Source organism: Ischnura elegans, chromosome 11 (assembly GCF_921293095.1).
Source record: "Ischnura elegans chromosome 11, ioIscEleg1.1, whole genome shotgun sequence".
Lineage (NCBI taxonomy): Eukaryota > Metazoa > Arthropoda > Insecta > Odonata > Coenagrionidae > Ischnura > Ischnura elegans.
The window spans coordinates 98,503,760-99,657,192 of NC_060256.1; the positions used below are offsets into that span (position 1 = coordinate 98,503,760).

Below are 1,153,433 nucleotides of genomic sequence, written 5' to 3' on the forward strand. Positions count from 1 at the left end.
CCTGCAGTGCATGCAAGAGTTTGCAACATCCGTCCTGCAATTCTCTAACTGAGGAGGACTTCAGGACAATCCTAGATCTGCAAAAGCCGTGGACGTGCAGCAAATGTCTTGGGAAACATCGCCTAGACCGCAGAGAGGAAACCCCCGTGAGAGGCATCCGTGTTGCGTCTCCTACTCTTCCGGGCGAGGAGGAAACCACAAAGGAGCTGTTGCAGACCCTTCTGCTGCGCGTCAACTCCATCCACGACGAGCAGATTGCATTTAAGGATACCATCTCTACATGGCAGGTATCTGTGAGTGAGCACGCGAAGTCTATTGAGCTTATTAACGATAACCTCTCAAAATTAAGTAATAAGCTGGATGAGCTCTTGAGTGAAAATAAAGTTCTCACTAGCAAACTGTCCGATTGTGAAGTTCGCTTAAACCAAATTGAGCAGGAGCAATTGCGGAATGTGGTAGAGATAAGAGGTATTCCTACGTCTGACGTTGAAGTTGTTGATTCCCTCGTTATTGCAACGGGATTATCTTTGGGGTTAAAAGTTGACATCAATGATATTGACTATGCATTCCGCGTTGGTAGTCGCTCAGTGGATCACTCAAGCCGTGCAATTTTAGTACGATTCATGAGGTCCCGTGTTGCAGAGGAATTTGTCCAGCTACGTAAAAGGAAAAGAAATTTATACTTGAAGGACTTAGATGTGCCCCATTTGAAGCCCTATTCACTAAATCCCCTCATCTATGTAAATGAATCATTGACTCCACTTAACAGAAAACTACACAGCATAGCCCGCAGCCTAAGAAAGGAGGGTAAAATCAAGTTTGTCTGGATAAGAAATGGAAAAGTGTATGTAAGAAAAAGTGAAGGTGCCGATCGAGTCCAGGTGAACACCGAAGAAGACCTACAGAGGGTCAAATAGGATACATGTGCACGTTTAAATTCTGAAATCAACACATTACCTTTAAGCACCAAAGCTACTGTTGTACGCGAGCCACAAAAACTTAGTGTATGTCATGTTAATGCTCAATCTTTATTTGCGCACATTGATGAATTTAGACATTATTTTTATGCAAAAAGTTATCATTTAATTGGAATATCCGAAACCTGGCTGAAAGAACACATAAACAATAATATGGTGAACCTCCAAAATTATCAGTTAATTCGGAATGATCGACTCGATAGAGTTGGTGGTGGTGTGGCTGCGTATATCCATGATCGCTTTAATTGTAAAGTCCTTGAAAAGTCCGATGGTACTCCTCGAAAACCTGAATTTATGTTTATTGATGTCTCTAATGCTAATGGCAAGTTATTGTTTGTAGTCATGTATAGACCACCAAATAGTTGCTATGTATGTGATGATTTTGAAACCTTAATATGTAAGTACATACCTATGTATAAAAATGTCATTATTTGTGGGGATTTCAACATTGATGTGCTTAAAGATACACGTAAGAGTGCTTATCTTAAGAATTTATTGTTTAGTTATAATCTTCATCTGCCTTCTTTTCAAGCCACACATATTCTGGAATCAAGTCAGACTTTGCTTGACCTAATCATTGTTGACGATGCCAGAAAAGTGGATGACTTTGGTCAAGAATCTGTGAACTTTCTATCAGAGCATGACTTAGTGTATGTGAACTATATTTTCAACCCGACACCATATAAACCTCCTGAAATCTGTTTCCGGGATTTGGCTAAACTTGATTACGTTATGTTTGAAATGGACTGGAACGGTCTATCATGGGAGGATTTCTTTTTAACGCGTGATGTCAATGAAAAAGTGGCAATATTCAATTCCCACCTTACTTGTCTTTTAGATAGACACGCCCCCATTAAAAAAATAAAATTAAGACGTAACCCATGTCCCTGGCTCTCTCAAGAAATACAAAACGCCATGAGTCACAGAGATTCTTTACGTAGGCACTTTCGAAGAACTCGGTCTGCTCAAAAATACAATGAATATAAAGTCTCCCGAAATAAAGTGAAGCAAATGCAGCATAATGCAAAAGTTAACTACTTCTTTTCTTGCTTATCAGATAAAAATGATGCTCGTTCTCTGTGGCAAGAAATTAAAAGATTGGGTCTGGGAAATTCCAGAAATGAACCCACCAATATTAATTTCCCCCTCAATGAGCTTAATACCTATTTTCTAAATGGTTCCACATCGTCTGATTGTATAGACGAGGAAGAGCGTCTCGATGTCAATACTTGCATTGAGCGTGAATTTAGCGATGAAAATCTTTATTTCCCTCATTTTACCCCCGATCTACTATTAAAATACATTTCAATGGTAAATTCAAACTCTTCGGGGGTAGATGAAATCAGTATTAAGGTAATTAAAAAGATTCTTCATCTAGCTCTTCCAATTTTGCTTTCAATTTATAATTGCTCGTTAGATTACTCTAACTTCCCCTCCTTGTGGAAATCTGCTCTTATTCAACCAATTAAAAAGAAGCCAAATCCTGTAGAAATGTCTGACTACCGCCCTATTGCAATACTGTGTGCCTTATCAAAACCTCTTGAAAGATTCGTGTTTAATTGTGTTACTGAACATCTGTCTAAAAATAATTTTTTAAATAATTTTCAATCTGGGTTTCGCAAAGGTTATAGTACTCAAACAGCATTGATTAAAATAACAGATGACATTAGACTCTCAATGGATAAGCAGAAAATAACAATATTGGTATTCTTCGACTTTAGTAAAGCTTTTGATTGTGTTAACCATAGTATACTTTTAAAAAGATTATCTAATTTGAAAATATCTACTTCTGTTTTACAATGGTTCCGTTCTTACTTGAGTCAACGTTTCCAGGCGGTGAATGATCGGAAAAACAATGTACATTCTGAATTACTCCCTGTCGAACATGGGGTCCCCCAAGGGTCAATACTGGGGCCATTGCTCTTTGTCATTTACATTCAGGACCTCCCAAATAAGATACGTCATTGTAAGTACCATTTATACGCTGATGACTTGCAGATCTATATTGACTGCGATCGCAATGCGATCTCTAGCGCCATTGCTCAAGTTAACGAAGATATCTCAATTATATGTGAATGGGCGTCTAAAAATTGTCTGAAACTAAACTCACAGAAAACAAAGAGCATTATAATAGGCAGCGCCAAGGTCTTGTCTTCCATAAACATCGGCTCACTGCCTAAAATTCAAGTTAATGACGTAGAAATAGATTATTCTGAAAAGGTTAAAAATTTAGGCGTTATTCTAAATAAAACACTAACTTGGGACGAACACATAGCATGCATCTCTAATAAGGTAATTAAATCTTTGCACCAGTTAAAATGCTTCCGTAACCTAATGCCAATACCATTGAGACTCAAACTAGCGAATGCTTTGTTGATTCCTCATATTGATTACTGTTCTTTGGTGATGTCGAACATTAACAAATGTCAGATATCTAAATTACAGAAAATACAAAATTGTATCTTGCGTTATGTGTGTAACATTGGATATTATGAGCATGTCACTCCATATTATAAGGAATTAAAAATTTTAAAAATTGAAAAAAGAAGAAAATTTCAAATGGGTCTCTTTATGTATAAACTTTTAAAAACTGAAACTCCTTGTTACATTTTCCAGCCTTACATAGATAACTTAATGAAAAAAACAAGATTAACAAGAAATAAAAATAAATTAATTGTACCTATTCATAAAACAACGATGTATCAAAATTCATTTTATATTAATTCATGCCATGTATGGAATTCGATTCCCCAAGAATTAAAAAATATCTCAGGATTCAATAATTTCAAAAAGTCTTTGTTTTCTTTTTATTTTTATGATAACTGAATTTATATAAGCGTCTGCAACTTGCAATTTTTGGTTTGTATGTTTTTTGTATGGTTTTTGATTTTGTTTTATGTTATTGGAAATCTGTATAAAGGTGGTTGTTTGAGTTGGTTGGTTTAGTGTTTGATGATTTCTTCTTTTTTTTTATGTTAACCTTCTCAGTCTGAGTGTTTATTATTATGTATTTATTTAGGCTCCAAAGGAAAGGATTCCTAGAGCCAATAAAGTTTATTTATTTATTTATTACTTTTTACGAATTTTATCTTTAGGTAATCGACAAAATCCCAGATGCCAACTGTGCCGAGATGCTATATTTGTAGCTCACTGTGAGCCAGTCCGGTTGGTCAAAGAATCTTATGTTAAGAACATTTTAAGAAATTCTGGTAGGTTCAATGATAAAATGTAGTAAGAGTAAAGTAAAGCAGTACCTTACCAAGCGAAGTGCAATGAAAAACTGGAAAGAATTAAGCGAACTATCCTTTAGGAATTCATATATGCACGAGGATCGAAATGGTTTTATTTTCAAGCGTGATATGAGCACCAGCAGTTCATTAAAATAAAGTAAAAGTTAACTGCAATCCGTCAAATATTTTCTCAGTTTAGCGCATACTTTGAAGACTAGAACACGAAAATTTATGGCTTGAAGCTGAGTAAAGATCATTTATCCAAAAAAAACCATCTGATTAAACTCAATAAACTGGGCGGTAAATCACGATAGAAATCAAAACAGGACACCCAGAAACTCTTGAATTGGCTACATTAATTTTACAAATTTGGTCACAAATTAAGATGTCTGCGTGGTGACCGACATCCGCCTGTCACCGGGGAAGCGGTTCGCATCAATATGGCGATGACGACGCGCGAAAAAAATCCATAACTCAATCAACCGCGCAACAGTGGAAAATATTAGAAGAAAACAGCGCCACCACGGAAGCACTCGGGAACACTCTAAAGGCAGCAGGAAATAACACGTGGACCTTCCCCTTGTCATACTCCGATGAGTTCGTATTGTTCCCAACACGAAGCTCGCTTTTCGGCGAGCGATATTCAATTGTCGCTCCAAGCCAACAATTTCCGCAAACATATTATTCGGTGTGGACGGGGGTTGGGGGAGAGGGGAGGGAGGCAACGGGGGAACCATTGATTGTAGGCGAAGGGCATGATGGGATCGGAATGGAGTCGCGAGTGCTGGAGCGAGCATTCCGGTTTGATGCGATGCTCCGCTATTCACGGCTCCATTTCCTTGACCTGAAGCACTATCTAATCTAAATCTATGTAAATAAAAATGTCTGTTTGTCCTATTACTTTAACACTCATCCGATGACATTGAAAGGCCCCTGCCCAAAAAAGAGATGCTCAAGCTAAGCATTGGTTGTAGTACAGCAAATTGTTATTTTTTAATTTTTAAGAGTATTTCTATACTGTAGAGGGCAATTTTTTTTCGATGGAGGGCTGAATGGCGTAAATAATTCCTTGAACCAATTGTTTTAATGATTCCGATTTTCCTGAAAATCAATTTATAAGCATTTTTCTCTGGCGTAAATAACGTAAATCTTCATGACATTCAACTGTTACAATAATAAATAATGAACGCGACAGGTATTATTGTCTGGTGAGTTTAAAATATGAACCTTTATAGCAGCTTTTTACACACAGAAATATGCCAAGGCAAATATTTAAACAGGTGAAAATGGATCTGGTATCAATTTTTAGCAAATTAATGTTACATAATTTTGGAGTTATAAATAAAATAAGTGTTTAGTAAGATACGGTCCACCGAAAAACAAATTGCGTGTCATAATTTAGAAATATTTAAATGTGCTCTTCAAATTGAAGAATGATCGCGGGCTTTCCCGGTTTCCCTGGCTTTCCTCTTGAAATTGTCTTCCATGAATTGAACTTTTAAATTCCGGAAAAATTGGAAATCCGGATTTGGACTCAGGCTTCAATGGTGATACTTGCCAATGAAAATAATAAATGCTACTCAGTGCTCTAATATGCGTGTCTATATTTATATCACTTGGATAAAAACAATTATAATGTGTATCGCAAAATTAACATTATAGTTAGAGTAAAAATCAATTTTGGTGCGCTATCTTGTGCTATTACCAAACGATCACTTTATTCATTGCAAATTACTATACCAAAATGACTGAAATTACAATATTCAAGGGGAGCTACGACTAGCATAAAAGGCTTGAAAGTGAAATATAATAAATTAAAATTTAGGCCATCCACATTCGGAATGTCCCTGAATACATTTTTAATCTCAGTGAGGTTTTGCTATGGTGGATTTTATTTAACCGAATGGAAAAAATATTTGGCTGGAAGACCTGTCCATAAAAAGTAGCCGCCTACTACTACTGAAGAAAAACCATTATTCTCGATCATAAAATCGTGTTTCGCCTTTTTTTCTTACTATGTACGAACAGCCTGGTTAAAACTTATACCATTATCTTGAAATTTTCACGGCACATTGAGGGAGACAACATTGACTTGATAACCTCAAGTATGGAAATTTTACCTTTTTTTATTCAACGTAAAATATCTTATTTGAAATATCTAAAAACCTGACGAGAGTGAGGCCTATAAACCACAAAGATTTCCGGATGATGGAGAAATAAAAAAAATGTAATAAGTACGCCTGTTGCGGTAGAAACATTTTTCTGCCATGGCCGAGACGGTAGATATCACTAGGCCACTTACAGGACAGTCCCAAGTTTAAACCTGTGGCGAGGCCTAAGGGCAATATAAACGAAAATAATGGAAGCGCAGGGCGGCCAAGGAAAAGCCCCCTGCCCTAAATGTGTGAAATTCATTCGCCTAGAGCCTTAGTCTGTGGTGATATCTGCCCAAACCTAGCCAAAATAAAGTTAAGGTTCTCCGACGAGACGAGAACCTAAAGGACTTAGGCTCTCAAACCGAAGAGGAAAACACACTTTATCGCTCAAATGATCTTAGAGAGGAACTAGTTCAGGGAAAAAAGTTTTCCATGGGCGTTTTAAAACGTTAAATTAAAAAACTATAGAACGTTGTTTCCCGCAGTTTTTTCCCATTTTGCCTTCAATTTTTACCTGGAAAGACATGCTCTCTGAAAAACGTAAACCTTTCCTTTTAAACGTTTTAAAATCGTCATCTCTTATCGGAAGTCGTCATCGAGAGCATTAAAGCTGGTATGAGTTGACTTCGAGCAACTTCGCGTTCTTCGTGAAATAAAATAAAAATTTTATTTTACTTTATTACGATGTCAAGGAATTTTGAAATATAAAGACTACATAACTGTTTTAGGATTTGAGTACCTTCCATTACCTTTTCTCATCTGCGGCCAGAGCAGCGCTTGAGCATCGAAAAGCATAGAATGGCCTGAATATAATGCTCTCTGAGGAGGAGGACACGGATTTGGTGAAAGAAGCATGACGTTAGGGCACATTAAGAAATTCCCACCGAAAGGTCATGGTATTTGTCATGTTTCTGAAGATTATATCGTTGAATCGTATATATATGCGACGCAGAAGCCATATAATATGCTTAAATATTTTTTGCAATTGGGAATAGACGACTTAACGAGTGACAAAACGGGCATCATTTCAAATCCCACTCATTACTTACTTCCTGGCCCGAAAAATGTTGTCGAACGTAAACATAGAGCATTCCAAACATCTTGCGTAACCTCAACGCGTTTCTTTAACTCCAGACCAAACACTGTGCACCCCTTCAATGTCGCTCCTAATGAGACAGCTAGTGTCCCAATACACCCTCGGCGGATGCATTGAGTTGACTCGCGATGTAATTCGTAAGAGTAACGAGTGAGATTCTACATTCTCTAAGCGCATGTTAAAAGATGAGCTGTTGCAAGAAGTATTTGAAAATAATTCTCATGACGTAGACCAGGTGACAAGTACTGTGAGACTCCTGAAAGTCTCATCCGGATCTGAGCGATGGTCAATCATGGACAATGCCAGTACTTACTAGTAGGGCCCGCGGTTCGCTTATTTCACTACTGTAATATACTTATATTAGCTTGCTACCAAGGCTTACTACATTAATTGGAAATTTTTCTGACTGCATGACGGAAGCTTTGAGAAAAATTAGTGAGAGGAAATACCTAAATACTTTTCAAATTATTGAGCCTTACCGGGAACGGATGCATGCGAAATGTAGCATCTGCCGATTAATATTTACGATTGGCTCCAATTTGGCCATCAACACACGTGACCGGAAATTGGAAAGATTAAGGCTCCAATTCAGATATTGCAAATGGAACTCCGATTGCGAGGTAGTCTATGCTCGCGATGAGTTCCCATGAAGCACGCCGAGATTAATTGGCCTTTCAAGGTTCTTCCCGGAGAAATTCCTCAGGTTACGAGAGCAGTTACGAAATAATTGCCTCTAATGCCGTAAAGGGCAAACTACGACCACCTTACGACAACTCATATAAACCCGCATTTCGCATTTCATTTCTTTTAATATTCTCTTTTACCTCTCATCTTACTTCATAAGTCTATAAATGATAGGAATTCCCAAATATTTTCATTCTCTTGGCTGTGTACCGAAATCTTCAACTTCGAAGAATGAGTGGTCCATTATCAGCCCAATAGACCGTAAACCCAAATTCAACTATCGCTGGTGACTAAAAAGGTTATCCAAGAGAAGCATAACTATCCTGGATCAGTATAAAGACGGACCAGATATTTGGGAGGTACATCCAAAACTGTCTTCGGATCCTAAAAGCAATTGGGAATTTAAACATAAAAGACAAATCGGATATTGATAGCGTTTATGTACTTAAATTCGAAATGTGTGAAAAAGTCTAAGAAGGCGATGAAGACCAAACGTAAAAAAAGAAAGTCAAAGAACATCATACCGCAATGCCTGTAGTTCTCCAAGAGAATTTAGGAATCATGCCGTAGAATGACATGAGGTTCTCGTTAGTAAGCCCATCATCTAGATCAAAGACATGCATTTCTAAACATGTATTTTTGGTGATGATTGGTACAGTCGTAGAAGATGCATCTAATATGTGATATTTTTAGTGATTGTACTCCACAGGAGTAGTGTGTTGCATTGTATAATTCACCTTTCAAATGTTCATAAAAGAATTTTTGTGCTTAAATAAAATTATTATCAAACATTATGACATGGAGCCACCAACCCCTGCGCAAGGTCTCCCTGTAGAAGAAAATCTGGGGGAGGGGGTAGAGGGAGAGAGAAAATTGCGGTGGTACAAAGTGTTGTTGATGGCATAGAGGCCGCTGCTATGCCCGTAGTGCATTTGACTGGATAACAATAAACAGTACGTGAAACCAATGGTAGTAGTGGTACTCTATTGTTCAGAAACCTGGGCCGCGAGAACAATTTATCAGAAAAGAATAAATTCCTACGAGACGTGTTAGAGGAGGATAAAACCGGCAGATATAAGGGTGATAATCGAGGAATTATATAGAAGCATAGGAGAATAAAGGACACTATGGATGACTTTACGCCAAAAAATAATTCGTAGGATTGGCTACGTTGTAAGACACAACAGTTATATAAGAAACGTAAAGGAAGGAAAAATTGATGAAAAAGTCCCCAGACGAAGACCAAGGGGCACAAGCACCTAGGGTGGATCACGAGGGATTCGAGGGATATGTGTCTTAGGGAGGTAAAAGAACAAGCTAGGGATAGGGAGAAATGGTGGGCTTTAGTTTACAGTTAGACTTAAGATTTTAATTTTACGCGTGCACGTTCGTGGTCGATGGAGGAGTTAGAGAGTAGCGGGGTAAAATTTTCCTCTTCGAAAATTTGACTGGTGCCAGACATTTCGGAAGAGAAAATATTTCAAAAGAGGAGTGAAGGGCTCAATCCACACGCTATGGGCTCTTATTCCCACCCCGCTACCACTACGAACACTCATGTCAGTACAAGGGCAACCACTCCAGAAACTCACGAGAAGGAATTCACATGGCACATAACATGCAACATGCGACCAAAAAGTCAAGCGTGAAACAGATGGAACGCTTGAGAACAGTTTTAAAAAATAAGGGACGATATTTACGTAACACAATTAAGTAAGAAACTATAAACGCAACGATCTTCAATATACTGGCCGAGGAGCAGACAAGCAGGGATATATACCATCGGAGCGGTTTAAAAATGCATTATTCTCAACAGCGATCAGAGACCACAAAATAATTCACCGCAATGTAACAAAACGGGAAAACGGTAAATATGTTTATTTACTTCCACAACTTCAATTAAATCCACAAATAAATAATATTTACTTCTGCAAATTCCCAGAGGATAATGATGGTTGATCCATTTCTAGCTTTAAACCTTTGGCCTAGCCCTATCATCGTATATAACCTTATTTTGCGTTATAAATGTGTAAAATGTAATGAAAATAAATGGGTACATACCTGACTCCGATGGTATTATAATTCCGACGACCTCTTCGCCATACCGGGTTGGTTTTTCGTCTGGCTGGATGTCACCTCGAGGACCCAAATTCCCTTCCGGGGACTCGTGGTGGAGGCCAACACTTGTTACGCGCACCGAAGATAGTCAGCAACTAACAGAAGCCAGCTGTTCTCATTCGGAAGAATTATTGTGGAATCGTGCAATGGCCTCGCGGAGGGTCGAATTGGTTTCCTTAGCAAAGAAGACGGCCACGGGGGAACCAGTGCATCTGTTTTAGCTGACGCTCTGCATGCAGCGACCTTGAGGCCCTCAACACGTCAAATGGTTACTATGGGAGACGCTGCAATTACGCCAAGTGGCTCGAAGACTACCTTGCAAAGCACGCCGACAAGTTGAGAGATATACTGCTGCCTGAACTCATGGGCTTTCGTCCATCTCTCCACTGCCCTTGCCTTCGTCCTCAGTGCCGAGCACGTATTACTATGACAGCTGGGTCTCTATGCTAAAGACCAGCTCTCTGTCCATAGTTTTTACTTCTTTCTATATTCGCAATCGCAGCAATTGCATCAAAAAGCGGTCTATACCCAGGGGTTTTACCATAGAGGTTATATTACAATATTTATTGTTTCAATTTCCCCACCCTCCCCGTAACGACAAGTAAATAACGGCGCATAGACGGCGAATTGCTCAAGTTCGAATAATGGATTTTTTTATTGTTTGCTAACGTAGGGGTTACTTGAACTGAGGCATACTGTCTCTAGAATGCCTTTTTGGCCACGATTACTCGCCTTAAAGTTTCCTTGAATATTTCAAAATGTTCACGACTTTTAGAGTAGACCTTGCACAACATTTTGCTGCGTCTCTATTTTTGAAATTTTGTCCGAGTATTTCCTCATATATTTTTTTCGCGTTGGAGAGGCATCCCTCTTTACCTGTTCCGTACATTTTATTCAAGGTCTTCTCTTTCCGTTATTGCCATCCACTTGTCGCTCGACAACTGTATTCATCAGGCTGATGTCAATCATGTCTCAAGATAAAGCCGGTTAGGTTGTATCGTTTTCTTATCAAGATTTTCATGAGGTCAACTTTGCTACTCTTAAAAGGGGTAAAAGATTGTGAGTATTCAACTGTGTATTTTTTCAACAGGGTGTTCAATCGCTATAGAATTAAAGGCGGGATTTTCCATCTTGAGTTTCTTTTATCTTGCATTGATTGAAGCAAAATTGGAAAAGTAACTTTCAAGCTGAAAAGTGATACATAAGTACAATGCATCACTTTTTAGATGGATGCAGTGCACTGTAATAATAGATTCAAGGCAAAATACACTTGAACTTGCAAAAGTACCTACTGTGAGGGAATTAGAAAGGAATACTCTTTGTAATATAATTGTAATAGAAAAGGTAGTGTTTTGTCTACTGTCAATAGAAACACTTTGGAAATTTTAATGAAATTGCGGAGATGCATAGAATTTTGGTATAACTCAAGTTGCCAAAGATATATCAAAGCATATTGGATGGAATTTAGTAAATGAGAAATTTTCATTCCACCTGAACCAACAAAAGGGAAACTGAGTTATTGATACACGCAAAACAAATTACACATAAAATATCAAACTTAAGGTTTATTTCATTTAATTTTGTCAAACCTAAGAAGCATTGCTTGCTTAAGTACTTACAACAGCAGCTCCCGTGCACTTAGCTCGCAGTATAACACTCGTTCAATCACCTTATAACATACATTTCGTGCCCTTTCTCTCTCATTTACACAATCAGACTCATATTATATTTAAATACACTAACCATAAACTCCACACTCACTGTGGATAGAACAACGTTTTTTTTCTCGTGAGTACGTTTGACACACAGTAAACATTCACCCGTTAAGTAATCTTCATTTGCAATTCCTCTCAAAAGGAAATTATTAATATTTTTGGTCAATTTCACAAGTTTTGTCATCACTCGTTCCTCGGTTAGTGGAGTCAACGAGTACCCCCTATTTGGAGTCCATCGTTCACTTGGTCTACGGAAGAGTAAATTGCATAAGTTGAACAAACAAATAAAAAACGTCACAATGAAGTTCCCTCAGTTCTCCAGTCTTATATCACACGCTAAGGCCGATGTGACGTCTGGCAGATGCATTGCGAGGGAGCCGTCCGGAAATATTCCCACGTCCCGCGTGATTGCTGCAAATAAAGAGGTAAACACAACGTTAGTTTTATTTTGAGGGAATAATATCTTCCCTCCTGGAAAAGCATAGAAATGGAGAAAAGCAAGCGATATGAGATCATATTCCTGAGCACAGCGGCATCAGAAACGGGACCATTGAAAAAGGAGATGAATAGGAGAAAGGTGTTGAATATTCCTTTTAACTCTTCGCACTATTCCAATTCCTTTAGGAAGCTTCCTACTTCGATTAAATGCGCATCACTCAGTATGTAATAGCGGCTATTTCTCCTATATCTTCGAATGCAAAATGTATGAAATGCTGCATTTATAGAATTTTAGGTTGCTTTAAAACATACAAACAATGTTGATAGGAGATCTTTTGAAACACTTGCATTTATCTCAAATATAAAGTTTTACGTCGGAGTAAATTGTGGCAGTAAGATATTCTCATTCGATAAGCATGTACATATTGTTCAGGGTATAGAGCAAGTGCTTTGGAAAGTTTAAGATGGCAGTACATATAAAATTCGAGGAATCAAGCGAGATGGAGTGGAATTGATTCATAATGAAACACTGACTTGCAATTTTCCACAATTTTATTTTTGTGGAAAATTGCAAGTCAGTGTTTCATTATGGTAGTACATGTTTTCAATAAGCAATACCTGAAAATCAAATCAGACAGTGGGGTAATTAAAGTGTCCTTTTAGACATGTTTCGAGAGTTACCTTGATGGGCTTCCTTTTTACTGACAACCCCAATCTACAACTACGCATGCATCTAAAATATGAGAAAATCACAAATGAGAACTCACTGACCGTCATTGAAGGAAAAATTGGGAAATTTATCATACAAATTTAAAAGAAGAAATCCGAGATAGTTTTATTTGGGAGAGAGAGATCAGTGAACAAAACCATACCAAAGATAATACATTGGAACACGTGGAATCATTCGCCTACCACATGATTACTATTGCCTGAGATAGTTGAAGTACAACAGATATTGTCATATTTCGCAAGCAAAGACCGCTCCATTAGCAAAAGATTAGAAACTCGGAAACAGTTCGTAGAAAATATATAAATTAACACTTTCCCGGCAAACAATACGTATAAACTCTTCCGTAGCCCTACGACTCTTCTCGGGATTCCGCGCGGGTAATATTATGTAAGAGTGCCGACGTTTCGGGTGCCGACGTTTCGGGATATTTGATCAGCAGCTCTTGGAATAGAAGTCTTAAAAGAGTTGAGCTTGCCAGAGCTAAGTCTCCGCTGGTCCACGGTCCTCCGCGACAACAATCGGGACGCGACCAATCCGGCCCCTCCTAATGCTGAGCTTCAACGGTCGCTTCAAATATTCTTTCAGTAGCCGTGAGAATGGGTAACTAGTCAGTTTCCGAAACATCGGCACTCTTACAGTACGTTGAAACATTCATGTAGGCAGGGGCACACTGCGCATCCGGCACTTAGAAAATTGGGAAAGGTGAGCAGAAAAGACTCGAGGCCTTCTCGATTTGGCAGCGAATGCTTAAGATCAAATGGACGGTTAAGGTGAGACACAAAGAGATTTATGGAAGATTAGGAAAAGACGGGAAGGTGTGGAGCAACATTACGCCAGATTACGACACAGACGTTAGGCAATGAAGTAATTACACGAGGATAATATGTAGAGAAGTCCGTTTAAGAAGGTCTAGAGATTAGTACTTGAGACGGATAACTACGGACGAGGTTTTTTGAGACGTTAGTACTGGATAGTGGGGACATGCCAGATCCCCAAGTTATTCATTTAATTTCTTAATAACTTGTGATATTTTGTCAAAACCACCGCCGTGCACATTTAAAAGATTAAATTGTTTTCCACACTTTTAGATTATTAGATCTTGATATTTTCAATATTTAATATTTTTTCATAGTTTTAGAAAAAAAACTTGCATTTTTGGTGAAATTCATATTTGATTTTCTATTCATTCAGGTCCTGGGAACTCATAATTCAATTATTGTAACAATTAGCAAAATAAATTAATATACACCACTTCACTTCACAATGGTAATAACTTCAATGCAAAGAAGACGAGGTATCATCTATAGCGCAACTAGTGGCGGCGGGACAGACCGAGATCACTTTGCACAGCGTTTACACTTCGCGAGGGTGAGATGGAATGACCAAAAACCAGTTCGGTGGAAGGAGGGGAGTAGACTTGAAGCTGCACAGTATCTAAGCGATGTAGCCAAATCACCCTCGAAGTATGCAACAAATTTACCAGCCTTGGGATCTGCTATGACCCCGCGGCAGAAGTTAAGGGGTAAGGAAGGAAACAATGGAAGAAGGACATGAGTAAGCTGAGTGCGCTACCTTGGGATTAGGAGAAATGGAGGACTGCAGACTACCGATCCTATGACTGTTATATTTATGTACTCTATCATCTCCTCACCTAAAATATTGCCAATATGATCGCGAAAATTGCGATGAAAACGACTATATTTCAGAACTTAAGACGTTGGCAACACAGTTTTGCCGTAAAAATTGGTTGCATAATAGATAACCATTCCTTCATGACATCGGGTTGTCAAATTTTTCCAGGTGTTAATAATCGTGAAATGAAGAAACAGGAAATTCCGTAGGCGCCCACGGCTGGCCAGCGAACTCGTCAGTAAAACGCTTGTGCATTTCATATTTGAATATGAATTTATGAATAAAGCATTGCATTATAGATACAACACCAATTTGCTGCTAATGCGTTACCTCTTTATTTCTGGGGTCGACAACCACTAATTAGCAAAGATAGGAATACAAAATAAAACGTTGACTGGAAACCTATTTTCATGAAGAAGAGAGAGTTGTAAAGTACTCCTTTCACCCCCTCCCCTAATTGCTGTCCCCTCTTCAGCCCCACAATTGGTAATAATTTGCTCGTATCATGTTTGGTTCCACCTTGAATTTGACCTTAAGTTGTCTTAATCTTGGTCAGTTAATAATAAACTTCTGTGGACAATACGAACGTTTTTCACGCATTATTACCTATTGCATTACTCCATAAAATATCGCCTTCTGCTCTTAGTTTTCTTGAGGGTTCTTTTCATTCACAAATCCAGATTCGACCTATAAATGAATCGGGGGAAAAAACGTCCATTGAAATGAATCAATTTAGCTGATGGAAGCCAAAAATTATCGATTATATATTTTCTTGTTCGATATATTAATCGGTATCGATATTTTTCGCCCCTTTGGTCGCTATTACTAACACCAATTATAGATATTTAAAAAATATCGCCCCGCCCTATTCAAGTACACCTCACTCATTCGAAAAAACGAATGCTAGACTAGCATTTCACGCGAATACTAGCGGTAATGTTTATAAGGTTTCTGAGGAAGAGAATCACGTTTTTGAATCGTCACAAAGAAGCTCTGTAATCTCTTTACGTTTTTCTCTCGCACACAGCTTCCGCAATGTGTAACTAATCAATTGGGTGAGGATCACATGACCCACTCACGTCCGTATTTTTCAGCCGCGGAATTTCAAAAGAGCCTTCGCGCAAAGTAAATCTGTGTCATTCTCAATCATTTTATTTTCTCACCTGCACCCTTGCACGCCGGCGCCATCTGCATTCGAATTTCACGCAAATAAAAAGCTTCACACATCCACTTCGTAGTCATGGAACGATTTTGTAATTCGAAACATTCCACTGCGCGTAGCGGTATTCCTATCAAGTACGCCAACGACTTCTCTTTTTGCCTTGCACAGCTATCAGCCCTTGGCGGAGTTTCTGGGAAACTTGATTAATATATGGAAGGGGATACTACAGAAAATAATTATATTTTTCTGGCTTTTAAGACTAATTTTCGTCAACTTTGCATGAGTGCAGCGACGGCAGTGGTTTTAAATTCTCTGTTTGTCCTTTAGTAACGAAAATAGCGGAGCATAATTTTAAAACAACTTTTGGACCTTATATTATAATTTATTATTTTTGAGTTTTACAGCAGTATATGATTTAATAAGAGTCTGTATCTACAATATACTTATTTGCTTAGTTAATCATTTAAAAAAAAGCTAATTTTGCCCTTAAATATAAAACTGATAATATTCAGATTTAACATATATAAAAAGTATAATAAAAAGAATGAATAATTAAGATTACAGAGAGGACGGCTTTTCGAAACCTCCTCTTCAATAATGCAGAGGGCTTTGAGAGATCCAAAAAGAGGGTATGGTATTGAAAGAGGCAGGAAGTCTGCAAAAAAGTGGTCTGTGGGAGAGAGAGAGACGGATTTTGGATTGGTGTAGTAGCTGATTGTTATGAAAGACGCGAATGGGAATGTGGAATGAAAGGAATGGGAGTGACTGAGACGATCCGTCCCAACCACCCTCGTTGTCCATTCTGCCTGCATGCTAGGATGCATGAAGGAAAAGGTGGAACTTCGTATTCACATGATTTACATTGAGGAAATTCCACTGGACTGGGAATCGAACCGCGGGTTTCGACTTATCGGGCGACGGCGCTTTCCACATTCCTGATTTTTCAAGACCATTGTACGGAGGTTGGTGGAAGTACTAGATATGAAGGCCCTCAAGACGGGCCTTCATATCTAGTAAGGTGCAACGCGAGGCAGATTAGAATTCCAAGAATCGGTTGAGAGCCTCAAATCTGCGTGACCCGAAGATGCCAAGGTTTCGTGCTTCGACTTCTGTTCTGGAGGAGTTTTTTCTCTTAGCAATTTGCGTTTTTCACCTACGTTCACTCGACATGATTTCATGTTACTCATTTACGAGTATTCAGTTTACCAGAGTGGTGTGCTACCGCACAGCAACAGCTCACGACCCCTTTTTATCAAGAAATCAATACAATTATAAAAATATTGTGTGCGGTGAATCGCTCATGGGTGTTCCTCCAGGTTATATTTAGGCCGAAGCTTCAGACTTGTCAGGCATCGATGCCAGAGTGGGCCAGCTAAACATAGAATACGTCTAAGCATTACACCTGGAGGAGAACCTGAGAACAACTCACCAATATAAATTGCCTGGAAAACGATAAGTCTGCCGTCACTGCTGTACGTGGACGAAGGTCATGGCGTTAAATATTCACTTAATGCTATTATATTTTAAACGGTATTTTTGTGATAAGGCTCACGTAGTTAAAGATAAAAAAATTCATAGAGAGATAAATGATGGCATGTGCTTTCTTGAGCGTAGCTATCAAATTTTGATTAAGGACGGCTAGCCTATAATGGAATTTAGCAGAAATCACATAAATAAATATGGTAATTTAATAAATCACCCTCAAGAGCAACAAAATTCGAGTTTTAACAGGACGGACTGGTCCATTTATGTAGCAATGCTTTCTCCATTGGCAACAGTTAGCTCTGCCATCTAGCGGACGATCGCTAGAGAGACAACAATGAAGGAGAAGGGTTTCAACGCAGCTTGTATTGGAAGGCTGAGTGGCGTGAAACGAATATGTGTATCCACAGGTTCACACACATCTCGCCACAGATACGGCGAACCTTGGCCTTTGAGCGGAATTCACCGTTTGAGGGGAGAGTGCCCTATGGCGTAAAAATGAAATAAATTCGACGGAATCAATTTGCAGCGTACGAAGAAACGGAAAAAAACGTCATTGAATCCATCTTTATGCTTCAGTTACCTGCTCACTGAAATAACTGAATCTCACATTTATTCCGAGAAGTACGTACCTCATACACAAAGTGAAAGAACTCTGGCATATGGTCGATGCAGTTTCTCTGCCTTTGCCTGCTTACCTTTCGCAGCCGCCAAAAGAGTGCCTCGCACTAATTAAAGTGCAGCGCCACGCACGGACCGAGTGAGGAAAACATTTAGCCTAATGGCTTCCTTAATTAAAAAGATCATCTAGAAATATTTCCCGCCGCTCTTCATTTTCCTCGGATCTTCTCCTTACCTCGGCAGAAAGACACTCCGTGTGTCTTCGCAACTCCTTTCATTCGTTGACTATGATGCCAAGGGGGAGAGGATGGACGGAAAGTAAGACGGAATGGATTCAAAACAGCGCACAGTGGGCTAGAATCGAAAAAAGCTGGCCAAAACCTCAAAATCGATTTTTTTGAGCTAGGAAGTTGAAACTTCGCATACACATTCTCAAATAAATTGTGCATAACTACCCATATTATTTTGGTCCTGTGTTTTCACTTTAACAATATATGTGAGGTCAAAGTTGAGCAAATTTAGCGAAAAACGACCACCCTCGATTTTTTCTGAAAATTGCCGACTTTATCCTCGTGCAGTGGTTTTATAATTAGTATTATCGACAAAACTGTTATACTATCTTAATTTAAACTTCTTATTCTTTCATTTAAAGGGTTTTTAAAAATTTTGTTTCGTTAATAACCATAGATACATAACAAAATGGCGGAGCCTGTTTTCAACCCATTTTTTTTTACATAAACGTAGAAAAAAAGTAGACATTATCACCGGCTTACACTAAGTAACTTATATCATTTCGTTCTTTGAAGCTTCTACATTGTGAATCTAAAGTCAAACCTTGCACCAATTTGCAACCCCGAATTTTAAATAGTTTTTTCGAACGCTCGGACGACTCCGGTTCTGGCCGGCGGCGGCGGAGAGTACGGCGGCGCGGCAAGCGGGTGGATGCAATATGGCCTCATTCACTTTTATGTGTGGATAACAGATATATTAGTGACAGAATATAATCACCAGAAAGTAAAATTTATAAATATTGCTACGAATGCTATTGCTATTGCTCCGTTTCCCCACTTTAAGCACGCGATTTAAGTCCATTCTCCATGGAAAGCACTCACAGAAAGAAAACTTTCAGTGCACCTCTTGCAGTGCCCAGCGATTGCATAATGAGAGTCATTCAACTAATTGTTGAGCTAAGAAATCAGCTGGGGTTTCAGCGGCCACAGAATGGAAGCTAAATATGTTTACGACTACGGAAATTGGTATTTTTGAAACATACAGTAGTACCGAGCCGTCTTGTAGGCCTTAGTCCCTTCTATCATGGCAACTACATAGACAGGACCTCAGTGCTCCCCGCGGAATATTAATTGAGTCTGTCAATTTGGGCGATCTTTAATCATCTTTCAAAGTAAAATTCGCAACGCGGCGATGAGCACGCCGAGCAATCGATTTATTCTTCCTTTTTTTTTGCATCATATTTACTCTTGCGAGAGATACTTGTAGAAAGTTATGAACTCAATAGATTATGCTGGGTGTGCATTTTGAATAATGAGAATACACTCATTTTAAGAAAATTATCGGTGATATTGCTACAAAACTCAAGTAGACTCCGAAGTATGCTCTTTCAGCATCAACACGATTCTGCAGGCGAGAGTTTTCCGCACTTACGCTCCCTAGAGGTAAACAACTGGCCCAATCCTTCAGACCACGCGTGCAAGCCACTTTGACAGGATTCCGAGTGTCTTGATTGCGTCCTTTGAGAGTTGTATTCACTTTGAGGAAGAGAAAAAGGTCTCCCGGAGCTACATCACGGCTGTAAGGGAGGCTCGGGAATCGTCAGTGACCACGATTCCTGGTTTCGTTTGCTCTCTTCCAAGGAGCTTGCGGATCGTGAAACAATCGCCTGCAAAATTTAGTTGATGCTGAACTTTGAAAAATACTGGAGTTTTTAAGCCATATCACTGATAAAGGTATAAATGACTTTATTATCGCTACTTCAAAACACAGCCTATATCAAGGCGAATGAAAATCTAGTTAAGTGGTCCCAAGCAATGCAAATTTACCAGTGAAATTTAGATCTCTCAACCTACAGCGATGCTTGTGGCGATGAAAATTTCCATTTTAAAATACATCTAGTGCCCAAGCGGAGAATCCATTATCGTAATATCCGTGTGTTCAAAATTCAGAAGAATAGGCGCCCCACGATTATCTATTTTCTGTTCCAATTGCACGAGGCATTCCTTGAATTCCGGAGCTAAGGAAGAGAGTCGACCACAAAATAGCAGGCAGTGTCACAAAGCGGAAGGGGACGGCAAAAGGCCAGTGGCGAAAAGGATCATGGGAATTCATGAGCAGCAATCAGGGCGAGTACAGGCGTATTGGGGGGGGGGGCAGGGGCAGCAGGGTCTGGAGGAGACAGACAAGGGGATTTACTCGGAGAGGGAAAAATATGGGGAACGGAAGGGATATTGGACACCGACTCCCCCAAAACATGTGAAATTCCAGACAATAGCTACAATATTTGTTCAGGAATCTAAGTTATCGGCCGTGATTGTGTGTTAAGTATTTGTAAAAATATGCTCGGCTCGGATCACTACAGTAACGAATTACTGATGCTAAATTAGGATGACTCTGAAAATTGAAAACAAAACATTATGATTTCACTACCAACTTTTCCTTGACACGTAATTGAAAAGGGTCAAGTGTGAATTTGATTCAGTTTTTACTTTTTTCTTCCTCAACAGTGAAGAGACTTAGAATCAATAACGCGCTTTTCTTCACTGCTATATCATAAATTTAGCAAAAATATCTTATCGATAAATTCATTTCGCCAAATTGGTTAAGTAGCAATAAAAGCTCATGGAAACACCGAGAGCACCTGTCCAATCCTTATCATTTTATAATATAATTGGAGTAAAATTGCACGACTTATTTGCGCTTTTTTTTACTAATTACATTGATTAGAGGAAAAATAACTTTTAAATGAGGGCAATACAAAAAATCTTGTTCATGAGGAGGAAAAGAAATTGAATATCTATAAACGCTAAAATCTGCTTCATTAAAATAGATAAACAAAAAATAAGCTAATTTACCTTCTGAGACTACAATAACACCATGGTAAAGAAAGGCCCAAATAGGAAGCAGACACATTGGAATAATAGAGTAAATTATTTATAATATAATAAAATATTAATATATAAAATATTGAAAGCAAAAAATAATTAAGAGAATTCAATAGACAGTTATTGATTTCCCGGGGACCTATGCCGGTTTTTATAAAGGGGCTGGCTTTACTGCACAAAAGGAAAATAGTGAAGGGACGGGGGATAGAGCGAGAAAGTTCTAGCAAGTAAGAAACGAGAAGAATAACCGGAAGTCTGTGCTTCATTGTGGTTCGTAGATGACCGAATTCAATTAAAATATCCGAAAATCCTGCACATCATCCGGACGCATTTCTTACATAATTTTTCGAATCACTGTCTAGGCTATTGTCGAAATTTCTCCAGCGGAAAAACAATTTTTCTGCACGAGTTATCCGTGGGCGACCGTTGAGCATTATCACAGGAGAAGGAGAGCCGGAGGGGAGCGGGGGGAGCGGTAGGATTTTCTCAAATACAGCGGCTGAGGAAGGCGGACGGGTCACTACGGAAAAATTACGAGAAAGAAAATGGAGTTGGCTGTGCGGGCATAAGCCGGGAAGCTCAGGGCTTTGTTATGAAAGCCTGGCCTTATGGCGGCAATTCTAGACGACGGCAAGAGCTTTCCGCGAAGAAACAGGATGAAAATAGGCGAAATATAGAGAGAAAGGCAGGGAAAGAAGGAGGTTCTCCCAAGGGAGTCAAACGCAGCGCTGCCACGCTCGCTCTGCACACGGCCAGTTGAAGGCAAAGCCGTTGCTCGACGTCACACAATCCAGCCGGAGTAAGACACAAGCGGGCATGCGGCAGAGACCCCAGTAGAGATGCACGGACCTAAATGTGCACAACCTTATCCTCCCACTTTTATTTAGACTACCTAAGGCCTACGCGAAGCACGGGAAAAGTGCTTCCCACGGTATTCTTATGGCAGAGTTCAACTCAGTTTAACTTTAGTATCTCTTCGAACAACTCGATTTAAATGCCAATTAAATTTTATCCAAATATTTGAGCACTTGGGAAAAAATTAATACGATTGAAACGGAATTTTAGGCAGTTTTTACCGGTAAAAAATAAGAATATTCGTCACGTCACACAATAACCTGATTGTAGATTTCGTGAAACACAAGCAATTACATATAGTCTCAAACTTTATCGCTAATTTTATGGTCAACTTTTCTTTCATTTGAAACGCAGGGCATTATTGTGCCCTAGGATAAAATAACCAGGCTAATGGTAAATAAAAACATTCCGATTGACGTATTTCTTTGAACGAGGACCAAATATATTGGATAAAATAGTATGAAACGCTTCATGATCGTGAGTAGTGATACATTGATACATTGGTACTGACCATATATTAATGTCCAAAATTGTGTTATATAAGAAATTATTATTATAGCACACAAAAAACGGGCCTCCTAATTTTAGACATGACAATGGAAATTCTGATATTTCGGCCTATATAACTCGGAGGCTACGGCAGAAACAAATGAATGATCACTCTTATTACCTCTATGTTTATCGTTTAGGGTGACGTTCCCTTCTGTTTACGGAGAAAGCATGTGTTAAGCCAGCAAATTACATGTTCGCAACTTTAAAATTAATATCATTCAGACCCATGAGTGAAATAGCCAACCAATCAAAGCTCAAGCTGAGCATCCATATTGAGATTGATTTTAGTGAACTTTGAGAGACAATAATATTGCTGTCGATAGATAAGATAATTTGCCTTGATGCTGGCTACTTCCAAGAAATATCCTATGCTAATTTTCAGCCTATGCTCCAGTATGCCAAACATAGTCACCTGCAAAATGGAAACTACCCAAAGAATGGATCAGAATTGACAACCAACAAATGGTCCGTTTCAAGCGACATTTTTCTCCACCAATCGCAGAAAAGTGAAAAGGTATTTCCTCAATCGGGTGTTCCTATTTTTGGAAAATAGTCCCACTAGTAAGCTGCTGGCCAAATTACCGGAATCTACAATATGAATAACACTATTGATGGACGAGGGAGAACTAGGAATTTGCCTCTTGATGCGAAATTTCCTAGGCGTTGCAATTAGTGTTTATCATCGTAGAGAAAACTTACAAAAGTGGATGATTAATGTTAGCATCAGTAGGTACTATTGCTGTTATATGAAAACAAGTTTGTCCACCATAAATAGATCATGCGTTATTCTTATCAAAGGACCACACCACCACCTTTTTTGATGTCAAAGTATGTTTTTCGTGTGACATGGGTATTGAGAGAAGAGCAAATTCCAATCAAGCAAGCGCGAATGTTCCGATGCACCGTGAGTCTCGGTTTCAACAAAAAAATACTGGTTTTATGATTAAGTTTTCATCCGTTCCTAAACATTCCAAAATCAAAGCGTTGAGTGTGCACTAGCTTACGCTTCAAGTCCATTCAAAAGAAGTTATTTTTTTGGAACGACGAGAGCGTTCCCGTCGTGTTGATGCGAAATACACCATGGCCATTCGCAAAACAAATCCTATTTGCAGAAGAGTGGAAATAATATCTCCACACCACTCTACCAAACAGGCGGCTCTAAAATGATTTCAAAAGTTACCGGTACTCAAAAGTGTTCGCTAATCTGTTAACGGCAGCCACCGAAATATCACCGCTGTTACACATGAACCATTTTAAGGATAGTTCGCCTAGTAATAACGAGATCATTCAAGGCTATGAGGAACGGTAATGTTGGCGGTAGTTTTTATTCGTCGACATCAAAATGGCAACGTTTTATCCAGGCAGTGCCATAAAACGAATTTATGCGAGACATTTTTTCCCTTAGGAGCATTCACGAGCGCAAAAGAGAGAGATATCACATCCAAAGTGTCGTCATTAATAACGTCGCCTATGTTTCCTCTATCAAACCACGTGCTACCGTAAGGTGCTTTAATAATAGCTTTTATTCTGAAATACACGCGCAATGATAAAAATATTTCCGCATACGCATTATTAATACCATTTGGTGACAAATAATGTTTTGAGCAGATTTTATAATTTTTACTTTGACAACATGGCACCTAATATTTTTTATAGTTTGTCAGAAATAGACGAAGTATATAGAGAAATGGGAGATCCAATCGGGTAAATAAATTAAATGAACGGTAATATAAGATTGCAGCACTTGCGATTCAGAAAAAATATGTTTTGGGATATTCCAATCATTTTCTGCATCTGTTGGTTCTACCTTCCCTATCCTGCCATTCTCTTGTCCCTCAACGAATGTCTTCATCAGGCCATCATGTCTCAAGATGAGGCCGATTAGGTTGTTTCTTATCTTTTTCTTATCAAGGTTTTCACGAGGCTTCTTATATTTCCTCCTATTCTATAGATTTCCTCATTACTTATGATAACATTTGATTCTCGTCCTCAATTAGAAATGAAATTTTAAATGATATTAATCAACACGAAAACGAACACCATTTTTTGTAATCAGCCAATGAAACCCTTATGATTAATCTAGTGGTCTAGGATTTTGCCATTTCAATCTCGGTCCACTGCGCACAACGTATTTATCAGCGCCCGGCGAAACATTGTGGAAATGTAACTTTGTACGCAGTCACACACACGGGCGCAAAGTTAAATAGATCCGGGTTCGAATCTCGGCTAAGTCAATTAATTTTTTCTCGCCGAACTTCATCCTTTGGTTCATTGTAGAAATGCCTGACGTCCAAGGGATGAGAATTTCGACGCATATGTAAATATCAACACAAGCAGCTTTAGGCCCTTAGTGTCATACCCTAGGTGATGTGAATTACATGCAATAAATGGAGACGTTATTTGAAGGCATACCTACTTGGATAACAGGAATGAATCAAAACTTTGCTAATTCTACAAAGTTAACACACTAGTAAGATTAACATTCATCATACACTGCATAGAATAAATTCGCAAGTGGATAATTAATTGTGGAACTAGAACAGCTTGATTATTTGGTGATACTGATTTACATTACTTTGGTAATGGCACAACATGAATCAGGTAATATTACAATTGCTTGGAAACTTACAACTGTCTTTCATTTTCGTTTCAATGCGCAGAAGGCGACGGGCACTCTTGTAAACACGCACACCCTGCTGCCATCTATGGAGGTGTTTTCGAAGCACAAGGTGGGCGGGACGAACCCTTAATTTAATTAGGGCAAGTCGTGTTTGGGGATTTGAGCAATTGCGGAGGGCACTTAAAGGGGCCGAAGGTGGTTGAAGGGTCGCTTGGAATAGTCCTTGCGGCTGGAAGAGGGGGAGGGGAACAAGACTTCAAACAAGGAGGGAGAAGAACCTGCGATTGGTCGATACGAGTATACATCTGCGCAATATCACTCAACCCGCCTCAGCAGGCGTATGGCGGGAGGTGATAAAATAGGAACCCACTGGAGTTATTTGCCTACTGAGTTCCACCGTATTACTGTTCCACGAAGAAACGATTTCTTATACGCATCCGTAAAACGTTATTTCATTTTATAACTTTTGCCGAACGTTAAAACGTTTTGAAGCTCTCAGATGAAGTTCAACGTGTCTCCGATAGATATCAGTTCTTAATATCTCATGCGATTTGTGGGCAGCGAGTAGTCACGAGAGGCTGAAGGTCTACTTCCTGTAATAGCTGTTCAATATTCTCTGTTCGCTCGCAACACATTTAACATGGATCGTGCAGCAATCATTTGGATTTCATTTAGTTCACGGAGTGCATGGATTCACGTTAAGATTAGTAAATTAATGAAAGTTCAAGAGTCAAAGGGTCAGCCTTTCAATGACTTGAACCTTATGTAATTATAGCCTTGAGTCAAGCTTCCGCAGTTACGGTTGAGCCTGTGAATAATATTCCTTTGATTCACCTTATCCCCCTACGATATTAAGTATCGTAAGTTCCTCCAGGCTAGATATAAATCGATCCAAATCATTGAAAAACTCATTAAATTGACGGATATTGGCGATATTTCGTGGAATTATAGTTCTTTCAGCATGCTAAAAGATAGAATTCTGTACTTTCCACTGTTTTGTAGATATATTTTAACAATAATGTGTCATTGTCGTGGGGGAAGAGCAAACTAATCTTGTAAAGCAATTGATAAGGTGCGAATGAAGTACGAAGTAGTCATTTTAAAAATTTTACGTGAACAATTTGTGTTGCGTGTGTATATCGAAACCCTGATGACAATGGCGGAGGCAAGGTGAAATCGACCTCTTTATAACAGTGATGATCTCATTTCTTTGAGAATTTAATCATTTAAGTATAGTTATGAGTCTTGGTCATCATTTTTTGTGAACTTTTCGGGAGTAGAAAGTAGACCATTGTCAATAATCACCTGTATCTTTAACTTTAAATTCGATTTGATCATGAGATAATCACTTCCGAGATAAAATTAATGCTAACCGCAGTTAACGCTATATACTCAGGTAATATCCAGATTGTGTGTCACGTGATTGATACGAGTCATTGGCCCGGCCATGATGGAGCGCGAGTGATGCGACCCCTTAATTATACGCTGAGGGTAAAAGAGCCCAAAGTTGCTGTGCTCCTCTAACGGTTTTATATAAAACTATAATTTCGGAAATAGGGAAGCAGTATGAGTAGCAGTGGGAGGAGCAAGAGAGGAATTATCAGCAGAATTGTGCAGGCGTATAAAGCATTCCACCAAAAGAAATATCCACATACGGCGGGAAATTTAAGTGTTAAAATAAGGAAAAAAATGATTAATAAAGGTGATTAAGCCACGGTGATATCATTACGGAGTCACCCGCAATGCACAAATTATTTATCTTTGATATCTCTGGTATATTTTTCGCACAAGGAAACAATTAATTAGAATTTGCACTTACAATTAGAGCATGCTTCTCTACGGATGTGAGGCTTGGACAATGTGAGAAGCGAAGAAATTAATGGAGGCTCTCGAATTGTGGTTCTATAGAAGAATAATGAGAATCGAATGTATCGCCAGAGCTAGTGATGAGGAAGTCCTAAGATGAGTAGGAGAGTAGAGGGGCCTCGTTAAAAACTTAATGAAAAGACGAAAGAACATAACCGGCCATATCTCGAGACATGATGACTTGATGTAGACATTTGTCGAGGGACTTGTAGATGGCGTGAAAAGATGATGTGATAGGAGTATTGAGTGGAAGGCTAAATAAAACCAATCTTAGGATAGCTGAGCGGAGATGATTAGTATTCATAGGGCGTATCTATTTCTCCGAATCCACGCGCGAATACCTCAGCGTTTAGAAGTTATCGTTGGGGGAGTGGATTGAGGTGAGGAGGGTCTCCATGAGAGGGGGGGTGTCTCCAGGGAGACGATCGTTTGCGGGAACAGTCTCCATGCAACTGCGGAAGGGGGGGGGAGGGATTTTCGGTCGTTTCGGCGGAGGCGTGAATTACTCCAAGGGATGAGGGCTGTTCCTCTTCACCTTTGACCCGGGTCTCCCGTAAACCCACCGCAGTCTGGGGATGGAAGGGTAAACTGTTGGTCAGAGGAACCTGCGAGGATAATCAGCGGACGCAAGCCATTTGTAGTTTGGAAATTGCTCAATAGGGTGCGTGGAGGATGAGGTCACCTACCCATCATCCCCTCAACCTTTTCCTGAAAAAGTATCTCACTCGACAACGTCGACCATTGCGTCTACCTATTCCGGTGTCTATCAGTGGTCGCTATCTCAGGTTGGGGAAGGGCTTCGCAATTTTCCCTATGATTATTCAATCATCTTGTAATGGTACTACCCATTCTTGAGGGTTAGTAGCCCCGAGTGAAAAAATACCTAGGATTTCATTTCCGGCTAAGGTGCAGCTGCAGCCAGCTTTAACAGTTGAAAACTACAATGATCAATGGCTTAGCGTATAAAAAATAATAAGCTTTAATTGCCGTAATGCAAAATTTAAATGAATTAATCCTCCCTTTAAAAAGCAGTACCTTGATTGTCATTGAAAAACATCTGCGTAATGTTTTAAATTTTCATTGATTGTCATTATTTAATTTCTAATAAATTCTATTACTTCATTTCAATGCATGCATTGGTATTTACTTAGGGCTATTTCGGCCACAATGAAAAACATGTTCAACCAGAGAGAATTACCTCGTTTTCAAATGCTGTCTTTGCCTTAGAATCAGGGATTAATTTCTGCTCTCGTAGCTGTCAGGTGATCTAGTGCCTTTCTTATCAGCCAAATATTTTCCCCAATCGGGAATATTACCCATTACAAAGTAATATGTCGGATCTGCCGAGTGAGACGGGCTGAATCTTAGTTAAGCCTACACCCCCCGCCGCCCGCCTATTGAGGCGATTTGTTGGATAGCATGCAGATGTAGGTTCTGTAAATGTTGATGATACTCACTGATTCCATTAAAAACACGAAAAAATAAACTTAATGATTCCGGAGCCACTTGAGACAGTAATTAATGAAATTTGACATCGGAATGAATCAATGCACTTCCAATTTTGAGGTCTAACAGATGAAACCAGTCGTGTGAAAAAATCTGCGAAAGTAACTAAACTTGTTCGAACCTTATTATAAATGATTCCTTCCACCACGTTGTAGCTGCAAGGTTTGATGAAACCAATAGCATAAAAAAAATTTAAAACGTAATTTTCAACATTTACGGGTAAGAATACGCTTGTGATGAAGCAATGACTGTCTAAATGAATTCGAATCAAATTTTATTCTGCTTCGTTTAATAATAGTACATATGGAACTCCCAGTGGAAAAAGTAACACAGTTGTAATCGCTTTCTGACAGAGGGAGATATAATCTCCGCCAAAATTAAGCTTTTACTCGACCGAAATTAATATATTGCTCGGTTAGCAATATCAAAGGTCAATCTAATGATGAGACAAAAGACGCTCTAAAATCCGTTTGAAAGGAGAACAATAGCATCAAAGAAAATTGATTAACTCACGCCAGAAACGTTTTTTGCGACACATAATGACGCTTGGATTTAATTCATGTTCATTTTCATTTATTTCCAATCAAAGCTGGTAAGCCATGTTATACCCACGGTTGCTTGCTCAAGTCAATGATGCAACCATGCTAAGGGTGCTTTTCAAAGCACCGACAATCAAGTTATCACTATTTTGATTTGACATGAATATGAATAATAGTGATCTCATGAGACTGTTTTTAGAAATGCATGCAACTGAGGAAACATCTAAGCATTTATAATGATTACCCATCGAAATTTGAATAGTGCTTATAATAGCGAGGTAATTACCGCGACGAAGATCGCCAGATGTCTCATCCGTTGGAGGTAGTGCGAAAATTATAATGAGATGAGATCACTACCCGTACTTTTTAAGTCGACTCGAAGACTACTCGTACTCAGAATGCATTTAAGCTAAATCAGTACATTCTTAATGCATTTGTATACGCTCGCACTAAGCCAGAAGACTCTGGTATCAACCCTCTCCTTAGTCATATTTCCAATCTATGAATATTGCCTCCTATTCAATACAGACATCATATCGTCCCAGACCTTCAGTTTCTTTTGGAGTGTCCAGATTCGAAATCGGAGAAATGTTTGGCATCTCAAGTCAATGTCGACGATTTTCATCGACCTAATGTACCCTTTGTTTTACGTCGCTCAGCCTCGAGGAATATCAAATGAAAAGCCTGGAGGTCAGGAGGGCTCATTGGTTTTCGGGAAGAGATGAGTCAAGTCGAGCGCGTAATGTGACGCAAAAGGGAATCAGCGGAAGGAAGCGGAGAAAGAGGGAATTTGAAGAAGAGGAAATGCGGCGTGGGAGGGAAGAAACGAGAATGGGAGGACAAGGAAAAGCGGCATCGAAGAGACAAGGAAGGATTCCAACTGAATGCTTAAAGTATTCAGTAAACGTAAGGGATGAAACGCTCCACGCTTGAAACATTGCCATCCGTGGCCACTTTTTTTCCATTAACGGCAATTATTTATTTCAAAAGTACAACTGGTTCAGGCGTTTTGTGGTGGCAGTTCGACATGTTCGAATGGAAAAGTGCAACTTTTTTCATTTTAATATTTAAAAAGTGTTGGAATTTTTAGACGCTCGATTGGAAAATATAAAATTTCCACATATTCTCAACGGTTTAAAACCTGACTTATATCCGAATGCCAACTGCAGTGCTTATTGGAACCCAACTTCCCCCCCTCCTTTCTCCACCCCTTCTCCCCAACAACCCCGGCCTCCATCCTACCCTAAACACCCCCTCCATCTCGCCTTTAGCCCCTCCCCTACTCTTCATGAAATGAGTACACACTAAGCCTTGGGTGAAATCAGTTTGCCAGTTGCCTCACCCACGAAAATGGCACTATACCAGGAGTTTTAAGTGCTAAGACGTGTCAGGAGGACTCTTGTAAAATAATTGAAAGTATCAAGACGTGCATTTCACCCGTATGGTTATTTTAAGTGCTGCAACGTTAAAAAGGGATCGACCGAAAAAGGGATCGATAGGGAAAGATCGCCCAATAACATCATCGATCCCGTATACTCCGGTCGAGGAGATAAGGCACTACCCCTAGTGGAGAAAGGGCCTATCAACCTGTGATGCCAGACACTAATACGTAATCATGATTTCTGATTTATTTACATTGTTGTTTAAACCCGTGAATATCAACTTTCAAATCCTGGCCCTGAATCATAGGAAAAACTTTAACTCAACGCATGAAAAGCTTTTTTTTTCAAACAATTTGCGAAAATTTAATGAATTCCTGGGCTAGAAAGTGAACGATAAATATTTGTAAAGGATAAACAGACTATGAGGGACATTCTCTTTGTCAATTTAAATATGAGTTAAACATGATCTCGAGTAAGATTTATTAAATTTTTTCACAGAATCTCTTGCTGTATTGATTCAATTTAGATACGATTCTTTGTTGCTAATAGTAGAGGCAACGATAATTATTATTTTTTAAATACTCTGAGTTATTGGTAGCACCCATCAATGGCTACTTGAAAAATAAAAAAAAATAAAAGTACTTTATACTGTGTAACTGATGACCTAGACGACGGGAATATGAATTTATTGCACTGGCTAACATTTATCTGCATCACAAGTTTGAACACTATTAAGCCAGATTTAGTTTGTTTTTTTTTACATTTGAGATGCAACCAAATATTGACAAATGTCTAATCTATAAACCCATAAATATCAATATAATACTGTAACTTTTCAATGAGCCACTGTAAAAAGTAAAGCTGAAGAACCAATGGGAGGGTAAGCGTTCTCTTCAGAAAACAGTCCAAGTTGACACAACGCCGCGCGCATATCGCCTAAATACACAGTGCTTCTTAACGGTTGTGAACACAGTGTTACTATGTTGGGAACGCCAAAGGTAAAATATAACGAAGCTTCACTTGGCATGTGTGAATGTAAATCTAGATATAACTCGGTGTAACCGCCTCCACTAGCGACTGGCGGTGGGTGTTAGTGTACAAGCCGTTTACTTTAAAAGCAAGGTGCTCGTTGGAGTGAATTCTCTGCCTAGATCCACCTAGCATTTATTGAAGTCGTTTGTACGGGGCGAAAATGAATTCCTGGCCACTAGCGAGGAAACAGTAATAATATTTGTCTCCGACAATTAATCGGGATTAAAATGGAAATATTCCACTTGTAACACGTATGCGCGATGCAACCTTTGAAGGGAAGTGACGCGGAAGAGGCGGACTTCGCAGCGGCGGTTTCATTTGTCAACGTAACATTCGCGCGGCTCAAACATCGGACGCAGACATCAGTAGAATTTCAACAGTCGTTTATCTCGATTGAAAAATATCTCTCGTTCGGTACGGAAACAAACAGAAATTGGAGGAAAAAAACAAAACACTAGCGCGACGCGTCATCAACGGTAACACGAGCGATGAAATGGGGGATCTGATGGTGCGTCTGGATTATAAAGAGGGATAAATATCTTGTCGTGAAAGCTTATTAAACAATTGTGCGAGCCCCGTTTTGAAGTTTTAATTAGACACGGTAGTGAGTAAACGGACTTTGCGTGAGGCATGAGTTGTTGCAGTAAAAATATAAACGGTGGCCTTCCGTTTAATTCATCATCCGCACGAGAGCTGTGTTATGAGCGGGAAAGCGACCAGCGGCGTTGATTGCGACTTGGACGGCAATGGCAAAATATTAACGGCATCTTAACGAGCCAAAATAGCGTTTAATTAGGCTTGATTATCATTAATACTTGCTCAGTCCTCTCCGTTAATTGGCTATAAATTAGGCACGCGCGGAGAGATAACTAACTGGATGCTAGCTTGGATGCGCATTCTTCATGAATTATGTGCCGCAAGAGGAGTTTGATTTTAATTGAAGTGTCGTCCATTAATTCTATTAAATTCGAAGTTAATCACTTGAGAGTGGAAACCACACACGGCACGCCTAACTATCAGATGGCAATTAGCCGCGAAGGCATCACGGAAATTAAGTCAATTGTAAACGATAGTACCGGAAAAGTACGTGTGAATAGAGTGATAATTTTGGCTGTATTGATTTAATCATTTTTCGCATCCGCCCACTCTACGAATTAATTCCCATATTTATGCGGCGTAAATATATCCGAAGTGAAATATTTTATATATAATCACAAGCATGTGGCAGCACATCCATAGCTCAGTAGGAATTAAATATCAATCTCTACTTTTGTGCCACCAATACGTTCTCGCTCGAAACTTTCGCATATTCCAGACTGATGAAAATTAAACGGATATTTAATGATGAGGTGGCAACTCCTGTAGTACGGTCTATTAAAAACAATATACCAATCATAACAAACGATGAAAATTTTCATACAACAATACTGGGAATAATAGGCGCAAAATACTTGAGCAGGTGAAAAAAAATCCTTCAAACCGCGCTTCGTAAGATATTCGCCAATGACGCAGATCTCGGACTCTTCCCAGACATAGACTCTTCGACAGCATTGGCATCGAAGGCAGGTCATTTGGCTCGCGGTTGAAATCCACGAACGCGATCAGTATGCACCGCAGCGTTCCCTCAGAGAATAATGTGTTTCAGTTTCTTTTTGCTTTGGTGCACAACGAAATGGAACGAGAGACAGAGACGCATCGCCTCAACAAAGCATAGCTAACTGTTGACCATAACAACGATTTCCTTCCTGACTACATCCAGTTGGCATACGCTGCTGATGACCATCACCATAGCAATAGATCGCTGGCCGGCGGCGAGGGACTGTCCGGCTATGGGGTGAATATCACTCGTTACAACACGAAACCTCTCTGCTCTAGTAATTCTTAGCCTGGAAATAATCCTTTCGCTTATTTTAGCGATCTGCAAAACAATTTGGAATTATGTGACAGTTCGCAATGTATTAACGATAGAACTCGTCCATTGACATGTAATAAAATGAGCTGCAAGAAATATCAAATGGAAATAGTTGAAATCTTTTGTAGAAAATACTACGAGCATGCGCCATGTCAGTGCTGAAAAATCCTTCGGTGACTATGGTTCCTATTCAAAACTGAACAATTGGTTCTTCCGTGTTATTGTCTCATTAATATACCGCAGAAATAAGGCTTAAGGATAGAAAGAAAACTGTAGTGGAATAACTCTTTCGTTTGATATCGCATCTGGGTTTTATCGTGACGGATTTGCATGTGCAAAGAAAATTTAAAATAACCTACTATCTAATAAGGCAAAAAGATGAATTTTCCGAGCATTGAAGTTTGATCACACATTAGAAAATTTTTTCTCCGTTACAACAGGACTGTCGTACATTATCGTTTCCTCTTCAAGCAAATTATTATAAAATATTCGCTCCATTATATATCAAACATGTGCCTTCAATAGCCATTAATAATCATTTTACAATTAAACTGAAAGTGAGGCAGTACTTGAAACACTTTCTGCTGAATAGTTAATGCTCACTCATGAGAGTAAACATTAACCTCACTTAACCGGTATTTTGATTTTGACTCACATGACCGGTAATTTTTGTGGTTAAATAATCGCTATAACCTTCTTAATATTTTTATGGTACAAGAAATAGAATTTCGTGCTATATTTGATTTTTATAGATAATATGAAAATTTAATCTGCATCACAAAAAGATGATTTCTTTTAAATTTGAGATTCGGGCAAATATTACAAGGATTCCACTCTGTAGACATGGAAAATTTCAAGGTGCTTTGCTTAAGCTTTTAACGAATAGTGCATCTGAATATGACACATCCGGGAGAGCTGAGCAATGCGCTATTTTAAATCCAAGTCCCTGTTGTTGCATTCTGCCTTTGGCGTTTCTCTATTAGATTTGGTAATTTGCAAACAAGTTTCCCTGGAACGTTTCCTTCTGGAATTATCCATCTCAACAAATTTCCTTGAGCTTTTGCGGCTCAATTAATAATTGAGAATATTTTTTTTTGGACCATTTGGTTTTTACTCAGCCTAAAACTTACTTGTTACGCCAACATCGTACACAATTTTCAACGTTACCGGCAACACTGCAGGAGATGCTGCTGTTCCTGCGGAATGCAGTCACGTTCACCATTATAGTAAAGCAAGGAATAAACTTCGGGGAAGTAATTGCATTCACGGTGGCGAGGAAACGTTAACCTTGCATCCATTTCGTTTCGTGCATTATGGCCGGGTGTAATGGATGCCATCTTCGTCAGTCGCAGCTCCCACGTGGGCACGAGGACACGAAATTCCCTACGCCTTCGGTTATGGGAGCATGCTCGGGCGATTAAAATTAGAGTCTTCATTACCTTTTCACCATAAAACACAGATTTTATTTTCAGAAAGAAGACCTTCCCCTATACTTTACGCCACACCTAATGCGGTACGACTACATGTAGTGAAAAGTGCACATACAGGTGTAGATGAACAGCCGTCCCCTCTCCAAACAGCCAAAAGACGAGAATGTTGGGCCGAAATTAGCCATGGCGTTATCGACCAATTAGTGGTATATGGATTGTGCGTAATAAAATCACAAATTCATTTCCATCAAGAACGCAAGAGACATTCAAAGGTGGTGACGTCGCACGACTGACCATTCAATGCAGGCAGTAAAAAAGCTAGACAACCGAATTTGAGGAGCTTTATCGTCTAAACGAAGCAACAAAGCAGCTAAAAGCAAAGGAGAGACTGTTTATATATATTTCTCGGGTTCTCAGCCAGGTTAATGCATAAAAGAATTAATCTGGCTGAGAACCCGAGAAATATTCATCAATAAAATTCACCAGGAGAAATTAAAACCGTTTGAAAGACTGTTTGTTTACGTGTAGGATCATGTACATTTAAAAATTACTCGGCTCCACGGTACACCTTAGACTTAATTAATTATCAAAAAGTGCCCCTCTTCCACACGTAAAGCCACGCTTCCTAACTATGAGCGTACCCCTATTCTATGCTTCCACAACTTGTAGCTTTGAATTAGGGAAGATTGTCCTATTCCAAAGTAATTGCGCGAAACAGATTGTTTATATCAGAGGTAATTAACCATTTGCAGAGGTCGGTCAACTGAATGGGTGGTGGTCGTACTTGCGCACATTATTCATAAAAAAAGATTGGTGAGCAGGAAAAACTTGAAATGTTTTTATATGGCATAATTGTAGCAAATTAGAAGAAAACCAAGGCTTCGAAATGAATTTAGTCAGGTTTTTAAGATGCTGACATTAAAATTGCACCATTTCTGTCGCTCAAGTATTTCAAGGCCCAGCCATAACAAAATTTCACGGCTGATCCATAAAAAAAAACCAACTTGCTGCATCCCAGAAGTGCCTAGTTGTCTCCTTAAACCTTTCCAGGATTACTTCAGTATGAGAAAAACGTATCATTCGCGCTCGAACGAATCAATGCTATCTCGTGGGAGATCACTGTGTTAATTATGGCGTACAAATTAAGTTTTAAGCAAAGGCACGTGATTCCGTTTTTGGTCCAGGGGACTTTTTCTCGTCGCATTAATCTAAAATCCAAAACCCTATACAAAATTTCGCACATCCAGGCTTTAATGTCTATATTCAATCATAATCTTTCGTTTGTTTAGAAAGGATACTGTGCCATCTCGCCATCAAAAATTGAAGTAAATACCTTACCTCTATCGGTAATTTACATCCCTTTGTCAGCTCAATACACTCAGTCGCGTTTCACCCAGTGTTTCATTGGCCCCCATTTAAACATGTCGATGCAGAATAAAAAAACAGAAGAGACTCGCGCAGCGCACGCCGGAGTTGCATTCCTGCATCTCCTACATCTACATCTACATCTACAAATTACCCTGCGAGCCACCTCTAGGGTGTTTGGCAGGGGGTGATCAATCACCAGCATGTAGCATGCATTTGGACTCCCACATGCACACCACACCGTCCAAGAAACGTCCCGTATAATAACAAACTATACTACTATATGCTGTTAGAAATAGAATATAGAATAGAAATTCAGAAACATGCAGTAAGTTTTACATAGGTTAGTAGGCTACACTACAAGTCATGTAATCTATTTACGCGTTCTATTGCTGCCGTTATAATCTCTTATTGATCGTGGAAAAAATGACATTCGGAATCTGTCTGTTCTGCAATCTATCTCTCTTATTTTATTTATATGATCTGATCTTCCGTAGTACGTTGGCGTCCGCAAGATATGGTTAACTTCGTCAGAAAAGACACTGCTCTTGAATTTATCTAAAAGGTTTAGTCTATTTTTCAATCTACGGTCCGACAGAGATTCCCATCCGAGTTTATCTAAGAGGTCAGTTACACTAACAAGACTATCGTAACGACCTTTCACATACCTGGCAGCTCTTCTTTGCACGCGTTCTAACTCTGTTATTAAGCCTTTTTCATGAGGGTCCCAAACACTGGCAGCGTATTCCAAATGTGGTCTAACGAGGGAAAAGTAGCTAATTTCTCTCACTTTGTCGTCGCACTTTCCTAATATTCTTTTGACAAAACCCATTTTACGATTAGCTTGACCGGTTATTTCTCGAATATGTTTATTCCACGATAGATCATTATTGAGTCTAACCCCTAGATATTTCACAGATTCAACTGCCTTTAACTGCGCGCCCCGAATGACATAGTTACGCTGTAGGGAGTTATTCTTCTTCCAGAAATTCATTACGACGCATTTTTCCAAATTTAATTCTAACTGCCAAGCATCGCACCAAGCTTGGATAGCAGCAAGGTCATTCGTTAGTTCATCTATATCTTTGCTGGAACGAATTTCTCTGTAAACTACAGCGTCGTCTGCAAATAATCGTAACTTACTCTGCACTACTTCGCCAATGTCGTTTATATAAAGAAGGAATAGGAGTGGGCCAATGACACTACCCTGAGGAACGCCAGAAGTCACTCTAACCTCATTGGAGACTGCACCGTCTAATACTACTCTTTGGACGCGGTCGCTCAAAAATTCTCTAATCCAGGAAATGACATCTTCGTCTAGACCATAAGATTTCAGTTTTAATATTAACTTTCCGTGGGGTACTTTATCAAATGCCTTTTTGAAATCAAGAAAAATCGCGTCTACTGGAATCTTGTCTTCCCCGGAGACTAAAATATCGTGGGCGAAAAGCGCTAACTGAGTTTCGCACGATCTGCTTTTCCTGAATCCATGTTGATTTCCCATTAATAAATTTTGCGCGTCTAGGTGTTTCATTACCGAGCTGACTACGATGTGTTCAATGACTTTGCAAGAGATGGACGTTAAAGATATCGGCCTGTAATTAGATGGCTGTTCCTTGTCTCCACTTTTAAATATAGGCGTTACATTAGCGATTTTCCAGTCATTAGGTACTTCGTGTTGCTTGATGGATTTACTGAATATTAACTGCAAGTAGGGGGCAAGTTCTGAGGCTAGTTCTTTATATACACGAGAAGGGATTTCGTCTGGACCAGGTGATTTATTTGGACTAAGCGATTTCAATATATTTTCTATTCCGAGCGTACTAATGTCAATAGCTGGCATCTTATGAATACAGGGATTGTCATCGGTCCCGGGTGAGTTTTCGGAAGGCTCCGTGAACACGCTCTTAAAGTAGGAATTTAATAAATTGGCTTTATCGTAACTGCTTGTCAACACATCTCCATTGTCGTTTCTCAGCGAACATACGGTAGATCGTTTACCTTGAACTTCCCTAACATATGACCAAAATGCTTTTGGGTTATCCTGTAACTGCTCTACTAGTGTTTTTCTTTTAAAATTCGTGAACGCATTCCTGAACGCTTCCTTCGTGGCGGCTTTAGTCATCCTATATTTTTTAATTATTAGCTCGCGTTCATTAGCGGATAAATCCGTGCTGACTTTTTTCATTTTAGCATGACACGCTCTCTGTCGCCTCAATGATTTTCTCACTTCCGCGTCGTACCATCTCGGTTCGCTGCCTTCTTTTACTATTTTACTAGGGATGTAGCTATTTATTCCCGAAGTTACGAGCGAAAGAAAAGCTTTCCAAGTATTCTCTACATTTAACTTTAATACTGATTCTTGAAACTCGGGGAAAGCAATTTTCATATGACTCCTCCGTCTCTTGCTAGCCCCTCTTTGGCTCCCATCATCGCATACCGGTGCTGCCCTCTCGCGTCTGAAGCCGACGCGTATACATGAAAATAACTCCCTCTATAGAGAGCTCTTCCCACTAATCCACTCACTCACGCGCGCGGCGCCGTCTTCGGAGATTATCGCTCCGTCCTCCCCCACTCCTACCGCTTCGTACACTGGAATGCACGCAATTTAGTGCATCCCGACCCACGTGCAAAATTTTCAACGCTTCTCGAACTCGAAGCTCCTTTTTTTTTAACAACAATCTTCTCCTTTTTTTATTCGTAATTTTCCCTTCCTCCCGTATACTCGCGGAGGAGACTCCCTTAATGAAAGTTCAAGCCGAGATGCAGGCAACCATCTGTATATGATTTTCCTAAATTAATTTTTTCTATCTTATCTCGTTATTTATGCCAACGCGCCGCCGAAAGGAGCCTACAAGGTTGAAAAAAATAGGTGGCGAAACGCCGTATAGCAATCGCCTGAGCTCTCGGCACGGGATGCATAAAACTCCTTCCTTGGGGAAAGGAGTAGGGCACGTCTGGCTACGGTGGCGCCGCGCGCGGGGGAAGCCCGAGCGAGAACAAAAACGAAGGATTGGCGATAATGAAAGGGCTCGCGATGCCCAAACTAACTTTTTCGTTTTTCACCCGAGTAGAAAGTTACGGGGGCATAAAGCGGCGGTGGCGCCGGCTTTCGTGACGGGTAAATTGGGAATCACGACGGCGAAAGGTTAATGACGGATTAATCCGTCGCTTGCTCCCGTTGAGGACGGAAAACATCGCAGCGATCCACCGAATGATCAAATGAGGGAGTTGGCTTGGTAATCACAAATTCGGGCCGGCCTCCGTCGGGCGATTCCGACTCCGAGGAGCTCTAATTTGGCGATTGACTTTTCCCAATGCTCTTGGCGATCGCGGGTATCTGGGATTTTAATTAGCACGCTCTCATGACTCAATGGCTGACTATTCTTTTACACATCATCTTCACTGATTCGATGGCAATCAAGAAGGGATCCAAATAATTATGAAGAAAAGTATCCGCATCATCAGAAACAAATGAATTCATAATTATTTCCCATTAAGTAAAATTGAATTTTGCAATACAGGTGGCTAACGTAACACCCGGCTAATCCTTTTAGTTTTAAACGGTTCTCAGATGTACTATGAGTGGGTAGTTTAAAGTTGACTTAAGTTAAAGTTTGAAGGATATTTCAGAGGTTGATGCTGGACAATTAATCTGGTTGCATTCCATATTGACTTGTGCAACAATGTTTCAACTGCGCTTATGTAAGAGAAGGCCAGTAAAAATAAAATAGATAATGCATGAATATATGTTTCTATCCGTGCGTAGATATTTTTTTAGAACTTTCAAAATATTTCCCTCACTTAGAAAGGTACTTAATTCGCAGTGACACTTCATAGAGCCCTCACTGGCTAATAAATTGCATCGGAAGATATTTCACTTCATAATTTTCACCGACAAATGCCGGGGCTCAACCATAGTTACGTCATGATTCCACATTTTAAAATTTTGTATCAATCACCTTTTTACCCTTCTATTTAGTGGCACTATAATATATTTATAAAATTCAATGTATCGCTACACCAGCATTTTATTAATCAAAGCCAATCTTACTACCATTAAAAATTTTCCTATTGACTGATATCGGTGACGTTTGAATAATTATAATAATGAATATAATTATCTGTGCTACCCCTGGGACGTTATGTTACCCGCAGTGGCATGGAATATTCCCAAGGAAGACAACTACCTTCGATGGCCTAATGGTCATTATCTCGATGGACAAAGCGGCATAGGTACCGGAATCCTGGGTTGACCCGCGAGGATACTCAATGGGAAAAGTTCATAATACCATAGAGTAAGACTACTTACTCTATGATAACACCTATTCCCGAGCACCGAGGGTGAGGGAGGAAAAATTAAAGGATAGAATAACTGGCGTCCTTACTAAATTTTTATATGGTTTGGTTTTAACCGTTTTATCTCCATTATTTCATAGTTTTATCGAGTTTTTAATCGATATTGGTCGTTTTTGCATTGCTGCTATTCAAGTTATTACATTAAAAATAAATAAACATTCATTTAGGTTTCAACCACAATTTAGTGTACATCACATGGAGTTTGGCGTTTTTATTAAGGTTTTTTATTTTAATTAAGTGTCAGGAACCCTCGTAAGAGCTCTTAGTGGTATCGCGATATCGCAAACGCCTCTGGGGATAAGGATAAGAACGGATTAGGAATCTGGAAGCCATTTGGGTGATGCGGCAATTCCAAATTTTCTTTTCCTAAAGAAATTGTTCTTCATAATAACAAGGTACTATCTGGATGTTTATCTGGAAATGTGACACTCACCCCTGGCGCTTCCGAAAGTGTCCACGAGGATCGTGTCGTCCCCGGCGCCTCTGCTCCACCGCACGGACGATGACGCCACCGACGTCCGCTCCTCTGGCGCCACCGTCGCTCCGTCGATTCGGAAACGGACGCGTGGCGTCGCGGTGGCCGTCGTCTCGAGAGCGACGCCGAAGCCGGCGGAGGCGCTGTCGTTGCTGTCGGCGTCGCGCGTCGCCTGGTCGCTGCGCGCAGAGGACATGTTGGAGCGCCTCCTCCTGCAGATCAAGATGGCGGCGAGCGCAAAGATGCCGCAGAGGACGAGCGATGCGGCGGAAATGAGCACGCCCAGGACGATCGCCATTGGTTCCTGCTGGATGACGTCACCGGCTACTGCCGCGTCAGAGTCTTGGTGAAAAAGAAGAATTCGTTAAGGCTGATTTTTTGGAAATAAAAAAAGCAATGATCTCACCGCATGAAGCGTGAGATTCTGGTGTCGACGGGTGAATAGTGGCGTTTACAGAAACAGTTTCAACTGTTCCCGATAATTTAACGCGAATTATCAATGTGGCATTTGAGCGACTTTAAATTACAATGATTTTTTTCCCTTCTTCGCTCTTTCTTTTCTAATAAGTTCTCTTTATTCAACCCGGCAGAAATTACTAAAGTATGTATAACAAGATTAATACAATAATGAATTGGAGACGTAAGCTTCGAAAAAGCTTCTGAGGAACTACTTCTTTTAAATACAATGAGCGTGGTGGCTTGCTGTTAGTTACTCTAAGGAACGATATATGGCGTCCAGGATGCATTAATTTTTTTGTAAACACCCCAAAGCCACAAAGGCCATTTTTCTTTAATTTTGACTGAAAACTCGCCTCGCTTTGAACATTAGAATCAACACCCATTGCATACGCTAAAAGGAAATTTGTATACCAAATATAGGTGTTCGAGGCATAGATTGAATGAGGGAAGCAATTTACTTTGAAATGCATGGATGTATGGGACAGAATCTACAGCAAGCGCGGAGCAACAAATTTGCGGAGAAGTAACGTCAGAAAAAAGGTGAATAGCTCGAGGTTCTTGCTTGAAACCATATAATAAGGCCAACTGCGAGTGATTAAGAGGCCAAAACAAGTTCGCATGCCATATAACTGGAAGAGGAGAATGATCGATATAAGATGTGAATGGAAACTTGATTACGGCAATGAAACAACGATGAAAAATAATTAAAATAAGAATATTGACTCATAATTTCCCTTATATGATAGCAATCGGAAGGAAATGATGTATTCAAGCATTCGGAAAGAGAACGTCTTTGTATTACGACCAAATTTCTTTCGCCAAGTTATCAAACTAAAAGTATCTGGATGCAACAAACACATATTTCAAATTATGAAAGATTTATTTCCAACACTTTGGACTCTCTCTATCAGTTGGAAACAAAGAGTAAGACTGGAAGTAAGATGAAAATTTCCACACAGAAAGAGTTTTATCTACAATAAAGTTCCTTTATACCTACATCTAAGTCTATTTGAAGTAGAAGCAAACAAAAAGATGCTACGGAGATTCATGCAGTAATATTTTCATTTATCCTCAATAACACCCACGAGTAGGAATATAAATTATGCACTAACTTCCGTTTTATCAGGCCTTTAATAAACTTCCTTGAGCCTTCAATCGTAGCACTTACGTATTGAAAGAAGGGCTATACACTCTCATACATTTAAACAAATAGAAGAAAACTCTCTTTGGTTGGTGATTTTCATAAGGAGCTGGGTCAATGTCAAGATCTAATGGACAAGACGAAATGAAATTGATAGTATCTTTCTAAGAAAATTAGGTAAATAGACCTAGAAATATCTCATAGTACCACCATGCAAATCAGCTATGTGTCGCACTGACTGTAAACGAAATTGTGGCGCAAAAAACTGGTGAAAGTATCAGTGGCTCATATGCACATCACCGCCGGACGCAGGGTAAGTAGCATAAGGAAACAAGGACAACCATAGAGTTGCCTTTCCTTTCGTTTCTTTTTTTTTACAATTTGAAAGCTTGCATGAATCACAAATCTCTTCCTAATGAACATTTTACAGAGATTGATGTTTCAGTAATCTAGGTCCCTATTCGCGATTCGAAAAATTTACTTCCCTTGGTCAAACCCGATTAAAGAACGACAAAAAGAGGAGATTGAATGAATCACTAGTGTTGAGATACCAATTAAATACTGATAAATCTTCACGTATCTTCAGTCTGAAAAAATCTTCAATTAGATGAAGATTTTTCCAGACTGACTCATAAAATGGACGATGGAAACGGAGGTCAGGAAGACAAAAATTATCGAACAATTGCGGTGTTTAGTATGAGCACCCATATGATTGACTGTATCGTATTTACTGTTCTTGTGAGGATGGCATTTGAATATTAGTCGTATGCATATAACATCCATGTGAATGGAAAAAGGAAGAAGCAGTCTCGCTGAAGTCGGAATTCGCACCTCGCTATCCTCTTTGCCAAGCAGGGTGTAAATTTTTTGCCCATGTACAAATATAAACGGCAGTGACACCCCAAATGATCAAAAAATTAGCAGAGCACAAATACAGCATTGGTGACGGCGGTTTCGGCCTTGAATTTTACTCGAAGTGCTCAATTTTACACGAAAGAGCATAACGAAGATGTTTTACAAAAACGAAAACTTATTAGGAAGCCTTGTAGCGTAGTATTTAGAGTCTTATTTATTTATTTCCCACTTCCCCGTATACAGCTCAGAATAAGCCTTTACAACGGGTGTTTCAACATTAACAACAGAACATTACAACTTCCATGCCCTGGATAGAGACCTATCCTGGCGGGATTCAAACCCATGACCTACGGATTGGCAGGCGAGGACTTTACCCCTCCGCCACCGAGGCCGACTATAAAATCTAGAGCCACAGGTTAAGACCTTCGAAAGCACCCAAGCCAAATTCTCAAAGAGGTAGGTGACAGAAGGCAAGGGACACTAATTGGCAGTGCTTTTTTCGCACGTGGGAGCCTTAATTTCGGATGAGCTCTACCCTCACTTAACGAAACTTCTGGCTGAGCTACTGAGTGAGATTAAAAATTAAAAATTTCATATAAATCCGGTATTGCATAGTAAATATCTTTAGCAAGGTTGTTTCAATTCATAGGTATATTTTGTAGTCATATGCAAGAATATATTTACATTCACAAAATTTTTCTGCAATATAAAAAAGATACTAATTCATGCATAACAGCCAAATAATTAATTAAAAAAACAACGAATAAGAAAATTAGATGAAAATATTACTTTAAACTTCGAATTCTATATTTCGATTCCTCTACGATTGTCAAGGAAAAAACGAACACAGCCAAGGCGCTAAAAATTATATCGCTAAACCTATAAATATATTACTATTCACTAATAGCCAAGCTTTAAAAAATCTTTTCAACATTACTCACAGGTATTTAGATACGCATAAATATAAAATACTAGCCAGCAACGACACACGGGCAACCGAAATATTAGACCTCCATACTTACTATTCCTTTGTCCCACTGCAGAAGAAGTTGTGTTTGGAGGAAAAAGATAATTAGAAGGACAATTTTAAAAACAATTTTTAATGGAAAATAACGTGGAATATTTAAATAATCAAAAATAAAAACATAGTTACACAATAAATTTAGCATACTCAATAGATCATTTTGTAACGGAGAAAGATGCATTTGAAATATTTAACTACATCTCCAGGGGTACTAACTGGGAAGGGTATTTTCAATCACATAGTATACAGAATAGTACTCGGTAACATTGAGGATACTGAAGCAATACACCAATGCTATCTTAAAATACTCTTAATAAGTAATTTTTACTTTGTATAGTATTGCCGGAGACAGCTAAAAGGTATTGTGTGAGTATAAACTGCAAGTACTTTTACTGCTGACGTGATTCATAATTTACGACTTCATTAAGTGTTTTTTGACGTGACTTGGTGGAAGCAATTTCGTCTGCATGAAAAAGTCGGCCAATATTTAAAGGCGAAACTCAATGCTTGGGCCAGCTCTGAAAAAGGATTGGACTCGAGTAAATCTATTGTATTCAATTTAAATTAGGTCAATTGTGGGTAATTATAAAGCTCTATAGTGCACACAAGATCAAAGTTATACACAAAATATAGACCGTGGAATTAATATATATTATAAAATATTTATTCACCAACGCCTGAACTAGCATTAGGCTTATTTGACCACAAAAATTCTGAACGGATAAAAGCCTAACAACATTTTGGAGGAATATGCACCTATTCTCAGAGAAACGCAGGGTTTAAAATAAAATAAAAATGAAGTTTTATTCCCAGGCATGTAATTATCGCTGTTACTATACTTCAGCGCTTTCCAAATATTTATGATACGCAATGAATCCAATTTATTGAAAACAATTACTGATATGGATTAGATGTTTGGCTTCTCCTTGAAAATTCACGGATGACCCGGTTCTCTAGATTATTTTGCGCTAGTAAAACACAGGTCCAGAAGGTTGTTAAGTAATTCAATTTTGTGGCGGATAAAAAAATGGAAAAGAAATTCACTATATGCTTGAAACAAATTGGATTCAAGTTCTAATGGATGGCACGCTGATTGCGTGAGTTTCAAAGAATAAATTCGCTCCGACGATTTTCCCATTTTAAACTATAATAGGCAATATTCTCATAAAGGTCAAAAGTGAAGAGTTTAAAATTTTATTTTCAAATAACTATATTTCTCATTGATAAAAAAAATGGATGGATAAATTTTACAAATATGCACATCCAGTTATTTCGATTGAGGGTCGGAAAAATTTTTGCTTAGTTTTTAAGAAGGTGTAAATTCTAAAAGCCCAAATGTTCAAAATTTTAAAAGTGAACTCACGGCATTATATGACCTTCCGCTGTAATTTTTAGAAAATTGTGCGGAAATCTTAACGAAACGTTATTCATGGATTTCTTGACCCAAACGTAAGAAGCAACCGGAAACGTCATTTTCCAGACTGTTGCTGTGACAAAATGACTATGTGCACTTATTTGAAGGAACGGTCGTTTACAATGTATAGACAATGATCAATCAATCAATTAGCCGCTAAACATTTAGGCCAAATTTCAATCCACTTTGGGGTAAACTAGACGAACTTAAATCTCCAGTTTCCGGAATGGATGTGATCATATTTTTCAGATTTGGATGAACTATCGACCAAAAGAAGACGTAGAAAGGTGAAGGCTTATCATGGAAATTTATGATATTTTGGGTAAATTTCATACATTTGACTATTTTCAATCTAATCAGATAATTTAAAGTAGTGTTTAAAAATTAAAGAGGGGATAGTATCCTTTGGTGTATCTGTTGTTAATGCATTAATAATGCACACAACGTAACTTTCTAAATCAAAATTTGAGTTCTTCGTTAACGCATTTCATCCTCCATCATCCTATAGTCACAATCATTCTTTAGGCAATACTTTTATATGCTTTATCTTAATATCTTTAATATAATTTATCTATAAATCTCATGCATCCCTTCAGCTCTAATCAAAAAGTAATTACAGCACTAACGCACATCACATATCTAGTTAAAAACTTTTAAAGCACAAGTTTAAAGTATACGTTCTCTATGCAAGGATTTTAAACATAAGCACATTAGAAGTAAGGAGAGGTTTCACAAAGTAAAGCCTGAAGTTATTAGTTATAAGCACATTATCCTTAAAAACCACTTTTAACCAAATAGTGTAGCTTACGTTGATAAAATAATATTCAAAGACCAAATAATATGGCCATACGTTAATTCCGTGTCATTACGTCTCTATAGAAAGGTTGGTGCAGCTCCGTAGTAAGTTCCACCAGCCCTGCGTCGAAACGTCGAAAAACGTGACGTTACTTACGGAGACCGCTGACATTAAAGTGCGCCTTGTTTACCCCCAAATGTTTTGCTCCAGATGATGTACTTGAGTCAATGCATAGTACTAGTGTACTTTGGTGGTGCTCCCTCCTCGTTTTGCACACTCACCAGTCATGGTCATGGCATCCCCTCCCGGGTGCGGCTTCGAGTGGTGCGCGTTGGGGGGTGCGGAGGGCTGCACCCGCGGTATCACCACTGCCTCGCTGCGCCCCTTGGCGTTGGCCGCGTGCACCGACACGTCGTACGGGCGACCCGGCTTCAGGGCGTCCAGCGAGAAGACGGGCTCCGCGCCCAGGGCACGGTACACCACGGTGGAGGCGTCGGGGTCGGCGCCGAAAGGGCCCGACGGCCTCAGAGGGGCCACGCCGTCCTGCTGCTGGCGCTCCTCGCCACTGGCGCCGGCGCCCAGCTCGTTCCCGGCGCCCATGGCCTCCTCCTCGTCCGGAATGGATGCGCCGGACGGCGTCACCTCGAGGACAAAGTGCTGCGGGAGGCCACCGTCGAAGCCGGGGGAGCAGGAGACGCGAAGGCCCACCACGTCGCCGTCCGCCATGCTCTTGATGAGCGAACAGTCCTCGGGCGGCTTCGGAGCTCCTAGACATGTAGGTGGAAATTGTACTTTGAATTGATTTGGGAGTGTTGGGGACCTTCGGCCGAGCGGCCAAAAGAATAATGAATGGGGAAAATGGAACTTATACCAAAATTAACAACTAAATGCTTAATGTAAAACTAAACAGAATAACAAAGGAATAATATCAGAGTGTGTATTTCAAGTAATTAGAATGGACATGTTTCAATTTATTAAATATATTGCTAAAAAAACTCCTGTAGTCTCCAAGGTATGCTCATCCAGAATTCACAAACTTCTTATGGATATTTTTCTATGCTTGATACACTCTCTGAAAGTAAAAAAAACATTCTTCCGAGCATGCGTGCCGGTCACTTTAACAGCATCCAGGGTGTGTTACTCCAAGTACCTGATAAAAATGGCGTTGTAACGATTCTCCAAATTCCCTACAACTGATTTCTTTCCCCAGCAGACTATTGTATCTTCCAAAGTGAAAACCACTGTCGAAAGACGCGGACACAGGAGCTTGGATGCTGTCAAATCGGCCTCCACGAGTGTTCTGAAGGATTTTTGGATTTTTTGCTTCCAGTGAGCGTAAGAATTCTGAAAAAAAACTAGCTTGGAGAAGTGTGTTGTAACTGAAGGAGTATACTTTGGAGACCACTATAGTTGAATAATTATACCACCAAAATTTTCTTTAACTAAATTTATCCTAATAATTTTATATACACACCATGTATTCTGAATATCAAAAAAATGTAACATATAGTGAATGCCAGTAACGAAAAATGTAAATATAATGAATAAAAATTGGAAAAAATATATTTGGAGTAGCCATAAGAGTATGAGGTTGAATTTAAAAGTAATAATTGGCTAAATAAAAAACTGCCGGAAAAATAAATATAATTACAAGGAGGAGAAATGATATGAGCCTTCTCAAAGTTTTGCTCTGAAAAAAAATTGCATTTGGTTACGACATTTCAGACAAAATGGATAATGAAATGAGCTTGATTAAAGCTGGGTAAGTAAAGATGAAATTCTGGCTCTCCCTATGGTTTCAAGATCGCGGCTAAACTACCAGGGTGTCCGTCCTCCTCAATTCAATCGAAATCAGTGAAGAATAGTTGCCTGGAGTACAACCATACCTTGAACTGCGTACTATTAATACTTAAATTAAGGTGTCATATAAACGGCGGAGTGTAAATAACGCAAGAGAATGGATGAAAGGTAAGAGATGGATAGAGACCACAATAAAGTTGCGGGCATTCGTTTAATAGGCCAAAATAATGAAAGGAGAAGAAAGTAACAATGTAAGCAACAATTTCATGTTTAGTGCAATAGCAAAATGATAAAAAAATAAGAATAGATTCTGATTAAACATGATAATATATGATGCATAGCCAAAAGAAAGAAAAATATTTCGAATGAGTAATGATAGGGTAGGAATGAAATGAAAATAGCTCCACGGAGAGGAAAGGTCATCGGATTCATACAAAGAGCTAAGTAGAGTTGAATTGTAAACAATGATAGGGAATCAACGGAATATAGAGCAGGGGTAAAAAATCATTTAAGATGGCACTTTGCAGGAGTTAGTTAATAAATTGGGTGAAACGTTTGTGCCGCGACATGGTATGGGGGTCAATGTTACTGAGAATAAAACAAGAGGTTAGGGAAAAGATATCCAAAAATGTATACGAGAAGAAATCTATGTACAATTACTGTGGAGGAAATGTATAAAAACCATGAAACAAAAGAAGGATAAAAATGAGGCCTATGTTCTTAAAAAATATAACAAATTCATAATTATGATCGAAAATGGGAAATGTATAATCAGAAGCTCTCTAGTCTAGTCTCCTAACTTAAAAGTTAGTGGAAGAATGTGGAAGATTTTAATCCTCGTCTTCACTTATCTTCCCCATACATCCATCGAGTTTTTTTTGTAAACTGCGACTTCGGGTGTAGGCCAGAAGGCTTTTGCTGAGAATGATATGTCAAAAACCTTACAATTTTTCAGAATAATTCTGCTACAATTTTGGACGAACTACTGGTGGCGATGTTGACTATAATTTTCCGCTATAAGGCTCCCACTTTCTAAAACTTTGATGCATCACAGGGGCTGGCTTAGTTTGTGCCAGTAGCTTTACTTTTTTTCCTGACGAGCCATTTCCTTCGTCATTCCCCGTCGCTACCTCTCGCTTCTCACAAATGCGTCGATTATTTTCGACGGCAAAGTTTCTCCCCTTATTTCCCTCCACTGAATGCATTTCTTCCGAGTCTTTCGCCTGCAGCATTTTTGCACCTCGACTCCCAGAAGCGTGTCTTCCCATTGGTTGGTCCATCGCCACGACTTAACTTTTCCCCGTGAAATGGACCGAGCGCAATTTGCAGATAAGTTACCACCTCAGTCTCCAGAGGGTTTTCTTCCGTGCGGAATATTTTCATTTCTCGCCGATTCACATCTTGAACGCACCACTTTTCCCATTCATTTATACGTGTCGTCTATTTTTTAGCTTATATTTTCTACATGGCATTGTTTCACGGTGAATAGAATCCTAATTGTCTTATGAAACGACATCAAAACGTAGTATTTATAGAAGTCAAATCACTATCCACCATCACATTGAAATACGCTTGCGGTGTAGCTTAGCGTAAGATTCGCTATCAAAATAGAATAGAAGGTTATAAGAGAGTTAGCATAGTTTTTCAACTATTTATTTGGCCTAAAGAGGAAATGGATACAAGGAAATGTTGCACATCGGCTCCTGCGCGTGTGGCCAACCTTGAAATGGAAAAAAAACCAAAAGAGAGATGTTGGATCTCGATAGCTGAGAACGACCTGAGTGTCTTCTTTCACGATATTTGTTTTATTATTACTATATATTGATTGATATTTGTCTTATTTCGCGCGAAGCTAATATTTATTGAACAATCAAGAATAGATGTTTTTCAGGGAGGCGCGTAGAACATTTTTGAACTCCACCATATTTCTAGGTTCAACAGAGAAGAAAATAAAATATGAGAGATATTTTGCCGAACGGATAGGTAAAGAAATATGTATTTTCCCCGTAGAGTGAAGGACTTCAATAAATGTTCGGCGGAATTTCGTTATAGCATTTCCTTTTTATTTGTTTGATTATTCTTGGCTAACCCCCCCTCACTCGGCTATTAAGGCGGCTTATGGGGTAATATATAGATGTAGATTTCATCTTTCAAAATTTTATCTCAGAAAAAAATATTTCGTCAGTAATTTTAGGGTTGACTAACCGGTACATACTACACTGATACCCATGTATATTTACAGCCACTTCGCCCCACGCATACTCTAATATTATGTGCCAAGTTCAAGGCATAACTTCTTGAAGAGTACCTACTAGCATTGGCGGAGCAAACTCGGCGAGTCCTGAAAGTTAAACGAGAAAAGCGACTTGCGTCGGAGCAAAGGAACGTAAAGGAAGGTAATGGAGTAACTGGAATGTCCACAACTTTCTGAATAGATTATCGCCGCTAGTTTGCCTCATTCAGGAATCGGAGTTAATACTCTTCTTCGGGCCAAAGGCATAAGAGGTGTGGAAAGTTCCCGTGTGCCCATTCCGACGAAATTCAAAGGTTAAACAGAGGCGCTCGGGATCTGAACTCTTCTTGCTACTAGTGGGAAGTGTTTGTTTGCGCGGCCCTGGAGATAGAAGGCGGCCACCCCTGAGGACAAAGGCAAAGTGCCTCCAAACCTCTTAAAAAGGCTCGCAATCCAAGCGATTCAAAACAAGCTCTTCCTCCGAAATTTTCGAATATATTACGTATCCGAAAACGTACCGTTTTCACATGTGAAATCATTCAGCGTAAGAAATCATATTCGTCCACACAGCGAGCAGATTAAAAAACGCTTGGGAAACTATTTTACTAGTTTACTCACTTCACGAAGCCTTCCCTCAACTCAAGAATTTCGACCTCACTTATTTGATAAATTTTCTAATAACTCAGGACTGGAGGTGGTGAGAGGTAAGTTAGTAGTCATCTATTTAAAATTAATTATTGTCGAAACTCAAGCATACGTCAGCAAATTTCAAAATTTACCTTCATATGCATGAATTTATAATTTAACACTGTTTGATGCGCGGATAGAAGTCTATTAATAGCAAATATAACCTTCTTTTTTGGTCGGAAAGTGCGTTAAATGTGTAATAATAGTGCAATCATGTTGAGCAAAAACGATTATGTTGCTATATATTCCGTTAATCGTCCTTCTTCCACAAAAATGAAAAGTGATTGGCAAAGACTGCTAATTTATGATCTGATCTAAGAATATACCTACTGACTGCTAAATGTGCAACAGGACCAAAAATAAATTACGAAGAGAAGCCATAGCGTTGGTTTTGATGAGTTTTCTGCCAAAGAAGAGAGCACCATTGAGTGGAATTTCGCGAGACCCATCGTATTTTGCCAGTTTCCATAAGGTATCACTCGTTAACATACGCCGCCATATTATAATACTCAGGGCACCTTTCAACATAACTTGTACCTATCTCAAAGATGAAAAGTTTTCCTGCTAGAATATAATGAGACTAAGTTTTCATAATTAATTTGAGGGTTTCACTTATAATACATCATACACTTAAAGATTCAAGGGGAAAGTGTAAGTTCCAAACAAGCATTAACCTTCGTCACAAAATAGACCGGGCAATCGTACATGGCAACCATCAACAGCTCTTTCTCGATCCTATAGAAATTGGTAAAAATTACGAGTATAATCGCCAATAATAGGATAAATAAAAAAAGGCATACGAGTGCTACCGGACTAATGCCGCATAAAGAAATGATGTACATTTCATTCAGAACTTGACGACGCCAACTATAATCCGGGCTAAACATTTGTTTCTCAATAATGAATGAACGTGGAAAAAACTCCAAGAAAATGATGCAATTGAAAAACCGCGGTTGCCTCCGTGCCATTAAAAAATTTGGTTAAATCTATTCCTACGTAAAGTTTGCATAAAAATTGAAACATCTTAAGTGAGCAAGTGGGGAGAGGGCAAAGGAAAATGCAATGTTTTATCAAAATGAGGGCGATGGGAGCTTAACAGTGATCATAACTGTGCTCACGTAATAGTTTAACCCTCCATTTTATATTACAGAGTCAGAATAATGCAACAAATAACGAATTGACCTCCGGCAGCTTGTTCAAGGATCTAGCTTAACCGAAACCTAGATCATAATTACTAATAGTTTTAAGGGCTATAGTATGAGATGTCGTTTTAAGGCCACCTAGCACTATGGATATTCATTTCTCGGAAATGGAAATCCAGAATGCTATGCGGGATGCAAACATGTGTAAAGCAAAAGCCCTTGGATTAACCCGACGTTACCACTAGCAGCAATCTTCAACAAGGCTATCTCCACGAGACCAAAAGGCCAATACTGTTTCACAAAAAGTGTCATGAGAGAGGTTTGCAGATACGTGATCTCCTGATCGAATAAAGTGAACTTTCAGCAAGAGGTGAGATTGCTCTGAATTTACCAAAATCCCTCCACATTGCCTTTGATTCCTGAAATCCGAACGCGTGCGTCAGGCTGCTTCGGTGATTTTTGTTCCGATGAAGCCGGAGTCAAAAGAAAGTCGGGTGAAAGGTCGCAACGGACGTCAAAGAAAGCGGAATACGAGGGATAGGGAATTGAAAGGACACACTCATCCTTCCTCTGTTAGTCAGCTTCGGATTACAAAGCATTCCAAGCATGCAACTCCACTAAAAAAAAATTATGAGGTCGAAGCAACAATTTATTTCTTTGGTGCATCGCGTTTCGATACGGGCTTTGTTCAGAAAATAACAAGCATTTCATTTATTAGAAACAAATATGTATTTATTCGTCTACGTTAACGTTTTCACCTTCAAAATAGTCCCCATTCGATACTATAAAGTTGTGTCACCGCTTCCTCCAGTCCTTGAAACACTTCACAAACTCAACCTTTGGAATAGCCTTTAGGTATTTCAAAGATTTTCTTTTAATGGAATCTATGACATCCATGCTAGCAAAATAATGTCCCATTTAATGTGGCCTTAAGTTTTGGAAACAGGAAGAATTCTATGCCGGGTAAATATGGAGGGTGGGACACCATTACAGCATAGTTTTTGCCAAAAGTTCACGAACAAACATTGTAGCGTGAGTCGAAAATCGCCGAGCTCATAAGAATACGTCTAACCTCAGAGAGGCTTCCACAGATAAAGTAACAATGAATACAACTGCAAATTTTATCATTCTTCAGGGGCATAAATAAAATAACGAAATTAAAAAAAAATTGATAGCTTGACTCTTCAAACCCGCGAAATTTATAATATCCCGCTATTTTCCCAACAAACCTCGTATTTCCAAATTATGCGTTGAAAAGTCACTGGAATGGAGAAATGGAGCCTGTTAGCGTGGTGAAATCTTCAGTATTCTATTGATCGCGGAGTCCTAGGCTCATATCCCGGGTGAAGCCATCGAACACCCTACCAAATATCCTCTAATTGCGAGGCGGCTTAGTGTAAGGAACAGACCCCTCCACCTTGAATATGTGAACATCACACGCCTGTAGCATGGTCGAGGGGGAGCTCTACCCGTATCTATCCAAATCAACCTACGGGTTGGATCATTTAGCGTCACAGTTTAGAACAGCCTTCAACCCAAAATTCATTTTGATAAGAGTCTAGACTGTATCTCTCCATGACGTATTTTCCATTCAAGAAATTCATGTTCCGACTCATAGGCAATAACTCACAACAAATGTTCGAAAGTAAAACAATCTGACCATCTTGCATTAATTTCTATGCATGCACAATTAAAATTTTTCCATCAACCTATCTTTTTCAATAGTGTACTGCAAAATTATTTTAGCCGTATTATGAGGAGAAGTAAGGAGATTTTTCGCTTTCATCAGAATCATGAAACGAGTCGTGAGCTGTGCGACTCGGTGAAATTTCGTCATGATGCTCTAGAGTTTTATTAACTTAATTACTTTGACTTGCTTAACAGAAAATTTTCACATTTAAACTCTAATTGCGTAGACATTTTTGATCGTGGATTACGATATCAATATGCGATCATTTTAGTCGCTGCTCACGGGTAACGTGTTTAAGTCCGTGGAAACGAGACAGAGAGAGCAGTAAAGATTTTATTAATGTGAAAAAGTAATTCGTGCGGCTTTTGAAAGAGAAATTTACAATACTTATTAATCCATTTTATCTTCAGCATATCTGAATCGCAAATTAAGAAAGTTCAACTGGGTAGGCGATAAGTCTTCCACGTGATAAATCTTCTCTTCGAAGACACGACAGAAATCTTGATTCAATGTATTTGCAGCATTTAAACAGGTAAACTTCAAAGGCAGAAGGGACTGGTGGATATTTATGTGTTCATTTAACGCAGGCAGCAAACACTGATCTAACCACATAGGTAAAATACTTGATGGTATCATGTTTTTTATTCTATTAATTATTCATGAGGTAAGTCAAAATTGCATGTTCTTAATCAAAAATAGCATATATGAAAATATTTACCCCCGAGAGTCACGTTTCTTTTGTTTTCTTACCTCTATCATCAGAGATAGTATAGCCACTCATTAGACACTTCTGTGTCGATGATAGCTGCGAAATATCGTCTTAGAGCGACTGATACTAGTGGACCATTGTATTCAACTCCATGTTGGCCTGAAAAGTGTTTAGTCACCGTTGTGGATATTGCTATAAAAATATAGGCAGTAAATATATATTATTATTTACAGATTGGGCGCTGTCTACTTTCTATGTTTATTTTTTAATAATTTAAAGTACACAAAAATATGCGATTCAAGCGACCTAAGAGGAAACGCAATTTTCAAATGTCTGAGTTTGGACAACAATGAGGCTAAAATGTTGAAATATAATTTATTTTTGAGTAAGCTCTGGTCATTTTCAGTAATTAGTAATAAAATATTTTCATGTAGAATTAAATATGCAATAATAAATATATAACTGTTAAAAAAATGAAACTACTTGATATATTTGAAATTTTTTTTCAGTCAAGGTAAATGTTGTAAGAGCAATGATTCTTAGTTTACAGCAATTACATATGATAGTGGCTATGTATTTGTGGTGCCTTAGATATTGTTGTTTTTGTGGAATACGACTTTGAAGCATAAAAAAGTGAACTTTAGCAAAACTCCTTTCGGTGTTTCATTCAAATGCCTGAACATTCATGAAAATTAAATTCAGTTAATTAGCGATTCATTTTTACAGGTCTTTAAAGCATAGTTTTTGGAGATACATCCTCAGTGTTGACCCCACACTTCTCATTGGGGCCTCTATGAATTTGAACGGAATGCGATTAAAGCAGTGTACTTCGACCTGTAAAACCAGTCTTATCGCTTTTCCGAAGAGTTGTCAAAAGGGGGGGGGGTGAGGTTGAGGAGGAAGGGGGTGCAGGAGCGTAGAATTTCGCTCGCAGCGTGAAAGCGAGAGGGAGTGAACAATTTTTTGCTCCTTACAGCGGCGTCCTTCTCTTTGCTGGAAAGAACCGGATTCTTTTGGTCGAAAGGAGTAGCCTGCGAACACATTTCGTCCGGGAGTAAGGAGGCGCAATCGCGCGTGGCGATCAGAAGAGTGTCGGGCGGGTCGTCGTGCCATTAGACAGCCAACTCCCTCTTTCCGCACTGACAATGAGTGAGGATAGGCGGCAAATGCCGTTGGGTAATCTCACAAATATCCTTTGGAACGTCTTACGGCAGAATGAAGGGGAACCTGCGTGTTGTTTACATCGCAGCGTTTCGGAAGGAATCATATTGGGATGCAGCAAATTAAACTGCAGTCCTAGTGAAATCCCCAACAACAAACTGTGACCAAGAGAATAGATTATCATCAAGGACATATGCCAGGCGCTAGTCCATGCACCTCCTCGGCTGAGACGGATTGGATGAGGAATATTGAAGAGGTTTTTACTTTTGCGGTAATATATTGTATCCCATGCATTTTTATTAAATCTTTTGCTCCAGCGAAACATTGGCAAGTAAAAAAATCGATACGGGGAAGTTTTGAAAACAAGTGACTCATGATACACGATAATGGATGAAGTAGATGAAATAGTGCTGTTCCATTTACTAAAATGAATTTCATAGAAAAATTAGTTCCCCATGAAAATGTTAACATCTCGAGATATAGCTCTTTGATATAAAGTCATCTAGTGTTTGGTAATGTCATTTTTTACCACCATAGTCACTAGTATAGAAAGCTAAAATATGATTCTTTAAACAAAGCTTTAGTAATTTAATTGTTGTCATTTCTCAATGCTTCAAGAACGTACCGCTGAAATTATGATTCCGATTACCATTGGGATAAATGAAAATTTAGTAATTTTATGCACAATAATGTTTACAAAATCAATTGATGTAACAGAGGTCAGGACTTTTTCGTAAGGAGTTCCTTAGAGAGCAACTCAGCGCATTTCATTAAAACAGTGTAAATGACCGTCACTGATTGGATTTTTTTATCGGCCTACTCATTTCGTTATCACATCGGATTTCACCTCGCTAATGAAAAGGCACGCTTGGGAGAAGCAATGGGACGAGTGTTAGAGCGATCAAGGTGCCAATGGACAACGAACTATCGATGTCAATGAGCCAAGAGAGCCAACAAATAGCACAAACGCTCACTCAATTATTCAACCTAAGATTGTTTCGGATAGGACAGGATAGAGCTCGCCTGGGCCTAAGCCACAGAGTTATAAATATCATACATTTAGAGTAGTGGGGGCCAGTCTCATTCCCTGGACTAACTAACACTTCTAAGATTATTTTCGGCAGGTTACGTGAGTTTCATCTAGGATTTGAAGTCTAGACCCCTCGATCAACAGACAACTGCTCTATCCACTCGGCTATGGCGTTTTGTACTTCGATGGACATTAATACAAACGTCAAGAAACATATGCTGAAATCAATTGCATCTGGTCAAGTTGTAAATAAATTTGAGACAAACTTGAAGAGGATATAATACGCCCAGCCTATCGACATTATTTTCATGCCCTAGAGTATTATTTGTGTAAAACTTTTCCCATAATATCTAAATCTACAGCGCATACCCATAACTAAGATCCCGTCACGTATCCAGTGTGTCTGAAACATGAACTGAAGAGAATTGATGATTTTTGCCGACTGGCAGAGCAACAATGCATCCTGACAATTTGGAGATGCTAGGATAAATTTTATTTAATCTAAATATGGTCAGAACTTATGCGGAATTCAATTGTATCTTGTCATGTTGGAAATAAAGTTGAGGTGAACTTATGAAGACACATTTCTCCGCTCTCTTAAGTACTCCATGGAAACCTACCTTAATCGGTAGAATACTATAATAAATTGATATTATTTTCATCTCCTAGAGTATTCATAATTCAAAACTTTTCCAATCATGTTGAATTCTTTAGAACATACATTTAGGTAAGATCCCCTCAAGGATTTACTGTGACTGAATGCAGAGAACTAGTGATTTTTTCCGACAGACAGCACAATAACACATCCTAAGAATTTAAAAATGTTGGGATAAATTTAATTAAATTTAAAAAGCGTCAGAACTTACCACCAACGTTCGATAGACCGATCTACATCTCACTACGTATATCTCTTTCGAATTCTAAAGTATAATTTTGAAAATCTAAGGGCAGAAAAACTTTTTTCAAATTTTCCCTATATTTAAAGATGAAAGGCATACCTCTGCATTTTCAGAAATGTAATATCTACTACTTGAGAAGGCAATAAAAAATTTGAAACATATCTACTCTAAGAAGCTAAAAACTTCAACGAACATAATGGGATAGTTAAAAAGGCATTTGTCTCAAAATTGGATAGGACCTGTTGAGAGAACGATAGCTGTAACGGTCTTTAATAATTGGCCCTAACTCCAGATATATATCTTACTTAGAATCAGACGTTGTCTTCTTTCGGATAGTTGGCTGACATTGCCATAAAATACATTATATTCGGTTAACAAAGATGTGGGCTCTCATTTGAGGTCCCATTATCAGTGAATACTTTATATTAGCAAAAATTATATTTTAAAATAATTGCAACAGTGGATAGCAAATGTTCAAGATGGCTGGGGCAAATATTGAGAAGGGACAACATCAGCATGACAAGACAGGTATTTAATTGTGGATCAAATTGTAGATGACCTCGAGGAATACCAAGACTGCGTTTGAAAGACTAAAGAATGAAAGAAGACTTGAAGCAGGAGGAGAAATCATGGAGAAGAGTGTAGGGGGTCATTGGTGAGGAAAATTACCATCTTGGGTTTACATGGCCAAATGATTAAGAGTAAGTATTATCAGCTAACATATATTATTCCTACGCTTACGGCCGAAGGGAAAAACTGTCCCGCGAAATGAAAAGGCGTGTTTGGGAGGATTCACCGGGATTGGGGAACCCACTTGAGTTTGAGCACTTACCCTCAATTCCTCGTCCTAACGGACAGCAACTTCAAATAGCCGCCCGTTTAATGGACGTAATCAAGGGCCCACCCATTGGATGGGCCGCATTCCTTGGGATGACGCTGTGGTCGACCTTGCTCAGGCGAAGATGTTCCCCTCACACCACGCTCAGTCCAACGAAATCAGACGCCGTCTTATGGAGAAGGGAGCCACGACATCGACGTAGATTTAAACGAGGATAGCGTAGATATAAAGTAGACAAGAGAGTAGAGTCTATTGGACAGAAGGTGGCAGCAGAATCATAAACACGTGCTAAGTTGGCGAAGAGATGATTAATGATTGAAGCAAGGCAATTCCACTTCCAACACATGCTTCAACATCGCCATCATCACCACTGGACAACAGACCTAAAATATTTTTGACTACGTTTTTCTTCTCTTTCACGTCCTCCTTTGATTGCTCCATATTCTTTATTCGAGGTCTTCCTTTTCTGTTACTTGATCCTCCGCGATTTTCTTCATAAGGCCATTATTTCTCACGATAAGGCCGATTAGTTTGTTTCGTCTTTCACCAAGATTTGAACTACGCTTCTCTCCTCCCCTGCTCCTATCACGACTTCTTGATTATTTTTTCTGCCTTGGTCATCATCATTCTTCCGTAGCACCACATTTCGAAATCTTCAACTCTTGAAAATATTCATTTTTTGTATTTACTGCCAGATTAACATCTACTTGGAGGCTTTTAAAATTAATTTCCAAAACAATCTAGGTTTTCCTTTTGCCTATTTAACCGGAAAATAATAATAAAAGGACTAAAAAGTAAAATAAATCCTGGGCCTAAATTTCGAAGGATTCAAATTCAATTCTTTTTAACCTGGATTGTATATAATAATAATTTTATCGGCCTTGGGGACGATGGGATAGCTTCCTTACCTTCCAATCCAACATTCGCGGGTTCGAATATCGCATGGGTGGTTTTTTTCCACCCAATACATGGGTTTGTGGATTTCGCATTAACTGTGACAGAGGTCCCGATGGTCCTAATTTTACTTGCTATAAAAACGATACAATCTGCCAATGATTCTATAGCTCATCTCAGACTAAGTCAAGAAAAAAGTTTGCGGTCAAAACTTACGATATTGAAGCAGAGTGTTGAAACAATTTTCAAGATAATTAAGGGGTCATTCGTAAACATTATGTGTAGTCAGAATTTTTCCATTCAAATAATCTAATATTCATAAACAAATATTTTACACAGAAAGAACAGACTGAAGTCGCTGGTCTAATCAAGCAACCCCACTTCAAATCTGAAAGATTCTCTTACCCAGAGTCACATACAAAATTTAAAAAAAATCTCATTTACTTATGTATCTCACAGAATTCTAAGTACACACCTACAAATACTACTAAAACCGATAAAAATAGTGAGATTCAAACACATGTAACCAGTTTTTTTTTAATGCGGGAGGTATATAACGTTGCAAGAGTAGAACAAAAACCTTTCCATTAAAGGAGGTGTAGCCATTAAGGGTCTTTTACACTCCAGCCCACTTAGCGCGTATTTCATTTTCTTTCCGCCCTTCACGGAGACGTTGCCAGTGTCAGGGACGGTCAACTCCAGCAGTCTTTGGACTTTATCGCACATTTAAGGAAATTTTAAATGGGGACTACAGGCCTTATCCGTTGGAAGCCTGAGGATAACGTCACCGGCTCCCAGAATCCCATTTTCCCGTCAAGAGAGACCCGACGCGGTCTGGTACCTCACTCACGTGACACGTAATTACGTTTCAACGGATTCCACAGAAGTTCTCAGGACTGAGCATGCGAAACATTTTCCTGCTGAGAAGCCTTACGCTCGACTATATCTTGAGATGAATCAAATAACCCATTCGGAAACGACAAAAAAATGACTACTGCGAAAGCGAAGAGAAGGAAATTAAAAAGATAAGGATTAGAGTTTTTCCTTAAACGAATTGAAACAATCATTTCACTCCACGTTATGGTAAGATTCCGATAAGGGTGGTTAAATAAATAGCAGTGACTCTCCTTAGATTGGTACGAGAAAACAAGGTGACAAGTAGATACCACCGATAGTAATCAGATCAAAACAGCAGTATTAAAATGCTATTCCTCAAAATTACATCAAATGTCCACGATTAGACATTCTCCCAGGTAAAATAAAGTCTCAAAAAAAGAGTAAGGCATTAGTTTCTCTCCAGGTGGAGAAAGGCGGTCGCATGAGCCAATAGAAAAGGAATTTGGAGCAGATACTTTGCGGATGACTCCGCCAAATTTCTTCACGATATATCAGGAAAAATAACAACATATTATAAATGAAAGAGATTTAACTTAACTTTTATATAGGGGTAGTCAAAATAAAAAAACAGAGGCTATAACGCGAGATGAACTTAGGTTCTAACTCCATTCACATTAAACACTTAGAGAAAACTGAATTGAAAAGCCCACATGCTGAAGACTCGAACCATTCACATATTTAACGGAAGCGTTCGAATCAAATTTTCTGTGAGCAATGTACCGCTATATTGTGTAAGGAAACCCGTCGATAGACGACTTATGCTGTTTAAGTCTCCCTTTGAAATGTGAGATGACTGACTCATGACGGAGGCTATGCAAAGGGAGGCGACCGCTATTTATTCGAAATTCAAATTGGGACGCTTTCATTTTTGCAATGACGACTGCTAGTAGACTTTTGCCTCCGAGTTATGGCTCCAAGTGCGAAGGAAACAGAATATTCAATGGAGTGCAAGTGAACGCCTCATCGGATTTACACTTTAACCCACCGACACCTGCATACCTGCGTTTTCAGAGTGACTGGCATCTCTGGTATCTTTCTTTTCAAGGAAAAAAATTCGAGTGAATTTTTTTCCTTGAACTTTCAAATTTTTGACACAAAAAAAATTAAAATTCAACTTTTTCGGTCACATTGGTCACATTTTTTGGTTGACTAATAACAAAAATTTTCCCATTATCACATCATGAATTGACTCATTAGGGTGTCATTAGAAATTATCATTATACGGAGTATAGAACCCACGATTCTAATTCATATTTTTTCCTTACGACGAATATAGAAGTTAGGCAAAACTATTACCGTTATAAGTCAAAGAAATGGAAAAGCTACAGAATACAACATTCCCAGCTTGTCTTATTTATGTATTTATTTACAATGTTTAACCTACCTCTATGCATGCGCTTATATTGCCCCGGCAATTTCTCAGCCGAAGTTATAGATACATATGGGGCATAATACCACGGTAATCGTCCATTAGTAAACATAGCTTTCCTCTAATTTCCTTTTCACCGAAATTAGGGTGTCAGTTATGTGAATTTTGCTAATTTATTTTGGTATTTTGTATTTCAAAGTAAAAACATTGAGAATTTAAAAAAATTAAGGAATCTATATGCTAAACGGCATATCAAGAAGCTATATATAACAAAATAAGAGAGAAGGTCACCAAGAAAGCAGCGGCCGAGAGCTGGAAACATATTATTATTAGACTACTGGTAGCAGTTGAAGAAGTTCTTGGTGGAAGAATAGTCGTCAAGAAGAAACGATGAATCACGCAAGAAGTCATAGATCTCAGTGAAGGGATAGTAAGAAACGATTTTTGTCTGAAAGGGAGAAATGCTAGACAAACATGTATGGAGACAAACGTGTACTTGTGAACACTTACAGAACTATCAAGTACATGGATGAGCAGATTCCGGCTATTGAATAGTGAGAAACCTCTTCAAGAAAATGGTAAGGTGTTATACCCAAAGGCACAAAAATGGAGAACGGATGATTAAATTTAAATAGACGGAAAGATTATCTGGAAGAGTTGTAAAACGCAAACCGTTTTCGAACAAAATCCATTGAAGAAGAATAGGAAGTGGTTGACCATGAAATTGGAACCCCAACTTGCTGATAAGAGTTGAGAGCTGCGTAAATCCAATCTCAAGGTTGACGCAGCTCATGGTCATTGGTCAGTGATGATGATCGAACGATTAAAAAAAAACAATCGCGTTTAAAATAAAAGAAGCGCATCATTTCGGGCATAAAATAAGTTGCAAAACTGTGAATACGACAAATATTGCTTGTTATTCAGACAAACAAATTCCGCAAGGTAGCTAGGGCCCTCCAAGTTCGCGGAGAATTGGAGGCGATATTCCTGCGAGAGATAAGAAAGACGGAATGACCAGCAGCGTGTAAATGGAGAAATGGTAATCGGAACCTCATTGTACAATTCAACTCGTATAGACAATAGGTCACTTCAAAGGCTTAATTTAATGATTGTAGGCATGTATCGAATTTTCCCAGTAAGAAATGAAAACAGAAACGCCTACCTGGTGTTTCCTACCCAGCTGTGGATACTAACTTTAAACAACATAAGGCACTTCTAGCTCCAGAGTCATCTCCTACGCAATTATATTAGCTTTTACTAGCTTAAAATTGACCACATTTAAACTATTAGTAAAATATTTGCGTATTGATTTCGGTCCAAAAACATTAGTCAACAGACGAAGCTGGTTGTGTTTCCAAAAGACTCAATGGTCCAACACGGTTAAAGTCACTAACAATAGTTTACGCGCAAGGTTAATGAGAAAAGAGCATTTTACGGAGTGGAAAACCTTTCAGCACAAATCCACAGAATTTTAATGGCACAAATTTCAATTTAAATATGGATTAAAAACGTACAAAATTCTCCTTTTCACGTTGTTTCTGCGAGCCTTTTAATTGCAATGAATTTCTACGCTGTGATGCTGGTGAAATTTCCTGAAAATTGGCGACTAATTTTTTCAACTGGAGCAGAGGTAATGGTGCGGCGTTTGATAGGAATGGATTCACAAAAGAGGAAATAATTAATTCTCTTGAAATTTAGGACAGCATTTCCGAAGGAAAAAAATTGTCAAGCTTAATGCCGGAGGTGAAACAACGTAGTTTAATTACGAAACTTTTGAAGCTGTGTAGATTCCGGCGGCCTTTTTGCGACTTAAATTCACTGCACCGCATGCATTCCATGTGCTTAACCGTAGGGTCTCTTTGTGGGACAGAGTCCTAATGGGCCCCAATGCAATCATGCTAAGTGATCTATGATTAATGAATTGTCGTAGGAATATTTGCACTATGCGTTTTAATCAGTCACGCACTCAGATACTACGAGTTAAAATTTTTGCTTAGAAAATGATTTCTCTGAAATCGGAAAAGTTAGAAAATGAGGTACTTATAAATATATTCCATTTAAATAATGATACATGATGAGAGTTAAATTCCATGGGAATAAAATTTCAAATAAAAACAAACACCGTACGAATAAATTTTATTGCCATAATTAGCCATCAAGGTCCATCAGTAATTTCGAACAAACATTCTCTCTAACCAACGGATGCTCTAAGCAAGGACCTTCAATTATAAAATAGCTTCGCAAACGGATTTTTTCTGAATGGAAATGGAATCTCGGGTTTCAGTGAACGTCGCCCCTTTTCGTAAATGGAAAGAAAAAATTTCATTTGCTATGAAGGCTCTCTAATTTGTTTCCTCGGACATAAATGACTCTCCCTTACTTGACATCCAATTCCACACACATCAGAGTGCACTTTCATACTCGGGAAGCATAAGCAATATGACGCGGTAATATTTGAATTGATCAACCAAATAAATTATGAATAAAGCGGTGCAATTTATCAAAAATACTTAGAGCAGACAGCGAGCGTTATTATTTTTTTAAACAGATTAGGTTTAAATCAAATTTGAAAGCTAAATGCTAGCCTTAGGCAGTTTGAGCAATCAGAAATAGAAATAGAAAAAATCTTTGGCAGTGACCCGAATAACATCACCATAGAGCCTTAGTATACTTAAAATCCTTTAAGAAACGAGAAATAACTTGTAGAACTGAGGTCTAGGAATTTATTTTCCCCTGATAAGCAATGGATTTCAATAAATACAAGGCCGTTGCCAAATCACCATGCCAACAAATTCTGAAAATTTGTCCAATCATTGAAGGTTTTCTGCGAATAATTTGAAGGCCTTAGAATAATTTGAAAATAAACAAATTCACACGAGCATAGTTGGGAAATGTGTCGACAAACGTAAGACATAAGCGCCGATTGATGCTTTCACCTGGGGGTTGTTTACACCCCTTCTCCGGAATGGATTTTTTCATTCTAAGTAACCCACATTTTGATAGATACTTTAAGCAAAACTTTGGAATGAGCGTTTCTTCGTTGATTAATCAATGATTGAATACTTAGAATTTTTATGTCAAAACCACGTTTTCAAACGGGTGTTTATGAATAACACATAAAATACGCCTACTATCCATAAAATTCCGTTACAACGCCTACTATCAAAAAGAGTGCAAAAGACAAAAATGCATCATATAAAACCAAAAAAAATTGAGGAGTGATTCATGTCGAACGTAAAGCAAGATTTAGCTGGAGGAATGGAAATTATCAGTGAATACTCGAATCGACGTATTTTACGTCAAATAACGAAAATTGGAAATAAGGATTGATTTTACGGGTATAACCGACCTTCCATGTTTCTTAAAAATTCACCAGGCACAAAACTGAAGTAACTTTGTTTTTAAATAATTTGAAGGCAACAGATAATTTTCATCATGGATGACTGTACCAATAGATGTCCTGACCTCTCACGTGTACGCCTATTGGGGCAGATTGCAGGGTAACACGCAGATGGAGAATTCACCACCTAGTATAGTGGGAAAAGTACTCTTTATATCACCTCAATACTATGCGGAGTCATTCCACGATTAAAATAGTTTTGGAGATCGCTGTCTACTTTATGGAAACTGCGCCGTTGATGGGAACCAGGCATATAAAAACCATGGCCTTAAAAACCAACTATTTCATATGGATCTCTCAAGAAAAAGGTATTACCTATTTTGAAGGTAAATTTAAATCCCTCAGGTCAAAATAAACTGCAATCAATATCTCGGCCTGCGTTTTTGCAATCTTATTTATATTAGGAATCTGAAATACAATGTAGAAACGGGGAAGGCGACCATAGAATCTCTGAATATTTTTAAGTAATCTCACTTACAGTACTTCTTTCTCCTCACCTACATTACTTTCGGTGGTTCTTTTCAATTTGGACGACATGGATGTTTCGGGATGTTAAAGGAGATTTCCATAGTTCGCGAAGACGCCGCGTGCGTTCGCCGCGGCAGCACCATCCATGCCGTTGCCTAATCTATGCATTCCTTGAGCGCCACCTGGCCTTACAACCTCGGGAGAGCGACTAGGCACACACACCCAACTGGCTCTCCTTCCCCCGACACGTCTCACACCGTAAACTGCACCGATGGGACATCTCCACTTACTTAGCATGCGAGTCCTGGCGAGGCGTTTATCAATTTCTGCAGCGTGCGTCGTCCCATTTGAGGGCATATCGGCCGCTATCAGCCGCTCTGCTACGGCACGCCTCCAAGGATATCAACAGAAGGGATCGCGCCAGTATCTCGCTGTGCATGGCTCTGCATCCTATGATTGAATTCACAGGTACGCAAGTACATCCACGTACACCGTGGATATTCCCCTGGCGACGCGACAAGCCCAGAGGCGTTACACGGAAGTTTGCAGGCGTAGCGCTATCGGTTATTCACCAAATGGAGGCGATGATCACAATTGAAGCCATTGGCTCAAGGGGAAAGATCACTCCCTACCTGCAGGTCGTGTTTTTATCGGTGATGTATTCCTACAATCAAAGCTTACGCTACCATGGTGAATGAAGACAAGTACTTCGTAATTCCACATATCTTATACCGGATGGTTTTCACAGAGAACTTATCATCATGTAAAAAAACACATGGTCAAGCAACCATGCTTCATACCTTGCCTATGTGCCTGATGATGAATTTATCAATGAATAATGCCTTTTATAGAACCTGGTTGCCGGGACTTCTAGTTCAAAATACAATATAGAGTGAACTCATCCATAAAATGCATTTTAGCATCAGCAAGTGATTCATAAATGACGCACAAAAAAGTAAAGAAACCGTTTACTCATGTGTTATTGCTCAAGGAAAAAATAGCATAAAATCTTTGGCTTTCTTTATAAAATGCAAATATAAAAACCTAAATATTTTACGTATGCAAATGGGACTCATAAAATACTGAGAATTGCTCAGAAGTGTGAAGAGGGCTCAAGCATTATCAAAAAAAGTTCTTATGCAATTATTGGAAGCTCCCTCTGCAATACGTAGGAGGTGGCTTACGATCAACGGGCACTCATTCCTAGATTCCTCATCAAAGAACTAGATGGCTTCGCGGACAGCCCGAGTGGGGCCTTAATGTGGATCCAGGGGTGGAAGACGCATGGCAGTGGGTGACTCTAGGGTGCCGTGTGCTTCGCGTCGGGAGCAGAGGGGGCCTGCAGGAATTTATCGCCCAATGTAAGCAGTGCGGGTGGACGGTTTACAGGGGGAATTTTTCCACGAGATGCATTGCGGCCATTTGGATGAGACACCAGGGGGGGGGGGGGCTCGTTTTTATATCTGCTGCAAATATTCATTGTGGGTTCAAAAAGAGCAGGGAGATGCTTACAGCTGGATGACGGCATGGTATGGAACGTTCGCAGGAGTCGACCGATAGCTAAAAACATTTGCTTCGTAAGGGATGGAGAAAAACCCGGCGTCGGAATCAGCCAAATCCAAGCGAAAGGTGCCAGGGGCACTTCGGCTTAACGTCCCATCCGACGGGCGGAATGATGTACCCGAGATACCCTCCCTATAAAGCACTCACTCACGGATATTCAGATGACATGAAGTTCTATCAAAACTCTTAACTAGTCCCGAGTTTTGAATCATATCCCACGAGGTGGGAAGCCACCTTACCGAACCAATTACCAGTTGGAAGATTCGTGTCAACACGATTAAACTTGGCACAACTTGATCCAGTGTGAATCAGATTAACCAATGCTATAGTTCTTCAATAACAGCACAAACGCACAAGACATACTAAAGTATTCACATCTTCTGAAGGAACAAAATGTCTTCCTCACTCCTGGCATATTTACGGAGAAATGAGACTTTATCGACTATTGACTATCCCGAGTCGAAGTGAATCTGCTAAAGCCAACTTCTAAATTTTATTTCAGCCAATTAGAAGCTCCACCCGGTTTTGCTAAACGTAAGTACAGTTACGCAAGTCAGAATTGCGTGAGCCTATACACGCTATTTACTGAAGATGTAGCTCTTCCGGGTTTTTCTCCGCGTCAGTCCACATGTCTTCTATTTTACAGATTCGCTGGTATTTCAGTCACCTTCTCCAGGTAACTTTAAACTTCAGGTCACTGAAGAGACTATTTTCCGCATTATAATTACTACATCCTATCTTTCGGTCAGGTTGCTCGTGAATGGATTCTTCAGGACACATTTCCATGGCGGAGCGAGGGAATAACCATCTTCCCGAGATCGTCTGATGTTTGAATTTCTCACGTCACGTGTGATATATATGATGGGTACAGGTGTTCACTGAAGAGGGTGCTAGTTACCCTCCATCAAAAAATCCTGACTCTTTTGCTAAGACAATTGAATTTAATCATTGCACGTAGATATAGAGTTACTTTGTACGCTGTCATGCGCACGGGTGCTGATATACACCGAGAGTGGATTTCGTCATGGAAGAATTAACTAGGATTTGAAAAGTCAAATGATTTTTCACGGTCAATTTTACCGTTGGTGTACAAGAGTTTATTTATTTCCAACGGATAACACCCTATAGCAATATGGATCAACTAACGAAATCATCAAAACAACTAAAACAATAAAAAACTAAATCTAGAATACGTTTCCAATATTCAAGTGACTCCATGCAAGAAAAAAAGAGAGCATGATGGTTGTAATTAGATAAATAACATATGAAGCAAACAAAATTTCTATGAATGCATTACATTCTTTCGGGAATTTAAAGTTATTGTGAAGAAGGAAAAAGTCACAGAGACACGGAGAAGTTGTCTCTTTCCACGGATCTCATCTCCTAACTATAGATCAAGAGAACCCTAGCATCTCCCTATGCAATACTAATACCTTCCTTAGTGATTCAGCAAGCTGGCTGAATTAAATAGGCGAGGACTGAGCTAATCTTATATTTAAGGTGCAGGTTTGCCAATTCAATGCCCAGGGGCAGATAGCTGTGCAATGATATATGAATATTATATATGGAAATATTATGTATAAATACATTATGCAATCGATTTCAGATGCTAAACAGATGATTTTTGCTTCTCAAAATCGTAAATAAATTCTGAGCCCTGAGGCTGAGAGTATAATTGATGAAACGGCGTTGAGAAATTGATAAACTCACTTATTAACAAACCCTCAGCAGAAATTAATACACAACCATTAAACTTAGAGGTGGAGAAGGAAATCCACGAAATAAATTGCCAGGCACGTACAAGCCTAGAAATCACCAAAACATTTCTACAGAAGATCAATAGAAAAACTGGCGCCGAAAGCTCATGTTACAAACATGTGCGCATCGAAAATTGTGTTTGGATATTCTTGAAATATCGTCATCTGCACAGTGTACCCAGCTTGGAAAATTTTCTTAATTAATTCTTGTTGTTCCAGAAAAAGAAGGATGATAAGTATCAGAGTGCCAGCATACGCACGCTTAAAGTAAAAGATTGCCCTCAGTTTTCGCAGAATTCGCTACGGTATCAAGCATAAAAAATGAAAGCTTTAACCTTGGATAAGGACTTAAATTAGTTGACTTTGTAATAAAATATGCAGGTAAAACCGTACATCCCTTTTTCTAGTTTCCTAGTTTACATAAAAAGGGAAAAAATGCTGTTATTATATTTTATCTGAGTCTTATTTAGCCTTATTTTCTACCCCCAATAGAATTTACAGTGATTTTACAAATACCTTTTCCCCATCGTACTCATCGGATAGAAACTACATTTTTGGGATCTCTGGACCACTGAACACCCTTGGAAATAAAATATTTACAGCAACTTTAAGAGAGATTTCAGACAATGAAACGGTGACAAATGGCTCTCAGTAATTTTCAAAAAGAAAAACTGCCCAAATCATTCCGATTCCGTTCCCATTATTAATTACCTACATATTTCCGCGCAACATTGTTACGATAGTGAAACCGGGAAAGACCTCAGGCATAGGAGAAGAAACATTGTATGCTTGCCAAAATTGACGCAGGAAAACCCAAAAATAACTCCCTTTTACAAAACAAATGAAATCCATTATTAGAGGATCAAAAACGCATTTATTCATTTTCAATTGCTCATGTGCAAAGCAGTTACAAAGCACGATAAATTTTCGCCACGGCCGGGGCTTAGGAGAGCATAAATGTTAGGCACAGAGGGATATCTGGTATATCCCAACACTTATGAGGTTGATTTGGCCGAAAGCCGACTTGATATATTGAGCACAATACGATCACATCGGATTGTGATGACCCACCACCCCAAGCTAATCCTTTAATCTCTTAAGTCTTCGATGCTTTCATCCACCCGCCCGCTAAACACCCCTTCAACATAAATACACCCTGTCAGGGCCGGTGGACGCACATTATTTCGTTTCCATCCACATTTACATGATCAAGTGTGAGCTAATAGAGACTCCATTACTACATGTGGTGCGGCTTAGATTGGCTGATCTATGTAGAAAGGATATCTTCCGAAGCGAGACGGAGGAGGAGTCCGAGTGCATTGAGAGTGTGACCAGGCTGCAAAATAATTTACAAACATTATACCGACCTGGATAATTTCAGATTTTACTTTGACATTGAGAGCATCATCTCAGAGACTTACTTTGTTTCTAGGACCGACAGAAAAATAAATGAAGAGATGATTCGCCGTAGCGAGAAGCATGGAAATTTACTTTCCCCCGAAAAATAAAGGTTTTCAATAAATGATAGGTAGCATTCACACCGATAAATTGATGTGCAACATATGTGAGATAATTATCACGGGAAAAATCTTCCGCGAAAGAGAAGAAACATTGGAAATTTGTAAAAATTGGAGGTTGCATAATTTATAAATTTTTATGTCATTGAAAATAAATTAATTTTAATATAATTTTATGCAAATTATGTATTTGTGCGTTTTTCATCACAGTTTTTGCATCTGATGACGACGTTCTTTGTCAAAACCGTGGTAATATAAAAATTATTAAGTAATCTTTGAATGCGAGAGGAAGAACAAGTACTACTAAATGGAAAGCCTGGCTCTTTTGCAAACCCTGTGAAGCCTTCGATCACCCCCAAACAAAAAATCCTCAGAGATGCTTGAGTCCACCCAGGAAGAGGAACTGCTCCCACATAAACAGAATGGGTGAATTGACATGCTTGTAGCTTGGTGCGGGGTGAACTATACCCTTATTAATCCATACCATCCTACAGTTTGAAACACTGAATAAATTATCATAACACGGTAAAAACCACACAACTTGTGCAGGACACAAAAATAAAAACCACACAAATAATTTCCAATGTGAAGTATACTTTAGACTGGATTATAAGGGTTTCATCCTCTACGCTTTCACTTAAATCGGCCAACACTTTAATACATCTCCTCTTTCCCATGATGTTCCTATACACCGCTTCCTTCTTTTCTTTTGTTTTTTTTTTCCTTGGGAAGATTGTCGCCGTGGCAGAGGTGCCCTCCGCCGCTGCTGTCACCTACTGGCCATTTTTCTCACTCATTGGGAGTAAATTGGACGAAGTAAGTGCGCTCTTGGCACTGTAAATTGGTTCCATCTCAACGCCCCACTCACTACTCATGGCTCACGAGTAACGCCATCAGCCTCACGAGGGAATAAATCGCACTGCGGATCCACATACCAACCAGCGTATGTATACGCACAAACAGGTCAAGGCCGTTGGTGCACGCAGTTTATTTCACTAAGGAAACACTGAAATACTGACACTAGAATTCAGCAAGTAACGAAAAGTACACACTTCTGAATGATTTTCTCGTGAAAATGGTATTTCTATGTTCAAATCAGCTTTTATCACATATGATCATCAATATTTCAAATTCATTATATCACGTTGACTCCATTTAAGCTGAGAAAACGTAAAGAAACGAAGATCAATCTGAAACTGGGAGACTTGAGGAGGTGAAGGACTTCGGCTAAATGGGTAGCCGGCTACCAACAATGAGCAAAGGAAAATGGAAATAGCCAGTAGAATAATAGATATTTGATGACCTCTCTGCTACTGTCAACGCCCATGCCTCGATACTGCAAAGAGACATGCTCTATTATTGGCATCTGATGAATTGTTCTGAAGTGAGCTCTACCCTCACCTACACAAGCCAATCTTCGGGTTGAACCATTGCGAAAGTTTGTAATCGGTTTAGCTGGGCCACGAGAATCATTCGGCTAATCACTGCGCCAATCTCTCCAATATTTTACCTGCAGTATATAGTATCTGTACCTGATTACCATGGCACAAATTTGTTTTCGTTATTTATTCGATGCAAATTCTGGTATGAAAAACGTGGATTAATATATTGAAAAGATATAATATGTGATCATGTAAGCTCCGCTGTCGAAATTGTAAAATGGTATTGCCTATAGGTAAAAAATCAGTAGATACATTCAAAAACGAAAGACATTCACATGGGAAAATAAAGTGAAATAATGGAAAAGAGGAGAGCAATTATCACCATCCGAATTGAAGCGGGTTCACATCTGGGGAGGACTACGAACGCCTCTCAACAAAAAATATTCACAGCGGGAGACGACCCCAGGGAAGACAAGAGTCATAGCTTATTTTTATGAACTTCATACGATTACGGATTAGACTGGTGCAGCGGTAGGAATGGATACTATCCTTACCAATCCCAACCAATTTCCTGGCAGAAAAACTTAAAAGAGTAAGGATTATTCTCGAAGGAACGGGCTTCCTGCCTCTTTCACTGGTGTTGTGGAGCTGTCTTTAAGCTAATTGCCTGCAGCAGCAGCGGCAGTTAGCCACACATGGAGGGAACTAAGGAAATTAACTGAAATGAACTAAAGTATAGTGAAGTAGAAAGCGTAGGTGCGTCCTTCCTCGCTTTTTTTATTTCGCTCACTCGGAGAGCGCTTCGTTTCCAGGACTACCGAGTGCACTCCCCCAGCACCTCCTGGAGAGAGTTTTTCTTTTCTTCTTAACCACGAAAGAGGGGGTGAAAAGTTCTCCTCCTTCACTTGTACTGTACAATCTATAAAGGTTTCTGGCTAGGGCGTGAGCTATTACTCCCACCATACGGATTTCAGCCATGTTAGTAATACCTCGGGTGAAGCAGAAGTAAATAGGCTATTGAGATTAGCTTGCCAATGAAAACTTATAGGCTCTGGTAGTCCGTTGGGTGGGACGTTAAACTGTGGTCCTCTTATGGAATAATGCTAAGCAAACGTCCTTCTCTGTATTGAAGGTGTGGCGCAAACGACTGGAGCTTCTTCCGGCTGACTTCTTCAAGTATTAAAGCCAAAACTTCCCACCAATCCATCCCAACTTTGTCGACCTGGAACTCTCCAATCTCGTCGAAATATGTTTTCCTCATTTGCAGAGCATCAAAAATATGCTATCTGATCCAGTACGGGACTGAGTATGGGCTGGAAGTCTTTATTTTAGGATCGTCACGAGAGATCAAAGCCCGAATCAATCGGGATCCGCAGATGCTTCAATAAGGTGTTATCTTGATGCATCTGATCAGAGATGAAGATTCCTTTGAACATTTTCTCACGCTCCTGTTTATGGGGTCCGTAACCACATGGAATATTGTAAATAGCTTAATTGCAAAGGTATGGATTAACATAAAGGCATGACATGTAGAAGAATAATATCTTGTATGATGTTGGGCACGATATGGTTGAAGTTCTTAATATTAGAAAAATTAAAAATATTGAAAATATTGCAATGTCTAATTTTACTAATAGAAGAATAATACTGGTAGTAAGCATCAAATATGTAAACCTATGGCTGGAATGGAATTCCTGTATTTCCTAGTATCACCTGAATCTATCATAGTATCAATGATATCATAATACTATTGCTGCATAAGTTTTAGACTTAAAAAATGCTACTTTTGTGAACATTTATCAGATATTAATGAATATTCAATAGTCAATCATCGTTTCTTATGTGCTCTTGCGAGTGACTCCATAATGGCAAGAGATCGGATAGTCCGTGGATGCTTGGAACACGTAATTCTGCACGGGGTGCTGAATTACCCGTTTGCCCGCGCCTGTGATGAAGTTTAAAAACTGAAGCGTATTTTTCGCTTCTTATCCTTCGCTGTCCACGGCGAAGAAATGACGACCATTGCCATTCTGCACATCAGTTAATGACGTCACAAACGTATGCCAAGAGGGTCATCGATTCCCCCCTATTCCACGGTGATTTGTTGTTGCTTGGAATCTTGCGGAAAATTCTTTCCCTCTATGTGCAATAATCATTGAGCAATTCCATGACCTGTAACTGAAATGCTGTCACCAATTCATGCAAGGTGGTGCATTAGACTGTTTTTTTTTCTTTTTAATTTTAGACTTATGATTGAATGAAGATTAATTTTTTGTCTCACTGTTAGCTTATTTTTTCCTTTCATCAAGTATTTTCGTTCAGTCCCTGACAAAACTATAGCGTAAGTGAGGCTTGGGTGAGGGCCTTATCATAGATCGGACGACGAGTTCCTCAAGCGGAGAAGGATGACTATCGAAGTGACGAAGGAGCGTCAAATGGAACATAGAGGAGTGAAAGAAGCACCCAATTGGAGAGTCAATGGAACGACGAAGAGGCGGAATCCTTTTGCGAAGACAAAAGTTCCACGCAGGAAAATAAAATCTTCAGGAAAATCCATGAAAACAATTGTAAATTGCAGTTTTGAATCTCAAAAGAAAAAAAATATATGATGAGGAAAAATAGGCCTAACGAGAAGCTGAACGCCGATTCCCGAATCATAAGTTGACTGCTTAGCGAGAGGACACCAGTGTTTGTTAAGAATTGGGAATCCTGAAGAGAATTCAATGCACTTGCAACAGTCCGCTCGATGGACAACAAGTCTGAAAAGATACATCGAAAAAATAAAAACTGAGATCGAGATTTCGCGTATTTTAAAACGTGCACACCTGTTATTACTTAGGGAAATACGCTAATGCTGCTAAACATTTCTTATTAATTGTTTTCGAACATAGCAACTTGAGGTAATGATATCCATTTATGAGAGACGAATATGACAATGACTAAAATTATTTCATGTTATAACCATTGACGTCTATGCATACGCGATTTTTTTGTGTCCACAAGCAATTACTCAAAGCACACAGCACTAATAATAAATTAAAAGTAACAATTTATACGTTAAAGTTATAAGCTAACTTATAAGTTAACATACGATTCCACAATGGGAAAGGTGGTGTCCGCCATTGCCAGACAAAACTCCTCAAAGGGTTCTATTGGGAAATGTCTTTTCTTTAGTTTCATTGAGCGTATGAAAATCGTCGGGCATTCAAGGAGAGTTGAGATGTTTTTCAGGGCATTGAATAACCAAAACACAAAATTCGTAGCAAGACAACTATGGAAACTTTGGAATTAAGGTGGAAACCCTGAACGTCATTTATGAAGTTATTTGAAATGCATTCCGCTGACGAATTCCATTTCTCTTTATTATATGAATTTTATGAATCTCGACGTCTATGTTTCAATACAGTCTGTCCGTAATGAGATGCCAATCAATGGTGAGTAGCGACGACTTTACTTCATAATTATTATAAAGCAATCTAGAGTACTCAGCGGCTTGAGCGACTCAGAAAACCGACACTATTTTTGTATTTCTTTTTTTTTTCAGAAATCGCTCCCGTTGCCACGGCGACGAGAAAATTACGGCCCTCCAAGAGGGGGAGGGGGCGCAGCTGTGTCAACGGCTCCAGAGTTGGGGGAGGGATGAGAAATATGAGGGGCGGGTTTGACGGATGGGGGTGTGTGGCTTAAAAAACAATGCGGACGAGGAAATGGATCCCACCACATCCAGAGGCGCGCATTTTTTCACACGGCGACTCCAGCGCGCTCTTCCCGACTGCCGGATAATTAAGTCATTAATCTTTCGATATGCTTTGTCAAACCGTAGCATTGCCTTTTATATCTCAATGTCGCGCGGCACGCCTCTCCCCTGCTGCCTACAAAGCGAACACGCATCCCGGAATTTCGAAAAATGGCCCACACAAAACCACCCCCATACACCCAAGGCAAGGAGGGAGGGTTGGAAAAAGAGAATTAAAAAGGTTTCATTTTTATCATTTGAAAACACGCGAGTTCAGAGGGAAAAAAGGAAACTGGAGGGCGAGGGAATTATTCCGCTCCAAGGGATGTCTTCCCGTGATGCACCTCTCTGGCCCAATCACCCTGGAAACAACGCTTTTCATTCGAAAAGGTTGTCGGGGTAGAGTAGTCAAGCATTTATGGGGAGATACGAATTGGGGCAAAATTGAGTTTAACGGATGTACCTATCCCTAAGTGTCATATGTTTGCAAAATATTATTGTATTCCGACAGCAATAAGCGGTATTTCATCAAAGCGGACATTAAGAATACACGCTACCCCATCAGTCATCATTACCCTCCACAGAAATTAAATGAGCTCAATGTCCGAAAAGGTTATTTACGGGAAAATTGGTTGCCTGGATACGCGGATGACAGATAATCAATAAAGAGAGCAAAATGATGCATCGGAAGCTCGGAATTCCCCGGTGTTCGCAAGGGTATACAATAGCTAGCTTGTATTTTATGTTATAAGCTCTGTTTTCTTTCCATCGAACAAGTTGATAAGTTCTTGAAACCAATGTATAGAAATAATTCTTTACCGCATGCATTCATATTGTTTCTCATACCGTGGCTTTCAATAATTTAATTTATGGCGCCATAATTTTGTCAAATGACCCGAAAGGTGCAATAAAAATTATACCGTTAAATATATGCTATAGACTATATAAAGAAGGCAGCGCAAAACCAATGGGGCAAGATGAAAGGGTCTTAATTTTGCCCCAAGAGTTTTTACCTCAAGACTTAGAATTTTGTGACTAGATAAATGACTGAAAGATATAATTGAGGACTTCACTCAATTAATACGCCGGGAAAGAATCTCATCATATTTTTTTTTTTTTTTATAATTGAGTAGTTTTATAATTGCGTAGCATATTCTGTATTATGGTGGTATGAGGTAATTCATTAACTAACAAATTACTTGCTTATCTCCCTATAGCTAAAAGGCTTTGAAAATTACAAATAGGTTTGGAAAAAACCATTTGCTCAATTTAATATGCAATAAAATGTAAAGTTAATTGATTTCTCAATGATAACAGTGCAATTATTGGTCCCCTCTCTAGGTCCGTGAATGTATTCTTATCGAATGCTTTGGATAAAATTGGCAGTCGATTCATTTGTGTAAACTTTGTCGGTTCTAAAGCGTCCCAACTAAACGGAATATTCAGTATCACACGTATGAGCGAAAGTCCGCGGGGCAAAGCTGATCTAAATTGGGAGGACAAGGCTCAGTGGGTGACCCAATTTCCTTTCAAAACATCCTCCACTCTTAAAACCAACGAATAGGGTCTATTACTCCACTCACCGCATCGCTGCCAATCGAACGAAATATTCTTTCTCCCATTCAACCGATCAGATATCTCCAGCAATTGAGTGGATTGTGCCGTCCACTACTTGACGGAATTCGATTGGCAATGGGCGATCGGTTGAAACTGAACGGTGAACATCAGAGAGTAAAGAATACACCTCGAACAAAAGCAGAGAGGCGAATAAATGAAGTGTTCCTCAAAGGAGTATTACTGTACCTATCCATTTGTTATCTGCCTGTTTGTTTAACCTCCTTCTCTTCAATTAAATCTATACTTTAGGCAAGAGAGTCGAGTAAATGAATGTTGGTGTCGTTTTCTGATGAATAAATATTTTTTTAACAACCACCGTAAAGTAAACTGATAGAAATGGACCTTGGCTGCTGGTTTCAGTGTTACAATGAATACTGAATTCGTGCCATTCAGATCTATCAGCTCTGGCGTACAACGAAGAAAATATAAATTTTGATAAAAAACATTCTTCTCTGTATCCAAAACCAAAGAATATTGAGAATTTACCAATCTTTAAAATTGAAATGCATTCCCTTAACAACTGCTCGTTTGTTATAAAGGCCCTATACAGTACGCACCATGTTTTCGGGACTTGGATGTTGATCGTTCTCTCTTGAAAAGAAATTAATTTGCAGAGGATTAGAGAGTTTAATTCACTAAGAGTATTCTTCATTGCAAAAAAGGGTCCCATTAGAATGAAAAATGCTGTTTTGTATTAGAGCGTTTGAATCAGGCTACTTCCGAATGCTTACCATACGAAAAATTATAAATAAGTAAACATTTTACAGTAAATATACTGACAAGAGTTACATTCTTGGATTGTTCACCCTATAACTATGTATATGTTGGGCGAACATAAAACATGATAAATAAATAAATAAAATAGAAGTTTATCAAGTTGAATTTTTTTGTAGGATGTTGTGGTAGTATAAATAATATAATGACCATTTACCATCATTGATGAACCATCCAGGATGGATAATATCATAAAAATCATATCAATTATCATAAAAATAAATAAATATAAAGGGGGTAGAGTTTGCACAGTGGCCCAGGGAGCCAAAGGACAGCAATTAAATTGAATTTCAGCATCGATTACGGGGAAATATAACACAACCTGAATTATTTAGGTCAAAACAACAGGGGTATTAATATTGAAATAATTAATAGCATAAAAGTGGTCTACGCTAAAATTGAGTTGCTATGTACTTTTCTTAATATTTAATTAATACAAGCGGTTTCAATAAATGAACAGAAACCGAAGTTGACCATGAAAAAGCCATGCATACCGATTTGGGAGATGATATATTCCTCTTACATGAATAGGAAAAATTAATCCTTTGCATGCAAAGCATTCGTGATACTACGAAAAATAGTATTTGTGGCAATCTATTACAGTTTACCGCATAAATAAGAACCTATTGAAATATATTCATCCAAAAATATCGGCACCAATTTGAGAAAAGTATATTTCACGAAATACTAATGAGAGGAGGGGGATACTGGTGAGAAACGATTGATGCCTGGACGAATTGGCAATTAGAACTCAAAAGCTGAATCTGAGCGCTAAATCTGCGATAAAAGGCGAGTCTTCATATCCGGGAAAGCAGCGGAAAATCAAGGCGGAGGCATTTGGTCCAGTCAGTCGCGAATCTATATGCGCTCTAATTGAAGTCCAAATCGTTCGAATCCCCCTTTATCTATCTTTGCCTGCATTCCACTGCCTCTCTCCCTATCCCCTTTCTCTTTCTCTCTCTCTCACACAGACGATCACGAGTCAATTGGTGTAACAGCAGGCGTATCAAACAACAAAGAGAGAAGAAAGAAACACAAGATAGGAGGAATCAGATCCCGAAGCGATACAGGATAGCACCTGTCGACTTGGAACGCCCGATTTTGAATGACAGGCATTGGAGGAAGTCGATCAAAAAATCCGTCAAGGCTTAAACGAAGAGAAAAGAAAAAGTTTTGCGCGTAACGTGTATAAACGAACAAATGAAATGCATCCCTCTGGAGTTTTTGACGTGATTCTAAAAGCCCATAAAATATCAATTAAATACGAGTCAGTATCGTCTCAATAAAAGCCATGTGAAATGTTCAAGTTTCTTTGAGACGAATTCCGCTGTTTCATTGAGGCGAATTCAGCTACGTACTTTGAGACTTTCGAATTGATGTCAAAAACTTTTAGAGAGAAAGCGTTGCTATATTCAACACTATTTTTTGAGAAATGAAAATTGACATGCAGGACGAAAATACAATTATTGCGATTGAAAATCTCCCTAGCGGTAGAAAAATTTATTTCTTTCAAATGTATTGAATGGAATTGATATCTTACGTATTCATGTTAATGACCAACAGCAGAATGTAAACGCTTAGATAATTATCAAGTGACTTCGGGTAAGGACATCATATTTCATTAGTCATATATAGTCCAAATAAAATTCTTGCAACTTCTAATAAGTATTCACTAAGAGATGATCAAATTAGCGATTTCACAATCAGTATCATTTAAGTTGAAGTTTAAACCTTTCGGAAAAATGCCTATTACCCAGGAGACTAGAAAAAGGTTTAGAATTATATTAAAGCCATATTAGATGCATTGTGGAGGCATGTCACTATTTATTTTTTCCTAATTTTTCTAGCAATGCCCTGCTATCAAAAACGCTAAAGAAATTAAAGCGGAATTTACTTGACCTGTATTATAAATGAAGCTGCAGATTTTTGACTTTATTCACTCTTTAGTGTGCATAATGCATAGCTATCAATTTAGACCGTTTTGGGAAACGAAAACTCTAGATAGATGAAGCCAATTGCTCAAGTATGTCATAGTGAAAGCATAAACTTAAAGCGATGATTAGATCACCGAAACGATCGCTCAAGTGACGCGTTCTCTCAAAAACCGGAAAATAATGAAAGAGATTGCGAGTCTAATCCCTGTCACTCAACCTTCCTTCAATGATTTCTTCAAATTCATCTTTTTCCATATTTCATGGCAGTTGCATTGATGCTGTAACATTCAATTTACATACTCTTCAAAATAATCCACAATAAATGTGTATTGCAGTCAACTCACATTCTTCCGCCACTCTTCCCCTTGCCAACTGCAAGAACATATTTTTTCATTTATTTCGAACTAAATTTAGCTCTCTTATAATTTTTCAAGGAAAAAATCCAAACACATACTATCGCTTTCCACACAGAGAGCAAGTTGCATCATTTATTTTTTTTCAAATTTACCAGAATATTGTTACAAATAAAGCGATTCGTTTACGTTCAAGCTCATACCATGTCATAAGAGGTGATTTTTAAAATTTTATGAGGAGTTACCCATACTGTATTCTAGAATAAACCTCTTGAATAAAAACCTCGTTTGCCAACTTTTAGTTGATGCAAACCTGAGATATTACAAATTGTCCGGAACAAGCTCTTCCTTATTCGTGGCACCTCACGGTGTAAGATGGAGACCATTATTTTGGTCATCGGAACGCATTAACATGATCGAAGGTGAATACCATGGCACAATGTTCATCTTATATAGTAGGTTACCTCATATCCATTCCTCTATTCCCAAGGATAAAATTCTCTTTTCATTTGTTTAAGACGCTTAAAACGTTTCGTTTTTTCCGACGTGCCCATCAATATCACGCAATCTAGATCCAGAGGATGCCACCTGCTATGGAATTAGTGAGCACTTATTCATTTGTTGAAATTTCGCTCCTACCTTGCATAACCATTTGGGCAGTTGACTGTGAAGTGAATTTTGACTACCTTGTGCGCTTCGTACAGCTCAGCGTCAGTGCCCCTGAACATGAGCTGCATCACTCTATTTTAGATGAGACGTCGCCGAAGCATACATTGGAGAATATTAGGAAGAATTCATAGTTGGGTCTATTACGCATTGCCATATGCCCAATGCATCTATTACACATAGATTGAATTTCCCCGTGCAAGGAGCATTCATTTTGAAATTTTCCGATCTTCTAATAACATTACGAGGGCCACATTTTGGCAGGTGGACGTCTTTAAGTAACCAGGCTGCATTCAGATGCTTATGACAAGAAAGATTTAGAGCTTTCCCGGCGAATAGACCGTGTGAAGAGTTCTCGGAATCGCCACCGGGTAGGGAACTAGATTACTGCCGACGTTTCGATCTCCGACTCGGCTATCGTCCTCAGGGCTATGAACGTCGAGTGAGAATTTTCCTAGCTTGTAAACAGTCACAGTAAATATATGCAAGGAAAATTCTCATTCGACATTCATGGCCCCGAGGACGATGGCCGAGTCGGAGATCGAAACGTCGGCAGTAATGCAACTCTTGTCTCGGTGGCAATCCAGAGAAATCTTCGCACAGATGCCTATAACCTTCGCGCTATTTTTTCCGCCACTGCACCACTCAGGGTGCGTAGGGCAGCTCTGGTACTCACTGGCAGGAACAATGTGGAAGAGGCACGGCTCCCTCTGTCGGCCGATGGCATTCGAGGCCCAGCACGCCAGGGTGCCGAAGTCTGCCGCGGAGGCGGGCGTGTAGTTGAGCGAGGAGACGAGCGGCCCCTCGGAGATGACCCTGGAAGCGGGCACGTGCAGCACCTCCCGCGACTTGTTGTACGTCCAGCTGAATCGGACGCCATCCGAAGGGTCCGCGTCCACCTCGCAGCGGATCCGAAGCGTCTCGTGACGAAGGGCCCCCACCTGGCGGGACGTCCCGGAAACAGTGGTCGGCGGCTGGGGCCGCGTCGCGACGCCAGTCGACTCCTCTGGAGGGCGGCACCGCGGCGCATCTGAAAAGACGGGGCAAATAAATTGGTGAGACAAACATAACAAACAATGCACTGATTCATGCGATGGTGGTTGGCGTAACATGGTGAAACTCCTTCATGATGCACAAAGGTTAAGAAAAGACTTAGCTGTTTCACAAAATAAAATATATTTGCGACCGGTTTCGATACAGTATATCATCATCTGGCAATTACAAGTATCAGTACATAGAATTTATACCCTCTAATGCCTTCAAGGGTATAAATTCTATGTACTGATACTTGTAATTGCCAGATGATGATACGCTGTATCGAAACCGGTCGCAAATATATTTTATTTTGTGAAACAGCTAAGTCTTTTCTTAGCCTTTGTGCATAATGCACTGATTGGTTGAAGAAAAGGTTGCCTGCACAAATAATAACAAATTAACCACTGTCTGCTAGTCTCTTAAGTGTAATATTCATCAGATAACCATTTAAGGCGACTACAGTTAAACATACTCGCTCCATAATTTAATTATCATATATAAAAAATCATAATATTAGCACAATTTCTAATAATTTGTTTCCATTTCTCGCAACCTCCGTTTATTTTTCCTATTTAACGCTAATCATGGTGTCATGAAGACGTTGTCAAAAAGATAAAACTATTGTAACTAAGGAAATTGTATTGTCCATAATTATGGACGGTTACGCACATAAAAGTCATGTCCATTGTATTGGACACTTAGACTGGAAAAAGAATACAATTTTATTAAACTCATATGAGAGGTAGGGAGAGGATTAATCTCATATGAGGTTATTAGGGGCCTCACTATTTTAATGCACAAGCAACTTGCATTTTACAGCGTTCTTTACTGTGTTCTAAGGCATTAGATGAATTTTAAAGCGAAACTTTTCCAACTCATGCAATGAACGAAACATCCGATTTTTAAATATATTCACAATTTAATCTCCAGGATACATAGCCTTCCATTTGTAACATCCTGCGAACCAAAGCTTGAGTTAGATGTGGCAGATTTCTCACATAAAATTCTGGGAAATCAGTATCTTTATAGGCACACTCCTGCTCTCATGCGCACTTATCTAGGTAGTGGAATACTGAAGGTATGGGATGGTATTTGGAGGAGTCAGCCGACCGCTAAGGTCATTAGTGCCTTTAGGAAAAGGGGAGGAACTTAAAGGTAGAAGGATACCCTGCGTCGGCCTCAGCCTATTAGCGAAAGGTGACATGGGGACAACGGCTTAACGGCCCATTCGACGGACGAAGTGCTGAACTTGAAATGTCCTCCTCCAAACAGTTAAGTCTACCACTCTCTGAAAATTTTCTGCCACTGCCAAAATTTGAACCCGCGCCCTCAGTGTGCGAAGTAAGCAAACTGTCCACCATACCAACCGGGTTCTTAAAAATGTATGGTTAAAATCGGGTTCAAATTTCATCATGCACGGGTAATGAAGACGCTTATCAATAATAGAAGACCCTAAGAACCCAATAATAATTATTATAAGATACTGCTCTATCAGCATCGTTGAGTTCCAGCATCGGATGATCAAACCGTGGTCGAAGATTTCGGACGCTCACTGCAAAAATATTTGAAGTGATAACGATACTGCCCCCCCTATCCGAGACATACACATTGTCTGTAAGTCAGGGGTGGGCTCTATCCTTAATTATCAAAACCAATCTTTTCGGGTAACTCATTGATTGAGCTATGCCAGAAATAGCAGTTTACGTTGAATCTGCTCAGACAGCTTCCTTGCTTGGATAAGTTATTGACGAATTTTGAGTGTTCTGAGGCAACGCAGCTTTAGAGAAATAGATATAGGAGAGCAAAGAGCAATTCCCACCTTGGTCATCTTGTATTCTCGTCCTCACAGCGTTTCGCCGCGCAAGCAAGAATCCTCTCCCGAGTGGCGATGAAAATAAGAAATCTCGCGATCGCATCACGTTGAAACCGGACTTCCTCTCGCTGTTCGAGGGGAAAAAAACATCGGCCAATCGGACCGCGACCCTTGCTCCCCCTAATCGAACTGCGAGCAGCGCTCCTTCGATTAGATTTTGTTTTTCTCTTCTTCCCTTTTCTCTGACTTCCATCCTTACAGGATGCGACACGACGTTGCCAGATTGGTTTCCACAAGTAAATACGCCATTTAACAAGAATGGACCCCAATTCGACCACAAACGTGCCGAACGATAAGTAGATATCGTAGCATACAATCCTAATCCTTGTTCAATATATACATACTTCGGTGCGACTCAGTTACTCTCTGTTATTTTTGTTTTCAGAAATAGTGCATAGAAGAAATAAAATATCGAAGGAAGGAAATATAAAGTTTAAGTAAAATTAAGTGAATAAAATTGAATGTACTATAGATTTTTAAGATCTTATGTATTGAGCGAAAGAGCGCACCATTGCGTTAAAAAATTTACGCTCCATAATTTCCCCAAATAGTCCTTGCGTAAGAATTATTCCTTTACAATGAGATGTATATTTTTTCTCATAAAATATTCATCAAATTCCATATAAAACATGCTCGTTGCAAACTTTAAGCAAGTTCCACCGGAAAAAAGATAACAATACAGGTAGATAAAGATAACAAATTAACAATAAAGATAACAATTATAAATTACCAGAATATAGATCGTGGATGTCTACACTTCGTAATATGCGAAAGGAGGTTTGTCTAAAACGAACGAAATGCAGGTCTCTTACTACTTTAATTACTAGTTTTTCATCGGGGTAGAGCGAATTCAGCTCTAAAAAATTCCAATTTCAGGTTCTTGTTACTATGGTCCCTTGGAGCACAATTTCCTGTTGTCCTAAAACAACCACATTTTAGCACATGAATATCAATTTTATTTAGATAATTATGTGACAAGGAAAACATTACTTTTCCTAGTTCTGAAAAATAAGGGGTGGCCTTACGTACGGTCCATTTTGGAAGAGTAAGATACATTTTTATTGCTTCTTCAATATGAATGCCGTTGTGATAAAAAACAGACGTAAAGGCCCCTATGTGATCGACAGTCCAATAAAGGTGTAAGAATACAATTTGAGATAAAACTCTTGATAGAATTAAAATTTAAGCATACCCACACTACTTTTCGAGTAATTGTCAATTAAATGCCATAATTTATAGGTAAGCGTAAGTGCAATTAATATAGTGGTTTGCTAGCAATTGATAAAAACAATGACGTAAAAGAATCAGCATTAATATTTCAATATTCTGAGCACAATGAATTTGCTTCATAACACCAAGGTAATATAGTATGACGGCAATTATTTAACTCTAAATACTCTAATAGTATCTGCTTTTGAGCATTTTTTTTGTCGCGACGGTGCACGCCATTGAAATGTCTTTAAAACTGAAATGTTCCTGAGGTATACAGTCCTTGACCTCTGTAATTCCTCAATGTAAACTCGAATAGCGGAAATCTTCCGTTCCCTAGTTACTTTTGATCCAAATTATTGAGAATCAAAAATTGATTGTAGGCAACTTTAAAAACATATTTTAACCCAAAACATGTCGTCGCATCGGTTACACAAAGTCTCTCGTTACTGCAGTGCTTTGAAATTCGTCGTCGCAGACCAGCGACAAGGTTTTTCACCCCGACAGTGGCTTAGCATGCACGACCCTCGCTATATGTGCCACAGTGTGGACTTGTGACGTCAACATCTTGTTCGGAAAAACCCATCCCGAAGTTCGCTCTGAGAAAATGGCTTGGTGGTGTAAATGGTTTATACGCCTGACCGGCAATCGGGAGATCCGGGTTCGAATCAAGATAATAATTTAATTTAAGTCAAATATTTTTTCACGGCGAACTTCATCTTTTGGGTATTTAAAAAAAATAGTGGTAATTCTGCTCAATGGACACGAGGACATGCGAAAATTCACACAATTCAGTCTTCCAATTAGGAAATCACACTTACAAAGTGTGACTGGAATCAATGAGTAGCAAGCACTTTCTTCCTTATATGTTCGTTCTCCGTGCTCGCTCTCCGAAGTGGAAACAATGTGGTGAGTCATCCCTTCAGAGCGCATTTCCTCTGGAGGAGTTTAAACTCCATCTCACCACAGTGATTTCGATACGACTGCGTGACGGCCAATTCGATTTGCAGGGAAGGCCTCTGACCCCTTCAATCAAATGCCCCTCGCAATCATCCCCCACGCAAGAATACCTTCCACTGACGCCAAAGCTCCTTTCACAACGGTAGGACCACGACACGGAGTTAGATCTTAAACGGTCGGGAAATTCACCACACGATAGCAGAAGATATCCTTCATTTACCTTATTTCAATATCGGTTATGTTAAAGTTTGAAACATGAAGGAAATCCTTATTTTCTGCTTCTCCATCCGCCTACCACTTCTTGACCTATTCACAATGAAAATCTACAGTTGGTAACTCTCTTGCAGGAATGTTAATGACGCCACGAACTCCTAAAAAGTGATTTGCCGCTCCATGAGTATTCCTGGGACTAGTACATCGGGCTTGCTATCCTTATTATTGTTCACATTATTATGGTTTTTCCATAGTAAAAGGTAGGCGAGTAATTAACCAGATCTCTAATGATTCCAGCAACTCATGAAAAGTTTGCGGATACTTCGCGTTCCCTTACAATAAACTAACAAAAGAATGACTGAATGAGAAAGTTTACATCTCCATCTAAACTAGTATTTTCCTTTAATCCACCGATATTTTTATTTATTGTTTCTGATATCGCGTCGAAGTGCATGTCAAAAACCTTTTATCTACATTTCGAAAACAGAACTATAGCTTTCGGAAAAATATGAAAGATCAGGATATTTTTCCTCTAAACAGACAGGAAATGGGCGAAAAACTTACTTAATGAAATCATACCGGATAACAGAATTTTTTCCCCCGGAACAATAACGATGGGAAATAAATGATACCGCAAAATTGTCGTCGTTTTAGCCTCACTTCTATGAATGCATTCCGTGAGGAGTATTTTTGCTGTCCCCGACGAGATTGACAGAACTAATGAGAGGTGCAACCTAGGTAAAGACCCGTGGAAAGGATGACATTGCCTTCCCCTTTCCACCCTGTATGTGTGACATTCAAACATATGCGACTTAGTCTGGGGTGAGCTCGAACGTCACCGACTCAAACCGGCTCTTGAGTTGAGCACCGAATGAATCAATGAAATTAAAGATTGCAGTTGAGTGAAAATCTGAAATGTATTCTTCATGAGATTGCCACTTGGAAATAAATAAAATTCATTTATTCTTACCTGTGTGCGCGCGTACCCTTTCTAAGTGTAGCACCTATTTTCTATCAAAAGAAATTATTTTGGCTGACACAAAATTATGTGCTAAAATTATCAATTATTTGATACAGGTTATGCTTGCGTTCTGGGCGTATACATAAAAAATAAAAAATTCACTTTTTAAGCTATTATGGTGCAGGTGCAGGCAAAGAACCGAAGGAGCCGATAAAACGTCAAATGAAAACGAAAATAGCAGACGAAAAACTTATCAGCTTTATATCTTACTAGACACGCATTGAGACACAAAATGCTCCTGAAGTTAGCAATATCAGGGGAGTTAAGGTTTAGACATATGGAGTAAGGTCTCGTCTTCAGTTTCTGAGGAAGATAGTGAGGTATCTCGGAAGGATTATAAAGTGTGTGGAATAATGCGATAACTGTGAATAAAATTGACGGAATTAAAACCATACAGAGGAAGTAAAACAGAATCAGGAACAGCGAGTTGCTGTTTATAAACCGGTGGAGCGAAGTAGTCTATCAAAAGAACCACGCATAGAGGGGAATTTGTAATTTTGAGGCTGAGATTTGTTCGCTAATCAAAACCCTATTCATACTGATGCAGAGAATAAACAAACTATGCTTAGCACGCACTGCAGAGAAAATTTTATAACTTTATAGACGCAACTACCTTCATTAGTGCCCGGTATCTCATATAGAAATTCGAGAATAATGAATTGCATGAAAATGACTTGTATAGTGATGGTATATATGTGGAGCTGCGACTGTTCATTTAGCCACGAGATAAGGTTTTCAAAACTTATTGTGCTCAAAATAAACCGCAATAAAATCTCTGAAACCAGGACTTGCAGAAAATCAACACGTTCAGTCCCGAGCTAGTGACTACCTATGCAATAAAATAATTTCGTTAGTTTTTAATAAAAAAATATCAATTCGTTTTTTTTAGTTTCCTTTCCTTGGAAAATAGGACTTTGTGTTGTCTGTTATTCTTAACCTTATTGTTGTGCAGCTAAACGTCAGTTCACATATTTTCTGTCGCCGCGTCATAAGATTTCAAAACTTACTGCGCTCAAAATAAAATACACTAAAATCTCTGAAACACGAAAAAAAATTTGTTGGTTAAAAAAAAGATTTATCAATATAATAATTATTGTTATACAGTTTCCTTCTTTTGGTACTTAGTTGCGTGTTTGCTTTGTCATTGCAAAGTATTTACAACACTTTGGTTACATAACAAACTGCATTATGAGAAGAAAATAGAATTAGTAATGAAAATGGATTCAATAGATAGTTGTTCAGAAACTTTATGCTAAAAGTTGTTCAATTGCGAAGTTAAAATTATAAAAGGTATTTGCTTACGAGAAATATATTTCAATTTGAATTTACCACCAATTTGGCATGCTAGATAATACGCCCATATCACGGTCGTCTATGAATCGGTTCACTTACATCGAGATTTCAAAGAAATAACATATTCCATGCTCCAGGAATAGGCTTTTTAGCAGATATCATACTTTATACCTATTGGAATGCACTAAATATCGATCAGCAGAATTCACGTGGCTCTAAATACAAACAAACCTTAGCCGTTGACGTCCCTAAACCCTAAATTTACTGCCAGAACTCTAAAGAAGAGGTTTTTCTCGTCTTTGGAAAATGATCGACGGATATTGGCCCGACTCTGTACTCACATCCACCGCTGCTACATTCTAAGCACGCCTATCTGCCACTCTGGATTCCGGGGAATGGGAATTAGCCGATAGGGCGGGAGACCTTTCACCTCCTCATTCCGACGGAGCGTCCTTTGCGCCTCCCAACGCATTCCGCAAGAATCACACGGAACGACCTCTTACGCTCCCAACCGCCCTGCCAAAAAACAACTCACCCCTTCGCTCTCGGCGGCTGCCTCGGGATGGGTCCTTCCTTACACAAGTCCCCGGAATGCGAGTGCCGACCAAATTCAGAGCAGTCAAACAGGTGGATTTTTTGTGTACCTACTCAATGAAAATTTACTAAACCCTTTCAATGAATTGCAGCTTGAAAATAAGCGGCTGAGAGGATTACGGGGTATGCACAACGTGTGTCCATCTTTGCAAACAACGTTTTCACCAGCCACGCAGCTGGCTTTCTCACATCAATGAAGTGCAGGAGGGTGGTATCGACCCGTTTCATAGATATCCGTTGGAGTCGAAAAGGCGGTCGAAACTAACTCCTTGTACTTCAAGGACCTGAAGAAGTCAACTGAAATTCCGGTGAAACTGTTATCTAAAAAGATAGAAACACGTGCTGCATATCCCGTATACCTCTTCGCAGTACCTTCACCACACCGCTTCAACATTATTCTTGTATCATATTCTTTAATAAATATAGATGTATTCTATTCTTTGAAATGAATTAATGACAGATACTTTTCAGAGCTACACAGAATATCAATTCAAAACCTCACTGCAATTTCATGATGGTACCTGCTGATAACAGGTACTCGTTCGTTCTATCATATGCTCTCATTTTTGCTTTTGGTAAACGATTTTTGTTCTACCATCCCCAGCCGCACACAGGCGGCTAGCGGGGTGGTATTTAGATGTCAATTAATTGAGGATTCAACTCGTGCTACTGGAATATGGGAAACACACGCACAGTTCACAATCTGCTCCGCTTCGCTTCGGCAACAGCATTTATCAGCGCCATTTACTGCGATACACACGCCACAGTCTGCCGCAGGAAAAATCTCGACACTGCGTTCATCCGAAGCCATCGAAGAGTAAACACGACCACCACCATCGACAAATGCAAGCCACGCATCTACGCAAACAAAAGAGCATCGCCAGCGCATTTTACCGGTTTCGACACGCGCCAGCGAGGTCATCCTCCCTCCAAACCTATTCCCTCGCGATTCTTTATCGCTATTATTTTTTCCCCGCTCGCCATCACCATGGTGCCCTAACGTCGACACCTTTCTTGTCACTCGTCCCGCTGCGATCATTTTCACCGACGTGTTGTTTGATTCATCCTAAAGAAGATTACAAAGAGTCCCAAATCCGTCCCATGGAAGGTCGGTTTGCGTTGCCACATTTTGCGCACATTCATCGGTTTTCAGAAATGTCCCCAGCGTGGTTAGGTGCATTTAATCGCAGTATTAACAATAGAGCGTTTGTACAAAAGAGGAATATCATAGAAAAAAGTATGCATTAAATGCATCATCACAAGTATAAGCCAGCAATCGTGTGGTTTTTTTATGCAGCTCTTAATGCCACTCTTTTATCAGCTAACCTTTTCACAGAGATATATTCCTTCCCTTTCAAATCCTTTATAGCCTGTCCCAAGTAACTCATTCGAGGACTTCCTTTTCCTTTCTTCCCGTCCACGCGTTCCGCCTGATAGCCTTCATTATGCCTCATAATCTGGCCAACTACCCTGTCCTGTCTTCTCCAAAATGTTTTTAGAAGACTTCTCTTTTCTCACATTCTTCTTTGCATTCCCTCATTACTTAGTCGATCTATTTTGTCTTCATCAATCTTCGGTAGCATGACATTTTGAAACCTTCCACTTATGACTTATCTACTGCTGTCAACGTCCATGTCTCGCTTCCATAGATAAACAAACTCCACATGTAATATATGATGCGTGTGTAGTATCATATCATCGTGAATATATATATTTCACTTATAACACTTATTTATGAGTTATTTCCTCGTGAAATTTGGATCTGTCAGCCTTCAGCGCCGCGAGAGGCGACTTTTGTAAATCCATTTTGAAACAAGAATGGCCGCAGCATATCTATTGGCTCACTGGAGAATCCTGATTTATAACATTCTGTGGCGACTTAATATCGGCACCTTTCACGCAAGTTCCAATCCTTTTCACCCGCAGTGGGTGGGCAGATTCGCCACTGCAGCACACGCGTGGGAGGGCTTCGTTTTCGAAGCCTCTCGTGTGAAATCGACATTTTATCGTCAAGTAAACCCGTCGGGGAAACCATATAATCATTTGCGATGCCCACAATCCCTTTTTGTGCGATCTTTTTGTTAGCCGCGGTTCACGGGAAACCTCCCACTCAGCTCTCCCCCGGGGGTTGTCGAAAAATATCTGGGCTTTCCATCGGTTTTCCTCGCAAAGTGAGAAAACAAAAACCATCAGAGGCAATCCCTCTTTTCAGAGGCGCACTAGGGTGACTTTGACAGTTTTTCAGCAATATCTTCCGCGGATATCATCCCACGAGATTATCAAAACTCCGACTAGCATCGTTTGTGTGAGAGCTGAAAAGAAAACCATGCAATCGAATTCAGTAAAGCATTAGAAAACCCCTGAGATGACAAAAATCACATATCCAATCAGCTACTCCACATTAAATATTTTTTAGATGCAGATGTATATGCTTGACAGGCATATTTCATGTTTATTTCGTTTCATTTGTTTTCTAATAGGATCTAAATAGGCTCTGAAACGTCTGCGAAACGCCCGAAAACCCTCATTCGTAAGGAAACCAAATAGAACTTCGAATATGCAGGTTAATATTTTTTCTAGTGAATATTTTAATAAATGCGTTTGTTTGTGTTATTAAAAATTCACTATAAGTTCTGAAATGCCACTAAGGTAGACAGTATCTACGAAATATCATAAAAAGTTGGTAATAATGTAAACTCACTTTTAGAGCACTCAGTCGAATGCTGCCTGTTTAATGAGAGAGGCGATAGCAATATAATAAATATTTGCTCAGAGTACAATCCCACAAAGATCGCCAGTCACAAATATATATGTAGAGAGTTTATGAACAAAGTATGAAAGGAGCAGTGAATTGAACATTAGCTAAGTAATTTATAATACTATGAAGTAACTGCATATATGAAAATATTTACCCATCCAAATATCACAACCTACTATCAAGGACACCTCTTGTAAACAACCAAAAAGCATATTGATGAATAGAATTGAGTAACAGATTTTTTTGTGCAAGCTTAACAAAAAAGCCCTGCAGATTCATAATCTTCTGAAGATAAATTACAAAATTATTTTCACAGAGGTCACGATGGACAAGGCCACAGGTTCTTTGGTTTCACAAATTTAGAATGGGTTAATACTTTCCAAAGGAAACCTTCAATGAGGTAATTGAGGAAGTAACTAGAATGTAAAGAACTCGTACGTTATGTGAGTGGTGCTTGCCTAATCTAAATAGGAGTTCTTGCGAAACCGCGAGGAGTTTCCATTGGCCACTAATGAAGGGGTTGCATTGCGTCATGGATTTCCTAAATGTTTCTTACCAATCATTGAGTAGCTAGAAAGTCTCAGATTTATTTGCCTATACGCAAAAGATGGGAATTGAGGAATAGAATTATTAGCAAGGGGGAAAAGGTGAGTTCACGATTGATTTTAGTCAATTAATCGATTGGTCGTGTATACTAGACCCTGGCCATTTCCATTAGCAGGTTAACTGAGGGAATGAGAAGCAAAGGGGTACAAGTGATTTTTTTTCTAACCATAGTGAGGTACAGAGTTTATAAAATAAATGTACAAAAACTTGGTGGCTAAAGGATACAAGTGACTCTCTGTTCTGTGCTGACATCGAGTGGAAAATAAAATGCATCACTAAATATCTAGTTGATGTCTTCTACTTTTTTTCCCAATTTCTGTAACTAACTCTGTTTAAAAAAAAACACTTGTACTCCTTGGCTGAGACCACCTGAATTTTCAAAACAGTCGTATTCAACTTACGTTATTAAAAGTCGCAGCATAGATACTAGGATGCGAGAATGCGGCGTTGGAAAAAGATTTTGCAACACCTTCGGTCGGCTGAACGGGACCATTTTCCACTGGTTTGAAATCACCTCATTTCCTTGGCGATAAGATGGTTGGTGAATATGAGATAAATATTTGAGACCAGTAGCATTACGCTGCTCATAAGGAAACTTTTTAAGGCTTTCATCCCTTACTTTTTCCGCCCACCCTCTTTTTTTTCCTTGCGAGGGTTTTCAGAGTCAGCATACAAATAATTAGCTCTTGTTTGCGAGTTCCGCTATACTTCCCTTAAGCAGATCCCGTTTCATAGCCTTCAAGTCGGTCATTCTTGTTCAAAGCTGTATCAAAGCCACACAGGAGCACAAAAATTGCCCTCATCTCGTTGTAGATGAGAAAACTTCGTAATAGTTTACGGGGGGGGTTGGAAGGAAAACCAACAGCGAGAGAGTCGCCCATATCACCGCCGCGATACGCCCCTCTGCTTCCCAGAAGAGGGCGCGCTGTGAGCAAGGGAAAATAGGAAGAGCCGAGCATCCTTGCCGTCACTAGACAGTGGCTAGGCAGTGACTGGCCTACTGCTGCTGCTGCTTCCATGGCTGTGGAGTGCACCTCATCTCCGGTCGCCCCTTCAAAGGGCGGAAGAGGGACACTGGCCGACTAAACTTTTCCACTTGACGGTCGATCGCCTCGTCTTATAGGGGAGCGAAAGAAACCCCTTTCGGCCACTGCTGTCGGCACAATTCCCTCGTGGACGAATTCCCACAATTCCGCTCTCTCCTCCCTCCACACAGCACGGGAGAGGGTTTTGTGGGGTGGAAGGAAGGGAAAAAACACTCCCAGGGGTTGGCAGAGGGTGGGGAGGGTGGGGAGGCGTTGTTGAAGTGTCTTCTGGTTGGGTGAGGGGGAAGAGAAGACAGAGAGTGTGATGTCCTCCCATCCGATCAGCTACAATAGTCGCCGTCCCACGAAAACTCACTCCTTTAGTGAAGATGATACTATTCAGAAAAAAAATGGAATTGGATTTGAAGGATAAATTACTACTATTGGCGTGAAAGAACATGATAACAGTGTGATATTGTACCGGAAAACAAATATGTAATTTTTATCCCTTGAAAAATTTGTCACTTTTTGATTTATCATAAAGAATGTGCTCAATCTCAATCACGTAAGTACTGGTGCAAATGGCACAGTCACAAAATGAGAAATAAAGATTTTGGGAGAATTTTTCCCTGACTAAAATTGATGACAAATAGGCTGAATCATAATTGAATGCAATGACTTGCTATAGTGTATTTTGGTTTTTTGAAATCGCATTCTATACAGTTGGCAAGTTCATCCTTTTGCTCGTACTAGCTTTAACATGCAAGTTTGAATAATTATTACACCCTGCCACTAAATGCATCTGATCATCAGCACGACGCGTTTCACCCAATTGTAGCATCTATAAGTGCCTAATAATTGAAATCAGTATTCTTTGTTTCGGTCACTAAGCAAAGCATTGTGGTCCTTTAATGTGTTCCATATAGATCAGTGTTAATTAGTTAACTGGTGGTTGTCAATAATAATAGGTGCAAATGTTGATATCGGATAAAATTAGTGCCTGTTCATTTCATGAAAGCGGCGTTTGCCAGTTATCCATAATTCCATTATCCTTCCACGAAACCGGAAGGAAAAGGGATGGGAAAACTCCAAAGGGATGTGTATACTTAGACATTGTTGAAGAGTCTTTCGGCGGAATCGATGGAGAAGGAAACTGGCCCACACTTCAAGACTTCCTTCTTCATGATTAGCTACAAGTGATGTCCCGAAAGAATTCATATCTATAGAAAGGCATAATATGATACTTTCCTCAAAAATGATTTTAAGGATAGATCATCTATCTGCCTTAGCTGGATGTAATTGATAAATATTTTGATCTACAGGTACAAAAGTAAGCACAGTATTTGTTTAAAAAGGCGAACCCTCTCAGGGATGATTTTGGGAAATTTTTCCATGGTGAAAATAAAATAAATCTTGAATATCTCTATTTCATTTATTTAAATTATTATGCGTCACGGGTTTTATACTTTGTATAATATTTCGGTCGTGTCGCCGTAAAAATTATCAAATAGTATTGATGCCTAAACGTCAAGTATCCAAAGTACAGAAATTTCTGACCTGTGTTTAAAATTATGCGTGCGATATTTCATACTATGAGCAAATCACTCCAAAGAACAAGGAATTAAACACATTTTACACAGAAAAAAGAGGAAATATTGAAATGGAATACGTCATGTACAAACTTTCAAAATCTAAATCACTTTCTAACATTACCCACCAATATATAGATAATTCACTGAATAAAAATCAAATGACCTAAGAATGCCAGAAATTAGAATTAATTTATTGTACCCTGTCTCAGAACTTCTTTGCATCAAAGTTCCTTTTGCATCAAGCCTTGCTGTACATGGAATTAAATTCCCCAAAAGTTGAAGGATATCACATCGGTTTAAATAAAAATAAATGTTTTCATTTCATTTTCAAGAAAATTGATAATTATATTAGCATGAACATTTTTTTAAATTTACGTATTTTCGTATTGACCAAATTTATTTCGATTGCTTTACTGTATACTTTTGTATTGTATATTGTTTAAAATTATTATATTATTTTGATTTTTATTTTAAAATATTAGTAATGATATTGGCATGGTTTTGGAAAAAAATCAAAAATGTATGTTTTCAATTCATTTTGATGAAATTTGATAACTGTATTGGAATAAGAACTTGATATCTTTGATTTCCTTTTTCATATTTTTTGTGACTTTTTGTGATTTTGAAGCAGCAAATTTACAACCTGAGTGTCTATGTATTTATAAAAGCTCCAAAGGAGTTTTCTTTAGCCGATAAGATAAACTTATTAATTTATTATTAAAAAAATGAAGGTAAGGCAAGTATGCACATCCAGATAATGTGATAGTTAAAATTCATAAGTGAAATTTGATTATTTTTTTTATTCTCAACATTATCTGTTTCTGATATTTAATTAACCCTCGCCACCTGTTACTAAAAAAATTACGTCCTACCTACTTGGGGTCTTTTTTGACCCCATCGTGGATATTATTTTTTTTAATGAAAAATAATACTCCAATGACTTATATTAATGAGTATTTTATTTGAACACATAACAGGTCAATTAACAGAAAAATCCCACTCCAATATATACATTGGATAATTTACAAAAAATTAAAAATATTACAATTTTTAGAATTGAATGAGGACACAATAGAACTACATATTTAAGTACATAGTTTGATTATCTGAATGCATATTTTTAAAAGTTAACAGTTGCACTGTAATTTTAAAACTTTGTTATTACAATTTACAAAGAAATTGTAATAAAAATAAAGTATTTTAACAAATTCTGATGACTCAAAATATTTGTGGCAAATTTTAATCTGAATCTTCATCTCCACTACCATTACTGTCACATTGCATACAGATGCTTCTCTTTTGAACATGATTACTACACACATATCTATTGCAAATATTACAATGAGTATTGGTTTTTTTGTCACTCTTACGTGGGCATATGCAACATCTACCACGCTTATTTTTGGACATAATTTCGATTTCATTTTCTGGCAGAATGTTGCCAATCCCAGCATTTTTTATGGCAGTCTGAATTCTTTTTGTTTGGCAACCGGTTTTTCCTATTCGACGATGAATTTCAGGCGTTATCAATTCTTTTGCTAATTCTAAAAGGAACCGCCGCCTAGAATTTTTTCCGCGGAAAGAGGGGTATTTTCTCAAATACATTTGATATGCATTTATACCTGCAAGGTCCACGATATCAAAGAAGATAGTCAATGGCCATCGTCTAGTCCCTCTTTTTACAGAATACTGTCGAGCCATTTGATCCACAGTATCCACACCAAATTTTGTTGAGTTGTAATAGAGAATTACTTCTGGTTTTTTCTTTTCAGAGGAACATATTTCAAATGCCTTATGTTGAGTAGACAATAATACCACTGATTTTCCTTTGCTGGGGACATGAGAAGTCAAAAGTGTGCTATGGGAAAATGCAAAATTTGAGGAATTAATCTCCCTGTTTTTTGATGGGAGCATTATTGGTGGCAATTCCCTGCGATTTTTTCGCATTGTACCCACGAGTGTTAGGGATAATTTTAATAAATCTTGGCCAAGAACAAAACTTGTAAAAAAATTATCTGTGGTGATGTTTCGACCAGACCCACTCAAGTGACTCACCAGATCCATTACTACCCGCTTCCCTTGCTGTATTTCACGCATATCTCCATGTTTACCTGCGTAGATTTGCAAATTTACAATGTACATATTTTCGCAATCCACAGCCATCCAAATTTTAATACCGTATTTTCCTGGTTTCGAGGGAATATAGACTTTAAAAGCACACCTTCCTCTAAAAGTACATAAATGTTCATCAACAGTGATATTCGGACCCGGAATGAATGAACTTTTACATGCACTAGAAAATAAGTTCATCATTTCTGACACAGCTTCTGCCTTGTTTTTTGTTTCCCTTTTGCGTGCTTCCCGAGTTTCTTTATTATCAAATCTTAAACAGTTTAGAATATTTTCAAAGCGACTTCTTGACATAGTTGCTTTAAAAATTGGAAATCCAAATTCATCTGACCAAAATTCGTTCAAAGGTTTTCCTCGCCCTTTCTGAACACCGTATGTGATACACAGGCCAAGAAAAGCTAAAAACTCAATGAAATCGAGGTTCTTCCATTTGCGTAAGCTTTTCCTATCCTTGATTTGATTTGCCCGTTGATTAGTGTATTGACAAATATTTTTAACCATTAAATCAGTTATAAAGCATCGAAAAAATTCAGATTTTTCCACACACTGAATATGTCCTGGGAAACCTGCGTCCTGCCTGATAATATTCCTGGAGAGTATTTTTCCAGGCGTCTTTGGCTCCACAGTATCCCATTTTATTTTTTCATCTTTACTCACCATGAACCGTGAATCGTCTTTGACATATTCATCTTGTATTTCCTCATCCTCCTCTTGGTCTTCTATTTCCACCTCCATGTTGTCTTCCTCTGCTTCACTTCCATCACTCTCATTTGGAATGCCTTCTTCATCTGAGCCAAATAAATCGGTAAGAGCTTCGTTCTCGCTGTATCCAGGAGCAAATTTGACTCTATAGGCTGCCATAATTAGGAATTATTCCTGTATAACCTAATCCTACATTCGACAAGAGGAGATATGCATAAGAATACACCCTAATAAGTAGGAGTTGCAATTACATCGCACTTGGCAAATAAAACAACACTAACCATTCAACAAATGCATATGCCGTTGACAAAGTGATTTTTTTGCTTTGCTCTTAAATCCACTAGATGCAATATTTAAAACACATCGATTCCTTCAAAACCCTCACAAAAATATTGTGATTATTTCCTCACGGGAGCTGAAAAAAAAGGAAAGTGGAACTACGAGAGGCTTCAAAAACTTCATATAACCTTGTAAATATATGAATCAGAACAATTTCCCGTAAAGGAAATAAAATTAGTACTGAAGTAGTTGGTAGGTAGTACTATGGTTTACAAAGAAACACTTACCGGTCCGCTAATAATTCGAATGTGGGAGATACTCTTGAGCCGGATACAAAGGTTAGCTATGACTTCTGCAGTCGACGGAGGCGTGACCACAAGTGACGATTCTCACTGTATATGCCGAGCTCATATCAGAGGCCGAATACTACTACTAATTGTAAGTAAGTCAAGATACGAGTGGAGAGAACAATTGAGAGAGATTGCTGGTTACAAAGAAAGCACACTGTTGATGAAGAATCAGCTCTGCGAAGATAACAGTTAGATTCAAAGTTGCAGAGTAATGAGGGCTTCTACAATCATCAGAGGAGCGACCACAAGTTATCTCTCTGTATCAGCTGAGCTTATTTCAGTGGACGAATATTACGACGCCCGGAGAAAACATTGACTAGGCCTTGCTGATTACAAAGAAAACACCCTGATGGCGAAGAATTAGCTCTGCGCTGATAATATTTGGGTTGGAAGCTGCAGAGCAAGCTGAAAACGTAGTTTGCTAGCAATCACTTGGTATTATTCAGCTGTTTTTATGAGATGGGGTGAGGTGAACATGATTGACTGCTTATGAGTTAGTATCCAAGTTCAATCATTTGACACTGCTGGTATGGAATAGATTTTGCTTTTGGTTAGCTAATCCTCTATTCATTTCCCTAAGTGGTAATAAAGCTTTTTCAATACGACGGTGTATATTACCATTATATCAAATTCGGTATCACATGCGAAGGAAATACATCCAAAAAATCCATGGCGATCTTCTACGATGTTCTTCCCTTCTAATAATTTTAACATTCAATATGTTACTCATTTTATGATTAAAATGCTAATATTTATTCCTTACATGACAGAGTCATCAAAAAAGCAAACATTTGTTCGATTATTTATGAAAGACGATGATAATTCACCTCCAGGTGTTGAATCACGATCGGGGAGATTTTAGTTCCACATGCCCTACCTGGGGTCAGAATTGACCCCAAGCCAGAAATTATTTTTTTTTAGGATTCTTGATGCAAATGCTTTGAAAATGAAAAATGGAATTGATGTAAACTTGTTTTATAGGAGCATTCCTAAAATAATATGAATTAAACTGTAAAAGTTAAAAAGTTATTCACATTTTTCTATGAGCTGGGGTCAAAAAAAACCCCAGGTAGGTAGGGAGGGTTAAACTATTAAATTTCTTATATCTATTCGATTAATCCACCCGATCATAAAAATAACGATTACGAGAGAACCAATATGTGAATAGGGGACAGCAGTTTTTTTTTTTGAAAACCTTAAGAAAAAAAACGGGACAACTTCATTGGCTATATCATGAAATAAACACGATGGCATAATGAAAATCGTCATTGAAGTAGAGGCCTATTGCGAGATCCTCGCATGATATGCATAGAAAAGGTGTAAAATATAATTGTGAGTGCTGAAAATTAGCTGAAGAGAGTATTGATTGGAGAGCAAGTTCAAACTAATATGCTGATTGATAACCGATGAGGATGATGCGGTATCGAATTTCGCTAAATTTAGCCATAACCTATTCTTGAGGTTTTTGCTTTTTCTTTGCCTTTTTTTCTCGTCCGCCTTCCTCCTATTTCTTCCGGCAGGGGGATCAAATTCACTTTTCCTTTTATTTGTCCGTGTTGCGATGGAGACCGCGGCGATCATTGGCCATGAGAGGAGCACAAAAGAGAGGAGAAGGGAATTGGGATACGAGGGATCACGAGGATTTGAAGTGGAAGGGTTTTTAGGGAGGATTGGGTTACACCTGCTGCTGCTTCTGCCTCCTCTCTCTTCCTCTCCCTTTCAAACATCCTCCTTCTGCACAGGGCAGGCCCCGCCATACACCCTCCCCCGGCCGTCATTTCAACCCCGTCCAACGCCCTCTCCCTTTCCCTGCAGAAAATCCCCACTTCCCCACCCTCTCCCAAACAAATCCGTCGTCCGTGATCAGCGTTAGATACGAGGAATAGCTATTCGATTGCGATGAATGCGCCTCAACAGGTATTCGAACGAACGTGGCCATTCAATTATGGTGGACCTACCTCCGATTATCCCCGATTTATCCAGCTCTCCTAGCTGACGTAGGGACTCATTAAATAAGGGAATCAGTCAAAAATATCTCCTTAAGTTCTCATGGTTGATGGAACGGCAATTAAGAAGGGGCAGCGGATTATTTTGTATCGGCAACTTTACACTGATGACGGGTAAAACTGCAGTTGAGGTATTTTTTCTACGCATTCTCTTTTGGAGATACGATAATGTCTGATACATTGCATTTCATTCTTTAATCACACCATCTCGTAAAAAAATTGCACCACTTCCGAATGATCAGTTTTATTCTTTCTTAATATCTCGACGTGTCACTTGCTTAAAGGTTAAGCAATCATTCTGAAATTTTCAGAGGACCCATGAGGTGGGACCAGTAAAGTGAAATTTAAGTATTCCACATGCAAATGGCTAATGGCTAATATGGTGTTTTGCGTTTATTCTGCACTTTAATACACATTAACCGTAGCGGATCCAGGATAGTGACAAGGGGGGGGGGCACGGGGGGCTTTCAATTGAGGTTAAAATTCCAGCTGTAGTGGGGGTCGGAAAAAATTCATCATTCTATCTAGTATAAATTGGATACCCAAGAGGGGGGCTATAGCCCCCTTAGCCCCCCATAGATCCGCCACTTTGTATTATAATGATAGTTTTCGTTTTATTCACATTATGAGTCAAAAAATCAAAACAAGTCATTAACGGTGAGCGGGAATGATACATTCCATAAGATCTGCACATTATATTGCTGGAATGCTGCTGGTAAAGGAAGAAATGTGCGCGCAGTGCATTCGTTTCATTTGGCAAGAGTTATTTGGCAATAGAAGTACCACAAAAGAAATAATGTTTCAGTTAAATCCCTTATGATATTTACTTCGATTATTGTCAGCTTGACGGTGGAATAGGTATCGTACGTGACTGAATATGGGGGTCCGCGTATAAATCCTGCTCAAGTCATTCAAGTCAAATTACTTCTTTGAACTAATCGTTTTTTGTTGGAAATTATAGAGTTTTTGCAAGTAATGAGGTGTAACTTTTGGTATTTCCCATACTATTCCACATAAAAATTATAAATAAAAATATTTTTATTTTGCAGTGAGTCAATGTTACGAAATCCCAATTTCAACATATCACTGATTCTGGATGAGTTAATTAAAGAAATAATTTGGAGACTGTTGCGTTGACTGCCTATGAAAACAATTAACATTTGATCAAATTTAATAAGGTGCGAAACTGTGGTGCCATACGGTAGTAGGATTTCTTTGCAGTATTGTCAATGTTTTGTCTAAATACAACTGTGGCTTAGAGTTTATGAATTTCCACTATTTTGTACCTAAAACGCATGTATACGAATGAGTTAGTCAAGTAAAAACTATAAATTTCACGGAATGAAACGGACTCGGATCCGTAGCAGTGGCAGACGGTTTCGTATCTACGTCTATCGATAGCAATTTACAAATATTGCGAGCGGCGATCCTGAAGCGGCTCACTTGGGAGCAATCCAAGCGGGCAATAAATATTAATAGTAATCGGCAATTTATATTCCCCGCTTGATGGCGGAAATTCCCCACGACGCACGCCGCTATAAACTTGCTTCCAACTCAATTTTATTTCCATTTCCCCGAGCAGGGAGTTACAGCGCGACATATATCTCGAGACTTGAAGGCGTTAAGACGAAAAAGTTACTGCCACCGCCTTACTCGCTGAAAACCAATGAACCCACGTTCTCGGGAGCATTCGGTCACCAAACAATCTTTTCCCTTTCAACGAAGTCCTTCCGCAGCCACGAATACAAAGGAAAAAGGACAGGGTGCGTTATCAAAGGCCTTGAAGTAGATTGCTACATTCACTTTCTTTTGCTTTCTTTTAAGGCTTTTCGTTTCTGGAAAAAAAATTCCTGTATTAAGAGGCAGGGAGGTTTAACTTCAGGAGTGGATATGCAATCTATAATCCATTCCAGGCAAGCTAAAAAAAAACTCAACATTTGTAATGGAATAATTGATAAATGACAGTTAATTTACAAGTAAATAGTTAATTTTCTATTTTATGAAGAACGCACCTAAATATACGCAAATGAATCCAAATGATATATTTAATATTCAATAAATATACTTATACGAAAGGAAATATCTAATATCGACGAAAATTATGAACTGAATTTGTTGAAATTCTCAATATTGATTCTCACGAATGAGTGAATTTTGTCATGAGCTGCACCTTAGCTTTGACTTAAATCCTGCTTCCGTTACCATCCATAATACTTTTAACCAACATGCAGACAAGTACCTAGGTAACCTTTTTTAAGAAAGAAAAAATATTTTCTGATCTCCTTAAATTCACACTAAGGTGAATAAGTTTGTCAGGAAGATAAAACTTTCAGGCAATTTCGCTACACCTGTTAAAAAAAATGCGATATAATTCCTCAAAAAATATTATTTCATTCCATCACAGTCAAACCCGAAGGATATTCTACACAGCTTGGGCTAGAGATCACCGCGGACTAAGTTAAAGGCGTTTCAAATAAACACATTTGCGGCAGTGCCGTTTCCTTGATGTGGGTAATGGTGGTCGAAAACAATGATATTTGGAAGGCAGATTCCTATTAATTTTGATGCTCTATAGTTTTGTAAAGATCTTAAGGTGATTTATGCTTTAAGATGTGAGCTAATTCAAAGATATCTCTGATTGTACACAATATGACGATACACGGTTCAGCAATAAAAGTTATTATTTTTATCAATTATCCTTAAGTTGCAATTAGAGAAACAGTATTTTTAATAACCGTGGAGTAGGTATTTATGTAAAATTCTTAGGTCATTTTTGTACCCGAAAACTGGTATCATTGATGTAAAAGCTATTACGTTGTCCATCGCATTGCACCATTAGGTATGACTTCTTTCATTCCCCTGAAAATGGAATGAATTAAATTCTGAGACTTTGACACTGGATGGATTTTCTATGCACGACCATAATTGACGCACTCTTGCTATTTTGGTTATTGTTTTGATTGTAATAGGTCGAGAAGAATAATACTGTATCTAAGAAAAAAACTATGATCGTCAAAATAAATTTGTAGTCCCTACTTTTTTTAGTGTCAACGGTTACAATAGTTCAATTGTAATAGAAGGAATCGTCATGCCATGATATCTTACTAGCAAAAATCACGTTCTAACCTTTGCAGTCAAAACACGTCACACAAACGGGTTTTCATTCAACGAGTCGTAAATTCTCCAGAGATTGAATAAACCCTCGCCATCCACATCGGAAGTGGTTGAGACAAATTGAAAATCATTGTTTCACGTGGTTACCAGGGCACTTTCGACACTTTCGCATCCCAACAACCGATCGAAAACGTAATCTTCATGAAATCTTCAACGCCTTGTGTGTTGCGATAGGAGGTGGAAATGGATCTTCTTCCAGAGACAAATCCTGCTGAGGAGAATCTGATGATAAAGTCGGAAAGAGCCATTCAACGCGAGCGGCGAATTTCAGCCGAAATTTATACAGCCAGGGATCTCCTGAGATTGCGGTGAGTCAGCTCGGGAGACGTAAGTGGAAAGTTGTAACCATAAAGAGCACGCAGTCTTTCTTCTCTCTTGCACGACCGCTAAAACTTTTACTCTCCATATCTCTTCGTCGGATGCTCCGTTTATATCCGCGCCATGAATCAAAGAAAGGGATCTCCCGCCACGATCAGCCGCAGACCAGGCGGAACACGTTTTGATGACGCCCGAGATTCTCCCAAACTCCTCCGCATACCCACAAAAGCATTCAAATCGATGTTCATGCATCGGGAATCGCAAATACTTTGTATCGAGCTCAAAATCATCCACAATCCCGGAATTGGGTTGACGCAAATCTGCTTTCAATTCACCTAAGATCCTATCACTTTGAACTCGTATGATGCTTCTATGTTGAATTCTTCATAAGGTTGATTATAATCTTGTAAAGTAGGTCTTCAAGAATTAAATGCAAAATTTGGGGCCATCGTTTCGGCACATTTGTATACCATCTTCATGGCTTTTAAAAATTTGCGTTTAATTTTTTCATACTTACGCTAAAAAATTGAGGTGTAGAGAAAGAAAAAAATACTCAATTCTTCATGACATGTTCCAAATGTTTTATCCAAGGAATTTGAAATTCACACCCTTGCCTCCATTTCTTCAAATTTGTATTTAAATATGGGTACCTTATATCAAGATTTTTCGATATACTGACTGCGGCTGTGGAATCGTTACATCGACGAATACGTATTGCAGAATATCTCCCAAAATATCAGATATTGGTTTGATGCAGACTCACCAAATCAATTTGCCGATCGGCCAATCTTTTAATGATTGCGTAATGGAGTCGTTCATTCGAGCGCAATATCGCATTTCATTGATAGTATTCGGTTGATGGGAAGAAATGATAGAATGCGACGGAGAAAAATTGTCCAAATTCAGTCATATTTTCGTTCAATATGTTTACTAACCGAGCTGATATCGGAATGGTTGACCAAGCCCGGGGTGGTAAACGAAGCGTTGGTCTGACTAGATCGGCCCGAGTGAGCTCACTTTCGAGTCACCGGTCTGAAATCTTTCCTCGGGACAAACGAGTCCGGCCTGATCCAGCTCAGTTGCTCACTGCGATTCTTCTCAATCATCCGGCGTAAAATTGCACTGTATTTTGGGCGGAATTGTGCCCAAAACGAACTTTTGCTCTTAAACAAGGCAAAAATATTCTAAGGGGGACCATATGAAACTGACTAATCCAGTTTTTTGATGAAATGGTCTACCAAACTGCCAGGCACATTCATATTATTACCATGAGAATAATTCCATGAGAATGATGAATTACCATGAGAAAAATTCTCTTGACATTGGGACGAACCTCGGACGTTTGGCTTACTAATAGCCTAACATCTAGTAAATGCGCCTCGGTACAACTACCAAGAGAAATCAGGACTCTGGATAGCGATAACAGTCGCCGCCGAAGTCCGGTTAACCAAAGTTCGCTGCTTCATTCCCGATAAAAAAAAGTATTATTAAGTTCTGAAAATTATGCATATATTTTTTATAATAGTGAATAAAATATTACGTAATGACGGTGAAAAGCGTAAATGCTGTGGTCAGCAATCCTTTGAACCGCAAAAATGAAATGCAATTTTAATTTGTGACGCATCAGCTTTACGCATTGAAAGCATTATTTATTTCATTACACGTGGAGGAAGATGCTTATGAACTCAAACTACTTTATACATACTAAAATATTTATACTAAAAACATTTCAAATTTGAGATACCGGTGATTGCTTACAATGGTCTCCTCTGTATCTATACCTTTTACATTAAGAGGTTTTTAAGACGGTAGCGTAAGTATCAATTAGGTAATGCATTCATATTATCTATACATATATATTAGACAAAAGCTTACTCTGTGCACCGTTTACAAGCAATATTTTATTATTTATTATGCATAAAATACGTATAATTTATAATTCCTAATTTATAATTTAATATTTTTTGCAAATGTAAAATTACCAGTCGAAATTCTCATAAAATTACAACATGTCTTAGCTTACATTAAGTAATACGCTAGGAATGTAACATTTTATCCTGCCGCATGAACTTATGGTGAAATGCCTAAGCCGCGGAGAAATGCAGACGCATTGCCATAATTTCCCTCGACCGAGAATTGACCCATTAGTCTTTTGGATTTAGTGCTCTATTATCCCTAAGTGCGGCGACATTGAACAAACCTAAATGAGTGATATTAGCGTAATTAATACAGCTTTAAACAAATAATATAGAATTTACATCAGCGTATTTGACATTGGTTGCGACACGAGGAAGGTTTGACCTGGAGTCCCACACATACCTACCACATAGTAACCCGCTGACATGCGACTTTTTACGTATTTAACAGTATTCCTTTTGCTCCTTCCTGTTTTTGTTTGTGGCGTTACATTTTTTTCCTCGCCAGTCGATTTTCATAAAACTATATTCATTGACTACAGCTATAGGAGCAAACTCCGGTTATTCAGGTCATCGGATATTGGGGGCAACCGCTTACTTGGGACAATCTCCAAGAATGGGACTCAATCAAGGATTTTTCTCGAGGTATCTCCGATTTATTGGCACAGATAGCCGTTTAAATGAGACGCCCATAAATGATAAAATAAATGGCCCCATATACTCTCGTTGAGGAATGGAATTTTATGGCTCCAGAAACCGATAATGGAGAACGTTCTCTCCCTCCATTGAACAAATTATGAGCACGTGTCACCTCCATTCCTTCTATTAGGGCAGTTTCCTTCATCAAAGAAAACGAAAGGCGTTGATTGCGATTCGTTACCCACCATTAGTGTATTCATAATATACAAATTATTTTGCTTTAGAATTCCCAGTTTAGACGAATGGCAATGGTCAATTGTATCCTCATTTGAAAAAGGCCAGATTGGCGCCAATGCGATCCCACTCCACGTGACCTCACAGGGACCTAGTTTCTATACGAGTAGATAGGAGTTTTACATCGCCTGAGATTAATGCATGCATGAGGCACAGACTTCAGGGAAACATCTCTTAACAATCACCTATTAAAACTGCCTATGGTCGGAAAGTTTCCTTCGTTTGATAAGGTATTAATAATCCTTATTTAAGCCAAGCGCTATATGCTAGCAGGGTAATCTGCTACCTGCTGGCAGCCTGCATTGCAGCGGCGCACAATATCCTCGCCCCAAGGTCACCTCACACGGCGAAAGCGGGATCTAGAATGACGTCAGACGGGCTTTTCCCAGCATTCATATTTAGCCGTTGCGTTTTCGCGCGCTTGAAATTTTTCACTTTTCAATTAATCGCGAAAAATAGATATCGTCCTTTAAAAAAATCTGAAAGCGTGAAATGCATTCTCCAGCGGTAATAATATTTCGATTTAGGCAATAAAAAAATAATAGGAAATCACCCCATTGAGCTAAAAAGTACGTTCCTATGCGTAGACGCTCTAAGAAATGCCCATTAATTTCAGCTCAAAGCTGTTTCAATTATGATTTGATTAGTATTTCCCAGAGACACCCACTCACAAGCACAGTCACTCAACCCGAATGTTGGTCGAGGATAGGTGTGTGTAGAGCTCACCCCGAAGTAAGCCACAGGTATTCAGGGTGGGGGGTCTGTTCCTTTCTTAAGGGTACCTCGCACTTCGAAGATTTTGTTCGGGGGTGCCCTAGGGCTTCACCTAGGAATTGAACATAGGACCCCACGATTAGCAGCCAGACGCTCTACCCACAACACTCCCACGCTTCCCTATTTCTCATTATTATGTATTTCCCTATTTTGTATTTGAGATACTTTTTACACCATTTTTAAACAAATATTTTTAAATTTCATTTTGATATCATTTTTTCTCAATTTTCCTCTTCTTCCCTATTGTCCTTTTCATCGCTATAGCTCTCATAGAATACTTTATTATCAGAAAAAACAATTCATTAATTCTCGAGTAGTCATCTTTGTTACGGTCAGAGGATTAAGCATGTATATTTATTTGAATGAATGCGAGATGCGCTTGCTTACGGCGATGTACAGCGCCCCCGATGTGTTTGGGTAATCCGCAATGTACTACAATGCATCAATCTATCAATTTCATCCCCCGACACTCGCTTCTAACAGAGCGCTATGTAGAGATGGAGGACTGCTCATTTTCGTGTGTTAGAATATGCAGGGGTGCGAAGTTATTGTGGATACTGCATTTTTCCCACCCGCCTCCTTTTTCTCTAGGAAAATCCTCTTCTCCTCCGCCGCCCCAGAATTCCCTGCGTCTCCCACCCACAACCACAGCTCAAGCTCCATCTATTTCCCACGGCCTTCGTTGCATTTACGGCTGCCCACGCGGACGCATTTGTTCTAGGAGACCTCTGCGGCTATGGGCACTCAAGAACACCTGCACGTGGCCTTTGAAATCCCTACGGGGGGCCATTGCAGGGCGACCTTCTTCGGGGGCTCAAGTGCCGGGAAAAAGGGTCGGCCGCGTCTTTCTCCCCTCCCCCCACCACTTTCTCGGAGCGGAGGGAATATTTGGGGCAGGGGGGACACAAGAGGTGAGGTAGGACGACTTAGGTGTATCTAGACGACGGAGTTTGTTGAAAGGTTCTAATAATGCCAATAGGTTGAGGAGATATGAGTTGACATAATGTGTGTGATGACAACTTTAATGATAATTGCTAGACGAAGGAATCCGGGAATCAGAAAATATGGCATGTTATTAAGAGGAAGTGACCGGCAGGTGAGGACATTTGCGCCATAAAAGAAAGGTCACATGGAGGGAAATCGGTGTTGGCCTGCTCATAACGAAAGGTACCATGGGATCATGCATTAACGTCCCATCGGACAAACGCAGTGAGCTAATCGAAGTGCCCACCCCAAAGCACTAAATCAAGTATCGGGCAGCATCAGAATAATATCTGCCATTGCTGGGATTTAAACCTAATCTGCCTTTGTGGGAAGCAACACTTCTGCCACCACACCAATCCGATCCTCAATCAGGAAGACATGATCATTAAAAAAGGAAAAATCACTTTTACTATGCCAATCTAAATTCCTGATGTACTTTTTACAAATTTACGCTACCATCTTGCAGTTTTAAGGTTAATTTCTATAGAAGATCCTTGCTGACAGTACCTGCATTACGACAGCAATGTTTCATTCATTCTCCCTGGGATATATTTTTCATTCTGGTCACAAGGGTAATAAAGATCCTCTTGATGACCGCTGATAATTTCTGTAAATGCTGGTGGCCGCACCCTCGCGCTCTCTGCTTTCTCTTGAGTGATAGGGAGCAAGAGATGCGGTAAAGGGAAGAAAATGAAGGCGGTAAAGAGCGATTACTGTTTGGTGACGGCTCAGGCAATGATAAAAAGCGTTTCAGTGGTTTCCCCTAAACGTAACCCGAGAGGTCGAGATAATATAATTTTTTAAGGATAACCGAGACCAGATATTGATTTTTAAAATTAAATATATGCTAGATTTTCCATTTTTGCACTTTTTTCATATCACTTTGATTTTTAATTATTAGTGAATACGTCTTAAAGAGTATTTTTTTCATTGGAATACAATTTTCTCTAAAAGTTTTGATTAAAAAATCTGTATACAAAATATATAGCCGACGATAATGTCCATTATCCGGTATATTTCGGTATTATTCTGAGAAAAAATGAATTCCGCCTCTGAGAAAAGGTGACAAAGGCCACTCCTGGGGTGAAAGCGTAACTAAATTTTCAGACACGAATGTTTGTTGGCATATTCTCTTTCTATGGACAAAATTTCAGGTCAGTCGGTTTAGTCTTAAGGAATTCAGAGGTTACGCCTAATTTTCAGCTTCAACGACTGGACTAGTGAGAAAAACTGGAACTTGCATCTTATACTAATTGGCAATTTCATTTATTTTATTGAGAATGACTCCGGGGGCTCTTAAAGTAATTCTTTTTCATGCATAGGGAAATCAATGACAACAAATAAATTATTTTTGGTGTGGCAATAACATGGTTAGTATTCCGTTTGTCAATGGAAATATATCATGATTAACATGGCAAAAAATCAGTCGCGTCATCAACGAGAGTATATTTTATAATATTTTTCAACAAAACATGAGTTTAGCTTTTGAGCCGCGATTGAACACAGGAAAGAATGGAAGCAGCGTGTGGATTATATCTCGGACGCATCATTGCGGCGGCTGTTGAGAGATGCGGTGGTTTCGCCGATACATTACCCGCAGGGATCTGCAAGTGAGTTCTCCGAAATAGACGAAGAAAGAGAGAGAGCGGATGACACAACCATGTTCACGGCAAAATATGAGACCAACTAGAAGGAAATTTTAAAAAATAAGTATATTCATGGCGTATATCTGCGAAAGTTACGCTTAAAAATTGCATTTGAAAACTGCGAAGAATTATTTCATATAAGGAATGCCAAAACTTTCGATATGAAAAAAGTACGTGAAGAAATTAGGTACACTTCCGGATGAAATATGTAATAGGTATGAAGGATAACTAAAAGGAAGATCCCTGAAGGAAGGCCCCAAAACAGTCATTCTGGATAAAGTACCATGGATGACAAAGAAATAGCTAGCTGATCAGACCAAATTGAATGACGAGCGACGCCAAACCGATCATAGGATCGTACATCTTTCCCGATATCCAGATACTTAATGCAAATTCTTTAAAGGGAGGAAAGTTGATCAATTTAACATTTATACCCAATAGGGTAGTTTCCTTCATCAAAGAAAGCGAAAGTGATTGATTGCGATTCGTTACCCACCATTAGTGTATTCATAATATACAAATTATTTGGTTTTAGAGATACCGGTTTAGACGAATGGCAATGGTCAATTTTATCCTCATTTGAAAAAGACCAGATTGGCGCCCATGCGATGCCACTCCACGTGACCTCACAGGGACCTAGTTTCTATACGAGTAGATAGAAGTTTTACATCGCCTGAGGTTACCAATGCATGAATGAGGCACAGAGCTCAGGGAAACATGTCTTAATAATCACCTATTAAAACTGGCTAAGGTCGGAAAGTTTCCTTCGTTTGATAAGGTATTAACAATCCTTATTTAAGCCAAGCGCTACCTGCTAGCAGGGTACTCTGCTACCTGCTAGCGTCCTGCGTCGTATCTTCGCTCAAAGCCTCGCCCCAAGGTCACCTCACTTGCGGCAGCGGGAACCAGAATGACGTCACACGGAGTTTTCCCAGCATTCATACTTAGACGTTGCGTTTTCGCGCGCTTGAAATTTTTCACTTTTCAATTAATCGCGAAAAATAGATATTGTCATTTAAAAATCTAAAATCGTGAAATACGTACTCCAGGAGTAATAATCATTCGATTTAGGTAATAAAAAACTAATAGGAAACCACCCTATTGCTGCACTGAGAGAACACGTTTGGATGCTACACCCTAAACCCTTTTGGGCAGGGAGGTTTGGATGCGCTATCAAGAATCATGCGACGTCAGAACTAACTCTTTGGATGTGAGAACCAAAGGCAAAGAATGTCACAACAAACACGTCCAGTCAACGTCCTTTGGATGGGAGAACCAAAGTTATGGTTAGTGCACTCTACCGGTTTAGGTGGGAAATTAAATCTATTGTTACGCGCTCTGGTGGTAATCTCATGAAGCTCTCTAGCACCCGCAGTTCTGTATTCAGCCGTGGAAGCCGTAGACACGTGTGGACTTGTTGTGGGTAAAACGGGCGAACTCTGCTGCCCTTTGTGGTTCGTTGCTCTTGCTGCTCGAGATTATGGACGAGGGGACGGCGAATTTCTTATCGAAGGCTGGACTTGGAGCCTATATCCATGAGTTCGCTGGTAAGTTGCGAGTTGTTGTTTATTCTCACGGCCATTTTGTGTTTATTCTCACCGCCATGTTGCATTAATTCTCATGCCCGCACTACCACCCTTTGCTTATGAGTTCTTCAGATTCCTATTGTTATCTCTATGTGCTTATTAAAACAAAGTTCAAACTCTTAGATCATATTTGTCGGAAGTGCTGCTGTGCTTATTAACATTGACCTTTATTTATTGAGGTTAAATTGTCTCACGTTTCTTGTATTTCCCGATGATATTTATAATATGTTGTGTTTGTATTTTAATAATATTTTATGTTATTGGCATAGAATTTGATGATTATATTAATTCACTGTGTTTTGTGCACTTTTTATGTTATTTTAACCCTTTCGCGCCGAATGCCACACCAGTGCGGCGACGATTTTTTTCCATGAACAACGATTGCCACACCTGTGCGGCGTTAATTTTCCTAACCTAAGCAACGAATGCCACGCCTGTGCGGTACAGGTCGAAAAAAGTGACCGTGGCGGACACAATAGGCCCACGGACGCGGTCGCCCCTCGTGATCCGCCTTAGCGCGAGCCCAGTCCCATCTTCGGCCGCTCAGGTCGACCCTTTACTATCCTCTCCATGCGGTCAACTACTGTTATTTGCTGTGTGCTTTCCAAAACTATATTTGTTCCTTACTTTTTATATCTATTGCTATAAATGAATTCATCTTTTTTTGCTGAACACATGGAAGTTTCAAACAAAATTCTAACGTTAATATCAACGGAGTTATAGACCAACTAGTAAATATACTAAATTCGTCTATATCAACGTTAGAACTTCGTTTAAAATTTCTGCACGCTCAGAAAAGAAACACAAAATTCATTTTGAATGTAAAAAATCGATGCGAACAACAAATATTTACATACATTTTGCACTAATATTTTAGCCAGTTGACCGCGGACTCGTCCTAGGAAGGGGCTTTTAATCCCTCTAGGGTCTGGGACGGAGGCCGAGGAAGAGGATCGGCGCCCCACTGAGTTGGGTCCAAAAATAGTTAGGGAGGGAACCACTGCCTTCAGTCGACGCGAAAAAGCTTCGTACAGTGGAGTAAAGAAAACTTTCAAGAGACTCGTATTGAGGAAGAATTTCCCTCAACGAAAGTCCGGCGCGAAAGGGATAAGGGTGGATTCATTGAGAGCCTTGCGGAGTAATCATCGAGAGCGTTGGCACGGAGGTTATTGACGAGGAAAGGAGAATGAACAAGAAGAGATTGAGAAAAATGTGTGTTTGGAGTGAATTTTATGTAACTGTGTGTTTATATATTGGAAATAAATGTTCTTTCTAGTGTTCTACAAATGGGAATATTTATTTTTCCACCCACGCACGAATATGTTGAATTATGTGATAATAGATAGGTATTATGACAACTACAGAGCTAGGTTTTCTCATTTTTTAGTTGCACTGTCCTAGTGGCCTATTTAGAAATGGGTTGAAAAAGAACAATATTAAGGTGTAGTGGAATTGAAAAGAAGGGAGGAAGGGGTAGGGGCGCCATCTTTTGGGCAGGTGATCTAAAGTTTTCATTCGGCATCCAAACATTGTTCTGATGAGCCACCCAACGCTTTGGTTCTCACACCCAAAGTACTCGTCCATCTTCTTTGGATGTAGCAACCAAAGGAGTAGTTGGAACATCCAACTCCTCATCACCCATTCCCTTTGGGTGACAAATGTATGGACAAGTCCTTTCCTTCACCTCAGCTTTGGGTATGACACCCAAACCTACGATTCTCATATCCAAAGTGTTTTTTCAGTGTGCAGAAAAATAATTTTAAAAGACGATGAATTGAAATAATTCAGCACGGATAGCCATCTGGTTTCTCTCTAAGCAAATTTTCATCCGGTAATTTAAAATCTGATAACTAATTAGAAAACAAAAGGCAGAAAACATCTCCACAGAGATTCTTTTACATGAAGAAACTTTATTATTTAGAGGGTAAAAAAATCCTTCCAATGATTAATGCAAATTTATTCTCAAAGATTCCTGCTTTTAATGCAAAATAAATATTTTCAAAATTGTATTGGTTCCATCTTCATATGGAATTGTCAGAGTAAATGGTAAAGTGTTACATTTGCAATGCGTATTAAAAATTTCTATTTTATTTCAACCGAACGATGATCGGCACTCCTAAAAATATCAAAAATATTTTGTAATTGCTAAAATTCCATCATTAAAGTTCTCGATCTGATAATGTTTCAATTGATTATCAGGAAAATTAAAGAAAGTATAGGAAAAAATTTCCATTTCGATTACAACTTGTGGAGACCTGTCCCGTTATGATGAAAATATGCCAAACGTATCATCGATTTGTTTTGGTTGAACGCCATTTTAGTGATGTGGAAAGAGATTTATTACTTTCATTTTCAACTTAGAGCAGTCTTTATAGGTTCCTTAATCATAATGCTTCCGTGTCTTTCTGGAATTGATAGCCTCTTATGATGGCTAATGGCTGCGAACATTACTCAGATCCTCCGTCATCCTGCTGATGGGATGCAGTAATTTCCAGGCAATAGTCCCGCAATCTCTGCTCATTCTTCTGTTTCGCGGTGGCCTCCATCTTGCTAAGCGAAATACGTCAACCATCCCCTCAATCCTCTTCTTTGTTTCTTTTCAAACAGCTATATACAAACAATGTGCTCTAAGGCATTGATTTTTAAAAGTACATACAATTGAAGTTAATTAAAGTATTTCATCGCCAGTCATGTTTGATTATTATTGTCAAATGTGCTCGTGATAATACGCAAAAGGATTAGAAAACACAGATACCATAAGAAAAATTCGGCGGCGGTATTTACGAAATTGGAGATCAAAGAATGTGAAAGTCAGTTTTACATAAAAAGCCTGGTGGAATTTTTGACGTACTCTGACAACCATTCGATACCTCCACTGCAAAAACGCTCAAAAATCGCCCACCGAATAAAATTCGCTCATCCAGTGTAGCCCAACAATACGCATCCGCTCAACTGGCAGTGTCCGGAGAATAAGAGATGAGCGTTTATGCTCCGGACACTGCCAGATGAGTGGATTCGTATTGTTGGGCTACTAAATGAGCGGATTTGATTCGGTGGGCGATTGTTGAGCGTTTTTGAAGTGGAGCTATCGCATTGTGCGATATAAAACATTTTATGCATACTTATTAATTAAAGATGTCAAACAATTATGGCGTATAAACTAGTGGGTGGCATCCTTAGTTTTTAATCGAAAAGTTTCAGGTTCAAGTCTCGTACAATGGCTTTCCTAAAACCAAATGTATCGGTGGAAAAAATGGCCCCTTACTTTTTTTTTAAAAATCATATGTGCTTCTGAGTCTTGCTCTATAATTCTTTCCTTACCCACCCAAATTAACCCTTCAGTTCATTCACTCAGAGTTGAAAGAGTTTCACAAAAAAATAGCTCTCCAACTCCCATTTCAGCTAAATAAAACGACGTTTTTTCTGCCGCAAGCCAGACCACTACCAGCAAAAACGATATTTAATTGTTTTATGTCACTCATTTCCCCATTGACAACTTAAAAAGTAAGACACCGCATCCCAGTTCCTGACTAAAGCAATACTCTCTAATGTTAGCTGTGATAAAGTGTTATCGAGTCACTCCATTAAGCTCATATCTTATTTTTGATTTTCGGAGTTGCGTGGGAGGAAGAAAAATGGCCGCGAGCACCACGATTTAGAGGAATCACTTAAAAATATTATCTCCCATCCCACCGCGATGGCGTGAAGATAATAAGGTTGTGACGGGACGGAGGCATTAATATTCGATGCGCTCATGAATTATCACCACTCGAGGTAGAGCAAATAATTACATCAGCGAATGACTTATCTGAAAAATGGACGAAGCATCGGCGATGGGAAAAAATCAACAGCAGTGGCAGACGTGGAAGCAGGAGAAAAAGAGAGAGAGAGAGAGAGAGAGAGAGAGAGACGAGCAAGTTGTAATCACCCCGGGCAACGGCGATAAATAAACACCATCCCCTCGTCCAAATGACAAATGGCCAACGACACCCACGGTGTGAACCACGCTCACACCAAAATAAACTGCATCCAAACTGAACTATAACGAAAGAATGTACTGCGATTGTAGAAGATTAACTTAAGTAAAATATCTTTGTGCTGCCCAGCCATTAAAAAGGCTACGGTTTCTTACAACGGACTTGAGAGTAGATGGCGTTATTTTGTGGAACAGGATAACGTACCATATTTGACAAAAAAAACATTTGTATTATCCACATGATATTTATATTAACCGACTAAGAGTCAAAAATTGTGGCATCGTTTATAAACCAGTTTGGTGAATCCCAGTTCCGGTTCCGATAACTAAAATCAGTTTCAAGGAAACAATGGCATAAGTTGTCGAATATCTCGTCGGTCAATAAATACACTCTGCAGACCTTATAGCCTTTTCTTACTTAAGTTACCTCTTCCTTAAAATGCGTTTAGACGCGTAGCGTCACCAGGGATGCATAAAATATACACCATATGCCGATGAAAACAGTTACAATATGTTTTGGAAACAACAGTATTTTTGAGTGGTAATTTCGTTGGATCCCGGCATATAAAGCCGAAATCCTGGACAAAATTCCAAAAAAGAAAAGTGCCTTGAATGTTTTCCAGAAGGGTATTAGCAAAAGATGTTAATAATGATACACATGTAGGGTATAGCGCTAATGAGTGAAAAGCAGTAACTTGGTTCCAAAGGAGAAAACCGTATTTTGCTAGAGATTGGTCACCTCCCGCCAAACACCCTAGATGTGGCTCGAAGAGATTTATGAGGGCGGAGAGAATACTATTTACTCATAAGTCAATTTTTCCACTCATACAATTCCTCAAATCCTGATGATGCATATGATCATCCCAAACAAAATTCCCCTTGGAGCAAAGTAGTTAAGTGCAACTAACGGGCACACATTCCCTGAGAATGTGAAATGCGATACATTTTCTTGTGGCTGCACCCGCGGTACTTTCACCTGCCCAATTTAAAATGTCGCATTGAATCAGACGGTGAGTGAGTTTTCTTTTTCTGACGTGTCAGTATAAACTTAGCGAGAATTTGATATGCGCTATCATCACCACGCAATCTTCATTTCAATGATAGCTTAGAAAATATATAGATTGCTAATGAGGTGTTTTTACATACCAAACATGTTGTATTCAGTTTACAACAGCGACAGTGATATTAGTTTCACATTATACCAACAAATATAAAATTTGTGTAAAAATGAATATATCATTTGATTCAGCATTTACTAAAAACATGCTTAGATACGTTATATGCGATCGAATGTGAAGATAAAACTCGCAAATGTCTCCAAAAAGTATTTAATTATCGAAAAATATGCTTTAGTTACAGTAATAAAATCCTGTCTCTCCCTTGCTTAGTAGACTGAAATTAAATATATAATATATTATATATTAATGAAAATTAATATATAATATATTTTTTTCTGTTATAAAGCTCTTCATATATTATTTGTTTTACCGTTATTTTGAGGTCTATTTTGGCTGTTAGGCTTTTTATTGTAATTTTCGTAGCGCAGCACTCTCATTGTGATCTTGAAAACTCTCGTTCCGTTCTCCAGTAGTGATCATTTTAGCACATATCTCCCCTTGAAACACAGGTAGTTTCTTCCGTCCCTCTTGTTGTTAGTCATTGACTCACCCCTTCACTCCTAGCCCTCTCAAAACAACACCTGCGTCCTTGAAGAGCTAGGCACACCTCCCCCCCTGCTATCAATCCCTTTTGCTAATCCGTTTCTTCCACTTTCGGTTAACTCGAGTGACTATTTAGAGGGTAGGAGGTTGACCTTTTTCTTCTTCAGTTATTTTCCATTGCATTTTCGAGTGCGGTTTTGATATTTTTGCCTTGTTAGCGTTTTTCGTGTGTTAGGATATACTTTCACCAAACGCATTGCAACTGATCACACTTTTATCTCAACGACTCATATACTCTTTTTTACTTATTTATCCAAAGTCTATTTATACTTATTTATTTAAAGTCTATTTACGCGTATTTATATATTGTTGTTAGTACTTTTATTACTTATTTACCCTTATTTATACATTTTTGTTAGTCTATCACCCTTTTTATAGCTTTGCTCTTTCGTGGGGATCATATTGCGGGGAATTTATATTTTAGCTAGTTAGTTTCGTCTTTGCTCTCTTGTTGATTATTATCGTTAATCTATTTGTCCCACGTTAAGTTATATCTTAATTTCGTTAATTAGTCTTCTTTGGAACTATATAGTTTTCTAGTTTTAAACCCATTAATCGACTTAATCCATATCCAGGTAACTACATTCCCTTATTTACGTTTAAAAAGAGACAAGTTAGTAAGTTTATCGGTTTGTTTTACTCTCTCTCAAATATCTATTAAGCGTAAATATCTATTAAAAAGAGACAAGCTAGTAAGTTTATCGGTTTGTTTTACTCTCTCAAATATCTATTAAGCGTATCTCCCGTCAGGTAAGCTTTTCTGAAATCCAAAGTTGCGATAGTGATAGGATGCCTTCGAATAGGTCACCCGTTGCCGGAGTTGAAAACGCCGGTGAATGCGAGGCTCTCGGAGACCGCATTACCGCGTTGGAGACGATGGTGCGGGAACTTCGGGCCCAGTTTGAAAGGGTGGCTGATACCGCTGAGGGGAATGGTCCGAGGGGTGGTTCTTCGAAAGGTCGCCGTGCCACAGGGGCTGCACGGGTTCGCCCGATTGCAAATAGCGGCTGGTCGATCGAGAGCCTTCCTCGAGGTCCATCTCTCGATGACGGGGTCACGTCACCCCGTAAATCTGAGTTTTGGAGGGTCGTGTCTCGGAGGGACGGTGGTAGTGTCACTCTAAGACGGGGTTTGGGGGATGCTGAGGCAAATCCCGTCCCCGTCTCGAACAGGTACCAGTTGCTGTCGGATGGAAACTCCGAGGTGCCTGACGTGCCTACTCCTACCCCGAAACCGGCACCTAGGAAGGGGCGTCAGAGTGGGAAGGGGGGGATCATAGTGTTAGGGAGTAGCAATGTCCGTCGTGTGATGGTCCCGTTACGGGAGAGGGCAGACCGCGAGGGTGTAAGCGACCGTGTAACGTCATGGTGCATCCCTGGTGGCGGTGTTCCTCAGGTGACGCAGGCGGTTGGTGCGGCGGTACGGGGCACGAAGTGCTCCAGACTGCGGGTCGTGGCTCATGTCGGCGTCAATGATGCCACCTTCCGTGGATCTGAGGAAATTCTAGATTCCCTCCGGGATCTGAATTCCGAAGTGAAGCGGGTGGGTGGGACCATTGGAGTCGGCATTGAGCTTTCGATTTGTAGTCTTGTCCCGAGGATCGATCGTGGTTCTCTGGTTTGGAGCCGAGTGGAAGGCATAAACCAGAGGCTGCGTCGTTTCTGCACGGACATCGGAGCCTCCTTCGTGGACCTTAGGCCGGCAATCCGATCGTGTCGGATCCCTCTGAACCGTTCGGGAGTCCATTACACGGCCGAGTCGGCTAGTCGTGTAGCGAGTAGCATATTTGAGCACTGTAGGTCTTTTTTAGAGTAGAGAGTAGGGCAGAGTGTAGATATATTAGTGGGTTGAAAAATAAAGGGGTAAGTTCAAAACTTTTCACAGACAAAGATTCTTCCAGAAATGAGAATAGAGAAGTAGAGAGAAAAATCAGCGTTTCAGGTATTACATTTAAGCACGAGAAGCGTCAGTCGAGCAACACGTTCAAAGGCAGTCAAGGCTCAAGTCATTTTGATAGTGTGTCAATAAGACATACATTTCCATTTATCAGCGGTATAGAGCCTGTGAATAGTCTATTCGACAAAAGCAAATCAGAATTATTCCCGAATCGCAATATTACTACTTCCGAAGTTTTAATCGTGGCTGTGGTTAATTGCCGTAGTTTAAGAAATAAGATTCCCGAATTCCACCATTTAATTCATAGTACGAAGTGTAACGTCATTTTTGGAACAGAAAGTTGGCTAACAGATGATGATTCAGACAATGAGATCTTCCCAAAATCGTTCACTGTTTATCGGAAAGATAGAATTAATCGAGTTGGGGGCGGAGTTTTTATAGCTGTAAAGAATTCAATCGTCAGCCAAGCGATAACCGTAACTGAGACCAGCGTTGAATCTGTGTGGTGTTTAATTAAATGTCCAAAATTCAAAACTATTTTATTATGTTCGTATTACAGACCACCTTACTCAGATATAACGTCAATGTTGGATTTTCAAAATCAAATAAACAGCGTAGCATCCAAGTATCCTGAAAGAAACTTGATTGTGGGTGGAGATTTCAACGTACCTTCTATAGATTGGGAGACTTATAGCTTCATTCCTGGTGGGAGGGATAAAGTGATCTGCGAGGCTTTATTACACACTTTCACATCTAATTCATTGTTTCAAATAGCATCCGCACCGAACAGAGGAGAAAATATTCTTGATTTATTAGCGACAAATATACCACATCAGGTAATAAACGTTGGCACTGTCGAAGGAATAAGTGTCCATAGGGTAGTAACTGCAAAGTTTTCTCTAAATACCGCTGTAAACTTTAAAAAAGAGCGTAAAGTTTTCATTTTTAAAAGAGCTAATTTTGATGGGTTTAAGAGTCATATGAAAAATGCTTTCCCCGAGTTTCAAGAATCAGTATTAAAGTTAAATGTAGAGAATACTTGGAAAGCTTTTCTTTCGCTCGTAACTTCGGGAATAAATAGCTACATCCCTAGTAAAATAGTAAAAGAAGGCAGCGAACCGAGATGGTACGACGCGGAAGTGAGAAAATCATTGAGGCGACAGAGAGCGTGTCATGCTAAAATGAAAAAAGTCAGCACGGATTTATCCGCTAATGAACGCGAGCTAATAATTAAAAAATATAGGATGACTAAAGCCGCCACGAAGGAAGCGTTCAGGAATGCGTTCACGAATTTTAAAAGAAAAACACTAGTAGAGCAGTTACAGGATAACCCAAAAGCATTTTGGTCATATGTTAGGGAAGTTCAAGGTAAACGATCTACCGTATGTTCGCTGAGAAACGACAATGGAGATGTGTTGACAAGCAGTTACGATAAAGCCAATTTATTAAATTCCTACTTTAAGAGCGTGTTCACGGAGCCTTCCGAAAACTCTCCCGAGACCGATGACAATCCCTGTATTCATAAGATGCCAGCTATTGACATTAGTACGCTCGGAATAGAAAATATATTGAAATCGCTTAGTCCAAATAAATCACCTGGTCCAGACGAAATCCCTTCTCGCGTATATAAAGAACTAGCCTCAGAACTTGCCCCCTACTTGCAGTTAATATTCAGTAAATCCATCAAGCAACACGAAGTACCTAATGACTGGAAAATCGCTAATGTAACGCCTATATTTAAAAGTGGAGACAAGGAACAGCCATCTAATTACAGGCCGATATCTTTAACGTCCATCTCTTGCAAAGTCCTTGAACACATCGTAGTCAGCTCGGTAATGAAACACCTAGACGCGCAAAACTTATTAATGGGAAATCAACATGGATTCAGGAAAAGCAGATCGTGCGAAACTCAGTTAGCGCTTTTCGCCCACGATATTTTAGTCTCCGGGGAAGACAACATTCCAGTAGACGCGATTTTTCTTGATTTCAAAAAGGCATTTGATAAAGTACCCCACGGAAAGTTAATAATAAAACTGAAATCTTATGGTCTAGACGAAGATGTCATTTCCTGGATTAGAGAATTTTTGAGCGACCGCGTCCAAAGAGTAGTATTAGACGGTGCAGTCTCCAATGAGGTTAGAGTCACTTCTGGCGTTCCTCAGGGTAGTGTCATTGGCCCACTCCTATTCCTTCTTTATATAAACGACATTGGCGAAGTAGTGCAGAGTAAGTTACGATTATTTGCAGACGACGCTGTAGTTTACAGAGAAATTCGTTCCAGCAAAGATATAGATGAACTAACGAATGACCTTGCTGCTATCCAAGCTTGGTGCGATGCTTGGCAGTTAGAATTAAATTTGGAAAAATGCGTCGTAATGAATTTCTGGAAGAAGAATAACTCCCTACAGCGTAACTATGTCATTCGGGGCGCGCAGTTAAAGGCAGTTGAATCTGTGAAATATCTAGGGGTTAGACTCAATAATGATCTATCGTGGAATAAACATATTCGAGAAATAACCGGTCAAGCTAATCGTAAAATGGGTTTTGTCAAAAGAATATTAGGAAAGTGCGACGACAAAGTGAGAGAAATTAGCTACTTTTCCCTCGTTAGACCACATTTGGAATACGCTGCCAGTGTTTGGGACCCTCATGAAAAAGGCTTAATAACAGAGTTAGAACGCGTGCAAAGAAGAGCTGCCAGGTATGTGAAAGGTCGTTACGATAGTCTTGTTAGTGTAACTGACCTCTTACATAAACTCGGATGGGAATCTCTGTCGGACCGTAGATTGAAAAATAGACTAAACCTTTTGGATAAATTCAAGAGCAGTGTCTTTTCTGACGAAGTTAACCATATCTTGCGGACGCCAACGTACTACGGAAGATCAGAACATATAAATAAAATAAGAGAGATAGATTGCAGAACAGACAGATTCCGAATGTCATTTTTTCCACGATCAATAAGAGATTATAACGGCAGCAATAGAACGCGTAAATAGATTGCATGACTTGTAGTGTAGCCTACTAACCTATGTAAAACTTACTGCATGTTTCTGAATTTCTATTCTATATTCTATTTCTAACAGCATATAGTAGTATAGTTTGTTATTATACGGGACGTTTCTTGGACGGTGTGGTGTGCATGTGGGAGTCCAAATGCATGCTGCATGCTGGTGATTGATCACCCCCTGCCAAACACCCTAGAGGTGGCTCGCAGGGTAATTTGTAGATGTAGATGTAGATGTAAATCTTATAATTTAATTAACGAGGCGTGATGAGGTTTCATTACAACTATTTTTCATGTTTCATTTCTAATTTCTGCACAGTAATACTACCTAGTTATCTGTTCTCTTCCAGTTGAATACACCTACGCTTCAGTGGCTTTAGAACTTGATGAAATTCGCGGAAGCAAAATTTACAATATTTTTTCAAAATGTCGTTCGCTCGCGCGTGGTGCTGTTATCACTCTTGATGACGGACCCAAATCAGGCGGGTAATCTGGAAATGATAGAGCTGCACCCTGGCGAAAAACGGAGAAAGTAAGGTGCGGTGCGCACACAATTTCCCGAGGCGGCCTAATTGCCTCCGAGACTCAAGAGACGTAAAGGGATATTACTGATTGCTTTTGTTTCCGCGTTGACAGGAAAAAATGCGCGCGGCCAAATCGTAAATAAATCAGGGCTACCTGTTAGGGAAAGAATGTCCGCCATCGATCAAGCCGGGAAAGAGGAAGGAGAAAGGGAATTTTTCCCGTGCGAACACAAAATCCCCATCCGTAATATTTCCAAAATCGCCGAACGCTCGTGGAGAACACACACATGTGTAATAAGGGGCGCTAAATCATCAGCGTAGCCACCCCTTACGTGAAAGCATCGCTGTCGCTCCAACGCCATTCATATTTAGGCGTCTCTACCTCTCGTTACACTTGCGCTTTCACCTTGAAAATTTCAGGTTAAAAAGCAATAGAGCCATGCCAACAACACGCCTTAACTTGAAAAGATATGAGGGAAATATTCCTCTAATCACAGCTCAGTCATTAAAATTGATTCTAGAAAACTAAAGAAACTTCATTCGCATTACAATTGGCATTCACACCTTCCTCACCTTTAGCTAATACTCGTAGAAATTCCAGCGTTTCTTTTAACTGTTAAAGTTGAGTCACGGTGCATTAAATTGCTGCGAACTATTTGGCAATCTCCTCAAGTTTTCAACATCTTTGTGACGCCTAGTTGATTCAAGTTAATTTGTTGTGAATGACGTCCACGTCTGTATTCACAATTCCCAGTATATTAGCCACGAATATGACAATGGTGTAAGGATTATGCAGCCCGTCACTAAATGCGCATTCGTCTACGGTACATTTATCTTTACGTAATACCAGCCTCCACTAGCGACGGATGAGATCGATTGGTATTTCACGGGAAAATAAACGATGACTGAGGGTTAATGATTGAAATTTAATACCCAGATATATTGAAATAATAACATATCAAAGCAATTCTATTCGACGCAAAGGATTTTTAGCGTTGTAATTGAATTATGGGAATAAATGAGCAGTTTTACAAACACAAGTATTTATGAAAATTGATTCAAAATAGCCACGGGAAAGATTGAGAAAAAACTTCCTCCTAAATATTATTTTGAATCTGTAAGATAGATTATTAAATAAAAGCTTGGGCCAGTTCCGAGATGGAGTATTTGCGAAAAGTAATCTAACAATTATTTTTACATTTAAGTAAAGTAATTTAGGGAATGGTATTTTATCAGATTTCACAAATTTATTGTCTTGTGCAAAGTCATAATTAAGTCATACATCATGGCTCTACGAGAACGTATAAGTAAAAAGGAACGAATTTTATGGTTTCAGGCCCATTTCACGAACAATTAATAAAAAATTGAATGGGAATAATATGCTTACAACAATTTTGCTGAAACGAAACGGCCTCAGGGTTTTTTGTTTGAGGTGACCAATACAAAAAGTTGAATTAAAATATGTGACCCTTATAGACAAACTTATGTAGAATTTGAGTGAAAATGCCCATATGTATATTTTAAATGTGAGATAAGATGCAAATTTAGACTATTTTATTCTTTATTTTTAAGGCTTCTGGGTTTCCCACCTGGTCAGCTATCCCATCACTACGCAACGTCTTGGATCTCAAAACCAGATCCATCCTCACGACCTCCCCCAAAGGTATTTGACTAACCCCTGAAGTGTATCTCGACAGTCGCTCAGTCCAAATAAATCCCCTGGTCCAGACGAAATCCCTTCTCGCGTATATAGAGAACTAGCCTCAGAAATTTCCCCCTACTTGCAGTTAATATTCAGTAAATCCATCGAGCAACACCTAGTACCTAATGACTGGAAAATCGCTAATGTAACGCCAATATTCAGAAGTGGAGACAAGGAACAGCCATCTAATTACAGGCCGATATCTTTAACGTCCAACTCATGCAAATTCCTTGAACACATCGTAGTCAGCTCGGTAATGAAACACCTAGACGCGCACAACTTATTAATGAGAACTCAACATGGATTCAGGAAAAGCAGATCGTGCGAAACCCAGTTAGCGCTTTTCGCCCACGATATTTTAGTCTCCGGAGAAGACAGCATTCCAGGGGACGCGATTTTTCTTGATTTCAACAAGGCATTTGATAAATTACCCCACGGAAAGTTAATAATAAAACTGAAATCCTATGGTCTAGATGAAGATGTCATTTCCTGGATAAGAGAACTTCTGAGCGACCGCGTCCAAAGAGTAGTATTAGACGGTGCAGTCTCCAATGAGGTTAGAGTCACTTCTGGCGTTCCTCAGGGTAGTGTCATTGGCCCACTCCTATTCCTTCTTTATATAAACGACATTGGCGAAGCAGTGCACAACAAGTTACGATTATTTGCAGACGACGCTGTAGTTTACAGAGAAATCCGTTCCAGCAAAGATATAGATCAACTTACGACCAAGCATGGTGCGATGCATGGCAGTTGGAATTAAATTTGGAAAAATGTGTCGTAATGAATTTCTGGAAGAAAAACAACTCCCTCCTACAACGTAGCTATATAATTCGGGGTACCCAATTAGAGACTGTTGAATCCGTGAAATATCTCGGAGTAAGACTCAATAATGATCAATCGCGGAATAAACATATTCGAGAAATAACCGGTCAAGCTAATTGTAAAATGGGTTTTGTTAAAAGAATATTAGAAAAGTGCGACGACAAAGTGAGAGAAATTAGCTACTTTTCCCTCGTTAGACCACATTTAGAATATGCTGAAAGGTCGTTACGATAGTCTTGTTAGTGTAACTGACCTCTTAGATAAACTCGGATGGGAATCTCTGTAGATTGAAAAATAGACTAAACCTTTTAGATAAATTCAAGAGCAGTGTCTTTTCTGACGAAGTTAACCATATCTTACGGACGCCAACATACTACGGAAGATCAGATCATATAAATAAAATAAGAGAGATAGATTGCAGAACAGACAGATTCCGAATGTCATTTTTTCCACGATCAATAAGAGATTATAACGGCAGCAATAGAACTCGTAAATAGATTGCATGACTTGTAGTGTAGCCTACTAACCTATGTAAAAATTAATGCATATTTCTTAATTCAATTATTATTTCTAACAGCATATAGTAGTATACATAGTTCGTTAGTATACGGGACGTTTTTTGGACCATGTGGTGTGCATGTGGGAGTCAAATTGCATGCTGCATGCTGGTGATTGATCACCCCCTGCCAAACACCCTAGAGGTGGCTCGCAGGGTATTATGTAGATGTAGATGAGAGCCGAAACATCGTGCAGCTATGAAAAAAAAACTTATTTGACAGGATAACCGAATTGCCGCCAATGACTCAGTAAGCAGGGAAAAAATCAAAATACTTCAAGATGAAAACTTGGGTCTTAGACGAGCGGTAGGTTAAGAGAAAAAGAGGACAAAATATATCGTTCCGAAAGGGAATGAAACTTTTGACGGACCCTTGTGGAGCGCTTGAGAAGGTTGAGAGGATTCCCACAACCCCTACGCTTTCAACCCCCAGCCCATCGTGGGGTGGGGTGTGTGGCCTTGGGATGGGTAGGGAGGGGGTGATTCATGCCCAGGTGATGTCTGGTAACGAAGCAATTTGTCAGACCCCGAGGGTGGCTGCCTGAGGGGTGGTTAGGGAGTCTCCCTCGAGTGGCGGCAGCGTCGACTCAAGCGAAGGACGAAGAGAAAAGAAATCGAAGGGATGGTGTCGAATAGTGATCCAAGGAAACGCTCCAGTCGGTTTTTTGTCGACTAAGGGATATGGCGAGACCATTATAATGGTATGAGGGCACACTCTTTACTCTCTCTCGGCTGAATTGACGTCGCATGTCCCGTGCGAAAATAATATGCTTCTAACATCCACGGGGAAACAGATCACGTATTCGGTTAAACCTGTGATTATAGGACCTAACTTCACTTTGGTTGCTGCTGGGGTCCTCTGAGGCCGCCAATGTTTTTTCCATTAATTTTAATCTTTTGCTTATTGATTTTGATGAGAAAAATTCACAATGAGACATAGAGTAACATAATATTTTATGATTTGTACTTAATAATTTTTATAAATAACCAATCCGAAAAAATCAATTGTTAAAGGTTTAATATGGTGGAAATATTGGATATCCATGTAAAATCATGATGAAAAAGCCACCACCATCGGTTGGGAAACGTTGGGGCCACCCAAACATTGACGCGACGACGAGGATCATTAAGTTTTTAGTTTCATTGGAAAAAGAGACGAAAAATCTTACTCGGTGTGAAATGCGAGAGATCATAGCCAATATATTTCGCTGGGAAAGCATCAGGAATTGATAGAAGGAGATTGTTCATTGATAAAAAAAATAACAATTACGATTTAAGAAAGCTGTTTAGTTATTTTGGATCATTCTTTAACGAGGGTGCTGATTAAAAGAAGGGGGAAATACAATCCATCAGTACTTATAGTGTTAAACCACATATGAATCTAAGAAAGCTGATGCTCCCATAAATAAATTTCAGAACCACCAATTAAAGCTTCAGGTGAATTTATTTATTATTTAACTTAACTTAGTTGGTGTTCTTATTCAATTCTTACACCCCTTTACCCCCAAGACCGACTGTATATCTAACCCCTATGGGTTATGTAAATTGCGCTCGGAACAAGAGAGATGGTCCCTCCCGAAAAGAAGATTAAAATGTCCCCAATGCAAAGGACGCCGACTTCACTTTCCACGCCTTCTCATTCGTAATCTTTAGAAAATCTTGAATCACTCAAACCGCCGGCGTTTCATCATTCTCACCACGAATTCATGAGAAAATTACAATACCAAACTTATGCTCTATGAGAGAAGGTTCAACATTACCCATTAAAATGCTGTTGAAATGCATCATTGAATTCTTCTATGACGAAGAGGATGCAATAACATTGATCGATTCGTAAGCAAACTGAGTTTAAAATTCATGGGTCGTTCCTAATATTATGCGTTTCTAATACACCTGAGGTCATTTCAACAGAAAGCTAGCTCGAATAAATCAAGCCCAACACATTTATTTGAGTTATTGTAAAGAGATTGATATAAGGAAACGGCATCCGTTTGAATGAATACCCGGGCATTCAAAGTCATCTTTTTGAGCGCGCGTTGGGAAGTGAGTGCATCAAAGCGCCGACGCGACGTCCAAGGAGTGAAAAATCGGATAGCGGGAAATATTATGAAAATATAATCAATCAAGCATCCTGATGACTAGTGGAGCCGATAAAAGAAACATGGCCAAATAATTTCCAAGCTCTGTGAGGATTTGTCATATTAGAATAAAATGGCATGAATGACAATCGGAACGAAACTACTGAAAATATCCATCGGAAAGTGTAACAAATACTACAGATCTAAATCATGAGACGTAAATTTTTTTCAAAGGATTCATTTTATTGAAAGTTAGTCATATCCATATTAGGATCTCGTTAGCATGGTATTAAAAATTTTGGCTTGTGAATCTAAGAGAAGGGATTTAAAGTGACACCTTAAAGCAAACGAAATACCTAGGACGGGAAACATTTTTTACTTTTGTATTGATAAAAAAAATGGGTACATGACATTGATGGATACATATGGGTCCCCATAAAGCCCCCCCCCCCCCCCGGGTAAGCCGTCTAGAAGGCGTGTGGCAGGGGGTGTTTGGACACCAGCCATTTGTAAATAAAAAGGAAGTGCTTTAACGAAATTATGACTAGTATTTATTAAAATCCTTTATGGTTCGGGGGGGAAAACGAATCTATCCGTTCGGCAAAACATCTCTCTTAAGGACGACAGTCAATACCCTTAGGTTTTTCCCATGTGTGCTAACATGTTTTTACACTTGGTAAATGGTAACTTTTTTAACTTATAATTTTATTTGTTGATTAAAAATGGAACTTCTATGTTTATTTCTGTAATTTCTCTGCATGTAATTTCATGAGCAACTTGACAATGTATTTAACTGCATGTATTTCATGTTTGACGAGGGATTAGATGGAAGATGGGACTTTCTAGTCGCAATCTCGCCCAATAAAGACGTTTTATTATTATTATTATTATTATAAGTTGAAAAAAAGCCAGGGGGTAATTTTCCAATCGGGATGTGACGCGGGAAGTTGTGACAAGGGAAATATTTCGAATGGGAACTGAAGTCGTGTGTGGCTAGTAGGACCACGCCCACCGGGTTCAGCTATTTGTTCACGTATTACTCACTCATGCGCTACTCACATTGTATTCGCAAGCGATGTGGCTCGGATCTCGCGATGCCCTCGCTGTTCCTCGCCTCGCACACATACTCGCCGCTAGCCCATCGCGTGGCCTCGCGTAGCATGAGGCTGCCATCGCCAATCAGCGTCGCCGAAGCTCGCAGCGGATCAGAGCGAACCCGCTCACCCTGAGAAGAAAAAGATATAACTAATTAATTGATTCATATTAAGTAAATTCACTTAGGATAACTCACTGCACCACCATATGACTGACTTTTTTTGGCTCATGACTAAGTTGATCCGGGTTCATATCCCGGATAATGCCTTGGAACACCCTCACCTTAACTGAATTTTCGTCGTTCGAGGTGCCCTAAAGACCGCTATGTAGGAAAAATAGCAATACATCATTTATGTGGATGACTGGCGTGAAATTCTAATGCCCGTAGGTACGTCAACTTTGCAACTACATGATTCGCAACAGTGTTTTTGTAATTACATCCGTGAATCGTGAAATACGACACCTTGAAATGAAAAAACCTTGGAATGAATATGAAAAACTTCGGAAAAGAAATCTTATCAACTCAATACAATTTCAACACCTTATTTGCGGCATTTTTATCTTATGGTTCGCCAGAAGAATGATAGGGGAATCTGGCTTCTAATATCTATTATCACTAACACACCGAAGATATATAGATAATTTTCTCGTTGATACTAATTAATACTCATCGCCAATTTTTCTACAAACCACCCTTAAGGAAGCTTACTGGATCCACACCCTGAATATGTGCTGTTATATTCATGCTTACACTTGCACAATATGAAGTCATTGAAGTAAATTGCACCAAATTAAGACAGAGTTTCAATTAGTATCCACGTGTATGGAGTGCTCGTCTTCTGACTAAAGGGTTTCGTTCTTAAATCCAGGGTTTAGCCTTCATTCTCTTGAAAACAAGAATCTACGAATTGCAAGACGACCCAGAGAAAAAGATTGCCACCCGTACTCTGAATATTTATTTTTCATACACCGCAGTAGTTTCGATTATTCACTGAGATATACCATGACCTCTTCAAGCCAACGCAAGGATTAAATTAATAAGCAGACAATTTCTTGAGGTACGTGACTCTGATAATATGGAGGTCAAGAAGACGGTCATTTATTTTAGGGATTTAAATACCGGTAGTGTGTACAGGCACATTTCAGAATAAAAATCAAAATATCTTATGTACTCGACAACTCATAACTGAGCTTGCTGTCAACTACACGTCTACAGTACTACTTCAACGTCTATAATTTTAGATCACTGTACAATAAATGGCGAAAATTAAGAGCTAATTTGGCGTAAACTTGACAAAATACTTAACGATAACATTTAGTACATTTTTGCACAAGTTGCTATCTTGGCTGGTTAAGATATGTTATACACAAAGATTAAATATTCAGAAAATGGCTAAAACTCGTACAAATTTGGTGTCATATATATGTAACGATATAAAATTGTGATAAATCGTCCATTAAAATAATTCTGCATAACCGACGATTTTTTTTCTTATTTTGAACGTCAATGGAGTTTTAAATTTTATTCTGAACGAAATATTTATCAAAATAAAACGTTTCACCTGTTTTCAACTTTTCTATTTTGTGAACCTTGCATAATAATCAAATGTTAAGAGCTGCTACGTGGGCGAAAAAATATTTCTCAAATTTGAAAGTTGAGCACTGTTAAATATAATTATGATTGCCAGAAGAAAAAGATACCTAATTAGACACTAAGTTCTTGATTATTTCCTCGTTATAAGGAACATTATTCGTGATTATCACCAAAAATGTAATTCTCTCTCGCAACATTACGCAATAAAAATTGTTTTAATGGGAAATGAACCTGATTACAGCATTCAGAAGAAGAAACTAAGTAATGATGCACGGATAAAATCTAAAAACTTCGTCTTGGGCAAATAGCAGTTATTAGTTAGTTCACGGAAAGAGTTGAGAGTTGGCGTGGATTTGTTCCTCGAATGAATTCTGCGCCCTCATCAACACGGGTTAGAGAAAATGGTATCAGAATTCATGGGAATGTTAGCTCATAAGTCGAGAGCTTTACGTTTCGCTAGAACTTGGAATTAATTAAACCCCCTGCGATGAATAATTAATTGCGTCTGCGATGAACGAATGGACTACTATTGGTAGGGTGGACATACACACGAGGGTCCACCACGCACAGGAAACTAAGTCACTTCGCAATCTTGTAGCGTGAATCTCCGCTCCATGGAGCCGGCTCGCTCAAAGCCAAAGTTGTAGCAAACTGCAGGACGACAAATAGAAACTTGCATTCAGCAACCGCGCACGTTAGGCGAGGCCTAGGAGTAATTCACGCTAACACAGGTCAAGTCCCATCTCTACCGCCGGACCAGGATATCTGTAGGGGCCCAATTCTCCTTGGGTCTTTCCTTAACGCACCACCTGGTTCCCACATATACATGGCTCGCTATTCTGTTAGCGCCAAGATTTTCTTTGAGAGGATAGCTATCCATTCGCTCCCAAGAGGATTCGCAGTAAACATATCCTCAACTCTACTCCCGGCTGGGCGTTCCTCCTTTGGTTTACATTTAAGCAATTTATTTACCGGGTGAAGATTTTGCGATTAGGTGCGTAGCAATCCTGAAATAGGGTACCATTTATGCACTGAAGACCCACACGTTTGTATAGAATACTGTGCCGATCAACCACTATTTAAAATTAATAAAGATTGAGTTAATTAGACTTTTTTGGGAGTCGTGATTGAGAAAATTAATTCAGAGTAAAACAGACGTTTCTAGTTTTAATAATAATAAAAGTTGAAAAAGTGAATGGTTCATTTAATTTAAATGATAATTTTAGATGGGAGACGACGTTTTCTGCTTGAAAAAACATGTTACCGTTATAATGGCTGGCAAAATATTAAATTTATACGATAGTAACAATAAATACTCGAATACAGTTTTTTCGGTTCAAAAAATGGCATAACAATGCTGAGTGAGCAGAATCACTGGCTATTTTTGAGATATTCGTCCGAGATAGCCCCCTCTGTAACCAATATTGTGAACGACTTCTACATGGGTCTAATAAAATCTCAAATCGTTCGTTTTCTGATGCTAACTATAAAAATACTGGGACTACTTCGTTGAAAAATTAACGGATATGAAAACCGATATTTATTCGCCACCGTACAATCAACTTTTACTGCAAATTCTATGCATATAATAATGGATTTGGAGGTGAGGAAATAGGCTTTCGATGAAAGAATGGTGTGGCAGGAGATATAAGTGACGTCAATGCGAACAGAATACCTCCGCAATTAACTCCTGGAAACCAAAATCACGCCAAAACCATCGGATGCACGCCTCGCAGTGGAACAGGAAAGGCAATTCACAATAAAGGGTCGTCGCAGATCCCGATAAAACCGAACGAATCAGGAACAAACGTTTTGAGCCCCGATTAGATCGGTCGATTCCATTGCGAGCGAGGGAAAATTAGCTTTCCAAGACAATAATTGTGAACCACGGGGCGAAATCGAGCGAGCTTGCTATGAGACATTTCATTAGAAGCCGTCGACATGGTACAATCCTCATCCCACCGGGGGAGGTATCTAGCGGATTAAAATGAAAATCCCCATCGGATGCAGCGAGACACAGAGCGAGCGAGCGATTTGCGTTCTCTCAATCCAGCGCCACAATTCCCCTTCTCATCTCCATTCCGACAGACACAGTGGCGCCGCCACGGCAGGCAGTGCAAACACACAAATACGCCCGCAAACAAATGACTGCATTGGGGGCACGATGCACGGCAGTGGCGTCGGCTGTGTTGGTGTCCTAATGGGCAGGTGTTCTGCACTCGCAGACGATGCATAGAGGACGAACAATTTCGCGAGGGTAGGCAGCGTCATCCGGCCTCCTATGAAACCGAAATAGATCCGGCTAGATGAGCGTGATTGGCCTGGATGCATAAATGCATGGCGGAGACTCGAGCACTGTTTAATCCGCAAATTCGTTCACTTACGGCGCGAAAAAATCTCTTATTTACCGGCGCCATTCCGTGGGCACTGTTTTCGCGCCAAACATTCGAAGGAGGTGAACCGAAGGAGGTTATTGCTTCGCCTGCCTCCCTGTCCTGCGCAAATACCTAATCAAAGAACAAAGATCGATACGTAGGTATACATGGAGTATTCTGCGTTTGCGAAGTGAAAAAAGACATTTCGCTTATTAACTTAGTTCACCGACCAACGCATCGTTAATCCGCATATCAGCCCTTCAAACCCCTTGGATTGATCTGTCATTCATAATGTAAATACCTCGTCGCAGGAAACCGGTCATGAATCTCCACCTGGTAGCAGAACGCCGGAACTATCATGTCTTCTAATATATTAAAATAAAGAGTAATCTTAATTTTATTCATTTGATAGGGCATCCCAAAATGACGGATAAGTATCTACTTTTATAAAAATAATTTTGATAATTTCAAATAACCCTTAGTGAAATTCAAATAAATAATATTGATATCATTGAAAATAATAAAAAATCGCCGTCACTTTTAATTATTAAGACGAGGCGAATAACGTCTATCACCGTCAATGATGCAAGCACGTCGAAACCGGTAGAGATTTTACAAAAACTAAGCAGTGGAAAAATTTCAACGTTTTATTTCATTAGCTATAAAATTGGCATCGAAAATATAGTATAAATATATAAGTATAAGTAGTATCATAGAGTAAGTGTATACTTACTCTATGGTAGTATTGATATAAAATCATCGAAATAGAAGTGATTAATTTGTTTAATTTTAGGAAAAAAAGAGATAAATGATCTTTTGAGAGACATTGATGAGAAGTAGCTTGTTTACACTAAAATAATCACAAGTGGAAAATCAAAAAGAACAAAAAAAAGTCTGCCAATCGTCCATTGCATCTAAATTTCTCGTTATTTATGATGCATAGCACTCAAAGTAAAATTGAAATATAAAACCTATGAGCGACTGGCAACCGCAGCAGCAAACACCAACACAGCCAACCGCAAGCAGTCAATATTAGAGGCCTCCCATAAATTGTTATGGTTTTAACTCCCGCAGATATGTACAATAACCAAAAACGGATCATATAATAATAAAAATTATTTCTAATATATTTTTTTCTCAGCGAGCGTTTCTATGAATAGAAAATCTAACTTTAAGAGTAGTTGCCTGCATAATTCCATCATGGTTAAGGGATTTACATCAATTTTTATGGTATCAAGTATGCTTTTGCACAGTATAATGGATAAACGCGGGAGGAAACCCGGAAGAATCGCTGCCTAACAATTTATATGGCAGTTGTGTTGTTCTCAACTTCATTATTTACAGCGAAAATGGTCAGCTAGTTTATAGTGAAGGCATATTGTGGCCCTTGTGAAAGAGAGTATTGTGGCGCCATGTAGACCTTAACAAAGAAGTTATTCTAGATCATGCACAGGATGTAATCCTATGTCACAGATTGCGTTAATGTACATTTTGAACGATACAAAAATGAGGCCTTGTTAGACACAATCATTGAATTTAATCAGTACCGTAGTAGTTACATCATTTCACTCGTCATCCTTATGTTACAATGTTCATTCGGAAGCGTCATTATCAAAGACAGCTTAATATGGTGGTTTCCTATTATTTTTTTGCTGCCTAAATCGAAATATTATTACACCTGGAGTACGTATTTCACGCATTTAGATTTTTAAATGACGATATCTATTTTTCGCGATTAAATGAAAAGCGAAAAATTTCAAGCGCGCGAAAACGCGACGCGTAAGTATGAATGCCGGGAAATCTCTCCGTGAGACTTATTTCTGGTTCCCGCTGCCCCCCTGAGAGGTGACCTTGAGGCGAGGCTTAGCGCTGATACGACGCAGGCTGCTAGTGGGTTGCTGAGTACCCTGCTGGTTGGTAGCGCTTGTCTTAAATAAGGATTCTTAATACCTTATCAAATGAAGAAAACTTTCCGACCTTAGCCAATTTTAATAAGTGATTATTAAGACATGTTTCCCTGAGCTCTACGCCTCATGCATGCATTGGTAACCTCAGACGATGTATAACTCCTATCTTCTCGTATAGAAACTAGGTCCCTGTGGCGTCACGTGGAGTGGCATCACATGGTCGCCAATCTGGCCCTTTTCAAATGAGGATAAAAATGGACCATTGCCATTCCTCTACACCGCTATTTCTAAAACGAAATAATTTGTATATTTTGAATACACTAATGGTGGGTAACGAATCGCAATCAATGCTTTTCGTTTTCTTTGATGAAGGAAACTACCCAATTGACAAATGGTCAACTTCATCGTTAAACATTTTCTGCGCCCGCGTAATATTTTCCAATGCATTCTCAATGTCCTTAAACACCAGGTTATGTTTTAAGTGGATGTTGCAGCCGTAAGGTGACAATAATCTCCCGTTTTTCATCCTAATTATCAACAACAGATGTTAAAGGATGCCGATATTTACAGGTGTGGAATTATTGGTTCCAAATATAATCTTGCGGTAAAATAATAAAATTATCTGCCTGATTCCGAGAGACAAGAATCTCTAAACTGCGAATCTTTCGCTTAATACCCAGTTTTACGGTTGAAAGACATAAAATTAAGATTAGCAATAAAAATAGTCATTACGGGATTAACAGGCGCCAGTTTCGATACAGTGACTTCATGACAAAGAGAATTCAAATTGAATTTAAAGTTTTATTATACACCTAAACTATAATTCGCAATGTGATGGTTTATGTTAGAAATCGGTGGAGTTGTGGGCTGATGCGTGTCAATTTGTGTCCGTTTCGGAAGTGGTATGTGAAGCGCTGGAGCACGCGGGGACGGTCAACTGAAGGGTTCTGCGCATCCTCCCTCATTGGTCCATCGCGACTTTTGTCTTTCACTCGACTGAATTATTTTTATATCTGGTAGGCCTTCGACTGACTCATAAGATTGAAGAAAGTTATCTTTAAAATGGGGATTCAGTCATTTAAAAAAGAAAAAATATAAAGTAGAGTCAAGGTATTTCTCAAGATATATTTTAATAAAATAATGATTATTATTATTTTACGTTATTTCACTGTTAAGATTGCAAGTGTGTGGATCTTTCCGGAATAACTTGCTCAACCCACTCGCACGAAATTTTTCTCTTTACATCTTGCAGTTGCAGATCATAGTTCTTTAAAGAGCGATCTGATTTTTCAGATAAACCTCACGAGCCCATTTTTTGAGTGGTCGAAATCGGATATAGGGGGAAAAAAAGAGAAGAAAGGGAAGCGAGAGTTGGTCTCCGCGAATGAGCGGAGGCAAATCCAGCCGAGTGGATCAGATGAGAGGACGACAGGCTTAGCCATGTTTTCCCGTCGCACACGGCGACCCTTCTCTTCGTGTAAAAAAAAGACCTGCTGCTCAGGATCAGCGAATCGCGGCTCCATCGCCCGCTCCCACCCGGGAATACTACAGACACAGGCATGGAGGGCTTTTATTCAGAAAAGCCTCAGTTGAGCGCGACCACATGCTCAGATGTCCACCTCGCATGTGACCTGAAGCGGGGTAGCATGAAAAAGGGCGGGGGGGGGGGAAGAGGAGGAGAGGGTCGTAGCCTCCGATATGTAAGCATAGGCCGGAACACTATTACCCCCCCCCACTTCTATCTAGGCGGCCTACGCGAAATGCGATTTCTATTATATTCTCTCGGCAGTGTACAATATAAAGTTTAAATTTCATATCTTGACGCTCACCTTATTTTACATGAAAAACAAATACATTTAAAATATTTTAGCACTTGTGAAACGTTGGTATTACATAAAGTGTGATTTTAAGCAATTATTACCATAACAACATGCTGAATCAAAAAACCTTGCAGATTTCACATGAACGTTACGTGAATATTTATGTGAAATCTGCAAAGTTTTATAATCAACATGTAACAATGTTACCAAATCACGCCTGAAAATATCAATTTCAGAAGACAATGACAAGTTTCAACACTTCCTATGGCATTCTTATGGTCGATTTTCTGATGAATACATATGCTCTCACGGCTTATTTTAAAAGCCAATTTCTCTTGCGTTTGAAATATCATTGCAGAATTATTGAAAAATGGTGTTGAAAACATTCCGATCGACGAGTATCTTTGAATAAAACGTTAATGTATTGATTGAAATGGTATAAAATACCAAATCATTAGCGATTGATTGATAACTACGATACAAATGAAATAATAAGGTACTAATTTTCTTAGTAAACTTACGGTGCAATTAAAAAACTAGCAGTCTAAATAACGTTTTATGAGGAAATATTCATAATATTACCATTAAGATATGTATAGAAGCGGATCTATTAATTTGTAACCGATGACAATCGAAAATCGGAAATTCCGGACTGTGTATCTCTGAGGCTACGGTAGGGTTACATCCCATTTGACTAGACGACGGCGCGACGCGAGTCCCATTTGACCACTCGCGTCCCCATTTCGCACTCCTGCGGCCCCAGGAAGGCACTCTGAGGTACACGGCACGGCCGGCGCACGAAAGCCACCTCAACTGTTTTCATCTACGCACGCTCCGCGGGAAGGGCGGACTTGATATTCTGTCGACTGACAATAAGTAACTCCATGAGCTGGAGTTGGAGGGGGATGAGCAGAAACGATGGTGAATTTACCGATGGGGATGATACCGGGAAAACGTATGAATGTCAAGGTGAGGAGGAGAGGACAAAGCATAAACAAGGAAAAGACGCAGGGCGAAGTAGGATGGGTAGACGGAATTCCCAAAATCGGACCAATAGATACGAAACAGGAAACTGAGATAAAGCTACTGTCCTTGGCGGAATGGCATGTTTTACAACGCAATATGATAAAGAGGAAATGCCAACATGATTGGAAATCCGACTGCTCAAATCCTAACAATTATTTCCCTCAAATCCTACCATAAAAATGTAGGCATTCATAAGGTAACTAAAACATCGTTTATGTTATTAGTATTAGTGCATCTAATGTAACCTTTCCTTGTTCCTTTGCTTTCTTTTATTAGATGAATTGTAATTCTGGAGAATATACATCCAAAGCACTGAAGTTGGTATGATTTTAACTTTTTATGTCATACATCCAGAGACAGTGCCTGCCCATAATGCAGTACTTTCAGCAGCTGAAGGTTTTAATAAATTTGAATGCCATATATTTCTGCTCCATGGGGCTAAATAGTCACGGAGTTACTTTGTCTGTTATTCCATCGTATTGTACCTTTTTCGCTGCCATTCTCTGATCATATGTCAAAAGAATTTCTTGCATCCTTTTCTCCCTGTTTACTTGATGCTTTCTTGAATCTTTGACCATAACTTATGAATTGAATCAGCAGGTAACTGGCAAAGGATACGTCATCTAACTCTCCATTCCTAGGCTAATTGGCCAAATCAGTGTATGAAAAAATTCATGCCAGGTAGCTTTTTGTGAACAATTTCCCAGCAATTAGGAAGAAAATAATACCATGAGTCATTTAGATACAAATATTTACTACCTCAATATTTGAAATAAAATGCCTGTCATCGATATTGTTAATGAAACGTGTAACTGCTGCAGGACCTAAGTGACAATAGACTCTTTACTATCCCAGACAGGCTGTATAGGCTTTTCAGTGTGAAAATCTATGCTGGTGAATATAACTTAGATCTTGATCGCAGCATTGCTTCAATTTCTCTTATTTTACAAAACATTGTTATGAAGCTAGGCAAGTATTTATCTATCAGATAGAGTTCCCTCGGATTTTCTGGCGAGAGTTGAAGGAAAAGTATTTCCACACGGCTATTTGATTGAAACAATTAGAAAAATTATTTAACTACGCCGCACCAGGGAATTCCATTAAGTACTTCAAACCCCTCAGGTATTTTTCCAGCATATGACCAACAAACTGGGAGTTAAAATTTTCATGAAAACAATTTACTGAAAAAATAGGCTAAAATAGCTTTTATTGGTGACATAACTTTCTATTAACCTGTTACGCTACCAGGCGGAGAAAATTCTACAGCAGCAAGTAAGTGCTTAAGTAACAGGAAGTAGTAAAGCCATGTATTTATTTACGTTGATAAAAAATGAGGCTCTAGCAAGAGGCCACTTGTGTTTTCCACAGAACTTGTTTCAACGGCTCAACGCGTTTCACAGTGAAAATCGCGTTTAGCACGTTCGCGATTACGTCAAAGCGCAGTGGAACGTGTTGCGTGATCGAAATAAATTTCCTCAAAAAATTCTTAGTTTCGTCGTCCCATTATTGTTGCACAAAATTTCCACAAAGTCACACCTCAAATTTATAGGTAAATATTTGGTATACAATATAAACTATGCATTCGGAGTTCATGTAATTTAATGTTTTATACGGCATTCAGTATTTCCAGTTTTAGGAATAAAATTTGTACTGAATAAAATTATTTAAATTCACCGAAATTGCTAACGACGATCTCTTTATTTTCGCCTATGGCATTTACATGCTTTGACTTTAACAAACATATCCAATAAATAAGTCAGGCGTTTCCATTTAAAAACTGGGAACAATTACATCTGAATGACCCATTTTCATAATTTCTTCGGTGATTTGTTTTTGAAAAGCTGTCTGGCATAAAGTTTTCGTAGGAGCATAATCTGACAAATTTGCAATGAAATGAGCTATCCAATGAGGTTAGATGAGGTATACTAAGGGAATACCTGCTGCTAGCATGGATAAGATATGATTTTGAACTATTTTTGTACGCAAGGATCTTCACAAAGTGGAAAGGAGAAAATGCTGAGACTTTTCTGTGCAGAGGAGTGAGGAATTCGGTGAGGATTTGGAGAGTCAGGGAATAGGCGTGGGCGGCCGTGGCTGGATTTGCGGAAGGGCGCTGTGCTATTGTTGGCGAGGGTGGTGGGATTTGCAATGGGGATGAGGGTGGTTTTGGATGTCGAGAGACGGAGGGAGTCACGAGTCACGTCGAACTCTGTGACTCGACGTGTTTGTCGCTCTGCCAACGAGAGGCCATTTATGCAGTCGGGACAACAATCGCAATGGCTTTCCTTCGACCGCCGCGCCGTGCCGGCAATGGAAGTGACCACACAATGTCGAAAAGACACCTCGTTATATTGGCTGCCTTTCCAAAGAGTTGCCGAAGTCGGCCAAAGCGAATGGGGGCAAAATACCAAACAGGTGTAACTCAGGTGGGCTCAGTCAGGGTCGCCTTAAAAAATATGGAATCGGTTACGAGCACCAATTGTAGCTTTAAAAAGTAAGTTTTTAAAGTTCCAAGCATGGTTACAATTACTATGCGGAATTTTTTACAGCCTCACCGTATAGCATTGGACAGGCCATTACATGACTTTGTTAAAATAAAATGTAAAACCTTTTCTGTGGATAAACTAAAAATTAATTTTAATAACAATTCGTAGCATACCATTTTAGATGGGATAACGAGAGGAAAGTAAATTATATAGATTGAAAAACAGAGAGATATTCATTTCCATTCTTTCCTTGTATTGCCAGCGACAGCGACGGCGTCGTGATTAAAAAAATTAAGGGGGCACCCTAGTATTTGAAGCCCTCTAACGGCAGCACCGGGATATGAAGACCAAAAACCGAAGCGCCTCGAGGGAGAGAAAGGGGGGGGGGAAAGGCAACTCGCCTCCCAACTTAGCCTGCGACGACTCCAAGGAAGAATTTGATAATCGTGAAAAATATGATACGGGTCGCTGGATCAGGGGTCTCAGTCGGAGTTGATACGTGACACCTAAATGCCGGCGAGCCAATTAAAAATAAAGAAGCCTGTTTATGGGGGCCGTGTTCCTCTCTCAGGCGCTGAAAAAATAGGCCTGTGGATGCGAAGGTCCTTTTGAGTTTTCCGAAACACCTTTTCCGAAATTTCTGACGATATTATTCACATTTTGTAAGGAGGCATTCCGTCAAAATCATTTTATAGACTTTGGTGGCGGCTGGGTAAAGTCCTCGCCTGCCATAGAAGAAATCGAGTTCGAGTCCCGCCTGGTTAGGTTTCCCTTATCCGGAGGTTGGTTGTTCGTGTAATTAATTGGTAAATTTTTCGAATACCCAATATAAAATGGCTCAATATGATCTGTATTCGGTGTTTGGGAATAAAACAAAATTTGAAAAAATAAAATTTCAGTATTGAATTGTGGTTCAAGATGTTATTTTGACGGAAAGTAATCTTTTTACGTAATGAAGATATCATCGCGCGCATCTTTCGAAACGGAAGGGGAAAATGGGTGGCAAACGAAGAATGGAGAGGTTTCTCATTTGATATACACTTACGCGAAATATATTCAACTAACAAAATAAATTATTAATAAAATGTAACGATATAAGTCAGCTAGCTTGCTTGAAAGTCACACTTGGATGCGAGAAACAATGGTTACTAAAGTTACAGCTAGAAATATTTTTTTATTAACACCGATGAAAAGAAGCAATGGAACAGAGCACTATAAAAAAATTCTGTGGGAGAGCCGAAACCTGCGTTTCAAGACATAAGTAGTAGATAATTAATAACTGAACTTTGGGTCATCATGACGTCACTTGCCAGGAAATGTTTACTTTTTCCGTCTGTTCTAAAATGCATGGATTGTTGCATGGATTTAGTATAGTAATTAATAATCTTTGGTAATTTTTTCCTTTGCATGAATGTGCACTAAATTTTTGTTATTATGTGTAATACTTTTATAATCGTGTGAAGTTAATGTGGGTATTCTCTTGTCTGCTGAAGATCAGTCACCCCCTGCCAAACACCATTGATGTGGCTCTCAAAGTTTAATGCAGATGAAGAATATAAGAAACAACTAGAAGCTGGACGTAGTGTGTGAGAGGAGAAAATTTCTAACTCTGATAAAGAGGGGACAGAGATATCTGATTGTGAGCAGTAATGGGAAAGAAAAAGCCACGTTGTATGCTAACTAATCAGGGGAGAGGGAGGATAATAAATAATTTTTTTAGGATTGATCTATTTTAGGATTAATTGATTGACTATTTTAGGACTGATCGAAAGAAGGTATGATTTAGGAAATGGGAAGTCCAATGCGGGAGGAAAGACCGAACACGGTAGTCAGCCAAATGGTCTATGGAAATTTACTTTAAACCTGCTGGTTAAAACGCTTCGATAAAAATAATCTCAAAAGTGAAAATTTACCTCAATATTTCCTTTGCGATGTAATTTTTATATTTAACGTCACTCTCCTAGAGATTCAACCTGGAGGTTGCTTTTACTAGCAGAAGGTATAGCTCATCCCAGAATAGGCCTCACAGCCTGGCCACAGTCGTTGTGTATTCAGACATTTTAGGCATTCGTTCCTGTCTCTGAGCCACTTCACACTTCGAACATTTAATTCTGGGAGCATCCGAAGGCTACACCCGGGATATGAACCTAGGTCCCTTCGATCGACAGTCAAATGCTCAAACCAATAGTCCTCGTACTTCAGATACAGATGATTATAAGATAGGCTCTTCCATACATACCAGAAAAGTTTTAACATGATTGCGTGTGTTCTATTCAAGTTACACGCGAAGAAATTAGACATGTCAGAGGGAGCTATGAATTCCCTTACTTATTTTGGAAATTCTAAATGAAAACTGGACTTCTCAGTTGGGAGGAGTTTCTAAAGTGAGGGCTTGTGATGATGAGAGGAAAAAAGATTATAGAATGCCGGAAGGTAGGTAATATAGGTCAGTGTGGGTTTTGGTACGTCGCGACGTCTGCTTATGGTGCACCGAGGATAATGTGGGACCTCATCACATTCATTACTCCGATGGCCAGACAATTACGAGCACTTCCTTCCCACTTATGCGAGGGTTAATATCACCAGTGTCACATGCCATTGAAATTTGTGTTGGTATACTTGGGCGAGTCTTATTCTCAAGGAGACAGTTGATGCAATTTCGACCATTGAAATGCGTGATATCGACTGGCAAGAGCCTTTCAAAGGAGTTCGTTGGAACCGAAACAAGAATCTGCCCGTGGGACGGAGAGGAAAATGTTTCCCATATAGAGTCCCGCTGCCCCTGAATGTTGGGAAGGATGAGGGTGGGGGAACAACGCGAGGGAGGGAGGAATGTGAGTTAAGCAGAGAGGAGACAAGCAGAATACTAAGCCTTCGCTTAAGTGGTGAGGAAGTGCTCAGCTGCTCGCTGTCCACCACGGTGTTGAATGGGGGTGAGGCCCCACAATATGACAAACTTGCCGAAAGCAGACGTCGGGAAGTCATTGCTTACGGGATCGACTATAAACCAGAACCTTATAATACTTTGTAAGTTATACTCTGATCACCGCAGAAAAAATATGAATGAGTAATCATGAAGAGCCACATATGATGCTTCGAATTGTGCATAGAAAACTTAGTGCCATAAAGTGACCATCTGAGTCTACTTTTAAAAAAAGCCTCTTTGAGGTTAACTTAAAGTGGGAATGACTTGCGGGAGTATTATATTACAACGATAAGCCAATGAAAAAGTTCTCACCGCGAGAGATTGAATGAATATCTTGTGATGAATACATTAAACGACAAGATAAATATTTTGTGAAGCTGGCCCACATTAAAAAACTTCCGAACATTTTAAATATAACTGTTATTAAATCGTGGATGAAATATAATGTGGTGTTGAACTCGGTCTCCTTAAAACCGTAATAGACAATCGATGAATGCATGATCCTGAGGTTACTTTGGAAAGAAAAAAGATTACTTAGATAAGTGGATTAAGCCATTACCATTTTACTTATTTCTTATGGAGTGCAAGCATTGAAATTCTGTTTATATTTACTCTTTACATACAATGTCAGAGGGTCGTTTCCCTATCACGCTAAAGTCCCATTGAAATTAAATTTTTTATGATCGTTTGTAAAAAATAAATACTGTAAATCGGAGCCTAGAAAATTAATTTATAAGTAACCCTGTTTGGCTGCATTTTGATATGCTGTCTTAGTTCTTTCCTTTTATGCTTAAAAATATCTGATTTTGCTGCGGTGGACAAAATAGTAATTTTAAATAATGTCTTGAGACCGAAAAATATAAAACGTAGCATCATTTATCATGGTAAAACTATTTGTCTATATTATAGTGATATTTTATACAGAAATACAAACTATCAAGCACAAAAATTCTTTAATTTTCTCGCTTGAAAACGAATTATGAGAAAATTTAAAGGAAACGTAACAAGGTTATAACGATATTGTCCCGAAAATATGGCTGTATGTAGTAAATATAAAATTGAAATCATTAAACTTGCATTGTGCGACACAAGATATTCCCTATCTATGCATACACTTAACGAAGTATTGTTAAATATACCAGTAATACTAAATCAGGCGATGCGTATTGATCTTTTCGGCACACATTTAGACTCCGCAAATATGCTACTCAGTGGCAAGCGATTCAATGCTATTTGAAAAATCAATACTTATGAATTTTACCTGCAGCAAGAATCTATGGTGGAGGATCGATATGTGGTACGTAGCAATTTGAGCGCAATTGGACAGCGAATTCTTCCCTTAATTACGGCCTCAGTTGATTGTTCTCCAATTCTGCAGCCACTGTTCTCGTGAAATGGGCACGGTTATGCAGCCGACAAGCCAATCATCACTCCTGCACAGTGGATTAATTACCAATGTCGCGTCAGCGATCTTTTGTCCGAGAAATCAATGGCCTTAATTCGATCAGGCACCGATCGGGAGAGGAGTAAGTGCCACGTACAGCTGAAAGTGAACGCCAACACAACCATTAAAGTATCATTTTTTTTAAAGTATTATAAGCTCCAAAGGGAAAAATTGAGGATATCCCTTCGATCTTGACGTGATATTCACATAGCAAGACGTTCGGCTACGGCCATCATATTTTGGCTGTCCATACCACTGAAAAAGTAACAAAATTTTGTACTTTTCAAGAACAATTTTATTTAGCCAACGCAAGGGGCTCTTTTAGATGGCACAGAAGTGCCAAATTAGGCAACGTGAATGTAATTACTATGAGAAAGTACATACTTCATTATTTTATTGATTTCGGTGACATGTTATGTGCTAGATGGCTGATTTTAGGACACAGAAAAATGGAATAGAAATTAATTTGTGAGAAATTGAAAAAAATCAAAACAGATTTTTATTATTATGTATTTGATAGATGAGAGCAGACTCTCCCTGAAAAACATCTCATGCGTGTAAATTATTCTAGGGAATCGAACTCAGTAAAGATCTGCATGATGCATACAGCCTAAGCCCTGAGAATTGTTTGGAAACTTTACGAACGAAACGTTGAAATCCGTCATGCTGGCATTAACCAGGTTGAAAATCCAAGAAGAATTCTCTAGAAATATTCACCGGGAAATTCCTTCAAATATGGCATCACTTTTCCGTTTCTGCTATTACCCAATTAGAACAATCATCACATGCAACACCGAGACCACGAAACATATTCAGAAAAGAAAGCAGGCAAAAAGGCAAAAACATACAATTACTTCTTTTAATTTGAATACACAATAATAAGGAATCTAGAGCATTTTTCTCGGGATCCAAAATATACCTACTGGTGTCTAGTTCGCTTATTTGAGTGCAAACGTAAGAATAACAGTACCTTATTCACAGTGTAATAATCTTGCATGAAAAATTATGATCCTCTGAGTGTAACTGAGTTGTTAGCTCCAGAAGCGATTGCGTATAAACTATTTTATTATATTTTTTTCATTTCAGCTGAGCACGCTACGTAAAGCACATGAATTTGACTTTGTAGCGTACATTTACGAAAGAAATGACGCTTTCGTACGAAAACTAATTTAAATGAAAAATTTTTCGTGTTTTATGTCAATCTGAGACCCTTTTTAACAAATAAGGGACGCTTTCACAATGTATTTACTTGTGGGCAAATTACAAACAGGTTAAAAAGGATAATTTTCATATTTTTATACGCATTAATTATGATGATTTCATGAATTAAAGAACATTTTTAAATGGTACGGGAGACTCTTAGAGTAATAATTCAGAGTATCTTTCCTTTGAAGTTATCTACGTGGTTGATCGAGATGAGTTAACTGCTCTTAACAATACAGTCAAATAGTTACTGGTGCTCAACAGAATTCGCTAAACAAATTCTGTGCAATTCCAATGCCTCCGAAAACAATTCTTTGAGAGCCCTCCGTGCATTAACATGATCACCATATGTGCACATGAAACAATGCTTGTGAATTTCACGCCCGGTTAAACTCAGTTAATCTGGCGATGGTAACGAGTGAATTAGCCTTGGTTCTGGCTGCAATTCTTAAAAGTTCCTCGTCAATGAACAAGAGTGAGAGATTCCAATAGAGCAGAACTAATGAGTGTTATTTAGACAAAGTATTCAACAAGCAGAGTATCAAAGGCCTTTCCAGTTCACTCCAATAATGCCGAGAAACAATTACCAGGAATAACAGAGAATTTCAACCAAGAGCAAAGAAATTTGGAGAATAGCGTGCCATTCTTCGAAGCGAAGGAATGGAGTTATTCCGTTAATGAGGACAAATTCAGGCTAAGGGATACTTCAAAACGAAGTATGCGTATAGGTAGTAATGTTAGTGGTAACTGTGGGCCATTTGTTATGTTTACACGGAACAAATAAGAACAGGAAATGTGAAGAGTTATCTCAATTTTGCTTGACCTATAAAGTAACTTTGCGCGGCAGAATTATAAGATCAAAGTAAGTTACCGCATAATAAGGCATATATCTAAGTAATAGTAAGAAAATTTTGAATCACTTGGCATTACCTTAGCATCAAATTAAGACTATTCTTGTTTAATGACTTTTCCTGAAATATTTCTCTATCACAGTGATCGTCTACTCGATTGATAGATGCAAGTGCCTAATCTCCCCAAAGACCTAAGGCCAGTAAAAGCACCTCAGCAATTTCCCAAACTTCGAATTCACGAAGAAGCGTATTTTTAGGAGCTGAGAGATCTTCGAAAAAAAACTAAACTTTTGAGCCAGGTCTAGAAATACGAACGTAACATCGTATTTTGTATGAAATTGAACTTTTTTTTCGAAAAGGTTTCTCAGCTAATAAAATAGCCGTCTGCTATAATTTCAGTCCATATTTGACAAAAAACCAGTCGACATGAAACATGTGTGCTCTACAAGGATAAATTTAGTCCACCATTGAATATGAGCAAATGATCAAACATGCACTTGAGCAATCAAGTAAAACTGTTGTGATCTTGCGAAAAGCAATGAAACTGCGTCACTTCCCATCTCACCATATGTGCCACATTATAGTCATAATTAGGTGTAATTCTTGTCTTTTGGTCACTTCATGGCATGCATTAGGAATTAAAATCACTTTTCCTATACAGCAACGATTTGCTATAACGAGGGTCGTTATTTTCAAGCTTCGATGGACCGTGAACAGAAGACGAAATCATTGATTAAAAATCATTTCATAGCTAAATTATAAGCATACTTTTGGTGTCCTTTCGACATAATCTCCTCGATGATTGAAGAATTGGTCGTGCCTGTGGATAGGCTTTCCTATACCTTCTTCATAGGATGTGCCGCCAATGACTTCCAATGAATTTTGCCTTTGTCCTGAAGCGTTTAAAAAACTTCCCTCTCAGCCACATCCATATTTCAGCGTAAAGATGGAAATCACACGACACTATGGTGGCATTGTACGGCGGGTAATCGAAAATGTCCCATTGAAATTGTCCAAGGAGCAGTTCGGCTGCATCAGCGCTGAGATGACGGGCGTTGTCATGGACCAGAACGCATCCAGAAGTCAGCATGTCTCTTCTTTTGTTTTGAATTGGAATGGACGTAATGTTTCACGCTGAGCAGCTGCACTAACGTTAAAATTCTCTTTCATCGGCATTAAGATCAAGAAAAGTCAATGCTGAAGCCATTCGGGGAGTTTTCTGGTAGTAGTGCACACTTTGAATGATAATAAATTGAGGTAGTTAAGTTAATGAGATTGCCACTAATATTAAAGTATAAACTTACGGCCAGAAATTATTTGAGCGTGTGGTGCGGAAGTACGCGCAGTTGCCCTATCCGCGCAATACTCGACTGCCGCTTGTATGGTGTTTTTGCTGAGCTATCGGAGGTTGAAAAAAACGGCCCTTGTAATGATTGGCATAATCAGACCTTAGAAAACTGGGATGTTATTACTGTTTCACTATAAAAAAACATAATAACTAACATAATAACATAATAAGGATGGTTCTCCGGTGAAAATCAAGAAATATTGAGAAAACGTTTAATTGTACAAACATTGGTCAAGAAAATAAACATCAAGTTAAATAATAGGTAATGTAAAACATGACTCATTCATAGAGCATACACACTCGTGAACACAGATATTATTCTTCTTTAACATGCTAATGGCCTATGTACATTGCCATGTTCAGAATTTTTATATTTCCTCAAAGGAAATCATTTATTTAACATATAATTTAAGTGGAAATTATTCTGAAATGAATGGATTTATGCCGAATAACCATTTGAAATAATGCAGTAAGAAAAATACGCCAACAGTAATTCATAATCGGCTAATTCCTTATCTTTTTTTTCAAAAATCAATATGTTTAAAGATAAATTTGTAGGACACTTTTGAGCACTTACAAGTAGTATTGATGGTCAGAAATACCAATCAAAGTGTTATATTATTTAACTTTAAGGAATTAAAATACGGGCTCAACCTAATAAACACTCAATTTGTCAGAATTGGAAATGTAAAATTCAGCTTCATTGAGGTGTACATGTCGTAGAAACATGCTCCTTTGCAGATGAAAGGAAAGTAATTCTTGAACTGCAGATCTAGAGCCTTGGGCGTAGAGAGATGGATATAACGGCAAGCGTTTGCCTTAAAAGAGCAGAGCGGTTTTTACGAGCACGTGCGGCTTCAAGAGGAACAATAAAAAGGCATTAGGAAGCGGAAAAGGCAAAACGCATCCACACTAGACTCTTATTTCGATGCCCGAAGAGAACGGATGGAATAAAAAAAACAAAACATGCGCGAGGTGCGCAAAGATTGCTGGGATGGACTCGATCGCTCGACTTATATGACTCCATTCTGATAGGAAATGAAACGGTCGGCACATTTCCATTTTTCCTCGGCAGTTTTTGACGCCGTTGTATGAAGAGAGCTGTGCAGAGCAATTCCTCCGGGAGATGGGTGGGATGTGGCCAACTTACAAAACGTGATAAAAGAAAGGCAGGGAGTGAGAATGGCCTCCCGTGTTCAGAGTCCTGTTCCCGCAATGTTCCCATCTTCGCTATTTGGTTCCCATTTAGGCTCGTGTTCACACGCGAAGTATCCAAACAAGGATAAGCGCATATTTCCTTATCCATCGAGCCAAGAGCTGCTAATGTTGTTTGCGCCGACCTGAGATGCCATTCTTGTAAATATTCAGTAAAAGGAAGAATCCGGTTGATGAACGGGAAACATACGTTAGGCCGAAAAGGAAAAATCAAGCTCATTCCCTAACAGGTTCCAAATTCAAGTAAACGCCTATGTTGACCCCCACGTTTCATGAGTTGGTGAGGCTATATTCCATACTAGATGAGAAAACATGTAATCGGGCCAAATTGCAATTAACTGCCGTATTTTAACTAATTACAATTCTTTTTTATTTTAATCCGGTATATGATACAATAATTGTCAATATTGGTGATGGTTTTCCGGGTTTACACCGCGTTGAATAAGATAGGATAAGCACCCGTAAGATATTACACCCGTAAGATATTACGTTGCCAAATATCTTACGGGTATCCTAACACCATTCTTGGGTTTCAGTGAACACCATGTGAAAAACTCACTAGAATTTGTGAAGACTCTTAAGGATATTCGTTTAGATCCTACCGATTTGATGGTTAGTTTGGATGTGGTGTCTCTCTTCACGCGGGTCCCTCTTGTTGACACCTTGAGTCTGATAGAGAGTAAATTCGATACGAAGACGGTCAAACTTTTTCATCATGTGCTCACTTCTTCCTATTTTTCTTTTGAGGATATTTTTTATGAGCAAATGGATGGTGTCGCAATGGGTTCACCAATATCACCGGCTATCGCTAATTTCTTCATGGCAGATTTTGAGAGAAAAGCCCTCGATACCGCTCCCTGCCGTCCAAAATGTTTTTTCAGATATGTGGACGATTCCTTTTTAGCTTGGCCACATGGTACAGCTGCATTGCAGGAATTTTTAAAACATATGAACAACCAACACCCGAGCATCACATTTACCATGGAGGTAGAAGAGAATGGGTGACTTCCTTTCCTGGACAATCCAGTGGACATCCTAATACATAGGAAAGAAGATGGGAGCCTAGGTCATTCCGTTTATAGGAAGCCAACGCATACTGACCTGTATCTCAACGGACAGAGCCACCACCATCCATCGCAGAAGGCCGCTGTATTATCTACCTTGGTCAATAGAGCCAAGTTAATATCAGATAATACAAGCATCTCAGCCGAGTTAGACCACCTTAAGACAACATTTTTACGGAATGGCTATGGAAAACAAGAGATTTTTAAGGCCCCAAGCAGATTCAACATAAAACAAAAGAGTTGCCCGGATGAACCACCTGAAAAACCGCTATCAAAAGCCTTAATCCCATATGTGTCAACCATATCTGGTAAGATCCACCGCATTCTAAGGCGGTATAATACCAAAACTGTCCATCTGCCACCACCTAAATTAAGGCACCGCTTGGTGAGGGTGAAAGATCCGATTGGGTTGAAGACACCAGGGGTTTATGGAATACCTTGTGAATGTGGTAAAATGTATGTGGGGGAGACAGGCGGAACGATTGAGACGAGGCTGAAAGAACACCGGAGATTTTTCAGATTAGCGCAACCAGAAAAGTCGGCCGTGGCGGAACAAGGCATTAATGAAGACCATGCTATTAAATGGGACGACACCAAAATCCTTTGCCAAGCTCAACGTTACTGGGACCGCGTAGTTAAGGAAGCAATAGAGATCCGCCTCAATCCCAAAAATTTCAATCGGGACACCGGCTTTCATCTAAGCACTACATGGAGACCTGTAATCAGCTGTATGAAAAACATAAGGGTTGAACGTGAAGAATTTCAAAAGACCTACGGCCAATCGGACGACACCTGAGCCGTATTGTTGTCCTCGGTAAACGGTTGATCCAGTTCAGTGTGAAATTGAATTTCGATAGAGTAACACAGCCTTGAGGATGGAAGACAAGTCGTCTTCCGAAACGTCGGCTTGCATAAAAGCTTTAACCTGGATGCAAACCCGAGATATATTTGTCAGAACTCTCAACGCGGTGTAAACCCGGAAAACCATGACCAATCAACTCACCGCGGAAGCCTCCGTAATAATTGTCAATATTTTTTTAAACAGAAAGTGCTAACTCGTAAACCAGAATTTTAATTAGGAGTTAATGCCATTGCATTGTATACAATAATAGATTTGATATACACTTCAGGAATAAATAATTAAGTCGTTCAAATCGCAAAAAATTCAAATGTTCTGTTTTGATTAAAAATATGTACCAAAAACTCAAATGTAGCTATTACTGCCACAAAATACGGAGTAGATTACGAGTAAAAATTACTTTTTTAAGTGTATCAATTACAAGTCATAAAGGAAAGACAAAAACGTAAAGAGTAATTCGATTACCTTTGCTTCGGTATTTCACACCACTGGTCAGAGCGAGTCTTTCTCGGAGGGCAGGAATCGCCAGCGGCAGTGCAAGCATCACGAACCACGCGAGGGCCATTCGCAGGACAGGAGTAGCTGTCACGAAGTAAAATACTATGTCGGAGTTCGTGACGTCATCAACCATCTACCAATGGATGAGGAGCTAGATTGGAAACATCATATAAACAATACACGGTCCTGGCATCTGCTTGAGGACTAGCCATGAGTTTCAACCCGCTCGGTTTGAGTACGTAACGTCATCAACTTATCTGGGGAAGGGTGGAAAGCAAGATACCCCGGCATATTCCCGAGTACTAGTTGATGAGCGGCAACCCAGTTGGTATGAGCTCGAGACGTTATCAGCTTATCCATGAAAGTGTAAAAACCGAGATTGAAAACTACATAATGACCACACATATGTGATTCCGGCACATACCCAAGGAGTAATTTTTGAGCAACAAAAACATCATATAGTTACGTGACGTCACTATATCATCCGCGAAAGATTGGAAGAAGATAGAAAAACAAATTAATCACGCGTGTCCCCGGCAAATTCCCAAAATGCGGGAAACCCGTTGGCTATAAGTATGTGACGTCATCATTCTATTTGCAGAAGGTTGAAAGCAAGATTTACTATTTATTATTTATTATTAAGAGAAACTATTTATTCATTCATATCTATTTATTTTTCATGCCCTATCATATTTAAAAGCTGAAGAAAATTTTCGGGCGAGCACATTCATCCAATGCCTTTTTGAGTTCATAGTTCCGTTTACGCAGTGCTCCACTTTTGTCGCGTTAATCTCCATTTGCAATCGTGTTCACGCATGAAAAAATCCTCAAAGCCGTATTTGCGTCAAAAATCTTCCTCCTCTATCAAACTGAGAGCGATTTCACGGCTGCATTTTTTAAAAGAAAGGTATAGCAACGTTTTACCTTGGCGAAAATAAATGGCATTACCTTTTTGGAACTGTCATGCAATAGCAGCACCTGGGCAACATAAAAATGAAGCATGTCGTCACATTTTTTAAGTTACCAAGCACATAATTCAAGTCCAGAAAATTGATCGAATAAAATCGATTTTTATAACTTAGTTCATTGTAATATCAAATTTTTACATTAGAAATCTCTTATACCAAAACAACGACTTACAATTATTGAAAACCGAAGAATTCTTTGCGAAGTGAATACCTAACAAATGGAAATCGAGGAAGGTTGGATTTGGTATAATTTGGAACAGACGGACGTGCAAATAGCAAGTGAAGGACGCTCTGCGCTGAATGATGGAGAGGCGGCGAAAAAAAGAGGCTGCGGGAGTACCAAAAGCATAGAAAAAACCAAGTTCACAGACAAAGAACTATCATAATTTAGTGATGGTGAAATACCTCTTAAAATAATAGTTGAAATGGTTTATTAGGAACTTCTCATCATTTCAATGTTTAAATTAGGACCAACCATTTTTAAGAGAGCTAAAACAGTTCTTCTCACTCGTCTTTCACAACTTCACGCGAGTTCATTCATTCGTCTTCCTCTTCCTCTAGCACCATTTAGCATCCCTCATTTATTATTCACTTGTCCTATTCTAAACCTCTTAACATGGTACCGGTAACACATGAAGAAGGAGGAGATAAATTGAAACAGGTCGGTGCTTACTATTGCAATCTATTAGTTGCGGTGCTGCAGTTGGGAAAAAAAATTAAGCGGTACTCACCAAAAATTTCCGTCAGCTGAATATGTATTATTCATTTGGGCGCGATTGTAATGTGAAACTCCAACTCTTATATTATAGTTCCAAGTTGTGCCACGAGATAACTCTGAGCAAGTAAATAATAATTTCCGATTTTTCTTTATGAAATCCATTGTAACATTTACAGTAGGGCTATTTTTTACACATTTAAAAAGGTGATTTATCCGTTACGCTTATAGTGAGTTTGAATATTAGGGGGTGCGCCGTACCGGGCCAACTACAGCACTGATTAGCTGAAAAAATTAAAGCTACGGCGATCAAGGCATAAAAAGTTAGCACGAATATAGTATTGCCAAGACGTTTTCATGATTGATCTCAGACAACAACAATAAAACAAATATTATTAATAAAAAAAATGAAGGTAAACTTCGCCATGCATGTAATAATCACGTAGATCTGATGCGGGTTGCAATAATTTGCAATTACTCTTGACATATCATTGACGATATTTTCAATTTGCCTGAAATGGAAACGAAAAATTTCAAAAATTGTATTGAACTATTTGCAAAATTACCGTTATGAAGGAAAATCACATGTCCGTCACTAGAGATTACGGTGAAAATATCATCCACATTGACTGTGATAAACTGTGGGCGCATATTTAAAAAAATAATTTTATTAAATGAGCTTTCATGTGAGAAAGCATGATTCTGTTCTTATTCATGTGTTAAGGCATAAATTAGTAGATACCAGTAAACGACGTGCAGATGAACAATTCGTAACAAGTGCGCATGCGTAGGTAACAGGATAAAAATGACAAACAGATTTTTGAAAAAATTCTTTCATCAAGAACACATAGAAACAACCATTTTCACGGATCAGACAACCATTAATACCGACATTTCCTTCGGTGCGTTACTAAGTTTATTCCTTCATAAATCAGGAGAGGGACACGAAGGCCTAATAAACGGTAGACGGCTATTTTCGCCACTCTTATTGGAACGCTGCCTATCGTAAATACCCGATTGATTACGTAAAAAACGGAAGAAATGAACATCAAAGTCTTCTATAGCTACTAAAAGATAGGCAGGTACGCCATTACAGAGGATATTTTAGTACTTTATAGTTCCTCGTTTCTATTAAGTACCAATTACATTTTGTAGTTACACTAGGGTTACTTAAATCTATATCCTACACCTAGAGCCAACACAATAGGTGCATGGCAAAGCAGCAGTACATTAGCACAACAGCCGTTGAATAGAATATAACAAAAAGACTCACGATGGAGTGATTATCAACGATTGAATTGTGTCAATGGGTCAATTTAATAAAAATTCTTCATATTTGCAACGAAGCAATACCATTTGTTTCCTATAGCGAATCTATTTACTATAGTAAATCTGTCGCTCCTCACGAAATTTTATTTTATGAGCATTTGAGCGCCGAAATATTTCTCCATATCCTAATATACATGATTCCAGAAACTCACGTGCAGGCGAGTAATGAATGATCTTATGCTTATTATTTACAATGGGCCCATTGAGCTCAGTTTTCTCAAGTGATTTGAAGGCCATTTTTGTTGGGAATCACCTTACGACTAAGCACCCTGATTATTCCGCCGAGTAATAAATTTGCGTAAGCTGATTACGCCCTTCAATGCTTCGGTTGAGTCATCGTTAGACCTTCTTCTCTCCTTTTAGATCCGAAAAGAATGCCAAAAAAAAGAGGAAATACCGCCTGCGGCTTAACAGAGTCATCATTAGGTTTGTACCGTTCGCTCTTCGGCTGCTTTTCTTTCTACCCTCCTTTCTCCCATTACGACTCCATTTGCTCATCATCCTATATTGTCTCTCCCCTTTCCCAGAAATATCGAATTCCAACGCACCCACTTACAAAATCCACATTTCCTGCTTCCTTCTTGCCCTATTTGACTGACCCATTCGACCCGTAGTAATGGCGCCAAAGAGGACCTTTCGAATTCCCTCCTGCCATTGTTGGGGGAAATCGTGAGGAGGTTGCCAGGGGACTGCTGGGACGTAAAATATATAAGCGAGGAAAGCGTTGGGGTTGGAGGCGTTAGTATTGCGAGGCAGGGGTTTCGGAGGAAAACGAATTTTCAGATCACGCATCCAGGGGCGGCTTTCATCAGCCCCTCAAGGAAACGGTTCGCAGGGCCGGCCAGTTTCCAGAAAACCTTTTTCACGCCAGTCTGCGCTTTAATGCCTTAACCTAGCCGGGCTTTCATTTTTCCAAGTTCTCCCGAGCCAACTTTCCCAACCCCTGAAAATAAAAAATTCTCTACTCCGCCCCTCACTCCTTCAAATACTTGTATTAACTAAAGCGGGAACTACTTCAAGAAGGGGAATTTTCGGTTAAGATGGTGGCTGACTTTTTTTTACAAGGACTTCACCTTCTTCTCCTGGTCTCTCTTTTTTATTTGGTTGGTATCATTCAAGTGCCCTCAAAAGAGGGTGGCTTATTTTTTGCGGCAGAGGGTGAGCTTGAATACTATTTTGAATCACGTGGAAATTCGAGGAGGGCAGCTTTAGACGTTTTTTGGTTCGATTTAAGTGATAGCCAGATGTGAAAGTAAATTTTACTATCCTGATTAAGGAGATCTGTACATATCTTGAAGTCTTAAACAATATTTTTCCTTTATTAACAAAAATTGATCATTGCAATTAACCCGTCCATATTCATTCCATTTGCACCTTCCTAGGTTAATTTAGATTTATAATTTTTGGGGATCAAAATGTTTTTGGCCATAAATATTTTCACTTTTTTTAAACATGACTTGTAACGGCGCATGGGAAAAATAGCACAAAACAAACTTTTCGAGTTAGATTGAACGAAAAATCTGCATGATACCTTGCGAGCTGGGTGTACGGCAGGTGGTGAGAATTTATCCCCATATGCACTTATGTTAGCTACATGTAGAAATGACCACAATTTCACGTTCAGCTATGTAGTAGGGGCAAGCTGTCACCAAGCAACCACCATTCATATCGGTACCCTTGACAGTACTTAGGCCGGTATGGACAATTTTTCCTGAACGTAGTAATAGATACATGGTGATACCTACTGGCCTATTTCTACGTTCAGGAAAATGGAATAATTTTCCAAGAAAAATTATTTTCAATTAACCAGCCTAGGGCATAGGTATGCTCGGTATGGAACGATTTTTATTCTCATTAAATACTTTATAATCTTTTTTTCTCTGCCCAGTGGGGTCACAAGGCCGAAGCAAATGTAGACGAGTGTTTTCTAAAGTTAACACCTGATTATGAACGACCACGCCACGATAAAATGGTCATACCTCAGTTTTTATGAATTTTGAAAGGATTTTCAGGTTAACAGAGAGAAAACTGAAAACTGTTTGCTTTAAAAATCAGGAATAGTCATCAAGTAACAATCAAGCAACTCAATAATTTTCTAACGAGTACGGATTAGGATTATTCCTCCCAACGATTTGTCAATAGTTTAAAACTCTTACATTAAAATAAATAACGAGAGCATATGTAAGAGAAAACTATTCCAATGTTTTGAAGTCAACTTCGAGTTTTCTCTCCCTTATTATCACCTGCATCTTGAATACTCCGTCAAAAAAATAAATTTACAGCGGGAAACTGAATATTTCATATTTTCTTAAGCACATACGTTTCCAGAAAAGTTCGAAGTCACAAATAGAGATGATTAGGGCATAAAAGATGGAAATAATGAAAAACCTCCCATTGATATGCAAAAATATGAAAAATCACCTGGGCGCTCGTATCAAGTGCAGTTGGCATTTAAACTAATCATTACTATTTTATTCTTCACCACAAAGGAATTTTCTCGGCGAATTTCCCAACTTTTATATAAAATAAATTATTTTGAAATAAATCATTGAGTTGCTTTAAAAAAAATATTTTGCCTACAATGACGGACTGGTCTTTTTGACCTCCGATGTTACGATTTATTGCTTTAAAGTTTTGTTTTCATTCACCCATTACTGGATTTAAACTTTTAAATAAAAACTAAAGGTGATGTTTAATTAATACAATCAATTATTTCCTCTTTTCATGTGGCTCAAACTATGGATAGATACTCAGGTGTGAGGTGTGTGCATTCCTTCAATAGTTTTCCGAAGATAATATGACATGCTTTAAGTTCTTCATGTCGATTTTGATTAATTTACACTGTTAGCATATAAAAAATTTAAATTACTAGATTTTTTCATGCTAACAATGGCATTAAGATTTGTAGGCTCTTAAATCACTATTCATGCAATGTAACGCCATCAGTTACTGATCACTTAAAATTGCGAGGTAATGAAAACTTCCCCACATTCACGCAAAATGTCAGCTTTCATTGCTCAATAAAGTTTCATTTCGCATCACAGGCGTGAGATATACATCCTCGTAGCTTATTTTACTGTTTTGATCACCTAGTATAAAGTCTCTTGTTGGCAAATGCCGGGCATTACTACGGTTAAGCATTAGAGGCGCTTGAACCACGTACTCAACGTAATTCTAAGGGCACCGTTAAATTTCATAAGTAATTGTGCGTAAGAGGCTATCGGAATCCAAAAAGGATTCAGTATTGCAAATTTTATGAATTGAAAAATTTGCCTCTTAGGGTCAATAATAAGTGTACACGTACAACTCTTGATGATCACTACCAAATTGCTCAAAAATACCAAATTTTAGTGAAGTTTGCGTATTTTAGGACAATTAATTTTTTCATGAAGAATAATATGCTGCAGTTAATACTCCAAAAATACTAACTAACTTCTTCTCCAACGTATGAAGTAAAATTCTACTTCTCGTGAGCATTTGCACTAATGATATCACTTTCAGTCCCACCTACCGAGAATCGCCTGTCGCGTCTTTAATATAGTTACCCTTCTATGATGACAGGCTAAAAACACAGGTAAAGGATATGGGAAAAATCAAAATGTTTTTGTTACTCAAGAACTCCGATTTTGCATTTTATTATCATCCAGCATATACTAAAATGACAAAATGTCTCTGTTTTGCCATGAGGTCACTGGATTTTTGCCATAAATAAATAAAAAAATGACTACCTTACTTTCGTGATGAAACTGAGCTGTACACCCACTTTTTTCATTTTAATTCAAATATCTTGTAGATCATAGTGTTTTTAGAGAAAGCAAGGATAATATTTTTCCATGGGAAATAATAACACTGGATCCACGTTGGTTCAGGAGACCGTTGTCACCTTTCATTCTGCAGTCGTCAGGTCACCAATGTACGGTTAAAAGCATTAAAGATGAAGATATGGTGTATAAGTTGGGAGAGATATGACCGACAGATGGAGCGGTCGGAAGGGGGGGGTTAGTTTCTCTCGTCGACACCGGGGGAAAAAGGTTGAGGCAGCACTGTCGCCACATCATCCTCCCCTGCCTTCACATGTAATTGCATTAGGGCGATGAAACCACCTCCCTGGCGTCGTCGTCTTCGCAACATCATCCTCCTCCCTCCCTCCCCATCAACTCCTTCAGCACACACCACACTATCCAACTCGCTCGCAAAACTCAACGCCCGTATATCTGACGGTTCCTCCTCCAATCCCCCTTCCCGTTCCCTCTTATTATTTTCACCATCTCCTTCTTCTCCTTCTTCCTCCTCAGATCCCGAGATAATTCCTGAAGTGAGTTTTTATCCAGACCCACGGCTCCACTTAGTCCCCTTCCGTCAATGAAATATACTCCCTCGCCCTTCTCACATCCGAAAAAAAATTCACTCGCGTTCATTACACTCGCAGCAAGACCAAGCAGCGTATTAAAAAAAACATCTCACCGTTTTTCCACTCCTGAATATGTTCGCCATTTAAAGGAGCCGAGCCATTGTGTATTTCACCGCTCCACCACCAGGTGGCAGAAGAAAAGCGCACTCGGAATAAACGGTTTGGGAAACCACACTCTAAGATATTAGTACATCCTACACGAGAGGTCCATCATTTCCAAGAAGGTTGCGAGCGCCGTTTACGGAATTGGTAAGTGCTCGTGTACCTTTCATGCCTTCTAATTGTCACGTGGAATTGTCGCTCTCTCCCTATCCCGGGAAAGTGAAACGCGAAAGTGGTGCTTACGCCCAATGGCTAGGATATTCAACTTAGAGTGGGATGAGAGTAGCCGATGGTCGTTTTATCTGCCAATGCTCCTTAAAGCTCTAATCTTTCGAAGAAATTACGATGACTGCGAATGAACGAAGTACTTCCGGTATGTCTTAAGCAGTTAAAAAAAACAGAAGACTTTAAATTTGTGGGTCATAAAGTTCATTCATTGAGGAAACGATGTAATCTTTGGAGAAAATTATTTTTTTACAACTTCTAGGCTGTAATCATTGAACCAATCCAACAAAGAGTACGAGAAAGCTTTTAAAAACACAATGAGACTCGTTTGGAAATCAAATTGTGAGTAAAATCATTGCCTCTATTTGAATGCACGAACGATTAAAGCTAAAGCTAATGCATTAATAAACGTTTACATCGACAGGCCAATCCCTAAAAGTATATATTCAGTCGTTGGTGAGTTGAGTTTGCCGAAGCTCCTCTCTTATTCAAAGAATGAAAACCTGTAATTTCCACAATTTTGATTATGAATTGATCAAACTGATAACAAACCAAGACTGTAGGAAGCTACAAAAACGAACATCCAGAAGAAAGCCTTCTTCCATGGGATGAATAAATTTGTGCTCATCAAAATTTGTACAAATGAAATTCATGGTTTGCCTCGGCTAACCCAGCGATTGATTCAAGGGGAGAAATATCTGATCCTGATGATGGCATAAAAAATGACTTGCTAACTACTACTAGCTAACAAGCTAATATGATAAGTAACTACTGCTTGAAAAAATAGAGAGCAAAATATGGCAAGTTAGAAGATGTCACCATGAACAAAGTGGCTGAGAGACATAATTTCACATTCTTAAATGAAATGTGTGTATGTATGTCATATATATAAAATTATTGTTTCTCATTTTTTAGTAGCCAAACTTCGCCAAAACGGTGGGTCCGATTCCTATGAAATTTTGTGTATATATTCAGTAGGTCTGATATTACGAGATAAAGCTTTTTTCATTATTCCGCAGGGCCCATGACACCCTGGATTATTACGATAAGAAACACATGTAACGTTCGTTACTAATGTCTGCATCTTTTTTCTTTTGCATACTTAAATTAGTAATAATGGCCACATTTTGTTGAAACATATGCCATTGGAAAAAATGCGTATTCTTAGTTTTGCAATCAATTTTCGTTTTCCGCGTGATTTACGGTGAAATTTGAAGAACAATACATAAAAATATTGAAATTTTAGCGTTTTTTGATAAAAGGAAATAGGAATTATGGGAAAAAAAGGAAAAGCGAAAAACTACCGTTATTTAGGAACCATGGTGACGGACGACCGGAGAAGTGGTACTGAAGTAAAAGAGAGGATGGCAAATAGCATATGAGGCCTTCAGCCACAAGAACGAATTGCCATGCGAGGAAAGCCTGGATCTGGAGCCGAGGAAGATACTGAGTGCTACTCATGGAGTGTTTGCATGTATGCGAAGAGAGGGTATTAGGTAACAGGGAAAGGAATAGAAAAGAAGCTTATGAAATTTGGGTGTAGAAAAGTATGAAGGATACATAGGATGAAGAATGAAGAAGTTTTGAGCAAAGTAAAAGGAGAAAGATCGCGTCTAAAGAAAATTAGGAAAAGGAAGGAAAGCTGGCTGGGCTGGGTGTAGCGAAAATATATAATGAGTGTGGCACTAGAAGGCCCAGTTGGAGAAGATAATGAGTGAGGAAGGAGTATAAAAAATTGATGGAACAAAAAGAAGACCAAAAGCAATGAGGAAACAAAGAAGAAAGCACGGTACAGAAGCAGATAGACATAGAAGTGGACCAACCAGTGGGTAGAACACCTGATGATGGCAATGATTGATTCTAAAATAAGCTGAAATAACAAGAAGGTGAAAAAGAGAAATTATTGAGTGATCATCAACGCGTTGGTGAATATTCTACCTGTCCATCACGCATCGATGCGCACGCTATCTGAGAAAAATATCAGCAAAGGATCAAGACTTCCTGTGTAGGCAAATGTCTTCACACATTGTGGACACCACTTTTTCACCTTTGGTCTTCATTGCATCTGTATATGACTCCTTTAGCTCAACTCCTATGCTTTTGTCCTTGGGGATATACTCGGATATCTAAAATGCATAAATACAGGCCAGCATAGAAATGGTTATTGTTTTTTTTTAATATTTACTTGAAAGGATAATTTTTAACGATTATGCTTTCAATATTTCTATCTATTTTATCAAATTATATAAAAAACATCACGTAGTTTGCATTATATTTAAGTAAATATGTTTATTAAACATAGCAGCCCAAAAATAAATCAAAAAAGAGTATCCATCCACGCACAGATGGTGATCAGAGAAGAAGGCATTGCGTGTAGTCTTATATTATTGGTTCTTTAACTCCAGCGTTGACTTAATGAAACTCGATTGCCAATTTCTTTCCACACACATGATTGATGAATATGAATTATCAGTAGCAACTGAAATTCGGTAAAATTTGATCAAAAATTTATATTAATTTAGAAACATTCACGTTAAATAAAAAGATGGCATAAATTAATTATCTATGGAGCGTGGATGAGTATTTCAGCTATCCATCACGCGTGCATGCGCTCGCTATCTGAGCGAAGGATCACCGAACGGTGAACACTCGCAGCGCAGGACCTCGCCTATTCACACATTGTGACCTTTTCGCCCCTGGCCTTCATTGCATACGGATACGTCGCCTCACTCTGCCTTTGTCGTCGGCGGCGGCGGCGGGCCAATCAATTGCGATATCGCGGGGGATCGTCACTTCCGCCGGGCCGTCGATTGGCCGATCGCTGTAATGCGTATTTCAGTGAAAAGGAAGAGGAGGGTGATAATGACGCCAGGGGCGGATATAATCAGTTTAGGGGTGGTGGCGAGCAGGGACCCGTTTGCGGAGCGACGCGAAAATGGAAGGGACGGAGCCATTCAGCGAAAACAATGTACGATGCGACGCGATTCCCGAAAGCAAAAGCGACGGATTCATGGAAACGGCTATCGGCAAGCACCAGCCGCCAAAACTATCCAAAGGGGACTCGTTGGGCTGCGCTGACGGAAGAAATGAGACACAGCCACTATGTAAGCTCCTGGGACACCGGCCCATACTTACTAGACCCATGTTTCAAACATTATCAGTTAAGGGGACGCAACACCACCGCTCGAACAGTACTTTTTAGTTACTAGTTTCAAATTTAAGCTCTCTCACTACCTCAGCGACATCACCCGGGGGTTTACTTCGATAGGTAATGGTAGAGCTCAAGTCAGGCGAAGCTAGGGGCATGGGCTCGAGTAGCAATTGTTTCATTGCCGAATGCAGTAGAAATTGAGTGACTAAAAGTCTCATTTTTCCCCCATTATCAATCCGTGGCCAGCTGTACGAGCTATTTGAGGTGAATATCGACATTCTTAAACCCTTCTCAGGTAAGTTGATGACGAGCTCATGTCGAGCGTGTCGCCGCTACCTCAGTTACTTCTAAGCTGCGCGAGGTTCGCTGCATGCTATGATCACGTGAGAAATTCAAAAAGTAGATCCCCCTGCACATGTTAGGGAGCTGACGGTATGATGACGTCATCAACTCACGAAAAGTGGACGAAAACTTTCAAGATTTTTTTTATTATTTTTAAACCCATGAGAGGATGGTTGAATGATGTACTTTTATTTTCGTCAACACTTATGCTCCCTCAAATTATTTGAGAGGAATTCATTTGTGAACCTTTGGAGGAGTACATTTTGAGCACCACTCCATGGATGGTTTCCCTAGAATTATGGGAGGATTTAATCTATAGACCACACCCTCATTCGCCTCGCTACGGCCGTGAAGTAGAGCACTAGAATTCTGCTGTCTAAGTGAAGTTAATATGGAACTTAAAGTAGTTATCGAACGTAAAAACGTATGTATGATAGAGGAGTTACGGAATGCAGGTGGGAATCCATATTTTTTTGTGTCTTGTTTCGTGATCCAGTGAATGTGAGAAGAGCCTCCGTTTTCCTGACTTTGATTTTTATAGTAGCCTACGGATGGATTTTGAGAAAATTAATTGCACCTAATACTTTATCTCCACCGTCTATCATTTACACTCATGTAAGTCATTGTAATATTGGGTATGAGTGAAAGACCCCATTTATTCCGGAGTTCAGGGGTGCCTGCTCCATTATCTCAGCCACATTTCACATTGAGGTTTCTTTTACAATTTGGGGATATCGCAAAGTTCCACATGAGACACTTATCTAACGAAAAACCTACGCTACAACATTGAAAATTTCAGGGTTTACAAAGTATACCAACATCCCACAGTAGACCTTTATTAGCCCGTATCTCAAGTTTGAAATATTTATCTCCATACCTTTTAAGGAGGTAATTTCTAGATTTTAGTCACAGGTAGCAGACAAGATGCTGTATGCACTCTGGAAATTTCAAAGTTTTCGATTGGTATTCTGGCACGAAAAGAGACGAAATGCGTTCGTTCAAGAATGAGTGATGCGCTATCGTAATGAAAAAATCGTGTCCTCATAATCTCACACGCGTAGAGTAAATCTCGTGCAGCGTGGGATGTGTTCTAAAAGCTTTGCCTCCAAAGTACAGAATCACGCCCCTGGGCAAATAACAGCCCCTCGCTGATACTTCCCACGCTGCCAATTAAGGGGTGGCTCACTGCCTTCATACCGTCACTGAGCTGACGATGAGCACTTAATTAATACCTGCCCACGCCACCGCCCCATGACGGCACCACCGTCGCTACGCAATCTTCACGCTCTTCACCCTTGACGAATCCCAATTCGCCCTCCCCTCCGTCGTCATAGTCACCAAAATCACTCAATTGTCTTAGAATCCGCGGTTGTCAACTGGGATAATTGTCACGTCACGAGTCAAAAACGAGCACTAATGAATGAAAAATCGCCCCTGTTGCGAGGACTGAATGGTTGCTAGGGCACGCATTGTTTGAAAGCACTTCTATGTGACTGAATTGTAAAATACACTTCAAAAGCCCCCTCTTCATTTTCTGAATGCTGTCTATTTTTTGAAACATGGTAAAAACTCATGAAGCACCACAAAACCAAGTCTTCGAATTTTACCGTTTAAGTTCCTTTGCTAAACTGATGTAGTGCTAAATGTCATGACTTACTATATCTTTCAACCATTCTCAAGTTAAGGTTAAGATGTACTCCGTGACGGTTAAGATAATATATCCTGATATTAAATAAAAACCCTTAAGGCGAAAGGTTAAAAGGAAAGGAATCGATGTAACAGTCGAAAAAATATTGATATTGACATCTTACGTCAACAATAAAAATTACTTAGATATTTATTTTTGAAAAATTTCTTCACGTTTAACGATGGAGGGCACATTAATGTTATTCAATATGTGATAGTCGAGGTTTTTTTTACTGCTATGGAAATTCTGTTCCAAAATATCTCGTTTTTTTGGATGTAGGTGCATTATTTATAGCTAGCTAGAAGGAAAACAGATATACATTCACAAATACTTTGCTCTAGGAAAATTTCTTGCTAATTCCATTTTATCAACTTACAAATAAACTAAGATTTAGAAGACTTTTAGCTAGTCAAATTTCAATGTCAAATAGCATTAATTTCAATGCCCACGTAAATGCACTTACTAGTTACCTCCTTCATTCAGACGAGGAACTATTATTCGCGATTGAAAGTAATCAGCGACATGATCTATGAGGCATGAGACTAAAAGGGAAATATTCTAAATTTATACGAAGCAGTGGTCGACAGGCGGTCGGTGATGGTGTAACATTGAGGTCGAGCAACGACTACCTACATGGGTAGGTACTCAAGTTTATGTCTTGGAGTTAGAATGACTATTTACGAGTTGCTACGCCTGCACCCAAATACTACACAATCAAATGCTATGCGTGGATCTAAGACTAAAAACTAGAACTTAAACAGAGCAAATATACTGTCTTTCAAAATCTCTGTACACGTTGTGGGTAGTTTTAACATATAGGCGACGGACGAAGTGAAATATCTGCGAGCCACAATAATTTCGATACTATAGTGGGAAAATATATCAATAAAATATTTGTGGCAGAGCGCTGAAGAAGCTAGGATTCATCCAGCATGTTTCGATGAGGTTTTCGAACGAACAACTGAAATAGAGGTGCTATTTCGCATTCGTCCTCCCACACCTTGAATATGCGGCAAGAATATGGGATTTGGTGCAGAAAAACTCGATGCAATACAAAGGAAAGCTTCTCGATTCGTCAAAAACTGCACCGGGTGTACAAAGATTTGAAACGAATTAGGCAGGGAGCCAATATAGTCACGGAGGTTACGCGCAAGCTCTGAATAGTTTGAGAAATTAAGAATAGACTGCTTCGCAGCGATACAGAGAATATCTTATAATATCCTCAATATATTTTCAGGTCCGAAAGAAACGCTAAAACAAGAGATTTTTTTAAATATAAGCATTCCTTTTTACCCCTAACAATAAAAGTCTTTATTCACCGGCTGGCCTCGGAAGCGGCGGGGTAAAGGTCTCGCCGGCCAAACCGACGGTCACGGGTTCAAGTCCTGGCTGTGTAAATTTCACTTATCCAGGGATCAGCGGTATTGATTGTCCTTTGTTTATTGCTGCTTCCCCACTGTAAATGCCACACATGTACTGTTCACGGGTAAATAAATAATAAATAAATACCATGATGAACTTCGTGGGCTCATTTAGTTTTTGTTAACGGCTGCTGTCCTAACAACCCCCTTCTATTGAGGGGGCTTGCAAGGTATTTCATGGATGTATCTTAGAATTCAAATATGTTTATGTCCGAGCATACGATTGGTTGAGTCATACCAAAGGTCGTATTTGGCTGTTGCATAAATTAGCGTCGATAGGGACTACAGAAGGTTTGATTTCGAATGATTTTTTTTATAAAAAACGTTTCTTATTAGGGATAATGAGTTATGTGCCATTAAGTGTGAATACAAGAATTTTTCAAAAATTTTTGAGCGCCAGGAGAACTTGCGATTGGTGTAATGGGGAAGTTGCATGACATTTTTTTCATCGAAATAATATATGATTCTAATAGCAAGTTTCACCAGGAATCAATTTTCACCAATCAAACTTTTCGTAAACCATTGATTTTATCATGAAATTCATTTAAAACAGTGAAATGCGTCTGCAAACGCGAAGTTAGCTCTTATTGCTGGTGACGTCATTTCTCCCTACGGCGTTTTTTTATTCCGTGTTTTCTCTCAGACATTTTATGACGTTATTTAGTCACGTCAAGTATATTTTATCCATTTTCTGTATTCGTAGAACAAGAATATATCGAATATATGTGAAATGGAAGACGATTTCGTGAAAAGGCTGTTGCGATAATCTCCCAGAGGTGAATTCCATGATGATGGCATTATATTTTAAAAGTCACCCAGACTTTTTGGCTGCAGACTTTAGAGAAGTGAAGGCTTCGCGGTAAGTTTTTCTAGTTTATTATGGCATTACTGGACCAGCTTTTACGAATACAGTAGCAGCTACTCGGCCTCCGTTGAAAATTTCTGCATGAAATGTTGATGCATCTAATTAGTGCAAATATAGTTTATATGGTACAAGTTATGATTTTTTGCTTTCTGTATGATATCAGCTTTTTGATTCAGTATGTTGTGAAATGCTTTCTGTGCACAGATTTAAGGTAATTTTTCTGTACACATTATGCACATCATACTATGTACAGTTTTAAGGTGTGTTCTGTATGCATACTGTCTGAAGTGTGTACAGGTTTTGACAGGTTATGGACTTTTGTAGCCGCTTTTATAGTGGCTGCTTAACGATAGGCATAAGCATAAGATAATACAGCTTTTAATGTTAGCTATGAAACTTCTATTAGAAGCCTACAAAATAATTATAAGCTATTTAGCAAACGTATGACAAAATTCAATCATTTATGTTAAATAGTATTCGGTGCGCAACTAATCTCTCGCTGTTTTTTAAATGAAAAATACATCTTTATTTAAAAAAAGGTTATAAATGAATCATTCAAAGTATTTTCCGTCGCTTCCTAAAAAATTTCCCCATCATTGAGGCAGAGCCCGAATATCGTTATGGTAGAAGTGATTGTATTTTAAAGCTATCCTCTAATCCTGCTTTTTTGCACCAAACGGTTGTCAATGCAGGAATGAAGGACAAGCAACTTGTATTCCCTGACCTTTCTTATTACTCTCTCCACATGGATCCTAAAGCTTTCTGTTTGCTTAGTTAGCTTAACTTCATCTTGAGAGCTCTCTACATTCTTGGAAACTCTTGGTGGTCTAATTAACTCTCAAAATTTACCACTGAATGAGTGAACAGTTAGTTTGAACGCGCGATCTACTTTTACCCCACAGCCTTTTAGAATTTGCTCAAGAAATCCAGTTTATGCGAATGACACTATCTATTGCCCGTCCACCATTACCACTCGAAATGAAATTTTCTAAAGAAGAATCATATGATTTATTTTTTTTGATTGAGTTTAGATAGAAATATTTGAGCTATAAACAATTCATTTATTTTATTTTAATGTTAAAAATGATTCCTTTTGAAATAATTGCGTTTGAAAAACATTATTTTTATTTTTCTTCACAATCAGCATTATAATGCACTGATTAGTACTGTAAAAAAACGGATTTAGAGTTTCCTTCGCAATTCACTTTTTTACCTTATACCTATCGCAGCGTAATAAACTAAGCGCAATTTGTTATACTGATCGCAGTAAAAAGAACTGATCCATTCAATAGAAAATGTCACTCACTGCAGTGAGTACTGATCTATTTTTTGATGCTCCAATTCAGGTTAAACTTTGCCAAATTGGGTTACCTGGCTTTTCTATTTCTATTTCTAAACAATCAAAAGTTGACTCTACATGTGAAGGCGAGCAGGAAAGGGAATTGGCATATTAAGCAACATCTTATTTTTGTCAACCCAAAAAACTAGATTTTTCAAAAGACTAGCCACCGGAATAATGGAAGCAGAGAAATATCGTGCCGCTGTCGAGGGTGAGACATTGAGATCTTCTAGGCTAAAATATTGAAGGATTTGTTGAGTCTAATTTTCCTGAACATAGCAATAACAGGTAACTCAGTCTCTCCTGATAGCATATCGATAATAAAATAATTTTCACAATCTACTCTTAAATACAATACTGCCTTTTTTCCAAGAAAAACACAATATACTTGACCCTTTGGATACATATCTCCCTGTCTGATTCCATGTCAGTAACTTATCATATTCATAGGAGAAGTAGCAGCATTGGCGGAAACAGGTTTCTTTTCTGAACACCAACAATTTTTAATTCTGGTTTCAATTGGCATGACTTTTCCTGGCCTCGACTTTCCACCACTTCCTCAGGTTGTATTTCCTCCTATGGCTCTAAGTCAGTTGATTGGAGGAGGTAGTGATTATGCATCAGTGAGTTTCTTACAAATTATACACTGCTAGTCTACCTAATTTGGTTTCGAGGGAGTTCAGTTGGAATACTATGCATGTGAATCAATTGATTTCGGAGAGAGGGAGGGTAGCCTACTGTATGTACCCTTTAAGTATTCTTATCATGATTAATCATTGACGAATTCAAAACATACAATAATTATAAGACATCGGGTACTACGAGGGCCGTCAACCTACGACAACTCAGCAAAAGCAGCATGCAAGCGACAGGCGGGTACTGCGCGAACAGGGCAACTGCACGTCCTCCGCACCGCACGCTCAAGTCATTTCTCAGCATAATTCTGTCGTAATTACTTAAGGTAAAGTGATCTCCACGAACAAATCCCGTCGTTTTCGTCGACAGATCGTTCTTCCTCTTCATCGCCTTAACCCACTTCTTTCTTCTCGCTTTATTATGCGACATAAGGACGAATATTTTATTAGAATTTCGAGATGTATTAGAACGCATAGGCACCACGCAATATCTATTATTCGATATTATAAACAGCAATTCACGTAGGTAAACATACCGTCTTCCTGGCGTACGTATACCGCAACAATCTTGAAGCACCACGCCTCGGAAACTCTGTTAGGGGAGAAATGACGTCACTCATCTTGGACACACTACTTTCGTTCGCACCCCCCACTCCTCCACTTTGACCTTTAATATCTTGAAAACGAATGCTTGTATTGAAATTTCCCCCGGTAGATATTTTTTCCTAGAGGTTTACTACATTTTGACATAGTTTTCAAAAAATGTGAAAATTCCCCATTGTGGCATATAATATCAGGGGTGCATCAATAGTGTGCCAATGTTAGAAGACTTACCACAGTATGTTTATAGCTATTTTCGCATTCTTTACCCTCATAACTTCGCTGCCAAAAATATTGTTTTATTCAATTTTGAAGGTATCTAGGGCAATGAGCAACTGCAATGACTAATATATACTCTGCTAAAATTTAAGCGTTTTTTTATTTACAATTATTTAGATGACCCGAAGTGTCTGTTGTTTGAACCTCATTATGTATTTCATTCTTAGTCAGCATGAATAACATCGGCAAGGAATAATCTCAACCTATTCATGCTCAAGTATTGGCATGATGACACTAGATATTCCAGACACACTCCCACCGCGAAATAAATGTATGCGCACTGTTTTTAATAGCTAGAGAAGGAGTTCCTATCTCAGGTAGTTTAACCTATACAACTCGGCGGAAACCCGAAACATATTCCATGATGGTTTGTGGCAGAAATATTTATGGCCGTTTTGCCTAAACTTCCGTTTGAATTTTTTTCTTAAATCTGGATTTGTAGCTTAAAAAAACGTAAACGACGCCTCATAGCGTCTGTTTCCATTTTAAAGTTGATTCCGACAAATAGTAGCGGTCACTCACTCAATGTTGAGAAGAAATGAGCGTATTTCGCAAAGACTGGTGTACATTCACCTTTTGGCTAGCTAATTTTCACAACAGTTAGTCATTCAGCGAAAAAGATACGCAATTAATGCACAAAATGTTTCCATTTCAAAGGCAATGATCATTTAACCTAATTTACGGCCCGTATCATAGAAGTAATAATATTTCCTATAGAAGGTAATCACCGGAATGAACGATATGACGGAAGGCTCTCACTTCGCACAAAGGAGAGTGAGTGTTCGTACTGTTTGTGAGTGTGTGTGTGTGTGTTGCAGTGTGGCCAGAGTGCGTTAGCGGAGGTGTGACTGCAAGCCGACCGCTTTCGAGTGAAAAATTTGCATGCGACGTGATTGGAGCAATCAGGGACAGCAATTGACCAATCAGGTGCGGCCGGGGTTTGACTTATTCAGGCGACCGGCCATCAAATGGATGCATATTTAGAAGGGACGAGGAAAGGCTAACCCCCCCCCTCCCATCTCATCAACCGTGCACCCCCCCCCCCCCTAGAGACTTCCTTCTTTCCCTCTCACCCGTAGTGCGCGCAGGGGGCGTTTGAATTATGCATGCAGCTTTGATCATCGCCATCACCATCATCAGGGAAAAGGTTTTCCCTTTTTTGCGGCGGGTATAAAAATATCAAATCTAGTTATTATCCTCCTCTCCACCGGAAGGCTGAGAACGAGGTCAAATTTTTCGAAAAATATTCCAATCTGAGAGGTAGAAAAAGGGTTCCCAAAACTTTTACATCCGGCGGATTAAATTCTCGCGAAGATTCTTCCTCCCGCTGAGCAAATAGGAGAAATGAAATATCTGGTGATGATCATCGTGTTTGGAAGAGGGGTGATTGCTAATTACCGGATTTATTTATTCTGGAAGGTAATCTGATAGACCCAAGGTGTTTGCAAATGAAGGGAGAGAACAGGATCTATGGAGCGCATTAAAAATGAAATTATGAATCTCAGCCGCCGCAGTGAAAGCTCTCGGCCTACGCTGTGCGTCAGATATTTTTCAAATAAGCAAGGCCATTTGTTTTAATTTAAATAAACTCTAGAGATTCAGAAGCATGAAAATGTCATGTTGGCAATAGCGAGGTGATGTAAATTACAAGCAAAATTTGGAAAGTGACCAGAGTTTACTAGACAAGTTAAATAGCAAATGCGCACAAATTTAGGGTAAAATTTTTAAGCAATTTAAGGAATCTCCAAAAGCTTTTTTATGTGAAGCCCACGTGCAAAAGATAACATACAAATGAATGTGCGAAGACGTAATTCCAGTTTTTACTAGCGCAACTTCTGAACTTGTCTGACAAACTCAAAAATTCATTTTCCAAATTTACGGCTTTGGTCAAAACACAAATTAATAATGTGGAAATAATTATTAATGAAAGTTGTTTTCACTATGAATTTTATTCTCTAATTATGTTTCTTTAGCGATATAAATCCGTAAATAGGTATTAAAGCCATTGATACATTTGATTAGCATGGACTCTTCTAGAAATTTATTAAGTTCTAAATCATGTGATGGGTTACAAGGACATTGAGTTTTGAGTTGATAGTCCTACTTCAGTTATTAGCATATAAAATACCACGTTTTTTATTTTTATAAAAATGTAAATAATAATCCATTTATATATTTATAAAAATAGTAAAAAATCACACCGCAAACACCACGTCATCACTTTGCATCAAAATACCTTAACTGCCAATTTATGAAAAATTCAACTGTAAGCACTCCTTTAAAGTTGTGTCGAACATGATGAGCTAAGAAAAATTTAGATAATTGAAAAGATAAACAATCAGTAGAACAAATCAGCTTATGAAATCCTTGGGAGACGGAAGAAAAATATTCCGGAACTCCCGGAAAACAAACATTTTCGTCCAAAATTGTTTTAACTCCATTTCAAACTACAAAACAAATTATTTATCCATTCTGACCCTCTTTCCACCCGTTCCAAAACCCAAAATGACATCGCTATCGCTGCAAATGTTTCGATGATGGGCTGATGCAGTGGCTGGAATGTTTTCTCCCGACCCCGCGGGCCCGGATTCAAATTCCTACGCCAGCGGAGAATTTCATAGAAAGCTCGATCCCTACTTTAGTATGGAAGTTAAAAATAAACTCTCAAATGTCTCTTTCTCAAGTTTCGATATTTGGAGGCCCATGAGCTTTATTCGCGCAGTCTACTTGAGAGCTTTGAGAAGGGCACTCCAATTACAGCAGTGTGTCCGTTGGATGGGACGCTAAGCCGATGTCCCCATGGCGTCTTTCGTTGGGAGCACGCGAATGCTGACGGTGGGCTACTCTAAACCCTTCCTTCCCTACTCTACTCTATGACTCAAGGGACACATCCTCCAAATACCATACCTACTATATTATACCATACATCGATAATGCATCGATTGCTCACCAAAATAATGCAACCACAATGAAGAATATATGAAGATTAATATTTGTTGTGCCATTAGATAGAGCTCTTGTGACCTCTTCGTTGACGGAACAATCGATGTGAAAGCTAAAGTGATTCCATGCAATTTATCGCAACCGTAAAAGAAACGATAATAATCACGATTCGATTCCATCAAATTCTTTCGATTTTTCATTCACTCTTTCATGAGAGAAAACTCTATGGTTAAGCAGAGCGATGTATAGTCCAATGAGGGCAACAGTTTTCGAAGGGGATAGTGTTTCTGGGACAAAGGGGTCTGTTTTCGTGCGGATCCCTATATAATGGATGTGCTAATGCAACCACGTGAATTCGCTGGAGAACTCTTCAGAAGGCCTCTTCCGTAATCATCCCTCTCCGCGCCCAAGCGCACGCAAGCAATAATTCACGCCAATCGATCATAGCTCCTGCTTTAATATTCTTCTTCGCTCTATTTCCCAAACTGGCAACACCTTTCTCTCCCGCTTTGCGTACCGTGGACCAATAAACATTTGGTTGAGCCCACAAAGCAAGGAGGCAAAATTTTCAACGCAAATTGTGCGAGATTAATTTTGAAACTCGGGAAATACCGGGAGTAATAAAGCCTAGTGCAGGTATTAAGGCAAGAGTCGAAGCCGAATTTTTTATTATATCTGGAACATTTCTATCTTTTTTTTGTCAAATACGTCTTTCCTAAGCCAGAGAGCCATGCCATATAATCCTCTTATTAAATATCTAATTCAAGCAATATAAAATTTTGTGGAAACAAAATATGAAACGACATTTACTCGTAAAAAAAGATTTCCGCGAGCATTGAAAACCTTTAGATAAATAACCGAAAATGAAAAAAAAATAAAGATGGTGAGATGTTTCAATGAACCATCATTTTTTCCGATAGAACCCTGATATAATATGAGGCGCCATGTTCCACAAAACTAGCTCAGAACACTACAAGGCACTTTTTGCTTCAAAGAAGAAGTAGTAATCAGTATTTGACTAAAAACCGAAACCGGAAGAAAATCAAACTTCAGGAAGTACACGATTTTGAAATTAGCAAATTCAATGATCTCGTCACATCCTCATGCGAATTTAAAAAAAAAGTCAAAAAAATATATGAGGGGAGACATTTACGAAAACATATTCCCACAAGGTGAGAAAGTTAAGTTAGAAAACTTGATGTCGTTATAAGCATAATGTATGCAGAGAAAAACTTTTAGGCGGACATATTGTTTATGACACAATTTCTTATACTCAGAATATATACACTGGTAATTGAATGAAGCTTTATTCCCACCGCCATTACTCCCGTTATTATTTCTCAGCGAAGACTTGGATTATAATTTTCCCAATAAAATCGACGTTTTTTGCATGAGGTAATACTGCCATGACTGGACTTACTTCTCATGTGTTTACGAAGCTGAAAATACGATACAGTAAGTAAGCAATAAAACGTAGTCGGTCCTTCACGAAAAAGACATTATCTCGCGATTGTGACCAGTATCACAATGGAATATTTTTAACATAGCTAAATATTGCTATCATATTAACAACTGCACATTATGTATTGGCTAAAAAAGATTAAAGAAAAAAAAAGAAAAAAAAATAAATTGAAAGAATACAATCATAAGTTTTTGATAATAGATAGCATACTATTTAAAATATCTCATTAACCCGTGCAAAATATGAAGCAAACCTCCAGCAGCTAAGTCATGGATAATTATAACAATTTTATATCGTATGGATATCCATTACAGCAAATTTTTAATTAATACGGCACGCAAGTACGGCAAGTATTTGCACTGTTGATTTTTAACTTTTCTTATTCAATAATAGAGGCATTTTCGTTTAATAACCCAAGATTAAATTCCGATGCTTACTATGGTTGAGAGACCTCGAACACACGACCGTTCATTACGGAGACAGAGTATTTTTCTGTCGCTTGCAAACGAAATAAATCTCCAATTAAAATAAAATTAACTTTGAGACGAAAAGAATTACCTTATGAACCAGACTATTCCGGCGAACCGGCGAACACGGAAATTAATGTTTAAATTCAATAAGTCCGATTTCACGCCAGATTATATCCCCGATAACACCAAACTCCCTCATGGGCGAACTTGTCACCCGGTTCTGTTCCGCCGCCATTCCGGACAAACGGAAGTTTTCAAGAGGGAAAATTATTGCCTCTCACCCTCTGATTGTAGCAGCTCATAATTTACATTTATCATCTCATCACTCAACGCTTTCCGCTTCCACTGCGAAACAATCTGGGGCCTTCTCCGACAAGAACGCGATGACAAGAAAAATAAAAGACTCGCTTGAAGCGTCACTGTGGAAACCGAGGGGATGGACAGTGTCGCTGCCTGTCGGCACCTTTGCAAATGACACCAAGTGGACCGCAGAAGTAACGAATGGCAGTCCCTAATTGAAGGTGGATTTTGGTGGGAGATATGATAAAAAGAGACATATTAAGTGACTAAATTACATCATATCGACGAATCGATTTATGAATATTAGCTGTTATTAAAGTCAATTTCAGCCATTTTTTCGTGAAGAGCCAACTTATTGGATCAAAATTGCACCACTGGTTTTTTTGCCACGGATAAGATTAACCATTCCAGATTTTTCGTTACCGCGATTAAAATCTCTCCATTTTTCCTAATTCAATTTAAAATTTGCTTCCTACTCGTCTAATTCATTCATAGTTCAGTTTTATAACTCATTTCTCTCTAAGATATCCTCTGCATCTTTAGAATTAAAGGCAATTTTCCCTGAGTTAAGGGGCTTTTAGGAAGACACCCTGGCCTTATCAGCTGGTGTCAGATGACATAATTCATATGAGAGTTTGTTAATAACAGTTATCTTACTGCAACTGATTGATGTGCCAATTTTATGAGGCATATATTCTGTGTTGGGGGTGCGTGTTAGCCAAGGTGGTAGAGGAGTTGGCTGCTGATCAAGGCGTCCCGGGTTATAGCCCCGAGTGAAGCATATCCCCAAACAAATTCGCTGAAGTGCGAGATGGCCCTGGGGAGGAACTGAAACATACCTGATTGTATGAAATTCACATGCCTGTAGCTTAGTTTGAGGTGAGCTCCACCCTCACCTGACAGTACCAACCTTCACGTTGAAGCCATCTTATTGGCTGCCTTAAATTTTCCTATCCGTACGGAAACCCGAGAAAATTGGATAATTCAAATCACCGGGAAAGCATTAAATCATACATATCGCCGTAATACATTACATTTTGTGGAATAATTAACGTAAAATTAGTATGAGAGATACCTCCGAATAAAGCCTCCACTTCACAACACTAAATCATCACTGCTCTTACTCCTGTTTTAGTCTGTAAATTATAAATAAAGGAAATGAATATCAAATTTTTAAAATTGTAAGTAAAAATGCCTTATTTTCTTCTGTTAATGAACTTTTTATCATACGATGAGTAGGTACTAACGGAGCCGAAAGTGGTATGTAATCATTTGGGGAAAAATAATGTACGGCTTTAACGTCTCCCTTTGTAAAAGCATTAAGATCAGTCTCTATTCAAAACTTTAAGCTTAATGTTTATACTCAATACGGAGCAGAAGTTTAAAAAGTGAAAGTTATGCTTGAAAAATGAAATTAATCCTCCAACCCTGCTCCTGCTAATGCTGTATCAATTGTAAGTAACTTGAAACAAGATTTTTTGAGTTACATATTCACCAAACTTCATTTGTTGGCAAATCAAGAATTTATTGAAAAAATCTCTTAACTTGGCACGTTTTTAAGATACAAGATTTAAGGATTCCCCGAACATAATTTCAAATTTTTAGTGCTCTAAACAAATCTGTTTTTTTTAAAGTTCAGAGGTCAAACTCGTAATCAGCGACCTGAAAAAAACTATGATTACTCTGGTTCGGTTTCAATAGGTTACCGTGTTGGACTTTTCAGCATTCTTGACCACTGAGCGGCGCGGTCGCTCCGTGTGCTTCCGGCCCTGAATTGAGAGCCGCCCCTGAGGACACAACATGTCCTTCCACATTTCACCACCAGAGCGCGCTGATGGAATGACTGCGATACGTGAATTAACTGCTTTGCAGCCTCCGCTCCCATCAACCCCTTCGACTCCCTCCGATAAAGAATATAATTATACAACCCCGCCTAATTTATAGTTGACGGCGATTCAGACGAGAGATAGCTTCTATCCTCCCCACTGGGCTTACACCTCACATCCATTACACTTTGCGGACGACCTAGGGCGCGTGTCCCATGAGCGGGTGGGTTTTTGAGTCGGCCAGGGGCTGCCCGTGTCTTCCGCCGCGGCATGAAGCGACGGCCCTTAACGGCCCATATCTAGACTCGCACCAAACACATTATGGATTGCACGCCAGCTCCATCGCACTCCAGGTGTGCGTTTCGGGAACTGAACCCGCCCGGGGAAGAGGGAATGGGGCGATGTGATTGGCGGAGGGAAGAGGTGGTGAGGGAGGGGCAGGAAGTGACGCAAGAATCCCACGATGATGTCAATCTGCTCCAGTAAATCATAACAGGACCTCATGCGTCGCGTCGAAGCGACGATAGTTTGGTCGCAGATTTGTAGCGAGAGGGAGGTACATTCGAAATCATAAAAAGCCACAATGGAAAAAAATGTTGTTCAGAAATTAAAAATGCGGGTGTACTTAGTCTCAGAAAATGAGTAGTCGATGATGGGAAATAGTAATTGAAAGCAATGGCACGTGAGTAAGGCTCACGCGCCATTTTTCAACCCCTAATTACACGTCCTTTGAGTGTTAATCGATAATAATTGAATTCAAAAGTTAAGAAAGCGAGATGTGTTTTCAATTCATAAGTACTCGTCGGAAACTTAAGATTCCATGTCTACTTTTTTTATCACAGCACATAATTCATTACCCATTCAGTAAATAATTAGGGAAAGAGACACTTTGTTACTCCCACAATATATATTTTTTTAAATTCCGACCGGTTTCGGCTGTTATAGCATTATCAAATACATACCATATCAAGAAATATCGGGAAAGAGTTGCTTACACTTGCTACTTGCGGAATTGAATCAAGAGGCACTGTCAGCTAATCTTTTCACACCTACGTATTTCTTCTCCTTCACATCCTTCATTACCTGTTTAGGTATTTTATTCGCTGTCATCCATTTATGCCATTCAAATATTTTTCGTCGATTTATCACGTATCAATATTTAGGCTATAAGGTCGTCTATCTTCTTATCAAGGCTTTATGAGGGTTTACCGAACGAGGCGTAGCCGTCGTAAGTCCAGAGGGCAACACGGCAAACTCAGTCATAGAGACAATCGGTTTTCAATCAGCAGTGAGATGCCCTTCGAAGAATTTTCAACTGTCAACTTTCGGAAGTGATGGCAACATTTTTTGCCGGAATTCACGACGGGAACAAAAGAGGCATCATCGAAGCGAAGAAAACACTCCCCGACCAAATGTGCCCTTCTTCCTCTCTAAGTGGTGCCAAAGACACACACATTTCCATTTGGGAATTTTTTTCTCCTCCTCCTGTCTCTTGAACCATATTTTACGAAAATATTGTATCAAAATAATGTATCGTATAGGGTAACTTTTTAAACGTACATGAGACCCAATCGATTTAAAAAAGAAGGATATGTTCCTTTACAAACTCACGATAGACTGAAAAATGTATAAATATTTAAATATCGATGTTGGAGGAAGACAATATAGGTTAACCCGCAAGACAAAGAAGAAGAAGAATTTTTAATCATGCGATATCACATTACTCTACATCACCGAGCAATTTATTTTCCGTAACATTGATGTGTTCTGTATCGTTTTGGTCTGCAAGGAATGAATTACTTTAAAGGCGTATTTCTTTCATTTTGAATTTTTTCAATGTATTTTTGATGCTCAGTCATCAATAATTTCCTCAACGCCCATTAAAAGGTACACGAAAAACTATAAAAAGAAATTGAAAATTTAACATACACACAGTTGGATCGTTCGATTGTATTAGGCTCATCTATGTGGAAGTTAATACTCGAAAATGAAAAGGAGACTTCGTTGATTTCCACTAATTTATTTTGTCCGCACGACATGTTTCGAACCATAGAGGTCATTATCAAGTACAAAAATTGAATGGTAAGCAAACATATATACTCTTTGAAGTGTTATATGTTTGCTAACCATTCAATTTTTGTACTTGATAATGACCTCTATGGTTCGAAACATGTCGTACGGACAAAATAAATTAGTGGAAATCAACGAAATCTCCTTTACATTTTCGACACAGTTGATTCCAACATGAGCCAAGACCACCGACGTCACGCTGTTAGCATTGACCAATGAGGACCCTAATCATGATGTGGTGCTCAGTCAGTTGTTTTATAGTGCGCGTTCGCAGCGCGAATCATAAGGCATGTGATGGTAGTGATTCAAAGCTCATGACTCCTCATGAAAAGTTTTCATGCATGGGGCAATAGTTTGAGGCAGAACCTACTGTTTGCATGATTGAAGTCAGACATATTTCTTGCGCCGAGAGACCATCATTGTCATTAAGTGCCTCACACTTTCTTTGATCCCACAGAGCGGTAGCTAATTTTCAAGGAAAAGAAGGAAACGAGGATATGATGAGAAAAATATAAGGATTGAATGCTAAACGGATTTGAATAAGCATGATCAAAATTCAGAAATTATATTTCACGCGAAGAAAACCTATTCCGGGGTAATTTGAATTGAATCACGACAAAACTGTGCAAAATGAAAGGAAAAATAATTCACTTTGTCAAAGGCTAAGAACATAATAGTTCCTTGTCAGGATTCTGGAAGTGAGTGGGGAGAAACAAGAGTTAAAGGACGTGAGCGCATAGAAAAATGGGACGGGACCGAGGAGCAGGAAAACTCAGGAAGTCTATGAGATCCATTTCGAGGAAGATAATTGAAAAAGAAGCGTTCCTCTTCCTCCCAAGGATGCTTGCTGCCCCAACATACGTCTGCCCTGTACGTCTTTCTTTCTCTTGGAACCACGGGGTGGGGGTCGGACCCTCCCCCCCCCCCGATCTATTAACTTATTCTTTCAAAGTCCGAGGCAATCTTCTGCCTCCTGAAAAAGTTTCTGCTCGGAGGACAAGGATTCCGAAAAAATGGGGAAAAAAGCAGGTCATGTCGTTCTAAGAAGGACTTAAGCCAATTCGTTCATTATGAAAAACTTGGATAAAACGGAAGTGCATCTATCTGAGAGAAAATAATCCTATTACATGTTCTGTTAAGCAGTCAACGTTCCCCTGGAAAGTTTTCAAGAGGAGAGTTTTCAAAGAGCCTAAAAAATAATTGTTACAAAAAAATTGCCATCACATTTTCCATACAAAACACTTCCTATACTTGCACGTAAATATTTTCTACTGAAGATAGTTGGCTATAAAACTTTACCGCAAAATATATAATTTTCGCGGTCATATTTGGCAGATAAAGTCCTATACTTTGTAACCACATGCATGACCAGAAACTGATGTCTCCTTTCGTTAGCGAAGCGGGATTTAAAAATTTCGTGAGGGAAATTAATGGGACTCTTTCTTCAGATACCAGACAAGAACAGGGAAGGAATTCATTCATGACGAACTCAAAAAACCTATAGTTTTTGGAGTCAATTTTAAGCTTCTTTTAACTTTTTTAACGATTTAAATTAAATAACAGTTTTTTTCATACAATGGCCAGGAAAAGCCATGGAAAAGTGAACAAAGATATTAAATTACACAGCTTATGTTTATAAATTCAGTTTTTGATGCAAAAATTCACTCTATCTAATTTAATTAAATATTCAAATTATAAAAATTGAATCCTGCCAATGCCTTCATTCCCCGATACCTCCAATTTATCGTCACGAGCTAACTTCCCTATCTAACTAATCTATCTAAGCACACCCGCTCTTTGGAATAGCTGGCTAATATGACTGAAAGCAGGAAAACTTGAAGCCTTCGTAACATGAGGCTGGCGGTGCTGAATATGGAAAGATAGAGAGACATTGGGTGAAACAAGGAGTTGTACTTGTAGAAGCATTTCAGAGGACCAGAGAACTATGGATGCCAAATGACAGTGAAGTGGCTGGTGGACAGGTTATTTCAAGCAATTGCGTGAAGAATATGATTGAGGGAATATTGAAGTCCCCTAAGAAAGAGCATATATAGCATGTATATATAAGTACTTATTAAGGAGGACACAATAGAATAGTAGCATCAGGGAACTTAATGCACTGGATTAAGAAAGTGTTTAAGAAGGGCTACCAATCGATATAATATGTACCAATATTTATAATACCAACCTTAGGATTGAAGCATGATTTTTTACCCTAATCAGATAGTGACAAACGCGAATATCATCGGGCCAATTGGCTGGCGTGGATGGTTTTTTTGCGGACAATGTAGAAGGCAGATGGAGAGACAGGAGGGTTGAGAAGCGAAGCCATCGCGATTGGGTTGTAACCGAAATGTGTGCAGAGGGTTGGTTGCTGCCCGGATGGCATATAACCCACAGAGTCAGCGAAATCTTTCTTTAAAGGGAGTTGTGGGCCTCGGGGAGTCTCCTCTCGCACGGAACATGGAGAGCACGCGCAATTCTCGCTGACCGTTGAGAAAAAAGAACAAACGGAGGCGGTGGACGAAGTGGTCCGGAAGATAAGGGGGAGGGGGGGCAGTGCACCTTGGGGACTTCGCTCAACGCCATATCCACCAGAGACTGACTGTTTGCTGAATGGGAGGGGGATTAGGCAAAGGGGTTCCCAAAGGACGAGACGTAAAGAGGGAGTAAACATATGCACCAACATGGAAGCGACTGTATCTACGAGAAGTGTGAATGAGGTCAGAAAATGACGGGATTAAAAGTGCCAAAGAACAGAAGACGGAACAATTGCCGGCCTCGATGGGGCGGGGTAAAGTCCTCGCCTGCCAAACCAAACGGTCGCGGGTTCGAGTCCCGCCGGGAAAGTTACCCCTATCCATGGAATGGATATTTGTGCACGTTTGGTTGTTACACCTTATTAAAAACCCCTCCGTTAAGGTTAAATAGTGTTGTTTTCGGTGCTGTGGAAATAAATAAATCTAATCAGTCATGTCTTAAGACATGATGCCCTGATGAAGACAACATCTATGGATAAGTGGATGGCGTAAATGGAAAAGGAAGACCGTCAACAAAACATATGAAACAGGCAAAGAAAGATGTGGAAGAAATACTGAACAAACGAACTTCTTGGCAAAATCCTTTGTGATGTTGGAATGGACGGCGTGTTGCTACCTGAAGTAAGCGGCTAAATGTATTCTTCACAGATTTATCCAAAATTTAATTCAAGTGTCTAGTATATAAAGATGTCTTGCAAGTGATTAAGTCCCTCTAAATGAATTGAAATGCATAAATAAGTTGTAATTCCAGCAATCAATATTAATCTGCTCAAGAATTAACGCAAACAAAAATAATGCCTTCTTCAGTTGTTCTGTGTTTAGAAGGGGAAAAGGGCATCGCTGGCATGTCGGAGGCATTGACTACTTTTAGTACGAGCATTCACCATACGGTTTAAGGCTCCTTCTCCTTTATCATTACCAATTGTATAATCAAAGTTTGTTAATTTTATAAATTGTATTATCAATATATGTTTGGGGAATAGTTGTAGTAGCATATGATATTTTAAAAAAGTGATAACTCTTGCACATATTTGTGCTACAGAAACATTTCATGTCCACAATAAACTAAGCACGGATAAACGCGTTAAAAGTTAATAAAATGATCCTAAACTGAAATGAATAAATTGTAACTTTTGCGTAATTAATTTATTGAAAGCATTGGATTTCAACGCTAAGATTTGTTTTTAGCCTGGTATGTCATTTTGATGCTTGACCAGCGTGGAACTTGTAGGTTGAGAAAATGCCTTACATTATCCGAATACACATTGAGATTCCTTCTAGGGAAGCGATGGTATCCCTTGGCAATGCAAGCATCATAATTTCGGCTCACGTATTTTACATAAACAGAAGTAACGCCCTCTTCACCAGCCTTCAGGGGGTTTGGGAAGGGGAAGCTTTTATTTTGAAAATCAGTGGCTGCGTGCGCGATGCGATAGGAAGGCTACAAAGGGAGGCAAGGTGTATGGTTTGGGGATAAGGGAGCCATGCATTCCACTTTGCCCTCGGAACTTACTTTCGTTTTTATCCCACTTATCGCCTCAATATTCTCGCGGCTGAGCGCGCGCCCTACACTCGGGCGCGGGTAGTATTGCTTCGGGGGTGGAAAACGGTCTGGAGACGTGAGAAAGGGGAGGATTACTGGCTGAGAGGGCAAGGAGGGTGGGTATCGCCGATGAAACGGGTGGACATGAAAACACGAACGGATTTCTTCCGTTCCCGAACCAGCACCCGGCGAAAACCACTCGGCGTTATTCAGCTGTTTTATTTTTCCCAGTCCACCCAAGAAGGTTCAGCAACGACTACAACATTCAAAGAGAATAGTCTAGTTCCAATCAGTTGCATTACCTGCTTCACATCCATTATTGTAATTGATATTATTCGATTCTAAACTTGCGCTTGAGGAAGTAAACCTAATAGTTCGGTAAAAACAATCCATTATCACCATCCTAAGTTTTTCACTGTTTCCTGACGAAGGCTGTACAAAAACTACAGGACTAAAAAACAAGTAGATTCTAGTTCCAAACATCTGAATTCGTAGCTAAAATGGTAAATCTATATATTACGCTTTCATAAAGTGAGCCAAGAGTTTATTGAATAAGATGGGATTGTATTATAAATTTAAACTACTCATTATTAGTGTGAGGTAAAATAATTATAAATGAATGAGCTATTTCAAAACAGGTATGGTATGGTATTTGGATGAGGCGACCGACAACTGAGGTCATTTGCGCTGTTTCAATACATGAAGGTTAAGTTTTTGTGTCATTGGTACAGAGTTGTTGCAAACAGTTGATGAAGGTGGACTTATTTCGATAATTGATGACAGAAATTCATTTAATAATATATTTAAAATATCAACCCCAGGGTCAATTGGAACGATTTAATATTAAAGAATTCTCTTTGATTTGAAATTAAACACTATTTCGATTCTACCTGTGGCATTCATTTGGTCATTTACGTGGGTGGTTTGATGTTCTCCGAATCAACGCGGGAGGTGGGCGCTGGCGCAACGAGTTGTTCACGCGATAGCCATTGGACTGTTCGTTAACTTTAAACACATGCCGCATTAGTGCTCGTGAAAGAGCGCTGTGGCGGTGACGTGGCTCTGCTTCTGTTTCCTCATTGTTATTTGCTGAGATGGAAAAAATCGAGATACGTGCAGTGATTATTTACTTTGTAAAGAAATGTATGAAAGCAAAGGGCATTCATTCCGATTTCCAGAATTCACCGCATTCACTGTGATTCTGATCCTTCATATTAAACTCTTGCCAAGTGGACAAATGAATTTAAACTTCGTCGGGAGAGGTTAGATGACGATCTTCGCAGTGGTCGGCACGTATTATTGCATCGATAGCTGAATTAAAAAGAGCACTTTCTAACTGAGGATTAAATAGCGAATTGATAAACTAAAAGGATATATCTAACTCAAACAGGTGTGGCATTTAAAAATCTATTCCTGGTTTAATTAATATGCGGTCATTTTTGAGAGAATGAGTGCGTTTTTTATAAGCACCACATCCAAAGGGTCATAGATCATTCAGTAAATATATATTTCTCTGGCTTCCTCAGCCTTGCCTCAATTCCAATAGGTGAGCTAATAAGCAAATCATCTAATATATTCTAAATGGATCAAAAAATACATTTGAGTACCCAATAAAATATTTTTCAGCTAAGTGTCACCATTGGCACGGTAATCAATCAAAGAAAGCATTTTTACTTTCGTTGTAAAAGTTATTTGTTAAACACTGAAATGGCCAGATATTATAACCGGACCAACTCTGTACCGTCTACTGTTTAAATGAATAGGGTCCCTTTGAAAATCTGAAAACGTCTAATGATATTACATTGAGCTGGGTGACAACAGTCAACGGAAAATCTATATTGTGCCTTAAATGCGGTTACCGCTCGGTCCAGTTGACTAGTCAAAAAAACCTAGTGCAATAAATATTTAAAATATTCCTATTAAATCCTGAAGTACTCACATAAAGTTGCAGTTCTGTTAGAGTTAAATATAATAGACTTGCTGGATGAATATAAGCAACTAAATTTAAAAAAAACTCCTCCATCTGCTGCCAGGTGAACTTTCTGGGAAAAAAATTATTTCAAAATAAACTCATCGCCAGATACTCAATTCTATGATAGCTATCATATTTCCCTCACATTTGCCAGTGTTGCAAGTGTAATGTTTTGCTATATTTCAAGTAATAATGACCATACCTCTAAATAATACAGTCTTCCACAATTTCGTGGAAATTTTATAACCTCTTTAGAGCCAGCCAAACTTTTTTAACGCTTATTCTCATTCCTATCCTGTCAAAACTGTTTGTTATTCAGAATTATTGAGAAAACTGGGTCCTTTAAGACGCCATCTTTGACCCAGGCATCCAAAACAATTATCTTACCCTCCAATACGATCCTTTTTTTCAAAAAAATACAGAGCAGGTAATCTGTTCTTTAGAGGGAAAAGCGGGCTTTTTATCTCAGCCTAGCGATATCACCAATTCGCTTTTTTTCACCCTCTTCGACTTGCTGGGCTTAAAGGAAAACGGATAATTTATGGCCGTTAGGGCGAGAAAAACAACAAGAAGCAAAAACCTCTTATTCTCTCCGTTTTTCCGAAACTCCTTCCTCGCAACAAACTCAAGTTCTACCCCACGGCAAAGGAATATCGATTACATTCACATACTCTTGCTTTAGTACGTCAAGAAGTAATATGCAGGGCTTTTCATAATAGGGGTTAATTCAGAGGTTAGGCAAAGGGTATAAAAGATATTTCTGTAAGCGACACTAGAGAGATTCTACTTGAAGGCAATTTGAGAAATGATTGATGCACTGGAGCTGTACAATGGTTGACCGAGAAAAGGAAAAAATACGTGAATGTATCCATTTTAGCATGTGAAGGCGAGTTATAAAAGGTCTACAGAGAGTTTGATGCATCTAGCATAAAATCCACATAGCGAAACGAACATTATTCATAAAAAATAAAATAATAAAAATTTAAAAAAATTCAGGATTTAAACTTCATTTTTATTGAGTCTTTTGATCAATGTAAAACTAGCATAACAGTGCGTCCATCCACACCTTCCACCCTTTAGTATGTCATACCTTTACTTTTACAATTGTCCAATTCAGATGTAATAACCAAGGTATAATTACAGTACTTTTCCGTCACTTAATAATAAATACACCATCGGGGAAATAACGTCATATATCCAAGAGGGTTTCAAAATATTTTCTAAATTAGCGTTTAGAGAGAAATAAAACAAACGTAAAGCTTTTTAGTAGGTATTTGATATACTTCATTTTTAGCTAGTTTTTCACTTGAAAAGTTCAAAATCCTTGATGACTAGAAACGAAATTAATTGGCTCTCCAATCCAATATCCCAAGCAACAATGTCACGTTTAGAGGAAGTAGCACGTAAATTACATTCTCATCATCATGTCCCAGAGAACTGGGAAAGTTTTGAGAAACAATTTGTGAGCATTATATTGGAAATTAAGAACTCTTTCTACCGGGATTAAGAACAATTAGAGCAAAAAGATGAACAGCAAGTGAGACAAAACTAAATGATAAATTCCTCGCTTAAAAATTATCCGCCTTGCCTAGATGAACAGATCTCATTACGTTGCGTCAAGTTTACTTACTAATTTCCTGTTAAGCCCAAGCCCAGTCAGAGGAGAAGAGCTATAAAAAAATATCATTTTTTATCATTAAGGTATTGAAAACTCCTGTAAAAATTCAAAGATCGGAATATTGAAAATGTCATATCATGTCATGTCACCAATATACAAATACACACGTACTTATTATATAATTCTTGAAATATTCGGATTCGGATATCCATCTTAAAGACACTTCAAACATCGGTAACAAGTAAAATCACCAAATTTTCCTATGTCTTCGAGTGAAAAATGTGTGTAACGCTGCGTTTGTAACATTTTGATTTTAAAACATATAAATGACATTGATATTAGAAACATATACTTGCGACTTAACACTAGAATGCCGAAGAGTGTCATTTTGACACCCTACGCGTACATTTTTTACGGAGCTGGCCCTTAGAGAGTGTTGTAGAAAAAAAATATTACGTGACTTTTATTCATTTTTAGATCTTAACAAAACGACAGTAAAAGGGATACCCCCCCTAATTTTTTTCGTCTCAAAAATTCAAATTTACCTTGAATTCCGGAGGGTGTCATTTTGACACCCAGTATATTATATCATTTCTTTCTTCGGTTTAGGTGCCTCGTGGGATGCGGCTTGATAATTATTTGTCAAATTAGTATAGTGTAGTACATTATCTTCATGTGTAGTACCTTTATGTATAGTATAGTATATTTTAGTATAGTATACTACCTTCATGATTGTTTGTTTTACATAATTTCAATGAGCATCGGCTGTATACTACTTTTTTCAAAAGTTTAGTAGCTCGTAAGGTAAGTATATTCCGCTGCCTTTTGCAAATGATTCGCCTTGAAACCAGCTAATTTTTTTTACCGCGGTGACACTTATTTGCCCTGAAATATTGCAGTGAAGTGATGCGCGCGACAATATAGTTAGCTGCTGCCGAGCATCTGTGTTCGGTTGCCTGGCTCGCGCGCGTGTTTGGCGGACTGGGTCGCTAGTGTGTCGCGACCTGCTGCTTGACTTGCTTCGGCAGTTCTGTCTTGATAATTGCACTGAATAGACGTGTTACGATGGAGCAAAGTATTGCAATACTAAACGATATTTCTGGAGACGTGTCGGAGAAAGGGTCTGATGCAGATATTGACAACGATTGGGTTGCACAAGAAGTGCAATTTATATCATCCAAACATGATGAAAATAGTGAGCAGGGTCAGTTTCAGTGTTTTGTATATTTCAGTTTAGTAATTTAATCACGAAAGATACACATATTTATTTTACAATACGCATATACACATAATTGAATTACTGTATCTGCACTGGTTATCGGACAGAAAAGAAATTGTGCGTGGTCGTGACATGGTGTGCCGACGTGGAAGGGGCGCTGGGTAGACTTCAAGGCGACGTCAACTCCTTTTTCAAGATCCTAAGAAGGAGATGGCCATGCTGAGGAACCATAACCTGGGCCTAACATAACCATTGACGAACAGCTGTTTCTAAGCAAAGCTAGATGTCCATTCAAGCAATTTATGGCACCAAAGCCTGATAAGTATAGGCATAAATACTGGTTTGCAGTATATAAAGACAGTATGTATTTGGTAAACTGATTCCTTTAACTTTCAGATTGACCAGAGGCGTCAAGGACGGCTCTCGTCAAGCTGGCGATCGCGTTTCAGATCATGTTGTATTGAAATGTATGCAACCCTACATGAGCAAGGGCAGGAATGTAACCACTGGCAATTGTTTCACATCACTTTTGCTAGCTCTACTCGAAACAATAGGGTACTTGCCTTTCGGGAACCGTAAATAAGGGAAGAAAGGAAATACCTGGTGAAATAAAAGCTTCTAGGTAAGAGTTGTAATCACCTAAATTGTACAGAAATGGTGACGTAACATTTACTGTTTATCAGGGCAAACAGAAAAAATATGTGTTCTTGTCCTATGATCTCTTCGCTCTCACATTGACATTAGTAACAACTCTAACAAATCGCCCGAAACTGTAAGGTGTTGAAATGAGATAAACTTTGAAGTAGATATTATTGATCATATGGGGCGAAAATATTTGGTCAGAACTAGAACCAGGCGATTGCCTGTTTTTTCTTTCCAGAATACTTTCGACTTGGTCACTATAAATTCCTGGACAATATATATATAAGGAAATAACTTCACAAAAATGTCCCGAATTATTTTTACAAAATTTATCAGAATAGCTTGCTTTTCCTTACATTGAGTCAACGAATATCTGGCAACCAAATCAAGAACTGACTAGGGATTGTCAAGTATAGATAAAATGCAATGAAAATAGAATTGTTGCTTTTTGTAAGCTTAGCTACGGCCAAAACAGACCAAGAGTGCCAGAATGTAGAGAATCTAGTATTTAGATGAAGCTTTTTGTAAGTCTGCATGAAAAAGCATTCGATTTCTTTTCGGGTTCATACGAAGTTTTTGCATTTTATTTTTAAAAATTTCGTAGTTTTGTGGCCGCAATGGTTTTCTTTCAATTTTCGTCTTTTGAAGCACACTTCTACAATCTATGACGATAAATTGTTGAAAAAAGTTAAAAATAATAATAAAAAGAAAAACAATCCTGTCATATTCATTTTAATTGTTTAATGCACATAAAGTTTAACCAATTACAGTGATCAATAAATACTTATAAAAAAGTATTCAATGATTATATCTAGGTTTTAATACACATTCATGTGTCCTCCGACGTTTCAGCGCAATCTTTTCGATGGATGCCGCATTCCAGGAGAGTATTTTTTTGTAAAAAAATTTTTACTTCAATGGTACTCCATTAAAATATTAAGTTTTTAAAAATATAATGGCACAAAATCAGTATTAACAAAAGTTGACTCTATCGACTCCGAAATAAAACTAATCTGCAACGTAACATGCATATAAAAACATGGGTGTCAAATTGACACCCTCCCGGCATTCTAGGGGATGCAAATGTCTCGGCATTCTAGTGTTAAATCAAAAAATTGCGTCGGATTAAATTATGACAGTGAAATATTCGTATTTTCGACGCATGTAAAATGTTTGAGAGCGTACTGATGATGTTACGAAAATTTCAAAACGATAGTGATTTTTTAAACGAGTAATAACTGTATAAAGGAACAGGATGGTTGAGGAGCGTGAAATTGTCTTCTTTGGCACGTTAGGAGAGTTCCTTTGGTGGACTTGATTTCCACAAACATCCCCATCTCCAGCTAATGGATACGATCAATGCACGGGAAACTCACAGAACAGAAGTTAGTGTACTCCACCGAAGAATTGATCCGGGAATAAAGCATGAATATTAATAAAATGAAGGTCAAGAGAGAAAGAGGGAATGCAGTGACCTCAAACTACAGACCTCGGAGCAATTGTAATCGTTCTCCTAACTATGGAATCGGCAGCGTATGCTGAGAACAGAAGCACAACTGGAATGTAGTGCCGAATACCCCAAGTGAAGACCACGGCTAAAAGGCCGCCACATTGCACTTCGAGCATTAGAACGACGATAAGGAAACCAAAGTGAAAGTCGTCATTGGCATTGGCATTGGCACTCTATGGATCAGACTCTTCGACAATTTGTGGAAGATTGGACCGCAAAGGATTGAAAACCTTTGAGATTCGGTGGTGGTGACGTGTGATGAAGATCAAATGAACGAATGGGGTGAAAAACGAGGAGAAATGGGATGATACAGTACGCCAAGATTAGGATTTTATAACGATGAACAATGTTAGGCGCCAGAGAAGGCCCCAGACAGTATGCAATGTCGAAAGACATAGTAATTACGCTAGGAATATATGGAAGGAAAGCAAAAGAGAAGTCCGCCGAGGAAGAGTAAAAATTTGTGCCTGAGAAGAATGAAGAAGGACACAATGGATGAAAATCTTCAGGGAACCGAATGCACTAATTTACGATTAGGAAAGATGGAGGGCTGTAGAGTACCGATCTTAGGATTGTCATATGTACCCCATCTATGGCCAATATGACAGCGAAAAAATTGCAAAGAAAATGTTTTTGAGAAGCTAGAGGATTAGCTATGTAATAAGACATATATGGAACACAATGACGATAGATGACACCTTCGATGATAGATCGGGGAATGCTGGGCAGACATGCAGGGCAGGTGAGAAATAAATACCACCCGCGGACCAAAACGGAATCCGAAATTCAGGGGCGTCTTTTCCCATTTTGGGCGGAAATCTGGACAGCGATTTAAGAAGAGGCTGGAAGTATACCCGGCCGCAGTATAATATAGACAGCCACAACGTCCACAGCAGCAATCCAACAACTATGATAACTGCAACAGCTGAAGGTGCTCCTCAGAATCCTCTTTTAACTGAGAGCATTCAATCTGGCCGAGAGTCTTGTACGCATAAAATGTAACTTAGAAGTTAACTGCTTCATCATTCACGCCTACTACCAAATCACAAAGACTGAATATGATACGACAGCATATCGTGAAAGTGATGAAATATTGTCAGATTACTTACCAGACCATTTTAGCAACAAAGTCGAACATTACTTAGCTTCTGTCCGTCATGTACGATTATGCCACAATACGTTTATTCTTTGACAAACATAAAGCAAACATAATGATAACAAAGTGCCTAGTGTTCTGATGGATTTCAAGACGGGGAGGGTGACACTGTCGTTCTCTTTGAAGGATCCGATAAGGGAATTCCTATTCTTTTCTCAGCTCATTCAAGAGTGAGCGCGAGCATTTTAATTAAATGCCTATCTCCGCGGAAGTAACAAGACTGAAATCCTCTTTTCCCACGATAGGTATTTCGCCGTGACGGTGGTTTGTTCTGCCCTCTAGAGATTAATTAACGCCTTCAGCCAGGAGAGGTGAGGCGAGAAAGCCCACTTGTGTGAACCTCCTACGGATTCCAAGCCCATCAACTGGTGGAGCGCGAGAGATGTTTGGCGGTTCGCTGGAGGCTGACAAAGTTTATTACTTTTTTACTCTAGAGAAAACCGTTAATCGTGACTCAGGTAAGTTGAGACCCTCTAGTGCTCTTGGTTTTCCATGGTGCGACGAATGCTCGCCATTGCTCAGTATTCTAGTAGAATTTGTGGAATTAAAAGCAGGGCTGCATGCGTGTGAATGAAACGGAAGAAAATGCTTGGTCCTTGCGTACTTAACGAGACATTTGCGCCATTCTCTCTTTACAAATACATAGATATTTCCAGATGGATGAATGACTCCAGACGATCCACTGGCAGGGAAATATTTTAGATTGGGCCTTACAGTCAAAACAAAGTCAATTTTGAGAATTGGGAAAAATTAACTTCCCTTTCAGACAATTAGCTCAGCTATATGGTTGTTACTGTTGTCTTCCTAGTATCGGAACTCAATTTGTTTTTAAATGGTAATTTAAATATAATAACATAATAACATATTCGAAAGTATTCATCTCGAGAAATTTTTTTCTAAAACCTCTGGAGTGACAAGGTGATGGGGACATGAGGAAATAGAATGACTTGAGAGAGATTGCTGAGAATATAATTACGTGGATACAACACTTTGGTGAGGCCATTAAAATAAAATTATTTGCTCGATACTGTAAACCTTGAGTCCCAATAAATTTCAATCTCAACCTAGCCTACATAAGCCTAAGTAAAATATGTTGTCAATGAATATAAATTTATGATTTTGAAGATCAATAAGGGTTTCCACAGAAAAATAGTGGAGAAAATCCATTTCAATGAATAATGAAGTAGGTGACAAGCAGTTAAAATTTATGAATAAGACCTGGCTCTGCAAATGTCGCCATCGCCTAACACGAACACCATTTTCCGATCAAAGGAGAAAAGGGATCCAAGTGAATTCAATTATTAGTCCTAATTCCCCCTGAGTATTTCAATTGAAACCAATTGAAGGATTTAGTAATGGGATTTAACGTAGTCCATAAATTCACTCGCCAATGCGGTTTAATGTGTTAAGTCTAATTACTGCATTTTTCTAGAATAATCATTTCAATATTAAAAATTTCAAATTATTCTGCGAGTACAGATTAAACCCGATTCCTATAAATCATATTCATTTGAAGTTAAATTATTTACGCAAGCATTGCGAGTTAGTTTCAGATAAATTGGAAAATGATCCTAAGCGTAGTGCATAGAAGGCCAAGCAAATGTAAAATCTCTTCGTAAAAAACGAAAACAGGTATTTGACTGCCTTATTAATTAATGCTCTTGAAGCACTTAAAACCACATACGCTCTCTGAACTGGTACACATGGAAGATATCGATGCCGAGTGTTGCCTAAAGGACCGTTCGATTATACAGATACTGAAATGGTAATGGTGATTGCCATGCTCACAAATCGGGTCCTCTATTGGTTGTTAGGCACGATGAATTAATTACCAAGTCAAATTTTTTATCCCAATTTCAATTAGACCGTAAGTGAATTCATACCAGTAAATCCTCATTTTGCACAGTTATTCCAAGCGACCGATGATTCGGCTAAAGCAAAAATATTGGCCCAAAAGAAGAGGCGATTTATGAGAGCGGTACGAGCAGGAAAGATGAATAGGCTTGCCGATCCGAATAAAATCAATATTTGCAAAAGATAAGGTGGAAATAAAAGGCTACTTCATGCAAAATGTGTCCCAGATTTTAATGTGACCTAATTTTCAGAGCTGGGCAATCTGTTACAACACGTGCTAATACACACAATGCATAATTGAAAAGCACTCCCATTTTACTCGTTAAAATTTTACTGCATCGCCGCACGGAAGATAATAATTTAATTTATTCTATATCTGCCGATGAACACCGAACGGTTTGTGTTATAAAGGGATATATTTTTGTGTTGTGAGAGTTACGTGTAGCAAAATAGCAATGCAATCAAAGAGCATAAAGGGAAACATGGTTTTTTTAAATGCTTAATAATTAAAGTATCAAAACAAGAGGCAAATACAAGCAAATTCTGTAAAGGTTTACACCAAAGCACCAAACACAAAGCGCCCATCCCCGGGCTGAACTCTTAGCTCTGAATAGAGAGGCCCTGTTAGAGTAACAATTCACTCCATGGCAAACATTTTTGGGAAACATATTTAGTTGCAAGTAATATTTCAAAAGCTTGATATTTTCTCTATAGATACCATTCATATAAAAAATATCGGTAACTAGATATGGATATACGTGTAAAATGTCTTTAAACCAATCCTATTTAGCAAGAAAAAACATGTAAGAACTGATAATTTTTGCTACTTTTGCACTATATGATTGCATTGATATGACTGCATGAAAATGCAGGTACAAACGGGAGATTATAGGCCTTCTGATCGAGGGGCTTGAGTTTATTTCCTAGATGAAGATTTCGGACACTCCTACACAAAATTCTAATAAGTGCAAGGTGGCCTAAGGAAAGGAATCGGCCCCATATCCTAAATATGTGGCATCCATTAACACGCTCCAGCTTCTGTAACTTCACCTTTCCAAACCAACCTTCAACGTGCGTGCGTTGAAGACGGCAGTAAGGGGTTAACAAAATTAAATTCTCTGTAGAATTATAAAAGTTTCAATATACTTATCAAAATCCTGTATCTGTAATCGTTTGCATCCAGCTTTAATGCCGTTATTAGCTATAACATGATGTATCACTTATCATAATGACACATTGAATTTCTTGTCAAATGAAGAAGAAGATGACATTTTTAATTACTGCAATGCAGTGAGGCAATTGGTGTGGTTGGGTAATCTACACCTACATGCTACCCCAATGCAAACCACCTCGATGGGCGTGTGGTATAGTCTATTCACTTTGTCTGCAGGTGAGCTTTCGTGAGAGCCCGGACACTCTCGGATGGGTTCGCTAATAGGGGAGGGGGAGTACCAAGGGAGAGGAGAGGAGCGAACGTAACATTGCCAAATGTACATAGCCGCCCTAATTTGTCACTGATAACGTGTGAGTCACAGGTGGCCACTGGTATTTTGGCCCCGGCGCCGAGACAATATACCTACTCATTTGGAAGGCATTGGGGATAATCCTTTCACAGAAACCCATGACATTGACAGCTACCGTACTGAAAGAAGACACTGTTGGTGGAAGGCACATACAAGGAGGACGCGTGAGGTTTGGCAACACTGCTCCACGAGGAGATTCACGATGTTCACTCGGCGGAGGTCTGAGAGCAACTCACTGAGGCCACGCCAACTGCTTGCTGATTGGCCAAGGGAAAGTCACGTGTCGAGAAAATTTCCCTCCCCCTCATTTCCACTTGCTTTGGCCACACCAGCTCACCCGCAGGGATAAAATGAACAGAGTATAGGAAACCAGCCGCTAACATGTAAAAACCCATTGCTCTATCGTGGCTCCGCATAGTGAACATTTAAGTCCTTTAGTGTTCGGGGGAACAAAGAATACCCATACCTATGTGTTCGACAAAATATCTCTCTCAGTTTATCGCTTCTACCGGACCAGGAAATGCGTTGGGATTCTAATGCATTCGGTGTCGCTCTGAAAGAAATCTTATCTTTATTACTCAACCATTATAAGCTTAGCGCAATACCTCCGAGTAGGGTGTCCCCAAAAAACCGAAAGTTTGAAAGTTGAGGGGGCATTTCCATTTTCCTATGCGAATGCATGAAAAAACATCCCATAAAAATTTTCAACTCAATCGGACAATATTTGACCCTGCCGAAACGCATTCAAAGTTTGAATTTTTGAGTTTTTCAAATTTCATGTAATGTTGCCTGCCCTGCAGGAGGCTCGAGTGTTAAAAAACAACCAATTTTACGTTAAAACCATCTCCTCTAGCTCTTTAGTCGTTGACAGCAACACTTGAGTCAAAATGAGCTTCATAGCCACAACTCGGTGTGTTCACAAATCCCGCTCACCGTTGCGGCCGCCAGGCGCCAGTCGAGTGCATATTGCCCCGCAGTGTCGCGTGAGATTCGAGTTATGCGCTTTCGGAACATCGATCTGTTTATGTTAAAAGTATCCCGGCTTAGTCTATCAGTCACTCGTGGAGTTTAGTGTTGTGCACTAACTGAGAACGTGAGGTATTGTCGTGTGTTCCGAGGTCGAGGCTGTTCGGCGGTGGCCAGAATGAGCGTGAAGTTGAAGGGTACGCCGGTTATGCGAAGTGCGACAAGTGTTTGGTTGGTGGGTAATGAGTCCAAATATTTGCCCGGCAATGGTAAACTCCCAACGCTTCGTGAAGTTCTCAAAGTTTTCTTTTACAACTTACACTGTTCTCCAGGATCGATGTCAGCGGCAGACGCAGCAAGGATTACAATCAAAGAGTTACTTGTTGTGCGGGGAAAGTCTAATATTCCTACGCAGGAGGTCCGAGCAGCCATTAAGAAGCTCATGACAGCTTACGAGAACTACCGTGCCCTTGGGAAAGACAAAAATAAAACTAGTAAGAAGTCAGTGTCCGCGAGAAAGGAATTCAGCAAAGTGCTCGACCGTCTGTTTGACATCGGATGCAAAAATTACTGTGGAGGAGGATAAGTTGTTTTACATATCTATGAAAACTGATCGAAAAGGATATATGGCGGGTATTGATATAAAGTGGTGTAAGCGTATAGAAAACCGTATGAGACTTCAAGAAGAGGTTTTTTTTAAGGAAAAAACGGCATGAGAAAGAAAAGGAAATATTGGATGAGAAAGTGGACCTCGTTCGACAGATGTCTGCGGAGAGCACAAGCTCGTCGGATTCGGAAGAAGGTAATTTTCTCCGGGTGCGGGAAGGGTGACCAATATGGCAAAAGAAAGGGAGAAATAACATTTTGTTACTTTGACAGAATTTGAAATGCGGACAAGGTCCGGAAAGCGCCGTAAAGTAAGTAGACAGTCTAGAACTAGAAACTAGACAGTCAGGTCATTGCCATGGTGTTCGATGCAATTAATCAAAATGCCGGCCGATGGAAGGAGCTTGCACACTTCTTCAGCAGCAACTTGGCAAATAACTCTTACTCCTTGCATGCCGACACCACATTTTTGAACTAGTGATTGGTGCCGTGTTCGATTCCTTGATGGGAACAAGCAATGATCCTGTACTGTTGTTTACTGACACCTTGCGCAAAAAATGGCCAAAATTAGACAAAGGTACTTGTCACTTTAAAAAATTTGTTAAATTTTTACTCGCATGCTTTTCCTGATTTTCGCAGACGCTTACCGTGCAGCGGGAACGACAAGAGGCTGTTTGAAGGATATTTCAAATGTAGATGAAATTATCAAATTTTGTATTCTTCAGCTGCAGGTTCGTAAATGGCAAATGTCAGGATGCTCATGGTGATTTAAAGTCCATCCTCAGGATTAGTATTTAAAATTATGCTCCATATTATTTCAGAACCACCATCCTCGAGACGACTACAAAGAACTTTTGGAGTTGTGTATAGTGTGGTTGGGTGGTGTGGTTCCCAAGGAAGAGAAGTATGTGGTTCGCCCCCAGTCCCAACTGACAAATCACGGTGGATGAATAAGGAGCTCTACGCTTTTAAAACGTGGATGTTTGGCAAGCAATTGCGTTTGTCGACACATGACAGTGACAATTTATTCAAATTGTGTTCCTTCATTGCAAGTGCATTTATGAAACATTGGTGCACCTGTCCAGTGGCAGTGAGCGCTCCGAGAATGGATCTTGAGCTACCTAAAGTCCTTGCTCGGAAGAAAGACCCTCACCACGCAGCAGCTTTGGCCAAGTTTTGTGGTATCTATGGTATCTTTCCGAAAACTTGATTTGTATGGCCCTCTTCGATGAAATGGTTTCTGACGACGAGAAAAGAGACATTGCGGAAGCAATCAGAGACAATGAGGGGTCTGATGATGACGCACCTCGGGCTACTCTTCCGCCTAATCGACCTATTATGGAGCTGACTCTCGCTGACTTCACCTCGAAAAATTCTGTGAAGTTTTTCAAAATTATTTGTATTTCACCGACGTTTTTGTTGCGAGATCCGTGCACATGGAAAAGTGACGTAGACTATCAGAAGGGCCTATCTATAGTTCAACACCTTAAGGTTGTTAATGATACTGCAGAGAGAGGAGTTCAATTAATAAAATTTTTTCAAGTCAAGAAAAAATTGACAAATGATGAGGCTCAGAGGCAACATCTGTTACTAGTTGTTAAGCGACATTAGGAAATGTATGGAAAAAATGGCAAAAAACTCTAGTTTTTCATATTGCTTGTTGTTCCCAGTGCTTTTGTATCTGCATTGTAACAGTATAATAATAAGAGAGCATTTTCTTTCAGAGGTTTCTAATTTTAAATCCCCCAATACCCTTGGAGCTAGGCAACATTGCATGAAATTTGGAAAACTCAAAAATTCAAACTTTGAATGCGTTTCGGCAGGGTCAAATATTGTCCGATTGAGCTGAAAATTTTTATGGGATGTTTTTTCATGCATTCGCATAGGAAAATGGAAATGCCCCCTCAACTTTCAAACTTTCGGTTTTTTTGGGACACCCTAACCTCCGAGTCTCTCCCAGTGGCTCCCATCCTAATTCATTAAAAACCTTTGTAACGCTTTCTATGCTCCAGTAGGAGTTACTGATGAATCGCGCAGCTTATTTTGTATTCTATTAAGTTCACGGGTTGTCTCTCTGCTTCGAAAGGTGATCCGCTGTGTGATGGGGAAGGAGTTTGAATAAGGAAGGCATCATTACAAGGAGTCCATTTCGGCAGCTCAGAGGAGGTCCGCCCATCACTTTACTCGTGCATTCGAAGCCATTAATATCTCGCGAAGGGATGGGCGGGGGAGTGGAAGGGGGAAGACGCTGCCCTCCCCCACTCCCACAAACGGCTGTTGCATTCGGACGCTCTTTGCTCTGCGATCTGTCACTCAATCATGACGCCATGGTAACTTGTTGACAACGCAACGGAGCGTGACTCTCACCGTATTAAAGTGCTTTGAGAGAAACACTCCGCCCGTCGAATGAGGCTTTAAGCCGTGGTCCCCTCGGCATCTTTCGCTTAGATCATGCAAATAGCGACGCCGGGTTTCTCTCGACCCTTCCCTCCGTGTCCTTATGGCGCAAATGACGGTCACCTCCTCCAAATACCATACCACGCTTCCTGATTGCATATTCCCTTGGTTATCGCTCCTATGAATTTGCGGAAAACCTCCTCACGCCACCAGTAACGTGAATCTCATTTGCTTTGGTCACGTGAAACTAATTGGTTAAATTTCAAGTGAAGTTACCTTATAAAATTAAAAATTTCAAGATTACTTTTTCATTTTATAAGGTTTTTAACGGCAGTTTCATTTGAAAAGAGATCGATTCGGATATAAAATAATTAAACGCGGAGAGAATGTTAAAAAAATATTTATATATTTATTGTATAAAAAAATTCGTATTTATAAACTTAATTAAAGATCACCTACAAGTTGAGGTTTCACTCCGTAGATGGCACTCATTCCAGAGAGGACTCTTAATTTTAAGGTGTTTTTGCTCTTTATCCAACTCTTGTTAATTATTTAGAGAAAGGCTAACACGTTTGATAGGTAATAAAAATACTGTGGAAGAACAAAATACTCATTTAAAAATGAGAATTTCACGTTTAATGCGTATTCAAACGACTCTCCGTTAAATAATTAAAATTGACAAGATAAACCCACAGATGCAGATTAAACACGGTGGAATATTCCTCACATTTCCTTCTGGCTGCCACTAAAAAAAAGGCCTTCATCATCATTACTGGCCAACAATCCTAAGATTGGCCTGACTCTGGCCTCCCTTCAGTTTTTTCTGCTCTCAGCTAATCTTTTCACACCTTCGCATTTCTTTCTCTTTCACATCGGTCTTCGCCTGTTTCACGTATTTCATTCGTGATCCGTTCTTCCCTTCTACTTACACCTCAACGATAATCTTCTTCATCGCCACCATCTTCATCTCAAGCTATGGCCGATTAGGTTGTTTTGAGTTCTCGCTAAGGTTTTCAAGAGACTTCTCTTATCTCCTGCTCTTCTTGAGTCTATACTTTTATGTATATTCAAGGTATTTGTTTTTTTTATATTGCTCCAATTGATTTATTTTTTTACATGCATAATGTATATGCTGGATTTCCTGAGAAGAACACGGATGGAGCAAAGAAAAGACTTGAACAGCCCGACATCCAATGACCATTGAATGTCCACGAAGCTGAACCAAATGTACTAAAAGAAGAAAATAATACATACCGATATCATATTTTGTACTGTAAGAATTAACTTAAATGCCAATGTAAATGAGCCCTGGCCCGGGGGAAGAGGTGGCCGGATTGTGGCCTCACCCGAGCCAGGTAAAATAAAGCAAAAGTCAAGTCTCCCCCATTGCTTGCCTCTACGGCGCTGATACGCGGAGAAAATTTTAAAATCATCCAGATTAAACATTTACTGAATACACGTCGCGATGCGCGTGGATTCGTGTCATTTCTTTGAATATGGAGCAGTAGAAGATGGCAATGATTACCCAACAAACGGAAGGAATTTTTCGACCATTCAGTGATGTGGAGATGCAAAGAAGAAGGGATAGGAGAGAGAGAGGAAGAGCTGTGTGAAAAGGAGGAAGTGACGGATGCGCTCTCCGAATCTTAGGGACGAATTCCTGGCGCTCCTCAGATATGAGGCGAGGATAATTGGGAATTACGACGCCAGGACTGCCCCTGATGAGGCCACATTGAGGAATGTAGGAATGCATGGGAAGGAAGATACACTGAGGACTGGTTGATCCGAATAATATGTCACAGCATTGGTTTTTGCAATACTCTCTTTGCCATCTCGTTTGCTTTGAGAAGCCATGGTTTAGGTCTCTTGCTATTAATTCATTTAAAATAGGATACTGAAAAGACAGGACAGAAGTATCCTTCATTGCATTATGAATAGTACAGGCATATTTATATACTATTATTTAAGATTGAGCGATTTCCGCCTGCTTGTCTGTCGTTTTTATGTTCGGTATATCACTATAATTCCTCATAAGACGAACATTAGACCTCCGTGATATGTCCAGATTCTTCATAGCAATTTGATTTTATTTAAAGCAGCCAATGGTTCGAATAAGAAATATACATCCACTTAAAAAGTAGGTCGGAACAGAGACAACGTTGAGAGCAGCAATACTCTATCACAAGGCAAACCTTGAGCATAAAGGTTGGAACAAAAATAGTCGTACGAAAGACTACAACTACTTAATAGCACTCGTCAAACATTAAATAATAGCAGAAATAGTATGGGTAGTATGGCACGGTAAAATGATCATAAATGGCGAGGTTTAATTCATAAATTAGGCGCCGGTTGCATAAAAGAAGGCTAACTAGGGTGTCCATTCGGGGCTAAGAGGTAATTACGAAAATTAAACGCAGGGCACTCAACACAGAAGCCGTGGGCAAACGACGACGCTGGGATTGCCACGGCGGCGGGCGAAATCAAATAGGTACGGGCCTGGGATACGAGGCAAAGGGACATTCATGTGGAAATTATCTCTCTCCTCGGAAAACTGAGAATAACTTGATTACACGGTGAAATAATAATTATAACTGAATATACTGCGCTGGCTACCTATTTTTCATAACATTGTTGACACGGACTTGGGGTGTCTCAGCAATTAATTTCTATCTAGTTTGCAGAAAAGGCAATGCAAATTAAGCTTATCCGGAAATAATTAATGTTAAAATGAAAATATCATATGAACAATGTTCATCATAAAAATATGTTTTCCTGTTATGCGCCGAAATTATAATAAACAGTAATCACCATACCTAACGTGGATATATTTAATAATAATTATACATATTAGAAAATTCACTCACAGTATCTCTATTATACGCCTAAAATGTGATTCCCTGATTCCATACTTGTAAAAATAAATGTCGAAACAAGAACAATTGGCTGATCTTGTTAAAAAATAAAATATAAATACTTAAATATTTAAAATTTTCTCAAAATAGTAATACTTAAAAATTTCACCCCACTACACAAAAGTTCAGCATTATATTTTCCACTATAAGGATTGAACTGAGAAAAAAGGACGCATAGCGGATAGCAGTAAGCCATCTTTGGGAGTCCTATGTAGATAATAACAAGGGAATGAAAGATGAAATACAGTTGGGTATCATGTACCAAATTATGAAACTGATTTGTGGCGCACACGTGGTAAATTAGTCACATAAATCGTAATTAGTCAAATAAATACTATATCAGCTCATTATGTAGCAGAGGAAGTAACAAGTATAGTTTTGCAAAAAGACCGCATCAAACAGGACGAAAAAATACATATGATAATCGTGATTATATATTGAAAAAAGCGCTATGGGTGCCATAGTTAATGTTTAAGGTTATTTCAGTTAATAATGTTTGATTCGTAATAGTATAAATTGCTAACTCGCTTGAAAAATGCCGAAAATCAAATCAGGGTTTAATTTTTATGAAATTAAATACGGGGCTAGGGTATGATTTGAGAGGCCCATACTGGGCCAAACCATTTGGTGAAAATACCTGTGAAGCTAGCGTAAAAAGTGATTCTCATTTGTCTATAATGGTCGATTCACGTTCAATTATTTTCGCTGTAGTTATTGCTAATGGATAGCAATTCAACTAAAGGAATAAGCTCTAGTTGTCAACCAAGAATAACTGCTTTTTGAAACACCCCATTTTATAGTAAACGAGTCGATAGGCGCTTGATTTCATCAAGCGGGTTCGAGAGGGGGGTGGGAACATGTTTGTGTCACGCGTGTTTCGAGTATTGGGTCCATAAGTTGCTTAAAAAGGGAAAGAAAACACAAACAATATCCTTTTAATAAATGAAATAGACGGAGGATACGCTCTTTCGCTCTCAACAATACTTAACGTCGTCTTAGTAACCATGATGATATAAGCGTTAAGACCGTTTTGAATTGAATATTAACGTAATGGAGAGAAAAAAAATTACGACGGATGCACTTGTGAAATATCGCCGATTTTTCGTATTTTGACCCTTGTCCTAGAATTGTAGCTTTTTTCTTTCCGATTATGAAGATTTGAACCGAACATACTTTAAAAAAATATAACAGCTTTTTTTTACTATCGGACTGAGACCAATTCAATGCACCAATACCCAGCCGATCAAGTCAATTTCGAAGACAGAAATCCAAAAAGCGCGGATCTAATAAATGTTACCACCTTTCAACCGAGAGAAGCTCAAACGCTCTGTCCTCAAAAATCCAGTATTCGCATATTCCTTGAGGTTTATTTATAAAAATTCGACAATTCATAAACATCATAACTGTTCATCTATTCATAAATATATGAGTGCGGAATAATGTGAAAGATAGCTATCGCCTGGCCTGTACATTATTATCACAAACAGCCATAAAATTAGCTATTCTAAAACCTGCTCTTATTTGTGAGGTGGGAGATGGCAATATGAACGCGAAATATCGGGAAACAAAAGTATCACCACGCACGAAAGTTTTTTTATTAACAATACACATGAAAATAGATATTCTAAAATATATATTTATTATCACTGTATAGATGGCGCAACCAACGCAAATCAGCGTAACACGGCTTTCATAACAGGTCGCGCAAGATTTGTTCATAATCATTACATATTCACAACAAATTGTCTTCGCCGAATTAACTCAATTTTTGGTTATGGCATTCATTTGTCGTGACGCCTTATGCGAGCTTTATTAGATATCGATTCCCGACTACTTGAATCCCATATAATGTAAAACATTCTTAAATGATGAATTACGTGAGGGTGTAGTCTCCGTAACCCCAAATTTCAGCGTTGGTAAAGAAGTATGCAACAGGCATAACATATAGGCCCTACGTATGCTAGAAAACGTAAGTAAATATTTTAATAGCAAACTATCCGTAATTTCGTGTGGTTAAATAACCACGGGAAAAAGCAACCCTGGTATGTAATGGTCAGTATTACCGGTTACTATGATTGAAATTATTCCGCACATTAGGCAATCAATAATGCGGCTGAAATGATTTGATGAAAGAATGGGTAAGGATGCGCCTTGAATATTGAATTTTTCGTATTTCAATGATGCATAATATAGTATGTAATTTTGGAAAGGAGATATATTATCAAAGGGAAATTAAAACTGTTAAAAACAATCAAATATAAAAAATACATAAATACAGTTTAGAATTTTGAAATGGTGTAATGCATGCAAACGTCATTGAAAGTAAAAAAAAAAGAAGTCAATGTTTAAACCAAAATAATGAATTGGTTACGCTAACGTGTAGTAGAGTTGGTTTACCAGACATCAACAATCACTTCCAGCCTTAGCAACCACTTCGAAATCCAGAATGAAATCGTACGTAAAAACGATATGAGTGTATCGCCATTTACTTTATATTGAAATTAAATGTCGATATTAAATGATAATAACTATAGTTGCCATGGAGCCCTTATTATAACGAAACATCTATATTACCGATCAAGTACTACCCTGAAAATATCGGAGAGGTACGGTCAATAGCAAAGGAGAAAATGAGTCCTATCGATATAATTTCATATCGATATATTTTCATCAGGAATCGTTACCCATCAAAATTATTTGCATGTGTGCATAGAGCTTTTCTATCTTAACATTATATTAAAATTTATATCCCCGTAGCTATGTAAATAAGTCTAAAAAAGGGATCTATCGAATGCACACTAAGATCGATAATTATTTCTGTTCTAATCATTCGATCCGCTTGATTTAACTTTTGTCGGATAAAACACATTATCAGCTTTTATATATCTGACTTTCATATTCATACCTTTATTAGCAACAAAGTTATTAGCGAATAAAGCGTAACTAAGGAGATTAGTATCGATATATACTAAGGAGATTAATATCGAATTTTAAGGGAATTGAGTTGATGTGGTGGCTAGTGTGATTGCTTCCCACCCGATGGGTAGGGGTTCATATCCCGGCAGAGGCAGAGATTTTTCAGTGTGTCCGATCCTTCGAGTGTCTTGATGAGGGCATTTCAAGCACAGCGACCTCTGTTGGATTGGCATTTCGCTGTGTAAAGCGCTGAATTGCTAGAACACATGCGAAAAAGCATGGATGCGAGTTGGATAAGTAGCTTCTGCTATAATTCCGAGCTCGCATTCTTGCAATTTCAACAATGTTTATAGGCCGTTTTACACGGTACACGGAAAAGCGCAATCTGAAGTACGTGCGAAGGCGCAGTCAAAATTGCGTCGTGTAAAGCAGTGAATTGCAAGAACTCATGCGAGAATGCGTGGATGCGAGACGTCAAAATAGCCCCTGTTCTAATTTCGTTCATGCATCCGCGCAATTCCGCGCCATTTTAAAAATTAATGCAGCTCTAACCTGCGCAATTCCATGCCCCGTGTAAAACGACCTTATCAGTGCTAACCTGCGCAATGACAATCCCCGTGTAAAACGGCCTTAAGGTCATTGCCGACGCCGGGTCTCATTCCACCATTCCTTCCAAGTAATTCCGTCATGGCACAAGTGACCTTAGTTATCGACTGCCTCCTCCAAATACCACGCGTGGGAATTTTTAATAAGTCAGTCAGTGATGTAGCAGTTTATCAATGATTGTACGCCAATAAGAACCAAGTGCTTGGCAAGCAAATATCACGCACACAATCTTACTTTCAAAAAGATAGAATAGATAATTATAATGCCAAGTGCAGCATCCTTGGAGGAAAAAAATTGAGAAATAATAGGAAATTGCAGGAAAGTTTCTCGGGTTTTCCACCGGTTGATGCTTTCCATGTCTCCCGACGTTTCAGACAGCGACTTGTTGTTCGTCCTCAGGGGATCTTCCGAAATTCATTCAATCCGTTCCGTTTCGAAATTCGAGCCGTTATTCGTTCGGAAGATCCCCAGAGGATAAACAGCAAGTCGCTGCTCGAAACGCTGGGAGACATGGAAAGCATCAACCGGTGGAAAACCAGGGAAACTTTTATACAGCTGATACGCCGCGAACACCAAAATATAGGAAATTGTTTCACCAAAAATCTCAATAGATATCTTGAAAATTAAATACAGGAGGAGCTGTTGATACAAAACAAAAATATAAGTAGCGTTATGAAAGAAATATGACAAGATAAAACAGATATACGGATTGAAATTTTAAATCCGACGTAATTTTTAAGATGTGATATATTTAGCTCAGGAAGGGCAATTTTACTCTGCATTGACTAGACCCATCTGTAATTCATTTTAAAATGCATTAACGGAAGCTTTCTGTTGTGAAAAAGGAAAATTTGAAAGGAAATCGCGGACATCCACCGCCTGGGTAGATTCCATTACGGAGGTGGAATTCAGTGGTCGGATGGATCTCAAGTAATGGAAAATGGCATCCATCGGCAGCGGACATTATCACCTCATAAACTCTGATTAGCGTCACGGAAATCGGAGTCACGCGTGCATCACTGCCGTTGCAGGAAAGCGTGACTCTGTAATGTGCATTAGAGATGGCTAGATACGATAATGGAGCTATTTCAAGACAATCGTTTAGTAAAATGAATAGCACCAAGTTAAGTCATTCAAGACCAGATGTATGAATGTAAAAATTGCAGTACGTAATTGCCTGGTGTGGGGAAAATACTAGTTCAAGTATTTGGTAAAATAGAAAAAGCACAGAGTTTCTAAATGACGCGGTTAAGATAAAACTATACGCCTATAAAGCAACAGATGAGAATATTTACCGCATCATTCTCAATACCCTAGTACTACCTGTTTCATTGTTTGAACTGCTGCTTAATTCTAGAATAAAAATGCTATAGATTTCAATTAAGAACATTTTACACAAAAATGAAAAACGTATTCATCACTTTATTTATTCTTCTTACCCTCGAACTATAATTGAATAGTTTTTTTTTTTGCGATAATCAGATCAAAAGCAAAGAATTTTTATTACATGGTGTCGTTACTATTAACTTGCTGAGAGTCGTACTTTTAAAGCTGGGAAATTTCGGTATTCCTATTTTACATCAGCCTTCCTTGTAAACCCAGGATTTCCACGCCTTTAAAAAAAAAAAGGCACCAACACACAGAAATATAGCCTAACATGCAAGTAAAATTATTTTTTGGACACAGATATAAATAATGCCTGTATATATTCTGTGGAAAATTACCTTAAAGCTATTTCACATTAAATATTCTCATCCTGAAAAAAATAGGCCGCAAGAATTTTAGTTTTTTATGTTGGCAAAAAAAATAAGTAAAATATGGCAAATAAAATTCACCATAGTTGTTACTTGTAGGGCACATTGATAACTTTAGGTGCCCTAATTTATTTGCGATTGCTGTCCCATCAAAAGCTATATCAAAGCTTCAAGTAAATAAGGTCTTAATCTTGCTAACTAATTCCAAACTTATTAACCATACTATACGAAGCAATTGGCTGAGGATTGTTAGGATAACATTCTTAGTAATCACGTGAATTATTTCAATATGATAGCAGTATATTACCTGTTTATTATTGAATTATTTCCTTATCAATCATGTTTCCACACCGCGAACTTGTTGTGGAAGGATGCATCTGAAGTAGGTACTAGCCGTCTGTTCATTTTGGGCATTATAAGTAGGCACGAGCCATCTGCTTTGTGAGGCATCTTACGCTGCCAGCGGGAGGCCACATAGAGAGAGGCATCTTTCGCCCCACACCATTCGTTCGTCATCAATCCCCGCCTCGGCCGCAGCAAGAGCGCCATCTCTTTTCCGAGTCGCAGCCTCAAGAGAAGAAAATCCCCTTTTGGGCAAGTAGTTCTTGTTTCGAGTTTAATTAACTCGGAAGGAGAACTCATTTTCCGTGGCTTCTAATTACTCCTCCCGACTGTGAAAGGAGGGAAGGGTGGCGGTGGAGTGAAGGGGAGGAATTTCTGAGGGGGGGAGGGTTTCTGGGGTGTTCTGCCCCCCCATCTTATTCTCCTCTTAACACGGAGGCCACCGTTGACTTGGGTCGTCGCTCCTCTTCGGGACGAACGCCCTTCTCCTCATTCTGGAACGCCATTCTCTCGTGTTGAGGTGTCTCCGCGGTCGATTTAGCTTGTCTCCCGCGAGCAACATTCGATTCAAAAGGAACGAGTGTGTCAAACATGTTCCATATCTTTCGCAATCTATGACGCAGGCTGTTGTGGCCTGATATCGTTAGAAAGACTCAGCCGCATATGAAATGCAGCTCACATGACTTTAAAATAAAATACGTCAAGTTATAACTCGCCCTCACTTTCGTTTATTAATGTCTTAAATTTTTTTCAGAGTGTAAAATAATTTACTCAGACAGCGAGCAGAAACCATTTTTTGTTATTGGAGAATGCGTAGTATTTCAGGCTTTTGCAGCTACAAAAGATTGGAGGGAGTTTAGGGATCAATTGACCTAGGTGTCATCAATGTTAAGAATCGGTAAAACGTGCAAAAATAAGGAATAGCTTCATCCTATGGCTTCATCTTTCAACAGCCTGTTTAAACTTTTCGCGTCGGACGCCGGGTGGAGCCGACGGTCATTTTCATACGCAAAACACCTGACGTCGCGTCGGGCATAGTTGTCGCGGATTTTTCAACGTTGACGACCGGGCGTCGGCTCTGGCCGACGCGAGGGAAGGGAAGTAACCGCTGAGGTAGCAATTGTCCGATGCATTCAAGCCCGGCCTGAGACCCAGCTTAGCGAGTCCTTAGGGCCACTCCTTGGCAATTAAGCCCGACCCTCCCACTCATTTGCGACCATCCTCACCGCAGGAATCCGCTGAACAGTAGTGACGTTTTCAATAGTTTTTTCAATGATATGTTTTATTTCTTACTACTATGTTTTTATACCTTGAAGTGAATTCTTCGTTTTGTTCTGTGCCCAAGCAATTTTTAAACGGAACTTTAGCGTTGAAAATAACGATCTTCCGGACTATCGTCTTATTACCTATATTTATTAACTTTGTTGTTATTAACGCTAGAAACCCGTTTAAAATTCCACAATGCGTAAAAAAAACAGTAGTAATTCTTTTAGAAGAGCAAATAATTTTAAATCAACTACAATGTTTGGTGGAAAAAAAAAACACTGGTAACGCAATAACTTCCGTCCATGCTTTTTTTAATTGCTGTACATTTTGCCGGAGGCTGGCAAATTTCCAGTAAAATTCTTTAGTTAACTTTCCTGTAATTTTCTTTAACTGCAGGTGAAAAGTTTACTTTTGAAGCATATTTCCAGTGGTACCCGATTTCCCCACATGTATTCCATAAAATTCATTGAAATTGTTGGTAAAGGTTGACGGGCTTACTCTTTTACCGCGGAATGTAGCTGTTGTATTACGCATCTTGCCGCAGTAACCTTATTAATGAGCAAAACGCTTCGATAGACGGATATTTATTATTGTGGAAACTAAACCTAATTTATATCGTTTTATGAAGTACAAAGGTTTACTGATACAGTTTTCTCCACTGCCGAGTATAATTTTTAATATAGATGCTAGTTTATCTTTCATTTTACCCGAAATGGCGATTTCAGATAGCCAACTAATCTATTATTTTTATAAATTTTGCATGATGATATAAAGCAATGAAATCCTTCGAAAGACTGAAATAGCCTGCAAACCCCTAAAACTCTCAATTTTTATGCTAAAAGCCACTTTTCCCTCCAAAAATACATTTTTGTTAGTTACAGCATATTGATTTTCTCATAAAGTCATTGCTTCCCAGTGTTAAGGATTTAATAAAAATCTTTGTTCCTATATTCACCTTATCAATTTTCATAATGAATTTTATTTTCTGTTTTATGTTTTATATTTCGGAACAGTTTATTTAGAGCAAATTAGATTTTACTCCTAGTTAAATTGCTGAAATTGATCGAGAGAACCTAATTTCTATCCTGTAACAAAGGAAAGAATTTTTCGTGGAGGAGGAAGGTGTTAGTGACGTCATCATAAGTGTGAAGAGGGGGGCGAGAAGAACATCTTGAGGTAAAAATTAAGGTCCAGAAGAAGAGGTGGGGGTTTGCAAAGGAGACTGAGGCATCTTCAGTTGGGAGTGGATGGTGAAAGGGAAAGAGGGAGGGGGGGGATATGTTTTTAAAAAGGAAATTGAGCTTGTCCATGCTGAGCCTCTATTTGAAATCTCTAAGGCCACACCACTGCCTTCTTCTCTCGCTCGCCTTTCCCTAATCTGGTGGAAGGGATGACTCGGAGGAAAGTCCACGGGAGATGATCTCGCCTCGCGTTCTGACTGACGCAGCAGCAGATGGAACTCCCATTCATTCCCCAGATGTATTTCCCCCTCATAACAAGTCTCTTTGCTCTCCCGGCGCCTTATCGAAGAGTCCGTCCATTAGCTCAAACACCTCTTTCCTTTGGATTCCATCCGTGGAATCTCATTTCATTTTCCTCAGGAATTATGGCACGGCTTGATATGAGACACGTGGAAATATTTCTTTTTGCTTTATTTAAAATAGACGAAACGCAACCGTGCAACTTCATCTGGATTCCTGGAAGGAAGCAATCGTATGGCGAATAGATTTGCCTTCCCTAAACAGAAGAAAAAGTACGATGAATAGTTTCAGGCGTTACTTGGTGTGAATGCTTCATGTTAAAGAAAATAACTTTGTGAATTCCACATGCTAAATTTCACCCGACCGGTTTCCTCGCGATGCGATTTCGAGTGGTATAGATACAGTAAATACCAACTCATAAATTCCCAAGGTCTGACTGACACAGTTAGGTCTGGTTCTGTGAAATTAAATATGCGAAATTTACAAAGTCATATTATTTAATTTGACGAAATTTCGCCAAGTAACGCCTGAAAATATTGACTATGCTATTTGTGCTAGTACCGCAGTCAAGACAAGCTAATAGAGGACATTGTCCACCAAATATCGGATAGCAAGTTTATGTATACACTTTGAATTTCACTTCCCTTCACACAATCTTCATCACCCTTCTGTCACAATTCTTGTGAACCAACTGACGGCCTAGTGTATTGAAGAGTTGATGTTTCCTGTATCTCTAGCTGACGATTTCGCACCGCGGGGACAATATTGTGAGTGAAATCCTCTCCTTCGGCAGCAGTTTTTCCTTCTCTGCTGAGGACTGCAAACGCTAAATCGAAAATATGGGTGACTGAGCAGATGCAAGACTCTCTTCTCTCGGTCTAAAATTTGTGCGATAAACGGCAGCTACACATCAATTTTTCGTAAGTCCGCTTGCTTTTCTTTAATTATAAAGAAAAATGCTATCTCCACAGCCTTCCGCCATCACAATCACCTCCATTCTATCCGTTACTTCCTTCTCTGACTTAGGTGTCAATCATTGCCCGTATTTAAATTTTGCAGACCACATTAAAACAACAACTAATATGGATTGGCAGTTGTAGGAATAACATATTGGAGGAAGGAGAGGGCTGACCCAATTGCTTTTACTCTATCCGACGATTTGATAGATGGGTTTGTCTCATTTATAGGAAAATCCACCAAAATCGTTGGCACATTAATGGCTGATGCCTGGTTTCGCTAGTAAGTGGGCCCTTTCCGCTTCTATAGCGGTAAGGTGTTTACCCTGTCCCTCCCTTTCAACCCTTTCCCTATCCCAGAGGCGTCGACGGGCTCCTACCGCGGCGGCGCCTCTTTCCTTTTTCCTTCCCATCCAAACCCCTCCCAGGGAGCGCGGGCGTATCAGTTGTGGTGGTACTGGGTCCCGTCACGGTGGTTGTAGCCCTGGAAGAACCCCCCTTGGGCTCTCATTGGTGACCCACCTGCCCTAAAATCTGTTTCATTGGATGCGCTCAACACATGCTGGAGTATAGCTGTCACATCTTTAACCGCCTCCCCTATCACCTAATAACTTCTCAACGGTCAGCTCAACTCAAACTATTTTTGTTACAACAGCGCGAAACTCAGTATTGGCTTTCCTCTCTTGATGACATAATTATTTCACTCGGCCTACCTTCCCTCACCCGCCGCCAAATGTAATCTGACCTAAAGTTTCTTCACTCAATTACCAATGGAATTTTCATTCATTCTAATCTCCATTCCTTCTTCTCGCTTCAAATTCCAGCCCACACAGCTTGCATTATAGAAACTTTAAACCAGCCCGAAAACTGTCAGTCTGTTTACCATTCACCATCCCTATTTAACACTTTCTATGACATTCCTTCCTTACTCTTGGCATATATTGACTCACGCAGTAGTTTCAACTAAAGCACCTTCCCATATTATTTCTCCCCATTGCTTTCATAGTTATTTTTCTCTATTTTTTCTTTGATATTTTTGAATTTATTTATTGTTGTTGATAATTCAATTTAAAAGCCTCAGTACTGTTTTTACGTTAAATAAATAGAATAAAAAACCACCACCGACACCATACAGAAGATATTCCCACATCAAATGCCTCTCAGATTTCTCCTTGTTCCTAAAAACAGATAACAACTCCTTCTGATCAAAGTTTCACATTAAAAAAGTGGATTTCCAGTACGTAAATAAGTATTTCCATTCCTGAATTAAAACTTACCTTGAGCAATTGCACATCCGTTAAATCGACACAGCAGACGCTAAGCTCATCGTCTCTAAAGGACAGTGGAGGAAAATTTTCAAAATCCTTCCTCAGAAACGCTGTAGCGATGAGAGTGCAGTCTACTTGCTACACAAAAAAAATATCAGACAAAAAAGATCTTTTGATGGCCCTAAAATTTTTACTCATTCGCCATTCGCAGAGAAATGCACCAACTGATCGAATTAACCGTAATTAGGATTTGGCGAAGCGAGACGCGGCGATAAAGAAGAATCTCTAACCCAATTAAGAAAAGATGAGCTAATTTCTGCAGCACAAAGATAGCACGGGAAAGATAAAGTCCTCCGAGTGGAAGTATTGCCACCTCATAGGACACTCATTAGTATTTCAGGCGAAAATGCGCTTACCCCCTTCCGCTCTGCTGCCATAATACTAGATCCAACTTTTCGGCGACAAAGAAGAAACAAACGAGAAATGATGGGCACATCGTTGAGCGAGTATGACGAGAAATGTTTGATAGTTGATTAAAGGAAAGCTGCTGTCGTCTCATCGGCAAGAGTACTCGGGCGGGTTCGCGCCTTTGAAATCAAACGCTCTCTCCTTTGACTCACTCCTCGGCTCCAGAGTCGAAGAAAATGTGACGCGTATTAAAAGGCGAATATCAGAAAAGATTGTCCCACGAAACGATACCTTGATTCATTAATGGACGCAGTTGGAAAAGATACGCTCGATCCAGCAGAGGAAAAACTTGAGATCTTGTCTCTCGAAGAATTAGCAAATGAGAAAAAGATGATAAATTCGAAATAAAAGTGTACCGTTGAGCTTTGAAGAGCAATTTAAGGATATATTATTTAAAAAAACCTCTTTTTCAAGCTTTGAGGTGTATTTAGGTACATGTTTAAAAAAATGTTACTTACGATCACAAATATTAATCCAATCAAGGCAAAAAGTACGGAAAAACATTGATAAATATGGAAGAGATATAAAATAAACGTCAATAATAATTATACGGCCGATAACTGTAGATGATTCAATTATTAAATAAAAATAAATCACCTACTCCATTATAAAGAGTTATAAATAGTGACGGACGTTTTCACTATACTACACTAACTTGAAAAGTATCTAAATCGATCAGCTTCTTTTTATGAGCGCGTTATAACTGGCTGCCACGTATTTGCTTCTTACACTAAGTTCCCAAAAATGATTACAACGGTAGAAGCTGTCGTATCATTAGTTTCTCGCTGCGTTATCTTCAAGGAGAGAGAGGTTTATAGTCGGTTTCGCACTACCAAATTCTTGTCAAATCCAGTTCAAGACTCGTTGAACAATCTTTATCGAATGGATATGACGTATGTAGCGCCGACCCTCAAGAAGAGAAACACTAATAAGATCATGAAATAAACAGCTTTCTCTCAAAGGCTTCGTCAGTCCTGAAGCATAATTTACGTACCGATAGAATGGCCTTAAACCTATCAAAAAGACGAGTAACATTAATCGCTTCAGCTTGTGCTATCACCCAAATCATCGCTTTAATAAAAAAATCAACAGTGTAAAATTCAAATTTCTTAGAATTGCATAATAGTGGTGTGAGATTAGAAAATTAAAAATGTGCAAAAATGCTTTCTTCCAACTCCTTCACATATATTCTAAAAATGGATGTCAAGGGAGTGATTACATGCTAGCTCGAACAATTGCGGTGTGAGTAACATTTTTGGTACACCTCAAAAATGCATTTCAGCCACATACACGATGTCGCAGCACGGAAACAGTGGGCGGCAAACAGGTGGAATGGAATAGTTGCTTAGCCTCGTGGAGTGTGAAATCGGAAGGGTCAGTGGAGGCGACGGAGGCGGATATGGGTAGTGACATCACTGCAGCTGAACACAACCACTTTGCTCCATTATTCCGAGTACTTTGAGCCAATTCAATTCTTTTCACATTTTTTAATTTAAACTGGAAGTGATGGCCACAAGGGAAAGAAATACTTGAACTTCAGGTGCAACGTGGGGAAAAGTTTAGGCACTCCAATGAATCAATGATAGAAATCTCATCAAAACATTCATACGCAAAGGGCTATTGAAAAACGTAGGAAAAATGGTGACATATAAGTTTTAGATTCAAGTTATCACCCATTCCTTCAAACTTTAGTTGTCCAATATTTCCTCTTGCATTAAAAAAAATCTATCATTGATAAAGTCATTGCTGCGAAGCCTGTGTAGAGGCTTTTGAAGAAATGAGAGACTAAAGAAATATCATAAAAATTTCTATCAAACTAAAAAATTTAAAAAGCTCTAATTTAAAGCCTCTAAAAAATTTGCTTTGGTATGCATCCAGCTATCGCTCTAATTTTATGATGCACTATTATAGACTCAAATGGACGTAGTTATATGTTTCCCGGCCTCGTGCGATGGCGTTAAACTTTCGATGCTGTCAACCAGGTCCCTTGCTCACGTGAATGAACCTCGAAATATGAGTTTTGAAGTTAACAACCACTATGAGAAATTTTGCGACCGTATCTCAATACCTCCGCTATCCGCGAAAAATACGATAAAAAATACGCAAGACAGCATCTGATTCATGGAACAGCGGCAGCAAAAATTTATCGCCTGCATTTTGGCCAAAGAGAAACAAGCTATAGCCTTGTAAATCGGCTGCCTCCACGCTTTTCATCGGCAAAGATGTGCGCAAAGAAAGAGCCTCAGCGGTTCATGCACGGAACAGTTTACGAGTGTCATGGTGGTTGAGCCTACTTTACGTCACCTGAGCGTCATTTGCGCTTGCACGACATAAAAGTGCTATTCTTCCGAGAATATTCTGAAAAGCGGCTCCTCGTTCTGGGAAGAGCCGCGGCGGTTTATTCCTCTCGCTTCCATAACCCACCATTGTCATCCATCCATTGTGACATGACCATCTTCAACACAATGTTTTAAGCTTTCTTTGGCACTTTATCATTCAAAGTATCGCAGAGAATGATGCAACATTTAATTTGAATTCTTTTTCAGTAGTTCTCTTAAGGCCACCGTCACACTACTTCACGACACTCTTGCTATCTTTTTTAAACATTTGCCAATTGTGTGTTCCTTGATAGCTACGTTACATCATGTTCTTTCTTCTCTGGGTATATTTTACATATGTTTAATTGGAGTCTTAGCTACATTTAACGAGAATATATTTCTGGATACGCAAAATCATATTGATTCCAATCTCTATACTTACATCAATTTTTTGATGTCATCAATATTCTCTGTCACAAATAGCAACTGTACCTTATAGGAATCTTATTTTCTTTCACTCAAATTCAGCATACCTTCCTAATATTTTAATACTATCCAACATTTATCCTATGCTTATTATTTATTACAATTCCTTTTACTATCGTCGATAGCGTTCATTGCCTTCTAGAGTTATAAGCAATCCAGTTAACAAACCAATTTCATCTCATGGCATCCGATGAAAAGAAGTTTTCAATTCTACCGGATAATTTTGGGCCAAGAAAGTTGGTTATTTAAAGCGGCTATTTGACTTCATTGCCAGTGCAAATTATATCAAATTATTCCATTAGACTTTTATTTTCTTGAAATAAGAAACGGTTCCTTGAACCTGCGATATTAAATGTAGAACCTTTTTTAAATTTTATTTGAACTTGAACTAATCGTTGAAAAAAATCCTCCTTAAATTGAAGTAAGCGGACGAATACCTGTCTTATATTTCATCTTGAAAAGGATTAAAAGAAATTACTGCGTCTTCCACCGAATATACGAATGTATTTACCTCATTAATTCTTTTTCACTTTCATTTTTACAGAAATTGGACTTAAAGTTACTGTGCTCTCAACACTACAATGCTTAAATATCAAAGCCTGAAATAATTAGAATTTCAATATAAATTTGTCTTTTAAGAGCAATTTTGAAACAATATTAAGGAAGTCTACCGTAGGCCTCAAGATACATCTTTTAACTTACAATTAGGTCACAAGTTGACAAACACTTCAAAGAAATAATTTTATAAAAATGCACATTTGTTCATAAACTCTTAAAAAATGCGAGTTGTAATTATCAATCATCAATGTATAAATATAATATTAACAAATACTTTGAGAAGTAATTTGGAAATATAACAGTAAATATTGAGGCACCTAGGCCTTGACTTAGTTAATGCTGTAGACTACATCTTTACCCAAAAATAATTTTTTAAATATTTTATATTGACAATCAGCAAAATGACGCCAATTACTTCTCTCATTACGTCTCATACCGTACGTTTTGCTAGCTGATAGATTTTAAAATACACTTCGCAGTATTTTTGGAAGTCGGTATTTCGAAAATCAAGGGTGTATCATCAATAATAACAATACAATTACGGATTGAAAGAATTTTTCTCGGGCCATGGATTAAAAATAAACTTTGGGTGTTTTGCGCGAATTTTCGCACCACTTGTACCACTGCTTCCCCTCACTTGCATGTAGACTTCCTCGGAGTGGATCAGCTTCTGATTTACCTGCAATAAACTCTCAGAAAGCCTCCACCACGTGAGGGAAAACACCCAAAAATCAAAGCTTGCTTATAACGTAATTATTTTAATTAAGCAAAAGTTTCCCCTCCGCTAAAAATTGGAATCGAATCGCTGAACAGAAACCACCTTGCAGGAATGGCTACATTCAATTGAAAACATGACGACAATTTCTGAGGTATCTTCACTTGCTTTGCCTCCAATAGATCGCTAGAAGCACTAAATAAGTAGGTTGCTGCTTCAGACTCCTGGTTAATGTCCGAAGGGTGCTCTGAACGGTGGATCTTCAAGCGAGAGGAATAAACTTTTGGCCAAGTCCATAAAAGAGCTTCCCTACGCAGGCCGATGATTCATTGTTGAGCCCTTTTCTGAGGGGCCGTGAGGGGGGTGAAAGAAGGAGCCACGAATATTACACTTCTATCTGAGATCGGCGTTCGAGGAAAGCGCTCATCCCTTTAGAGCAGGCGTATAAACACGCCCTTCCCACTCCTTTTTAATGGCTTTCCCTTCGAGTGCCGAGGCAAAAAAGGAGAGAGAGAGGTTGTCTAGAGAGGGAGGAAAAGGAGGCAAGAGGGTGGGTGAGGCCTCTGTTGGCTGTTGGTTTGGGTCGCGTCTCCCAATCCAGGTGCCGACTTTATGGATGCTTTCCACTGCCTCTCCGATCCCGGGGAAAAATTTCTATCGCGAAAACTCTTTCGTCCCATCCGTATGTTGGCAAAGTATCAGTGTATTCTTATAAATACCCGACCACCTTTCTTATTTCCTCTAAGAAATACATCTACAAAGAAAAACCATCCCCTCAAATCCCCAATCTGCTTTGCAAAGTGTTATGGTGTGACAATGCGACTTTATTCTTTAAGAGTACAATTACCTCCGCTCCTTCATTGATTTTATTGACGATTTACTAGCTTGAGACCAAGGCTAACGCTTTGAAATTATCAAGGCGCATAGAGACAGAGGATTTGGATGGAGCGAGTAGGTACTTGGAGGGGAGGGGATGTTGAAAACTGTATTTGTGGTTAAACGAGGGAGGGGAAGGAAGAGAATAGGATTTTTAGGTAGAAAGAAAGGGAGTAGGCCTTGCAGTGAGTTGATGCCTACCTTAATCGGAAGAATACTATAATAATAATAATAGATTTAACCTTAGCCAACATTTGCTTGTATCTCAGAACTCAAAAATTCACCCCAGTATTTTCTCATATGAATTTTTTTATGCTTGATGACAGTACTGAAAACGTCCCCGGTTGTGGTTTGCAATATCATTCACGGTGAAAATAGTAAATGTATGCATTAAAGAACATCTCTTCAGAAAAAGGCGACCCATTCACTCCAACATTATCTTCACATCCTCGTCTCACAATACTCACAGTTGCAAAGTTCGCACGGATATTTGATGAACGCGTGAAAAGTTTAATTTCGAGGCAGCGAGAGAAAAATGGAGAAGAGAGGTGGATGAGCTTAATGAAGGTGGGCTCCTCACTCAGCCCTCCGAACTATTCTTCAATTCAGGAGGAAAAGGGATGGAGAGGCCCTCGGAATCGAGCGAGGTTATTGCAGACGAGAAGGCTCATCATACTCACTCGCCCGTCCTCAAATAAGAGAAAAAAGAAAACACTGGGTAGAAATAATATTGAAGGAAATAATAATCACGGCATGAATGCCCTTTGTCGCGGCTAACATAACGCCTGAGACCCCTCTCAACTGCTGCTGCTGCGATGATAAAAAGAGAGGTCTCCACCCTCCCACCGCCGATAGAAGAGACGAATTTACATATATATTAATTGCAAGTGAAAACGCAGACCCTTCCTTGATACGGAAGCGGTAATTTATTCACGCAAAAACTTATTTCCCCATTCAATGATATAAAAAGGAGGTCGCCAAGGGAACAAGATAAATACAGAATCTGGAGGAGAGAGGAATGTGGCGGGGATTTTAAATGAAAAAAAAAGATGTGGAGTCCGTCGCTCAGGCCCCAAATCGCTTTTCATACAAATAATTTCGGCAGATGGAAGGGAAGGATACGATGCGGAGGAAAAACTTCGCGAGCGAAGATTTGCGGAGCACGGGTAGCCGTACATCTTCGGTAACACACGCGTACTCATCACACATATATCACGTGACGTGGGAAACTTATGCATCAATTAGCACGGAGGAAGAATTAAGATAATACCAAAATGAAATACAACGTCCATCAGAATATTTTTAATCTTACTCATCTCTGGAAGACCAATGACCTTCCCTTAAATGATTTTCTCAGCACCAAAATGCACATCAATAGTTTACTGTTCGCTAGTCGTATAGATACCTCCACTGCATAAACGCTCAACAATCGCCCACCGAATCCAATCCGCTCATCTAGTACTGTAAGGGCTAACAAGATGAGCGGATTTGATTCGGTGAGCGATTGTTGAGCGTTTATGCGGTGGAGATATCGGTATCTAAGCCACGTAAAATAATACCACGTTGCCAGTGAGACGTTTGCGATGCGTTGGTATCGAATTGGTGACGTCATCCACCCTCTGCCCATGCTTAAATAAGTATGGCGCCTTACTCTAAGAGAAAAAATCCTGCACATTCAGCCTTCATTCAAGATAAAACATGGAAAATGTGAAAGTTGCAGTATACCTTTCACCGTCACCCAAAAGAGCGTGAAAAGCAACAAATCATCCGAGGCCGATGCGCAACAGGGAAGATTATTGGAGAAGCGGTTCACCACCCACCTGGATTTCGTGACGTATCAACTTATTTGCGAATATGTCGAGAATTAGGGAATGTATGGAAAAACGGGAAAAATATGGGTTATTTTACATTTTCCATAGACTAGCCTTTATCGGCAATGAAAGAGCGACCCATTCGTGCAATTTCTTTTTTCATGTTGGCCTCTCTTTGGTGAGGAAAAACGGAATGGTGTCGCTTACCTGGTGATACCAGGCGGTGAAGTTGGCGGGCGGGTTAGCCCAGACGCCGCAGCGGAGGTATATGGTGTCGCCTTCCTTCAGGTTGTCGGGATCCACCATCGGACCCATGGTTACCGTCGGGACGGGCGCATCTGGAAGCAAACAAGGAAAGGGATTGGCAAAAATATTGGGAGACGTCACGGATGCCCAGCGGCAACAGAAAACCAGTATTTCATTTTATGGTTAGTCGACAGGAAACATCATTTTGCACCTCAATCTTAAAATTTCTAAATAATTTTGTAAGGAATGAATTAATCATGATAAAATTTGATAAAAGATTTTTCAAATAATTCAAATAAATGTTTAAAAAATGAGTGCATCAATAACCTCAAGGTTTTCACTGAGTATCACATGCATATTATCAGTTGGTTTAACATTATTGCGTTCAATCCCTTATTTGTCACATTGAAACTGATGAGAAAATTGCTATTTCCTCAACGAGGGGGAATTTTTGTTCCCTAAAAAGATTGTCAAAGAGTGTTCATACTCTCTACTTAGCGATTGCAATCTCCTCCGCCCTGTCTATCTGACTGAAGAATCCGAGTTCAGGGTTGAGTTTAATCCACTAAAAAAGGTCACAGTAAAGCACTTTAGGATTTACCGTACATAAGATGGTTTGTTCTCTCATTTTTTCGTTCGTTCTTTCGTTCATTAAAAAATGCGTCTTGTCAAACACAAAAAACGATCCTCTCGTGTGCTTCGTAGTTACCGTCTTGTTCCAAGAGTTCAATTTACTCAAGACTGAGAAAATTATACTTTAAAGTTGGAATAAGCGAGTTATACGAGGGAAAATTTGCAGAGACTTAAGTACAACTCAACAATGAACTTTGTTTACACCACTTCAAAGAATAATTGTCGACAGAAATGGGAAAGAAATATGTGGAAAAATGGTGAGACCAATATTCTCATGTATTCAATTCCAATAAATACAGTTCGTCTTTGTATAGCCAGAGCTATTTTATATATTTTATTTCATATTTTAGAAGTTATAACATACCAGCATATTTATCATACAACGAAGAACTTGTACCTCATCAATGACCTCTCATCAGCTTTTATCTCTTGATATTTACAGTAGTAACAAATATCGTAAACAAATTCATTTATTTTTGTAAAACTTATTTATCGCACTTCACAGGAAACCGGCAGAGAAAGAAATTAATAAATATCGTAAAGAATAAGAGCTGTGGCAGACGTAAAATTACGTTAGTTTGAAGAAATTGTCGCTTTGGTCAACTCATAAATGTGGACGAATTCATTGTTTAATAATGCAATAATGTAACTTTAGCATAAATGGATGCCATCTAACTATTTAAAACTTCATAAACATGCCATGAAAAAAGTATTTGGTTGAAGTAACCTCTCCGCTAATATTTTTTTATTTTCATTGTGCATTCCTCTTTTATAACATAATAGGATTGTGAGAGCCTCTTTATCACGATATGTTGTAACTATGTCTAAAAAAGCAACGAGTACGTCGATTTCTCCCTCAATTAGAAACAGTTTAAAGACGTTACACTATCCTGATTTCCGCTTGCCACGCCTCAACTTCATCCCTATAAGAGCAGGGATTATAATATTGGCATTTATTGTAACATTTTACAACCATTACCTTATCTTAAGAAAATTTTAATGTCAAATTAACCTAAAGTTGTTCAGAATGTTGATTGTCGCAAATTAACGAAGCTTAGAAAATTCGTAAACACCGGTTCTCACACTCCGCATTATTTTTATCGGAGATCCGTTCGTCGGTGGCTGAAGCAAATGAAGGGATTGTCCAGTCTGTTGTTTCATGCATTACTTGGAGGTTTCGTTCGGTGGGGTCGGATAGCAACCGCAGACGTAGTAGCGAGGCACTCTGCAGATTCAATCTTGGCAAACACCCCAGTCCCACCTTTATAATTACCCACCCTCCTCCCCCCACCACAGCCGCTCGCATTACACAGGGAATTGAGCCGTGGCAAGTGAGTTAAGCCACGCGTCGCACCCCCGCGATGGATTGTGGGAACGTATTCCCTGACTGATTATTACGCGCTCGTTGGAGACAGCGACCGGGACGGACGACTAACAAATGCCGGGAGCGCGCCGCATCACAATTACGGCAATAAGTCGCACCCACACACACACACACACGTGTGACGCGACAAACAAAGCAAACGCGGGTCGCGCTGCGCGGACGAAGCATCGGTGATGGGCGAGTGTGCCGGAACTGGTCAGCGCAGCACCACCTTCACTTGTTTCAATCCGTCCCTGCCATGCGTAGAGGACGCTAGCAGCGGAATTCGGGTCGCAAGTTCATTTCTTCCGTGTTTTCAAGCGGGTGAGATAGACAATTCAAATGGCATGATAAAATCTCATGCGGTTGGAAACCCATGAGTGGCTGTTAGAGTTAATTCGCCGGGAAAGCACCAGATCAGTCTTCCATAGAATTATGGTTATTAATATCAGTGCCCACTCAGTGCATCCACCGTATTTTTTAGTTTGAGCACACAACTGTTTTCACAATTACTACGGCATCATAAGGCAGACTGTTACTGCTCACCGAACATTTGCAGAAGACTTATGAAGGCCGAGGACAGAAAAAGGATGGTTTGGGAAAAAGAGGATTAAGATGGAAAGGATCGCCGAAATGGCAAAAGAGGGTTCCTAAACCAGCCTTTAGATCCATTATCGTCTTTCAACGGTTTGACGAAAGTTGTCATCATGCAAGCCATTTCACACTTATAACATTCTTCCAATTTACATCCGTAATAGTTTGTGATGCATCTCACCTTTAGCCTTTCATTCATTCTGCCTCCAGCTCCTGACCGGAACGGACGCATCCCTTGCGCGCTCCCCAGGGCCACCTGACTACCTGCACTTGCTACCTGCGCTTGCTGCTGCTTGCTTGGGTCTTGCTGCTTGTGCAATATAGTGCAGTGACATATATTGTCGTAGCTTATTTGTTTATTAGCGTAGGATATTTAAATTAGTCTTAGTTTTAATATAGGGGTGCAATATTAATTGTTAGTTGGTGTGGGTTTTGTGTGTGGTGTGTGCGAGTGAGTGAATATCCTGATTTTGTTTGATCCCGGTTCCTGCGACGTGATTATCGAGTATCTGCTAGTAGTGATAAGTAGAAGACTTACGTATATCTCAAATTTTTCTCTTCCCTTTAGTATTATTTATTGCATAGTTATTTGCACGTTATCTTTATTTGTGTCGCTGCGCCTTTACTAATCTGGTGTTACGGTCGTTAAGTAGAATATATATTTGGCTGCTTTAGATTTAATTTTTCTATCGGAATAGTGTCTTAATATTATTTAAGTAATTTTGTGATAGTTGCCCTCTTTCTTTTACATCAGGTGTGTAATCCTAACTCTTAATTCTTATTATAGGCTAACGATATATATACATATTGTTTTAATATATTTTTTCTGTTATAAAGCTCTTCATATATTATTTGTTTTACCGTTGTTTTGAGGTCTATTTTGACTGTTAGGATTTTTATTGTAATTTTCGTAGCGCAGCACTCTCATTGTGATCTTGAAAACTCTCGTTCCGTTCTCCAGTAGTGGTCATTTTAGCACATATCTCCCCTTGAAACACAGGTAGTTTCTTCCGTCCCTCTTGTTGTTAGTCATTGACTCACCCCTTCACTCCTAGCCCTCTCAAAACAACACCTGCGTCCTTGAAGAGCTAGGCACACCTCCCCCCCTGCTATCAATCCCTTTTGCTAATCCGTTTCTTCCACTTTCGGTTAACTCGAGTGACTATTTAGAGGGTAGGAGGTTGACCTTTTTCTTCTTCAGTTATTTTCCATTGCATTTTCGAGTGCGGTTTTGATATTTTTGCCTTGTTAGCGTTTTTCATGTGTTAGGATATACTTTCACCAAACGCATTGCAACTGATCACACTTTTATCTCAAGGACTCATATACTCTTTTTACTTATTTATCCAAAGTCTATTAATACTTATTTATTTAAAGTCTATTTACGCGTATTTATATATTGTTGTTAGTACTTTTATTACTTATTTACCCTTATTTATACATTTTTGTTAGTCTATCACCCTTTTATAGCTTTGCTCTTTCGTGGGGATCATATTGAGGGGAATTTATATTTTAGCTAGTTAGTTTCGTCTTTGCTCTCTTGTTGATTATTATCGTTAATCTATTTGTCCCACGTTAAGTTATATCTTAATTTCGTTAATTAGTCTTCTTTGGAACTATATAGTTTTCTAGTTTTAAACCCATTAATCGATTTAATCCATATCCAGGTAACTACATTCCCTTATTTACGTTTAAAAAGAGACAAGTTAGTAAGTTTATCGGTTTGTTTTACTCTCTTTCAAATATCTATTAAGCGTAAATATCTATTAAAAAGAGACAAGCTAGTAAGTTTATCGGTTTGTTTTACTCTCTCAAATATCTATTAAGCGTATCTCCCGTCAGGTAAGCTTTTCTGAAATCCAAAGTTGCGATAGTGATAGGATGCCTTCGAATAGGTCACCCGTTGCCGGAGTTGAAAACGCCGGTGAATGCGAGGCTCTCGGAGACCGCATTACCGCGTTGGAGACGATGGTGCGGGAACTTCGGGCCCAGTTTGAAAGGGTGGCTGATACCGCTGAGGGGAATGGTCCGAGGGGTGGTTCTTCGAAAGGTCGCCGTGCCACAGGGGCTGCACGGGTTCGCCCGATTGCAAATAGCGGCTGGTCGATCGAGAGCCTTCCTCGAGGTCCATCTCTCGATGACGGGGTCACGTCACCCCGTAAATCTGAGTTTTGGAGGGTCGTGTCTCGGAGGGACGGTGGTAGTGTCACTCTAAGACGGGGTTTGGGGGATGCTGAGGCAAATCCCGTCCCCGTCTCGAACAGGTACCAGTTGCTGTCGGATGGAAACTCCGAGGTGCCTGACGTGCCTACTCCTACCCCGAAACCGGCACCTAGGAAGGGGCGTCAGAGTGGGAAGGGGGGGATCATAGTGTTAGGGAGTAGCAATGTCCGTCGTGTGATGGTCCCGTTACGGGAGAGGGCAGACCGCGAGGGTGTAAGCGACCGTGTAACGTCATGGTGCATCCCTGGTGGCGGTGTTCCTCAGGTGACGCAGGCGGTTGGTGCGGCGGTACGGGGCACGAAGTGCTCCAGACTGCGGGTCGTGGCTCATGTCGGCGTCAATGATGCCACCTTCCGTGGATCTGAGGAAATTCTAGATTCCCTCCGGGATCTGAATTCCGAAGTGAAGCGGGTGGGTGGGACCATTGGAGTCGGCATTGAGCTTTCGATTTGTAGTCTTGTCCCGAGGATCGATCGTGGTTCTCTGGTTTGGAGCCGAGTGGAAGGCATAAACCAGAGGCTGCGTCGTTTCTGCACGGACATCGGAGCCTCCTTCGTGGACCTTAGGCCGGCAATCCGATCGTGTCGGATCCCTCTGAACCGTTCGGGAGTCCATTACACGGCCGAGTCGGCTAGTCGTGTAGCGAGTAGCATATTTGAGCACTGTAGGTCTTTTTTAGAGTAGAGAGTAGGGCAGAGTGTAGATATATTAGTGGGTTGAAAAATAAAGGGGTAAGTTCAAAACTTTTCACAGACAAAGATTCTTCCAGAAATGAGAATAGAGAAGTAGAGAGAAAAATCAGCGTTTCAGGTATTACATTTAAGCACGAGAAGCGTCAGTCGAGCAACACGTTCAAAGGCAGTCAAGGCTCAAGTCATTTTGATAGTGTGTCAATAAGACATACATTTCCATTTATCAGCGGTATAGAGCCTGTGAATAGTCTATTCGACAAAAGCAAATCAGAATTATTCCCGAATCGCAATATTACTACTTCCGAAGTTTTAATCGTGGCTGTGGTTAATTGCCGTAGTTTAAGAAATAAGATTCCCGAATTCCACCATTTAATTCATAGTACGAAGTGTAACGTCATTTTTGGAACAGAAAGTTGGCTAACAGATGATGATTCAGACAATGAGATCTTCCCAAAATCGTTCACTGTTTATCGGAAAGATAGAATTAATCGAGTTGGGGGCGGAGTTTTTATAGCTGTAAAGAATTCAATCGTCAGCCAAGCGATAACCGTAACTGAGACCAGCGTTGAATCTGTGTGGTGTTTAATTAAATGTCCAAAATTCAAAACTATTTTATTATGTTCGTATTACAGACCACCTAACTCAGATATAACGTCAATGTTGGATTTTCAAAATCAAATAAACAGCGTAGCATCCAAGTATCCTGAAAGAAACTTGATTGTGGGTGGAGATTTCAACGTACCTTCTATAGATTGGGAGACTTATAGCTTCATTCCTGGTGGGAGGGATAAAGTGATCTGCGAGGCTTTATTACACACTTTCACATCTAATTCATTGTTTCAAATAGCATCCGCACCAAACAGAGGAGAAAATATTCTTGATTTATTAGCGACAAATATACCACATCAGGTAATAAACGTTGGCACTGTCGAAGGAATAAGTGACCATAGGGTAGTAACTGCAAAGTTTTCTCTAAATACCGCTGTAAACTTTAAAAAAGAGCGTAAAGTTTTCATTTTTAAAAGAGCTGATTTTGATGGGTTTAAGAGTCATCTGAAAAATGCTTTCCCCAAGTTTCAAGAATCAGTATTAAAGTTAAATGTAGAGAATACTTGGAAAGCTTTTCTTTCGCTCGTAACTTCGGGAATAAATAGCTACATCCCTAGTAAAATAGTAAAAGAAGGCAGCGAACCGAGATGGTACGACGCGGAAGTGAGAAAATCATTGAGGCGACAGAGAGCGTGTCATGCTAAAATGAAAAAAGTCAGCACGGATTTATCCGCTAATGAACGCGAGCTAATAATTAAAAAATATAGGATGACTAAAGCCGCCTCGAAGGAAGCGTTCAGGAATGCGTTCACGAATTTTAAAAGAAAAACACTAGTAGAGCAGTTACAGGATAACCCAAAAGCATTTTGGTCATATGTTAGGGAAGTTCAAGGTAAACAATCTACGGTATGTTCGCTGAGAAACGACAATGGAGATGTGTTGACAAGCAGTTACGATAAAGCCAATTTATTAAACTCCTACTTTAAGAGCGTGTTCACGGAGCCTTCCGAAAACTCACCCGAGACCGATGACAATCCCTGTCTACATAAGATGCCAGCTATTGACATTAGTACGCTCGGAATAGAAAATATATTGAAATCGCTTAGTCCAAATAAATCACCTGGTCCAGACGAAATCCCTTCTCGCGTATATAAAGAACTAGCCTCAGAACTTGCCCCCTACTTGCAGTTAATATTCAGTAAATCCATCAAGCAACACGAAGTACCTAATGACTGGAAAATCGCTAATGTAACGCCTATATTTAAAAGTGGAGACAAGGAACAGCCATCTAATTACAGGCCGATATCTTTAACGTCCATCTCTTGCAAAGTCCTTGAACACATCGTAGTCAGCTCGGTAATGAAACACCTAGACGCGCAAAACTTATTAATGGGAAATCAACATGGATTCAGGAAAAGCAGATCGTGCGAAACTCAGTTAGCGCTTTTCGCCCACGATATTTTAGTCTCCGGGGAAGACAACATTCCAGTAGACGCGATTTTTCTTGATTTCAAAAAGGCATTTGATAAAGTACCCCACGGAAAGTTAATAATAAAACTGAAATCTTATGGTCTAGACGAAGATGTCATTTCCTGGATTAGAGAATTTTTGAGCGACCGCGTCCAAAGAGTAGTATTAGACGGTGCAGTCTCCAATGAGGTTAGAGTCACTTCTGGCGTTCCTCAGGGTAGTGTCATTGGCCCACTCCTATTCCTACTTTATATAAACGACATTGGCGAAGTAGTGCAGAGTAAGTTACGATTATTTGCAGACGACGCTGTAGTTTACAGAGAAATTCGTTCCAGCAAAGATATAGATGAACTAACGAATGACCTTGCTGCTATCCAAGCTTGGTGCGATTCTTGGCAGTTAGAATTAAATTTGGAAAAATGCGTCGTAATGAATTTCTGGAAGAAGAATAACTCCCTACAGCGTAACTATGTCATTCGGGACACGCAGTTAAAGGCAGTTGAATCTGTGAAATATCTAGGGGTTAGACTCAATAATGATCTATCGTGGAATAAACATATTCGAGAAATAACCGGTCAAGCTAATCGTAAAATGGGTTTTGTTAAAAGAATATTAGGAAAGTGCGACGACAAAGTGAGAGAAATTAGCTACTTTTCCCTCGTTAGACCACATTTGGAATACGCTGCCAGTGTTTGGGACCCTCATGAAAAAGGCTTAATAACAGAGTTAGAACGCGTGCAAAGAAGAGCTGCCAGGTATGTGAAAGGTCGTTACGATAGTCTTGTTAGTGTAACTGACCTCTTACATAAACTCGGATGGGAATCTCTGTCGGACCGTAGATTGAAAAATAGACTAAACCTTTTAGATAAATTCAAGAGCAGTGTCTTTTCTGACGAAGTTAACCATATCTTGCGGACGCCAACGTACTACGGAAGATCAGATCATATAAATAAAATAAGAGAGATAGATTGCAGAACAGACAGATTCCGAATGTCATTTTTTCCACGATCAATAAGAGATTATAACGGCAGCAATAGAACGCGTAAATAGATTGCATGACTTGTAGTGTAGCCTACTAACCTATGTAAAACTTACTGCATGTTTCTGAATTTGTATTCTATATTCTATTTCTAACAGCATATAGTAGTATAGTTTGTTATTATACGGGACGTTTCTTGGACGGTGTGGTGTGCATGTGGGAGTCCAAATGCATGCTGCATGCTGGTGATTGATCACCCCCTGCCAAACACCCTAGAGGTGGCTCGCAGGGTAATTTGTAGATGTAGATGTAGATGTAGCCTAGTTACACTGTGCATCTCTTCCACATATTATTCCTCGACATCCATCATCAGACAATCATGCCTCATGATATAGCTAAGTAAGTCGTCTTCTTGCTTGGGCTATAGAAGACCTCTCCTTTCTACTACCATTCAATATTTTAAATTGCTTATTCATTTTTAAAGCATTATCATTCTTCTATAGCCACACATTTTGAAAGTTTCACCATCGTCTTCTCTGCCGCTGTAATCGCGCAAACTTTTCATCACAGAAAAAACATAAAAACAAGTGCAGCAGTAAATCCAATTAAACAGTATCCCGACTTCAACATTAATTTGAAGATAAAACCACACACCAATGTTTCGTCAAACATCAACTAGCAACCATACGAGGGAAGGAAAGAAAGAGATAGAGACGATTTGAAAAATCTTATTTCGTCTATCATTATATTAATTTCTCAAGCAATTATAAATTTTAGCATATATATTGAAAATAAATAAATTAATTCTAAGGATTATAACAAATCGTGGGTCATTAGTGTAAATTTACGTGATTAAGCTTCAACATGCAGCTAACTGAACACCTTTAACGTGAGTTTATGGTTTAATTGCAACATTTACCTCCATCATAAATATATTTTGGCTTTTCAAGGTGGATTTTTTTTTCATCTTCAACATTTAAATTTTTCCTTAATCTAAATTCATGAACTTTAGTTTTACGAGCATCTGAAAATCAAAGCTTACAAGATTTCATCCATGATAAATGCATTATTTATGTTCCATGTTATAATACTTTACCCTACATGGAGAAGAAATATTTAAACTTTTATTATCATATACATACTATTTTATTCGCATGAGGAAATTTTCAACAATATTTTGGAATGTGTAAAAATGCATGCATTCTGATATAGGTACTACTGATTCTAGAAATGCAAACCTATCATGCCACAAATTAATCCCATCCCATCCATGCATAGCAAAATCACGCAATTGCATAAGTACTACAGGCATAAGAAGTCTTTCGGCAAAGGCTGCAATCTGTCAGAGGATATTTCTCGGTAGTTAACACCCTCTCTCTAAACCCCTTACTTTTGACATACTTGTTTCTGCGCTTTTCGTCTCCGTGGGAACGATGCGAAGCAATGCATACACAATTTTAGTCGCGCGCAGGTGTTAAGGGATTTCACGTGCCCTCCAACCGCAGACGCATGGAATTCTGGGATGTAAGCAGACGCATGAAGGTATGGAAATAGGGTGAAAAATAAGGCAATGTCATCCCATTGTATAATGAAGTGCTCCAATCTCCAAGAATAGTAGAGAGGTTCCATAATTTTAGTTACCGATGATTCAGATGGAGCAATTTCAAACTATTAATACACGCTATTTTAACTGTCCACGTCATCTCATTTAGCCAAATTTGGAATCTATTTGAATTACGGCAGGTATAACCATGCGCCTAAAATGATATTTGATGTGAATATCCATCAATGACAGACGCCAGTATTGCATTCGTGGCGAAAACAGGAGGAATAAAGATAAACTACAGATTTAAAATAAATAGTATCCATTGAATTAAGTTTAAAAATTTCAAAGTATTCACTAAAAAGGAATCGAAACGTGTAATTATTTGGAAACTAATAATAATGCACGGAAATAACACGGAAAGATTGAAAAATAAGAAAGAAAAGAAAGAGGAAAGGCACGTTATTATAAAGGATACGAGGCAGAGGCCAAGAAAAGAGAATAAGAAAGTTACCACTTCTGCCATCATTTTCCATCTGCCATCAAAATACCGCTTCTGCCATCATTTTCAGCCATTTTGATGAATCCAATTATTCAGTTCTAAATTCAAGCATATTGCGAGCAATTGCCATTATTTTAATTTAGTATTTAATTACATGGTGATGTAATATTTTTTTTGTCTTTCTTTCATGATAGCTTTCCCTGGATCCGTTGGACCAGAATTCTTATCGAATTTATCATATAATTAAGATAAGAAAATTTAGCTACAACTGCCTTAAAATCTAAACAAGTGCTGGCTCTGACATTTCAAGGAATCATACACTTAGAGAAAATACCGTATGGCCAAATAAATAAAGCAATTACAGCAGGATATGTGTGTGAAAATTCCGTATACCTTATTATTTAAAATGAAAGCTTATGGTGAATAAATTTTTAAAGCCAAACCTGCATGACACTAATGCTCCAAATGAAATTATACATGAGAGCTCTGAAATCAAAATGCATTTCATATATAAATATTGGATCTCATGATTTTCAATTCATAAGGTTCAACCTCCACCTATTTATTTAGCCTTCAATAACTAGCAATTGATTTATTCTTTTTTTCCTTCCTTATTTTTTTCTTCCTCCTCGTAGATACCCGCAATGATTATAGATCACCCCTTCAAATGCTGAAATAAGTTCAACCCCGGTCCGATGAGAGTTTTTTTTTATTTAGAGGGATTGGCAGTTTGCAACTTATTATAATGGAGCTAATGTCACTTTTGTTCACGAAAAATTTAGAAAAATCTCTTCTGTATTTATAAGCCAAAAGCACCTTCACTCCTAAATTGAACAAATTCTTCTGAGGGCCAATTTTTTAGGTGGTATAGACTTGAAAAAACTAATATTCAGCCTATAGCGGGAGGGCTTTCGGATGAAAACATGAAAGACAGAATCTATTTTTAACTTCATTAACCAAGGAAGACTTAATCCGTGAACTTACTAAATTAAAAAAGAAAGCGGCGGTCAAAAATGGCTACGAGCAGAAAAAACAGCATTTTACAGCGTTCAAACGAATTAGACCGGGAGGCAGTAGGAGTTGGAGGCTACGTGCTAGGCTTAGCATTCCAGAGCAATTCTGAACAAATATCTTTCTAAGCAATTCGTAGAACTTCATCTTGGAAATTCATTATCTTTCTAAGCCCATATAGTCACAAGAATGTGTTTTCTTCCGTTAAATAAGGAAGGTTAATAAATACTAGGTAGTACTTATCAGTCAGATATCTCTGACGCGCACTCTAATTTTAAATTTTATTTTCCTTTGTTATGTTTGCGGATGGAGAGCTTATATCACCGCCCTACGCGTGGTAAGGCAGCTTGCGGGGTAGTACTTAAATTTCCCCCGGTCAACTTAGCACTCTAACCCTAAACCATATATTTGACCTTCATGACTCAACCAGTTAACTTATTTTGTTTCGCATTTCTTCTTTTCTTCAACTAACTCTTAGGTGCTTATAATAATTACAGGTTTAGACTATGTTTGGACGACAGAATTCGCTTGTTTTGCATTACAAGGGAGATTTAACGCTGGAATATGCGGTATGAATTCCAAGACTAAATTAATATTATTCGATATTTATTAAAGTAATACGCTATTTTAAGTTAAAAATGTACTGCTAATTACATTAAAAACACTTCTATAGACCAAAAACGTCTGACCCTCCATTCATAATTTATATTCATCTTATCATATTTCGCAATGAAGGAAGGGCATACCACATCTCTAATATAATGACTTAATTCTTGGCCTCATTCATTAATTTATTATATTCTTCTTTAAGTTTTATAAATATGAGATCCTGACGTTTACACCCTATTATTTAAAAAATATATGCGGCGACGTTTTGGATGTTATTTTTCAAGACTTTTATGCTGCTGTTTAGTTGTTGAGTTTAATTCTCCCTTAATATTTAAAAATGTCTCCCTTCATCTCTGCAACACGCGTGATTGGTTATGCATGGCAGGGTGGCATTCTTATCTTCTACAGGCGTAACCATTTAACTGTCGCACTTCATGCGAACGGAATTAGAAAGAGCATACTAACTTAATCGATATCCACCTAAAACTTAAATAACGTAAAATAATAAAGCATCTAGTTTTCGCGATGTATAAATCACGTTAGGGATTGTGTGGTTTTCAATGAGCCTGAGAAAAATCATCAAGATGTGCAATCCTTTAATATATTGTTCATTCTACGACCAACAGAGTTAGGAACAGTTGCCAACATAGATAAACTGATAAATGCTCACTGTAATCTCAGTAAAAAGTATCTGGTAAAAGTTAAAAGTCACTATTCCAAAAAAAAAGAACTGATTACTGTTCAAGTTAAAAAATTAAATTTTATTTTGAAAGTTATTTTTCAATTACCGAGATGAGTTACCATAAAGTTACCTTTGAAATCTCCACTTCTTCGACCGCCTTTTTGATGTTCAACACTCTGATACATGTATATAACATAATATCGCCAATGAGTCATCCAAGGAGTATAAGGGTAGACATTGCCTTTCTGTGGTATCGTAGGTGGTATCCTATATTCTCTTCTGAGGATGCGTTCCGAAAATCGCGCGACCAAACCACTCAATCCCACTCCTGTTTGCATGCATTCGTCTGTGCCTATCCATTGCACTCTTACGCAACTACTCTGCTATATTGAAGCGTGAGCGTTCGAGGTGCCGGCGAGGAGAGAATGCAGAAGATGAAGTGTAAGAAGAGGAAGAGGAACGACGAAGTGCTGGACATGGTGGGTGAGGAGAGGGATACGGAAGAGACAAGAGGGTTTGGTTGGAGCGATGAGGGGGAGGGAGTGTTGAAAACAGAGGAAGATGGAGGGATGTTTGATAATCGAGAGAAGGAAAAGAATGGGATTTATAGATAGAATGGAGCAGCTGTTATTGTGAATGGTTGTGGGAGGTCTAAGTTGGGAGGGAAGACAGATCGGGATAATCTGAAATAGGCTCCATATATAATTGCCTTAACCGATAAAAATACTTTCATAAAAAATGTAAAGAGGGTGTAGAATAAGGAAGTAGGGGAAAAGTAGGATGACAAATGTAAATGAGTTATGATTTAAATTTATCCAGAGTTAGTCTTTTTAATTTTGCGGGCATGCTGAGGAAGCCATTCTATACCTAACTCAGCCGTTTCGTAAGTAACCGACACTTTTTATTTCTCAAAGACGCTTTATTTAAAAAAATTGTTATTAAAAATAGCAAGAGCACTAATTCGTTGTTTGCATCACAAAATTGTTATAGAATAATGTTAAAACACAATTCAGAGACAGGAAAGGAGTTTAATGCCTGTTACCAGTTAAATGAAATATTCTACGCAAAAGCATCAAAATATTTTTACTAGATTTTGATACCCCTCAAATGCCCGAATTCAGGCTCGATTCGAATCAAAATGATAAATATTTTTTCCCTGAATTACTTCAGCGGAATGAGCAAATGTGGGACACAGACCCAGTGTTTTGTTAAACATATGCAATATGTAAAGCAAATTTAGCATTAATAACCTATTTGAAACACAGCGTCGTTGATAAAATACATTTTTGAGCACATTAAAAATATTTCAATACGATTTCTTAAATTTAACATATCGATTGCTACGAAGGAGTCTCCTATTAAGATGGTTATTATGATGTAAGCGAAGGGAAACACTAACAATGAAGTCCCAATGCATTTTCGAATAGTATACTATGATTGTCACTTTTTTTAGAAGGAAATTAAAAATAGTGGTGATTATTCCTTGTCGTTCATTTTAGTTAATATGCATCTTGCTGTTATTGTTAATTGAGCATAAATTATTAGTTGTAACGGAAGAGTTCGATCAGTTTCAGTTATGTTTGACTTTAGTGAAAAAAATACACTTCAACCATGAAAATAATAAAATATAGTTTTCGAAACGCCATCAAAAGCATTTTTAAGCATTTGAGATAATGGATAATCATCATTAGCAGCAAGATACACATTAAAGGAAAAAATAGCGAAGATAAGAAGCTGCCCAATCTTGAATGAGAGTTGCACATCAAATTCTCATCGAAAAGCGCAGTTCAGATAATAACCTTTTCTCGAGATCTTCTCAACGGCGACCAAAGTGGCCATCTTGGATTGATTGATTGGCCTTCGGAGGCAAAGGGAAGGGGGTCGATCGCCACTAAGTACCCTTCACTGCCGTGAGTTATTAGCGCCATTTCACGGCATCCTTACCCTCTCGTTCTCCGTAGTCATACACGCAATTAACTCTTGCCCCGACGGGAAGAAAAACCCCAAGAGATAGGTACCATTAAGTGAGATCGGAGATTATTAGTGACCAGCTTACCACATCAAAATGAAATGAGTATATTCTCCGCAGATGTGGATTCAATGTGATTTGCACGACCATTGCGGCCTTTGAAAGGAAATTTAGAATTACATCCAAGCAGCGTCATGATACATTTCGATTTCAAAAGGGTTTTCTTCGTAATATTGATATAGTCTTCTGCTTTATGGATCACAGTTGGTCCTGAGCGTCATCTTTCATTTCACTCTCGCTTCGTACAAAGTACAGAGGAGTCCTGCTAATCACAACACGTTAAATCCTAACAGCTCCGAAGCGATTTTGTTTCAGAAAAAAATGACCTTTTCTTGAAGAAAGATCTAGTGCTTTCCCGGCGAATAGACTCCGTAAAATGTTCTCGGGATCGCCTCCGGGTCAGAAACTGCATAACTGCCGACGTTTCGATGTCCAACTCGGACATCATCCTTAGGGCTGTGAGTGTCGAGTTAGAAATTTTACTTGCTTATATACAGTCACTCTGGTGGTCAGATGACTGCTGATTGGCTGACTACAGCGGCGCGCTCTGATATGCTGGCGTGTTGGTGATGATATTACTTAGCCATTTTGATGGTTTTGAGCACATGTTTCCAAGTGTTGCTCAATGTATATCCGCAATCTCTGTTGACGGTATTCTTGGCCAGTCTAATTTCAATAGACTCTTTGATAAGTAGATTCCAAAACCCATTGGATCCGCAGAGCATCTTGGTGTTGTCGAACTCAACTGCATTTCTGCAATCCATGGAGTCGGACATGAAAACGTCGGCAGCTATGAAATTCCTGATCCGGTGACGATCCTGTAAACATTTCACGAAACATTTTCTTTTTTTTTATCTACAGTTATTTTCTTCAATATTTTGACTTAAAACAAATTAAATAAAATGAGAGAGATAGATGGTAGAACAGACAGATGAACAAAACAGACGAGTGAACAAAACAGCAGTGATGGAACTCATAAATAGATTAGATGACTTGTAGTGTAGTAGCCTACTAAATAATGTAAAACTAGATGCATGTTTCTTAATTTCATTATAAATTTTAACAGCATATGGTAGTATAATTTGTTAGTATGCGTGAAGTTTTTTGGACCGTGTGGTGTGCATGTGGGAATCCAATTGCATGCTGCATGCTGGTGATTGATCACCCCCACCCAAAAAAAACTGGAGGTGGCTCGAAGGATATAATGTAGGTGAACATAGATGTAGATGTAAATCAACTCAACGAAGTCTTAACGTACAAATTTAAAAATAATGTACAAAATATTAACTATGAGCTATGCACCATATTTGATATTGTATTAAAAGTTACTTCCGTTACTGGTGACGACTGCCGAACGTGACTGCTGTGCCTAAGAGTCGTCAGCGTCAGTGTGCATTGTCGAAGAAGAAGAGGTAGGGCGAGGAGTGTCTTGTCCAGATCACGGAGCCCAGTGGACAGTGAACGCTTGTTATTCGTTCTTCTGCTTCAAATCGTTTTTGTATATTAAATCCGCTAGTTCGAACGAGTAGTGGGACTCCACAATATATCCGAATGGTGCACCATTAAACATTTAAATTTAATTTGGGTGCGTGACATTAAATATTGAGAATATAACCCCAAAATATAAATATATATTGAGATTTTGAATAACATAACCACGCTTTTCGACTCAATCACCCAGTGTCTAACCAGAAAGCTGGCTTGGATGGGTTTGAGTAGGGCTCACCCAAGACTGATTCGCAGGTGATGGAATATCGTACATTCAAGGTAGGGAGATCAGTTCTAAAACTTTGGCCACCTCGAACGTTCAGGTTACTATTTAGTGGTGTCCGAAGGCATAGCTTGGGATTTTGGCTATCAATAGGCTTGGCCTATCAATACGTAGCCCATTGGTTATCAAATAAGGCACAATAATCTCTTTTATCAGCAAAGTGACTAGAGAAGGTGCAATTTAACCGAAAGTTTTGGCAGTGTTACAGAATTGACTTCACTTTAAATGACCTTGGAACCAACTAATTCCAATACTATTAGTAGCATCAGCTGGAACCGTAAATGCTAGTAAATTATTCATCTTGACATTTCTCGCAAAACCATCGCTTTCTTGCAAAATACCAGAGACATCTGTGCTGGAAAAGTTTCAAAACCGTTCATTAATATAATGCAAATACTCGGAAGCCAAAATGATAAGTTGTATCCTATAACAGATTACAGTGAAACAATAATTGGGAGAGTTATTTTTATAGTACTTACAGAATACTTTCAGTCTCTTTCGGTCCTCAAGAAAGCCGCCGCTGAACTTGCTGTTCTCAGCCCGACAGGTCAAATACTTTCCATCGTCCTCTGCTTTCGGAGTGTACGTGAGCACACTCACGGAATGATTCGTAAGGTGGGAAATCTGAAAACAAAAGAAAGCACTCACAGTAAGATCACGTGGATGGAACTTGCACTTAGCAATGAGGAAGGAATATATATAGTCATTACGAACATCTTTGTTTTGAGAACCGGAATACAGAGCATACACATATCATTTATATCAATCATTGATCAGAATGAATACAATGAGACATATTTGGATCTAAACTTTGCTGACCGCATAAACAATTTGTGCTCCTATTTGCGCAAAAAATGTTGCCATCGCTCAATTTTTATGTGTAAAGTGACAAGAAATAGCAAAATAATTGAGAATACCTACCTACAGCGATAACTTGAAGAAGCGAATTACAATGCTATTCAGGCTCTGTATCAATAAAACGGAATTCTCAGCATTTAGAGATAAGCCAAGGGATAAATTCGAGACCTCAGTATCAATTAGTGATTCTTCCAACTACCAATAAATATCATTTGATCATGCTAATACAAATATGCTACTATTTTTATCTGTAAATTCTGCCTCTTCAAAAAAATTAAATTGTTAGGAAATTCAACTTAAAAAGTTTGAATCCACCAAAAGGGTAGTTGCACTTAATAAAATACTTGATGCGCATTCACAGAAGTGCGTAATATTTCTCGCATTATCAGCGTATAAAGTTGAAGTGTCTACTTTAGCAAAATTTGAAATAACTCGGAAGTCTTATCATAGAATTCCAAAAATATGTATTAATAATTAACTTAATAGTATTTTTCATTTTGGAATAACGGCTGAAAACAGAACATACATGCCTTTTTTACTACCAATTCAAGAAATTCGTTTTCCTCATGAAGGTCAAAACTTCGAAAAGACTGCAATCGAATTTCTTCTTAAATACCGATTTTCTAGCTAAGTACTTCGTGCCATGCGGAAAATTATTTTCATTTCGTGTCCACCATTTAATTCTCCATTAAATTCAGCCAATTATGCAAACGAGTGAATGCGGCACAGTTAAAATTCGAAGGATTGTGGGTAAAAGCGAAATAAGAAGTATCAGGTTAAAAGATGTGAGAAGATATTTGTAAGAATATAAGATTAATTGCATTTGATATTTTTTATCGTGTCAACCTCGCCTAAAAGTCCCTAACAGGGCAAGGAATATCTCTCCGCCATAGTGTCATCAAGGGAGGAATAAAGCATAAATTTCAGTGTACTTCCACGCAAGTATCCAGAGCCAACGTTGGACATTGAGAGGGCTAGTTTGATGGAGTTCGGGGCTGCTACAAATGATTTTCGCTGCATAGAATTTGAACCAATTTACACAGAAATCCCTTAAAGGTATGCCATCATGTCCCTAGAAGAAAAATATACATTATGGCTAAAATCTTGCGTTGGATAAATTCCTTTACGTTGTATGATGGTATAAAAAGCACGTATTTGGAGTTATTTAGACGTGGAGGAGCCTCCTCTGCAGAACAAAGAAAGACTCATCAAACACTGAGGTTAACTGAACGCTTCGTAAAATTTCAATCGACGTCGACATAGTATGTCCCATGTCGACAGCTCAATGCTATTTCCTGCTAGGAAAATGTTTCAATAATATTTTACTAATTCCATAGAACCACGCCGGAAGTAATTTCTTATTTTATATTTATTGACTGAAACTTAATCTCTATTTCCATTTTTCATTTATTTTATTTTCCCCTTATATGTTGCAGTCCTTTGTTTTCATAGGGAGGCCTAGTTCGTCATAGTACGAGGCCGCCATAAATGATTTTAGCTCACAAATTCGTAAAAATAACGCAAGATAGTTTACGTGTGTGTCTCTAGTTTGATTGGCGAAATAATAAATTATCTGTTCAACCTTGAGCTAGATTTATTATTTTACGTTGCTTATTGATCAAGGAAGGTAAAATGAGCTGCAGATATCAACAAAAAATATGTGTTTTAATTATTCAACTTCCATGCCTAAACCTCCGTGGAAAGGCAAAGACAGACTCATTCATCACATATTAATAGGCTCAAACATAATTTCCAGTCTATTTCCTCGTAGACATGTGAGGCCGACGCTGTTCAAAGAGGGGCGTAGTTCGATATAGTGCGGGGCTGCCACAAGTGATTTGCACAGTGGATAGCGCGAGATGGCAAATTGAACAATGGCCAGAGCGGCCCAGCATCCATATTTAGCCAAGTGGCGCAGCTAGGATCGTTAATGGCTTCCGCGGTTGTGCGTGGCTAGGGTGCGCACACCTAATAATGGCAGCCCTAGAGGAGAAGCCAATGCGTGCCCAGCTAGGCGTGTCGTGCAAATGCACTCGCATCCGAGGGCACAATGTGCCGTGCGCCGTGGGATAGGTTCACGGGGGCGAGGCCGCGCTGTCGCCTCAATTCCATCTCCGATTCATTAACCACACACGCCGCGAAACGAGACTGCGGCATCACACGGACGTGCGAGTGGAAAAAGCTATTCCTATACCGTGCAAACGTTAGTAATAACATTTCAAAATCTCCCACAACTCAAAAGCTACTTCTGAGGGATTGAAAATGTTTGAAAAAATTAAGTGAAATATTTAGTTGGTGAATGATGGCACAGAATTCAAATTTGCCACTTACTGCGGCTTAACACGGCCACATATGTAAGGCATTGAATGGGATTTCCTAAAATAAGTCCAAACGCATGGAGGACGGCCAAGAACTTGTGTAAAAGCACGATGACTGTTGATCTGAATGATAGCAGATGTGAGCGATAAAAACGGATGTTTCATATATAATGGTCAATGGAGCTAAATAGCTTAGAGCCGAGACATTGAAAAGTCGTAGATGCAGCCATAGCTTATCCTTTAGAAGGAAAAGAAGCAATTTCCAGAGAAATGTTCATATAGTAAGGTTTGGGGGAGTTATATGCGTGAGATAAAATCCGTTGGCACCCCGTCATGCTTTTGAAGAGAGTCAATCATTGTAGACTCCTAACCATTCGAAAAGCGTGTGCTATTGCAATATTGAAAAGAGTATTTGAAATCGTATCTCCCTGTCTCAATCTAGTGTTTGTAAATAAACTCTCTGATTAGTCGCCATCTGTCTTTACTTCTCCATTCATTTATTTTATTTATTTATTTACAAATTCCCCGTAAACAGCACATTGTGGCCTTTACAACGGGTTCTCAGCATTAACAAAGGACGACACAAACATCCATGCCCTGGTTAGGGATCACCTACTCAGGCGGGATTCGAACCCACGGCCTACGGATTGGCAGGCGATCACTTTACCCCACCGCCACCGAGGCCGGCAATTTCATTTATGAATGTATACTTTTGCCAATCTTACCAGTCTCTCCGGCATCTCGTTTATGTCCTAATTCTTAAAAAAGGTATTTATATCTATGCTATCGTAAGCCTTCTTGAAGTCAATAAACTCTCCACAAAAACTTATTTCATTCCCAATCTTTTAAAATTGTCTAGTCAACTAATAGGATTACAAATACGATAACAATTGGGTACTTTTGATTTTACTCCTGCACATGATGAAATCCCTATTTGTGTTTTCTGACAAAAACCAGAATTTAAATTACTTTTGATACAGATGCATAAATAGTAATTAGATACTTGATTCCGGAACTTTCGGCATAAAAAATATGTTCCACCAAACATTTGCATATGTGAATGAGGCTGATGGCGCTGGAACTGCCTTGCGAATGTCGCGAGTGAAATTCAAATTTGCTCTTCTGTTTACTTAAATGTGGCGATTTCTCGTTCGAACTTTGAAGAAGACAACAAGTAAGAATTAATTTTTTTAATGTATCGATTATAAGTAAAAATTACCAAATATGTCAGCATGAACTGCAATTCAATTACTGTTACCTAGTCACACCACGTCACTGGTATCCACTCTAAAATAAATTATTCTGCTCACCTATTAGTTACTCTTAAAACAAATGGATGACTCTCGAGTCATTAAAGTGATTTTTACAGTATAAGCACATATATTTATGCAAGAATTTATTAAAAAGGTTAGTGAAGAGTCCAATCTGGAGCGTTTTGCAGCACGGAAGCTGAAGTCATTCGAGATGTAGGTGTAAAGGAGAATGGAGAAGGTGAAGTGGACAGAGAGAGAGATGCTCGACAAAGTGGTGGACATGGTGGGTGAGGAAAGGCTGCTTCTAGATGAGGTACGGAGAAGACAGAAGACGTGAATGGAGGCAAAGCTGAGCTGGAAGGGTATGATGAAAACAATATTAGACAAAGAATGTAGAGTGAACGAGGGAGAGGTGGCTCCCTAGTAGAGTAGTATTTGAAAGGGTAGCGTCGAATGAAGGGAGGGGGACTACCAAATTGCTTCTCATAGAGGTAATACATAGAACACTAACTTACAGTAGAATACTTCAATAATAACGCATACATATGTGTATGGACCTTTGAGCAGGCAGTAGATGACACCGGGAGTATAATAACGTCCGCACTCACCGTCCACTTTTCATTGCGCATCACTTCTCCGTCCAGAAGCCACGTGATCTTGGCGGGAGGGACGGAGCCCCAAGCCTCGCAGCGGTGCGTGCTCTCGCGGCCCGCCGACAGCGGCCCCCGGCCACCTTCACGGCTCCCAGCACGATCCGTCATCAACACCGCCAGCGGCTTCACTGCAAACACAAAGAATATGACCCAATGCTTAGATACAGCACTCTATCACCATGGCATGCAACGTTCTGGTTATTTTTAAAATAGCCTTGTCGGGAAATATTATTGCCGAAATACTTTTTAAGACTGCGAAGTTACTTATCTTTCCATAACTGTACCTAAAAATAAAACGTATTGAATAATTCTGAGCCAGAAATAATGCATTTACTATCCTCCACGTAGTGTTAACAGATAGTTTCATGTGGTTGACGTCAATTAATAGGGCTGGAAAACACCTTCACCGCAGAAATCAACAGCAGAAACACAGAAAAAGGCGACTATATGTGTTATAAATTGCCTACTGCGAATAAGATTAAATGGAATGTATGTAGTAGAGCCTAGTGGTCTTCTAACTCCAAACACAACATTCATTTTTTTTCGTGAACTATCCCTCGACTTTCCAGCTCTCTCCAGCATCTTCTAACCCACACCTATTGAGGCTGCTTGGTGGTTTCTATGAAGGTATCGATGAGAAATTATTTCATGGCACACATGATTAAGTAAAATAATTGCCGAAAAAATACCATCGTCAATATGAGAATCTGAAGCCAAATCATATCATAATTATGCCTTTCTTCATCCAAAAAGCAGACCGGAAAAGTCGAGAAGTCTTCGGGACTTATTTCTGGTGGTGATTACTGAAGATGGTTAAATGGAGAGGCGTGTAGAGAAAGGATAGGGTCGACCAAAGAATAGGAGACGAGAGTGAACTGTGGAGCACCATAAGCCAGGTAACGAATGGGGGGATGGGACATGAAATTAGACACAGTAATTACGCGGGGAGTATTATGGAGGGACGAATTGCATTAAGAGCCCGCCGGGGAAGAAATTGAGAATAGCAAAAAGAAGTACAGAAAGTTGCTTGGGAGAGGTAGAGACGGAGGGTGCGAATACCAAACTTAGGATTTTAATATTAATTAATAATAATCTCCTTCCCCAAAATATGGTCCATTAGACCGTTGAAATATTATTATGTAGAAAATTAGGCTAAATTTGGCTTAATTTCATTGGTTAAGTCATTGGCAAAAATATGCCGTAGCGATTGTTCAAATTAGAGTAAACCATTCCAGCGCCAAATTGGGTTGTCATATTAAACCATTATTCACAACTCTCCGACGCAGATAGAATGAAACGAGGGAACTTGGAAAAGCATATTGGTAGCCATCGGACTCGTTATTAAAACATATTAGCACACATCGTAGCTTCATATGCATTCACAAACGCAGCATCGCATTTTTTACGATACATAATCAAATAAACACTACAACTTATTGTTAAGTTTTTTACTTCAGGGATCAGAAAAGACAGCATAGCAAGATGGGAAAAAATTATGTTTGATATTAAAGTATTAAAATATCTATTTTTCCCCTTGATCAAGTCTATAATGAACGATGTTACGTGAGGACTGCAGGGATCCATTCGTAGCTAAGAATATAACAAAAACGAGATGTGCCTCTATTAGCAGAACTTATATCTCCTACGTGGCCACTCTCTTTGGGGATTCATTATTTGTTAAAAGATTACACTATAATCTTGAAAATGATCGAAGTTCACGCATACTCTGTGACTTCATATATCTTTACTTACTTATAATTTTCCCAAAGTATTTTCTCATAAGTAAAACTTTCACAATTTAGATAGAGGTAAACATTGATTAAGCGCTATTAAACATGCCACGAAGTTCCTAGCGTTGGCAATGAACAAGGAAAATGGCCCGAAAGAAGACACAATACGAGCGGTATGGAGGAGTGGAAATGATACTTCCTCCTATGAGTTACCAAGAGGGAGAGAATGATTTTCCGCGGCGACGGTTAACGCCGAGGTATAGAGCTCTCTTAGCACACGTTGACCTTTTGACATGGGATCCCGGATGAATTCTGCCCCGTACACCTAGAATTGTCCACTCTACACCCCGCTAAACGCCGACATCCGCGTTGGAATCGTCGTCGCGTGATTTTTGATTCCGTTCGCTGTCACCAGGGGTGCCGCTGTCCGGAGGTACCTGGAACCAAGCGTGGAGCCGTTGCGTAACGGATGCACAAATACAAGGAGCGTTGGAAACGCATCTGGAGCAAGCGAGTTGCTGCCTCCGTGAATGAATTGATGGGTGTAGAAGGCCTCTATTATGTCGGTTGAAACCTCTAAATCGCTGTGAAACGTCTATGAACCCGGTCATCCAATTATTGCTGCACCGAATGGCTAGTAATCCACGGCCCACTGTTCATATTCTGCAAAGCGGAGGATCGTCAATTTCCAATGAATTGCTTATTAAAGCAGTCATTAATTAGTAAATATATTGAAAATGCATGAAATTGAAATATTGCCTTGAAAATACATTTCTCAACATTAAAGAAATGGTAGCTTTATAAAAAGTTTTGGAACTTAGATAAAAGAGGTAAGAAAAGAAAGACAGCAAACACAATTGCAAGTGACATTTCTTTTAGCAATTAGTAATTTTGTACAGTTTAACATGTCATTAAAGGATTTTAGGTCGAATATCGTTATCTTCGCGTAGGAAAGGCTAAATTAATGGACAATGAAAACGAAGAATAACCGGTATTGAAAGTTACAGATAAATAGCTTTCAAAGTATGGAAAGTGATAGATCCATATGAAATCGAATACCTTACGTATGCAGTTCAAAAATTTTAATGTCCGTTTCGCGTCTATAAGAAGTTTCTATCTATAAATTAATTTATTGCAAAACTTCAAACAAATGTCAATGATTTGTCTCCCGAGTTATGGCTATTTGTATCACCAATCTATTTATGTCAAAACGTATAGAAATTGTTGAAAATAATTTCACAAAAATTTTACCAAAGAAATCGCCTCCTTCGGGATCATATAAATTTAAAACTCATCGACAAACTATATAAAAAAAGCATCGAAAGTTCAAACAATGTATCATAGATTGCACACCAAATTTGCAACGCTGAAATTTGAAGTGTTATGTGAAAAAGGACGTTGGCAAATTCATCACTTTTTCCATTATAAACGGAAATAATTTCACTGCACAATACGAAAACAATGATTATGCATCTTGGTCCAAATTAAGCCACAAACAATCCACGCATTAGATCTGAGTGGTGCAGTAAATCTAGCCATTGTGCTGCCGACACCACAGAAGCTAAAAAAAATCTAGTGAAACATCTAAGAGCTGCAATATTTCAAATTTTTTAAAAGAAATTCTATATCTACATAATAAATCTAGAAGGATACCATGAGCTATCTAAACCTACTAATAGGTACCAATTTAATTGTAATCGGTTACTAACTTTAAGTTGCCAAATAGATTCAGCAGGAAAATTGATTTCTTTCCAATGTATTTGTGACTGATATTTCATTTTTTCCCTTTTATTATGTTGAAAAATGGCAGAAGCAAGATAAAGACACTCATTTTTATGTACAAAATTTTGTCTGTGTAACACTCACGAATTAATGTTCCCATGCAAACAGCTTTATAAAAGTTGACATGAAATAAACAGATAAGTTACAGAAAATAAGGATAGTCTTTTTACCTCAACAAAACGCAAACGATATGAGTATTAGTTCTGATTGAGGGAAAAGATCTATGGCTAAACTATCACTAACATCGCTTTCAGACACATTTAAGTGCAACAAATGAAAATGTGAAGAAGCGACAGTCCCTATTCCTTGCTACGTCCGTCCTAAAAGCTGGTCGAAACCACTTCACAAACGGGAAAAGCGCGTGAGGTGCTGTTGAAACCCAAAATGGGACTCTGAACGACTCACCCGGATCACGCTGGACACCACCACCCATTGGAGACGCGAACGAGCGAGGCAGAATAAAAAAAAACGAAGGGCGATGCGCGCACCGCGGTGCAGAACAATTGCCCCTCGACGAGCGCAGTCTGAGTGGCGAGTCGAGTCCGTCACTCCCGGACGAAGGACAAACGGACAAATTTTGCGCTCTTTGGCGGATCAGACTGAAAAAGGGGAGGATCCGACAATCGCGGATCCGTGTGCCACCACAAGTGTCGAAATAAGGGCTCGCGTCACTAGAGGGCGGAAATTGCAATGCTGGAAAAGTAATAGCAACCATACTCCCTCCATCTTTGCATATTCCTTCATAGTATAGTCGGTTTAACCCTTTCACTGCTGTGAACGTACCTAGTACGGGCCTCCCTCTCGAAAAGTGACCGCTCTGACTGCAATTTGAAAATCAATCAATCAATCAATCCGATCATCAAAAGATGATCGTTTTTATCGCACTCCTGCCAATCAAGCAATAAAATGCCTCTTTGAACCGTGTTTCCGCGATGAAAAATAACGATTTTGTTATCTTTGCTGAAATGGCCATTTTCCGGTGATCCGCGGCTAAGGTGCGTATAATAATATAATACTATTATGATCTTACCTTCTACTACCTTGATCCGCGGCCACGTTTTTAGCAAAGTTAACAAAATCGTTATTTGTCATCGCAGAAACACGGTTCAAAGACGTATTTGATTGCTTGATTGGCAGGAGTACGATGCAAACGATCATTTTTTGATGATCGGATTGATTGGTTGATTTTCAAATTGCAGTCAGATCGGTCACTTTTCGGGAGGGAGGCCCCCTGGTAGGGTCGATGAGACGGTCCTGCGTGGGTGAGCTCGTCGAGGATAGAGTCCCGGATTCGCGACCCTTTGGAGGGTGCACCACGCCCATTATGAAGTACATACCTGCTCCATGGGCCCACGAAACGCATTTCAACCTTTTCGACGCATGTGAGGAGAAGGTTTCCGGAGATTGAACAGCAGCGAAAGGGTTAAAATTTGCTAGCCCCGCCGTGGAACTCGGTTTTGGACACGGGCGAGTCTATTTTGGAGATGTAAGTTCAGACGGGGTCGAATATTTGTTTGGGGTTTGACTCTATTCGAGGTGTATGCTTGAATCATTCCGAAACACTTCCCCTCCCCACCCAAGTTCCCCACCATTCCCTCTCATTCCTACTCTCACAGGAGTTCTGCGCATCAAGGGGACTCCAAGTTAGGACTGGACCGTAATATAAAATCCTGGGATTAGTTCACTGCATCCACTTATTTCTCCCTCTCCCTTTACACGTCCTTTCGTTGCCTCTGGCTCTTTGAAAGATTGCCTTCCTTTTCTTTTTTACCGAAAAATTTATATTTTAAATTCATCGTAAAAACATGGACTCTAAGCAATGTTTTTTTCAGACAAAAATTGACGTTTCCTGAGTTAAAGATTTTGGCTCTTATCGTGCATAACTAAATAACTTACTCAGTCATGCAGCCCGGAGGTTGGTTTGGATAGGCGTGGGTAGAGCTCACATAGAACTAAAGCGCAGACGTATTAGTTCCTCAAATCCTAGGTAACTGAGATAATTCCTTTACTTGGGCACCTCAAACTGAAAGGATTTTCTTTGGGGCTGACCAAAAATTTCACCTGGGATTCGAACCCGGCATCCCTTGATTAACAACCAACTAGGCAACTAAGCTCCACGTTTGCGCATGTTTAAAAACTATTGTAGCCCTGCCCTTGTCCCATTCCCAAACCACCTTATTTAGTTCCCTAATTTTATCTTTCTTGTGTTCTCCTTTGTCTCACCACACATTTATCACTTGGCCTTCCTCCAAACTATTTCCCCTAAATTATCGATCCATCGTATTTCTCGCGGAATCAATAGATTTTATGGCATGGCCAATCCATTCTTAGATACAAGTTGCTCCGTAGTTCTCCTTAAGTTTGACATTGCTCCTAAAATACGTTTATCTTGCCTTAGGTTTGCATTGCAACACACGTCGTACCTACTATTGCACAGGCATAATGATCACCAAAACGATGTAAACCGATTCGGTATTATAAACTTCAGCAGCCATGACCATTAGGTCAATGACTTTTTGAAGAACTACCGCAACCTTCCAAGAGAGTCTAAAGCACTAAATTTTAGGTATAAAAACAGTAACGTGTATTTCTACAAATGTAAATTTTCAGTCAATTATTTCACTGAATCCTGATAGAGTGAGAGAAATACTCGCAACTCGTGCAGTTATATTCCGTAGATACTGTAGATTTGCATTCTTTCTTCAGCAATGCTTATAATTTTACATACATACTAATTTCACCATGAAATCGGCCTGCGATACTAATCTGACTCAATTTTTTTTCAATTTAATAGCTACGCGCAACTTAAATTGGAAGATGCGCCGGCGCGGCTATTTTGTTTTTCGTGTTTTTATTTTTTTCTAATAGAGGGCGAGAGAAGCCCTGCGTTAGACATGTCGTGTGGAGCGGCAGCGTCAGTTACTTGCAGTCATCCTGTCACGCAGAAACGCCGGTATCGACCAACGGGAAGAGGGAATTTTAGTGTCTTGTAATCTATTTTGAGTGATTTGTAAGCATTTCTCGAGTAAAACTATGTTGTGTTGGAAATACTGATGCTTCATTGTTGCTCCAGTAGCTCGCACTTTTAGCAGTAATGCCGTTCATCATATTTGTATATACATATCTATTCAACAGAATAAGCGCCAAAGAAACGTATATTATCAAATACAGTAGATACCAGTCACTTGAGACAGAGGATATTTAGAGTCAGCCGTCTACTCGGGAAAAATGTGCCCAGTCGAGAAATGACCCATTAAACTTCTCTCCGGTTAAATGGGACAAAATAGTTTAAACGCTGCAGGTATATGTGATGTTTGCGCAATACTTAAGTGAAGATGTGCAATTTTAAGAAGACTAGATATGAGTAGATTGGAAGCCAAGGGGTACAAGTGATTTTTTCTCAACAGAGTTACGTAAAGTTAATTGTTTGAATAAATACACAGAAACCTGGTTGCGAAGGGAAAAGAGTGAGTCTCTGTTCTGTGCTGACATCGAGTGAAAAATCAAATGAACTGCTAATTATCTAACTGATGTCGTCAGTTTTCTATACCTAATTTCTGTACCTAACTCTGTATAGAAAAAAGAAATCACTTGTACCCCTTGCCTTCCAACGTACTAATATATTGTCGGCTCATCCTCTCCACTGAGTTAACGTTTGTCACATAATCTCTGTCGTCTTAGTATCTCATATCGCTGATTAGATAGTTATAAGGCCACGTACCTATGCATAGAGGCTGAGAGAAATACGCATTACTTTTAGCATTTATTTACAAAATTATCATTCCATATTAACAGTTAAAAGAATGGAAACGCTTTCTAATCCTAAAATATTCTCGTTTGTTATATTTCAACTCCCATGTATACATATCTATGGAATTCTTCTGATAAAGAGGAAAGCCGCTTGATAGGTATAAAGTGTACTTTAATGTCCCAAATCAGCAGAATTTACCGTAAAAAAGTAATGTAAGGCATATTTTCAATAATTGCTCTTTATTTCAATTAAAATGCGCACAACCTGGCTGGATAGAGAGACAGGGGTGGCAATTAGCAAGTATGAATCAGGGCTACAGACATGATTGGCTCTTCTCCACCCTTCCCCCACTCCTCCCGTGGTTCTAGTATCCGTCGCTAGGAGTCGCCACCGTCGTCACCAAGACTTTTTGGCGGGCTGCGAAATTATTCCGAGCTTTCGTCGTTGTGCAGTGCTTAATGACGAGGGAAAGGTACTGATCATGTCTGACGAGGGAGTGAAAGCCTCGCTACTAAAGCATCTACACACCGCCATCAGTGATGTGATGGCGCGAAATAAAGGAACCGAATTAATTTTAACGATTACATCTTTGATTTTCTACTTTTGATCGACACATTCATAATAAAGTAATTTTCAGCCTGCAGTCTACTGCAAAGCTCGTGTGAGAAACATTACATCTGAGGAATCAAAAGGAAAATTTTGAATCCCACGCGCCCTGATCGAAAGACAGTTCCAGCGAAATTGACAAAATCAATTAGAGTACATTTTTTGTAGAAACATATTTATTTATGCCTACAGTGCCAAAATCAAACAATTTAATAGCAATTTTGTAAAATTTCGTTGAATAATAATTAAAATGCAGGCTTGCATTTCTTATGAAGGCTATCGCCGGATGACGTTAATAAAGATGTGGATCTTCCAGTCTTTACTCCGCATATCTTCAGTGAGAAATAGGGACCGAGGCGGAGTAAAACCCGGAAGATCTACATCTTTACACCACTTTGCACGTTAGTACTCCGTGTTTGACAAAGTTTTGACATTGATTGCAGCATGAAGACGCAAAATTTAAAGTAATTGTATTCCTTCTGATTACTTTCCAATAAATAATTCGTTATTGTAATAAATCAAAACTTTGACGACGTAGTAGTAATTAAATCGGAGTAAATATTTTCCATACTCTTCTCATCACCGATAACTGTTCTCCAAAATATTATCTCTTATGCCAACTACGAACCTTTAGTCCTGCCTTGTGGCTAACAAATAGGGCGGGGAAAATGAGAGGTCATTGGAGTTGAAAAACTTTAAATCTATCTCTAAATAAACATTTAGCCCAGCCCGCAGAGAGATAGGCTACGGGTTTCAATCTCAACCGTAGCCTAGTCATCACTCATTCTCCTCCCTGATAGTAATCGCTGAAGCTAATCGAAAAAGAGTGTTTCGGAAAGCTCAAATTTTACCCCTCTATAACTGTGTCCACTGGAGACCAAAAGTCGCAAGATTCGAGTGACAATTGTTAACGGGAGTGAGACCACTCTCGGAGACAACGAGATACAAGTCAAAGGAGACTTCAATTGCTGCCAGTGGCCTCGGAGGCGAAGTCTCAGACGTGGAAACCACTCTGTTTTTTAAAAGTCTGGTCTTTCGCCTCAGAATACTCATAGCAACGTAACTTTCAGTAATTTTCCGGCAGTGTGCACACCGTTGATATAAGTCTCGAGTCTCGGAGACCTCTCAAAGGCTGAGTCTCCAATGGATTCTATTATTGAACAAACATCTGGGATCAAGTTTCGAGAAGTGGTCACTGTTGAACACATTGCTTAATTTGTATTTAGGATTTTCTGGCCTTCATGCATTTTCGGATATAGTTTAGAATGCACCAATATACGCTTATCATTTTAAAACGCAACGGTCGAAGGTGATCTCAGTAGATTCGGGCATGCATTTGAGGGACGAAGTTCGACCGTTCTGTAGGAGGTGCATGGAAGAGCTTCCACCTGAGTCTGAGAGGTCGCGGCCACTTGAGTGCCGATTCAAGCGAAAAGGCTTCGCTCGCACTCACTTTGAGCTGCGTCACAGCGGCCTATCCATCTCCATAACATCCCCCCCCCCTCTTGGCTCCTGTCCCTCGCTGCTGCTGCTGGTCACTCTAATTGTCCGTTGCGCCACAACGGAGCGATTCACGCGACAGTGCGTCGATGCGGAAAACTATCCACGAGGAAGTGAGATCACGGGCCAACAATCAAACACCAGGCAGGGGGCGTGGAGAATGTTTGGGACTATGAAATAAGTAACAATGATACATAAAATTACTCTCTATCTTGAGTTGAGCTCAAACCAGTAATCGATACCTATTTTTTTCTCCGACAACCTTCAAATTTATTTCCATCGACAGAGTTTACAAGTTAAAGCAACGACAGCAAACAGGGAATGACAGACTTTCAGTCCCCGCGTCTTTTGAATTTATCCAACAGCTTCTCTGCAACAGTCACTACATATGAAAGAGAAATTTGAAAAAGAAGAAAGAAATAGTAACGGCCAGGTATTGGTTTAAAATATTAGAACACAATTTTGATTTTTAGACGATTTGACGACAAGGTTTTACTTTCAAACGCCTGCTAAGAGCGATGGAGGATTTGCATGAGCATTGGTAGGTACACCCCCTCGGGTCTTTAATTCAACTTGATTTCAAATTCAAAGCGGAACACTGGCTTCACACACTGGCATGTATTAATGACTGCTACAGAGATACAAGTGATTTGTTTACCTGGCCAATTGCTGCTTCATAGCAGTAGGCATAATGAGATGGATATGACGAAGAGTGTGGTAGATGTGGAAAGTACAAAAGCCAAGCTCAGTCGAAAGCATGCAAGTCGAAAATTTATAAGACGATGACTGCAATATTAGTGTGCTGCAGAAAAAAGGAAGGCAAGATCATCGCGGAGTTATAAAAGAAAAACTTGGAGAATGTGTGAGAACATTTTTTATGAATTATGAAGCTTGTTAATACCAGTGATGGTGAAAGAATTGTATGTTAAAACTTTTTAAATAGTACAAGTTAACTTATACTATAAGTAGTAAGTACTATATAAACTATATAGTACTATATAGTAAATACTATACAGTAGCAAGAAATAAATCTATTTATTATTTATTTTTCGGAGATTTATAAATTCTCGTCACACTTTCAATTATATGAACGGATAATCGTGCTGTTCATATCGATTCATGCGAAAAAGTTGTATAAGTGATGATGATTTGTGAAAAAGTGTTTAAAAAGATTGCTATGTGGCTTCTGCTGTTTTGGAATTCATAGTATCAACTGTTGACTGATGATATTGTAAATAATTATTCTAAAAATAGCAATTTGAGTTAATGGTCTGTTACCACATGTAATCTATGAGCAACCTCATGAAGCCAAGTAGTTCCTCCCACGTGTAACAACTAAAGAAGCAGTTCAGATGGCCATCATAGCTTCACCTGCAAATCCCCATCCCATCACATTAGCGTGGGCAGGCAGGGGAATGGGCGTGACGCAGGAGAGGGTTGCCTTGCGAAGGGTGCCTTCTCGTGGGCGTTGGCGAATTGAGCGGTGGCAGGGGGTGCTCGACCGTTTCATCCTTGCTAATGTGTCTACTGGATTGATGGGGACGCTGTGAGGATCAGCCGAGGATCACGGGACAGAGAAGAACAGAAGGAGGTTTGGAAACAGTTGACCAACGCTATATCATGCAAACGAAGACACACGAGTTTCGTTCCTACGAAGCTACTAATTTTAATACAACAAAACAATTATAATTGACTATTTATATCTGCGTTAAATACCATTTTTTTGTTTTTAGCACAGAAAATATCCATGGATACAGAGAAAATATATTCCACGTTAAGTTAAATACGGTTTAATATTCTCCGTATCGTAATTGGAAGTTATTGGAATAAAAATTACGGAAATACGAAAAGCTCGAAGTCAAAAAAAATATTTTAGGCTCTAAAAAGGTGATTTTGTAGAGAAAAATTGCTCAAGGAATGAGAAAAGGCTAAGGGTTTTTAACGTACATCCCCTTATATAAAAATAAACTATAACTCTTAGAACTTCTGCTGCGCTAAAATTAGGCTATTTTATTCGGCTCTCAAATTTCATCTTCCTTATAATTGCAGACAGTTAAAGGAATGGTATGGAGCAGGTAGGGACAGTCTAAATTAACAACACGTCTTACTTCAGTTTAAAATTTAAAAGATAAAAAAAAAGACGCCAAATATTCTACTTAGCAGACATTACTCTGGCCTTATAAGATATTACTGAAGTTGTAAGATTAGATGAAGATAATTTTTTTCGGAGACATATGGTGATTGGTGGTGGGCTAAAACGCTCGCTGAAAGCTTAATATTACAACAAAGGAGATAAAATAGATATTATTTCAAGTAAAACTATATTTTAACCAAAAAAGGTATTATATTACATATGAATAGTTAGTAACAAATGCAAAAATATCCTATCGTGTAGAAAGTATTATTAATGATACAAATTCTGACCTTATCAAAAGGTATTCAAATCAAAAAGTAGCACTAGCAATGTGTAGAAGCGAAATAAACCATTATTACCGCATTATGTCGCGCCAGCATGGATAAAATATGCACTGAACTATTATTAAACTCTGGAACGAAATGATTAAATCTGAGCCATAAATATAATATTCTACTTATCAGAATATTTTTCCGTCAAAGTGAGTAATTTATGAAAAGATTAATGTAAATTTAATCCGTTGGTAATAAAAATATTTTGACATCAAATGTATGGCTATCTATTTAAAGTACTGGCTCCCAAAGATTTAGAAAATTCGAGCGCATAGTGTTGATTTATGCATATATATTTGGAAAAATTCACATCATTAGGTAAAGGTTAACTTCTAGTTTTCAATACGCTCTTTAAAGGATAGGTCTGTAATGAAATTGGTTGTTGTTGTTCAAATTTTGACATAATTTCAAAATAGATACATTTTCTTGCGTGTGTGTGGAGGTATGGAATACCCACCAGGATAAGCGGTAGGTGCGAGATTAATAAATTGCGGAATATTTAGATAAACGGTTCAAAATGGTGTGTTTTACGGCTTTCTGAGGGATATTTTATTCATCCTTACACTATTATATTAGTAATATCAGCCCAATTAAGTAAAATGGGTTAAACTTAAATATTTTTCTGAGCTCTGGTTTAACCCCCAAAACCCCTCCTCGCTGCGCCACTGATCCCGACCTCCAATAGTTTTTGTTCCGGAGGATCTTAACATTTCACCATGATGCCGTATTATGCCACGCCAGCATGGATAAAATATGCGCTGAACTGTTATTAAACTCGGGAACGAAATGATTAAATTCGGGCCATAACTCTAATATTCTACTGATCAGAATATTTTCCGTAAAAGTGAGTCATTTGTGAAAAGATTAGCGTAACTTCAATCATTTCACCCGGGATTACAACCTAAGATCCTTCGATTAGTGGCCACCGCTCTAACCACCAGACTAACCAACTCTCCCTATTTTCACGGCGTCCACACAGGTCCCGAAAATCAGGCATATACCTAAAAATGAACTTTCATTCCAAAACAATTGACTCGTACGGGGTTTTGGGTTTTTTGATACTTTTGTCTGTGCTAGTAAAAGGTTCCTGAGAATAAATTATTTGGCACTGACCAAGTTTGAAAGTGAGCGAACTCGAGGTTGCCGGAGTATTCTCAGTGCGCAGCTAAATAAGCCTCCACTTGAGAGGGTTACATCATCACAGCCAATACTCCTATTTGAGATCCGTAAACTGTCGAAATACTTAATAAGATTAAAAAAAAATTTTATGATGCCGAAAGTGAAATGTAATTAGTAAGTAAAAGGTAGTGAATGGTTTTAAGGTTATCTTGCTTTGCAATACAACTACTTCAGGTTATCCTCCAAAATCTAAACTTTAAAATGCATGTTCGATAATGTGCATAAGTTTGCAGTTACAAAAGTTATGTTTTTCACATGAACGCAACTTCAAACCTCTCGTGATTTTGCAGAATCCTTAGTGCTATTAGAAGTGATTAGGAACAAGCAGTTGATGAGTATACGAGCTGGTATTGCTGGCATTACTTTTTCAGGAAATCATAGATATCATACAGTAAGAATCATTTGTTGGAAAAAGTAGAATTTATAGAATAAATCTTCCAAACTGACAAGTAAATATTCCACTAGACAGGATTTCGGGGAAACGTTTTTACGATGACAGAACGTAAGAAATCATTTCAGGATTCACGTTTCATCATCTTGAGAATGACTTTAAGGAGTAAAAACTATGGTCGGTAGTGGACTTGTGTATCAGTGTGGAAATTATAAGGCTACTATTGGTGCTTTACCTTTTGTCATGAACGGTTTCAGATGCTTAGCATTCATTAAAGTTCTCAAATATATTTATCAAGTCTCGAGGTCAAATTCCTAATCAAAAACCACAAAAACCTATGAGTATTCTACTTAGGTTTCTCTCGGTTATCGTGTCACATTTTTTAGCATTTCGGACCAATGTGTGGCATCATATTAAACGCTGAAAATATGCATTCACCTTCTCTTAATTTAACTATTCTAGGCATTAAAATTTAGCTCATCATATAGTATTCAGGTAAATGTGGTAGGCATAACGGTGCCTTTTTCTCATACTGCTACCCCATTTTTCAAAGGGCAACCCGCACTTTCAGTCAAGGCGGCGATCACCGTTAAATTTCAAGGAGTTGTTATTACAGCGTTGGCCACAAAATGGGTGGCGGGCGGCATTACTTGATCTAGGCCATGGCCTCCTCACCGCAGACTAATGCACCGCAATCACGCACTATTAGACACCCTAGTTCCTTGCAGGCACATCGCCCCTGGCAACACAGGGACGCTTGCACCCTACCCAACCACCCGTCAACGTCCCGTCAAATACGCCATCCAAGACTAACACCGGAACCATGAGCATGGGAGAATATCCAATATAATGGGGTCGCTGAAAATCAACTCACAGGGCAAGGGATATCTCCGTAGTGCCACCACCGCATCATGCTCAAACTTCGCAGTGTGATAGATAATGGAATTTTAAGTGATTAGTGTTTTTGCTCAATCTTACAAAGGATCATTTACGAGACAATTCATGGAAAGATCAAACATACTTCTATACTAATACTTCTATGCTAATGTGGACCCCCGTACAAAGATGCAGGAAAAATATCCAAATAGCCCCTTATATAATGATCCCTTCGCCAGTTGATTATATATATCACGAATTATTGTCATATCGCGAGATATTTTAAATGGATCGCTAGACTCTAGGTAGGGCTCGGAAACACTCGATGACCACAGATGATTCAATCTGAGTTCATTCCTGAGACCACGTGAATATCAACGACTATGGACCTTTTCGTCTTCAGTATTCAAGTAAGTACTCCAAGTACGAGGGAGGGTGGCTTGCGGTAGGCGTCATTGGGCCACCCGTCACCAAGACAGAGGAAAATAATCCAACGCCAGAAAGTTTGACTACTGCATCTAAATCCATCCAGACTACTTTAGCAAGCTTACACAACGTCGAGTGCGGATGAAAATACAACTCTAAAATAGGCCTGATTACAAGATCGTGTCGTTACTTGCATTAAAAAAATACATCTGCAATAAATTATTTCACATCTTCCATAAAAAATTCGAATTCAAGGACGAAATAAATATTAAAAACTAAATAATAACCTACTAAAAAAATAAACTAAACTTAATTCAAACTAAATAAAACTAAAAATAATTAAATGGAGACTAACAAAAAGGATACACCAAGAATTGGTTTTAAGAAAATACTAAACCCTTGATAGTTATTGTTTTCGAGAGCTTCATTTTCAGAAAATACATAATCGATGTTTTGCTGCTCACCATTTTTGCTTGAAAATTTTCAACGCCATTAGAGAATAAAGATTATCATTATCCGCTATAGGCATTAATAATTTTATTTACTTTTACGTGTGATTTCTTTCCTTATTTGTTTGCTCAAATGTTTTATTCCTTGTCGTAGAAGTGAAGGGAAATAGCAAGGGAATAATTGGAAGAGAGAATACCCAGGGGGAAAAAGAGGCTTATATTTGTAAAGAAGAGTCGAACGCATGATTAAACAGAAAAGTGATGAATGAATTGTAATCGCTTTTTTACACAATGCAAGCATGATGCTATGTTATGAAGCATGCGGTGTTAAGATAATGCCAAGTGCATGGTGAATGATTATAGGACTATGAATCCATTAAGTCTAAATGGAAGGTGGTTTTCCCTTCTTTTTTCAGTTGTCAACGTTGCTCAGCGGGTGGTGGGTGTAAGGGGAGGCTCAGAACGAGGAGATTCGTGGAAGACGGAACAGATTGGATTTGTATCGAGCAGGAGCGCGTCAATCTATCATCCGTCTCCCTTTCTCTCGTTTATTTTTCACGAGATGAGCGCCACCGCCCCTCCGCCTGACAGAGGTTTTAGTTACAGACTGGGCCACCTGGGAGCGCTAAGCGCGCGACCGAGGCGGCATTAATCAAAGCACGTGGAGGTATTAGTGTGCCATCTACTGGGAGAAGCCCCGGAGAGTCTTTTATAAGAGGCAAGCATCCACGTTCAGAACAGGGCGAGGTCAATGAATTGCGAGGAGCGCTTTGTTTGTTTTTGCTTTCCATCTGAAATCGGTTTCTCGCTAATGAGTCCCCTGCCGCTGACTGCGACGATCGCTTGCCAACCAAATAGGGCACACTCAGATCTTATTGAAAACTGAGGCTGTTTCATCGTGACCTCATAAACTGAAACAAATATATTGTGTGCTAAATTTCATTGGGCTTAGCAGCGGGTGAGACTTTGAAGGCAACTTGTCGATGAGTTACCGCCTTATCGTCATCAGGACCGAGTGTAATTGAATTCTCAAACCCAGCACTGGTGATGATGAGGGAGTCACTCATTGAAACGCTGACCTTCTCTTCGTACATTAGGAGATTATTTATTTGAGAGTAGGTCTCCTATTTGATTTTAGTTTTCATAGAAAACCATGCACTTTCCATTTCGAAAATTTAATGTTGGATCAATGGGTCTGTGGGTCATATTTGAACCAATGGTTGAATTAGGCTGAACTAATTGGCTATAAAAATTGATGCAAAAACTATTTTGCTTTTCCAACAACTCTTACTGATGGCTTTCGTCAGAGCTACTTCCATTTAGGCTCAGCAGTAACCAAACAGATGCACCAAGTAATCTATTGTTATAGTTTTTTATTTTCTTATTTTAAAAAAATTGCAAGTTATCTTTATATTATCCACCTACAAGCTAATCACTCATTCAATCCTTAGGTTGGTTTAGATAGGTGAGGGTAGAACTCACCTTGTAATAAGATTAAGGCGTGTGAATTTCACAGATTCAGTTTGGGGTAGGGAGCAGATTCTTTCCCAGAATCACCTCGCACTCCAAGGATTTTGATGCACTCTCACCCAATAGTCCAAAAATTCAGCGACCGAGTAAAACCATGACCTATTTTTACCTAAATCTTAATTTAGATTCAGTACGATGAAATAAAAGTTGCCTGTGATTATAATCCTAGAGTAAAGCGGCGCATTGAAAGAATATTAGTTGAGTATTGTTTGAAGTAACCAGGGTTTATTTATGCCATGGAGAAAGGAGATAAAAAGCCCTTGCCGAGTAATGCAGCTTGACTATTCCTGATATTTTTTGCACGATATCTATATCGCTGCCTTGTTTGGAAGCATTGAACAGCAGGAAAAAAAATTCCTCTCCTATAACTTAGGAAATAATTACATTGATTGACACTTGTGCGTTTGAGATAACCTAAACCACGTAAGTAAGTACATTTCGTGTACGTTCACAGTCGAAAAATGCTGATCAGTAGTTAACCGTTTTCAGGACCTCACCTTGTGTTCACTGTATACATTGTAACAGTATTTACATCTATAATTCAAAGAAAGTCTTCCTCTACTTGCTAACCAGAAATTTTAGTCTGAGGCCATTCAACTTAGGCTTAAAATATTTCCAATGAAATCTAATCAGGGCACTGAGTCAAAATAAGATATCTATAAAATAAATCGGGAATTAAAATTGGCACGAGTGGAGTAGAGCATCAAAATGGAAACGAATGGGCTGGTGGGATTCATCAAAGGGCAAAAAAAAACACGAGCAGCATCTTCATCTGAGCTCAAGACGAGGAGTGAAGGATATTTTGGAGAAACTTTGGCTCTCGCCTACTATGACTCTCGGAATCCGTTTACCATGAGGAGCGGGGAGGGAATTTACGACTAATATGCAAGGCTTTAAGCACCAATAATTCGCGCATTGGAAAAATAACGCAATTACTTGGGCTATAAAATCCAATATAATGTTCTAGAAACGGAAGATGATGTATGGGGGCCTCTCGCAAGTTTTCCACTCTCCTTGATGGATAATCCAAATATCCGGACGTAACGACTGGCCTCTAAATCATTTTAAGTACGGCAACTTCCCCTTAGTCTTAATCTTTGAGGAAACTTCCAAATGCACACACTTGGAAAGTTGAAGGGAGCCCTGCACCTTTGCACATAAATTCGAGAACAAATGAAGGAGTGAAATACGTCAAGAAGGGAAACTTTGGTTCAACACTGTACCGATAGAGTGAGCGAGAAGCATAAGAAGGTATTGCATGCACGTTTATGCACTTACACTTCCTGGTGTGACAGAATTACGGAAAAAAATTGCGCTAAGCATGAAAGATTACAGATAAATTGAGTGAGCAACTACAATTAATTCCAAATCCTTAAAATGTATTCACTACCTACGTCAATAGCAATTCTTGCATCAATTTCAAAAACAATTTTCCAAAAGATTAAATTGAAGAAAGAGTACTTTGGTACCATTAAGCTCAGACTAAAATAGTTCGAAAAAGATATCTAGAACACCGATCTATAAAATACATACATTGTTGACCGATAAAACTATGGTAATACTTCGCGAAGCAGACTGTAAAGGATATGGAGAAGGAGAAAAAAATTTACTCTGAAACGTAGAAAAGATGAAAATACGCGGAAGAAAACCCGAAAATCCATTTATACAACTCCGTGGAAGCCATTTATCGAACATAAAATATTATACCTTCGATACGGAAATGGGTTCCATATGGAATTTAATTAAGTAAACGACATTTACTAAAAAATTCTTAAATTACACCCTCCTATCCCACAAGTCAACCAAAAAAAGCGTATGGAGGGGGACGTTTTGACACCATTCCATGGCCTTTAAGAAAAGTATGTAATATATTATGATGCCAATACCTGTAGATGTAATCACAATAAAAAATGGAAGTTTTTATAATATTTTTTCCCCACTTTGCGTCGTAAACGAAATGAAGCGACACAATTTAACCTCGCTGCCATCATTTCGTCTAACAAACAAAAATAGCACGACCTCTTCTCACTTTATTCTTTTGGTTTTTTTTCTAAAATCATTGACATCTTTACGGTGCATCACGGTAGTGAGTTTCCTGTGAAAAACTATAAGTCCGTATTGGAATATTTTCTGAGATTCAGTGTCCTCATCTTCCCAAGTTTCAGTTCGTGTTATTGCTAAGAATTAAAAAAAAATAAATCCCAACATCTAGAGAGTTTTGAAAATACAAAACAGTAGGTATTCTCCATAGAAATTATATTAAATCACATAATGCATACATGATTAAGCCAAATTGTGATGATACGATTTGGCAATTTAAATAAACTCTTTGAAAAGACAAGATTTCTATACGATTAAAGATGGAGTCATCCATTATACATAGCAATATTATTATTATTATTTATCTATAACAATTTGACTTGCATATCCTATTTCCCTTTGTTTGGATTCATTGAAGCGTAAGCGCTTCATCAGCCGATACTTACAATAAAATCTTTGCATAAGTACTTCATTTCTTAATTAAATGAATCGGAAATGTTTTCATAAGGATGTAATCTAGCTGACTTGATATTGCCATTAGCCTCAACTTTAGTGTAAGAACAGAATTTATAGTAACAGCGATAGAAAATGTAAGCCAATAAAATCATTGCTCAGTTACCCGCACTTCAAAAGAGCTAACATTTTATTGGCCGCTACTTCCATTCACACTTCATTAACATCAATAGAAGATGCACGTTTTCAAAAAAGAAAAGATTAATGCCGCTATAGTGAAATTAACAAGGAATGTTAAAACTTCCTTAAAATGACCCAAAACTCGGAATTCAAGGATCATTTTAAACTCCCTATAATAGAAAAAGAATGAAAGTAAACTTCTCGTTAATAACGAAATGTATGCTCGCATAAACGCTCAGTACATTTGAAAATGCAATATTAATTCCAGAAAATATTCATATTCGGAACTGTGAATCATATCCTAAAGATTGATTGAAAATAAATCAAAAACCGTTTTTATACCGTTTTAACCCTCTGCCAATTTAAATACTCCAGGAAAACAAGAGCATATTTTATAAAATAGGAGTGACCAACTCGACGGTTTGAGTGGGCAACATTTGGTTGCACTTAGCTTGAGAGTTTTCCCGACCTGAATGATAAATCTTTCTTCGCCATAAGTCCATTACAATTATAGAATTGAGATTTTTTAATCAGCACAGAAAGGCTATTAAATATCTGCGTAAATTCCTTAATTCCATAATAAAAAGACATAACCATTAAATAAAATGGGACGATTTGCAGAAAAATTCGATCTTGGCCGCCTTAATTTGACCAACTAATCACATGAAAGAAAAATATAACCTAGTGTTTACGAGCTATTTTGAAGTGAACTCCATAAATACAAGTGACATTGGATCATTTTGCGCTACAAAACTGAATTGTTCGCAATGAAAATAGTAAAAACTGTGTTTTCCAGAGAAAATCATTTCAATTGCACCAAGTGTACACGAGTTGAACGATTTGAATACATTTCTATGGAGAAGTTTTGTTATGTTAACTTGTTAAATAATTTCCAGAAGTCCAAAAGTCGTCAATTGTATGTTGCTTGACAGTTTTTCCATTTGTGGCTTCGAAATATCGTTTTTCTCAATGCCAGGATGACAAACGTGGAATGTTAGTTTGATTTATTAACCGTGACTGGCTATTGCATCTATATATAAGTGCTTAACTTCGCAAATGAAGTGAAACGTGATCGTTTACAGAATTATTTAAACTCGGTGCCTTGATTTCGCCTCAGCGAATAAGGGGTAATATTGCCTCGTTTTCACGTGCTATTTTAAAGTGAATGCAAGTATGATAAGAGGATTTTTCGCGTGGGAGAGTAGTCTGGTAATTAGCCCGACTTGAGCATCTTAATGCAGTTTCCTCATTAAAGCAGCGAGCTAAAAGAGTAAAAACAAGGCGAGGGGAGCCTTGGCCCAATTCTGCATGTTCACCAACACGCGAAGAAAAATGAAATTCACCCGGTGATATTGTAGACTTTAAGACAATCCATTTTCCCAACAACTCCATCTTCCCAAGATCTGAGTGGAGTTCCCCGTGCATCCGAGGGAATTCATGCGACCGCCACATTCCTCGCTCTCGTTATTTACTCGCGATGTTGTGATTTAGTCTAATTTCCTCCTTATCACCAATGAATGTCGCTCATGAACGTATACATTAGTGAGTCTATCTGCATTGCGGGCGTTGTAGTCATGAAGCTGAACATGAACCTATGCAATGACGTTAATCATATGTAATCTAAAATGTCAAGGTCATTTTAAATGCCAAATTATTATGCCGTCATCCTCATAGCTTATTTACCGTTTCAGCAAACCCAGCTGCATACATCAAAAAATTTCATATTTTTTCCACTGAAAACCAACTTTTTGTGGCAATTTACATATATATTTCATTTAAATATCAGACATCCACTAGGTAATGCCTGTAAACACTTCCTATTTTACGTCTATGGAATTAACTTAAATAATAACTAAATATCAGCCAACAGATAGAAAAATAACTCTTTATTCGTCTCCAATGGGTCACCCTTATTCGTAATTAGCCTATTAGCACGTAGCTTCTTCACCATTTTTCATGTCTTTTACCTAATTGCTTCATCAAATTTCATCCCTAGGTTTTTAAGATAGGCAATAACATCCAGCCCGCAATACAATCCTCCCTACCTACCTATTAAATAGACGAAGGTCTTTCCTTTCGATCTCGCCAAAATAAAGATATTGTCATACTATAATCATTTTTCAACTTCTTTTAACTCAAAAAATGTTACTTCTGGAGTAGGAATAAATTGTATCTTCGGCACATCATTTTCAAAGGCAATTTTATTCTGAGATTGCTTTTTTTAGGTACAAATTCCTGATTCATTGGGTCATTTGCGCATATGTCATAAACGCCAATCGTCATCAAAAGGCAGAATTATCCTGAAGTTCAGTTGACAATTTTTAGGTTGGGCATGTAGTTAGGAAAATAGATTTGTCACTCTAGGCATTTGCATAATTGCTCTATATCCACACTTTTGCCATTGAGTGGCCACAGATCGGGACATACTTCATTTTGTTTTATTTTTACTATTAGGAACCTTTTCGTGTAATTTCTCCTAAAATAACAGTTTTTTGCTGTTTATTTCATCACTAGAGTATTGTGCTATCTAGCTCTCTTTAACGTTCAATCGCTTCAACGAATATTGTCCATTTAAAATTAAATGGATCAGAAATTCGTCCGATAAATCCGGAGCTCAGCAAAAAAGAGAATAAAAATTTTAAAATAAATATTTTTTCAATAGGCACACATTAGTTCCGATGTCACAACAGATAAAGGACATCACTTTTACGCGATTCGACTGAGATGCCAAACCGCCAATGTATATAGACATCGACCCGAGATGCGCCTCAGTATGACGGCGAACAACTAATCCGTCCCTTCGCGGGCTGAGTGCCTCCGCCTCTCAGGCGCACGGCATCACGGAGGAAAAAACCCGCATTAAGGAAATGCATCCATCTCCCAAGAACGTCGAGGTAACACATATTTTATCGTTCCCCGATCGGTTTATTTTGGCAAGCAAGGCCAAGCAAAAAAAATGTACACACCATCTTGCACAAAAATACAAATAACTGACAATGCACGTCTCTTGCATGGAAGCCTTGGGTCGCCCTTGATCGAAAATATGAGAGGAAAAAAAGTGAAAAAGACCGAGGGAGATGGAGAGCTTAACATCAGGGATGGAAGCGTTTCTTCCAGGCCTTCTCTCCGCCCCGCAATTTCTGCTTCCTCCATAGTTATATATATATATATTTCTATCTCTATGCCCGCCGCTTCCATTTCTGCCAGCCAGGAGCCTCTGGAAGAAAGTCGGAGCTCTCAATCGGAGGAGGAGAGGATATTTTTACGGCCGGCCTCCGAAAGTCAAGATCCCACGGCGAACCGATCCGCAGAAGACGTGGTCGAGGAAGTGCTCTGAAAGCTTGCGCCATCCCATCCATCTATACATGCATATATATATTCCATGTACCTATGTATGTTCGTCTGTCATTACTTCTTCTCCTTTTTCCTCTTCCCTCATATTTCTACCTCGCTCAAATCGTAGAGAGAGCCTCAAACGTCAACGACGCAGGCCTCAGCTTGTGAGGAATGAGCTGAGCCTGCAAGGGAAACACCGTCTACCTACTGATGCCAACTATTCTCAATTTTTTAAATATGTATTATTAAATAGAGCAATGTCTATCAAGCCTAAATTATTTCAAAGAAAGTTCTACTACCTATCAAAAGAGATTTAATAAAACGAATTGAAGTTTTTTTTTTGCTTTTTACTTAGTTTAGTTTGTACGTTATTACAACACCGTAATTTTCGTTTATCTTAGGGTCTGTAGCCATCCATATTTTCCTATATAGCCCTTCATATTTTAAAGAAAGTAATGAAAAACTGAAAAACACGTCACAAATAATGGCACACACACATTCAGATTTCAGTGGTCAGCATCAAATCTGGAATCGTAAGATATCAATCTCACAGTCGAATGCGAAGATGGCTCAAATTGCAGTTTTAAAAAATTGATTAATAACATTTGGATATCTTAATTCGTTGGAGATATAGATTACCTTGAGGCATTTTCACGGCTCGTAATGAGCTTAGATTAGGAATTAGTGGAGGGCGGGTGACGTCACCTCATTTGTCTCAGTAGTCCTTGATCATCTCGGAGGTAACATAGTTTTGTGTCACATGACTTGCATACGATAAGCGACTGGTAAATTATTGATATGAATTTGGGTGGTAGGAAAATTAACTCCAAAATAACTCATGTCCCTTTCATTGGTATTAAAAGTTTCAAATATTTCATTTTATTGAATTTCACTTTGATCTATGCCTCATTTATCCTCCCAGGTTCAATGATGTTTAAATTCGCGACATTATGGGTACTCATTATGGGTATTCTCCACGGTTATAAGATAGCGGGAACTGAACTCTCTGAACTGCACTAAATATCGATACAACGGAACACATGCATTTCCAAGGTGGTGCATTTACTATTAGCGCATTAAAATATCGATGGAAGGGCGAACGAGAAAAGAAGGTGGAATAAATTACCCATTACTCCTCCACTTTCTTCATTCACGCCACCCACTCGCATTGCGGAAGGACGAGTGGTCAAAGGAAAACGTCGTTAGCCTCCACGTTTGCGGAGAAAGGGCGCGACCGAGAAATAGTGCGAGCCCTTTGGAACACACATGGACAAACAAACACTCGTGGCCCGCATCCACAACCCCCGCACCCTCCTACTTCGCTACAACTCAGTGCAATGAGTGCTTCCCCTTCACCATCTGGACTTCTTCCTCTCTAACATCTTTCCCGCTCTCCGTGAGGTCTCCGCGAAGGTGGCACAGCTCCGTGAATGGCGAAGAAATCAGGTCGATTTTCAACCATTTCGTGGAAGCATCTCTCTCTCATCATCATTACATATTGCAGTTATATCTATTTTATGCTTATCTCAGAATAAATATATTCTGGCATAATTAAAAATGATGGAAAGAGCCAAGTCATTTTGTTACTGATGCAGTCTAAGAAATTTTCTGATACTCTTGCATGTCTTTAATAATATATGCTTTAAGTATTGGACCGACTTTTACATTAAGCTTTCTATGAAACTGCGTGATGTGATACCAGTAGCCTACATAATTATAGGTATGATATGTACATGTTTTTTCTTCCAAATTCTTCCCAACGGTCTTATAATACGTTTCAGTTTAGATGTTTGTGACGAATTTTTTGATCTGATATGTCAATTGAGTAGGTAACTTAATTTTTTCTCAAGAGTCTGGTCAACAACACACGATAGGTTTATCAGTGTAAATTCTCTGGTTCCGATGAAGTTTATACAACCTGTTTTTAGCACTTCCTGCGGAGTATATTCGTAGTGTGGTTTCATATCTTATATTAGGCTATACTTTTTGGCTACCTATTTCTTGGTGTATTGTTTTAGCAGTGTAATTTTGGCGTTCGATTTTATGTTTTCTAGCCATTGATTTGCATCCTCCAGTAATATAATCATTTGCTCCTTTTTGGAATTTGCATTTTCTGCATTTTTCATTGCCAATCATATTGTTGAGGAGGCATTTCTACTAGCTCCTGGCAGATATCACTTGATATGGCGACGAGAAAGCCCTCCGTTTCGGGGAGATATTGTCATTTTTTGGAGTCGTGTACATGTATCTCGCATGTTCTCCTTCCGAGCGCAGTTAAAATGCTTTTCATGAAGGTAACTCCTTGGTAATCAAGATTTCATTTTTCTTCTATAATTTGATTTGAGATCAATTATTGATGCTAAAGGAATATGCCAATGTAGTTTTTGCATATTCTTTAATTGCTTTGAATAGGTTCCCACGGTTGAGAGGAGATTCTTACTATTATTTTTCGATCCATTACACTTCCTCGGCTGGTTCGCACCAGCTGCGATCTTTTCACCTGTTCTATGGATGGATGAGGATTTGCCTCGGCAATTAAGGAACGGAATTAGCCCTATGTTAGATTCTCCGATCTTTATAGAACAGGAACTTCCTTACATTATGGAAAGTTTGGAGCAACACTGCTTTTTGCACGAGGCTGCCTATAATTGCTTTTATTCTCAGCTTCTCAATCTATTTTTTAAACGTGTTTAATAATACTCCCACGACAGATATTACTAACGGGTGATTGCCAACTGAATTTAATTTTTATATATAACTTTATTTGCTCCGCTTAGTAGTTGGCATTCAGCTATCTCCTCTCTCCCCGTGGAAATTTCCCTGTAGAATAATGGCACTGCATTACCAATTGCTATTATTTATATTATACCTAATCGGCCATGACCACGGATTACATGTATATGATTACAGTATTTATTGAAATTAATAAATATTTTTATAGATTTAGATGGATATTTTCTAAATGATCTACCGTTATCAGGTCACTCTAATAGGCTCTAATCTTATTTCAGTCGGAAAGGATTTAAATTAGAATTTTGCAGGGCTATTGTTCATAACATATACATCCCGTTATATTATTATGCATATGTTACATTGATATCGTTCAATATATTTAGGCTTCAATTGGTGGAAGTTCGACATATTGAAATAATAAATAAAAGATCTTAGCACTTTAAAAAAATATTTTGTGGAAAAGTGCCACGGTCTTTTATTTATTTAAATATCTTTATTATTATTTGAAGAGACCTCATCAGCCAATTATATGCCAATAAAAACGAAGGCATACCGTATTACATTGTCGTATTGGTACATGATAATAATATTTTAACTCTTATAATGTTACCACGTGAATTGATTATAAAATTATGATGCTCTACGGCTATCAGTTAATTTCATACTAAATTAATAACTAACTATTGGCAAGTATTGCCTCTCTCTATGTACGTGTGTTTTTGTTGTAGCCGCGGTTTGGAGCAAATCTCGCTCTGAGGGAGTTCACCACTTGCATGGAGGTAAAAGTATTTTATTAGCTTGTGTTTTTATGACTGTGTGGCGTGCACATGGGTATCGTATTGCATAAGGGGATTGGTCACCCCCTGCCAAGCATCCAAGTGATGACAATGTTCGACGCTTTCCGGCGAACAAAACCCGAGAAATATTCATTGTTACAGAAGGAAGTTCTTTCTAACATATGAAAAGAACAAACTTTGTGTTTATCCACCAATGTATTTTCGTAGATACCTGAGGATGACGCCGCTGCGGCGAAACTAGTAGTACCACGAAAATAAATTGGTGGATAAATAGAAAGTTTGTTCTTTTCCTTTGTTATCACTACAGAGATTGCTCGCAGGGTATTATGTAAAAAAAGAATTATGCGAGTTTTGGCATTCATGCTGATGATTACCAGGAAGTATAGGTTACAAAGTTGCCGCAAAAATAATCTTTCGTGGCACGATTTAACTGTCTTAATGTGTAGAAAATACTTTTTTTCAGTAACGCTTCTCAGTTGTGAAAAATACGCTTTGAATTTCAAATTTTCAGCGCAGTTCACGCGGCAGGCTCGATGTGAAAGAAAATAAAGAGAAATTTATAAAATTACAATCGAGAATCATTATGCAGCTAAGCCTACCTATGCCTGTTTCCTGTAGTGTCTAAAACTAACAAGCTTTGTGATATTTCAATTTAATGTAATGAGCATGTATTTCGTAGTTTTGATTGGTGACATAAGTCTATTGGTAATTCCCTAATAAAAGGATTTTGTTCTTCAAAGGTTTTTTTAGAATTAATTTAAGAATTAAACGAATTTCAACCACAGAAATTAGAGGAATAAATTTATTGAAGTAACGTAATATTTTCAAAATGACAAACCTTCTCATATCCAAATGAAAATAATAAAGTAAACCTTAGAGCATGCGTAGAATTTGAACTAGTTTTCTGCCCAGTTAAACGAAATTATTTTTTTTAGTAAAAACGATTTTTTTACAGTTAAGAACTTTTTAAGCTGAAAAATCATTTACAATTAAATTACAATATGAAATGTTTACTCTAACTGACGCCGCAAACCATTCAATAGTTCCCACTCTTCTCTATACGGGCCATTGGCCAAATGATACCACATAAAGTACCGCAGTGAGGCCAACATTAATGTTTATAAGCTCAAGTTCGCATAGATATTGGTGGTCAGAAAATTTTCCGCCTGAGGGCGTTGTTGAGACTTTAAATGAAACCTAGCGTATCGGACATGTAAGCAATGAAATATCTTGCGCCGTCGTCGTCGCACGCACTTAGTTTGCCTTCTGGGCACAACTTCTTTGATGGCGTGGCCGTAATGAAATTTACGCGTTTTCCTCCTCACCCGATGTTATTCACGCAGAGAGGACCGTTTTCCCAACTTCACCCCCTGCCATGCGCCCACACTCCCCCTGCATACCTCCCCATCCACCCTATGCGATCCTGAAAGTTGCCCTATCGCCATTCAGGTGTCCATTCCAAATTGAGAACGTGGGCGGAGAGTTAAAGCGGCGGCCCTGCGTGGACGCCCTTGGCCTTAAGGGGGGGCCGAGGCCGTAAATCCACCCTTTGAATGCCCCCCTCCAAAGGGCCCTGAGATATTGAGATGCATGGCTCCCGATACAAGATACACGCAGCGTTATGCATCATTCTTTATGAACACACAGTAATATGCGATGCAATTCCGAAATACATAATGCAATGCGATACCACACGTGCTTTATGGACACGGAATGCGCTATGAATACTAAGATGATAGCATAAAACTAGGACTTTGAAGGAAAAAAATAATACTTACCATCAGGAATGATTGAATGATAATACAAAAGTTATGCAATCTGACAAAAAATTCTGAACGTAACTCTATTTACACTCGCTCTTTTATTATTTCGCAGTCGTGTACTTAGCTATTTTGTTTCATACCAAGTTTTTTCGTCTCTATTTCTTCCACTGAAGACCTCGTTAACCTCACCTTCAATGGGTGAGCCTAAAGTATTTGACAAGATTTAGAATTTAACCACTTCGAGTTAGGTATTTGATACGACTTATTGCTTACCCATGAAGTATTCATCAGTTACGATTCATATAAATGTTTGCATAACGCACTTGTAGAACGTAAGAAGTCTTTAAAAAACGCCAGTTACTTGCGACAAATAATTAAAGCCGCACAATATGTGATCCATGTCTTTTCATACGAATGCGGTCATGTGCGATGCAATACCGAAATGAAATGCGATTCCACCCGTGTTTTATGGGGGACAGAATAATCTATGAATACTAAGGAAAGAGCATAACATAGGTCCTTTGCAGGCAGAATGCCATACAGCCTCATGAATAATTGAAGGAAAGTATTCATGTAATCCGAAAAAAATCTGAGTTCCAACGCTGTTGTGGCCTTGAAATTGCTGTGTTTCACATTAATTTTTTACGCCCGTTTTCCCATTAATATTCTCTTCTTCTGCTGTCGGTTTATCTTACGTATTTGATAAACCTTAAAGTTCAACCTCTCCACATTCATCAGAAAGGAAGCTCAAAATTATGCTGCATTTATTATCCATACCCTGAATCTTTTTCTATCCATTCATTCCAGGTAACGGATAATATTTGACGTCCTGAGTGTAACATGCATTGGTTCACCTGAACTAGCCATGTGAAGTAATTTATCAATTTTTTGTGGTCTCCATGGGTAGATAAACCGAGTTCGGACCCTGCAATACGTATGTTCATGTTGCATAAGTATCATGCAAACCTATTATTCGGAAAAGAATCGGAATGCTCAGGCAAAATAACAGCTACTAAAGGCAATTAGGCTAATGTATTCAGTCACAGTTGAATAGCAAATGGAAAGCATTTTATCGCAAAGAAGAAATCAAGGCTAGTACGTTTATGCAGGTGTTCGAATGTTTTTACTTCAGACGCAGGGGTAAGGAGATATTGCTCTGAGATGCCAATATATTTGTGATTTGGAGATTACTACAGCGCCAGATAAGACTCCACATCTCCATTACTCGCTATTGCACCGCTCAAACTTCTTCCCAAACAAATATCGCCCTGCTGTGAACCTGCTTCCGCCGTGGCCATTAAAATAGCACCAGCGCTTCGACCTTTCCCGCAGAAAAACCCGCGCTCCCTCCCAAACTAAGAGAGCCTTCGCCTCGCTCACCCAGCCGAATGCGCACATCCACGTGTGAGCGTGTTGTAGTGGAAGTTGAAAGGGCGCGAGGAAGAGCCTCTCCCTTCCTTCCGATGCGAGGGGGGTTCGGACTCGATTTTCTTTAAGAGGCTGCATGCATATTCCATTCCCTATTGCAATCAATTTATCGGTCTATTTGCGCGAGGTATCCCTCGAACGAGGAAGAGAGGATTTCAGCGATAAGGAATCAGGCTGGAGGAATTATTGGTGCGGTATTTTATTTGGAGGAGGGGACCGCGTTTGGCGTTCGTGAAGAGCGATTCCAATTATTTACGGCCAATTGAGTCCCCCATTCATTTTTAATTGCCGTAAGATTTCGCCTCATGATTGCGATGTAAGTGCTGTTTTTAACACTGCTAGCTTTACAGAAGGGAGTGTACTGCATTGCTAATTTAGCGTTATAGAATGTTTCCCGAAGAAAGAGGTGTAAGGTGGACCGCAGTGGAGAAGCAGACCTCGCTGGTGGAAACCGCACTCTCGTCCGTTTACCCAGGTCAGCGCACACCAAAATGACCTCTTTGTGTCCTTCATTTGAATCCAATTGCCCTTCACGCACACACACAAAACTAGAATTGGTCACCTACTGAACCATGAGCAACGTGTTTTGAAGCTAAGAATTACATTAGGTCAGTTTTGCAAGTGCCGTAGGCGATATGAGTCCAGTATTTACTTTAGAAGCCGGACGGAGAGGAACTCATCCAAGTCCATCGAAGGAACAGTTGCGGAGGAGTGCTGGTATTGTATGAAATTTGAATCGGCCGACTGACAGCTGAGAATATTGGCGCCATGAGGGAAGGAAAGGTGGGAAAAGAACCCCGGCGTCGGCACCAGCCTACTCCTGACGAAATGCGCCAAGGGGACCACGACTTAACGTCCCATCTGACGGACGGAGTGCTGCTCTTCAAGTATCAAGTACCACTCACTGCAAAGCATTCCAGTAGCGATTGGGCAGCTCTGAAATGTCTCTGCCAATGTCGGGATTTGAACACGGGGCCAGAGGATGGCAAGTTTTCTTGTCTCAATAATCAAAGTGATTGAAAATTTTCAAACTAAATTGTTCAGATACTTTTATTATGCTTGGTTCACTATTTACCCATTGAAATATGATAACGTAACGCATAAAACCCTGTTGAAATGTTTTACTTTCAATTTTTGGAGAAGGGAAAGATTGTTAAAGATTTCTTGCACCTATTTGACCTTTTATTTGATACTTTTATTATGCTTGGTTCACTATTTACCCATTGAAATATGATAACGTAACGCATAAACCCTGTTAAAATGTTTTACTTTCGATTTTTGGAGAAGAGAAAGATTTTTAAAGATTTCTTGCACCTATTTGACCTTTTATTTGATACTTTTACTATGCTTGGTTAACTATTTACCCATTGAAATATGATAACGTGACGCATAAAACCCTGTTAAAATGTTTTACTTTCGATTTTTGGAGAAGAGAGAGATTGTTAAAGATTTCTTGCACCTATTTGACCCAAAATAGATACCAGTGTTTTTTTTTAGAAAGAATGCTTCATTTCATTTCTAACACAAGCCTTATTCTACCAACAATATGTAAAATACGACCATGGAAAAATCATAATTAAATGCCATAGTTGAGAAATATAGTAGACATTGCAGTGAAAAGGAAATGTCTCGAGGAAGAAGCAGATTTTTAAGACCCTTTCTAATATTGTAGATGGACAGCAATGGCAGATTACAATTTAAGTGATTCTTTATAACGATTTTTATTATTTTTTTCCTTTTCTTGACCTTGTTTTATATATATATACAATCATAATAACATATGATAGAAGTTGAAACAAAGAGACAGAAACATTAATGCAGGACGATGACACACTGTGGCGTGGAGATTGAATGAAGGCCGAAAACACATGGAAAAAAGTTCACCTGAACCGGGAATCGAACCACGGACCTTCTGCTTTCCGAGCAGATGCTCAGACCACCGAGCTATCCAGGCTAATCTAATTTCCATTGTTTTCGGCGGGGGTTTATACATCCAAATCCCCCAAGCCCTATGATTTGGCCAAGAGATGGCTCTGGGCGTAGGTCCCGCCACGAACGAAGAACTCAACGCAGACAGAAGAAGAAATGGAATTAAAGATGCTCACAATCACACACACAGTAGGATAGACATAGCACATGCGTTTCGGGGAACGCTGATCCCAAGAAGAGGAAACGAACCATCGAGGTCATATACATTTCAATTTCACATTCACACAAGTCGCCACAGGCGAATATACAATCATAATAACATATAATAGAAGTTGAAACAAAGAAACAGAAACATTAATGCAAGACGATGACACACTGTGGCGTGGAGATGGAATGAAGGCCGAAAACAAAGCAGAAGCCCGGAAAGCAGAAGGTCCGTGGTTCGATTCCCGGTTCAGGTGAACTTTTTTCCATGTGTTTTCGGCCTTCATTCCATCTGCACGCCACAGTGTGTCATCGTCTTGCATTAATGTTTCTGTCTCTTTGTTTCAACTTCTATCATATGTTATTATGATTGTATATTCGCCTGTGGCGACTTGTGTGAATGTGAAATTGAAATATATATATACATATATTCAATGTTTTGTAGAAATGGGATGCAACGTAGCACATAATATGAAGGTTCAAATCACAGTCACTAAACATAGACACAAAAAAAGGAAACACTCACACGAAAAATATAACTGGAAGACTTTCGTAGTTGTAGCTACTTCATCAGCCAAGGAGAGAATGAGTGGGGAAGGAGTGTGTTGGAAAAAGGGAAAAGGTGGGGGAAGAGGGGAGGGGTGTATTGGGGCGGGGCTAACTCAACAAGATACATTCAAACCCGGGTGCTTATTTTCTATTCCATGTTCCTATCCCTTTCTTTCCTTACCTGTGAATTTATTTTTTTGACGTCGTTTCACTTTATACTTCCATTCCCCACCACGAAGGCCTCAATGCCCTCAACTACTTTCTTGCCCAACGCCCTCAGCCTCACTCTCCCTCCACCAACTTCATCACCCAATTAGCTGAACTGATTCTAAACAAAAACGCCTTCAACTTCAACGACACCATCTACCTACAGAAGCGAGGAGTCCCGATGGGAACCAGAATGGCCCCAGCCTACGCAAACCTCTACATGGGTCACCTGGAAAACTCTTATTTAAATTCCCAAACCCTTAAGCCTCTCCTGTGGGTCCGCTTCATCGATGATATTTTTTTACTATGGGCCCATGGGCGTGACTCGCTAGACACTTTCATTGCATCCCTCAACTCCACCTCATCCGTTTCTTTCACTTCATCAATTTCTGCTTCCTCCCTTACCTTCCTTGACATAAACATCCGCCTTGAAAACAATACCTTCAGCACCTCCATCCACAAAAAACCCACCAACCATGAACAATACTTGCACTACACCAGTTGCCATCCACCTCACACCAAACACGCAATCCCCTACTCCCTATCAGTCCGTGCCCATCGCATCTGCAACAATTCACCATCTCTTCAAAGAGCCACACAGAACCTCCATCATGCTCTCCTCAAACGAAAGTATCCAGAACCCCTGCTTAAAAAGAAAATACTCTCTCCCTCCGAACAGTACACCCCACGCACCAAAAAAGAACAAACCAGGAAACTGAATCTCACCACCACATTCTTCCCGGGCTCTCAAAAAATTAAAAAAATATTAAAAGATCTGTACCCTATCATCAGAAAAAACAAAATCACGGCTGCTCTTCTTCCATCCTGCCCCTCCATTGCCTACAGAAGAGCACCTAACTTAGGTAATATTTTAAAATCCACCCGCCCCCTCCTACGGCACGCTCTGCCCCCACCTTCCTCCCTGACTCCATGCAACCGCCCCCGTTGCAAATGCTGCCCCCTGCTATGCCCCACCACTTCACCTGTCATCAATAGATCCTCCTCCACACCGTCTTGCACTTCCTTCAACGTTGTATACAGGCTATTTTGTAATTTTTGCCCCGCGTACTACATAGGAGAATGTACCACACCCATATCCATCCGTATGAATAACCACAGGCACTCCTGCAAAACTCCCCCCTTTCATGAACCCATCCCCATTCACACTTCCTCACACAACAGTACCTTCGACCAATGTTTTTCCCTAACCTTCATTGAAGTTTTGCCAGAGAGGGCAACTATCATCGAGGTGAGGACGAGGGAGATGGCCCACATCTGGGTTGAAAAGGCGTTTGAAACGCCCGGGCTAAACATCGCCCACTAAAAGCCAAAACAAACCCTACCCTCCCTTTTCCCCCCCTCTCCCCTTCCCCTTCTTCCACCCCCACTACCTCACCAAGGAGGGCGACTGGAGGAACTTACCCTGCCTGCAGCAGTTCACCTTCAGCATTGAGGATAGCGGATCAATCCGCTGAAACGTCTGAACGTTTATTTGTGAGTGTCCCTTTTTTTACGTGTGTCTATGTTTTAGTAGTATGTACAATTTTTGTTCGTTCGCCTCGATCGGCCACATATTTATATTATCGCTTAGTGCGCTTTCATCAAGATTTTATATATATATATATCCCTTTCTTTCCTTACCTGTGAATTTATATGCATATTTGCGCTTAAGGCGTCGTGTGAATGAATGAAGTAGTATATATATATATATATTTCTTTAAATTATATTGTATAAAAAACCCGATTGTACCTTTTTTATGTATGAATATTGTGTATCGCTTTATTCTCTGTATTTTACATTGTTCACACTTTGTCTTACATAGCCCTGAAGATGATTTAAAAAATAAATCGTAACGTTGGCTGAAACTTATTTTATAAATGACCTAAACTCCAAGAAATACTATATTGTATATCGATTTTGACAGTGGGTATCCATATGTTTATTTTTTAGTGTAACTTTAATAATTTTTTCATTACATTATACTGTTGGGCGAGTATTAAAATCAAAGAGTAAATAAACTGACCGGACTTCATATTAGCGTCAATGAGAGGGAGTTGCTCTCCATGTGCTAGCCAAGGTAGTCGTGAGGCGATAAGAAGAGAATTGTACTTTCTCCTGTGTCCAGGAATTGAAAGAGAAAGGGGTTGGGTTGCGCAAGGAATGAAATGAATGCCCTCGCGGCGATGGGTGGACGGAGGCAATATTGCGCCGCTGGCGAGTGAGTCCGCTCCGAGGGGTGCTTTCACGTAATCCTGCCTTGGACGTGGGTGTCTTCTCGGGGCTCGCCTGCTACCTGGGTACCAAAGACACAGAGGCATTGGATACGGCAACAGAGAGAGAGAGAGAGATAGGGCCCCTACGCTTGTAACACTCCCTCGAGGAGAATTGCCAGGAAGAAATATTTGTAGGGAATTTCTCTTAAGGGTTCGTCAGCAAAAATGAATATTAATTGCTTGCTAACGTTAAGACATTCACAGGTCTGGGAATTTAAATAGGTAACTTGGAGGCTAATAGCCGACGACAACAACAGTCAACTTAGAGATTGCAAGGCACTTTAAGTAAAAAAACATTCGGTTCCTCCAGTCCACTTTAGATCCTTATTTCACAGCCATAAATTGGACGATTCACTGAATTCAAAACCTTGGAGTGCTTTCTGCCATGCAACGCAGCTGAAGGCAGGGTAAATCACATCCGGGACATTCTAATATGGCTAACTACCATGCATTATCAATGATATTTTCAATATCAATCAATTTATCATAAATGGGAAATGCGAAGAATTTAATTATTCAATTTTGGGGTGTAAAAACTCTTTATTAAATAGGTTAATCACTTCGTCCATTCCAAGCAATTTATTTGGCACGCCTCGGCCAATTTCAACACTCGTGTCATTTAAATAGGAATAGAAAACAAGCTCTCCTCTCGTTGCGTACCATTAGTATAACTCATAATGAGGAAAAAGGCACGGAAGTGTTGAAACTGGACAATATTTATCATATAAAGTATGTTTAATGGACAAAGTCTGATCAATTTGAATAATCATGAGTGAAGTCGACTTTAAACGGTTACACTTTATTGAATTCTGCCATTAGAATACCATTGGAAATGGATATCTCGTGCTTCGCATCGGACTAACTGTGGGTGAACTAGTGTTCCGGCCTGCGCTTACATTGCACGCCACCTTCAACGGACAATTGCGCTTCGATTGTAGAGGGAGGGATGCCGCAGCTCGAGGCACTGTCAGTGGCCGCACCCACGCACTGCATCATGGGAGTACCAGAGGCGCTGTAGGTGAGTGGGTGTGTGCTTTCGCAAGGGATGTCGGGAACGAACGTTCATATACTGCGCTGTCGGATGCACGCACAGGACACGGTGAGGAAAATTTCATGCAGACCTATTAAATGCGAGTTTAGAGACAAAATTGGAAATAATTATACATTAGGATCAATGAAAAAAACAGTTTCACAGCTTTGGAGCGTTTATAGAAGAAATAAACGAGGAGATCACGCCATATATGATTCATCTTCAAAATGATCAGAGCAGACTGTCGCATCTCAGGTATTGACATTCAGTTGTTTCTTGGCTGATTTTTTCTCCCAATTTCATATGACATCCACGTCATTTTTTATAAGGTTGTATCTTCTTCCACCATTCACAGCTAGAACTAAAAAAACACGCCTGCAAAGAGCATGAAAAAAATTCGACGCTGCGCCTTCCAAAGTTTTACACTAGTTTTCCTGTTAATTTTAAATCGATTAAACCCCTACGCTACGCTAAAATCTCTATGCTGCGCGCTAATTTCTTCGATGCCATCTTTAGCGCACGGACAGTGGAATATCACGTTAATAGGGTAGTTTCCTTTATCAAACAAAACGAAAGGAATTGATTGCGATTCGTTACCCACCATTAGTGTATTCATAATATACAATTTATTTGGTTTTAGAAATCCCAGTATAGACGAATGGCAATGGTCAATTTTATCCTCATTTGAAAAAGGCCAGATTGGAGCCCATGCGATTACACTCCACGTGACGTCACAGGGACCTAGATTCTATACGAGTAGATAAGAGTTTTATATCGTCTGAGATTAACAATGCATGCATGTATCACAGACCTCAGGTCTATGAAAATTGCCTATGGTCGGAAAGTTTCCTTCGTTTGATAGGGTATTAATAATCCATACTTAAGCCTAGCGCTACCTCCTAGCCGGGTACTCTATGCTACCGCCGTGCTCGGCAGCAAGCAGCCTGCATCGTAGCGGCGTTCATAGCCTCGCACCCAGGTAGCCTCACACAGCAGTAGCCAGACGTCACACGGGCTTTTCCCAGCATTCATACTTAGCCGTCGCGTTTTCGCGCCCTTGAAAAGTTTCACTTTTCATTTAATCACGAAAAATAGATATAGCCATTTAAAAATCTAAAAGCGTGAAATATGAACTTCAGGAGTAATAATATTTCGATTAAGGCAGTAAAAATATAATAGGAAACCACCCTATTGTTCCACCCTGTTGTTGTCCGGCGGGAGAGCAACGATCGCGACATTGCGACCACGTTTATTGCAACCGAATGGTGTCCGTGCTTCCCTCAGAACGGTGTTCAGTGCGATGGAGTCAAACATTTCAAAATTCATTCAAATCCAGAGTTATGTATTGTCGTCGTTCTTTTGGAGAAGGATTACGTCTTTATCACTAAAACGCACCTTGAATCAACTTGTAACATAGTCACACAGAAAAGTTTTGTATGATCCACAGAGTTTTATAAACCGACCGAGGTTTCGATAACTTCGTCCTCATGAAGGGTATTCAGCGCGATTCCATTGGCACAATACATTGAAACCTGGATGTGAACAAAAAAATCAGTGGACCGTACTAACTTTCAAGTGTGATTTTGTTACCTTCCCCAGAGTTTTATAGATCACCGCCTTAGTCTGGGGTGAGCTTTACCCTCACCTATCCAAATCGGCCTCCGGGTTGAATCGCAGAGACATTAGAGAAAAAATAAATAAAGCATATTTATAGCTCTATTATGTTAGCTAGAATATTTGACATAAAATCCCTTTAAACTGTTAATTTATTCCTTAACGGTAGGGTTTTTTATATTTTATCACTCATTTATCAATATCATTAGCGTTGTATAACTCCTAAGAAATTATAGATTCTAAAGTAAGTTTTAAAAATTTTATTAGTCACTTTAAATAATTTATGCGATGTAGGTGCTTATGCTAACTTATAACGGAAGAAAAAAAAATTTGCTACAAGTTGAAATTCTCCGCAATAAATGAGCAAATACTGTACATTGATTGATTAGATTGAGCACGTATTAAATTCGAATAGACCAAGCTGGAATCTGTAGAACGGAGAAATATTTTCCAGGAGTAATATGGGAGCTCAGAGAGATCACAAAGGTGGAAGGTTATTTAAATTTAAATCTAGAATGTTGGCATAAGGCCGAAAGCAGAGGCACATAGTCACTTGAGTGACCTGTGTGGCGCACATACGCAGCTGGAAATCCAAAGGTTGCGGCTGATTGCCCAAAATGGCTGAATATTGGCTGGCTGGCGTACAGACAGCGTTACCCACATGGCATGCTAATTATACTGGGAGCCGCTAGAGTCTAACGGCCGTATTCATAGATTTCCGCTAAAACACGCTAGTAGGGCGACAAACTTAGTCGGCTACTAAGACCTTTTAGTCGCCTACTAAGATATGGTATTCATGGATTGTATTACGTGAGCTACTAAGAGCTACTAATTTAGTATGCTACTAGCCAGCTCGGCAGCCGATACTCGGTAGCGATTTGGGTTCAACCCGCTAGGCTACGCTTGACAACACTGCATCTGACTCCTCCGCGGCGCGGAAAATTCGTAATCAAACAAAAGAAATTGATTCAGCAAAATGCATTGGAATTTTCACTTCATAATGGATAATTCGATGTTATATCGCATCTCAGACATATTTTTTGATTGCTGTACACAAAAATTATGCAATACCTTTGGGAAAGGGTAGATTTATGAGTAATACCGAAGCATTTGTATGTTTGAGATGCAGTTATTGCTTTATAAACGGCCGTATATTTATTGATCATATACATTGCGTATTGTTTGCACTTCCGATATTTGTCTCCATTAGTGTATGCGTGATTAGTATGGAAAAGCATAACTAGCAACGTCAGTATTATAAACATCTGTATTCGGAAAGCAGAAATACACATCAATGTCGGAGTAGAAACGAAAAATTTTGCAATGCAGAAATGAATCGTTAAGAAAATAACGTTGAGATAAATGTGTGAATGATACACATTTATTACGTTACGAACACCTACGTGCGAGCAATTAGTAACATATGTTTGCAACTCCTAAAATGTTAGTTAAGGAAACAACAATCTGCTTCGCTACATTTAAATATTTCAAATATTGACAGCGTGCGGAAATATACGGCATATAGTTTACTAGAGGTGGTTAATGTAAAAAACAAAGCATAACGTAACTTGTTTTGACTATTTATTGCTGATCATATCACAAATAGCACTACAACGCACACAACATTTCACTTCACATTTCACGAGCTGTCTCTATGACACTCATAATCCGTACATTCTGAATCAACTGGTTCAATGAAAAGCTTGACTCACACTTAATTTAAAACACTATAACGTAACTCTAGTAAACAATGGTAATCAGTTTTCCAATCACTCTGCACACACCAAAAGAATTTGCACTCGTTGACGTTCGAAAGAATTGTTCACATCTCACTACCCACTCGTCACTAATGATTTAGAATCATTTGATGTTATTTCACATTACCATTACGTAGACAATGAAATAAATAGGCTGAAACAAATTTTTAAACCAGAAATTGTAACATCAAAAAATTTCTAATCTCACTCTCCACTATCACTCGTACCGTAACCAAAACAAAAACAACAGCGCAACGAAATACGCGAAATGTAAACACTGCCGAAAGCTCACGATAAAGTGACTAGAATAAGTAATATAATCAAACACAAATTATAAGCGTACAAAAGAATGAAAATTTATAAGCGTTTGCTGTATCCCTTAAGAACAACTGCTTCAAATATGAAACATATATCCCCTTCGCAACAGCTAGTAGATACCTTTGATCGAAATGGTTAAACCAGTATGAAAGAAATAAATGATTTTGTCGAAGCTCATACACTCGCAAATTACTTCACTTCACTTGTCGCTTCACTCTTTACTTCATCGTCTACATGCAAACAATTCACTTAGGGGCGCATTGAACGTACAAATTGTGTTCGCTTACACTAGAGGCACAAGTTCACTGCAAGTCGTAGCTTCCTCGCAGCTACGAAAGACTTTCAATTCCTGTCAACAATTACACTACATACGTGGCCTGCCTTACTTGAAGAATGGATTCTCGTATTCCATTTTGGCACAAATGCATAAAAACTCTATAACAGTATACAAATAAAACCGGAGTTCGATCATCCACAACGGTCCGCCATATTTAGTAGCTCCCTTAGACAAGGCCGGAGGGCGACTAAGAACCGGCTACTAAGATAGTAGCATACTAAGCTTAGTAGCCCTTACTAACGATCTATGAATACCATTTTGCTAGTATACTACTACTTAGAACGCTACTTGGGCGTTAGTAGCTTACTAAGGAAACTATGAATACGGCCGTAAGAGACTGCGGGCTGGGCTTAGATTCCTTGAGCAATTGAGAATGGATATCCCTGCTTACGAGCGACGCGGAGAACATAATATTAGAACCCCACAATATTTTCAGGTTCGACAAAAGTGATAAATAATGAGAGAACTTTTACCGAACAGATAGATATGAGAATTCGTTTTTCCCCTGAACCATAAATGATTTCAATAAATGCTACCTAGTCGTAATCTTGTTTGAGCATTTGCTTTTTATTTGTAGACGGCTGGTTTTTTTAGCATCTCCTCCCACACACCTTTTTAGTCGGCTTGATGGGTAGTATGCTGATATATATTTTCTCCTCGTGGGTTATTTTGGGACTTTTTGGAGTTTGATATAGGCTACCCAAAGATACTTTCCACAAATTATAAGCCTGTTACACTACTTTTCCGAAGTTGGGAGAAGTATGTCCTAATACTCGTATCCTAATTCTTTTCTGAAAGAGAGAGGTAGGTACTCACGGTATAGCTCGATGGTTATGTCGACGGCGACGGGGCGCGTGAGGTTTGAGTTGGAGGCGCGGCAAGTGATGACGGCGCCGTGGAGGGAGCGGTCGGCGATCGGGATGAGCAGGTTGTTGACGGAGGTTTCGTCAGCGCTGCCGCTCTCCAGCGCGTCGTCCAGCAGTTTGGAGCCCAGCCACCACGAGATGTGAGACTTGGGGCGACCTTAAGAGGAAGAAGAAGAAAACACGATTAAACACACTTTCAGACCACTTAGAAGACACTTACTTTACGATATTAGTCCGTTCCGGAGGACCGATCGTAAAGATAACCTATTGATTCGCCATTATTTCATGGAAATGAATGAGTTTGTAACTGACCTCTTAGATAAACTCGTAGGGAACCGTACATTGAAAAATAGAATAAACCTTTTAGATAAATTCAAGAGCAGTGTCTTTTCAAACGAAGTTAACCATATCTTACGGACGCCAACATACTACGGAAGATCAGATCATATAAATAAAATAAGAGAGATAGATTGTAGAACAGACAGATTCAGAATGTCTTTTTTTCCACGATCAACAAGAGATTATAACGGCAGCTATAGAACTCATAAATTGATTGCATGACTTGTAGTGTAGCCTACTAACCTATGTTAAACTTACTGCATGTTTCTTAATTTTATTATGATTTCTAGCAGCACATGGTAGCAAAATTTGTTAGTATGCGTGACGTTTTTTGGACCGTGTGGTGTGCATGTGGGAGTCCAATTGCATGCTGCATGCTTGTGATTGATCACCCCCTGCCAAACACCCTAGAGGTGGCGAAATAATTTTTTATTCATGCGCTCTGAGTTTTGTCACTTTAAAATAGCGGGATATGAGGACCCCGAGCCATTAGAAACTAAATTGGCTTATCGGGCTGAAAAAACACTATTACGAAGACAAACGTGATAGTAAATCCCTTTTTGGATCGATAGAAAAGACACTGCTCTTGAATTTATCTAAAAGGTTTAGTCTATTTTTCAATCTACGGTCCGAAAGAGATTCCCATCCGAGTTTATCTAAGAGGTCAGTTACAGTAACAAGACTATCGTAACGACCTTTCACATACCTGGTAGATCTTCTTTGCACGCGTTCTAACTCTGTTATTAAGCCTTTTCTATGAGGGTCCCAAACACTGGTAGCGTATTCCAAATGTGGTCTAACGAGGGAAAAGTAGCTAATTTCTCTCACTTTGTCGTCGCACTTTTCTAATATTCTTTTAACAAAACCCATTTTACGATTAGCTTGATCGGTTATTTCTCAGATTTGTTTATTCCACGATAGATCATTATTGAGTCTAACTCCTAGATATTTCACGGATTCAACAGTCTCTAATTGGGTACCCCGAATTATATAGCTACGTTGTAGGGAGTTATTCTTCTTCCAGAAATTCATTACGACGTATTTTTTCAAATTTAATTCTAACTGCCATGCATCGCACCACGCTTGGATAGCAGCTAGGTCATTCGTAAGTTCATTTATATCTTTGCTGAAACGGATTTCTCTGTAAACTACAGCGTCGTCTGCAAATAATTGTAACTTACTGTGTACTACTTCGCCAATGTCGTTTATATAAAGAAGGAATAGGAGTGGGCCTATGACACTACCCTGAGGGACGGCAGAAGTGACTCTAACCTCATTGGAGACTGCACCGTCTAATACTACTCTTTGGACGCGGTCGCTCAAAAATTCTCTTATCCAGGAAATGACATCTTAGTCTAGACCATAAGATTTCAGTTTTATTATTAACTTTCCGTGGGGTACTTTATCAAATGCCTTGTTAAAATCAAGAAAAATCGCGTCTACTGGAATGCTGTCTTCACCGGAGACTAAAATATCGTGGGCGAAAAGCGCTAACTGGGTTTCGCACGATCTGCTTTTCCTAAATCCATGTTGAGTTCTCATTAATAAGTTTTGCGCGTCAAGGTGTTTCATTACCGAGCTGACTACGATGTGTTCAAGGACTTTGCATGAGATGGACGTTAAAGATATCAGCCTGTAATTAGATGGCTGTTCCTTGTCTCCACCTTTGAATATTGGCGTTACATTACCGATTTTCCAGTCATTAGGTACTATGTGTTGCTTGATGGATTTACTGAATATTAACTGCAAGTTGGGGGCAATTTCTGAGGCTAGTTCTCTATATACGCGAGAAGGGATTTCGTCTGGACCAGGTGATTTATTTGGACTGAGCGATTTCAATATATTTTCTATTCCGTGCGTAATAATGCCAATAGGCGGCATCTTTCGTATGCAGACATTGTCAACGGTCTCGGGTGAGTTCTCGGACGGCTCGGTGAACACGCTCTTGAAATAGGAATTTAATAAATTGGCTGTATCGCAACTGTTTGTCAAGACATCTCCATTGTCGTTTCTCCGAGAACATACGGTAGATCGTTTACCTTGAACTTCCCTAACATATGACCAAAATGCTTTTGGGTTATCCCGCAGCTGCTCTACTTGTGTTTTTCTTTTAAAATTCGTGAATGCATTCCTGAATGCCTCCTTCGTGGCGGCTTAAGATATCCTATATTTTTTAATTATTAACTCGCGTTCATTAGCGGATAAATCCGTGCTGACTCTTTTCATTTTAGCATGACACGCTCTCTGTCGCCTCAATGATTTTCTCACTTCCGCGTCGTATCATCTCGGTACGCTGCCTTCTTTTACTGTTTTACTAGGGATGTAGCTATTTATTCCCGAAGTTACGATCGAAAGAAAAGCTTTCCAAATAACCTCTACATTTAAATTTAATATTGATTCTTGAAACGCGGGGAAAGCATTTTTAAGATGACTCTTAAACCCATCAAAATCAGCTCTATTAAAAATGAAAACTTTACGCTCTTGTTTAAAGTTTGTAGCGGTATTTAGAGAAAACTTTGCAGTTACTACCCTATGGTCACTTATTCCTTCGACGGTGATAACGTTTATTACCTGATGAGGTATATTTGTCGCTTATAAATCAAGAATTCTTTCTCCTCTGTTTTGTGCGGATGCTATTTGACACAATGAGTTAGATGTAAAACAATTTTTGGTGAAATTTGTATAAAAAAAAGTGCCAAAAATAGTCTCCCGGAGCCAACATAAAGTCGAACCCGTCGTAAAGGGGGTGCCGACTGTACCCATTATTAATAATTATAATATATTAATAAAAATTCGTGTTATCATATTATTTTCATTATTATTAATATTGATCACAGTAGAAACCCCCTTTAATTAGGAGTCTATAAAAGATTTCATCCCACGGACCGCATTTTTCCACCTCATAGAAGTTACGTTAGAAGTTAAGTTAGGGAGCCGATAACATCTTCATTGTAAAGCAATGTATGTTAAGCCGTTAAGCAATCTGTTAGAAATCACAACACATCTCTGATAGCCTAAATTTTAGCTCGGAAGAAACAAACGTACTCGTAAGCGAGGGATTCCAAGATACGCGTCAATTTCCTCTCTGTTGTCCATAATTAAAACCATCCCCACGGAGCCAGACCAGCAGGGCGTGTTTTTGAGACCCTTTCGGAACAGATTTATCAAACGAACTTTGGAAATCAGGAAAAGAAATAATAGAGAAAATCGTATTATGTTTTACATTATGCGAAAAAAGGAGATACGTAAGTTGAACGGAAGCAAATTGAAACCAGTCTTTTTCACTCAAGTGACATTTTCTAAGGCCTATAAAGCTTTCTGGCCAACCTTCAGGTTCGAAAATGAGGATATTTATGAAATCACAATAAATTGCCGAGAGAATAAATTTTTATGTATACTCAACAGAAGCAGAAATACACCCGTTTCCCTTCATTTTCGAAAAATATCTTAAGCCGCTCACTCACGTTTCCAAACCGGCCATCAAGTTTAAGAATCATTTCTGTATGCATATTGCTTAGGTTTAGTAGTTATTGATACATAAATATACAATGAAAAATATCCAAGTTTCATTGAATAGTAAAGTTCAAATGTGAACTAAGGGAAATTCGATGCATCGAAATTAGGTTCAGTTCGCGTAAATATGTTCTCTCTAATCTCCCATAGAATTTTACTCACACCTTGGAGAAGTATTTTGAGTATCCACTCGTCAACATCTGGTTCATTCTGTCAATTAAATTTGTTCGTATTTCAACTTAAAAACGCAACATAAATCCTCCGAAAATGGTTTTCCTGTAGATTAAAAATAAACAGCAAAAAGTTAAGCAACTAGTTTTACTCGTTGTTTATTGGCATTGAGATACTCTCATCATAAAGTGATGGTAGTTAGCTCAAATGCAAAATTAAGATAAATTTCGCACGATTGAATTTTTTATCCGTAAAAATTATAAATTTTATTTTGATACACTCAAATTTAACCCAGACCATTAATTATACTGAGAGTACAGATATCCAAATATAATTCATGCCATGACTATATTGACTCTTAGGTTTAGTTGCTGCATTTATTATTGGTATAGTAAAAGTTACTTTTTTCCATAAATGCTTTAGTTTCATATTGCTGCCGGTTTCATGACTCTTTGATTTATTAAGATAAATACAGAAAACTTTAAGATGATAAAAAATTATTGAATACGGTCAGGAAGTCAAATATTTGTGGAAATAAAAATTTTCCGTAGCTTTTAATTCACTATTACGCTGCAATCCCACCAGATCTAGTCTGAATCAACTCTCAATGTCTTTATTCATCTCTTCACTGAATAATTAGCTGAGACTTCCGTTGTTTTCTTCATAAACCAACTCCTTATCTTTCATTAGTTTGGGAACAAGGGGAGGATTCGGCAGTTATAAAAATTAATATTGTGTTCTCAAACTCTGGTGGCATTAACTTCTTCCAAAAAGTGTAAAATCCTTAAATTGAAAATAGAAGAGAATACAAAACTACTAATTGACCAAATAGAAGAGAATACAAAACTACCAATAAATGTATGTTATCCTTCATTGTGGAGTAGAGCCATTAGATTAACAGTATAATATAATATTCTATTAAAATTATCATATTATTTGACTTTAATACAAACAAGTAGCAATAATGAGAACCTCTATTGCTATGAGAGTAATCAATAATAATTTCAGTTTATTTTTACAACAAACATTTAAAATCCGGCGGAGCACGATCACAAGGAGTTGAAATTATTTATTTAAAAAAAGGTTTTTCTCTTATACTTTCCTGGATTCTGTACAAACGGAGATAATGAAAGCAAAAACTTTCTTTATGCCAAAAAGGAAATAAAGAAGTAGGTACATAGAGCCGAAATGACCCGAAAAATATGCATAACGAGGAGAGAAATTGTGTAAGCCGGTCGTGAGTCTGAGGACTTAGCGGTGTCAGTAAAAAGCAGACTCAGAGGAAATGGCATTTAAGCCAAGCGAAGGAGGAGGAGGAGGTCATAGAATGCAAGAAGGAAGAAGAGCTCCGTTTCTTGAAGACGGTGGGGAAAAGCGGTGGCGGGGAAGGCAAAGATTCCAGGAGCGAACCCTGAGCACCACGTTAAGGAAACGGAAACCAACAAGGACGACTCCTGTCGGCGCATTAAAGAAATAAATAAAAAGAAGCCCTTGGGAAATGAAAAATGGAAAAAGGAGAAAAATTATGTCAACCTCTTTGCAGAGCGACGCATGTACTTATTTTTCCGTTTAGCTCGCGAAAAGGGTGACCCCTTTTTCCGTGTGGGGGGGGAGGGTGTTGGGGGTTGGTCCCTGGCCTCCTTACGAATAGGAAGGAGTATTCCCTGCGCGAATTAAAGGCGAGGGGTGAGGGACCTTTCACGGCTTAAATCTGAGCGAGTCACAGAGATTCATTACGGACGCTTCCAAAGGACTCAAGACGTTGGATTCATTCGAGTCCTTTTAAACGCGACTCACCTTAAGACTTTAGGCCATCCTTTCCTCTCCACTGATCCTGCTGCCAAGGTTGCCAGACCCTTAAGGGGACCGCCTAACCAAAGGCTTTAAGGATTTATCTCCGTGAAGCGAAGAGGATGTAATTTTCGAAAGAAGATCAAAATATACTCTTCTGATAATAACTAGTACATCAACCACTGCTACAATGTATTAGGATTTCTTGGATTTTTATGCATTATATCGAATTTTAGCGGTTTTATATTTATGGCTGATTATTGCTTATGTAGCTATATCCAGTATTTTAACCTCACTAGAGCTCATGTAAGCATTATGGCTTGGAATGATATTTCATACTCCATTGACAACAATAACTGTGAGCACTATATTTAACGTAAACTGTCAAATGCATCATTTCCTACATCAAGTCGTTCAAATCGTCACCAGCATTCAAATACATGCATTTAATGAATTGGGATCTTAATTATGCTGAATTCTAAAAATCTTCAACTTCATAACGAATATAGGTTCTCCAGGACATGCCCGAGCAAAAACATGTCCAACAATATTTAACTCTCAAAAAATACTATAAATTTGTTAAATAATACTAGTCACGCTAGACAGACAAAACAAAGTCTTCAGTACATTGATTTAAATTCTTTAAAAAATCATAAAAATAGCCATTAGGCAAGTCTGATAAAAAGTGCATACAGAAAAAGCTAAAATTTTGTTTCTGAAAAAATCTGATTTAGAACAAATTGAGTAAAAATTGTCATGAAAACTTATTTTTCTTATTGTACACAATTTTTGAGACTTTAAGGAATCCTTCCCTCTTATTGACTTCCCACTGATCCTTCTTCTGCAGTTGCAAAACCTTTGAGAGAACCGCCAAACCAAAAGCAAAGGAGCTTTAAGCACTTGCTACCGTGAAGCGAAGGAAATGTTATTTTTTAGTTGAAGTTAAGAATACAATCATAAGATAATAAATACTACCTAAAAACAGCTATATTAATTCAGGATATCTTGGCAATTTATTAATTACATTGAATCTTAGCATGCTAAAATGTATAGCTATCTATAGCTAATGTATCTATCAATTTCTAACTCCGTTCAGACGATAGCATCTAAGCTTAGAAAGAACTTTCATAATTCATTGACATCGTTTTTTTTCGAGGATGATATCATTCGAAAACTCTTTTATGGCCTATGTATTACTTATTGCCGGTCAAATTGGTGGCAAAATTCAAGAGCGTTGGTTAGTGTCTGTGATATATTCACAGCGGAAGATACATTTTCAACGCCAATGTTAATGATTTCGTAATTTAACACAATTTTGTACACACACGTTCGTACGGGTATAAAAAACAATATCATTCATTTTTTAAAGAAAAGGGGCATCAAGAAAGAAATATATCCTTGCATTAATCTAGGAAGGTCTTAAATAATAAAAAATCAAGACCAAGAGCATCTTAAGGATCAAATATTTTTTCTAGATAAAGGGATATAAGAGGGGCAACTCCAGAAGCGTAAAACTTAGCCATGAGCAACTTTAAAAGTAGAGCACGGAAAATCTCATCTTCTTGCTATATAAATTAGTGCTGGGAGATCAATAACCTCATCATGGAGAAAGTAGGCCACCCATTTTTACGAGAGCAGTGTGGCTATGATGTGCATAGTCTATGGCTCGCTTAGAGAAGCATTGATTAAATATGTTATTTTGCCGATATTTCTAGATTAATATCAAAGGCAATAAATGCCTTAGCTCTCCAATTATTTCCAGATTAAATGCATAGCTATACTTCACTAACTCATTGATTCAGTAAATATTCATAAAAATTAAAATAATGCAAAATTGAAACGGGAGAAAGCGACCACCTGGAAATTCACGTTGTTTACTCTTTATCGTGGTATCCACAAAAACACAGAATAGGCATTTACCGGTATTCTGTGATCCCAGAAAAATGTTAAAAATCACAAATCCCTAAAAATTAAATGCACATCAAAAACTTCAATGCTTCATATTAAGCCTATATTAATCTAAGTTGTTTTAATCTTGTTATTTTTCGTTCGATCGGGAAATAAAGACTAAGTAAACAAATAAAAACTTCTGCAACGAAAAATCGATTTTATAGCGGTCATTGGAGAGTCTCCGTTTTTCAAGCGACTGCACAAACGTTAAATTTAATTTTTTAAATGAAAAATTGCGATATCTTGAACTGTGATCAATGCTCATGATGTGAAAATCTTAAAAAAAAACGGTGCACACTTTTCACAAATAAATGTTCGCGAATATGCTACCAGCTGGAGCCATAAGTGACAGGTTAAAATGTCAATGGATATCCTAGACGGAGTCAGAACTTCCCTTTGGAAAAATAATGCAGGAATCAAGAAATAGGTTATAGATAAAACTGATCATTTTAGAGGCAGGGATTTTACGATGGAGTTGTATGGATTAGAAAAAGCTCCTACAAAATATTCCTGGTTACAACAAACGCTGCATTAAAATAGTATTTCTTGCGTCAGAAAACTAGTGTTTTCAACCCGTGCTGCAGAAAATGTTGATGATTTAGAGAAAATTTTTATCGTAATGTTTTGTCATTGAAATAGGGTAGTGATTTAGAGGCGCAGAAATACAGCAGCAATCTACAGTTAAAGCCATAATATTTCGAAATAATCGCGTTTAAACATGGCAATTTCATTTTTAACACACCTTGGATATCAGCAATGAGTCTTTTCATCGGCTCTTTTCGTATTCATGAGCTAATATACGTCACCAAAAAAAGAAATACGTCGCAAAACATATGACATGACCAGGATAAGATTCCTAATTTTCAGTCAAATGCTCCACCAATTAAAGCAAGTCTCCTCGGATATCAGGAGATCTGGGACATATTTTGAAATCATAGATTCTGTCTAAATGCAAGCAGTTTTCATAAAGAAAACTAGTCTAATAAAATTGATGTCAATGTCAATTTTCCGTGGGGCAAATATTTCAATGTTTAACATGTTATATAATCATGCCAGAGATATATCGTGTTTGGTCTCATTTTCGTTTGAATTGCGCGCGTGTTACTAATATTTCAAACTAATGAAGGTAAAATACAAATTGACGAAAGTCAGTGTTCGGCTCCTCTAGGCCAAATAAATGACTCATGTTTTAATTGGCCAATAGAAATGGGGAGAGAAGAAGCAGGCAGACTGGAAAAGGTTAGTTGGTGAAAAGGGGGAGGGGTGGAACAGGTTTCAATTGTTCTAGCGTAACTTGAAACTTTTCTTTCAAAACTAATGGTCTGAACGTTGCATGAAGCCTGCGTGATGCATGATCTGGGGCTTTTAGAGCATGTTGGGTGCTCTGGAAGAAAAAAAAGCGTAAGAGTGATGGGCCGAGGGGGTGATGAAAGGAGAGCAATAGATTATGGTAAATATGCGACATAGTTACTATGGCGCGGCCGAGAGAGACTCTCCGACAGTAGTTTCATCTCTTGGGGAAGAGTCATACTATGAGCCTGTCATTTTTAGCCTCCACCCTCAAGACCCTTCAGAAAAACCTCACCTCAACCACCACTATATCAAATATGGATTTCCGCTTTATGTATTTCTAAGGATCAATCCAAATATCTTAAAATATTTGACATAGTTGGTCCTGGAAATCCATGCACAGAAACATATGTCCACCAGAATGTCGTTCGCTCAAATGAGAACATAGTGCTTGAAACAGAGAAAATAAGAAAAGATGCTCTTCACCATGCTGATTTTTGGCTTTAGATATTCGCAAATGTTTTTGTTATAATAATGACCTTATTCACGGGGTGGTGTAAAAAAATGTAACAAAACACACATTCCATCGACAGAAGCGACAACAGCAATAAAAAAATCTACATAATCCAATTAACTTAAACTAAAAAAAGGATGTGATATTGAGCAGTTAACAGTCAAAACGAATCCAAAAATAAACTGTAAGTGAGATTCTGAGCAGCTCTCCGAAGGCTAAGTTTCTCTTTCCATGCGGAAAAAAGGTTGGTTGGCCAAGGACGAGCTATTTGTTTGCGCGGTATGATATTCATTTGCTCCAACGACGAATTGATTCACGTGGAGCTCGCATTTTAAAGCAGTTCGCTGTGAAATGTTGAGGCACGGTATTGGCCTTCCAATTTCGCAACATATTTCTCCTTCAACACCCAGGCAAAAATGGTGCCATCCGATTCTCTTTTATCACTCCGTCCTCAGCAGAAACGAAAGCGGCGTGGCCAGAATTAATTACGTAATGCGCCGAGTGGCGCTTTTTTTCACACTTTAAACAGATAATGAAGGTAATAAATTGGGACTTCCCGAAACGAAATCCCTCCCACAACAAGATACATTAACGTTTTTTGCACCCACAGGAGGACGTTCATATCGTTTTCAGCGATTTTTGAAATATTGGTGCGCCGTACTCGGAGCGAATAAAATTAGCCTGAGTTGTCATGGTAGAGATTTCACAGAGAAGTAAAAAGGGCGATTTCCTTTTCATGGAAGTTTCCGGGTGAGTTCTTCATACCGTTCTTATCCAAAATGTTTGATCGAAAAGCTTCTATTTTCAAGCAAATACACTTTTTTGCATGCCTCTTCAATACTTTGATTCCACTTTAGTACTTATACAGCGATTACAACAACAATTTGTTCCATTCAATTTGAAGCTAGGATTCGGGTAGCGAGTTGCGGGGATATTTTCTGGTGAAGAATTGAAGGAGAGGTGTTATTTCGCACTCGAATGGACACAATTTGAATATGCAGCTGGCATGTAGGATGCGGAGCGGGAAGACTCTATCCGTGAACTTAATAAAATGCAAGGAGAAACTGCGCGATTCGTTAAAATCTGCCGTAAAAGCAGATGTTAAACGAGTTATGCTGGAGGCCTTTGGAGACTATTTGGAGGCTATTCGATAGGCTTAGATTGCTTGAGCAATTGCGAATGGATATTTTTCAGAGCTACACGGAGAGCATCGTATTAGAACCCCACTATATGTTCACGTCCAATAGAAAAGATAAATTAAGAGAGATATTTTGCCCCTACCCCTCCCCCCCCCCCCCCCGCCACCCTCCATTTAAGGTAGCCTGAGGAGTAGAATGTAGATAGATGTAGATGAATGATTATGCGTCGCAGATATTTTTAAATAATAATAAGATGATGTCTTTATTCGTGCGAGGTTGAGACTAATAAGTCCCCTCTTCTAACTAACCCCTCGAATGCAAGCATTTAAAAACGGTAAATAAAGTTTACAATACAAAAAATATGCAATACACACTTTTACTGAAATTTCAAACAAAATAAACAGGTATATACGGAAATTTGTGCAGGAAAAAAGATCTCTGTTTGTGGGAAAAAACATGAGAATGAGGTAATAGCGAAAAAACTCATTGCAGGAAAACGCACACACAAGAAGGGGGCGTGAAAAACCTGCGAAACTCTTCTGAGTGAAAGCTTATGTCATATTATATGCAAAATACAACAAAGCTAATGAGGTACAAAGTATACACAAAATATTGCACATGCAAGAAGGACATAAAATATAACATGTATACATAAAATTTTTAAGGGTGATTGAATACAAATTCCTTAATAATTATTAGTTTGGTTTTGAAACATTCCATGTACAAGATAATTTATCCGTTATTTTTTGTACCTTAGGTTGTTAGCGCTTTCATAACAATTTCAGTGCACCGCAGCTGAAGAAAATTAACTAGGCCTGACGTACGATAAAGAAAGTTCATCAAACCTATAACATAAATGCCATTTTTCGTTATAATCCAAAATATTGTCATGCTACACTTAATAAGTATTCCTGCAGAAATGGAATCACCTCCCCATGGTTGAGAAGTTTTAAGATGAATTTGAAGTGTCCCATGCATTTTAATGTTGCCTGAACGTAGATCATCCACTTATAAATAACAAAATATATGTATGCTTTGTTTAAAAGCATACACAAAATGCTCACAGTACCATTAATTCCACGATACAAAGAAATGAGTTGCGTGGAAATTGATGCCTTGATTAAAATCAGACTGCTGGTATTATTACAAATAAAAGAAAAAGTGCTAAGCCACTCTCAGTATAAGGAATTAAATGGTTTTAAAATGTAATTCAATATATTTTTTCAAATAATATGCGGCCTAATTATGCCAAACGAGGGATGTCCTCCATACAAAAAGCGCGATTCGAAAATATGAAAATAGATATTTGTACCTATATATTTTCGCATTCACACTGAATGCCTCAGAGAGAGAGAGAGTATGCCTCAAAAGAGAAATATGAATAATGTTTTTCATTCGAGAAATTAATTATAAATAACTATGTGAGCTTACTTTGAAATAAATGCAGAACAAATTGAATTGGTCCGGGCGACTATAGGTAAGGGGCAAGTAAGTTGAGGTCAAAGCATAGAGAACGCGTGCAATCAGTAAATTTGGCGACTCAAATGCTATCGTGTATAGACGAGAAAACTGCAGCCCGGCATAGACCAGTCCCGGCTTTTTCCACCGGAAGAGAGGAAGTGAAGAAGATCCCGTAATTAATTTCACTGGTCCCCAATCCCATATACACATCATGAGCCTCCATTAACCCTCCATATTCCTTGATTTAAAAAAGACGTAAATAAATCCTTCACGAATCGTCTAGCTTCACCACTTTCCGATAGAATTTATCTAGTTTCAAAACACGCACCTGCAATTGGCAAGGAGACCTCCGTCTTGTTTCGCTCCGAATTCCTCCACTTTTTTTAATTCTTTCCCTTCCGCGAGAAAGGCAGGAGATATTTCTGCGAAGTTTATCCTTGTCACCGAGGTAGTTAAATTTTGTGCACAGAATGTAGTCCTTAGGTAAATGTTCAGCGGTCATATCAATCACGGGAATTATGCCAAGTGAAGGAAATCGACAACTGAAAAACCTCATCCAAAGGGTGCTCTTATTAAAATTACAAAATGACTGAGGACACTCGCCATATAATACAAATGAATTTGGATTTGCTCACTTGCTGTGGAATAATTTTGTTCAATACAAAAGATAAAATTAAAATAATGTCGTCTTGACTTCCAAACGAAAGTAGTCAACTTTTAGAGAGATTATAATTTTATTTATTTTTTAAGTCATGATCTATATGAGATACCAACGAAGTAATTATTTAATCCAGAGACATATATATAGTAGCGGGCAATAAAAACAAAATTATTTGCCCCATAAGAGAATCGAACCCACGGTCTTCTCGTTATTAGCAAGAAGTTCCAGCAAAGGGAGTTAATTGGCCTGGCACAAAACGGAGAAGTATTGAATTTCAAATTCATGTGAGAGAAGGAGGAGGGGAAGGAAATGCAGCAAAAATCCTCCGTCGACTTTTTGCGATAAAAATTGAGTTAGCACCCCTAAGTTGGGAAGAAAAATGACGATCGTAAATGAACGGCAAACCGTGGAAAACCTTGTGTTTTAATGTCATACAACAGCGGAAAATTACCCCAATGGTGCATTTGATACCTCACTCCAGTCTGGAAACAGGAACTGCGAGTGAGATAATTGCTGAAAAATAGAGAGGTAGCGTATTCAAATAATCGAAGTTTTAAGGAAATAGGTGGCGAAAATTTCCGTGAAACCTCGATAAATTTGTCGTCTATAACCTTTCGGTAAATGTCCCTTATCTTAACTTCCAACTTTACAACTCTTCCCTTAAAATTTGGCATAACCACTGAGGAAAAAACTGGGCATGCTCAAGTTGAGGAGTGTATTTCCCTACTATATAGAAATATGATGGTGGGAGGAGGATATGATTTTATCTGCAGGCATCCAAAATGTGTTCCATTGAATATAATGAACTTTAGCACAAATAATTGTAACATGTAATGTGTGAAATAGAGACCTAATTTAATGGACGAGGTGCGGAGATGGGGGGAAGAGAGGAACCGGCGGTGGAAATATACGGAATATGTGGGTAGATGCAAGGGCCATTCACTGCGGCTGCGATGGTTTGAAGATAACTTTCGCATTAAATTTGAATGCAAAATCAATAGAAAGAGTCGAAAATAGGAGTTCTGGAGGGTAAATGGTACTTCTTTTTGACGAATTAAAGTTTCTACAGAAGAAACAGAAATGAATAAGGTAAAGAGTATTCACGTTGCAGGCAACATTAAATCTCAATTACTACCTACTAATAATTAAGTCAAAGACAATCACCAAGCGAAGTTCACCCATAGTTCAGAAAGCATAGGTATATTATGAGAAACTTGAACAAACGTATCGCATGCATTGAAAGAGGTGTCGTTATGATTGTCATACACTAAAAAATCACAGTACAGAAAATGGTTAAAATTAGAAGTGAATCCAATCGTGAGAAAAAATAAAAAATAAGTTACAATATCTATGGGTTACGATAAAAATGGAAACAAACATAGGAAAACAAGCAGTCAAAAATCAATATTAAGGCAATAAAAACAACACAACATAATGTTTTGATGCATAAAATGAGCTGTTTTATATTAAATGCGTCTAAGAAAAAAAATTGAAGCACGAAGAGCAGATAACTTCTCCAAAAAAATCCGCCGCAAGCTGAAAAGAATTTTTATCACATACTAAATAATAACAATAAAATAATTTGACGATATTTCTAAGAAAAGAATAAATGAATAATTAATGAAAAAAAGCTAACTAAGACTGGTTTCATTTGAAAAGCATTTTTCAGAGCTATCACAAAGCCAACTCCACAATTGGTAGGATCAAATAATGAAAAATATTTATCATTAAGATGGGCGGTATTTAGGGATATAGAGTAATATAATTTTTCTCAGGTCAACTTATAATTAGTTTGGGGCTGGAAAAATAAGCAACCTCATCATTGAACTTCATACCTTGAAAATTATTTAATATTCGTGAATGAATCACATGATATTAAATCTAAAATAGTATGCACAATAAATATTCAAATTTATAGAACACAAAACATTTGTATCGCAAATGTATGTAATTATTATGAATTCAGCGATGTTTGAGTTAGATTTATACCACTCTTATTTAATTTTACCATAGAGATATTCAATGGGAAGTAATAGGATTTTGGAGTTTTGAATCCATCTTCTTGAAATTCCAAATCCAATCACTTCAAAGCTACGGAGGCTACGCATGAGTAGAGAAGGTCTTAGACTTGGGGCGACGATTTATAAAATAGGTCACCGCATGAGTTAGGCCGCTAAGACGCTGAGAAAAAAGTCAACTGTGGAGACGGATTTATCGCGGGCCAGATACTTGAAAAATACTCGTTCGCATTTCTTCCGCTCCGAATCATTTCAATTATATTATATTCATTCCTGCATTATTGATCATTTCAAACAGAAGAGACTCGTAAGATTTTTTAAATGTCAAAATATATTTATTTTACCTCGTTCGTCAATACTAGGTAAAAAAACATTTAATACAGTATTCTACTGCATTTTACTTTTTCTCTCATTTCAAGATGTAACTGCAGTCACCAAAATAATAAAAATTAATTTCTTATACCCAATCGTTCACCACTGTGCCAATATTTACTGCTCCTGCGTAAGTTAAAGGAAAAAATGAATAAATAATGCTCGTATTCAACAAAGACTATTGTAAACTGTTGACACAAATAATAATGAAAAACAAGGATGTGAGAATTAACTTTCGAAAGATTCGAATGATATAAATAGTTATCATCTGGAAGATTTGTACAATCTGGAAGATTTGTACAATGGAAGCAGCCTCAGAAGGAATGCTATCGAAAACGAGAGGGAAGTGGATGCCGATGACATGGCAGCCCCAATTTTAAGATCGGAATTTGATGCGGCTGTAAGAGACCTCAGGATAAATAAAGCGTCTGGCATTGATGCCATTCCTGCAGAACTAATTAAAAATTCAGGAGAGAAGACGTTGAACCAGCTATACAAAATCATTAGTGAAATGTATTCGACAGGTGAGATACCAGAGGACTTTGAGAGGAACATTATAATCCCTATCCCTAAGAAGAAAAGATCGGAGAACTGCGAAGATTTTAGGACCATTAGCTACACATGCGTCGAAGATACTGACAAGGATCATCTATAGAAGAATAGAACGAAAAGCAGAAGAGTACTTGGATGAGGACCAATTTGGATTCAGAAAAAACAAAGGCACAAGAGAAGCAATATTGGCCCTAAGACTGCTCATAGAGAAGAGAATGGAAAAGAACAAGCCAACGTTCATTGCGTTTGTGGACTTAGAGAAAGCATTTGACAACGTGGATTGGAGCACAATGCTCGGAATCCTAAAGGAAATCGGGGTTCTTTATAATGACAGAAGAATCATCCACAGTTTATACAAAAACCAAGTAGCGGTGATAAAATCAGGGCCCAGCTGTGAAGAAGCAAGAATTAGGAAAGGAGTGCGACAAGGCTGTACATTGTCACCCGTAATTTTCAACGTTTACATTGAGAAAGCCATTAATGAAATCAAAGAAAATGCATTGGGAGTGAATATTCATGGAGAAAAAATTAGCATGCTAAGATTTGCCGATGACATAGCCGTTATAGCAGAAACAGAGACGGATTTGAAAAATATTCTAGTTAATATGGGTAGGGTAATGGGTAGATATCAACTGAAAATAAGCACAAAGAAAACCAAGATCTTAGTATGCAGCAGAAGAGAAGAAGTCAAGACTAACATTAAAATAGGGAAGCAAAAACTGATAGAGGTGGATGAATTCTGTTATTTGGGAAGCAAGATAACTAGTGACGGGAGAAGTAAGAAAGAAATTATCAGCAGAATAGCCCAGGCGAAGAGAGCATTCCACCAAAAGAGAGACCTGCTTACAGCAGGAAACTTAAGTATGGAAGTAAAGAAACAATTTATAAGATCCTACATCTGGAGTATGCTCCTATACGGAAGTGAGGCATGGACAATGACCGCAGCGGAGAAAGCAAGGATAGAGGCCTTCGAAGTGTGGTGCTACAGAAGAATGATGAAAATCAAATGGATCGACAGAGTTAGTAACAAAGAAGTCCTAAGAAGAGTAGGAGAGAAGAGAAGCCTCATGAAAACCTTAATAAGAAGACGGAACAACCTTATAGGCCACATCCTGAGACATGATGGCCTGATGAAGACAATCGTCGAAGGACAAGTGGAAGGTAAGAATGGAAAAGGAAGACCTCGAACAAAATATATGGAACAAGTGAAGAGAGATGTGAAAGGGAAGAAATACGTAGGTGTGAAAAGATTAGCTGAAAGGAGAATAGAGTGGAGAGCTGCGTCAAACCAATCCTAGGATTGTTGACCAATGATGATGATGAAATAGTTATCGCATGAAATGAAATGGTTATGCTCAAAAAGATATCAAAGTACATTCTACATGCAACATATTATCACCATGCTATTAACCATTAGCCTACTGACCACATTAGATAGTAAAACGGTCGTGAAGGCTGAAAAACACGATATTTCACAACCTTAACGCAAGTGACCAAAATCCAAACGAACTTTTGCGGACTTGTGCACGTCAGATCTCTATCGATCCAGAGTTTAGCATGCTGGAATTCCTGCATCATCACTATCATTCCATCTGTAATGATTGTTTTCATAATTTTAGTGGTTAGAAAACCTATTTATGTGATGCATTAACACGTACGAGTTAAAGCCTAAGTGCATCGCGTGAATGCACGCAAAAGTGCACGTGTGCGCATGCATGAATAGAAAATAGAACAAGTTCTTATTGGGTTCACACAATCCTAGAGCATTCTATTTTGTTCACCAAAATTGATCAAGTATTTAGACATAAATTAATGCGGGTAAATGCACCGTGTAACCAGGATTTTAGTTACATTCCTCTTCCAGTATTGACAAGTAGCCATCACCTCATTAAGTCCTCTCCAACCATTTTATTTTCATGGATATTTTCGTAGCTTTTGATGTTTATGAGGCATTTCCTATGAATTGAAACGTGAAAAGAATTTTGGGGATTTCTTTGATGAAAATGGGTACATATTTCTCTTTATCATCATGAACGCTTTCTCGCGTCCGACAGTATCTTGTGATTGAATTCAGCAGATTAGTGACCGTGAGAAAGCCTTTGCACCTTGGACTAGAAGGAAGCATCTCTTGAGATGGGATGGCATTGGAAAAAATGTTAGAATTGGAAACAAATCATTGCGCCCATGAGAAAAGAATATAATTTATAATATTGAAGATTTTTCAATTCATAATAAGCATTCAATGTGAGGATTGTAAAAAATTACAGCATAGTAATTAGAAACCATCACAAATAAAAAGACTGTGATAGCTATTAGCTTGAAACAGGTGAACATACAGAGCATACAAAGATGCAGGTAATGATATACTACGCCAGTAAAACCGTACATTTCAGCAAAATTGCCGTATATATTCTTCATTTTCTTTGCTTCTATTCATTTCTGTGAGCATTCTGTATTTCCCGAAAAATTTTAAACCCACCGTTATTTTTCCATGGTCCTATATTCTCCCTTTCTATTTATCATTCACAATACCAAGATGGTCTTCAACCATGAAGATTGTTTAAACACCTTTTATGGGATAATTTACACACAATGAAAAATTACTGCGTTCTTATAATTGATATTAAAACGGAGGAAGAGGAGTAAAGTTGTATGAACTCCACAGTGACATAATCCATTATGCATTAATGATTGTTTTCCAACTTTAGATATTTCCACAATCCTTGCCGTCGTTTTTGAAGAATCAGCTATTCATTTCAACGAGTTAAGTACTTTGAAGTTTTTCTTTTTACGAAATATAGGTGCTGTTTCTTCTCAAGAGCCCGAGCGGTATCTCATGAGCCAAAGCGTCCGGGTGATTGAATCCAAGGGATTTGCGCTGTCTTGAGACCGTACAGAAGCAGTCTCCACGCCCTCGGCAAACGCGAAGCAAACTCCCCATTAGATCTGCACCTAGGAGTCGTTTGTTACTCCGACAGTGACGTCACGGAAGGCGCGTGTTTCTCCAGATTTCGACCTTCCGACACAAGCGCCGTAAACACAGAAGCAGCGCGATAAATTCGCGCCCGCATGGCGAGGACTGAACGGGTCGCTGCTAAACCAATATATATCGCCTCCGCACTCACGCAATGATTTACCACGGGTACAATATATCGTGCAACTCAATGGCAATGCATTCAAACTTGTATTTTTCTGGGTAGAAACTAAATTATTTTGAGAGGAATTTGAGAAAATAAAACCCAATGTTTAACTTTAATACCCTGAATTTTGGTTGCAAACTGACAATGATGAAAATTTTCATTAGTATTTCAAGTGTAAAAAACTACTCATACAAGACTAATGGTAAAATTACCTTATACCTTATATTCATTGATATAACAAACAATATAAATACTGAATCGACTAAAAAGCAATGCAACTCCTAAATTCTCAATTATGATTCTTGACGAAACTTTAGGTGGATTTTTATATAAATAAATTGCTTAGATATTAAGTCTCACAGCCCTCTGACTGTAGAATGTTTTTCAATCCCACTGTCATTTGCTAAACAGATCTGAGTAATTGTTGTCCAATTGATGTAAAACATGAACCAACTGTGAAAAGAAATTTATTTTAATTTTATGATGATGTAAACCTGTTTTCTTTAAAAAAAAGCGTAGTCTATTAAAGCGCTGTTCTAAACATCACTGTGCCTCTTTTATTATAACATTTTTTGGTGATTGATTAACCTTCTCAGTTTATTACAAAGAAATACCTCTGTACACTCAAAATCTACAGCGCTTCAAATCATTTATGAACGCTTTAAAGCATTATGCTTTTATCTTAAAAAGTTTTAAAGAATTTTTTAGTCTACTACATTAAAAGTTTTATCATTATTATTAATATTTTATACGTTTATCCCAGAATAAATTTATTCTGGCATATTGAAACACGTCGGGAAGCAACCAAGTATTCTAAGTTTTACAGTGAAAATCTAAGAGAAATATTGTGATAACACTTCATACCTATAACGTAAAATATTTATGGATGATCGGATGGGTTTTTATACTGAAATAAAGGCGGATAAGGTTCCTCTTGAAACTTCGAGGTATGACACCAGCAACCGACATTAAGGAAAGTATTATGTTCATATGTTTTGCCTCCAAATTCTCTATTGTGGGGAGAGCATATTTTTCATTTATTTGTAAGAATTCCTGAAGGCTATTGTGTTCGGAGGAAACTGATGTGACAATAAGGCAGGTAACTCTATCATTTTATTTATCATAATATATACTTTATATTCCTTGTTTTCTAATACTTCATGTGGGAAAACTTCGTAGTGTGGTTTGGTATATTCTGATATGCTGTGCGTTTAAGTTATTACTTGATGTATTATTTTAACTGCATAATTTTAGCGCTTGATGCGATCTTTTCCTGTCCGCGATGCACATCTTCTAAGTATATGATCAATGATTTATTTATGTTTCATACGAAATTTCTGCATTTTTTATTTAGTATGTTATTGTAGAGAATAGATAGTTGATATATAATATTGATAGTTACTTTTATTTATCGACATCTTTATTATTATAAATGCATAGTCGTTGAAGGTTAAAATATTTGATGAATTTCTGCCAATAATTTCATCGCAAGGAATATTGGAGCATCACGGAGGCACAAAGTATTTATTTCTTCTATTATATTACTAGTCCAAGCCCTGAGTCACAATTAGAAGTCCCATTTATAAATATTCATGACGGAGAGATGGAATGCCTTTGTTTATTGATTTGTAAATCAACTGAGTGATAAATAATGCAAGTTCGTTGGACATAAATATGGGACGCGATTAAAGAAAACAAAAATGCACATTGGAGTCCTTGCAGATCCATCAATTACGAGAACATCATCTTGAAATGGAGCCATTGCCGTCTAATTAACATTTAATCGAGACGCAAAGACACGCCAGAAAATAATTTCAGCGTAAAAAACGTCAAACTTTGAAGGAATCGTATGAGTTGGTGAAGCTTTCACATTTCGTCTCCTAATTGGCAAATTTACCCATCGCAACGACTTCAGAGCCATGCCATAAGATTTTTCAGGGCGTTCCTATGAGTATAACGGTCGCTGGAAGCGAAGGCTAGAATAAAATATGAACATTAATATGGTAATAAAAAGTCATAGAATAGTGCATGGGTGGTCATGAATTACGGAAGTCGGTTCATAAATTAGTGAAATTGCCGTCTAATTATCGCCAAAGGCAATTACCGTGAGCATATCAATGAGTTTCTATTTGTAGGAATACATAAATAATGCTTGAAAGAATCGAGAGCTTACAGAAACTTTTTTATTTCTTCTTTTTACTGGATATTGCAGTCCTACATAATATAGGACCTTTAAACTTTGTTGCTTCTTTGCACCACCGCCAGATGGCGTCGGATATTTCAAATGTGATGAAATGTAATTCCCTGCAATCTCAGATAGAATAACCGATATCAAAACCAGTAGTCACACGGTGCTAGGCTAAAGGGTATTAAAATCTGAAATAAAAAATTGAATTCGATAAGGTGACTAAAAGACGTAGGTCATACGGCAAAATAAATAATGAAAATATTTTTTATTATCCCCTAAAAATGCTGTTTAATTAACGTAAAGTGATATTAATTAACTTTCCCGATGTTTTTTTTTATTCAAGGAAAAATTTGATTTTTGGAGGGCCTGATCAGAGGCACTATCGGCATTTCGTATCCGCATTATCAGAATTTTTCATCGTAATTACAGTGATTAATTTAAGATAGGACACTCCTGATTACCTACTCTATAGAAGTTACAGGAATTATAAGCTCTTTCTGATGTAGGTGAAAAATAAAGGCACCAATCTGTTAATTAGCGGTGGTGGAACCTTGTTGGTATTTGAATCCATAAAATACCAAATTCACTTACTATATTGATGTAAATGGCTTGTAATTATCGTTAAGGCCATAACGTGGAAATATCGATGCTGATTTATTTGGACGCCAGTCGCTGATGCTTGGAGGAATTGAGAATCAGAGAAGCACTTTTATTTTGTTTCCTCCCTATCGCAAGCCAACACTCGTTCCTCAAACCGCCACCAGAAGTCGTCTTTCATGCCTACTCGCGACGGCGATGCTCCAACACCCTCCGAACCCCCCCCCCCCCTAACCCCACACCCCCTTTCAAAAACCACCCCTAAACCCGGCATCTCCTCGCCACTCGCGGACTTTTTCCCTTCGTTTTGTGCTCGCCCCATTCATCTTGGGCCCATTCAACGGAATGCGATAATGACGCCACGGCGGGTGGGGTGGAAGAAGAGAGAACCATTATAGAGGGGGCAGCGGGGGTGGTTTCCTAACAGCACCCTCTTCCTTCCTCGCACTCTTTTCCACTCCGTTGTGACGTAGGGGCGTCAACACTCCCGCTTCCACGCCGCGAGGATCCTCATCCCACGCGAACACTCCGAATGTGTACCGACCGGTACTTCCGAATTTCGATTGTCATCTGTTTGAACTCGTTTGGACTGTTTCTAAGCAGGCCGTTGTGGAGATGTTTTGGGTATTAACTTACGTAACGTTATTTGGGCTGCTTACATTTAGTTATTTTTATTTTAAAATAACCTTAGTTATCAAGGAGGAGCACTTGGCTCACTAAGCGTTGTATACCATTGTATTTATTACAATAGCATGTCATCTAATAAAATACGTCCGTCGGAATATCGGAATGATTTTTATTTACCAATATCTGGTTATTTTTCCCCAAGGATATAATAATGCATAGATACTTACAAAGAGTAAGAAGTGGCATGTAGAATAAGCCGCGACAATATTCATAACATGATTTATATTTCTCGTTCTCTACCATAAGAGTGGAGTAGGAAGCGGCAACACTTTTTATTGTTTACGTACTCGTAGTTATTGCTTTATATTCCGTCATAAATAATACTATGCTTTCCCTGTAGCATAAATATTTTAATGAAAGAAAATTGGTACATGACATGAGATGTGAGCCAAAAAATAAATATTAAGCTTTTTTTGAACTCTGACGTACGAATACCATTCGGAGCGCATTTCCCCAGTTAGCCGTCTGAATAAAAAGTAGTGGTGGGTAAGGTGTGTCTCAGAGGCTGCGTCCCACGGAACACTGTGAGCAACGCGATCCTCACGCAGAAAGCCATTATGAAAGCGTGAGTGGGGAAACATTTTGTAGTTACCAAGAAAAGTTAACATATTCATATGCATGTTCATGATGGGAAAATACGGATCGGTCATCGCTGTGACGTGAAAGAGGACTTTACCAAAAGGTAAACTGGAAGCATTGGCAGATTTTGGCATTGCAACGTCTTGGGCCATATTGTACCAGAACCACTTAGTGATAATTAATTGCAATATGAGCAAAGCTGTCGAGAGACGCATTTAGTATGCAAAAGCCACGGAAGTGAAATGCAATCAAATTTTATGGCCGCTGTATTCTTTGACCATAACGTTGGAGTCGTCAAAGGGAAGTCTTGATAAACATCAGAGCAATCGAGCAAAATAAAAACTATATTGAATGTTAAGTTTGATCTCTTGATTACCACGGAGAGGAGTGCGTTCCTGAATTTCGATGCAAACTGCATTTAATGTTTGCTTGTTTTTTTCCATTTTTCATCTCTTCACCTGCGGTTTTCAACACTTGCTTTACCTCAAACCACAGCAAAAAGCATTGCACTAATGCGTAGCGCGCTTTTCAAACAGAAAACCACAGTGAAGGCGTGAGTTGAAGGGTTTATTTCGCGGCTTCCAAGAAAAGCAATCATAAGAGAAGGAGGATGAAGGGAATGGAAATATAGATCAATCGTCGCTCTTATGCGTACATCTACACTTCAATGGAAAAATATCGCTGGATAGCATTTAGTGATAATTGATTACGCTGTTATCATAGACGTCTGAGAGAAGTATTTGTTACTCAAACCTCTCCCCGAGGGAATGAAATACAATTTTTTTAAATCGAGCCCGCCATATTATTTATGACGTTATCGCAAAAGAGTATTTGTAATCATCAGATCAATCTAGCACAAACAAAATCTGTACTCATGTAAAGTTTGATTTCTGCGTTCCTAGCTTCGAGCTGTGTCACTGTGTTTAGCTTCAAAACGATGCTTCTCTGTCACAAGCCTTTCAAAAAGCCTTCCTCAATTCTTAGTTGATGACATTGCGGTTAACTAGGGAGATTTGGAAATTAAGTAGTTTGGCTCAAATTTCATTTGCTGTAGTATGCTATTCCTATCAGTGTGTTATTGTCTTACACATTATTTTCTGTGCCTTTGCTCATGTCTCACGCTTTTCAGTCGTGTGTTTTAATGATAATATTGCCACCAGGAAATGAACTGCTGGTTTCAATAAGCATTAATTGATTAAATAATAAAGTGCTTACATAAATCCACAGCATATAAAGTTAGCACTGGCTAATACACCTACCCATAGCGACAAACAGACGATCATTTCCCATTCGTGAAAAAAGAAATAGAAATGGCCTGATTACGTTGACATGTGTTTACATTGATTTTCATTATTCCCTTTTTCTAACGATCCATCACCTTAAGTTATTTATAAGCAGCGTATGCTCACGAGATAAAGGAGAAAGAAGAACTGATCGCGTCAGACTGAATTCGACGAATGATTCTGGTGTGAAGACAGGTGTGATCGCCTCCCGTCACTGATGTTACGCTTTTCATTGAGGCCAGATCATTGCAAATATGTGAAAATGGTAGAAACCCCTAATGAGAGAAAATATGAGGGACTGGTTCACACACACACCGCAGAGATCTGCACATGCAACTGACTGAGGTTGAAAAAGTGTCGGATAAATTTCTAAAAAAATCTAAGAAAAAGATATCAAAGAAAGAAGTGAAACGAACGAAGAGGTGGTGAAAATACAATTATTGACGCGAATTAATTTAAAATAAAGAAAAAAAAATGTCGACAGAGACGGATGTAACGAGGTTTTTTTCTATTTTTTTAGGAAGGTACTCTTGAGTGTAAACACTGACTACATAACCCCATTCTCCGAAATTTTCCCGGCAATATTCTTCATTTTACCCTTAGTCGGTCTATAACGCAAATTTTTGAGATGGTAATATTCTTATGCATTTAAGCATAGTAAGTTTCAAATACAGAGCAGCATATAAGATCACCTGTAAAAAAATTGATTCATTGAAATAATGCAGTATGTGGTCGGAGATGCACAGCTCATTTTGGCTAAATAATTAACAAGCATGTGTGAAAAAGAAATTCGAAACAGACTCCATAGTAATCATAAGACGGAATGGTATGGGATTCCACCTCTGTATAAAGAATTAACAACGTTAACACATTTACCAATTTTAAACTTACCAATTATTCAGGAGGAAGTGATATTTTCGCTGCCATGTACAAATTCATGAATCATCAATTACCGAGATATATCGCCCGAAATGCAAAGAAATAAGAGGACATCTCTCCCACTATCTAGGTTAAATGGTTTATGGAACGAGATGCATTTGCCATTAAAGGTTAAAATATATATTTTAAACTTGAAAGTCAAAGATTGAACAATATCTTACTACCGTTTGTGAGTTACTTCAATCAATGCCTTCGCAGTCCAGCCTCATCATAATAATATGGATTTCCAAAACTTTTATTGAATAATTAAACTAGATATAAAGATAACGTAACGATAACGAAAATTGTCGCCGTGACAACGATTAATCAAACTCCATTGGCTAGGTATCGTGCAGCTGTAAGTGTGTGCCAAGTATCGGCAACTTGCAGGACGCGTACTCAAATTGGTATGACGCTAAATACAGTTTCTTTTAACTGTCATCCCAATTTCGAGAATTTTTGTGCGAAATGAACAACATGCGCTGCCAAGATTAGCCAGCTTCCGCGTTGTCCACACAATGATAAAAGACGCCGATAGCTGCATTGAGATTCGATATTATGGCACTCTATCTACGCGCCAAAATCAATGTACTACTCCGTAAGCCGCCTCAATAGGTGTAAGGCGGGGAGTGCAAGGTCACCAGCCGTTTACAATATATCTAAGTAAAAGAATTCAAACAAGAAAAATGAATCTTTTACCTTTGCATTAAGAGTAAATGGCAGCCTGGATTCATTTCAACCAATTATTATCGGCGTCGGCATTAGCCTGCCCTTAACAACAGGCGCCAAGGGAACATGGATTAATGTCCCATCCGACGGACGGAGTGTTGTACTTGAAGTACCTCACTCATATATTATAAAATTTCTACACATACTCTACTATAGTATATATCCTCCACAGAGCAGTAAAGCAGGGATCGGATAGTCTATGAAAATTGCCTGGGGTTTGAACCCAGTTCCATTTGGTTAGCAGCCAGCACTATTATCACCACACCACCCTGATCACCACTTTTGCAAAGGGTCTCAAATTCCCATCCAAGTAAAGCCTTTCAACACCACGAAATAAAACACAGCGATACGCAGCATTATTAAGCGAAAATAACTGCACCCCAAACGCACAGCAGGCGCGACGCTTATTCGTATCTGCCACATTAATGAACACTAACCCCACCAATCCAAACTAATCGTCGGGTCTTAGCAAAAGGTCGTCCCACAGTAATGCATAGGAAGCCACAAAGTCAGCCTTCACTTAATGGGTTTCAACATTAAACGTCAAGGAGCAGAGTGGCGCAATGGAAGCGAGCTGGACCCAAAACCGAGAGGTACTACGTGGATCAAAACCACGCTATGCTACAGATTTTTTCGTTTGAATACCGTTACCGATTGAAATAATTATAGTTTTTAAATTAATGAAATCGAATCCCAATACTCTAAATGCGAAAAACAACTTCCTCATTATATCTGATTGTATTTTTACGATTTACCTCAGGAGTTCAGCTGCACGCATTTTCAATTCAAGGCAAATGGTAGGTACTCACAAATTCAGCTCCCTTCGGCCAGTGATGCGGTTTGGTAAGGGCTGCCATCCAGCAGACAGTGGTTCAATTCTCGGCGGTGGTTGATTTTTCGATGGAAGGAACTTGGGTGGCGCGGCACTTGGGGGAGTATAGCACACTGTCCGTCGGATGGGACGTTTATCCGTGGTCCCCTATCGTTAATACTAGTCTCACTCTTACGCCGGGTTTCTCTCCAACCTTCTTTTCCATTTCTCAGACCGCCAGTGCGTTCGGCTGACCCAACCGAATGCGAATAACTGCGTGCGACCTTTCATCCGTTGCAGAACACCACCCAACACGATCGTATCCAATGCGTCTCTTCCGTCGGCCGCGATTCGAACCGTGTGTGTGTGTGTGTGTGCAGTCCGTTTAAAATGCGGTTTAAAATACTGTGCCTACGTCAATCGTGGGGATGGACGAATTAATTTTGAGGAAATACCGTCACACGGGGCTGTAGGTTTAAAATTTTTTCAAGGGGACTGCATAGAGGCTGCAATTCCATCCCATAGGAGAATGATTTCTGCTGTCTCATCGGTCGCATTTTAATCGGTTTCCGAAAACATCCGCAGCACGCAATCGAGTTCAATGCGATTCATTTTTTCCAATATTTTGCAATATAATATTTGTAATTACGAGGAATACCATTGGAAAGTTACGAACTTGATTGTTAACATCATCATGTATATAAATTTAGGTTAAAACCGCCAGTTATACCTTATTTTCCTTTGAAACTCGGATCAATTTGTCTGTCAATGACACGAGTGGCGAATTTTGTAAACCCAATTAAATGCGCGATTGTTGACAAGACATTTAGAGGCCGACTTGAGGATCCTCTTTAGTAATATTCGTGTATTTTTCCTTCGAACTTGACTCCATTTAAGGCATTCGCTTGACTCAGTTCGGAGCGCATTCCTTCTCCTCCAGAATATTCCCCCACCAAAACCACTTTCCCATCCTCTCGCTGCAGTTCTGCACATTCAGGGTACGCCAAGTTTTGACCGCATTGTACTATCGTTTTCAGTAATAAGTAGACTCCCACATGTCACATTTTACTGAAGGGGGCGGGTCAGCGAAAACTTGGAAGGCTGGCACATGAGTCCAGCAGCTCGATTCTGTAAATGTGATATCTACGTTTCGCGTGCTTCGAACCACAGTGGAGTTCTCACGCCTCTCAACGTGAAAGACGTTCGAGCGATTCTGAAAGCCGGAGTCGTGAGATGTTTGACAGATTGCGAACGATCACTTGAGTTTCTTATGTTGGTAGCAGTGCGGATCCGAAGAACGAATCAGAATCTCCGACACAAACTTTCTTCAGCGGCCACTTCAGTTACCATAGAGAAACATATACAATGCCGTGGTAGATTCATTCCCGAAGGAGATAAGATTGCTTTACTCAAATTTGAGTAAAGTCTTTTCTTTTAAAAGTACCTACTAATGATAAGTTACGGTTGCTTAATTAGTTTATAGCTGTTAACTGTATATTACCTGTTTTATATATGTTGTCAAGTGCTGCGTATCGAAGCCAGTTATCACGTAGCAGGCTCGTAATTGCACAATTAGCACTAATTTTCTCATAAAATGTAGCATATGCTTACGCGGAATGAGAACAAGTGTTATTTTATTATTTAATAATGGTTCATTCTCGTATGCGTTTGAACTGTTCTCATCATTTCAGTACATAATTTTAAATGCGCTGTGGTGCATATATATATGTCTGATTGTGCAAGCACATGCCACTATTCACGATTTATACTGGTGAAAATGTTTCTGGCGCGAATATGAGTTGATTATTAACAGTTTCTGCTAGAGGACGAGATGTTTACATGCCTTAGTATTTCTATTATGTCAACAGAAAAAAGAATCATGTTGGTCGAGTTACTGAACGGCAGCAATAATGCATGGAATGGATGATTAATGTTTACCTTAACGTACTAAAGCATGCCCCGGCAAGCCACCTAAACGTCTACGAATTTATCGTGGTGTGAGCTCAGTGGCAATATCCATCGCCAATCCTCAAGATACGCGGGACAAACCTCTTAAATTCTCTTCCCGCATCTCGAAGGGATTGTTGATATCGCGTATCTGCCGCCGAAGTATGTGCATCTATTGCCTCAGTCGACATTGATGCTCATGTAACAGTAGCGGAGCTATGAAAAGAGCCTCCATTCTCCTTAATAAAAACAAATCGAAGGCTTGAACTGACGAAACATATATTAAATAAATCTGTTAACATTCAATACCGCACAATACTTTTGCAATTGGTTCTACCCCAAATTATTAACATTAATTATGAACATTAAGTTGTGAGTATTTGACTTGTACATTCTAGCAGATGCACAAATATAAGATAATTGTCAAACCCTTACCCAAGGTTAAACTTCTCACCAACTTCAATCGCAATAAAGGCTAATCAATTAAAATAGTACGCGGATGTAAATTCAACTTTACGCATTTCTTTTATTTGTTTTTAATACATATTATAAATGGGAAGTGACAATATAAAATAGCCACCATCGTAATTAATGAATAATGTGCTATTAATTTTCAATCACAGCGTAAATTCATAACGAAAAATTTGAGCGCATTGCCGCGACGAAGCTACCACGGACCCTCTTGGGCGTGAATACTTTCACGGACGCGGCAGTGAGAGTGACGTCACTAAAAAGTTTCAGAATCGCTCCAGCGTAAAAGCCGTGAATACATTGACGAAATCCGCTTGTGACGGCCATGTCACATTTACAGAATCGAGCTGCAGCTGCATCCTTTCCCTTTACGTCACCAATAGTGGACGAGGACGAATGCAGAACGACCTAGCCAGGGAAACGGGAATCAAACTCAGGAGCAAAAGGAACTAGCGGGTGGAATCCGCGGAGAAAATTCGCGTCCACGCACACGCTTTGCCGTTGGAATGTTTTCTTTCAGGCTCCGAGGAGAGGTTTTTTCTCTGCTCAGATTCCCTTCAGGACTCACCGTTCATATTTTATGCAGACGTGGCTCCGAAGCCGAGTGGATTAATTCAATGTACGGTTGTTGTGGTCAGTTTTTGGAAGGTTTCGAAGCGTTGGAAGACTCGACTGGAGCATTAGAAGTGATTGTAATTCCATCGGTAATGATAGTATTCAAACTTCTGGTACTTAGTGAACAAAATATGGTAATATACTAAATAAAAACACTCCTGAGGTGAAAAGATATGTTCAAACATTTCGATTGTTGTATCCTTTAATGTTTCAAAAAGTGCTCTTAAAGTTGAAGAGAAGCTAGGCAATGGATGGCCCCGAATGAGATAAGGGCATAGCACAAGTCATTTAGGATATAAACGAGACAAAATAAGTTGCTATGTAAAAGGCTACCGGATATGAGAGAGGAAAGGAGAGCTGCGTCAAACCAATCTTAGGAGTGTTTACTTATAATAACAATATTAATATCGTTTATTTAGATGAAAATGAAAGTAGATATTTATGCACTCACCATTGCAGACAAACTTCATGACAATTATAAAAACATACTCCTGGTGAAATTGTTAACTGCCACCAGAAAGTTCATTTTTGACAGTTGGCAACCGTGCACAGGTATTTTTTACCCAGGGCTGACTATACTCCGCTTTTGATTCATGGTTTGTAAACCAATGTAGTTTGCGAAAGTTAAATAAAATAATGCTAGTGCTATAGTTATTTAAAATACATGCCGGGATACGCAGTAGAAAAAAACTATATTTTGTCATAAATGGTGGTTCCCATATAATCCTCAGGAAGGGGAAATTCGATTCAAGTGAACTTTAAATAAGTGTGACATGAATATCATTTATATCCACACTGTGAGCCTGGGGCTTTTTAAAGCCGAGCAACGAATAGAATGACACTCTGTAATCCTAACTTGCATCGATATTCCACCTATTCATTGGAACATAGGGGAATCTCTCAGGCAGCAAGGTCAAACGATTACTACAGGGTCAACTGGGATTAGAGTGGAGCCCCAACAAGGGTTCGATAGGTCTGCTTTTCCGCCAAAACGAGTCTTCGGGGTTCCCTCCTGATCCTCTAAGGTGAAATAGGGAAGTGAGGGGGAGGAGAGTGAAGATTGGAGTGGAATATAAGTGAGTACAAAGGAAATGGATTGCAATGGAGAGGCGATACGATGCTAAGTGATGAATTGGCATTTTTACATCTGCCGCTATAAATCATCCATGCCGACGAACGTCTTTCTTAACGGATCTGCTTAGCAGACCGCATCGATCTCGTGTCATTGATGCATTCAGAGACGTCTGTGGCTCTCATTATTCTACGGTTACGAAGTGCTAGAGGTAGTAACACAGGATTGTCTGGGTGCACCGAAAAATGATGCCATTGGCACCGCATACGCTTTGATTTATCTTTTAGTAAAAATTAAATAAATAAAAATATGATGACATGATCATGAAATAATTGAGATAGCATTAAATTTGATAGACTTATATTTCATTTCAAAGGCCATAAGATTTTACTAATTAGCATATGATTTTTTGAGATGTAGGTGTATGAATATAATTATTCAGTTCACCAGGGTTTTGAACGTGCAATGTTCTTTCTCAGCGTTTTTATGCATTATTACCAAATTAATAAAGATGTGGACGGCTGGTTTGAGATATATTACAAAAATATAATTGCCAATATATGACAAAGAGAATTCTAAAAGTTGGAGTATCGCAAAAATTCACACTCCACACTTGAAATATTGAGTTACCGTGTTTTAATGTTGCAGAAAATTTGATTTCAACTTTGTTACGCAGAGAAAAAAAACGAATAGCTCAACGATGTATCAACTAAGGCCTCGTGAATGTTTTGGTTTCATATAGTGGAATCAATTATTGTTAATAAGCGTATTAGCCAATTCCTCATTCCAGTGCTTCAGCATGACGTGGGGTAAAGTGGCCGCCAATCATGGTAGAGTACCGCACTCGTGGTGTAAACTGCCAAGAATTAAGTTCTTTAGCGGCGGTATCCACCTTTTCATTTCGCGTAATTCCTACGTACATGTAGATCTATCTTGTAATGGAAAGATATCATCACCTAGATTATTCTGTTGATAATTCACTTCTTACTTCTCCGTCGCTAGATATCTTTCTCCCAAAATAATAGAAATAATTCACCTCTACCAGTTTTTGTTCCCATTTTTTTTAAATTTTAGCCTTGACTTATTTCCTTCTACGAAATACTAATATCTTAACTTCTCTGTGCTTATTTCCAGCTGATATCTTGTTATATTGATAGCTGATATATTCATTATCCTACTCATATATACCAAAATCATTCTCTACTCCTTCTACGACTCAGCTAAGTAATGTGTGCCATGAAAAGAGAATGTTCAACAGTCATCTCTCATTAATTTCTTTAAAACAGTGGAGAGCAGTTTACGAAGATATCAGGCCCATCTGACATTACCACCATTTATTGAGTTCCCTTCTTGGTGGTATTGATGAATCCGAACGCATTACAGGAAAAGAAGGTGAGCATTTATTTTTTTTAATTGATTTTTTACGTTATTTTCGGGAAGACAGACTCCTCTTTTTGGGCGTCTTACCTCAGATATAAAGTTCAAAAATCTTTTCGGCCAATGAGAGCGCTAACAATAGAGTTAGGATTTCTGCTGCTCATTTAGAACCTAATGTCTTCATTCCCGCATGACGACGAAATTCACATCACACAGTATACTATTAAAAACTTAACTACTAACCTTGTTTCTATTCAACTGCAAATTTTATACAGCTTTCATTATATCTGGTATGCAATCGTAATTCAGGTCAGAGGTGAATTTTTAAAGTTTGAAATATACAGTGTATTTTTTCGCCATTATTATGAAAAAATACCATCTCAATCCACTCCAACAACCATTAATTTTAGACAATATATATGCAAAGAAAAAGACTGGGAAAGAAAAGTTAAGCAGAATTTAAACAAACCGACCCTAATGTGTTGCAACATGGAGCACATCTTTTTTTGCTTTCGTCAATCACATGAAATTTATAAAAATGTGGGGACTGTTTCCATCCTATCGGAGACTATATAAATCATAATTTTTATTTCTATATTTCTTCCTTATTCATGAGTAGAAACTGTCCTTAGAGGCGGTGATGAAAGAAGCGATAAATGAAGCGATATGAAGAGCGGAGAGAAAGAACTTGCCCATCAAGAGGAAAACAGAGGTGTAAGGGAATATCGAATGACACGTGTGGTAAGGAATTTAGTTAGCGAGGCAGGAAGAGTATACCTGGCTATAACCTTGCTTACGCTAGCGGAATACTGAGAGGAAATCCGCCGCCATCTACTAGACGACACGATTCATGATAATTATTAATAATCAGATTATAATTTACCGTGAAATTTTAAGTAACCTACGCCAAGCCTTAACTACATGACCTAGTTACGCCTTCAAGAATAAATTTTGACACTATTCATGCCACAGAAAGAGAAAAATGGTGTAACTTTCAGTATTAATTTCACCAACAAACCAAAGATGACGTACAAAATTATTCTTCCTTCCCGTCAGTCTCTTGCATGCAAACAGATAAAAATATGGCCCTTGTCGGACCTCATTTGAATTCTAATCAAATTAACTCATACTACTTCCTTTTTCGTGCGTCTTACGATCGGCTGAAGTAGAGCTGGTGTATGATGTAGGAAGCGACGGAGGGGACGATATAAAGCGTGGATATGAAGACCTGAGGCCATCAAGAGAGGAAAAGAGAAGGAGAGAGGTGTGTGAGGGAGGAGAGGCACGTGGGGCTGGGAATTAAGTTAGCGGGACGAAGGGTTTTTCCGGGGTGGTGTGTTGGCCCTGAGGGACCCTGGGTAGGGATCGGCATCATGTCGCCACGGGGGAACACTGGCTTGTCATGGGGGTGGACTGAACGCAGGAGAGGGAGGTGGATGTGCCGGGCCCTGGTCACTGGAGTCTGCTGGAACGTGACGTGAATCAGCGAATGGGAAGGGTGGAACATGAGTGTGGTAGGGGTAGGGAAAGGACTTTAAGACTTAGCGGGGGGAGGGGGTTTGAAATGGACAGGGGGCGGGGAAAAGGGTGAGGGTGGTGGTGATGGCTAAAAACATCACTTATATATCCATCCCTATTTATGGAATCACTCACTAAGGGTTCACCGGAGGTTGGTTCGGATAGGTGTGGGTAGAGCTCACCCAGAACTAAGCAGAAGGCGTGTGAATATCACCCACTCTGGGTAGTTGGCAGTTCCTTTCCCAAAGCCATCTCCGCACTTCGACGCTTTGTTTTTGTGGATGCCCGAAGGTGTCATCCGAGATATTTATGGATGCATTGGTTAACTATTGATTTCGTCATACCTCTCCGAATAAATTTTTTTAGAAACTATGTACATATTAATGGGAGTGGAGTGGTAGAATAACCGTGAAGTTGAAATAGATGCATAGAAAGAGAAATGATGAAGTGCTGTACATGGTGGGCGAGGAGAAAAAGATTTTACATGAGATTTGGAAAAGACAGAGGGTTTTGATTGTTGAGAGCCTTTGCTAGAGGGAAGAGGAAGGAATGGAGTGGAAATTATAGAGGGAATGAAAGGGAGTAGGTCGTATTGTGCTTTGAAGAAAATAGTCTATAATGGGAATGTAGACGGTCAGAGTAATTCTCAAATGTTCCATGCAACCCTACCTTGACTGGTAGAATGCTTTAATTAAAAATATAACACGTATGAATACAAGCAGGATGTGAAAAATAGATTGAAAACAAAACAACGTGTTGTACATAGATGTGGTAGAGATAGGAAATCGGAAATAAAAGATTTTACTTCGCACGGAAAACGAACCTGCTCCTTTCCCGGAAGATGCTCAGACCAACATGCTCTCGCCGAGGTAATTTGACATCTTATAGTTTCTAATTTCACCTGGACACCATAGCTTGGCCAACACATGCGCGGAATGTGTACATAAAATTTCGTGTCAGATAGGAAGGAGATTTAGGAAAATATGGGAATGAATAGGATTAAGCAGCTTTGAAGTAAGGCTTTGAAAGTGAGTGGAGACAAAGTGAAACGTGAAGATTATTGCAAGGGGCCTACGCATCCTCATCCTTCCCCAGTGTTTCCATGGTAGCAGACTCAAGTGAGACTTCGGGACGAACGGGAAAAATTGCTCCAGTCGGAAAGTAGACGAGTGAGGAAAAGTGAAGCCCAAGAAGTGGGGTGATGGGAGGAAATATGAAAGGGAGACTTAGAAAGGGAGAGCGTTGGAAGGGTTCACAGCGCTGCATTCGATGAAACAAATCGGGTGCGATGGAATGGGAAGAATGAAAGGAGATTGAGATAAACTAAAAGCGATATCGACGGTTTCCACGCCTGGTCCACCATCTTCTTTTTACATGTTTCTCTCTGATCTATTTAACTGAGTAAAGAAGAACAAGAGACCTCAGGTTGGTTTAGAAGTGACCAAAATCAAATACCGACATAAAAACCCATCTTCAGTACCATCATAGGATAGGTAAAAAGTTCTCCCATGATATTAATTTTTTTAATTATATGAAAACCCATGTATTTTTACTGTCACGTGGAGAGTGAAGTCACTAAGGCGGTAAGAAAATTAAATTTACAATCCAAGTAAACAAATTACATGGAGATTATGTTCGAGGAATCAGTCAATCAGATCCACTAGGGGTCACTCTATCTCGGATAATGCCATTGCAATTATGGTTATAGCATGCATTGAAGAAAGCTAGCAATCCCTCTTAACTCTGAGGTCACGGCTATAGACCTGCAGTCAAGACAGAATGGGCCGAATTCCTAAGAGAAACATAACGAAGAAAATGGTGGAACACCCCTCCCTTGAGTGAATAATTGAGAATCTCGTAGGCTTTGAAGGAACACATGAGCGAATGATTGGTCATAATCAACGTTTCCAGCTCATTAGGATGCGAAATTTAGTCGAAAATAATTAAAAATACCTACTATATCTGTAATGGGATGGCCTGGTGGTCTGAGAACATACAAAAATTTGCAAGAGGACAAGGCATATATCAAGTCGGAATAAAATTATAAAATCAGAGCTTGCCGGCCTCGGTAGCGGTGGGGTAAAGTCCTTGCCTGCCAAACAAGAGGTCGCGAGTTCGAGTCCCACCTGGGGAGGCTGCCCTTATCCATAGCACAGTTATTCAGGCACGTGTAATTGTTGTGTTTGCTGAAACCCCAATGTAAAAGGCCACTGGGTGCTGTTTTCGGTTGTCTGTGCATAAAAAAACTAATAAAATAAAAGTTTGAGGAAGGCACAAAAATGATCAAATATATTGCTAGTACACAATGAATGTGAACAAGATGCATGATTTTCTTGCCTAATTGCCAGTCGAGGACTTACTATTCTTCATATTAAAAGAAGAAAAATATTTTAGTGATAAATATATAAACGTCATTAACGAGGAGTACAGTATGAAGATAAAATGTAACTCAAAGAATAAGATACCGAAAAGTTACAATATCTGTGGACTACAAAGCTGTGGGAGATATTAACTTCAGAAAATTGTCAATATGTTGCCTTTTAATGAGAGGAACAAAGGCGAATGTTATTTTCTCAGTGGAATTTTCGCAATAAGTGGAACCAAAAGTACAGTGAAGCAATGGCTACTTTAAAAAATATATTGAAGGAAGTTCCTCATATATTATAGCATTTTGTGAAAGTATTTCTTGGCTTTGAACAGACCAATTGACCAACTGATTACAATGAAATGTTTGACCAACGGTAGCCATGGAAAAAGAGAAGAAGAGAGGTTATATTTCACGCAAGTAAGGCCACACATTGAGTATGAAGCGATCATATGAGATTAATCCCAGAAATATTTAACCCGTGCATTTAACAAAATGCAATGGACAGCTGCACGATTCGTGTAAGACTGCTACGGGCGGATGGAAATGGTTACACAGTTGTTAAACTAAGTGGGCTGGGAACCGCTGGCGACTCGGAGGCTTCCTTTTAGGCTTACAATTAGATTACCTGAGCGATTAAGATAAGTTTCAGAGTGAAACGCAAGGACATCATATAAGAACCCAACTATTTTTCCAGGTCCGATAGAAGCGAATAATTAAGAAATAAATGGTCTAAAGGGTAGGTCCGGGAAATCTTTTTCCCCTTATTGTAAAGGACTTGAATAAATGACTTATGCAACTTTGTATGCCTATTTTCTTTTAATGTGTTAACGGATAGTTTCCCGACACTCCCTGCCACACACCCGTTAGGATATAAACATTTTGTGTTAAGTATAGACAAAAAGAGTATCTATGAAAGGCCTTAGAGGACTTCAGAAGGCTCTCGTGGCGAAAGAGGGGCCATGTAATCGATGAAAAAAACACATTTTACATTATTCAGCCAAGTAATAAAACGTTCATTTTTACCGACGCACAGTGGGCTAGAATCGAAAAAAGCTGGCCAAAACCTCAAAATCGATTTTTTTGAGCTAGGAAATTGAAACTTCGCATAAACATTCTCAAATAAATTGTGCATAACTACTCAGATTATTTTGGTCCTGTGTTTTCACTTTAACAATATATGTGAGGTCAAAGTTGAGCAAATTTAGCGAAAAACGACCACCCTCGATTTTTTATGAAAATTGCCGACTTTATCCTCGTGCAGTGGTTTTATAAATAGTTTTATCGACAAAACTGTTATACCATCTTAATTGACACTTCTTATTCTTTCATTTGAAGGGTTTTTTAAAGATTTTGTTTCATCAATAACCATAGATACATAACAAAATGGCGGAGCCTGTTTTCAACCCATTTTTTCACATAAACGTAGAAAAAAAGTAGACATTGTCACCGGCTTACACTAAGTAACTTATATCATGTCGTTCTTTGAAGATTCTATATTGTGAATCTAAAGTCAAACCTTGCACCAATTTGCAACCCCGAATTTTAAATAGTTTTTTCGAACGCACGGACGACTCCGGTTCTGGCCGGTGGCGGCGGAGAGTACGGCGACGCGGCAAGCGGGGTGATGCAATATGGTCTCATTCACTTTTATGTGTGGATAACAGATATATTAGTGACAGAAAATAATCACCAGAAAATAAAATTTATAAATATTGCTACGAATGACTCTCATTATGCAATCGCTGGGCACTGCAAGAGGTGCACTGAAAGGTATCCTTCTTTGAGTGCATTCCATGGAGAATGGACTTAAATCGCGTGCTTAAAGTGGGGAAACGGACTCTTTTACTAACTAATAAACTTTTTAACAATAAGATATAATATATTCCTTAAACGTGGTGGAAAATGGCTCAATACAGTACTTGATTTTGCCGAATTTTTCCAAATCAAGTACTGTCTTGGTGCTTGAAGAGTTCATTATTCTTATCCAGTAAGGTTATTTAATTTATATTCTTGATTTAAAGCAATTAATTACTATTCCTTATGCAGCACAATTTACATGTTGCTCTAGTTTAGCCAGTGCAGATGGAGGTCAATTCATTTTTTCAGGGTTGTATCGAGAGAACGACTAGGAGGAAAACGAATGCAAAAGGAAGATACAGTGACCATCCTCGGAGGCAAGAAGAACTCTTGCTAAGTGGATAAAATGCAACCCCAAGTATTATGTTATGTCAGATTAAGAGGCCCTCTCACTAAGTAATTGTGTCCATGCAGCTCACAAAATTTCGGTGCAAGGGTCTTCGAAAATCTGAAATGCCAGGGATATAATATTAACCCCAGCGATGAGAGAGTGACGCGAGTATATGACTTCATTTGCCCGAGTGAAATTATTGTAGCAGAGGTTATATAAGAAGTTTCCAAAAATGGTTCTGCATCTTACTGCGACTCGAATCTTAACGTACATTTCCACAGATCCAAGTTTCGCGTCGCATATAAAGTGCACTTAAATTTGCAAACACGGCTTTGACAGCAGTTAGGACATGCGCAATATAATCACACGTGGGAACGAGGGCCTATGTCTCATGAATTATTGCTCGTGAGCACCTCTGTGCCTTCTTGTTTAGGTAAAAAATTCTGTTCCTTAGGCCAAGCATGAAACAGGCACGAGTATTCAAAAGTCATCACAATTATTCTAGATTTCCTCTCCAAATAATTTAATTTTCTCTCTCTCACACTGACGCTTTAAATACAATTATGGTATGCCACCAACCGTACATAAGGTCTTCATTCAAGGAGCTGACATTGCAAAAGAGTCCATTCTTAATTGCGACAACTGACAGGGGAAGCGATATAGGCACGGTATAAGGACGTGAGAAAGTTCCGTGAACGGTTGACTAGAAAAATGACACGAGTGGCCACAAATAGGGATTTATTCCGAAGACAACTCCTAATGTCATAACTGATAATGACAAAAATTACGCCAATTAAACTGGAAGAAACACACAGCTTGCCGAAAAATGTAATGGGTCTGTTTTTGAAAAAGGAAAACAATGCTTTAGCTCAGACAGTGAAAGTGATAAAAACTCGTCAGTTAGTGAACGAAAAACAGTAACCTTTTATTGCTGACAGTGATAATTGCAGTATGTTAGTTGGGAAAAGTGTAAATTGTGTTGCTTTTGTTTATGTTATGTTTGTATGGTAAAATATTTCTGAAAGATAACCATTTTGTCAGCAGCGCAGTTTAATAAGAATAATGACGTTGATATATAGGTAAGAGATTTAAATCAATACTTTAAATTGAGCATAAGGCATACATTAAAATGAACTGTATTTCTTAGAAAGAATACATTATTTGATGTGAGTAATATGCCTTCCGAAACTTTTAAAGCTAGCAGGAGTTCAGACCAAAAACAAGTTCGAAGGGCTCGGCACTACAATAATACTATAAAACGACCGTTGTCAGAAGGCCTTTAAATATGTATGGCAGGTTAGGAAGAGGAGGCTATGGGTCATCGAGGGCTCTTGCCTAGAAATAGAGCTTGTTTGTTAAAAAAAGAGTCAGTTTCCCCACTTTAAGCACGCGATTTAAGTCCATTCTCCATGGAATGCACTCAAAGAAGGATACCTTTCAGTGCACCTCTTGCAGTGCCCAGCGATTGCATAATGAGAGTCATTCGTAGCAATATTTATAAATTTTATTTTCTGGTGATTATTTTCTGTCACTAATATATCTGTTATCCACACATAAAAGTGAATGAGACCATATTGCATCACCCCGCTTGCCGCGTCGCCGTACTCTCCGCCGCCACCGGCCAGAACCGGAGTCGTCCGTGCGTTCGAAAAAACTATTTAAAATTCGGGGTTGCAAATTGGTGCAAGGTTTGACTTTAGATTCACAATATAGAATCTTCAAAGAACGACATGATATAAGTTACTTAGTGTAAGCCGGTGACAATGTCTACTTTTTTTCTACGTTTATGTGAAAAAATGGGTTGAAAACAGGCTCCGCCATTTTGTTATGTATCTATGGTTATTGATAAAACAAAATCTTTAAAAAACCCTTCAAATGAAAGAATAAGAAGTGTCAATTAAGATGGTATAAAAGTTTTGTCGATAAAACTATTTATAAAACCACTGCACGAGGATAAAGTCGGCAATTTTCATAAAAAATCGAGGGTGGTCGTTTTTCGCTAAATTTGCTCAACTTTGACCTCACATATATTGTTAAAGTGAAAACACAGGACCAAAATAATCTGAGTAGTTATGCACAATTTATTTGAGAATGTGTATGCGAAGTTTCAATTTCCTAGCTCAAAAAAATCGATTTTGAGGTTTTGGCCAGCTTTTTTCGATTCTAGCCCACTGTGCGACGTTTCAATGGCGGAGTGATTGACCATCGTGAATGTCAACGAAACTCAAAACGAACGTTTAAACGATGTCGACGAGTTGGTTCGCTTCCAAATGAAAAGGAAGTCTTAGACTAAGAGCGCTGTTCGCGAAAAGAGTAACGGATCATTGAGGATACAGTTCCACCATGATGTCGAAAATTAGTTGAGTAGACGGAAGTAAAATCTTTTCGAAAGACGAAAAATTACACGACTACTTCCCACTGAACAATCACGCTTCCATTTCAATTATTTAAGGATGAAAAAATATTCTTGTTTGCTCGTTCTGCTCCTGAATCATCATTATATGAAATGAAATAGCATCGCTCATTCAGAGCGTAGGGATGCCTGCAGGCAGCAGCTGCAGTCTATAGAGAATACGAGGAGAGAAGGACTCTAATTCTCCCAAAAACTCCACCTTCCATTTTTCCTCAAAGCGAATTGTTCGCGCAGAGCCCACGGGCATAAGAATCACCGGGAGTCGAGCGCCGTCGACGGCCATCTGCGGAAGCTCGCCAGGAGGGCGAACGACATAATAAAGGAGAGGAAAAAGTGCAAGTCTAGGGTATGAAGGGTGGAGATGAGCGTGAGGAGAGGAAGCTGAAAGAATGAGAGATGGAATGAAAGGGATACAGATAAGAACAAAAAGGAAGATAGAGGGAAAGCAATGAATTACTCTCACTCGAGCACACTTTCCTAAACTCGAATACTCTTTGAACAGAACGGGATCATCTAGGCATACATTTAGTAGAAAAAAACTTTCTCTGATACCTCTTATATTTTAAAGTAAATGGCACTAACTTCAGCGAGCAATTATTACCAGGCACATTTTAATGGCGATTCTGTCCTGGTCACCTAATTCAAAGTAAATGTGATAATGGGAAGCACAAGCATTGTAATATAATACCTGTGGGGAAAAGAACAAGTTGCGAATATTATTCATATGGATATTATCAGGGTATATTAAAGACATCTTTAATATTATTTTTTTGGGCCATAAATGTTTGACGTAAACCTATGACGAAACATACATCTATGTTTTAGATTGACAGAAATTTCAACTAGGTCTGTCATGAATGAGCTAATATTTCAAATGACCGCGCAATTTGTAAACGAGCAAGGCGTCACGAAAATATGCCCGGTTGAGCGCGAGTGATACCACTTCTTAATATGACCAATGACTACCGTTCCACCGGGCGCTTTAAGACTTTGATTTATTATTGATTGGATTGATTTATGATTATTGAGGCGACTTAACGCCTGCCACATACCTAAATATAAAAAACGTGGCAGTATCTACAGGTAGCCAGTGGCGCCGACTCCATGGGGCCTGAGGGGGCCCGAGCCCCCCAAAAATTCGTTGCAGATGTGAGGAAAAAAAGGTCAGATTTTCACCGGAGTGTCCAGATATCGAGATTCGAGTGATCAGAGTTCTTATGTTGATCATATGACTCTTCTAAAATGCTTAAAAAACTTAAAATTCACTACTTATAAAATTTACCGGAGCAAGGTACCCAGTTTGGGCCCCCCCAATATTTTTTGTAAGTCGGCACCCCTGCAGGTAGCCTAGTGGATGTTGAGAAGAAACACTCGTCCACTGCCAAATATTACAGATGTGGCTCGCAGCATATCATGTAATTTAACTCATGCGTACAAAATTCAGATACTAGCCATAGGTTAAGTTTCGACAAAAATTAACGGTTCTGCCACTAAGTGTGTATAACGTAAGTTTTCAAAAATTTCTGATAAACTTCACTTAATCCATCAATGAACCCTAAGGTTGGTTTTGGTAAGTGGGGATCAAGCTCACCTCGGACTAAGGCTTACGCGAACAAATTTGTCTCATTTCTGCTGAACATTTTTGGAACTTAGTTGAGAATAACTATTCCAGCTGGTAAAGTGAAGGAGGAGTTTCATGTATTTGTGGAAATCTCATTTTTGCCCAAATTGGTCTTTATCTAGTTCTTGCAATCAAGTCTTCAATTGCAGATATATTTGTCACAGCATGGCCAAAGCCCAAGTGGTTAAACGTCACGTGGAGTGGCATGAAAGAGTGGAGAAGAAACATGCGTTTATGTACTCCATACTGCTTAATATATTATTAGTAGGTACATTGTTTCACACCGTTAAAATAAATGCTTTAAATGTACGAACAAAAAGTATGGTTATTTGAATGATATTTCATCAAATGACACAAATAAAATGTTGATAAATAATGCATTGAGTTTAAGTATGAACTGAACTCCATTTAACTGTCTATTTATAATATAAATGTGCCGTTGAATAGAGTTTTCATGCTGAAGTAGAGGAATATTCGCTGTTAATAATTTTCGCGCTTGGTCACGCTTTCCTTCGGGGCAGAGCGCTCTCCCAAAGGGAGCTAGGAGGTCGGGTGGGAATGGATCGAGATGAGCGAACGAAGAGCGAAGAGATGAGGAGAGAGCAATAGATGAAGAGAGAGTAAGAAAGCGAGGCGGAAGATGAGATGGCAAGGGGAGGGGGGGGGGGAGGATAGAGAGAGACGAGGGCTAATTGGAAAAGGAGTTGGCTTGGGAGATTGTTGCGTCGTCGAGGAGGAAGAAAGAGCCTCCGTAGATGAGAAATATATCGAGGATGAAAAAGAGAGAAGAGGACAGAGGGGAGGGAGAGGGGGGCGGTTTCATTGTTGCCACGGTTGCTGAACCCTTGTTTCCTGGAGCAAGGGTTTTTGTCGAGGACCCTAGGAAATATCAACTCAATACTTGAGACTCTTCGCACCCGACTCTATTGCTTGTAATCGACTAAAATTCTAATTAAGGAATGAAAATTTTAATGCTACGTGGAAGCCGGAGTGGGGCCAAAGAACCTAGACAAAAGGCCTCTTCCAATAATAACATAAGGAAAAGATACAGCAAGAAGATACCTCAAGAAGTTTTCATGCTACTTTACTGGTGAGTATTTCACAAGGCTTCGGGGAGAAAAGTGATCGTTATATTTCATTTAGGGAGTACAACAGAATTGAAGGGGATGGACGTCATCATAAAACAACGAGAATTATCTAATATCGGCAAGAGTGAAAAAAAGGTTCCTTTTGCCGGGTATGTTTCGAATTTCGGAGCCAAAGAGTGCATTGAAATAATTATAGTTTAATACAGAATACATACTCCAGAGTTTTCATGCTACTCTACTGGTGAGTATTTCACAAGCCTTCGGGGAGAAAAGCGATCGTTATTATTCTTTTAGGGAGTACAACAGAAGTGAAGGGGGTGTACGTTATCATAAAACAACGAGACTTATCTAATATTAGCCAGAACGAAAAAAATTGTTCCTCTTGCCGGGTATGTTATGGATTTCTGAGCCAAAGGGTGCCTTGAAATGAATACAGTAACCTTCGGAATTTAAGTAATTGATTTTTATTTGGAACCAAAACCTGATATTATTTGAAAGATATTTCATCAATTGACACAAATAAAGTTTAATGAATATTACAAATATCAGCCATATTCCATTCATTATTGCTCCTGATGAAAAAGTTATGAGGTGATACGATACATTTATTTCATCCTAGTGAGTTTTTTATCATCTGAACACATTATTTAGAGACCCATCTTTTGAGAAAAACTGTCATTGTATTTAATATTCCTGGTGCGCTTAAAAATGCCCATTTTTTTAAGGTTAACAAACACAAGTATTTCATCGCTTTTTGATCTGTAGCCTTCTTCTCTAGAAATTCGCGGCGAATATTCGACAGCGGGCTGAACCCTTTCACTTATAAGTTGATGACGTCATTGGCTCATGTCAAGAGGGTCACCGCATCTCAGCTACTCCTTGAGCTGACTAATGGCTCATTGTCGTGCCAAAACTTTTGAGCGATTCCTACCCCCAATTCATACGATCTTCCTGATCTAGTAAATTATCCATATGTATAATGACATCACAAACTCATGACAAGTGGGTGGGAAAATAGGCGTTTATTTACTTTGAATTCTCAAGATAATCGCAGAATGGGTGTTTGTTTCTTTCGGTGTAACCTTTCCCGTTCGTTCCTAGCCTTCCATCCCAATCTATGTGCCGTAATGTTATGATGCATTGCGATTCAGAATACAAGAAAATGAATTTTTTATATTCATTATATTCATGCATTATATTTTGCTTTACGAAGGAAAGAAGTTTTTGCCAATCATAATTCCGGAGAAAAAGAAAAAGCGTGAAAACAGTTGAAAGCTGATAGCTTAATTGAATTGACTGCTGCATTAAACCAATCATTGAGTAGAAACAGTCGATAATGGTCAAATAGCATTCTCAGAAGAGTGAAAAATAATGTTATCACGACGTGTTGATGATAATTAGTATATCAAGTGAAAATATTTATAAGAGCCTAACTTATTATAAAGCTTGGACAAACAAGACAAATTCACTGGAAATATTTTAATATTTAATTTTAATAAGCGAGAGCTCCAATAACGTGGATGGGATCTCAACTTTTTTAGCAGAACGCATCACGTATACAATGGGGTAAAAAAACAAAAAAATAAATATTTGTAACGAGAGGAGACTATTTTTACATCAAGTAAAAGTTTAGAAACACCCTAAAACCAAATTATTATAAAATTTCAGATTATCATTACTCTTGCCGAAAGGTTTCGTAACTAGATGAGGGAAACATTCACAAAATTACTCTTTGAAGCACAGCAGCGCACAGCTTTCGTCTTTTGAAGAGGAACATCGCCAAGCGACATTAGGCTGCAATCAACGAGGTTTAGCAAACAAGCCATTAAAACGTTTGATACCTCTCGGGTAATTAAAACGCTCGATGCGTCACAGTTATAATGCAAATTCCTTCTCGCCTCCGAAGTTTGCCCTCATTTTGTTTCAAAACATGCGCTGCATTCCGCGCAGAAAGAAACGCAGGAAGACAAAGTAGAAGGGAAATATCAACGAGCAATAATATCCCTTAATTTGGGAATTAATTACGCCCATCGCGAGCGATTATCTCGTCGCTCCTTGTCCACCCGCCCAGCACACAACTCAGATCCACCGCCTGCGAAATGTGTCCTTTAAAAAATCAAACGTGACCAGAATAAACGCTTTAATGACTGAATTATATGTCCCTATTCTCACAGGAAGATGGAGATGCTTATGGGACGTAATTATAGCCGTATTTGATTGCTGCGCACGCACAAATTATTAATGCTGACGCGTAATTAACGAGCGTCCTTAAATGGGAGGAAAACACAGAGTCGCTCTCTATTGGTTAATGTCCCCGTGCCAGATTCGATTCTACAGGAGTCTAGATGGGCGAGCATTTCTTTTTTTTTTCTTTTTGGTTGGTAGGCCCCACTATCCTTCCCACCCCACACACGCACACAGGGCTACCAACTGTCCGCACAAACCCTACCGTCATAAAAACGCATAATTCCTCGACTTGCAACCCTTTCTCGGACTAGGGAGGGGAAAACAGCTTTGGTCCCGAAAAGGGCCTCCAGGGGCGCTGGATGGCGGCACGGCCCGCCCATTAAAGAGAATTACAATGCGTCTACGCACGTCATCTTTATGGGCCTCCCCTAATCGCGCTAATGCCGGCAGCATTTATTTTATTATCCTCTCATTTTTCCCGCCGCTTGCTTCATATTTTGCGCCGGTCGGGCGTCACTTGTTCTTCCCAGCGCCCCCTCATCTGCATCCCTTTCCACGTCCGCGGAATTCCCTCGCTTAAATCTGTCCTCGAAGCCACCCATCCGCGGACTGATTTCATAAAGCACGCCTCCTGCAAGTAATCGGGGCGGACTGAAGCAGAGGGTTGGCTTGCGGCGATGCCGAGAGAGAGTGCTCGGGTTCCGCTGAGCATTTTTAGACCCTAAAAACGAAAAAAAAAACCTTCGGGGCACTGATGCACACAAAGTGAATCTGAATAATGGACTCAATTCATACATACATATATAATATTGCAATCTTAAGGTCGGCATACCTGCCGCAACTCATCATTTTTCCCTATCTCTCCCAAGCTAGTTCTTTTATCGCTTTGTGACTGCTCTAACCCGTATCCTTCTTGATCAGTTATAGATATCCGTTTCTTGGTTTTCCCCCGGGGGTTTTTTCACCAACCAATTTTACTTAATTTATAACTGCCCTATTTCTCTTTTTTTTCTAACGAATTTCTCTATCATTGAATGAGAATAGATCATGACTCATGGATGCCGTTCTCTAGTTCTCTAGTGAAAGTACGAATTTTTTCATAATGCAATTCAACCTAATTTATAGTTATCCCAAAACATAAAAAATTTATCCGTCATTTCAGGAGATTATCTGCAGAACTAACTAAATATAACAGTGAATAACCTTCCCTATTCACGTTTTATTTGTTAACTATATAATTTTCCTCCTAGTTAGAATCGTCAACAGAGTTCGTTAACTTAACTGCGGAGACCCGCTCGTTGAAGACGCCATCACTTATAATGATCTGATTAACAAAGACATACACGAGAAAGATGTGAGGGCAGGTCCCGTTTACGCGATATTTTTTCAGAACCGCGGTATTAACCAATGTGCATTCATACGACCATGGTAACCCGTTGCTGCCCTCCTGTGTCGAAGTTCTGACACTCGTCTGAATAAAAATGACTAGCAGAAAAATATGCATTACACTGCAAATAACTTCACCTACCCTTCTTGAAAATCACATAGACTACGCTAACTCTTATTCCCCGATCCATTTTTACTCACAAATTCTCGAAATGTACCGCACTTCTCTACATATTTCCTCTTTTCGGTTCCAGCTCCAGCAAGCAGCGCTGACCAAGGCAAAGTGGCAGCATTACGAACTACTGATACCTTGATAACTTACTGCCTACTCTAGATCAGGTGATAATTAGAGGCTATCGCGGCACGGACCTATAGGACCGGAAGATAATCCTTATGCCATGCATGTACCCTCACCTCTCATCATGCATATTTACTCCTCTGGGCAAGCACAGAAACAAACCGGAGCGATTTGAAAGCTCTCAAAAAGGTTTGGTTTGTCTACTACCGCGCACTGGATTCAAAGAAGGTCACCGTATAATACACTCCATGCTACTTTGCTGCCCCACTGCGACGATGAAGAGCATATTCGGAAGCGAACTCGACAGCAAGCCACGTACTATGAGGGAAAAAAGTATCCCAACAAAGCTTGTGCCGCCACTAATCGCTCCGCGGGAAATTGGGTTGTTATTCTTTGGTAAGAGAGGGAAATTCAAACAAGACAAACCATTTCCTATCTTTGTCGTCCAAATACGCGACCAACTACTGAGTCTCCCGCAACCCAGAGCATGGCTCGCGATGAACTCGTAGAATTGAGGCGCATTCGACGGTATCATGTGCGCACATTGGGAACGCTCCTCTGAATTTTCCTTCGCCTATCTCAACGAAACGGCAAAAATCACTACTGGCCATAGCAAGCTTTCTCTTACGGTAAACAAGAAGGTCAACGAGAAGATTTGATGGGCCACGATTTTGAAGAAGTTTTAGCTTTTCCGGAAGGACTGACGAGCACATTGCCAGAACGCGTTTTTCTTTCGATCTAGAAGGATATGTTCCTATCTTGATTTAACGGAAAGAAGGTTAGAGGGAGATAGCGAGTAAAAGGAAGGCACAACTCCTAAAGATTTCGGATGCGCCTACAAAGCCTAGAGAGGAGTACGAAATACGTTCGAGCCTTGGTCCGAGGCAGGCAAATTCACCGTCATGACCTTGGTGGCTGAAAAAAGACCGTATTTGAATTTACCTCGTCTCATTCCAATGATTATATACCGATAGAAAGGGAATCCATTCTCCTGCGAAGCAATGGTAGCGGTACAAACTCTGTTGGGATACTTTTTTCCCCCATAGTACGTTTCATCGGCGGTACTAGCTCCGTTTCGCATTTCGCTATTTTACTGTGCAGTCTGGTTATTCCTTTCTACGAAGTATTAGGCATTATTTATCCCTGTTTCTACAAAAACCGAATCTACAACAACATATTGTCTCAGTAGATACGCCAGAAGTAATGAAAACAGTGTTTATAAGATTATGCCATAGGCGGTAATGAAATCTCCACAAACACGAACATCGGAGAAAATTGGCAAGATATTACGGTATGCTAAAAAAAACCTTCCGATCTCCTTTGCTTTTCTCTACCGCATTCTTTAAAAATATACTGCGAAAAATTTTCAGCCAATTATAAAGATGTGATGGCCTTTAAGAATGTCCCATTCCACATTATCCGGCGTGAAAATGTTTATTTTAGCACTCGCCTATCTTGAATGCAGTACCCAGACGGGGTACACCTTCCTTCGCCTTGTACTTACTTTAGGAAACTATAGACTCGAGTAGCTTGGTTCAAGAAACAAAAAAAATACTTTATGCGCAAGTTTTCGTCGCAAACTCCTTTGCCGTGGGCGGGGAAAATGTGCGGCTTTGAATAATTTTTCGCAGATGCTGGGTTGGCGAAATATATTAAGTCATTCCAACCGCCAAACTCTAGCGACCTAGGGCACATGCACATGGCCAGTGTCACTGATGGGATATTCCGCCCTCGCTGGGTCTATGATAAAGCGGAGATTTATGACAGAGCCTCGCTGGCAAAATAGCGTTACACGGCTCTTCCACAGAAAAAAATCATCTCTTGCCAAGAATTATTGTGACATCTTCGGAGAAAAAGAAAGAAATCTTTCATTTTGGTTCAGAGTGCTTCTGAGGAGTAGGACCGGCCGAAAAATCGGGCATATATTTTCTTTGAGTTGAATTACGGCGACCAATATATTTGGACACGGACTCACAAATGCACTGTAAGCCCAGAAATATTTGTCTGCATGCGGAAGTAGGGATACAATCCTTATAATATATGACATGACAGAGAGATGAGCTAACTGGGATATCTTTCAGCGACATGGATGAATTATCAAAGAAAACTCTACACTTATAGATAACGCCAACGATCACTTTCTTTCCGAATGAATAACATATTAGCTTTCATTTACAAAATATATGAAATACATGTTTTTTAAGAAATGCATAAACCTTGAGCGAAATGCAGGTGGAGTAGCAAAAACAATAGAAAACTTGCTTTGGGACAAGGCTAATGAATTTGCCTCTACACCATTGATAAAACGATCTACCGAAATGATTGAACAGATACTTCGTCATATAAGAATATAATATAACAAGAATCTAGAATTAAAAAAATAGTTTAGGATAGCTTAACTCGAATGATTGTTAAAAAAAATGTAGGTACTTACTCAAAATATATTCTATCAAAAGTCCAGTGGTGAACTGATTTTGGCGCCAATGATTTAAAAAAAATGGCAGTCTAAGATAGTGCATGCGCAGAGCACGGAAATATTCAGTCTTCAAGTAATGGGTGTGAATTTCACCTACGTTACGGCGGAGTGGGAGTTTGCATACCTTGACTCAATGCAGAGGAAAAGTCTGTTGGTTTTTTATATAAAAATGCGATGTTAATTTACATAAAATAAAGAAGCCTAGGCAGTTACTGTTCCGGAGATAAAAAGGTCCTTGGCTCGTTTTCCGGTCGAGGAAAAGTTTTCGTTTTGCAAATTAATTGAATACCATTCGTACCTTTGGGAAAAAAATATAATACATTTACGAGAGCTTCCAATGTCTCTCAAACTTCTATTTAACCTTATTTTGGCAGTTTTAAGCCGAATATCATAATTCCTACCCAAAAAAAGTGAACTACAGCTTTTTGGTTAAAACAGAAGACGAACAAAAGTTGCAGATTATTGTCATTTACCTCGTTCTTGAGCATTTGAATTACACCTTAACACCTAAGGATTTATTTATTTTGATTGAATTAGCTGAATAGGTTTTTCGCCAATAATTAAATAATCCAGTGAATGAAATACTACTTGATTTTAACATATGTGTACCAATGAAACATTTAAACTAGGAAAGTAGGATTTTAATTTAAAATTTAATGCTGAATTTAATGCTTGATATTGAAAAAAGTATTCCAAATATTACTGATGTTAAATTCTCAAGATTGAAGCCTACTCGCTAAATTGATGTAGATATTTCAAAAAACCTTGACCTTACGTATAAATGCAAACCAAACAATGAGTTTTTCTGCTGTTATCACTTAAATAACGATAATCGCTAGAAACAGTAATAGCAGACCTATCTATGGTTAACCCTCCGGAACTCGCGCTGAGCCTGACAGGCTCACATTGTTGATATTTTCTTAATAGTTCTTGACAAATTCTCAATAATGCGCTTAGATTTTCTCTACCTTTTCCTTACTCTTTTGGCTACGTTTTACATGCGCAGAATATCCTGATCAACCTATCATAAGGTTAGAAAATGATACTTTTGCTTCGTATGCACGCGATGTGAGCCCCTCAGGCTCAACGCGAGTGCTCGCGTTACATTTTTGCTTCTCACCCTTAGCCTATTCTTTTTCTCTGATTGCCTGTATAGACACAATGTAGGCTGTTATGGATAACCTCTAACACTATACTCCTAGTAAAGGATTTTTTTCTGCCAAATCGGCTTGATATTTTGAAAGTCAAAACTATTTACATGGGAGTATGTCTGAGAAGCCACAGTTGCTCATCCTACTGTAAATACAAGCGCGCTATTGTTGACACAAAGTAAGCGTGTATTGATTTCACACAATGTTATAAGGTACGGCTCGTTATATGTACACCTCTTTTCGAAAAGTGTATTCACTTCGCCACTCGGTGGCCATAAAATCCGGAGGACATGGTCATTCTGACAAGAGAGTGCATAGATATTGGAGGTGCTCTTCTCGCTGAAGTTTCAACTGCGCTAGTTCCGCCACAAAACCGTGAGTATTCTGTTTCAGCATGCTGGCAGTGATTTTTTGTTTGCGAAAATTATAGAAAATACAAATAATAACAGCAAAGAAGACAAAAAAATGATAGGATAGCTGTTTTCATGAGATATTTGAAAAATTTGACAATCGTAAAAGTTCTTACATTATCGGTGAATACACAACCATTTATGAGAAAATTGTGAATTTTCAAGGTCTTTCGCATTCCAGCAATAAATCCCAAGTATGCCTAACAAATACGGGATACTAAGTTTTGCTTTGCTAGTTAGTTGCTAGAATATTTTATACTTATAACTTTGAAGTGTGCGATGGTAAACCACCTGATGGATCGTTTTCGGTCAACAACAGCCCTTCTGATATCGTGAAGAGTATAACCTCTCCATCAGCAGTACTGGTAGAAATATTTCGATTGACAATTTATTCGCCAGTTTTTTATAGTAAATGAACTCTTGAATTTCCGACTTGCCGTGATTGGAACAATTCGGAAAAATAAGCGGGAATTGCCTACTTTTTTTCGTTGAAACAAAAAAATAAGAAATCCAGTTCATTTGATTTCTGCAAGAACTGTTTTTTTGCGTCATACACTCCAAGAAAGAATAAATCTGTGTTTATGATATCAACCATGAACTATAACAAAAAATGATGAATGTAGTGGAGATGAAAGAAAGCCAGAAATGATACCTTTTTATGACATGACAAAATCGGGAGTAGATACACTAGATCAGTTATGCATGGCATACTATGTATCAAGAAATGCACGGCGTTGTCCTATGCCAAGTATTTACGTTATGCTAAATATTGCTGTGGTAAATTCCTGCATTTCTTTTTCCTCGGAACAAAAACTTAGAAGTAAAATCTCGGAGAGCGTTATTTAGGCAATTGTCAGCTGGGCTCGTAGATGAACACGCGTAAATAAGGGAAACCATAAAATCGCTCCCCAAATAGTTAGGGCTAATTATAAGACGAGCCTATCAAGACTTACAGATTAACCAAAGGCAACTAAAAAAACAGAGAACCCAAAGTTCACTGAAATTTTGAAAAATGTGTGCAGACTGTGGATACACGAAAAATATATTTACCGGGTATGTCTGCGAAAATAGTGGAAAGTGTATTTGTCTCGAGCATACTCATTTATTGTATGGCGCATGCTTGCAGAGTAATGATCATAGCTAAGTTTGCCTTATAATATTCGTTCTGTCCTAATATTAACACTGTGTTGTGGTTTTACGAGTCAATAAATCAGTAACTAGTAAAGGTAATATATTTTATATCACACTCGATATGAAGAAATAATTACATATTTTATCGACGTAAATGGACTTGATTTTCAGGAAATGGACCATTTCAGCATTATTAGTTAGATTTAAACAAAAGAAGAGGAAAAATAATCGACTTTAATTGGTGAGGACTTGAAAAAGAAAATTGAGCCTGACAGGCTCAGCGCGAGCACTCGCGTTCCAAAAAGGGGCGCGAGTCCTGCAGGGTTAACTCATTCCGAAGCTGAATCAGAAACTAGCTCATGCCTTCTTAGGTTCTTAAATGCTTTCACGGCTGGATAAAATGATGCCAGGAATCTATTTAGTTGCTTAATTGTGAGAAGTAATCAAATTGAAGTTGCACTGTGGTAAGGAATAACTTAGTGAAAAATATTCCTAACATTGTGAAATGTAAGCCATATCTTTGGCTATGCGAATTTGAAATTGTATCTAATTTTAAATCCATTATAAGCTAACATTTTCACTTCGTTGGCCTCGGTGGCGGCGAGGATAGGTCCTCGCCTACCATACCGAAGGTCACGGGTTCGAGTCCCGCCTGGGTAAGTTTCCCCTTCCAGGACATGGGAGTGTTTGATGGTATGTTGTTGATTGTTTAAACTCCCGATGTAAAGGCCACATTGTGCTGTTTTCGGGGGTAATTGATATAAATAAATACTAATAAATAAATTATGCAAATGAAGAAAATAGAGATGTCCCTATCTTATTTACACTAAAAGAAAGCTAAAAACTTGCATGGTTGCAAAATATTCAAGAGAAATGTCGATCATAAATAAAAGTTCTTGTGTTTTTTATTAAAACCATAAAGTGACTCATTATTTTAAATAAATTACTTCGTGCTTGAATATGACCCAGGCGCTATTTTAAAACTATTTTTACGAGATTTCAATTAATGGAAATATCATACCAGCCATCACTTTGTTACACAAACTCTTTAAACCAAATCAAACGCAGTCATGGTGATAATTTAGGGTTTTCGACCAAGTTGAACAAAATCAACCGCAATTTCATTACTTTGGCTTGAAATGGCAAAAAAGGTCAACGACCAATCACTCATTCAGAAAAAAGTTAATGAAAATTTTGGACCGCGCGCTGGAAAAATTACCACGGATGCACGAATGAATCGCGATTTTTCTCACGAGTGACGCGAAAAACACTCCGAAAACTGTCCGTCATTTCAAAAATGGAGATCCAAGCCGGCGTTGAGGAGAACAAATTTTTGAGCGTATCAAATCTGTTCGTGTCACAAGAGTATAAAAACAAAACGTGCACATTCCACTTGGAAACATTGCATTCCATTGTGAGGGCACAAAAAACTAACTCAACTTTAAATTCACCTGCGAATCTTTAATTAAATCTTGTCTAAACAATTTTCCAGCTGTAATTGGAATGGACCTTACTTTTGCTGTGTTTTCCTCTTCAAAAATGATCGTTCATCAATCCGTGCCCTAGCAGTCTTAACATTAGCATGCTTTCTGTCTCCCTTTCTCAAGCCAAATCCTATAGCTCCCTGGTATTCTTCAACCCAGTTTCCTTATTCATCTGCCCCAACTACTTATATCTATGTATTTTTCGGGGTACTTCGCCTAAATTTTTTTCTCACCATTACATTCCTCACTTGATTGCAGCAGCTTATCACATGTCAATGCCCCACAGTCCACTTTTTCCTCCTCTTCCTCGGCACTTCTTTAATCAGCCTACCATGCAATTCAAATGGCCATAATGGACTGATATTCACCTGATTGAGATTTGAATTGCATCGTATGCAGATCTCATTATTACCTTAGATAATGCGTCACAAATACGGGAAACCTTATCAAGAGACACGATGATCTAATTAAAACACTCGAGGAAGCGAAGAACGGCAAAGAGAGGCTTAGATTGGCTTAGAAGAGCACGGCTTAGTATGACATGCATGGAGCAGTTTAAGAAGGATATTGTTATGTTCCGGACCTTGCCGGTTCCTAACCTTCTTCACTGCGACCACCTCTGAGGTATGAATGATTCCAGCATCTGAGTTAAGCTACGTTCCTGGCCCGTGGGTCCTTTCTGGCACACGACAATATTAATCATATGCGCATTTATTTATTTTAATTCAACGGCTGATGTTTATTTTATTTCAACATATCCAATGAGGCGGCTTGCAAGGAGGTATGTATGTATAGCTGTATCCTTGCTCCAGAAAGAGAGATAACGGCACAGTACGATGTGAATAATAACACGAAAGTGATGATTGGCACGATATTGCACTCATTGAAAAATGGATATTCACTCGGTAACCAGTGGCAAGAGGTCAGGCTGGTGACGGGGAAGTTTTGGCAGTCCGAGTGATTTGTGGCGGGTTTAACGTCGTTGGTGCACGGTGGCACCCGGAGGAGGCACTTGAAGTTCAAGGGACTCAGAAAGGCTGCGATTCAAGAAAACGAAAGACAAATTGGCTTTAAATAACTTTTCCTCGGAATTTTACGCTGAAATTTTGCTTCTTTGGGCCGCAAATGCCAGATATATGCATGTTTTGTGCTGAATTATTCGCTCGAAATGAATGATACTTTGAAGCGCTAATTTGAAAGCGACACGAATTTAATGTATAGATATGGCATGAGACACGCTTTATAATTTCCACCAATAGTGATCTTAGCAGCGAAAAAAATTATTTGGCTTAGTCGGGATTCACGCCCGTATCTCCCACGCATGCTGCAAATTACACCAGCAAGTCATCTTCCTCCATTGTTGATCCCGGGATTGTATCCCGGACGAGGAAAATATTTTTTTTCCATGACGAATTTCAATCCGTGATAGAAATTAATCGGAAGTCCTGAGAGTAAATGCACACCGATTCACTTTTTCAATGCATCAATTTGGCACTTCATTGGGTGATTTTCTCGAGCATATTGCAAAACACCGATATTCTCAAATTGGAAATTTCAAAATAGAAATGCGTTTTGCAACTCACCATCGATGACGTGGCACGTGAGGAATATTTCGTATCCCTCTCGGAAGTGCGCCGCCGAGCCGGTCACCTCGTCACCGTTGATGTCGTACACGATCGGACGAGTGGGAGGCACTGAAACGAAAGAAATAAAATCATCATGGGAGATACGCAAAAATCAAAAAAAAGTTACAGCCCTAACTATTCAATACACACACGCACACCACGCAGCCGAGTTTAAATATGTTTTACCAAAACGTTTAGTTAATAAGGGCATATCATCGCATTGGAGAGGCGAAAAGTGATGCTTTATACGCATTTTCCCTCAATTTTAGAAATAGATGGGAGAGTTTCAAAACTAGTCACGTTTTTCTCACTGTAATTGATGCCGTGAGAGATAGCTAGCAGGTGAAGGCTGAATAAACCGTACCAACCATGAAAAATCCTCATGCAGTAGCAAGACTAATGAGAATGCAGTGGTTAATGTAGAGAGAAAACAGTTTATGGATCCGTATGGATCCATCATCAACAACGGTCGTACTTCCACCTTATTTTAATCTATATTGACAATAATGCATAAAGATAGTTGCTTAATTTCCCTCCACCGAGTCGTAACATAATATCAGTTGCAAAAATATCGTGAAAACCGTCACTACACCAAAATTTGAATTTTCATACAAGTACTTCCTCAGATGACGACATTCTATAGTTGATACCAGGAAAATATTGACAGGTGTCTAATACATGTATTTTTTAAATTTCAAGATGAAAATGTACGTTTTGAACGAGAAATGCGAGAGCGTTTATGGCAATAAATGTAAAAAAATGATTAAAAACCAATGTTTATTTTCTAACTAAATAGAATAAAATAGATAAACCTATCTTGACCCAAGGTCCCATGTTTAAATTTTACAGATGAAATACCATAACTCAAAACCAAAATCGTGGTTCTCGACCGCCGAAATTTTCTAAATGGGGTAATATTTAACATCATCATATATTTGAAATTTTAGTTTCAGCATTGTAATGAATAATTACGTAGATAAAAATCAATTTAAAATTGATGCGCACCATAGTTTTGGTTTTGAACAAGTAGTCTATGTGTAACATTTTAACGTGAGAATTTGGACCATTGTATGGTGTTTTATTTTCTTTGCTTCCACTCGAATAAAAATGTGGCTTCTACAAATATTTTTTTAAATTCTTGTTACAATGTATTCTTTATAGTTAAAATGAAAACGTGTATTTCCATTGATTTTAAACTATTTTATATGGTAGTCAAAATTATATTTTATATAAGTGAGGCCAATAAAACAACAAATAGCTTATACTTAATAAAGATTGAAATAGTAAGGCCTAAAACCATTGAAGACGCACAAATGCAACAAGCAAAAAAATTTAAAATTGAAAAGAAATATTGACGACCTTTGTCTAGATTCGAACACAGTATTGTTTATTACGTTGGCAGTACGATATCCATTGCGGCAGAGAGCACATACCTACTTTAAAGATGAAGAAATAATTCATTTAAAATTACCCTGTAGCAGAGCGATTACTACAGAAGTGAATCATCTAAGTCGGCCACTCACACAGCTTCTGAAGGCCTTAAAATATCGTAAGGCATTTGTTCTCATCTTTTCTGTTCTGTACTAAAAATTTCAAGGCGATTGAATTCAAAGGCAAAGTCGGGCAGTGGGTAAAATTTTGATTTGCGAGATTTTGTACGCACGGACAAACCAATAATAATAATGAAACGTCTTTATTGGGCGAGGTTGGGACTAGAAAGTTCCATCTTCCATATAACCTCTCGTCAAACATGAAATATATGCAATTAAATACATTGTCAAGTTGCTCGTGAAATTACATGCAGAGAAATTACATAAAGACATAGAAGATCCATTTTCAATCAACAATTAAAATTATAAGTTAAAATAGCTTCCATTTACCGAGTGTAAAAAGATGTTAGCAAACATGGGAAAGACCTAAGTATACTGACTGTCGTCCTTATAGAAAAAAACCCACTACAGGAGAACGCCCACACAAGAAGGGGGCGTGAAAAACCTGCGAAAACCTACTGAGAGAGCTAATGTAAACCTATCTACAAATACAATAACCAAATGAACAGACTAGGGATGAACGGATCTAGGATTTTTTTCGGATCCGAATTCGAATCGGATCGTTAATTTTCGGAGCCGGATCTTTCGGATCGGATATTTTCGGATCCAAATGCATTTTCAAATTCCTGCTATTAAACGAAGTAATTATTCAAGTTTATTCTGGGTACGTACAATCGAAGGAATGCTTTTTAGAATTTCATGCACATTTTAATATTTTTATAAATTAAAAATCATTTATATAGGCTTTCATGTTGTTTTTTTTAACATCTTTACATGCTCAGGACCTAAACTGTTACGCTTGGGTTTGGAAATGAAAATGGGATAAATCTTCGGATAAACCACTGACCAGTGGCGTAGGACAAGAATCGCATGCGACGGCACATTTGAAGAGAGAATCGGAACTCTTTCCACCCTTACGGGGCGTTGCATTCACTGAAGCTATCATTTAAAATTTCGGATCCAGATCCGATGTCTTCCGCGACTTTGGATCCGATGAAGGGCAATATCCGCGGATATTTGGATGCGAGGTATCCGATCCGAGCATCCCTACAACAGACAAGAAAGTGTCTTCATACGAACGTCGTGAAAAGACGAAATGCAGGGGGTTGTGATCGGGTGTTAAATGTTGGATTGCAGGGACTCACCGACGATGCTCAGGTTGACTTTGAAGTTCCTCGAGGGGGAGTCGAAGAAGTCGATGCGGCATCGGTAGACGCCCTCGTCCGATGGGACCACCTGTGACACCCGCAGCGTCGCCGTGGTCGCGTCGTCCCCGGGGTTGAAGTGCGCCCTGTTGCCTAGGTCACTGGTCATCGCCCAGTGGTGAGCCGCACCCACACCCTTGCCCCTCGCGTCCAGACTGTGAGGAAAAAAGAAATAAAAAAACGAGGAATCATTCTCATGGGGAATTCGCAACAGAAATATTTGACCCAAATGTCATGAAAATGAGAAAAAACATTAAAAATGTATTTTATGCAATTCATCTGTGATATTCAGTTCATATTTCAAATTCAATTGCCCGAACCTTAAACCCGAAGGTTGGTTGGGATAGGTAAGGGTAAAGTTTGCTATTTAAGGCACAGTCATGTGAATGCTGCACATTTTATGTAGGGGTTTCTTTTCCTGGGCCACCTCACACTTCGAGGATTTTCTTTGATAGGAATCCGAAGAATTTACGCGGGAATTGAACCACGGACCCCTAGGTGAGTAGCCAAGTTTTTTATCTACTGGAATACTACGCTCCCCAATTTTTTTTATTGTGATCATAAAAACAAAATGCGTTTTGTTGGGGCTTTTCGCCAGGTTAATAGCTGGATAAATTCCTGTCATTATCGCAGAAAATGACCGGTGAACTTGTAACCTTCTCCGACAGAAAATGCCGGATTGCATACTATCTTCAGCTTTCGAAATATTTTGTTATTGAAGAATAATTGAGACCAACTGAATTGCTCACATGATGAGTATAAAGGTTCTAATTACAGTAGGAGATAAGAGAGATCATTGAACAACCCTCGGCAAAATACGAGAGAACTTAATGGGCCACATTATGTGGCACGATATTCTGATGAAAATAATCTTTGTAGAAAAAATGGAATCGTTGAAATAGCAAAGGGAGGCCTTGGATTGGATACAAGCCGAAGGTGATTGAGGATGAAAAATAGAGTAAATATATTCTGCAAAAATATGTGATTGGAGTATTAAGTGGAGAGATGAGTCAAACTAATGTTCGCATTGATGACTCGTGACCATGAGGAGAAATGATCCTTTGCGAACAACTTGTTCTTTAAAAACTTCATCTAATAACGAAGAAAATGTATCTCAAATATAATCATTGAGTATCGAACTACAAATAAATCAACATAAACAAAATCGTTAATTAACATCACGGAAAATGACCGAAGGTATCATTAAAAATATATTACTTTGTGCCCGATAAATTTATTAGGAAAAAGAAGCAAATCGAATTTCTTCGATAAAAAAATGTAGCAAATTTTGTAAATATGAATTATTTAGCTAAGTAAAACCAACTAGATTGAAGAATTTGAAATCCCACTGGTTGTCACCGTGAGATTTCTGAAAGAATATCCAACTTATTTTACTTCGGGTCTATTTTAACTTTATCTTCAGTGTTATACCATCTCATGCTTCAATACATATGTAAGTACCCAATTTATTTCACGCGACTTCTGAAAGTCTAAACATAGCTGACATCGACTCAATTGTGAGGTTTACATTTCAGGCTTCAGTATGCACCGAAATAATAGCATGTTTTAAAGTGCTTTGAATTTGGGTCCCACGTATCCTATCTCATTCGTTTTGCATCCCTATGGAAACATTTCTCTCCCCATTTCACACGATAATTGATCTATTGTGCACCGGAGAGGGTTTAAAATCAGATGTGTTGCGAATAGAGTGCGTCGCCAATAATTTGATTCCAGAGATCGGCCGCAGAGAGTTTGCAAAAACTATCGCGGGGTGGGATGGCGAAGGGACGAGTATTATGAACGAAAACTGAATTAATCCTGTATCGGCGGAGCAATCAGGGCGCAGCCAAGCGGAAAATTGCATCGGCACACACAGGTATAGTACCCACACCCCCCCACACTCACTGTCGCTCGCGACTTTTCCTACAATAGCAACCGAGCTGAAAAAAATTACTAATTTTCTGGTGAATTACACTAAATGCCGCAAACATGTGGCTCAGTGCATAATTGGATGTTTCAGGCTTAATCGACTTCGCCTTTTTATAGAGAAAAATTAATATTTGACCGGAAAAAATGATCTCAACACACGCAACATGCCTGTGTAAAATAAATTATTATGCTCTAACTCGTTCATAAAATTTAACTCAGCTTTATTTAGGAAAAATAAATTTTAAGAGCTCAATATGAGCTGTGAAAAGCCAATATTCGCGGCTTTTACTTTAAATTGACGACTATTAACAGCAAGGACAATAATAATGTGCATAAATCTGATAAAAATACCAAAATTGGAATGTTTATTTGCGCCTCCATATTTTCAGCCGTATTTAGTAGAACGTAAGACGTATTTGTCGGAGATGATGAAAAAGCCTATTACAGTGGAAATTTTCAAGTTACAATCGATTCAATAGTGGACTTTAATATCACAGACACGACACAATACCTTCACAGCGTTCATTAATCACCATGGATTATCAATCGTAAGATCTGTTAAAACAGCTCTCCACTCATTCACCCTGTCAGCAACTATTTATATTTAAATGCATTTCTTTCCCTCAACACCCTTAATCAACGATATATATTATTGCTTTACTGTATTAAGGTTATAAGATTACTTTTCTTTTATGGTAAGCAGATCGTTGGTTGTGCTGATGAGAATTCAGAACCAACTCACCCAGAAAGCCACAATATATTTTGTAAAACTTAGCTCATCATAAAACAAACATCACTCGTGACATACACGCCGAGCGAGCCGCAACACCAGTTTTCCCAGCTGGATCCATCTCCGTGACGAGGTACACTCAAATTGTCTAAATCAACTACCCCGGTAGCCAACTCAATAGGCAAGCGGCAGGGTGTGTCAGCGAGAAAGTAAGAGCGCGTTGTCCAGGAATTTGACAGCAAAATACCACCTGAAATTTATTGAAGTCCTCCATTGCTCGGTGGGAAACGAATTACAGCCTACCTTCGTAATTTAATAAGTTCAATAAAGAAATCTAATAACATTACTGACCTATACGTTTCATGCGAAACCTTCTTGTGGCGCTCTTTCCTTCTTATTTTCCTTATCGGATCAGATCTGCCTTAATCAGAAAAATATGACTCTAAACCGTCTTAAGATTATCAGATGACTTCACATTTACATTAAATGTATCAATCGGCACCATATCAAATATTCGTGTTTTATCCTACTCAATGTAATTGATGTAACTTGAGTTATTTCTCATCATAAAAAAAAACATAAGTCGTGACATACACGCTGGGTAGGCCACGGCACCATTTCTATCCGCTGGAACCATTTCCGTTCTCTCCGCGTGCAACATTGACAAAAGTGATGAGGAATTATAAATGAGGGCATAAGTTCTTATCCCTAATATCTCGAAACGGAGGATGAGAACAAAATGTCATGGGATGAGAAGTCACCCGTCGTCATGGCTCCCTCGCGATGAGGCAAAAAAGCATCGCTTCCTCGTCTTGAGTCTTGCTTCCGCGTCCGAATCGTTTTGCTCGCTTTGTTTCCTCTCGCCGCAGGATAAGGGAATAGGCAGGCAGCACCTATGGATGGCTCTTCTCCTTCTCTCTGCTTGAAAGTGTCGTCGCACCCTGGGAACCGTCCCTGTCTCCTCAGCAGTCCAAGACCCACGATCGCCGTGTAATTCTACTTAGCAGATTGGCTCCTCCTGCACAGCAAACCCTTAAACCCTAGGGACAAGCCGTGCACTGTAAGCCCTCACGCATACCTGCTCCTCCGTCTTCTATATCCTAAACCCTGTCGTTGAATTTTCTAATACGAGGCTTGTCGGGAAAGTACGTCCCGTTTCAGGAAAAAAATCACAAAACCTTATTTTTGAACCAATTTCATTTTACATGATATAGCAAGTCTTCCACTAACTCTCTACACAGTTACCATCATTATTTAAATATATGCAACAACGGGAAATCACCTTTTTATTCCGCCTTCATAAAAAGATGGCAACAGGGAAGACATACATGAGTGAAAACGATTCTTTGCGACGTCATCAATTTCAAGGCGCCTTCCTCAAAATTACGCTTCAAATTCAAGAATAAGTCACGGTCAGAAGGTGTGAGCGTAACGCAAAAACGATTTCACTCATGTTGATCGTCTTAGATCTCCAAATATCTCTGACATCTCATACAACTACATCTACGTTTACAGTTTACGGTAAAAAATTTATTGTATATTATGTCTCGGGAGGCAATATTGCTTTCCCGATTGGTATGTGTGACAGCAGTATTTGCGAATGGCTGCACCTGGCAGAGATTGCCAATAAATGGCCCAAGGGAAATAATCCATTTAGATATTTTTGGTTTACCTCTCTGGGAACAAGGCAAATGGATATCCTGTGGACCTCAGAATGGATTTTATTCATGGTAGGATCGGTAAGAGAGAATTAATTGACAGGATTTGGAAATGAATGAATTTTGGATAAATATTTATCTCCAATTCCGTACTATTTGATAATTTAACTGAAATGAATAGATGAAGCTTATGTTCGGAAGCAAATTGCCAGTGCCGAACGCATCAAGGGGATATTGTTTTATTTTTCATGGAATTAACTTCATTGGCATAACTATGGCAACTTAAATATGAATTGAGAAAACTTTTTTGCCTTTTTGAATATCGAATTAATCATTTTTGAAGTAACCAGGTTTACGGCAGGAAATAATTGAGTTACCCAGTCAAATCTTTTTTTCGATTTATTATTGAAGGTTATGATGAGGAAGAAGGCCAAGAAAATTATTAATTCATATCGACATTCATATCCAGAGACGGTTGGAGTACCAAGTAAAGTGATTGGGCCTCGTTAGAGCTACTTTTCAAAATTTGTAATTAATCATATGTTCATCATGTGACTAGTTACAGTTACAAGTACATTAAACGCACCTACTGTAAAACCTTTTAAAAACTGCCTGCGATAATTATGTCGGAGGATCTATTATGCTTGCTTACAATGCAAGTTTAGCGTATTGCTTTCAGTTGGTCTTTCGCAAGAATTACGCAAGTAGGAATACATCAGTTCACACAAAGTTCTTGGTATACGCTAGCCGGTGTATCCATCGTGAGCACTTAATGATTACTTTCAGAACGTAATGAGTAGATTACAAGAACTAGTAATTTTTTTTAATGCTACGATTAAAAGCAAACATAAATGTAACCGTTGCCAGTAACTAAGATTCTTTTAGTCAGTTTATCCCTTTATCTCTTATTGATACCTTTTGGGAGCATTTCCTTGGATTGAAGGTTTCGGAAAGGGTTTCCACCGATCCATCGGATTCCATCGTGGCGTGAGTCGTCGAAATAGTCGCCCGGGGCGGTGGCTGTCGCATTCGCCCGGGGCAGCATCATCCATTTCGAGCCATTTGGTCCACCCGCCCCTTGAGGTAGCGTGCGTGGCAAATGGCCTGTGGATGTCGGTGAGATTGAGCGTAGACGGTAGGTAGGGTTCAGGGGTCAGGGGGTGCGATGGGGGTCTAAGGAGAAGAGTGACCCCCCAGGGTGGTTAGGCTCTCTCTCCGTCTAAGTTCGCCCCAGGGGCGGTGGAACAGCCCTTGCGTGAACCGTCTGCGCGTAGATGGCGGCACAGCCATTTCACACCCGATGGACAGCGCACGGGAGCCAAGGCGCGCAGTTACCGAGTAGTACTACAGGGGGGGACGAGAAAAAGAATATTGCAGCACTTGAAGTTGCAAACACTGCAATACGAAACTCATTTTTTCGTATAGTTTTCCCTCTGGAAACGAGTGACCATTTTAAATTTCCTTGACATACATAATAGAACTTGCTAAAATAGTTCTTAATCGAAACTATAAATGCTAATACTCAGGGTAAGATTTCAAATTTAAGATACAATATTAATTACAAAGGGGCCTTTGATACGCCTCAAAAGTGTCTAGATGAAATAAAATTCACTATTTTCTGTTTTACTGCGTGTCCTTCCATTTTAAAGTTTTGAAGACAAAAAAATTTACAATTACAAATTCATTGCACCACTGATTCGCCTGATGATGGTGATTATCCATTGAGACCCAGGTCACTTACTTTAAAATTGAAGTAGTAATTGCTAAATTTCTTTGTCAACAAATAATACAAAGTAATTGGCTTAACCCATGTGTAACTAGGATTTCCTTAAAAAAACTTACTGGTCCATATGTACATAAATAATTATTATCGGAGAGTTGTTAGATTTAGTTGTTGTACAAGTTAATTTTATTAAAAATCAATTTTGTCTATTAACAATTCCACAGAACTTATTAAATTATTTATTATACAGATCAAATACAATTGTAAAAGGTAAAAAAAATATTTTAATGTATCTTCTAATGAGTGTGTTCGTGGGCACTCAATTCAAACCGTGAAAATTGCAATGCTGACTTACAAGAATATATTTTATTATGAATCTATGATGATTAATAAAGAGACCAGATTATGAATTGACAGTTTTGCTTCTTTTACGAGATTGGCCGTAAATAATAAAAAGAATTGAGACGAACATTCAAAAGTACAACAAATACGCGTAGGTTTCCGACTGTGGCTGGGAAGATCACTTTATAATACTGCCACTTAACTTTATTTTCTACGTTTGATAAGCGTTTGAAGTGTTTGCATATGGAGATAAAATTATAAATTTTGGAGATCCGGGATGGATTATGTGAAATTTTTGTTGGAGCATAAAAAATGTTTTAATTATTTTGTTACTTGGGCGTACAAACGATTGTTAATCAAGGTAATCAGGTATAAAGTTAATCAAGGAAGGAGGCATCGTTACCACTTGACCAATCATACGGCGAAGGACGTTGCCAAAAAATTTATGCATTCATAAACACTTTTAATTGTTGATTTTAAGAAGACAAAATATATTTCATATTAATATCATTAAAGCTCCTGGAACGCCCGTTGAATTTTACCTTTCCATTGTCCGCTAACGCCACTTGCCTTTTCTTAACTTCTCCCTCAATAAGATAAGTTCCTCTCTTGGCATTGCAACTTTAGCTGATCGCCGTATCCTCAATGACCGGAGACTCTTCTTAAATACCATTAATGGCAAATACAGATCCTCTGACCTTCTTTCCTTTATTCCGCTTCGTGTTCCTTCGCGCACGACGAGGTCGAGTGACCTATTCATTGTTTCACCCCCGCCTTTCTATTTCTAAACGTTCTTTTCTATTCAGACTTCCTTCTTCCATTAACACCTATGCCAAATGTGTTCCAAATTTTGATCCTTTTTTTTCCTCATCCATCTTGCACCATCACTATCGTAATTTTCCCCCTATTCCTCGCACCAACCGATGAAATTTACTTTTCTTTATTATTTATTTGTAAATTCTGCTGAATATATTTTGTTCATTATTGGTTACGTTGCTTAATATTATTAAATTGTTTCTCCTGTTATTGTGAGTCCTCTGTAATTGGCCCCGTGCTGTTTTTGGACTGGATTAAATTAAATAAATAAATAAATTTGATCATGAAATAAAAATACTAGAACCTCTCCGCTTTTTCAGAAAAACTTGAATCGCAAAAACTAAGAAAACATGTATACACTTCCTGAACGTATGCACGAAGTAAAACGAAAACAGTTGGAGGAAGAAATGAGAAAAGGGATATCGGTCCCTCCCACTGCAATGCCTTTACTCGCACTCGTCCCGCCAGCGCCACCAGTGACTAAACTTGTCAAACGGGGAGCAGCGGAAGCCGATGATAAGAAAAACGCAGGCGATATGCTGCGATAGATCAAGCGGATCATCACGGATACACTCATTGTTGCTCTCATTTACTTATCTCTGCTGAAAATGCCAATGCATGAGCTCCTCCAGTTGTATATTTATCGGCAGAAGGGCAAAACACAGAGCTTACAAAATACGTTTACAGTGAACACCAATTGGATATCTGCACTTTAAATTCAGGCTCTTGCGAAGAAAACTGTTTAATAATGCAAAAAATAAATTCACTTAACGCAAAAATAAGAGTTGGTTTATTTTGAGAAAAACTGATTACATGTTCGTCGCACCGTAATAATAATTATTTGAATAATTTTCGTCTCCTCAATTTACTAATTTTCACGCTATTAGCAAATCAATACTGTAATTGAAGTCGAATTACGTAGGCCATGCATAAATAGTGCAACAGTCGGCTGAATAAAGGGGAAAATTATTGAAGGTAATTTCTGAAAATTTCAGGAACCTCGTTTTGACGAGGTGAATTATTCAATTTCACACGATCCAATTGCCCTTAAATCCTAATGGAAAACGTTTATTATGGCTTCCAATGATAGCATATATTCTTTGAAGTATATCTTTGGAAAAAATCCACGCCATGATTGCATCGCTATATCACAAAGGTGAATGAATGAATATTGAAAATCCCGCAAGATAGGGTTGAAAATAAATTTCTCGTTGAAAAAATAACCAAAGGCAATTTTGCAGACGATGAAAGACTGCAAGGCTGGAGGTTCGAGGAAGCAGAAGAGATTTTTGGAAAATAATAAGCGATGGAAGAGAATGAATTTTAACTTCCAATGCCATAAGCCACGAAGTCTTTCAATATACATATGTACTTACCCCACCTATAATACCATACATATATAAACCCCAAACCCCCAGCAACGGCCACCTTTAAGCACTTGTGCAGTCTTTGAGGCATTGTTATGTCGCAATAAAGTTTTGAGGCTTTACATCTAGCGTCGTTAGGGGTGGGTTTATTCTCCCCCACAGAAGATACCGCGACACCATATATTATTTTTTCCCGAGGGAGGATTATTGGCCGTATATCCATTCGAAATTCCAAGCGAAGGGTTAATATTTCTCCTTCCGCTAATTTGGTTATACCCCAATTCCTAATTGCCCCGCCGGCGGGCCACATATATTTTCGTTATTTGCTGACACCGCCTTATAAAGTCCAATTAGCGGTATGGATTTTGCGGGGGGCATTAAAGAAAAAGATACCGTTGAAAGCGACGCAGAAAAAAGAGATACCAGCAGAAAAATGATGATAGAGGCCTTTTCATGCGGTTTTAAAACGAAGTTTGCCGTCAAATTTTGTTGGCATTCACGAGCCACGGACGATAATAAGACTAGGACGTTTCACTCGCAAATCGTAAACGAAGTGGATGCCACTCGTTTGGAAAGGTAGCCAAAGCAATCGCCACTCTGCTGATTGGCATTATTTATCGGGCTATCCGCTAAACAATTTCAGCTTTGGGGAGATTCCAGCGCCATTAGCGTCGGAGCAGATGCTCTTTTTTTAATCTGCGCGGATTTTATGATGGCGAGGGAGACGCCTTTAATCACGACGATGGCCCGTTTTATGCTGAGTGTCTTTCCTCTGATAAATCGCTGAGATATTCTTTCCTGCTCCCAACGAAACGATACATATTGAAAGAGACGAGTGACCCTGCCTTTTAAACTGTGACTTCAATGCTTCACCGGAAAAATATTTCCTACGAAATTGCCCGTAGCTAAACAAAAAATAATAATCTTCTTCTTTACTTAAGCAGTAACGTAGACTTTCGCGTTCCGCCCGCGCTTCCATTTTGATGGCGACGTTTCACCCACCCTGTCGTAGGGGTCTTCAGGCCAGGCTGAAGTGGGGACTGCTTCCGGTTGTCCTATCGTCCGGATGTGGTGTTAAATTTGGACACAATGGGGAATGGTATCCGTGTCTCTGAATTCTTCTTTGGTTGTCAATCATTTTCATGATTGGTTGGCGACAGTTTCCACATCAATCTGCCATTCCCTTCCTTCACGCAAACCTTCACATCACATATCCTCTAATATCTGCTTTCAATATTCCAGTCTTGGACTTCCTGTATACATTCTGTCTTCAACCGTTCCTTCAAAGATCATCTTCACCAACTCCTCATGACGCATTATCCACACCTTACCTTCCTCTAGAGAGCAATTAAACATACTTCATTGAGCTGTGTTTTCTAATTTTGCTGTATATTTCAGCATAAAAAACTTTCTCAAGAGAAAATGAGACCGAATAAACAGTTCCTCACACCATAAGGTTTAGGTTAAAACTATGCGGTAGAATGTCACCATACAAATTTCGTCTCATTTTGTAAATGGTTTTTGTGACCGTGATCAAATCATGTTCCCTAAATGAAATTGAATATTGAGAAAGCATATTATAAAAGAGTTAAATCATTGATTAATATTATCTCCCATTATCACAACTATTTAGTAATTTTTAACACCAATAATATTTTTTTAAAGAAACTACTAGAGGTAGGGATAGGCAGGAAAGAAAGAATCAAAATATCTGGCTTAAGAGATATCCCGACTTTTAAACCGAAGGCATAAGAAGTCCCTCACGTTACAGCTCCACTAATCCTTTGTATGCATCATTTCGTCCAGGGCAGAGTTGTATTAAATTCGAAATTCTGGAACGCCATGCCCCGGAAAAGGGACCAGGGTTAAGACGGCCCGCGACATGAATTTTAAACAGGTTGACGTACCTCGGCGTCCACGGTCGAATGCTTTAGACGGCGCCCTCACGCGCCGAAAAAGTGTGGCTATATATTTTGAAAATAATTACTCTTTATTTGTCATTTTTTAAATTTGAAAACAATGTTCAATAGAAGACAACCTACTTCCAATCGTCTGTCTTCGCAACGGCTCGTGTTTTTGAAGGCTTTCCAATACTGCACACGTTGAAATTCTTACACTCGAGAAATTTTTCAGAAGATAAAGTATTTGTACTCTAGTTTCTATTAAATTAAGTAGATGAACTGCAGATTGAAGAGCATGCATGTCAGAGTCTGAATTTTCTCTTAGGTAAAATTCTGCCGTTTGAGATGCCTGGTAATTATGAAAAGGATATGTTAAAATTTTCAAATCGGTAACGCAAATTTAAACAAGTTTGACTCACGGAAAAAAAGTGCTAACTTGCAGCAGTCGATATGGAGACAAAGCAACTTTTAAGGATATTCATTTTTTGAGATTCTTGAGGACTCTGGAAAAAGCCGAATATATTCACCCTTAAAATTTCAAGATAATTACAGCACTATAAACAATTTACACAAAAAATTGAAAAATAGCGCACAAAGAGTGGAAGTGATAAGGAATGTCCTCATAAGGAATTCGGTCACACAGACAACATTTTCCTCCTGAGCGCGTGTGGACGCACATACAGCTCCATCGTAATTTGATGTGTGCATTGGCGTGACAGCGGGCCTAAAAAGAGGAAGGGTTTGGCGTCGTCAGGAGAGAACATACCACGAGAGGAGGGACTGTCGTGGCACGAGGGTTGATGGCAGAAGGTTTACTGTAGTGAGGTGCATGCCGGGAAGGAAATAAAAAGGGCCCGCAATGGGAGTTTGCGAGGGTGGGTTTCCTTGGCTGTGCTGCGCGCGGCTGCAGGTGCTTGGGGGAGCCACTGCCTGTCATACAGAGGCGCACAGAGTGGGCCATTACCATCCCCCGCACAGCGGATGAGAGAATAGGGTCCCCATGCGCTGCTCACCACTCATTGTGTACATATACATATATATCCGTCCACAGGCACCCCCCGCCATACGCCGATGAAAAGTGCTTCTTCACTTAACTGAATTCCTTTCCACTCCCACGGCTGTCATGGCAACTAGCTGCCACCTCTGGGAGTACGAAGGTGCAAAGAGCGTACGGGAGTTACCATGGGCCTAATATTGGTAAATACACTTGAAGAACCATGCATGAAGATCTTGAAGAGAGACACATAGGTACGAGCAAAGTGGGAATATGGAATGTATCAGTGAAAGATCGAGAGCTTTAATGAAGTGGGCTAAGACTCGCATAAATGCCACTGTTAAAGTATTGAAGAGGAAGAGTCTAAGACTGTTTTTGGAATTAAGAACGGAAATTTGTTATAATTGAGTAGTTAGCGTGGAGGAGATGGTGGAAACAGTTATAGAAGGAAGAATTCTGGATAAATTTTGATGGAGAAGAAGTGAAAGATAGAATGAAATGGAGTAGGACTTGTTGTAAATTGAAGAGGCGAATTCATGAAGGGAGGGGATGCTGCCTGAATATTTCGTAAATACTCCATACAAACTTACATAAAACGGTGGAGTGTTGTAATGATTTTACAAAATGACGAGGAGAATATCATTCTCGAACTTCAAAATGTTTCCAAGTACGAAAGAAAAGGTGAAATAAGGGCTATTTTGACTGAAGGGACTGATGGGCAGAGGACTCCGTTCTTCCATTGACCAGGAGGTTGAAATGTGCTCCTGCGGACAAAGTCAAATACCTCCAACCCCATAGCATACTCCAATGAAAGTTGCTTCTTCGCTTTAATGCAATTCCTTCCACCAACTGCCACAGCAGCTAGCTCCCACCACTGTGAGTGCATTGACAAAAAAAGTCTCGTGTCGCAGTTACCTTGATGAAGTTTTGGTGTCCGTCACCTTAATCTCTTATGAAGGTGATATAAGTTGTAGCAGGTACTACTCTGAGAAATCTCTTTTTCTTTTGGCATTTCTCTATATTCCATTGAACGAGGTGCATCCTATTTCTAAAATAATTCCTGCATAATACTTTTACGCATGAAGATCTTGATATCTGCTTTGCATAGAATCGTTCCTTCTATTAAATTTTCATTAGTTATCATGCCTGGGCCCATAAGGATTGCTTATATTATTTGAAAATTTGGAAATAATTCTCTTTCTCTGCGGACCTCATTTGGCATTTTATCGTCAGTTCTTCCTTAAGTACATACATCAAGTTCTGGTAACCGTCTTCCAATATCATACAGGGTTTGTCCGGAAAGTAATAGGACTGAGTCGATTTAAAAAAAAATTATTGAGCCAATCATTACAATTCTTTAAAAACTTTCAAAATAGGCTCCTTCTGCATCGATGCAGCGCTGCCAGCGCGATTTCCAAGCATTGAAGGCGTCACGGAAGTCATTATTACTACATGCAAATACAGAAAATCTCCAAAGTAGAGAGGAAATCTAAGTAAAAAATCTGCTGTTTTAATAAGCGGTCATACATGTAACTATCGATAATAGCGTGCATGAAAAATTAGCCTTGCCCTAAATTCAAGGAAGTCATACCTCCTCAAATAGGCCACAGCTGCTATCTATTCACGTAAAATATAATTTATCGTTGTGATATCAGCAAATTCAATATCAGCCCAGACTAACTGCCATTTTTTACTTATTAGTTACATTTGAAAACTATAATTTACAGCGTTAGGTATAAGGAAAACTGATTCGTATCAAATCACAGAAGCCTTATAAGAGTACACCAAAAAGTTAAATTCGTTTTTTCTGCTGTATATGACCATCATGGGTACAAGTGTAAATAGATTATGCATCAGAAAAATCAAAGCAATTTGTGCTAACCGAATCTTGTGAATAAATCAATACTTCCCCAGCATTCATCATTAATTTCGGGTGAAATGAAAAGCTTATTGATATTCAGAATACGTTGCGGACTTGTTTATTTTATATCTTCTACTTTATCCTAGGTGCGCCAAAAGTATTAGACAACTTGCTGGGAGAGGGAAATCTAGCAGCCAAAAAATTACTTAACGACCTCACCTTTAGCCCGAGGACTAAATCCTTCCACTCTTTTAACCTCGATGATTTGATGCCGGTGTATCCGATCGGTAAAATGCGGGAAGATTGTCTGTGGAGCTCTGAAGAGACACTCAAACGAAAAGGGACCACTGTGTGAAAAAAATGCGTGCAAGCAGACATACGCGCCACCACTCTCCCTTGTAATACCCCTCGATTTTTAAACCCGTGCGTTGCGAATTGTAGGGGGGGTAAAGGCAAATTGGGTTTCAGCATAAGGGGGGGGGGCTCCCTTGCCATTCATAGCCACCCCTATCCTCAAATGGAAACTCTGCGTCGCTAAGGGGACGGCGGAGAGTGCGGGCGCCAAGCGCGTGTCATTTGTTCAGATGCGAGGGTGGGTCGCGAATACTTCTTCCCGTAAGTGGAAACTGGGGAGGTTCGGATATTCAACGAGCGATGGGGTGAGTGGGGGAGGTCTACTATTATTGATACTGGCGCTATTTGCTGGATTCGCATGATGGGTGGTTTTGGTTACTTGGCTTACCATCCCTCTCTTACATACGGGTGGGATATGACGAATCCTTGCGGAATGACCGGTCGCTTGTGTCGATGTAAACTCCTTTGAATCACATGATGTTGTCTTCAAAACTTACTTTTACATAAAATAGACCTTTGCCTAAAATAGCTCAGGAATACCACAAAAATTTCAACATGATAACCTACGGGACACGTAACGAAAGAAGGCGAAATTCGATCAATGGAGAGGGAAAAATGTGACCTCTTCAATAACAAATTTAACCAAATTTAAATCTAAACAAACTGCTCATAGATCAGGAGAAAAACCATAGGAAGAAGGCTATGTAACTTAATCCACAAAAGAATGAGATTTGACTAGACTGCTAAGAACGCACGATTCAGGTAATGCGGCCAATGTGCATAAATTAAAGACAATCGAGAGCTAAGAAAATAAAATCCTTGATAATTAATAGCACATAAATAATGGAATCGGTGGAGGAAATAAAAGTTACTCCGGACAAGTAGCATTCACATTTTTTCTTAGCATGATGGACTTTCACTGTGTCGTTTGAAGATGTCCATCTGGCCATCTAAAAGATAGTAAAAATTCACTTTCTCTGACTAATGAATTTTCCCTTACAAATTTAGAGTGAGTGAAAGTGTACTTATGTATTTTATGCAAGATTAAGGCATTCAAAGTGCTCTCGTGCAAACTCCATGCTTCCAAGTTTCCGCGTTACTGTTTTTAAGTTACAACAGCAACACGGTTAGCGAAGCAGTTTCTGTCTCTCTCGAAAAACATGGAAGCACCTGGATGGAAACATGGAAGCACCTTCTGCGCAGTTTTAACTGCTGGAAATATTAGCATAGAGGTAAGGAAGCAATCCATTAAAACTTACTCATCGAGCATTTTCATTTATGCTGGCGTGAAACGGGAGATCACAGTTATAAAAACATGTTAAAATATTTCTTTGAGTGTAGGTCAACGCATATTATACAAACAAGTTATAGCCAACGTTTCTGTTTATTTAAAACCATCACCAGGGCTATGAAAGAAAAAACACAAGAACAATATAAAATACAAAGATAACAAAGATATACAATATTTTTACATTAATAACTGTTACGATAGCGTTTTTTTACAATAACAACAAACAACAACAACAACATAATATCAAGGACATGTTGAGAATGATATTGTGAAGATTTTAGTCTCCGTAGATAATGAATTCGAGGAGAATGGAAATGGAAGGCCTAGAATGAGTTCAGCAGAACATTTAACAGAAGATGTAAGGGAAAATAAATTTGTTGAGATGAAAAGATTAACAATAGGAGAATAGATAGGAGATTCACGAGTGAAAACCCGAAGTTACTTACCAATTGCGATTATATTAGTTTTTCGTTGGTTCGAAAAAATTGTGTATTTCTTTAAAATAAGTTATCTCATGTTTTCCGGAAATATCTACATACTAGCACGCAATCCGTCGAAAATCAGCCTTCTTTTCTTCATTTGTGCAAATTGCGTGTTATAACACCAGCCATTTGCACAATTAAGGAAAGAAGGTGCGGATTTGAATAATGTGGTTTCTTAGGTCCATCTATCATTCAAATAAGTTCTTTATTATTCGGGAGAAAAACAAGTTCGTACATCTATCACTCATTCAAATATCTCTCTTATTTTACCGCTCTGCTAGGCATATAAACATGGCGAGTAATACCTTTGAAAACTAAGGTAAATAACAATTGAGGCATAGGAAAGTTTTGGTTTGGTACCACAAGTGCTTACAAAAACCCTTAGATACATGAGGTCGGTGCTCTCCGAAGAGCTTTAAGTCTTAGTTTGGTGAGAAAATTTTCAATAGAATCATCATCCACTGTCTTTGGTGTTGTTAGCTAAGCAGTTCAAGTTAAGTGCTTGGACTGATTACTAGGTTGTCAGACAGAGGACTCCTTCAGAGGTATTTTCATGAATGGATGGTCCTAGCATGACGTAGATCAATTAAATTGTGTCCCTCCCACCTTTCACCAACGATAAAAAGTTCCACCTCCCCTGGTCCCTCACATCTCTTGAGTTTTCCTCTGCGAGCCGCAATTATCATTGCTAGCCCTGGACTCTGAGCGCTCCGAAAATAACGCGCCTTTCATTTCGCGCAAACGTAGAGGTTTCCGCACGGGTGACTCGGCCATATTTGCCCATCGCCACCGTGGAAACGCAAACAAAAGCCTCTATCCATCTCTATGGTAACTTCTAAGCGCTTCACACTCAACTGTCTTTTCCTTTTAAGTGGAGACAGCTAAAATGAAAAAAAGATACGATGAAGAGAAAGAGATATAAGAGGAATAGAGCGAGTAGTAATTGTAGGTCGAGAGAAAGGAATAGGAGAGGATAGATAGGATAGAGGGAGCGGGGGTCGTAAATCTATTAGACAAGTGGATAGGCACATGGGGCCTCTCCTCTTTTCTCCCTCCCTCTCTCTTCATCGTCATCACTGGTCAACAATTCCGTTCCTGCGACCTCAGTCAGTACCACGGTAACCAACCAACCTGCATTTACACAACCGTAGTATAGCAGTACTGCCATCGAGTGCCGAAGTTTTGATACTTGTCTGAGTGTAAATAACCACTGCTAAAAATATTGTATCACACTGCAAATAAATCCGCTCTTGAAATGCATCTCCACTTCACTGAAACTTTTTCCCCGATATATTTTCGCTCTCAGTATCCCGAAATGATCACATCGTTCTTCTCGTCACAATTCCTCTTTCCGGCATCTGCCTTGCCAGCTGAGCTGAAGAAGGTTAATTGGCAGCTTTACGAACTATTTATATCTGGGCAACCAACCCGCATCAACGCCAATCATTATCATCAGAAGTCAACAATCTTCCGATTGCTCTGACGCAGCTCTCCATTCCTCTGTCCTATCCACCAGCCTTTTCATAGCGACGTATCTCTTTTCTTTTACACCCTTAATAAGCTGTCCTTTGTAACTCATTCAGGGCCGCCCCTGGCCCTTCTTCCCTTCTACGATTGTTTTCATCAGACCATCATACCTCATCATGCGACGAACTGAGTCGTACAGTCTTCCCTTTAGGGTTTTTAACTTCTCTTTTCCCCCACTCTTCTTTGCTTTTCCTCATTTCTCACTCGGTTGATCCTTTTTATCATCGTCAAAAATAGTTACCATGTTAGTCAAAATGTTATCTGACCTGGCGAATCAACAGTACCTCTGTAAACTTTAGCAATTCATTATTTTCAATTGTAACGTACGGAAGATGTTTTCATATAACTGATGTCAAAATATTTTTTCTCTTTGAAGATTGTGTGGTGCGCCTATTTCGTTGTAAACTATAATTCATGAAGTCGTCAAAACGATATAACACACTAATTTAACTTTCGCTATAGTCAAAATAATCATTTTCGAGCATTAATGATATCACAAGTGGCATATTTTTGCCGTAAAATTACATAAAAGATATGACACTCCGCAAGACCCTCCCCAGAGCCCTCTGTGGTTGGAATAGTAGCGTGAGCGAAGGGTGGAGAGCGAGGGGAGGGGAGGGGAGGGGAGGGTGTATCAATTAGGGTGACTGTCGTCTGTTTGGAGGGGTGTGAAGCAAAATGGAAAAATGTTCGTCTGATGATGCCTGGGGGGTGCGAATGCCATTCATTGCGGGATCCAGTGTGGAGAACGAGGAAGACGAAAGAAGCGAGGAAGAATGGGAGGGATGGCAGAAAAAGGGACTGTATTAGATGGAGAAGGGAAAAGGTGACGCCCTCACTGAGCATGCGGTAGCATTATGCATATCCAAAATGGTTCAGGCAAGATTATGAGTGAAATTAGTCCACATTGGATGGACAAAATGTAATTTCCTACCAAAAAAAACTTTAATTTCGATCCAGGTTTCAATGTTACTAAATCATCTTCACCCTGTCAATGATGTGATAATACGGAAACCAGGATCGAATTTTAGGTTATTTTGGAGGAAAACTACGCCTTTTTATTCCAACATTACTGAGGAGGACTGTCTGAATGGAGGAGCGTATGGGAAAGAATGACTAACAGGCATGTGCTTTCCTGCTTTTGGTCCCCTTCAGACGAGCAGCAATTGTTATTTCCTTCCTTTTTTTAATCACTTACAATTACCTGAGCCATTCATTTATGTAATAGCGAAGCATAGAAAATGTTGAGATGAAACTCCACTAAAATATTCTTATAAGTAATTTATATTGGTTCTTGAGTAATACCCAATCGGCAGGGCTCCCTAATGTTCGCAAATACGATTTTTTTCGACTTCGTATTTTTTCCTGTATATTTTACAAAATTTTTAAATTGAAATTTTTTTTACTGTTATTCCCCAATTTCGAAATATTTTGAGGCACCTACATCATGTAAAAAATCTATTTAAACGACGAAGTTCGAAGAAACATTGCACAAATTCGCCGCCTTATTAGTGTGTACAATGTACTGTACGAGTTACACTGTACATATGTAACTCGTCACCGCGAGCGGAATTAAAACCTCAACGTAAACATATTTTTTTCCGTAATTGAGTCTTCTATGAGGATATGACTAAGTAATTGTGCTTACTTACATGCATGTTGGCATCTAAGATTCATCGAGAACTTATTCGGCGAGACTAGAAATGTCTAGCTCCAAAATGCTGTCTATACTTTCCAAGAAATTCATCCTCCATTCCGGTTGCCGCCATCCAACCCATCGCTAGAGTATAACCCAAGCTATTATAGATGCTAGAGTGAGGTAAAACAGGGCGAAGACGAGAGGAAAAAACGGGAGGGAGAGGTAAGATGGGAGGGAATACGACAAATGAGAAAAAGGTGGGACGCCCGATTATAACTTTGACCCACTGGGATAGACGCCTTACTACATGCTGGCACGGCGGCGGAAAGTTTACATCAGTGCATTAATATAAGTACTTTTATTGTCTTTTTAGAGTCTTATTTTGGCCTTTCATCGCTGAAATCTTAGAAAAGGCATTTATAGTGGGTGACGTCTCTAGTTTGGTCCCAAAAAGCCTAACTCATTTTCGAATGAATAGAGAGATAAAAAATACGAAATTTAGGGATTCAGGAAACTTTTTAAATCTTTCAGGCGATTTCAAGCCGTGTCCCAATTGGCCATTTGGCTATGCCAATCCCAGGATTTAGCCATGAAGCCATCTTGGAAGGATGTCCCAACTCGTTAGCCAGCACAAGGGAGGGAATTTAGGCAGCTAACGCGGCCGCCAGATTTAGGCATCAAGGAGTGCATCCTTCTCCCCACTTTTCCCATGACTCAAAGCGTGCAAAGCGTATTCAGGAAGAAATCAGAGAAAGGGCAGCATGGCTGTCAACAAGGGATAGTACTTGTTTGCAAGTAGTGTTGATATTTTGAGACTTGTTCGATTAATTAGTAATTTTTATTTTGCTTATAGTAATGAAATTGCTTTATAGAAGCGTAAGAATTAGGGAGAAATTAGTTTTAATACGGAGTAATTAGAAAGAGAAGGTGGCGCAACTTTTAATCCTAATTAATGTTTATATGCTTCTTAATGTTATTTTATAACTTTTTATACTGATCACATGTTATCTTTTGCTACCCTTTACTTTTTTAACGTGTTAAATAATGCTTATTAATGTTTATATGCTTCGTATATAATATATGCTTCGTTTATATACTTAATTATGTAACACTATGTCTAAATTCTTATTTATGTAACACTTTTTTGTAGATTAGGTTAACACCCGTAAGAATAAACAATTACTATTATTATATGTTATTAGACAAAGTCCCGAAATTGGAATCGGAATAAGTAGCAAAAATTAAAATCTATAGTGATTATGAGAATGATACTGAAACCTGATTTATGTACGTAAACCATAAAGTGTATAAACAAATTGGCTAAAAATCTAATGGAAAACTTAAAAAAGATTTTGAAAATAATTCCCAAGTCAGACGGTAATCGTTTGAATAGACTAAATAGACCTGTTCTTAATAATACAAAACTAGATATGAAATTGCTAAAATATAAAAAGTCGAAAAAGTAGATGGTCGAGAGACGATTGAAATATTGCAAACCAATTAAAAGGAATATACGCAAACATTTCGCCACAAACTTAGCTTCAACCACTTTAACAAAAAAATACGGAAATAAAAATACGAATTTGAAAGTATACCCCTACTTTACTATTACAAAAACAAAAAGGTTGTCTAAGATACTAAAATCATGATAAAATACTCTTCCCCGACATCTAAAACTCAAATCACTTGACACATCACATTTTAACAATTTTGGGTGGGTTTTATCATTTCTTCAAATGATTCCGAATATCTCTTGTTTTGCATTAGCCTAGTGCCCAGTAGATGGCAGCACCTGCGCAAGGATTCTCCAATCCATGCTCCCTTGTGGTTGGCTGCCCAGAATCTAGCTGGCTAAATACATGATGCCCAATGGCTAACGAGTTGGGACACGGCTTCGGAGAGGATAAGTAGTAAGACATTATGCCATACCTTGCATAGTTCACTCTAAACATTTGTATGACTGAGTGAGTGGTCGAAGGTGGGTTTTTTGTGCGTAGATTCGTGTTTATTGAAGAGATTTTTACCTACCCGCCCTGTACCCTTATCCTTCTTACGATTAGACTGAAATACTGAAAAATATGCCGATATCAATCGCAATCTTTTCGTTTTATTTTATAAAAAATCGTTTTTTGGCATTTTCCATCGGGAATGTCCTCATTCTTATCAACATAGAAATTGATTAAATGATAACAATATTAAAATTTATAAATAAAATATTTAACCTCCGTGCTATTATGGCTATAGGTTCGCTTGTCAGTTTTCTCTCACATTTTTGAACGCCATTCCATAAAATATTTCTGTTTCCCTGGGGGCTATAACATTTGGCACGGCATTCCACAGCGTTGGAGGAAAAATCGAAAGCAGCGTTCGTATGTTAAACTTTGTTGATATATTCGTAGTCTGAATGCGAGATTGGATGCTGATTATGTGAGGATAAACACCAATGGCAGCAGTTTCTTTTCGAACGATACGCTTTTCACCGGGGTACTGTGCCAATAAGACAGAGGAAAGGGAAGGAGTGAGAAGAGAGGAAAGGTGAGGAAATTGGATAGTGGAGAATGCGATATGAGCGAGCGTTATTACGTCAGACTGAGTCGGTGTGGTGGGCGTCCACGAGGCACGCGCAATGAAAGTTAAGTGATGAAATTGTCACAGCAGACGCAAACATCCCACCCCATACACACATGCGTTGCCATGGACGCTCCAGGGCGTTCCTCCAGGATGAATACACATCATTACTAAATCAAATATTTTGGATGGGTCCAAAATCTACCTACACAATTTTTCCCTTTCTATACATCAATATATCTACTTCCTCATTGCATTGAGTGGCGAAAATATAACGCATTTACGCTACGAAACAAGGCGCTATGACTGTAGTTAGGGCCACAGAGGAAGTAACGTGTCGTCACATGACATTGCAAATGAGAAAGAATAACGTGAGAAAAAATAAAATATAGCTATAATATTCATATTATAAGCTATAGATATGGCAACACGGAATATAATGTAGTGGCAGTTAGTAGACGTGTTTTAAATACAATATTCGACATAAATTAATAAAATGGAAGGATTCAACACCTTACTCAATAATTGACGCATATCAATGCTGAAATTATCTTTCCCAGAGATCTGCGGTTTTAGATATTTCTGATTTTTTCCAATTCTTATTGCTTAGTGGTCGCGATTTTTTCCTAAGAGAGAATATGATCGATTAAAGTCTCCAAGAACATACTCCATCACTCGAAAATATTTTAGAAATGGAGAAGCATTAAATTTTCAAGTCCCGAAGTGCTAAATTTCCCGACCAAGGTGATTGGTAACTCTGACTGTCAAAGTCAATCATCGGATTTCGAAGACGTTTATGCGTGGAGCCAAGAGTGGGGACTAGAAATTTATCTGAGCAGAAGCACGGCACATTTCTTACTTAGGTCGTCCAACTATCCCCAAGTATATATTTTGGATGGTGTTAATACAAAATTAACAGATGAAGCGGAATATACAGTTACTTCGCATCTGTTGAGAGGATCGTACGTAAAAAAATATTTGTGGCAATAAACCGCGAAGCTGCGAACTGCTAATCGTTTTTCAGGAAAAATTTTTGATGAGAAGCAAAATTGAAGTTTACTCATCCGGCTACACCTTTTATATGGAATCCGCCGCAGAAATACTTAATCCGTGACTATATGATTTACAAAGGAAATATGCCCGTCGAAAACTCCTATCGGGGTACAGAAAGCGTTACACAAATGTGAGGCTGGGAGCCACTGGAGTCTCGGAGGCTACGCTTAGACCTCTTGAGCGAATAAGAACGGATATTTTTTAGAGCGACACGGAGAACACCATATGAGAACCCCACCATATTTCCAGGTGCGACAGAAATGATAGATTAAGAGAGATATTTTCCGAGCGGATTGGTATGGGAATTTGTTTTTTCCTCGAACAAAAAAGACTAATACATGTTAGGTGGAACTCGTCGTTTCCTTTTTATTAGTTGAAGGCTGATGTCCTAACACCCCCATCACGAGCCTATTTAGGAAGCTTGCGGCGTAGTATGCACATTGAAATTTGAAATTAATAAATTAATGAGAATTAGAGTTATAAATATAATTATTTTAATTATTTATAACTTATTATTCCTCTACAATTAGTGAAACCGAAATTTATTATTTTGTGTTCCATCATAGGGAAAAAGAAACACCATTGAACGCTACAGTGAAAAACATATTAGGTACTTGCCTATTAATTTGGATTACTTACGCGCAAAGACTAAAACAGAGATAAGATACAGCAACACATTTTATGATTCCAGTCAAAATACTTCACGCCGCTAAAATGATTCATGGATCACTTTAATTTCAAGAAGAATGTGAAACGAATATTTTCAAAAATAATGACCGTACCTATCGATACTTTTATCGAAATGTCTGACTATTTCAATCTTATTGAAATAAAGTTTATTTTATTAGGTAGGTACGAGCGTGATGATCCCTCTCCCAGCTCCCGCTTCCCCCGCTCTTTTCAATGCAGGTCCACAGAGGGATAGGCGCGTTTCTAATATTATAATGTAGAAAAAAAGGCAGGGTCTTTACAATTTTTTTTACAAATTTAATTGGAATGTTCATGAACAAATTGAGGTCAGAGGACCTCTTTAAACACAACATTGGAAGTAATTACACTATCCTCTGTTAAACGCACATGATGACTCATACTTACGTATCAACAGGAGACTCGAATGTGGAATCAGCCGCATTTTGATGAAAGTTATTTAAAGAATGCGAGATATTGTTGCAAATGAACAAATGTATCAGTTTGTACGCCGTTAACGTCAGGAATATTTACCGGTTTTTGGTTTTATATTTTATTTGTTTATTTTTTTATTTATTTAAAAACCAATTTTAGGAAATAATAGCAATTATTTAGGAAGTAAGATATGCCGTCGCATGTTCTCTGATAAATTCTGTGCATTTTGGCACCACATTTGTAGAGTTTGGTTGCGTATAAGTTGAGAAAAAGGTATCTATAAAGTAGAAATAATATACAAGATTCTTTGTAAGGTTTTAAAGTTATTCTAAACTTCTAAGACGACAAGTGACACAATAACCATATGATGTTATCACATTTTCATCTCAGAGATAACTGCGGCAGTAAGGGAATCCCTTCCATGTCCATCACCTTAAGATACTTATGCGACTATCTATACTGTTATGGTTTACTTTTCATCCTTCCATATCCTCATAAGAGAGAGAAATAATAAAAAAAAATTCAAATGTATCCTTCCCCTTCGCAGCTGCCATTTCGGCATTATTTTCGCCCAACGCACGCAGCACGCGTGTATTGAAGCAAGGCGGGCCCCGGCTGCGCTTGCGAAATCCCCCCTTGAATGCGTGCGTTTTTTTATACATTCCTCTCTCTTACTCTTGCAGAGTAGTCGCTGCTCCCCAGGGAGAGTGATGGCGGCGCACGCGTGCCGTATCGCACGACTAAAGGGGGCTCTTTGTATGTGCCCGTCGCATTTTCCGCTTCGACGGCCAGCGCCACTCTTTTGTTTCCGTCGCATTTTATCGCCCTTCTGATGTTTTTTTGTTTCCCTCCCCCGTGCATCCATGCCGTGCTCGTACAGGACACCTGACACGCCTTTTTCCCCCCTCTCTCTCGGACACGGGAAAAGTCATTTAGCGTAGCACTCCCCCGCGTCGGGCGAATAGTGGATTAATTGAACGCAAGTGAGCTGATACGCTCACGCTGACAAATCACCGACAAATTCATTGCAAAATGAGCTCATCACTGAATCATTTTGTGAGCAAATTTGAAAATAAAAAAAACATTTGTTTAAACGAGACAATTATACACTTGCAGCCGCAGTGTTCTTATACACTCGTATCTGACGAATTCATTCGAAAGAAAAGGTTATTGATTAATAATATTTGTAACAGTCGCCAAAATAAATTTTAAAAGGGGTATTCCCGTGCCTGAATTCACAAAAACAATCTTTCTCTCGCAAAGTGAACTATTTCTTGCATTACCCATGTATATTGCTCAGTTTATTAAAATGAAATAAAAATGTTTTTCCTGTTCCGACCGCATTTCTTTCCGATCTATGTGCAGGGAACATACCAAGTCTCCGGCATTGGGGACGAAACGGTGGCATGTTAATGCTTGACGCAAAAACTAACCCAAAATAAACATTGCTGGATAAAGCCTGGCACATATACCGAAATTTATTTTCGATACAATTTAATCAATCAAATGTTTAACTTGCCGATGCACCTTCTCGCTGGCACGAATTCTCTATTTCGATTCTTGATAATAAATGGATTGCTCTCTACTCATCGCCACGATTCGCACATCTTTTTTACGAATTAAAATGAGTCAGCATTAGGAACGTTATCCCAGCTTCTATGAGTCGAGCTTCGGCCACCTCTGTGCAGTTTCTTTGGAATTGGCATGTAGCCCTTTGAGAATGAAAATACTCTACCACAAATACTGAAGATTAATGGATTACTTTACTTAGGCCCAGTTTCACCAACACGGATAATATTCTCTATTATCTCAGTTTTCAAAAACTCGGTTAAAATTATTATCTCAGAAATGTGAGGACCGTGTTTCACCAACGACGTTTTATCTTAGTTTTCAAAAACCGAGATAATCAGAATAAATGATTTGCCTCGTACGTTTTTCATAACTCTGACGTGGGAAAAACAAATGACGGTAAGCAACCGTATGACATGGAATCAATTTTAATAAGCCGGTAAGTGTACAATCAAGTACAGAGTGATAAAATGAACAGCAACAGTATTAATATAGACAATGAGAGTTCGAAAAGCTCAAATATTAATACATAATATTAATGTTTTCGTGTAAGGATTTATTAATTTGCCTTACCGAATACCACGCACGGGTAGTAAAAAATAAATAAAAAACAAATAGGGGAACCGCGTTTAGCAAGAGCAAGGAATGCGAGAATATTACTGCGTCACTGTAAATTGGCAGAAATGCTGTATGTGAGCAACTACTTAAATAAATAAATATTGCGGTAAAAAAACTTGTAAGCACCTTTGTTTAATGCATCGTTATTTAAAAATGAAAATTTTTAATTTACCGAGACTCCCAGATTTAAACAAACACAGTTCTTGGTTATTTTGTGCTACAATAATTAATTACGTCTCACATTGGTCAAATTGCGATTTCGAAGATAACGATGCTGTTACATAGGTATTAAATTCAGGAAGAGGACAGAGATAAAAGGTTTTTGTATATATATGTAAGAAAATTCAAAGAAAGACTTGTGACATTTATAAATACGAACATATTTTGGCAAGAGTTGTCGGAATTATTGGCTCAAGAGGAGCATAGGCATGGGAAAGCTCAAGTTTAAGAGAAAGAAACGTGAAATTTCTTTGACAAGGGGAGATCACGTACCCCATTATGATGATAAAAAATTTTCCTCATGTCTATGCTTGCTACAATTAAAATTATTCACATACTTGTCGCCGTATGATCAAAACGAACACGAAAAAAAAGCTATGCAAAAGTTGCTACTGTGAAGGCTCGAACCCTGGGCCCCAGGGTGAGAGTCGACGACGGTACCACTGCACCAACTACCCGAGATAAAAATTAAGCGCTATTTTAGCATTATACATCATTATTGAATAAGGCTTGTTGAAAGTACCGCATGAAAATTAATTAATAACAGCCAAACTAAGGCTCATTCATTAGAACCACTACCAGTTTATAGATGTGTTCGCCATTCCGAATGCTATAAAATATACGGCATTGGAAACCTCCGCTTCCCCTTATTAGTAAAATTCGTCTTCTTCGATGAGAGCGAGAACTGCCTTTGCAGTTTCATATGCCATTTTGGGATGAGTAAATAAATGTACTTCACCATATATATTAAAATAATCTGCACGCTCATTTATCCATAATGAACGTGGTCTCCGAATAGAATGTCGATATTCTTCATCGCTGTCATTCGTATTTTCCGAGAGCTGATGAAGCTGCATGCGCGCCATGCCATCTGCCCTCAGATTAACTCGGATAATAAGCTTTGGACTGCGGAATATCGTCAGTAAAAGTATAAACCGAGATAACAGCCCAAAACCGAGTTAATGCATCTGGTGAAACACGATTGTTGTAATATCTCGGTTTTTGAGAATATTATCCGAGTTAATTCAATTATCCTCGTTGGTGAAACTGGCCCTTAGAGTGAAAAGTTGTACAGCGAATACATTTGAAATCCGTTTGAGCAATGATAAGCGGATCGCTCAATACTCCAGAAATGTTTGATAAAGTATTTAAACACGCCCAGAGTAGCAAAAAATAAATCAAATCTGAGCGATCTTTTAGTCCCATAGCGAGAGAGACTGCAAAAGACTTCGCATGGATGACGGAGGCGGGGAGGAAGAGGAAAGGTCGCAGTGAGGATGAGCAGAGGGAGAAGAGCGGAGCGCAGTTAGACGGAGAGAGAGGTCGTATCGGCGAACGCACTTCACTCTCGCTAAGCGCCCCCGTAACGACGAGTTCGGTAATTGATATTTCCACCGTCAGATGGGGTTTGGATGAGTCGGGCGTTCCCCGACACAGGGAAGCAGTTATCTAAGCGGCCTCGCTCCATCCGGTGAAACGGTCCACTCTCCTCTCCTCACCTCATCTCCACACTCATTCCCATTCTTACGCCACTCCCACATTCACATTCTTACATTCAGACCCGAATGCCACGATCACGCTTGAAAGGAAGCCCCGCAGAAGTAGTACATGCCGCAATACCTACCACCTCTACCACTTTTAATCCGATGGCCTAAGTGCTGTCGTACATGCTTCGCGACTTATTTTAAGGTAAGTACTCCTTCATTTTCAACAACCATGCTGAATTGTATCCTGAGGAATAAATAACCAGACCAATGGTGATTTTAAAAAATCAGATCAACGCGTTTATTTGAAAGACGAGCTAATACATAGAATTAATAATAGGTATAAAACGCTTTCTCAGGCATCAGTAGCGATTCTTTGATTACTGTAATAGTTATTATACAGAAATTTACGACATTCACTAATTATTAGCAATTCAAATAACGTTATATACGAACCAGTTCATAGTATCCCCATATGGACAGAAGAGACAGGCCCTTCTATTTCTGAGGACAATCGAAATTTGGGTGTTCTGGTCTGCACATTTCGGAGGCCGCGCTCAAAACATCATCCATGATGCTGCTCTCACTATGGACTCACGTAAGAGCACTTACCTTACTCTTAAGGTTAGAGCCCTTAGAGTCCTTAGAGCCCTTAAATGGCCACTCTCACCAGTGCTGGATCCGCACCCCCTACCATCACTGCACTTTCTTCTCTCCCTTCGCAGGTTTTTTGAAGTAATTAACGAGCTGCATCAGAAATAAAATACCCAGCTAATTACGCTAGTGCTCTGTAATTGAACATCATTGAGAACAATGTTATATTTCAGTTATGTAGATTAAATATTAATGTCGCAAATTTCGGCGCATTCATTCAGTTTTCAAAACATTCCGCAGGGTAGCGGGAAACGATCTATTTATTGCCAGTACAGTAGAACCTCGGATAACGACCGCAATGCGGTCCAGAAAGCTGGTCGTTATCCGAAATGTTCGCTATTTTTCCCATAATAAATAAAGGAAATAGGAAGAATTGGTTCCTAGCTCCTATTGACTCGCAATTATAGGAAATGTACAGGCTATATAGGTATTGTATTACATTATATTTCTTGTGGACTTACTATTGTAGACATGATATTACTTTGTATCAATTTGGGATCACACAGCACCGAGCACAAACATGGCCGCTACACATCTGTTCGCAAACCAAAATTTTATTCGCTATCCGAGGCAAATTTTTAGAGAAATTTTCGGTCGTTATCCGAATTGTTCGTTATCATAGGCGTTCTCTAACCGAGGTTTCACAATATTTCCAATCGAGAATTTGCGATCGTGAGGCAAAAAAATTCATTGGATAAAATTATCAGGAACCTAAGTGCTAATTGACAGCCCTCATTATAGCTAGTGAACGTAGTAATTCGGATCCCTCTTCGGTTGAAGATACTAGTGGAGACACTTTCACATATTTTCGCGCTGGAGAGTTCATTTTGACCGTAGGTGCCTGTTGTGGGGGTGAATGCAGTCAAATGATTGATTTCAAACGGCCAAAGCTTTACTTTTTACAACGAAGGACTTTTCTTTGTTGACTTTTCCTAATTTAATGAGGAAAAATTTTGATGTAACTTTTTTCTGAATAGTTTACTCGGTTGCCCTAAAAAAAACTCCTCCCGGGAAGGTCGAAGTGGTTTTTTTGATCGCAGGTTCAACACAAGCAGATTGATGCCCTTTATAAAATAAATGCTCTTTTGAGAATTTTGAAGAGACGAGCAAGCATCCATGCACAACTGTTTTATCAAAATCTAATATCTCAATGCTCACTTTTTGTTGAATTGAAATGGGACAACCTCCATTGTCATGAATTTTACTCTGACAATATATAAATTATCAAGTGTGTGAGAAATTGATCACCGAAACAATGAAGCTTCCCTAAGAGTACTCCATATTTAACGTTGATAAATGAGCACAAAGTAAACCGATTTTCAAATGATAAATCGATGGATAGTCAAAATAACCGCATTAGGTTTTCGAGGCAGGCAGACCAGTTCAGGCGTTATCGCGTTAAATGCGAGGTGAGTGACTTCAAATCTAGTGGCCTAGTGACTGTGACACCCTAGGGTGCATATTGTTTCCGCGATGAGCAAGCCGTTATCTTTTGGACCATTAATTCTCGATTCTTGAGAGAAACTGTCATCGTGATAAGCAGCCATCCATCCGAAGATTGGCTTGACGCAGCTCTCCACTCAATCCGCCAAATCTTATCTATCAACACGTGGCACAATTCTTCTACTTTACGTCCTTCATCTCCTGCACTACATTATTCATCCGCGAACCACCTTTGCCATCTTTCTCTCAGCGAAAATTATCACTATTCGATTGCGACTCACGATGTGGCTGATGAAATTATCTCGTCTACAGCCCAAGGCTTTCAAGATACTTCTCTCTTGCTTTTTTCAGAAATTCCGCATTATTCACACTATCTATCTACTTATATATTTATAATTCTTCTACAAAACCACATTTCAAAAGGTTTCAACCTTCGCTGCTGCCATCGCCTATGCTTCACTACAAGAAAAAAAACATCCTAACAAACTGAGTCCTAATAAATTGTTATATAGCTTCAGCGCTTATATTTTTAGCAGTGAGAAGAATCCGCTTTTTGAAAGACGCTATCCTTGCTTAGGCTATTCTACTGACTATTTCCTTCCTGCTTCTTCCATCCCAAACGGCTACCTAAACAGCAGAACTCCTTTGCCCCTCCTCAAGTTTTTGGTTTAGTTTCAGTTTCGCCTTCGCCTCTTCGTAGACCTTCGCTTGCTTTGCATTAATTTCCAGCTGATATCTGATCATTATGCTAACTGACTTCAATAGAATTATCTTATTTAGATCTCTCTATGTTTCTGCGTGGACTGCTATGACATCGACAATTCGAAGCAACCTAATTTTTTTCACCATGGATTTTTAATTCTCTTGCTTTCTCTTTTATTTCATTGATAAATTTCCCTAAGAACTCATAGAAAATTACTTGGGAGAGAGCACACCCTAGTCTAACCCCTTTCTTCAGTCTTACTTCCTCGTAGCTGGAATCAAAGGCTGTGATAGTGCAGAATCGATTTGTGGGAGCATATTGTCCACATTCATTCTTTGAGACTCTTCCTTTCTCTCCATTTGGTGGGTGGGATTGGGATGAGACTGCCTAAGACCCTTTTCATCGCACCCTTTGCTCCGAGTACCCTTTCTTCCCGCCCTCGCCTTTATCTTCGTCGTCGTCTCCTCCGCATCCATTCCTCTCGCTTACAGAACACCCCTCGCTACTTCCTCGCTCTCCCACCCTTGGCGCCACGGTCGTCTCGCAGTGCCCCGGATGAAGGCGAGGAAGTGGATACTGCCTGAGGAGAGTGAGTCGAATGGATCCCCCCGCTCATTGCTCACTCATCCGTGCTCACTGCAGTACTGCTCATTTGCAGAGGCGTAATAACCCGCCGAGGAGAAGGTGTATGGCAAGGAGTTCATCCCCACTATAGTGATGCTAATAATTGATTTGATTATCAACACTATTTTTAATCGCAGTGCATCCCCACTACATTGATCGAATAATTTCCTACTTTTTTGGAGTTTTTTTCTCAACTCTTCCTTTTTATTTAGGGATTTTCCCATTTTGGACGACTTTGCCTTCGGTACAGGACCCTACGATAACCAGTCCCTGAGAACTTGGACACAATGAGGCTTCTCCCCGCAATGTTGCCATTATGTTTCCAAGCACCACATTATTTTTTCATCCGCTTTCCGACTCAAATATCACTCTAACCTTGATCTCATTCCTCCTCATCTCCTCAAAAATCCACTCTAGGACATCCTTATTTGACGAAATCCTATGCTTCGCCGTAATCTATGTTTCCATTGCCGCTTCAGCTACTTGCCCACTTTATTTGATTAAATGGAAAAATCCCATGATGCCTAATAGCGCAGCACAGCCAAATGAGTTGCTTCTCTAAACGATAAGTTCCATTGAATGTATTTTATGTTTAGTAATGATAATTACGCTCAACTACGTTATCATGGAGTACATTTTAGATGAGCATGCCCTGTCAATCCACGAAACTTGGATTTCCCCCTTCAATGCACTAAATGGTCCACTCCCATTCCCTCAGTTATCGCTCTATCCTAACCTGATGTCTCTCCTCATATTCTCAGTTGCGTCACCTTGCCCACCATGTCCAGCACTTACTTGTTTCTTTTCCTTTACGTCCATTTTCTTTCCTATATTCCACTCTGTACCTGTATTTCTTAAGCCTACAGTACATTCTTATCTACTTTCTTCTGCGTCGACGTTGGTGGAGAAAAAATATACCCAAATTATATTTCTAGCTTGCTCAAAAAACCGAGTTTTCAATTTCATTTAATTATGCTGAGCATGAAGGTATTTTCAGAAATTTTAGGCGGCAAATTTCACTCAAACGTTAGACCAAAATTGTATAAAATTATTTCTGTTTTCGTTAAAACCTGTAGAAATCAACGCGAGTCAACCTACGAATCCAACTTTATAAAGGGCTGCCATTTATCAACAAAAAAAACAAGAATGCTTCCCCTTAGAAACTATGTCAGTAGTAAAAATGAATTGGCGGAAAAAATTGAAAACGGACAATGTCTGCAAATACGAACTTGGAAAGAGAGCAGGGAGGTCAATGAATAAAACTGAATGTCAGTGCATTGAACAAATCGACGTAGGTCGAATATTGAGAAAAACAAGAGGGATTAGGAATTAGTGTAATGAGAGGGAGCCACGATTTCGATAGGCCCAATTATCATACACGGTTCCTTGAATTGGTTTTAAATTAAGTTGTAATTGCTACACTGGTTTTAATTGAAGGCAATATTCAAAGAGGGCACAAAATAAACACAAATTAATGTCGGCAACGAAAGAAGATCAACAGTTAGAAGTAAATGAGGAAGTGGATTTTCGTTTATGTAGAGACAACAGAGAACGAATAGGAAAAAGTTTCACGAGGCTAAAGGGTGAAACATCCAAATGGGATTGATAACATTAATTAGCTTCTAAATAAATGCGATGGAGTAGTGATGGTCCTTTTCTGTTAGTATTTTCGGTTAATCGTCAAGGAAAAGGTATATCAAGTATAAAAATGTCAAACTTCAGTATCGCATGAAAAGCAAGCATGAAAGAAAGAGAACAAAAGCCATAAGTAATGTCATTGACTTATAATTTAGCTGTAAAATGTATTTTTTAAATTATGCATATGTTAATTTTTTCGTAAATGTACCATTACATTTTTTGCTTTCAATTTGCAAAAGAATATATGTGCTTAAAATTATTTTTTGAAGCAAGGAAATTTTAATTCCACGGAAGTAAGTGCCTATAAATAGATTTGCTTTTAAAAAGGACACGCTTTCATGAGGAGGCAGTGTAAAACATCGTCCATATAAAAGAGGCTTTAGGGCGAAATTGAGATAAAAAATCATCTATTAGGTAAATCAAGTTTTTAACATTGTAGTTTGTGCTCATGTGTGTTGGAACGGGTTAATTCAACACGCTACTGAATTACTCGGTACAATGTATGGTAGCGTTCATTATTTATCCTGTATTTTTTGCGACCCACACAGAGAGGTAGCATAGAAAAAGTCTAAAAACAAATTGACAAAACGATAAAAACGTTTAAGCTCTTCTGACCAGTGCGGATTTAAAAGTTTGCTCGCTAGTTTAAAGTAGGACACAATTCGGCTTTCTTTTTACAAATTTTACGTGCGCATATCATCCGGTTGCGTGGCGACCGCGGGCAGATTTCAAAACAGCCAGAAGCCTGCTCCTCTTGCAGGATTAAAGGGCTCAGCTACAATAAAAAAAAGATATTTGTGCGCGCTCATGTTAATCCTGGCAACGCAAAGTTTTCGAATCAGGGTAACAGACATGGAGAACATGGTTCGGGGGAATTAACTTTTCATGAATATTCAGTGCGTCATCTGAGTCACGCCCCCTCCAAAGTCGATTGGTTTTAAACCACGAAATCTTCAAATTCCACTTCCTCTCAAATTCATTTTCCTCGCACTCGTGCTGAACAAAATGAACCAGATGCCGATCATAACCCTTTTAGGCTTGAATACAGTTTTACCACAGATAAATCGAGTATGCAGTGCGACAGTTACTATAAGAATAGCAGAGAGGTCTTTTAAAAACCTTGGGTAAATGACGGGAATCCTTAATCACCTACGGCAAGCTTTATTGCACAGATGTTCCATAAACCTATTACAATAATAATACAAAAATAATTAAGCATTAAGAATTAAAAAATATGTATGCTTACAACCGAGTTACTTATATCGTATAAACCTAGCTCATAAATAATCGTAAATCGAACATTATGTAGAGTTTTAAACAATTAAAACCAGTCTGTTAACGTTGAAATGGTACTAATAAAAATTTTCCACAAATTCCATCGTTTCCAGTCCAAATCGCAAGCTCTATTCTACCGCACGCTCGTTCGAAAGTTGCTCCTCTTGGATGCAGTGACGATGAGGAAGGACTAGCTCCATTCCCCTCGACCCACAACCCAATCTGAAGTGATCGCGCGCACCCTCCGCCCAAGGAACTGAACTAAGAGGGCCTTATCGAGTCTCTACACTTGAGTTGCCTTCTCTTGCCACCGCTGTCGCCCATGAAGAAGTACGCACGCTACGTGAAAAGGAAGGAGTTGGACCAGGAGATGGGAGGGAAGGAGATTCAAGGGAAGGGACGAGGAAGAAGAAAGGGAGAGCTATCGGAGGCGGAGGAATTTCACACAGCTGCTGCTTCCAGGAGAAGTGTAGGCAGGGAGGATGAGAGGAAGCAGTCAGGGTGGTTTGCGCCGATTCGAAACATTCTTGGGCACTTGATGGTGGAGATAGTCAACTCGAATATCGGTCTCAATGCCATATTAAGCAGCATTCAAGAGATCTGTTAAGAAACAGAAAAAATAGAGCCCGTTTAAAACTGTCCGGTCTATGTGCGGACATCGGTTTTGAGCATCGCCGAGTTCATTGTGTTAAGACAGCAGTAGATTGATAGAAATGCGCGTTCTTAGCCTAAGATCGCACAGATCAGTTAGATTCCCATCTAGCATTTATTGACGTGAATATGTAGCGAACCTATACCCTGGAAAGACTTAATCCGTGTCATTAATAAAATGCAAATGATAGCGAATCCTGATAAAACTGCAACAGGCATACATAAAGCGCCACACAGATTTTGAACGAATTATGCTGGGAAGCGCTACATACTCGCAGACTATAATCTAGGCTTAGATAACTTGAGAAATAAAAGATCTTCCAGAGTGGCAGAGACAACATCATATTACACCCAGGTTGGGCAGAAGCTATAAATAAAGAGAGATATTTTGGCAATCGGAAATTGGAATTCGTTATCCCAAAAACTTAAGGACTTTAAAAAATGCTAGGAGGAACTTTGAACGTGCAATGTCTTTCTTTGCTGACGACGTGTGTCCTAAAAACCCCAACCATGTACCTATTGAAGCGGATTGTGGTTTAGCATGTAGATGTTAAGTCCTTAACTATCAGGAGAAAAACGAATTCCGTGTCCTATCCGTTCGGCATAATATTTCTCTTACTTTATTATTGGGCAAGACCTGCCCAATTTCTACCCCTCCTTCTATCCCCAGTCATCTCGTCTCCTTTCTACCACCACCTCCTGTACTTACAAGAATGTAGTTTATCTTATTTAATATCAACACTGTCCCTCCTTTTATAAGGGCGAATCCTCTACTCCCCTTAACCTAAGGATCAACAACCACAGGGCATCAGGTACTTCCTCTCACTTTGCGTCCCTCCCGTTGGTGAAACATGCGGCCAATCATCGGAATCAATTCAATGATTGTTACGATTTTTCAGTTTTGGCCTCCCTTTCCCCCACAGACCACCCACTTAAACTTAAAATTCCATCGAATTAACCTACATTTGGCTATTTAAAGCATTTCTTCCTCCCGGCTTAAATATCAACCGATAATCCCTTAATTGCCTTAGCACACTCTTCCCCCCCCCCCCTTTGGACCCTACCTCCCCTCTATTTCCCCTTCCCTCAGCTATCTCTCATCCTTTTCCTACAGTCTCCTACCTAACTCTGAGGAAGGTTGATGTTTACCACCGAAAATTTAGTTCTGTGAGTATTTTTTTATCTTCTTGTGTCTGTGCTTCTGCCCAACCTGGGATATTTTTATTCTCTTGCTTTATTTTTATATCAGGCCAGAAAATAAAGATAATATAATATGTAATAATATAATGAGTTATATGAAAAGTGAGTAAAGTTCTATGTGTCGCTCAGTAGTGAACGACGGGAGATTGAGTGCATAAGAATCGTGACGATGAAATTCTATTAGTCTATGGATCGCCAAACTTAACAGTCCGATGGCCGCGTTAGATACTTCACCACAGTTTGAGGGCCTACTACACTGTATACGTTTTCACTAAAAAGAATCAGCATGTGTAAAAAAATCGTTCAATTTTTTAACTTTAAATTTAGAGTTAGTTTTCTGTCATCTTTTACATTAAATTACGTTTACGTAACATTTGGGCTATAATATGATAAACTATCTGTTATAATTAAGTTGACTGTGATTTTTCGTGTTTTGCTGGCCTGCTAATGAGAGATAACGGCGCTGGAGCTTTGATTATGCTCATAAAATAATTAAATTCCTGGACAAAATAATCACAGTGGATTCCTAATTCACTTCGGTAAATTTCAATACTATGTCTGTATTAAGATTACGCTGTTGTTCTCGGGACATGTATTCCACTCAAATTTTGCTGGAAAAGGTGAAACAGATCTGATACTCCTTTCAGCATGCCTTGGACCGACTAATTTCCCCTTCCTAACCCAAAACAATCCACCTCATTTCCAGTGGCTTTCCTTCCCCGAGAAAAGAAAAAAAATGGAGGAAAGAAAAGGTAGAAAAAAAGAGGGAGACCTCGCTCGATGTCTTCACTCCGTTGACCGCTAACGACTTGGGATTAACTGTCAAGCCGTTAAGAAACCATCGTCCTTCCGTACGGAGGAAGAAGCCATCATCAATTCCGACTCCACTCACTTCTCTCCTTTCTCCCGAGAGATGGCGCGGCAAACGGCCTCAGAGGATGGACGTAATGAAAGCCCTTGCCCCCAAATCTATTGCCTAATGTTTTCTAATCCACCCTCTGTTGCGCTGTTCCTCCGCTTACACGCAGTTGCCTTAACGGCGACCACATCAGCGCAACCGAAGAACATCTGTTTCCTCCCGATACCTCGTTATGTTCTCTTTCCTGCCTCTCTGTTCTCGTGCGGCATTGTGTCTTTTCTACTATGAGTAGATTTGAAGATTTCTTCACAAGTAACTTACACGTTTTAATCAAAAAAGAAGAAAAGAAAAGGACCTACCATTCATTATTCTATGCAAGATTGCGATGGAATTTAAAAGGAATATTTTTCATCATTTTTTGCATAGTTTCCAAATTACTATGAGGGGAAAATTAAGACAACTTTCACAAAACGAACCGTACTATGCATACGACATTTTTTTTTGTTCAAACTATGACCCTACCCAACTTTGAGAGGATTCGGAAAATAGATGTAGATGAATTATTTTTAATTGTCTGGACGTTTGATGTATCAAACAAATGAAAATATTAAAGCCCGAAGTATACAAGTAGTAACCAGAAAATGGCTACAAAAGGAACTCTGACATGCTATTCCTTAAAAAGAAATTAATAAAGAGGAAATCTATTCAAATTTAATACGATGTTTTAAATTAATACATGCCGAAAGAAATCGTGTATAACTTAGTTTTAGCTTTGAATTTTGGAAAAGCTTAGACTTTACCAGACACAAACATTCTTTCTTAGTAGAAGTTAATTTTCCAACTTCACAAACTATCAGAATTCTCAGTTTCACCATAAATCAGTCATTTATAATTTTAAATTTAATGTCTACTTTCAATCCGTCAAAATTATTGAAGATTCGGCTTCAATTAAGAATCGAAAGCATAGGATATACGATGACAACCTGTTTTCTTGTGTGTGGAGACACTAACGAAATACACGCAGAAAAAGTGAATAATGGTTAGATACAAAATATTAAGAAGAAATTATGGTTCCACGTTTGAAGAATGGGAGGCGGAGAGTTGAAAAGAACATAGTATTCAGAGAATTATACTGAGAAAGTCTGACATTGTGGCTGTGATAAGAGGCTGTAGGATCAGATGGCTTGACCCAGTTAGAAGAAGATAAAGAGGACAGAATTATTAAAAGAGTGTGGTAAGAGGAGCATACACTAGGGAGACAAGGACAAGAAAGGATGACCGATTCGGAAGTTACGTGAGAAAAGTTGGTGGTGACATGGAGAACTGGAGGGCTTGGAGGTGGATGATTAACGAGGTCCAAAATTAGCTAGGATCCGAGTGGCCTCAGGAACGAATGAATGATGTCAACTTATTGCCATCCTTAAACTGTTCTGATTCCATCAATAGCTACCATTGTTTGATTGTTCCTATTGTTCACCCCCTGCCAAACACCCTGGAGGTGGCTCGCAGGGTATTATGTAGATGTACCAAGCAGTGCGAGCTGGTGTCCTGATGATTCATAACAAGACGTTTTCTGGCGCCTCGCGTCGGCTCAGCTGCAAAATATTACCTGGTGAAAAGCCCGGGAAAGTTTTTGATTGAATAATATATTAAAAATGAAATTATATAAAATTTATTCTGAAAAAATGAATGAGTAAGAGCTACTGTGTGATGTGAATGTGAATGTCAAGTGAATAAGATAGGAAATCCAAATTCCGAGTATCGCCGTCTTTTTCGTCTCCAATGTCGTCCTTACTTCAAGTGCATTTAGGTCCACCAGATGAAATTTTACGCAGGGAATGTTCTTACACAATCTGTCGTATGTGTGAGAGTGCATTTCATATTGCGTCGTCAAAAGCTGTGAATTGGAATAATGAATGCGAGAATGTATGAAAGCATGATAGAAAAAGAGCCACTGTTCTGGTTTCGTTCATGAACCCTAGCAATTCTACTACAGATTGAGATTGAGAAAAATGCTATTCTGAAATGTTTAATTAAATGTTTCATTTAAAATAGCCTTAAAATGAACCCATATAAACGCATACATCTTGGGTGGAGAATTCGAACCCGTGACCACTGAGTTGGCAGTCATTGACGGTATCCGCCATTACCGCGACGGCGACCGACAATGTAACAACTATGCCGACATAATATTATACCTAAGACAATCAAAAACTGGTTTCGGAGATATTTTTACTACCAACTTTACTTGTAATAAGTATTTTATGTCTTCGGACGGAAATAATAATTTTTTCGCTCGTACACAGTAATGCTAAATGTCCAACTAGTTAATATTAGATAGGCTAATGGTCCTTTTTCGCTTTGAGATGGAATTTGAAAACGGTGGTCTTAGAAGCATTTAATTTCGGGACTTCTTATCATTTTCTAGTTGACACATGATCGTAAAAGCAGGATCGTCAATTTTAAATATTACATAGGTATGTAAATATCAGATTTACTTTAAACGGCCGCGCGGATGAGATTGATCCGATCCCACTGCACGACAGGTTGCATTTCGAAGAACGGAGTTTTCTTATAACCCATTATCTCCCTAGAAATTTTGGATACGGATGCGTGGGATTGTTGGTGCCACGGGAAAATAATTGTTACTGTTTGCGTTGCTGCAAAATGTAGGTGTAAATAACTTAAAGGGGATCAATTTGACATCACGGCTGTCGAAGGGAAACAGCCAAGTCCGGCACTTCTCATACTAAAACACTTCTTTGACACTATCAAGAGATGAGGGCCAATAAAATATAGTCAACGAACAGAGTTAATTTTTTCCAGAAGGAAAGAGACGATGTTTTCTTAACGATGCAAAACATATTATACTTATCACGAAAACATTCCGAAGAAGAGGATTAGGAAAGCAAAAAAAGTATTTAAGACTTTTCTCATTGATTTCTATCAAAATATAAATAGCAGGAGCTTAAAACTACAAGAAGTTGATAGAGTACGATATAAAATAGAGGTGTCTTTCAGAACTGGGTCGTGTTTTCATAGATTTGCAACTCACAGAGCAAGTAGAGCAGTGGTTAACCAGTACGTTGATCTATATTCCGCCTCCATTTCTGCTGGCCCACGTCATCGCGACTACAAGGCGAGGATAGACATATCAGGGCGGGCGGATAAATATTTCCACGCGTGAGAATTGCAACGAACCAAGCACAGAGGGATCGTTGTCCGTTGGACTACAATGACTCAACTTTCGCCCTCGGCGGCTGGCACGGCGGGCCGCATCCTAGGCGGCCCGCGGGCCTTTTAATTTACGTCCGCGACTCATCCCTCCGATGTTTATATTTCGTATGCTACACGTTTGAAGTCGTAATGGAGAGACATGCAACGTCCGGGCCTAAGTTATGAGAATCTGCCGCCAGGGGGCAGGGAGAGTCATCCCTTTCCTTTTTGCCGGGCGTGTTTGTGGACCGCGCCTTGAACGACTCCTGCACCCGGGTGCAGACAAAGGAGCAGAAGGGAGCCCCACAGATTAACGCCGTGACGGCAGAGTGATGGTCTAGCAGGAATTGTCTGATGTTTTGTTTGGCCCCCGGGCACCTTATCGCGAAAGACATTTAAAAAAAGAGCTTTTCTGTTCTTGTGTTCAAAGTTGGACCGAGATACGGGTCGCAAGAGCCTGACTCGAATAATACAGCGGTCATTTGGAAAAAGAAGGAGTGCGCGCGCGCTTGGACCCGAAAAGAATATAAGTAATAATAAAAAAGCGAGAAAAGGTGTGAGGAGATAACATATCATTGGAAAGGCGTGAAAAGAACAGCCTCCGGGTCCTGTCTTGGGATTGAAACATGCGCTGTTAGCGGAGAAGAAAAGAAACTCCGCTGCTATTCAGGATTAATGGCGAAAAAAGGCATTTTGGGCGGAATTTCATTTCCTAGCATGAAATATTTGGCAAAATAATAGTGATAGGAGGGCACTAAAAATTGAGAAGCGACAAAAAAATTATTCTATTCACTCCAGTCAAATAGCGTCCAATAAAAATAACGCATAGAATAACTAACAACCTATGCGGTCAATTTAAGGTTCATTAAGCCTAGGATTACAATCGCTCCTAAAATAATGTTTTGGCTTCATCAAATCGATCAGGTTTCAAGCTCAAGTCTCAAAAATAAGCGCAATATGTAAGCGTAAGTGTCGTGGACCTCATATGTCTGCCAACATTATATCATGATGTGTGAATGTATCCCTGAGTTAGGACCAGCATTTAATGTCATCCGGGAATAAGTAAATCTTCAAAATATTGTCTAATTTATGTGATGGTAACTCTTTTATACGCCACTAAAACTAACTTAAGTCTCAAGTATTAACAAAGAGCTAAGTTTATTTATTCAAGTTATAATTTCGTATGAATAAAATGAGAATATAGTTCAGCAATGCTTAATTTTAGCTTAAAGTTTTTCCCAACATTTCATCTTGAAATTGAAGCGAGAGGTAATAAAAAATGTTTGCTCAATATTCTCATTTCGCATCACTTAGAAAATCCTTCACGGAGCGATGCTTGAAAAATAAGCTTCGTTCTCTGAATTAATGTAAAAGATGAATAGGAGTATGATTTCTGCTGCGATTTTTCCTTCTTCAGAATAACTCTGAGTCATGTATCAAAGCCAAGGTATCCATGCGTTCATGCACTGGTCTTTGACACTCACGACTGAAAAGCAATGAGATCGCTACTCACCTTGTATTCCATTTCCGCCGTATTTCACACGCATGTGCCTAAAGAGGTGCAGAAGATAAACTTCTAGCGTATCTTCCTCTCCAATTACCCATCAAACTTACTTTGTGTGATTAACTCTTCGCACTGTGTTGGTAATTTGATTCTCACTAAGACGTGGGAAGCTCCCACTTCCTCTTTCAAAGTAAAATTATAGCGAGGAAGGGCTGAACTGGATAAAAATAGATTTTTGCTTAGACGCTAATTAATCACTGGAAATACTTGCCGTTTCTAGCAGGGAGAATGTGGTCCCGCTTTCCTCTTAAGAGCCAATGTAAGGTCAGAGTGAGAGGCGTTGAATGGAAGGAAGATAACTTAAGAAAGGAAAACGGAGGGTAGCGTGTGTATCGCCTTAATTACAGAAATAATTCACACTGCAGAATAACTATAATAGATTACTGAATGATGTGAATTTTCTGTAGACTCCTAAATGGAAAGCCTAATTATATCCATCATTCAAACTCAATATCTGAATAAAAGCTAAAATGAAAATTATAACTTAAGTAAAAACAGTATTCTCCGTTTTTTCGTCGGGTAATTAGCTGCATGTCTTCCAATCACATGCAGCCAATTACCTAAAAATTCTTTCTGTATTTGGCACGCTGGGAAAATCTAAGTTCTTACGTATGCCTATAGTATCTTGTTCACATTATGACTAAATACGACCTAGAATATCACTGTCGACCAACTATCCGATTCATATGAGAGTTATGATATATATTGCTTCTAGAAGACGATTTCTGGTTTTCAAAAAAGTAGGAATGAGTATGATGCTATGGGCAGATAATTGCAAATTACCCACAAGAGCGTCTTCTATTCCATAAAATCTACTTATTTGGTCAATTTCTTCGCCACATAAATGTCGCCAGCATTGCACGAAGCCAAAGATCTCCCTGGCGTCCCGACCTCGACTCCTCTGCTTGACCAAGCAACGTCGACGATAGCTAAGCAACACAAAGAGAGAGCTCCCGCGGGAAATAAACTTGGCCATAGCAATAATGGCACGGCCAAATGACCGCGTTGAATTTGGAATACTTGCTCCACCGCCTCGTCCACGTTATTTCACACTGAAGGGAGCGATAAGCGGAAAAATAAAAGAAAAAGCAGGTCGCAGTGCATTGCGCGAGGTCAGATTGCTCTTGCCTTCCAAGCAACAGTGTAAACACATTCACACGGAACAAAATTAGAGCAGCATGCTTCGGAAAGCAGAATTTATGAATAGCAATAGCAGCATCTATGAGGTTAACCTTAATTGAGCTCCCAGCGTTGGAACTAGAACCAAGATTGTGATTTCAATTCTCATTATTACTTGAAATACAATGGTCATTGTTAGAAATGTTTAGAATTCACTGTATTTTCTTGCTTATCAAAACATAACTTTCCCCGAGACTTCTGTTGACTGGAATGAAGTTCTGAGAAAAATAATCACGCCAATCTAGATTATCCAATTTTCATCAATAGCATGTAATTGGAATAAAATTTTTTGTTTAACAATCCATTAACTTTTAAGGTATCTCGTTCACTAAGGTTGACACGTTTAAAGTCACTTTTTGAGCATAATCAAAATTAAAATTTTAATATTTTAGCATATGGTTATTTAATGAGGAAGGTGAAAGGTACGACACTACACCTGGATCACTCTACTCCAAAGGAGAACGCCGTGGGCTGGCTACACAATGAGACACAGAAGCCACATGGGATTTATAATGGAAGGAAAAATTGATGGAAAAGTCCCCAGAGGAAGATTGAGAGAGAAGCATCAAAGACAGATCAAGAAGGATAGGGGAAGGGGAGCCTCAGAGGAAGTAAAAGAGCTGAGGAAGGAGAGAGGAGGAAAATTGGAGGGCTGCAGAACCTATACCAATGATAGGATAGCAACACTACGCATGTATGCATGAATATAATGTTTTGAGCTGGAGATTTCATTAAAAAAATAAATATCATCGTGCGGTAATTTCTGTCTTAAAACAAGGTGAGATAAAGTTCACGATTAATGTGTCGTCCGGCAAAGATTTTATGTTGGGTGGATTGATTAAAATATGATTTGATAATTAATTTCATGCTGAATACTAAGCATGACCTGCCAAACCCAAAATCTCCCCTACGTATTATGGATTTCAGGTTATATGCATTGCGGATATATGTTCTTACAAGAAATCGTTAAAAATATTCTGAATCATAAGGCTAGTAAATAAAAAAATTAAATAATGTTAAATTTGTATTTACGAAAAATTAGCTTTTCAACTTCAGAGTGTTTTCAAAAAACATGATCGTGGACTAGACGCCATCTATTATTCTTCCGCATAATTATAACAGCGAACTGCCACACACGAAGCGTAGAAATTGAGTTGAGATGTTTCTTAGTCACGTCGATTTGTTTTTTTGCAGTTTGCGTTTTAATTTCGGGTTATGTCCGATTTTATTTTTCATTCAGAGGTACCTTCTTCTTCGATTCACGTTCAGAACCAAAAAAAAAAACATCATGGCAAAGCGCGCGAAAAAATTTTAGCACGGCACAGCAAAATCCAAATTTTCACGCTGATTTTCCCGTTAATTCAAAATCTGAATCGACGGAACACTACGCTGATTTCACCAGGTAATATCCGCGCAAATTCATTCTATGCACGCTCTTCTTCTCGTAGAGGCTCTAGAATCTCACGCTATGTGTTCCGTACGAATGGTTTATTGTTAATACATCGATAAACTGGCGTTCATAGCCATAAAAGCGAAGAGAAGTGCACTAGTGGCAGTGTCAACGAGGCGTATTTGTCGTCTCCTGGCAACACAGCAGCCTCCCCTAACATTGCCGACCGAATAGACACGCCCCCCCCCACCTCGGTCCAATTCGCACCCTGACCAGACGACTAAACCCTTTCTCTGCGATCCCTTCCGGCTGGTTGCACTTCGCCGCACAATAAGCGAGTTCCTCCCTCACTCCCATCCGAAGCTTCTGAACACTCCCAATAGGGGGACAGACCATCAGAAAGCATGTCATCAAACGGAAGGCCATTGAGGAAGAAAATGACTTCACTACCCGCACCTCAATTCTACCGCCGTCTTTATGGTGCGCACATACTATAATGTGCTCCGTGTGATAGCAATGATGTCATAGGTATTACGTATCACCATCAATGGTGATCAATCCCAAGATTGGTTTGACACATCTTTCCATTCAATCCACCTACTGAATGATCATTCAACACACAAACAATTCTTCTGATTTGTATTCTTCAACACCTGCTCTATGTATTTCATCCGTGGTCTTCCTCTACTGTTCTTCCCTTACACTTTCCCTCATACAATTATTTTCAGTCTTCCATCGTGTATCGCGATGCATCCGATTCCTCTCTCCTTGGCCTCATCCTCTTCTCTTCCATCGCAAACCAATTTTTTGTTTTCTTGGAATTGAGGTTCAGCTCATATCTATAAATCATAGGTTTAGGTACAATTTAGGTACTCCATATAAAATTCCAAATTTCTATAAAAAATTTTCAGGTCTCACTTTGTCTCTGAATTGTCATTGGCAAATCGCAACGTGCTATTTTTTTCATCGTGGATTTTCCATCCCATCCTCGTAACCGAGATTTGTACCCACTAGACTCTACCTGATCAAGCGTTGGTAACTGATGCATCAGTAGTTCATGACGCTGCCACCGTGGTCAGCACTGCTGGCGCTGCCGATGCCCAAAAAAAAAGAATGAAGAGAACTATTATGATAATTTCGAAATATTGAGAGCAAAAATTGATCGAGAAAGAAACTTAAGCGTAGTGGAGGTGATTTTCAACTTCGGCGCACGGGCAGCAAGGTCGCGTGAATGCACGTTAGTTGGCTCCGAAGCACTAGCCAATCACCAATGTCGTATGAATGGGGTAGTACGCACGATTTTTTTTATAGAAAGGTAAGAGTGAAAATAACGTGTATAAAAAATTAAACATAAATTCCGTATTATGAATGTTCCTGATGATGCCGCTCAGCGATGACACATGTTGTATAAATAATAAAGTGAAATGGAAAATTATGGATACGTAATTTATGATTATTATAAATTTTGGTGAAACATCCGAATGTATTCCATGGCGCTAAGAAATCTCTGTTTTCATTTCTATCCCGATGATAACCACTGAGGTAGCAACTCCGAACCTGAGGCCGCACTGAAGGTGTGTAGGAAGATATGGCGGCGAGAGGGAAAGGCCTATGGGGTGGGCGTGGATATGACCAGCCGCTCTGCAGGCGGGGACTTGGTTAGGTTGGAGGATATAGGGTTTTATTCTGATTAATATTTATGAAGAAAAGCATTTCCTGATTCGGAAAGTATTGATAGTCATGTGGAAAAATTCTCACCTCATTTATCCGATGACCCGAGAGACCATTCTGAAAAACCCATTTCTTTATAAACGGTAAAAAAAAAATGCTAAAGCTGCGATATCAACCATGTTTACATTTTGAATGAATGTTAATTAGAAATAATTATGGAAAATATATTTGTTAAATTGCAGTAATTGGTGTTGAAAGTTTTTGTTTTAACAGTTGTACTTGCCTCCGCATCAGGAAATCCTTTACTGGGAGATAGACTTTTCAGTGTGACAACTTCCGTCCTATAATAATAATGTGCATATTGTCCAGTCATTTTTTTATGGGGATGAAAAAAGTATCTATTTATTAAAGGCCTAAAATTAATTTCTGAGAATCGGTGTGTTCGTCACCGTTTTTGAGCATTTATTTACAGAGCAGCCCTCCCTCTGGTGTGATCCGTTTGGGTGACACACGACCCTCGCCTCCCCCCACCCTTCATCATCCCTTCGCTGCCAATTCCCAAGGCGACTGACTCTCCACTCATCCTCCACTTGTGTACCGAGTGCCTTAATTTGTCCGCCTCACGACCGCTATTTTCTCTCGTCTGGACCCAGGGGGCTCACGGGCGTTTGAAAGGGTCGGGTTCCTCACGAAGGTCATTGAGGAAGTGGGGAGACGGGGTGGATCAGGGGAAAGGGTTCGTCTCACACAAATCGCCCCCTCCCCACTGCAGGAACGCAGGAGTGCGCCATGACGGAGAAGTGAGAAAGCGTTGCTATCAGTCATCCAACAGTATTAACTCACCACACACAGGGATGGAGAAAATGTGAAAGAATTTCATCAAATAGGGACAACGTAATGCATTTAAAATGATGTGATGGTACTTGCCATTAAATGTAAAAAAGTATATAATTTATTCAAGATTACAATTGCTGATATCATGCTTTAAAAATTCGTCATTACTATTTATCTTATTTATCGGGGTTAGAATGATCTCAAAGAACAAATAATCGTTCACTCTTAGCATAAAACTTTATTTAATCAATGTACAGTAAAAATTTTTTGAGCAGGAGTTCTGAAGGACTTATGTTAATAATTGAATAAAGGCGCATTCTTGTATTATTATGTCTATATTTTTCTACAAAAGATTGTATTGTATTATTTTTTATGATCTGTGCGGGGTGCTCCATATTGTTTGTTTTCTTTTTTGTGTAAATCCTGATGCCAAATTAGTTTCGTTGCCTCAACTTAACTTCTGATTTACGGGGCGCACTAAGTTAATGTGGTTTACAATGATATTTTTTATGTTATTACATCCTTATCTGTAAACCACTGAATTTACTTCAAATATATTTGTAAACGTAACTAGTTACTTTTTTATATAAAATTTTTGAATTTAATGGATTACAAATTTAAATAATTAACATACACTGAGCCCAGTTACTTCGCCTTATTTTGAATTTAAAAATATTCTCATTTTTCAACATTAAGGTCAAGACATGTCAATGCTAAAGCCATCCGGCGAGTATTGTGGTATAACTGATAACTTCAGGCTTTACTTTGTGAAAACTTTCCATTTTGGAAATAAAGAAATTAAAAGTGAAACCTTTGTAAGGTTCACTGTTATTTAATTATGGGCACGACCCGGGTTTCGTAACTTGGTTACATCGTCAGGTGCCTGATCTTGCATGCATCTTATATTTAAACACATAAATGATAGTGAGGACATCTATCGGAAAGGGAAAGAACTTGGGGTTCCAATCGAGTATCGTGGTAATCGCTACGCAGTTCAAAATAGGGTAGTTTCCTTCATCAAAGAAAACGAAAGGCATCGATTGCGATTCGTTACCCACCATTAGTGTATTCATAATATACGAATTATTTGGTTTTAGAAATCCCAGTTTAGACGAATGGCAATGGTCAATTTTAACCGCATTTGAAAAAGGCCAGATTGGCGCCCATGCGATGTCACTCCACGTTACGTCACAGGGACCTAGTTTTTATACGAGTAGATAGGAGTTTTACATCGTCTGAGATTACCAATGCATGCATAAGGCACAGAGCTCAGCGAAACATCTCTTAATAATAACCTATTAAAACTGCCTATGTTCGGAAAGTTTCCTTCGTTTGATAAGGCATTAATAATTCTTATTTAAGACAAGCGCTACCTACTAGCAGGGTGCTCTGCTACCTGCTAGCAGCCTGCGTCGTATCTGCGCTCAAAGCCTCGTCCCAAGGTCACCTCACTTGCGGCAGCGGGAACCAGAACGACGTCACACGGAGATTACCCAGCATTCATACTTAGCCGTCGCGTTGAAAATTTTCACTTTTCATTTAATCGCGAAAAATAGATATCGTCATTTAAAATTCTAAAAGCGTGAAATACTTAATACAGGAGTAATAATCTTTAGATTTAGGCAATAAAAAATAATAGGAAACCACCCTATTCGCATCAGAATTGATTGATGCGGCCTTGTTAATGAAAGTGCTTTGACTCACATCAAACTGACGACTTCTGCTCGCGGATGATTGCTCGTGTGATTCGAAGAACGAGCAATTGCTCTCTGCGCACAAGTTTGTCACTTGTCTCGAGATTTTATTAAGCGTTTAGTGGCTGAAAAAAACAGCCCTACATTGGAGAAACAGCAATTGAAATTAAGTCGAGACACTTCAGTGAAGAATTATGTCCTAAGGCAGTATAACCAGGCTCAAATTAAAGTTGGAGTGATGAAATAAGCACCAAGCCTATACCTATACCTGTTTACCCCCGTCCTTCTCCTTTTTAATAATTGCTATGGGCAATACAAAAACTAGCATCGGAGATATTGCCCATTCAAATTTAACAGAAAATTTGATTTCCTGTATTAGAACTCAGCCACTCAGTGATTTAGCCCAGAGGTTGGTTTGGATAGGTGAGGGTAGAGGTCACCATGAATTAAACCAGTGGCGCGTGGATTTCACACGTTTGAGAATAAATATTAATCTGTTCAATGGTCCTGATGTCAATCGTCTCGTTTTTTTCCATGGCTCTAGCCTCATAAAAAATGTGGTTTCATTATCTCTAGACATTTTCAAAATTAAATTAATTTGTTCAGAAATGAGTGCTATTAAATAATGACAGTAAAGAAAATTTAAATATTTAAAAATTAAAGAAGAGGTATACAGCAGGCGACTCTTCACAAGAATTAGGACTAATTGTTGACTTACACATGCACTCCGAAATGTGAAGCACTGCGAAGAAGCGCCTAAGAATGTGGTGGAATTGAAGGTATTACTTGATATATTTGCAATTATGAAGCCGTTCAACTACGAATTCATTAAGAATTGATTCATGCGGATACATCAAAACCGTCGTCATTGATAAAATAATTACATTGGCTAGGAATTTTGCAAAAAATTGCAGTTTGACATTAAGTCTTTTCGAGGGAGCCATCATGAGCCAAAATACAGTTCCGAGAGTATTTTTATAAATCCCATAAACCAGAGGAAATGGATATATTGTTTTTCTCCCAGTGCCATTCCTTTTGATTTTGCCTATTTCTGCCATTTGTATTTGCACAATTAGGATAATTTGGCCGCGAGTTACCATTTTCACGCATTAGCACTCAATTTCGAAGTGTTAATCAGATTTAGGAGTTCTTTATCATACCAATCATTTTCCTGAAATCATCTACCATCTGATCACTAATAAGTCTAATAAATCTAACCAGCACCTCTAACAAGTCAACACTCACGTTGAGTCACTTCTCCCATGAGGGAAGATATATCAAGTGTCTCGTTGATTCCATTGATGTTCACGAGGGGGCCTGTCGCACCCGGCTGCCGAGAGGGCAAGTTCCTGCAGGAGCAACTAGGAGGGCGTGGCCAGTTTGACGCCGGTGGCATTTGACCGCCTCGCCTCATTCCAAACTAGGACCCTCGTCCCTTCATCGCAGAAGCTAATGGCACACACACACTCTTCCGGCCCCGAGGCCGCAATACAAGGCGAAGCAGTAGCAGCCGGGGCGATTAGAGGGGGCGAGCCTTCCAATTAGACCAACGGACCAGGGGTGGCTAGAGCGAAAGGACCGCCCCTGCATCTACTGTCTCCCACACTTCACACCATCCCCACATGCGCCCGCGTCTCTTTGCGTCAAATTCTTACCGGATCGAATTATAATGACCGGAAAAATCTGCAAAACTTCATCGATGACACCCCTACTATCATTATTGTTAGATAATTCTACTGCTAAGGTCACTGGAAGCATTTTAGTTATCGATTCAATCCTTTCTCCTCCAATATTTAAGCAAGTATCTCACTATGAAGCATATACCATATCATCATATCGCTTCTGAGTACTCGTCATTCTATTCGGATCGAGTTGCAGCACCAGCTGCATTGAAATTGTGACAAAAATTATGTTTAAATACTCGTAAAACTCATGCCGACCAATGGAGATATATCGTCCCAATAATAAGGCCGCCCCATTTACATAGATTATTTCCTGCTTGAGAACTCACATTCACTGTAGTGCAATCAAATGAATAGGAAAATATTCTGTAATCAGTGCACGTAAAACATGAGAGAATAAAATTCAAGCACCTTGTCTTGAGGTTAAATTACAAATGAAGCACGCTGTTTGCAGCTACCTCGCATTATTTGGCGCTTGAAGTATCACGTGGTATTTTTTCAAAAATGACATTTTTGAAGAATCAATTTTTTTGTCCCCCAAATCCTCCAAAATGTAGAGGCATAGGGGCAGTTGACAACACAGTTATTGAGAGAGAATAGAACATTTAGTGTTCCGACAATTTTTCGTGGGACTCCAGGTGATTTTAGAGGGGGTAAATACTGCGATTTTTTGTCGAATATTGTCTCGTCTACCCAATTTGCATGGATCGGTAAGCAAAATGGAAACCTTTGAGATGTGGTATTGAAACGAAAGAGAGGTATCTAAGGCATAGCACTAGAAAATCACCCGAGGAGATCACTACATCAGAGAATGAGCCAATGGACAGATGAAGGGAAATAAAAATCACCAATTTTAATCAAGGAAGAAAATTTTTACAGTTTTTAATGTTTCCAAAATAATTCTCTAAGAGGGAAAAACATTTTTTTACGAGAAACAATTAAGTCTTGGTCCATATGAAATTTATTGTTGTACTAGTTATTTGTTATTTATATGGAGTTGCAAGGGCAGGGTAAAGATGTCTTCGAAATTTGAGTACGAAAAAGAATATGGAAGGGGAAGTAGATGCATAGGGGGAGAAACCGACGAAGTGCTGGACATGGTGGGCGAGGAGAGAAATATTTTAGACGAGATTTAGAGAAGACAGAGGTTTTGGATTGAGGGAGGACGGAGCGTGGAGGGAATGTTAAAAACAGTGCTGGAGGAATGAATTACTAGAAGGGGGAGAGAAAGAATGAGGTTTATGGACGGAACAACAGAGAGTAGGCTTCGAATAAGGAAGTCCATGATGGAAGTGGAGAGTGATTCTCAAATGCTCCATGCAAACCTACTTTAACCGGTAAAATACTTAATTAATAATAAAAAAAATCGCACTTCCGACACGTATGCTAGCCCTGCGCCGGAATTTCGTGAGGGGTACACCGCGGGAAAGCCAAACCCTTAACTAGGAAGGACGTGGGTTGATGGAGAAAATGCTGGTATGTAGAGGTGGACAGCGCCGCCGCCGTTGAGTTTCTAGGAAGTGAATGACGGGACAGATCCCGAGTGATTGTCGCAGTGAGGGTGCGATAATGAGAGGCCTCCCCCTGATGTGCTTGGGGAGAGCCGTGCCACCCCTGGCCAACCGTCCGTCCGTTCGCTGCAGAGCCAGAGAGGGAAGGGTTGAGTCCCAAAATTCATCCCCCTCGCAGCCGGAGACAATTCGTCCGCTTCCTTCGCTTATCTTCGCTCCTTCCTCCACCAAAAATGACTCTCTGTCGTTCGCTTGAAGTCGTTATGGGCGCAATCGACAATTATTCTCTACTCACGCTTACGATTGAGTTTGAAAAATAAAAAGATTGAAAATTTTCGGTTTTACGATGCGTACTTTAATTCTATAGCTATTCTTAACGAAAAATCGACGGCCAACACCCTTTCGAGGATACGTTGATAACGGTACGAGATAATGCCAAGAGCATTTTTACCTCTCTTCGGCCTTTTGTGTACAAGTTGCCTGCTTCTTCGTTGTTTACACTATTTTGAGTGATTTCTTTCCCTTGTTAAATGTTTTTCCCGATAGAATAATGAAATATGAACTCTAAAACGATATGACCAACTCAAGAAAATCGGGCAGTCCCTAAATCGTTTTCTTATTTTAAAACCAAGCGATAGTGACTGAGTGGGGAAGACACTCTAAGACACTCACTAGCTATTTAAATTAACTCTCACCTCGGTTTTGAATAAACGACCCAATCATGAATGAAAATGCATATTAACTATTTTTGATATTTAATTATAGGTAGTACGTCAAAATGTCCGGATGCGGTGTGATCTCAAGCCAAATATGCAACATCCAGGAAACAAGAGAATAATTTTCCCAAGGAAGTCATTCATTTTCTGACAAAGAGACCGAAATTTCCCCAGAGGATAAATCATTTGACTTGACCGGGATTCAAAGCGGATCCCGGGCAAGGACTGAAGGACCGGATCATCCGAATTCAAGCCAGGTGTGTTATCACTTTAACTACCTAGGACAAGATTTTTGCGTGGAAGAATGGATGGCGATTTTGAAAAATTCGGTTATGAAACCATGGCAATTGAGTCCCCTTCTGTGGAACTGCAGGTGCTATATAGGCATAATCACATCTACATAATATCCTGCGCGCCATCTTTATGGCGTTTGGCAGGGAAAGCCTAAATCGCCGGCATGCAGCATATAATAGGTACATATGGCAATCAAAATTATTTCTATGATTTATTAACAATGTTTAATGATATACGTCAGCCTTAAACATTGCTGGAGGCGGTGAGAGTTCCATGCAAGCGCGCATGCTCGTATTCCCTCCGCCCTACTACGCCGATGGCAAGTATAAGACTATTCCTAGAACAATGAAGTCGCTTTCACTGAGTCCAGGGTTGTTTCTCTCGATTGATGAGATGTAAACACGTGCCATATCAGCGTCAGAAATCGTCAATGCAGATGACGGCCCATTTTAAGTCGTCATTAAGCGTTACATTAAGCGTCGTCTACTCTTAAAGCTACAAAATCCAACAAATTATAGCTCTATCACAAGGAGAAATAGTGATCCTCCCTCAACTATTAAATTTTCACTGTTTTGAAAGCTATTTTCTAACGGGACTTAAAGTTTGTTTTTTTTCTTTATAACGGCCTCCGTAAAATTTTCAACTCGAACGGTTTTACGGCAGGATCACGCTATGACACCCGATTACGCAATGATAATCCATTATGGCGGTTATGAAATTCCATTGAATTTGAAGTGCAGTGACTCCTATGTTCGTGCTGAGACCTACCAATTGAAGGCTGAAAGCCAAATATCGATAACTATTCAGTTAACAGGTGCATCCAGAGCATGTTGGCAGATGCAATGAGGCTTGAATGGGGAGAGAAGGCGCAGGAGAAAAGGTGAATGCGTGTGGGTCGATTGTACTGCTTAATTAGGCAGCCAACATAATAATGGCGGCCGGTGATCAAAGATTAAGAACGTCTATTCAGGAGCACAAAGGAGGGCCGCAAGCGAATAGGAAGAAGGCATCCAAAGGATGGAATGGTGTTTATGCAGTGAGGGCTCCAGCCGCAAAGAGATAAGAAGAGAGGAAGTTCTGTAGAGAGGAATTGGAAGACATTTTCGTAGGTGCAGTTATGTGCCAAGGTTCTCGAGTGTTTTCCAACGAAATAGATCGTCTTCTGCTTAACTATGAAGAAAGAAGGAGAGCAACCCGTTCGCTCGTTAACATTATCATCTCTAGTCCCGGAACGATAAAGTTTGTTGCTTCGAGGGAGGAAGTTGTCTCGCTTCGATAGTATTTCCTTCCTTTTTATTCTCCGACGAATGCCTGGGGTGGAGGGGACCATAAGTAAGCCTCAGAGGGTGGGGGAAGCATAAAGCAATTAACGCCGATGTAGGAAGGTGCTCTCACAGAAGGAGGCTCTCTCCAACCGTTATTTTCAAAATTAACGGCAGAGTGGAAGTTGTCGCTCACTAATTGGAGCTTAACCCAGAAATCGAACTCTTCTTCCCGCCTCTCCGTCTTGCTTTCGAAACAACTAGCGCTCACTGCTACACCACCTATCGACCGGCGAAAGAATTTCTCCGTACCTGGATATACACTCTTCCCATAGATTTTACTGAAGATTCAATTTTTTCCTTATTATAAAGAGTCTTTGTTTTTCCCTGGTTTTCATTCACTCATGCATTTGTATTTAATATAACATCACCGAAAGCTATGCAATGCGTCCAAAATGGTCGTGCAGGAAGCGCTACACCTGTTTTAAGGGAATTGTGCTGAGAGCCGCAAGAAACTTGAAGGCTATGCTTTCCACTTGTGCAATTAAGAATAGATACCTCTCAGAAATGTACGGACAACATTATACTACAACCTCTTCATATTTTCTGGTCAAGCATAAATGATAGATTACTATAGATATTATGTCTAGCGGATAGATTTAGAAAATCTTTTTCAACCCGAAAATTAAACGAGTTAAAGAAATAATTTCCTATTCCTTGTTAGCTTCTGGTGTCCTAACACCCCCTGCCACACGCCTATTAAAGTGGCTCGAGGGGTTGTTGGTAAATTTAAAATGTGGAGATGCACTGTTTTCCCCCTCACGCTCATTGCGCATGAAATACAACTGTCGTCATTATGGCTTCCACTTCATTCTAGAACCACACAATTTACAGTTAGACTGTAATTGTAAATAAAAGATATTCTACGAACGGATCCATAACAGACATCTTATTTCCCTCGAGCGAAAATATATTTCATAACTGATAGGTGGTGCAGAGGCAGCCCAATTTCTGGCTACTCCCTCTCTAAAGTATTTAGGATTCTCGTAAAAGATAACGGCTTGTGGCACTAGCGCTTCCTACCACACGGCTACACAGGCGACTTAGAGGATCTCGTGTATATTATAATGGCCTTTATTTTTCATAATGCGTAAAATTTATTTAACGCAAGCATTTGATTTCATAAAAATAACAGAAACCCGTGAATTGTTGTCCCCAAGCACTAAGAACACAAAATATAATTTTTAATGGCTGAAAAGACCTGAACCCGTTGAGAATACCGAGAAAACGTTGTTTATCTAGTAGGCACACTGGATGGTGTGAGCATGTTTGAAACAGGGTAAAAAGTGCGGGTTGGTTTTCATTCATGCCAAAGTGGACCTCAAATGCCGCCCTCTCGTGCAATTTTATGAATGAAAACTATTATTTTCAACAAAAACAGATAACTGTCATATACACTTACAGCTATTAAAGAGTTTAAGTCCTTCTTTAAGCAAAAAATGGGTTTTTAAGATCGAAAAACATACTTCGAGTCCCGTGCGTAGACCATTCCGAGTAAAGTTTCAAATTTGATGATGAAAAGATTATTTTATTTTTATATTATTATTTGTGTTGTAGTTCGATGATTTTGGTGATACCAGGTGGAAGTTTAAATCTGGGTGATTTATAGTTAGCTACAATCCAAATTCGAGATGTATCTTTTGACTATTTGTAATATGAGAAATATACCAAGAAGTAGGCTTTCATGCGCAGAAAAAGCTGTCTTTGTTTTTTTTTCAATTCACAGACAGTCAAATCGTTTTTTCTTTGCAAATAAATTTATTAAATAGGTTGATAATGGAGTTTTTGAGGGAACGCTAATTAATGATTATTTATTTCTATGGCCCAAAAGTAGTGGTGGTAGACATAATTGCGATGTATTAATGCTCAGAGAGTGTTCGCAACATTCCCTAGGTTTGTAATGCGTGTGTTAAGCACTAAATGCAAAGATATATTCGTTGTTTTACCATGTATTTTATAGAGGAAAAATTGATTTGTTTAAACGAAAATGGAAAAAATGAAGTTGATTCAGGGTTCTGGGTCAATGACCTCCTGTTAAAACTTTGAGTCACATGAGATAAAAGAGGAAGATTAATTTTCCGAGTGAGAAAAGATTATTAATTTTACTTCCCCTTATCATCATCGACAAGTAGTTCTGTCTCGGTGAAACTAGAAATTATTCAATACGCTGTAACTGCATGCATATCGCCTGGGGTAAAATTCTTCCTTTTATTCATTTCAAGTTTTCTGTGGGCCTCAGGGCTTTCTCTCTCTTTATGAAAGCGTAAATCTGTTCAGTTCCAATGACGCAGATGGTGCCATATTGTATACGAGGCGATAAAAAGCATTATTTCGCACTCATATGATAGAGAATCGCCTCTTGGTGGAAAAACTTTCACGATTTAACTGAAAAGTTTCTCGTTTTTACGTTTATCATATTGATACCATATAATGATTAAGAAGCATTACTTTGACGTTTGTTGCACATTGTAGTAGAAATAGTACCGATATTAACCGCCAATAGACTTTCAAAAAATGTACTTGTTCACGAATTTTATATTTTCGTTCATGTTTACAGAGTTTGAAAAATTAAGAGTCCCATATTTTTCTGCTTTTCTATTCGTTGCCTATCTTGAGCTATTTCGCGACAAAATACTGACTGCCCTAACTTCTAACAGCTAAGTCGATGACGTCACGCGCTCTTGCAGAGTGGGTCACGGCTAATCAGCAATTTTTTCCTCCCCTGAATTGGCCTCACTTGGTTGGTTATTGTTTTCATTGCTGTGAGAAGTTCTTTCTCTCAATCAGCGGTCCTCCCTAAAAGAATCCGTTAACCGGAACCCTGATGACTTCAAAGACTCATGAAAAGTGGATAGTGGAAATTGTATCGCTTTAAAATTTAATTTTATGAGAAATAGCTGTGCGAGGTAGGTTTCTCTGCCGCAACTTATCTCTTCTTCCATCAACCGAAAACTCAATATTGATGAACAGATTGATATTTCTGTTCTGTGCTTCACACCATTGGTTATAAAAATTTTCTCTTGAATTTTGTTAAATTAACTCCGCGAATCAAATATTTTCCAAATTTAGCTTGTTTGGTTGCCTATTATGTTTTGATTAATAGCCGTATCAAGAATCAAGAAACACACTTGCAATTTCAAAGGTACTACAAACGGTTTGTATGAGCGGTTTTTAAAACCTGTATAGAATGATCGACAGGGAAACTTTGACTTTTAAACTACGTATAAAGACGTGCAAAAGTTTAAATTAGATTTCTTTATTGAAAACCTTGAGATACCGGCGAGCCGTGTGGTATAATGTTTGGTCGTTGCACCGTCTCTGGAAGGAGGGCTGTTATTCGGAAGAGGGGATTTCTTTGCGACTGGTAGCTCTTTCAGAGAAGGGACTTACTGTATGTACGGAAATTTTTTGTTATCTCGATCGCATTAATCCTTCCTTCCGACCAGCAGCAGCGGAGGGAAATGAGAAAAAGGACGAGCTGCTAAGACTCCCTTCTTATCATCTCTGTTCAGCAGAATGGCATTGTGTGATCTCTCTCCCGTGCTATTAGACGACGGAACTTTAAGGGTCTAAATTCTACCTCATAATCATCCGCCAATTTATTTTTCTCCCAACCGAGGCAGGATTACAAGCGATTTGGCATGCAATGAGCTCGTGAAAACCAGTCCAATTGAATTCTGGGGAAGGGATGGGTGCAAGAGTTGAAGAATGGATTTATTTAGTATTTTTTTCGGAGGTTTAGCACCGGTTTTCTCATTTTATTTTGTACTGAAATCCGTAGGAATTACAGCTTTCATTTCCAATGTTTTAATTCAAGGACATCGGGGCAAGAAGTGATATCTCTCACCGTTGAAATCCAAAACTCAGTCAGTTGCTGCAGCCATTTCTTTTCTTTAAAGACATACTAATGATACAAATTTTCAGTACATTGTCATGAAATAAGTACAGATGCCATAAATACCCATTATAAAGAATTACAATTGAGCGATTTTTAATTTTTTATGCTGGGCAAGCGTATTAAAAAAAATACTTTTTTGAATTGTTTTCCAACTCGTTAGCCTCATTTGTTTGAAAGCCCTAAGAAAGAACCCGGGAATTTAGGAGTCCGCTGACAACGCTATGAAGAATTCAGGAGATTTTAAGACAGAAAAAATTGTCTGGTTTAGACTATTGTTGGATGACTGGTGAGTGGGAAAAAACAATAAATAAAGATCTCGGATAGTATCGATATATTATGTGATGTGAATCTATGATGCTGAGGAGGGCGCTGTGAAGCTCTGCAGCGGGGATGGTACGAATTTCATGGGATCATACCTGATAAACGCTCAGAGATACGTAAAAAATAAAATTTCGGCCCTGAAGACATTCTTTCACGTTTTTCATCGCACGCTTTGTACACGCTACTATAAGATCTTACTATGATACCCGGTTATCAACTTATTCGTTTTCAATCAAATAGGGTCGATTACTCAGATCATAATTTTCTTCTGGACCAGAAATGGATTCGTGTTTCATTGATTATTTTTAGCGTTCTCCATAACTTAACAATGGATTGAAAAAAGGAATTTTTACCCAAAACATGTCACCTACCGATGCAAAAAATGCATTCCAGGTAATATTCTTTCCATTAATGAAGTCATTTCCCAACATTCTATCCAAGTAAAAATGGTTAAATGTAAAATCTAGACTCGGTGCTTACAAAATATGAGAGAAAAATCTTTATGATAAATGACTTTTGGTTTTCAACTGAAAACTTTTCTGACACTACATTTAAAGGTGATCATTTAAGTGTAAGAGAAAAAGCAAAAGAAATGATGGATATTTTGCGAGCGAGCATTAAGAGTCTGATCAGAATTCATTAAAATCGACCCACACATTTTACCCTGTATCAAACATGTTATTGAGGTATCCTCTTGACGAACGAATTTTTAAGACACATGCGGAACGTGTAATGAGCCTTTGAAAATATGTCTGGTTGTTAACCTACTTATTCACAAAACATCAATCTGAATCGATAAAAAAATGATATTGTTAAATGAGGAGTGGGAGTTATATTATTCTTAGCGGAGCTCTTGCCATCTTCAATTCATATGGAAACCATTGAATTTTAATCTTTCAATAATTTATCACCTTTGGTGTTCTTCTCAGCTCCACTGCATATCGAACAAATTGAATTTGTATGCAAAATTAATTACTCGACGGTGAAAAAGGAATATTAAAGTTAATAAACTTTACGTACATGGATTCCTTGTGTTGATTTTCTAAAGTAGAGGCGGTTAAGTGAAAAATCTCGATTGGACGCAGTCACAAGTATGGAAAATAGCACTTTATGAAAGGTAACGTTTAATTTTCGATTCTATAAAAAACTAACATGGCACATAAATGCTTTCAAACCATATTTAAAGGTAAATTCATATATTATTAACCTGTTTGGAAGATAAAATCTAACTTAAAATTCACGATAAGACGGTAGTAGTATTAAAAACTCATTTAGAGCTGAGTGAAAAATACCCAGCCCACTTCACCTTGCATCGCACATGCTCACGCTATTGAGGTATCTACCTGACGAACGACGTTTTTACGGCGCTTACGACACGTATAATAAACCCTTGAAAGGATAGTCGGTTGTTAACTTATCCTCAGTGCATCAAAGTGCGCCAATTACCCAGAGTATCGTTTGTGCACGAGGTCTAGGAGCCTGATCTACAAGCAGTTCAGCCACCGTGAGGGTAAATAGGCCGGAGGAGTAGGCAAACCGTGTACGAATATCCCCGCGAGCCATGCTAAAACCTAGAGTGCACGCCAGAGATTATAAAAGCAGCCTTCCTTCGGCTAGGAAGCGTGCAAGGGGTCTTATCTTCCAGAGATCGGGTCACGTGAGAGCCCGGGCTATAATCGTAGCAGCGGACTCCACTACTAGCACTTGTGACGCGAGCTCACCCTCCTCGGGGTGGTTGGTTGGTTGGTTGGTTGGACAACGGAGACGGCCTTTATCGTGCCGCGACCAAGAGGGCCTTTTATTAGCCTCCATTCGGCCCGGGCACTTATTAGCATGTTGTGGCGAGACCGCCCTCCCCGCGACTCCCCGCTTGCTTGCACCCTGCTGTCGTTGTAAACACGGGCTCTTTTTTCTGTTAACAAGTGCAAGGATTTTGCACCCAGAAAAATGAGAAGAGTATGGTGGGGCTGTGAGAACTTCATTCCCGTGGCGATTTGCATGAAGATTGATACGATTCATTTTTTAGTCAAACATTTGAAACTTAAAGGCAAAATATATCCATTGCAATTTCATCCAGATTTTAACTCGAATGAAACACTGATAAATTCTACATCGCTAAATAATCACAGACGAAAACATTCCTCAATTTCCAATCTTTGTATTGAGTGGCCAAACGAGTTTTTTTACTTTTCTCCGCACATTACGCACAGTTGTACCCACGTAGGTGGGTGCCCTAAAAAGCCACTCACGCAAAGAATTTCTTTTGCGTTTATTTTCCCTAATTGCGACACGAAAGCCAACTACATAAAGAATTTTGAGGTCTCGCAGATTTTTATTTTTTAACTTGCAATTTTATAGACGTAATAATCAACAAAACTTTTATAACATGTGCATTGAATGTTTTTCTTTCAGTATATTAAATTTTATCATCCACCCCAAGGCGGAGCACCTGAATATATCCTCCCTCAGCACCAGCTTTAAAAATAAAACAAAGAGGCATCAATGGAACTGTAAGATAACGTTCACTTCAATCTTTTAACTAACCTTCTATGATTTTCATTTGTAAACAAAAAAATCGCTGAAATTACATGGAGTAGTAGAAAAGATATTCTATTAAAGCGAACTTTGGCCCATGTTAAATCGCGCGCTAAAAAAATGAAGCGCTCTTTTGATTTGCAAATCCGTTTGAAAAAACAAAATTTAAACTTGCATTATTCTTAAAAGTCAAAACTTCAGCATTTGTTCGATTTAAGCACGGATACCTATCTCAGTACACATTGCTAGAGTTCTGAATTAATTATTCAAGTACACGTAATAGTTCAATAGTTGTAATGACAGGATATTCTTTGAAAGTTAATGCATTACTAACTTGTTTAATTGGCTGCATAAAATCAGTCCTTCAGCTATTTAATTTCGTAACGATCTCGACGAAAGAAATGGACCTCACAAAATAAAACTCTTCCAAACATCCTAGAGACGAATAGCTTTGTTGAAGCTTGAGGACTCCGCAATATCCTAGAAAGTGGAAGAAAAAAGTCCTTAATTTTTTTAGAGTCGAGCATAATGCAACTTTCGAGGGCATTCAAACGCTTCGTTTCCTGTGTGTGTGTGAGCAGTGCCAGCGAAGCAGAGTGTTCACCAGAAGAGACCGTTTTCCGTTTCCTTAGCAGCATATGTTTGGCCTTGTTTACTCACCTCTCCCGCATGTCACGCCGCGCCGCCGCTGGGAAAGGACTCGAAGCCTCCCTCTCTGAGGGGGTGGATGCATTCAGCCACCCCTATCGTCATGCACAAGGGGCGAAAAATAGTCCCTCCCTCCCAGCCCCGTCGGCCTTGACACGTGGCAAGCATTAACGCAATATATGTATATGGCAGATACGAGCGATTTGACAAAAACGCATCAAAATTTAAGAATAAAAAGTAAAGCGAAAAGAAGAATGAACGGAAGAGTGAGAATTTGTCCTGGAGTAATTGGTGGAAGTCGAGCATATGAATATAATTGAATGCAGATTTCCCGTAAATTTTTAAAAGCAGAAACAGCTTCGGCACCTGTTTTATTGTATCATCGTCAAGTTTCGTAACACTCCACAATGACATAAAATGCACTGAGACCAGTGGTGTTATGTAAATCTTCTTTAAAAAATTCCAATCAGTTTTAAAAACATATGCGTCTATTAAATAGAAATCTATGAAAAAATACCAAAATAAAACTGAAATTAAAGAGTAAATTAATGAGGGGAATACCTTTGGAAAATTTTCCAGAATAACGAAATGGAATGAGAAAAATTGTTTAAATAAACAATTGGCGGGCAGACGTTTGGCACAATTGACAACTGCACTATCCAACGAGAGAATTGCCTCCAAGTCTCGACTTTGGACAAGTCCAAGAAAATGGGAGAGAGAACTCGAAAGAGAAACGTTCCGAAAAAGTTTGAATTAGGTTGCCATAATGGGCGCTTTTTGACTGGTTTAACTAATGTACGGCAAAGAGCTCTGAGCATTCCATTTCTTATTTATTTTAGATTAAAATATTTAAACATTGAAGGTTGTACTGAAAAGTCATGAACTCGATAAATTATCTATCAAATACAAAGTTGGTAAAATATCGTAATAATATTTCCATTCCCGGTTTGACTTGGAATGTTCTGACGCCAGTTTTAAGAGTTGCTGACTATCTTAAAGGAAGGATAAAGGGGGAAAAACGGTCCCAAACTACCTCAAATGCCTCAATGGTATTGAGTGGTATAGGTAATGGCACGTGAGTACGATTAGCGAATCATAAACTACTGTTGTACATTTGGGTGTCAAGAAATATCATTCAAGGTAAGATCAGTGACGTTTCATTGGTGAGAAAAGGTAAAAAAATCATTTTAATAAAGTTAAAAAAATGAAGTGACTGTTTGCGGTAGGAATTCATCAAATAAAATGTTCTGGCGTGTTTGGCAGTCTTTGGAATGACTCATTAGTGACCTTATTTGAGAGAAGACTTCCCTCGAACTTGAAAATAGTAGCTAAAAACATCTCGCACTGCGAAAAATGGGAAATACGAGGAAATACTCGTATTGGAATATATTTAATAAGCCTCCAAATGATGATAATAAAAAGCATAGAATGTGGTTATTGATCAGTTACTGCAAGTATAGGCGTTATCAAGGAAGATGCCTACACATTCAACTAACAATATGTAGTCTATCCGGCTTTATTCCCCCACAAAAAATAATGAATGATTATGAATAATAGCAACGTAGTGTGCGATTATGGACTGGATGTGGAGGCGTTATCAAGAATGATACCTGGACGTTCAATGTGAAGTCTACCAAGCCTCTAATCCTGCGCATAACAGGGTGAGCAGTGTAAGGGGATGAGAGAATCGCAGCGCTTCATTCCCACCCTCATCCCCTTCGGATTTTCGCTTCCGGCTCCGCTTCGCATTCTGGTGCCAACCCTTTGAATGGGCCGGGGATATCAGCGGCTGCCATCGCCATCAGCGACGGGGACCAAGAGGAAGAGGGTTGACGTGAGCTCAGGAAGGGATGCCTCTCCATGCATATCAACCCCCGATCTACTCATTTATGGCAAGGGAAGAGCGAGCACCCCTTCACGCCACCCCGCTGTCTCTCGCCCCCTCCTTCACACGAGAAACACCCACCACGGCGACATCCCAAGCAGTCAGGGGGAAAGTGTTGAAGCAATACATTACAATTAGAATGTCAAATTTGTAATTAATTACAAATAATTATTGCTCTTTGAATAAATAACCAGAGGGAGAACTATTACTTTTAATTTTGCTCCCCCGCATGATGCAATCTCTGTCAGTATTTTTTCAAGCACAGAGTGTTGTATGCATAATTAGCACTGCAAGAGGATATGCCGCGATTTGTTTGTTTGAGAATGAAACCCATACAACTAATTTAATTCAGTTATTTTTTTGGCCTCATACGAATTGAAATAAACCGATTTTTATTACATTACGATATGCCAATGACAAATGATCACTCGCCAATAAAAAAACTAGTCAACCTAAAAATCTCACAAAACTGCACAAAAGGTATGATAAATCAATTTTTTTAATGAAAAAATTGAATCTAAATATGAAAATGTGTTATCGGGAATTTGTTCGAACTGTAATCTAATTATTTAACAATTAACCACGTTTGCATTTATTGCACTACCTCTAACCTTTAGTACAAAATGGCCTGAAAATAGAAAATAAATTTCCAAGGCGTAGGAAAATATTTTTTCTATAAACAACCTTGGCACCACGAGTACGTGTGTAAAATAAAAATTAATAAAATATTGAAAGTCGCGATACCCTGACGATCCCTGAATGAGGAGAAACGAGTACGATAATATTAAAAACTTTAACAGACCGAATGTATATTCGGATATGACTTTTAGGCAGGTAACACCTCACAATAAATACCATTCTAGCGAGAGTGGCGCGTCTTCTTAAGGTGAAGTAAGTGAATGTTCTCAGAAGACAATGAGTACATTGCAATTGCATAGTTTCATGAGATTGTGACGATGAAAAATAAAAATTACGGGCAATTAGATGGTTGAAGGTGACTCGGTTATCTTCACTCACTTAATCGCTCACGAATTAGTTGCACCCTACGAGATGGAAAGCAAAGAAACGAATTTCTATGAGGCCGTGGCATCTCCGTTTCTAATGTAACTTTCGCCAAGCAACTGGAATTTTTCGCATCTAGGAATTTGGACTAGAATGGGCGGAGGCAAACCCTTATATCCATTTCACGCTACACGAAAACCTCTCCTTACCCCACAAATAAGAGAGATAAGAAAAAAAAGAAAGCTAAATAATATCGCCCCCACTCCTGAAGAGGAGTCACTACACGACACACTTAGTTCCGAGAATCGTCACCGAGTTCCTAGTGTCGCTACTGATCGGCGCAAAGAGCGCGGTCGGCCGACTCCCTTGGGAACTTCTTCAGCGAGGGAAAATATGAATGCACGACCCGAGAAGATCGCTGTCCTTCCATTGGACGTAGTTTACTCAATTCATCTTAATTATTTCATAAATACATCAACATGGCATAGATATCTGTTTTCTATCTCCAGATTTAATAGATTTAAATTACAGTATCCTCCTTCTCGACTCCCTTCTTGTAAATCGTCACTTTGGGTGATCTACGAATCATTCTTCGCCATCGTGTATGAATTCTATGAACTCCATATCCAAGAATTAGAATTTGTCATTTTCGAGCATCAACATTCCTACTCCGAATTCGGATGAATCCTCAAACTCCTCATGTGTGTTATGTGTTGCTAATATTAGGTTCGACTCATTCAGGCGTTATATAACGGAAATTCGACACATTGAAATAAAAGGTACTTGCACATTTCACAAGTATTTAATTCGAACGAAGTGTTTCGGCTCAAAGTGCCATCATCTGGCGCAAGACTTGATCTGTACTTAGTCTTGTCACTTGGTACTGTTTGATCTTGGACCAGATGATGGCTCTGTGATCCGAAACGCATCGTTCGAGTTAAACAATTGCGGAAAAGTGCAACTTCTTTTCTTCTCAATACACCCATGAGTGTTATGTGTGTACCAAAATTATATTTATTGCATTTAATGTAACCATTGAAGGGTACACCCAAGCATGCAGTACTGAGAACTCACGCTGTGCTCAAAATACGAATACTAAACACTGAAAATGGAATTCATGAAATTCCGAAACGCTGAAATAGAATAATTAATTATTCACCAAAAATGATGATCTACACTCGATATTTGTAACGGATAGATTAAATAATCATAAAATGAGATATTTTACAGTTTTAATATTCATATCAATTTTTCAGGTTTAGAGCGATTATTTGAACATATGCAATATATGGTATAGTTATGAACTGCACTTACATGCATTTTCTAACACTCATTTGATCCGGAGAACTCCCAAAGTTGCGCATGCGTAACGTTTGGAGTCTACTCATCGCTCTATTCATGTATTTTCTGAGGAAGTTAGCCACACATTACGAACGCCAACATACTACGGTAAATCAGATCTTATAAAAAATAAGAGAGATATACTGTATAACAGACAGATTCAGAATGTCTTTTTCCCATGGTCGATAAGAGGCTATGCCGGCAGCGTCAGAACTCACCAATAGATTAGATGACTAGTATTGTAGCTCACTAACTTACGTATACCTCAAAGCATGTTTCTGAATTTTATTGGTCTTTCAAACAGCGTGTTTTGTGTGTTCTAGCTTTATTGGCAGATAACCTTAGTCAGTAGTTCGCAAGTTTTTCCTTTGCATGAATTCGGTAGTATAGTTTGTTACTATGCGTAACGTTTTTTTGTAATGTGTGGTGTGCATGTGGGAGTCCTATTTTATGCTGCATGCTGGTGATTGGTCACCCCCTGCCAAACACCCCAGAGGTATTATTTAGATGTAGATGTAATTATATTCAAAGTGTTCAAATGCTATTTTATGTGTATGAATGCATGATTAAAGACCAAATAAATGAACATTTTAATACACTCATTCCACATCTGATGAAACAAAATTGCAAATGGCAAAAGTCCCGTAGGAAAATAAAGCATCACAAAGCTCTTAGAAAAGTGTTTTAGATACACCGCGGAACTATGACGGGTTTTTATTCGATGCACCAAAATTAAACTAAAAAAAATATAAACCAAGAACCCGAAAGAACGAAAGAGGTGCGATTTAACGACGGATTCAAGAAAAAAAAATCAACGAGGAGTCTAAAGTTTGGGGCCGGAGATAAACATAAAATTGAGGTGTTACTACATTTTCCTTTTTCTTCATAAAAAACGCACAAGAAGATGTTCAATGAAAATTTTCCATTCGCAAAAAAGAACCTGAAAATGAAAATAAAAAAAATTAAAAATTTTCGAACAAGGAGTTGATTCACAGTTCCCATTAGTCTATTCGTGGAACCGTTTCAGCCAACTACTTTTTTTAACTTTTCCCTCCAAAAGGCTAAAATTACAGTTTCTGTCCACATCACACCGTTGGTGAGTCCCAAATGAGTCGTAAGTATGTTTTCACCTCGCAATTTTGCTCCAATCCTCCCATTTCAAAGCTATTCACAGCTTCCAAGGGCCAACGCATTTCATCGCTGTTCATAGTCCATTGTCGCGTCATTCTTTTTTCCGCATAGACCGTATGTTTAAGTGAACCCAGAGGAAAAGATATTAATGGCCCAGTTTCCAGTCACCGATCGATAGGAGATGGGTGCAAAAGTCCCACGGATTTTACCTTGGAGAGCTAGCGCAGAGAGAATGTGTATTAAAGCAGATGGTTAACAATTTCCAATGGTGCCTTCACGATCAAAAGAACTTGTTCCGCCGCCATGAGAAGTGACCTTCATTCTTCCATAGCAACTAATGTACGATAAAAAATAAATTTAACATTTAAGTTTATAGCACTATTTATGGATATAAGATATGCTCATTTATGAAATGATTAATTTCATTTTGGTTTCACGTATTTTATTTTGGTAAAAATCTAGCCATAAATGAGGGTACAGCCGGTAGAAGGGTAGAAAACACCCATTTGTTGGTATTGCTCTGCATGCTCTTAGCGAAGGACACTGAAGAGACCAAGTCCTACACGACAACCAGAGTGTCAAACTTGGAGAGCATTCTACAAAACACCTGGTGCAAGTGATCGGACAATGCCTGATACATATTTACATAAATCCGGGCTGACGAGGTTTGAAACCAGCAATTCAGAAACTGCAACCACCAGATATGAGTATGCAATTTATGATTAAAAGAAATATAGGAGAGTACATTATTTAAGAGAAAGCTGTGAGAAAAGAAAACAAAGGTCACAAATATAAATCGAAACTTTTTTCCCAAGCAAAGTCAGACGATTGGGTACGGAGCAATTACTTGTCTCCACAAATACGGGTTTGATACAATAATGATTGTTGCATTTACTAGACCATTATACCTATTGACGTGGTCGATTAGAATAATTCCATCCTCTCCTTAGATCAATAAGCTCTTTTTCCAATTTTCAGTCTTCTTTTCACGGCTGCGATTGGCTATAGATTATTCCAAACATAACTTCAGGTTGAATCGCCGAGTATTTGACATCTCATAATACACAAAAATATTAAGAACAACAAACTTTATTTTATATAGATAAAAATATGAGTTCTACGGCCTCAAGGTAAACTGAGGAATGAAACACTCAAATGGCCGTAACAGGGGACCTCGTCACAGGTATAAACAAAACACTGTGTGGTATGCTGGAACGGAAAGATTCGCAACAGTGACCGACCCCAGCCTCTCAACCAGAAACCCTTCACTAACACATCTTTAGCTCTTCACTAACAATATTTTATATTCAAGAAGAATTGGTTCGAAAGAAACAAATTCTGGGCCGTAAATTTCATTTTTCCGAATCGATCAAAGGAGAAAATATTCGAGTGTCAAAGTGCAATCGCTCAATAAGCGAGATGGAAAATCATTGAAAAAAAACACATTCACGCTGAAATTTCCAATTTTTCCCTTCAAATACACGACCTTGCCTTTTCACCCTCCCCTTAACCAACTCTTTTTTCCACAAAGCATCCCACATCTTTCACTCATATTCCTCCATCTTTCCTCCTCCCCAACCACCCATTAAATGCGTAAGATATCTCATTCCCATACCTACATATTCCGAAAGCTATGATGTAGTATTCGATCCGATATGCCTCATGATATGGCCTATTATGTCAATTGGTCTTCTTCTAGAGTATCTTTCGAAACATCTATTCGACAAAAAATTAAAAATGTGGTTATAAGTCAAGAGAATAATCGGTTACAGGTAAAAATTAAGCGGTAAAGAACAATCTACACTGCAATTTATAGAACTCTGTCGGATGAAATGCAATGCAACAACCCACTTGGGAAGTTACATGCCGAAATTGATACGGCTATTATGATAATTACATTCTTCAAATCAACCAGCTTAACAATATGGTCGATTAAGTTATTCCAACATCTTCTTAGAGAAACTCGAATGCTATCATTGCTCACCCGAATCGATATTCTGGTCGAATCAAAGATTAAGGTATTGCTATCCCGAGGAGACTTTATACCAATAATTCACCGGGAAAGGCTTACATCATATCTGATTTATATTTTTTTACATTGATCTCCAACACGTAAAATGCAGTAAATTGTCGTAAAGAAATATGCGTACAAGAAAGGAAAAAGTAAAGGTTTGAAGGGGTCGCTTTTTCCCGACACGGTGTCAGGAGGAAGGAATCGAGGTATGACGTAGAATTAGCGAACAAAGCGACTCGGAGAGAGAGAGCGAAGAGAAGACAAGTTCGTCGCGAAAAAATCCTCGCCTCTCTCTCCTCAAATGCACGCCCTGTAATCCCCTCCCACCCACACCTCCTTCGTCACAAAGCACCTTCCCTCTTAAACACATTTCCCCCTCTCCCTCCCTCCATTCATCCTCCCCCCCCCCATCCCTCTTCGCTTCTTCTTCAATGCGTAAACCTTCCCCGCCCCCACCCCCGACCCCTTTGGAACGGATCCAGGTCGCAACAATAGGCGCAGAGAGATGAAGGAAATCTTCGTCTTCGTCTCCACGGTCCATTCAGCATTGTGCACCCGCTACAATCCATGGAAGGAACTCTATCCATTTAAACTCCCGCTCTCAGCTATAGGGATTGCCCGCGGGTCGGTCCGAACGCGAATATATTCCTCGTGACTCGTCGGAGGCCTCTCTCGACCGGAAAAGTTTATTTATGAGTTTAATGGAAGGGAACTACACAGTACATGTGCGCTCGAAGGAAAAAGTTTCTCGAGGTATTTTGGATGGGAAGGCCACCGGAGGCGTTTTTCTTTTAATGAGAAGCTCGAATGATTTGGGAGAGCGGAAAAGCAGACGAATGCCTCGCATGGAGCAGATGTTGAAGGACGAGTGAGGAAAGGAATAAGTGGGTGAGGAGGAAAGGTTATCAGCGAGAGGATAGCTACGACAAAATAACCTTAGAAATTCACAAGGAAAATCATTTCGAGATTCGATCCCGGATATCCCGATTTCGTGCCAAACGCACTAACACTTAAAGGAACAGGGTTACGCGAGACTCTTTAAGGCTCACTTTAGCAAATTCGGAAGATCGGGGTCGGCATTCCATTCAAGTAAAGTGATTATTCGTCTTTCGAATTTGCGCACTAAGCGAGAGCTTGTGAAAGATTCCGCCAAAGTACGACTCTGGCAAGTGTGCGGCTATTCCCCAAAAAAACCCTTACTTAACTGTTGATTGCTATGAATTGATTTCAAGTGATGATGACGATGAATGCTCTGTACTTGGTACTTCAAGTCAAGGGTTACTTTTGATAGGAAAGGGTAGAGTTCACCCCGCACAAAGCAACAAGACGGGTAGGCACATTTCACACTTAAAGGGTAGAGCGGTCAGTTCCTTTCCCTAGGCCACCCCCATCACCGCGACTATCATCGTTGTTTCCCTAGGCTTCACGTAAGAATTGATCCCGGGACTATATGGCCAAAACCAATAATGTCTCTATCATGAGCTACCAAGTTCCCTGAAATAGAGTTAGGATAAGATATTCCCAACTCATAATCAGAATGAATGAAAATACAAGTATGTGTAGACCATGTTTTCGATCAATATATAGGCCAAACCGGGCGTAAGGAATCCCTTGCCATCACCTCTCAACAAAAACTATGCTGTTGAAATTGGTATTAAATAAATATTTTCATTCCTCCATTTCAATGGATGTCACAGGGACACAAAATGAAATCATTTTTTAAAATGTGATAGCTTTTAGTAATTTATTTAACTAAATTAAATTATACCAATTTATTTTAAAGGCTGCTTCACTGATGGAACTCTATTTAAAAATGAAGGCAAAATCGACCAAAACTAAAATATTACATCAAATTAAGTTTAAATTTATTTTTCACCAAAATCTGAATTTCTGCTCATTCACCAGTAAGTGCATTTCAACAATTATAATTGCAATTGATCAAATTTATGCAAGTAAGTTCTACAAAATGATGACTCGCCCTAAAAAAACATAGTATCGTTCGTTTTAGTACTCTGTAGGTAAAAAAACAAATTCAACAAAATAAGTTATCGTTATCGAAATGAATATCTATTTATAAGATTCTCTTGGAAAACGTTAATTGCCCTGCTTCCTGGTATCAGTTTTATTTATAATCTCCTCATAATTCTGGCTTTGAGAAGGAAATACCAAACTTTTTGACTGTTGAAATGGAAAACATGCGAGGGAAATTAGTAAAATGAGGAAAATTTGGACTTCAACAGAAATATAATTTGGCAAGTAATTACATAATAGCAGGTAAAAGAATGGAATTCAGCAATTAAGTAACACGGAATGAAGTCCGCGATAATTGGCCGATTATACTGATTTTTCATTTATTTACCTCGAGTAACGAACCGCGTTATACAGCATAGGTGTAAAATATGTGAGTAGAGAAAAATTAATAAAAAGGTGAGGTACCTCAGCCCATATGAAGCGATTTATTCCGATCTCAAAATTGTATTGGTTAATGTTTCAAACGCAGCGTCATTAATTAGCCTCTCATGACGTGGAAAATGCTTTTTCCGAATGATTTTCTCTCGTAAAAGAAAATCAAAGTATGAAAATCTGTTTAGAGAAGTCAATTCATACCGGGTTCTAAATCGAACCTAAACCACTTTTACTCTGAAATGAAGGGATTTCAATGAACAAACATAACTAAAATTTAACACAAGCAGTTCAAAGCCGATATAATTATTCTCATATACTTTTTCTCAGCTCATTGTCAGTAGTAAAGCAGTCTTTCAAATATCATAGAAGTTTCTAGTCGTGAGAGCTACTTGGGGCTTCTTAAGTTAAAGGAAATCCTAATACCATAAGATTTTGCCATATATGGCTTAGTAGTGAGATTACAAATTGATAATTCATCATAAAAAAATTATAAGGTCTAGGTTAAAGCGCAAAACAAATGAAAAAATTGATTGTCAGTGAGTGGTTTAATTGTGGTCATTATTTATACTTTCCTGATATTTGTTTTCTAACCTAAAAATTTCATTCGCTATGCTGAACTTTTCGTTAAGTTAAAAACGTGGTATATAAAATATAAAATACGGTAATAGTACTCCTTGACGAACCAGGCTCAAATTGAAATATAAACCCTTAACAATTAACCTTTGCGTAATTTAAAAACCTTTGTTGAAAAAACTAGTTCAATAAAAAAATTAGTCGATAGAATTCGCCTTACTCCGGTCTCCATTGTACCTAGATCGACGTAATATATTTCTCTCACTTCGCCAGTTAGTGTGGAACCCAGAATGACTGCTAGGGCGTGTTCTGATGAAAGAGAGGCGCTTTCTCTTCTTACAGAATCATTTTCCCTTCCATGGCAAATCCCCCTCCAGCGTGGATCAAATCCCCAATTTCTCTCCAGGAACGGGGACGAATTCGAAGCAATCCTGGAAAACCCTTACTCAATGAAGGAGGGGAGCGATGCGTCATCATGTAGATGAGAGAGAAGGTGTCTTTTCGACGCCAAAATGAGAGCGAAATCATCAGAAGCAGAAAGGGAGGACAGTGAAAAGGGACTTTCTCCTTTCTCCCCTCGTCTTCTCATTTGAATCGGGAGTTCAGCAGAAGGGTGAAAGTGAAGTGCGCTCACGATGACCTCATTAGCGACGCAACAATGCCGAGGGACGATGAGGGTGATAGGTGGTAATCATTAACTGAGCAGCTGCTGGAATTCGACGGAGCCTCGCACGTGCCTGCTGGGTTATTTCGGCAGCCGAGCGAGTGAGATTATCACGCGTGCTACTGCTCCACTGAGATGCATTTTCCGCGCCGTGCCAATCGAACAACCACACGGTCCATTTGCCAGCAACCGCCGCACCGATGACGTAAAATAAAGCACCAGCATAATGATTATCCTTAATGGCAATCCATATGCTACGAGCAAAACCCGATAGGGTTTCATTTCCATCTGTATTCATTTCTCATACTAAATAAATGTTAGAAAACTTAGCCAATATGTTCACAGAGTCTTGCTCAAACGCCCAGCATTTAACGCAGCACTCGAGAAAACTAGTCTTCCACAACGACAAGAACAACATCATCTTAGAATCCCACTATATTTGCAGGTCCAACAAAAACGATATGTCAAGAGAGATATTTTGCCGACCAGATGCGTAAGGGAATTCGTTTTTCCTCCGAACAATATAGGACATCATAAAATGCTAATTGGTCCTAAGGCAATCACATGACTCCAATGCAAGCCTTCATTCGATGATTTTGTTTACGGCTGTTGTCCTATCTTACATCGCCACGCACCCACGGAGGAGGTTGACGGGGTAGTATGCATATTTATTTGTAGTCTAGTTATGATGGATGATGGCTATCATTACAGTAAAAACGGCCGAAATAAGGAATTCTCCTCAAGTTGAGTTTTTAATTTTTGCCATGGATACTTGATGAAAATTGTGTCAGAACCCTATAGTGAAATTATCAGGGCGCATTATTTGTCATTCAATAGTAATAAGACACCGAAGTCGCACAGATTTTTTTTATTTTTCTTGAGAATGAAAACGCACGTTTATTGGACGAATCTTTCGCGATACAGCCCGTCGCAGATGACACTGCCCTAAGACATGACGCGACGAAGCCACTGCGAATACCACCATCCTAGCAAGAGATAAAAATTACAAAACGAGAATTTCAAGAAGTCCTGAAGATATATAATCGCATAAATAGTTTAGGAAAAGATAATGTACAAGGATCGTTTACACGTAGCTCTCAGTAACTACCAGAAGAATAAAAAAATATCCTAGGTGCTCCAAATCTGCTCCCAAATCCAGATATCTATTGACTTCCAGTAAAGGCGGTTGTACTAACCCTGATGAGATCTCCAGTAGAAGAGACGAAATGTTGGCCATTCTAAAAATCAACGCGGGATAACAAAAAAATACCACTCTTTTACAAGTGCATAACGTTTCTAACCGCGGTAATTCGATGCCAATGTCACTTCCGGAAATAACGCCGGAAACGAGCTGGCCACGCGCGCTATCTCGCAAACCAGACCGGAATACTACCTACTCGGATTCAGGTGCTCAAAAGGCTGGGCCATCTTTACGGCGCCATGAAAAGGAGCCCGCTCAGCTCCGCGATTTAGGACAAATCCAGCCGGCCGTAAAACACGGATAGTGGATGAGTTGGAATGAAGGGGTCCGTTCAAGAGTACCTGCCTGCCAATGGATGAAAAGGAAGGGACGGGAAGATACCTCCGTAGCACCTCACAAGCTGCCATGTTAGGCGTATGGCGGGGGGTGGCAGGCAACTTACCATTTACTTCATAAACTGCACCAAAAAATAAGGTTTGCCTCGAAATGGTTATTTAGCTACAGTTTAGCATTTATTTAATTTCTTTATTTTTTGTGACAAGTATTCTAAATTAGATAAAAAATGCTTGCGTGGATGTAGATTATATTGCTTGAGCAATTGAGTAAAGGTGTCTCTCAGAGCGACATGGTGAACATCATATTAGAACCCCTACGTATTCCCAGGTCCGACAGAAAGGATAAGGGACTTTTAAGAAATGCTAAGCGGAACTTCGTCTGCGTATTCCCTTTTTTTAATCGGCTGGTGTCCCAGCACTCCTGTCACACGCCTTTTGGGGCATCCTGCGGAGTAACAATTATGTAGATTTAGTTGAAGAAAATTATTTACGTATCCTTTTGGAAAACAATTTCCCTCATTTTTTCGTCCGTTGGGCAGTTAGTTATATCATGGCTCTAAAATGATGTTCTGCGGAGCATTCTGAAAGATATTTTCAACATTTTTTTCAAAACTTCACCAAACATCATCATATTAATTCCAACCAAAAACTGTAGGTGCAAAGGGATTTAAGGTATTGAGCTAAGCGTCCACTGGAGACTAAGCCTCCAGAGTCGAGTCACAAGTGGAAATGGGATTGTGACCGCTCTCGCAGACAACTTTATATAAGTCAAAGGAGACTTCAATTCATCTACATCTGCATAATACCCTATACCCATAATACCTCTAGGGTGTTTGGCAGGGGGTGATCAATCACCAGCATGCAGCATGTAATTAGATGCCCAAAATTGTTGCCATTCCAAAATTGTAGCCAAATTCCCTCAATTGTTGCCATTGGTCACGCATAGTTTCCAACTCATCAAAAAAGTCAAAGAATTTGAATTATTTTCGTTCTATTGACACTGGTCTCAGAATACAAGTATGAGGCGTAATTATCAGCCATTTTCTTCAGTGGAACCACATTGTCGAGATAAATATCTGAAACTTGAGTCTCGAAGACCTCTTGGAGGCTGAGACTAGTCTTCAATGGACACAGTTTCGAAATTTTCTCACCAGTGGACACTTAGCTTAAGGCGTTGTACCTACGCAAGAAATATATTTTCATGCATTTTCTCAATTTAGTTCCAGCGCCCACTATTTCCTCAACGTCACACACGAATAGCATTCTTAGGATTGCTATTCATGAGTGACTGCCGTTGCATAGAATATATCCCATCAGCAAAATAAACACCTATTATATACGCTCACAAAACCTACAAAAATATGCTCGTGTTTCTTCTAAAATTATAATGCATTGAAAACTACGAACATTTTGCATGCTCTTTGCTGGTGGTAAGTCACACCCTGCCAAACACCCTAGAGGCGGCTCACAGGGTATGATGCAAATGAAGGCACATTCTGCACGAGTATATTGTATGCGGTTCTTGCACCGGTGGGCACAATGAGATTTAATAAGATTATGCATCTCCCTATTGAAGCATTTATGCTAAGTTTATTTCTCTCTCTTTCTTCCGCGGACCTACCAACAGAAAGGTAAGCGAAGGGAAGTGAGGTGTTCTCTTCAATGTAGCAGAGCCGACGATTGTAGGGAGTGAGGATATGGGCAGGTGGAGATAAAATGACGGGGCGAAGGAAGGATCTCTTGGGAAGGACGAGAGGAAAGCGAAAGGCAGACAATGAGCGGAGAAAGCTTCCCTCCATCATTACACGGCGATCCTCAAGCCCAACTGCCTCTCGGCGAAAATGCTGAAATTTGAGAGGAAGGGCTGTTTTATTCGTCACTAACTCGCCCCGACTTTCATTGCTCTCTTAAAACACTCGACCGCACTTGGTAACCAAATTACGTCACTCAACAGAGGCATACAAACGGACTGGCTTGTTCTATGGCGCAAAGTCTCCGCTTACTTTTAGGGGCTTCTCTTTCAGTGAAATCGGTTTTGGGCGATGTTAAGTGAAAAGATGGAGCTTAAGTAAACTTCGTGCTGCTACAAATAATTTAATTGGTTACGCCCCAAATGTATGTGAATCGAATTCAGTTTTATCCGCACACAAATGTTTTTTAAAAGTTTTCAATTGATGGTTTGCTATTTCCAATTGAATTCTCCAAAACCTAGCTTTAGCAAAACCAAAATTTGTCAATAATAGCCAAAATAAAAATAGCACACATTGAGCTATCGGAAAAAAACAATGGAAACCTACACTTGAGATTCTCGAATACAATTTTATTTCTAAATCGCTATTTAAAGGGGCTTCCAGAACGGGAATATGGAATACATTCAAGAACAGCTTAAATACCATGACGGAAATAGAAAACCAGTTTCCATTGAAAAATATATTACACGTTTAGATGGATTTCTGAGATGAACACATTTCTAGATAAAGTCGTTCATACACCTGGAAACGGCATATACTTGTCGAGGTTCAAACTAGGTACCTAACAAATAGGGAAGTGGCTCATGAAATAGCGTGTGGATCATTTCACGGAAAGTCAACTAAAACTTCACTCCCAGGATCTCAGATTTTGATCAATTCTCTCTCGAGTGATGATCTCATATCGGTTGTTTCTTCTTTCAGCTTACACCTACATTTCTTTGGACCACAAATCTTAAGTTTTCAGTTTGCTAACTGCTCTGCTATTGTTAAAAAATTGTGAAATACTGAATGATTTTTGTCATCTACGAATTACCCGATGGAGTTCCAAGGTGTATTAATAGTTAAAGTTTGTGTTGCATAAAAAATAGAAAATTCGATTTTATGCTGCTATTTCATAGCTATTGTTAGTACATGTTATAATGCAGCTTTAATTCTTTGATTTTATACTATCCTTAAAGAGGCGAAATAAATTCATTAAAGCATTGGAAAAGAACTAAATACACACTCATAGTGACCGAGCCTCAAGACAAACTGAAACGATTCCAAAAGTCGATCAAATGTAAACAGACGATCATTTCGTCAAGGAGTAGTTTAAAAAACAATGACCTGCTTATCATAAGTCATTTATTTATTTTATATTTTATAAATGTATTTATTTTTTATGCAGCCTAGATAAATAATCATTCTAGTATATTATTATTACCGAATTATTTCTAATTATATACTGAATGACTCTTCCCGGGAATTAAAATTATAGTTTTATCGATAACCAGGATCAATAAAAGTAAACTTGCCAATGCCTGTTCTAGTAGTAATGGTCACGATTGCCTAATGTTTTCTAACGCTTAAAAATATATTGCAATACGTCATTTACTTATATAGAGTACAAAATGTATAAAAAAATTTAGGTAAAAAGGCTTAATCAATATTAAAGCTTAAATGTGGTGCAAAACAATAGTTATAAAAATCATTACAGCTGCGTCAGCAACGGAACAATGTTAAAATGAGCTGCTCCACACCTTTGTTACCCTATTTGGCAGCCATTCTCTGCCAATTCCAAACATTTCGTCAAAGGGTGCCATTCGGATCTAGACACACGTGTCCAATCAATTGTGACTCCCAAGGGAGCGGAGACGACTTCCTGCTCACTGTGCCTTCCCCCACCCCCCCATCTGCGTCTCTCTCCAAGGAAATGAGTCGCCCTCTCCAAACACACTGCTTCAATGACAACCGAGGCCGCCTCCTTGCCAATGAGAATGAACACTGAGCGAGAGCATCCATTGAAGCCATTACATTGCCAACCCAATATTTTTTTAGAGTTTTCCAAAAAGTTACTCTGACCCCGGTCACGCGCACTGGTCGTCAGTGGCGGATACATATGGGGGGCTCGCGCCCCCCCTCCTTGCGGGGCCGCCCCCATTGGCGAACATCGTAGAACGAAAATTGCAACTTTTTATATCGTAAGACATTGTCTTATATACGTTTATAATGAGCTTAAATAAAACTTTCTTCAAATTCGCAACGTGGCTTGATTAATTTTCTATTACTTACGACAAAAGTAAAGGTAGCTTAAGACATCCTATGCGCCCCCCCTTGAGTTTTTTCTGTATCCGCTACCTACACGGGTGCAGAGTCGTATGCCCCAAGGATAAGATGAAAATGAGAATGAAAAAATCGCAGAATTGGAAACCGAATCTCCATATTGCTGAACAGATATGTGACCAAGCTATATACCACCAAGCATTCTGATTCCCAAACCAGCCTCGGATTGACCTGGGTGAAGATGTCTTAGTGGTGTGATTGACAAAGTAGGAATTATATCGCCGAAAGTGGCTTAATAAGTTCGACATACTTCTCCTGTGCACTGCTTGAGACATCAAAACCTTGTCCTGTAATAACCCAGCCGAAGATTCGCCTAGCAATTGTATGGATTGGTGGTTTACTGTTAGCATACTTGACCGAGGGATATCGAGGGATTCTCGGATAGATTGAATGATTTTCAGGGCAAATTTCATCGATGGTGTAAATAAAAGTAAATACAGGTAAACAGGTCGTTTTCCCCCGATAATGACGGAAGAAAAAAGTTCTAGGCAAATTCAAGGTCGAGAAAAGGCAAGACTACACAACTCGTGGTTTCTTTATAAGCTTATCACGCAACAAGATGTGGAATTCGATGCGTAGAAGGCAGTATTCGTGGTTGGAGGAGTGACTGACTGACCTGTACAAGGGCACGCCTTCGTTGTCCTTGAACCAGAGCACCATGTTGATCCGATCGTTGATCCTTGGCGGCCGGATGTCGCACGGCAGCTCAGCGTCCTTGCCCTGCACGACCCACACCACTTCCGCCGGAACTACGACGAAAAAAAGAAGTTAAATTTTGTGTTGGATTTAAATCATGCAAAATAATCACAACACGCTTCAAAAATAATCAATACAAAGTTCAGAATGACACTTAAGCTGTGAATCTAGATAACATATAGCAAATACGGTCGCTTATTCAAACTCAGATTCGCAATCGATAAACTTGTAATGCCAAACACATCACATCCTAACCATGATTCAGAAATGTGTTCCCTTTGCTAAATAAAAAAAGATAACAAAATAAATTTTATTAATTTGCAAAATTATTAGCAATTCTCTTTTATCAATTTATATATTTAACTCATTTGTATTTGACCGTAAGTTTACCTCTTTATTTTCTTAGATGCCAATTCTCATATTTAAGAAAACATAAAGATTGACAAAGGTCTGCTATATATATATTCCAGATTATATTTATATATATATAATCTGGAATTTTTAAAGCGTTATCATACGTCTAGAGACGATTAGATCATCAAAAGTGAATAAATACGACAGGTGAAATGAAAAGGATACGTCTTCTCAAAGTATACAAAAGAAGATTCAGAAATCTTGATTTTTACAGCAAAACTATTAATTTACAACTATTAATATATTCTATACAGAATTCTTTCATTGTAGATACCCTATAATTATCGCTCTCACCTACGAGGACCAGAAGGACAAAAGGCTAGACTAAATTTCAAAAATGTTTATGACGGATGGATAGCAAAGAAAAGAAAAAAAGAAGACCATTTCCCTGAAATTAAGATACCAAGATTCAAGACCTGAAAAAGAAGATATCAAAGAGCAGAAGAAAGCCTACTAGCCATACGTATGAGGAGTCACGGATAAAATATCCAGAATAATACGAAAAATATTACCAGATAAAAACCGCGTTGAAACCACGCGCGGCCATAAGAGACATATCCAATACCGATACCCGTGGGTAAAGCAGAACGCAAAATACGGACTGAAGTTAAGGAACATGCCACACACTAGGCCTCACCACCGATGTAAACAACCCGAAAATTCTCGCCAGAGAAAAAATTTACAAAACGATAATCTAATGGAGGCCTTGCAAATGAAGAGATAGCGAAACAATTTGAATAGCCACAACGGATAGAAGATTGAGAAGATTGGTGATACATGGCATCCAGTCATTTCTTAAAATAAATATGCCCAGAAAACTCTCTGGCGGCTATCACCACCTATTGAATGATGTGTAGTGAAGGCGACACAGCCATCACCCTAATGAGGCCTCTGAAATTGGAGAGAAAAACTTGATCATTTAAAAATCTTTACGTGCATGGCCCCAAAAACTGATAAATAATTAAATTCAATAATATCCGCTCAAATATATTTGGATCTCATTAAATACATTTAGACCCCTCTTCATTGAAACCAGTCTTAAAAAAATAATTTTTGACATATTCCTGGTAAATTCTTCGTTGCCATAGAAAATAACTGAGATGAATATAGCCGTTCAAGGGATCAATGTAATCCATTTCCATATCTATAGTATTGACACATGCATATTTCAAAATCTTTCCTAGCAAGGAGTACGCTACGAAGAAGGAATTCAATTTTTTAAGAATAGAGATTGCGTCATTCGCTGACCTTTTCAAGGAAATAAAAATCGTAATTCAACGTGACGACCCAATTTTCACTCCACCCTCATGAGATCTCAGTGTCACGCGTAATATTTCGCAGACACATGTAATTCGAAGACTTCGCTTCAATGGAAGACCTTTAACCCAGATTGAATTTCGAAATGTAAATTTGAATCCAGTTTGGAGGAATATTACGTATCGGCTTCTATTATTTGAAAGTCCCCATGCGATAGGTGACCTACTTTCACGGAATTCCCAGCCAATGGACTAAAACAAGCACGCTAGATTGATATCAGCAGAGTACACCTTAAATGTGGTCGCCTTCATATGCGCCGCAACGAATTCACACGATAGGATATAAAGAGAAATCTTTGAACAAAAAATAACCTCTGTATTTATTTTTAATGAAACAAGAAAGAGCTTTATGAATATATATTGACATAGATTGCTATTTAAAGATTATTCTCAATTCATCATTTATTTTTTTACGAAGAATAAACAGTATATATAAAGCAATCATTAAATGATGTGTACTATAAAAAATGATCTGAAATTATAAAATACAATACATTTATTCTATAGGTAACAATTTAATTATCGTGGCTCAAATACTCGATTACTTTAATACTTTATATCATTCTGTTTCCATAGATTTTATTGCATAGTGTTAGTACGTATTTACATTGATTTTAGGCAATATATTCAAATTAAATTTTCAAAGAGGTTGAACAATCAGAGAAGCATGCCATAGAGTTTTATTGACGGTTCATAGAAAAAATAGGCAATAAATATGAATTTGGACTAACGAAGGAATTACCTTTTAATCTATGGGGATTCATGGAAAAACATAATGTGGATTGGTCGCCATCTATCATTCTTCTGCAGAATTATAACAGTAAAATACTGCTGAGAAAGTGTAGAAATGAAATTAATTTGAGCTGTTTCTTGGCCGCATCGATTGCTTTTACGGGGTTTACTTACCAATCCCGCATTACGTCCACGTTAATTTTAATTCCATAGCTTCTTTTTCCACGATTCAATGGACGAATATTTCAAAAGAGGATCCTCAAGTCGGCATCTTTCAATGTCGTCACACACCGCGTATTTAAATGGGTTTACAGAAGTCGCCACTCGCATCGCTGACGGACAAATCGATCCGAGTTTCACGGGGAAATAAGGTATAATCAGGGGTATTAACCAAAATTTAAACGCATGACGATGTAGTTTATATCATTCATAACTCATCAATGCTATTCCTCGCAATCACAAATATTTTACTTCAAAATGTTGGAAAAAAGTGGATCGTATTGCATCATCACCGCGTCGCGGACATTTTTGAAATCCGATTAAATGCGACTGAAGCAACAGAAATCAGCCTTCTATGAGATGGAATTGGGCATCCTTTATGAAGTCCCCATGATTCAATGCTAGAATAACCAAACACCAATGAAAAGCGATTAGCATTAAATTGAAAACAAAGGAGCAAAGGCAATCGCATTCCACGAGTAGGTACATAGTGTGGTTTTTTTCTGCAGTTGCATCCTATTTTTTTCATTGTAATTATTACATAATCCGCAGTAGGTATACGTATAAATTAAAATGCAAGTATCATGTTTTTATTGTAAATAGGACAGTACTTGAATTCAACAGATCATCATTGCAAAAGGTTGAGTTTAATGATGGCTTCTACCTGCTATAGTTATGCGAAATTGCAACATAAATTATCATAGAAATTTCTTCGCATGCTATGATTTACTATTTTCCGTTCATTTTCTAATGCTTTGTTATTTTCTTAATAATGCTGCATTACATTCAAAATAGCTCCAATTATTGAAACGAAAAGTTTGCGAAACCTCGGAAAGAAAACTGGTGGATTCGAAAGTACTGAGCTTATCTCCAATTATAGCAACATTTATGTGAAAAAGGTAAAAAAAAATTAAACATAATTGAGGGGTTGAGAAGCCAACGGTACAAGTGATTTTTTTCTCAACATATTTATGTAAAGTTAACTGTTAGAAGATATACACAAAAATTTGGTTGACATGGGATACGAGTGAGGCCCTGTTCTGTGCTGGTATTGAGTGGAAATCAAATGCACTACAAAGTGTCCTGTTCATCTCTTTTGTTTTCCATGCCTAATTTCTATATTTAACTCTGTATAGAAAAGAGAAATCACTTGTACCCCATGGCTTCTCACCCACTCATTAATTTTAGTTGCTATTTCAATACTGGAATTTTAAAAAGAAACATAAAATCACAGATTTGCCCTCTGTAGGCATTAAAACTATCTTTCTACTCTGAAATTACATGATGTGAATGCATGAGGTGAGCAACTTGGGACTTTTTTCACGGGAGGCTAACATTTGTCGGTGCATCGAAAGCCTTGTAAACGTAGATAATTGTGAAGCTTTTGCATTAATGCTATTTCCAACTCTGTTCCGAGGTCAGTATTATGCATGCATTCTATAGTCCGTCTGCTGTACATGCTAATCCCTTTGGTATCGTCTCTTGCCATCAAAAGTTCTGCGCGATTTCCTTACTTCCTCAAAAGCGACTGCCATCTGTAATGTTCTCCTTACGGAGGCTAAAAGCAACAATATCCCAAGGTGCAGCTCAAAGAGGCTAAGTATACCTGGATATTCCTATCCCCCACCCCACCTACCCGTTCCCTGTGATTTTAAACGGGGGATCATTTCGAACGGTGACGACAGAGGTGACGCTGGTGTTGCTTCCTTGTACTTCCGCTCCATCACTCAGCAGTTCCACCTCTCGCTGAATTTTGGAACCCTCTTTTTTGGGCCTCTGCGTGTGAATGCAATTTTGCTGAGCTGTTGTGATTATTTCGTCTATTTTTCCTCACTGTTCTCTGGCCGCGCTTCTGATGAAAACGTTTTAGCTTCCGATGCGCTCACTTTAATAAGGTCTTAACTATCGAACCGCTCACTCGCCCCCCCCCACTCCGCTTCACTTTTCAGCCGGTAGGGAGGGTTGTAATCGCTAGCCGCCTCTCGGAATTGCCGAGCAAAAGAGGAGACCGCTTCTTTTTTAAGGGATTTTTTATGTTCCGCTGCGGTGCGTGGTTCGTATTCAGGGCAGCGGCCGGGACAAATGCGGGAAGGGATTACGGTCGCTCCCCGCGGGGATTGGCGTGGACGCGAGTCCTCATTGTCCCACATAGAGCGACCGGCCGCGCTCAATATCCTACCTCTTGTCCCCGAACTGCACCGTCGCAAAAATAGCGGCGAAACACTTGTTGTTGATTAAAAACCTCTGACTTCCTTCAAAACAATGCAGTTTTAGATTAGATTCAGACCGCCCCACAACCCGCAGGTATTTAATTTCGGACTTAAAAGCAACCAATATTAATTATATACGCCTGGTATGTTGCCGAACAGATTTAAAGGCATAAATACTGTATTGTATACACCAAGGGTGAAATTTTCTAAGAAAAGATCATGTGGCATGGACGGGATTCGAACCCGGATCTCCCTTTGCTAGTCAGGCAAGCGAACAGTTATTCCACTCCGTCATTGTCTTCCATGGTGAACCTCAGGAGGCACACCGGGCCAGAAATCGAGAGATCCGGGTTCGAATTCCGGCTAAGTCAATTGATTTTTTCAAGGCGAATTTTATCCTTGGTGCAAATGAAATTGCACCCATGCGCGTGTCGGCTGATAAAGTTACCTTTTTCATGAAGAACTTTGAAATTCATTGGAAATTCGAAATTCGCGCGAAAAATGTTCCTCGGCACCAGATTATCAGTATATTTCCAATGCACATATTTAATGAAGAAAATGGTAAATCATTACCAGTAAATCATTTTTAAAAATTGTACCTGGTATATACCGTTTTAGTTAATGCTGCAGAGACCATCTGCACGAATTCCACACGCAGCTATTCGAATAGGTATTCAAAATGAAATAGTAGTTAATTTTATGCTCCTAACACTCTTACTTAATTTATGTAGAGTAAATTATTATTGAGTTCACCCGACCTTATTGAAAAAAAGTAGTCTGGCAAAATTTGCAATTGTTTTTTAAACTCACACCACAGTTTGGGGTGAAAATTAGCGCAGGATATTATAGACGTTTAACCTCTGAGCGGTTACACAAAATTCCTCCCTATTTGTCGTTTTCATTGTTCGTAAGTTTTATCGGTTATTCATCCACAAACACTCCGATGTGGAATTATTGTGGATGTAGAAAATTATCAAATAAAAATCTGGGGAATAATAGCAATGATGCACTTGCAAATGATTAAAACATCTGAATATCTGCAGCGGTGTAGTGCTGAATTAAATCAGGCCGAATTGCAGCCGATAGATATTTGATTCGGGACTTGGACACATGGTGTGAATCATTAATTCCTGGAAATTCGAAACCTGTGTTGAGAGAATGAGTTTCACTTCGTGGCATGTTTTCAGTGAAATTATGTCGTAATTCTATGACAATATTCTGAGTTGTAAGTTACGTTCTTAAATATTAATGAAATGGAGTTAAAAATTGGACTTAAATTAAGTGCACCCCGCAAAATGTCAATTTGCTGAGGACCTTTAAAATGATTTCCGAAAAATGGAAACTTTAGTCAGGAGCATGGATTAATTAAATATATGAATATTCTAAGTACATTTTTTTCGTCATATCCGTGTAAAATTACGCAATAACGCCTTTTACAATTAATTTCTAGTTCCAAATTATGAACCTGCTGAGGCTTTTAAATTAAATAATTAATTCACTGCACCACGTAAAGTGCCAGATGCGTGCGAAGGAAAAATCATTTTTTTCTGGCTCTCATGAGAATCGTGTTGCACAGCACTATAGGGGATTGATGCTTCCTAGAGAACCTACAACGATAATTAAAACTAATCTTTAGATGAAATACATTTCCATTCTAAGGGATTCAGCATCGGAAAGTACTCCACTGAAATGTTGGCAGAAATGGAAGACCGGTCTTGGCTGAAAGTCCTTGATGGATTCACGGAAATTCGACACAAGATTTTCTAACTGAGTTGAGTATTGATTTGAAGAGATTGCTACTCACCTTTTTTAAAGTGACCTTTTATTGCTACTGATCATTTTTTTAATGCAGAGTAATACTATCAAGGCATTATTATATTGTCACCAAGAGCACCTTGTGAATTATATTCTATAATGATACCTAGATCTTTAGCAACAAAATCTGAAGTAGAAATAGCCAGGTTGCAAATTCTTCTGCTCAAAATATGAAGGATTCCGGCGAATTCATGCCCAGTTTTAGATAATTTTAAATTTTAACAGGAGGTCGACAGTAGAAAACCATCCATTGGTGAATTGTTGAACACTAATGATTATAAAAAACTGTGTTCGCTAAATGTCTTTTGTATTAGCACAGCAGAACTCTGTCTTGCTTTCATGCCGCTTTTTATCAAACAGGTATTGCATTTTATAACTACTTTAAAATGAAAGTAATGCCAATATATTACTTTCCGTGCACCGCCAAATTGGTCAATTGGATATAAATTTAATTTTGTGAAATTTCATGAGAAAAAAGTTGTTTTTTTGGTAATTTACGATGCTTTTTGAACTACCGAGCGAGAAGAAAAGAGGATATCAGCGCATATCTTGCAAATGAATTGTGACTACAATTGATTACGAAAGCCTTTGCCTATTTATTTTACTATTTCACTTGCGCACCATCGCAGGTATTAACGTCGTAAATTGGTGAATTAACTGCTACTATCGCCAGAAGATTTTTCGAATCTAAAAAATCTAAGAATTGAAATAGATCTAAGAAAGCAGTTTTCCAATTAGAAAACCGCACATGGTAAGAAGAATTTGGCTTCGTACCAAGAAGATACAGCCATAGAAGGCTTACTAAATAACATCAAACCTTATTTTATAGACGGCTTGCTCCATAAGACTAAAGCTTATTTTTTAGCAACTAAAATATATGAATATAGAATTTTAAAAATGTAAAATAACAAAGCATAACAAGCCAAAAACACGGTTCCCAAACACTCATTTTTTCCTGCTTTGAGAGCACTCGGGTTTCTTTATTTTTCGGAAATAGGCACTTGAAACCAATTAGTAGCTCTACACCTTTTTTTATTTCTTCCAGGGTGCAGGGGTTCCAGGAATAGAGAAAGATCGGGGTAAATAACTGCGCCCCCTATTCCACCCCGGGTGCAATCTAGGAGCTGCGAGCGGCCAAGGGGGGGCTTTGAATAATCCTTAGCAGATCCGGAAGGGCTGCGCCCACGAGGAAATGAAGGGAAATTTGGGAGGAAATGAAAGAAATTGCCAAAGCGTCCAAAGCGGAGGCGTTTCAGGGGGGGGGGGGGCGCAGATGATTGCCCCCGTGGCGAGAAGCACGGGTCGCTATCCGCGGGGTTACGAGCTTTTAGGCTGCCCCCCTCGTCATCCCCCCAAAACCGCACTAACCCCGATTGTAAAGACGTCAACAAGGAAGGTTGAACTGATATATTCCTTTTAGCTTTAAAGGACCTCCGAGAGGAAATTATCTTAACCCTGGCGACGAATACGCGTTGACGGAAGGTTATAAATACATATATATTCGCTATATAATACTTTGATTATTACATCAAAACACAACATGCAACTAAGAAGAGAATTCCAAAATTCTCAATAGACACATAAAAAATAAAACTTAGAAACGGCTGTTGAACCAAAAAGTATGTGTATAGTTGTAGAGAAATGGTTACAGCAGCAGCTTATAAAAGGATAACAATAAAGAAGAATTTAAATTGTACAGCAATTCTAATCCGTAGAGAGTGATTTATTTAGTACAGGAAATTTTATTTTGCTCTGCATTGAGTGAAGCCATCTTTAATTCATTTCCATATGCATGAATGGAGCCCTAATGATTTAAGCCTTCAATAAGGGAATTTCAGAATGTAGATGCCGTAATTAGAAAAGATGTCAGTAGCTTAAGGGATAGGATAGCACAAACATAGTTCTTTTGTGCGAATATCGGGGCGAAATGCAGTTAGAACCATTTTCTTTCCTTTTGAGCAAACAAAAAACATGAATGTATAGAAATTACTTGAATTTTAAGAATGAGCTTTTGAAAAACATTTTGGGAAGTACGGCGTTTAGATTTAAATTGTTTCTTCACATTTCGAGAGTGGATGTTAAAGGTGCTCAAAAAACATGAATATGATTTGTTACTTTTCCTTGATCGACCTTTTCTGGCGGTGGATCATTAAAAACTTTCGCCACCATCTTGAAAATTTTAAGACACTTGTTAAGATTATCATGTATCTTAAATTTGACAATTTTTCCCGATTGTTTTCTTTGATGCATTTTTTAATATCTGGGGTGTGGTAAATGTTAAAATTTCCACCTAAAAAGCCCAAATATTTTAACCATAACTAATGAATTAATATTTATCAACAAATATAATCTGTAATATCGTCCATAAAGTTCCAATAAATAAATTGGTCTTACAAAGGAAAGTGCACTAAAGTAAATTAAAAGATGGTTTTCCCTGTATGAATCTAGCAAACGTAATATTTCTCCTTTTACTAGTCCCTATGCCTATTAATTCTGCGAAATACCTTAATTAGTGACGTACCTACATATCATTATATATATCTTCATATCCGAAATTTTTGCATGCACGCACTTTACCCGATGGAAAGCAGATTTAAAATTGCATTTTAATTCTCAAATATACTTCTTTGTCTAGCTACGAAATTCTTCGAATATACTTACTGCCGCCTAGTTGAGGCCAAGTGATCCAGTGCTTATGTATCTCAATTAACTGGAATGATCCGAATTACGTTCCGATTCAAACTTTCTCCTAAAACATGTAGATGAGGTGGATTGATATCGCAATGCAGTGAGCATTAAAATCATATCCATTTCGCGAATTTAGATTTTTGGACGACAGCTTTTTGATCAAAAGCTCATATCTGACTTCCTCTTTGAGCAAGAGCAACAGGAATAAATTTGAACACCGCCAGTAAATTTATATAATTTACTTGGCTATGGGAAAAAATTCGTATTTGTTTTGTTGTGAGGAGTGGAATCGTATGGTAGCAAAGTTTTTGGTTCTCAATGCGTGAGCTCATATCTTAGAAACGCTAGACGATTTTTACAGCTAAACGTGAACATTTGAAAAAATGGATGGATTTATTTCGCAAGGATAGTTATACTGAATATAACAAAAGACTGCATTTTTAAATGACCTTTCCATACAACTCAATGATACTTTAAACCATATACTTCGTATCGCGAATAAATACTTCTGAATCGAGCATAGCTAATCATTGTCAAAGTATACTGCTTAAATCGTTCTTCAGAAAGTGGCGATGATACGAAACGTATTGAAAGTGGTTGTATGACTAAACTTCTTGCGAAAATTTCCAGACGGTTTCATTAGTGATTTATCGATATGTTAATGATATTAAGTATGAAAATACAACATTGTTATCCTTGAAGCTGTAAACATTTATGTAATTAAAATTCAATTGGACCTTTCAACAATTATTTCAATTCATAGGACACGTTTACAAAGAGCCATCATCTAGCATAAGCTGGAACTCGTCCAACGTGTAATAAAAATCGTGAAATAGTGCAATTATTTTTTTTTAGTGAACCAAACTTCTATTTTATTACACCGGAATCCGTCGTATTTAAATTGACGCATGGTTATACGTTTATCGCGTAAGTGCATCAGGTCGCCACTGCTAAGTTTCCGCCCATCTTTCCTCGCATTTCATGGGCCCAATTTCTTCGACTGTCCCTGGCTGCTACAAATCCTGCAGACGCCATATAGTCTACTCCTGCTCTGTGGATATTCCTTCCTCACTCACTCAGGGCCTCCGAGAGGAAATTATCCGCCCCTGGCGAAAAGAATGCTATGACACGGATAATTCAGCGAGTAACATCGCGTCGCGCGATTCCATTCTGAGAGTCCATTCCGATTTCGGAATCGCCGACTGAAATTTTGAGGTGTGTATGGGGGTCGCGCACGGAAGCTATTTGGAATCTCCAAAACGTTAATGCTCCGTGTCCACACCAGCGCTCTTTGCAGCGTAACGTCGCGCCATCTCCACGGACATTTCGCGAAAATAAAGGGATTTCGATGGCCTACATTGAAATGAATGTCTCTTAAAGGAACAGCCAGTGAGGGAAAAATAGGATGGCTTTGTTTAAATCTATAAAATAATCATATTTCTCCCTATGAATTATATTAAAGTAAATGAATGAATCGATTGATAATTTAAATTACAAGAAAAAACAAAATGTATGTCAAGGGTTAACAGTTGTTTATTAGTTACGGATTAGTACATAAGTCAAAGAGATAACAACGACGTGTAAGATTAAAGATTAATCAGATCATTATTTACGTTAATACTGTGCCCAATAGTTATTTATGAAGCAAGAAAAAACTTAATACAATAAATTATAAGAAGTAAATCTCTGCTGAAGTTTCGCAATTAAACCTCTTCCATTGGCTTTCGAGCTATCAAAAAAAAGGAATGTACTAAAAACCAAACTTTTTTAACTTTGCGATCAAGAGCACCATTCAAAAATTGACTATCGATGACACCATGAATATATTCGTAAATCTGATAAAATGTGTAAACGTCTGTAAGATCAGAACCATAATGAGAATTGAAAAAGCTAACAAGAAAAAGCAGCAAAAACTTTAGCAAGAGATCCTACCTTGTTTTCGCAAATTCAATATGGCATCAAAATTCACTGGATTTACAAATCACGGAAGTTACCTAAATACAAGTCTCTTCAGTCAATTCGACCCAAACTCGAGATATCTGAAGCTTTATAGCAAAATAGTTGGAGGGAAAAATGCAATTTTTCGTGAAGAGCAAATTTCCGATTTTATTGCATCAACTTAGCCCAAATTATTCATCACAAAAAGGTCGGAGAAAAAGGCTGAGAACATTAAGAGCGAGGTAAATTTGAATGGAGGACTGCAAATGGCACACATGCAACACAGAACATGATCCTTCTATAGTTACTATAATTACTAGATTAGATTAGGTACAAAAAAATGAATTCGGAAGCTCCTAATTCATGAGTTTACTCTAAGGTTCTTCGTTAAAAAGATGGAATAAAGTAAAGGCCGTTAATTGGAAATATTTCATTTGGTCATAAACTACCTAAATTATCCATCATCAAGTTTAATATCGAAGAAAGATTTCGTGCTTCCCCGGCGAATGGACTTGGTAAAGAGTTCTCGGGATCGAAGACTATAGACACGCGGCTCAAAGAACATAAGCGCCACCTCCGCCTAGGACAGCCCGAAAAGTCAGCCATCGCAGAGCATTGGATGGAATGCAAAAATACTGTTAAGTTTGACGACACCAAGATGCTCTGCCGATCCAATGGCTTTTGGGATCGACTCATTAAAGAGTCTATTGAAATTAGACTGTCTAAGAATACCATCAATAGAGACTCCGGGTATGCTCTGAGCAGCACCTGGAAACCTGTGCTCAAGACTATACAAAAGGCTAGGCAAAACCACCAATCAGAGCATGCCGCTGACGACAGCCAATCAGCAGTCACCTGACCACCAGAGTGACTGTATATAAGCAAGTCAAATTCTCACTCGACATTCACAGCCCTGAGGACGATGACCGAGTCGGACATCGATACGTTGGCAGATATGGAGTTCCTGACCCGGTGGCGATCCCGAGAACTCTTTACCAAGTTTAATATCAATTCCATTGACGGAATTTTATTCTTCGTGCCAAATTATTCCTTGAGTTTCATTCACTTTACACATGCATATAAACATATTTATTCCCAAGGAGCTGGTAGTATAGTTACGGAATGGGAGAAGATAGCATAAAAGGCACTGAACCAGCGCATTCGAAATTTAATGATGCATGTCGACACGTATGGAAGGCATGCTATCCGATGGAGGACTGTGTTTGGCTCACATTGGACGCGGATAAGACTCCTCAGCAATAGGAGATGTAGAGCGTCTGGCAAAAGAAGGAATCCTTCGGGATCCTTAGTCAGGAAACAGGGGCGCGACAAAGATGATACGAAGGGATGAAGGAGGCAGCTCCCAATGGACGCACGGAAGGAAAAGGGGGGGGGGGGAGGACCAACGCAGAATACCAATTGCGGGAATATCGCGCGCAGATAGAGCGCCACTCGGGAAGGGTGAGAACTACCAGAGATTAAAGAGGGACTACAAAATGGACAGATGGTAAAAGGGAAATGATTAATAGAGGCCCTCTTCAGCAAATGTGCGCACCCATCATATTTGTCACGTGACGCGGTTAACATCAATAAGCCCGGGAGAATGACTTAGGCAGATATCGAAAAAATATACGGTACAGTAAAATATATTTCACTGTATGTACTCGCCTATATTCATTGAGATTGAGATTCACCAAAAATGCAGAGCAATTGAGTGTTGGTAGCATTTGCAAATAGCATGCAAGTCACGTGACTCAATACCACGTTACCATGGAGACTCTCGTGGGATGTCGGGACCAAAGTAGCGTCGTCACACATCCTTACGCTAAGGTGAGTCCGGGGGAGGGAGGGTTTCCATGCCAACGAGAAGTGAACGCCAACCATTTATCCATTTTATAAAACACATAGGTGAAACAACCCTCTAGTTTCAAATGAAAATTTTCAATTAACTTTTAAAATGTTGAAAAAATTTAAAAAAGGAAATAGGAAAAAATCAAAAATTTCAATGGCGTAACATTTTGTAACTCTCAGGGGTGTGGTTTACGGTATTGAAATAATTACAGAACGAAATCCTAAAATATCAGAAATTTGTATTAAAGACTAATTCAATAGTCTCTGAAGACACAAATGTAGTGGTACATCATGTTTAAAAAGAGAAAAAGAAGTCCTTACATTACACCGTAGAATATTTTCCATGGAAACATAAAATACCTCCGCAAAGACTTGTCGTCAATAGATCACCTTCAGAAAATGTTTGAATGAATTTGACAACGCGGGTTTTTTCCATTCAATAAAATTGAACAGTAAACTACTTAATTATTATTATTACTATTGACGAATATTTCCTTTTGAGGATAGTGATCTGAACCAATAGCATTTGAATGCAATTGTATGAATCTTTGTCTTCTAAAACAATTTTTATCATACTTGTATCGCTTATCTTATTCATAGAAACTATGTAACCTTCAATCGCATTTCACTTTTTCATTACATTTTTTTAAATTCATTTTTTAGCGTAGAAAAGGGAGATATCGTGAAACAGAGAAGAGTACAATTTCAATCAGACCTTAGATACAGCAATTTAGTCACTTATACAAAATTATGCATGATAATTTGTGAATGTTTGAAGACAATCATGAAATATCTGAAGATGTCAAAATTTTTTGTGTATTCTATTCTGTTCTTATATATATATGTGTATACTTTAAATTATATTACTGTATAAAAAACGCGATCGTAACATTTTTATGTAAAAATATTGTACATCGTTGTCATCTTTGTATTTTATATTGTTCATGTTTTCTCTTTCATAGCCCTGATGATGATTTTAAATAAATCGAAACGTTGGCTATAACTTGGTTTATATTGACCTAAACTCCAAGAAATATATAAATGGAATATCACATCACAAAAATGTGAGTGCTTTGCCAGAGGATGCATGCAAGATACATTTAAAAATAGTTTTTATAATACTGCTGTAAGTTGCTGAAAGAGTAAAAAATACAAAACAATTTATGGGCATAATGGATGGGAAAAATATTCGTTTATGATAATAGAGCTATTAACTCTTGTGTTAATTTTCCGATTACGATTTGAGTAGCAAAGAGCTTTTCAGTATTCAGTAAATATTAAGAATATCTCGGACATCAAAAGTGAAATAAAGCAGCCATGCATATCACTGTGAATTACAATAACTTGCATGAATTAATGCTCAAAAAAGATAATAATCAAAACATTTATATAATTCCAATATTCATTCCTAAGTTTTGAGTAGTGCTATGGGATGACAATGTGATTACCCACTACTGTGTATCTGATACATATGAAGCGCATTTATTTGGAGTAGAAAACGCACTCGGTAAGAAATCATTCACTCTTCTCAGAACACAATTTTTTTATAAAAAACGGCTAAGGGGAAAAACCAAGCGTGCGTCTCAACGTACTAGGAACGGTTTACGTAAAAGTAAGTTTTAAGTAGCAAATTATACATTTAAATTCTTAATCAGCCAAATTATCACGCATATGACGTACTAAATCTTATTGAATGAGCCGACCGGCATGAAAACAAGTAGGAAAACATAATAAAAACAATTCATGCAGGTAACCGTAGCGCAGCAAGTCAAGAGATAACTGTTAATAACATCAGAGTACTTCATCGCGGTTTAAAAATACTGCGAATTCATATGGAGTTAAATGCCATCATCAACGGATAAAGTGAGCAAAAATATATAAATAAGCTCAAAAGAAAAAAAAGAGGGAGAAAAAAAATAGATGAAGGAAGCAGGAGGCTAGCTGCTGGTTGGGTCCCGTGGATTGGTTGAAGGGAAAAGTTTTGGTGGGAGAATTTTGGCCCTTGGGGCTAGAACGACAAAGCCGTGGGAAAAAATATAACGCTCACTTTTCGGAGGCGAAGGAGAGGAATTGGAGGACGAGGAAACAAAGAGGAAAAGGAAGGAAGGGAGTTCAAGGCACAAAGATATCGAGGAGGGAATAGACAATGAAGCCCTTGGCTCAAGGCTTCACAGACCCACGAGAAGAGAAAAACAATGCTTCGGAATAATCTATTCGAGTTGGTCGGAAAAAATAAGTTGAAGAAGCAAAAAGGTCGCCACACAAATTGAATCGCAGCACAGGAGAAAGTTCGTGAATATAAAAAAAAATGAGAGCTTATTCCCTTTCGTTCGACGATTTTACGTGAACGCCGCGCCGGCCCAAGGACGTGAGTTCCACGTGTTGAAGACGAAGCCAAGTGGAAATTCTGGACAGTCGCGAGAGCGAAAACACTAGACATTTTTTCACGCCGTTTTGTTCAGTGCCAAGAATAGTTAAATGGCAGTTATAATTCCATGAATCTGCTTGACAATGATAATACCCTTTAAGATATGAAGGTAAGAGAACTGAAGTGGAAACGAGCTTTTTTTAGACATTGTCCCAACATTTGAGTGTTTTATTCTTTGCAAATGCCTTCGACCTAGATTGCATTTGTAGCAGATTTACAATTTTTTCAGCTCAACTATTAATTCTACAATATATATCAAGTCGTTAATATTATTTACCATATTTTAATGGAAAAAAATGGTATACATTAAAAAAATTAAAATACATGCTGCCGCATTTATGATGTTTTGACAAGCAATTCATGCATAGAAAATAAGCTATGTATGGCTGGCATAATTAGTGAAAAATGAATAGTTCAACTTATTACAACATGGCAGATTATAAAAGACAACGATCCAGCTGTCGTTTATGACAGTGCCATAACTAAATACTTCAACCAATGCTTTGAATATAGCACATTTATATATCCTAATTATTAATACTGTGTCTTTTTTTCATCAATATGGAGTTTCACAATGTTCTTTTTGCCGCCACCAGGTTTAGCTATAGTCCTTTATGATTCTTCAGCTCTAACACTAGGGTGTTGGAACGCCAAAAATGTATCCCAAAAATTGTAAGTTTCAGATGTTCGTCGATCGAAAATTGTCATTATCAAAGTTAACACGTATTGTTTACGACGATATCATTGTGAATGGCCTGAATAGGAGTGATATATTTATAAAAAATGACAGAGTTTTGTATCCGATATAGGAATAAATATATTTAGTGAAAAGGGATAGCTACCCTACATACTTATATATATATATAAAGCTAGACCATGTGGGTGGGATGGAAGAAATGAATTGAGTCGCTTAAAATGCGGTTTCTCAGAAAAATGTTGAAAGTACGATGCAGAAATTAGGGCTAGAAATGACTAAAGATTGCCTACAAAATCGCAGGTAGATGAAACGTATTGGGTTATCTAAAAAAATAAGAAGCGATGAAAATTTTCAATTTTTGGGCACCAACTACGCTTACACAAATGAAACGATCAAGTCACATTATTCGATTACAAGTTGAAAGCCTGCGCTTCGCACTGCGCTTACAAGGAAAGAAGAAATTCCACACTTGGGGAAACATCACAGAGGAAGATTATTTCAAAATAAAATATTAAGTTTTGCTGAAGCAGCAATTATGCCCCGCATGCATGAATTTCTTACCCATAACATATTTAATGGTGAAACGGTGGTCATATGCATATTGTAAACCAATTTCAATGTTTGAATGAAAAATTAAGTAATCTTGCATTGTTTCCTGGATATAAACAGTTAATTATACCACTTATTTTAAGTAAATAAAAAAATAAGTGGTATAAGTAACTGTTTATATCCAGGAAATAATGGAATACCACATAGTTAACCAAGAGTTAGTGAATTTTAATCTTGCATTGATTAATTGACGAGGGTGAGTAATCAAGAAATGACAGCAAATTACATGCATGCGGATTTTTACAGACAGAATAGAAATGCGGTGCCTTAGGGTGAATCAAAATTTTGTAGCCCCTGCGGGAGCAGGCAAAATGATGACGAACATGAACGGAGCGAGCATGAAGTTGGCCCATAGGAAACTGCCACAGTTTACCGAACTTGGCCAGTCAAAGTTGGAGTGGAGTGGAATGAACGCCGCCAATTTGCCGTGACTTGGAATAGTGAGGGTCCACTACAAATGCAATGGCGTGACTAATGAACGCGAGGGGGGGGGGGGTGCTGAAACGCAATCGTATCAACGGCAGTCACTCTGGATAATAGCGGTGGCCGAAATTGCAGTGGATAGTTGAGCTATCCGATCGCATAAGCGTTAAGAGTCGGTCCTTGGCAATGAGTCTGATGGCACGACGACGGAATGAACCAGCCAATGATGGCTCGGGACCTGCGAGAAAGGTCCCTTAGGGGCAGAATGTCAAAACGTAAAACAGGGACAAATTGTGACCGTAGTGACGGAATTGAACTAGTTAATTGAACTAGCTGGAGTCGAGTTGCCATGGCTGCAAATGACGTCAGATTTTATCAAAGGGACCGCGTAGAAGAGGTTCTTGACCGTACGTAGAGTTGTGATTTATGTTGACACTTTAGGGCGCATTTTAATCGGTTTTCATATATGCCCGCAGAGCAGGGCGATCCATATGACCTCATATTTGAGATACTTGCAAGGAATTTTACCACTCGCAACGAATGGCATCGAAAAGTTAGGACTTTAATAGATCATGAACAAATAAAGAAACCTTTCTGCATGGAAATCTAAATATAGCAGCGCGTCTAAATTCGAATCGCTCGGCCATCAGCGACGTGAGTGGCGGATTTTGAAAATACACTAAAATCCGCGGTGACTGGCAAAATTTTTGAAAAATGCACTCCATTTGAAACTGTCGATCCGTTTCACTACGATAGATTTGACGAGTACGGTGTCATTAATAAAATTTCAATTTACGGTTGCCATAATTTCAGCCTTATCCATATTCTCATTTGATTTTAGCGTCACAATAGTTCATAATTATTCTGAATGCTCAAAATCAGATTCTTATGATGGCTAAAATAGCACCCTTGGCCACCAAGAGTATATGTATGGTTGTTACATTAAATAAATGGGTACGTGGTTTTCACATATGTCTCAATATATACTAGGTAAGGACAGCAACTTTTAATTGTTTTTAATTCAAGTTATAAAAATTATTTTACCCTTCCACAAACTGGTCATTTCGTTAAGTATTTTTTCCTGTGATGATGTCAGCGATATCCTTCTGTAAAGGTCAAATAGATTCGCCCACGGCAAGAGGCATCTAGAGCCTTTGCTCCATCTCTCATTTCCGTGATGAAGGCTCTGCGGCAAATGGCAGCGGTATATGTACGACCTCGCCTTCAACTTTCGTCCCTCGTGCGGATTTATTCAGGCTTTGGCTAGCTGAAGTAGGAAAGCGTAGCATGAAGCATTAATATTGCACGCCACTCAAGTCTGCTTCCAGTGATAGGAACAGTTCAACGCAACGACCGAGGCTCAACAAACTCCCGAAATGCTGATTAGCAGCTCACCCACGGCTCCACAGTGCAAATGAGTTGCTACAACTAGATAGGCCAAGACATCGAAGGAAACGTTCAAAATTTCCTCAAACACTAACCGATTCTTCCCTTTTCACGAACGCAATGTACGCATTGGATCTCACTTTGATTAGTGGCTTACGTGCATTTAGACACCTAAGAAAAGATTATTGCAATGCGCAGTTAAAGTTTAATTAAGTTAGCTCACTTTTAAAACTTAAAATTCTTAGTAAACCAAAAAGGGTGATGATGGAAACTCAGAAATAGTCATGTCTCTTGGGCCACCTTAAGGCCATTTATTTCTCAATCTAGTGATGATAAAAACAATTTCTTGCACGCTTGAGTTTTTTGAGGATCTGAAATTTTAAATTGGCTAAAAAATAAGCGCCTAGTTGAGGATACTCACTTAAATATGAAATACTTCCATAAGGCTAAAGTTCGCTTGAGGTGTAAAAAATAAAATGAAATGATTCGTGATGCAGCAATATGTTAGAATTAAGTCGGCGTTAGAGGAAAGGCAACTGGGACAATACTGAAAGAAAAGTACCACAAGCAAAATGTTTTCAAGCAAGCAAATTTTCCTATTTATGATGTTTATTCAGATTATTCCCTTTAGTGATGGCAGTTACTACTGCTAAATATAACCCAAATGATTAATTCATAAAATTTACAATAACTCTAGTACATAAAACATTTTATTTCTTGATAAAAATAAATACCTACTTGCTTTCATTTCAGTGCTTATTCAAGGTTAACGCAGCAGTGCAATGAGACACGGGCAAATGAAATGCTTTTCTCAAATAGGTGTTAGAGATTGCATCGCTTGAATCTATCTATGCAGCACGTTCAATAATGCTTAAATTTCCATTAGCAATGATTATTACTATGGCTCTCACGAAGAGAGTCGAGGCATTAGCCGCAACTGTGACCATGAGAGCAATCGGAGCGCAGGAATCAGCATAGCTTTCATTAATAGAGAAAATTGTGTTTTCATCGTTATCAAGATCCGCAATTGGAAGTGAATATGCTGGAACTATTCCCATTGCAGACGGCGCTGTAATGGGCGAAGCGGTAACGTTAAATACGACTTGCATCCGTAAAACGAGTAAATAAGAGACACTGCTTTAATACGGGATAAAATAATTCCAGCCAGGATTCTCCTCGATAAAATCACGAAAAAATTGAGAAGACGGCCAATATATTCCTCTCATGAAATAAGAATATCTCATTCCGGTAATAGCCCAACATTACGAGAATTTGCAAAAAACCCATATCAAGCTAATAATGAGAACATTTGAAGAACCTTTACTTTTACAATCAGTATGAATAGCATATTTTTATTTTAAAATCAAGTAGACAATCCTTGATGTTTTGTAAATACTAAGTATTGTAGCAAGGGAAACTTCATGACTAAATATATATTATCAAATAATCCAGCTTAATTTTTCCCCTCATTATTCAGCTCAGCCATATTTTACGGGTTCACGTCTAAATATTTTGGGCATAAACGGAATAACAATTTTCAAGCTAAAACGCAGACAATATGAAAATATCCCAACACTGAAACGTTAAAAATACGTAATGCATTAGCACCTGAATGTTTAAAATCTATATCGCTAACCAGGTGGCTATAACGAGTAATGTAGGTACATGTTTCGTTGGTGTATCGTTGCCGCTGTCTAGCGGCTGATAACGATGAACTAATCTCACCATACCTTCGTGTTTTTAAAAACAATTACGTGTTTCTTTTTTCCTATATTCCTATTTCCCTATACCTGAAATAAATATAACTAATTTTGGGGAGTAAATATATTATAAGGAAAATTTAAACCTCAATACCACTTCTGAACCATAACTAAACAAGAAAAACTGTAGCGTATTCATAAATGGAGCGGAATACTAAACGTATCAAAATTTATCGCCCATAGTACGGACGATTTAAGCTTGGATATGCATGCACCGAATTCTTAAAATTATGTCCCCTAAAATATCATATTAACATATTTCGCTATTGATATCAAATATATACTGTTTTGTATGAGACCATGGAAAAAGATAATCATTCTCCTTTGTAAAGCACATTCTAGAGTGAGCCATAATCAAACAAGCATCCATATTGAAATGCTGTAATTAAGTTTCTTATATGCTTTTTGACGAGGTAAATAAAGGTTGAAGATGATAATGCAAGTGTGAAATGAAAACCAATTTCACCATTAAAGGCATAGTTTCGACCTTTTTTAGTCCATAAAAATCTGTAAGACCTCATTCTGTAAGTGACTGTAAAAGGACACCGATACACCTTCATCACTCCACAAGCTCACAAGGAACGATGCACTCGGCGTCCACTTTTACTGAACACAAAAACAAAATCGAAACCTCGATGTAGAGCTTAAATATTCAATGGGAGCCCGTATTTCGGAGGTTAAGGGGTGAAATTTGAATGCTTAAAATACATTTTGACAAAAAGTTGGCAGTAAAAGGTGATTCACATGGTTTTCCATTTCATGCATCATTTTTCAGCTGATTTCGGTGAAATAATCCTATTACACATGATTGCAATGACGATAATCCAAGTATTCAATGAAAACTACATTCACTATTATAATTATGGGCATCGACCTTTATTATTCCAAAAATTAACTAATCTGTGATTACCTAAAGTGATTATAAAAGAATACCTGAACACTTTTAAAACTTAACTAGCTCGTTGTCTCGTCTAACGTAATCTAATCTAATGTAATCGTCTAACTAATTGTCTCTGCCTGAGTTACACATGCTTTGCTGCTGAATCGCACATGAATTTCCAACGGAAGATTAACAAATGAAAATATTATTCGGGAATCGTAGAGCAGCTAAGAGGAGCTCGTGTCATGCTTACAAATTCAAAGCAATTGAAGCACTGATTACATGTCTTGGGAAACTACTGAGATGGGAAATAGGTAGCACTTAAAATGTTTCTCTTTGACAATCCCTCAGAGGCAACACAGCCCGTTAAATTCCAAGTCGGACTTTTCACGATTTCATTCTAGATATACTAAACTAAGGTGTGCCCCAAGGTTGCGAATTAGGTCCTCTACTGTTTCAACTAACTCTCATTTCGCTGGGATGACTCGAGGAGCAAACGGGAGAAGGTCATACAGTGCCAAGTGTAGGTCTCCCTGGAACTCACAAGCGGAAAAATGTTTCCTGACGCCACTCCGAAGAATGGCACCTGAGAAGTCTACCGTTGAAGGTGTCACAATTTCCCCATCAACCATACGACGCTGCAGCGATCCTTCTGCCTCAGTGAACATCCTTTAGGTGGCATCCGAGAAATCGCTCCCAAAATGAGTGCAATTCCTTCGACAGCCTCCCGACTCCCTCAGTCTGATTGTGAGGCCACACTCATGTCAGTGGCGTGGCAGTGTAAAGTGAGTGAGTCGGTCGGATGGAGAATAGGTGCGATACCAGCCGTCGTGGAGCCACGATCACTCGAGGTGCGGGCGGAAATTGCGCAGTTTGAATGTAGAGTCAGCACCTCTTGGGGAGGAAATGGAAACAAGGGAATTGCGATAGAAGGTGGGCCTCGCTTCGAACAGAGTCTGGGTCAAAGGGAGTGGGGAGGGAGAGGAGGTGATGGGAGGGGAAGAAAAACTGAGACTCTTTGAAGACGTGGAGGCGGACAATGCCGTATGCGATTCTCATAGTAAATCTAGAATGTAGTCATTCATGAGTGTAAATGGCCGGGAAAACATTGATGGAAAGACGCAGCCTTCCACCTCGGCCCCTCTACTTGCGTTGCGTACTTCTCGAGTAAAACTTTGCCATATATGCACACAACATATAAAACACACCAATTTAAACATTTTTTGGAAGCTCAAATGTTTTCAAATTTACCCCAGAATTCACTCATGCGAAATATTTTAATGCATCAAAGTCAGGCGAATGCTGAAAACTCTACTGCGAGCCCTGAAAATTTCATGCAATTAGCATAATCTTGAAATGAGTGGCAAGTCACCACAAAAGACTAAAGATGACCAGTCAAGAGGGAGGTCTACCGAAATCAACGATGCTTTTCTTGACCAGATTCCGATTTCCATTCGTCGGAATTTGTCTAGTGCCTAGTAACCTTTTTACAATGCAGAGTCTCACGAATTCGCGGGATGCGGGTTCGAAACCCGGTAAACGCGAATGATTTTTCCTCAGTGGAATAATTGCTCCTTGATTGCTCTGGTGTTTCGAGACCTGTAGGAGAAGGACGGGAATTTTTCATGGTTATGTCGTTTAAAAATTAATTCAGCAATGAAAGTACTTGATAAGATATAAATGATTCACCTTAAATCCCCGCATAATTTGCGAGATGTTATACAATTTTGAAGTTATATCAACTATTGAGGGGTCGAATTTCATTAATAATAGTATTTATATTATGTTCAACCTAAATACAGGAATGAATAACATAAAAATTGCTTAATACGTATCATAAAACCTTCAAAACTTTTGATGCACAATGAATAAATTAGTAATCAATGCCTTTTATACAAGTGAAAAATTTACCAGTCGTTTATTTTTCACCCAATGGAATTTTTCCACCTCCTATACAGTAATGCATTGCGATATCCTCTGACAAAGGGTTAAGACATAAAATTTTAATATCTTCATTGCTTTTACAATCAGTTTTTTCGCAATAATTCGTTAATATTTCAATCCAAAATCCGTTTTGAAATAGCTATCTGAAAGAGGAAAAAGATCAATTTTCCGTATATTTTCGCTTAAAATCAATTGTATTATTCTGAGGTCAGTTATACATTAAGTTAGTATTTTTTGCTGATCAGAATTTTAATAGACATTGATGCTTAACGGACTTATTTCAAATAATCGCCAGGATATCACAAAGAAAAAATTCATAGTTTTAACTGCAGGCATAGAAATGTTTGTTTACTTATTGAGAGTAGGAACAGCAAAAGCAATTATCACGTAAAATCAAAACGACAATGCTTGCGTTTTGCGTCTCAAAAGGTTCCATGGAAGAGGCTAAGCAAAGGAATGTAAAAATTTGTTGATAACAACCAATTAATAGAATGCTGCGTAACCTTCTTTCGCACTATGTATTTCAAAAAGATTGCTAAATGTACTCTTTTTTCTAATTATAATAGCATATCAACGAAAGTAGCAAGTAAGAATTCGCCATTGAAATCTCGAATGAAATTCAAGTATTAAATTCTCAGGATAGCTTAAAATATTAATAACTAAAAATGAAATGCAACTCTGACGAGTTGAATATTTTCATTTGCTACTTTATGAAATGCGAATCCTCAATGATATCGAAAAGATCAATCATTTGAATTCGCAGAAGAAAAACGGATGTCGTAAAAACAATTTGTTACATGATGCATCGGCAATAGATTTGCTAATGTCGCCGATGATAAAATGGCACTGAGCCCAAAATCGTTTAAATGGCTTCAAATCCCATCAATAAGGCTATATATAATGGTCTTATGCAATTGATATTTCTCGCCCGTATATAAACTTGGCACTCAATTAGACTAAAGAAATGCGACCATAACAAAGGCGAAAGATATTTCAAATACGGAAATAACGAAGAAAAAAAATCTAAGCCATTTTTATTGAGGTTGCTCGCCGTAAAATTGCCTTTCCCGCAATCTTCAAAGCAGATTTGGTTTTTAATTCGGGGATGGCGTCTGCAAAGTAAAGCCGTTAAATGTTTGAAAAACAAGTCTCAAAATGCGAGTTGAAAAAAAATTATTCTCGACCCAATTAGGCGCTCCAGTAATTCCAAATATCATGAATTCCAGGGGTCACTTCTATTTAATTCCGAGAGGTTACATCGCCCTTAATCTGCAGCGATTCTCTCCTAATTATCGTCGTCGGAGCCAAGTCGTTTTGGGCTGCTGCCTCTTTCCCACACTTCTCTTCCAAAGGGAAGCCTTCGCTGTAGTGGACTCAGCTGCAACCATATTCAAACGGAATATCTGCAAGAAGAGGTACGTAATTCACACTTGTTTGGCCCATAGAATTAAAATGATATTTATTTAATTCACTGGTTCAGTTCAGTCCGAACAGAGGAAACCAGATTTCGCTAAATTATGTTATTTATTTATTTTTAACATCCCCGTAAACTGCGCATAGAGACCTTTTACGACGGAGGAATCAACAAAGCGCAACACAAACATCCATGCAGAATAGGGACCACCTACCCAGGTGGGATTCGAACCCACGACCCGCGGTTTAGCAGGCGAGGACTTTACCCCACCGCCACAGAAGTTGGCAAATAAAGTTAATGAAAGTCAAAACTCTCGGAATTTAATAGAAGTGACCCCTGGAATTCATGATGTTTGGAATTACTTCAGTTATTCATAAAATCGGATTCCTGAGTAAAAGTTGACAAAACTTTCAACCAGGGGCGCAGGGGTTACCCAAGAGCACGGCTGGTAACGTGGTCAAGGGACCCAAAAAAGAGAAAATTCAATGAATGACAAGAGATATTTAAGCGAGCACTTTTTTTACCATTAGAAGATAATTTCAATTCAAAATTTAAAGCAGCAGTGTTTTGAGGTCTCAAGATGTCTGAGATAACCTAGCTATTAGCTATTAAGCTATTAAAATTAATTTTCTTGGAGAAAATCTACCTAATCGGGACGTTAATATTTTGAATTTAAAGAATACTTAATCACTGGAAACTCGGATTATATGGGCGATCATATTAAATTCAAAACATGGGGAGAGATGCGAAGACTTCCCACCGACTCACCCTGGCCAGTCAGTCTTTGCTTTCAATAAATAATTGGATCCATTAATAGACCAACTACTTTTTATTTTAGATAGATAAATTGTCAAAAACTTATTATCAAACAACAGCGAATGTAGCATTGGAATATGCGAAAGGAGTGGAGGTAAAACCGGATCACGCAATCACAAAGTTTCCACAAAGATAACGGAATTGTAACTAAAGAAAGCTAGAAGGGACTTTCACAAGCAAGACATCGGATTGATTTTTAATAAATTTAGTCCACATTATTCTTAACGTAACACACTTGCTTCTCTCAATTGAAGTTATTTATATTCTCAATTTTAATTACATAGAAATTATAGAGAATTATATTATATATTTTAATTATAGATAAATGTAGCATTAAATGTACACTCCTCAGTTTATATGCATTTATAACAATTCTATATTTTTTTAAATCATGTTAAAGAGATTGATTCTTTTTCCACAAAACTTGATATTTGAGTTCATATTTTTGCTGATTAAACACCATGCGTTAATCACTTAAGATCTAACACCAAATGATCTTAAAAGTTATTGATTTAATATTGAGTTGCAATCTGTCGACAGCGCGATAACTTGTCACGAGCTAACTTCTTCAATGTCCACATTAGACTCCATCTAAGATTCCGTATTCCGTTATTTTTGACTTAAGTATCGTAGCATGGGTGAAAAGCGCTGAAAAAGTTAATATGATACTAATGAAGAAATTTAACGCCGATCCGAAATTGATTAGGCCTCACGCTAACATTCGTAATTTTTTTCAATACATACACCAACTTATATCTTAGGACTTAAAAATACTTATCAATCGATTGTCTTTTTCGATCTGTCGTGATAATGAAGAAATATTCAGCGATAAGATGGAAAATGACCATTCCAAACGTGCCGCCTGCGAACTCTAAGCGGACGTAGAACTTGAACCGGACTGCTCGACTGCCTGAGAGTAAAAAAAAAAAAAAAATCCTCTCGCCCAAAGCTCTACTCCCCCAGAAGCCATTAAATGGTCCAAACACTGCCAAAACCAAAATGGGTGGAAATGGAGAGGAGAGGCTCGGAGGAGTAGTGATAACAATTGTATGCTGGGAGGAAAACACGTTGGGGAGTGGGAAAAATGCAGGAGATGACCATTTGAGAGGGCTGGTTATAAAATGCACCTGCCCCCACTTAGTTTTGATTTCATCCCTTGCAAGCCCCGATTTTATTGCGCGGAATATTGCTTCAGTGACTATGGGAACACGGTGTACTGGATGAAAAGGAGGGGCATGGTGTAAGGCGACTGAACCCAAGAAGGGTAGAGGAGGGATGAATTTTAAATCGTTTAAGGCTTCTCGTGGGAAGGAAGGGTTGAATAAATCAGATATAAATCGCTTTTACCACAGTTGGAGTGGGTTGCTGTCCACCTTCTTTCTCTATATTTGTCAAATTGCCGACACTACCGATTTGGTACAAATACGTCTACAAGATGATGATAAGGTTATTCTACCTTGGTAATGGCTGGATATAATGTCATTTGACTACAAATACAGCAATGGTTTTAAAAGACTAAAAAAAAATGTATCTAAACATGGTTATGAGTTGCCACATAGCGTTTTTTGCACAGGAAACTTTATGGCAGTTTTACGTCTAAAAGAAATTTTAATTAATAGAAAAATCAACACACGATCTTATGCGAAAACAAGCAAAGCGGAAATTCCATAATATGCTTTGTGAAAATTGGGATTTTCAGTTTCAATTTCCAGGAAATGCGAAAAATAAAACCAAATGTATTTTATCATCGGACGATGACGTGCAATAAGAAGATATAATTTTGATAATAAGGGAAGGGAATGTTTACGTAGGGACCTTCTTGAAGAGGAACTCATTCCGCCCCTCCTCGGATTGCGCCCCCATAGAGTCCGGTCGCCCACGCCGCCAATTACGCCCCCACGGGAAAGGAAATTACGCCAAAGCACCGCCTCCCCTCCTTTCACTTTCCCTGCCTTCCCTGGCGGCCGGCGGCAAATGCCTCCAACCCTTCTTCCTCCACCTTGTTATCCGAGTCATGATTTGAGCGAAAGAGCGCCACGCCCACTCACCCTCGCCACACCACCCCTTGCATCCCTTAAACAAGGCAAAGAGCAACAGCACAACGACCCCCGGGCTCACTCAAGCCTAGTCAGGTGGTCAATGGCCAACGCGGTCACTTTACTCACAACGTTTTAAGAAAAAAAAAAACAAAGTATGTCAAAGAATATCATCTTTCAAGTTTATTAATTAGGTAATCGAATGAAATTTTTGCGATTCCTATCAGCAAGGTTGTGATATCTTTGCGGAAATGGGTCACGTGGCTGGCGTAACAACAGAATTTTCTTCTGTCTTGCTGGAATCTCGTACTCCGCCGCTATCGAATCGTCAAGCGTGCTTTGGGATATCACTCTTGTGCGTGACGCAGTCACAAAGCATTAGCGATTACTCTTGAATGACTAGAGCGCTTGATTTGTCGATAACCTTCGCTTAGTAGCAAATACTTCTCAAATGATTAATTAACTTAATTTTTGGCGGTAAATATATGATGTTATGCCATACGCACAGTATCTTAGTAAATTATCAGGATATGTAGAGTGTATTGAAAACAACAAAGTACAATATATTTGAGATATTTGCATTTAAATGTTCTAATAGTTTATAATACCCGCAAAATATACCTTCTGATTATAATTTTGTCTTGAGTACTGGATACGTTTGACTAATAAAGTGTTTGCATGTGTGTAACTGCTGCCGTTTTTAAATGCCGTACATTGAAAAATTTCTTCACTGGCCATGCATCCATAAATTTTAAAATGGGTATTTAACTGTTAACATGTTTATGGCATTCAAGTCATCGTTCCCCCAACCAAGTTACTCATCAAGCCTACGGATATTAGGACAGGCTTCGGGTGCATACCCTAACAATTGAACGATTTCGCGCGCAAGGTTGAAGTCTGGTAGTTCCACGAAGCACGCAACTCAGACACGGTTATTCCGATTTGTCACCAATAAGGCACGGTATAACACCACGATGACTTCTACACATCTGCATTAAGCAATCAAATACACTCATGTCAATATTTCAGTAACACGTTCAATGGTTAACTTTATTATTTGTACTTTACTCGTTGATGGAAAACGAATTTTTGCCTTAAAAATTAAAAAATAACGTTGTTTGAAAATAAACGATAAGAAATAAAAGAAAGCATATAATATTTTTCATCTACATATAGGGTTTTCGCAGCCGATAAATGAGGGGTATATATTTTTATTCCCGATCGTATCAATTTTTTAAACTATTCCCCGATAATGGTTATAAAAGATGGCTAAATTCTTAATAATTCATAATTTCCCGGAAGGATTATTTATGGCACTGAAATTGTTACGTGAATAGGGGAAGGAAGAAATCGCAGCGCCGAAGTAATTAAGCTCACCAATTACTCAATTCATTGGTAAAATTTCGGTGCTGGTAATGAGCACAAGAAAACGGAAACTTGATTTTGGAATCGGAAAATAGAGTTTTATTTAAGAGGAGAAAAATAAATGATATGGCCACTAAACCGGTATTCGGTGCAAAGGCACTAAATTAAACATTAGAGTTCTCCAAAAGAGGATTCATAAGAGGCCATCCATCACCCGTAAGAAAACAGCATCACCTTTTAAAAGGGCATCCGTATTAAAATTTATTAATCTCAAATGCTAAGGAATGTAAGTCAAATATACATATGCTGGTTGCGTGTTATCATTTCCCATCCCCCATTCCCATTTCAATTTTCGTTGTGGCATATTTTATACAATCGTGTAGATTAGTAAAGAAATCAAGGCCGAATGTTTTCGAAATACGGATATACTGAAGAATGATAAGGATCCAATGTCGATCGAGTCGCCAATGAGGAACTCAGAAGAGTGAGATAAGTTGCAGAGAAGTGGTAAGTAGCAGAGAAGGGTTAAGAATGTCGACCTCTCTCTTCAAATATCTCGAGAAGTTGGTGACAGAGTAAGAAACGAAAAAATACTGGTCACTTTATTCATGAAACTGTACCATAATTCACAGAAAACCCCAAGTGAAGAGGGTATCCCTTCAAAAAGATGAGTCTTCATACATCTGAAAATATAAATGTTGGTCTGAAGAAAAGGGGCGGAGACCGAATGACCAACCATAGATGAAGAAAGAAGGAAATAGAAGAATAGCCCAGGCAAAGAGGACACTCCTAAAAAAAGGATTTATCTTACAGATGAAAATATAACCGTTGAGATTAGGAAGCAATTTGTTAGGACTTTCATTTGGAGCATGCTTCTTCATGGTAGTGAGACATGTACTCTGACATCAGTAGGAGTTTGGAAGGTTTTAAAATGTGGTGTTATAGAAGAAATATTGAAGATCAGATGGATTCATTGAGCGAGTGATGCTAAATTTCTGATAAGAGTAGAAAAGTTTAAAATCTTGGGTAGTATAAAAGACAAAGTAATCTGGCAGGTCATGGAACGCGAGGGTCTAATGAAAATGATCGTTGATGGACAGGTGGAAGGAGAAAACGGTATAGGTAGATGGCGGAAGAGATAAGACTTAAAGAAGGCGTTGAAGAGTGGAAAGCAGAAGTATTATGTAGTTAGTAAATGATTACCCGTTCGAGGAACTGAGCGGAGAGCTGCGTCAAACCATTATTAGGATTGATAACTGCTTGTGATGCCATGAGTGTAAGAAAAGCGACGAACGCGCAAATCGAACTCAGGGGAGGGAACGTGTGGACACGGATTGTGCGGTGGACGTCCACAGCGAATAAAACAGCCTGCGGGGTTTGTCCCCCGTGGTGTGTGTAGCTGTAAAAAAAGAAGGGAAAGTCCAGAGAGGCGTTTGGATGACGGACGGACACTCGGCGTATTTCGGACGATTAAGGGAACGGACGGCGACCATTAAGACCCTTTGCGACGGAGAGAGCGCCCGCTTAAAAATCTTACGACATTAAAAAAGCATACGCGAGAGGCATTAAAAAAAAGAGAAAGGATTTTTATTTTATATTTCCGACGTCCCCGCTCAGTGGCACCCTCCGGCGGTGAGATTTGCAATTAGTATCACTTTGAGCGTCCATGAGAGCGGGTTGGGTTTAGGACGCATATTTAGGGCCGTTTAATTTTTTTGTCCTTCCTGAGAGATACCTTATTCAATTACACCATCATCCTGCATCAACTGAATTCAAAAACCCTGAACAGTAAAGAGAGGATGTTCCGGTTGGACTTAGCAACGGATCCTGCAGGCTGGAAAAAGAGGAAATAAATGCTGCTTGACGAAAGCATAAAAAATATGTATGCGGTATGTAATACCGAAATTGTGAATCTAAGGTAGACAATAAAGTTGAATAATATATCATTCAGTATTTGATGCAACAATATTAATGCACCTTAAGCAGTAAGACGATGGCAAAAACCACCGAATAAATGTAGACTGCTGTTAAAAAGGCACCGTAAACTCTCAAATGAAAGTAATAATGACATTTTTCATTTCCCGTGAACAGAATGCATATCAGGCGGTTGAACGTACAAAGATATGCACGAAAATATTCTTCGAAAAAGGATTTCCTATGACTTTAGGATCCAGATTGGATGCGTAGATATAATTTGTGAAAACTCAAACCAATTATCGTTTTGTTAATGAAATACTAGTTATTTTAAAAATAGGACCAATTTTAAAATTTAATTATTTAGGTATCAAAATTCATCGTGCAAGGCTAATAAAATGGCATACTTCGGCAGTGTATTACGAAATCGTAAACTTTAAATAATCATTCGACCAACTAAATGGTCCGTTGTCAAATGCCATTCCCAGTAAAACATTTTGACATTTTATGGCAAATAAATGATATCTGTCGATTTTTATTGGATAATTGGTACAATGTAAATGAACATATAATGATAAATATAATGGACTTCCTCGATGTGCAGTTTGATGCTGGTAAATAAACGCTGGAATTAATTCAAAGATACAAGATAATTCATAATTATTAAACAAAGTGTAAAAATAAATTAGATTTATCAACTCATCGTACGCAATAATATGCAATCTACACGATAAGAAGCATGCGTTTGTGAATTTTATCGATTATCAAGTTGTTGAGAGGGCAGGGAATGCCAGTGTTTCAAAATATACCAATGCACCCTGAATATACGTCACCATACTTTGAATTCAGATATTCAAAACGAGAGGCAACTTGGAATTCATTGAGAGTATCGTGGTACGACGAGGGCCCCTCGGCGATTTGGCATTCCAACGGCACCATCCTCCCACGCTGTTTTAGGGAAACGAAAAGGCACGGTCGAAATAAAAATATTCATTCGCTCGTATATGTACACGTACACGCATCTATATAAAAGGGACAAATGAATAAATAAAAGCGCAAAAGGGAGCTTACCTTATCTCTCTCTCACTCATATACTACTCGTATGTCTGCGCTCTCAACTTGCAAACGTGTCCTTCTGCCTTTACGAATGGATGCACGCGTGTCGGAGTATAAAAGCACGATGAATTTATGTGTGTCTTTGGAATGGATTCGTTTAAAAATTCATTCACGCGCGAGTGGCGAGAGAAAATGGTGCTTGGAGGAGTGGCAGTGATGTTATTATTATTATTTCCATACGCCAGAGGGCAGCACGAGTCGGAGAGTGTGCGTGCTTCCATGGAGACGAGTGACAAGTGAGCCTCGAGCTCCGTTTCATTCTCTCCCTGCTCTTCCCGCTGCGCTCAACTCGCGTACGAAGAGGCCGCTGAGAACGAGAGCATATCAAGTGGAGAGAAATTCAAGAGAAGGACGGCATGCACGATAATGACAGCGTGAGGGCGCTTCAATGAGGAACATGAAATTAAAATTACGAAGCTGTGAAGGATTCCAATTTGACGAAGGAAACATAACTGAAAAAAATTAATTTACATCCTTCAAAAGATGAAAATCTTCATCGTTAATTGCCGTTAGAACACTTCTGACTAAAAATAAACTACACGGAGAGACTTTCTTCACTAACGAGGGAAGCTTAAATATATATATATAATATAATAAGTGAGAATATTAACAAGTAAGCAGTCAAAAACCAAATAAAGAGAAGCCAAATTGTTTTAAGAACGCAATTAAGCTTCAGTGTGTGGGCCAGAATAGGAAAACTCGTGTTGTGTATACTCCATACGAGCAATGTTTGACCCCGGCTTGCTCTCGGCACAAGATCGCATCATGTAGTGAACTAGTAACCCACATCCACTTTACATGTAGATGTAGCAGGGTGTGGTGATTCTGCTGGTGTTAGAGAGATAACTACTAAAATAATAATAAAAATTCGACTTTCTAGATACATCACATGAAATACTATTCAAAGTTGGGTGAAATATTACGTTCCCTAGCCTTTTAATCTTTCAGTATGGCATTCATTTTCAATTGTAATCTACAACTTTCTGTTTGCTTCATAGTAATTTTTCACTAAAAAGTTATTACATATTTTAAAATTATCTTCCTGTTTTCATTTATAATCCTTGTATTTCGGAGACTTACGTCTGACCAATAAAACATTTGTAGACTACTTAAAATTATATTAAAACATGAATGCAATCAACTCTTACAGAGGAACGCCTTAATTTGTTGGATACATGGGTGAAATTAAGCTTGTGCAGGATTACCGGATCCCGATTAAGACAGGAGGTTTTTTTCACGGAAAAAATTCACCCTTGGAGAAAATAACTTTGCACACATGCGCGTGACTGCGGAACGAGACACTTGTTCCATGCAGTGCTTTGAAATGACATTAACTTGATTGTCATTCTTAGCGGATGAGAGACAATCCAAGAGATCCAATGATGGTGGATGTATAGCATAAGAATTATGTGGCTGTCAAAAGAACAATTGAAGGGAGAATTGCGTGGAGAGCTGTATTAAGTCAGTCTTAGTGTTGATGACTATTGATGATGAGAAATTTCGCGCCTGTATGGTTGCGTGAAGGCGTTACCGAACCTTGGCTCGCTTTTTAGTTTATCAGTTAAGAGTATAACTAGTATTTTGTAATCGTATTAAGTCATGGAATTCGATTAAGTGTCGGCCTAAGCACTTAATACCTACCACTTATTGAATTTTCTAGCTGTTGTATTTTCCCCGCTAGCAATATTTTTGTTGCCTTCAATTTTATTCCTCTTTCCCATTTTTATTCAAAACAGAACTTCTTCATTCTACTGACGATGTTCCAGTATAGAGAAAATATACAATTTCATGCATAATAACTCTAACTAATATTATATTTTTTTTAAATTCTCTTTGAAATACCCGAATTGACTGATGAATACTCATAGTGGGTAAGAACTAGCCAAGCTTTCATTGGAGGTGCAGAATTAATAAACGCTTCGTGAGATGTGATTGTCTAGTTAAGGCGATCGTCGAAGGGCAAGTCTAAGGAAGAACGGCAAAGGAAAACCGCAGATGCGAGAGCTGTTTACTTTCAACCTCCGATGGATGGAGGAAGTGACTGAATAAAAATTATTCATATTAAGCAAACTTTTGGTCACTTTATGGCATAACCACCTCGGCGATTTGAGCACCGGTCATGCATGTGGATAATCTTAGCAATACCTTTGTTTGGAACTTTGGGTTGGGGTGAGTGGAGGTTGCAGTGGCATGAGTGGGGGCCTTCGGTGGGGCCTTTGGGGATGGCCTGGGGTGACTTTACATAGTGTGAGGGCCGCAAGCTCAGAGTCATTAGACAAAGGGGCAGTGTTCGGCGTGGCATCAGCCGAGAAACATCTATCCTGTAATGTGAACCTTCTATTTGATAATACAGTCCACTAACTAACTATATTTACGCGTTTTCATTTTATTGACGTTACCACCCTTAGACAAATTGGTTTGAAGAAGCGTATTTAGTACCGAACAACTTGCTTGTTCTTGTTCTAACGTTGCCACTGATGACTTTCGAGGAATTTAATCGTTTTTTTAATTTTTATTTTTAATATTTTAAATTTAATTTAATCCTCAGGCTCATTATACTTTTGAAAACGCTTCCCTTCATTCTCATTTCATTGAAAAGATGGACATCGCACGGCGCCAAGACGGAATTCAACGGTGGATGATCGAAATGTTCCATTGAAATCGCTCAAGAAGCAGTTTGGCTGCACCAGCGCACATTGTCTCTTCTTTTGTTTTCAATGACTCAACGCAATCGGCGAATATTTTACCCCAAGCAGCTTCACTTATCGTATAGCCCGGCAGAATGAAATTCAAAAGGAAAACAAATCAATGGTCTCAAAACAAGGTGGCAAAAAAATATTCAGATGTTTCGGGTGAGTCACATTGAATCCAAAAATTCTCAAGCTCCAGTTCATTCAGTATTTTCTCTCTTTACCGGCATCGGCTTATCTGGTCGATCCTGAAGTCATTTGGCGAGTTTCATGGTTCTCAATCCGTTGGTTACACAAGGCGGGATAATAGAAACGGCGTTTTTGTAGAGCTATCGGAGGTTGAAAATTATACAACCCTCGTAATTTATAAGCAAATAAATGACTTAACTCGTAGACGGATTTAAATATGGTGAGTGTTATGCTTACTAATACTAAGTCATAGGCGAGGGAGATTCAGGGCATATTGATGTCATGGGTTCATCAAAAACTACAAGGAGTTAGCATAGAGCGATACAAAGCTTTTACATGAAACAAGTTGGCATCCACTACAGACTCAAAGAGCTAGATTTAAATTGTTTGAGCATGTTGAATAAAACTTTTGGGCTATGTCGCCGCGTCATTTCTTGGGTGGCCCCAACGTTTCCCAACCGACGCTGGTCGCTTTCTCAGGGGATTCTTGCGAAGGGGATTCTTCCTCTTCGAAAGAATCCCTTGAAAAAGCGACCAGCATCGGTCGGGAAACATTGGGGCCACCCAAGAAATGACACGGCGACATAGCCCAAAAGTTTTTATTCAACATGACGAGTACCGAAAGTTTTAACGAATAATTGTTTGAGAAATTTACAATAGATATATTTCCAAATAATACGTATTATCATTATGGTATCAACGCATATTATATCCAGGTCCAATAGAAACGAGAGATAAGAGAGATGTTCCACCGAAGGGGTAGGTTTAGCGATGCGTTTTTCCCCCAAACATTGAAAAACTTTAATTAATGCTACGTGAATTTGAATTCAAGCAGTGAAATAACTCACAACGCACACATAGTTATATCTTCTTTTAGCCTAGCAAGCACCAAAACTGCCCGAGAAGGATGTTTTCGCCTTACAGATCTAATTCCGTCCACCCACTAGCCTTTCTGACACAGGAGTAGGGAACTTGAAGTTGTTCAAGCGGAATAAGAAAGAACTACTCAAATACAAGCTGATTAAATGTATATAAATTGCAATTTCTAATGCTTAAGTTGAAAATTTTTATTAATATCTTTATTAGATATCACTTTACTTATGTACTAATATATTTAAATAATTATAATAAAGCAATATTGTGCGAATTTAGAGTACTTTCCAAATCAATTATGAATGCATTATAACAAAAGAGAGATAAAACTATGAGCAAAAAAAAAAATTATTTGGTTTTCCAGATTTTTGGATTTTTTCGCGAGTCTTTCGTATACACGCGTAATGAATATCTCTATATATCCAGATGAAACTTTCTGAGATCATGATACTTTGATCAGACAAGTAACTTCTACCCCACAACCATTCCACTGCATAACTGCAGTGCGGCCAAGGTTATACCCACGACAACTCAAGAGTCTGCACCCCGATATTCAGAAATCTACACACCCACGTCTGTTAGTCACCTGCAGTACTGCCTCAGGTTGAATATAAATAATAAATCAATTCATTCATTGCTGTAGGAGTTTGAATTCCTTTAGAGTATAGTATTAAATTACAAGATGTGCGTTGAAAATATAGACATAGAGGTAACTAAGGAATCATACAACAATATGAAATATAGGTTAAGAGAAAAGTCTGGAAACTTCGCTCCCCACGCCTATTTAAATAGCTTTCTGGATACTTTGCAGATACATTTCACAGGGTCACTTAACACTTTAATGAGAAGATTTTTTTACGGTGTGCTTGAAAGCTTCACCCGAAATTTGAATCCAGGACACTACGATCACTATTTCTACGCTCAACGAGACAACATTCCCCCAATGAAAAACAATAAAATATACGAGGTACAAATAAAATCATTACCTAGATCATAAAGTTAATACTGACTCAAGAAATACATGCCGAATAGCATAAAGAAAGAAACTATGAACATCTGATTTTGACACTCAAGACTCGAAAATTACGTTGACTGTGATGTGGGGTGGCATATCGCACGGATTCATTTAATCGATGGGTTTTGTATTCAATACATTTTTTAATTCATTTTTTTATTGATTTGGGTTTGATAGAGCACTTGATACGACAGGAAATTCATCCATTTTTTATGACTGCCTGACAAAAAAGTTCTACATTGAATGTATGAACTGGTGACTATGGATATGAAACAATACAATCACGCATGTGAGAGAAAAATAACTATTAGGAGAATTAAGAGAAGAGAGCTACCTCAAACTTATCTTTAGATGTGGAGTGACGCCCGCTTATGAGATATAATGTTTTTACGTCCCGTTACACATTTAACAATCTTGTGATATTACGTTTTTCAGAAAACTTACAGGAAACTCTCGTACACGTTTTTCTGCATTTTAAATATGATATTTTTTACTCATTATTTTATTTGAAGTAAGCCTTTAGTATTTACGATACTGGAAATTTTTGGAAAATCTCTTGTCTATGCTCCAAAAAATTTAAGGACGGAAGCGTAAGAAGAAATTTAAAGCGTAATAATAACAAATTAGCGAATGACGGCAAGGTACGAAAGATTTAGAGGAGGTGACGAGCCTTCTACAGATTAAAGGGTGATACCAATGGATAAATAAGAGAATAAAACTCATCATGATGCCCTGATTTTTATTTATATGATAATGGATTGACCGTGTATCTTTCAAATCAGGAGAAGAGATCGATGCGAATGTGGAATCGAATAAACGTCGATATAAGTCTGGATTACACGACTTCACCATCAATTCTGAAGATAAGCGAGGGTGGTAGGAGGAAAAGAATGAGATATAGGCCGAGGCATACCTTAAGGAGAGAGCGGAGGGAATTTATCCCTTTCAGAGTCGTAACCACGCGGAAACAATCAGACACGGAGATTTTTCCGAAATTTCTGCTCGACCCGCGAGCGATCGTTCTTCTTTCCACTCGCTTCTCTTCCCACGCACGTAGACATGTGCTATAGCCCCGGTTCGGGAAAAAGACGACAGCCAAAGGTGGGAGACGTCCACAGAAACAGGGTGCTCATGGGTAATAAATGGCGAGTGGGGAGGAAGGGGGAGGGGCGAAGGGGGGGAAACAGCTGAGCATCGCCTCCGCGCACAGAAAGTGGAAAGAAAGAATGCGATGCAGAGAAAAATTCCTCTCCGCGATTTTCAGCTTTAAAATATCGACCGTCGATCAGCGCACTATGAAAACATAGCATCTGCTATTTCACACACGGAATTTTCCAATGCACTTTCGTATAAGATCGCACCAATCTCACGGCAACATTCATATTTGGAGCCAAGTGTGAGGGCTAGAAATGAATCTGAGAAATGCTCATCGCGCAGCGGGCTGAAATCGAAAAAATCTGGACAAAGACGCAAAAATAGTATTTTTGTGTGTGAAAATTAACAATGCGTACATTTGTTGTCAATGTATTGGAGTATTGTTTGACGCAAACCTGTTTTCGTAGGTTACCTTATTTAAACAAATCAATGGCCTCAAAGTTGATCAAATTTTGCAAAAATTGCCGGAATAGCATTGTTTACGAAATTTATCATGTTAATGGAGAATCTTATGTATTCATTCAGTAGTAAAAAATTCACAATATTATTACATGGATTGTTATTGCTGATTCTCATAAATTTTCACGACTTCGTTTTAGTATTTGTGGCCGAAACAATACAAAATCGGTGACCCTATTTTTTGCCGAGTGTTTTTGCTAATGAAGGGTCAAAGAAACATTAACGAGTAACCTCGAGATTTTTACACCACATGCTTAAGAATGCCTTTAGAGTGCATTGTAGATATTATCTGCGACGTCGAAATTAAGATCGATTTTTCGAACGTAAGTCACATTCCATAGCTGGCTGCTGGCCACTTACTTACGGTACCTATGGGAAAGTGAAATAAAATGAATTGAAGAAAAACCGTAAAACATTAGTGGATACCACATTCATTTTCCATATTTTACAACTAATTTAATGATGATGCCTTGTGATACTTATCGCCAAAAGATTAAAAATGGTAGTGGTTGATTTCAGTAATATTTCTTTCTGCATTTAGCTAAGTAAAAAGGACAACGACTTGATTTCAGATAATTACATAAAATACTTAGAGTGCCCATACAAAAGATCATTTGAAATCGTTCGCAAAAAAAAACGGTGTTTTACCGTGTTGCACAGTCTACGGCTGCTTTCTGGGTGTATGGAATCCGAAAAGGAATTTAAAATCTGATTGGTTGAACGCGCATAACCTTTTTTCTGTTACATTCCGGTGTTCAAAACTGTCCGCTACACGTGCCACGCCGAGCACAACATAGATATAGATGGAGGTTGACCGAAAGCGTGAACGTCGAAAAGTCAGATGAACGATTATTAAATAATACAAAAAGTTTTGCATAAAGCTAGAATTAATTCAGGACTCCAATACATATTGATGCATTTTTGGATTCATTGCTCGAGAAACATTTTTGTAGTTTTCAAAATATAGCAGTCTAATCATTAATGTAGCATGAATTAAATATTAAGTCGGTAGAATAATTAGATTCTTTAGGGATGAAATGCACACGAAAACTAAATTTAATAAGAAAATTTTTTGATTAAATATCTTGACCAACTGAAATTTAAAACTTTGAAGAAGCAATTTTGGATATCCAGAGAAGTTTCGATGAAGCCTGCGGTATGTTTAAGCGTAAATAGAACCTCAATACCATAGAATGCGTACAAAATTAACCGTGGGAAAAAGTGTAGTGTTTTTGGAGTTCGAATATGAATTTGAAAAAATCGAAGGTTTGTGTATGGATAAGTTTGGTGCATACTGCGGTATTTCGCGAGAGTTTATCGGAGCGGCCTACTTCTCTCCCAAATGCGCCGCGCCGCCGCCTCCCGAGATTGAATTGTTGGCATATATTCCGCCAGGAGGAGTAGGTGAGCGGGCGGAAGACCTAAATTCTCACTTGAAACTCATTATTCCGTTTTCTCACTCTTCTGTGGTCCCGTGAGAAGCCAAATGGACCACGAGAAGATATCCATACATTGCGACTCAATATCCCTTCAGCTACAAATACTGCCCCCAAAAACTCTTTCCGTCTGAGAGTTTTTGCTTAAGTAATACAGATCACAATCACACCGTAGTCTACTCGATATAAGAGAACACACGTTAGTAAGATTAAGACGTAGATAATGATATGGGATTAAATACAAAACTTAGAAGTGGCCATGATTAAATTTTGAGAAAACTGTGTATCTTATTATGAAAATTGGCTTGTCATTCTATGCACATATTTTCCATCCATTTGGAACAATTATTAATAAAATTTTACATAAAATCTTATTATTTAGTTTTTACATATTACGCAGTGCTTAATGCTTGCATATTTGAGCCAGTATCGAAAAAAGTTAGGCCTAATAAGTTAATCACCATCCTTAAATATTGATATCAGTACCTCGAAATTACGATCAAAATCATAATTCTTTTCAATTTTCAATTATACACTATAATAACTGAATTGATCAAGAATTACAGTACGTTGTATCCCAGTATAATTTATTTAAAAGCTGTCTTCAAGAAATGTGGCTGTTTTTTTATGAATTTCGCATCTTTCTTTGTGTTATATTAATCTCAGGGAAAAACTTACCATCAATCATATTTATGTCTAAATTGCAATTTTCAGTTGAACCATAAAATGGGAAAAGTGATTTCTAATATCAATTCAACCGTATTTTTAACTGCTTGTTTATCTTTGAATAAATAAACCGGGTGTGGATGGGAAGAAAATGGAGTGAAAAGCTGACCTTAACGAGAGGTCATGGTAAAGGACCAATTCTGTGTCAAAATGACCCAACACAGTCATATCGGTTAAAAAATATCAGTTTGAAAACTTTCAGTGAGCAATTAATACATTTTCTTTTCGTATTATTTCAGTTTTGGTTGTTAAAGATTAAAGCACGAAATTGCAGGGGCATAGGATGGGGAATGGGTAGTCTAACTTGATTTTGAAAACGACACATGGGCCAATGTGATCCAAACCGTGATATTCCCTTCCCTTGTTATCAAATAGTGATAACAAGGGAAGGGAATCGTCCTGGAATGAAGTTCACGGAGTGAATACGATGACGAAGAAATAGATGAGCGTCAGAAAGTACGAAAGAAACAAAGGAGAAGCAATTTTTGTGAGCTTCCCTTCCGTCCCATCATCCTCCTTCCACACAATCCACGCCGAGACAGTGATGAGACAGACGTGGGATGCATTGGAAGCTGGAGTAAAAGTGGGGAAATTATGCTTTATAATCAGTGAGGTTCGCGGATGATCAGGCGATGATTAGCTAATCGGTGAGAAGACTGTAGGCGCTAGGAAATACGTCACACTGACCTTGCAAGGCTACAACAGCACGACAATCAACCACAAGAAGACCTAGACTAAGCTCTTTTGTAACGCATCGTGAGCAAGGAATATGAGACTCAAGATCATAGTCCGTGGATAAGAGCTTAAGCAGGTAGAGCATTTTAAATATCCGGGATGCACATCAGAGGAATACGGAGACAGCAGTGAAGACATTGAGAAAGAGAGAGTTGCGCTAGCAAAGGCGTTTATAGGAGGAGCATCTGAGAGGATCATTATGTAAGAGTTTAAAGAAAAGATTAGTGAAGAGTCTGATGTGTAGTGTAGCGAATTACGGAGCGGAAACGTGGACGTTTAGGAAGGAGTACGAGAGAAGACTGGAGGCGTTTGATATATGGGTGTGGCGAAGAATGGAGAAAGTGAAGTAGATGAATGTAGTAGGATCAGTGGACGGAGAGGAGGAAGAAAAACGATGTACTAGACGTGGTGGGTGAGGAGAAGGAGCTCCTAGATGAGATGAGGAGGAGACAGAATGTATGGATGAAGGGAGATCTGAGATGATGTAGAGAACAGTGTTTGAAGGAGGAATGTTGTATCAACGAGGGAGAGGAAGGAGTTTAGAATAGTAACGATAGAAACGATTTTTGGATAGAATGAAATGGAGTAGGCCGTATTGTAAATAGATGAGGGAAGTCCACGAAGAGAGACTATGCTGCCATAATACTTCGTAAATACTCCGTGAAAATCTACCTAAATCGGTAGAATCCTTTAATAGCATCCCTTCCCGTCATGCCTTGCAACACGGCTCGCTCATGCTGGCCTAGCGACGAAACTTTTTCCCTTCCTTCTTTTCTGGCTGCTTATCATTCGCGATCTCATCTTTTCCCCCGCACACATATCTCTCCCGCCCTCTTCTCCCATCTGCCTGCCTACCTCTCACGGACCTCTCTGTAATATCCTTACCTCAGAGTGCGCGGCCCGTAAAATACGGAGGCAAGCAACCAAGAGGATAGGGGCGGGGAGAGGAAGGTCGCTCTACCTGAGCGCTATGGAGAGAGAGAGAGAGAGAGAAGGAGAAAAATATTTATTCAAACGGGAATGGACTAACGGATAAATTTTACAGATAAAGAAGGAGAAAAAATGGTAAAAAGAATAAGCAGCCAGGTCGAGAGAGACGGCAGCGTAAGATGGGGTGGAGCAGAAATGGCCGACTTGTTTCGGTATACGTATTTATTTATCGTAAAAGAAGACGGAGTGTGAATTGATGAGGGAGGAGAAAATGATTGCATGCATGCTCATACGACTTGCAGCCGACGATTCACGTCAAACAATATGGCAGCACAGCCGTGTTCGCAATCATCCCTTTACTGGATGTGCATATACGAGGGGTCTGCTTCGGGTTTCGAGAATTCTGACGGCTGAGAAATTGTATCCACTCGCGTTTGCTTACGAATGACAAAATAAATAGAAAAATATTAAAATGAGCAAAAAAAATGTCGCCTTATTTTTTATCGCATTCAACTTTATTAATTCACTCAAATTATGTATTAATCGTAATTTTTTTCACTGATGAGGGAGGAGTGAGACATATATATGAATGGAAAAATGTACCCGCTGAATTTCAATAGATAACGTAGATAAAAATATTATGACGATATAGATATAAAAGCAGTGGTAAAATATATATATAATAGCGTTTAGGAAAATGCAGGTTTGGTTTTTGGTATCTTTAGTGCATATTTACGCCTCGTTGCTCTTCTTAATTTCCATTCTTGCAACGCAAGAATCATGAGAAAAAAGCCCGATGCTTTCCTGTACATGAATATCGGTGAAAACCTCACGGGTGTCATACCTAGTGAGATTTTCTAATTCTCCATCCTAAATCCAGACGAGGAACATGCTCATCGTCTTTTTGAATTTACGAATCCATATTAAACTTGGAATCCCTGAAGACAGTGTCGCTCTTTCAAACGCTGGAAGGTTATAATCGTGCGAAAATGATCCGCATCGAAAATGCTTACAGAGCAAAAATTTCATTATTTCTTTATTTAATGTGTCCTGATACTAGTTATTAACCAATATTTTGAGTACAGGTTACTTAAAAAAACGAATTGAAAACTATCTGCATTTAATTCAATTCTTAGATATCCTGTGACAGTAAAATATTCAACACATTAAGTATTAGCAAAACTGATAATCTTAACACTGATAGAAAATATTGACAAAAAGCCCCAATATGTGGATGCGTTCAGCGCTGAGATAGCGAATCATGCAGCGCTGATTTTTAAAAGCTAGGTTCAGCTGAACGCCGAGTTTTGCTATTGCCACTGGTACAAGATAGCACCGCGCATGTTTGAAAACAGTTTTACGGGTAAGTATGGAACGAACGCTAACAAAAATTGACGTCTTCGAAAACATTTCATTTAATGAATTATGCGCACGATATTGATACGAATAGACTCGAAGACGCCATATTTATTTTTTTATTTTTATTTTATTCTCAAACCACCGAATACAGCTCTTATTGGCCATTTTACACCGGGTTGTTCAACAAATGTAACAAGTAAAAGTACACATACAACCATGCCCTGGACCGGGGAAACCTACCCAGGCGGGATTCAAACCCGCGACCTCTTATTCGGCAGGCGAGGACTTTACCCTACCGCCACCGAGGCCGGCCGGCCAGTCATAGGTTAAAAGGTAATTCCTCAATTGAAAAAACAGTGGATGCTTTAGATATTCTTAATAAAGAAGATGAAATACTGGTCCCAGATTTTAATTATTATAAAATAGTGATTCTTAGGTATCCACCGAAAGATTTGGCGGTTAAATTGCCTGGTTAGTAATCCAAAGGTTTTGTGTTCAAATCCAAGATAATGTCATCGGAAAATTGCAAACAATGTTTGCAGAATTATGACGTGGTCCAGGGAAGGGAGCTGAGCCGTCTCCAACGTGACTTTATGCTTTTCACTCGCTCAAGACTTAGTCCAGGGTGAGCTCTGACCCTATCTGTATAAACCAGCCTTTCATTTGAATTGTTGAGTGAGTTCAATAAAAGTTGTGACAAAGTTTTACTCGATTTGAGTGAAGTAAAGCACTAACTCTAATTACCCAAAGCTGAAAGACGAGAAAAAATTTTAAGCAAGTGAACGTGATGAATTGAAGACCAGTAATCCACTTTTTATTTTCATTAAAACACTTTGTTATTGCCATTATACGACATCTTTCGCCACAGTAATTCTTTAGTGGAACAACCAAATGTATACGCATGGTATTCGCCGAAATCTTTAAATTCTACCCCAGGCATTCTTTACTCACAGAATCTCCCCAGAAGCGTACATCCTCAAACATTAGCGAAGTCTCTTTGATGACACTTACTTGGAAAGAGAAAATTAGAATACAAATTAGTTGTAATATTTCAACATTTTTTTCACGATAATCGACCTTACATGTGTAATACAAATTGATATCATGGATGTAATAGAAATAAGCTTCCTCCAAAGACACAAGTAATTTTAATTCGAAAAATTTCAACTGGAGTTTGAAGAGAGTTTTAACATTTTGGACCTGTATTTAATCTTCTTCGTCAAGAATATCTAAATCATCCACTGTTTTTTTTTAATTGACGAATTACCTGTTTAGCTATGGTATCTTCGAGTGCATTCCTGTCAGTAATTTACTTTTAATGTATTCATACACCATGCAAGCTAAAGGGATATACGCTGCAAAGTATAACCCCAAGACTTTCTGAAATAAAGAATCGTCTAGTAGGTACTTATTCAATTATTCTTCAGTTCAGGCCTCCGTCGAGTTCGGACGTCTTGCTTCGCTCCTCGACTCAAGGTTGTGCTTTGCTAAGTATTTTCTGTACCTACTGGCTCGTGAAAGCGTGTTACTGGAATGAGTTCCTACAAAAATTGCAGAAAGTTAGTGCGAAACACGTTAGTGTTGGAGTGCTCCGATTGTGGAAACAAATTCCATGGAAACTGTTTACATAATCCTCAAACTAAACAGGAAATTTAAGCAATTAAAGCCAGTAAGCAAGTTTGGCGATGCATTGAGTGCACCGTGGCTCGCAGATCCAGCATGAACAGTGACTCTACTAGTGCGCCGGGTAAAAGTGCGTCCCCGAGTTTTCCAACAGATTCAGTTTTAGATCTTTTTAAAGAAATCAAAGGTGATCTGAAGTCAACAGAGGCTAATCTTGGAGACTCGATCATCAAATTATATGATCAGCTGGACGGTTTATCTTCGGTGCTTGAGGCTCACAGTAAGAGATTCGACGAGTGCTATGCTAGAATGGACTCATTAGAAAGTGAAAATCGATCGCTGAAGAAGCGAATTTCGCTTCTTGCAAAACACTCTGATGACCTTGAACAACGCAGTTTAGTAAATTCAGTTGAGATTCACGGTTACCCACTTAAAAAAAAACGAAGACCTCCCGAGCATAATTTTTAATATTGGAGCCGAGTTGGAGGTCAAAGCGCACGACATTGAGATTTGTTACCGCTTCAAACCCAAGTCGGAAAGTGGGCATAGTGGTGTCCACGTCAAGTTCCTCCGTCAACACATCAAAGAAGATCTACTGGCAAAAAGAAGAGTGAAGAGGGACTTCTCTACGCGGCACCTGAACCTCGATGTGTCACCCACCCCTCTCTACATAAGCGAGGCCCTTTGTCCTGGGAGGAGAAAAGTGCTGCATGCTGCAAGAGCTGCTAAAAATGAGAAAGGCTATAAATACTTGTGGATACGTGGAGGTAAAGTTCTAATGTGAAAAGCTCAGAAAGAACCTGTGTTTGTTTTGACGAGTTTGGACGATGTAATTTTTTTATAAAATTAAGAATGTCAGATTGTACTAATAGTAAGACGTTTCACAGTAGTGTATTAAGTATTATACACCAAAATATCCGTAGTCTCAGAGCAAACTTTGATTTATTTGAAACGTATCTACATAGCCTTTCTTATTTACCGACTGTAATCACATTTAGTAAAATATGGGTTTTTGAACATGAACTTAACTATTACAAATTAAAAGGTTATAAATACTTTGCCCGATGTAGTAATAGTAGTCGAGCTAGAGGAATTATTGTTTATGTGCAAAGTAAAATAGATTGCTACTCTATTGTTGTTCAAGCTGTCACTGCTGATTTTGTCCAGGTGGCCCTCAAACTTGAAAATTTTGAGTTACAGTTATTTGCTCTTTATAGAGATCAAAATTTTCCGGTCTCACAATTTTTGAATGAATTTGAACCGCTAATGTATAGTTTAAAAGGTAATATTATTGTCGTTGGTGACGTGAACATAAATATTATGGTACCTTGTAATGATTCTGATCATTATTTAAACTTAATGACCTCCATGGGATTAGCGTGTCTAATTGACTCGCCAACCAGGGTAACAGCAAGCTCCGCTACCTGTATTGATCACTTGTTTGCTAGGTTATATAAAATTTGCTCTCATAACCTCCAAACAGATGTGCTTCATGAAGCAATAACCGATCACTCCTTGATTAGCTGTTGTGTTAGCGTGAAAGAGCCATTATGCAAAGAAAAATTAACGACTGCGCCTATCAAAACTAAGATAGATTATGAATATTTTAAATCAAAGTAGCCGAAGTAGATTGGGGTCCAGTTGTTAACGAAGTAGACGCATTAAAGGCTATAATAAGGCGATAATATCAAGAATTAAATCCAATACTTATGACACACGCAAAAAATTAAAACCATGGATAACTAGTCATCTACTAAATCTTATTGAAAGGAAAAATTATTTACTTAAAAAATTTAGACGCCATTCACTAAACGAAAGTTTAGCTAAGGAATTTACAAACTGTAGAGATAATTTAAAAAAGGACCACAGGATTGCCTCCAATAACTACTATTTAAAAAGATTCCAAGGAGCAGATGGAAACTCTAAAATGCAATGGAAAATATTTAAAGAAATAACCGGTCGCATACTACTCAGCCCAATTTGAAATCTGTCTGGAAATAGACGGTAGTATCACTTCTACTTGGTCTAAAATAGCTACGGCATTTAACGACTATTTTGTTTCTTCCTTTGATGGCAATAATAATAGTAATGATAGTGGTATGGATGAATTCGTCGCTGAGTGTTGCGGTTATTCACATAGCTTCGAATCAATGTATCTGGAACCAGTTGACCCCACTGAAATAACTAAATTAGTGAGATCCTTTCCTTCCAGCAAAGCCCCCGGTCACGACAACATAAACAGTGAAATTTTGAAACTAGTAATTGATGACTTAGCTCCCATTCTTTCACATATATTTAACCTAAGTTTAACCGGTGGTGTTTTTCCAGGCTAGTTGAAAAAGGCGGTGGTCACGCCCTTATATAAAAAAGGGGATCGTTCAAGTATACTCAACTATCGTCCAATTTCATTGTTATCGATATTCTCCAAAATGATAGAGAAGCTAGTCAAGTCGAGATTAATTAAATTTCTACACAAAAAAGGCTTCTTCAGCAAAAACCAGTTCGGGTTTTTAAGTGGAAAGGGCACAGAAGATGCTCTAGAAAATTATTTCACTCATTTTTACAGAGCCATAAACTCAAATCGACGCACTGGCAGCTTATTCATTGACATTAGCAAGGATTTTGATTCCATCGATCACAAGATTCTGCTCTTTAAGCTTCAGAGGACCGGAATTCGTGGAATACCACTGAAATGGTTTAACAGTTACCTGTCATCGAGAATGAAGTTTGTAAAAATTGGTGATGTTTATAGTAATTATAGTATAATAACTTCTGGAGTGCCTCAAGGCTCTGTCTTGGGTCCAATCCTATTTCTTGTTTACATAAACGATCTATGTATTTTCAATTTTAGAGGTCATGTGACAGCATTTGCTGATGATGTCGCCTTAAATTATTCAGGTTTAAACTGGATAGATGTCAAACAGGTATGATATACAGTCAGATCTGATCAATTTGCGACGTTGGTTTGCCTCCAACAAATTGAATGTGAGTGTAGCTAAAACGAAGTATACATGTTATAACTTATGTAACAGGTATAAATGTGATTGGGTTTTACATTTTCATGAAGTGATAAATATGATTGGGTTTTACATTTTCAAAAATTGTCCTATAACTTTACGCAATAGCTGTTTACCCATTGAACGGGTTTCTAGTATTAAGTACTTAGGAGTAACAATTGACGATTCCTTAAAGTGGTATCAACATATCATCAGTCTCACAAATGTTATGCGTCACACACTGGCAAATTTTTATTTCATTAGAAATAAATGTCCTGAAAGCCTTCTAAAGACAATTTACAACGCCTTAGTAAATACCAGGCTAAGCAATGGAATTTTTTGTTGGGGTGGCGCATATCTAAACTCCTTGAAACCTGCTGTTTTTTTTACAAAAAAGGAGTTGTACGTATTATTTTGAAAAAGGACAGATTTGAAAGATCCTTCCCACTTTTTCTTCATTTACGTTTGCTTCCGTTGAGGCATCTATATATTTATAAGGCCATATGGTGTTTTTATGCTAGAAGTGGCAACTCTAAAATATTTCAGTCCCTGTCTTCTTCCTTTACCCTGCGTAAAATAAGCGTGCCGTTACCACAACCGAATTTGATTTTGTTTAAAAGATGTTTTTTGTACGTAGGACCAAAGGTTTTTAATTTGTTACCCCAGTCATGTTTTATTTCAAAGTCTTAAAAAAAGGTTCTGCAAAATGTACATTCTTGCCTTCTCACTAAAGAAAGTGTAGAACAAATATTGTTATAAAACATTGATGTAAATTAATTATAAATACTACTTTAGTTGTTTTTTTCATGTACGCACTTAAGCTTTGTTAGTATAGATTATCAAGGTAACACAAAATGAGCTACACTATATGTAAAGCATAAATATTATTATTTTGGATGGAAGCCTCAAACAGGTTATCCTTCGCGGCTACCTAAAATTACTCAATTTTGTTATTGTCATGTAATTTGTGTGTGGAGTAATAAAATTATTTATTTATTTATAAAAAAGATTGCACAAATAAAACTTCTCCCATCATTTAAGCAAAATGTTAAAGTTACACGGTCACCAATTTTAAATACGCGAAGTAAATTTTCCTGTAGAAAACATTTCCTACAAATTCAAATAACACTGAAATATTTCCTGGGTTCGGAAGTAGTTCAAAGATATAATATTATTATAAAAATACATGATGCATTAGTTTTGGATATAACAACGTCCAGTAACTTGCTATAACTTGCTTTCCTCCTAACGTATGTAGCCAGATAAAATTTAATGTATAATAGACCAGAATTAATGGGGCCCATATCCATTTGGAGCGGAATTTCCGGTGCAAAAATTCAAGAATATGGAGAGAGGGACGGTAAAGAAGGGAGAGAAGGAGAGAGGTAGGCAGAAAAACGAAGCGTAAGAACAATTTTTAAGGGATGGAAAGGGTTTTGAGAAATCAGATTTCTTTCTCCAAGAGTGCTAATAAAAACATTTTTCCTGGGATGCCATTGTTGAGGTTATCCTTATTTATTCCCGCCGGAGTGAGGGAGTGGGGTGAGGGAGAGGGGGGGGGGTTTATACCGACGAGGGTGGAAGGGTGAGAGGAGTGGTCGCGGGGGTGGTGGAGGCGTAATATATCGCTCCGAGGAACAAGAGCTTGAATTCCGCGGCATATGCAAAGAGAGAGAAAGATTCGGAACAAGGAAATGACGGGAGATAAAACTCGCGAACAATCCCATCTGCCGTCTCTTCTCTCGTTCTGTTATTCGTGAAAAGGATTGAAATGTAAGGATGGGAAACGCATTTGGTCCTGCATTTACAATGCAATGACTAATTCACGCTCATTGCCAGAATTCGTCACTCCGAAAGGCCTCAATAATCGAAGTAATTCATCACGTGGAGAAGGGGGCCTCTGTACCGGTTTTAATTCGAGATCAGGTGTGTATACTTCGTAAAAGATTTTTTTTGATCAAAAGAGAATAGGGTAATGCAATAGAATCCGCAGTACAGTGAAGCAGTTTTCCCTTATTCTTTTTAAGATGAGATCACCTTTACAACGATTTCATTTGAAGCTCCACCGCATCTTTTCAGCAGGTGAAAATATATAAATAAAAACCAATAAACCCATTAAAAACCAGAAATTAGGAACATTTAGACTTCAATCAAAATTTTAAAATTTTTAATCAATGAACATTCGACATTTCATTTTTTTCTTCCGAAAAAAGATAATGGATAAATTAAATGGATTCATGTAAAAAAACAAATGTTCACTGACGAGCAGTCTCTTCCTGGTGTAATAAAGCGTTTTTCCCTTAGATATGCACGATAAAAACAGCCATATCCGTTAAAACATAAAAGAGGGAGGCATTTTTGGCCGACATTTTAGTAGAATTAACCACCGAAGTTTAAGCTCCGTGAAAAGCGACGGCGACCATTTTCAAACAAAAGAAAAAGTTTCGTATCACCACGGATCGATCTCAGAAGATGCTGTTCAGAGGATCTTTGTTTATCGGGATAAGGCACGAAAATTTCACGTGTAGTTTGCCGAAGTTACAAAAGCACCAAAATATACTCCTCTTCACTAAAATACACAAAATTGCGTCTTGCTCTCGCTTCAAATTCCTTCAGGTAACATGCATTGTGCATTAAGTCTGTTATCACTTCTAGTTGCGCTAAAATCTTGAACGTAAGCCCATAAAGTTGATGCTACCGAAGTCTCCTCCTCATCGTTACCGGTCAAAGCAAATTGAAAAGATAGCGATTCATAAAAGGCACACTTTAATTTTCATAGTCTTACCACAAAGCCCGCTATGACGCTAAAAATGAGAATCGCTAGCATTACTTTAAGCTTGGTACAAAAAAAACATGAAACTATTGTCCAATAAACCCACAAATAGTAGAGGGTTGAATGGTATAAATACCCGCTAGAAAACCTAGACTCTGGTGGGAAGACAAGAAGGTGCGGAAAGACCTTAGAAAACGAGGAGCAGAAATGGAGGCTGTAGAAAAAAATTAGTAGGGAGTGGAGACGGATTGTTGACGAGGCCAAAAAAGCCATTTTTTTGTTTCAGTTGGCACTGGGATAATTGTCCAATCAACTGAGTTGATTTTTTGCTGGTGGAACTAATGCTAATGAAAAATCATGAAAACAAATCAATTAAAAATCCTTTCACCAATTTTTAATTCTGACTTCTTATTAATTTTTAATGCCAGTGATAAACAGCAGAAGAGCTCACTTCAGCGAATTGGGAATGCAGCACATAACGTTTTTGGATGGCTTGGCTTTCTGCAAACAAGACAAATACGTTTCCCTATAAAGCTGGTCCACAATTTGGGAGAGTATGTCACGAAAAATCTTTAATTTATGCGCTACACTCCGCTCTCGATGAAAGACGCTTTGAGAATAAACCTACATGAAGGGCGTTTCTGTTAATTTTTATGAACCTGAAAAAATACCAAAATAAAAAACTCATCAACTCTTTTTGCCACGACTAATACGCTAATTTAAAAAACTGCGCGATATTTTCATAATTAAACATGGCCATATCTTTTTTTTAAGTTCTTTACCTAACGGATTCATTGTTTCATTCGTTTCCTCACCCAAGAGACCAAAAGAGCGTTGATTTACGTTGCTCATTTAGCGGGGGTTCCCGGGTTGATTACATAAGTAACCGCGCAACAATCAGGACCCTGGCTGCGTATTTCTATCACGCATGACGGCAACAATGTGTCCCCGTCCCTCACCCCTCCCCTTCACCCCCTCTCTCGCCCTCCCTCCCCTTCCTACTCTTCTTCTGCTTCTTCTCCTTATTCGCTCCAATTCTCACATCCTTCCCACTTCCTTCATCCTCCATTCGGAAAGCATTTCCGCATGCCCCCTACCCTCCTTGCACGTAGATGAGGTTTCGTACTTAGTAATAACGAAAACTTTTTCGTGAAAATGACAAATTATTCTCTTCTGATTTCACATTATTGATAGCCAATAAGAAAAATAAGGCTTTTATTGCGTGCGTATTACTTTTTTTACGTCCTTTTACTTCTGACAAAAAAGGATAATAAGAGCAAAAATTTCGCTAGAAAAAGACACTAATACAGAGAGAATCATTTTGAAAATAAATGTTTACCACGCTACAATACTAAATTAAAAGTTATTACAAGACAGTTCTGCCATTAAAATCGGAAGATGCTAGTTACAGCTATATGCTTCATTTGTTGGTGCATTGAACTTGAAAAAATGTTTATAGTTTATTTGTGCTATTACAATCTTCAGGATGCATAAAGTAGACCTATGCTGAAATTTATCCGACTTTATATTGCAAAAATTTTGATTTAGCTCCGCATTTTCTCATAATTTCCTATATTCAATAGAGAGGCAATAGCAAAAGATAATGCACTATCTGGGCCCTGAAATTTTCAAGATGGCAATGATAGTTTATGACTATAGCTTTATTGGCTTAATATAATCTCGCGCGGTATACAATGCAACCTGGCCATTTTTATAAGAGATCTCCACCTATTTCCATACACTTATGGCGAAGCATGTCGAAAGAATCACGTGTCATTAAAGCATAGTAAACAATCGCTAACTCTTGGAATTTTCCCGAACTACATCAACGCTTCATGAACATGACAGTAAACCATTGTTAAGTTTTTTTACGTAATTCAACGTTTATGCACACGCGAAAGATCATACTATTCTGTCTATTCTCATGTTTATTATGCAGTCTCTTTTGAATTTATGTTTCATTAACAAAAATTAAGACGATATAGGAACTTTATCTCAGAAGATACATTGTAAGTACTATTTAATAATTAATGAATATTTTTGTCGAACAACAGTTTGTTTTTTTGCGCAATATTTACTCCTACGGTAACCTATAATTGTATTTTTTTAATTGTAAATAAAACTTCTATGTTTATAATGCCTCAAGGTCCAGAAAGCTCTTCGGAAAACTTATGAATTGAATTCAATAAGGTACTACGTTTATGTGAATACGAAAGCGTGTAAGTAGAATGTATGGAATGGGTGGTGTGCGGGATTTGAGTGTTTCACGTTTCCTCCGGCAGCAGCCTTATCCTTCTTTCCTCGTCCTTTCTTCGCTTGCACATTCCCTCGTCCCCTCTGTGTACATTCGCAGCCGCCGCAGAGCGGAGGCCTCGCCTTGATTAATGCCGGCGGCTGAGACAAAAGTGCTCCCGGGCCATTCGTCAACCCCAACAGTCTTTCACACGTCCCAACACCTCTTCCCCGGAACCTTTCTCCCCCCCCCCCCCACCACACCACCCTCTTCAAGTACCCCCACCCATTGGCTCTCACCTGCTTAACAAGCAGCACCCACCAACAGAAGCACATATGCCAAATGCACCCGAATTCATTTTTTTCAATTTAATGCGTATTGTTACAAGTAATGCCACCGCTTGGTGGTTGCATGACGATTGGAATGAGTTTACAAAGTTCCAACCCACGTAAGACCTCATAAAGGAACAGAAATACACTTACACGAATATCAAACTATTAAGGAAAAGAAAAGTTGAACCAATTCAGCCAATTTCTAATTAATCACGATGGAGTCAGCGAAAAATCGAGGAAAACTTATTCTTAAAAATTATAATACTTGCTGGGAAGATCATTCATTATTATGCAAATATTTACACTTTTTATTCCTCCATGCTAAAAGGATTTCTGCGAAATGTCCGTTTTCTGGTTCTTGAACTTAATTTTAAATCTTGCTGTGGTGGGGTGAGTCCAGCTTTTGGCCAATATACTTCCAAGAATTAATATAAGGCCCCCAGATCATTTCCAGATGGCAACCATACCGCCGAGGAAAAGATAGCTAAAAGAGTGTTGGGTCCCATTAGTGGAATAATTCAAAAATCTAATGGGATGGATTTTCTGTAATTGACGTTGCATAAATTGACTTTCAATATGATGGATTTCTGAAATTACGATTCGTTAAAATAACTCTGTCAATGAAAAATGAAGTAAATTACTGAGGTAATACGGCACAGGGACGCACCCATAAGCGCTAGTACCAATGATTATTTTCCATGGAATGTATCAATCCCGTAAAACCATGCAGATTTTGTTATTTTTCGCGACATTGCTTGCCTAATATTTTAGGCATCATCATGAATTTGTCACAAAAGATACGAGCACACCCTTTTCAAGTTTGACCTTAATCTCTACTTTAATTGTAATATTATCATCGAAAGCATATTTTCAGCGCCCCCTATCTTCGACTTACGTACACTATGTCGACGTAAATCGACTACGACGATTGTCTGATGAGGTTAGGTTTTGCAATTGAAATACAATACTATAGTTCCGCAAATATTGATTATTATGTCTGCGGCTCAAATCGAATCGCCAAAATAGACAAATTATATGAATTTACTTGATTTTTTCGATCCAGATATAAATTTGTTTGGATAGTTCATCCGAAATTACAGATTTAAGATAGTATAGACGAAGGATGAAATTCGACATGAGAAAAATTATTCGACTGAGTCGAGATTCGAGCTTTCTTGTGGAGAGGCATGAGTCACAATTCATTCCTAATATTAAGAAAAAGAGGTTATAAATAGGACCATAATGGTGACCTTACAACGACCGGCCATTATACCGGTGACAAAACTTAGCGTTTAGCTAGTGGCTACTCTTTTTAATTTTTTTCCTTTCCTTCTCCTAGACCATCTAGTTGCAGTCAAAAATATCTTTCCCACAATCCAACCGAGTAACTATTGTGGATGAAAATAATACGTCAGCGGCAATGAGCGCTCGTGTTCGATTAGTTAAGCCAAGAGTGCGGCAGAAGCAGAATGGTCCTGACATGTAGCTTCCTTCCGCCTCAGTTTCCAGGCTTCGCTTTAAAAGTTTACATTGTTTCTCACGTCTGAAAGTAATTTAATCCGTGAGTTTTTTAAAGTTTGGAATAGGAACGATTAAAATATATTTTCAAGCCCATCAATTACAAGTAGAACTTTTGTTGGGATTTAATATCACTTGGTAATGATATAGCATTGGCACAACTTCGCGGCACTGAATACTTCGACAATACCTTTTGATTAATCCTGATCTTCAAAAATGTTTAGATCACATGATTGGGTTGCTAGTCCATGATATTACTGCCATCATCACAGCCTGCGAAGTCATGAGGACCCGCGTCATTAATGAGAAAAAGGAGTCGGATAGTCAACGGGCATTCTTGATTCACGCCATTCTGTGGTCAGGGTTCAAGGGTGGGGTTGGATGAGGAGCGGATTGCACCGAACCACGCTGCCTCGAAAGGGAAGCAAAAAGTTTCAAGGCCAGTTAGCCAAAGAGGAGGCAGCATCTGGGGGCATTTCTTCTGCGGATCCAACCGAAACTCGTATGTCGTCCGGAAGTGATTCATGGCTGCGCTAAGGCGACACATTAGTGCTATTTACGAAACCCATGAATTCCAAGCAATAATGCATGCCCATAAGGCCCACCGGATGGTGGGTCTTTTTTATTTCAAATATGCCAGACCTTCAGTTCTGCAGGCAGACGTTAATAGGGAACATATACGTGTGAGCACTCACCTCTTTGAGTGCTCCAATGTAGAGGAGCTTTATTTACTCATTTGTAATAATTTTAAGATTTAGTGATGAAGCATGTCACGCAGAAGAATTAAATTGCTGATAAAAGATTAACCGAAAGATAATTGAGATGACATCTGCCCAATGATCATCTCATGATAGATGACTGTCCAATGATTTATAGATATCAATTTAAACGAGATAAAGCAGCCTGTTTGTCCGTTTTTTAATCGACCATCCGTCCGATCATCATCAAAGTTGGCCAATGAATGCATTACTGAAGGAGACGAGTTTTACAATATCTAAATAGTTATTGAATTGTTATGATTGACCTTCACAGCCTATCAAGGGACCTCCCTGGTTATCCGCCTCCTGAGCCTTGAATTCGGTACAGCGATTTCATTGTTACTTTTTATAAGTGCATTTTCTTAAGATGGAGAGCTGGGGTAATTTTATCATTTAGATAAATACGTGAAATTTCTACCTCATTACCCCCCGTTATTGCATGAAAGTAGTTATTTCAGTTGAAATACTACTGATTTTATAACATCAACGATAGCATACTTCCTTGAAAATTCGAGATAAAAGTTGTTTTTATCACGATGTTCTACACCTTATTCAGCCGAAAAATGAGTCGATTTCTTATGATTCGAATCCATTAAATTCAACAATAAGTGGAGTAATGGCCACTGCATTGGAATTGTATAATATATATTGGAACAGAAGTTCACACTGACATATGATCATAAGTAAGCTTTGGATACGCTCAGGATAGGATATGCTTAACAAATTAGATATACAGCTCTAATTTCGTTTCACCTTTTATCTATTTCAATATTAAATGTAATACAAAAATTTCTCTGTCAAGAATAACAATGCAAAGGCATGATATATGAGTTTTAGAGTTGGTAATTAGTATAAAAAATATGAAATGCTATTTCCGTCTCGTTTATCCTAATGCCTTCTTCTGTTTATTGCATCATCAGTAAAAAAAATTACTGCCAAATATTACTGCGGATGGACACGATGTGAACTTGGAACTCATGTATTTTTGGGTATACATTTTTCAACATACTATACGATTTTGAAATGCACGAAGTGGATTTTCCTCAGGGGAAATACGTGGAAATTAGGCTCCTTGTCCGTGACTGCCCTTGTGAACGGCAGTGCAATATGCGCCTGCACACAAGAACTAATATGAGCCGGTAATCGCAAAACTTCTCCGCGACAGATGTTATTAACTTTGGAGGAAGTGCAGTTTCTCATTTGACCCGGAGCAGCAAATACGAGAGCGACACACATCCGATGAAAGGGACAAGAACGCTGGCCTCCGCACATAATCACGACGATGAAAAAAACTCCCGAAGGGACGCGAGTCCTTTTCCAGGCCGAGTGCCCGTCCAACGTGCCTCCAAACGCATCGCGCTGCATTCCTCCCTCCTCTTCACAACCCTCCAAAGCGCGCCATCTTAACTGACCTTTGAATTAATTCTGAGAATTTTTCCACTCCTGTTCTTCCCTCCTGGGCCCACTTTCATCTCATCACTTCCTTCAATACCATCTATATCTATTCCCAGAGACAGTTTATTATCCATTGATAAATGTAAATAATACCTGATGGAAACATACAAGCAAGAAATTTAATGAAATAAATAATTTCAGATTTTAAACAAAATGTGGTAATTCAATAATATTGCGACGTATAAAAAATGTAAAGTAACCGCGCGCAAATATTTGCTTACACAGCGACGTCAGGTTTATACTGGCACGAAATGCCCAAGTGGATTTAACCAAAAGGTATTTTCTTATGTGCAAATGAATAAACTTGTTTATGAATATGATTCAGGTAAGAGGGTGGCTTAATAAAAATGTTCTTAGAGAGAAACCCAGTGACAAACACATTATGCAAATCGTTCTCAATGCCTCGAAATGATCATGTTGTCCTCCTATCCGTACATTGTTTCCAATTTCTGCCGCATCAGCAGCGCAGACTACTTTTAGAGTTAGCGTCACCAACTATTGATATCTCGGTGACCAGCACGTGTCCATATTAGGGTCAAGGGCTTACGCCTAAGGACCTACTTTACGAAAGGGTTTGTGTGAATGGGGCGCAAGGTTACAATTGTCGTAATCGCGATGGTAAAGTCCTCATTTTCGGATGAAACCTTTTAAAATTCCGTATAAGGAAATTCGCGGAGTGTTTGCGCTCGGAAGGAAAGAGATAAACACTTTGGTATCAGCAGCGGTGGGTGTCGGCGCCCGTGGTCGGAGCCGTTTAATCGTGCATTAATCACTTTCAGAGATGAGAGCAAGGAGGAATGGGACCTTCTTTCTTTCTTCCCCCGCTTTAAGGCCTTCGCTTCGCTTTAGCACGTCGCTCTTTTGATGGATTGCCTCTACTCCTCCCTACTTCCTATTCATTCTTCCTCCTCGTTATCTTCTACTCTAATCTATCCGCCTATTACATTCCCGCTTCTTCTCTTAAACTTCCCATTCCATTCTGCCTTCTCTATTTTGATGGCCTCATCTACTCTCATCATGTCCCGTAAGTATTTTGTACAATATTTTAATAGTTCATCCGTTTTTAGAGCTTTCAGAAATGGATGTTCATGATCCTTGAATCTAACCAAAAGTTTACCACCCAAGTTTTTTTTACAGCCCATAATTTAGCAAGTAACCAAGTTAAGGAACATACACGACAACAGGCGAAAATAGAATTACCATCCAGAAAAGTATGGAATTCTTTACTACCTCATATCATAAAACTGAAGTAAAAAAAATCGTTAGAAAAGAAATTACTCTGATAACGCAATTAATATTATCTGAAAATTGCCTCCAAAAGCGCTATAGATGTAATTTTAGTGAAAGAAAGTCTGTAACCTTGTATTTTTACCAAGTACATACATGCTAATTTTAAAATCTTTAAAATGTTGTCATTTGCAATCAACTAGCCATTCTTTTTCTACATTTTCTCTATTCCTCCCCCCCCCCACACGTTGGAATTCTTTGCATGTTTAAAAATGATTTCAGTATTTTTATAATATTTTCATATTTGATTCGCAAAACTCTATCCTATTGAAACTTATGGTTGTAATTTTGTTTTTATCCAGTTTTTCTTGTAAATCACACCACTATGTTTATAATGCCTGAAGCGTCAGAACATCCCTTGGTAATAAAGTGGGTTCGATTGGAAAATTATGCATGAGAGAATGATATATTAATAAGTCTCATTATCTATAAATTAAAAACTTATATTCTTTTTTTAATAAAAATTATCGAAGGTTTCTCTAGCGTTGTTCTCTTGCTGAATAAATTGGTCAAATGACTCAAATAAGGAGTAAAAAAGAATTTAAAATTTAGTTCAGTACTGACTGAATTTTTCTCGGGTCGTCAATCATGTGAGTTAATGCATGTTTCTTGCAGTTTCGATGAGTACCATAGTGATTGTCATTGAGAAAATTATGAATTTAATACCCCCAAAAGCTATTTTCTTTCTGAGAGGTCATTGTGATACTTTTGCGATAGTAATTTGGCCAAAAAATAGCACCGAACTAAAAAGTCACATCTTAAAAAATTTCTATTGATCAGGAATTCTATTCCATTCTTTGTTTGCTTGCTAGTTAAAACACTGCCATTTAGTTTACCTTAACCTTTTACTATCTAAAATAGTCATAATTTTAGGTAAATTTATTTATTAGACAACTATTTTCATCGTGCCGCAAGTGATTACTATTCCTCTAATTCTCTTAGACAAGAGTGTATTTAACGGTTTTCCCGCATCACCATTTTCCTTTGTTTTTTTGTTCCAGGAAAACCTTATGAACACATTGCTATAATGAACGAGTTTTTAAACATTTCTTATCACCACAGGCACCAAATTTTTGCAAATAAAAACTATTTGTGCGGTTTATTTGAACAATATTCCCACCTATAATTTTAAGACCGCACTAAGCCATCAGAGCACGGCTAACTTTTTCATAATGTCTGTATCACAAATATGTGAACAAAATCTTTTCGTGGAACTTTGAATCGAGGACACTTGCCGTCTCCATTCGGAGAGAGTAACAGAAAATAAAATATATTAAAATTAGGCACTGGGCATCACCGTTGGAGCAAAACACAGTTCACAATATTTGGCTCACCAAAAAGCTCATTAGGCGAATGAAAAATAAAATAGAAATATCTGTTTATCCGAAACAAAAATAGATGTAACAGTAAAGGAATTAATACAGGAGTATGATGCAAAAAAATAACAGTATAAAAAAGAAATGAGGAATTCAATTTTACATTCGTAATATGCAGCTTTTAATTTATAGAGAATGGTATTAAATTTTGCTCTGGATTGAGTAGAGGCAAGTAAAATTCATTTTTAAATTCATAAAATAAGCCCTTCTGATGCACGCCTTCGGGGAAATAGTTACATAATTTTGAAGCCATAATGAGAAATGATTTATGATCGGCAATTGTACGTGGAATTCAATTGTGCAAGGATCATTAGAAAAATAAAATCTTTTCTCAACACATAAAGTATACACGATGATTTCATTTTCAGTTGTAACGCAAATAGGACGGTGTATTCAATCTCCTAGTCGAGGCATAATCTTTCAAATGTCTCCAAAACGCGCCCAGTTGAAAATATCCAGAGTGGTGAAACATTTGTGCCGCTAGCTCCTTCCTCTCTGCGAGGAAGCCACACGTTCCAGGCCCCAGAGGATTCCAAGTGGCCCTTCTCCCCAATGAGCGAGCGAGAGACGAGGGGTACAAATGCAATTGCCAAGGTAGGAACGAAGGAAGGAAGGCTACGTGGATCGGGGAGAAGACGGGGGATGAACGCAAGGTGAGATACACGACGCCATTCCAAATACAATTCTTCGGCTTTTTTGTCTTTATTTGATGACCCCCTGCAGACTAGAAGATAGACGAAAAAAATCATAAGTACCATTTACTATAAAAACTTGGGGAATAAAAAGGAAAAAAAGTTTTTGCTTGTTGATTGAAATGTGAATGTTGTTATCCTAAACTAATAGTTGGTAAATAAATTGGTGGTAATTCTTTTGGCAGATTTAAATATCTTTCGTTGTACAGCTATTTGAACGTTGCATTGAACGAATATTTATCAAGTCAATTGATTCATATATTTCGAATATGAACAATTACAATTGTCCTGTTCAGAATACAACGAAATGAAATTTCCAAAATACATCAAAATCCTCCATCAAGGAGCGTAATTAGGCATAGAGTAAGTAGTGACACTGATTACGGAAGTTTATGAAGAGTAAATAGCACTGGATGGCAAAAAATAATTTTTTCTCGAGCCCTGGTACCATTCCTGCTGATTCTTACGTAAAATGATTTCCTGAATCCGAATATGACATCCGTTTTCCTCCATCGCCCACCATTTTCAGGGGGCAGCTCCCCTCTGATTTTCATCACTTTTGCAATAATTCGTAGGAATGAAAAGGATTATATCCAAATGTATACTTCTTATTAGGTTTTTGAGAGGTGAGAAATTCTAACACATGATGATTAATGATAAGGATGTAGATTTGGGGGTATTTGTTTCCGTTAATGATTAAAAAACGCATTAAAATTATCAACCTTTCCTTTTTTCGCAATTTTTTCACGTATTTTCTTCGTTTTTAAGCTCCCATTTCATCTTCCTCTACCCGAAATGTCCCAGAATTATGGAAAAATATATCAACAGCTCATATTATCAATAATAAAAATATTTAAGAACACGGCATAGAAAAAATAAAGAAAATTTGTGCCAACAGTTCAGAAGATACGCTACCACGCTGGCGCCCTCAATGCCACATACGCATCAACAAAGAGAAAAATAACAAATGTGAAGAACGATGAATAACAAAAGTAATTTTGTATTTCATTTCCCTTTATACACTGAGGTAGAAGTTTCTCGTACAAAAAACAGCAGTAGGCCTAATATACATACCAAGATGCCCGCATTCAACTTCTCTGAAAATCTCCTCTCCTTTGGTGATATCTTCATGGAACCGTTCCCTATGTTAATTTGAAACTGCTCCAAAATGTTCTATGAAAAGGTCCAGGTGTGAACGAAGGAAATGCATTTTTAGTGATATGTTACACCCATGGCATAATACGCTGACAGCAATTCCTCGACATGGGCGACACAATCATCACTTCATTGTCACCCAAAAAGTTTTAACACACGTTTCAGAATCCAAGGCAAGCTCAATTTTCTTTATGATTCAGGTGTTTCATAAACTTCGAATCTTGGAATAGTTCCCTATTCTGGGGGCCCACAAATTCCTTCCTTGGTTTTCGCCTCACTAAACTGAAGACTTTAAGTTAAAAATTGAAATTCAGCTCATGTCTTGTCGTAAAGTGAATCTTGCGAGTCATTGCTATATTTTAGAATTGCTGTCGCTATGCTATGCAGCAAAATATATTTATTATTACTGATGTTTCTAGTTGTTATATATTTTATCATTCGGGGGAGGATGATGTGAAATGGAAGCTGGAAATTATTTTAACACACATGAAAATTTGCGAAAAAAAATGCAAAATTTATCATTTTTAATGCGTTTTTAAACAATTTAAGGAGACTTATACCCCACAAATCTACCTCTTTACCATATATATTATTTTTTTAGGATTTTGCTCCCCTCAATACCCCTAGAAAAAATTTAAATGCTAAAATAATCCTTTTTATTCCTCTCAATGACCGAAAAGTGATGACAATTGGAAGAGGGGAGCTTCCCCGAAAATGGTGGGTGATGAGAAAAAACGGAGTTCATATTCGGATTTAGGAGGTCATTTTACATGAGAATCAGCAGGAATGATGTCAGGGCCGATTTTCATGCCGTCCAGCGTAGTCATCAAAGCTAATATTATCTAGGAAAAAAATTTTTTTCATGGCGACAGTGAGAAAGTTATGCCAATTGCACCATGATGTATAGAAGACATGGGTTTTCTAATTATGTAATTTTAAGGCAAGCCTTTTTTAAAACAAATGTTCACATCAGACAACATGTATTTTTTAACAGTGTCAGCTCGAATACAAAATAGCTTGCGTCATTGGTTTGGAAAATGTATATAAGAATTCAGCTCCCTGGCAGCAAAAAATCATCGACTTGTTTCCAACTTTGGTCATTTAAGCCCAATGTGCGTCCATGCCATGCATCCATGTAGCCGGTAAAAGCCTATAATTTACATTTAAGCGTTCAAATTCCGAGGAAACTTACATACCTTCCTCCTCTATAAAATCTACACCTAAAGTAAAGGATATCAAATGTCTGGAGGTACACCTTGACAATACACTTATGCTTCTGCACTACTGATTTCATGAAATTGCTCAAGTTAATGCTAAAAATGAAAGTGTATTCGTGCGATTGGATTTTTTTATTACCTAATTGACAAATGTTCGCACAGTCCTCAATCATTGACATGAATTGCGGACCTAAAACGAAAAAGAATTGAAATTCCACCACTTAAACCCATTCATTAGTGTGCTAAACTCTAAGCATTATTAGTTAATTCTTCTACGATACGGCCTCCATAACGCGACCAGGAAATAAACTGAATGTAAGTAGGTCAACAATAACTTCATACACGTACATAAAAGCAACACAGATAAATACTCTGCCTATTGGAGGGTTTTCAAATGCTAGCGAGGAATTTGTTCAGACAGGAGTTAATTATCAATCAGAAATAAAGTTACGTTTAAAGATATTAAGCAATTAATTTATTTCGGTATGCTCCCATACTAATAATGAAGTTTCCTGGCTACGAATTCCAATCTACATTATAACGGGATCAATGAATTCACTTTTCATGCACGGCATCAGTTAATTACTGGGTGCACACAGAAGTTCCATCACCATACGGAAATGTTATGTATGCTTTAAGGTACAAATATCGCGGGCAGGTAATTTAAAATATAATTTATCGCAGATTGAATTTTTGGTAAATAATTGATTCCATATTAATGGGTACAATTGAAGATCAATCGAATCAACACTATTACTTCTCTGACATGGAAGTTAAACCCAAGACTTATTTTTAGGCAGGCATATAATAGATCGCTAAATTAATATTAAAGGCTCAATATTATTTACGCAAATGACGTTTTTAAAAGTGACCGTTGGCAGAGTTTCATTGATTTTGGATAATTTTCTAAAATATACGGCAGCACAAAAAAAAAGAATAAAAAAAAAACTTTTTCCCAACAACCTTAGAAAGTCTTTAGTTAAATAATATGAAATTAGAGTTAAAATTAATTACAATATTACTTTACTTTTTTCTCTAGTCGAAAATATTGTGTGCTTGCAAAAACATCATTTAGTACAAACGAGCAGATTAAGCGATGGGAGTGGCTTCCATGCGATTCACCAACTCACCCACTCATTTCGAACATAAATAAAATGCTGCTGGAAAAGTAATCAACTAAAATAGTGGACTAAAATGTCAATGGAAATTTCAACAAAAGAATCCGCATTTAGGAAAGGATCAAGTCACGCCATTAATTAAATTAAATGTCACGACATCCGGCATCCCGCACCACCGTGGTCTCATCGTCCATTTCAACTTCATCGGCTCCATATTTTACATAACTAAATCGCCATTGACTCCCCGACACTTTTATTTTACCCATTATTAGTGAGCAATAACTATTTTTAACGGTACATGTTCATCGCATACTACACCGCAAGCCGCCTCAACAGGCGTTTGGCGGAGTGCGTTAGGACATCAGCAGTTAGGAAATTAAAAGGAAATGTTCTAGCAGTGTACATGAGTATCAATACAATAAACCGTCAACGAAAATAAAACGAGACAGACTGCAATTGAAAATTAGGTTGAAATAATATTTTTTCAAGACATAAGTACGAGGCGTTATTGGTAGAACAAAAATGAATTCTTGAAATGTAAAATCTCACCTATTAATGTTTACTTACTGTCAGAAAAGTAACGAAAACATTCTCAGTTAGCAAATAGTTATAATGGAAACAAAAATCTACCGGGCTAAAATAAAATTGTGGAAAAATCAAAAATTGAAATTCACGAAAATTTTCGCGGATAAATATTCCTCTGGGAGCGTCCACGGATCCCACGGATAAAAATAGCGGGATTGCATTTCGAAATACAAGCTATTTAGGAGTCGTTAACATCCCCTAAACGTGCTGACAGGCGCGTGTGTGTGTAAAAACCACAATCCTTGGAGCGTACATAGTTAATGTCGAATCAAGGCGGAAAGGGGCAATCGAATTCAAAATCGAGTCCTTAAATGGTCGTGTTCAGTCAGCCGTCGGAGTGGAGTTGGCTCATATCATCCCATCCCACCATTTCCCACCCAACCAATGAGAGGGGAGGAAGATGAGGGTTTTGAAAAGAGTTCAATTTCATTTGAGAGGGGATAAACATTCGTTTTGACTCGAATATGAAAACACTATCCCACCCACCCAGCGGCAGCACAGCATGCAAATTTGCTCTCATATTAACACGACCTGGTCGGTCGTATCCCTTGCATGCACACATATGCACACCAGTGCACTTCAGATTGTCGCAATGCACAGTGAAGTGGTTGTTCAACGGAAACAATTTTGCAGGGCTGGGTAAAAATGACGGTTGTGCCTTTCAAGCGGCGAAATATCTCCCGCGAATCGGGTCAAATCATTCTCTTAATGGCGTTGGACCTTATTTATTCAATCTAATTGGAGTATGACATTTCGAATTGGAAGTAGGATGCATTTTATAAATCCAAAGGAGCTGAATAGCAGGTGGACAAAAAGCAAAATGCTGCAATAAACAGTTACGCATTGAAAATATTTTTCTCCACACTCATTTAAATAAAAACGTGGCTCCACTCAGCAATCGGATGTTTTTAAACGAACCGTATTGGCTTGGATATCTTCATGCTACAATTTGGCACTCCAATCCTTTTTTTTCAAAAACTAACATTTGACAGGGAACAATGAAAACAATAAGTAAATGCATGCGATGAATGATACAAATTGGATATATTTTCAACGGCTGAATCGTTGCGTTTTGAATACGTTTCTCGAAAGCCAATTAGACAGAACAATTAAGGATTGCTACGTATCATGACGTTTTCTAGTGAACCATGCTATACAATTTTTAATTTGTTCGTTGCAGTGAAAAATTCTTATTTTCATTGGTGGAAGGTGCAGATTCCGTAAAAATTTAATTGGTTATTGATTTTTGAGTGTTTTAGATACAGCTCTATTAATTTGATTTTAATTTGAGAAATAATTGGAGCCAGTCAAACGAAATTTACAAATAATTATAGAAATATTCATACATTCCCATTGCAGGAAAATAATTTCCTTCCCCATTATTAGGCATATTCCTGACGCATTAACATTATTTTTTTTTAATATTCACCACCGGCCTTACAATACCATCTTCCGCATCAGAACTTCCGAACCCCAAAAAAAAGGAATTTCCCATTTGTCGAATTGTACACCTTCGGGCCGAAGGGATAAAAAGCTAGGGTCGTAAGGGGGGCGTTACCACCAGGGTCTGTCGTGGAGGTGAATGAAGATATAAAGTTTCCTTTCACCTCGCACTTTTCTATGCACTCAATTCTGTTCTGGGTCTTATTGCGCCCTCTCAACGCTTTTCTTCTTCGAGAGCATTTCTTGCCGAAGGCGTCGGTGACAAGTTTGCACCATGATTCTCGTAGCACATACGAAAGAAAACTACATATTAAGTCATAAAATAGTCGTGGACAATATGGATATTTGAGTATCATCGGACATATAGCCAATTGCCGCTTCATTTTTTCATAGAATCTCAACACAGCTACCAAAATCTTGCTGGTTAAGTATTTAATTTATTTTGAAGTATTATTGCTTTACTTAATCATTAATTAATTAAGTATTAACAACATTCGAAAATTCTAAAATTATTCATCATGTTCTTAAATGGATGCATTTTGTGGATTCCTTCACATTCCAGCCAAAATGGCTTACGCAACACAAAAAATAAAGTATGGTAAGAAAATAAATAAAACAAAATAAATAAATAAAAGCAATAAAATAACTATGTAAAAAAAGCGAAGTAAATTGAAAAATAAAGTAATTGTTAATTGTAATTGGAGTAATTACGAAAATAGTTTTCAATTTTGACGTAAAATTTACAATACTACCCTCGTTTGTCATGAACACAGAAACTCTGTCAGTATAGAAAATATGCCTTAAAATGCACTCTCTGGTCTTAAATATTTTTCCCATTAATGTGCGTTAAACTCATAGCTTACTTTGGAATTATTAGGGTTCAAGCAGCACATATTTTCTTTTCAACCTACATAGTCGTTATAAAATAATAAGTGCATGATAATACGAGGGAATATATTTTTAAATTTTTTATAAATAGTCAAATGTAAAGCGTTTCCTTGTTATAAAATTAGAATCTTCTACGAATGGATTTGGTAATCTCAAGAAAAATTCCAGCTTAAGATTAGAATATATCCCTGACGTATTCAATATATTCCCATTTATTCCATAAATACTACTTGTTCTTTTAGAATCTCTATTTTCCTCCGCTCCCGATATAACTGCAGAGATGATCTCGACTAGATATCACAGTCGCATCCTCAAATAGAGTACCCGGCGGGTTCGGCGGGAATATATCCTAGGCCCGCCGACGTCGATTTCCGCCACGACATCTACCGACTGCTCTTGCAAGTGCGGATTGCACGACGGGCATATTTTAAAGGGGTTTATAGGGGAACAGGGGGACAGGGTACTTCGTCGCGGTCGTCTCTCTCGAGGGATCCTTGGGACCCTGCGGCTTCTAAAGGACCACGGCGAATATATATATATATATGGAAGGGGGACTACTCACTCTAGAAGACCAACCGGGGGAGGCCCCGAGAGACATTCGCGAGGAAAAGGTACCTATAAACGGGAAGGAGGCGCGCTTTTTATTTATCGAGAACGTTCCCCAGCCCTTCCCAACCCAACCCAACGAAGACGGAGTGATAAATTTCCTTTCCTTTCTCTCTCTCCAACTTCCCCTCCCCTCCCCCGATCTTTAAGGAGATATCTTTTGTTTGTTGTTAACGTTTTGTTTCCCCGAGCTGTTTTTTCTCTCCTCCCCCTCCGTTTTTTTCTTATTTCGTTCGCCCTCTCTCACTTCTTTTTTTTTCTTGAGGAGCTCTCGGGGTGGCAAAACCCTTTAAGCGGGGCGCCCATATATATTTATCCCGCCTGCTTTTTTATCCTTTTCTGTTTATTTGAATTATGCCCGCGATTTTTTTATCCCCCGACCGAAAAGAAGGCTTTCACATTATAGCGCTTCTTTTTCTTCGCTCCGCCGTGCAAAGACGACTCCGCTGCGGTTTCCGAAGCGTAGAAGGGAGGGTTCCGTGTGTTTAGAGAATGCCGCCTTCAAAAGACCACTGCCAATATATATATATATATATATATATAAATATCTTTGTTTTGCTTCCTCGCTAAATGTATATATTTTTATTTGTTTTATCCCTTTCCAACTCCAACACCGATCCCGTCTTTTTTAATCACTCCATCCATCCAACTTGCCTCCGTCCCATGGATGAGTTAATTCTCTCTTTACAATGCTTCTCTTTCCCCACATTCATCTTTAATTGCACGTATACTTTGGCTTTACTTCATCTTTCGATCACGCCACAAAATAACTCAGAGAGCAGACGGCGAACAGATAAGTTCGGCGCCTATTTTCAGAGCGCTGGACTCATCTAGATTGCTTACTAGGGGTTCATTGTGGTTTGGTTTCCTCTCGGCAAGGTTTCGCAAAGGCCTATTTATTATTCCGTGGTTATGTTTTTGAGGAAGGCGTTTCAAAACGCAGACTATGCAGTTTTTTATGTCAAAAATCAGATAGTAAAGATTTTTTACTACAAAAAATAGGTCAACATCAATAAATATATGTGATCTTTGCTCTAGGAGAAACATTATGTTCATTCAATTCTTCAAAAGACCTACCATAAGCAATGTCATATATGTAAGATTTTACACTTTCCCAGCGAACAACATGTAAAAACTCTTCTCGGGATACCGCGCGGGTAAGATTATATGAGAGCGCCGAAGAACATCAAAGGCATTTCCGACTTGGTCAACCGGAAAAATCAGCCATAGTCGGACATGCATGAGGACCATAAAATACGGTGGGATGACACAAGAGTTTTATGGCGATCAAATCAATTTTGGGATCGTTTAACTAAAGAGGCTATTGAAATAAGACTTGAGAATAAAAATGTAAACAGAGACACCGGATATTCGATCAGCAGCTCTTGGAATAGAACCCTTAAAAGAGTTATGCTTGCCAGAGCTAAGTCTTCGCTGGTCCACGGTCCTCCGCGACAACAATCGGGATTCTACCAATCCGGCCCCTCCTAATACTCAGCTTCAACGGTCATTTCAAATTTTCCGTCAGTGGCCGTGAGAATGGTTAGCGAGTCGGTACCCGAAACGTCGGCACTCTCATATAATCTTACCCGCGCGGTATCCCGAGAAGAGTTTTACATGTCATATATTTAAACAAATTTGTAACGCATTTTACTCTCTGCAGTCTATCATCAACATTTGTTTCAGAGGCAGTAACAGCTAATAGTAAATATTAATGGCATAATATCCAAAAAAAAATCATTGGTATAAGCTTAGTTTATAAATATGTGAGCATTTATAACGACAAGGCCTAATGATAGCCTTTTCGCGATGTAAAATATGAGACAGCATTAAATTCAACATTTATATTAATAAGAGAAACTGAATGTTAATTACAACAATATTGTATCCCATTAAAGAACTCATACATAGTTCAAAGAGCGCATACAGGAGTGCTACATTTGGGGATGAAAAGGTTAAGATGTTATTAGTAAGATAAGAAAAATTGACACAGAGATAAGGCCTAAGAGAAGCCTAGGGTAGAATCTACCCGCAAAAAGCCAAATATTTCACTATATGAAATGGTTTTAAAATATTTTGGGCCATCAAATATTTTATCTATTGTTTCTTGGTTCCTGACATTGAAATAGTACTGCAAGTATTAAGTCCCAAATCAGATTCACGATGTTTTGATCTTAAATGCGATCAGAATTAAAGAAAAGGCAATACCTTCAATGGTGCAAAGAAAGTCTAAAAGTTTCCGAGAAGCAAATGGTCATAAGAAAATGGACCGTAGAAGAATCGTTTTGAACCTATTTCTCTATGATGATGAGATACAAATAGGCTAATTCATTGTATTAATTTAGCATGTTTTGAAGCTGAAGAAATATTTTCAATTTTTTTTTCCAACAGCTTATTAATTCACCCAAAAAACAGGCCAAATACATTGTCATTATAGTAGGAAAGGTAAAGCTTTCGATAATTCATAAAAATCGTACGATTTCTTCGTACTGATTGGTACCCTAAGCTGTTATAACGTGTACAATTAAACGCAAAATTATGGACAATAGAGGAGCTTCGTCATAAATTCATGTAACATAGCGTAAAAATCGAATTAGTAGCAGTTCATTCTGACTCAACAGAAAGGGCATTATTTACTTATATTTTACAGGAGTAAAATAATCTTAATCGCCGTCATCTTAGCATTTGTCTGTAGGCATATTCAACCATTGCGTGGATATCGAATAGCGGCACATATCTACAGCCAGTCTTTCGCCCAGGGCATCGCAAATGAGGTAACGGGTGTTCTACCTCACGGGGAATCAGCACAGGGGTGCTCTAAGGAAGGAAAGGACCAGGTCGCTACCGCAGAGACATCGTTCGTGAGAATCGCGAAGCAGGAGGAACTCAGCGGCCGCCACGAGCCATCGATAGCGCCTTTACCACCATCTCGCGGATGTAGAAGGAACTTCATGCTGTTCGACTCGGCGAAATGTGACGAAATTACCTCTTTCAAAGTTTCTAATGCTGTTAGAATGTGAACCTGAATACTTGGAGAAAAACAAAAATAGCTAAAACTTTAAGATGCATTTCAGGTTTTTGTAAGTTAAGCCAACCCCTATGTGAGCCTAATTTACCCTCATCAATAGGTTAGTAAAATTCGCGTTGGAAAGGTGCGATACCATTTATTAATCTTGAAGCTCAACAAAAATAAACTTTATTGGCGTAAGTTATTTATATATTTAACAAATTTTATCCACGTTATCCATTGTAAATCCGTAATTTTTGCATAAATATTCATCATTATTTTCTGTTTTATGGGGTTAGTAGGGAGCGTGGAAAATTAAAAGAATGGCAAAATATATAATATCTATTATTTTCAATATAGATTCCAAAATCTTGTCCACTTCATGGTTCTCATCGGTATTTCGGAACAGCGACATAAAACGTCCGTTTTTTTCTCGCCCCTTACCCGCGTGTACCTGCAGATCACAGTAGTGAATCAGGTTGCGTGTTTTCAGGAAAATTCCCATTAATGTCCCTTCAATCACTATGATGGAGACTATACTATTGGTGATATAAAATATACATGCGTTTAAAAGAGCTAAGTAAAAAGTAATTATCTAATTGTGATATAGATAGAGCAGTTATGAAGTTTACCCACTGCCTACTAAACTAATTTTCCAATTTAGAAAAATGGAGTGAATTATGGAATAATGATAATATTTGTGCATAGGATACGTGAAAGGAAAGAGCAACACAGGTGTAAGCTGGTTGGAATACATACATAAGGTGATATAAGATATAAAGCATAAGAATAATGCAATTGTTAAAATATTTCCGACAGTATAATTGATTGGAGATTAGCGTCAAAGCAATTATCAGATTGCAGACTAGTGATAATGAAACACGAAATAAATACACATAGCACCAAGAAAATGCAACAAAATCATAGCATAATAAACTAAGCAACGTCCATGAAAAGTTCGGAATTAGTGTCTTTTCGAAATGCATCATTTAACCACGGTCCAAACGATCGTGTCATTCCATGTAATTTTCTGTGCAACGACTAGAAGCGTGCCGATCACGCGCCCCTAGCGGTGAGCGAGTATAACCAATGTGCAACAGATCTACGTTATATTGATTTGGGCTATTTAAATCAAAAATGTTTTAACCTTTCCAAAGCTAGATTTTTATGGCTATAGTTTTATGTCCTAAATTTGTTATTATCTTTTAATTTTTAAGGCCTCATGTGGATCTACAATTTTTTTAATAACCGCTGGAAGTTTGATATCTGAGGTTGAACAAAGTACGGACGAACTCAATAAAGTGCGAACCATCTGCTTCAGGTACTAGCTGAAAAATATTACTTTTTACATTTTATGATCAAATTCGTATTCCCGTAGCATGTAATACATATCAATAAACACATTAAATGAAGTCATATTAATACAGTTATACTCACTCGCTAATTGGAGCACTGCTATCCATCTACTGCACAAAAAGGGTCCCAAATTCCGTGACTTCAGAGACTGTGATGTAACTCAGTGCAGTAAATAAACCTAGGGAAGAATAAAATTTATTTTCCTCCTTAGCGAGTGATTATATCGGCTTCATCATTCTTGGTGTATTAGGCACTATTTTATCCGCTTTTCACGTTAACAAATCATGTGACATAGACTAGATACGAGCCCGATTCTCCCGTTGGGCGATCAGATATGCTATTGGTTGACACACAAAGACTTGGGAGAGCCGATAGACTTTTTCAAGGAAATATTCCTCCTTGATGGAGCTAACTTTGCACCTGTGCTCATGACTGCGAGCAAAGCAACCTGTCAATGCTGCAATTTGTACTTGAAACCAAGTGATTCAAAAATGAAACAAATATATTAGAAAATAGGTATAGGTATACATAAAACGTAGATTTCTTGTGGGAAAGTGGATACTAGTTCATTCAATGTCTTCTTTCTATGATGCCACTTGGAAAGATATTTTTAGGTAATAATGCAGCGTTAGTAAGCGAAGAATGGTTCACTGAATATCACTGCTATATACGGACATCTTAGAGTCCAGAGATTGTAATGAGGTTTGCGTATTATTACTGGATAGTACTAGTCTAGTGTTCACCCTTAACAAATGCTGGTTGTAAACTTCACCGACGCGGATCAAGATGAGATGTCCTTTTTGACGTTTTACTAAATAGATCAGCGAATAAAGCCTCGGCTCTCTCAAGAAATACTTCGCAAGTCAGAAAATACTTGAATTTTAACAAAAATAATAAGCAAAAGAAATAGTCTAGAAATGAAAGACATTCAAAACAATTTCTTCCATTTCCATTTGAAATCTCTGCTTCAGCCTTACATTTTACACTTTCTACTGGTAATCAGGATCGTAACGGCAGGAGAACGAAACAAGCGGATTTTACGGCGGGAAAAATATGGCAAGTAAGAGACGCAAGGGAAAATTGAAGCAGAAAATTGGATGGCTCTGAATATAACGTGTATTGTCACAGCGGTAATACGCGAAACAGTTCAACCGTGAAATGATAGAGAAATGTTGGAAGTGAAATGAGAGATGTCTGAGGGCATACCGAGCGCGTGTACAGCGTGAGATTTGAGTATTTCTGTGGATATGACTCGTAAAAAAATTCATAGTAAAAAAGGGGTTGGTTAGAAACTTTGAGAGTGCGGAAGGAGATATGATATTCTTCCCGAAGAAGCAGTAACCGGATAATGAGACGGTGGATATGATTAACTGGGAAATGTATCTCGGCTTATTTACCTTCTGGAAGAGGAAGAAATTGGACCTACAAGAAATTGCAAAGAAACAGACAACTCTCCAACATACCTCTTTCATATGTGCGAAGTTACAAAATTATATATACCAAATCATATTCCCAATTATTCGTCCCTAAAACCAAAAGTGCAGAAACATTTAATTTTACCAGCTCTTATCATTCATTTATTGTCTAAAGAAGGCTGAATTTCATCCCATTCCTACCTTATTGCTATAAATTTTCTTCTGTATCATAATTGGTGTGTCTTTTGCTGGTCAAAGCGTGCATCAAATCGCTTTTATTTTCTATCGCCAACATGTGTTTAGCTTAGACCAAGGATATTTATTTTATGACTTAAAACAATCTGGAAAAAAGACAAGCTATGCGCCTCTTTAAACATGCCTAAAGTAGGTTTCTTGGATATTACACAATTACTTATGCCACTTCTTTAAAGAAGTGGTATAAGGAATTGTGTAATATCCAGAAAACATACATGTAATGGATTACCATAAAGTTAATCGTGAGTTAGTGAATTTTGTTCATGCATAAAGTTCCAAAATCATATTACTCTAGTTTATTGCTGTCCTAAAGATGAAAATTAGCCTAATACTTGCTGCATACAACATCTGCCTCAATATTGTTTTTTCAAATGTTTTCTATTGTTTTTTTCATCATATGTACATGTTACCACCAGGCTAAATGCCTACTTGTAACAATTATATAATAATAATAATAAACTACCGCACTGTTACTATCCATTAAAAGAGTGATAAATTCCAAAGACTTAATTAAACAAGATGTACCACGAAATTTCATCTTATCACCACTGACTCTGACATTTTCTATGTTTATTATTATAGGCTAATATTACTTTTTGCTGAAAACGTAGTTTTAAGTGGGAAAGTAGATATTAGTTCATTTAAATTCTTTCTATGATGTCACTTGGCAAGGTATTTTTAAGTAATAATGCAGCGTTAGCAAACGAAGAATGGTTTGTGGATTACTAATGAATATTACTCGTTAAGTGTTCACCCTTAACAAACGTTGGTTGTAAACTTCAAGATGAGATGTCCTTTTTGAAGTTGTAGCACATGGTTAATTAAACTGTGGATATCATTTACCCTAGTATGTATAACCGGGAATCGGCTTCGCAGCGAACATAAAATGCATTTCAATGTTGTCCGAAATATGTCACCCTGAGCTTCCGGATGCACAAGAGCCTGGCTCCTGGCCGTCTCTAATCACAATACGGCTAATGAAATGATTGCAGATGGCCATAAGTGTCCGCTGCGACTTTGGATGAGTGCGTTCTAAGATTCAACCTCTAAAACCTCATCTGATAGTTTTGTTTTGCTGTAGTTGACTATCACTCGGTTATTCACGTTGCGCAATAGCATTATTACGCGGTTATTTGTGGCTGCTCTGAATAAAAAAGGAAATTATGTCGCCAGTGTTTCTATTGAAGTTGTTTCCAATTTAATGGCGAATAATTTTGATATTGTAATAGTGAACAAGCAGTGCTTTTGTGGAGTTATAATTAATTACTTTGGTAAATCTAGACGATTGTTGATTATCTGTTTTATTATATGAAATATATATCCCATTAATTTTTTATTAATGGTTTTTCATGCAATTATCATCCATATAATACTTAAATACCAATACCTTTCAATCAAAAAAATATCGTTATAACTCTATTTTCATTTTCCAAAGTCATCAGTAGAATATAGAAGGTCGGAATTCAGTGAATACAATAAAATTTATAAATAATGACTTTTAATGAACATATCCAAAATGCAATTAACTCACCCATGAGGCCATAAACATGCTACATTACATAGGTTTTATCCGCATGAGTACCCGGGTGCTCTTATGGTTAAGAAGTTTCGGATTTACTCACATGACAACGTAAGGGTTGAATGGAAAATATTTCCCGGCCGATTGACCTTCTAGAAGAGGGAGGATGCGGAGTTACGAAGAATTACAAGGAGGCCGAGGGCGAATCTTCAACGCTTCCAGGAATAAACCTCATTCGGTACGAAGACAAGAAAGAGCTCAAGATTCCCTCCAAGAAAAAAAAGCCATCTCGCACCTGATGGATCCCACTTTTTACGCCCGCTGCCTTCTGTAATACGGCACAGGACGGATTCATTAGCCGCCGCCGGATTTGCACCCTTTCGCAGGTGCTGCGCTTCCTTGCAAGAAAAATTGATCGCATCTGCTTGCCTAATCTTAGTCGTAACCGGGCACCAAATATAGAATACAAAAGTGCAAATTTTCCCGTCACTAATCCCAAGCGAGTATTGGTTCTTGAATTTCACAAGTATCTGAGCACTGAATAGTAATGTACAAAATATCAATCGGAGTTAACGTCATTTTATTAGAAATTCAGGAAAAATTCCAATTTTGGAGGGTTGGAGAGGCCACACTGTCATAAAGTGCTTCAATTTAACCTATCTTTACCATTAAAATACTTCTTAAAAAATATTTGAGCCATTCCAGTCAGAAATTTTTATTTCTGCAATTTCTTTAATTTATCTCAGATGTTTTTATAATGGAAGTCCGTATTACGAATGGTGAATTTCACCTTTTGCTATGATTAAAAAAAACTAATTACATTGGTTAAGTTTAAATTGTTTCCCCAAAGAACATATAATTTCATCTCTTCTCAAGAATAGAGATAGATCCATCGGTAGTGTGGATGTTAGAAAACAGATACATAAACGTTGGCTAATGAAACAATGAGAATACATTACTATGAATTTCAGCCTGATACTCCACTTGTACCTATATCGTACCTCTCACACTGTTCACTGCAAACAAGTCGCAGGATTTAGATAGAGTTTTAAAAGTGTAGGTTTATTGCTTACCTAATGAATATTTCATATTCGGCGATGGTTTCGCTTCATTAATAGTTTTTATAATTTTATGTGCTCATAAAAAGAAGAAAGACGTGGTTTAGGCGATAAATGCCTAAAAAAGGATGTCTTGCCGGTAAATACCAAGATACAGTTGCTGGTATATAAATAGGAGAGGGGCTGAATTAGAACGTTACCTATTTAGAGGCAGCATATGAGGACGTTATAATGGATAGTTGGAAGATTTTGATGGATAAACACAACTGAAGCAATTTTCTACGTTTCAAAACATTGTCAGTACGTCATTTTTACTGCAAATGCTAAATAATAACAGCAAATAATGTGACGGTAAATACAATTTTAATCCAATCTTAACTCCTTCTAGACATTTATGTTAATTCAGCCTTCGGACATTTTCACGAATGCTAAAGTTAAGGGTAAACCTTATGTTTGGTTAAATGTTATTCTCATTGTATGCTGTTGGTATCATAACTCCATGAGATACAATTGCTGGCAAAAGTTTAAATGTGAAATGAATGTAAAATGTGAAGTGAAAGGAATATGAGCTTACCATGAAAATAATTTACGGAGGTATTCATTCCTATGCACCAATTAAAATGCTCACACTATTTCATATTATCTCCCTATGTCCATCTTACGGTCACAATGAACAGCGCACATAAGAAGGGAACGTAAGACTCATGACATGAGAATATATGAAGATCCAATTGAGCTCGAAATGCCCTAAAGGCCGCGAATGCTTTTTGCCAACGCTTTGTTACATTAATCGACTTAAAATTGTTCTGGTATTAAGAGTGAATTTTTTCATTATATTTTTTAAAGGCAATATGAAAAAAAATAAATGTAGTTAACGATCGATTCCTTTAGTCGAAGAAATTTAGAACTAAAATATCAACCACTCACACTCCAAAAATACTGTAAGAGTTTTTATTCCGAGAACTAAACTCCATTTTCATTATAATCCCGCCTCTTGCCTTCGCTTGCCTCTTTTACTGCATCTGTCTACTTACCTCCAATACGTATTATCCTTAAATTATAAGGTTAGCTAGTAACATCGTCACCTGATTTGCGCTTTTTATATCTTTCATGTTCGCCGTCCATCTGCGCTGTCTACGCAATGAACATTTCTATGGATACTGAGAATACGATGTACTATTTTATATGGATACTAGGAATACAATGTATTATTCGTTTTCGAGTATAATGATAGATTTAGAATCTGCGTGTGCCTGGGAAATTTTCAATTGAAACAAAAATTGCTAAGATATCAATGCACTACGCTTTTATTCCCATTGATTAATTTTGCCTCCCATTGTGTAGGAGGAAACACACACCTCATTAAATTTCGGCACTATATAGCCAATTCATCACATCAGAATATTAAAACAGGTAGTTAGGAAGAGAGCTTTATGTTATTCAGCCTGAATCCAATTGCAGCTATATAATTCTAATGACGAAACCGGAAGGAGAAAAATCAAAATCATCATTTTATATCCTTTATATTATAACATTATCTGCTTATAATGTACTAATTACCGCTATGAATATCTCAAATTTGCGTTGGTGGATAGATGAAAGTACTCTAAGAATTTTGAATACCTGAACCCTCGCAATCTGCCTTCGTTCGCACAAAATTCCACCCTCGCCCTATCCACCCCTTCAATCGGTCCACACTCTAGCCACCTCACACTAATTCCATGAAGCTCTCCCCCCATTACGGATTTCGCCAACCCCTCTTTACACCCTTAAATCCTCTCAAATCTCTAAACCTCCCCGCGTCTCTTAATATCACCCAGAAATTTTCCACTCTCTCTCGTTGTGCACCGTCGCACTAACACTCATTCGCAAACCCCCAGCCCACCCTCACACGCCGGATACTTTTGAAACCAGATTTTAGATACAGACCTATTCTCAAGCACGGAGATTTCTTACTTTCTCTTTTGCATACGAGGAACTCATCTCCGTTCCATCTGGTGAAATCGAAATGCTCCTTGTCTCATCCTCATGACCGTTTCTAAGCCTGCAAAGTCTTCCCAGAAAGCAGAGGGTTAGCCTAGTTATACCAAATGACAAGTTTTTTAACCAAAACTTTGGAACAAAAAAATCCTCTCACTTTGAATGACAAAAATTTGATTACCTGTACGTTTAAATTCTATTACTTAATTTCCATTTGGTGGCAATAAACATTTTTGAAAGATTAGAAAAGAACCGAAACCAATCTTTGGATTGCTGGTTTATGGTGATGACGATGAAATTATTTTCCACATTGACACGGAAACAAAATTCAAAAAAATATCATTTACCATTTTTACCTACTACATACATAGTCAACTCATCAATTCTCAATTCAACATGTGTTGAATTGAGAATAAAATAAAAGTAAGAAGTTGAACATCAACCTTATTTTAAATTTAGTATTCTCTTTTATACCTTTAGAATAACTTTCTAGGAGCGGACGGGTTGACTACAAGGTAAGAATGAGTAATATTATTTTCTGGTAATTCTCAAGGCTATTTGATTTCCTATTGTCGCAAATAAATTTACTTTTGTTTACATAAAGCTGTGGCTTCCCAGCCATCTTATGAAATTATATATTGAATGCAGTCAGATATCCTATTCATCGTCCTATCACTCAATGTCAGTCTTCATTACTTGCATATTACCTCTGATCATATGTAATTGTCACGATTTTTTTAGCGAGGAGTCATTAATTGATGAATCTAGGATTAGTGAAAAGCATTACACCTTTAATTGTTTTTCCATTTAAGTTATTATACTGCTGCTACTTTCGTTATCTCCTAGCACAATAATAATTATTTCCACTGCAATCATATATTGACCACATAAAAAATTCACAGTGATAAACGTTATTTAGTCAATATTTGTTGTATTAATAAAATCATATTCATAAATGTAGATATTGAAAACATATATCCAGTTTTAACACATTTTTGCCTCCAATTTAACGAATTTTAGTTAGTAGTTAAAAATCCACAAGGGAGATACTTTTAATATTTTCTCCCTCTTTAATTAATTACCTTGTGAATTCTGAACAACAGATATATATTGCATGCACTAGCGGATTTTCTAGCCTCCATATTCCATTATGTTCTACATCCTCCTCCATCACTAATCTAACGTTAACTTACACGACAGGGCTTTCTTATTACGATTCCCAATTCCACTTTCGTGACTGCATGAATTCACATTCCTGTTCCATTCTATTTCATCTGAACTGCTGGGATTCTTTTCCTTCCCATTCGTGGCCTGTCTTTTCTTTAATTTTTCGCTTGCTTTGCTCCACCCTCGCAGAGAGGAAGGTCATAGTAACGCTTTCACTCCGCTCTCAAATTTTCCATTTCAAATAATCCTCCGCTCATCCAATTTTGCTTTTTATTCTTCTTCCCCCTTACAAGAAATACTTTATCGCTTTTACTCATAATTACTCGGTCCTTGTAATCACGTTTAAGGAACTCTCATATCCTTGGAATAAAAAAAATATTTTTCAAAATCATCACATGAATTTGCGTAAGTACTACATAAGTGAAGTAATAAGAGCATGGTTTCTTAGTGTATAGGGCGCTAGGCTCACGATCATAGGGTCCCGGCTATAATTCTCGGAGAGAAGGAAAGCAGTTTCTTGTTTTCGCATCGAATGAGGTTTATTCTTGGAAGCGTTGAGGGCGAACCCTCGCCTTCCTGGTAATTCTTCGTATCTCGGTATGCTCCCTTTTCTATAAGGCTAATCAGCCGAGAAATATTTCCTTTCAATCCTAACGCAGTCATGTGTATACACCCGAAATTTCTTACATGTATGCACAGCCGGGTATCCATGGGGATAAAACCTTGGCAATGTAGCATTCTTACGTTTTCATTAGTGATTTATTCTATTTGATTCTGGGATGAGTTAATTTTATATACAAATAATTATTTTGCAATTTCAAAAATGCATGTTATTTTAATGTGTGCATCTATGGATACACTTAATCCGGACCAATTATATTGTACTGATGATTTAGGAAAATGGAAAAATAGAAATGAAGCTATAATTATATATTTCTTAGTAAAAGGCATTGGTATTTAATTACCTTTTTCAGCAGAAATCATCATTACTGAAATATAACTTATTCGTGTATTTCAAGCACTTTGAATTAATACATCCTTGCATCCTTGCGTTGAACGTAAGAACCGCATGTAAATCTGGTGAAAGGAACGTAATTTCCTGGTGGTTAGAGCGGTTAGATGCTGATCTTATCTTCCCAGTTTCTAACTCCGGGTTAAGACTATAGACATGCCCAAAAATTCCTCTTTAGTGCGTTCGTCCCAGGTGAGCTTTACCTTCACCTATTCACCAATTCCCGTTTTCAAATTTTCATTATGTTCTCAGGATAAAATGAAACCTCAAATCGCTAATAATTTTTCCTTTATCATTGGACAAATTACACATGGTTAATTCGAGATTTAAAATAGTAGAAAATCATCAAGAATTATCTATTTTCACCAAGACGTTAATTTCTTTAAGCCGGTGGAAAAAAAACTCCTTCATTCACAAATATGCTATAATAATTCGTTATTTTCATCGGAAACAACTTTAAACAGAAAAAAGGCGACATCTTATTCTTTTTTATGCAACTAGGTAAAAGTAAATGTGTTATAAAGTTATTGTGCAGCATAAATAACTGCGAGATAGTTAACTACACACAACCGTACTAAACTACCAGATAGAGTAATCTTAGAACGCACAGATTGCAAGTCGCAGCGGATGCTTTTGGCCAAAGTTACCTGCGAGCATTTCATGAGCCGTATTTTAATTTGAGGTGGCCACGATCCAACGCCAAGGATCAAAAGCATCTTCTTCCCTTTGACGCTCTCAACACTGCTCCGATGATATTTTTCTTGAGTCTGAGGTAGCGAAGGAACTACTAAGAATTTAATACCGCATGGAAGTAGCTTGTATTAGTAAGAATGTCCTCCTACATATGTATAAGAAAAGATTTATTTCGTTTTTTCTTCAATTCTCAATCCGTCGTGTGCCTTAAAGCAATCGTTCCCAGAATTGAATGTATACATCCACCTAATGTTTTGAAATCAACTTAGAACGCAGAAAGAAATAATCAGGAGGCAGTGCAAGTGCAGAAGAATTTGAGCTTCTTTTGGGAATATGCCTTAGGCTATTCATTATTACATTGGCTTTCGTAGTCAAAGTATTCAAAAGCTTGTCCCTTTAACCATGTCCCAATTCAAAATAAATTATCTATGCAAATAGGGGAATGAAAAATTTTGCCACATAGGAAACGTGGAAAAAGAAATATAATTCTCATAATATCACCAATTTGAGTAACTTTTTTCATTTAGAAAAAGCCCATAAATCCTTATACAATAACTGTAATATAAGAAAAAAATAAAATATTGATCTGCCCTATAATAACATAATAATACTCTGCTTCTAATTTTTTTCCTGCTCTTTCTGCACATTTCCGCCCAATTTATCCAATATATAATAGGTACATATAATAATATTGCAATAAATAATGAGTGCTTGCTCACTCGTATTGACTGCTTTAAATCACGTATTTTTATTCATCAAATTACCCGAAAAAACTATTTCTTTATTATAGCTCTAATTGTAAATACACATAACTATAGTGTGACTTGAGTTATCGAAGCCTGTTGCTTGGATTATCCCAACAACAAAAGGTTAATTGAGTTGCAACACATATTTATGTACTATTTGTACAAAATCTAGATAATATACGGGTCGATTTCAATGGAAGCATGGCTATCCATTTTTTCACTGTTCTATTTGAAACATACGAATTTCTTATGATAACTCTGATCATACACTGCCAAAATTTGATACCATGAGATCTAGAGAAATAATGGATTTGAATAGATAATGGGCTCACTCAACATTCCGCGCCTCGTCCTGCGCATCAAGTAGTATTCGAGAGGGCGAGGTGAGCTTTCGTTGATGAGGAAGGTGTAACTCGCATTCAGAGAACGACGGTGGCGAAATAAACCCCAATCTGAAATCCTTGGCTTAGCACTCCCGAGGGAATTGCAGCTCTCGGAATAATGGGAAATCATCGCGTGGATGGGGGCGACATCTCTTGACTCCGCGCAAACCACATTAATCCCGACACACGCGCTTTCATCAATCTCGCGACGAATTGCACATCAGCCGATTCATCGACTGCAGAACAATTCCAACGTAACCAGGAAAAGTTGGGAGGAAATGCAACCGCGAGGCACGAGGAAGAGGGGGTGTGGAGATCAGAGTTGGCTACAAGTGGATGCATGCAACTGCACCAGGCATTGCCCTAAGTAATTCAAGCATCTTACTGAAGACTCACTTTATTTAGAAATATTTCCTTACTTATTTAAGCATAATTTAAAACATAACTACTACGTAATTACTTAAGTGAATATTTCTTTAGAAATTTCTCTAAAATATTTACTTTCGTCCATTGGTACTAGTTAAAAATTTCGCTTTTTACCATTTACTGGCATGTATGTTAGGAAAATCTACTTAAATTGAAGTAAAAGTAGCTTCTAAATTGATTTATTGCTCTCAAGCATAGCCATCCTATATGTGTACGTCCAAGTAACAAGGAATGCTTTATAGGCTTTGGGACGCAACCTCAGGATGTCTTAGATACCATGAAATCAGAGTTGAACACAGATTCTCCGTTCCCGGTAATGCACCAAGTACTTGTAAACGGAATCTCATGTATTATGGTTTTGGAGTTGGAAAACAACGTAACTGATCTAAAAATCTACATTATTTATTAACTTTGCGTACATCAAATAAAAAACTACTTTTTTAATTAAAACAAAGAAACTTCCACACTAACTTATAACTCTTAAGCTTGAACATACCTGAGCATTACAGACTAAATAATCTTCAAACCGATTATATTATGTTGAAAAATCTTACAAAATGACACTGTGACACTTTTGCTCATTGATGCAAAAAACTAAATGTTAGATTCAAGCAACCTAAATTCATCTTGAAATGAAATGATGGGTACGGTAAAATAATGCACATTTTACTGCAGATTGACCAATGAATACCCGGTATCCGACAAGTTATTGATTTGGATGTATGGTCCAAACTTTTCAACAACTAACTCTGCCATCGTCTTCAGGGTTAGAATGTGGTGCCAAGCTTTTGTTGGTTCCATATTCTCCCGCTGCAGACTTTGCCGTAGAAACGTTGGGACCTTGTGCCCAAATCAACACACGATTGGAAACCCGAGAATATTTTCTTCGAAAACCTAAAAGAGTACAAAGTATCCCCGGTATCGCCGGTGAGAGCAATGATTATAATTTATAAACAGCGTGAGGAGGTAAGCGTGGCTGTGGGACTCGGTGGTTGCGAGTAAAAGGGATCTAAATTGTGTGAAGACATCCTCAAAGCGCACATTTCTAAATATATTCGCGAGACTAGAAGTGAAGTAGGTCACTCGATTCACTTGGCTCCTGGCTAGATCGCCGTTCGCTGGAAAGCCAACTTTATCAGACTATAAAATACACTCCAGTGGGAAGCAAAGGTCGCCATGCTGTACGCTGGAAAGCATGACCTACATGAACGCTTTTTGGCTTGCTCTCGGGCAAGCGAGAAGTCAGCCAGTTAGCAAGGAAAATAACTACGGTCCCAATGAATAAAAGTTTCCATATCCGAGCGTGTTCACCACCACTACGCTTTCATAAAGCAGCGACGATTGCAAGGGACGCAAGGTTAATCATGCCGTCGGATTCTTCCAATGCTAAGAGAAACCAGCATAAAAATATCTATCGCACACGTCACACGAACGAAAACTTGGTGTTTTAGAGGCAGATGTCAGCTCTTCATCCCTGAGGCAACGTCTCCACGGACTAAATTTTTAGAGAAAAATCTTGGAAAATGGAAAAGGAGAGAAATTCGGTCGACGGTAAGTTTTTTACTTTTCATGTTATCCTCAGTGTAAAAGATATCAAGCAAAAATTATCGATTTTTGATATCACATTTTAATTATTCCATGTGACTAAAGAGTGTATCCAAAGGCTTGTATACTCAACTTAGGTTGTGACTGCGGATTATACCAAACATTTACCTGGCTTTAAGTATCAGAAATAATAAATAAGCGCCCATAACATTGTGGATGGACATTAAGGAGGCCGAAAATTAATTTTTTTCGGTATCAAATTTTCCGTGAGCGGGAAACTTGTTTGCTTACATCAGGGTATCAAATCCGATTTTCTTTTCAATAATCTATTTATATACACTATTTCCTCACCCCTAAAGTTCAAAAATCGAAGTTTAATTCAATTGCCAATACAAATTAAATGGTGGAATTCAACTAAGGATTATCGAAGATTATGAGGGTAAAATCACCTATTTACGGTGGTCGTGCATCATTTTAGACGGATTGATGAAGGAGTTTAGGGCGAGGGAAGAATTTTTTGGGTAGCTCAGCAGCAAATTAACCGTCTTTTATCCTGATTTCTGGGAAATATGAAGCTAATTAAGATTTACAGAGACGTGAATGAGCTCTTCAACCTTTATATATATAGTCTTAATGAATAAAATATTTTTTTCCTGGGAAAAAAATCAAGCATGTATTTCCCTCTAAATGGACATTAGGAAATTTAAAAGGGTATTTGAAAAAAGTTGTTAATTTAGCGCAAAGAAGGCCCCCAAAAGGGAAAATTTGAAGTGAAGCCACGAGCAGCTTGGTATCTCTGGTAGCATGCGGGTCGACTACATTCCAAATTTGTAGATCTTTCTCACCCTGCAATAAACCATAAAATAAAATAAAAAATGCTATATTCTCCATAAATATAATACTAATAGTTGAAGTCATGATAGTTCTCGGTGAAGTGGGCTTAGTTTCCCCAATATCGCCTCCATAGCTGTTAAGAAATAACCATTGAGACTATGAGAAAACCAAAATTATAGGTATTGAAAAAGCGATTGATAAAAAAGATTATTTAAAGAAATGGTATACAAAATTAAATTAAATTAAAACAAAATATCATACAGATAACTTTAGCAAACTTTATGACTATTTTTGCTAACGGCTTCCGGGTGCAGCTGCGTGTTGCGCTTTGTCGTGCAAGCTTTCGCGACCGTTGCAGGACGCATCATCAGGCGATGAATGAAATTACGGAATTGGTGGTCAATTAATATACTTGTCCAACCTCCCCCATCCACCGGAGTAGTGGGGGAGGAGGGCGGAGCTGACGTCAGCAGAACTCTCACCCCTGTCCTTGAGCGGCGAGCGGACTCTTCTTATCTAGCGAATAACCTTGTTGGTAACTTATTCGCTGTCTCCTCTTTCGGAAAATCGTTTTCCACGTCTGACTGAGTTTAACGCCGTCCACTCTGTTGAAATTTTGGGGGCATTTTTCAATTTCAATAGCCTCCCTAATTAGTCGTCGATGATAGAATTTTTCTTGGGCTAGCACTTGCGTCTCGTCGATTAAAATTCGATTTCTATCTTCCGAGTTTATGACTATTTGATTAATCAAAATTGATAGAAACGTTGCATCAGCTGAGTAACCCTTAACAAAATGCAGAAAAAGCATGTGTCGTAATTCTAGTTTCCTTTTTGTAAATTTTCGATTGAATTGTTTTTTATCGTACTGCATGAGTTATTGTTCTTACCCTATGTTTTGTTCATATCTAAAAATTATATCCATTTTCATTTAAAGCCCTGTCGAAGAGAATTAATTTCGGAGAGGTCAGCAAAAAATGGCATATTAATTTTTTCATCATAAAAGCTTTACACTACACTGCACTCCACGAACATCATTAGATATTAAATAATAGGCCAATAAAAGAAGAAAATACTCATTCCATTGTAGCTTTCTAAAAATTAATATTTTTTCTGAAAAAATATTTTTAGCTACCTCATCCACATCGTATATTTAAAATTATTTTTCATCAAGATTATTCCACAAACAAATATGTAAATTGAGGAACAAATATACACATAAAATGTGATATCCTTTATATAATAAATGAAAATATTTTAAGAACGAATATTATTATTCCCTTTATATTACATGAATTAGAAAGAAAGAACAAGAAATTCTTGACTGGATGTTTAAAGGCAAAAAAAAAAATATTTTATGGGAAAAATACTGAGATTCAGCAATTATTAGTAAGCAAACGGCACAGATTCTTGGTTAGAGGTATAACTTGGAGTAGAAGAAATGCACGTTTGACTAGAGGCAGCCGCACTTTGGCGTTCTGAGGCGTGGCATACAATTCACTTCGGAAGTCATCATTGCTAGAGAGGAGGAGAATCATATTCCTCGACGACCAAGCGAACACAGGAGGCGCCGAACCAGAGGCGCTACTCACCACTGGGATGAGACGAAGGCGCCCGACCTTTGCTGAGCCCTCGGCGACAACAAACGGGAACCCAAGCAAGGGTTTACTCTGGCGATGAAAACGAATCTACTCTTTCTAGCCATGTGGAATCACGGCTTTGACACACTTCGCTGTATGCATTTATTTACAAGAAATTTCTAAGCCGACATTTGAGACGCATGAAAAATTTTCTCTTTATTGTTTTACACAAAAAGGGGGAGATGTTATGTGCTTAACCTTTAAAATTTAGTAAATTAAATTGTTGTGATTTGATTTGGATTATTTGAGTCCATTTGATTTTTTGTTTTAAATGCATTTCCTGAGTGTACATGATGATAACGACTTTACGTGCCGAAACTTTGGTCGATGTTTTAAACGTATTTGAGAATAATCACCGTTTTAATTCAGGTTTTCACCGTTTGTAAAAGAGACTAACGGCGAAAGGGTAAAACTATTCAAATAGAATAACTTCACTGCTCCAAAAAAAAACTTTTACAAATCATGAATTGCTGGTAGTAATTGGGACAGATCAAGAATGGTTCGGGAAAGAATAGGCAACGAAGTGGGATAGTGGATAAATGAAGAGCTGCAGTACGTATACCATACATAGTATTGCAGTATTATATAAGCACGAATGTACGACATGTTTGTAGGATTATAGGCATACATTAATTTGCTACTGAAATTTTCTAAACAACCACCTCTCGTTCATTTGTGCAATTATGTTGTTTGAATCTATATCTACCTACCGGCTCTTACAAGTTTTTCCCGTTTAGTAGGCATTCAATTCACATAAGATAAAAATCTCTCAGCATTTCTGATACTACTAAGAGTACTAAGAGAGTAATAAGGTACAACCTTCCCAAAGTATATTCACTTATATTTGCATGCTTCGTTGACAAATAATCAATGCTAAGAGTGTGAAATATTCAAATGGGAAAAAAACCCTTGCGTTCATCAGGATTCGAACTCGAATCACCCAAATCCATGCTGGCTCGCTCTTCTATCTATTATTAACAGTCAATTATAAATCATGGTATCACTTGAACTATTGCCCTTGGCAGATTATCTTTTTCCCAGTGGCATGTATGCACTTTAACTTGCCCTCATGGATGGCTCCATAAAAATACGCTGCTGCTTTATCCGTGGTCATTTCCTGGAGTGATTCGACAATAGGTTTTTTTATCAAATAAGTGACATGTAGAGAAAAAAAATTCACTCCTCCTCGAGTATGCATTGAAATGAACGAAAAAGCGTTAGACTCAATCCAATCGAATAGGTGATGCCGCGAATTAGAATTTCGAAAATGAATACTTTTCCAAAGAACGAGGAACATGAGTAGGTTGAGGAAATTCGAGGAAACCTGATGCTCGGCTCACGAATCTCGGAACGGACTCATGAGCAGCGAGGTCATTCCTAGCATTCTCCATTCCGGAGACATCACTTCGGAATTTCATGGATGCCAGCTACGCCTCACATCGAGTTATATGGGGAAGGCACCGGAAACATTTGCAAAATATATATATATTTAGAGAGAGAATAAGCATTTATTTATTGTCAAAGTATTCTACGGGCAAAAGAAGGTTTAGTAGGAGCATTTTGTGAAATGCCAAGTCTTTTGTCCGTTTTCAATTTGGACTTTCCTCTTTCATACGCAATGAATCTTACTCCCTTACATTCTAAATAAAAAACCCTTTTCTCTTTCTTTCTCCGGTGGCCAACGTAGCATTCTTCCCTGCTTCAAAACTTTCTTTTAATTATATAAAATAACGTTAAGCCTATAATCAGTAGCCGAGAGCCTGTCGTGCTGAAGTTAGTTGATGATTGTAATTGATAATCAAAGACTTGGCACTTCCAAGTAACTAATTTAAATGCGTGTTATTACCGTAATGCTATTCATCTGATGATGACGTTCCATGACTAGATCAAGGCCGTGCAAATAAATTTGGTGGAAGTTGCACAGACTTTGCTCTTCAATAACAATCCTTATAATCGCACAAAAAAGAGCAGTTTCACCGATTACATACTATTAAGCCTGGATGACAAAACGCTTGAATTGGCATAATTCTACAGGTGACAGAGAGCAAACTAAATGCTTCATTTACAACCACTTAACTCGCGTATCTTAGGAGATAAACGATTGGAAAGGGTGACGCCTAGTTTATAGCAACTTAAAGTGACTATGTTCTAATTCGAATAGTCATTGGTTGAATTAAAGATCAAATATTGTGGAGGTGGCTAGAAGTTTTATGAAATGAGTCGCTGGAAAATATTAGACGGTGACAGTTGCCAGCCTGGAAGTACTACAGAGAATTGGGTGGAGACCAGCCTTACTCGATTCCATCTGCAAAAGAAAAACACATACATTGGCATCCTCTCTTAGAAACACCGTTCCACTTTTCAACGAAAATATTCACCACACAACGAATTACGTCTCACATAAACGGTACTATCATAGAAAGCAACATATAAGAACCCATATAAATGGAAAAAAGCGAAATTATTTCCATCGTGTATGCCTGTGTAACACTAAGCCAAAATATGTAGATACAACGCCTTCTACGCCGCTCAAATAGGCTGGCTAAACTATTTAAACGCCTGGTGAAGGGCCTTGCCGTAGACCAAGAATAGAATACCTGGAAGAGATTCTATTTGAGAGAAGATATGCGAACATATAAAAGGGATTTTGAAATTATAAAAGTGAATGCTCTCCAACCTTATATGGTTGAGGAAAGGATGAGGAAGGGAATGGACCTTTGTCAACGTGCGTGCCAAATACGAAAATTTTACATCCAAGGCATTGGGACCAAATATTCCAATTTGAGATCCACGCAATAGTTAGCGAACGCTCAATAGAGAAGTCTATAAATTTTAAGATCACTTTTAAAGTAAATACGTCACTAAATAGACCAAGTAAGCGGGTGTGATGCATACCATTGACCCCTTCCACTTCGATTAACCTTCTGAATATCGTGCTCCTATTCTTCATTTATTTTTCCTGTCGTTCTCTCTTAAATGGTGGGTAATGAAATGATATTTTGCAATTTGTAATCAACGTAGAACCGTGACATAAAAAGTGACAATTAAACATAGAGAACACAGCTGTCGCTACTCGAACAAAATCATTTTAATCCTTCCAATGCATTATTTTTCATGAAATATGAATTATTTATGTAAACAATAAATATTTTAACATTGTTAAGCTTTAAAAATAATTACATTGTGACTCAAAATAGCGCTAAACTTATGTAAATCCGATGACGAGATACACTCGTCATTGCGCGGTTTGGCGTCGAAAGTTCATGACGAGTTAGACTCGTCATTACAGTGCAAGGGGTTAACGCAAGGTTTCTGGAGCCTTATAAGCAATCACGTAAGTTCAAACTTCCCTTGTTAAACAGACCCGAAATTCGGCCTTGTTTAAAAATGCACTAATTTACAGGGAAGTAATTTTACTATAGGCAGAAAGACTTTACCTTGGAAAAGGACATAATATTAAATATTATCTTTCACGATTTTCTTTCACTAAATACTTGACTTGAAGGTGTGGAATTTGGGTCTCAAGTTTCTTTTAGTAAAGTTTGTGGATATATTCTCTAAAATCTTCTGAGCGACCTACGCAGATTTATTCCGCAGTTAAAATTTTAACGTATTTAAACAAGCCAAGCGCTTTACCGTACCATTTGAAGCCGAGTATTGCTCGAAAATCTTTTAGAGATTTTAGCAATTATTTTCATCCTTCAGTAAACATTCGAAGGAACTGCGTCGAACGCTTGCTCTTCGCGGCTTCTTACCAGTATGCGGCGAGAGTATAAAATCCTCCATTTTTACAGCGTAGGCACAAGAAAAAAACCTCTTCCCGCCACTTTTTAATCTATTACGGCAGTTTACTCATAATTTTTTTATCATCTTACTTTAGTGCGGGGATTCTTTTAGTTTCCATGAATTTTTCCTTCCGGATCGTGGAAAAAATGAAAATTCTTTCTTGTCGTAAAAATCTCATCGTACTGCCGCTGTCGGGATGCTCCAGATCCAAGCTCAGGAGGCGCAAAAATGGATTTCACACATAAACATGGCGCCTGATTCTCAGAGTTTTATGAATGGCGGGACGATTTTTTTCACTCTGCTGAGGTTTGATGCCTCAAGCCTTTGATGCATTCAATATCTAAATAAAAGCAATAAAATAAAGCAAGGTTCACTTCCTGTGAATAATAAAATGTATTGGTAAATATATGTATAACGACAGGAAATATAATCCATTTCATTCTTCCACACTTTGAGGTATCGGAGGATTAGTAATTGAGTACAGCGGAAAGCTGACATTTTCACACCTCCTTAAATGCTGTACGTATTAAAATATCTAAAAGGGTTTTGGAAAGTACATTAAATAAGTACAGCACATTCCGTAAATTTAGTCAGCATCTTTTAGGGTGCGGCGAATTCGATGGCACACTTGACGATGAAGCTGAATCGACAACGATCCGGAGAAATAGATCTCTCATTTAATTGTTTTTGCCGGAATTGGAAATACAGAGAGTGGTTCCTAAATGATGCCTCCCAAGTGACTCTGAAAATAAGGAATAGATTTAAGGATGAATAGGAAAAAAGAAATTGGATGGATTGGTTTCCCATTTTCCATTCATACCAATACATTTATTCAGACGTGCGCAAATACACTACCTATTAGGTCAAATATAATGTGAGTCAGAATATCCTGTAAACCCTAGCCAATGCAACGAGTTGGCTTTTGCATATGCAGGGGTCTATGATTAAACAGAATTCGGTCAGAAAATTGTCAAAATTGTTAAAAAAACAAGTGATTTGGGACCAACTAATTGCAGAAATAGAATTGTAAACAATATACATAAAATGCTCGTTACCAACCAGTTACCAATAATTATACAAAGTCGTGGACGATTAAAAGGAAGTGAGCTAAGAGTATCTGAACAAAGAAAACTGAGATAGTTACACGAATTTGTAAGTAAAAGGATGAATCGAATATAGTAATTGTCTAATAGCTGGATTGCTACGTTGAAAGCAAAGCTTGATGGATAGGTGAATTAAGGGAGGATAGATTGGCTAGATCATAGATAGATAATGGAAGAAGAAATATTGAACGTCAGAATAATAAGAGAAAGTTCTACCACTGAAAAAGGAACGGGAAGCCAAGACACGATTGGTTTGATGACATTACTGAGACTTATGAATGTCGGGAGATGGAGGAGAAGGGAATAGAGTAAGGAAAATTGAGGGGTAAGCTGATTGCTTGTGAGGGCTGTACTGCCGCGAATACAGAGAGAAAAGTAACATTTCCATACTTCCACAATCGAAATGTAACTATCTTATTGGCTTATAGCTCCTTTACAACAAGTCCAATTCTAGCATTCTCCTTATTCATCCAATTCGATATGAATTTCAGAGCGACACAGATGATATTATGTCGTAATCGTTTTATACACTTCCAATTCTGGATGAAGAAATACAATCGTAGACTTTATTAGCTGTATCCCCCTGTTAAAGAGTTACTCCTCGTCAAATCAATCATCTAACTTTCTTAGTGCCTACAGATTTAATTTTAGGATATGCTGTGATTGCCCATTTTCAGTCCGCAAAACTGTTTTTCACTGCATTTATCCATCATCTATATTAAAGGGTTATGAAAATATCAACTTCTCATGCGCACTATTCACTTAATTTTCATCTGAAATCTCTTAAATTGTACCCTCAAAGCATTTTAATGCAAAAATTAGTATAAAATTGAAGTTAGCGTCTTTTAGTCTTCCATATTGAGATATTAATACCATGAATTAGTCACCATATGCTGGGAAAGAAGTAAATAATTAAATAATTCTTGACTCCCCCTTTGTTTTCACTTTCTCTCACAGCCAATTCAAAAATCACATTTTGGTTGAGTAGTTCTCTGATTAATGAAACCCTTGGCGGCTAATTTAGTAACTTCCCTAATTACGTTATGTCCTTGATATCTACGATGAAATTTCAGTCGATATTGTGTAGACAGCATTCGGGAAATCGAGCGAAACATTTAGCTTTCGACCATTTATTTCGATATTCATATGTCATCATCATCATCATCACCAGCCAACAATGATAATGTGATTCAATCCGGGCCGTCCCTTGCCCTTCTCTTTCATCTGTTCTTCTAGGATTGTTTTCATCGGACCATCTTGTCTAATGATGTGGCTAAGTTGTTCCATCTTCTCCTAAAGGTTATTGGAAGAGTTCTCGAATCTCTCACACTCGTAGAGGTTCCTCATTACTTGCTGCCTCCATCCATTTTATCTTCATCTTCCCATTAATAATTATGCGTGATTCTTTGTCTCTGAGCGCGCTACCTTCATGACACCAATTCGTGAACAAAGAGAAGCCTGTGCTGTATATCGCTTAAATCCAGCTTCCAAGATTTCTTCGTGCGTGAGCGAACGTTATAATTGCGACACGTGCTATTTTCCGAGAAGGATGGAATCTGTTGCCATCTAGCGGGAAGTCGATTCGTTTGGTCAAATAAAACAGATTGAGGATAAATAGCCTGTAGAACGGGATTTGAACCTTGGACCTTTACCTTTCCGCGTCCACTGTGCAAACTATTACAATGTGCAGGTTCATTAGTAGTAATGTAAATTAAAGATTATATGTAACAATGGGTAAAATTAGATTTAAATAAATGTTAGATTACTTTGAATAATCATTGAAAATGGAACCAAATGTTTTTAAATTGCCACCTGAATACACAAAAGCCTAAAATTATGCTAAAAATAAACCTCTCCAACTGATGGCGGAATCACTACTAACATAGCCGAGTGGAGATAATTTCTTTAATATTATTGTGTAAAGGTTTTTCTTGCATTAATTGCATTCAATTTCATTCATTTCCAAACTGTACAATAGCTTTGTAATAAGCAACTCTAAATTCCAGGATGGTAGCCCCAACACACATACTTCTTAGACGCTACCTAAAGCTTCTCTTGTATGTCAAAAGTTTGAATTTTTGTGAGGACTGTTACTCTGATCTGGGAAGTTAGAAAACTTGTTATTCTGCTTGGCAAGTTGATAAGAGCATTCCACACTAGTTCATAAAATGTACTGAATGAATACACAATTTATTGAATGTTGGTAATGAAATATGATGATAGCTTTGTTACTTTTTTAATTCTAAATCGGGGTATTATTTGAATGACCTTTTGTAATTTATTTATCTGATCTGGGGCGTCTACTTGTTTAATATAGCTTTAAAACTGAACCAGAGTTTTACTGTGATAAATATAATATAATACAAAGATGCTTTACTACCACATTATACGTAGGTCGAATTAATATCCTATGCTTTGAAGAATTACTTATAGATGTACAAGAGATGCAGTAATAGAGGTATTTACATTGAAGTACATTAGCCACTTATTACTGAAAAAAATAAGTGTCATTCTATTTAATGGTCAGTTAAATCAATAGCTTGGGCAGGGTATTGCCGTTTAGAATTGTCGTGAAAGCAAAAGCTTCGTAGTTTCACCATCACAAATTGGGTATTATTATCTTGGCAATCAACCTCAGTTCAATTTTTATTAATGTCGTGGAGTTCTTACGAACCACAAAATCACGACCTTCCCACCCGAGGGTTGGGATTAGACCAATCTTTCTTCTGGGAGCGCGCGTGCCTATCGGATAGGATTCAGCGGAGTGCCAGGCACGAGGGCCGCATTTTTGGCACGCCTGGATTCCACGAACAGACGATCTCCCAAGTGGAGACCCCTCCTCCTTCCAGCACGCGCGCTTTAACCCCCTCCCTCTCTGCCTCCCCTCACCTCACGGCCCCTCTGATGACGCGACTGAGCGGAACACGTGTCACTCCAGCAAGGATTCCTTTGATGCGGAAGCTAATTGCAAGTCTCGCTCATTCCTACCCAAATTAAACCAATTTTTTCACAAGGACCATATTCTGCCCTTCCTGGAAGAATAAATTACTCCGGAGAAAGATATGGACGCTATGAGCGGCCAGCCAGAATATCGGCTAAAGTACTTCACAATCCGTGACAAGCCGTGCTTGCAAAATGCAATTCTTGGTCCAAGCGCTCGGATGGATGCGCGACATTGGAACATGGGCGCGCGTTTGTACAGTTTTGGGCATTTATCCGGTGAAATTCGGGTGGTGAACTTGTCGAAAGCTACGTATTTGATATTTTGACAGAATTTGGTCTTAGGTTATGCCTTTTTTCTTATATTTAGAAAAAATACCCTTGCCTACATTTTCGTATTTTTAGTTTTTGCACCACCATCAGTTCATATGATATATTACTAGTTAGGCCAAGTCAAACGTGTGAACTTTACATCACACACACAATCCTAAAATTTGAGTTAAGGATACGAAACGGATACAAAGCCATGTATTTAAGTTGCAAGCGATATATTACTAAATATATGGGAAAAGAGTGGTTAAACTCGTATGCAGGCCTAAACATAATAAGAAACACGTGGAGGTGCCATATTTTTCTATTACTCTCTTCACAAAAGAATATTATATGGTGTATTTACAAACAAATTTGCTTTCTTTCCTCAAATAGGTTTATGCTTGTTGACCGATCATCTCCTACCACACCCTTCCCATTGAAAGCATTTTCTTATGAAAATTTATGCAGTAATTTACGTCCATGCAACATGGACCAGTTTTTATTATTTACCATCATCTATCTAAGAGATAAATTTCCTTTTGTTTATTGGCAGTAAATCATTGCTGGCGCTGCTTAAAAATGGAGATTAGCTGAAATTGCTAGTTGCAAGCCATGTAATAAGTGATTATACAGCTTAAAGCGTTATTTCTCATGTCATATTGCCTTTACCGACTATTTTGGCCACAACAGTGGTAGTTATAGAATTTAAGATTTATGAGCACGCACAAAGAATGTTTAATTTTATGCACTTCGGATATTTTGGGAAAATTTTTCACAGTCACGTGTGATATAATATCAAAACTGATGTATAAGCTGTCCGAGAGTTTTCCATAGGTGTTATGGAACATAATTAATATAATTTCATCTGACAGTGCAACTTTCATTGAGTATTACCTTTTAGCTTTTCATGAGAGAGAAAGACATGAAATCAGGGTTAGTATGTTTTGATATGCTACATGAGAAATGTGTGTCTAATTTCAATCAATTTTAATGAAAGCAGTCTTAAATACAAATGTCTTTAAAAGACAAAACCGTCATTCAAAGAATTCCCGACAAAAAATATTACCTTACAGCAACTTTCTTTTAAGAGATTTTAATTATCTTACGCATATATAAAAATAATGATCATTCACCATATACACTAGAAAAAAAGTATTGCATAGTAGTCATTTTCTTTCGATTCCGTGATAAAACTGAGGCCGTAAGATAAACAATGCTTAACATTAATTACCGGATCGAAATTGTCGATATATTTCGCAGCAAAAAATTAAATGGTGGTAGTGGATACATGAACCGCATTGTTTGTTTCGCAAATTTGATGGAACCATCGCCAAATTCGATGCGGGCATGCGGTCGAATTCAGATGCGAGGCTACACGTATCCAATGAGGATTCATTCTCGACCTGGATGGGTTGCGTGATAAATGGTTTTCCCTTAGGCTAGCAGGTATTCGGGTCATCTGGTTGATCGTTTGTCTTCTAGTGTGAAAAGTTTATCAGTGTCATGGTCAAACTCGCCGAGTTGTATTTTCCTGAAATGAGAGCGGATAATTGTTCTATTCTATGATTGCGGACGTGTTTATTAGCGCCGAGACAAAGGCCATGCGTCCTGATGGGTCTACCATTAGAGATCGTCATGAGTGATCCAGATCTTCATCTTGATCTAGTGATGACCGGGATCACGCAGATGAAGCACAAAATCTTTCAGTCCGTTCGCGATTCAAATCAGTCATCGGTCACTCACGACCGATGCCGGTCTTAGGTCATTCGCGAGTGAATTCTGTGATAAGTCAGTCGCGATATATAATTCGATATTCGGTCCTTTGGCACTCATTAATTACACTAAAACGACACATAATGGATTCTAATGGCGTTTTTCCAGCCAAAAGGTTTCCTTTCAAACATTATTAGAACTATATGATGAACCAAGGATATAAGAACAGTTTTAAAATATATGTATATCAATTCTTCCGAAGCTCCGAGCACTCGCGTGAATTGGCACTTTAAATAATATTGGCTGGGATATATATCGAACCTAACCGATCATAATGTTACATCCGTTGTGATTGACATGGGTTGACTAGACTAACTCGCTCAATGAATGGTGAACGGTGATCGACATCACAGACTTGGCATACCACAAGGTATGAGTGATCATTGATTTAATCGGTGTCTCGGTCAAACTCGCTGTGTTGTATTTTCCTTTTTTTAGTCTCACTCCATTCAATGATTTACTATTTCTCTAGGAGTTAAACGCCCATATTAACATTTTCTCCAGGTTTTAGTACATTTAACAGTAATGTTAAAATTAATTTGCCCAGTAAATTGACACACGGCCCTTTGGCCGTGTTGGCGAATAGGACCATGCAGTCTCTCCATGAAGCCGCTTCTTTGTTGTAATATGCGTTTCCTCAAGCACAATAGACGGGTTTGCCACTAAAGGCTCTGTGCTCGTTTTTACTAAGGATACCAATAGAAAATAGTTAACAATAGAATATAAAATTATAAACGTTGATGTATCAATTTGAAATGAAATTCAGCTCTATTTTCATAAATAACAACATTCTGCACTGAATTCTTCAGAGGAATCAGGTAAAAAATTATAGGTACGTTATATCATTGTTTTATATCAAGAGTATTTCTTTATAAGAATACTTATAGAATTAAAAAAAAACTCTCTTTAACATTCAACATGACTATGGCAACCTCATAAAAAGAAAAAATCTTGAGGAAACACATTTTTAATGTTAATGCAAGGCATGAAACACTCTTTATCTAATCTAGAAAAGTTGTAGGAAATGTTTATGTTCAATTTTGTTTGTTAGTTTACTAATTTTTAACAGTTTAATAATTTAGGTCCCGTGAACGAAAAGGGTCTTTGAAAAAGCGTCAGCCACATTTTTGGCATGTGAACCCATTAGATGACGACACTTAGGAATAGCTTTAGACGACGATTTTACGCTATATGTCTGTCCATTTCTTCAGGCACATTTCAAGTACCTCATGGCAGTAAATATTTCTAAACGTAGGGGAATTCTTAGTGTAGTGGAATGGATGTACAAAAAATCAAGAATTATTTTTTTTCATTGGTCCAATTTACTCTCTTTCACAGTGCAAAGATGCAAACCACGGCTGTGTACATAATTATTTAGGATCTGTGAGGGTCGTATGAGGGGGAGACGACTCCCTTGCTCGACAGCCACTTCCACCTGCGCGATGTCCTCTTTGAGAGAGCCACACGTGAGCACGCGATCGAAAACAAACAAGCAAAAGTGGCACGTACGCTAAAACACGTTGCCATCTTGAACACGCTCGCGAGCCAAACCCAAGGCCCGATTCCCCCAACGACACACGCCGCTAACTCCATCCGCCCGTCCTTCCATCCGCTATTTTTAAGAATGGATTCCCCCCTCGCGTCCGTTTGAAAGCCGCGTGGGTCGCGATGCGCGGATGACGCGAGTTTTTCAACCCATTCCTTACTTCCTATTTCTCCGTTTCGGGTGTTTCCCACATAAAGTTTATCCGTGTCTTAAGGTAAGGACAATTATTATTGAACATGAAAAAATCATTTGTAAATGATGATGGTGAAGGTGAATCGCTGAAACGCGTAGTACAACAATAAATACTGTGGACATACACAAAGTTTTTTTTCATTTTCAACAATAATTGTAGTATGTTCCACAACATCTCGCCGAACACCGTTGAATACATCGTAAGTATGATAGCTAGCATCCACTTCGGTAAACACGTGTATCTATTGTATGCAATAACATATTCAATTCATACATATTAATCATAGGATACGTTAAGCATCAGCTGCATTAGAATATAATGAGTAAGCCCAGAAGAGCACTCATTAGGCGGGGTAGCCATCTGATACAAATGGCAACACATTCAAACAAAAATATCTATACAACAAGGCAAGGTCATGCGCAGAAGAAAGTTCATTATTACAAAAATATCAAAATCAGTTCACAGTACAACAAAACAGAATCGTTGTAACAAGAAATTTAATGGAGCACTTTAAATATTCCCTTGAAAAATCAGCTCGGCTATGAATTTGCCAATGTAGTGCGTGATGAGGAAAGCTCTCACATCAATGAGCCCGGGAGAAAAATTTAGGTCTACAGCATACGCAATATCAAAATATGAAATTTATTAATTATATTTACAGCTTATTTATCATAAAATTCTTTTTTATCAAAAAAAGTTTCTTAAGTTGGCCAATGGGAGGAACTACCCTGAATGAGACAATACACACATATGTCATAGTACTAGGAGACATTATCATCACCAATCCAAACCAACCTTCAGTTTGAATCACTGAGTGTGATTTATACTTTATAATCAATTCCCTGGATCGGATATAAATATATTCCAGAGTGAGGTAGCATAATTGTTTGCTCTTGAATCAAACGTATGTACAAAAAATGCGACAGAGTGCTGTGGTATTTATAACTTATAATTTCAATAATAACTTTGAACTGGTGTTACCAACGGTCATTACCCTACTTATTACTTCCGTTTCTCATTAATTTAGTGATACGCTGACATATGTCATACGAATTGCATTCAAATTAAAATGTTGCCATTGAAAACCTTGGGTGAAAGACGGGACAATTTCATCAACCACACCATGAGACATGAAATCCAATGAGAGTCATCGTTGAAGGACAGGCGGAAGGGAAGAGCCTCACAGGTAGGCCACGAATGAAATGGTGCAAGTGATGAAGGATGTAAGGAAGAAGAATGATGCTCAAATGTTAAAAGATTGGCTGGTAGGAGAGTTGAGCGGAGGACTATGTCAAACCAATCACCGGAAGTATGACTCTTGATGATCAACAATTACATGAATGCATAAGTGTTCAATCCATTTAATTAATTAATATGACTTTTAATATACATTTAAAATATATAATATCCATAATTATATTGAATACTCATAATGACATTAAATATCCATAAAATTAATATGAAACCTACAGCCGATGAAAGGAAAGAAAATAGGAATATTGAAGTTTTAGCCGGCAAAATCTAGTCTGATGCAAATGGCGGTGTCCTTGTCGGCGATGAATATATGGCGTGCATTGGGTGCGTCGTGTCATCTGGAGTGGTAGCAGGAGTGGTACGTGGGGAGGATTTGCCCTGAACTTCCGAAATCCGCTCTCTGCAGCCATCACATCGCGAGATTAAGCGTCAACATACAGCTCCAGTGCAGCTCTGCCTAGTTGACGCCCTATGAATAGCTTCGCCTAGATAAGCGGAGCCTTATGGCTGTCCGCCACACACGCCGCCATCCAATTGGACCATCTCGATCCATAATGTGAAGGGCATTTATTATTTATGACCACTTGGCCGGCATAAGCAGGCCATGGCACATCGCACATGGCAGCACCCATCAGGCAATGATAAATATTGGGGACACTCCGCCTTAGCGCAGACGAAAATATGCAATTTTTTCAACTCTGATTTATTTCGAAATTAACTAAGTTAGTGACTTTCGTAAAGTATGAAAAATACAATTTGTCGTTGTGAAGTTTTTTTGCAATACACGACAAGAATTTTATAGAAAATCCAAAGTGAACAAGGTAAAATTTGAAATTGTTTGCCTGTGGACAAACTGCTATAGCTCAACTTTAAGCACTCATAAAACAGTCTAACAATGACTATGAAAAGGTCTTTATATAGATAAAGAGTAGACCTTAAAATTGATAATCCATTAAAGAACTCTTAGTCCCAGGCAAGTTTTCATATGGTGAACTTGCAATAATAGACCTTTATTTTTAATTCACCTATTGAAAGTCACCCAATAGAGATGAATGTTTTGGGGCCTGATAATAAAGGTCAAGGTTATCGCGTGCATGTTCGCATCCGTGAAAATTAAACTAAAGAGAAAAAATTTCTTCTCCTAAAAAAACTTGCCTTCGTCCTCACTCAGGAAAAAATTCATTCCAGAATAAGGTTGTATAATTGTTTGCTCTTGAATGATACGTATAAACAAAAAATGCGTCAGCTTGCTGTGGTATTTATAACTCTCAATTTCAATATTAAATTAAAACTGCTATTATAAGGGTCGTTCTACTAGTTAGTCCTTCTGTTTCTCATAAATCCAGCGAAAAATGTTCTTATCTTAAGTAACTTGACTATGGTCTCACTCAGGAATCTCAAAGAGTACTGCATCAAAACATGTACTCAACTTACATTTTTCTAAATTAAATTCTGAAGCTCTTTTAGCGAAATCTGGGTCTGAAGAGATGGATTGCTGGATTATTGGAAGTGAATGCTATGATATTCGAAACAGAAAATCGATCACAAAGGAAGAAAGGGACAGAAAATGCCATGGAAAAGACTATAAATACGTTCAGAGGTGGACTCCGTAACAATTGACATTAAATGGTTTCTATATAACTACAGAGATATTTATCACATGCTGTTTCTTGTACATAAAAATGACATACTGAAAAGTTGTAGTTGTTGTAAATGTACTCTTTATGCTGTCAATGTCGTGCTAGTGCTGACACATTGGGACATTACAAAGATCTACAGTGCAGGTTACTTGTCGATGAAAAGAAGTGTTAAGAAATGCATATATTACAAACGGTGCGTGATACAAGAGAAAAATTTTAACACAGGCACACTATCACACATGCATACACGACTCTTCGGGCTTATGCCAATACCTACACTGGAATAGGTTAACAAATATAATTACTAATTAGGTGTTCTCATCGACCAAATTCCTTAATTTAGAGCTCTGAATTAAGAAATTAGAAATAAATGACTCTAGAATATGAAAATTTTATTATTTTCCCGGAATTCGTAATCTGAGAACAATGAAAGTTATATATTTAGCTATAATAGACAGCATTCTAAGACATGGTATTATATTAGGGGGTAGAGAAGTAGAAAATCAAATATTAGTATATTAAGAAGGAAAGGTAGAAATCTGTTAAAAAAATCGTGGGAGTAGAAAGTGAAAATGCAAAATATCTCAACGAAGATAATTATTCATAATCGCAGGCATTCCTCTAATCCATCAATTGCATAAATAAGTGAATTTATCTAATTACTATTTCAGTAAAAATGTCAAAACGCAGAACATGGCTAAACCTTCACTTCCACTTCCACTTCCATATTAAAAATACCATGAAACAGGCAGCAATGCTGCAAAGCTGGCCAAAGCTGAATATATTTTTTGAAGGGGTTTATAAAGCTTTTATTGCGTTTCATACATTTCATGGAATCTTAAAACTGTTAATAATTATGTAATGTATCATAGATATGCTTTTTTAATTTCAAAATGTGGATTCCTATTTTCATTTCAACTTACTCGTATTATTTGTAGCATTAAACGATTTGCTCATAAAAGCGTACGCCTTGTAGTCATGCACCCCCTGCCACTTACCCCTTGGACCCCCAGCGAGCTCTAATATTCATCGCATCCGTGAAAGCCAGAGTTGAGGGTGTGAGGAGGACCAGCGGAGGGGGTGGGGGGTAGTAAACCCTCTCATCAGTGGACCTCTGTCGTCGGCCTCGCGAAGCTCAGCGACCCAACCCCCTCCCCCCCGCCCCAACATATTCCTCCCCCCCCGCGGCAACTCATCTATTAATAGGCCGTTCTATTTTCGAGTCGGTGTGGATTTTGTTGGAGGTGTAATGGTTTGAGGCTTGGGATCACGGGCAGGTCCAACGTAGAATGGCAAAAGGGGAAGGGCCTCTAGCGGGAATAATTCAACCACGGGGTGCGTCATCTGCGTCAGTGGTCAGCAATGCTAAGATCGGTTTGATGCAGCTCCTTTCTCCAATCAGCTAATCCTTTCACACCCACATGTTTCATTTCTTTCACATCCTTCCCTTCCAGCTCCACAGATTTTATTATAGCCCTTCCTTTTCCGTTATTGCCATCTACTTAGCCCTCGACAATTGCATTCATCAGGCATCATGCCTTCTTATAAAGGATGCACGATGCTTATTTTCTCTCCTATCTTCTCAAGGATTTCTCATCGTTTACTCGGTTGATCTACTCGAATCTCATCATCGGTTGCACATCAAAAGCCTCCACTTTAAATTCTCCGCTGTATTCAAGATCCCTGCCTCACTTCTGCAGACAAAAATACTCCAAATTTAAGTTTTGATAAATTGGTGCCTCACCTCAATCCTTAAAATTTTCTGCTAAAAGTAAATCTTTCTTTTGGTCGAATGCTAGCATAGGGAGAAACAATGATGTTAAGCATATTCATTATATTCTATCACCAAATATTACGATATTATATCACGTTCATTGTATTTAATATCAGCTTTATTTTTTAGGGGTGGATAATGCTATACCCAAATAATAACTCTTCAAGATAAATTAAAAGTGCTGAGGAAGTCCATCATGATAAATTCCGAAAAAGATTCGGTAAAATTAGCGATCATTGTCTTCCACTAGTAGGCTCTCTAATTGTGTGCCTAATTTCCGGGCAATGCGTGCCAAAGACATCGCGCAAGCTATTACGCATCGTCTTTCGACTGAAACCTTTTTCCATTCGCATTTTCTCGGAAATTCGGCAGGAATTCGTTCAATGGTATTAAGCTCAACCATGTGGAAGTTGATATTCTAAAATGAAAGGAAGAATTCGTTGACTTCCACTGATTTATTTCGCCCGCACGACATGTTTCGCAGCAAAGAGGTCAAATCAACTCAATCAGTTAATATCGTCATTGGTAATTCACTACTTAACTTCACTACTACTAAAGTACTTGATAATGACCTCTATGTATATGTGACTGAACGAACTATGGCCGTTGAACAGTTGAAAAAAAAATTAATTCCCCAGGGCCGCACTCTCTGGTGATCCACTCACAATAATGTACCTTATTAAGCAATTATGTAACTCAAATGCCACAGAATATGATTTAATTCATTTTCGAATAATTATCCCATGAGATGACTTCAAATGCTCGACTTTTTTCTTTTTGGTAATTCTATGCTATATAATCTTTCACTTTAGAGTTTTCATGTTGAGTTTCCACGAATTTCACTTTTGTGCAATGACTTTTTGACCGATAAATAAATCAATCATAATAATAATTATAATATATAATAGGTATCCTACAAATTTTATGTACTGAAAACACACTTTTGTAACCAGAGGCTATTTAAAGTTCCCCTCAAATAAATAGGTCAATATCAATGCGATTACTTACAACTAAATCTAAAATTCGCCGTAAGAGAATTTAATTAAATATTCTAAAATAAAACAGAGATTAATTGATTTTGTAAAATGAAATAAAGATTACATATACATATAACCCAATTAGCGATTTTATCCATTCACAGTAATGTACCATATTAAGTATAGCTCAAACAACACAGAATATGATTCAAGCGGCGCAAAAAGTCAAATACCTAATTTTAGAAGCAACTAAATATGTTACTTCTGTGGGGACCCCATTAAAAAGTGTTTATTTCATTCCCAATTTAAGTGATGAACGTATCGTAGCCTATACGTCTCGCAGACAATTTTAACACACAATGTCTCAACACAGGTTGTATTTGACTGCTATGTCTTTTGTTGACCAGTGCTAGAACGGCGTTCCGGCGCGTCAAAAACCGCTACGGGCGTACAGACAGCGTTGGCCAGATATTAAGCGAATTAGGCTGGGAGCCGCTGGAGACACGGAGGCTGCGCGCTAGGTTCAGATTTCTGTAGCAATAAAGAAGAGATATCTTTAAGTAGGATATAATATTAGGGCCCCACTATATTTCCAGGCCCAATAGAAGCGATAAATTATGAGAGATGTTTTTCCGAACGGATAGATATGGGAATTCGTTTCTCCCCCGAACCATAACGGACTTTAATTAAGGCTAATCATAATTTCGCAATTCCTTTTTATGTGCATACGTTTGGTGTCCTAACACCCTCTGCCACACGCCTTTAAGGTGGCTTGCGGTGTAGTATGAGGATATGGATGTTCAGGCACCAAGACACGACTGGAAAGGTACCATTTTTCGCATCGTTTCAACTTTTGAACGTAGGCTTATGAGGACGAATACCCCCTTCTGGACCGGTATCCTACTCTGAGTTTTAGTTAATTACCTATTCAAAACTTCCCCTGAAATATCAAAAATTTTAATTAAGGAAGAGTAAATAATTTTTAATAATTTTTTGTATGGCGAATGCAAAAGCAAATTAGATTTGATAAAATACATAGGCTCTCTTTATGCATTTAAAAATGAATTACAATGGGCCGCACTCAATGCATAGGTGAATTAAATTACTGTGCTAAATAAATCACAGCGTAAAAATTGCGATTGTTGTAAAATTTAAAGCATTGTTTCTTTGTTGTCCTCTCATATTTTTGTATCCCACTGCTACAACCAATTTCTTTGTATCACCAGATCCACCATGTCCTCTCTTAGATGAAGCTATAGAGGTTTTCGGTGAGCCAAGTTCTTTTTACATGTAAATTGTTTATTTTTCATCATGGGTTGTGTGCAGTGAATAATAAATATATATTTATATTATATTCAAAATTTTCAAATTTACGAGGCAGGAATATTGACGAGGATCTAATACATACTCCTTGAAAATTTCAATATAATAGCGTAAATCGATTAAGTTTCAGGGTATTAAGACATTGGCCAAAAAAGACTGGTCTATTCGAGGGAATGTTTTCTCTTAGCATCAATAGGGTTGCTAAAATAAAAAACTATCATCAGCTTGTTTTTGTTTGTGCCTGCGCCAAGACCTTAGGGAGTTTCCGAAAACACCACTATCTCGCCGCCTTGAAGGAGTTGCGCTGTGCGCGTGTCTGGCAAAGATGTCGAAATAGCGATGGCGGGCCGTATTTTTTCAGCCTTGCGACGCCTTCCTCGCTTAAACTGCTCGCGGTTACGAGTGCCACGCTGAATGAAAAGAAAAGTGCGCCGACCGCCATGCCAAAGCCTTTTTCGCAACAATGTGTGCGATTGTTCCGCCATGACACCGACACGAGTGTGCGGCCCTCAAAGGAAGCTCTGGAATGCGAGTTTAAGAGCTGACGAGGCAAGAACACAGTTTGGTGATCGTATGGGCGTCGAGGAAAAAGCAAAGAGGACGAATCTTTTGAAAGCGAACAGCTTGGAGAGTGAGAGTTAATGGCAGCAGCCGATACTTTGAGGACTGCGCTTCGAAAAGATGAATGAAACACAAGGAAAATGGCACTCTATACTAGCAGCAAAATAATCACAACTTTAAACAGCACTGCAATGCCATCAAAGCCAAAAACATTTAACTTCTATAAATTATAAATATCGTTGACTCACCTCATCAGCTCATTCAGTTGGCTTGGAGGATGTGTTCGTAATAATAATATTTATGATAGGGATCTATATTTTCTCTGATCATTCAGTGCTCATTTGTCCTAAACATTCCGAATCTTACCGCGTGATTGATTTCTGAATTGATAGGACACCAGCCGTTCGCTTATAGCCGCATCTTACGAGCTTAAAGCTTCTTATTTGGGTAGGTACATATTCAATTATTAATCTGTAGATCGCATAAAAAGTATAAACCCCAGGAATGCTGGTGTAATATTTTGCCCTTGGTAACCATCTATCTATAGCCTGACACAATAATCTTCCTTATTCTGATGGATACGTATATCAGCGAGCTCATTTATGATATGCATAAAATGAATCTGCATTTTCTCAGACTCGTTCAGCACTCATTCAGACTATCAATTCCCAATCTTACCGCGAGTCAAGCGCTGCGGACATCTATATTCGAAACAGTGAGAGAACACCCCCCGCCCTTCACCCCTCCTTCCCATTCCAATGCCGCGCTCTGAGTCGACCTCCCGCCGAGATTTCATTTCGTTGGCGATGTGTGCCTCAGCGGCGGAGGCTGGCTCCGGCGAAACGGACTGCCATCTATATGAAGGCATGTGAATGATTGATCCTGGAAGCCAAGGAATCATTCCACCCAGAAACGATATGTGACCTTCACAGAGCCCAGTAACTAGGGCGTAATTGAAATAGTCCAGGTCAGCTGGAATTTATTGAGCGATAGGGACTGAAGAAAGGGCTTATGTCATTCATCTCAAATGACTTCCCGAGGTGCTCCATTCCTAATATTACAAGATAGCATGCATAATATTTTTTCCCTGGACTGATATTTTCACTCTGGCCTGACAAAAAGTTGGTTTATACGCAAATACCGGAATTCTTTAATTTAAAAATGATTTCCTCCATATCGGCAGAAATAAAATTATAATTATTTTCCTCGCCATGGTTTGTATGCATAAAAATTGATTTTCACGTAAAATTTATTTGATAAAAGTCGTAAAATTTATTTTGTAGTATCATATTGGTTTATTTTCGAAAATTCATTTAAAATTCTTAAAATGACCGAAAAATCTACCAAATTAATGCTAAAATAAAAATGTCACGTCTTAATTCGATAAAAGTTAAGAGAAACGCATTGACATTCCATTTTTATTGACCAATTCAAAATATATGAGGGCGCTAGAGATAACAGAACATGGTCCTCGAATATTCTTTTTATTTGAAATAAATTTCATAGCACAACATTGGGTACAACAGTATTATTATTTATCTTTCTAAATAACGTATTTTCATTTTAATTTCATTTCAACGACTCGTATAAAATTTTCAAGTTGTACTGCTTGCATAAATTGGGAAGTAGGTTATTGGAAAGAGCGGGAATGATATGGAAATACGTGTATCAAATCAGTTTCCAAAGTAATGTGTATCTTCCGATTTGCTGTTATTGTTACATCAAATATTGCCTCTGCTCGTCCGTGTGTTTATTTTGAAGGAGTCAAGGAAACGAGGAAAATGGCGAACTAAATGAAACACCCGAATTAGCTTCACCCCCTCCCCCTCCTCCCCCTCCTCCCCCCCGCACACACGTAACCGCATTGCCAAACACCAAAGCGCTCCAACTCCCATTCCGCTGGCGCCGTTTTTTCTTGTTTTTTTCTTTTTTTAAGCTGTCCCCCACCATTCAGCGCAAGCCTTTTTTTAACCTTGCCACCCCCGTTCCTCCCCCACCAGACTCCAGCCACCCCTTCCGCCCACCATATTCCGCCCCCACTCACATCCATCGCCGTCCAACTTCGCCTACCTAACTCATTATCAATGAATGACCTCCGGAATTATGATAGGTATTTACTCTAGATTTACCAACAACCGCGATTGAAAAATGTTAATAACGTAGGATTCTGCCGATAATTTGTATTTCAGCATTCTGAGATATTTTTCATGCTCCATAATGTTTATCACGACAAACATTATCGGATATAAACAGCGGCTATGCGCGGAGCCAAGGCTGGAGAAGACAACTTAATCTGAAAAAAAAAGGCACGGAAATGCATTTCTTGCGCAGGTCGTTCGGCTATCCCCGTGTTGTGAGGGATGATCATACAGAGGCGACAGATGGTGTGGAATGTCTAGGAGTTACGATGACTTCGAGGGGAACGCTTATTAGAAATATTGTGGCTTCTCGTAATTTGTGGGAAGATTCTCGGATGAACAAGTAAAATTGACGTAATGTGTCTTACTTGTCAGGCCGCACCTCGAATACATGGGAACTGGCGCAGAAAAACTTAATCCGTGAACTTATTTAATAAAAGAGAAGCCGCACGATTCGAAAAAACTGCTTATGGTGTACCTAAATATGATAGGTACTTGGATTTTAAACTAAATTTGGCTGGCAGCCGCTACAGAGCCGTTAGGATGAGATTGCTTGAGCATATAGAAGAAATGTCCTTCGGATTGACACAAAGAATATGACGTGCAGACTCCATAATATCCCCAGGTCCAACAGAAACGAAAAATTGAGGTAAATATGTCAACGAATGGATAGATATAGGAATTTGTTTTTCCCGGAACAACAAAGGACTTAAATGAATAGTAGGTGGAAATTCGCTCGCGAATTTTCTATTTTTGACAACTGCTGATCACCTAGCGCACCCGTCACACAGCTAAGAAGGTGGATTCCGGGAAGTAAATGGATTCAGACGCATAAATAACTATTCACTGGAAGTGCACTGTATGTTTCCTAAGGTTAGTTTACTTTTCATCATTCACTGCATTTAGCATTTCCGGGACCTTAGAACACGTATGTGGATAAACAAATATCCTTCTTTGTCTTATATTTTACCATCACGACATTTGGCACGATTATCAAGCAGTGCCACTAACGTCTTCCACTTAATATTTATAAACCGTTGGTATTAATGCATGGCAGTCTCCATGTTGTAAATTTGCCATTTCTGATTTTAATACGGAAATTAAAAAAAAATAATATCTCAACACCCTTTATCAATCCATATATCTTTTAAAGAATGTGTATTTTCTTATAGCATGCATTTCTGTGCAATCCCGTGCAGTTCTTTGGAGAAGAAGCCAGAGAAAAGAGGCGTGGCACAAACTTCTTATGAATTAAAGCAATTCAAGATGGATTGGTGGGATGTCCTAATCAAATATCTCTGTGAAATAAAATACCTCTGTGTGGTCATTAGTGCATGATATCTCGCAGGAAAAAATATATCACTTGAGTTCCTATGAGAAATACTGACTATTTTCATCAGTTCTGAAGATATGCGATTGAAGCCGTAAAATATATATCAATACTATTCGCTAATAGGCAAATAGATAATTCCTTAACATCCCCTACTGACACCTATTGACGTGGTCAGCAGGTTAATATTTAAATTAGATATGCCTAGATTTTTATCAGATTATATTATTAATACCAATAATAATTTAAGACTTGGTTTCGTAAAAATTATGGAACTTATGATAAATTTTTATTATTTTTCAAACTACACAACTAATTAAATTCCTATCTTATCGGATTTCAGAAGCCAATTCTGTGTAGATAAATGTTCTAAATGATGGCTGAGATATATTTGTCGATACCCAAGTATTTGACAATACATTTATTAATATGTTGGTCTAAAATTAATAACTAGATTATGCTCTTCCACCAAAAAAACATTAGGTATTGACAATTATACGGTCTGGAGAGTTCTGATTCTGAATTCGAGAATTCGAATTCTGAACATGCTGTGGGGTTACTTACAAATATATATTGGAATAAAATTGGAAAAGGAGACTGATCGTTAAATGCAAGGACCATATAGACCGATTGGATAGATGTGGAGTATATTCTTTGAAATGATGCGATTGCAATGGTGTATACGTGGGACAGACAGGAAGAAGTTTTGAAATTAGGAAAAAAGAACATTTAAGTGCTTACAAACATAATAAAGATGAAAAGAGTAATTTTGCTAAGCACTTAACATGTAACTGCCACAGAAGCGACTTTAAAATGAATATTTTAAATTTTTGCAATGACCGCCGAGAACTGGATTCTAGGGAACAGTTAGAAATTTTAAAAATTATTGAAAATCAAGATAGTACCCTTATAAATGAATACCTCTACCCATCCTTTTCACCTATTCTGGCGTCCGTTTTAAAATTCATCAAGTAACTAGGTAACAACAAGATTAACCACAAGATAAACAAATTATAATTAGCGCCTGATGATGATGATGACTCATTGAAACCCGGGTCGCGCTCTTATAAAATAAGTGGTATAAGTAACTGTTTATATCCAGGAAATATATAGGAATATTTATTCAAATTCATCACTGCCATGATCAATTGGAAAAATGATGTTGCTGGACTCCTTTAAATAGGTTCTCTTTTTATTAGGGATGTGCGAGTACTCGAAAATTGGAGTCGAGTCGAATAGTTGGTGTGTTTCGAGTAACATTACGAATGTCGAGTCGAGTCCTGCAGTTTCGGTTACAGAGCTGTCGAGGACATTAAGTTCAGAATCAGTAGAAAGGAGGCGCTATCATAAAAATCATGTAATAATATGGATTATAAAATCAATAAGGTATTATAATGCCTTAGCCTAGGAGTTTCAGCTCTTGTATGCTTAGCAGTCAACATTTATTGTAGTCAACGTGGGTGCCGAATAACTTTTCGTCAGTCGCGGCGGCCGACCGGCCTCCGACCTGGCGGCGTAATCGGAATGGACCGCTGCATCACACATATACAAACGCCGAGATAACATGCAAAAACTGTTGGGATGTTAGCGGAAAAAACGCAAATTTTAGGCTTTAGCGGACAATGCCGGTTTTCCCGGTATTTGGCGTCACAAGTAGTGCCTTTTTTTTCTTCTTCTTTTCATGATTCTTTTAGACTTTTTGAGTACTATGTAGGTCTGATGTTAATTTTCGTTTGATCCTCTGTTGCGTATATATAGTTCTCTTCGTGGAATAGCAAAAAAAGAGTTGCTATAGTTGATTAAACGATCTAAGAATAATTTTTAATTTTTTTGGTCTTTAAAACCAAGGTAAGTTCAAAATTCTTTCACTTCGTCCTTTTAAACTCCATGAAGACTCAAGATCCATAAAAATCGTTACATCCATTTTAACACAAATCCCCAAGGTTCCCAAATCTTACAACTTTCGCAAGAAAGTACTTGTCCAGCCACACAAGTGTGTTGCTGAAGACATTTTACTGCAAGAAGATAAACTGTAACATGGAGACGTCAAAATCTGCCGCCCGAGCATGTAGAACTATTGGTTCTTCTGCATAAGAATTTGAAAGGATCGATTATTACATGATTCATTTGCATACGTAATCTTTGTTATAATTATACAAATTGCTTTACTGATGGCTCTCCTGTGTAGTTTCGATGCGTACATTAATTGAATTGACGACGACTATTATCACTAGAGGTAAATTCATTTCAATTGTGCTTATGGAACTATTTAAGACATATAAATTTTCATTAATCTCCTAGTTGTAAAACTATTGCTATCAACGGTCCTCATTGTCTTTTCCTTTTTAGATCATGCTAAGCATTCAGAATAGAAAACTCACAAGGTTATTGGAAAAATGAAAATATGTTGGAGAATGAATTGCTGTATTGCCTATATCAGGAACTGCCATACTCACGAGCAGTTTTCATCTCTACTCAAAACCAAAAAGTGCTACTCGAACATTCCTATTTTATTTTATTAACTCTGTAAAATTTTTCACCAGATGAAGCTTGGTTGTAGCTGTCTGCATTCATGATAATGTACATATGCAATAAAACTTAAAAATGATACTATAATTTCCTTCATCATAATTTTCACTCACTCACCTTCCACGTCTAGCAGGAAAAAAGGCAATACAATAGAAGTAGAAAAAGGGCAATGCATTCTCGTTACACACTGTGGCGCCATACTCATAATTCTCTAAAGAACAAGCATATTAAAAACTCCCGCTCATTATCCATCCCATCATGCCTTCCGAGTTACAACTCTGCGTCCATAAATTAACCCCACCAAGAGATTACTACTTCTTAACATTTTGTTCTCATGATTTTAATAGCAAAAACTCAATAAAACATAAATCCAATAAAGCCAAATTCTCAGTGACCGTTAAAAATGTGTAATTTCAGCAACAGAAAATTGAAGGAAGGATGCTTTCCAATTAAGGTGCTATTGAAGAATGATAAAATGGATCGACTGATTGATCAATGAGGAAGTCCTAAGAATAGTAGGAGAGAATAATAGCCATAATAAGAATAAGAAAATTAATATGAAGGTGGAACAACGTTACGGGCCATATCTTGAGGCATGGTAAAGGCAATCATCGAGGGATAAGTAAATGGCAAGAACGGTGAAGGAGTACTTCTGAAGGAATACATATGTAACGAATGGTTGATTTGGAAAATATTGAACACTTATTTGTGAAAAGATTTGCTGGTAGAAGAATAGAGGAAGGAGCTCCGTCCGAAATTACGATTAATGAGCAGTGATGATAATTATGAAAAAAGGTACAATTTTAATCCTTTCGATATATATACAATCCGATAATATTATAAAAATCACGTTTATGATCCATCATAAGAATATCATTGGCAATCGTTTAATGTCAGTAGATAGCTTGCTCAAATTATAATGGTTTCCAATGAAACAGATACCATAATATTCACGCGTTATTTTTACAAAATAATTATTATCAATGAAGAAATTCAAGCAAACCTTTTACCTTGGTAGGCATTTGTTTGTTGATAACTTTCATTCGTTAATAATGGAATTTATGACAATCGATCACATTTTTCGATTTGGAGCACTTTGATACCTGCTGCTCTTATAACTGCAGCCGCTTAGTTGTCTGTTTTTTTGACTCCTTCGACCTGAAGACGCCCTCAAGGACGGCACGAGAAACATTATGGGGGAAATAAAAAATGCCCGTAATCCCGAAAGCGGAATAGAGCAGTCAACTGTTTGCCGAGGAAAGCTCTCTGCCCAGGATTATCTCTCTTGCACTTTTATACGTAGACTGGTACACAGGTATTCACCTGGCTTACAATGGAATTCCTTTCATTTAATACTTTTTTCGGAGCTAAATACGAGTATGTATCCCAGAAGCGACTCTGATATTTTTTTATGGTTCAATGCATCCGTTCAGACCTTTGACAACATTTTCTGAAAGCAAATGAAGCAAATGGGAGATCATGGTAGCCCAGTGGGTATAACATTACGCTACTTACTGATCGGAGGGACCGGGTTCGAATCCCGGAGAAAGCCTTCAGATGCCCAAAACAAATATCTTTGAAATGCGAGGAGACCCAGGCCTGGTTACACGGTACATTAGAATGTACAAGATTCTGTACATTTTTCTGAATGGTTTTCTGAACAGATTCTTGTACATTCTCATGGACAAGATCCACGAGTAGGTGGTTACACGGTACATTTTTTCGGACATTGTTTCGTACATTTTAAATGCGCAACAAATTATTTCTACTTCAAATGTAAACCAATGGGGAACATGCAAACTTCTTTAAAAGCACTAGAACAATTAGATACTTACCTCAAATGTACTTGCCGAAAATATTGCGGATGAATAATGTTTTATAGCTGAGATATGAGTCATTAAAAATAATCTTCATCGACTGTTTGAAAACACGTGACGGAGCGTGTGCACGTTACATCACGGCACGGTATCCACTGATGACAGGCCTAGGAAGTGGATAGAAAAACTGTCTATGTGGGGCCTCAAACGCATATTTGGCGAATATAATTGCTGTTTTAACGTCAAACTTCGGATTGTGAATATTTTGGGTTGCCAGGGCGTTGTTGAAATAAATAAAGGCAATTGTTTGGGGAGCTTTGGAAAGATTAAATTCAAATAAGTTGATTGCAGATTGTGATCTACGTTACACACCTACATCATTTGCTTGATGCAGTAAGTGTATTGCAGCATGGACCTTCAACAGAAAAATGTGTGAAAACCATATAAATCGTGTATCCCATAAAACCATATAAAGTGCTCCGTCGTCTAGTACCTCTATCTACTCGCCAGATAAGTTTTTTGCTTGTGTTCGAAAGGACAAAAATAAGAGGAATAAGTGGTTGATGATCCACAGAATGGAGTCAAATACATTATCTATATTGTCAACGGGATGTCCTCAATGTAAGTACACTCTTAAATCATGGTTACCGCAGGATTTTATCAAGTTACTTATTTCAATTTGTAAACAACTCTATAAATGTACCTATCATTCTACCTATTGTAGGATCAAATTATAAGGAAAGTGGCTGTTTACGAGAATAAATACTGATTACGATTAAACCACGGAGAAAAATAGGAATGTAAGGGGCGGCCGGCCTCTCGTCGAAAGGAGCCCCTAACAAGGAATATTCACGAAGTGTCTTTCGCCAATATCGTTCAAATATTGTTGGATAGTAGTTTTCCATAATAAAAGCACATTTTAAAATTTTCTCGTGCCCGTAAGCCTTGTGATATAAAAAACAGGACTCAATAGAGGCAGTTGAATTTTTGTCTTGAAAGCGAGTGTGTCGTGATTTCCCTCCATCCTTCTCCTGTGAATCGGCGCACGCTACAGGAATATACGAGAAATATGAGGCTTTTCGCAAGGTAAATTCAATATTTATTACTGCGATGCCCATAGCGTTCGCTGCATGTCAACGCAACACCAAAAATTTCGACTCGTTTTGCAGTCGGTCTTGATTCAAAAACAGGAACTCGAGTAAATACAGCGTAAATAGTACTTGAAACTTATTTCTTTGCCTATCACATGCTTTTTTATGACCTTTTAACGATCATTTGGATCTCATTCTTGGACAATTCTCGCGGTTCATACATTAATGGCCTTTCCATCTGATCCTTCCTTTTACCCATCCCCTTTTCTTGTGTTCCATTCTTTCGCTACCCATATTCAATCAGTGAGATATCCAAGTCAAGCAAGATCATATCAAATCCAATTAACTATCGGGGCCGTACGTAAACAAAGAAGTCGCCTATACAAGCCAGATGAAATGAATGTGTCGTTTTCGTAATCTGCCACCAGGTGACTCTGAGTTCAAATTGTATGATTGTCTGAACGAAATTAGAGCAGGCGTTCAGAAATTCATACATTCTTACATTTTGCGTGGTTACACGGTGCATTTTCGCGTTCATTCTGAGATTCAGACATTCTCACATTTTCTTGTACATTCTCATGTACCGTGTAACCAGGCCTAGAGAAAGTCTACGGACCCCATAACTCTCAATGTATGATATTTCCACGCCTGTGGCGTAGTATGCGGAGAGCTCGACACCCACCTAACCATACCAGTGTACGGATTTTACCATTGAGTGAGTGATAGAAGTTTTTATGCTAATATTAACCAAAGCTGAAGCGTGAATATTTTGAATTCTACAGTCAATGCCTTGACTGAAAAAATAAACCAATTTGAAAGAAAAATGAGATTTACAATACTAACAAAAGATACTTGACCAGATACCACCCATTGATCTGAGAAAGAAAATGTTAAAATAGGCAAATTAGTACGACCATTTAATCTGCATGCCTCGCATAGGGTAATGGTCTCGAGTAGTTACCATCTGTCACCTTACTGGCTTAAATCAGGATGCGAGGATTGGGGTTGCGGGACTGGAGGGAGGTTCTTGGAGTAGTAGAGTCAGAAGAGAGAGGGATGGGGCTAAAAAAAGTCAGTGTGTGGGGTAGGAGGTGGGATTTTGAAGGATCCTGGCCGCCAGCCAACCAAATCCCCAACGACTGCCGCGCCATCTACGCGAAGCGAATCTGGTGCGCCTCCACGCGGAAAAGAAGATAAGCCTTTCACGAGTCCGGAAGGAGAAGCCGTGGGTGAGGAAGTTAGCGAGAGGAAAAGAAGACGGCGGAGATGGAAGAGACAGAATATGCGATTACGCGACTCAACATCCCCCCCCCCCCGTCATCCTCATTACACGAAAGAGTCTCTCTCCTTCACACAAATCGGCGCTTATTAGAAGAAAAAAAGACTATCACCACTCGCATATCCTCAGCTACCTTATAGATATCAGAATAGAAGAAGTAAAAGAAATTCATACCCTTTTTAAGGTTCTTTTGATGCGTTCTCCTTGAAGGCGATGCGGCCCAGGGAATGAAGCTGGTACCCCTGCCAAGAATGTGAGTATAGCCACAGCCTAGTGGTTTAGTATGGGATGAGCTCTGCCCTCACCTATCGAAACCAAACTTCGGGCTGAATCGTTGCGTGCGTTAGTTAACGTCTAAACCCCTATCCATGGCCTTTTTTTAAGAAAAAATGCCAAACGTAACATACCCACTCACATTGAAACAGAAGTCACCGTTGACATGTTTCATTCCATGCCTCAGTAAATAAACAGAAAATTTAAAAACAATCTTCTTCATTTGTTATCACCTTTTTAAATTCTTAAAAATACATATTTATAATGAAAGCAAATTTTTTTCAATCAATTAAAAACTAAAAGTTCAATAAATATTTCAGCAGAGAGATTAAAATTTACACTGTTAAACGATATTAACCTTTTTTTCAGTGAATTTGTTTTGTCGCCAGATTTAGAAAAAACACATTAACTGTATTGTGCGTTTAAATTTTCACTCCACGTAATGCACAATCGACTGTTATATATTTTTTCATATGAAACATTTTTTTCAAAATGTTAATCTGTCTTGCATTAAGTATTTACTTGAAAAGGCATCATTCGTTCTAAGCGTTAATTTTATATTATTCCCCAGACATATACAATGATATATTTTCATATCCCAGGATTCATATTAGAAGAAAACTTATAAATAAAATATGTGACATTAGTACAAAATATTTATGTAAATTGTGCAAAATGTGAGTCTGTAAAATCACTCGTCAACTCTCATTGTCAGTGGATTCTAACATGTACATCTTGTGCACTCTGCATTGCGAAAATAGCGGAGAAATTGAAGGAAGAAGTTATTACATGAAATTTAGTACCTTTTATCTAATTATCTTTTAAAAATATGATATTTAGAAAAATGGTACTAAATTAATACGATTTACTATGAAAAGCGCCATCTACCAAGTCATCGAAAAAAGTTGTTTACTCGTTACCTTCTAGCCATAAATTCGTTTTTTAACGCTTTTGTTAACGTATTACACCTTTAAACGAGTCCATCTTAAGAGTCCTAACAGGCATTTACCGTCTTCTTTGGTTCCTATAACTATACCTACGGTGTAATGTCTCACACAATACAGATAGAAATAACAAATAATGCTGTTTGACGACAATCCCTTCTTTTAGTCACTATATTTGATTCCCATGTTACCTTAAAAGTTATTAACGGAAAATTCCTTCGCAATCTTTATAATACGTGTTCATAACTTTTTGGTGACAAAAAGGGTATCCAAAGTGAAAAACCTGCTCAAATCAAAACAGCAACGCACAATACTCCTTACTTTTGATTTGAACAAAAAACAAACACTTCTATACTTTATTTTCATATGATGTAAAATTTGAAACTACGCAATGTCATTTAAGAACGCCTTTGATTCTTCCAAAAAATGAATAAATGCTTAAGTATTGCATAAAAATGCAGATATCAAATAGAAATCGTACCGTGTAATGATATCTACCTATGCATCTATTTCGATCCATATCTTGCATTAATCACCATATTGCTGATACTATCTCTCATTACTATTATTTTGCTAATGAAATGAAAAATCACTAGCAATATAAATTGATTCATTTGAAAAATCAAGCTCTCATCAATCAATTCTCTACTTATTTTAACAAGTAATGCGCATGCGAATGATGAATCACCTACGTCTACGTTGTCTGCAGTATGCTCTCATTTCGAGGGCTCCCTTCACGAGGGAGTACATCTAATTGTAAGCTGTCGCTTAGGAAACCGGGAAAGATTTTTGGAATTCAGAAGATTAATTTCCGCATCCGGAAAAGTAAATGGAGGTATTCTAAGGATATGGTAAGAGGCTCCCGTTGGGTGTAAATGCTTCATTCTGCGCTTCCCCTACATTCTAAGATAAAAAACTGAGAATTTTTATCACCTATTTCCGAGGAAAACTATAAAAACTGTCTTAATCAGAAAAGACTATCGCCATAAAAAAACCTCTGCGAATCACTCACATTAGGGCCTAAAATGAGATTCACTAGCGACCTGAAATGGCCTAATTCATGCGTAATTAATCCTTGGCTTTACCAGCGGAACCTGATGCAGCATTTCTGATTAAATCAGCTGCATCTAAGGATATTAGCTAGAATATGAGGAAGTTAAATGATTCCTTATAACCTTACGAGGAGATAAAACTATGAAAAAAAAACATTTTTATGCTAGTCAAGCGTTGCCCATGAAATATCGGAAAAAAGTGGATTAATGCAAGCATGTTATATTACCATAAACCAAAAATAAATATATTATATGAACGAGATACGCTATAATGTTGAATTAAACACTCTTGAATCATACATCAGAACATACAGCGATTAACACGTTTGAAATTACCAGTTCTTAGTATCTAATAGTAAAATAAATGTTAAGCTTAAAACTGTAACGCCAAGTCAAGGCCTGTCGGGTATCACGTGAAAAGAAATGCAGGTTTGTTTTTTCCTTTTCAAATGGAGTATTATTCTTTTGATTAATTACCTCGTTTTCTTATGGCATAATCTCGAAGAGGTAAACGCTTTTTCTTCAAAAGGTAATCGATTTCACGAATCAAATTCACATTTCTGCTATTATCTTTCAGTTTATTTTTTTGCTGCAGAATGTTCAAGTTAAAATTCCGTAAAAAAAATTGAACGATTGAAATTAACCTTTCATCAGAAACAAAGTATTCTACATACATTTGTATTTCATGCCATTCATTCATTGTTGTCATTCTATGATACATTCATAATAGTGGTTCCAAATGCGTGTGTCCACATAAAATCTGGTAAAAATAAGTTTCCTCGCTATGACAAGAACTTTAATTGAGTTCACTTCCACAACATAATATGCCGACGTATACCACTATAATTTCCCTCGTTATTGCTCAGTTTTGTACCATATTATGTACTAGCTGACCCGGCGAACTTCGTATCGCCTAACAATCAATGAACTTACAGTTTACTTACACCATTTATAAATGAAGAGCAGCTGTATCGTTTTTAATCATTTTTAATTTATTATAATGAAATAAGGATACAAATTCAATAAAACTACGTAAATGAGTACCAAAATTGCTTGTCAGAAAGACATTTTCTTTATTGAATCTACATAGGGTGGATCGGAGCACGTTTACGCGGATTTTTTTCAACAAATTTTCTTACGTTTTAGCTTAAGAAATTTTGGGCATTGTGGTTTAATAAAGCAGTTCATGAAATAAAAATTATACGAATTCAGTGGTTGGCTATTTGCGTTATTAGCTGTAAAAAAAATGTTTTTAGGTCCAAGTCCGTTGCATACACTTGGCCCATTCAGGGGGGAGGTTGACACAACCCCAGACCGACGCTTGACTGATGCTCAAAATCGTGCAAGAAAAGCCCCTATGAAGCAGCATTCGCATTAAATGACATTAGGCGCGCCAGTTTTAGTATCTCTGTTTGGTAAAAATGCACTGCGTAAACGTACTGCATGCGTAAACGCACCACGGTGAGCCCTACACATTCGGGTTTAATGTCTTGTGTCAAGCACCTTCTGATAAACAACAGTTTTTGTTTTGCTATCAGGCGCAAGATGAAGCAGATGAAGCTAAATAAATATAGCGAAGCAAAGCAGTGACGCAGCGAGGGGAGGTTTTGGGGAATAACCCCCACCCCTTCCCAAGAGCTTAGAGAATTTTTTATGAAAGATTTTGTTAATAATATTAGGGGGACGGATGACTAACAAACAAAACATATTTATCTATTCACACAGCCGCAAAACCCACTATTTTGAACTGTTTATCTATTTTGTAAAATGTCTGAGGGAAGTGCCCCCACACTTCCCGCTTACCTTAGCGAGTTTTCTATACCCTACAGACCCGTGGTATTAGCTGCGCCCAAAACCCCCTATCCTAGCTACGCCATTGAAGCGAAGGAAGAAATACAGAGGATGGTTTATCGACTCGTGAACATAGCACGTTAAATTGACCATGAGAAAATCATGGGTTTTCATTAGCACATGAGCACAAACAACACAAAAACTGAAAGACTGACCATGCGATTTTTTTAATCGTTATCACGAATGCAACGCGAATTGGAAATTGAATAAGTTTAAGCTCAAAAGGGCATATGAGTTGAGATAATGGAATCTACGGAATAAGGACTTCCTCACCTTTGAATTTTCCTTTGAGTGAAGTTGCGTGAATCACATTCATTACCAATTATTTTAATCACCAAACACGTTCCGTTGGATAGTTATGGTTGGTATAGGCTTCGAAAGATCATGAACACAGAAACTACATTTTTCTGTAAATCGTGCCTTGGTAAGCCAGGTATGTCCAAGGACTTAAAATATTCAGATAGATAGTTGGTGATTTCTTCTTCGTTTGTTACACATTTAAAAGATTCGAATTCATGCAGAGTACGAACTATTTGAATTTACCTCGTTTTAGTCATCCGCATCTTAGTTCTTGCTCGCTAAATCAACCATCTTTGATTCTTTTGGAGATCAATCATATTCTGGAACTCTTTGTTGATGAGCTCACTGAAACTAATTTGAAATCATTCCAAGGAAATGAGTTAAAACTACTCGATTCCTCGACAGGAACACGGACATTACCGTTTGTCAACAATTGCTTGGAGATTTGTTTACAAACACGGTAGTGAAGTGTCAACTCGAGCTGGGCCACGGCTGGGCTTACAATTAGCTCGAATTAAATTTTTTAAATGTAATTTCAATTTAATTAATATTTTGAATATATTTAGTAATTAAAATGTTATATTGTTACTAAATTCAGTTATTAAAGTGGTAAAAATAAAACAAATTATTTAATTTGTAGTTTTGACCGACTTATCAATTGTTGTGTTACTATAACTCCTAAAAGCATGTCCATAGGAAAAAGATAATTTTTTTAAATGAAATTATCCTTTTTTTAATAGCCTATATGTTAACCCCGCCTGAGACGAGTCCAAAGAACCAAATCTCAATGAAATCGGTGCAGCCGTTCTCGAGTTATAAGTGTTCTAACTAACACGATTTTCGACTTTCTTTTATATATATATAGATATATAGATTTTAGAAAATATATTTTAAGATAATTCTCGGTTCTTGAGTTCCTCGCCAGGCATAGTACAAATCAGAGTTGAGGTTGATTCGAAAGAAACTGCGTACCCTTCCACAATTTCTTTGTATATGACTGGCCCAAGGAGGAAAACATCAGGTAATAATTGCAAATACTGGTCGTCCATCTTTTATTGATGGCTGTATGAAACACAGCATTCATAAATGTCAAGCATAAGTATGGAGGATAAAAACTAAAGAGCCCTTTCATTAGTTGTGGCAGGAATTTCAAAAATTCAAGCGTTCATATTTTTATTCTCATTTACGTTTATCACTGAAATTGTCTCACCGTAAACTTTCCCTGGATTTTCGAAAAGTACTAGTGTGAAACCTTGGAACTAGACTAAATATTTATGCAAGTAATCATACATTTGCCGTTTATTTTCCAAGGATTATATACACCAAATTTCAAGAATTACCAGGAATTTTATTTCTTTATGTAATATTAATATTGATAAGGATTCATGTGTGTTTCAAAAAATAGCAAAAATAAAATTAACACGTTTCATTTGCTCTAAAACCGTTCACGACCATCTATTGACATTCAGAAAAATGGAGACCTCGTGTATCGCAGATGTAGGGGAATAATTAAATTGTACCCGGCGTATATTAAATTAAAACAAATTTAAAACAATACTTCTCTAGTTGTATTGGGTGAATTCTTGTTTTCATAACTCCACGATGCTAGAGTAAGTGACTCAAAATATGTATGCATATTCGAAATTATTAACTCATGCTATAAATAAGCATAATTGCGTCGTTAATAATCACATATGTAAAATTATTTGCTTGCCTTACTTTTCAACGCTGCAAATTTCGCGAAGGAAGCATTTCCCCTGAAAAATGCATGAAAGCTCCCTTTTAAATGCAGCGAAGTGACCGGGATGTATGATTTAACGACATTTTGCGGTGGTGGGTCTTCATTTCATTGCGCCAGCTGATGACACATAAACCCGATACGGAAATTATGACTCTGGAGCATATGTTTTCTCTCCGAGTGCATTCAATTTTTTCCTCGGCGACCTTAGCCTTGGGAACACTTCCAACTTCAATGGCGAGTATTTCCACTAAATAGCAGTGAAAGGAAACTGGGCCGAGGGAAAAAAATACGGAGTGTATTGTCAAAATGGATGGCCAACGGAGTGACCTTACAGGCGCAGCGGGGAGGATCGGGCACAATGATGAAAGTAGGAAAAGCCTTTTGATGAACAATGGTCACGGCAATAAACCTTTGTCCCTATAGATCGTAAATTCTATAGAACCAAGACTCCTCTTCCATTTCAGAGCCTGTTTCAATTTTTTTATGCATAAAAGTGGATAGGGCCATCCACCAGCCCAGCAGCACTTCAGCTATTGTAAAGAAATATTGCGATGTGTTTCCTAATGCAAACGAAATACACGGACCAGTGTTTCCAGCACTTTTTAGGCTATGCGCGAAGGAAAGCGGAGATGATAATGAAAAGTACTGGTAGTTCATCGTTGAGGAAGATTAATTCGCGACTAAAAAAATTGAAAACCCTTGTTGCCTCTATCACGGAAAATAGTGGGATCCCTTGCTCGTATATGAAATAAGAATTCAATAAGGAAGATGCAAAGAATGATAAGTTACATCTTCATTAATAAGCCGTTCATTCGTGAGGTTAAAATATGAAAAAAGTGAAAGTTGCCGCCCACGTTTCATGTTCTGACTCCATTACTCGTTCCAGGGCCAACTTTTTCATCGAGAGAAGGAATAGATTTACGATAGTGTTCACTAAAACGTAACATGGGAAGCCACATTACAAGCCATATTAGGAGCAGCTGCGAAGCAGTGAAGTAATCAGTTTGAGCTTCAGGCACCACTAACTTGTCAGCTGAAGGGTTTATGACGTCCATTGCTTTTTCACCAGGTTATCTCCATAAGAAGACGACGGATCGTCGCACGGAAAAAAATCAGGTTTCTTTATTAATGACCGGCTTCAATCCTGTGGCACTACTTTCGACCATTTGTCTTACAGCATCACCCATAACGCGATGGAAAACTGGAGAAATTTTCAATCGTCTTCAAAGGTAAATACAGTAAATATTTGGTAAAGGGCATATACATGGGAATCGCTAAATTTATAAATGACATGTTATAGCACACCCAATCAAATATTTAAACCGCAAGTCCGTTTGAATAGGTCATTCAATCATTATAACCTTGGATTTACTCTAGGATTTACTTGCCATTGACAAATTTCACCATAGCATCAATTTACTTGCATTATTTGCTGTTCTGCGTAATATTTTCATTTCCGTGTGGTATGAATGCAAGGATTGTCTTGCCTGCTGAATGCTAGTGATTGGTCATCCACTGCCAAACACCCTAGAAGTGGTACGCAGGATGTTACAGTTATGTAGGTGAAGGTGGACCTCTGGAGAGTGAATGTCACGTAATCAGGGTAGATCTCCTAGTTTCTTTCACAACAAGCAGAAAACATTTGGTGGACGAGCCCATACATTTTCTGGTAAAATTTTGTAATGATTTTCTTCCCGTCAGCGTGGGTAGGTGTTAACCGATATTTATATCATGGAGCCCTTGCATTTTTTTCACGAAAACTCCTTTAACACCTTTCCACAATTCATATACGTATGAATAAAACATTCACCACTGATATTCGTAACGAATTTTCAAACTTGCAGGCAAGGATGAGACAAATTTTCCAACTATAGACCGACCGAGGATAAATTTCTTACAATAGAAAGAAACTGGACTTTTGCATGCAGTGAAAACTTTGAACGATATAGATAAGTATTGCTCATGACTGTCAAATGGATGAATATATTTATCTGGCACCAAAGATCTTTCTCAAATATTCCTCAAAAAAACTCCATGTCTCTCAAAGATGCATTCTCCTCAACGAAAATACAGCAATAATTTTTGCGACGACTGTAGCCTACTCCAAAGCTCTCCTTCCTCTAAAGTAGAACTGGGAAAATTCCCCTTCCACTAGACGCACGTCATTTGTCTCGAGAATTCAAGGAACGGGCATTCATCACGATGTATTCGACGCCAACTTAAGCCCTATAAACATATTAACACTGCAATGAAGTTTACACACCGCCAACACATGATACAATCTGAGCTCTGAATATTCCCTTCGTCCTTTCTCAGACAAAAACTTTTATCCTCACGAGTGCGGAGAGGATGTGTTCCATTTTTGCGCGATAAATATCCCTGGCGTAAGAGTGAACAGCGTGATGGCAGTACAAAGGATAAGAAAAATCGCTGAGACCGAGCGCAGTGTACACTCCCGTGAGAGGCCGTCCGATGTATTCTGCGCCATCATTCGAGGTGTACGGCTCATTTAGCGAAAGGACGCTGGTGCATGAAGAGCCACAATCTTAGCAGACTAATGTATACTTTAACTTGAGTTACTCAGAAAATGCGATGAATGGAAAAAAATGGGGAGAGTGTAGTAGCCCAGTGTGTGGACCGCTTGGCTGCTTATCGAGGGGTTCGCGGTTCAAGTCCCGGGTGGAACCTTCGGACTCACCAAAAAGCAAAATCATCGAGGTTCGAGATGGCCCAGGGAATGGAACTGCCCTGAATGCGTGAAGTTCACAAGCCTACGCCCTACTTCGGGGAGATCTCTACCCTCACATATCCAAAATAATCTTCCTCTTCAATCGTGAAGTGAAAGAGAAAATTATGATGATATCAAAATTGAATTTATCTCCCAATTTTATTTCAAAATTCGCACAAATAACTTTTTCTGATCTCTCTGATGCCAGTGGAATACTTGAAAATAACATGTTCAGGTCGAAACAGACCATGAGATGTTCAGAATCTAATTTATCATAAAAAGAGCCTTGCCTAGCCTCTGCTATTGGAACCCGTAAACATTTGATAAAATTCACCAAACTAATAACAAGTATCAACACTATCTCCACCAAAACCCCCAATGGATGTACAAACGAGAATCCAACACCTGAAGACACCGCATTGTAGTGAAATTTATAGCGCACCTTCATTTTATACCCTGGAAAAGTGGTGTCTACTTGATGTTGATTTGTATTTACCAATCAAATTTATTTAAACATTTACATCAAATTTGATTAATTAGATTACAATACATTATACTTATTCCACCCATGTCACTTATTTCACATTTTTTGTAATGTGAAAACCATTACTTCTTGTCAGATGACTTACTGATAATTCGCCTAACTAAAACTACTCACGCATAACAAATAGAACTCGGCACAAGCAGTGCTTGAAAATAAACATTTACTTTTGCAAAAAATCATAGATTTACTCACCAGCTTGCCTATTATTGTTGAGTTTCAACGAATCTAAAACATGCTGAGCAATAATAAATACGTTTTCTGCGTTTTAAAGATAATTACAGAAATATTTTCATAGTTTCCTCATATATTGTAAGAAACCGGGTGAATATTTTATGAATAATAATGAAGTATCTTTCTCATATTCATGAAAAGTCGATTCAAGCGATATTCATAAATTAACAGTACAAATAAAATATCGTTTTTTTTATCTTTGCCAAAGGATGATCAATATTAGCTCTTTAAACTATAGTTTTCACAAGGCCGGCGGGAAAGAATTCAAGGGTAAATTAGGAAAGAAAAAAGAAAATATGTACACTAACTTGTATCCGAAAGACTTGTTGAATTCAAATTTAGGGAGCAAACGATTCCTTTCAAATAAAGCATATTTATACACAGACTCTATCAACTAAATAGGTATGTATAATGTTTGCTGAAAATGCTTCCATTATCATCATACTACCAATTTATTTTGGTTTATTTATAATGAAAGTAATTAATGCTGAATGCTTATTTATTCTGAATCTTTCGATATATTTTTTATGTTTAAGCTAATGAATGACAGGTCGCATGAATAATAACTAAACGCGATACATTTCACTCTAGCGAAAACTTTTCTGAACCAAACATTTGGACAGAATTGCTTGTAAAATGAATGCATGACATAATACTACGAGTACCGCAAATACTTTGCTTGCATAAATGCCAACAAACATTCATTATATTGTTTTAGAGTTGAGACTACTAATTTCATTTGTCAGTGAAAGACAATTTTGAAACTTAAATGAAATACTGCAAGAATAAGAATGTTCGTTTTTTCACTTTAAATGACCGAAAATATAAAAATGCTAAAAGAGTTCTTGTGAGATTCCGAGCAAACATGAACCCATTTGAAAGAGGCGTATTTTGCGACGGGTGAAAGTTGCAAAGAATGAGTTAAATATAGGATCAAAATTTAATATATCTGCTGCGAAGTTGGTGATGGTATTGACGTGGCCTAAAATGGTGATTATTAATCGGTACATGGGGAACTTAAATACTTCTATACCATCTGGCACTCGAATTATTCTAAAATGCCGATAAAATTTATACATAACCATCTTCAGACAGTTCACGAGGTTCACATTGCAACAAGACATTATTTTCAAAACTTTGGTTGTTTAATCTGCATGCTGAAATAATTTTACTTACCGTTCAAGAAAGTTACATCCTAAGAAGACATTCGAATATGAATTTCTGAAATACATTAGATTTTCTAAAGATTTGGAGACCCAAATTTCAATTCTACTACAGATTTTAATCAAATGTAGAATTATTTTATATCCGATTATTTTTTTCAAAAGATGATTCACCGATTATAACCAGAACCAAACATCGGCAACGCTCAGAGTCGAATCAATAGCAGATGTATACAAAGGTCACAGACGTATTTTTTCTATATATTTTCACAAACATATACCCTCAAGGTGGAAGGGCTGAAGATTTTTTTCAGTGAATGTAAAACGGGAAAAGTCTTTTTTTGTGGGACAAAGGAGCAGAGATGTTTTAATGACCCAATGCCTTTTTATTCCCTTCATAAGAAATTGGAGCCATCAGGGGTTATTCATAGAGGAAATGAAAGGAGAGAATTCGTTGCCGAAAAAATATGATAGTTTAGTCCATTCTCAAAATAATATCTTGATTTTTGGAAGCAAAATTATTTTCCTTTCAAAAGGGTATTAAAAAGGTTTACTGAAAATAATAAGTGATGCCAAAATAATTGCAAAAATAAGAATAAGATCCCTACTTCAGTCACGATCCAGTTTGCTCAAAGGTTAAAATGAATTCCGTTACTGAGCATTGCAATGAATACCAATGTAATTGTTGAACATAATCACACCAAGTACAACTTGCGTTTCCTCCCGGCTTAAAGTCTGAAGAGTTTTCGGGTTTTGGGGAACTGATCTCATAGGACCAAAACACCGAAAATAAATCTTTGGTTTGATAACTAAGAGACCACTTACCCAAAACCACAGCCGAGCTGGTTGGATTCCCGAGAATTATTCCTTCATAATCACACCGATACCAAAGCCATACGAAAATCATATATAGATTATTTCCCAAAGCATAAAAGAAAAATAATCTCTAAGTTAATATCTAAACGTTTTCTTTTCTTAAAATTCACTTTCATTAAAAGCTTGACGAATAATAAAATTTTTCTAGTACATGCACAATTAATTATAAGCGCTAATTAACAAAAATTAGACGCTCGTTACTAGGACATAATTGATGCATATATCTATAGCTTATGATTTTTTTCCCTGATTCAGAGATTTCACAAGATTATTTTCATACCAAAATCTCGTCTGAATATAAAAGTAGACTCCTCACTTTGGTTATCGGTATAACCGTGGTATGTGCAGGTTTTTTTCTTTCATTAAAAAATTACACGGTTTGATTCTCTGTTTGTGCATCTTTTAATTGGTGTCAATTCCTATTCTTGATCTCATTAAGCATGATAGAGGTTGAATTTTTACGGTTCAAATATCACCGATCATTCAAAAACATTAAATTTACATGCATAAGACACTTTCTACTGTCAGAATTATTAAATATTGGGTAATTCAATAATCAATATAGCTTGATCAGCCACATACTATTTTTTTGTGTTTTGTACAAATTTTGTATCAGTGGCAAGTCTATTTCAGCTACCTAGATATAATTCTCCGGGATTTGGGAATCTTTTTATAATTATACGATGGCATTAAGACAATTATCAACCAAGTAAGCAAATCGCAACGGAAAATAATAGTAATTACCTAACTTATTATCCTTCCACGATATCCAAGATATATAATTGCATCGCAGACACATTCTATCTTTGTTGTATTTCTCCCTTTAGCATCACTGCGTTTACAGACCATGTGATTAACGTGATTTGAAATTGCTCTCGATAAGATTTCCATCTACATCTAACACCATTAGCGTACTTCATTCTTTTTCCGAAATTCGATACTTGATTCTAAGGCGGATTATTCGAGGATGATAAGTATTTAGAGGATCTGACTAACACTTGCTGCATGAAATAAGGGTGGGATAGGAAGGGTGGAGAGCTTAAGGCATTTTGCCACCGTAAACTGGTACCTTTGCTGTAAGAGGTCATACTTATAAGCAATATAATATATTATATAAGCAATATAAAGCATGAAAAATATCACCCAAAGGCTGTATAGTAACATTCAATGTAATTTACGGTTTAGGGATGAACATTAAACTCAAAATTATGTCTTTCTTAATCCTTATTAAATGGGAAAGACCGTAGAAGTGGATCTTTTAATTCCAGAATTTACTAAATAAATTGTAATAGTTGTAAAATTTCGTGTGTTGGTCTGTTCGGAATAAATCTTATTATAAGCAGAAAGAACAGGTAAGGTGGTTCAATAACAAGGATTCCTTATTTCGAAGCCCCTCTTTGACGAAAAACGTACGAATGATTTTGTCCCCGAAATGTTACACACAGTATTGGCTGTGTACAATGTACAAGTACAATGGCTGAAAATGGATGCTCTGGAACAATTATAAATTAGAAGCTCTGTTATGGATAATATCACAATTCTCTGCATCGAGCACCTCAATTAGATACTCTCCTTTTCTCCTTTCTCAGTCACTATTTTCACATGATACCTAAATTAAAAGTAAATGTCCTGTGCCAACCCATCCTATCAGATCCTAACCAACATCCAGACATGTCCTTTGCTAAATCTTTTATTAATGTAAATAATTTTCAAAATTCCTTTATTTCATTTATTTTTATACATCTTTAATTTTTTCGCATGAATTATTCATGAACTTAACTTTCTCAATTTTTTAAATCATACGTAACTTAGTTTACTCAATAGTGCAATAAAAAGACTTCTGTAATGCCAATGTGCTTGAAAATGCTGCTTAGCGGTGAAATATATTTTACAAATATTTAAGTTTTGCGGCAAAGTACTACTAAATCATTATTTAAAAAAGTAAATTCCACGAAGTGAGGATGTTGCTGTTAAACTTATTTAGGCACAAGTAATTCTCCTCATAAATACGCACGCGCGTGTGTTGTGTGTGTATCTTTTTCCAGCCCATGGCGAACGAATCTTTCGCAACTGTGGACGACCCGGTCGCGTCTCTGGAATCGAGGCTACGATCGCAGGTGTTGCGCGTAGCGGCCATGTTGCGGGGGTGGACGGAAGACATAGGAGGGGGACCTTAAAAAGGAATCCTTACGACAGCGCCGCTCGTGCGCGCGCTAACTTATCGAGGCCACCGCTGCTCTTTTTTTTCACGCATCCAGCGAGCGGACGGCGAGGGTCAGAAATACCCAGATATACGGTGTGTCTCATCCTACATCATCCCGAGGGAATTCTAATTCATCATCAGGGAGATTTTTTTAATTCAAAAAATTTAAAAGAGGGGATTTTGGGTCAGCTGCAACTGTTTCCTCTCCTTCCTTTCAAAATGTCAACACTTCGGATTCCTGCCTCCGACTCCATCATTTTTTTATCTTCCTTGATTCCCAGACCATAAATACGGAATAAAGACCGCGGCAAAAAAGCCCGGACGAAAAGAATGTCTTTCAAAAAAATTACTGCATAATATCATGAGCCATGGCAGACGAGGACTAATATCCTTTCTTCGCATAGAGAAAGGATTTTAAGCATACAAAAGGCTTATTAATGTCTTTTTGTTAATAAATAACTTGGAAAAAACTTAATGGTTGAGTAATATCAACTGAATACCTTAAAAATTATCTTAAATATTAATGAGAATCTCTTAGAGTGTCCATTATACCAAGCAAGAAAAAATTTAATTGCAGCGTATGAAACAAGGATTATGAAGTATTTCACTCTTGACGCAACACGCAGAAAATAAACGCAGTTTTTTTACCGTGGGAGTAGTCCTTAGATATTAGTCGTATGCGGCAGTCGTGGCAAAAGAAAAGTATCATATAATATACGACTCTCGTTGCTAAAAGGGGTGTAAGGAGTGGGAAGCTCCTCAAATTGCCTCTTTCACTCAAATGTCGAACTCGCTTGCACGCAGTGCAACGCAGAAGAGATTATGGTGACCGGGTATCTCCTGAGATTTGGGGACATCTATGTTGCGCTTTTTAGAGGTTGGATGAATGGACAGGGTTTAGGGCTGTTGTCCTTGGAATGGGAAACCATTCCTAAAGGTTGACGATCTGCAAAAGCAGCGATATTGGACGCGGAAGGCTAAGGGAAGCCACCACAATGAATACTCCAGGGCTATCTCAACTATAACAAAAACTCTTGCAAGCTTTGAAGGCGTAGCTTTATATAGAAGTGAAAAAATGGAAAATCGGTAAGTTAGAAGATTTGAAGACTTTTAAATTTTGGTGCTGGAGAAGAAAGCTCAAGATCAATTGGGTATAACATGCACCTAATAACAAATGAGGCCAACTGGCAAGAGCTATTGAAGGAGAGTTAGAAGGAAGGAAGGAAATAGGACCACCGCCACTTGTATATTTCAATTAGATTAGATTACTAGAGGCATGAACACAGCATCATATTGTCAACTGCAGAGGATGGCAAAGAACAAGGAAGAATGGTGATCCAGCCTCTTGGCTGTCCACTGAAGAATTAACATGTTAAGATAGGTACGAGCAAAGCTCACCTCAGACTCGTCCACAGTTGTGTGAATGGTGGGTTTGGAAAAGGGTTATAACCAAACTATTCAAGTCTTCCCGGAAAATTAATGTAATACGAACGCTACCTACACATTCCATTCCCACGCGATTTGGTGCGCCTCTGACCTTCTCACAGCTCTCCGTAGTTATGGAAGAGAGTACTCAATGTGCGACATTGATTTACTCCGTGAGGGGATGGGTTCCCTCTCACACAGCCAATATATCCATTACCATTGAGCGCTATCCAGTTTTTGCAGTCCATTCCGTTGTCGTAACCACCGTCAAAATTGATTATTGCATAAATTAGGTAGAGTTCCATATTCATCTTTCTAAAATATATATATTTTCACGTTTCTTTCACCAGTATTTTTTAATATTTCCTGAATATTCACCATGAATAAAGAAGGTGTTGAAGTATTGACGTCGAGTTATTGCTCATTTATGCATACAATTAGAGCTGCCGCAAATACAGGAAGAGCGATTATGGGATAATATGGAGTGTTGAACCTTTTCTTTAGTTATTTTTGTATAATTTCCCTATATATATGTATCTTGTGTATAATTGTTATATTTAATGTTTTGGCATTCTAAAATTCCAGTGTCAAAGTTAGGAAAATGAATGCAGCACAAGCCAATTAAAAATTTCTTTGAAAATGATTAAGTACCTAGGCAATCTTAAAGTGATGCGAAAGTCTCAAGTCTCAAATTCATAATTTTTGTTTATCCATACTTCTAGTTTCATATGGAATATGAGCAATAAAAAATACAATTAGAGTTTTATATGTGCTAAGAGGAATAAAATCATTATTATTGTTACGCAAAGCAGAGACTTATAGGGTGCAGTAAGATTTGCTGAAGCGTGAATTGAGAGGAAAGCTACGTCGAATCAGCCTTAGGAGCGAAGACTGATGATGGCAATGATTAATTAAAAATCGAAGTGATGAGTTGCAGTTTTTCTTTCCCAGTAAAATATACAGGGTCACCTACGGATTTATGCCGTTTAGTAATCAAATGCAGCATCACTGTAGGAAGAATATTTAGCTAGTGAAACTTTAATAAATAGATTTCATTAAAGTTTTTAAATTTTCTCTTCTTCACTGGTAATAAATTAAATAATAATTGAAATATAAACTTTGAGTTAACTAGCTATTATGCCAACGTTCTCGTATGGATCTGCCAATCAAAGCCACCAAAGATAACGTGATGTGGTATTTTTCCCACTTTTAATCTTGGTCGCAATTACGGAAGCTGCAAAATCGCCGATGTTTCAATGAACTCGGATGTTTTTGTGATTTCCCCTCATATTTTTTTTCTGCGAACCAATGACGCAATTGTGTTTTTTAGCCTTTTATTAATTTTACCTAAAAAGGTAGTTGATGCTCCCCTAAAAATTTTCGCTTCAAAAACTGGACCCCAAGCATCTTGCGACACACAAACCACATAGTGCGAGACACAGCAGGATGGAGCCGCGAATGAGGGCCAAGAGACGAGGGAACTCTCTTTGGAATGAGAGAGGACTTTTTCCACGCGTGGACCCACCAATAGAGCTAATATATCAAACTCCACATGCGCTATATTTTCTATCATTCTTCTTCTGTGTCTACAACACTACCAACATTTTCTACTCTATAAATCCTGTTTCGTTGCATCTATTATCCTACTGTAAGTATATATATACTTAAAATTTACACAATTAAATCACGAGCATGTTGGCCGTTCACTGAATTTTCGGATGTCGATAAAATGAGCTTCGATTTTCAGAGTTAGTCAAAAGAAGACCGCTCAAAGTAGAAAGGGTTGAAATCAAAAGTTAAGGCCAGCATTCTAAGCAATAGCTCAGCATCGCTAAGGAAAGTCGGCTTGGTCACTAAATTAAATGCATCTCTATAGATTTCATTTACATTTGGAGACTTCTTCGTGACCATTTAATTTGATGAAAATAAAATTTCCAAGCAAAATTAACATGTAAGGTAAAACCATATCGATGTAGATGACCAAACATACTTCTAAAGGCGCACAGAAAGTGTTAAACAAATAAATTAGGCTGTGAGACGCTGGAGACTCGGAGGCAGTGATATAATGTACGTACGTAAATATATCTGTCATTACGTAACGAGGTAGTTACGTAATGACAGATTTATTTCAGATCAACTCCGAGAACTCCATATTATAGCCTCACGAAATGTTTCGTAATAGAGCAGCAATAACTTCAAATTTAATACCTGTCACTGGATGCATTGGAAAACCCGTCAACGTATCAGTAAAACCCGCGATACGTGGAGTCTCATAGCATGTGTGTCCTTGTGACACTCGTCGTAGAGTACACTCGTCGTAAAGCCACAGTTCAGGGAAGTGGGTGCCAGATTAGTCCCACGTCGGCAACACCTCGGTGCGCGAGGAAGACGGTGGTCAGAGGCATAACTGACTCAAAATAACGTTTGGTTCTTATTTCTAACCATTTATTTGAATATTTTTAAAGTCATTATATCACTTATTCTTTTTTACAGTTTTTTTTAACTAATCTAACTTTGCTGACTCCGGAAAATTTCATATTTGTTTGATTTTTCTTTCAAATTCATTCATAAAAATATTGAACTCAAGTGACTATGACTGCTCTGTATCTAGCTCTCATGCTGCACTTTTTCACGATTTTCGTCTGTTATTTAATGCTTTTTTCATGCATTTTATAGCTTTTCTGAAGTGTCCCTTATATGCCTAATGTTTCTCACATATCCAATGAATTTATTGAGCATGCGATTCAACTTCTTTTTTGTTCTGCCACTTTTCTCGGTTAACGGTGTTGTATGCATTGTAATTTCGCGCAATCCAGTGCCAGTTATATGGGGCACAGTACTCTTTCCCATCTCTTTGAAGCTCGCATTTGTTCGCGCGCAATTTGACGCTTTCATCTTCCTGACTTCCCCCCTCCACTCCTCTTGCGTGAGCGAATGGAACGTGGACATCGCTTCATACCACCCCCAATGATAGCAGCCGCTCTCCCCCGCCTCCAACTCCTTTCTGCTCAGCTGATTTATAAGCATCCATTGCAATGCGCTACGTTGCGTCCTCTCAAAGAACAGAATTTATTAAAAACAGATTCATTAAATAAAAAAAATATGCGGAACAACTTAGTCCCCCAGCTCCTCCACCACCGAAAATGAGAAAGACAAATGCGCTCATGTGTAGAGAAAGTAGGACGTTTCAGTAGCTCATTGAAAATGTATACTTCAACAATCAGCTAAACGTCCTAAATAATTCATTATTCTGCTGCAATTTATTTTAACAAAGTTTATGAAACTCACGGTGACTTGAATGCTGCAATTAGAATCTATGCTCAGTTAAGAAAATCTTGAGTGTCGAATTAATGAATAAATAATAATGCTCCTCCAGCCATCTTAGCACAACTAACTGCATCTGTGAGATTGCCTGAAATTTAATTCCCCTTTTCTCAGCAAATCCAAATGGCTTAATTTATATCTCTAATTCATTTGAAAAATTCGTCCAGCAAAATGGCATCATTCTATGATAGACCGCTCTCGGTATCTCCTGCAGTCACTTAGGGGAAGAGACCTAAACGCTGTCAAAGGATACCAGCTACCAAATATGACATTTCACTGGGGTTGATGAGTGTTAAGTATCAAAACATAAGAATTTGGGCATGTTGGGCAACCGTGTCAGTAATATTTTTGATTTGCCCAATATCAATGGATCACTAGGCCCCCTGCGGCCGCTCCCCTGTCCCTTTTCTCTTTTGTGTGCCCGAGAAAGTGACAGCGAACGAAGAGATACATACCTCAGGGAAAAGCTTAGTTATTCTTTTGTACCACTCGTAGAAATTCTTTTAAAAAGCCAATATATTATTTTTTCTTTCGAATTTTGTATAACTTACACCAATATTCTCATCCTTGTTGCTCATTCGGTTCTCTGGAGCCAACTTCTCTAACTCCACGGTACTATATTCCCAGGTCCAACAAATTCGATGAATTGAGAGACATATATTGCCGAACGGATTTTCATGGGTATTGATTTTTTCTCTGAGCAATAGAGGACTTAAATAAATGCTACTTGGAACTTTGTTACAGAACATTTTCTCTCTAATTTGTTGACGGCTGGGGTACTACCACCCTCTAGCACACGCATATTGAGGCGGTTTTCGAGGTAGCATGAAAAGCTAGATCTATAGTACAGAAAGGAAAGGCAATAGCAGGTTCAATAATTACTTACTAATGCGAATGGTTTCGATACAAGGCATCGTCATCATGCCATCAATTAACATATGTGGAACGTGCCTGTGATGTCGTACTCCTTTTTTTTGTTTCTCAAACAATAATAGTCATCTATAATCTCTGGAGCTTTAGGGCCCCCGCGCACTGGCAACTTTAATCACCGGCAACTAAACAATTTACTCACCCAAGAGTTGCTCGCTACCGCGCACTGGCGATTAAATAGTTGCCCCTTAGCTCAGTTTACAATCGATCTCGTGAAAGCAAGTTGTGTTGCTGCGCTCATTTTGAGACGGCGAAAAAATAAGCAAAGGAACAAAAGGTTTTGGGTACAGTATTTGTCCCTGTGGACAAATACTATAATAGTTATTTTATAGTAATTTAGATAAACTATACTGTATGTAAAATTGGTAGGAGAAGTTCATAGAACTTTCGTTTGATCTAAAATTTTGTTGCCTTTAATTCCAATTCATTATCAAGTTACTTAAAAATGATCACAAATTCAATCACCTAAATATAATAGATATCTTAATCAAATTAAATAAATCTGGTTTATATACGAGGCATGTTTTTAAAGTAAGTACCGTTTTGACATAAAAAAACGAGTAAATTTTTTTCAAAAATAATTTATTCACATGAAAGGCCATACTTCACTTTATTTTCTGCATAGTTCCCATTACTATTGAGGTATTTATCGTATCTTGGGACTAGCTTTTGTATGCCATCGTCAAAGAAGCCTGTCGCCTGATTGAAGAACCACTGCTTCACGGTTGTTTTCACTTCGTCATCATCGGAATGGCGCTGTCCCGCCATTAAGTGTGTGGTGCTGGTTGATATTTTGACTTGCGGCGACACAATCAATGCAACAGCGTACTGTGCGACTTTACAAAAACTGCGCCGCGCTATTCAAAACAAAAGGCGTGGCATCCTGAGTGCTGGTGTCGTTTTGCTCCACGATAATGCCCGTCCACACACAGCAAATCGAACACAAGACCTTATCACTTCTTTTGGCTGTGAACAATTAAACCACCCTCCATACAGTCCCGATCTATGCCGAGCGACTACCATTTGTTTATGCACTGGAAGAAGCATCTGGCGGGTCAGCGCCATTCCGATGATGACGAAGTGAAAACGACCGTGAAGCAGTGGTTGTCTAATCAGGCGGCAGGCTTCTATGACGATGGCGTACAAAAGCTGGTCCCAAGCTACGATAAATGCCTCAATAGTAATGGAAACTATGCAGAAAATAAAGTGAAGTATGGCCTTTCATGTGAATAAATTATTTTTAAAAAATTTACTTGTTTTTTATGTCAAAACGATACTTACTTATAAAACACGCCTCGTAGGTACCAGGAATGATCTTCTATAGCTTTAATCGCAAATTGGGCACTAGAGAAGCTGTAAAAATGGTGGAGTGGCTATATAATAGGGGACCAGATATCAGGGAAGAGATACATCCATCTAGTTATACATGGAAAGGAGACTAGACTATTGAAAAGAAACTATGTTGGATCGAGAAACACATGAGGAGGAAACTCAAGGAAATAAAATATGACGCGAGCTAGGAAGGATTGGGATGCAGTCAGTAGCGTAAATATGGGGGGTGAGGGGATAGATCCCCCCCAAGCCATCAGAGGAAAAAAAAGATATTTAAAAAATTACCTAGTATTGAAATATAATAACTTTATCTGCTTAAATTTAATTTTTAGCGCCAAAATGATGTGAAATGTATATCGAGGCATGTCACTTTTCAAAAATTTTCCCACCCCATGCCATCTCATCCCTCCCACCCCCCAAGCATATTCCTAGTTACGTCACTGGCTGCAGTACAGCATTCTTTGGATTGCCATCACGATTTCAATACTGTGGAATCTTTGGGTATACATATTGTTTTCTTGTTTTTGGTAATCCTCTGTTCAGAATCACTTACTTATCTTTGACATGTAAGTACGATTCCTCTATCATATCCATGATAAATTTGAATGAATTTTGCATGATTTCCGCCTTATATTAATTGTAATTTGCTTCATTCAAACAACTTTCATTTTATAATGCTCACTAGTTTTAAAAAATGTGAAATTTATAAGGACTTGAAAAGAGCCTGAACCAGAAAATAAAGAAGAACATTAAGATTATATTTCAGCATTAAATTTTAAACGAAAAATAAGTGGTTCTATGGAGTAACCCACACCTGTGCAGATTAGCTCCAAATTCGCTGCAGGAACGATTGGCGCCGCCTCAGTAGAACTAAAGACTCGATTTTTAACATGGATTGCCGAATCTTTCTGTAAGGGTATATGACCGTTGGTTGTGAATTTATGGCTTCCAAATACAATCCAGGGCTTGTTCAATAAATTAAAGTACTGAAAATAATCCCAAAAGGTAATGAGGCCGGAGCAACATTTGCAGTAAAATTGAGAAATAGGAAGAAAGAACGGAAGGAAAAAATTAAAGAAATGGTGGCGTCGAGTGAAGGTGTAACGCACATACCGAAGCGGAAGGACACATCAACCTACCCAATGGGGTGTTTTTAAATAGGAATCCTATTTCCAACAACAGATATGATTGAAACAATTGAAGGTGACGACTTGAACGAAGAAAAAGATATTAATCAAGATCAGAAACGTAGATGGAATGAGAGAAATTCCAAGGCCAGCATTATATAGTCTCTACAATAGAGATCCGTGGTCCACCATGTATAATGTGCAGTGAAACAGTAGTAGTTGGACAAGTAGAAAGGAGAAGAATAGGAAAGTGAAGAAAAGAATTTCGAAGAATCTCAAGAGTATAAAGAAAATCAAGATGGAGAAAATTTAATGAAAGGTGTTAAATGAAGGGAAGGTGTAACTTTGTGAGTAAAATTATTCTGAAGTTGTTGTGCATTTACATAATGGAAGTAAGTGAAGTTGTAAATATATGGCCTCCAAATACAATCCAGAGCATGTTCAGTAATTAAAATTACCGTAAAAATCCCAAAACTTAAAAACTATGAGACCTTTGCAAAACGCGTCCTGCAAAACACTTCCCATGATGCGCTCCGAACAAGTGCCTTCAAGAAACTGAAAAGTTGACAGTGCGCGGGGTTAGGTAAACACCCACGCGATCTATTCCTGCCGGCAACAATTTAATCACCCTCAGAATAGGTCCGGACGCAATTATTTAGTTGCGGCAACTAAAAAGTCGCCGGTGCGCGGGGCCACATTCAATGCCGTGTGTTTCATTTGAACTTCCATAGAGCAACTAAATAGTTGCTTTTAAAAAGTTGCCAGTGCGCGGGGACCCTTATTCTCTCTCTTACATCCAATATGGCTCTCTTCCTAACAATCCCTTATTTACTCCTCCATCACCATAGCGCCCTCAACTCCCAAAACAGCAATATAAACATAAACATGCATACAAATAAAAATACAATTCAAACATTAATGCATAATACAAGGAACATGGCATAATTAATAACGCCCAACATCAAGGACGCGACGTTACAGAGCCATTGCTTCTCCTTTCTCTGTTATCATGAAGGAATTCCATCAAGTTAAGCTTCAAGCAATTCATGCAGATTTATCCGGGATCACGTGTTTTAGGTTTTTGCCATTTTAATCATCCTGGTCGTATGCCCATAATCCAAATTATTTACGCTTATTCTGTGATTTTTCTGCGTATCCAGATGAATTTTTCATACATATTGCAAAAGTGTGGTTCAATTTACTGTTTTATTCATTTTAACTCATCCAGAAGGTGCAAGATTTTTTTCAGAGTTTTCACGAGACGTTTTCGCTTCAAAAACTTCACTCCTTATAACTCATGGCGCACATAATACGAAGAAAAATAGGAAGGAACCGTATACGGGCAGAGTCGAGGACACTTGCCATGGAGTAAGGAAGGGCTTTTTCCGGGAAGCACGCAGGCCTACAGAGCAAACACATTTATTTCCTCGAGCACCACATGTTTTCGTCCGTCCATTCTGAACCCAAGGCAAACACCAATTTTTTTAATAACAGAAATCCTTTAAAGTGAAGTTCTAACCTATATATCTCAAGCAAAGGAATATCATTATAATTCTCACAGTTCTATCTCCGCTGTTTCGAACTGTTCACTGAAGATCCACAAGCCTATGTAAGGGCAAACTGTTTTTATTACGCAATAACTACAATGTAGTGCACCCAAGACGGTGACGTGGTGGCCAAAAGCTTAGGCCAGCATTTTTAAATTCCCAACTTCATCATCATATTAGGAAATCCGAAAATGTTAACGTGTGAAATATTAGTAAATAGATTTTGTTGAAAAACTTAAATATGTCCTTCATGATTCTTCTACTAGCTTGAGTATACAGTGCATATTATGCATACAAACGATTTCGGATGAATAAGCAAAACAGATTACAAAGGTATCACGTGATCTGGGATTTTGCCTTTCCGATCTTTCTCGTATGAATTGAATCGGATAAATCGCTCTTGCACGTATATATTCAGGGTATTTTTTTTGCATATAACGCAAAAGTTTTTTGGCGTGGTTATGGCACATTTGTTTGCGTTTTTTTGGCCTTAATCATTTTTTCCTCACCATAAAGTGGCCTAGACGTTTTCATTAAAAGAAGCCACTCCATATAACTCACGGCACACCTAATGCAAGGCAAAACAACCTGAATGAGAAGGGACGCAGCTAAGGTATAAAAGACTGGACTTCCTCTCTCTCTGTCTCTGCATGCAGCAAACATATTTATTTCCGCGGCCACTATTTATTCTCACCCGTTCCATTCGCTGCCCGCCACCAACGCCTCTACCGGCCGGCGAGAAAAATCTTCGGTCCAAGTTCCCCGCTGCGCGTCCCGTAAATTGAGCATCTCTCCTTTCATGCTTCTTCCCACGCCCCCGCCGGTGCTTCCGCATCCCATCGGGATACTCCTCCCTCCCTCGCGCTCACTCCGGGCGCAAAAAGCGTCGTAAACACACCCACGGCTCAAATGCAGCCGGACAATGCAGCAGCCCTCTTACATCATAGACCCAACCCCCGCTCTGCTTCACCCTTGACCTCCGGTGGTCTCTGCAAAACAGCCCCCTTCCACCACAGCCCATCAAGGAAACTCAGGATGCTCAGCACCCACGAAAGTGAAAGCAAAAAAGAAAGCGCTACTCCGGTGGGCAAAGACGATTAATAGACCCCACGAGAAATTACCTTCGCATTCAAAATTAATGGGTTGATAATAGAGTTATAATCTCAAAATTTTAACTTAGTGTCGACACCAAGAGTAATTGACAAAATGGATTTACGAGGAAGTCAGAAGGGTTTTCGGCTGTTACTTTCGGGTTCTCCTCCGCGTCTATCTGTGCCCTTTAGCAATGTTTTACTGAAGTCGTTGACGTCTCATGCTCACGTTTATTCTCCAACGAAGGCATAGTAAGCACTACATCCGTGTCCTGTGCCACAATGTGCACTTGAGACGTCAACAATTTGATCGGGTTACCCAATTTGAGACTCGCGCTGGAAGAAGACTCGGCTTGGCGGTGTAACTGGTAGCATGCCTGACTGGAAATCGGGAGATCCCGTCTAAGGCAGATGATTTCTTCATGAGCAACTTACCTCTTATTTGAGGTGCGATCTGGTGAGTGGTAACTAACAACTCTCATGCACTTTTAAATCAGTGAAAATTATCACAATATGTTTGGACAAAGCCATTGAAAAAAGATCAAAGGAGCTGGGTAGAAGAACCGAAAGAGTTTGTAATTTGCCATTAATATAATAAAAGAGACTGATGAAAAAATTAATAATTACTGCCACACAGTTCTATGCTGAAAAAATACAAAGATACAAAATTTCTCACTGCGTAACATGGGGAAGTTAACTCTCAATAATTAGGATGTGAAGCCAGACACACGTCGCTGCACGTTTAATAAGCCACTCCAGCGCTTCAGAAACGTAACCCTTAGGGAAAGCGGCCCGAGATCTGAAAGACGACATTAGGAAGAAGAGGCAGGCTGTCGCGTCCTCGCCATCCTATTTGCGTCCTCAGAAGCGAGGCCGGAAGCTGGGGGCTCTCGTGGGGAAAGGGAGGAGAGATTTTTAGGCGTTAAATATGCGTGGCTTCCGGCGACGAGATTTATTAATGGGGAAAAAGATTCGGGGACAAAACTTTTCATTCTATTCCAGGAAGATCCTCTTCAAACTTTTTAGCGGACCTTACTGCAGTTTAACCAACAGCAAGCTAATTAAAAGTACCACTTACCTTTTAAGACACTATCAAGTTGACAAAGTGGTGTTTACGCATCCAGTAACGTTTTTTTTCCGCATATGTAATGATATCTGATGGTATCAATGGAAATCAAACGAAAAACATTTGTGGACTATATAAAGCGAGCAAAAATTACACAAAATACTCGCAAGGATTAAAATTTGATTATAGAATGATAGATGAATGAACAGCCTTAACGTAACATTTTCTTTATTCATAAATCACACGGTTATGGTTTACTGTACTACGCTATAATGTGTGCAAAATTTTATAAAAATTACTCATTAAACATGAACGGACAGTAAAATAATTATAATATTTATTAAATAGACCTGATAATTGTCGGTTTTATTATATGCAAGGTAAATCGCTTCCACTTGCATCAAATACTGGGTGGACTAGAAAGATATTTTTTGAGCTTCAAATCGAAATGGTGTAAGAAATGAAGGTCATGCTGACGATAGGCAAAGCCAACGAAAGGAGCAACACTAATTTCAATTACTGTGGACGGAGCTCTAAGGTGACCAGGACAGAGTAGGAAACAAAAAAAGACTTGTTGTAAGATTTCCGTGGGATCAATTATTTTCACGTCTTCACCGCCAACATTTTTAATGATCTGTAGAGAGCAAGATCGACCTAACAAGGATGAGGATGTTGTTTGAGCACAACACGAGTTAGTTTGAGACACTAAATGCTCGATAACGATAAGTCCAGCCATTCACAGTTATCCACTGCTTATTTAAGGCGTTATGTCTCTAGGTCGCATTTCAACGTATTTTCCTTTCAAGCATGTGCAAGTGAAGATAATTTTTCTCCCATTTGAGTTACACTCTATCTGCTACTTCTTTCTGGCGTGGGAAATTTGATCTATTGGATGCACAAAAAAAACATTGGCCTTTACTAAACATTGGCCTCCAATCACCATTGCCGGTCCACCTCAATAACATCCTTCCCATTTTAACTTTTATTCCAAGCGGCCTAAAATAACACGCTTACGTTTTAAAAATATTCAGCAGGCCTATCATTAAAACTTACTGCGGAACATTCGGCTGTTGGTGCCAAAAAAGAATTTGCATAAATAATATCATTATTGAGGAATTTAGAGCTAGGACAAAGAAGCAGGATTTATGAAAATATTCAATATTTTCAATAATCTCATCAAACTATGCAATGACGGTCCCACCAAACGTTGATCCAAATATAGCTTTTATCATTATTGATTTTATTTAACTTAAATGGGAAATGACTGGATATCACTGGTGCAGGAAATGGTGTAGTCCAAGGCGTAATCAGATGAAGACAATTGAATGTACCATTTTCTAGCAAATATTGACGCATTAAATCTATGAATTCGCATCAACATGAATTGAGTATAACTTGCGTTTGTTTTCATTTCAACCAGGTGGAGGAAATGTGTGTTTTTTAGTTCATTTTTCGTTCCAACTGGCACTTGTGCTTGGCGCAGGATATTCGATCAATTGTGAGCACAAAATAAGGCTTGACTAAAGATTGGCTTTCTCATCACCATTGCTGGTCCAACACAACTCTCTCGTCGTCCACATTTCTGCTAGAAGCGCTGCAAAAATACACTTATTTATACTTTGTCGATTGCTGATATTTCACTTTTAGTTAAAGAGAAGCAACAGTATTGATGATCATTTTTTAGTTCAATGTAATTAATGATTATTTTGGGATTAAGTGCTAGGAAAGGGACAGCGAAACTAAACAATTGTAGTTATTCAGTATATTTTTCAGAACATGCATTAATCCAGCGATTGTTTTCCCCACAGTTAAACCATGAGAATTTAGAAATTGACTGTTTCGTGTAAAGCCAAATGGGTAAATTCTCCTGAAAACGATTAACGATATACGATCTAAGGAATAATGAAGTGAACATTATAGATATGATAGCATTTCCAAGCAAATAATAATATACCTTTATGGAATCAATGAGGTCTAAACTAGCTACTAACGGTTGAGAAGAGTTCACTTGAGAGGTGTTCAGAGTCATGAACAAGTACACGCATGAACCGGCGTTACCTATTCTACGATCTTCCTTGATCCGTCAACTCGACTGACCTCCCAATCACTCTCCCTTGATTTCATCTGTTCGTTATCTTTTTTTAAAGTAGCCAAAGAATATAAAAGTTCCTACTTATTTTTTGTAAATAAATTACGCGTATACGACCCTTTGAATAAAGGATTTGAATCAAATGACTTGGCAGTGGTTCAAAAGGACCTAGCCGTCGACGCACCCGAACACTCAATACTACCACTACTACTACTTTTTTTAATCCTCCCTTCTCAGTCAGCCCACCTCAAATGTCTCCCATTTTATATGCACATGATCATCTATTTTAGGCATTTTTTCTTTTTAGCTTACAGTTAAATTTTTTCTTGTCTTAATATTTTTTTGTTTACTCCACCCATTTCAAAAAGCACATCTGCCGTTTTTGGGTAGTTTAATATTGAATTAAAATACTCCTGAACATTCCATCGTTCACTTTTTCCACACGAGCGAGGGATTTTTTTCTGGATTTAGCTCCAATTGGTACTCCTCTTCGGCGCAGGATACCTAATCGATCACTCGGGAACACAAAAGGGGACTTGACTGAAGATTGGCTTCCCCATCACCATTGCTGGACCACTACACCCGCCGCTATTCTATCCCGTGAGTGAGTGAAAGGACTGTTGGAAGCCGATGGGTTTTTTTACCCTGGACGAGGACGCGACCACTTGTCGCAGGATTGGACCCTTTTCTGAAGGGATCGGCCCTTGAGGATACACCGTCCCTTTTCCTTCCCACCCTCTCCTTATCGCTTTCTATCGCTCGCCACCGCATCTCACCCCTCCTCCCCCTTGCCCCCCTCCCCACTTCCTATTTTACATACGAGGGTTCGCTTTTTTCCACTTGCCCTCTCTTTCATTCGGCTTGACCATCCCATCGCCGCAGCACACTGCGATCGCCTCCTTATCCCATTTAGTAGATGCCTGAACCCAAGATACTTGAATTGAAAGAATACCCACATATCTGCTTTGTGGGTAACATGGCCGATCAACTAGCGATGTGAGAAATGGTGGAAAGAGAAAGATTTAAAAATAAAGGACAAAAAAAATAGAATGCAAGAGTGATTTCATAAGAAATTTAAGCATCCATATTTTTTGCAAAAAGAATTTCCATTTTTTTGTTATGCACCGATCAGGTTTTGTGCTCTGTTCTGATATCTTTGTAATAATGAACACTTTTCTGAGCCGTGATGCGAAGATTTTTTTGCCTGTGCTGCCATTTGTATCGAATGGTAACCCCACCAAAAGAGTTTTTTTTGTGCATAATTCCATTCCATTTTTGGCCGAGGATTATTATAATCCAAATAAAGTATGCAAATGAATGAAATAATGCCATATATTATATTTCCGAGGAAGCGCGTTCAAGGGAAAAAAGGTGGGAGAGATATTACCACAGATGACACGCAACAAAATGAAAAAAATGAGTAAAGGATCAGCGGCCGGAAACTGAAACTACTCAAGTGCCACTACCACTTCCCTCTACTAATATAAAACTGAATGTTCGCATGTTTATGCCTTACACATTGCTAGGCAATTCATTGAATCGCCACAGCATCTCTCAGATCCCTTCCTCTTTATTTCGATTTCCTTTTGAGGGTTGGCTTTTTTTCTAGTACTTGCTAAGTACTTACGCAGCCTGACCACCATATAAGTCTGTATTGACATGAGGGATCTTTGGGCGTTCTTACTGACTTTGGTAATCCTATGATTTGGTTTGCTGGTTTTCTAGATGGTGAGGAACAAATCTAAGTGCCACTTGACCCACACGTGACCCATGGAGGTCAAAAAGTTGAAAATACGGGTATGAGGACTGAATCATTGACTAGGGTATCCTTGAAAACCCAAGTTTTGGCACCTTGCTAGCAAAGCTTCTCTTTTGCCCACACTTTGGCTTTTGTGAACTTACAAAGGTTGCGATTGCATTTTATTCTAGTAAAAGTAGATCAATTGTTATCCCATGCCCATAAACCTTGGAAATGACGTTTTCACCAAAAATTAAGACTTCTCGAAATTTATAGCATGGAAACCCGATAGGGGGAAATTAAATTTAGAGTTTCAACCCACATTATGAGGTCAAAAGGTAAATTGTGGCCTTTGCTTTACATCAAAAAAGCCATAAAACTTTTTTCTGATATGAGTGGGTTGGGAACCAACGGGTAGAAGTGATTTTTTCTCAACAGAGTTAGGTAAAGTTAATTGCTAGAATAAAAACACAAAAATCTAGTTGCCACGGGAAACGAGTGAGTCTCTGTTCTGTGCAGACATCGAGTGGAAAATCAAATGCACTAAGTACTAAGTATCTAATTTATCTCGTTTGTTTTCGATACCTAATTTCTGTACCTAACTGTGTGGTTTTAAACGCCTAATATTAGAAATCGAAACTAACTGCTCCAACGTCTGCCGCAGACAATTATCACCTCCTCGTCAAGATTTCAAATGCTACAAGGAAAAATGCTAAATGGAATGAAATGAGAGAACGCAGGATCCACTTTGCATTGATTAAGGGCCCAAGGGAAGGTCCTTTAAAGAATACAACGGGGCCGGGACCCAGTAATTCAAATGATACGCCTGATCACCCTGGGAGGAGAGTGGAGATGGGAAGGAAAAAAGGAGGGAGGATCCGCTGTGATCGGAGCCCATTGACGTCTCCAGGGAGAGGATGGGGCTGGAAGGAAGGGGATAGAGAAATACGCCGCCATGTGGACGACGGGGCCCACTATTAGCGAAGCCATTCCTTAATTTAACGACGAAATTGGAAGATTTTTCTATAAAGAGAAAAAACCAAAGATCATTTCGTTGAGATCCGCTTTGCAATGAGCATACCAGGAACTAAGTTTTGACCTAGAGCAACATAATCAACTTGTCGTTCAACTTCGAATGTGTCGGTCACCAGATGTGGCTTTTTTCATGCACACTTTCATTGAACTTTGTTCCCATCATAAATTCGGACCCATGACGTCACTTGATTGCTATTTACAAAACAGTGCCTATTTAAGACCAGGATAATTGTACATTGGTGGTAGATTGATGTACTCACAGTATTTAAAACAGGAGCAGAGAATATTCATATCCAAGCATCAAGGTCACTGGACTACACTTACCTGAAAAGAGAGTATGAATTTTAGACAATTGTAAGAGAGAAAAAGAATTTTATCAAATATAAACAGAATTATCAAATAACACAATGAAATTTTAGGAGAGGACATACCAAATGATTTTCTTGGACGAACGAAAAAAGACGAAAAAAATCATCCGCAAGAAGCTATACCCTCGTAACTTACTTATTTAAAAGAGATGCAGAATCTGGCGGCAATTTTCATGAGTTGATAGCGCCATTAGAGCTACGACCCGTTCACTCTTTCGGAGACACAATGCTCATTCTGGGAGGGTGTAAAAAATTTAAACAGCAATGAGCCGCGAAATAGCACAAAGTACCTTAGACCCTCTCGGCAGGACGAACGAAACGTTGACGAAACGCCATGACGTCATCAAATTATCGGCGAAACGGTTGGGGCGGTTGATTGTTCAATTGATAGTGCAACGCGTAGTGCACAGGTCCAAAGGGAGATTGACTTGCTACTACCCAGATTGTAGAAAAGATGTAGCACATAAGGAATCCAATAACGTGCTTTATTTCTTCCATTCTTTAAATATGGAATGAGTTGTACATTTTTATTTAGGAAATTATCATCACTAAATATTATCCCTACTTGAAAATATATTATTTGGAGTATCAGTAAACAACAAGGAACCGTAAAATTTGCCTCGAAATTCACATAAAACAGACAAGTTTGTTTTTTTTCCACAACGATAACCATCGTCATTTGCAACAACCAACCTCCAAAGATTAGGGTTTACTCTGGTAACTATTATATCGTTCAGCCATATCTTTATATGCATAAATATGCCACATAATTCAGTTTTATCCACGTGGGTATTCGGCAACCCGGGTGTGCTTGCGGGTCAGAAAATCCGGGTATACAAGCAAAGGTAAACACTGCGCGCCAAGTTCTTTAACAGCTCGTTTTTTTAAGATTTTAGAGAAAGAATCCCTTTGACGTAAAAAAACTGACATGCGCTCGGCGCTGATTTAGCCCACGCCCCCCATTTCCAAGGGCCTTTCTTGCTTCCGGTCCTCTCCGCCTGTTCACCGCGGAATTAAAAAAAAGTGCGATATTGATTAAGGTAGGTTTCCATTGAGTATTTAAGAAGGATTCAAGTAGCCTCCCCCCTTCATGTACTTCCATCTTAAATTCTCAATAAGGTCTACTCCTTTCATTTTATCTAAAAATCCTGTTCTCTTCCTTACCCTCCCTCGTCTACTCAACATTATACCCTCAAACGCTGCTTTCAACATCTGCTCTGTACTCTTTCCATCCATACCTTCTGTCTCCTCCGTATCTCATCTAAAAGCTGCCTCTCCTCGCCAACCATATCCAGCACTTCGTCGTTCTTTTTCCTCTCCGTCCATTTCTCCCTCTTCATTCTTCTCCATACCCACATCTTGAATGCCTCCAATCTTCTCTCGTCCTCCATCCTAAGTGTCCACGTTTCCGCACCGTAGAGCGCTACACTCCAGATCAAACTCTTCACTAACCTTTTCTTTAAACTCTTACATAACGATCCTCTCAGAAGCTCCTTCCTGTTCATGAAGGCCTACTTTGCTGATGCAATTCTCTTCCTTATGTCCTTACTACTGTATCCGTTTTCCTCTAACGTACGGCCTAAATAGTTCTCTATTGCTCTACCTGCTCATGCTTCTCCCCACCTACTTTTATCTAGTGTCTCACATTCCTCCCTCGCGATGCTTTACAAAACCGCATCACCTAGGTCTTCATGAGATTAATATTCATGCCATACTCCTCGCAACGCATGCATAACGCATCCACTAGAGCCTGCAGCCCCCTCGCTCACTGGTTAATCAACGCTTGATCATCCGCGAACCTCACTGATTTTAACATCACTCATCCTTCCTCCAGCTTCCAACTAAACAACATCTCGATGATTGAATCATGTATTTATGATGAATAAATTGTTTATCCTGCAAAATTCTGCTGCCTTCTCTCCCCTGTCGTTCCGCATTCCTAACTAAAATCTCCTATTTCGTTTAGAATTCTGTTGCTAATCTGGTCCATACCTACCATTCGCTTACCCATTTAATACCAAAGCTATCCCTCGTTAACTTTCCTCCTAACTGAATTCTCCTATTTCGTTTAGAATTCTGTTGCTAATCTGGTCCATACCTACCATTCGCTTACCCATTTAATATTAAATCTATCCCTCGTTAACCTTCCTCCTAACCAGTATATTTAATCCCATCACTCCAGTTGTCCCCACCATCCTTCCACCTCACAAATCTAAAACATGATGGTCCTAAGAAAGCATGATTAATAATCCCACGAGTGCAATTTTAGCGGTCATTTGAGCGCGCAAGCCTCTCCACCGCGGAAAGTTAATAGCACAAGAGAAAGGCACGGTGGATTAAGATGCGATAAATAATTAGTAAAAATTGAATTTTGCAATCATCCACAATGCCTCAATCAGGTGATTGCACCTTAAAAGTGAATGTTATTGCTGCAGCAGCAGCAGAACCTTCTTCTTGATTACGAAATATCGAATTTCTTAATTAAACTAAAAGTAGCTAAGCTTTTGGCCCTAGGACGAAGAAAAGTATTGTCTCTCTCGATTTTCCTCCCGTTTTTGCCGATTAACTTTCGTCCTGATTTGTGCATCACTTGGAAAATGACAGAAGGTGAAGGTTGGAAGTTTTCAAAATGTGGTGCAATGGAAGAATGATGAAGATCAAGTGCATAGATCGCTGGAGTAATGCGAAAATGCTAAGGAAAGTAGGAAAGGACTGTTTTGAAAGCATTGGGTAGAAAACGGTAGAATTTAATAGGCCTTATCGTGAAATAAATAATAATAATAAGAAAATAATGATAATACGAGAAAAAAAGGAGGAATAATGAAAATTAGCGCTGAGAAGCAGGTAGTCACAGGCAGAGTGAGGCGGAGGATGAGAGGCAAAGGGCATGTGATGAAGGATTGAAAGATGAGAGGAATTTGAAGGTTTTATGAGATCAGCCAATTGGAGAATTAGGCGGAGTAACCTTCTCCCTGCAAACGAAAAATTGATTTCCTTATTAGCATTGTAAGAAATGTAATAATCGCCCCTGAATTATCCTGTTGATGCGTGCTCTGAAGGGTTAAAAATACTCAACACTAAGCACTGCAGGAACAAGTGTCTTTGTACGCAGTCACGCCCACGGTCGCGATCCATCCCGAAGTTCGCTCTGAGAAAATGGCTTTGTGGTGGAACTGGTTAACACACCTGACCGGCAATCAGGAGATCCGGGTTCGAATCCCGGCTAAGTCAAATATTTTTTCATGGCGAACTTCATCCGTTGACGTATTATATTCAATCCTATTTATGTGTTGTAAGTAATTACTTTTCCTCTCCTACCCGCAATAGCACGGACTTCGGAGGACTTCCGGGAATTCAAACAATCGACAGCGATGGACTATCACAAACACACATAACCTTGCTAGGGGTAACACACATAGATGGGGCTCGAACCTGCAACCCTATGTTTGATAGGCTTTTAGTTCTTGGATTGATTAGGACTTTATTCCGACGCCACAGAGGCCGGCTTCCGGCAATTCCTCCGGTTTTCGTTGGAGAATTCCTCCTGATTTCAGCATTCCTAGGGAAATTATTGAAAAAAAATGCTTTAAAAATCTTTTTAGAAAGGACTAAACATGCAATGGGAATGGAATCCGCAAACATTCAGCTTTTATGGTACGTGCCATGTTCTTCACCCAATCGTTTTCCTTAAGACCTCATAGTTAGCATGGCATCGTCTGACACGGAGGCGGTTGGTCTTAATTTGGCACGCGCACTCTCTGGCGGGGCCTTCGGAAGGGCCCTTCCGGTCCCCTCCCCGCCCATTCGCCGCGGCGTCATTCACGAGGGAAGAGCAGGCATAAACCATCCTTCCCTTCTCTTTCTTTCGCCATCTATTCCTGAGGACAGCTGGGCGGGTCGGTGAGGTGGGCGGGACCGCGCGAGGGGCATGATGGGATAGATAAGCGGATGGAGAGCCCAGGAGGGAGAATAGATCAGCCTCAACCTCTTCTCCGGAAAGGTTTGCCGAAAACAGTTTTGAAGTGAATGCGACCTTTCAGAGGGCCTGAGTATTAATAGTGGTGCTTAAAAAAACTTAAATTTTTGCTTTCGAGTTACATAACGAAGAATGTATAATCACTTCACTTCGGATGACATCTTATGATCGAGCAAGACGTTCTAGTATTAGGAAATAGGCGATTAGAGAGAAGTAGGATATGAAAATTAACCGTGTACCTACATAGTAAAAAAAAAACTTTATTCTTAACTGTGTCATTACGAAGGAAATTGGACCTTGTGTTATCGATAAAGGATGTAGTACTGTCGCAGGGGGTAATGGAGTAATATTGTAGAATGTATGCACAAAATAAATTCCTATTAAATTTTCCTGTTTGTTAAACAGAATTTGCATCAATTGATTTTTTTCCAAGTTTTGTTTTTTCCCTTTTTTCCACGCTTGAAATCAAAAAAAGATCAATATAACTAAAGCATTTGGATACGTATAAATTAATTACATCCAATCCCGGTGTCTGACCTTCTTTTTCAGCCCTAGCCACAAGCCATTTCAGCCACTAGCTTCAATGGGGATACATTTTTCACTGTAAAATTTCACCTTTCATTCAATCCATAAAAAAAATATGTGACTTCCAGAAGAATGACCTAAATTAATTTATTATTTTAATTTGATGTAATTCCATTGATAATATGAAAATATTTACGGAGAAATTTGTGCAATGGGCCACATTTTTTGTGTTTTAATAGTGGACGGGCACGGGAGTGAGAAAAAAATTTAAAGACAAATTTTGACAAGGTGTAGAAATTCTGTTACTGCAGAAAAAGTTTTGGAAATTTTTAAATTTGATGCATGAAAAAATGTGGTTACAATTGGATGTTTTATTTTCACAATCCATGTTTGCAGTTCTCCAGTGGTCTACACATCCATGTTAATGAGTTTCTAATTAAGGTTTCTGTTGAGTTTATAATTAAGTAGTTTCAAAACGTGTCCATTTGTGACAGGTACGTGGTGGTGGACTAAGCCACGGAGACGTTAGCTATTAGAAACTAATTAAATTGTGTAACGAGCGAGCTTCATTATTGCAGTACACCAGGAAGGCACAGAAAGTTGCAGCCTCAAATCTAACTTACAAATTGCCACATTCAGTCTATTTAATGATAAAAACTCGAGTTATTCTTTGAAAAATAGCGTGGGTATGAGCAACGTGTTCTTGAGGAGTGGGCGATTTCCTTTTTTCAACAATGTGCGCATGCGCAGACCACCAAAAATCACTCTTTCGCACACCCTTCCACTTTGACAACGATCTTTCAAGAAGCAGGCGCGCGTCCATGCGGGTAACCAGGCAACGCGATGGAAACATAAACACGGCCATTGTATCCCGATAGATTGAATTCCACAGAGAAGTGGGCGAACACAATGGCTCTGAGCTCAGGGAACACGTGAACCTGATATTATTCTAACACTCCCCTTCGCCGCTGTTAAATTTTATAAATAGAAGATACGGCTGGGCAGTGTTTCCCCTTTTGCGGCTGCCCGCATCAAAGGATAAGGCTTCATGTTACCAAACATATTGGCAATTGAAAAACCGATGGGCCTCTGGAAGTTTTCCCTTTTAAGCCAGCATAAAGTTCGTTTCCTTGTTATGACCTAAAAATATAAAAATAACTACGAATCAACTTTACGTTTTCACGACAGAAACAACATCATCCACGGTAAAATCCAATGATTTAAAAATACGATTACTAATGTTCATCTTTCGATGCCAATCATTAGTCTTCAAAGTATTCGTTATCACGTTTTCAATTTAGACGCTCTAAAAACAATTTGGTATTTAAAGGCGGATTATCAAGGGGCTTACTTTCGAGATTAAGTAACAAAGGTAGCTTCCTTATGGCTAAAAATAACTCCAAGAAATTAAAATTAGGTACCCAAAAACCAACTCAAAGCGAAAATTCATTAAAGAAGACCTAACAAATTACGAATAGAGATTACACATTTTTTGGATTACAACGCAAATTCGTAGCTTTTACCGAACCTGCAGTTAGTTAATTAGCTCTTCTCTCCTTTGTTGCAGTCATTTTATTCACAGAAGACCAGTTTTACGACCAGTGTTTCCACTTTTGCGTCCGCCCCGTTATCAAAGGAAGGATAAGGCATCAAGTTACGAAGCATATTTTTCCTGAAGGCCGCTAAAGCTGGCCTTTGAAATTCTGAAGGGCATCCATTAGCTTTCCTCTTATACGTCATCATAAGGTTCTTTCCACGAATTTACCGACCCAAAGTATCAAGAATAGATGAACAAGGGATGCAATTATATGCCTGTGACTACAGGTTGATAAATTTATCCACGTAAGCAAGGCATAATAAGTAGCCCTCGTGGAATTGGAAAAGGCTGTCGATAATGCCGAACATAAAAGGTATTAAATACGTAGGAAAACTTGGACAAGGTATCAGTGATAGACTCATCATCAACCAGTTCTATAGGGGCAACTAAAAAAGTAGTCTCTGTAGAGTTGGTAGAGATGCCTAAGTTGACGTAGAACTACTACTAGTAGGTGGCCAATATACGCACGGAACGAGAGAGAAATTCACAAAGGGGTTCGTTAAGGATGCTGCCAATCACCAGCGCTTTTCTATATGTAAGTACATTGGGGAAGCGATAAAGGACAGGTAAGGAAGATAAAGATAGAAGAATAAAGAATAAAGGGGATGAAGGTGAATTGAGGAGAAACAAATATGGTGTGATTCGCAGACGGCATTAAAACCACCGAAAGCAACAAGGAATATCTATAAGAATCAATGACCAATATGGAAAACGTGCTTCAGAGATTGATTAAATGAGACGAGAAGAAAAATTGGAAGACTTCCTGCCAAGATATCCTTATACGGACCACAGAAAACTGTGGCCAACGTTCGCCTCAAAGAGAAGAGATTGGAGCGAGTGAAGCCATTTACGTACCTTGAGAGCACTATCACCTGGGACGGTAGAAACACGGAAGACAAGAAGCGGCGAATAGCTCAACCTAAGGCGGCTTTCATGGCTAAGAGGCCGCTACTATTTTTGAAGAGCTTAAGAATGGAGATCAGAAAAACAGCATGTGAAAACGTTCTTTTGGGTAGGCGCACTACGTGGTTTGGACCATCGAAAAAAGTGATCAGAAAATGGTAGAGGCCTACGTGACAAGGGGCTGAAGGAGGATGCTGAAGCAGAAATGGAAGGGTAGGGTGAAAAAAAGAGTTGTTTTTCTTTAGGGACAGGAGAAAAAATAGCTCTATGGATCATTATACGCAAAAGAATAACACGGTTGTTTGGCCACGTTATGAGACAAAGAACAAAAAATGGAAGGAAAATTCGATGGAATAGTCCTCAGAGGAGCATCAAGGTAAAAGGCCCATAGGACATATCAAGAAGGACCCGAGGTAAAAGACCCTCAGGGAGGTAGAGGATTATGTTGGGGTTGGGGAAAAAGAAGGGCTGCAGTATACTTATATTTGCTTTGCAATACTACGCATGTAAGTTTTCAATCGATCAAGTTTGCTTGTAGCATTTGCGAATTACTCCGTCAGCCTGCCCTCCCTTCATGAACTTCCCTCTTCATTTCCCAATAAGACCCCTTTCATTGCACCTATAAACTCTATCATCTTCCTCACTTCCCCAACCTACTCTCAAGCAACGTTTTTTTGGCGGCGGTGGAATTGAGTTTCAAATAGATTTTTTATTACAAGAAATATGCCATCCGCGGAGAAAACCATCAATTCAGAAACACGTAGGCATTAGTAACTTCATCTTTAGATGTGGTTACTGCTTGACTGCCTGTAGATTTCAGATGTAGGTCGTCTACAGAGCATAACGTATTAAATTTACATATGTGTCCATGGCTTCTGACATTCACAGCGTGGGATTTGCTGGTGACGACGGTTTCGCTGGGATCCCAACCGGACTCCTCAGGTCGAGTGCTAATTATTCTCCATGGCTCTAAGCTCTGAACTAACTCCCTTATGTTTCTCTCCCGTTATAGATGCATCGCAGAGAAAAAAAAACAAGTGACTAAGCGCTGCTAATTAGCACTTGACCTGAGGGCGTCGCTTGGATTAGCCGCGAAACCGTCGTCACCAACAACTCCCACGCCACCTTTAAATCCACAAGCCATGGAGACATCTGGAAATAAACGACAAATAAAAATATTTAATTTAATTAGTTATAATTAGTCTCCCCTTCGTTTAAGTTGTCTGCGGCTATGACTTTGAAATGTATTTCCATAGAGCGTTCTGTAGGAGGAAGAGAATTTGAATTCAATACAAATCAATTAAAGAATAAGCCCTAAAAACCATAATAAATTTAAATTAGACGTATCTCATAGCCCTAATTTCCTTTACTTGGTTGTGTGCAATAATTGGCGCCGACGAAACACTCGCAGCTTTTTACCGAACCTGCCAATACTTTCTTCAGTCTTTATGCCGTTAATATAAGACGTGGGTGGTCAGACCAGTGCATTGCTATAGGAATCCAGGAACTTGGATAGCGTAATGGTTTACGCAGTGGCTCGGAAAGTCATTAGTTCGATTCTCAGTCCAAGGGAATTTTTTTACAGGGGAATTCGTGAAAAAGGCCGGATATGTTTTCCCAATTTATCGGGTTGGTGTGATGGCTAGAGTGTTGGATTCCCACCCTGCAGGATCGGGTTCAAATCCCGGTGGCGCCAGAGAATTTTCATAGACTGCCGGATCTCAGCTTGAGAGTTGTGTGGAGAAGATTTCAAGCGTAACACTCCGTCCGTCGGATGGGACGTTAAGCCTTGGTCTCCGCTCCGTGGTCGCCGCGCCTTTCTTTAAGAGTAATGCCGACGCCGGGTTTCTCTCCACGCTTCCTTACCTACCCTTCCCTCATGGCGCAAATTACCTAAGCTGTCGGTCACCACCTCCAAAAATACCATACCATGCAAATGGATAAAGCAATATATTACGGAGCATAATCCTTTTAGAATTTTCATTGGTTGGTCTTTAAAAAAGACGGCTGTTTGTAAGTGCATGGAAATAAATAAATAAATCATTTCCGCAGGACCAGGAAAAGTAATTTGGTGAGGTTATAGAAAATTATGATGAAGGGAACTCATTCTTTCCACAGCCCTTATATTTACACCTCATCCGTAAATACCGCGGCCCTTTCACCCTGGCCAAGGGGACAATTTCTCGCCGCTCTCTGTGGATAGAAGAGAGAAGTAGGAGGGAAGACGATATCCAAGCCTCCCCTCGCAGCATCTAATTAGTCCAAAGACAATTCCGCTCGAGGAAGACCGATTAATTCTTCCGGTTTAATGGGGATGGAGGGCGCTTCCGGGAACGCGCGGAGCATGATGGGAAGGGCCTCAAGTGGTCTTAATTCCAAAAGGCCCGCGCGGGTGGGCTCAACAGGCACAGCGGCATCAAAGGACACCCTTGCCATCTGTCGGAAGTACACTGAAACAAAATTATCGACAAGGATTAATTTAAAAAGGCACTCGAGTAGAACGACGAATTATGTGGCCTGTTGCGAGAATTACAAATTAATTTGGACTGAGTGGTCTTTAACTGCTGATGAGAAATAATTTAAGTGATATCTTTGTGATTGTCAACGAATCTTTAAGATATAATGCCTCTGCTATAAATAAATTAAAGTATAACGAAAACATAACATTTGCCTAACCTTAAAAAAATCTTTGATATAAATATTGCGCTTGTGTAAAGATAAATTAGGTAACAATAGTAATGATATTATTATTTTCACATGCCGATGGGTTTGATAGCAAAATAGTGATTCACTCCAATCAGAATTGAAAAGACTAAGTGTTATGAATATTATCCTACTCACCCGAATAATAAAATCTGAAATCTAAATGAAGTGAATACAAGTGGCGTCTAAAGAGGCAATCTTGTAATCTTACATCTGCAATGAATGAAATAAAAAACCTTAGAGCCATCATTTCCACGTCCACTACTTGGTTCGATCGAACATAGAATCGCCACTTTGGAAATACTTCGCAAGTAACGAAGAATTTCAATCGTGCTATATATTTATGCATTATGCCATTATTTACAAAAACTAATACTCACCTAAAAATTACACCATTTTGGCAAAATGCCGGCATATTAGAGGTCGTAAAATTTGCTCTTGTGGGCATCTTAAACGTTAATAAAATACAATATTGAATTGCGTAGGCATATTTAATGCAAAAACATATATAGCATGCGCGTATGAAAGAAATGTCTCGGTGAACGCTGGATATAGAGCGGGTAGGTAATTAACAGCCATTGAGTTTGTCGTTACACAACCCTTGCGACTGCTTCGCTAGGGAGCGGCTTCAAGACCGCTGAAGGGGCTGAAGCTGAAGAGTTATGGCGGGGGAAAGTGAAGAAAGGGGGAAGCAGGGGTGGTTAATCACCCCCTGCCGCCACTGCCTTCCATTGGAATTAAAACCTGGCATCAATTAGTGCCGCGGAGGCAAACTCGCTTTCATTGGCGGAGACCCTCGTCCCTGTTGTTGTCACAGTCTGAGTGGGGGAGGGAGGGGTTGGGAATAATGTTGCAGCCAAGGCACACTCAGAGGCAGGCAAGTGCCGTTTGCGAGAGTCGGGTGAAACTTTTTCAGGAGAGCGGATGTGCTTAGTTCGTTAAGAGGCTCTTTTGAGCAACCACCTAACCAAATTCCACGCATCTAGTGTACGCTTAAATAAAATAATAAATAAGTTGAATATTTTTGGCCTATAAAAGTCTCGTAGATGAATAAAAATTAAAAATGTATTATGCACCAAATAAATAAATTAATACATGTAACTGCCGACACCTAGCTCGTTAAATAAATGGAATTCATGGTTTATTTTATCATAGCTAAACGTAGTCTAGCGCCATAAATATCAATAAAATAAAGAAGAGAGAAATAGAGGTAAATAAACTAATCCATCCATTAAACTATACTATTTAATACCCCGTGTTTAAAAAAAAGGTCGCCTTCTACAGGTGAGGAAGAAACTTACGATAGAATCAGCCATGGGAATGGGAGTAATAGTGAAGGATTTGAATTCCAGTTTCTTTTTCTATCCCACTTCAATCTTCACTTAGAGCATTACTGTTTGCGGGTGTTCAAAGACTTCACCGAAAAATAATATACCAATTTCTTTGGTCGGAATCCGTACCACGAATGTTACAATAAAGGATTCTCGCGTCGAAAAGAGTTGTAGTCCATCGCAAATTTAATTAGGATTATCAAAGTCGCCACTTGCTCCACTTGTCTGGGAAACTTATATCCACCATGATGTGATTTATCAAATTATTTACTTTTAAATGCTACTGCTCATGCTTATAACTAGTGTAGAGTAAATATTGAGAGTAAATGGATCGTTCTCACCTCATGGCAACTCTGTAGTCATTTTCGAAATCCGATAAAATTTCGTCTAAAAAGGGAAAATAATGAAATGTCAAAGGGACTCCTGACTCCTCTATGTAGCCCACTTTATCGATACAATGAACTCGGAAAGATACCAGGGATTAAAAATCTAAACGAAGTAAATAATCTGTGTTTCCTTGTTAACACATCAACGCCCACGGCTGCTACATGGTACCCAGTGCTGTGCTACGCCGTTACTCCTGCAATGCATTTAATATGTGAATTTTAGCGGACATTTGAGTGGGAGGGGGAGGCGAATAGGGGTTGGTCGGAGTGACGAGAGGGGAGGGGGTGGAGATAACCGGAAGCGACCGTTTGTTCGCAACAACCCCGCCAGGAAACGAGGAAAAAATTTCCACCCCCATAGACCACCCCTAGAGCACGAACGGACCTTTTGGCTAATCAACGAGCATTTCCAAGCATCCCATTGCCCCCGGCACTAATTTCCTAAAACAAGTCGTGAAAGCCAATTAAAGGCGCCCTAGTCGTCCCAGCTAAGTGTCTAGATTAACCATTCAATCCAGTCTCTGCCCCCTTAGACCTTGAAATACAATTTAAGATTCACTGCCCATCTATTACAATTTGTATAAATAGGTGGTCGTGCTCATCAACGAATTTTACAGAAGGGAATCTCAAATAATGCATAACACTGCGCACCGTATTAAAGCATTCACTTTAAATTATAATAAAGTCTATTGCAATCTCTCGTTTCAATTCTTCGCTAATAAATATAAGTAATCATTGCAGCATGTATTAACAAGAAACAGAGCTAGCAATTCACAAAAAGACTACACCAGCACCAGAAGCTTATAACAAACATAAAAATAAACAAGTGAGGCCTCCAATAATGCTATTAACATTACATATTATAGGTTCACTGTACCCGATGATAAAAATGCAAAATTGGTGACGTTAAATTCACACAGGGTGGCAAGCATATTGAAACCACAGCAATGATTAGGGTTTTAAAATGGAAAGCGAGTTTTTGAGGAAAAATTACAGATGAATTTGTATACTTATAGTTATTTATTTTAAATACGTAGATTTCATCTATCTCCTCTTTTCAAAATCTCCATTAAAATTGATTTCCCTATTCTAAAACATTCATTCTATAGCTGAATAAAGTTCACCCTCCAATTAATTCCAATGAGATTGTCTGCCCTAACTTTGTCGCCTCAGTTACTAAGGTTGGGTCAAATAAGACATGTAGAAAAACTTTAATGGAATGCGTTTATAATTGAATCACTTCAATCCGAAGTGAACCTTAAAAAGATGGGTTTCAAGTGAAGTTTAGATAAGGGGTTGTTTGCCCCAATTTAGGGGTTGCGTAAAAATGGAGGGTGATAGAAAAAAAACGGAGGACATTTTCGGATTCAGCGACCCAAAATTAGCCAGAAACACCCTAAATTGTAGCAGGGCATTTTTGAACTATTTTTTTGCAGAGCAGCGTTACCGGTGTCACAAAAGGCATTGCCTCGATTTGAAGGAATACGCTCGGCTACACCAGTAACAACCCAACTCGAATGATCAATTTGAGACTCAAAGTCACGAGTAATAATTTTCACCCAAAACACTTCATGAACGCTAGAGTTTCAGAATAATGAGACGTAATGAACAAGAGGTAACACTTTGACTCTTACTTGAACTCTGAAATGATGAATAATTGTGGAAGAGAATGAGGGAAGGAATTACGCTCATCATCGCAATATAAGTCTTTCCATCTTCATTAAACTTCAACAGGTACTTCAATTGCATCCCAAAACATCATTCAATTACATCTCTCTCTGATTTCATAAAGAGGAATTTATAGCATAATGAAACCTTAAATGACGAGACAAATTGACATGAGGTACTTTTATAAAATCTAATTTTTTTGGATGAGTAAATGACACATGAATATTGTCAATGCGAGAGTTAAATTCTAGAAAATTATGATTTCAAGAGGTTGTGGCTTCGGGAAATAATGAGGGGGTTCCTGGTGGAGTAAGTAACTAGGATATGGGACTGCTTACAGATTAACTCAAAGACAGAGGCTGAAACCGTATATGCTTCTTGTATCAGACCTTCACCTGGCTTTCTATTTACAGCGAACAGATACACGGCGGAATTCAAATTTAAAAAATTCCTCAGACACCGAAAGAAAAAATAATGAAACAAAAGTATTATAAAAGATCATTGTGTCCAACAAAAGACTGGTATTCAACTGCAGTTAACCTCATCTATTCATGCATATGAAATCCGACGTGAAGAACACAAGTATTATTCGACCGGGTAAAAAAACATACTGGGCGAATGAACTCGAAATTTAGCGCACGAAATTGTTTTGGCCTTTAAAGTAAGAAATATTTTGGGAGAAGAACAATTAAAGGGCCAGTCTTCAAGCCTTAAAAGGTTTTCTCATGAGAAAAGCATTGAAATTGTTGAAGAACCTTTTCTTTCGTTCATTGAAACTACTTCCACACCAAATGTTGTGGAAAAGTCTTTTCTCCACACAGGAAAGTTGTTTAAATCTCATGATAGAATTCATAAGTATAGAGTGATGACTAACATCACGAAATATGACTGCGTAATCTGAAAATAAACATATTTTGTATCTAATTCGGAAGCAGAAGTCATGTATGCATATAATGAACAATCATCATCATCATCACTGGTCAACAATCCTAGGATTGGTTTGACGTAGCTCTCCACTCAGTTCTCCTGTCAGCTAATCTTTTCATTCCTACGTATTTCGGTGTTCCTCAAGGCTCTGTATTGGGACCTTTGCTTTTTTCCATTTATCTTCTTGATCTTCCTGACAACCTAAAGTATTGTAAATATATGCTTTATGCTGATGATTTGCAAATTTATCGACATTGTCTTCCTCATGACCTTGAAAATACTATTGAAAAAGTGAATGAGGATATTGCCTCAATATCAAACTGGGATGTAAATAATCATCTAGTTTTAAACTGTTCTAAAACCAAAGCCATTATCTTAGGCTCCACAAAACTTATAAATAAAATAGACCTTGATTTAATCCCAAATGTCAAAGTGAGTGATGTTAAAGTTCCCTTCTCAAACGCTGTTAAAAATCTCGGAGTAGCTATGTCGAATAATCTCTCTTGGTTAAATCATGTTCAAGATATCTCTAAGAAAGTAAACCAAATTTTATATCTATAAAAATTAAATAAAGAAGTCTTACCTATCAAAACGAGGAAACTATTAATATCCTCCATTGTTTTCCCGCATTTCGGTTACTGCTGTTTGGTTTACAACAATATCCCAGATGATCTAGATTTAAAACTCCAACGCCTTCTTAACTCCTGCGTAAGGTTTGTGTTCAACATCCGAAGAGATACCCATATTTCACCCTACCTTAAAAATATTGGTTGGATTCAAACTAAAAAACGCCGGGAATATTTCCTAGCAGCTTTTCTCTACTCACTGTTTCGTCACGAACAGCCCGATTACTTATATACGCTATTTAAAATTAAGCAACAAATTACTTCGATTACCACGAGATCAGATATAAATTTTATATATTATCCCGCCCATCGCACAACTTCTTTCCAGAAATCTTTCCAGGTTGTTGGGTCAAATTTCTGGAACGAGTTGCCTAAAAATGTGAAAGAAATTCTGTCTCTGAAATTATTTAAGTCAAAGGTCTATAGCTTATTGCTTACCGCCACGCTGTAATTTTGATTGTAAATTGTATGTCTTACCGTTGTATACATTGTATAAAACTTGTATCATTGATTGGATATTATATAATATTTTTGTCTTTTTCTCTATTACTGCTCACAACGGGTAATTGAGCAAATATATTGAAGTATGTATACATGCTTTGTAAATTGTTTTGTTCTTAGAGGACATCAGTCCTAGAATAATAAATAATCTTTCTATTCTATTCTATTTCTTCTCTTTCATACCTCTCTTTACTTGTTCCATATATTTTGTTCGAGGTCTTCCTTTTCCATTCTTGCCTTCCACTTCGACGATTGTCTTCATCAGGCCATCATGTCTCAAGATGTGGCCTATAAGGTTGTTCTGTCTTCTTATTAAGGTTTTCATGAGGCTTCTCTTCTCTCCTACCCTTCTTAGGACTTCCTCGTTACTAACTCGGTCGATCCGTTTGATTTTCATCATTCTTTTGTAGCACCACATTTCAAAGGCCTCTATCCTTGCTTTCTCCGCTGCGGTCATTGTCCATGCCTCACTTCCGTATAGGAGCATACTCCACATGTAGGTTCTTATAAATTGTTTCTTTACATCGATATTTAAGTTTCCCGCTGTAAGCAGGTCTCTCTTTTGGTGGAATGCTCTCTTCGCCTAGGCTATTCTGCTGATAATTTCTTTCTTGTTTCTCCCGTCACTAGTTATCTTGCTTCCCAAATAACAGAATTCATCCACCTCTATCAGTTTTCGCCTCCCTATTTTAATGTTGGTCTTGACTTCTTCTCTTCTGCTGCATGCTAAGATCTTGGTTTTCTTCGTGCTTATTTTCAGTTGATATCTACTCATTACCCTACCCATATTAACCAGAATATTTTTCAAATCCTTCTCTGTTTCTGCTATAACGGCTATGTCATCGGCAAATCTTAGCATGCTAATTTTTTCTCCATGAATATTCACTCCCAATGCCTTTTCTTTGATTTCATTAATGGCTTTCTCAATGTAAACTTTGAAAATTACGGGTGACAATGTACAGCCTTGTCACACTCCTTTCTTAATTCTTGCTTCTTTACAGCTGGGCCCTGATTTTATCACGGCTACTTGGTTTTTGTATAAACTGTGGATGATTCTTCTGTCATTATAAAGAACCCCGATTTCCTTTAGGATTCCAAGCATTGTGCTGCAATCCACCTTGTCAAATGCTTTCTCTATGTCCACAAACGCAACGATGGGGCCGATTACGCCTCCTTGAGCGACACATGATGTCACTTTAACTACATCAGAATTTTGAAACCGTTGAAATACTTAATACTATGTAAAGCAGAGGAAATAATAAATAGGAATATTACTTAATGTTTTATTAATTAGTTTGAACGAGTTCAAATACTGCACTCATTGACCTGGTTGTAACGCACATCAAATGACTCAAAACATATTTGTGAAAAAAAAACGTTTATATCACGCGCACTTGAGAATTTTCCCCCTGGCATCAAAATTAATGCAGATCCGTGATGCAGTTCCTAGTTCTCACTTCGTAAATGGCGACTCCCGGATCTATCTTTCCTCTTCTGGGTAATCCCTCCGCTGACGCAGCGACGGACCACCCGGATGCTGATGCTACAGCGCGAAGGGAGGAAAAATCAAGAATGGAGACTAAAAAAAAGCGAGCAAGGCGGAGGAAGGCCTTCCAAAAGCTCACGGAAGAACAGAACGCAGTTGCCGTGGCGATGCTAGGAGTTGTCACATACTATCCCTATTGAAACGGAAGAGCTGATGCTGTAGAGACGGTTTCCATGGAAACGAATAGGAAGAGTCGCCTTGCTTCATATATTCACATACCTGTTCCTTGCTATCCTTCAAATAGTAATATCAAATAGTTACAGCAAATAGTATCAAATAGTAACACTTATTTGGTATTTTTTCTCCTGGTAATAGGAATGAAATATGAGAAAATATCGTGATTTGAACCTCAGAGATAATATATTTACAGACTATCCCATTATTCGTGAATCAATTTTGATCTGTGATGATAGAAAGTTTAGTGCATGTGATTTTGATGAAATTTGGTACAGGTCACATACTATTCCTACATATAATATACCAGGAAAGGGTATAAAGTTAAGTTAGTCTAAAACAAATTTTATAATTTTGTCTTTTTGACATCATAATGTGGGTCCAAACGCAAAAATTGGTAGTCGAATAATGGGGTCTCCACGAGGTACAAAAAGGTGTGAATATTTTCATGAAAATGTCAAAGGTTTATGGGCGTGAAGAAAAATCAATAGAACTACTTTTATTTGCATGAAGTCCAACCGTGATCCTTGGAATTTTACAGAGGTAGTCACCACCGAGGGCAAAGCGGTGTAAAAAGAGAAGGTTGGCTATAAAAATATCGAACGTTAAGTACTGAAGGGCGCGCATCAGCTTTTGAGCAAAGGATCAAGAATGAAATGGCAAGAAATTATTATCACGCGATGGGTCCATTTGACTGATTATGACGATAGCGTATTTTGACGTTTCTTTTTTTGTAGTTTTAAGTAACAAAATATAACGCCGAAAAAGGAGGAAAAGAGGCAGAATATTTATAAAATATGTAAATGTTCTTTTTATTTTTTTATTTTAAAAATGTACTCGCAAGTATTTTTTTCTGTTTCTATTTCCCTATGAAATAGGCAGTCTGTAGGTCCGTAAAAGTCTGGTTCGGCTTTTTCTACGGCGCATACAACTCTAATGCTTCGTATATTTCGTGTGACCTATGCGAGTGAAACGGAAGAGGTGACGCTAAGTTCTCAGTTTTCCTGGAAAGATTCATCTCTCAACACTCATATTCTAGAAGCTTGGTCCTAGTCAATACCCATCAAAACGATGAGAAAAACTATGTTTAGATCCTCAGATTTTTTTATTCGGTTGTAATATTATCGATGCCAATACACACTTATCGGTTAAAAGCTTAGAATTCAACTCCAGTAAAATTAACGCTCAATAAATAGGATGCAGAGAATCAAGAACTTGATAATAACGCAATGGCATTCATACCAGTGCCTAGTTCCGATTTTAAAAATCTGTGGATTTTAGCATAGTAGCTTTCATCATTATTACATAACGGATTTTCACAAAGATACGCATGAATAAATTGAATTAATTTAAACATTTGGCATCTTTCCAAAGGAGGCAAGAAGGTAGTTTGTAAAAATGGAATATCACTTCCCCGTTGAAACCCAACGATGAGTTTAGCAATGATAATAATCATAGAGGAGATATTCGAACATAAAGATCTTGTTCGATATGGTATAGAGAAGTATCACTTCAATCTGTACCAAACCTTACTAAATTTATGCCTCTAATTTCGAGGCATATAAAAATAAAGGCTTTGTAGTTTTATGTAGTTTAGTGTAGTTTTCATACAAAGATATTTTATCACAAATTTTTTTCCCAAGGTTCGCTTATGAACGACTGACTTCAATGAAATATGTGTTTAACTCAGGAAACGGCGTAAAAGTGGAAGGCCAGTCGTAATCTATCATCTGCAAGGCTGAAAACAATTTGTTGGCTTCAAGCAGTTATACTAATTCTCCATAGCAACAGTTTCAATTATGTTTCTTATTCTTACCCTAAGACCAATAGACCAATCCAGAACCAATTAAGATAATTTACGGTAGGTAGTAGTTTTCTGCTTAAAAATCACATTCTTATGTACGAAAATGATAAGTCAATAAAATCTTAATTGTTTGGTATGAGATTGTTTTCAAGAGTAACTAAAAAGATATGAAAAACTGTAGAGCTCAAGCTCTAATAAGGTCAGAGGTTTTTGAGGAAAATCGTTTACTAGGCACGTTTTTCATAGAAAGTGAGATTCCGTGTTTAATGACCCCTGGCTTAGAATGAGTGTAGAGATACAAGACGAGGATGGGATGTACATGAGCAGAGAACAGCTCCCACAAGACATTTTGTCTGCTTTTATGAGACGTTAAAGTAAAACTGATTTATTAAATTATTACATGGTGTAATCAATAGGACATTATACTTTGCAATGCAAGGTGAAATTTTGCAGCATTTTACTGGAGAATACGATGCGAGCAGAACGAATTTTCGCATATAATTGTTAACAAAACTTATAGTGAGGTCGCTTCATTTTGTGAGCAATTGTCTGGATGTTTTATTCCAATAAAAGAAGCAAAACGGTTTTAAGAAATATAAAAATAAATTGACACGGTAGACACTGCAAATGGTGAATAAAATTCAAATACATGGGATCAAAACTCTGACTACATAATAATTTTAAATTTTCTCTTACTTGAATACCGTGTAAATACATTTTTAAGTTCAGAGCACGCTTACCTCATCAACCAAATAAATGGAAATCATGATCGGTTGCGATGAGATTACAACAGTTATTCTCAGCGTAAGAGGATTGAAAGTTGTTGCACTGATAAATTATAATTTACTTTGTAGAGGACAAAACTTTTTCAGATCTTCCAGTCCCTTATCTCCCCATTGAGGATTTACTTTCATTCTGAAATAAAGTTACCATCCAAGTATTCCTCATCATTTGCAATAAGTGATCTTTAATCTGACCAGTTAGATCAGCACTTTGTAAGCTGACAGTGGCGATAAGAGCTGGGTAAAAAAATTATTCACGGTAATGTAACTCAATTATTCTTCTTAATTATACACGATGTTGTTGTCTCTTTTAACTTATTTATTCATCTACTCTGGTAACTTGTCAACAACTTTTTACCCTTGACAACCCTTTGCTTATTTATAAACTCTAACATTTGTCCTTGTTAATTTAAATAAACATTTCGTAAAAACAATTACTATTAACTTCAACAAACTGGAAGGAAGAATGCTTCACTGATAGGAAGTCACCTTTTGCTCTGAATAATGAACCACTAAATTATTGGGGTCATGCCCTCCGAAGATTAAATGCAGCTAACACTTGAAGGAAGCAACAGAAGCGTTTTACCACTTACAATTAGAATCGGAAAAACTATCAATCAATCGAGGATTTTGCTTAATTATGGATTCCTTTTTTTCCGGTGTAAAATTCCATTAAAAGTGACAATGAATGCAGTATATTCTTCAACCTAGCCATTATTATTATTATTCTGGTATTCAACTGATTAAGGTAGGTTTCCATGGAGTGTTCAAGAAGTGATCTGGAAGCCTCCCTTTCCTTCCATCACTGCCTTCTTTAATTCACTGTAAGGCCTACTCCCTTTCAATCTATCTAAAAATCCTATTCTTTTCTTTCCCCTCCCTCGTTTCCCTAACATTCTACCCTCTAACAACATTTTCAAAATCCCCTTCCCGCTAAGTACTCGCTCCATCCATACCTTCTGTCTCCTCCGTATCTCATCTAAAAGCTGCCTCTCCTCACCCACCATGTCCAGTACTTCGTCGTTCCTTTTCCTCTCCGACCATTTCACCCTCTCCATTCTTCTCCATACCCACATCTCGAATGCCTCCAATCTTCTCTCGTCTTCTTTCCTCAGTGTCCACGTTTCCGCACCGTAAAGAGCTACACTCCAAATAAAACTCTTCTCTAACCTTTTTTTTAATTGATACAAAAAATATGTATTTTCAGTAGAAAAGGTTGAAGGTGGCCGTTGGATTATTTTGGGTAAGTTCCGTTCATTAAGGTTCTCATACCCTTTTCCCAAAGCTCAAAAATAATTTTAGTTTTTTTCCAAAAACTATGGTTACGACATGTCGGCCAATTTTTGACATTGTACCAGAGCTTTTTCCTGGTTTTTAAGCAATACGACACAATTTCACTGTTCAGAAAATATTACCGACAGATAAACGGAATATAATGTGTTTCCTAATTCACATTTGGACATTAATACCGTATTCATGATAAGTAGGAAATATTTTCCCATATTTATTTCCAAGGTTTGGAGCTGAAGACGATGACTTGTCGAATTTACTTGAGAGGGAAAACCTCAAGAATCCCATATTAATGCATGCATATCTTATGGTAGGTAATATTGGTATGCAGTATATCTCAGTACGACAGTTTTAGGCTCACTAAAGCGTCATTCTCGACATGTCGGCGTCCTGCTGTTCCCCGAGTGTTGTTTCTTACCGGTCGTCGCACTCATCACCACTGGCAACACTATCCCCGCTCCAACTTCCTTCCCCATCCTCGACGGCTGTCACAAGAATGCGATGCAGACAACCAAGGCAAAAAAAAAGACAGTCGTGGGGCGCACAATTCATGCGAGTGAGTCCCGTCCCGTCCTGTGTGTGACTGCAGCTGAGGCAATTAGGATTCGTTCGCCGCGAATTGCAGGGGGAACTAACTAACTGGGACGGAGGAGAGGGGGTGGTTTCCTAGAGGGGTTGAACCGACACGGTTGCTGCTTTCTTTCCATCGTTTGCGTTGAAAACACGCTTAAAGCTAGGAACGGTAGCATCTTAAAAAAAGAATCTCTGAGACATGTATGTTTTACAACATCAAGCTTCACTTCGAAAGAGTTTTTTATATTCGAAGTTTTCCACTAAATTTTAATATTCATACAAGGTTGCATTAGAACTGAGAGAAATTAGACTACGTGCTAAAGAGTCGTCATTACTCAATGACATAAGTTTCTTCATATTTCTCCAGTGTTATCGATATTGTGCCCATTACACAAGGATCCAACTGACCTCAGCCCCAATTCCCAACCTCCATTACTTGACCCAACACCCAAAGTCAATGCCCCTTATCATACCATTCACGCATAAATACCGACTTTCAATGGACTTCCTTTCAATGGAAGACCTAAGGTGCAGCATCCGAAACCGGTCGTAGAGTATTGTAGTAACACAAAGTTGTGTTATCATTTAAACCTACAACAAAACTTAATTTTTCAACTGTGGATAAACACTGGCATAAAAGAATTACGTCGATTATTAGGTTCAGGTGTTCGACGCAGGAATCATTGGTACGCTGGAGTCATCATTCTCTAGTAGATATTGCTGCTATGTACGACTCGCGTAAATATGTGCCTGATTAGTTAGCAAGGGTACCATTAGTACGCCATCAATCAAGTTTGTTGTTGAGTTCTGGCATTACTAAAGCTATGAGAGGAAATTATATTTCTTTCCGATAATCTAATGTTCAAGAAATGTGGCGTATTCTCTAATTATTACCCCTCGAATTAAAAATACTACGCGTAAGAAACAAATATTTAAAATCACTTTCATTGTATTTTAAGTAAAAATACTTTAACGAAATTTTACTCTGTCATAAAAAAATTGCTAACCTCTTAAAAGTGTGTGGATTGTGCTATTTCGTAAATTTAAATCCACCATTTTTACCTGCTAATTTGTTCGTGAGCTTGATTTTAAATTTATGAATATTTCCATCCAAGCACACAATTAAGGGCAAAATATTTATCAGTAGAAGCTCAAAATATTTCAATGCGTCATGAAATTATCGTAATCTTATATTTTAAGATGAAAAATTGACATATTTGAAGTATGTTTCATGCAGTTATTGTCCTAGTGTGCTTTTCCCTATTAAAACATAGTTTACTTTCAAAACAAATCCTACGAGACTTTCATAAAACATAAAATTGATTTAAATCGTTGTTTCCTTTAACACCGTTGATTTATTAGAGAGCTAAATATATTCTTAGATTCATGAGTTGCTATAAAATGATTCAAACGCATAAGTATAATGGTCGCCATATCTTTTAAATATTTTCAAGCGCTTCAATCCCAAATAAATGCTATAAAAATTAGACATGGCAACGCTATGGACGGAATATATGGACGGTCCTCAGAGGAAAATCAAGAGATAAATCAACCTAGTTATGGGTGTATAGGGGTGAGGATCAAGAAGAAGAAGGGGACATTAGGACGAAAGTTCAGAAATTATTACGCCACAAACGACTTTGAAAGCAGTAGCTTTGCGAATATCATAGTCACATGTATCCTTAAAATAAAATCAAAATTAATGAAATAATTTGTTTCAAAAATTTAAAAAATAATTATTTGAAACATAATCTATATATATAAAAGAAAGTCGAAAATCGTGTTAGTTAGAACACTTATAACTCGAGAACGGCTGCACCGATTTCAATGAGATTTGGTTCTTTGGATTCGTCTCAGGCGGGGTTAACATATAGGCCATTAAAAAAGGATAATTTCACAAAAAAGATTCATCTCTTTCCTATGGACATGCTTTTAGGAGTTATAGTAACACAAAAATTGATAAGTCGGTCAAAACTACAAATCAAATAATTTGTTTTGTTTTTACCACTTTAATAACTGAATTTAGTAACAATATAACATTTTAATTACTAAATATATTCAAAATATTAATTAAATTGAAATTATATTTTTAAAATTCAATTCGTGCTGATTGTAAGCCCAGCCGTGGCCCAGCTCGAGTTGACACTTCACTACCGTGTTTGTAAACAAATCTCCAAGCAATTGTTGACAAACGGTAGTGTCCGTGTTCCTGTCGAGGAATCGAGTAGTTTTAACCGTTTTAACTCATTTCCTTGGAATGACTGCAAACTAGGTTCACCCATCTTTTAAATGTGTAACAAACGAAGACGAAATCACCAACTATCTATCTGAATATTTTAAGTCCTTGGACGTACCTGGCTTACCAAGGCACGATTTACAGAAAAATGTAGTTTCTGTGTTCATGGTCTTTCGAAGCCTAAACCAACCATAACTATCCAACGGAACGTGTTTGGCGATTAAAATAATTGGTAATGAATGTGATTCACGCAACTTTACTCAAAGGAAAATTCAAAGGTGAGGAAGTCCTTATTCCGTAGATTCCATGATCTCAACTCATATGCCCTTTTGAGCTTAAAAGTATTCAATTTCCAATTCGTATTGCATTCGTGATAACGATTAACAAATCGCATGGTCAGTGTTTCAGTTTTTGTGTTGTTTGTGCTCATGTACTAATGAAAACCCATGATTTTCTCATGGTCAATTTAACGCGCTATGTTTACGAGTCGATAAACCATCCTCTGTATTTCTTCCTTCGCTTCAAGTGCGTAGCTAGGATAGGGGGTTTTGGGCGCAGCTATTACCACGGGTCTGTAGGGTATAGAAAACTCGCTAAGGTAAGCGGGAAGTGTGGGGGCACTTCCCTCAGACATTTTTTAAGATAAATGGTTCAAAATAGTGGGTTTTGCGGCTGTGTGAATAGTTAAATATGTTTTGTTTGTTCGTCATCCGTCCCCCTAATATTAATAACAAAATCTTTCATTAAAAAATTCTCTAAGCTCTTAGGGGGGGGGGGGGGAGTTTATCTCCCAAAACCTCCCCTCGCTGCGTCACTGCTTTGCTTCACTATATTTATTTAGCTTCATCCGCTTCATCTTGCGCCTGATAACAAAACAAAAACTGCTGTTTATCAGAAGGTGCTTGACGCAAGACATTAAACCCGAGTGTGTAGGGCTCACCGTGGTGCGTTTACGCATGCAGTACGTTTACGCAGTGCATTTTTTCCAAACAGAGATACTAAAACTGGCGCGCCTTAAGTCATTTAATGCGAATGCTGCCTCATAGGGGCTTTTCTTGCACGATTTTGAGCATCAGTCAAGCGTGGGTCTGGGGTTGTGTCGACCTCCCCCCTGAATGGGCCAAGTGTATGCAACAGACGTGGACCTAAAAACATTTTTTTTACAGCAAATAACGCAAATAGCCAACAACTGAATGCGTATAATTTTTATTTCATGAAATGCTTTATTAAACCACAATACCCAAAATATCTTAAGCTAAAACGTAAGAAAATTTGTTGAAAAAAATCCGCGTAAACGTGCTCCGATCCATCCTTTGTAGATTTCATAAAGAAAATGTCTTTCTGGCAAGCAATTTTGGTACTCATTTGCGTAGTTTTATTGAATTTGTATCCTTATTTTATTATAATAAATTTAACATGATTAAAAACGATACAACCGCTCTTGATTTATAAATGCTGTAAGTAAACTGTAAGTTCATTGATTGTTAGGCGGTACGAAGTTCGCCGGGTCAGCTAGTATCCATATAAAACGACGAGATTAGAACTTTTCCTCGAAATCAAGGGCGCGATAACATATAATTTCTTATATTCTGTAATGATTAAGTCGCGGTGCATTTTTTTGCTGACGCGTAGCCCGAATGCGGAAATTTTCTTAGGATGTAGAATGGTGTGACAAGAAAAAAAGGGCTTGAGATTTGAGATTGGTGAAAAACGGGAAAGAGTTTGCCGTGAGCACATTTATTTTTTGCCTCGGACCCCATTAACGAAGCCACAGATCCCTCCTCTTGATTCAAAAAAGCTTAAATGGAGTTTTTCAAACTGGGACAAACTTCCGTTCTCATTTGAATGATTTAATTGGAAGAGTCACTCGCGCTAGAGATAAAAACATATCGTAAATCCAATCACTAACTAGCCATGCAACCGGGCCTAAATGGCAAAGCATGCTGAGTGAAGTTGAAATCAACTTCACGAAGCAGGCTGCGTTAATCAAACTTATAATTACTGATTAATACGGTGAGTGGATCCCTAAGAAGGTTGATATGGATTATTGGCATCATGTCCAACCATTCCATAAACTTTAAGGCGCCGGATTAAAATTGTCTCCCTTCACTACGGGGTTTAGTTCTAACCCCCTTCAAATTACTGAGCTCGTAAAGTCACGCCAGAGCACTGAGTATTTTTCCCGTGGCCCATGCGGGCACGCTAGGCGTTTAAATGATAATGTCGTACTGAAAGAAGTGAAAATACCTCATAGAAAAAGGTGAAAATGATTTATACTCATTAAATATTTGTTATACTTTGTTTCAGCAGCTGAGTCAAGAATGAGAACATTGTAAATGTGGTGTTACCGCAGAATGATGACGATAAAATGGAGCAATAGAGCTAGTAATGAGAAAGTGCTTAAAAGAGGGGGAGATGAGAGAAGTCTTCTAAAAATCTTTAGGGGAATACGGGACAACTTAGTCGGTCACATTATAAGATAGAATGGCCTGATGAAAATAGTCGTAGAAGGAAAGGTGGAAGGGAAGAAGGGCAAAGGGCGACCCCGAATGAGCTATACATATGTATAGGACAGGTTGCAAAGAACGTGAAAGAGAAAAGAAATGCGCCACTGTGAATAGACTAGCAGAAAGGAGAGCGGAATGGAGAGCTGCGACAAACCAACGTCAAGATCTTTTAACCCTTCCGCACTCGCGTCAAATTTTGGGACAAATATGCTCGCGTGGCGTCTGCTAGACGCCAATAGTGTACATTATAATATAATAGTTAATATTAAAATTAAATGCAACACACTACTTTTATGTTATTTATTTGCTCCTTTACAAGTTATAACATTGTAAATACAATAGTTTTTAACTTATTTAAGACATTTTAACCATCTTTTAGTAACTAAGCACATTTTTGATACATTGCTCTCAATTAAACCACATCACAGCAACAATTACATATTTTTATCCTTGCAAACAATACAAACGTATTCAGAATGCTCTAAACATATATAATGATCACAGGAAATGCACCTATATTTTGTCATTCGATTTTTTTTTCTGTCGCAAATGTAACATCTCTTTCTAGAATTCTCTTTTTTCTCCTTCGTTTTTTCCTCCGATTTCCTACGAATACTTTTGGAACTGCAAGTACTTGACTCATTATGTTCAGTTTCTTTGTCTTTCTCACTAATGGCTAAAGTTCTTTTTCTCAATTCCCTCGGTAAATTTACCACGTGACTACGTTTTTGCAGGTGCTCTTTAGTTAGTTCTTGCGCAAGGACTTTGATAAAATGCCTTCTTTTCAAAATTGCATGAGAACTCTCTTTGTTGTTTACAAGGTAAATAACCTGAGCATTTATTGCTGCCACATTGAGCATGGTATAAAATATAGTCATCGGCCACCTTTTGGTGTTTCTTGCTACTGAGTAAGTCGCGCATAATTTATCAACTACATCAACGCCAGATTTAGTTGCATTGTAAAATGTCACGATCTCTGGCTTATTCGAATTCCCTGTTGTTTCATCGATTGTGGAATCATGATGCATTGAAGATATTAAAATTACATTTTTTCGTGGCTTTGGTATGTATGATACCAATGTGCAATGCCTATCAAATCCAAAACGAGTTGTAAATGGTTCTCGACCGACAGGGGATGTAAAACTGGGTGGAAGCTGCCGTTTATTCTTCCTTACTGTTCCTACATACGTAAGGTTAGCTTTGAGTAGGTCTAAAACTAGCTCATAACTGGTAAACCAATTATCGGCGGTTATATTGCGACCACTGTGAGCAATCGGTCTAACCAACCTTTTTACAACATCATTGGCACTGTTACTAACGTAAAATGGGCCTTCCGGCTGCTTCCCAACGTATACTTCTAAGTTCCCTGTGTAAAATGTTTTAGAATCTGCTAGAGAAAATATCTTAATTCCATATTTTCCTGGTTTACTCGGGATGTATTGCCTAAATGCACATCTTCCTCTGAATTTTGATAGCATTTCATCAATAGTTACGTATTCTCCCAAAGAATAACTTTCACGGCAATTTTGAACAAATATATCAAAAACCTCTCTAACAGGTGCAAGCTTATCTAATAGCTTCCTATCGCTTCTAGTTGCTTTGTCATCAAACCGAAGGCTTTGTAAAATAAAGTGGAAGCGCTTACGAGACATCACCAATCGAAAAAATTCAACACCAGTTCCATCTGTAGACCACAAATCACTTGTATTTAGCTTACTATTTCTAAGGAAACCTGCCATATACAGTAATCCAAAGAAAGCTTTCAGTTCACTCAAATCGGTAAATTTACAATCTCTTTCCCTATCGTAACGATCTTTTTGGGATTCAATGAATTTATTAGTGTTTTCCAAAATAATAGCAAGCAGACTGTCGGTAAAAAAACATCTCCAACACTCGAGTACAGTCTTAGCGGTTGTAGCACTTTCTTTCACACGTGAATTCAGGTTTACAATATTATGACGACGAGTCCTTACAGTCACCACTGGTATTTGCAAAGCCCACTTCGTAGTTTTGTCTTTCCCAAAAACAAATTCTTTACCTGATTCTTCATCCTCTCGGTCACTTTCTTCCTCACTAGTAATTTCTTGCTCCGTATCCGTGTTTTGCAATTGTTCCTCTAAGGAATCTTCTTCACCTTCGCTCTCATCATCTACTGCAGACAATTCTGAATCTGATGATTCCATCAGAAGACGCTGCAGATAGCTACGATCTTCCTCACGCATTAGGTTTAGCTGTTTTTTTCTCTCCATCTAAGGGACGTAAGTAAATCCAGAAGAGATACATCATAATAGGGAACAACCATCTACAGCGTGATTAATTTCATAAATGTATATGCATAAATATAAAGGAATATAAAACTTACACTTTCGAACAATGAAACACTATGAAGTGTAGCTTGTTCCACTGCACCACTCTGGAATTACTCGCACGTTTTACTGATAAAATTCAGGGGCTCCTTGCAGTCACAAGTTCCTTTCTGACGCACCAATACACCAACGGACAAAGAATGAGTGGTCGATAGCGGGATACTTGGGTATTTATACGGAGGAACTACAAGAGTTGCACATTTGTATATCCAAAAGAAAACAAGTTAGTAAATTAGCGCAATATGTGGGGACCCGACGTGGCATCTCTGCGGCTGCGAGAAATAGATAAGAAAAAGATAACTTGTCATAGATATGTTGGAGAGTTTCTCTAAGGTTGCAGATTGAAAAGAAAACAAAGTCGTCACCGAAATGGTTTTAGAGGCGGCGTCTATCACACTGTGCTGAATAGACATTGATAAGATACGTTAAAATTGAGACTCGACGAAAAGGCAAGCGTTGGACCTACGCAGATAGAAAACAAATTAGCAGGGCATATGCCGAATTCAAAAGAAAGCAAAGTCGTCACCGATATGGTTTCGCGACGCGGCGCCTATCCACAGTGCTGAATAGACTAGGGTAAGATACGTTATAATTGAGACTCGACGAAAAGACAAGCGTTGGACCTACGCGGATAGAAAAAAAAGCAGCTGGGCATATGCCGAAACAGCAGGCCGTGGCGTGCCGCTCCCCAGATTGCAATCAATTGCTGTGCAATTAAGTTGCACACAAAAAACCCACAATGGATGGGTGGCTGAAATACGACCTTCGAATGATTGTCTCCGGTGAAATCGAGAGCAGTAATTCCTTGATATATTCCCGCAGTAAACAAAAACGCGAGCTTAAACCACATAAATAAATAAGAGAAAAAAATTGCATTTTTATTTACAACAAATTAAAGATAATCATAATTAATAATAGCATTAAATAACAATTATAAAATATAAGAAATGAGCATTGATTGAAAATAAAATATTTATTAAATTGTAACGAATCTAGTCGCGTGGCGTCTGACAGACTCAAATACATTTCAAAAACCCTTGCCTGGCACCCTGCTATAAATTTATCTGATATGATTTAACTGAATGGCAGACAATTCGAAAAGAGTAAGGTACCTAGAAGGAGAAACTATTATACGCACACTTTGGCCGAAGAAAAACAAAAACATATTGGTTGGCGTCCAGCAGACGCCACGCGAGTAGCGGAGGGTTAATCATCAATTTGACAATTTTTTGGTAATTCCGAAACATAGACCTTGAAAGGGACATCGTGTATTTTGTTCCACTAATTGGCCACATCTAGTTTCCAGCTGAATGAGCGAAACGTTGAGCGTCACAACTTCATTCTACGCAGCAGTAAACATGAATATGGATTGACCTTGTTCATGTTATCGTAGCAAAATTCTAAAAATAAATGTTAGAGAAAAAAGAATCGTTTAATCTAGCCAATATAAAGTTCATTTGGACATTAAACTCTCAAGAGAAACTGCTGGAAGTCTATATAGTACCATCAAGGTCGTTCATCATAATAAGAACGGGCAAATTTTATGGAAATTATGCAGAGGCAGAAGTTTCGTTTTGAAATGATACCCAAGGGACGATAATTGATCTTTTTTGGAACTTTTATGCAGAAGCTACTAAAAATTCGAATGATACAAACGCACTAAAAACCATACCAACAAAACTAAACTTATCAGCCTAAAGCCCTGGAAAATTGTCTAATACCCGTATTAGAAAATCGTACGCCATGTTGCAACAAACAATGAAGAATTAGCAAATGGTTGAAGAGTGAAGGACAAAAGGCAATGACTGTTCTTCTCCAAATAAAACTCTGAGTTTCTAATTTATCATCGTAGAGTTTAAAAAAATTGAACTAGTCCAGAAATAAAAAAAACATGCGGGAAATACAGAAAAATGCATCGCAAACACAGTCATAAGGGACCTCCGGTGGATTTAACACACAAATAAGTGTTGACAAACAGGATTTAATACATATAAAATTATCAGCCTCAATTTTGAATAAAATCAAAGAAAATTTAACATTGAAAATTATTCATTTCAATATGGAATTCCTCATTCAAATGAAATTTCAGAAGGACCGGCATCGTCTAATCATTACCATAAAATATTTTGAAAATTGTCCAATGACCTAGGCCTGAGGTTTCATTTTCCTCAGATATAAGCATGTTTTAGCCTTATCTAAAATAGCTGGAATTAAATAAATAATTACAGTGACGAAACATACAGCAACCAAAACATATAGCAAACAAGGCATGGGATTCTACTAGGAATATATATGAATACCAAAAAACTAATCCTATCCTATGATCAAAAATAAGGGGAAACACACATGAGAACTAGACAGGTAGACCCATACGAATGTTCTTTAATAGATATAAAAGGTAAATGTGTTTTTGTCGTGGTCGCCACGGACTTCTAGAAGATTTTTAGACCGTTAGAATCGACCAATGAATAGGCAGGAAAATATAGCCCTCAAGTTTTCTTGCGAGATAAAATTCTCTTTCATATGCAGTTCCAGAGTTATTTTCATCTTCTATTCACCTGGAAAAAATACTTCAGCTCTGATTCAGTGATCTAAACTGAAAATATTGTTTTCCACATAAAGGAGCCAATTCCACTCTTAATTAATGAAAAATTTGTATTTCTACCAATAATTTTGACAAAAGAGAGAATATAACGCAGATGAGAATGTGCGTTCGAAACCGTGGTACTTCTTTGCAATCTTCAGTTGCACGTGGGAAGAAGATAACGAATAAACTCGTGCACAAAGCATAAGGAAGAATGCGTTTTTAACGCGTTCAGGCGACAGATTTCCAGTGGATATGGTCGGAAGGGGGGGGGGGGGGGGGGCAGCGGCGTTGGAATAGAGCAATGGATGAATATTCGTGCAAAATTGATCGAGATCTCACGCTGTGCGACCGCAGAACAGGCAGCCGTCGTCCCGCACCAACCGCATACAAAATTACGAGCGAGGGAACAAACAAAGTAGTCTGTTGGAAAAAGAGCTCGCTCCGAAGTAATTTCAATATCCTCTTGTTTCCACGACGACCCAACCAGATCAGAGATGACCCATTTCGAGCAGAAATGAATAGCCTAGCGCGGTAAAGAATATGAGCGTTTTTGCGGCTATTAGCACTTTCCATCTAAAACACCACGACAGATCTAATTGCGGTTTACAATTATCTTCCTAATGAATGGTATGCAATAAAAAATCTAAAATATTGTACTTTTTACGTCAGAAATTGATAAAACGCTAAATTAATTCTGCAAATAATAATAGAAAATAATTTATTCTAAAATCGCTATAAATGCATTTCTATCAAAACAGAATTTTATGAAGAGTATAAACAAAAAATAAAGCAAGAATTAAGTTAATGTTACGCAGAGATGTAGAATTACGAATATATCATCATAAATTTGACTAAAAAATTGTGCACCATTGATACCAATATGCAATCATGACAAGCATATTTTATTTCAATTCGTAATATTTGTTACCAATAAACCTATCTACCTATATAGTGGTGGTACGTATATAGGTAGATAGAGGCAACTGTATACAGGTGTATTCCATACGTTTTTTCCTGGCCCAGTGATTTTTTTCCAGGAGCAAACTAATTAAAAATCCAATCGATCAAAATGATGAATCTTACAAAAGTATTTTATTGTTAAAATTTCACTATTTCAGCAGAAATGAATCACAGTGTGAGAGAATATAGGCTTTCTCAAAATGATCAACAGCTTAATTAAGCCCCTTAGTACCTATTAAAAGGGCAATTTTCTACCTTTAGGCCTGAAGACCAATGGGATCCATTGGATTTTAAAATAAGAAATCAGAATAGACAAAATGATGAATGAAATGACTGCAGCGCATAACTAATGAGTAACCTGTTAGACAGTAGCAAGCATGGATGGATTGATGTAAGCAAGGCAAAAAAATTCGAGTCCTCGTTTTTGAACTACCTGTGTGCCTATATCATTAAATTTCAGGGTAAAATAGGTAAGAATATAATGAATTCAGCATAATCATTTATTTATCAAAAATGGAAAAGTGTGGAAAAATGAATGAAAAAATAAGTTCACTTTGTATAAACAAAGGCACAAATTTTATAGAGTTTGAACTGATGGAGAGAGAACTGGAAAATATAAATTTATTTGTAATGTATTTGAAGCGAATAAAATGTGATCTTTCCAAGACGGAGTACTGCTGAAGGTGGTGCCAAAGTAATTAGCTATCCTAGAGTACGGCATAGGAATTTCCTGGACCATATCATTGGCCTATTTGCAGTATTTACTCTAGAAAATTATCATTGAATTAAGAAAGACTCAATCCGTGAACTTAATAAAATGCAAAGTAAAGCTGCGCGATTATTTAAAACTGCTACGGGCGTAGGGAGAGCGTTATCCAGATGTAAAGCGAATGGGGCTGGGAGAAAAGGCCTAGATTTCTTGAACAATTGAGAGTAGATACCTTTAGGAGCGACACGTAGAACATAATATTAGAGCCCCACTATATTTCCTGGTCAGACGGAAGCGATAAATTAAGAGAGATATTTAGCGGAATGGATATAAATAGGAATGTGTTTATTCCCCTCGCGATAAGGGTCTTTATCAAATGCTAGGTGTGATTTCGTTAAAGCGTTTCCTTTTTATATGTAAACGGCTGGTGTAGATGTAATGGTCAAGAGAACTCGTGTGGATGACTGATTATGTAGCATATTTTTGGAGACCGCCAGCGTGCATCGTATACATACCTGATTTTTAATACATACAATAGAAATACGTACATTATCAATAGCAAAATTCATTCGCTAAACTGAAGTTATAAAATTGTTAATTAAAAATAATATTTGAATTCCAGTAGTTGGGAGACGGGAGGGGAAAATACTTATCACGGATCGCAAGAAGAACAGGTGATCGCATTTGTTGACTGTTTTTGGAACGGGCTAAATTAAGAATTAAATGAATAATGGGAATAGACATGCAAGTATCCCAATTCTTGCTAGCTATAAATTTACCCGTGAAATGGCTGAGAATTTACTGCATTTTAAAGGCGATACGTGGCGAAAAATGTGATCAAAGTTGAAAATAGAGGAGCCATATAAACAGATCGGTTTAGAGGAGGAAACCTCCAGTGGACGGGGAAATAAACAGATGTCCACAGAATATAATCCAAGTAGTACTGTAAACAGGAGTTCTAGACTTGGGTTATTTGGATCATTTGAGAAACGCCAGATGCCCAGAAAATAGAGCTGCGGAAAATCTTACGTTCGCGGAGAAAAACAAAATATCAAAGAATCAATGAACTCGAGGGACGTAATGCTGGAGTCTAGAGCTGATTTCAAACGCATCTGAACGCGATCAAGAATTTAAATCCTTTTCTCTTGAATATGGGATAGGCTAAATTAAACAACCTATTATATATTTGGAGAATATTTACAGATGCATTGACAGAGCATAAACCCCACGATATATTCGCAAAATTATTCTAAATCGAAACAATCTAATCTTCCTTAAGCCAACACCATTCCATTATTGAAGATTCCATGTTATTTTACCCATAGAAATTTTCAATATTTGTTATTAAAATATTTTATTATTACTCACTGAAATAGCATTTTTGTGAAACGCATACGCCTGAAATTATTTGAACTACCCAATATAATTTAAGGGACAGCATAAAGGTAGATTTTCCTGTGCTCCTATGTTTAATAAATTTTCACGTAGCCATATTAAAAATTATTTTTACTCCAGCGGATTCGAAGTGGTCTGGGAGTGGTCCAATTTTTGCCACTTTTCCTCTGCTAACTCCTAAAAGCAAAATATGAGAAAATTAAGCACATAAAAATGCCTATGACTTGTATACTCAACAATCAAGAATATAATTTTCGCTGATGAACTAGGGAAACACGTTAGGCGTTATTGCATTAAAATAAACATATATACTGCCTTAAATTTTTGGAGATTAAATTTGAATCAAATTATTTTTGCGGTAGATCATTCAGTCCCCAATATTCGTATTGAGAGAGCGTATGCTCACTCACAACCACGACGCGCTTCAACGAGCTAATATTAGCACTTCCTATTGAATGACGCACACCCGATGTAATTAGCGCTTTCAAATTGTCCTGCAAGCAAAGAACGCTCAATAGTCATCGCTCTACATTCAGGCTACGCTCATCGACTGTTCCTGATCGCAGTAACATAACTGAATAAGTTCAACGGATTCAGGCTTCAATTGGTGGATGTTAGACATATAATAAATAAAAGATCGTAGCACTTTTCCACAAAATTTTTACAACGCGTTTTGGCTCACTGAGCCATCATCTGGTGCAAGACACTACCTTGTGTGCGTTGTACGCGGTAAACATTTTGTGGAATAGTGCTACGACCTTTTATTTATTTATGTATGTAACATAACTGCTTTATTCCTTTGAAAGCCTTGAACAAACCGTTCCGTAACCATTTAGGAACTCGCTAATTAGGTGTAAACGACATGAAAGGCAGGTCATCAGGTATTGAGGTTATTTAGAATAATCTAGTCACCATGCATGTATGCAATTCGGGCAAAACTCGATAAAATTATTCGGTGGTACGAATAGTATAGGCAGCCAAATCACATGCTAAAATTAAGTATGCGACCATATCATTGCGGTAAAACAATGAAATAGATAAATATGAAGGATTAACTTTGATAGCGTTCCCAGAGTTAAGATGTTTTTCGCGCCACCACCAATGGCCAAGAGCTTGAGAGCCCAGATGATGTATTTGTACCTAAATGAAGCAATGGTTTACATCAAACGACCCCTACAACAAGTAAACTAATAACAGCCAAATTAAACATATTTTGCACATGATATAATGATTTAATAAATTTACCATGGCAGAAATTATAATTTTTCTTTCATGGAGAGATATTCTTGGCTGACCTAATGAGTTTGCTTATTGATCGAAGGGTACGGGGTTCAAACCCAGGATAAATGTTGGGATCCCAATCGAATCCTTTAAGCGCAAGGCAAGATGAGGAAAGGATAGGACTTGTTAACCAGTAAGTGTGGCCCAAGAAAAATTAAAATATATAGGAGTTTACCCTGAATATATAATATTTACAGGTCCATTGCTTAGCTCGGGGTGCGCCCCACCATTTGCTATCCAAAATTATATTAGGATTGTAGAACTGAATGGCTATGCAATTTAACTCTGAAGACGTAATATCCACTTATAATTACAAGACTTTGACTTTAAAAGAGGGAATTTAACGACAATTCTTTTATGTCATCATTTTCAGCGTTATAAATTATCAGTTATTAATTATACAGTTGAACCAATTTTCCACACTTTTCATCCCTGATAACTGGAATCGATGATAATACCAAGAACTAAATGTGACAAATTATGAGACAAAACGACTTGTTGACAAAAGATAAAGATTAAGACGATCGTAGACGGACAAGTGGGAAGTACTGGAAGCCCTCGTATGGAAATTATAGGAAAAAATACAATTGATACATAAGAAGAGGTATATTTAAAAGGAAAAGATGGGAAATTGAGTATTAAGCTAACAGTAACAATTCGTAGAATTATCGACTGTTAATGAATGGGGCCCTTTCAACCCAGGCCAATCTCTGACCGGAGTTTGTCACCGCGAAACAGTGGAAGTGCACATTCATAGGGAACAAATTCATAAAATCAACAGCATTGATCAAGGATTCAATTACATGATCAAGTCCTACTGCATCGCCGATACGTGAAAATTTTCGAATAAGTTTTCCTTGTTTTGCCACTTGAATTCATAATATACTTTCCATTGAAATATGGTTCATAATAGTAAAAATTAAAGTTTACACAAAATAAATAACTGTCTATTCGAGGAAAATAAATTAGTGTATTCCTTTATGTACATGAATTGAGGCATTTCGTGAGTTTTGGTAAATATAATATGATATTTTCGCTTCATTTCATCATAAGTTTATAAAATGTAGGGTTTTGTTCAAGCATTTGCTTGCAGTGTTATGTAATGCTCTTTAGTAATGTTCGCAAAATTTATTACGAACAAGAAATTTCATAATTATGTTCTTTGTGTGCGATTAAAAAAATTGAATCTAATCGACCTTAATGTCAAATATTGTTCGTACAAGTTTTAATTCTGTGCAGTGCAATTTTGTAGCATTGGGCTCGTATTATTTCTTAGCACGAAATTATTCTACTATCCCCCCAGATAATAATCTTAAGGGTTACTCAGTTTACTATTTATTGTTTTATATTATTAAGTTTGCACTTTTGTGTAAAGGATGCACTAAAATAATTATTTTACACTGCCTTAGAGAGTAGGTATTCGATCAGCACGGTCTTCCACGAGTATGATGCATTCCTCCGGTCTCCATGGTATTCGCCTTGGGGAGTCTTCACTTTTCTTTCCCGCCGTCGTTTCAGTCGCTCGTACTTGCGCTGTGAAATAGAAATTAGCCTCGCCCACCTCCGCTTCCCACCCCTCCATTATATATAACTTAAAGCGAGCAAGTGGATCGTGGAACCTATGGAGGCATGCTTTCATCTCGCATAGGAGGGGAGCGGAAAACTTATTGGGCCGAGAATAGACGCGGGGTCCACAGAGGCCAAAACCGACAATGCCACCGGTGACTGCGCAAAGGCCACGCCAATGCCCAAGTACCTACCATCCTTCTTCCCTGTTCGAGGACCTCTTACAATCAAGCGGTGGAAAGCATCCGCTACTCGTGCCAAACAGGGCATGCCAGAGGAATCAATTACGTCACTCCTCTTCGAAAAAGTAAACAAAAATATTCAAATAACTAACTCGCAGGCCCCGACGAATGCAAATATCTCCTCGCTAAAATTTCATCACTATTCCGAAAATGATGTAATGATGTTTTTTTTAAACATGCTGTTGAAAGATAATGGAGATAAATAGATTTCAATATGGAAAAAAATAAAAAATTTCGAGAGTAATTCACGAGATCAAAATAATTTAAAAGCACGGAAAGTTGCAGGGCCAGCGATAAATACTGCAAAGGATAATTAGAAATTTCAACAATATAATATAATATAATATAATATAATATAATATAATATCAACAATAAATGCTCCAACATTTCATTACAAAGCATTTGGTTTATGACTAAGGTGCATACGGAGTTGTACTTGTACAATAGCAAAATATTTATTCATCAAATACTTTGAAAATCGCAACATAATACCATGAATCACATACCACAGAGACACATACCCACCATTCATGTCGCGTTCATTTTTCCTCTTTGAACAATATTTCGTTGAACTTCCTCTCAGTTTTTTAAATTCATCATAATTATGGAAGTCCGTAAAATATTTTCATGAGAAAAAAGAAATTGAATTGACGACGTGGTTAGGAAAAAAAACAAATAAGCAACATACAAGATATTTTTATGCGCCAATATTTTAAATGGGCTTCTAAAAGAGTTCGTAATCCCAACCTTATTGTGCTTTACGTGGTGGAAATTTAATTCAGAAAACATAGGAATCAAACACTCCCGTTAACAAATAAAATCTCACTTGCAAAATCAGATTTCCTACCGCTGTATATTCTGAGCGTTACTTTACCTTTAACCATTAGCCTTTAAAGTTTTGAAGTTTATTGAAATATGCATTTATATACGTATGTTCTCCATTTTTAAGGCGGATTAAGAGCTGGTAACATCTCCCACAACTCAGCCCCTTTGATGGTCACACCAACTTTCCAAGGTAACGAAATAGACATCATTAATAAATGGTCAAATTTCGTAGACACCCAACCGTAATGCAAACCTCAGCGAGCAAAGAATTTAATACGGCACCAGCGTCCGTGGAAGGGTGGCTATACCTACGAATTTTTTTGCATCCACTCGAGCATATCAGAGATTGTGACTTCGCAGAATCACATATTTCAAATCGCCGCCTATGTTATTGCCTCCAGCAATGTTCGTGCAATTATGCTGATATCTCTTTGTCTTATCTTTCCTTGACCAAAAAATGATAACGAGAATACGAAAATACCAATTTTATAGCGACTTACATTACCAGGTATTACCACTCATAATTTGAAACTAACTCACCTCGGTCAATCAACTTCTTATGTATACCACTGACAAAACACGACATGTCAGGGACAGAGCGACACAAATAAAATTTTCTTAGAATCTCAGTCTTTACCAGGTCTGAAAGAAAGGAGGAAATTAAGGAGATATTTCGCAGAACCGATTTGAATAAGTATTTTTTTCTCCCTAGCAATAAAAAGAATTCACTCAATACAAAACTCATTGGTGAAATCACTGCCAAGCGCACCCTCTGTTCTTATTATCGAAATGACCGGAAGCTCGACAAATGAGAAAGCATGCGGAGCGGAAAAAGGGTTGAAGTATACTGATGAAAGCTTTTATTTTTTTTCAAATTAAACGTAAAGGAAAATCACACTTCCTCAGTTCCTGCGCAGTTGTTTAATGACGTTTTATTATGAGTATCAAAAATAGCAGAGGGACTAAGACAAGCTAGGTTGTTGAAATTTAAGAAATATTCTCTATTTAGAATCTGTACTCACTTGATTGGTAAAAAGATGTAGCCAAATCAACGAGAAACATTATAGCACAGGCACTTTATTATGAAATTGAGCTGTATGCGCGTGTTGAAAGTGACACATTATTCAAAGCTAAAAATGGGTTGAAATTGTACTAGATTTCCAGAAGGCCTACATAATAAGATTCATTCGGCTGAAAGTAATTTTTTTAAATTTCCACCCGTAACCTGCTTTCTCGTAAGTTAAGCTCCGTGAGTTAAAACGAAGTTGAGTCGTCTTTCATAAAATTAGTCCTTTCGAAAAATGATGCTGATAAATTATTACATTTTTCCTTGCAGTATAAGAGGAAAAAAGACAGCGTCATATATTCTAAAACAATTATTCTCCTGAATCGCTTTCTCGAATTAGAAAAGCATCTTCACGGTACCCACATTTATGTCACTAAATGTGACAGTACTTCACCAAAAACCACTTTTATGACAAGGTATATTATTTCAATGGACTTCTGTTGTGCAAATAATAAAAAAAAATGCATTTGAAAGGTACTCATAAATTATTTCTATATCATTCATCTCACCCCTATGATATACTCATGCCACGGATATAAACATAATGACAATGTTTGCTAGAACTGAAAGGAAATTTTTCACACCGAGGAGAAGAAATACATATTTTTATTTTGGGAGGATGAAATAACAGCACTAAGTCTCAAGAACCTACCCGCAAGGATGAAAGGAACGTGAGAAAAAAACATTTATTCTCTTCTACTGAACGCCAATGATATGCGGACTGGAGTTGAGGAGGAATTCTCTGAACAAAACAGGATGTAAGCGTGAGGGCGAAACATAAATGCTATGGAAGGAGACCTCTCCATGCAGAATATCTTCGACTTGGACCAGAGTGCTGCCTTCATCGTCGAATTCCGGAAATACTTGAGAGGCCACGAAGAAAGGGAGAAAGAAAGAAAGAGGGAGCTGGGAAAAATCAATCAGCAGCAGCAGTAGCAACATTGAGTGAGAGCACTTTCTCAGGCAGTCCTGATTCCGGTCCATCAAATCCGGGGCGTATACATCGGAAAACCTCTCACATCGCTCTTCTTCCCCTCCGCATAAATAAGAGGAATGGATAGAAATAGGACGCAAAAAGAGTCTTCCTTCCTCAAGTGAGCTGATAACGGCCATGGACATAAAAGTCACAATTCCAGATCTGGATTCACATTTTCATTTCAGGAAAGTGGTCATATTTATGTGAGAGAAACGTCCTGAAAGTTTTACTTCCGCAGAAAAGAGGTTTTGGTTTCGACTCTGGGTGGGCAGTTATTAAATTTGCTTCAATATCAACGAGAAGTCAATACAGGTACCTCTGTGCAAATGCAAAAACAATTTCATAATGCATTTTTTATCCACAAAATATTTTCACTAATTTTAAAGACTGGAGATAAGGCACTTAGTGAAATATCCCTTTCCTGAGAATGTAAAAAAGACCATCCATGTAAAATACTCAATTTGAGCTTTGCGCTCAATTTGAGCTTTGCACTCAATTTTTGGTATCGGTAAATAAGCCTTGGGTAAACTTTTATTTCGACTTTCGATATGACATTTCAAACTAATTTCAGTGCAAAGGTGAAGCAGTAAAAGAATTTAGCTGGTACTCTTCAACAATGCCAAAATCATTGTTTTCGAAAACAAAATAGAGTTCTGACCAGTATAATACTTTTTCACTTAATTATTAGTAATTGAGGGGATGGAATGTGGAATGTCTGCCACTCACGTAAGAGATGATAACGCCACGACCAAGAAAGTCAACATTTGCGACCTGAATTCTCTTTTCTATGGTGGTAAAGTGGAGAAATTCATGCGAAGTAAACATTATAAGAGACTAAATTCGCCCACACAACTTATTAATGTTGGTAATATTTATTAATGGAATGAGCGAAGTTGATTTTTTCTGAGGGAGCTATGATGTGATAATGCGGGGCGATAATGACAGCAAAAAAAGTCGCGATTCTAACTCCCATCTCCGTATCAGGCAAAAGTCGTGAAAGGAACATTCTGGGACATATATTTAAACAATTTTAGCACAATAAAAACCGGCCCAAAACATGATATAATTTTAGGCTTTGTGTGTTGCGCGGCTAAATACTTGAAGATAAGTTTGTGAAGGGTATAAGATTCATTCGGAATGTAAAGGAGTTTAGTTAAAGCTATCCATGTATGGATAAATGATTAGGCTAATGGTAGGGTGGGGTAGAAAATCGACTATAGTAAAAAATATTCAGTGTGAAATGGAGGCCGATAGAGGGGCCATTGCTAACTGAAATGATCTGAAACTAGTAGGAATAGTCTTAATGTCATCGAAAAGCCTCCATTGAAGTTCACACAGAATCTGACTCAAAGCCAAAGTTACTGCTTTCATCGTGCGACAGAATACGAAGTCTTCATCCGTATAATACTAGTAAGATAATTTTTATTTTAAGATTAAAATTTCAAAGACGAAGTGAGCCTCCTTTTCCTTTTAGGGCAACGAGCATAAAAGTCAAAATTAAAGACTAAGAATTCAATTTTCTGATTTAGAAAAGTGGTGGAAATTATCTGATGGTCTTTTATTTCCATATGCCACATAGTTTACGAGCTCGAGGAAGGACATAAAGGAATTCAGTTTCAATATGTAAGTGTAATCGCGGCGGAAGCCATTCTATGAGTGACGAAAACATTGCTTTCATCATATTGTAAATTAATACTCCTTAATAATTTTCCACATAAAAACATTTACTTACACGACACATTTCAATGCATTCCGTAAAATATGCCGGATACCGATGCCAGCAAAATTAAAGATGGCGGTGGATAGTACAAATAATATTGTCCATGTAAAATTGCTCCTAATTTTTAATTTACAATGCACGAGAGGATATATTTAACCAGATTCAATGGCAAAAAGGTGGGGTCTGGATAAAATTTAATACTGACTCACACTCAAATTACCAAAATCATAGTTTTAACTCCAGAAAATGAAAAGAGGTGTAAATGAATTGTGATATTTAAAAAAAAATTATTTTTGCCATCATTTCTTCTCTTCCTCACATCATATTAATAAATCACTTTCGATTACCGAGCACTCTGGATGGTTTAGATACATGAAACAAAATATAATTCGAACGATTATTGGCATGATTTTGTTGTTTTCATTTTCGGTTTCTGGGATTAGCATTATGGCATTACTAATTTTTATTTTTTTCAAATATTAAAATAATATATTTTATTATCTCTTTAAAATTTGGTAAATAAAATACGTACAATAATTTGGCAACTTTCTAAGTTACCGTTACCTTTTCAAAAACTAACACAATTATTACAATGATCCAAAAATGATAAAAAGGGTTAACCGGAATAGTCGGCAACTTATCTTTTAGTAATTAAATCCGCCGACTTAATATTGCAGAGTGATTCACTGATATTTTACTGTCATGAAAGCAGCTGATACTGATTCAATATGGCGTTAATTAGATGAATTAGGAAAAATGAAATCGCAAAAATATTTAAACGTTTGGATCGCACGGTATTGAAAATTCAAAAATCCATATTTATATTTTAAATTAATATTTTCGGCTTTATCATGAAGTTCCGATAATTAGGCCCAAAATAACGAAAAATAATTCATCCCATTATTTATGAATTCCATTATAAGAGGATTCAAGGAGTCGTATATCATCATTATTCATTATTGGAAGCAGGAGAAAAATTTATGTCAAGAAAAAAAACAGCAATAACATTGAGAGGTAAAAGAGAAAAAAAAAGGTCGTGAAAGCCTCTTTAAATATCCGGGAAAAATATGAGAAAGAAAATTAAAGCGGATGGATTTATGGAATGACACCAATTAAATATGCTCAGTATCAACCTCCGGAGAATTGGTACAAATTGCATTGATGGGTTAACTGAAAAAAAGAAGTTGAAATAAATTGAAGTTTATTAGGATTTGAATAAGGACATATTTGAAATTTACGAATCTTAAGTTATCAATATGCTCATGAAATATTCCATCAACCGCGAAACATAGAACACAAAAGAGACGGAGTTATTCCAGATATCTCATGAATGGCGACTTCAAAATTTTAAACTTTTTCTTGTCAAAGTAAGTAATTAAAAACTGATTCATGTTGGTTAAAATAATCACTTCAAACCTATACCTGAAGTTAACTTTCATTCCACTGTGGTACATATTTCGTGGTATTACTTTGAAATTTTTAATACAAAGTAATTAATAAAGTTTTTACATGTTTCAACGTATTCATCTCAATTATATATTTGCAATCACAAGTGTAAAATATGTTCATACTATCGGTAGAATAACGATGGGCTTTATGTCGAGACATAAAAAAAGCAAATTCCTCTCTCAACCACTTAATATAAATCTAAAATAAATAAAAAGTAACTCTCTTACTTTTTTTATAATACGTATCGATTTCCATTGCATTAATAACAGACTTTCATATCACGTTTTGGAGATAAAATAAAATTATAGGATACGATGGGAGATGAATTTCAAGGAGAGGGAAATTAAGTCCATTGGACAAAAAAAAATGCTATTGGAAAATATTGATACACCAAGTATTCTCAATTATTGGATATTGGAATTCAAGCAATATCAACTTTCAGGAGTAGTTTTTGACATTGAATCCATGAACGGAATTGCTTTTAGATAACTATTCATCGCTGAGTGGAAAGAAAGAAGCTATTTAAAAAAATCACAAATGCCCTACGATTTAAAAAGCTTGAATTGGCATACAAGGGCATAATGCCATGTTTAAAATATTTTCGTAGAATGTATTTTTTCACTTCCAAATGAGAGATATTCCAAGAAGTAATAAGGTGTATGATAGCGGAATAACTTCATTAAATTACGTTTTATGGTCCCATCGTACATTTATATACCAAAAATAATGCGCAATAATAAGTCCTTATTCCAAAATGAAAAATGAAAACATTTCAAAGTGCAAAGAATGGAAATGCCATCATTTTATTTGATACGGTAAATAAATAAGGTCTAACTTTCCAGATAATATTTATAAGTTGAACTTCTTTCGGCCAATAGAATGGATTTCCCAGATGGCAATAGTACTCAGATAGTTTTACTACAACCACAGAGCACGTCAATGGCGAATAATATCTGCTATAATTATACGGAAAATAGTGTCACAAGATTCGAAATACCTATAAGCCTCGCGCATCGATACATACCTAAGCATGAGGAGTGAGAATTTTAAATTTGCAAATTAGCTTTATATGTTTAATATAAGAAACGGACTCAGCTGCACGGACAAACGGAGAGAGAATCTCAAAGCGGTAAATATATTTTTATGAATAGGAAGGAGATGATAAGAGGGTCGCTTCGTAAGAATTCTGGAGAAAAGCTGGAGAAGTGTGTGAGTTGGAGTGTGGCGCCTTATTGTGCGGAAACATTGACGCTTAGGAAAGAGTGAAGGGAATAAATGACTGAAGGCGTTCGTGATTTGTGTGTGCCTTAGAATGGAGAAGGTGATGTGGACGAGGAAGAGAGGAGGAGGAACGACGAAGCGCAAAATATGGTGGGTGAGGAGAGAGAGCTTCTAGATGAGATAGTGAAGATTTGGATGCAGGGAGTGCAGTGCGTGTGGGCGATATTACAGGCAAAGTTAGAGGGAAGAATAATTGGTAAGCAAGGGATGGGGTGGAAAAGAATAGAAATCAAAGATAAAATTAAAGGGAATAGGCGTAATTTGGAATTGAAAAGGTTGGTTCAGTTTCGTTTGAGACGGGGGACTTAAAGCGGTGTAATACTTAACCTCTCTCCGCCCACCGTAGCCAAATTTCTACATCCTATTATTATATAAGCATAATAGGTTCCTGAAGAAAATTCTCGTTCCCCTTTGCTGTCGAACTGTCTCAGATAATTTTATCCAAGCTTGCAATAACTCAATCCATTTGTTAATTTATTTATGAGGGCGGTCGAAATAAGCCCATGAAGAGAAAGAGACGGATGTCAAACGGAAATTCAATATGGACGCCTACTCACTGTAAATTACATGCAGGTATCAATAAAGTTAACTACAAATGGAATTGTAGAGATTATTAGACTTCCCTTCATAGAAAAATATGCTTCCCCTGATTCAACCTTTCTATCTAGGTCACTCGTAGAAATTGAGCAGCATAAGATTCTGACCTCGTTACCGCCCAATGTAGCTGCATACCTACGGCTCATTCTGAAGGTATAAGTTAATGTATCACTGAAATATTTCATTAGATTACTAAAGAGGACCATGGGATCACTATGCCTAAATATGTTCACTTTCGCAGATCGAAAGTTTTTTGTGTGGAAATGGATTATGAATTGGGAAGAAATATACGTAACTCTTTATGTATATAGGTACAAACCAAAAGTTATCTGAGAAAAAGCAGCCAAGATTAATGAATATGTTTACCGAATATGAATACATTTTCCCACGATTATTTTCCTGTCTCGTTACCATCACCATTGCTGTAAACAGAAAACAATTCCGAATGTTCCATCCCGGAGTAAGTATTTGAGGGCGACAGTACGTTGACAGCCGGGGGACCGCATCCTCTGCATTAAAATTAAACAAATGACAACTGACGAAAGATGAACGTCAAACGGACGAACTAATGACCCGCGAAATAAACAGCCACTCGGTGCTTTTTAGATCAAAGGATGGAAAGCAGTTTTTTATACGCTGACGACGAGCTGCCGAAGCGATAAATGTACAAAAAAATCGACAGATGGGTGACATAGACGAAGCGACGGAGGAGAGGATGACGAATTCGTTCTATTTTCGTTTTTAATGTCTTCTGACGTCTCTCGAGATTTTTATGACCTTTCATGTACTTGGCCATAAACAAGGCACCATAACAATGATGAATGAACTATGCAGAATGGTTAGAGGAAGCCTGCGGACAAGCTTTTATGTGACTCTTAGGCAGTAATCAGTCACTACAGTGGTTTCAGATTTATTTTTTAACCTGTGTCAAGGAGAAAAAGCCTTAACTTTATTTTTCGAAAGAGCTTTAGCATTAATAATAAAACATATAAATCTGCATTACGCATGAGATTTTGAAAAATCTTTTTTATGGTAGTATTGACGCCGAAGAGGAAATATGCCTTTTAGAAAGCTTTTAGTTGTAAGTCCCAAAGGTTCTTTTCCATTCATGGAGGTTAAGTTGGTTTTCCCATCATTTTGGATGTCGTTACCCTCATAACAAGTCTTTAGATAAAAATTCAAATTCATGAATGGTAGCCAATAAGCCATGGATGTTTTTTCTGCCTACTTGTCTTCGGACTACCTGTCTTCGGCAGTGCAGGCTTGCGTGAAGACATTTCTCTCGGCATAGTTTTTACCCCACCATTTGTCTTTGTCTATAAATAAAACTCTCGTCATCTTAACTTGGTGGTAGGTACACCATTTCGCAAATACAATGGAAATGGTAACTTTTTTACTCTACAGTGTGGCATAAAAACGTGACTCAGGATTCAAACATTTACCATCATCAGGAGATGCTTTTTTGGTGTGAACCTGTGCTACCTTGGTAGGGGTTAGGAAATAAATGTTGAGTAGAGGAAATGAGTGCTTCCCTATATGTCTTCACTTTCCCCACCTCTAGAAACGAGTGCGCATTCAACATTGGAAGGGCCAAATCCATAATTTTCACGGGTAGACACTAATCTTGGCACTACAAGGCCTACAGTTTTCGGCTGCGTTAATTCAAAGTTTCCTGATGAATTATCGATTAATCAATAAGGTAGAGCAAAAACAAATTCCCCTGATATTCCTTAAATGACGAAAACCCGTGAAAATGACGCGCATTGGGGTGATTATTGCTGTATAAAGCTGTATTTATTGTCTCTTAGAGCGTTTTTGTGGGATAGCTCATGTTTTTTCACATGCCGAGCAACTTGCTTCTACCCTATCGAAGGAATAGATGCTTCTTTTTCCTAAGTTTTCCCGGCTGCAAGAATAATATTGAAGGGTGTGTGAGACGTAACATATTGCTATTTTTCACGGAATTAGAGCCGCTGGTTGTCAGTTAAGTAAATAGGTCAGCATTACGTGAATTCTTGTTAGTTCTGGAATTATCATACTTAGTATTTAACTGGAGTACAATTAGTTCCCATGACACTCTAAACATTTTTGCAGATACATTTGAGGCAAATCCAGAGGACAATCTACAGTACACGGAAAAAAAAGTTTAGTTAGAACTATCGAATTCTGATGAAATTTATCAAACTTTTGGGTTCATATGGCACATTGAAAAATTCAGTAATTATTACCAAACCAGTTTGATAAATTCTATCAAACTGATTTGTTCCTTAATTCCTCTCATAATACATCATTGAATATCATATATGAAAGCTTAACTTTTTTGACCAAATGTACGAAAGAATATGTTTTGACTCTTTCATTCGCGATAGAATATTCTTAAGGTATCCTGTAAATTTCTTCTAGGTGATACTTATCCATACATTAAGTAAGCAATTTCGTGTCTCATGCCCAACATGCTTTCCCCTGCATTATTTTTCTCTTGACCTTCCGCCAACTCAGAAATGATTCAACCGCCGGCGCTGTCAGCAAGGAATCTTGGACTGAAGAGAGGCTAAGTAATTCTTTTCCTCACTCGAGCATTCCTGAGAGTGATGAATTGAGCTTCAACGCGGAAACACGTTCACGGTCCCACAAATACCTCTTTTCTAAATCTGTTTACGACCAAAGAGGTCTCTTCTAGGGTTTCTAATAAAGCATGATGCATACTCACCCAAGAAAAATATCACATTCACAAAAAACAAATCCACTCGCTTGCAGCTAGACGAAATGAGATAATAATCATATGGAGCAATTTAAATACTTCACGACTACAAGTTTTTTTTTCGTGGGGACAAAAAATATTTTCTCCTAACCGTAATCAGACTCTTTCCAAATGGGGCACCACCTTCTCCGACATTTCTAGGCATCGCGATCCGTCCTACGTGATTCGTGGTTCATAAACACTTTAATGAGCGATTCTTTTCGGCAAGGATTGGTCTCTATAAACGACTCAATGAACCAAAATTTTAACGACATCAACAGCTCATGAAAATTCGGCGGCAACTTTTGCATTTCTTTATGTTCAAGTTATACTAAAATGGCTGAATTAGGAGTTTATGTTTCCAAGCTATCTACGGAATCTGAAACTGTGATATCTGGTTTGAATGAGCGACCCAATTCCTATGTCAAACGTTGGATAAAAAACAGTGTAATTTTTTGTATGTCCGATGGAACTTTCGTTAACATCATATTCCTTTCGTCTTTTCACTTATTTCTTTCGTTACTTGATCTTATATATTCAAGAGGAAAACGCAACGCCAGAACTGACGCTCCACTATGAAGCATCTATTATACTAGATAGAGCTCGAATTCATATAAGAAGCCTTCCTTCTAAATATCATCCGGAAAAAATTATTCATCTTTGAATTCACCTATTTCATAAATTTTCTCATTTTCCATTCACTCTATAATCGTTTTATACGTACCTACCCTATAAAAGTATGAACTTTCAAAATTTAACAAGTCATTGCGTTTAATAAGTAAACTCCATGATAAAACATTTGACAACATGGTTGTTATCTCATTCTGTAGACATATTTACTAGCACAGCATTATGAGAAGGATGAAGAGGAGGATATTCAATTCTCGGAAGAATATATTTACAAACTGTTCTCAGATTCATATAACACAAGAGGATTTCACGGAGTGGATAAGGATTCGTGGAGTCCAGGGCCGACGGTTTAATGAAAATTCAATCACAGAGGATAGTGAACGGATAACTGATCTCAATAATTCATAAAACTAAAAGTGATGTATACATATTGAAGTATATAAATATACGAGTTAATTGGAGATTTTGCACCGAATTAAAAACTATAATTTCACATAATGACGAGCGTAGTTCAATGGGTCAAGTATGACTTTGGGGTCAAGCACTCATTCGTCCCCTAATCTCCATCGCAAACCAAATATTCTTAGATATCGGACAACTGAACTCAATTTGTTCTCCCAAATTCATTATAATTAATTCCTTAATGTGTATACTGGAATAACGGACTGAGAATGTCCACAAAAATAAGTTTTTAATTCTTCCCAGACTTATATCAACATCGCCAGGGCGAAGACAGGTTGGAACGTGACTTCAATTAAAATTTGTACATGTTCAATTGCATGCAATATGACTTTTTGAAATTTGATCATGGTTAATTAAATCAGTTGATAACCTTGCCTATTCCTCTCAGTTTATTAAGTGGGCACACCTTGGCTGATTTCAACGCTCCCGTGTTTATTTGTACAGGAAATACCTTGCATCTCATTACTCCAAAATCCTCGAATTCCACCCCATCGGATTGTACAAACGTAATTCTGCAGCATTTCTGTTACCCTGCCTTATTTCGTAGCTATATTGACACGCTTTGTGTTATGAAAAAGAAGAAGTCGACGATTTCTGAGACTCGTGAAAAATGCCTTTGAGAGGAGTGTATTTGGTCCATCCTTGAGGTCTATTAAAACCGCAATCGCAGGAGAAGGTAAGCTGTTCATTCCAATTGGAGCGCTTCACTGAAATCAAAGCGAGCGGCGTCGCTGAGAGTGATACAAGCCGTGGGGAAAGAGGCCTTGTTTACATTCGCCATGAGCACAGGAAAGGAAGGAGTCTTTTGAGGAGAGAGAGAAGGCCCTTTCGGACGAGTGAAGATCCCATGTTTTGAGGGGGTATCTCCGCTGGACCCGTAGCATCCCACCCGCGAGAGATCTTTACTCCGATCTCCGGGGACTTGATGGAGCGGAACAGTTGAAAGACAAGAGAGGAGACCGAAAAAAAACCATCTCCAGAGAGCCTCCTTCCGTTTGATTTTCTTCCTCTCGTATCATTCCTCTGTCTCAAAAAGTCTAATACTAGAGAGAAGGGCCTTCAATTCGTGCCACATGTAAGAGAGGATTTGGTAATTACAATTAGGATAGATGCAGGTAGAAGGTATAACTCAAAAATAGACTAAGCTTTGTACACAATTTTCGGTATTTTTCTGTTTTAATATACTTATCTCAAGACCTGATGATATCCGTTTTTTTAACGAAACGTGTCTTCTATTGGAAGAAAACATATTGAAGAGTGGAATGAAAATTGTGTACAATTGTGTTGAACATCAGTGAAAATTGTTCAGAAAAAACTATCAGCCCTTGAGTAACTGGCCTAATATCCGAATTTCTCGTCGACGTTGTACACTCAGTTACTTGGCCCCATGACAAACCAGTAAAAGTTCGCGCACAATCAGTTGTCTGGAAAATGGGAGTCACAAAGTATCGTCGTCAAACTGCGGTTAGATAAATCTGCCACTTTGTCCACAAATAGACGAATTTCAGAAACATGCAAGGTAATACTTATGCAATAGATACGGAAAGTGGTAATTTCATTGGTAAAAACCGCTTATCACGTAGATAACCTTTACAGACCACATTTTTGAAAGAAATGATGAAAATTCTTTCAGCTGCAATCTAGCTTCTACGGTAACAGGATGGAGATAATTTGTAGCGGTATATCCACAAATGAGACAACATTTGTGCGTAGATACAACACGGGGAAAACTCAAATCGACCTCATTCTCTTAATCTATATTCTGATATTCCGGAGGTTTTTGGAGGCCCTGAAACCATTTTCGGTACCAGTATCCATACAAGTCTGTTCCTGTGGTGGGCGCCTTAATCGGTAGAATGCTTCTATAATAAATACAAAGGGGTGTTATGGAGGGCTAGAGCATAGAGCCAATTGCCAAATGGCCGAAATCGCGTATTTTTCGCAATGTTCCACCACCTAAAAATTATTTTTTTCCATACGCCAGCCGAAAGGTATTTAAAAACACATCCAGAAAACGTTTTTTCTTTTTGGCCCTCTCAAATATATTTTGTATAAACATGCGTTAGAAATTTTCAAATCAACGCTTTACCTTCTTGTCCCGCTCAAAGTTCTTCAAAACAATTGTAAATCTGCTCCATTAAATAAGGTTTCAAATGCCGTAAACCGCATTAAAAATATGCCTTCTTGACCGAGATATTAAAAAAAGAGTGAAAATCGTATTTTCGATCTAGCCGGCCCTGGTGGGCCTCTATCGGGCTGGAAATGTGGGGAGGTTTGTCCAATTTGATCCTAAATCGCATACTCCAAGTACGGGAAAAATCCCGGAGGGGGGACTTTTCACCCTCTTTATCCGGCTATGCCCTTCGACCGTGGGACATCGGCTTAAGGTTTCTGAGGGCCACATTTATCACCGTAAAAATTTAGTCAGCAACTGGAAGCCACGAACATTTATCAGAAGTAAACGTTTTTTTTTATCTCCAGTTAAAAAAGTACACTATAGCACCTAAAATTTAAATGTTTTAAATATTTTTAAAAATTCACTATGATTTTCACTAAATTTTATTAGAAAAAGTGCATTAGATGTGTCTAGATTATCAAATAAATGTTTGGGCAAATTGTGAAATGGCGTACTCGAGAAAATTTAAGTGGAAATTCTTTTAAGCATTTGAATACAACAATAATATGTTTCTTCTTTATATTTTGAACTTAAACAGTGATCAAGTCATACCGGCCTCGTAAGTTTGCCGGCCTCGGTGGCGGCGGGGTAACGTTCTCGCCTGCCAAACAAGAAGTCGCGGGTTCGAGTCCCGCCTGGGTAAGTCTCCGGTCCAGGGCATGGTCGTTTGTGTACGTTTACTTGTTACATTTGTAGAACACCCCGGTGTAAAATGGCCAATAAGAGCTGTACCCGAGGGTTTGAGAATAAAATAAAATAAAACAAAAAAAATGAAATACGATTATTAGCTTTTGGAATAGAATCCTGAGAGGAATATACATGGATAGAGCTACGCACGCGGTCAGCGGCTAAAGTTAAAAGACTCTAGTTCACAAGTCATGCGGTCCAACAATTGAAGCTCGACCTCCAGGCCCCGCATAAATCAAGCGGGCAATTTAAATTCGTGAAATTGAGTTGAGGATGAGTAAAAAGTAGCCACCCGAAACGTCAGCAGCACTAAACGCACTCACCCGGTGTAGAGCCCGAGAGGAGTTCATCAATGCTAAAGCATTGTAGGCGATGGAAAATTATCATTTATTCACGGAACATTTCACCATCCTTGCTGAAAAGTATTCTCCACCCTTGCGCATGGCTACTAATTGTGTTACGTGATTCATCCAGGGGATACTTTGGAATCGTCGTATTGGATTACAAGAGTCCTGCATTTCCCTCTGTAAAATGCCTCATCCTCTCTTGTCCTCTTTGCTTAAAAAAAACAAATCATCAAAAAAGGTCTTACTATCATGAATACCCTATGTTTATATGCTAACGATTCATAGAAGTATGGAGAGGTAGGATGCGATGAAGGGTGAGAAGGGACAGCGGTGATAGACAGCCAACACGGGGTCCCCCCTTCTACGCTTCCGCTCTCTAAATATACATGTATTCCCTCAGGCTCTCACTTGGCCCTCGGGAGGGTGGCAGGGGGTGAAGGGGAGGAGGGCGGATGGGCTCCTTCCAATTCGACGACGAAGGCGAAAGAGGGAGAATTTTGTGGAGGAAAAAGATCAGTGGAGAGGAATAAAATAATGGCATTTGCCTCTTTATAATGAGCAAAAGATGGAAAGAAAAAGGTACATGCTCTTAAATACGCTTCAAAGCAACCAGACCGCTTGAATCAATTACTACCCAAACCCGCCGTTTTCTGTTCCCTACGGAAAAAAAGACTGTCACTAATTACATGCCATCGATGAAGCAGTAACATCGAAACTTGGATCGAATTCAAACTATGTTTGTGGAAAAATGCACCTTGTTATTCCAAGAGGCTATGGGTATTGATAGAAGAAGCTCGGAATAAAAAAAAATGATTTTTCACAGAGAATTCATAGGCCTAAGAATTCTTATTTCTTACTATCGGAGCATGATGAAGATCGGATATGTTTCCAGGGTACGGAATGGCTTAGTAATACGAATGTTGCTATTAAATAAGAGTCAATTGCGATCCTTGCGAAGAAATTGGAACAACTTCACCGCCGACATCACGAGGAGCGATTTTTGATGAAGGCCTGTCCTATCCTTGTCGAAGGATAGGAGAAAAAGACGAATGGATTGAAAAAGGGCCTCCGACGAATTATAAAAGTCAAATAGACTTTAACAGAGAGTAAATGAGAAAACAGTAATAGAATAACTCATAAAAAAGTGAGCTGTGCCAAGTAAATTCTGACCAATGATGACACGATGAGTTGAATGGTAATGCTTATGTCAACGCTACAAGAATTTTTTTATTGTAAAACATTATTACCCCTGTGTTCTTTTTATTTTACTATGGATCGTTTTTAAAACATCTTTGTTCCATAAGGTACCTACTTATACTGCCAATTCAATTCCTAATTTTGGTTCCCTTCCAGCAAGGCATATCATTCAGAGCAGATAGGTAACTCATTTTGGTTACTGAAGTTGAATTAAATACCTTTCATCAAATTTATAATCAGTATATATCCTCAAGAATTTTAGAGTACCGCATAAAAGGAACAAGTTTAAGTATTTTACGCACATTTATAAATGTTACTCGCTGACTGCTGGGTTTGAGTCAGTGGAATCGTGGGATCGCCTGATAATTCGCACCTTCGCTTCGGCGATAACTTCCTCCTTCGGCGTGAACGCATTTTAAACTTCTTTGCATCTCATCTGTCCACCATTTAAGCATACAACGCACAGCATTTAACTAATGTTCAGATAATGCAGAAAATTAGAAGGGCCAACGTTTGCGATTTCAGTGGATTGGCTATGATTTCTTCCGCTTAACTATGAAGAAGAAAAAATTTAGAACAATACTAAGCTACTCCTAACCATTTTCATCTTTCATTATTACGTTGAGTTACATCTCTGCGGTATATTCGACTAAGGGCCCCCGCGCACTGGCAACTTTAATCACCGGCAACTAAACAATTTACTCACCCAAGAAAAAATAGAGTTATCCGAACATTTTAAAAGGAATGAAGTTGTAAAAATATTGCTTACCACTAATGATAAGGAATGCTTCTTTAGCACGCACATTAGTATTCGCCAGCTTCCGGATCAAATTTTTAGAATTTAACCTTTTTAAGAATTGTGCCTATGTCTTTGCAATATTCCAAACAAAGTTAAATTCACCGAAATTGAAGTTGGTGCGAAGGCTTCCGCGGTGCGCTGGTACTGTAGGCTGCATTTTCCGGGTTTCACCGCATCGTGGTTGCGTTGGTGACAACAGTTTTTCCTGCATTCTAGCAGGCGTCTTCAGGTCGAAGTGATTATGCCGTGTTTTGGCCGCCGTTATATAGGCAGCCCGGTGGTGTAGGCTCGCCCTGATTGGTTGCCTTGCGGCCAATAGCGTGGGGGTATGGAGCGAAGAGTCTCTTCCATGTGCTGTGGAGTGCGTAGCTATCCTCTCGATTGAAATTATGAGGATGTTTGGATATTTCAATCGCCTCTCGGATGATCCTCGGAAAATATCGGGATTCTCTGGCGATAACTTTTGTTTCTTCCCAGTCGATGTCGTGTCCAGGTTCACTGAGAGTGTGCTCGGCCACAGCCGACAGATGAAATTGTTTGTTTTTCACCGCTCTTCTATGTTCTTGAATGCGGCACTTCACAGCTCTCTTAGTCTGTCCGATGTATGACATACCGTAACTGCATTCAATTTCATAAACTCCCTCGTAGGCGTGAGAAGAGATACGGTCCTTAAGAGTCGGAAGAAGTTCTTCAGTCTTCTTAACACAGTTGAAGCGTGTTGTTACGTCGAATTTTTTGAGGAGTCTCGCGATTTTTTCACTGGTGCCAGCCACATATGGGATTGTCGCATAACCCGCTGCCTTGGGTTTCTCCGTTTTTGGACTTGGTGTCTTATTCTTGAGTTTTCTTTCTATCTTTGCGGTCCTTTTAAGGACCATGTCACTGTGATATCCATTGCTGGCCAGGGCCGTCACCAAATGTCGTTTTTCGGCGGGAAGTGAGAGTTGATCATAGATGGAATATGCTCTGTGCACTAATGTCGAGATTAGAGCTGCCTTCTGAGTAGGGTGGTGGTGTGAGGAGGCGTGCAGATATCGGTCCGTATGTGTCGCCTTACGGTAGACTCCATAGCCGAGTTTTCCATTAAGTTTCTTCGTCACCAGTACGTCAAGAAAGGGTAGGCAGCCGTCCTTTTCCACTTCCACGGTGAACTTGATTGAATCATGTTGGTTGTTGAGGTGTCGTAGAAAATTTTCCAATTCTTGCTCTCCATAACCGCTCTTGCTCACCGAAATTGTATCAGCCCTTACACTTCCACTATCTAGCGTAAATCGAGAGTTAACATTGAGTGGAATATAGCGAAGACATTACGGATTTCATAATAATAAAAAATACTGACACCAAATATAAAAAAAATAATAACTATACATGTCATTTAATAATATACATGTAAAGTTTAGGGTTACCAGTTTCCAGTCTTTGCAGAATATCCAGGGAAAATAATAAAATTCTATCTTGTATGACATGTGTCACGATGTGGTGGAGTTTCATGTTAGTCAAATAAAACAATGCAAAATTTCCACTCGAATTATTAATGTATCAATGTAAATTCGTCATAAATATAAATCGAAAAGAAAAATTTAAATGTCTCATTTAACTAAGAATAAAATTATTTTACAGCACTGCACCAGCTGATAGTTCAATTTTTTTTAATCTGGAGAAAAGCAATATTTTATCATGAAAATCTCGCGAAGGTATAAAATTATAATTCAATAATTTTTATTAATATTTTAATCATTCATTTTATTTATTTAAATTGGAAAAGGAATAAATTCGCGCTGCATATGGGTAACTTACAGCTGACTGAAGAAAACAGCGTTGTTTGTATTGAAATGGGTGCGAATTAGCAAAGTTTTGTCAGACAAATTTACTTAAATTCTCACATTGCTTATATCTCGGCATAAGCTACCTACGTATATTCTTTATCTGTAAAGTTATTTCAACTTCCGTTTCATTTAAGCTATTGGATCCACAAAAAATCCACTTCAATTCGGCGCGGCACAGAGGATTTCTACTTCGAAGGTCTTCTCTCTATAATAATATATTATGTAAATCTCAAATACATATAATGAAAATTTCATATGTAATGAAAAATCTCAAATTTTCAAGTGCATCCCTTAACTGGTTCCTTGCCTACCTAAATGGACGTCATCAATCAGTCAAAGATTCCAAAGGAGACTTATCTAACTGGGTAACAACATCTAGTGGTGTTCCACAAGGTTCCGTTCTAGGGCCACTTTTGTTCTCGTTGTATATCAGAGATCTTCCAAATTGTATTGCTCATTGCAAATGCATGATTTATGCAGATGATTTGCAGATCTATTGCCATTGCCTTCCAAACAAACTCGGTGATACCATCAACAAGGTTAATGAGGAGGTATCTGCTATCACATCTTGGTCTAACCTAAATTTCCTCGTGTTAAACTCTATAAAAACTAAATCCTTTATCATTGGCAACAGCAAGATAGTATCAAATTTAAATCTCACAGAGCTGCCAATGATAATGGTTGAGGAAGTAAGCATACCGTTCTGAAACAGTGTGAAAAATTTGGGGCTTACATTAACCATGAACCTTTCCTGGAAAGAACACACGATGAGGATATACAACAAAATAAATGCAATTCTTCATCAATTAAAAATCCATAGAAATTTACTGCCACTTCATAAAAGAGAAACTAGTTACCGCACTCATTCTCCCTCGCTTAGACTACGGTAGTCTTGTGTAAAATGACTTAACTGAGGAGTTGAATATCGAGATGAATATCGGAATATCAACGCCTGTTGAACTCCTGTGTGAGATTTATATTTAATTTACGGCGAGATGAACACATTACACCTTATTTTAAAAAGCTGTCCTGGTTCGATCTTAAATCAAGGAGAAAATATAGCATGGCTTGTTTTACATTCAATCTCTTTAAACATGGTAGCCCTCTGTATTTAAAGGATCTTTTTCTCCCCAGTTGCAAAATCACTAATGTTGTTACAAGACCCCTGTTTTTTGTATACTCCACAGTTCCGCACAGCTACAGTTCAGAAGCCATTTACTGTTGTTGCCTCAAAGCTGTGGAACGATTTGCCGAAATATGCAAAACACAGTGCATCACAGGAAATATTTAAGAAAAGGATAGTCACCCATCTACTTTCTTGCTACCCATGAACACTGATCATGTAATTTAATAATCATTTATCTGCTCATTGATGTGATTAATACCTATTGTTGTGTTGGAAGCAGTAATCTAGTTCTTGTTTCATTTGATAAGCTAAATTTCCTTTTTTAAGGTTGTGTTATTTATTTCTTGGTATGTTTAATGTTCGTTTTTCTGTTAGAAAAAGTAATTATTCTTTTCCAGTTTTACTATGTTAATTCCAGTTTACTATGTTAACTGTACTGCTCACCACTTTAACAATTTGTATGTTTAAAAGAAGTTTAAACTCCCAGAGCAATAAATGAGTTAAATATTATTATTATTATTATTATTAATACGCATATTTCTCGTTATAAATAAATCAGAAATCATATTTTAGAGTCATTTTAAGGTGCTTGATCCTCAAGAATGATTAAGTAACTTTGGGTAGTCAAATTAGTAAATTTATGCCTGTAGAAATTTCCCGTGATTTCTCATCGCATCAAAATCAATTCTTATTACACCATTTACACAAATCACTATCTCGGGTAATAATATTCACAGCTAAAAGTCCAAGGTTATCTTAATCCAGTGTTTGAGTCACAGCGTATTAAACCTATCTTAGCAGGCGTTGAAACCCTAAATGCTAGCAAAAATGCCATTACAGTTATCTAATTATTAAAACTAGCAATGCTCATAGCATTATCTTTCACTCATGAATTCACAGGAATAAAAAACCCTGAAGTTTTATGTGCCTGACGCATCGTTGAACTCCAGACGAGCAAAATGCATTTCGCACGCGGTAATGTCTGAAATATGTCGACTTTAACGTCCAGGGATTATCTCGGCTTTCCGAAGGCCCTGACCTTCAACTTTCAAGAGAGGCCTCCTTATAATTCGAGCGAGCATCCGCAAGAACCCATCAAAAGATTTTAGGCTTTTTCCTATCTAGAATGTTGAACGAGGAAAACTTTAGGGCCTTGAGAAATTCTTTTTTAAACTTACACGCAAAGTTTTAGGAACCCTTTAGAGTTTCGGCGTCGTAAAATACACCTGAACGCAAATCACTCAGCCACTCATGCACCAAAAAAAAGCTCACACCATATATAAGGCATGAAAACGATAAAGTATGGACTTTCCTCAATGTTTATTGTTTTTTTATAATATTCGGTAAAATTCCAGATATTATTACAGTTTCAGTTTTCATCGATCTTTACATATATAGTGCAAAATACATAAGGAGCGAAAAAACTTTTGAACAGATACATTTGAACACATATATAAATTTATTTATTTAAATATCCTAAAAATCACGATACCGCATTATCACATTACATCTTAGCATATGTAGGTACGAAACATAAGGATTGAATGCTTACGGATTTCGGAACCACTATTATGATATTGGTTGTGTTTCATAAGTTTCGATTAAAATTAATTAGCATATACACACACATAAAGTTCTACTTATGCTAAAAATGTTGCGTGAAGCATTTTTTTTATTTTTTTGTGTTTTTTGATGGGTATATCGTTCTAATAAGTTTTACCTGAACTATGGTTTTATTTTTGTTTGCATCGTAAAATAAATTCTAACATTTTCCTCTTAATTTTATGAATATAAGCTCATTCACAACAACACTTTCCAGGTTTTCAGTTTTTTAGTTTTCGATTTCTATCACCAGAGTATGCACTCGGTTTTTAATCAACTTATATCTTTTTTCATCAAAATACCTCTAAAAATAATAAATCAAAATCTAAGAAGGCTATTTTTAACTTAAAAATTCTAAACTACGAGAAAATATAAAAATGACATCAATGTTATTACCATATATTATATACTCTTTATGTGCAATTGCAGGTGTTGCTGTTTCAATACTTGCAAACCTTGATATTTTTAGCACCATAATTTATAAATGAACTCGTAAGAGTGTATATAAAAAAATTTAACCGACAATTTAATTATCTTTAGGTACCGGTTTACTAACTTTTTATGCTACATTCAAGGCAGAGTGAAATAAAAAAACATCTGTTCTATGTAAATTTCAGGCCCTGGATTCGCCTTTCCTATTGATAAAAAATAAATTTTGCACCCTACATGAACGAAAGTAAAACATTTTGACGATGGGTATTTTGTAAACCCAACATCTTATATTTCATCAGAGAATTTGTAAAAAAAACGATGGTAGGACGTAGATATGGATAATATTAATGGACAAAAAAAAGCAAAATCGAATCCCAAAAAACAGTGTAGGAAAAAGAGCATTTTATCCGAAAACTGTTAACTATTAAGGAATTATTTGCAATAAAATGTCAAATTACGTAAATCAGCCCCGATCTAAAGTTACGGTATTCCCGAACAGGCTCAGATAATACTGAAAGTAAAAGTATTTGGTGATATAATAAGTAATCAGTACTTAAAAGATATTCATTGAGATTTCTGATACTATGAAATACTCAACTACAATTTCAAATTATTAAAATTAATGGAAACCACCAAATGACACGCATTGAAAATCTAAATTGAATAAAAAACATAGTTAAAATTAAAATTCACGGCGCGCACTGAACGAAAATGAGTACTAGTAATATTAACCTCATTCATTAAAGTTAATTTTAGTTATTTTATTTGCACCAAAGGTCCCTAAATAATGTTTTAATCATTATCAAAAGCAGTGATAATAATAAATAATTGAAACGTTCGGCGTTTCCTGAAAGATAGACTACCGGCGCGCCGGTAGTCTATCTTTCAGGAAATGCAGCTATTGCATCTGGTACAGGAAAAAAATCCGAAGTAATTGCAATCCTAGTTTCACTCTTACTGATTATTTTTTCAGAGCGTAATTTGTGACCATAATCAGTTACAAGTTTGACACAGCAGGTAAATTTGAGCCAGCCTTTCAATGCATAAATTGAATGAAATAAATACATTTTTTTTATTTCAAAAATATAAATAATTATTTTTCTCTTTTCCAGCACTGGTTATGAATAACACGGCTGGTTTATCAAGAGAATAATATCCTATTTAGTAAAAAACAAAAAAAGTTAAAACGGAATATTTATCCAAATGAAATACATCAGCTTTTTCCCTCCGATGGAGCTACTCCTCGTCTTTAACAAGCGCGTAATCGCTTCAGGGATGGCCGCAGGTATATGAGCATCAGAAACTGGCCTTGTCATCCAGTCTTAGAGGAAGGCTCGTGAGAATCGCTTCCGGGAGGGAAAGTGAGCAGCAGGAAATTGGATTAAACATTTAGACGCGCGAAAATAGAAGCGAGGCAGTTAGTATCTGCGGTCGACGTCTCTATTAAGGCGCTCTCAACCACACACCTATAGTTCGCTAAATACTTAAAAGGCCGCGGGCCATAGAATCGCCTCTTCCTAAGCAGTCCACGACGAAGAATGGTGATGATCTTTGAGATTCACCCCTCATTTTAGCTTAAAATTATTAAATCAATCATGTTTCGCCGAATGGCCAATAATTGAAATTATATCATCATACCTAGCTAATTCGTAACGCACACATTATGGATGTGACTAGATGGCTATTATGTGATCATAATAATGGGATACAAATTCGTAATAATTGGTTTTTACTAAATTTTAACACTGTAAAATGTTTGAAAATATTCCCCAATAATAATTGTGAAAGTGCTTCATAGCACAAGATGTAAAAATTCCTTCATCGACCTTCATAACTTAACTCTCACAGACCAAGCCCAAAATGTATTGGAAACGCATTTAAACGAATCCAACCAATGGATATGACAGACTTTATATGCTTAGCAAAGGATTTATGATCAAGGTATTGAATATTTATTAGAACTGCTATGAATTTTATAATGTTTTGCTAAAAATCACAAAATAACTTTTAATTATACCCTTTTTAGTAAGTAAGGTTAAAAACTTATGTTTTCCCCTTTCAAATCTTATTGTAAGCGTTAAGCCACTGAAAGGGATAAGTTACAATTTTAGGATTCAATGCTTGAGACGGATTAGAATGAAGGTGATGTCGCAAGTTTTATCTAAAAAATTCATCGGCCATTTGCGGTCATCGATGGGGAGACTCATTTCATTTTTCCTTTATTAGAATCATAAATATTGTGATGGTAAGGGTCATCTGTACAAGATGTCTCTACTGAGTTTAATGATGGGAAAATTAGGTACTTATTTGCAGTGGACGTTCTAAAATGTCGGATAAAAACGTATTTTACGTAAAAATATTTTTTTAAATATTTTTCCTTTCTTCCATTAAATTTTTACGGTATGAAGATTTCCATGAACATTTAATTTATTATATTCCGGAAATATTTCACTTATAAATCATCATTGTCAATGGTTAGCTATTGCATGTAAATTTTTAAATATAGCATCACTACTAATACTAAAGATTTAAAACGTTCCAAATACACACATCAACACCCTTTGTCACTGAACTCGTACAAGTATTTACTATTCGATATTAAGAAGCAAGCAAAGACACCGAAAGCAGTAGCTTATTGCACGCAGAATGTTTTAAAAATATGATAGGGTAAATAAGGGAGAGAAGCTGCACATTTTGTAAAATAACTACATATTTTTCTATTTTGCTCGTTCGATTTAACTAAGCAGTAAATACGGTGAATAGTCTTGTCTCAGACGTACACACAAAAACGTATACTTATTCCATTCCCCTCTTACACTCACACAATGTGTTAAAATATGATAACTAGATTCAGAGTACTACATTGATACGATTTGATTGATGCGATTCGAAAAGCGCCAGCTATCAAGTAATTGAAACTGTTTTATTCGCCTTATTTTCAAGCCGAATGAAAATCCCCAACTAAGGTAGGTCATACGTATGAATTTCATAGATTACGTAAGCGACGCGGCGAAAGACCGCTTTGGAGGAGAAGGGAGCCTAAAGGGAGAAGTGTTGCAGGAGGAATGGACCGCATCCAGGAGGAGGCTTTGAAACGTGAGAACATTGGGTCACCCCGGGACAGGGAAAGGAGGGAAGGAGTGGAGGCAGGGATGGAGCCGTATTTCAAGTACTTACTCCGATTCACGCGAATTGGCTTTTCCTAGAACGGGCACAATGTGCACAAATAGAAAAAGTCGTCCAAAGTCTCAAATATTTATTCTTGAAATGTTTTTCCCCCTTTCATGGCTTTTAAGACTTAAATGACCAAACTTATTTCTTTCATGCTTAGTTTTACATTTAAAGCATAACCAGAGCCATAAGCAAAAATCATCACACTTTCGACGAATTTCTTTCAGCTTTTCATTCATTTGAAAATGCTCCTCCCAGTAAGAGGAGTGAAACGCTGAGCGAAAAATGTTTACCACAGAGCATTTCCCGAAAATAACTTACAAAATAGATAAAAGAAGCTGCGTAAATCTTGAAACAAAAACTTATTACTATTACTTTCAAAAAGTTTTACTAGGCTATTTTAGTAAGTTATTTCAGTTTTTCACGCTCAGGGCAACTAATGATACACTTCTCACAGATATCTGGAATTATGATACTACGACTCCTACTAGTGACGGATCCAGGATAGGAACCAAGGGGGGGGGGGGTATATTCCCAGTGGGTAGTGGGGGTCCCAAAAAAAATTAGCATTCCCTCTAATGTAAATTGGATACCATAGGGAGGGCTATAGGCCTCTTCAGCCCCTCCCCCCCCCCCCATAGATCCGCCATTGGCTCCCACTACATGCATAGGTAACCAAGTAACTCATCCATGAGTCTGTCCAATGTATTCTAGTTTTAGTAAATTTACTGCTATTCTACTGTTATTTAATAAATGTAAAATATACTAAAATATACATAAAAAAGAACATGAATCAAATTAAAAAAATCAATAGTAAAAATAAAAATAGTGAAAATAAGTAAGTTAAATGAAGATGATTTCTTTTTACGCAAAAATATTTACATTTGGACTCCTTAAAAATCTTTTCAGTTGTTGTCATCATGTATATTTCAATCAAAAGTCATCCATAGTTTAGAATGCAAATTTCTGCTAACACGAGCATAGCACCACACTCATAACATGAACAAATACGAAAAAAAGTGTTGTACCTATTGTGAACTGGCTGGTTGTGGTTAACAGCGTGAGGTGCGTTTGGTGCTTTATATAATGTGAAGCAATGCTTCTCACCTTTGAAGGACGAAATCAGCAAGGCTTTTGAACCTTTTGTCAATCGCAAATGACAAACGCGGCGGGAGAACACGGAATTTGTCAGCCATAATGAGCATCGACCCACGCACCGAACGTAGGAAACCCACGCACGGATTTTATCCCGAGTTATGTTATTGGTGACGGAGATGAAATTATAGGAACTTCGAGCGACTTATGAACCGACAGAGTGCCCCCAACCAAAGTTTTCGAGTGTTCCAAAGATTTATCTACAAAGATAAAATCTACAACGAAGGCATCATTCATAATTTTCACGATTACAAACACCGCAATCAAGCAAGAAAAAGAACGAATAACCTGTGCCTCTACATTTTGCATGTATAGGCACATACGGATTTTGAAATTACAGTCTCTCAGTGGAGGTAGCGTCTTTTTTTCCGAGGTTCCGTGATTACCCTGTATCGGTCATCAATTTCTGGCATCGAAAACGCGAATAGCTCCTGTCAATGACGCAAAGCGAGTTGAACCGAATGCGCTCAAATCCGTGGTTGGGTTATTTTTATTAGCGCAGAACAAACACCCTAAATTGAATCTTCATTTTGCCGCTCTACAACTCCAGGTATATGGCGAACTACCCAGAATATGTAAAATTATTCTGTTTAGAAGCCTATTTTCATCAAACCTAGAACTCCATAAGCCTTATGACTATAATCTTCCCAATAAAGACATCGCAAAGGAAGTGGCTATTAAGGAATATGGCCAGAAAAGCATCCACATATTCACTCTTTTGGATCGAAGCAATACCTCAGTGAAATCCGAACAGTGCGTACATCATCCGTTTGGGGCATTAAGCAGCCATGGTGAAGTGATATAAAAAGAATGAGCTTCGTGGGATATGCCATCAGAATAATTGCGAGGACGAGAGTTCAAAAGATTCCATGGCCTCTCGAGTCGAGAAAAAGGACAAATAACTCTGGGATTCCTGGACTAGGAGGGAATTACATAGATTTCAATCGCAGAAAAGGCTGAGAGCCTGATGTGGAGCATATCACTTAGGATAAGGAAATATGGACACTTGGGAAGGAGGATGCGATAAGACTAATAGTAGAGGCGTTCAATATGTGGGTGTGGCGAAGAATGGAGGAGGTGAAGTGGACGGAGAGGAGGAGGAACGATGAAGTGCTGGACATGGTGGGTGCGGAGGGGAAGCTTCTAGATGAGATACGGAGGAGGCTGAAGTTATTAGTGAGTCGGGAGAGGTTGTTGAAAACAGTGTTAGAGGGAAGGGTGTGTTTGGAAGGAAGAAAATACGATCTTTATCTCATTAAAACCACTTGTCTGTTTCCACACACTTTTATTTACACCGACCATGGTTTCGGTAACTTGTGCCATTACCAAGGCTCAACTTGCCGAAACCATGGTCAGTGTAAATAAAAGTGTGTGGAAACAGACAAGTGGTTTTAATAAGCTGAATATCAAAGATTTCCACCGTATCACGCCGGACACTGTATCTTTTATGAAAATATGATCTATTGTGTGAATGAAAGGGAGTGGGCCTACTTGTGAATTGAAATATTTGAGAGGGGAGGTAGACCGAGGTAATCTGAAATATGCTTCATGTAAAGCTATCTTAGCCCGTGGTATACTTGTTGCATGTACTTTGGCAACTAACTCGGAAATAGTAGGAAACAGTTAGCACTTATTTTCCGCTCTTCCACTCCCGATGTATGATGAAATACCCTAAATATCCCATTTTGTGTACCAAACTATCTTCATCAAACGGGGAGCACAGATGAAAGTTGTCCAAATAAGGAAATCGTAAAAGAGATAGGAGATATCTATTAAGGATTATGGCCTAAAAGTATCCAAATATTGACTCCGTGAGATAGAAGAAATACCTCAGCGAGATCCCAAAAGGCGTCCATTTGAGTGCGATGCCATAAAGCATCCTCTGCAAAGTAAATTTAAGGTAGAAGCGGTTCGGTGCGATACTCCATTAGCGTCATCGCGAAGACGAAAGCTCAACAGACCCCATGCTCTAATGATCCCTCGAATCGGAGAGCAAGACGAACGATACCGCGATTCCTTGACTCGGCTGGGATTTCATAGATTCCAATTAGAAGTAAGTGTTTGCCATCTGCTTCCTCGCACGGAATGGCTCCATAATTTTTTCCTGTCTCTTCGAATTCCCACCAGGGTCCGCTTTTTTTCTCTCCTTGCAACGCCATGGAATAAAAAAGACCTCATATCCTCTTTAGCTCATCTCACTCCATGAGGGAGCAAAAAAAAAACAAGAGATAGACTCGAAATCTCGTGTAATCAGCGGCATCTGCAGTCAAAAATGTATATTCCTCGAAACGTTCGTCGATGGGATTTCCACGCCATTCGCACCCCCTAGCGGTAAAAGCTCAAAAGAGGCACCCTCGCCGCGTAATACGTTGCGTTGCCGCCCAGGAGCTAAAAAATTGATGGAGCTCGTCTGTTTTTCGAAGAAAATTCCATTTGCGTTTCATTTCATGTATTTTCTCACGAGTTTTTTTTATTATCAAAGGGAGCAGAGGAAGCGAGGGTCTACATCACACAGTTCAGACTCCCACACGCACTCTATAAAAAGAAGAAAACATGACTAATAACACTTTCTCCCTTGGCAGCTGTTGATTCATTTTATTCCATACATATTTTTTGAACAGAGAAAAGCTATCCATAAGCGACTGCATCGGAGTGTTGGCTCATTTGAGCATGCACGATGGTCCCCTTATGTGAAATATAATCGAAAAAAATAATCTTCCCATCAAAACGAACTAAATTGGGCTAAAAGATTCATGCCACGGGTTTGGATGCACATTTTTCCATAACCAAGTGTACAAATGCAAGTAAACTGTTAGGCATTAAAAAAGCGCATTCAACATTTTTACAAGGAATCAGCAGATTATGTAGCAGTGAGGCACTTAAATTCATTATTTAATATGTATTCAAAGGCCATTTGCGGAATCCAACCCATACAATATATGAACTAATTAATGTTATCCGTGATTTTACGGAAAAATATCGTCAATGAAATAATTCGTAGAGTGAATTAAGCCAATTAAGCCCATATATATCCACAGGGTTTAAAACCCAAGGTGCAGTATCACTATTTCTCAACAGATTGAAATTAATTTGAATTGCGTTCTGTGGTTACAATTTAATTGAAAGATGAAACCGGCAATTTCTTGTCTTAATTCTTCGACTGAAATAGCTTGAGCATTGCTAGAGGTAATTTGTCAAATTTGCGCAGGTATAAAACATAAAAGGGTTGTTAATTAGCGTTCAACCTGAATAAATTACATAACCTAGAGCAAAATTCCTAATGCTGAAACTGTTGATTATACTTCCATCCCGCACATTCCCATTACATTCCCTTCACATGCATGACTTTGAATTATGACGGTTTACAGAGCTATTTCGGTTGCTTTGCATCTTATGAACTTCAATAAACTTGAAGTCACCCGTAAAAGGATCTTTGAATTGAGCGTAAATTTGCTTCGTTCAGTTGTAGAAACACATTCATTTACAGATAAGGAAATCTATGGAATTTATTATTTTAGATTTCAAAGAAAAAATTTTGGAAAAGAAAATGACATTTTCCAAACATAATGCTGACTTTAGGGCCGCATATTGCATATTGACCCACATAAGATTGAGGTTATTCTGACTCACTTTGTCGATCCACATCACCTTCTCCTGTCTCCGCTACACACCAATGTCGAACGCTTCTTGTCTCTTTTTGTCCTCCAACTACAAAATTGTGGTCATAAAATGCATATACATTGAAACATTAACTGGATTGCTTTTAGTCAGAATAACCTGCTTTTAAGTCACAAAAATCACGTAAAACCAAGATGTGATGCGAGCCTCTCGGTTCACGATATATCTCTCCATTCGGTAAATGTCGTCGTTAGGGCGGCATCTGCACATGTATTTTAGCATTCCGTCATTCGAAAATATCCATACACGCAACGGAAAAATATCTCGGTCCATAAGTCATCCGGCAAGGGCAATAATTTCCAAAACAACCCTCATGAATCAATGTTCCTCGAGGCAAACCACCAGTATCTCGAAAAAAAGAACCCCTGAGCTAAAAATTCTGGCAAAGGGTGATTTAAAAGCAAGCCCTTACGAAAGTCGCAATTCTAAAATCGATGCGATCCTCAAGCAGCAAAATATGATTAATTCAGTGTAACTACTAGTCCTTTAAATGGTATGAAATATCTTGAAAGGAAAGCATCTGCCTTTCAGCCCAGCCAGTGCCTTTGAACAATAATATAATTACAACATGTTTTTAAGTAAAATAATGGCAATGTAGAGGTTTTCAACCCGGACACGTATAAGATAAGCATCCTCGATGCCATCCAGGAATATTCTTTTTTTAGCCCCAGGGAAGAGATCAACAAGTTTTGATGTCAAAGCACCCTGTAGATCTGAGAGGACATGCTTTTTATCAAAGGGAGCATCTTTGGTTACGTCTTACGATAGCATTAGACAAGCTTCTTTTGGTTAACTCTATACGATGGGCATTTTCTACTTGAAAACCGTGACGACACATTCGATGACGAAGTATATTTTGCGCTTTAATTTACACACTGCTCTTTTTTGTTGAGCCAAGTTCTTCTTCTTTGCAACTGTTTATATTTTCCACTTTCTATGTGAGTCCACTCTATTCTATACCTATTTTGTGCCTCAGAATCTCAGGACCCGCTGAGACTTGGAGGAGGCTGAACGCTAGGCTTATGCTGATTGAGTAATCGAGAACAGATATCTTTCAGTGCGACACGGAGAAATTTCACCTTTGAACTCCACTATATATTCAGGTCCGATAGAAACGATGAATCAAGAGAGATATTTTACCGAACGGGTATGTATGGGAATTTGTTTTTCCCCGAACAATAAAGAGCTTTAATAAATACTATGCGGAACTGTATATTGAATCCTTCAAATCAGGGCTTCACCATTCCTTATACGCAATGAGTCAAGAGATTGCTGCCTCCAAAAATCAGTCTTCCATTAGTTTATCTTATGTCTAAATCTTCTTTTAGTTTTAGCAATGTGAATAATTATCAATAGTGAAAAAAGTGAAAAGAAGAAGAGACGCAAAACACGTTAATAACTTCATTCCACCTTCATTGTGAATTCAGCGAAAAATCAGAAAAAAACAGAAAATCAAAGGAAAAAATACCAGTTTGGTAACAAATTAAATGCATTATAATATGCTTAGAAAATTGCACAAATTGATTAAATTGCATTTTGATAACGTTTATCAAATTTACATACATGCGTTATTGCTGAAATGCATATTTGTAATATCTAGGCTATATTTTGAACAAAAACCACACTCAACACCACCAACGCAAAAAAATGCACAAAAATTCATCTAAAATGTAAAATAGCCCATTAGGATGAGTCACTGAACTCGCAATTTCAAACGCGCCGTCGCACAGTAGGGCTAAACCCCACTTTAGTCGGACAAAAGTCATACCCTTTTACTAACAACCCTAAAATATTCATATACATGTTTAAGAGACCACTTTAATGAAATCAAACATTAAGTTTTCAATATTTTCAATTTTTTATTTTTTTTTTCAATTTCATTACTTTTAGAATTTTAAAAGTATTTTGATCAGTTGTAAAAATAGATTTATAAAAATTTTAAATAATAAAAATAAAAAAGTTCAAGTCAATAATCTTAGTGACCAGAAAAAAATCTGATATAAAATTTGCAAAATTATATATCAATATCTTTGAAAAAACCTTCATGCTTAATAGAAAAATAAAGATTTGCTCATAAGTTTGCATGTACTACTTCCCAAAGCACAAAGAAAGAAAATACTGCATTGAAGAGGTATTTTAACTTTCAAAAATAAAATACAATAGAACATGGTTTATTGCACGTAGAGAGTGAAAGAGTACTAAATTGGCATTCCGGAATACACCTCAGTTGAACAGAAATAACCTTTTCGAGCACTTCATTCACGACAGGGTGGGAGCCTCGGGAATGGCCTTTCTACATTTCAAAAATCTTAGCCCTTGTGTAGAAAACTTCACCGCTTGTATCTATGAATAGACAAAATATATAATGCATGCAAATTTGATTTATTACAATATAACAATATCTTAATGGACACTGCTAATATTAAAGTTTACCCGTTGCTATGCCGCCATAGCGGCCGGATGGATTCCCTTTCGGCTTGTCATGCATAGCTAATCTTTTATCATAAAACCCTTTTTGCAACTCGATGGCAGTTGATTTCTTTTACGTTATTTAGCTCATTCTTCAATTAATAACATATCTAAAAATCACGTAACGATTCCGTCCGATTATATAACTTATCTCTAATTGAATAAAACTTTTCACCGTGAAAAATCAACGACGTTCCACTCATGATAATTAATTTCTCCACGGCTATTTTTTTCCAAAATATAAATAGTAAAAGCAAATTTATATTTTCCATACTTATTCCAATTGATTTCAAGTAAAAAAAATAAAATCAAAAGGGCCAGTGTACTGTAATCATAGTTTAAAATCGACCGTCCATTTAGGCGTCCGCGACTCTGTACCAGTGCTTCGCTTTTCTCTCACTTTGACACTTATTTCTACATGAAGGTGCACACATATTAACCCATGAAATACACTGTTATGCAGTTCAAACATCCTATTACCCAACCTACTATTTAAAAAACCCCATTTCAAAATTTCATTTTTGGACTTTTGTCCACTTAAAGTGGGGTTTGGCCCCACTGTGCGTCGCGTCAAATGCCTCTCCTAATGGGTTGGCCAAGGGGTCGAGTAACGCTCACTCCTCCAGAGAATTCAACTAAAATGTACCTTTGTTTGATGCTGAAGGGGGGGATGAATTCTTCGAACCTGCATGCATTACCATAGAACCCTAAGCAAGGTGAGGTTGTGCCAGAGAAGGACAGTAGCACAAGGTGCATCCATGCGAAACCCGATGTCTCTCCTATTTTTAAGTGGTCAGCCCTTTTCATTACTTTCTCACGGTAACTGTAGGAAAGTTTCCTCTCCGCCTGAGTCTATAGGTGCGGGGAAAAAGAACGTGCTATGCGAGTCATGCTATGGGTATTACACTGTCTCTCGGTAGAGCCTACAGAGAGTAGTAACCATATCAACCCTTTGAAGCGCCCCCACCTCAAAATTCAATTTGAGACTGAAGAAATAGCAGTGAGGGAGGAAATGCCTTCACGATCCTATTCCTAGAAGCCCTTTCCGCCTCACTAGCGCCATCCCATGACTCATCAAAGGCGGCAGTGGCCGACGTTTTTTTTCATCGGAACACTTTTTGAAGCGACACTTGGAGACACCGCTTTCGTTTCCGCCCGAATTCTATCCCTCGGAATGAGTATCAACAGGAGCCGTCCCTAAAGAGAGGAGACCAACTGGCAATGGGCTCACATTTCGCTCCGCTGTGAAAACAGTCCGGAGAGCACGATCACTGATGCTCTAAAGGAGCAGATAAATTGAAAACGAGCGGGCACTCCCTTCAAATGTATGCTAGATGCAAAGAAACTGCATATTAGATCTTTTCTTTTCTAGCATGCTTCCCCTTAAACGTAAGCATATAGTTTAAAGGGGAAATGAAAATGATATGAGCCCTTCATTGCACTATCAGGTAGGAAAATATATTTTTGAGTGGTTAAGTTTACTCCTCAGTTTTACTAAAACTATCATTTAAATAGACTGTGCCTAATAAAAGAGCTTAAATTCATAGTTAACAAGTAAAGTTATGTAACCGTGGATGCAAATGGACAACTAATAGGTGAAATGTGTAAAATAAGCATTCGCGTCAAATAAATTTAAATCGCTGACTTATGGCGGATTCGAGGGAAATGAATGCTTTGTTTTATTCCTACATTCACATACCATTTGCTGACATCAAAGCCGACTAATCTTTTTCAAAAATTCATTTCATATTTTCATAATTGTCAGTAATAATTCTTGGTTATTTCGGAGTAAGAATTCAGAAATTGCTTCCGTAACTAGGTGTTTAAGGAAGCACCTGGTATTAGTATAAATTTTCAATTTCTGTAATACATTTAAGCTTAATCCAAGATTAGTACCATTACCGGACATTATCGCATGATGAATATAAGACAGTCGGCAACAAAATACTGGCGCATTCTTCTCCAAATCTACACCAGGTTAAATATTTATTAATCACCAATGTTTTTTACGGACGACACGTGGTCCTCTTCCGAGTGAGTGAATTAAATCGGCCAAGGCTAAATAAAGACGTCCAGCTGTATCCAGATGCAGTGACAACAAATCAGGTTACTCCTGATTGGTTGGGAAGGACTATTAAAAGTTAGATATAAATGGGGATTTGCATCATTTTATGTTTTGATGAATTCAACGGATAGCAAAGTAATTAATTGATAGACCGGAGAAAGAATCAAAATATAAAAGGAAAATCGTTCCACGAAGGAACTACAACATTTACCGCGTTGAAAAAAAGATTACCATGATATTTAGAAAGAGCAGATAATAAAAAAAGAAGCAATTAATCTTTAATGTAATTAAAATGTACATGAAATAAAACTCTTGTATTATAGTCATCTCGCAGCGAATGCAAATAGTAAATTACGAAAATAACTGGGATTACCCACCTCTTCATTGAAAGGAAATGAAACGCTGACTCCAACACACATCCTTGGAATAAAATACATATTGAGTGACCTCCATAGCTAAGGCACCTCACAGTTGTTCCGTATATTTCAAAGCAACTCTAAACCTTTACTTCTTATACTTTACTATAAAACAGGTTGCTAAGCTATTACTTTCTAGGGTATTATTGGAGGATTTAAACGTCAGATGCGCAGGGGCTCTTTTGTGATCCGGGATAATCTCCGGAACAGGCACACGTGCACGATCACACGTTTCAGAAAGATTAAAACAATATTTAAGGCGAAAGGCTGTAGCCACGGTTGATTGCTGCAAGCGTGAGCGTAGTTACTTCATAAAGTATCACTTAAAATATTATTAAATAAGTTGATCTTGAACCAAAGAGACACCTAATGAAATCAAAGCGCTCATTAATAATAGAAATATATAAGAAAATATATTACATTTTACACCTATGTAAGATTCATAAAATGAATGGAGGAATAAATTTTGATGAACATGAAGGAACAAAGCTATAAAATGATATGGCCCAATTAATGAATTAATCGCCAAAGAGTACTCAAGGCATCGTTTACTTTTACTACTAATTTACTCTAGCCCTTTCTATCGTCTTGAGTTATGCAAGGGTACCAGACGCGAAAAAGGTGGCATTCCTAGCATTACCATTGGTTACAAGAAACTTCGAATGAATGACGTTTTTCAACTATGTAAACAAGAAGCCCGATGATAATCATAAGATGCATATATGCGCGGATAGTAAAAATCCTTACCCTGAACCGTACTAAGAGCAGAAAAAGTTATCAGAAACCCTGAGAAGCAGTCGCAGAGAAAGTTTTTGTGCATCACTATGAGAGAGTTTGACGCAAGATACCTTAATAACAGAAAAATAATTAATAAGAAAAGCAGAGATGATTGACACATTAACCCAATATCCTTTACGAGTCTTATAAATAAAATGCCGGTAAAAATTTGTTAAAGATGACAAAAACGTCTGCTGCAGTCGATAAATACGTTAGTGACCACAAAAAAGTTTAACACCTAATATCAGAAGGCTTTTTACGCAAGGTTCGGGTAATGTTAACTCTTTACAATAAATTATTATCAGGTGTGAGATCAACACTCTTGACTCTTTTGATAGCACTTCTGTATCCTATTCCCTATATATGCGCAAACCCTAATTTGAGAATAATGTGAAGTGAACGCGATTAACCTTACCTAATCGAGCATCAGCTGGCTAAGGTGCCCCAGAATAATCCTTTATATTTAGTTTAGAAAGTATTTTTTAGAGAAAATCGATGCTCTAAGTAAAAAGTGTCGTAATTTTTAAGTGTCAAGCGAAACACAAAAAACACTGCGCTATTGGCGTAACTAACGACAGATCTCGCTTGTACCGAAAAATAAGCGATTATTTTTTTATTAAAAACTACTTTTATCGGTAAGAAACTCTTCATTTTGATCTGTTAGAAAGATAGACATGGAAATTGTAATAACTCGTACACCTTTCACTCCCTTCGAGGATAAAAAAAATACTTGGACGAGCACATAACAAACAACTCGATTCACTTAATTGTTTATTTATTATTCAGTTTTCCGTAAGCTTCTTAATGTCAGGTGAGGAAACTACTGTGCATGTCCAATCACAACTGAACATGAAGAAAAAATATAAGAAAACAAAAGTAAAGGAATGTACATTTAAACAAATGTGCTGTGCGCGAGCAAAAATAAAATACTATTCAATTTTGCCAAAAAAACGATTTTACACTGATATTACATCTTGTTATGTAGCACAATGTCATTGATTATTTTTCTTTTTCACTTTCCACTACGAATTACCCAATATTATTATCGTCCTTCTGTTAATTCCTACGTGTTTTACGCGTGCCCATTGTAATATTTTAAGAAGATGGTTTTATTGAACTGCAAGTTGCTGTCTAATCTGCTGTAAAACCGGTGTAAGCTTTTGAAAACGATTATATGTGCGTCCACGTGTTCTTGGAAGATTTGGAGGAAAATTTACTAGGAAAAGTCGGAGACAATTCATGCCTTCCAGTTTGAGTACCACGTCTTCGGAAAGCGTCACCAGAACTAATAAAACCCTTATCCCCTTTAATGGAAACTAAAATATTACGAGGGATAAGGATAAGGTTCTTGACGTGAGTACTTAAAAGCCCGGAAAGGGGACACCGAAGATATATATTTTTTTCTATCACCAGTTTTTCCCACGTGGTGCAAAGATGTTTCCTTTCAACGCCTCCTCGTCGCCTTTCAGACTTAGACACAACGTGGCACTCCGAGCCCTCTTAGACATAAGGATGGGAGAAGCGAAGTGAACCTTAGCTATAATTTTGCCCTCGGCTGTAAATTTAGAAGGAAAAAGGAGATGAGGTGGTTAATGCGGGACAGCTGCGCTGTGATTCCCGGCCCTGAGAGCCACCCCTTGCTCAGTGGACGACGCTTTCTTCACCCCTCACCACTAAACAGCCTTAAATCGGGTTTGCACAGAAATTAGGAATAAATCCTCCCTACGGAGCACAAAGCATGAGATTGCAGTGTCGATACGCCAATGGTGGCGTTCTTGGTCGATTATGAACTAACGGGAAGCTAGCGTGAGAATTTGTCTCGCGCCCTGTAGTAGTCATTAATTGATGCGCTTTTCATCCGCGTTTTGTTACATTTAACAGTGAACTGTGGGAGAAGATACCGCGAAATGGAATATGACAAGGATATCACATGAAATTGAAATGTTAACTTCGGAAAAGAAATCGGTGCGGCTAAAACACAAATCAATTTTAGTACCTTGGGTGCAGGAGTTTGCAGTTAAGCAAAATAACGTCAGATTGCGTCCAGTCAACCAAAATATTTCCACTTAATTTCCTCAAGTTGTGGACCAAATTTTTCGTAGACCCTAACCTATATTTATTGGTATTTTTCTATAAGTCACCGGTGAGTTGGTAGATGCCATTTCTGACTAAAGGATCGGGTTCCGTATCCACGAGGGTTTTGACTTCACATCATCGCGACTGTGGCATCTGACGGATTGAGTAACCTAATTTAGTTTGAATTAACGGATGAAATATTCAAAATAATGTAAATGAAAAATTTTCATTCATACATTAAAAGCAATTTAGAGATTCGGAAACTAAACAGTCATACTGCATAGCGTCCTTTGCCTAAAGCCGGCATTTGCACACACGAAGCTAAAATTTCCTTCAGTTCATCAGGCTATTAAATAGAATTTGGCCTTACATTTTGGAAAAAAATGTTCAATCACATGGATTTAAAAGTGAAAAATAAATTATTACATTGTATCCCTCCTAGCAACATCTTTCATTCAGCGTAAAAATGGAAATCACATTGCACTATGTCGAAATTGCGTGAAGGGTGCCGAAAATGTCCTATTAAGGCTGCTCAAGGAGCAGATGGGCTGCATTATCGCTGGGCATTGTCATGGATGAGAATTCCTTCCAATTACAGCATGAGAATTCAGCATGTCTCTTCTTTTGTTTTGAATGGAAATGGACGTAATTTCTCACACTTAGCAGCTGAATTAACGTTAAAATTCTCTTTCATCGGCATAAAGGTCAAGAAAAGTCAATGCTGAAGCTATTCGGCGAGTTTTCTGGCTGCGCTTCGATGTACAAACTTGGCGTGAGAATTAATTGAGGTAGTGTAGAGAATAAGATTGCTATTAACATTAAACTAACAACTTATAGTCAGAAATGACTTCAGCGTGTGGTACGGATGACGCGCAGTTGCCCTACCTGCGCACTACCCGCCTGTCGCTTGTATGGTGTTTCCGCTGAGCTATCAGGCTTTAAAAAAATCGGCCCTCATATTATCTTTCTACAAGAATTATACATTTTAAACTTATAACAAAATATTCAACCGGTAACTTATCGAGGCGTTTTTAAATGCCCCTTTTTACTGCGTATTACAAATCGAGTTCGTCCGGGCGTTCCACTTATCATGCAAAAGGAAATCTAAAACATTTTTATATTTATATGAAGCATCGAATCTATCACGATTATTGCAACAGCGCCCAATAGAGTTGAAAACGATGGTGTTCTTTCACGAAGCTGCTAACTCTGAGCCTGAGTATAGGTAGGTCTAATATGGCCTAAACTGAGATCAATTCAGCTACCAGCCAGGTAATGGGGAAGTTGCATGAAATTTTTTTCATCAAAATAATATATGATTCTTATAGCAATTTTCACCAGGAATCCATTTTCACCAATCAAACTTCTCGTAAACCATTGATTTTATCATGAAATTCATTTAAAACAGTGAAATGCGTCTGCAAACGCGAAGTTAGCTCTGATTGTTGGTGACGTCATTTCTCCCTACGGCATTTTCGTTTTGCATGTACGGCCGCAGAAGCTACAATGAAGCAGTCGTTGAGTAAGGGAATATTTCGGTATTTTTTTAATCCGTGGTTTCTCTCAGACATTTTATGACGTTATTTAGTCATGTCAAGTAATTTTATCCATTTTCTGTATTCGTAGAACAAGAATATATCGAATATATGCGAAATGGAAGACGGTTTCGTGTAAGCTGTTGCGATAATCTCCCAGAGGTGAATCCGTAATGATGGCATTATATTTTAAAAGTAACCCAGACTTTTTGGCTGCAGAATTTAGAGAAGTGAAGGCTTCGCGGTAAGTTTTTCTAGTTTATTATGGCATTACTGGACCAGCTTTTACGAATACAGTAGTAGCTACTCGGCCTCCGTTGAAAATTTCTGCATGAAATGTTGATGCACCTAGTTAGTGCAAATATAGATTATACGGTACAAGTTATGATTTTTTGCTTTCTGTATGATATCAGCTTTTTGATTCAGTATGTTGTGAAATGCTTTCTGTGCACAGATTTAAGGTAATTTTTCTGTACACATTATGCACATCATACTATGTACAGTTTTAAGGTGTGTTCTGTATGCACACTGTCTGAAGTGTGTACAGGTCTTGACAGGTTCAGCACTTTTGGAGCCGCTTTTATAGTGGCTGCTTAACGATAGGCATAAGCATAAGATAATAAAGCTTTTAATTTTAGCTATGAAACTTCTATTAGATGCCTACAAAATAATTATAAGCTATTTAGCAAACGTATGACAAAATTCAATCATTAGAAATTCCTAACATTCTTATTAGAAAAAGGCTTGAAATACGTGCCAAATATCCCCATTTCCGTGAAGGACGTTAAGAATTTAGCAGTGGATTGTGACATAGCTCTCCAGAAAGACAATATGCATGTGAAGCATTTCATTGCCCAGGAGCTAAACAGACTTATAGTTCACGAATCAAAGGTGAAGAGACGATACCCAGAATTTGAAACTCTTAACTCGATTAAGTGTACTCTCAGGTCAGAACAGCTAGTTATTCAGAAAGCTGACAAGGGGAACGCAGTTGTGATCATGGATAAAGGAGATTACTTAGAGAAATGTGAACAGTTCATACGAGGGAATGCGATCAAAGAATTGCCGATAGATCCGACTGCCAAGTTCCAAATAGAGTGCAAAAGAGCCTTAAAATCAGTTTCAGTGTTATTTAAGTGGAATTAAGTGATTAGGTTACACCAAATGAATTCCTCAGCTCCACGTTTTTTTGGGCTTCCTAAAATTCACAAGGGTGATTGTCCAATTAGACCCGCTGTTTCCAACGTCATGGCTCCAAGCTATCTCTTGGCGAAAAAACTCAACTGTGTGTTAAGACATCACTCAAAGTTTACCCCTAAGTATGGAGTTAATAATGCCATTGACTTCATCCAACACGTATCTAAAATTGATATCCCCAATAAGTGCTTGTTAGTGTCTTTCGATGTGTGCAATGTCTTTACCTGTGTCCCACCCAAAGAAGCCGTAGGCATAGCAGAATCTATTCTCGTCCAGAAACGTGTGGCAGCTCCCATTATAAGTGACTTGTGTGATCTATTGAAGATTTGTGTGTCTCAAAATTATTTAAAATTTAACGGTGTATTTTATGAACAGCCCATATGGATTGGCCATGGGCTCTCCTTTATCCCCTCTTCTGGCGGACATGTACATGGACTTTTTCGAAAGGAACCTGTTTTCCCCCAATAAACCACAGACCAAAAATGTGCTATCCTGGCATCGATATGTAGACGATGTGTTTTGTATTTGGACTGGCTCAATGAGACAACTACAAATGTTCCTATCTTTTTTGAATTCTTTGGATCGCAATTTGAATTTCACTTACGAAATAGAAGAAAATAACTCTCTCAACTTCCTAGATCTTAAAGTCACTAAGGTCAAAAATCACCTCGAGTTTTCAGTCTTTCGGAAAAACTCCTATACGGACCAAGTGATCCACTCCAGTTCAAGACATTGTTTTTCTCAGAAGTTATCAGCCTTTCACAGCATGTTACATAGGTTGCTGCATATTCCGATGTCCCCTGCCAAGTTCAATGAGGAATTAAACACAATTAAACTAATTGCTAAAAATAACGGATACAACGAACAGTTAATTGATAGCTTATATCGGAAACAATTAAAAAAACAAGCAGTGGGAGAAATTTATGGATCCCGAACGCGACAAGAATCCACGGCCAAGTGGCGTAGAAACCTTTTTTTAAAGGACATCGGGCCGAAGATATACAAAAAGGTGCCTAAGGATAAAATTAAAGTTGCGTTTTACAACAAATCCAACCTCAGGAACATTCTTTCCCTCACAAAAGATCCCATCCCAAGAGAAGAAAGGAGTGGGGTGTATAGACTAAAATGTGAATGCAACGCGGTGTATGTTGGGCAAACGGGGCGACAATTTCAAGAGCGGGTGAAAGAACATCAAGCCTGCCAGAGAAATAAAAAGACAACTTTACAATTTGCTCTACATTTGTTAGATAGCAATCATCAAAGTGATTTTGTTTTTGAAGTGCTTCATTATGAACCTAAAGGACCTAGATTAGACGCTTTGGAACAAATGGAAATTTTGCAGCACGTACGTTCCAATGACAACATTGTAAACGAATTTTTGTGTGACTCCCACTCCCCTCTTTTAAGCCTCCCACTCCTAAATTCCTGGGCTAATGACATGACGAACTCATCGGCCTCTCTTTCACCTGACACACCCCCCCTCCATCTGCCATACCCTCCCTAAGGGAGCCTCATCCCCCTAACTTCTTTCATACCATATGACCAAGTTTTTTCCCCCTCCCTCTTCTCTGTTGGCCAATCCGTTCAACCTCATTACCTTCCTCCCTACCCCTCCTAGCCTGGTATAAAAGGTTGTGATGGATCTCTGTAGAGTTCACCTGATGATGACGTCTAACGTTGAAACCATGGCCGTGAATAAGTATTAATGTGAAAGCACAAAGTTCTTCTTTTTAATTTAATTATGTGAAATAGTATTAGGTGCGCAACTAATCTCTCGCTGTTTTTTAAATGAAAAATACATCTCTATTTAAAAAAGGTTATAAATGAATTATTCAAAGTATTTTCCGTCGCTTCCTAAAAAATTTCCCCATCATTGATGCAGAGCCCGAATATCGTTATGGTAGAAGTGATTGTCTTTTAAAGCTATCCTCTAATCCTGCTTTTTTGCACCAAACGGTTGTCAATGCAGGAATGAAGGACAAGCAACTTGTATTCCCTGACCTTTCTTATTACTCTCTCCATATGGGTCCTAAAGCTTTCTATTTGCTTAGTTAGCTTAACTTCATCTTGAGAGCTCTCTACATTCTTGGAAACTCTTGGTGGTCTAATTAACTCTCAAATTTTACCACTGAATGAGTGAACAGTTATTTTGAACGCGCGATCTACTTTTACCCCACAGCCTTTTAGAATTTGCTCAAGAAATCCAGTCTATGCGAATGACACTATCTATTGCCCGGCCACCATTACCCCTCGAAATGAAATTTTCTTTAGAAGAATCATATGATTTATTTTTTTTGATTGAGTTTAGATAGAAATATTTGAGCTATAAACAATTCATTGATTTTATAGTAATGTTAAAAATGATTCCTTTTGAAATGATTGCGTTTAAAAAAACATTATTTCTATTTTTCTTCACTATCAGAAGTATAATGCACTGCTTTGTACTGTAAAAAAAACGGATTTAGAGTTTCCTTCACAATTAACTTTTTTACTTTATACCTATCGCAGCGTAATAAACTAAGCGCAATTTGTTATACTGATCGCAATAAAAAGAACTGATCCATACAATAGAAAATGTCACTCACTGCACTGAGTACTGATGTATTTTTTTATGCTCCAATTCAGGTTAAACTTTGCCAAATTGGGTTACCTGGTTTTTCAATGCCTATTTCTAAACAATCAATAGTTGACTCTACATGCGAATTGCGAGCAGGAAAGGGAATTGGCATATTAAGCAACATCTCATTTTTGTCAACCCAAAAAACTAGATTTTTCAAAAGACTAGCCACCGGAATAATGGAAGCAGAGAAATATCGTTCCGCTGTCGAGGATGAGACATTGAGATCTTCTAGGCTAAAATATTGAAGGACTTGTTGAGTCTTATTTTCCTGAACATAATAGGTAATAACAGGTAACCCAGTCTTTCCTGATGGCATATTGACATTAAAATAATTTTCACAATCTACTCTTAAATACAATGCTGCCTTTTTTCCAAGAAAAACACAATATACTTGACCCTTTGGCTACATATCTCCCTGCCTGATTCCATGTCAGTCACTTATCATATTCATAGGAGAAGTAGCAGCATTGGCGGAAACAGGTTCTCAGGAAACAGGCGATTCTGGTTTCAATTGGCTTGACTTTTCCTGACCTCGACTTTCCACCACTTCCTCAGGTTGTATTTCCTCCTATGGCTCTAAGTCAGTTGATTGGAGGCGGTAGTGATTATGCATCAGTGAGTTTCTTACAAATTATACACTGCAAATATGGTTTCGAGGGAGTTCAGTTGGAATACTATGCATGTGAATCAATTAATTTCGGAGAGAGGGAGGCTAGCCTACTGTATGTACCCTTTAAGTATTCTTATCATGATTAATCATTGACGAATTCAAAACATACAATAATTATAAGACATCGGGTACTACGAGGGCCGTCAACCTACGACAACTCAGCAAAAACAGCATGCAAGCGACAGGCGGGTACTGCGCGAACAGGGCAACTGCACGTCCTCCGCACCGCACGCTCAAGTCATTTCTCAGCATAATTCTGTCGTAATTACTTACGGTAAAGTGATCTTCACGAACAAATCCCGTCGTTTTCGTCGACAGATCGTTCTTCCTCTTCATCGCCTTAACCCACTTCTTTCTTCTCGCTTTATTATGCGACATAAGGACGAATATTTTAATTAGAATTTCGAGATGTATTTGAACGCATAGGCACCACGCAATATCTATTATTCGATATTATAAACAGTACTTCACGTAGGTAAACATACCGTCTTCCAGGCGTACGTATACCGCAACAATCTTGAAGCACCACGCCTCAGAAACTGTTTGGGGAGAAATGACGTCACTCCTCTTAGATACACTACTTTCGTTCGCACCCCCCACTCCTCCACTTTGACCTTTAATATCTTGAATACTAAGGCTAGTATTGAAATTTCCCCTGGTAGATATTCTTTCCTAGAGGTTTACTACATTTTGACAGAGTTTTCAAAAAATGTGAAAATTCCCCATTCTGTTGCTAGCGACAATGGGTTTTAGAGGATGCTGAAGCATCTTCCATCCAACTAGAGATTTGAAGAGATGTAAGAGAAGAAAGCTTGGAGTGCTTTGTTAGATTAGAATGAAGTAAAGCGCTGTGTGATGAGTATTGCTAGCGTTTACTCAAGCCCTGCTAGGCCGTGCTTCATCTTCTATAATGCTCTGCGAGAGCACAGAGAGCATTGCAATTTTCTCGAATAATTACGAATGCATTATTTCAATAATTGCAATATAAGGGAGTGGATAGAGTCGGAGGTGAACTAGATGTGCTGTGCTACGTAACCGTCGTATTCCATCTGCGGATGGTGCGAGATCACGAAATGCATCGCGGATATAAGTTTTCAAAGATTCCATGCATGTTATATCTGGGTAACGAATTATGGTGATAGTTTTTTGAGACAGGTTATTGTGTTGAATATACGCTGTGCATTGAGAATAGAGTTCTTGTGATATTTAGAAAAACAAAAGTAAAATTTAGGTTTTGCCGCATCAAGTGAAATATGGCAATGTGTTGTGCATCATAGTACTTGATTAGAACCATATTTTATTCTATGGCTCAGAAAATCAAAATTTTATCACTCAAACAGAGTTATATTTACATATCATTCATCCATTGACCAGAAATCGTCGATATGTGTGGAGTGGTTTGGTGAGCAATCACTAATTAACATGTGTGAGGCAGGTGAGAGGTAGTGATGACGAATGAACTTACTTACGGCTAAAAGCTCTTGTATGACGCATTGAAGCTCTCCTCAGCACATTGTACATCGTACCCAGCCATTCCCTTATAATGATCCCCTCAGGCAGTCCAAATACCATCAGAGGAATATCACTCATATGCCCTTCATAGGCTGTTTGTCATTGATATCGATCATATCTCTTGTTACCAACTCTATTTCTTTCAACCAAAGGCTAAACTTGATACGAATTTAACGGAATAGAGTAGTAAAAACTCAAGAATAAGAGAATGGCAGTATTGTGGCCAAAATAAAAAAAGGAAGGATGATATGGAGACGGGGAAGTGAGACGATAGCACCTCTACGATTTTTATAATCTCTCAAATTCGGAGGAAACACGACATAGAACTCGTTCAACTCAAAGGAAACATGGAGAAATGATGACAAGAAATTTATATGAAGGATTGTTTTAGCCTTTGATTGCGATACCTACCATCGGCGGAAAAAACGTACAACGCTGAACTTAAGCATTTGTGTGAAATTCTGACGTAGCTCCATAGGGTTGTGTAATGCATCGTTTTAGGCCCGTATTCTTAGTCGACCCTGCAGGGCCAACCGACCCTGGATACGTCATCAGCCCCTACATAAAGCGATCTCGCCCTACATTTGGCCGTTTTTGGAACAAAACGGGCCCTACTTGATGTAGGGTACCCGAACCAGACCTACACCCTGCAAAAACATGGCGCCCAAATTTCGTCTGCCGATCACTTCTGTTAAATAATGTACGTTAAATGGATATTAAGTGAGACGAGCTCACACAAACCATTCTAAAATGTACAGAAACACAGCAGAAAGGTAATGACACTACCACATCATACCCATCAAGTAAAATGAATAATAAAATTGGCTGAAGTATAATAAGTACAATATAGTGCTATGCATCACCTAGTTTCTGCGGATATGCATTAATATTATTCTCGTTTGGCACTTGGTGCGCTTTTGTGAAACCAATATCGTTTACGTACAGCCATAGGAAACATATTTTCATGCCGCTATTTGCCACATAATAAACTTAACCATGGAAGGAAAAAGCGAATGACGAACCTTGATGATGCAACGTAAGTTCTCACGTCAATGATCATATATGCCCCGTACCTACTTAAATTCAGAAAAAAACATACGCACAATACTGATTTCCAACTGCCCAGAAATGCTAACTCAAGAGTTCCGTATTTGATGTTGATAGATGAAAATCTAGATTTTAAAAATCGTGAAGTTTCCCCAAGGAAAAGATAATTTTGAAAATTAAATGCAGCTCTTGGTTTATTTAAGGAAAATAACATTTTCTTAGGTCGCAAGGCTATAAGCTACGCAAATATCACACTATTGTTAGCATGATTGCGTCAAAAAGATGTCGAGGCTGCCGCCGCGTCAAGAAATTGATTGCTGCCCGCATTGGAATGGCCATGTATCTTCAGGAGCATAAGCTGTGAAGGCGATAGCTCAGATGGTCATCGACACTTCGTCGGTGGAATTCCGGTTCCTTACCGGTTGGTACTGACGGGAGCCTTTCACGCAATTTAATCACCGGGAAAGCACCAAATCTTCTAGGCAAATTTAGGTTAATATGCGTCACTAAAGATATCTTTTCCTTAACAAAAAATATGGTTAATATGACCTCACAAAGTAAATGGCAGTTTTATTTCACCTTTTTCGTGGTTTCTAAGATTTTTTCTACATTTTACAACGAATAATTTAACTTATTTAGAAACAGTTGCTAAATTTAAAGAACTGATATAATTAACTAGTATTTAAAGTTGTTTCCAATAATTATAGTGGCGGAACGATTCTCTTAAGACCGAATTCCATAAGTGTGGCACTAACAATTAATACGGAGTTTAAGAGAAGAGAGCCTTAGCGATTATAGAAAGTCCTGCTCAGCAAAAAGCTCCTTCTCCGATTTCTCAGCCTGTCAATATATTTGGATTACTATATAATAACAGTAACATGAGGTTCAAAATAGAGTCAAATTGTAAGCTATCCACTAATTATAATGCTAATCGACCCGAGCCTCGGCAGCTCAGAAGCATTTCCCAGTGAGAATTTGAGATACATACAAGCGCCAAAATAAACTAATTTAATGCTTGTTTGTCCAAAAGTGTGGCAAGTCTGAAGTAAAAAAATATTTACATTAACTTTATATTCATGCAATATACCTGATAGAGTTTTAAAATCGATTTGCAAATAAATCACATCTGTAACATACGCAAGTCTTTGTTACTTTTAACTTATGTTAAAAATTCACTCCGAGATCTTTTAACTCATGTGGATAAAGAATAAAGAAAACGGGAAAATCTATCGATTAGCAAATAAATCACTTTTGTTGTATTTCTTAGCGCTATAGCTTCTGCGGGATATTAATTTCGTTCCGAGAGAAAAATATGGCCACAGAATTGCCTCCAGTATCTATTCAAGAGGTTTGTTGGCTTTGATACCAATAAACATGGCGCTGAGAGAGAGAGATTATGGCAAGTCGTGCTCAGCCAAGAGTGCCTTCTTCTCGGCGTCCCTAATCTCTCAATTTCCCTGGAAACACGCCCCCGCGCGCTCGCCACTCAAAGGGAAGGCGAGCGCTGAGAAGACGCAGAGGCGACGGAGGCAGGCAGGTTGCGGAACCGGACGCGTATAAGAGCACTCAATAATCGCAGCCGTGGAAATAGAATTTGGAGCTCAAGCCAAGTAGGAAGGTGTGTGTGAGTGCATGTGTGAGTGTCAGAGGAAGACGCCGCGTGGAGCAGTAACACAAGATTTCGACTCTGCGCGCGGACTGGTCGGGCGGCGGCTCCACGAGAAATAGTTCCGTATGCTGCCGTGATGTTGCTCCGCTAAGTGAAGGACGTTTTAAAAGCAGCAGACGGCCTTGTCGCTGGGTGCGGAGATAATGTGACCCAGACCCAGTCAGTGCCTAGTCCCAAAGAATCCAGGAATTCACCTAAGAACTGATATGGATACTAGTACTTTAAAATACGTTCAAGAGTTTTCGCCTATCAACCTACAAATACGCATCATGTCAGCCGGAACTAGTACTCTTGGACAGATCAATAAAGCCAATGGTTATCTGCTGCTACTAACCTCATGTGAAAGGTGTCGTAGCAGTAAAAAATTCAACCCGTTGGCAAAGGTGTAAAATATGATTAAACAGTTACATATTCCTTAAACATGTTCAGCCTAAGATTTTAGTGTGCATAAAATCAAACTAGGCCAAATTATTAACAATATTTAATTATTGCAATTAGGACATGAAAAGCAGCTGTGATTAGAGTACTCCTAAATACAGCGAGTTGAAAGATAAAGGAGAGGAAGAAATATTTCCAAAACATTGTCAAAATAAAGTAATATCTCTGCCTTTAGTCGCATGAGCACTTATAAAGTATTTTTACAGTCTAACAGCTTAATAAAATACCAAGAATAAATTTAATGAGATACCTGGGTGATGATTTTTTTATTCGCTAATCAGATGTATTATCTATAATTCTCTGGTAGCCAGAATCTCTGTACGAGAAAGCGTTTAAAAATATAATTTCTTTTGACATTCACCTACCTTTGCCACTAGATTCAATCAAGCACATCCCCTAGTATATGACGTATTTACTTACGTATATGACGTTATGGTATTTAAATAATATTTGTTTCCACAATTTTACAAAAGAAATGTGTCATTCAATACTGCGCCTAAGATCATAAAAATGTCCTTGTCGTAGGATTAATAGAAACCTTTTCCAAGAATATATTGAGTTATTTGCGAACGGAAAAAGATAAATTTACTTCGAAGCACATTAAAGAATATTTGTCAATTAGCGAAAACATTTTCAGCTAGACAGTGAGAACCAATTTGCTACGATATGATACAATATACGTAACAGGCCAATTGAATCACATGACGCCAGCAACTGATTGTACTCACTAACGCCAGGCAAAATAAATTACACCAGTCAAACTTCCACCTCACACAATACGATGTCAAATACGCTTCGAGATCACACTTCCTCAGCCCGAGAATCAATTACAGATGTGATCAATATTTGCCAAAATTATTTTACGATATTTTACCGGGGAGCCAACGAGTGATTACTTTTGCCAAAGCCACCCCGAGAGAGGCAATGCCGTGCTGGCTGGGGTGAGGGGGGAGAAGGGTGGGTGGGAAGGTGTGTCTAAAGGAGGGTGGTGAATGGCAGGGGAGGGGGAGGACGAATGGAGAGAGGGATGACGTTAATTTGCCTCGGCCCCAGCCGCAATCGGAGAGGTAAATATCGCGAAAAACAAACGCGAAACACGAGGTGAACGTACGTAAGGCGATGTTTACGAATAAAAGGGAAAATCAACACTCTCTCTCTCTCTCTCTCTCTGTCCGTGCTAGGGGCAGTCCAAGGCAGGGACCCGGCCAATAGCAGCGAGCGAGCGAGCGAATGGCAAAGAGCGGTGGATTTATTATTTAAAAAGACCGTGGGCGAAATAAAATATATATAAGGAGGGCGGGTGTACAGCGCTCTCGTGGACTCCCACACATCTTCAAAGGACGGCCGCGCATGCAAACGACTCGCTGGTAAAGGCGCCATTAATAAGGCAACATAAATTACGCATCGCCGGGCAACTCCGAGAGCTGCCGTTTGGAGGAGCTGGCGTCCATACCGGTTGGATTGCAAAGAGAAGGGGATGATGGGAAGGGAAAAATTGAATTCGCACGTACGCGAACGAAACGTTTGGAAATATGCCACACACCCTCAGAGGGCGTTAGCTATTACCTCCAAACAATGGCAGGTGAAGATCCGCCTCACTGTCAATAATAATAATAATAATAAAATGCCTTTATCCGGCGAGGTTGGGACTAAGAAGTCCCCTCTTCCACCTAACCCCTCGATAGCGCCAATGCAAACATTAAAAAATGGTAGACAAGCGTTTACAATACAAAGAATATACAATATACAGTATTTGTGAAACGTCAAAAATATAAATAATTATATGTGAAAATTTTGTATGAAAAAGATTACTGTTTGTGGGAAAAAAATGAGGATAAGGGTGTAAATATCCTTCAGCGAAAAAAACCAAAGGCAGGAAAATGACCACCAAAGAAGGAGGGCATGAAAAACCTGCGAAAACCTACTTTTACGCCTAAGGGGAAGCAGAATTTCAAGGGCACTTACGACAAATATAGCAAAAAAAGAAAACTCAATGCCTTCTAAATTGTACGACAACACCTATTCTACTCAAATTAAATGAAGTAACTGGATATGCAATTTTAAAATATATAAATGCTCAAATTAGTATGAAATGCATAATTGAAACGTGCCTTCATAATTAATTGACATCCCCGGATCACTGCAAAATTGTAGATTTACGTTACCCCCAGGCTTACAGGAAACAACTAAGGCGGTATATCAAAATAGCGGCCGATATTGTAAATAGGCTGTCTTGGCTGGATTTATTTTTACGCACCAATATATGTCTATATTTGCCTTTCCGAACTCAACCCAGTTTCACCAGAGCGGCAATCTGTAGTCGGGTAAATAACTCAACAGCAATGAATGGGTTAGAGAGGAAAAAATTTACCAATTTTTCATCTTAACCCTTTCAAAACTTATTGTTCGAGAAACAAATCACCAACGAAAAATGGCTCTGAATGAAAATTCTGTCAATGGTGGTGAATTTGCGGAACACAGTATACTTCTGTTGCTAAGGAAGGATGAATGAGGATCATCCCTTTCAAATGCCACGTTCCTTAAACTGGTAATAGCCCATTTAATAAGTATAAAAGTAGCCACCATCCAAAAATGAGAATATCATCCAAATAGATGGTACTCATTTATGATTACGACTAATTCTACTTTAAGTCTGCATAAGCCCCTCACTTGGCACGTGCTACAAAGCTTGGAAAAGGTGACGACTGCAGTACAAGCTGTTCAGCGTCACTATATTTTTAAATCTCGAAATGCCACCCTGTGAAGCGCAAAAATTCATCTAAGTTCTCCTATTTTTACTATTTATCTATATAAAATTAACAATGAACACAATTAAGCTAAAAGCAATGAATGAAGGAAAATTTAAAAATCAAATATATTGAGAAAATTCGAAAAACGTATACAAAGCAATGAAGGACGATACTTCGAATAAATAAAACCAATCATCAAGACCTAGATTCACGCGTTAAGAATCAATAGATTCAAATTATCATAGTTTTACACGAACTAGGCTATGCATAGCTATACACGTCGTACTTATAAAATGATATTTTTTTCTTTAACGGAATAAATAAATTCAACAGTCAACCATTCCACACATATCAAAACCACAATCTAGAACAAAATAGCCTTATTCTAAAATGAGCTGAAATCATTTGAACGCCGAAAAATTCAAATATCGCCAATTTTCTTTTATAAATAAAATGGTTACAGTTAAAAACCGCAAAAACCATTGGGTTAACCTATATATACTAAGCTCTGAATATTGCAAGGGATGCAACATTATAAAACTCGTTAACTGTTTATCATTAGCTCGTCATCTCATTTCTCACTGCACTCCTTGAAAAATGAATAACTGATTATGGATTTCCTTCCCAACTTTTTATAAAGTTGCACAGTTCTACAGTCAGAATGAATGAATGTGAGTAAGCAATCGTCATATTTTGGATAAACAAAAAGAAATCAGTAAATTTAAAATCGGGTAGATCCAGATCAGTTATAAAATGACGAATGAATTTTCAACGGATTAGATTATTTCAATGTTGAACATCTCAGTGCTATCAAAACAACCATGAAAGAAAAATTTATCCCAAAAATGCTCTTTGCAGGAACGAATTTAAAATACAGATAACTATTTTTGATAAGGTCCAAAAATATTTTTTTATATTGAAAACAAAAGCTGAAGAGCATTTCATTATTCAGCTGTTTAAGTTTTAAGTGAGGCGTACATATAAACGTGTTTATTTTTATAGCTCGCACTCTCGCTTCGCGTTAAAATTCAGCATCCTAAGGCATAAATCCGTTTCGTGGTACTCTCTTCACCGACACACCTTTTGAAGCCCACAGGGGAAAACAAAGTTTCACAAAAAAATACGATGGAGCGAGCCGACGGGACGCAGGGAAAGGATTCCCGGCCTTAAATTACGCTTACGAAAAAAAGGAGAAAAAAAAAGGATGAGTGGCAATTTTCAATTTGTTCACGCACCCGAGATCCCGAGGCAAAAACCGTTCGTCATCCAACATTAAAAATGATATTCCGAGAGAAAGAGTGCGTTACGTCATCAAAGGTATGTTGTCATCATCTCCCTCCCTTTCGCCAGCACCCATTTTTTATCAGCCACGATGCAATATAAAAAAAACTAATGCTCCTGTTAAAAGGCCATTGTCGTAATTTCACCGAATCGCTTGTTAAAGAAATAAGGACGGCCTTTTTAATTCCATTTTAAGCCCAATCATTAATTTCTCCCCATTTGGTCCGAGATCACCCTAAAATGAGTTAGTTCAACGGCTATCATTTGCGGTTGAATCATAAATATGTAACGCTCATGAATCGAATCCACACCACAAACACAGTCGCATTGGAGTGGATTTATCGACCAACGGAGTCACTATATCGGTAAACCAAACATTGAATCCGAAAGTGTTTATCGCGCTCCTCTTTTGCGATTTCAGTTGACCAAGAAAAAAGTAATTTTCACAAAAAGAACACTTTTTTCGGATTATACAGAGAGAGATATTGCTGAATGTATACCAAATATGTGTTTCACCATGGAAACATCATTTGTCTCATCCGTGATTCAAACCCAGATTTCTCGACTCTCGGTCAGATATGCTACCAGTTACACCACTGAGCCATCTTATTCAGAAGTGAATCTCGGACTGGGTGTACCAGGTCAGATATCTAGCTGTGTATCGGGTGATCCGAGTTCGCATCCCGGCCGGGCTATACGATTATTTTTAATGGAGTTTTTCCTTTTTGGTGCTTTGCAACAGAGCGCATGACCAAGTTCAAAGTCACATACTTATTGTATGCAAAGGTATTTTCAGAATAGTTTCTTCCAGGATTCAGGTTCACATAAAACCCGGTCAAAGTACAACAAAATAACATCCACAGATGGTTTCCTCACATTACTTTAGAATATGCTCCGATGTAGTTCCCATGTAATTATCTGGTGGAAGGCTAGTTTAGTATATCTGTTGAAAAAAATTATCAAAGCCGCGCAAATTTATCCGGTACAAACTCGACAAGTTTCAAAATTTCCGTGTCATTATCAAAGGGTAAATACTAGTTTTCCCTCATGATAATTCTAGAGAATAAAACGAGTTTACAGGACAGGAAAGGACTCCCAATGATGAATATCATTCTATAAATAAGGGAAAAAAGAAGTATCACTTGCAATTGTCAACGGCTCAAGCACTCAACATCCTGAAACAATACTCTTAGCATTTACTCTTGATTACGACACGGGTTTGTTGAATCCGGACGACGTTGAACCAAATGAAGCTGCATGGAATGGAAAAAGTTAACAATATATTTATATAGTCTCCTACCACTTAATACAACTGCAGAAGAGTACTTTCTAAAGTAATATATGAAAAAACCTTTACATGGTAATGTTTCGTATTATAATTTGGTTTTACGTGAATTCAAACCCTGTTATGTGATCCCGAGCATAATTTTAGGCTCTCCATTAATATTTCATTATCATTGGAACTCGGGCACTGTAGAATATTAAAACTTTCGCACGGCCACAAAGATGTGCTTAATGATTATTTTTTCCCGGTTCATACCATATTCCTGTGTCCAACACTTCACGATAATATTTCTGGGAAATAACAGTTAAACAGCGATGAAAAAGGGATAAGTGCTATAAGCATTAAAAATTAGGCCAGGCAGTTTACTATTACAATCCCCTAATTAATTCCGCCGAATTGCATTTCACAAACAACATGGTTAGGAAAACAAGGGAGGTAATAACTGCGCGAACTGTTCCCATGGATTGGCATTCAGAGTTTAATTTCAACGATATTCTCTTAATTACGGCAAATATCTCACTAAAATATTCTTTGATGCTGAAGCTGTATCTCTTACGTGCACATATATCCAGCTGGAGAATCATTCGGCGAAACAAAAAACATAAAACAGGATGAGTTCAAGTTTTTGTTACAGATGACGATATTAACGCGGAATTGAATTGCTGTTATCAATAATATATTTCCACATACAATAGGCAAAAAAAAAAACATATGTGAAAATGTAAGCTCATAAAAATGAGAACACTGAAGCAATTTATTATTTTTGCTTGAAATAAAATTTTGGACCCACTATATCCAAAACTTTACTCTCATAGAGCAGGCAATGTAAATTTGCTCTCATATGCTATAGTAGAAAAATGTTTAGCAAATTTTAAGCAGTGAAAATCTCACTTAAATTAACAGCCAACATATTAATTCGCAAAACCAAAGGAAATTAAAAATTGTGATTTTTTTTTTAAAACACCATAAAGCTACTACAATGAACGTGGTCGCAGCATGTTTGTCATCCCAAGTAAATGAACAGTGATGGCATTAATATACCAATAACGCTGCTTTACAAAGTTAAAAAATTTAAAAGAGGTAGCTGAATGAATCCATAACAAAATCAAGCACCCATTTTTATTTAGAAAATAAGGTTCATAGGGTAAATAAAAGCACAAAGTGTACTGATATGAAACTCCTCGCCGCGCCGTTATTTGCCAAAGCAACGCTCGACGTATTATACACGTACATATTACTGAGTTGGAATGCGATGTCCAGTAATGAAATTGCAGCTGCTTACCCAAAGAGAAATCACCCGTTACGCCACACTTTCATAATAAATCCAAAGTCCTGCTAAATATTCCGCTACGCAAAGGCAATTCATACATTCATTAGTTCGGATTGTTCTCATTTAGAAAAGGGTATACTAATATGGCATTCAAATTTTCATGCTAAAGCACTCACAGAATTCCAAATTCGGGAAGTGAATATTCTAGACAGAGACATGTTGATATCATTATTATCATCTATTAACGTACTCGGCTATTTGTACAAAATAGAGAAATGTGCACCATTTTCCGTAATATCCTCCAACTAATTTAGGTAAAGTATAATGTTGTAATGAATGTAAGTCTAGAAAATCAACTAAACTAAAAATATATTCAGTTAATCCACATCCTTGGGCTCTGAAATGAAAATTCATTCTTCTAATGTATTGGGCATGAATGTGCAAATATGAGCCAGGGTTTTCCATATTGCAATTACATTTTGACACTTGGATACGGTGAAACGGCGATAGGAAAAGGTTACACCATATAACTTCCTTTCCCATCAAAATATTGAATCCAGTCCGGAAATGCAAAATTCCCTTGACATATCCTCAGCTTGAATACTGGTATATTGATGTTAAAATGAAGAGTTTTCGGAAATAATAATAGTGATGAATATGTTGAAGAACGGATGGCTCAATATGAATATTCTCATCCGAGTTGCATTTACTCTAATCCTTTTAAAACTATTAAAAATTATTCATTTGATATGTCATAATGTCATTTGACATGAAAATTTCATTTGATACGCACGAAGCTCGAGAAGAATTTCACCAATGGAAAGTTTTTAATGAAGTTAAGAGAAATGAGAGAGCCCATTTCGTTTCCACGCGCGGCCGGAGAATCATTCTACTATCAATTATCACTACTCACCTGTAGACAAGGGGACATTTATGTAATATGTAGATGTTGACCGGAAGTTCAAAAACTCCACAGAAGATTTGGTACTCACCTAAAAGAGAAGAAATTAAATCAGAAATTTCATATGATTTTAGCAAACTTATCAGTGGCTCAATTGAGACTATTATAAGTTCAAAAAACAGAGATAGATGGCAAAGTAAATTTTGTGCCACCATTTTGATAACAACTCCTGTGAAACTAGAGGAAAATTACTCACACTATTATAGAAATGTAATTTGAATTCTTAAATAGCATTAAATTGCACTTTTTAAGCTAGTGTAGTAGTTTACCGAAATGTATTTTTTTATAACAAGCTGTTCCAGAAATAATACTCATTTACAATTTTATTTAACGAAAAATTTTAATTTAATCAAAATTCAATATAACACGCATTCCTAAGCTAACAATCGAATCGTGACAAAACCAAATTTCAAAATCTTCGACGTGAAAACTTTGTTGGACTTCATAGTTCTCGCTGTTGGCGTTATAAGGAGCAACTTATTCTCTATACTGAATTTCTTGAATTAACATAATTATATGGTAAAAACGTGAATTAAAAATACTACATTGAAGCGCGTATTTATACGTACAGATTCGCAGATAAAGGTAATAAGCCTCGAATGAAAAGAGTACCTACACCACCAACAAGGACGGAGTAAACGTAAATAATCATTAAATGCAAATACAAAAAGTAGTTTTATCCTGAGGCGAGCACTTTCCACATAAATTTTGGAAGAGAATTATAATATTGTCTATTACAGGAAAAAAATGGCGCAGGCTAAACGTCTTGCCCCAATAAGTTATCTCTCCGATTTGCATGAAATACGTACTCATATTGACTCACACATAATTTTTATTACACTTATCTATTTTGTAGGCATAGGACCAATGTACAAAAATTGGAAGTGGAAAAACAGTCAGAGAGAGCGTAAATATGGGTAATGCAAGCACCTGTACACACATGTGGCCTGTTTTCAAAAAGTTTTAATATTGATGCTGGACGGGAGGGACTTGGTCGCTAATTTCACAAACAAATAATGTTGGCTTGGTTCACCACCACCTCGGGTTGTATTCCGGTAATCATCATAGGCAATACTTACCATGATATTGCTGTACTGTATTTAAGTGAACTATCTATGTGCTGCGGTTGAAAAAAGAGCATAATAAAAATTGCTTGGTTTACATTAAAAAACAAAGTTTATCACCTTGCATTAAATTTCTCTCGGAATTTAGAATAATAACGGGATATTGAATTTTCAGTATTGTAAATGGATCCGATGAAGATTCACTGCGATGAAGACTCGTCGAAAATGAAAGAACCTCAATTTTCATGTTGAAAGAGAAATTTCTGCTTACGTTTTTGGGCATATTTTCACTTTAATTTTTGCTTACTTAAAATTCTAATCGAAGAACCTCTGTTTTTACATTGATTAAATTATGAAAATAGCTTCTCCGAAACCGGAGGAAAAAGTCCGAGCTTAATTTTAAATTAAATTTTACACATCAATTTAATTTCACTTTTTAAGGACATTGAAGGATTTTTACTGGAGACCTTTTTCCAAAGCAAACTATTCCATAAATCGATATATTAATACGGTATATATTCCCTATATTTTAAACGTTGTACAGGCTTGAATTTTACATTTTTCCTTTGTCAAACACTTTTTTAAATTGGCAAGTGTTCACTTGCTGTAGCAATAATTACCCAATAAGAGCTGCAATGCCACTTCAGTTAACAGATTAAATGATGACCAAAAATAAATCCGAGAATGCGCCCCCAGACTTTGAGTAAATATAAGACATAAATTGGTCGCTTAGAGAAAACTGCTTCATTTCACTGAAGATTTGCCAAATTTTACGATATTTTCGTTCATAATAATCATCGGTCAATAATATTTCAATTAATTTGACATGATTTTCCCCTGAATCAATCTCTCTCTAACTAAAATCATACATGATACCATAAAATATAATTCCTACTAGCTACTACTTTCATGTTGAGAATATGTTTTCCTTCACACATTTATTGTCTTGATGCATACAAATTTCAATTTCTATAAAATAAATTATTAGCATACGAGGCAATGTGGAATATATCCATCACATACTAAAAAGATCGGTAAAATTCCACGTACATAATTGTTAATACACCTACCGGATTTCACCACGGCTCACCGTGGCATTATCAGGTATATTATCACAGGTAAATTTCCACTCTGACAATTTGCTAAGGTCTTATGACTAGAGTGAAAATGTAAGTCTTGGCACCTCACTGCTATAAAGCCCGGTTCTTGTATGTTAATTATTATATTTGTAATTGAAGCGTTCCTATGTATTTCTGCAATAGTTACTCGCCAATTATTCAGACAGAAAAGCTACGTAAAATCAAGCTCCAAGTTTTTCGTTGGCATAAAAGAGATTGCTCAACGATAATTGTTGAAAGTTTCAGGAATTTTTTCTGAGTGCGTTAAGTTCATAGCAGTGACATTTCCAGAGCCTCATTAGCCAGGAGATGGGAAATTATCGAATCCGGTTCATCACACATTGTGTCAAGGGTTGATTACAATTGAATTGGCGTACAAACATTCATGCAAAAGGCATTTCATCAGAATATCGTTTAACAAAACCAGGTTCATTCGTTGTAGATGAAAATAATGATAGTCACTGACGATAAAATGGTCACAGCGGAAATCAAATTCAAATTCAGGAAACAGAGAATGGCTCAAAATCTCAAACGCTATTGCCCACCAACGGTAAGTGCATATTTTTTTAGCTCAATGCGTAATAAATAGATTGAGTTTTGACTGGATATGGTGGAACTTACATCCTCTCGAAAGGAAAATTAATCAAACTTTAACGGAAAAAAGGAAACCCTCAAGGAACGCATAATGCTCCTATGATTATTGCAATGCCCTCCTAGAGAAATATTCCCGATAGCGTCCTGACTAGAGACTTCGCGAGATAGAAACGGCAGCAAATAACGCAAACTCCTCAGTCCTATTTTCTACTGCGAATTTGACCATGATCACTATAGTTATAATGTATGTATTTAGGACTTGTTCCAGCCTTTCTTTGTAAATCATTTCTTAAATTTAAATTTCCAAATGAATGGCTACTTATAGAAGCAGTATACATTTTAAACAACCAATGGATGAGAAAAGAACATGCTCCTTTCGAGGCTATGTTACCTCACGCTGAAGAGAGCCACTCATGCTCCTGAAACACGGCGCACCGTGGCGTCATCGGGTATATATCATCACTGGTAAATTTCAACTTTAGCAATTTGTTAAGGACTTATGACTGGAGTGGAAATGGAAGTCTAGGGACCTCGCTCCTTGACAGAGACATTATAGAATGAAAATTACTGTTCACACTACCCGTGTGTACCCGTGATTCTTGGCTCACGCAGTGTATATCACAGAAGGCAATGGGAGGGAGAATCACAACCGGTTGAGAGCCTATATTACCAGTATCTAGTAGCATGGGCCTCAGTGCAATTGCCATGGGAATGCAGGAAGCTGAATAGCGTAGTGATCTGTGCATGGCTCAGAAAGATGCAAGAGGCATGTGGTTCGATCATGTGGTTCGATTCTCGGTCCATGGAAATTTTTTCTCATGGTAGTTATTTAAACGAGGAAGGTAATATTTAAGGAAAAGGAAAATACAAAGATTCAAAAAAATAAAGAGATAGAAAGGAAAAAAGTCGCAGGGAAATAACGGCGTTCAGTCCTTATCGATACGATTAGTGCATGAAAAATTCGTTTATATAACCACCGATGTTGATGAAAAATAGCTGTATTTTTCCCATTTTATGGGATAGAGGTCCTCGCGCTTAATAATGAAAGACTTTATACCGCTGATTCGTACCTAAGTGACTTTATTCATCTTTTGATGTACCACTAAGTGAATAACGTTTTAGTACTTGAAAGAAGCTCTAGCCAAACTAAGTGATGTCTTTAAAATAAAGTATTCGTGAGCGTTGTGGAATTTAATACTGACTCATACGAAATAGAAGCGCATAAATAAAACAGAAATTAAAACGAATAGCTACCCTTACCGTGGGAAAAAAACTATTTAACCCTTCGAGAAACTACATCAAATGTATATATTTCCGTAAACTCAACTGTGATTAATTGTGATTTCATTGAAAATCTGTACTCAAACGTACAAAACGGAAATTTTCGGCGCGATGCAGTATGAATTTTCATCAGTAATAGATAAAAAACAGCTCTGCTATTCTGTGCCAAGATTGCTTTTTAGGCTCTGAAATGAATTCATGTCTCGTTAATTTGAGTCTTGCGGACTTTGTATATCTTTCGATAAGTCGTAGAGGACATAAAGTGCAAGACGTTGGAACAAATTTTCCGAGTGATGAAATTATAATAACATGTAATAGAAAACTTCAAAAACGTCAAATTCAAGACTGCCTCTAGTGAAAACCAAAAAAATAACTAACATTGACGGGTATGACAAAAGGAAACGTTCAGGCAAGCAGGAAACTATACTGAGAGCAAATTTTCGTCTACACTAATTTCACTGTCTGGTTTCACGGAAAATCGGCATTAATAACTTTAACGTATTGTGATTGGCTATTGCACGGAACAGAACGTAGTTTACCAATAACAGATGAGAAATTACTCATGGATAGTCCCTTTTATGGGATAAGAATCCTCGCAATCTTGATTGAAGAGTAAACGCTGTTGATTTGTCTGAAACGTGTACCATTGTCTGAAACGCATAGACCCGGCACGGAGGAGGTAAAATGTCAGTTAACGGAAAAGTATCTCCATTATTGAAAGGAATAGTGACTCTGATCAATCAAAGAAAAAGTGGTTCAATCTGCGAAAAAAAGTGCACTGAATCTAAATAATTTTAAACACTAGCTGTGTTTCTCGGAATAGCGACGCTTAAACATCATATCACGCAAAATGGATGTCTATTGAACGGGAGGGTATGAATTTTGATCACTTATACAAATTAAAATAGATCATATTCTTTTTATTTTCTTCTTTCCGGAATATGGTTCCGCCCACACACAAATGTTTAATAAAATGCTCTGAGTCACTCATTTGCATATAACGCCTTGGCCACAGGAACTATCAGAGGTTAGTTAAGCCATTGGCTCATTCAAACCAGCCATTTTGCAGGAGAAATGAAATTACATGCACATTTGTCTATGTAATTAATCGTTTCAGCCGTAACTTGGAGAAATTGTTTCATTTCAATTAAATAAAACTATGAATTTCACAAGAAAGATTTGAAAAGAGTGGTTTTGCTACAGTGCAATGTTGCCTGGTACCAATAGATACAGGAAATTACAACTATTTAGAGAATGGGACTGTTGAAGAGCATTATTAGGGAAAATCCCTTCGTAATGACATTGTAACGAATTTTCAACAATTGACATAACCTTCCCCCATCTTTTGTCGCCATCCTTTCCCCCCCACTGACCTATTGTACTAAATAGATGGTATTTCCATACCAGATTATATCACACCGCAATGGAACCCTTCGTCTCAAATTACTAATCTGAAATACACATACGTTAACGTTGTCTGTTTGGTTGTGTACTTTTGTGAGTAAGATTTTTAAGAAGTTTTCATTATACTGCAAGGAATTGATATCGAAAGTACAAGGTAGCATAAAAAAAACTTAATTACTTGTATGATATGGGACTCGATCTTATGCTGGTTCTTCATATTACTTAAATGAGATATTGCAATAATTTTACAGGAGTTTTTGTATAATTTCCATATAATTTCAAAATAAATCCTTTGGAATATTCCAATGTTTCATTTAAATAATAATAATAGCTTTTAATTGACATTTTCAAGATCTAATGGCTTACAATGGATATTTATCTCAAAGATTTCATCCAACTTTTGATCGGGCTCGAAGAAGGCAAATTTAATGACGTCAGAACAACTCGAGGGACAGGGTGATGAAGTTAAAATAAAGAAAAATTTGAGTGCCGATAAATTTGATATTGTCTCAAACGAAATGAAAACCAAATATACTGACATTCAAACGGGTAGTGACTCTGACCGAGGATGAAAAAGGTGTTGGGTTCTTGGATAGTCGGCACTGAATGTAAATCATCGTTTAAAGGATGAAGAGAGAACACACATGTATAAGAGAGATAAGCAGATAAGAGGGGCATGGCTTCTCCCTTTCCGTCAGATCCCCGTATTTCCAAAACCCTTTTGCACGGCCCTTCCGGGACAGGGAAGAGGAAGCTATCTCTGTGTTTTTTTCATCCCTCGCCCTATCTCCGTCGCTCTCACCCTGATCCCTACCCTTTTCATCGCCTTTTTATCCCGAAACACGTCGAAATAGAACACCTTATCCTTTTAAACTCTCGTCACACACATACATACATGCATGGAGAGCGGAGCGCGTGGGTGAAAAAACCCTCCGGAAACCTTATTTCAGGGTCCCATTCTCGCTTCACGCCCGAGCCCTCTCTTCCCGACCGAGCAATAAAAAAAGGGTAAGCAGGGGCAGGAAAGGGAATAAGGGTCTTCCTCATACGATTCCGCCGACGTCGCAGGGTTCGCTACCCTGGTGCAAAGGGTGTGGGGATAACGGTCGGGTGCATAGGGCTCGAGGATCTGGAGGCACACTGACCACCAGCGATGAAAAAGGGCGTCAAATTCGGGCCCACAGTCAGTCATCTCCGCATTACTAACAACAAGGCCGGCGCCTACCCTGCCTCAACCGCTTTTACGCCAAAACATGAAGAGGGCCACGGCGTGCGTCGGTTTACTAACGTGTATGAGGGCCGAATTTAATAAATAATTCATTAGAATATTATTATTAATTAAATCATTTTTTTACGATATAGCTAAGCTAATAAAAATGAAATGACCACAATCCCAAACTAAAATATCCCCATAAAAGTAAAAAGAGCCTTAGTTCTACCTAAAAAAAAACATATTTAGTATTTAAATTCTATATCTGTCACTCCGAGCTCATTGGGATGGGTGAGTCCAGAATAAACAACCAGCGTCCTCTTTAGCAATATGACTCCCGCATGCCTCTTAAATTTGACTTCTTCTTTATTTTCTTTAAGGTTAAAACATTCAGGCTTCAGTATGGAAAATTATACCTATTACTTTATTCAGGGCAGCTAATTGCTCATGCGTTTAAGATTTCTGATTATATTCAAGAAAAAAGGAAATCGATCCATTCGTTTCCACATTGGAAGCGTAACTACCGCCCTCTTCTGCCTCTCAACTGATATTCTTTCCAATTTAGGTCCAAAAATAAATAGATCTTCCGATTCAGTAGGTCTTCTGCTGGCTGACTTAGATTTCGACGCTTCCCAAAATAATTCGTTCTTTCTATATAAATAAATCCAACGGCACATTTTAGCTCATTAAAATAAAATTATCCATCATAAACAAATGAAATTGTTGGGGAAAACATTTTTCCCAAAGTTTTCACGCTGTTAAAAGCGTATAAACCAAAGATTTTATTATTAATTTTACCCTTAAATTGGTAAGTAACCCAGCCTATGGGTACGTTGAAATAGATGAGCTTGTAGATAACCGCATAATAGGCCTCTCAGTGATATTTTAACACTAACTAAAACATTTCAAAAGGATCATTGTTACTTCTAATTCCAAATTAGATTTACGGATTAGAAATGAATAGCACTGAAAATGTCAATCGGAGTAGAGTACCTATAGGCTATCCAGAGCAGGGGCCTGATTCTGTTTCTTTCTGGCCAACGCGATTTGTCGAAAAGATTGGCGAACGCTGAATACATTCGCATTCTCATTTCATTCGATAGCTATTTTGCCAGGAATGGTTTGCTTAAGGTCTCTGGCGACGAAAAAGTTATTCTCGTTCCATCAACCGATGAAGCAGAGAACGTAAACGGCAATGAAATCGCTCCAGCGGCTTAGCGACATAATTGACGAGAGACAGACTCGTCATTTTACTACCGCTATACATCATTATTATGTTGTATTTTTGACCCCAATGAGTTCAATTTTTTATTAAGATGCTTGGCATAAAACCTGTGTGTTGCTTTACTCGTCGTTATGTGTAACTAATATTGGGAATAATAAATGGGGTTAAAAGTGGGTTTACATTTGAATGAACCGCGAAGCTTCTATTCGAAAAACGAATTCTGTTACCGTGGGAGTGCTGTTATTCTCAGCATAATAATGTGTTGGATTGCTTGAGAATACTTGTTGTTTCGGTTTTTATGCTCGTGAATGTTCCATCGGGAAGAATGAAAAAATACTGACGGGAGTTTTGCCATGTTAGAGCAATTTATTCGGTGCTTGACGTAGTGTTGAAGTGGATAGCATGGCTAAGTTTTTTATCAGAAGGTCATAAGATCGATTCCTCCCATAGTTACTTTTTCTTCTCTCCACCACAAGGAAAAGGTTCTCATACTATGCTTTTCATCCTCACCAGCAATTCGTTTGAAGTTGTTAAAATAATTTCTATTCACAATAAAATCTGTTATCAGTTTTCAGCTCTTATAAAGACTCACTGAATTTCACGGGCTAGGCTTTAAATTCATATCTGTCAGAGGTCTAGGCAGCATAGGATGTGAAGCACGCCGTTCTAACGCCTTTGCTTTCCATTCAACAAAAGCAAATTATGTTCATTTCAGAATATTTGACAGCATTCCTTGCCTATTCTTCCCCGAAATTTATAAAATCCCCTAATATGAGCTCCTTGGCGTACCATAAGCTGCTTTAAATTTTCTTCCGTTGTAAAAAGAAACAGATCACGCTCTTATTCTGTGCCATCTGGGTCAGTTTAAAATTGAAAATATTAACCCATATGTTTCACCGGAGTGACTTTTGGACTCATTGTTTACATCTACGAAAAAGATGGAAACCAAAGAGAATGGTTTTATGTTCAACCACGGAAAAAATAATTAATTAGCAAAATTTTACAACAATACTAAATGCAGCGATTTGGTGGTTTCACGCGATAAGCAAAACATGGCATAATGTATTTTAGAAATATGATTTACCAACGCACCTCGCGCAGTTCAATAATTCCGGGCTTCAGAGGTAAAGTGTGTTGATCGGTGCAAAAAACTTTTGCCCATTGGCTTATGGGTGATTCGTCATTGCTCATGTCACAATCTTTCGCCAAGATATCGAATTTCCCCTAAATAATGCGATAGGCGGGACGATAAATACGAGAATGATAGCGGAGAAAATTTTCGCTTCGCTTTGAGTAACCTTGGCAAAGCGAAGACCCGGGCGAGAGGAGAGCGAGAATCAATGCCCAAGTGAGAAAGAAACAATAAGAAAAAAACAAACACCTTAAGACACAACGTTCACGAGAGAATCATATTGGAGGAGATATAGTTGGCGAAGTCCCTTAAGAAAGACTGTGCCTGGGGCAGATATAGAAGAACACGTAATGAAGAAGAATTTGCGAGCAGCTAAAAACTGGGCTATGGTAAAGAGAGAAATAGTTGATTTATAAATTCCAATGTAATGAAAAAATATAAACTTAAAGCTTTCGGCAAAGCCTACAAATCACCATGGAGTTTTGTATCGATTATAATGAAACACAAATGTTGAGCGGTTCAATATATGGATGAGTGCTTTTATTATTTTTAAGGTTCACCACTTACGCACTTCTAATCCGCGCTACATTATCCGTTTCTCCAAAGAATTAATTATACGACAATGGGAGTAATACGATATAAGCAAATTATACGTACTAATAGTCTTTCTTTAAAAATAGATTTCGTTTTCCTGTTTTCAGAGGCATTTCAATAAAATTAAGAAGAAAATATTATTTTGAATTGGGGAAGTTCATCCGCATTCTAAGCCGATATAATCTATTCGCTCGTAAAGCAAATCGCGTAAGCCGTTGTCATTGATAAATGAAGCACTTAAAAATTCGGATTAATTGGAGGCTTGTATTTCATAAATGAAAATTTTCATATTGATCAAATTTCGAATAAAATGAATCATTGTTGCGACAAAATAAAAATAAGATCTGAGAGCAATTGGACAAATATCAATAATAATAAAATCCCAGGGGCAGTTTAATTTCGAGCGATCCAATTCGGATCACCGGAAATATCGCTTTTCATTTGTCTCTCTCTTTCCTTTCTAATCCCGGGAAAAATAACACACACTTGGTAGAACACCATTTATTGTCGCGCCTCCAGCGAAACTTCCACCCAACAATGTTGACGTTCTCGCTCCAAATTTTAAAAATTTGATGCTGACGATGTTTTCGATTTCGTGTTGACTCAATCAGACCACTAACGGCCTGACGTCACGGCAAGTGTGAAGTGGAGAGTTCCCCTGGCAGGCACACACCTCCAACGATCAGAATTTCACAACGAATCCTCGCGTCCAATGTGGACTCATCCCACGCTCTTGCGGTTGTATTGGAAGACAATATAGGCTGAATGGGGAGAGGCAGATGTGATTCACGTATCAAATGTCAATTCTATCCATTCGTCCAACTCCGAATATTCAAGCTGAACTGAAGTGCAGCCGATGTGATGTTGATAGTATAGGTGATGGCTGCTTGGAGCTGTAATTTCGGTCACGATAACTACGAGCGTTTGCACGGATTTATTCAATGACTAAGAGAACTGAACCGTTGGAAGTAAATAGGATTCCTCAGCTATAGTTTAATTTCGGATTAAATTAGAGGGAATTATAAATGATATCACTTTATCCCACCTTTGCGATCGCGATTTCAAAAGATAAATTGCCACTTTTATTTATGTCGTAAACAAGATCAGTTTCTCTTCAGGTAGATTAAGCAGTGAAACTATTTTTAATTTCAAAAAATACTATTACAAATAATTATAAAAGTGTTATGAGCGGCATTTTTTAGGAATTCAGAAACATTGATTTTAACTACACTGGTTATCTTCAGTCATCTGGGTAATGATATGTAACGATAGCGCAACTGTTCGCTGCGGAAGTTTATGAAACTTTTGAAAGCCCAGGAACTCAGTCAAGTAGAATGATCATTAAATAATAACCATTATTCGTAGAAATCACTATATTTTATCAATTAATAAAAAATTATTGCGCGGAGATTTTACGGAGGAAAACGCCAAAAATTCAGGAAATTCAATTTCTCCCATATATTCCATTTTTATGTACCTCATCAGCATCTACGCCTTTAAAGATTAGCAACAGTTATAAAAATAATTTTATGTTTCATTATAAATATGTATCAAAAATATTTGAGATATTAAAATTTCCCGATCCCCGAAGGCATTAGACGAATGTTATATTTTGTTTTATCGAAAAGAGCCCCCGAGTATTGAAAGCATAAACATTTTAAAAAATACATTTTTTTATGGTTTTCCGTATGATTTAGGCTCGATTGGCATTCAGCAAGTCCAAAACTAGACTCATATAGGCCACATTTTCTAGATTCAAATTTTGAATCGCTCACATTCGAATACCCCACGGTCTTTGCCATATTAAATTTGCTAAATACAAAAGAATCCCTTTCGGGGACACCACAGCATGAAGAGCGGTATAAAGTCACCTTTCCTCCATTCTGTAATTCCATCAACTCTCTGTAGAGTTAATATGAGATTCTAACTCCAATATTCAATGAACACTGGTTAGTGACACCATAGTGGGGAGGTATAACTGAATAGCTGGAAAATTATTTTCTCCTTCTGCAAATCTCATTCATCAAAGCCACTGCCATCACTTCTCCTATGAATCCTCGTCATTATAGAGACATTCTATCTTTTACTTTAGCAAACTGCCCATATTTGAGCCATAAAATAGTAAACACTAATTGCTAACTTATTTATTATGACGGAAGTTTATGGAGACATCAAATGGTATTTGGAGGATCGGGTTGGTGTGGTGGTTAGTGTTAGCTTCCCACCCGGCGGTCACGGGTTCAATACCCGGCAATGGCAGAGAATTTTAAGAGATTGCCCGAATACGGCTTGAATGTTGAGTGGAAGACATTTCATACGCAGCACTCCGTCCGTCGGATGGGACGTTAAGCCGTGGTCCCCTTGGCGCCTTTCGTTAAGAGCAGGCTGATGCCGACGCCAGGTTTCTCTCCACCCTTCCTTACTTACCCTTCCCTCACGACGCAAATGACCTAAGCTGTCGGTCGCCTCCTCCAAATACCATACCTAATGGTATTTGTCACCTAACCTAAGGTACAAATTAGAGCGAATAATGAAATATACTTTGGCTCACATAAAAACCACCAACAAAATAAAAGCGATGAGTTGTCAAATTAGTAGCTAGTTGAAGTTCTATGGATAAAACTAATTTAAAACATTCCATTATAATTACACGCTCTAAAATCTATAGAGTACAATGGCAATGCTCCATCCTCAATTAATACGAAACATTGAGCATTCGGTCGTCTTTGAAAGGATTCCTATTAGACACGCGTAAAATGCAAGAAAATATTTCAACGAGTAATATTTTGCAAATCAAACACTGTTTTCATCTTTTAAAGTCCGAAATTCTAATCTCTACCTTTGTAACTTTTAGAATATTGTCACAAAATTGCATCGCGTGACTCCTCAACATGACAGAGCGAGCATTTTTCATTCTGTCATTGAACTCTTTGTTGTCATGATGTCTTTGAAGCTAAATGAATATTGAAAGGCTGGTGATGTCACATTGGAGACTACCACGCCATGGGAATAATATCATTCCTTTCTCCCGTAATAGTGGCGTACAAACAACACCACTGCGTTATTTCCGGCATGCTTAGTAAGTACCCGAAAGCTAAAGAAAACTCTGAAAAACCGTATATTCTAAATAATGCCAATGTTTTTAATAAAATAGCAGAAGGTGTGTACTTTATGTCTTTAAAAATTTATTGCATTCGGAAACCAAGTACCAAGCCTTCGTCGTAAGCATTACGCGAAAGTAATGATAACGATTAAATGGCTAAATCCTGTGAGTCAGAGTGAGCGAGAGTTTTAGGAAGGGTATTTGAGAAGAGAGGTCTTATGTAAGCCTTGGGACAACTCCATCGGCCGCAATATGAAAAAAAATGGTTTCATGACAATAGTTGAGGAACGGCAGGGAAGGCCTCAAATGAGATACACAGAGCATCTTATAAAGGATGCGAAGCAGGAGAATTATGAAGGCGGTAAAGCATAAGCGGATGGAATAACTGAGTGGAGCACTGCGTCAAATAAAACTTTGGACAAGTGGACGCGAGGATGAGCAGTCCTTCAGGGTGCTAAGATTAGTCGGAGTAAAATCAACTGATTTGGGCGTTACTTGGTGAAACGATGAAATGCTCATGGTGAAACAAAACCCAGTACTGTTCCACAAAATTTTTATTATTAGCTGTCATATCACCAAATGATCTGACTTCTTCCTTGACAATCCTCCCCCCCCCCCATTAACCTCGTTACCACCTGACCTTCTATCTGCCCCCCCCCCCAGATTTTATTCTTTATGTTTTGACCCTCCATTCAACCAACAATGCCCAACCCCCTTCTTCCTCATTTATTTCCCCCCCTCCTTCCCTCACACTATTGTTGGGAATATAAGGCTGGAGGTTGTACGCTATTGCTCTCTTTGTCTTGATAATGAGTCCATATGAAAATGGTTAACTATGAAAATGGTTAAATTTTTGTCATTTAAAGTCTCAAATGTACAGTGTACCCTCCAATTTTATGCCTAATAATTTTCATTTTTACCAAGCATAAAACACTGATTTCTAAATTAAAATTCAATTATTATGGAAATGAAACCTTTATTCATGTAGAGCTTTAAAAATGGATACTACCAATCAAGGCGCATTACCTAAATGTCTACGAAAAAAATTGTATAAGTAGTCCTTCGCAGTACTACAGTAGAATCTATTAAGCAATTTGTTAGGCATCAGAGAATTCATTAAAAATCTATGTGAAGGTGGTCCCATGGACGGGGAAGACAACAATAGCAAAGGCCAACACGAATGGTCCTGTGTGAAGTTGTGACGGATGGCAGGGCGTGTTTGGAACAATAGCGGCCCCTGACTCACACATCCCGTAGCAACAACGCATCCTCATCCAACCCTCATCAAGAGAGCCTTCCTCTCGCGGCCCTGACACCTCCAAAACTGCCCCATTCCGACAGAGCTCATTCCCCAAGACTCTTCTTACACTCCTCTCCTCCTTGCGGGCAAAGGTACTTTTCCCGGAGGGGGAGTGCGGAAGCCATCAATATTAATGAACGGTCCTCAACTGGGTCGGGGAAGAGTCCCGCGGGTGTGAGGGGGGGGGGTCACATACCAGAGGGGGCACAGAGAAGAAGAAGGCGGTGGACGCAGCAGAAGGAGAAGAAAGAGGCGTGAAGGTCTGTTCGCATTCATCACACGCGCCGGTTCATAAATCGCCGGGCGGCGAAGAATCCTCGCTGAGGGGACTCTCTCGGGGAAGGGACGTCCGCGGAGTTTGAAATCGACTTAATTCAATAAAAAAAGAGGCGGCGGTGGAGAGAGGAAATTTTCTGGACGAGGGAAAGGTGTTGCTGGCCTCGAACCCTTTTCGCTCCGTGCGTGTGTGAAGAGGTCACGGCTGCTTGCACGCGGTGACCTGTAACATCACCCCAAATCGCCTAGCGAGCCCTTATGATCACTGCAAACATTCCTAGCTGCGCACGGGCGTCCGGGCCTTATTTTGTTTAATTACCGAAACGTGTTCCATTTTTCATTAACGAATAATTATGCTTATGTAGTATGAATTGGATGGATGAGGCAGATAATTTGTGGAGATCCATTATGAGATATGAAGTGAAACACTTTGCACTTTCCACATAAAAATTTATTACACTAGAGTCGACATGTTTCGCTGCACTGCAGCATTATCAAGACTAAACCAAGAAATTAACCATACCAATAAATACACAAATTGCGCACTCGCAAACATTTGAGAAATGGGGGTGGAAGGTGGGGTGGAAAGGAGGGTTGGGAATTTTAAACTGACCGTTGGTCTGGCTGGGGTGAGGAGGGTTTTTTCCCCATTAGCTGAGGGAGGTCAAGGATCGGAGAATGGAAGGGAAAAACAAGGGTCATTAGTAATAACATCTTTCCTACTAATGGCAGAAACGATGTACAACTGTTCCCAAATGTCCATTTTTTCCCTTTATTAACCCGTTGCAGCATTTCTGGGATGAAGTCAGCCCGGTGTCCATCTTCTAGGAGGTGAGCCGCGAACTGGGATTTTCCTCCCCTGTTTTCAAAGTCCCTCTTATGCTCTTCTACTCTGACTTTCAGACTTCTCCCCGTCTGTCCAATGTATGACGCCATACAATCCCCACACTTTAGCCTATAAATTCCACTTTGGTCCCTGATATCCACACGGTCTTTTACACTGGGAAGCAAATATTTTAGGTTTTTTCTATTGTGGAAGGCTGGTTTGATGCCAAGGTGATTAAGAAATTTACCTACTCTCAGGGAAGCACTACCAATATAATTTATTTTTCGCCAGCGTTGAGCTTCCCCAGGTTCCAAAGAATAGATCTGCCTAAGGGAAACTTCTTTTTTCTTCTTCGCCACCATGTTGTCTATCATAGCAGCCGTGAAACCATTAGCTGTAGCTATAATGATGGTTAACTCCTTATAGTATTCCTCATTTGTTAGGGGAATGACAATAGCTCTGTGGACCATATTGCGGAAGGCTGCTAGCTTCTGACTTGGAGGATATTTTGAATTTCCATGGATCACATGATCAGTGCATGTTGGTTTCTTGATTTACCTATATCCATTCAGAATGGTAAACGCATGTTTGGTATTTATCGCAAATAGAGCACAATGAATGGATGATATTGCAGCTGAGCTAATAAAAAAATAAATAATTACTCCCTGTGCAATTTATTTTTTCATGATTTCGTTTCTAATGCTAACCTGCGATGCAATATTTTCCCAGAAAATGGGGAACTTAAATTTTTTTCGCCAATGCATCAGGAATCACTGCAAAAAAGATTTCCCTTGACTATGGCCGCCAATACAATAGCTGGGTATGTTTGATTACTGTTACCAATGACCCAAAGAAAAGACATTAAAATTACTTATTCTTTGCGTGTAAGCTACATTTATAAAAATATTCTTTCTCGAATATGATTAGTACTTAAAATCACATGTCAAGTGGTAAGTATATGCATGATCTAGGTGTCTAAGAGAATAATAAAATGAAAGCATAGGTGATTTTAAATTCCTATCCCACAAAATATATCTTTGATTTAACGGTTTTGCAATCATTTTCGCTTCGTAAGCAATTGACTTCACACTCAATGCTAACGAACGTCATTGTGAAACTCCAAGCCATTAGACAATCACTAAGAAAAAAATAACTAAGCTATTTAGATGACATGCTTCGCGAGCAGAGGAAATGGCAGGAATCTTTAATGATTTTGGTGAAAATGACACCAAACTCAGATACGCATAATGCTATTCATTAGTACACCAGCAACGCCTTACGTTAAGATCTACGGCGTAGTTACCAATTGCAATAGCATGCAAGTTTTCATAGATTTCACCTATTGCATAAGAAAAGAAGAAAGAACACGTATTACCACAATGGCGCATCTTTTGTTGTTAGCATTCTGATCGACCGAATCCTACCCTCTGCTTGGAGTTTTCTCTCTCTATTTTAAAATGACGTGTTTGGTTTTGCGAGAGGGAAATTTGTTTTATATGCATTGCTCTTAATTTACCTCTTTCAACCATATTTTTTTCCTAACGATATGTTTGAGAAGCAAAATATAACTGAAAATCATTTCACCTCTGATGCAAAGGCAATGTTCCATTAAATGCTTACCACGCGGAGTAGTTTGATTCGCTCTTACATGACTTCGTGTAGAATATTGATTCGAGGAAACAGTAACGAGGCTAAAGCATTAAGGTACCTACACAGCTCGCGTCCATAGCTCATAAACTCGAGTACCAACGTATTCCAGGGCAAAATTTGAAATTCATACACGTAAATATGAAGGCTAAAATACGAAATGAAAGAAGATAAAAGGGAATGGAGGGAAAGAGAGCACTGCATTTATTTCCATGACTTTTTTTTCATTTTCGACGTTATTCCAGGAATAGAATGAAATATGCGAACAAGCCATGGCTCCGCTAGGCTCATACGCATGGCCACCGTCACTTGGAATAGAAAAAACAGCGAAAATTCGCGGAGAGAAAAGATCGCAGCGTAATGCAGGAATCCATCACGGGGCTGCTCTACACTACATCTGTGCTTGCCGTATTACAATTCCTGCACGCCAGAATGACCGCGAATTCATCTTCTATCCACCGCCGATTCATATTTCCACTCTCATGGCATTCCGGGTCGAACTCATAATTATTTCCCTCTCGCAAAACCAAACACGTCATTTTAAATAGAGAAAGGAAACTCCAAGCAGAGGGTAGGATTCAGTCGATCAGAATGCTCAGAATAAAAGATGTACCATTGTAAAAATTCAGGCAATGGATTGATAAGACTAGGCAAAAATCAAACATCTAATTAAATTTTGCATAACTGACCCTTATGCTCCTGAACGAATAGGAATTCATTTTTTTTCCTGTGCACCGAAAAAACGACCGTTGAACAAATTATGACCCTATTATTTGGACGCTGTGTCCAGTACATATTGTAATGCAGTCAGGTAAAGGTGACATAAACATGCGAAGTTGATTTCCTCTGCAATTTAATCAATGAATTGACACAATATTGAAATATTCTTGTATTATAAATAGATAAGTGAAAACTTATCAATTTCACCTGTTACGTAAACAAAACCGCCATATTCACTTCGCATGATGTCCACTACTCCATTTTATCCAACCGGCTTCCAAGAACTTATCTTTATGGCTTGCTTTTTCATGTCCGAATGGTCTAATCTGATGGTTTGACTATAATTCCATATGCCTATACTATCCATAATGAAAGACGTACGATATACGTCAGGGAAGCACTCGATCCCATGGGACAATATTGGCTATCGATTAGATTTAACATGCTGTTTTCCCTTGTAAGCGCCCAACATAACAATTGCCAGACTGAAAAAATGAATATTCATCGGCGAATTGATGACTATTAAAGCTGAAGAACACGGTCAACGATGAAAAATAATTACACCTTGTTTGGAGAAAAGATTCCCATCCTCTTGACTTTTCACTGTCGATTGATTGAGCCAAATCGCGGGAGCATGCGTCGTGTTTTGTTCACCGAACGAAAGCGTGATATTTTTATATATCTTTCATCTTTTCCTTCCACCCCAGAAAATGACAATAAGGGCTTTGCAAAATCAACAGGGAGATTATTTCTATTTCGAGTACGATTATTCTAGATCAAAATAATGCACTGATGCCTGAGGCGACAAAAATATTTCTATTTTTTTAAAAAAGCTCATGGATTTAAACTTCTTTCTGTCAATTTCGCTAAAAAACGTATTCTATAGAGATTTTTACATTAAATTTAACCTAGTAAATTTTTGCATTCAGTAATGTATGTATATTGTTCAATTACATTTTTCAGTTGTATATAAAACTATGTTGGTGGTGGTTTTCGGGTATTGCTGTGTAGAAAACATTTTAACTCGACGTTTCACTCCTCCTACTGGGAGCGTTATCAAGAGAATGGATAACGCTCCATTCTCTTGATAACGCTCCCAGTAGGAGGAGTGAAACGTCGAGTTAAAATGTTTTCTACACAGCAATACCCGAAAACCACCACCAACATAGATAAAAGAAGCTGTGAAAATCTTCAGACGAAAATTGTGTATAAAACGTTACACAACCAATTTCATTGATATGGTAAAATATGTTTTGCCATAAAATTTATATGCATCTTGGTAGCTGATGTGTTTATAAAAAAGCAATAATTTCAGATATATAGGTACTAATATATGTAGCATTATTCAATGTTACAAACAAAATTTGATCATCGTACCCCTGTTACGACTACAATTAGTGTGCATCTAGTGTTCCAAGAGATCTACCTACGTAAATGATGAATATTTGGAAAAAATTTATACTACTGGTGCATGATGATGAAGACTTTATACGCATAACGTTTTGTTTTGTTAGAAATCAAAGGAAAAAGACATTGTGACACGAGCTGAGGCAAGGGTCACGCCCTTTTCATTCGTCACTCAGAGGCGAGCGAGCGAGTAGGTACTCGGAAGTGGGCAGAGTACTGATAGAAACAAGAGGGTCGATCAAATAGTTCGGCCAAGTTGAAAAAGCATTCATCTCACAGCAGTGGAGGGATAAAAGGAAATAGTAAAGGGACGGTGCGATCTTGTTGCGTTCATCCCCGGTCATCAACCTCCCCTTGGCATGATGCTGTGATTCATCCAAAAGCATTTTCAAGAGAGGAACTTTCAAAATGGCAATACATGAAACTAAAACCGAAAAAAAATATAGTCTCTGATATCCTAAGATTATTAAGAGGTATATCATATATCTTGCAATGAAATATAACAAGTTTATAGTTTTTGTTTTTCTACAAAAAGTATATAGATGGTAACAAAAGTACTACTGGTAAATAGAAACGTAAAATAGATTACCTTGCGTGAAATTGTTTCTGGAAATCAACGGAAAAAGAAAAATATTGTGTCACGAGACGCCCTTTTGATTCGTCACTCAGGGGAGGGCGAATGTACGTCGAAGCGCGCAGAACAGCACGGAGAAAAAACAAGAGGATAGTTCAGCTCACAGCTCGAGCGAGGAGCACTCAACTCATAGAGGAGGACGTGTCGGGGTGGGGGCGGGTACCCCTTTTGCTCGGCGGACGAATATCACTCAGCGAATGAGTCCTCACGGAGCAACGCAGGCGGAGGGAAATGTGAAATGCATAATTCAGAGTGAGACGGAAAAGCTCGCGGTCCACCAACCGTTGGGTGCAAAGCAAAGCATAAGGCACGAAATACCTGCGGCACAAGAATAAATAGAACGAAACTAATCTACATAGTACCTTGCAATCCGCCTCAATAGGCGAGCGGCGGGCGGTGTTCGGACACAACTTGTAGAGAGTGCATACTAGTCCGGACTTGCATTTATGAAACACCTTTATTATTTAAGTTCTGGGGATTGAATTCCAATACAGATCCTTTCGGTGAAATATCTTTCTTAATTTATCGCCTCTGTTGGACCTGGAAATATAAAGAGGTTCTAATATGATGTTATCCGTGCCGTTCTGAAAGATTCTTGATTTCTCAAGTAGTCTTGTGCGCAGCTTTCAAAACTCTAGCGGCTCTCACCCTAATCTTTTTAACAACCATCTGCCCCATAATGCAATGGGAGGAAAATGCACTCTTGGAAGTGCGCCAATAATACTGAAACGGGATCGTTTCGCGAATTCTTTTCGTTGCTGTCTATCGTTACAGCTTCAAAATGAAAATGCAGGCTCCCGAAATTCATCGCTTTCTGATCCGTCGTTCGCTCATTCACTCTGTGATTCAACCCGCAAGATGGTTTGGATATGTGAGGGCAGAGCTCACCTCAAAGTAAGCCACAATCATGCTCACTTCAAATATTCAAGGAAGAGGGGGAGGGGTAATTTGTTTGCCTGGGTTACCTCGCAATTGGAGGGTTTTTAATAGAGGCTTCACCCGCGTTCTGAACCCGGAACCCCTAGATCAGCAGCCAACCTTTCAAAAACACTAGCAGTCACCGACTCATCAAACTATTTGCGTCAGAAATTGATGGCCAAAATTCTTAAATAGGTAATTAATGACACCACCGACAGTATTCTAGGGGACGCCGAGTGTCACAATCATTCATCTACCCGACAGCCTGAAACAGTGGTCTCAAGTGCTTCATTATTATACACAGCATAGAAAGCGATTCTTTCCTACAATGATCAGATTTCCTTGAACGAGTTTATAAGGGGAAAATCCAATAACATTCATAAATCAGGTAGTAAACTGAGAGACTGACTAGTAAAGGTGGAACACCCCTTAGGGCTAATGACCTCCAGTGTCAACCAGATATCCTACGAATGTGGCCAAACCCACGCGGGTGAGACTGGTAAAATGCCACGAGGCTTAAGGATTATCGGAGGTAGGTATTCTAAGCTCACAGACAAGCCGACAAGTCTGGCGTAAATAGACACAGGATCACTAGGGATTACAGGATAAATGCAATGGTGCCAAATTAATCAGCAATTGCAACAACTTCTGAGATAGGCTTCGTAAGGAGGTCGTTGAGATCCCGCTTAGTGAGTAACAATAATTCCAATATAGACAATATGGTATAAGCTTAGCAAATCGTGAAATCACTTAATAAATGATAGAACTTCTAGTTTTGTTATCTTTCACCATACGTCTCTTTTGAAAAAATAATGAATTCACGGAGTAACTTAATTGAAACCATATTTTTTAAACCTATCTCTGTGCTGGTATAGCTTGCAACTGCATATCGTCTATCGTCAGTACAGACTCACTTAAAAATAATATCTTTTATTTCTTAGATTCCAAAATCTACAAATAAATATAATCTTTTTTAAGTTCTAAAATCTACAAAAATCATTGAAAATATATTGCTCCACTCTTAGATGGGTTAATCTAACGTTCGAAGTACTCGAAAAAATGAAAATTCATAAAGCAGTCTGTAATTTACTCTGTTAACTTTACCGGATGAGGAAGTTTCTTCAAAATAATGATAAGATCATATAGATTTTATAACTGGTTGGTCAAAAGTACTATAGGTTTTATTTAATATAACTCCAGTGTATTGTGCCTCTTTGTATCCTTTTTTACTCACGTTGTTCATCGTTTTCCTACAGAGGATTATGAATTAAAGTAAACATAACGAAAGTCTTGGCGACAGCTGAATTATATTTTTAGTGGCATAAATTTCTATGATGATTTTTTTTCAATGATAATAAAATTTCTATAATAAATATCAAGATGATGATAAATCAGCTTTGACTGCTAGATCAAACAAAAACTGATTCCAGGGTTAAATTTTCGTAGAAAGGTGCCTGCAGAAAAGTGTGCCAGGCGGTGTTTGAAAAATGATTGATGAAATAATATTAATGGTTTTGATATTTCAGGACGAATTAATATTTCTTTTCGCCTTTACCTATTTTTTTCCGTGACTCCAAATTGAGTCGAAAGGCCTTATGATAGCAAAGAATATTTATTAGCTTTTGAATTATATCATTTTATTGAAAAATAATTAATCTCGATATCATTTCAAGCATATCCATAATTTTGGTGATCTCTGAAATGTATACATTTTACATGCGTTGCGCGTTATTTTAGCACGGGATCGAAAGTTGATTATTAAAGGTATAAATGTTGAATCAAAGAGTTGTGTGCGATCAAATTTCCCTGGTCTTGCGTGCCGATTTGGTTATTTATAAATTAATTATTAATTACTAATGGTAGTATGTTTATTGATTACAGGTACATTTGAACAACTTTATATTTTTTGAGTTCAATATCGTTCGCGTTGCTTTTCAGTTTCTTATTTAACAAGTTGAAATATTTTGCATAGTGAAAAGTGAATAAATCCTTGTAATTCCGCATTAATGCTTACTTATGCGGAATTACGAAGTTTTCTTCCTTTTCTCTATGTCAAGTACATTCCATAAAGTCACGCCTGAAACAGCTGTTCATTGTACTGAAATATTTTTATTATTAATTTAAGTCTTATTCAAAGTATTGTAACACTATGTTGAAAGTAAACATGGCAATGTGTTCCATAACCACCAACAAGTTGATACTATCTCGCGCTGCACATCAGGCTTGCATTGAAATAAAATTGATAACTTGATGATTCAAAGTATGGGCGACGTAATCTCAGGTGAATTTCAATTTATTTGGTGATCTCGAATAACATCACCTCGCATGGCAGTTTGGAGAATTAATTGGTTGAGTTGATGTATGTTGATATCAAGGTATGTTGACGTACTTTTACACACTTTTGGTATTTTTAAAATGATTGATAATGAAGAGTAGGTTTAAAAAATACGTTGAAATTTATTGATTGTAACGCCTTTTTAGAGTAGTCTCAAAACTAATAATGATTTCTAAACTTTTCCTCAGATAGAGAAATTTAGTCATTTAGTATAGAGGGCATGGGGGTTGTCTTGCGTGCGCAGTGTTGTATTGAACGATTAATTTTTACTGGGCTAAATACCGTTTAGATGTAAATTTAAACATCGGGAACAATCAGGTTACTCATGATTAGCCGGAAAGATGTTATTAGTTTGATAACAAAACTAGAAGTTCTATCATTTATTAAGTGATTTCACGATTTGCTTTATGAATTTTCATTTTTTCGAGTACTTCGAACGTTAGATTAACCCATCTAAGAGTGGAGCAATATATTTTCAATGATTTTTGTAGATTTTGGAACTTAAAAAAGATTATATTTATTTGTAGATTTTGGAATCTAAGAAATAAAAGATATTATTTTTAAGTGAGTCTGTACTGACGATAGACGATATGCAGTTGCAAGTTATACCAGCACAGAGATAGGTTTAAAAAATATGGTTTCAATTAAGTTACTCCGTGAATTCATTATTTTTTCAAAAGAGACGTATGGTGAAAGGCAGATTTATACGACAGGAAAAAGTAATTGGGCAATACAGTCAAAAACACTACGAATCCAATGAAGTTAGCCATCGATTTAATGGTATAATTGAGTAAAAATATGAATTTAGTTTCAAGTTTCGACGCGCATTATCGAGTGTTAACGCACCGATGTCAATTAGATTACTCTACAGTTATTACAATTTTGAGATATATATTCGATAATCGAGACCTTTATTTGAATCTGAGATTAGTCTCCATTGGACACAGTTCTGAGATATCTAGTCCCGAGATTTTTTCGCCAATAGATACGGAGCTGAAGTCTTCTGAAACCTTTGCCTTCAAGATTTTCCTCCATTTTATTTCTCACGGAATGATGAAACGAGGCAGTGGGTTCCTATGCCTGCGAATTTTCCAATTTTTGGAAAAACTACCATGGAAAATTTTTGGAAGAACCATGAAATATAAATATTTTATGAGATAGTTCTTCAACCACAAGTTGAGGACAGCATTTCCACTTGTAGAGGGCGCTAATGGTGAGCATCCCGATAGTCGGTCCATAAACAAAGGCCAAAACTTCGAGCAAGAGTGAAGATAGCAATATTGGCCAGGACACTGCGATATGGAAGACAAAGGAAAAGTAGGCTATGATTATCCCTAAAAGATGAATCCAACAAATAATACCTGCACATTATAATCGTTCTGTTTATCAAAAGTTCTGTGTGGGAACGTTTTTGTGAACTCAAACAACACTGATGGCTTTTGAAAATGGACATTACTGGATTGAATGCAAAAGGTAAATGCGAAAACAAACGCGAGCACACGAGGGGAGCTTCCATCGGCGAGGCATTTATGCTTAATTGGTCGAAATTCGAGTCCAGGGCCACGACTAATTGCACGTTTTATGCACTGCCATGCCGAAAAGCACTCAGTGCAAATGATAAAATAGAGTACAAATGAAGTCCTTACAACAAATCAACTCCAACGCAATCAATGCCTCATTTCACAGCTACAGAATTGAAATCTTTTGGAATTAGGCGAATCAGCAACGGTTTTCAATACGTAGATTAAAGCCCAAAGCGAGGAAAATCAATGCCATTGCAGTGGTGATCATTTTTAAAAGCCTTATTAGTAGTCAGGCAAGGGGAATTGCTAGATTTCCGAGTGCTTTTTACGCCATATTGCGTGAATCAGATAACCAATTACAGCGCCTAAGATGCGAATATAGAGCTGCAGAACAAAGAACGTTCATCGGTGCGAAATGAAGCTGTTTGTTTGAAGTCCGTGAAATAAGAGTTATAAAAAAGGACTCTTTTTTTAATTAACAAAATTCTCCCTAAAAAGGTCCTTCATATCTCCTTATTATTGAAATAACTCAGGCTCCAAGAATCATAAAGAAGGATAACTCAATGAAAAGCCAGAAAGCAAATCAAAGTTTCCATTATATCATCACTTTTCTGTGAAAAATATAATTAAGAAGCACCAGAAAAATATTTACATCGACTTTTAAGCGGTTTTTCAGCTAATTTCAAATAATATATCGGAAATTATCAGGAATTATTAATTTTGCGGTCAAAATTCTACGAACTGAAACTAATTGCCTAATTAGCGATTTTCTTTTCAAAAGCAAAGAATACGGAAGCAAAATTGAAAACTTAAAACGAAATAAATGTAACTGATTGTTCCCCTTACCGGAGTCCTATTTATCAAACTGAAGGGTACTTGTTTGTTTAGAAATAATTTTCTCTTACTATTTTGTACGAAAATAGAAAAGTCTTTGTTCAGAAAAATATATTAAAGGATACATTTGGCATAATTCCACATTCCACATGAATTTTTTAATGGCTGTATGCGTGTAAAATACAAGGATAAAAAATCACTGGCCTACAAATGCATTCAGATTTTTTTTCTATGAGAATGGGCAAATGCCTATGACAGTCATTTCCATTATCCTGGATTTATCCCTATTCCCAGATTTAAAAAAGATAAAAGTGAAATATATCCTCATTTACCACTAAATTGCGGTTATTTTCTCAGCTGTAATTAATAAAACCAATAAATTTATATGATTATCAATAATTTTAATGAAATTTAGTTAAATGGAAAAAAACAGATAAGCAGGGGGGAATGATTTTTAAACACCGTAAGGAACTACTAGGGACGAATGGTATCCATGACATCGAGCCCTGGAACAGCCGCTATTAGACTCGAAAAACGACAAATGTGCCACTCAGCCACGGCTGAACATACCTGGAGTGGCCCCACTAACAATATTCACTCTGGAAACGAAAATGTGAGTCCCAAAGATAGTAGATACTATCCACTCAGCATTAGGGAAGATAAAGATACTGTGAAATCCATGAATATCTTCTTCAGGGCAACAAATTAATATCCCCATTGTATCCATTGTCAGGTTTATAGTACTGAGTTATTTTTTAATGAAAGGAGGTATTGAAGTATAATCACGTTAGTTACGTAAACAATTTAAAAGGGGATGCTGTAGGTTCAATTAGCTGGTAAAATGTAGCCTAGAAAATACAAGTATTATTGAAATGTCCACATTCTCCGTGACATGGTATTTCTTCTGGGACATTTTTCCCATGAAAAAAAAACTAAATACAAAAAAATCTCACAAAAAAAGTCTTTAAATATTGGGTGGCCAACGGCCTGCGTAATTAATCGTCAACAAATGCAAATGACGCTAGCTGCTTCTGAATGATTCCTGGGAACAGCCGCTGGAATGCACTTAGCACACCAGCGAGTGATTGAGGTTTTTCTTCAAGATGAGTTGGCCTGAGTATGGTCACCACTGCAGTTAATCTGGGTCATTCTGGGCTTCAAGCAATCGCTGAAAATAGTGCCTTAAAGAAAACCTGCTGGTTGAGGTGGTATTATGTTTTTGCTCATGCCAAGAACTTGCACGCCAAATTACGTCCCAGGGGAATTCATTTACTTCTTCGCGGTTTTTATTATTTAACAAACGTTAATGATATGGTTTATATATTTTAATACCTGCAGTGTGAAAGCCAAAACATTGTTATGGCTGATCATTTAAGAAAGTTTCTTGGAACCGACCTTCGAGAATTAGCTTTTTTATTATTGTTTTGAGCCCGAGAACTTTATTTTAATATCAGTCTTGCAAAATCCAGATCAGTTCTACGTTGATTCCCATCACATAACGTTACTTAATGGTTAAATATACACACTGTTTCATATTTAGGCGTCTTAATTTTGATTTTAGCAGAGACACCTCCATGATAATATTTCAGTGTTAAAATCAAAATAATAACACTCATTACCATTTTAAGGGTGGCAATTGAATTGTAAACACTGTGTGACTAGAATCTAAACGTTCACAAAAGCCTGAATCACACCATTATATTTTGCATCCCTTCCTGGCGATAACTCCAATGATGGCGGGAAAAATGACCGTTTCACAATCATTTTTCACAATGTCTCCAGGGATGAAAATCTAATTCCTTTTTTCCGTCACTGAGACCATCGCTGATACCGTCTTCCAGCCAATCAGAATCAGCCACGGACACTTGCAGGGATTGTCTTTCAATTGAATGAAAGTTGTACTTACGGAAATTGTCGGATTAGGCAATGGAAAAAGGAATGACCGCGTTAATCAGAAAATGATGGGTATAGCGATCATTATTTAGGTAGCTGGAGCTATCAATTTGAGGATGGAAATAATCGATGGTGCAATTCAACCTCAAATGCCGAGGCAAGGTTATGTTTGATTTCTTGGGCAGATTGCGGAATACAAACATTGGATGCTTTTGATTGACAGCACGAGGCGCGAACAGAACGGTCGCTCGGAATCGGTGACCCAAGAGTGTCTGATTGATTTACGACGTACGCTCATATCGGAAGACGTGTATGGAGGGCCAACATCTGGAGTCTTTCGGCATTTTAACGCCCCAAGTGACGGCAGCAGCGATTCTAATTTTATGGTTCAACCTTATCAGTCGAGGAGACGCGGCGAGAGGGTTCTGGGGAAATATATTCCGTGGAAGAGATCAAGTCCATTGGAGCTGAAAAAACAACGGCTGTCAATTCATATACACGCCTTTTAACTCTCTTCCATTAAATATTCACTTGGATGACCTATTTCCGTAGCAACGTAGGACGGGAAGCTGAAAGTTTCAATTTCCTCAGCAAGGATTCTTGGAATTTATGGCTATTCAAGGAATTCATGGAGTTATACTATCATGATACTACTTTTGTCTCGAGGGAGCCGTAGCAACCTAAAGGTTAAATGCCATCCTGAGTTCAAAATATAGGTATCGACTTATTCTTTCTTATTTTTCTTATTTTAAATTGCAAATAGCTGATTCCTAGACACATAAGGTTAATAGAAATGACAGTCGTGTCTTCGTTTAAAAAAGTGAACATAGAGACATTATCCTAACATTTGGAAATAATTCAATCTATAGCCATATTGGAAAAAAAGACGCCAAACATTGATACTTGTACGTTCGAAATCAAACAGTTTATTCGCCAGCCAGCACACCCCATACACTCATGCTGTACTTCATCAAATACTAGTAAAATGTTTGACCTGTTTCGCCCCTATAACAATAAGTATTACAGTCATCACCTATAAGTTTACACTTATCCTGTCCACCAGGTTTCCACTTAGGTCGAATTCATGAACATAACAATTCAATGAAACCAATCTGATCATGAAATAAAACGTGGAACTGTTTAAAGCCAATTTTGTCGATTCTTCATATAGCTTATGCGAATTATGAAACGATGGAGGCTGGTTGAAGGCATTCTGGACATTTATGAATTAGTGGTACCTACTGGTATTCTTGCATGGACTAGACAGGCCCTACAAATATAGTTATTCGTAATTTTATGAGATTTACTGAGGTAACTCCTACGTACTAAACAAAATATTTGTAGTTCAGTTGATGCCCTTGTACCTACCATGTAGGTGACAAAAGGACCATGGAAAGAGTGCGATAGAACTAATTTTTAACTTTTTTGGGTGAAATTATGTTGCGGGAAGGATAATTTATCGGATATAGGATTTTATCTCAAAAATCTATTCTTGATTAAACAGTTTATGCTGTTATGAAGAAACTCTCTTTTTCAATTCTATAATGCATTTTTAATAATTCATTACATGGCTGAAATCAATTGTTAAATTTCATCATTAATAGTAGGGGTGCCTCGCGTTATGAATACACCGGCATTTCACTTCATGTATTAATTTACTTGAGTGAATCACAAAATTATTCTGAGAGCACATGAGATAAATAATTAGCTGATAGATGTTCATAGAATATTCATTTTGTGCTTGGGATTTATAATTTCTAAATTTCCAGGGTATTTATAGTTTAAAATCTCTTTTTGTGGTGATTTTTCAATTAGTAAAGCGATCGGCCATCAAAAGTACCAGTTAAGTCTATTAGTTAATATAAGGATTCACACACTAGATTTTCAGCCGTTATCTTCTTTCATTTTGGATGTTATTTGCTCAATAAAATGCATTTTTGAGGCAACTTTACGGATGCATTTTGCAATGCATCCCCTGATGATATAAATGAAGATATATTTCAGTCCCTTCTCACATAGTATGAATTACATTTTACGCACTAATTACCCAAAAGCACGTGCGATACAATTCAGTTGCACTGAATTTGGGAATGCCTTAATCCCGGAGCTTACACTTGATGCTTTCCATTACCCAATGGCATGAAAGTTTGTCCCATGGAACGCATCGTAGTTGAGAAAATTTAATCCACAACTCGGGATGTTGCCTGTCGCACGTGCTTAGGCGCAGACAGAGGGAGGAGATAATAATCCGAGGAAACCAAAGCGACGTACCCACTCGCATTAATATGTGCCGTGATGAATATTTCCAATTGTAATCACACTCAAAGCATGGAACTTTTTTCGTTTCCACGGACGATAAACAACAGCGTCTACAAAGAACGAGGGCAGGGTTGTGTTTTTTTTAACCTCCCGCTCCCTTTTGCCACATCCACTAATAGAACGGGAAGAAATAATAGTCATTAACTAATGGAAATTTAATTTAAGGGTGGGGAAGGAAAAAGAATGTGACGAGGGTTCGGGTGGCCGCCGTCCCGTTATACTTTCGTCATTCTGCGGCCGAATTTTGCGAAATAAAACTACGTTGGCTTTTGTTTTACGCGGGTTTTGAGGGAAAGGGGAGTTGGGAGGGCTGGTGAGGTTCTCTCTTCCTTAATTACAGTTTTCTTCCCACCCCTCTTTCTTCTCTTCCTTCATTTCCCTCTCTCCTTCTCCCCGTTCACTGCTTCCCTCCCTCCGTGTTTTCTCATTCCTACCCGCCACCTTTATGCCTTCTTCTCTTTTCGCTCTCAGGCGACAGTGGGACAGATTTTTCCGTCGCTGATAACGGGGTGTGCCTCGCGTGAGGTGAATAAGTAACGTTGATTTCATTTGACGCCACTGGTTCTGCGGGATCCGCGTCAACATGGCGGCCCGGCGCTCCTCCCCCGTCACTTGTTTTCCCAGCAGGTCCCGGGAATGAAAAACGGTGTAATCTAGTTTCCGGGTTATTTGTTGGGAGGGAAGGCGAATATTTAAAGCCGCCATCTGCCTCTCCCCCGCCGCTCTGCTCGCTCGTATGAATGCAACGCGCGCGGTCGTCCAAAGCGACGGCGGACGAGGGAAATAAGGATAATAATGATATTCCCTCGGATGGAAATTCTCCCTTTTCTGCGATGTCGGGTCTCGTGTTAACTCTTGGCTCTCTCTCCCGCTGACAAAGGCAGGGGCCGCTCTTGCGGTGGATCTGCTTAAAAATTTGTCCCTTCCCGGAGGATTCCGTGCAATCAATTTAATAGAATGGTTACATTTGGAGTTTCAAATAACCCTCTCGTTGAAGAGGAGTACCTAGGGAAGGACACGAACGTAGCAGAGGAAGAGAAAAAGCAGTCATTTTAGTGGGTGAATTGAGCCAACAGTCTTTTTTCTAGAGGTTTAAATTCATTTAACTTCTCCTCGTGGAATATCTTTCACACATTATTTCATGTAATGGACTTTCTACTTTGACAAAGACAAATCTTTACAGCAACGAGTGCCACTTTATTTTTCCAATATCGGAGGAAAAAAATATTTCCGGAGTGTCAGCTCAATATTTTTGCCCCTTTTAAATATTGTAACGTAAAAACACTACGGCTCACTCAAGCACGGTGGCAACAATTTTTGTGTGCAACGATCTTCCTACAGGATTGAATTTTAAATCTCATTTTTTTCATTAGAAGTGTGGGATTGAATAAGTTCCTTGCTTCACTTTTTACTCTACTTGGAAATTAGATAAGGATTCAAAAATTTGATCCAAGTTGCCTCGCTCTTTTAAATGAGGTTACGTCCCACGTCAAAACGGAATTCCTCAGAGCTTATCAATTTATGCCGGTAAGAAAATATATTTACATGTAGAGGACATAAATACATTTTTTCGATGGGAAAAGTAAATAACTAAATGATAATGCATGTACTAATAAAGTAATTTCCCGGCATAACGGACCGTTGCTATTCTGGTTTGAGTTATTGCAAATGAAATTCAAAAATGTTAACCCTACATAGATTACCGCTCTATACAAACACTGAAGTCTCTGCCGTTAAGCAAATTGAAATCGATTGCTATCATAATACTACTTTCGTCAGACTAAAACCTCTAATTTGCTCATTTCGCACTGCAATGATGCCACACTATGCAGAACCAAGACCTCACTATTTTTATAATCTAATGAACACTTGATTCAAGTGAATGCCATCCACAATGCTGGTATATTTTAAAATTTCTACGGCCGGATAATGCTAAGTGACGCATACCTCTCGGCGAAATAAAAAGCCAAATTCTAGTCACCCAATTAACAGGACTATTGAAAGAGTGTTTTATCATTTATATTCTTTCAATATAGCAGCGTGCGCAAAGGAAAGAACACAAAAGCGTCAGTTTACGCATCTGGCTAATTTGACCTTGGTTAAGTCGAAAACGTCGGCGTCTGCTATGCAGGCCTTAACCCATTTGGAAACTCGAGAAGAATGCACTCGAATCATTCACAGGGAACGCTTTTGATAAATCAAAATTTTTGGAAAGTTATTGGATTGCCTTTAACCGAATTCACTTTGCATGACTGTGATTTGCCGAATCAGAAAATGTGCACAGTTGTGTTATGACATACAGCTAACAAACTTATGCAAACTCTTTTAGCTTGGAATTTGGAATCTATTAATTTGAGCCTAGCCAATGATCTATTCCTATGGAAAGAGGAAAATATTTATTTTATAATATTGTTGTGTTATACTTTCCCACGACGATCCGTTGGGAAAATATTAAATTTTTTAACTTACATAGCGGGTCCACGCACAGATGCCGCTGGTGGCTCAGACATGGAGTCGGCTGGTTCGAAAATAATTTATTTCCTCGTTAATATTGCGATTCAACGTATTTCAATTTCAAGCGTATCATTATAGGGAATTCAACTTCCAATTCAACAAGTACTTATTTTTCCATATAGGTAGATGCTGTATTGTAAACATTTCTAGCACACAAAACATGCTCAGTGCGATTCACGTTAACTTATATAAGGCTTGATATTGCACCGTCTAACTCTCTTCTCACTTTGCGACCACGCTTACCATTTTAAAATATTTATAAAATTAAAATTGAAAAGGAAGTAGTCGATGTAGCTGATGCATGCATAATGTGTACCTCTTCGAAATAAAAAGATGCACTTCTGCTATATAGGATCAGCAATTCGAGGGTAAATTCGCTACACGGATTTATAGTCGAAGATGGGTGGATGGTCAGAGACTAGGCCGACAAAATGAGTTAGAGAATCGAAATAGAGGTCAAGGGTTGAACTGCGGGGTCACAGTTCATTCGGAGAGTAATATTTCATGAATGGGCTATCCATACGTACTTTCCCTCGAGGGCGCATTAAAGCGTTTTACGATTCGGTCCAGAGGCCAAGGATTCGCTCAAACAGAGCCGCCGCTTTTTTTATGGCTAGTAGTGCGTCTCCCTCGATCAACATCCAGCTCGTAATTGAAAAAGAGGCATTAAAACCGCTCTCAAATGACTGCTTTGCCATGAATTCACAAGAGCCAAGAAATTGCGGGAGGATCTCATGGGCTTTCCACCGGGTGGTAATTCCGTTACATTGTTCCGATTCCGTAAATGTATTCGGGATAAACAGGGATAAAATGTTCTCACGAAGAAAAAAGAATAAATCACCGTCCGATGTGAAACCTGATAAATCTTCATGAACACCTTATGCAAGGGAAAAACTGAAATCTTAATCCAAGAAATTAATAACATGAATTCATAGTTTTAGTGAAAAGGCATACATAGTAATACTAACAAATCTATTGAATATGCGTTAAAGCAATTTTTAATGTTCATCTTCGTATCGTGCAACAATTTTATTTTATAAAAGCTACTAAATGAATTTTGTATTTGAAAAAAGGTATGAAGTCACAAAATGCCTTTTTACCATGAACTCAAAAAATTCAACAACAAATTCAGCAGCTTTACTTGAGTGGGCAGAGACAAAATTTGACATAAAACGCATTTTGAATTTGTAACATCGCAATTATTTATTTCCTTCCCAAGTGTATCAATAAATTCAATTATGCAAATGACATACTGAAGATATCTCCAGAGGATATAATTAAGGAAATGTTACTCGGGATTCGCATTGAGCGATTATTTTGCAATAGCCTCCGAAAAAACGTCTTGTTTTCCATTAAAAGGACACGTCTTCGCGTAGGGATTCACATAATGATCACTGACACACGGATCGATGTGAACCTTGTAAGAAGGAGGGAGAACAGATCCTGATGATGAAATGCAAGTCGTTGTTGTGCAGACGTTGAAATGCAAAACTGTTGGTGACGCTCCGTAACTTCACCCCGTGAGAGGACAGCGACAGAATGGGGAACATGCACAATTTTTTTAAAGTACTGGAATAAGAAGGCCTTTACCTCAAATGTACTCATCGAAATTTTCGCGTATGAATAATGCTTTTTAGCTGAGTTATGAGTCTTTAAAAATTGATCTTCATCGGCTGATTGAAAACACGACGTCATCGGAGCGTGACGTCACGGAACGACATCCACTGATGACAAACTGAGGAAGTGGATAGAAAATCGAACTACAAGGGCTCAAATGCAAATTTGGCGATAATAATTGCAATTTTTACTTTAAATATCTTGAATTCAAGCCTCTAACACTCTACTCTCTTAGCGAAGTGAATGGTGTTCCGTACGATGACGTCAGAAGGCGTTTCAGGTCACGTGACTTCAAGCGATATTAGAGCATTTTTAATTAGCATTTATTTACGTTTGTGGAGTACCAGGAGAGTTTTGGCTTATAGATTTAGACTCTTGAGAAAATTTTCTATTCAATGAGACTAACTAGGATGATGAACAAATCCCATGCATATTCCCCATTGTGCAAATACATTTCAAAGTCAAATAAATATGGATTTGTTTGCTTAAAAAAGGTGTGACACCTTTCACATGACGGATTTATGAATAATGCATACTAATGCTGCAATGAGTGAATAACAATTTGTAGGAAGAGAAGAAAGCTTCCAAAATAATTTTTGAGGGATAATTAATAAAAATAAATATATTATAATATTTTGTTTTCCCACTATTCAAATTAGAAAATAGATGTTTCTTTCATACTTTTTACTGTTAATTACTTTCTAGATGGTATTCATCTCTTTCATACCGTGGTAACCTCATGCTTCTTTTTTCATAGGATAGTATTTCAATACCTTTAACAATAAATAAGCACGCAAATGATACTGAAAACAAGAGGCGGAAATGTGATAAAATTATATTTTAAAAACAACTAATTGCATGGTTTTCGACGCGCTGAAGCTGATTCATTCTGATTTACAATCCAAACTTTTTCCATCACAGAGAAATAAAAATAAAGGTCAATTTTAAAAAATGAAGGATAGGAGCACTTCTTCAAAACAAAAAAATATGAGGTTGCTCCTGAGGCATTGCAAATGAATAGCGAGAAATCTATTCGCATGTTAGCTGAATAAAAAAATAGATATACCATCTCAATTAAAAAAATGAACCAGAGGGTTGTGTTGAATAGAGTAGATCAATAAAACATTTCTTCCACTTCTATGGAATATGAATTATATGGATAAGAGAACAAACAAACATTGACAAACATGCTGAAAACCGTACAAGACATGATTTTAGGCGTAACTCTAAGGAAGTTGCTAATCTACTTAACATAGTACAGTAATACCACTACACGCATGATTTAATATCAAACAACTAGGGTATCGAAAGCTCAGCACCAACAAAATGATATAAGCAGTCGGTATATAATAAATTGGCGTGTGGAGCATTGGAACGTCGGCGCAGTAATTCACCCGGTCCAAAGCCAGCATTACAATTTCAATGCTACATTTCCAAGTAAAATAAATGAATTTTAATATTAAGACAAGGCATAATACCACTCAAATGACTAATTTTCAATTATTAAACGCATGCCGTGACTGAGTTAATACAAATTTATAGGAAGAAAGAAAACTTTTCAAAAGAATCTCAGAGGGATAATCAATTATGATAAAAAATTAATCCCTGGATACGAGAATGAGAAGACCATGCTGATAGCAAATGACTGTTGGGAAAAACTAGCCGGAAAATATAAAATTAAGTGTAAAGAATTGTTACGGCGTTCCACTAAAAAAGCCGGAATCGATCAAATACAATAAACTGCTAACCAGTCTTTCGTTCTTCATGGTGGCATCAGTTTCCTTATGTTCAAGTTAACTGGCGTGCCCTACAGTTTCATTCTCACAAACTATGTTCATTTTTTTAGTATTTTTCACTGAAACCAAGTATTAACTCCAAAAAGAAGGCACTAAAGAAAGCTCTCGGGGCACGTAATAAAAGCTAAACCCATAAACTCACCGAAAGAAAACCATCAAAGCAGCACGCGTTTAAGTTGACATTATTTGCTAAGTTTCCGTCCTGTCATACTCCAAATCGTAGAGCGTGCTCGGTGCGTTTTCGCTGACGTAGCGCAGAGCAGGGGGCGGGGCTGTAAAATTCATATTCGCCTCACGCACCGACCGCCATCAACACGCAATTGGGAGAAGGGATACGACGATAGTAAACTTCCAGAGCTGACCACCCGAACACGAGTGCAAAATGGGAAGCGGGGTCAAAGGCCATCAAAACCAAACCGTCCTTACATGACTATGATCCAATAGAATGGCTTGAACAGAAAGGGGAAACTAGGACATTTATTATACTGTTGGCGAAAATGCATAAAAAGTCTAAATATTTATTAGCAATAGACGCTTTTTCATTGCTTAGACAGCACTTTTTTACGTCACCAATACAAAATCCTGAATGTTTACAAATGAATTCCCAGGGAGAAGTTTTCATAAAATACCGCTCCAGTAGAGAAACTCTCAATAGCCGTAACAAGTATTTTGAAAAAAAATCTTTATAATTGTCCAATAAACAACAAACTTTTACACGTAACACATGGATACAATACCAGCTAATAAAGAAGAAACTAGTTAACGGTATATCAGTGTGTTAAAATAACTATTATAAAATTTATTTATTTTAGTCTTTTTGCAGTTAGAAAGAATTCGTTCCTGATTAGTTAAAAACTAGGTACGTAGAAAAAAAGCGAAAGTAACTATCAATTGCTTTTTATGCCTCTTAATAGTGTCGTAGCTACCAAAATTTGCATTTCCATATTCTTCCTGAACCAAATTTTAGTATAATTTCGTTAAATGAAGACCTTAAGGGGAATAAGTGTAATTTTCTAAGACAATTACAGACAGTGGTTGGTGGGGTACACAATGTTGTCGTAACAAAGCATTGTTGTTGTGCTAATTTCCAAAAATATAAAGTTTCACTTATCCCCTTTGGCTTCTATGTTCCTCAAATAGAGTAAGATTTTCGAATCCATTAATTGTACCGACACAAATCACCTTCTGACATTTCTTTAGCTCTTCTTTCAGTATTTAATATATTTTTCTCATATTCAATTTCGAGAAAACTATGCATATCTAGTTTCTTGTTCCATTTGCAGAATTTGGGCTAAAATAATTCTTTTTATTTGATTTATTATGATTATTTGTCTTTAGCAAATGACAACTCGAATATTTATATTTATCCTTGATGGCCGAATGCAAATATTCATCATATTTTCGTTGTAGCCTAGTATAGGTGCATCACCGCCTTCAATTCCTCCCAATTTCTTATCAGTTATAATGCCATGCCAGATATTTCGATACAGCTGAATAGAAATACCAAACATACTTCATATCACTATCGAAAAAACCAGGAAATTACGATGGCTTCAAACGCATAATTCAGGAAAAAACAGCACGATTTGTTTAGGCATGGCTTGTTGCTTTTTTTGTCCAATAGTTAAGATTTTTCTGATTTCTGAATGTCTTACATATTATTTATTTTTTTAATAAAAGGTCGCCAGATTGCATTCGTTTTCATGTCAATTTTCGTGATGAAATGGCTAGCGCTAATGAACCTATCAGCGGGACTAGTATCTCCTGAAACAGGGAATTTAGCGTCCAAGTACTCGACCAAACTTCCCTACGTAAGATAAACTAAAATTAAAAAAATATAGGAATAATTATCTTTAAAATCGCTAAAAACCGTGGCGGTGGAGTAAAGTCCACGCCTGCCACTCTGTAGGTCGCGGTTCGAATCCCGCCTGCGGAGGTGATCCCTAACCAGGGCATGGATGTTTGTGTAATACGTTGTTGATGTTGAAAATTCCGTTGCAAAGGCCGCAAAGTGCTGTTACAGGAAAATGGGAAATAAATAAATAGATGAAATAAATAAAAATTAAAAACACATATATGCTCGCGACTGCAAAGGACAAAAAATGAAAATAACCCGTGAATATATGTGAAATGAATAACCCTTTCACGAGAATGAATAAAACTCCTTTTACATTTTTTCATTGCATGATTTTTTAAACGTTTTAGGCGTTTTGATTTTTTTCCTAGGGGGCCAATCCCTCTTTTCCAATCTCAACTTTTTCTCGGTTCTCTTTTGAAAGAGTTTCTGATGCTGCTTCTACATGGGCGGTCGCAGCAGTCTTATAAATATTGTAAGGCTTTAGTTGCATTCTTGCGCTACTAAATATATCAATAGCCAGATTTAGAGGACTTAAAACCGATTGAAAAATGAATGGAGCTCATAACACTACAAATGAATCGAATATTTATAAAATATAAAGTAATGTAAAAGTAAAATCCATTACCCTTCTTAGGCGGAAGACCAGAATATTATTATTTGAAGGAAATTCCCTAATCATTTAGAGACCAATGCGTCAATCTATCCAACATATAAAAGTACATTTTCCTATAAAATTGCATTTTTTGAAATCCATTGAGACAGGACTAGGGTAAAAATAACCAAAACAAGTGGTAATATAATCGGAAATTCCTGTTTAATTGAATATCTGTGTGTCACAATTTTTTTTCGAGCGAAAACAATGTTTTTTCTCAAGTTTTCCATTTTATTAAGGTGCCTATCTCATGATATAGAACCTGATCAGGTCTGATACAAATACCGATCGCGATTTAAAGCTCAAGTCCTGATCTACACGTTAAAGAAGGCCAGATATATAATTCCCGTACAGGATAGTGGTTTATAATTAATTCCGCACCGGTTATATTCCTCTTCAATGCAGTCCGTCGCACACACGGGGCGACCTCTCGCGGATAAACTTGGAGTCGATGTGTGTCGTCATTCCGTCCCACTCCGTCATCGACTCATATTCACTCTCGGGGGCGCCACACCAACAGGGGCCGCCATCGTCATTAGCGAAATGTGGAAGCAGGCAGGCAGGGGAGATGGGGAGGGGGCGTGGGGGAGAGGTCAGGGTTCGCGGGGCAGGCGCACGCGGGGTGGGTATCGTCCAATTAGCGAGATATTCATAAAACGGCTTGTCGCGCCTAAAGGGTCCCAGTTAGCGAGGTCGTAGAGAGCAATTTCGCCTTTATTATCATCACCATGATTATTATCACTAGGGGAACGGCAGGTTTAAGGCAAGGTGGGGAAAGGACGGACAAGAATTGAAAAAAATTATTTAAAAAATGAAGGAAAGACGCAAATATTGAGCAACAGTATTCGCCAAACTTGCACGTAACCCATGGTGACGCTCCAGTTTGGGCATTCTTGCCGCGCGCCAATAAGCAATAAGTCTGCCCACCCCTCCTCCTGCCGTCTGCTTGCGTCTCAAAAACCTCGCAAAACAGTTTTCTTGCCCCCACAGGGCATTCAGAACTCCCGTAATTACTCCCTCAACAGACTCACTCTCCCGGCGGTCAAATTATCTGGAGAAAAAGAAATGCCACCGCACCCAGAGTTCCTGCCTTCGCCATCACCAATTCGACGAAGGAATGCGCTGGAAAATGATTTTAATCATCGATAGTGGCACTGCGTCATAAGGACCTTGGAAAGGGGCACACACACCAATAATTGCAATGCATTAGAAGCATTCGGCAGAGAGAGGGAAGTAGCATAAATTACGAAGAGGAAAAATATCTCTCATTTAGACATTCTCTCATACTTATTTAAAAAGGAGACGAAATATAGTTTTCATTATTTGGTCACGACATAAGTTGTTGACGCCAGTGACTGATGACGCCATTCGTTGACGGAGTTGATAATTGGTGACGTCATTAGCAATAAAGTGATCCGCACATCAGGAGACGGTAAGCTATAGATAGTTAGCAATTATTAAAGGGAAAGCTGTGCGATACATTGAGTACTAAGAAATACAACCATACTGCCACGAGCAAACATGAATCGCTTCATAGATGTTACCCGAATTAGACTGGGACCCGCAGAGTCACAGGTTACACGCTATCGGTTTACATTACCAGAGCAATTATAAATAGATATCTTTCATATAGACACGAAGAACACGATCTTAAAAACCACCGTATATTTCTAAGTCCTACATTTAAAAAAATAGACTGAGAGAGAAATTTTACCGAACGGATATGGGTAGGAAGTTTTCACTGAACAGTAACGGTAGAGGTTTTGGAGATTTTTGTAACAACTTTTTTGCTTCACATACATTTGGCATGCACTCCAAGAATTATTTTATCATTTATTAAATGGAGTCAAGATGAGAGGGAGAAAATTAATGCCAATGGAATGTGCAATCCTTAAAAACCTCAATTTCCTTGAAAAGAAGTAGAATTCTATACATGAAGTAGAATGCTTTGATGGCCACAGTAAACATTTTGCAACTTTTTATTATAGCTACTCGCATTGTGCTTCTCACAGTTTGTTTAAAATTTTGGTATTGGAAACATCCTCATATAACATTATTTAATTAAAAATATCACTTTAGCATCAACAGCATATATTATTTGCTAATAGGTATATAATGGTGTCATGACATACGATTAAATCACGTGGCGCTATTATGCTAGCGCGGTCCTTCATATTATGAATTCCCCGAAAACACTGCAACGCCGCCGCTATCTTAGCCCCCACAGACCCATGCATATCCCATCCGCTCAAGTTGTTTTTATAGACTTTGTAACAAGACCTTCAAGTGGGATAATTTTCCATTAGTATACCCAAATTACTTACGACGTTATTAGGAGTTCTGTGCTCGAGACGGGACATCAAATAGCTTCACTTATTTACAAGAATAATTACCCATACATTAAGTCGAGGATTAAATGGAAATCATTATCTTTGTGACCTCAGAAATTTGTGAAGCTCATTTTTCATCATGTGCAGAAAGTCCCCCACTGGTATGGTCTCCGATGGTCCAGGAATTTATGTGACCATATTCGACAAATGAAAGGAATATTTGAAGAACAATTTCAGTAAAAAAATTTAAAAAGTGAGCCAAATTAGATAAAAAATTACAAATAAAATAATCCTTAAATTGTAAATTTCAAGTAGAAAAATGTCAAACTATACCAAAAGACCATTCATGCAGGGGGTGAGAATACCTGTTTAGCGCCTCTGCCAATTTGTTTTCCTGATAAAGCATATTTTTTACCAGACCTATATATCTAAGGCGAATACCAAGTTAAAATTAGTGAATGGCCAAGGAAAAAGATAACAGAACCGGGAAAACGCTTTCAAACCTTGCTTCGACGTAAAAGAGAAAATGGTGCATTAAATATTCCAAAAAAAAACACCCAACAGTCACGAAAAGATGCCATTATTTTATCATCAGAGCAGACTCACGTCGATCGCAAAGATTGAATCAAAATGGGGAGCGTATAAATACCACACGACATCAAATCAACCTTGTAATGTCTTCAAAAAAACTAAATAACATCTCTTCTAGATATCAACTAATGAGCGTTCTACGACCATGCACCAGTCGAAAGAAATGAAATTCTTTTGTTCGCTGTGTTTTCGGCATGCAAAGGGATTGAACGAAAAAGTGAGGCGGTGAAAGGAAGGCACGAAAGAAGTGAGAAAGAGAGGAAAAAAACAATATTGGAATGAATTACAAACACATACACGCGCGCGTATTTTCTCACAAGCAATCATGCTGCTCAAAAACGTTCGCGGAAATTTGGAATTTCAGCAGTTGAGAAGAAATGTACCGATGGCAATATTGATTATTGTCCCACGTCGGTTGTCGCGAAATTCACAATTTATCTGATTTGCTATATTTGTTACGAGGAATATTTGCTCGTTTTTAGCCATCTCATGCCCAAACGATTGGATAATAGTGTTGGTAATGATGTTGAAATACTTACTTCCAGCTGAATACGAATGATAAAGTTCATCATGGATTATTGGAGAATAACAATTTACTATCTCTATTAGTAGGTAAATCCATAGCAAATTAATTATCTCAATAAAAATATTATAGAAGAACAATCTAGAGACTTGTATTGATGCCGTAAAATACAATAGAATTAGTAGATTTTTCAACGTTTTTTTTCAAGAGTTAAACGTCAATCATTTACGGCCACTCCAGATACAAGGACTATAGATTACTTAGGGTTTACCATCTCCGCAAATGCCAAACATACTACTTGTCTATTTGTCAAGCTAAAATTCTGGGGTAAAAATCGTCAATCTCATATTTATAACAAAGAATTTTGTGTGACTCTGAGACACATAATTCCACTCATCCGACAATAATGAATGATTTCACTTTCATGTATTAATTCAAGGAAAAGGTTTGAACAATATCCGACTGTAAACCACAAGGTGGATGGAAAAATTAAGTTTCCGGATCTTTCAAATTCTTGTATTTTATAAAACATTTTAATGTAAGCTGAAAATAGGAAAATAGAATTTTCTCTGATACCTATAAAATTATGTTTCCGATGGAACCAGTGACCTACTATTCAACTGTTGAGCAAAATCCAGATCTGAAGAGTCTTCATTATTTTTGAAAAGAAGATTTGAGGAAAAGTAAAGTTGGCAGTTCCCTAATTCCAGGAAAAAACTTGAAACCTCCTCATATCGCAGAAATACTATCCACGTGTGCCTTGAACAAACCGCATTTCGTTGGACATTTTTTGTCATAAATGCTATATGCATAAAAATAATTAGTTCTTAAGAAGGGTTTTCACCAAAAATTAGTACCTAAAATCAAAACGGACAAAAGAATGAGAAATATGCAACAATAGAGTCCTGCATATTATTTTTCGTCCGGCATCCTAGATAACTTATGAAGATCCCAAGAACACAGAGAAGAAATTTTAGTAATTAAAACACTTTGGTCTTTGAAACATAAAGATGTAAAACGAAGTATGGAAATATCCCCAATGAGCTCCCATAATTTTAAAAGTAAGAATATTTCGAAAGTCGTCTCCCACTTTTCATGAGTTGGTGACGTCATCATAGTCTCGGCTCACTTACGCGTTCATGGACCACTTTGGATTCATTGACAGAAAGAATCGCAAAAGAGAGTAAAAATCATTAAGTGGCAGGGGCTCGTGACGCTATCAGCCCAATTGTTAAATTTTTAATTCTGGTGACATAAACTTGGGAACACCAAAATATTGAATTAGCCCGAAAATTAAATAGGCCGGAAAACATTTATCACCATGACGAGCATTTGCGAAAGTTTAAACGAAAAATGCATAATTTTGTCTATTGAGAAATCTCGAAGCAAGCTCAGGAATTAGGCAATAAGATGGAAAAAAACAAAGGTAAAAATGGCTGTCTTCATCGCAATCAACGACTGAAGTAAGCTTGGAGAAAGGAGCAATCTTTCAATTTGTATATCGTCACCATAAATATAAAACCTCGTAACTCAAAAGTTTCGTAAGAATTAGATCTTTATTTCATTAGTTGTAAAACCTCGTGTGTCGCATAATTTAGTAGAATCTAGATATCTCAAATTGAATTTAAAGAATTAAAAAACCAAAGCAGTTATTTAAATGTCGTACGACAAGAAAAATAAACAGTTTATTGTTCATACTGTAAATTTGATATTTTTGATCCATGAGGTTTATGTTTGAGGTGACGATGTTACCTATTTATACGATGACGTAATCACTTATTTCTGCGAAATGGAGGACATTGCACGAATTTTCATTACTAAATGATTGCGGGGCGGAGCTTCTCAAATATTCCGCACGCCGGTACACCATTTTCATCCAAGGCTATGAAATTTAAGAAGATCATGCACACCCTGAACTCTGAACTTCGAACTTGATCCTCTACAGCGGTAAGGAAGGCAGTATTCGCACAGAAAATGGAGTAAGGTTTCATAGTCAGCGAACACTCAACGTACACATCGCTATTCAATAAAAATTTGTCGTACGTACCAACCGACTCCCTCAACCATATTGGGTTTCAAGGCAAACTCACTTAATAAAGAATATCCACACGATCTTTCTCACGATGTATCTTAAATTCAGGCGAAGATTAACTGTGAAAGGTTATATTCTCTTTCCCACACTGAAGCGATCACACTGCGGTCCCGTTGCCAGGCGACGCGATTTTCCCATCAAACGTGGACAAACAAAAGAAAGAATTACGCCACTCGCAGCCCGGCCAGCGAAAATAGAAAGAGAATATAATATTTATTTTTCGACAGATTGGCCGCAGAACAACGGCCAAACGATATTGGCGTCAGCGCATTCGATTTTGACGTACATACGCGTCAAAATCTAAAACTTTTAATTGCAGGGACTTGTATGCACGAGGCCGTGAAATATGCATCTGCAATTAAAGAGCGGGCTACCTCGAGCTCTTAATCAAATTTCCGAATATAGAAAAATAAAAACAGAGACCGTGAGTCGGGAAAAATAATAAAATAACATCGAAACTCATTCTATTTTAAGGTCAATGTTTGCGTAAATTTTGCCCCGCGGCAAAACTAATTGATAGCTCGTAAATAAAGGATTATAGTTTGAAATTAAATTTTTGAAAATATAATAACAAACACGATTTCTAGTTGCGCAAGAAAAATTAAATTTCCCATTCATATTGACACGTCTTGAAATACCTTAGAGGATGGAAATTTCACAAAACAATCGCGAATTCCGGGTTACAAAACATGAAAAAAGAATTGATAAAGGTAATTCGTAACCAACTTCTAAGTGGATAAAAATGATTTTCTCAAGAGGAATGGAAGCTTTAATATGATATTGTTTAATCCTCTATGATATTAAACAACACAGTCCTTTACACGATTCCAGCGATTCTCTTTGATATTTGGCTACATTGAAAAACGCTTAAGTCTAATATTTTGCCATCCAGCACTTAATAACAAAAATATCCAAAAAACAAAAAAAGAAAAATATATCCATGGTATTCATTTCTCAAAACTTGCCGAAAAACTAAGCAATCAATTTTTACATAAAGTACATTTTAAAAATTAGAAAATTAATGTGGCTTTATCAATTACACAAAATAACTAAAATATGGATAGATGATTCAATTGGACAAAATAAATTCAAGACGTTAGAATTTTATCCAGTGTTCCCCTAATAAGAAGGATAAATCCAATTCTAAAATTATATCTAACTGTAAATAAAAGCGAAAAAAGTTTGATTAAAAGCTCACTGCGGAAATATTGGGGATAAATAAAACAATGGGAGGAAATGCTGTATTTACAAAACCCTTTGGGCCTCCAATTATATTGATGAGATAATTCGAGTCGTAATAATATAATTTAAAATTAGATAAAACATTCAATAGTAGAAAGTGGAAATTCACAAATGAGCAGTGACTACGTTATCTTCCAATGGTATATTCTCTTTTTACGACAAATTTTGATTGATTGGAAAAACCAGATGATGAAATCAATGTGTCAAAGTCGGTCAGTCGAATATGTCTCGTCGATATGCCAACATAATAGGAGGACTCGAGGAGAAAATTTCGGAATCTAGAGCTTAAATATTGGAGCAATTTGCACCAAGGGAAATATTTTTGTATAATTACTTATTTTAATTAGCTTTTACGCATTCAGTTAATTTTTTAAACCAGCCGAATTTGGACTTTTGAAAAGTAAGAATAACCTGCAGTATTAACAAAATAGCAAAATAAAAAAAAATAAGATTGAAGAGAAAAAGGATTCCCTGAAATGCCTCTATCGATTTTTCGAAGGATCTGAAGAAGGGTTGGCGAAAGAGCGCGAAAAACGAAATAGAGGTGAATAAGGTAGGAAATGTGTAAAAAAAAAACATTGTGTTCTGGGAGAGGCGGAATTTGGACTGATTCGGCAGTCGGTGATTATAAGAGCTGCAGATTGGGAGGCAGATTGAAAGGTACGGCAGTGTTTGTTGTATGTGAGGATTGTTACTTACCATTAAAGGCAGTGAAAATGAAATAAGGTCCTTAAATATTTCTACGGGTCAATGAAAAGGTAGACATTACTTCTGAGCCAGAAGACTATTGTAGGAAAGGAACTAGGTGTCAGAAAACTAACGTGTGAAAATTCATGTGTGTGTGGTTTGTGGCACCAAGAAAACAAATTAGTCGAAGAGAACCTAGTCATTTATTCGGTTCTCAATGTCATCAAGGCGAACTCAAATGCATATTTTCCCCCGTTGGCTAGTATTCGATTGAGTTCGCTTCAATTTACCCAGGCTATCGAGGTGACTAACTTGAATGCGCACATTTCAATGCCCCCCGTGATCGCACATTTTGTTCCGCGGTGAGTGCTAGTCCATTTCAGCTCCCTCTGCTGCCGTACCTATCCGTTCCACGCTATCAAATCCACAGTCTCTCACCATTAGAGAAGGCGATAAAACATTTTTACCTGGGAAGTTTTTGAAAGTCAATAAGAGTTTTTCTTTTGCATGACACGTTTTGCTTATTCACATCTCTTTTCTTTTTTGAACTAAATTTTTACCGAGAGACCCATGATAGAAACACAAATGGTAACTTCCAAACTATCAAATGTAACGCTCAACGATCGAACATGGTTTCAACGCTTTGTGTCAGTTTCAACGGTGTGTTTCAGTGATGAAACCATGGTCGGTCGCTAGGTGTTAAATTAAATATTATGGAAATTACCATTTGTGTTTTTATCATGGATATGGCAAACTTCCACGAGCCTGAAACGATTTTATACGATAGAAACCCATGCCTTCTTGATTATTTAGTCTATACTTATTACTCCCGAGATCTTTACATTAACATATAATAATTATCAAAGATTGGTTATCAAATGAAGGTATTTAAATGCATAATGTGACATTATTAACATCATATTTTCAATGAGATATACGGCGTTAAAAATCACTTCAACACACATTGCTCGTGGGCTAAAGCACGCACGTCTTGGAGACTCGTTATTATTAAGGTAACGAAAAAAATTAGGGAAGCAGCTTATTACAGGCAAAACGTATGATAAATATTATTTTTAGATTCAGGGTATAGAACTAATGTGCTTGTCTATTTAGTATATTGAAAATAAATTGCATACGTTTCAAACGTTTCTTCTTTTCAGGAGCTCATTTCCACACACCATAAACCCACCGAACCATTCGCGAAATTAAACGAATTGCCTGACGACTGTGGGCCAAAAACTATCCTTTGTAATTGAGATTGCGTGAATAGCGCTCCATTGCAGGAGCGCAGCAGGTTTTCGGGATTGTGTGAATGTGACTTTCGTTTGAAAGGAGGAGCCAAGGCGGCCGAGGAGTGAGGCGAGTGCTGCACTTATGACCGGTTCCTGACTCAGGTTCCTGACCCGCGAGTAACCTTCCGGAAACCTAAGTCAAGATCTTCAGAGTGTAAAATGTCCCAGGGAGCTCAAAAGTTCCACATACCCTGAATGTGGGAAGTTCTAAAGCCTTAGTATAGCGTGAGCACTACCCTTACCAATGCAAACCTACATTCAGGTCGAATTTATACTTAAGTGAGAAAAGGATACTTTCGTGATTTTTGACGGCATCGCGGAAAATTAGAAACACTTCCGTCAATGTGATGAAGAAATTTTTTTAAATAATGCTATCATCGTATTTGATATTTAACAAGTTATTTTCCAACAAATGAGCTCTCACAATTTCATTTCAACCGAGATAACGTCATTCTCATTCAAAAATGCATTCTCTGGGCTTCCAATTTCGGGTGCCGTCAGGTGATATCAACAACATGTTCACTTTTTTCCCAAATCGACGTGCGTGTAATTTTTCGTTGGGTAATGCATTGAAACTCAAACTTTCGCGTACAACATTGAAACCTCAACCTCATGAGGTTATCTACAAGATCTATCCGTATGTAGCAGATTCCCATCCAAAGACGACATATAAAATTATAAAGAAATGTTAAAAAATAAATAAAATAAATTTTATAATAATTTATATTGGAAAAATTAAGATTATCAAATTATTGGCCATTTGGTCTCTAAAAATTTAAATTTTCAGTTAAAAAATTGAAACTCTTCATATATCTGAGGTATGATAAAATACCTTCATGTTTTTAGCCTCGTAATTTAATATCCTGCTTACGATCTATGTCTAATACTACATTCATTTCATTACTTTATTGAAATTGACGACCTCGCGCCTTCATTCAAAGGTCGATGGCCAAAATCAATGCATTTAACTTCCTCAAAAACAAGAGCCATCGAGGGCAACGACAAATGTTAACATAATAACACCACTCGTCAATGCTTAAAATGGCCGTTTTTCTGATGATCACCTCTCCGCTGGTGATGGTGCTGTCACCATTGGCCTATCGGATGCGTTTCCCCGTGACGTCACTCACAGATGAGTCACAAATTGGGAGATTGCGTTTTTCCTCTGCACCCTTCACTTCCACATCCACACCACTCCCTCACTCTCGATGTTACTTTCCCTCCTCCGCATCGCACCCCCTCGAGTGACCTTTCATTCGTTAATTGCAACCCCCCAATCTGAGAGCTTCCATTTGCTCTGATAAATCGTTATGCCCCCCCCCTAAGTCAACCCCTCCCCCCTAATTGAACTGCAGAAAAGTGACAGTTGGGGTGCAGACGACTGCGGGCAAATAAATCGATACAAATCGAAGTTGAAATCCATCAGGAAGCTTAGTTTATAAGTCAAAGTTGACTGCTCGCAGCAGTAGCTAATATCTCCCTACGACTAAACTTCCGACAAAATAACCGAGTTCCGTTCACAATAACCTAACTTAGCGTACATTGGCATAACGATTTATCAGAGCAAATGGAAGCTCTCAGACCTTAGATGAATAGTGAAATCGATCTGAGACTTCTCTTGATAGTTCATGTGGTTATTAAAAGAAGTTGATTTCTTCCCAAATACAAACTAATTTTATAAAAAATTGTTTTTTGTGTTTGGGTTTTTTCAAACTATTGATCATTAGAAGTGGACTTACCCCATTTTTGAATTGTTGTAAACCTATAGACGTCGTGCTTTAGCTTTCAAATTCATATTTACGCTCTTTTAATTTGTTCTGAACATGGGCTTTGTGCAAACACTCTTTGTGATGAAAAATAGAAGAAAAGAAAAAATGTACGGTAACGAAGGAGAAAAAATTTCATCTGCGCTTCTATCACTCACAAAATATTCTAATACGAAGATTGGCATGGATAGATGAACGTAGAACTCACCTCAAACTAAGCAACGACCGCGAGAATTTCAGACATGCAAAGTAGAGACACCTTCGCAGAGGATTTTGTTTGGGGGCTTCAGAGGGCTTCACTCGGTATTTCAACCCAGGACCCCTACATCAAAAGCCAAGCACTCCACCCCCAAGTCTTCAACGCCCCCTACCAATTTCCATGTACAAATAAACCTTTGTGAATTTTCATCGCATGGGAAATATCTTTTTCCGATCAGAGATTAAACGTAGACTTTTCAAATAGAATCATGGACATCATTAGCTTGTTTCGCAGCATCCAACACTGAGCGCGAAATACATTATTTTTAGATATTTCGGGGATGGTGCGATCTTCCATTTTTCCCCAAGGGAATCGCGTTACGGCATAATGTGTAACATTTGCAAGGGTAATAAATCAATCAAAGATGCAACCGGAAGGTTACCTCGGGAAAGTGAGAGGAGAGTTAGAGGGGTGTCACTCACGTTGGATTGGAACGTGGAAAACTTTGTAAATGGATGGAATAGAAATCATGGATTCGAACTCCACCACAGAAAATGAGTCCCATTGTCCATGCATCCACAGTCGACTTATACTACATTCCATTTCGGCGTTGAAAATAAAATAAATGCGATTAGAACCAAATGATATATCATCATCGCACCAAGGGCGCTAATGCAAGCATATTCCTAATGTAAAAGCATCCACGTCATTGGAATGACTATATACACTCCACATACATTTGGATAGGGCCATAGACTCAGAACATTGCTGTGCTCTCGTTGGTCCCAGCCACTTACTCGTGAGCACTTGAATTTGACATTGCTCCCCTTTTGCCCTTCAATTAGACCATTGCATTGCACCTCTTGCATTGCAGTGAGTGATTGCTGATGCGGCGGGTACTCGCAACCTTTGATTGATAATCACAGTTTGAATGTGAAATTCGTTATTACTTGTGACATGAAAAAGCCCTGACATTGACTTCAATCAATGCAAATGAAGAAAGACCAGGATAAACGTTTATGAAATACATTAAGCTAACCATTAAGCAACTGGCACCGCATGAGTTTGTATGTGCTTCTGTGTCGATAAGCTCAATGCAACCAGATTAGATAAATTACATGAAAATTATCGCAACACCGATTCATGAAGCTAAGCATTTCTTGGTGGATATGCAAGGACTACGGAGTCAACTTTTCACATTTCCTCAAAAAATCTTACTATAACCGCTAATGTTATCATCGTGGCAAAAAGTTTTCCATTCTTAGAGGTAGAACTATGAATAAAGTTTCCGATAATAACTGCAGCTGGACATAGAGGAGTCATGGAATGGCCCGGTAGATGCTAAATTACTATTCAAAGTCATTGAACTTGAACAATGAAAACAGTCAGACAAAGAGCATTTTCAATCTATTTACCTACATATCTTCTGCCATGTTTGGGCGGGGCTTCGGTCTTACCTTAATAACCGTAACCGTTATACTTCGATCATTTCAGAATCACACTGCCGTGGATAGAATCGTGAGAGGTTTGCAGCAATTAATTTGCACCTTAATTTAGCTTGAACATTACTTACAATTAGAACTAGTTGACTTGAAAAAATATTTACGTTTACAAGCCTCAACCGACGGAGCGGTATAGTGACATCCTGATATATTCTAAAATGTATAAAATAACGGGTCTTTTTTTACTAATTTACTTTTTTCTTGAAAATACAATTGCATTTTTCTAATATAAACATCAAGTGGAAAGTTATACACCATTGGCATTCAAATAAATTCAATTCTATGCTAAAAAATTGATTATTTGCTATGAAAAAATATTCCACTAAATAAGCATAGCTTCTGGAGAGCTATACAGCATATCATGAGCTGATTTATGCATTTTCTGTATTTTTCTTCATTTTTATTTTGATATTAATGGCTCCCTATTCAATATATAACTTTGTGAGGAATGAGAAATAAAACTAAAGGGATAAGAGGACTGACTAATAAGCAATGGAAATGCTCTACACTAAGAATATGAAATTTAATTTCGATAAGGCTGAATATTACATCAGTATCAAACAAATAATTCATATGAGCATCTATTAAAACTTTTTCTGAATATTTAATGGCAATTAATTGCACAAAGACCTTCTGTGAAATTCGCTTTCACATACACTCAATCACTCTAGCCACTAGCCTTCACATTTTATCAGCTCTGGATTCATCGCGGCAAGCGCATTTTTAAAGTTGGTCAAAATTTCCCTGGTCCACCATGTATAAATGCAATAATCGTATCGCGAGTTCACCTCATTCAAAAAGAATTCTGGGTGAGTCTGAAGTCCATCCATCCAAACATCCAGTTCCCCACATGGCACTGAAATGTCGGATAATCGTTAAGCCTTGAGTCGAAATCCATCATTAACGACACCAATTTCAGCACGAGCACCTCTCACTGACAGAACTTCTAATCAATCAAAAACCTACATATAAATTAAATAAATATAAGTGATTCAATGTACTTATCATCAACACAATTAGAATAAAATGCTTTCTTGACTTATCCCACAAAATTGATATGCACCTTCATCGTCATGACAGAATCGATAAAGTCGGTGGCGGGGTTGGAGCCTTCGTCCATAACCGTCTCAACTCATCAGTCCTTGCAACTTCGGCACCTTTGTACGAGCCGAGACCTGAATTTATAGTAATGGAATTAACGGGGGTTAACCTTTCAAAACTGCTATTGTTAGTCGTATATCGACCTCCAAAGGTCGGCCACATCTCTGATATCGAAAATGTATTTATTAAATTTAGTCCTACCTTTAATAACATTGTAATTGTTGGAGACTTTAATGCTGACATGTTGCGTGATAACTATTACAGCGCATTTCTACGTGACTTTATATACTCAAACGATCTGTATTTGCTTCCCTTGGACGCCACCCACCATACCGAAAACAGTCACACACTCCTCGATCTCTGTATTGTTGATTCGCAAGATAAGATTTCCTCCTTCAGTCAGTCCCCTGTTCCTTTTCTCTCGGCCCATGACAAGATCACCGTGACATACAAATTTACAGCACCTAAAATGATTCCATCCACTCTTGTATTCCGTCAAATAAAAATTTCGATACCGATAACTTTCAGAGAGAATTGTCTGAAACAGATTGGAGAAAAGTGCTAGAATCCACCAACGTTGACTTGAAAGTGGAACGCTTCAATCTAACATTCTTAACTTGTCTTGATCGGCACGCTCCAAAACGAACGATCCAACTTAAAAGACCGATAGTTCCGTGGATTACACCTGAGTTGAAGGCACAAATGAAAGTGAGAGATAGACTGAGAATCAACTCCATTCGAACCAAAAATAATGCCATATATCAACTATTCATAAGGCAACGCAATCTCGTTAAGCGATTGGTGATCAAGTCAAAACAACAGCATTATACTAGTATTCTCTCCAACCTCACGAATTCAAACGACCTTTGGCGCGAGCTTAGGAATCTCGGTCTAGTAAGGCAGAGTAATAAAAGTTCAGTTCTCGGGCTATCATTAGATACCATGAATGAGTACTTTGCATCATGTGGCTCCCCCCTGCCAAACGGGAATGATGCCCATACTCCTAACATCCAATCTATTGAAACTTTTGTTCCGTTCAATGACTCAAACTTTTACTTTAACTATATAACCCCTCATGTCTTGCATAATGTCCTACGAAACACTAAATCAAATTCTGTTGGAATTGATGATATTTCGGTGAAATACCTTAAAGCCTCACCTTCATCCGTGATTCCAGCCTTACTTGATATCTTCAACTCGTCTCTTATGTCTAGCACATTTCCTGCAGTTTGGAAATCATCTTTGATTCGACCGATCTGTAAAGTTAAGACTCCCACTTCTCCAGGAGATTATCGACCCATATCTATCCTCTGCGCCGCCTCAAAATGTCTAGAAAAGATAGTCTATTCACAGGTAGTAGATCATCTAACCGCTAATCAGTTATTAGACCCATTCCAGTCTGGTTTTCGAAAGAACTACTCCACACAGACAGCCTTGATTAAAGTTACTGAAGATATAAGGTTTGCTATTGATAAAAAGATGGTGACAATATTGGTCTTGTTTGACTTTAGTAAGGCTTTTGATAGCGTGAACCATGCTCTTCTCCTACAAAAAATGAAAAATCTCAAATTTTCAAGTTCATCCCTTAACTGGTTCCATTCCTACCTAAATGAACGTCGTCAATCTGTCAAAGATTCCAAAGGAGACTTATCTAACTGGGTAACAACATCTAGGGGTGTTCCACAAGGTTCCGTTCTAGGGCCACTTTTGTTCTCGTTGTATATCAAAGATCTTCCAAATTGTATTGATCACTGCAAATACATGATCTATGCAGATGATTTGCAGATCTATTGCCATTGCTTTCCAAACAAACTCGGTGATACCATCAATAAGGTTAACGAGGACGTATCTGCTATTACATCTTGGTCTAAGCTAAATTTCCTCGTGTTAAACTCTATAAAAACTAAATCCATTATCATTGGCAATAGCAAGATAGTATCGCATTTAAATATCGCAGAACTGCCAATGATAATGGTTGAAGAAGTAAGCATACCGTTCTGTAACAGTGTGAAAAATTTGGGGCTGACATTAACCAACAATCTTTCATGGAAAGAACACACGATGAGGATATCCAACAAAATAAATACAATTCTACATCAATTAAAAATCCATAGAAATTTACTGCCACTTCAGCTAAAAAAGAAACTAGTCACTGCACTCATTCTCCCTCACTTAGACTACTGTAGTCTTGTGTATAATGATTTAACAGAGGAATTGAATATCAAACAACAACGTCTGTTGAACACCTGTGTGAGATTCATTTTTAACATACGGCGAGACGAACATATCACACCATATTTTAAAAAACTGTCCTGGTTCGACCTTAAAACAAGGAGAAAATATAGCATGGCTTGTTTTATATTTAATCTATTTGAACATGGTAACCCTCTGTATTTAAAGGACCTTTTTCTCCCCAGTTGCAAAAACACTACTGTTGTTACAAGACAAGACCCCTGTTTTCTGTATGCTCCACAGTTCCGCACAGCTACAGTGCAGAAGTCATTTACTGTTGTTGCCGCAAAGCTGTGGAACGGCTTGCCGAAATATGTTAAAGACAGTGCCTCACTGGAAATGTTTAAGAAAAGGGTTGTCAACCACCTACTATCTTGCTATCCATAAACAGTGATCATATAATTTAATAACCATTCATCTCCTCATTTATGTGACCTATACTTATTGTTGTGTTAGAAGTAGTAATATAGTTTTTGTTCATTTGTAACCTAAATTTCCTTTTTTTTTTTTTTTTTTTTTTAAAGAGTGTTTCATTTATTTTTGGCATGTTTAATGCTCATTTCTCCGCTAGAAAAAATTCTTTTCCAGTTTTACAATGTCAATTTATGTTTACTATACTATGTTGTATACTATGTATATCTTTACTATGTTGACCGTACTGCTCACCATATTCATGATTTGTATGTTCCAAAGGAGTTATAACTCCTAGAGCAATAAATATGTTTATTATTATTATTATTAAAAATAAATGCTAATTCGTTTAATTTAGCGTAAAACGTTCATGCATTAACGGAATCATATAAGCATTGGACCTCGTTAACAGTTATTCAATCAGTTATCAATTTACTAGCTTATGCCGTAACTCATCTATAATTTAAATCAAGTGAAGCTATTTTTAAGAGGTGATGAGTTAGGTTAGGTGAGCTTTTAAGGAGCTCATTTCCATTCAACACAACTTTTAACATTCATGCCCCCAAACAGTGACTGAATACCTAATCTATTTCCTTACAAATGCGGACTTAAGAATTAAGAAAGAGCGTACTATGCTTGAAGGACTTAATCCCAGCTGAAACTCGATACAGCAATTCAAGCAGCTCTGGCATCAATTGTTCAAAACAATGGTAAAATAAAATACAACTGTATCAAATATAAGGTACTTTTCTCTTCATGGAACATTGTACGCAATTATTATCATCTTTCATTGAGAAGTTTCTCCGTTATAAATGTTAATCATTAAAACAAAGGCAGAGAACTAAAAATGGAGCAAAAGATGGAGGGGCCATTGAGCTAAAAAAAAAAAGAGCAAAAAAGGCCATGGTGTTCTCATCGCCCTTTGAAATGGAAGACTGAAAAATTCCAAGCACTCTCTGGAAACGGGAATACTGCGTAATTTATATATCGACAAATTTCTTGCAATCAATACATAATAAAGTTAAGGAAAAGCATTTTCATTTGATGTATTAAAACCCAGTGTAGCACGTATTTGATATAACAAAAAGCAAATTGAAAAATGACAATCCCAAAAATGTTCAATAAAACACCAACATTCCTCATTTTTACTTACCTACGCTGAAGGTACAAACAAATATGCAGTAAATTTAAATTACTAAGGAATTTAACTAATAGCGCACACTGAAAACAGTAAAATCATATGCTGGCTTTGCATCTAAGTTTATTCTTGCTTGAAAGAGATCTATCAAAGTATCTAGAAATAGGTGAGGCTAGCACACTTAACAACTGGAAAAAAATAAACCAATATTAAAGCAGTGCATCAACTAAACATCTGCCCAAGCCTCAGTATGTCAGAGGTAATGAATTTAATCCTAAGCTCGTAAGATATTCGCATTTATTTCTTTAAATTGTAGTAAGGTGTTATTTGGATCCAGACATTACTTGATACAAGCATTTTGCGATAATTTTAAAAGAATACAGCCAAACTTGTTTCATAAAAGTCTTATTTATAATGTAGCTCCCGTAATAATGACTAACACCGAACAAAATAATGTCAATTAAAAATATAAATTAGTTATTTTAATACTTAGATTCGTAATAATGACTTTAGGGGGAGTTAGCCTTTCTCTACTTTCCCTTAAACTTCTATATTTTGGTATGCGGGAGTCAGAAGTACTATGCCAAGGTTTGAAATCAGGACCCCAAGAAGAACACCCAGGCGCTCAACCAACCAGGTTATAAGTGATTGATTTGTGAAATTGCGTTTGCGAATAATGCTTCGCAAGATTCATCTCTTTTCAGCACAATTTCTTACCCAAGGTCTTATCGAGGTCTTTCGTGTTACTACCGAAGAATGATGAAGATAAAATAGATCGAACGTGTAAGTAACGAGGAAGTGCTAAGAAGATTGGGGGTGAAGAGAAGTCATCTAAAAACCATGAGGAGAAAACGGGACAACTTAGTTGGCTACATTTTGAGGCAGGATGGCCTGATGAAGACAATCGTAGAAAGACAGGTGGAAGGGAAGAAGGGCAAGGGGCGGCCCCGAATGAGTTACATAGTATTGTTTATAAAGCACCCATGTAAAAGAGAAGAAATAAGCTACTATAAAAAGGCTAGCGGATAGGAGAGAGTACATCACCTTGAGATGGTTCGTTAAGTTACTCCAAAGAATGTTGTGGACAACAAGCGAATGCAATTCAACCAGAGGTCATGTATCGATCGCAATTATCAATTGAAAATCAAGGTCAACTGCAAGCATATCAAGGATTTCATTCCAGAAACCTTTAATTAAAGCGGCAGAGTGAATTATCATCCATTGGAATTTGTCCTTCAACTCTGAATAAGTAGCATTTGCATTACACTGGGCAATTAGCTGAGTCTCAAGGTCACATACATTCCAACTAGCATGAAGGACACACGATACTAGAAATGGAGACTTGTTTTTTTCCTCAGATTAATTAAGGGTTATAAGAAGGAATACTCGCTGAAACTTCATTATTGCCTTTATTTCGCATATAACCATTTGCAGCTAATTTGAGTGGACGAGGCTGACTAAGGCAACTTGGACTTGGCTCAAAATACTCTCAGTAGTCCTAAAACGCAGGCGGAAGCAGGAACTTTTCGAATATCCATCCTCTGCAGCCCCTAATGATGGTCTCATTAGCAAGCAATTACTTTCAAGCATCCTTCAATGCAAAGAGCGCTGAAGCAACGCGACGGTTAGGTATATATTATTAAGTCGAATGTACTGACGAAAGGGTTGAGCCGAAATCAATAACCAGACCCCGATGGTAAAGTAGTAGGTACGTAAAAATAAATCGATGCGTCGGAAACCAAAATATTTTGAATATACCAGTTGTGTGTCCCAAAAAGAATGACCCGATTTTAAATTGCAATAATATTGAAACAAATGTCACTAGGCAAGCGAAATAGCGCCAGATGTGATCGGCATTGTTTAGAGTTTTAGAAAAATCCGCTGAATGTCACTACGAGCGCTGATGTGGAGCGTGCATTCCATTGTTCTAACAATTAGGTCTAACAATAAGGTGCAGCCAGTCTCGCTGAAGATGGCGTCCGCGCAACAGAAGGCATATTGTGTTATCGAATTTAGTCGTACTCAATCAGTTATTGCAGTTCAGCGGGCGTTTCGTATTCGATTTCGTGCTGCACCACCAAATAACATTCGATGGTGGTATAAACAGTTCGAAGAAACCGGGCGCCTCTGTAAAGGGAAAAGTCCTGGCCGGCCACGCGTTCCTGAAGAAACAGTGGTACGAATCTGAAGAGCATTTGAGCTGAGCCCCCGCAAGTCTACGCATCGTACTAGACAAGAACTTAAGTTATCGCGCACGAGTGTGGCGTGTGTTATGGCGTCGTTTAGCCCTCAAACCATACCGATTACAACTTGTACAAGCTCATCGAGCTACTGACAAAGTGAAGCGAGTGGACTTTATTAGTTGTGACAATTTCATCTATCAGCAAGATGGAGCACCACTGCACTGGCACAACAGCATTCTGAGTTTCCTCAATGACAACTTGCCTCAACGTTGGATAGGGCGTACAGGACCGCGGGACCAGACTTTATACTCTTGGCCTCCTAGGTCCCCTGACATAACACCATGCGACTTTTTCCTTTGGGTATATGCTAAACAGCGTGTTTGCGTTCCTCCCATACCTCGTGAAATTGATGAACTAAAAACAAGAATATCAGCTGCTGTAGCTTCAGTGACAGAAGACACCTTATGCTCAGTTTGGGATGAATTCAGCTATCGGCTAGATGCCATCCGCGCAGCCAAAGGAGGCCATATTGAATATTTATGATGGGTAATTTATAAACTTTTGTCTTTTGTGAGTAATTTAGTATACAATTTTTTGATGTAAAGCCCTTCTTCGTAATAAATAATCTTAATTGAAATCAGGTCATTCTATTTGGGACACACGTATTATTACAACACAACAAACAATTATTGGTGTATCGGTGTTACGGTATCACCCATACTGCAGGCATGTGTGCGTGTTGATAATAATATAGTGTGTTATGTCATTAAGAGGAGACGACCGGCACTTCCGACCATTTACAGCAAGTGGAAAGGGTAGGGAAGGAACTTTGGAGAGACACCCGGCGTCCGAAATAGCCTGCTAATAAATAAAGGCGTCAAGGGAATCACGGCTTAACGTCCAATGTGACGGGCGGAGAGTTGCTCTAGGGTCAAGTGAAAAGTATTAAAAACCGTGCCAGCACTAATGGCTGTGAAACATGGCCTACTAATGAAAGAGATTCCACGAACAGAAAACGGATGTGGCAGAGGCACAGCCACCTAGCCACCTAGAGAGAAGGCCTGTTCACAGGCGTGTGACGTCACTCATTGCAGTGCTACCGCCAGAAAGAGCATGGCAGAATGGAAGTAGTCGTGCTTCTGTCTGCGACGGTGGTTCAGCCGCCGTAATGAAAAGATAATTGATACCTAATTTACTCAGTCAATAAGAAAATAGTCAGCGGGTTCCGAGAAAATACTTACACGCATAAACAAAAATATTCTTCAATCTGAAGTTATTCGTTAATATTGCGTCTAATCCACGTACCATATAACTTCGCCGCTCTCAAGAAAAAAAACTATTTATAACTGATTGTCATAAATTGTCGTTGTGAACTAGAAGTACTACATAACAAGATTAAAATCTGAAATAACTATATAGAAAAGGCTCATTGCATCCAAAGAGAATTTATTCTTCTGTACAAAAGCGTCTCGAAATTCGATAGCATTAAGTGGTGATGTCAAGTATTTGATTAAACCTGGTTGCAGTCCATATACTTTCCTTGGATAAATAATTTCTTTCTGGCAGATTGAAAGGTGTTCACACAAAGTCCCAAGTGAAACTATTAATTAGGAGTGAATTCTTATTTATTTTGACACTGAATTAGATATGCCCATGGGCTATGAAAATCTTGCCTTAGAGCCTGACGAAATAAGATTTTCAATGATAGTTACTAGTGAAATATAAGATCGTTGACACATCCGCTATTATTACGCTAGAATACATCAAAATGCCTGCCAAAATGAACCTATAGTATAACCTCAGCTAATAAAACGTACCCGTCCGAGGCGCTTAAGTATTTGAAAAATTATTTGGGATGAGCAAAAGTTTTAATGTCACTTCAGTAGATGAATCAATCTAATAAAAAATCTGAAAGTCCTGCCAAATCACCAGCATAAACATTTGTATAAAGAACACGACATCTCTTAAATCACACATCATCCGGCATTCATGGTGGTCGGACGTGTGTAGCTCTGTAGCCTAAAGCGTCTATACATGTGCCTTAAGTTGTCTGCATATTGTGATTAATACGTATCACGTAGCACTAATCAACAAACACTAACTATTTACGAACTCACAAAGTAATTTGAAATCTTCATGAAGTGTAACAAGTGTGAAGAAGATATTGTTGACGAGGAGTTCGTCAATTGTTACGGCTGCTCGTCAAGAATTCACTTCAACTGTGCCGGCATCAGAGAGTCGACATATAGGTCTATGTCCTCGAAGAAAAAAGAGGCTTGGAGATGTGTTACCTGTCGTTGTGCTGAGAATTCAAAGCAAAATGAGCAAAGCAGAAATCCACCAGCTGCATCCGTAGAGGCTCAGCCAGCTGAGGAACAACGAGAGAGCTGTTCCACTGATGCTGTTCTCACGAGGGAGGATGTACTACAAATTAAGAAGAGTCTTACCTTCCTCAGCCACGGCTATGATGAGTTTGTGAGTACCATAAATGCTTTTAAGAACACTGTGGGTGAGCTGAATAACACTATCAGTGACCTAAAAGAACAACTTAAACAGAAAGACACTCTTATTTGTGATCTCCAAAAGAAGGTTAACCGGTTGGAGCAAAAACAGCTAGAAAACCGCTTAGAAATTGTGGGTATTCCCTTGGGTGATAGTGATAGCAGTGAGCTCCTGACTGCTAAAGTTATCGATGTTGCCAAGGATGTTGGCGTTGTAATTGATAGCAGAACTATATCTGAGGTTTTCGTCCTTCCTAAGGCTAAAACAAAGCTACAAAAAATCGTTGTTGAGTTTAACAGCAAAGTTGTGAGGAAATCTCTTTTAATCAACAGAACCTACTTGAACAGCCCTGAGAACAGGAAAAAGTACCCTAATGCAAAAATATACATCAATGAAAGTCTAACTCCTTATCTCAAAAACTTGATGTGGCAAGTTAGGACTAGGGCTAAAGAACTTGATTTCAAATTTGTCTGGTATAGAAATGGTGGAATACTTGTCAAAAAAAACGAAACCAGCCGAATAATTAAAGTGGAAAATGAAAATGACCTATGTAAATTGATATAATATATATTTCAATTGATTATATTCCCGTTTCTTATTACTGATTTTGTTATTGTCATTAAGTATTTAACACTATAAGACACATTAAGTGTTCTATCTGTTTGCTGTTGAAATTGAAAGATCTTTTGGCATCATGGATCCATTGTCATCAATAGCTAGTGATGTTGAATGCAAATCCTATGAGAGCACTGGTGGTTTCTTGAATAATGTAAATTTGTTTAAAGGTTGTATTTTTTGTTCGTTGAATGTGAGGTCATTGAAGAAAGGTTGGGATGAAGTAAAAGTATTGCTCAATATGCTGAATAATAGGGGTCAGGTATTGGCATGTTTGTTGACTGAGGTCAATATAAAATCATCAGAAATGGGTCCTTACAACCTACTAGGTTTCAACTCTTTCCATAAACTGAGGGAAGAACGAAAGGGTGGAGGTATGATTGTCTTTCTGAGGGAGGTCTTGCCTGCAACGGTAGTTGATTTCGAGTTGGACGAATGCGAGTCATTGATCTTGAAAATGGTTTATGATTCTAACACAGTGTTATTAGTATGTGTTTACAGACCACCACATTGTAAGAAGAAGGATTTCCTCATTAGTCTGGAATCCTTCCTCGAAAGTAGATCAGAAAACCAGATAATATTGATTAGTGACTTTAATTTGAATCTAAAATCGAAAAAAGATACTAATGTGGACGCATACAAAAATTTACTTGCATCCAATGGGCTCACTGCTTGTATCACAAAAAGCACTAGAATAGAAATAAAAAAACGTAAAGTGACAGCTTCATGCTTGGATCACATTAACGTTAAAGGTTTCCACTCAAAACTTGATGGTTTCATTATCAAAACAAAAATATCTGATCACTTTCCTGTTGGTGTTTTCATACACACAGATAAGAGCTTACCTGAAGATAAGGTTATGGGACAATCTACTCATCTTTGCGACCGGAGGGTAACACAATTAATAAACAGAATAAACTGGTCGACACTACTTACACTCAATGATTCTGACAGCATTTATCAGCAACTGTGCGAAAAGTTAAATCATGTTTATTCATTATCTAAAATCAGGCAACGGGAAAATATCGGTAATAATACATTTAAACTTCCGTGGATGAATAATGCTATTTATTCAGAAATACAGATAAGAGACACACTATTCAAAAAATACAAATCCAATACAACAAACAAAGTGCACAGAAATAATTACAGAACCCAAAGAAATAAGGTAACTTCCTTGATAAGGCGATCTAAAATCTCTTATGTTCGCTCTAATCTCGAAAGGAACAAAGACGACATTAGGAAGACTTGGCTACTGATCAATAGCCTTAGGGGTGTCACCAGTAAGAAAAGCATTGATATGCAAATAAAATCAAATTTTAAGAATATTAATTTAAACTATGTCTGCGAATCCTTTGCATCTCAATTCACTAATGACATACAAAAAATACTGCCCCAATGCTCACAACACATTCTCAACCCTGGTGCTAAAAAAATAATTCCATCTACCTTTTTATTGTTGCCAGCAACTCCAGCTGATATCCAAAGTATATTACAGCAATCAAAAAATAAATGCCCAGGGCACGATAATATAAGAATGATCGATCTCAGTTGTAAACATGACATCATTGCTGCAACAACCCACTGGATAAACAAAAGCATAACTGAAGGTAAATTACATAACGATTTAAAGTTAGCGGTAATCAGACCGATATATAAACAAGGAAAGAAAAACGACACAAACAATTATCGTCCCATTTCTATTCTACCCTCCTTGGATAAAGTCATAGAAAGATATTTTGCGGTACAATTAATTAACTTCATAGAAAAATTCAACATTATCACTAAACATCAATATGGGTACCAAAGAAATAAAAGTGCACGATCGCTTCTGGAGTACTTCAGTGAAGATGTACGGAAAAGCCTAAATAAGAACTGGTCCGTTCTCGCTGTATATATCGACTTCACTAAAGCTTTCGATACTATCGATATCAACATCCTTTTAAAAAAACTGGAACGATGTGGAATACGAGGAATACCGCTTACATGGTTAGAAAGCTATCTCACCAATAGGAAATTACTTGTAAAATTATTTGAACATAAGAGCACGATTAAATCTGTCACCTCTGGTGTGCCACAAGGCTCTATATTAGGGCCAATACTCTTCTGTATATATGTAAACGACATACCAGAATATATTAATCATTCTAAAATATATATGTATGCTGATGATATAGCGCTAGTTTCAATCAGCAAATCTTTTGAAATGGCTAAGGAAAAAATGCAACAGGATTTCTATGCGATACAGTGGTGGTGCCATGACAATAAATTAGTAATAAATGATAAGAAAACGGTAACCATGCAATTCCGAAATGCCAAGGCAACGAGAAAACTAATAAAATTAAGATTTCATACGCATTTATGCCTTCATACTGGTAACCCTGGCCATAAAAAGAGTAACTGTCATTTATATTCCTGTTCATTTATTTCCCAAGTCAACTCCTTTAGATATTTAGGATTGACCGTAGACGAAAATTTTGACTTCAGTGAGCATATTAATCACTTGTGTAATAGACTTAGATGTATTTTGTACCAACTATATTGTGTGAAATATACCTTACCAATTAAATGTAAAAAAATGTTGTACTTAAGTCTCGGTGAAGCAGTACTCAGATATGGTTTAACGATCTGGGGCTCCACAAATAAAACCCTGTTGAGAAAGGTGGAAAAAATCCAAAACAATATGGTATTACAATTGGATCCAAGAGAAAGAAATGTCTTTAAAATTTACAAAAATCTAAACATGCTTCCAATACGCGATTTATTACACTACATATTAATAACAGACAACTATTTTAACAATAGCTACAAAACTGTAAGAAATGTAACACACGATATAGGACTCCGAAGTACTAGAATATATAATGTACCTAGTTTCATCAACGCTCACGGGAAAAGAACCTTGGAACACGTAGTTCCTAAATTGTTTAATACGCTACCACAAAATTTGCAATCAATAGAAAATATTTCTCTACTAAAAACGCGTCTGAGACATTGGTTACTAGAGAAATATAATGATACCGATATATGAGAATTATGTTTGCTTATGTGATAATACATTTATTTCTTTGTCTTGTAGGTATGTTAAAAATATGTTATGTTATGTACACATGTTAAAAATTTAATGACATTATACTACTAAAAATGTTAAACATTGTTTTGTTAAAAACTAATCTAAATTTATGGTTTAAACATGTATAAAGAAAGATACATATATTTTGTCTTTATTTTGTCACATATATAATTTCTTTCTTCCAATACGAGAAATATCTCAAATGCAAACACGTTATATATTTAAAAAAAAATTTAATACATATATTCCTATAATGTTAATGTGTATTTATGTATGTACTCTTGCTCCCTAATAATTTTATAATATGTTTTTGGCAATAGTGGAAACATTATTAGTGAGAATTCATGTTTGCTAATGTGATAATACATTTCTTTTCTTTTTTGCTTAAAGTTATAACCTTTTCTGCTACCATTTCTAATCTCTGCCATTAAATTTCTTATATTATAAAAAATCTATTGTTAAAACATTTTATTACATTATATTGCTAAAAATTTTAAACATTGTTTTGTTAAAAATTAACCTAAATTTATGGTTTATACATGTATAAAGAAAGATACATATACTTTGTCTTTATTTTGCCATATATATTTTTTCTTTCTTCCAATACAAGAAATAACTCCAATGCAATCACGTTATATATTAAAAAAAAATATTTGATACATATATTCCTGTAATGTTAATGTGTATTTATGTATGTACTCTTGCTTCCTAATAATTTTATAATATGTTTTTGGTAATAGTGGAAACATTATGAGATACACAATTTTAAAAGACAATGTACGACCACGAATAAAAAAAAACTAATAGGCACCTGCTGACAAGCCTTGAAAGGCTTAGCGGGACCTAGACTTTTTTTTCACATTGTATTTTCTTGTAAATGACATTTCATCTTTGATTAATGTTATAAGTTTTTGTAAAATTTCTAATCTCTGCAATAAATATTATTAACCCTCATATGGATTTACAAAATTAGTTACGTCGTTGGATTTTCGGCGCCGCAGCGGCGCCGCGTCATTTTTTGCTATTATCTTTCAAAGTTAGCCAGAATTTACAAGTTTTCCGATTGATAATGGTAAATACATCTATTATCTTTATTTCTTACCGTGTTTTGCTAGATTTAAACCCTTATTGTTGAAGTTATAACAAACAATCTTGAACGCTACATTCTTTTCCATTTCTTGCCGTAATGCTCTTTATTTCAGTTCCCTTTGTTTGTTATTTTTGAATGAAAGTTTTAATTTCATGTGTTATTGTTGTTTGAAATATTTTTCAGATATGCAGAGCTCGACAAACTCCGCTTTTTAATGTTTATATTGTTTATAATTTTATGTATCTAAATACTAAAAATGATGACCGAATAAAATTCGTTTATGCCCATATGACATAATTTTGCTTCACTACGTCCACCCATTTGTTATATCTTTGCAGTGTATATAGAAGGAAAAGTTATTAAACGTTAATAATAGAACAGTTGTAGGTTAAGTGAGAAGAGACGAGTGTTACTTTCGTGATTTTTACAAGATTCTGGCGATCAAGACCAATATTACGAATATCTGGGAGCTTATGTCCTGCATTAAAAAAATCAAGTCTTATGGGTTTTGAAATATAAATAATATGGGATGACAAGCGACGTGTCGAAGAACCCTACGCTTCTTTGGAGTTGAAGCTAGAAGAGTCGGTACTCTTTTCCTACCACGGAGCCCTATTCCCCCACTGGGGACGTGTAGCCCAAGGGAAAGGTTTCCTTAGATATGGACGGGTAAATGTTTTGCGTGGGAGTGCATCAGATTAGGTTTTACTCCTGGATTGGTGGGAAATCCAAAAAAAATAAATTCTTAGAAGTATGTGTTATTAATGGTAGGGGAGAAGGAGCAGCTGCCTTTTTTTCGTCCAGCTCTGCGTGAGAAACCAATGAAAGAATGCTCTGGGGTGACAAAAATACCCTCACTTTGGAAGGACTTCCCTTACATTTTCTTTCCGTTTTCTTAGCGTTTCACTGACCCAAACATTGAGACTGTCCATACCTTCCCACTAAGCTCCCTTATTCGTCATTCACCACCTTCTTCCCCCCTCCCACAAAACTTGATTGAACTTCTCTCCACCCTAATGACCCACCCGAGCTAGACCTTCTCGGAATGAAGGGAGGGCCACCGCGGGGCGTTTTGACAAGGCTTTGTTCCTTGTCCCTCATGCAGCGATGGAAGGAAGAAGGAAAAGCATGCTTTTGTACCTAATTGCCTCCTTGCACTCCCAACCTTTTCCGCGATAAGGATTTTCTACTCCTACCTGTCCTAACGATCTGGGTATTCCCCGATCCTTGGCAGTCGACACACTACCACCACTTCACCTCAAAACAACCTCTTGGCATTCCTTCTCCTTTCTCCTCCTCACTCACCCCTTTACGTTAGTAACACCACCAATTCATAAAACATCTGTGCATTTCAGTACACAAAGAAACGGGAAATATGTTCACAAATTTTCACCTCACGGTAAATTGTCTTTTCACCTATTCATAATGAAACGATTTTTACCATGTAAAGTCTAAACTCATCGTCAGGAAAGAGAAATTATTTTCTATCACTCAATTAGTTGGGTAGTTATCTGGATTTCACCCCAATGGTAAACTGTCACGTCATCAGTAACTATATAAACGCTTGCAATTTTGTATACACTATCTTAGACGCAAAGGGATTTTTTTTTCGAATGAAAGGCACAAGACATATAACAATAACTGTGCGATGTGTTCTTCACGGTAGTCGGTGAAACTGAATCTCCTGGCAAGTTACAGTTACTCATTCAGCGAGAAATATTCATACAACGGTGAGGAAGCATTATTCTACGAATTCGGATAATGCATTGTGTTAAATTTTTCTTAGAATTGCGGCTTGGAGTAATTCTAAACAGAGTCACCCTAGGATGTACCCAAAGGTGACTATCACCACGGCAGGTATGTGGGCGCGGAGCGGAGAAGGTGCCCAAGCAAAACTAAGTCGGAAGCCACGGAAAAAACAGGGAAAACTTGGCTAGCCATGAGTTTCTATGAATAATTCTTGCGAAAAGATGAAGTTTTGTCAATGAACATTACAACGAAGCAAACATAATGATTCTTAGCTAAAAGAGGAAGCACAATTGGTATTGTAATATTTTCCTTTTGTTAAACAATTTCACTTGGTTTATAAGTTTAAAAAAATAAATAATAGGATTATAAATGTATTATTGCATTTCATATGAAACATAATTGCTTTGACATTAGCGTTGAGAGTGCAGACCCTGACGTAGCGACGAGGAAATTCTCGGCCCAAGCAAAACTAAGTCGGAGGCCCATGAAAAAACAACTTTGACTAGCCATGAGTTTTTATGAATAATTCTCGTAAAAAGATGAAGTTTTGTCAATGAACATCATAACGAGGCAAATAGATTGATTCTTAGCAAAAATAGAAAGCAAAATTGGTATGGTAATATTTTCCTTTTGTTTAACAATGATTACAAACAATATGATTATAAATATATTATAGCATTTCATACGAAACATAATTGCTTTGACATTAACATTGAGAGTGCAGTCAACGACGTAGCGACGAGGAAATACTGAGCGCCGCAGCGGCGCCGAAAATCCAACGACGTAACTTTTTCCATTAGAGGCCAATAAAATGTAAAATATAGACACTACGCTAACAAAATTTTATATTTAGGCGCATAAAGCAGAAAAAATAGACTACTGAAAATTTCAAAATGATTCATTGGAATGGAAAATTTTTACACCACTTTTAAAACCACGAGCGCCGCTAAGGCGCAGCGAATCCATATGAGGGTTAAAAAAACACCTCAGATCTTACTTTACATGCATGAAGTAATCACCACAAGGAATTTTGGTGGAAAGAAAAAAACACAGAAATAAAATACAAATATTTTGTATTTTCATTAGTCGATCACAATAATACCTGCAATTTTTTCTTATTATCATGAACTAATTTGGTGAAAAAATACTGGTAATCTCGTTTGAACAAAAATTATTTAAAAGAGCACTGGCAGAAGTCACAATAACTATCTTCAATAGTTTTTCCGACGAATGTCCATTGTCACATCATCCACTTATAAAAAACAAATCCACCAAAGTCCTATATGTCACTTCAACCACTATGTTATTCTGTCTTCTAGATGATAGCACTATGAAGATGATATAGGATATATATTTTTTAGAAGAAGAGGATGATATAACTATGAAGAAATGGCACCCTCCTCACCATCTGGTCACCTTTAATTCAACACGAATTATCTTCACCATCTTCTCCGGCAAGGCCACAGATTCTTTCCTGATGTCACTCGCTATGAAGAGAAGCTCACACCACTAAAATTAATAAATAAGAAAATACCAAATAAATTACTACGTAGTTATTTCATTCCCAATTTTAGGCATTTCTGCATGAGAGATATATCCAATGACTAGGCCAGTAAATATAGGAGATCATTATATCCCTTGACGATTTTTTATTTAAAACTAGACCATAAGTTAATTTCAGATGATGAAAGCCGGGCACAGATAAATTACGGTTCATTGCACCAATTGTAAGAGAAAAACGCATATTTTCATTCACGGTGGTTCATACACACAAATAACATACGTTTCTGACGAGACTCATGAATTTCTCATGATTAGATGCTTTATATCCAATTAATCTAGTTAATATCGTTGGTCTTACGAAATGATACATAAGCTGAATATTTGAGCTCAAGAATCCTAGAAATTTATGTGCTTTCCCCCGTAATATAAGGTACTACGGCAAAAATAAAATACTGGTAGTTTTATCGAAAATACCCAAGTACATAACATATCGCGTAAATAATTCAAATTGCTTTTCAACTCTAAGTTACAAAAGTATAGTTAAATAAGCACTGTTTTACTGAGTTTCAGACGCATAGCACAGCAGAGGGCAAGATAAGGAAGAATAATCGTTACTATAAACTCGGCTGCAATATGATAATTCCCAGACACTCCTTCAACCTCACGTTTACAGAACGAAATAATACAAAAAATACAGCTAAAATACAAGAATTTCCTATTGAATTGTCGCTTCTATATTTAAATCGCCACTTTTAGTACTGTCAACATTCCCAAGCCACATCTAGCTAGAAATTACATCCAAATAATTACAGCGAGAAAGGGTACATACCTTACTGTTTTTCATGGAGGTGAAATTGTCTCTTCTCATCCCTCAAATACACTTCTTCTTCAACTCAGGATCTTTTGGAAAGCTAAAAACTTGAACTTCGGGTCCATTCCTGAAGTTTTATTCGCATCCCGGCACTACACACACTAAAGGAGCTTTTAACAAAAATGCCTAACAAATACGTTTCTTAAGCCCAGCGAATGAAATTCAAGAATAAAGGAAACTTCACTATCCTCAGAAACTTCAATTTCCACCAACTAACACCACGAAAATCCCTAAAATGTGGTAGAACGTAACGTAAATTCACTCGTAAACAAAGTGGTCTCCAACGGCAGCCGGAACAACAGAGCACTTCTCGTGGTGACGTCAGAGCCTCAGCCATCGCTTGTGATCGGGCCTTCTCTCTAGGGGGCTATGGCAGAGGTGAATGTCGGAAAAAACGAGAAAAAATGAGAAAAAGGAAGGACAAATTGCCAGTAGACCAATAAGGTGTTTATTCCAATTTGATTAGATTTTTTTTCCTTTGTTAGCAATGCGCTTTCTAAGAATGGTGTTTGTTTTTTGGTGGATGGGGAATTTCAAAAGGACAGAACATATTGTGTCCACTATTGGAGGATGCTGGGGAAAAAATACGTATATATTTTCTGATTCCCGCGTCCGTTACTTGGAGGTCTTAGTTCCATAAGGTTTATTTTCTGCTGCCGGAACGTTAACAGGAAGCGTCCGCTATTTTGAGGTGTCCGTTAAGAGAGATTTGATTGTGATACAATCAATTCAAAACCTCTCAACTCTATCGCGAGTGCAAACGCGTTTTTGTGAACATGGAGAATCAATGGACCGCACTTCACTCATTGCCTTGGCTAAGCTAATTGGAGGTGTCCGTTAAAGGAGGTTTGTCAGAAAATAAAATTGGCCGAGTTCTCAGCGAACATATAATTTTAAAATAACGATCAACCACAAAGTCGAAATTTAATTCATGAATACTTTATAATGTTTTTTCGGGCGAATGCGTTGCGTGAACTTTTCTAGCCTCTTCCAACTCTGAATATACGGAAGGATATGAAATTATGTGCAGCGTAATTATTCGGAAGAAAATGGAATAAAAGGGAAAACGTGTTTAAGTTGTGATTGGGGATCATCCTTGGAGCAAAGCAGAATCCTCAAAAAAGAATAACTCGCTTCACCAGAGAGCTCCATAAGTACGTGATAAAGAAAACTTACAAATAACTTGTCATGGAGAAACAAAAACCCAGTAAGTACTGTTCCACTAACTTTTATTTGTTGTCGACCAGTTTCCACGGATATAAGTCATTATCAAGTCTATTTGTCCTGATGATGACGCTAGTCGAAACTAGTTGACAGCAAAAAAAGGTTGTGGAACAGTACTGGCTTTTTGTTTCACCATGAATATCTCACCGTTATACCAAGTCACGCCAAAAATCAGTGGAATTCATTAACAAATTTTGATACAAAAATTAAAATATAAAGCAGCGTTATACAAAAATATAGCAGGACTACAAAGAAATAAGGATGGAAATTTCACGAAGTTCATAATTTTGTAGGATGTGATTTATTTAGCATATTAGGTTCTATTTTGCTCCGCATTGAGAGAAGCCGTGTCTGGACTCACCCTGCTAATTAGGAAGGAAAGATCGTAAATTCAAAATTAAGTAAAAAAAACAGAAAACAGACATTTTGAAAAAATCCTTCCTACATAGCGGAATAAAGGAGTGGAACGAACTACCTGAAGTTTTTTTAAGATCTTCCCTGCAAATGCGAAAATAAGATTAGGAAGAAGTGTGCATCACTTGTTGATTAATTACATGGTGGTTTAAAAAGGAGAGTGTGAAGTTGGGTCAATGTTCATTTTTTAGTTGTATTACATTGGAATTAATGTATTTAATGGGTTGTTTGAAATTGGTTTACTGGGACAATGTTAAATTCTTAGTACTATGGGATTAAAATTATTGTATTATTTTTACTATGGGTGTCTATTTTGTATATTTGTATTAGATAGATAGAAACTTGGTATGTACACATTTGTTATTCATGTACATCTAATGCTGCCACCAGGCAATAGTCTACTTGCAGCAATATATGATAATAATAATAATATAACTCATTTGAAAGTGCATGAAGTCAATGGCATCATATCCAGAAAGTCTCACTATTAAATTAAGTGGATAACTCTAATGTCTATCTCATCTCATGACATCTCATTTTCTGGAAGAAACTCTAGTATTCCTCTAAAAAGTAGTACTTACTCAATAAAATGACACCGTACTGTTGAAAACGGTCGTGGTGTGGCAAATAAATTGTACCAAAAAGACAAAGGGATCAACTCATTCAATTGATCATGAGCAAATACCACTAAGTCATGTATCTCATGCCATTAAATAAAGAAGTATATGGAAGTCCTGAGGGTCATTATCGAGTCGGTATTCGAAATGCTGGCACAAGATGGAGTCTCTCACTCGGTGAGTGACCCAAAAAATTTCACGCATTAATTAAATCATAAAGTTATTCCATGGTGAGTGTTTAGGCATATGGTATTGGTTTCCCGTTTAGCGCTTTCGACAATCTGGTCACGTCACTGTTGCAAAGGTGTCGGATTACAGCGTAGATTGCAGCGTATTAGCTCTGGTGTGCCATGGCGCACATTCCTATTTGACACCCCGATGCAACTCAAACTTGTGCAGGAGTGATCTTCCGCTCGGAATGGCAACATGTGAGGAGTAATCAGCGAGGGAAATATCTCAGCGGCGGAACAGCATTCCCAACTCGAGTGGAAAGTCTCCGCATTCCGCGCCATTGCAATTCAGCGCAGCCTTCAACCTCGCTTTCATGCCACGGGCGCTAATTACGTCAAAACGAGAGTGCATTCATAGGAAGGGAAAAAAAGAACACCGCAGATGAAAAGAAAACGTCACCTTTCCGCTTCTCTTTCAGGGTCAGCCCTGAAGGGAAACTAGGAGACTAATATGAACGGATTTTGACAAAATGTCAAACACGTTAATACAGCCACACACGCGAGAATTACTTCAATCAAGAGTGCATTCAAGGAAAAATACCACAGCTGAAAGAAAATGTGCCTTTCAATGTCTAGAGATAAATTTTGCCAGTTTACGAAAAGAGATGCTGACGCAAACTCCATTGATGTACGTTACTTTAAAAACCCGATTTACTTCACTTTTTTATTACTTTCATCCTTGCTAACGTTAATATAATTGCCTTATTTTACTTTTATGGCTGAGTATACATTATAAAACCTTCGTTTTGCTTTTCGTAACAACCAAAAGGTTAACTCAAAGCTGCACTATGATGAATGGGGCAGATTAAATCAGTAACGCGTAGGACTTTTTAAAGGTCTGATTAAATGTATTTCCAAACAAGTATTATGAATTCATGACAGTTTATTCGGGGAGAAGAGAGATAAATGAGAATCTTAGGTGGTAGAGCTCTACCCCAATGCTTATTGTCACACATACTCTATGGCTTAGTCTGGAGTGAGTTCAACCAGGGCCATGCTGGACTGCCGGAACGAATCCCGGTGCATCCATTTTAATTTTCACAATGCTGTTTAAATAAGTCCCATCGAAAAATATGCCCGTGTTTTGATGGGTACATGCATACACTTATTTTAGTATAATTTGCAGTTTCTGATTGCAGTGATTATCTATGCCTAATTGTGGCTACCAACGATTAACCTATGTTATGTTTGGCTTTTCTACGAGTTCAATCTGTAAGTCGACGCCTCCACATGGTGGTTGACTATGAAAATATTTATATAACTTCCTTAAATACACCTTTTTTCTATGTTTACTTTATTTTTGCCTACCTTCGCTTTGGTAGAATATAATTATAAGTAATAACAACACTACCAACATTAACACTACCATAACCATTACTCAAGAAATTGACACAAGAAAGCGTGAAGTATGAGACTCGAGTTCACAATCACAACACTCGCGATGATTCCTTCCATTACATCCGCGTACTCTTGGTATTTTTTAACAACGAATTGATTTCAAATAGCCCAAAATATGATGAAAGCGACAAAAAGGTTTTCTAATTGTATAATTACCCCTTTGGAAGCTGTGGACATAAAGCAAGCAATAAGTCAAATGATGTGAACAAGCCGGTGCTGAAGATGCAATCCGAAATTTATATTGCTGCAATGCTAATAAAAATAATTTTGTCACTACTAATTACGACAGTAAACTTATTGTAGGCGTAGGTGGACGAGTAAGTAGCAGACAAAATCCTAATAAAGATAACTTCACTTGAAAATTACGATACATAATGAAGGAAAAGTTACCGATATTCTTCCATTGACGACTGTTGAATTCTTGAATATACACGCTTATTTACACTGATTTCCTCCTTACTTTGTTTACCAAATCAACCAAAAACAGTTGATATCCATTATTAAGCATGTACTCTTTGACATAGGGTACCACACAGAGTATGGAATTCGTTAATATAATTTTTACAGCTGGTCAAAATAGAGCATGTCAGAGTGATTTTAGCGACCAATTTTTTTCTATTGAAAACAGCTAAATTCGTGACTTTATTACACAGTCTTTGTTAATAATATTGGTTTCAAAGTATTCTTATCCATAAAATTGATCTTCATGAAATGAATAGAGACAGTGTTTGTTTCATTTTGCTAGTTAATTAATATTTTTATATTTTTTCAAAAAGTGTGTTGATTTTTTATTGAATTTTATATTAAACGGTAATTATCGTTTATATCTACATCAGGCTACACGGAGTTATTTACACTGTGAGGTAGACAAAAGCATATAGAACAATTTTCAGAATGGAGTTTTTGCGATAACTTGCGATTCTAATATTAACAACCTTATTTATGTAAATCCACCCCGGCCACGAAACGGCGGCGGGACTAAGCGAAGAAAGGATATGACATCCGTGCATAAAGACGACGGAATGCCTGTTCAATGACACTGGTCACTTGAATACATATTTTATGAATAATTTTCATCTTGATTTTTGCACATTATGCTATAAATGGCTAAATTCAACGTACAACTTGTCGCAAATAACAATTTCTGGATATATTTATGATTGGCAATTCTACGATTAGGTCATTGGGAGGTTTCTCAGCATAGTTATGGGCTAAAATATCTTTGAAAGAATTTTCCCGGAATTGCGGATTTCCCTCAAGCATCATGGGCAGGCTGCGGTCGAGGGGTTTATGGAAGGTCATGCACGTGCAGCGGCAGGCGCCCGCGCCGTCTGGTTGAGGATTTGCGACTCTCCGTACCTACTGGCCCAACAATGCTGGTTTTACAACCTTACCAGTAATGACTGTTTTCTACTTCACCTAATTCATTGGTAGCTATCCCAAGTTATGCTTGTTACACTTTTTTGTCTCTTTTTGCCAACCCTTACCGCCACTTGTTCCGACAAATGGAATTTTTAGTTAGTGTCCGTAGGGGTTTTCCGGTTGTTTTTGCGTACCACATGCATCATTTGTCCTAGAGAGAGTGTCGAGTGACTGTAAGTGACTGTGCTGTGCTATAACACTGAATTGATCTGTTCAACGTTGGAAGCGCTTCAAAAGAGGATATAGTTACTTACTTGTATCTGGGAACCAAAGCCTCCTTGCTAAATTCGGTTCTTGGAGTGTCTTTTACGCATGACCTATCGCTTGGACATAAAGCAGTCGAAGAAAGGTATATTTTAAAGCTACGTGTAGCTTTTATTGCTTGTAATACAGTAGCAATGTGTCTGCCCGTGTATTTTTTATGGATTTCGTTTTGAAACTTCATATTTAAGGCAAAGGTTAGTGATGAGAGAAACTGCAGGCAAGGAGAGAAAGGAATTCAGAGGTTATTTAAAAAGAAAATGGGCCTGATAATAGACGTACCAAAACAAGGATATGGCACCACAAACGATGGTAACACAGCTAGACGCTTCTTTTTGAACCCCAAGTTATCAGCAAAAATTACCGGTAAGAGAATCTGACGACTGTTATAAAATTTAAATATCTTCGCTGCAGAAGTTAAGAGAGATGCTTTAGACGGTTTTACCCTTGGGTCTTCGCGCGGAGGCCGCGTGCGGACGGTAATAAACCTAACGGTTCGCGCGTTCACCTAACCCTTTCCACTCGGCGGCTGCCCATTTATGTACCCAGATTTGTTCTTTTTCTTTGAACATGTGCAAATGTTTTCAATCTAGAATTTGAGTTTTCCCGAAATAACCCGTCTTTGCGATTGGCTCGCTCATTTCCAGCCGAGTCAGTCTCCCTTCAGTATTCCCTGTCGAATTGCCGAAGGACGTTTAAAGAGTAGTTGCTCAGTTATGGATACAACGAGAGTGATTAGTCAATATTTACATAGTGTGGTCTTGACAAAGAGAGAGGGGACTATTCACAAAGTTTTAATACATGGAGCGGGAATTGTGAAACATGACATTCTTCCTATTGGACAGCTTTCCGAAGAGGCATTGCAAGCCACAAGGAAATTAGATTAGAGCATATCGGGAAAAACATACCAGAAAAGTTTGTTTTTGGACTCAAAATTTACCTTATGCACAACTATTTGGTACCTTTAACGTTGTTAACAGTAGAAAATATTCTATTTTTCCCTTAATATTTCCATAGCAGAAGGTAGGTGTGCCCCTTTAGAGTTTGCTTCCCGCATCACAGTCGCCGATTTTAATTGTCATCGCCCTTATGAACAATACTGTGGCCTACATAATCCTAAATTAGTTCAATTGCATCATTACAATACACAATTTGTAAAAAGTTTCACTAATTTACTAATACTTTAGACTCTAGCGACTTTTGGTCAGTTTTTTTTCGATTTTAGCCCACTGTGCGACGGTGCATTGTTTGCTATCGACGAGGCGTGGTCTTATTTTGCAACGACGAGCTGTCGTTAAGGTGAGATACAGAAACACACTTTCGATAAGATGGTGTCGTTGTAAGAGAGGACTTTCGTTAACAACCCGTTAACAACAATTCGTCAACGAGTTAGAGAAAATGTCTGCAGCACGGGCCTGAGTTCAACCCTCATCTATTTAAACCAACCGTCGGGTTGAAATGCTAACAGATAATGAACCCATTCAGTCTTTTATTGAAAATATGAATGAGAACATATTTATTCATATTTTAGTTTTATTATATATAATAAATGCCCTGATAGTTAAATGCATATTTAATTCTCATATGTACACATAGCTGCGTAAAAAGACTAATTAATATCAAATAATGAAATCTTTTAACATTTATCTAGTTTTTTTATGCATATTGTTTAAAAACAACCGAAGATTTCAAAGTAATCAACTGGTTTTATGATGAACTAAGTGAAGAGTAAATTTAACGAATTAGATGATTTTTATGCATCTTTTATTTTCGCTTTCACGCAGCAGACAGCACTAATTAAGTCAATGGAAATGGCTGCCACTGGCAACTAACACGGGTAAAAAAAAACTTCATTCTAAGCAACGCTTAGTCTAGTTACAATTTAGTGACCTTCGAAAAGCTAAGCTAACGAGTTTCTTCCGTCACGGCCATTACTTTGAGTATTGACCGAGATTTAGATCCTCTTCACATTTCTTATAACATTCCTCAAGTTAGGGTTTTAACTAATACCAGTGTTAACACCAGCCAGACATAAAGCCTTCAGCTTTCTTTGCCAAATCAGCCGTGAGTTAAACTCAAAGTTGTTATATAGAGAATAGAGAATTTGATGCAAGAAAATAGTGGAACATTTTAAAGGCCTGATAAAATATCTCACATGACCACGTTTTAAGCTCATAGAGGTAAATCAATTTAATCATTCACATAAGTGGGTGCGAATGATAACTTATTCAATAATATTATCGTTTAATGACTTTGCATTAATATGAAACATAGAATAAAGATTAATAACACTGGTTAATCAAATAAATAATTCAATTTATTGATATTAAACGGAAAAAATGGTCGATCTTGAAGTTTTGAATCCCCAAGAAATTTCTGAATGTGCGAGAAAGCATAGGGAGAGGAAATAACAAGCTTAGTCTGTGGTGAGTCTAATCTTAATTTGAAGCTTAGCTTGAGCTTGAAGGTGAGCTATGAAGATTAATAAAAAAAGCCCTTTGAGTAAAAGCACTGAAAAGGAGGTTAATGCAGCTTTAAACTTTATTTTCTTTCTAACAGATTTCATTTTATGGAATGCATTAAAAGGTTAATGGAAATGTCATATCTGATAACAAGCTCAGCCATTTAGAAAATTGCACTACAACCTTTGCTTCTAAGGTTAACCAGTTGAAAATCTCATATTCGCGACACCAAAGGCTCTTAAAAATGTCGTCTAAAAACCATTTACACGCTAATTACGTCAACAAAAAGATATTTTCAAACAAAAATGTAGCTGCGAAGAAAATCTCACGCTTATTTTTACTATGAGCACATTTTTACAAAATCAACCGGAAGTGAAGTTCACGCCCTTGACATGGAAATGGATTTTCACTAAATTACCCAAAAATTAAAACTTAAAGTTATTGAGTAAAATATATCTCCGACAAATTTCTCAACTAAACTTTGAGACTGTTCAGGCGAGTAATCTCTTCACAAAAAATAAAATCTCTTTGGGAAACTGCATCGAAAAAAATTCTTTAAGTCTTCCTTTCAGGTTGAAATAGTTCAGAAACTTACTTCCGGGATACGAAAATAAATTATAGCGAATGTGGTTTATGCAAATCAAACAAAGCGAAGGAGGATAAAGCATTGTAATTTTTTGATGCGCCTCTTAGTTTAAATTTTGGCGCAATCAAATCTATTAGATCTTTCGGCGTTTTCAATGCCTAAAGTAAACCTTGAAGAGAGAAACAGACGTTTCTCTTTCAATTCACGCTTTTATCGTGATTGGTGGTGACAATGCATACACAGCGACGATACGACGACCTCTGGCTGATTGAATCCACCGACGACAGCGCACTCCAACACACAGCGGTGATTCCAAGATTCATTCATTCATTGGCGGGCGAGACCTCGAAGGAAAAGCAGAGGATAATCCGAAAGGGAAGCACTTGAAAGACCAAAGCTTTGAAGACCTTGTGTTACACCACTGGCCTTCACCCTGCTTAATTACTCGATCAATTCAGATCAGACGGAGTTGATAGCGACTAACGGAACATAACCTTAGAACCGTAATAGGTCCGACAGAAAAGATGAAACAGTATTAATGATAACCCGAACGGATAGGCATACGGATTTTTTATCCCCCGAACAATAACGGGCTATAATAGATGCTCTATTGAATTAAAGCAGTCAAATAAATAGCAAAGCTCACCTAGATTCTTCCGTGTTTTCTCGCAATTTAAGGGCTTGACTTGTGGCACCTCCCGTCACATGCCCGTTGAGGCGCACTGTGAATCCTTTCCACAAAAATTCATTCACTCAAACTTAACTCCAAGCTATTGCATTTGACTCGCTGCCGTTGAATTTATATGCATGACAACATGAACGGCAACACTGCAAAACGGCTGCCCGCTATCATTTTATATCTGTAACAGATCTCTACAAACTCATCAACTCACTTGTTTCACAAACCCCACAAGGAAGGTAATGCACAACTGCCGTATGGAAGACCCATGAGTTGACTTACCTGAAAATAGAAAGGTAGTACATTAATCAAAATACTAATACACAATTATAAATTTAAAATATTATTTAAACATTATATGTCACTGTAATAACAATTTGACCATCCTTAGGAGGATATACATGAAGATGTATGCAAAATATACTCCAATGAAAACAATATTTAAATTATTCATGAATTCAAGCATACAGCAATGACCTTACAGCAATTCGCTGTTGAATTCGTCGTTGTTCGCTGCTGAGCGGTGAATATAAATGAAAATGATAATTTCTTTAATTATTACCATTCTGAAGAGGAAGGTCTGTGTCGTCAAAACATGAGTCGGCACAGTTTCACCTTCACATCTAATTGTTTTTTAATAACAACAAAAACAGTTTATTGTAAGCTCTAAGGTGTCAAAATATTGTCTGAAAACAAACTCAAGGGTTGTAAGCCCAGGGAAATCGATGATACCTCACGTAACCTCACTGCAAGGATTACAAGGTGGCCTAGGGAATGATATCGATCCTCCTAACTGGAATGACTAATATTCCCACGGCTGTAGCTTAGAACGGTGTGAGTCTTACCCTCATTACAAACTTTTTTCAGGCTCTCAACCGGGTAGGAAAATTGAAGTAAGCCGAGGATCCGACATTCAAACTTACACGATGACCCATTCTCTAGGTGAAAGGTGAAGAGTAACAGATAAAACATGAAACATTGTCTGCCTTCAATTTTAATTATCCTGTTAAGGGAAAAGGATCTTTCATGCCTAACAACAAGAAAGTGTTAGCGCTCACTAATCTGAAGCAACCTCCGTGTTGAAGAGCTGAGAGAAATATAGCGGGTTAGCTCGTTGCTTATCTGCTGAAAGAACGCGAGAAGGTATTAAATTTGCGAATTAGGACGAGGCGCAGAGTGTGATAACGCTCGCCAGCGAAAAGGGAAAACGAATGGATGTTGATGACACTAGGGTGATGGAGAGAAAGGAGAAAATGCTAGAAGGGAAGATAACCCAAATGCCAATCATAGTTGGAAAACATTAATATCACCAACACTGGTTTTTCTATAGACACAGGCGACCATATATTGGGAGGACCCTAAGTTAAAACCTACGAGTGCTATGCTTACAGTTTAAAAGAGATTAGAACTCGATTCCTCTCTGTACATGATTACCGAAGTAGTACATTCAAAACTCATTTTTCTGGACTTTAATATTTTTCAGTTATAATTGGCATTTTAAATTTCTTACCTTCGGGCTGATTCATTTGGAAAATCACAATGTCAACTTCAATACTTCTCAACTCCTCGCATAGTAAATTAGCCCTGGCCCTGTAATCGGCCTACTACCCCAAATAACTGCAAATTACACGCCAGCGGCTAGGAAACGGGTGAGCTCTACCCTCACTTTTCCAAAACAACCTTTGATTTGAAGCACCAGATGAAGGAGAAGTGAAAGGTGCGTAATAGAGTCAAGTGACTTGGTGTCTGCGCGCAGAAAGATCGTGAGAAACTGTGAGAGAGAATTTGCGAAGTGTGGGCCGCACAAAGAGGGAAGCGGTCTGGCTGGATGGGGATGACATTGGGATGTTGGGAAGGGAACCACTCCCTTTCCCTTCTCAGCCCATCGCTCGTCACGGAGCGACTCGCTGACCCGGACGAATTATGTCCGCGGAAGACTGCGAGATGGGGTGTGGAAAGGCAAGGGAGGGGGTGAAGGGAGCAGACGGGAAGGGTGGGGACGGGAGGTGACGGCTTATTGCCCCCCCGCACCACACATTCAGAGATTCAAAGATGGCCTCGGAAAAAAACGAAACGTTTTAAACCTTCAAAACACTTGAAAAAAATAAATATTTTTTCATTCCTATAAAAAAGAATGATGATAAAACAGTTTTTTTCGATAACTTGATAGACGGTACTTTTCATAGTACATCGTACTAATTTAGTAAATTAAATCTAATTATTATATTTTTCATGCTTTTACGAAAAATTAGCTACCTCTTTCAGTTTTTTCATTAGTTTTTTGTTAACACGTCTCCAAGATACAAGTCTTCGTGCCCACTGACAAACGGGTTGACATCTGATTTACGGGTACCTTAAATCTTACGTAATAATGTCACATTTTATATTTCAATATTTCCAAGTAGTAACTAATCTTTGAAAATGATAGTATATCAGTCTACATACCTAAAATACATTTTTGAGGAAACCCTTTGATTCAGAGAACAGCACACTAATCCGGTCCTCTCATAATAATAATTACATCGCCACTCCGTTACTTTGACAGCCATTTTTCATCATTAAATGATTCCACCTGAAGGATGGTTTGTTTAGGTGAAAGTAGAGCTCACCCCGGAGTAGGTCAAAGGTGTGTGAACTTCTCGTGGCATAAATTGCGTCCGAACACTTTACTCGCCCACAGTGATTGCTATTCTTTCATCGCTTTGATCACGTACTTTTGGAGAGTTGAGGCGATATTTGATCAAAACATTTCGACCTCAAGAGGGTAGGTAGAGGAGTAGAGTGACAGGCTTAGCAAACTAGAAAGGAAAACATTCTCTGAGAAAATAAGAAATGTTAGGTGTTATTTTTATTCGAACAAGAAACAGCCCAGGAGCTAAACATATCCGTCAAAAGATGCGCCCAAGGGTCAAATGTCAAATGATGAATGAGAACGGAGGAACGAGCTAGAAGTAAAAAAAATAAAGAGGAAATGGAGGTCAAAGGGAGCAAGGAATCCCCTTGATGGCCTTCCCACTCTCTTGATTGAATGAATGCCAATGATAAGTTGGAGGCGACTAATTAGTTGGAGTTTCTGTGTGTGGCTGAGCTACTTGCGCTCACTGATTAAGTGAACCTGATGGTTGGTTTGAAAGGTGAGGGTAGAGCTAAAATCAGAATAAGCCACAGGCATTCATAGTTGGAAAGCATTGCTGGGCACGGGGCGGAGTTTTTCGGAGCGAGTTTTTGCCGCGGAAATTTCGAAGAGTTCTTTTTCTCTTACCGTGTCAACTATGAGCCATGCAATACGAGAGAATCATCATTCACTCCTGAACAGTAGCATGTTAGTTAAAAATTATGCGATTCCCGAAAAGTTGCTATACTCTGTGATTGAGATTATTAATCGTATATTATTCAATTGAAAGGAATCATAAAGTGAATGAGTGCAATCTTAGTATATAAATTGAAATGGAATTAGAGATGATAAAAGAAAGATGATAGAGTTACTTATTGCGATTTTTTTCAGAAAGGTTAACATGATTAAAATCATCTTCTGCATTTTCTCAAGGAGGTACACATCCCTTAAATATCTTGCTTATAAGAAAAGTTGCGCCACGAGGATTTTATCAACTGGAAACACTTGATTCTCCATATTTTACGACTAGGAAAAATTAGTTTATTATTCCAAAGATTCCTTGATTTAATGTAAGATTACGTTCTTTTACCCGTTTACTTTGAGAAAAGACAATTTTTTCGGCTTTACCGACAGCGGTTGAATTAGATGAGCCAATTGATCGTAGGAATCTCTACTTTTGCCCGGTGACCGAGATGAAAGCTGTAAAACGCAGATCCTCCTATCCACCCCACCGTGCGGCTGGATTCGGAATTGATGACGTCACTGTTGGTGTAAGTGTATGTGTGTTTGTGTCGCAGGTAGGCATTTCGAAAGGGACGGATAGTAATGGCGCCCCACTAATTCCCTTCCCTTAACTCCTCTCCTTTTTCTATCGCTCTTAACTCTTTAGCTTACCGTGGCCAGATCAATTTTTCTCCTTTCTCTCTGAAAGAGGAAGGAAGAAAAAAAACACATAGAACGTCCATCCAACTAACTGATGATCTTCGCTGGAAAGTTTCCGTAGGAAGAAGCAAATCGCCGATGAACAGCGGATAAAGAAGGAAAAAATACTAAAGAAAAAGACCTGAATGGGTTAAAAAGACTTTGTTGCCGATCAAAGCGCTTTTCATCTCCATGGAATCTCGGGCACCTCTGAAATGAACAATCAGGAAGTCTAAGCGTTGGCGGCCCTAAAAACCTACTCATTAGCCTAACGCAGCAATTAGGAGATCTCCAAAGTGAATAACTTTAGAAAGGAGTTTTATCAAATATGCCCTACACAGTGAAAGGAACGACTAGATGACCACTTAAAGGGAGAATAACAGATAATTAGTAACAAGAAAGGTAATGAAAAATGATTTAATATTGTGGTTTCCTATTTTTTTTTATTGCCTGCATCGAAAGATTATTACTCCTGTAGTACGTATTTCACGCTTTTAGATCTTTAAATGTGATATCTATTTTTCGCGATTAAATGAAAAGTGAAAATTTTCAAGCGCGCGAAAACGCGACGCTTAAGTATGAATGTCGGGAAGTCTCTCCGCGTGACGTATTTCTGGTTCCCCCTCCCGCACTGCGAGGTGACCTTGAGGCGAGGCTTAGCGCTGATACGACGCAGGCTGCTAGCGGCTAGCCTAGTACCCTGCTGGCTGGTAGCGCTTGGCTTAAATAAGGATTATTAATAACTTAAGTATGAATGCTGGGAAAACTCCGTGTGACGTCGTTCTGGTTCCCGCTGCCGCAAGTGAAGTGACCTTGGGGCGAGATTTTGAGCGCTGATACGACCCAGGATGCTAGCAGGTAGCAGAGTACCCTGCTAGCTGGTAGCGCTTGGCTTAAATAAGGATTATTTATACCTTATCAAACGAAGGAAACTTTCCGACCTTAGCCAGATTTAATAGGTTATTATTAAGACATGTTTCCCTGAGCTATGTACCTCATGTATGCATTAGTAATCTCAGACGATGTAAAACTCCTATCTACTCGTGTAGAAACTAGGTCCTTGTGAAGTCACGTGGAGTGGAATCGCATGGGCGCCAATCTGGTCTTTTTCAAATGAGGATAAAATTGACCATTGCCATTCGTCTAAACCGGTATTTCTAAAACCAAATAATTTGTATATTATGGATACACTGACGGTGGATAACGAATCGCAATCAATGCCTTTCGTTTTCTTTGATGAAGGAAACTAACTAACCTATTGAGAATGCATGCAGCAAAACTATTGCGAATATTTTACGGTGATATGTGGCTCGATGTGATGGAAGTTATGAATATTAGTTATTCAATGTATTGCGATAATTCCACTGCCTTAACTTTCACGCGACGCATTTCATAGTCACAACAACGCTTGAATAGTTCTTGGTAATATTGTTGTAACAACGAAATGTGTCGAGCAAAAATATTTTCTTCTCAAATGTTTGCAGTGCCTTATTTAACTAAAACTTGCGAAGTTTTTTATATAAGTGGGAAGAATTGTTTTGAAAGGACGCAGGTAATATTTGCTTTTTCATTGGTCAAATAAATGGTTCCTTAACTATTGATTAGAGTAAAAATTATAATAAAATAAATAAAACCACATAGGCCCTACTAAACTCGTACCTATACACATAGATTTTTACATCCTGATTCAATTTCGACCTGAAGGCACTATGAGCATTACTGGTGCAAGCGTAGTCAATAACGGAGATATTGAATGATATGCAATAAAAAGTAGGAAACCATTATTCAATTCGTGAAATACTGAGGAGCAACATTGAGGTCAAAAGTAGGAAATTTCAATAGAAATCGGCATGTGCGTAAGCACAAGGAATGACGAGGGGAAATGGAATTATGCGTGTCAAATATAATGGTTACTTTAATGATTTTTAGGAGTGTATGACGGTGCAAAATAAAGATAAAAATTTGTGTACAGATCATTATGAGCTCCTGTTATGAATATAAATTGACAGCATTGAAATGAAGTTTAACATGCGAATAGACAGGATTATGGCGGAGCTGAAATGTATTTTTGATAAAAATATGTGAACAGGAATGCATGCTGAGAGAAATCACCACAGAGAAACTATTGCATTGGTAGGACGATTACATGGAGGAAACTCGCGGCGCTCGTTAAGGGGTAACGCCCCTTAGAATCCCCAGATCCGGCTTCACCGTCTAATTTTGTGGGTGTCCAAACAATTTTAATACAAGTAATCTGACCCCCAAAGTCCTTGGTGCCGGCTTCGCCGCCCAGGGGGGAGGAAAGGGACCCACGGCTGCGCCACGACTGGCTTCGCCTGCACGCTCCTTGGAAAGGCTTCGCCGCTCCTCGAAGATCTCTGCACAAGTCCGCGGGGCCAGCTTCGCCGGCCAGGGGGAATGTTAGCGCCCGGCGCAGCCGCTCTCAAAATCTCCAGGACCGGCTTCGCCGGCGAGGCAGGAAGAATGGCGCCCCGCGGCTTCGCGGGCATGCTCCTGGGAACGGTTTCGCCGCTCCTCGGCCAATACCAAGGGCGGTAGGTGCCCAATAGTGGACTTTTACGGTATTTTCTATTTTGGAAGGGGGGCATAAGGATTATATCGGGTATTTTCAGATTTTTTCCCCAGTTCATTCCTCTAATAACGAAAGGGTCTAGCCGGTTAAGATGGTGAAAAGTGCCCCCCGATGTTTTGAAAAATAAAAAATATACACTCAAAGTGCATAAAAAATTATGTGTTTCCCCAAAGTTTCAGGCCATTTCATTTTTCAAAACATCGGGGGGCACTTTTCACCATCTTAACCGGCTAGACCCTTTAATGTAGTTTGATTTCCTAAATTTCGATGAAATGATGTCTTAATCCTTCAAAAATCGCAGTTTTCGGTGACTTTCAGCATTTTTTAAGGTTTATCTAGGCAATCAAGTGCGACAAGAAGAAACTGTAGCCTACATTCAGTGGAATACCTAGTAACCATGTATAATAATCATTTCCGTTGTCCATAGGATAAAGGTACGTAGAGGTTAGCGGAGAGTATTGGAGCAAATGCAATTACTTCGTTAAATACATTTTCGGTCCGAAGTTTCTCAACAGTACACCTAAAAACCCACTCTAATAATAACGGTATTGCGGGGTCACATTCATCATACATCATAGTGAAGTAAAAACTCCCGTATGGCATCTATATTTTGGGAGTATTATTACAAGCAGCAAAAGTGTGCCCGAAAAAAATTGGAAGTGTGCGCCATTTTTATTTTTTCGCAGTAATATCGATGAAAACGGTTACAAAAACTTATAAATATACCGTTCCTCAAATAAAGTGCAGTACTTCATTTAATAGGGTAGTTTCCTTCATCAAAGAAAACGAAAGGCATTGATTGCGATTCGTTAACCACCATTTGTGTATTCATAATATACGAATTAATCGGTTTTAGAAATCCCAGTTCAGATGAATGAATGGTCAATTTTAACCTTATTTGAAAAAACCATGCGATACCATGCGATACCACTCCACGTGACGCCACAGGGACCTAGATGCTATACGAGTAGATAGGAGTTTTACATCGTCTGACATTACCAATGCATGCATGAGGCACAGAGCTCGGAAAAATCTTTTAGTAATCACTTAATAACATTTCCTATGGAAAGTTGGAAAGTTTACTTCGTTTAATAGGATATTAATAATCCTCATTTAAGCCAAGCGCTACATGATAGCTGGGTACTCTAGTGCCTGCTAGCAGCCTGCGGCGTTGCGATACTCATAGCCCCGCACCAAGGTGGCCTCACACAGCGGCAGCCGGAACCAGAATGACGTCACACGGGCTTTTCCCAGCATTCATACTTAGCTATCGCGTTTTTGCGCGCTTGAAAATTTTCACTTTTCATTTAATCATGGAAAATGGATATCGACATTTAAAAATCTAAAATCATGAAATAGATGCTCCAGGAGTAATAATCTTTCAATGTAGGCAATAAAAAATAATAGGAAACAACCCTATTCTCTCACTATAATCTTTCGATGCAGACAATTAAATAAAAATAGGAAACCACCCTAATGCAAACTAAGAAAGAAATCGGTCAGCTGAATGCGAACGAAATGCTGTGCGAATCATTTGGAAATCGAAATTTATAAATAAATATAATCCAAAATAAATCATGCATAAAAAACGAATATCAGTAGAGTAAATGAGACATAAAGACCGTGAATATTTTTCATCGACGAGTCATTAGATTTCAAGAACCCAAGTAGGGTTCTGTGAATCGAGAAATAGATATGATAAACCAGAAAGCGTTTCTCACAAGACTAATTTTTTACACTCTCCACTAAAACGGCAGCTCGTTTACCCTCGTAAAAATCAGTAAAACTGAGAGAAAAGAACTAATAGGTAATAAAAGTAATACACATATAATGATAATCGATTTATATTGATTAAATCGTGTCCGTAAAAGCTTTTTGTCAATTAATCAAATAGTGCTATGTCCAATGAAATATGTATAGATATAAAAACCAATGTTTATACCTAAAGATTTGTTTCCTTGAAAAATTTAATCCTGCATGACATTTTGGTGTTATACTTCCCCATTCAAGATGGGAAAGGTGACTCTCAGCGTCAAGTTTGGGCAAGGAAGTGAAAGGAGAAGACATAATTTACCGGCATAGCTCACGGTGGATAAAAAACATCTGTACGGCGTGGGTCGTGAAAAGATTTTGATGGTACCGGTGGGTTGATTCGACGAGTTGACGTCAGACAAATATTGGAGAGCAGGAGTGAAGCAGCCAATGGGAAGAGGAGATCCGAATCCAATTACGGCGCAACAGGCATAGCGCGAAACGCCCAAGGCGCCATCTGTTAATGCGGGCAGGAATCAAAGTCAGTGACCGGCTGAGAATGAACGTCAGGAGAGGGATGGATTTACACAATCAATGCTAAAGACGAATCACGAGAAATCATGGAAACTAAGGGATTTTTAGAGCATGCTTTGTATTTTTCCATGTTGTTTACAACATTTATGATCGCGCCCATACTTCCCTTAAAATAAGTTTAGTTTATCGTTCAAATGCATATGAGGCATGCGCTCAGATGCAAATGTAATATTTTTTATTACTAATAATCTTTACCTACTTCGTATCATGCGTTTTTAAGATGAAGATGCATGTTCCAGGACATTGGTACTTAAGTATTGATCCTGACTCAAACTAAACTCTCAAGATGGATTCAGACCCTGAATACAACCGTAAGAAATTTAAGTATACCGGGACTAGACACGGTGATAACTTTACGGAGTCACCCGCATAACCCCTTGTCCGATAAAGTCCCCAATTTTCGGCAGGTAGCTAAACTGGTTAAAGCACTAGAGCAAAAACCGGGGATCCGGGTTCTAATCCCGGAAAAGGCGAATAATGTTTTCTATGGATTTATCGCACAACTGTGAGGCTTAAATTCAGTCCCAGATTGTTTGTGTTTCTTGGAATACTTTCTCGCCCCCTGGAGATTGCTTGCTAGTTGCGCGGCACCCACCATAAAGGAGAGGGATAGTATGAATAGTCGATATTAGGAAAAGATAGCCGCATTGGCTCCTTCTCCGTAAGTGCCGTCGGGAATGACTCACCAACGCATTTTATTTTTTGCGCAAACAGCAAAAGATAGAAAATCCAACAAGGTCCCGAATTTTCCGTCTCGTTGATGTCAACTAAGAAAGTACAAAATATATTACTCAGAAAATATTGTAACTGTTGGATATACGAAGAAGGATATTTCACCCTCAAAATAACACACTTGAGTTATTCAAATGGCTTACCGTCATCAACCGTAACGACCAAGTGAATAAAAAATGTTGCCAGAGTCCGTTAAAGTATTTGAAGCAAATTGTGGTTGGAAGTTTTCTTTTTCATCGTGAGAGAAACGGCAAAAAACACGTCAAGTGGTATTCGAGTGAGATCGGAGAAAATTTCGTAGCTTTGAACTTAGCCAATCCAAAATTCTGAAACTCATAAAAATATAAAAATTCCTGAAATATCTTTGCCAGGAAAAAAATTCCTTCCCATGTTTAAAACAAAAAAATTTCCAAAAGCATATCTTTAAGGCAAATTCTCTTGAATTTTTGACAAATGATAAAATTTAAACTTTAAAAATGATTTGCTCTCAAATATTTTTTTCCTGTGCGAAATGGCTAGCAATGCAGTATCGTAAAAACATTCATGGTAAATTAGAGTCTAATTAACTACGAGCCATTCACCGAGAAAAAAGGATTACTAGCCAAGCCATAAGAACAAGAAACTCTATTTAAAAAAGTGTGAACTGGAAAAATTGATGGTAGACCAACTCCAGGAAGACCGAAGAAAAGATGGAAGGATGAGGCGTTGATTGACATGGCTTTTATTTAGCTTATAAAAAATGGGCGTCATCAACGAGGATGCAGAAGATAGAAATAATTGAATGCAGACAGTTAGCGAGGCTAAATACCAATTAGGGTATTAATGGCCATTGGAGTAATAGAGAACAAGGGAGGAAGCCAAGTCATACTCCTGTGAGAGAAAGATTTACTTTATAGTGCGAATAGAAAACGTTTTACCTCTTTCTCGTTCACTTCATCCACTCCGATGACAAAAATATTTATCCATCTCAAATATAAGGTTATCATCTTTGAATATGTTCCATCAAATCCAATCTACAATGACGAATAATACGATGAAAATTATCAATCGTTTGCGTATTCATTGAGAATTCAGGGCATTCAATAATAAAGCATCCTAAAATTTAACGGAAATCATGATAAAAATTATTACAAAATTTTAAACACAAGTAGCAAAACGCATGTATAACAACGCCCAATATAGAGTAATTCATTAGAAATTAAAAAAAAAAGAGGAAACTTTCCTTAAGTAAATTTATCATCACGTCCGCTTTCAATAAATTTTGTATTATATTATGCATTGTGACGAGTCGTTTGTGGGAAATTTCCAATAAGTTTTAAATTATAACATGCTAGAATACAATATGCCTATCAGTCCATATGTACCATTATACGATTTATACTGCCTGAATCAACTCTACGTACAGGACTGCAACAAATGAATTTTCATATTTCTTTAACTTGCCTCTATACTTCAAATAACGACAAGATACAGTGGAGTGGAATTTTTCTATAATTTTCAATTTCAACCGAGGCTTAAGCGCCGCGTAACAGTATGTTAAAGAGAATATGCACACATTAATGCATAAGTATTAATAATTCCGTAAATAAAATAATATTAAGTAACCAAAGTATTCTATTTACTTATTTCCAGAAGCTTGTGAACTAAATTTGGCATTAAGAATCCCATACCTAAATCACCACGGCTTATCTTCACTAAGCAAAGCTTGCTTACGCATTGAATTGTTACAATCCCTTGCGAGGAGGACTGTAAACAATAACTGAGCACATTTATTAAAAATACTCTGAGAAACTAATTCAATTACTAATGCATAAACAGAGTGAAATATTGTATCCCTCAAATGAGAAATTCAAGGGCAGAAACCAAAATAGTAATCGACCAACATATTTTTACTGGGTTCAGAACCTCCTTGCATGAAAAACAAACATATTATTGAAAATAAGGCTGATACGTGTTTGTTCTTAGTTTCCACTAGCAAAAAACATCGGTTGATTCAGAGGAAAGACATGTATTAGATGGATTTGTTCGCAAATATAAATACGGATAGTGAGAATATGTTCATAATAAATAAGAGCGAAATGATAAAAAGATTTTCCATTTTTAAGAGTAAAATAGATTCAAAACTCGTTTATTTCCATTCCATCCCATCTAAACCTGCTAAAATCACTCTCTTCTCACGAGTTTTCTCTCGAGTATCATATCCACCCATGTGAGCATGTGATGCGTTGCTACGGCAAAATATTGGTCCAAGTGTTAATATCTGTCAATGAAGAGCCTAGATCACTATCGTTAGACGCCGCGTGAACCGCGCAGCGCATGCGCCAACCGTAACCACAATAGAAAAACCAAGTAAAGAAAGAGATCCTCCGGTGAGAATGTGTGTGCGCCAATGTGATATCGATTCTGGATTGATGCTGGGACCAGCTGTCTTAATAAGTGGTGCAACTTTGGGCGGGATTATGAGGAGATAGAATCTCCATTCGAAGATTAATAGAAATTCGCATCACAGCAGTCCCACCTGTTTTAAATGCAGTAATTAAATTTTTGAGCGTAATTTTGCTTCTTTAATCCATTCAAATCTTTAATTGCTGGTAAAAATATTAAATTTAACGAATTTTTTTCGTAAATATATTAATCTACATATTACCCCGCAAGCAGCCTCAATAAGTCTACGGCAAGTGGTGTTAGGGTAGTAGCCGTTAACGGATAAAAGGAACTTCGCGCACGGAGTTCTACCCTCGTATTCATTGAATGTTTTTTTTCTCGGAAAAAACAAATTCCCACACCCATGCGTACAGCAAAAAAGCCGTCTTTAAATTATCGTTCCTGTCCGACCTCTCTGGCCGAGCGCGTAGCATCCTGACCTCTAGCGGCTCCCAACCTATTTCCTTTACAATATCTGTAACGCTTTCTCTACGTCCGTTGCGTCGCACAGTGGTCCGAAATCGGAAAAAGCCGGACAAAATTCCAAAATAGCGTTTTTTGAGGTAGAGACTTGAAATTTTACGTATATGCTCACTAATGATTGGTGATCATGAAACAATAAGTCGTTTTTCATAGATCTCATCCGTTGCTAAGATACAGAGGACCAAACACGACCAAATTTCCAAAAACACGCCCGATCTCATTTTTCTTCGAAAAACTTAGAAGTTAAGCTGCTCGTAGAGTTTTTGAAGGATTTTAATGCAGTAAAAAACATTATATTCCAGTAATATGATACTTTATCTACATTTTACATTATTTTTAAATATTTTGGTTGATATCGAGGTGGTATAATGTCGCAAAATGGCGGCTCCGTTTTTATGGCAAAACCTGACATAAAGTAGACATTATCTTTAGTTTGAGAAATAATAGTTCTCCAATTTTTACTGAGAGTATTTAGTAGAGATAGCTTAAGAGTATAAAGCAAACATCTAGGAAAAAAGTTTGCAGCTGCGGAAATGAGCGCAACTTTTTTATCGCACTTCACGTCCCGGCTCCGCGACGCGGGGGCTCAGAGACTCTGAGACACTGTTGGATATTTCACTTTCTCTGGAACTTAATTATTTAAAGTCGTCGTTTTATGCACAGTAAATAGTCTCTATTGGCCCTAAATACTTAATTGAAGATACTGCTAAGATATTTGATCGATACACTATGTTACTGAACGCGTAAATCTGGTAAACATGCTTTAGTTTCCAAACTCAACGGAATCAGGTCGCATATTACGAACATCCTTTGAGTAGGATTGAAGTTTTCTCGCGTCGACTGACATGTACAATTACCAGGAAAGGCAACAAATGGCATTCTATCACTAATTAATTCTCTTTTCAACCTTGCCGTGGAGGTGCGTGCCAAAAAGGGACATTTTATCATCCCGCGCAGCCTTTGTTGTTATACAATGGATATTTAAGAAGACGGTTTTTCCGCTTCCTATCCTGTTTAGCATGCCATATAACCTACCACGAGGAAATTATAGTTATTAAGGGATAAAAACATGAATTATTAGCTTTTTATAAAGAAATTTTTGTTATATAATCATAAAATGTGAATTCATGCAGTTAGTATAATTTTACAATTCAAAGTTTTACCTTTTTAAAATCCCGTCAGAATAGAGAATATATACAGTATATGCCTTATTCAATGCTAAAAAAATACAGAATGATAAAAATAGTGAAAACAATAGGAATAAAATGTTGAATTTAGACTCCTCGAGAGAATAGTTTGAAATCATTAATTTAATGAAACATTAATCAAAACAACTTAAATATAACTCCAACGTATGATTTACAATGAACTTGAAGGTTAGAGAACTAAGACAGTGTACACAAATGAATTTATCAAACACCGCGCTGGTTTTTTGTAATCATGGTCATAGTTTGAAACTCTATAAATTCATGAATTCAGTCCTCCGAAGAATCTTGGCCATTACTACAATCTGATTCTTCTCCTTCACTTTTCTCTAAAACCAAAACTTCCCTCAATTCTTTAGGCATCTTCCTTGATATTTTGAATTGAATAGGCATCTTCCTTGGCTTTGAATTCACGGTAGACGAAATATACGGATCTGACGTAATCAAAAGTCTTTGGAAGATGTCGTGATTTGTGGCCACTCTTGAGTGCTTCCTGGTGAATCTTTGTCGAAATTTTCTGGTGTCCTTATTTCTTGCTTCTAATGCCTCTTCGGAAAGTTGCCCCAGTGAGAGAATTGCCTCCTTTGCAATTTCCCCTCCATGCATCAGTACTTTATGAACTGTGGTTGGCATATAGTACCACGGGTACAGCTCCACGTACAGTTCCGCCGTTCTCTGGCAGTATTGCGAGAATGCTGCATATTTTAGGCTTATTTCACAGGATATTGCCCTTAGACTTGACTTCCTTCAACTGTTCCATCATGAAAACTGCCGCCTATTCTGCTTGTGGGACATCAAGAAGGGTCAGCTGCTTTAGCTTGAGATACGGTACCATCTGAGCCCACTGCCTTCTCTCCACCTTTTTCTTGTGTGTCGTCACCTCGAGCCCCAAGTATGTTTGGTCCACCTCGTTAGTCCTAAGCGTCCTAAGCGAAGGGGCCATGTGCCTCGCTCTGCATTTATTTTTTTCTTTTTTTTTTACTGGACAGTAATCAACGAAGATAAGATTCCTTCTAAACAGTCAGCGTATACCAGGACCCCTTCGAAATGTTTTCTCGTCTCTTGATGGAGCTTCGCACGCGCTTCAGTCCACTAGAGTCGTTCATGGGAAATGAAGAGACTGCGTGTACTGGTGTGAAAAATGTGCAGTGGGATTATGTTTTGATTGCTTCAAATCAAGTCACACAACGCAGATTTTCTAAGGTAAAATAATTTGAATATTAACATATTGACGTTTGAAACATTAGCACGTGAATACCTATATGAAATGATACGGTAATTACAGAACAAATACGGAGAAATGGGCGAAGTGATAACTTTTCAAGTAGGTGTAACGGGTAATCCTATCGAAAGTATCCAATCTGTTACGAAATTTTCGACCCCAAATAGCTAAAATACATCATGTTTTGTATTTTAAAAATACATGGAATGTTAGAGATCTCAAAGCTTATTCGAATCCAAATTTAAATCTTTCAAAACTGAAAATTTATTCATGAGTTCATAGAACGAGATACATAAACAATAAAAATTTATTCAAATCGAACGAAAAATTATTATATAGTAGAGCATTATATTACGCAAGTTTACAAAAATTTTCGATTATACTGATTGTATGTTATGAAAGATATAAATTATTGAATAATAGTATGCCAAAAAGGTGAAGTCATTTAAATCTCATCCGGCCGTTGGGATGGGATTTAATTAAATGCCAGCCGCGCTTAAGGGGTTAAGTTTTGCGTCTGGTCGGTCAATAATGTGAAGAACGTTGCTCCGATTGATATTTAGCGGTAATTGAAAGAAATGTATGGCTCAAAGTGTGGGGGCAATGGAATGACGAAAAACTGGAAGGCCTGTGTAGCGGAGACTATATTTGGGCATAAAAACAAAGCATGTTTACCAGATTTACGCGTTCAGTAACATAGTGTATCGATCAAATATCTTAGCAGTATCTTCAATTAAGTATTTAGGGCCAATAGAGACTATTTACTGTGCATAAAACGACGACTTTAAATAATTAAGTTCCAGAGAAAGTGAAATATCCAACAGTGTCTCAGAGTCTCTGAGCCCCCGCGTCGCGGAGCCGGGACGTGAAGTGCGATAAAAAAGTTGCGCTCATTTCCGCAGCTGCAAACTTTTTTCCAAGATGTTTGCTTTATACTCTTAAGCTATCTCTACTAAATACTCTCAGTAAAAATTGGAGAACTATTATTTCTCAAACTAAAGATAATGTCTACTTTATGTCAGGTTTTGCCATAAAAACGGAGCCGCCATTTTGCGACATTATACCACCTCGATATCAACCAAAATATTTAAAAATAATGTAAAATGTAGATAAAGTATCATATTACTGGAATATAATGTTTTTTACTGCATTAAAATCCTTCAAAAACTCTACGAGCAGCTTAACTTCTAAGTTTTTCGAAGAAAAATGAGATCGGGCGTGTTTTTGGAAATTTGGTCGTGTTTGGTCCTCTGTATCTTAGCAACGGATGAGATCTATGAAAAACGACTTATTGTTTCATGATCACCAATCATTAGTGAGCATATACGTAAAATTTCAAGTCTCTACCTCAAAAAACGCTATTTTGGAATTTTGTCCGGCTTTTTCCGATTTCGGACCACTGTGCGTCGTAGCGATTGTTGACGAATCGCTCAGCTTTCATTCGTGCGCAACAAAATATCGTGTATTCAGATGTTAAGTCAGTAAACAATATTTCATCTTAAAATTTCATTCAAATGTTGGCAAAAATTTTCATTTTTTTTGTTTTCATTCATTAATGAAAACTTTCGAAAAAAGTCAACATAGCGGATGCAAATATGAAACGAATCATCTCTAATGAATATTTTATGAGCTCGCTTCTATACCTAAAAGAACGATCGGGTGACTTGGGCTATTGAATCTCACCCATTTTCCAAATTATTAGCGAAATACTAGTCAAACCACTTCATGGTTCAGATTATTTAAACCACTTGTATGTTTCCATACACTTTTATTTATCTGACTATCCACCGACCATGGTTTCGGGAACTTGTGCCGAAACCATGATCGGTGTAAATAAAAGTGTGTGGAAACATACAAGTGGTTTTAATAAGCTGAATATCAAAGATTTCCACAGTATCATGCCGGACAATTTATCTTTTATTTTAATCGCTTTATTGTTCAGTATAATGAGGCATATCTAGGGACTCATAACATTGAGGCTTTGACCAAATGTCGCCAATGGTAACTATGGGAAGGGACTTCTATCTTAACGCGCATGTTCGATGGATACCCTTCTGAAAATTGCGTAAAGTGTATTTAATAAATACGAATTAAAAAAATCACTAAATCTAGCCGTAGCACGATTGTAATAACAATTTCAAATGATACTCTCTCACATCAATAAGAAATACATTGACCGGAAGATTTTCAAATGCGAACATTTAAAATCTCTTGCAGTTCTATTCTTAACGTCTGGGGAAGAACCCTTTGAGTTATGCCTATAAATAGGTAACAAACCCAACGGCAGGCTATGAGAGTGTGTATTTCGTTTCGTCAACTGTTGTTTCGGTTGAATGAAGGGGGTGGAAATGTCTTGATTGGAGCAGCAGCGGTTGAAATGGCGGAGTCCTTTGCCCAATTTTGTATTCCTGCCGAGAACTGACTAAATGAGCGAGAGTCGGAAACCCCAGGTGGTATTCAAGAGGGTCAAATGGGACAGAAAAAGTTTTCCACAGAGAGCGAGTGAGGGCAGTCGAATGGGACCGGAGAGGAAGGAAGGGAGAATGGGACTCGTGCGTGGGAGTAGTAAATAGATGAAAGGAAGAGAGATACAGGGTAAGGGGCTGGTTGGCATAGGCATTGGCCCATTAAGGAGGCAGCCAAGAGGCGGAGACCTGTCTCGATCTTTAGATTTATAAGGATGGAATCGGAGGGAGAGAGAGAGAGGAGAAGTGGGAGGACGCGCGACAAAGCGACGGAGGTCGCCCGGATCCATGGCTCGACTCGAATGCATCCCCTAAAGATACCCCCTACAGCTCGATCGGTCCGCCCCATCAATAAACGCTCACGCCTTCTTGATCTCTATATAATTACTAAAAATATACATGTCATGAGGTGCAGGTCTATAAAAGGTCTTACACTTACACTTGGCCAATGGTAACTTTTTTAACTTATAATTTTATTTGTTGATTGAAAATGCAACTTCTATTTCTTTTTATGTAATTTCTCTGCATGTAATTTCATGAGCAACTTGACATTGTATTTAACTGCATATGTTTCCTGTTTGACGAGGGGTTATATGGAAGTTGGGACTCTCTAGTCCCAATCTCGCCCAATAAAGGTGTTTACTATTATTATTATTATTGACCTTACTATTATTAAGACTGGAACGTTGTGAAATACGTGGAATACCACTATCACGGTTAAAATGCTACCTTAACAACAGGAAGTTATTTGTTTAACTATCTGATCATTGTAGTACTATCAAAACATTAACTTCTGGTGCACCGCAGGGTTCCATTTTAGGGCCGATCTTATTTTTAATTTGCATAAACGACATTCCAGATTTCATCAGATATTGTAATTTATACATGTACGCTGATGACATTGCGCTACTTGCCAGTAGTTAATCCTTTGACAGAGCAAATAAAAAACTACAGGATGATTTTTGTGCTATTCAAGGTTGGTGCCATGATAATAAATTAGTCATTAACAAAAAAAAACTGTATCCATGCAATTCCTAAACTTTAAGGAGGGCAGAAAGCTGATTAATTTATAATTTCACTCACATTTATGTCTACATTCCAGTAACTTGGGTCATGAAAGGATAAGTTGTGATTTACTTTCATGTTTCGTCATTTCTCAAGTCAATAATTTTAAATATTTAGGACTGATATTAGACGAAAATTTAGAATTTAGATTGCACTTAAATTCCGTATGTGACAGGCTAAGATGCATCTTGTTTCAGTTATATTATTTAATATATACCCTGCCAACTCCTGTCAAAAAAATGATCTATCAGGGTCTTGCTGAAGCCTTATTGCGTTACGGGATTAAAATATGGGGTAAGTACCACGAATAAAAGATTATTGAACAATGTGGAAGAACATCAACATAAGATGGTAAAGCAATTGGATCCATCAGAGAAAAATTTGTATAAAACTTATAAAAAACTCAATATACTTCCTTTGACAGATTTATTTAAATACACTGAAATATGTGATAATCAATTTAGCAATAAGTTTAAAAGAAAAAGGAATGTCCATCATGATAAGAAACTCAGAAAATGTGAGAAATTCGAGGTTCCCAGGTATTATAATATCCACGGAAAGAGAACTTTAGAATATACAGTTCCTAAATTGTTTAACCTAATACCTAATTATATCGAGTCTATAGAAAAATGTCAATATTGAAAGAAGAATTAAGAAATTGGTAGTATGAGAATTATATGCTCTAACATGTACTTTAGACATAATCGGGATGATGTAATTCTATGTACATATGTATTCATACACGAAATTGTGTGTGATGTGCATATTTGGGTTTTTGAGTGAATTTATCCGTGTAGGTATGTCACAGATTCCTTTTCATTTATTTTTGAGTTTTCTTGTGGGAGTGGAATTACGAAAAAAATTTAATGTAACTTTGTATTCTTTTTTCTATACGAACTATCTTTTTCACTGGTAAAGTTTTCCGTTCACCTAATACTTGTTGACTTTTTATGTAAAAAGTCCGATCTTTAGGTTAAAAGTGGCATCTGCTGACAAGCCTTGTTTGGCTTAGCGGGACCCTATCATTTTTACCATGCATGTTAATCCGAATTTTGCATATATGTACTTTTGTATAGCGAAATATAATATTTATGACAATCTGTAAATAATAACATAACCTTTCCGAGCAGAGATGGCATTTCATTTATGATATGCTACGAATCTCGCGGCTGAGCTTAAAGCCACCGAGTGCGTCCACCGGGATGGTGGGTCGACCTTTAGATATAGAGGTTAGCTGCGAGATAAGCGAGTTCTCTCGTCGAATAAGCAGTCGTGGACAAAAAGTGGCGGTATTCTGAGGGGGTATTGGGCTACCCTTGGGTAAGGTAGACCATTTAAAAGATACCAAAACCTGTGAAGATACCGTGACTTGGCGACTGGGGGCCGCCAATAATTATCCCTCTCATCACCCGGGGGAGAGGGCAGCAGCTCTTCTTCACATGTGCGAAGGTGGAGACCATACTGGTCGGTACAGCGACACACATTCCACTACGGGCGTGGTAACATTTACTTTAACGGCTGTAGTACTGCGATGTGGAAGGCAAGGGGAAACCACCAAATTATCATCCCGAGGAGTCACAGCTACTCCACTCAATTTATATAATGACATGATGGAATTCTCTCGGGTAAAATATTCCGGAGGTAAACTAGTCCCCCATTCGGATCTCCGGGCGGGGACTACTCGAGAGGGTACATCGGTCAAACGAGATAGAATGTTACGGATAGGAACATGGAACGTCAGATCACTTCGTACCTGCTGTAAGCTAGAGAACTTGAAGGTGGAGATGCGAAGAATGAACCTCGATGTATTAGGCATCAGCGGAATGAAGTGGCCCCAGGAAGGAGACTTTTGGAGTGGAAGCTACAGAATGATACACACGGGATCGCTAAATGGTAATGCTGGAGTAGGCATAATGCTTAGAAAGAGCGCCGGGATGCGTGTTAAAAGCTACCTGCAGTTTAATGAAAGGATAGTAATGGTGAAGATAGATACTAAACCCGTAGCTACTGTAGTGGTACAGGTTTACATGCCTACGTCAGATTATGAAGACGAAGAAGTAGAAGATGTCTACCAAGATATAGCGGAAGTTATCAAGCAGGTAAGAGGGGAAGAAAATCTTATTATTTTAGGTGACTGGAACGCCGTCGTCGGCGAAGGTCAAGACGGAATAATAAGAGGGAAATATGGTTTGGGTAACCGAAATGAAAGAGGAGAAAAGCTGCTTGAATTCTGCACGGAGCACAGGCTAGTGGTTGCCAACACTTTATTCAAAAATCCCCTGCGAAGAAGATACACGTGGAAGATGCCAGGAGACCGTAGAAGATTCCAAATCGACTACATTCTAGTGAAACAAAGATTCAGGAACCAGGTGAAGGACTGCAAAAGTTATCCAGGGGCAGATATCGATAGTGACCATAACTTAGTTATGATGAAATGCCACCTTAAACTTAAAAAAATTGAAGAAAGCCGTGAAAAAAATATGGCAGGTTGAAAAATTGAGGGAGGTTCAGCATCAACTGGCTTTTAAAGAGGCTGTAGAAAATAAAATAGGGGAGGATACGACCAACAAACCAATGGAAGAGAGTTGGAAAACCATTAAAAGTGGTCTGCTGGCGGCAGCTGAGGAAGTTCTTGGTAAAAGAAGAGTCGTTATGAAAAAACCATGGATCACGCAGGAAGTATTAGATATCATTGAAGAAAGAAGAAAATACAAGGCTGCGAAAACGGAGGAAGGACAGAATCGTTACAAGAGAATAAGGAACGAAATATGTCGTAAAGCGCGGAAGGCTAGAGAAACGTGGATGAAAAGCATTTGCGAAGACGTGCAAAACAATCTTAAACATGGAAAAGTAGAGGCCGCTTATAGGATAGTGAGGAACCACTTTAAGGAAAGGGGCGTAAGATGTAATACCCTTAGGGACAAAAACGGAGAACTATTGATTGAAAACGAAGAAAAAGGGAAGAGATGGAAGAAATATCTGGAAGATTTGTACAAAGGAAGTTGCCTCAGAACGAATGCTATCGAAAACGAGAGGGAAGTGGATGACATGGGAGCCCCAATTTTAAGATCGGAATTTGATGCGGCTGTAAGAGACCTCAGGATAAATAAAGCGTCTGGCATTTATGACATTCCTGCAGAACTAATCAAAAATTCAGGAGAGAAGACGTTGAACCAGCTATACAAAATCATTAGTGAAATGTATACGACAGGTGACATACCAAAGGATATCGAGAGGAACATTATAATCCCTATTCCTAAGAAGGAAAAAGCGGAGAAGTGCGAAGATTTTAGGACCATAAGCCTTACTACACATGCATCAAAGATAGTACTGACAAGGATCATCTATAGAAGAATAGAACGAAAAGCAGAAGAGTACTTGGATGAGGACCAATTTGGATTCAGAAAAAACAAAGGCACAAGGGAAGCAATATTGGCCCTAAGACTGCTCATAGAAAAGAGAATGGAAAAGAACAAGCCGACATTCGTTGCGTTTGTGGACTTAGAGAAAGCATTTGACAACGTGGATTGGAGCCCAAGCTTGGAATCCTAAAGAAAATTGGGGTTCTTTATAATGACAGAAGAATCATCCACAGTTTATACAAAAACCAAGTAGCGGTGACAAAATCAGGGCCCAGCTGTGAAAAAGCAAGAATTAAGAAAGGAGTGCGACAAGGCTGTACAACGTTGAAAATTACGGGTGACAATGTACAGTGTACATTGTCACCCGTAATTTTCAACGTTTACATTGAGAAAGCCATTAATGAAATCAAAGAAAAGGAATTGGGAGTGAATATCCATGGAGAAAAAATTAGAATGCTAAGATTTGCCGATGACATAGCCGTTATAGCAGAAACAGAGAAGGATTTGAAAAATATTCTGGTTAATATGGGTAGGGTAATGAGTAGATATCAACTGAAAATAAGCACGAAGAAAATCAAGATCTTAGTATGCAGCGGAAGAGAAGAAGTCAAGACCAACATTAAAATAGGGAGGCAAAAACTGAAAGAGGTGGATGAATTCTGTTATTTGGGAAGCAAGATAACTAGTGACGGGAGAAACAAGAAAGAAATTATCAGCAGAATAGCCCAGGCGAAGAGAGAATACCACCAAAAGAGAGACCTGCTTACAGCGGGAAACTTAAATATAGAAGTAAAGAAACAATTTATAAGAACCTACATCTGGAGTATGCTCCTATACGGAAGTGACGCATGGACAATGACCGCAGCGGAGAAATCAAGGATAGAGGCCTTTGAAATGTGGTGCTACAGAAGAATGATGAAAATCAAATGGATCGACCGAGTTAGTAACGAGGAAGTCCTAAGAAGGGTAGGAGAAAAGAGAAGCCTCATGAAAACCTTAATAAGAAGACGGAACAACCTTATAGGCCACATCTTGAGACATGATGGCCTGATGAAGACAATCGTCGAAGGACAGGTGGAAGGCAAGAATGGAAAAATAAGACCTCGAACAAAATATATGGAACAAGTAAAGAGGGATGTGAAAGAGAAGAAATACGTAGGAGTGAAAAGATTAGCTGATAGGAGAACTGAGTGGAGAGCTGCGTCAAACCAATCCTAGGATTGTTGACCAGTGATGATGATGATGATGCTACGAATATGTACCTGATGTTTTTCTCAATAGGAGATATTGGTACATGGTCTGTGTTAACCAAATAAGTGATAAAAATGCAAGAATGTTTATTTTGTATACTTGTTCTTAAACTTGTCATTAAACTTGTCATTATTATTTTAAAAAATTATTAATATTATTATAAATAAAATACATCACCTACGTTTCGACCTTACGATATATTATTCCTCAAAGCTAATGTGCATTATTATGAAATCAAAGAGGAAGCGGGATTTCAGTGTGAGCGATATCATAAAAAAAGAGTTGCGTACATAAGACATACAATATTAGAGAGAGCATTTTCAGGAGTAAAAAAAATGCACTTAAGTATGTGCCTTAATTGAAATATCGTACTCACAGTTATTTGCTTTTTGTGGCTATTTCATATTGTTTCCGTTTAATCTGGCGTAATTATTCATTTTCATAGATCTCCCATTTAATTATTACTGCTGAAGTTCACCCGATAAAATATTGTGGAGCAAGCATTGTTACCATTAACCACAAAATTGAACTTTCACACATTCATATATGAAAAAAGAGAAATGTTTCAATAATTAAGCATAAAGAGCTTTTATCTCTAAACAAACCCAACTTTTGAAGATATTTGCCTAAGACGGCTCTGATTGGTTGAACAACATGTAATGAGAGAATTTATCGGTTTATCTATCAAGAGGGACTCAATTCAATGAAAACGATCGTAAGAAATGGCATGGAGATTACTCGCAAAAAATATCAGATAAGCTTTTAAAACGGAAGACATTTTCAATTCGTCAAACCTCGATATATTAACTCCAGTGTAAACCTCAGGGTATAAAACAATAATTTTTGCACAATTCCATTTTAGGGGAATTGACTCGAAAAACGGCGAGGCGTATCCAGGACAACAGGTTAAGAGTACGGTGTGCAATATAAATAAATGATGTTGGAAACAACTCCTTTCGACTCGAAAGATAGGGTAATCATTCTGAGAAAGTGAGGTGAGTAGTCACTAGAAAGTAAAGAGTGCAATTGAGTTAATCTGGGTCAAACTAGTCATAAATCTTTTTACCAAAGCGAAATAACATGTAATCTATACATTTAATGATGACCCGAAATTTGGTATTGCTGAGCATGCAATAGAAACTGGCTGTCAACGTAATTTCAAACATGATGTTTAATATTTTGATGACAAGAGCTTTAAACTTGATATTTTAGAAAATTTTGAAATCAGTATGAAACGTGGTGTCCCTGTTTTTAAATGACTCTTTATGATTTTAAATATTCTCCGTTCAACTCTAATTGTAAGTTTCATCCTCAGTCCCTTCCCTCACCTCAGGCGGTTGTTCCCTAGTAATACCTATGACCTCCTTCCCTTTATACCTCACCCACCCATACTTTCTCCGTTTTACACTTAAACCCAATCTTTAAAAACTCAAAACCACAAACCTCCCTCCATTGACTATTGGATATGTTTGCACGTGGTGCATCTCGCAAAAACGTCGAGAATGTACCCTTGGAAATGGGGCATCAGCGTTGAAACCGTTCGGAAAAAATAAATCGCCTAGGAATATTACCAAGTGATTTAATTCAATAGGGTAGTTTCATTCATCAAAGAAAACGAAAGGCATTGATTGCGATTCGTTACTCACCGTTAGTGTATTCATTAAATACAAATCATTTGGCTTTTGAAATCCCGGTTTAGACGAATGGCAATGGTCAATTTTAACCGAATTTGAAAAAGACCAGATTGGCGCCTAAGCATTGCCACTCCACGTGACTTCATAGGGACCTCGTTTCTTTGCGAATAGATAGGAGTTTTACATCGTCTGAGATTACCAATGCATGCATGAGGCACAGGGCTCAGGGAAACATCTCTTAATAATCACCTATTAAAACTGGCTAAGGTCGGAAAGTTTCCTTCGTTTGATAAGGTATAAATTTATTTAAGCCAAGCGCTACCAGCTAGCAGGGTACTCTGCTACCTTCTAGCATCCTGGGTCGTATCAGTGCTCAAAATCTCGCCCCAAGGTCACTTCACTTGCGGCAGCGGGAACCAGAACGACGTCACACGGAGTTTTCCCAGCATTCATACTTAGCCGTCGCGTTTTCGCGCGCTTGAAATGTTTCACCTTTCATTTAATCGCGAAAAATAGATATCGTCATTTAAAAACCTAAAAGTGTGAAATGCGTACTCCAGGAGTAATTATCTTTCAATTTAGGCAATAAAAAAATAATAGGAAACCACCCTATTCTCTCATGATATCCAATGTATCAAGTGAAATAAGCGCGAAAAGTTGAAATGACCGGATTGCGAGTTACTTGCGCACTCACAGTAATTACGGACGAATTGGGTACTAGAAAGAGCGGATAAAAATCATTAAAACCTATTTCCTGTGAAATAGAAAAATATAGCAATCATACGCCATGTGTGCCTCATCCAAATTTAATGCCAGGAGTTCATTACGGAATGCTTATTCCTTTCACACATCATTCCTCATTCATTCCTGGATTTTAATTTATAGCTGGAGATCCTCGTGACTACTCAATGAATTTAAAGGACTCTTTTACTCAATAGCCACGTGCAACGAGAGTGCTATTTGCGAATTTGAACTCAAACCGTTGGCTGAAAACATGAAATCATTTGGTATGCTTGAAGCTACAAAGCTCCAAGGGAAAGAGGAAGACCCACCCGCATTCTTGCAATGCCCAGGAAATATTAAAATTATTCCAGTGCTGAAGTAATTAAGCTTCGAGTAATAATATAGTTTGAAGTGAAACATCAATTTCCATTAAAATTGATTACTCTGCCAAATTTACGTTCACCTTTCTGCTTTCCTTTTGACCTCTTTCTTTAGTGCAACTAATATGACTCACAGTTTTTGCTTACTGGGACAATTCACGAGCTCCTCGACGGTTTATTCCATCAACCACTATTATTGCAATAAGTAACTAATTTAGCCTCAAGTACCGGTGTCATTTCGTTACTCCATTCTGATTGCCAAACTATTAAGATTTTTTAAGACACATAGCGTATATACTCGTAGAAGTCGCGCACCTTTTTCCGGAAATGCCGATGAAAAAAGGGCTCACATTCATCCTCCTAATTTTAATGTAAGCCACGCAAATTTTTCCCTCAATTTCTTATCGTTCAGAGTTTAGCATTGGAACTCGGAAAACTCGGCAGAAATATATTTCTATCATTATTTAATCTTATTAATCATGGTAACGTTAACTTATCGATTTAGCAATGAATCACGAATATTAGACCGCATCCAAAAAGCGCTAGGAAGTTTTTCCCCCTCACTAGCCGTAGGCGCATAAATGGGTGTTCGCGGAATACTCGAGGGAGCGGCTTACACGATAAAATACGGAATTCATTCGTAGTTCAGTCAAATAAATCGTCAAAGAAAATTTCAATGTTGGAGAAGGAGTTCTTGGGTTTCCAGCCGAGTCCAAGGGGTTTTCAGCACACTTTTTGAAATTAATTCACCCTGAAGACGATGGCAGACTTAGCCTTCGAAACGTCGGTGCTTAAAAATCCTTGGACCCGGCTGGAAACCCGGGAACTCTTCCTTCATTCCATTCGCCGGGAAAACCCTCGATCCTTCAATTTTCGAAGTGTTTTAAATTCTACCACTATCAAATTCGGAACACAGGTAAAAGTTGACCTGGATTAAGTCGACATGCAATGGAAATTTCAAGATAAAAGTATAATTTTTTTTAACTATCGGTAATCGGTATCGAGTAATCGGTATCGAGTAATCGGTATCGAGTAATCGGTATCGAGTAATCGGTATCGAGTATTCGGTAGCAGTAAACCACCGGCCGAGCAGAAGACACCGAAGCGTTATCTTAAAGGATTCTCCGAGCTCTCCTTCTCGAAAAAGGATCTAGGGAATACGAATGGGAAAGTCTTTTCGCTCGAGTGAATATGAAGTGAAATATATATATATATATATCCATGAGAGGCATCGTTTAAGCCGTCCATTAATCCCGTAGTCATGGAGATATTTCCGAAAGAATAAATTTCCAAAGAGGCCACGCATCGCGAGCGGCGCGGCAGTCGATTGTTCAATTCAGTACACTTCATGGCCCCATTTTAGGCGATAGAAAGTAATGTCAGTTTCAAATAGGAAATATCCATCGGAAAAAAGCAAGAGGGGCGTATTAAAATCCTTACCATTCGAGGAAATTCAATAAGAAATAAATAAGTCATATATAAATGTTATTCAATCAATATGCGGCCTTAAAAACGAGGAAAAGACATAAACCCACCTAAAAAAGGATCTGGTTCTGTTGAGGAAAATACGAGCCACTGATCTGGGGACATCTACCGGTATTATAAAGTATGCTGTATCAACAAAAAATACCATGATCTCTACATCAAAATACCCTTCTACATCGTATTCAGTTTTTAAGTTAAGCACGAAGACTCAGAAAAAAATCCCTTTACTTCTAAAACTTCCTACCCTTACTATAAATTAGCTACGATTCACAGTTGGCATTGCAACCATCGCAACCAAAGGGGAAGAGATAAGGGACACGATCGTCAAATTGAAAAAGTGTTTCTGGAATACAATATGAGAATAAATAAGAATTAAGCAAAGATACTTGTGTACAGAATAAAAATGACTGTGGCCGACATTCGCCTGAAAGAAAGGGGGAAGATTGGAGCAAGTGGAGTCGTTCACCTACCTTATTAACCTACCTTATCAAAATTACCTGGTCGGTAGAAGCATGGGCGGATTTAGAGGGGGGCACGAGCCCCCCTAAACGCTTAAAAATAAACAAGATTTTTACTAAGGTTATGTTTACTTTCGCTTTATTTTGTGTATTACGGAGCCTCAATCATTTACTTTAGGTAATATTGGTAACTTTCCTATCAAAGTAAAGATAATATTTTATACAGTAATAGTCGTATTTTGTTTTTAATCTCAAATATGAGAAGGGACGATAAGACCATGTGTCCCCCAAGAAAAAATCCTGGATGCGGCCCTAGCTAGAAGCACGAATGACATCAAGCTTTGAATAACCCATAGTATAAACGCCGTTCATGGAAAAGAGGACGCTGCTACACTCGAAGAGCATACTGGGACTGCAGATGAGGAGACAGTGAAAACATTTGTGTGGGCAGGGACACTCCATGGTTCAGTAGTTTGGATCATCGGAAAAAGTGATCAGAAGAGGATAGAGGCCTTCGAGACATCTACATAATACCCTGCAAGCCGCTTAAAAGGCGTGTGGCAGGGGGTGTCAGGACACCAGCCGTTTACATGTAAACATCAATTGCTCAAGTAAGATTACGACTAGTATTTGTTAAGTCAATTCATGTTGGTGGGAAAAACGAATTCCCATATCTATGTGTTCGGTAAAACATCTCTATTAATTTATCGCTTCTGTCGGACCTGGAAATATAGTGGGGCTCTAATATTATGTTCTCCGTGTCGCTCTTAAAGATATCCATTCTCAATTTTTCAAGCAATCTAAGCCTAGCGCGTAGCCTCCGAGTCTCCAGCGGTCCCTAGCCTAATTCGCTAATATCTGGGTAACGCTGTCTGCACGCCCGTAGCTGTTTTTGACGACCCGCGCGGCCTTCCTTTGTATTTTATTAAGTTCGTGGATTAAGTCTCTGTGCACCGGATCCCATACACTCGCTGCATATTCAAGGTGCGGTCGGACGAGTGTGAAAAAGCACCTTTCTTTTACTTTCTCATCCGAAAATCTTCCCACAGTACGCTTAACGAATCGACGCGGTGCTGGAGGAGGATAAAAGGCAAGGATTGGGTGTGGAAGAAGGAGGTAGGTATATAGAATTGTATATGAAGATGAGCAAGTTATGCGGGAAATATAACGGAAGAAAAAAATTGAGAGAAACGTCCCAGAGGAAGAGCAAGGGCAAGTAGCAATGGGAAAGGTCAAGAAGGATACGGGGAAGTAGAGCGAAAGACAAGTAAGAGAAATGATAGTGGGGAGACGGGGGTAGAAATGGAGAAAAGTCGTAAATAAATCTCAGAACTGCAATACTATTCATATAAGCTTCGATTAAAATAATTTCTCGTGTATAAATTAATCATGACAGGTTATTTATCATTGTAGTCCCATATTTATTTTCAATTGCTTCCACCGCGAACTAATATCCAACACTGGTGCATTTATAATTACTAAGTATCTAATTACCACAGTTTTGTGCAGACCTTCTCTTTTATCGTGCTAAAAAAACCATTATCATTAATCACTCAAATAGTGTTACAGCGTGATTTTGGTACCTGTATGAATACCTTTTGAACGATAGCATGACAACATTGAGTATTTAATTCTGCACTTGATAATTAGAAATCTCAAATGACAATAATAGTATTTCTTATTAAGGAAGTAATTCGGTGTCCCCTTCCATAACAAACCCCTCGTAAGTAATCAGTGCATTAATAATATTATTAAACGCGTATGCATACGGACACAAAGATAATTACTCATTTTATCAAGGCAGTGAATTTGATTGAAATAGTAAACTGCTTTAGGCAAAGTTTCTTTAATCACGTAGTAATAATATCAAATTCGAACAGTCGGTTATGAACAAAATTAAGGAATCAATTAAGGGGCACTGAATTGTATCCGCCGGCACGATGAGTAAAACCAATTATTATCAACTGTATTCGAAATAATTAAAAACAAAATGTCTAGTTATCGAATGGTTTTTCACAATTTTACGAAGTAAATGACCGATAGGGATTTGACCTCATAATTCTCCTTCTAACTCGGAAATATTTTATACACAAGATTTGAAAGTACACGATAGTTTTCTACCACCCAAGAAATCCAACGAAATTTTAAAGCAAACCTAACTATTGTATCAAAATTGCAACATAACCTTGATAAAAAAAACATATAGATGATATTTAGACAAAATTTAGTGCAATGCATAAATCGGACATGGGCTATCCACAAAAAGGTTGCAAATAAAAACACTGCTGGTACTCTTACAATTAAGAAACCAAGACATTTTTGGTGAAAATTTGATGACTATGGTATGTGTTTAACTAAGTACTGGGTAAAATTTAACTATGAAAACTTACTAAGTACTGCCAAACATTAATTTACTCAATTTGAACTTTTCAATTGGAAAATAAGATTATAAAGTTTACCTGTTCTATTTTCTTGCTCATTCAAATTAGTAGTATTCGAAAGTAAAATATCGGAGAATTTCGTGTAGCAATTGCCTTCTCATATAATTTACTTAGATTGTCGTGTGTATACCAATGGAGACTACGTATGCCCCAAAAAATATGTTGAGCCGAATGGAATCTGTAACGTACGTGAAATTTTGCTTTTAATGGACTTATCCAAATGTTTCAACGGACATTGATACGTAATAGAGCACGGTCACAATGGAGAGACTATCGCATGCAGAGCAATCCACGGCCATGAGCCAATTGGATTTAATTTAGCAGAATGGTAGCTTTAGGCTCTTCCATCCTGGCTGTGTAGAGATTCACGAAAGTGCGCCGTAATTTCGAGGTTGGCTCACAAAAAATTCCTTCGGCGAGCGCACTTAATTAGATGGATGCAGAGGAGAGTTGAGTAATTAGCCAGTCGTAAATACCTCTGCGATTGCCTGTGTGAGCGACCCCGCATGCATCACGACCCCAACCACTCCCAGGACGCGAGTAATTCCCACAATTCAACATTTTTCCTGCACTTTCATTATTCAAACGTGACGGAAGAACTTTGGGAGTTGGGTAAATGATAAGAAAAAAAGGAATTGAAATAAATACCTTAAAGCTCACAGCCCTTCACTCCCAAGTGTGAGGTTGTGCGAAGGTTAATTCGTTCCTGGAGGCTCCGAGAAATTAAGCAACTCACATTTTTTGTGCCGCGCAAACCAAACAAAAATATTTTGCTTCGCCCTCTCCCGACCCAAATTACAGAGTCAAGGAAAAGAAGGATCCCCACGCCACCATACTATCAAAGACGGCAGTTTCTTTCTTTCTTTTCTTATTCTTATCTTCCAGACCTCTTGAGATGTAACGAAGAAAAGTTAGTCAAATTATTGTTAACTATTAATACATCTTTGGTACTTTTACATGTAATAGATACCTTTTATATAACAATTTTACCTGCATTATTTTCCAAAACTCGTGCGATTAATCGTTACGTTTGAGAAGTCTATGTATTGTAGTAATTTAACATTCAAATAATCTTAGTATTTTAGTAATCGAAAGTGAATATTTGAATTCCACGAGCGCTGATCGAAACGCAATTCCATAAACATAATCCTCATTTGCAAGGGTTATTTTTTGGTAAATTGTATGTATTTCTACCCTAAGTACCAACAGCAAACGTTACTATTACTATTTTATGCAATGGCATTAAATAATACTTTAAGAGATGGCTTTCATATCACTTTTCCATGTTTGAGTAAATTCTATAAAAGATCGTATAATGTACAGGAACAAAATTAAAGGTAATGTAATCCTACAGATTGTTTTTTCAAAGACTAATTTAGCCTTAAATAACTTGAATTCCAACAACCTGAAAAATTGGCATAATGATTGTAATTGAGCGCGATCATATTTTTTCGATGCTTTTCTCGTCACTGGCCTCCACTTTCCTGTCTCGGATGTCTTTTCCTCGCTTCCCAGCCCACGCATAGTCACCGTCTTCGTTTAAGACTTGGCCTCTCCTCAGCGTCTCTCCTCCTTCACAGCAAAATAGCTGGGGAGATTCATATCCCACCTTCCATACAGTTCTCCCATTCTCAAAGGTAAATGTGTACTACTGCTCCCACGAGAGATGACTTCAGCATCCTAATTCGGCCTCCACACATCTTATGGTGTTTTTTTAAAACACTCACTCTTTCTCGTGAAGGCTAATAACTATTTCTCACCCGTGTTAAACATTTAGCGTACTGCTGCGCTTATTATCATAGCGTTGTTTACTTTTACGCCTTTGGTGGAATTTTACAGCATTCTTTTTACGATCTAGCTCAAATCTTTCGCAGAACTTTAATATTTAGCTAATAATGCCGTATTAAAAAAACAGAATTGACCTGGCAAGAATCACATTGCATTTTTTAATAAGTCTTCCAACAATATTACTAGGTTTTAAACACACGATATTAAATTTTAACGCTGAGGGAGTTTCAATTTATTTGCCAATACACAACCTTATAGGAAAGAGGTACCTGGTGTTTGGATTAGATAGTTTGTTTCAACACAGCCTCAGCGAGTTTCATGATGACGATAAGACACTTTTCCACCTTATTACATTGTGAATATTTATATGTGTATATTTAACTGTAAATAACAGTTAATGCGTACTGCAGCTTTTTACAATGGCGTACTCCGACAAGAGATTAAACAATTTCTTGAGCAAGAAAGCCTATAAGATGGTGCCGCGATATGATCCTGCCTAGCTATGAATATGGAGGCCAAAATAGAGAATTTCGAATGAATTCTACGTACTACGTCAGAGAACATAAAATAAATGTTTACTTGACTTCAAAAAATTTGAAAAGGTATATTAGATTTGTTATTAACCGAAGTAGACATCAACCCGAGTAAGAATTTTTGAGGCCATGGCAGTACTTTACAAAGTACTTTGGGCTCCAAAATGGCTGGCTTCTCATCCCTAGTACTTCGCAATTCAGGCTGTTCTCCAAATAGATAATCTTATGGCATTCGCATTGGCTATCCGTATAAATGATAGCAATTAAAATGTCTTCAAAATAAAAAAAATACAAATCAGAATGATTGTATAAAAGTTGCAATACATAATATTAGGGCCATTAAAAGGAATTAATAGAGAATTATTTTTAGAGTAAAGACATGAGATATTACGAGATCCCTTTGGGTCCTTGGAATATATAATTAATGAATTATAATTAAAGCTGATCTAAAAAGTGATATTCTAAGAAAAAAATAAAACTAGAGGAAAGGGGCATTTGAACTAAACAGCAAAAAAAGAGTTAGTAAATGAGTATTTAATTAAAACGAGACGTTATTAATTATTAAAACGAAATGTAACAGAAATACAAGGTGAGGATAACTTCTATGGGTAAAAAATCAAGACGCACAAGAAAGGGTCATCCCATGTGAATACGGACTGGCGCTCCTAATTCATACGATTGCTCGCCTTCGGGAGTTCATCAAATCAACGAAGCAGCAGTTTAGCAAATAGCAGGAATATCCCTTCACATGCCTGCATTAGTGAACACAAAATTCGTTGAAAATTTGCAAATAACACCAATAATGATTTTGGTAAAATATAACAACACTCTTATCGCTGGAAATGAGTTCCAAATTTGCATTCATTCGTTTAAAATTACGAAAATAAACGAATAAAGGAAAATCATCCGCATATGACTGATTTTGTTCCCGAATTATCGGGAAAATACCGCTTTCTTATTTATTGCATGAATAAATTTAGATCAGACTCTGGGATAGCAATACTTTTTTGTTTCAAATAATAAATTTACTCAAATTTGGGTACTTTTATGCATTAATATACTTAAAATATTTCTATCGCATGAATTATAGCTATGCTTTTTCCAATTCAATAACAAATCATCACTGTCGAAGGCGTTTCACTTTAGGTAGATTTTCTCTCGGAGAGAATTTTCTCTATCAATTCATTTTATTTCCCTGCCACCTACAATAATCCATTTAAATATAAATCACTCTTATAGTCCAATGTGAATAAAAAATTTGCAGCAACTACGCTTCGTCAATCTTTATCTCAACATTGCAGAACCGATGCTGGTCGCTTTCTCAAGGGAATCTTGTTCTAGATTTGACCAACCGCAAAAGTGTAAATGAAGAATGACTCAAACATTCCAGTCCGTCGGAACAAGCAAGTATTTCAGTGAAGATAAATAGAGGATGATACTTCAAGGTACTTCACTCTATTTCCAGGTCCAACACACACGATAGTTTAAGAGAAATATTTTGCCAAACGCATATGTATAGGAATTCGTTTTCCCCCAACGATTAAGGATTTTAACGAATTTAAGGTTGCTCAATTGTTGACATTATAGAAATACTAAGGCATTTAAACATTTCGTCTTCTACCAAAAGCTATTAATAATCAACTCGTATTCGCACTAAAACATTTTCACCATGCCAATTATTTTGTAATTAGTGCCATGTGCTTGCACAAACTGACATATGCATGACAGCGCATTTTAAGTTGTATACTGAAATGATGAAAATAGCAAAACGCATGCGAGAATGTACCTTTTTGAGATAATAAAATAGCACTTGTTCTCATTCCGCGTATGTATGTGCTCCAGATTATGAGAAAATAACCGCTAATTGTGCAATTACGTACCTGCTACGTGATAACTGGCTTTCATACGCAGCACTTGACAACATATAAAAGAGGTAATATACAGTTAATAGCTATAACCTAAGCAACCATAACTTATTATTAATAGGTACTTTTAAAAGAAAAGACTTCAATCAAATTGGAGTAAAGAAGTAAAATCCTTAAGGAGTGAATCTGCCGAGACATTGCGCATGTTCATCTATGGTAACTGAAGTTTCAGTTGGTCGCTGAAGTAAGTTTGCGTCGAAGATTCTGATTCGTTCTTCGCATCCGCACAGCTACCAACACAAGAAACTCAAGTGATCGTTCGCAACCCGTCACACATCTCACGACGCGCTGGCTTGCAGAATCGCTCGAACGTCCACGACGGCGATAGGCGTCAGAACTCCACCGTGGTTCGAAGCACGCGAAACGTAGACATATGACATTTACAGAATCGAGCTGCAGGGCCACTTCGACGATTTCCGTTGGGTGTTTTAAAAGCGTATAACGCCTCACTCTGCCACACTAAAAAAATAATGTTTGATTTTAACAATGAGATGAAGGAACAATTTTTTTGACTTCGCGAGCATCAATCAAATATTTGGATGATTTCTAGATGAATTTTTTTCCTCTCAAGTCAAATATATTTACAGATTAATCCTCTATTGAAGCGTTTCTTTTCCCTTCTCCTGATTTATTTCCTCTGGAATTGAATCTTTGCACTCCATTCTCTCAACGTCCCCCTTCCTCCCACATTGCAGCTTCCGGCAGTTGATTCCGTGAAATGTCTAGGAGTTATACTCAATAATGATCTATCGTGGAATAAACATATTCGGGAAATAACCGGTCAAGCTAATCTCAAAATAGGTTTTGTTAAATTAATATTAGGAAAGTGCGACGACAAAGTGAGAAATTAGCTACATTTCCCTCGTTAAGACTCCCTTTTAGAATACCTCAAAGTGAAAGGTCGTTACGATAGTCTTTTTAGTGTAACTGACCTCTTAGATAAACTCGGATGAGAATCTCTGTCAGACCGTAAATTGAAAAATAGACTAAACCTTTAACATAAATTCAAGGGCAGTGCCTTTTATAACGACGTTAGCCATATCTTACGGGCGCCATCATACTACGGAAGATCAGATCATATAAATAAAAGAGAAATAGATTATAGAACAGACAGATTCAGGATGTCATTTTTTCCACGATCTATAAGAGATCAAACGGCAGCGATAAAACTCATAAATAGATTAGATGACTTGTAGTGTAGCCTACTATCCCATGTAAACCTTAATGCATGTTTCTTATTTTTATTATTATTATTTCTAACAGCATATGGTGGCATAATTTGTTAGTATACGTGACGCTATTTGGACCGTTTGGTGTGCATGTGGGAGTCCACTTGCATGCTGGCGATTGATCACCCCCTGCCAAACACCCTAGAGGCGGCTCGCAGGGCATTATGTGGATGTAGGTGTTCCGTACTTCCATTAGCCTATCCATGCGGCCCTCATCTACGACTACCCAGTCTTTCCTCTCAAATTCAACTTTACCTATTTTTCCACGGCCTCTCCCGGTTTATCAATATCCATCCAACTGAACTCTCTGCATTTCTCAATCCAGTCATGATTACCCTTTAATTAAGAGCGTTGTTTATTTCGCTCTTTGCTTCATTTTCTCTCAAGCCGGTCATTCGTACCCATTCCTTTTCGTTTGGTTTGTTTAGATTCGTAGATTGGTTGGCAAAAGTGACGGAAGAACAAAGAAAGTGAATTATCAAGTTCACCCCACACTTGATCCTGAATCACACGATCATTTTTTCCGTTGCTCCCAAGCTATCGCTCTAATGATGGCTCTCGCGATCATTTTCCACGATGACTCGAGGGATGAGAAACCCATCCTTACTTTCCACCAATCGGTACGTCCCTTTTCCGCTAATGAAACCACCGCTGGTACGATCATTCAGCCAATGATAAGTATGGCAGTGACTGCTACGCCACGCATGGGTTTTAATGGAATTACAGTTGCAAATACGGAAAATGATAGAAGCAGAGATAGAAAAATAGACGATGTGAAGATCACGTGCTTCTGAGGATGATGGGTCGAGCGATTTTGGTCCCTGTAAACATGTCGCTCTGAGTGGCGGAAAAATGATCTAGTGAATCAGGATTAAGTTTCAGTTGTGTGAAGAACCCGTACAAAGGGATATGGGTAATTCACAAACAGCATTCCTTGAGACACCGTTTACTACGGAAATTTTTGAGCGGGGAGTGTGAAAGCTCAATTTCTTCTAAAATACAAAGAAATGAAGATTGAACTATGCATTTAACAAAGCATCGTAATTACCTACCCATTACATCTTCACTGAAATATAAGTTTCATTAAGTACTAGATGGATACTCTTCTCTCGAGCCTCGTTATAGTACAGGGGTTAATCCCATAGTTATGCTCTTTTTTCTTCTCTGTCTTTCACTCATCTCTACCATTCCGTGAATTCCTTCAAATTTCCTCCTGCTCTATAGCATCCTAACTGCTCATAATACACATATCTAAGTCATTATGTATAACAAAAAAGCAACTAATATACATAACTGTTTGAGATCTTGGTCTGAAAATAGATCGTGGACTAAGAAATGCGCAAAAGTGTCGATCATAAATTTGGCATTGTATCGATGTTAGAATTACTCTTTGGAAGTCATCTCGCTAAAATACGCTGTTGCTCTCTTGTGAAATGAGATGGTGCCAGCGACCGTTGGAAGGGTTAACGCCTTCGCGTTGGAGAGAAGTCCACGATAAAGTCTTTTTAGAGCTTCAGGTATTTTTGGTGAGCTCCGTGTTTGACGCTCTTAATTGCTCTGTATTAATTAAATTTTCGCCTCTCAATATAGAGATGGAGGCATTAAAAAAATTGGTTTCTCAGCTTCCTATCTCCACTCGTACTAAAAAAAATGAACGTGGAGACCAATTTTTCTAATTAGTCGTAGCCTTTTATGAGATTCCGGACGTTCGTTGGTTCAAGAGAAGAGAAGGGAAAATATAAGAGAGAGGTGGCTTTTGAGATTGGAGGAGGAAATGGAGAATATAAGCTCAAGTGGAGGGGGAAGCAAACATTTTGGAGATAGACACGCCGGAAGTGGAGGCAGGGAAAATTGGCGATATGGAATTGGGAAGTGGATGGGAAGAAAGGCTACTACTTATTCGGAGCTGACGGACTAGTGGAGTGGCTATTAAAAGGAAGGATGCTATTCTGTGGTAGAGAAATAAATGAGATTAATTGCGAGGTTCCAATTGGAGAGAAAATAAATCTGAGAAAGCCAAAAAAAAACACGATTCATTAAAAGATTAACGTGTAATTATATTTAGCTTCAGAGAATAGCTTTCACATATAAATCATCAGAAAATTTGAATGGTGTTCATTAATGGCATAAAAGGGTTGTTTTTACATGCCAATCATAGCGTAATCCTTCAATTTTTAGGTTTCCTTAAATATCCCAACTTCTGGAGTTAATAAGAAAGAAATCAATACATAAGCGTCAAGGTAGTTGTAAGTTTAATATTTGCTGCCTGTTTGAAATATATAAATAAATAGTTCAAATTTTAACAAAAGATTCCGTCAGAGGTCACGAGAATAAAGAACATTGGCTTTCGCAGACCTAAATTCAAGCCCACATCTGAGTGTGCAGTCTCCTTTTTTATTATTATTGACATTATCGTTTCGTGAGAAGAGGAGGTGATCTCTCCATATTTTACGCGGCAAAAGAGGAGAGGGGACTTGGAATTCGTCCATGGAGGAGAGGCGATGGTTCCTTTCCACCAGAACAGCCCTCGAACGAATCGCTGAATTCGGGAAAATTGGCAACCAAAACAAAAGAGTAAAAATTGAGCTCCCGAATGCTCACGACCGCGGAACGCAAACAAGAAACCGTTGCGAGAGAAAATATTTCCGCCCATTTTACTCGTTCGCGGATACGGCGTCGAACTGCACACAGCCCCAGATGCAAAATATGGCCACAGAGAAGGACTAAAGCACATAGCAAAAGAATTACTGTTATTGGGGTTATAAGGGAGTTATAGGTATTTACCTACGACTAGATGAACGATTATTGCCTCTCATGGAGAATAGCTTCAAACTAAAAACCACTGAACCCATTTCAACTGAAAATATCACCATACTGGGAGGATTTAAAAAATTTCAAATGCTATAACAATCAAAATAGAAAATATTAATTACATAGATCATCTTTATTATTTTAATAGATGAAATAACATGATTCCTCAACATTACACATTCAGGTACTCCCACTTTTGCGAAAATATACATCGAATATAAGTTACTGCCCAATTAAAAAGATTCAAAGCAAATCTATATGCACGTTCATGTTCAAGTTCATGTTATATGTTGCTGTCTTTAACTGACGGTTGTGAAGGATTAATGTGATTGCAACAGCTGTTTCTGAGCAAAAGAAGCAATAATGCCAATAAGAAATGAAAGCTTTAAGGTCGAATACAACACATAATGATTAATTCTTGTTTCCATTTCAGATGAAAGTGACGAATATGGGTCACTGATATATTGGCCTCCAATATTACAACATGAACGATGCACTAGATTAAAAATAGGTTAAGTGCAAACTAAGAACCGTGAAAACTATTTTCGCTATTTTACTCCAACGTGAACTCCACGCACTACACATATCTAAGTTTTTACGTTTTTAAAATGTGTTTCAGCATACGTGGAAGCAAAATTAAATGTAATCCCAACTTGAGACCTGTTACTACAAAGCAGCAAATTATTAGAAAAAATGAATATGGAAGAAAAGAATTTTTATTAAGATATTACTCTAAACCCTATAATACACTAAAGTCCGATAAAAAGAGCCTGCATCAAACATCAGGTCCTAGGCACACTGCGGAACTCGTCTTGATGAAAATTACGCGTAAAAATAAATTTGAGGACTGTCCGAGTATGGTGGGCAGAGAAGGTGATTATTCATAAACCTTTCTGGGAGAGCCTAAAAAAAATCACCTGATGAACTTTCTCCTTCCGTGAATCATTGAGTTGAGTCCTTGGCCGCTGGCCTTGGGCGGAATTCCCCAAATATCCATCTCATCGTCCACGAACCCGCTGAGTTGCTCGAACGTGGAGTCGAAATTTTATGCATCTGAACGAAATTATAACACGATTCACCTCCTTGAGTTGAACGAATGATTTTTTCAATTTAAGTGACAAACATATTCAATAGAACAGACCACTTTTCACGATAATTATCGCGTAATGTATATACTTTTCATGATTCTCCGAATATTTAACTACTTTGCACAAATAACCTTCTTCATTATGAATTGACTCTATTTATTTTTGTTGATAGTCCCTACAATTATCTAAAGCGGCTTGATTATTAGAAGAGATGAAGATAAAATTCTAAAGCTCTGTGAAAGGCCATTAGAAAAATTTGCTTAGTTAATTAATTGTTAGTTGTAAATTATATATAAAAATTACGAAAATCCTACGAGAAAAACAAGAAAAGTCATAGTTCGCACTTTTGCCGAATTTTTAAATTGCGGAATATATTTTCGGATCAATTCAAGCCGAGAGCTTTCATGAAACCATAAATATGAAAGATTTTAGGAAACTTATTTACGCGGCTTCACCTGGACTCCAAAAGTACCCTCCCAATCCATGGTGCCCGTAAGAGCAAATGCTGAAAAATAACAAATTTGTGCAAACCTATGAATATTCAAATAGTACTATGGGTATAACCGATCAATGATTCGTAAAGAGAAGGCCTTTGAAACGTGAGGTGGAATTCAATATTTTAATTGAAAAACAAATTGCTGCTTTACAATGGTCGTAGAACTATACAATTACATATATAATAAAAAAAGAAGCTGTGAAAAATCTGGACCCTTATGTCCAGAGGCGAGAATAGGAAGAGGAGTGAGGCAAATTTGTATATTTTGCACCGTTATTTTTTTAAGTTCACATAGCAAAACCCGTCAATAAGATCAAAGAAAAGGCTCCAATTGTAAATATCTACTGAGAAAGAATTAGTGCACTGCGATTGGCTGACGACATAGCAGTCATATTCTTGACAGAGAATGATTTGAAGAAGACTAAGAATATGGGAAGGATAAAGACCAAATACCAGCTGAAAATCAACAAAAATAATACTAAGAATTGAGTTTGCAGTATTGGAGAGTAGGCAAGGAAAAACATCAAACCAAAGAAACAAAAGCTTGTTGCTGTTTCTTTGAAAGCCGAATTACCCACGATGCTCGAAGCAAGAAAGATGTAGTCGCTAGGATAACGCAGGCAAAGAGGGTTTTCTACAAAATGACCAATCTACTTACAGCACAGAATAAAATCATAGCACTAAAGACACAATTCATCTGATGCTACAAGTGGAGCATATTTCTCTATGGAAGCGAGGCTTGGACGTAGACAGCAGCAGAGAAGTCCAGAGTGGAGCATTAGAAATGCGGCGCTACCGAAGAATGACGAAGATAAAATAGATCCACAGAGTCAGCAATGAGTAGATACTAGGAAGAGTGGGAATAAATGGAAGTCTTCTAAAAACCCTAATGAGTAGAGTGGACAACTTAGTGGCCACATTAAGAGATATGCTGATCTGCTGAAAACAATCGTAGAAGGACAAGTGGACAGGAAGAAGGGCAAGAAATGAATGAATTGAAAATGACAGATTACAGAGAATGTAAAAGATATGATAGTGGATGGGATAGTGAAATGGAGAGCTGTTTCAATCCACTATTAATATTGTTATTAATTTTTAATAATGAAGATGAGGCTGAGCAAAATGGACTACCACAGATTAGGAGGTGCAGTGCTGCCAAAGTATCGATGTTCACCTCGGCCAAAGTCTTCAGGGCTAATAGTGTAAATATCCTAAGTTTGCTGTCCCGATAGATTTTCATACAAATTTGAGATCCCCCAAAAAACAATGTGCAGCACTTATTTGCAAGTGGTTAATATTCGAAGAAACACTACCGTGTTAATGTCAGGAACAAAAACTTTTTCAATTCGTATTTCCAGAAATAGGACGAATGCAAGAGATCCAGCGAGAGGTTTGAAAAAAACGTCGATGTTGGTTAGAAAAGGATTTACCCAGCTGACATGCAGAATAATCTACTTGAGACTCCTTGCTCAGGTAGTTACCTATTATTGTTTAACGTATTCGTGTTGGCTTTACTTTCCTCCAAGGCGATTTTATATCACTGATGTCGTCTAATTCCTGGTTTTTCTGGGTAAAGCAGCAAAGAAAGGCCTAAGAAGCACTTTAAGAGGTCTTGTTATACGTCTGACAACAAGAGAAGATAAGTGACTGATTTGAGAAAGCATCAGCAGCTGAGGTATCGCTAGCCATATTTGTGACACAGCGCTCGCAAGGGAATGATGCGGCAGCGAAGATAATGACCACGACCACCGCCACCCGAGGGAAATGGACATTACAGAAATGGAAGAAAATACCTAACACTCAAAATGAACTGACGCCAAAAGAAGCTCTATCGCCTCTATTGTTGATTGCAATTTATCAACATTTCCATACAAAATTATTCGTAAGACTGCCAAGATCTGTGGCCACCAGCTTTATCCTAGTTATGAAAGGGCTAGTCGAAAAAAAATCTTCATACCCAGAGGGGATTTCAGTGAAAGAAAAAAAATTAGTCTAAAAAAACCTTCAAGGGCTTCTGAACCACACAGCCTCGCGCATCATAGCATCAATGCCAAGATTCAGTGATGATCACTGGGTCAACTATTCCCTTGAATGCAAATGAAAACTAGTTGTAGAACTGGTGAATTTATTCTTAATGTTTTCTTATGTTTTATATATTTATGTTAATTTATGATGGTTCATATATAATTTCATGTTTTCAGTTGCATTTCTCAAATTATAAAATGCTTGCGAGGTGATTTATGATGAGAGTTACGTCAGAAAAAAATGATGACCCAAAGTTCAGCAATTAATTAACTACTTACTACTTATGTCTTGAGACGCAGGTTTCGGCTCTCCCACAGAATTTTTTTCATCGTCCTCTGTTCCATTGCTTCTTTTCATCGGTGTTAATAAAAAAGTATTTCTAGCTGTACTTTAGAAACCATTGTTTTTCGCATCCAAGACCTCTCCATTTTTCGTTTGCCACCCGTTTTTTATTTTGCATTTCGAAAACTGCGCGCGATGATACCTCATAACGTAAAAGGACAGTACATTCCGTCAAAATAGCATTATAAACCACAATTCAATACTGAAATTTTATTTTTTTTAACTTTTGTTTTATGCCCAAACACCGAATACAGATCATATTGAGCCATTTCATATTGGGTATTCGAAAAATTTAACAATTAATTACACGGACAACCAACCTCTGGATAAGGGAAACCTAATCAGGTAAGACTCGAACCCGCGATTTCTTTTTTGGCAGACGAGGAATTTACCCAGCCGCCACCTAAGTCTTTAACATGATTTTGACGGAGTGCCTCCTTACAAAATGTAAATAATATCGTCAGCAATTTCGGAAAAATTGTTAACTCAAAACGACCTTCGCACCCGCAGGCCTATTTTTTCAGCGCCTGAGAGAGGAACACGGCCCCCATAAATTGGTTTCTGCTATTTTTAATTGGCTCTACGGCATTTAGGTGTCACGTATCAACTCCGTCCTAAGACCCCTGATCCAGCGACCCGTATCATATTTTTCATGTGTATCAAATTTCTACCCGGAGTCGTCGCGGGTGAAGTTGGGAGGAGAGTTGCCTTTTCCCCCCCTTCCCCTCCCTCCAGGCGCTTTGGCATCGGTCTCCATGTCCCGGCGCTGCGGCCAGAGGCCTTAGTGAGCCGTCGTTAAATGGGGAAATTCAAATGCTAGGGCCGGGCGCCCCCTTAAAAGTCCGCGGCTGCAGGCAAACGCAATTCCGGAAGCAGTGTTTTTTGCATTTTGTAACCATGAATACAGTAAGATTCTTTCCACAAATTTTAACAGAGTATTTTAGGCAATTTTTGTACGCAAATGAAACTGTTACGGTGGATTTTAAAAGCCTAATAAAGCACTGCACTAACTGAGGCAATAATAAACTACTAATGCTACACGATTATTAACTGTAAATTAACATTTGATCTTATGTTCATATCGATCAATAGTAATCAAGTTAACGTGACCAAAAATAGCATTGAAACTACATCAGACCTATGGCCTTCTCTCAGATAAAAATATTCCAGATGCATCGATGAATATTTTTTAGATTGCAATTTTTCGATGAATTTACTGAAATTTCATAATATTTTCACCACTTAAAAAAAAGTTTTATCCGAGAATCACCCACATTTAATTGATCTCAAAAAGGTTTTTAGAAGGAATTGTTATAAGGAAACTTTCAATTCCAACAGTAAGGAACAGCAATAAACTCAGGTAACAATGCAACAGCATTCGATTTTATCCAATGGATTGAAGGCAGGAAAGATCACAGTGGGAAACTTGCAATTTCCTGAGTTTAAAATCCGTTGTCTCCGAGATCACAAGGAAACCCTTGTGCGCAAGCGAGGTCCTTCAATGCACATACGCAAGACGAAGTACAAGGCTGAGAGCAGTAAACATAGCCCGACGCACACCGACAGTCATCAACAATGCCTCCGACCAACAATGGGTCGCGACGCCCTGACGTGGAAACAATGAGTTCCCCACTGCACGAGACGAGGCTCCCATTGGTTGCGAGTTCGCGATGATGGCAACAATGCACGCGCGGAAGTCTCGATTGGATGAAGTGGAAACAATGAAGAGGCCTCTTATTCGGGGCTGCATTCGAGCTAATAAATTGCGCCCGGACGCCATCTTAGCCCACACGCGTTTCTGCCCTTCGCTATCACGGTGGGATAGAGGCGGCTGGGAGTTGAGCGGAACACCTCGCGGTCACAAATATTATAATGTGGGTTTTCTGGTCCACCACAAAACATGCTGTCACTCAACGCTCATTAAAATGAATTCAATAAAAGTCGTCACACGTGTCGCTGATGAGAGAGCGATCCGAAAAATACGTGTAAAATTTATAATTACAGCTGTAACACGATATTTAAATTTGTGACTATATAACCTATCGCATCGATAACTTTTGAATGCTTTTCCTCGTGATTTTAAGCGATATCTCTACAATTACCTATAAATTGAGTGGTATCTGTCTATAATGCTGCCTGTCTGTTACTCAAACACACAAAAAATACTGAAACGATTGAAAAGAAATTTCCTGTAAGATGCATGGCATACCCTGCCCACACATGTATGCAAGAATATTATTGGGAGCGAATTTTGCTCGCGTCATTCGGGCCGTCTAAATAAAAGTGGGGGAGGTCATGCTCCGATCTGAGCATGCGTCTCGCATGAGGCTACGAAATGCGCCTAAAGTAGCAACATTAACCTGGCTTCTACGAGGAGGGGATTGGGGCTTCATCCGTATTTCTCTAGGAAGGACAGGCTCACATCACACTGGATCTAAGTTACGTCCACATACTACCACATTGAAATAATGTGTGCGCTATTGGACAAGACGCAATACCCATTGTTTGCAAGTATGTGGCGTTAGCAACGAAGCACCTAATGCCGGGTCTACACTAGTAACTTAAGTGACTACTTAAGTTGGCTCTGTACTTAAGTTGGTAGTGTAGGTGTCACCAGCTTCATTTAAGTACACCTCCACTTAAGTCATCTTAGAACCCAACTTAAATTGCGTTGGCAACTGTTTCCGCACGGTTGAAGCTCTTCAAGTGTAGTAAATGGCACATAATACCCATCTCACTTCTGAATCATCCCGTTGATTATGTTCTAAGTTGTGCTGTATTCTATGATGTGGTTATTGAGCGCTCTATTTCGTTAGTTAATTTCTAGTGTTGGGGTTATTAATTCGACGAATTTATTTTGTGGTGTTTCTCATCTTATTGCTGGTTTTATTTCCGTGAAAACTAATTGCTATGCCTGTTGCTCGCGTTGATACCCGTTTTACAAAACTCAGAAACGTTTTAAGGAATTTTAAGACTGACAATGAGACGACGGCAGAGGATCCGGTAAAACAGTTTATTTTCCATGGTGTCATAATCGAAAATAACGTAAACGAATGCACTCAGTAACTTCCCACACACTGTTATTGAAACTATTGCATAGGGTTTTAGTCCTAGGGATGCCGAGGGAGATAAGATGTGGCGATTTCATTGGACGTGGGAGGAATTAATGGTTGAAATTTAACATCAATGGTTTTAATAAAGCAGTGGAATTTGAATAGCAATAAGTGTTTTTGTTTACGTAATGAATATGTCATTCCACGAAGTCACGCTTAGTAATTCTAAATTCCTCTGGCTCCATCACCTCTCGCCATATAGCGTTCACTCAGGAACTGAAATCGGTCTTTCCTTTTAACCTTCTAAATCCAAAATGGTTAATTCACGGAGTTTGGAAGTTTATTTCAAATAATAGTCGCTTTGGATCAAAGAATCACTAATTGCTCTCCTAGACCTTCATCTGTCAACATATCTGTTTCCCGATATAGACAATCACGGTGCTGAAGTCGACTTAAAGCTCAAGTGTAGCTACCGCACCACATTTAAGATTATATTTAAGTGAAGTCACTTAAGTTAAGTCTGTAGTGTAGACAAGGCATAAGTAAGTCTCGACTGAATTAAGTGGAGATAATGAGAAGGCCTCCTATTTGTGGCTTCATCTATCAATATATTGAATAAAATCTAGTTGTTCTACACGATAGCGATTGAGCGATGTTTATCTTGCATGCATATTGTGGAGGCATTAGTGGGTTAAAGCAAAAAATATTTACCTCTCACAATGGTAAAAGCACTATTTAAAATTTGGAGATAATGTTTTAATTTCAACTAACACCTACTTTGTACATTTTTAGTAGTTTTTTATCCTAATAGTTCATTCTTTGATTAGACCCTTTGGTTTTGAGGACCGCTCGAAGATCTCGCACGAGCGTCGGCGGCGATGCAAAATTTCTCATTAAATTAACGAATTTTCTGGGGGTGGTAGATGCGGTTCGTCGGAGACGTGGAAGGAATGTGTGTTCTAAAGTGTAGACCCGTGAAGAATGGAACATCTGGAAGGCTTTTTAGTGGAAGAGAAAAGCCGCGGATGCATGAAGAGAAGATAAGAAGTCATGGGAGGGGAAAAGGGTCGCAGGGACAGACCCTGGAAGCACAAACGGACGGACAGACACGTGGGTTGGGGTTCGAGGAGGTCCGAACGGGAGTTAGAGCGAGGATTTAATGAGGTCGAAAAGCGTGGAGGCGTGGGGAGGGGGAGGGAGGATTTAGGGCGAAAAGACGGAGATTAAAAGGGAAGAGAGGGAAAATGGAGAATGGACCCTTACTATGCGGTTTGAAGACGACAGTAGCGCCGCCGCCGATGCGACGGAAGAATCCGAAACTATCAGGAGGAAGACATGTTGACGGATAGGATAATGAATGTTATAATATAAACGATTTAAATTTCTCCTGGTGGATACTATTGATGAATATTTCTCGGGTTCTCAGCCAGGTTAATTCTTTTATATAGCCGACGTTTCGAGAGATGACTTGTCTCCCATCTTCAAGGCCGTGTTACTCATACATAAATTGAGTTAAATTGGACTTCCATAGACTTGGACACGTTCTTGAAGATGGGAGACAAGTCGTCTCTCAAAACGTCGGCTTATATAAAAGAATTAACTAGGCTGAGAACCCGAAAAATATTCATCGGTGTTATAGGATATTAAGTCATATCGAAAATGCGGGTTATTTTCGCTAATTGATAGAAAATAATCACCAAAAATCGATTTAGATATTATATCCACCAGTTAGCAAGTTCCAAGGGTAAAAAACCTAATTATAGAATAAATAATCAGCAGCTCTCTCTATAGAGCACTCATGGTGAGAGTGAGGTACACGTGTATCAATGGTGGCGTTCATACAAAAACTTAGGGTGAAAATTAGCGCGAGGTAAGGTTAATTTTGACTTTACGGGAGAATTAGCGGGAACTTCGGAATGCACTGCGCCGCTTTCATTAGCCCATTGAGGGCTTTGCCACCGTGTTTTGTGAGTTTTGGCCGTGACACCTCCGAATTTAAAATAATCCTTTACCATGACACGGAATTGAGAAGAAATTTCCGGAAAAGAAATGGGTGCAGCTAAGAAACAGATATTCTCAATTTCAATGAAATAAATGTGCGACAGTGTGCAGTCTTAGTTCTGCTGAATAATCATATAAAGCATAGTCTGCACCAATTTTTTCTATGAATTCCTCCATGGAGAGAAGCTAAAATTTTTAATAATCCTAGGAGACTCCAGATAGGGGGTGTCTCCTTCTTCACCCTCTGCCACACGCCTGTTGACGCTGTTGGCAACTTTTTTCGATAAAAATTCATCCACTCGTGTCGAACTCAAAGCCTTTTAAATTTGACTTGTTAAATATGCATCTACGTAGATTAAAAAAATGTATTTCATGATTGAAGAACGTCGGCCCGAAATCAACCTTTCCCCGAAATTAACGTAAAGATGCTTTTTTACTCACTGTTGTCACCAACTCCCTTGCGGAGTAAACGCCCAACTAGTTACCTACTAGTGAAGGGTCATGGGTTGCACTTACCTGGAAAAAATAGATGGTATAAACATTAATTGATGATAGAAACAAATTAATTAACAAACAATTTTTAGAGGCATTGGTTTATAAATATAATACTTCAGTTCGTGGATGCGGACAGTAATTAAAAACCATATCACAAAAATAAAATAACATGCACACGTAAAACAGCATAAAATTTTTTTCAACAGGAAAAATATACATTTGCCTCAAACGGTGTATCATGAAGTATTTTTTTCATGTTGAAATGTTACATTGTAACAACCTCCTTCAATTTCATCATGATGCAATAAAGCCTTGAGAAGAAGGTTACTTGTTCGAAACGTTAGAGAACTGAAGAATTTTATTTATAAACACACACCTCAGGAAATTGCTTATCTCTGCTAATCAATGATATAGAAGTCTAGAAGACTTGTAATTTTACTTAAAGAAATACATTCCAAATATTATTTAGACAAAATAGTCACAAGACGAAGTACATGAATATAGATGTGGGGAAGGCCAATTCACAAAACCACCCAATTCAACGCTTTCGACCAGTGCCATAAGCTTCTGCATTGGTCATTATAAGAAGAAAGATAAATAAAGAAGGGATTTGGTGAGCATAATAACCGTACAAGTATTAGATAAGGAGATTGTTGGATTCGTGTCTGCACTTTCTAATCGCTTTTTTAATATCCACATGGCAGCTATAAGTGCAAAACAATCGATTTATTCTCAGCACTAGTGACAGAGTTCTTGCACTTGCAATGAATAAAAATGTAAAGTTTTTGACCATGTAAAAGATCAAATCAGTATCAATATTATTTTCGGTTAAAAACTCGTCGTTCATTTTTCCGATAAATTCGGATCCCTCTTACGTTGAAGGTGACAATTTTTGTTTGAGTATGTTTACATTATGGGCGGGTGACATCAAATTTCAGTATTCGTGATAAAAAAAACATTATCCCCCCGAATCGCCATGGTTCGAAGCCAATGTTATGGAAACCCATTGAAATGAATTTAAAACATTCTACGACCTATTCCATCGCTAAGACTACAGGATTAGATGCAATGGTGTCGCCCAATGTGAATTCAAATTCGAATTCAATTCGAAGTCGATTAATTCCAATTCTGCGGGAAAATTATCAAATTATTAATATTAACACTAGGAGGACGGGAGTTTCGCGCTACCTAGAAGGACGGCTAGGGGTCATTTGACCCCTAAAATGTATTTTGGAATAAAACGCCTAATTTTCAACCAATATTCAGTTTAATCGTATTAATTGTTGAATCAGTTCATAAAAAACACTATTTAACATTATTAAAATATTATTTCCATTGTCAAAAGTTAATAACAATTATTTTAAAGAATCATGAATTAAACCGTATGTAGTAGTCGATTACAAATCAAATAATGAAAATACATACACTCAAATCAAAAGTTATGTTACATGTTTAAACAATAGGGTTACTGGGTTTACAAAATTTGCATTAAAATTTTTAAAACTTATTACTTTGTTGTAAATCTTAGACAGACATTATTTTTTCAGCGCTGTTTCCACAAAATATTTTTTTGCGCTGAATGCGTTCATTGGACGATTTATTCATCTACATCTAAATCTACACAATAACCCGCAAGCCGCTTAAAAGTGTGTGGCAGGGGGTGTTAGCACACCAGCCATTTGCACATGAAAAGAAATTTGGAAAATGGAAAGGAAATTGGTGCAATGATTCAATTTGATGGTATTTGGCACCTTTTTCTTTTTTGTGCCCGTGGAGATATGGCTGTTGGATTTGGAGACGTGTAAAGAAATTGATACATGCTATCCATCATATCTACTCCCGCTTTGTTTTTATTATGAAATAGGATGGTCTCTGGTATTCTTTTATTCGTTTCGGAAATAGTGTCGTCTGAGATCATGCTGGTGAGTGAAAGTACATTATTGTTCTAGTTAGCCTGATTCTACGTAAGAGTATGGCCTAAGGTATTTTTGAACACTCGCGTTGAATGGTTTACATGGCTATTTTAGGGGTCATGGATATTTGTGCGTCACGCCTGTTTTTTTCAGATCGTCCATGCAAGAGAAGTTTTCCATTTTTTATGACTTCCTGCCAGTTGGATGGATGGAAAATAATTGTTACAAGTTACATTTATTCCTGAATTCTTGTATGTTACGGTCACTTTAGTAACTAGTTATTTCCCTAACGCTTGATTTGATGGCCAATCATCATCTTTGCCACAATATGGAAATTCATTTAGGCTATATTTTCATTTCAAACCCAGTACTCGATTCCAATTTGTCTGGTTTATTTGGAATTTACCTCATAAAAGGACAGCTGCATTTTGTTAGATAGAGCTGTGCATTTGCTATCACGCCAAAGTCGCCATCGGATTCACTATTTTTGACTTCGTCGCTTCCATCACACGTAGATGTTGATGGATTGGTCAGAATGTCCTTGAACTGATGTTTACGATTCACTTCAATATTCCCTACAGCTATTTGAATCCCGACGATTCTCTTCTCTTGATATATTTCTCGACTTCTTACTTTCTTCCTCAACTCACTACCGATATGCATGCAAAAAAATCTACAAACGAAAGCGCATTATGGTAGAATCTTCTCTAGTTGCATTGGAGGTATAGAGAGCTGGAGAGCATTAGAAATTCATACAAAAGGACAAAATTTTCAGAAGTAACGCTAATTGCCGTTCGAAAGGCAGGGACTCAACCGCCAACCGTATCCTGATTCGTATCTTCCAGGAACTTGCAGTAATGCTTCTTTTCCGACCTACGTGCGGATTCCAAGGGTAGAATTTACAGTAGAATTTTACAGTCCACCCAATTCCTCCGCTCTCTCAAAATGAGACAGGATTTTTCCTCAGGACGCAGCGTGCAGTCAACTTGCCCCAAACCCCGACAGGGTCAGGCGACACTAATGCTGGACACACGGCAAAGGGGCTAGGTCAAGTGACAGTGCCGTCAGGCCAGAAAAATGAAAGTTATTCGTAAACCTGATGAGTCGATATTGAAAATAATGTCTCTAAGAGCTCTGAATCTTGGACTACGGAAAACAATTCTTGGGATACGTGACGATTTTCTGGTGTGGGTAATACAATAATCATTGAACAATAAATAAAACAAAATTAAAATATCATAATTACATGAATTTACGCAAATCAAGGATTGAAAAGGTTTAATTTCCCTTTGCTGCCCAAAAAATATCGAAAGATTGTGGACAACAAGTCGCTATGCCTAGGTTTTCGAATACAGATAGGAGCCCTTGGGACGAAACTGGCATTGAACCGGGTACTTCCATATTCAAAATGAAGCAAATCATCTACCACACTAGCCTCTTGCTGTTTATATGATATACATGGCACTAAAGTGCTCACGGGCAAGAAAATAGCGCGAAAACCAGTTGTGGGTCAAATGACCCCTAGCCGTCCTTCTAGGTATAACACGTCATAAAAATTTAAAACAAAACATTATTGTTGAATTTTCACTAATTTATCAAAATATAGACCAAAATGAACAAAGTCAAAAAGTTTCAAAATTTAAAAAAATATTTAAATAAGAGAAAAATAAATTTGAATTCTGAAAATGGGTCAAATGACCCCTGCCGTCCTTCTAGTGTTAATTCATTCGTTTGCCTGCTATTTCTACCCTTCCATCCGCGATAAAATCGCGCACTGCGCCACGCCGTAAGCTTTTGCGTGGATTGCAGGAGAAGGAGGGAGGGAAGAAAGATAGATGACTGGGTAGAGGGGGAGCATATTTACCGCTGCTAAGGGTTGAGCCATTCGTCTTATCCGCTCACTTTCTCTTCGCAAGTGGCCATCTTCATTATTAATTTGCCATTCAATCTTTCCTTCCAGCCGCCCTTTGAGAGTCCGCGTGCCCTCCTAAGAGCCTATTCACTTTCAGCGGGGGTTTAAAGAGTTAAAGCAGGGGTTGGGGGAGAGTGGAAGGTTGGAAGAGACCCTTATCCCGCTCATCCGCCGTTAACCATCGCGAGAAAACTTTCCACGGATAAGACGGAGCGACGCGTGACCTTCCACCCTCATTCCAACGGAGAAGAGGCGCCTCCTCCTTCCTTCCACGGTCACAAGAGAGCAAATTGATTTCCACAATCCTCCCACTCGACCGTCCAAATTCACGGCTCACAAGAATACTCCAGAGGAATTGAATATCTGAATCCCTTGCTATCCCACTCATTCCAATTCCTGTTCTAGTGCTTCCACACAATTTTGCGATTCGCTCAACGGGAACACTCAAGAGAAAAACTCTTATCTTGTAACAACCCAAAGAAGATATAAAAATAATCCTGAAATAATAATAATATAAAACGGAATGAAGGTTTTACTTGATGGATTTCCATAAGTGCCCTTGAGGGGAGCATGGTAGAGCATCTGGAAGTTACAATATTTCCACTCTAAACTATCGTCGGGAACACATAGAAGAAATGTTTGTGCGAGAGCCCTGAAGAAGCTAGGATTCCTAGGTGTTTTGCAAAGCTTTTCGGATAGAAAACTGAAGGAGTGGCGGTATTTCGTGCTTGTCAGACCGTAACTTCGCTGCGTGTTTAGCATATGGGTTCCGGTGCTGAAAGACTTAATCCGTGAGCTAAATAAAATATGAAAGAAAGCAACGCAATTCGTCAAAAAATGCAACGAGCGTAAAGTAAGTGTTGCACGAATGCTAAACGAATTAGGCTGAAAGCCGTCAAAAACTCGGAAGCTTTGTGCTATATTTAGATTTCTTGAAAAATATTAAAAATGGACATATATGTATCAGTGCGACACGGATAGCATCATCTCAGAACCTCACCATTCTTCTACTCCCGAAATAAACGATAAAATGTGAGGGATATTTTGCGGATAGGTTTAGTAATTTGTGATCCCTCTATAAATGAAGGTCTTAAATAAATGGAATAGGTGGAACTCAAAATCACTCCAACGGGTTTTCTCTTTTACTTTTAATGCCTGATGTTCTTAAACCCCCTACCATTGCGGGTAGCATGCAGATTTAGGCGAGGGTAGAGCGATGCGTGACCTTCCAACTCGATTCCTCAAAGAAGGGAAGGATGGCAAAGGACGAACCTCCCCTGCGGTCACTCGACTGAAAATTGATTTCCACGGGACCCGAATACCTACCCTTCCTCCATTGCACGACGCACATCCAAATCCTCAAATGACAAACTTTTAGACACACTGACACGATGGATCTCTTGTTATTCCAATCATTTAATTACCATTTCTAGCTACTTAAAAAAAAGCTTAATAAAGGTTAGGTTCTATTATTTGCTGGTTCAATGCACAAATAGTTACGATCGTAGTTTTTAAAAAATGGAATTGAAGACACGGTCGGCCCAGACGCCTGGACGTATTAAAGTAAGTTCCCACATTGTACGTTCGTACCTTCATTTAGCTTATAAGAGTCCGATTTAGCCTTTAATCAATGGTTTTTTTTAATTACCGGTTGAAAAGCGGAATAAAAGGCATTTATTTAGAGAATATTAGTTTTAATTGTAACAATCATGGACTCGTTCATCAATTGAAGACTCAATAATGGTGCAAGTGCCATTATAATTCTCTTGGTATCTTAAAGAGGATGTTTAAGCCAAGTGCATCAAGAAGTTGAAGATCAAAAGGGTTCATGGGGAAATTTACAACCTACAAGTTTCAAGAGTCCCCACTAGACGGCATAAGGGCTAAGTCCACTGTAAAGATAATTGATAGATAAAGGTACCAACTAAAAAAGAAGTTACATAGCACTTACATCCTTATGAATTACAAGTCTTCCATTATTTACGGATTGGAAAAAATGACTCACTATATGGTGGGCGACTGATTTTGGCCAAGTTCGGAAGCAGTTTTGCAGGACTCCACTTTCATCCCTTGAATTCTTTCAATGAAATGCGATTTCGGGTCTCAGTGATCTATACCATGAAATGAAATTATAATTAAACTCACTAAATATCAGAAAATCGTTAGGATCGGCTGGTAACCGTGGAATTGAACGCTGCAAGTACCACCTAAATAATAAACCGTTTAAGCGTTCCGTGGAGAACGATATTCCACCTTTGCTCCTCTAATTCTCGGCCCAACGTCGTTCATCAATCATCCGTCGTATCTTCAGCTCGGGCCCTCCCCCTCCCATCCCACTCCTTCGTCTCGTCCTTAATCGTCCCATTTCGAACGCCATCCAGACCGCATTCCCAACTCTCCGACTGCTCAGTCCTATCTCTCCAACGTGCTCCAGCTGTGCATCCCTGGAACCAGAAGCCAGTCACACCCTCCCTTACTCCCGACAATGATTCATTGCTTAATGATGAAGGCTTTACTCGACGGAACCACGAAATAGGAAAAATACATGGGGAGGAGGGCCCAGTTAGTCCAATAGAAAGTTGATTTCTGATCTTTGGGGGTATTTAACCCTCATATGGATTTGCTGCGCCTTAGCGGCGCTCGTGGTTTTAAAAGTGGTGTAAAAATTTTTCATTCCAATGGATCATTTTGAAATTTTCAGTAGTCTATTTTTTCTGCATTATTCGTCTACGTATAAAATTTTGTTAGCATAGTGTTGATAGTTTACATTTTATCGGCCTCTAATGAAAAATGTTACGTCGTTGGATTTACGGCGCCGCTGCGGCGCTCAGCATTTCCTCGTTGCTACGTCGGTTGCTGCACTCTCAATGTTAATGTCAAAGCATTTTTGTATCGTATGAAATGCTATCATATATTTATAATCATATTATTTATTTTTCTAAACATTATAAACAAAATGAAATTGTTTAAATAAAGGAAAAATATTACCATACCAACTTTGCTTTGTATTTTAGCTAAGAATCAAAATATTTGACTCGTTATTATGTTCATTGACAAAACTTCATCTTTTTACAAGAATTATTCATAAAAACTCATGGCTAGTCAGAGTTCTTTTTTCATGGGCCTCCGACTTAGTTTTGCTTGGGCCGAGAATTTCCTCGTCGCTACGTCAGTGACTACACCCTCAACGCTAATGTCAAAGCAATTATGTTTCATATGAAATGCTATAATCTATTTATAATCCTATTATTTAAACTTATAAACCAAGTGAAATTGTTTAACAAGAGGAAAATATTACAATACCAATTGTGCTTTCTCTTTTAGCTAAGAAGCATTATATTTGTCTCGTTATAATGTTCATTGACAAAACTTCGCCTTTTCGCAAGAGTTATTCATAGAAACTCATGGCTAGCCAAGGTTGTTTTTTCCATCCGCTCCGCGTCCACGTTACTGCGTGGTGGTGATAGTCGCATTTTGGTAAATCCGAGGGTGACTCTGTTTAGAATTACTCCAAGCAGCAATTCTAAGAAAAATTTGACACAATGCATTATTCGAGTTCGTCGAGTAATGCTTCCTCACCGTTGTGTGAATATTTCTCGCTTACTGAGTAGCTGTAACTTGCCAGGAGATTCGGAAAAGTCACCGACTACCATGAAGAACACATCACTCAGTTATTGTTATTTGTCTTGTACCTTTCATTCGAAAAAAATCCTTTCGGCTACAATAGACTATACAAAATTGCTGGCGTTTATATAGTTATTGATGACATGACAGTTTACCATTGGCGTGAAATCAAAATAACTACCCAACTAATTGTGTGATAGAAAATAATTTCTGACGATGAGTTTAGAATTTACATGGTAAAAATTGTTTCATTATGAATAGGTGAAAAGACATTTTACCGTGAGGTGAAAATTTGTGAACATATTTCTCGTTTCTTTGTGTACTCAAATTCACAGATATTTTATGCATTGGGGGTGTTACTAACGTCAAGGGGAGAGTGAGGGGGAGAAAGGAGAAGGAATGCCAGGTTTGTAGGTTGTTTTGAGGTGAAGGGGTGGTAGTGTGTCGACTATCAAGGATCGGGGGATACCCAGATCGTTAGGACAGGTAGGAGTAGAAAATCCTTATCGCGAAAAAGGTTGGGAGTGCAAGGAGACAATTAGATACAAAAGCCTGCTTTTTCTTCATCCTTACAACGCTGCATGAGGGACAGAGAACAAAAGCCAAGTCAAAACGCCCCGCAATGGCCCTCCCTTCATTCCAAGAAGGTCCAGCTCGGGTGGGTCATTAGGGTGGAGAGAAGTTCAATCAAGTTTTGTGGGAGGGGGGAAGAAGGTGGTGAATGACGAATAAGGGAGCTTAGTGGGAAGGCATGGATAGTCTCAATGTTTGGGTCAGTGAAACGCTACGGAAAGAAAATGTAAGGGAAGACCTTCCAAAGTGGGGGTATGTTTTTGTCACCCCAGAACATTCTTCCATCAGTTTCTCACGCAGAGCTGGACGAAAGAAAAAAGGCAGCTGCTCCTTCTCCCCTACCACCAATAACCCATATTTCTAAGAATTTATTTTTTTGGATTTCCCACAAATCCAGGAGTAAAACCTAATCTGATGCACTTCCAAGCAAAACATTTACCTGTCCATATCTAAGGAAACCTTTCCCTTGGGCTACACGTCCGCAGTGGGGGTATAGGGCTCCGTGGTAGGAAAAGAGTTCCGACTCTTCTAGCTCCACCTCCAAAGCAGCGTTAGGTTCTTTGACACCTCGCTTATTATCCCATATTATTTATATTTCAAAACCCATAAGACTTGATTTTTTTAATTGCAAGACATAAGCTCCCAGAATATTCGTAAGAATTATCTTGATCGCCAGAATCTTGTAAAAATCACGAAAGTAACACTCGTCTCTTCTCACTTAACCTACAGCTGTTCCATTATTAATGTTTAATAACTTATCCTTCTATATACACTGCAAAGATATAACATATGGGTGGACGCAGTGAAGCAAAATTATGTCATATGGGCATAAATGAATTTTATTCGGTCATCATTTTTAGTATTTAGATAGATAAAATTATAAACAATATAAACATTAAAAAGAGGAGTTTGTCGAGCTGTGCATATCAGAAAAATATTTCAAACAATCATTACACACGAAATTAAAACATTCACTCGAAAATAACAAACAAAAGGAACTGAAATAAAGAGCATTACGGCAAGAAATGGAAAAAATGCAGCCTTCAAGAATTTTTGTTATAACTTCAACAATAAGAGTTAAAATCTAGCAAAACACGGAAATAAATAAAGATAATAGATGCATATACCATTATCAATCAAAAAAGTTGTAAATTCAGGCTAATTTTTTAAGATAATAGCAAATAATGACGCGGCGCCGCTGCGGCGCCGCAAATCCAACGACGTAACTAATTTTGTAAATCCATATGAGGGTTAAATCAGTTTTCAAAAAATGAGTGCAGCGCGGTAAAGAAGCGAGGGCGATCCGACTATTTTCAATACACACTATGCAATATCCACAATAGTGAGTTATTACTAAGCTGTGGACATTGCCTAAAATACCAACTTTTTTTTGCTCAGGAAACCAATGTCATGAAGTTTTAAGTCCATTCAAGGCTATTCATCGCGAAATTAAGGCAATATGTTATTGCCATAAGGTACGCATGTATCCGATTTCACTCATCTTTCATACTGCGGGTCAACTCTGTCTTCAAGAAAATTTACCCATCATGCTGCACCAGTAGGTTTTCTACGGGCTACAGAGTATCTGGATGAAGAAGAAGCGCAAGTACTCTCGAGTCCAAAGCTGCTGAGTTGAATACCGATGTCGACACAGATCCTACGTTAATCAGATGCAATTTTGGTTACCTTTCATCGATCATTAACTGAAGGAGTGGCGGTATTTCGTACTTGTCAGACTGCAACCTGACTGCGTGTTTAGCATATGGGATCCGGTGCGGAAAGACTTAATTCCGTGAACTGAGTAAAGTAAAAAAGAAAACGACGTAAATCGTCAAAAAATGCAACGTGCGTAAAATAAGAATTACATGAATGCTAAACGAATTAGTCATCCTGTAGGAAAGAGAACTACTACTTGCAACGGCTACAGAGAAAATCTGAACTTTGGTGAATGACCTTTTTGATATACCAAGTATTTTGGGAAAATCTATTCCAAGAATTTAAGACATTATGTAGAAAAACCCTGGATATTGATACACGTAATCGTGTATTCCAGTCCAAACTTAAAACTTCAGATGCTTCTTTGCGGCAATAAGCTGCATCATGTTTCAAGCCATCCTCGGTAGCGGTTGGGTAAATCTTTGTTGGGTAAAGTGATAACCTAGAGATTCGAGTTCCGCCTGGGTGTGTTTTTCACCACCAGAGGCGTTGATGTATGACAGTTCTGTTCTGACAGGTCTCTGAAAAACCTGATAACAGGCTTAGCCGTTTGAAATCTCAGTACCGACGGAATCGTCTGAAATGCGAAAAATATTTTAAGTGCCAATTTTGAAATTTTAAGCGCCTATTTATTCACTTATAGTGCCTAAATTTCGTCAGCATAGTAATTACATTGATATGTTATGGATAGATTACGCCATCACAAATTCCAATTAACAGTCCAAAATATATCTTATTTCACCATCATATTCGAATCACTGTACCCGTCAGTGTCGCGAATGGCGACTCCTATAATTCCTATTAAATTCGTAGCAAGCAACAACAATTTTAAAGGCCCATTCGAGATTACTTTACTGTAATATTCGTGGTTTCAACACTCGTAGATGCGTGTAGCATGTCAAATTCTTAGTTGGTGATTATCCATCGTCCACCCTTGCTGAGCGTCTGTTCGAATGCAACAGCACCAGTAATATTGAGCTGGAAACTTTACTTAAAGAAAATAAAGGTAAAAAATTGGGAATTCTGGTACATCAGGTACGTAAAAACAAAGCTACGAATAAATTTGACAATAACGCAGTGAACTATATTTCGTTTGATTCATTTTAGAATTCGTGACGTTATAAATGCATCATCATTTCGTCTTCCTTTTCAATTCATCGCCCTAACCACCCATTAAAACGACGATCGCCCAACGCATATTCACTTATTTTCCCCTTGGCTCAACTTTCTTTATTATTCTCTTAACTTCAGGATATATAAGGAATTCCCTATCACAAAATTGCAATATCATATCCAAAAATCTGTGTGCACTCAACTCAGCGGGTGAATGAATAGGTTGAACATATGGAAAAACGCTCTGTTGGGTTTTCACGCAGTGCACAAGAACTGAGGTCCTCGTTGGAGTAGACTCTGATCGCTGAGAGCGGCCCAGGACGATATGCATCGGTGTAAGAATACCTGAGGTCACAGAGCAGGGTCATAGCGTCCCAGCGAAAGGAACCTCGTGTCCACGATTGGAGTTTTACTTCTCGAGCTCCCGGTCCAGACGTGTCTCTCTCAATCTCCAGAGTCCAATTTATCGCTGTCAATCTCCAGAAATCTCCGATATCCTTTGCGCCCATAAACTCCTCACATTCAATCAGTTCATTACCCAGCTAATCAATAATTTCAACCCCAACCAATAAAAAACTACTTAGAGACATTTGAAATTATGACTTTAGAATTCCAGCAGTATAATCAACACCTCGTCAAGTTTTTCACCGTCTCAATACGAACAACAGCTTTTTCCGAAGAAATAAAAAATAGGCTCCAGAATGATAGTGTCAACGACAGGAATGAATCAAGAATTGGCCATTTCCATTTTCAATTCTGAAACTTAAAACTTGGCCATCGTAAAGAAGTTTTGGGATTATATTATGTAAATCCCGGACATCGGTTGCCAATTTCTCAAATTTGAATTTTGTCTTATTATTTTCTCAGAAGAGTTTTTCATCACTGAGAAAATTTTTTTTTATATACGCTCATTATACCCTGAAAAGATAAGCTCGTAAAATATGAGTAGTGTGTCACCCAGAGAGACAGATAACACCGGTATGGAGGAAGAGTTGCAACCACTAGGGTGTGTGTATGTGCTTAGAATAGAACCAAATGAATTCAAAATATGGTGCTCCAAATACACGACATCGAATGACGGCAAAATATGAGATTTCCTTACTACAGCATGGAGGAGTTGTATTTTTTTGAAAATTTGTATTTTTTTATAGCCTTGTATGGAGATGTTAGTTTAAATTTGAGAATAATTACTACCTAAGTGCTTGATTAATGGATCAGAAATGCTGGCATTCATAAAAGGTTTGTCTTATAATGTACTTTTCATGATAAATGCAAATACTGGCTCATACAACGCTAATTTTGTGGATTTTGGCTAATGAATAATGCAAGTGAAACCTAACCAAGACAATGCGTGTGATTTGTGTTTCACTTGATTCAACCGTCCGGAAAAAGCATTGACATAAAATGCCCGGATTGAATAATCTTCATACTGAATTTTACTTTAAAACCTCGATGGATACCATTCATCGTTGGAACACTTTATTTATGATGCTGCACGCGAAAAGGTTATTGCTTTGAATCGCGGCGTTCGTCGTGGCCGTACCTCCTTAAAGATTTCCTTCGCAGAGTATAAATGCGCTGGCTGCTAGTTAGTCAAGAGGGGGAGATTCACTGGGAACCTGGAGATTAGGCAGATTTGCATGAGGGAGGAGAGGGGGGGAGGATATCCTAGGCCGTGGAAACGGATGCGATGCCCCGGGCGACCGCGCGTCCACCTCATCTTGCGCCAGCAGCACAAGAGACGGCAAAAAAAAGGAAGTGCGACCTTGCGCGTCGAGGCGACACGGATCGCCACTTAGGAGAGAACGCGAACTAGCCTCAGCCATGGCCGCGTCGGAAGGACAAGAACTAGCAGACAAAAACAAATGAAGACGGAGGAGCGGGGGATACTTCCTCCAGAGGTGAGAGGGATTTGTGGCCATCGCACGCATGCGCAAAAACAAAGGACAGGCTCTTTTTCAATTTATCCAGATTATCCCTTTTTCATGTAAAATTTTCAACTTTTCACACTTTAAAGTCATATTTCAAAGCAGCATTATTGGAGGTACTCTTTCAATAATGAATTGGTTGTAGCATGCGTTAAGTACAACATATCAAGTTGTATTTTGTTCTTTAAGCAATTTTCATTCTATCCTAATTGATAATTAGCAATTCCACTGCTATAATATTCACTGCTACCACTTGTTTCCTGCTAAATGGAAAATATTGGCATAATCGATACGCATGGTACGATGAGAATGCAATTGAAATCACCTTCAAAAATTGCGAAGTGTATTAAGATTGATTTGGTAGTTCGGAGTACTTTTTTGAGGCATAAAAAGCAAACTGCAGGTGGCAAAGAGTGACGCTGAGACGAAAGATAAGGCAGCAATATTCATAATTCACATGCTCCTCCCTAGAGTGCAAGAAATCGTACATTGTATTTCAGGGAGGATACGAGGAAAAATGAAATGCAAAAGTATTTCCTGACTGTAATAATGAAAAAATCAGCGCACTTGTTAAGTTTTCACTTGAATTGCTCTCAAACTTTGTTCTAACATGATCTAAAATTATTTTTCCCCTTGAAAACGCAGCAACATGTAGATATTACTGTTTTGTAAGTTTCGGTAATCTCACATAGACTGGTAAAAGCACCCTTAATTATAATGCTGTTGGAATCACTAGTCGCACGATAAAACGACCACTAACGTCTCGAACATGTAGAGTGGAATATCACCGAATTATTACACATGAATCCTATCCATCCCGTTTTTCGTTTTAAATCACCCCACTAGTTATGATGGATTTTAAGTTTTCAGTACCTACGACTAATTAGCCATCGTTGAAATCTTTGAGGTCCGAGGGGGAGTTGGATGCTGGGGAAAGTAGACTAAGTAAGGGGTTCAGGGCTGAACGAAGGGGAAAAGCGCCTGCTATTAATACCCTTCCTCCCATTTAGACACGTGTACGACTGACATTCTTGCCCCCACACGGCTGCCCCTTGTCTTTTTGTGTTGTACATGTGTCAGCGGGTGGATGGCGGCGGCGCATTCCTCGTGTTTGTTTCGCTTGGAGGATGGAAGTGCACGGAAGATGGCCGAATGACTTCACGAGGCGTGCGTGCTTGTTTGTGGAAGAATGCCCTTGACCGTGATGCCACTGTGTCTCGGCGTCTGCCATGGCAGGTCTAGTCGGACGTGCTGGTGATACTCCAAGAGATGGCGCGGTTTCCATGCCAATCGCCCCCTTCCCTCAAACCATTCCCTCAACTCACAAATCCCCATCCTACCTTGCCTCCCAATCTGCGTCTGAACATGTATTATCGTTCCCGCCTTCCTTCCCCCACGAATATTACATTAGAATATTCACCAATCAGCCTCTAAATGTACTGCCACCAGGGATGGATAAGTATCGATAAAATGTAATCGGGTTCAACTACAATTACCAGTCAAATTTTATTAAATTAAAATTACATATTAATTTTTGGAAAAGTCAGTATTCGTACATTACTTTCAATTTCATTTCCGTACACTTTGCAATCGAGGATAATATTTTCTCAACCGGGCAGTACTAACACGCAAAATAGCATTTTAACTATCCATCATTGGATAAATGTTTAAAAGTGTGGTTTTAGGCACTTCAGTCGCAAAGAAATACGTTCCATCAAAAACACTGCGGATGAGGTCAAATTAGCTAGAACTACCTTTCGATCAGTGCGCGTGAAATTCAAACTTTAACTATTGATTATTAAAATTTATAGATCGTTCATTTTGTTAAAGAATAATTAAATATTACTAATCTATGGAGTTTACTGTGACAGAAATTAGATTTTTAATTCATTGATTTCAAATAAAAATTAGCAACAATGTAGTGTTTATGATTTTGGAGTATAGGTCATGATTTAAATTAAATACACTTTTTGCCAACGTTTCTGAGATTTATTCTCCTTCCTCAGGGCTCTTAATTATGATGAATGTTTACAAAGAAAATAAAGAAAATAAATGAATTAAGTGGTTACAAAAATTTTGAATACAATTGTGCAGTACAAATTCATTGGTAAATTAAAAATTGTGAACAGAATTAAACAACATACCTGTGATAGAAAATTTCCGTTACTAGGCTAATCATGGTTACTAATAAATATTGATTCATTTGTTAACAAATGGTATCTAAATTATACTAAACAATTCTAATTTCGATGAATTAAATAATAATAAATTTTACTTAGGTGTTCGATGTCCGATCTTTTATTGCAACTGTTATTTGATTTTGATATGTAAAACATTTCTTTAAATAATCTTTTCTTAAAATTGGTTTCTATGTCTAAAATTTTGGTGTTCTCGAAATCAAAATGATGGCTATAGTCTAGACTGTGATTTGCAAGAGCAGAAAGAGTGATTTTATTTTTTATTGATGATTTGTGCTGGGATATTCGGTTTTTTAAATATTGAGAAGTTTGACCAATGTAACAACTATTACAATCGAGGCATGGTATGTGGTATATTATGTTACTTTTTAGTTTTTTTGGGGTTTCTGATTTTATTTTTGTGTACAGAAGTCTGCTTTGCGTGTTAGAAATTTTGTGTGCAATTTTATAATCTAATTTTTTGAAAACTCTAGTAAGTTGTTCAGATAATTTATTTATATAAATGATTCCACGGTATGGGGACGTTATTGTGTTTGTTAAAGCTAATTTATTTGGTGAATTCTGTGTTTGTGGACATAGAGCGTTGTTTTTTTGTAGTATACATTGAATGAGTCTTTTTGGAAAATTGTTTTTTATTAGAATGTCCTCGATTATTTTTAAGTTTTTTTTGTGAAAAATTTTATCACTCAGATTTAGCGCTCTAAATTTTAGTGCATTGGCTATATTTATTTTATGTCGTAGAGGATGATGAGACTGAAAATTTAGATATCTGTCTGATTTATGCGGTTTCTTCCACCAATCCACACTTATGGATCCATCTTGATTTCTTATTGTCAACATATCAAGGAATGGGAGTGTGTTATTATTTTCAAATTCTATTGTGAATTGTAATTTAGGATGGAAGCAATTGAAATAATTTAAAATTGTGTTCTCGTGTATATCACTGGGTAATGCTAGATATAAATCATCAACAAATTTGTAAATAAAGGGAATATTAAATGGTAATTTAGCGATAATATTGTCTAGGAGGTGATTCATAGTCAGGTCTGCTAATATGGTCGCCACCGGGGAACCCATAGGTACTCCATCATTCATTCGATATTGACGATCCTTATACTGCAAATAGCCTTGATTAACAGCAATATCAAATAATTCAGTAAATTCTTCTTTGTTTAGAAGTGTATGATTGGATATTACTTCCCAATTATCTATCACAATGTTGTTTAATAAATCTAGTGGTATGTTCGTAAATAATGATTTTACATCAAGTGAGCATATTATATAATTTAGGGGAATTCTTTGTTGTTTAATTTTATTGAAAAAATGGAAGGAGTCTTTAATGTTGTATTTGTCTGAGGATAGATGTGTAAGAATTTTTGCAATAAATTTGGCGCATTCATATGTAGGACTATTTACAAAACTTACCACTGGTCTTAGAGGTATATTTGGTTTATGATCTTTCACTAAACCATACAGTTTAGGTGGAGTGCCATTGTTTTTTATTAGTGTGCATTTCGTTTTAAAGTCTATTTTCTTTTCTTTAAAAAGCTTTTTAACAAAAGTATTCACTTTAGCTTGAAGTGAAGTGGTAAAGTTTTTCTTTTTGGGAATTTCCGTATTCCGTATTCCGTATAGAAATTCCGCAACAGCGAACTATGATAAATACTTGGTGGAACTATTTATTGGAACTAGGAACTTTTTATCGTTAAGAGCTGGTGTCCTAACATCTCCGCCCCAAGCCAATTATAGTGGCTTGCGGGGCAATATGTAAATGTAGAAAAACATAACCAGAAGGTACAGTTATCAGTACCACCAGTATCATTAGTTGTAAATAGTCTGGCGTTTATTTTATCCAAAACTTTTGATTCTGTTTGGTTTAAAAAAACTATCAATGGTCGAACAATATACAATCCTAAATATCTTAGTCAAGTTATAAAGAGATTGCACTGCCCTTTCCTATAGACAATATAATGTATTCATCGCTATAAAATCACCTATTGATTTCAACCTGCTTTAATACCATTAGTTAACTAATAATAATGAGTAACCACAAGTTTCACAGACCTTCATTAAAAACTCTGAAAATTGCAATTAGCACATATAAGCACTGTGCTCTGAAAACACTGATCGTCGTCTGAAGAATAGAAATAGACATAAGTGCCCTAGGATTGCAGGATCTCAAACAATCATTGACATAGATCGTCTGCCGACTCTCTAACTCCGTTTCGCGTGAAACTCTGAAAGCTCTTCGACTTCGAGAAGAGACATCTCCAGTGAAAGGTACATGAAAACAACAACAGCGCAAATTCAAGGAAAAATGATAAAAATATCGTCGCAGAGCAGCGCATCCCTCCGATGGATAACAAACCCTTTCGCAACCTTTCAAACTGCGAGAGCCATTCGTCCTTTCACCGGCATTTCAAACCCTCCTGGCAGCTTGAAAGCCTGAGTACGTAGCCGAAGAGTTTGAGAAGCAAAGAATGTCGCTAATTACGTATTATCTCCCAAATCGATTCGAAAAGATTTTCTCTCCCGCCATCGCAGTGACTCTCTACACAAGATAGTGCCATGATCGTTAAGAAGGCATTATTCACGAGATGATGACCAAAATTGACATTGCGACAACGTAACGAAGAAAGAAAATGACATTCTTTCGCAATTAATAGCTTCATGCAATTCACCCCCACTCCCTAGAGAAATTCCGCAGTAACTGATTCACACGAACATTTTTTACGAAGGTATATACTTCGTTGGAAATAATGAGAGGGAATACATTGCTCTGCAACCAATTTTTGGTTGTGGACATTATTGATAACCGATTAAAACGCGCTAAGTAGCAGCTTAGATCAAAGTTCTAAAGCCAGAGTCACATGGTCATTTCATTCCGTCTCTCAGACTGATGGCCCCAGCGACAGCTTTTAAGGGATCAAAAGAGTTATCGCTCGATACATCATTTTGTGAACCAGACGGTCATTTGCTCCGCCCCTTTTTCCATCGCTTGCCTAATTTGCTACTCTAACTCCGTTTAACCCTTAGTTATACGCTAAGCGGGGATTTTGCAGCGTTTTTCAAAATTTCGAATTACGCGTTTACTGCGCATTGATCACTGGAGGCACACTTTGGTATTCTACTTCTGTATTCTTTCCTCGACCAAGAACATTATCGTCTGCAATTCCACAAAAAAAATTATTCTAAGTATTTATCACGAAATTTGCAGATTAATATGTTTTAGTTTTGTTTACAAATGAAAGAGAAAATATTTGAAGGGCTTTTTATTGTTAGAAAGTTAGAAGGGCTTTTCCATTATCTTCTCAGTGAGCAGTCTAACGGCCAATACTGATTCCCTTGTGCCTTTGCTTTTTTCAGAATCCGAATTGGTCCTCGTCCAATCACTCTTCTGTACAGGTCACTTTTATCCGACTTAATTTAATGAGTTTCATTGGTTAAATTTTCTTGCTCAACGTGCATCGCTTATAAAAGTATACCTACCGCCTATACACATGCTGTGTAACTCAGCCGTTGGATCATTAATAGGCATGGGAATTTCGGTTGTTAAGTACACTGAAAACAATACGGAACATATCTCTACAACTCAGACAGGATTATACCGATAATATACAAGCTTTGATGAAATTGGCATACATGTTCGTCTCCTCAAACAAAAAAATAAGGTCTGCAAAAATATTTTTATTAAATAGAAGGTTTCTTCAAAAGGACGTTTCTTCGCGAAAATGATATTTCTGGCGTCACAATTTCGGAATGCATCAACGTAATAGTGTGTGTAATCAACGTAGTAATGTGTGACGACTTATCTGGCTGCTCCATTCTTTAAACTGTCCAGCAATCTCATTAGAATGGCCTTTACTCGTTGTTCATTCGGAGTTTAACCGAAGTTTTTTTACCAAAAATTCAAATAATTTGGCGATGGTCCTTTGTAGAATTTTTATTTTTAAACACAGTAATGTATTCCACCATAAAAATTTTTTAAAAATTATGCAATATAATATCTAGCCAATTTAATATTCTGGTGTTGATGAAAAGACTTAATATGCATATACCTAATAAGTATATGTTGCCTTTTCATTAAACCCAACTGAAATTAAAATTAAACATTATGAAATATTTTTCATTCATTTCCAAAATTAAAACTCGCACGCATTTCATAAGCCATTGATGTATTATTTTCGGGTCAACGCGAGAGCCTCAGCCCATTATGTCCGGAAACGTGCTATTCCCTTCACTCTTTTTCGTAATTAACACTAATTAATGATTTTTATCTGACAAACGAGAGAAAAAGCTCTACATTTTCATTCATGGGCATGAAAATGCTTTTTGCCCTGACGAAATAACAATTTCATCATTATGGTGAGTGGTTCATTAGGATTGCCTTTTACGATGCTATATTTTTTAACATGTGCTCACGTTAATTTTTAATTTTAATTTGAAGAAGGATTAACTATGCCTATCCATTATCCGTGTTTTCATACCTTCCGAAAAATCATTGACAAATATCCCGTGAATATTATTTTCAGTTTCAGCGACAATTTTGCTGTACCATAGCCATTTAGTAGAAAAATTATAGAAAGATTTAATTGATCACAAGGCATATAATGCTCTTCATTGTAATGGGGCGTTCGTTGAAAAAAATAACGCCACCATCATTCTTTTAAAGAACTATCAGCGAGTTGGCGCCCACACTGTATTTAACAAATTGAATTGATCTGATCTTTAGCTGCATCGACGTTTTTTCCACGGCTTATTTCTATACAACATTACTGTATCCAAGTTATTTCCAACCTGAGATGTCCTATTCCATGATTCAGCGTTTGAGTTGACAAAATACGGAGGAAAATCGTACGAAACAGAGCGACTTCGGCACTACGTGCTCGAAAACTTGCGAACCAATCATAAATCGACCAAACCTCACGCCGAATTCCCCGTTATTATGACCACAATACGCGCAAGCCTTTAACAACGAACGCCATCGATCTAAGTGTAGTGGAGTCCCACTCCTATTGATCTCTGCGGGTGACTTATTGCTAATTTTTCCTTATCACCCACCTTTTGATTTTTATCATTTATTTCATGTATCGCAGACAATCAAATGGGTTAGACCTCGGCGAAGAATACCCATGATACAATAATGCTTAACATTACTGTGGAAAACATGTGCTGCTTTCAAGGTGAAAAATTATTTAAAAATTTAGTTCCCAAACCTCCTAAGTAAGCATATGACAACGGCTTTTACTCCTCCGTCTTCCAAAATGCGCTTTAGCTTACAAGTTCCCTTTCATAAGCGTAATTCAGCATGACGTTGACCAAGCTTGGGGAATATACGTGAATGAATTCAGAGCTAAGATTACGCCAAGGTTCACTATAAATAGTCGCAATGCTTCAAAGTGAGGCGTTCGTGAGCTATTGTGCGGTATATGAAGGAGGCGACCTATTGCTTGGGTCGTTTGTGAAATATAAAAGAGTTCGGGAGGTAAGTTAGACAGAACCCTGGTGTCGGCATTAGCCTAACGTTTACAAATGGCACATAGAGTACCACGACACAACTTCCAATCCGACGAAAAATTAAGTGAAATCTTGCATTGTCTTCCAAAGGCTTAAGTAACTTGGCAGTCTTAACTAACTTAACGACTGACGGTCGCTGAAAATTATCTGTCATCAGGATTTGAACCCTAACCCGCGGCGGTGGAAGCCAACACCCAGGTCACTACACCAACCAGATATCTTAGGTATTAGCAGTATCTTATATCATAGGTTCGTGATATTCACTAAATACCGAAGTCGTCCAAAATGAAATTATTACACATTTATGCCAAAACTGCGCTGTTTCAAAACAGCGGACGCCGCTTATTCGAGTTGAACGAGTAGCATAAGGATACACTATACAGTGATTGAAAATATGGCTAATTAGTGATAGAGTTCTCTGGATCAAGAGAGTAATTAATTTCATCACTCAAATAACGTGGCACAAGATTATTCATTGCTTAATATTGATACCTTTTAGCAATTAAAGCCGTTTCAGATAACATTATTCAGATAAACAAATGGTTTAACCGCTCGGTCATCTGTATAAGAAACGGCATAACTTGGGATGAGCTTGCAAATTTCCTTTCGACACCTGAAAATCGAACCGCTCTTCCACAAATGTTAATCGAAGTGTAAAAATGTCAGTCAAAGCGTCGAGAGAAATGTGAACAAATGCATTGAATGATCAGAAATGATTGAAGTGGGGCCAATATGGAGCCCTATCCATATTTATCACACAGCCGATCTCTTATACAAAGGGCCACAACAGGTTAATGTTGGCGCGATGTCTTTCACTCGAAATTTTTCTATCACAAAATATTTTTTTTCAAAAATATCTGGGGTGGTTTATCAAAATGGATGCATATCATTAGCATCGCCATCTATTGAAATTGAAACTATACACTAAAATTGAACTATATACTAAATATAATAATCTACTTCATTCATGCACATGACGCCTTAAGCGTTAACATTCAAATAAATTCAGGGGCAAGGAAAGAAAGGATAGGAACATATAATAGAAAAATGACGAGGACAGCCAGAAAATCAAAGGGTAAAAATGCTACCTGACTGGAACAGAACCGTTGTCCTTGCCCTTTTTCTATTATATGTTCCTATCCTTTCTTTCCTTGCCCCTAAATTTATCTAAATATAATAATAATATATGAAATGAAAATATATAATTTCATAACAATAACATAAAATAATTGAACAAAGTGGTGAAAATAACAATGCTTAGAATTCTCCGCAGAACACAATATATTAATTTCATGCGCAAGAAATATTCAACGTTGTAAAAAACTATTTATCGAGTAGAATGGCCCGATAATATTACTGTCAATATACTGGCCGTGGTTTTCTTTCAGCGTAACGAATCACAAGCTTAGAAGGTACTCTGCCACCTTGAATTTTCCATGGTATATAGGGTAATATATCAGGCCAATATTTACCGAAATCTCATGTATAACAGTTTTTTCTCCGAAAAAATAAGAAGGTATGATTTTCATATTTAAGATACAGGTGAACGTTGGTTTTAGCTCACTCTTATACATTATGAAAATTTCTAGAAGATAACTAAGTTTTAAAAAAGTACTGAAAAACACAATATGACGGGTAGATCCTAGGTGATTGGTCCCCTTTGGCAAAGAAGAGACAGCAAGGATTACTTGATGCATAGTAAATCATTTCTGATGAAGCTCATCAATCGTACTCCAACGCAAATCACCGTTGTAACACTAAACATTCAGTCAGGATGTCGAGGGAAAGGTTAGGAAATTCATTTAGTCAGGTCAGTCAGAGTCGAGTGGGTCCACGATGAAGCGAATGCCCCTTGCACGGTCATTTCTGCCAACGGCAACAGTTAGCGAATGTTTGCGCGAGTGTGTCCCTAATTGGCGCTCTAATTTGTCGAGGAAGCCCTTCAGCAAGGCATAACATTGAACACACTCACCAGCGCAACACGCGCAAGGCAACTCACGGCAAAAGTTCGCGACCCTTGTCGGCGTAATACACGAACGACCCTTCCAAGGAAGCAGCCCCGAGCACCTAGCCAAACTGATGTAGCCGTCTCCCCTGGCGACAGAGGAAACGGGGGGGAGGGGTAACAGAACGCTGTGTTTGACGTGTTCCCCTGGTAACGAGAAAGTCGCAACATGCAACCTTTTCTGCAGAAGGAAAATTCCCCTCAGGAATCGAACGCTGATCTTCAAAGTGAAGTGCAAGCCATTATCCTCTCCTTCCCATTTACAACGGTCTAATTCTCGGCTGCCCTATTCCAAAGAATGTTTCATCGATATGCATAGCCTTGGAGATATTACTAATTTTTATAAATACTTTAATTAAATGGCGTAACCATTATGAACCGTTTGCAAATCAGTAAGCATAAATAAAATATGGAAAGTTAAAAAACTTGAAAAGGAAGATTTGGAAAAACAATATGGATGTTATTGGTGTAAAATGGAGCGTATATTGGAAGAACGAGTAGATGCTTCAATCAGCTAAAAAAAAGCGGAAAAAAAAGCAAGAAATGGCGTCCGAATCGTCGTAAACAAGGAGGTGAAGTCTTGAGTCACTTAATTTTTTTATGAAAGTGATGGAGTGATAGGCAATTATTAAATGCGGTGAGTATACGTTTAGGATTTGTTGGATTATTGGCAAAGAACTTTGTAATTGAAGGTAAAAATATTGTGTGCATTGAGTATTCGGACGACATGATCTTGTTTGCGGAAAAAAGAAGAACTTAAGATCGTATTATAAAGAAAAACAGGGGCTAACAGTAAATAAAAACAAGACAAAAGGGATGAAAGATGTTAAGGAAGAATAGATAATATCAACCATGCAAGGGGACCGGCTGGGGCAGGTTTACAAAATTAGTTGAGTTAAAATATTAAAAATAAGAATATTGGGCCGGAATTTACACAGGCTTGGAAATGTGAGAGGGAGATTTTAAGTAAAATCAGAGTTGTCTGAGAGATTTCGATTTAAAAAATTCTTTTGCAGCAAAATAAAGACTGGGCTTGAGAAAAGGTTGTAAATGTGTATTACTTGGAGTATTTTGCTCCATGATTTTAGTTTGTACACCGTCGAAAAAGTGTATAAAACGGATTGAGGCCGTGAATAAGAAAATTTGGATGAATCAGCTAGATAAACGTAGTCAGAAATGAACAGGGTGACAGACTGACGAGTGCAATTAAAAATTCAATAGAAACTAGGGTATATGTTAAGAGGATACATAATTTGATAAATACGATATTAAATGGGATGGTAGAATGCTAAGATTAAAAGAAGAAGAGAGAAAATGACGGATGATTAAGACATTTAGATTTAGGGTGGGGACAAGCCTAGAGGGGATGACGTGGAAGGAACAAGGCAGACTCATCTGAAGAAGAGACCAATGAGAACGTGCTAAACAGAAACTTCCTCATGATGATGGTAACTTATCTATGGCTTTAGTAATAATGGTCATGGAAAAACTACCTCAAAATGAATGCCTCCACAAAATATCCCACGAAAATATGTTCGAGTAATCAGAGATAGAACGACAAAGCATTTTCTTTAGTCAGCACCTTGGAGGATAAAATATTTTTCTTTTGCCAAACTTTTCTTCCATCGCTCAATGATTTTTAGTCATTCAACTCCTCGCTTATCAATCTACACCTGGATTTCCAATCAATCTCCAGGTCACTATTCCTCTGAGTTCTTCTCCTTCCTCCACCCCTCTATTATTTCCTACCCTCCCAGGAGTACAGTCACATCTTTCATGCATTGTTAGTACACAACGCATTATTCTTTTGCGACAGGTGCACTCCGACAAATACAGAATCATCACTTCAAAAACCTATTCATCTTCCCTCAATACGGCGCTATCATTCTTTCCGCAATCCACGCTCTACTCCTGTATGATGAAGGATGTTTGTGGCACGTCAATCGAGTTGCGTTGCATTTCATTACCACCTCGAGGGCCTCCCTTCGAATCCCATGCAAGATTCAGTTCATAAGTGTAAAACCTAGCTAGTGTTCCTTTGGAGAGCACCTAAACTGCACTATTCCGTGCGTAATTTGCCATCGATGCGCATGATTTGCATAAACCTTTAGCGTTACGTAGATGTTAAGCGAATTAGGCTGGGAGCCACTGGAGACTCGGAGGATGCGCGCTAGGCTTAGATTGCTTGAACAATTGAGAATGGATATCTTTAAGAGCGACACGGAGAACAAAATATTAGAGCCACACTATAATTCCAGGTCCGATAGAAGCGATAAATTAAGAGAGATGTTTTGCAGAACTGATAGATATGGGAATTCGTTTCTCGCCCGAACCATAAAAGACTTAAATAAATGCCAGTCGCAATTTCCTTAGATCATTTACCCTTTATGTTAGAACGGCTGGTGTCCAAACACGTCCTGCCACACGCCTTTTAGGCGGCTTGCGGTGTATTATTTAGATGTACATGTAGATGAAACCATCACTCCTCTGAACTGTGCGTTTCTTTGACTCCCGAAATATCCACCATCATCAAAGAGATACAGGAAGTCTTTCTATCGTCCTTAGCATAAAAAATGGAATTTGGAATTATGGTTTCCAGTAGTCCTTATTTGAAAACTCCCCTCCAACACAGCATTTGATTTCTGAAGATCTTTCGGCCTCCACTACGCGTCGGTCTACACATTTTCCGGACGACAGTTTCACCAGCATAGCAGTCAGCTTCTGCAGATCACTGAGATAACTACTTGAAGTAAGTCTTGAAGTCAATTAAGACCCAAAGAAGCCGAATTTAACACCGGTTGAACTGTCTTCCCGAGTGAATATTTGATTCCTCACCAAACATAAGATTATTCATTAAATATTCTCTCTTATCTACATACTACACACTCCGCGAGCCAACTCTACAGCCATGTGGTAGGGGTTTAGACACTAGCCATTAACAAATTAAAATAAAAGGGAGGAGCCTATTGCATTAACTTTACCAAGGAGTTTACACTGGAATTTAGCAGTCATTTAAATCATTTATTTTTTGTGAAAAAACTAGTTTTTATACGATTTCCTTCAAGAACATCTCTCTTACTTTATCGTTTCTACGGAACCCGGAAAAGTGGTGACGTCTGTTCTCCGGGGCGCTCTGAAAGATATCTCTTCCCCTCTCATGACAATATGTCTTATTACGTCCTATTTTCTTTCAACATGGGTCTATTTTAACTTCACTTTCCCCCAAAAAATACCAGAAATGTACTCTTATATACGGAGGCCTTCAAGAAAGAAATGAACATCTTCTGTATAATTCTTCACTTGTATGCCGGGCACCATTTTTTCGTTGAGTTCAGCTCTTACTAATAGGCATTAATTATTTCAAAGCTATTACAATTATACAAAAAACAAACGACTACATTTCAAGAGAAATAGCTTTTTAACGATATTCAATTGCAATATGATATTTCAGTACGCAGAGGAAATCCTTTATGTCTAGTTTAGCCTCTCACCACTCGAGCGGTGTAAGGAATTGGACTTTCTTTACTATCCTCTGGAACACTACGCATCACCCTTGATTTGCCGTAAAACCGAAGTTAAAAATTACTTTATCACGGTCACCTCCAAGCTAACCACACTTTTCAATAACGACAAATCTTTGTCATCCGAACAGTCCGCTACAGAAATATTGTCAAAGTACACAATTATTCTCTCATTTTTATGTCCAATTCTGCAAAAGCCAACCATTTTTAGTTTGGAAGAATGTATAAACAAGTGAATATCTACGCAATAAGGCGTAGAGGTGAAAACATATGAGCACCATAGAAAGAAATTCGCTGCCAAAAAATAAAACAATTGAATTGGCGTGATTTTTAGAGGAGAGGACCGATAGCTGAGATTATTAGCGCCATGCGGCAGAGACGGGAAGTCAGGGAGGAGAGATACACGCAGTCAGAATCAGCTTGCTCTTGGCGAAGGGACCCAGGGAACTGCGGGTTCCATCCCAGGACCATGCTTGAAGCACTCTCCACAAACCAATCAATCAAGCAGGGATCGGACAGTCGCAGAAAAAAATGGTCGGAATATGGACCTGGGTTTGCGAGACGGGGTATCATTGGCACAAATTCGAGGCTAGGTGTTGTCACTGGCAACATAACACATCGGCAATTGATCGATACGGGCTCGATTCCTAGCAAATTAAAGTGATATTTCTTCATTGCAGCTTTAGGTCTTTGGTCCAATAATTAAGGTCGTTTTCCTCATTGGATAGGATAAAGAGGAAAGGTAGAGACAGAATCAGCCTGCTGTAAACGAAAGGTGCCCATTTACGTCCCATTTAACGAAAATTGTGCTGCGCTGGAAGGGGCCACCTCGGAGCAGGATGGAGATGCATCTTAAATCTCAGTCTCCACCGGGATATGAACCCGGATTCACGGAGCGAGAAGATAGATTTGATAGGGATTCTAAACTTAATGGTTTCAATGGCAATTGGTAGTAAACGACAATTGGTAGATGCTGGTTCGATTCCCATTTGATGCACGTTATTTTTCCGCAGTGAATTTCCTATTTCGGTCCTTATAATTTCATAGCAATACACAGTGGCACTCTGATATCCATAAATAAAGCACTCTTTATCGAGGACAACGCGGGTGTGGCAAAGCTTAAAATCATAACGCTCCTGAATGTCATTTTCGAAACAATTCGTTGACTAATGAATTAAATGCTCCCATTTGTCAGAATTTCCTCGCGGTAATTCAATTTCAGGCAGTCCAAAAAATTACCCCATTCATTCACGCCTAATTCGTCGCACCAGCGTTTGTTTTATTTTTAGTTCGACCAAAAACGCAAAGTAAGTTTAATTTTCCCGACATCCCAATTACATAGTATGTTCGCTGCAAATTGAAACTGCGCGAATAGTCTCTCGCCTTAGCAACGGGAATCTGCAAAAATTTTTCTAAAGCCGGTCGTTCGGAAGATTAAATTCGTATTTTAAAAAATAACACTGAAATTTCACAAGAGTGACAACACAGCCAATGAATGTCACACAATAATGAAAGTCAAAACATTTGCGATGGAGGCCAATGTAGCGGTGTTAACACGAGATCTGTAAAAGAGGAAAGTACACCGGTGATGTAAAACATGGACAACGCTCATTAGGGACAGCGAGCAAACGAGAGAAGAGAAAAATGCTCGTAGAGTACGAATGCTTTTTTGATTCGATGGCGAGATGAAACCGAGTTTCCCTTACACCAATTGTGAAAGAATAAATGTATCCACACACACAGAAAAATTTAAATATTGCATTCGAGTTTTTCGAGATTTTGTAGAAATAAAAATGAGCCTATTTTACTGCAAGCACTATGTAAAAAATAATAAATGCGTTTGGAGCAGGGAAATTGTACGTTAGAGAGAAAAATGAACTTGAGTCATTGGGCGACAGAGTGAGGGAACGGCAAAAAAACAGGGACTGTGAGAAAGAGAATAGCTAATGGAAAGAGAAGCGCTCGACACGCGTAACGGACTTTGGGAATCTTTAAAGAAGATTATGGCATTAAAATACTACGAGTCCCTAAATTTTTCATAACAGAGGGAATCGGGAAAAGATGAAAATGTGTATAAATGTGTGCATTTACAGATTGATGAGAAAATAACAGACCGGACCTAACAAGAAACTGACAACAATATCTAAGTCATAAAATGGTACAATGAAGATTACATCAACTGCCAAAGTGTCACACAGAAATTCTTCGTATTTATTCCTACTACAGATTAGTTCTTATCTACCGTTATTTAATTACTGCTGACATAACTCCTTCTTTTCGCCATCGTCTTCAATGCCCAAATAGCAATATTTACGATGATTTCTCAATTTCAATCTCAAAAATATGACATATTAGATACGGAGAATGCATTTTCGACTCTCTCAGAGAAACATTCCCACAAGTAACCGCCCTCTTCACGAAAAAATGATAAAGACGCTTATTATTATGCTATAAAATTTCATGATGAGGCTTTCTTTTTCTCCACCAAACTTCCCCGAACAGAAAATTGTATTCCTATAAATGCGATCCTAGGTACTTATCATTAGATTTAAAAAATAACTCGTTTAATCAAATACATATTGAAAGATAACCAATATTTGAACATAACGCAATTAGTCATTAATAGGCGTCAATATTGCAATCAAGTGATCCAAATCGTTATTCTGACTTTGATCACGTCAATTTAATAAAATAATTCCTTTTTATTTTTGGATCAGAATGAAATTATAACTGTTTTTTCAAAGAATTTTTATTAAAAAAAACATTATTTCAACGCTTAACATTATCTTCCCGTCCACCAAAATCTGTGGAAAAAACAAAGCTCAAATTTTATTCATCCAAAATGTTTAGTGAATTCCACAATGTATCGTCGGAAACTTGATATTCCATAACATAATTCTATTTTTCCAACACCCCTCATTAGCTCTTAAAACATCACCCCATACCAAGAATGGCGAGCAATTACTTCAACACAATTTTCAAATGCCATTAAATCGTCTTGATAAGGGAAGAACATAGAGAATATATATGAATATATCGAATAATGAAGACGTGGTAGTGGTGACGAGTGCTGAAGACGGGGTGAGAAAAGGTATGGTGAGAATTGAAAAAAAATAGGAGAAGAGAAGGATGTATTGAGTACAATGTGCCAGAAAAATAGATGAATGGTCAAATGTCATAACACAAAGTGAATACGTGATGAAGATAGTGGGTGGGAAAATACTAACTATACACTAACTGTACATTTAACAATATATATTTTTACCTGTTTAATATTTTTTCTCTCTAAAATATTAATTTTATAATTAATGCTGTGGTCGATTCAGTTTCTCATGTACAGCAATCAAAGATTTTATAGAAAGTACTACAAAAAATGGGTGAACCATAGACTGGATACTTTTTTTCGAATCCTTACCAATAGGCGAAAAATTTACTCTCAGGTGGTAAAAAAAAATGATTCGTGGATATATCTATCTTCACCATGTTGGGACACTGCTCCGCGCTAATAAAACCAGGTCACATATTTTGAAGATTACTTCATAAGTGGCCAAGCACTCCGACTATAAAATGAAATCTTAAAGTCCCAAAAATTTACATGAAATCGCAAAACTGAATTTAGTAAAATTAATTTCATATTTCAACATACTGCCTGTTTTGTTCAGATTATCTGCGTCGATCAATAACTGTCCGGAGAGAATATGATCAATAGCAGAAGATTTTGCTCGTCAATACAACTATGGAAGTAGTATTTTCAGGCGTACACAGCACTGATTTGGAATACTCCCCGACGTTTCCATTCCGTAGCTAGTAAGTGTTTTTACTGGAGCTCTCCAGTATCGAGTGTATTTCCAATGGTTTATGGAGGGGCGAGAGAGCGTTAGGAGGAGTTTATATTTCATTGGAATTCAAAGCAGGATCATCCCAGGTGAGGCACATCATGATGAGGTCACACTCCCTATTGAAGTTGCCCTAGCATTTGCAACGTCACGCGCATCAACCGCGGTTGGGAATTTTTCACTTCTGCTATTCCAGTTTGCATGCTTTGATACTGCTAACTGAGTGATTTGGTGCTCTAGTGTCCTTATAGTGGGATTTTCTCGGATCAACCAGTTTCGCTCTTTGGTGCATTTCTTTTCGCAGAATCGTGCATTTCTTCCAGTTGTCAAGTGGAGCGCTCCTAAGGTAGCTTACACTTTTTAACTGTGGCATCAACACAGTTTTCCATTGAATTCCATTTATTTCATTTAAATATAAAAAAATGAAAATATTTGGACCAGTATAGCTATGAAGCAGAGGCTTGGATAATCAGAAAAAACATGGAACCGAGAGAGATTTAATGTGATCCGGATATATAATGGCAGCAATAAAATCATACGATTAAGTTGGGTTGGTTATATATTGATAAGGGACAACACTAGTATGATGAAATAGGTTTGTAATGGAGGACCAAATGGTGGAAAACCTCGAGGAAGACCAAGCCTGCGTTGGAGAGAACAAATAGAGAAGGATGTAATAATATTTGGAACAGAAATAGAAATTATAGATAAGAGTTGAGTCGGATCAATAATAATAATAATAATAACACAAAGTCTTTATTGGGCGAGATTGGGACTAGAAAGTCCCATCTTCCATCTAACCCCTCGTCAAACATGAAATAAATGCAGTTAAATACATAATGAAGTTGCTCATGAAATTACATGCAGAGATGAAATTTACAGAAAATTAAATGAAGAAATTACATAATGAGACATAGAAGTTCCATTTTAAAACAACAAATAAAATTATAAGTTAAAAAAGTTACCATTTACCAAGTGTAAAATGGTGAGGTCCAAAGCCATCTTGGATTTACATGACCACGGGAGTAAGAGAAGATAAAAATTATAAAATACCTATTACGTATATGCGAGTGTCAAGCAACATGACGGATCAGTGCGACCGAAAACTACCACCTCACAAAACATTCATTGCACTGATATCTCCTCTATTCTTCCGAACTAACAGTGCTACAAATGCTTTGAATGACAGCTATGAATTCATTACAGGTATTGTGCGAACTGATTGCGTTGATGCAAATAAGAACGCCCAACTTTCTCATCCTTGCAGTTTATGAAATACGGGGGAGCAGCGGAGAGACAGCACTTTCCGTCAACCAATGGATCAAGGAGCTCCTTTCATCTTCGGTGACAAGGGAATACGTGAGTCGAAGGCGTCTTCGGGAGTGGGCGAGTCTCACTTAGTGACGGAGCTCGAAAATGTCCTTCCAATGCTTCCCGCTGCCTGCCGTCAAAGCGAAATTCGCAAGACATTAGAGGGAGGGAAGTGCTCGCACCGTATTAATATCCGTCGCAGTTGAGCCCCTCCGAGAGGAGAGAGAAATAGAGATGTAGAGACGAATATGGGACAGACCCCTCTGTCAAATTTCTAGACCGAATGTGGGTTAACGCATACGCTCTCGTTCAAAAATCAACGAAAAAGTACGAGACTTCCTCACGCCTCCAACTATACTTAAAACCAGAAATCAGACTTGAGAAGTGGTCTAGATTCCGAAAACCTTCATGCCTTTTGGATACAAGCTCTATATTCGTGTGAAAATTCCACAGAGAAGACATCGTTCGACTTCGTCGGGATATTCCACTTCATATAAACTTGCTAATGATTCCGTATACTTAAATACGTCGCTGGCTGGTCCGTAGTGCGAGGGTCGTTTGATAAGTCCGTGACTCTTTGCATTTCCCACGTAGTAACTATAAATACCACATTGATCCCGTTAATTACCATCTTTTAGCAAGCAACTTTGACATTTTGAGCTAATTTCGTTATTTAATTTACATTTAACAGCCATTGAAAGCAGACAAACTTGGCAATTTTAATGAAAATGGAAACTAGTGAATTTCTTGTGCTACCTGAATATTAATTTTTGCTTAAAAAACTGTAACCGAAACGAAAAAAATACATGATAAACACTTCATACACTCTGCACCATAAATTTAAATGGTGACGAAGTGGTTTATTGAATTTCGTTGTGGTCGTACCAGCACAAGTGACGCCGAACGTTCAGGGCGCCCGAAAGAGGACGTTATTCTCTAAATCATTCATAAATCCATCAAATGATATTGGGCTACCAAAGAATGAAAGTGTGTGAGATGACTTATACCGTAGGCATTCCAAATGATCGGGTACATCACAATTTACATGAATATTTGGAAATGAAAAAAAATCCGCGCGATCGGTGCCGCGATTGCTTACATTCGAGTATAAACACGACTGACAGCATGACCACTGCAAAGGAGCGTTGGGCGATGTTCGGTCCCGATCCGAACGATTTTTTGCCGCATTTTGTAACCGTGGAAGAGGCACGGATCCAACACAACAGAGACCAAATAACAATCTAGATCATGGGTCTCCAAAATACGGCCCGCGGAGGGCTTTCAACCGGCCCGCGCACTCGTTTCAAGTAGCGCGCGATTTTCGCTCGTTTAACTCTGTGAGACGCCGCTAGGAGCATTGTAGCGCTCTACCGCACGTCAAAGTCGCCTTCAACTGTTCGCAAATAAGAAATACGCCACCGGATACTTCAGTAGACGTTGGTATCGAATACTTCAGTCATCGGCAAATTTGCCATCCGGCCCGCGGGGCGATTTGGAACTTGGAATGTGGCCCTCGTGGCCTAGTAAATTGGAGACCCCTGATCTAGACCATTGGCTTCTGCAGATGAACGTGCACTAAAGAAAGCTAAGGTGGTTCTGTTGGTCAACAATGACATGGGCACGATTTGGGGGATGAACGCGGTGTCATTTATATCGATAACCTTAAAAAGGGTTAAAAGATCAATCAGGGGCGAATATTATCCGTAGGTTTTGGACATTTTTGATGCCGATTTGTCGGAATAACGACCGCTTTCGAAGAACAAAAATACTTCAGTTTAATCGAGGCAATGCACGTGTTTGCATGTGTGTAGTCACCATGGCAAAAATTCATAAATTAGGCTAAGGAATGCAAAACAATGCACAACGTTCTCCAGAGTAAGTCCCCCTGCGAATACTTCCAGTTTCCAAATCTGAAGAAATGGCTAGGCGGTGGGAGATTTGGGTTGAACCAAGAGGTTATCACTGAAACGAACGCCTATTTTGAAGATCTTGAAGAAAGCTGTTAATAAGAAGGAATTTAAAAAATTTTAAAAACGTGGGACTAAATGTATCGAGCTAAAAGGAAATAATTAGGAGAAATAAAACACATTTTTGCCGAAAACAATATATTTTATACAAAAAGTATCGGACTTATCAAACCACCCTCGCAATTCCTTGAATAAGAGCAATATTTCCTCATTTCCTATGATTAAAGATTGAATGGAAGACGGGACGCGAGTCCCAACTTCGCCCGAATAAAGCCGCATTTTTAGTTTACATCCATCCGTTTCAGTTCAAATACAATGGCGTATCTCCAAAAGAGCAAAAACCAATAACCTTGTCCTGGTGAGTACCCAGTCCGTAGGGTGTTCATGAATGATGGAATTTTAATGACGAGAAAATTTTCAGCCGAATAAAATCTTTGACCCTGATTGATACTTCACAGTTCATATAACATGAAGATGATGTATACATATTTACAAAAAATCTTTGATGTTATATCGACCATTATTATCGCTTCCATAAGAACCAATTAGTCTCGATTTCACAGCAATACTCTGATATAATATTTATAAATGGATATACACTCAAGTATTTCTCAATAATATCCTCAGCAAATGACGTAGATTTTTTTAAAACCACACAGAAATCACAGCGAGAACACATCCTACACATCCTCATTTCATATTCTCAATTTTACTAAAGCTAAATTATTTTCACAGTAGTCCAACACTAGTGCCACACTATCGTCTGCTTTGACAGCTAAAACTAAAATGGATAGGAAATCTATAAAAAAAACTATCACTTTGTTGGAAATCAGCCTGGTTTGTGGCATAAAATGAACTGCTTTGGATATTATTACTGGATTTTCAATTCCTACATGATTGCCGCATAAGCCGCTTAAATTGTGTACGCTGATAATTTATGCGTCTCATGAGACAGCTGTTTTATTCGAGAAAGTTGGGTATTTAGTAGAGAAAATTCTGGGAGATAAAATTCGCTCCGTACAATTTGGCTCGAGTGCAGTTTCCAACGATAAACTCTTTCCTATATTCTGGTCGCGCACTGCACAATAATCATAAGGAAAACTAGAGGAGGCCGCAAACGAAAAGCTGGTCTATTTCTATGGTCAGAGGCGCTCTTCCGGCCCTGACCGCCCTGTGGTTACCTAACGCGAAGGGAGAGATTAAAGGTAGTTTAATTAAAACGGACCACACGGAGGCGCAGCTAGCGCTAGGAAATAGGAAGCGAGATAGTACACAGCCATGCGCTCAGAACTAGGACGGGCAATTGAGTTTCTGGAAGCTTAAGTCCTTAGGAATAAAAATAACTAGTTTACTTTACTGCATCCATTAGCGAAGGAATGTAGAGACAATGCCATCACAAACTAGAGCATCCCTTTGTTTTAGCTACGGCTAGATGGAACTGTGATGCTGCACTCATTGTCAATGTTCAATAACACTGTGATGACAAAGTGCTTTGAACCGTCACTAGCCGCACCCACACCCGCCCATATGACAAGAACTCTAAAATAATTAGCCCCTCCATTGATATGTCCGCACTTTCTTCTCCCTTCTAGATTATAAAGAATAAATTCATATAATAATCTCATGCATTTTTTCCTGCAAAATTATTAGTGAACCCTCAGGAAAACGCTTGCCTTCACTTTTCACAAAAGGCATTTTAATTCCATACTTTCTTGATCTTTCAGCTTTCTTTTAAGTGATATTCACCTCTAATTATTTTCGTGGACATACTAATTAAAAACTTTTAATAGTTCTCTTTATCCAGTTTCACTTTAAAGAATAGCAGTCCCATACAATTATCAAAAACCACATCAGAGTAAAACTAGCTATTCATCTCCAATGATCTACTTTCAATAAAATGATCGCATAATTAATTTTACAATTTTCAAACGTAAATGCTATTATTGATCGTGTTGTACACGCTCATAAATACATACGTAAAGATATAGGGGAACGCGGGACAGAATTGGGTTTCAATTCCAAAACCCTAAAAATCAAGCAAAACGGTTTGAGAAAATTACCAAACATATTCAACAGACCTTTTGAAATAAACACAAAAATACAATAGTACGGGGGAAAAATCTTAATTATATATTTTTCTCAAAATCAAAATTTATGTAATTTATCCCTTTCTGCTCCAGGCATGGGGTGGAATGGGGTAGCGTGAAAATGAATTAAAAAACATATTAAATATGAAAAACAAAAAATAAACTCGTATGTTCTCTTCTTTTAATTTGAATGAATTTTTATTAGCAGTACATTTTTACTTTTTTTGAAGCCTAATCACAACATTCACTCACGAGTACAGAGTCATCTGCTTCGCCATCCACTCCTACACACGAGTTGTTATAAATTACAAATGGAACAAGCGACCCAGCCTTCAACTGATTTTCAATGAAAATCGCCGCAATATAAACATAGACCTATCATCGCATCATTCTTTTTTTCATTTTTTATTACTTCCCCGTTCCGCCCCACCCGTTCTGCCCAACAACACGTTTGCGCTTACCTAGTAACTGACCACCGAAAATAACGTTTATTCAGACGCTCAATTATACGAAAATAACGATAATTAGATGTAATTCAAACACATACAAAGAGTTGCTGTAATTTGAACACTTAAAAATGACTCACCGTCGATGCAAAATCTTCCGAAGTTAGAAAACAACAACACAACTCTATTTCACGTGTTAACACTCAATTAACTAAACCAACATGGCTACAGAAGATGGGCAGTAACAGAAGAATCTATTTCCAATACTCTCTGATAGTTGACAGCACCTCCTAGTCACAAAAAAACCATCCTGCCCCGGCCCACGTTATGCCCCGTGTTCCCCCATTAATAATATGTTTTAAAGATATCGAATATTATATTATACTATAGGAATACGCCTAGCTTAATGTATTGCCATTCAACTCCTGCAGAACCGTGCATACTTAAAATGTACCTACTTAGTAACCAATAGGTGTAATATGGCATTAAAGCTTTTGTTTAAAATTAATTTAGCGAAAAATGTATCGCCCATTATTATTGTTATTAGGGGAGAGCTAAATAAAATGTCTGACTAGTAAAATATTGGCCCTGAGTACAGCTGGCCTGCGCTTAATTACGCATGTAGCCCACGGTATATCCGGAGGAACGTGTAGCAAAGTTGTAGCCGCCAACAGTCGTAAAAAATAGAGGTAATGGAGAGATGGGATTAGCAGAAGGAAGGGTGTCCGTCAACTTTATGCTCAGGGAGTTCTCATGCGCCCGTTTAGGCCACTAATGACGTCTGCAAGCAAAGACTTTTTGCGCCAATCACGCGAAGGCACCTTAATGTTACGTCTATGGATAATAATGGGGGGTTTCTATCCTAACCTTGTAGCCACCACTCAACAAATCTCAAATCAACGTTGCGGACAAGACGTCACCTTTTGACGAAACGCCTCAATGCACAAGGTAGCACATATGACTATTTTCCATTTTGCTTTTTCTATCTCAGGTAAAATTTTCTTAAGAGGCATGATTACCTTTGAAATCATTTTTATCATATTTAGGCTGCTCAATCAAATAATCATTGTAACTTCAGATTGATTGAATTCTTTATCTAATCTTTGAAAATTTACTCCAAATGCCAAAGGTAGTTCATGAAATTACTTAGGATGCAATGCGTTAGAAAACATATGGTATCGTAACATACGAGTTTAACTGTAAGTTTATGAGACTGTAAAACGCTGTAACGCAATTTTATAAACGAAATCTATACATGCAACCCATTTACTTAATATAATTCCGGGTGTTGACAGTGAAAGTAAGGATCTTTGATTTAAAAATTCCCGCAAAGAAAGATGGAAAGCATGCACAGTTTCATTTCTGCGTTGGATTACAACGAGAATTTTCAAACAAAACCGTTCAATAGAATACCAAATGAAACATAGAAGTGGGAAAAAACGTTTTACTAAATGTTAAAAATAGGAGAGATCTACAATTATTAACGACTGAGCATAGTGGTGGTCAGATAAGGTACTAAAAAGGGAAATTCCGGGCATCGCCGGCCTCGGAGGCGGCGGGGTAAAGACCTCGCCTGCCTAATAGGAGGTCGCGGGTTTGAGTCCCTGCCTAAGGGTAAGTTAACCCCTTCCAGTGCATGGTTGCATGTGTACGTTTAATTTTTACCATGTTATTAACCCCTATGTAAAAGGCCGTACGCAGCTGTTTTCGGTGGTATGGAAATAAAAAAATATATATTGTAATAATAATCTTAATGAATTACACTTACTTAAAGTACCTGTTGTTTCTCGCAATATCCGGTGTGCGCGTCAAATTCTTAAAAAAAAATTAAACCCGTTTCCCTAGTAAACCTCTACAAGAGGCCGTATTAGCATATGGTAATTAGAGCTTTTTACACTATTCTTCGACGATATACCCGTTGTTATTCACTGACTAATACTTCTGCTTTTCAATCTACAACTTAGTTATTTCTATGATTCCAAAGTATTAGTATTAAGTATGAGTGTCACTGGAACAAATACTGCTCAGAATACTTAGAGTCTAAAAACCTAAATATGACACGATAAAAATCAGCAGTAATTATAGTTTTGGTAATAAAGAAATAAAAACTTTGTAAGGTTCGCTGTTATTTAATTATGCGAACGACCCGGGTTTCGTAACTTGGTTACATCCTCAGGTGACTGTAGGTACTAAGGTCGTTTGTGCCGTGAAGGAAGGGAGGGGAGGAACCCTGTGTAGGAATCAGCCTGCTTTAAACTAAAGGCGCTAAGGGACCACAATTTAACGTCCCATCCGACGGACTGAGTGCATTTCTTGAAGTATTCTCCACAAAGTACTGAAACAGGGTCTCTGAAAAATCTCCGCCCCCCCTGGGATCCCTCATGTATGTTCTAAACTTGACTAAAAACCCTAGAACTCTTCACGTGAATCATACACGGGAAAGCCTCATATCCTTCCTTCACGAGGTATCAGTCTTTTGGGCCGGAATATTCAGTGAATATTTCAGCCAATTAAATAACTTTTCTTCGTGTTTCTTCGGGTGAAGTATGCGTTGAATATCGAAAATACATTGGTAAACAACAGAAAATAAGTAGTTCACATGCAAAAATTTACAAGTGGACCAAATACAATCGCATTATATAGCTTGAAGCAAAGTTCTTCAGTGATTGTACCGTAATGATTCGGTTAACCCGCATAACTCGATTTTTTTATCCGCATTTACAGTTTCTCCACTGGACTTTTAACTGATTTAGTTACGCTCGGTGACACATTTTCACCTGAGTACGTGATTCAGATGTACTGAAAAGTATGGGAAAAGGTACCTTCGTTCGACAACTTAATTGAAAAATAGTTCAGCATTACACAAAGCAAAAATACGTCCTTACTCTTTCGTCGTTTACATTGAATAATTATCAGTAAAATTACATTACTAATCATTCAGCTAACAGAATTTGATTGAATTATAAATAGCCCGAAATTTATTGGACTTCACAAACATTTCAGAAGGATAAAATATATTTGGAAATGGTCAGAGTCATCGGGAACTTTATAAAGCAAACACATTGATTCATACAGAGCAATTTTCAAGACATTTTCTAAATGAAATATCCATAAAGAAACTTATCCCAATGACAAAAAAGGGGAGAACAAGCGATTTTGCTAAAATTAGATTTCGTATTCATCATATCTTCCATTTCAAATGCCAGTCCGAAGTGAAATGCATTTGCGAGCGAGGAGAATCAACTCGAAATGACGTGGCAACGTTTTTCCTCGTAATTTGTGCACTCGTTGGTGGAAAATCTCCTCAATTCTAAGAGAGAGGAAAACTTCGCTCACGGTGGTCTAGATGAATTCGCTGGTCACGCCGCAAACCGGACAGATTCGGGGAAAAAAGTTATCCGAAGCCTTCATATACAGAGCTTGGGCCATGACAGACATGGCGAAACCAATTTGGCCGAAAAATGGAGAGAAATTTAGATTTTAAAGAGTGGATTAGTCGGATGGGGAATGCCGAGAACAAATGCCCATTTTTTTCTCTGCATCCATCCCGTTATGCTGTCGCTCAAGAACAAAAAAAGAGCAACGATGACGTCCCAGGATGCCCCGATAGCATTCGGTCCATAGCAACGTGAGAGCGGTTACTCCGTAATTCATTTGATAACGAATCCATGGAAACGTACTTTGAGCTTCCAGCTCATCCTGATACATATGAAGGGCAATGCAAAACGCTAAAGTAAATAACCATTTAGAGAAGCATTTCAATATATCTCTCCTAATTGGATATTACTGACCGTAATTCAAAAACCTATAACCTTCCTTCCATACAGTTTGTATAACCAATTCAAATATCCGCTTATATTGATCAGGAATTATAGGTATGTTATTCTCGGTGTAACAAAATGTATCGGAGAGATTTTGTTAACCATTCTATGCGACAAAATCTTTTAATTATAATTTACTTAGGTATAATTGACATGATTTTTAGTGAGGATGATTATTATATATATATTACACCACACAAAGGATGAATCCACTTTTTTACATTAAAATATAGAATACAACAAGCGCCTACGTGAAAAATACCAGTAAATATGAAAATTCGATTGGAAACACAACAATTGAAGCATTGAAGTGAGTAAACTGTCACAGAGAAAATTTTTTCGGATATTTCCTGAATATATTGGAATTAAATCATTGAGAACATATTACATGCCAAGCGTGGAATGGATTATGGAGGAGTAAGTAAACATTTTGTTAAAATGTGATTCATGAACCGATGAAGTGATTTTTTTTCTTTAAGAGAATCTTTTCTACCAACATTAAAACTATTTCAGCCATTAATTCTCTCGTCAACTCAAAATATTTAACATTCGCATTTCAATAGCAATGATACAGACAGCATTAGTAATTTTCCACGCTTTTAAATGTGCTCAATCGGTTTCAATGTTATCCCATCATTATCAAGAGCTGTCTCAAAAGTGAACTCGTCCACAATCAATCTGATTCGTATTTTAAAATTTAAGTTAATTTGCGATTCATTAGGCGGATATATTTTATTGCTTGTTCAAGAAAAAAATCCTTTTTGACTTATTTCAGAATCTCAATCGAGACACACAGAACAATATGCAATGCTCATATTTACTCCGTATACACACACCATCATTCATGTCCTATATGTTAGATAGATAGCTACGGATAAAATGGAAAATCACATTTCTATGAATTTTTAACATAGCTACAATATCTTTCCGCATTTTACACTACCAAAAATTGTGAAAAAACCCATCGAAAAATAATAATTCACTATGACCAAAGATTTCTTAATAAGGATAATATTGAACACGAGGTATCAAAATCATCAGGATTAAACCAGGGATCGCAATCGAAACGAAAAGAAAGTAAAAGTAAAATTTCAATTGTTTCATTCCCTGGAGCGAAATGTAGAAACGAAATGGGTTTAAAGCCGGGGAGCAAAACTCAAAGTCGAAACTAAATCATAGTCAAAACTAATTCGGATCGAAACCAAACTAAAATTCTAGGACGAAACACAGATAATATTTCTCACTCTAAGGACCACGTGCTTCACCTTCGAACATTTTAGTTTCGACCCACACACTGAATACGAAGTATGGTTGAATGAAGAAGAGGTTCGGCCTACCGCCATCAGATGCATGGGACACTCATATTTCATATCATAATTCGGAAGATCCCCTGAGGACGAACAGCAAGTCGCTGCTCGAAACGTCGGGAGACATGGAAAACATCAACCGGTGGAAAAAACGAGAAACATTTCTGCAGCTGATACGCTGATACTAAGCTCATACCTCAAAAACTAAAGAGTGAAAATTAATATCCCATAACTGGAGAGGATTGTAAGATATTGAAAATGAGAGAGATAAAATCCAGGCAGGCCCAGAGCCAGATATCTATACGGGGGTAAAGTCAAATGCAAGTCAACTATTCGCTTGAAAAGCCAAAAAAGAACGAACTTCATTTATTCATAATCCTCATTACTAAAATATTGTACGCAAAATTGTATGAATATACGCATTTAAGCAAATTTTGTATTTACTCTTGTAATTGAACTTGCACTTTTATAGAATCTATACCTAGCCACGTGCCAAACTCAGGGATTAAAATAAGTTTTCGCGATATTCGGGAGCAAGTACGGAAGCTGGAGTCCTACAAACCGCCCGCAATACACTCGAGCACTTTCACTGGCCTGCCGAAGGCGCAATCGACCGCCATCCAAAGCTGAGTAAATCGCGTCGCCGCATGTGTGCACACAGCCACTGGGTCCGCTCACCCGAAGCCACGGTAAACCGCCGTCCAATGTAAACAGACCGAAGCAGCTTCTTGAAGAGGCCCGCTTTAGCAAGTGGGGTGGCCTAGGTCCTCAGACACAATTCCCTATCCACTGTGAAACCAACTACACTTATGACCGATATGACATCATCATAAATCAACACTCCTAAGGTTGATTTGACGCAGCTCTCCTATCCGCCAGCCTTTTCACAGCGACGTATTTCTTCTCTTTCACATCCTTCATAACCCTTTGTCCTATGTAACTCCTTCGGGGCCGTCCCTTGCCCTTCTTCCCTTCCACCTGCCCATCAACGATTGTCTTCATCAGGCCATCTTGTCTCATGATATGGTCATATAAGTATTCCCGTCTTCTTTTTAGGTTCCTCAGTAGCCTTCTCTTTTCTCCCACTCTTCTTAGCACTTCCTCATCACTTATTCCGTCGATCCATTTTTCTCCGGCAGATCCAAATTTTGACTGCGTCCATTCTCGACTTCTCTGCTACCATCAAGGCCCACGACTCGCTCCCATAAAGAAACGCACTCCATGTGTAGCATCTGATTGATTTGTTTCGTATAAAATAAAACAGTGGAAAAAAGGTGGCAGCGGTCAAAGTCGTCACCTGGCAAACCAGAGGTCATGAGTTCGAGTCCCGCCTCACAAGGTTCCCCCTATCCAGAGTAATGATATTTTTGCACGTTTGATTGTAATAAATTTTCAACCCACGGATGTTAAGGTCTAAATGTGCTGCTGCATCAAAAACCAATTTGATGACCACTAACAGATAAGAACGAACCATGCAAAAGCATCAGTTATTCTAACTCCGCATCAATAGCGACTGTGATCCAAAGAAAAACATTTCTCAATAGAGATACGACTCACTCAATTCAACTGCGGAGAAATATAGACACGCTCATCGAACGTACACCTAATCGAAGCAGGAAATCTTCGAGGTATTCAAAAGAGACCCTCTTTTTTTAGAGAAAATTTTACCTAACAAAAATAATGGGGAAAAAACATCGTATTTAGACACAAATTTATGTTGATAATTGCTTATTTTACTTACCCTGAAGATTTTTGAAGCTCAAAGTTAAGAGATCAAGGCAAAATGCGTCTTGTGAATCGAACAAAGGATGTGCCTCTTTAAGGTGACTGGATATGCAAACAAGAAGTCATCGTTGGCTTTGAAACCACTGAAATGACCGGTATTATCAGCACAACATGCCAGGATAAACAGAACAGCTCAGCTATTTGTTCAGACGTTCAAAGAATGAAAGTGGTTCTTAAATGGCTTTACATGAAAGAGCTAGTAAAATACTAATTAAGTACACGAATCACTCCTGGAAAATTGGTATGAGTTTCCGATGTATTACTTTTTTTAGCAGTAATGAATTGAAATAGCTACAAATAGCCTTAAAATTTCCATGGTCCAAACTGTATGTATTCATGCATCAAAGTCACATATATTTGTTACATACAATATTTCCTCACCATCCGTTTTTATTTCCAACACAATCAGCGTTCTCCAAAAGAACTCTTACAAGAGAAGAGTAGCCTGTTTCCCCAAGGAATTCTTTCACAAAATCCTAATTTTCGAATAGATGCACTTGTTCTCTTCCAAATGCATTTGATCCAAGTAAGAACATTCGTCCATTCATTTGTAACTCTACATCATTGAGGCAGAAACGGCCTCTAATCTCAAAAGTATCGCTCAGTAGCGATACGACGCACTGTTTCAGCTAATCTCTTTCCGTACAAAGAGCAGCGAGGTGGTTTTTCCATGCACAAAGGCGAGATTGAGTCAGCACAGCTCGACAAAAGCTCAATTTGGGGAAATACAGACGCGACTCATCAAACCAGCCCGTCGTTGAGACGGGGAATCATGCTGTATTCAGATTACCTTCGTCAAATTAACTCTTCCAATTTTTCGACAAATGAGGAAATTTTGCCCAAATAAAATATTGAGCAAATAATATCATGCTTGAAAAACCAGCTAAGGTTGATTGCGGTTGGATAAACAAACCCTGAATACATTTAAATCACATGAAAATGACATTATCTTAAAATTTTCATGTTGCAAAAGAAGGCGTATATGTATCAAAAATCACCTGCGTCTTCAGAATGAAAACATTAACAGTTCTAATTCCGAATACACGCGCCGCATTCCAAATGAGCTGTTAAGAGCGGAAAGTTTGTGCTCCCGACAAATTCTTTCACAAATCTCAATTTACGAATTTTCAGACCTGTGATCTTCCAGATGTGTTTGATCCATTTATTTGATGTATTACAACACCATTCCTTTTCATGGGACTTAAGCAACTTGCAACCAGAGGATATGAAGGTGATTTATTATATTAAAAAAAATATATATTTAAAAAAATAAATAGCTAATTTTTTCGCAAGTAGGGTAGCAACGTGGTTTTTCCACGCGCTGACTGAGATACGATTAGGTCAGTGAAGTTCGACAAGGTTATGTATGGACACGCTCATCAAACCGATCCGCCAAAGCAACGGGAAATCTTCAAAGTAAACAAAGGAGATACCTTTGAACATTAACATGTAATTACCTGTTAGAAATTTGGAAAATTTACATAGATGAATATACTGGGGTTATTATTTTATGCTTGAGATGGTTGCAGAACAGCCGTATTTATTTCGACACGTTCATGAAGGAGCTTCTGAGAGGATCATAACGTAAGAGTTAAAAGGGCAAGCTAGTGAAGAGGCTGATCTGGAGTGTAGCTCTCTACGGTGCGAAAACGTGGACACTAAGGAAGGAGGACGTAAGAAGACTAGAAGGCATTCAACATGTGGATTTGACGAAGAATGGATAAGATGAAGTGGACGGAGAGGAAGAGAAACGACGGAGCGCTGGACATGGTGATTGAACAGAGGCAGCTTTTAGACGAGATACGGGGGATATAGAAGGTATGGATGGATGGAATACTTAGCATGCATGATGAAAATTGTGTCATTGGGTAGAATATTAGGTAAACGAGGGAAAGGATTTTTGATAGAATGACAGGAATTAGGCCTTATTGTGAATTGAAGAGGGACCTACCTCAATCAGTGGAATGCTTTTATAATAATATTATATCTTAGCCAATAATCACCTCTACCTTGAATATGAAAATTATACTTCACTTACCCTATTCATTCAAAATACAGGCACAGCACACCAAATGAATTCTCACAGGGCATAACTTGTCTGATTCCTAAACTATTGTATCGCACTTGTCAAGAATTTTTCCACAACTCCTTATTTTCAATTAATCACATTCACCACCTTTCATATTTTTTGCTCCATGAACAAGGATGGATCCAGGATTTACTTCTGGAGGGAAAGGGGGCACATGGGTATGTAAGGTCTTCTCATATTTGAGATTAAGAACAACATACAATTACCGTGAGAAATATTCACTTTATTTTAATATGAAAATGATTAATTTGAAATAAAAGGATTTAGGCTTCATAATACGCAAAATAAAACGAATATAATGATAACCGTATTAAAAATCTTGTCTATTTATTAAGCGCCTGAGGGGGGGCACGTGCCCCCCCCTAAATCCGTCTATGTCCATTAAAGAACATAATTAGCGTAATATACGTTATTAATATGTAAACGGTCTTTAGTGTCAACAACACTGTTGCGGAGTGACGCGACACAAACCATTCCGCTAATTCCTTCCTCGCACTCATCGCGGCGATGTGGTTTTTCCACGCTCTGCGGCGAGATTGAGTCGCGGGCGACGAGGGAGTAATCGGGCGAAATATACACTCGCTCATCAAGGGAGCCCATTTATGGTCAACATGGCGAGTGAACCTCCCCGAGATGATGTCCGAGGGGGAGTCCCGAGCCATTTGCCACCGTGCTCTCGGACGCTGAGGAATCACACTGCCCTCTGGCGCCACCGTGATGAACCCCCGTCATGAAAACGCTAAAAAATTGAACACTCGCGCCCGCGCGGAGGGAGATAAATTTGTGCGGGACCGGGAGCACATGATTACGTCATTGAAGGGACACTCGAGGGTGGCTGGCATGGAAGGCCGTCGTGGACATCCGGGAAACAAGTGCTAGCCAAGAATGCGGCAAGAGGGCGCTTACGAGCGGCACAGTGCACTACTATTTAGTTATGGGTCTGCCGTGAGCGACCGACATGCGCTATTGAGATCTTTGGTGTGATCGAACGGCTTCACCTTGAATAGCGACGCAATCGTTTTGGCCGATCACGAACGACATCGGTCACTCTCGACCGATCATACGAGACCATAGGCGGACGTCATTCACTCGCCTTCGAGGTCAATGGTTTATCATTCTTGTGCAAGCTCGCAAGGAATTACTTAAAAAAGGAGCCACTGGAGACTCGGAGGCTGCGCGCTAGGCTTAGAGCGACACAGAGAACATAATATTAGAGCCACACTATATTTCCAGTTCCGATAGAAGCGATAAATTAAAAGAGATATTTTGCCGAACGGATAGATATGGGAATTCGTTTTTCCCCCGAACCATAAAGGACTTTAATAAACGCTAGTCCCAACTTCGTAGAGCGCTTCATTTTTTATGCGCAGACGGCTGGTGCCCTAACATCCCCTGCCACACGCCTTTTAGGTGGCTTGCGGGGTATTATGCTGATGTAGATGTAGATGATAGTTACGCCACTACTAGTGAAACCATAGGATAATCAAAATGAATGTGATGATTTTTTTTTCGGTACACAGCATATTTCCCGCAATTTTCTGCTTTGAAAAATATCTATCGTGAAAGATATCGGTCTTGACCGATGACACAGTTACATCGGTCGTGATTGATATTGGTCACCACCGACATCGATGGTCATTGACGTAGGTGGTGACTCACGATTGACCGTTCACGATTGACTCATTCGAGTGAATGGTGACGGTGATGCATTACAAAGCCGGCTTGGCCCATCACTACTGTCATCTCATTCAGGAAATTGTCATCTACTTTATCACTCAGCTAATAACAAATGGAGCTTGCAATGATAATGCTGGCATTAGACAAAAATAAATGGACAAGCTTCTCTTTCACATTCACCAATAGGGCTTGGAGATAGACCTGTTAGGAAATTAAGTTTGTAGAAAACACCTACAGTCTGCAAGTTTTGCTGAAGAGATTATTATTCAAGCTCTTCCTAGGCCTTAGAAAAATCGAAAAATACCGTGCCGGCAAAAGATCATGAGAACCATTGAGATTGTAAGCACAGTGGCTGCCAGCGATAGACTCTTTGAATATGACCAATTCCCTAGGCCATCTAACCCGTAGAGGATTTTAATTAGGGCTATCCAAAGGCTACACCTCGATCAGCGCGCTACGCACCAGGCTACCAAGTTTAGGAGAGGGCTGCGATCTCTTATTACGGAAAAACATCACAGCGACCCTGTGAGGGCCAAGTTCATGGATAGGGTGCATGATTGCTATTGGTGATGATGATTGGGCAGAGAAAGTGCGTCGCTTCCACTCCAAATAAAACAGTTGCTTTGAATCATCCGCGAACCACTCTGGCCATGGGATTTCCCTCGTGTATAACGGCAAATCGCAAAATTAATGCCTCATCTTTCATTCCCAGCATTCCCTGCTAAGTATCTGCTCGTACCCGCTCGCCTCTTCTCGCAATTCGTTGGACTGGACCGGAGCCCACAGCTTCGTGACTAATTTTATGGATGAGTCAGCGAAGTTTCATTTCCTCATCAAGGCATTCCTGTCCATTCCCATAACTTCCCGACTCAGTGGCGACTCCTCGACGCATATTTGCAAAATAAAACGATGAAACACCACAGAATTTACGCTGACATGCGGTCACAAAAAATGTTTTCTTTTACTTAAGTAAGTGGTTCGACTTGTGAATCCCAGAAACCACCCATGGTCACAGTTGTGTCCAGAGCGGGTTCCGTGGCACCCACGAACGATCACCAAGGGCAGATATCGCCACATCGGAAACAAAATAATTTAGCAGAAATGTAAACTTTAAACATAGAGACCAAATGAATGATCGGCATAATCTATAACTTATTAATCACAGGTTTAAATTTATTTTGAGCTACATTCATTTAAAAGAGAGATACGTTTTAAAGGAATGAGGGGTTAATTATATGCAATCTTTGAATTCACGCGACAAAACCCTAAAAAAAATTTTTACATATTTATCAGAGATAGCGTCTAACCATTCGAATGGCTCCGTAAGCAATCGAATATCTCTACGAAGACAGCATGAGTACCTCTTTGTATTCATCGTCCATTAGCATGATGTAGTGTATGTTTCGACCTTCGCCTTCTAACCTGAGTAATGGAGTACTCAAGTGATTACTTGGACATCTGTGTGTAAGTATCTATACCTGACTATACGTATTTGGCACATCTCTATCGTTGGGGTTGGGTAGGCTCAATCACGGGGCTATTTTGATTAAATTAATAAACATGCCCGCGGAAAATAACCAGAGCTTGCAGTTTACACTAGATACTAGTGATGCCTCATGTAAATGGATTCTGCAGTAGCTATCAGCATCAACAACTGCAAGAGAATCCTTAAAAAAAGGTGGCAATAAATGCTAAGATAAATTTATAAACACTTGCATAAGTTTCTTCCCTACTGAAATAGGAATTGGAATTTTACTGGATATAATATCTATCCCGTAAATGATTAAAGTCTATAGGGAACACAAGTAATGAAATTGCACAATTAAAACGGTCGACTGCAACCTATATCAGACTAATTAAATGATTGGGTGATCTTATTATGCCCTGCCGGGCTATTTCATCAAATTTAACGCGAAACTTTCGAACCCTCATTAAGTAATTTAGGGGGCTCTCCTTTGTTTCTTAATCTCAAGGGTTTTTCCCTTATTTATCAATTAGCTGAGAACTATGAAAGTAAGGAATAATACCACAAATCAAGTGCTGAATAGCATCTCATGGACCATCCATATAGTATTATTAACAGGGAATGACGCAATTTATATAGCTATACAATTATTATAATGAACCATGTCGATTAAATGTGGACAATTACTTTCCTCCTTAGATTGTTATTTGATTGATTAAATTACATTTGGTGATATCTGGCAAAATAAAATTACCAGAATAGAATACGTGAATGGTATATTTCCATCACTAATTTTATATTAGCCTATTGCATTACTTATTATTCACCCTTATACCGCTACACATTAAAAACGTTTATATACGATTCTATCGATCTAGGGTTTATCAATATAATTAGTTTTGCAAGTCTTAAGTATCATTCAAGATAGACTATGGTGCAAATCAAAAGTTCTAAAAACTATTCCAAATCTGTCTACAGCAGAACGATGCTATAATGATCGAACTAGACCATGTGCAACCGATCTTTCTCAAGCGAGTCATGTTCATGTTCTCGAGCATGCCTCGGCGTTCCTTATTAGAGCATAAAAATCAAGGAAGAGAGGCATTTTGGAGACATAGTCCCCATCTAACCTCCTTCCCGTTCCACCCTGCGAGAGCCAACCCGTTGTCATGGGGACGACTCATTCTGAGCGGCGGGAAATTGTAACTGATGTCGCCCCCAATTTGAATAAAACATGCGTCGACTAATAGTATACCCACCCCACGCCCACCCCCGCTCAACTCATCCCCCACGAGGGGGTGAGTTGAGCACCCTCCCCTCCATCATTCCCAAGAGGAAATGGGACCCCCCCTCCCAACCCCCTTCAGAATTATAAAAACGGACGACAGATGGCAGCTGGAAAAGGAAAAACGCGTGCTCGTATTTTTAGCACGTTCGCCGTCGAGAATTCTCGCTGCCGCAAACGACAGCCTTTAATTCACTATAAGCGCTTCAGCGGCACCACATTTAATCAGGGAGATGTCCTTCCCCGACAGACGAGGGAAACTCGTGTGCCACACGCTGCCACGAGAGGCGCTGTTGTCGTCCCGGATAGCTAGCTTCTCTTCACATTGGCGGAAAGGAGAGCCAACTCCTGTTAAGGCACCAGAAATGTATCCAATAAGAAAATACGTGGGCTTAGCATAGCTAATATAGGACTATTGAGTACAACAAATGATGGAAAAGGAGCTTGAAAAAATGATACCTATATCTCCATTTCCTATCATCATGCTCTTCCATATTTGCGATTTATTTCCTCTGTTACATCCTTTTTTGAGGTAAAAATGCTGAATGTATTATTGAAGAAGAAACATTCCTCTCTCTTTATATGAGCTGAATCCAAATAGATATTTGTAATACGATTTAAAAAATGTTACGGAGGCTTCCGCGGTGATTATATTGATATAGGTTTCCGGGATATAATTTCGCGTCGACTCATTTCTGGCGAATGGCAGTTTCGGGCGCGTTCCAGCTCCCGTCTACGGGACCTAAAAGAAAAAAATCACTGATTTAAAAAGTGTTCATTCATATGGAATGAGATTCTGAAACTTTGCATCCAGCCAATTCTTTAATAAGCAAGAATTACCAAGCCCTTCACCGTGATGGCAGTTTAAGTGGCAAGTTATTTCGATTTATTTCTTCAATTTATAGATATTTCCGTTGCGATTTTTGTATCAGCCATTCACATAATTTAATCCTACTTCGTCACCATTCATAAGAGAAATTAATCTTTTAGGGGCTTAATTTTGCAATCTATTCCGAATGAAATGACATACCCTATAAACAGTGGCGTCAGCAGTTCATCACAAAATTGCAAGTGCATTAAAACTGAACCACACAATAATGGGACTGTAACTTCAACTTCAAGCATGAAATTAATCCTGCGTAGAGCATTCAACGATTAAAAGTCGTATTTTTTTCAAGGAAGCTGTGCAAACTGCCGTCTTTAAAAAAAGGATCTCTTCTTTCACTTGCCTGAAAGCATAACCCTGCGTTATAACCGAAGCTTTTTCCAAAATTGTCTCCCTTCTTCCATTTTATAATTATAAATGAGGAAAAATATCCAATATTCCCTACAGGAAAATATATAGTGTGCTTTTTAGACTTGATTGAAAAAAATCGAGTTTACCAATAACCAATATCGAGCATCGAGGAACATGAGACATTGATTCCTTCCCTTTGACGGTAGCCGTGATAATTAAATGGAAATATACACCAAGGGAAAGTAGTGAGACGAAAAGGTGAACATAAATAGGAGAATTTCCGCAACTTGAAAGAAAAATACATGTGTATTACATGAGCCTAATTTACTTTGTCAATGGCGGTAAATGTACTACACATAAAGGCACTTCATTTTGTCCCTTGACTGTAAGATGAGGTGGGAAGAACTTCAGAAATTCTCTATTTCAATGAACTAAAAAGATCCTTAACACGATACTCATACGAATGGAGTGTAAAAATGCATGCAAAATGCATCCAAAGGTCCAAAGGCAAATATTTCTGTCAATATTTTTACGCCCAAGCTTGATTTAGTGTGATATTTTAATGCTAATGAGTGACCGTGGGGAAATATGCGGAATTGCCTTCGGAAAAAATCTTCCTGGACCTGAAATTGAACCGCAAACCTTCGGCTTTCCACAGCGTCACAGCGCAGACCATCCCGTCATCGTAATTCCATTTTTAAATTCACAATTACCATGGAAAATTAGACCCAGAAAGTCAAAGGTCCGGGGTTCGACTCCCTGTGCAGAGGAATTTTTGTCCACAGTAATGGATGTCGATGGTGATTGTATGTTCCATTCATAAATATATTTTAAAAAACTCACCATAGGAGGAAATTCTCAGTCACAAGTCATGCATGGTAGATCACACTTACCTGAAAATAGAAAGAAAGAATATTATTATAAATAATAAAACCCTATATAAGAACAGATTGCAAATATGAATTATGTGCGAAAATAATGGAGATTTCTTCGTAAACACAAAAGTTAAGGGACGAAGATGAAAGCTGATTGCTGAAAAGGAGCAGGGACACTCACAGGGAAGACATACAAGGATAAAGAGGATATGATGAGTCGGAGAAAAAGAGTAACAATATTTTAATAGATAAAAGGGAACGAGTAAGAACGCTATTCATGCATATCATTTGCACGCAAGTTTGATACACGTAAATCCATATGATAGTCTTCCGTACCCGATGTACTTGAGTCGGTACCTATCGCTACAGAAAATATAAAACTCATTAAATATTCACGTACTTCAATCGCTATTTAACTTGAAAATATACTCTAGGGATTGATTTAAATGATAGGGTAATTAAATAACTATTGCACAAGTATCACCAAATTCCCTTCCTACAGTTACAAATTAGATTAATTACAATTTTGATATAAGTGTTTAAATTATATTTCACTTAAAAGGTATGAAAATTGATATAATAATTGCCTGATTCAGTTGCAAGTTTTGCTTTCCAATCTTTGGCATCTCCAAGTGACTATCTTGAGCTTTTGAAAATATAATCAGCGTTTTTAAAAAAATTAGAACCTTTTCAAACATTTCCGCTTACAAGTAGTGCAGTCCCATTTAATTTACAAATTGCATTTTCTGTCTGCCAATATTTATGTTTACGCAAAAAAGCTTTAAAAATTCTAAAGATATTTTGAAAGATACATAGAAAATATGAGTTCTAAAATCCCATCTCCACAGTGAAATTTATTTAAAAAAACAGTGAAAACAGGAATGGAATAAACTCATTTGCTTGAGTAATGAACAAACACTTCGGAGAACGCCAAAAAGAAATGCTTAAAGGCCGTTTTACACGGGGCACGGAATTGCGCAGGTTAAAGCTGCATTAGTTTCTAAAATGGCGTGGAATTGCGCGAATGCATGAACGAAATTAGAACAGGGGCTATTTTGCCGTCTCGCATCCACGCATTCTCGCATGTCTTCTAGCAATTCACCTCTTTACACGACGCAATTTTGATTGCGTCTTCGCAAGTACGTCAGATTGCGCAATTCCGTGTACCGTGTAAAACGGCCTTAAGAAAGATTCGACTTTGTATCCCGAGACTTCTGTCGATGCGCCCTTGCAATCCATCAGAGATGACAATGCAGCGGAAGCCACATTTATTTGACAACAAGTGACAGGCGTGTCGTCCGCGCTTGGAGGTCTTATATTTCTAGCCTGTTGGGGAAACAACGGCGGAGTTCAATTTAATAGCCATAAACTAAAGCGTATGCACCACGAACGGTAAGAGAAAAATATGATTATCACAGCTGAAATATAGAACACATATAAAAACAAAAGATTTCCATTGGCTGTAAAGCACTTTTAATCTTTTGGTAGAAGTTAAGGAAAAATTCATATCCCAGCAAAACATTTTATAGATAAAAATTGCATACAAACCGAAATGTATAAAATATTCGGCACTTCAGTCAGCGGAATTTAAGTTATTTCTTTCTGTTCGAATGTATTTTATTGCGGATTATAAAACGGAGAAACGAAACGAGATTTTTATCATGAATAAAGAAAACGCGAGTCGTTTTTAAACTTTCTAGGGATTAATGGCTGAAGAACACAACTTTGAAATTAACCCTAAACGTTGATGGGCTGTATAAATTTTGAAAAGCACTGAAAAAGGAAAGCTGCTAATTAAAGTTTCGAATTTACAACCAAAGCACTCAAGTGGACAGAGAGAGAGAGAGTAGTATCGAATGTTATAGGCGTCACTCTCCCCTTGAGCGCCCTCTGAGTGAATCCGACCGAAGCAACAGCGCGCGAATAAACAGATTGGCCGAAATGGGATTAAAAACAACTTTAAGGGAAGTGCTCAAATAACGCATTCACGACGACATAATGCGCCGAGAGAGAGAGAGAGAGAGAAGGTACCCAAGTCAATAGTTATATTTATCCCTGCGATTGCGAAATAAACATTATACTTCAGGTGATTACACTTGACTTTTATAAGGGGATTTGAAGGGAGGAAAAAAAGATAAAAGGAGGAATGGGAGAAGGTGAAGGCCCTAAGGAGGAAAATAAAAAGGTGGGAGGCGTGCCTTGGGCAGGAGAAGGGAGAGAAAAGGTCCGCTGAACTTTTGGGAAAGCACTCTTTGGGAACCGAAAGGTTTCATTTCATATTAACTCACTCCGAGAAGAAGACATGAAAGGGAAGCGAGAAGGAAAAGAAGAGATTAATGAAGGGAAGGCGGAGGGAAGAGAGAGGAACCCTTTCTCAACGCTTTGTGCCTGCGAGAGAAAAAGACGTCATCAGAGTCACCATAATCAACTAGGCGGGGGCTCAAATGGTCCCTCGAACCAGAGGACCAGAGGTTTAACGGCCTCGAACAGTAACGACTCTCTCCGATTGACCAGTTGAAAGGAAAAAAATTGGCCCCACAGTTACGAGCAAATATTGTTTAGAAAGTTTGATGCCATCTCAGATGAGAGTAGGCATTCAGAAGATTGGAATGAGGCTAACTCATTATTCAATGGCGACGTTTGAACTTTCACCAATTTTATTAGTTCGACTGTAGCTGAATTTTCATGCTCTGGATTTAATCAAAGATTTAATTTCCTATAAACGCTGTGTGAAGGTGTCTACACTAAATTTCAATCGACACTCTTAAAGCCAAGCACTTCTTTGTCACTTTTGCGACAAAACATTTTTCTGATTGATAGCTACATTTATTAGAGGCATACTGAAGCAAAGTAACTCCACTAATGAACGACCGGTAGTGGCAGTTTGCAGCGGACAATAATATGGGCATGTTTGAAAATTATCCAGGAAATAAATTCAAATAGTTCCTGGGTGAATCCTATTGGTTTTTTATCCCCATTGATATCCCCTTGCGCTGTGTATTGAATATTGTTCACGTGACTCGTCATAGCCACCTGGGAGGGGGTGAAATGTGCGCTCATAGAGGATAAATGTTTGGCTATAGATAAGAGCGTAATCGCCAATGAACGACCCGAAAGGACAGTTTAAGAGATCGTCCTATCGTTGACCGGTTCAAATGATACAATTAGGACTAGAGTTACGTATGAATATTGCAATTAAAATTTTGCTCTTTTTCTCTCGAGATATGACTCAATTAAGGATTCATGTTAAGGATTTTCCATAGTAAGTTCAAGATTAAGTAAGAGCGTGCATAATTGTTCAATTACATCAAACTTTCAAATAAACCTCCATATCTAATGAATTTTGGCTTTCATCAAAGGCTTAATCAGTTGAAAGCTCTCTAAGTATCAAAATCTTGACGAAAACTTCGAGAAATGCAATGAAGTCCAAGGAGACGAACTTATAAAATCGTTTTTTTTTACATTCATAGAAAAATAATGCCTTTCATATTTGCACTGCCGGTTGAATAAATTCGCCCATTATTTTACGCAACATTTAATTCATTTAATAATCAATTACCTTCCTGATTACATTTGAAAACGCTGATAATCATGCAATTAAAAATGTGTACAATAACCCCTATTGCAACAATATTGGTACAATAACCTTTATATTTTTGGCTAAGCGAAACATTTTTTCGTGGTAAACATCATCCTTGGTACGTTCATATTAAAAAAATTAGATCACTCTACGGCAATAATGAAAAATTTCTTCAATGTGATCATAAAATTATTTTAGCATAAATTATGCCATTAATACGAATTTTTGCTACGCATATTGTCCCGCCAACTTCATCTCGCCCATGGACAGCAAACAATGAAATACACGTGAAGCATAAAAATAATAGCTGGGACTCTGAAAGCGGCAACCTCAAAAATTCTGAGTCTCAATTCATAGGGACCAAATGAAGTAATTACACAAAAGTAAATCCATTTGCAGAGGGACTCAAAACGCTATTATCGGTGAGCACCACAGACCGAAAATAGCCTCAATGTTGCTGTTCTACTTTTAACGATTACATATAGTTAAAAGAAACACATTCAACGGATATCAAAGTAAAAAAATCCGTGAGAATAAAATGGTCGAATTTGCTCTAACAGCAAAATAGGTAACCATCTAGGTCTAAAAGCAACAACCTTGAACTAAAAGGGAGATGGAATAAGGGAAATTCAGTCAATTTAATCTCTAAATTCCAATAAAAATAATTGAATGGGCGATTTACATTTTGCATGCATGAGAGGAAATCATATCCTCAAATAGTATGCCTATGAGTATGAGACAACAGGAAAAAAAAGTCTTTGCTACTTCACTAAACAAGAGAATCGCATCTCATTAACATTGCGTATCTATGGTAAACCAATGTCTATTTTTATAACTTTACTAGCTGACCCGGAGAACTTCATACCGCCTAATAATTACTGAACGGTTTAATTTCACCATTTATTAGAGCGCCTGTACTGATTTAAATAAGTTTTAGCTTATTGCAATAAAAATTTTAAAAACCAATTAACACACAAAAATATGAATGACATTCACTTGTTAGAAATATATTTTCTTTATTTAAAACTACACCGGGGACAGATCAAGGCATGCATTTGTTTTGCAATGAAATTTATAATTTTTGTTTCAACTTAGGAAATTTAAAACGAGGTGGTCTTATAAAGCAGCTAATAAAGTAAAACCCGTTCTTGGGGCTAGCGTAATAGTCTTTTTTCTTATAACTTAGAAGCGAGAAAGAGGAAAGAGATTGAATATTCTTAAGAAGAGAAAAATAAAGTTTTCTTTTTAGGCTTGATTGAAAAAATATTGAGTTTACCGATAACCAATATGGCGCATCGAAAAAACATGGTGTATTGATTACTTTCCTTTGACGGAAGTCGTGATAATTAAATAAAAATATGCATATACACCAAGGAAAAGCAGCGACACGAAAAACCTAACATAAAATAGCTTTTAGCTGACACAGGGATTTTAATTACACATAGGGGTGTACGTCACGTGACCGAAGTCCTGCAGTGAGAGTGAATCATATCCCATTCCATGTTTTTGATATCGTAACTCACTTTCCGCCGATCTTCGGAACTATATAGGTAGTTAAAGATCTGAGCAGAGCAATGTAGGAAACAAACGCCCTAGATGGAGCTGCCGATTCACTCGAATCCAGAGTCCTCTATATTGCCATATAATAACATGAGAGAGTAGTGTTGAGAGAGCAATCTAGAGGACTCTGACTCGAATCCGTGCGAATTCTACTGGTAGGGTGGAGTCGAGACGAGTGAGTGGTCGAGCACATACTCACTCGTTTAAGTCGAATCTCATTGCAGTGCATTCATTCGATTACAACGCCAGTCGAGAGAAAGGTGGTGAGTTCAAGAGGTGCTTTGCGGGGCTCTACAAGGAGTGGAAATATAATTTTCGGACACAAATCATTCCTCATCTTACCATTTTCACATAGGTTAAAAAAAAACGCGAAACATTTCGTCAACCTCACACGTCACGTTGTTGACGTCATTAGAAAACGTTTTTTTTTCCACAATATTTTCCCTACCTGCATTATATTTTTGCAAGAAAAGGTACGTATTTTGAGAATTAAGTCTACATTATTCCCGATAAATAATATCATTTCCAAGGATTATATATTATAAGGAGGCGCACATTGGGTCAACTCGAGGCCATACATTCGCTATCAACACAAGCTGACAACGAATGAAATTTTGTGAGTTTGGGAGAAGCATTTTAGGTGTTGGTGGGGGTTGAGCACCCTTCGTGTTGAATCTCTGAGTGAGCGGTAAGTGAAAAAGTCAGTAATAGCTTGCTACATGTTACGTTTCCCCACCTTCTCAAGATTCCCATTATTTCTCATTCATCCAGGGCTTAACTTCGGTCGAAAGGCGCCGAAATGGCATTCCGGCACCTCTCAGGGAAAATAAGGATGTGTAAAAAATATCAGCAATTTTTTGTTTTAAGTATTACGTGATTCCTCATTGCAACTGTCATTTAAAATTTCAGATAGTGGAAGTTTTAGGACAAGGAAGTTAAGTTTGGGGGGTGGCATTTATATATGATAATCGCGTGGATTAATAAGTCCCTATTGATAATCCAGGGTGAAATGAACTTAAAATGAATTCGGTTTTCGTGTTCTCGTAAACCACCCTAACAATCGAATAACCAGTAATCATAAGGTCAGCAGGTTTCCATAATAGTATTAACGGGACACTTTCATTGAAAGTGCTAGTGTCAGATAAGCAAATATTTCCTTAACCTTGAGTTTAATTCATCTCTTTTATCATGGGACTGACGATGAGATTTCACCCTCTCTTCTTCTGACCCAGTTGCTTAAACATACAAGTTTATTCAGTTACAATGTTACACCAGAGAGAAAACTTATTTTAGGAGCACTGACAGTTAAATAAAATACATAGATTAAATGAGTTCCCAAATTCATTACATTTATGGCAGAGAAACATAAATATACTATACATTTAAAGTAATATGTGGCAGGCTGATATTATAATAAGCCAACATATTATAATAATCCTGAAATTGGTTTGACGCAACTCTCCATTCAGCTTATGAAACAAATAGCCAATTCATACTGACGCATTTCTTCTCTTTTACATTTACTACAGCCTGTCCCTTGCCCTTCCACCTGTCCTTCTACGATTTTTTCATCAGGCCACCATATCTCATAATGTGGCCAACTAAGTGTAGGAGGTATAAATTCAAAAATTAGAAGAAAGTGAATGAGAAGAAGCTCTAATCCTGAAACCCGTACTGTGAGCAAGAAGATAATTCAAATTTTCGAACTTAGCGACTTGAATGCTACTATATATAAATAATTTCGATAAAAGAAGAGAGTAAAATTCACAAAATGGATTAGGAGAGTGTCCATCTGGCTCCGTGGGTGATTTATGAGAATGATGATATAGGTGGAAGCGAGAAGGAGGGAGATATTCCGAGTCCTTTCTGCAACATTGAGGAGGAGGAACGCGTGAAAGGTAAGTGGTCGAGGCTCAGCAGTGGTGAATGGTGGATTCGCGCGATGCACGCCGGGAGATTGGGCGCTGAATATTTGAAGACGGACCCGTCCCAAGGGGCGGCCAAAACCGTCCCGAAAGCCACTCCACGCGCGCAACCGGTCGGCACCCGCCCTTGACGCCAGGCCGTGTCTTCAGGGCGCGCCAGATAGCGCTGGGAAAGCCATTACGGCCTTAGGATTTCTAGCTTAACTCCATCTCCGTGAATAATCATCACAAAATGCTCTCCACCTCACAAAAATTCAAAAGGAACTGACATTTCCGTTTCCAACCTTAGGAAAAATACAAATAAAAGTGAATTTTGACCACTGCCACCAAGATAAAGCATTTGAGATCCCTTAATGGGTTTACTTGTAATACTGTTTATTTATTTGCAAGTCATGTCGTTTGGATAATTTATTTACAGGCAAGCCACTACTCACTAACGGCAATCACCATGACACCAACAAAAGCCTGATAAAAACACTCCGGAGAGGATAATGCCCGTGGTTCCATTCACGGTCCAGGTGAATTTTTTCTCATGTTAATCATGTGAATTTCACCGTCGGTCAAGCGGCAGCTTTGTAAAGCCGCGCACACAAGTATTTTATTTTTTTTCCTTTTTCCGTCACTTCAAAGACTTAGGAGCCATAGTCAGCTCACAATATAAAGCATGTATTGAAATTAAAATCGGACTAAACGTTGACAGAAAAAGCACACAACATCGTATTGGGTCAAAAATCTTATCTCACCATATTAAGCTGCATCAACGACGCTATAGTAAGAGCTACTTAATGATCCCAAATCTTCGACAAAAACTGGATGAAAATTCTAATTACTAAACGACCTTTGAGAATCGAGCGTCGGGTGGAGTCTTTGGACCACCTAAATAAGGCAACACATGGTGAGTGAAAACTACAATCGGTAAATCGGAAATTACATGAAGGAGCCAGATATTGAGCCGGAAGTTAAATGCTACGATGCACCGGTTACATTATCCGAAGGGAAGAATTAAGAACACTATTGCAAGACATAAGAAGGCTACCCAAGAGGAAGAAGCAATTGCGTTAGCGAGGCCAACTAACGAACGCATCGTGTACGCACGGCTTTGGGAGCATGCTGGTGCATTTTCCATTGGAACATAAAAATGCCGAAGTCGGTTGTTTTCATGTTGGACTAGTCTTTTGTTTACTACGCAAAAACATTGAGCGCGCCAGTATAACGGTATTGACCCGTAAGATTTCATATATTCGCCCATTTCAAAGACAAATTTCGCGTTCCTGAGATGATCGTCGGACTTTTTCTGGATCCAAGTTGTCTTGTACACAAAAAATGCCAAGCAAAGGGAAATACTCTTCCGTCCTCGCATAACTTTCGACGCATAAAGTAAACAAAAATAATTTCATACTAGTCAAAATATACCTAAAGATGAATTCCTTCATCTGTTTCAAAAAGTTATTCAAAAAATATTTTTAAATATTTATGACTGATAGAAAAAATAAAGATACATAATAAGAGCCGCATTTTTGTTTCAACTAAAATATATGTACGGTATGATTACAACGATAATGGTTACGTAGGAATTAAGTAAAGGCTCCATAATCTAAGCCAAATAGTTTATGAGCAAAAAGCGTGAAAGACTCATTAATGATGGTTTCTGCTAGGAGTAGCGCGCTTAATCGCGGTTAACGTTAGGAAAGGAATTACCTCTTCCTCACCCATTGCTCTGATTACGCGAAAGGCTTAGTGAACGGGGAGCTCAACGCTTGGCTGTCAAGTTGAATATAATGATGAGCAAAGAGTACTGGTGATAATCTTATAGAATGGGTGAAAAAACAGCATTAAACGTTAAGTCATAGGATAATAGTAACCGATTTGGCACTAAATATTGGATTTTAGGTTGTTTTTGTTGGTAGTCGTTGAATTTAAAAAATTGTAAATATTCCTTATGTGTACTCACTTTTAGCCGTAACGGAATCGTAAATGTCGCTCAAATATTGGTCAAAAATTTCCATATTAACAATTCGCGGCACAGCAATAAATGAAAGTACGTAAAATCAAAATTAAATAGTATAATAAAGTTAAAAAAAGGGTTTTCAAATTATGCATTAGGAATACGTATCCCTCTCATTCGAACAGTCATATAACATTTTGTCTTTCTTTCTTCTCATATCAACTGTATTAAATATAAAACCATAAAATTTTCAGGATTCAAAAGCTCAGGGTAACTTTATTTACATGTAGGAGAATTTTGAAAAGGGTTCACACAATATGTACTGCAAGTATAAAGGATCAATAATATTAATTTTTAGACAAGTAAAGGTCACGACAGGTTGAACCGGAGTGATGTCTCCTCTTAATGGCATAATATCTAATCACTAGTGATCTAGAATAGATGCACTGATACCGTGAGCCTACGTGAGGCGTGTATGAATATCGCTTGCATCTATAACTTGACATCTATAGCGTATGCGGAGCTTATGAAAGCGATACTAATTGCGTAATAGATTTACGACACGGGAGCAAACGACGCGAGAGAAAAGCGGAAGGGATCTACGAAGTAGGGATAGATACTAGACTCTTACGCTGAATGAGAAATAGCGTAGGTTTCAGGAATCACAGATCATGTAGTGTGGAGAATCGCTCGAGCGAATAAGGTTAATGTGGTTCTCGCTAATGCAGCGAATGAAAAGCGGAGATTCTATTCCAAAGGCCGAGCTAGGACGGAATCACGTACGCTAAGTATTGGGAGAGGAATACATTTATACGAAACTCTCTTCGTCGTAAGGGAAGTAAATTTCAAGCTTTAAGAGAAGGAATACCTCTACAGATGAGCACCCAGAAAATAAAACGAGACGATATAAATCAAAACGTTATGAATAAAAGGATCTTTTTCAAGTGGCTCGAAAAAAAACGTGGAAAAACAGTTTTTTCGTGCCATTTACATTAGTAATTAGCTTCTTACTTCAGTGTCTTTATTAGTTGCGTATAAAGGAGACCCTAGCAGGCACGCGTTCCAGTCCACTGACAATTAGAGCTGATATGTGCTTTCTAGACGCTTAGAACCTTACATAATAATGTCAAAATTCATACTTCATCATTTAAATGATAAAGCATATCCTTGGAAACGATAATATATCAATGAAAATTTCTCGGGAAAAACATGCAATTAACACTCTGAGAACATCCCATTCAAGGTAAAGGAGTCCGCTGGCAATTGTAGTGCCATATGCTTTGCAGGTGCCTTAAATCTTTTGAAGTAATGCCGCATTTTGTGCGCTCACATTTAAATGGTAAAGCTTTTCCTTGAAAATGATAATGTATCAATGAATATTTCTCAGGAATAATATCAACTTAATACAGAGAGAGCATTCCATTCAAGGCAGAAGTGAAATGCAAGAAAAGAAAAAAATGTTTAAAAAGTTTCATTTACATTTTATTCGAAGTATTAGAACGATGACGGAAAAAATATTATATTCCCCATCATTATATAATTCCCGTGAGACCGATTGTACTTTATTTTCTTTTGCAACGCATTAATCACTGCCCATTTTGTAATCAACTGGATATATTCACAATTTCCATATTTGAAAAAAATAATCAGTGGGATAACAATTGCTTTTAATTTTGCAATCGCTGTTACAGTTTTCTCAATAATAATTAATATGTCTGACTAAGGAACTTAAGGCATAAATAAATAGGTTTCACTAAAAATGTTCACCTGCGAATGAGTTTGATGCAGCTAGAACTGCTTCAAGATCAGCGCGCATGGAATTCAAATCTTCTCTTTTGATTACCAAAATGTAACACTTACTAACATGTAACGATTATTCGAAGAACCCCTATAGCAGATTACATGCAAAAATTATCTTTATACATCGACGTCATGTAAAAATTATCTAAGATGTTGCCGCTAACAATATTTAATTACTTTTACTTCGTTAGAACGCATCATTGACATTCATCAAAATAATCTGGACGAGCAAGAGGCCTACGCTCACTGTCAGCCCCAGAAGGAACCGTGATTAAAAACGTCATTTGCAATTTCTGTTAATATGATGCATCCAGAAATGAGATTAAATGCGGGAGCACTCTTATTTCGTGTAATAGGTTGTACGAATATTAACGTTAATATCAAGCATGAAATTTATGGCATATATTTTCACCGCCAAATTACTTTACATAGTCTACCGGTTTCCTAGGCTAGATTATAATCATTTAAATTACCCTCTAAGTATTCTACCGATTAAGGTAAGCTTACGTGGGGAAATTAGCAGATTATCCCGGCTGGTCTTCCCTCCCAACTTTGACCTCCCTTTTCATTTCACAATAAGGCCTCCTCGCTTTCATTCTATCCCTTAATCCTATTCCACACCTTCCCCTCCCTCACTTACCAGACATTCTACACCCCAAAACTGTTTTATAAATCACTACCCCGTTCAGCACTCGTTCAAATTACAATTTATTTACTATTCCAAAAAAAATAAAAAATAAAAATACTTAGAGCTAAATAGTAATAAAAAGAAGTGTTTTCGATTGTAATTACTTCTGATAATCGAGGTACAGATATCTCTATAAATAAAAGAGTTTCGTAAGTTATGGAGATTATTGTGGGTCGCTTCAATTAATGTGAAATTAGCGTCATTTTGGTTGAGAAGCGGTGCAACATTGATAGATTCCTGAGTCGCACGTCATTAAAATGAAAGCCATTTTTCGTGACAAATCAGCACGAAAAATCCATGGTAAAATATAACCTACAAATGGTATTTCGCATATCGCATTTCCACCACTTCAAGCCTAATACGATTTCATAAATCAGAGCGATCTGTCCAACAACAGAGTACATTTCCAAAGGATGACTAAAGGTATAAATTCATAGGTCCATCCATAAAGTAAAGTATAAATCCATAAAGTTAAGTATAATTATCCCTCTGGAACAATACCTTCTCAAAACTCAGAATAATTGCCCACATTAAGCTAACCTAACTTCCACGGATGAATATTACTTACTAGATTCAGTCTAAACTGAATCATTAACAGTCGTGATCAATGAAAAGACGCAGACAATGATAGCTCACCAAGTTATTTGATGCTCACGGCTTAATAGTACATCACTGGCAGCGGGTCGTGAATGATCATGTTATCTCTGATACATGGAAGCAGCATGCATTCATATTATTTAACTGCCTTATTTTAAGTAAAATTAAATATTAAGGGCATAGTTTTATCGCTAAATGAGTCAATAAACCCCTAATAGGATAAGTGGCTAAGGAAAAAATAAATTATAATAATATTTAGAGTCCTGACTGATATTAGATAACTATTTTTGAAATCGATAGCTTGTTGTATATGATGATATTGGTCAAGAAAATTATTTACCCTGCTCTTAAAACCGAGCCCTAATTAGCTATAATTCGTGATACAACTTACGCCACAAAACGATGTACGAAATAAATGTATATATGAAAGAGACTACTATTTTACCAAATTCCATTATAAAATCATAGACAAGGGCACTCTATAATTACTGATGAGACTTCGGCTCAAATATTTTGCAGATCAGATAATTTCAAAGCAAATTCAAACCATTCGCGCATACAACATAACAGATATTTTAAGGCGACATATATTCTCAAACCTAATTTCCACGTCGAACTGGACTGAAACAGCAAATTACTCGTAGTCAGTTCAAATAACTTCCTCACGAAAAATCCTTAACATTACCACGTAAAACACAGTATTTATTTCCAGTACAGCATGTAGTAATTAATTATGTAGCGTTGTTTTATCGTTAAAAATGTTAAGTATAACATTTTGAAGTTCTCTGCTCTCGATGGTGATATTTGTTTCATCGCCCAATCTACTACAGTACTTTGTATATCTCAAAATGTACATAAATTCGTCTGAAAGTATTTCACCTAAAATATTTACTCTATGAATTAAACGACGTTCAGACAACGGTGCCTATCTTTTGCGTATAAACCATAATATCCATAAAAAGTGGATATATTTCCTCATGATCCCTCACAATTACTGAGGGACTTGAATTCGAACCTTGGCCTGGACAAAACCAATATTTCAAGAATAATTTAAAGCATCAATATGCGCACTTTAACGTCCATATAAAGGTGAAATATGTATGTATTCCATATTCGGATACCGTCATTCTTCCACCGCCGCCGTGGCCATTTCCAAATACCCTCACGTCCAAATTCACTTTTCCTTCGCCCCACTTCCATTCAATTAATGGCACATCTGCGTGGAATTCTTTTCCCACTTCCCCCACCCCTTCATCCCTCCACCGCGACCTCCATTCACCCCCTTGCAACCCCCCGACGGAAACTCAGCGGTCATTTATACCCGAGTACATGGACGTTTGCGCAAACACATATTTAGAAGGGCCCAGCACGACCCTTGTGGCACCCGTTCGACCTCCCTCCGCTCTCCCGACCTCTTTTGTCTTACTGCGTGACATCATTAAGGTCGTTAACTTCACGGGGCAATTAAGCCCGTAGTTACGGCTGGGACGTGGATAAAATTTCGGGTGGTTTTTTTTCATCCCTGAATTTTGCTTAACAATGCATGGCGTTATAACCCTTTTGCCGGAACGGGATGCGAAATTTATCAGTCACCCCCCTTCGCTCACTCACTCTTCCACCCCTTTTCCTCGACGCTGAGCGTTTCCATCCCTCAGAACATTCCAACCCCACCACCATTCCGACACTCCCTTTCAAAGTCCCTCCCCCGTCAACGTCCTACAGTACCAACTTAACGGGAGGGTCGTAAAAACAGAATAATCTAGCAACGAATGATTCCAAAACAAAAAAGCACCCTTACTCAAAGACCTTGGTCAGTCTCGCTGGCCAACGTCAACATTTGAATTTTCTGTGCTCACGGTGCTCTTGTTCGTCAAATAAATGGAACAGCCATCGAACCCTCTTTATGGTTTCCTATGCTATGCTAGCTATGGGCTGATATATGTGAGCCCCCACAATCGTACTTCTACTACATATGCCACTAGATACATCTTGTTTGGTGAATTTTCAACGCCCAATATAAGAGCAATCGAATGCGATATCGGAGGCGCTAGGCATTACGCACGAAATGACCTTCTGCTCTGCAAACTTATGCTCGAAATGAACACAAATGGGAAATTGAGAAATCAAGGGTTACTGCTGTGCAAATTCAGGTAGTTGTCCATTCACCTGTAAAAACATCTTGCTGGTTGTATAAGAATTAGTATGCGTAAATTGTCATACACAAACACTGTAGGCTACCATTTTCGAAATAAAATATAATTTATGCCAATGAGAAACATGTTGTTTGATTAAAACATAATGAGAAGCCGAATTTGAGAAAATTGGACATTATAACTATGTGCAACAACTTCCCAATCAATTGCGTACAGGAAAAGTAAAAATATTCAAGAATCATAATGTTGGCGCTGAGTCAATCATTATTAAGTTTTTCACTGACACTCCCGACAATGTGTTTAAATATGCAATACATACCCGGGCTTCCTTTGATGGAACCGCATCACATTATGAAGAAATAAATTTATTTATTAAAGATTCCGCAATACAGACCAAATTGTCAACCCTTAACACCTCATTATCTAGTTAATCTAACAACTCATTATCAAAGGGTATTGGATAATGGCTTGCAAAATGCTGAAACCTAATAAATTTGTGGTGAGTTCATAGACTAAACTATTTAACCCTAGAAGTGCACACTTATTTTTTCAATCATAAAGTGCACACTGGGGTCCAGCGGACCCAATAACTTTAAAAAATTTTAATTTCAACCCCCTGATATTTTTTTACTATTAATATAGTAAATATCAATAATAGAAGTGTTTCTTACACAAATATGTAAATATAAGTTATTTACACGTATTAAAATGAAAGTAAAAAAATATTTTTCATTCTAAAGACATAAAAATTCTTTAAGAAAGTCACCAATCCTACTTTTATTTACTCTTACGAATGTTTTAGGTGTACAGACAAATAGTTTTAACAGCTTAAGTATTACATTGTGTAGTTCAAATAAAAAAAGGTTTCATATTTTTTCTTTCCATAAAACGTATTAATTTTAACAATTGAAAACAACAAAATTTTCCAGTGTATTTTTTTAAATTGTTTTTTCACAAATTTCATTAGGACTTTCTATTGCTCCAAAATGTACATTACTATTATTTATTTTACAGGTAAAATATAAATTTTTAGAAAAAAATGCTTTGTTGTTAATTTCTCACTCCAGTACAGGTAGTACACAGATAACTTCGGTGCTCGTCACACATCGGAGCGTGGCACGATGAGCATATAATTCTTGTTTTTCTGTCTCTATTCCTTGGGCATGAGCTGCGTCGTATTTTGCTGTGAAGGATTTCAGGTTTATCAATTGCTGACATTTCAATTTTTAAAATGTCCGCAGTAGTATTCCTGATTGAAGAACGCAGGTTTTTTTTTTCAAAATCCGTTGATGCAAATGAGGTTTGATAAGTGACAAAGCCAAGTTTTTCAAAAATGTTCTCCGATTTATTTTTTCATTACTATCAATATGAGAGTAAAGAACCATTGCGTTTATACCAGCTTGGTCTAGCATGCCATAGAAAATCCGTATTGGCCATCGAAGGGTTTTTCTGGCTGTTGTATATTCATGACACAGTTGATCAAATGTGTCTGTTCCTCCTTTAGTGGCATTATACGTGCAAATAATCTCGGGCTTTCCATTGTCTTCATTTATAGCTCCATCCAAATGAAAAGATGACAACAAAAGCACTATTTTATTTCTTTTCGGTGTGAAAGACACCAGGGTCATGTCAGGGTCAAAGGCAATTCGTGAAGATTGAACAACAGCTTCTTGTAAAATCTACTGGAATTTGACGCTTGTTTTTACGAATGGTGCCCACCATCATTATTGAATAATCTTTTAGCATCTTCTTTACAAGCTCAACAGAAGTGAACCAATTGTCGCACGTAATATTTCTATTCGTGCCATGAATTGGTGCTGACAATGTCCGTACATAATATGTCGGAACAGTTTCATCTGGATTGGTAACTACTTTTCCTATGTAAGGATAGGCATTTACCATGTAAAACGTTTTTGCATCATTTATCCTTACTATTTTTATGCCATACTTATCTGGCTTTCCTTTCATATATATCCGAAAGGGGCAACGGCCTCAAAAACCGAGAAGTTGTTCATCTACTGTACTATACTCATGAGGAGTGTAACATTTCTTATTATTATCTACAAACCCTTTCCAAATTTCACGAAGTGGCGCAAATTTATCGATCGTACTGCGCTGCATTCTCGTGTTTTTATCATCAAAACGCAAGGTTGACAGCAAAAACAGGAATCGGTGAAGAGACATGGTGCATTGATACAACGTAGATCCAAACTCAGTTGACCACACTTCATACAAATTTGTGTGGCACGTCTTCTGCACCCCAGAAAAATATGGAAGTCCAAAAAAAGCCTCAATCTCCTCAACATCTACATCACCGTGGTACGATTGAGGAATTGTGACATTTTGACGCTGCCGTTGTATTTCCTCATTTGTGTGCGTCATTATTTTATTTCGTAAAGCGCTATCCAACAGTAATTCCCAAGCTTGCCGGGGAGTTTTGACGTCGTGCGCTGCTCCTTTTGATCCAGGCAGATCCGAAACCAAATTTCGCTCTCTCTTTCGATCTCCAAATGATTTCAAACGTCAATGTTTGATGAATAGTTTACTATCATGAGTAATATATGTTCAAAACTATTGCTCTACAATCAATTCCATTGAAGTATGTTCGTACGTCTTTCACTCCGAAGTTCCGAAATTATTTGCAAAAGAGGAAACCAAGATATTTGACAAAAAAAGTTGATGTCCTCAAATATCCCAAAGTGATAAAAAGTGATAAATTGCATTTTAATTACTTTAAACATATAAATACGATTATAAAAAATGTATTTGCAGCAAAAAAGGCAATAAACAAATGTGTTAATTTTTTTCGCAATTTCAAAAAAATTTCATGAAGTGCACACTGGGGTCCAATGGACCCCAGACCATTTTCAACATTAAATTATAAAGCAATAAGCACGTTGAAAAAATCACCACACACATGAATCTTTTACTAAGATATAAAAGGAAATTTACATTGGTATGAGCTTTCAATATTTTGTGCATTACAAAAGTTACAGCAAAGAAAAAAACTCCTGGGGTCCACTGGACCCCAGTGTGCCCTTCTAGGGTTAAATATTATAAATGAAACTAAATGAATGATATTATTAAAATATCAGTATCAAAAATGTCCTTAAACAATAAATATAATGAAATTTAATAACTATGTTAAAATAGATAAATGCCGTAATAAATAAAATTATTGCGTATTCATGAAAATTCTAAGCCAAACGGTTTGAAAAACGGTGTCATCGGCTTAATGCCATCTATGAATGAAACAACCTATTTTGTTTGTAGTGGCGGGGACATTTCAGGCAGTGACACAGAGGGAAACAGCCAAAAATATAAAATGTACATATGAAAGGTACGTTCATTACTTTTTATCGATGACGTAATGGGCAATTGAATTTCAAAACAACAGAAATATTTCATGGATGGCGACAATGATGCGTTGAAATCTCTGAATGTGTGAAGTCAGTTGCATATCCTCTCATTGGAATAAATAAGGCGAAGTTGAAAAATTACAGGAAAATTAAAGCTTAGGTATTTGATTAGCCTTTTTATGGTAACGAAGCATGGGCAATGACTACAGCAGATATGCGAAGGTTGGAAGCATTGGAAATATGGCGCTGCAAAAGAATGGCGAAGATCAAACAGACTTATTATGCGAGAAACGTGGAAATATTGCACGGAGTAGTAGAGAATCCGTAGAGGCCTATATAAACCTTGAAGAGAAGACGGGACAACGTAATCAGTCACATCTAAAACACGATGAGAACCATCGCTGAAGGATAGGTTGAAGGGAAGATTGCAATGGGCTGCCTAGAACGATATATGCATCAGTTGATGATCTAGGAACATTAGAAACATTATGCTAAAGTGAACAGATTAGTCGATAGGAGAACTGAGTAAAGAGCTACGTTGATTCTCTTCACCTTGATGACTATTTTTGATGATGACCATACTTTAGAAAGGGTGACACGTACTCCTTTCGGTAGTTGATGAGGCTATTTGCGACGTTTATGTGAAGCATTCATGGACCACGCAGTAACCAATGACGCTACTGAACACTTCCACATATTATACGTGGAAGTTACATATACGGGCGGCAAATAATTACACGTATTCGTAATTTAGGTTTTTGAGAAATAATACGCGAGCTTATACGTCGATAATGAGTTACGCAGCTATATAATTGTGTTCCATACACATGAAACGTCAGATGGTCATATTCTCTGATGGTTTGAACTTCGCCATTTCAAATTATACCCGGAAGTATGAAATGGGAGACATACATGTATGCGGCAAAACTGGATTTATGATCTCCAAATTCTGTGTCCTACATTGGTGTTATTAATGTAATAACATTTTTTTTACACAAAATGCTTGAGTTGGTTTAAAGAGCATTCCATTTCTGAGCCACGTGTCGTCACCAATCAAAACTTGGTCGAGAATCTTCCCAAAAAAGCAATTACTTGAGTTAAACGAGGAGGTGATTATATGAGAGGCGTATAACGAGCGATGTAAAGGTGCCACGGACATCACTGCTCGCGCGAAGATATCAAACGGGAAGCTGTAAAAATCAACACCCAATCAATTAGCCACCGCATTAATCACTCGCAAAGCCCAAAGGGGGGCAGAGGGGAGGTAACGAATTTGCGCACGCCGAGATAAATAGAGTACAGACCGGGATATCACATCGCTCCATTCCAAAGCCAAACACAGGTCGACTGAAATGCATCGGCAATCTCTCTTCCTGAACACACACAAATATATGAAGTAATTCTTTCCGCATGAATCATTTGCGGCTTTCTCGGCATTTCCACCAGTTTAATTCGGTTTTATTTGTTGCATATCACAAACGTTTCAATGGGCAACCCGTCCATCTTCATCAAAACACAGTTATAAATAATCTAAATAATTTTTGCATTGTTAATAATTGCCTGTTTTAGTTTATATAGCTACATCTGATCTACTTTTTTCGTTCATTCAAACTTACCCCTGGTGGCGATGGGCGAGTCTTCGTTGAAAGGTTGGTGATATAATGCGAGTAAAATCGGTGGAAACCCCGAGAAGAGCTCAAGCACCCACAAATGTGGCCTCACATCTAAAGGGGTAATTCCTCTGAAATCTTTAATTCTAGCTATAGAATATACACATTTAACTGCATTTTTAAAAGACGTGTAGATCAAATAAAAACATGCTGCGTGTGCGGTTTTCAGACCATGCCATTACTCCAAACGTGGTAAATTGACAATTTTAAGATCAATAATTCCCTTATTGTGGTTTATTACTCCCCAATGACCGGCTTTTTTTTCGTGCAGCTTAAATCTTTTGCTATCATTTTGAAATTTTAGAGTGTTTAAATTACATTTCAGTCAGCATTAGAATGTGTCTCAAATGTTTCAAAATATTACATCTAAAATTTTATAAAATATATTCCCTTTAAATTTAGAAATCAGATTAGGAGTAATAGGAGACATATATTTGCCCATAAAACTCCAACATATCGGTTTAAATCTCGTGAATAGGTCACAAGCTTAAAAATATATGACTGAGCCTCCTTGCCAGCGTTTCGGCTGGTAATTAAACTAATCATCAAGAATCAGATTTAGCTAGGAGCATCAAGTTTAAATAATGAAAATCTTCTACAAACACTATGCAATATTTTTGCAAATTAGGAGTTTTCAGGACCGTTTATAGAATGGTACACTTATATATATTACGGTCATATATCATCACATTTCTATCTGACTGAAAAAATCCAACCTTCACCTACACTATGATTTTGATAATATTTCCTTATCACCGCTGCAAACATGATATTTGTTTCGATATCAATCGTTTAGTGATTCAATCAGAAGACTGCCTAGGATTTTATCCATAGAGCTATAATACGTATTTATTGAATCGGCAGCATACGAGAAAGACGCAAACATAAAACTTTTAGTGACTGTTCACACGTTTTAACCACAGTGAATGTACCTATATACAATTCGAATGATAAGACCTCCCTTTAATTCTATGCTAATCTTAGGTTAACTCTCATCTAAACAAAAATTTAGATAATGTAATGACTGAAAATAGAAGAAATGAATTTTTGCGACATCAGCGGTTGAAAAATAACGACAAAAAATGGGTAATTTTATTTCGCTGAGACGAGGAAATGCAGAGCAATGACCGAATTGCAGCGTAAATGAAAGTGGGGGTCGTGCATTTCCGTTCGGTTTCAAATGGGAGGAAGTGGATATTTCCGGACACCGCGATGACGAGAACAAAAGGGGATGTTTGGGGATTATTTTTATGGATAAAAATCGTCCCAACAACTGAAATTTGAATTCGGTGAAATGTAAACGTTGAAAAATGAATCGTTCCGCAAATTCTAGCGAAATGCATTAGTTGCTCTAATCAGTTGTTTCACTGAATACTTCAAATTCACAAAAGATTAATCATCGATGCGCGTGTGCTGGTATGGCGTATGTTAATTGCATTTCTCGGAGTCGATCAATGTTTTTTTAACTATATTTAATGCGACGTGGCCTACATTTTTCTCCTAAGTGCATCTTCGCAAGAAAAAATTAACTAGCCTCAATTCAAGAGCTAATTGATCCTCGTAAACCCTATCAGAAATAAATAATTAAATTTAGATTGAAAATGCAGCCAATATCAAAAATTAATCACTACCTATCCAAAACGCCAGAGGCAAGAGAGTCTAATTTTGGAACCAGCAAAAGGAAAATGATGTTTAATCGATTGTCCCTTCCAACGAAGCCACAGACTGCGATATCCTCCAAAACTCTAATTTCCAAAATACCCATGACTCATAGTTTACTTTGCTTAACAATGATAATACTTTAATTGTATACAAGTGCTTTTTTCTGCCAACATTATTAATAAAATGCGTTGAAAGTAGAAGAAATAAACTTGTATCGATGAAATTACATTTATATTCTTAAATACTTTTGGTTGAAAGATAGAAGTTGAGATGGTGCTGCTTGAATGCTATTTCATAATACTATTCACCTTTGTAAGAATAATGAGCACCCTAATTGTGATATAAATCTGGTGTAATGAATCGATATACAATTTAAATAGAAACAAATCATTCTTTTTATTTTACGTTACTTAAACCAAAATTTCATATAATGTGTTTAATTAGTTATACTTTATGACGACTTTACGCTAAAAGTCACACCATATCGCTATATTTGTGATGACATACATCAAATTCTGTCATGCATCACTAGAATAAAACAAGTATACAATGACGAAAGTACCAAAGCTAAGGGTTGAACTAACATATCAGATAGAATTCCTTCAAAGCGGAAATGAAGTCCACGAACACCATCTTAGCTTCAAAGCAAGTGCATATGATGACATCAGGTATTTATTTTAGCTATTTGATGATAGTTTATGCGAAATGTAACAAAAGATATACACTATTAGCCTGTAACTACGATATTTTTTTCAACTGATTCTGTTAACCGTGTATTTTTACATAAAATAAAAATCAATCAGCTTCCTAAAAGCAAGAAGCTACGATGTCACACCTTGAGGATTATTTGAGAACAAACGTCAAATAATCAGTTCCACTTGCATTAAAACAGGTGTTTGTGGGTAGGCGGCTACTTCAAATAAAAGGGTGAAGTATTTTCGATATTGGCAACCATCATTGGTAAATTTTCCAAGTCGTAGCGTGAGTGAATTCGTTATTATTTGCGGTCACTTAAACAAACAGTTGCAAAGAACACAGTGAATAAGTAAAACTTCAGCCATTAATTTCTATATCTTTGATTGCGGTAACTGAGTCCTTTTTATTTGTAGCTCCATACCCCGTGGAACATACAGGCACAAAACCAGACCAATTACCCGATTCACTTAGATAGTACTACATTCCACTGCCAACTTTAAATATTCGCCAGGAGCCAGGAAATGCAATAATCACAGTAGTCTCGAATACCTCCCGACTGCCATCTGACGTCCAGCTTCAAAACAGTGGCACAATGAAAGCAATGGAATTGTGGGGCTGATATTATGCAAAGAATTTTTAGAGCTTTTCCTTACGTACTAAATTACTGTATTGCAGAATATCGAAACTAAATGGGTCGTTGAGCGCGAGTCGCCATGGAGTGAGCATTTTTTTAAAACATACTTGAAAGTGTACCCGAAGTACCAGCAAACAAAAAGCTGCCGCTGGATGGACCGTTGCCTTATAGTCTCGTTGGTCGAAAACGCGAAGAGCGTTGTTCAAGGAGCGTTGAAAGAGAGAGAGAGAGAGAAAGAAGAGAGGAATAGCGCGCGCTCTCCTGGGAGCTAGCTCTCTCTGCTTCCGAGGGATTCCGTTAAGATTGGACGAAGGGAGGAACGTGAGGAAATTAAGGATTGTAGAGCGAACCCTTGCGATGGGCTTTATGAGGTTTTTGTGAGGGCCTAGAGAAGAGCACAAGACAGGTGTTGGCGTCGAGGTCAAATGCTAATACACGGATGTAAATGCGTAACATCTCCCAAGAGTGGAACAAGACCACAGCAGCTAGACATATTCATTGAGGAACAAGGTAGAAGTTCCGTTGAGGAAGGGAATGCAACATACACAATTAAATATGAACTTGAATCCACAGAGCTGACTAAGGTAGTTTAATAGACAAATTGATGTCCGTAAATAAAGTAACAGGAGTTAGCTGTAGCCACGTTGGCGCACCTTGAAGAAATTTAACTCTAATCGTAGTGGTTTCTGACGTATTACAGTGGAATTCATCCATCCTGGAGTAAAAATTAAGAACACTTCCATAGCATAAATTAAACTGTTCTGCGAAAAAATAGTTCAAAAAATGCCCTGCTACAATTTAGGGTGTTTCTGGCTAATTTTGGGTCGCTGAATCCGAAAATGACCTCCGTTTTTTCTATGACCCTCCATTTTTACGCAACCCCTAAATTGGGGAAGACAACCCCTTATCTAAACTTATCGCTTTTCAAGGGACTTTTACTAATGTGATCTGCTTCTGATTGAAAAAACTGACGTTTTAAGGCTATTAGGGTCAAGAGAGAGACAAACTTCACTGGGGATGAAAAGATTTAGGGGGTGGAAAATTGAAAAAAAAAACTTTAAAAAACATTAAAATAATCATTTTTCTTCGTTTTTTATGACATATGATATGGTAGCTAATGGAGAAGTTTTCAAGGGATGAATACACTGTTCACCCCCCCTATTTTGTAAAGGATTAATATAATATAAAGGCTATCAATTCACAATGCCTCACTTTCTACAATCAGAAAGTACGTTAGCCAACTGAATAAAATTTCTCGGAAAAAAAATATATAAAGTAGCATGAGCCTCGCAAAAACACAAGTAGTGTAGCTAACATTATTTATATAATCCTCAGTTTAATGCTGTTATATGACTCTTTCGGAGTAAGATTTTATCTTAAGAGTTACTGCCCTTGTTATTTCAGGGCCGTATTTTGCAAAAAGCTACCAAATGTTACCAATTTAAATGAGTTTTAAAATGAAGAAAAATTCCTCTGCAAAAGCACCATGTAATACGAAATATAATTTGAGATTATTAAATAAAAAATAAAAAATTAATTCAAGTGAGGAACTAGAAGAGAAAGGCAGGAGACAGGTGTTAGATGAGTTGGGCCTTCGCGTACAGAGCGAATGCCAAAACAAGTAGGCAAAATCGCTACATCTCCCACGGGCAGGACAAGGGCAGATAAGGAGCGAGACACATCCACTGAGAAACAACATGAATTCCTGTTCCATACAAACAGCAGACTTGAGAAATGACATAACACAAGGTTCTCAGTTGATTATCAAGAGAAAGAATCAACACGGTGGGCCATCTAAGTAACAAAACGTGATGAGCATTGGTTGGCATTTCTTGGTTGAAGCTTTCGCGACTCATGATGATTAAAATAACTCACATACGGGTGTATGCCGCGGGTCGTAAAGGGGATAGCCCCGTCGTTTCGCGACCTCCTGCTGGTCAGTTTTTCAAGGGAATAATGTATTATTCCCAACATTATTCCCTTGAAAAAGTGACCAGCAGTCGGTCGCGAAACGTCGGGGCTATCTCCTTTACGATACGCGGCATACACCCGTATGTGAGTTATTTTAATCGTTGGTTGGCATGTAAAAATTTGTTATATGCAGCCACACGTTTCACACGATGAAGATATACAAGGCTCTCATTTAAAATCAATCTCAAAGTGAAAGGTTGAAGCCGGAAATTAGATGCATGGATGAATTAGCATCGTATAAAGTTGACTTTTCAAAAGCTTTACAGATACTAAGGTACATTGAAAAAAATACATGCATTAAAAACTATCTAACATAGAATTATGACTCGACAGTAAACTTTATTTCAGTCATATGGCAAGAAAAACGATAATGTTGCTTTCCCTTGACAATTAGTTAATAACAGAAGGATTATTTCCCAACAATAAAACAATAGCGTTCGATACGAAAATATGAAAATTAATTTTAAAGAGGTATTGGCAGAGAAGCAGTGAAAATGAGTTGGATTAAGAGCCAAAAAATGAGGGTAATATGCAAAAACAAGAAGGAATGTGACTTCGTAAAATTTCCCAAGAGTAGTAGGAAGTAAAGTTCTAAAATCATGGGTGAGAGAAAGAGAAAAAAAAATTCGCATTGAGGAACAAAACGGAAGCTCTGATTCATACTAAAACAAACTGATAAGCGGCGATATTCTCGGTTGTACATGGTCTCTAATCCACAAGGTTAACAGGGCAAGTTAGAAGATTACATGTCCGTATATGCAATAACAATGTCAAAATGAGAAAATTATGTGCGCAACTTTATTTTAACGAATTTAAAATGCAGACATACATTTATACCCTGAATAACTATGCTGTTACCAACAACAATCTAATAAAAAATTAGTATTAATCTTTCAGTTCACAGTTTTGACTGAGGAGATATAATTATAAGTTTCTTCGTTGACTCCAAAATGAAATATTCATGATAGTAATTGATAACGTTGAATCTTTAGTAATCCCTGAAGAGAGCTTTTTTCGAACGAATGAGTGCTGCATTAACTGGCAAATTTATCTATTGTACATTTAAAACGGAATGGAATTCGCTTCTCTTCTGTTTTCAGAATGAAAATAGGAGAAAGCGATCGTTGCACAAGAAAAAATAACAATCATGCAATAAAAATGTTATGTAATATCACGCAGAGGTAATATAGGACTACATTACTTCTCTTCCTTGCGAATCTTCGTTGAAGAAATTATTCACTAAAGAATGCATTTTCCTACAAACTGGTCTCCATAAGTGAATTAAGATAGAAGTAAAAATAAAACAGGGAGGCGAACCCAGTCATTCCAAGATCATGGAATCACGATTTTGCAAGCAGAATGAGATGGAATAGGCTAGAATAAATCCTCATATTGTAAAAGAACTGTAAGAGGGGGATATTTTCGATTTCAACCAAACACTCTTAATTTTTTTAAGATATAATCAGCCTTGAAATATATAATATACAGAGTTATGGTTTAAATTTGAGAATTGCGAGAATTTATCTTTAAATAGTTATTCAATTCACAATTTCATACGCACATTGTAAAAAATCGTGGGCTCCAACATCATCATAAGTTAAAAGACCAAGGATAGGTTTTACTTAGCTCTTCTTTCCTCTCTCTTATCCGCTAGCATTTTCATAGCGACGTGTATCTTCTATTTTGCATCCTTTATAACCTGACCCATGAAACTAAATCGGGTCCGTCCCTCGCCCTTCTTCCCTTCCACCTGTCCTTATGAGATAAGTCTTCAACAGGCCGTCGTGCTTCAAAATGTGGCCAACTAAGTCGTCCCGTCATCTCCATAGGGGTCTTATAATATTTCTCTTTTTAATCATTCATATCACATTCCCACTACTTACTCGGTCGATCCATTTTATCTCAATCCTTCTTCAGTAGCACCACATTTTGAATGCTTCCACTCTTGACTCCTTCGCACCTGTCGACGTCCAAACTTCGCTTCCATAGAGATACATGCTCCATATATAGCGCCTGACGACTTTTATACGTGTATTCTCAGCGATAAGTCGATTCTTTTTGCAGAAAACCATCTTCGTCTGCGCTATTCCACAGACTATTTCTCTGTTGCCCCGTCCATCGTCTTATTGGGCTTCCTAGGTAGCAAAACTCTTTCATCTTTTTAATCTTTCTAGTTTAATGTTTTTCTAGCCTCTCCTCTTTTGCTGTCCATATTTGTTGTTCATACTGTCTTTTACATACCATAGTCTTCTTTTTGTTGAATTCCATCTTCATTTGTTGGCAACATAATCGAATATAATTCTTAAAAGCTTTACAGTGATGGCGTAAGAAATAAAAACTTTATTTAGGTGACTACGGGGATGGGATGCCGTCAGAGCATATGTCTCTCTCTCTCTCTCTCTCTCTGCGTCTGCTCGTACAATAGTGGGGTTTACGGCGTGTGGGAGTTTATCTTCGATCCGAGGCACGAGGTGGCGGCGGCCAACGGCGGGGGAGCCTTCGGATTCAGGCGATTACCATGGCATCCGAGAACGTCTTCAAGGCGAAGATGAAGCAAAGGCAAGACGTGATAGTGGTGGTGAGCCGAGTTGAGAGGCTGTTTTGCAACACATGCGTCTGTGTTGCATTTGTCGGATTGTCAATGTGTCATCTCTCAAACAAGAATGTGTGGGGAAAACTGTGCGGATCGTATTTTTAACGGAAGACATGGGAATTATTTTCACGTTTTCAAAAGCACTAAATTTATTAATATTGTGAAAAATTTCAAAGTTTGTTCTTTGAAAGGATGAGTTCGTAAAAATTAATTAATTTTCACGAACTCGTCCGTTCAAGAACTCGAAAAAAAATAATTAAATTAATCTAAGAAGCATATAGAAGTGCGGAGTATTACATAGATGTAGATACATTTACTTACCCGCATTATTAACAATACCTATATCTATTTCTATGTACAATCTCCCATATAACTAGTTTTGACATGCGAAACAGCCAAGCCCTACACGAGTAAAAACTCACCCTGTCGCGAGTCGAACCCACGACCTCAAGCGAGGCTTTATCCCTTTTCCACTGTGACTTGTACTCACAGGCCCTACACACGAGAGTTAATCCTACGGAAGAAGAGAAGCAGCCAAGGCCTTCAGATTGAGGCGATTACCAAGGAGGGGGGCGTAGAATGTCTTCAAGGATGAAGGGATGAAGGAAAGGCAAGATGTGAAGTCTCAGCGGGGGAGTTCGCCCATGTATACGAGAGTTGTGTGTGATGCAGAGAGAGATGAGGGTGAAATGTTCGCAAGTTCTCACGGTGGCGCAGGCCTACGCCACCCCTCACTGAAGTTAATTCTGCTCCGGCATCTTGGTCCGCGAGAAAATGCGACACAGTTTAGCAATGTTAATTTGATGGGAGAAGCCTCCACAACTTGGCCCAAACCATAGATGCATGGATTAGAAACGCAGATAAGGCGAGGGAAGGAAAGAGGTACGTAGTCATCCCGAGGCATGGATCACAACCAATTGCACGCAATGAGACGGATTGCGAGAGAATTTATAGTCCTGCATAGTCCCATCCTGTGTAGTTTCGATTGCAACGACACCTTCCCACCTGCGTGAAAAAAATCAATCTTGAAATCTTACAAATATTTACAAATTCTTGGGTGAAAACATATCAAATGAGACCGCGGGCTTTTCTCACGAACAAAGTCTTTCTATAAACGTCTAGAGTTACGCACCGGAAACGCTGGGGTTTAAAGATACATTTGAGGGTTTGGTTTTTCTCCCACCATTCTCAGCTCTTTTTCCTTCCTCCTTCCCATCCACTGTGCCTTTTCCTTTCCCGATAATTTTTGCATGCATCGTTTAGCATTTTTTTTTGTTGATATGCTATCCTTCGACTGCGTAGATAAAACTTCGCTTATTTATGTATTTAGGAAAGAGGCAAATATTGTTATTGAAATCCTTCCTCCGGTTAAGATGGAATTGAACGGAGAAATTTGCAATTAACCCAGGATACCTACCCTCCTTTGACTTCTCTCTTGCATTTGCTATGAAGCCTACACTCTTTTAATTTTATCCATTAACCCTATATTTCTCCTTCCTTTCTCCGCTTCTCTAGCACTCCATTGTAACGAGGTTTTTCAACATCCCCTCCCCGCTCATCTCTTGCTCTATCAACACCTTCTATCTCTTCCGTATCTCATCTAAAAGCTGCCTATCCTCACCCACCAAGTCCAGCACTTCTTCGTTTCTCTTTCTCTCCGTGCGCACCACCTCCTCCCTTCTTTTCCACATCCACATCTTGAATGCCTCCAGTCTTTCCTCGACCTCTTTCATCTGCGTCCACTTTTCCGAACCGAAAAGCGCTACTCACCAAATCATAACCATATTTATCAAATTCGGATTTAATTTTAAGAGGTAAGGGAGATCATTTCTTTCAGTAAACGTAACGCTTCTAATTTCACTCTGAATTTCTTTAAATTTATTTCTCATAGATAGCGCTTTGATGACAATTTACTCGTGTTTATTCCGTGTGAGAGACACATCCTTCATATTTGACGAGTTTCCTTTCAACTGCCACTCCGCCTCTTATCAAGTTTTATCGCATGTAGGACGCATACTGAGATCATGGAATATGTGTCATATGATGAAGTGGGATACATATATTCCACCATCCATTCCGCAATAATAATACCGTAATGTTTACCCATAAACCTATCTCATCAGGCCGAAACACTAATATTATATTTCACTTTACGACCCTTCTACGATATAGTTTAATTCCCGAGAGACAAGAATGAAATGTAGGCGGAAAATTAGAGTTACCTTCAAAATTAAATCTCATTGCTCTTGGGAATTATTATCCTCTTTAGAGTTCCCGGACATATATATTAAAGTACAAAATTTTCCACCCATTTAGAAGCTATCGGGAGAGAAATATTTTTTCAAATATTAGAGAACTTGAATCCTAAGAAATACCATGAAGAACAGCCAAGTGGAAAACTCATTCTCTTTTGGTCTTTTCTGAATTTTTTATCGAAGCATTTACCAACAGAGTAACACGATAGTTTTCCTACTAAATATCATGGAAAAAATCGCAGATAAACTCCTGAACAACTTTAAAACATTCCTTGTACGCGGGCGCACACGATGCATGAAAATTACTCATGGGAGAAAATTTTTTTGCCCTGAACTTGGAAACTTGAAGTAGGATCGTCCGAATTTTGAGTCGAGTGCTTCGCCTTAAAGGGGATGCATCTCTCCACCTTGGAAGGACGACTTTCATGACTCAGTCAGAAGGAATGCTAAATGTACGACAGCCTTGTGCAAGTCATTGGTTACGGAGATGTGCTTTTAAAAATATGGTATAAGTCCTAACGTTAGCCATGGTCATGTACGTGGTATCGAAATATAAAGGATATAAATTTAAAAATAACAATGCCATCGTAGAATAATTGTTTTAAAAAATCGGAAAATACAAGTCAGTTTACTTGAAAAGCTACGCACCATAAGGTAAGGATTAGTGAAGGACGGGTGACCTCACTACTTTGGTCCCAATCTACCTAGAGAGTCTCCATGGTAACGTAGCATTGCGTCACGTGACTTGCATACGATTGCTTGCAAATGGTACACTATTCCTGTGCATTGTGGTGCCAAAGAAAACCATTCAAGGGAAATCAATAGCCTTTCAGAGGATTAAATTTTTAATGTTTGGAAAGGAAATTGCTTAGCTTTTCTACAAAACACACACTTTATTGCCGACTAGTTTCGGTTACACTGTACCATTATCAAGACTAGTGATACACATCAGAATTTGCCGGTATATATACTCTGTGGTCGGGTGATTGGAGGGGAAGGGGAGGGGGGAGAGGTAAGTGACGGGGAAGGTGAAGGAGGGAAGAGATAGGGAGAAAAACCAGAGGTAGTTACAAAGTAGAGCGTGGGTTGGCGTCACAAAGATTTTTTGGGGTGTAATAGTGGAATGTCTAGAAGGGGGGAGTGGAAAGGGAAAGTGTGTGTTTTGTAGAAAAGCTAAGCAATTTCCTTTCCAAACATTAAATATGGAATTCTACAAAGTGAAGGCCTCAACAATTGAGGGATTAAATTTTGTTGAAGTAATATATTGTGTTTCATGTTTCCTCCCGGCCTCAATGATGTGTAAATATTCCCAGTCCACTTGATACATATGATGAGTACACGGGGGCTAGCTAATCGAAATCACCAATAATTTCCACTTCTTTAAACCCTCTCCACTTTCACGGCCTTCATATTTAATGAACACTTACTGCGATTTGCTCACCTGATGACGTAAACTGTTCGACGAAACCATAGTTGCATTATAAAACAACCTGTGGAGGTTGACAAAGCTTTTTTTCATGTTGGTTAATAGAAAATAAAATAAGTTTCAGGCAAAAAATGCGTAACCACAAAAATACCCGTAGAAATTCATGAATGCGTCCTTTTCAGTGGTCAAAAGGCTTGTCGCGCATTCGACAGGTTGTAGTACGAAACCAAACGATTTTCCATCCACAAACTTTTACCATTCTACTACATTCGGATACACACCTTACGAGAAAAACCTTCCGCTTTGACCTGGATTTGAACTAGGTCCTTCATCGCACGGCGAATGTAAAAAAATAAATCTCTCCAGAGGATTACGTGCGTTTTTACGCTATGATCCCATAGAGATGTTACAATTTGTAAGACGATATTTCCTCCTCGGAATTCCCGCTGTTCAAACCTCTATTTTTCCAGTAACGTGCCATCGAGTGGGCAACACTATTCATGGACACGACAAGGCATTTGCACAGCACTGCCGAAACCCATGAAACAGCATGAAATCGATTCATTGAAGTATTACAAAAGAGAATTGTCCCCTCGGCCATATTGATATTTGCGATCACCCGCCGCGCATTAAAAGTGATTTTGCTTCACAAGTAGCATCTCGCAACGCTCACTTGCAGGCCGATCCGAATTACACGGATAAATAATTAATCAAACATTAGAAATATATATATCCCAGACCATATAATCCATCAAATTGTAACATCTCGATCATTCTTGAAAATCAAATGAGATAAAAAAACGGAAAACATGTATCGCTTACTCTTAAGAGTATCATATTTTGGTCAATATAGCCGAAAAAATATCAAAATCAGAACCAGAGTAGGGTTTTTATACCCTAAATGTTTCAATTACGATGTTGAGAACCAGAAATTTTTCTATATGGTGAAAAAGCTCACCTGATCGCTTTCACGAAGAATAGTAGGAAGGCAGTCCGTAGTAGAGACTCCACAGAAAAAACTTGGCAACGTTAAGTACCATGTATACGTTCAATCGATTCAGGAGTTATATAATGGAAATTCGGCATAGTGAAATAAAAGTTAGTTGAATTTATTCACAGATATTTAATGCGTGCATCGGGTCACAGAGCCATCACAAGTTACAAGACCAGTCTAAGTACTATGAACAACCAGTGGATCGAAACGGATCGCTCTGATCTTACCACCACGCTCATGACATTTTTGTAATACCGATTACAGTGCACTCTAGGTGGTAAAACATGAATCAAACTTCCACGGGACGGACTTTGTCCTCCTCAATGCAGTACCGAAGGAAACGACAAGAGATTTGTACAAGGGCTATTAGATAACCTATGAAACAGCAACGAAATGATTTCCGGAGAGAATAGGATAGAAATTAAGTTGACAGGCTATAACGAGAGCTCCGGGAGTAAAATGGCCCCATGTAGTATTTCAGGAAATGATGAGGAGGAGGAAGGAGTTGAATCCGTGAAAACAATTCTTCGCCGTCTTGCCGGACGTCCAAATTGCGAGAGCGCAGGATGAGGGGAATTGGATTAGGAGCGCCGGAATTAGAGGAATTCACTTTGCATTTCCAACCCTACTTTCCCAACAGGTATCATTTCCGATGAATTTCTAATCCCTTCCACGTCATTAGTGAGTTTTCCGACGAGGTGGATTTTAACGAATGCTGAATCATAAAAAAAGGAACTGAGAGTAAGTTAATCCTCTGAGTACTCCCGAAAAAAAACTGGATTTCCTGCTCGAATTCATAACTTAAACTTTTTATTTTAATTTTTGCAGGAATTTCATAAAGTAACGCAGGAATTTCAAAAATTTATGAGCCTCACTGGATTAAATACAATCGTGTTACTTCAGAAAAGCAAGTTAAATTTGAAGTAGCTTTTGCATCAGAAAGTAGAAAGATGGCAATGATGGCATCGTTTTTTCCAGAAAACTTCTTAATTTCGTTAATGGAGTGAGAAAACAATATCAATATATGACTCGACGTAAAGTCGGTCTAAAAAATGAAGCATTTCCGACCGTCAGAATTGGAATTATTTCCATAGCATTAATGTTGACAAACTAACAGCTAGTACGCAGAAAGAAAGATTACACTAATGGGTTTGAACGCTGCAAAGCGAGATCGCAAATTATTCGTAGAATTCGAGAGATAGAAGGACAATATAACTAATTAAACAATGTGATTATGAAAACATTAATCTCTTTCCCTTGACATCGTGACTGATTCCAAATTTTATTTTACCTAAAAAAAGTCAATTTCCGTCTAACATTGGTGGAAAGCGAAACTTTGAGAATGCTATTTGATTAATACGCAGGCATATTAGGGGCGTTTTTTGGCAAATGATGCGATTAAGAGCTTCATAAATTGACTTACCAGAAATGAACTTTTAATCTAATAAACTAAACGAATTTTTGAGGGTTAATCACAATCAAATATAATATTAAACGCACGCACATACAATCTGTCTGAAAGACACCGAAAACAATAAATTCGTATAAATTATGAGTATGTATGCGCAATACTCTAAGTTTAAGTGTGTATATTAGCATATGTCTTTATCGAGATTATGTGTATTTTTGCATAGGAATTCCGCCTTTGAGCAACAATTTTCCACCAAAATAGTAATACAATATAGCACAAGAAGCGATAAAATATCGTGTCAATTAACAGATCGTCTTCCAAAATGTGTCAATTGTACGGGATCAAATTTATTGCACAAGGAATCTAGCCACAGGATTAACTTAACAAGAGGGATATGGGTATTCGAATCCTCCCTTAAAAATTTTAAACTACCATGCAAAAGGATTCGCTTACAAGTTTAGATTTTAATCGATACAAAGAGAGATTGAAATTTAAAGAAATATTCTGATTAGATTAATTTCTCGCTTGTTTTTTTTTCGCCCAGTTCCCGAGTTGGGTTGGCCCATGAAATGTTGAAGTTTTGCTCAAAGGCCAACAGCCTCCACCAGCACCACGTCTCAGACTCTTTCCAAACTCTTTGTTCGACAACAATGAGCGCCGCAGGGGTTTCGCCTTTCCTTTGTTTTCCGCGAGGCGAGCGGTTATATCGCCTGCGGAGGATATGCTATCCCTCAATGCCCACGGTCTCTTCCCGATATTAAAGAGTAAATATTTCTGACATAAAGAAATAACGCACTCGGTGTTATCGATCAACACTCAACACTGACACATTTTAAAGATATTCAAAGCCCGAGTTATGCCATAAAAGAGCAACTTTACACGAATAAGGCTAAGAGTCGCTAGAAACTCAAGGCAAGTCCTCATCAGGCAAGGCAGGTCTTCCAGAATCGTCCCAAGTACGCGGCTGCCGCGGCTAGTATCCGATGACCCAAATTATGGGAATGCAAAAAACGCACACGCGTGAAGCCAAGAGCGAGGACGAGATCTCAGCATATGCTTGATAGATTATTCCTTGCGATAGACGTCTAACATTCCCCGTGGAAATGCTTCCGATGGATTTAGCATAGCGGATTTAGATACATTAAAATATTTTGGAGTCGCGATAGATTCAAATCTGCGTTGGAGAACGCTTTAGAGAGATATGTTTGTGGCAGAGCACTGTAGAATCTCAGTCAAGTTTGTGGAGACGAGGATTTGAGATGGAAAGGTGGAAAAGAGGTTCTACTTCACACACGTCACGCCACGTCTCGAATACGCCACGGGTAAATGGGACACGGCGTAAAAATATTTAATCCGTGAAATAAATATAAGTACAAAGGAAAGCTATGCCATTCGTCAAAAACTGCTAGGAAGAAACCGAGAGTGTGGCACAGATATTACACGGCTTATTCTGAAAGCCAATAGAGACTCGTAGGCTAAGAAATTAAGAACACATAAAATTCATAGCGACACAGAAAATATCACCAGAAAACTATGGTTAGTTTTTGGACTCGTGAGATACTAATAAATATGACGGAAATAATAACTACGAGTAAGCTTAGGAATTCTTTTTTCTCCGGAATAATAAAGGGTTTTATGAAACAAGAGATTGAGATTAGGCAGCCAAATCTCCTACAACAATCGAATATTATTTTTGTAATCATTTGCAGGTTAACTGTTGGTGCCAATTGGTACAGTCACTTTCAAAAGTTTCAGAACAAAGTTTGTGGTGCCTCTTCTGCTTCTCAAGGAAATTTAGATAGCTTCCTTTAATTCATTACTTGTCTTTGGCTACACTTTGGTTAAACAAATTGTGCATTTTAATGTATTGTTTTTAATTTATCTTGTGACCAAGCCTAAAGACACCAAAAAATATCCATCGAGCTGTTTCCTTCCTCGAATTGAAAAGACAAAACTCTCATGAATAGAAAGTGTTTAATATTCCTTTTTTATGAGTAGTTTGCGTTATATTACCAGGAGAGCCCGCGATAGTTGAGACAAACTAAATCCGTTAAAAATGCCCGATTAAGGCCCAAATTCTTCCTTAAAATATAATCATAGTAGCAGAACCTCAATTACTGTGTCGTTATACCATTTAAATCTACCTTAATTAATAAAATGACTAATACGCAAAGGTATTCCAGTAGAACTACTGAGGTGCCTTCATGAGAGGCATTTCATATTCTCGTCTTTTCTTCGACAACATTAATTTGCATTACAAGTGTAGCAGAAGACATTCCAAATATTTAGAGATGAATGCCGATAATGGGACGAAAGTGGCAGGTAATATTTAATCATTCTTATATTCAAAGAAATGAGGTATTCGAAATGAAATTAATAACGAAATCGTCTTACAACAAGCTAAAAGCATAATTCTCCGTGATTTGGAATGGACTGCTTAGGAACTAGAATGTGTGCAACCCCTTTCTTGGAATAACACCTGCGTAGGAAGGCTGAGATACCAGTTTTCGCAAATATCAGACATATTTTGAATTCCAATACCGCCGTACAATCGTAATTAATATTTTTTCCATCAATGATTTCCTGAAAATATTATAATAGCAGGAGAAGTTACGTCCTACGATAACGTTTAGATACCACTGCTATTCTTGAATATTCATTGAATGACGTACACTTTAAATATCAACCAGCAAACATTCTGAAAAATGCACACAGGGCTATGAAATTAGCTTTTATAATTAACTTTTACAACATTTTTATATAAAACGATAATCATTTAAATATTTTATTGGTTTTCACTGAAGCCTTTTTGGAGCATGCCAGCCAAGAATCTATGGCAACAGTGAATAAAAAATTAATTATTATTTTATTCAATGGCATTTTTGGATAACTGCAACTATCTTTCAATTCAACATGTGGAAATTCTATTGCATCACGTCTGAATAGGTTGAACTTATTAGGTATTAAATAATAATTTAAACGCTATTACGCATGTTTGTCCCCCTTGTTTGAGAAGATATTGACCACGAATGCTACATGTACTGTAGTAATGCTAAAAGTAATTGTAATCCCACCCATAACATAATCAAAGAGTGATTTGAAATTGAAATCAATCTTTTTTTTCCATTTCTGATTAAATTCGATGTTTTTTCCATTTCTGATTATCACCCAAGGATTTCTTTCGTTCGACGCCATTACGTCTCGTTTATACCTTTGGAGATATATTCCATTGGAGGAGGCAGTCGCATTCTCAGAGTTCAATGGTTAAACGCGGCGTGAATCCTTCCAACCACTCCGCCGGCAGCCCGTTTGTATTCCAAGGAGGAAGTCGAGTCGACTTTCTTGAAGAACTAACTTTGCCTCGTCTGCTGCCATTTCCGTTTGCTTCTCCCTCTGCCACTCCACTGCGTTATGAAGAGCTTTGTATTTTGGTGCTGAGATATCGGTTATCGCGATCTAAACAACCTAATAACATTCGAAACTTCTCCCCTTCAGCCGAAGCGGAGAGGAAGAACGAAGTGGTCGTTGGAAGAAGCAAAGAAAAATAAGCAAGTAGGGGCGATATCAAAAGTCACTTTGTATTCCATAGAATCTTTAAATAGGGCTGAAATAGATGTTCTCCTCTTGGAAATTCCAAATGATCACATCCGGTTTAGTTAATCGATTTATGGAAAAAAATAGAAAAGGTATCTACGCAAGATAGTTTGGAAAATGCATTCAAGCAATCACATGTTTGTGCTGGCTCTTCAGGCGATACTTCCCTGACCGTAGGATAGAAAGTGCAATTCAACAACAGTAGAAATATATTTTTGCAATAAACTTCGGGTCTGGGGCGTTCACAATCGGTTGGAATCGTAATTTTTATCAACATATCAATAATTTGATAATATGTTCTATTTTGTATGTTCCCGCCAGCACTTTGTGGAACACCGAATTCATAGCTAAATAAACTGATCAAATATTTTGTTTCTACCAAACGTCGTACACACCCTGAAGACGTAAACATGTTATGAAACCTGGGTCGTGCTTTTTTAATGTGTTTGTGAACCTTGCAAAGCTTTTTTTTTCATTTTCCATAATGGAAAGGTTTCGCAAAGTAAAGCCAGAAATCATAAGATATTTATCAAAAATTATTTTTGAAATTTTCAAAATATGTTAGCAAAATATTCTAAAACATGCAAAAATTGTATATTTGGTTCTCAGTCAAAGATTTCTTACGTTAAAAAAGAAGAGCCCATCGAAATTGGAAGTTACGAGATGAAGTAGAGAGCTATTTCTCTTGAATAGCGCTGTCACGGGGGAATCTCCTTAAAGGCGTATTTGCATTCAAAACAAGTCGAGTTTACTTCCTTGAGGACCTGACTTATTCTAGTCAGCTGCAATTTTCGTTAACGTCTCCCTTTAAAATCAGACTTCGCTTCTGATACAGCGCTCAAATACAGGCGATCACTGAATAAACAAAAGAATAAAATTTGAAACTTGATCTCATCAGCCATAACGAAGAGAAAGAAAGAAATTAAAGGCTAATGGAGGAGAAGAAAGGCATATTGAGAGACGTAAGGACATCCGCAGAACGCAAGGAAGCTCTACAAAGACGTGGAGTGAATTCAATTTCTAATTAAACTTCAAAATATATTCTGCTATTAGCAATTTGCTGAACAATAACTATAATCACGAGGAGTTTTATGCCTATCCGTTTTGGAAATCACATTAGCAATCTGTATTTGTATACAAGCTCTCGTAATATTATTATGCATCCGAATCAAAAACGCATATGGTAACTTATTATAACATATATGCCAACAAAATGGAAAAACACGATTTACCATTAGTAGTCCGTTGAATGAGTCTTCAAGAGCTATGGTAACTACCGACTAATCCGTAAATTGTACGACCAAAGCGGAATTTAAGCATGAAAAGATGTCATATTCGAAAGGACTGTTTGATGGAAAGATAAATCGTTTGTATGCGTAAGGAGACGGAAATGTCAGGAGACGGGTGAAAGTTAAGTCTTCGAGGAAGTCAACTCGACTTCCTTGGAACCTGAGCACATTTCAAACGTCAGACGCCAGGGGAGTCTAAGCTTTAAGCCAAAATTGGGCTTTGCGAACCCATGAGTGGAAAATGGCAATACCGACCTTTTAAATTAAGATTCGAGGTTACGAATTCGAACATTAAAGCACAACGAAACACATGAAGACGTCTTTTATTGTATTTAAATATTAATGATTAGTTCTTGAAGGGTAGAGTAATTAGATGAGGTCAGTTGTGACATGTGGTAAAGAACTTGAAGGGAGGGTGAACGGAAACTCGGCGTCAGATTTAGTCTACTCTTACCGAAATGCGCCAAGGGGACCACGGCTTAACGTCCCATCCGACGGACGGAGTGTTGCGATTGAAACGTCCTCCACACAACAGTCAAGCAGAGATCGAGCTGTCACTGAATATTCCCTGTCACCACCAGGATTTGAACCTAGGGCCACATGGTAGGCAGACAATACTCTAACCACCACACTCACCCGATGCCCGCAGAGTTTCTGTATAACCTCCTATAATATAATCAATCCGGCTTAATTTAAGAACTCAGATTCTTTTGTTCGTCCACTATTTCATTTCATGACTCCATTTAATGCTCTTCCGCGCTTGTAAAAAGATTCTGACCAAGCGTTCAATGATCGACGATCTAGAATTGAACAATATTTGAAACTTCCCCGCTCAAGCCAAACGAAAAGGACAGCAGGGCCAAAGTAGTAACAAGATAAGGACTATGAAGAAAAAGGCCAAAGGCAGGAAAAGAGACGAAGAACGCCCTTTATTGTCAGACACTTAAGGTGGCTCTATTTAAAAAAATTGATAAAAATTCTATTTCATAAAAATTTTATTATTTCTATCTTCCTTACCCCAGCCTGCCTTAAAATTGATAAGGATTTCATCTTTACAAAGTTCACAGCATAAAAAACTTTTATTACATTTGTAAAACTTGGAAGCAGTGATTTTTATTTTGTTGGCAATATTTAATTTCTCAATTATGTTGATACTACGCTTCCCCAAAATAGCGCCTAAATCATCTAATTGTGAGATATAAGTCTGTCCTGATAATACTTTTGAAATCTCAAAATATGTTACAGAATATTATGACAAATATTTGCTTATTGGTACCAAGAATAACATTACACCTTAGCAATAACTGTAGTGCACACGAAAATCTGATATAAGGTTACGTGCATAGCAAGTAGTTCGTCGTATAAAAGGTATTCCATAATGACAATAACAAAGTCAAACTCAATGTTGAAACCATTAGCAATCAACGAAACGAAAATTAATTTCCATTTTCTACAGTATGATCATTCACAAAGTTACATTGGTAACAATCTATTCTAAAATGCTGGACTGAAATTGACAAAACAATTCATTAAAATAACTATTTTTTATGCTAAATAGTCATACTTCGAATTCAATTTAAAATGATGTAACGCGCAAAATAAAGAATGCTAAGGTAGTGAATATATTAGTAATTGCTTGATTCAAATAGCCGCTTCTAATGCCTTGGAAACTCGACAATAACAACTCGAGGCGACTCTCTTGAAAAAGTAGCTTTACTCCGCTGTCTCCCATTTCTGTTCACACCTACGTTAAACATCGATCGGTGTCATGAGATGCTTCAGGTGAAACGTTCATTGAGCAGAGATTGTAGATTAAACATGAAGGCAATATTTTGAATTCTATCCCAACCAGAGCCAAATTAGAGTGAAAGCAGAAAAAGGAGTTGAATACAAGGACAATTGCGAATCATAGACATTTATGAACAATTAGGCATTGTTCAATACAGTGAGTGAATGATAATTGCACTGCGCAATGATAAGCTAATGATTACGGGCTCAGAAATCAGCGAATGTTACGAGAGAATTTTTGCAATACTGGTATTTATCATATCCTTAGGTTTAAGTACGTAATTAGAAACTTATACGTCAATATTTTACAGTAGGTATATTCTCATGATCAGTTTCTGCAATTTTTTCTAGCAATTCCTATAAAAAACATTGTTATATTCCTTAACAATTCTTAACAAATATCCAAGGTGATAATGAACACGAGTACGAAATGGAAAATTTTTGAACTTTTAATACGTGCATCTCAACATAAAATACCATAATTTTCAAACCTTTTCTCTTCGCGATGAAATGGAAATGCTGAGTGGAAGACGGAAGGAAGGAGAAGAAGAGGGAGGAGAAGGCATTACATAGCATTTCGTCCTCGGAACTTAAACGCTGAAGAGTGGAGGAGGATAGAGGTTGGAAGGCATGCCTTCGGAGGCACTTTGCATCTCGGCGGCCAGAGAGACTGGGCTGTGCGGGGAGGGCGGACTTTACGCCCCGACGCCTACAATGGAGCGCAGGGCTCCTTATTTCCTTCCTGCTTTTCTCTTCCCGGGTTAGATAGAACTGGGCCTGTTTAACGCCCCCTCACGCCCGGACTGAGAAACTCCGTAACCACCGCTCAGCACCGCAGAGGTCCCGGCAGTTCGAAAACAAAGCCTTTGTTGGAGAGAGGGATGCCGATCTTCACAGAGCACACACACACTCGCGTAGAGAAGGCACGAATGAGGAGAATAAACAAGCACTCGAGCCAAGAGCAACGGCCAAAAGACTACATGTTCATCTACATCTACATGCTAACCCGCCTCAATAGATGTGTGGAGGGAGGTGTTGGGACACCAGCCGTCAGCAAGTGAATGGGAATGCGCATTCCGCTAAGCATTTATTGAAGTCCTTTATTGTTCGGTTGGAAAAAGAATTCCTATTACTGTGCGTTCGCCAAAAACGTCTCACATAATTTATCTCTTCTATCGAACCTACAAAATGTAGTATATAGGGGCTCTAATATTATGTTCTCAGAGTCGGTCTTAAAGATATCTATGCTCAATTGCTCAAGCAATCTCCGTGGCGTGCAGTCTCCGAATCTCTAGTGGCTCCAAGCCGAATTCATGTAACTTATGGCTTTCTGTAGGCCCGTAGCATTTTTTCACGAATCACTCAGCTCTACTATGTATTTTATCAATTTCAAGGATTTCATCTTTCTGCGCCGGATCGGATATGCTAGCTACATATTCAAGGTGCGGCCGGCCGGACGATTACAATATAGCATCTTCCTTTCCACACGATTATCTCCCCAACTTTCAAAAAGCTTGGCAATTCATAGGAGACGTTTTTTTATTTTCTAAGTATTGAAACAATGTTCTTTTGGCTTAAATATTCCCGATAGAAATATTTCTATAGTTGTCCATGAAGTGAGTGTTGTCATCTCCATTTTCAAAGCCTATTAGCATTTTCCCTTCTTAAACAATCGCCTCCACAAGGTACTAAGAGTTGAACGCAATTCTTAAAATCTCACACTGCGTAAAGTATGCGGGTCAATAAAAAAGGAAGGTCTAATAACAAGTAGACCAACAAAGGAATCGCCCCAATTCAATCAATATTCTTGTTCCAGATTAAGTTCTTCGAAAGCTTTCAGAAATGGTGTTTTTTGTTTGGAGGAAAGGAGCTTTCAAAAGCATCGCATGCAGCGTGTCTTTATTGAAGGTCATTGGTGGCATATAGATGCATTTTCTGCTGTCCGCACCCGTTATTAAGATTACCCACTAGTTGGAGGTGGTAGTTCCATAATCACAACTCCCCTGCTGGGACATAAAGAATTGTCCGTTGATGGGAGTTGTCCGTTAAACGAGGTGTGACTCTAATACCGCTAATTCATAACCTAAGTTTTCCTGGATATCACACAATTACTTATACCGCTTATTTTTTACAGAACGCGACCCGGGTTTAAACGAATTATCATCATCTTCAAGCGCAAATAATAAATATAAAAATAAATAAAATAATAAATAAATAATGATAAATATAAATAATTAGCGCCTAAAGATGATGATAATTCATGGAAACCCGGTTCGTATCTGTAAAAAAATAAGTGGTATAAGCAATTGCGTGATATCCAGGAAAACATATAATGGAATACCACAATGTTAATCAAGAGTTCGTGAATTTTAGTTCATAACCTCTCGAGTGCATTCCTAGCGAAAAGTAATACGTTATTATAAATATTGAAAATTAATGGATCAATCCTTGCCAACATGAGAATATTTTTGGAAACAGTTTGCAATGGGCGTGATACAGAAAATAAGTTCATACGATACGGATCGCGTCCTTCTCTTTGCATTTTCTTCATGCTCGTAGTGTACCACTTCTACGCAGTCGAGGTGCTTTTGTGAGAACACATTGCGACCAGTGATCTCGTGTAGAGCGCCGAACTCGGCAAGTGGCCATCGCACGACCAAAGAATAAGAACGGCGGCGGCGCCGTGGCGCGAAGCAGAGTCGGCCGCAGATAACACACAGCTTCCATTGTGACCACCGTCGCGTCCGTCGCTACTAAACCGTGGGTGCATTATCAGTGCATCCCGAGGCGATCGAAACCTCCCGAACGAAAAATCACGAACGTTGAACGTGCAGCGAGCACATGGGACGCGGTGCGAAAAGACGAAAAGAAGGTGATAAACGGCTTAGGCTGGGTGCCGCTAGATACATTTTTTAAATTTATCACGAGCTGTTCAAACCAATAGGAATCGGAAGTACATTTCTTGCATTATATTAATGTATTAAAGGCCCAAGTAATCACCAAAATGACGAGATATCAAAACATTGAGATTAGAGTACCATTTATAGGTAAGTACGTATAAGGCAAAGAAATGAGGACTTTGATATTCCAATCCCGTTTGCTTTCGGAGTTATCTGCATTTTTTCTTTTTCTATCGTGATTTGGGCTGTAAAAGAGTATCGCAAGCAAACGCCAGTCCTTGGCCTAGATACTGAAAATTCGTGGAATATTTAGTCACTAGAAATAAAGGCGTCGAATGATTTCCGCCATGTGAAAGAGGACATGTTGTTTCTACTAACGAAGCATCGGCCAAAAATATCAACGCCGCTTTGATCGTACATATTTTCAATCCAACAGGCCGCCAATTAACTCTGAACAGTATTTTTTACGTTCACCTTGCACAGATCAAATCAAGTATGGATCGACTCAGTTTTTAGGCCAAACACGTACAACAACTGTACCTTATCATCTGGCGTATATCCCCCTAAATACTGAAAAGTCCTCGAGGGGTTTTCTCAGTATTTAGGAGGTATTGAGCTGTATCTATCGATTGTACTTAGAGGCACCGAGTATACCTTGTCCACGAGAAGGCGTCAGACCACTTGAATGAAGGTAATTTCTACAGAGGAAATTCTGATAATAAGAAATGGTTTACCGTTGCCTGTAAGCATATTATGTTTCAGCCTGTAATGCAATTATGAAAATGATCATTGTTGAGCATCGCTGTGCGTGTTACAAATGCACACATAGTCCTGCATTCCTGAGACTTATTCAGCCCTCCATTTCTTCCAATGGCAGTCCTTCTACCTCCCTCAGGCTCATCTTCTTCGCATCCTTCTTGATCCGTCCAATTGGGCCTTATCCCCTGGTCACCCTGGACTTTCCCATCAATGCTTTCTTCTCTTTTGTTTCCAACGGAACTGCCGTGTCTACGGCACGTGTTGTCTAAAGTCGAAATATTTGGAGCACATTCATCATAGTTATCAAGCACTGGCACACTAATTTTTAAAATGAATTCAATATCAAGATTCATATCAAAATATTTGAATCACCACCTCCAAAACAATGGATAAAATGCAGTAGATTTTAAAGTGGTTCAGCATATTGGGAGATAAGTTCAACAAGATACAACTGAGTATATTTCTACTTGGTTATCATCAGTTTATGACGATCGGCGTGAAGAAGCTGTGAGTGCCCATGTATGGATAGGCCATTCCGTTCTGACACAAACAAATCTGCTCACTAACAATAAAAATAGCCCTCACTTTTACACTTAGGTTACCAAAGTCTGCAACAGTTAAGTACACTCTGGCCAAAACCGACAAATATATAGTGGCCGCAACAGTTTTTTTTTTACCAAAGAGGTTTTCTGAAAAACTCATTAACAAGTAGTACTGACCGAAAAACCAGCTCAAATTTGATATTGAATAGTTATATATCTGTAATTCCATTTAAACAACACTAATATTTTTGTTTTATAGGGCTTAATAGTGAAGGACATTAAAAAAGAATATAAAGATGCTTAAAATGACATGAAACTAAAATGACTACCGACTAGAGCAGTGGGGGCGTGGATAAAACCTCAACTTATAGCTCTGTACATTTATCGGGATATAATGTTGGAAAAATTCACAAATTGTAGAAAAAATAATTTTAAGACGATAATTATACATTGGAACACATGAAATTTAATATATAAAATAACGATAAAAGATTATTTCCTATAAAAAATAAAAATAAAATCTAAACTTTAAGTGCAGCGTGATGTTTTGTGAGTGCTTCCTGTCAGTTACGCTATTAGCACATCAGGAGTTTTTTTCAACTATTCATTTCCACAATGGTGATAAACTGGCAAAAATATTTATTTGTATTTTCACCTATTGCCACTCGCCATAGAAACGCAAAAGAACGGAATCAACTCATTGGAGGTTTACAACTCTAGGGGGAGAGCGAGCGGAAAAATTCCTCTCGTTTACAAGCGTATAAATCGGACAGTTCCGTTCCCTGTCTATTCATTACCCATGTGCGTTCTTTGATCATCCCGTGCAGACATGAGTTTCCACATTAATAGAAGAGGGGCGAAATCGCACCCATTCCACAAAGGGCTGCGCGGATTCAAAGCCCGGATTTTATTCGCGGCACCGGCGATGCACAGCCAACACAAACAGAATCCAACTCTACGATTCCACGGAAGAAAGGGAGAACTACATAGGCACTCTCTTTCTCTCTATTCCTCTATTACCCATGATCCCACACGAGTAGAGCAGACGCTAACAACGATACTCGTTAAGATGACGCAACGCTCAGGCAGTCTTATTTTGGCTTTTATCGCGTTGAATTATTCATAACTTGTACTGCCATCTTAAAATTGACAGAGCATGTAAATAAACTAGGGTAAGGTATCCCTTTGACATTCAACGGCGGATATATCGATGGAATTGAATTTTATTAATTTTGACTGATGACATCAAAATACTGCCCGCATTAATATCATGTTTAATCACTTTCAAAATTGATCTAAATGCACGTTTACACCTATTTGACACGGTTAATTTCTATTGTTTGCATGGCACACCTATAAAGCAGATGAATTTTGACCTAGAGATAATCGAGTGATTCAGATAGTAAAGCAACGGGTGCCCTTTCTGTTTCTTGCTTGTCATTAGATTGGTACATTTGTTATTCACGGGTGTATATCTAATGCTGCCGCCAGGAAATAGCCTACTTTCAGCAATATTTAATAATAAATAAATAATAATCGGATATTATTTTCTTTGAAATATTGCGATAATCTCACAGAAAGATATATAGCCGCCGTTTGTATCGAACATACAATAGATTGAATGATGGGGTTTGATGAATTATGAAACGAATGAGCAAATGTCTATCTTATTAAAAGTTACAACCAAATCCAGAAATAAATTTAGGCCAAGAGGAAAATTTCACGAGTCAAACGAAATTTTATGAACAAAAGAGCAAACCGAAAAAAATTATGTTGGAAAACTTTGCGGTGGAATTTAGCGTGCAACAAAAAATAAATTTAAGAAGACAAATCCTATGACGATGGCATGATTTAAATAAAGATGCTGTCAGTGTAGCTGTTAGATAATAATACAAAATGTCGAACAAACATTTTCTTCAAACCAAAACAAAGCGGACGAATATAGAAATAAATTGACCACTTATAACTCACACATCGCTTTTTATAGAGTTTAAACATTAAAAAAATAATATATCATCTTTAAAAAACAATAAATAATGTATTAACTAAATATTTTGGCATGAGTAATCTAGAAAATGAAATAATAGAAGCTTTTTGTCTGATCCAAATATTCAGTACGGCTCTCGCATAAGGTTCGTGAAAAGTAAATTGATAATAATATAAATAGCAATTGCAGTGTAAGATGATGTGTATATGCCAAAGGTAAGGTTGTGATCATAAGATTCAACAAATGTCAACCGCGTTACTGTCTATTACACTTTGAGATGCGTGTGAAATTTCACGAAACAAAAAATGTTTAAGTATTTATCGACAAAGCGAGATTGCGCCTGAAAAATTATTTTCCCTACCCTTCTTCACACGATCCTCGAATACCTTTGATCCGACGGGGAATGTGATGAGACACACCACGCTTAGGAATTGAATCAAGTGGGATGAGTTCTACACCGTATTTCGAAGACACATGATTGGTGATATTACAGTGCCTTCTTGCGGTAAGAGTAACTTAACCGCTGGCAAGTTTTGCCTTTCCATGAATGTGTACGCATTTCTTGATATTATGTGTAACATTTTTATGATCGTTTGGTGCGCATGTGAGTATCCTCTTGCATGCTACTCCCTCACCAAAAACCCTAGATGTGGCACGCAGGGTTTTATACTGATGTGCACATGGCACGAAATTTCACATCCCCATACATCTTTTCTTCCACTAAAGCATACTATCTTTTTTGAAGTAGAGAAAGGGCTATGTCGTCACATTGCGTACATGTATTTTGCTCAGTCGTTGCAGCTCACGGCTTTAGGCGGTACCTTTTAAAATGTGCTTTCTCACACGATTAAGGCTAAGCAAGGATATTTTTCATGTAAAAAGGGCCTATAAAGTTCCTCCGCATGGGATTAGATACATTTAAAAATGTTTACCAGAACTTCTATTGTCGAATGAGGCAGTCCATTACAATCACTTTGTAAGGAAAAACCTATTTCAAGAAAAATGCCTCGAGTAAACTCATGGGACAAACACGATGATTTGTATTCAATCGCAGCATACACATTAACCTTTCAGCGAATTGGAACCAGAACGGAATTGCATGAAGAATAATTGCTTCCACTCCAAAACGCTATCTCCATCATTCGCGTTTTCACTGTCACTACATTTTCTGCGTTTTTCAGTCAAAATTATTCGGCATTACCTTCGAGCAGATAGGACAAAGGTTGAAGTAGGCAATAATAGATTCAAAGAACACTTACCACTGCTTAGTTCCGTCTCATGGGGTGATTACTCCATCGGTTGAAGCCCTATGGGGTGTGCCACACGTAGTGCTCTCACTAACAATCACAGTAACATATATCAAAGGCAACCGACTAATAGCACGGACAACTACACTTCAAGATCGACAAGATAATTCCTCCCACACCGTAATTCCTGCACAAAACAACCCTCGCGCAAAACGCGGTGAAATTAATCGCAACGAGCTTCGAGGACACAGGACATGGAATGAAGCGAGGCAAGATTTTAATAACGCTTACCACTGCTTAGAAGTCACTATTTATAATCAACGAAAACCGAGTAATACCACGGACAGTTAAGCTTCCAAATTGACGAGAAATTACTCCCTCGACAACGAAAAATTCCGTCTCACGGAATGATGACCTTAATACAACATTGTTCCAAACCCGACGACTAACACTGGGATGTGTCACAAGTAATGTACTCACGATATAGAAGCATAAAGCAATGGCAGCGGACTAATATCACGGGCAGTTAAGCTTCAGGAGCGGCAGTAAAATATTTCCCGCACCGATGTCCCCCGCTGCACATTCAAATGGCGAAACGAGGCGAATGACAATGAGTCCCTCCCCCTTGCGTCCACATGGCGACTGCGAATCAACCCTCCCCCACCCTCCGAACACCTGCTGATTGAACGAACAAACTCCGCCGCCGCCGCGCCCACGAGCCCCATGCATCTCCCAATTTGACTCCGCTCATCCTCAAGACTTGAAGAGGGCTGTCTGCACCGTGACTCAGAGCTTGCACAACATATCGATCGATTACTCCGCGAGGCCTCTGACAAAAAACGTACCACCCCATAAGCATCGCCTGAATCCTCAACGGAAAACTTAACGGTGGGAAAATAAAACTCCATTCCAAAGGACTGACAAGGTGACGTCCCTTTACGCAGAAGCTTCATTTCCACATCTACATAATAGCCAGCGAGTCACCTCCAGGGTGCTCAGGATGGGATTTCTGATCTCCAGCATGTAATATGAAAGAGAATCCTCACATGTACACCAATATTAATTATAATAATAAAATATGCGTGCAAATCCATGCAGAGCCAAAACTTGAAAACGGTTAATAATTCAATATATTATATCCATGGCGGGTAAGAGCAATGGGAAAAAAGATGAATATGCAATCAGTCGTCCTAGCGAGTGACTCCATTAATTTTATTAATCAATGCACCGCTGCTATCCCTGACGATACGAGTAAAGAATGACATTCGAAATAGTTTAGTTTTGTTGCGTCTTTCCTTAATTTTCTTCTCGTGATCATGCCCACTGCTGTACGACGGCAAACAAAGGATATTTTTCATGTCGTTTGAAAAAAACTTAACTCCGAATAAGATAAGTAAATTTAATCTATACTTTACGCTGCGCTCCTATAAATATTCCAATCCTATCTCATTTACCATATTGGACTCACATTTTCTCATAATAATTCATGTATTTTTTTTGGGTCAGCTTGCACAATCAGGTTGGTATGATGTTTGAAACCAGCAGGGGTCGCGAAACGTCACGCCAGATCATGGTCACTCGGTATGACCCCAAAAAAGGTTTCTTTTACCATAACAAAGAACTGAGAAAGTATCGACGAATTCATTTCATTGTGCTCATTTTAATCGGTTTTCCAAAAATGTCCGCACGGTGTTGAGTGGTGAGTGATTAGTGATCCATTAAAGCTAAATGTTTCCAGTAGAAAACTGCAGTCGGGGGGATTATTAAGATTGAAAAGTCAGGAATTCTCATCATCATCGTAAGTACGAATTTCAAAAATTACACTACATTATCACAAATGTAAATTTCGGTTCGTATCCGTCGCTTGTTTCTCCGTGGTAATCGGATCGCTCTCTGCACTCAATGACGCTGCGGCGTGGCAGCATATGTAAATCTATTTAAATGGGCGGTAGATGATTGCACATTTATTGGCCATCCGGAAAATCCTCTGTATTGAAATATTCATGCTCTATACTCTATGTGCCACAAGCCAACCGCTGGGCCCATAATCACCATCTGTCAAACCTTCATATCTACGGCAGCCCAGGAGAGGGCGCCCCTCCCCTAGTAGTCAGTTATGTACAGGCTTCGCCACTACGAAATCACGCTTCCACAATCGAACGATAATTTAAAAAATTCATTTTATGCTTCTTTACAAACGAACATATTATCTAGTAAAACGACTGTTTTTTTATCAGTATTGCATTTTGCATTACCCACCTACAAAGAAAATTCTAGCAGCTATGCTTTAAGCCAAGTTAGTCTATCGGTCCGCGGGTGGTGGGTCGAAATCTAGATATGTGTAAAGGTTAGTACGCGGTACAAGCGAGTTTACTCGTCGAAAAAGCAGCCGTGGCACAGTGGGAGGAAATCGGAAAAAGCCGGACAAAATTACAAAATGGCTTTTTTTGAGTTATAAACTTGAAACTTGGCAGGTATACTAAAAAATGATTGAAATTTATGTATATGTACTTCATTTGACATAGATTCTACCCGTTACTGAGATACAGAGGCTCAAACGTGAGCAAATTTCCATAAAAACGCCCGTCTTCAATTTTCCCTGAAAATCTTCCAAAGTAAGTGGATGGTGAAATTATGGGTGGACTCTTGCGGAATAAAAAACCACATAATATGGTATGGTGTTTTTTCTTTAATTTTCCATGAATCTTAAAGAATGCCGTCGATAAATTCTTACTGTGCAGTAACAAAATGGCGGATACTGTTTTACGACAAAGTTTTACATTTAGGTAGAGTTTCAAATGGGTTTTCGGCAAAGTGACGCGGAGTAACTTATATGAGAGCATTCTTTGAAGATTTCTTGAGGTTTTTATGCAGTTTTCTTTGAAATAAGTTTGCGTCGCCGGAAATAACATTGATTTTTCGATCGCGCGTTAGGGTTCGTCTCTGCGCGTCGGGAGTTGGATTAGCCGCGACGCGGTAAGGTTATTGAAGCTGTATGGGTTTTAACGCTCAGCATTCACCGTTTTTAATTTTTTTCTTCAAGACACCGATTCTCAAATGGTCTATGGGGAAGACAGTGGAGGTTTTTCATGCGATGTACGTGCACGTTTCATCGAAGTTCATTTCGTTTTCTTTGGATACGATCGAAGACCATACTTCTATTAAAAGCGTTCAAATCCCGAAAAAGTGAGTTGTTTTCCTGGGACTCATGCAAAAAGACCTACCAGAAAGACACCAGCTGAGACCCTTATACCTTCTTCACTCTCCGATCCCTGAGCCTCAAGATTCTACTTCGAAAACGGCCGTTTTATGACACCGCGGAGTGGAGCCTTTGACCGTCTTATTTCCACGGGAACTTCTAGCTTTTTTAAAATGTGCACCATACCCTCAGTTCTACTTTATATCCACAAAATAATATGAAAATGGGGGAAAAATCGTTCACTGAGAAAAAAATGTTTGCTGCATCATTTATTGCTGAGGCTGAATTTAAGACAAAACCCAGGTGCTCTGAAATTTCTCTGTGATTTCCTAACAGAACGTATCTCATGGTCTTCCCTAAGAAATGGGCAGAGAGTTCTCGAAATAATGAACGATTTTTGTGTTTATACAAAAGTTGGCTCGCTGAATCCATAACATTTCCAGAATTTGTTATGCATTACTTTCTCGATGCTTCTACGATAGTCGGTTGGTATTTTTGTAAAAATCTATTTCTTTCAAATTTATTGAATAAATACTATTCCACCTTTAGCTCTACGTTACAAAATTCATACTTTATTCATACGTACCGACGGCGGGATAATATGGACATAAATAAATTATTCTGCGACAACCTTGCGCTGGATAAAGGAAAGTTACCCATGTGGTACTCAAACCCGTGACTTCTTCTTTGACAGGCGAGCATTTTACCCGGCCGCCACCCAAGCCGGCAAATTGGACAAATAACGAACTGTACAAAGCGTCATAAAAACTAATGTTTTCTTCTTGAGAAGAAGAGAATAATGTTCAAAAATATGGCTAATAATACAGTGTTCAGTGACTTAACATAACTACTAATCATGAACATAGGTTACTGATGGCAACTAAATAATCTAAATTTTATGGACGAAAATTATGGATCGCGTGACAATCTCATGTTTGGCACGTACAGTAAGCACTAGAAAGTTGTTGAAGCAGATACGATGAAGACAGGGTAGGTTAGGTAGACAATTCCACGGGAACTTCTAGCTTTTTTAAAACGTGTATTATACCCTCAGTTCTACTTTGACTGTGGTGAAGGAAAGTTAAGTTCCCTTGAGTGCGCAGAATTTGTGAGAGTGATTTCAATTTGTTTGTGGAGCTTAGAAATTTCAAACTTCCACTTGCCTGTAAGTACGTTTTTGAATAAATCCCCGAAAATCTTTTTAAAAATAGTTATTTTAATTTATACTACTAATTTTAGCTAAAAAATTTCTTAGCATTCCTTTGCCACTGTTTAAATTCCAATCGATACGACATATCCAATATGCATTCAGAAAATCGTATGTGGACGTGCAGCGTACACAAACCAACAGAATATTTATCGATAGGTGTACGATATTTTACATCTCCTAAGTTATTCATACCCGACGCTCTTGCTCCGCAGATTTAGAACCTCATGATTCAGCTGTCCGTCAGTATGTTGCAAACTAAAAACTATCGTTTTTCCTAATTTCGAAATGACTATACTTTCCTGTAGGATAGTAAATTAATTGGGTTTTAAGATTAAGAAAAAATTAGGAAAATAAGGTAAGCAAAATAAGAATTACTTTTCCGTTGATCATTGTCAATGGTAAACAGAACTTGATCGAGTAAATTCCTGAGTTGAAATCATTAAGGCCATCCACCTGCCTTTCAATATAGGTAATGTCTTTCTGATTTTGTAACTTCTTTTGTCTCTTTTTTTGCACCTAATGCGGATGGGATTGACAAAATCGTGTCGACTTCGGCAGTGGATTTTCCCAGATAGTGTCACCTAAAATTGTAGAGCCTATATGTGAGAAGTTCCTCCGATGCTAGTTAAATTCTTTATCAAAAGTTTAGAGATAAATGTAATTAACCAAGAGAAAGTGGAAATAAAACTTCAGTCGTTACCTGTAGCGCCGTTATTCAAACTAAAAGGTACAAGGGAACTCATGAATAGGAATTCGTCTACAGCATCCACTTGTTGCCACATTTGTTTATATTGAGAGTGGCCCGAACTTCCATCAAAACCGTGCTTAGAGATTAATGTGTAGTTCACCACACATTTTAATTCTTGAGAGGTGGAAGTGGTGGCTAAGCAGGCTATTGCTCCCGATATGGTGTGGTTCAGTGGTGCTTGAAGGTTTACCTCGCACATGGTCTCGGTTATTCTTATTCCCTCGTTATAAGCTGCCTTTTTTGCTAGCGCTATTCTGTCATAGCTGGGATATAATTCGTGTCCATGGCTCAGAGCTGTCCTACGGAAAGACTGATATTGACTCTTAGCCAAATCAGAGGCAATCATCAATGACAGTGACTCTTTCACTGTCACCTCAGTGTGGACCTTTTCACTCGTACTCCACTTTGAAAGAACTCTTTTAGCCCGAGTAGGGGACGTAGTTGTTATTTCTGCAATTAGGTGAGCTGCTGCAGTGTCTCCCCTCTCTCTCAAACTCACATATACCGCGAGAGCAAGCACAGCAGTAGTAGCAGTAGTTTTTAAAGTTTGAATTTTCTTCTGCGTGATCTAACACATGGGGTGCGACATTTTTTGGCCGCCTGGGAATGCATAGCAAATATAGTATGAATTTTGTAACATGAAACTACATGGGGATTTTTATTTAATCAATCAATTTGAGAGGAATAGATTTTTACAAAAATACAATACCAACCGGCTGTCGTTGAAGTATCAGGAGAGAGATGCATAACAAATTCTGGAAATGTTATGGATTCAGCGAGCCAACTTTTGTATCGACACAAAAATCGTTCATTATTTTCCCATTTCTTAAGGGATGGCCATAGGATGCGTTTTGTCAGGAAGTCATTGAGAAATTTCAGAGCATCATGGTCTTGTCTTAAATTCAGCCCCCGCGATAAGTAATGCAGCAAATATTTTTTTCCCGAGTGAATGATGTTTTTTCCCAATTCCAATATTATTTTATAGATATCAAGTCAAGTAATAATGTGAGGTGGCATTTTCCTATGTAAAATTTGGAAATAATAAATTTGTCGGACCTATGGTTATCCAATGTATTAATGAGTACACGGGGAAGAACGTATGGTAAATGTGTAAAAGACATGGTAATCTATAAGTCAAAGTTGAACTGAGGGTATGATGCACATTTTAAAAAAGCTAGAAGTTCCCGTGGAAATACCCCCGTTAAGACGGTCAAAGGTTCCACTCCGCGGTGTCATAAAACGGCCGTTTTCGAAGTAGAATCTTGAGGGTCAGGGATCGGAGAGTGAAGAAGGTATAAGGGTCTCAGCTGGTGTCTTTCTGGTAGGTCTTTTTGCATGAGTCCTAGGAAAACAACTCACTTTTTCGGGATTTGAACGCTTTTAATAGAAGTATGGTCTTCGATCGTATCCAAAGAAAACGAAATGAACTTCGATGAAACGTGCACTTACATCGCATGAAAAACCTCCACTGTCTTCCCCATAGACCATTTGAGAATCGGTGTCTTGAAGAAAAACATAAAAACGGTGAATGCTGAGCGTTAAAACCCATACAGCTTCAATAACCTTACCGCGTCGCAGCTAATCCAATTCCAACAACAAAATGATGCCGATCTTCTGAAATCAATCTTAGAATCGGCATATCCATGGAAAACTTTCATGGAAAAGGGTGACATTTTGATGCTAGATAAAAGATTCTAGATAAAAGATCTAGGAATAAAATAGATATCGTATCATACTTAGAAAATGATCTAAAGTTGTGTACTGATGCCAGCGTTGAAAGATAAGCGAGCTCAATTGACAACTGAAGAATCGAATCGATCCAGATTCGTGACTAAATTAAGATGGGTTGTAGAGGCCGTCCATGGCATTATCAAGGAAAAATATCATTTGTTAGATCACAGGCTGGATAATAAAATGTTGCCAAAAAACAGGAGATTACTGAAGGATAGCATCGATTATTAATAACTGAGTTGGAAAACGGCTTGATTGCGATTTTGATATCAGTGAGGAGGTTATGAATGCAATGAAAGCAACAGAATGCTCCGAAAATGCTTTGAGAGTAGAAGTTGAAAACAAGCACTGGAAGCGGAGGAAGAGTGAGTTTAAAGAGAATTTGTGACATTTTTGACTTTCCAGAATATTCTCTACGTGAATTGGAAATATTTTTTACTGGGAGTTACCAGCCAAAGCAGAGTTTATCATATTTTGCGGAGATTCTGGATGAAAACGATAAGCTGAAAGTAAGCTATTTTTCATGAGAATGATAGGATATTGAGAGTGTCAGTGCCATCTAGACATAAAAATAAGGTGAAATATATTTGCTATATAGAATATATAGCAAATGGGATCGGACCAGACAGTATATTACGATACTGATGTGATTGTGCGAACGGTAATCGAACAGTAGGGTGTTGCGCTCATGTAGCAGCAATAGTTTCTTATTTAACCAATGGGCGGTACCAATATAAAATTGCAAGATCGGCCGAGATTTTATCTAGAACATTTTTGAAGGAAAATATTATAATATGCATCAATGAAGATTCGGAGAAAGACGAATAAAATTGTTTAGAGAAAATTCACCCAAAATCCATGTTTGACCAGATATTGTTCATAGTTATTTTTTGTTATTTGTATGCCAACTGTAAAAAAAAGTTGAAAACTTGAGAATTTTGTTCTTTTCATTTTAGCATTTGCTTAACATTAACCTATGATAAAATCCCAAGGCTTTAGAGTAGGTGGGGTAGTCTCAATGATTATTTTTAATTTGGAATATCTGACTGGTAGGTCTTCGAGGACGCTGAATAAATCTCGTGCACTTCCCAATCGAATCTATTCTAAGTTTTGAAGGAGTGGGGGAAGGGGTTTGGGTGTCTGGAATTTTTTTATTTGAAATAGCTTACTCGGGTGTTTCCGAGAGTCATGACGCCATTTCTGGCACCAAATTCTGTCCCTTATGGCTGGAATTACAATCGGTATGAGTTTGAGCGTTAGTGAGAGGACTAAATATGCGCAAGATGCTATGAAACGGGTGTTATGGGAGCACAGGTCATGAAAAAAACAGCAAAAAATGACCAAAATCGCATATTTTATTGTTTTTCGCGTTGTTCCACTGCCTAAATGTTCCTTTTTCATTACATTAGCCGAAAGGTATTAAAATACTCCTTCGAAACACATTTTTTTCCTTATGGCCCTCTCAAAAATATTTAATGAAAACAAGCGTTTGAAATTTTCAAATCGACGCCATTTCTCCTTATGCCACTGAAAAGTTGTGAAAAAAATTGAGCATCTGATCCATTAAGAAAGCCATCAAATGGTGCAAATTGCACTGAAAAATATCATTTCTATTCTGAGATATTTAAAAAACAGTGGAAATCGAAATTTCGAGCTAGCCGGCCCTAGTGGGCCTCTAGCGGGCTGGGAGTGTGGGGAGGTTAGTCATTTTTGATCCCAAGTCCTATGCTCCAAGTCCGAGAAAAATCCCGGAAAGAGGACTTTTCAACCTCTTATTCGGCTATGCCCTTTATCATGGCCTAGGGCACGAGATGATCTAAATTGAAAAATGAATTGTAAAATGTTATGTATATTTAATATCAACAAATATTAATATTTACTTTTATAGCATGCCTATTTTATATCATATATCTATTTTAACCGTAGTCATCGTAACCTTAGCCGTATTTTTACTCCTACTTATCAATTGTTGCTTTATTACCGTAAAGATGAGGGTGAGAGACAGCTCTTAAACATGGCGCACGTAGCCGAACCAGGAAAATGATAAAAAGTGTGAAATACAACAATTGCTTTCTCTTTATCTGTTATGACAAAAATTCCACACATTTAACGCATCAAAAATCTATCTTATGCCAGTGAAAGATGCGAATCCACATAAAATTTTAACTAATTAATTATAAAAGGACCATTTTATTATCGTGGAATATTGCAAGTATATATTTCAACATGGGAAAATCTACTCCATCACTCTAGAATCTTCGTATTTAATTGAATGAGCATTCCATGGATCCACAAATGATAGTGTGATGGGGAGGAATTCTTTCATATAATGACAATTTGGGGAAATTTTCCACAAAATAAATTTAATTCGACCAGAGTTTCAGTGCAACATAACATAGTGAAGATTATGTGACAACACTGAAACCGGTACCTTCTCTCTTAAGGCTCTCTCGGTACCTTCTCTCTCTATACCTGTTTGTTACAGCTTCCTTCATTAATTTTCAGGACAGTTTTAATCTTCCTAAAAAAGTAGAAATTAAAACATTCACTAAAACTCCAGGAAAAAATATTTACTCAAGTAATAAATATTATTATGCTCACATCGGCACAATGCAGAATGAGATTTTCCGATCGAAGGTCAATAGATTGAAGCCATTTCCATGGTCTCTTGATCTTTTCCCCACCAACTTTGAACTCGGCCTCTTCGTATTTTGCTAGTATCGCCTCCCGCGCCACAGTTCCTCCTCGGCGAAGATCATCCAATTCCGAATGCTCTCACTCTATTACCCCTAAAAACCACCACCGACCCCCGCAGCCCACCGAGTGGCTGACTTGGGCTCCTCTCAAGCAAATCCTCCCGCCCCCGTCAAACCAACTCGGCCGCCCCTTCTCCCGCAAAGAAGGCTCCTGCTCTCGTTCTGCTATCCAGCCAACAAAACTCCTCCTCCCTCTTTCCCCAAACAGTTCGTAAGGACGGAGAAGGGTTTCGGGAGGGAGGCAAGTGGAGATGCGAATTCAGGGAATCGAGTTACAGCGGGGGCCAAAAGCGCCCTTTCTTATTTCCCAATTTTATTTTTCTTCCTATTGCAAGTGGCGAGCAAACCAACTGGTGGAGTAAGCGAAACTGAGCACGGAGAATTATATTTGAGGCCTTCGTTCCTATCGTTCATATTTTTATTCCTCAACTAGTGAAACCTGCCCATTATATTTCCTTAGCCCTCTATATAATGTATGGAACTTTTACAAAAAGAGGGAGAGTTGTGTAAACCCCCTCTAAAATTCTCAATGCAATTCGACTTGAAATGGTATGGCATTACTCCAATCATTCAATTAGTGCTTCATTTTCGGTTACAACCTCAGAGTAAGGATGGGGGAGAGTGCGCTTTGGCTACTGCGCATGTAGTCAAGATCCCGCATATACAGCATATACATCCCACACTTCCCACAATTCTTCCCACAAGGGATTCCCGCACTACTTCCCACGATCACGTGGTAACCATGTTGACTACAAGAATCTGCTACTGCGCAGCCTGAAAGCGCCCTCTACCCCAATCCTTACTCTGAGGTTACAACAGTTTCGCTGGCCACATAGCGTCTTCAACTGTTGTCATCGCCACAGCAACCGACGCGCTTAGTAACCGGATATGAAGAACTTCATCGAAAAACAAGGAGATCTCCGTTCGATCACTCAATCAGTAATAGGGTGGTTTCCTGTTATTTTTTATTGCCTAAATCGAAAGATTGTTACTCCTGGAGTACGTATTTCACGCTTCTATATTTTTAAATGACGATACCTATTTTTCGCGAATAAATGAAAAGTGAAAATTTTCAAGCGCAAGAAAACGCGACGGCTAAGTATGAATGCTGGGAAAGCCCCGTGTGACGTCGTTCTGGTTCCCGCTGCCGCAAGTGAGGTGACCTTGGGGCGAGAATATTGTGCGCCGCTGTGATGCTGAGTACTCTGCTAGCAGGTAGCGCTTGGCTTAGATAAGGATTATTAATACCTTATCAAACGAAGGAAACTTTCAGACCATAGGCAGTTTTAATAGGTGATTATTAAAAGAAATTTCCCTGAGCTCTGTGCCTCATGCATGCATTGGTAATCTCAAACGAATTAAAACTCCTATCTACTCGTATAGAAACTAGGTCGCTGTGACGTCACGTGGAGTGGCATCGCATGGGCGCCAATCTGGCCGTTTTCAAATGCGGTTAAAATTGACCATTGCCATTCGTCTAAACAGGGATTTATCAAACCAAATAATTTTTATATTATGAATACACTAATGGTGGGTAACGAATCGTAATCAATGCCTTTCGTTTTCTTTGATGAAGGAAACTACCCTATCAAAGCCGAACGTTGATTATAAGGTTAGTGTAGTGCTCACCCCGAACTTAGTCTCTGGCGTGTGTGTATACCAGACATTCAGGGTTGTAGGGGGCCCAGTTCTTTTCCCTGGGTCACCTCACACTTCGAGGATTTCGTCTAGGGGTGTCGCCCGGGATTCAACCTCCTACCTAGATGGTGGCATGCTCCCTCTCAGTAGATGAATAATACGACGCTGCGGTTGCTTGGGAAATCCATTAACCAGCGCACAATGAGTACGCGGTTCATGGTTTTCGCATTCGCAATGGCAATGAGAGGCGATTGTTTCGTAACCATCCGCGTTTCGCCGGTTTCACTTCTGTCAAAATGTCGCTCGTTCGTATTTTCTATTCTTGCCTCCGCCCGCCCACCCGTCCGAAGAGAGAGAGTGTTTACATTGAATGCCGGGCAAAATATTCATCGCGGGTCGTTCGCTCGTTTGAGATCGAATCGATATTTTGATTCCGCAGATTCGTTCGAGCAAGACCTCAATAGCTCGTCTTTTTCCTTGTCTGTCCGCTATTTCCTCCACCGTCCGTACCCCTCCGAATGGCGCCGTGTGTATGCTTTGGCCCAGATGGCAGATTCCCGTATTCGGATCGCAAAAAGCCGATCACTCCTTGTTCAGGTCGGGCAGAAAATGGAACCCATTTGCATGGCGTAAAAACATGATGCAACTCAAAACTGGCCTCACTACTCAAATTCACAAGAGGATGCATAACTTACGCTGTCATGATTCATTGCTCATAACGTAATTCATTTGGTTAATCCCAAGCTACCACCTTGAAATATTTACGGAATATAAGAATACACCCATTTTTTATTTGCACGTTTCCCCATTTCTTTTAATTTTATCACACCATTGTGTATGGATAAAATCAACTTATTTGAGCGTTACTTGGTGGAACGATGAAATTTTCTTGGTGAAACAAAACCCAGTACTATTCCACAAAATTTTTATCATTAGCTGTCAAATAGTTTCGACGTTTATACCGTCATTATCAACACGTCTTTACAAAGACAATTTCCCTCCTGTATATTCTGGTGAATTTGAAACACATCGGGACGAGTACACATTGCTCCAACTTTTCAATTTCATCGCATTTAGATAGTGTGGACAATTTTATCCATATATTTTTGTGGTAAAATATTTGCAGCTATTTGAGCAGACTGCAACACCGTTTGCATATAACAATCCTGATTTGTATTTGATTATTGCATTAAATTCCGCGTCCAATTTGCCTGAAGCTTTCAAAAATGCATACTTAGCACTTGAATTATTGAAAAGTGTGGACGAAACAAGAGGTATTTATGCACATCCAAGAAAAGAAGACGGGACAACTTCATAGGGCACATCATGAGACATGATGACCCGATGAAGAGAATACCCGAAGTAGAATCGGACGGAAGGAATGACAAATAAGACCATGAATGAGATTTTTAGACAAGCCATGAACTATATAAAAACGCGACAATCGTATAGATGAAAAGATTTTAGGATAAGAAAGGTGAATAAAAAGGTTTCATCACCAACATTTATCCTCATTGCAATAGAGATTAGCTTGACGAATGAGCGAATCCTTTGCTGATGACATATATGTGTTATAATATGGATTATGCGAAATAAAGATATAAATGCCTTTTCATTTAATAAGCCTATATGTTATTTATTTGGGCTACCATTTCGTCCTTCAGAGAGTTTTTCTCCATAGAGGTCTTCTTAATGACTAGTCCAACGATTACACCCCACTGGGGACATAATTGAGCAGACATGGAGGCATTGGAGCAAATTCTCGGCAAAGAGTGAAAGGGAAGGCCCGCCATTGGCCAAGACAAAGGCGAGGAGAGAAGAATAGCCCGGGGGAAGATGAGGGCGATCGGAGAGAGGCAATTCCACCGTATGAAAGCAGCAAAGTGAGAAGACTTATACCTTCGTATCTAGCAGAGTGAAATTAAGTTCAACTTTTTTATGATGCACACGAGAGATTGTTCATCAAAGTCTCTCAATTGATACTCTGCCTTCCAGCTAAAGTTAATTTTATACTAATGGGTTATATTCCAGAATAATCTCTTTTTGTTATAAATTCCATGTGATGATTTTATCAAATAAAATTCACTAAAATGTCTTCGCAATTTGCTGAATTTTCTATATAAGATGATTTTAAATTCGCCATTCAGGGGTTGCAACAGAGGATTAGAAACTCGAATGGATGGAAAAAGTGAGTAATGGGGGAGTACTAAGGAGAGTAGGAGAGAAGAGAAGTCTTCTAAAATCCCTTTGTAGAAGACGAGACAACTCAATACGCCACATCGCGGGGCATGAAAATCTGATGAAGACTATCGTCAAAGGATCAGAAAACGGGAAGAATAGCAAAGGAAGCCCTCAAATTATTTTTATGGGATAAGTTGCCATGCCAACCTAAAAACCACTTAAACCAACTTAAAGCCAATTCTAATATTGGTAAATAATAATGATGACTTCTCTGAGAAACAAATAGATAAATATCCTCTTGTTCTTTCATTCTCCTTTCTTATCGATTTGTTTGAAAATGTCACTATGAGGTTCATCTTCTAGGTTTCCCTCGCAACCGGTCGTATTAATGATTGGTCCAACGATTACACCCCGCTGGGGATATAATTGGGGAGACATCGGAGAATCGGAAGAAATTCCCAGTAACGAGTGAAAGGAGTGAGCTGCCAGCCTTCAAGACAAAGGCGAGGAAATAAAGAAGGAAATAATGACAAGCTCAACCGGGGAATTCCATAATGTGACAGCATCCATGTGAAATAAATGATATCTTTCCGTCTGGCAGAATGAAATTCAGTTCAATTCATACGAAATATGTGCATAAGAATGTTAGTTCATCTTTCTGTCTTAGCTATATATCATCCTCAACATGAAGAGACACATACGTACAACTTATGGTTTGGTTTGCTTGTTTGGTGCAATATTACACATCACTTGTCCTACAAATATATTTAATCGAAACCTCTTCATTTTTATTATGTTCAAATAAATGAACTTGAAAATTTTCAAACCGTTTTATGTTTCTGATCCAGGTTAAAACAAATCCTCGTCCCCGCCAGAAAGTTATTCCCGTTGTCAAATAAATACACCTCCACAACTAGCACAATAAAATTCCCTTTAAATAGATTTAGAATTTACATGAGTGTATGTCCCAAATTCCTAATGAAAATAGCTCACTGAATCCTCGGTCGGATGCATAAAAATTTGATGTTGGTATTTCACTAGTTATGTGTATGATTATTTCAATGTTTCCACATTCGTTTTCATACGTCTTCACCCGGAAACTCAAATTTATACTTCGTAAGCCATCCTAATATCCCATCACCCACTTTTATTTTAGCCGTGTTATAATTTTTGCTACGGGGTCCAACTTGCAGGTTTCCTTCATCAGGGATCTTACTTATGTTTGGCAAACTCTTAAACTCCACTCAGGACAAAGGGTAATAGGAATTTAGACTTCATTTCGTACAGCCTGAAAACCTTTAGCTGAATTGACAAAGCATTGCAAGAAATTCTCAGTAAGACGGCGAGGGTCTTTGGACCAGCAAGACAAAAGTGAGCATATAAAATCAGCCTTGGGGAAGATGAGGAACAAGCAGTGTCCTGAGAATAAAGCAATCGGAAGGAACGAGTTTTGAAACCGAAGATGTTTGTTGCCTTGGGAGGTGATTAACGACGCCTTTTGGGCCAACTTTACGCAGGGCAGCTTCTCTGTGCTCTTCCCAAAAGCTGGACTATCTCGTTTTCAACCCTGCGTGGCCGAGAGAATAGCTCGTTAAGGAGTTAGCCCCTCGAGGGCGGGCAAAAACGTCCAATGGCAGAGGCAGAAGGCATTTGCGTATCACTGGCGTTTGAGACAAGAGGCGGCATTGTTAGATCCTTTGCATATCATTGGGAACTAAACTCTTGCAAGGGTTAGACTTGGTTGGAAAAAGACACCACGCCCAAGCGCTCTATGAATAAGCAAATCTGAGGACAAATAAGGGTCGAAAGGGCCTCAAAGGGTCCAAATGAGACAGAAAGTTAAGGAGATGAGCTTAATGAGGAAAAAATAATAGTCAATTGAAATGAAATTCCCGCGAATCCTTTCGAAAAGATAATGTGTGCAGAACCAAATAAAATCCGAACTCTTAACTCCAATTTCACACAATAGGAATTTCATTTCGGAATTGCGGCAAAAATAATATCTAAGAAACAACAAAATACGGAAATTATTTTTCTGCTCTCAGCAGCCATATTCAGAGATTACTAAGCATTTTCACGAAATATTAATTCACAAGCACGCACTTTGGTACAAATTGACGGAAAATTGAGGTTAAATAACACACTGATATTCAGAAAGCCATCCTCGGGCATTTGATAATTTTAATATTTGATTGACGTAAAATAATACTTTTAACTTTTTATTTCCCACACCAAACACTTCTTCTTCGCAAATTTTCCGTTTCATGAAGTTTTTTTTTAGTTTTGACAAGTTTTTGTTTAAAATTCGTAAGCTATGCATAATTTCGAGCGCGAACGTTGTGGAGAGAGAAATCGCGAACGAATTTAATGCTAATGATAGAAAAACAGGGGCTGTGTAGAGATGATAGTGGAGAAGGTGGTGATATTCGCGAGGGAAATAGAAGGAGAGAGGGGCCAGCGTCTTTTCCTTTTAGCCAGCCATATGATATAGGCTCTCCTTGAGCCATCAAAGGGCGCGTTTTAGCCTTATTGCTTCCTGGAGGGAAGAAAGCACCGCAGCACGAGATAAAATGTGAAGTTGAGATCCAGGCATACGTTACGTCTAACGCGACCTCTAGACCGTCTCTATAGACTCTCCACGTTTAGCTTACAGCGATCGTGTATCGCTGAAAATACTAAAAAAGACGTGGATGTAAATACTATCATTTTAAAAAGTTCTGAACTGTCTGTTCTTCTCTTTCTCTCAACTCTTTATAAACCCTACTTACGACGTCCTTCGCCATTTTAACGTGATATGGCAGGGTTTAACTATTTGCGAACTGCTGATTCTTTTCATAGTTTTTAAATAAACCAAAAAATCATTTTCACTCGCAACTTTCAGAAAAATAAATTCTAGAGCACCCTAACCACTTTCACTACTGGTCCTTGTTGGCGACGAAAAATATAGTGAATTTTACGCTCTATCATCCTGAGGATATCAGCAGTTTTCCAGCTAATCAGAGGAAACTTTGGTCATGATTTGTCTGAGCGTCAAATATTCAAAAACTGCACCTGAGAAAATAGTTAGCAAGTACAATGTTCGAATTTGAAAAAGGGGTATATGTTGACAATGGCCTGCAGTACGCACCCTGGCATTTCAAAGTGATAGCAAAAGTTTTTCAAAGAGTAATCGAGAGGATGAAGGTGATTGAAGAAGAATTAAACATAGCTACGAATCACAGATGACATTTTAATCTCCGCATGCAACGAGGAAGGATTATAAGACTCGATGACCAACATTGAAAAAGTGTTCATAGAATACAATTTGAAAATAAATAGGAAGAACATCAAGATACTTGTGCAAGGAATAGAGAAAACTGTGGCTGGCATTCGCCTCAAAGAGGAAAGGTTGGAGCATGTGACGTCATTCACCTACCTCCGGAGAACCATTGCCTGGGACGGTAAAAGCACTACTGACATCGAGAGTCGAATGGCCCAAGGTAAGGCGGTGGCGTTCACGGCAAAGAGGCCGCTACTACACTCGAAGAGCATACTGAGACTGGAGATTAGGAGACATTGGTGCGTGAAAACATTCGTGTGGGCAGGAACACTCCGCGGTTCAATAGTTTGGACGATCGGAAAAAGCGATCAGAAGAGGAAAGAGACCTTGGAGACTTGGTGCTGGAGGAAGGTGCTCAAGATAAAATAAAAAGATAAAGTGAACAATGAGGAGGTGAATAAAGGAATAGGAGAATGATGAACCCCAGGGATGACTCCACGCCAAAAACGAACACGGAAAACAAAGCAGTTAGGTGGGAAACATAATGGAAGGACAAATTGATGGAATAGTCCTCAGAAGAAGATCAAGATGTAGGTAACTAGGGAGAAGCGAGAAGGATACGGGGGTGAAGAGCCTCAGGGAGGTTAAAAAATCTTAGGATAGCATTGCTAGAAGTATACATTTTTAGAGAGTACTTTATACTTCACCAATAGAGACTGGTTGAGTGAGATGTGTGCTTCCTCTCACAAAATGCCAGCTGAGCAGGTATATTAAATGGGCAAACCCACAAATAGAACGAAAAGTGCTGGGTCATCGTGAGATCGCGGAGTGTGCAAAAAAGTTTATCCGGATCGATACAGTTAGAATATAATTTTAAGGAAATTATAATTAAGGAAATCAAAGAAAAGGCATTGGGAATGAATATCCATGGAGAAAAAATAAGCATGCTAAGATTTGCCGATGACATAGCCGTTATAGCAGAAACAGACAAGGATTTGAAAAATATTCTGGCTAATATGGGTAGGGTAATGAGTAGATATCAACTGAAAATAAGCACGAATAAAACCAAGATCTTAGTATGCAGCAGGAGAGAAGAAGTCAAGACCAACATTAAAATAGGGAGGCAAAAACTGATAGAAGTGGATGAATTCTGTTATTTGGGAAGCAAGATAACTAGTGACGGGAGATGCAAGAAAGAAATTATCAGCAGAATAGCCCAGGCGAAGAGAGCATTCCACCAAAAGAGAGACCTGCTTACAGCGGGAAACTTAAATATGGATCTAAAGAAACAATTTATATGAACCTACATCTGGAGTATGCTCCTATACGGAAGTGAGGCATGGACAATGACCGCAGCGGAGAAAGCAAGGATAGAGGCCTTTGAAATGTGGTGCTACAGAAGAATGATGAAAATCAAATGGATCGACCGAGTTAGTAACGAGGAAGTCCTAAGAAGGGTAGGAGAGAAGAGAAGCCTCATGAAAACCTTAATAAGAAGACGGAACAACCTTATAGGCCACATCTTGAGACATGATGGCCTGATGAAGACAATCGTCGAAGGACAGGTGGAAGGCAAGAATGGAAAAGGAAGACCCCGAACAAAATATATGGAACAAGTAAAGAGAGATGTGAAAGAGAAGAAATACGTAGGAGTGAAAAGATTAGCTGATAGGAGAACTGAGTGGAGAGCTGCGTCAAACCAATCTTAGGATTGTTGACCAGTGATGATGATGATCTAAACTAGTGGTACCATTTGTAATTTTGGGATTTATCGTTTCCCTTTGCAATAATAAAAAACCGACTATAATCAAGAAAAGTGGAAACAGCCATTAATGTCACTTGCTCAAAGCATGCAACATGGCATGCTCCTAGCCCATTCAATGAACATACAGCATTTTGATCCACACAAGATACACATAGCAATTTCTCAAAATAAATCGAAGATATATCAGCACCTAAATCCAAAATTCATTGCTGATTTTTTTAATTCTCTGGGGTTATTTATTTAGTTAACACCAAAAACAGCACTAAGGCCTTTGCATTGGGTTATAAAAACAAAATTAATGATAAATATATAGAATAAAAATGTAATAAAAACGATTATAAAAATAATTTCAAGAATAACAATCATGTTTAACACACACAATACATACAAAAGGTGTAAATCAAAATTGAAGTCTTTGCAATTGGCTATTGAAACTGGCGCGGGAGGCAAAGAGGTCAGGAGAAGAAGAAGTATTGCAGATTGAATTGAAAAGAGAGGGTAAACGGTAAAAATCGGATCTATGGAATCTGGGCTGGTGTAGAGTTTCAGTATTGCACGTTTTGCGGGCTGGTATGTACAGTGAAAAGAATGGCAAGAGATAGATTTGACATTTTTAACACAAAAAATGCAAGTTTCACGGGATAAAAAGATATTTGTGAAAGTAAATAACGTAAATTGAAGGTATAGTCTGATTAATGATACTGGAATCATCAATGAGTTTATATTGAACGTATTTTGAATGCTTAAAAAAAAGAAAATGCCTTACCTGAATGTGCTGATTGTTTGGCGCGCGATCATTGTCTACGCCATTGTGACCTAGCCGCATTCAGCCTTAATGGAAAATTGTTTCTCCATTGAATAACTCACTCATCCTAAAAACATTTTGAACGCTTAGTAGCATTGTATCGTAGAAAATAAAAAAATAAGGAGAGTCGAGGATGTAGCAACACCGCCCAAAAATACCACTCTCAGCATTTAAAATTGTAATAAACATTATATATAAGGTAAAACGTTTTATTATATGTCGCACCACATTACTTTGTTTTATCATGAACAAAGTAATGTGGTACGACATATAATAGAACGTTTTAGCTTATATATGATGTTTATTACAATTTTAAATGCTCAGTGCGGTATTTTTGCATGGTGTTGCTACATCCTCGACTCTTCTTTTTTTTATTCATATTTACTTTGTTCATGATCAAACAAAGTAAGAGCTTAAAATAAGATACATTGCGTAAGTCAATCTTCCATTTACTTTCTGGAAATATGTTTCCAAATGTAATTTCAATTTTTTTTAAATTCTTACTTTTTTCTCTTTCCACCATCGCCAAAATTAATGAAAGTACAATGAAATCGCCCTTGGATTTTGATTTTGAAATAAATTATGACAGTTTTTTTCCAATTTCGGCCAAAATTACACGCCTCAATCGTAATATACGCCATTTATATTTTCAAGTTGACGTGAAATTGCCCGAATACATCGGCGCGTGTGCCACAAATAAAAATCGTGTAATCCTCCTGTGGATTTCCACTACAGCATAGAGCGAGCAACACGCAATTCACGGCGATATAAGCAGAGTACACCCTGAATGACTGTGGAGGGTGGCGAGGAATTTTAAGCTGGAGACAAGCGCTGCGGGCGGGTGGCCTTCGGTGCTATTCCCGCAGGCGCGGGCCTCTCGCAGTGAAGGGATTACGGGGTTCTTGCCCCGTCGCAGCTCAAAAAGGGTCGGAAAGTGCTTCCCGAATTTAAATAATTGCCCCCGACGCCTCCGTACATTGATCGATGGGATAGCTCACAGGGTGTGGGAAGAAAGCGAGGCCATTGACCGGGAGACCATCAACTGCCTCCCCAAGAGGACTGCAGCGATAGCGGGCGAAGCACTCCAAGCAGAGTAGCACTCCATCACACACACACACACATCCGATCGCGCATCTAAGGGTACGTGGAAAAAGAAGATAATATAGACCTTATTGAAGAATGCTAACTTATTATAGTTTCGAGAATCTTTCATTACTCACAATTTTCGCAAATTTATGACTAATAAAAATAAATCAAATTACTCTTATTTGAAAAAAATTACTCTAATTATAAATTCATGAATTAAATTCAACAAATCCTAAATAAATAATATTTACTTTCAATGCAATTTCAATTTCAAAAACCGAATAAGCTGCAGGGATACAGATAGGAATCCAAAATAAAGACAATCCATAAGTACTTTAAAATTACGCCGTGAACTATTAATTTCTTTTGAAAAGTGATTTACTATTCAAAATTAGATAAATTTCTTCGAATATACGATAATGGTAAAAGCCCTTTAACGTTCACTCTAGTTTAAAATGATATTAGAACTTTCTCAAATGAGAATAGAAAACAATTAATTATGATTGACCTGATTTCTACTTTTGAAATACTTCTTTAATGCATTTAAACAAAATGTTCACAGTTTAATTTTCACATATATACACTCGCATAGCATCAGATTATGGGCACTCAAAAAATTATGCTAGCTTGTAATCCAAATAGGAAAATTTTATAATCACTACGACCAAGTCAGATTAGGATGAAACTGTTTCATTTTTTGTCAGAATTTAGCAAAGCGGAAAAATCACTCGGGTGGAACGAATGAATATATTTTAAGTGCCCATACATGAAATCATTATTAACGCAACTTAGCCGATTTATATGCTGCCGCTCACTGACCATGAAACAACTCATGGGAACTGAATAATTTTCCCATTTGCTAAAACTCTTCGCTGAACAAGAATTGAGCGGTTTTTAGCTGTTTTTTACGACAAGAATAAATTTTCAAACTACTTATTTCGGCACATAGTCAACGCAGATCAAAAATAATTTTCTGAAAATATTCCTCAAAAATAATTCATCTCTCCATGACTTTCCGCTTCATTTTAATAAGTGATAAAAGCATTAAATTATTGGTAAAAATGAGAAAATACAGTGCTAACCAAGGAAGTAACGCGGAACAAAGTTTAATCATATCAATGGACCGTTAACTAATAAGAGGGCATAATTGAAGGAAAATGATTAATTGACTGAATATATGAAGGGCATGAGAAAAAGTAATATAAATTATATCTTATAAATACTTTTTCACATCAATTTCATTTTCGTAACCGGTTTCAGCTCCTCTCTATAAACTAACAACTCAAAGCCCCTTCATAAATACAATGGCCTACGAGAGCTAAAACCAGTGCAGAAAATAAAATTATTTTGTAGAAGCGCAGTTACTTTTCTCTATTTCTCCAGGCTTCCACAGAGTGAATGCCGAAGTTGTCTAGATGACAGGATCATAAAACGTAACCATGATGGGAAAAGGTTTACAAATGAAAAAAAATATTTATATGTTATACAAAAAATTAGTAATTGATAAAGCACAAAAATTAAGAGCTCTTTGCGCGAAATACCATTGGAAACAGGTTAATTTTTTTCCAACAGATCAGAATTCCATTTTGTAAGAAGTTGCCGACCATTTTGCCTGTGTACCTATTTCTGAACCTATTCCTTACCCCTCCACACATTTTAATGACTCTGTCATGAGCACTGAAAACGTGAGTTTCGGCGAGGGCTACAGCTCTGAAGGTTTCCTTGGCAGTGGTTTGTACTCCAAGACATCGCTTTCCGTCCGCTACGGCTTTGTATTTCACCAGGCTTAATGCGGAGGGAGTCAAAAGTTTCTCATCTTAGGTAGCCACACGGCAAATCAATGATAAGAAAAAAAAATTTATCAATAACACCAGCAGCGCTAAAGGGATTTCACTTCAATTATTCCAGCCAATATCAGAATATTGAAAAATCAGGCATTCAATTTTGTGCCAGTCTTATCTACCTTATAGGTCCACTTCAGCACGCAAATTGCTGCCGATCATAGATTAAATGTTTTCTTGCCTCAGCTAAGGAAAATTTAATGATCAGAAAATGGTAAATGGTCATTTTTACGACCAGTTTCGTGCCAAAGAAAATGAGAAGTAACTTCAAAATAAACTATTTAATAACGTATTGTACACCCCGAATTTAATTTAAATAATCATAATGCCCTACATATCATCTGATTAGGTCTGTAGGTCTGTAGTATATTAGGATGAATATAAATAAATAAAGTGCTCGTTGAAGTGATTCGACTACTGAGGTCCACCTACAATTTAAAAAAGTCCTTTACAGCTCGGGGAAAAAAACTAATTCCCATTCCTATCCGTTCATCAAAACGCGTCTCCACGAATAGTAGAGTTTCCCTACGCGTCGCTCCGTATGTGTCCCTGATTTTAAATAAATGTAAGCTTGTACGCAGCATCCGAGTCTTAAGTTGCTCCTAGCCTTTTCCGAAAACAACCAGTGAATTCGTCATTTCTGTTCGTTCGCAACAGTTTTAGTAGCAGAGCGTTCGCAGCTAGAAGGGAAGCAGTGGCAAATAACGGACAATTTATCTTTATTTTATTAAGTTCAGGGATTAAATCTTTGTGCGTCGGACGCCATACGTTTTCCGCGTATTCAAGGATCTCTGAATTTGATACGTATCTGAAATTGATTAATTCACAATATCGGCGAAATTTATCACTATAGAGTTAACACTTTAAAAATTGAAGAATTAAAATTAAATAAAAAAAATAAAAAAATTAAATTGGTGAAATAAAAACCTAACAATCATAGAAGCATTTAAAGTAAATACCAGGAAAATCCACTTGGCTCTGAGAACGCAATTTTTACCGCCAAATCCCCAAAAATATATGCGGATTTTAAAATAAGAACCCCATTCAAGGGAAGACATCAATATATCTGAATAGCTCTTCCTCTAAAAATCTTGTACATCACATGGGGCTTTAGTCCCTGACACGGTTAATGGAATTTTTGAGAAAAACACGAAATACGAGGAATATTTTGAAATGGCTAAAACTTGCACGTGGCAAAGTATTTCTTAAACATTAATTATAACTATGATTAAATAGCAATTTTCTTGTTCAGTGAAATCAGAACAGACAATTTCGCTTAAAAGTAAACTTCACCACTGGTAAAACTTTATATCCACTATTGTGTTGGAAATTAAGATATATTTAAGCCTTAAATTTTGTAAGAGCTCTTCCCCGAATACTTACCGATTTGTTTTCCAGAAGTTTAATAGAAAACGGCTACCTTTTCACTTTTCCGTTAGATCAAATGCGATTAATTGGGCTTAAGAATTGAATATAGGATTTATCCCGCCCAGCAGTGGTAGAGGGTAGCGTGGGTCATTTCACCTCAATTCAACAAACGTTTGTCCATTGGGGCCTCTTTTTTGTAAACTTTGATGCAAATATCTGCATGGGTCTATATTAACTTCAAAATAAATATACTGAGAAAACTTTTGGGAAAAATGATGTGCATTTTTTGAGGAATTAAATTTTGTTAGCAATTTCGCCTAAAGAAACGCGTAAGGACCTTGAAGCATACAATTCCATCTGTTTCACCACGAAATCGTCGTGGGACCATAACTTACGGTCTTTTTTTAAATCTAATATTTTTTTATTACACACGATACATAAAAAAGCTATTTAATGTTTTTAGTTTTTACGACAATGTTTCACGAAATTTTGAATTGACTGTACACAAATGCATCATCTTAAAACTGATCAAAACTTTTATATTTATTGTATACATTAGATTTATGTCCCTTACTATTCCAAAAATAATAATTGGTAGCAATTCAAAAATGGATTTTTCGAAAATATTTTAAAATTTCTGTGTCCATCCCGCCTTCGGCTCCTCCGTTGGAAATATATGCACACTTTTGAAAAATCTTCTCGGGATATCGCGCGGGTAAGATTATAATATAATTATATATTATAATCTTACCCACGCGGCATCCCGAGAAGATTTTTCAAAAGTTGTTCGCCGAGAAAGTGTTAAAACATATATATATGCACACTGTCGTCAGAGAGTGAATATTTTTTCAAGAGAGGCGAAATCAATGCACAGCCATTACAATTTGCTTCAAAAAATCTCACTTTGTATAAATTATGGTTTCCGCTTGAAATTTAAGAAAAATGAAAATGAAATACGACAGCATCATTTGTAGGATAGGAAGTAATTCTAAGCTACAAGCATTCGTAGGTCACCTCCTGATTGCTAATAATTTTCCACATTTTCACGGAGGGGTTTGGGCCTCCTGGACCCCTCATGTAACCGACCCTGATGCCAGCGTTGAATCTCATGCTATTTTAATGTCCCTCAGAGAAGCAATTCCACGCCATCCACCTAATGACTCAAACGGCCTCATTTTTCGCTTTCCGTCCCTAATGACCAAACAACGCTCGTCTTGCGCATTCATTTCCATCACGGAACTCTTTTTAAATCGAATGTGCTTTGTTACTTTAACTTTACTAATTCAATCTAAGAAAACATTATGGTGTGTTATTGGGAGGAGGCAACCGAAAGGTGTTTCACTCGCGCCAAGAGAGAAGGAAGGAAGTAGAGAAGCCCAATTTCAGCGAAATTCCTCATCAAAGGCGTCAAGGGAATGAAGATAATAGCTTTCTTGAAAGAAAGTTTCCCTGACACTGCATCCCAATAAAATGAGTAAAACTTATGCAAATCAGTGCGACTCCTAGAAACATTGCAGTGAGTATTGCACATTGGTTTCCTAGATTTTACCCTGGAATAATTGGAATCATTGGTCTAATGCCACATCGAAGGACATCTAAAGTCTGCAAAAAAGGCAGAAAATCCTTCCAGGTGAAAACATAATTGGGCAAAGTTAAAAATGCAGCACTTTTTCCTCATACCTTTTCCATATTAGTCAACAGTCTAAAGACTATTTTCCACAATCAAGATATATTCTAAGAAATCAAAACATAATAAGCAATGCATATGTTTTCAATTTTGCGGCATTACTTTTTTGATCAATTAACATTTATGACACGGGGATTCAATTCTCTTTCAAAATTATACTCTAAGCGTTTATCATTCGGTTGAATAATAATTATTGCATCCATAAAATATACCTCGGGTGTTAAAAACACAATTATCAGTTATATTATCCCAAATTGTATCAGTTAGGCTGTAAATATGAAAATTTCACAAACACTAACGAGGTAAAAATGCACCAACCTGCGGCTTTTAAAAAAGGAAAGCTGGGACTTTCCTACAATAGCCCATGCAACTATTGTGGTCTTTATTTCATCACATCACTGTAAGCGTCATATATCTCCTGGATTCGGTACAATTACAATTCGCTACCTTGGTTTGACAAGGTTCTAACTGACCATCAGCTGGTTTTGAGAAAAACCTTGTCAAAGTTTTAAACTGCTCTATTTCTATTATTAATAGGAATTTATTTTTGATTTTTGGCACATACATCAGTGATCCACTAGATACACTAGTTTACTACTTTAAGAAAGTATGTTATTTATTTTATTTTTTTACGTGTTTATATGAATAATAAAATAAGTAAAATGCAGTTAGAACCTTGTCACACCAAATATTAGTTTTTTCTCCTCGCAGTTGGAACTTTGTCACTGTTCTAAATCTGTTATTATTTTACATGGAGGAATAAAAACCGGTGCACACATAGAGAAACATAAACTTAGTTATCTTGAGTGAAAACACCAATTTTGCAAAAATGTCAGTTAGAACCTTGTCTAACCAAGGTAGCGAATTGTAATGAAAATTCATATTTCTCAGAAGTTATCAATAAAATTAAATCACAATTAATTTGGCGTAAAATGTGCAAATTTTGCAACCACCCTCAAAGTAACATGACTGATGAAAATAAAAAAAGTAAACGACTTGAAAGAGTAGTTGAAAACCGAGGTCAAATAACGAAATAATTTCTCCAATGAAAGATATTTCTCAATGACAAGAATCGATAATTTGCTACCTGATGATTTTTGTCAAATTTATCAATTCTATTATACTTTCTCTTTTTCTCTGATGCTGGTCTGTATTTTATTTTAATTCAATACAATTTATATTTTTATAACGTTTCAATTTTATATAATTCGTCATCAGGGGTTAAAAATTGACTAAATATAAATATTATATGAACTAACGTCCATCTTTGACACAATTATGTCCCTAATTAAGGTACTGGTAAAGAACAAAACGTTTACAAAATAATAAAACGTAATTTTTAAACTTTCAGGCCAACCTAAGACATAATTGCATAATAAATTGTAAATCCGTGCTCAGTACACGTCTACGTCTATAAAAATTACTTACAAATTTTTTAAGAACTTCGGCTAATTTTCCTGACAGCTCCCATGATAGACAGGCTCACCACGAAATACTTTCGTAAAAATTACTCAAACACGGTAAGTGACATGAAAAAACCAGCAATAACACGACGACTCTATCAGGACTTCAATCTTATTAGAGCATATTAGAATCCAGCTCAACACATTATGCAAATAGTCAATGACGAATGCACAAGCAACAAACAAATATTCCTTATCCCGAGGCAGCTGTAATTTTGAAAACTTACTCTTTTAAAGTTAGGCGATAAAATCGCAATTCACAAACGCCATCAAAGTACCAACCTACCGCCAATAAAAAAGTAAACTAATTTCAAGGGAAGCAGCGAGCGAGGGAGTGGGCGAATTACGAATCCATCCATCGAGTGAACGAATTTATTTCTCTGCCGCTTCCGCCTGGACTGTGATGCTGATTATTCGATTCGGAACGAGGTTAAATCAGTGGAGCGGCAGACCCCCAACCCTCCATCCACTCCGTTTCCAATGACGACGGAGTGGGTGCAAACTGGCAAACGTCGGGACTCAAATCGCTCGAGGAAATCAAGTATCCGTATTATAACTGCCCCTTCCGATTCGCAAACCAATAAATCATCCGAGGCTGAATATGTGTCTGCGAAAGAGAGGCGAGGTCCACTGGGCATACGTACGTACATATATATCTATAGAAAAAAGAAGAAGAGAGCGCGGCGCATTAGATCTCCGAATCGAATTTGGGTCAATGTTCGCATGACCTCTTTTTCTCGCCGCAGAGCTTCGCAGATTATTCACTTCCTTCTTTATTGGGCACTCTATATTGCCGCACTCTCCAATGGATTATTATTTTTTCTATTGATTTTATATAGATGGAGCCATTTGAGGAAGAGTTTACTGAAGGTTTGGAACGATTGGGTCGAACTGAGAATGATTCCGTAATGTTGCGCACTCTATTAAAAAGAAGTGAAACTAGGAGAATAGGTGTCGAATAAATTATATACATGGGTAAATACTCGAGGATAGTGACAGGGAACATAGAAGACGGGACCATTAAGTACATCTTCGGTTAGAATATCATTTTTCATTCGCAAAAACGATTTTCAGTGTGTAAAACTTCCTCCAGAGAGTTCAGTTACAATATGCCAAATTGATCACAAGAAGAATTTTTAGTAAATAAATGTGATGCATAATGCTATGTTCAGCAAAGCAGGGCCCATAAACATTTCTTTCGGTATCAGGAGAATTATGTAACAATATTTTGACAATGGAGAGAATTTTTTGCGCCAATCACTTGATTGGAGCAATCATCGACACAGAGCTTAGTAGAGTTTTCACTTCATTAATCGATTTCTCACTATTGGGAACCTTTTATCGAGGTATTATCATTTTTTGGTTAAATTTTTACAGAATGAGTCATTAGAGGAAGAGTAACGTTAAGGTCCGGGAAACTGGCGTCAAGCGAAGAATAATCTCGTTGAGTTACGCTCTCTTTTGTAAAGATTTTAAGCTAGGAGATTATATATTGCAAATTGTGTTCTAATATTAATGATAGATAAAAACTTAGAACAAACATGTATCTAAAAAAAACATGCGTCTAGAGTACAAAGAGAATTCTTCGGAAGCAAAAAATTGTTACTTTAGACACAAATAATAATGTGTAATCTCTTTGAAAGATGAAATTCTTTTGTTACGAAAACAATGCTCTTACACACACCCTCCTAAGAAACATACATAAATGTAGGTAGTATCTTTTAGCATATGAGAGCAAAAAGTCAGTTTGGAATACTTAATTTCTTCATAATAAACCAAAAGATTTTTATGCATGCTATACCCAGTTACAGACATAGGTAGGTGGTTCTTCTTAGCGGTTAGCGGAATGTAATGATAAAGGTTATAAATCACCAAGCTTTGCCAATACCTCGCACGAAATGGAAAATTCAAAATGCGCTCAAATTTTCGACTGTGGTGGGGTAAGTACAAGAGGGAATAAAATGAAGGAAAACAATAATGTACGAATAAAAACGAGGAAAAGAAATGCAATAAGTCAATTCGGAAGGTTTACCGCAGCTCGTGACAAGACCACTGTCTTTCGGCACTGAAGAACAGGAAAAGACTTGGTAAAGAAAATAGCAATTCTCTCATTTACATTAAGGACACGTTTCCACATGACTTCAAGGACGATACTTATTTCAAGGGGATGTAAGCACTAAAAATGAAAACTTATATGAAGCACAATGGCTACGGATATCCATAGGAGAAAGACGATTTAAAATAAATTTACTAGACCGTCCTCTTCAAGGAATATATTAGGAAAAACAATAGGCTGAACGAAATAAATAATGCATTTATTTTTATGCATTATGTATCTATCGATATCTATATTATTATTATACTATTATGTATATTTTCTTCGATATTATTTATGTATTATATCGATTATATTATTTAAATAAATGTCAAACAGAAAAAATATTGCGTTAAAAGAACTGACGTAGATGGTTTTAGCAAAAAAGTATTTTAATCAAATAAGTGAAAATCAATAAAAATTTAAAGCTTATAAATAAAACAGCAGCCAAAAACAAAACTCATACATAAATTGTGCCCCACAACAATTGTCTTATTTTTTCGTCTATTTATTAAAATATTACGAAATCGATGTTTATTGTAAAATTAATTTTTGATAATTGGACCATATTTTACATATTGTTCCTCCCATCGTTCCATAAAACAAACCTTAGGCATGAAAAATAATTTTCTAGAACGTCGTAAAATATATTGCTTAAAAATTACCAAAATTCAAATTTTATGCATAAATGGAAATAAGAGATTGAAAAAATGGAATGTAAACAGTTAATTGAAGAAGATCCATCGCAAGAATATCGATTAGGGCAGAGAGCAAAAGGCGCTACATTATGTAAATGGTTAAGTACATAGTAATTTTCCGCTTTCCACAAATACATACGAAATGAAACAGCATATCGCCCGTGATATATCTTTAACGCATTTATTTTTGTGGTGGTAAAAGCTGCGAAATGGATGGCTTATAAAAATTATCTGCTTCTAGAGTCCTCAGGGATTTCATCAAATGGAAAGAACAGTTACAATCGGGAAAAAAGAAAGTGGGAGGCCTCTTCATCGTAATCGCAGATTTTAATGCCAGTCATCATCGTTAAGTCTTCTCTTCAGAGAGGCAGAAAAAATAAATAAAACGGAAAATCTGGCAAAAAAGGATTTTAATATCTCAAACCGTTGCCAGCATCCCACTGTGTGGTGGGGGGGGGGATCGATTGTGAAATCTGGGAATTTTTTGCCAATCTCCCCGGATTCCCTCTCTGTTGTGCCTCTCTCTTTAATAATAATTGGCCTCTTTCTTAGCTTGTCATCGGATTGCCAATCGCACTTACGGAACTGCGGATTACGGTAAATCTTTGGAGGGAGCTGGATAATCAACATTAGGAATGGAGAAGTGGAAAATCGCAGTAGATAAATATTCTCTCTCTCTCTCTCTCTCTCTCTCTCTCTCTCTCTCTCTCCCTCTCTCTCTCTCTCTCTCACTGTATTATCTCATTCTTTACTCTTAATTTCGATCAAAATATACGATTGTATTCTCATTTACGTTTTTTAATCGCATAACTAAAAAATTGTCACTAAAAATAAAGCAACGGCACTAGCTATGTTATTGATCATCGTAATACGAGATAATACAAAACATTTCCCGCTCATAAACGCTAAAATAACTTCACGGCAGGACTAGTTTTAAGGCATTTGAGGCGTTATTATGATAATTAGCAAGATATATCATTCATATGAATATCCACGAGAAAAATTTTCCCCCAAACGGGAATGGAACCACGGACCTTTGCCTTTCCGGGCCACTGCGCATACCACTGTGGTATAAAAGATTCTGATATCCAAAAGCAATTATACCGAGGCTTATGATACTAATTCTAAGGCTCTGGCGGTTGATCGAGGATGGCGACGCGAGGAAGAAAGGGCTCCCATTAAGCCGCAAGCGGTTGAGAGCCTCAAACCTGCGCTTAAGCCGCGCATGGCGGTGATGTGAAATATTTCCATCCTTTCGCGTGAACGGCGGTGTCATTTGCATGAATTTCCATGAGATGAAAAATGCCCCCGAAGACCGGGAATCGAAACACGGACCTTTGACTTTCGGCGCGAATAGCCAAAGGCTCAGGCAGCAGGATTGAAATATTATACAACATAACTCATACTGCTAGTTTCATTCTTGGTTAGGTAGGTATGCTTCTTCAGTTAATTGTGATTTAAAAAAAATAAGATTGCAAAAACTCGCCGATTTTCCCCCAAATTAAAATTAACATAGGGAACTAAATATATATCGGACGTTATCTGACACATCGATGCGTCAAAACTACTTGTGGCGTGAAGCCACTAAAGTGGACGATTAGGTGGGCCTTAAAAAATGCTATTTTGGAATATTTCATCGCAAAGTCTTTTTTTAATATCTTCCTTTTGGTCATGGAGGCTTAACTGTAAATTTAATATGAATTCATTTGTATTCACCCGTTTCGGCAGACTTTCGATTATTAGCACTAAGGTAGGGTAAGTAAGGTAAGTTTGTACATTAGTGCACATTAACATTTTTGGAAATAAAATTTTGAAAATACTTCAAACAAAGCATAATTAGCTAAATTTTAAGGGAAATTATGCCATTCGCCATGTCTCCCTGTCGTCGTTTCATTTCAGGATGAAAAATGACCAAAATATGTAAATTTAAATTTAGAAATAAAATGTTCCGATGATTGAATAAGCAAAATCAAATTATTTCCTAGGAAAGTTTTACTTTCTGCTTAAGGGAACTGTAAAAGATTACTCGATTTTGTGTATTAAATATTATTTATGCTATTGCGTTAATTGTTAACCGGTTCGATGGCATTGCGATTACTAATAATAATTATACTCCAAAAAAGTATTGCGATGGACAAAATACATTCATTGATCATGTAGGACAACTTCTACGTATATTAATATATTATCGTCTATAAAAAGCTTCCATTTTTCATTTATTTAGAATTTCCAGAAAAATATCCTCGAATTATACTCAAGACCCATTATGTAAAGTTTATTACAAATTTTAGTTTACGGATACACTTTTGTTGCGATAATTTTATAAGAAAAAATGTTTAGCCAGGTAAAAATGTTAAACAGTATCTTTTTAAACAGCATATGAGCTCAATCTTACGTACTACTTATGAGCTCAAAGAGAAACTGATTTTTTTCAGGCTATTAATTGAACCTAAAAGGAGAAGAAATTTGAAAGTAGAGGTGTGAGCGTGTGTTCAATGAAAGAGTCGCGATAGAGTTTTCAAAAAAAGTTCATAGCAAATATTAGCATTTTATTTGAAGAGAAATAGCTAAAGATGTAAATCTAGAGTGAATATATTCCATGATCAGGATATCCCTAGACGATGAAGTCATAAATATAATTTTATATAGATTGTGCTGAGCTGTAACGAGTTAGTACTCTCATAAAATGTGAATAGAAAGACTTTGATTAAATTTTTTCATTGAATGCTCGTGGTACATTTTACATGCATGCGAAACATTTAAAAAATCAAGTATTGTAACAAATTATCCGGTAGTTGTTGTTTTCATTTGTCCATTTATTATGAAACAACCTAAATTGGTGGGAAATATATATAAGGGTATTGGAGATAAGTTGCTGTTCATTCATGAAACAATGGATTTCAGAAGATAATTTGCTCAAAGAATCGCCAGCGTAGATCCAATTGTTGTACCTTTTAAAGGCCAAATTTGATTTTTTTGAATTGACTTGATGAAAATTTAATTGCTACAAGTACTCTCGCATACATTATGCGATACTATTCGTACCTAAATAAAATCCTTTTCACAGATAATATGAGGTAAACATCCTTTCATCCACAAAAATGATTCGCCTTCAAGGAGGCCAGCAAGATTTTTCACCCTGGAAGGTATCCTAGTATCCGTTGCCAAGGCAAACTACGCTTCCGGCCAGTTGCTACCGGTTAACAAGTCCTCCTTACGTCAGACGAGAACGATAGCTCGCATTGATCGATCACTCGAGAACTATCCGCTTACCTTTGATTACGCGAGCCAGAGGAGCTGGGGATTCGTGAATTCGTGCACGTATTTCCATGAAACGCTCCGATAGTTCACGAATGCATATCACGAAAGAGTCAGAAGAACACTCAAAAGACCAGAATAATTTCCAAGGCACTTGCTCACTTCCGTGATTATAATTGATTTTTTTACCACTACCCCAGTTTCCTCCGCGAAATTCCGCAAAAATCCTACCTGTGTGTGCGACTCTTTCTCTATGCGCATACTAAATTCTCCAATTCCTTTCGAAATGCCAACACACTTTTTCAAGGCGCTTAATTTCAAACGTTTCCGCCAAACATTGAGGCGGAACATAAGAAGTAGGTCACAGACTATGATTATAATCCCTCCTTCATAGGATAATGGAATCGAATCACGACGCCTGATTCATTCCCACGATACCATTGCTGACACGTCACGGATCCGAAGAGTGGGTGCCTCCCTTCATAAGAGTTCCTTCAAACGACATTCACGTTCCCTTTTCAAACAACTGATCCGAAATCAAAGCAGTACTTACAAATCTCAGCTAAGAACGCTGCTTTGGCCTTGCACGACTTGCGACGATAGGAATGAAATAATTAAGCAAAACCAGACATATAACGTATTATATTTTATTTTCCAAGCAAAACCCTTATAAAATTAAATAGTAATAGCGACAACTTCAATTAAAACCCGGGATTTTCTACATCCTACGTTAAAATGTTGACACGCAAAAAAGAAGAAAAAATACAATCAATTTCATAGCGTGAATTTCATGAATAACATGAATTTCATCCTCGATGAGAATAATTTACGAATACATAAATTACATATGAATACCAGTGCTTAATTGTAATGAAAGGAAAAAATACCTTACCTTCACTAAAAATAGCAAAATACAAGCAAGTATTTTTCATTCCAATTACACCAGAGTTTAATTGCAGCAACCACAGGTCAAAAAAATTTGCACGATAACCTAAAATTTTATCATGTGATGAATCTAAATAGATATAACCCACTACCAAACATGCATTTACCGATTCATAGTAATAATATAATAATAATATTTATTTTAATCCAAGAGACATTTAAAATGCGTAGATAGGTCAGTACATATAAGGATATAATAAATTGGGATCACAGCGTAAATTCATTCACGGAGTAAAACAATTTGTTTTGCAAAAACACTTTCAATTTTTTTGCAAAAGTCCTATAACAATCAATCCTTTTCAATTCTGAAGACAATTTATTAATAGCCCGGTCAAATTAGCCCAAAAAATAGGGGTACCCTTGCATAAATTGCCAACAAGCTGAAAGATTTGCATGAACCTTAAGGATACCACTCCAATGAAATCCTGAAAAGTCCCCATCGATCCCGTGTGTGCAAAACATTTTATTCAAGGTCAAAGGTCACAAAAATGTTTTTTTTTGCATTTTTTGGCCAAATGGTTAGTTTTATGATAAAAATTGCTGAGACCAAAACTGTAGATAAAAAATTATCCACAAAATTGTCATTACACTTTTTTCTCTAAGATTTACCGTTTCTGAGAAAAAGCCATTCAAAAGTTAGCTGGAAGTGTATTCTCCGTAATATGCATGACTATATTGTTACGCTCTCCGAACATTATTGGACGAGCAACTCGCATATTGGTTGCTAGCTCTCCCCTGACCATCCGCAAAACAATCGCGACTAAGGGTTTAGTTTTAAATATTCCATCTTATTGAAAGCATGTGGTCGGTGCTAGAACTATAAGTTAAAGTTCGTGCTATATTTATTACGTAGCAACTTTCGGGCATGGATTCATCTGTAAAATAACCTTTCCCTGCAAGTGAAATTGCTACTGCTGATCGTGGCTCAAAGATGTTGGTTGATGCAAGTGCTGAAAGTAGTAATAAATTCATTAACTACCAAAAAAAAGCCAAACATCGGTGGCAAAACATGCGCATTGTTGTAAAAACTACACTTGAAGTAGTACTATTGCTTCAGTGGAAAGACATCATGAAGCGGATCAAGCCAGTACATCGAAAGTAAGTCCTCCTCGTACATGAGTACACGTAAATAACACAGCTTTTTGTTTTAACTTGGGCGGCGTGGTAACGTCCTCGCTTGCCAAGCAAGAGGTCGCGGGTTCGAGTCCCGCCTGGGTAGGTTTCCCCTGTCCAGGGCATGGTTTATTGTGTACGATTAATTGCTAAATTTGTTCAATACCCCGTTATAAAATGGCCAATATGAGCTGTATTCGGTGGTTTGAGAATAAATAAATAAAATAAATTCCTTCTTTTGCGGCGACGAACGGAATGAAGAATAGAAAGGAAATGAGCTGAGAAGTATTGGCTTAGAATTTGTAAAGTTACTACAATTTCATTCAAAGAATCTGTTCTGTGTATAGCTCATAATAATTTGTTCTGATAGTAATTAAAAAAATATCATCACTCGCATGAGGTTTAAACATAATTTAATAGCTGCTGAGGCTAGTTATCGTTATCGTAGCAGTTTCTTTTTTAAAACCGCCCACTGGAAGTAAACCTGGTTGTCCCCGAGGTGAAGCATTGAATCTGGCCATGGAAGAAAGATTTGCCTACATCGAGAGTAGTGACGACTGTCAGTCTACACTGGAAGAATTAAAAACTGTTTGCAAATATGGTAATAAGGTTATTATGACTGATAAACCCGAAAAATTAACATTTATATGCTTTATTGATAATCATAATAATCGAATGAATCAAGAAAAGAAGAGTGACTTAAGATCCTGGAAGCTGCGGCAGCAATCATCCGAAATGATATTCAATCGTTAGCCATTGATAATTCTCATTATCCTCCACCTAGTCGCATGTTTGTAGATATAAAAATATGTATTCCGTGGTCATTGACACATGATTTAAAGAAAATTATTTAAAAAAATAAACGGTTAAATTTAGAACATATGAAATAAATATGTATAAATTTGTCCTAGTATTACGACTGCTGTTATACCTCGGTCTTTCAAGTCCCAGCTAAAATTTGGTATTGCAGGTTTTTTCGTCGGCAGTTTGCCTCAAAACGACTCGTACAAATTTTTAATGCTCCAATCGCTCACAGAATTCGCTTTCTTATTTCAGTCCAACAAAAATCACGTACACTTATCTTTTGCTAAAAAATCACTTAATGAAAAACGAGTGCAATTTGCTTATCTTTCATCAACCTCAGCGATATTTCTATCTATTGTATCAATAGGTTCAAGTGTGACTTGGCAATAAACTGGATCTAGAAGCATGGGCGTACCCAGCGAGGGGCAGGAGGGGGCATCTGCCCCCTAGAATCAAAAATCGCAAATGTCTTTAGGGAAAATAATATTTTTTCAAGCAAATAATTTTTAAAGATAATAAAGAGCTGCTACATTTTCCTTAAAATGTTGATTTCATTTACCTTTTCCATGATTAAATCTTACCTACAACTTGAAAAACCATGGCTTGCCCCCCCTACTTTTGATCCTGGGTACGCCCTTGTCCAGAAGAATGGGGTTGGAAGTTAATTCGCAATGTACTGGAGCCAATCCATACTCTACGCCCGTCTCCTTAACGTCTTTATTTTTTTTTGCAACTGCAAGAAAGGGTGTAGTTCAAAATTTAGTTGCAAAAAGTGGGCTTCTTTTGTTCAACGGCAAGCATCACTTGTCAAGCCCAGTCTGTTTCAAACGTTGAACTTTCAACAGCAGAAGCACCGACATCAACGACGAAACAGATAATGTATCGCTGTTACAACAAGTTACATCGACCCACGGGAATGTAGAGGAAGAAGAAATAAATAAGGAGAAGCTCAATAAGACCTGATTTAAGAGTAAAACAGACCGTGGAGTAGACCTACTGGAGAAACTACGCTTATAAAAACGCACTTCGTGCACTACCACATAGGTGGCGAGGAAACGTGTGCATATTATGGAGAATAGTAAACCCATTGTCCCGATTTTTGGCGGATGGTCAGGGGAGAGCCAGCAACCAATATGCAATTTACGCGTCCAATAATGTTCGGAGAGCGCAACAATATAGTCATGCATATTACGGAGAATTCACTTCCAGCTAACTTTTGAATGGCTTTTTCTCATAAACGGTAAATCTTAGAGAAAAAAGTGTAATGATAATTTTGTAGATAATTTTTTATCTACAGTTTTGGTCTCAGCATTTTTTATCATAAAACTAACCGTTTGGCCAAAAAATGCAAAAAAAAACATTTTTGTGACCTTTGACCTTGAATAAAATGTTTTGCACACACGGGATCGATGGGGCCTTTTCAGGATTTCATTCGAGTGGTATCCTTAAGGTTTATGCAAATCTTTCAGCTTGTTGGCAATTTATGCAAGGGTCAATGTCTATTTGGACCGGGCTATAAACAGTTTAAGACCAGATGATCTAGGTCCAAGAGCAGCACCCTTGGTCCTTACAAAACACCTATGGAAGTCATCATGGGTTCTTGTGCCAAAATTGTGGATATGAGAATTTCTCACTAGCACATCGCTAATCTGCTTCACATACATAATGGAGTAAAAAATGAACAAGCGAGGAAGGGGAAGAATTCTCAACCTTTCAAACAATGGACGACAATGAGCACGGTCCCCTTCATTAGATATTAAACGAAATATTTTCTTCTGAATTTTAAATATTTTTATGGCATGCAGGGATGAGGCCCAGGACTAAATAATCTGTACAAGTCTTGAGCTAAATTCCTCATAGTACAGTGACAAAAGAACCTCTCCCGGCACCTTGCATAAAAGATACTTTGAAACATTTTTGATTGGAATAAGTTAACAAATGTTGCTTTACAAAAAAATTGCTGAGGGACTTCCATGCATTGACTCCTGTGGGAAATGGCAGTGGAAAAAACAGGGAATGCACGAATGCTGGCATATGGCTATAAAAGCAAGTAGAAATAATAGAAACAACGCTAAAAAGAGCAATAAGATCTTGCCTTCAGTAAGAGCAGCATTAAAATATATCATATCGATTAAAACTAAATGACATACAGTACAACTTATGCAGCAATAAAATGATAGAAAACTTGAGCGATTATTTAAAATACGCAAGGAATTGTAAATTTGTTAAAAATGCATAAAAAAATATGAGGAGTTTCCATTCCAACTATTTTGGGTCGCTAAGGGATAATTCCGTTGTCACTCATAAAAAAGTTCTCTTAAGCGTTGCGGTAGAAGAAAATGTCTTAAAATTTTACGAAAGTCATACCTCTTAATGGAATCTTACTCGCTTCCATTTTAAAGGAACCGTGTTATGATCACTCATTTTCCAACGGAGCAACGAATTCAAGAATTACCGCTCTCCTAATTAAAGCATGTCTGGAATGCCTAAACGATTTTCCCGTCGTGTTCTCCCGCGGGAAAATTCGAAATATTTGATAGAATATTCGGCGAAAATTGAATAACGAATTCAATTTTAGCGATGCTGGAAAGATTTGAAATTTTAGTTGACGATTCCACATAAAATATTAATCGCGAACGGATATTCAGCAAAAGTTGAAACGCGATTCAAGTTGCGGGTATGTCGGGAAGGTTAAAGATGAAACTTAAGAGTAATTACTTCCTGGGTTAAATGGGCGAGAAGTGAGGGTAAAATCCAGATTGCAAGGAAGAAGGGACCGTAAAATGAAAAATTAGGGTGTAATTCAAGAGGTGAGTGATGTACTCTGAGATAAATCAGAAAATTTGTGAAGGAAGAAACCAAATACGAACCGGACCGGCACTGATCGATTCGGAATGGCAATGGAACGACCGGCCTGCTATCCCGACAATTAAATCCGTTCACGCCGAACGGCCACTTGGTGCCTGCCACGAGAATCTGAAGAGTCATCGCTCGTCCCCCCCGCTAAATTTCTTTTTGCGAGCAGATGAGTGTGACAATTGAAGAGAGGCTCTACCCATGATCAATGAAAGATATCCTTCCCTCCGTGACATTTGTGATCGAAGTTGAGCAGAGCTTTCCACACCTGAATCGGATCTGGAAATGGGTTCTCTATATTGGCCCCCAAACCCAATCTACCCTTCCCTCCTTATCTCAGCAGATGAAACAGGTGATATACAAGTGCCCCCACATGATTTGGCACGAAATAAAATTTCCCAGAACCGAGAATCGAGCCGCGGACCTATTCCACTGGGCAGACCGCTACAATATCCAGGCTGCTGATTTACTGTGGCGATTGTACTGCGGATTATGGTACTAGATGTCAGGCCCTTGCGCACCATCCAAGATGACAAGGCGATGGAGATAGGACTTCCATGAAGCCCCAGCTGTTGGAGAGCCAAAACTGCGCTTAAACTGTACATCGTAGGAACGTATAATATTTCAAAGCTTGCCTTGAGAAACGGCAGTAAAATCCACAAGAATTGCCATGAGAAAAATTCCCATCAACCGGGAATCACTGATCTTTGGCTTTGCGGGACACTGCGCAGACAACTTCGCTATTCAAGTTCCTGATTCATAATGGAATTTATACTGAGGCTCTTGGTGCTAGATGTCCGCGGCCACTCGTAATGGGTTTCGTGCTTAAGACGATTCATTCTTACATTTGCAGAGAAATCTGTTTTTCACATCAACCTACATTATAATAACACTTCCACTATGATCATAAAATGATTATAATAATAACTTCATCCCAAATACATTTTTCCATACCCACAATATCAAGATATAGCTCCCAACTATTAACAACAAATAAAAGTGATCACAAAAATGACCTCAGAGGAAGTATAAACAAAATAACTAAGCAGAAACCACAAGCAAAGGCCAATCACCGTTGGAAATGGAAACATCTAAAACAACTAACACTCATAAATATATTTTATTAAAGCCCTGACACTTTTATTTCTTCGCAGCTGCTGAATTATTGGAGATAAAATATCAAGTCGAAATAAACACCATGAAAGCAAATGCTATCGCTTGAGCCGACCAGTCGCATGCATCAACATTGTGATCGCTAGTAAGTCTGTTCTCATCATTGGCGCTGTTATAGCTAATCACAAAGATGAGGTGAGCTCTTGAGTTTGAGAAATTAAAAACCAATTAAATAACTCTAGAATTCGAAAACTATTGATACTATTCGTCAAGAACACCACCATGAAAATCCAATGCAAAGAACAACAACAGCCTCCCCACCAGTGGTTTGCGGGAATGTCGCTTCCTCCCCAAGTGACCACCACAAACGCACACACACAATCCAGTTAGTATTATTTGCAAGGGATAATGGTACCCGTATAAAAATGCAGGGTTATAACCTGAGATCCTTCACGGGGCAGATGGGACCCAGCGAGATATGCCCGGTTATTTACACAAACATACTCAGAAGCATTCAAAAACTCACTCAAAAATTGGGACTTCGGGAAGGATAGGCTCTAAAGGAGGGTGGCCACAAACCGAAACGCATGGACGGACGAGGATAAATGACAAATATGTCGACGCAAGGATGAGTGGCACCAATTGCTAACGGCTAATGTCCTACATTTTTTTAGCCGTACTCTTCCTGATTCTTTCTCCCAGGGGGACCTATAAGTCGTCGGCCAATAAACTTCCTGACTTTTCCATTGCTTTCGTCGGTTGTTTATATCTAAGAAATAAAAGAAATATTTATTGAACTATCGCATGTTTCAGTATAATTTCAGAGTAATTTTAATCGCACCAGCTTTCAGTCCCGTTCTGTGAATAACTGAGATTTTTATGGGCATATTACAACAATCCTTTTAAAAATCTGAAGCTCCCTAGTACTTTAGATTCAGGCAAGGACGTTTTCAATTACTCTCGGTTTCATCGAAGAACGCGAAACTCGATCTTGTATTCCTGCATTTGTTCACAACCAACGAACGGTCCGGAAGTTCCGATCCAGAAATTCCTCGTAAAAGATATTCTTCACGAATCCACATGTATCCCAGAGAAGGTACTTTTCCCTTATGTGGAATGGCACGTTCCACTTTCTATGATATATTTGCAATGTATCCGGAATTGTCCAGAAAATATGGAACGTTTAATGTACCCTTTTATGCAGGCAATTAAGAACAAATTTGGATGCCAGCAAAATTAATTTCCATTAAAATCCCATCAGTCCATCATTTCTACTTTCGAAAGCTGATATGAATTAGCAAAGTTGAAACGCATACTTATAACGCATCTAATATTGTAACAGGAAGTTTTCAAAGAGAGAAAAACTCATTTTTCACATGATCAATCCCACAGCAAATTTGGAAGCACATACTGAAAATTCCACGGTCCACCTTAATCTAGAGTGTGATGGTTCTACATGCGAGTTAACCAGTTTAAAATCAACTGAAGCTCGGATTTCTCACCCATTTGGTGAATATTTCAGTGTTTTCACTGAGAGAGCATATAGACCCGAGGACAGCGTCCAGCGTACAGATCATTTTGACAGGGCTGTAAAAACCCTCAACCAAGGCTCAAGAAAGCATTCGAAATACAACCGCAAATGGAGTTCGTTTTTTTATTTCATCGGCGCAGCTTCAGCCACTGGTTGAAACGTACATTCACAACACACTGGAATGAACTACCACTTCGCCACCGTAATGGAGGTAATTGGAGCCCTTTTTAGTGAATAAATTATGAGGATAAGCATTTCTCTTCATTACTCGATGAATTATAAAAGGGCTAATCCACTAATGATGCTTTTTAATTAACAAGTTACGTGGCTCGGCCGGCCGCGGAAATTTTTGCGTTTTTCACCGCGGGCGACTATCATAAACGGCTCTAAGCCCACAGCATCTAAGGGTGGCTAGTTAGGCGAATGAATGCTCGACGTAAAAGGATTAGAAAAATAAAACGAAAGAGAGAGAAAATGTCGGGATTAAAATTCATGGGCAAATCCCCATGTCCCAGCGCTAAAAGGTAAATGACGGAATGATGGAATTTTTTTGCTTCATATGCACTTTATTGCATGAGTGCTGGGAAAAGTTTTAAAATTCATCAAACACTTCCATAAAGTACACTCCGAATGCTCACCAAATAAGGCCTCTCATTCATTTGGACTACATACATCCCACGATTATAGGGTTAAAATTCTTTAATGCCTTAGCTGTGTAAATAATTAACAATAAGATATTACCAATCGTCCTTCAAAAATTACTGACAAATACGTTTTGCATTTAAATTCCTATCATAAGCTAAAGACACAATAGCACGTCAACGCAAAATTTATGCATCCATCCAATTATAAAAAATATGTTTTTTTAATAATTGGATGTAAGTAAAGATACGAACATATAACCGCTAAACTGAGCTGATATATTTTTTAAAAATAATTATACATTTTACTTTTATTTGAAATTAAATTCACAAAAATAATTAACTCTTAAATAAAATAAATGCATTCAGCCAGATTATCAATATTATTTGATGGAGACAGAAAATAGCTCATCGAATGCTTACTTAAATTTTAAAATACACCGAAAAACGGGGAAAAGCATCCGAGTACCGAATGAAAGGTTCACTCAATCAATTACACACAGAATTTCAATTCCTGCAGCGAGTGAAATGCGTTTTTAACTTGGCTGCGCGGAAAACGTTAAACGAATCAAAGGAAAACGACTAAATGTAGAATATTTCTATAAATTTAATTATTATATTTTTCGATTGATTTTTGTCGTATTTCACTTCCAGATACTGCATATATTCATGCTTCCAATGAATCTCCACGCACTGGAGCTCAAACGCTGTCGCATGCATTGATTTCCATGACAAACCTATTCATCAGACATTGATGAGATTTCAGGAGTGAATTTTTAAGGATTTGCTTCTTTTTCGATCACGCAAAACACTCATTTGTGAGGTAGAAAAATATTACCCCGCAGCATTATTTTTTTCATCTTGCTAGAAATAAAACATTCATTGAAACGCGGAACGCTTTGCGTGAAATTGATCGATCGCTCGAAGACTAAGAGAAAATGTGCCCTCAGCTGGTTTCCCAAATGCCTCGCCTCAAAACCACTTCAACATATTGAATCTATTAAGGCATTTTATTTCCTTTCCTGAGTCCAGCAGCACAGCGCAATATTTTCACGACATTCTTGCTGAATTAAGATGGCGCACCGCTCCGTGTTCACCAATCTTATTTTGTCATTGTTGGTGATTTCATCGGCCTGTACTGACATGCTGAAATTTTCAATGCACACACGTCAAAAATTCACCATCACGTTCCTTTTATTCTAAAATTAACTCATGCAACAACTCTTCAAATATTCAAAACTACCACATTTAAATTCCTATGATTAATGAAAGATGCAATTGCATGGCAATGCAAATAACTAATTACCACAACTTATGAATTATTCAAATCAAAATTTTCATTAGAAAATATACTGCTATTGTTTGCAGGTAATGAGTGCTTCCTTTCGTCGTTGGTTTTCTTATTCTTTGAAAGTGTTTGGCGAGATAATTGACTCGCGTTTGAAGTGATGTTGTTACAAACTTATTCTTGAGAACTTCATTATTAAGGGTCTAGCCGGTTAAGGTGGTGAAAAGTGCCCCCCGATGTTTTGAAAAATAAAAAAACATACACTTAATGTGCATCAAAAATTATGTGTTCCCCCAGAGTTTCAGGCCTAAACAAGGGATAATAACCCAAAAAAAATTGAAACACGATTTTTAGTTATTTTTACTAAGTATATCTCAAGTTTTTATTTTTGTAAAATCGTAATTTTGATTGTTTAATGTAAATGCGTTCTACCACCCTGATTTTTTTCAACATTTTTAGACCGAAAACTGAACTTTTACATAATTTTGAAATATTCAAAATAAAATTAAGAAATTTAGTTAACAATAGACAGGCCACAAAAAATATATGTTGTTATTCCTACATCAAAATGTATTCCTAATTTTTTTCAGATTATTAAATTTGGTGGAACACTACCAAAAACACGAAAAACTGCTTTGCGCCATTTGCAACTATGTATTCCAGGCGGATATTTGAATTGATTGTTGAGAGCAACGATTGTTGATAAATTTGCAATATTATTGATTAAGGCTACAGATTAGCATAAACAATTCCTATCACATTTAAATTTGTCGTAATTATTGGTTATAACCATGCTGCTAAGCTTTAATTCGTCTTCCAGCTTCGAGAAATACAATGACTGCCGTAAATGTTTTTCTTTCATAGCCTGAAACTTTGGGGAAACACATCATTTTTGATGCACTTTAAGGGTATATTTTTTATTTTTCAAAACATCGGGGGGCACTTTTCCCCATCTTAACCGGCTAGACCCTTTCCATATCATTTAATAGTTCATTTAATTTTACGCCTTACTCCTGCTTATGTGTAACTGCTGTCTCGTTTGATTTATCTGTTTTCAGCACTCCACCAAAGCTCTAAGGGTTAGTTAAAGATCACAAACCGGGTAATCCTTTACGGCCAATATTAAGGGCCTGTAAAGAGCCCTAACACACACATTGAGAGATTGGAAATACAATATCTGGTACCTCGGCAAAATAGCTCTTTTATTCATTTCTAATAAGTACCTAAACTTCTGATAAAATAATATTAATGGTTTTAATTGAAAAATCCGTCGCCAAGAAAGACTAGACGAGCAAAAGGGTACACCCCACGATTCCTTATGGCAAAATTATAATATTATTTAGTCAAACTACAAATTTCCTATCCTTCATACCATCTTCCTGTATTTCCAAAACACGATTTATTTCCGCATTTTTTTCATTATATCCGTATTTTAACATTTTTCTTTAAAGGGTATAGTTTTTTCTAAACTTGTTAGCAAATTATTATCAGCATTTGAGACCACATTCTCTGCGCTTAAATGTATTTGAGCCCACTCGGTTACTCTCCGACAAAATAACAATATTATTTAAATAAATTTAAGGAATACTAAAACTTGCAAAGATTGATACTAAGTGATGAATATGTGTACGTTATTGAGATTGTTAAAGAACGCATAAATACGGGTTAATCTTAAACTTGTCTTTCGTCTCCTATTCTCATACATCTGCATCAAATACATGTAATCATTAATATTCATTTTCAAATTTATAGAATTCAATCAAAAATTCTTTCACGCAATTATTTAACTCACCACTTGGCCTCCTTCTTGTACCTATTCCGGGCATCTCCTGCTATCTAATTGCTAAACTAAAGGACAAAAAGCACAAGGAGACCTTGCATAACACTCCACCCATTAGAGTGCCAATCTTAATTTTCAACCGTCAACTGAGGTCACGCGACCGCTTTAGGTCTGTTCTCAGTATGCATACCTACTACGCATTCAGCATACTTCCTCTGTATCACTTTTACAAATTAAATCTATGAAATAGTTACTGCTGACCATATATGCTTATAAAAAAAACGAGTGTTGGTCGTCTTTTGGGTGATTGAATGCCAACGTTTTTGGATCTAAGGAATTCCATCTTCTGGAAAGATACATAGAATTAATTATACCAGGGTACAACACCAACATCTCACAGCTTATTATAAAAAATTAATACAATTTTAAGAGGAATACCTTACCTTAGAATTTGTTAAATGGGTTATTACAACTTCATATTTGGATGATTCCCCCCAACAATTTTAGTAAGTGGAAAGAATAAAAAATTGGGCCTAAAAAATGATATCTCTAGGAACAACCAAAAGAGACCGCCACATGATTCCTTTTATTTATCCTTGAAGATGGAATTCATACAATTCTGAGACTGCGAAGAATGATTCTTTACTCGTCCGAACTGACGACCTGCACTTGGTAATTGCAATGGATGTGCAAAAATAGCAAATACGTATATTTTGAATTCAATGCCACCTTTCTCTACGAATACTATTCCTCTTATCAATAATTTAATGCAGGACAATTCTTGGCAAGATATCTTTTTGAAAACTCGCAGTGGATAACTTCATATTTGTCCAAACTGTTTCTAGTTACTCGCATAACAACAATGGTATTTAAAAATTAATGAAACAGGTTTGGGAGTTAATTATTCTGAGAATTCATTTTAATTATTTCAGAATATACCCTTTCCATTAATTAGGGAATATACCATTAGGGAATATCCCGCCAATATTTGTTCTTCATTTTATACTAATTAATCAATCGCAGGACCGATAACCTTAAATTACGCAAATTTTCACAACGAGCTGCGAAAATTGGTTTATAAGTACACTAATACCTCCCAAGTTTACCAATTATCCATCTAGCCGCATTTCCTGAAAACCTTTTAACCTGATCAGTTCGTCGGGGGAATAGAAACTTAAGTCATCCACTTCAACTCTTGCACACATCTTATTCCATTACTTTCCGTAATAATGCCCTTCGCGGTCTATAATTCCTCTGATTTCCCATTCATTTCGTCGCATCCTTCCAAATCCCTTCTCTATGTTCCCTAAATCTTCTTAACAGTTCAGACGTTCGATTCGTCTATTACACCACAAACCGCAATACCCAACTTGCCCACTCCTAATTACCTTTTCCAAATGTACACCATGTTTAAGTGACAAGGTAGAAAGGTATGTATAAGTGTTCTATTCTACATTCCTTGAAAAATACATTGAATAAAATTGGTCGTGCATTAACTGCTGAATGTGGAAAACATAAAAAATTGACTAAGATCCGATATCACGATTGATTGTAATACTTAATTTGGAAAATGGAAGTAAATAATTACACCACGGCGATAAAGAACCCAACACGTAGTTTGCAGAGTGAGAGTAAAGTTTTTATTTTGGCAAGAATATAAAATATTTACACAAAGTAGAGCTTGATGTCGCTCATATAAGTAAGGGTACACTGTTTGTTTTACTAATCAGCGCTCATTAATTTACATTTGAGGTGCTTCTGCTATACTTTCCTCTTAACCGCATGCCCCCGAAGGCCAGGAATCCCAAAAAGAAAACATTGAGTGTGTTCTTAAAGTGCTCGATTGCTTCATTCGGTGTAAAATGTCATTTCCCACCATCTCTCTCTCTCTCATTGCTACATGTTCCTTATTTTTCACCTGCAATCATGTACTTTTTATTAGTTTATAAGAAATAAAGCAGCCTACGTTTGGAATATTAAAGAAGTAACTTAAAGGTCAAGCAACATAAATTCCTTCAACAATTTTCTACGCGGTCAATCGCTTCCTTGCTATTTCTAAAAGAATTCTTCAGCCATTCGTTTACGTTCAATCATTGGAATGTCATAGTTTAACTTATTACTTGTCGCATGGATCCAATACAAAAATGTGATATGCATTTGCACCACGTAAATACTCAAAATTCGTGTTGTTCGCTAAAAACAGATCAACTTCATCCAACAATTCTATCGCAACTTTGCATGAAGGGAACATGAAGGCAACTTAGCATGAAGGGAACTTTCCTCTTTCCATGAGCTGCTGACGTCATCGTCGGTCTGCTTTGCTTACTCGTTCAGGGAGGAAACGAAATATTTCACAGAAATTTAAATAAAAAGAAACCATGCAAGGTGCAGGGTCGAGGATAAAGCGGTGCCCCACTCGGCATTAGCTCGTGATGTCATCAACTTTTCTGCAAAGGGGAAAAGTGTGTCGAGTTTTCGTCGCAAATAACGTGAAAACAGCGCATACTTGTTTTTCAAGCTCCATCATTATCAGTCTGTCATAAAGAAATGGCAAACAAGCCCATTCCTTAATCATGATGGAATATTGGGAAATGATTCAATATTAAACAGCTCATCATGCACTAGACAAAAGTTAACCTTATTTATTTTTTACTGTTCAAAATTCTTTAATGTCTTGACAACACGTGTTACATAGCTCTAGTCAGGGGCAAAAGTTTAGTAACACGTGTAGTCAAAACATTAATAAACTGTGGACTGTAAAAAATTAAAACAGATTTACATTATGCAATTCAGCATGCTGTTCCACCATATCTCGCCATATACAGTTGATTTCGTTAACCTTAGATTTCTTTTAATGCTTGCAATCGTCTATTACTTCATCCCGAGTCATCACAGTAATCACGAATACATATTTCACTTAAGAGGATTTTTCAAGTTGCCTTTTACCCATGACGTATTTTGATGGGTTTACAAAAGTCGCCACTCGCGTCTCTGACAGGCAGAGCGATCCGAGTTTCACGGAGGAATTAGCTTTGTTAGGGTGTTTGACCAAAATTTATATTTCTGATGGCAAGATCGGAGCATTTTTACTATTTATTTATTAATATTTTATTGCTCTTCACAAATCGCCGAGGAAATTTGCGGACATATTTCAAAAGCGAACAAAAAGCGAAGTGTCCACACGAAACTAACCACATATAGGATGTAATATCTATGTAGTCCGTGGTAATAGTATTTTCAGTAGCGTAGGAGGAAAATAAGGATTATTTTGTGCAGCGACGAAGCTAGCACGCATTATGGCAGGCCTGAAATTACGTATCTCATCATAGACGTGGGTGCCAATAATGGCGTCTGGTGAAGGGGGGTTTTAAATAGCTGACGAATTGGTTGGACAGTCGCCCAGGGATGTTGACACCCTCGCTACCCCATCCCCCCTCCCCAATGTTTGCTTAAAATTACCGAGGCAGGATTTTTCGAAGGCGGGTCGTAGATCACGTCAGCGGATACAGCCCAGACTATTCTCGTCCTTCTCCATGGCAACCGATCGCTGTATTTCAGAGCGACGACGCCTCGTAGCGTTTTGAGGCATTGAGGCGAACGATAATTGGTTGGCCGTGTACCTCGCTACCTGCCTGCACCGCGCCCATGGGAAAAAAAGATTATCCCCAATCGCGATCACTTATGTAACCCTGTGGGCACGGTGAGTCTATCGCATCCCGCGATTGGAGCAGAGCGTAGAAGATAATAGGATCAATCTAAGAAAGAGGCAACAATGTTTCAACGCCCAAACGAATTCTCATAAAAGGAAATAAAACTCGGCTGAATACCCAAACTCTCGTTAACTTTTCACGCAATTAAAAAGCAATTAGTAAACAGCAAGAGAAAGCGAATAAGAAAATTTTTTCTAGAATAAATATGTTGAATAAATTAAAAAACGCAAATCTAATGCATTATTTAAATCAAAAGTTTGGTAACGTCACAATCTCACAACACGCTTTTTAACTGAAGAGCATTCATTATAATGGTGCACAACCTATAGAGGTCATAAAATTTAGTAGAAAAAAATTGCACAGGAAAAGATTCGGCTACACTCAATTAAAAAATAGGGTAGACCTCGTATGTCTACGAAATAACCATAAATTAACGTCAAATATTTGCGCCAATAAATTTAAGGCTTAAATTTCCAAACTGTTTCGAACAATTTATGTCCCTGGTGATGTAAAACAACAGCATCTTCATCTCTCCTTTTGCATACTTAATTATTTTTATAATAATAACTTCTATAGTCATTATTTCTACTCGAAAGTTAAGGAAAAATTTGAGATCATCATTTCGCCAATTGATTTTTCCTAACAACGCAATGCACTAAATGACCAAAACTGACGAGAATACCTAAACCTAAATCCGATTATTTAAGATCTCACAAATATTCCCTCGTTAACTCAAGTTTTCCACCGTTCATTTTCTCCAAAATTATGATTTACCTCTAACCTGTTCATGTCTCTTTTCTCCGAAACAATAATTAATAGGACGTTTCATATGCGCTATATTTGAGAGAACATATTATTTGACATTTTTTACGATTCAGAAAAATGTATTCTCACTCTAACATGGGGGATAATCTTAAACTCTTGGCTTGTTACGCACCCTTATAAATAATATTTTATTTGCTATTGGCACAAATATAGCTAAATAATGTTTCATGTTTAGCTTTCGATCCAATATTTATATTCCGGAACAGAAATTCATATACTTAGGTAAATACAATGACACGTGCAATACACATCACCAACAAAATCTTTCTCCTATTTCTAAGGAAATAACTGCAATGAATTTCTTTGAGAATAAATGTGTTTCTCTGATTTTTCAGCACTTGATGCGTTCAAAATCATTTTACCACAGCAGAACGAATAGCGTTTGAGCTTTAAGAAATCTGCGGAGAAATAAATATGTCGACAGTTTTTTATTGCAAAATTTTCGCTAAATCTGCAAAATAAAATATATTTGCAGATTTAGCGAAAATTTTTGAAGTTTGAAAAATATTAAGCCACAGTAATTATGCAATTAAAAGGAGATAAACTGCGGCCAAATCCCTCAGGTGAATCGTAAGATCAACGGCAGTGAATACGAAAATACGACTGTGTTTTGTTGTATTCTTGTAGGAAGTGCCACAACACACAACCGAAGACCCGAAGCTGCTAGACCTTAGAAATTAAGTGAAGGTCAATCGAGCAAGTGTAGAGAGAAAAAAGCAGATCATTTGTAAATGTCAAAGGGACCAAGAACTAATTCCTCTATTTAGAGTCTGACGATGACTTTGGTTCCATGGAAAAGTGTTATAATGCGGGCAATGGAGAACTTCGTAACACGGATCAAGGGATGTTAAAGAGTTTGTTCGAGGTGGGAGTAAAGAAGTAAAGCTTAAGAAAATATTCGAGAGCGGTGTTAATACGAGGGGGAAGGGACGGATGGGAACGGATGAATAGAAGGCGCTGTCACTCAAATAAGAAAAATCGTTTTATTCCAGAGAATAAAAAGCTTATTGCTTACTTACAAAAGCTTATTGGAAACTTTATCAAAAGTCCCCCAATTTCAGCACCAGAAAGAAATTCAATTATTGCTTTCGAAATAACGTTTATCGTGCTTAATCACAACAAGATGAATTATTGGATTCCTTTTATTTTCCAGACTTACGTAAGTAATTTCTCAACGCTTGAAAAGAGGAATAATTGAATCTTAAATACCACTATAAAAACCCTACTCAGTCAATAAAAACACTTAGAAGATAGAACTAAAACATACTTTTTTCGTTTAGCTTTTATAAAAAAATGACTAAAAACAGAAATGTTTAAAACATTTTTTAGAAAAGCAACCGTCTCTGTTTTAGTACTAACCTACTATCTGTCTAACAGTTCCCTCAGTTCCCTCAACAGTCATCAGCTGGTGGTATTTTGAACAAAATTTTAAGTGTTCAAGTATATGTACATGTGTCAAGTACATCCTCACGTGTTGTAAAAAAATATTCTCCGAATTCTCCATAAACTATGTGCAACAACTGAATAAAGTGCAATTGAAACACTAATCACATTATTTTAATCGAGTAAATATGAAGGAAATCTGCGGGCAAATAAATACCTGAAAGAGTACATATATGGGGACTTTGGTTTGTGGAAATTTATTTTTGAATGAATTATTAAGTCACATAAAACTTCGACTAGAGAAAACAGACGTCAGTTCCTTATTCACGAGGAATTAGTCGTATCAAAAAACCATGCTGGTTGACGGAAATGAAAACTTCGCAGACCTCTGTAATCAATAGAGTCGTCGCAGGATATAATCTGTAGAACTATCCCCAAGGCACTGCTTCATTAAATACGGAAAACCTCCATCCAATTTCTTTTCGTCTCAATGTGTGAAAGCTATCGATGAATGAAAAGTATAATTTTTAGTCACTAACAGGTGTCACAGGCTTTAAAGTTTTATAGACTAATTAATGTGCTCTCCCCAAAGAAGGCTGAAAAACAATTTTCAAAAACCAGATACGAACGTTAAGAAATATTAAATGTAACGAGCAATTTATGGATGTTATTTAAAGAGAATAAAATAATCAACTTAAAAACACCGCCATTTGGAATTTAATTGTGGATGGTTTTATTCCATTCCAGTCCATGTAATAAATCCATTTTTATCCATTTACAAGTGATCGGGATGCATTTTTACAATGTTAACAGTAAACAAAACAACAGTGCCATGCACTCAAATGTTATGATCGCTGTATCATGAATGACGAGCGAAAATAAGCAACAGTAGATTATAATTAACAAATTCTAAAATACTGAATATATCTATGCAGCGGAAATTATTTTAGAATTCTGCTAATTTTATGTTTGCCGTTAATACATGCCGGAAAAACATAAGTTTAAAGATTATTATAACACAAATCCATTAAGCCAATAGTTGGTTTTCAAAGTATAATACCTGTGACATCCAACTATATAATACTATCCACTGAGATGTATGGGATAATAAGCAGATCCGCCATTATGCATTCCATTCCGGCTCAGTTCATTCTTGACCTTTTTACTTACTTCCCCCCTAATCCGGGATTATGGGAATGAAATGGCTGTGAATCTTCACGAGAAAAGCCCTCGGCAACCGGGATGGAGGCCGCGGATATTTTCATGCTAGAGTAATAGAGCCTGCTGCTGCTGCCTTACCGATTCCTCTTCTCTCCTACGACGAACATAACGGAGATTTCTTCCTTGAATCGGATTTTCCGTCGCGGTTGCAGGTTCCTTTGAAGTCCCCCGCACGAGGTCCGTCCTAAATGGGCCAATGTGGCTCAAAGACCTAGACCCTTCCCCCTGAAATACTCCCAATATTACAGAGCGCAGTTTGCCAGGAAGACCGAAGTAATGAGGCGGTTTCCACAGACTATTCCGCCCGGCCCAGGGACATAAAGATTAGATTCCGGAACAAATTCTTCCAAAAAGTAAATTCGAACAGAACGAGCGCCTTAGAAGTTACTAAAAATTCGAAGAAATAAACCTTAAATGGAAAGTTTGGTTAATTCACACGATATCTTTCGCGTTTCTGGTGAGACTAATCTATTTTGAATTTCATTTATCGTCACTTTTATATAGTTAACATTTAGAAAACGAATAACTCCTGATCTACCGGTAATTCTTTGTTTCCTGAAGTATTACTTCTTTCAAAGTTAGTTATCGTCAGGTCAACAGAAGAAAAGTTCACTTGAGGGAAATTTATATTATACAGAAGAGAGTAAACTTCCCAAATAGTTTCACTGCTTCACGTCTGATTTAGGTTCCCAAAAATCAAATTAACGAGAGTTATTTAAATTTAAGTGCACCAATAACTTCAGAATTTTGAGAGTGTATGTACGCATCATCAAAATTAAATTTTTTTCATATCTCCAAGGACGAATCTTTTACACCGATAAAATCAAATATTTAACGGGCATTTTTATACCAGGCCTGATGAATATATCAGCGAGTTCCTGAGAGTTATTATCCAAACGTCCATTCTAATTTGGCCAACGCGACTACGAAACTCCTAACCCTCCGAAAAGACTCACAATATTAGAGAGCGCAGTGTGCCAGGAAGCCAGAGTAATGAGGCGGAGTCCATGGACTAGTCCCGCTGGCAAAGAGACACCGAGATTAGATTCCGGCGCGGACTCCTCTGAAGAGCAATTTATAACAGAACTAACGTATTATTCCGTACCGAAACTTGACTGCAAAAAAAACTGATAGGGAAGCGAGGTTCATGTCCTGAGCATTTCTGGGGGGACTAACTCATATCAATGTAGGAATAGAAGGAATAATAACTTTGCTATTTCCGCATGGTAATTTATTGAGACCGACCATGGTTTCGTTGAATGTTACGCTGTTACCATGTGTAAATAGCAAAGTTATTATTCCTTCTAATCCTACGATTATGGATTTCCACCAAGTTACGCCAGCTACTATTAATCATATCAATGTACCGTCATTCCAATGCCATTACATTGGATTAGCCCAGATAGACGGACACCAGTCACTCTGATTGCCTTTGTTGGCATATGGATTCATCGCCATCACCGGCTAACTATCCTAAGAGTGGTTTGACTCAGGCCTCCACTTAATTCTCCTATCGGCTATTCTTTTCACATTTACGTATTTCTTCTCTTTTACATCCTTCTTCACTCGATTCATGTATTTTTTTCAAGGTCTTCCTTTTCCGTTCTTGCCTTCCACTTGTCTCTAGGCGATTGTCTTCATCAGGCCGTCATGTCTCAAGATACTAGCCCTCTTGCTGTTGTTACGTCTTCTCATTAAGGTTTTTCACGAGGCTTCTCTTCCCTCCAATTCTTCTTAGGACTTCCTCATTGTTCATTCGCCCATACACTTCATCCTCATAATCATTCTTCTGCAGCACCACATTTCGAAAGCCTCCACCCTTGAATTCTTCGCTGGCATCATTGTCCATGACTCACTTTTGAAGAGAATCATATTCCAAATGTAAGTTCTAAGGAATAGTGTCGGATAAATCGCTTAAAATTACTGATAATGACTTGTGGTTTTCAGGACAAATAGGGAACAGCCGGGGACTCGGGTTCGTGCGGTCTCCCACCCAGACGGCCCGGGTCCAAATCCCGGTAGTGACAGAGATTTTCCGGTGACAGTCCTGCTTGGGTGCCTTGTTGGGGGCGCGTCAAGTAACGTTCTCCGTCCGTCGGGTGGGACGTTCGAAGTGGATGCACCTTCCAAATCGAAAGATTTGGTGGGATCAAATATTGCAATCGATTCAAGGAATGCAAGTGACAATTTTCGTGCATAAATTATCAGATGTATCAAAATGTGGATAGACGTTTTTAAAGACCGCTTGGGCTTCTTTGCGATTTTCAACTGAGTCCATTAGATTTCTTTATAATTATTACGAATTCGATGCGTCCCAGCTCACTCTCGGCACATCACCAATGGCAGACTGAGTGAAAGCATAGAAATGTGGAGTTTAGTTACTTTCAATTCGCCAATTGCAAGTTGACTGAAATGGACAATTCAACAGAAGCAAACATTTACTAGGATTCCATTAATGATTTTCACGGTTTTCACTTTATTTCCGTCGATCCCATGGTTTTCAAGCTTCAATTGTTTGTAGTTTGGAACTTACGGGATCCAAAAAAACATCTCCAAGGTTCTTCAACGTCCACAAATTTTCGACATTAAATAAACCTTGAAAAAATATGATATCTTCCCATTTACCTATAGTACTCGAGGATGGGTTTGGCCTAACAATGGCTGACACAGTTTTTTCCATGTGACGATTCGAGATGGTGGCGGAATAGTGTTAGGAGCGAAATGTAGAGGACTCTGATATCAGAGGCGGAGGAGGTGGTCAGAAGAGGTAAGAGGGAGACCTTAGGCGCTAAGGCCAGGGGTGATTACGGCCCGCCAGACGATAATTTGTCACGCTCCTGAGGTGGAAATATATTCTGGTAAAACGCAAGGGCGCAGGATCTGGCAAGCCATCCCCCTGCATGCAATGGATTTCCAAGGGGAGCGGGAGTAAATGAATTCTTCAGATTAAAACTACGCAACCTGATCTAAAGAACAGGAAACATTAATAAAATTCCGGAAAGAAGACGAAATAATTGAGCTAAAGGACTTTTGTGCTTCACATTTCCTGTTAAATTAAGCAAATATTTTTTATAATATTTTATGATAATATCTGGCAAGGAGGTATTCCGGGGACCTATTCTTAAAAGAGGAAAAAATCTTTTTATGCTTATGAATTGACTTATTAAGGAAAAGTACTGTCATAGCTAAATGGGAGTGTATCCAAGGAAAAATGTACACACATGGGGAATATATTGTTTCAATTACACTGTGAGTTCATTATTACATCCTATAAATGTGTTTCTTCAACACTATCTTGAACGGAGAATGGGGTAGGAACATAATTTCACGAAATTAAATTCTGTAAGGCCGTATTCTTTACAGGGCTGGTTATGCGATTGCGCAGGGAAGACTTTGGCTGTAAGAGGGCAAGAAGGAAGACAATAGTCAAAATAGAGCAGAGTTGGAACAAAAATAACGGACACACACGTACTAGCTCTTTCATTCACCAAGCAGATTTGCCTAGGTATCATATGAAATATACCAAGTGCTATTCATCGGCCGCTTTTTTATGGTTATGAAACCAGGTAAGAGGAATCAGTAAGCTCTTTTACTTATAAAGTAAATTTTGTGACTTAATTTGGGGTACGCCACTAAAACCTAACCGTGAGTGAGTGTATTTATCTACCGGCTAAAATATCACGTGTGACTCATTTTCCTCCGAAATTTCAACGCCTGTATACCATCCTAGTCCTGAGTAAGAGTATTAAGACGGAAAAAATAAAAGCGAGAATGACTGATGGATGATTTTTACGTAAACAAACGTCTAAGGGACATATTGACAGAGGATTAATTTACTTGCTCGCATACTGCCAATTCATAGCAACAGTATAGCCATTTTACCGCAACGCAGTAAAGAATCAATAAATAAATTTAAAACGGAAAAAAATTCACTGTATTAATATCAAAATGTGTTAGTACAGTAGTTGTCATTTGCACAGCTGGGAGGAACGCCAAGGAACTCTGGTGAAATGTAAGATTACTTCAGTTGTTTTATGGGAAAGGAGGCATTGCCAGTTCGATAAATGAGTCTGAGGAAAGATGCTGAAGAATAAGTGGCATGAAGTGGGCTCTAAAATAATTAATTCACTAGACCATGGATATAAGTGAAATATTTCGAGCCAGCCGCGTGGGCAGCGATGAATTTTAAATGAATTGCCATGAGAAAAAACTGTCCAAAACATCTACATCTACATAATACCCCGCAAGCCGCCTAAAAGGCGTGTGGCAGGGGGTGTTAGGACACCAGCCGTTTACAGCTATTAAAAAAAAAAAAAGAAGAAGTGCTCTAACGAGGTTGGGACAAGCGTTTATTAAAGTCCTTTATTGTTCGGGGGAAAAACGAATTCTTATATCTATCCGTTCGGCTAAAAATCTCTCTTAATTTATCGCTTCTGTCGGACCTGGAAATATAGTGTGGCTTTAAGATTATGTTCTCTGTGTCGCTCTTAAATATATCCATTCTCAATTGCTCAAGCAATCTAAGCCTAGCGCGCAGCCTCCGAGTCTCCAACGGCTCCCAGCCTAATTCGCTTAACATCTGGGTAACACTGTCTGTACGCCCGTAGCGGTTTTTGACGAAACGCGCAGCCTTCCTTTGTATCTTATTCAGCTCGCGGATTAAGTCTTTCTGCACTGGATCCCATACACTCGCTGCGTATTCAAGGTGCGGTCGGACGAGAGCGAACATCGCAATAACTCACTAGAATCCTTGAAAATTCCCATAATAAGGTCCAAAACGCCGTCAAAATCCACAGGCCTAAGATGGTGAATGGTTGTGACGAAAAATTGAAATGGCATGAATTAAGATCATGTGATGGTATAATGGGTCTTATTGGCTCATTAAAGCCAGTTTCACCACTTTTAGTTATCATCAGGCAATGTTTCACAGATTCGGCTCAATTTTTCAGGTACACTTTTTTTCAATGCAATCTGCATGAATGGGGGGGGGGGGCGGGGTGAAATGGAAGGGGAGCAAAGGGTGAATTGGAACAAAGTAAAACATTGGCCCGATTCTCTGTTAAGATGCCTGATGACCACACAACGCGCTGAAACCTGAGTCACAATAAATTTTCTTGCCTTGTGAAATCTGCAAAGCGGGTCTTTTTTCACCACAGAGAAACTTCACCAGCTAAACCCTGAAACCCGTTCGTTTTCTTATTTCTTTCTATTATAAATTCAATTCCCGTTAAATTTACAGCTAAATAAGAAGTAAAGTCATCAGGATTGCGATACAATCTATTAATCGATGTATGCAATAGACTAATTTAATTCGGTGAAATGTTTCTATCATGTTGATAAAAGAACATAAAAACTTAAGGCAAGTGGAAACAGACACAATTTTATGAGTTTTACGATATCACCACTCTAAATATATAGTTAATTTTTTAACTGTTTCCTTTTTCCATTTAAACACGAAAATTGGTGTTTCGCTGCTGGCCAGGGCTTTTGGTTTTCACGAATCCAATACAATGTTCCTGCTCTAGCCCGCATTTTCTCAGAGAGAGAGTATGCAAAGGCAGGCGGTCAAAGGATCTTCACGGAAGGATTCATTGTCGTACTTGGGAAACCGTTTAAATGGTGTCAATCGTTTGGACTTAATTAATTGATGAACCCTGAAGATGCCCCACAAACGCTTGCTTCGTTTCCCACTGCCCTTCCCGTGCGGGCTTGCAATTAATTCTCGCCGTGATCCCACTCAGAATGGGGCCTCCAATAATTTTCCGTTCCTCCAGCCCCACCTCTTCCTCACTCAAACTAATCCCACGATTCTTATTATCATCCTTTGGATGCGCCCGGGGTCCTTGCGAGGCGGAATTGTTTGTAAGCAAGGAATAAAGCCGCATTAAAATATTCAGGTCAGATGCTCGAGCAGGCCTCGAGAGATGCAGATATTACCTCCGTTTATTGCTCCTCTATCATTCCCCATCGTAATTTAATTCTTTCGTCAATTGGTATTCAAAGGATTGCTGTTGTCATGCGCTCCAATGAACATATCATTATTTTCATCGATATGAATTTGATCTGGACTGCTTCTTCTTCTCAAATGCATCGCAGTGATGTTTCTCGAATGTATTTTGGAAATTATTTTGAGGAAAATAAACTTCGTTTTGCATTTCCTATCTCATTCCGTAAATCAATTTCGAGCACTTATATTTTTAAGCTTATTTTCTTAACTCCCAAAATATTTTCAGGTCCGTGCCGATGGATTTCTTCGAACGAACCGTCATTATTGTACTCGTTATTACTGGCTCCACGCTTGATTGCATTCATAAAGTATTGGCGTGTTTGTAAATAAAATTATTGCTTCGTCACGTAGCCGCAAGGTCCGTTGAATGCTGGTCCATTGATTCCCATTGTGTTCTCAATCCTTCGTGAATTGAAATTCAAACTATTGGGCCTTTTTTTCATATGCTCCATCGAACATATCATTATCCACATCGGCTACGATTTGGTTCCTCATTGCTTCTTCCGCTTGAATGATTTTAGGAAGGAATAGTTACGGTATTCCAGAAATGTAGCGAGGGAAATTACACCAACTTACTCATTTTTTTCCGCCTCATTTATATTTCGAAGCTTCATCATACGATCAATTTATTTGATACCAAAATATTTCTGGATGAATTATGACGAAATTAAATTCCTTTTTCCTCAGCTACATTTGTGCTATCAGTAAAAGAAAGTTACGTAAATTATCAAAGTAATTTATGTAAATTATCAAAGTAATTTATGTAACTTTCTCAATAAAATACAATTATTGAAACTTTCATTGAATGGACAAAATTTGATTATATTATTGGTGTATTCAAATTGTTATCATTTTTCCAGCGGTGACGGCGGTAATTTTTTTCACATCATTTAATAAAATTGATTTTAGGCACTTATTTAAAAATAAATCAACTTAGAAATTTAGGTATGGTAAATTTACCATGTCTCTTAAAATTATTTTACGGTACTTGCTTTATTCATTTCATTTAATAAAACGCTATATCCTGTATCAAAATTTTCAAATTATATACTAGTCAAGAAACATGTAATTGTATAGCATTTACAATAAACAGTACTTGAGCGACTTGTCCTGAATAGGGAAAGAAAATTCGGGCTTTGATATAATGGCTTTAACACGATTTTTTCTGCATTGTATAATTTTACAGCCAGCTAACTTCACCGCAACTAAAACATGATTTACGACGCGTTATTAGATCATATCCTCGTAGACAGGAACTTGTATAAATGGTCACTATTTCATTGCTCCTGGATGTACAAGGTTGTGGAATTCTGCACTGCGAACCCTTGTTAAACATTTTGAAAACCACTACTCACCTATCCCTTTAATTTTCCAATTCACTCAGATTTGACCCAGAAGGCTGATGGATGGAATGAGCCCTGCGAATCAGTTCGAGTTGCGGCGAATCTTAAATATTCCACTCTAAATTTGCAGGATAAAGTTGTACGAATGAAAGAGCTCCTGGCTGCCTCGGTGTCCCCTGTAGGGAACTAAATCCCAATTCTCTTATTACAACGGGGAGCAAGACGCCCTCGATCTACTTCGGAACTTGGGAACTCCTGCAGGGAGGCATCCATACTCCACTTCTTTCCTCTTTCTCTCTCTTCCCTTGTCTTTCCTCGCTCGCGAATTCTCTCCTGAACGAACGCACTTGAGCCGGCCAAGGCAATACGCTGCGGAATATTGCCAAGTTTTCTTCTCCATTTTCTTTTTTTTTTTTTGAGATGCTGCGTTCGCTTCTAGTTCACGGCGCCCATGGTATCTTCGGATTTGTAGGTTAAGCCCGGTGGAGTAATTAGGAGATGAAAATTCAGGCCTGAATACATCGCTTCACTCTGGAGTGCACTTAGTGTCTCAATCTTGTCTGTACAGGTCCAACATTCGCTTATTTGCGACGACTTCAGTCAATGGCGTAATTTTAGCCGTTTAAATGCGAGCTCAGTCTATAACGTCTGCACCTAAGCCCTGCTTATGCAATATAAACACTCTAGGAATATGGTAAAACATCCCCTAAAGAATATGTGTAAGCTTTCATCTAGTAAATGTCCGACTAGTTTTTTATTGGTGTTGTTCGAAATTCTTACTTTCATGGAAAAAAATTCTACTAATAAAAATGAAATGTGTTGTGATTAGGTAAAATATTTATGCCTACATATTTTAGGTAAAAATTTTATACCTACCTAAAATACATTTTTATACTTTGAAATATTCCTCAGAAGAGCCTCGATTAATTTTAAAGATATGTTTAGAGAGTTAAGCGTTGCATGAATTGATGCTAATGAGCTGTATCTCATTAATTTAGCCGAGTTCAGCTGAAAACTAAGGGAGGAAAAATATTTAAAATAAACATTGAACTAGGTAAACGGATGGTTATAAGAAGAAGCACTTGCAAAACGCAACAGCATCGACAAACAAATCATTAAAGGGTCTTCTTATAATAATAAAAATGCGCTTGCATTTCGATTCCAAGGAAATTTAACAGTACGTGCAACTCATGGAGCTTAAATGTAATCGTATTCCATTTCTCTCTCCGATGATGTAGGAGAATAACAGACAGAAAAGCGACTTACACTGTGACCGTATATTTTCAATTGACTGGAGCAATATAAATGCAGCAAACAGCCCATTTTGAGTTAAGATATTACACCTCATTCCACATGTAAATAATTTCAAGAACTGATGGACCTAAGTCCTAGATACTGCCAAAAAAACCTTTTTCATGCATATTGCTTCAGTTTGAGGGTAACATATGAGTAAAAATGTTCATAAACAGTGGATTACCACTAATTTGAACATCTCAAGACGAATATTTTCCAGAAAATTATTCTTTTGCTATTTACAGTTCCTTTCCTAAATATTTAGGCCTTAAAAACAATGCAATAATTCCTTTATGCGCGAAGATTAAAATATAAACTACGTGCAATATTCAATGCTGTATTCGAATAAATGATATCTGCATTCTCTTCGGGTTTCAACCGCGTCCGTTGGCTTTTGGTGACAACAGTTTTGCAAAAATTGCAGTCAGCGTCGAAGGTGTCTGTTGTCGTTAAAAACCAGCATACGCGGTGAAAACCCGAAGACAATGCAGAGATCACCTGATCAACGCCACGAAAATCTTCGAACCTACATTATTTAAAGTAAATTATAGTAATGGGAAGTAACGACTACATAACGTGCCAGGCGCGCCTATGAGTTAGCAGTGTCAGATGTGGAGCCTCGAAGCAAGAGTAAGTATAGGACCAGTACCCACATTGTTCTCAAGCTACGCGTACAACACTTGTGATTCGGCCTTCCGTTTCAAACGACCATCCTGACGAAAAATCATGTAATACTAACAAGTTTCGGTCCCAATTAGTTCCAATAAGCGGGACTCCAGTGTACCTTTATGTTTACGATAGGTAAATCCAATGACGTTTATAGATTCCAGCGGAAAACTAACAATAAGAAAGTAAAATTATTTTAGGAAATCAACGAAGCACACAAAGGGATGTTCATACAAACTTAAAGCTTCTGAAACAGCGAATACGGCATAAAATTCACAAGAGAGTCACTGAAGGTTCTGTTGAAGGGACCGTGGAATCGGCGTCATTCTCATAAAAAGTATTTAGCTTTGCGAACGTATTCGGACTTTAACACATGTTTATCTTTGTATGTCTACATGGAAACGTCTTATGAATTACTGCAAATGTGCGGTATATCTCATTAATGTCCGTATATATGAACAGTAAACTAAGTGAGGAAAGCCATTTAAGGAAAACAAGAAACACCAAAGTGTACAGAGAGTCAGACAGCATCGTTGAGCGAGTCATGAAAGGCTCTTCTTGAAATAATAGAAATAAATATTCTTGTGGCAGGACGCGCAACGCAATGCAAATCTAATAGCATTTCTATCGAGAAGACAGATAATGTAAAACACGTCAGTTAATTACACTCTGAATTAATTTTCTTTACTATCTAGACTTATATGAATGATACATACAATGACATATGAATTTTGAAATAATACACATGTTTATTTTGCTGTGGATATTCAATGCACCAATGAATGCAAATAAGCGGCACATCATAAGGATTCTCCCGAATATCTACATTAAAATTAAAATAGGATGGCCATTCAAGGAACAGCATAATCGATGGAATATAGCAGGAGACTTATAATGTGGTAAGAATATAAATACTACACAGAGGTGCTCATAGAAATGTTACAAAGCCACCGTTGAGTGAAAATATACACTCTATACCATCAAAAAATCAAGAGCAACTCAACATCGGAGGTGAACGAAGAAAATAAACGTGAAAATGACCGAATCCGGCAGCTTGGAATAATCTGTGGAAGTAACGAAACTTGTTGATTTATTATTACGTATTCCATCCACCACGTAGCAGCTTCGAGCCTTGGCTTAACATTTCCTGAATGCTTAACAGTTCCTGAATCCAATCCTAAAAACTGATTATACTATACCCATGTTCCTTTGCATACATAGGTTACAGCTTTAAATGCATTACTGTATATGTCTATCGCAAACTGAAAACTAAAGAGATTAAAACCGCTTAAGGAGAAGAAGAAGAAGCAGTGTGTACGGAGGCTCATGAGTGTATATTTCTGAAAGGGCATCAACAAGCGAGTCATAAAAGTGTACTTCTACCCTTCAATAATAACAGCAATGTGTTTGGATTTCAATGCCGAGGAAATGAGAATAATGCGTCCGGCAATGTTCCCTCTGCGAGTAAGCTGGCAAGTGGGGCGGAGGGGACTCGCCAAGTCGTGAGAGGCTCTCTCTCCTTGCCTCTGGCCTAGAAACGGAGCGAGCAATGAAAACACTGAGCGACTCGGGTTATCTGATACAAGTGGAGAGGATTTTACGCTGTTTAGTGGATAATGGGAAGAAAATACGAGGCCGGGGCATCTGCGAGTAATGGAGCGCTAACGGAAGCGACGAACGTACGCTAAACCATGCAGTCGAGATTATGATGATTATGGCCCCCGTGAGTCAAACGGAGCGACGATTAGAATCAAACCACACAAACCATACTACATAATGCAAGAGTTAGCGGGACTCATCACATGAGTAGGTTGGATGGCGATCGAAGCGGAAATAATATTTAAAGCTCATTTACGAGTAAAATACATCTTGTAAAATATGAAAGACGAGACTATGAAGGTTAAAATGCAGGATTCTACAATTGAACACTTAATGTGCTGCCACGCGTAGCGCATTTATCAATAATTTTTTAAAAGGTATCCGCTAGCGTTGCTGGCGGCAATACGATCCGAAATCCGAATTTGAGGGGAAATTAGGTATTAGAGGTATCGATTAAAACTTATACTCATGATGATATGATATGAGTGGTTGAGAGGCCAAGGGGTACAAGTGATTTTCTCAATAGAGTTAGGTAAAGTTAATTGTTAGACGTAATACACAAAAACTGGTTGCCAAGGGATGCGAGTGAATCTCTGTTCTACGCTGACATCGAAATGGAAAATCAAATGCACTAGTAAACATCTAATTGATCTCGTTTGTTCTCGACACATAATTTCTGTTCCTAGCTCAGTTCAGAAAACAAAATCACTTGCACCCCTTGGATTCTCTTTCCACTCATATATCAAATTCACAGCTATCCAATGTTATTCCTTGCTGTTGTAAATACTATAGGGCAAATATTCAGAGTAAATAGACCGCTCTGAAGGCATCACCTCGCCGCGGGCATTTTTGATTACCGATTAGAACGTGCCCCACGTGGTAGCATGAATCAAGGCTGTGCAAGACGGACTGGAGCCTCCTCTACGCAATCAGGATGGAAGGAACACTGCTACCAATCGAAGAGTGTATCGAATTCCCAGAGGAAATTGAGGTAAAAAATGCATCGGAGAGAAAGGAAGCAGTCACTGATAGAGTACAAACCCCGTCTATTCGACTAGGGTGCACAACTGAGGAGGAGAACCAAGCCACAGGACACGTGATCGACTTTGAATAATTCAGAATCATCGAGAAAGAAAAAGATATAAAAGAAATTTGAAACCTTGAACCAACCGTGAAACTAGTTTGGACAAAGATAGTGAATAAATAGTGATAGATAAAATATTAGAGGTACATAAAACGTAACCGCTCGTGCAATTTCTCCACATTTTCCTCGCAACTTCCTTCCACCTCTCCCACCTGAAATGAATACCAAGCAAATATCGCTAATTGATTTTAATTTCACACGGTGAATAAATGGCAAGCAAAGAATTACGCCAAAAATCCGGGGTTAACAGAAGCATACGGCCTTGCGTCTAATTTACCGTGAAATAAGTAGGCTCGATGACAACATTGAAGGAAAAAATGGCGAATAAAAATGCACACTATTCATTGGGGAATTGAGAAAGTAACGCAAAACTTTGAATGCGCAAATGGCAATTCTGCACAAAGATCTCGCGTAAGCATCCATTCTTTAGTCCATGGTCCATATTTATGCTCAAATCTCTAGCGTCATAACTCTCCTCAATCATCGTAAACACGCAAATCAGATGCCAGATTGATTTGAGACGTAGGAAAGTAATTTTGGCGCTTATAATATCACGTGATACGATTGGCGAGAGGTTAACTATTGCAGAGCCTATGGATGACAAGAAAAAACATTCAAAGAAGGCTTAGTGACCTTTCATTCGTTAGTAAAGTAAAAAATATTTTCTAATAGACATTGTATTTCCTTTTGATGAATGACTAATTTTTCCACCTTGGCTGGTTGATTTGAAAATTACCCTAGTCACGTGATAAGAGCAAATGATTGAAACATGTGTTTACCGAAGAGAATAATAACCACCCGCAGTCTACTTTTATCCTGACTATAAGGTTTTGATGCTTCCATATCATTCTCAAGCGTGTCTTGAAACTTGAAAAATAGACATGAAAATGATGCGGAAGCATCGAAACGAGTTGTATAGTGAATTAAAGTATGCAACGGGACATGCAAAATCTCATTCGTTCTATCGATTAAATTTCTCTTAATGGTTGACGTCTTCTTTAGAAAATAAACGTCTCTATTAGGCTTGATATGAAACAATAGGTACTAGTGCTGCACACTTGATCAAATAGCAATCAACCCTAATTTCGGCACCTCTGAGCCATTCTCTACATATAAAATCATATGGCGATTGGGTAAACATAGGCCTGAAGGTGTAAGGGAAAGGTCATGTAAGAGGGAGATATGTAAGGAGGCAGTTGCTTTGGTTTGTTTATCATCATCGTCATAAGTCAGAAATCCTAAGAGTGGTTTAACGCAGCTCTCCATTTCTCTCTCTTATCCGCTGGCCTTTTCATAGCTACATATTTCTTCACTTCTACATCCATTGTAACCTGTCCCATGTAATTAATTCCGACCTGTCCCCATCCCTTCTTCCCTTCAACTAGTCCTTCAACGATTGTTTTCATCAGACCATCATGCCTCAAAATGTGCCTAACCAAGTTATCCCATCTTCTCATTAAGGTTTTTAGAAGACTTTCCCCTTCACCCACACTCCTTAGTACTTTCTTATGACTTCTTCAGTCGATCCATCTAACCTTCACCATTAATTGGCAACACCACATTTGAAATGGTTCTTCATTTTTCTTCTCCGCTACTGCCAACGTCCAATACTCGCTCCAATAGAATGACGTGCTCCATGTACAGCATCTAATGAATTGTTTCCTTGACTATGACTACAATCTCATATGAAAGTAGACGCTTTGCCTCTTTGTAGAATGTCCTTTTCGCTAGCGATTTCTACTTACGATTTCTTTCTCATTTGGCCCATTGCTGAAAATACTGAAATAAGGCAGGCAGGAAATAAACGAGCCGCCAGGAAAAGAGCAATAATATCTCGAATAAGATGTGAATTGGCTCAAAATTTACCTAGTTTCAGTATCATCTGCCTTCAACTTAGGGAAAGAAAACATTTTCCCTTTAGATTTAACGTGCTCATATACAAGATTCCAGAAAAAAACAATTGAAATGCAGCGGGCTCTTCCATGTGCAGAGATTAGGACGTAATAGCCCAGTAATATATTGAAGGGACCGGAATGAGCATATTAGCATCATGCGATTATTACAATCCCCGGGGAAATAGTCAACTATCCCGCAGGAAACGATTTCCTCAAATTATTTTTAAAAGTAACTCGATCAAGGGTTCAATGGAGAAAATCACTGTAAATAAATTTTATGTAGTTAACATTAATTAGAATAAAGAAGTTTTTGGTGCTTTCCCGGCGAATGAGGTTGATTAAGTCTTCACGGGAAATCAGCCGGGTAAGGATGGGCATTGCTGCCAACGTTTCAATGGCCTTCTCTGCCATCGTCTTTCAGGGCGCCCTTCAGGGCGCCCTTCAGGGTGAAGACTTCATCAATTGCTTTGATTAATTAAAAAATAATAAAATCCTTGCTTCCTGCGAAAATTGCTGAGACAAAACCAGTAGGAATTAAAGGCAAAAAATTACTGGACTCATTTCATTCCCTTACTCTCATTAAAATATTGAAAAACTTCTTGGTATATTTATCATTTAAACCATTAAAAAATTACAAAATTCTGTCCAATGTGACTCTCGGTACGGCTGCTAAAGTCTGAAGTTTCGTGGACCGACTCCATCACCATCTCCAGGTTCGTGACCGATTTATGTCAGCTCTGATGATGGTGATAGGCTCACTCGTATAAAGGTCGGCATTCAACAGCCTCAACCGACGTACAACCAGAGATAATTTTATATTAACGCCGGATTGCGTCCTATTATCACTGACAAGGATTGAAATAATTTATTACAGTGCGATTTTCTTTGCTGGTATACGAGATAAAACTTAATATTGATTCAAATTAGACCAAATTTAAACTCGAATTACCTGGAATCAAGTCAGTTAATAAATTAATACTAAAATTCTTGAATAGAAAAATTAATTTCTAGCCCAAGGCGCTTGCGATAACATTAATATACTCAATAAATACCAATGAATGTATGCTTTTGCAATAATTCTGCTTAAAGTATCATATATAAATTAAAATATCAAATTTTCCTGAATCAGCCGTAAATTATGATAAATACATTCTGTAAACAACTTTATCCATAGAGGAAAATTAATTTTTAGGCCTGTAGATTCACCAATAGTATTAACTATTTTATTAATAGTTTAATTTACAAGTTTTCAAAATAGTTCTGCCAAAATGCACTTATTAAAGCCACTATATCCTGAATTAAAAGTGAATGATGAAACAGCTATTTTACAAATAACTTTTATCTCTATACTTTATCCGGAAAAAACACCTCTAGAAAAATCGCGCGTCTATCGATGAGGAAAAATTGCTTAATAAAAACTGAATTCATAATCGTTTGAGTCATTCGGGAGCGAAAAAAAGTGCGACTCTTTAGCTGTAACCATCAACGAGCATTTGGTAAGTCGGATAGAAAAGCCCAAGCTAAAAAAACAGATACAGATATATGTATAAAAATTATGAAAACGTTCATTTCGTATACGAGCTCCATCGCGAATATTTGCAATACGCAGCATTAAAAAAAAATCTTTTATTCCTCTTTTGCTTATCGTCCTTGACCGCCAATTCGGGAATTTTCCGACGAGCCAACATTCAGTTAAACGACTGGCCCAAATTGTCAGGTCCAGTCGGCAGGGAAGCGAGCGAGATAATGGGTGACTACCTAGTATCCCAGCTGAACGCAGTTGGAGTAGAGGCGCCGAACCCATTGTGAGCCGCCAAATTGTTAATCACCAGCGATTTCCCGGAGAGAGTAAGAGGGAGTATAATCGGATATATTAGAATGGGCATGCGAGCGCCTAATTAGTCTCTACAACAAGCAATGATTTCCAGCTCTGGTGAGTCAATACGCAGACGAATTGGTCGGCCCCAGCACTTCAGAGGTGGCGCTTCTATCGACCAAATTGAGCCGATATACGTATTATTGCCACCATATGACCCTCTCAACTAACAACTTGGCCAAATATCCAGAACTCCCGTATACGTCGCTGCCGCCTCCCAAGGTCGAAGACGCACATCAAAAGATTTTATTTAACTTTTTATAAAAATATTTTATTTTATGCGTATATTTCTCTCCTAACCGGCGCAAGGTTGATAAACTTCTGTTCAAACTACTGGAGTGATAAAATTTTCAATAAATATATAAAATTCTTCACGATGTTGTCTTCTCCGGATGGCCACCGGTTTAATTCGGGTTAAGTGATTATATATAACCAACACTTCAATGGACGACTCGTCCGTCGTCATCAGGGTGAATGAATGTTTTGGTGAATAAAAAACTGCTGAGATTGATATAAACAGTCACAATACTCAGGCTACTCCTAATCGGTCTGAAATACCTTATTAATTCGAATAAAAAGGATTAATTATATCATTTTTTCTTTTTATAACTCTCCGCTCTGCAAATATGGCTACATTTTATTACATTTGAACAATTTACCACTAAAAGGGGAAAAATTATTCAGATGTTCAAAGTGATCACCATTAGTAATTATTGAAGCATTCAAACTCATATTCAATATCAAACAGAAAAATTACATTGCTTCATTTTTTCTTGAAATTTTATTTGTATGTCAATATGAAATCTGAAGATAAAGATCTTTTTTTTTAAATAAATACATTTTCCGATATCACGAAAATTTATTTTCCGTTTTCAAGGCAAATTCTATAAAAAGAGTAGACGTTCAATATATATTCAAAAGCTGATCATGCATTTAAAATAAATTTCGCTGCGAAAATTTTCCAATAAAAATGTTATCTGATACATTTAATTTTTTATGATGTAAATTTATTTGACATATCTTCCATGTAGTTGTTTAGTTTTTCAGTTGCTATGCTACAATATTGTATTTGTTTTTAGCAATTTTGATTAATAATATTACTATATATTTTTCCTTAAATATTATTGGTCACTTCTTTTATAACAATTTTATTTGTAATAGCATCTATCAACCATTTAAATAAATAATCGTTTCACTAAATATAACAATATGAATATAATCTTGTAAAATAGCCACCAAAATACGAAGCAAGTCTATAGAATGCATGTAAAATATGAGCTCTTCATTTTTTTTCCTTCATTAAAGCCCGTAAGTCTATTTTTTACATAATTTTTTCACTGTAAAATTATTTTCAAATACTTAAAAACTGTTTTATTTATTTCAACCCACATTTTTTCATGCAATATGATATGAGAGTGAAGCATACATTTCCAAAACGCCAAAAATATGTCTGTTATAAGGATGATCTTAACCTCAAGTTTTCATATTTATAGGTAGTAATTGCATTTTAACACCAAGTCCCCTCTCGTTTCATTTGTTCAGCTAATAATAGAAATTTAAATAATGAGCACCCCCCCTAAAAATGTTATAGGATTTATCAAGACAACAAATTCGAAAGAGGAAAGGCGAGATGAGTCCCTACTTTCTTTGTTCATTTTTATTTATGAATTGATTTGAATTAATTGGTTTGGTTTCACTGTCGTAATTGCGGTTGTAAAGATGGTGCCACAAGCAAATAGTTAATTAGAACTGACCTTTCGCAACTCCGAGAAAAAAAACCATTGTTATCGGTTTATTAATTCTGGAATAAAATAATGCCGATACATGAGTAAGAATTAATATCTTTAAACCATGTTTTGATGAAGTCACTTTCTTGTCTGTTTGAACTTCCGGCCACGCCCTTTCAATTAAAATTTAAACCACTTTAGGGTTAGCCGTCGACGATTCGTTCTTACGCTATTTCTAGGTCTTCAAATACAGTATGAGACTCTATACTTGTCAGTGAACATTTGAATTCATCGCTCAGCAGCAGCATAAATTTTAATTGCTCAATTCTTCACAAGGAAGCAAGGTTCCGTCTAGCACGATAAATAAAAGGGTTGACAAGGAAGCACAGTATTAAAAGTTCTATTCTTAGCTAGGTCAAAACGTATCTTACATACTTAAATGCTTTTGAAAAGGTGGCTTCACGCTTCTTCTATCGTTTCAGGCTTCACTCTTGGGTACTTTTGATGAAGAATTTTCGGTAGCCTTATAGACCTCACTATTCCAAAGTAAAATTGAAAAACTTATATTAATTTAAAAATACCTAGAAGGTCTAACTAAATTACTCATTTGAACTAAAAAGAATACAATATTTCAATGAATTGAAAACCTAATTTTAAAACCTACGTTATTATTAGAGCTGAGGAGAAGGAAATAAACCACCTTCGCTCACGGCCCCATACTTGAATTTTACCGACTACGCGATCAAAACCAAAAACATGGTCGCATCAATTTCAAGTCCTCTCTTCATCCCAATTAAATACAAAGCTACAGCTAAAATCTCAAATGCATGATAATGAAATTATATCACTCCAGTATAAAATGTAGAGTGAGCACGCACCACGTTCTAGGTTTATAACATGAAGTCTTACATTGGAAAATGATAAACGGAGGACTTTTGGGCCAAGGCAGGGTGGTTTACTCACACACGCTTAAACTGCCACCTGTTTTCTCCATCAGTTGTATCCGATCTTTCCAATAATGCGGTCGAGCAATTATCACTGCTACTGGAACAGCATTCCGAATGCTTCGAAGAATAAATAGAGAATAAGAAAGATGCTCAATGCTAATCAGCAAAAAGCGTCTTAGCAGATTATCACAATTTTCAATTTCGACACTTAATCTTGGCCATGTAGCACTAAAATTTTTCTGGTATTCCAAGGCAAGGATGAGTTTTGGAAGCCATTACGAGATATTGTTGTTTCAACGTTGAAATTTAAGAACGCTTAACTCAAAACTAACATTATTCGCCAAGCTTACAACATAATCATGCAGATTTGACATAAAAAATAAAGATATCACGTCAAAGCTATTATGCTGAACTTTTGTTGTCGAATTAAAACAGTAATTAATACTTAATTTTTTTAATATAATTAGGTTATTTGAAATGCTTACGTACTTATATCGAGATTTTTCTTTACTCGGCCTTATTGAAAAAAGCCTTCAAATACTATATTATATTCTGCATTTTACACTTATACTACGCACCCTATAAAAGCTATCGAGCACAATGTTGCCAATTATGTTTCAGTTTCAAATTATGGCTTTCAAGAAAAGTAAATGGTATTCATTGGGATAAGATAATCCGCTTCCAATTTATTACTGAAATTTTAAAATTTATCTTCCGTTTCTACATATTTATATGAAATTATTTTCTCATGTTGGATTGGCTGTTGTTTATTTGCGTTTATTTTGCTAACTTATCCCATTAACAGAGTAGTTATATTAAATTCGAGGGTTCCCTTGTTGTCCCTAGCATTTGGCAACAACGCATCGACGTTGATTGCACTGTTTACGCTCGCTCTAAAATGTGAAACGACAGCAATTTTCCCGACTTACTAAATTAGTAATTCGCTGAGCACAATGTGTCCGATGCAACTAACCCAATTCAACCCCTACTCAGTCCCACGTACCCTCGGAATATCCCGAAACAGTCACCCAGCTGCGCAACGAGGCTGGGGCATTAACAGTAGCCAGGATAATCCCCCGAAAACCCTGCGACCCTTACCGAGGGCACCCTGGCCCTCCTGGACCACGACAACATTACGTACAGCGCAATCCCATTAGCCTTTCCCCATCCAAGGACTCCCTACCTACATGCATAACGAGGCGTGACAACCCTTTTCGTAAACCTGATAACGACACAGAGGATTTACATACTTCTGGCCGGCAAAGCAAAACATTTCAGGAGGGATAGCAACATGGTTCATTTAGTATATGATTGATACCTCTAAAGAAAATATGATTAAAAAAATGGAATGGATTGACATCATGTTTGAAAGATGAGTGGAGTAGCTTCGACTTCCCAAGATAATATTGTCGTGTTTTCCTTCGCATTCCTCATCGCAGCACTACAGCCGTGAAAATGCAGAGCAAATGATCGATAAAGTGAGAATTGAGAAAGTCCTGCGAAGAGGAGATTAATTTATGAAACCTTCAATAAAGAGGTAAGAAAGAAGGCCACATATGAAGCACGATGATCCGATGAAGACAATCGTGGAAAGAAAAGGAGACGGAAAAGGAAGAAATCCGATAAAAACCTTTGATTAGAAAATGCAGGATGTGAAAGAGAAATTTAGATTGCAGTTCTGGTGATTATTTCGATGGCTAAGTTCTAACGACACGTATCTCAAATTCGGCCGGTTTGAGAAAGGTATCTTAAAAAAAGTATAATAACATTTAAAAAAATAAAATACAAGCAAATACAACTCTTTGTTTGCAAATGAATGCTTCTTTTGAATGCTTTATGAACTTTTGGTTTTTAATTTCAGTGTACAAGTAAAAAAATAATTGTTTTTTTGCTCTCCTGAAAAGTTGCTATTTTTGAGACACGTGTTGTTAGAACTTAGCCATCGATTTTTGTGATTTATTAATGCCTAAATATATTAGGAACCAAGTAAGCCATGCAAAAAGTAAAGTCCACGAAAAGAGCCCCTATAAAATCGTGAAAATTCACAATTGCGGAAATTATGGAACTTTAGCAGTAACTAATCAAATTAAAAGGATCTTGCTCGACATAAGTCGGTGTGAACAGATAAGCTGATTGGAGAAATCAGTAGAGATCTTGGTCAAACCGATCTTAAGCCTGCTGACGTGTAATTATGAGTATTGCGTTTTAAATGTATGTGGTTTTGAAATGGTGTGACCTACTAAGTTCATTGTCGTGGGCAGAGGAGAACTTTGGAGAAGGTTGGTTTTATAGGTACATTTTTGGGGGGTTTATTAGAGGAGTTACACAGAGGAGAGCCAAAACATTTTGGAGTGGGTTTAAATCCCGCATTCCCAGCACGCTGCGACCTTGAAAGAGCTGCTCGCCTTAGTAAGTGGCTGTTGTATTTCCTAGTTATGGAGGGGCCAAAAATGTTAAAAATGTATTCTTTGTGGAAAACCAAGATACACCCTTAAGATCCCATCAAGTAAGTAGTATTGACTGGTTAGTCTGGCACTCAATAACTTTATCGGAAAATTTCATAATGTTTCGATGCCAGTTTTTGCTGGTGCTTGGAAATTAGAAAATTGGATGCGTTAGAACTGACTTTTGGTTATGATTAAGGAGATTCATTTCCGCTAGTTCAAGACATTATCTTACTTGAGAATGCTTAGCCTGAATTATTACAGGGTAGATATTTAATACCAGTTAGTTAAGTGAACATAATCTTCAATTAAATGTTATTGAGCCTTTTGAAAATGAACCCCGCGTATCACCAGGAAAATAAAAATTCAGGTAAAGGTAATAACACAGAGTATTTTTACTCTGTGGCAAAGATGTTTGCGTTATTTTTCTAATTTGGCGCGCATTCAATTCTTTATCGAGATATACCCCATGTGAAATTCACATTGCAGGGTAATAATTATGTATTCTCATAATGCCCTCTTTGTACATTCTTACTATGTGCCCAAGGAAAAGTGGTGGCCAAGTGGATCGAGCGTTGTGATGCTGATTTATGAGTCTCGGGGTCAAAATCCGGGTGAAGCATACGCATACGTGTAATTATTATAAAGATTGGGGCGACTCATGGAAAGGCGCTTTCGTTCATTTCATTTCGATCGCCAAAGGCGTCTTCGTCCGGGGTGCTCTCTACCGTCTCAAATCCGAAACAAGCTTCGTGTTGAAATACTGAAAATGAGAATGGGTATGTACCTAATTATAGAGGGTGGAGAAAATTTTTTTTCACCAAACTATATCCTTGGATAGCTGATGCCAGTACGGACCAAAATTACTAATGATGCTTAGGCTAAAAAATCGCCATTTTTAAACTACAGAAACTATGAGCCAAGTGCTCCGATTTGCTGCGACTTTGCCCTGTTGCCGGTTGCCATTGGATGCCAAAGTTTCTGTGGATTAAAAATGGTAAATTTTCAACTTGAACGTCATCAGTGATTTCGGCTCCTATTGGTATCAGCTTTCCTGGTTCAACATGTCGTGACATCATTTTTCTACACCCAGCATAATCTACTGAGGAAAAGAACTGGGAATCAAGACCGAAAATATGAGCGAAAAACAGGCAGAAGTTGTATTTGTCCTAAATTGCCTCCTCTGCGCACCTCCCTCTGTTCATTCGATCTCAAGAACACGAAGAACGGCTCCAGCATTTACATCGCTCTCCTTACATCATTGGCTCTCCATTATTTATTTGGTTCAAACTTGGACTTTTTTACACGTCCCCTTGCCCTCACAGATTGGATTTCGCACACCCGTGAATCTTTCGGATTTTCGGATCTTCTCGCACGATCGGCAGGGGATTTCGTATACTCCTTCAATTTGAAGTGGCGTCCTGTCCTTTACATTTCCTAGGAGGTGTCGTACTTGGGCATTTGGTTTAAAAATGGCTTTAATGTCAAATTTCCGGAGGATGTTACCGATCTTATCCGTCGTTCCTTTCACGTAGGGGAGGAAGGCTTTCTTTTGGTTAATGATGTCTTCTGCGTCTTGGGAATTGTTCCTGTTGTCCTTGTTGATAATTTTCTTAAAATTGCGGGATATAGCTCCGTTGTCGTAACCGTTAAGACGTAGGATGGATTTCAGCTTAATAATTTCTGAATATAGATTCTTCGGGTCACTCAGCCGGATCGAACGTTCAATTAGAAAGGTCATCACAGCGTTTAATTGAGCAGGGTGGTGATGAGAACTGGCATGGAGATACCGATTTGTTGATGCCGGTTTTCTATACACGGCGTGGCCTAGGCTTCCGTTGTCATTCTTCTTCACCAAGACGTCGAGAAATGGCAGTTTTCCGGATTCTTCTGTCTCCATAGTGAATTTAATATTGCTGTTAAGGGTATTTAAATATTCAAAATATTCTTTTAACTTCTGTTGACCATGCGTCCAAATGATGAAAGTGTCATCTATATACCGTAACCAAATTTTGGGTTTATGCGTTGCATTTTTGATTGCCACTGTTTCCAAGTGTTCCATATAAATATTCGCCACTGCTGGAGAGATGGAAGATCCCATCGCCGCCCCTGAAACTTTTTCTTAGAAATTATTTTGCCATCGGAAGAAAGTGCTATGTAGGCTAATAGATGTCAGAGATGCGATGTCCTTGTCGAACATTTCTTCTATTAGTTGGACCGCCTCTTCTCCAGGTATATTCGTGAAAAGTGACGTGACGTCAAAACTGACGAGAATGTCCTCCGGGTTCACCCGTATGTCCTTTATGATTTGCAGGAAATGCTGTGGGTTCTTTACGTACGATTTGGCTTCCTCTACTTTAGGTTGTAGAATGTTTGCTAAATATTTGGCCAGCTGGTACGCTGGGGTAAAGTGCTCATATTTGATATGCAGCTGTTAATTTAAAAGCATCTGAATACTCTTTATACCATAAACAATGGAAGATGTGAGCTTAAGTTACCAACAATAAAACTTGTAGTTTGAGGCGTAACTTTGTGAAAGTGATTCTTTATGAAAAATGAAAAGTAAGAAACTGGGTGCGTTCACATGAAATATTTATTCACACGTTGACTCAACCATGGTTTCAACGTAAGATGTCGTCATCAGGTGAACTCTACAGAGATCCATCACAGCAATTATTGTCAGGCTTGGAGGGGGAGGGAGGAAGGTAACTAGGTTGATCGGATTCGTCAACAGAGATGAGGGAGGGAGAAAGATATTGGTCATACGGTAGAAAGAAGTTAGGGGGAGGAGGTTCCCTTACGGGGGGTTTGGCAGTTGGATTGGGGGGGGGTTCGGGTGAGAGGGATTTTTATGTCTCGATAAGGGACCGGTTGTAATGGAATGATCCGTCCTCTCAACAAATATAAGGTGACTGCATCCCAATTTATTTCACGAAGTAAGATGAGAGAGAGTCATGTATAGCATTTCCGAGAAGATTTCAAAGTTTCCCTAATAGAAATACATAATTTAAATCCGAAGATCAATAGTTAATGCGTCCGAAAATGTACAAATCGCGACGAAGATAGCTTTGCGACGGGCATCCCAACATGTGCACATATATTGGAGACAAGAGGCATTCCGCCATATGAGTATTTACAAACGCGCTGTCATAACTAGTATTGTTTTAGTTGTGCCTGCATTACTGAGTTCCTTTCTCTGTATCTCAAAAGTTTAACGGAATGGGTTTACTGTTTTATTACCTACCTAATTACCTACTCAATTTCTAATTACAATGACCACAGCATACATAGCAATTAACCAACAAACATGGAATGAGAATGAAAGACAGTACTAATAGTAAGTAAATTTCCACACAATTATAATGCTGACCAACCCCGATTTCGACACTTTGTACTATTACTTAGATCAAAAATATTTACCTTAGTCTTTCATAGTCATATCCACGAAGTTTCTCTGGACACTTGCAAACCAGATATGGTATGCCTGAGGTGAATCAACTTCAGGTGATAATGTATAAATGTGGACGGAGTCTAAGTACAAATTCAAAGCATGGATAAGGCACTTACGGTTTTTCTGGAAGTCGATGACGTCATCCGATGAGGCGAAGTAAACAATGCCGAGCAACAATATGTATCCAAGGCAAGAGTGCGGCGTGCGGCAGGGGCGACGAAGCGGCGACATTTTGATTGAAGTCTCCTCCAACGGATGAATATTAAAAACAAAGTTGTGAGAGAGTTGGAGCGAAAAAAAGAGTGCGGGACAGAGAGAGCAAAGGTTTTAGCCGTGGGCTGCGCAGAGGCGGGCCCTTTTTTTAATGCATATAATCGCAAGGAGTGCCTTCACAGGGAGTGGTCGATCCGGAGGAAACAGCGAGGGCGACACAGTTATGCGAATTAATACATACACATAGATATATATAATATAGTTTTATAAAACAGCAATCACTGGAATATCTGCGAAAAAAGTTCTCCCCGAATGGAAACCCGACTGAAACGGAATGAAAATTAAATATCCCCCAACCGAGCAGAAAAGAGGAAAAAATCTCGAAAACGAATTTTTTCCATCAAGCAAAAGCGAGTCGAGGCCTCAAAAAATAAGGCAAATAGGAGAGCGAAAGAATAGAATATGTTATCCGCATCGGCTAAAACGAAGTTCGCCCTTTTTTTCCTTCTACTTATTTATGTATTTGCACATATATGAAGGTGTACATAAAAACATTCGGGTTTCTCGCACTGCTTTTTTATTCTCTGTCGTTTAGGAAAAATATTTGAGCGGATATATAAGTCCAAGGGCGGGCGGAGGAGAAGAAGAAGATTCCAGCCGCATCCTTTCTCCGAGAAAATGCAGAAAAAATGTTGAGAATAAAATAAGTGAATAAATAAGGTAAGGAGGGGAAAGCGTTTAACTTGGAGCTATTTCGCTTCTCTCTGCAAGGACCAATCCCTCGAGGCAAGGAACGCGAGCGAAGGATACACTTTTAGGGAGGAGAGACAGGGAGGGAGGGAGGGTGGGGGGATGGTTAGCTGTCAACGGTAGCAGGGTGTGCACGGCGGAGATAAACAGATGAAGGGGAAACTCCGCGAAGCGAACTCACAATCACACGTCCTACACATCCAAAGGTTCGATTACACGGTGCACTCGTTAACATCCTCGAAGGGACTCTCCCAGTTTCGTCTTCTTCTAAAGTGCTATCACTCGCCAGCGCGGCGGGGTCGACTCCGAGAGGGTGTAACTTGAGGATTTATGGTTCAGAGGTCCAACGGCGTGGTCCGTTCATGTGATAGCAGTCTTGAGAAAGAAAAGAGGTTTTAAGTTTCGCGGTCAATCAATGCGATACGTGCGAATCCATTGCTGTGAGATTTAACGAACGATTAGAGTTGGTGCCGCGTATATCAATTCCTTCAGAGGTCTAAATGGGAAATAAATAGTCACTTAGCACACGGTGGCACTAACATAAGTTCAATTTTCACCCTCAAAGAGAAAAAAATAGTTTTTTTCCTTCACACACAGACTGCAGACACGGGGTAAGCAAATGCAGTATTATTTTTTTCAAAATTTATCTTATTCGTTCCGTGGTGTATATTGGATGTGAATGGTGACCACACAGCGCACGTTATAATTCTATTTCCGCCCTTTGGCTGCAATGAATAATTTCAATCCACCACACACGAACACGCTATGGATGTGTCGAGCACACCAATGCGCAGGCGAGAAGATATTACACGATGGGGTGTTTTCAGTCGTCTGCAATTGCACCGCTCGTACTATCCATCCGTTCGCCACCTGCGACACGTGCAAAAACGAAAACAAAACACACTCGGCAAAGGGATGATGCACGCGAGCGAGGTAGGGTTCACAGAGAGCGGCGATGGCACTTGTTTTTTTAATTTCGTCTTTCTTTTTCTCTCGTTAATCCCGGCGGAACGTGTGGAATCGGCGAGTAGAACGTTCCGTATTCACACTCAAGTGCACGCCTCTCCGCGTTCCATTAGTCCACTGCTTACTCCACTCACTCGGATGCCCTGCGCTTCCAGCGATCACCCCCAACCGCCCATCACGAAAGTCGGGACACCGGCGACGGCAATATCGCCGCGGACAGGCGCTCGGAACAGAGGGTGGAAGAATGAGAGGAAAGGGATGAGAGTGAAGAGATGCAACACACGCGTCATCTCCCGGGCATATTAAACGGGGATGTCCCCGGGCGACGGGATTCAGCCGCAAAGGCGAACTACGTGCGGACGACCAACTTGGATGCTTTTAATTTTTACCGTCCCTTTCATCAATTCATGAGCGTGGCATCGCGAAAGACGCGGGTGGAAATTGAAGGGTTAGCGTGGTGGAGGTGTAAGGGAAGTTGCCGGTGGGAGACGCAGATTGTGGCGACACAAACACACGCACAGACAGCGAAAGAGATGAAAGGGTGGACTGCTTGCTCGGAGCGACGGAGGGACAACAAATCCCGGAGCTTCAATATCACACGTAGAATAAACGTATTTACACTCGCGTGGCTCCCCCTTGGCAAACCGGCAAATATCTGTTCGTCCGCCTCGCAATCGAGTTATCATCTGCGAATTCAAAATGTCCCATCGGTTCGAATGCGCCAAAACCGCTTATTAATTCATTTGTCACTCGGTGGCGCCACCAAAATCCGGATTAGCTCGGTTTCTGAACCTTGCGTTGTTTGAATCAGTCCAAACTCAGCACTTTTTCCACTTTTCCAAAACTTTATGATTCACTGATTGGGGTCGAAAGTACTTTTTCTCGACGGATCCAAATGTTTCCCATTTATTTCACAAAATAAATGCACGCCTGGTCTCATACGATATAAACGCATAGGTAGGTTCCAAGTTTGCCACCTTTGACTTACGATACTCTCGCACCTATTCAGAACAAAGGAAATGTTTCAGTCACTTGAAACCCAAGTGTCTCGAAAAGGTCAGCAACTAAAAATTACGATTCAATGAGCAGAGGCGAAACTCCGTTCGCACCGCATCCGAATGTTTTCCACCTATCGTATTTTTTTCACGGGATTAAAAAGAGGGGTTCGTCGAATAGGTTGAGACGCTTTAAGAGGCGAGAGAGAGGAAGGAAAAACGGTTAATGGGTTCGCGATGGAGTCATTTGCTATTCAGTGCAGGTTTTTTAAGGCGTGCGAGGGAAGGATGGGCGATTCTGCGCGCTGGCGTCCGAATCTGTCACGTGGCCAAACCACCCCCCGCCCACACCCTACCTACCCACGATATATAAATCGTTTCAGAGGGGGTGTAACACGTTGCCCTTAAAACGGGGATACCTGAGGGGGGTGGGAAGAGTGGTGATGTTGCTGGGGGTTTGTTTACACGCTCTCTCCTTTTGGCTTTGGATCGGCCTTTGGCTTTCGCTTCCTCTCCACACCCGCTCGAGAGCCTAAAACACGCGGACCACTCCACGCGCGTGTGCACTAACACGAAGCCGCCGTAATTGGAAATCGCAACAACTCTCGGGACCGAAAGAGAGGCAATATAACCGATGGGATACGACGGCCTTCTCTTTTTATCGCCGCCAAAGAATCCAACGGCTCCGCCCACGGCTGTAAAGCGAGAAGAGCAAAGAAAGAAAGAAAGGGTTTCGGGTAAAACTGGATCCGGCGGTGATGGAGACGGCGAAGGACCGTCGTATTTCACAACTCGAACGGAGAGCGCTTTATTTTTGTCTGCCGCGCTAACTTCCGCTCCAGGGATTCTGCTTTTTCTCCAAACTGCCTCCTCTATCACGAGGAAAGGCTTATGTCCTCATGAATGGAAAACTAGGAGAGGGATAGATAAAATCCAAAGGGAGCACTTGGGGTGTGAGATTAACAGCACAGGAATAAAGTGAAGGACGACTCTTGCTCTTTGCTATTTTTGAAGGTCACGTAGGAACAGCAACATCCGACGGAACAGGGTTCTTGATCTAACACCAATGATGATGCCCTTGATCACAACTTTTCAGAGTGACGAAAGTAGCACTGATAGTGCAGAAGACCACTCGGCCGGCAGACGTTGAAAATGCGCCCGAACTTGCAACTCTGCTCGTCAGATAGAGGTTGGGGGAGGTGACTTTCTTCCACCGCCCCTTAAAACCCACCCCTTCCACCCCCAAACAACACTAGGAGCGAAACTTAGCGTCGTCTCACAAACAAAACACGAGCGTCGCCCGCAGCACACTCTCTGTGAGGTCGCTGAACGCGTTGACAACGCCTCGACACGACACACGTCTTCGGGATTTGACTCCACGACGTCTCCGCGGCAACGGAATCAACAGCCAGTCGCAAAACAAAAAAAGTAGCGGTGACTGCGTTGATACTGTCAACCGGGACCAAAACACCGACACCTCCCCTTCTTCTAGCCCTTCACTTTTTTCTTCAGCGATGTTGAAGGAAAAGAAAAAAACTGGGCATGCCTGCTCTCCGAGGTTTCTTTATACTTCACTCACGTATTTAAATGTTCAGGATCACTTTCTTGTCACTTTAGCGAGCGCGCTAAGGGAGGGAAATGTGATTTTCAGATGGTGAGGGTAACACAGCTACATCCTTTGCAGTAGGGTGTCTCCGAACTCCAGCGCAGAGACAATATATTTGCCACACCTACATATACAATGCATATATGCACTGAGGGATCACTTTAGCAAACTTTGTGGTGGAGGGTAATTTTCAGGAGGTCAAGGGTAGCACGGCTCCATCTAAAGGGGGATCAGTTGTCCCGGCGCGGGGCGATAGCACTCCGGCGGCGCGGCGGCGGGAAGTCGGGTCGGTTGTGTAGAGAGCGCGCGGGCGTGTGTTGAATGCGAGAGGCCGGTCGAGGAACTGCCGCTCTCGCTGACACGGTCTCACAGAATCGTCCTAACTATCCCCTCCCCTCCACCCCCCTCCACTTTCAAATTCTCCGGCTCCCTCCCCTACCTTCCCTCCCCTCCACATAAACCTCCTCATGCTCTGCGAGAAGAACTCCCTCTCCTCTCCCTCTGCTAACTACGACTGCTCAACCCCCTCGCGGGGTGAGAAAAAATATCAACCATCCCTCGACCACCCCCAACCTCCCTTTCACTTCTGAGCCAAGCAGCGTGGTGCATGATGGGAGAGAAAAAAATTATAATCCGCCACCAACTCAGCCGCTGGAGAGTGCAAACCATAGCGTCTCCCTCCGCACGATATAGTCAGGGTCGCCTCATGTAACCCCGTCGAAATACGGAGACTGCAGGAGTGCGAGGAGTCAAGAGCGTGCTCGGCATGATTCGGTGAAAACACGTAACGTACTGAGATAAAACGTCTCAGGCCTATTCCACCACATGCAAAGAATAAAATAACGCTCTGATCATATTTTTTCAAATGATTCTAATTGCAAATTCTCTTTGAGACCTTACTGTTGCCGGCTTCGGTGGCGGCGGCTTTAAGACCTGCCATATCGAAGGTCGCGGGTTCGAGTCCCGCCTGGGTTGCTTGCCCCTACCCAGGGAATGTATTTGATAGTCGTTGTTTCATGTTATTTCCTCCGATGTAAAAGGCCTTAAATGAGCTTTTTTCGGGGCGATGAAAATAAATAAATAAATTGTTACTTTAATCATCGTTTTTCTAATTACTGGTGGTTTTGGAACACAATCTTTTTCTTGGTGTTTTGAAAAAAGCACGATTCCTCGATATGACGAGAGGGGTTAACCATGGACTTAACTTTTATTATAACTTCTATATATTCCTTTATGTTGTATAATTTACTCTTATTTCCACATAGACATTATAGAAAACACATAAATTTTTCACTCAACTTCAATGTAAATTGCACGACATGAGGACGTTACGAAACTCAAGATATACCTAATATCAAAAAAGGTAAAAAAAAAATGCAAAATTGTGCTCGCAAATTTCGCGGATGCATGAGCCAACGTATTATCTTCCGACCTCCTCTTTCCTTCCACTTCTGAGCCAACAGCACGATGGGGGAAAAAATTGTAATCCGCTGCCACCGACTCAGGCGCTCGTGAGTGCAAACCATAGCTTCTTCTTTCGCTCTGTGAAGATAGATTCTCGTGTAGCCTTGTCGCATTAAGGAGACTGCAAGCGTACATGTTTTTAAAGCACCACGTGTTATTTGGAGGAAATACAAATTATACAGCATAAAGTCAGACCTAGTCTCTTCCTTCCCATGAAACATGGCGATGATATGTATGCGTTGGATATTCATAACATTAATTCTCATCTAAAATTTCCATTGTATTTTTCCTTGCCTAATCTCTTTCGCTACATAAAGAGATTCTTTGCAGGCGTATGTGACCACTTAATGTTTTTCAAGCTTCCACTCGCGTTAAATAAAACTTCATCGTCGCTAACGTTTCGAGGAGGGCGTTGCTCATCATCTTCCGGGCAGTCTAATGCAGGGATCGAGCAACCGGGTGATTAAATTCGATTGCCCAGGGGTGAAGCTGGCAGCGAAAGGTGAGAGGGTGTAGTCAATTGTTTGAGGTTGAAGTCCGTGAAGTTGCTTCATTTGAACAAAAGCAAAACTGTAAATTTAAAGTACTTACATAAGTTTCGAGCAAATGTAGTCGTCGGTTAATATGTACATGGAATTTGAAAAGCTTTTATTCATAACAGATATGTAAGCAATAACTGGGATTTGCATAAAAATTTTAAGTAATGTTATTCATTCTATAGTAAGCATGAGACGTTTGAAAAAAGCACAATAAAAAATTCACGTTTTAGCGTACAATTTACATAATTAGCAAATTATAACTAAGTTACAACTTGGGCTCTGGCCTGAAAATATTAGATTATGTATTCAGCAAGCGCAGATGCAATAACGCAATATATTTCGACCACTCATCTCTTTTCACTGCTGAGTCTGAGCAGAGCATTATGGATGAAAAATTATAATCCTGCCGAAACTCTACACTTTGTGAGTCCAAATCAGAGCTTTTCCTTTTGCGCGATGTGGTGCGTCATGTAACCTTGTAGGGTGAACGAGTCAACAATTGTACAAGAATAAAAGCGAAAAATTCACAATGAAGTAGTAATATTGACTGAGCAAAGATGAATCGCCCCAGACCTAAAAGAAGAGGCACCTAATTAAAAATGGGTATGTTTGGAAATGTATATTTTGTCCAACACTTTTCGAGGACTCAAAAATTTTTCAAGGTGACAATGCTGAAAATTACCTTGGCTTCAGCAGATGCTCTATTCGAAACGTTTGCTGATTTATGCACTCTTAAAACGCAAAAGTGACTTTGCGACTAATTAGAGAAATGACTTCATTCTTTTGAAATGCATCAGTGGCAGAAATTTATTTTATTGGATATCAATATTTTCGATTTATGGCCATAATATAATTAAGCAAAAATAACTTTTCCTCTATGATTTAGCAATCAAGAATTACGGTATCTCAATATGGCGATAGACCCGAGGAGTATGCCATTGGCTTGCTTTCAAATAACATTTTTAACATTGAAGCTATGGTGAAAGACAAAATTTTGTCTATAAATGGCATGACTCTAAGTGCGTACGCACCATCCAGAAGAAAGCCACCTCGGGCCTTTCCCTCGTGAGCCAGCGCGGTGCATGGTGGGAGAAAAAAGTAAAATGAGCCTCCCGCAACTCAGCCGCTCGAGTCGGGAGGGTGCAAACCACGAATCCTCTTTTGCTGTGAGAGTTTCGTGTCACCTTGCAGCGCAGAGACGACGGATAAAAAACGACTGTTAACCTCGTGAAACTTGGTGGAAATATCACGAATCTACATTCATAGAAATGCCTCCTCACAAGGACTCTTAAGACAGGGATAATTACACGACGCACTGAACATGAGCAATATTGTACATCCGTAATTGTCCCCCTAATTATAAGCTGCATAATCTCTTTACTAATTACTGGTATCATCTGCAGATACATAGAGCAGGGTGGCAAAGTGGAACCGTGCTATGCCCGTAAGCCTATGGATCGAAACCACGCTCTGTTAGGGATTTTTTATTTGCTAATAATGGATGACGTCATTTCAACAAACGCCCACTGAAGTGGCTTCCAGGGTAGCATACAGATGCAGTTGGAAAAATAAAATTAGGTACCAATTACGATTTATAACTTCTCGTTCACACGTATATAATTCCTTTGCTAATCTCATTACTAATTACTGAGGGTCGAAGTCGAGCTCCAAGAAGCATTCAAGGGTATGCCATTGCTAATGTGTATCATAGAAGTATACAATTCGATGCCTCCACTGTACAAACGCAAACGTATCAAATTTGCTCATCTAGTTCTACCACTCTAACTACTCTAGGGCTATCTAGATGAGCGGTTTTGATTCTGAGGGCGACTGCTGAGCGTTTGTGGAGTGGAGGTATCGAATTAGTCACGAAGTCTCAATGTAACAAATACATACCTATTTGTATTAATTTGTTGTGGCATTTTCTTTCAGGCACAGACAAGATGATACAAAAAAATTCACTCTATATTGAAGTCAAATATACGTAAACAAGTTAAGTACAATTTCTGACATAAATGAAGTTCTGAATATGTGTATAAATGTGTATTGTACTTATGATCTTTCGATCACTCCTTCCCCATTCACGTCTGCGCAGCGCAGCTCAAGATGGGACAAATAATCAAGACCCAGCCAAAAACTCAGCCTCTTGTGAGTGCAGAATATAGCATCTCGTTGGTCACATTGCAGTGAGGGTCTCATACAACCTCAACCAATTCAAGAGACTGCAGGCATGCACGCTTAAAGACGCACCAGGCATACTCTCGTGGATACCTATGTGAAGCATGCACAGATAAGACACCGTAGGCCTAAAAGTCAGGTATCTTTTCACCTAGGCTATATGGTAGAATTTTTGACATATTTAAGACTTAAATAATTCTCTATTTCACTGTTGGACAAGAAACAGAGATGGTGACAATAAACTTGACATAATCATGAACTCTAAAAGTAACTTTTGCGGCAATATTAAATCTGAATGGAAATGAGCAATGATAATTAATTTAAAAATTCGATAAAAATGCGCATGCCTTTTAAAATGAACAATATATCTTAGCAACAAATGATGTGACTACTTATAAATATTTTATAACTCCAATATAATAATATAATCATGATTTTATCACTGTGGTTTAATGAATTCCGTTAAAAATTTCTCAGTCTGACAACCGACCAGAAAAACTATGGCGCTAACTAGCTTTTGCCTAAAAGTTTTAACATCAAAACTGTGGCGAAAAAAATATTGTGCCTTTAAGCTGTTAAGTAACACACGAAGCTTCCAAAATTCACTTCACTCTTTCAGTTTTGGGCCTCTGGCATGGTGCATGATGGGATAAAAATTATAATCTCCGCCTCCACCACCTCGGCTGCTTTCTTGCACTTGAGCCGGGTGAGTTTCAGCTCAACCGCCTCTTATCGCACGTTGTAGCGAGAGTTTCGTGCAATCATGCGAGCCAATATTCAGCAGTTGAAGTAGACTGCAAGCGAGCGAGCGTAAAAGCGTGGCTTTAATTTGGTGGAAATGATATCCATAGAGAGACGACTCACCAAAAACCTCAACCGACAGAAACAGAGAGGAAAAACACGTAATGGCCGTGAGCTGTATACAGTTTTCATAATTTTACTTCTAATAGTAGCCTGTTAAATCTCTTTCATAAATGTCTCTTTAACACCTGATGCTTTAATTGCAGATGTAAAGCAAAATTTAATAGAGTTGTTAAATGGCTGAAATAAAAATTAGAAATGCATCTGCTAAAGGGAATAAAAATAACAAGCGCATTCTCCGAAATCGGTTTGCCTATACGACATCATGTCAACTGAAAAACCGGTTTTTATGAGATAAAACAATGGTATGAATTAAGATAAGGAGTCTTCGCTGATTCAACACTTCTAAATATGGCAACAAATTGGAGGAAAACGGTAATAACTTGCCATCAATTTAAACTCTAAACGCAATCTACATTGATAAACATAAAAAGGCCCATGGCGTAAAACGGAGAAATTTATCCAATGTGGAGAAAGAAAATAGAAAACTGCAGATTCACGCATGATACTAGTTTTAATGCTAAACCCAAGTTAAACCACATCCGGGCAAAACGTTTGCCTAATTATGATTCAACGCTGCGCGGAATTCCGAATCGCGAATTAAAAATGATCGTCTCTTATATAATTTGTCCTGAATGACTGATCCAGTCACTCCCCAACACACAAACCAAAGTACTCAAGACACAGCCATGAAAGTTTCAGGGCATATTATTAATTATGTCATTTACAGGCGCACTGCCGATATATTTTGGCGAGTAATATTCGCGTGTTGTTTATACTCTTGGCTCCAACTTGACGATCATTGAATTCAGTGCATGATTTTTATTATTACGGGTGTGATTAAATCCTTGTTAAGAATTTCATCACTTCCCGTGATTTATTGCTTACCGCCGCGCATTCATATTGTGCAATTGCTATTAATTAAAATAACGTATACGAGGTCTGATATGTGTAGACAAGAGGCATTCATTCCTTAAGATGGATGGATGGATTGGTTTGTTAAGATGGTGATATAAAAACTTTCCTTTGAGAGCCACCTTAGAGACTATCATATTTTCAAAAATTTCAGAGGGTTTTGAGTGACGAAGGAGCACCCCGTTAATCCACCAATGATAATGTTGTTGTTATTGATTTTTTTATCTGATATTATCGAAGTATTCTACCCATTAAGGTAGGTTTCCATGGAGAAAAATTATTCTAGCAGTCCCCCCTCCCTTCATGGACTTCCCTCTTGGACTCCCTTCCCTCTTAGATTCCCTCACAGCAAGACCGACTCCCTTTCATCTAGATTCGTAAAAGACGATGTCTGTTTGTCTGTCAGCCATGCATTTCCATACGGGTGGACGGATTGTAATCGACGCTAGTAGCTAGGAGCATCTCAACCTCCCGAACCATCCCATAGTTTTCAGTTCCATCCGACGCGTCCTTAGCGTCTTTTTCTCATTTGAGTTTGAGACGTCACGTCATAGATTTTCTGCTATCGGAATTCCTGCCCGGTAGGTACATCCATAGAGTAAGTATATTCTATGGCACTCTATGGTACATCTCTTTACGCGCTCAAAGAATTCTGCACTTAAAAATGAATCCTCCCGGTGCAAACCTTTTCTCTTGGCTATGCGTTCAGACGACGTTTTTGGTCCACTTAGGGAAACACATTGCAATCGATGTTGTGAAGCATTGTGTCCATCTGATCAGCTGATCCCATGCGTGGTACACGGAAATCGTTTTTTTTCTCTTGTCTTTTCATACATATGTATACCATTTTCATATATGCTTTGTTCCTTTGCCTAACAATCCTGTCATACGACCATATATTCCAAGTTTCTCATTTCTCTAGGTACTATCCTTCCCCAGCAACGCCGGGTGACCTGCTAGTTCCATATAAAATCCCTATTATCTTCCTTCTTCTCCCTCGTTCACCTATCATTCTACCCTCTAACACTGTTTTCAACATCCCCTCCCCGCTAAGTACTCGCTCCATCCATGCCTTCCGTCTCCTCCGTGACTCATCTAAAAGCTGCCTCTCCTCACCCACCATGTCCTGCATTTCGTGGTTCTTCCTCCTCTCCGTCCACTTCACCTTCTCCATTCTTCCCCACACCCACATATCGAATGCCTCGAGTCTTCTCTCGTCCTCCTTCCCAGGTGTCCACGTTTCCGCACCGTAAAGCGCTACACTCCAGATCAAACTCTTCACCAATCTTTTTCTTTAAACTCTTACATAACAAGTCTCTCATAAGCTTCTCACTGTTCACGAGCGCCTCCTTTCCTAACGCAGTTTTCTTCCTGATGAATATTGACATATCAAGTTAAAAAAAGAAACAACATTCAAGCAGATATTCTGTTCTCAACGACACGAATGATAGGCAAGACCTCTTGCAGACCATCTCTGCTACCCCTTCCTCTACCCCCCCCCCCCACTACTCCTGAGGTAGTGGTGCGGTGCATGATGGGATTCCGTCCCCAACTCGGCTGCACTTTGACTGAATCGTGCGCCTGCGAACCAGAGATCCTCTCTCCACGAGTGTCATATAACTTCGGACATAAATCCTCGCTGTTAGACTGCAAGTTTAAAAGCGAACTTCCTGGGTTTTAAATTAACGAAAATCCTAGATACGATATTACGCCTCACATCCCGAGCAGTTAGTGACCTACGATCAACTTTCAAGTAAATGAGAGAAAAATGCGGTACATAATGACATATGTCAGATGTAGATATTTTAGAATAAATTATTACTATCATTCAAAGAGTGTTACATTTGGCTATTTGCCAGGTGGTAACTGTTAAATGGAAAAGAAAAAAAAACAAAAATGAAACATAATATATCATCAAATCCAAAAGGTAAAATTAAAAATGAATTAATTTTTCGAAATAAATTTTTTACACCATACTTTGACATTCTACTTAGTAAGGAAAGGGCTGGCCTTTTGTGATCATAAAAATCTTGTTCGCACAATGTATGACTATACAGTGTTACGTATGAATATTTCATGGATGGATAAAATCAGCCAATTAAACAAAATCCATTAAAAAGGACGAGCAACCAAAATAGAAATATATAGAGCAAGCTCTTGAGAAGAAAGATACGCTTATAATTTAGACTGTACATGATATTCCAGTAAATATATTAACGGGAATCAAACCTAGTTAAACAACTGAATGGCAAATGATTAGCTTAGAAGGGACTGAGAGTGTAAAAACTAATTATCCTGGATATACGTACCACATTGTGTTTCAAATCCTCTACATTGAAGAATAAAAATATAACACACGTGTTGTTGGCCTGGACTGTTAATTGAGGAAAAATTTGAAAAATATAAAAGATAAAGTAAATAAATACAGTAATGATAAGACCGGAGCCAATACGGCATTCGTGGCTTAAAGGTCGCGACTCAGCCCCAAAAGCATTTCATGGAGACACAGGAGCAATATGAGATGACATTGGAGCTGGCAGTCATTGGATCATAAACTTGGATATACGGAAAAGCGGACCAGAAAGTATTTGCCACCCACGAGACATGGCGCAGGCAGAGGATACTGATGATTGAATAAAAACATGGACAGGGTGGGAAACGAAGAGGTGCGGCGAAGTATAGAAGGGTAAAGGGAGGAGTCGAGAAAGGACATGGTGGATGGGGTCATGTCACAATGCATGGCAATTGCGATAGAAAAACAACGAAGAAACTTTTGAAAGAAAAAAGTCGAGGAAGACCTGGTGATATGAACCTGGGACAGACAAAGAAGGACCTCTAGTGTAGGTGGTGAAACATTTTGCTGCGTTAACACGTTTATTTGGCGGAAAAACATCAGCGGACGAACGCAACTTGCTTGGGAAAAGTGGAAAATTTAGAGCATAAGATCTTAGAAATTTAGTACAGTAAAAATTTTATCATAACAATGTTGAAGATTAGCTTGAAACTGAATAAATTTATTCTAGTATTATTATTATTATTTAAAAACATGTACGGACGAACATGCCCTCTTCGTCCAGAGTTCCCAGGGAAGGATAGCTACATAAAGCAGCACAAAGTCTAGCTGCTGCCAACGAGGAAAAGGAAAAAATGCCCCAAAAATGAGACATCCTTTCCACTCACAGTGAGGGCAGGGAATACGAGGCAGGAGTCGTCGGCTGGTTGCCAGGGGAAGCGAGTGCCATTAAGGACATGTTGACAGAAAGGATTACAACGAAGGGAAGAGAAATAGATGCATAGGTGACTCGAAGAGTTCAGCGGTTCAGCAAACGACGAGATGCTCTCCCAATGATAACTAGAAAGAGAGGAGCGATACACCCGAGGGATCTATTCCACTGTAATTGGGATACGATGAAAAAATAAAACTCGTCTACTATTCTCAAAAAATGTACTTTTCCAGCCGCTTCAGTCCATCCAAAGTTGTATATATGCTAATTTAGACCGATTAAGTGCAATAAATATGATTTTTTGAGACACATTCGCAGAATTAGAAGAATGTAAGAACAAATCACGGCACCACCGTTGCAAAACTAATTTTATTCCCCTAAAATTTATTTAAAATAATCTAATGTTATGTAAGATATTGGGTGTGAGTCCAGGTTTCTCACCAAATTGAGAATCAGGCTGTTTCTGCAGGAAAAAATTGGGAGTGTTTATAAAACTCTTGCCTACGGAATGATTTGATAAGCTATTTAATCTACCTAAAACATTTTGCTATAAATATTTCTATTTTGTTGCTATTGTGAACTGATTACGATATTTTTGTAATAATGAACACTTCTCTGTGCTTAAACTTGCCGAGCTGCTTAGATATTTTGCTTGTTTGTGCTAATATATGTTTCGGATGACAACCCCACCAAATGAATCCTCTTCTGGGCTGCCTTAATTCATTTTATTACAACTAATGCTCACTGCATATCATTTGACTTTATAGAAAAAACATTATTTGACACATTATGAGACGCTCAGTGGATATAATCGTAGACAGACAAATGGACGCCTCTTCTTGCATGCATCAAAGTGCGTTATTTCTGCGTGAAAGCACTATAATAATTCGTAACGCTGTGTATAAAGAGAATGTTACCCTAATGCCATTAATGAAATAAAATATAAAATAGAATCAGAAAAATTTCATGTGAACTCCGGGACTGGGAGGAAAAATTTGAATCTGATCTGGTGCATGATTGACTCACCCCTTCAGAATAATTTTCATCTGTCATTGTTCACACATTTAGTTAATGAGAAATGTTTGTGCTTCCTTAACCTTTATTTAACAAACTTCACTGGCTTCTCGGACGTTTACACTCGCCTATTAGTTGATCATCAGAAAATGGGTTATCGCCTTAAAAACACCAGAAAATTTTTAAATATTTGTGAGAGAAACGTTAGGGATTTCTTTCAAAGAATCCTGCAGCAGCAACGATAAGATGATTATATCCAGTGTTTCAGGTTAAATCTGTTGCTTAGGTGTTACGTTAATTGGAAGTATTTACTGCTGTCACTAGCTATATCCATTAACAGGTGAATTATCCTCATTTTCCAGTGTTCCACCGCTTAAGATGGCTTACATAAGGCATTTTATGGGCCGTCCATCATATCCATGAATCTTATTCTCTTATATCCCTAGGGTCTCCTTACTCTAAGATCCTACCCGTATCTCAAATCAGATAAAAAGCAGAAAATTATTTTTACTTGAGTGGAACCTTCGAGATATACTTTTGCTCAACTATAACCAATTATGCTCTGGTGCCGGGCATAATCTCTTGTGTCTGCAAAATAATATTTAAATTGACCTAGAATCTACTATCATAATCCCTTTAATATCCTGCAAATCACTGGAAGTGTGTTTCTCGCGATCCAAATGAATTGGTATTTTTGTCAACCGAGAGGATGTTTCCAGAATGCTTCATTTATTGCGCGTGCGCAATCGTGACATAATTGAACATTTTATGGGATTTGTAGGTGGTAACCGACAGCTTCGGTCGTTTACAGTAGTATGTGGGAAGTAAGGGTGGAGAGAAACCCGGCGTCACCATTAGTCTGCTCTTAACGAAAGACGCCCATGGGGTCATGGATTAACGTCCCATTCGACGGACGGAGAATTGCACTTGAGGTGTCCTCGACAAAGCACTCAAACAGGGGTCGGGGAGGCATCGAAAAATCTTCGCCACTGCCGGGATTATAACCCAGGCCCACAGGGTGGAAAGCCGACTCTAGGCCCCATACAAAACCGAGCCCCCGTTATTGAATGGCCCGTGGTAAAATATGCCTGCTGCGAATTAATTGAAATTCAAGCAAAGTGTAGAGTCGACGAAATTATAATTTAAACTGACTTCCCTCGAGAAATGCATATCTCCGACACTAATTTTCATCTCTATGCCTCCGAATAGGAGTAGCGTAGTGATTATCTGAAAGGGCGTTATCGTAATGTCTAAGCTGACATCCGACCTCCCGGGCGTGTGATTTCGTTATCGATTTCTTTAAGCGAAAAGCACCTCATGAGTGCAGATTCGAGCCTTGACTCGGTGGTGGTTCTTTTGTGTTCAAATCGACTCCATGAGAATGCGGGATGACGCAAAGGCCCCGGATGCGAAGCAAGCGGCAGCAGCGGACGAAAATCGAAGCGTGACGCAAAGCGAGGTGAGATCCGGGGCGGAAAAAGTCAGGGCGCGCGCGCCCACGGAAGAGTTTATGAACTCCATCGGTATTTATATCTGTAAAATCTCAATAAATATTCAGTCATTGAACTTAAAGTTGCCTTTTGAGCATGTTGAATGTTAATGCAATGGGGCATAAACGATTACAGCAGCGTGGAAATTAAGGTTAAAACTTTCGAAATGTTGTGTCTTTGAAAAATGATGAATATCAAAGGATACATCGTGGGAGTAATACCGAAGTTCTAAGTAAGTTACCGTGCAAATTTCAGATTTGAAAGGATAGAAACACTTTAACTCATAGACTGTAGAGACAAGTTAATCAATCCCTGTCATTTTCCTCTGTTCCCATTCAATCAGCAATAAAACTGCCACTCTACCCTTGAAGGGAAAGGTAATTTTTTATAATAAAGTTTTAGTTTTGCTGTAGCGACGATCATCCTCTGATCGCTGTTGTTGCAGTGAAGAGAAACTTTTAGATGCCCGATTTTATTCATTGCGATAGCAATAGTATCTCTGGCGTTTTTTCAGCGTTTAAACAGCAACGAAAATTTATTCTGGAAATTTCAAAGAGTCGAAAGCACAGAAATTTCTCATTAACTGATTGAGAAAAATTGACAATTTCATTTCTCCTGGAATGTCCATAATTTTCCTATATTTCCTGACTCTATCACATCAGCAACAACACTGGCGTTTACCCTGATCGTCACGTGGAAGGAGTAATAACTTATGAATACTTTATGCTACGTTTTTTAACCCAACAGGCTTTCTTTCAGGCTTTTCAACAGGGTTTCTGCACCCGCTACGCCATAATGGAGGGTAACTCCGATCACTCTTGTGTTTGTGAGTGTGATAGGAGGTGCCTTTGTGCTTCTGTATTGCCGAGTTAGAGAGCCAAGACTGGTTAGGCGATTAAAAGGTGTGTGGAATATTAGAAATTTATTATCATCACCATCAACATCACGATATTTCACGAAGTAGAGCCACAAACTGTTCACTAGGGCGGATCGCAAAAATCGATTTTTTTCAAATCCATCTGGCCCAATGAAAAAAAGTTGTGGGACCGATCAAAAATAAGGCCTGAAAAATTTGAGACCTCTAGGTGAACCCCTGACCCTCGCTCAAATGCAATTTAGGGGGGGAAGTTCAAAATTCGAAAAATATAAAATTTTATGGTCATTCCCTATAGATTTTGCCGAGTTACTGCCCTTTTAGGGCAAAAATTTCGTTCATTTTGACGTATCTGCCGCCGTTTAGCCACAAAATGCCTAATTTGAGTCCGCGCCCGCGAAGAAAATATTACAACGCCCGCGCAGCGTCGCGGATACAAGAGCAGCAAGGCGATTCCGTCCCCTCCCCGCTCGCTTCTCCCCCTCCCATGCCTCGAATGCAGCAAAATTCATCTCGCGTGTGCTGCTAGGAGGGCGTTTATCTTTGATAATATAAATCGGAAGATGGTAGAAGGTAAAAAACGGTGCGTATTGAGACGACTTGTCCCTTATTTGGCGCCTCGTCGGCGTTAAACAAATCGATGTTACCAACTTTTAGAGAAGTGATGAAATACTTTTAGATCTGCGAACGCAGGAAAGGAGCCTGCAGTCTATGAAGAGGCCTCTCGAGTGGCTATAAATGTGTGCAAACTATGGTGACGCGCTTCTCTTCCATTGTGAATGTGACTAAATGGATTTAACGGTACCACAGGAAGTACTATAACTTACGGAAAATTAGAATAGGCCAAAAGTAGGGTTTTATTGAAGTATAAAACTCAAAGAATTTTAAAGGAACATTTTTAATTATGCGATATTTTTGCGTGTAAGTGCAAGGAGGAGCATAAGTTTCCCCCAATCAAGAAGTAGTTTGACAGACAAGCTGACGAAAAGAAAGATAACGGCTGCTCGATTGAATCCTAAAGAAACTCGACAACTGAGGAAAAAAATGGAATAATCGGAGATCGATGAGTCAACATCGTCAATTCTTGTTCGGGAAAATAGTATCAAAAATTTTCTTCATCAATCCATTCGAAGAAAATGAAATTAGCCGAGTTGTATCTCTACTTTCCTCATAAAATAAACATTAAGGACTATAAACTCAAATTGGAACTTCTTCGGGGAAAATGCGTCTGCCAACTGTGATAGAGGTATATGCAAGAACCAAGCAACAGCAATGATCGTTCCCGCAACTTTAGCCGACGCAAAAGTCATAACTTCGTAAGATACATCAAAGCTAGTGTACCAGAATCACTTACGTACACAGAAAAAGATGCTGCCTACTGACAAATCGCTGTCGAGTTTACAAAATTATCCGAATATTAAGAAAATGTTCATCAGGTTTAATGCAAGCCTATGCTCATCTTCACCAGTGGAAAGACTATTTTCATTTGCTGGGTTTATCCATTCCCCTGTGAGGGGAGCTCTGTCGGACAAACTTTTTGAAAAACTTGTATTCCTCAAGGGGAATGATTCATTCATAGAGAGCAACATTTGATAATTTTTATATTGAAAAATCTCAAATGTATATGTGTATGTTAGAATTTTTATGTTTATTTATGTGTTAGAACGTTTTCAAAGATGTCTTAGTTTCCTTACAAGTGTATTTTGTATTTTAAAAAGTATTTAAAATACTATTTTGTATTTTGTATTTCAAATACAGAAGTCCAAGGTATTTGGTATTTTGAATTTCAAATACTCCTCGGCCTGTATTTTGCCCAGCCCTGCCTACTGTGGATAAAAAAGAGAGGTTTCATCAAAGGGCTCCATTTTATTCGAACGAAAGACTATACTCTTGTCTGATAAAAAAATGGCAAGAGGACTTATCAACACAAGTTTAGAGGGGAATGTATGGTGTTAATTGAAGAAACAGGGTCCCCCTTTTGGAGGTTTGCCTCCCCCGTCGGAGGATTAGCAAAAGTTATAAAATCTGCGATTATCAATTCCTTTCGGAGTGAAAAGTAGACACAACATTGAAAAAGGAGGCATCATCCCTTTGCTATAAGCATAATTCCAACATCCCTTGCAGTGTGGGCAAACTCATCTCCGGATTCCCACCGGGTTAATTTTTCTATAATGGCCAACATTTCAATCTCCGACTCGGGGCTCATCCTAAGAGATAAATTTTGTTGAATCCCGAAAAGAGTTTACCCACATCATTCGTCGGGAAAGCATTAAATCCGTATTTTACCCCTTACAGTGGTCTATTTGCTAATTGCACTATGCTGACTTGGATTTGCGACATAAACATCGGGAGGGTAATCTAGGGACCCAATTTGCGTTGCTGCAAGGATGCGTTTGGCGACAAATCCGTGATTTTTTAATTGCTGGATTTTAATATCGACGTAAAGGACTACACGCTGATGATATATTGGAGAGAAACTCCTGTTCCTTCGGCTATATCTGAGATTAGCGCTGTGGAAATTAAAAATCTATTAGTGAACGTTCAAATTTGAAGTTAAATATTCTTTTTATTATACATGCGGACGAGATATTCGTGAAAGAATTCACCAAAAGTTTGTTGAAAACAGCGAAAGACGAGGAATGACACTGATATAAGAAATACAGACTGGAAAGCAGATAATTGAGTAATTCTTTCGTGATTGTTCCTCGCCGGACGATGCTGAAACATCAAATATTAGTAAGACTAACAAAGAACGACGCACTTGGTGTGAATTTTGGTGCATTTGGGGCGTGGAAGAGGCGAGCGGGGAGGGGACGCGAGCGGTCTTCACCCAAAATCCATTTAGACACAGCTGTCGGACAATACCGGAATAGAAGTGTATATCCTAAGTTCCCACACCTTATAGCCACTCGAGAGGCCTCTTCATAGACTGCAGGCTCCTTTCCTGCGTTCGCAGATCTAAAAGTATTTCATCACTTCTCTAAAAGTTGGTAACATCGATTTGTTTAACGCCGACGAGGCGCCAAATAAGGGACAAGTCGTCTCACTACGCACCGTTTTTTACCTTCTACCATCTTCCGATTTATATTATCAAAGATAAACGCCCTCCTAGCAGCACACGCGAGATGAATTTTGCTGCATTCGAGGCATGGGAGGGGGAGAAGCGAGCGGGGAGGGGACGGAATCGCCTTGCTGCTCTTGTATCCGCGACGCTGCGCGGGCGTTGTAATATTTTCTTCGCGGGCGCGGACTCAAATTAGGCATTTTGTGGCTAAACGGCGGCAGATACGTCCAAATGAACGAAATTTTTGCCCTAAAAGGGCAGTAACTCGGCAAAATCTATAGGGAATGACCATAAAATTTTATATTTTTCGAATTTTGACCTTCCCCCCCTAAATTGCATTTGAGCGAGGGTCAGGGGTTCACCTAGAGGTCTCAAATTTTTCAGGCCTTATTTTTGATCGGTCCCACAACTTTTTTTCATTGGGCCAGATGGATTTGAAAAAAATCGATTTTTGCGATCCGCCCTACTGTTCACACTTTGCGTGATTTCCACCGGTTTACTTAATTATATTCGTTGAATTACCTATATCTTTCCAGCCTATCAAGGGTAACCTAATTGTTGTAACTGGTTAAATAGATTCATCTCACCATTTGAACACATTCATTTTTTTCACCCAACCTTTTTCATTTACCCTGATGACAATGGACGAGTCGTCCGTTGCACCGTTGGTGATATACAACAAATTCAACCGGTGGAAAACCCGAGAAGACTTCTCGCAAATAAATCTCCGGGTAATTTCTCGTCGTTACTTGTTGGCTTTGAGATAGACCTTTCTCACGGAGTTAAGCTCTTTGATAGAAGCGAGAAATTTAGAGGACTATCAAATTAATGGAATGTTCAAACACCCTGTACACAGCAAATAAACGAACCTTTGGCAGAAATCGATAAATCGATACGCTCGGCAGTGCGTACCTCGACGGAGGAGAGAGAAAATCTGTGGAAAGTGTGTAATCACACAGCGAACCTTTGCCTCCCGCTCCTAGCTCATCAAATCCCAATGATCGGCTTAAAAGCAGCCAAGTCAACGAGATTCGACCGTTACGACCGGGGCGGGAATTATACGGTTTGGATAAGAACGGAACGGAAGGGGAGAGGAAGGAGGAAAGATGAGGATGAAGAAATAATGGGAAAGAAGAGAAGCCGGAAAGGACAGAGCTTAGTTACCGCTTCGTATCCTCCGTTGTCAGGGAGAGCAGAACAGAGGGGGGGTGGACCCACCAGTTTCACTTCGCAACCAAAGGGAGTATCTAATATGGTTTCAAAAAATGCCCGCAGCGTGACGAACCATTCATTCTCAATTGCAACAAAGTGTGACCTCGGTGATCTGTCACATATGCTGCCGTGGTACAGCGGGATTATCGAAAAAACCGGATCATTTGACACATATAGGAAACAAGCACAATGCATAAAAAATTTTCTAAGGTATAATTTTGCAATAAAATACATACAGTGCCGCCAATTCTCCCTACTGCTAAAGGTTCTTCCCAACAAGGTAGATAACTAAATTAATAATGACAATTATGGTCGATAAAGCAGAATAAATAAATCAAAGAGACTCTGTAAAGAACATGTGATTTCCCGATTCAGTGGATCACGTCACCAAACTTCATACAAATTATGAACCGACTATCGCCTAAATACAAAAAAATAAAAACTATGTCTTGAAAAGCATTCTATTTTAATCAAATGAAATCATATTAGTCCAAGGGAGGCCCTGCACGCCGGATTACTGGACGAGTCGAATTACCGCAAGATTAGTGAGATAGCACTGTATTTGCACTTACGAGAAGGGGCCCTAGAAAATTACGAATTCGACAGGAAATATCACTAAGATCATTCATTTCGCTTAAACATACTTAATTTTAGCCTATTATAGGAAACCCAATTAAATTGTCGTTGTGTGGCAGCACATTCGGTGGCCGGTTGGAGAATCATCGATCGTAATTATCGCGGGAATAAGTCTTGTTTCAACACGCAGCAAAACAAATGTCCGAGATCTACGCGTGGTTTTGCACGGCATAAAAAATGAATCTCGCGCGACGCCTATAGTACTCACCTGAAGATTCCTCTATTGTAATATTTGTGGTCAGGGAAAAGGAATGGCTAAAAGTGGTTGGGAATTATATAGGTACGCAAGTAGATGAGTCTCGCATCACATTCATTGCATCACATGTTAATTTGTGTGTGTTGATCATGACTAATGAACAGTAGAATTTCTAAAAATAGATTTTCCATTTAATTTCCGACATCGATTGCATTTATTGGTACCTATACTTGGGGTAAAATTAATTTCGACAACCTTAGGTCAAGAGGGTTTACTACGCCGGAGAATATCCTCCCTCCCGATCACTATGGTTTATTATTTCATTACTTGATCTTAGCCATAGTTCACTTAATTTTATTATTTCCTCCATTCTAAGGTTAGGATAGCTGGTGAATTGAACACGGTCGCGTTTGAAAAATTCTTTTAAATTCGATTTCCTGACACAGCTCGTAATCCTTATCGTACTCTTGCTCTGAATAATTTATCTCAAATAATATTTAAAGATTAAGGCTAGGTCTCGAATTAAGCACTGTCGTGCAACATTAATCTTGTTATTGCCTGCATCAGTACATTGTTGGTGGATTCATTTCGATTTTTGGTTTCCTTACGTTATTAGGATTTTTCCAATAAAATAGTGATCCGATGGCCGTAATTATTAAATACTCGTCATTCGCACCGACAAAGATTACTGATCTGGTTTTGCGGGACCATTTATTGGCCAGCAAGGGATGCAGCTCACCTCAGAGACCATCCGTATCCCCTCAATCAGAAAGCCTTCACAGTCACTTACCTTGAAAGGGATCCTTAGAATGGGCTGGAGGGACACCACTGAGGCCACCGTGAATGAGATTTGATTCATTCACACACGCACAGATGCGCTCACACTGGTATATAGGTAGTAGAATCGGCTCAACAGAGTGAGCCTAGGTGCAAAGATGACAGAAGAGTTTATGCGTGTATATCAGCCCCAGGTCACCCCCTTGAGGAGAAACTGAAGGACGGTCTTCACAACGTCACTAAAACACAGGGTTGAAATAATCAGGGCATTCTGATTGGCACTTGGTCTGTGCGGGAAATGATTAATTTCCCGTAAATTAAGGCAGTAATTTTGGTCAGTGCGAACGACGAGTGTTCCATTGTGAAAGTGCGAGTCACCTGGTGACCAAATATCGAAACTTGATCCCGAGATTTGACAAGTCTCGGAAGTTTATCTCAACAATGTGTCCACTGAAGGAATATAACTCAACTTTATTCCACTATTAGTGTTCTGGGACCAGTCTCAGATGAACGCAATTGTTCCGTATTCTGACTCCATGCTTTCAGGCTTAGTCTCCAGGGAGAGTTGGGAAGTACGCACGTCCTCTGGAAGCAATATGTCTCCGAGACATGTATCATGTTGTCTTTGAGAATGGTCTCATTCCCAATACAAATAGGGTGGTTTCCTATTATTTTTTTCTTGTCTAAATCGAAAGATTATTACTCCTGGAGTAGGCATTTCACGCTTTTAGATTTTTAAATGACGATATATACTTTTCGCGATTAAATGAAGAGAGAAAATTTTCAATCGCACGAAAACGCGACGGCTAAGTAAGGATGCTGGGAAAAGTCCGTGTGACGTCATTATGGATCCCGCTGCCGCCGTGTGAGGTGACCTAGGGGCGAGGATATGTGCGCCGCTGATATGCAGGCTGCTAGAAGAGTGCCCAGTTAACAGGTAGCGCTTGGCCTAAATAAGGATTATTAATACCCTATCAAACGAAGGAAACTTTCCAATCTTAGGCAATTTTAATAGGTGCCTATCAAAAGATCTTTCCCTAACCTCTGTGCCTCATGCATGCATTGGTAATCTCAGACGATGTAAAACTCTTGTCTACTCGTATAGAAACTAGGTCCCTGTGACGTCACGTGGATTGGCATCGCATGGACGCCAATCTGGCCTTTTTCTAATAAGGTTGTTAAAATCTACCATTGCCGTTCGTCTAAACTGGAATTTCTAAAACCAAATAATTTGTGTATCATGAATACAGCAATGGTGGGCAACGAATCGCAATCAATGCCTTCCATTTTTTTTTTCATGAAGGAAACTACCCTATTTTGACTCATTCGACTCTCGTGCTTTAATCTCGAAAGTTTCAGTCCTTAGTGGACAAGTAGCTTTACCGCCATTAGCGAACTCTTGCACTTCAACATAAAGAAGGCGTACAGCTCATTTTCTCGATCTAAATATCAATAGAGTTGCAATGTGATCCATTTCTAATGTCAGCCATGGTGTGTCGGGTCAACCAAGGTGCGTGAGGGATGGAGCTGAAGGGGGAAGGGGGGTTTGCTTGGAGAAATGTGTTGAGTGCGAGGGTTCTCTCGTGTGCGGTGGCCGATGGCGTGTGTATGCTGTGTGGGTAGAAAGGACGGTGGAAGAAGGGGGGTTGTTTGAGCTGGAAGGGGTGTGCTGCTGTTGCCATTGGCGACGGAAGGAGGGAGGGGGAGGGCGAATGCTGAGAAGAATCGCGTGAAAGGGAAGAAGACTAAAGCCACTGCCCCACGCTCAAGTCTTTCGCAAATTTTTTCACACGCCACAACCGAAGTCTGGGGTGAGCTATCCCACGTACCTTTTTCTTAAACAGTACTTTTAAACAAATTCACTCGAAATATTAGGTAATCTTCCCCTTCTGCAAAAATAAGCGACCCTAAAAACTTCACTACCTAATTTTTTTATCTACACCATTTTTATGAAAAATATTGCCCCCTTATCGCCAAACTTATTATTTTCCTTTGCCGCCGAAGAGGTCACTGGAATGTGTGAAAAGTTATAGATGACTGATCGGGCTCAATTGCCTTTTTAGGAACGTAATAGGCGTGAATGAGAAGCAAAACATTTTACTCTTCCTCTTTCACTTCATAAATGTATTGGGAGCTGTTTTTTTTCTTTCCATCCGCTGTTTCAACTGTGCACATTCGAAGTACTATCTTGGGTGGATGTTAAACTCATCTTATACATCTCTTCCGGTAGTCTGCTCATCTTTCCATTGAATTTTTTCTCGTTTCTCAGCGTCAAATTTTTATGAAGCATTTACCCATAAATATTATATAAGAATCTAGGTGCGTATCACCTTGGTTTAGTCATGGCCATTGATTAGCTAAATCCCATGTGGATTTACGGAAGCTATACATTCTAACTGCACTAAGGACTGAGGGAGTGATAGCCTAGTGTGTAGAGCACTTGGCAGCTGATCAAGGGTTCCTGGGTTCAAATTCCGAATGAAACCTTCGGACACCTCAAATCGAAATCCTCCGAATTGGCCCAGAGAAAGGTACTTCCCAGAATGTGTGAAGAGTACACGCCTGTGGCCAATCCCGGAGTGAGCTCTACCCTCACCTAACAAAACCAACCCTCGGGTTGAATCGCACAAGGGCAGTTACCGAATTTTTTTAATGAACTATGATTTAGGACCTGAAGGCTTGGCCCCATTTCGGAAAGACCCCGTTTCACAGCAATTTTCAGGGTATGCTTAAAATTTTTTTCGATTCTGGAGTAAGGCGATAGGAATGGTTTTGTCTCCCAGGGTGGCTGGAGACTATTGAGAGAGAAGGGAGAGGAGAAAGGCAAGGCGTTGTAATTGGTGTGCAGGGAAGAATGGTGCGGAAAGGAGAATGCTAAAGGTGGATACAAGTGAGGAGGGGTTGGTGGATGAGAAGCAGTTTGGGGTTCGGTTGTGTCGCAGAGAAAGACAAGAGGCAGTCGAGCGAAAGAAGGAAAGGGAGGAGGACATTTTAAGCAGGACAGGGAAATGAAAATTTAATAACGAAGACACGAGAACGACTTTCGACAAGAACCAGCTCACTCCCTCGCACAAAAACTGCAGCCGACGTAACGATTTCTTTCCGCTATACCTACAAGTGTATCGCCCATTTGAGAATGTGTTTTCATTTTTATTCAAAAGTGACACCCATAGGAGTACTCCCCTCTTTTGCACTAACATTTAAAAATTTACAATAATTTGAAAGAAATTGTAGCAATGTGTAAATATTAAATGCTTTTAATTCGTTTTTAAATTAATGTAATTAACCCCCAGGTTAATTACCAGGAGCCCTTCGACAAAATTGATCACCCTTACCCGCAACATAAATATTTAATTACTTTTCTTGTTAAAATGGTAGCATATAGGATTAAAAATAAATGACCATGTGAAATTTTTAAATATTCACACAGCATCAAGGGGACACTAGCATAGGAAATGTTGTTTCTGTTAAAAAATTATCTTTTTTGATTTTAACATTTTTTCCGTTTCTCTTGTTTTTATTTGATATATTTCTAAATTACATTCACCCCTGAAACGATAATATTCGTAAACTGAAACGAATTTAGATAATATACTTAATGATACTACTTGACGTAAAAAGTGTCTCGAATTATTGAAATATTATCGAAATATTGCGACTAGTACTCACATTAGAATAAATATTTCTTCTCGAGGCGAAGTTAATGTTATAAGTTTATTAATTATTAATACCATGAGAAACGAAGATGCTGTTCCTTATTATGACAACAGTATTCTCTCAATAAATAATACGGAATAATGTGGAAAATGAGAACTTTAAGTGGTAACATGGGAAATGAGTACTACCTCAAGGACTAGCTTAAGTATTTAAATATGTGCTGAGATAAACTTTTCAGGGCAAGAGAACATCATACATAACGAGCTGTGTCAATAGATTGAGTTAAAACCGCTTTAGCACATGACCGTCGGTAATAAATTATATTCTTACAACCTATTCCGATGCATACCGATGGAATATGAAATAACATGTAGCTACTATACATATAAGTATTAGTATGCCATCCGCTACGTTTATACTGCCCTGTATAAAATGGTGAAAAATAGTCATGAATTTTCTTCAGCTCCACGAGAAATACGTTTTTTTAGAAGCAATATGCTAACTTTTTCATATATTGCTTTTAGATGAAAATTTAATCTGTTTTTGCGTTGCATTTTTATACCGGCGAAATAAATTAGATTTCTCGTGAAACCTGGCTTTGAAAACTGTAGCACCAACATTTCGGCCATCTTTCAGGTAAATATATTGACGTAACGAGTCAATGAGATGACTGTAGCAGAAGGCAGGCAGGCTTAAGGCTATGAAAATTCCCGTTCATCTCCTCAGCCGCATGTATGGCTAGAGGCCAGCCGCGAGGCGCACCGAAGAAGACAGCGCTCGGGAAAATGCAGATTAGTATTATTATGAAACTATTTTCGCCCTCCCCTGGAACTGAGCTTATACCTTTTAGCGGAAACACTAACTTCGACAAATTTTCTCACAACTTCAGGGAACATAAAACTTTTAACAGCCGTGCGTCTCATAAGAAACAGAATACTTGTGCGCGCAAAATTTTAACAATAGCTATAATATTACTTCCGTAAGTCCGCCAATTTTAAAGCATAAGTAAAGGCAAAAAAACCCATACCTGTTATAGAGAAAGAAAATACATTATTTCGCTTGCAATTCACTCCATTCTCTTTTTGCCTTACTTGATTTCAGATGACTCTAGTTAGTTACTTCCTAACCTGAACGAAATGTCCATACTTCCCAAAACTTTCCGTGCGTTCCATTTCGACGATGTTTTACTTGCTGAATTTTTAAGAGTTTACCTAAAATTCTAGCAGATCTTAACTTCAAATTTTCCCGACGTGTTTCACCGACTTACACCATCATCTGGCGTAAGACTCGCCACAGTGCGTGCAGTACTTTAAAGAATTATGAAGATATGATTTTCAAAAGGTCCACGAAAAAATATGGGTGCACAAAAGAAAAAACTAAAATGAATTAAAATCTAAAATAGCTAATTCCAACGAAATGAGGGGCTGTTTTGAATTTAGATTCAGGACTGAAGGTATTGAAAATATTTTTCCCTTTTAACACGAACCTTTTGCCGAAAGAGGAGAACTGTTGATAAAAAAAAAGTGCTCTGTTTTAAGTATTTTAAGAGCTTGATTATTTCTATTTGTTTAATAAAAATTCATATCGTAAGGTTTGGGAGCAAAGAATGTTTATGATGCATATATGAGTCGTTGATATCGGTATTTATTGTATAAAACGTAATGTTTTAAAAAATGAAAGCAATGAATTTCTGCGAATTGAATTGAATCCTTTAGATAGTTTTCTCTACCAAGATCTCAGCCACATGGAATTTCATTGGCCTTACAACGGATTATGAACTTCCTTTGTATGTGGGAGCTAAGGATTCATCGCATTTTATTCAATAGCACTCTTTCCAGCTCCAAACGTAGCGGACTAACTTTATTGACAAGTCATCTCGTTTGGCCGTCGGAAAGGTTGGCAATCCCTGGCAGTCTATTAGCATGTAAGTTCTCTGCACTAGCGAGGGCCTGTTTTATTTTGAAGATCAAGAACAATACCTCCTTAAGCGGATGCCAAAGCCATCTGCTACTTTGTCGGCCGAGGTATTTTTAATTGACTTTTACTGAACACCAGTATAGCATTAGAGCCGCTGCTTTGCTCTTCACGCTTGCATCCCCAGAGGCGCTCTCTATATTCTCCAACTTTCCTCCTCGCCTCCTTCTTTCCCTTCACTTCTGCTCGAGAGCACTTGGAGGAAACCACGCCTCTCTCGCCTCGCACGCCGTCTTGCACGCTCCCAAATCTCACGCGTCCCTTCACGCCCACTCCAACGGTCTCACTGTATCCTCATTCTCATTCCTCAGGTCCACTACTACCTCCTCTCCCTCTGCCTTGCTCCTCCTTTTCTTACCATGAAACCTATCTTAGAAGAAATGCTTAGGGGGTGAAAAGACAGGATAATTGAGGAGAGTGATAAAGTAGGGTCATTGACTACAGGAAAGGGAGGTGTTACATTTATGAAAAACTGGCTGTATTAAATTCTTATACGCAGACGGACTTTATAAATTCCAAATTTCTGTTTCTGCCTTCAACCTGTCGCCCTTCGGCTTGCGGTAAATCACCATTTCTCTCGTGCATCTTCCGCCCTCCTCATTAGTCTTGCATCCGACTTTCTTCGCCACCTCTCTCACATACTGCAGAGGTAGCCTTCTTCAAGTTCTATTGCTATTCACTTGACCGTCAGTTAAGTCCATCCCTCCTTGGTAATTCAAAATTGTTCGGGAATATTTATATTAAAACAATATACCGAAGATATTAGTTAGTAAAGCTTAAGCATTGTACCTACTATAACTTAGTTTAAAATCTTGAGGTTTACATATTATGTACTTATCTTAGAAAGACCATGTACTTGCCATTTGAAGTAAAGTAATTATTCTCGGTCAGCTTAAAATTCACGTGAATCATTTACGACTTCACTCTCGTAAGCAATGAAATTCCTCACATATTCCTCCCCATTACGACTACTGCTGTTTGATGTACCATGATCTGACGAATGACTAAATACAAAGCTTCAACAATACTCAAACGTTTGAGTAAATTTTTATCTCTATATGAAAAAAAATTATCATATTTCCTTTTCCTTAGTCGGCTTGCGTCTCTGAGGATCAAAACGAGAAAAAATACCTCCTAGGATTTTATCTGTATGATCTATTTTAAAAACCTTGAACGTGTATATCTGACGCGTTTATTTCTCAATGATAAACCAATATTATCACCAGAATCTCATAGGAATAAAACCTATGAAAAATCTTTGTACATTGAAGAGTATTGTACTATCTTTATATAATGTATTTTTATTAGAACAGTATTCCCCGTGAAATAAGAAAGTTTACTACATTTTCAAAAGTACTATCGTAACCTCCCATCTCAGGATGCTAAATAGCTATGTTTGATTTTACATTGTGTTCATTATTATTTTATTTCGTAAAATATGCACCCGTCTCTCTCATACTTTTTCAGTGTGTGCTTTTTAGAGCTCCCCTGCTGAGTTTTTATGCTCATTATTTCTACTATTACGCAACAGTAACTTATTGCTACACCATGTGAACGCGATAAAAAGTGTTTGAAGCGACTATTTCAGCGAATTCCCTTGCGCTACTGAGGATGGATTTTCAACTTAATAATTCCACCTCTGCTCTAAAGTTTTTCTAAAAATTTTGAGATAATAACGTAATGTTTACACAGACAATAAGCCACGAAAACAGACTTGTCATATATGCGGTAATGATGCCTGCTCTTCATGCGTTTTAAAAACCTCTTTTACGCTATTGTATCCTAATATAGGATTCCATTTATCATCAAAAAATGTTGTTGATACGCCATTTAAATATAATTAATCGTTAAATAATTTTAAAATCTGTGGGCATAAGCTGTATTCACAACGAAAAATAAATCACTTTCTGATTCATAAGTTCAATTTACTAGCCAATTAGGCTTTCAAAAAGGTAGTTATGACATTATCTATGAAGTACTGCTTTATTGAACTCAATACACGCTTATTGTCTCTGAAGGCATTCTATCAAGTTAAAACCAGGCCGATTTTTAAATTGAAATTGAGAATTTTAACTTAACAATTTTTTATTATGGTCACTACTAAACGGCAAAGGAGTTTAAAATAACTGATCAGGAACCGACAGAATGCTTCATCTACTCTGTATCTTAAATACGGTATCATCTAAGAATTTTTGGAACAGGTACACGAAGTGGCTTTTGACAGCATTTCCCTGAGTCTTAAGTGCAGTACATATGCCCACATATAAGAACAGTAATTAAGGAAAATTATCCAATTTGACGTTAAAGCAAATGATTCAAACTTTCGCTTTGTGACGAAGAGGTTTTCGGGTTCTCCGCTTCCTTCGGTTTGCGATCGATGTTTCTCCTCCACAAATGGAGATCTCTTGAGGTTGGAATGAAAAGACACTCACCAGTGGAAGGAAAACGTCGGTGAAAAACCCAAAAAAAACTCCAAACTACCCCGAAAACCATTTTACCATTTAAGGAAAATTTTGAAAACCATTTACGCGTCCTGAAAATTTAAAGCTTGTGCAGAGTTATATTTGAACAAGTAATATATGCATTCTCTTAAGAAACTTTACAGGCTAACGAACAATAAGCTACATTAATACAAAATTTCCATGTCTCGCAAAATAGCCCGCAGTAAACACATTTTGTGGAATTGCTTAGTAATGGAAAAAAAATTAGCATTCATACAATACAAATGTTCTGCATAAAAAATCCTTATTGCACAGAAACCATTACCATTCCATAGGTATCACGGATATAGCTTATATACCTTTTGGGGAACAACTGAGGATTTATGCTCATTTATGTGGAACAAATAAGTATTCATGTAAAAGAACGAAGTATTTGTACCCAATATTTCTATTACAACGCCTCGCAAATTCATTGATACACGAGGTCATCGCCAAAGAACGTGTTTTAACCACCACCCAGACTATTTTCACCCGGGTCGGAGTGCGAGGAAATGCTTTTCTCTCTCTCTCTCTCACTCTCTGGACCGCATGGTGCGTTTTTTCTCCTCTCATCTTTTCTCCTTCGCGGAGAGAGACGCAAGGGTTCGGACCACGAAACACTAAAACTCCCGGCAGAGGCTCGTTTCCTCTCCTCTGATCACAATTTGGACCACTGGGAAGGCCCCAAGAGAGACAGCGGGCCCCCTCACCTCATAAGACCCTCTTTCTCCCTCAAACACTAACATCACACAATCACACACACCCATTGGAGTGTTTTTTTCTTTCAGACCTTCTCTTTCTTTTCCTTTCCCACTAACCGAGTGTTCCTTCAGACATTCTCACCAGGGATATTCGAGAAGAAAAGGGGAAAATACCATGAATAGGTTTCTATTAATTCTCTTTCATTTATATCTCGATTGAAAGGCTTACACTCTAAGTAAATTCTCTACCCAAATAACAATTAACCGACCAAACTGACAAGAATGAAGAACCTTCAATGAATTGTTTTAATATAAATTGTGACATATTTGGAAAAATAAAGGGATCAGTATTTTTCCCGTTCCTCGACCCAACGCCTATTTATCGATATACATTAGCGATGAAAACTCGGCACCGGCCCTAACCCTTTCGCAGATAATTCGATAACGTCACAAACTCATACCGACCGGTTCGTTGCCACAACAAATATCAATGGATAACCAAATACAACCATGGCTTTGTTAGGGGCAACCTATCCAGGTGGCACTCGAACCCACGATCTTCATTTTGGCAAAACTTTACCCCGCCTCCACCTAGGCCGGCATATATCCACATGAGTCATTTTGAGATTTGCCCACCTCACATACCGTTTCAATAATTATATCCCGAGGTTTGGTTGGAGAGGGTAGAAATCCCTGAATGCCGAGTCTCATGTTTCGAATGTCAAATAGTACGATCAGGTCCATCTCGCACTGCAAAGAGTTTATACTGAGGACATCCGCATTCCTCTTTCATCCTAAAACATTTCCAATGAAATGAAGATAATGTTTAACACTTGTAATAAGAACGAAAGTCCGTGAAAATAAATATTGTGCTCGAGAAAAAGAGTAGAATTTTGCTCCAGATGGTTGGCACCCTCTGCTTTCTAATGTTCCCTCTGCCGGCCACCAGCCAAACCTTCCTCCCTCCACCACCTTCCTCCCTTTCCGTGCTCCTGCTAACCGCTCTTTTTTTATCGCTTCGATTCCGAGAGAAGAAACGGGAGCACATGTTCCGATCCGAAAAGTGCCCTTCCCTCCAACTAACTCCACACACGCCCTCCCTCTGCTTACGCAACTCGCTCGCTCCGATTTCGCCTCAGCTGTGGGTTCACCCTCCTTAATTTGGTCCGGGAAACGGTCGGTGGATCTTATTGAGCTTATTAGAAGGAGTGTGGGAAAGCGCAAAGATTGAGAGGGATGCCCGACGAAGGCAGCACAGTGACTGGGAGATTCAAACGAAAATACTTTTAATTTCAACCGATTCAGGCAAGATATCATAGTGAAAGTTCGACATATATATTAAAAGCAAAATATAACTGCACTTTTCCAAAATTATTTTAATAAATCGATAGCTAAGTTCTAACAACACGTATCTAAAATTCGACCGGTTTGAGACAGCTTTCTTAAACAAAGTGTAATATTTTATTATATTATAATACAAATAATACAGAAACAGATGTCAATTTAAAATTATTTGCATTATTATTTTCCAAATACTCTGCAAAATTGTTTGAAGAAAAGGGTATAATTATTTTCACAACATAATTTGCAAAGCATTCAGGGTTCCTATAATACTACATCAGGGTAATAACATATAAAACCGAATTATAATCAAAAAGTGTTTTTTTATGAATGTTTAAGCCTTTTCATTGAAATTATTCATAATTGTAGAGGCAAATTGAGGGAAAGCAAAATAAACTTCGTTTTTTCATTGACTTAAAAGTGAAAGCGGCAACCCTCAATTTTAGTGCAAGTGAATTAAAAAAAGGGAAAAAAAGAAACTGGCCAACTTATTCTTCATACATTTGCAGTCGAAGGGCCCAATTGAGGACCTGCCCGGACCCCAACACCGTTGTCAAATATCCTTCTGTGAACTGGGTGTATCAACGGCCTTCCTACCATATTTCCTTTCAATCCATTCAGTGTTTTTGAGTGATTTGAGTGACAGAGAGGCAGACAACTCTTAATTTATATAAAATAGTAGAGAAGTGTAGATATGGACAAAATCCTCACGATAATCCATAGCCTTCAGACTATAAGAGCAAAATAAGAGTCTTTCTCAAGAGGAGAACGAAATCTACGGAGAAATAACTTCCCTTTAGCAAAGTGTGCCAAAAGTTTTGAGTCGCGAAGTTGCATCGGATACTCTTTAACATCGTCCGGAAAACTGGAGGTGGTCTTAGATTTCGCTTATTATTAGAGGCCTCAAAGGTGGGGCTTTAGAGCTTCTTCTCCAACTTTATCTATACCAGCTCAACCCCTTCGATTTAAAATTGCGAGAGGAGGGATAACATCCTTCCAATTTCCCAACGAAGGGTTTATTTTATCGCTAAATCTCTTTCGGGATCTTTAATCCACTCCATCGGCAGCATCGCCCTTTGCTCTTTTGCGACGTCCGACGCAGAAACAAGTGATCAGCAATATCCGCCAACGCTCAAGTCAGCATAACATGGGGTATAACCATAAAAAGAAGAGCAAGGTGAAGATATCGCACGAAGCAAAACACGCATGGTCTAAATATAAACTTGATTATAACGATTAAAATTGTTAGAAAATACTTTTTAGAAGGTATTTAGGAAGTATTACCAAAGCCACAAATCATTCAGCACTCTCTATGTTTATCAACCCCTAGGGAAGACTTAGAAATTAAAAGTTAAACCCAGAATAAGGCCCCAGGGTGTGAATTCCACAAATTTCAAAGGCTATTTTTTTATAATGGACCACATCGAACTTGGGCTGTTTTAATAAATTAGTTCTGGGAATGATAACTTTTGCGAATTTCATTCAATAGTCTCTGGGTTTCAACGATGCCTGTCATCTTAATCTTAACCAGAAAATTACTTACTATCGTTAATACCCTACTCGAAAACGATAGAGTGAAAGTAAAATTCCCTTGAGGACGTAGTTAATTCAGGTCTTTAACCCAATCAGAACGTTTTGTGAATGAGCGATTTTTTAGTAAATATTTCCAACCGAGCAGTCCACAATGAATCTCAGCAAATGGAAATGAGCGATAAGAAATCTTAACCTCCGGGAAAATATATATGTCCAGAAAGGGATTTTTTCCAAATCAAATAAAATGGGATGTATGGAACTATGATGCTAATTCCACATATGTGGCATACGTGGAAAAGATACGTGAATTTTTCATACATGTTTGACCACTATTACTTTACATGCTTACAGTTTTATATGTAGGTATACCTAGATACTTTCGACAACATGATTTCCGTGCATATTATACATATAAATATTATTCTATACTGAATACTAATTAATCTCTTGAAATATATTGCTTCACAAATATCTGTTACATCTGTTCATACATATATCTGAAATCTCTATTTGTTTTTAACCAATATATTTCATGCATGGACGTTAGCATGGTGGCGCAAGAGATTTGATGCCATCGCTGCGTCAAACCAACCCTGGTATCCTGTCCGCATTAATTTCCATGAGATAAAAAACATTTCGCAATAATCCGTGGTTCATGTTACAGGATGGTATGTTAGCTCCTTGTTTCGACTTCCGGGGAATTTTTCCCACCACAAACATCGTAATTTTCATCATCAATCCCCCGGAGAGTTGAAAATATCTACATTCACCGTCCTTTATAACTGATTTAGCCCATTTTACAAAACACCGAGCGCAATTGATCGCAGGAAATTGGCGATGAAATCAAGGAATCCTAGGACCATAGAGGTCTACGCTGTGAGGTAGAAAGCCAACGGTCAGTGGTTCGATTCCCGGTCTATTGGAAATAGATATTCATCGCAATACATAAAAATTCCAGTTACGAAATAAAGAGGAATTTTTGATGAGGGGAATAAATGAAAGTAGGTAAACCAAAACGAAGAATCAAATGATTTTCTCAATAATTCAATCGTCGCTGTCTCAACGTTGCGAAATATCGTCGTGTTGATGGGATTAAATGAATAGTTTACTACACAGTGTTTATATATATTTAACCCAATCGGTTCCGACTCTTACTGTGATATTATTAATGGTACAACTTAAAAGGAGAGTAGTTACAGAAAGAGGTTGAGTTAAAAAAAACGCTGTAAAGAAAGCACCTGATTCGTTACCATTTCCATTGAAATGACGTTGCTGGTCAACCTTTTGGAAATCCGCGGTTTATCTTTAAACACAAAGGAGAGAATAGGAGTTTCCAAGAAGATCTCCCGCTATCGGATAAAGAATCAATTGTCCCCGTGTCGCCCTCCAGGCAGTCGCAGTCGGGGAAATGATTTTCCGGTTCACCGCTCCACGCAGCGAAATTCGCAAGAGTGGGCAACTCCAACGGGGGTTGCGAAGGGGGTGTGTGACCCCGCCCCCTTTCTCCCCGCCGCCCACCCTTATATACACGGGAGGAGGAGAGAAAGTGGCCAGTATTTCACGTGCCTCTAGCACTCCGGAGCGATTTACAGTCCGCGAGGATTTTACTGCACGGGCCCTCACGAGGGGGCGAATTATTGTTCGCGACGCATTAGCTTAACTTTAAAGGGGATGAATGGGCACGATGCTGCTGCTCCCTGGAGTTTTCAGCGAGAAATAAAAACATTTCTCCCCTACTTACGTGCAGTCCGTTGAAAACTCCTCGTAAATAATCTCGGTCCAGAAGGACGTCGCCTTAAATTTCGAAATAATAGTGAAAGGAAAACAAAAACTACAATTTCATAAATTTCTAATGCGTTCTGCTTCAGTCGCAAGCGCTGGTAAAGAAGACGAAGTTAACTATTAATATAAGTTATAAAAATAATTGACGTGTTGAACACGATTTTCAGCATTGATTTCATTCGGGTATGTTCCGACAATAATTATGTGTTTCTAAAAATTTCAAAAGTACTTTTCTCATATAAATTCTGAATTACTACTGAAACGAAAGAATCGACATGATCCCAATGAATCTCTTTGAATTCTCAGATGCATTCCTTCGAAATCGGAGGATTTCAAACGGAGCAGGACCAAAATAAACTCTGGTTTTCAGCAAACAATAAAACATCTTAAATGATCTTTGAAAACGGTAGAACAGCAAATAATCCCGTGTATCAGCCTGCTACTTTCACCTTAACGGAGATTTTGAGATAGCCTTAATATTGGCCCAAGAACATTCCATTTTAAAGTTGGTGGTCCCTGTGAGGACTTCAGTTATAGTTTTTGATCTATTTTGAAGAAGTATCGTGACACGTGGGTGGAGGTTAATATTTCCATTTATTATTGTGACTTTCCTGCATTCGAGGTCTATTCTCTATGACTCACTCCGAAGCGCTTCACCTCCCCTCCCAAGTTCCCCCTCCATTGCCTCTTTCCCCTCATCTCACTGGAGTTCTGCGCATTCGGAGGACACCACGATTTAAATGGACTAAAATATCCATTTCTGCTCTTGTTAGATCATCTAAACCCTAAATATCTACCCTGCCTTTGTTCCAACGTGTATTTATGGCAATTTCAAGCAAGAAAATTCCGCAATGATAAAAAATTAAATGACCCAATGTAATTTTTAACATTTCTTTACTTAAAAATATTAATTTGCCTTAATTTTTACCTTTGTCAAATTAAAAATATAACTAAATATTAGCTAATGTCAGAAGACAGAAATAAAATGATTTTCCAGCTTTTCGGTGCATAACAAAATATGGTTCAACGTATGAATGATGAAGATCAGCCAGATCAAATGAGTTAACAGTGAGGAAGTCTTACGAAGAGTAGAGAAGGATTTCAGAGCCTCATCAAAACTTAAAGAAGATAACAGAACAAGGAAAATAGGTGATATCTTCGGGTCATTGGGGAAGTGATAATAATAATGAATTCCTCGAAAACCTTCAAGAGGGAAGACGGTTACGAAGCTATTCAACTCACGGAGAACAGTGCTCAAACCAACTCAGTAAAAAAAAGGAAAACGCCAAGAAACAAGAGCCAATAAAAAGTCTACTGCCTTCTTTATTGACCAATAGGATCTTGGGATTCCTTGAACTATGGCGAAGTAAATTAAACTTTATTTTTGAAAGGATGTGGGAACATCCTATGTAGAATGAATAATTTTAAAGAGGAATAGGCTATCATTGGATGATCTTCGGTCATGTTAATGGTTTTAGATTAATGGGGGATAGAATAATTGTTATGAATTAACCCTTTATAACCCAGAGCTGTTTCTGGGAGAAATCAAATTTCAAGATTTTTCATTTTGGAAACTTGAAAATTTTACAATCAATGATAATTATACTGGCAGCTAAATATTTCGCTATTAAAATTTACACTTCAAAATAAGATTTAGTTAAGATATCCCCTAAATAGAGCTGAAAGTTTAAACATTTTTGATGTCGCTTAGAAGCAACATTGGGTTACAAAGGATTAATGAGGGGAGTCTCTTTCTGTCTGAAACGCGCTGCGTGCAACAAGGGCCGATGTCTTCTTGAGCCTAGAGCACCCCCTCCTGCCCCTTCCGCTTATAACTTCTAACCTCCCCTATTAGCTCTATTTTAAACTCACCCTCCGAGGGGCGATAGTAAACACGGGTGACTAACTTTCCCCAATAGCGAGCACTCCAACGGCGAGAGAGAAGGGGTCGTAGGCGCGTGACAACGCCAAACTAAACTACCAAAGTCTAACGACCCACGCCATATAGAGCCACAACCCATCAACATACACACACCTCTACAACCCCGTAAAATAAAATCATGCATTGCTAACTATATCGGGCGGCGAAAAACCTTTTTTTAACATGAAAATAGCTGTAGGATTTTTCCTCGTTATTATTTTCACAACTTTATGCATCCCTGTGCCATTGAATTAATTGTGTGTGATGGCCTTTAAGATAATAGGTGAATATTTCCACTTGGTTTACACTTGCTGAGAGAGCAAACAAAGTCGAAAATAATATGAACAATAGTAATGTCTCTAATGATCACAGGCGCCCCCAAGTACGATCTCTTTGATATATTTGGACTGCACATTACAAAATGCCTATGCCCAGGATAAATGCATTTTACCCCGACAGGATTCGAACCCGCAATATTGGATTTAGGAAGACAAGGGCTTGATCCCGCTGCCGCCGAGGCCGGCAAAGATCGATTGATTGAGCAATTTGATGAAGAAGTTAATAAGATTAATAATTGGTTGTATCATATTTTGAGGAGCATTAAGGATGAATAATGCATGAAGAGAATAATGTTTATCTTTTTGGGTTAAGGATAGTGTTGTTATTGTAATGCATGTGGCCACCCATTATTAGTATACTTTGTTACCCCTACTATAATAATGACTAAATGCTGCTTGAACTCGGCCAGAAAAAAATTTCGCAAATTATGAATTAGGAATCACACTGTCTGACTACAATACTTCACATCTACTATCCCTCGTTTATCTGGAACACTTGCGTGAAAGATTATTAATTCCAATGCATATTCTTCCTATATCCTTTGGTTGGTAAAGCGCAATGTTCCCAGTAAAGTAAGATGTGATGCTTTCCTGGAGAATATAGTCCAAGAAGGCTATTCGGGCTTCCATCCAGGTGGTCTCTTTCCATTCTACCGACGTTTCGGAACTCAAGTCATGTTCCTTCTTCGGCCCTCAGGATGGAACACGACTCGAATCCCGAAACGTCGGCAGAAAGGAGAGAGAACCCGGCTGGAAGCCCGAATAGCCTTCTTTGAATGTACCCAGTTATAGATAATAGAAATCCTCAACTCTTTGTCATTAATAACCAGGGAAGAAATTATGCCTACAGCTCACCTTTTTCAAAGATGATGAAAATATTTCATTAATTTGCATTGATTTTTCCATCTAAAAAATGCAAAAAAAACTTGTAACAAATTTAAACTGCAGAACTTGAAATTTTTCATATTTTTTATTTTGGTTTATAAATTTACTAGGAAGCAATAGTACGAAATAATCGTGTTTCGGGCTTTTGTATGGTATTCTGGAATTTCATTGAGAAATTAATAACTTTGGGTTTCACTACAAATCTCAAAGACTGCAATTTTTTGCATCCATTCTAAGCTGCTTGAAAAAAATCGGCAATCGACATCTATCCATGTCAACAAACGCCTAGCAACCCCTTTTAAAAATCGGCATTTAATATTTATAGTTAATACCTATATCTATCTTGAAATCTTTAGAAATATCTTTGCCCTTCGAAATGCCTGTATTGACCCCGGCCGCATAGCATACCATAACTTCCAAGTTGGGGTAACCATCACACGTAATTTCGAATTACAAATAAATAAATGTTTTATTTCAGATAAAAATAAATTATTTACCAATAAATGGCGCTAAAGTCGGCTCGAATCGCTGGAACAAGTATAAGCGTAAAAATATTCGCATTGAATCGTCCATATTTATTCACCCTAATTTCGCTTAATGATTGCGATATATAATGCGCATTTTTACTTTTCACCTATGCACAGAATCCATTCAATATTTTATATTTTCATTTCGTTTCACTTAATTTTATATTCTTATTATAATATTATATTCGGATGTTTGTGATGACTAATAATTTGTTATTTTTTGTTGACAAAAGCACTATTATATAATCGAATGTAATAACTTTTGATTTTTTTGCTAAAATGTGATTAGATCCATTTCACCGACCACAAATTTAATATTTTGAAAATAAATGATATCAACAAAATAATATTTCTATCATGATATTTTCAATGCATCCCTAACGCTTGGGCTCTATTGCGAACTACTTGTCCATATCATTTCATATTTCAACCAAGACCAAAATATAAAATGTAATTCCTGTGATATATTCACCACATCACCACACTTCCAAAAAAAAACAAAGGAATTTATGCAATATTTATAAACATTTTGAAAATCAGGTGTTACCCCTACTATAATATTGACTAAATGCTGCTTGAACTTGGCCAGAAAAAAATTTCGCAAATATATTAATTATGAATTAGGAATCACACTGTCTGACTACAATACTTCACATCTATTATCCCTCGGGCTACTTGGCAAAATACCAACAGCTTTTTAAATGCATTCCTCAAATAATGTGAGGAAATTCAGTATATTTAAGACTATTTCAGCAGAAAAAACAAACCAACTTTCTTTGAATTAAGATTTACTCTGGAAACAAAATAAAAACTGTAGGACTTGGAATTTAAAATACTATTTTCGATTAAAGGCATTCCTTACGTTTATCCTGGGATAATGGAATCTTTTATAAAAGTAGCAAACCCTTACTCATGATTAGTTGGCATTGTTCACCTTTGAAATAACTCTCTTCGGCCAGTGATTTTTCCCGTGAAATGCAGAGTAGGTAACACCTTAGCACAGCACAACCCCAGCTTTAGCCGTTATATAAGCCTTTTCCGATTGCAACACGTAATCCCACGTGGGAGGATGCGAAATTGGGAGTTAGGAGCGTCGTGTGTGAATGGAATGAAGCGAGCAAAGGGTTTACCAGGAAGGAGTTCTTGAACAGCCGCGGAGACACAACAATTATGCCAATGTTAACGAGGATACTCGAAAAAGAATGAATTGCGATCAATTAAAAAGTCAATTTCAATTTTCAAAAAAGACTTGGAGTGAAGACTTAATATTGAAAATAAATATTTAAAAAAACTACTTTTTATTTAAACTTTAAAGAAGACAAAAAAACGATTAAATAAAAAATATATTTATAAATATACGTTTTTATTTGAGCTAAAAGGAAGAAAATAAACTACGGTGCCTTGGACCAAGGTCTCGCTCTTGACAATAAAAGACCTACAGCTTTTTGCATGCATTGCTCAAGTAATGTAAGGAATTTCAAATTTTATTTTAAACACCAAAAAAAGTGGAGCGTACTCGCTTGGAATTTAACACTGGAACGACAAAAATTCATTATCATGTATTGGAGATTTTAAATTGAATTATTGTAATGAATAGATGAAAGGAAATAGGTAATTTTATTTCAGATGTTGAAATTGATGCGCAAGTTTAAATAAAAACATGGTTTTTTAGATATTTTTAAAATGTTGCACCCTCCCTCCACCTCGGTGTTTCATATCAAAGGCCCAAGTTGAGTTAATTTTCGTTGAATAATTGAATTTTATAGAGTAAATAATATCCAATGAAATATTCTATCTAACATCGATCTAAAAATTTTAAATGCAAAGCAAGAAAATTTTAGTGGTATACATTTCAGGTAGTTATTTAATTTGCTATCTACCATTTTAAATATATTTATATTTACATGAATTTTGATTAATTATGTAACAATATGTTTTGATTATACCAAGTACGTCAGTTCCTTTATTATAATTATCTTTGTTTTTGCATATATAAATCATTTCTTTCACTAATATTTTCAATAAATAATATTCTATGAGTACAATTTTAGTGTTACCTAAAATTAAAGTGTGTTATTAATTAATTTAATCTAAACGTCAAGATTTATTATTCATAAAAATTTCAATTTTCGTAAAAAAAAATGCTTCCCATCGGTACTTTATGAAATTATCGCCCAATGTTCGTCATCCAAAGGAATTTTTAATGAAAATTACATTTGCAAAGCCTCTCATGGCAATAATTGACCATTGATAGGGAAAAAATCGTTGATTAATAGAATACAAATATTTTAAGAAAATGGCGCATAAATCCATATGAAAAATGGAAAAAAATAAAACATGGGCACATCATCATGTTCATTTTTCACCCTTTAACAATTAATGCAGTAAAATAAGTATGATTTCCGTACACGAAAATGTGCCGACTTTATTCTCAAAGAGTTGCTATCGCATTGTTAACTTTGAAATATAAAGTAACAAGTAATCCACGTATTCTGCACCATAATTTTGTTTTTACCCCAAAGGATGCTGTCTATGATTAGAAAAGATTAGTAACGATAAAGTAACGAGAAAAATATTTCTTTTTAACTCACTATCGCAGCCATTATCATTACCATGAGTAAACAATCCTAAGACTGATTTGACTCTCAGCTCTCCATTCCTCTCTCCCAGCCGCTACCCATTTCATAGTAGGTAGTGTATTACTTCTCTTTTACATCCTTTACTACCTGTCCTACGAAACTAATGGGGTCCATCCCTTGCCATTCTTCCCTTCCACCTGTCTTTCTACAATTGGTTTCATTATGCCTCATGATGTGACCAATTAGATTGTCACGTCCTCTCCTCTAGAATAGAAGAACAACAGGTTTTTAGAAAGACTTCTCTTTTCTCCCACACTCCTTAGCACTACCTCATTACTTACCATCCTTTTTGCCTTCATCATCCTTTGGTAGCACACATTCCGAATGCTTCCACTCTTAAGTTCCTTAATCCTTACGTACTAAAGACATCGACACATTCAACATCATCAACTTTCAGAATTGTACCTTTAGTAATTGAAAATTTGAAATCTGCAGTGGACTCTCTCACCGAAATATCACAGGAGAGATTGGAATGAAGTTACAATGGTTTTGAGGCGTTACTTAATGGAACTCCTTCATGACTGCCAGGAAAGAATAAAACTTAGCTAGTTCCACAATACATCCGACCGCCTTCAATACAGTGCCATGCAATTATGTTATTTTGGGGATTTTCTACCTTGCAATCCTACCCTTAAATACCAACTGTTATGTATGCCTTCCCTATTTTTAATTCGAGAATGATATATTATTTTCTACAGAAGCAATATAATAACTGTTATTTACGTAAGGACAAGTAAGAATGCCACATATGGTGCAGAAGGATTTTTATCTTGAAGAGGCTATGCACCTCCATAAATAAGAAAAGCAAGTTAATTATGGCGTAGTATGGATGATAAATATAATTTTCTTGAGATCTTTTCTAGTCCTAATTAACTTTCCCATACTCCAAGCTGAATTTAATACCTATGGGTATATTTTTAGTTCAAATCGTATAGCAGCATTATTGAATATTTTCTTCGGAGGAATGGAATATTCACTAGGTTTTAAAAAGTTCTACTGGTTGGATAAATGTACCTTACTCTCGAAAGCACAACATATTCTGGTAGCCGTAGAACATGCATAATTATTACAGAGTAATAAACCAATATCATAATAATTAAAAACTTTTTGTCAATAAAACATTTTTCATGATAGTACCTATTATGCCATTTTGTCAATGTAGGGATGGTGTTATTGCAATTCGCCCGGGGCAACAGATATTACGTGATATCATTGGGTGGGTGGGGAGGGGGGAAATGCTAATGGCGTGAGGTGTACGATTGGTACTCTATTTAAGTAAGGTCTAGCATAAAAAACAGCGGAATGAGCATAGTTAAGCCGTTTCAAAGATATCCATCGGAAGGGTCCATCCAGAGATTCACCCAACATGCAACGCGGAGTAATTAACGCTCATTCCGATCTTGCCCAGATAATCATCTTAACACGAGTCCTAGTCGTCCAAATAGGCAATTATTGCATTCTCCAATTATCTCGCGGAGTAATATCGGTCCGATCTGCAGTTCAGCCAAGTCTACAAACCGCCATTTTGGGGCAGGGATACCAACTACACGAATGTCCACCATTCATTACCACCAACATATCAAATTTATCGTTTCCATCTAAAAGTTATCGCTCGAGTTATCACCAATATAACCCACAGTTCGACTATGTATTTCCCCGATTGCGGGTGACATTGCTCATAATAGTGCGTTGCTTACTCATTCTATCCGTTTAAAGCACATTCCGAAGCTTACATTCATGTGGGTGCTTAGATCAACATTATCCCAATGTTGGCCATAATTTTCACAAAAGTAGAGTGCCCCATTCACAACAACCTAAATTTACTTGGTGTAACAAAGGAAATGATAACTTGAGAGGAGCATCCACCGGTTTAAATATAACTTAATGTCGCGTAAATTGACTTGCAACAGTAATTAACGGAGAAAATCATGTATTACTCTTATAAATGCCATTAGATTAAATTATAATGAAAATGTTTTACTTAGGATCCTTAGGCATTAATTAATATTTTCTTGATTGAAGCTTTCGCGGCTCATGATGATTAAACATAACTCACATAGTACGGGTGTGTGCCGCGCGTCGTAATGGAGATTGCCCCGACGCTTCGCCACCGACTGCTCGTCACTTTTTCGAGGGAATAATGTTGGGATTGATTTTTCTGCCTTTTTGCCACCTGAAATATATAAATAGGCCTCAAAAACCAATCCCAACATTATTCCCTTGAAAGTGACCAGCAGTCGGTCGCGAAACGTCGGGGCAATCTCCATTACGACACGCGGCATACACCCGTATGTGAGTTATTTTTAATAATTATTTAATATGTTTTACCAAAAATACACATCTACGGATGAGGTAATCTAGAAATGCCTTTCGCTCAGCGCGCGTGAAATTCAAAATTTCTCTTTTGATTGCTAAAATGTAACGATTACTCATGTTTAACAATTACTCATCAGAGTTGTGGAGCAGATTACAAGTTAAGTATAATTACTTTTTCTTTAAAATTTATCGACTTCAAGTTAAAATTGCCCAAGATATAATCGTTTACAGTATTTTGATCACTCTCACTTCGCCACGGCACTTCACTGGACATAATCTACCACCAAACCCTATCGGGTGAGCAGATTGATCTTTAGGGGATGCGCTGTGAAATAATCCGATTCAGCGGTTTCATCGGTGGTTGGCGTTCGGCTTGCGAGCGAACGGTGGAACAGATAAGGGACCGCTCCGAGCAGGGGGGGGGGCGTTGTCTGTGATCCGGAGACCGCATTCCTATTCGACCGCAACAGCCCCTGGAATAGCTACCACGGGACGCTCCACTCCGGAAACGACAGATATATGTATAGTGCGTTCCAAATTTAGTTGACAGTAGAAGCCTTATGGAGAACAGCGTTGCCAAACCTCCACCCTAACGAATCGTCCTATTCGAGTATTCTGACGTACAATCTTTACCTAGCTGTCAAACAATTGCTCAAAAAGTAATGAGCCGATTAAAGCGACATTTGGCAGAAAGATCCTTGGCATAATTACAGAAGCATTGAGGTACACATCAGGCTAGAGGAAGAGAAAACCAGTGGTGTTCATAGCTATGTTTAGTGGGAAAAGTAGAAAATTTAAAGTCATAAGATGGTGGATTTGCTAGGTGATAACATGGTGATAACATGGGTAACGGGCTCAACATTCATGTACGAACCTGTTCTTTATTCAGTTAACGAGTGCTTACAGCCATCCATACCTTCGCTTACAAGATATTTAAGTCATCATATCTAGCATAAATCATAACAGATAAGAATTGTTGGTGAAATGAGACATTGTAATATTTCTATTTTCGTACGACGAGTTTCGATGTTACAACGCGAAAGTGCTGGCATATCTTCAAAGGACCTTAAAAATGTTGTTTTAACAACGAAACGCTCCGTGCGATAATATGACTGGTGGAAATATTCCAATGTCTTATTAAACTAATATTTATAACCACAAATACACTGTGCCACATAACGCGCTTGATAAGTGGTGAGAGATTTGTCTCTTTTTTTAAGATGCTCCGTCTTCCTTTCGTTCCGCGTAAATTCTGAACGACACCCACGGTGGTAGTAGGTAATTAGTTCCTTATACCAAATTCTTTCGAGAAAACTAAGGATGCATTATGTGCGGAAGGATATGAAATGCCTGTATAGCCTCAAGAATGATATTTATATGCATTTCTACGACTGAACTTAAGAAGCAGAGAAGCAGCAGAGAAGTCAAGAGTGGTAGGATTCAGAAGGTGGTGCTACCAAAGAATGATGAATATGAGATGGCTCGACCGTGTAAGTAAAGAGGAAGTACTAAGAAGAGTGGGAGAAAAGTCTTCTAAATAACTTAAGCAGAAGACGGGACAACTTCGTTGGCCACAATTTGAGGCATGATGGCCAGATGAAAACAATCGTAGAAGGACAGGTGGAATGGAAGAAGGGTAAGGGACGGCCCCGAATGAGTAACATAGGACAGGTTATAAAAGGTGTATAAAAGAAGAAATACGTCGCTATGAAAAGGATAGCTGATAGGATAATTGAGTGGAGGGCTGCGTCAAACCAATCTTAGGATTGTTGACTAATAATGATGATGATGACCTGAATGTTCTCTATGATTAGCTTCTCTCCCCTGAAGAAATATTTGAGGGAATCGTCTCTAAATGGTGTGACACTGCTCTGCAAGTATCATCCTAATGTGAAGATCGCTGTCACCATCGGGACAATGCTGACCGATTTGCATTCATACATGTAAATTACCTTTCAATGAAGGAAAATTTCTGCAGCCGTCGTTTACATGCAAGCAATGATACCCGAAACCAATTACTAATTATTTAATATGTAGACATACACATATAATCGTGCCCAGCGAGGCAACGAATTGAACTAGTATTGTCTATAGCAAAGCGTTTTGCATATTTTACGTTACTTATTACTTTAGTTACTTAACTTCAACGCCAATTACAGGTGGGGAATATGACGAGCAACAACGTACCACATTCTTAAACACATGCGCCCTGGATAGGAACAATGTACACAGGCGGGACTCGAACCCGTGGTCTTTGGTTAAGCAAGCGAGGACTTCACTCCGCCGCGCCGCCTCCGAGACCGAGTTGTTTCAAATTACAACATGATTCGTCAGAACGCATCTCCGAAATATATCAACAATCTCAAGGGACAGTTGCAATGGGTGTGTACTTAAGGCTTGCATGAATTACACGTTGCATGTAAGTGGATTATGTAAGCTCCCTACCCTGATTTTTTATTCTTTGCGATATGGTCCTACGAAATTATCTAGCCACTAATAGGGAAACCCGCCCGCCGTAACTAGCCGTTCGCTCATAGAGACTGGCAGCTGGTAGCGAGGACACGAGCGGTCTAACACGCAAGGCCGCCAGTGCAATAGTCAAGGCCACCGATGAATGAGTGAAGCTATTAAGCTCGCCAATGGACTGCTGTCACGTTTCCGTGATTGCCTTCAAGCCAGCGTGACGCGGGGTGATTTCAAAACGCTTTCGAGATCAACACTATCGCTGGGAAGCAGAATATTCAAAGCGGATAGGAGTGGTTGCTCTAATGGCCGTGATGATAATCTCATATCCGTCTCGCGAACCAAATCCAGTGTTTTTGGCAGGGGGTGAGTATTTACACCCAACATGCACTGAGCTACGTGAGCGTACTAGCACAGTGACAGTGACGCGAGCATAGATTCAATTTCGGGGTCTTCAGGCTTCATTAATAGATTCCACCTATTCACTAAAGGGCGTAAATAACTTTTCACTCTTCAAATGATATTTTGGGAGCGAATAGTGGTTTTGTTTAATCATTAAAAAGGACCTTACATTTTTCATTGAAGTTCTATCCAATTGTATGGACTTAATAACCAAAAATATCCTGTTAAAACCTATTTTAAAATGAAAATATGAAGGGAGTGAAAATTCAATTCTAATGAATATTTGACTTTTAAAGATTTTCGAAAATTAATCCAAATTCTTTAAAATCTGCCGAAATAATGATAAAATAAAACCTGTGCACATTTATTCGATAGTTATTAAGCAAAACGCACTGGTTGAGCAATCTTTAAGTAACCCTAGTATAAAGGGGCCAAGAAAGAAAAGAAAGAAACCAAGGGGATCAAGTCCCAACGCCCAACCCGACGAACGGTGAGGTGAACTTGAAGTGCCCTCCACATAACACTCAAGTAGTGATGGTAAAATATCTGAAAATCTGTGCCACTGCCGGGATTTGATCCCAAGTCCGGGTTGTGTACACACTTTCCCGGCGTTTTACGCAGGTGAAGTCCCGAAAACCCGAAGACTTAATTAAAATTTTCAGCTATCCTAATACATGGTTCTACATGGACATGGGTATAGCGTATATATGGTTCACGATGGTTTTTTGCGCAGTCTTTTCCAGATAAAGCGACGACAGAGTTGGTGAGACATCATTTGCCTATTGCTGGTAGGTAATTGGCAGGAAAGAGCACAAAGTGTTGGTGGTCTCTGGTCACTTACGCCTTCCATAAAGGGAAATACACATAGTTTAATGAAAGAAGTCAGTCGTGGGTGAGTCGCACCATTATAATGGATAGAAAAATAGGGAGAGAGAGAGTTTCTAGTGCGATGGGTATGAGGAGGCCTCTTGAATTATCTTCGAGCCTTGCTTTCGCATCTTTCACATTTCGACTGCTCTCGCCATCCCCATTTTGCAGAGCACTTAGGCCGACTGAGATGCACCAACCACCCTCATTTCGCTCGCTTGGCTTGTTCGGGGCCCTGCGAGCATTATGGGGGCATTGTGGGGTGGGGAGGGTGAAGGACGGAGAAGGGTGAAAAGGGGGTCGCAGTCATGTCCCAGATGGAAAGAGCACGGCTGCTTCAGAAGAAGAGGACGGCCGTGCATGGCGGAGACAGGTACATGTTTACCCGGCACTAACACGAGAAAATACCATTTTACTCCATACAATCAATGTCATGATATAAGAAACGTCACTTACATTTAATAATTAGAATAATTTATGAACTCCCAAAGTTTTCATTGCATATAACGGTAATAACAAAAAAGTGGGAGTTTTAGGTGGTCTCCAAAGTCATAAGACTACCACCCGCGAATAAAAAATATGTACGTCAAATAAATAGATGCAGTAACTATTACATAAGTATTGTTACAATGAAATAAAATCTAAATAAATGTTTCTTTCATTTATATCATAACTAATGATATGATGAAGATCAAATGGATAGTCTGCGTGCGTGATTTTCAAGTTTGGGAAGAGTAGAGGAGAACCATTTTCAAGAATCTACAATAAAAAGTGACGCCCATTAACAACCCATTACCGTTTTACCCCATTGTTGTCAAGCAACCGAAGATTTTGCTTCTAGACTATTTTCGACTAAAGCAGTGAAATAATTGGCGTGGTAACTGTTGCCTATAAATGAAGGATATATTCCCAAGGTTTTTCTCCCACAACACTTTAAGGTTTCACTCTTTGTCTTTGTCAGTTTGCGGATTTCAAAAAGGCACGCTACTTGGAAAATTCGCATATTTAAAGTTCTTACAATTTCCCCACAATAAGGAATCAATCGATGCACTTTGGCCATTAGGACGTAGCAACAACTTCATTAGCAAGGATGTTAATAAATTAAGATTTGCCTGAATGCTAATTTCTAGTAGAGAAACAGGAGAATTCTGCTATTTGTTCAGGAGTTACGCTTTGCGCCAAGAGAGCGTATCCCCTTTCCGGCTGCATTTGTTGCTGAGCACTGTTGCACCGAGGGTGGGGAGGGGGGTTTCAGGGAGAGAGGGAGGGGTTGGATTAACGGGGTCACCGTGATGTCCCAGGCGAGGACCGCAGGAGACGCTCTCGTCGCCATGCACGGCCACTTGACGACGGGGAGACAGATGCGCAGTTGCGCACGCCCAACACGAAAGCATTTTTGAACATGTCACTCGATGTATGCTCTCACATTGTATACGCAATTAAAAAACAATTCCAAAGTTTCGTATTCACTCACTCAGTGAATCAACCCTAATGTTGGTTTCGTTAGGTGAGGATAGAGCTCCCCCCGAACTAAGCCAAAGGAGTGCGAACATCAAACGCTAAATAGAGTAGGGGCGGGGCAGTTCCTTTCCCTCGTCCACCTTGCACGAGTGTATTTTAAGTGGACGCGTCCGAATGTTTCACCCGGAATTTGAACCCGGGACTCCCAGGCAAGAATGAATCGACGGTAGCCTAGAGGGCACCCTGCCCTCTACACTACCATGCTCCCTTTCAAGTTTTCATCACAAAATGTGTTATTACATACTTCCCTGGTATTGATGAATTTTTTTCGTGCACAATACCACGTCAATGCCTTTCTAAATGCCAATGTTTCTACCACTGTCATCGAGGCCCAATTTGGCTTAGTTTCTTTAAGTAGCAATTTTATTTACTTAATCTCTATTGCTCTTTATGGTGATTTTTGTCATTAATTAACTTTTTGAGAAATAAAATTTATATATGAAATTTATGCTATAATTTTAAGATAATTTAATTCATGTTTTTACAAAAAATGGGAAATATTCGTAAATCCTTCTTCGTAGAGTCTTCCGAAAAAGAATGGAAATCGTTTTCAAATTAATGAAAATAATTTTCGGCGTCACTCATTTCCTGCACTGAAATTTCCCTAACAAACTCCCCACTCATTTTTTTGCCGTGAAACTTTCAATGGAAACTTTCAACTTTATATATGGATTTTCGAGCTAATGTTTTTTAAATACATTTGAAATCAGTTCTGTACTTAAACTTGAAAATAACACTGAATAACGTTTCCAGCTCATGTTATTGGAACATCAATATAGGGAAATAAGATCCACTTTCTACGCGTCATACTTAATATTTGTTAAATATAAATAGGGAAATCAGGGAGTCAGGTTTAAAAAATACATATTTGCCGACAAGAGAGACGAGCTTTGGGAAATCTCCAGGACAATGGTTATATTTTCATAAAAATAAGGAAATATCGTTTCTCTTCCAGGATGGAACCTAGTGCAAGATGAAGGCCGATCCAACCAGCAATGTGGAACGAAACGCCACATCCATCATCAATAGTTCATCTATTCCAAAAAAAACCAGCGTGCTCCCTCACCCACTGCTGCGAAACCACCGAGATAGCACGGCCTACCAAAAATCAACAAGGAGGACATACCCCTCAGGCCGACGACCCAACATACCGTATATTCAAATACCTGACGCAGTCACTTCGGCTCTACGTACGTTGGATGGACTTCGTCGCATGTAAATAACTCAACACTGTTCATTTACATTCTTATGGGAGTCTCTGTTTACAAACGTCCCTATCTATGAATCAGAGGATATAATCCGACGATCAGAGGATTCATTCCTGAAGAAACCCCGAAAGATTTTTCCTAACTGATGAATTACCTGTTCCATGAATTCCCACTTCCAATGGAACGGAGAATTTTCAAAACGGACTGAGGGGTGTCCCCACAATCTCCAGGGGTAGCGAACCTCGTCATGGGAAGGGTTCGAAGAATAGGCCATCGCGTGGTATGGGAGGAAACTATCGCTATGGCTAAGACATGTGACGTTCGTCATTTGGCCCCATGGCGCCGAACACTGCAGAGATCCTTACAGCATATCAACTGGCAGCACTGCGCCGTCAAATTCACCATGGTAACGGAACAGAAATGTCACGTTACCTCTCAGGATGTCTAGGTGAAAAAAAGCAATTGGCGCCTTGGACATGCAGTTCACATAAAAAAGACCACACACTTGCATCACCACAAAATGCAGAAAATCTCCCAGATGGCAACAGTGGTACATCGCGCCAGTACCACCCAAGATGCCGAATAACTAGCTGCGGAGAAAAAACATCTCAGTGAAGAACCACGAAGGGACGGCTACAAAAGGAAACATGGTGCATAGAAGATTCGCTGAGCAGCGGAACAAAGAGTCGGACCTAAATAGGGCTTCCGAGGAAGAGGACTGACCGCAACCAAAAGCATGTGCCAAGATCCCCTTCGTGGAGGGCTCATCCGACAAGATTTCCAGGGTGCTCATAAAGCAAGACGTCGCGACAAGTTTCGACTGTGTCACAAAAATATCAGACGCACAACCTGCGGCAAAGGATAAAATCCCACAAGACCTTTACGAAGGATTATATCGGGTGCCTTACTCATGTGGGAAAGAATACATCGGCGAGACATGTAGATCGATGAGAGCCCGGACGCAGTAAAATCGAAGGTCTTCGAAGATCAAGCAGCACCAACTGTCGGCCATATGCAAACATATTCTGAGCGAGACATACTCTTTGAAGACGCCTAAATAATAGCAAAGGAGATCAAATGCTATCCTCACCTAATCAGGGAAGCTATTGAGATTGTGAAATGGTCGGCAAACTTCAACAGAGATCAAGGCTACCACCTCCACAATGCGGGGAAAAGAGTTCCCAAACCATCGACCGATGATAGGTTAGTAATGAGAGATGGAAAACCACCAATCAATGAAAATTGTCAGCAAGGCTGTTGCTAACCAAAGCCAACGGACGCGGTGAGAACCCGAAGACAATTTTAAGATATTTGTTGAGGTTTCGGATATTTATTTTCCATTCTTAAAGCCTATGACATGGAGAGAAGAGAGGTTCGATAAATACACAAGCTGGACTAGAGTTACAAAATTAATTTTACAGTGCAGAAAATATCCAATAAAAATGTTCACCGATAGATAAAAAAGCAAGTTAGAGAATTTATTTGGCATACCTTTTATGTATTAATTTATTCTATTAGCTGTGGCAATATTCTACGTGTATTATTTACATTTACATCAATTCAAATTAATAAAATTACATTGCACTTGACTGAAAGCATCTGCATCAGTTCCTTTATTGCAATTTTTTGTGTTTGCTCACAAAAGCAATTCTTGAAAAATTATTCCTGATAAATAACACTGTATATAAAATTTCGGTGTAATCAAAATCTAAACTGTTTTTCATTAATAGCTCGATTTTATAAACCAAAATCTGTTTCTGATTTTATTAATATTTATCAACGCCTACCATGGTTTTAACAATGGTATGTCGTTATTTAGGTTCCCTTATCACTTGCTATTATTGAATGAAAACAATATCGTGCATGAAATCCTCACTGGATTTTATTTTAACGAAAATAAGTTTTATTATATTTTCGAGACCTTATTACAGCTAATTTCTTTAATTTTCTCTTGAAAAATTTTACTTGAGTTTCATCATTTTCAAATCACCTATTTCCTACCTTATTCCAGACATGTGAAAGAATTGGATTGAAGGACGTCCGATATTCGCTAGTTTTAGCCATGCTCAGCTTGCTTTTAGCATTTTTTGGCTAGTATAGACATAGCCATTTGTTTTCGATATTGTGGGAATATGAAAATTCCAGAGAAATGAGGAAATCGAAAAGCACACATCCAGTAAAGGTAATTGTGGAGGAAGCATGTATCCGAAATTCGACGAAAATGAGAATCACTTGAAACACTTTGTTCGGATTATCCGCCATTCTCAAACCACCTTGTTGAACTATTGGTGAAGTAGCCTCCCCATTCTGTTCATGTTCCTCTTTTTCAAGGCCCGGACTTCACGGGAAATACATAACACCTTAATCGCCTTACTTTGATATTCAAGGATTTTAATCTCCCTTAAGCGTCGTCACTTACATCAATGGAAATATTGGAACGAATCTTTATTTCCGGAGTGAGCAAACGACACACAAAGTTTTTATTGAAATATTCATATTTATTTTTGCTACGTCCTAAACCATTAAGATTGGGTATACATTTTCATATGAGTATCCCAATTCAATAATGGCTTTTATAAAAAAGCCAACTTTTCCAAACATCCGCGATCTAAGAGACTCCTCCAAACAGTTTATTCATAAAAATATTATAAAATATCAGTAATCGTTATTATTTTCATTTTATAATAATATTTCTATATTACTTATGTTGATTAATATGATTAAACATACCTATCATACTTAATATTATTATTAATAATTATTATTATTATTTACTCCTACATTTTGATTTTACAGATAAGATAACAACTAATAGCTTTAGCTGGTCTCCAAGGTCATAGCACAATAATTGAGCCACCATCAAATAATAAAAATGTATGCCAACAAAACGAAAAGAAAATAATAATGCAGTAAATATTACATGAGTGTTTTAAAGAAATTACATCAGAGTAAATGTTCAATTATATCTTGTGAGAAAAGCCAGTCTTTGGCAAGTCTCCACATTTTATTTGGTTATTATTTTTATTTTTTTGATTTTAGCGGTCAGTAAATGAAATAACGTTGGCCCCATGTAAAGGAAACAACATTTAAATAATGCTAACCTTGGCCTGCTTGTTACTACACATGACTCACCACAACTCTCGTTAGACATATTAGCTTGGCATCACTGTGAATACCATGATCGGGTAAATCGTCATCTTCATACCACCGAATAGCTTGCGTAGCGAAAGCGAGGCGCCTCCCCTCTCTCTCTCTCTCAACCCTACATGCTCATCCTATTCCGGATATTCCCAGAGACACGGAGGCGGGCACGCCGCACGCGGCGAGAGAAATGACACGGAGGAGCGTTGGAGAGCACGGGTGGCCCCCGAGGCAACGCACGGAACACGCACGGCCGTGTCAGACGCACGCACGCAGGCGAGGTACGAGAGGGCGTGGCAAGTGGATAATGGACTGCGGTGATGCTCGCTCAGGAAAACAGGTCGTTTCAGTGCGATGCCGCGGCAACTAACAACTTTTTCCAGAATAATAATTTATTCAGTGCAATTGCCCTCTTCTTTTCGTCAGCACTGAGGTCCGTGTACTCAGGTCTTCCTTCATTCCTTCTTTCCCAAGCAACCGTTTTCAAAGAAAATGGCGAACAAAAAGGAATGATTAGGATCGACCCGGTAGTACTGGAAGTAATGCCTTATGTTTCTTCTGAAATCGTAGGTTTGCATGAGATATATTGTGTGCTTCAAGCCAAAATTCGAGGAAATTGTAAACAAATAACCAGCATACATTATGATTCGTTTATACCATAATTTCTCAATTATTTGAATTTATGACTGTTTTTAGGACATTGCGGTTTTTTTTGATAGGATGACGGCAAAATCCACCACTGTGCGCCGCCACAGTCTTATATCTGAATTTTTCATTATAATAAAAATAGATAATTTAAAAACAAAAGTTCTCACCCAAGAATAAGTCACAAGTGTGTCACATGCTGAGGGTTTGGGAAGGGCAGTTCCTTTCCCTGGGCCACCTAGCACTCTATTTAGAATTTTTGCATTCGGATGTGGAGGAAGGTTTCAGACGGCATTTGATGCCTTCGGTCAAATTTCCAACGCTAATAATGTATTTCTACGTTCACTATTTTCAAGGTTCGACAGAAAAGAAAAAATAAGAGATATATTTTGACAAATTTGCTAACCTCTAAAGCTCTTGCAGAATTTAATAAATGGTACATCGAACTGAACACAGGCAGTCACATCACTCACAATGCACATTTAAAATATTCCCCCCCGAGCAATAAAGGGCTTAAGTAAATGCTTCATGGAACTCAGGAAGCACATTTATTTTTCGTTGACCTCTTATGCCCTATCATTTCCCGCCATACGCCAATTGAGGCGACTAGCGGCGGTAGAATGTAGATGCAAATATACTCTGGACTGAGTTAAAGTGAATGCGTGGACAGTTTGGGCGTTTAGGCCAATTCAGGCAGATGGCACTGCAGCACGGCTGAGACGACTCACGGCGCACGCGTCCAATTCTTCCAACTGGAGAGCGCGTGTTGTAGAAGACGCGTTCACGGGAAATGTGGCGAAAGGAAGGAAGTGCGGATCGGGTCGCGAGCCGCTCGAGACGACATGCACACCGAAGCGCGTTTGCAGAGCGAAGATCAGTTTACCCAAGATTCAGGGCAAAACGAAGGACAGCATGTTATAAACTCACATTGAGGCATTGCATACCACCAGCAGAGACGAGGAACTCAAGGCAATATCATTCGCAACTCAACAAGCATTAAAATATTTTAAGTTGAAATTCTTCCTTTATTCAATATTCCAAACTACCGCGCGCCGTAATTAACGCACAGTTTTCATCGAGTTTCGCCTAAATTACTTCGGTAGTACTATTTTAAAGAGTAAACCGTCTTAACTCACCTGAAATGAGGTTCACTCAAGACTTATTCATACTTCAGAATACTAGAAATATAGAGAGGAAATTGCAGCGTCTTTTGGACGACAGGCAGTGGAATGAGAATACAGTGCTTCGGCCGGAAGGTGCATTGCATTATGTTCATATTTTAAATATTGGTAATGAGTTGTTTCCAAGGAAACTTGTCAAGGAAACTGACCAATCACATTTTTTTATTTTCTCTTGAACATGGTAATTTGGTGATGAAACGATTTGAAAAAGGTAAAAAACACGGTAAATATTAACTATCACTTTTTTACAAACTAGAATTATTAAAGAATTCAAATTTTACTCGTCACTTTTATTGACGAGAAGATCTTAGGCATTTTTTCACTTAATCTGTGACCCGACCTGATAACGGCAATAACCGTCGATAATTCGGTCACCAGTGAAAAGAAGCAATGGAAGTTTTACATTTATTGATTCTGGCATGCGTTATCACACGACTAGCACTACAAAAGTTATCCTCATTTATCTAAATTTCGGTAACTAAAATAAGTACATCATACTCGAAAATATATCCCCGAAAAATTAAATTCAATAATTTTCTCGATGGAACCCCCTTTGCATAATTACCGAGGCAAGTAAGAAGATGGTGTTGGCTTCGTGGGAGCAGAGTGTTAATGGAGGCGGGACGGGTATGCACCTACCAACACCTTCACTACCCGAGCAAGAAACGCCACAACTAGATGAGCGACTAGACGTAAAGTGGTAGGGGAAATAAGTACCCTAGGAGCTAGTGCCGTCCCTATGACAGCGAGTGAGGGTGCTGGCGAAATAGAAGGAGGCTATTATTAAGGTCCTAAGTGGATACGCCTCCTCTCTATGTCTAAGAAGTCCACTTCCCCTCCTTCCTTCTACTAAGCGGGAGTGAACCTCGTGGGAGCCGTTATGATGGAGACGAAGGCCATAGCACGTAATGCGAAGTAAGGCATGCGAAGGCATTCGCTTAATTAAGAAAAATACGGAAAAATATGCATAACCAATTACTCATCCCTATTTCTATACATATTGCTGGTAAGAAACATTTCATTTTGCCCTGCCAGAGTTAACTATTTAACCTCATAATTTTAAAAAATAAAACAAAATTAAACATAATTTAAAAAAATAAAACAAAATTTGGAAGAGGAAAATATATTTATTTTAATGTCCAGCGATTGATTTAATACGAATGAAAATGGTATTGAATTTCAAATTAACTGACCTTGTACTATATATAAACACAATCGATACTCAAAAATATTACGCTACGCGACAATGAAAAAAATATTTACCACAATACTAGATGTTCTTGATGAATTTCTACCCACTGAATTCGGAAATAGTACTGAAAAGATGAAATCACCCACAGTTATGGCACAAATCACAATCTCCGCCAATATTGATGACACATGCATGAATAAATGGACCATTTTTTATAAATTTTAATCGAAGAAAATACTAAATTGGTAGAATATTGATTTTTTATAAAATTAAAATTAATGGAGGCGAAAAAAGTTGAACTGGAGATTTCAGTTTCGAGGAATATATGACAATTCTAAAGCCATGAAGCTGGTTTCCAACCATAAAAATGCCTCAAAAGTTATTGTTAGTTATTAATTAAAAAAAAATATTAGGCCTACCTTAAAGAAAAACGGTAGAAATATCTGTTATTATAGTAATTACAAGACCACCATCAAGAATAAGTAATCTTTTATCAGCATACAAAGGCAAGGCACGATGTATCCGTTCTTGCAGTTACAGAATAAAATGAGAAGTTTTTACCTCCAATATTACGGAAAACAAGATTACTAGCACTGCGTAATAGCATATGCGGAGCAATGACCCTCCCTACTTCATCTGAAGGATAATAATCAACGCCGAATTCGCTCATATCCCGCCAGAGTCCGCCCGGAGCAACAAGGCGCAGAACGAAGTATAACGCGCGCATGTACTATGAGGGAGTCGTTGACCACGGATCATAATCTGCTCAAATTGCTGCTTTCGGCGCCAACGTGCTTACGATTCTGGCTGGGCCGTAAGCATACACTCAGTTGAACATTCGCCTGCCCCCACTCTGATGCCAACCATACATACAACTGCGTGTGGTGGATTGCCAACAATCAAGGCGCAAAAAATCTCCATCTCGTTCCTTAGCTTTGAATGTAAATACACGAATAAGGCTCGCTGGCAAATAGATAGTTTTATTCCTAATATATTCACGGAATTGTCTATTCAACATTCAAGTTCCATTTTATGGACTTCCACAAGCGCCTACGAGGGCATAGTAGTAGCCTATCTTGAAATAACAATTATTTCAGCCTATGGTGGGGAACACAAGCAATTGCTTTTTGTGGGAGAGCGCTGTGGAAGTGAGGATTTGCCAAGCTCACAGCGCAAAATCTTCGCGATGATAAAGCGGAAGAGATGAGCAACATCGTGCGACCACAGTTTGAACATGCTGCGAGCAAATGGAAGCCGGCGCAGTAGGATTAACCAGTATTTAGAAATACTGAGGAAAGCTGAGCAATTCGTCAAAAAACAGCCAACCTGAAAAGAGTTGGGACAGTCTCGAGAATGGGCGGTGACTCGGAATCTGACACTTTGGATTTTGTGACTAGTCTTTCCTGGGAGAAAGTAGAAGATTTCAAAAAGTGTCAAAAGTAGAAATATTTGACCTATGAAAGAGTAAGTGAAGTTAAATATTTGGGAGTAAATATTGCCTGAAAATCAAACTAAATGAATAAATTCAAACGGATATCACTGGGCTTTACGAGGCCTATGCGCTCTCGGATGATCAAACTACGGGTCTGTAAAACTATTATACTCCCTTTTGCCTTGGATGGGTTATAAATATGGGCAATATCTAAGCAGACTGAAAAAAAGCTTATGGTGGTCGAAAAAAATTAAGATTCATTTACGGTCCTATTAACGATGACGGAATAAGGAGTATCCGAGTCAACAAAGAACTACGAGAGCTATGTAAATACCAGAGATGGAAGCACAAATTAAAAGTAGAAGACTCGGTTGAGCAGCCTTTTTAACGAGCAGAGAAGACACCGCAATGTTAAAAGCTGTATCAGACGGATTACCAAGAGTAAAGCGACCTTTAGGACGGCACAGCTTCATTGGAATAATCAAATCGTAAAACACATGAGAAGAGTCAAATAAATTATAAGCCTGTCAGATAAATTAATATTTATTCCTAGCGATCTCTGATTAACCGTATTACTTGCCTTGTAACGGTCTTCCAAATGAACCTCAACTTAGCACCTCTTCACTACTATTGTCATACATACACTAAGAGGACGATGAAAAAATCACAAACCTTGCAAACGAATTCTTTTCACCGAAATGATCAAGAATAAATAATTGAGAAATGTACTTACCTTAGAATCACTCACTCAGAACGTGTACCGTCCCACTCGTCCACTGGTCGATCAAAGCCTCATGATTATCCGTGAACCGAATATGAAATGCATTGCGGGTGGAGACTCGGACAGGAAAATATCGAAGCCAAACGAGGATGCAAGCTGCCCCTATGTAGAAAAAATATGCTCATACATAAAACGCATTTATATACATCTTTACACTAAAAACGTTTTAGTAATTTTGCCATATTTTCATGTAACATAATAGGCCTTAATAGCATTCTGTTTCAAGCTGAATCATCCTGAAGAATATTCTCATCGCCAGCGATATTTGCAGCTGCAAAAAAGAATTATTTCTTCCCTCAGCGATTTCTTCCCAACTATTCCCATTCATTTTAAAAAATTTAATGGGATTAGTTGGGATATAGACGATGAGGTTAGCTGGCAGAGGAGTAAGGTCAGTCAAAGGAAATATTTAGTCCTTCTACAATTCTTTATTCGAGGCGCCGGCCTCGGTGGCGCCGGGGTAAAGTCCGCGACTGCTAACCTTGAGGTTGCGTGTTCGAATCCCGCCTGGGTGGTTTAAAATATCCAGGGCATGGATGTATGTGATTGTCAAACAAGTTAATTGTAAGAGAGGACTATATAGTCCTAAATTCACTTGTGAAATAAAGTCGGCATTATTATTATTCTTTACTTTGAAGCGCTAATTTCTTCCAACCATTACCTGTGCTCAGTAATTAATGTTTCAGTATGATTTTGTCGCATACCACTTGTTTTAAACCAGACGCTACCGACAAGGAATCATCACGGAATATAGAGCAAAGACGCCTGAATTCTAAATATGAAAAAATTTTCCCCAGTGGGAATTCCGACGTAATTTTTCATGTTTTGCATACAGATTACTTTTTATTGGTATTCACTATATATCTTGAGTATTTCTTGACAATATGTTAAGTTAAAAACAAGCAATTTGCCAGAAGAGCAAGACAAATACTATCCGTATTCAATCGCTACCTCACACCCTTACATCGCCTCGATGTCTCTCGTCAACAATTCCCCATCTTCCTCAACCATAGATCACGAATATATCATTCATCACGTTTCTCGTCCACCACCAGAAGCAACCGTAGCTCCTTTAAAAATAATAAAATCCTTTAAATGAAAAAAATAAATAAAAGAAAAGAATATCCTTTAAAATATAACTGCAAATCTCTTTACACCCACACTTACTCGCATTATGTACCCGAGCATTATTACATAATTTTATTTACATATCCTCGTATGCATTCTCTATTAGATCCTTTATAACTTGTCGTAGATATCTGTTCCTAAAAGCCTTCTTGCTGAGCTCCTTTCCGAGATTTATGCCTTTCTTCTGGTAGAATGCTTCCTTTATCATGCATTTTCTTTATTTTTTTCTCTGCTGATGTTAATTCAGCATATTTAAATGCAAAATGTTTTCATCTTCACATAAGTTTTTCTCCTTCATTTTTTATATCCTCCTTTCTCGCCCTCAAGATATTTCATAACTACAAAACAATTCATGGAAAAATCAATTGACAGAAGCACAAAAGAACGACAATGAGTCTATGTAAATGCCAATACAAAAAAAATAAAAAAAGGAAAAACAAAATATAAACCTATACGAACATAAAAATGCACTTGCATCCCGAATACGGATACCCGGGAATAGAGCTGCAAAACATTTTTACAAATTTTAAATACATTGTAAATAATATCACTGTTTGCCTAAAGAAAATGTTCAAGTCTACAGCAAAACGCAAACCCAATTGAAAATGATATCAAGAATACAAAATATATCCTCCGACTCATCACATTAGTAATTCATTACATCAACATGGCTAGTTAAAGTGGGAATCGCCATAAACTATCATGAAGGAACTTGTACACTTTTGTCTTAAATAAATATATTGGTGGCAAATACTTTCGTTCTATTGGTAGTGAGTTCCATATACTGGCAACGGTCACATGTTTCCATGAAAGATTTATCTAGGTGAGAAGTTCTATGCGGGATATGAATGTCAATTGTGATTCCTGGTGGGTATTAAATGAATATTTCTTTTCCAAATATATCTTTCAAACAGATAAGGCGGATTACCAGATTTTGGAAGTAAGGCAGGTGAGATGATACAAGCCACGTTCTTTGAATTTCCCAGTTCCAATTTTCCGAGTTCAACGTTGTTTTTGATTTCCTCTCTCCTGCTATATACTTACGAATTTGTTTTCCTTGCACTGATTTTCGATTGATACCTTTCCATGATCCTTCCCATATCCGTCGGCGTCGACTTCAAAGGTTATTTCTATCCGCTATGCCTGCAATGTCATCAGAAAACCAAAGCGTAATCATTTTTTTCGCTGATATCACTCCTGAAGCATTCTTTCATTTCATAAGAGTGTGGTATCTATTCGCCACGTCTCATAGCCAGTCAAGCATGTCACTATATATAGTCAGCATGTAATCCTTTCAATGTTAATCGCAGTCGTAAACGATGCCTGAGAAAACGCTCAACTTCTACCTTCAATCTTAATGGTCTCGATAAGTCGCTGTCATTTCCTTTTATCTCACAAACACCGGATATGAATATTCCTCTCATGGGCTTCCTCCTTCATCATCAAAAGTAACCGTGCCACCTTAAAACATTCACCTCTAAAAACACCTTGCAAATCCGTCCTCACTCAAGAAATATTCGCTTTCTATAACCCAAGCCACATCTCCACGTGCACAAACAAGTACTCCACTCTTTGCAAAGCAACATATAGGAACAACGGTTTTATTTATGAATAAAGAGGGAAAACACGGAGTCAAAAGATGGATCGTGCTTCAAGGCGTGCTTTTAAAATACAATCTCTCCTTTTCCCATCCGACTTGCACTCTCTCTGTTTCGCCCTGAGGCTTAAGAGTTCTCTTTTGCAAAACTACTCACATATCTCGAGCAAGCTAGAGTGGCCCCGTGACTCGTGGATAAAACGGAGTAAAGAACTGCATTGTCGAAATTAAGAGCGGATAATTTCTGTAAGAGGTTGGCAGTAGTGTTTGCAGTGAATGAGGAACAAGAGGAATTGTAAATTGTGAGAATGAGAGAGCGTGAGTATATATCGCGTGGATTTTTTTTCCGTGAGTGGAGTGCACGGGTCTAGTAGGAAATGAGGAAGTGAGCGCTGTAACCCTTTCGAATATATATCTTCCGTCCCTCCTTCGCTGAGAGAGCGGTCGCTATAAAAGCGCGGGTAGGTGTAAAGGTTGTGGTGAGGCTGGTGTTGGAAAAGGATGTTGCCAAGGATACGAACACGCCTCTTGTCTCTCTGCCTGCTCTTAATGGAGCGAAGCCAGGGGCGCGCAACTATGGCGAGGAGAATGAAATGGGAGTTCAAGAGAGAGAGAAGTTGAGGGGGGGAGAGGGTGAGCGAACTGCATGGTGTGAGGAGCCCTTTGGTCTCCTCGCATAACAGAGGATACTAAGAGGGAGGAATGTAGCATTCACGGGACGCAGGATAACCTCTTTCAAATTTCAACTTTCAAGGATTTGAGCAAACATTGTAATATATTATTAATATCATCATTCATTATAATATATTATGTATTAATCAAGAAAACTCAGACACTAGTACGCAGATGAGGAGAAGAAGTGAAGACGAACATTAAAATAGGGAAACGGAAACTGAAAGAGATGGGTAAATTCTGTTTGGGAAGTAGGATAACTAGCAACGGAAAAAGCAAGAAAGAAATTTTAGTAGCATTGGCTTGGCCAGGGGTCTCCAAGATACGACCCGCGGGCCGGATCCGGCCCGCGCACTCATTTCAAGTAGCACGCGATTCGCGCTCGTTTAACTCTGTGAGACGCCGCTAGGAGCAGTGCAGCGCGGTACTGCACATCAAAGTCGCCTTCGACTGTTCGTAAATAAGAAATACGCCACCGGATACTTCAGAAGGCGTTGGTATCGAATACTTCAGTCATCAGCAAATAGCTATTGGGCCCGCGGGGCGATTCGGAACTTGGAATGTGGCCCTCGTGGCCATGTGAATTGGAGACCCCTGGGCTAGGCGAAGAGAGCGTTCCACGAAAAGGTAGATCTACTATCAGCTGTAAACATAAATATAAAAGTAAGGAAACAATTAATTGGAATTTAAATCTGGAGTGAGGAAGTGAGGCATGGAAAGGCGTATGACTTTTCAAGTGTTACGAAAATAATAACATTCTTGGATCTTGGATGGATGTGATGAGATCTCTCATCACATCCATCACATTGTAACATCTCTCATCATCAATTCTTCGTCTTTTACTGCAAATTTCATCACACCCGGTCACATCACAACAGACACAAGAAATGATGAGGCGACGATGAATATATTTGATTAAAAATTCATTGGTTAGGACTTGCAAAAAATTCGGCTCTGGTCCGGATTATTAACTATAGAAAACAAATCTGGCAACGCCATTGTTACAAGGAGTAAAGACCGGACAGGAAATCGTCCTCATTTATTCACTACGTAGACGACCTCAGTTAATAATAAAACTTTGCATTTGCAGAAGATCTACCACGAAATTGCTGACGATTTAGGATTTGAATTTCTCTCATGAAGCCTAAGCAATATCTATGCGTGGAGCTAAGAGATTCAGCTAAAAGCAAATGAAAGCTTATGACCGGTGGTAAATTTCTTGTCAAGGAAATCTAATAATCACCATCCAAAAAATATATCATCGAACAATGAAATAAAACATTTACTACTTTGAATGAATAGATTTATGAATTAGTTTTTTTCTCGTGGACAATGCGGAACTTTAACCCTTGAACTGTGGAATCAAGTTTGATAGTTTTCCGCTGTGTGGGGGTAAGTATGCGAAGCGCAGAGCTTGTGTGAGACGGTTCAGGACGAAGACCCTTATGCAATCCCTTCTTGCTCCTTTTTCCGAGTTTCCGTGGGGTTCCCTGCCATTAGATGACGTGCTATTTGATTATCAAATTACAGAATCAGTTTTTGCAGATCTGCAAAACAAGGATTTCTCAATGTTTATTCCTAATACATTGCTTAATTTAACACCTATCCTGAATGAATATATGAAAATATCCTGATGGAGTGGGAATACCAGGTCGAATAGAAGAGCACTAAAATAAAGGTTACTAGCTCTTGGGGATGGAATTTTATAACAATAATATTAATTTGTCCATACAATTTTTTACGCTAAATAAGAAAAAAATAGTCTGTAGGTTTAAGGTGACCCGAAAGGCTTTTGCTTGCTGGTGGGATCTTAGAATGTAATGGTACATTTTCACAGACTGCTGAATAACTAAATTGTAATGAATAAATCCTCCTTAAAAAATTATATGGTTTGCCAAGTTCCTCCTTTAGATGGGTGCCTTAATATATTTTCTGGTAATCATCCACAGTTACAAATACTTATGGAAGTAAATAAGCTTTAGTTACGGCGTTAGTTGGTGGATAGAAGTAATTTTCGCGGTAGAATCAAATGAAACACCACAAACTAATTTTAAATGCTTTCAACTCGTTTCAACTTCATTCTCGAGGAAAAAAACTCCTTTTTTCAAAAAGGTGTTTGTCGCGATAGTGATGCTTTGGCAGTTGAGTCTAGTTTAGAGCATTAAAAAATAATTTGTGTAACAGTACTTGTGTTTGATTTAATGCTAACATGAGTAATTTTAGAAGGTATGGTTTTTCAAACTCTCTTCAATTCTTTTTTTGTTTATAAACGAACATGTTACCCTGCAGATAATTAAGCTATGCCAGAATATTAAGCTATGCTGGCAACCAAGTTGTAATACCACAAGATAATGAAATCATGGAGTATTTGAGTATAAAAATTATAGAAGAGTACCGGCATCGAGGCCTGGATATTAGTACCATGGAAAGCAATATATCTGTAGGGGAGGAATACATCGGGATCTTATTTTGAAAGGAGGGCAAGACATAGCGTACTGTGATGAAATTTGATAATAAAACGATGGAGGCAGCCGTGAAGGATAGATGCAGTCAAGGAAGAAAGGCAATTCCAATTTCGAATAATTAGCTATGGGAAAAAATCCCATAAAAAGAAAGAGAGAAAAACAACTCAAAAGTGAAGATAATAGTAACTCACGGCTGTATCCACTAACTACAAATACAGAAAACCCACGACTGAGCACAGAAATGGACTACTGGAAAAGAGCAGCATGCAAAACTAGAAAGTGAAGACTTAGGATTAGGGAAATAATGAATGTAAGTGATACAAGAGTAAGCTGTAAGTAATAATTACTGAGCAGTTTAATCGCTAGGGTTGCGTACAACAAATGGGAAACGAAAGACACCCGATGCAAAGTGGAATCGATAGGGAAGGTGACTGTATGAGAGGTAGGACTAGATAGTTACAGAAAGAATGCAGGGTCATTGGGTGCAGATATAAATGGCGCCATGGCTGGAAGAGGATTTGATGAGGGACTATGAAACGATCGGAATACTTAGAGGTAGGAAATCGGAGAGCAAAGACCGTCATCAGCAGACACAATATACGGTGGAGTCTCCATAATTCGAACATGTGTAATCCGAGCATCCGTCAAATCCGAACAGCTCCCACACGAAATTATTTGCGCAATGTAACAATAGATGAGAAACAAATGGGTATTGAGGAGTGCTGAAAGTGCATCCGAGAAGACGCAGGGCGAGTCCTGCGCACTGCGAAAGCTAGCGATTCTTTTCTCCATTTCATATTGGTTTTTCGTCATTATTTCAGCTAATACGAAAAATAAAGTAATGCGAACTGGGTCCGGTCCCAACTATTTTGGATTGTCAGTACTCCACTGCATGTAAATCGCACCTCTCTGAAAAGTTTACGTCCGCTGCCCTTACACCACCCGCCAATGAAGATCGAGCCCACAGTCGCCGAGCTCAAAAAACACGTCCAACTTTAGTGACGGCCACAGAAAAAATGAACAATGAATACAGGTGAAAATTTAATCATACCTAAGCAGTATTTGTGCTAACATAATTTTCAAAAATTGATTGTCGGACACTCCAAACTCGCGTGAGATTTATAAATTGAGTTCCCGTGATTAACACTGAGCATAAAGCGTTCGCAAGGAGAATAAAAGAAAAGAGAGTGCGAAGGGTTAATAAGAGGCAAGAAAAGAGAGAAAATGAGGAAGTGGAGATGAAGGAAGGTGGTGTATGATAAATGGCGGTGGTGAGGGAGGTGAACCCTTATAACCACAGAGCAGCACTCAAAGAGAGAATGGGAATGAGAATGGGAATGAGAATAGGCTCACCTGAGCACGGATAATTGGGATGGCGGCCTTTTGGCTCGAACTTCCTGTGGAGGGGTAAGAAGGAGTGGGAGCCGCAACCAAAGACGGAGGGAGAAAGGGAATTAGAAAGAAGGAGAAGAAAAGGTAGAATGAATGGAAAAATTCAACAAAGTAGAAATAAAATGTTGTAAATAGAAGCAAAAGTGGAGGCGATTTCAGGAGGATTAAGGAAACACGAATGGTGATCGCGAAATCCGAAGTTGTATCAAATGAAGTAGAAAAAAAAGTTATAAAAAGTTAACAAAATAATGAACTCAAATGTGTCAAGACACCGTAAACTAAGATAGCACTAGTCAATAAACCTGCCTGTTGTTCTTCACGGTTGCCGGAGCTGGAGTAGAAGGAAAAATAAATATTTTCCTAAAAAGAGTGGACCCATAAATATTACCGTATCAACTACGGATTCAAATATATAAGCGAGTTTAATACCAAGAATTCTTATCCTATCTTACCAGGTAAAAGAAAGCAAGGAACTACATTCAAGCACTACATCCATTTAGGGTAATTGCAGCAGTATACGAATGAAAAGAGAGGTGATAATGCATTACAAATGAATGCGTAATCGTAATTCATTTAATCAGGTTATTCGATACAGATATTCAATTTTTTCTTTCATGACATATTCCACTGCCGTGAAATATTCTATTATTGCGGTCCGTGATTAATTTCCCGGACCGTTCCGTCAGCATGGAATTGTAAACGGGTACTAAGAATACACGCAGTTAAAAGCTTTGCTCAGAATTTTATACACGTGTATACTCTAGGCGCAGACTGCCTAATTCTAGAGACATTTGGTCCAAAAATTCACATTAAATAAATGTAAAGTTTATATTTTTATAATTAGAATTGAGCATCTTTCTGAGTAAAAACTAAAGATAAATGTATTCCGTTTCACAGCCACTCCCAGCCACATAATAATAATAATAATAATAATAATAATAATGAAACGACAGTTTGTTGATTATTTGAAGCACACCTTGAAAATCCATGAAAAAATCCTTAATAAATTTTACTATATGAAAGACGTGCGAAACTTGTAAAAATCAATTTCCTCAGGATAAATGACCTTCCAGAGTCACTCTAAGCTCTAAATAACGAATTTGGAATTGATACGAAATTATTTATTCCAAATATTCTTTAAGCGCATCACTTCGGACCTTCACATCTATATATATAAAAGAAAGTCGAAAATCGTGTTAGTTAGAACACATATAACTCGAGAACGGCTGCACCGATTTCAATGAGATTTGGTTCTTTGGATTCGTCTCAGGCGGGGTTAACATATAGGCCATTAAAAAAGGATAATTTCACAAAAATATTCATCTCTTTCCTATGGACATGCTTTAAGGAGTTATAGTAACACAACAATTGATAAGTCGGTCAAAACTACAAATTAAATAATTTGTTTTGTTTTTACCACTTTAATAACTGAATTTAGTAACAATATAACATTTTAATTACTAAATATATTCAAAATATTAATTAAATTGAAATTACATTTTTAAAATTTAATTCGAGCTGATTGTAAGCCCAGCTGTGGCCCAGCTCGAGTTGACACTTCACTACCGTGTTTGTAAACAAATCTCCAAGCAATTGTTGACAAACGGTAATGTCCGTGTTCCTCTCGAGGAATCGAGTAGTTTTAACTCATTTCCTTGGAATGATTGCAAATAAGTTTCAGTGAGCTCATCAACAAAGAGTTCCAGAATATGATTGATCACCAAAAGAATCAAAGAAGGTTGATTTAGCGAGCAAGAACGAAAACGTGGATGACTTAAACGAGGTAAATTCAAATAGTTCGTACTCTGCATGGATTCGAATCTTTTAAATGTGTTACAAACGAAGACGAAATCACCAAATATCTATCTGAATATTTTAAGTCCTTGGACGTACCTGGCTTACCAAGGTACGATTCACAGCTAAAGGTAGGCTCTGTGTTCATGATCTTTCGAAACCTAAACCAACCAAAACTATCCAACGGAACGTGTTTGGTCATTAAAAAAACTGAAAATGAAAGTGATTCACGCCACTATACTCAAAGGAAAATTCAAAGATGAGGAAGTTCTCAATCCGAAGATTCTATGATCCCAACTTATATGCCCTTTTGAGCTTAAACGTATTCAATTTCCAATTTGTGTTGCATTCGTGACAACGATAAAAAAATCGCATGGTCATTCTTTCAGTTTTTGTGTTGTTTGTGCTCATGTGCTAATGAAAACCCATGATTTTCTCATGGTCAATTTAGCGTGCTATGTTCACGAGTCGATAAACCATCCTCTGTATTTCTTCCTTCGCTTCAAGTGCGTAGCTAGGATAGGGGGTTTTGGGCGCAGCTAATACCACGGGTCTGTAGGGTATAGAAAACTCGCTAAGGTAAGCGGGAAGTGTGGGGGCACTTCCCCCACACATTTTTTAAGATAAATGGTTCAAAATAGTGGGTTTTGTGGCTGTGTGAATAGTTAAATATGTTTTGTTTGTTAGTCATCCGTCCCCCTAATATTAATAACAAAATCTTTCATAAAAAATTCTCTAAGCTCTTGGGGGGTTTATCCCCCAAAACCTCCCCTCGCTGTGTCACTGCTTTGCTTCGCTATATTTATTTAGCTTCATCCGCTTCATCTTGCGCCTGATAACAAAACAAAAACTGTTGTTTCTCAGAAGGTGCTTGACGCAAGACATTAAACCCGAATGTGTAGGGCTCACCGTGGTGCGTTTACGCATGCAGTACGTTTACGCAGTGCATTTTTTCCAAACAGAGATACTAAAACTGGCGCGCCTTAAGTCATTTAATGCGAATGCTGCTTCATAGGGGCTTTTCTTGCACGATTTTGAGCATCAGTCAAGCGTCGGTCTGGGGTCGTGTCAACCTGCCCCCTGAATGGGCCAAGTGTATGCAACAGACTTGGACCTAAAAGCATTTTTTTACAGCTAATAACGCAAATAGCCAACAAATGAATGCGTATAATTTTTATTACATGAACTGCTTTATTAAACCACAATGCCCAAAATTTCTTAAGCTAAAACGTAAGAAAATTTGTTGAAAAAAATCCGCGTAAACGTGCTCCGATTCACCCTATGTAGATTCAATAAAGAAAATGTCTTTCTGACAAGCAATTTTGGTACTCATTTACGTAGTTTTATTGAATTTGTATCCTTATTTTATTATAATAAACTAAACATGATTAAAAACGATACAGCCGCTCTTGATTTATAAATGGTGTAAGTAAACTGTAAGTTCATTGATTGTTAGGCGGTACGAAGTTCGCCGGGTCAGCTAGTCAATTATAAATGAAAAAAAATCCCAATTTTTCAAAACAGTTCAATTAAATCAACCGGTTTTGATCTACTACATCATGTTAAGTAATTATGTTTTGATCCACTACATCATGGTAGTACATCTCAGAGATCGATGTATTCAGTAGCTGTATTGTGAAAAATACGCAATTTCTTTATGTATTACTTTATTCCATCAAATCAAGCCACAAACGGCTAGAACATCATTAATACATGATCTCTGCATTCTATTCGGGTTTTCACCGCGTCCGTTGTGTTTTGGCGACAACAGTTTTGCTAACTGCAATGTAATTAATAATAATTGCAATTCATAATAAATAAAAATTGATGTGAAGGACGCGGTGAAAACCGGAATAGAATGCAGGGATCATCTAATCAACGCCGCGAAAATCTTCGAACCTACATCATTAATACAATTTGCACCATGCGAAAATTTCTTCATGGGATTTCGCACATCTCATCTACAAAGATATACTACTCATTACATCAAACATTTTGAACGCCATTTATAATTTATTAAAATTTTCAAGCAAACATTTCAATAAAAAGCCTATCATTACCGTATTACTTTAATCAGTGATATAGGTTATACGGTTTTGTACAGCATGCGAGTACGTAAAAAAATTATATCCTTTGTGAAATCTTCAGGCATTATTCGATTTCCGAGTAGTGCACGACGATGGAGAAATATTTTTGATGCCTTGAAAGCCTCTAGGTAAATGAGACAGACCCTGAAGAACAATATGAAGGATCAAATAACTGCGCGCAATATCCGAGAAAATATTTAACATCATCAACATATTCAATCCAGGCAGAAAGAGCTCCTATACAATCATCATTCAGACGTCGCTTATTCGATACTTTCGGCGTCGAGATCTACGATTTAAATTGAGCATTACTGGAAGGAGATCCGTCCAACTTACTTCGGAAGAGTTCGGGCGAAGTTCCACGATCCAAATATTCCAGGGAATGAGAATAAGAGGGGGTGGGGATTTTTCGGAACGGGAAAAAGAATTTTGCAGAAGTGGGCCCCAAATAGAGAGAAATAAAAAAGAGAAGGAAAAATAGAGGAGGGATGAAATAATAAAATTGGGAATGGAAAGGAATGGGGGTGCATTGTTTGGGGATTTTTTTGTGTTGGTGAGGTCAAACGACTTTCGTATTATATGGTAGAGGCGCCTATCCTCTGCACGGACCGACGAGGTCATTAGGGAAGGGAGATGGCCTGAATTAGGGAACCATTGTTAAAAAGTGGAGTCGCACAAAAACGGGGTCAGCCCCAGCCAACGAATCTATACACCGACCACCCCCCGGGTCCCTCGTTTTCCTATTCCCCATAATATACGAGCATCCCCGAAAAATATAGATTTATTCGGTGCCTCGAATCATCCACTTAAGAAGTTTTCCCGTTTTGGAATATATGGGATCATCCCCACAAATCCCCACGTCACCGAGTACGAGGTCGATTATTGGATAAGACTCGCAGTAAATAGATTGAATAATCCCCGTAAAATAAGCACATTAATTCAAATCCCAGAGATATTAGCCCAAGAGCAACGATACCAGTTGCATATCAAATAAATCTGCCGAGGGAGGCAGTTAATGGATGAAATATTGATGGGATATTAACAGTCGTATTACCAAAACTAACTCATGATCAAAGAACCAGTCTACATATATTGAACATTTAAGATCATTTACGCATATCCAAATATTTTCCTTTACTATCAAACGCCGTTACGCAAATACTCTAAAGGTTTTCATTGATTATAAGTAAACAAGATCCCACTCTATCTTTATGTATCCAAACGTTAATTTTGAATGATCTGTAACCAGCACAGAGAAAAAAGGAGACATTAACTCCGCTATTTTACTGAATATTTTCAAATATATTTTTCTATCGATGATTTCTAAATTCAATGTGATACATGAAAGGCGCCAGTCAAAAATAAAATAAAAATCCGACAATTTATTCCTCAAGAAAATTATACGAGGGACTACATCCACAGCGCTAATGATCTAAAAGTCACCTGAGGTGAACAAATTCAGAAGATTAACTACATAATTGGAAAGTTTACATTAAAATTAGTACCACAACATGGTAAATGGGCTCACCATATTATTCTGATAGACCAAAAAATACCGTAATCATTTGATGCACAAAGGTTAAGAAAAAGACTTCGCTGTTCCACAAAATAAAATATATTTGCGACCGGTTTCGATACAGCGTATCATCATCTGGCAATTAAAAGTATCAGTACATAGAATTTATACCCTTGAAGGCGTTAGAAAGGCAGTGGAGTGGAGGTGGAGAAAGGGGGGAAAGGGGGAGGGGCTAAGGGAAGGGAAGGTAGGTTTGGGAAGTACATCGCTGATGGGTCACTGCACGAGGTAGGCGAGGGTTGGTGTATGATGACGAAATACGGGGAGGGGTGTTATGGAGTGGTGAGTGGCATCCGTAATGGTTTCTCAGAAAAAACATTGAACAGTGGTGAATGGTGAGAATACAACTGCTCGTTAACTAATGTTATGTTCAGTGAGGTTTGGCCCACTAAAATTTCCAACTGCTCGAGTGCGTCAACCTTGGGCCGTTGTTTTCTTTATGTAGGATTATCGGTTCGAAATCGATTGTGCGGTCGGAATCCAAGAGGAGTTTGGCAAAGTGTGAGGTTTGTTTGTTGCTAATAAAACATGAACGATGTTCCTTGGCCCGGATGTTGAAATTCCGTCCAGTTTTTCCTATATAACAGGAATTGCAGTCATTACACTGGAGTTTATATACTCCGCTGCGTTCTCCGGCGCTAATTTTGTCTTTGGTACTGCCTAACAGTTTGCCTAGTGTATTTTTATTGTAGAAGGCAGCTTTCACTTGGTCTTTCGGTAATAATTTTTCGGTTCTGTTGGATATACGACCGAGATAAGGGATTCTACGCCATTTCCTGTCATCATCTTTCCCCCTTTCTGTGTAAATAAGGTTGAGCGCGAGTCGTTTTTGTTTTTGGTGGTACAGTTTATCAATGAGAACTTCGGAATACCCATTATTGGATGCAATTAGTTTGATTGTTTTTAGCTCCTTCATCCTGTTTTAATTCGACAATGGATTCATACATAGTCAGCGAAGTCTTTTTCTTAACCTTTGTGCATCATGAAGGAGTTCCACCATGTTACGCCAACCACCATCGCATTTACCGTATTCATTTGAATTTTTGAAGCTTTGCGTACCACGTATGTGGCCTGAATACCGTGTTTCTCATATTTTTCGTTAGCTATAAAAAAGCAGATGACACAAAATATTAATAAAATGGTTAAAATTAGCTATTATGAGCTAGGGGACATTGAAATAGCGCAGGGTGATTATAGTAAGGAAAGTGTGATTATACTGTAAAGGGATAAAGTAGGGGAGGGTGGTGTACCACGGATAAAGTCTACCTAGGAACACTTGAAAATGTTGGCAAGTGCTTCAACCTACGGGTTTCAAATAAGCTATTAAGTGAAAGAAGCGCCATCGTGTAGCATAGGTCAATTTGAGTTCATTCGGGTTATATATATACAAAGAAGATGCTATTTTGAAGTTTTTGACGCTGAAAAGTAATATTTTAGTTGCATATCGAAGTGTTTTACCGAAATCTATCACGCCAGCAGTGGTTATCGTAGCACAGGTGAAATTTACAATAATTGTGAGCAGTACTAGCTACTTAATCGATATTTTAGATGTAATATTAACCTGAAAATTAACCTATTGTTAAAAAAAATTAACCTACTGTACCAAGGAACACAAGCACATGATGTGTCCAGGAATATGTTTTTACACGAGACATATTTTGCATATATAGTCAAATATATTAATATATTATCATTCGATTTAAGACTCCTGGAATTTTCCCTCAGGATCGTGATGTATTCATAGAAGACGACTTTATACCATGATGACGACTCTATGCATGCGATTCTTATCAAAGATAGACATGCCATGTTAGTAATCGGCCTCTTTAACGGAATATATCTGTTTTGGCTGCTACTAACAACTGTAATGGTGGTCCTGCTTATCCAGTAAATTCTGCGAACTTATTTGTGCTAACCTTGCATCTATTATCCGTTTTTATTGCCACTATCATCTGTTAGGTCTACTCGCGAACCGTTGCCAAAATGTTCTACCTATACTACACTTCGTTATGAGTCACAACCAATTTTCGAAACCACGGAAGGATTGAAGTCAAAATCTCAAAGTTTAATTAAAGAGTAGACTTGTGCCTGTAACCCCAGAAGAGGTGCAATCATTTCCGAAAACGGGTCCAAAGAAAACCACAGGAAAGGATAGAAAACATGGTGGGATCAGATTCGCAAAGGATACACCTGAGAAAAACGAAAAAACAACAGACAAAATTGCAAAGGCTGTGAAAAAGCAAATGTTTGCTTTCAGAAAACACAATAAAAAATTTGTATCTATCTAACAATTAAAACCATTATTTACTTTTTGCTTTTGTATTCATCGCATAATTGGACTAAAGAGAATCCTATTAAAAAATTCCATCTAGTAGGTTTTAGCCCATGTTTATTTGTACTTGAAGGTAGTTATATTTAAAAAATAAGTTTTACCTAAACTACATTAATTTTCTTAATGTAACATATTAATTTTCTTTCAAATTTAATAAACATAAGACATAAAGACTTCCGTTTCTCACGTGTTTCGTTACCGTTCCCACCAATGAAACTTGCGTTCCATTCTTGGGACAATAAGCAGAGTTCCGAGGTTCATTAACATGATGCACCAAGGAACAATAGCAAATACTTATAGAAGTTTTAATTACACCCATTGATATTAAAGGTACAGGTCTAAAGCTTAAAACTTATATGAAGTAATCCTAATGGATTTAATTGGTACTATTAGAATGAATCGTCAGTCAGTATATATTTTGGTTTATACATAAAATAGTTGAAATGTTCCGTAGTACAACATTCTACCGTATGTAGTTAAAAAAAGGTGGTCAAATCACTGATTTTTATAAAATAAACGGTTACTTTTGTTACTGAAACATTGAAAACTCCGAGGAAATTATTTGTAAATGAATGTAAAATCATTGAATAACAAATAGACAAATTTGGGAGACTCAAATTCTGTTAATAAAATTGAGGAACAAAAAATACATGCCCTCAGAATTCTGAGGAGTAATGAAAGAGCATCTCTCTCCATTTTATGTCATTACAGTGGGCAAGGGATGCAAAACATTCTATTAATACATTACTAGTACAATGAACAAACCATGTGATTCTATGAGAAGTATACAATTAGCTCATTTATATAATTACATAAGAATTATATTTTTGTATAAAGGGAATTATATAATTTGTCAAGTTTAATTCTTTATGATACTGATGTAGTACGTATTATGGACTGATAATTTACTTCAGACAGGGAGTAACTTCGGATTAAGAGTAATTCTCCACCTATCGGCAGTTTTGAAAGAGTTGCATAATATCCAGTTGCGGAATGAAAAGAAAAAACATTTCTCCTGGGTGATTATGGTTATCACATAAAAATTACTACGAGGGCTTGAAAAGTTGTGGAAATACATCTAAGTGAAAAGTTATCACTCGAACTTAGATTCGCAACACTAACCTCCGCACTGCATTATTGCAGATATGAGGAACATAGAAAACTATTGTGGAAGTTTTCCAGTGCCCAATTCTCGTTAAATCTAGTCAATGCTAGTTCAAAAAGCGTTTTAGACGGTAAAATGGCGCTACTGAGAATTGTTAGCCTTGTATGATTATGGATTCTGGATATAACTCCTAATTTGTTTTCCTAGTCCGGACCGGATTCCTAGTTCTCACTCTTAACAAATAAACAGCGCTCATTCAGGAAAAATTATGTTAAATGTTAACAGCTTTATGACTGAAGCAATTAGAAGGTATGGTGGCCAGTAAGAAAAATTTATTCGACGCATTATTTAAGAAAAATGTGTGCGTTTTAAAAAGCTTAAATCGCTCATTGCTAACGTATACACACCACGTTAAATAAGATATATTCTTAATACATGCGATTCTTACCAAAGATAGACATGATTGAAACAGCCGTAAGAAAAGAAAGCAATATTTTTGTCGACCAAACGAGGTTACAGTAACAGGCTTGTCAAAACAAAGGCCGGAAATGAAACTTTACCACACATTATTCAAACTTTCGCGTGAATTTAGTCCAAGTGACGTAAGTGGAAAAGGTAAACTAGCTCCGCGACATTAACTTACTCCAAAAACCCTGTCCTCATAAAAATACGGCCCAGTTCCCCTTGTACCTTGGTGACGCCAAAAACTTCCCCGAATTATTTGCTAGTGACGGGAGACCCAAGCAAACATAAAACAAACTCCTACTCCCTGTAATCATAAAAATGGAGAGAGCTGCTCTTTCATTACTCGCAAGGATTCTGTACGCATGTGCCTTCAACTGCATGTTACTCATCTTTTATTCGTGACAGAGTTTGGGTCTCCCGTATAAACTCTTTTTTAAATCATTTCCTCAGAATATTAAATGTTACGGTGAAAAACATAAATCTATCATTTTATTTAAATCACCATCTTCCGTTTTCATCACCATTTATATCTTCACCACTGGATTTGCACCGCCTGTTTTATATTATTCAATCATTTTTCAACGACAGTCACTCTGCTCTCGTTTAACATCCCCTAAATCGTACTTGCTAATCCTAACTATTACACAAATACTTTGATCCGGCTATATTATTTTTAGCAAAAGAATTAAAGGGGAATCTGAGTATTTGGTTCACGAAAACGGAACGTAAAGCTTCCAACGTTCAGATTAATTGAGTAATGATATTTTATAAAAGGAAGGAGTTAATTTTATTAAATCCATATCCATAATTTTAGCCCTGCATATATCTAGTACAAAATAGACTGCAGCAGGAGGGAGGTGATCAGCAATAAACTGATAAACCAAAAAATTGAATAGGTAACGGAGTTCGGCTATTGGATCAACCAACGTTGGGCGAATTAAGAAGGAAATAATGTAATAGCCAAGAAAAGAATAGTCTTTAAAAATAGGATTCTAATCGCACCAGGGAGTGCAAGCATATAAGATAGGAACTTACATTTTGAGTTTGCTATCTTTACTTTGCAAGGCATGAACGATGGCAGAAGTTTACAATGCAAGGTTCAAAGCTTATGTAATGTGCTCCAACTGAAGAAACGATTTAACCTTATTGCAAGAGAAACGGAAGTCCTAGGAAGAATTTAAGAAATTCTTTGGAAACCTTGAGATTAAGAAACTGCATATTGATCCTCCATATCGTACGAAGTAAGGGTGTGATGAAGACAATTATCGAAGGGCAAGTGGAAGGGACAAAAGTCAAAGGGGGGCCTAGAATGCAGATGCTGAGGGATGCGAAACAGTTGAATTGAAATTAAACTTAAACAGTAAGAGTTAAAATATTGGTCGATAAAATAATTGATTGGAAAACTACGTCAAATCAATCTTTGTACTGTTGGCTTTTGATGATTGATCATGAGGTATTTTTAAGTGACGATCTTCCCGACTACGAAAATGTAGCGCGTAAGAAAAGAACATTCTTACTTCTGCAATCACAGAGCTACCTATTTCACTACTTCAAAGGACTCTTTGACGCAGGCAATTATTCATTTTTGCCATGCCATCCTTCCTGTTGAGACGACTCCGCCTTTATCCCTTTCGGTCATAATGCTCAGAAAAATTGATATGACCTTCAAGGGATTCTTACTCCCTCAAAAGCATAAGCATAACCATATTTGCATGTCCATAATAAGGAACATAGACCACAAAAGCTACGGTATGAAAGATAGCGAAACTTTTTGGCATAGGAATTCATAAAATGCACATTAATTAAAATCGTAGAAATATTTTTACCAGCAGTAAGGGAAATTTTCCTAATGATAGGGTTGAAACTATTTTTACTCGAGTGAAATGCAAAAATCATTCAATATTCTCAAAAATCATTCAATATCCTATCATAACCAATGATTAAGGAATTATAAGAAATTGTGACTTTGCCCTTTCAATATGAGCTTGTATTTCTTCCGGCAATTTGTTCGTAACAGAGTATCATTTTCAAAGTGGATATTCAATAAAAATGATCAATACATATTGTTAATTCAAATGGAGAAATAGGTAATGAGATGGAGGGAGGATTTAGATGTAAGGAATTATTCAAGCGCTTAAGGGAAATATGTTTTTATTTATGTCAATGTATGGTAACTACAATCGTGAACGGAAACATTTTTTTTTTCGAGTTTCTGAACAATATTTTGTAATTTTGAAAACTGCTTCCTAGATTTATCGCGATTAAGCGAACGTGAACGAAATCTATATGGCATAAAATCTGAGACATAAGCTATTCGTAGAGCCTTGATAAGGTACTTTACAGCAGCTGCCCTGCATGGGACGTCAGGCTTCTAGATTGATAGGGTTATGGCGTTCTAGCCCCTGCAAGGGTTATTGTGATGTAAATCGTGTTCGTACGTGAAGATATTTGTTGAGAAATATTCACCGTAAAATTATGAGTTTGAATGCTGGAAAGACGGGGGATTTCAAAAAGGGAAACACTGTAAGGACCTTTGTAATAATTATAAAAGGTATCAAATGAAACAGAAAGCTGGTTTACTTTTAGAAATTGATTTCCCTAAAATGAAATGTTTCGTTGATGGTTTGAGGCGTTACTTTATGGAATTTATTCTCAATGAATGAAAATTGCTATTGAAACTAAATTGAAATTGAACTGAAATGTTATCTGCGTAATATGTTAATAAGATGAACTACATGAACTACTTTCACTGCAGTTAGTCAGCTTGGGTGCATCGATCCTACCTACCTCCCCATCCTCTTGGCTTATTACAACCAGGGGAAAACCCAACCCATCCCCTCCCTCCCTCCCTCCCAAACTCCCCCTACCCTTACAGTTTCCCCCCTCCCCCCGACTCCTTCTGGTTTATACATGCAGGTATTTAAAATGATCAATCAATGCACTGCTCGCCTGAGGATGATGCAGTGCGTTGAAACCATGGTGGTGATCTAATAAATATATTATGTGGAAAAATACAGTTTAATTTTCACTCGAAATGTGTCGTCACAATGAAAATCGTTTGGAAACGCCGTAGATAGTAATTACTGTCACCATGGAAGTTTTATCAGTGAAATTACAACACATTGAAGCATTATAGCGCTGCTTGGCTTCCAGCGTGCGCTCAGCGTCGAGTCATCTTGCTGCGATAGTTTCGCTGAAACGCCGGTGAAAGCAAGATGAATCAACGCGGAGGACAACCCGCAATCCTATCTGTGCCCTCTGAACCATTCCGCGGAAGCCTCCATCAATATTGGAGCATGATACCTACCATTGATAAATTAAGTAGTTCTTGCTAAGGTTTCCGCGGCAATGCACATGATGAACGACTGACCACCCCACACATCGCGAAAGTATCGGAAAGTATGGCAATGAACCTGAGGAAGCATGGCGTGAACACAAGGTGTTATTGAGTGGCCATGATCCAAAACATTGCCCATGGATCAAAACACCCCACCTCACGGGTAATATACGAGGGCCTGTACAAAGCTCCTGCGGAAAATCACGCGTAGGAGAAGCATGCCGGGGAATAACGACTAGGATGAAGGAGTATGTAAGAGCCACACAACAAAATCGATTTTGAAAGGGCAAAGATAGAGGCAAAAGAAAGCCGCTGCTATCCAAGGCAGATCAGGCAGGATCTTGGAAATCCTCAAGGCCCATAACATAAACAGAGACCATGGCTATCCAATCAGCGACGTACGGGAGAGAGTCCTGACCAATCAGCGTTCAGTAGAACTACGCTTAGTACCATCAATCGACCTGAAAGCAGGATGGTATTGTAAACTGATGTAACTCAGGAACAGCAAACGCGGCAGCAGAACCCCGAATTTAGCATTCAAAATTAAATTATTCATTGCTTCCATTGACGGCTTCTGCTCTTGCCATTGCCTGTCTTGGTATGGTAGAGTATATGAAGGAGGAGACCGATAGCTCACGTTATTTACGCCTTTAAGGGAGGATGTGGATGGAAGGGTGGAGAGAAACCCAACGTAAACACCAGCCTACCTATGGCGAAATGGGCCGAGGGTACAACGGATTAACGTCTCATCTGACGGACGGAATGCTGCAATTGAAGTGCCCTCCACGAAACCTCAGTAGAAATCAACTGACAAATCTCTGACTCTGACAAATATCTACCCTGATCGGGATTTGAACTTGGACCACCAGTTGGGAGGCTATCGCTAGCCGCTTCATCAATCTGATCCCATATTTCATACTCTAGTCCACCTTCCCAATCAATTTTTTCCATTGCAATTTTTCTAAGCCATAATTTCTTATAATGCTGTTTTTAAAATTAATTTTTTCTAATATTCTCACCTAACGTATTCTTCTTATTTAATTTTCTAATGCATATTTTTAATGCCAATAATTGAGCACGAGTTATATTTTAGTTACATTTTTATATCGCAACGGTACAGTTTGAAAAGAAGAGCTGAAAAAGCCGATTAACGTCCAGCATAGATATGAAAAAATATTTTTCCATGGAGACTTCTTTTGTAAAGTGTAAAATGGATACGAATTTAAAGTTGTTGGATAACAATAATTTCTGTATGGGTGTGTCTACTGCAACGAATAATTCTAAAATCGCAGAATGTGAAGCGCAAGAAAAGCACGAAAAGCAAGAAAAAAAAGCAGTGGAAAACTATTATGTCAATTGCTTCTGATTATGATATTCCTAAGGAAATAACAATTTAAAATATTTAACCTTACTCGCAAATACCATTACTTTGGTTTAATTTGATATTTAAAATTATAAAATGTAGAATATTTTGCCTATTTAATGAGCTTAGAAATATTTAATTTAGAAATTTTATTTTATAAATATTTTATTTGGAAAAATATTTTTATAAAACTTTAACATAAAACGCATTATCGCGAAAACCGCATTAGAAATTTTAATTGTAAACTCTCATTTAATGATAATTATGTCCCATAATTAAAATGGAGTAAAACGTAATGCATTTCGCGTAACTATGATGAAATAATATGCATGGAATTTTCGATATCTGTCTACTACGCATATCTAATACGCATTTAAATATTTTATGCAATCTTTCCCTTAGCAAAGATTTTTATTTTTAAATATTGCTGTATATCTTTGGAGCTGTGCAGGTGAAAAATTGTATGAGTATGCTACATGTATATTTATCATTTTTATTTTTTTATTTATTTGTGTAAAACTGCAAAAATTTCCGATATATCTGACAATTTTATATTTTACATATATATTGTGTATAATGAAGAATCTTATACTTTCCCGGCGAATCTTGCCGATGAAGACTTCCTGAGAAGACTTCATCAACATATATGTATATATTGTGCACACTACAAAAATTTGTAAACATGGAATCTTCCGTTCATCAGGGTCATCATTAATAGCTAACTCTAGAGAAAGGTTTTTCTGTTTTTAACCCACTCTTCGGTCATTTTTAATTTGATGTTCATTTGTATTAAACTTCGAAAATATAAGTATTGCTGAGTATATTCTTGGAGATTCACGACGATATGGCAACTGGACTAGGCGTCAGTACCGCAGCATGAAATAGCATTTGACGTCATCGGAGCGCACCAATGTGCCCAACAGTGGCCAACTAAACGGAATACGACGCCAGAGCGAAATGACGACCCTTGAGGAAAAACCCTCTTATTCCAATGAAATGGATGCTCAGCCGAATATTTTTCTTTTTCGAGGCACTCGATGATTTCAGCCGAATGATCCTAAGGACTACAAAGTTTAAGGGGAAGGGCGTAAAAAACCAATTACTACAATTCACGTAGAAGGTAGGATGTTGGAAAAGGGTTGAATTGAAGCGATATTCCTTATCGCCGGGGACTTTTACGAACACGCCCACCTCAAAATTCACACTAAGCCATCGTCAGACGAAACACGTTACAATTTTTTTACTGCCATTTTTATGATTTCCACTGGAGGGGGAGGTGGAAAGAGTTAGGGTTGGGGAAAGGGAATTAACTCATTGCTTTTTTATACATGCATGTACAAAGAGTGTGTACGTATTGGCGCAAAAGCGTTGTATTGCCATTCAACGAGATGATATCTGCACGTGCACACGCTGGTTAGCTAATGTCCTTCCTTCGTTAAGGCGAAGAATGGAAACATATACAAGAGTACTCTTCTTTAGCGGCGATAGCACAGAATATATACAAAAAATAAAAATGAAGACTGAAAATTAATATACACTAAAATTTGATGGCAATAATGTTGTCAACCAATAAGGGTAGCGCTATTTTTTACTAAAAATATTGGGTAGCAGGACGACATAGCAATCAGCTCTAACAGTATTCAATCGCTACGGTTGAGTTTCATACTTGCTCACAGCTAAATACCGCAAGTATTCAATAGTCTCGTTAAACTATTTAATTTTATAGTCCAGTATGATAGCGTTTTAAAAATATATGACTGATGCACGTTTTTATATTTTATATATTTATATTTTTCGTCGCGAACTCATTCCAGCCCTACCATCCACAGAATTCTCCGTATGATTTGCGACCTCGGGTATGAATGAAAAACTGCATTCACTCATTATCATGCTTCAGATCGTGAAAGTGATTGCTGCTATGAACCAGATTACATCCTCCAACACTATAGCCTCTCTTACAACCTTTAACTTGTGAGGAAACCATATTATTTTTAAGAATTTTTTTAGGGCAGGCTACACATATGGAAGAAAATGAAAAAGTACAAGCTCACGTTCGTTTGTAGACTTCACGTACATGTGTGGAGTTAGAGTAGGCGTATTAAGTTGTGGACAGTAACTCAATGCTTAGAAACCTGAAATACATTGGAGTTATTTACTATGAAAGGAGAACCATCCACAGTTTACAGAAACACCAAAGAGTTGTGATGAAATCATGACCCAGATGTAAAAAAGATACACAAGACTGTGCTATGTGAATGAAACAAGACCTGGCTTTGCAAACCGTAATTTTCAGAGTTTACATCTAAGAAGTCATTGCTGAAATCAAAGAAAAGGCGTCAGGAGTGAATATTCAGGTGTAAAAATTAGTATGCTTCGATTTGCCGATGACGTAGCTGTCATTGCACAGTCAAGGAAGGATTTGAACAAGATTCTGCTGAATACAAGTCGGATAATGAGTGGATATCAACTGAAAATAAGCACATAGAAACCGAAGATATTCGCTTGCAGTAGAAGAAAAGCGGTGAAGATGTTTTTAAAAATACGGGGGGAAACTGGTAGATATAGATGAATTTTGTTATTTGAGAAGCTTGAAAACTAGCAATGAAATAAACGCAATAAATACATGATCAGCAGAATATCCCAGGCGAGTAGAGATTCATCCAAAAGAAAGATCTACTTACTCCGGGAAATTTAAATTTGTGAGTGAAGAAAATATTTATCAGAACTTAGATTGGGAGCGTGATTCTCTACGGAAGTGAGGCATGCATTATGAGAGTAGCGGAGAAATTAAGGGCGGAGGCATTCCAAATGTGGAGCTGTAGAATCTTACCTATCTACAAATTCACTCCACAAGCTATTTTTCATCCGTCAATATTTTCTTCTCCCTATTGTGGTCCCTACGTTGCTAGTTTTTAATATTGTTAATGTTTTATGTCTCATTTCCTGCATACGTTAAAATTTTCCACTTTTAATTAACATCACTACAGTATGTAAAAAAATATTTGAATTATGAATCGGGAATTGATTTTATGGCCGATCCTTTCGACCATAGGACTTCCACTCAAACATCCAATACGCTCCTTATCTTTTTATTGTTATTATTTTATTTTCACTGGGGTGAGGGTAGATTGTAGCGTATTTTGAGCAAAGGTTCATATATCAGTGTACAAGCAATATCGCTTTTCTAACGGTTATATAAACACCTAGCACAGAACAAATCTGGGAAAAAATGGCATTTTATTTCAACTTCATTTTGATTCAAGGGTATAATTAGTGATTTTTTTAGCTAAAAATCTTCATTTTCAGGTAAAGTCGAGAGGTAAAAGAAGACAGATTGAAAAATGTAGAAATTAATTCCCTTATAAATTTCATGAAAAAATCTTGAGAGAAGAGTATTTAAGAAAAACGATAAATGACACCGAAGCACCGAACTCAATGATTAGCCTATGGACCACCAAAGAAGGTCCTTCTTGTTCCTTGGGAGCCAACTGCAACAAATTAGGCATGGCAAAAACCTTTTCCTCGCAAATATACATCAATGTGCCAGCTTCCACAGTGATAGGATGAGTGGTGTAGGTAGTCATGCATAATGCACAAACACTAAGAGATGCATTCGTATTTTTATAAATATAGAATATATACGCGGGAGTGATGTACTGGTGTAAAAAAATTCACATTTGCTTTCCATCGGAGATGACATCTAAATGCGAACACGTTTTTCAACATTCCGCCTCCCTCTCTCTCACCAAGGAAGAGGGTGGTAAAAAAATCATGCACATAATCTTGATGAAGAGAGAGAGAAACGGAAAAGATATCTGCGGATCTTTTTTTTTAACATTCCCGCGAATGAATATAGTCGCGGTGAAGGGAGGCGGAGGAGGGACTTTGCTGGAATGCGCGCGCGCGTGTGTTGGTTTGTTTTTCGTGTGAGCGGGATGTGTGCATTTATGTGAATATACATGTATATTTTTTATTTTCAGGGATTTCATTCGTCCGAATGCCATCACCATCGAAACGGGGACTGGAGAAATCTCCCTCTCCCGTCCCTTACGTCACCTCATCCCTCAAAGCAACATCCACCATCATACACGCACGACAAAAAAATAGACTCCCTTTTCGCGATACAGTAAAGAATATTTCGGAATCCTAGATAGCAGAATGCACCACTCAACAAATATCTACACCATCTCTTGGATGAGCTTAAATATATACAGCTCTTATTTTTTTTAAAGCAAGTAGCATCACCTCCTATCGGAATTTTTTACTCCCGGTAATATTACTATTTTAAATATTAGGTTCATCAAAAGTTCACAGTATATAGAGATTGGAGAGTAGAAATATTTCAAAACTATCCAGCAAATCTAAAGTACGGAAATGCTAACACATATTTTTTTTAGAGGTAATATTTCTAATTTTAATGTTATAAATCAATCTTCAAGTTGTTTCTCACGGCTATAATTGGCCTTAGACAAGGCAATCCAGATTGTTAGCGAACAAAAAATTTTCAACATCAAACCACGAAAGATGAAAATCATTCTCCCTCGAGTAATTCAAGACTTAGGCTTTCACAAGTTAAGTTTGAGCTTGCAACTACCTGAAGATATTAATAACATTCTATGGAATTGTGATAATTTTTGAGCCTACATCAAACCCCATAAATTCGACGTACCGAACCACTGCTCAGCCCTCAACTCAATCAGGCTGTTACCGAAGTTGTTGGTGCTGGCTGTAGATATCACGGAAATCCAAGGGTCCATCGTTTGATTCCTGGGCTAGGGAAATGGTTTCCCATTGCAAATATAGGAAATTTAATGTTTAATAGATAAAAATGACCGGCAACTTGTACACTAAGTTTATTACTTTGCGAGTAACATTTCCTGATATTTTTATTGCTGTGATTGACTATTTCCGCATGAAGCTTAATTGTCCTTGTGAAAGCTCCATGTGAGGTGTTTCATCATTAGCTGAAAATAATTTAAATCTTGATGTACGAAGCTAACGATCGCAATAAAAATATAAAAATGGCTTACTTGATTGATGAGCGATGACCACGTGATATCGAAAACCTGAATCAAACTAGGACCGCATTGATTATGAAAACAAGCGTTTCAGAAGCGATGGTAGCGACGATGCACGATTTCCAAATCGGACAGTTTCTAGAGCTACTAAAATGTTTAGATTTTTTTCTTGTTTTCCCTCAACTGCCCCACGATAAGTATAATCAGGCATTATGATTGATGAACAACTTTGAATTTTCGATGAGTTACACAGTTACACTCTATGAAGGATCATTTTTTTATTTTATTTATCCAACGGTTTGTAGAAGCAAATATAGGACACGTCCAAATTATACACGTCATCTATCCAGGCATAAAAATATATGGGGTACAAATTTACTAATGCAGTAAAAATGGAAATATATACAGAGATAAGCAGCGAACGAGCAAAATATTGGATGACTTCATTGAATTCTTCAATGAGTTCACCCATACTATAGAATGTGCCATGTGGTTAATAGTGCTTGATTTAAGTACATTATGTTCTTTTAATGACTTGGGGGAACAGGCAAATTACTACATTATTTAATACCAATGGCTTAAGGGCTGTTTAATTTTAATGATGACAGATGATTATTCTGATGAATATGATAAGTGCGGATGAAATGACTATAAAGATACTGTATGCACAGAATTCAACAAGGAGGATGTTTTATTATATAGAAGTACCAAGATAAAGATATACGCACGGAGTAAAGGTTGAAATTTTGAGTTACGAAGGGGGGTCTATCGCGCCTTAACGATCCACACCGCCATTAAATGATATTTAACGGATATGAGAGGCAGAGGTAGATATAGTATAAAGTGCGGATATCTTGAAAATGTTCGCCTTCACGAGGGATCTTCCCTCTTTCAAGTCTCTCCATCGCTCAAACCGACATTCGTAACCTCAACGGAACGCAAGACAAAAAAATAAAAGACTCTCTGGATGCGAAACAGAAAAGGAGATCCCGACCTCACTTCCCCCACCCACGCCGCCACCCGCAACACACCAGCGGTCGCCACCAGGCGTCACTACTATCACATCAACCATCCTCCTACCACCCCAAGGATGAACAGACAGTGAGTGAAAGGAAGAAAGAGAGAAAGGGATTCGGGTTTTTTTTTCAGCCGTCACACACGGTTCTCGCACTGTTCCTTTTTCCTCTCGTCAGAGGGCGTGACTATTTGCACGAGATGTGATGATAATGGGGGATAGGACCTTATTCCAACCGGAATAAAAGCTGGCATAGAAGGTGGTTGAGAGGTAACCAAATACTTAGGTAAACATTTACTCCCGCGACTTTTAAAATTGTCCAATTATATTTTAGAAGGTGGAAGAGTCAGTCATTTCAAACACCATTCCACCGCTGTTCAGTTCAGATGTCTCCTCTAAATTCTCCGATCACTCAATATTTTTACGTTTACGGATTGCTCCCCTTCCATCTATCCTCATTTACCTGTTTATTATTTACCTGTTTATTACCTCATCTACCATATTCTCGGTCCTCCTTTTCCATTCCTAGCATCTACTTGTCCCTCGACGATTGTTTTCATTACGCCATCACGCCTAAAAGTTTGGCCTATGAGGTTGTTTCGTATCTTTTCTTAAAGGTCTACACTAGTATTCTCTGCTTTCCTACCCCTCCTAGGACTTCATCATTCCTTAGGACTCGGTCGATCGATTTGATCCTCATCATTCTTCTGTAGTACCACATCATCAATGCCTCCACACCTCCGCTGCGGTCATTGTCCACATCTCACTTCGTAGATAAGCACGGTCCAAATGTACGTTCTGTTGAAATGTTTCCTTTCCTTACTTCACTTCTGAAATATCTCACTGTAAGCAGATGTTTATATCTGTGGAAGGCACTTTTCACCTGTACTATTCTCAAGGTAATTTCTTTCTCGCTTCTCCCATCACTAGTTATCCTGCTTCCCAAATAACAGATTTCATCCACCTCTTACAGTCCTTCATTACCTATTTCAACTTCTTCTCTTCTGATGCATACTGCTATCTCAATGTTTTAAAGACCATAAAATTTAATTGACAAAAGACGCCAATCGTCAACATGCACGGCAAAGTCTCAGAGTTATCAATCTTTGTATATGTAGTGATCAGCAATGGGAGAAGAATGGAAAAAAATGTAATCCGGTTCAATTACAAACCAACCGTCAAATTTGTATTTATTTACTCAGCAGGATCCTGTGACAACAAGTCGACGTTGCCAAGGACCACCCCCCTCCGCTCTCTCCATCAACCCCCGCTATTCACTCCCCCACACCCACCCCCACCATCACGCCAAGAGTGAAAGAACGAGTGAATGTGGGCCCTCTTATTTTTTCTTTCTTCCACACGAGTCTTCCTCCCCTCTCCTTAGTTCCCTTTCCTCCCGTGAGAGGGCGCGACTGTTTGCACGTGATATGATGATAGTGGAGGATGTATGCCTTTGATAGCTTCCTGAATCATCCTCGACTCACTCGCGAGGCTGTTTCTAGCTTGGAGATAGATAAGGGAGTATGATGGCTAAAGGTAAGTGGTCCAAGAGAGGGAAGAACTCGAGGCAAAATAAAACCCTATCAGTCACAGAACTGAGGCCCGCATTCCAAAACCTGGCTCAATATCATAAGTTCTCACTCCATCTCTGTGGTTCACATCTCAGACTAAGTTGAGTTAATATTTTCGAGATAAACTTCAACTCAACACGTATAAGGTACAGTAATTGTGGTACAGTTCAGGGGACAAACGCTATGAGATAATGCATCTGCCAGAACCCTTATCAATCATTGTTTCCCGCACATCGAAAATAGCGTCCATGGAGTACAATATCTTACTTGGAAGTATTTTTGAAGAGATACTTGATTTTTGAAGAGACACAAAAAAACGTGAGGTGTCGACGATGGACATCTTGGATCTTGCCGATGTGGAGTAAGTCTGGTCTAGCTTGGGACTCGAATGAGGTCTCATAATTCCATAGCAGCATCCCATTCGAGTTTAAGTCGGGATGAATATATAATTAACGCTCTGGAGTACGGCTCGAAGTGATATCAAATAGTAATTTAATCGTAACTGAGCAACAATGGACAATTTAAGAAATAAATTCAGATCATCGACTGTAATAGAGTTTGAAAAAATTAATATGTTTTTTTCTGTTTTTTGGCCCGATGACAAATGTAGGAGCCACTCCCAGCAAACAACTACGGTTCGTAACAATTTATTTCTGACAACTCTATGAACGAGTTGGGCGACAACACATCCAGATTGGATAATCCTCCATCGTAATACTCGTAACGGACGCCCTTCCCTCGAGTAAATCCAAGAATTCGCGCACCTGGCCATCTTGAGAAGAATCAAGATCTCACACCCCATTTAAATCAATGCGAAATCGCACAGCGTTGAAATTCGTTCCTCATCTCACATATTTCGGATGAGAGTGTGACTTAAAATATAAATTACACACGATCCCATGCGACAGTTTTATCACCTCAAATAGCAATGTCCTCTCATTATAATTCTGTGAGTGTTTCCATTTAAAATGCATGGTAGTCATTCAAGCTGCAAATATCTGAATAGGCTGGATTCCAATGATACCGTTTTTTGCAGGCAAATAGCAACTAACATTTTATTGCTTGCAGTTCAGTATCGACGCCCCAAAGAAATTAAATGTAAGAACGTCCACGGTAGATGCGCAGAGTGATTCAATGAAACAAAATAACGAACTATAGAAATATCTGAATTCGGTATTATTGGCATTACTGTGAGACAGTAGCAGATCCAAGATTGGGACAAGGGGGGGGGGGGCTAAGTATGGGGTTAACTCCCAGAAGTATTGCGGGTCCGAAAAAAAATTTCCATTCTGTCTAGTGTAAATTCGGTGTCCAAGGGGGGGGATATAGTCCCCTTAGACATAGACATTTGTCACTGCGATGAGACATGGGAAAAGATTGCAAGTAAAATATTTTAGGTTTTTATTTTTCAATCGCGATAATTATTCTTTGTGAATATTCATTTTAACGGGAATAAAAGTTAGGATCGATATAAACAACACGAAATAAACGCAATGCTAACCTCTTTGCTATAATCATGAGATTTTACCATTTCTAGATCTATATCGCACGAGTGAGAACCGATCATTTTTCCTGTCCAAACTTGATGTCGAGATCAACGTAAGCAATTGCGCGGGAACGAACCTGTCTTCTTATGTCACAAAATCAAACTGCATTGTCTCAAGCAGTGGCATCATTTGCAGTACCACTGCATGAGATCTTTTATATATTTTACTTTATTAGTTTGTTTTGTCTCATCAATAATAACAGCGTTACTGGTAATAAAATATTCTTTGAAGGACCGGCCAATGTACGAAATTAAATTGAAGTACCTACTTGAGGTGGAATTTTTATCTGGCATGAGCGGCGCAATCCACGAGGTATTAAGCATCTCACATATCCCGCATACATTTACCTTAAATTATGCAACATTGAAAATATTGTGGGATATGGGAATGTTGTTCAATTTCCCTCTTAATTGTACACTAGAAAATACCGCAACTGAATTCCATAACAGACGAAAGCGGCGCCACTAAATTAGTTGTCATTCCTATGGATTCGACTGTACAACAATTAATCGATTTTATCGAGACTGAAGAACTCCAAACCTTGCTGGAGTAACTGCATAATATGCGTAAAGAAGTTATTCTTTCGTAGACCACATCCACTGATGCGAAAAAACAAATTTGGAGTAAATGGAGTGAAAATGTATGGCAATTTTTATAGGTTTTGTTTTGTAAGCTTCACGGCCAGTGGTAGGGCAGTTTTTTATTTTTCTCGATTAAACTTCTATTACCGTGTTTGCTTATTTTAGACTCATCTCTTGAAGACATTACAGAATTAACAATGAGAAAATGTTAAATGAAATATTGATATACGCATTCAATCGATGTAACGTTCATTCAAAAATAAAATAAAAATCTAATAAAAGGTAAATTAATATGAGCGAGCTTTGGGATTTAAGTGGGGTATCGCAATACCTACTTGGCAACCGAGTTGTGATCAAGACTTGAGTAACGTACGATGATGACTAATGGAAAGGCCATCAATTTCTTTTAATTAAGCTTTACAATCTTACTACAACCTTTGAAAGTGTTTTTCTCTTTATATCTTATAAATACCCCCAAATTATGATTCAAAAGTAACCAATCAATGGACGAGATATTGAATTTCAGTCCATCTACGCGTCCACAAAGCAATTCTGACTACACAGGGAGTAGAAAAAGTATGCCACGAAATTATAACCGTGAATAACTAACGCCAGTAAGAAACCAGGAATGCTGTTTTGCTTGAAAGAACGCCATTTTTAAACTACATAAACTTTGAGATAACTCATGACTTCGATTGCTTTGCCTGCATTTGTATTTCTCCCGAGCAACAATGGGGTAACTAGGTAAACTCGCAGCCAATCGGAGCGCGTGGCTCAAAGTTCATGTAGTTTAAAAATGGCGATCTTTCGACCTAAACATCATTTGTAATTTAAGTTCCTACTGGCGCCAGTTATCCAAGGTTCAAATTTTGCGGAATAATTTTTCTCCACCCTATGTAATGTATTTTCCTTTAGTTGGAATTTAATTCTATACCTATTTATCATATGAAAATTTACCGCAGAAATAATCAGTAGAGAATACATACCTGTGTGGGAAAATAGGGGATGAATAGTTCGGTGTCACCGCACAGAAAAATCTCAGAAGAAAATAAATAACCTTGGGTTGAAAGCTTTCCACAGATTACGAAAAGCGATCGATTTGGAGAGGGAAAAAAGAGAGAAAAAGAGTGATGGCGGTTTGTTCGACAGAGCACATCGCATCGTTAGTTGATGCGTGTGAGCGAACGAGGTCGGGAGAAAGTGGAAGAGAAGGGAAACAAGAGAATAAAGAGAGGCGCATATTCATGCGTGCGAATGTCCCCGACGAGGAGAAACAAATGAGGGGGAATGCGCGCACAGGAGAAAGCGATGAGGACGCATTGGAGATCACGTGAAATACGACTGCGAGATGCTAGCCAACCCTCTCTTCATTTATGCTTCGGAATATCAATTTAAAGAGGATCCAGCGGAAGCCTTAAAGGATACGAGGAGGTAAGAGGCCACATTCTGTCCGCCCGTGACTCAGGTTTAGAGGCAGACGCATACCACTGGACCACGCCGAAACTGAATCCTATAGATTGATCTCCCAACAGTACTCTGTCACAATATGGAGGCATCGCATAAACATTCAGTATGGAAAAGACGGTGCCTGCCATTGCTAGGCTAAATGCCTCCCTCCTGCATTGTTATGGGGAAATGGTCAGATACCTTGCTTTTATTAAGGTTTATTCAGCGTATGAAGATCTTCTAGAATACAAAAAGAGTAAAACTGCTTTCTTGAGTTCGCAAGAAGCAAAAAAAAACACTTAATGCGTGAAAACATAAGTCATAAATAAAGTGAAAAGCCTTTAACTCATTAATGGATTTATTCAAAATTTATATCTTAGATAATGTAGCTGTCAAATAAAGTAAATTGACATTATCACGTAAGATGTCTATAAAATCACTTGTCAACACTCATTGTCAGTAGACCTAAATATGAGTAAGTTGGGGACTCAATATAAAAAAAACGAAGTATGATGCTAATTGCACATAAAATGTACTAATTCAAAATTTGATAATAAGATTCAGGTAATAAATGAATACGATATACTATAAGAGCACAATCTGTCAACTTATTGAAAAGATTTCCTTGTTCTTTTCGAGCCGATCGAAACAAAAAAAACAACATTTTTTACAAATGCTTAAAACATCTGGTTATTTCAAGGTACCTACTTAGTTGTATCTGGGACAGTTGGGAAAATCACTTTGAATGTGTGATGGGCGACGTATGCCGTGAGTGACGTGTGGCGGCAGATTCCCTCAATCGACGGACGCAATCGACGCAGCGCACAGTGGGCGGAAATCGGAAAAAGCCGGACAAAATTACAAAATGGCTTTTCTTGAGTTACAAACTTGAAACTTCGCAGGTATACTCAAACATGATTGACATTTATTGATATGTACTTCATTTGACATAGATTCTACCCGTTTCTGAGATACAGAGGCTCAAACGTAAGCAAATTTCCATAAAAACGCCCGTCCTCAATTTTCACTGAAAATCTTCCAAAGTAAGTGGATGATGAAGTTATGGGTGGATTCTTGACGAATAAAAAACCACATAAGCTGTTTGCATGGTGTTTTTTCTTTATTTTTACGTAATCTTAAAGAATACAGTCCATAAATTCTTACCGTGCAGTAACAAAATGGTGGATACTGTTTTTCGACGAAGTTTTACATTTAGGTAGAGTTTCAAATAGGTTTTCGGCAAGGTCGCCTGGAGTAACTTATATGAGAGCATTCTTTGAAGATTTCTTGAGGTATTCATGCAGTTTTCTTTGAAATAAGTTTGCGTCGCCGGAAATCACATTGATTTTTCGATCGCGCGGCAGTGTTCGTCTCCGCGCGTCAGGAGTTGGATTAGCCGCGACGCGGTAAGGTCATTGAAGCTGTATGGGTTTTATCGCTCAGCATTCACCGTTTTTATGTAAACATAAAAACGGTGAATGCTGAGCGATAAGCGAATTTTTTCAATTTGCCGCCACCCAAGTCGGCAAATTGAACAAATAACGAACTGCAAAAAGAGTCATTAAATCTAATGTTTTATTCTTGAGAAGAAGAGGATAATGTTAAAAAATATGGCTAATAATACAGTGTTCAGTGACTTAACATTACTAATCATGAACATAGATTACTGATGGCAACTAAATAATCAAAATTTAATGGACTAAAATTATGAATCGCGTGACAATCCCATGTTCGGCACCTTTAGTAAGCACTAGAAAGTTGTTGAAGGAGATACGATGAAGACAGGGTAGTTTAGGTAGACAATTCCACGGGAACTTCTAGCTTTTTTAAAACGTGTGTCATACCCTCAGTTCTACTTTGACTGTGGTGAAGGAAAGTTAAGTTCTCTTGAGTGCGCAGAATTTGTGTAAGTGATTTGAATTTGTTTGTGGAGCGTAGAAATTTCAAACTTCCACTTGCCTGTAAGTACGTTTTTGAATAAATCCCCGAACATCTTTTTCAAAATAGTTATTTTGATTTATATTACTAATTTTAGCTGAAAATTTTCTTAGCATTCCTTTCCTAACTAAAATTAAATAAAGTTTAAAGTATCAAATGCCAGTGTTTAAATTCCAATCGATATGACATATCCAATATGCATTCAGAAAATCGTATGTGGCAGTGCAGCGTACACAAACCAACAGAATATTTATCGATATCAGGTGAACGATATATTACATCTCCTAGGCTATTCATACCCGACGCTATTGCTCCGCAGATTTAGAACCCCATGATTTAGCTGTCCGTCAGTGTGTTGCAAACTAAAAACTATCGTTTTTCTTAATTTCGTAATGATTATACTTCCCTGTAGGATAATAAATTATATGGGTTCTTAGATTAAGAAAAAATTAGGAAAATAAGGTAAGCAATATAAGCATTACTTTTCCGTTGATCATTGTCAGTAATAAACAGAACTTGATCGTGTGAATTCCAGAGTTGAAATCATTAAGGCCATCCAACTGGCTTTCGATATAGGTAATGTCTTTCTGATTTTGTAACTTCTTTTATCTCTTTTTTTCACCTAAAGCGGATGGGATGGCTAAATCGTGTCGACGTCGGCAGTGTATTTTCCCAGATAGTGTCATCTAAAATTGTAGAGCCTATATGTGAGAAGTGCCTCCGATGCAATTTAAATTCTTTATCAAAAGTTTATAGATAAATGTAATTAACCAAAAGAAAGTGGAACCTCCAGTCGTTACCTGTAGCGCCGTTAATCAAACCAAGAGGTACAAGGGAACTCATGACTAGGAATTTATCTGAAGCATCCACTTGTTGCCACATTTGCTTATATTGAGAGTGGCCCGAACTTCCATCAAAACCGTACTTAGAGATTAATGTGTAGTTCACCACACATTTTAATTCTTGAGAGGTGGAAGTGGTGGCTAGGCAGGCTATTGTTCCCGATATGGTGTGGTTCAGTGGTGCTTGAAGGTTTACTTCGCACATGGTCTCAGTTATTTTAATTCCTGCGTTATAAGCTGCCTTTTTTTGCTATCGCTATTCTATCATAGCTGGGATAAAATTCGTGTCCATGGCTCAGAGCTGTCCTACGAAAAGACCGATATTGACTCTTGGTCAAATCAGAGGCAATCATCAATGACAGTGCCTCTTCCACTGTCATCTCAGGGTGGACCTTTTCACTCGTCCTCCACTTTGAAAGAACTCTCTTAGCCCGAGTAGGGGTCGTAGTTGTTATTTCTGCAATTAGGTGAGCGACTGCAGTGCCTCCCCTCTCTCTCAAACTCACAGATGCCGCGAGAGCAAGCTTAGCAGAAGTAGCAGTAGTTTTTAAAGTGTGAATTTTCTTCTGCGTGATCTAACACATGAGGTGCGACATTTTTTGGCCGCCCGGGAATGCCTGGCAAATATAATATGAATTTTGTAACATGAAGCTACAGAGGGAATTTTATTTAATCAATCAATTTGAGAGGAATAGATTTTTACGAAAATACAATGCTCAACCGGCTGTCGTTGAAGTATCGGGAAAGTGATGCATAACAAATTCTGGAAATTTTATGGATTCAGCGAGCCAACTTTTGTATAAACACAAAAATCGTTCATTATTTCGAGAACACTCTCTGCCCATTTCTTAAGGTATGGCCATAGGATAAGTTTTGTCAGGAAGTCATTGAGAAATTTCAGAGCATGAGGGTCTTGTCTTAAATTCAGCCTCCGCGATAAATAATGAAGCAAATATTTTTACCGAGTGGATGATTTTTTTTTACAATTCCGATATTATTCTATAGATATCAAGTCGTGTAATAATGTGAGGTGGCATTTTCTATTGAATGGCGGATGGAGCCTATGTAAAATTTAGAAATAATAAATTTGTCGAACCTATGGTTATCCAATGTCCTAAGGAGTACGCGGGGAGGAACGTATGGTAAACGTGTAAAGACATGGTAATCTGTAAGTTAAAGTAGAACTGAGGGTATGATGAAATTTTTAAAAAAGCTAGAAGTTCCCGTGGAAATACGGCCAAAGGCTCCGCGCCGCGGTGTCATAAAACGACCGTTTTCGAAGTAGAATCCTGAGGGTCAGTAATCGGTGAGTGAGGAAGGTATAAGGGTCTCAGCTAGTATCTTTGTGGTAGGTCTTTCTGTATGAGTCACAGGAAAACAACTCACTTTGTCGAGGTTAGAACTCTTTTAATAGAAGTATGGTCTTCGATCGTATCCAAAGAAAACGAAATGAACTTCGATGAAATGTGCAATTACATCGCACGAAAAACCTCCACTGTCTTCACCATAGACCATTTGAGAATCGGTGTCTAAAAGCAAAACATAAAAACGGTGAATGCTAAGCGATAAAACCCATACAGCTTCAATGACCTTACCGCGTCGCGGCTAATCCAACTCCCGACGCGCGGAGACGAACCCGGCCGCGCGATCGAAAAATCAATGTGATTTCCGGCGACGCAAACTTATTTCAAAGAAAACTGCATGAATACCTCAAGAAATCTTCAAAGAATGCTCTCATATAAGTTACTCCAGGCGACCTTGCCGAAAACCTATTTGAAACTCTACCTAAATGTAAAACTTCGTCGAAAAACAGTATCCACCATTTTGTTACTGCACGGTAAGAATTTATGGACTGTATTCTTTAAGATTACGTAAAAATAAAGAAAAAACACCATGCAAACAGCTTATGTGGTTTTTTATTCGGCAAGAATCCACCCATAACTTCACCATCCACTTACTTTGGAAGATTTTCAGTGAAAATTGAGGACGGGCGTTTTTATGGAAATTTGCTTACGTTTGAGCCTCTGTATCTCAGAAACGGGTAGAATCTATGTCAAATGAAGTACATATCAATAAATGTCAATCATGTTTGAGTATACCTGCGAAGTTTCAAGTTTGTAACTCAAGAAAAGCCATTTTGTAATTTTGTCCGGCTTTTTCCGATTTCCGCCCACTGTGCAGCGTCGCACCAGCGATTCGTTGAGGACTCCTCTACGTTTTCAAAATGATTTATTCTATTTATTTGTGAGACACCACGCAGAAAAAAATAATCTTTACCTGCCAGATAACAGAATCATTCCCTTAAATTCTTATAAACACGCGTTCACAACTCAGAAATCATTTCTCTTTGAATCTTCAATGGGTTCCGATAGGTGTCTCCCTCTGTCAATAGAATCACGTTCCACGTTCATACTGATTGAGTCTCCGCCCTGACATCGTCAAGTTTCGAATGGTTTTGTGCATTTGATCATGGCCACAGCCCGCAACTGGGAGCGGCATGAAGAAAGGGGTGGGAATAGAGTAGAAGTTGGTGACGGAGTACTGATAGACTAGAGAATTCGTAATCGGCGCTGTAATTGGTATATTTCTACATAAATTGTAATGCGGAGTAATAAAAAGTTCATATGGAGTAATGCTATCATGCAAAAAATAAGCTGTGTCTGACACGATCAGGCCCTTATACTCCAAAAATCTGAAGGAGAATATGAAGATCGTGAAAAGGTTTCTTTCTCCCCATTTTTTAAATCACTTAACATTGAAAGGGTAGCATTTTCACAGCTATGGAGATTGAAAAACGATGTGTCTAATTTTCCCATTCAATCTTCTTGTTTGGGTATAATATCCTGAGTATTTGCATTGAAAAAAATCAAAATCACTATTTACGCAAAAAAATAGCTTCTATTAATGTATAAATCATTAATGTGAAATAAGCTTTCGTGAATTTGAGTCTCTGTTCAACAAAAAACAAACGACTTTATCGCTGAGGGCATTAAAATACAATCATATAGATCGTATTAGCTACTGATATGGAATTCATTTGTTTATTTTATCATGCAGCGTCTTTCTTTCATTTCCCGTAGAATCTCAACGGGCGCCCACGCTGGTTCAATATAATTAATGTTGCCATGTAAGTATGGCTTTATGTGACTAGAATGTCCATGATAAAATTTTATTCCTTCATTTCTATTGAATTTATTTCCGTTTCAAATTATATTCTTCCCTCATGCTTCTATCCTATACTTATTGTTTGCTGATATAGCGGATTGTGTGGCTGAAAATATTGCAGTCTTGACCTTCAAATATTTACTGCTTGTTTTCTATGCACATGACGCGATTTCCAAAGGGCAGAGAAATATTGCAAATTCAACTTGTACCCGCCGCAAAATATCAATTTCAACGCGGGATACAATTGGATTTCTCCTTTCTCCATTTCCCCAAGGCGACGCTGCGATAGTATTTTGGGATTGATAACATACAGAAGAGCAGGAATGATGACAGATCTCCATCTCCCAAATGAAGCCATAAAATATTATTCGTATGATATAAGCTGCGCTTCATAACTAATCCGGACGATCCAGTGACCATTTCAGCGGATGTCCACATCGCAATCTTCAACGGATCAGAGGAGAACAGTTTAATAAGCTCAGGAATCAAACGAAATAAAAAAAATTAAGAGTTACGGGATAGCATAACAGAAGGGTAAACTTTAATTATGAAGGCAGATGACTGTTCCCATCCAATATGTTAGAGAAATCTCCAAAAAAATAACATTTACTGAAAGAATAACCTTAAAGTATAATCATACAATGGAAAATGTTATAAATATATCTTGGGATAAGTATTTTGGTATACAATCTTTCCATAATATTTTTTTGTAATTGAGATCTTGGCAATCATAATTTATTTTTCGATTAAATTCACTCGTTTTCCTCAATTACAGCAAATTTATCCAAAAAAACCGCATTCTTTTGTCATTTGATGGGCAATAACTAATGTCGCGCTTACTTTGAATATTCAAGTTTCGAGAGAAATACTATATCGCGTCAGTAACAATTTTATGTTCAGAATTTCACAATTATTTATTCACATCTTAAAGTTAAGGCTGCTAAAGACATTCCCTTCCTTCAAAATGAATAATTACGAAAAATTTGCGAAAACTCTCGGCGGTCTCGATTATTAACTCTCCTGACGCTTCAAAATAGCAGTCATACAGTTCAAAAATGAACTTTCCGATTAAATTTGTTTGAGTGAGCAAGCGTTTATTATAATTATTTCAGAGCAGTAGTTATTTTAATACATTGCAAGAGGAAGCTTGCAGATTAAACGACTGGACATATGGAGGTAACCTAATTTAGTTTGTAGTTACTGCGAAGCTAATAACAACCTGATTGTCAAAAGTTTCCTTTTCATTAGGATAACTAAAGAAAAGGGCAGGTAAACCTGCCGAATTAAACCATTATCATGCTAATGGAACATACTTTTGATATTTTTTATTGATACAGTTTTAAATATCGGCGGCGAAAAGGTTAATGGCTGGACTATATTAATGGGTTAAGCCCTCATTAAACTCAATCTACTGATTTAAGAAGTTTAGCCTCAAACGTTTAAATTCCCGCCCTGGGCACCGCCATGAGGTAAAAAATAAAACAAAGCGTATAGGGCCATGGAGTTATTGACCCGTCTTTAAACCCAAAAGCATTTGCAGAACACCATTCCTTGGGAAAGAAGCAAGTTGCATAATCGGCGCGCAGGTAATAGTTTGCGAGGGATATAAAATTGTGAATAATAGTTTAATGACAAAACAAGAAATGAAAGACATGAAAAACCATTGGAATATAGTTTCCCGAGAAAAGCTATGGCATTATCCATATCAAAATATAAGTAGGCACCCGCCGGTGAAAAAATATCGTGGTTCAGCAATGAAGCGCCGCTCTAAAGTTATGGCCAGCTTTCCCCAGAGATTATCTCGGCTCCACGTATGGAGATTCCTAAAGAGGTAGGGAATACGTTATTACTAGAACACGGGCGCCGACAAAATTATTTGGAATTCCCCAAGGTTCCGATTCGTCAACGTGAATTACCAACTATCTGCGAAAGCGTTACATGGTCGTCGACTTTTGGCCGCAATTAGTTCGAGAAGTAATGATAACAATGTGTTTTATTAGGGATAAAATGTCCCTTACATGCAAAGGAGGAATGCATATTGAAGTTATATACTTAAAATTATGTAAAGGTATATCCATACGAATGAAACATACAATTATGCTTCATCAAGAAAAATTGAAGAAACAAAATTACTAATATTATTGGAGTGTTAAGAGATATGAACAATTAGATTTTTTCCTCTTATCTTAGCCTCATTTAATTAATTAATGATAAAAGAATTCTTGGAGTATAGGCCAACTGTATGTGATGCAAAAAAGTTGTTAGCCAAAGTTTTCGTTTATTTAAAACCATCATCAGGGCTGTTAATGAAAACATGAGAACAAAATAACATACAATGATATAGAATATTGTTACATGAATAAATGTTACGAAATAGATTTTTACAATAATATAATTTAATAATAATAATAATAAATATGTGCAAAGTATGCCAAAATGTTTGCGTATTCTGTTATTTTTTTCATTACATTATTGTAAAAAAACTATTTCGTAACATTTATTTACGTAAAAATATTGTATATCATTGTATTTTATATTGTTCTCATGTTTTCATTCGCAGCCCTGATGATAGTTTTAAATAAACTGAAACGTTGGCCAACAACTGTTTTGCATTATATACATTTGAACTATACTCCAAGAATTATTTTATCATTAATATGAACAATAAACGTGGGATACTGCCTTTTATCTATATAGAGAAAAAGGTCACAACAGGAAAACGCCCACTCCAGAAGTGAAGAACTTGCGAAACCCTACTGATAAAGAACTCATGCAAACACGGACATATAAACATATACAAATATAACAGAAAATTTCACCCAATACCTGGAAAGCAAAAAATAATAAGAATCGGAAGAGGATGGATATATTAATCTTGCTTAGTGTTCGTGGGACGTTACATGTCTAGCTGTTGTGCTTAGAGACGTTTTGCGAGTTGTGCCGTTTCGAAGGAGACGATTAATAACGGGTCACGCAGCGGCGAAGGAGAGATTTTGGCCGCTTTATTTTTTTAACTCTCTCACAAAAAATTTAACAATTTATTAGACCATTGCGTGGATGCACTTATTGACTCACGTGTCCAAATGCAGCAAAATCAAGAGCAATGATAATTAGTGAGGGCCGATGCGTCGCTGCGGAAAATGTCACGATCGATTGCAACAGTCTCACGTCAGACGGATTTCACTCGTCGTTTTTTCCGCTATTCATATTAGGGGTGTCAAAGAGAGCGGAGGTCTCTCTCTCTCTCTCTCTCTCTCTCTCTCAAATCCGAATATGAAATATTAATATGCATTAAGCGACGGGTGAGAGAGAGCGAGAGAGAGAGAGAGAGTGGCAATTTAGGACGGGAGTGTAAAGTCGGAGCAGCTGCTAATGAGAGTGTCCCTTAATGAATTTCCCCACTCACTCGCGAATATATATATATGCACATAATATATATAAATAGCATAGGTATGAAGTGGCACCTTCTCTTTTCCTTATATTTTTTAATTCGCAACCTAAATAAATTAAAGAGGAATGCCCACCAAAATTCTCAGATTGAATTCGGAAAGAAGTCAAACTAAGAAGCGGAATCACATTAATGAAAGACATCGTAAAAAATCCGAATTTTTTTCGAAAGGAAAAGTATTAACTTTTGGTGACTGTATAGAATCTTGAGGAGCTGAGTTGAAATTCAATCTTCATTCCTGAATAAGAGGTGAAGACAGGAGGAGTTGACTTTTACTCTTTCCAAAAGTCTAAAATATCCGAGAACTATGATTAGGATAATAATTATTATGTGGCATTTAAAAAGATTTTTGGAAATAATATATCTTTGTAGAAAAAAATCGTCATCGTAATACTGCAGGCAATTATTTTTATTTCAGAGTTTACAATGCAAATAATTGTAATAAGTATCTGGAATGTATGATAAAATATTTATAGTCTTATTTGTCACATGTAGTAGGCCTAGGAGATGAAAATGAGAAATTGAATTTTCAAAACAGCAACATAATTAAGTTAAGAATGTATTGAACGCTAACGGCAACGATGGATTCATAAATAGCCGGAATTTATAAGGAGGAGCAATATCGGAGTAAGTCATGCTAATGTATGCACACGTGCAATATTATATTATTATAAAACGATTCCTAATATCGTGGAATTTATAATAGCCAGAAATAGGCGATGCGACATGAAATAGAGACGAGCTATTGAGCTTTAGTGGCCCTCGTGATTACATAAATGAGTCACGAACCATTAGAGCAAGAAGGTAAAATAATAAGTACAAAAAGAAGACTATGGCTGTGGCAAGAAAAAGGAAGGGAAAAAACATCACATCCGTAGGAAGTCTTCAACATGAACTTTGGGTGCTACTTAATGTTAATCGTGCTAGCGGGAGCAGCAGAAAGGAGAAATATAAGACACGAAAAAAGGTTATATTAAGTTACATTCTTTTTGAGAATGAAATACAAACAAGAAAATGTAACGGAATTCAGTGCTGCATTTACAAATTTCATTCGTAAATTCCAATGATATCATTCTAAAAGAAAAATTTCCATGTTAAATTATTCTTTCTAGGAATAGAAATGCGATTTTTTTACTCATGCACGTTGTCCCATGCTAATCTCATGGCAAGCTATATGATCAGTGAAACGAACTGGATAAAAACAATGACATTCAGCAACTCTCTCAAATTAAAAATTGAGAACTCGTAAAAGAGTTCATCCTAATCCGAATATTCGTGACTCAATGAGTAAGAACCCAATTAGCTCGCATAAAGTGAGACATAGGTGAAGAGGATCACGATTAGCCGACTGAATTTGCGAGTGAATATGTTAGTTGAAAAGATACTTATTCGTTAAAAGGATAAGACAGTTTCAGCCGTCTGTGGATAAAAGGATACAGGAGAATATGCGATAGTTTTAATTTTTTATTATTTCCATTTGAATATGAAATTTAAAAATACATACTCCAAAATTATACTTAGTAATAAATATAACAATTTCATTAACAATTCACTTTAAAAAAATCAGCCAAATCTGAAAGAGCGATGCATAAACCTGCTTCACACCCAGGTCAGTAGGTATCCATCATAGGTAATATTTTCGGGTGGGAAAGGGCAATATCTAAATAGGGCACGGTACTTAAGTAATTTTAAATATGTAGTCTCCATGATGTTTATGTCTGAAACAAGAGTGAAATTCAATAAAAACTAAGTATATACGAGTGTACTGATGTCAGGATAGAATGTACTGCATGGGCTCTATGCGGCGCGCGGTTAACTGCTCGCATGCTTACAAGGGTCAATCGGTCAAATCTTTTCCTAGAAATTAAGAGAACTCTCACGAATATTACTCTTCAATCGCAACCAATTATAAGTTAAAACTTCATGATACGATCAAATTTCCAGGCTTTACAGAATACCAATCCGTGCCTTAATTTAGGTGGTGGTCGATGGATGGTTTTGATGTTATACCGTCGTAGAAAGCGGTGGATTTTTCTAGATATCGTTATCACAAATGGGATTAAGGCTTTGGACTGCGGTTTCTTGGTCATCTTAATACGTAGGGAAGAAGATGGAAGCCTAGGTCATACCTTTGATCGGAAGCCAACGCATACTGGCCAGGACCTTATCGGACTGAGCCAACATCATTCATCGCAGAAGGCCGCTCGCTGTATTATCTACCTTGGTCCATCGAGCCAAGTTAATATCAGGTAATGTAAGCATCTCAGCCGAGTAATACCACCTTAAACAAACATTTTTACGGAACGTCTATGGAAAACTATTTTTAATGAATTTTTTTAGGCCCTAAGTAGATCAAATATGAAACAAAAGAGTTTCCCGGGTGAGCAGTTTGAAAAACTGCTGTTCAAATCCTTAATCCTATATGTGTCAACCATATCTGGTAATATGCATCACATTCTGCGACGGTATCAGATCAAAACCATCCACCTACCGCCACCTATATTAAGACACCGATTGGTGAGAGCAAAATATCCTATCGGCCTGAAGACACCAGGGGTTTATCAGATTCCTTGTGAATGCAGTAAAATATATGTGGGGGAGACAGGCCGAACCAATAAGACGAGGCTGAAAAAGCACCGAAGACATTTCAGATTAGCGGAACCAAGAAGTCGGCCGTGGCGGATATTAATGAAGACGATGCCATTAGATAGGGAGATGCAAAAATTCTTTGCCACGCACAACGTTACTGGGATCGCATAATTAAGGAAGCCATCAAGATACGCCTCATTCCCCAAAACATTAAATGCGATACTGGCTTTCACCTTAGCAATGCATGGAGACCTGTCATCAGTTGCATAAAAACATGAGGAAAGCACATAAAGAATTTCAAAAGACCTTCAAAGGACAAAAATAAGAGAAGATGGAGTACAGAATGGAGTTAAATGCTTTATCTAAATTTTCAACGTGATATGTATCAACGTTAATACTTTTTTGTAACAGGCTTACCTTGGGTTTTATCGAATAAACAGTTTTCCTCGGATGGCTACCAAATTTAGAATGTATCACTTATTTCACTTTTTAAACAACCCTAGAAATGTACCTTTTAGTCTACCCATTGTGGGAATTAATATACAGGAATTTACCAGTAGGTGGCTACTCACGAGAAAAAATACTGATTACGATTAAACCACAAGGAAATGTAAAGAATAGATGAAAAATATGAGGCTTAAGGCAAGTTAAACTCGATATTTTCTATTGTGAAGCCCACAAAGTTTGCTGCCTTTCAACGCAACACTTAAAATTTCGACTCGATTCTGCAGTGGACCTCGGTTCGAAAACAGGAACTCGAGAAAATACAGTACTTGAAACTTATTTCTAAGTCTATCATATCCTTTTTATTATCTTTTAACGATCATTTGCACCTCAACTCGGGCCGAGTGGAGAAAACTATCTAAGTTCCGCATGGTTGGTCACCAAGTAAATACATGAGATGGATTTTCAGCTCGCAATGGATCTATTAAATCTTACTAGGCAATAAATAAATATTTAAAAATGTTTGTAATATAATTTTTATTGGCCACATAATTATTTACCTGCTTGCTTCTACTCCACTCATTGCGGTAGTGACGAAGCAATCGCTAATTTTCAGGAAATCAGCCACCACAAGGGTAAACGGACGTGTTGAGTAATCTTAAATCCCTCTGAAGTCACTTTGCCTTTATAAAAGCGGCTAAAAATCTCGGTGATGGTTATTTTATTTCCTTCGATCCCTTTCAATCAAGGTGATAAGATCCCTGAGCGAATAGAATGGTGTACCGTGCGTTTGAAGTCAAATGACGTCAGAAGGCGTTTCAGATCACGTGACTTCAAGCGATATTCCAAAACATTTAATTTGAATTTGATGACGTTTGTGGAGTACACGGAGAGTTTTGGCTAATATAAATGAGTTTTGCTTTAATTTAGCTAACATGGGCTCATGGGAAAATTGTCTATTCAATGAGACAAAGTATCGTGATGAACCAATTTCATGCATTTTCCTCATTCGAATGAAAGCCCACAAAAAGATAAAACATCTCAAGCTTCCATATTAACGACTCTTGATCCGAATATAGATGAACCAAGAAGACGCCCTGCGCATTAAACACCGTCAAGCGATGAGATGTTCCGACAACTAGTTCAGCTACATAAAGAGTCATGATTTTCAAAGCAAAATAGTCTAGAGACTAGACTATTTTGCTAAACGGCAAGAGCGGCACACGACGGAATTGATGAAGTAATAAACGACAAATTATTAAGGAAATGAAAAGCATTAGAGTCACCATAGCGAAAGGTTAACTCACTGAAGAATTAAGTCTAAAGCTTCACTAAACTGATCCTATATTTTTTGACCTACTTTGATGATGATGCATTATCTTCAGTAAGCGTTTTCATTATTTTAATGGCTTACATTGCTAAGGGACATCCAATCACATTTCCAATGCGAATCAGAATACTAATCAGAAATCATAGTACATTTTTAACTTCCAACAATGGATGATTTATTTGACTAGCTTCATTTTTGCGTAACTGGAAAAAATTCTTTCTCAAAAATTTGCGCTCACATTAGAACTGATGTATTGGCATATATTTGGCGAGTAAACACTTGAAGTGATGGATTTCAACGCCAATCAAATATTTTGACAACGGAGCCACTCAAAACAAACCCTATTACCCATTAGTATCCAGAGTTTATTTAGCGCAATCCCCCCCAAATATAAAGCCATATACACGTGTTCAGGCCCTTCTCCCCAGATCAAATACAGATATATCACGGGTAAAAACATGCAGCAAGAGGATCAATTAATTATTCACTCTGTCAGGAAATCTTTTTCTCTAATTGTGAATTTCCAAATCAGCTGATTTAAGATATTTGTAAAAATATTGAAATCTACTGATACGAAGCCACATGGCAAAAATTATTATTTAATAAAATTACTTTAGAATTAAGATATTATTTGGTATATAAATATTTCATAGAAAAAAATCACATTTAAAAATTGTATACACTTTCTGTGCGCTTTGTAATAGTAGTAATGAAAGAACAGACAACGATGGTTAATGGATGGTTAATTAAAAATGATGGTTAATAATGGAACTAATTCCGTTTGCGCCATATTTGTAGCCTTTGTACGCCATTTTTTTTTATTGAATAAGTTCACTTCCTAGAGGATAGTATTTAAAATTGTTCATGCAGGGTGGAGGTTAGAAAGTGAGGCGCAAAAAGAGTTTTGATTTTATTATCGTTCAAAGTTGGATCCCACCTACGGCTAATATCGAGGGCACAGTCCCAACTGCAGCTATCTTTCAATGTCCAGCACCTTGGGTAGCAGCCGGGGTTGAAAATGTTTCACTTGCGCCATTACTCTTGCTTTCCCGATGTTCATCGAAAGTAGAAGAGGTTGTATGCTTTGCTACAGATGACTTAAGTGGATGAGAAAATAGGTATTCCATCAGAGTAAGCGAATAGCTGCGGCCAAGAGACGTCCGCCAATAACAGAATCATACGGCGGGACTCACCAGATGATAACAAATCCAGCAGAAAAAATGTTTCATTCGAATTCAAATTAAATGCAAGCGTTAATGCAACGTATAGCAAACTTCACCTATCCTTTGCGGTTATCTATTCATGGCTAATGTTACGTATTACAATGCTAAAATTTAAAAAATTACTTTCGACCTAATTTCGGAGGCAAAATGAATCAATGACTATTTTTATTATTATCCCTGATGAGGTTCCGTCAGAGGATATCAAACTTCTTTCAACTTCAACGCCATCCACGGGCTCAGAAAGGAATGGAGGCCTTCCAGACCTGAAGTAAGAGGAGGATGCTGAGGATGAAATGGATAGGGTGAGATAAGTAAGCGTATAAAAGACAAAAAGATGTATACGGAAGAAAGGACAGTATGGATCACCGTACGGGCAAGAAGACACCATGGATGGGCCAAATGTAATGAGGATTCACGATATTCACCTACGTGTGAAAAAATAATGGATGGAGCAAGTGGTGGACAACCGCCCAGAGAAAGACCGAGGTACAAGTATCTAGGATAGATCAAGTAGGATGCATGAGAGAATATCCTCAGGGAGTTAAGGAAATAGCTTTAGTAAGTGTAAGCAGAAATGCGTGGAAGCATGGCGGTCGAAGCATTTCTAACTAAATGCTACAGCATCAATTGCTGCTCATCGGTCAAAATTATATATTTCCATTTTTAACGTTTTCATTAAATTCTCAAATCATCAATCTTAACATTAAATCACTGACCAAAACAGTTTATGTAAATGCATTCATGCAAGCAAAATTAGTTTTTACGGACAAATTCTTGTGATGACATAAAAGGAAACATAATGCGCAGGAAGACATGTGAAGTAGAACGTCGCGACGCCGACATGTTGGCAAATATATTTAAAATCTGATTATTATGACTTGTGTGGCAATTGTCCTACCCAATTGACCTCTGCAATCATAGAATTAGCAAAACTTGAGACTACTCCAAAAAAAAAGAAGAGTCTTGCAAATAGGGACGTTGGTGATTGCATTATTCTATCCAAACAACGTGACCTTCATGACGATCTCCCGATCCAATTGGCACCTGTCTATCGATAAAATATAAAATAATTATTGAAATGAGCCGATATTCAGAAGAGAGAAATTATTTCATACCTTTCGCTGCATAAACATCAGATTTACCGATTAAATCTTAATTCGCTAACAAACTGTTTGACAAAATTAAAACAACATCACGTATAACATTAGATATTCATGAAAATTAATGATTGATTAGAAAGATAATTGAATAATTAGGGAAATAATATTAAATTTACAATACATCTAGCAGTAAAAAACAATATAAGTAGTACCTACCGTAATATAAGCATCCATAAGAAATTCAGAGTGAGTAGCAGCACCAACTTGATGTGAAACCAAGGGTGGAAATTAATTCTCACGGACGTATTTAAAGATCCATACTGCTCTTAATATGAACAGACATCCTTTATGTAAAAATAGAAAACAACTCGAGGATAAATAGGCAGAAAATACGGCAAATATCTGTTGGTCATGTGGATCAGAACTAATTTACATTGCGTGGAAAATAATAAATGCATGGAGTTGTGTCTGTATGGAATACAAGCGGCAATAATTGATTCAAGTGGAAGCCATGGATTGAAAATAGTATTTTTTTAATATTATTAGGGATACAGGCAGCCCTGGTTTCGAAGGCATTTTGACCATTGAAATTTATTTTGTGCACTTCAATTTTTCGTACGAGGTAATCGATAAACTCATGGGCTCATAAATTCAATAACCGCCACAATTTATACTGTTAGCACATATTTATATGTATGCGATGGCATTCACTCTAAGAAAAACTGTTTCGACAAAATATCATAAGGTTGTCTTTATAACTGCCTAAAATTTATTAAAAATTAATCTAATGGCAAGTGAATTAAATAATTCAATCTGAAAACTAAGATCTTCTGCGATGGTGCTATAGACTACAAAAGTTTGGAACAATTTCACTCCGAGACTCTGGTCGACAGTAAATTCTAGTTACCTATTCATAGAAGCACATATGTAATAATTCGAAGACATTTGACAAAGGTTTTTGATAAAACGAAATGAAGCACACCGTGGGTGTAAAAAGGCAAATTTTTATCCAAATTGATCGTTCATTACTAACTGAAACGATATATTATGCTCTGATTTTTATGGTTTACGTATCACAAATAGATCACCTCACTTCAAATTTTAAAGTAAAAGAATCAACTTGGCACGATGCCATGACCGCTTTTGTAATTTATAGATGCACCCATCACTGAATTTGGAGGGCAGCTGTTTGTCCATTTAGTCCTATACGACGCACTTAACTTCTACCGTCCCAAGTAATTAAATGGCAGCGCTCGCAAACTTCATTACAATACCATACAACGTTATGTACGCATAGATTCGTGAGGTCAGGCAGCTTGCAGATTTACTATTTCGATTTTACACCGAAAATCTTCTAATGGATGGGGAGAAATTCATTGAAATGTAATTAGGAAATGCTAGTACGCGTGCGTTAATAGTAAATTTCACGATTCGGCCTGAAAACAAAATCTTGATGCGCATCACGTGCAATCGAATGGTATTCATGCATAAAAACAATCACAAGAAGAGCCTGATATAAGCTCAAAGGACGATAGTGTTCCGTGAATTTCTATAATTATGTATCCTCTTGAACCTGATTTGGGCAGCATATTGTTGTAGTAAAAATGTAGAAAATACAAAGATTATAAATCAAGACGCTTTGAATTAAAAAAAACTGTGATCTCGATGGAAATATTCCCAACCATTCTATTTATTATATTTCCCTGAAAAATAGGATGATAAAGATGAATTACAATCCTAACGCTGTCAATTCTCCTATGGCCATGATAGATCCCTCGTTCCCAGGTGTTCTTCATACTATTTTATGCTGATGGAAAATAATTCGTGGTGATGCATACAAAATTTAAAAAACGATCAGTCTAAATTAAATTGGGAAAGATCATCGCGAGAAATAAAATATTAAAAATGACGCAAATCAATAATTACTTGCAGAGAATAGATCCGAGTTAGAATACCGTCGAGACAAATGATATTTTTCCCCTGTGGATATTTGAAACTTCAGTATTCAACCATCAAACTATGACCTCGGTACATTATGAACCTTTTCTAAATATATTCATAGAAACAGATGTTTAAAGGGAGAGAATCAGTTAGACTTGAATCCCTGCACTTGAAATCAGCCGCATTTTTGCGTTTACAGACGCACGCCAGCATTCGGAAGCAAACTGCTCACCCATCGACTCTATACTGGGCGCACTACTCTTTTGCCGTCCGGCGTAATTGGCGGCGCTCGTAAACTTAATTTCGGATGAGCGCGATATACAGCGTGTTTTTAACGGCTGCAGCCGGCGCCTGTATCCGGGCAACGGTCCGTGGATTCAATCCGGGGAGGAGGAGAGCGACTGGCCAGGGGGTCTAATGGCCTCAAATCGCCTCTATCTCTCTCTCTCTCTCTCTCGCTTTCTCTCTCTCAGTGGCGAAAGTTTGCGCTGCACACACTCTCTAACTTTTCTCGGGGAACTTGCGCCAGTCGGCGTCCCACAATTTTTGCTTCACCCAATAGCGGGAGCGGAGGGGAAGTTGAAAGAAGTAAAAAGTGAAGGGGGAGAAATCGGATAGGATATAGACCATAAGTAGAAGCAGCTATCAAACCACTCTTTCTTATTCTATTCTATTGACATGACATTCGATAGATATGACAGACATTCCTAGCGTTATGCTATCAACGTATATCGGCAGACGTGTTCGGTGGAATTCTTAACTTACATTAAGGGACATTAATTCATGTTTAACCATGCTAAATTGTTGTGAATTATTTCTTTGCCAAACCACTATTAGGTGGCCATACGCAATATAAATCGCAATTTTGAAATCAATTTTTATTAGATTGGAGACTACTGAGCTCACATCTGTTTCAGAATTTGTGAGCCAGATGAATGATTATTTTCCGCTGACTGGTTGTTTGCTTTTTATCGACTCAATTCGGTTTGCCTTGACGTCCCAGTGCATCATGCACACAAACTACATCGATCCTCTAACCATGAAATGATACTAGGCTTTTTACGCCGATAGAGCTCTGGCTAGAAAATTAAAAAATCCTAGAATAGTAAAGAATAAGCCCAAAAAATTGCCTAGGAGCCGAACTCACTGCTACTGCTGTACTTGATATACAATGAAAGAACTATTCAGCATTGAAAATAGAAAAACTGCTCATATATCTCTCTACCCGTATAAAGATGGAAAGATATGTAAGCAAAAGTGTCCGATTTAAAAGCATGAAGCACAGGGCCCTCAAGGTATACCAAATTTGGTACCTATAATCTTAGCAAAGACTTTGTTCAACCAGTTATCTATTGCCAATAGAAAAAAAATTAGCCAATCGTCTGAAAAATACCAAAATAGATGTTGAAGTTGATGCGGACCAGCAGACGCTTTTCCCAAGTTTTCAACTCCATATCTGAGCCAAGTTAAGTTGTTGCGATTGAGGCCTTAAACTGGTGATATCGCCTCAAATGTCTTCCAATCGATGAGGATGGAACAAATTGCTGTGGAGTCCCAAGCATGCTGCTTCAGCGGCGGAACAGGGGGAGAGAGTAGTGAAAGACGCTAAGAAAGAAGGTGGAGGTATAAAAATGGTGCACAACATCAAATTAAATAACATTTCCCAATGACCATAACAAAGTTGCTGCAGGTTCCTTCATCAATGATGACTACCATTTTCACTGTATCATTAAAAAACTCAAAGAAAGTAAGGAGTAAATAGCGCAATCCAAACTCAATTCTCTATTAATATATAAGAGTAGTACTTTGCAGCTTTGTATTCACGTCAACTGGCATGTACTCTCTTCCAAACTACTTAACGGCTACTCCATTACTGCAGCAGTGTACAGAATAGAAGCTTATTGACGTCATGAAACCGTATAAAAAGCGTGACTAACAGAGTACTTACGATATAACAAATATAATACGCTCTCAGCACGTGCTTTGAACAATGAGTTGTCTTGAGCCAGAAGACCTGAGATAAATAATTATTTTAACGCAAATTCAAAAACTTTTCACTCTTAATTGAGATACCTTAATGTTTCTGAGCTGCACCTGAGCTGTACCTAATCATACAGGCTCCTTTCTTTCAATGAAAATATAACTTTCTTTGAGAGTTAAAATCATTTCGATAAATTATTTTTCGACGAAAGTCACAAGAAAACAGATGGATAATATGGTAAAACCTTAAGGATACACAGCGATAGATTACCATAGCTAATTTTCATTAGGTAGTCAGGTATGAGTATAAGGATCTCCATAATTCACCAAAATCGAACGTGATTGCCATCCTCAATATGTAATATTCAATTACAATGCTTATCAAAATCTCATGCTTGGGTAGTTCCTCCTATTGTAAATAAATATCCATTGATAAATATTACACCCTGCCCGCATGCATATATTTGCGTCTATTCAAAAGGTTGTAGCCGTAAAATAGATTTAACATTGTACAGTACCACTGATCAATTGGTATAGATAACATAATGATCCAGATATTAGAATGACCTCCAAATCCTTTGCTTTAGAAATATTTATCACACACGTGCGCGGAATTACTATTGAATTTGAATTCAAAGCCTCCGGGCCACAGTTCACTGAATGCATTTCAGTCGAATGGATCCTCGCAGCCATACAATTAGTCAAACAAGAATCGATTACAACATCCATTGTGGTAAAATGACTATAATTCACCCCATCTATCGCACACTTTCCGTCAACTATACCGTGTTTCCGTAAAATAAATGGCAACTCACGGCTAAAATATAATTGCAGCGAAACATTGAACATTTTGCTATATTTATATATATTTTTCACCAGTAATGCATTTGCGCTGAATTTATTGCATAATGTGAAGCAATTCAAAATCACGTTTTTAACACATTTACGGCGTCATTAGAGACATATTAATGGATGCTAATAAGTATTTCCCCTGATAATTCGTGTTAATAACTTCTCTGTTTTAACCATATATCACGCAATCCAAATGGCTCTCGGATTTTTGAGAAATTTACTCACCAAAAGACTCATCACATAACACTGGAAGGCTACGGCGAGTTACAAATAGGTGTTACAGTTCCTCCTGGAAGTCTAATCCCTCACGCTAACACGAGGAAAAGACGAGAATTAAATAATCACGTGGGCATGTAAAAAAGCAACGCACACTAACAAAATGGCTATGAAATACTCAATAAAATAATAAAGTATTTTTCTCTATGTGAGCGAGGAGAGTAAGGAAAGTCATGAGAGGAAGCATTTAAATGCTGTGCAACCGAAGAATGCTGAGGATTAAATAGATCGACCCAGTGGGGTAACGATGGGGGGAATGAGGGGATAGATTCCCCCCCCCCCCCCAAGCCTCAGAGAAATAAAAAAAATTTAACTATTGTATAGTTTTTGCATGTAATAATTACATACGCTTAAAGTCAAGTTTTTAATGCCCAAATGTTGTAAAATATATTTTCAGGCATTCCATTTTTCAATAATGTTCCCGGACCCCTCGTTGCCTGGAGGGGGGCTCACCCCCAGGCTCTCTTTACCCCCAAACGCTTATTCCTAGATTTGCCACTGGATCGGCCGAGTAGGTAATGAAGAAGTGTTATGAAGGGTGGGAGAAAAGAAAAGTCTCCTAAAAACATTAAGGGGAAGACGGGCAACTTATTTTTAGTTGACCACATTTTGAGGCATGATGGCCTGATGAGAGCAATCGTTGAAGGATGAGTGGAAGGGAAGAAGGGCAAGGGACGGCCCCGAATGAGTTACATGGGACAGCTTGTATGAAGGATGTAAAAGAGAAGAAACACGTCGCTGTGAAAAGGCTGGCGGAGGGGAGAGCGGAATGGAGAGATGCGTCAAACCAATCTTAGGATTGCTGACTTTTGATGAAAATACTTTCAATTTATTAAAGAACAAAAATTGAGAATAGTAATGAACAGTGCCTGCCAGTCCGTAACTGTGTGCACCATTTTTGAAATCCTTTTATAAAAAAAAATATCTATTCCATCAATAATAATTTAAATTCTTGACGTGAATTCGTGATCGAATTTCCAGTTTAAAAACTTCTTAAAAGCGACATTTCTCATTGAACGTAAAATTTTTTGGAGATTTGGTCACTATATGCTATGTACACTAAATCGCTTTTCCTCCATGCCAACGTATTCATTACTGGCATCCTCAGGGCTTAGTATCCTGTTGCGGTATCCCTCTTTTATTTAAATCGCAATTAATAACGGAAAATGGACGAATCTTCTGATTACATCAACAAAAGCTGAGTAATTTTTGTTGATTTGCACATAAGAAGTATTAAAAAAATGTGATCTACAATGGTTTCAATAGAAAAGGAATTGCACACGTATTTCTATGCCCTGAGGATTCCAGTTACAATTTTGCCTAAAAGAAAAAGTTAGTTTCATTTAATGTATAATATTTAGATACCGAAAATCCAAAATGAACACTATTTAAACAGCAATGGTCAAGAAAGACAACATTAAATTTTTAATCAATATAGCAACAATTGTAGAAAGCAGTAGTTACAAACAGGTAGTAATATTTAATAATAACTAATTCAAGATGCATTAAATGGATAAACTATCATTATCAACTGTATTTTGAAAGCATTTTGCAAACATAATGTGTTCCATGGTACTTGGAGGGCAGGTGAAGAAACAAGAAGAAAAGGTAAGCGTGAGAGAGGGGGGAGAAGCGAGATTTGTAAGGGAGGCGACGAAGATCCCGAGATGCCCGAGTTGAACACCGTCGTAATGCGGCGAGATATTCTTCGGGGTGCGGTGGAAAAATGGGCGCGTTATAATTCCACGTCTGTCTGTTCATCTCTGCGAGAGGGATGTGTTCGGCGGAGGATAAGTAGGCGGGCGGCAGCACGGAGCCTTGTGGGACATGGGGTGGGCGGGTTCTGGGAGCGCGGGAAAGAGCCCTTCCTGCTGCAGTCGGACCAATGGAAAGCGAGGATGTGTGGGAGGACGGGAAAGCCGTAATGTACCCGGCCTTATCATCACAAACCGCCTCAGAGAGAGAGCGGTGGTGATGGGGGGTCTGAGGGTTAGGGGGGAGGGTGCGTTAAGGGAATAGAGAAGGCAAGGGTACATAGTAGTCAGGGAAAGGATGAAAGGAAAAAAATGGAAGGCACGAAAGATCCCTGTTTCTCATTAATTTCCAACATCCCAAGTTTCCTATCCCCAGAAAACAGAGGAGGAGAGTTGAGGGAGAAATTTTTTTTGTGTCCCGACTTTTCCTCCAACCCCTCGTCCCCCTCCCTCCCCCTCTCCCAGGACTGCCCTTTTTCCCTTCCTCGTCCTTCCTCTCCTTCCAAACGTTGTTCTCCTGATCTAATTTACATACTTATTTTTCGGTAACGTTCTTCCTCATTTTTAAGGTCCCTCTCTTCGATTCATTTTTTTTTACATCCGACGGATTTTTTTTCTTCATTTTTTATCATTCTTTCCACCGCTCCGCGTCCACACAGATACACTGAAAAATACATATGTGTGCATTTATGTGTTCTCCGTGGCTCAGATTCCCTCTGTGTTTGATCGAAAATGAGTGGGAGAGAGGATGAAAGGAAATATAGATGTCTTTTTTTATTTATCTCTTAAAGGCGGGAAAAACGAAAAAGACGGCTTCAGCGCGTAGGCACGGGTGCAACAACCTCCCTCGGAACATACGTGAGCGCTATAAATGATAAAGATCCTCTGCCATTTCAGGAGCTTGAGCGCTGAAAAAATAATCGCGACAACCTACATTTACGTACGGTGCGTAAACATAATTAGTAACTTTTTCTCGTTACCACTCTTCAGTTCTCTCACTTCTGCTAATGACTCATTCAGTGATTCAACCGGAAGATTCGCTTGCATAGGTGAGGGTAGAGCCCACCCCGAACTAAGCCAAAGGCGTGTGAATTTCCCACTGTGAGTGTAGGGGGGCAACAGTTCCTTTCCCATCTCGCATTTGGAGGTTTTGTTTGAGGGTGTCCGAACGCTTCAACCGGGATATATTTTTTCTCGCTATATTTCGATTGATTTTTTCCCCAAATATTGGAATCCTTTACGCCGTTTATGGTACTTAAAACATAAATAAATATACAATGTGTGAGAATCATGGCATAAAAATTGGTAAGAAAAATAGAGAATAGTCTCAAAAGAAACATTACTTGATGAACTTCCGGACAGGTATTTGAAGTTCGTAGAGCACTGGGCACTAATAGATCGTAAATATTTTAAATCGAATTTCATAAAGTATGAATCAACCAAGAATTTTAATAACGGTATAAAGTCCATAAACACTCTTATACCAACTAGGTATAAAGCATTTCTGTGACCTAGACGACATGAGAATTTTCCAATGCCGAGGTTCAACAATGGTGAAAATACCTTTCTCCGAAAAATACATTTATCGATTTACCGAATCCATGCATGAATCGGTGAACTCTGAGTAGTAGCAGCTTATGTTTTAGCGTGGTATATTTGTAAGTTCCGCAATCCTAAGAAATTTGAGTGTGGAAAAAGCCGAGGCGGTAGAAGCCACGCAAGAACGAGGAAGTAGCGAGATGAGATTCGGGGAAAGGCAGAAGGTCTGGATGGAGTGCGTACTAAGTGGGGCTCTGAAAACGCTGTTCGAGGCATGGATGTGTAATCAACGTGAAGGAGAATAGAAAATGACGACACAATGAAATGGAATAGGCTTCAGAGTGAGTTCAAGAGGAAAGTTCAATACGGGCGCAGGCCGAGTTGACTGGATAAAATCGCAAATTCTTCCTATAAACCCATCCACTCACTAATAGAATACGTCTTTTAATAATATCGCGGCATCCAAAAACAGGTATTAAGATGCATTCCATTTCTTGACTCTATCTTGAGTCGTGAATCTTTCTCGACGGAGACAACTCTGATTTGTCTGAAAAGTTGAGTTTGAGATATATGAGGGTCGTTCAATAAGTCTTTAGAAAAAAATATAAAAACAAATTATATTGGGTAAATTGTTTTATATTTTTCATTATAGTCTTCTTTTAGCCATGTAAAATTTTTAAGCATTTTTCCAAGCATTTTAAGCCGTCCAAAAAGTAGAATTTCGGGATCACCTCAAAAAAATGCATTGATCCGGACGATAATTTCCTCCCTAGACGCGAAGCTTCGTCCGTAGCGCCATTTTTTCAAGTTTTGAAATTATAAAATGTCGCCTGAGGCCAAATCTTGTGAATGCGGTGAATTTTGTAATAATTCAAACTTTAAATGTGTAATTTTCGCTATTGACTCTGAATAGGTGTGTAGCCGTGCATTATCTTGTTGAAGGAAGAAATGTTCTCGCTTCGAATGAGGGCGCTTTTCTTATTTTCTAACATCAACCTGTCCAATAACGATGCCTAATACTCTCCTGTTACCGTTTTTCCCTTAATAAATGTTGATGATTTTGCTTAAATTCCAAAATATCGTCGCCATGACTTGACCGTCCCATTTCAACAGCTTCGCCTGCTTAAGAGCCCGTTCATCTTCAAAATTCCATTTTTTACCTGTTATTTTGTCACTGTAGTGTAGTGAGGAATCTATATTTCATCAAAATTTATGAATTGATGCGGAAAATCCCCAGGATTGCGAAGGAAAAGCCCCAAAACAGCCATTAAACTAACCACACGATTGCGTTTAATCTCCGATGTGAGAAAACGCGGCACTAATCTTGCCGATATTTTTTTCAAACCCAAATTTTCGCGCAAAACTAATGTCATTGTGCATTTCGATATGCCTGTGGCCTTACCTATATCGCGCACTTTGATTCGTCTAGCACTTTAAACCATGTCTTCAATTTTGTCAATCTTTTTAGGAGTAGACACCCCCACAGAGCGTCCGGAACAATGTTCAATAATTTTTTTTCAACAGTTTCAAACACATCCATCCATTTCTAACAGATCTTCCATGAGCTTCATTCAAGTTAGCTTTGTTATCTATCGGCATCAACTCTTTCAAAATCAAGCGTTTGACCACCGCACAAAACTCAATTTTATCCATTAAAAAAATGAAAGTTATTCACTACAATCGGCAACGACAATGAAACTATGGGATGGATACAGCTGGAACATTAACAGCTGAGTAGTCACGAGTGCTACTTTATTGTCAATATTAATTTTTAATACTAGGAGAGTAATTTCTTGGATACTCTAAGGACTTATTGAACGACCATCGTAGTTCTTATTTTTATAACTCATTCAAACTCCACTCACTGGATCTGAATTGTGGTAAAATTTAAAAAATAATGCATTTGACTATGCTACATCCATTCTCAGGCTCATAAAAATCTAGCATTACTGGAGTGCAATATCACACATGGATTTACGTCGAATATTTCATTTTTTAAACGTAAGGCGATGGCGGTGGGAATCTTGGAGCTTGGCGACTCGATTTGAGTCGGGACTTGAGCGGGGTCTCTTAAACCAAGTCGAGTCTCAGTTATGATCGAGACTTCAGTAGCGTTCAGGAAAGCGGTCCTCAGTGTCGGAATTAAAAGCCATGACTCAATTTTCCAGCGATGTGCTTGTTTGGAAAGTAAAAGATTCTTCATTGTAAAACTCAAGTAGTGACACAAAAGGGTACCTGCAAATCTTAAACATTTACTCACCCATTTACGCATATTCCTAGCAATTGTTCCAGGTTAACCAGTTTAAAAGTTATCGACTTACCAACATCATGATTAACCTGCTCTATAATTTTATCATCGACCAATAACTAGTAAAATGTGAGTTTTATTCCGTTATGGTGATAACCGTGATTTACCCATGCTACTATATATCATCGGTAGCACTACTAGAAAGTCGAGGGTGTTTGTGCAATTGGTGTAGATTTTTAGTTTCACGAAGTTTGAATGTATAATCACTCTATAAACGATTTCAAAGCTTCCAAAAGGCGTGATGAACCCGATTTTCATATGTATCCGTTCTACATCCCCTTTCTTCTTTCGTGAATGACCTGATTCTCCATCGTTTGAGGAAAGAAAAGAACGCTAAGGATTTTAAACGAAGATACGTCATCGGAAATATGATGGAGAAAGGGAGAGTAATTGATTTGCCTGAAAGTAAACGACGGGAGGTGAGGGTGAGATAGGGATGAGTAAGGTGAGCTGAAATTTAATTTAAAAGGTTCATCGATGTAGGTGGCTAGACTCGAACGATATGCATGTAACAGGTGATGAAAGTTAAAAACCAGAAAAATAGTCTTTGCATAAAAATATTACCGAACGGAACGTTTAAACGATTTTTATTTCTCCTGATGAATACTATTGATGAATTCTTCTCGGATTCTCAGCCAAGTAAATTCTGTCGTATAAGCCGACGTTTCGGAAGACGACTTGTCTCCCATCTTTAAGACATCTCTTTTTGAAAGTCTTTGTTTCAAAGACTTTCAAAGAGTAACACGGCATTGAAGATGGGACATCAGTCGTCTCTCGAAACATCGGCTTATACAACAGCATTAACCTGGCTTAACGGAACGTTTGATTGGAGATCTCTGTTAATTCAAAGTTTGAATAATATTCACATTAAATGAGGTGATTTCTTTCAGCTTGACGTTCTAAAATAAATAAAGGCCTCCATTATATTTGAACAGTTAGTTTCACTCGTCAAATATACCGAACCTACTGCGTTGTTCAAAATCATTCAGATCAATCAAGGGAAATCCAAGGCAGAGACCAATAGCAGCCTCTTCACCAGAATAACCCCCCTGCTTAGTTAGCGGGAATATTACCTCATCGCCACGACAGTCACATGCATTACCGGACATTATTCTTTGCAGGCGCTTATTTTTATTTGAATCATTTACTTATGAAGACAATTTAACTGATAAAGACGACAGTTTAAGTGCTGCATAGATTTATTATAAATCAATAGCAATTCAAAGCTTTTTATCCACAAAATGTTCGCTTTCAATAGTCCTTTAAAAGGTGCTAAAGATCCCAAAAATCAATTTGAACTTCTAAACATTAGATATATAATTTAAAATTTAATTCACTTTTGGATTAATTTTTTTCATGCAAAGGTATTATTTTTACGAAATGTGAATATTTAATTGTCTCTTGATCGATGGTAAATGTCCCAAATATCGTGATGAATCATTTGAAATCTGATTATAAATCGAAGGTTCCACTTAAAAATGTATTAAAGGCACTTGGCAATGATGGAATGGCGACGTGTCTTTAATAAAGTTTTCAAAGAAAGCCTAAGAGATATTTCATTCATGAAGTAGGCAACGGTTTCATCAGAAGAACCAGTTTCATATCTGATATACTTCTTTCTGGCCCCTCGTGTGAATACTGAATTCTCCGTCGTTTGAGCAAAGAAAAGAACATTGAGGGAAGACCATTCCTCATTGCGAGTGAGAAGGAGAGAGAGAGAGAAATGGATTTGTCTGGGAGCGGAAGGGACAAAGGATGGATACGGAACGAGAAGAGTCGGCTGAGAAATGATACGAAAGTGGAAAAGGGAGAAAAGTATTCCACGTATGAGATATGCGGAACAAGGAGATGAGAGATGTAAACCAGAAAAGTTATATTATGTGTGAATATATTGGGTAGAAAGTGAATCGGATGAGTACGTTGGCTAAAGTGTCGGCTTCCCATCCTATCTGTCCGATTTCAAATCCCGGCGGTGGAAGATATTTTTCCGACCCTAAAAAATCCATGCTTGAGCGCTTTCTGAAGGACATCGCAAGCACTAACGTATAAAATCGCTTCATGTTTGACTTGGTGGAAGTTCAATGTATCGATGATATATACAACAAATGGCAATTTTCACATTTTAATTCAAAGCTCAACAATGGACCACGGTTTCAAAATGATTACGCTATTTTCAAGGTGAAAAGGGTGAACATAGAAAATGACATAATAACATGTTGAACCGAGGTCGATAGTGGAGTTTTGAATTAAAGTACGGAAATTGCCATTTGCAGTGTTTATCCAGCACAACACTCCGCCCATCGGATAGAGCTATAAGCCGCAATCACTTGGCACCTTTCTTTAAAAGCAGGCTAATTCTGACACCGGGTTTCTCTCCACCCTTCCTTCCATACCTTTCCCTACGGCGCAAACATAGAGTAAGGATGAAAATAGAGGGCGCAGATAACAAGCATCAACTACATTAAACATGTTTAACCATCATATGAGGAACTTTTTAACCATCATATCACTTGACGTGGGAAATTTACACATCAAGGAGTCGTAGAGGAAAAACTAGTCTCATATAAAAGTTAAATACAATAAATTAAAACATTTTTCACTTTGCTCACCATCGAAAAGTCACTGACCTTCCCCTAGATGATATTTCTCGGCACCCAAATGCTAAGAAATAGTTTGCCATTTGCTAATCGTATTCAAGTAACGTGAGTCAATACCACGTTGCTATAGAGACGCTGGAGGGTTTTTTTTATCAAAGCAGTGACGTCACCCACCTTCCAGTAATCCTCCTTACTCTAATGAGGGGGCTAATGATCTGAGATGCCGGCTGTCCCTTTCAAATGCCATACCATACCAAGAACTGAGTGGGGAGCTAAATGAAACTAAATTTAAAGTTGTGGCATTCTAAGATGGTGTTTAACCAGCTGCAAAATATCAATCGTCAACCACTAGCGAGTCAAAGGTGGTGAAACGCCATGCACCTAGCATAAAAAGTGTGGAATAAAACAAAGTTAATTTATATAAATACACCAAAGGATGAAGTTCGCCACGAAAAAATATTTGACTTCGCCAGGATTCGAACCCGGACCTCCCGATTGCCGGTCAGGCGTATTAACCAGTTACACCACCAAGCCATTTTCTCAGAGCGAACCTGAGGTTTACCGAACAAGATGTTGACGTCAGAAGTCCACACTGTGGCACATGTGGTGAAGGTCGTGCTTACTAAGCCACTGTCGGGATGAAAAACACTTGTTTTGCCGCTGTTCTGCGACGACGAATTTCAAAGCACTGCAGGAACCAGGAACCGGCTAAGTCAAATATTTTTCATGGCGAACTTCATCCTTTGGTGTATTTAATTTGCACCCGTGCGCGTGACTGCGTACAAAGTCACTTGTTCCTGCAGTGCTTTGAATTTATATAAATTAAAATACGTATCAGTTACTTCAAAGAAATGATGCCTATATCTTTGAACTTATAATATTTTGGCATTCCATCAAGAATATAAATGACAAATAGAAATAGTGACATATTGAACAGACTCATTAGCCACTTCATTCAATAAGTTAACACCCTCACTACTTCATCATGCATTGATAAAATCGTAACCGTGCAGGGAAATTGACTAATGAATCATTTTGCGTGTACTATTCTTTTCCTTAATTCCGCTCCGATACTTCTGTTGTGAAATGAGGGTTTTTGACTGTCTCCTAAACATTAGAAAATTTTCTACAATTACAATGAAATAAACATTCATACGTACCATATTCGCCGAGATACTAAAATAATTAGGCTGTGAGCCGCTAAGGCTTGGAGGCTGCGCGCTAGGCTTAGAGTGCTGGAGCGATTAAGAATAGAGATGTTTGAGTGCGACGCGGAGATCATCATAATAGATCACCACTATATTTCCAGGTCCAGCAGAAATGATAAATAACGAGAGATATTTTGCCGAATCTAAAGGTTTAGGAATTCGGTTTCCCCAAAACCGTAAAGGACTCTAATAAATGCCAGGTGGCACTTTGTTAGAGCATTTACTTTTTATTTTTCGACGGCTAGTGTCCAAGCACCCCCTGCCATACGCCTACTGAGGAGACTTGTGGGTGTGTATACGTAATATATCGTGGGACGACCGAATTCTCCGTCATGAGATGAAAGAAGAGGAAAGAACATTGAGGTGATGGAGTGAGGAATCGTCTCGGGAAGTGAGGGTTGGGGGGGAGGGGGTGGAGAGTGGGAGAAAGCTGAGAAATGATTCGAGGCGAGAGGGGGACAAGATGGATACAGAAGGAAGGGATGATGAAGAAGGAGAAGAGAGCATTTCACGAAAGAGGGCGCTTCGTCTTTCGCCAACTCCGATGGGAGACCCTCTCTCTCCTCCTATTGTACTGCCCCCCTTCGGAAAAACCGCGGAACTCATCTCTCCTTGCGCGCGGTGGCCATATTTCCTTCCCCATCTTCTCCTCCCACACAATGGATTCACCAACAGGGAGGCACGCATTGAATTCGTTCTCCGCTCTGCTACCACGACGACTGACTGTTCGCCCCCGCTTCGCGAATCGCACAAAGGAAATAGGAGCAGGAAGTGGAATATCTTTCTCTCGCCTCTCGCCATGGAAATTTAGCACGGAGCGACACAGACAAGCCAGAGTGAAGAATACACGTTTCGTGCATTGTTATATGGGTCACCCCTAGCACACGAACGATGGAGCCTCAGGAGTCCCAGTTTTCATTAAAAATCAAATGCGGATGGAAAAGAAATCTCAAAAATCACCGACTAACTATAAATGTATTTCAAAGCACTGCAGGAGCAAGTGGCTTTGAACGCAGTCACGCGCACGGGTGCAAAGTTAAATACACCAAAGGATGAAGTTCGCCATGAAAAAATATTTGACTTAGCCGGGATAAAACCGGTAAAATTGGGGTGAAACCGGGATAAAACCGGTCGGTAAAACCCATCCCGAAGTTCGCTCTGAGCAAATGGCTTGGTGGTGGTACTGGTTAACACACCTGACCGGCAATCGGGAGATCCGGGTTTGAATTCCAGCTGAGGCAAATATTTCTTCATGGCGAACTTCATCCTTTGGTGTACATAACTATATTTCATTTTTGGGTTTTTCCCGAGTATTAATGTATCACTTCCACACACTAACTTTTTCCTTCGAATTCTGGAGGCTCCCTCGCAGTATAACGGCTGCGATTTCCCTGAAGAAGCCTCTCTCATGCGAGGGAAAACGTCAGTGAGTAGAGGTAGGTTTTATAAAAATATACGGAAAACACCAAAAACCGAATTATATCTGTAATCAATGGTCCACAAAAGCCTCAAGCGATTACTTAATCATTAATTGTCGAGAAATGACAAATATGGCCATATATTTCGGTTTTGCATTCGAGTTACTTCTTTTTATGCAGTTATTATGTGTTCAGTGGCTTTATTTTCCGATCTAGTTATTTACCTGCAGATGCAAAAGACTATATTGCAATGCTTGCAAATTTTAATGTTTTTATACTTTCAGCAAAATAAATACTTATAGCAACATAGTGCTTACATTAACATTCACTCCTTTCTCAGAGCAATATTAAGTATTTATATAAGTTATGCCTTTGTGAAAAACATAAAATAGTGGTTATGTCTCTTCTATCTTCTTTCTCAATTTTGATGAATGTTGTGCTTAAAGCATTGTTCAACACATTTTCTGAAATCCTCCTCTTCGACATTCGCAGACATTTTTCCTGCGCACATGGTCATTCTCCGCGCAGTTTCCAATATCAATGCAGACGAGACAAAACACATGCACCCATTTAATTCGACTGGCTAGTACCGTTTTAATGCACTTAAGTAATACTTTTCTGCATCCTCAGTTAGTACGTGTATACTTTATGTTCATACATTTGGACTTCATGACTCAGTCACGTACATTTTACACGCACTTCAGGATACCGAGAGACACATATTAAATATGAATACTGAAATATTGGACAGATTCATTAGTTACTTCATTCAAGCAGTTCACTTCTTGACAACATCATCCAATGATGAATGGTAACTGTGGAGGTGAATAAACTATTATGATTAAAAACTTTTGGGCTATGTCGCCGCGTCAATTCTTGGGTGGCCTCAACGTTTCCCGACCGATGCTGGTCGCTTTTTCAAGGGATTATGACGCGGCGATATAGCCCAAAAGTTTTTAATCATAATGACGAGCACCCGCGAAAGTTTTAGGGAAGAATTGAATAAAATAGTAAATATTTATACCAATACTATTACTTTCCTAAATTCCGCCCTAGTATTTCTGCTAGCTTGTAAAAAGGTGTATCAATACTTAAACTCAACGCCTACTAAAAGTATTGACCTTTCATTTTTAAGTCGCAATATCAAAGCTAAATATAACATTCGTTTTGCTTGCTCTTTCGAGAATTTGGTTAAAAATTGGCTACATTCGTCACTTCGTCCATTATTATCACAATTATTTGCGTTTTAGGTATAGTTGCGAAAAGAGTACAGAAGTAAGGTCGATTTATATTAAATGTGTGTGGCCAATACCATGTCATATCATAGCTTCCACTAAATTATATGTGCATAGTATCTTGACTCAATCCATATTAATATAACCTCGAGGGATCACTAGTTTCCATTTTGGGTTAAATTACACCCTTATTACACCTCTTTCGGGTAATCGATCGGAGCGCTGATGCGAGAAAATTTTATGTAAACATATTTTAAATGAGTAGTTAACGATTCCAAACTGAATTTGCATTCAGAACTATGCAGTAAATAATTAAAGAACTTTAAGGTCAAAGTACGACTGGTACTTAGAATGAGAATATAGGAAATTTTATTTGACTACTATTTAAGGATTAAATTGAAAAATAGTAAGTTATAGAATTGAATCGATTGGACATGCATTTTAAAAAAAACTAGTGTTTAAAAAAATTCTAAAAGAGAACTACTAGAGGAGGCGAAAACCCTTGTCTCTAAGGTCTTCATAATGAAAGAAGTGCTTAAACTATGGTCGGAGCTTAGTTATCAGCATGTTACGTACAAAGAGAATATTCTTTTCCTAGAAGTACAAGAAATCATATGATGCGGATGATCCTCAAAGGACGAGATGTTGACACTGTAGTAGACGGGGTAAGCATGAAAAGGAATGATTATATTGCATTAAACAAGAATTGTGGAATGTGAAAGAGTAGAAATTTGTAAACATGCAAAGACTGGATCATGTGGGAGTTGTGTTGAGGGCAGAGTCATAATAAACAAAGCTTAGGGCTGCGGGATGAAGAGGTTAATGCTCAGAAATGTTATGGGTCAACAAATTAAAATATGAGACGAAAGTAAATGTCCAAAAATAAAGCGAATATTATAACTTAAAACAGAATACGCTTTCGGAAAATTTAACGTAACAGTTCAAAGGATTCCTTTTTAAAATGCTTGGAAAACTGTCCCAGCAATAATACGGATTTCCAAATGAATTTCTGCATTTTCGAGAGCCCCCGCTTCCATTCTGATTTTGGGAATGTGTCTGGCAAAATCCAGGACTCGTCGCTTCGCGGAGACGAAGCAATATTCGATTCTTGGCGACGCGACGGAATTATCCGAGAAAAAATTGACAATCGCCCTTATCCTTTCTCGCATCTCACGAATGTCACCATCGCACAACCACGGAAGCTGCGTCTCGGAAGGAGATCAGTTTCCGATGGAATCGATAGGAGGGAACCACCGATATGTGTGGTCCCATCGATCCAGGCGTCGCAGGAGGCAAAGTGAATGGCATCGAAAATGAAACCAATGAGTTTTTAACGAGCAGGTTGCAAATCATCTTCCAACTCAACAGAGAGACATCTCGCGATGGCAGCAGCCCGGGGCGACGACGCAGCTAGACAATGCCCATTCATTCACTTCACGATTTCAGGGATGAAAACTCCACAGAACACTCGAGGCACTGGTATTGGGTGCGACCTTTCACCTCTAGCACTAAAACCACACGGCACAGTCCTCGAAATTTTCGGTGGAAATGCGCAAGGGATCTTTGCGGTTGACTCAAAAACCACTCCTGAGTGGATATTAAATTGGTTTCGTAGTAAATAATCAGAGGGAGGAAGTGAATAGGAGTGAAGGATAGTGGCAATAGCATTTGGGCCCGGCTGTGAAGAAGCAAATACTTGAAAATGAGTGTGATAAGGCTGTTCTTTATCGCCAATATTATTTTAAAGCTTTCTTCGAGAAAGCCATGAATGAAATTGGAGAGAGATAGAGGGAAAAATCAACGGTACGGTGTTCGGTTTTGCCCCAAGCGCAAGCGCTAGAGCCCATTTCCCATTTCGCTAATGAAAACTTCCATTTTATACCCCCTGCCGCGCCCCACCAAGGAGGGCTATGGGAGAGAGCCATTAAAAGCGCCAAAACACTCTTAATTCGTTCCACTGGCCAAACTCTTCTCACTTTGCAGGAATTTATTACGCTTGTCACTAAGGTAAAAGCCATGCTGAATTCTCGTGCACCTCTTTCAACGGATCCTGCTGATGTATCGGCGCTGACCCCGGGACATTTATTCATCGGAACCTCATTGACAGTCATTCCAGAAGATGATTTCGACGTTCTACCCACCAATAGGCTCAGCAGATGGCAGACTGTTCAAGCCTTCTCGCAGCGCATCTGTCGCCGATGGCATCAGGAGCACCTCCACACTCTGCAGCAGCGGTCAAATTGGACTCGGCGCAGGGAAAATATTAAGGTGGGAGGTTTAGTTGTGGTGCACTCGCCAAAAACTTCTCCTCTCCAGTGGAGTTTGTCACGCATAACTAAAGCAACATCAGGTGATGATGGAATAGTTAGAGTGGTGCAGCTGCGTACCCCCAAGGGCACTCTTACCCGTCCTGCCACCCGAGTATTCCCTCTCCCAAATGACGATTGCCATTTGTTGTGACTGACGTACACTTGAAAGAACGGTTTATAATTTTTGTATTTTGCTGTATTATGTATTATGAGTTTCTTTTTTCTCTCTCTTTGTTGAACAAGGTGTTCAAGGGGGGCGGAATGTTCGGTTTTGCGCCAAGCGCACTTGTTTTGTTGCTGAGTTTACGAACGCTCTCTTTATTTTTTTAAACTCAATAAAAAATGACAAAGAGGAAAAATTGTCGAGCAAGCTCATTGCGGACAGAAAAAATACATCTGTATCTAATTCCCAATTGTGATTTGTAACGTATTAGCCACAAAAGCATTGCATCAAGGAAGACTGCTGGAATGTGCGCCTCTATCGACAGTTATTTCAAATGCTCCGGTTCCAGCTTGCGGATGTATCAGAATTCAATAACTGCAGTAAAGAGACCCCCAGACACCCCCAATCCCATTCAAGCAGACGAATCATTGCGTTATTTCATGTCCACAGTCCAATAGTGATTTTCACGCTGAAATATGCAGAGTTTTACAATAGCTTCATCCCAGGGTACGCAAACACCGATGACATATTAAATCCCCCAGGCGAATCCAGGCAGTCCGATCAATAAGACGTAAGTAATTAATTGAATAACCAAGTGGATTAATCACGAAGTGAAATAAAACTGGTCGCGGTGCGAACATTATCCCAGTTTTCAGCCCGGGGTCAAATTGTTTCCTGGTCGAAGCGATATTAAAACACAAACTATATCATTTCTGAGCGCATTATGAATATTCTGCATTGAGTTTCTTTGAATTCTCACCGGAATAATTAATAATTGAATATGAATCCAGTTCCTAAGCCAATCAAAATGAACTCTAGCTGGACATTTGAAATCATTGTTCATGTCATTCAATTTCGGGAGCAAGTCACTCATCCAGCCCTAGGGCTGATTTGGATAGTTGAGGGTAAAGCTCATCCTAGAGTTAGCAGCAGGCGTATGAAGTTCACAGATCCCGTGTGACGCTCCAGTTTCTTTCCCGCACTTTGAGAATTTTTTCTTGTGGGTGTTCCGCTATCAGTATTCAGGTCTATAATTATGTAACAATACACTAATCTTATATGTAATGCACAACTGTGCTTATTGCCTAAATATTTTGCAAGTGTTTAAATCTACATTCATATCTGTATATCGAGAATACTAAAACCACGGTTACAATAAGCATTCATTCAGATTCACGGATAACAAAAAGATTTCCTGGAGCACAAGCGATGTCAGAATAGTAGTATACTTCATTTAGGGGGTGTTTTGAATACTGCTAACTTCACATGAAGTTTTTTTTTCTAATCATGCAGTTATTCATCTATTCAGTGTCTACCGATTCAGCCCTTACCTAGAATCGCAAAATACAAGCCGTTGTCATGAAGCACTGTTCTATCATAATCATCGGAGAAACAATTTGCAGGTATAGTTTGAGCTTCAATACGGTTATACATATTTTTGTTTCCGTGGTTACAAATTCGCACTTCCCGTGCAAAAGCTAAATTTGCCCTGAATACATCAATCTGTTCCTACTAAATTATAACCAATAAATTCTTTAATACGATCTATAAAGCATTAGGCACAGTAATAAATAATAGTACCTTTCTAATCATACAATGCCAACGGTTTATTGCTGCTCGGAGGGAACATAATACAATCGTCGGACGATAATAGCAATGCATTAAAAACACTCTGATCGGTTGAAATTATTCTATAAAGTAATAAGTGCTTCAATCAGAAATGAAGTGTTATATTTGCTTAATCTTGCGAGGCAAAATCGTTTCCTTGGGATGATTCTGGCATGGAACTTGTTTTGTCAATTGGTTGGTCAATTCAATATCGGGCAAGAGGTATTCCAAGTATGAGGAAACAGAGAAAAGTTATCATTACTACCGGAAGAAATCAAAGGTAGACAAAAACCAATAGAAGATACAATGGCTTTTGTTATTTGAAACCTGACAAAAAACGAAACATGAACGCAAATATTTACTACCTGTAACTGATAAACCTACTTTGTCTCATGATGAGATTAGCAGGCTGTGTTTTTTTAATTTTTGCAGACAAAATGTGACATTACGAATACACTCAATGAAAATTTAACTTTAATTCATGTATTATCCACTTTTTTTAAATTCAGATTTTTAAAGGTCTTTTTCTGAATTTTTTACAGTTGATGGAGCGATAGTTCCTTGAGGGGATGTTATTAATAGTCCACACGAACATATTTCTACGCATATCATTTACATTTTTCCACTCACGCAATCATCACATACCATCAACTTAAAACTTATCCAAAATCACGCAAACTCCTGCGTTTTCGTAAAACTTATCAAAAAAATATCTCATTAATGTTTTCAGTGGAAACATCCTAAGTATGCTATATTCAAGAGGACGTTTAAAAGATAAGTTTCCACGCGTAATCATCTTCTGCCAAGGGATAGGTGGGTTCACAGTAGGGTAGGGAAGTGGAAGAGCCGTTTATATTGCTTTTCTTTTGTAGGGGTAGGAACGTGAATGAGGCCGACACGAAGACAGCGCCTTTAGGGGCGTCAAATATCAATGCAAAAAACAGCCGACAATCGATTTCCGAAGCTGTGAAGCCAATATGGCGTTGGTCGGATTTCACGACCAGAGTGCTGCGCAGAATTAAATATTTCCACGATGATTTATACGGCTGCAAATGAAATGGACGAGGAAGTATAACTCAGCGCAATAGCCTAAAAGCTACTGCTGTGTCCATAAAGGAAATAACTAGAAAATCTCTAAATCTTTTGACAAAAACCATAAATGCCAATTATCATATTAACTACATATTAGGATCATATCCAGGCTAATGAAATTTTACATCCCAAAGAAAAGATATCGTTATTAATTTTTTTTATCCAGTTAATAGATGAAAAAGATAGGTAAAAAACTTATGGAAAAAGAGAAAGATGAGCCCAGAGGGATGATAAAAATCAAGATTCAACGGGACGTATTACATTGATTTCTCTACATACAGGGTTTGTCCGGATAGTAATAGGACTGAGTCGATTTAAAAAAAATTATTGAGCCAATCGTTACAATTCTTTAAAAATTTTCAAAATAGGCTCCTTCCGCGTCGATGCATCGCTGCAAGTGCGATTTCCAAGCATTCAAGGCGTCACATAAGACATTCTCCGAAATAGCCTCGAGAGTCGAGGTGCATGCTGATTGGATCCCCTATGTCGTCTCAAAATTCTTGCCTTTCATCGGCCATTTCACACAAGGAAACAAAAAAAAGTCTGGGAGGCACATCTGGGCTGTAGGGCGGCTGCGGAAGCGTTGGGATGCCGGCATTGGTTAATTAACTGTTCACATGAAAGGCGATGTGAGCCGCAATTTCTAGTCGTCAGTGAGCACTTTTGGGACCATCTTCGCGCACACATCTTGCGCATGTTCAAATGCTCCGTCACAATGTCATGAACCACAGATTTTGATAAATGTAACATCTGGGCAATTAAACGAATGCTTAATCGACGGTCTGAGTTCAAAACTTTGTGCACACGAGTCAAAATGTCGGTGTATGCCGAAGTCACAGGTCTTCCAGCACCGTCTTCATCAGCAACCTCTTCCCGGCCCTCCAAAAAGGCCTAGTGCTACCGAAACGCACCACTTCTTGCTAAAGCAACATCTGGGTAAGCCTACTTGATCATAACAAACGTCTCTGTCGCATATTTACCGAGTTTCACTCAGAATTCAATCGCGTACCTCTGCTGTAACGAACGCTGCATTTTCGGCTTGCACCACTCACAGAAACACGTCGTGCAAAAACGTCTGTCCTGACTCTCCAGGTGCTCGCAGATAACTGACCAGCCGCTCGTTCGTTAGCTAGGAACACCCTCTACCAAGTTCAGTCGGTGCAAACACGCTCCGAAGAACAGTCACGGTGGAAGAAAATCAGTCATATTACTTTCCGGACAAGCCCTGTAGTTCTACATTGCTTAAAGGGATCACACCCACCGGAACGGTTCGTTTCCGAAACGAGATCGTTGTAGTCTCGAGAAAACCCATTGAACGACTCCTTTGAAGAGTAATAAACAGCTCTTTGCTCGCATTTGGTCATTCTACATTGGAACTACAGCATAGTCACCCTGGTTAGGTTCGCAATTTCACCTTCAAACGATCAGACGAGCGATAAGTCCATCGTCTTTATAGACCCAGGAATGCAAGTGAGTCCCTGAAGGTAGGCGATACGATTGTCCAAACGTCGAAGGAGGGATGAAGAACGTGATAAGGTCCCACGTGAGCGATTTCACCCGTTTCTAAGGAAGGGAAAATTTAAAAACAAACAAAATTCACGGAAAACTTAAAAAAATTCAACAAATAATCATCATTATCATTATTATATGATGTGCGATTGGTTTGACGCAGCTATACATTCCACTCTCCAATTCGCTAGCCTTTCTTTTAAATCCTAAATGGTTGGCCCTTTGTAACTCATTCGGGGCCGTCCCGTGCTCTTCATCCCTTCCACCTGCCCTTCTACGATTGCTTTCAACAGGCCATCACCCCACATATTGTGGCCCCTATTTTTATCCCGTCTTCTCTTTAAGTTTATGGACGACTCCTATTTTCAACAGCTTTTCCTAGCAGTTAGACTGTTCATCGAATTAGTCTGCGCAGTGGCCCAGAAAGCTAAAGACCCGCGGTTTGATTACCGAAATTTTTTCCGAGGCAATTCACTCGTAAATTTCACCGCCGTTTGCGCAGCAGGACTGGATTATTACAGAGTATCGTTGCACGTAGACGACGAGGCCTGTTTCTAATTTCGTAAAACAGACATTTTATGAAAACGCAGGTACGTGCCGCATTCATTCTTGTATTTGGCGTGTCTTCTGCACGTAAATACCGCGCTAACACTGTATCAAAAGGTCAATTCTTTTATCAGTAACTAAGTGTTTGTTTCCTCAAAAATAGGAAAATTATTGCTACGCAGGGCATAAATGAATCATTTCCACGAGATATTTTTAAAATGCCGCACCGTGGCGACACAAATGTTTTTAACTTGAATAATATCTTCCTGGCTAGGCTAAAGCTTAGGTAATTCGTGTGCCTGCAATCACATACAGATATGGAGAACTTAGTGATGAGAGTTGGTCCAAGTCTACATCGCAGATACGTTTCGAACGATTTTATGAAAACACAGGTGCGTGCCGCGCATTTGATATGACAAACGAAAGCGTTTGGGGGTAAAGGATTTCTCAACTTTTTTTAGGATCAGACAATGACATTAAATCCGGAATTTTTTAACGATATATTGCTTGAACGTGTATTACATCACACAACTTTTTTTCCCACTCTTTCCATAAAAATACGCCGTAAAATGTCCATATATAATAATGATTCCATATAAAATTATATTTCAGATACTTCATCGATGAATGGAGGTAAACTAATGGTAGATTGTCATTAAAATTTTAAAAAATTGCACAAAAAATAGAGCTTCATAGACAGAAGATAAGGAAATTGTTTCATAATACTTTATGTATTTTGTATTAGAATAAGTACATTTTAGTTCCGACCCCTGTGGCATTACCAGTCTATAATGGAAGAAAATGACGAATAAAAACTATAAATGTAGTTTTGGCACAAAACCTGGTATAATTCGTGATTCAACTTAACAGCCCCGAGGAGAATCATGAATTGAGTTATTTTAAAACGAATGCTGTAATTTGAGAGAAACATATTATTTTTATACATTAAAGTTTAAATGCAAGGAGTTTTATGGATATTTCATCTTTTGAAATCAACTTTCGGATAGAAGTTTAAAATGCTAAGAGTGAACAATAAAATTATTGACTTGTCGCATTGAGAGAGTCCTTATTTAGATTTTTAATATATTCATAGCATATTCATAATTTATGTTATTTTTAACGTTTGTCCATGCCATCCACGTAAGTCAATGATTTAGCAAAATATGAGAAAATTAGAAGTATTGTGATGCCGCCGTGGATCCAACTCAAAATGTCCATGATAATACATGCGCCCACCTAAGCAGCGATATTTCAGCCTTAGCGATAGGGAAAGTTCTAAATTAACGTGTGGATTTTGAGGGGCTATCGACGTTTCAATGAATCATGGGCGCCTATGGCGCATCCTAGCGTGGAAATTGGGAAGCTTTGCTCGCACATAAAGGGTATAGAGTGAATGTTAAGAACCAATGAACCATTAATGTATATTCCTCTCTCATGCATGACGCTTAGCGACGAGGCTGTACCTATTCCCTATCGAAGAACTGCCGGGTAGCCCTCTTTATATGATGAACCTCACGTGTACGGACGTCAGATTCTGAAGTGCAAATGATTTATGAGTGATTCAATTAACTAAGCATGCGATTTTAAATTATATTAACTTTCAACAACTACGATGCAATATCAACTCAGGCGTTTTTATTTACGCTTAGTCCTATGCTATATAAGAATATCTTCTTCCTCAAGGCTCTGTTGACATGGATTGATAGTGTTGAAATTTGTGTTCAGGTGAGATTCTTTCCTGATTAAATGCTTAAATTCGAGTCAAATATTAATCAATCATAACAAGCATGTTGATTCAAATGACACAAATAATCTAAGAAAGCGATGTAAATGCGTCAAAAATTTATAATAAATAATTAATACTGATAAACTTTAATGGAAAAATGTAATAAATGACGAATAATGAAATCCATTGACATCTAATAATTTGAGCAACAGCTTTTTGCGATTGATGAATGAACACGATGAACATTCTAAAAGTTTTTTATGCGTAAAATGACTGATTTAGGATTAAAAAAAGGTTTTTAAATAAACTATCTCAAGGATTTTATTTACACTATCATATGAACAGATGATGCACCAATATGAATGAATAAAGTTTGAGTAACGAGTGATTTGGAAAACTAAAAAAAAAAAAACAATTAAAAAATCTTCGCGTCCTATTAACCCACTATTCCACTTCGCTTATGATGAAGTCGTAATTGCGAAGCGTCGCACTATGTTTACGTAACAGAAGGATTTACGCTTCGAATTCACAAAAAGAGTTTCAATAAGGATGGGAAAGTCGGACGTGTCAGAGTGAGAGAAAGCAGAGGGAATGAACTATTCGTTGGAGAGAGAGAAAAAAAAGAAAGCGTCACACTCCCTCCTCATCGTCCTATCTGGAATATGGCAGGCAGGAGTGGTCGTGATATGTGTGTGTATATATAAGTATACATATATATATAATACATACGAGCAGCTGTGTAAAATCTCGCTCGGAGAAGGCCGGTGATATCCATGGGTGTGTTAGATAGTGTGCCGCGCGTTTAAAGGAGCAGCGGGCATTGTATTAGGTGGGCGAGGATATATTGGCAGCTTCCACCGCGCCATGGGGATGTATGAGATGAACAATAAATTCCATATATGCGCACACATAAATGCCTCCGGCTGTGAAAACCCTTATTGGAGAAACTCTCACATGTCAGGCGCATCATAGAGGAGTTTATCCACAGCGAAAAGATAGTACTTAAAGCCACTCAAAGAATCACACAAAGATTTAGCCAAAGCTGGGGAGAGACAAGGCCTCTAATCCTGGCATAACACACCCCTATTTTTAGGAAGAAACTTCCCAATTTATCAACGCGAAATAATAAAGCTTTGACATATTTAATGCATATCCTAAATTTAAATTAAATATTTTTAGATATCAAACTAAAGTTAAATTGGAAAATATTCCAGGCCTTCACGAAATATCCCAATACATCAACTTGAATTAACGTACCTTGATATAGTTTAAAGATAATCTAGATTAAAAATTATATATTTTTCCTATTACAAAAATAAGAGAATTGGTGACGATATTCCTTCACAAACATTCACAAGTTATTGACTTAAATTTATATAGTCTTGAGATGGTTAATATGTATTCTAAATTACTACAAAATATTTTAGCGTTTTCTAAATTCAGGACGATTGGTGAGCATATCTTCATAAAATTTCCCAATTCATCAATTCAAATTAACATCGCCTTGAGAAAGTTTAAATGCATTCTTGCTCAACGATGAGTGCAGTTTTCCGGGTGCCTTCGTACGAATTCTTGTTCAATATGAAGCATTTCTGAATTAAAAACGCCTGAGATAATATCATCTAAAATAGTTGAAATCCATTTAAAAATGAATCTTTTGAACAAAAATTCTTTCTTTTCAAGAGGATGCATGAAGACATTGAAACTTATTTCAACATTTTTCATAAATAAAAAGTAAGTTGTTATTGATTTTATTAGCAAGCTAAAAGTTGCTAAAAATATCTTTAAATAAAAATGAAATCCAATTTTGCAACACATAATGCGACTGCAATGGTGGGTAAGTATTGCAGGTTATTGCAATAGCCACATATTTTTTATATTAAAGAATTTAACATGACTCATCATACACTGCTTTTTTGGCTGAGGTTCATATTTTTAAATACTTTATCAGCTGACACCGACTTGCGCAATGTTCAAGCTGAAATTATGAGCAATTAATGGTTCCACATATGATTCCTTCTCATTCTACGACAGAGTGATGCTGAAATGATCGGAATAGATAGGATAGGAATCTTTCTTTCGCGCCCGACGCAACGGAGATATAAACAGCAACTACGCAGTGGCCCTCCGGAAGGAAATACATACAGCCTCACTCATAAGGTAGAGCAATGTGGTTCCCCATATTCACCCTGGCGCGCCTTCGCATCATGTGCGAACGACACTTCCCAATGTCCACCCTAGGAGACGTCGCAGGCGCCCACGTTCACTGTAACGTCGAAAGCCCATTCCTGGTCCATGCTTTCAACATAAATTTAAAATTTGGAGCAGAAGGCTGGTTAAACCTCTATATATAGATGGATGCAAAAATTGCCCAAGAGAGGATTCCAACGTCTCAAAATAAATCTCCCTTACACCTATTTGGCCATAAAAATAGACTTTCATTGACAACATACATTTACGTTAATGACCAACATAAGATTATATAATCATGAATTTATTCATAAAATTTCCAACATTTCTTGAGTTTATTTGTGAATTTTTGCTCCCTTTTTCATAACGTACTTACTAATACCTTCCCCTATGCCCCTTTCTGTAATTTGGTTAGACAACATGACGAAATATTTCGGTTCACCGTGGCAACTCGCACTTTCTCAAAGGTATTTCTCTCCACAGTTGAAAGGATTCACCCTAGGTTTCAACCTCGGACCATTTGGACAATTGCCACACGCTTAAAAACTGTACTTTCAAGTAAATTATGTAATGTTACCCCAATCACTCCGCTATTATGCAAAAAAAAATACTCCGAAAAAGGGCTTGGTCACAAGGACGTTGTTTTTTATTTCTCAGATTCTTGATTTCAGCCTTTTAGCATGTGTAATGGAGATCGATAGGTTAAAAAAACAGTTTTCAATATTTTTACATTTATAAGTCACTTGAAAGCACTACGTGCAAGCGCTCTGAAAGATGCTCATTAGGTATTGATATTGGGGTAAAGAAATACATTCTTGCAGATCGATGACAGCCGAATTTCGCAAGTAGGTATCAAACATACAGCTCCCTCTACGATTGCTGAGGAGGGCATTGGTGTATTTAATCAACCGGAAAATGCTTGAGGGTCAGTGGTTTTCATCGTTCGCAGAAGGGGTGAGTAGAAAAACGGAAGACCATAAACAGGAAGAGGGTGGGTGAGCGAAAGGAGTAACAGTCGTATTGGACAGGCAAGAAGGGAATTAATCACCGAGGAACGCGACGGAGTAGAAAATTGATGGAGACGTCTCGCGAAGAGGACAAATGTGATGAGAGAAATGAGTGTCATGGGTGCAGAAATGAAAAGCAGAGAGATAAAGGGGAAGACAAATGAATGGGAAATATCTTATTGAATAAACTATTGCTCGCTGGAGTGACGGATAAAACAAGTCCGTAAAAAGAGGTACTCGTTGATCACCCACTTTTTCTAATGTTCACAATTTATTCCGTAGTCTTCAAATATTCGTATGTTCACTTCTGGTGTTTTTCAAGGCGCATAGACTCTGCTCAACTTCTGCCTGAGTCTTATATAATACATTGAAACTTTAACTCAGTATTATTTTCTCGGAGATAATTGATTGTATCTGACATACGGGAAATTGTAGACATGGGTTAGTTGTACATATGTTGGAAATTTCGAGATGAAAGCGTGATTTTTAAACAATAAATGATCCACGAAAAATACTGCTCGGAAGGAAACACTGAAATCATTCCAGTAAAGACTGAGGCGTTCCAGTCACCCATCACGACTAGACTTTTCATACCCGGGATTTCCATTATTATTTCGAGCAGTTCATAAACCTCATCTACGTACCTTTTTCTCCCTATACTAGCTATTAGGCATGCCAACTTGGGCTACCTTAAGGTTGGTGAGTCGCGCCACAAATTCTACCACCAGAATCGTGCCTATCGCTCGCCTAATCTACACCTGCCGCTCTCTTACTGATCTCCCCGTTTAGTACCAAAGCTACCCCTCATTGATTTTCCTCCTCCCCACCACGTGTAACCCATCACTCCAGTAATCCCAACAATCCTACAACCTCACTTCGCATTGCCCCAAGAAGAGAAGTCGTTTTGCTTTGTTTTTTTCTAGTTTATAATTACATTTTTTCGTCCCTTTTTGTGTTCATTCAATGATTTCATCTCACATCCCGGTTAGTATAAGAGCATTCCTCCCCAATCTCTCTTAGATCCCAGATGGCAAGCGCACGAAGAGTGGAGCAAATCAAGAGAGCATTGTGGGTACGAGGCGAAGCGGATGGCCTCACAAACGAGATCGTGTTAACAGCGACAGGAAACCGTTCGCTCGCAATATTTCCGTCGCCAATCGTCAGCTGAAGCGCGCTGTCGCACTAGAGATAGCCTTCCGCGCCGCGTATCGGAAGCCAATTGAGTCACACCTGAGGAGACAATTGCTATCTCCAAGGATCACGTGATTGCCGGAGCGCTGAGTGGTGAATAACCGCATCGATGATAGTTTGAGCATTCGAGGCGTATCTCCAGCAGATCGGAAAAAGAACCGCGCAACACTGGAATTAATATTAAGTGGCCATCACTTAAAACAATCAACATTTATCAAAAGCAGCTTTATTAGCAGGAGAGAAGTAATTTGCACACCTTGGAATGAGGACGGGACGGGACCAAATGGTTTCGAATTATATTCTTCTTGATAGCAGTGAGGCACTGACGAATACAGGATTCAATATGTCTACGCTCCGTCAAACCAATCTCGGAATTGATCACTGATCATTGTTTTATTTATTAATAATGCTTTGTTCCCCACTATTCATTCGCATTGAAATCATATTTTGTGGTCTATTGCATCAGACGAGATGTGGCGAATTCCTAATAAAATGAAGAAAATTAAACTTTTTCACGGCACACTTTTTTGAAATGGCATATTTTCTATTACTTAATTGATGTGATGATGACGCTATGCATCAAATCGCACAGTAAAAAAAAAATTTCCCATCAAAAAGTGGATTAAAAAGCATTTTTTTACTTCCAAACATATTCTAGAACTAATCCAATGTAAGTTTCAATACGCCTAAGTTGCACATTGAGAATTCATAAATTGTGTCAAACAGTAAACTCTTCTAACTGATTACAAAAAATTCCTAAAAGTGCTTAGACAGCCAATTTCTGTTCTTGCTGACTCTGTATTTAAATCAGTCGAAATTCAAGGCATAAAGAAAGCCATAAAAGGCAATTTCTCTTTCCTCTACGAAGGAAGGAGGGGCTGTTATGTTCCACCACCTACCTATTGAACTTAAAAAGAATATACATTAATTTATTTCGTACTATTAATGAGATTTTGCAGGAAGCTCAAGTGTAAGCTTAATTTAAACACATTTAATAGCATGGTATTACCAATGACTATTTTCCCATAATTTGAGCCAATGGCTATTTTTCAGCTACTACCAATTTATATATTAATCTATTTTAGGCCAAATAAAAATTCATTATATAAATTTATTATTGTTTAAACTAGGGAAGGTTATGTATTCCTGGTAAAATTCATACCTTTTAAATCATTTGTGAAAACGCAAGTATTTTCACTTTCGTCTGGGAGCAGGCGATGGAAAACAGAGGCAGTTTGAAAGGGGCGTATCCAATACCTTTTCCCTTTTATGAATATCTCCTCTGCAAAATACGCTGAATTGGGGAAATAAAAAAATTTGAAAAGGGAGAGGCCGTGGATTTAGGACTGAGATAAATCTTGATTGGAAACATTTTGTCCGAATTCAATAAGTCATCTCTCTTTTTTTGTTGACTCCTGACTCTGACATTTAATCTATCAAAAAAATCAATGATTTCGAATCAATAACTTTCAAAAATGTGCTCCGCCGGGAAAAAGAGGATCAGGCCGAATATTCAGAATAATTTCCGTGAATAATTTCACTTTCAACAAGCCGGAAGGCCAAGGCTCTTATTATTCTGATCCGACAAATACCGACGGTAGCCACGAACTTAACCAGCCTGATAACATTCCGTGCTCCCCAATATTACCGCCCCATCTAGTTGAAATAATAAGCTACCCTTCAACAACGCTAAGGTCCCTTTAGGCTCCAAAACTCAGTCATGCATAATATGTATCTGGTTCTAGGAAAGGACAATATTTTTTATTAACATATTGACCATAACAAATGTTTGCATGATACCCAGATAAGCTTCTATGCAGGCTCTTTGGAGTGATTAATGGAAAATAGTATGGAATTGGTATTGAATTTGTTGAATTAAATAATTAAACTTTTAAAACACTCTCTCTCCCAGTCATTCCATCAGGAGGCTGGTTTCTATAGATAATAATAGTAATAATGATTCGTCTTTACTGAGCGAGATTAGGGCTAGAAAGTCCATCTTCCATCAAGCCCCCTTGACATACATTAAGTATTTGCAGAGGAATAGAAGGAATATATTGTCAAGTTGCTCTTTAAATTAAGTGCAGTCAAATAAGAACAAAATAGGCATGAAAGTATGCTTCGTTAAACAACAAAAAATGCAAAGCAAACAAAGTTACGTGCACAACGTGTAAAAAGATGAGAACAAGCGTGGAAGAAAACCCGAAGATATGGACTTTCGTCCTAATTGGAAGAAACCCAGCGATGACATACGCCCACACGAGAGAGCTAAGGCTAGAGCTCACCTCGAATTAAGTCACAAGCGAGCGAATTTCACACAATAAGTGTAAAGTAGCCAGTTCCTTTCCCTGGGCCACTGCGACGATTTCGTTTGGGGCTGTATCAAGGTTTCCAGTCTCCTGCCGGGACATGATCCCATCGATCAGCAACCAAGCGCTACACCCTCTACGCTACCCCTATTCATAGATAATACAAATCAATTATGATGAAAATCTTACATTCTCTACTACCTATACAATGCAAAGTATCTTTAAGAGACAGGATAATAGTTAAAAGGCTTTTTATGTGTAGATATCTCACCAACGGAAAACTATTTCGGAGTTGAATCGTTGGAATTCAGAGCCATTTCAAAAATTACATAAATTTCATTCTAGGCACTCCACTGCCTCAGTCAAGGGATCAAGAGCTCTCGTCAAAAATATCAATTCCCATTATAAATCGGCAATTAAACACAGCAGGTAAAAATGCCGATTAAAACAGAGGGCCAATATCAGTTTAAACCTTTTGCCACTCTTTTAAAATTAAAAGAAAAATATCTCAACGTGACTCGAAGTTATTTTTCCCCTGAGATAGTTTTTCAGTCTTGCTCTTCCAAACCAAAATATTACAGATAAATCCTTCGGTTGCTAAATAATTAAGCAGTTTAAAAAATCCCAGATGATTTTCAGCATATCCCGATGTCGTAGTCGAGGGGACTTTACGGAGGAGGTTCAAAGCGTGCCGCTGATGTCCGTTCTCGCTACTATCCGCGCATTATAATCAGTTTTCAAAAATGTCTGCAGTGCGGAATTGAGTTACTCCCAAAATTTCACCATTTAATAATTATAATCTCGTGGAGTTACATAGAGAAGTCGTGAATTTTTCAGATTACATTTTATCAATAAATTTGTGTGACTTATTTCTCCGTGAAATTCAGAGCGATCTACCCGTGAGCAACGCGCGTGGTGACTTTTGTAAACACATTGAAATGCGTGTTAGGCGCATTAAAAGACGTTTGAAATTTCTCTTTTATTTATTTTGCATTTATTTATTTCAATGACCCCCGAAGACAGCACAATGAGGCTTTTACATGGGGAGTTTAAACGATCAAAAACAGACGTACACAGACATCCATGTCCTGGAACGGGTAATTATCCAGGCGGGACACGAACCCGCGACCTTCGCGGTAGGCGAGGACTTATCCCCGCCGCCACCGAGGCCGACTTTGGATTATTCGTGGTTTAACAGTCCTTTAGAATAGGGTGGTTTCCTATTATTTTTTTATTGCCTAAATCGAAAGATTATTACTCCTGGAGTACTTATTTCGCGTTTTTACATTTTTAAATGACGATATCTATATTTCGCGATTAAATGAAAAGTGAAAATTTTCAAGCGCGCGAAAACGCGACGAGTAAATATGAATGCCGGGAAAACTCAGAGTGACATCGTTCTAGTTCCCGCTGCCGCAAGTGAGTTGACCTTGGGGCGAGACTTCGAGTGCTGATGCGACGCAGGATGCTAGCAGGTAGCAGAGTACCATGCTAGCTGGTAGCGCTGGGCTTAAATAAGGATTATTAATACCTTATCAAACGAGGAAAACTTTCCGACCTTAGCCAGATTTAATAGGTGATTATTAAGACATGTTTCCCTAAGCTCTGTGCCTCATGCATGCATTGGTAACCTCACACGATGTAAAACTCCTATCTACTCATATAAAAACTAGGTCCTTGTGACGTCACGTGAAGTGGCATCGCATGGGCGCCAATATGGCCTTTTTCAAATGAGGGTAAAATTGACCCTTGCCATTCGTCTAAACCGGTATTTCTAAAACCAAATAATTTGTATATTATGAATACACTAATGATGGGTAACGAATCGCATTCAATGCCTTTCGTTTTCGGTGATGAATGAAACTACCTTATTGTTTCTTCTTTATTACAAGCGCCATATGTGGTAGGAGAATGGCACGGAAAACGAACTTTTGTGAATCGATTAAAGTGATTGGTTGATGGCAACAAACCTAGAAGTGCTAGAGGCCGACTTGAAATGCAGCATTCATGGCCCTAGTTTCTACTCCGAAGAAAGATACTTGTCCACGAATGCTTAAACATATTGTTTCTGCGTCTCCATTCTGATGCTCTTGCAGCAGAGAAGCGGGCTTCTGCCCCCGAACACCGTCTTCCTTTTTCACTTCTCACAGTTTCAATTGAATGAATTCATGAGTCACCAACTCCTTTCTGAGTAGAGTAGCACCGGTTATCACACATCGCTGTTACGGTCCATCAACCTGTCTCAGGTCGTTTACACCGCTAAACAAATGAAAACAAGCACCGCATCGTGATTGACTCGACTCGCGTGAATACCAAAGAGACGTGTGCGGCAAAATCGAATCACAACACGGCGACGACTCACCTTTGTCTATTTGCTGACCTCGGCAGGCAGCGGGAAAGACGAATCAAGAAGCAATAGAAGCAACTAAAGTCACTCAAATAGAGCTAAACATGAGCTCACTCTTTCAGCAGGGAATTCCTCCGAAAGGGATCTCTCATTCATTCGCTCCATTATTTTTATAATTTTATTTCATAAAAGTAAGGACAGAAGGCTAGCAAAAACTGCTATTCAAGATTGTGGGAATTAGTGAAGTCTAAAACGAATACAGACGCCATCAAATCGTCGTCGCACTAGTATATTATCAAATGTCATGCTGCATCAAAGCAATAAATAAAAACGTTCTTCCTGGAAATCTATTCCCCTTAACCTATCGCAAGGAAAAGTCCATATAAATCATCAGAATAAACAGTAATAAAAACAGTAGACTTAGGTTTAAGCTGGTGGAAATTTTTAATAAAGATGATTGAAGAAGAGACATGCTACGCATGTAATTTTCCACGCTTTAATCAAAGTTAAAACGGCATGAGAAACACTAGAACAACAGTATGTATCAGTTACAGTAGGGATGGGCGAAACTAAACTTTAAAATTAGGAGACAAGGTAGATGGTGAGGTCATAGGCTGAATATGACACCCAAACATCCTTACCAAATACCTACCAATTATAACCACTCACGCTAAACACCAGAGCATCATAGGAATAAAGGAGTGCATCAAAGTGCATTATAGGCAGAGTGGAAAGAAATAGCGGGTCACTCCTGGATGATTCCTTTGATGAAGTTTCACGCACAGAAACGGTGAGCAGAGGTCACAATCGCAGTCGTGTAACAAGAATTTTTCGTCACCAGAAACAAAAATTTCTAAATTTCCAGGTAATTCAACTTTACATCATCACCTTCGAAATGCAAAATAGACGACTTTAAGTCCAACGTGATGGTCATTACAATAAAAGCGTTGAGCGAAATTGGAGGTGCATTATCCTTATTTTGAAGCTTACTATTGTCCTCAACTCGTAAATCTACCTCCCTGGATTTTTGCTTCCCTCCTCGCCAACTATAGTGAGTATATACTTCGGTATTTTGCTCGTGTTCGACAACTTGAGAGTGATGGATATCCGTTGAAACCTAGTTTTAATGAACATTGGGGACTAACAAACATTTGTGTGTTCTTCAATCATGATGATTAGAAAATTATCACAATAACAAGTATGACAAAAATTTTCGGCACTTGTATGTAATGGCAATGAAATCATAGATTAAGGAGAATAGTTGGACTAACGTCAATGCTCTCCCTTCACGCCGTTGTTATATAAATTCGCCAAATTATTTTTTAGTATAACTATTTTACGAAATTTAACTTTATTTCCATTTAACTAGATTTCAATTCTTAATCGTTCCAAATGAGTTTCATCTATGACTAATAATTCTCTCTCTTAGTTTATAAAGTACCAAGAAACAGCTACAAACCACCATACAATTAGTCCAGTCGTAAACATCATATGTTTGGGTTACTAATGTTAAACATATAACATAATATGATTGCTGAAGGTACCAATCACATACACGCTGGTAATAAATCATTGTTTAGTCATCAACGAAAGAAAAGAGAGGGCTGCCTTTCGTTTATTATCGCGGTGTTAACAAGAATCAGATCCATCTAAAAACATTCACGTTTCTCAACATGCATTCTAAAAATTTTCCTCATTCGCGAATTAGTATTTAAGAAATACAAATAATTACGAATCTCATAATGTGAGACGTAACTAAAATAAGATATCGGTCAAATAAAGGGATGGGATATTAAAAAAAAAGTAATCGGGCTACATTACAAATGCACTATTTAGTCTATAATTAATTACAATTCAAATTTAACTCACTGAAAAAGTAATCAGAAGGATTTCAATCACAATTTCTCCTAATTTTAATCCTGCACATGATGTAATCGTGGTCATAATCATCTCAAACAGGGAGGACTAACATCCAAAAAAATACATTTCAATTATGTTCGGATGATACTTCTCACAGAATCGAAGACAGGACATCGATACCGAAATGACTCTATTCGGATAGCTTAAACATTTATTTGCTTGCAACAAACATCAAGTTACAAAGGACTGACAATGAGAGACGGGACGACTAGCTAATGACTGCTTGTGACTGCCTGGGCTGACTGCTCCCGTTCAAGTGCCGAGTAATACGTCGCTACTCGTTTCGGACGATCGGGTAGCAGCGCCTCTCGTGGTTCCGTCTGAGACCAACAGTAATACTAGGCGCAAACGGCTCAAACAAATTAGTATTAAATACTATTTCTAAATTAATAGTAAAAATATTTCTTATAGGTAATTTAGCTTTAGATTAGAAAGCTGGAACTGCCTTTCAACCAGCGCGCGCGAAACTCAAATTTTCACTTTTGATTACTAAAATGTGACGAATACTTGCACGACCTTGGGAGAAAATTAAATCTAAAAATTACTTTTCAAAGATGTATCGATAACTAGAAAAATTATGAAAGATATATTCGGTAAAAGTTATTCGATTACTTTTACTTCGTTACATCACATCACATCAATGGAAATGAGAGAAATTCCCCACACTTACAATAGTGCTTCCACCCGACTGTTAATCTGAATAGGTTAGGGTAAAGCTCACCCAACACATATCCAAATGTACGTGAATTTCCCACCATCGGGATAGGGAGGGCATCAGTTCCTTTCGGTGGGCCACTTTTCACTCCGAAAATTTAGACTCGTGATCTCCAAACGCTTCGAAAGGCATTTGAACGTAATATCACTCGGTCAGTTTCCTTGTTCACCACAAACTGGCTCAACACGCCCAACAACGATCCTAAATCGAGAAAAATCTGGCAAAATGTGGATTTATCAAATTATACATATGAATTTAAATATGACGCATACATATTCTATATGATAGGTCATTCAATATTTATCGCTTTATAGGTCCCTATGAGTAGTGAGTTGCCGGATGTGATCCCAAAAATAGACATATTGAGAGCCCAATACCCAGAGAGTCGATTAAAGGAAAGTGAAATTTTATATATATTTCTGCTTCAACTTCATTTATACATGTTATACTATAATTTGGTATCTTTTTTCACGTAATTCACTTCAACGAAGTCCGCTTTAGTTTAATTAGCAAGATTAAAATATTTATAACTTTACCAATTTGGGCTAATTGTATTTTTAACTCACAGATGTTATTTTCCGCACCATTTAGGGTTCCTCGAGCTTTGCTAAGCTGAATCCTTCACGATAGCAGGTGCTTACAATAAAACGAGGAAATAAATCCAGCCGATACTTGCATATGCGACTTCTAAAGAGTTTTGAGCCCGACTGCGCTCCCACTACTATGTAGAGAATTTCATATTTATGCATAAATTAATAAGATCAAGAATAAAAAGCGTTTCCTGCTCCTGCTCAAGGGCAAACGGAGTTCTAGGATTTTGGTTAATCACGTCAAAAAATCAGAGGTCGCACTGTTTTCGGTCTCGCCAAGTTTTCGAGTGAATGAATCGCTTTTGTGGCACTACATTTTGCAGTCATTTCCCTGCAGTCTTCATCAGGCTAATGCTGCAGTGATATATGGGGAGGGTAGTAGTTAGCACGACGGAGCTATTTCATTTTTCAAATGCAGCGCGCACAGTCTGCAGGGGTCGACCATTTCCAGTTTTTAGTTTACCGCGCGCATAGGATCCAAGCGGAGAGAAAGAAAGAATGATGAATGGATGGAGGGATGCATTCGGATGAGGCGAATGTATTTATGTGACGGAGGAGAAAGGGAGTGACGGAGCTCGCTTGGGGCTCATCCAGTTTCCTCTCTGCCTCTCACCCAATGCCTGTGGCCTACTACTGCGACCTTTTCTTCGTGCGACTCCGTGCGACTGTAATTGTAACGCTGGGTAAACTTTGCTAATCCGTACCAGAGATACAGAAGTGACATATTTCTCAAATCAATTAATACATGCTAGAAATTTACACTAATGATTTCAAAATATCGGAAAAATTACATAAATAGCTTCTTTTTAATGATCATATTTTCTGGTGGAGAGACACCAGCCATGATAAATATGACCTCAATACACACATTTTGGCCAGCGTGGCAGCCTAATTGGTGGAACGCTTGGATGTTTATCCTTGGGTCCCGGGTTCATTCGATTCCCAGGAGAAGCCTTTGATCACCACCTAAAGAAAATACTCAGTGGCGAGGAGGGAAAGAAACTGGTTTTCCTACCGTGAAAATGTGAAATTCACACACCCGCGACTTAGTTCGAGATCACTACCCTCTCCTGTAAAAAAAATCGGGATAAATCACTAAGTGAATGAGTTATTGAAATGTGCTCCATCACCATTCTTTTATTATTGCGAACATGATAATCTCTCAAAACAAAATAAATCCACGCATTTTTTTAAAGTGACCCGACACGACGTGCAGCTGTGTATTTTTCAAAGTGCCGGCCAAAATCCCAGAAGTGTTTTGAAGGTTTATTTTTTCATGATTCTGCGTGAGTCTGGGTAAATATTATACTGGTGCTATTATCATTGTTTCCATCACTATTTACGGTTTTGCTGAGTGTAGACAACAGCCTATCTCGAAGAGTTTTTAAAGCAACGAGTGCTTTTGAAAAAAATATAACGAGTGCTTTTGAAAAGTGCTTTATGTCATTAGAAACTGTACATCAAATGAATAAAATCCCCACAAATTTAACATCTGAAGATTTTTTGTGAATATAAGATGATAAAGTACACAATTATTGTTGAATAAATTTACTTAAAATAATTATCAGCAACATCACATTCCGAAGATCCCGAAGTTGGCGAGTACGAGGAAGCTTAGTGGAAATGAATGCATACGTTTTTCTGATATGGAAATTAATTTTTTCTTAATTTCACGCTCATAAATAAATTAAATAATGATTATCAGTTATTGCAATTATTGACTGACTTTGCCTGGCTGCTTTTTATTTTGCCTTTGAGACTGCTAAGGACTACATTCCATTATTATGAATTTTAACATGTATTTCCAGCAATTTTTTTTTAATGTAGTTACTTTAGATATCAGTTATATTATTCTATTAAATTGGTATTGGTATTTCTCCATGTTTGAATACAATCCTTCCATAAGTTACATTCCCTTTTTAAAGTCACTTTTTCAATTTCTTGTTACATTATGTCTTGTTATATATTATGAGTTAAATTAAACTCTACATGGCTCTTTGCCCACAATTCCAGTGAGTTAACGTTTTATGCTGGTAATATGATTAAGAATTCTTTTCCATAAAAATCTTATAAAATAAAATGGTTAGGATCGATCCGGTAATACCTAGTTATCCCGTATGTTTCGTCTGACACCAGAGGTCCGTAGGAAATCTATTTAGCGCTTTAAGCTAATATTTAAGTATATTATGAACTGATAATTAGCATTCAAATACACAATAATTCCTTTAGATCATAATTTCTCAATTATTATAATAATTATTATGATGACTTTTAGGCTGTGAGTACCATTTCGGGGTTCTGGGCAGGATTTCGGCAAAATTCGCTCCTGTGTGACTCTTGACGAAAGAGCGACGGCCATAACAATTTCGCAAATAAGACGATGACATCAGGAACCCATACCTATATAATGAGTAACCACTTCTCCATCAACACCTAGGCTTGGTGCGTTGGCAGATGGGGAAAGGCCGATCTGGAGGTATAGATGCTTTGTGTTAAAATCAAGTAAAAGAATTGACCATTCAAAGGAGAGATTCTATTCTTTTTAAACTGATTAAAATTAATGCTAAAAATATTAAAATCGGCCCTTATGACGATGGAAAAGGATTTCATCGAAACTTCGGCAGCGATGGAGAGTGAGGAGATTACCCGAACGATATCTCTGGAAGAATTTACAGTCAAGTTAAAAAATAAACGTGCAATTCCATTCGCACATCATTTTGCTAATTACACCACACACAAAAATTTAAAATATTCGAAGTTTTTATATATTTTCACTTACATGCGTCCATATTTAAAAATTTTCCACCGTAGATTCACAAGTAAATGTTTCAAAACAATGGCTTGAGGATTAGTTTACTTATCAGTGACATCTTTACGAAAAAGAAACAAACATTTATTTTTAATGAAAACATGAAAAGATATTATCATTTAAATTTTTGACTACTTTCCCGACTGACGGTAAGGCAAGGGTAATCGAAGGGTTTGGTTTTTGACCTCTCCAGTGGCCCTCGAGATAAACACCGCGCGCGGTCGTTGGCCAGCTGCGTAACTTGTTTCAACTCACTCTGCCTCCATCTCGTTTTCGGGTTTCGGTAAATACGAGCGCGCTTCAACGAGCGGGAGATGACCTCGTGCAATTGCCAACAATGAAGTGCCTGCAAACTCCCTCTCCCGCTCATTTCCTAGTGATGGCAGCCACATTGGTTGCTTCGCTTGTTTCGTTGGATGCGAGCTAATTTTTCGGGCAAATAGAGAACTGACAAAGGAGTGCAGACAGTGCGCTCTCTGCTCTATATTATCTGCACCTTTCCGATACATTCTTGCCTCCGATATATAAGTCAAGAATCGTAAATTTTACGTCTGCTTTTTTTAAGGATTTTCCAAGTTTCAATGAGCTCGTCCGGCTATTCTTTTTTACTGCCGATAATGATTAAGTCAAAATTTTGCACAAATTTTCACGTATCTGTTGCGGTCTTCACGAGCTACTCGAGGCGAAAAATATACGGCCTTAAACATTTCGCAGATAATTTGTTGGCGTCACGGCAATATGTGGAGTAAAATTGATTTTTTTCAGGAGCAACTTGGTGGAATAACCAAACTTCGTAAATTCCAATGAAATTTTAATTTAAAATTGCACAACTCCTTCAGCCACACTGTGGCATATTCATGCATATCTTCACATGAATTCAGTATTCATGAATATGCTACAATGAAATGAAACGAGTTGAGCGACTTCAAGTTAAAATCAGTTTAAATTACATTCTTTGATTTGTCCATAGGAAAATTTCGATCAGGACCCTGCTCTAGGACCACGCCACAGCCTCTCCGCTTCACGTAACAGCCTTTCGTGGTTTGTAATAATCAAGAATGCGGTTAACGTGTCTTTCCCTCAATGAGCGATTTTTTTGAACGAGTAAGTGGACTCTAATGACTGATCAACACATAAATGATTGGCGGCGAGCTTTACATATTTATATGAATTCTACAAGACCTTGATTGAATGGGGAAGTGTTTTTTTATTTCATCGTAACTTATCTTTACCTCTCTCTTAAGGACCACCACTTCAGATCTTGTTGAGCGCTTAGGGTAAGCATTAATTATATAGCTGTAGAGGGCGCGTGACTTCAGTACACTGGTCCCGAACACTCCTCAAATGGTAAAGTGGCCTTGTGTCACGTGCCTTGCATACGATTAGCGAATTTGGATACCAACAAAAATCATTCAATGGAATCTCAGTGATCTTTTATCGGTGAGTAAATCCAAAAGTATTTCAATAGATTGGATTTACTTTTGATGCGCGTCCAGCCGTTCTTCCCAGGCTCGTTGATTTGTAACTTATCCACGTCACGTGATACATATGATGAGTTCAGGTGTCCACTGAAGATGGTGCTGATAATACATACTCTAAGAGTGAACGATCTCATTTCGATTCCTAAACACATTCACCGCCATTCCTTCTCATATTATTTCATCCACTCAGTTAACACCAGTGGCGACTCGTGAGTCAAATGCTGGGAGGGACACACTTTAAGGGGGGGTTAACATTTTTGAATATTTTGTATATTTTAGTGAGTTTTTCAGGCAATCTAGAGACCACTAATGCACAAAACAATCACTAACACTAAAACACTAACAATCACTAACTCGATTAACTCAACTACAACTAGACCTATTCGCATAAAAACAATTTACACATAATAAGTCAATTGGTTACCAAAACAAGGTACTCTACAACACTGCAACACCAAGATTTAACGGCTACCGGGCGGCGCGGCGATGTCAACTCACTAGATAAGTCGTTCTGCGCATGCTCGGACGGCGTCCCGAGACTATCATAAGGCACAGGCTTAGACGCGTCATAGCACCAGCAGCCCCCACCACTACCACTCTTCATATAACTGCATGGTAATGGATTGGGACGTTCTGGCCAGCGCCACGCGGCTACGAATTCGAACTCCTCGTGCTATTTTTCTGCGTGTTTCTCCCACATTTTCGATGCATGCGATTGAACAAAAACACCTCGGTTAATAGATGCATAATTACAATTGAATGGGTATTCGATTTTTTTCTTTTTCTAATCATTGGGATGGGCGGCGTCCGATAGTCTATACGGGCAAGCCGCCACTGGTTACCACATCCCCTCTCTTCCAAAGGCAATATTCGTAGATATGATCTCTGAGTGTCGCCTACAGAATCATCCACAAGTGGGCTGAGACAATTCCTCAAAGGAATAATTATTCATTAAGCTGGATAAAAAAATTCAGATATCTTATCACTGTTGAATGGCCGAGGCAAAAAAATTAACCTGAATATAATTTTCGCTCAAAACGCAGATTTATCTAAGCAATCTCCGTTTAGTGTATAGGCTCAGATCCATGAATTTCCATTACTTGTGAAGCCACAGGTGCGTCCATAAGTTGTCCCGCCGAACCGTGTTGATCCCAAACAGCCAATAGAAAATACAATGAGTCATTATGTGCATTTTCCAGTGTTTCGTGTGAGAAGTCCCTCGTTTTTGAAAGCTAAAAGATAGGCATGAGAATATGATGCAAAACATTTTTTTCAACTTTTAACGATGTTTTAAAGGTTTTAAAGGTAGATATAATATTTTTTTATTTATTCATGTATCATTTCTTGCTACGTTATTATTTTTGGCAACTAACAATGTTTTCCATATTATCATTTGCTTAATTCTTTAATTTTTATTGTTTTTATATAAAAAATTCAATAAATATTCAATATATGACATCATCAAAACTAGAAGAAGAAGAAATGTTTTGAAAAGACTCATAAAAGAGTCATCATCACTGGTCAACAATCCTAACATTGGTTTGACGCAGCTCTCCACTCAGTTCTCCTATCAGCTAATCTTTTCACTCCTACGTATTGCTTCTCTTTCACATCTCTCTTTACTTGTTCCATATATTCTGTTCGAGGTCTTCCTTTTCCATTCTTGCCTTCCACCTGTCCTTCGACGATTGTCTTCATCAGGCCATCATGTCTCAAGATGTGGCCTATAAGGTTGTTCCGTCTTCTTATTAAGGTTTTCATGAGGCTTCTCTTCTCTCCTACCCTTCTTAGCACTTCCTCGTTACTAACTCGGTCAATCCATTTGATTTTCATCATTCTTCTGTAGCACCACATTTCAAAGGCCTCTATTCTTTGAAATAGCATGCAAACTGTTGGGTCTGTTGGGTCAAAATTCCAAATGTCTGTAATTTGTTAATTATTGGTTGCCCCGAGCATAGACTTAAAATTAATTTCCGGGTGGGTAATTATCTGATTAACTGCTGGGGAGTTGGTGGGCGGAAAGGGCATCGGAAATTCTAAATTAATTTTGACCATTGGAACGTCTTTGAAGGTGAGGGCTATTCACTATGGTTGTTTTCACTCCGCTAGGACGAAGCGACGTTTTAAAAAAAGGAGAGATGTTAAAATATTATTATTGGGTTTATCTTAGTTTCCTCTACTAATATTAACACGCGGTCACTTCCCGCACAATTGCGAAGAAGAAAGCGTGCTTTGGTGGCCATTTCGCAAAAAAAAGCATCTATTATGTCTTGATGTGCTGGATGGGAGGTAGTTTAGTGAACAAACAGTGGCGGGTGAGGAATGGCAGTGGTCCCGACTTGGATGCTGGAAGTGGCTCTGGACGCTTAATATGCTCAATTCCAAATCGATCAAATCCCGCACTGATCTCTTGCCCGATTTATGACTGAGTTAATGTTTTCAATGAACGAACGTACATTTACGCACGGGAACTGGAAGTCTCACGCTATGTACTCCACACGGATTATTTATTGCTATTTTTTTCTTTTAACCGCCAATAAAATTTCATTAATCAGTCTTTTTCAAATTTTATTATATAGACGAATAGGTGTTATATACGAATGCTGATAACTCAGTGGACAGGCTGAATATCAAAAGAGGAAATACTGCCTCAAAGGAAGGAGAAAAGAAGCATATTGATATCGGTCGTAAGTAGAAGGGTCTAACTAATTGGGTATGCGATGAGGCATACTGGGGATAAAATTGACAATCGCAGAGCGATATGTTGACGGAAAAAGGCCCAGAGGAAGACCAGTTTATAGACCAAATAATGAAGGGAGTTGGATGGATAAGCAACGAGGAAACGAAGAGAAAGAAGGCGGAGAGACGAGAAGAATGGAGAAGGCTAACAGCTGCTGTCAACCAACCTTCGGGTTAAATACCAGAGGACGATATATTTTGAAATATATCGCATTTCGCCTCGTGTCTTCTTTCGTGCAATGTTCAGACTAATACGCGGCGACCTCAAGCGAAGTGCAATTTCCAGCAATGAAGAGTGCTTCCCCGTTCATCTCGCAGTAATGGTAGGTTTGGTTTTGTTGGATGGAAGATAATTTTTCGGGTAAACAGGGGTGAGTTGTCGGGAGGACAGTGGACCTGAAATCACTGGAATGGGATGCTTAAAAGGCAAGCGTGCTTCATGGGGTTGGCCTTCGCGGTGTACTCTCACATTTGGCTCAGAGATGAATGCAACGTTGTGTGGACTCCCTGGATGATCTGCATATGAGGTCACCCGGAATTAATTACTCACTAAAATAGGTTCCCTTTGTTACCCGCGTTGGTCTCAAAGAATTGCAATTCCAGTCCACAGAAGTACTTGGACAACAGTCCCACATGTGGGCACGAGGAAACGTATAAACTAGGAACGAGTAACTATAGGGAAGAGATATTTTAAGGAGTTGAAACATTTTATCATGTAGCCTATGCTATCGCCTTAAAATATTCATCATGTACCATTTGGACCCTATTGTACCTTGAATATGAATTTTCATGACATTATTCTCTGTCAAGTGGTAATTTTATTCACAATAATCGGTACGGGAAAATTTTACTCTAGACCTGGAAGCGAACAGCGGCCCTTTGATTTCCGCATCTCTTCTATGAAATCAAGGAGCATAGTTTGCCTTGTGGTTTGCTCGGAGGCTCGAAAATTCTAAGGTCCGTTATTGGAATCCCGATCCTGGGCAATTCACCTATTTCCTAAGCAAATAATTGTGAATTTAACTAACGCGAAATCAACGCGGCAACGTTGTTAACGTTGTTAATATTGTTATTTTATGGTAAAGTTTGCTAAGCCTGGTATTCCAGAGTCGCTTTCCCTTAAGCCTACAGAGAACACCCTATATTGCATTCATTCCCCCATTTTTCACTCTCTCGGACTCAGAAAAAAACGAGAGAGTTTCGCTTCTGTTTTCCGAAAATCGCCACGCAAACTGTACGGGGGTTGGAGAGGAGGACGACTGTAATTTTTAAAAATTTGGGACCAGTAGCATCCCAGTAATCGCATAAATATTCATCCATTCACAAAACGCGGTACCAATGCTAAAAGTTTTAGGCACAGTTTCCCTGTAAGAAATAAATTTCATTGAAACAGTTCGTAACGCCAAATAATTTTCACTTCGGCAAACGAATCGGCCAACGGGCGACTTCTCTATTAAATCAACAGGCAAAACATCGGGCGACTTCTCTATTAAATCAACAGAAATATTTCTTCACAGCTAAAAAATAGTGATTCAATAAATCTATTTAGCTGGGCATTCTGTGTATTTTGTTAACTAAGGCATCCTCCAATTGAGTAAATGTATTTGATTTTATTGAATAGGAAGACTTCTGACGAGGCTATAATTTTTAATTCTTCTAATAACTTCTAAAGACCGTATTTATGCTTGGGAAGTATCAAAAGATAGCATTAACTGTTCATTTTATATATTTATAATTACCGTTAAAATAAATGTGAGTAAAATATACTTTCAGAAAATTATCATGTGAATATTGCACCATTTTCCAATATTTCTCTTCCCCTGAATCTCTGGCACTGGATGGAAAACTGGAACGGGCCGAAACGGGCGGAGAGCGCTTCGCTTGTTTGCCGAAAATCCTGTCGTGAGCCGCGCTGGTCTCGGCTGCAGTTTCACGCACTCCGCTATCGCATATCCATCCCTTCACTGGCTCCCAAAAATTACACTCGACCACTCGAAAAGAAAGGGTCCCAACCCTGACTCCCCACCCTCAACCCCAACTCCCTCCTGCTTTCTAGCTCAGCGGTCCGTTATTCGGACGGAGGGAGCGCGAGGCTAAAGGTTTCATTTCAGGCTTTGAATAACGTTAGATAGGGATCGGAGGCTTTCCAAGGCTTAATTTACGGCATTGCGGCCAAAGAGAAGAGGGCTTTTGTCTTTCGGGTGGGGGGGAATAGAGAAAACTCTTTTTTCGTCATTTTTATCCACCGAAAATAAAAAGGCGAAGAAGTGGGATAAAAAAATGGAGCAACAAGGTTGGTGGGAGCTGTGGCCAGCGGCCGAGGTTTCGCGGACCGCCGCGAGAGGGCTTTTTCCTGCATTAACTTCCTTCCCTCTGCGCTGACTCCCTCGTTCTTCCCTTCTTGCGACCGACCTCTCCCTCTGATCATCTGTCGGGACTGGACGAAAATCCCGAGCGAGTTTGGAGCGGATGCGATACGAATGGGAGAAAAGCCAACGAGATTGCCTGCGGAGCACACGAGGAAGCGAACAGTGGTCATTTAAAAATATTCGGTGAGGTAACGCACCACCGATCATCGTGGGTTTTTCTCTTCTGCATCGGAAAAAAGAAGCCCCCGCATGCAAGGGAGAATTACAGGAGTGCTCACGGATTTTCTACTTTTAATTACAGGCCATCGTGGAAATAAAGAAGGGCGAAATTGATGCAAAATAAAAGCAGTTCGTAAAAGAAAAATATGTATAGTGGCCCACATTAAACCATTTGCCAAAAAAAGAGAGCATCATCATATAGTAGATAATAATATAGAATAAATATATATTGAAGATAATTACAGGGCATTTTAATTAGATATATATTTTGATCTAAAACAAGAAAATAAAAAAGAGTGGATATATAAAAATGTTACATATTTGGGGCTATCTATTGCCTTCGTTATTTCTCTCCAAATAGGAAAATTTATGCGTCCAAAAGTTATTACACGTTTTTGAGAATAAAAGTCACTAATGTGGAACAGAGTATTAACTGTAAAAACCGTCCATCATTGAAAACATTAAATGGCGAAATTTTAAATTCACCGCACCGCACGAGGAAACAAACATTAATCGTTAAAAATATTCTGCACCACAGCTGATTATGGGTTTTTCTCTGAATTGGAGATAAGCAGGATTGCATACGAGAAATAAATTATTTCTAACGGCATTTCACGTGAAACACTCCAACGGACGTTGTAGGAAAAATAATACATTGTACGGTCATTTCACAAACCGGGCACATACATACACACGGGCGCATATTGACTTTAATTACAGGATCTCATGTAAACTAAAGAGAGAATGCTACAAATGAGAATGACCTCGTTGAAGGAAAGCATGGGATAACAGCCAAAATCGAAATATCAAAGTCGATAAGCATCACATGATCTATATTCAAACAGAAAAAAATATATCCAATAAGACTGTAGTTTCGGCAAAGGGAATTATAACATAATATTTCCTGCTGTTAAATTTCATATACTTCAACATTTGCGTTATCATTTCCCGTTCAAATTTCGTCCCAAATAAGATAAGGAATGCAATATGTGTGCTTAGAAAAATTGAAGTCACTAGGAGAAAAGCCAGAGGAACGCCCTGCACAGCGAGGGAGGAAAAAATATGGGTGATTACAAATATTCGGTGAAAAAAGGCATAATAATAATGTTCATGAAATCGGTTTCTCTCTCCTTCAAGGGATATAAGCACGCCTCCATAGCAAGGTAAATAAACAGCAGGAATGCGAAACGTTGTGACCATACGTGAAACTCATCGTTCGATGAATTTAAAAAATGTATTTTATAAACGTTCATTCCACTAACAGAATATGGAAGTAATGGACTTTAAGTAGGGGCTCTAGTAAAAATTAAAGGGATGATCCATCGACGAACGCATAAAATAATCCTTTTGACAGATAAATTACGGATTGGGAATGGCAAAAACGTCTGAATTCGATGAACTGTACTACTCACGTAAAAGAAACATATCCATGATGCCAATGTCATCAATAATAATAAGCTTAGAAAATTTGGAAAAAATTCACAATCCTTTGTATTCTTGTATACCCTTCGCTTCGGATAAATTATATGGATTAGGTAAGGAAGGATGTGAAAGAGAAGAAATGCGCAGGCTCGAAAACATTAGCTGATCATCATCATCAGTGATTACTGTCCTTAGACAGGTTTCCACTGGACTTCTCTCCATCTTTCTCTATCCTGAGCATCCTCCTTTAGGTCTTTGTATTTTCTTCCTCTTCTTATATCATCCAACATTCCCATCCTCCTTCTTCCTCTTCCTCTCTTTCCTTCTGTCTTCCCTTCTATTATTCTCCGTTCCAAACAATTCCTTCTTAATATATGCCCTAACCAACTTGCCTTCCTCTTATGAATCATATGTATTAATTTTCTTTCCTCGCCTATTCTTCTTAGAACTTCCTCATTCTTCACTCTGTCAGTCCACTTCACTTTCAACATTCGTCTCCATACCCACATTTCAAAACTTTCTAAATCTCTCTCCTCCATCTTTTTAACAGTCCATGATTCACATCCGTACAACACTACACTCCACACAAAACATTTCATAAATCTCTTCCTCATCTCTATTGGAATTCTTTTTGCTGTTAACAATGCTTTTACCTTTCCATACGCTCCTTTACCTATTGATATCCTTCTTCTTATTTCCTCAGTACAACTTCCATTCCATCTTACCAGACTTCCCAAATATTGGAAAGTCTGTACTTGCTGTATGATATTTCCTTCTAAGGATATACAAACACAACCTTCTTTTCTGCTGATTCTCATCACCTTGGTTTTATTTATGTTTAAGTTCATTCCAAATTCCCTCCCCACATCCATTATATCATCCATCACTTGTTGTAAATCTTCTTCACTTTCTGCCAGCACTGCCTGATCATCTGCATATTTAATTGTTTTTATTCTTTCTCCTCCTATTACAACTCCTCTAGCTTTTTCTAAAGCTTTCTCCATCATTTTTTCTGCATAAACATTGAAGAGCTCTGGAGAAAGGCAGCACCCTTGCCTCACTCCTCTTCCTATGCCAATTTCTTCTGTTTCATCATCTCCAATTTTTATAACTACTACCTGCCTACAATACATCTCCTTTATTAATCTCCTATCTTTCCAATCAATGCCAATGTCTTTCAAAATTTTCAATAACACATTCCAATTAACCTTATCAAATGCCTTTTCCCAATCAATAAAGCAAATGTACAAATCTCTATTCACTTCCATCATTCTTTCTCCTATCATCCTCAAGCATCCTATTGCATCACGAGTCCCTTTACCCTTTCTAAATCCAAATTGATCTTCTCCCATATTTTCTTTAATTCTTCCTTCGATTCTTTTTAATATAATCCTTGTAATTACTTTGGTAACATGGCATATAAGACTAATTGTCCTATAGTCTTTACATTCTTTGGCATTACATTTCTTTGGTATTGGTATTAGAATAGTTTTAAGTAGATCATCAGGCCAGCTCCCGGTATCATATATCCTATTGATTAAATTTGTTAATCGACTCATTGCATTTTTACCTCGGTTCTTTAATGCTTCTGATGGTAGTCTATCGCATCCCATTGCTTTCCTTTCCTTGAGATCCTTGATTGCCTTTTCCACTTCTCTTCTCAGTATGTTTGGTCCTCTATTCACCTCTTCACATTCCCATTCCTCTTCCAGCTCCATCTCAGAATGATCGTCTTTACTATCATATAGTTCTTTCACATATTCTTTCCATATGTTTTTGTTTTCCTCAACACCTGTTGTTATCTTTCCGTATTTATTTAACATTCCTTGTTTACTTATTTTCTTTGGCTCTCTTTTTGTGAACTTTTTAGCTGTTTTATACATTTCTTCCAATCTCCCTTGTTCTTCTAGGACTTCCATCTTTTCGCATTCTCTCTCCATCCACTCCTCTCTTGCCTTATCAGTTAATCTTCGTAGTTCATTGTTAAGTTTCCTATATTGCCCTTTTCCTTCTTCAGTGTGAACATTTTTCCACTTTCTCCTTTCCTCCATTTTATCTATCATGCTCTGAGTGATCCATTCCTTCCTATTTCTTTCCTTTTGTACAACACCAACTTCCTCTTCTAAGACTTCCCATATTACATCCCTAATGTTATTCCATTCCTCTGATACCTCATTACTTTGTCTTACATCTTCCAATTTTTTCTCAACATTTTTATTATATGCTTCATTCTTCTCATTTTTCAGCTTTATTACATCCCATTTCCTTATCAACCTCCCTTTCTTAACAAGCTTCAATCGTGTTCTTATATCAGTAACTAGAAGATTGTGGTCAGAGTCAGCATCTGCTCCTGAGTAGGTTTTTGCCATTTTAACACTATTCTTAAACCTTTGATTGACAATAATAAAATCTATCTGATATCTTGAAATATCTCCAGGTGCTTTCCACGTGTACAACCTTCTTTTATGATTTTTAAACCAAGTATTTGCAATCCATAACTCCAAGCGCTCACAAAAATTTATCAATTTTTCTCCTCTTTCATTTCTACTTCCAAGTCCATAATCTCCAACTACATTCGTCCTTCTTCCATTCCCCACTACACTGTTCCAATCTCCCATCATTATAGTTCTTACTTTGCCTTTTCCATTTTCCTCATATATTTCCTCTATTTGCTCATATATCCGTTCAATCTCTTCTTCTTCTGCATCTGATGTTGGCAAGTACACTTGGATAATTAATGTATCTACTGGCTCACTCAGTATCTTGATAGCCACTTATCGCTTACTGGCATAACTTTAGTTATATTCCTCTCCAAATTCTTTCTGTATATCAACCCGACTCCATTTTCCTTAGATTCCCCTCTAGATTTAGCTGATAGGAGAGAGGAATTAATAGCAGCGCAAAACCAATGTTGCCAAAAAAAAAAACAAAGGATTTTTGACCAGTGATGACGATAGTGGTGACGGCTGACCTGAAACACAGCATCGAATACACTACTAAGTACAATGGGAATAAAAGATAATGTACCATCTACGAAGAAGCAAAACCCTCATATCTAATCAAATAATGATATTCTGTCCCAGATCTCACCATTGACCGAAAAATTATGTGCACACTGACCTACCCTGCGGCAGAAACATTTATAAGGGGTCAATAGAATATCTCTATGGATCTTGGCATATTTCTATACCAAAATATCTTAAGTCAATTTTAAGATGCACTCTCAATATTTAACGTGTTTCATATGATCCGTTTCTCCTTCGCCTTCTACATATTGATAAGGCATTTCATAGATAAAATATAGATTCTAAAATATTGGTAACAAGAAATCTTGTTAACCATCCCAATTGTGAATAATCGGATTGAATTTTTGTGCATTGCACAATTGTATTTAGCACAGATGCTTTAATTTTTACGCACTATTTTATAAAATTTTATTTATCAGGGTATTGAGTGTAAGAGGTAAATATTAATAGAAAAGAATTCGTTAAGGCACGACACAATCGCAACTCGCTTTACATGATTATCATATTCTGACCTGTCAGGAGAGGCTCACTCGGTGAGAGAACATGAAAAAAAAGATATTTTTATCAAATTCAACGAGAGTTAAGTTGTAGTTGAGATCCGTTACATGCTCTCAAATCATATTTTCATTCGTGGACAACTAATGTCGAACTCCGGAGTTTAGTTTAGTTTAGTTATATAAAGCACTTCACAAAATCGCTGAACGATTCACTATCATCAACTGTCATTAATCCCAAGATTAATCGAGGTCCGACAGCAGCGATAGATCAACAGAGATATTTTGCCGAACGGATAGAATTGGGAGTTCGTTTTTCCCTCGAACCATAAAGGAGTTTAATAAATGCCAGCTGCAATTTTTTTTTGAGCAGTTACTTCTAATATGTAAACGGCTGGTGTCCCAACACCCCCTACCACACGCCTTTTCACGGGGTAGTATGTAGATGTAAATGAAGATTTGTTTGAGGCAACCCTCCACTCTATTCTTCAATCGGCTAATCTTTTAGCACCTACATAATTCGTCTAACACCATCCATCACCATTGCATTCTTCATCTCACTGCATCTCCTTCAGCGATGTCCCACGCCAATTAAATTTACCGGTCTCCAGCCAAGGTCATCAAAAGACTCATCTTTTCTCCTATTCTTTTTAGACTTCGGGTTTACCCACACAATCCATCTCTTTGATTTTAATCCTTTTCTAATACCACATTCCGAAAGCTTCCAATCTATATTTCTCTTCCACTGCCATCGTCCACAACCACAAATAAGCATGCTCCAAACGTGATTACTGATCATCAAATATACCTGAAAATGTTTTCCCCGAATCTCATTCGTAGAACTACGCATTCTCATAATTTCAACATCTGATATTATAGTTTTTTGCCATCACGCTGTGGGGGAAGATGAACCTTAAGCTCAAAGATACGGATGGGACGAGAATCAGGGAGTTAACGCGAATAATGAGAGAAGAAGACCAACAGCGGAGAACCCGGATGTCATGAATGAACTCGATGAATAGGCAATGTGAAGAGACGCGCATTTAAGCCTATTGTTCACATAAAAAAAACAGTGATCATAGATGAAGTAATTTTTAAGTAAAGTACAAAACTATAATTCAGGTTTCAAAACTCTCTTTGGGTTTAATGGAAAAGTAAACATAAAGATATTTCACAAGAAAGCATATGAAGAAATATTATATAGAGGCAATTAAAGAGATAAATTCGACAATTACGGAAAATTGCGATTCCAAAAGTTAAAACCATGAATCGATCAAATTAAATGCATTGGGAACGAGAATATTCATAGAGAAAAGCACGGCAAAAACAAACATACAAGCAGGACATTTATTATTTAGTTTCTACGAGGAAGAAAAAAATGAAGAAATAGAATGAATTGGCGAAGGGAAGGAGGAATGGAGGGCAAAGAATGTTTGCGAGAATTGAATTAGAACCAATTAAAGTCCAATTGACTATTAAGAAATTTACAAGTATAGAATATAACAAGAAAGGAATTTTGTTTGTTTTGTTTGAAAGAAAGTCATTCACTTCGTTGTACATGTGGTTTAAATCCGTAATAGATTAAGGATACCGAGAAAAGAAACAAGTGTGTTTTTTCGGCATACGATCAAATCAGAGCTAAAATCCTCTGTAGACTTCTCCTTAGCTCATTTAACTAAGGGCTGTAAACATTAATCCAGATGAACAAAATAAATTATTTATTACACTATACTTATTATTTTAAAAACAATTCATTTAAGTCTTACTTAGAAATTTATTTTAAGACTATTTGTCAAACTTTTGTTTTGGAAACAAATATACTCGAAGTACCTACTTTGTCAATGCTCTAAAAATAGAATAAGAGCCGCTAATTATGCCTGGGGCAGCGCTTGGTTCCAAACATGACGGGAATAGAAGCAGTCTCTCTTTGACACGACCAGCCGACCATGGGCCGCTACAGAAAGAAAGCCTCCCTATCTTCCCGATACTTACACGATTTTTATTTTTTTAAAGGAAAAAGGACCGAATATAAAAAAAAAAGCTGAAAAAAATCGCGACGGGCTTAAGGGATTATTTTTTAGGCGGAATTGCATATAGATGAAGTAATTAGCGTCGAAACAGCGATTTTAGTGGAAGGACGAGCGAGACGGGAAATAAAAATAGGGTATAAATAAATAATGAAAAAGCACGCTTTAACTTTCCGCAAGAAAAGAAAATTTTCCAGGGCCAGGATCAATCCAGGGACTTTTCGGGTCAATGCAAACACTAATTACCTCCCCGGAATTCTCTTTTGCAGTGCTTCACAGATATGTCGGAAGTCTAATGAAACGTGGAAGAACTTAGGCGGTGGAGCCCCCTTTGTCTGTTGGAAAAAGAGGAAATCCTGCAGTTTTCTAACCGGTCGGTGTATTATTCCTCAACCGTTTTCAACGACTCCGAATTAGTGGAAAAATGCTGGACGGGTGTAACTGACACTGACTGAAATTATTCTGATATCATTTTTCATTTCGAAATTTTTATTGGTTTTCAACGAGGCTTGCGATAGGAATTTGTTATTATCACTTTGACGGCTCACTACGAGGCATCTATCGTCTTAGACATAATATTTCACGTATACCTTCTCCTGAGGGTTTTATCTAAAAGGTATTGGGGCTAAGGAACCAAGTCAGATCTCATATTTCAATTATTTTAAACATTCACTGATTCAAAAAAGAAAGACTAGCTAAGTAATGGTTAAAATGGGCGCAATTGCCCCTCGGAATACAGTACGGAGTCCCTGTTAATTCATAAGTAGGAGCGATTTTCGGAGTCATGAATGCAACCAATGCAATTCCTAAATCTTCATCTTCATTGAATTGATCTACTTTGTGTCTTTTGCTACTGATACAGCTATTCTACAAGCAGCATACGCAAAACATGATTGATTCGTATTCCCATATTTTACTCAGATCTCCACTCAATTCACCTGTGAGCTAATCTTCTCGCACCTGCGTATTCCCCAATGCCTAAACATCGGGTCTTGCTTCGGCGGTCTTTTTATCTTCCTCGAAGTGAAACCCAACACAAACACGGAACCCTGTGTAAAATCGTATTTGGCTTGATTTGGAGTAAGTTCGATATATCCAAACACAAATGGTAACAGCAACACCTTCTAATTCCAAAACTCAACAGCCGACACCCACGGTTTCAACCACGGTTTCAACACAATGTGTCATTTTCAAGTGTGCATATCACCATTTGCGTTCTTTCACCACGGAACCCTGGATGCTGTAAAAGCGAGTTGCACGAATTATCTAAGAATATTTCAGTTTCCACTTTCAGGGAGTGCACCGAGAATTAAATAATCACCTGCATAAGTGCGTTGATGCTGTACGAGACTTTTGTGGAGACCACTAGAGTTTTATAGCGGTATATCAAATAATTTTAATTGGACAAATTAATTTAATAAAATTTTACTTCCCAGATGGTTAACATTTGTTGGAATCCAGAGATTCATTCGGTGAATGTGATGGTAATGATAACAGATTAGGTACCTTTATTCAGTCGAGGTTATGACCAAACAGCTGCCTCTTTCACTTGCCCCATGGTCAAACAGATGGGAGTTGCGATACACCCCTCGCCACACACCTCTTGAAGCGGCAATGCGGGTAACAGTGTGGATGTAGATTCAAAAAAACCGTCGCGATTTTCTTGGTCTCATCGGGATAATACCGAGCAGATTTCTTGTGACTGAAAAGAAAAATGGTACTTGGTAATTCCACATAATTTTCATTCAACACAAACAAAATTAATATGTAATAGTTTTTCTAATACATTAAGAAAATAGGGCAAACTTGGTCCTGAAAGGCAAATTTTTTTTCCCTGTATGCAATAAAACACGCTAATCAGGCGAAAGGTGGATTTATGCAAGTTTATTAACGTTTATCACTAAAAAAATTGCGAATGAAAATCTTATTTCATTCCAAATTAAAATTCACAATGAATTATTTCATCATTTTTTCGATTACAAATTCTAATTTCTGGAAAAAATAACTTGATTTTATCAATCACGACAGGTTAAGGAAAATTAATTGGAAGAATCATTTACCTTCATCAATCTTCATTTATTAAAAATATGCCAGATCTTTTTGTTGAAATGAAACACTTATATTATAATATAATAAATTAAAATTAAACCGATGCTCCGACATCCATGCTAAATCAAGGGATCATTACTCACTACTAAATTAAATAACGTAATGCTTCCTCTCTCCCCATTAAACATTAACCTTGCTTTTACATATTAAACTCAACAAAATTTTCACATATGTTTACGCGTATATTTAGAATTTTATGATGTTTAAAGTGCAATTAATTTTATCATAGATTTGGCAATTATTTTTTCTAAATGTGGTTACCTAACTCGATGCATTACTTGAGCATGTATTTTATTGTCGCTAAGTAATTAAATGGCACATAATTTTAGGAAAATTTCATTCCATCCGTTTCAAATTCCGGGTTGGAAAAGTGCAGAAAATTTGATCCGGTTTCCGTATGCACAATAGAATTAAATACGTAACCAAATTTAGACGCATCGTTGAACTCTTTGAATAAGACACAAAATAAATATTCTGGTGAAAAATGCAGCCGCACGTGATCCTAGCTTCCCTCGAACTGCGACCGACGTCAGCACATCAAATGCATTTACGATCCTTCGTATCCCTAGACAGTCCACTTCTCACGCGCGTTTTATTTTATTATGCTATTAATAAGAGATGGGACGAGGAAGGAAAGTTTGAGCGGACGAAGATAACTGCCAAGCGTTGCTCAATACGCCCACTAGATAGCGCCCGACGAAGACCGACTCGGTTTCCAAGACGGCACCATGATCGTCAGCTTTTTTCTTGGCTCTTTGTGGCTGCGTCGCAAGTGCACTGAAGTCAAAGCATTTCAGTGGCCACGGCTCTTTGGAGAGAATGACTTTTTTTTAGTAAGTGTCACTCACTAGAGCATATGTTCGTTGTGTATTGTGATATGAGAGTTAGGTTCCCTCCGTAGCCATGTAAAAATATGGCAGCATCAAGGCCATATGTGTTTGCTGCACACTTCGACTTTAAACATTGCTTTTTATAAGGTAAATAACTTTGTCTTTAATTAGCGCAAAATAATTATTACTGGCTAACTAAAACAATAATTAGATGAACCGATAGAAAACTTATGTAGGCCGTACATATCTACATAATGCCTTGCGAGTCACCTCTAGGATGCGTGTTAGGGAGTGACCAATTACTAACATGCAAGTGGATCCCCAAATGCCCAACAAACGCTCATGATAAATATTACCAAAAATGGCATTCAAAGGCCAACGGTTATAAATTCCGAATATAAATCCATACAAGGTTAGATTAATGAAAATATATAAACATGCAATGAGTCGATGAAGTCTTCACGGGAAATCAGCCGGGTCAGTATGGACATTGCTGCCAACGCTTCAATGGCCTTCCCTGCCATCGTCTTCAGGGCGAAGATATTATAGTACAACAGATAGATAATATAGACGTACAGATATTCGCCCTGAAGACGATGGCAGAGAAGGCCATTGAAACGTTGGCAGCAACGTCCATTATGACCCGGCTGATTTCCCGTGAAGACTTCATCAACAAGATTCGCCGGGAAAGTACCAAATCCTTCATGCAATGAGTCGTCCTGGCGAATTACGCCATTCATTTTATCAATCGAGTCACCGTAGTCATCCCCCCCGAAAGCACGAGGAAAGAATTATATTGTAAATCTCTCTGTTTTGCAGCCTATTCCCTTGATTTTATTTTCGTGATCCCCTCCACCATAGCACAAAGTTAAACGACGAATATTCGTCACTTCTCCTGAAAAAAACTCTTTTCCGAATTTATTCAGTAAATTTATCCTGAAGTTTGCTCCACAAGAAATGGGCAAGTTATAAATGAATCTATGCTGAAAGAAAACAATTGGAGATTAAATTTAAATAAGAAATAACATCCGACACTTACTCAGGACCGATAATTCCATATTAAACTTCATGGAAGAAACAATTCATGGCCAATACGAATAGTATAACTGAGAACTTAATATGTAAAATGGAATGGCGATGGAATTCGGATGCACCTCTCACAATTCCACAAAGAGAAAATCTGAAGAGAAGGTCAAACTCAAAAATTCACAACGTCATTTTTGTCTAAAAATAATAAAAAGGCATGCATATATAAATGACTTTAAAAGTTGCAACATTAAACTCAGTCTGTGTATCGGTAAACTTATGATAGGAATATGGCATACACGCCACTTCCAACGTCAGGAATCGAAATTTTTTATTCATAGTTACGCGTATTATTCCGAATGATAGTTAAATGACCTTATACGACACGTTTTTTACCTATTCTAATGCATAGAGTTTTGGTTCCATGAATAAAGAGTTTATACGCGCTCTCTTTCCGTTTTTTCGACATTTTGTCATTTTGACTGCTTTGATTATGAAACTCGTGTCGTAATTTCTCTCTTTTCCAATACCGTTGTTTTGGCCAATATCATTTCATTCAAAATTCAAATTGCTCTATTGATCATGTCCTTTGTATTTTTTTTTTGCTCTTTTAGGAGCCTTCGTCATCAGGCAGCATCAATTCATTCATTCATATTCATCTAACTAAAAATTTATTCCGCTAATTTTTATTTCTAGCGAGGAAAAACGTTTCCACTAGATACATTTTACATGAAACAGACTATGATTCAAGCACTATGACTTATTTGGCAATTGATATATGAGATGATGAGCAGTCCAGTTGTAATTGAAATAAACCTCTGCTTGATCAATTTTAGATAAAGCTAAATTATTCAACTTTTTAACGTTTAACAAATGTGTATCGAAAGAGTGATGGCCGCCGAGAAAATAGAATAACCCTGCAATACGACGCGTTCCCGTTTAATTAGAAGTGCGGCTGGGACTTCATGATAAAATTTGTTAAAAAGCACATTTATTCTTCATGATATAAAAATTTTCGTAAAATAGTATTGATTCATTTAAATTTTAAACATAATTCGTCAGTCAACGCATGAAAATACACGTTTTCAATGGTTTAAAACTGAATGTCTTAAACATGACCAAGTCGTGAATTTGATCGATTTAACCATGTTGCTATTTATTCAATGGAGACTGGAGTCAACTATATAAATTAAAAGTCCTTATAAAATGCGCATTTTAAGTCTTTCGAATGCCGTTATGTCTTCCAATTCTGTTGAATCGAGTTCCACACATTAGATTTCACATAGAAATAATTGTAGAATATGGGTTTTTGTGCATAATATAGTGAGTGTAATTTTATTTCTTGCTAGAAAAAAAATGATTGAAAGAAATCTAGTCAGAATGGAGAAAAGTTAGTTTAATGGTCGAATTTAGGACTCATAATTTATGTTTTTCATATCCCAATTTGAAAAATTATATGAAATCAATGACACTATATCTGATATGAAATATTCAAGAGTAAAAACTCCTTTGAATGCACTTGTAAAACTCTCATATGACGTCCGTATCTACATGGAGGCTTTTTTCTAGAATTTTGTATTCAAAGTAACTCTACATTGGATCAAAGGGTACGAATAATTGTAAATTGATATTTTAGCCTTTGACGGCTGGGTCACGCAACTAGAAAACTGAATGCAGAGTGTAATTCCCGCGTTTGAATTTTAAATTCAATCAACGATCTAGGTGTTTCATGCATTACTTGGTCAGTTTACGCCAGTTTGATTTCGAAAAACCTTATTTTTCGACGAAAATATAATATTTACATAAAATTGAATCATTGGCTGTTTCAGTGGAAGCCTTTTTAATATTTAGTTTCGTGAATGGGTAAAGCAAATTAATCTATTCATGCTTTAGGCGATTTCACAAACTTCTCTTGGAATAGATACCCTGTATTCAAGTACATTTAAAACACTTTGACCCAATTCAAGCAGAGCAAGCATTTCAGTGACCATCGCATTCCGTTCTTTGAATGCTCAGATGGCCGTGTTCATAACCCACATTTTCCACACAAATTTTCCATGTAAACTCATTTTCATTTGCAACTATTTTTTTCTATGAATCTCAATTGTAATTAATTCATGTGCGATACGATCCCATCTTTTGAATTAATATATGATTCATAATGGAGATATTTCCGAGAAGTATTGAATTATTTGAGCTGAAATCGTGACCAAATTTCCTCCGTACGACAAGGAGATCAGGACTCCTAGGTGGGTCCTCTGAAAGATACTGCATACATATCGGGGCCGGGAACCAAGTCCGAGACTTATACGCCCGCGCTCCCGGGGAAGGGAAAGGAAGGGAAGGAACAAGGAAGGAGGCGCCGCCGCGATAGGAGCCCGACGACGCCTCTGGGATAGGGATAGGGTTGGAAGGAAGGAATGGGACGGGGTAAAATACCTTACCGCTCTAGAAGCGGAAAGGTCCCACTAACTAGCGAAACCCGGCATCAGCTAACGATTGCATGTTCCAACAATTTTGGAGGATTTTCCTATTAAAGAGAAAAAACCCGGCGATCAAATCGTTGAACTCCGTACGACATGACAGTCGGCTTCTCACATCTTCCACTTCACCGATGTCCTTCTCTTTTAGGGGGTTTTAGTTTTATTCCTCAATTTCCCATCAAACCATGCTGAATCTATGCTTAGATACATTCAGAATTTTTTTCTCTTTTTATGTTGAATTTGTTGTTTTTGAATGTTTTATGCTGTCTTTGCTGCAGTCACACGATTAAATGGCTATATTTTTAGTCGAAAACTACATGAAATTGATTTGAAAATCGATAAGCCAAAGCACTCATTGGAAGTCTCCTCTTCCTAAATATTAACATGGAAACGAACAATATATAGTAACGAATAGATAGTGTGCTTAAGAGCAGATGGCGATTTTTTTCTGGAAAAAAGTTAACGTGATTACTGAAAAACGTCTTCACGGTACACAGAATTTCATTATTAACCGTTTTAGGTCTCAACGACAGAAGATCTTGACATTTCTTTGAAAATGACGCAGGTTATCGAAACCTACTATCAGTTCCGTGGTGTGATATTACGAGTATTTCAACCCCGGGCTACGTTTCCGTCGGTGAGCCAATCAACCACGAATTGGGAAGAAACAGGGTGATTGCCGATCGGATGGATTTAAATACATCGTCCCATCGGGATATCGTCTCATTTGCGCTGCTTTGAAGATCACTTCCACCAAGTGTGGCATTTTGATTATTCATTTAATCGGTCCGAGAGTTGAAGTCACAATCTGAGAACCAATGGCTGAGCGCTGAGGCAACAATACGAAAACAATGCAAATTGAAAGTTGAGATAAAAATCAACAAAATTAAAACTAATTCGGATATTTTCATAGTGACCTTTGAAAGCCATTCACTCAAATACACTGATTGGAAATATATCGCGCATTTAAGCCCTCTACCTATCATGCCTAAGTAGTGAAATAAACATGTTAACCACCAGCAAGATTAATAACTCCGCAAAATATTCTGAGAAATCAGTTTGTAAATGGCATTTTGAAAGATTAATTTTTAGTTTTGCATTACTATCGTGCTCACTCTTGTCTTTTCTTCCGAAGTAATGAATGTGAAAGCGGTCCTAATAAGGCATGTTGCTTCCCTTTTTTCCAACTTAGCGCTTTCACGACCATTGGATGCGTAAAGAGATACAAGCATTGAGCTTCCTCGTCGCACATTGGCATCATCTGAAGCGGCTATTTAGTCGTCCATTCAAAGAGATTCACTTAAGAGAAGAATTGGAGTGATTATTTCCTCCATTGGCCATTGAGACGAAGCAAATGGGGCTGATTGCTTCCATCCAATTTTCGCTGTTCTCCACTCAGGCACTCCAATCTTAAGAGTACGCATCGCAACGAAATCTTTCACTGATATAGTTCTTCCTCAAGGCAATGAATAAAAGATGACGAAATTCCAACTGCGCTGAAATACACGACTTCCACATTGTACAACTAGTTACATCAGCTCAAGGTCTTCTTGCGTGGACTTTCCGTTAGTACAGCAATTTTCTACACTTTTAAAAACTAACTATTCCTACTCTTCAACACATATGATCGGATAGCTCCAAGCAATATTTTTTGTAGATTTCCAAATAGTTCAATAATCACTAGTTATCTAGCAACACAAATAAATAAACCAATACCAAACATGGTGTAGTTGCCGGCCTCGGTGGCGGCGGGGTAAAGTCCTCGCCTGCCAAACATAAGGTCGCGGGTTCGAGTCCCGCCTGGGTAAAATTCACTTATCCAGGGAATGGTTGTTAGTGTAAGTTTCATTGTTGAATTTGTTGAATACGCCGATTTAAAATTGCCTATTAGAACTGTATTCGGAGCTTTGGAAATCAAATAAAAATAAAATAAACAATAATAACTTTCCTGCAACAAGTGCACTAAAGAATGGGAACGAGAAACATAATGCTGAAAAGGTACTCAGAAATATTTACATAATTTTCTGGTTATATTTTACGTTAAATGATGTAAAATTTCAACTCTAAAAACGAAGTATCAAAGAATTTATCACAGTTGTGGCGAATAAAGTGCCCTTTTTTGAGGGTGTTCCAGTGAAACACGAGATTTGGTTATCCTTAGCGTAGAAGCAACTCATTTATATGCAGCCAAATTTTAAAAATAGAAACTTCTGGGAGTTTAATTGAATATCACATTATCACAAGTGAGAGGGCAGTTAGGTCCGTGCATTGCGACGCATTTTTCAACAGAGAGAAACTCAAAACTAACTCAAAGTAGGTACTCAAACACTCAAAACAGCTTTTCTTTATTTTTCATAATGTCAGAAAAAAAAACATAACCGAAACGTTCTATTTTTTCGTTCTTATTTTATCTCAAATATAGTAAAACGTTATTTAACACTGCGCGGAAAAGAAGAAACTGTTATACACCAGAAATGCTTTCAACAGGATAATCATGAAACGCTCTAATTAGCTTACTGATTTTTTACTTTGGTATTGGATACCTTATAAACACGAGTTACCTAAATAGGTTGTTATTGAGCTAAAAAAACAAAGAATAGGTGCAAACGCATGTGTTTCCACATTTTGTATGCAGGTTCCGATACTAATCGATCGAAATTAGATGAACTCAAATATGCAGAAATTAGTTATATGTCTCGCATTGCATTATCTTAACGAATATTTTGATTCAACGACTGCAAAGTGTTGTAAAGCGGTGAAAGTGAGAAAGTAGTTTGGTCCGTGCATTGCGACGTATTTTCCAGCAGGGCAGAGAGAAACGACAAATTTGCGCGCATTCATTTCGTCCTCTAACGACCGAGGCACGAGGCGGATAGTTAGTCCTCCACGACTCCCGCCTTCCATTAAACACACCTTCCGTCCTCTTTACGATTGAGCCAACTGTGCAGAGGCCGCTGGAAGCAATGACTCCTGCTAATCCAACTATCATGCTTAGTTACTGCTAGTGGGGGAAATAAAATATCTAATTTCTTTTTGAAGCGCCCCAATTATTCTAATTCTTCATTAAATTAAAAAAAACTCTATTCAAGTACGCGCACCTTTGTAGGTATTTCTCAAAAGGTTAATTTTTTCAATTTTTCATATTCATGTAATTTTTTGTGGCATCGCTCTTGCTCACTGTCCGAATTTTCTTCATTAATGTATTAATGCCTCGAAGAAGATTACATGGGTATTCGAAAAGTAGGTGAATTGAGGTATTTTATTTATAGACCTACAACTCAAGATATAAACCTGTCATAATTAAATACAAGTCTAGAATACCGAACCATTTATTGTAGGAAAATTTCCTTGGTTTCCCGCCGGGTATAAGGGTTGAACTCTTCCGACGCACAGTCGGCTAAACTTGAAAAAGTGGAGAAAATTGGAAAATTAAGTTTTTCGAGTAAAAAGCTAGAAAATTTGCAATAATATTTTTATAAATAGTAAGCAATCCACGATCACCATTTTTATTTTGAATTAAATACGCCGTTGCCAATTAGCAGGAAAACAAAAATTACAACACTTTCGACGGTATGGCGTTTTTCAACTTTCTCTTGGAAAATCTTTCATAAGCATTGCGAACTGAAGAAGCTATTGTAATAATTCGATGGGATGATGATTGGTATCACATTAAAATTTTAATATTTCTTTAGTTCAAATGAGATTGGGTGCCCTTAGGTCACAGCATTGAGGACGCTAAATTTACATGTTATTTTACTTAAAATGGAGCATTACTTGCCTTCAAAATACAAGTATGTAGGGAAATCCCAGAGTGAACACTATAGTTAAATTAGAAGTGGCATTGTTAATCCAATTCTAAATCAACTACAATAATTATTCAATGGTGTAGTACCTAACTAAGATCAACCGTCAAATTTATACGGCCATCACGAAGAGATGGCGTGAGCAGATAAGACGGCAGTCTACCTTAGAGACGATCTATTCCTAGAGTAGGCACTGGAGTTAAACTAGAAGTGACACAGTTAATCCTATCCATAATCAATCCGATTAATGACTTGAGTATAATCTTTGCAATCATCGCAGATGATGATCAGCACGGATTAGAAGAAAAGCAAATTATTCGCCATGGCCACAACGCGTACCGTCACGCAATCGGGACATGAAATCCGGTCCTCAGGCCACAATGCCGTTGCCTAAGCCACCGATTCTAGTTTAACAAATATTAAGATATATTCTTAAAGCTTTTTAGAGGTATTTGAGATCATTTAATGAAAAAATCAATTACATTCATGATTTTTTCTACAGTCCAGCAATGCAGAAAATACAAGGCTCTTTTAAGTCTTGTTAAGGGCCTGCCGAGAACTGACTATTTCCAGCGGTCATTTCTTGAAAGGCCCTTAGCGCAATAAAGGTCAAAAGCGATTGCCTACGAATCACACTTCCTTTCTAGAACCACTTGGATGCTCCTCTCCAGCGTTGCTAAGCTTTCTTAGCTAAATATAGCTGGAAACAAAAATTCATAGTTGAATAGGTCGTTCAACAAATCATTTCTATTGCCATGCACAACGGTCACGATAGAACACCCGAGTCTCCTTTGCTCAGCGTATCCTAAAAATAAAAATATTATAGTGGGCGTGGTCAGATTTTCGGGCGTCCCATCTCCACTGTATCCCTGAGGCCCTCTCTACCTCCGAGGAAGGTTCGAGGAAGGGACGGATGTGATGCCATGACTGCGGCAGCCTGCGTAATGTACGCGCTAAACGGAGATCTTAGCATAATCTTTCCACCACCATCACGTCTACAATGTTTTCAATGGGCTCCTAGATCATTTCCTTTCTATTTTCGATTCTGATAGAAGTTGAAAGATAAATAGACCCGAATTCTTCCTTTCATCGCTACGTGTAGCAGTGGATTCGAAAAAAATGGACAAAATTATGGAATGAAATTTGCATAACTTTCGGTGTTAAAGGCAGATATTTAATTTTTCTACACATATATCTTTGAAACACTTCATTTATTTAGCATGCTTACATGTTAAATATTTCCACGCCTTTAAAAAAAACGCTATTTCTGTTCCATTTTATGTCAAAAATAGCGTAAATTTTGCTACCACTATTTTGTGATGCCAGGGCAGCCAAACCAAGATCAAAATCTCTGAAACTTGGTTTGAATAAAGAAAAATCATCGTATTAATAGATCACTTAATTTTCATCCCATCGAAATATTCCAATAGTGTTACAAGGTACTTAATAATTTGTAATATTGCTCAAGAAAACCGAAAAACGCCGTTTCTAAGAAAGTTATGTCACATTTGCATCGCTGTAACTAGACAACGGAGAACATGCATGGAAACTGATATTTATGTCATACATTTTCAACTATTTTTTAATATTGTTGCAAAGTTTCAGGAATGAACCTCTGAAAACGACAATTTACAAATTTACCCTCTTTTGTTTCGAAAACTTGCTACTACTATCGCCGCAAAAAAGGTTCAACTCTGAACATTAAGTATTTGTATGGAATTCTGCCAAAGCTCCTAATGGTCGTGTCATATTTCGTTTTACTCATCGTTTATTCAGCTTCAGCAATAAATCATTAAATATTGTTTAGACTTAAACGCTTATCTTCTACGGTAGAAAGGGTGAAGAAGAACTCGCGAAAAACTATTAAAACGGCGAAACGGTCGTCTTCATCATCTCGTCACGGGAAAATATTCCATTGGCACACTACATTGTATGTTTTACAGAAAAAAACGACATCTTCGCATTACAAATAGATTTTAAAAATTGAATTTTACCAATTCCTTGATTTTTTAAATGGCTTAAAATAAATCAAAAAGACGATAAACGCCAGCGGCAATGCACTCCACTTAAACGACGATTTTCGTCTTTTTGGCTTATTTTCAGTCTGAGGAACAATATAAACATTTCCTTGCATGAAAAGTTTAGCAATATTTTTTACATATAGCACACCTAACTTCAATACTCAGGTACTCTTTAAAACCTTGGAAATTGAAGTCTGCCTTTCGGCCCATGGCGTAGCTAGGGGGGGTCCAGACCCCCCCTGGCTACGGAACTGACCGTATAGGCTAAAAGTTTACGTTTAAACAATTTTGAATGATTCATTGTTGAAGCCGAATAAACAGTGAATAAAAATATATATTACAGGATCCTATGGAGCTTCGGCAGAATTTCACACAAATTCTTAAAATTCAGCGTTCTGCCTTTTTTTCGCCAATAGTAGGTTTATTTTTTCTATTGATATAGCCAGATATACGAAAAATTATAGTAGTTATAACTTTTTTATATCACAATCATTAGTTTTTAACTATGTTTTTAAAGGTTTTTAATAACGATGAATGCAAGAGAAAATCGGAGAAAGAAGAGGTTTTTCTAATAGCCATTACAGCTACACAATACGACTGAACCAGCTTAATCACCATGAAGAAGTTGTAACGCTAATTAATGATATATTCACGGAAATAAGGAATATCACTAGCGTATTTGAAATACCATACCCACAATGCTTACATCGGTATTCGAATTACAATATCTTACCGCCACAGCAAAAATTGATTGAATTTCATGCTTTCAAATACGAGAGCGTGGACATGCGACATCTTTTCCTCATCAATCAAAATCACACTGAACTACGCAAGCTTGAGCTAAATACTGAAAAATTAAACGCGCTTCGATGAAATCATATTTAATATTAATACGATACAATTACTTATAAGTGTATCTGCCTTAATTGCACTCATTCCAATACCAACGCGAATAAATGGCCCTCGCGAATATCTTTGCTTGTTCTCTTGCGAGCAATTTATTCTCATAATGAAAGGTTTTCCATGACCAAAAACGAGAGTCAAAACTACGAAGAAGTCACGAGCTCATGGTAGTAAAATTTGCGTTTGCGAGAGAGATTGTTAATTGAGAAGATAGTTTTAGCCGTAACTTATCAATCCATTTCATCAACCAAACATTGTCATCGAAAATACAATGTTGGAGACTGCGAGGAAGTTTGAAGCAACAAGTGAGAGAGTATGATCCAATAAAATTAAGGGTTGAATTAAGAATATTTCCTCGGTAGGCCTTTAAGCTTCAACTGAGGAAAGTGCTGAAAATTCACGAGAAAGATCATTTTTATGCTCATTTAGAAAATGTAGAGTCAAAGCTTCCAAGATCACATTCAAGTATTAGATAAAGCGAGGGAAATATTGATGATTGATAAGAATGCACACGACCAGGTTGAAGAACAATTATTATTTGAAGAAAATAAGGCTAGACATTTTGAGTTAGAGCAACAGGTTTTCAAGACTTGAATAAGAGGGTAGGAATTATGAAGATGATGTAGATAAAATGAGGACAGCTTTGAAATCTACTGTAAAGAAATTGGTTATTAAAATCCTAAATAAGAAAAGAAACAGAAAAAATCGCGGTTCAATGAGATAACAGCAGAAAACTTGTGCAACAAAGAAGAGAGGCAAAACAAAAATTACTGCGAGTCATGATACAAGTATAATAGATATAATAGTATGCATATGGAAAAGATTTTTGAGATAATGAAAAAGAAAATACATCCTGAATATGCTGTAAAAAGCAGAGGAAGGCAAGAAGAAAAAAAACGCACAAGGCCTCTACAGAAGAGTTAGGTTTCTCAGGAAGGGTTACCAGCCAAAAGCGTTTGGAATCAAACAAGAAGCAGGAGAAGTTGTAAACGAAAAAGTGCTGTTCTGAATGCTTGAAAAGAGTACTTTTGTAAACTCTGAAAATTAAATGAGACTTAAAGAGATGATAACAATAGGTTTGAAACAGTCGAAAATTCAGAGGGGATATTTGTTCCTCAACCTACTTTGGAATAAGCGATGATATCTATAGTCTTTTTAAAGCGGTAAAGCTCTATCACTATGTATACGTATAAATGTGGAGGCAAAAATTTACAGGAAGATTTGCACAGATTTATTCTTAAAATTGACGCCAGGGCACAGAGAAGGTCAGAGAAGATAGTATGTGACTGCAAGGAAGGCTGGTTATCCTATTTCATAATACAGGTGGTAAAATGGGTTGCAAAAACTACAGACCTATATAGCAGAATTACTAGACAAGGCATAAGAAGTGTTCTCAAAATAATGATGAACTGACGGAGGGTATATGTTGAAGAAATAATTGCAGATCATAAAGCAAGATTCATGAAAGGGAGATCAACCACGGATCATATCTTTTTGGTATAAGATGTGATAAGTATAAATAGGGAGTTTGACAAGAGCGCGCAATATTATTTATAGATTTCAGAAAGGCATATGACTGAGTTATGATACTGAGCATGTGGTCCATTTGAAATAAGAAAAAAATTCTCCAAAAGTTACTAAAAAGAAAAAAGTGTGTAGAAGGATCTAATTGAAAATAAAGGGTCGAGAGAGAAATAACACAGCTTTGAATTGAATACAGGAGTTAGCCAGGGAAATCTCCCGTACTATATTACTTGGTTTTAGAGAAAGGATTTAAAAAAGATACGGAGCTGCTGATGAAAAAATAACTGTAAAAATAGACATTTTATCATATGCAGATGATATTGTACTCGTTGCAAAATGTAGGGAAGACCCCAACAACTTACGAGGCGACTTAAATTTCAGTTTACAGAGAAATAAGTGAAACTGAATTGACATACGATGATTCTTCTGATGTTTGTCACTCAAACTTACTTCGGAAAATGGTGAAGAGGGTATGGAGTCAGAAAGTGCTCTTCCTACCCCTGCCACACGGGACAACGGAGAAATAAAATCTAGGGTGAGAGAGTGTGTGGCTGTCAGGTATACAGTATAATCAAGGTATATCCAAGAAAAATCCCTTTTATTGATGGGAAAGAATACCTTGTAAGTACCATGGAAAGAGCTGGGAAATACTGGAGGTAGCCCACTGGGCAAGATGAAATTTGGTAACAGACAGTTTTTACTGAGGAAATTATGGGACCCAAAACTCAGCTCCGGGAAAACCAACTTGTGTTTTGTTGATTCGAAATCATAACACACATGCTGTCTATGATCATCGTACACTTCGAAATTTTGAAAATGAGTAATGATTTTTTTTATCAGCCATTTCATGTCACTAAGTTTGTATGAATGTGTAAGTTTCTTAGCCCAAAACATCCTAATCATGTTGAGCGTGCATAAAAATAGGGTGAGATTTTACAAAAAGGCATTGTCCGTTCAAATATAATGCAAAAGCATATTGGTCCGAAGTCAATCCGAGCAGTGGGGTGTCCTTAGACCATACTTAGGACTTAACTATTTCAAATCAACTTAACGATCACTAATTAGAAACGAGAGATAAACGTTGAAACTTTTCATTGGGAAACGTGTTATAAAATAAAAAATACAATCGCAAGCTTTACAAGGGAAAATCTTGAAAAAGTGATCCAAAATCACCCCAGTTTACGGCACTCGGAAATATGCTCAGAAGCTATAAACAAAGCAGCACCAGGACAAATTATCATATTTAGGTGTAGCAATGGTTAGGAGCAGCAGTGAAAGAAAGGAATTTCTAAATAGAATTCAAACAGAGGAAAGGTTATGAGATTTCTTTCTGCACGAGAGCAGATGATGTTGCATGACTCATCTGAAGACTCATCATGCTACTGGGGCCTAAACAAGCTGCTCAGCAACAAATTACTACGTTACAGGACAAAAATCAATGCCGTTTTAACTACAGTACAGCCTATGGATGTGAAGTTTGATAACTAGCAAAGTGTCAAGAAAGAAATCTCATAACCTTTGAAAACAAAGAACTCAGGAAAATATTTGGACGTACATACGATATGAAGCAGAAGTTTGGAGGATCAGAAAAAAAATAGAGAACTGAGAAATATTTACAGCGAGCCGAATATAATTGCAACAATAAAAAGCAAAACTTTAAGATCTCTGGGCTACATGTTGGGAAGAGACAACGCCAGCACAATAAAAAAATTATTTTAATGGTGGCAGACCTCTACGAAGACCAAGATTGTGTTGGTGAGACCACGCACTGAAGGATGTAATAAGATCTGGAGAAGAAAGAGAATGACGGACAAGATTGGAGGTGGGCCATTGACGAGGTCAAAATCCATCTTGCGTTTACAGGAGTAAGTAACGTGACATTTTCTTTCCTATATGTATATCCTACTGTAACTATGAAGGAGTTCCATCATGTTACGCCAGGCACTATTGAATTTAACAGCATTTTTGCAATTTTTAAGGTTGCGTTTGAAAAAATTAGCATTCATATTGGGTATTCCCCAGACTCAATTTAATAACATATAACGGCAAAATTCATAAGTACATGCATTGAAATAGTTATTTCTTGTAATAGTCCACAAATATTTTCCAATATTTTCCCAACACTTCGCCGCAACCTTCCTCACAATCTCTCCATTTTCAATTTTTTTGGTGGCTTCCAACTTTCCATCTATATTAACTACGAAACTCTCTCTCTCTCTCTCTTATAGTTTAAATTGTACCAAGCGCATATTGATCCGAAAAAAATCTTTAAAACGTCATAAAATAACGCTGAGGCTTTAAGTAACCACAACATAGGCACAGGGTTAAATCTCAACATTCACCAATGCGTTGTCACAGTGGGTGGAAGAGGTGGTACAATATAGGAATGCGGATATTTGCACCCCCAACGTAATTGGATAAGGTATTCAGGGTAGGTAGTCCGTCAAAACAACCTAGAGGTGAGGAGACCGTGGAGAACAAGGCGCATCGTTTGTCTAAGCGATGGGGCATTCTGCCTAAATCATTAATTTTTGATTTTCCGTCGACCGTTCCGGGTTCAAGGTTAGCGGAGTTCTATTGTAGTGATCATAGCAGAGAAGCAGATTGCCCAACTGGACATTGCCTCCAAAGTTTTAAATTACAAAAGACAACAAATAATTTGTCTGCATAATACATGATCAGCCGAGCCGTGGATTCCAAACAACAACAAAATTGACAAAAGTGACAAAAAAAGTAAAGCAAAAAATATTCCGCGTTCATCTCTCAGTGATCATTTTCCTAGCGCTTCGTCCTCAACATCCTGCTTTAGCCTCAGTACCAAAACAATAAAATTACCACTAAAAAATCTAGATCTCAAAAACCGACAACATAAAAACTACCCTTAATCCCTTATCCAGCTACCCGAAGTTAAACCACAACGCCAAAACAAACGGTACGCGCTAAAAAAAAAATTAAAGGTGAAGCTGTTACAACAGGGTATTTTGAAAAAACGTTGTAATAAATGGTTTCCATGATATAATAATAGGCTTACAATCTAATCTCTCAACGCACAATTTCCTGCTGTGATGGCTACGGGAAAAAAGCATATTAGGCAGTGCATGTTTTCTCCCATTGAACGCAGTAAATGAAAATTCTTGCGCTATAATAGTTCAAAATTTAAAATTAAATTCCATACTTTCCCGATCCAGAAATCTCCACAGATTTTTAAAGGCTGTATTTAATAATTGAAAAATTGGGAACTTCCAAATCTTTTGAAGGAGGCATTCAAAATTTCCAAACTTCATAGAATCAATTAAAATCTTTTTTATCAGAACTCTCATCTAATATTAATATTCGGAAATTCTGTTCATGAGCATCAACAATGAGCAAATAACAGCTGAATATTTTGCATCCACCACTCTGCTCATATTCGTATTGATTTATAGCACATTAAAAGCATTCTCAGAGACGTTTCAAGGAAACCCTCATTAATGCATTAATATGCATTTACATTTCTTACTGCCCGTGACCGCAATTTGGCGGCGTTTATTCCATAATGTTCAGTGTTGTGGTGCCGGAGATTAAAAAAATAGCCTGCTACTTGGAGGTGTCCGTTATGGGATGTTTGACAGCAGAAAAAAGTAATATATTAAAATCTGACCATATTTTCCACACGGTAGAGCACCCAACGTAAGGCTGAATAGGGTTACTTGTGTATAAGGGTTTGTAAAATATAAATTACAACCGTAACCAAACATTGAAAGTAAAGATGGATTCCCAGTGTGTGAGGTGACAATAAATGGGATTACGGCTAACAAAAATGATTTAATATCTAGAGAATAGTGGAAGACTTGAAAGAAACCGCAGCTTGTGGTCTCGAACTCACTCGGGAGTTGATTAATCTCAACGCTACCACGCCGAAAGAGGGAAATAGGGCAGCATTGGATAACATATTGGGGGATTAATTTCCTCCTTTGCATCACTACACCCCACTTCATCATGATACATAGAGGTCTTCTAAAATATGATATAATTCTTTTCCGGGTAATTATTTGCGTCAAGTCTTCTCAGGATTTCCACCGGATTGATTCGGTTTAATTCGTTGTATTTCATCGACATTACAACGGATGATTCGTCCATCTTCATCTCGGAGAATGAATAAGTTTGATTGAATAAGCTCTTATAAAAATTTTTTTTTTAAAACCAGCCTTTATATTTAGATTACAGGGGATGAGCAACGTTTATATATGACACAAAGCAAAAAAAACTCAGTGACCCCGAAAAACCAAAAGTGACGTATTAAAAAATTCACTATATTTATTAAATTTTCAGTGAATGGTAAGCCCCCTATGTTTCAAAATGCCACCCCTATGCTTTTAAATGCCTACCCCTATGTTAAAAATGCCACGAAACACGAAAATCGACCATTTGGAACTTCTTAGATCAAAAACATGTTTTGGGGGGGTTGACTGGGGGGTGGTTAAAGGGGGGTTGGAGAGAAAAAGTTATATTTTCATGTATTGTCATCGGAAATGAAGAAGTGTGCAAAATTTCAGCGTTTTTGCTTCACAGGAAGTGAGTCAAATTTGAGTTACAAGATTTGTACCAGACAAACAAACAGACAGGTTGGTGAGTTGATATAAAGACTGTAATAAAAAGCCGTTGAGATGCAACAGCAAACAACCACAACAATCACTTCCTGATCGGCAGGAAATATCTTGGGAATTTGAATAAAAAGGAGTTCCATCATTTTCTATTTTCTCTTTAAAATGGGATCCCTCGCAATACAATAAAAACTGATAGAACTTCCTCTTAAATGAATAACCCATTCCCATTCATCTAACCCATTGTGTTCTGCTGAAGAATAAAATGTGCGAAAATTGACCATACATCTCCTGGGGTGACTTCGTGCCAACACTCGGAAACAGATACTCGCAACAGTGGTTATCTCACTAAGATAAGGTAACTGGTTGAGCAAATTCTCATTTATCCTGATAGTCACTGCTGGTGCTTACACAATCCTTAAGCTGTGTTTCTATCTCATTATTTTGGAAATTATCACCGCTTCCTTGTTGATTGAGTTTCTGAGCGATGTGGACATCGCCAACAAATTTTAATTTTTATTACACTAGGTTGAAGCATTTCTGACACAATTATGTTAACCATTAGTTTTAACTCCGTACTTTTTGGGAACATATTAGTTCAAAACATTATTCAGTCAATAATTAAAATAATGTGAAGAGTGTGAGAGGGTGTAATTTTTATTTCATTTGGGGAGACAGCCATTTGCTTTGCATTAGGTAAAGTACATGTTTCCATCAAAAGCGAATGTTCACTATGCTCAACTGAAAATGGAAATAAAAATGGTTATTTAATGACAATTATGAAAATTTTCCCTCTTGTTTTCTGACCTCTAAATGCTACGATATTAGTTCTTGATCTCGCCAATAGAAAATTACTTCTTTCTACTCTGCTGTAATATTATAAATTTGAAATTGGAAGTTTTTTTCAGTTACAAGAGTATCTCCCACCACATACATCGATCGCTGAGACTAAACATGGCATTATTTTGACCAACTGGTTTTCCTACCCAGAAATAAAATCCAGTCTATAACATTGGGCGAAGTCACCCCATGACTAGGTGAGATTATTCCACTTTTTCAAATAGGCAAAACGAATGGACAACACAAAATCGATAAATACCATGAAATTTCAAAAGTGACAAATATTTGAACCACATCTTTTCTGCAGGGAAAAAATGCATAATTTCGCAATTGCATTATTCTATGCTTGAATGAGCATATTTTGCATAAAACCATTCAAAAAGCGAGAAAAAGTCACTCCAGTTGACTGTATTAGCAATGGAGAAGCTTTCTCGCTAGAATTGTTTTTTTCGTGGAACAATCCAAAGTAGTATGAATTTCCTCCCGTATACTTGATTTGTTTATTCTTCTCGACGTGATCTCGAATTTAAATTGAATGCAAATTATGGTGAAATTTTCTCAATGATGCATGGTTTAAAGCATAAAAAGCTAACATGAAACTTATTTTCTATTGCGCGTGCCGAGTTCTTACAATTTGGCGGAAAAAATCTACTCAACCTTGGCGATGCTTAATCTGGAAGTACGTGAATACCAATCTAGTGACCTGCCAAATAGTTCTTTTCAGTGACGTCAATCTCCGTTCACTATTGAGTGAATCAATCGTGAATAGTCGATTGTCGCTCCCTACCTGTCAATCACGAACGAATAAGCTGTATGATCGATCACGACAGATATAAAATGCAACCGATAATATTCAGAGAGCCAAATTACGTAGAATTTTAGATCTGCAGAAGAATTAATATTTTTTAAACGGTTATTGCATTATTTGATCATCTTGTGGTTTTAATAATTTTGCTATAAAGTCTGTTAATTGCAAAAACGCCATATGATTGCCAACTATGTAGTTTCTAGTGCAAGGGAAGAAATACCGACCACAAGACTTCCGCCTCGAATGACCAGTGACAGAGATCGGTCGTGAGTGATCGACAACCCGTCTCGGGTCACGAACGGCCTAAAAGATTTTATCGTTCGTCGGAGTGATTCCGTCCATCAATCGATCACGCGTGTCCATCTCTCACGACCGATTCATTACGAGACCCATTTCTCGGGATTTGGACGCCATCGCCAGCACGCATAAATCACGCCGTCACCTCTAGAAGCAAGTCGAATTAGTTAACAACACCATCGGATATGCGCCTCATCGCCTATCATTTGTTCAATTTGTTGTTTGTTGTTGTATCGAGTTCCATGGATGACATAATCACTTTCTCTACTCTTGATAGAATTGCTTGTTTTCAAGCGAATAGGTTGAATTCAGAGTTAATCGCGGAAGTCCTTTAATAGCATTTAATCGCAATTTGATCGAATGGATTAACGCAATAAATAATAATTCAAGCCTTGGCTTATATTTCTCTCATTCAGTACAGACACCCGGTAATTCCTGAAAAAAGCCACTATCGGATGAAAAGAATATTTTCACTGAATTGTTCGAAACATACCTGAATGACAGCGGCAAATGTAATAGAGCAATGCGCTTTGAATTAAAATATAATTGAACCAGATCAATTTCTGCATAGGTACATAATTGAAAAAGGCAAACAATATATACATTACTAGTACTAAAAATGTGAAGCTTATTCATAAAATTTAACAAATAGGGTACATTGAACATTAATTCAAATGTATTACACCTCCATTTAACAATAGGTAGATCAGAAGGATCTCAGATTTTGATTGAAAAACTCCGAATGCGATTTTACTCAACTAAAATAAATGCCTCAAGACCGTTATGTAAAACTAAACTTTTGTGCCACTTTAATTCATACTTCAATTTTTTACATGTTTGCCAAAGAAATGCGTGCTTGAATCATATTTATCTATTTATTACCTACTGTCCCGTAAACAGCAGGTGACGGCCTAGACAACTTGGGTTCCTACATTAACAATACACAATGCATACTTATCCCTAAATAATCCGTTCATAAAATTATCTTAGTGCCATGGTTTATACCTCATTATAAAGCCAAGTATTTCTAAACATTAAATATCACTGAACCGTTTTGATGACATTTATAAAATTAAAATTTTATTTATTCATGAATCCTAGTGAAAATCGGAGGAAATTATAGTTTTTCAAATGGCTGTAATAGATACACGATTCGATAAGCCGATTAAATCAGGTTATTCATCATGAAGGAGTTGTAACGCTAATTATTGATATACTCGTGGAACCTTGGGACATGACGCATGGATTTAAAATATTATTCCCACAATACCAAAGTCAGTCTTCGGATTAAATTACAAAAGCCAACCGCCAAAGCGAAGTTCGATTGAAATTTAAGCTTCCAAATGAGGGGGGGACATAAGATGCCGTTTCCTCATCAGGCGAAAGCACATTGAACTACCGTCAGCTTGAGTGAAATGTGAATAAGTCAAGCGTGCTTCAATGGATATTTTTTTATTATTTATACAACAAGTGCATCTCAATTTATCCGAATTTTCCCTCGTTGCGATACCAAGGCTAATAAATAATATACAATGTATTTACCGTATTTTTTACTTTCAACTCCATTAAAATGCCCAAATGAAGGAATGAGGTACAAGTGTCTTTACATTCAGAAACCCATCAGCCAAGCTCAAAGAGATACAAATTGGAATTTGAGTCATATATCTCGGGGGTTGACATCAATTCATGCTTCATGAAATGACGGTGCGATGGACATTATTCCCTCATCAAAGTAGAAACGAAGAAAGAGAATGTTGAATTATTGCACGAGTGAGACGGCAGATGCTCAAACGAGCAGAAGTATTTTAATTATTGAAACGGTATGGCTATCTCTGACCCACCTAAGCTCAAACTCATCTAAATTCCAATGCCAGTAACTAATTTTCAATGCATTTGCTGTTTCTATTTTTACTCGAGACTTCATTTAAATGGCCAAATGAGGGCTCAGTGCGTCCATACGTTTTGAAACCCGTCAATCAAGCTCAAAGAGAAACAAATTGGAATTGCGGAGAGGCGATGGGAAGTGTCAAAAGACAATCAAGAGCAAAGAGCATGCATAATGCAAATGGAAGTGCAATGCAGCACCTGAATCCAGCCAAAAACGAAATACGCCTTTGATTGTTATGATGGAGCCAGAGTCGAGAACAGAAACAGCGGTACAGTTTGCTGATGCAGCGGCGGCGAGTTCACGATCGCAGCGGACTGCGCTTTGTGATGCTCAAACAAACACGCACAGGACCTTAGACCTGCGTTTTCAAAACTTTTTCGAGCAACTGTTCCCTTGGATGCATAGACCTATAATCAACGCCCCTCAAACGGTAGGTAAATTAAAATTAATAATCAGAATCATAGACTTAATAACCAAGTGAGGAACTACGTAAAAATTAAATTAGAATCGAACCGCATCTTAATATCAGATAAGCTGATTCCTTCTCGGATTTACACTGGTTTTATTCACACTTTGAAACTTGCTGCCGGAGTACTCAAGTGTCGTAAAGTTGTGCCAACGATAGACCAAATGACATTACACCCCTTCAAAAGTTTCCCTTGCACATTAAAGACTTGAAAATACTTTTAACTGTTCCTACTTCCAAATGTCAAGAAAGGCGTGGCTTAAATTGCATTCATATGCGGGAAACGGTGAAAACTTAATAAACGTATCCTGAAAACGGAGACGAAAGGAAAGTACCGAGCCTTTGCCACGATGTCACAGGATCGCCCCCCCTGCCGCCTAGTTGGCTCTTCTCGCCCCCAGAGGCTATAGCACCGCCCCAGGGGCAGTAGCGCCCCCTTTGGGAACCATTGAAGTCCTTTGCTCCTCCTTCATCAGGATTGCCAAATAAACCTGGGAAACTATATAAAAAATAGTCAGTGCAAAAGCTTCCGTGGAGCGTTGAGAATGTATGCTGAATTTTTCTGTTTCCACCGCAAAATATTTGTGTAAAAAGATAAGGTTCCACAACATCAAAGATCACATTTCGTCCCACGTCCACGAAGTAGTATATGAGATCGAATGCAATTTCAGAATGTCTAGCACTACCCTAGTGATGAGAAAATTAAGATTTTTTCCCGTTGACTTTCTAAAGCATGCAATAAAAAACGTTTTATTCGTATCTTTTTCCTGTCCTGGATTAAATTTTTACCTGGAGAGACATTGCGTTTATATTATTCCAGAGAAATATTAAGTCACACTCTATAATTTCCAATGAGTATTTATTATATTGACATATTAGAGTATGACATCATTACGAAAGATTTAAGTCGTCTGTAAAATCATGCCAACACTCATTGTCAGTGAACTGGAACACGCAAGTACATCTCTGGAACACGCTACTAAGAACCTGATCCAGAAATTGGAGGAAAGAGCAATTGCATGTAAAATATATAAAAAATATGATGATTGGATTCAGGGTACTACATATGATATTCTATGAAAAGTGCTATCATCAAGTTATTGAAAATAAAACTTATTTCACGTTCTTTTCGAGTCGAATGAAAAAGGGAACATTTTTTATCAATCATTTTAAACAATTAAAAGGTTATTTTTTTATCAACGGGCCCATCTTTGTTCTTTTAGCATCAAGACAGATATATATTTCCCAATTTGAAAAAAGTGAAAAGGCATTACATATTTTAATAAGTATTCCATATAAAACACTCTTTTTAATACATTTATGGAACTATTTTATGGCCGTCCATGGCAACACTATACGTTTTACCAGAATTTAGAATATAAATAGAACATTAATACTTAATTCGCATTAGAAAGAAAATATCCTTTGGAGCATTACAAAAATTGACAATTTACACGAAGCAAACTAATTATGAGCTTTGGGAAGAAAAATTTAAAGAAATACTTTGTAACTTTATAAATGAAATTTCAAAATACAAAAACTATTAAAAATTCATCCATACATCGCCCATATCTCCATTGGGCTGACAAGATGAGCTGTGAATTTCCGCTGACGATAACAGGGAAGAGGTGTGAAAGCAAACATATTCAGATAAAACAAAGCGCAATTAGGTAGTGTGAACCAGTCCAGATCATAGACTTGGATGAGGATTTATTTATTGATAGGGAACTCTGATATTTTCCCATAATTATGCAATAGGCTAAAGTGATCTCGAAATTTTAACATCAATCACCCTCAACTGAATGAGACTATGTGATCCCACGCCACTGATCAATATGCAAAGCGTCCCCTCCAGCTAATCTCAGACCATAAATGCCACTGGAGCACCACTACACACTATGCCATTTATCGTGTGCCATTTTCGATCACTAACTCTGTGAAATTTGAAATGTGCAATTTTGGCACACACACACGGATATATTATATGTTTTGTATAAGCAATTTTTTACGATTGTGACCCTTTGACCCCATGACGTGGGTCTAAACGTAAAATCTGATTTTGCACAGTGCTTTTCAATTTTTATGGAGTTCCTTGGTGACAATGTCATTACCTAGGTTTCTGGCATGCGAAAAATAATGTAATAGCTTTCATTTGAAGATGAAAATCCAAACATGACCTCGACAAACAAGCCGAGGCATCACAACATTTCATTCGATCTAACTGTAACATCCATCCGCTAATAGAATGGCAGCTCTTGAATGATTGTCATGATAACATCTGAAGGAACAGTAACATCCAGTTTATTAATTATACAAGGACTTCAGACTTGTTTCTATCTTTAAATGCTTTAAATTGAAATCCCTTTGGGTAAAATCATATTTTGGCTTCAGACCCACATTTTAGGGTCAAAAGTTCCAAATTGAAATATTTAGTTTTTATCCCTCAAAATATTAAACCTTTCAATAAATAAATATGTGCAAAGCTAAGCCCTGCACACAGCTGTAAAGTCTCCAGATATTTTAAAGCTTTTGGTGAGAATAGAATGAAAGTAAGTGTACATAAAGGATGTAATAAATTACCAAAGGCATTGCATGGCGCAGGGACATCTAATGAGGTCAAAATACAGATAAGGAAAGATGATTACACATGTTACGATGTGAAACATGGATAGTGAAATTTTAATGTAATGACAAGTGTAATGGTATCCGTGTATTAAATCATGTTTAAACTGTGTATCAGTGATAAAATATCAAAAACAGTAATGACCTTATTTCTATATTATCTCTTGTTTTAAATGTATATTTTCATTGCAAAAAATGAGATAAAAGAACCTTCTGATGATCCACAAAGGGATCTAAAAGACTAAAAATGTTTTTTTTTATCATAACCTGCTTATAGATAATTTTTTCTTAACTCAATACTAAAAATGCTTGCAATATTGATACACACTGGCGACGAATTGTTGTACAATGCTTTTAAAACAATGAAAAATTTCTACTCGGTCGTAAAAGTAACAAAAATTAAAGATCAAAATCTACCCACGATCAATAGAACAGCCAGTACAACGACAGCAAAGATACGTTAAGTATTTCGCCCTGAAGACACTTCAAGTGGAGAAACGTGCAATATCCAACAGAGGCTGGTGCTGCATGGAATGCAAAACAAATAAATGGATAGGAAGACGAGAGAGAGTGAAAGGAATAAATTAAGGCATATTTCGACTCTGCCGTGATGAAATTTCAACTCGTGCGAGCGGCAATTTAATGACGATTTGACGCATGAGATCTGGAGAGTAGCGGGAGACGAAATCTCGCATTGATGGGAACTGGTGACGCGAAGAGAAATGTGTTTTGATCTTTTAGTGAATCCCAAAGGCAGTTTTTTTTTAACATTCCCACCACATACGTGGGGATGAGGGATTTTTCACGGCTTCTACGTGACCTCTTCCGTTCAAAGATTCTCGAAATGATTTATCAAAAATTCGAGACCAGAAATGAACGAGCTTTATTTTGTTAAGAATCTGGACACGAACATTTATGATTAAAATATGAAGGATACATAAATTTTGCCTGTGAGAAAATGTATCAGGCAAAGTCATGGCCAAATGTAAAATACGTTTTGAACCAGGGATGCTATACTGTCGCCTTACACAATAGGGTAGTTTCTTTCATCAAAGAAAATGAAAGAATATTCGTTACCCTCCATTAATGCATTCATATTATACAAATTATTTGGTTTTAGAAATCCTAGTTCAGATGACTGTTATGACGATCATATTTAACCTCATTTGAAAAAGGCCACATTGGCTTCCATGCGATGCCACTCCACGTGACAACACAGGAACCTAGATTCTATACGAGTGGATTGGAGTTTTACATCGTCTGAGATTACCAATGAGGCACAGAGCTCAGGGAAACATTTCTTAATAATCACCTATTAAAACTGCCAATGGTCGGAAAGTTTCCTTCGTTTGATAAGGTATTAATAATCTTTATATAAGCCAAGTGCTACCTGCTAGCAGGGTATTCTACGCTACCGCCATGTTCGGCAGCAAGCAGCCTCCATCGTAGAGGCGTTCATAGCCTCGCTCCAAGGTGGGCTCACACAGCAGCAGCCAGACGTCACACAGGCTTTTCCCAGCATTCATAGTTAGCCGTCGCGTTTTCACGCGCTTGAAAATGTTCACTTTTAATTTAATCGCTAAAAATAAATATCGTCATTTAAAAATCTAAGAGCGTGAAATATATACTCCTAATACTAGTGGGAGTAATAATAGGCAATAAAAAATAATAGGAAACCACCCTGACACATTCGTGCTGTTGGTGTGGTCTCCATGAAACGAAAACACAGTAGTTGCTACATAGGTGCTGAGTAAAAGTAATTGACTTGACGGAAATGATTGCAATTCTTTATTTTTTATTCGTAATCGCTACAATTTCAAAAATATAACTATTACATGTAGCGTATCCTCCGACCAAAAGTTTTCACGTATTGATAATCAATTTTGCAGTCTAAAAGTATTCAATAAAACATTGTAGCAAATAAATTCAAAATTTAAAAAACAAAAGTTTAAAATATTGACGTGGCATACCTTTTATATATATACATATGTAGATGTTATGTTTGCATGACAGTTGCTATAATATAATTACTTACATCATTTTTTTATCACAATTTTATTCGTGTTTACATACATTAACCATTTCTTAAAATAGTATCTTTCATAAATCATATTTTGAATCTAAACTTCGCTCTGCTGTTACCTTTCAACACATGCTGTCATGGTTCTGCAGGTATCAGTGCTTAAATGAGCACTGATACCCGCAGAACCATGAGAACTGATACCCGCAAAATCATCCATGCTAGGGTTGAAAAACTTTCAATTTTACATTCATCCCTTTTGGTTTCCCAAGGTAGGTGAAGATTAATCGATACCGGGCGCTCAAAATATGAACAAATATTTGAAATAATGCTGGTATTCCAACTGAATATCTTAATCATCCTTGTTTGGTTACATAACACAGCACAAAACAGTACCAATCGACATTTAATCCGGCCATTGTTTTCAAAGTTGACCGAAGCTTAGCTTTTTTAACACATCCTCTTGAAATTTAGTGGTATTGTCCTCTGAAAACAGTTAAGAATATATTCATCCATCAATAATCAAAACTGCAAGTTATATGAAATACAACTTCGTAAATTCCTAGCGCTCAAATAAGTTCAAAGTGATTTTATAAAAACAAATCGGTTCTCTTTTGATAATCAATAAATTACAACAAATACAATAGGATAGGGTGTTTTTTATCCTATAATTGAACAAATAAGTAAAGAGTTTCTCTTATGCTTTTTGTTTCATTGTAATCAGTCGCATCTTTGGGTCCTTAAACTCGAGAGTGTTGAGAGAGCGATAGTTTTTTTTTGCAGACATTAGGTTTTTTTTTATTCAATCTTAATCCAATGCGCAGACGCCGAAGAGCGCTTTTGTTTACATTTCCTCTTTGAAGACTAAATGCGAGCGGGAATGATTCGTTCCCACTACCTCATAATTAATGGGAATTAATTTGATCAATTCTAATTGCGTTTAGCTCAGTGCCGCATCATGCACGAGTGTCCTCCATTAAAAATGCGTTCAACTCTCGCACAGCATAAAGAAAGAACTATCTTGCCGATGCACCCTGAGCTAATTTACGGGAGTGCCTCCCTTTTCACGGTTGAATACAGCCCGTGGCAGACAGCGCGCGCTCAGCGACTTCTTTTTTCAGCGCACTTCCGAGGCTTGCGAGCGTTCTTTGAGCGCTTAAAACACACTTTGAACAGGCGAGGAGGGTTGAACGGATACTATGATGCTTTTGTAATAGTTTCCTCAGACCTTGCTGGAGCGCAGGGTCGAATAGGTTTATGGAGCGCCCACGGACTCGCGTAGAAAGCCAAAGAGTCCTTAAAAACGTGGAAAAAAAGTGAAATAAAATAGAAACATAGGAGAGAGGGGCTGAGAGGAGTAGCAGGACGACGGCATGCATTGTTCCGTCACTATGGCAGCCAACGAGATGTACGGAAGGGAACATCCGAGGTTCGATTGTCGACTGTTTGAAATTGTGCATATCCTGATGAGGATATCTTGAAAGTTTTCTTATTTAACGATACATGGACTCATTATACTGGGTAACTATCATCATTTTCTAAATAAAAATTATTTTAGTGAGAAGGTAATCGTTGCTGATGGCTCATGAAGGTTTTATAACATTTTTATCATACATAATAGCACGTGATACAAAAAACCGCGCCATTCGGAATCTTTTGATTATGCCTAGTAATTTTTCCCTGCAGGATGCAATAATGCGTTGATGTTTTAAATGAAAGGGAAAAGGTCCGTTAAATAAACGATGAGGATATTGACAATTATTTACGTTTCTCTAACTCTACTGTAAGAATGCTGTCGGAAAAAACGAATTTTTATTTGTTTTCTGATAATTAATACTAATACCTTTCCTAGTGAACAAATTTTAATTTTAAACTGAATTTAATTGGTATTTCAAACGAAGCGTATGACGAGATATAAAAGTTGAACTTTATTGTACTTACTCTGACTTTAGAATACCATTGGATTAAGCGCATTTCCCATCAGTCGTCCTAATAAAAGTGGGGGCTGTGGTTGTGTTCCGTCCTCTGTGTACATCTCGGAGGCCGCGGTCGCTATTTTTAAGTCTGGGCGGCTGCGTCGTCGGGTTCCGAGCGCTATTCTGAGACCGAGGAGCGTACGACGGCGTGGAAGGCAATTAAAAAGTGGTATTCCACTCTCCGAGTTCACACCTGCGCAGAAGATGTGGTGAGCGCGCAAACTGAGGTGGGGATGAATTTACGAACGGTTGACGCAATTAGGAACGGCCGTCACCGCTGAAAAATCACGGGATGTGATAATTACCACTTAAAATAAAAGTATAAAAAAGCATCGAATCGCTCCTGTTTGGGGGATTAGACATCCGTTGCAAAGGTGGAGTAAAGGAGGATGAAAAAAGTCAACACTGTGTTTCCTTTCTATGTTATCTACGCAGATGCCAAGATCAACTCCAACTCTTCGCCCAGTGTATCCAACCACGATTCGGCCACAAAGAGATAAGTGTAGGCCCGTGTCGATTTTGCGAAATATCATTTGGTAGGCAAGTCATGTATGAAGTGAAGGTTGGAGAAGCCGAGATATAGAAGAGAAGCCGAATTGTATTCGCGCTAGTGTGTGGCTTGTTTATGGGGATCGACATCGGTTGCTAAGATTGAAAGAAGAAGGATGAAAAGGTTGATGGAGTGACATCTTCGAGCGCATAAATTGGTATTCATGCGTGATACAGTCACAAAGAGACATTGATGGCAAAT

General features: G+C 38.2%; 1 protein-coding gene, 1 long non-coding RNA gene and 1 other non-coding gene across 4 annotated transcripts; 1 reads left to right on the forward strand and 2 right to left on the reverse strand.

Annotated features, from left to right (window-relative positions):
• Positions 1-11,805: 11,805 nt before the first annotated feature.
• Positions 11,806-963,960, reverse strand: LOC124167583 (nephrin). 2 transcript variants are annotated; one of them, XM_046545556.1, is made up of 14 exons: positions 959,213-963,960; positions 418,412-418,544; positions 340,342-340,556; positions 337,605-337,715; positions 282,068-282,274; positions 241,572-241,744; positions 237,014-237,158; positions 219,846-219,976; positions 129,568-129,733; positions 81,929-82,282; positions 47,018-47,503; positions 44,525-44,539; positions 41,006-41,389; positions 11,806-12,384 (listed from the first exon to the last, which is right to left on the reverse strand). In XM_046545556.1, the coding sequence occupies exons 1-14, from the start codon at positions 959,325-959,327 to the stop codon at positions 12,284-12,286; spliced, it is 2,736 nt and encodes a 911-aa protein (XP_046401512.1). In that variant the 5' UTR covers positions 959,328-963,960; the 3' UTR covers positions 11,806-12,283. The 2 variants fall into 2 exon arrangements, with proteins under 2 accessions (XP_046401512.1, XP_046401513.1); XM_046545557.1 differs by lacking the exon at positions 44,525-44,539.
• Positions 97,692-99,091, reverse strand: LOC124167584. The gene is made up of 2 exons (XR_006866731.1): positions 98,830-99,091; positions 97,692-98,678 (listed from the first exon to the last, which is right to left on the reverse strand). It is a non-coding gene; the product is annotated as an uncharacterized LOC124167584 (long non-coding RNA).
• On the forward strand, positions 568,620-568,692 carry Trnaa-ggc. The gene has a single exon. It is a non-coding gene; the product is annotated as a tRNA-Ala (tRNA).
• Positions 963,961-1,153,433: the final 189,473 nt, after the last annotated feature.

Coding starts and splice junctions, on each gene's coding strand:
- LOC124167583 (XM_046545556.1), bottom strand. CDS start 959,327: ATGTCGCCGCTTCGTCGCCCCTGCCGCACGCCGCACTCTTGCCTTGGA. Junction 237,159..241,571: donor TGCGCAATGAAAAGTGGACG/GTGAGTGCGGAC, acceptor TTTTGTTTTCAG/ATTTCCCACCTTACGAATCA. Junction 82,283..129,567: donor ACATCGCTTGCGAATACAAT/GTGAGTAGCGCA, acceptor CCGTCTTTTCAG/ATGCGCCGCGGTGCCGCCCT.